This window comes from Carcharodon carcharias, chromosome 11 (assembly GCF_017639515.1).
Source record: "Carcharodon carcharias isolate sCarCar2 chromosome 11, sCarCar2.pri, whole genome shotgun sequence".
Taxonomy (NCBI): domain Eukaryota; kingdom Metazoa; phylum Chordata; class Chondrichthyes; order Lamniformes; family Lamnidae; genus Carcharodon; species Carcharodon carcharias.
The window spans coordinates 56,832,662-57,949,518 of NC_054477.1; the positions used below are offsets into that span (position 1 = coordinate 56,832,662).

Genomic DNA, 1,116,857 nt, shown 5'->3' on the forward strand with positions numbered 1-1,116,857 from the left:
GCCTCATTGAAGGCCTCAAGTGAGTTACCTGGAGCAGAACTGATGTGCAAACCTGCCCTTTGATCAGCCGACAAAACTATGCTTTCCCCTCGGCCTGACTGCAGCCCATTGGTATCCACAGACACACTGGTCAGAATTTTATTCTCTCACAGGAGAGGGTTATGGGGTGGGAGGGGCTGTAGAATCAGGAGGGAGGGTAGTGTGCCTGCAGCCCGCAGCCTTCCCCAATCTCCCCAGTTAAGTCAGGGGTGGAGAAGGCCAAAAATGGCAGCAGTGGGCAAACGCCAAGTTGGGTGGCTACACAGTAAAAGCTGGCAAGCTTCCTAGAGATTTAGGGAATGCCCTCCTGATTGGGTATCCTGTGGCTCACAGAGGGCCCAACGGCAAGGGCCACCTCGCTGAACGACCTCCATTATCCTAACAACAGACCATCCCCTCACCGGGCCCTGTCTAATTTGGTGGGACAACTAAACTGCACTCTGGGGCCACCTCCATGGTGGCTGCACCAGGACTGCTGCAGTGGCATCATGGGACTGAACAGCTGTCAGCCTTCTGATTGGTTAACAATTAAAGACATGGAAGCCTGAAGGTAGCTAGTTAACTGCCTGATTAACATTGAATTCCATCGGGATTTCCGAAAATGGCTGCGATGGGGTTGCTCCTGGCTTTCCGGCCAGTAGACAGGGTCACTATTGTAGCCATAAAATTCAGCTCACGGTATGCAGATCCCACCTCTATACTATCCTCAAAGGTATGCACTGTGCCAGTTTACTGTGACTGCAACTGTCAGATCAAGTGACAGTACTTCTTCCACATTACTAGTGTGCAATTATTGTCCCTCTTCCTTCTGCTGTGGCTGGGCCAAGTAGAAGATCTGAACAACTGAAAGCACAAAGGGTTAGTTGGGGTGAAGTGGGTGGGGTTGAGGAGGTAAGCAGGTATTCCATAGGCTTACCATCTGCAAATTTCACTTCATGCCAGATAATGCAGGGGCATAAAACAGTAACTCAGCATTATCCTTGATGGCCTTGGAGACACCAGATGACCTAGCCAGCGATGCCCACATCCCATAAACAAATTTTTAAAAAGATGCCAAAAGTTCCACCACAGCTGGTCCCAGGATTCATAGCACCAGCTCCTCCATCAGGCTCAATGGACAGAGTCAGGCCAGCCCACCACTTGTTCTCTGTTGTTCCTGGCAGTTAAGGGTGACCTTGTCCTGCAAGGCAGAATGTCACTGATTGGGTAGCACTGGGCTGGACTTTACAGTGCCCAGTAGTCCCTGCCCTCCCTCCCAACACCAGCTAAGAAGTCAGGGAGGGGGTCCCACCCACGATCCCGACGACTGCCTATAGCAACTTAACGCTGGGAGCAATCGAATAGTCAGCAGCTTTGTATTCCCAGCAGCACCAACTGGGAGTGGGGCGACAGCTGGGATGACTGACATTCCCACCATGCTGAGGGCCCCAGGTAAGTCAGGCGTCAGGGGTCTCAGCAAGGGCGACATGAGGGAGATAGGCAGGTGATAGGCAGGCTTCAAGAGGCCAGAGGAGAAGGTTATAGTGGGGAATGACCTTGGGGGGAGGATTGCCTGCAATGGGCCCAAGGAGGTTCTCCCTCCACCCCTCCCCTTGCCCATCACCATCCTGCATGGCATGGGCTTCCCCCCACCCCAGGTAAAATACTGGCGGTGATGGGATGAGTCTCTTAATTGGTCACTTAAGGGCCTCAAATGGGCCCAAGGATAGGTGGGCTGCCGGCACCTCCGCCATCCCCCGCAGGATGATTTCAATCAGACTGGGTGTTGGCAGGTAGGCGATGGGAAGACCACCCACTGGATCTTACGTGCTGCCCCCATACCGCCCGGCCCCCTTTGCCCCACCTCCCCCAAGCCCCATGCCAGCAGAGAAGTGCAAAATCCAGTTCTGTATTTGGGTGATGTATCTGCCATAGCTGATAGCTGAAGATACTTGGAGATAGCAAGAGGTGGGTGTGAGGCTGGCAGCATTGGCATATGTGCATGGGTGAGGTGGAGTATGTGAACGTTAGACACAAGTCCTGAGTGCTAGTGAATACCGTGATATGAATGATGGGTTTGATGCACTGAGACCATGACAGGCTGGTAAGCTTTCTGAATGACAGCTGTAAAACGAAGATACATTCACTGATTTGACCATGTATGTGAAGTCATTAGATTTCTTTAGGCACTGCTACCAGATCCTCAGGGCCAGACTCTAGGCATTGACCTCCAATTGGCCACCTGCTCCCATTCCCTTTAGAGGGTCTACCTTGCCGGCCTCCTCACATCTGCATCAAGATATGGCCTCTCTTCCTCTGTTCACCTGGGTCCCAAAACACCACATCTGTGAATGTGGGAGCCTTCTCCCTGACCTGGTTCCCCATATTCCTTGATCAGATTTGCACCAGCATCAATTAGCAAAAACCCCCTGTCATGCAGTGTAGCATCCCCTTAAAAGGGACAGGCTTCTTTTAAATGTTGGAGATTAGTTGGAATGCGTGCTGGCCTTGCAGACACTCTGAGGCCCTCTTTTCCGCATGCAGGTCACACTGTAATCATTTAAATGAGGAGACAACACAAAACTTTCATGCTGCTTACCTCTGTGGCAACAGGTGTGGGCAAGTGACACATTGTGCACCAGCCCATCACCCATAAAATGTGAACAGATTTCTAGCCTAAGATTTGCTTGCAAGTGAACTGCATTTGTTTTTTTGTTTACCATCAGAGGAAATGTTCTGATTTGCATTTAACTATACCAATGTACAGCAGTGTTAGACCATAACTAAAAGCTGAATCACAGCCTTGACTGACATTCACAGTAGCTTTGCAAGTCGCAAGGTAATCTGAGAGAGCAAATGCCTTAAAGGACTCATCTTGCAGCATTCACATTGCCTCCAGATGGGCAAAGAGGGGAATACATCAACCACACCCCTGAATGACCCACCAACCCCAATCTAGAAAATCAGCGTCTTGAAGAAAAGCTAGCATTCATTTTTTTAATAGTGCTTTATCTGAGAAGGTTTTAATCTTACCCTCATAATAGTTCACTTCAAAGTGCAGAGCATAATTTTTTTTAGAAACATAAACTACTAATTACCACAAAGTTATCTTCATTCTGTCGTTCGGCTTTAATTTTCTTAAATAAATGCAGCTTCGAAGGAGCAGACCACTTGGCACTAGATTAAAAGATGTTCAAAGGACCTTTATGCTACAGGTTTCTTTTTTGATGTAAAGAATAATTATGTTTGTGGTCGGCTCACATATTAATATTCTCCATTACCCTTACTTTGTGTCAAAGCTGCCAATGAGAACGTACGTTTTATGTTTTTGGTTATCAGGTTCACTTTGTCCAGTGAACGCTAGCTGTGCCTTTGATATTAACACATTAGTTGGTGTTTGAAACAATATAGGCAGAGAGATTGATTAACTGAACAATCACTGGTGGTTTATTGGAACTAAGAACAGAGCACTAACACCAGGTGTGCTTCTACAATCAACTCCAGCTCTAGGCTTCCTGTTACCCAAGTAGCCCACGCTGTGTAGCAATTGGTCAATACAGTCACATGGTCAATTAACTACATTCTCTTAAAGGTACGTAGCACTCTGCTTTACCACAGTACATTTCCACACGAATAACATCAAACTCAAATTGGAGGTGACAGTATTGTTTTCTTCATTAATGGCCATTTTCTCTCAAGTGGGACTATGCTTGCAATTAAAGAGAAAAAGAAATGTGCCAAAAGGATGAAAGTTAGGATTAAAACCTCCCATAGCCTCCTAGGAAAATTCTGTATTCATATTAAAAACAAATCTTTGACTTTAAATCAAACTCTGTACTGATACTCACAAAGGTCGCGGTTTCCATATATCTCTTTAAGTTAAGTCGCCCTGCTGGGGCATCCATATCATTAGGAGACACCTTTCAAATGTTGTCCTATCCTGTCGCATGAGGCAGCAATTGTGGTGGACTTTCGCAGGCTGCCAGGGTCCATTCCCAAGGGCCAAAGTTGAACTTAAACCTGTCACACCCCTCTCCAATACCAATGACCATGTTTGGGGTGATGGAGGCTGCACATCCAACAAGACTATTTGGAATTTCCTGATATGATATGGTGGGAAAACAGTGGAAGGCAGAAGGTTTTGCAACTTCTGCAAGCATTCCCCACAGTGAGGTGTAAAATTGGCCTGAAAAGTTAGTGGGTAGAAATTCAAGCATGCCCATTTTTGGGCAAGAAGGAGCCTTGGGCTACAGTCCCTGCGCCTGAATGGTGAGACTCGGGACAACCCCAATATTGAGTCTTAGAAGTAGAAAAGCTGCAGCGTATAAGAGGCAGCTCATCCAGCAAAGTGTTGTTGAAGATCAGGGAGCTATGAGGCTAGCAGCAGCCCTCATGTAGATGAGGCAAGGGTGAAACCAGGCGTGTTGGGGTGGGCTGAGGAAGGGATTGAATGAAGGGACCAGTGGTCTCAGGGTTGGGGGGAGAAGGAAGAGGAGCAGTCAATAGTAAGCAAGAGGTGGGGATAAGCAGCTGTATTCTTTTAATATGGGCTCAGGAGGACCACTCCTGTTCCACCCGGCTCCATTTTCAGATAGGCTATGGGTGACTTCCTGCCCGTTAGTGCCATAATATGTTAGGCAAGTTTAGCACATGGCGAGCAAAACACTGGGATGATTCCAAATCCAAAAGAGGGGCTGCAAAAGCACAAGACCTTAATTTATGGAAATTATTCTTCGCTTATGCCGTCACTTGTGCAGCTGCCTTGCCCAATATGAGGGGCAGCACCCTCCTAGTCAGAAATATGTTTACACGTCACACCCGTAATACTGCAGTCTTAGTAGGCACTGCAGCGGTATGGTCTACAGTTCAAGAAGGCAGCTCACCCTGCAGTAAAATATATAGGCCCTAGTCCTGTGCACACAATGTTTATTTTAGGAGCACTAGTTTTGTGCTTTGGAATTAACAGAGTGGTCCTACTTTTTCCAGTACTAAAATAGTTCATGGAAATAAACATGGAAAGCAACTTAACGCAGTGACCAGACCTTGGCATAGCAACATATAAACAGCAATATGGCCATTCAGCCCGGCCACCATTCAAGGAGACAATGGCTGATATGTGTCTTAACTTCATCCACTACCTAGGCTTCATATTCTTTAATACCCTTAGGTTAGCAAAATCTGACAATTTAAGATTATGAATTAAGCTATCATCTTCTGTTGTGGAAGAGGATTTCATACTTGTAGCACCCTTCGGATGAAGAAGCGCAAAGGTTGCAGAAGAACTTCTCTTCTGAATGGCCTAGCTCTGATTTTAAGGTTATGTCCCCTCGTCGTAAACTCCCCCACCACTCCCAACTTGTACTTATATAAGGCCTTTAATATGGTAAAACATCCCAAGGTGCTTCACAGGAAAGCCGTTAAACAAAATTCAGTATTGAGACACATAAGGAGATTTTATGGAAAATGGCCAAAGCTCAGACAGTAAAGGGTTAATTCTAATAATAGCTACTGAGCATGTACATAAGGAGCTATGTCACAGTGACTTCACTCACAGAGAGATAATTGAGAAACATCTTAGAGAGCAACTCCAACTAGGTCTTGATCTTGGTTAACCTTTGTATATAGATAGTGTGGTAATCGGAGGTGTAATACACCTTTAAGAGAATGTGAGCAGATTGACCATGTGACTGTAAGACCCAATAGCTGTGTAGTGCAGGCTATCATGTTAATGTTAGTCTAGAATAGGGTCTGGTTGGAGAAGCGCACATTATGTTCTCGCTCTGTTGCCTGTGTAGGTAAATGGCATGTGCTTCATTTCATATTGGTCTCTGCGTCTGCAGTATATTGTAATCGACTCACCTGCCGACAGACAAGTGTGCAACCAGTTCGCAAGCAAATCGACACCGTAATAGAACATAGAAGTTACTGCATAAATAAATGTGTTTTCAATGTAAGAAGCGAACAAATCCCGAGATAAAACCACAAAAACAGAATTCTCACCTGGGGAACACCGCTTGACTGGATAAATACAACAGGCTTGGTTTTAACTTGCAGCATTAATACTTCACGTGCCTTTTCTTATGACAAAGGTAGTATATCGGTCCCCTTGCTGGTCCTCCGAACCTTCATTTCCACTAACTCGAAAAAGGCCCGGGCCTTACCTTTTCCACCTTTCTCAGCATGGACTGACTCATTCTCATCATCGGCTATCTTCTTGTTCAAGTTTATCTAGAAGGTTCCAAAGTGAGGCCTGTTAGTAATCATTTTATGAGTTAACTCACAATCGTCTGCTGTTACCAAAGCTTCCCTTATTTTACGAACTTTGTGGTCTTTGATGTGAAACCTAACACCAAAGGGGCACTATTTTGGAATTCTTCCATCAACATCATCTCCCTTATGTTATTGAAGTTCTGTTCCGCCTTCATCAGCCTCCACCACCTATTGAATGCTGTTTCCTTTCCCCTGGCAAATTCTACATAGATCTGGCCCATTATCTTTCTCACAATTTCTAAACTTCTGCCTATAGGTCTTTTGCGACAACACAGAAGATTTTGAGAACAGCGATCTTTACTTCCTCGTAATCACGTGCTCTGCCAAATGCAATGAGCGCACCTCCAAAGCTTTCCTTATCAAAATACTATGGCCGGGATTTTCCATGCCAGCCAGCGACAGGAGTATTCCATGGTGTGAGCGGACAATATGACGAGAAGATCAAAAATCGGTCTCCTGATGTCGTGAAGCCAGCTTGCAATCGTCCGCTCAACCCACCAATAGCGGGCTGCATTCTCCACCATCGCACGTCAGGAACCTCATTGTAATACATCAGCATATCTTTATAAGGCCAGCCCTCCTGACTCAGCACCACCCCTCACCAAACCCCCCCCCCGCCCACCCACCCCTGGACTGGATCATCTGCCCTTCAATGATTGCAGGGCTAGGTCTTGCTTGGGGAAGGGGGAGAAGTGGCCTCAGACAAGGGAAGAGGCTGCAGGATGAGGTCCATACTGGGGAAGGAGGGTATCCCAGGGCATGTGGTTGGGGTGGGGTGGGGGTGTGTGGTGCAGTGGGTGGGGGTTGGCAAATGTAGGTCTGTGCAAGTGGCCTCAAGATGGTGAGGGCTGAGGAGACAGTCTCCAGAGGAGATGAGGCCAGATGGACATGTAAGTGTATGTGTGTGAGAATGCGTGATGGTGTCCCTTGAGCTGGCAGTGAGTGAGATGCCAGTGAATGTGTGATAGGCTTAAGTGTGTGAGTTTAGAATGATGAGATGGTTGCCATACCCTGGCTGCACGGATGAGATTCTGCATCGGATGGCCAACCTCTTCTGTGCAACATTGGCATTGATCACCACTGCCATCTCCTACCATGCAGCAGTGATGATGTTGCTGCCCCTCCTGCAGCCAGACTGGGAGTAGAGGACATCACAACGGCCTTCACGGCATCCAGGCAGCACTCGAGGGCTGCAGTCTTCTTGCCTTTCGGGGCTATGTCTTCTTTGCTGCAGTCCTGGGCTGGAAGCACTGAGCGCAGCTGCACTTTAAATGTGGTGCCTGGCATAATGGAGCATGAGATGATGGCGTGGCAGGCAAATCGGAGCCTGTCCACCATCAAAATGGCATGTTTCCCGGGAATGCATAATCAATGCATTGGGATTGGGAAGATATGATGTGAAAAGCCGCCATTGCAGCCGGCAGATAGAACATCATTTTACCCACCCACTACCGCACTTAGTGCAAATCTGGGATGATTCCACCCTGTGTAGGAGCATAGCCCACTGGTCTTCAGCCAATTCAGATTCTTGGCAATTTTCTCAAAGGACACAAAGTAAATATTCTCCACCAAATCAAAATTAAGAGAAAACAAAAACAAAAATAACTGGAAAAACTCAGCAGGTCTGAAAGCATCTGCGGAGAGGAACACAGTTAACTTTTCAAGCCTGTATGACTCTTCAACAGAAGCATCATATGGACTCGAAAAGTTAACTGTATTCCTCTCCGCAGATGCTTTCAGACCTGCTGAGTTTTTCCAGGCATTTTTGTTTTTGTCTTAGATTTCCAGCATCCTCAGTTTTTTGCTTTTATCAAAATTAGGAGAAGTTCTCTCTGAGTCATCCTCACTTCTCCTCATGAATTCAAGTTTACATAATCAAAACTCATGCTGCATTTTGAATTTTTTCATCTCTCTCTCTTTATTTCTTGCCTCTTTCCCTACCTCTTTTCTCATCTTTTTCTAATTACTCCCTCTCTAAGCCAATCCTTCTTAGTTCTATTTCTTTTTCAATTCTGGCCAGTTGCATTTGATCATTAATGGAACCGGTGCTCTTCATTCCCCGGGCTCCAGGAACCTAGCCAATTCTTCAAGAATCCCATCTCTCTTAGTTCCTGATCTTAGTTGATCCCGATGTGCTCTGCTACAACACATAAATCATCTTTTCTCAAATGTTTCAAGGATCTGATAGTCAGATCATCTCTCTCAACAAAGCCTTGAGCCTCAAAGAAACTAAAGTGATTTCCCAATACAACCACTGTCCCTTCCCCCACCCCACCCCACCCCCACAAGGGTGGCCTTCTTTCCAGCTTCACCTGGTCCAGCCCCCTTATATAGTCATTTGTTCATGTTGTTCTTTTCAAAGTGCTTACCCTTGTCCTGCTATTCTCAAATTCTGCTTTCTGACCTTAATGCCACCATCAGCACCTCCTTTAGCCCTTACCACTACCATTAACACTTCCTTTGTCCTTTTGTTCATGGCAACTTTGTCAATCTCTCCTTTGCCCTCACCTATCGCTGGCCTTCTTTCCAGCTTCCTGGTCCAGCCCCCTTAAATAGTATAAATTTCATCACAGTTTTACTTCTCTTTAGCTCCAAAGAAGTCATGCAGACTCAAAACGTTAATTCTGTTTTCCTCTCCACAGATGCTGTTAGACCTGCTGAGTTTTTCCAGCATTTTCTGTTTTTGTTTATTTTCAAGTCCCTGAAGTATAAAGACCAATATTTTTTTAACCATTTTGACTATTTTTTTGTACCTGACCACTACATTTTGGTGATCTGTGCACATGGAGCCCAAAATCACTTTGAAGTTCCATATCTGAAAAATACAATGGATTACCTCAAACATTTGTTAGAATCCATTTGCCACAGCTTTGTCCATTCACTCAGTCCATCAAAGTATCTTTGTAATTTCATGCTCCCATTTACATTACTCACAATATCACCAACTTGTGGTGTCATCAGCAAATTTGGATATGTGGCTCCCTATTATGTTATCTAAGGTATTGATAAAGATGGTGACAAGTTAAGGCCTCCTTCCTTCCTTCCAATTTGAGTAATGCCCATTCTCCCTACTCACTGTCTTTCACCACCTAACTAATCTCCTAACCAGGGCATTAATTTGCCTTCAATCCCATCAGCTTTAATTTTAACTAATGGTCGCTTATATGGAACTTTATATTAACTGCCAGATGGCATCTGTTAAACTACATCTCTGTCTACTACTTCAGTTACTTCCTCAAAAAATTCAATTAGGTTTGTTAGACACGAGTTATCCTTTACAAACCCATGTTGGATCTTTCTGATCAGCTCAAGTTTCGCTATGTCCTTGACTATGAATTTCATTAACTTCCCCACAGCAGTTCTTTACCTTGTTAAGGGATTGTGATCCACCAATCAGTCATTCTTATGCAAAATTATTTCAAGTGCCCGTTGCGTTATTGATATAAAAACAGAAAATGCAGGGAATACTCAGCAGGTCAAGCAGCATCAGTGGAGAGAGAAACATGGTAAACATTTCAGGTCAATGATCTTTCCTCAGAATTGGAAAAACTGGAAGTGTAACAGTTTTAATTTTCTTTTGTTTTTTTTCTAAACAGGGGTAATGGAAAACAAAGAAAATGACGAAGGCATTGAACAGGTATTTTGTGTCCGTCTTCACGGTAGAGCACTTAGAAAACTTACCAAAGATTCTTGAAAATCAAGAAGTGATAGGGAGGGATGAACTTAAAACAATCACCATCACCAGGGAAAGGGTGCTAGGAAAACTATTAGATCTAAAGGCTGACAAGTCCCCAGGACTGAATGCCCTGCATTCTAGGGCCTTAACAGAAGTGGCAGTACAAATAGCAGATGTATTGGTTATAATCTTACAAAATTCCTTAAATTCTGGAAAGGTTCAAGCAGATTAGAAAATACCTAATGTAACATCTTTATTTAAGATGAAAAGCAGGAAACTATAGGCCAATGAGCCTAACATCTGTCATAGGGAAAGTGCTAGAATCCATTCCTAAGGAAGTTATAGCAGGATACATAGATTATCACAATTTGATCAGCAGAGCCAATATGGCTTTGTGTATGGGAAATCACATTTAAATAATCTGTTAGAGTTCTTTAACAAAGAAACTTTCAAGGTGGGTAGAGGGGAACCAGTAAATGTAGTGTACTTGGATTTCCAAACCACATTTGATAAGGTAGTATATCAAAGGTTACTACACAAGATAAGAGCACATGGTGTAGGGGGCAACATATTAGCATGGATGAAGGATTGGTTGGCTAACAGGAAGCAGAGAGTAGGGATCAATGGATATTTTTCAGATTGGCAAGTTGTAACTAATCGAGTGCCACAGGGGTCAGTGCTGGGACCTCAACTATTTACAATCTATATCAGTGACCTGGATAGTGGGACTGAATGTATGGTAGCTAAATTTGCTGACGACACCAAGATAAGTAGGAAAGTAAGTTGTCAAGAGGAGGTAAAGAGTCTGCAAAGGGATAAAGACAGGTTCAGTTAGTGGGCAAAAATTTGGCAGATGGAGTATAACGTGAGTAAACGTGAACTTGTTCACTTTGGCAGGAAGCATAGAAAAGTAGTATACCATTTAAATGGAGAGACATTGCAGAACTCTTTTTTTTATTCATTCACGGGATGTGGACTTCATTGGCTGGGCCAACATTTATTGCCCATCCCTAGTTGCCCTTGAGAAGGTGGCGGTGAGCTGCCTCCTTGAACCGCTGCAATCCATGTGGTGTAGGTACACCCACAGTGCTGTTAGGAAGGAGTTTCAGGATTTTGACCCAGTGAGAGTGAAGGAACGGTGAAATATTTCCAAGCCAGGATGGTGAGTGACTTGGAGGGGAACTTCCATGTGGTGGTGTTCCCATCTACCTGCTGCCCTTGTCCTTCTAGGTGGTAGTGGTCATGGGTTTGGAAGGCGCTGTCGAAGGAGCCTTGGTGAATTCCTGCAGTGCATCTTGTAGATGGTACACACTGCTGCTACTGTGTGTCGGCGTGGAGGGAGTGAATGTTTGTGGATGTGGTGCCAATCAAGCCGACTGCTTTGTCCTGGATGGTGTCCAGCTTCTTCAGTGTTGTGGGAGCTGCACTCATCCAGGCAAGTGGGGAGTATTACATCACACTCCTGACTTGTGCCTTATAGATGGTGGACAGGCTTTGGGGAGTCAGGAGGTGAGTTACTCGTCGCACAATTCCTAGCCTCTAACCTGCTCTTGTAGCCACTGTATTTATATGGCTAGTCCCGTTCAGTTTCTGGTCAATGATAACCCCTAGGATGTTATAGTGGGGGATTCAGTGATGGTAATACAATTGAACATCAAGGGGTGATGGTAGAGTTCTCTCTTGTTTAAGATGGTCATTACCTGACACTTGTGTAGCATAAATGTTACTTGTCACTTGTCAGCCCAAGCCTGGATACTGTCCAGGTCTCGCTGCATTTGGACATGGACTGCTTCAGTGTCTGAGAGTTATGAATGATGCTGAACATTGTGCAATCATCAGCGAACATCCCCACTTCTCTCCTTATGATGGAAGGAAAGTCATTGATGAAGCAGCTGAAGATGGTTGGGTGAAGGACACTACCCTGAGGAACTCCTGCAGTGATGTCCTGGAGCTCAGATGACTGACCTCCAACAACAACAGCCATCTGTCTCCCTTTGTGCTAGATATGACTCCAACCAGTGGAGAGTTTTCCCCTTGATTCCCATTGACTCCAGTTTTGCTGGGGCTCTTTGATGCCACACTTGGTCAAATGCTGCCTTGATATCAAGGGTAGTCACTTTCATCTTACCTCGGGAGTTCAGCTTTTTTGGCCCCGTTTGAACCAAGGCGGTAATGAGGTCAGGAACTGATTGGCCCTGATGGAACCCAAACTGGGTGTCAGTGAGCAAGTTATTGCTAAGTAAGTGCCACTTGATTGTAGTGTTGGTGAAAGGGCCATTATTTTACTGATGATCGAGAGTAGATTGATGGGGCAGTAATTGGCTGGATTGGATTTGTCCAGCTTTTTGTGTACAGTACTTATCTGGGCAATTTTCCACATAGCCGGGTAGATGCCAGTGTTGTAGCTGTACTGGAACAGCTTGGCTAGGGGAGTGGCAAATTCTGGAGCACAAGCCTTTAGTACTATTGCCAAAATATTGTCAGGACCCATAGCCTTTGCAGTATCTAGTGCCTTCAGCCATTTCTTGATATCATGTGGAGTGTATCAAAAGACTGGCATCTGTAATGCTAGGTACCTCCGGAGGAGGCTGAGATGGATCATTGACTCGGCACTTCTGGCTGAAGATTGTTGTGAATACTTCAGCCTTATCTTTTGCACTTATGTGCTGGGCTCCTACATCATTGTGGATAGGGATATTTGTGGATCTTCCTCCTCCAGTGAATTGTTTAATTGTCAACTACCATTCACGACTGGATGTGGCAGGACTGCAGAGCTTAGGTCTGATCTGTTGGTTGTGGGATCACTTAGCTCTGTCTATCACTTGCTACTTAAGCTGTTTGATATGCAAGTAGTCCTGTGTTGTAGCTTTACCAGGCTGACACCTCATTTTTAGGTATGCCTGGTGCTGTTCCTGGCATGCCCTCCTGCAGTCTTTATTGAACCAGGGTTGATCCACTGGCTTGATGGTAATGGTAAAGTGGGGGATATGCCGGGCCATGAGATTACAGATTGTGTTTGAGTACACTTCTGCTGCTGCTGATGGCCTACAGCGCCTCATGGATGCCCAGTCTTGAGTTGCTAGATCTGTTTGAAATCAGCTAGTGGTCTATGGGCCATCAGCAGCGGCAGAATTTTACATGAACACAATCCTTAACCTCATGGCCCGGCATATCCCCCACACTACCATTACCATCAAGCCAGTGGATCAACCCTGGTTCAATGAAGAGTTCAGGAAGGCATGCCATACAGAAGGATCTAGATGTCCTGGTACATGAATCACATAAAGTTCTTATGCAGGTACAGCAAGTGATTAGGAAGGCAATAGATGCCAACATTCCATTTGCATGAGGAATAGGATATACAAGTAGGGAAGTTTTACTGCAGCTGCAGAGTACCTTGCTGAGGCCATACCTGGACTACTGAGTGCAGTTTCAGTCTGCTTATTTTAAAAATCATATATTTGTTTTAGAAGCAGTTCAGAGATGGTTCACTGGACTCACTCTTGGAATGAAGGGGTTGTCTTACGAAGAAAGGTTGAACAGGTTCAGTCTATACCCATTAGAGTTCAGAAGAATGAGAGGTGATCTGATTGAAACATATAAGATCCTGAGGGGACACCGGGAGGATGTTTCCTCTTGTGGGGGGTGTTATGACATGACAGGTGATATGTGCCAGGTGGATCAAATCCACAAGGAAAATTTGGGCTATCACAATAGTTTTACAATTTGTGTTTATTACGAGAAGACTCGTGCACTGAATTCATAAGAATTGAGTCCATTAACACCTTTAGAGGTTTTTAAATTAAATTAAAACTTTTGTCAACAAAAGAAAAAAGAATAAAACAATAAACACACACATGATTACAGTTACCCGGTTATTTAGTCTTAACTCTTCCCAAAATTCTTATTTAAAATGGCTCCCAACTACATACCCATTTTAAGGCAACAGTCTAAAATAGATTTTAGATTTAAATAAGCAATCCAGCAAAGTTACCACAGCATCCACTCGACAGTGGAATTCCAAAGGCTTTTAAGACAACTTTATTTATTGGAACAGCACTTCTTCCTGCAGAGTGGTTAAGGCTTCTTCCAAATCTGTCACATGATGAAAAACATCCTGAGAATTTCCAACTGCTCCTTCTCTTTCATGACTACTTACTTTCCTTTCACTTTCCGGCCATAAAAACTGATTGTTAACATGAAACTGACTCATCAATAGGCAACATAACATGACCTAAAATCTTCTGGCCTTTGGAAAGTTTTAATATTACATACCTGGATTCCCAGGGCAGTCTGCTGTTAAACATCCAGCCTATCAACGCTGGACTCCAGGCTGACAACAAAGCCTGTCTCATGTCTCAACCTCCTTGCAGCCTGGTTCATTGGAAGATTCCTGCCATTGCCTGTAGTGTGGACCAAGTTTCTGTATACCAGCCTCATCTTGCTATGTCACCACCAACTCTGAAGGAATTCAGCAAACCTTGCTTTCAGCTAGCAGAACCTGACTGAACTTTACCTCCTACACTAAGGAACCCTCACTGGACTCTGACATTCTGGACTCTAATTCATGTGAATTAATATTCCTATTTTTGGGGGGTTTTTTGTTCTAAGTTACTCCTAGTTGTAAAACTCTTCTCTTTCCTATCCCATTCTCATGTGCTTGTGTGTGTGTACATATAGACTGGTGGCCAAGATCCCTGTTGCCTCCACAAGATTCCTTCCTATATATGGGATACAACAGAATATTCCTTTTTTGTGAGCCTTTTGTGTGGATTAGTTCATGAGTTCTAAAGTAGATTAAATTACTCAGTGTTGGCCGAATGTTATTGTTAGACTTTTCTCTGCATCCTTTAGCTTAAATATAATTTGCCTTTGTTGGAAGTCCAAACCTATTAACGAGGGCAAAGGGACATCTGAGACCTTAGTGGGCAACAGGACAAATAGTGTACAACTGTAAACAATGAGGTTCTAGAATTGAGAAAGAAACAAAGGGAAGGCTGGGAAAGAGGGTGAATTAGAGTCAAATCACATATAGAAAGAGCAAGAAGGAGAGGGAAAGAAAGGTTGAATTGGGAGAGAGAAAATACAGAAAGGAAAAATGTAGAAGTCTGAATTTCTTAAAATCTATAACAATTTACCACAAGTAGGAATGATACTCAACAGCTTAAATTGTTCCCTTTTGGGCATTCCATTAACAATGATCACATCATTACATTAATTAAGTTAATTATTAGCCTCAATTATGAACCCTAGCTTATTGTGGTGAGTTTAATGGGCAACCAATGTGCAAACCCAGCAAGTTCGTAAACATAATGGTGAGGCTAAGGGAAAGAGGTCACTTGTTCATAGCAAATGGTGAAGTGGCGTAAATTGACCAGCAGGTTCTGGAGTTCCACAGCATATATCTTCACCGACTGAACATGCTAGCCAATTTGCATATTGATATTGGTGTGGATCTTGAACACACCATTATTTTTCGGCCCAACGCAAAAGTCACTTTAATGTAGAGATAGAGTAGCTCAAGGCATTGCTTGAATGTGTGATGTAACTCAATAGGATGAACAGATGACAATGACCACAACAACAAGAATGACAATACAATAAAACTTCTCAAAGTGCTTCACAGGAACATCATAAGACAAAAAAGACAGTGAATCACATAGGCAATATTAGGGCAGATGACCAAAAGCTCAGTCAAAGAGGTAGGCTTTATGAGCTGCTCTAAAGGAGGAAAATAAGGTAGACAGGCTTAGGTAGGGAATTCCAGAGCTTAGGGCTTTGGCAACTGAAGGCAAGGTCACCAATGGTGGAGCGATTAAAATTGGGAATGTTCAACCGGCCACAATTATAAGAGTGCAGATACCTCAGGGGGTTGTGGGGCTGGAGAAGTTACAGAGATGGGAAAGGGCAAGGCCATGTAGGAATTTGAAAGCCAGAGTGAGAATTTTAAAACCAAGGCATCGCTTAACTGAGAGACAGTGTAGACACAGAACACAGTTGATGGGTGAACTGGATCTGATGTGAGTTAAGATACAGGCAGCAGAGTTTTGTATGACCTCAAGTTAATGGAGGGCAAACTGTGGGAAGACAGCCAGGATAGTCAAGTGCATTCAAGAGTCAAATCTGGAGGCAACGAAGACATGAACGAGGGTTTCAGCAGCAAAACACAATCACTTTTCCAGTGTTAATTATTATTTAATGGGCTGAATTTCAACATCTTATAACAGTGACGAAATAAGACACATGTAAAGATAAGATAAATCTTATAGAAGCATTGATTATTGAAGCCCATGGGATTAAAGGGACAGTAGTTATATGGATATGAAATTGGCTAAGAGACAAAGGGTGGAATCATCCCAGGTTTGCATTAAGTGCAGTAGTGGCTGGGAAAAAGGACATTTTACCCACCAGCCGCAATGGCGGCTTTTCACACAGCATCATCCCAATCCCATCTCATTAATTACGCAGCCACAGGAAACACACTGTCTCGCTGGCAGGTGGCCTCTGAATTGCCTACCATAGCGTTTCCTCACTCCAGGTCGGTATCTAAACTGCAGCCGTGCACACAGTTCTCAATGCTTGCAGCCCAGGACTGCTCCAGTGAAGACATGGCCTTGAAAGCCAAGAAGTGTTCAGTGATCCATCACTGGCAGTGAGTGAGATGCCAGTGAATTTGTGATAGGCTTGAGTGTGTGAGTTTAGAATGATGAGATGGTTGCCTTACGCTGGTGGCACGGACGAGATCATTCATCCTTTTTCTGTACTGGATGGCCAACCTCTTGTGTGCAGCGTTAGTACTAAGCACCACTGCCACCGCCTCCCAAGATGGAGTGGTGAGGTTACTGGACCTCCTACGGCCAGAGTGGCAGATGGAGGACATCATGGCGGGCCTCCGAAAGGCATTCCAGTGATGGATCACTGAACACTTCTTGGCTTTCAAGGCCATGTCTTCACTGGACTAACACCCGCCATGACCCGCCAACTCCAGCAGGCATAGAAAATTCTGCCCACAGCAAAGAGTAGTGGTGAACAGTTGTTTTTCAAACTAGAGGGAAGTATACAGTGGTGTCCCCCAGGGGTCAGTATTAGGATTATTGCTCTTTTTGATTTTTGTTAATGACCTGCACTTGGGTTTACAGTCCAGCATTTCAAAGTTTGCACAAGATCTGAAAGATTTCAGGAAGACCTAAATGCTGGTGAAATTGGCAGACATATCACATATGCAATTTAACACAGAGAAATGTAAAGTGTTTCATTTCGGTCGGAAGAATGAGGAGAGGCAATATGAACTAAATGGTACAATTTTAAAGGGGGTGCAGTAACAGAGAGATCTGAGGGTGTATATACACAAATCTTCAAGAGTGGTAGGACAAGTTGAGAAGGCGTTGGGCATGTGGGATCTTTGGGATAAGTGCAGGCCTACAACAATGGTTCTCAAGCTTTTTGAAGGACTCCTTTTCAAATGAATTAGTAATCACGGACCTGCCATCTAAATTATAATACTAAATAACACAATATAAAAATGCTGGAAATAAAGAACGTTTTAATAATGATTTTTAGGAAACGAGTATTTATTTGCTAGTTTTCAGTGAGATGCGTGTGCTTGTTTTTTACTGCAGAATCTGTTTATCCATGTGTGATGTTTGATAATGACACTTGTAAATCATTCTTCACTTCCAGGCGGAACATGGCAAAGTTGTATTTTAGCAACCTTTCTTTGAGTTTAAGTATGTCTTACTGAAAAGTTTAAAAAATAACTCCCCCCTCTTGAACAAGGCTGAACACACTGGCACCCATTATCAGTCTTGGTAACTGCTGCTTAACCTGGCAATCCTCGTGCCTTTCTCAGCGCTTCTCTGAGATTCGTTCCCCTCCTAGACATGACAGCCAGCCCATTCTCCACTGCACATGTGACAGCAGCACTCCACTCCTACCTCCTGGCTCACACACAGCCTGCCCCCATCTACTACACTCTGCTCCCATCTCCTGGCTCACACCAAGCCCACCAGCAACTGTCATAATTTGCTCCTGCCTCCTGACTCACATCAAGCCTGCCTTTGACCATGGCTTATTCACCCACTCTAGACCATGGCATCTCCTGACTAAGGTGGCCTTTGCAGCCACCCACATCGCCCAAGCCTAAGGCAGGCCCTGCTCAGTAAGCATTTTCACTTTGTTTTGTGGACGCGCTGGAAACTTTCTAAGGAGCCCCTGGAGTCTGCAGACCCCAGTTTGCGATCACTGTACAAAAGTAAGGAAGTTGTACTAATTCTTTACAAAACATTGGTTAGGCCCCAGCTGAAGAATGAATCCAATTTTTGGGCACATTTTAGGAAGGATGTCGAAGCTTTCATAATGCAGCAAGCTGTTATGCAGTGGAAGATACTGGAAGGAATTTTCCGAGCCCGCTAGTGGTGGCCATGATACGTGGCGTGCGCAGAAAATATGGCAGGACCCACTTCACATCGGTGTGAAGGCAGATCGCAATCTTCCGCTAGCCCACCAACGGCGGGTCACATTTCCCGCAATCGGTCAGCGGGGAACTAATTGTAATACATTAGCATATAATTAAAAGGCCAGCCTGCCAGGCTCTTGAAACCCCGCCATATCATCCGTCCACGCCGGCGGGAAAGCACACTGATGTGTTTCACAACAGCACGCAGGTGACGTGCACTTGGCGGCCTTCACTTTGGGGGAACAGAGGTAAGTGAGCAGCAGCGTTCTCCAGAGCTCACCTGGTGTTTACAGGCCTCAGGGGTGCCGGGGGGAAACTGATGCCTGGTCCCACAGGCAACTGCTGATGAGGGGGGGTGTCCGGGGGCAAGTGCTGGCCAGCCTTGGAGGCAACTGCTGAGGCGAGAGGGGTTTCTGGGGCAAATGCTGGCCAGCTTCGGAGGTGACTGCAGAAGGATGGGTGTTCAAGTACTGCCCTGGCGCTGCATCCCACGCACAGGCAATCGAGGTGGGGGGCAGGGTAAGCGAGGGGGTGGCCATGCATTAGGGACGCCTGCATAAACTGACCATGCCTCTGCAACTAAGACAGATCAGACGCAATCACAGTGATATGATTGGCGTCAGGCTCTTAACCTGCCCGCCCATCCAAGTATTTCAGAGGCACTAATAGGCCACCAAGCGCTCCATACCTTATCCCCCCCACCGCCACCCCCACCCCCCGGCATAGTCTTCGAGTCTGCCACCACTTTTTTGGACTGTGGAGCAGTTGGACTGCACACGTTGTACAATCTCCTCATCAATGCTGGCCATGAAGCAGTCACTGCTGGAGGTGCTCACAGATCCTTGTAATCTCAGCATCCTGATTTGGACCAGTGTCCCCCATGTCGCAGGTTGACAGGGTAGCCATGCAGCGCACTCATCTCTGGCCATCCGTGAGGTGACCAGCACTCTCCAGGAAGCATTAAGGGGCGGTCACACAGGGCCAGGAAAGGTGCTAGGTACAGCCATGATAACCATGTCTGTCTCTCTCTCTTTCATGCTGCAGGAGGACCACGTCAGGATCATGGATCCTAGTCACCTAGCTGCATGCCTGATGGTCTACAGAGACCATAGAAGACAGAGGAGAGGGCGACTGAGAACAATAGTGAGCCATGGCTACTCGGCACCTAGCGACACCCAGGGTCTATTGACATTGCCTGCCGTTATTGCAGATGACTGAGAACCAGTGCCACCAACAACTGTGCAGGTCTAGGGACCTGGTGGCTCACATCTGCCATTTACTGCAGAACTTGGCCCCAAGGGGACATGGAGGGCATCCACTGCCAGTGACTGTGAACAAGGGTACATGGAGGGCATCCACTGCCAGTGGCTGTGAAAGTGACTACGGCACTCAATTTCTATGTCAGTGGCTCCTTTCAGGGCTCCAAAGGTGACCTCTGTGGGATTTCACAATCTGCCACCCACAAATGCAACCATCAGGTCATGGATACCATCTTCTCCATGGCACACAACTTTGTGCATTTCGCCCAGGACCATTGGATTCGCCCTGATCTCAGGATTCCCGCAGTGCAGGATGCGATTGACTGCGCTCATGTGGCGCCCAGATCTCCATCGCTACACACAGTGGACTTCATCAACTGCAAGGGCTTCCACTCATTGAAAGTGCAGCTGGTATGCGACCACCGGAGACACATCCTGCAGGTATGCGCTTGATTTCCAAGGAGTGTCCACATCTCCTACATCCCGAGTCACTTGCAGATCCCTGCAGTCTTCCAGGGTCCACAAAGGCTGCAGGGTTGGCTCCTTGGGGGCAAAGGCGAACCACAGAGGCCGTGGCTGATAACACCCATGAGGCGGCCTCTGCGGGTAGCCCTTGTCCCCAAGGAGCAGAGCGACGCTATAATGAGGCACATGCAGCAGCTGGGAAGTTGGAGGAGCAGACCATCGGGATGCTGAAGATGCAGTTCCAATGCCTGGACCAGTCTGGGGGAACCTTGCAATACAATCCGCAGAGGGTGTCACACATCATCGCGTCTGCTGCGACCTTTACAACCTGGCCCTGTAATGGGGTGAGAAGCTGGAGGAGATGGAAGAGCTGCACATCTCCTCCTATAAGGAGGATGCCGATGGGGATGAGGGTGAGGGGGTTCTCAGTGGTGACGATGATGGGGATGAGGCTCTCGCACCTGCTAGTTGAGGCAGGCGCACTTGGGAGACTCACATATCTGCAGCTTTGCGGAGGATGATGACGACATGCAGTGAGGTGACCCTGTAGATCTTTGCATCGCAGTTGTGAACGTTTGACTGTGAGAATGCACCTATCATGGAGATGCAGTTGAGGCCCTAATAGTCGCTCGATCGCAGGAGGATGATGACAATATGCAGTGAGGACTCTCCATAGGTCTTCACATAGTCTCTGAGAATGTCTGACTCCTGTCTGGCTGAGAGCAATCCGCTTGCGCTCTGTAATCAGGGTCATCTCAGAGATGCAGCCATGAAACTTTAGATGCATCTGATGCTGTGTCTGCCTTCAGCACCTCAGCCCTTCAGGAGCTGGTGCACAGCATCATTGGTCGCAACTGCTGATGTGATGGGAGCTAGCCCCACCTTAAAGGCGCTGAGAGCACACAGGGAGTATGAGAGAACTCCGTGGTGTCTGCTCACTACATGCTGGCAGCAATGACCAGCACTGCTGAGGCGCAGGCATCAGTAATGTTTCCAGGGATTGTGAGGCTGGACCATCACCATGGTCTGAAGACTGGACAAAGCACAGGGAAGAGGCCCTGGACTGACACACCTGCCTTTATCTTGTGCAGAAAGGATTCACATCCGAGTGACAAGAGCACTGCTCATCAGAACAAGGAGCCACAAGCAGGGAGATGTTCTTCGGAGTTTATTTACAATAGTGAACAGTATGTACAATCGATCAAAATCTGTGCCCAGGCTGTGCAACTACTTTTACCTAACTTTCCTAACCCTGCTGCTACGTCTTGGTGCTGCCTGGACATCTATAGCAGAGGTGGAGGCAGCCTGCTGAATGTGACGCCCTGTCTGTGATGACTTTGGCGGGCGTCGTCTGGAGGGCTGAGACTTGGAGGGCCCCAGCCTGCTTTTGGGGTCCTGCTGTGTGACAGTGGCACCCTCCTCAGCCTGTGAAACTGAAACCGCAGAGGTCACAGGAAGAGGGGAGTCAGATGGGCCTGTCACTCCCAAAGTCACCTAGGTGGATGGGCCCAGGGTGTGCACCTGCTGGTCCTCCTCCCTATGGGTGCCCGCAGGCTCCTGGCTGACTCCGTGAGCGGAAGGGGTAGCTGCAGTGAGATTTAGCTGCCCAGAGCCCCTCTCACGTACACACTGTTGGAGGCCAACAATGGTATCAATGACGGAGTTAAGCCTGTACAACAGTGCAGAAGTGACGCCTTGGACCAAGGTCTCCATGGCGGCCGCCATCCTGCCAGTGTTGACCTTGGTGATTGCAATGCCGGCACCCTCCTCAGCCTGAAGACGGACGGACTCCTCTATCGTGCCTTGCAATCTGAGGAGTGCAGCGGGCATCCAAAAGCTTGCCTTTGCAGCTCCAGCAACTGTGCCATGACAGAGTCCAGAGGCTTGTCATCTGACTCGGACTCAGCAATGTTCTGGCCTCCAGCAGTCCTCCAAGTGCTGGGGACCTGCGAAGTCCTTACCTCCACCTGCTGTGGATCAGAAAGTGCGATGTGCTCACTAGATTGTGACCCTGAGGCTACACTAAAGCTAAGTCCCGTCCAGGTGTGTGTCTCTGCGCTAGTGGAGGGTGTGGGTGAGCACTGTGACAGGACTTCAAGGAGGGTGCCCTCAGATTCCTCTTCAGAGATTTCTTCAGGGCTTGATTGGAGGCCCTGGGTCATGGACTCCATCAGCTGCTTCCCAGATGTGCCTGTGGAAGCAAGGAGAGATAATTAGTCATGGCAGTGGCCTGTGAAACAGGACACATCACTCACAGCATGATTCTCTGGTGGATGTTGCACTGCTGGATCCTCACTTGGCAGAGCAGCATCGACCTCACTGTCAGCACAGGACTGGTCCCGGTCATTGCCAGCCAGCTGGATGGGTCTGTTTTCAAATTCTGTCAGAACTTTGATTTCCAGGATCCCTCCATCTGTCTGCGACCTTTCCCTCCTGCTGCGAGCCAGTTTGTCCTGCATGGATAGAGATGGGGCGTGTTTATCAGGACACCTGCCAGGCCAGATAATAAGTATGACTGGCATGTGTGGGTTGTGAGTGGTCCCACGGACGGGATGAGGACAATGACGGTGCGTGTGAGTGAAAGAGTGTATGGTGATGTCCCTTGAACTGGCAGTTAGTGAGGGCCCTGTGGATGTATGATTGGTTTGTGAACATGTGAGTTGGAAGTAATGAAAAGAGTGACTTATCCTGGTGGAAAGGAGGAGATCATTCATCCTTTTGTGACACTGGGTGGCTGTCCTCCTCTGCAGGGCGTTTGCGCTGACCACCGCCTCCCAAGCTGGGTTGGTGACTTTACTACTCCCATCCTGTGACCAGAGCAGGGGTACAGCACATCCCGGCTGGCCTCCACGGCATCCAGTAGTCGCTCAAGGGAGCCGTCGTTGAAGCTGGGGGCTGCAGTCTTTTTGCCTTTGCTGGCCATGTCTCCCAGGCAGCGGTGATGAGCTGGTGGCGATGAGCGGTTTGCTGGCGGCTGCTTTTTAAAGATGGCAGCAAGCGTGATGCAACAGCTGGGTGATAGCGAGCAAGTGATTGAGAGCCCACCTGCCATGGAAACGGCATTTTTCCCAGGAATGCATGAATAATGAGGTGGGTTCGGGAAGATAGAGCGTGAAAACACACCATTTTCATTGGCGGGTAGGACTCCATTTTACCCGCCCACTACCTTAGTGCAATTCTGGGAAAATTCCAGCACTGTCTGAAAAAGCGGTAGAAGCAAATTCGCTAGTAACTTTCAAAAGAAAACTAGATAAATAATGTAAGAGGAGAAATTTACAGGGTTAATCAGAACAGAACAGGGGAGTGTGATTAATTTGGTAGCTCTTTCAATGAGCTGGTACAGGCATGATGGGCCAAATGGCCTCATTCTGTGTATAATTCTAAGATTCTAGAGGAAGGCCATTTACAACCCTCCAAGAATATTCCTCCTAGAGTGACATTGTCAGAGATCTAGGTTGCAGGTTGGCTTTTTAAGTACTTTTCCTTTCAATATTCTTATTTCAAAACATATCACTTAACTTTTCTATATTAAGCTCCATCTCCCATCTATTTGCCCATCTTATTACCCATCTATGTCTTCCTGAACTCTTTCACAGCCTTTGACACAATTTGCGATACACCAACTTGATGTCATCAGCAAGATTTTATATTGTATCCTCAGTTCCTCTGTTCAAAGAACAGCCCCAACATAAACTGATACAAAGAATCACTCAATACATCTTATCACTCCGAGAAGTTTCCTTTTACTCCCTTCCATTTGCTGTTTTCCATCCAGTCATCCCTTTGTCCTTGTGGACATATTCCTCTTTATTCCACCATTAGCCTTTCGTGAGTTCTTATCAATTGCTTTCTGAAAATCCATATAAACCACATCCATTGCATTACTTTTATTTGTCCTCTGTTATCTCTTCAAAGAATGCTCATACATTGCAAAAAAAATAGAAAGAATTATCATGCAAGGAATGGAATTCAAAATTTACAGGCAGGTTCCGTGATCTGAAACAAAAACAGAAAATACTGGAAAAACTCAGCAGGTCTAACAGCATCTGTGGAGAGGAAAACAGGCCTGAATTTTCCTGTCAATGATTTGGGGGCGGGGCCCACTCGCCGACGAGAAAATTATGCGGGATGACATCGGGAGGAACCCCCGATGTCATCCCAGTCCATTTAAATATTGAGGAAGGAGGGTGGACAGCGAAATCAGCTGTCCAGCTGCCGAACTGTCAATGGCCAATTAAGGCCATTGACAGGATAAGTAAGGTAGTTAAAGGCCCTGCCCGTCCAACCTTAAGGTTGGCGGGCAGGCCAGGAGCCCCAGAGGGAACTAGAAAAAACATAAAGCCTCATCCACTGGCAGGATGAAGTTTCATGTCTGCTTTAAAAATGTTTGATAAATTTTATGTGATATTTATTAACATATCCCATCTCGTGTGACATTGTCACATGAAGGGGACATGTTCATAATTTTTTTATTTTTCTACTTTTTAAGTTTGTAAAACTTTCTCTGATCTCCCTGAGACAGCACTTAGTCACAGGGAGAAGTGTGCTCTTTCGCGCGCATGCACAAAAAAGCGCACTTTGACGGATGGGGGATCCCTCCCCTCCCCCCACACAGGAAGCGCTATGCGCTTCCCATCAGGCAGGCCACTGGGCGGGCCTTAATTGGCCCGCCCACTTAAAATGGCGGCGGGGCCTGCTTCGGCAGCAGAGTTGCAGAGTTCAGCTGCCCGCCCGCGTTGAGTCGGTGGGGCCCGCCCGCCAACCTAGGGCAAAATTCTGCCCAGAGCTAACATTTCGAGTCCATATGACTCTTCTTCAGAGCTAAACAGAAGTAAATTTGTGATGAAATTTATATTGTGTAGGGGGGTAGAGCAGGTGAAGCTGGATAGAAGGCCAGCGATAGATGGAAGCAAAGGAGAGATTGACAAAGATGTCACGAACAAAAGGACAAAGGGCTGTTAATGGTAGTGGTGCTGGCTAAAGGGAATGCTGATGGTGGCATTAAGGTAAGGAAGCAGAATGTGGTAATAGCAGGACAAGGATAAGCACTCTGGAAAGAACAGTATGAATAAGTGACAGATGGCCCTTGTGGGGGTGGGGTAGGGGGATGGAATGGTGGTGGGAAAAAAGATAGAAAATAGGATAAAAGGCGGGGATAAAACAATGAATAAAAATGAAAATAAATAAAAATAAGTGGATAAAAACTAAAAATTTAAAAATAGAAATGAATATTGTAAAAAGGGGTAAAAAAGGAGGAGAGGATAGAGGAGAGAGTTGATGATCTGAAGTTGTTGAACTCAATGTTGAGTCTGGAAGGCTGTAAAGTGCTTAATCGGAAGATGAGGTGCTGTTCCTCCAGTCATGTTGGGCTTCACTGGAACATTGCAGCAGGCCAAGGACGGACATGTGAGCATGAGAGCAGGATGGGGTATTGAAATGGCAAGCGACAGGAAGGACTGGGTCATGCTTGCAGACAGACTGAAGGTGTTCCGCAAAGCGGTCACCCAATCTGCATTTGGTCTGTCCAATGTAGAGGAGACGGCATTGGGAGCAGCGAATGCAGTGGACCAAATTGAAGGAGGTGCAAATGAAGTGCTGCTTCACCTGAAAGGAGTATTTGGGCCCTTGGGCAGTGAGGAGGGAGGAGGTAAAGGGACAGGCATTGCACCTTCTTCGATTGCATGGGAAGGTGCCAGGGGAGGGGTCTTGCGAGTGATGGAAGAGTGGACCAGAGTGTCCAGTGGGGAATGGTCTCTATGAAATGCCGATAGGATTGGTGAAGTGAAGATGTTCCTCGTGGTGGCATCGTGCTGGAGTTGGCGGAAATGACGGAGGATGATCTTTGAATGTGGAGGCTGGCAGGATGAAAAGTGTGGATAAGTGGGACCCTCTGATGGTTCTGGGTATGAGGGCAGAGGCACAGGAGATGGGTCAGACACGGTTGAGGGCCCTGTCAACCACAGTGGGTGGAAAACCTCAGTTAAGGAAGAAGGAGGACATGTCAGAGGAACTGTTTTTGAAGGTAGCATCATCAGAACAGATGTGACAGAGGCAAAGGAACTGAGAGAATGGGATGGAGTCCTTACAGGAAGCAGGGTATGAGGAGCAACTTCAGCTCCTTCCTACAGCTGCTTCCTGCAAGGACTCCATCCCATTCTCTCAATTCCTTCGCCTCCGTCACATCTGCTCCAATGATGCCACTTTCGAAAACGGTGCTTCTGACATGTCTTCCTCCTTCCTTAACCGAGGTTTTCCACCCCCTGTGGTTGACAGGGCCCTTAACCGTGTCCAACCCATCTCCCATGCTTCTGCCCTCACACATTCCTCTCCCTCCCAGAACCATGATAGGGTCCCCCTAGTCCTTACTAATCACCCCACCAGCCTCTGCATTCAAAGATCATCCTCCACCATTCCCGCCAAATCCAGCATGATGCAACCACCAAACACATCTTCACTTCACCCCCACCCCCGGTCAGCATTTTGTCGGGACGGTTCCCTCTGGGACACCCCGGTCCACTCCTGCATCACACCCTAACACCTCATCCCCCTCTGCAATCGCAGAAGGTACAACATCTGCCCCTTTACCTCCTCCCTCCTCACCGTCCAAGGGCCCAAACACTCCCTTCAGCTGAAGCAGCACTTCACTTGCACCTCCTTCATGTCCGCAAGCGTGACCTAGAATTTCCTGTCGCTTGCCATTTCAACACACCACCCCTGCTCTCATGCCCACAGGTCCATCCTTGGCCTGTTACAATGTTCCACTGAAGCCCAACACAAACTGGAGGAACAGCACCTCATCTTCCGACTAGGCACTTTCCAGCCTTCCGGACTTAATATTGAGTTCAACAACTTCAGACCATGAACTATCTCCTCCATCCTCACCCCCTTTTTTATTTCCTTTTTTCAATATTCATTTTTATTTTTTAACTTTTTTTCATCCACTTATTTTTATTTTTGTTTTCAATTATTTTCATTTTTATTTATTGTTCTATCCCCACCTTTTATCCTATTTTAGATCTTTTTCCCGCCACCATCCCCTCCCCCCACCCCACCCCCACAAGGGCCATCTGTCACTTATTCATGTTGCTCTTTCTGGAGTGCATACCCTTGTCCTGCTATTATCACATTCTGCTTTCTGATGTTAAAGCTACCATCAGCACCTCCTTTAGCCCTCACCACTACCATTAACACCCCTTTGTCCTTTTGTTCATGATATCTTTGTCAATCTCTCCTTTGCCCCCAGTTTTTGCTGGCCTTCTATCCAGATTCACTTGCTCCACCCTCTGCACCACCCCCCACCCCACCCCCCCCCCCCCCCCCCCCCCCCAACCCCCCAAACACGGTATAAATTTCATCACATTTTTACTTCTCTTAGCTCTGAAGAAGAGTCATATGGACTCGAAACATTAACTCTGTTTTTCTTTCCACAGATGCTGTTAGGCCTGCTGAGTTTTTCCAGCATTTTCTGTTTTTGTTTCCGATTTTTAGCATCTGCAGTATTTTGCTTTTATCTCAGTGATCCCACATTTGCTGTAGGAAACTTTGTTCAACAGGACTCAAGATTAGACATAGGGACATAACACAATAGTGCTCATGCTCCCAATCCTGCTTTAAGTAGGGCTGCCCATTGAGAGTAAAGGATCACTGAATGTAGGTTAGAAAGAAATGTTAAAAGTTACACAGTATATGCTCTCTGCTTAAAAGATCTTTTAGTTAATCCCAGCATGTGATGACTTAAATATTTTACATTGTATTTTTGTAATGGCATAAATGTAAGTCAGCTTCAAAAGTTAAATACGTTGGCAAATTGATAATAAAATAGCCTTTGAAGCTATTTTTAGTTACATGATATAATTTAATCACAGTGCAAACACCACATAGGCATGAGGTCAAATGACTGGATTTTTACTGTCAATGTCAAATGATTAATTTGAGATCCAGCTGTATGGAAATGTTTGCCTACATAAGACTGTACTTCAAAGCAATATGTGAGACACTCTGAGGTGTTCCTGAGAGATGTGCTAAGGCACTGGATAAATAGTCTTTTGTACCTCATCGCAAGCACTTCCTACTGATCCAGAATTTGGCTTGTCCATTCAACTTCCCAAAAGGATACACAAATCTTTTTTTTTTCCCAATTTGTTCTCCTCTATTCCTGAAAAAAAAGTGACTCATATTGGAGCATGGTTCCAGAAACACTGGCTACTCTGTGGTAAATATCTGAAGTGGTCAATCCTCATGTGAGAGGCCAAACAGCAGGCTGTTTGACTGTAGAGGGAAATCACACACACAAACTTGCCATCAGTAATTATTGGATAATAATTTGGAATGGGTAACCTTGGCCAATTTCCACTCCCTCCCTAATTCTGGAATGCTGAGGCCAAACTTTTATCACCCCAATCAGTATCTTAGCAAAGATCAAGTAATTCAGCTGAGTTTGGAAGAGAGAGCTAGGACTCTCCCAGCTTACTTTCATACTAAGCAATGAACTTAGCAACTGAGCCACTGGCAGAACCAACATGCCATTAAATTGATAGGAATGTTCATATGGTTTAATAAAAGTCATAACATGAAAGGATAAATATAATATGAAATATTTAAAAGAAAAATGAAGAAAGACGTAAGGCAAATTTTTTTTGTAGCTTGGTAAAAAAAAGTCTTGTGATTAAAAATGCAGCTTCAAGTTACCTCAACTGCAAAAAATAAAGAAAGTTGTGCAGTAACAGCACACTTTATTATTGGTATCATTTATAAAGGCCCAATGTCTGCTTTCAGATACACTAACTAGTTAATTACATCTCTATCAAACTGAAGAACTGCTGAGGGATGTGAAAACATGGTGCAAATTCATAAATCATTCTGCCATCTTATATATTCGGGAGGACATACAGTTCAAAACTGGAAGAGATAATCATCAAGCTTTTCCTGGAATATGGGAACAGTTTTGTTGGGTTATGCATGGTTGAAGAGTGTCACCTGTCCAAATGGAAAAGTCAAGCCCACAAATGAAAAATTGAAAATCAAAGGATGGCTGGCAGTCACATTCACACACAGATTAATTATACCAAAATACATCTATTTGCTGGTGGGTCAGCATTTACACTCGCATTCACTGGCTCATCGTCATTTTGACAGCTTTCCTTTTGTTTGTAAATGTGCGCTGTCTTTTGTTGCTTGCTTTGACATTCAAGGAGACAAAAGCAAACTTTAACACTTTAAAAAAATATCCATGGAATGTGTAACTGATACAAGCAAAAATGCTTTTTGCGGCATCTCAATAATGTGTGTTTCAGTTAGTCTTTATACATGCCAAATCTTTTAAAGACACATAAACTACTTTGATAATCATAAAATTATATATTGTCAGCTTATAATAACAACTTCAATAGACCTCATAGAACCCACCTTCAGGAAATACTCTTCTTAAACCATTTAAAATATTACAGTAAAAGAAGTATCTAAGCTCCTCTCCTGGTTCAGTGGCAAAATACAGTAAACCATGGCATATAAATTGACCCAGTGTACAAGACAGCCCCATTTTTCCAGCTTCAGAAATCATGTTTTCACATATACTCGGAGTATAAGTTGGCTCCGTCTTTCAGCCACAACATTCTATATTTGCATTCATAGCCAGCCTCAATTTTTCACCCCATACCCCATAAATGCACATTTTACTTACTGGTACCTTATGAATGGGCACAAGGGATCAAGCAAGCAATATGAGCTGTGTTGAGAAGATGAGCAAGAGTTTAAGACACATTCACTCTTTGCGTCAGATGCTGATAACATTTCAGAATGGCAACCACACACACCCAAGCCATGCTGGTGGTTTACTTTTATCCTTGGCGTATAAGTCGACTTCTATTTTTAGAGGGATTTTGAGGCTTCAAAGGTCAACTTAAACTTCAAAATCTACAGTATATATACTAATGTGGTAATGAGAAATGCACTCAATAGTAAATTGTCATAAAGAGATTAATGTCTTTAATGTTATTGGAAATTATTTTTTAAAATAGAGTTTAGTGGTGTCTGTGTCTATCTAGTGTAAGGGTGTGTATCTTAATTGGATTAAAGCCAGCTAGTCTGGGTGATTTGATGTATAGAAAGAAGTAGATTTGAAATGGTAATTAGATAAACATGGGGAAGTTTAGAAACATAGGGCAGAATTTTCTGCCTGTCGGGTGGGCGGACCCGACCCAATCTCCGGCGGGTGGGGAGCTGATCCCTGCTGGAGAAGCGGGCCGCACCGCCATTTTACGGGGCAGGCCCATCATGACGTCTGGCGGGAAGCGCTATGCACTTCCTGTACGGGCAGGCGGGAATCCCTAAAATCGAGAGTGCGCTCTTTCGCACATGCACATGAAAAAGCGCACATCTCCCTGAGGCAAAGTGCAACCTCAAGGAGATCGCTTCCACTTTGAAAAAGATTAAAAATAGAAAAAAAAATCCCTAACATATCCCCCTCATGTGACAATGTCACATGAGATGGGACATGTTCATAATTTACACTATAACTTTATTAAACTTTCTAAAACCCTGCACAAAACCTCATCCCGCCGCTGGACGAAGTTTCATGTTTTATCTGTTTGCCGCCGGGACTCCTGGCCTGACCGCCAGTCTTAAGGTTGGACGGGCAGGTCCTTTAATTGTTTAAGTGATCCTGTCAATGGCCTCAATTGGCTGATTTCGCTGCGGGCCTGCCTTCCTGAAGATTTAAATGGACTGGGATGACGTCAGGGGTTCCGCCCAACGTCATCCCGCATCATTTTATGTGTCAGAGAGTGGGCCCCGCCCCCTGCTCACTGAGGGCAAATTCTGCCCATAGTTGTTAAGGGTGTACATTTGCATTTGTTGAATAAAGCATTCAAGAGTGGGAGTAAAATCTTATTATTATGACACAGTCGATGGTAAATGCTGAGTTGTTCAAATCCCAGAGGGAAATTTGAAACAACTGTAACAATTTTTGCAATTTGTGTGTTTTGAGATGCAGGCTTTGAATTCAGTAGCAATACCACCGAGGCTAATGATGTTTTTCATATAAAACTAAATGAAACATTTACTAATTTAAAAATAAATTAAACATATACACATGTCTACAAATTGTTACCATAATAGCTTATAAACAAATCCCTAAATTAATCACTCCCAGGTAAATCTTCACCAAGGCAACAATAACCCATAGACTTTAAACAGACACCAGGCAAAGCACATTTGACCTTGCAAATTCAAAATGAGGTTCCTTGCAATTTGGTTTCTTTGCAGACACAGTTGTAATCTTAGAGGCTGGTTAGGTCTTAAATGTTTCTGCCTTATGCACACAAGCTCCTTTCTGTTTATACCTAGCTTTTCCTTTGAATGTAAATTTTCCATTGTATCAACAGGCTTGTATTGATACACCTCCTAACAATAATATTTTCATCCCACTAATTTTATTACTAATATATAGACATTGCTTGGCATCTCCCAGCTAGGTGCAAGATTTTACTCCCACTCTTGAATGCCTTATTCAACAAATGCAAATGTACACCCTTAACGCCAATGTTTCTAAACTTCCCCGTGTTTATCTAACTACCATCTCAAACCCACTTCTTTCTATACATCAAAGCACCCAGACCAGCTGGCTTTACTCCAATTAAGACACAAGACACGCACACATAGGCCCGGATTTCCCGCTCACCGACATGTAAAATGATGCGGAATGACATTGGGCGGACTTCTGATGTCACCGCACCCCATTTAAACTTTCAGGTAGGTGGAGTCTCAGCAGAATCAGTTGTGCACCCGCCGACCTGTCAGTGGCCAATTGAGGCCATTGACAAAGTTGTTAAACTAATTAATGGACCTGCCCATCCAACCTTAAGGTTGGTGGGCAGGCCAGGAACCCTGGCGGGCATTAGAAGAAGCATTAAAATGGCATCCACCAGGTGGGGGGGGGGGGGGGGAGGTTGGTTTGGTTTCATATAGGTTTTTAAAAATGTACTTAAAGTGTATTTAAAAGCGATGGACATGTCCTAACTCATGTGACAGTGTCACATGAGGGAACATGTCAGGGAAATTTTTTTTTCTATTTTTCAGATTTTTTATTATAGAGCCAATTTCCCTGAGGCAGCACTTAGCCTCAGAGAGATGAGTGCACTCTTTCGCGCGCATGCAGGAAAGAGCAAACTCTCGGCTCAAGGAATCCCTCCCACCCACACAGAGAGCGCGTAGTGCTTCCTTGTGGATGTCACACTGGGCGGGCCTTAACTGGCCTTCCCATGTAAAATGGCAGCACGCCCCCAATCAGGGGCACTGATCAGAGGTGCGTCTTCGGGCGCCCGCTCCTAAACGTCCCTCCAAATGGGGGGAAAATTCTGCCCATACACACAGACAGACACCATTAAACTCTATTTTAAAATATAATTTCCAATAACATTATATACATTAATCTCTTCATGACAGAAATATATTATCTAGTGTTGCAGTGAGCCAAACACCCCATGAATAATTATACTATCTAAATTTTGTAGTCGGATAAACGTACCACCTCCTGTTGTAGTGAGCAAAACACTCAATGAATAATAATTTCATCTGCTGGAATAATAAGTCAGGTATTCACTCATTTTCTACAGCAGTAAACCATATACTCAATGCATAAATACATCAGCTGCCATGGTAATGATCCATACATTTATTAGATAACTGCACAGTGGTAGTAAACCATACACTTAATCCCTGGTTTGTGCTGAACCAGTAGTGATATTCATGGGGTTGGTACAATTGCCTCATTGTCCTTAGGTCAGAGAGAACAAAAATCTGTAAGGGTTCCCAAACTGGAACTTGAAGTTCCCCAAAACCACTCTGCTGGTACAAATGCATTGAAAAAATTGCTAAGTGATCGTCACTCCTAACTTGACTAGAATTTCCAAGGTTACAGAAAGCATTACTTTAAATGGCAGCAGGAGAACTCTTGGCCACACTCTAAAAAAGTTGGCATCTACCCAAATTTTTTCATCAACAGAGGCCCAAGGGACCCCAATGGCTGATGAAACTGTACATCAATATCATGAAATCCAAAAGCACGGTGGAAGGCAATGGTCATTGACTTACACAAAGTAGGGAAACCAACTGACTTCCCAGGAATTTATAGATTGATATCTCTCCTGTGTGTGACCTACACACTCCCTGCATTGTATCATTCTCTGGTGAATCAACCCTTTTGTCAAGCCAGTGATCTCCGAGAATCAAGTGAGACTTCAGCATAACCAAAGTCGTTGTGACAAAGCTTAGGCTGTTACAACATATATCAGGGCTGGATTTACTTTGGCTGCCAGAACAAATGACCATCTGGTTCCTCACTCAGCTGGGAGGAATTGTGGGGACATTCAGACCCTGATCCAGGCTTGGACCCCCCCAGGTATGCCCCATTTCCACCACTGAACAGACCTGAATATATTGGTTTCATCCCAGTGTCCAGGTTACATGGTATTAGAAAGACTTAGAATAAGCAATTCCTGGTTTCAGAATCTCCTGCCCCTTTTCCAGTCATCTTCAACATGATGGGCCATATTTGGAGTGAACAGGAATTCCATCCTAAACAGAACCCAATAAAAACTTGCAACACTGGCCAAAGCTGCCATTTCCAGATGTGTGGTCTGAGAAATTGGATTGAGTCATGCACGTTTCTCAGACATGAAATGGTCATTTAAAGTTACAATAAGGTGGCCAACATACATACCTAGACTTGTAGAATTGTACAGCTGGGCATATTGGATGAGGCCTGCAAAAAGGGTTGAGTTTGTGCAAAGCCTAATATTAATATTAGAATAAGGATTCCACACAGATTATAAATTCAATGGTGGACTGCCTAGTGTATGTAACATTTCTTAATGTATGCACATTAGCCAGTTATCAACCAGTTACTGAGCCCTTTGTAGTAGAACTAGGATGTAATCTGATGAGCGGGCACCTTTGGCATTCTAAACCCCTACCTAGCTCCTACACACTCCTGCTTGGCGACTCACTTCAGGGAGATCCTTCCTCTAACCTAGCCTCTAATATATGTGTGGTGCCAGGCTCTGAGCTGGTGCTTGCTGCATTCAATCAGGAAGGCCAGCTTCCTCTCCCTGGAGTGCTGCAGGCACCTTGATATTTTCAGCAGCTGATATAAAAGAGAGGGAATAGGTTTAGCTTTTAGTGAAAAGCAAGTGGAGAGTGATGTCTGGCTGTTGAAAACAACTGAAGTCATAATACCAAGTGTGTGCAATGAGGCAGAAGTGAACATGGACCAAGAGGTTTATGAGTGAAGATGTTGTAAAGAACATTTCCTTCAGGGTCGCACCTCACCATGACCTGCCCCATGCCTGTGACGTCAAGAACAACTTTCTCATGTGATCAAGGGGTGTGCCCCAGGGAGCCATTGCTTTCTATGTTGTGTATGGCCATGGCCTGCAAAGAATTAGATGGATGTGTGTAATTATACTCCTAATAGCCGGTTGGTGAAGGAAGAAGCCAGTCACAGGCTTTTCTTGGAATAGATTTATTCACAGAGTGAAACATTACAGATATATACCTCCTCATTCGGATCACACCAGGGGTAAAATTTAATGCCCCCCACTCCACCCCCAAAGCAAGTCCCGAGGCAAGGGATTGTCGTCAAATCAGGCGGGAGGGTGCCGGGTTAGGACTATGCAACCTACCCACTTTCCTTCTTAAGTCCGAGCGGGAAGGCTTGCAGGCGGCCTTGCCATCCAGATACCAATTGATGTGCTTAACGGCCTCATCCCATCACCAGTGGTATTCAACCAGCAGCAGGCAGGGTCTCGCCATGCAAGAAGTCCAAGTAGCAAACCCTTTTGGGTTTGCCTGCAGTCTTGAAGTGGGATGGGGGGCGGGGTATTGGGGGTGGGTAATGGTCCCTGTTCAAAGACATTCAGTGCCTGATTGAGAGACCTGGCATCGGGAAGGGGGGGGGTGGCTAACTGAGAATCAATCCCCTGCCCTTTCCTCTGATTTATGCACCCCCCTGCCCTCCCCCTTGTTGGCAACCCCTTACCTGCGATTCCATCTCGCCTTCAGGGATCTAATGATGATTGCTGGTGACACGGCAGCAGCCAACAGCCCCAGTGGCGCTGCCAGTAATGGAGAGCTGTCAGCCCTCTGATTGGCCCTCAGCTCTCCAAGACTGGATTTCTGCCCAACTGGGAGAAATCCTGCAATTAAATGCCCCCCATGGAGCCAGGAGCTGCAGCGGTTGGGCTCCTGCTGTCAATTAGGGTCCTAATCCCCTCAGGCTTTCAGAGATCGGGTCTGTGGGGGTGTTGCCAGTTTTCGTGGCAGCCATCAGTCCCCTGGTATCCTCATTAAACTCTGCTCCCTATATTAGTAAGTGGCTCTTTACATGTGCTCAAGTAAACATCAAATCAATGCCCTCCATCATGTACTTAATATCAGTTGATACAATTAACAGATTCCCTTCTTTGTCTTTAATTAAAACTTAACATTTAACATGCACAAAAAATATTTCAAAACAAAAGAATCAAAATCAAAGAAAAATTATTTCCATATTCTATACAAAGCCTTATACTACGAGATGCCCCTCTTCTCGGACACCCAGCAATTTCTTAGCACGAGCACTTCTTAGCACAACAATCAGATAATTAATGATTTGTATCAATCCTTTTGATCAAGGAGATTTCCTTACTCTCCAATTTTTGTTTCAAGCCAGCAAGGTGTTATGACCGCATGAAGAAAAGGGTAAAAATTACTCCCCTATTCTACCATTCCAGGTCTGACTGTAACAGGGTTATTTGTGAATTTAAAGTGGATAGGCTTTGCCAATGCTACAGGATTCCCACTATCCATGCTGTCAGGTTACAAAGAATTAGTCAGGCAGGTTTTCTGAGTTTAAACAAAGAACGAGATAAGTTTATTAAAACTATATCCTGAATTTAAAAAAGCTAGGTAAATCACAACCATCATTCATTCCCTGGGCCCACACACACACACACACATACACACACATACACTCTAATACAGATGGTAGAATAAGAGGATAGGCTTAAAGATTTGTTGACAGTTTGTGAAGAAGATAAAACAGATAAATATATGGTTAACTTTCCTTTGGATGGTCTCAACCTGGTGATTCCATGTTGTGGCCATTTTGTTCAGTTGTCTTCCTGGGTGTAGTTGCATGCAGCAAATTTCCATGTTTTATCGCCCAAAGATATCAGTTTGTAGTAGATTTCTCTTCTCAGAATGGTTACTTCACAAATTCAGATACAATACTTTCAAGAGAGAGAGAGGAAACAGTTTCATTGCAGCTTTTCAGTACAGCACTCTGAGCTCCAATCTCTCTGGCTTGGTAAACAGCTCTTAAAGTCCTGCTGGCTGTATATTCCAGAGGAATTTGATTAATCCATGTCTGCCGGTGTCATTGTTTTTAGAACAGGTAATTGCATTTTGATATTTCATCTCAGAAACTTTTGAATAGTGTAAAAGCCAAAAGAAGATGATGTCTTTCACACTCCACAGATTATATTATATCCAAAGGAGAGACAGAGCACTTCCAAAGCTTGATTGGTCAGTTGAATTGGTTATGTACTCAGACAAGACCAGGTGCTGGTTTTGATGTATTGGAACTAACTACTATAATGAAACGCCCTAAAGTTGAGGATGTTTAAAGGACAAATAAAACATTTGCAAGAAAAGAAAGAACACTAAAAAGTGGCATCCAGCAAAGAAAATGTCAGTATTTCGGCCATTTGATCAGAGATAAAATGCCAAAAAAGCTAGAGGGCAAAGTGGAGGGCAGCAGAAAGAGGGGTCAACCTAGGCATAGTTGGATCACAGATGTCACAGAGTAATTGCGGACAAGCTACAGTGGATGTGTGAAGATGGTGCATGACAGACGAGTGCGACATACCATGAGAATAGAGCTCGTGGTAGGAGTAGCTACAAGCAGCAGCAGCGTAAACATTAAAAAGAAATACAGAGAAATGAGTACTTAAGTTTCCATACTTGAGAACTTGACCCAAATAATATAAAATTAGTTACTTTTAGTGATACTTCACATGCTATTCTTCCTGATGGTATTTGGATCCAGCTGGTTTCATAGGGGAGAATTTTCTACTCGGCAGGCAGGCTCAGCAGGCGGGCCGAGGAGTGGCCACGAAATGGTCTGCTGCCCACAATCAGGCCCTGACTGCGATTTCACGCTAGCTGGCGAATTAATGGCCAGCCAGCGTAAAAGGTGCACTGGGAGCCTCAGAGCTGCTGGGGTGGGGGAAGGAGGAGCGCGAGCGCTGTGGTTTGCGCACGCATGGGGATACGCTCTCTGAAAGCACCCTGAAGGCACAGAGCTGTCTCCAGGAGCTGAAGATTTTTAGAAACAAGGTCAAAGATGTTACAAATTCGGGAAAAATGTCGGCATAGCGGACTCACACACCTTTACATGGTAATCATGAAAATCCTGCCCAAATAATTTTGCTTTTTAAAATTAATTACGGAAACCTCACCCCACCCATGGATGAGGTTTCACAAAAAATGTAAAGGCCACCTGGCACATTTGCCCACACGCCAACCAAACAGTTCAGTGGGCAGTGAAAAATACAAACTAAGGGCCTTGATAGGCCTTTTAACTGTCGGCAGGTGCGCTGCCACCTCTCACATGCATCCACCGACCGAAAGATTGCAAGAGTGCACGGTGACATCAGGACGCTCGCCCGACATCATTGCACACTATTGCACTCCCGATCGGATCGGGCATGCGCCCACCCGGGGGACAAAAAGTCTGCCCATAATATTTTTGGTGGGTGAAAATAGGAAATGTTATGCTTTAGCCTTGAAAGCTAAAGAAAATAAAAAAGGTTGTTGAGAGTATTTTAGCTGCAGAAACACTGGGCAGGATTTAGCCCTCGATGGCCGGGCGGGCCCCACCGGCTCGATGGCGAGCAGGCAGCCAAACTCCGCTGCCGATACGGGCCCGGCCGCCATTTTGAGTGGGCGGGCCACCTGACGGGAAGCGCTATGGGCTTCCAGTGTGGGGGGGGGAGGGATTCCCCAACTGTCAAAGTGCGCTCTTTCGTGCATGCGCATGAGAGAGCACACTGCTCCCTGAGGCTAAGTGCTGCCTCAGGGAGAGCGCTGACAGTTTGATAAACTTAAAAAATAGAAAAATAAAAAAATTATTAACATGTCCCCCTCATGTGTCATATGAGATGGGACATGTTAAAAAATATGACTAAAATTTTATTAAAGTATTTTAAAACAGACATGAAACCTCATCCCGTCAGTGGGTGATGTTTCATGTTTTCTCAGAAGCCCGCCGGGGCTCCTGGCCTGCCCGCCAGCCTTAAGGTTGGACGGGCAGGTCCTTTAATTGTTTTAATTATCCTGTCAATGGCCTCAATTGGCCATTGACAGGGCGGCGGGCGGACAAACGATTTCACTGTCCGCCCACCTTCCTGAATATTTAAATGGAGCAGGATGACGTCAGGCGTTCCCCCAACATCATCCCGCATCATTTTCCCGTCAGAAAGAGGGCCCCACCCCCAAATCGCCAATGGAAAAATTCTGGCCATTGTGTCTAATATAAGCAGTGGATGTGGAATTCAACTTGTCAAATATTTTAGGGGAAATTCTATACAAGGGGCATACTAAAGATAATTTTCCCATCAAATGTTAAATAGATAATTGATCCTTGAGGGATAATGCACATCCTACAAAATGTGAGTGAAGAAAGAATATGGATTGACCCTTATTATGAGCATAACCTTTTTTAAAATATATACATTTTCTAATTCTTCTTTTCATGGCTGGATTTTAAAAAACAATAAACAGTAATTCGACTAAGACAATGGAAGACTGCCAGCCAGATTGAATAACCAATTCAACTGTCCAATCAAACTATGCAGCTGCCCTGTCTCATCTTTAGATATAACATAACCATAATGTGATGATTTAGCACAATTAGCTGGTATGGGAGAAATACACTCTAAATAGGATTTCTGATTTAAAATTATTCCAGACTTACTCTGCTTAATATCTAAACCAATATATTTAAAAGTACCTGAAGTCTAACACCCAATCCTAAATTCTTCTTTAATTTTATTAATAACACATTTCTCAAATTCCACAGTACCATCCCATATGAAATCATCAACATGCATCATGAAGATGCTTGAAAATTTCTCTGTTTGACACCAATAAAACATTGTGGGCGTTGCTTATAGATGAACATGGCTTTTTTTTCAGCAAAACAGATCTCAAAGAAAATTTCTGCATCCTCAAAGCATCATTGAGCCCATTGACAGATTTTTTTTTAGTTTCTGTACTTTCCCCTTTGCATCATTCACCTCTTTTAGCAGCTTCAGAAACACTTCTCCCTGAAAGTTATCAACCTGCAGGAACACAAGGCAGAATTCTCCCATCCAGGACTAAGTCCCATGGTGGGTCAGAGGGGAAATGTTTCCTGCTGCAGAGGCCAATGGGAAACTTCACCATAGCTTCCTCCCCGATGTAATTAATGCACCAGGGGCTTCACGCTGTGTTCCATGGCAGGGCGCACTTGATGGTGTGCATCCTGCCATCATATCTGGGGGGCGCCATATTTAAAAGGCACCCTGGACATTGACAATCTCAGACCTAAAACAGAGGGACGTCTGCAAGGTCATCTGCCAACCCAGCTCAGAAATTTAGTGATGCCTCCCTGCGTGTCCTCTGGGACCATATAGAGGTGCACAGGAATGTGCTGTACCTGCCTGATGGGAGGTGGAGGCCAAGCAGGGATACCAACACTGCACAGGTGGCCAGGGGGTGCACAAGAGGTCAGTAACATGGTGCCAGAAGTGAGTCGAATGTGCCTCCATGTTGGGGGCAGCTGATGCTGTCACTTGCACTCTTCCATCTCATTTACAGGTGCCTCCAAGAAAAGACCAAGGCCCGAGGAAGAGGAGGACTCCCCATCAGGTGTCAGCAGCAGTCCAGAGATGAGTCAGGAGGGAGCGGAATAGTAGAGCTCCACACCTGTAGGGGAGCCACAGCAGTCCCTTGCATGCTCCACCAGCTCAGGAATATACACCTCAGTGGGTATTAGTGCTAGTTTAGGAGGGGTCTCACAATCTGGTGGTTACTGCATGGACACGTGTCCACAGCAGGAGGAGGCGACTTCAGCCGAGCTCCCTGGCTCTTAGAGGGTTGCTGGGGAAGAGGCATCTATGAGGTCCAAGTCAGATGACGGGCATCTGGACTCACCCTTCCAACTCAAGTTGGACAGTCAGCAAGAGGCGGGGGAACATCATGCGGAGCTATTGGAAGTTCTCAATAGAGTGGCATGCCAGTCGGAGGTTTCCGTCTACCTTCTCTCTGATGAAGCGGTGTCCACATGTAGCGCATGGAGGTCTCCATGGGGAGGATGGCAGATGCCATGGAGATCCTCATCCAGCAAAATGCTCAGTTTCTGCCGGGGATGCACGCGGACCTGCCCTCCATCGCCATTGCCATGGGTGAGTTCATGCAGCGGCAACGCGAGAGGGGAACGGGACATCTTGACATCCCTCCAGGTGCATCTTCCCCTCAAGGAGTCAAACATGGGCACTCAAAGGGAGGAAGAGCAGCAGCTGGACAGCCCTGAGCCATCTATTCAGTATTCTCAGAGGTTGTCCACTTCCTCTGAATCCCCCTTGCCTGAGACTCCTTCAACCTCTTCCTCTGTCACCACAGATGGAGCAGCTGGCCCACAGAGGGACAACTAAAGTAAGCCTGGGCCCTCCAGGCCTCAGATCTCCAGAGAATGGCCATCGAAGTCATCAAAATGCAACAGGGCAAACAACTCCACAGGCTGCCTCCACCCCATTTCGGATGTCGCCTAGAAGATGTAGACAAAGTCAAATCAAGAAATTTTGATCTCAAGTAGTTTCACAGGTGAAAACTGTGACTGTATATGCTGCAAATATAAGCCCTCTCACTAAATAATGTCTACTGTTCTTTTTCAGCGTCATTATGTAGGCTTCGCGAGTCCTCCACTGCATACCCCCCAACTCTAGCAGTTTAGCTGCAAACAGCCGGACCAAGAGTGATTCTGGAGGGAGAAGTGTGCGTGTGGCAGGGCCTTTTGGTCCCTCGTGCAAGCACTTTCCCACGTACACGAACCCTTCATCCAGCTGACCTGCATCACACTCCCATGCAGCACCTGTGCCCGTCCAACACGGGACTCCACTCACTTTAGATATCTCAAGGATGGTTGTAGTCATATTTCTGATGAGCTCCCCACCATTTCCATTCCCCCAGTCCCCATGTCCTTTCCCCCTTAACAATAGACGTAACCTTCGACCTCCTCACCATCACCTTCCAGCATGAACCCTTCTCATTCCAAATGTCAAGGAGAACACTCATGTTCCCTATCTTCCAGAGAACCCCACCCTGCCCACAGTGAATTCTCTGACCTCCTCTTCCCAACCCCAGGGTCCGCATTTGTCTCCATGTCCCCACAAACCACCCTCACTGCCCCATCTACCGCTACAGATGCATCCTCAGCCTCCCTGCCTACCAGCACCCTGTTACTCTAACCATCCCCTACTACCATGCCAGGCTCAGTTCACTCCCCAGGAGGCAGTCATTGACTCCACAAACCCCTTCCTTGCATGTTCACCTGGACATTCCACCCCCACCTTACACCTGCCCCCCTCTTACTTCAGCCTCCACCCATACTCCCTCCTCCCCCAAGACACCTTCCCCCCTGCAAACTCCCTCCCTTACACCTTCCTCCCCCCTTACATCAACTTTCCCACTTATACCATTCTCCCCCGTTACACCATCCCCCCTCCAAATTCTCTCCTCCCCCCGGACACCATCCCCCTCCCAACTCCCTTCCTTATACCTTCCTCCTCACTTGTACCACTCTCCTCTGTTACACCTTCTACCCTCCAAACTCCCTTCTCCCCCACCCCGTACACCTTCACCCCTCCAAACACCATCCCTTACACCTTCCTCCCCAACTTACACCAATTTCTGTACTTGAACCGTACTCTCCATAAAACCATAAGAAATAGGAGCAGAAGTAGGCCAATCAGCCTTTCAAGTCTGCTCCGCCATTAAATGAATTCATGGCTGATTTGATGATCCTCAACTCCACTTTCCAGCCTTTTCCCCATAACCCTTGATTCCCTCACTGATTAAAAATCTGTCTATCTCAGCCTTAAACATACTTAATGATCCAGCTTCTACAGCCCTCTGCGGTAAAGAATTCCACAGTCTGACTACCCTCTGAGAGAAGAAATACCTCCTTTTCTCTGTTTTAAGTGGGCACCCCCTTACTCTCAGATTATGCCCTCTGGTCCTAGGCTCTCCCACAATGGGAAACAACCTCTCAACATCTACCCTGTCAACCCTCTAAGAATCGTATATGTTTCAATAAGGTCACCTCTCATTCTTCTAAACTCCAATGAGTACAGAACCAAACTACTCAACCTCTCCTCATAAGAAAATTCACCTATACCCAGGATCAACCTAGTGAATCTTCTCTGGACTGCCCCCAATGCCAGTATATCTTTACTTAGATAAAGGGACCAAAACTGTTCACAGTGTTCTAAATGTGGTCTAACTACTGCCTTGTATAGTTTTAGCAAGACTTCCCTATTTTTATATTCCATTTCCTTTAAAATAAAGGCCAACATTCCATTTGCCTTCCCTACTACCTGCTGAACGTGTATGTTAGCTTTTTGGGATTCATGCACAAGGACCCCCAAATCCCTCTGTGCTGCAGCCTTCTGCAGTCTTTCTCCATTTAAATAATATTCAGCTCCTCTACTCTTCCTGCCAAAGTGCATAACCTCACATTTTCCCACATTATATTCCATCTGCCAAGTTTTTGGCCATTCGCTTAACCTGTCTGTATCCCTCTGTAGACTCTTTGTGTCATCCTCACCACTTGCCTTCCCTCCTATTTTTGTGTCATCTGCAAACTTGGTGATAGTACATTCATTTCCCTCGCCTAAGTCATTAATATATGTTGTAAATAATTGTGGCCCCAGCACTGATCTCTGTGGCACTCCACTAGTTACAGGTTGCCATCCCAAAAATGCCCCCTTTATCCCAACTCTCTGTCTTCTATTAGTTGGCCAATCCTCTATCTATGCTAATATACTACCCAAAACACCATGGGCTCTTATCTTATTAAGTAGCCTTATGTGCGGTACCTTATTGAATGCCTTTTAGAAATCCAAATATATTACATCTACTGGTTCCCCTTTATCTATCCTGCTTGTTACCTCCTCAAAGAATTCTAATAAATTTGTCAGGCATGATTTCCCCTTCATGAAGCCATGCTGACTCTGCTTGATTACATTACGCATTTCTAAATGCTCTGCTATTACATCTTTTATAATAGACTCTAACATTTTCCCACTGACAGATATTAAGCTAATTGGTGTAAAGTTATCTGTTTTTTGTTTCCCTCACTTTTTGAATAAGGATGTTACATTGGCCATTCTCCAATCCTCTGGGACTTTTTTTAGAATCTAAGGATTCTTGGAAGATTATTACCAGTGCATCCACTATCTCTGTAGCTACTTCCTTTAATATCCTAGGATGCAACCCATCAGATGCAGGGGACTTATCGGCCTTCAGACCCATTAGTTTCCCTAGTACTTTTTTCCTGTTACACCTTCCTCCTTCCAATCTTCCTCCTCCCCCTTACACATTCCCCCCTCTGAACTCCCTCCCCCCCCCAACTTCATCCCTTCGACACCTTTGCTCCCCCCAGTTTCACCTCCCCCCAAGACCTTTCTTCCCACTCACACCTAAACCTTCTTCTTCCCCTCCCTCCTCACCTTCACCACATCCTTACCAGCCTATGACAAAGTCCATGAACTTCCGAGGAAAGTTCAAAGCATCAGTGAAATCCATAAGATCCGAATCCTCAGCGAAGTTGAAGCTGCTGCATGGAGACCTCCCACCTTCAAAAGCTGCTTCGCGGCAGTGCCATGTCCATGAGGATCCACCCAGCATACGATGCCACAATGCATACGGTGTTCCTCCAGGGTCTGGAAGCTGTAGGCCTCCAGCACCTTCTTCTCCTCAGGTGTCCATGAACTGAGCAAGGCCCTAGCGGTAAGTCCTGACTTCTGCATGTCTCGCTCCTCCAGACAGGTCTGGACTGGCGTGTTTTCCCACTGGCGTAACGTAGAATCGGGCATGGGGGGCAATTCCGGTCAGGCCTTAATTGGCATCCCATTAGCAGGATGCAAATCTGCTTCCCGCCGGTCTCCCGACCTGCCACGGTGGGCAGCATCAGAAGGTCCCGCGGAAAATTTACGCTCGCGTGAAACCAATTTTTGGGCCTATTCCCCCCATTGATCGCACCAATGGGGGAATGAGAGAATTCTGTCCGCAGCTTTTATGTCAATTGATCTATATTCTCATATGTGGCCTTTCAGGATTACTTTACCCACTATGGGACAGTCCATTCTAACATCTGTATCACCCAGTCTTAAAAACCCTGAGCAACTAGCCTCACTTTAGTCTTAATTCCCTTCTGCAAAGACCTTTTCAGTACAAATCCATGTATGTGAGAAGGTTGGCTGTCCGCTATCAGGTACATTGGAATAAACGTCAAACTCTGCCAACTATCTAATTCCTTTGTTTTGCCTCTTTTATTAATTTATCCTCAAGTTTATTGCCAGCCACAAAACCTCACAGTCAGGAGGGCTTTTACTTCTAGTTCTGTTTCGTGACTGTTCTGTGGTGCCATTTCATTTTGTAATCTCTTCAAGCTACAGCCTGTACCTGCACTTCAACATCTTTCAGGACTACTAATATAAAATCTCTCTCGCATGGTTGGAGACTCTTTCTTCAGTACGTGATTATTTTCTAACACAAGACCCACTCCCAGGTCCACCATTAGAACTCACATTGTGCTTTCTTACCTTCCTTTCTTTTACCCCATTCTGCCAGTCCATGGACCTCACTTCTTGGTCATCATCCTGTCTTTTCAACAAAGATTTAAACTTGTCTGTGGCTTTTCTTGAACTTCTCACAATTGTCACATTCCCTCCATTCACTACATCCCTCGAGAATATACGTCACCCAAGTTCCCACTCCTGGCAGTTGGTCTTTGGATGCAATAGCCCTCTCCTGTACATCATGATCACTCTCCTTACCACCATCCAGGCCTTGATCAATTGTATTCTGTACCTCAGTACCATGATCACAAGACATATGAATAAGTGATGTACAGAAGGCTTCATCACCTTCTATCATCTGCTGAGATTCTGAGATTTTATAATCAATCCTGATGACTGTGAGGAATGATTGATTGCCATGTTGGATGACAACTGTCTTATTATTCTGACTTACTGCCTGACCAGAGCCTTTCCATTCCCATGCACCTTCTCTTTTGTAAAGTACCAAAATCTTCTGAGTTAAAATCTCAGATGGTCTTCTTCAAGATCTTAGAGCTCTCCAAATATTTCCAAAGCTTCAGCCTTGATGAGAGCCCTTCTCCTGGCATGTAAAGCACTCAAATGTGCACGGAAAAATTGAACTAATCGTGATATCTTGTAGAGCAGGAGGACTACCACCCAGCGCAGAAGGTAATTTGAGGTTTTTCTCATAGGCCAATTAATAGAGACTAGCCTCCATCTGAAGCAAGTTCTTTACATGAACCTCCCATGCCAAAGTAGTCATCAACTTGATTGATTTAAGATTCTATGCAGCATTTCATTGGCCCCCACATAACTCCTCACACAGAATCCATTGCTGGAAGGACATTCAGCTGCAGTACTCATGACCATAATGTTCATGTTTTCACACATATTTCTAAACTCATTCATTTTCAGTCAGAAACTTAGCTGGTGACCCAAGTCTGGTCCCTTTTTTCCACTACTTTGTTTATAATCATCTTTTTGTTCTTACCATGTATCATTGTAGAAAGAGTAAATCCGGTTGCCATGTCTATAATGTGTACAATGAAAATATTTCTTTGTCCCATACCTTTAGATCCTTGGCAGCTACCTCATTAAAGTCATGTGCCAATGGAAGGCATCCAGTTGTCTGTGACAATGTTCTCTGATACTTTTTACAGATTTCACAATTTGCACTAATCTCTTCTAAGAGCATTGTATACTCTTCATTAATCACACTTTCATCTGTTAGCAGGATTTATAAACTTTGAGAAGAAAGGTGAGTGAATTGCCTGACAATTTTATTTTTTCTTTGATTCTTATCACCTGATGTGACTAACATTTCTCTAACACTCTGATTAGAAACATCGGGTACTGCTAGGGGATGCAATAATGCCCTGATTGAATAAACTGTATATCCAATTCATTTTTCAAAAATAATTGCCTTATTATGTTCCATCCAGATCCATTTGTGCCTTTTTTATGGAGGGTTTACTCAACAGCAAGGGTGGCTCGCTAGAGACTACATCAGTACTGATAAAATGGCTTACTCCAGCTATTTTGCATGGAATCGTCACTCTTTTTAGTGACCTCAATGAGTTTTCATCACCAAACTTAAAACAAGTAGAACTTTCATGCTCCCTAATCTTGCATTGATTCTCACTACTAAGTGAATCCAGATAAAATTTTAATCAACCTATTCCACATGCTGTTGAGATGCAAGCACTATCCAACACTGCACACTTGAATGAGTCTGCAACTAAGACACGTCACTGGGCTAAAGCTCCTTTAGACTAGTACAATTCATTCTAATTGATCATTATCATAATCTTCAGTCTCAGAATTCTATGTGTCATGTCTCATTTCAAAGACCCTACTTTTCTGCTGTGGGCAGTTCACCACATAACAATGTTTTGAATCACACACAAAGCAACTGTTAACTGTTCCCTGGACATTCATGGGGTTCATTCTTCTATTATTGCGGTTCCAATCCTGTCCTCTGCAGTGATATTTAAATTTGCTAAACACGCTATAATCCTCATCCATTCAACTAAAGCCCTGCATCCAATATTTGAATGATCTCAAAATGTGGCAATCATCAAGTCCTCATATTGTCCTATAGAATTTTGGTTTGTTAGATGAACTTCTTACATGGTCTTTCTTGCCAGACAAATCCAAGAAAAATGTCAAGAACACCAGAAACTCTTCATTGCATTCATCGGCCTGACCAAAGTATTTGACTCAGTAAATTGTGAGACTCTGTGGATTGTGCTCCAAAGTTGTGATGTCCAAGAAACTTCATCACAATCCTACAACTGCTTCATGATGATATGTCTGCAACTGTCTTGAGTAGGAGATCTAAAACAGATGTCTTCAAAATCCAGACCAGGGTCGAGCAAGACCGCGTTTTAGATTGTAAATGGTATGGGGGCTAATAGTGGCTATTCACCTCAAAGATCAACTGCCCCCTGGTGACAGTATTAAATACCAACTTTAATTTCAGTTGCGTCCATGCCAAAACTAAACTGACCACCATAGACATACACAGTCTACAGTTTGCTAATGACTGCAATGTCTTTGCCCACTCTGCACCAAATTTGAAAGCCACTCTCAAACTTTGCAATTCTACATACAAGAGACTTGGCCTGTGCTTGAATGTTGCCGAAATAAAACTCATATGTCGATGCACACCTGGTCAGCCAATATTCCATCCCCCATATATGCTAAAGGAGAGAGTCTAGGATATGATGAGCATTTCCCATACCTTGGCAGCTACCTCTCTCAAAAGGCTACCATTGGAGATCCAATGCCAAATCAACTGTGCCAGCTCAGCCTTCTACAAACCACAGTAACAAGTGTTTGACAACAAAGACCAAAGACCTCCACAAAACAAAAAGTCAACAGAAGTCCTAGTGTGCAGAGCAGTTGTCTTCACCACACTCCTGTACAGCAATGAGACCTGAGCTGTGTATCAGCAACTGTAGTAATTATGGTTTTATTTAGTGTGTAATGTATCTTTAAGAATAATACATGTTAAGGAAGATCACATGATCTGCGGAAACCAATAGGAGAGTAGCACGGGCTGCCTCAGGAGTCAGTGTAGAGATGGAGTTGGAGTTGAAAGCACATGTATAGTTGCTGCTGAGTATATTGTAAATAAACTTAATGTTTCCATCCAAGAAGTGTCTACAGATCAACTATATCATTAATAGCACAACTGGGCCATCCTACAACAAACTGGCGATGAGGATAAAACAGAATCGAACAGAAGAAATCAGGTTAAAAAGAAATTGGTCCTGTATCTCACTCAGTGATTGTAAGTAGCAAGCTCCATCAGAACTGAAGAAACTGTCCCCTCTGAAAATGCCACAATTTGGGAGAATCGTTCCTTTTGAACCAACCGCAGATGATTGGTCTCAATACATAGAACATCTCACGTTCTTTTTTCAAGTGAATGAGATTACAGGGGATGACAAGAGGTGAGTAATCCTATTGAGTACTTGTGGGAGCAAAACCTACAGCCTGATTTGAAGTTTGATGGCACCCAGTGCCCCAGATTCAAAGAACTTCAAAGGTGGACCTCATGAAGAGTCACTTTCAACCAAAGCCCTCAGTCATGGTGCAAAGGTTCAGGTTTAATTCACAAAATAGAGCCTCAGTGAGACCATTGCATGCTATGTGGCAAATTTGAAGCTGCTAACAGAACATTGTGAGTTTGGTACAACTCTGAACAACATGCTCAGAGATCATTTAGTAAGTGGTTAAAAGAGGACACTATTCAGAAAACGTTATGGTCTGAAGTGAATCTGGATTTCAAGAAGACGCTACAGATAGCACTGGCCATGGAAAGTGCAGATATTGAACCGTACCACACATTGGGCAGGAAACCTCAGCTGAAAGAGTCACGATAAAGCAAGACTTTGCCGAGAAGCGGGAAACAGCTCCCACTAGCCAAAGAATAAAGAAAAATAACTTAGCAGGGAAATCGAAGAATAGTTGTAATCAAAGTGGAAACATGCAGGCTTTTAGCAATTGGCAGTTTAAAAAAAGTGAATGCTACTATTGTCAAGGAAATGGACATATGATGAGGCAGTGTAAGGAAAGATACAAGCAGGCTTGTAAACAAAAGAAGAAACCCAATGAAACCTACAATGTAGAAGAGCCTGAAACAACAAATTCAGACATTTACTCGTTGTTTAATCTGAAAGTTGGAAAGACAGAACCAATATTCATCACAGTGAAAGTAAATGGCAAACTTGTTAGAATGTAAGTGGGCACGGGAGCTTCCACTACAGTAATTGGGGAACATACCTTCATACATTTGAATAATGGTGAACATCAATTAAGTTTAGAAGAAGCAGACGCCAAGCTAAAAGCATATACAGGTGAAGACTTTCAAGTAAAAGACATAAACAGAGTAACTGTTCATTATGGAAGCCTGGTTAAGGGAAATTAAGTTAGGATGGGCTGAAATTTTCCAGTTGAGTTAAAGTGGGTTACCAGAGCTACTGAGAAAGTATGCCACCACCTTTAAGGATGAACTGGGGAAAATCCAGGGCCTGCAGGCCAAGATTCATGTGGATCCAGAAGCAACCCCTCACTTCATGAAGGCGAGACCATAAGCCCTGCAAGAAAACATCGACATTAAACTGAACAGACTGAAGAAGCTGGGCATTATACAACCTGTTCAGTTCTCAGAATGGGCAGCACCCATAGTGGCCATCTTTAAACCCAACCAAAGCATCAGAATTTGTGGAGATTACAGACAGATGATTAATAAAGTAGCTAAGCTAGACAGGCACCCCATTCCAAAAACCAAAGACCTGTACGCCAAGCTGGCAGGAGGGACAATGTACACAAAGCTAGTCATGAGTCATGCTTATCAACAGTTAGAGTTGGATAATGCCTCACGGGAATTTTCACAATTAATACCACAAAGGGTTGTGCCAATATAAATGATTGACTTTCAGTGTCTCCTCCGCTTGTGCCATCTTTCAGAGAACAATGGAAAGCTCACTGCAGGGACTGCCCCAGGTTGTAGTCTGTTTAGACGATGTATTGGTGACAGGATTCACTGAAAGAGAATATTTGGCAGACTTAGAAGTCTTAAAATGTTTCTTGCAAGCTGGAGTGCATTTAAAATAATAAATGTGCATATTCCAAGCGAGGGTGGAAATCTATCTGGGTCACCGGGTAGATTCACAGGGCCTCCACTCAGTTGAGGAGAAAGTGAGAACCTTAAGAGAGGCACCTGTGCCAAAGAACGCCTCAGAGCTCAAATCATTCCGAAGAATGATCAACTATTATGGGCAGTTCTTACCTAATTTGTCTGCAGTGCTGGTCCCCCTGCATTCTCTACTCAAAAAGAACCAATGCTGGCACCCCAGAAAAAAGCTTTCATAAAGGTGAAACAATTATTTCAATCAGTGCATTATATCTACTTGAAAGAGTTGGTGCTGACATGTGACACATCTCCCTAGGGATGGGAGCAGTGCTCTCATCAGATGGACGACGGCACAGAACAACCAACAGGTTATGTATCAAGAACGCTCACCACAATGGAAAAGGGATACTCACAGAGAGAAAAAGAAGGCTGTCCATCATCTTTGGTGTCAAGAAATTTCACCAGTACGTACATGGCCACTGTTTTACAATAGTTTCAGAAAACAAACCATTGCTGGGCTTGTTTAGTGAGAACAAGGCTATACCACCCATAGCCTCAGCAAGAATATAACGATGGGCCTTAATTCTGGCAGCATACGAATACACTTCCATATGTAGGCCTGGCAATCAAATCGCAAACACCGATGTCCTTAGTTATTTGCCTTTACAAGAAATTGATGAGCACGTCCCAGTTCCACAGGAGCTTGTTTTACTGTTAAATTCCTTAGATTCCTCACCAGTTTGTGCTTGACAGATCAGAGACTGGAGAAGTCGGGACCCAGTCCTACATCAGGTACGACAACAAGTGCTGCATTGTTGGTCACAGGAGCCTGTATCTGACGAAATGAAACGTACTTCAACAGAAGGCATGAAATAACCAACCAGGATGGCATCTTATTATGGGGAGCATGAGTGATAGTCTCCAAAGGGAAGGGAGCCACTTTTAATTGAATTACATAGTGCCCATCCAGGAATTTCCTGAATGAAGACCATAGCACACAGCTATTTATAATGACCTGGGATGGATGGCGAAAGAGAGAGTTTAGTAAAGCACTGTGTGCAGTGTCAGCAATTGCATAAGTTGCCAGTGACAGCTCCATTACACCCATGGGAGTGGCCAGGTAAACCCTGGGTGTGGTTACACATCGACGATGTTGGAACTTTCCTGGGAATAATGCTTCTGCTCATTGTCGATGCCCATTCAAAATGGTTGGATGTATATGAGGTGAAGTCACCAATGTCGGGCGTTACAATTGAGAAACTACATCAAAGTTTTCTCATTCACAGACTACCAGAAGTAGTCATTTCCGATAATGGCAAAGCATTTACGAGTGCTGAGTTTCAACAGTTTATCAGCCTCAACAGTATTGCTCATGTGAAAACTGCACCATACCACCCTTCCTCAAATGGACTGGCTAAAAGGCCGGTTTAAACATTCAAGGCAGGCATGAGAAAGCTAACTGCTGATTCCATAGCAACCAAGCTAACAGGCTTTCTTATTTATTACACGACTATCCATCACACAACAACAGGTGTCACACCTGCGAAGTTATTGTAACGCAATCTCAGGATGAGTTTGAGCTTAACAATGATGAATTTAGAGGGGAAGTTGGAAAGGAGTCAGGGAAGCCAGAAAAATAAACATGACTGGCATATTCACAAGAGGAAAATTACTGTGGGAGAGCTGGTATACGTGAAAAGCTTTGGGGAAGGATCAAAGTAGTTACCGGGTGAAATAAGCGCGGTGACTGGACTGCTATCTTACAACGTGAAGGTGAAAGGCCGGATCATCCATAAACAGGTGGACAACTTAAGGAAGAGAGAGAGGCAAGTCACCAAAATATGGTTCCACCAGTGATCATGACCGGGTCTGCGTTTCCTGTCAAGGATACTCAACCCTGGGCTGACATGTCTGGTGTTCCTGCAGGAGTTGAGGACACAGGACTGCAAGTGCCCACCGAAGCACCTGATGTTCAGGCAATTCTGGGAAAGGAGGTTCCTGACAAAGAATCTGAAGTTACCAGGAAATCAACTGAAAGACTGAACTTGTAAATTCCTTACCCAGTGTAAATATTATGTTGTCTTGAAAAAATGTGTACTTGTAAATACTATATATATATATATATATATATATATAGCTCAGTTAAAGGAGGAGGAATGTAGAATTATGGTTTTATTTAGTATGTAATGTACCTTTAAGAATAATACTTGTTAAAGAAGATCACATGATCTGTGGTAACCAATAGGAGAGTAGCGTGGGCTACCTCAGGAGTCAGTGTAGAGATACAGTTGGAATTGAAAGCACACATTTTCTGCTGAGTATATTGTAAATAAAATGAATGTTTCCACCCAAGAAGTGTCTGCAGATCAACTCTATCATTAATAGCACAATTCGGCCACCCTTCAACAGCAACACATAAGAGCACTCGTGTCCTTCTTGAAGCGAGTTCCACAAGCATTCAGGCAAATCTCCTGCAAAATCAACAACAATGGACTGGACTCTGTGACCAGATAGCCAAAATGAATTTTCACCCACCAGGTTCTGTTTTCTCAACTCCCAAATGGCCAGTTTTCCTGGGAGGACAAAGAAATCACTTCTCTGACACCCTGAAGGTCTCCTTGAAGTGCAGCAGGATTGACATTAATGATTGTAAGGAACTTGCTACTAATCATTTAAAATGGTGACAACCTGTCCATCAAGCTGCATAATGCTTTGAGTCCAAACGCCTTAATGATGAGTCAGAATGGCAGTTGAGAAGGGAAAAGGGAGCAAATCCTGCACTCCAGATCCCACTACCTCATGGGACATCTTGCCCCATGTGCTCAAAGGCCTGCGGGTCAAGAACTGGCCTGTTCAGCCACATGAAGACACATGGCAGAAATTTACTATCCTGAGTAGATGTCATCCTCGAATCGAGGGACAGCTGACAATGCTGAGAGCAGAGTGGGCAGGATTATTACTCTATAGATTTTCCGTTCAATAGGCAAACTTACTCCTCTTCATTCCCAGATTGATGTTTCAAGTCTGCCGAAGTCTTCTTTAACAAGTGTTATTCTTAAAGGTACATTACATACTAAATAAAACCATAATTCTACCTTCCTCCTCCTTTAACTGAGCTATATATATATATATATATATATATAGTATTTACAAGTGCACTTGCCTTGACAATTCTCACATGTGTCTCATCGCCAGTATAGACAGGTCGAGAGAGGATACTGCTGAAATATGTGAGCTTATCCATTGCTAACATTTCTGGTCATGAACTGAAACCTTGGACTCAAGATAGTACTTTACCAAAGCAGGGTGGCACATTGTTTCAGTCTTCTTCGTGCTCATCATAAGGCTGAAGTTGTCACATGCATTGGAGAATAAGTTCATGCTACATTGCATGTCTAGTTCTGAATCGGCAGATAGCGCACAGTCATTGGCAAACAGGAAATCACAAAATAGTTCCTTGGAAACCTTGGTCTTTGCCTGGAATTGTCTCAGATTAAGCAGCTTCCCATCTATGTGATATCTGATTTTAACATCAGGATCAGCATCATGGAAGGCGTCGGAGAATATGGAGGAGAAAAACATGGTGAAGAAGGTTGACATTAGCATGCTGCCCTGTTTAACTCCATTAGTGACTGGGAATGGATCAGAAGACGCAACATCATCCAGGACACTCGTCAGCATGCCATAATGGAGCTATTGAAACATTGTGATGAGTTTCTCAGGGCAGCCAAATTTCTCGATTACTTTCCAAAGGTCCGCACAGTGTCAAAGGCCTTGGTTAGATCAACCGACAAGGTGTAGAGATCCATGTTCTGTTCTTGGCATTTCTCCTGGAACTGTCTAACTGCAAACCCACATCAATGGTTCCTTGAACTTTTGTGAAACCACACTGACTCTCTGGCATCAATCCTGGTCAAGATATTGCACTAAGCAATTCAAAGGGATTCTGGTGAAGATATTCCGGTTGAGGAGAGGAGTGATATTCCTCTGTGTAAGATTGGTGAGCTCCTTTCTGCTTGTACAGGTGCATGATGGATGCATCTTTGCAATACCATCACTGGATCCCCCACTATCAACATCCTGGGGATTACCATTGACCAGAAACTGAACTGGACTAGCCTTATAAACACAAGAGCTGGTCAAAGGCTAGGAACCATGCAACAAGTAACTCATCTCCTGACTCTCCAAACACCGTCCAACATCTACAAGGCACAAGTCAGGAGTGTGATGGAATAATCCCCACTTGCCTGGATGAGTGCAGCTCCACCAACATTCAAGAAGCTTGTCACAATCCAGGAAACAGCAGCCTGCTTGATTGGCACCACATTCACAAACATTCATTCCCTCTGCCACCAATGCACAGTAGCAGCAGTGTGTACCATCTACAAGATGCACTGCAGGAATTCACCAAGCCTTCCTAGACAGCAACTTCCAAACCCATGACCAGTACCATCTAAAAGGGCAAGGGCCAGAAGACCAAAAGATCATAAGATGTAGGAGCAGAAGTAGGCCATTCAGCCCATTGAGTCTGCTCCGCCATTCAATAAGATCATGGCTGATCTGATGATCCTCAACTACACTTTCCTGCCTTTTCCCCATAACCCTTGATTCCCTTACTGATTAAAAATCTGTCTATCTCAGCCTTGAAAATGCTTAACAACCCAGCCTCTACAGCCCTCTGCAGTAAAGAATCCCACAGATTGACTACCCTCTGAGAGAAGAAATTTCTCCTCGTCTGTTTTAAATGGGTGGCCCCTTACTCTCAGATTATGCCCTCTGGTCCTAGATGCTCCCACAAGGGGAAACAACATCTCAGCATCTACCCTGTCAAACCCCCTAAGAATCTTATATGTTTCAATAAGGTCGCCTCTCATTCTTCTAAACTCCAATGAGTACAGGCCCAACCTACTCAACCTCTCCTCATAAGAAAACCCCTCCATACTCAGGATCAATCTAGTGAACCTTGTCTAGACTGCCTCCAATGCCAGTATATCTTTCCTTAGATAAGGGGACCAAAACTGCTCACAGTATTCTAGGTGTGGTCTAACGAGTGCCTTGTATAGTTTTAGCAAGACTTCCCTATTTTTATACTCATTTCCCTTTGAAATAGAGGCCAACATTCCATTTGCCTTCCCTATGATCTGCTGAACTTGTATGCTAGCTTTTTGTGATTCATGCACGAAGAATCACTTCCCTCGTCCAAGCCATTAATATATATTGTATACAGCACTGATCCCTGTGGCACTCCACTAATTACAGGTTGCTATCCTGAAAATGTCCCCTTTATCCAAAATCTCTGTCTTCTAATAGTTAGCCAATCCTCTATCCATGCTAATATACTACCCCCAACACCATGGGCTCTTATTAAGTAGCTATATGTGCAGTATCTTATCAAATGCCTTTTGGAAAACCAAATATATTACATCTACTGGTTCCCCTTTATCTATCCTGCTTGTTACCTCCTCAAAGAATTCTAATAAATTTGTTAGGTATGATTTCCCTTTCATGAAGCCATGCTGACTCTGCTTGATTATATTATGCATTTCTAAATGCTCTGCTATTACATCCTTTATAATAGGCTCTAACATTTTGCCAATGCCAAAATCCTGGAACTCCCTTCCTAACAGCACTGTGTGTGTCCAGAACCACATGGACTGCAGCAGTTCAAGAAGGCAGCTCACCACCACTCTCAAGAGCACACAGGGATGGGTAATAAAAGCTGGCCCTTTTTTTAAAATTCTTGCAGGATGGTTCCTTGTTCCTACATAGACTGAAAGACCAGTGAGTTTCTTGACTAGGCATTGACCTCCAGCATTGTAGACCTCAGCCGAGGTAGCATCAGCTTCTGGAACTTTGTCATTAGACAGAAGTTTGATTGCAATTCATCATTTCTAACAGCATGGTAGGGTTATCAAGAGAACAGTTGATGGCAACCTGTGGCAGCCTACTGGCTGCTTTTTTATTGATGGGCGAAGGCCGATTGAGGATATGGTTAAAGTGCTCTGGCCATCCTACAAGAATATGAACTTTTTCTGTGAGCAATGTTGACCAATCGGCATCAAGGATTGGTGACTGGGGCCTGTAGACAGATTTCAGAGTAATGTAGAATCTGTCCCAGTGTTTGCGTTTGGCATATGGCTGATGTTTGCCTGCTTTCTGATTCAGCCAAGTGTCTTGCATCTCTCTGAACGTGCATTGAACAGTTTTGGTAGGGATCATGCTTGGATAGTGATGACTTGTCACTGAGGTAAAGCCTGCGGATGTGATGTTTCTCCTCCAGTAATTTCTGGATTACCTCATCGATTTGATGAAAACAATCTTGATTCTTACGAGAGGCAGGGCCAAGAGCTTTTAGAACAGTAGAGTACACTATATCCATGAAGGTCACCCAGTCATCCTCATTGCAGTGAGCATCCATTTTCACTGTGCAAAGGCAACTCTTGTGTTTCCGCTGAGAGAGATTCTGTTATGACTGCCCTTTGGAGCCTTGAGACATTGAGATGCTTCTGGACCTTCAAGCCCTGGGGACATCTAGGGGGATAGATCTTTATGTTTAGCTTTGAAATGATAAGAGGGCAGTCAGCCCATCAGTCGGCATTGCTCATCATTATACGCACATCCTGCCTGTCCCCCTGCCTGATGATGATATAGTCAATTGGATGCCAATGCATCCAAGATGTCTTGTTGTGATTGGGGAGGCAGAGAACTGTGGTGGTAATTAAGAGCTCATGCTCAGCACACATCTTCAGCAAGAGGAGACTATTGTTGTTACAACTACTGACCCTGTTTTTCCCAATGACCCCTTCCCACACCTGGTGATCTGCATGAAGAATGATTAGTTTGTCTGACTTTGGTACAGTAGCAATCAAGGAGTGGATGTCTTCATAGAATTTATCCTTGATTTTATCAGGGTTGGACATGGTAGGTGCTTACACACTGATAAGAGTTGCTTGTCTGTTGCTGCTCAGAGGAGTTTAAGCACCATCAGGTGAACATTAACATCTTTGGGAAGGCAAGTCAACTGACTGACAAGATGGTTCATGTCAGCAAAGCCTATACCAGCTTCACACCATTCTTATTTTCCACGGCCACTCCAACAAAGTGTATGACCTGCACTGATTTCCTTGAGCTGACCTTCCTCAGGTAGACAAGTCTTGTTGAGTTCAGTGATGTGGACATTGTACCTAGCCGACTGTCTACTGACAATGGCAGTTCTTCGTCAGGTCGGTTGGCAGTGGTATTGTCCACGAGGGTGCACACTTTCCTTGTGCCAATGATGACCGGTGTCACCTTTACTTGCTTTTCTGAGATTGACTTACAACCGTCATGATGGGATCCCCGCCAGCTGTGGCCTGCTGGCCAGGAAGCTGGGGCAGGTGTTCAAGGCATCTTTTCTAGCTCCTTTCCTCATAGGGATACTAGGGAGATGAGCAGTGTGGTCCTGAAAAGAGTTACTCAGTCGCTCAGAGGGCTGCCAAGTTCCACTCCTGCTTCCTTCCAGTGAAAAAAGCTCCTGTGGCCTGAGCTGCCTACGTGCAGGTTTGTGGCTACAGCTCCTAGTGAATCCAGACTTGCTGCTCGCCCATTGTCTCAGGACTTGTCACAGATAGAGGATGGATGACAGATGATAGAAAGATGATGAACATGACTTCTGTGTGAATTGGATTATAGAGATGTGCAACGTTCAGCCTTACTCTCTCTCCCTGAATTATCTTGGTCCAGTGACAAGACAGGTCTAACGGCTGGAGATAGATCCAGATGCAGTGGGTGACCAGGGCATCTTCTGTGCCGTATCGAGTTCCACACATTCTACAACATGATACTGATCCACCTTCAAAGCCAATGGGCCTTAGATTGCTCTTATCTGCTGAAATCAGTCGGCGTCTGTCAGGATTGACAAATCCCTAAGTTGCTGAATATAGAGACTTAATGGTTACCCTCACCAGGGTTTGGCCTGCCCTAAGTGGTTTACTGGGTTTGGCCACTGTCACATGCTAATATCTGCTTGGAGCCAAAGGTGAGAGCTAGGTAAAGGTGAGGGCCAATGCAGGATGAACTACTCCAAAAAGTACAGAGAGTCTACTTCTGAGAGGTGCTCTGCCTCTCTTATAGCCCTCTGATTTTATTTATGTTAAGAAATACCAGTACCAAGGCCTCATTGGTATGAACCTAACTGGTGCCCACATATCCACTTCATTCCCCATACGGTTCAGACTCTGAGAAAATTGGAGGGTAATCGTACCCTGACAATTTGCACCTGCTTTCTGTCTTTTCCATTATATCCACAAGGGTTATAATCTTCTGTTTAAAAAAAAAATCCCTTAGTTTCCAATCTTCACCTTTAGGCAACCATTCTCTGCTAACATGTCATAATCCTGATAGCCAGTTAGTGAAGGAAGAATCCAGAACCAGTGTTTACTTGGAATAGATTTATTTAGAGTAAAACATTACGGGTATATACATCCTCACATGGAGTCACAGCTAGCAGAAAGGATGATGGTTGTGGTTGTTGGAGGTTAGTCATCTGAGCTCCAGGACATCACTGCAGGAATTCCTCAGGGTAGTGTCCCCGGCCCACCCATCTACAGCTGCTTCATCAATGACCTTCCTTCCATCATAAGGTCAGAAGTGGGGATGTTCACTGATGATTGCACAATGTTCAGCACCATTCATGACTCCTCAGATACTGAAGCAGTCCATGTGCAAATGCAACAAGACCTGAACAATGTCCAGGCTTGGGCTGACAGGTAGCAAGTAACATTTGCCCACACAAGTGTCAGGCAATGACCATCTCCAACAAGAGAGAATCCAACCATCACCCCTTGATGTTCAATGGCACTACCATCACTGAATCCCCTGCTATCAACACCCTGAGGGTTACCATTGACCAGAAACTGAACTGAACTAGCCATATAAATATAAATGGCTACAAGAGCAGGTCAGAATCTAGGAACCGTGCAGTGAGTAACTCACTGCCTGACTCCCCAAAGCCTGTCCACCATCTACAAGGCATAAGTCAAGAGTGTGGTGGAATACTCCCCACTTGCCTGGATGAGTGCAGCTCCCACAACACTCAAGAAGCTGGACACCATCCAGGACAAAGCAGTTCACTTGATTGGCACCACATCCACAAACATTCACTCCCTCCACCACTGATGCACAGTAGCAGCAGTGTGTACTGTCTACAAGATGCAATGCAGGAATTCACCAAGGCTCCTTAGACAACACCTTCCAAACCCATGAACACTACCACCTTGAAGGACAAGGGCAGCAGATAAATGGGAACACACCACCTGGAAGTTCCCCTCCAAGTGACTTGCCATTCTGACTTGGAAATATATCACCATTCCTTCACTGTCACTGGGTCAAAATCCCACAACTTCCTTCCTAACAGCACTGGGAGTGTACCTACATCACATGGATTGTAGCGGTTCAAGAAGGCAGCTCACCACCACCTTCTCAAGGGCAGTTAGAGATGGGCAATAAATGCTGCCCCAGCCAGCAGAACCTACATCCCATGAATGAATAAAAAAAGAGCAGGTCAGAGTCTAGGAATCATGTAACAAGTAACTCACCTCCTGACTCCCCAAAGCCTGTCCACTATCTACAAGGCACAAGTCAGGAGTGTGATGATATACTCTCTACTTGCCTGGATGAGTACAGCTCCAACAACACTCAAGAAACTTGACATCATTCAGGACAAAGCAATCCACTTGATTGGCACCAGATCCATAAACATTCATTCCCTCCATACTGACACACAGTAGCAGCAGTGTGCACCATCTACAAGATGAACTGCAGAAACTCACCAAGGCTCCTTCGACAGCACCTTCCAAACCCATGACCGCTACCATCTAGAAGGACAAAGGCAGTAGACCCATGGGAACACCACCACCTGTAAGTTCCCCTCCAAGACTCTCACCATCCTGACTTGGAAATATATCGCTGTTCCTTCACTGTCGCTGAGTCAAAATCCTGGAATTCCCTCTCTAACAGCACTATGGGTGTACTTACACCTCATGGGCTGCAGCGGTTCAATAAGGCAGATCACCACCACCTCCTCAAGGGCAACAAGGGATGGGCAATAAATGCTGGTCTAACCAGTGATGCCCATATCCCGACAATAAATTTTTTAGATTACCTACACCGCATAAGTAAGTGTCTCTTTATATGTGCTCAAGTAACCACCAATGCCCTCCATCTATAAATACTTAACCTGAATTTATACAATTAACATGTGTTAATGGTACCCTTGTGAATTTGAAAATGTGGTTGTCATGATTAAGTAGCGTGGATGTTATGTGCAAGATGTGAGGTGCGGGGGTTGAGTGAAGCAAAATGGGGTGAGAGTAAATGGTTCAGAGTTTGTGAGTAGGAGGAGGAGGAGATAGATTATAATGTGGTGCAGTGATTGTCAGGGAGTGGAGAGAAGCTGAGGAGGACAGTATGAGATGAAAGTAATTGAGTGAGAGATAGAATTTTATCATGTCAACTCCAATGAAGTCATTGAACAGTTTTCTACAATGCAGCCCTTGCTTCTTACATTCACCTCTTCAGGCAACTCTTCCCATTGTCTTGAGGTATTGTCTGGGAGGCTTTCTGGCCACAACAGGAACCGGACGATCCACCGCCTGACAATTACCTTAACCAACAAAGCTACTTTGGAGAATCTGGGTGCCTTCTATGGGTTTCTTGCAGCCATTTTAGCTTTTTGGCAACATTTCCTGCTGTTTGCAAGCCACAGTTGATGTCTCCTTTAAGAGGTGCTGCTGTCTGTAAGTAGTGCACCAATGCCCAATTTCCCACCCTTCCAAACAAACACAAAACCCATAAGCAGTTCAGGGAACGCTGACGACACGCCTGCTTAGCATAATAATAGCAACAACAACAATTTGCATTTAAAAGTTTTCCTTAATGTAGTAAAACGTCCCAAGGCGCTTCACAGGAGGTTTATCAAATACAATTTGATGTTGAGCCACATAAGGAGATACTTGAGCAAGTTTTTTTTTATCCATCCCAAGAGGTAGGTTTTAAGGAGCATCTGAAAGAAGGAGAGAAGGTTAGAGAAGTGGAGAGGTCCAGGGAGGGAATTTCAGAGTTTAGGCTCCATGCAGCTGAAGGCTTGGTCACCAGTAGTGGACTAAAATCAAAAATGTGCAAGAGGTCAGAATTGAAGGAGTGCAGAGATCTCGGAGGGCTGGAAAGCTAGAGGAAGTTACAGGGATCTGAATAATATCAGAGATAGTTTAATAAGCTGCAAGCATCAATTTCAAGAAATCCTTGTGACCACATGAACTGGTGCATACACCACTTGCTCTCCCTATGTGTCTATTTTCGGGCATGATCGAATTTCTAGGCCATGGCATTTTAATCAACTCCATCATCTACAATAGCAATAGCTCTGATGATATAAGAATTTTGTAGTCTGCCTGTTTTATTCGGTACAGATTGAAATGACAAACCCAAAAAAGAGGAATTGAGAGGTGTTTAGACTTACAGCATCCTGAAAGGAAAAATTAGTATTGGTTAATGCGGTCATTAATAGAGAAGTCCACCGTTAACTCTTACTTCAAAAGTTCTGAAATATGAGAGAATACTGAACAATGTTATATTAACAGTGAAAGTGCCCTTCTGATGTTAAATGACTTTAGCAAACCTATTATAGCAGTTAACATACATCTGGCCTTAGTTCTGCTGCACAGAAACCAAAACAAAACGATTCTTAATGAGTAGGAGCTCTTTATTTTTGCTAAGTATCAGTCTATGTAGATCTGAGGGATTTAGTGGTTGTGTTGAGTATATATCAATTTCCTTGTCTATTCACATCAATTTCTTTTTCATGGTGTGCCAATTCTGAATTTAAGGATCTAAACATAGGCGGTTAAAGCTTTCTGAACTATCATGATGGTCAATTCACTCTGTAAAGTTGTATGCATTTGGTATTGAACACCTCAGCAAAAATGTTAATGCTGTTGCTGTTGTAGGGTGGCCGAGTTGTGCTATTAGTGATAGAGTTGATCTGCAGACACTTCTTGAGTGAATACATTAAGGTTATTTACTCAGCAGCAACTACCCATGTGCTTTCAACTCCAACTCTATCTCTACACTGACTGCTGATGTAGCCCACACTAGCCCCGTATTAGTTACTACAGATCATGTGATCTTACCTTACAAGTATTATTCTTAAAGGTACATTTCACACTAAATAAAACCATAATCACTACATTCCTCCCCTTTTAACTCAGCTATACATGTTATATTTATAGGTACATATTTTTCAAGACAACACAATATTTACACTGGGTAAGGAATTTACAAGTTCAGTCTTTCAGGTGGTTTCCTGGTCCATGTGGAATGTCGCAGCACCACAGACCCGGTCATGATCACTGGTGGAACCATATCTTGATGATTTGTCTCTCTCTTCCTTAAATGGTCCATATGTTTACCGATGATCCGGCCTTCCATCTCCACATGGTAAGATAGAGGTCCAGTCAACACACTTAGTTCACCCAGTAATACTTTGTTTCTTCTCCAAAATTTTTCACATATACCAGCTCTCCCAAGGTAAATTTCCTGTCGCGACTATGCCAGTCGTTTTTCTGGCATTCCTGACTGCTTTCCACCTTCCCCTCTAAATTCTGCATTATTAGGCTCAATCTCGTCCTGAGATGGCATTTCAACAATAACTCTGCAGGTGTGAAACCTATTGTTGTGTGAGGGGTAGTCTTGTAATGAAAAAGAAAGCATGCTAGCTTGGTTGCCAAGGAATCGCCAGTTAGCTTTTTCATGCCTGCCTTGGACGTTTAAACCAGCCTTTTAGCCAGTCTGTTTGAGGAAGGGGGTACAGTGCAGTCTTCACGAGTGATACCGTTGAGGCTGATAAATCATTGAAACTCAGCACTCATAAATACTGTGCTGTTATCGGAAATGACCACTTCTGGTAGTCCATGAATGGCAAAGGTCTGATGTAGCTTCTCAATTATAGCGGCCAGCATTGGTGACTTCACCTCATATATGTCCATCCATTTTGAATGGGCATCAACAATGAGCAGAAATATTGTTCCCAGGAAAGGTCCAACATAGTCAATGTGTAACTGCACCGAGAGTCTACCTGGCCACTCCCATGGGTATAACGGAGCTTTACTAAACTCTCTATTTCACCATCCATGCCTGGTCACCATAGGTAGCTGCGTGCTATTGCCTTCATTTGGGAAATTCCTGGTGGGCACTGTGTAATTCAATTAAAAGTGGCCCCCTTCCCTTTGGAGGAACTATCACTCGCGCTCCCTATGATAAGAAGACATCCTGGCTGGTTATTTCATGTCTTCTGTTGAAGTTTGGTTTCATTTAGTCAGATACAGGCTCCTGTGACCAACCATGTAGCACTTGTTCTCGTACCCAAGGTAAGACTGGGTCCCGACTTATCCAGTCTCTGATCTGTCAGGCTCATACTGGCGAGGAATCTAAGGAATTTAACAGTAAAATAAGTTCCTGTGGAACTGGGGCATGCTCATCATTTTCTCATAAAGGCAAATGACTAAGGGCATCGGTGTTTGCGATTTGATTGCCAGACCTAGACTGTATTCATATGATGCCAGAATTAAAGTCCATAATTGTATTCTTGCTGAGGCTATGGGTGGTACAACCTTGCCCTCACTAAACAATCCTAGCAATGGTTTGTGGTCTGAAAAAATTGCAAAATGGCGGCCGTGTACGTACTAGTGAAATTTCTTGACACCAAAGATGATGGACAGGCCTTCTTTTTCTATCTGCAAGTATCCCTTTTCCACTGTGATGTTCTTGATATAGGCCTTTCTGTGCTATCGTCCATTCGATGAGAGAGCACTGCTCCAACTAGGGAGATGCATCACATGTCGGCACCAATTCTTTCGTCTGGTCATAATGCACTAATAGATTGGACAAGTGCAACAATTGCTTGACCTTTATGAAAGTGTCTTTCTGGGGTGCCTCCCAAGACAAATGTTGGTTCTCTTTGAGTGGACAATGCAGGGGGAAAAGCACTGTAGACAAATTGGGTAAGAACTGCCCATAATAGTTGATCCTTTCCAGGAATGATTTGAGCTCTGAGGTGTTCTTTGGCACAGGTGCCTCTCTTATGGCTCTCACTTTGTCCTCAATGGGTAGAGGCCCTGTGAATCTACCCGGTGACCTAAATAGATTACCTACCTTCCTTGGGACACGCACTTTTCTTTCTAGTGCAGACTTTAACCCCGGCATTCTTTTTGACTTCACTTTGGGCCACACTTCTCTCATATACAAGTTCAACTTGTCTGAGCTCAGTGGCCAAGTCTCCCAAAATTTATTTATCTTCTGCTTCTTGGAAAATTCTGCAACTTTTGCTCCCAAAGCCTCTTTAGCTTAATTTAGCTGATTTTTCAGCTCTCCCGTTTCTTTTTTGCATTTGTTTGCTCCCTCCTGGAAAATTGAACATTGTTGTGTCTTCTCTGTCAACTAATTCTTCAATTTGTTCAGAAAAGTGATGAATTCTTTCTGCTTCTCTTCATACTTTTCCAGAGGTACAAACTTTGACCTGAAGGAATCTTATTGGATGTGAAGGTCTTTCAACAGGCTTTCTTTTTCCTTGCAATGGTTGCTCACCTCATCTCAAACTCTGTCATCAAGCAGGGTCTCTTAGAGTTTCTTCTGCTGTTCTTCCAGGTTTTGGCTTAAGACAGACTGCATTTCTTCAGGTTGTTGAGTCTTTACATGCTCCTTTTTCAAAAAAGGAACACTTTCAGCTTCCAGAAGACCATAAGACATAGGAGCAGAAATCAGGCCATTTGGCCCATTAAGTCTGCTCCACCATTCAATCATGGCTGAAAAGTTTCTCAACCCCATTCTCCCGCCTTCTCCCCATTACCTTTGATCCCCTTACCAATCAAGAACTTTTCTATATCGATCTTAAACACACTCAATGACCTGGCCTCCACAGCCTTCTGTGGCAATAATTCCGTAGATTCACCACTCTCTGGCTAAAGAAGGCTTGGTCCTCTGCCTCTCAATACTAACACAGGTAGCTTCGCCATTTGGCTTCCATAATGGACAGTTACTCTACTTATGCCTTTTACTTGAATGTCTTCACCTGTATATATTTTTAGCTTGGAGGCTGTTTCTTCTAAACTTAATTGAGGTTCACCATTATTCAAATGTCTGAAAGTATGTTTCCCAATTACTGTAGTGGAAGCTCCCGTGTCCACTTCCATTCTAACAGGTTTGCCATGGTCTTTCCAACTTTAAGATCAAACAACCAGTAAATTTCTGAATTTGTTGTTTCAGGCTCTTCAACATTGTAGATTTCTTTGGGTTTCTTCTTTTGTTTACAAGCCTTTTTGTATCTTTCCTTGCACTGCCTCATCATATGTCCATTTCAATGACAAATAGTAGCATTTGATTTTTTTAAACTTCCAATTGCTAAAAGACTGATTGTTTCCACCTTCATTAAAACTATTCTTCAATTTCACTGCTAAATTATTTTTCTTTATTCTTGGGCTAGCGGGGGCTGTTTCCCGCTTCTCGGCAGAGTCTCGTTTTTTTGCGTAACTTTCGGCTGAGGTTTCCCACCTAATGTGGTGGACACCACCATTTTGTGCAACGTGCATTGCTTTTGAATCTCTTACTGCACTTTCCATGGTCAGCACTATCTCTAGCATTTTCTTGAAATCCAAATTCATTTCGGACAATAATCTTTTCTGAATAGAGTCCTCTTTCACACAACGCACTAAATGATCTCTGAGCATGTCGTTCAGAGTTGTACCAAACTCAATATTCCATTAGTTGCTTCACATTTGCCACATGGCATGCAATTGTCTCACCTGGGGCTCAATTTTGCGAATTAAACCTCTGCATCATGACTGAGGGCTTGGGTTGAAAGTGACACTTCACGAGGTCCACCAATTCATCAAAATTCTTCACATCTGGGGCACTGGGTGCCGTCAAACTTCGATTCAGGCTGTAGGATTTTCTCTCACAAGTACTCGAGGAGATCGCTCACCTCTTCTCTTCCCCAGTAAGCTTGTTCACATGAAAAAAGAATGTGAGACATTCTATGTATTGTGACTGGTTCACAAGGATCAATTCTCCCGAATTGTGGCATTTTAAGAGGGGATAACTTCTTAAATTCAAATGGAGCTTGCTACTTACAAACACTGGGCAAAGTACAGAGCCAATTTCTTTTTAACTTTATTTGTTCTGTTTAATCCTGTTTTATCCTCATCACCAGTTTGTTGTAGGGTAGTCAAGTTATGCTAAAAGTGATACAGTTAATCTACAGATACTTCTTGGGTGAAAACATTAAGTTTATTTACACTATGCTCAGCAGCAACTACGCATGTGCTTTCAACTCCAACTCAATCTCTACACTAACTGCTGAGGTGGCCCCCACTACAGGGAGAGTAAGGGCCAACATATTCCATTAAAGACAAAGGATGCGACCAACAAATCCAGGGAGCCCTGGATGTCGACGGATAAGCAGGATTGGATAAAGGGAAAAAGGGAGGCTTATGGTAAATACTGAGGACTCAAAACAGCAGAAGCCCTGGAGGAGTATAGAACATGTAGGGATAAACTTAAAAAGGAAATTAGGAGAGCAAAAAGGGGGCATGAAAAAACATCAGCAGGTAAAATAAAGGAAAATCCAAAGTTATTTTACAAGTATATTAAGAGTAAGAAGATAACAAGAGGAAAAATAGGGCCTATTAAGGACCATAGTGGTAATTTGTGTGTGGAGCCAGAAGACGTAGGTAGGGTTCTAAATGAATACTTTGTATCGGTGTTCACAATTGAGAGGGATGACATGGATATGCAAATCAGGCAGAAGGACTGTGATATAATTTTAAAAATTAGCATAGAAAGGGAGGAGGTTCTAAGTGGTCTGGCAGGCTTAAAATTGGATAAATATCCAAGCCCGGATGTAATGTATCTCAGGGTGTTGAGTGAGGCAAGGGAAGAGATAGCAGGGGCTCTGGCAATAATTTTCAATACCTCTCTGACCACAGGAGAGGTGCCAGAGCACTGGAGGACAGCCAATGTAGTACCATTTTTCAAGAAGGGAGGAAGAGATAAACCAAGGAACTACAGGCCAGTCAGTCTAACTTCAGCAGTGAGGAAACTATTGGAAGCAATTCTGAGGGACAGAATTAATCTACACTTGGAGAGTCAGGGATTAATCAAGGACAGTCAGCATGGTTTTGTTAAGGGGAGGTCAAGTCTGACCAATTTGATTGAATTTTTCAAAAAAGTGACCAAGTGTGTAGATGAGGCCAATGCATTTGACGTAGTCTACTTGGACATTCAGCAAGGCTTTTGATAAGGTTCTGCATGGGAGACTGATAACCAAGGTAAAAGCCCATGGGATCCAAGGCAATTTGGCAAATTGGATCCAGAATTGGCTGAGTGGCAGGAAGCAGAGGGTGATGGGCGAGGGGTGTTTTTGTGACTGGATGCCCATATCCAGTGGGGTTCCACAGGGATCTGTGTTGGGTCCCTTGCTGTTTGTGGTATATATAAATGATTTGGATTTGAATGCAGGTGGGTTGATCAGTAAGTTTGCGGATGACACGAAAATTGGTGGGGTGGTAAATAGTGAGGAGGATATCCTTAGATTGCAGGAGGATAAAGACGGGCTGGTCAGGTGCGCTGATCAGTGGTAAATGGAATTTAATCCGGGTAAGTGTGAGGTGATGCACTTGGGCAGGACAAACAAGGCACAGGAATACACGATAAATGGTAGGACCCTGGGAAGTACCAAGGATCAGAGGGACCTTGGTGTGCATATCCACCAGTCCCTTAAGGTAGCAGGACAGATATGTAAGGTGGTTAAGAAGGCATTTGGGATATTTGCCTTTATTAGCCGAGGCATAGAATATAAGAGCTGGGAGGTTATGCTGGAACTGTATAAAACACTGGTTAAGCCACAGCTAAAGTATTGCGTGCAGTTCTGGAATCCGCATTATAGGAAGGATGTGATTGCACTAGAGAGAGTGCAGAGCAGATTTACCAGGATGTTGCCTGGGCTGGAGAGTTTTAGTTATAAGGAGAGATTGGATAGACTGGGGTTTTTTCCCTGGAGCAGAAGAGATTAAGGGGGTATATGATTGAGGTGTATAAAATTATGAGGAGCATAGAAAGGGGGGACAGGAAGAAACTTTTCCCCTTGGTGGAGGGCTCAATTACCAGGAGACATAGATTTAAGGTGAGGGGCAGGAGGTTTAGAGGGGATGTGAGGAAGAATTTTTTCACCCAGAGGGTAGTGGGAATCTGGAACTCACTGCCTGAAAGAGTGGTAGAGGCAGAAACCCTCATAACATTTAAGAAGTATTTGGATGTGCACTTGTGATGCCATGGCATACAAGGATATAGGCCTAGTGCTGGAAAATGGGATTAGAATAGTTAGGTACTTGTTTGACCTGCGAAGACTTGATGGGCCAAAGGGCCTTTTCCTGCACTGTAGACTGCTATGACTCTTTGACTCTCTGACTCCTATTGGTTACTACAGATCATCTGATCTTGCCTAACATGTAGTATTACACACTTAATAAAACTATAATTACTACAGTTGCTGAGATAGAAGGGGGCAACAGCCTTCATTGTATTTCATTGTGTTTAATTCTGATTTTACAAAATATGCAGACAAGGAAATGGGAGCTTCATTTAATCACAACAAATTTACTGTGAAACCGCTAATCCTGTGGTTTATCAGTAACAAGACAGTAGAAAAAATATAGAAGGGATGTGCTCACCTCAGAGTGTGAGATGTAGTTCCAATCGCTGCCTGCTTACTTCAGAAAATTAAGCAGCCACTGTATAGTCAGATATTAGATAAGGCCTGCAGTATATTGCAAGATCGGTGCATCTTGTTATACTGCCCTCTCTGTTTTTTTTTTAAAATATGCTTTATTCATAAAATATCTGGAAGAACATTCCAAACCATTTCAAAATCACTATCACATAAGTACAATCAGATTCAACTTTTATATATGTATCACAAGGTGCATCAAAACAATCAATGAATATTACAATCATTTCAATATGGTCAATGCAGACAATCAGACAACAGTATTGGAGTTATCAACATACATCATGTTGCACTCTGAGGTGCTTCAATGCAATTATAATACAATTAGTATTCACTGCATACGTTCATTTTGAGCTGTACACAGCCCAAGGGGCTCTCAGCAGTTCCCAGCCGTTCGGTGCACTGTGGCAGAAAGGTCTTAGACAGCAACCTTTCCCCATTGCGCCTTTGCGGCAGCTGCCCCAAGCTTTAGTGCATCCCTCAGCACGTAGTCATGGATCTTGGAAAGTGCCAGTCTGCAACACTCAATCGGGGACAGCTCTTTGTGCTGGAAGACCAACAAGTTTCGGGCAGACCAAAAAGCGTCTTTCACCGAGTCGATGATCCTCCAGCTGCAGCTGATATTTGTCTCGGTGTGTGTCCCTGGGAACAGCCCATAGAGCACAGAGTCCCGTGTCACAGAACTGCTCGGGATGAACCTCGACAAAAACCACTGCATCTCTCTCCAGACCTTCTTTGCAAAGGCACAATCCACAAGGAGGTGAACAACAGTCTCGTCCCCATCACAGCCACCTCGAGGGCAACGTGCAGATGGGGTGAGACTCCTGGCGTGTTGGAAGGATCTGACAGGGAAGGCTTTTCTCACCACCAGCCAAGCTACGTCTTGGTGCTTGTTGGAAAGTTCTGGCGATGAGGCATTCTGCCAAATGACTTTGACAGTCTGCTCACGGAACCATCCCACAGGATCCACCCTCTCCTTTACCCGCAGGGCCTCTAAGATGTTATGTGCCGACCACTGCCTGATGGACTTGTGGTCAAAGGTGTTTCTCTGCATAAATTTTCCCATGAGGGACAGGTGGTACGGCATGGTCCAACTACTTGGAGCGTTCCGCGGCAGCATGGCCAGACCCATCCCTCACAACACCAGGGACAGGTAGAACCGCAACACATAGTAACACTTGGTGTTTGCGTACCGAGGGTCTACACACAGCTTGATGAAGCCACACACAAAGGTGGCCATCACCATGAGGGCAATGTTGGGCACATTTTTTCCCCCTTTATCTAGAGGCTTGTACATCGCGTCCTTGCAGACACGATCCATTTTCAACCTCCAGATAAAGCGAAAGATGGCTCGGGTGATCGCCATCACGCAGGAGTCTGGAATGGGCCAGACCTGCACCACATACAACAACAGCAAGAGTGCCTCACACCTGATGACTAGGTTCTTACCCACAATGGAGAGGGATTGTCGCCCCCACGTGCCTAGTTTACTTTTCACCATAGACACTCGCTCCTTCCAGTTTCTAACACATGGCCCGGTCCCTCCGAACCATATCCCCAGCACCTTCAGGCCGTTAGCCCTAACAGTGAAGGGGACAAAGGATCGGTCAGCCCAGGTCCCAAAGAACATGGCCTCGCTCTTCCCACGATTTACCTTGGCTCCCGAGGCCAGTTCAAACTGGTCGCAGATGTGGATCAGTCTGCATACCGACAGCGGATCTGAGCAGAAGACGGCGTCATTGTCCAAGTACAGGGAGGCTTTGACCTGAGTGCCTCCACTGCCTGGGATTGTCACTCCTCTTATGCCCGCATCCTTCCTGATGGACTCAGCAAAGGGTTCTATGCAACACACAAACAGGACAGGGGAGAGAGGACAGCCTTGCCTGACTCCAGATTTAATAGGAAAGCTGTCTGATCCCCACCCATTGATTGAGACTGCACTACTGATGTTAGTGTAGAGCAGTTGGATACATTTGCGAATTCCCTCCCCAAACCCCATTTTGGAGATAAAAGCAAAAAACTGCGGATGCTGGAAATCCAAAACAAAAACAAAAATACCTGGAAAAACTCAGCAGGTCTGTGGAGAGGAACACAGTTAACATTTCAAGTCCAAATGATCCTTCAAAAGAACTAAATAAAGGAATACATCCACCATGTAGGTGTGCGATATTCTGTCAAAGGCCTTCTCCTGATCCAGGCTGATGAGGCAGGTGTCCACACCCCTGTCCTGCACATAGGCAATCATATCCCTGAACAGTGCGAGGCTGTAAGAAATCTTCCTGCCCAGCACAGTGCAGGTCTGGTCAGGGTGGATTCAGAGTGGACTTGACCCGATTGGCGATGACCTTGGACAGAACCTTATACTGCCCTCTCTGTTGGGGAAGGTGTAAATAAGGATAGTACTAAATGGCTGCCTGCAGTTGAGCATGTGTTAGTCTTACTCAATGCAACACACAACAGAAAGATGGTGATGAGGCTGGGATGAAATTTTCCTTTACGTTTAATTTGCAAAACCAAGGACTGAATTGTGGAAAAATCAGTTCAGGCCATTTCAAAATAGTCAAAAAACAGTACTACTAGTATAAGTACTACTGGAGTTCCATTTTGAGGAATACAAAAGCAGTTCATTATAGTTTTACTGGCACCAGTCATTTACCAGTTTTACTGGTTTCTGACCTTTGGAACTTCTAAAGTTAACTTTGAGGGAGTTTGAACAATTTGCACATCATATTCAGGTAAACACAATTTGTCAGCATGTAGCTGAAAAGAATGGACCTGAAGACGTATTTGGGAACAATGGGGGAATTCAACTCTAAGAAAAACGACTGGTGTAATTATGAACGAAGGTTACACATTTTGGAGATAAAGATAAAGTAAATGCTTTCCTCACTGGATGATTTTGATGTAGTTTTTAACCAATGCTGTCTGAGAAACCCCACTTCTATGGAATACACTCAAATTAACGCAATTCTGGACTCACGCTATGGCATAACTAAGAATGAAATTGCACTGAGAGTTATGTTCCGTCAAAGGAAACTGTTGCCAAGTGAGGCTGTTGCAGATGATATTCTCGAATTAAAGAAAACCTCTTGTCACCGTGTGTATGGCGCAAACATACAAACCAAGCTTAGAGTTTATTGATTCAGTATATTTTGGAGGCCGAAAGAATAATAAAATCCAGCCTTGAGCAAAGGCAATAAGCTGATGTGGAAGGAGGCCTGCGATGAGGTCACAGTCATGGAAATTACAGAAAGAAATAGTTGTAAATTGCAAGGAAGTTATTTTCCTGAGCCAGCAGGGGAGATCCAATGGATTTCAGCAGGAACCAGGCCACAGCAGCTAAATTCACAATTTTAGAGTCAGAAATTAAATGCTACCGTTGCCAGTCAGAGTCCTCTGCCTGTGGGAAAGTTGGTCACATCCAGATGATATGCAGGAGTAAAGGAAACAGTGATACTCCAGGCTGTGGTAACACTCCAGGTTGCAGCCGTGCACCAGGTCAAGGTTGTGGTAGATCTAAAGCTAGTCTGGAAATCCTTGAACGTGGGTATGTTAGATGTGGAAACAGAAATTGATGTTGTCGAGCATGAAAATTAAGAGTTTACTCAGTCAGAGAGCAAGAAAAACAGCACATGGGAGACAAGAGTGGAAGATATAATTCCAGCCCCCATAGTAAAAATGAAAGCCTGAGATTCACAATTTACTTTCATCGTTGATCCAACTGCAGCAGTGTGTGTTATCTCCACAGGACAGTAGAAGGAGTGCCTAACTCACATTCTCTTACACAAAGCTGTTATGAAAGTGACTAGTTATTCCAATAAGAGAATTGCAGTGTTAGATCATGGTAATAATAGGTTGGAATATGACGATGCATCCTATTACTTGCCATTGGTAGTAGTAGGAGAGAACAAAGTCTCCCCGATGAGAAGGTTGAAAAAGATGCAGTTAAATGGGGCCAAGTTATTTACAGTAGAGTACAGTAAGAGTACACCTGACTTTGAGAAAGTGCTAAGAGAGCATAAAGTGGTCTTTGAGCAAGGAGGACCAAATGATAAACTTAGCCATCAGTATGCTATTAAATATCGGCTGGCCTAAAGATTGTGATGAAGAGAAATTGGAGGAGGATTTCGCACATGGAAATATACTGAGTGTAGATCAAAGCTGTCTCCTACGGGGTTTAAGAGTCATTATTTCACCAAGGTTTAGAGAAAGATTGTGTGAGGAACTTCAACAACAATACATGGGACAGTCCATTTGAAAGCAGTAGCAAGAAGCTATTTTTATTATCCAAAGGTAGATAGTGATATTGAAGAGTTCATGAAAAATTGTGGTGTGTCTCAGAATAAGGAAGGATCCACCCTAGGTTCCTTTCATTCCATGATCAAACACAAGAAAACTTTGGGAACAAATACATGTCAGTTTCTTTGAATTGGAAGGGAAAAAGTACCTTGTTTTGGCAGATAACTATAGCAAGAGGATAATTGTTGAAGCTATGCCCAAAACCACAAGTGCCAAAACTATTGGAGTTTTGAGAAGTTGGTTTGCAATTTATGGGTTGCCAGAGATGTTGGTACTAGATAATACTAGTTTATATCAGAAGAGTTTGAAATATTTCTGAGTAAGAATGGAATCAAAAACATTTTCGTACCACCATATCACCCAGCATCGAATGGTGCTGCAGAAAGAAGTCTACAGGTTGTGAAGAGGTCTTTGCAGAAATATTTACTAGATGACAAGTTAGAGTTTTCATGTTTCTCTTCGACACAGGCTAGACAATTTTCCTTTTTCTTACAGAATAACCCCACTGTCTACGACACCTTATGAATTTGTGTTTAAACACAATCCTAGGACAAGGGTTAGTTTGTTTCAGCCTGGCATCAATAGCAAAGAGAAAGAAAAACAAGACAAGGTGGAAATGAGTCATGATATACCAGACATGAAACTTAGAGAGTTCAGTGCTGGTCAGAAGGTCATGGTGAAAAACCATCAGCGTGTTAAGGAAATGTACGTGATTGAACTTCTTGTAAAGAAATTAGGTGCATTCACATATCTAATGAAGAATGGAGAGGGCCACATCTGTGTCATCTAAGTCATTTGAAAGAGGAAACCTGACAAAAGGAGAGCATGAGAAACCTCCTGTAATCCAAGTTTCTTCTACAGCCCACAATGAAAGTCAGAAAGAAGGTGAAAGTCAAAATGAAACTGAACATATCACAGAATCCACCAGTAGAGCAAAGTGAGTCAGGGTCTTTGGTTAAGACAAATTAATCAATGTAACAGTCCCAACTATTAAGTGCAGTTGGTAGTCAAAGTTTAGGTTTGACACAGGCACAGGTTGTGTGAGAATGGAGTGAAGCTAAAGGAAATGGAAAAAAGAGAAAGAAGCCAGATAGTTTAATTAAAAGAATGTAGGAAGGAAGAAGAAATAAGTTGTTCTTTTCATTATTGCTTGTCAAGTGATGATATTTTTCTTAAAGGCATACTTGTGTTAAGGAAAAACAATTTCTTTTTTAAAGAAGGTAAATTACTCAGTTAGTATTGGTTACACATGTTTTATTTGTGATTACAATAAAAGCAATGCAACCCAATCTGTTAAATTTTCAGGTATCATTGATGTTGGTTTAGTCATATTGTATTAAAGAATTTATGCACATGTACCATTTTACATTTTAATGTATAAGTTGTAATTTGAAAGGGGGGTTAGTGTAGTATATTGCATTTTGTTATACTGCCCTCTTTTCTGCCCTCACTGTTGGGGAAGGCGTAAATAAAGTTTGTTCGATGATGGCTGCCTGCAGCTGAGCATGCATTAGTCTTAGGTGGGATCATCCCAGATTTGCAATAAGTGCGGTAGCGGGTGAGAAAAACATTTTACCTGCCAGCCGCAATGGCAGTTTTTCATACCGTATTGTCCCAATCCTGCCTTATTATTCATGCATTCCCTTGAGACATGCAGTTTCAAAGGCAGGTGGGCTCTCATTCGCCTGCCACGCCATCATCTAACTGCTTCCTCACACCGGGCGCCATATTTAAAGTGTAGCCATGTGCACACCTCTCAGTGAGTCCAACCCAGGTCTGCTGCACAGAAGACATGGCCCTAAGAGGCAAGAAGACTGCAGAGATAAAAACACACTACAACACACCAACCCCCTCCACCTCTCTGTCTCTCTATCTCTCCGCCCCCCACACACACACCTTAAACCAGCTTATATTTCAGCTCTTTCCTGGACTCGAACTCAAGTTCTGTCGAAGGGTCATGAGGACTCGAAACGTCAACTCTTTTCTTCTCCGCCGATGCTGCCAGACCTGCTGAGTTTTTCCAGGTAATTCTGTTTTTGTTAAGAAGACTGCAGACCCTGATTCAGTGATGCGCCCCTCGATGCCTTTTGGATGCAGTGGAAGGCCGTTGTGATGTCTTCTATCCCCGCTCTAGGTGAAGACCAGCAAGCAAGGTCACCAACCCAGCATGGGAGATGGTGGCAGCAGTGGTCAGTGCCAACATCCAAAGGGGGCAGCCACCCAGTGCCACAAGAGGATATATGGTCTCATCCATTCCACCAGCTTAAGTTAGACCATAAGACCATAAGACATAGGAGCAGAAATTAGGCCAATCGGCCCATTGAGTCTGCTCCGTCATTCAATCATGGTTGATAAGTTTCTCAACCCCATTCTTCCACCTTCTCCCCATAACCTTTGATCCCCTTACCAATCAAGAACCTATCTATCTCGGTCTTAAATACACTCAATGACCTGGCCTCCACAGCCTTCTGTGGCAATGAATTCCATAAATTCACCACTCTCTGGCTAAAGAAGTTTCTTCTCATCTCTATTCTAAAAGATCTTCCCTTTACTCTGAGGCTGTGCCCTCAGGTCCTAGTCTCCTCTACTAACGGAAACAACTTCCTCAGGTCCACTCTATCCAGGCCTTTCAGTATTCTGTAAGTTTCAATCAGATCCCACCTCATCCTTCTAAACTCCATCGAGTATAGACCCAGAGTCCTCAAACGTTCCTCATATGTTAAGCCTTTCATTCCTGGGATCATTCCCGTGAACCTCCTCTGGACCCTCTCCAGGGCCAGCACATCCTTCCTGAGATACGAGGCCCAAAATTACTCACAATATTCTAAATATGATCTGACCAGAGCCTTATAAAGCCTCAGCAGAACATCCCTGCTTTTATATTCTAATCCTCTCGAAATAAATGCCAACATTGCATTTGCCTTCCTAACTACCGGCTCAACCTGCAAGTTAACCTTAAGAGAATCCTGGACTAGGACTCCCAAGTCCCTTTGCACTCCAGATTTCTGAATTCTCTCCCCATTTAGAAAATAGTCCATGCCTCTATTCTTCCCTCCAAAGTGCATGACCTCACACTTCCCCACGTTGTATTCCATCTGCCAATTCTTTGCCCATTCTCCTAACCTGTCCAAATCCTTCTGCAACCTCCCCGCCTCCTCAATACTACCTGTCCCTCCACCTATCTTTGTATCATCTGCAAACTTAGCCAGGATGCCCTCAGTTCCTTCATCTAGATCATTAATGTATAAAGTGAAAAGTTGTGATCCCAACACTGACCCCTGCGGAACTCCACTCGTCACCAGCCGCCATCCTGAGAATCCCCACTCTCTGCCTCCTGCCAGACAGCCAATCCTCTATCCATGCTAGTACCTTGCCTCTAACACCATGGGCTCTTATCTCACTGAGCAGCCTCCTGTGCGGCACCTTGTCAAAGGCCTTCTGGAAGCCCAAGTAGATAATATCCATTGGCTCTCCTTTATCTAACCTACTTGTTACCTCCTCAAAGAATTCTAACAGATTTGTCAGGCATGACCTCCCCTTGATGAAACCATGCTGACTGTGCCCTATTTTACCATGCACTTCCAAGTATTCTGAAATCTCATCCTTAATAATGGACTCTAAAATCTTACCAACGACCGACGTCAGGCTAATCAGCCTGTAATTTCCCGTCTTTTGCCTCACTCCCTTCTTAAACAGTGGGATTACAATAGCGATTTTCCAGTCCTCTGGGACCCTTCCTGACTCCAGTGATTCCTGAAAGATCACCACTAGCGCCTCCACTATCTCTTCAGCTATCTCCTTCAGAACTCTGGGGTGTTCAGAACTCCAGGTGATTTATCCACCTTCAGACCTTTCAGTTTTCCTAGCACCTTCTCCTTGCTAATGGCCACCATACTCACTTCTACTCCCCGACTCTCTTGAATTTTGGGGATGTCACTCATGTCTTCCACTGTGAAGACTGACGCAAAATACCTATTCAGTTCCTCCGCCATTTCTTTGTTCCCCACTACTACTTCTCCAGTGTCATTTTCCCCAGCGGCCCAATGTCTACTTTTGCCTCTCTCTTACCCTTTAAATATCTAAAAAAGCTCTTGCAATCTTCTTTTATATTACTGGCTAGTTTACCCTCATATTTAATCTTCTCTCTCCTTATTTCTTTTTTAGTTGTCTTCTGTTGGTCTTTGTAGGCTTCCCAATCCCCTGGAATTCCCAATCCACTGCTGTTTGCCGCATTGTATGTTTTCTCTTTAGCTTTTATGCTGTCCCTGACTTCCCTTGTCAGCCATGGTTGCCTCGTCCTCCCTTCAGTATGCTTCTTCTTTCTAGGGATGAATTTTTGCTGTGTCTCCCAAATTACTCCCAGAAACTCCTGCCATTGCTGTTCCACTGTCTTTCCTGCTAGGCTCATCTCCCAGTCAGTTCATCACCATCTACTCACACACTCAGAATCCCATCACACATCCATAGGGATCTCACACCTCAAGGTTCAATGACACTAACTCTCACACACACCCTCACATTTCCATCAGGCTCATATCCTCTCGAGCTAGCGTCCTCATCCCGTCCATGGCTCCACTCATCACACAAACATTCCACACAGTGCCATGCATCCTGCTCACACTCTCTCCATCTGTTTTCATGCAGGAGAAGTTGGCTCACATCAGCAGGAAGGGGTCCCAAACTGGGGGTGAAGTGGCCCACATCAGGCCCCTCACTTACTTTGAGGAGTGTGCCATCACATTGACTGGTCAGGACATGGACCATGCCTAAGGTGACAGTGAGGTTGGCAGGAAACACCCACGTGAGGATTCTGCACCATATCATCCCTCTCTCAACACAACTGCAAGTGCTCTCTCTCCTGCTTTTGACTCTGCTGCCATGCACTAATTATCTCTACTTTGGTTCACATGGAGCTCTGCCAAGTGACACACACCCTCAGCCAGCCAGTCCCTCAGCTCCATCCAGGTCCTCATCTCCAGCCAAAAGGGCTCCTCCTCCATTGAAGAGCTGGAAATAAACAGCCTGGAAGACCCATCACAGCGCTTACCCACACCCTCCACCAGCGCAGAGACACACACTTCGGTGGGACCTAGATCTAGAACAGACTCGGGTTCACAATCTTGTCACCGCACAGGCACATGTCAACAGCAGGAGGTGGTAGGTTCAGCCGAGTGCCCCGGCACTTGGGGGACTGCTGGAGAAGAGGCATCTGTGAGGTCCGAGTCAGTTAACGAGCCTCTGGATTTGGCCTTCCAACTCATTCCGAAGAGTCAGCAGAAGGCAGGGGAACATCATGCAGAGCTGTCAAGAGCCCTCAGAGTGGTATGTGAGTTGGAGGAGTGCATCCATCTGCTCTCTAATGAAGTGGTGCCCACATGTACACATATTGAGGTCTCCATAGGAAGAATGGTGGAGGGCATGGAGACCCTGGTCCAGCAGAATGCGGAGATGCGCACAGACCTGCACTTAATTGCAGGAGCCATGGGCAAGTTCTTGCAGTGGCAACACGAGAGGGAAATGGGGCACCTCGACATCCCTCCAGATGCTCCTCCTCCTCCTCAAGGAGTCAGGCCAGGGCCCCCAGGCACCCGAAGGGAGAAGGAGCGGCACTGGACAGCCCTGGGTCATCCACTCAGGAATCTCAGAGGTTGTCCACACCCTCCGAATCCCCTTTGCCTGTGACCTCCTGAACCACGTTCTCTGTCACTGCAGAGGGATCAGCTGACCCACAGGAGGTCAGCCAAAACAACCCAGAGTCCTCAAGGCCTCTGCTCTCCAGAGGATACACGCCAAAGTCATCGGAGGCAACATGGCCAACCATTATGCAGGTTGTCTCCACCCCTGCTGCGGATGTCAGGGCAAGGAAAGTTAAGAAATTCTGATCAAAGTTGCTGGCATGGGTGAACACATTTTGTCATTTAATAATCTGAAAATATATTCAGTTTCACTGAATATTGTGTAATGTTATCTTTCAGCTTCAGTTACAGGCTTTGTGAGTCATCCCCTTACATCCACCACAGTAGCAGTTCAGCTGCACAAGCCGGCCCACACGTGATTGTGGATGGAGAAGTGTGTGTGTGGCAGGGCCTTTCAAAGCTGGTGCAAGTATTCTCCCACACAAGGGAATCCTTCCTCCATCACACTCATCTCAACGTCCCGAGCATTTTCAATGCTGCCTGCTAGGGTTCTCTTTCAGTTGTCCATCTGAGCTGACCTGCATCTTCGCCCACCCACTTAGCATATTCACATGCAGCACCTGTTCCCGCCCACCATGAGTCTCCTTTCACTTTTGGATTTGCCAGCATGGCGTATTTAACATTTTTTTTAGCTCCCCCATCCTTTCTCCTCCCCAACCATCCATCACTGTTGACCCCCCGGCATCACCTTCCACCTCCTCACCGTCACCTACCAGCCACATCCCTTTTCTTTCAGGGATGCCCAGATGCCCGTGCCCTTCCTTCCCAGAAATCCCACCCCCATCCACATTAACCTCCCCAATCTCTTCCTTCCCACCCCCAGAGTCCATGGCTGCCTCCAAGTCCCCACCAACCATCCTCGCTGTCCTATCAACTGATACTGTTGCACCTTTACTCTCCGACCCTACTGGCTCACTCTGCCTTCTCACCATTCCTTCCTACCACGCCCACTCTTATTTCACTCCTCAGGAGGCAGTCACCAACTCCACAGAACCCTCCCTTACACATTCACCTGGACATCCCCCCCTCACTCTTTCTGCCCCACCCCATCGACTCCTTCCCCCTTGGAATGCCTGCTCCCCTTGGAACACCTCTCCCTGTCCCTGACTCCCCTCCCCCTCCCTGACTCCTCTCCCCCTCCTTGACTCCTCTCTCCTTTCCTGACTCCTTCCTCCACCCGTACTCCTTCCATTCTCCAGGCTCCTTCCTCCTCCCACCCCCACGGACCCCATCCGCTCCTCCCTCCCCCAGAATGCTTCCAACCTGGACCCCTTCCTCCCAACCCCAGACCCCTTCCTCCCACCCCGGACTCCTTCCTCGTCCCCCAGACTCCTTCCCTTACACCTTCCTCGCCCCTTATACCTACCTCCCCAGTTGCTGTATTCTTCCCAATTAAAACCTTCCTTCTGACTCCCAAGTTCACCCCTCTTACATCTTCGTTCCCCCCCCCCAACCTCACCAGCGCCCCAACACACCTTCCTCTCCCACCCCTCCAAGTACATTTTCCTCTCCCATTCACAATTAGACCTTCCTCTCCATCCTCTTGACAATCATCCATAGCTGACCATGGCCAAGACACTGTAGTCCCAAAGCAGATCCTCAATGGTGATTTTCCACCTTCCGTGAGCTGCTTTGCAGAGGGGCCATGTCCATGAGAATCCACCCAGCATGCAATGCGAGTTGCTTTTGGGCTCCGAAATCTTCTGCTCCTCAGATGTCCGTGATGTGAGCAAGGCCCTGACGGTAAGACCCAACTTCTGCAGGTCACACTTGCTAAGACATGTTCTGCACCAGCGTGCTTTCCCGCCGATATGAGCAGTAAATTTGACATGGGGTGATGATTCCGGCGAGCTGGGCTTATAAGTATATGCAGATGTATTACAATGAAGCTCCCAATGTCTGGTGGCGGGAAACGCGGCCCGCCATTGATGGGCGGAGCGAACGACTGCTACTGGTTTCACGACATCGTGAAAGTGATTTTTGGTTCACCGATTTTTGATTTCCCACCGTATTGTCTGCTCACACTCGCCATGGTGCTTGACGCCAGTGGGCACGGAAAATTCCACCCTTAGTGCAATACACAACAAGGCTTGTGTGCACTGAACCAATATTTATTGGGTTCCCAATCTGGGTGTTAAATAACTTAAACAGGTGTGTATGATGGATATTTCTTTGGCTCAAGAGTAGTGATGAATGGTTGTTTGGACTGGAGGAAGGTATATGGGGGGCTGCCCAGCGCTCGGTGTTAGGATCACTGTTTTCATGATCTGTATAAATGACCTAGACTTGGGTGGGCAAGGCACAAGTTCAAAATTTACATTTTGACACAGAACCTGGAAGTATTATGAACTTCAGAGGATACTAGTAGACTTCAAGAGGATATAAACAAGCTAATGGAATGGGTGGACAGGTGGCAAATTAATTTTAGTGCAGAGGAGTGTGAAGTGATACATTTTGGCAGGAAGAACAAGTAGAGGCAGTATTAAAAAAAAGGTACAATTCTAAAGGAGATTCAGGAACAGAGGGACCTGGGAGTATGTGTACAAATCAACAATGATGTATGTTAGGTTGAGAAAGTGGTTACAAAAGTGGTTACAAAGGCACAAAGGACCCTGGGCTTTATGAATAGAGGCACAGAGCTATATTTACGCATAATTGTGGAGACGCTATGGACCTTTAAAAATGCTGGACAAGACCTGATTCTGGGATTCCTGCCCACATCCCTGGCACCCCAAGTTTTCAATGGCATGGGAGAAGAGTATGGGCAGCAAGTCCACACTCTGCATTCCAGACCTGGCAGGCTCCACTGCAGGGGTACGCATCTCCTAGCCCCTCGCAATTTTTTGCCAGGCCAAATTCTCAAGGACTTGTGATTCACAGCTCCTCGGAGGAGTCATGAACCAAAGTCTGGATATGGGAACCATTTGAAAGATAACTTCAAAAAGTCTTATCCATGCCCCCATGCTAACTCATGCCCCCACCCAACCCCAATGGGCCTTTATAGCTCTCATGTCAACTCATTCTCCCCACCCACTCCCAATGGCCTCTTATACACTTCATGTCAACCATGACTCCCCAGCCACTCCAATGGCCTCTCATAACCTCCATGCCAACCTATAGCACTTCCATGCCCATTCACCCAATATACAATCTGTACAGACCCAATGGAGTCCCATAGATGTTTCAACAAAGGAAGCCAAGCATACATAATGAAGCTTGGCTGACAGGCCAGACTCCCATAAAGGCTTTATTTGTTGAAACAGGTGCACAGAAAGGAAAAGATTGCTTAACTGATAGGTTTACAATCTTTGTTTCTGTGATCTATTTTGTCAATGTTTATTTACACACGATAAAGAGGTGTCAATTGCTTATAGTTTCTGTTATTGATACTTTACATGTCGAGTTCATTGACACTTTAACAAGATTGTTGCAGCTTCAGTTTCTTTTTCAAAAGTCTTGAACAGCTGTTTTTTAAGCATTTCTACACATGCCATGTTACTATAGGGTTCATTGGTTCTGTACAGAGTTTACACAGGGTGAATTGGTATGTATGTACTATGATTTACCATAGCGGGTCTGTGTGGTCATTGAAGTGGGTGAGAGGCATGGGCTGGCATGGATGGGACATGGGAAATGGGTGAGGGAGTGTGAGACCTAGAGGGCCTAATATTTAACAAAACAATTGGAACAAAGTCCCAGAGAACCAAAGCAGACCTTTTAAACTGCCCGCCTTGCCACTCGGCAGCCCCTGTGGCCGCCTCCGATCTGCACCTGGGGGTGCAGGCCCAACTCCATCCCACACCTGATGCCTAGAGTGAAAATCAAGCCATTCAGGGCACTTTTCCCCCAAGGTGGTTGCGTCAAATTGGGAAATTTCCTGATTTGACTTACCCACCTCAATGGTGAAAACCCAGCCCAAAGAGCCAAAAACAAGGAAGTTATGATGGAACTTTATCAAACATTGGTTTGGCCTCAGCTGGAGTATTGTGTCCATTTGAGGCACCCCATTTTAGGAAGGATGTGAAGATTTAGGGTGGTTACAGAAAAGATTTATGAGAATGGGCCCAGGGATGAGAGACTTCAGTTGTGCAGATACGTTGGAGAAGCTGGGATTGTTCACCTTGGACAAGAGAAGTTTGAGAAGAGAGTTGATAGAGGTGTTCAAAATCACGAGGGATCTGAACAGTGTAGATAGGGAGGAACTGTTCCCATTGGTGAAAGGGTCAAGAATCAAAGGACACCAGATGGCCTTCTTTTGTGCAGTAATCATTCCATGATTCTTTGGGCAGGGACTTTCCCACTGGTTTCAGGACCCTGACTTCAGGGCCAAATGGGGGTCCCAAGCCAGTAATTGCCAAACTGTAGAGCTAGTTTCCCAGAAGCAGTTTCCTAATCAGCCATCTTTGCACTTAGCCACCTACTAAGGTTGGCAGGCAGGATCCTGAGTCTGGAGACCCAATAGGAGGCCATCCAGCACTGAAGGATCAGCAGCTCCACCATGAGAGGTGTGTGCTGCTGAAGTATGTTGGAAAGTGCAAGATCACCTCCATTCCCGGTCAGAAGCTACAAATAGATATAAGAGTTAGCGCCATTGGAAAGGAGGGGGAAGCCCCCCAGAGTATCGGGCAGTGCAGTGGGTTTGGCCATTTATTAGCCTCTGGCTCTGATGGCCCCACAGGCTGCCACAAGAAACTGCCTCCATAGGGCTGGTGACCTCTGCACATGGCGGGGCCCTCTCCACTGCCAGTAAGCCTTTAATGTGCGACCTGTTTCTGTGGAGCAGGTTGCTGACCTGGGGCCCTGCCCACCCAGGAAAATTCCTATCATGGAGCCATCCTGATGAGGCTGCCACTATTTTTGTGGCCACCCCCTCCACACTGGAGCTGGGAAAATTCTGCCCTATAAAAGCAGACTATGAAATCTGTTACTTTATGTCCAACATTTATGATATTTGTGAGGAGGGTAATGAGCATATTCTGATCTTACTGATCACAGCTCAAAATGTATTTAGTACCTAGAATTGAATCTCTTCAATTAAAAGGCACATGTTTCTCTTAAAGTACGTAGTGAATATTTAAAGAACGGTGGATGAATTGGTCCAAACAAAAAAGGAAAAAATTACCTTTACTCAATGCCTTAAACTTTTCTCAGAAACATGCTTCACATAAAATAAATTATTTTGAAGTGGGATGACTATTATTACAACAGCAAAAAGGCAGCCATTTTGTTTAAAGTAAGATCTCTCAAACAGCAAAGTGATTAATGAGCAAATGGTTTGTTTTTGATGGTGTGGAGACATGTTAATTTGGCCAAGACAACTACTCTTCTTTGAACAGTTTCATGGTATCTTTAAACTCCATCTGAGTCCAGGCACAAATGAAGCATTCATTTAATATCTCCCATAAAGGTATTGGCTGCCACAATACAGTATGCATTCTATTGCAGCAGCATGTCACCTTAAATTATGGAGTCTAACCCTAGAGCGGATCTTCAGGTAACATTCACGCCACACAAGTGCCAGGCAATGACCATCTCGAACAAGAAAGAATGTAGCCATCTTCCTTTGACATTCAATGGCATTACCATCACTGAATCCCCTACAATCAACATCCTGGGAGTTAACATAGAAGTGAAAATTAACTGGACCAGCCATAAATACTGTGGTAATATGAGCAGGTCAGAGGCTGGGAATTCTGCCACAAGTACCACACCTCCTGACTCCCCAAAGTCTGTCCACCATCTACACTGCATAAATCATGGTCGAATACACTTCATTTACCTGGATGAGTGCAGCTCCAACAAAACTCAAGAAGCTCAACACCATCCAGGGTAAAGCAGCCTTTTTGATTGGCAGCCATCCAACACCTTAAATGTTCACTCCCTCTACCACTGGTGCACATGGTGACAACATTGTGCACCCTCTACCAAATGCACAGCAGCAACTTGCCAAACCTCCTTCGACAGCACCTTCCAAACTTGTGACCTCTACTGTCTAGAAGAATAAGTTCAGTAGATGAATGGTAACACCACAGGTTCCCTTCCATCCACACACCATCCTCACTTGGAACTATGTCACTATTCCTTCACTGTCATTTGGTCAAAATCCTGGAACTCCCTTCCTAATAGCACTATGCATGTACCTGAACCATGTGGACTGCAGTGGTTCAAGGCGGCGATCCACCACCACCTTCTCAAGGGCCATTAGAAATGACAATAAATGCTGGACTTGTCAGCTATTCTCACATCCCAGGAATTAATAAAACAAAAGTTTCCAAGTCAGAGTTAAAAGTGCCATCAATTGATCTCTGCATTTTATTTTACTGTGAATATCCATTTGAGAAAAAAAAGTATGTGATTGGTATGACATATGAAATTCAGAACCCAAAAGTGCACAGGCCTTCCAGGGAACTCCCACCAAAATTCTGACAGGAATGGAGTAGAAGTCATCTGGTGCCCAAATACATCAGGCCTAGTTTTCTGCGCATCTTTGTTTGATGTGGAATCTCCGCCCATCCCAAATGTGGTCTCCTTCATCAAAGGAAGCAAGATAAGGATAGGAACACTTTAGGCTCAAATTTCTTGCTTCCCTGTCCAAGAGGGAAGCGGCGAAGTGTGAAGGTTCATACTCCCAGTTAGATGAGGTATACAAGCCTCCTGAAGGGTGCAAACTGACCTCAGTGAGGAGATGGAGGGATGTCCAAGCATGAAAGAAACCGAGACCCTTGAAGATAAAACATGTTTCAAAAAAATATCAGCTCTCTTTGTAATCAGTGCATTGTTTTTCCAGGCGGGAGCCAGCCCCCACTTCCCCTAACTGGCAATAGGGCATTAAGGCTTTGGAGCTCTATAGAGTGGCTGGCAGCCGAGATACCTCTGTAATGATGCTGGTGCTTACTGGGCCCAAGCAAGTTAGGTGGCCTCCCATAATCCTGCATATTTTGGTAGGGTCAGCAATAGAGGACAGTGTCAGGTGGTGTAATTGCTGGGACCTCCTCTAATTCTGACCTCTTACACATCTCTGGATTTTATCTGAGTAATTGTATCCCAAAAAGTCATCAATGGGATCATCAGTGTAGTTTGAACCACATAAAAATGCCTAAAATTGTGTCATTTTGCTGTTTTATAATGCATGAGAGTTCAGCAATGTACTTGTTAACTTTCTAGAGGTTAGAGAGGAACACCCCAACCCTTCCCTTTCCCACACAATTGATCATTTCAATGTTGCTAATTATGAAAAGTACATATTCTAGCGCAAGTGGTTTTACTTATTCAATGACACTGACTTTGGAATTTTTCAGTGTAAATTTACTCTGAGCAATTGTTCAAACTTAAGGTATTCTATGTGGACATCCTGAAATTGTTTTACTTCAAGAGGAAAATACGAATTGCTTTCTGTTGTAAAGTTGAAAGTCAAAATATTCTTTGACATGTTGACATTTGACAAAAATTACACCTCAGTATGCTTCTTCAGCACATCTTATAAGCTCAATAAAAACCTTTTTTTCTTAGTTACAAAAATGTCAAAGGATTTTTGACCACATTAATGTGTTAATGAATGGGATTGCGCTTCACTTGCCCCAGCTTGCTTGAAGAGGGCGCAATATGGGAACATGAATCTTCAGGACAGCTGGGCTTCCTAAGCACCTGAAACTGGACTCTAATGGAATAATTTGTATAATATAAACAAACTGAAGGAAAATATTTGCTCCTCAGACAGCTTTTCTTTCTCACCATGAAATGTATTTTCAGTTAAAGAATTGAATTTGCTTCCCATGGCAGGTGAAAAAAAAGTAGAACAAAATGATCAAGTTTCATCAAGCAAATACATGAGTAATGGAAGCAGCCATTAAAATTAATCCTTTTGTTCAGACAAGCATAGCTCAGAGTCAGCAGGTGGTAGAAGAGTCAGAAAGACTGAAGAATTCGATCTATATTTTTCCATCCCTTCATAAGGTTGATGTATAATCCGACACGTCTGTCTTTTCTTTTCCTACTTCTGACTATTACCAAAAGGTAGTGAATGCAACAGAGGGATAGAGGTAGAAGCACAGTTTTTCTCTCTCTCAAAAACTGCGGCAACCAAACATATTTTCCTGCATGCTAACATTTATTTTAGTTTTTCTCAAGAAGAGGGATAGTGTTGCTAAGATTGGAATATTTTCCACTGTATACTCAGTGATGCCCAAAATATTTTGGAGTTTTTTTTTTAACCCTTCTTATTATAAATTATTTCAACTCTCATATCTTAGGTCACTGAAATGGGCAAGCCCAGACTCACCACCTTCAAGATTGTCTATCCTAGCCTCAAGATCGAGGTATGTTGCAGCAAAGCATACAGGATAGCTGACAGAATTGAGGGGATTTTTAAGAGCAAGTTTGTAGGACACCAAAAGATTGAAGTCATAGGCATCGCTTGGTGAGGCACCCAGCGCTCCCTTTCCACCATCTCTCTTGAACAAGCCACTGCCTCACTCTGTTGTCAGACAACTTGTTGGATATCCAGCAGTGGAAGAGCCACAAGTTTCTGCGCCCTCTTCTCCTCTGGAGACTGGATAGTCATGTACAGGAGCTAGAGCAGTGCATCCTGAGGGAAGAATAGAAAAGATACTGAAAGAAACCCCTGTGGTGGTAATCCACATGGGTGTAGAAGAATGTAAATCAGAATAATATAGGGGTTTTAAAGGGCTGATTCATAACTCAAAGACAGAGGATGCAAAGCAATGTTCTCCAGTATACTTCCAGTGTTTGGTAAGTGGGGTGAGTTGACCAAAAGAAACAAGGGGATTAACAAGTGGTTGGCAGCTTGGTGTGAAAACAGTCTTTCTCTCTTTATAAATTAGGGACAATTCTTCCAGAATAAAAACAGACTGGGGAGAGAGCAAGAGTGAGCAAAGGATAAAGGGGGAGAGCTAGGGAGAAGAAGATGGAGAGAGAGACAGAACAGGCAGACACTGTGATATACAAGAGGAAACAAATCTGTAATTGATATGTTCAAGGGTGATGTCAGGAAGCACAAAGGGGAAGGGTAATCTGAAACACGCTCCCTCAAAAAGCTGATGAGGTTAGGTTAATGAAAAATTTAAAAAACAGATCGATAGATTTTTGTTGGGCAAGCACTTTGGAATCAAGGTGGCTATATGGAGTTAAGGTAAAGACAATTTAATGGCAGAATGGGCTCGTGCAGCTGGATGGTCCACTCCTGCTCCTATGTTCCCATGATGCCAAAACGAATACTTGTTGTGGTAATAGAGAACCATGATCTACTAAAATTTTAGAAACATGACTAAATCTATAGGATGGGAATGTTTACAATATTCAGGATTATGCAGGGTTTGAAGAGGCAGAGTGGATAGAAAAGATTGGAATCAATTTTAACTGTGCCTGCTGGAGAAGAAATGTACGCAACAGGCTAGCCGTTTTGCAGTTTTGTGTTTGCCTGATTTTCCTTTAAGCTGTTAAATGGGTGGCTGCCTTAGTGTCGCCCATTTACAACCTAGTAAAATCAACCCAGAGTTGGTGTAACTGCATATGTTAGGGGCATCCAGGAGATTGAAAGAATTGATCCTGTGAGGGATAGGGAGCTACAGGAATTATTTTGGATAGACATTATTAATGTTAAAAGAAAATCAAGGCAAGGGGCATGCTGTAGACCACCTAGAAGGTAAATTATGTTTGATTGTGTGGGAGATAGATAGCTACTCCAGTTAAACAATTCTATTGCAAAAAAATCCAGTTAACGCTAGGGATACACGACAGACCACCAGGTCAGTATATACTGAAGGACAATTTGCACAGAAAAGGAATATGAGAGGGTCTGTGGGAATAGGAAAGCCATTTTAATGGGAGACATCAATCAACCTATTATAAACTGGAAAACTAAAGTGATTTGGAGTCAGAGTTGATAAGCATAGTAGATGATTGCTTCTTGACCCAGTTCACCAAGAAAAACACAAGAGGCACTACTCACCATGATGGTATAGGTTGACTATATAGACCCAGAAAATGTACATGTTCTGGGAGTCATTGCACCCTGAGTTGACAGTGACCATACAAGGATAATGTTTAACAGAAGTTTTGTTATATGACCTCGGGACATCCCAAAGAATTTGACAGCCAACTAAGTGCTTATGTTGAAAAAAAGCAGTCAATTTGCAGCAGGAAGATCCACAAACAGCAATGAGATAAGTAACCAGGAGATCTGTGTTTTGGCGGTGCTGGATTGGCGATAAATGTAAGCCAGACCACCTAAAGGAACGCTACCGTGCTTCAAATAGTGCCATGGAGCGAAATTTTCTGAGTCTGCTGGTGGCGGGCGTGATAGGTGGCATGCATGACAAATATGGCGTGACCCACTTCAAGACAGCTGACGACAGGCCGTGTGTCCTGCCATTGGTCAGCAGGGAGCTAATTGTAATACATTAGCATATAATTAAAAGGCCATCCCGCCAGGCTCTTGGAACCCCGCCATATCATCTGTCCACATTGGCGGGAAAGTACACTGATGTGTTTCACAACAGTATGCAGGTGACATGCATTTGGCAGCCTTCACTTTGGGGGAACTGAGGTGAGTGAGCAGCAGTGTTCTCCACAGCTCGCCTGTTGTTTACAGGCCTCGGGAGCACCAGGGGATGGGGTGGGGCAACTAATGCCTGGCCCTGCAGGCAACTGCTGAGAGGGAGGGGGGCGAGGGGGAGTGTCCGAGAGCAAGTGCCGGCCAACGTCAGAGGCAACTGTTGAGGGGGGCGAGTGTTGTCGGGGGCAAGTGCTGGCCAGCCTCGGGGGCAACTGCTGAGAGGGGGTGGGGGGTGGCGTTGTCCGGGAGCAAGTGCTGGCCAGCCTCGAAGGCGACCTTTGTCGGTAGGGCGGTGGGGTCAATTGCTGCCTGGCAATGCATCCCGCGCACAGGCAATTGAGGTGGGTGCAGGGTAAGTGAGGAGAGTGGCCATGCATTAGGGACACCTGTATAAACTGACCATGTCTCTGCAACTGAGACAGATCAGGTGCAGCCACAGTGATATGACTGGGGTCAGGCTCCTATCCTGCCTGCCCATCCAAGCAGCACGGTGGCACCAAAAGGCCACCAAGCACTCCAAAACTTACCCCCCACGACCCCGTCCCCAGCACACACTTCGAGTCCGCCACCACTTTATTGGACCGTAGAGCAGTTGGACTGCACATGTTGTACAATCTCCTCACCAACACTGGCCATGTAGCAATCATTGCTGGAGGTGTTCACAGCCTCTTGCAATCTCAGCATCCTGGTTTGGTTCATTTCCACCCCCCCCACAAGTCGCAGATTGACAGGGTAGCCATGCAGCACACTCACCTCTGGCCATCCGAGAGGTGACCAGCACTCTCCGGGAAGTGTTAAGGGGTGGTCACACAGGGCCAGGAAAGGTGCTAAGTATGGCCATGATAACCACATCTCTCTCTCTTTCATGCTGCAGGAGGAACATGTCAGGATCATGGATCCTACAGAGACCGTAGAAGATGGAGGAGAGAGTGATTGAGACTCCTGGCTGTGCAAAGGCAGGGACAGCAACCTCATGAAGAAGGGGCAGCAGGGGGTCCCACACTCGCTGCCCAAGAGCGACAGCAAGCCATGGCTGGTCAGCGCCTAGCGACAGCCAGGGTCTATAACGCCGCCTGTCATTCCTGCACATGACTGAGAACCAGTATAGCTGACAACTGCGCATGATTAGGGACCTGGTCACTCACATCTGCCGCTTCCTGCAGAACTCGGCGCCAAGGGGACATGGAGAGTATCCACTGCCAGTGGTTGTGAAAGTGACCGCAGTGCTCAATTTCATTGTCAGCAGCTCCTTTCAGGGCTCCACAGGTGACTTCTGTGGGATTTCACAATCCGCCACCCACAAAGGCATCCATGAGGTCACGGATGCCATCTTCTTCATGGCACACAACTTTGTGCATTTCGCCCGGGACCGGAACAGCCAAGGTGCAAGGGCCATTGGATTCACCCTGATCTTGGGATTCCCGCAGGTGCAGGGTGCAATTGGCTACACTCATGTGGCGCTCAGGTCTCCATCAGTGGACTTCATCAGCCGCAAGGGTTTCCACTCACTGAATGTGCAGCTGGTGTGCAACCACCAGAAACGCATCCTGCAGGTGTATGCACGGTTTCCAGGGACTGTGCACGACGCCTACATCCTGAGTCGCTCACAGATCCCTGCAGTCTTCTAGGGTCCACAGAGGCTGCAGAGTTGGCTCCTTGGGGACAAGGGCTACCCACAGAGGCCGTGGCTGATGACACCCATGCAGCAGCCTCAGACTGCAGCAGAGCGATGGTATAATGAGGCTCATGCTGCAGCTTGCAACCTGGTGGAGCAGACCGTCAGGGTGCTGAAGATGCTGTTCCAGTGCCTGGACTGGTCTGATGGAGCCCTGCAATACAGTCCATAGAGGGTGTCACACAACATCGTCCTCAGCTGTGCTCTTTACAACCTGGCGCTGCAACAGGGAGACGAGCTGGCTGAGGAGGAGATGGAGGAGCTGGAGGTCTCCTTGAGTGAGGACGATGCCAATAGGGATGAGGGTGAGGGGGTCCTCAATGGTGACAATGACAGGGATGAGGCTCTCGCATTGGCTAGATGAGGCAGGGGCACTTGGTAGGCCCTCATATCTCCAAGATTTGTGGAGAATGATGATGACATGCAGTGAGGTGTCCCCGCAGATCCTCACATCATAGTTGTGAACGTTTGACTCCAGTCTGACTTAGGGCAGCACCAATACCATCTGTGAGAATGCTTCTGTCATGGAAATGAATGGAGGCCCTAATAGTCACTCGATCGCAGGAGGATAATGATGACATGCAGTGAGGACACTCCATGGATCTTCACATAGCCTTTGAGAATGTCTGACTCCTATCTGGCTGAGGGCAGCTCGCTTGTGCTCCATGATCAGGGCCATCTCAGAGACGCAGCCATGAAACTTTAGATACATCTGATGCTGTGTCTGCCTTCAGCACCTTAGCCCTTCAGGAGCTGGTGCACAACATCACTAATCACAGTTGCTGGTGTGATGGGGGCCAGCCCCACCTTAAAGGCGCTGAGAGCACACAGGGTATATGAGAGAACTCTGTGGTGTCTGCCCACTACATTCTGGCAGCAATGACCAGCACCGCTGAGGTGTAGGCATCAGTAATGTTTCCAGGGAGTGTGAGGCTGGACCATCACCATGGTCTGAAGGCTGCACGAAGTACAGGGAAGAGGCCCTGGACTGACACACCTGCCTTTATCTTGTGCAGAAAGGTTTCACATCCGAGTGACAAGAACACTGCTCATCAGAACAAGGAGCCACAGGCAGGGAGATGTTCTTCGGAGTTTATTTACAATAGTGAACAGTATGTACAATCGATCAACATCCGTGGCCAAGCTGTGCAACTACTTTTACCTAACTTTCCTAACCCTGCCGCTACGTCTTGGTGTTCCCCGGACATCCACAGCAGAGGTGGAGGCAGCCTGCTGAATGTAATGCCCTGTCTGTGATGACTTTGGCGGGCATCCTCTGGAGGGCCGAGACTTAGTGGGCCCTGGCCTGCTTTTGGGGTCCTGCTGTGTGGCAGTGGCACCCTCCTTTGCCTGTGGTCCTGGAGCTGCGGAGGTCACAGTAAGAGGGTACTCAGATGGGCTAGACACTTCCAGAGTCACCTGGGTGGATGGCCCCGGAGTGTGCACCTGCTGATCCTCTTCCCTATGGGTTCCCGCAGGCTCCTAGCTGACTCTGTGAGCAGAATGGGTAGCAGGAGTGAGATTTAGTTGCCCAGCACCCCTCTCATGTTCACACTGTTGGAGGCCAACAATAGCTTCAGCAATGAAGTTAAGCCCGCGCAGCAGTGCAGGAGCGACGTCCTGGACCAAGATGGCGGCTGCCACCCTGCCAGCATTGGCCTCAGTGCATTGCAATGCCAGCGCTATCACCTCAGCCTGAAGAGGGATGGACTCCTCCACTCTGAGGAGTGCAGCGGAATTCCTTCCTGACGTTCCCGAGCTTGCCTTTGCAGCTCCAGCAACTGTGACATGACTGAGTCCAGAGGCTCATCAACTGACTTGGACTTAGCAACATTCTGGCCTCCAGCAATCCTCCAAGTGCCGGGGACCTGGGAAGTCCCTGCCTCCACCTGCTGTGAATCAGACAGTGCGATGTGCTCACCAGATTGTGATCCCGAGGCTACTCTAATGCTAGGTCCCACTGAGGTATGTCTCTCTGTGCTGGTGGAGGGTGTGGGTGAGCGCTGTGACGGAACTTCGGGGGGGTGCCTCCAGATTCCTCTTCAGAGGTTTCTTCGGGGCTTGATTTGAGGTCCTAGTTGATGGACTCTGTCAGCTGTTTGGCAGATGTGCCTACAAAAGCAAGGAGAGATAATTAGTGCATGGCCATGGCCTGTGAAACAGGACACATCACTCACAGCATGGTTGTCTGATGGATGTTGCATTGCTGGATCCTCACTTGGTAGAGCAGCGCCGATCTCACCATCAGCACAAGACCGGTCCCAGTCATCACTGGCCAGCTGGATGGCTCTGTTTTCAAATTCTGTCAGAACTTTGATCTCCGGCATCCCTCCACCTGTCTGTGACCTTTCCTTCCTGTTGTGTGTCAGTTTGTCCTGCATTGATAGAGATGTGGAGAGTGCATCAGGATGATTGCTGGGCCAGATAATAAGTACGCCTGGCCTGTGTGGGTGGTGAGTGGTCCCATGGATGGGATGAGGACAACGACAGTGTGTGTGAAAGAGTGAATGGTGATGTCCCTTGCACTGGCAGTGAGTGAGGGCCCTGTGGATGTGTAATGGGTTTATAAGTGATGAAAAGAGTGACTTACCCTGGCGGAATGGAGGAGATCATTCACCCTTTTGCGGCACTGAGCAGCTGTCCTCCTCTGCAGGACAATTGCACTGACCACCGCCGCCACCGCCTCCCAAGCCAGATTGGTGACTTTGCTGCCCATCCTGCAGCCACAGCTGGGGTACAGCACACCCAGTGGGCCTCCATGGCACTCAGCAGTCGCTCGAGGGACCCATCGTTGAAGCGGGGTGCTGCAGTTTTTTTTCCTTTGCTGGTGGTGAGCTGGTGGTGATAAGCACTTTGCTGACAGCTGCCTTTTAAAGATGGCAGCTAGTGTGATGCAACAGCTGGGTGATGGAGGGCAGGCGAATGAGAGCCCGCCTGCCATGGAAACGGCGTGTTTCACAGGAGTGAGTGAATAAGGAGGCCCCGTTATAAGTCTGTTAGCTTTTCTTGTTGCAAACTGACACAATTAAAAGCCTGAAAAGTACTATAAGAACTTACATACAGGATGACGTTGTGCAAACATCTGGCCCTATGCTGTGGTACTCAAAATAATAGATCCATTGGGTAAGGTGAAGTTGTCAGGGAACTGGAGTCACAAAAGTGAAAAATTGTGCTTGAGATTAGTTCCCAATCATTAAAATCACAACTGAGAGTCTATCTTTAGGAAATTCATTAATGGAGTAATTCTCTTGTAACTTGAACAAGACTTTCTTTATCCAAGGGCATCATTAAGAGAGTTTTGAAATGCTCTTATGTTCAGTGGGAAAATGATAACCAGGAATGTCGCATTTTTAAACTCTTGGCCAGTGCTGACTTGCTGACTGCATGTTTGGTTCACACTGTAACTTCCCTCATTGTCACCAGCTGACGAAGGGGAGAAATCAGCCAGGGTTCTTGTACTCAATCCAGTGGTCCTTGCTAGAAAGTATATGTAAGAGCAAGGCAATGTTTACCTGTGATGTCCCATGGTGAAAGAGTCTGCTGCTGCTCATTATGTTAGCTTAGGTAAGAACTAATGGTTACTAAAGCCAAAGGAACCACAATCCAGTGTGTGGTAGCATCTTCAAGAGATGAAAGGAAAGAAAAAGGAATGTAGATATTTTTGTTATGGTTTAATTGAATAGTTACAAAGGAGACTCTTTGGCCCATCATGTCTGTGCAGCTCTCTGCAAGAGCAAATCAGCTAGTCTCAGTCCCCTGTCCTTTCCCCATAGACCCACAAATTTTCCCTTGAGATAATGATCCTGCCCCCTTTAGAAAGCCATAATAGAACCTGATTTTTCCTCACAGTACCTTTTGTTCTTTTGCCATTCATCTTAGATTGGAACCCTTTGCTTCTCAACCTTTCTGCCAAGGGAAACAGTTTATCTCTAATTACTCTGTCCAGACCTCTTGTGATTTTGAATACCTCTTTCAAATCACCTTTCAACCTTCTCTTCTCCAAGGAGAACAGCCCCAGCCTCTCCAATCTATCTGAATAACTGAAGTGTCTCATCTCTGGAACCATTCTGATGGCCAGAATTTTATACACCCCACCACCACCCCAACTTAAAAAATTGGGTAAGATGGCAGAGAGTATCATGCATGTTGCCTTCCCAACTCTGCTGGTATTATAACTGCAGCAGGTTAGATGACAGGCTGCCCACATGCCCTTAGGCCAATTGAGAACCTTAAGTGGTTGATGAATGGCCGTTTTATTCTGTGGGCACCCACAAAATAAAAGCTTGCTGCCTCCCTGTGGGCTTTTGTGAGGGAGGAGTCTCCTTCCTAACTGGGCACTTTGTGGCCCACACAGGGCCCCCACAGTGGCAAGGGCTGCCCCCAGTTGGAAGGCTCTTCCCCATGGGGCAGGACATCATCTCATGTAAAATGACAGACAGAAACCTTTTCTGTGGCCTCCGTGACACCTTCACATGCTTCCTAAATTGTGGTGCCCAGAATTGGACGCAATACTCCAGTGGAGGCTGAACAAATGTTTTATAAAGATTCACCATTACCTCACTTTTATACTCTACGCCTCTATTTATAAAGCCCAGGATCCTTCATGCCTTATTAACTGCATTTTCAACCTGCCCTGTCACCTTAAATGATTTGTGCACAAATACTGCTAAGTCCTGCACCCACTTTAGAATTGTACCCTTTATTTTATTTTATCCTTCCTAATTGTTCCTACCTAAATGTATCACTTCACACTTCTCTGCATTAAACTTCATCTGCCACGTGACCACCCATTCCACCACCCTGTTGAGTTCATCCTACTTTCAAATTTTGAAATCTACAAATTTCAAATTCATGCCCTGCACACCCAAGTCTAGGTCATTAACATAAACTTAAGAGAAGCAGCGGCCCTCTTGTTGATTCTTGTGGAACACCACTGTGTAACTGCCTCCAGTCTGTAAAACACCCATTCACAACTTATGTTCCCTGTCACTCAGTCAACATTCATATCCATGATAAAAACAAAAAAACTGCGGATGCTGGAAATCCAAAACAAAAACAGAATTACCTGGAAAAACTCAGCAGGTCTGGCAGCATCAGCGGAGAAGAAAAGAGTTGACGTTTCGAGTCCTCATGACCCTTCGACAGAACTTGAGTTCGAGTCCAGTTTTTTGGACTCGAACTCAAGTTCTGTTGAAGGGTCATGAGGACTCGAAACGTCAACTCTTTTCTTCTCCGCCGATGCTGCCAGACCTGCTGAGTTTTTCCAGGTAATTCTGTTTTTGATTCATATCCATGATGCCACTGTCCCTTTTATTCCATGGGCTTCAACATTGCTGGCAAGCCTATTACGTGACACTTTTTCAAATGCCTTTTAGATGTTCCATGTACCACATCAACAGTGCTACCTCATCAAAAACCTCATGTCAAATTAGTTAAACATGATTTGCCCTTAAAACAATCTATGCTGCATTTCTTTAATTAATCTAAGTGTGTCCAAGTGACTATTAATCTTGTCCAGGATTATAGTTTCTAAAAGCTTTTCCCACCATTCAGCTAAAACTGACTGCACTGTAATTGCTGGGTTTGTTGAACAAGGGTGTAACATTTGCAATTCTCCAGTCCTCTGGCACCACTTCTGTATCTAAGAAAGATTGAATGGTTATAAACAGTGGCTCTGCAATTTTCAGCCTTACTCCCTTTAGTACTCAGATGTATATGATCTGGTTTTGTTGACTTCTCATCTTTAAGTGCCTAATACCTCCTGTTTATCAATGTTTAGCTCATCCAGTTGTTGCGACCGATCCCCAGGCAAGGTCTCCCAATTTGTTAACTTCCTGAACGATGGACCCCAATTTTGTTATGCTCAAGATTGAGGAGGAATGAGTTGGCTCCCCTTCTTTATTCAATCCCCTCGGTTTGTTGCAACAAGGTTCCTTTCCCTATGGATACCTTTTTCCGGTCCAACTGTATTTAAGCTTTCAAGGAGCCAATTTAACCAGGCTTTCTTGAGTCAAAGAAAGAGTAAGTTTACTAGTTACTAAAAACCTGAGAAAAAAAATAATTAAAATGCAACAAACATACACACAGATCAGAAATGAGAAGTTGAGTCCAAATAAAAGTTTTAAAAGATATACGAATCAGTCTTTGTCCGTGAGGTGTAGAAGGTGAAATGTTGCAGCTCTCAGTTGAGTGATTCCAGTAGAGTTGACTTTGGCGTTTAGCAGTTGGTTTGGAGAGACCTGTTTCTGCAGGTTGGCTGAAGAAGCTGTCCTATTTCGTTTTTAATTGTGACTTTGCTGATTTGCCTCCAGCAACAGCGAGAAAGATCCTTTGCCTGCAAGTTGATCTTCTGCCACCATGGCACACACACTTTTTAACCTATTTCCTTGTGTATTCCTGGAAGGGAAAGAACAAACATGTCTTTTGCCCAGAGTCCATTTTCTTTCAACTCAGATCATTTCCACATTCTGGGATATAACACAACAGGAGATGGTTTTGGATGCCTGCTGGCATTGTCTCCATAATCACAGGAGATGAAAGTTCAGTCTTTTACATTTAATCTCTTCCTTTCAAGTGTCTCTGTCTGAAGTAGGCCTTGACACCTTTTTAGATAAGACATTCCATGTTCTCTCTGGACTAGTCAGTCAAATATAATCCACATAGGAATTTTCCAGAAAGTGGTTACTTTACAATCTAAACTAGCTTTTACTCAGTGTCTTTGCTTGTATGCCTTTTGAAAAAAAACACATGTCTTCCTTAAAAAGTTCAAATGCCTGTAAGTAGTTCAGGACTGTGATCGGGACTGTTATGACACACAATGTCTCAACTACCTCCTCTCTCACTATGGCAGCATCTTCTTCCTTGGTAATGACAGTAAAAAGTACTCATTTAGTACCTCAGCCATGCCCTCTGCCCCTATGCGTAAATCTTCTTTTTGGTTGGCCCCGCTCCTCCTTTTATTACTTACATACCCATAGAAGACTTTTGAATTCCCTTTTATGTTAGCTACCAGTCTCTTCTCATACTCTCTCTTTGCTTCTCTTATTTCATTTTTCACTTTCCCTCTGAACTTTCTATATTCACCCCAGCTCTCACTTGCATTATTAACCTGACATCTGACATATGCACCCTTTTCTGCTTCATCTCACTCTCTATCATTTTTGTTATCCAGGGAAATTTGGCTTTGCTTGCTTTACCTTTCACCCTCATGGGAATGCACTTTGACTGTACGTGAACCATTTCCAGCAATGCCTCCTTCCTCATTGGGTTGGAAACATGCTGACCTGGAAAATTCTCCTGAATACACTTCAGAAACTCTTCCCCTCTCTGCCCCTAATATCTCTGTCTATATTAGGATAATTAAAATAATCCACTATAGCTTTTTTTGCACCTCTAATTCCTTTGCAAATTTGTCACCCATACATTACACCCAGTAGTGTAATGGTACCTTTATTGTTTCTTATGTCTAACCAATTACCCTAGATCATGGTGTATAAGTTAACCTTTGAAGCCTCCAAATCTAGGGGTCGACTTCTATGCTGAGTATAAAATATGAACCGCCAGTGTAGGTGTGTGTGGTTATCAATCTGAAACGTGAAAAAAGGCATAATACCAGTAATTCATATTTACGGGACAGGATTTATTGAATGAATTAATTGTACAAAGATACCTTTAACCACAATTGGAGTATTTTTAAACAGTCACAAAGAGGTGCTTTTTGAAGTTATGATTTCTGATTCTTTTCACTGGCTGGATTTTAAACTGGAATCCTATACAGACATTTGTGCTTTTAAAAAAAAACAGCGACAGGCTGAGCTGCTACAAAACACAATTACATATTCTCAAAGTTGGAGTAAAGACAGATAATCAACCCCTTGGTGAATGTGAAAGACCCCATCTTCTGATTATTCACATCACATTGAGACTTTGCAAATGTTTCTGAGATGAGACATCAAAATCTGCTCTGTACAACTACATCCAGGAAAGAACAGCTAGGCTAAATGATTGCAATGTTGAATCATTGCATCAGGACCAATCAATAATCAGCTAACTGTATACTCAATTTTCCTTTCATGGACTATAAAGTGTGTGTGTGCGTGTGTGTGTGTGTGTCTGTGTGTGGAATTGTGTTTTTCTTATCTTTTTTAAGCTCGGGAATAGTTTCAACAAACTTGCCTTGTTCTTAACCTAAGAAAACCTGTCTGAGTAATTCTCCACAATCACGACATGTAAATCATAGGGCACTTACAGAATCGGCAAAGCACAGCATCTCTAAATTCTTAAAAAAAAGAAACTCTGCTACAGTCTAATGAGGCGTGGGAGAATAGGAGTGTCATTTCATTTCATCCCTCCTCACCTGGTTGTAACACCAACACAAAGAGTTCATCGAATTCTGAGTCATTTTGGCTACTGCATAATAATAGTAAGGATCCCATTCTGGGTCAAGTACAGCACTTTCACTTTCATAATCATCTCTCCATAATAAATCATCTTCCTCTCCATCTATTCAATTAGATATTCTGCATTTTTTGAACGATCTGATAACACTTATTAATGCACTAATAGGAACCCACTATTTGATCGTGAAACCACACAAAACATCAAGCAAGGAAGCACGCACATTCTCACTCTTTGTGAAGGTTTTTTTCTCCATCAACCTTCCACTATTCTATTCACCGCAGACATAATCCTCGAGTAGCTTATTGAGGCACAAATCCAAAGGTTGAACACAGACGTTAGACCCGTATTATAACTGCAATGTGGGTGTCATTTCTTCGCAGGCACTTCTTGATCCCATCGGTTATATCGAAATTGAACATGCCTCACACTAATAGGTTGCATTCTTTCAGTAAGCCACCAGGACATCTATTCCACACATTTCCGATCTATAACTTCACTCCATCCTCATCCATCCAACCATTGTCATGGACATGCACAAAAACTCCTGCTTGGATCTTGAGTTCAGCATGGTTTTACATTTGGAAATTGCCATAGGCTTTAAATCTATTCCCATGGCCATGCAGGCGAGTGGCACCCTGAAACTTGTCTTCTCATGTCCTGTTGTTTTCACCAGAACTGATTGTGCACCTTTCCACTCCACAGTTCGGTTGCTGGGCATATCAAAATTCATGGGGGTTTCATCCATGTTGCCAATGTGAATTAATGGATACTTGTGTTTTTGCCACTGTCCAATAATGAATTGCTGGAAACTGGTCATCTTGGCATTGAGGTCTCTTGGTAGTCTCTGAGCAATCTTGGCCTTCTGCCGCAACACTAGACATTTTCATTCCAGAGAGTGGTCACATCAACTAGCTGTTGCTCTGAAACCTTTGCTGGACTCAGTGTTTGATTTGGCCCACTTAAGTGCATATATATGCATTACATTTCTAGTGACAATGTAACCATTCTGAAGGTTTGAGTACCCATTCCAACACAAACCACTAAGTTGTATCAAAACCACCACAAAGTCTACAAATAGGAAACCAGACAGATCACCTGGCATCGACCTATGCACTAGAAATGACAACGGCAAACCCAACCCTATCGACCCTGCAAGGTCCTCCTTTGGGGGCTTGTGCCAAAATTGGGAGAGCTGTCTTGCAGACTGGTCAAGCAACAGCCTGACATAGTCATACTCATGGAATCATACTTTACTGACAATGCCCTAGATACCAACACAGGATTCCAACCCAGGAGGTGGCACAGAGGTATATAGTCAGGAGGGATTTGCCTTTGAAGTTCTCAACATTGACTCCGAATCCCATGAAGTCACAAGGTATCAGGTCAAATGTGGGCAAGGAGACCTGCTGATTACCACCTACCGTCCACCGCTCAGCTGATGTGGAACACCACTTGGAGGAAGCACTGAGGGTGGCAAGGGCACAGAAGGTACTCTGGGTGGGGGACTTCAATATCCATCACCAAGGGTGGCTCGGTAGCACCATTACAGACCGAGTTATCTGAGTCCTAAAGGACATAGCTGCTAGGCTGGGTCTGTGGCAGATGGTGAGGTAACCAACAAGAGGAAAAAAATCTCACCAATTCATCTGTCGCAGTTGTATCTGACAATGACAGTATTAGTAAGAGTGACCACTGCCTATTCCATGTGGACTTGAAGTCACGTCTTCACATTGAGGATACCCTCCAAGTTGTTGTGTGGCACTACCACCATGCTAAATAGGATAGATTTCAAGCAGATCTAGCAATTCAATATTGAGCATCCATTAGACTCTGTAGACCATCAGTTGTAGCAAAATTGTATATAATCACAATCTGTAACCTCATGGCCCATCATATCCCCCACTCTACCATTACCACCAAGCTGGGGATCAACTCTGGTTCAATGAAGAGTGCAAGAGGGCATTCCAGGAGCAGCACCAGGCATTCCTAAAAATGAGGTATCAACCTGGCGCAGCTACAACACAGGACTACTTCTATGTCAAACAGCAATAGTAGCAAGTGATAGACAGAGGTAAGCAATCCCACAACCAATGGATCAGGTCTAAGGTCTGCAGTCCTACCACATCCAGTCATGAATGGTGGTAGACAATTAAACAACGAGCCGGAAGCGGAGGCTCAAAAAATATCCCCATCATCAATAATGAGGGAGCAAAGCACATAAGTGAAAAAAACAAGGCTGAAGCATTTGCAACAATCTTCAGCCACAAGTGCTGAGTGGATGATCCATCTCTGCCTCCTCTGGAGTCCCCAGCATCACAGATGCCAGTCTTCAGCCAATTCAATTCATTCCCGTGATATCACAAAATGGCTGAGGCACTGGATACTGCAAAAGCTATGTGCCCTGACAACATTCCAGCAATAGTACTGAAGGTTTGTGTTCCAGAACTAGCTTGCCCCTAGCCTAGCTTGGGAATGTGGAAAACTGCCCAGGTATGTCCTGTACACAACAAACAGGATAAAACCAACCCAGCCAATTACCACCCCATCAGTGTACTCTCGATTTTCAGTAAAGTAATGGAAGGGGTCATCAACAGTGCTACCAAGCAGCACCTACTCAGTAATAACCTGCTCACAGATGCTCAGTTTGGGTCCCGCCAGGTCCAATCAGCTCTTGACCTCATTACAGCCCTGGTTCAAACATGGACAAAAGAGCTGAACCCAGAGTTGACTGCCCTGGATATCAAGGCAGCATTTGACGGTATGTGGCCTGAAGGAGCCCTAGCAAAACTGGAGTCAATGGGAATCATGGGGAAAAGTCTCCACTTGTTGGAGTCATAACTAGCACAAAGGAAGATGTTTGTGGTTGTTGGAGGTCAGTCATCTCAGTCGCAGGACGTGACTGCAGGAGCTCGTTGGGGTAGTATCCTCGGCCCAACCATCTTCAACTGCTTCATCAATGACTTCCCTTCCATCATAAGGTCAGAAGTGGGGATATTCACTGATGATTACACAGTGTTCAGCATCATTCATGACTCCTCAGATACTGAAGCAGTCCGTATATGTGTATATATATATATATATATATATATATATATGCAGCAAGACCTGGACAACATTCAGGCTCAAATTGATAAGTGGCAAGTAACATTCATGCAACACAAGTGCCAGGCAATGACCATCTCCAACAGGAGAAAATCTAAACATCTCCCCTCAACATTCAATGGCATTACCATCACTGAATCCCCCACTATCAACATCCTGGGGGTTACCATTGACCAGAAACTGGACTGGACTAGTTATATAAGCACGGTGGCTACTAGAGCAGGTCAGAGGCTAAGAATCCTGCGGTTAGTAACTCACATCCTGACTCCCCAAAACCTGTCCACCATCTGCAAAGCACAAGTCAGGAATGTGATTGCATACTCTCCACTTGCCTGGATGTGTGCAGCTCCAACAACACTCAAGAAGCTCGACACCATCCTGGACAAAGCAGATGCTTGATTGGCACCCCATCCACCTCCTTCAACCTCCATACCCTCCACCACCAATGCACAGTGGCAACAGTGTATACCATCTACAAGATGCACTGCAGCAACTCACCAAGGCTCCTTCAACAGCACATTCCAAAACTGTGACCTCAACTATCTAGAAGGACAAGGGCAGCAGATACATAGCAAAACCGCTGTCTGCAAGTTCCCCTATAAGCCACATACCATCTTGACTTGGAACTATATTGCCATTCCTTCACTGTCACTGAGTCAAGACCCTGGAACTCCCTCCCTAACAGCACTGTGGCTGTGCCTACACCACATGAACTGCACTGGTTCAAGAAGGCAGCTCACCACCACCTTCTCAAGGGCAATTAGGGATGGGCAATAAATGCTGGCCTGGCCAGCAACATCCACATCCTGTGAAGGAAAAAATGAAAAAGACCAGGACAGTGGCTAGACCCTGACCTCATGGCGCATTTGGTCTTACGAACAAATGAATTAGGAGCAGGAGTAGGCCATTCGGCCCCTCAAGCCTGCTCCACCATTCAATAAGTTCGTGACTGATCTGATTTTAACCTCATATTCCTGCCTATGCCTCATAAACCTTTCATCCCCTTGCTCATCAAGAATCTTGGGCATCTTCTTCAGGAAAGAGTCCTTCTTCTTCTTCCTTCTCACACCAGCTTTTCGCTAACACTATTTGATGAATTAGCAAATGTTATGACTTTTAGCTTGAAAGCAGCTTTGCACTTCATTCATTTTGCTGGAGGATCTATTTCTGTTCATCACTCTTCACGCCATGCCATGCTCTGAGCGGGCATGTCTTCACAACGCTTGCCTGATCTCATGCGCTGACTTACTGCAGTGAAAAATGAGCCAGACTAGTAAAGCAGGTAAAGAATTTCATAGATGGAAATGGGGGTCAACTTATATGCCACGTATATGCAGAAGCATGATTTTTGGCACCAAAAAAATTGGGTTGTCTTATACACTGGGTTGACTTATATGCCATCATCTTTGATGGATTCCATTCTTGACCCTTCCGGGACATCCTGTTTCTCCAACACTATAATACCCTCCTTAACCCATACTGCCATGGCTCCTCCTTTCTTTCCTTCCCTATCTTTCCTGATGACCCTGTATCTAGAGATATTTAATACCCAATGCTGCTCTCTTTTGAGCTAGGTCTCTGTTATCGCCACGGCATCATATTCCCACATGGATATCTAGACCAACAGCCCACCAACTTCTGCAGATTAGCACACACATTGTAAACCTAATTTAGATCTTATAGTAAACCTAATTTAGATCTTATAGCATTCCCTTTTACTCTGACTGCACTCAATACCTTATTATTTCTTACTCCCGTGCTATTTGTCTATCACTATCCATTTTGCACTTTGCTTCTCCTCTCTAATGTTATCTACTGGTTCCCATCCCTGTGCCTATTTAATTTAAACCCTCCTCAACAGCACTAGAAAACTGCCTTGCAATGACATTGGCCCCAGCTCTGTTGAAGTGAAACCCTGCTGCTCTGTACAGGTCCCATTTCCCTTAGAATTGGTCCCAATGTCCCAGGAATTTAAAGCCCTCCCTCCTGCACCATATCTCTGGACGCGCATTCATATACTCTATTCTCCTATTTCTATTTTCACTGGTGCATGACATCAGGGAGTAATCTGGAGGTTACTACTTTTCAGGTCCTGCTTGCTAATTCTTTCCTAGATCCTTAAACCTGCCTACATGACCTCATCCCTCTTTTTACCTACGTCGTTGGTACTGATATGGACTATGACCTCTGGCTATTCAACCTCCCGCCATCAGAGTGCTCTACAGCCACTCAGTGACATCCTTGGCCCTGATGCTAGGGAGACAACATACCACCCTGGCCACAGAAACTGCTGTTGGTTCCCCTAACTGTAGAATCCACTATCAAAATTGCTTTCCCAGTTGGCCTTCTGTCTTCCTGTACAGCTGGGCCAGCTGTAATGTCGTGGGCTTGGCTCTTGCTGCAATCCCCAGAGGAAACATCACTTTCACTAGTATGCAGGACTGAATGTTCCATACAGTGATGCAACAACAAGGTAATAACAATCAAGTTTTCTCCAGAAGCCATCTATATTACCACAAAGTGTGGGTGAAGTGCAGTGTGGCTACTTCCAATTTATAAGACATTTACCCAACTCAGGCCTTCAGTTGAGCCACATTATCAAATTGGCAGATATAAGGGGCTATTTTGGGGGCTTTATTTGATTTGGGGCAAATATTATCACCCCCTATTCCATGATCACATTTCACTGGATGTCACTAAAGTAACTGTCAATCATAATCATGGAAACCAAAGTGAAGCAATGTCATTAACTGAATTGACAACATATGTATAATAATAAAACTGTGAGGGCATGAGCTTAAAAAAAGTGATCTTCGTTCAATTATAATATTGCAACAAGTATCATGCATCCCTACTTCCCAACTAATTACAGTATGACTGAAATCTTGTGGCAGTAATTAAAAGTTCCACTGCATTTTAATGTGGTGAGAACGTTTGCCGATGAAATATGGTCATTAAAAGTGCTTGAACAATTTCACTGCACTTATAAGCTACTTAAAACACATTCACCTACTTGAAGCATAGGTTAGGCAGCCCGACCAAAAAGATTCAACCTCTGGACAAGATGAAGTAGGTTTGAATTTGTTCATATATACTGTGGAGAATCAGATGGCAACTGAAACTATAAAACTTCTGGCTGAGTGGCCTCTCCTGGCTGGGAGGTCTAAAACCAGGGGACACAATCTCAGGATAAGCGGCAGGTCGCTTAAGACTGAGTTGAGGAAGGTGGTGAATCTTTGGAATTCTCTACACCCACAGGGCCGTGGAGGCTCAGTCATTGAGTCTGCCGAAGACTGAGATCGGTAGATTTCTACAGATTAAAAACATCAAGGGATACGGGGATAGTGCAGGAAAATGGCGTTGAGGTAGAAGATCAGTCATGATCTCATTGAATGGCAGAGTGGGCTCAAAGGGCTGAATGGCCTACTGCTGCTCCCATTTCTTCTGTTCTTAAGACACCATAATCTATGTCATTAATTCATCAGGATTTGAAATCATCATGAATGTAACACCTGACAAAAATCAAACAGCTCCAAGCATTATGGCTGGCTCTGGCCTTTTGTTTTCCTCTGTTTAACTCATTCTCGGTTTTGAATTTTCCTATTTAGACAGTCATTGCTTATGGATACAGGCTAGGAAAATTAATAGGACATAGGCAGATGGGCAGATAGGTGGTAGATAAGTTCAATGTGGAGAAATATGAGGTGATACATTTTGGTAGAAAGAACATGGAGACACAATATAAATAAAGGGTACAACACTAATGGGGTGCGGGGGCAGAGGGACCTGGGTGTATATGTGCATAAGTCATTAAAAGGTGGCAGGACAGGCTGAGAGAGCAGTTAATAAATCATACAGTATACTCAGCTTTATTAATAGGAGCATAGAGTACAAGACCAAGGAGGTTATGTTGAATTTGTATAAGAAACGAGTTAAAGTCAGCTGGAGTACTGCATTGCATTTTAGGAAGGATGTGAAGACGTTAGAAAGAATTCAGAAGAGGTTTATGAAAATGATTCCGGGGTGAGAAACTTCAGATATGAAGATAGATTGGAGAAGTTGGGACTCTTCTCCTTGGAGAGGAGAAGGCTAAGAGGAGATTTGAAAGAGGTGTTCAAAATCATGACGGGCCTGGACAGGGTAAATAGGGGGAAACTGTTCCCATTGGCAAGAGGATCAAGAACCAGAGGGCATAGATTTAAAGTAATTGGTAAAAGAAGCAAAAGCGATATGAGGAAAAACATTTTCACACAGCAAGTGATTAAGGTCTGGAATGCACTGCCTGCGAGTGTAGTGGGACAGGTTCAATCGATGTATTCAAGGGAATTAGATGATTTATTTAAAAGAACCAATCTACAGGGTTATAGGGAGAAGGCAGGAAAATAGCACTAGGTGAAATGCTCATTCAGAGAGCCAGTGCAGAAACAATGGGATGAATGGCCTCCTTCTGCGCAATAATCCTGTGATTCGGTGGTATCAGTGTAAGTAAGTCAAATTAGCAAATGGCACTGAAGAACTTTTAGATTAAGTGATGTTAGGAACAAGAGGAACACATTCAGCTCTTTGAGCCTGTTCCACCATTTTGTTAGATTATAGTTGACCTGTACCTCAACACCCTTTATCCAACTTTGTTAGATAAGAGTATAAAGGGATGTGAAACAATAACCAAACATAAAAATATTATTTCATCTCTCAAATGTTCTTTATGTCAGTAAGTCATTTAGACTGATGTCCCAAAGAAATTGATGAAAACTCCAAACAAGTATGGCCAAACAAGTGGCTCAATCCATAAATGTATTGCATTGAACCAGAGGTCATTAAGTTCCTAAGCTTGATTTTTGATTTCAACAAGATATTTATACAAGAGCCCAGATAACTGCTGTTAGCTGGTCGATTTACCAGAGGGACCAGGAGCGCGTGCATACGTCCACTTTCACCAGGTGCTATATTTGGCCACAGTACCCCTGGACCAGAGACAGGTAACACCTATCACATAACAATTGCTGGAATTTACATGCATGTGTCTGTTTGCCAATAATCATTTCTTGACTTTCTTGGCTGCTTGGGTAAAATACTTCAATGTAACAGAATTCCTCAAGGCACCAGGCAAGAATCATGAGAGCGTTGGAGAGATGACTGAAGGCCTGGTAGAAGGTAGGTGGTAATGAATGATGATTGAAGGACCTACTACTGATGTGTGAATTAGAAATGGACAAAAACCCAGGCTGATGTCTGAAGGGTGAGAGCTGGGACACACAGCTGAAAACAACTGCAGACGCAAAAAAAAGCAAAGCCATGGAGAAATTTGTAATCATCTCATAACAGTAAAATATGTTGAAATTTGCTGTCCTAGTACGTGCACCCAGGAAAGGATTAACCAGGAGACTTTGATTGGTTATTAACAAAAGATTTGAATTTACATAGTGCCTTTCTCAACCTCAAAATTAAAGAGTTTTATAGCCAATAAATATTTTTTGCAGTGCAATCACCATTCTAATGTAGGAAATGCGGCAGCCAATTAGCACACAGCAAGCTCCCAAAAATGCTCATGAAATAAATGACCAGATCATCTGTTTTTAGGTGTTGATTGAAGGATAAATGTTGGGCAGGACCCTGGGAGAACTTCTCTGTTATTCTTCAAATAGTGCCGCAGGATCTTTTATGTCCACTTAAGCGGGCAGACAGAGCCTCAGTTTAACTGAGGTAGAGAACCAGACCTGTCCAAGCACCTTGAACAACTCTTCAGTATCCAGATGGTTCTCTCAAAGGCCTGCCATTTGGTTATATTTCTCCTCAGCCTGGGTTTGTGGAACACAAAAGGGCATCATTAGCTACAGTAGCAAGGTGCATACTTTAACACCAATTTTCCAACATTCTACTGGGCTCCCCATCCCGAGGAACATGTGCTATTACTGGATTGTGCACAATGAAAACATTGTGACATGTGCCCATGCGCTGCATGTTCATAAGCAGATTATCTTCAGATTGCAGGAAAACCTAATATTCTATAGAAGCTTTGTGTCCTCTGCCTTACCATCACTGTGTTGAATCCCAGCAAGTTAGTGGTGAAGGATACAACTGGAACCAATCTTTATATACTTAGATATATGCGCAGAGATATACATTACAAAGGAAGGAAAGAAAGGAGGAACACAAGTGAATCCCCAGTTAATGCCCACCACCTGCATAAAATTAAATAGAATTAATATACAATTAACTCTACAGAAACTTTTGTGCACTCAGTCTTCCCTTCATAGCCGACACTCCAAATTTGATCAACTCTCCAGCCCTATGGAACAAAATGTGAGTCATCTGTTCAATGATGTCCTTTGCCTTTCCTTGACTGATCTGGTACAGGTCCCCTGAGGGTCCCTTCATTTCCACTGTTAGGGCTCTGTAGCAGGGAAAATAACACTTCAGAAAAAGTTGGCCTATGGATACCTTTTGGGAAGCGCAAATGGCACACAATCAGCTCCTCAGATTCTCTGGGAATGTCAGTCTAGGCCTGTAGACACTCTAGCTAGGGTAACTGTGAATGGGAAACAGCCATCTCCTGTGACTCTTACAGCCTCCTGTCTTTGGTCCTTTGCCTCCTCTTCCTGCTACCCCTGCCACACAAAGCAGAGGTTAGAGCCAGAAAATGAGCCATCTTTTCTCATTGTTTCAAGAACAGCCCATATAATTGCCGAGTTTCCTTCTCTCCTGGTCTGTTGATGTGCACTTACTTCAGACAATTATGGATGACTGAAAATCTGGGTGAAATGTCAAGAAACTGCCCCTCTCTGCCCCGCCCCAAAAAAAGAACAACTGGAGGATACTTAAAACGAAGACCATGGCTGGGACCTTGATAATTTGTGAGCAGGGATTCAATCAGGTGGAGAATTTAATGGATGAACATAAAGATCAAGGATGCTTAGGTGTATCGAATTTTTGTAGAGCTCTGGGATTCAGAGGGATCTGGATGTCCTAGTGCATGAAACACAAAAGGCTACTATGCAGGTACAGCAAGTAATTAGGAAAGCTAATAGAATGTTATCATTTATTGGGAGGGGATTCAAATACATAAGTAGGGAGGTTATGCTTCAGTTGTACAGAGTGCTGGTGAGACCACATCTGGAGTACTGTGTACAGTATTAGTTTCCTTATTTAAGGAAAGTTGTAAATGCGTTAGAAGCAGTTCAGAGGTTTATTAGGCTAATACCAGGAATGGGCGGGTTGTCTTATGAGGAAAGGTTGCATGGGTTAGACTTATATCCACTGAAGTTTAGAAGATTAAGAGGTGACTTCATCGAAACCTTTAAGATCCTGAGGGGTCTTGACAGGGTGGGTATGAAGAGGGTGTTTCCTCTTGTGGTAGAATCTAGAACATGAGCACATTGTTTAAAAATAAGGTGCAGCTCATTTCATACAGAGATGAGGAGATTTTTTTCTCTCCAAGGGTCATGCATCTTTGGAATTCTCTTCCTCAAAAGGCAGTGGAAGTGAGGTCTTTGAATATTTTTAAGGCAAAGTTAGGTAGATTCTTGATTGACAAGTGGGTGAAAGATTACTGGGGGTAGGGGAGAGGTTACAATCAGATCAGCCATGATCTTATTGAATGGCAAAGCAGCCTTGAAGGGCTGTGGCTCCTAGTTCGTATCTTCGTGTGTAACCTACTAATGCAGAATATTCCACAATCTAGCCATGTCATTAGTTTGCATAGAGATAGCACATCAGAGGAAATGTGAAGGAAACTCCAGGCCTGGAAATGTTAAAGCTACTGCATGCCAGTTATAACTTGGACAGTTTCAATGTCCTTCAGTATTTTTACATTGCAAACTGGTAATTGCATGTCCTAATCTTTCCTCATTCACATTTTAGTTATCAGACCCCCAAAAATATCAACTAGTTTGCTGTAATCCTATTTTGCAAAATATGTTTTTGAAAATCTGCCATGAAGTAATAATTTTTTTATATACAAAAGTCCAGTAACTCTTTATTGATAGCACCTGTTCATTTAATTCCTTGTCAGTAAAGATCAAGGTTTAACATGTTTTTCATTTCAAACAGCAGTACTATAACTGACCTCTGGTTACATTTTCATCTTTTGCATAACATCTGCTTTGCTGTACTTTTCCACTGAGTTGTTTATGAGATTCTGAAAATGCAAACTATCCTCTTGCAGCTGCACAATCCTCTTTAAGTTGATTTACTGAGGCAGATTGTGTATTTTTTATACACAATATATTGAAATCTGAAATCTAAGTTCATAGTTCTCTTTGCTAAATATGCTTTATTTCTGGAATGGGAGACAGATTTCATCACTGACTGCAGAAGTCCACTCTGGTCAGTTCCTGCACTCCCTTAATCTCCTTCAAACACAGAGGCTTAACTGAGTCACTTTTCCTTACACAGCCACACACAGTTAGGAAGAGGATTGAGGGAAGACAGCCTCGTTTCTCATTGTTTACCTTATTGTGTATCCCATTATCTGCCTCTCTGTTGCATTGTAGCTGCTGTCTTTTGGGAACATTTAATGTCTTGCCTGGAATGTCAAAGCTGAGGGTTAAATAACATTAGTTTAGAAGCCTGGAGCTTTTTACTCAATTGCTCCCAGGGTGAGAAATCCATGACACAGTTTTCTCTTCTTGGAATGTTAACTTACATTTGCACATCTTTCTCAGAAACTAAAGCACTTGGGGAAAGTTCGTGATAGTATTAATTGTACATGATCCATTAGAATGAAAAGCTTGATGAACCAAATGAGACTTTCTCATTCTACCTGTTAAGGCTGATTCTGCATTCACTTTCCTCATTATGCTCCATGAATTAATATCTGTTATTAACCAAAGCCAGTATCATCAAATTGCACCTGTCCCCAGTCTGTCCATTCTGGTAACTTCAGCATCCTTCCAACATTATTCACACTTCCTTTTCCTGTTTGACAAACACTCAATTTGCGTCACCAGTATCATGCTCTTATGCTTAAGTCCAAATCATAAATATTGAGAACAAAATTGCATCCAGAACTAATTCTCAAGGGATACCCTTCTTCAATCCAAGATACACCCAACTGGGCACTCCATATTAATTAATTGCCTTTAATTGTATGCAGTGATGAACAGGAACTGGGGATTCGCTGGTGATCTTCAATAAATAGGACAGAGTACAGGACACTGACCCAGGTCCAACCTTCCACCAGGATCTTGTCCAAGGCCATGAATGTTATGAATAACTTTGTTGTTGAAATTTGAGCGCATCACCTCCAAGGCTTCACACCTCATTCACTACAACAAGCACCACACCATCTCGGCCAGGGAGATCCAGAGCACTGTCCATTTCATGCTGCCAGAGGAACTGACCAAACACGCGGTCTCCGAAGGCACCAAAGCAGACACCAAATAGGTCAATCATTCTAAAGATTATAAATAGGAACAGACTGGAACTGTGGTTATTAGGTTGGGAGGCCTATGTGTATAAAATGTATCTTTATAAGTAAAAGCATGTAAAGATTGGCTTCAGCTCTACCCTTGAAAGTGATTGTAGCCCCAGAGGCTGCTCCCTCATTAAAGAAAGACAACTGGTAGTGAATTTAACATGAGGCTCAGCACATCTCAAAGTTGAGAAGGCAGGGCTTTCATTGATATCATCACCCAGTACAGGAAGTGAACCTACACTGTTGGCATCACAAACCAGCCATCCAGCCAACTGAGCTAACCTACATGGTCAATCCTTTCATTTCCTGGCTGGATTTATCTGGATTGGTGCTTGGGCGGGTAGCTGAGTGACAGAACATGTTGGCAGGGCTGGGTGCAGAGGAATTTGGTAATTCTTCCTTTGCTTCTACAGTACTTCGATCATGTCGAGAGAGAGAAACAAGGAAGAGTGCTGTGTAGTAGAGCTCACACTATTTACAGGAATGGCATGAGAGTTTCATAACACTATTTGCAAACAAATAATGCAGACCCAGCAGGGAAGAGAAACATTTGACAAAATGGCCACCTGCTTATGACCTCTCTCCCTAAGATTGCAAGTGCAATGAGAATGCACCTCCTGCAGCATTTCACACACACGTTTATGAAATGTCTTGTCGGTGGGTGTTTGAGGTTCTCTTGTTGAAAAAGTGGGAAGTATCTTTTGTGACCACCAAAAGCTGGAAAATCTAAGTGTCAACAAGCAGCCATTGCAGGTGTGATTGCAAATAAAGGCTGGCGTATAAAAAGTGGTGTATCACCTCTTGGGCAATGCTGATAAGTAATTCACTCACTTTAGCACAAGTGGGTGAATGTTACTAAAGTTGGTGAGAAGTGTAAGTACAGTGGATTCTGCCAAGATGCTGCTGACTCCATCTACCAAGCCTGACATGGCTGGGTCATTACGTTTGTGATACTGAGTTATCATGCAAGGTTGGATTCTATTTTCACTCATTTCCTAGCCACTTCTTAGCACTAGCACAGCGCTTGCATCATTCTGACCTAAACCATTCAACTGTCATCTGCCTAATTTTTTGGAGAAGCTTCTTCGTTGAACCACAGACCCTGTGCCCTTCTGAAGATCTCAGTCACATTCTTAAGAATAAACTAGTGGGCTTTTGTTGCCACAAGCATTTTTGTTGTGATGACCACCGCTTTAAGTTGTTGCAAGCCTTTAAGTGCTGCAACGACCCACAAATTTCTGTCCCTAATAGCAAGTTCCAATTCACTGAGGGCTATTGAGATTATTAAAATAGAATCACAGAATTATTACAGTGCAGAAGGATGCCATTTGACCCATCATGTGTGCACCAGCTCTCTGAATGAACAATTTGCCTCGTGGCATTCTCCCACCTCATCCCCGTAACCCTGCACATTCTCTCTTTTCAGAAAACAGTTCATTTTCCTTTTGAATGCTTCAGTTGAACCTGCCTTCATCACTCTCTCAGATAGTGCATTCCAGACCTTAACCACACACTGCATGAAAAAGTATTTCCTCATGTTGCTTCTGTTTCTTTTACAAATTAATTTAAATCTGTGCCCTCTCGTTCTCAATCCTTGCACAAGTGGGAACTGTTTCTCCCTATCTACTCTGTTCAAACCCCTCATGATTTTGAATGCCTCTATCAAGCCTCCTCTCAACCTTCTCTTCTCCAAGGAACGCAATCCTAACTTGTCCAACCTATCTTCATAACTGAAGTTCCTCATCTCTGGAACCATTCTCGTTAATGATTAACTCGAAACTTGTGATGGAATCAGCCCAACTCACTTAACTTCTGACAGATGAAAATGTCTTGCAGCTTCCACAAAGATAAGTTAGCAATAAATGAACGCAAACTGTTGAAGTCAAAGGGGTGTTCATAATTTCTGGTAAACATTGAGCTCTTTAAGGTAAGGGATGATAACACAGGAAAATGAGACATTTCCCTACAGATGGACATAGAATGGTTTGATGCATAATCAAGCTCTTTGTGCCAAAGATGCACTTCAGCCCTGAAATGTAGAACAGCATTTCCTCCTAGACCAATTTTTATATTATTTTCCATACCCCCACACCGAGCATTCTGTGACTTCTCAGACAGAAGTTGCTATTAGTGCCAAGTCCTGGGCAGGGGTGTGCTGTGGGCCATAGGCACTGGAATTTGGGTTTGCGTGATCCAACCTCAATGCACCTAGAACCCTCACGGCCAAGACAGGAGAATTTCACTACACTAGCCTAAGCTGAATTCAAATGCAGGTCCCAGAGGTACATTAATATTCCCTATAATGTGTATTCTGCCTTTTTAAAATTGTATATGGAATCATAGTCTCATACATCAGAGAAAGTGATGATTCAGACCATCATCTTTGAAAGAGCTTTCTAACCACTCCCACTTCCATGCTATTTACCCATAGCCATGAAAATTTTTCCTATTCAAGTATAATACCAATTCCCTTTCTTTTGAACCTGCTTCCACCACCCTTCCGATCAGTGTATTACAAGATACAACAATTCACTATGCAAAATCATTCTCCTCATTTTCCCTCTGGGATCTTGTGCCAATTGCTTTAAATCTGTGTCTCCACACACCAACCCATCTGCAAATGGAAAAAGTTTCTCTTTATTTAGTCTATCAAAGCCTTTCATAATTTTGAACATATCTATTAATATCCCCTTAGTCTTCAGTGCTCAAAGGAGAACAATTCCAACTTTTCAAGTCTCTCCACATAACTGAAGTCCTCATCCCTGGTACCATTCTGATAAATATCCCCCATCCTCTTCAAAACCTTAACATCTTTGCTGATATTGTTGGGGGAGATGGTGGCTTTGTGGTAATGCCAGTTGATTGGTTATCCAGAAACCCAGACTATGCTCTGGGGTCATGAGTTCAAATCCCACCACAGTTTAATTTATTGGAATTTAATTAATTAATAAATGTGGATTTAAAAGCTAGTCCCAGTAATGGCGGATATAAAACTATTGTTGATTGTCATAAAAACCCATCTGGTTCATTAATGATCTTTCAAGAAGGAAATCTGCCACCTTTACCAGTCTGGCCTAGATGTGACTATAGACCTACAGCAATGCCTTGTGAAATGGTCTTGCAAGCCACTCAGTTGTACCAAAACCACTACAGAAAAAAGTCAATAAGGAATGAATCCAGGTAGACTGCCCACATCGGCCTAGGCACTGACAAACTCCTTCCCTAACACCACATGGGCTGCAGCAATTCAAGAAGGCAGCCCACCGCCACCTTCTCTAGGGCATTGGGGTTGGGCAACAAATGTTGGCATAAACAGCGACACCCACACCCCGTGAAAGGATAAATTTTAAAGATTATGTGCAGTGCCCAGGATTGAACATAATGCTCCAGCTGAGGTTTAACCAGTGATTTATACAGCTGCATACTGTAAGTAGATGTATTTCCAACACAGATTTAAGTAACAATCTAAAATGTCTCCTTAGTTTTACCAGTATTTCTATGGGTCCAATGTTTGATTCACAAACCATGCTGAATCAATTGATTTCATTTGAAGTAACAGTGAAAGCTTTGCAGTTAGTATCATGTTCCCAAGCTGAGGAGGAGGAAAATTCACCTCCCTCCAATCACGATCCAGCAATCTCACTACCCCCATCCCTGTGTGTGTCTGCGGTTGTGGATTTCAAGTGAGGAAATTATTGGACTCAAGCTGTTCACTTTCCATTGTAATTGGTGGAGAGATAGAAAATTACTTACTTTACCTGGGAGGAAAGTAATGCAATTTTGGTAGCTATCACGGCAGCTTTGTAGAGATCTAACATTTTGAGACTGGCGGTCTGCAAACAGCTGTCTAGCTGATGTCAACAACATGTCTGTCAAGGATCAGCTCTGCAAAATTAGTGGGGATTAAGCATCCTTTTTGGTTCTGGATGCTGATCCCAAACTGTCAATGGAGTATTGAGCTAATCATTCTTTTAAATCATTGGTGGCTCTGGATCAGCAGTTCGGACTGAGAAGCTGATTCCCATGCATTTCATGCAGCTGCTGGTTATCTGAAACTCCACTGATTTTGGAACATTAAAACAGGAGTAATTCATTCAGCCCCTTAAGCCTGTCCCACCATTCAATTAGATCATAACTGATCTGTATCTGAACTCCATCTAACCTACTTGGTTCCACTACCTTTAATACCATTGCTTAACAAAAATCTATCAATTTCAACTTTGAAATTTTCAATTGACCTAACCTCAACAGCTTTTTGGGGGAAGAGAGTCAAGATTTCCATTTGTGTGAATTATTTCTTCCTGGCGTTATACCCGAATTGACTAACTCTTCTTTGAAGGTTATGCCCCCTTGTCCTGGACCCGTCTACTATAGGAAATAGTTTGTCTTTATCTAGCCAATCTCAATTAGATCACCCCAAATCTTCTATACTACTAGCCTTGGAATAAATTTTAAATGGCTTTGGTTTATTAACTAAAAACAGGGTGTAATCTTATAAGCTGGGTAGACAAGCCCTGAAATAATTACTCACAATGGAGAGTTTTGCTTCATGTGTCCTCTGGTAGTTACATCCAAACAGGTTTATGGAATAAACCATAATGTCAACTTTTAAATAATGTTATGCATAGAAAGCGTCGATACTTACTTTGTTAAATATGACAATAATTTACTTCAAGATGACTTATTTAAAATCAATTTCTTATTCCTTCTTTAATATGAAAATCATTTGCTTAATATCAGCTTCTCTTTACTGTGGAGAATTCAGGTATTCTTGCTGATAGTTGTTTTCTTACTGGAGACAGAAGGTCAGAGGTTTATGTTGAAATCATATCTCCCAGCAGGTAAAACGGAGCCTCTAGCTAGTCAGAGAACACCAGACAAGTTTGGTTAATAGCTTCCTAATGCTATAGCAACAATGTTTAGAGCTTCATTAATGGACAAAAGGTGAACTGCTGTAACTTCATGCATCAAAATTACTCAAATATAGTCAGACTTTTAGACCTTGTGAAAACTTGTAAAGAGTGTTATTCCCATGGAATGTTTTATTCAAATAGTATGTTGACTGAAAGTGGTTCATTTTTTAAAATACATAAAGAACGGCAAGAGGGAGTGGAAATAATTACCAAGTGTGAATTGGAAAATGCAGCATGACAACTTAAATTAAAACACCAGGTTTGAACATGCATACATCCATAGAATCAATAACAGGACTGAATGAGGCCACTCAGCCTGTTGTGCCCATGCCAGCTTTTCAAAAAGCAGTTGTGTTTTGTCCCATACCTTCGCTTTTTGTCCCTAACTCTCTATGTCCTTCACCTTTAAGTACACTTCCGACTTCCTTTTAAAATTATTTATGGAATCAGCTTCCTCCATTTTTTTTCAGGTAAAGTGTTCCAGTTCCCATAGTTGAAGGGAAAAATATCTCCTCAACTCCCCTTTAGATCTTTTACCGATGATTTTAATCTTTAGTTACTGATCCACTCGCCAGAGGAAATCCATCAAAACAGCTGATCACCCTTGAAGACTTCATTAGGTTACCTCTCCATTATCTCTGTTCTAAGGAGAACAATTCTGACTTTTCTAACTTCTGCTCCTAACTGTAGTCCCTCATCCCTGGTAACATCCTGGTATACCTCCTCGGAGCCCTTCCAAAGGCCTTTACATCTTTCCTGAAGGGTGGTGTCCAACCAGTGATTTATCAAGCTCTAGCATGAGGTCTCTTTATATTCTGTGCCACATGAAGGTCCTCACAGCAGCAAACCACTGAATTTTGAAATTTGCACATGCGCAATCCTTCTGCTGTCAGCAAGCCTGTGTGCAGTGATGTCAGCGGCACATGCGCAACGTAGTCCTGTCCCACCAGGGTGAATTTTCCAGTGTCCTTTTAAACAAAGTCCCTTCACTCAATCCTCTGAGCATAATCTAATGGAATTCCAGTAGCAGGACACCCTCTGGTGACTCCATTGTCTTTAACTCTCCACAATCTTCAGTTCTTCAAACTGGGAATCTGTCTTCAGTAGCAGTCTGCTTGGTGGCTAGCCCAAAACAGTCCTTTTCTTCTGCCTGGTATAGCAGCATCTGTTATGTAAATTCCTCTGCACGACTGGTTCTGAGAGTCTGTACACAGCAAGACCAGCTGCCTCCTCCTTTGTGTTCAGGCCTTGCACCCTACTTTCAATAAGTTTTGATTTGAGTGTCTATCTCCATACAAGCAGGTCACGTGGGTTTGTCTCGGGGTGGATTTAGTATGAGGTCACATGAGCTTCTCTCTGGGCAGATTTCATAGGGGTCAGATCCCTTCTCCAAACTATTCCATTTTACCTTGAATTAAAGGAGACAGTTTAAAACATAACCATCTTATAAAATCCAGCATTCATAACAATGTACATAAACACAATTATGTTTCATACATCTAACTATGTTAAGAAGTCCCTGTAATGATTACCTAAATAAAAGCTGCAAAAATCAATGACAGAGGATTCTCTGTGAAAGTAGAAAAGTAATAAAAGCTTTTTTATTCACTCCATGAAACAGGAAATAAGTGGATTTTAGCATGGCTTTCAGTAAATCAAATACTCCATTTAGCAAACATGAAACTTTTTTTCTGCTCCTTGCCTATCCCCAGCTATTAATTCTGGTTAATCATAGCACAACACAGGAAATTCATTACGTTGAGCATGAACGATTCAACAGCTAAGTTTGGGCAGATATACTTTATCAGTACACTTACTGGGTAGGACAGAAAAGATAGATGCTAGTTTCAGAAAAACAAAAGCTATTCAGAAGCTATATCTGATCTGGTCCTTTTGGACTTCTCTAAAATGTCCATTCATCTGTTGCTATTATCAGCAGACATTTTAATTACCTCCCCTACCAACTGGCAACAATGTGATCTAAGTCAACCTGTGACACAAGTAAATCACTGCTTAAAAATGGAACTGTTATGTAAAAATGAATGTGAAATTGAAAGAATGTAACTACCTTGAAAACTTTATTGGTGCCACTATCTAAAAATAGCCAAACCCCTCCCCAGCCTCCAAAATGATGAAAAGAATTCTGATTTTGTGCACAGAAATTCCTGCTGACAAGCATGAGCTCTAGTTCTCAATGAATAATGAGGTGTTACTTTGGCCCATTTAGGTGAACAATTAAAATGAAACCCCAAACTCTACACAATATATTTAATGCACTAACCATTCCATCAATAGCTAGTTCCTGGCACAATTTAATTTCTTCAGAAATTTAACTACGCAGCAAAAACAAGTTTCAGATTGATTTTTTTCCATCGGCTAAGAGAAGCCATTTGCTACTTTGGGAAGAAATAGTTGCCAGTCTTTTGTTATCAGGTGAGAGCATTACACTGCTTGCTGCCACTGCTTAAGCGCATCAAGAAACTATAGGTTGCAATGTAGGAAGACTTGTTAAAATTAAGTTGTTTATATAAAAAAGCACAAAGTTGTGCTCGGTTAGCTCATCTCAGCCATGGTAGCAGCAAGGATATAAAAAGTGGCCTCAGGAACTCCAGCTAAGCTGCAAAGGAGAGCAACAATAAACCAGAAATTCTCACTTCTGATTCACTTCCTTCTGCTCAATTCCTTGCATGTGTCAAAATTTTGTTTGATAATTAATTTATTTACGGGATGTGGGTGTCACTGGCTAGGCCAGCATTTATTGCCCATCCCTAATTGCCCTTGAAAAGGTGATGGTGAGCTGCCTTCTTGAATCGCTGCAGTCCATGCAGTGTAGGTACACCCATAGTGCTGTGAGGGAGGGAGTTCTAGGATTTTGGCCTAGCGACAGTGAAGGAACGGTGATATATTTCCAAGTCAGGATGGTGTGTGACTTGGAGGAGAATGTCCAGGTGGTGATGTTCCCATGTATCTGCTGCCCTTGTCCTTCTAGATGGTAGCGGTCGTGGGTTTGGAAGGTGCTGCCTAAGAAGCCTTGGTAGGTTTCCACAGTGCATCTTGCAGATGGTACACACTGCTGCCACGGTGCATCGGTGGTGGAGGGAGCAATGTTTGTGGATGTGATGCCAAACAAACAGGCTGCTTTGTCCTGGATGGTGTCAAGCTTCTTAAGCGTTGCTGGAGCTGCACTCATCCAGGCAAGTGGAGAGTATTCCATCACACTCCTGACTTGCGCCTTGTAGATGGTGGACAGGCTTTGCAGAGTTAGGAAGTGAGTTATTCGCCACAGGATCCCTAGCCTCTGACCTGCTTTTCTAGCCATAGCGTTGATATATGGCTAATCCAGTTCAGTTTCTGGTCAATGGTAAGCCCCCAGGATGTTGATAGTGGGGGATTCAGTGACTATAATGCTATTGAATGTCAAGGGGCAATGGTTAGATTCTCTCTTGTTGGAGATGATCATTGCTTGGCACTTGTGGGATGCGAATGTTATTTGCCACTTGTCAGTCCAAGCCTGGATATTGCCCAGGCCTTGTTCATTTGGACATGGACTGCTTCAGTACCTGAGAATCACGAATGGTGCTGAACATTGCACAATCGTAAGCGAACATCACCACCTCTGACCTTATGATGGAAGGAAGGTCATTGATGAAGCAGCTGAAGATGGTTGGGCCTAGGACACTACCCTGAGGAACTCCTGCAGTGATGCCCTGGGACTGAGATGATTGACCTCCAAAAACCACAACCATCTTTTTTGTACTAGGTATGACTCCAACCAATGAAGTGCCCTGGGAAAATATTATTACATTAAAGGCAATATATTAATACAAGTTCTTGTTAATGTTGTTTTAACGACCGGATCAGAATCAACTGTAACGCCTGTTGTATGTCTTATATCTCAGATCTATGCAGAAGTGACTCTAGCTTTGTAACAGGCTATATTCACAGTGGTTTTAAATATCTGCTACATGCTTCTAGATCTAACTCCCAGCTCTCCCTACAGTTTTGTTTATTTTTCTCTGAATCCGCAATCAGGTGTGACCATTAAGCACCAATAATAAACAGACCACATAATTAAACACAGAACAATTCAACATGACAATGCCCTCTGCAATCAAATAGGTGATTGCAATTCACCATCTTGGCCCTCACATGAAGAATGATCACTTGTGAGCTGTTCTGGAGAGCTGGTGGTATCAGTGGACCTGTACTGCAGCAACAGTCAACACATTCAAGAGGAGAAAAAGACAAAGTGGGAGAAAGGCAATTAGTGGTGATGAAAAAGAGTAGCTTCCTGATTGTTAAATACTGATCTACATTCTAGTGCAGGGTGGTCAACTCAAAACAGAAGCTGACAATGGGGCTAAGTGCTATTTAATAAACCGTAAACCATCCATAATCAGCCGTAGTTCACAAGGGGTTGGTAGCATCTCTCTCTATTCACTGCAATTCTGCACGTCACTGTCATTCCTCCATCTGTCCAGTTTCTGATGTTGTCCACCCACCCAGTCCTTCTCTGACCTGGCCCATTCTTTCACACATTTCACCTTCTAGTGCTGGCAACACCAGACTCCCACTCCGCCTTTTCCAAGTTTCTGCTTCTTTGCTTCAGCTAAAAGCCCATGAGATGGTGGGAGTCCGATTTTCTTGTATTCTTCACTCTATCCAGCTGATTCAAAGGACCTTTAGCCAGTGCCACATTTCAAAAGCTGTAATCCTTTTCTGCATCAGCCTTACTGAGGGTCCAGCTCTTGCACCCATACAGCGCAATGCTCCATATCAGGGATTTTGCAAGTTGTTTTTCAAGTGCAGGTCTATGTTGGATGCCCTCCATATTTCATTCAGCTGACGAATTGTAGAACAGCAATCCTAGCCACTTTGCAAATTTACTTCTTGATAAACAATCATTTTACTTTTGAATAAACTGGCATTTGGAGTCTTGTGTGCAATTATTCAATGTCACAAAAGCTGGAGTGTAAGCAATAGTGTGAAGTAGGAGTGATTGTGTAAGTACTGGTTCAACATAGGATGACACACTGATTTGTTCTTTATATATTTGATGAAACAAAAGTGTTTTAAATTGGCCCTCATTGCACCCCCAACTGCAAAATGGTGGAAAAGTGGTCTAATTTAGGAAACCAACCTCCCATGCCCAAAGAGTATCGCAAAGCATCAATGCCATATGATTCAAGTGCTGTAGAGGGGACACTAACGATTGCCTGAAAAGCTCTGATATTCTGATGAAAGTTCACAACCCTGAAATATTAACTTTGTTTCTCTTTCCACAGATGCAGCTAGACCTGCTGAGTCTTTCCAGGATTTTCTGTTATTATTTCAGATTTCCAATGTTTTGCTTTTGCCTGAAACAGGTATTAGTTTCCTCATATATGCTAATAAGGGGTCTGTTTCACAACCCATAGGGAAATTAATTTGACCTGAGCAAAGCAAGTACTGGGCCTGCTGCGTTCACAATTATTCGGTCTACAGGTAGCATAACCGGCAGCTCGTAAAGGGGCTTCTGGAGGCTGCCACCGTGGAAGATATTTTTTGGAAGTGCTTTCCTTCATGTGGCACTAGGAGTGCTGCAAGCCATTGTTCACCCCCTTCTCAACCTTAGCGGCAGGTCTTCATTTACATAAAAGTTGCAGGATTCCCATCCAATACTCAGCCCGGCTTCCCTGGGAACTGTCCCCAACAATCCATGGGAGGAAGGGTTTCAAGGCTATTGAAAATTGGCGGCCGGGGTGTTTCCTGCATGACTGGGGTCAGGGGCATGTTCCCTCTGGATCCAGGAAGGAAGGGAGTTTCCTCAAAAATAGGGAGCTCCCTCAGGATTGATGATCGGGGGTTCTCTCAAGATTGGGGTGATGTCTGCAAGATTGGAAATGGGGGAAGTTCCTTCAAAATCTGGAACGGAGGGAGGTTCCTTCAAGATTGAGAATGGGGGAGGCTCCTTCAAGATTGGGAAAGGGGGAAGTTCCTTCAAGATTGTGAATGGGGAAGTTCCTTCAAGATTGGGAATGGGGAAGTTCCTTCAAGATTGGGAATCTGGGAGGCTCCTTCAAGATTGGGAATGGAGGAGGTTTCTTCAGGATTGGGAATGGAGGAAGTTCCCTTGACATTCGGAATGCGGGATGTTCCCTTGCAATCAGAAATTGGCAAGGAGCTGTGCAGGTTTCCCTCGAGATTGGGGGAGACTTCCCTCGAGATCCAAGATTGGGGGAAATTTCTTCACGATGAGTAGGTTTTCCCCAATTTCAGGTATTGAGGATTGGGAGGCTATTCCCTTGAGGTTTGGGGATTGGGAGGCTGGAAGCTGGCAAGGCTTAGGTGCTCCTTGAGGGACCTCATGTTGGCACTTCTGCTCCTACTGACCCACAAGGAGTACAAACAGAAGCAAATTTCTTAAATTTATCTTGCTGTCTTCTGGGCAGTTAGCTCCTTCCGCCATGGCTCCACTGCCTCACCACAGATAGAGGGTAGCTCTCCCTGCCTTGAGGTTAATATAGTATTGTGTAATTGCCACAACTTCTGCATGTTAGGTGCCCACCTCCAATTTTAGCAGGAGCTGAGTCGATGGCCCGAACAACCACAGTTAATATTACTGAGGCAGGTTGGAGGCGGGATCACAACTTTCATGATTTTAACCCTTTGCCGAACATTTCCTGCTAATCAGGGAGGGTGGTGCAGTTAGAAACAAAACCTTGAAGATTTGCCTATGGTACAAATAGGAGAAATGCCATCATTGATCTGCACATTTGTACCTCAAGTATGGGCTACAAAACAGCAGGCATGAAGGAGGGTTATTTTTATTATAATAGCTGAATCAGATCCCATTCCCACCATAGCAGTTAAAAGGTTGTTTTGGCTTTCTAAAGATTAGGCACTGGAACAAGTCACACATCAGTAGAGTGGACTTTAACCCAAGAACCCAACCTGCGCAGGCCAGAAAGTTTTAACTCAATCCTCTGCTCAAAGTTTGTCATTTTACTGAGTAAAATCTTTATTGTACAATATTATCATCACATTCTGTTGACAGTTGCACATACATGCATTTGCTGTGCATCGTTTTTCTTTAATTATTTATCCTTCATGTTAAGTTATACTGGGATTTGTATGATTTACCTCTCACAGAACAGAAATAGCATCAATCAGGGAGAATTTGGCATGGATCCAATCAGATCATAAGCTTACAGAAAGGTCGACTAAACTGTATAAAAAAACAAAACTTTTAAGATACACCTACATGGGTGGCCGACTCAAATAGACACAGAGGTTAGTATAGCTGCAAATATCATTATGATATGATATTTATTTCTCATACTGGGTGAGCCGTCTGTAATAGCTGTTCCTTTCACAGTAATTAGAATAATATTAGTTTACAGAAATTTAAATCAGTTTGGCATTCACAATGTTATTACAAAGACGAGCTAAAAGGTGAACATTGTGATAATCTGAGGAGAAAGGCACACACACATTTGCAAACAAGCAGCCACGGACCTTATTTAGAAAAGTGTCATCATATGTTTTGGTGGAAATTATGGAATGCTTCCAGATGTCTCCTGTAATGATGTCAACCTTGCGGAAATAAGTAACTTGTAGCCTATAATTACCCCTGACAGAAATTGTGCTGGAAGGAATAATTTAGGCTCCCTACCCTAGGCCCCATTTTTCAAAAAAGAGATTATTAAAGATATGTTTTCAGTGGTACAATACCTGCCTGTGTGATTAGGCCCTTATTGTTGTATACCCTTTTTCTAGATTATATGTAATTTACCTTTCGCACGATAAATAATAGTTCTAGAGTGAAAATCCACCTATTACAATCTGTCAGAAACAAATTATTATAACTGCAGTGTAATTTAAGTTAATACAATTGTACTATACACACCATCAGAAAAATGTAATTTAAAGGGACTGTTTATGTAGTCACCTCTGGGACATGAGTTCGATTCCAGGACAGACAGATGGGAAGAAAGCCTCCTCATTCAGATGGCTTTTCAAGATTGCACATGAAATGAGTCCCACTGTCTCAACCAGTTCCAAATAGACATGACTCTGCACCATAGTTCGCAGTTCATGCGAAATGGTTGTGTTCCCAACTATTTGCAATTCTTACAATGGCTTACTGCCATTTGAAAGAAATAAAGAACTTGCATTTATAAAGTGCCTCATGTTATCTGGATGCCCCAAAGCACTTTACAGGCAATGAATTACTTTCAAAGTGCAATCACTGTTGTAATGCATAGAAACACAGCAACAATTTGCTCACAGCAATGTCGCACAAAGAGTAATAAGATAAATTACCAGATAATCTGCTTTGAGTAATAAATGCTGGTCAGGATACAGGGAAAACTCTCCTACTCTTTCTCAAATACAGGCATGGGATTTTAATGCTACCTCAGAAGGCAAACAGGGGTGATACTTAATATCTCACCCAAAACACTCTGACAGTGCAGCACTCCCTCAGTGCACTACCCGGAGTTTCAGCCTGGATTATGTGCTCAAGTGTCTGGAATGGGCCTTGAACTCACAACTCTCTACTACAGAGAATCAAGCTACCACTGAACCAAATCTGACACAAATTAGGAAAAGAGAAGTCTAGGCTTTAAATTGTACTTGCTCACAACTAATTCAAATGTGCAAATTTAACACCATGGTAAGTCTTTTACTTCAGTGGACTGAATGTATCAACTTAGCAAACTGCAGACCTACTTACTTTCAGTAACTTTTTTTAAATCAATGGAAATGAAAATGAGGAAGGTTCTAAGATGAACAGGTGATGCCCTCCACCATTTTACAGCCCAAGCTGTGAAGATGAAAATGATCTCAGAATCATCAAGTTCAAGTCACTATGGCAGACAAACAGAAGAGTTTTATTTTAGCTATTCATGGTGTGTCCGTTAAAATGAGTGCACATACACCATGCTGTTTGTGGAGGCTTCATGTCCTTTTTTAAAATAATTCAGAGTGCATAATATATGCAATGAACTTTTTTGCATCATAACAATATGACATTGCACAGAATGAGCAAACTGGAGGAGCAGCACCTCATCTTCCAACTAGGCACTTTCCAGCCTTCCGGACTGAATATTGAGTTCAACAATTTTAGATCTTGGACTCTATCCTCCATCCCCACCGCCTTCCCATTTCTTCCCCCTCCTTTTTATTTTTTCCAATAATTTATATAGATTTTTCTTTTCCCACCTGTTTCCATTGTTTTTAAATGTATTTCCACCCATTGTTTATTTCTACCTTTTATTTCCCCCCCCCCCCCCACTAGAGCTATCTGTACCTTATCTGTCCTGTCTTCTACACTTAATTAGCACATTCCTTTAGATAATATCACCACCTTCAACACCTCTTTGTTCTTTTGTCTGTGACAGCTTTTGGTTATCTCCACCTATCACTGGCTGCTTGTCTCAACAAACCACCCCCCCCCACCTCTTAAACCAGCTTATATTTCACCCCTTTCCTATTTTTACTTAGTTCTGTTGAAGGGTCATGAGGACTCAAAACGTCAACTGTGCTCTTCTCCACCGATGCTGCCAGACCTGCTGAGTTTTTCCAGGTATTTCTGTTTCTGTTTTTGTTTTGTTTTTGTCACTTAAGGATTGTTCATTTTGAACGTGTACCCTTCAGTTCTGTACACAGTTCAACTTAAATTACCTGTTTACATCTTGGTAACTTATGCTCAGCATAATTCTAATCTTCAATCTTCTATTCTTCATTTAAAACAAGTTGAACTCCATGGGGTACATTTTGACTTTGTATGATTGTGCAAAACAGAAGGTAGAGAGCTCAGCGGCCTATTATCATCTCTCTGACTTTGTCTCCATTGACTTCAGTCTGGTTCATTAACAAAATTGGAGGTAGATGGGCTGCCAATTCAGTACTCTTGCACAAAGTCAAAGTGACCCCCTCTGAGGCTATCCACATCACTAGGGAACTTAAGTCCAGATATCATCTTTATTGAGTTTTTCTGAACCCTCACCAAAATACTATGATACATACCCACGTAAAAATCGGTTTCATTTCAACATTGACTCATGATTTTTGGCTTAAAATTTCCTAATTTTTCATATCCCGAATGTAGTAGTCAACTTTTCTAGAATCAAAGCCCATTGGGTGCCCTACCCCCTTCCCCTCCCTGGGGAGATGGTGATGTAGTAGTACTGGTAATCCAGAGACCCAGAATAATGCCCCGGTTTGAATCTCACCATGGCAGGTGGTGGAATTTTAATTCAATAAAAAATTAAAAGCCTGATGATGACCATTGCCGATTGTCGTAAAAACACATCTATCTCACTAATGTCCTTTACTCATTAGGACTTACCCAGCCTGGCCTACATGTGACTCCAGACCCACAGCAATGTGGTTGACTCTGACCAAGAGCAATTAGGGATGGGCAATAAATGCTGGCCTAGTCAGCAATGCCCACATCCTATCAACAAGTAAATTAAAAAATGTATTTTCCTTTTCCACTTGTATTGATGGAATCTCTTCATCCTATGTATATTACATATTTTCTGCCCCAGAATGCTTTGTCATATGTCTAACAACATTAAAATCTATCAGCTATTCCTCACCAAACCTCCTAGAGTTTAGATTTCTTTGGATACTGTCAAGCTCCCTTAAATATTAAATCACATTAGTGCATTGTTCTGAATGCATTTCGTCAAAGATGGATGAAAATTTGAAATGTATATGGAAAAAATTATTTCTGTTGCATCTGGCATGAGTCAAGAGATCTTCTACATGAGTCATTGGCAACAGGGCTAACAGGCTAAAACAGCACCAGATGCAATTGGGCATCCCAGAAACCTACACACTCAGAACAGTGAACAGGCAACAAGTTTGAGGGACTGATCCAGATATAAACTGGTAATGATGGGGAATAACACATTAAAGAGATAAAGAAGGAAAGTAAGGACTTTTACTTCAAAGACTAGAAAAATACAATTGACTAAAATTTCTGCTTGTATTGAAAAGATATGAGCACAAAAATTCAGGGACCAGCGATTTCAGCACTGATGCTATGATCGATGCCCATTAGAACCTCCACCACTGACCTTAATAAACTATTGAAAACCAGTGGAAATTCTTTAATTTGACTAAAGAGGACAAATGACTGTACTTGTAGAGGCACATCTAACATATGAAAGAAACTGAAATGTCTGGCATCATTGTCTCTCAACAGAATCATGTATGGGGGTGGGGGGGGTTAGGGGGTTGGGGGGGGGCGGCTCTTACCCTTGGATACAAGTGGTAGCTGTCCACGGCAGTATGATGACAAAGGCAGGGGTACTTTAAAAGTTGCACAAAAAGTTTGTAGGACCAAAATCTTTTGGAATTGCAGGTCACAATCCCGTTCTGCAGCCACAGACAGTTTCTATATATCTTGTGGAGTCAGCTGGTGTATTTGATCCCACCAGGCCTGGATACAGAAACTCCATAGAATCCCTGCCTAAAGAGCCCCCCACCCGTTCCCTCAAAACCCCTCACCCACCCTACATTGATGGCCACATAGGCAGCAATCAGATGATCCATTGCCACAGGGACATCCTGAGAACTTTGGAGATAGGCTGGTACCCAAAGCTGCTGAATCCTGGCCTGACACTCTGATATAGCCCTGCCAAAGTTATGGCTAGAATCTGCCAGAAGATGGCTTTTCAGATCCGATATATACACCAGTGCCATAACTGTGATCGTCTCTTTTCTGTATTTCACAAATCATCCCATGTATGCTTCGTTAAAGCTAAATGAACACAGCTGGTACCTTTACTCTGAACAGTTTCCTCAACTCATACTGTTTACCCCTCACTCCTGTACTCGCTCACTTACACTGGCTCCCAGTTCACCACCTCAAATTTAAAATTTTCATTCTTGTATTCAAATGTCCTCATAGCCTTGCACTTCTCTATCTCTGTAACCTTTCTCAGCCCTGTAACCCTCTAGGAGTTCTGCATTCCTCCAATTCTGGCCAATTGTGTATCCCAGATTTTCTCCAGCCCACCATTGGTAGCCTTACCTTCAGCTGTCTAGGTCCTAATATCTGGAATGCCCTCCTTAAACCTCCCTGTCTCTCCTCCTCTCTCTCCCTTTAAGACACACCTTAACCAATTCTCTTTGACCAATCTTTGGGCTGCCTGTCCTAATATTTCCTTATGTGTCTGGATGCCAAGTTTTTATTGGATAATGCTCCTGTGAAGCACCTTGGAACATGTTACCATGTTAAAGGTGCTATATAAATACAAGTTATCTTTGTTATTTATATAGTGCATTACTGGTAGTGGAAGAAATAGCAGTGTCCTATAACAGAACAATTGAGGAGCCTGCTCCAGATAATGACTACTAATTAAACAAATGTTAGAAATTTATGTATTTATATCCCTTATTTATTGTGTTGAACTCCACCTTGATGAAACTCTTTCAGAAGTAAAATGAAATTGTTCATATGGCATAGAAAAATTAATCTGCGATCTATTCAGTGTCTCAAAGTTCTTAAATTAATGAAAGTAGCTGAATTCTCTCTCTCTCCCTCATCCATTTTTACAATCAAACCCAGGAGCTTTTATTTAGCCAAGTCCTATGCTTAGTGTGAACTGAGGAAATAAATGCACATTGAAAGGTTTGGAGTGCAACTTTGAGTTTGACTACTGTGTTTGTTGGTCCTAAACTCAGGAGTTACATTGTGATAACTTCTTATCAAGAAGACTTCATACATCATCTCAAGCAGCTCCAGTTACACAGATTACCCTATCCATTGGCACTCCCAAACCATTTTTTATACATTATTTCTATTTTTTATATTGGAACTATTTTAATACGATTTAAATCTGATTTACCTTTGCATAGTTTTGTGTTTAAATTTTATCATGCATGAGATAAGAGTCAGACAAATTTATTGGTAGCAAAGGAAGGAGCTTTATTGGATGTTAAGGTCCCACTTATGAATACAATGAATACAGCAAAGTGAAAAATCACGTGAGAATGCACAATGTCATTTATCATGAAACAACTGCTCTTACCCCTGTTTTAGATGTAACTAAAATACAGAAAAACAATAGTCCCTCATGTATCAAGTAATGCAAACACTATCTTGAAATACTAGAACCAGCGCAATTGTTAATGACCCATAGATGTCAATCCGGCCATTGAGTTGTGAGATATTCGTGATTGATTGCAATAAAACTGGTTGCATGCATGGTCTCATCATTACTCAGCACAAGCAACATGAAGCCTTAGTGGATGAAGGACCGGTGAGAATTTGATCACCTTCAGAACTTGGATTTGGATTTTGCTTTTGACATTGAACTTTAGAAGTCAAATAACAACCCAAAATTCATACCATTGTTGTTATAATTTTGGCAACAGATGACAGTTCTTCACCAACTTCCCTAAGGCAAGGATACCCATGACATGATGTACAATTTGGGAGCACACAGGGCACAGGAACATTCTATGGCTTTGCATGTGTTTCATCTTTCCTTTTAAAGGACAGGGTTCACCAAACCTGAAATGGTCTGAACTAGCCACAATTCAGACATCAATGAAGGAATCCAAAATATGTCAGTAAAAGCATTTCAGATTTTCAGCTCATTTTGGGAACAAAGATAATTTAAAATCAATGTAAGACAAAGTTTTTGTAATGTATGCATGCATTTATGGTTATAATAAATACAACTAAGTAAGATATAAATTAATGTCATGGATAGCTTTTAACTATTTTTCTAACGAAAGTAGTATCTTTATGTCAATGTGAAGATTAGTTTTGCCTTACTGAGAAAACAATCCTAGTCTACCAACAGCTGAAAAAACTATTAGGTCAAAATATTTTGCATGGTTTCTTATATTAGAACTCTGTGTATTTAAAGTGTATGAGGTTTTGTGCCTCTGACTCACTCCTGAATGAAATGGAGGGGTTCTTAAATTATAGGTTATTTCATATCCATTATGTCATAGGTTATAAAAGTCTGCTGGCAAGGGGTTCTTTGATGTAAAAATTAATCCCATGAATAAGTTAAACATATTGAAGAATCTCAAGGTGGCAAGGAAACAGGGAGACTTCCTGAGTACTAGGAAACTATTCTGATTTCCTGTGGGAGAAACATGCTCCGAAGATCTTCCACCACAGGATCAGAGAGTAGGCCACCAGGGTTCAGATGGCACAAATCCAATTTTCAAAACTTTTCGAGTTAATACATATATTCAAGGAGGGGAAAATTACCCTTTGGCTAATTCAGTGACAGGCTGACAAATTCATAGGGGCAATTTTGGTAGAGATTTCCAAATTTTACTTATTGCATATTCCCTTCCTGAACTACCAGGTGCCTGTGTACCCTATCAGCATTCGGGTTTAATATTTTAACCTCATTAATGTACAAAATGTACAAATTATAATATACATGTACAACTTAAAACTACCTTTAATATTATGACTCATCATTAATATAGCAAATGAGATAGTTTGTTCAAGCTCAGGCACTTAATAATTTGGAATAATAGCTGATAGTTTGAGTTGTAAGTTGTTTTCTATACAAAGTTGCTAATAATACTGAATTCATTCCAATGAGTGATGAAAATAAATTTCAAATAGGTATCCAAACATTGACAGCTGTGCCTGACAAATCAAGAGACTCTGCTTGTGTTTGGACCTAAAAAGCAGGCAACTACGTTTATCAGAACCAATCTTCCTGATGAGCTGTATGTGTGCACATTCACTTGACAGCTTGAAAAATACCACACAGGCGTTTTTCATTTACTGCACTTGTGCAACTGCACAGCAGCCATGCAAAAAAGTTAAAAGAGACCACCCATTGAAAAAAACTGGACGAACAGCGAACATTGGAACTTAGTCTTGAGACTGCCATCAGTTGGAATTACCAGGATAAATTTGTGAAATCTTGTGGAAGCAACGGGAGTCTTGCCTGCGATCTGGAGAGCCAGCAAGCGAGCCGCATTGCCTCCTTTGGAGAAGGCCCACAGAATCATGAGTCAGTCAGGCAATTGAGAGGCCACCTCAGGATCAGGACCCAAGAAGCGAAAGCCCCACCTGCTGAGAGCTTCTGGCCAATCAGGATCCATCAGCACTTATGCTCAGCGGCACAACTGAGTTACCCAGGCCACAGGTAAGTAATGGTGGGAGGGCTTTCGTGCGGTGGGAGTCCAGAGATAATGGGATGTCGTGGGGTATAGAGGGTGTCATCAGCTTGGACAGGTGGAATGACTCAGTGGAGTCCCCACACCCTGAAGGAGGATCAGGCATTTCATCATGTCAGGCACTGAGTGCCTTTGAAGAAGGGGCATTTCTCCCTGCCAACCCCCACCTGAGAAGATGACAAGCAACCCACAAAGGTTATATGTTGTGTATGCCATATGGCCAGCACCCATCCCCCAACCTGCAGCTGGGTTAATACTAAAGGCAGCACGGTGAAGCCCTTAAGTGGTAAGTAACTGACCAATTAAGGGCCTCAGTTGGTGGCAGGGCAGGAAGGCCAACCACGGGGCCTTCCGAACTCACACTCAATCGGGGTAGAGGCAGAAAGGCTGCAGGGTGCTCACCAGCTACCATCCCACCCGATTAAATGCACTCCCCACCTCCAAACATGCCACTACAGAGGGAAGAAGATTCCACCTACGGATGCTGCAAAATGAATTATTAAAAGGTAGTGGAGTCAGCTGATGGCATTTCACTGGGTACTGAAGGGACCACACCGGTTTTATCTAAATCTAGGATTATAGTCCCAATACTTTAACCAAAACCTACTTTAATAATTAAGGCACCAACTAGTCTAATTTTGGTTATTCCTTTCTACGGAAATTTCCCAGAAATGTTTTCAGATACCAAAAAATTCAAAAATGTGGCAAGTTATTTTTCCCAGGAGCAAATGTACCACACACAAGTATTAGGAAATGTAATTTTCAGCACTGGGTGTTGTAGTATTACGGTGTTTGAGACTGTAAGGGTTAATGCGGGACTGTCGAAAGAGTACCAACCACATTATGATGTAGAAAATCACATGGGAGTAATAGCGTGGAGTAGTTAGTCTAGCAGGTCGGCATGAAGATAGCACCTAGCCAGGACTGTATCCTATAGATATGTATATAATGGTGTGTAATTAGTAAACAGTTATTGTTTGACCACTCAAGCCTCTGGACCTCTTCATGAAACAACATATTCAGTCTTGTAACCACAGTACCTGCAAACTATAACATACACTTTTGAAATGAACTCTTCCTCCAGATACGTTATTTTTAATGCATCCTATCATAATTAACATCAACCACGTCTAAAAAATGGATTACTTACACAGTTTGGATATTTTGCCTAAGTACAAACATTTTAGATTAGAGCATTTCACATTTTAATGAAATGTGTTTCTTAGTCAAGTTATGCATTTTCGATTTAAATTAGGATTGATGCATACTTAACAAAAATCATCAGTTTTATGAGGAGACTGGGTCAGTCAGCCTGTGAAGTTGATGAAAATAAGTCAGGATTTTCTCAATAAAATGGCTGTTTACAAAACATGAAATAATTTGAATTCCTCCCAAAAAAAACTAGCATCTTGAAAGATAAGGGTCAGGGCACTACAAAGGAGAAGAAAATCATTGGCAAGAACAAGAAAAGATTCTTTTTTTAAAAAAAAGCTGACTTTTTAAAAAATATTCTTAAAAGGAATATTCCAGCCTCTTAGCAATCTCCCTCCACCATTTCCCATAATGTCTGGTCAGTAATGACCTTGGCAATATTCTTAATTGCAAGTCTTTCTTTTAATTTTAAACTATGTTAAACAAAGCTGCCAATTTGGGGTTTGGTTAGGTCTGGTAATATGATAATCCCGTAGAGCAGGGGTTCCCAAGCTGTGGTACGTACACCCCTGGGGATACATGAGACATGGATTAGGTAGGAGAAATTGTCGAATGGCATATCCTCTAACACACCTCCTCCACTTCACCCTTTCCCATACTTTCTTGTTTGTTTTCTCCCTTTGCACCGCAACTTGCTGCAGTTTGCATTAAATTAGTTGTTGCAGACACTCAGTCACTGATATTGGTGGCACTGTGGACAAAATGATCTTCGGGGTTGGCTGGCAACATTTTCATATTACCAGACCTAACCAAACCCCAAATTGGCAGCTTAATGTCTATTTCTAGCGTCTCTTCCATGGTTGATATGTTGGGGACTAAATTGGATATCCCCAAAAATGAGTACAGGGATCAAAATGTACAATTAACCCCATCCATCAATAGAAATGTAGGTGATGGCAACTCTGTGTTGCCTGCTTATTTTGATGAATTCACTGTCCAGCCAGCACTAAACATGCTGTTGATTAGCCAGACATATCAGAAGGATGGTCAATATTGTGAGGGGCTAGCACCAGTTAAAAAGAGTTTGCAGTGTTTAAAGCTAAGCCTTAAAGGTTGGACCAGATGCTGGCAGCCATTCTGCAACTGAATCTGGTCATAAAACATTAAAATAATGGTGCAACCTTGGCACAAACGGTCTCCAGTTATTTCAAATGCTGCACTGGAGATCTTGGTGCAGGAGATCAAGAGGAGAAGTTCTTTATTAGCAAGGGGCCAGGAGATCATCCAGATATATGCTTAGAAGGCATTGGCAACAGACAGGCATGGAGTTAAACTCCAAGAATCTGAATGAAGTGCTGCAAGAAGTTCAATGTCCTCACACAAGTGCTCAAGGTCAGTGAATGCATCTTCAATATCAAATCCTACAAACTGCACCACTCAATTCGTCACATCCAACACATCATTCACCAACCAAAAATCTCCATCTATCAGGGGAGGCGGTGGCATAGTGGTATTGTCACTGGACTAGTAATCCAGATACCCAGGGTAATGCTCTCGGGACCTGGGTTTGAATCCCACCATGGCAGATGGTGAAATTTGAATTCAATTAAGAAAAAGTCTGAAAGTAAAAATCTAATGGGGACCATGAAACCATTGTCAATTGTTGTAAAAACCCACCTGGTTCACGAATGTCCTATAGGGAAGTTCTGATGGGCAATAAATGCTGGCCTAGCCAGCGATGCCCATATCCCATGAATAAATTTAAAAAACTCATATCTAACATTCATATGCTCTACTTAGCGTTGCTGCAAGCTTCATACCCACATCTAACACACAATCAGCTATTCAACCACAGAAACTGTTTCAGCCAAAAAGACTGCCTAACACTCACTGGCACACTTCCAGCTCTCATGCGGGTCAAGGTGGCACACAACTGGAGGCTACAGGACCTAACCAGAGGTGAACAGGCACAGCTGCATGTTCTAACCCTAAAAGAGGTGATAGCGTTGGCTGTTATTGGGACACATGTTGCTGAGGCTGTGGTCAGCAGTGTGGCTGAAACCAATGAAGCTGACAACGCCCTTGTATCTAATCCTCCTTCTCACAGCCCAGCTTCCAGGCCCAGGAGAGTGGGGTACACAAAGTGCAAAGCATGGGGCTCATGCCCTTTGGAGAGTCGGGGTCCCGGGGTCAGCTCACAACTTTTGCTTTGCCAGCAGCACCATCCCTCTGTGAGGCGGCAGACTGCCAGATCGACAGGCCACACTGAATGCACGTCTCGACTCTGAAACCCGGCTGCTGTCAACGGAACTCCTAGACATGGCATCCTGATTGGCTGCCTGCAGGGAGATCTACCCGACAGGTGCGCCAGTGCCAGTTGCATGCCCCTCTCCCAGACCTTGTCCAGCCTCGTGCTATGTGCAGAGCCCACGAGCAGCTCAGACAGAAAGGATGCAGCACTGGAACTGCCTTGGGCCAATGCTACAACGATGCTGATGAAGTGGGTGCATGGAAATTGCATGGCCTCCACTTCTAACTGCAAGGGTGCAGCTGGTAGGCCATGAATCACAACACCCAACACCAACCCAACCACAGCCCCCAAAACCCCCAAAAACCACAAAACCCATTTTTATCCCAATCTGTTAGAGGAAAAAAATTGAAAAGAATTGATCAGTTTGAAACTGCCAAAAGAGAGTATAATCGGCTTGAATTTCCAAAAAAGTATTGATTAATTAGGCTCCAATGATAGGAAGAAATTGAAAGGAAAGAATTGCTTCATTATGTAAGAGTTATTTGCAAAGGTTTAATTTAGTTCTTAAAGTGTAAGTTTTTTTTTTATATTGTATTATAACAATATTATTGTATTATACGTCTGTAAAGTGCTGATGTTTGATATGTAAGTAGCATCAACAAAGTACTTGAGAAAATGAGAAAGGAAATGTCTTGAGACTGGGACACAAAAAGATCTTAAGCAGGTTCCTGCACAAACCACAGGAGAGGGTAGAAAGATTCTCCACATTCTTCTCAAAGATAGTCGTTCAATATTGCTGTTCGGGTAGAATAGTTTCCAATTCACCAGTACTTTGAGTGAAGTCAGAATCTGAAAATGGTCCCGGATCTCAATTATTTTCTAAGCCTGGGAGAGGAGGCAAACCCAAGCTGAAAGGCAACCAGCTTCCAACCCAACTTTCGCATGAATTCCGCTGAGGCCAGCTCGGAATGTGCTCCACCAGAGGTGAATATGAGGTCGTTGTTAGTTAAACCCAATTCCTTAGCTTGGCCCCGGTCCCCTCCTCCCCCATCCCCCCACCACCGGTGACCAGGACTTGGGGCCTAGTCAGTCTCTCTTTAGCTTTGCTTCTTAAGCAAACTGGCAAAACTGCTTTTATTATTTAGCTCTGCTGCTTGTCACTTCTTAATGGTCATTTTTATTAATTATTTTTTTTTAAATGATCAGTTTATTGCTTTGATGTTGATTTTTTTTGCTCAGTAAGTTCTTTATGTTTCCTTCATACCATAACTTTATTTTTGAAATTCACGTTTCATGTTGTGCCAAAACAGATCTCAGGTGGCTGCTGCTGGGTTTCTTGCTGAAAGGGAATGAGAGGCTCATAAAGAGTCTGATTGCTTTTTGGAGGGCGGGCAAAAGGGGTTATTTTTGCTCCAATAGAAATGGTAAGTGTTAGAAATGCTCAGCACACCTGGTAGCATCTATGCAGAGAAACAGATGTTAGTGATCCTTCCTCAGAACTAGTACAGATCGTGAATGTGAAGCGTTGACTCTTTCTCTCTCCACAGATCCTGCCTGGCCTGTTGAGTACGTCCAGCATTTTCTGCTTATATTTCAGATTTCCAGCATCTGCAGTACTTTGCTCTCCTATTATATGGTTCATGTTGGGCATTTGTAAGTGTGATTAGTTTCAATTTAAAATGAAAAAATCTTTATCATTCAATGCAAAGTGTAATTTTTCTGATAACAAAGTCCACTTGTGTGAATAGAAATAGCACGTTATTGCAGGTGAATTGGTTGGGGCTAATTTACTGGAAGGTTTTGCCATTTGGAAATGAAACCAGGAGTTATGCACCAAAAGAATGTGTCACTGTTAGCTCAGATATTCTTATTTGTACTTGGGATTGTTGCTTCCAGTGTTTAATGTTCAAATCTTTTGGATGCTGCTGTCTGGAAATTGCATGGGGCCAGGTTCAAAGAAGCAGAGCTGGTTACATAATATGAATGAGCAAGTTGTGTGTAATTGTCTGACAAAGCAGTGGTTATGTTGTAGGGTGGCTGAGTTGTACTATTAATGATAGAGTTGATCTGCAGACACCTTCTTGGGTGGAAACATTAAGTTTATTTACAATATACTCAGCAGCAATTACACGTGTGCTTTCAACTCCAACTTTATCTCTGCACTGACTGCCTCTCAATACCAGCACTGGTAGCCATGCCGATTGGCTTCCATAATGGACAGTTACATGCTACTCCCCTATTGGTTATTACAGATCATCTGATATTCCTTAGTAAGTATTATTCTTAAGGGTACATTACACACTATATAGAACCATAATTACTACATTCCTCCCCTTTTAACATAGCCAAACGTATTCTATTTGCAATTACATATCTTTTCAAGACAACATAATATTTACACTGGGTAAGGAATTTACAAGTTCATTCTTTCAGGTGGTTTCCTGCTACGTATGGTACGTCGCAGCTCCACAACTTCAGACTCTTTGTTAGGAACCTCCTTTCCCAGAGTTGCCTGAACATCAGGTGCTTCAGTGGGCACTTTCAACTCTGTATCCGCAACTCTTACAGGAACATCAGACATGTCAGTCCTGGATTGAATATCCTCAACAGGAAACACAGACCCGGTCATGGTCACAGGTGGAACCAAGTTTTGTTGATTTGTCGCTCTCATTTTTAAATGGTCCACATGTTTACGGATGATCCGGCCTTCCCCCTCCACGGGGTAAGATAGAGGTCCAGTCACCACACTTATTTCACCTGATAACCACTTTGGTCCTTCCCCAAAGTTTTTCACATATACCGGCTCTCCCATGGCAAATTTCCTCTCGCAACTATGCCAGTCGTGTCTAGTTTTCTGGCTTCCCTGACTCCTTTCCACCTTCACCTATAAATTCAGTATTAATAAGCTCAATCTCATCCTGAGACTGCATTTCAACAATAACTTCGCTGGTGTGACATCTGTTGTTGTGTGAGGGGTAGTCTTGTAATGAAAAAGGAAGCGTGTTAGCTTGGTTACCAAGGAATTACCAGTTAGCTTTTTCATGCCTGCCTTGGACTTTTGAACTGCCCTTTTGGCCGGTCCATTTGAGGATGGGTGATATGGTGCAGTCTTCACGTGAGTGATACCATTGAGGCAGACAAATCGTTGAAACTCAGCACTCGTAAATGCCGTGCTGTTATCGGAAATGACTACTCCTGGTAGTTCGTGAATGGCAAAAATCTCAATTGTAATGCCTGACGTTGGTGACTTCACATTATGTACGTCCAACCATTTTGAATGGGCATCGACAATGAGCAGAAACATTGTTCCCAGGAAAGATCCAACATAGTCAATGAGTAACTGTACCCAGGATCTACCTGGCCACTCCCATGGGTGTAACGGAGTTGTCACTGGTAACTTTTGCAGTTGCTGACATTGCCCACAAAGCTTTACCATCCTCTATTTCACCATCCACCCCACGCAACCATAAATAGCTGTGTGCTATGGTCTTCATTCGGGAAATTCCTGGATGGGCACTGTGTAGTTCAACTAAAAGTGGTTCCCTTCCTTTCAGAGGAACTATCACTCATGCTCCACACATAGGATGTCAACCTGGCTGGTTATTTCATGTCTTCTGTTGAAGTACGGTTTCATTTCATCTGATAAAGGCTCCTGTGACCAATCATGTAGCATTTGTTCTCATACTTAAGATAGGACTGGCTCCCGACTTGTCCAGTCTCTGATCTGTCGAGCACATACCGGCAAGGAATCTAAGAAATTTAACAGTAAAGCAACTTCCTGTGGAACTGGGACATGCTCATCATTTTCTTGTAAAGGCAAACGACTGAGGGCATCAACATTCGCAATTTGATTGCCAGGCCTACATATGGAAGTGTATTCGTATGCTGCCAGAATTAAGGCCCAATTAGTATTCTTGTATCATCTTTCTACATACCTTCTTCTTTCTAGCACAGACTTTAATCTTGGTCTTCTTTTTGACTATTGGCCAGACTTCTCTCAGATGCAAGCTCAACTTGTCTGAGCTCAGTAGCTGAGTCTCCCAAAATTTCGTTACCTTCTGCTTCTTGGAAAATTCTGCAACTTTTGCTCCCGAAGCCTCTTTGGCTTCATTTAGCTGAATCTTCAGCTCTTCCATCTCTTTTTTTGTATCTTTTTGCTGCCTCCTGGAAAATTGAGCACTTTTGTGTCTTCTCTCATTCTTGTGTCCCAAATCATTCTCCAGTTTGTTCAGAGAAGTGATGAATTATTTCTGCTTCTCTTCATACTTTTCCAGAGGTACAAGCTTTGACCTCAGGGAATCTTGTAGTGTGTGAAGGTCTTTCAACAGGTTTTCCTTTTCCCTGCAACGTTTGCTCACCTCATCTCAAACTCTATCATCAAGCAAGCTCTCTTTGAGTTTCTTCATCTATTCTTCCAGGTTTTGGACTAAGGCAGTCTGCATTTCTTCAGGTTATTGATTCCTCATATACTCCTTTTTCAAAACAAGAAAGCTTCCAGCTTCCTTTTAGAATCTCAGTAGCCAATCAAAGTTGATTTCTCTTAGCCAATTTCACCCTAGAAGGCTTGGTCCTCTGCCTCTCAATACCAACACTGGTAGTTGTGCCGATTAGCTTCCATAATGGACAGTTACTCTACTTATGCCTTTTAATTGAATGTCTTCACCTGTGTATGTTTTTAGATTGGCAGCTGTTTGTTCTAAGCTTAATTCATCACAATTCAAATATCTGAAAGTATGTTCCCCAATTAGGGTAGTGGAGCTCTCGTGTCTTCTTCCATTCTAACAGGTTTTCCATTTACTTTCACTATAACAAATATTGGGACTGTCTTTCCAACTTTCAGATTAAACAATGAGTAAATGTCTGAATTTGTTGTTTCAGGCTCTTCTACATTATAGATTTCATTGGGCTTCTTCTTCTGTTTACAAGCCTTCTTGAATCTTTCCTTACACTGCCTCATTATAGATCTATGACAATAGTAACATTAGACTTTTTTAAACTAACAATCACTAAAAGACTGATTGTTTCCACCTCTATTAAAATTATTCTTCCATTTTAATGCTAATTTATTTTTCTTTATTCTTCAGCTAGCAGTCGCTGTTTCCTGCTTCTTGGCAGACTCTTGCTTTATTGCACCTCTTTCAGCTGAGGTTTCCCGCCCGATGTGGAGGACAGTGCCATTTTGCGCATCCTGGATTGTTTTTGAATCTCTTACTGCACTTTCCATGGCCAGTACTATCTCTAGTGCCTTCTAGAAATCTAGATTCACTTTGGACAATAATCATTTCTGAATAGTATCCTCTTTCACAACACACACTAAACGATCTCTGGGCATGATGTTCAGAGTTGTACCGAGCTCACTATATTCCGTTAGCTGCTTCAAATTTGCAACATAGCATGCAATTGGCTCACCCGGGGATCTATTTCATGAATTAAACCTGAACCTCTGCATCGTGACTAAGGGCTTGGGTTGAAAGTGGCCCTTCACAAGGCCCACCAATTTAGCGAAATTCTTCAAATCTGGGGCACTGGGCGCAGTCAAACTTTGAATCAAACCATAGGTTTTGCTCCCACAAGTACTCAAGAGGATTGCTTGCCTCTACTCTTCCTCAGTAATCTCGCTCACTTGAAAAAAGAACGTGAGGCTTTCTATTTATTGACACCAATCGTCTGTGTCTGGTTCAAAAGGATCAATTCTCTCAAATTGTGGCATTTTGAGAGGGGATAATTCCTTCAATTCTAACGGAGCTTGCTACTTACAATCACTGGGCAAGGTACAGTGCTGATTTCTTTCTAACTTTATTTCTCCTGAATCGTATCCCATGCTCATTGCCAGTTTGTTGTAGGGTGGCCCAGTTGTACTATTAATGATAGAGTTGATCTCAGACACTTCTTGGTTGGAAACATTAGGTTTATTTACAATATACTCAGCAGCAACTACACGTGTGCTTTCAACTCCAACTCTATCCCTACACTGACTGCTGAGGTAGCCCACATTAATCTCCTATTGGATACTACAGATCATATGATCTTCCTTAAAGAGTATTATTCTTAAAGGTACATTACACACTAAATAAAACCATAATTATTACAGGTTGCAAAGTATATCATACTGAAAACTATGCTTTCGATGGGCTTTATAAATAGGAGCATAGAGTACAAAAGCCCAGAATTTTTGCTGAACCAAAATAAAACAGTTCAACCCCATTGTGACTATTGTTCCCAACTCTGGGCACCCGAAGGATGTAAAGGCTTTGTTGGGGGTTCAGAGAGGTTCACTAGACTGGTCCAGAGATGAGGGTTAATAGAGAAGATGGGCCTCTGACCATCTCCTCTCTGATGCTGAATGTTTTGTACTCAGCAAAGGACTCAGCTTCATCGCCTCTTGCCCTCACCTCAATGAATTTGGGCTCAGCGTGGCTCACCATTTCTATGCTCACATCTTGGGGCAGGTCCTCCTCCATCCAACAAACGGATCCTTTCACATGCTTCCAGTATTCTCCCTCCACCATGACCCCTCCTTCTGGCTTCTTACTTGCTCTTGAGAATTGCTGGTGTGACATCAGCCATCTTAATTTCTCTGCTCCTCTCACCCAATCCAAACTGACTCCTTTTGAACTTGTTGTACCCCGTCCCTCAGGTCCAGCCCTGACTTTGTGATCGTACCTACTGACAATGGTGGTGCTGTTGTTGTCTGGCATACTGACTTCTACCTTGCAGAGGCTGAGCGCCAACTCTCAGATGCTTCTTTCTACCTCCCCCTGGACCGCGACCCCATCACCGAACATCCAGCCATTGTTTCCAGGACTGTCATTGACCTCATCTCCTCTGGAGATCTTTCCTCCACAGCCTCCAACCTCATAATCTCCTGACCCTGCAAAGCCCACTTCTACTTCCTTCCCAAAATCCACAAACAAGACTGTCCTGGTAGACCCATTGTTTCACCTGTTCCTGCCCCACTGAACTTATTTCTTCCTATCTTGACTCCATTCCCTCTCCCCTTGTCCAGTCGCTTCCCACCTATATTTGTGATTCCTCTGATGCGTCATATCAACAATTTCCAGTTTTCTGGCCATAACTGCCTCCTCTTCAATATGGACGTCCAGTCCCTCTACACGTCCATATCCCACCGGGATGGTCAAAGGGTTCTCCGCTTCATCCTTGAACAGAGGTCTGAACAATTCCCATCCACCACCACTCTCCTCTGCCTAGCTGAACTTGTTCTCTCACTGAACAGTTTCTCCTTTAATGTGTCTCACTTCCTCCAAATAGAAGGTGTGGCTATGGGCCCTAGTTATGCCTGGCTTTTTGTGGGCTGTGTGAACTTCCTTGTTTCAGTCCTAATCGGGACCCTGCCTCCACAACTTTTTTTCTGGTACATCAATGACTGTATTGGTGCCGCTTCATGCTCTCACCTGGACCCCGGAAAAATTTATCAATTTTGCTTCCAATTTCCACCCATCCTTCACCTTCACATGGTCCACCTCTGACACTTTGCTTCCCTTCCTTGACCCCTCTGTCTCCATTTCTGGTGATAGACTGTCCACCAATATTCATTACAAGCCCACCGACTCCCACAGCTACCACGACTACAGCTCCTCACACACTGCTTCCTGTAAGGACTCCATCCGATTCTTCCAGTTCCTTTGCCTCCGCCACATCTGTTCAGATGCTGCTATCTTCCAAAACAACATTTCTGACATGTCTTCCTTTTCCTTAACCAAAGGACCCCCAACTGTGGTTGATAGGGCCCTCAACTACGTCTGACCCATCTCCTGCACCTCTGCCCTCACTACTTCCCCTCCCTCCCAGAACCATGATAGAGTTCCCCTCATCCTCACTTTTCACCCCACCAGCCTCCGCATTCAAAGGATCATCCTCCGCCATTTCTGCATGATGCCACCACCAAACACATCTTTGCCTCCCCTGCACCTCCCCGTCAGCATTCTGTAAGGGCTGTTCCCTCCGTGACACCCTGGTCCACTCCTCCATCACTCCTAACTCCTCATCCCCATTCTCATGGCATCTTCCCATGCAATCGCAGAAGGTGTAACACCTGCCCCCTTACCTCTTCATTACTCACTGCCCAAGGCCCCAAATGCTCCTTTCAAGGGCACTTGCACCATTTGCACCTCTTTCAATTTAGTCTACTGCATTCACTGCTCCCAATGCAGTCTCGTCAACACTGGGGAGACTAAATGCAGACTGAATGACCGCTTTGTGGAACACCTTCGCTCTGTCAGCAAGTATGACCCAGACCTTCCTGTCTCTTGTCATTTCAACACACCACCCTGCTCTCTTGCCCACATGTCTGTCCTTGGCCTGCTGCATTGTTCCAGTGAAGCCCAATGCAAACCGAAGGAACAGCACCTCATCTTCCGATTCGGCACTTTACAGTCTTCCAGACTTAACATTGAGTTCAACAACTTCAGACCATGAACTCTGTCCTCCATTTTGATCTTTTTTTCTCTCAACACCTCCCCCCCCCCACTACAAGGGAACCAGTCTGTCATCTGTTTTGCTTTTAGAAAGTGCTGACCCTTGTACTGCTATTAACACATTCTGCTGTCTGACCTTTATGCCACCATTAGCACCTTATTTCACAATGCCTTTGCCCTGTGTCCATGACATCTTTGTCAAATCTCTCCTAAGCTCCTGCCTATCCCTAACCTTCTATTTGTTCCACCTGCTCCATCCCCTGTTAAATACTATAAAATCCATCACATTTCGATTTCTTTTCAGCTCTGAAGAAGAGCCATACTCTTTCTCCCCACACATGTGCAGTCAGATCTACAGAGATTTTCCAGCATTTTCTGTTTTTATTTCAGAGAAGCTGGGGTTGTTCTCCTTCGAGCAAGAAGCCTGGGGGGACTGGATGGCAGTGTTTAAAATTGTGAAGGGTTTAGATAGAATAAATAGAAACTGTTTCCAATGGCTGAAGGATCAATAATCAGATGGCCCAGATTTGACTTCATTTAAGTTGATCGGCAAAAGGACCAGAGATGACACGAGGGAAACTTTTACACAAAGAATGGTTAGGATTTGGAATGTACTCACTCCCTGATATTGTGTTAAATACAAATTCCAATTTGTGTTCAAAAGGAAATTGGATTAATACTTGGGAGAAAAAAATTGGAGGGAAAGAGTGGGTGATGGGGGTGGTGTTGTGAGTTCAGGTAGGACTGGCTGAATTCCTCTTCAAAGGAACCAGTGCAGACTCGATAGACTGAATGGCCTCCTTCTGTGCTGCACAACTCTATTCTATAGGACCCAAAGCGCATTACAAAGGCACTAAATGGAAGCTGTTAAGGGTTAAAGGGTGGGGGGTTGGGGGGCTGGTGAATATGGGGCCCAGAAAGAGGAGAAGCCCATGATTTCTCTCCTTGACTCTGTCCAGCGCCCCCTCATCCCACAGTCTCTTCTGATTTACAAGCTTGCACATGGTGTATGCATGCACCTCTTACTTCCCCAACCCCACCCCACTCCCTTGTGCCTTTCTCCTTTCAGATATCCTGGAAGTGCAACCTGGCCAGGCAGTGGAGGATATAGTGATGATAAAGGTACTTTTTCATTTCATTACACAATTGCAGCCACCAACTCAAACACTGACAGTGTGTCTAATTGAAAGGATAGCATAGTGGTGGGATCTGCATGTGGTGAGATGCTGCAGGGGGCGGGGATAGCATGGGCGCCAACTCACGGAGGTCAAAGTCACACACAAGCTCCACTGCAGAGGACTCAGGTGAGCACTTTAATGAGGCAGCCTAAAGAATGTGTATGCACAAGAAAAGTCAATGTCAAGAAGCATGGAGAGGTCGGGCACCAACTTGGCACAGGGCTTTGTGCAGAGCTTGGAGCCCATCTTTTCCAACATGAAAATGGTGGCCAACACCTTTAGCACACTTGGGACCCAACCAAGGCACAGTGTCTGATGGCCAATATCGTAGCTTCCAGTGAAGCACAAGGAGCAGCCACTGAGTGCTGCAGTAGAAGCTCAGACTACATATTGTGACAACGGATTAGTGTGCAAAAGAGCTTGCTTGTCACAGCATTCCAGAAATCTGTCCCCAAACAGATTTTTGTTTTATTATTCTTTCATGGGGTGAGAGTGTCACTGTCAAGGCCAATGTTTGTTGCTCATCCCTAATCATTCTTGAGAAGGTAGCAGTGAGCCGCCTTCTTGAACAGCTGGAGTCCATCTGCTGTAGGTACACCCACAGTGCTGTAAAAGAGAGTGTTCCAGGATTTTGTCCTGAATGGTGTCAAGCTTCTTGAGTGTTGTTGGAGCTGCGCTCTTCCAGGCAAGTGGAGAGTATTCTGAAACTATCCTGACTTGTGCCTTGTAGATGGTTTTGAAGAGTCAGGAGGTGAATTACTCGCCGCAGGATTTCCCGTCTTAGCCACAGTATTTATGCAGCTAGTCCAGTTCAGTTTCTGGTCAACAGTAACCCCCAGAATGTTGATGGTGGGGAATTCAGTGGTGGTAATGCCATTCAATGTCAAGGAGAGATGGTTAGATTGTATCTTGTTGGAGATGGTCATTGCCTGAAGACATCAAGACTGTTGCCAAGATATAGGACATTGACCTGCATGAGTTACATGGTCACACACTAGGTGGACCTTGAGAGAATGGCATCCCTTTCAATTCCATTACAGGGCAGAGCTGGCATGCAGCACCCACAAAGCGATGGCATCCTGCGCAATGGAGAGGCCTGCAATCCTAGTGAAGCCATGTGTTCGCACTGCCAGCTGGCCTCTGGCCGGAGAGAATTAGCTCTCATTGAGTAGAGAGCCTCACTGGATGGCAAACTGTGAGACTTAGCAAAATATCTCCAGCTCCAGCCTGGAAGGAGTCAGAAGCATAAAAACTCATCGACACAGCCACCTACACAGCAAATGGCCATGTGCTCCTTGCTCTGCCCTGAGGTTGCAGTTGCAGCTGTAGCAGGTGAGAGATTTCAGTGAGGACGTCCTTACTGAAATGCAGGCATTTGACACATGGGACTGAATATTCCAACAGCTATCAGGAACTCAACATCAGGTACCATTTCCAGATCCTGAGCCCACCTGTTTCAGAGGGTAGCATGCTCACTGGCATAATTTAATGGGAGGCAGATGATCAATAGGCCCTCTCTCCATTCAACATTCAATTCAGAATGGAGGACGACATACAAATGTAGGAGGATCAATTGAAGGGGATGAAGGGAGAGCCAGTCAACAACCCCACTAAGAGAAATGAGCATTACCCAGGCAGATAAGGAACGTGTGGGTGACACAAGATGAAGGCACTTGCCTATAAATAGCAGCCAGAGACATCCTGTGGATTAGTGTGCAGGAGAAACGGCTCCAAATACCTGTCGATATGCTGATTACAACCACCTACCTTCAAACTGCCTTAGGTGCATTGCCAGGCTCCTGGCACATCAGGAGGCCTGCACCAGAATAAGGGCTAATTGCCTGGGAAAAACTCGTGGAAGCGGAACCCAAAGTGGGAAGATTCCATTCCAATCATTGTTGCTTGCTGAAGTTCAGGTTGGAGTTCAGATACTGAACACTTAGGGCCTCCTGTTGAGATTCCTCTCCCTCTCTAAGATATTCTAATCAAGTTCAAAAGTAATTATTACAAAATCAAAATGGAGGCATTGGAGCTGTCTACTTCTGTTTATCTTTATAGTTCTGCTTTTACTGATCAAAGTTCAGTCATGCATGCCATTCTGCTGCAAGGAAAGCTTTCCAGTAGACATTTTGTCACAGCAAGAAAACATGTAGCAGTTTCCTCTCCAAAATCTCCTGAAGAAACTGAAATACTGGAATTTGTTAAGCTTCCTTCACCAGCACCCTCCAAACCTATCTACGATCTACAAGAACAAGGGTAGTAAGTGTTTGGGAACGCCACCACCATCACCCACCATCCTAGTTTGGAACTATTCCTTCGCTATAACTGCATCAAAATCCTGGAACCCTCACCTTATCAGCACTGTGGGTGTCCCTGCAACAGACTGCACCAGATCAAGACGGCAGCTCATCACCACTTTCTCAAGGGCAATTAGGGACGGTCAAGAAATGCCTAGCCAGTGATGCTCACATCCCATGAGAAAACAGGTCTAACCAGAGACTGCATGCAATGAACCACCTGAAACTGAAATCTTCAGGGATCCTTTTTTCAAAACTTCCTGTATGAACATTTCCAAGAGCATCTGTTAAAATGTTTTCTCCAAGCACTAAAATGCTAAATTATTACAAGTTGGAAATAAAAATGCCCAAAATATATATGTTCTGTTACCCATTGTTGCTGAATTTATGTTGAAATTTACTCCACTGTATGTAATTTTCATTTCACTTTAAGTATATACCTGCTGTTCATAAAGAGATATAGATGACAGTGATATCATAATGAGTGTACCATTCATGACAAAGAAAGTAACTGATACACTATATCCTTCTCCATCCCCATTTCACAAAAAGATCTAATATTTCATAACAAATACAAAAAATGCTGGAAATACTCAGCAGGTTTGGAAACATCTATGGAATGAATTCTGATGAAAGGTCATTGACCTGAAATATTGAGTGGAATTTAATGCTGGTCGAAGGAATGGGGAACGAAGGGGGATGTTTAATTGTGCGGGAGGCCAAGTACGATCACCAACATCGGGATCAACGGCCTGAATTATCCCAGTGATGGGAAAAAAGTGGGACAGCAATGTCAAATAAACCCGGCAGGAAGGTCATTTAAGTTGTTTAGCAGATCGTTGTTACGCATTTACATATAACATTTTGCAATCAAGTGGTACCATTGAATTCAATGTAAGACCTGCAGAAATCATGGGCCTTCAGTTCCCTGGCTATTTAAAGTTGACAGTGAGCAGGTAAATCAAGAAGCTGAATCATTTGGAGGTCCCTTCCATAACTCTGTAATGATTGCAGAGAGAAGAGAGAAAGTAGTGAGTTACTGCGGGAAGGGCAGGGACATCTCTTGGAAGGATTGGGTTATTGCAGGAAGGTCAAAGATCATTGCAGTGAGGTCAAGGATCTTTGCGGGAAAGAATGGGGCGTTGTGGGGAAGAACAGGGGCATTGTAGGGAAGGACAGGGGCATTGTGGAGAAGGATGGGGGCAATGCAAGGAAAGACTGGGCTACCGTGGGCAAGGACATGAGCACTGCAGGGAGGACAGGGGCACTGTGGGGAAGGACAGGAGCACTTTGGGGAAGGACGCGGATAATTCAGGGAAGGACAGGGGCATTGCAGGGAAGGACAGGGCAGCTTTAACTGGCTGCAGGAGCTTGGTGAGCATAGAAGAGGTGCTTCGCTCATCAAAGTCAGAGACCCATTGGCAGACGTACCCTTGCCTGGATGTGGATATTTGAAGTGCCGTTAGAGCCACCATGGGTCTCGTCGGCCCAGTCTTCCTGCAGCCCCGAGCGGCCATTCAAAGGGACAGTCAATTGGTGAATTGGTGAATTGGCATCAGCAAGAGATTCAGCCAATAGCAGGACACCATGCCAAGGTGGATCAGGAGAAAGGAAACCGGGGGCCGGTCAGACGAAGATCCATGCCACTTTCTCACATGAACTACCTTCAAATGTCCAAGCGCCAATTCCAATGAAAATTGTGGATGTCTTGAGAAGCCAGCATGGAGCTGTGTGCTATGCTGTAGGATGGCCTGCAGCCCCTGTGAGGGAATCCAATGCCTGTCTTTCAGTTGTGGCTGCTCTTTCAGGATGTCTACTTGCAGCTCTGGGTTTAGAAAACCCATGTTCAGGCTGCACCCCCTTAGCACAGGCAGCAGAAGTCTGGACTGGCTGGCTGATGGGCAACAACATGACAATGGTGGAGTGGCAGAGGTGCAAAAACAAGGGAGATAGGACAGCAGGTTCTCCACTGTCACTCTGGTGGAGCAGTGCCTTAGCAATTTTAACAATCTGCTGGAGCCCAGATTGCTGGGCAGTTTTAAGAACCTACAAGCCCCTTCAGCACTGGCATCCACAACACGATGGCAGCAGTCCAGCATGTAGGTCACCAAGCTGGGATTTCATGACTTCAATCTGAGCTTCCACTGCCGCATTCAGATGTTGGATGATTTCTGCTGCATTGGAAGCTGAGACTTCGGACATCAGTTGCTGCATCATGATTGGATTTGCATGTGCTCTCACAGAGTTCACTACCATTTCCATGATGGAAGTGATGAGCTCCAAGCTCTGTGTAAAGCCAAGTGCCAAGTTGGAGCCAGGCTCTCCCATGCTGTTTGAGAGTGACAGCAGACTTTCTGGCAGGCCTGCTAATGTGCCAAGCATACCATTCTACATACCCCATCGACCTTTTTCTGTACATCACCGCAACAAAGTCCTCACCTGAGCCCTCTGCAGCAGCACTCATCTGCGATCTCACCCTCTCAGGAGCTGACACCCATGTCATCCTACACCCCACCGCACCTTGGCTGCAGCCCAATCATGCCTGGTGACTCGCTGCATGCAGATCCCGCCTTCATGCTATGTTCTAAAGTTTATGCAGTACCAGTATCTGAACTGGTATCTGTGAGTGTAAGGTCAAATGACAGTGTTTCTACTTCATTACATTCCATCACACTTCTGTTCTTCACTAATTGGCAGTTCTTGGGTACCTGAAAAGATAAAGACACAAGGCTGGGGTTGGGGTGAGGAATGTCGAGGAAAGTGAGGAGTACATGCTTACACCATCTGCAGCTTGTAAGTAACAAGGGATTGTTGGAATGAGGGGAAAGTGGAATGTGAGAAGGTGGAAACATACCATTACCTTTTATGGTTTCAACCCTGCCACTGACCACAGCTATAGTCATGCCTCATCAATGTTGGCAGGACCATCTCCTCCATTGGTTGAGGGCCATGCAGACATGCTTGACCTTGTTGGTAAGTGCTACTGCCTCTGATCATGGTCTGCCTTGTCCTACAAGGGAGAAGGAAGTGTGTCTGTGAATGTAGTGCAATGTGTTTAGGTCATGTGCCTGCCATTGTTAAATAGTTGACAGTGTGTGCAAGCTGTGAGATGTGAGTGTGAGGCTTGTTGCAGTGCTCAGAGTGTGAGGGTAAAGTGAGGCTGAGATTGTTGGGAGATGAGATTTGGTGGGGTGATGAATTGACAGCACACAAGGCTATTGGTTCATTTGTAGGTACATGGGATGTGATGGTGTATTTATTGATCTTGACCAATCGTGAGTTCATTGAATTTTTTGTGAGACTATATCCAGGTCTTCAGAGTGCTGACACTAACCACAATAGCTATCTGCTCCTCCTATTTACCTCCTGTACTGCACTGAAGAACTTGGGACATGATCTCTCACCTGATGTACCATTTCCACTCCTCCTGCTCATAAACTCTTCTGCAATGACTGCAGCCAAAATGCATCTCACCTTTAAGAGGTGCAGTCGGGCTCGAAGTAGTGCAGACTAGTTTTAAATGGTGCTAGCCATGCATGAACTTGGGCCCCTGCTGTGTTTAGTACTGGGCTGCACGCTGCCTCAGTTAAATAACCAGGCAGCACAAAGTTGGCGGGTCGCCTGTATTACTTTGAATGGGCCTGGGTTAATTGCCTGTCATGATACATAGATCTGTTTTGGGGTTATTAAGTTTTTAGCTCACCCTATCAACATTTAAGACTAGGTTAGATATATGGTTGAATAAACAAAAAAATAAGAAGATATGGGAACAGGATGGGTTTCTGTGATTAGTACTACTGTCCATGTAGAAACGTGGACTGTTTCTATTTTGTAATTTCTAAGTTGTGTGATTATATTTGTTATTTTCAATGCTAGCGTGTATGCTATCCTAAATTCTCTCACTGTTCAATGCCACTTTGTGATTTTTCCAGTTGCTAAGTAAATCTCTGCATTATATAATTTTCTTCTTTTGGTTTCTCACACAATGTGCTACCAGCTGCAAACATATGCATTTTATTTTTAACATCCTCATACATGGACAAAATGTAAAATTCTGTATATAACACATGTCATGTTTTAAATCTGTATGTCGTGGTTTAGTGATTGGACAAATAGCCATGATCTAATCGGTTAAGCATCCTAATCTGTTCAAATGTCCAGCTTGTACCACTATTATTCAAGGTCCAATTCAACCAAGTCAGGTTTGATGTTTAGCCAGCATTTTATTTGCTCACTCATATCATTATTTACATGGAAAAATAAAAGGAATTTCAGAACAAATGCATTAAAAAGTTAACCATTTGGAAAAAAAATTCACCACACTTACCTAAAAAATGTCAAATTATGCTGTTAAAATGCATGAAAGGGATTTCCCTGCTCCTCTCGGTGTGAGGCCTGGAGCTTTCAGTTCTGCTTCACTCACACAAGCTTGAAAATGCACCAAAACCCAGGGTGCCACGGAGTCTCAGCTCCTGTTGCAAATGCATGTGAGGAAGTATAACCAAAATGTATATATTATAATGTAAATAGCAGAATAAGAGGCTTCAAGGCAGGAAGAACAAAGTTACTTGCGTCTGAAATAAATTTTGTTTAAGCAATCAAAATCCTTAAGAGCTAAAGCTTATGTTCCCCTGAGTTTAGAAGAATGAGGGGTGATTTCATTGAAACATACAGAAAAGGGCATGATAAGGTGGGCACTGAGAGGATGTTTTCTCTGGCTGGGGAGTCCAGAACTGGGTGTCACAGTCTTAGAATGAGGGGTCAACCATTTAGGAATAAGGTAAGCAAAAATTTCTTCAGAACCTTTGAAATTATCTAACCCAAAAGACTGTGGATGCTCAGTCATTAAGTATATTCAAGTCAGTGTTTGATAGATTTTTAGATATCAAGAGCATCAAGGGAAGGCATAGCTGAAGGAGAAAATCAGCCATGATCTTATTGAATGTGGAAAAGGCTTGAGGGACCAAATAACCTACTTGTGCTCCTATTTCTTATGTTCTGATACTAATAGTCATTTGGTAGTACAGAACTTGAATATTGCTGAAAAAAGAGACATGTCTATGCTTTTCGTCTTGCACTCATCAGGACACTTGCAAGAAAACCAATATAAGGGGGAAACAGTAATTTATACTGGTGGCAAGTGGCATTGCCATGGAAAATGCACCACTGATGGTGACTCTGATTGGTCAAGGCATTGCCCTGAGGAATGAGTCAGCAAATGGCTGTCTCTTATTTTGTTTAGCTGAAACAGACACAACGTATGTATATGTTCTTTCTGTCTGCAAAGAACAGGATCCCGTGTATCAATATACGTAACTCCCAGTACATGCATGTGCTCTTTTCACGTTGCTATCCTATTCACTAATGTTCCACTTAAAGAAGCCATAGATATTTGTGCTGCAGCACTACATATGTCGATCTAGACCCGCCGCTATTGTGTGAATCAGTATTCATTGAACTTATGAACTCGACAACTCATGCAGTTGAGTTCAGTTTTAATGACACCATTTATGTCCAAATAGATGGTGTTGCCATGGGGTCCCCTCTAGGCCCAGCTCTTGCAAACATCTTTCTTGAGTTCCATGAGAAACGTGCTTTCAATGGAATGGCACCTAACCTCCTAACCCTCGCATATTTCTGATATGTGGATGATATGTTTGCTATATTTAAATACGCAGCTGCACGTAATCATTTCCTTACATGTCTTAATGGGCTCCATCCTGGGCTCAAATTAACCTATGAAATTGTGCAGACAAATGAATTCCCCTTTCATGACGTACTAGTTGAGAAATCTACCAGGGAGTTCTCTACCACCATCAATACTGCAAGCCTACCTTCACTGGTCAATATACACGTTGGGATTCTTACAGTTCTACACACTATAAGATTGGGCTTGTCAGGAACCTTGTAAATCGGGCTCGAGCCATTTTCTCAGCATGCAAGCTTGACGCTGAAATAGGGCACATTAAAGACATCCTGCAGGATAATGGCTACCCTAATCAGATCATTTTTCACAGTATATCACACAGACTCATGAATGAGCATAAGGGCCCTGAAAAGTGCCCAATCTACCTCAGATTACCCTGGAAGGGCAAGGTATCTCAAAAATTTGAGCAACAGGTGAAATATGCGGTAGCAACACGAGTGGTATTTGCTACTAACAGCATGCTGTCATCAAGCACAAAAGACGTTCTATCACATAAATGAGTAATGTGGTATATGAATTTCAGTGCCAGTGTGATGCTAGATATGTAAGCTGTACATTTCAAAAACTGGCGGACCGTATCAAACAGCAGGTCCCAGCCACTGTTTGCAACGGGCTGGGTACAGACCACACCCAACCAGCCCGTACTTGCAAAATTTAAAACACAGTGTCCAACATTAGATGTGATTCCACGATCGGACAACATTTGCTAAATAATCCTCAATGTGCTAAGAATTACGCTGACAACCAATTTAAGATTGTCAGTCTGGCTCGCAGTATGGCGCATTTGCATGTACTGGAAGCGACATATATTAATACATAGGGCCCTGTTCTTTGCGGACAGAAAGAACATGTACACACATTGTGCCTGTTTCAGCTAAACAAGTGACAGCCATTCGCTGACTCATTCCTCAGGGCAATGACTTGACCAATCAGGGTCAAGCCTGCCTGGTTTAAATTTCAAACAATGATTGGCAGTTAACTGTCAGTCACCATCAGTGGTGCATCCTCCATGGCAATGCCACTTGCCAACCAATCAGCACTCTCTTCACATCGGTATAATTTTTTGTTTCCCCCTTATACTGGTATTCTTGCAAGTGTCCTGATGAGTGCAAGATGAAAAGCTTAGACATGTCTCTTTTATCAATACTATTCTGATGCTCTTCAAGCTGATCACCTGTAACATTGCTCAAATGTAATCTGGGGCCTGGGATACAGCTGTATTCCTTAGCTGCTAAAATGGAGCTGTGCTTTGACTGGTCATTTTCTGAAGGCTACTGCCTATGTAGCTCCAATAAGAAAGTAATTTAAATAGGCAAATCCACACAATTGTAGTACATTCCTGAAGCCACTTAGAAGTTGTTTGTACCTGCTTGTGAAATACTGGCTCTAGGTCATAAAAGTGCTGCCTTAAATAACTAGTTTTCCTCTTTGCAATTGTGTTACATCTGTAGTAAAGTCTGATAGCAGGGTTGTGCCACTTTGAATCCGACAGACACATGCCCCATACAAGGCCCCTATCAGTATGAGAAAGGGAATAAATAACTTTTCCCTTGATCCCATTTTACATCATTGAATTAGTTCCAAATTACTGGTTTTATTTTGGTTTAAACTAGGCACAAAATTTTAGTGTTCAAACACAATTTAGATAAGATGAATTTCACCATCATACCAGTACAAGAAGGACCCAAAATTCTAACTGAAACTGTGTTTGTCCCTTACCATCATATACTAGCAGATGGTAGTGCTTGGCAGCAGCAGGGGAACATGGCCAAAATGTAAACCGAAAAGACTGGGGTAAATTATATTACAACACTACAGAGAGAACCTTTACTATACACATGAGACACTACAACCTGGTAATGATGGAAATCTGAGCAGTTCTATACTTCATCGACTAGTTCGACAGTTTTAAAGCACGTCCCTGGAATTTGCTGAAAAAAACATGATTTGAAAGTTGCACTAGGGAAAGCTGAGACGTCTCAGCTCTATACATGGGGAGGGTTAAAACACCACTTGCATACATTTTTGTTACACAGCTTGAAAAGTCATGCATTTCTCAGTGCTGAAAAAGCATCACAAAAATCTGTCCTTTATTTAAAATAAGCCAAAACTGCCTGTTCTAAATGATTGTAAACATGATTTTTTTAAATTCTGACCCTTTGGCTGTGCATAAACCTCCTGTTCTAATAAGCTCTTTATTTATTCCAGCTCAACCATGATTAATATTTTGTCTTGCAGCCCTGATAAGATAAAATGAATAACAATTACCCCCTTCATACTGGACAGAATACCAAGTCCCATTGCATTATGAAAGGAATGTTGTCCTGTTACACTAAACTCCACAGCTGTAATTATTTTGCCATTCCCAGGAAATGACAAGTGACATCAAAAATTCCCAGATGCATTTTAACACACGAAGTGCAAAATATGCATTTCTTTTCAGTAACGGCCTGTGACGGAGGACAAAACAAGTGAGACGAGCTCTCGCTTCCACAGAACAATAACTAACAAGATGTATTTTGCCTTTCCCCACAAATTTGCAGTAATGAGATCGGACAGCACTTTCATTATTTCTAAATCACAGAGCATCAGTTAAGATTTTTTTCAGAGCGGAACTTCTACCATTGTTAGTTTAATTGTGGTTGACATATTTTGGGCAAAACTCTATGACTTTTTGCAGCTACACAAAAAGGTTTCTGGCACAGCGCACCATACAGAATTATTTTAGCCAGTCTTGCAAAAAGCAATAGTCTATTCAATTTGTAGGCGTTAGCAAAGCTATGAATTAATGCGTTGAGATGGCAGTGACAAGGTGAGGATATTTGAGCTACGTAATCATTCCAACTGGTGTTGGTGTAGAAATTCTCCACAAATTGCATTTAGCTTGGTGCATCACTAAGCACACCGTTGTGGTGTTACGGTGTGGGTCCGCATCATTATTTCCACATTTAATAGAAAATACTGGGGTGAATGTGAATCCAGGATTACATTCTTTCCACTTGTTCCACTTTAAGTACTGTTGGGGAAACATTCATTATCAGAATGTGTGGTCCAGCTTCCCCAATGCTTTGGAATTAACACTGTAGTGCTGCCATGGAAGCAAATGAAGCAGACGATAAATGTAATTGAAAATTTACATATTTAATTTGCAGCACCCACAACTCATCAGAATCTTCGAGTGGAATACATTTTGCAAGTCCTAGCTGGGTAGAACTCGGTTAGCATTAAACATCTATGATTTAATTTGTAATTCTTTTGTAATAATATTTTTATTAGAATTTTTCATATTAACATGGTGCAATGGATCAACACAAGCAACCAATTAATTATTACAGGGAACGATTAAGACAGATAGATAGGTTCTCTAGAGGTAGCAAAGAGCTTATCATCAAAACCGCTATGATCATTCCAATAGACATTATTCCTCTCAAAATAAAATGAGAGCATCTTCAGCACATCACCCACCTAGGAATGCTGAGTGCCAAGGTGCAGAGCAGATTAAGGTAGCCTCAAACAGGGGAGAGGAATTTAACCAAAGACAGCGCTTATTAAGGGAAGTCGGACATCGCACCAGGCTGGAGTTTACTCTGGTGTGAAACCGGTGTGCTTTTCTGTGGATGCAGCAGGACAGCCCCATCTAGGAATACTTCCAGAAATACTTTAATGCAATTTGCTTCTCAAGATAAGTTCAAATGTAGAAAACTATTTAGCCCATTTATCTCATACTTCCAGAAAATCAACCCCATCACCTTCCCATTACAGCAGATAATTATCTCCTAAATAAGTCCAGTGGTCTCAACCATTCTTCTAGATAACCTTTTGCAGTTGCTGATCACCTGTGAAAGAAACACCCCTGGTGTCTGAACCTGGGCCCTCTTGTCCTGCCACCCAGAATATCTGAAAGTATTGTTCTGTTTTATATATCCAATACATTACATATATCCTTTTAAGTATCTTATATATCAGGTCCCCACTGAAGCTATCTATGCCTCTATAAATCCACAGTAGATGGACAAGGTAATTTTCACTAACCATGAAGCTTTTATATTAGTTAATAAGTAATTTCTCTCTGCACACAATGGCCCTATTTGCGGATTGCAATTATTTTACTTGTGCCTCAGTGGTTGCATTTTTAAGTAAAGATCTAGCCAAGTAACAAAAGCACATTTCATTATGAAATTGTAATGGTTAATTCATTAATTATTTGTAAAAACTCACCCCCTGAAAAGGCGACCACTCAAAAAATTATGCTGAAAACAATTTAAAGCAGAAACTGTCAAATAAAATTGTACAACATGCACATGCAGTTAATTAACAATTTCCTCCCCTGTCCAATTTTATAGCTAGAATAATTTCATAATTTGACAATCATTTGACAAATTCCCAGTTCAATGTAAATTACAAAAAAATGCCTTGTTATAAAAAAAATCCATTGCACAGGGCAGAGTGTCAAAATAGAATTTTTAGTGGGGTGATGTTAAAAATGGATTAATTCCACAGGAAGGATTACATTTAACAATTAACAAACTCACATTAAGAGGATCAATCTAAAAGGATGTGAAGGTGGTGAGGTCAGCCTGAGATTGTTATGCTAATTTTACAATCTCTTTAGAAGCAGGATATCCAGACCCAAAGTTAATTTGTAAAATATTATGGTTCATGTTTTACTCCAGTATTGTATCATTTTTGATGTCTCCATTCACCATGCTCAAAAACGCAGGGACTTTATTTTTCTCTGATAATTAAATACCATCAAAGCAATAAGAAGCTACTGTGAGTTGCTCCAAGGCAAATGGAATATCTTACTATTTGTGACTGTAATATCAACACTAAGACGACAGCTTTCAGGTAGCCAATTCCACACCGCATATAACATAGAGAATCTTCTTAGGGATGATGTCAGATCAAGTTCCAGACAGTAGAAGAGTTTTAAATATATATACATCATAGACTGATAGCAGGCTGAATTCTCCATGTGACAAAACTCTGAAGGTCAAGAAGTACACATTCAGTCAATATATAGCTTTCCTTTACAAGTGCTGCATTATTCATTCGCACAGTTTGCTAACTCACCTCATTTTATCAGTCACAAACAGAAACTAGCAGGAGCACCTGATCTCATTTTTCATCTTTTTTTTAGAAGGTTGACAGCAGAACCATTGAGTCAGCAAGTGATGTGAATGAAACCATCCCAGTCGGGACTATGGATTGGCACTTCAGGTCTCCCTTGTGGAATCCCTCTTTTCATAAACCTCTCACATCTGATGCTGTTGAGTTGGGGGACTGAGCCCAGGGGAGCTGCTGACTGCTTCACGGTTCTGCCAACCATCTCATCAGATTATGTGTCAATGCAAAGGTCTTTAAAGGTCATTTGAACCCTCCAACTCCAGACCTTCCAACCCTGACCAGAAGCCTCACTTTAATTCTTCCCTCTGTGGGGGAGCTGTCTGCCCAGCCCAGCTGAGAAACAACACATATGACAAATGTGATAGGATGGTTGTAGGCTTGACCTGCAATAAGGCGCAGACCATTTGGTGATGATTCATATGTGTGTATTATTGCCTTTATTTTCGCTGGGGTGACTTATTATGGTTGACGACTGTGAAATTATCCATCTGTCCATAAAATAAGTGCTGCTTTTGAGCTCCAGCCCATTTTTAACGATGTTTTGCTCATAAAATTCAAAGGAAAATGTTAAACCATGTCATTTCTGCATAGTTAGATGAACACATAGATGTTTACTTGTGAGAAACCAGTGAACCCAATCACTCACAACTCACAAACATACAAAGCAGTATTTGACTAATGTTTCAAAGTGATTTTCACATCTATTTGTCTACATGTCATGCACATAGATTTTAATACAAACATCATGTGCTTTTGTTGAAACTGTGTATCCTCTATGTTAACAACACTGGCATGTTTTTTATCCAGGCTTTAGGCACTTAGAATGGCACAGAAAGGATCAATCTGCAACTGGACACTTTAAATCACAAATTGATCAAAGCCCCAAAACATTGAGAATGAGGTCTGCTGCCAAATGGCTCATGTTTTCTATGTTTCTCCAAAATTAACTTAAAACACACATACATTGGTGAGAATGTTAAAATGATGGCCTTTGAAGGAGTTAACAGTAATACATTACAGCTTTGCCCGAGTTATGTTTCAAGAACATGAACTGATCCTTAAACCATCAGCTTGGTCAAGGCACCGCCTTTAAATTGTAAGGAGCCAACTTTTTCATGCTATTATTGTGTGACCACGAAGTCCATTGTGTCACCATAAAATGTATGTATCTGTAAACATGCAGATACTTAAAAAACATTTTAGAATAGCCTCCAGTTATGATGTACGAAGGGCATTTTGGTGAATTTCCCTTATTTTTATTTGTAAACTCTTGAGATGGAAGCCTCATTAGTGTTTGTTTATGACATTTGGAAATACAATGCCTCACTAATGCTCATTTACAGAATATAACGTAAACCTCAATTCAGCTTTAGTGCCTGCTGTTATGGCAATGCAGCTTATGAGACTAACACATTGACCTTAAAGCTTTCAGGCAGTAAATATGCTTCATGGATTTTGAAATACAGTTCAGACATTTTGCATCATTTACCACCTACAGCTCTCAAATGAAATAAAATATAAAATGGAGTTAATGAATGTGTGATAGCACAAGATTCTTGTTTTGACTTAGGTGCAAACATGTCCCATAAATATTACCCTCAATGTTGATTTAAACATCGTGTATTAAATAGATGGTTGCTGAACACAACACATTAGGAGTAATAGTTCTACAGTTGATCCTAGTAACATTACATCAAATTATGTGTTGCAGATCCTGGCCTGAAGGCTTTTATTTATAACAGTGGTACGCCAATGTGCTACAGTATCCAAAAAGAATTATGATATGAATGTTGTTTTCCCTACTGGGTTATTACTTTACTTCCGAGCAATTGTTTTCTCGCAGTAATTGCAATACTTTGTAACGATTGTGATATGAATGTAGAAGTATGTCGGTGATGTTCTGGACACAAGCAATTAAGGCCTAGATCCAGAAGCTGTTGAAAATACTAGGCCTCTGGTTTGTGTATTCATTAAAGGGACAGTAATGCTGTTGACATATTTATGCTACTTGTCAAATAAGAAAAAAACATTATGAAGGTTTTGCTAAAACTGTCAAGATAAATTAACTGGTAATTCATCTCATTGCTGTTTAGGAGATCATGCTGTATGCAAAATTGTCCTGTGTGCAAAATGACTTATGCATTTACCTATAGTTACTATATTCAAAGTTGTTGTCAGCCTTAAGCAGAATGTCAAATATTGAAACACCACTCCAGAAAGTCTAGGCTGACACCTAAGTGCTGTACTGTTGGAAGTGCCATCTTTCCCATCAGTCCCTCTTAGGCGATCAAGCAAAAAATCTATGATGCTACCAAAGAAGAGCAGTGGATTTCTCCTCATGTTCTGGCCAAAATATATCCCTCAATCAACACCACCAAAGCAGATTAACTGATCACCAATTGTTTGTTGTGAACAATATGGGTGCCATGTTTGCCTACATTGCAGCAGGAACTACCCTTCAAAGTTACTTTATTGGCTGTGCAACATTTGAGGATATTGCAAACATGTGAAAGGTTTATGCAAATGAAAATTGCTTCTTTGTCATTTCAATGTATGTGAAGCCGTGATAAGGAGTAATATAAAAACAAATATTTACTTTTTTACCTCTTTAAATCCTGCTTCTTTATTCAAAAGGTCATTGCTAGGGGCTTTCCTAATGACCCTGTCCATTAATACATGTTCATTACTGAGCCACACAGACTAGTATGTTTTTGGGTTTTATTGCTGGTCTGTATAAAGTATACAACCTCAGCCAGGCAAGAGTAAGGTATTTATAATTATCTCCCATGTGTCTGGGTTAAGAAATATCAAGTTCAACAAGAAGTTCTGACAATGAAACATTAACTCTGTTTCTTTCTCCACAGATGCTGCCTGATCCACTGAGTATTTCCAGCATTTTCTTTCAAATGTTGAATAACCTATTAACACTATTGTCTTGACTTTTGTGTGACGAATACCCGTATGTACAAGGTACATGAACAAGGTTGTTGTCCATGAAAACATACTGAAAACATACCCATGCCTGAGTCGCCACCTTCAAAAGAAAAGGTGAGAAACTGGCAATAAAATAAATCAATCTATTTTAAAATATTGATTTGACTTGGGATGGTTTCATAATATAACTTGTCGCATGCTTACTTTCTGATCAAAAAGTTGCATGTTGAAATGTCACAGTGAGTGAATATCGTCACTCCTCAGCATTGATGTCGGATGATAGAGCATCAGGAAATTGGTCCACTGCCTCCATGTTGTCAAACTGCTTAACTGGCTTAGATGAGCTGCAATTTCCTCGAATTACACGTTGGAGAAACCAAAGTCATTTTCTTCAACCACTGGCACTAACACTAACTGTGTGCTACTAATTCCCCAACCCCTCTCAGCCCACTATCCCTGGCTAAACTATACTGTTCACAATCTCAACATCCTACAACTGAGCTTCCAATCCCAGAACATTTCCATCATAAAGGCTGGCTACTTCATGCTCAGTAGCAGCTCCCACTTCCACCCATCTACTGCTGAAACCCTCAGCCTTGCCCTTGCCACCTCCAGACTTGAATATTCCAATGCATTCCTGGTCGGTCCCCCATCTTCCATCATTTGTAAATGTTAGCTCTTATTCTACAGGAAGTTCCACTTACCTATTACACCTGTCCTTACTGGCCTGTAATGGCTCTGACTCATTCAATGCCTCACATTTAAAAGTCTCTGCCTCACGATTAAACCCACCATGGCTTAATTCAACCTCTCCCTACCTTTGCAATCTATAACTTCCTCTCTCAAGTCTCCTTTCTTCTAACCCTGGCCTTTCATGCATTATTCTCCAATGTTACAGTATTGGTAGCCGTGTCCCTGCCTACCTAGGCTCCATGCGTTGGAACTCCCTCACATCTTCTCTCCATCCTCTCTTCTATTAAGGTGTTCCATTAAGCCCACGTATTTGGCCATTTTGATTCCCCCTCCCAACATCTCCCATTTTTTTCTTTCGATTATGCCTTTGTGAAGCACCTTGGGATATTTCCCTAGCTTACAGATACTAAGTTGTTCTTGTTGGATTGAATCCTGCTACTTGCATAGCCTTCATGGAGAAATATTATCTGTCCCAGTTTCCCTCAGGCGGAGAGATGCCATGACAAGAAACGTTCATGGTTTAAAAATTTAATGAGTGGTGTGGTTTTAAAACAATGATTAGAAAAATAAGCATTCCAGTGACTTAATATATTGGTGTACCAATGTTCTGCTGCCATTGTATAACAGGAAGTGAATGTGTTGTTTTCTACATGGCAAGTTCCTGGCCTCAACTTGGACCAAACTGTGGTAGGCACACAGAGGAGAAAAGGCACCAAGCATACAATAAGTTTTCCCTCAAGGAGTAAGGACAATAGATTGGCCACTTACCAATCTTCCAGCAAACCAATCAAAATTTAAAAACTCAGTTTGAATATCATGATGAAATCCTGAAAAGGGACTTTAATGTTTGCCGTGTTCAACACTTTTTGACCAAGCTGTTTAAAAGTTGTCTTTAAAATTAGGGTCCTAGTGGCAAAAAAGAATGTTACATTAATATAGCCCAGGTGTAACAAAGTCTAGCCCAGTAACAAAAGTAGCAGCAAGCTTGTCTCCTAATCAGAGATTTGAAACATTGCAAAGTGCCTGAGGCTTCAATGCACCGATTTTGGTCAGTTGAGTTCTCAGTTGAGGCACTAATTGGAGCTCAATGTTAAGAGTGAAGGAGAAGCCTGCAGCCCCTCTTTGATGACCACCATGTCAGCCACTCTTGGACTACATTAAGATATGTCACAAAGCAGCACGTGATCCAAGACATTTGATTCTTTTACCTGTAGAATTTGTGACAACAGGCAACTTGTATAGAGATGGAAATAAAGTGATTAAAAATTGAATTTAAGCAAAAGTCTGGTTGCTTTTTGAAACCTCCACAAAAATGCATTTGAAAAGCAAGATTTATGACAAGCTAAACAAGTTGCCTGAAATAATTCACCCTCTCCTATATATTTAAAGATGTTCATTACTCTGATATGATACTTTGATCGTCCAATATTAATTTATTAATTAAATTACATATTTAATTAGGTGTGTTGTGTTATGCAATAATACACACCTAGCAGCCAATCACATTTCAGGAAATCAACCATGGCATTATATAATGAATGCTTAGATATGGCAGATACATTGACAAAGATCAGAATAAAATATATTTGCTATACATCACTATTACCTTTACAACTCTTAGTCCATCAAGCTTATATCACTACTTTAGCCCCAAAGGTAAAAGAACATTATCATTCCTCAGTGAACCCTCCACTAATCAGCACAGCCTGGTATGTAAGAGTGTTCTACAAGTGTACTCATTTAACTGACTTCAATACGTTGAATTAAATCAAACTATAATCATAATCCTCACATGTTACAGACTGAGCTGAAGTGTACAGATTATAAGTGCAGTGCATTAGAGCCAGAAAGCCCATCAATAATTGATGGTCAGCTGGATGTGTGACTTGCCTGCTTTATGTTCCCCTCCCCCCAACCCCCATCACCTCACTCCCACCTTGGTATTTTTAAACTGGAAACGGCCAAAAGGTTGGAATCCATGAGACTTTTGGGATTGCCATCAACTAAAAATGAGCATGAAAAGGAATCTGGCCTTCATTAGTAAATGCAATGGCTATATCCTTAGAGGCTAGGGAGACATTGCTGACACAATCTACAAAGACTACAGCACAAAAGGTAGAAATTCCCTCTGCCTTCATGGACTATGTATCAAAAATATGGGATGCTCGTGTACAGCAAGCATGTAATTTTCAACAGTGTCTAGACAAAGGCAATGCAAAAGAAATTCAGTACAATATACACTGCATCTCACATAATATGTTACCTCTATCCTTGCTCATCAACTGCCAAAGACCTAAATTCTGGAGTTCCCTCCCTGAACCTCTTCACCACTGTACCTCTCTCTCTTCATTTAAGATGCTTCTTAAAACCGATCTCTTCCACTTAGCTACTTGTCACCTATCCTAATACTTTCTTATGTGTCTCAGCGTCAAATTTGTTTGATAATGCTCCTGTGAAGTGCCTGGTTTTACTATGTTAAAGGCACTATATAAATGCAAGTTGTTCCAGTGGAATATTAATGGGACAGTGCCAGCACCTGTAGCTAAACATACACCCAAACCAAGACATTTGGCAGATTAACATTGCGGACATGGATTTCATCTGGAACAGCTAAGTTCATGACTCACTATTATCTCCCCTGGACTGTGCTGCTGTGGAATGGTTTAATATCTGAAGTACCTTATGAATAGCAATTATTTGAAAGAACTACAGGCCTTCAAGGCAGTAGGAGCCATGATAATTACAACAGGAGCATAGTTGCTTTCTCTGGACAAATTTGCAAAGCAGTTTCAGAATGTTCAATAGATTTTACATTGTCTGCATTGTATGGCAGGTTGACAATACTGCTTTAAATTAAAGTGAGGGCTGCAGTTTGTGTGCCCACACTCTACCCAAAGTTTGGGAACTAATATTTTCAATAGTACAGTTTTGATTTTAAGTTCCTGTCATTTGAACAATAGATTGAATGCCAAGTTAATATAACAGACATGTTACCTTTCTATCAAATTTCACCCCTGCAGATAAAGGAGGTAACAGGGCTCGTTGTTACCAATCTCAGATTTGGACACAATGACATAGAGGCAAATGGACAAGAGCATCATAAACCTCGTGATTCCTTTCGGGTGTCACTGAAAATGTGATTGTCTATGCCTCTTAAATGTTACTTTTACCCAGTGACTACAGTAGAAATGGTTGCTTGAAGAATCCAAACTAATGCACCACAGAGTTGCAGTTGTTCAGAGCCAACATTCAGAAAGGCTGTTAAATACAGAGACCTAAAATACCACAAGAATCTTCAGCATTCCCTCTAAGGCTATGGAAAAGTCACACACTTCTCAGTCCAAAAGAAAACATTTTTCAATATAACTATGTTAAAGAATTATTTTGTAATAATTATTATGAAATAGGATTTTTTTAAATTTAATGTCCATTACTCTTTTAAAAGTTCCCCAATTTCCTAGTAACCGTAATGCCTAAAAGGAACGCTGATCCTGATAACACTTTACCATGAATACAGGCCCAGATATTTTACTGCCAAAATCCATTTTAAAACTGCAATCTTTTCGTAATAAATTATACAACAGCAACAGTTAAAGATGTCTTATTTTTGAGATGCACAATAAGCCAGGTACCCAGTATTAACAGAACCGTGAAACTGCATCTGACAGAATTGGATATGAAAGAGACAAGGTAAATTCTGAAGACCCAACTTTATCTTTAATCCACGAGGGGGAAAGGGTGGAGAAGAGGAAGAAAGCCATAAAACAAGCAGTCAGAAGAGTGATACTCAATATAATGAGTGGTGTTCATCGTGTTACAATAATTTGGGCACAAAAGAGATTGTCACTTTCAGAACAGAGGGGTTACTGGAATCCTTTTATATCCATGCACCTTTACATTAACTCACATGAACTTACCACAGGTTCATAGTGGCCACTGGCATTTTTACACTTACAAAGCCTAAAGCTTCCGAAATGCCTATCTGGCCTGTACATATTTCATTAAAAATAAACTCTATATAATAAATAAATATATAAAATAAATATAATGTTGCCTTTGGAATTTCTATAAATAAATTTAACTTTTCTGTTTTTTTTTTCACTAAGATGTCTTTGCTTAAAGCCCTATGGGATAGTACCATTGATCTGTAGATGAATTGTCTTTTTTTCTTTTTTTTAAATCATTTTTAAAGTCCTCCATGCCATTATTAATGCAGCGTGGGCTTGAGCATGTCACCAGTCAGTATCCTGATGAATCAAAGTATGGCAGCTATGCTGATACACAACAAAATAGAACTGATCAAAAAAATTTAAAGCGTGTCCCATCTTGGAGCATGCATCAGGCCAGCTTTCTCCTCGGCATTTCACTATATTCCTCCCTATTACACATTTATTTTTTTTTCAACCAAGCAAGTGGGCACAGGCTCACCTCTGGGAGGACAAACTGTAAGTGCAGAACAAAATCAGCGTGTCCCATCCAAGCCTCCATACACAATGCATGCGACAAAGTTTGGCAACAGTAGAGCTGATGTGATGACACAGCTAATCGTTTAGAACCCACCACATGAACCCATTATAGTGGTTGCTTTTCAGTGGTCCAAGCTTAAGGATTGTCTTCATCAACTTTGGTTTAATACATCCTTGTATAATTCAGGTACTTTGTCAGGGTCCACCGGTCTAGGTAAAAAATGTGTGAACTTTTGATGCCTTTTAGTCCTAGTCCCTTCCCTTGGGGTTCCATCTTTGTTTAATGCGACAAAGTACCGTCTTCCAGTGTCCGCATGCTTATATACATTCGATGAGTAGGTATTATACCAGTTTTCCTCAAACTGCTCCCGGAAAACACATTCTGCAGTCAATTTCTCCTGAAATAAAGTAAAATCAAAACATGATTTTTACCCTCAACCTCAAAAATGATCTCAACAAACATAATATACAATCAGCACTCATTAACTGGATAGATTACCATGTCAAGTAACTCTTTTCAAGTATCTTCCCAAGGTGGTCACCTGGTGAAGTGGATTGCTCACTCATTATAGAACCGGCAGATTTTCATCTTTTTGAAATAAATGTGATAAAAATTTGTTGGGTCCTAAAGTGGGTGGGGAATCCATTCTGTCAGGTTACCACACAAATGGCAAAGTTGAAAATGACCCCCATAATCTCTAAGTATATAACAAATTCATCAAGTATTCTTTTGCAGAAACAAATCACAGATTTCATTAAATTATGTTCTCCTAAATGGCACAATCAAGCAATTTCAGACGACAGTAACACACTGAAGAATCACTTTGCTTTATTTTATTTATTTACAGTTTGTATAGTCCAGTAGCTCCTGCCTCCTTCCATATAGAGTGGGATGATGGATACCATCGCGAGCATGTTTGGCCCTATCTCTTTCTGGGCAGCATTTGCAATAGAGTCAAGCTGAAGCTAAATGAGAACACGATTCTGTAAACTGTTAAATTGTCTAGCATGATAATAATGAAAATAAAAGGCAAGACAATATATAACATTTAAATCGATGGTGATAGAATCATAATATCAATAACTCCTTATTTCCTGTTATGCTACATAAATAATTATAATAATTTTATCTCAAGGGAAAATGGACACTTGACAAATTAACCAGTCCTTGAAATTAAATTATTAAAAAGATATATATCCTTCAACAGTGTCTATCACTTTATTCAGCTATTGTGTTCACTGAATTGCCTGTTTCAAATATAAGGTGCAATTATAACTCAAGCACTTATGCTGAAACTCAGACTCTCTGTGGTAAAAATTAGTTATCGTTGCCCCGTTTTATCAGGGCAAAAATTATCACAGGCATAGTCCTGCCCTCCAAGGACACCTCAAAAATGTCCAATGCTACATTGGCTTCAGATTATTCTTCAAACAGGCTCCAAGCACTGTGCTTATGCTAATGAGAGACTTAATGCCTATTTTAGGATCCCCCAGGGAAATTGAGCTGCTCTGAGGTGAGTCAGCATCCATCAGGCTTTTTTGATGTGGATGAGGTTTAATAAGTGGCCCCAACCAAAAAAGTAAGTTAAAAAAACTTAAATTTTCGCATGGTCAACAAAGGGTAACTGGCTTTACTTATTGATACTTTTGACACTTTGAAATGTAGTATATGAATTGTAAAGAATGAATGCTCTTACTCAAGAGCTTTATATATATATATATATTTATATAAATAAAATATATATGGGTATATTGTTTTACAATAATGGGGATCCAATGACTGAAAAAGTAGTGCAGGCGTGCAATTTATTTCCTTCCCCACAGTGTGAGGAGACAAAGAAGTATTTAATCAGACTAGACGCTATTGGGTGGGGACCCGCTGCCTTCCCACTTCAACCACAATTAAGCCTGGGGTGGGAAGGCTCGTGAATGGTCTTCCTGTCCCAATGCCAATTGAGGCCCTTAAATGCCCACTTAAGGGCTTCATCCCATTGCCGTTGGTATTCAACCAGCAGCTGGCAGGGCAATCGCCATACTGGGAAACTGAAAATCAAACCTTGTCATATTTGTTTGGGGGCTCCTGGGGGTGGGACCCTTGATATTAGGTACTCAGTGCCTGAGTGAGGGACCTAGCATCGGGAAAGGAGAGCCTGAGAGCCACCTCCTGCCTTTTCTTCTGAACCTCCTGCACACCACCCTTCCCTCTACCTCCCCCCGCAACCACCACCACCACCCCCCCTCCCCCCACCCCACCATTTTTCCAGGGAACTCCATCCTGCCCTCATTCACCTGTGGCCTGGGTCCCTCACTGCCTCACTGATTCTGGCCTCTGGTGGGTTCATTACTGGCAGCTACCAACCCTCCAAATGACACCATCTACAATGGAGCTCTGCCACTATCTGATTGGTCAACAGCTCCTGGGGAACACGGAATTTCCCTACCCAGGATCCTTGATCCCGGGGAAGGTCTGCCACTGGCCACTTGACACTGTTGAAGTATTAAGTGTCAGATTGGCACTTGATACTGCTGGCCTTACCGAAAGGAGGCAATGCGGGGCTTTCACCAGCTCTCCAGCTAGCAGGCGAGACCCCATCGCCTGGATTAAATTCTACCCAGGATGTGAGTGTGTTATTTTAGGAAATGGGTGTTACACATAAGATTTTTGGTAAGTCAGATGATAGTCTGCTTTCTAAGGAGTATTGTATCATGAAATGTGGACTTATCAGCTATCTCAGAACTCATCACACCAGAGTGGAAGCAAGTCATCCTCAATTCTGAAGGACTGCCTAAGAGAGATTATATCATGCAACTCTGAAAATTATCCTGCTGCTAGGGTAGATCTATGTCCCTCTAGACCACAAAGTCTCATTGTTATAAGAAGGTTAGGTCAATCAAATTTTATTATTATTTGTTCATGGAACTTTACAAATCAGAATGTCCTTGTCAGCTGAGAGGCCAGCATTTTGAGATTACTTTGAATCTGTAACAAATGCAGTATCTGGAATATGATGTTTGAGCATACTAGATGTACTGGTTTTAATTTACTAATTTAATACATTGATATATAAAAATGATGTACCTATTTTAGAATCACAGCTAACATAATAAAAGCACAGATTAAAGCTTCAACACAGAAAACTGCATTTATGATCTCTTACAAAACAAATATCAAAATTAGATTATTTTGTAGATAAATTATTGCTTTTTATTTATTTATGCCATTAATATGTTTACTACATTGTATCAACATTTTGGCCAGGATTTTCCCAGCTGCGAATTTAGGGGAGGGGCCCGCTCGCCGACGGGAAAATGACGCGGGATGACATCGGGATGAACCCCCGACATCATCCCGGTCCCTTTAAATGTTTAGGAAGGCGGGCGGACAGCGAAACCAGCTGTCCACCCACCGACCTATCAATAGCCAATTAAGGCCATTGACAGGCTAATTAAGATCATTAAAGACCTGCCCGTCCAAGCTTAAGGCTGGCGGGCAGGCCAGGAGCTCCAGCGGGCTCCAGATTATTCATGAAACTTCATCCACTGGCAGGGTGAGGTTTCATTTCCATTTTTAAAAAGTTTAATAAAGTTTGTGTCATTTTTATTAACATGTCCCTTCTCAATGTCACATGAGGGGGACATGTTAATAATATTTTAATTTTTCAATTTTTTAAGTTTTTCAGGCTGTCCCTGGTCTCCCTGAGACAGCCCTTAGTCTCAGGGAGATGTGCGCTGTTTCGCACGCACGCGAGAAAGTGTGCACTTTGACAGCTGGGGATTCCCTCCCCCCCTGCAGAGGAAGCACTTCCTGTCGGGAAGGCCGCTGGGTGGGCCTTAATTGGCCCGCCCACTCAAAATGGCGGTGGGCCCTGTTTCAGTGGCAGGGGTCAGCTGTCCACCCACCGCCAAGCCGGTGGGGCCCGCCCGCCCATCAAGGGCAAAATTTTGCCCTTTAAGTTGAAATTTCTTAGATTATATGAATCGTTCTACAAAGTTAAAAGCTTCCGAGCCATGTCTTCAACATTGGAATCTTACCGGTCATAAACCACCAAATCACTGAACTATGTACAAAAACTACACATGTAGAAACATGTAAATAATCAGTTGCAGATGGGTCTGTAATTCAATATTATTAGCAGCATTACTTGCAGAGCAACTGGAGGTTTCCATGTACTTATCAATATTTTACAATTTAAAAATAAAGACACGATGATTTTATTAAACAAGTTACAATTAAAATTACAATCAATTTTTTAAAAATAATACATCGATTTGTATTGATTTAAAATGTTTTTGTTTAATAAGAGTTACTTACAGCAACATCAAATTGGATTGGAGGAGTTACGGAGCCTTAAAGTCAAAGACCTGAATGAACAGGCACAGGTCAATGAAAATGATTGTTAGTGAATCATAAGGTGCTCAACTAATACTAACTGAGACAGATATGATAATTAATTTGCTCAGTAACTGGGCTGAGTATCTTCTTCAAGACAAATCCTTCTCTCATAGTGCCATTAACACTCCAATTTAAATAAAAATATCAACGAAGCTGACAGACATAAATAAAGAAAAACCCCCAAAAAAGTTGTGGAATCATGATTCTTGCTAATTGTTTTTGAATGGCTATGTAATGAGACTGCATGTTGGGTGTTCCCAAACGATATCATGGGAAGGAAGGATCAAGATTTGCCTCATTCTATGATATCCTGATTTGAATCTAGCCATACAGACAAAGGAACAGGGAGCAGGAGTTGGCCATTCGGCCACTCGAGCCTGCTCTCCCATTTAATAAGATCATGGCTGACCTGTAGTAACCTCAAATCTGCAACCCGCCTACTGCCGATAACCCATCACTCCCCCTACTTAACAAGAAATTATCCACCTCTGCATTAAAAATATTCAAAGACTCTGCTTCCACCGCCCTTCCAGGAAAAGAATTCCAAAGACTCACGACTCTCTCAGAGAAACAATTTTGCATCATCTCCATTTTAAATGGGTGACTCCTTATTTTTAAACATTGACCCCTAGTTTTAGATTCTTCTACAAGAGGAAACATCCTCTCCGCCCTGAAAGCCAAGAAGAGTGCAGCCCCCGATTCAGTGACGCATCCCTGGGACGCCTTTTGGATGCCATGGAGGGCCGCCGCAATGTCCTCTACCCCCATTCAGGCTGCAGGAAGCCCATCAGTCTCACCACTCAGATTGGGAGGCAGTTGCAGAGGTGCTCAGTGCCAACACTGCACACAAAATGTTGGCCATCCAGTGCAGAAAAAGGATGAATGATCTCATCCATGCCGCCAGGATAAGTCAACCATCTCATCACTCTTAAATCACCCACTCACAAGCCCATCATACATTCACTGGCATCTCACTCACTGCCAGCTCAAGGGGCATCACCACTCACTCTCTCACACACACCCTCACACTCCATCTGGCCTCATCTCCTTTGGAGATCGCCTCTTCATCCCATCCATGGTTCCACGCTGCACACACATGGCTGGCATCCTTCTCATTTAGCCTGGCAAGCGCCTTTCTCACACTCTCTCCAAATATCTTTATGTAGGACAAGATCGCACACAATCAGTGGGAGATCCTGGACCAGGGGGTGCAGTGCGGAACATCAAGGTCCTCACTCTGTTTGAGGATCACCCGTTGGAGCGCCAGAGAGGACGTGGTCCATTCCTGCAGTGACAGTGAGGTCAGCGGCAAGCATCCACATGAGGATCCAGCACCAGATCATCTGTCTGTCAAAGCAACTCTGAGTCCACTGTCCTGTGTGTGACGCAGCTGCCAAGCATTAATAATCCCCACTTTCTCTTCTGGCACATCTGACAGGTAGCCCTCAGGCAACCTTGACCAAGACACCAGCGCCAAGCGTACCTCGGATGAGGACCCTGAACCATTGGCAGCACCATTGAAGACCCATCACAGTGCTCACCCACATTCCCCACCAGTGCAGGGACACAAACGTTAGTGGGACCTAGATCTACAGCAGCTTCAGGATCACAATCTGGTGAGCGCAGAACACAGTATTTTTCACAACAGGAGGATGCAGGGATATCCAAGGTCACTGGCATTAAGAGGACTTCTGGAGACAAGGAATCTATTGAGACCCAGTCAGATGATGAGCCTCTGGACTCAGTCCTCAATCAGTTGCTGGAGCTGCAAAGACAATCACGGAAACATCGGGAGGGGATGTCTGGTGTGCTCCTCAGAGAATTCCAATGGCCTACAGTTTGAGGTGATAGTGCCGGTAGGCCTGGCAGCCACCATGGAGACCTTGGTCCAGGACATTGGTCCTGCACTGTTGCACGAGCTGAACAGTGCTTACATCACATTGACCTCCAACACTGTCAACGCAAGAGGGGTGCAGGACAGCTCAATCTCACTCCATGTTCCCCTTCTCCTCAAGGAATCAGCCAGGGGCCATCAGACATCCATCAGAAGGAGGACCAGCAGCTCGACACCCCAGGGCCATCCACCCAGGTGACTCATGGAATGTCCGGCCGATCCAAATCCCCTCTACCTGTGATCCCCACAGTTCCAGCTCCACAGGCCAAGGAGAGTGCCCACAGCAGGACACCCAAAGCTGGCCAGAGACCTCCAGGTCTCAAGCCTCCAGAGGATGCATGCCGAGGTCATCACAGACAGGCATCACAGTCAGCAGGCTGCCTTCACCTCCACTGTAGATGTTGGGGGAGCACCAACACATAACGGCAGGGTTAGGAAGGTTAAGAAGATGTAGTTGTACAGCCTTGGCACAGGTGTTAATCACCTGTACGTAATGTTCACTATCATAAACAAACTCCCAAGAGTGTCTCCTTGTCTATGGCTTCTTGTTCTGATGAGCAGTGATCGTGTCACCCAGATGTGAAACCTTGGTTCCTGCACAAGATAAACAGTTGTCTCAGTCCAGAGCCTCTTCCCTGTGCAGTGTATACCCTTCAGACCAAAGTGATGGTCCGGCTTCACACTCACTGGACATATTAGTGATGTCTGCACCTCGATGGTGCTTGTTATTCTGCCAGAGTGTTGAGGAGTCACAGAGTTCCATCATTCTCTCTGTGTGCTCTCAGCACCTTTGAGGTGGGGCTGGCCCCCATCTCTTCAGCATCTGTGACCAGTGAAGTTGTGGTCCTGAAGGGGTCAGGTAATGAAGGTTACCAAAGGATCAGTTGCACTTAGTTTCAGGACTGCGTCTTCATGTTATGACCCTAATCACAGCACGCAAGCGAGCTGCTCTCAGCCAGGCAGGAGTCAGACATTCACGGAGGTTATTTGAAGATCTATGGAATGTCCTCACTGCATGTCGTCATCATCCTCCTGGAATCTAATGACTATTAGGGCCCCGTTGCGTCTCCATGACTTGAGCCTGAGCACTGAGGGTATGTGCACTGCCATCAGCTACACAGGAGTCACAGATGCAAGGTGAGGATGTCAGGACTGCCATCACTGCATCCCATCATCACCCTCCAGGAATTGTGTGGCTATTAGTGCCCCACAAGTGTGCCTGCATCATCTGGCCAGTGCAAAGGCCTCATCATCGGCATCCTCGCCTTCCAGGACCTCATCACCCTCATCCCCTTCAACTTCCTCATCGGAGGAGACGTACAGCTCTTCCACTTCCTCCTCATGCAGGTCCATGCTCCGTTGCAGCGTCAGGTTGTGTAGTACACAGCAAGTTATGATGGGAGCTGTATTGCTGTGCTCCCCCAGACCTGTCGAGGCACCAAAACCTTTTCTTCAAAATGCCTATCGTTTGCTCCACCAAGGTTAAGGTTGCAGCATGAGCCTTGTTATACCATCTCTCTGCTGCAGCCTGAGGCCACCGCACGGGAGTCATCAGCCACACGCTCCATGGGTAGCCCTTGCCCCTGAGCAGCCAACCCTGTAGCCTCTGTGGACCCTGGAAAATGTCAAGGATCTGAGATCTGCTAAGGATGTAGATCACTCCCTGGACATCATTCGCAAACCTATAGGATGTATTTATGGTGGTCGCAGACCAGCTGAACGTTCATTGAGCGGAATCCCTTGCGGTTGACGTAGTTGATTGCTTGTTGCCACGGAGATCTAAATGCCACATGTCGATGGCACCCTGCACCTGTGGAAAACCAGAAATCTGCGCAAATCCCAGCGGTCCTGCTTCCTGGCTTCCCTGATCCAGGGCAAAATACATAAAGTTCTGTGCCTTTGTGAAGATGACATCCGTGACCTCTTGGATGCACTTGTGGGCGAAGACTTGCAAGATCCCGCACAGGTCACCTATGGAGCCCTGGAAGGAGCCACTGGCGTAAAAATTGAGTGCCACGGTCACTTTCACAGCCATTCTCAGTGGATGCCCCGTGGTGCCAAATTCTGCAGCAGGTGGCATAAGTTCCCTAAATATTGTGCAGTTTTCAGCAACACTGGTTCTCAGTCATCTATAGGAATGACAGGCACCATTTATAGACCCTGGGTGTAGCGAGGTGCTATGAGCAACGGCTCTCTGTGGATCTTCAGCTGCGTGCACAGGTGCCTCTGCCGCACTCTTCTTCTTCTTCTCTGCTCCCTGTTAGCCATGGGGCAAACCATTAAATCACCAGGCTGGCAATCTGTTCCTTGCTTGTCCTGCTTTCTACCCTTAATTAGCACATTCCTTAGATAATATCACCGCCTTCAACACCTCTTTGTCCTTTTGTCTATGACATCTTTTGGCTATCTCCACCTATCACTGGCCCTCTATCCAGCTCTACCCTTCCCCCCACCCCCTTAAACCAGCTTATATTTCACCTCTTTTCTATTTTTACTTAGTTCTGTTGAAGAGTCATACATACTCGAAACGTTAACTGTGTTCCTCTCCGCAGATGCTGCCAGACCTGCTGAGTTTTTCCAGGTATTTTTATTTTTGTTTTGAATTTCCAGCATCCGCAGTTTTTTGCTTTTATCCATGATCCTGAGGGTCACCTCCTGCAGGATCAAAGAGAGAGAGGCATGTGTCCTAAGGACTTCTCTTGGTTAAGTCTGAAGGTTCCTTCACACATGCCGGTGAGGGCTGGCCACTACTTGGATGGTCACTGTGTAGTGCACTTCATGGCTGTCCGAAACCCCAACCACCTCCACCCCACTCCACTTGACTGATTGGCTGCAGCTTCAGCCATTGGACTGCATGCAGTGCTCTCAGCTAAGGCATAGGCATTCTCCTAATCTGCAGTGCAAGACTGCGCTGTTAACTTGCACCATGAGGGATATTGGTCCAATCCTGACTAAAGACACTGCAAAGGATCTGAGCACCTCCACCCATGGCTGCATCATGGCCACCTTTTGCAAGGGGATGCTACAACTTGCCCAGTTGTCCAATTGTTCTGCAACCCCTTGTTAGGAACATAGCTTTTCATTTCTGTTGGACTGTTGTAAAGAACATGTCTTTTTATTTTCTGTTGGACTGGGGATTAAAATTACAATGGCTGCAGGGTGAACGACGTGTCCACTGGAACAGGATGAGATACAATGTTGCAGTCCTGGAACAGAATGTGCTATGAAAGACAGGATGGTGCCAGAAAGGAGTCCTGAACCAAGGGGCTGCCTGGCAACAACATTTTAATTGGTTCCTGACCAGGTGTTTTGTGAAGTTAGTGCAGCAGAATAGCCCCTGGCCTGAAAAGAATAAGACCTAAAATCTCTTTTTCCTGTGTGTGGAAGATTCCAGTAATTCCACAATAATAGCTAGCTGGCTTTTCTTCTCATATCTCCAAAACCTGCTTTCTCTCTCTGAAAACCCCTGTCAAGTGGCGAAAGAGGAAAATCACTGCTAGAGACATTGAAAGGCAAGTGCTTAACCAGTGAACTAAATACTGAAAATGGAAATTACTGGAAGACCACCTTGTGTCATCGACAAGAATTGAAGGAATTTGGAAGACACCAATCAAAATCAACCCATCGAATCCTCTACGCCAGAATTGGTGCTGTTGAGCTGTTTTAGCCCACCCTTAAACTCCATGTTTTTGTGTGTCTTATGTGTCTTGTATGTGTGTTATAGAGATTTAAGAAGGTGGGAGAGTTTAGGTTATAGAGTTAGAAATTAGCAGTTCATAGTTTTTTCTTTTGCCACTGGTTAATGACAGTTTGTTCAATAAATAGTTATTTATCAATTAAGTTTACAAACCTGGTGCTTGAATTCTGTTAACCTAAATCAAACAATTAGGTAGAATTAGGGAAGTATGGTGATTTGATCAAACTTTTTCATATTTGTCACGGCTCAGGGAACAGTGGGGCTCGATATTACAGCGCACTATCCCCAGTGAGTCGTGACTCCCTAAAGGTCACATGATTTTGCTGTCTGCCCCTGAAGGGTGAAAATTTCTGGAGCATATAGTGGCAGCTTCATGCCTTTGTGTTGCTTGAGTGGGCAGAAATGCTGCAGAGGCCGGACTCCCAGCATGTCAATGGAGCTGCTGCTGAACAGTCTCAGCTGCAGAAGAATGCTCGCTTTTGACAAGCTTTTCCAAGTGCGTGGCTGCTAGCCTCTCCTCTCCCCCACTACCCATCAACACCCCGCCCCCACCCCCACCACCGACCCCCACTTCCACCCCCTACCACACCCAAGCATGTGCTTAAGTACTTTCTTCAGCCTATGCTGCCTTGCCCCACGCCCCCACCCCCCAGCCACCCCAAGCCTGGCCCCACCCGCATTGCAGCTCCTGCCCTGGCACCGCACAGAAAACTTGCCAAGAAAAGACGACTTGCCTGCGCTCCCCGCCCCCACTCCCACCCCCCACAAAATGGGTGGCACCACTTCCTTCATGTCCTACGGGCGATCCTCATGAGCACTGCCAAATTTATGTGCACTAACCACCAAGTGCCCCTTGAAATTCAGCGCCAGGTGCACGCCTTTTAAAGGCAGTCATGAAGCATGCCGATGTGGGAGGTAAATTTCACGTAGGAAGATGATTCCAGCAAGCAGGCACAATGACGAGATGCAAATGCATTAAAATTAAGTTCCTGACGCTGGACAGCAGGAGAGGCAACCCGCCACTGACGGGCAGAACAGATAATCAGAAACTGGTTTCACGAAGGCGTCAAACCAATTTTTCGCCTTCTTGCCATATTGTCTACTCACACCTGCCATGAACACCAACAGGAGCAGATAATTCCGGCCTCTGGGCAGAATTTTACATTTGGCATGCGGGGGCTGGCCCGACATGCTGGAACGTAAAACGACGTGCAATGACATCAGGTGTGCATCCTGTCGTCATCACGCTATCTTGCGGTATTTCATTAAGCAGGCACGCACCGGAGTCGGCTGCACACCTGCCGATAATTGAAAGGCCTATTAAGGCCATAAAATGCTAATTAATTCCAAATTTACGCTGCCCATCCAACCTGACAGTTGGCGGGTAGGCGAAAAGGGCAAGTGGCCTTTATGTTTTTTAGGAAACCTCATCCACAAGCGGGATGAGGTTTCCTAAAGCTAATAATGATTATATAAATACTTTATTTTGAAAATAACAACATGTCCCATCTCATGTGACACATGAGGGGACATGTTTCATTCAATTTTTAATGTTTTTAATAATTTATTTAACAAGCACTTCAATCTCCCCGAGGCAGTTCTGTGCATGCGAAAGAGCTCTGGACCCGACTCTCCCTCCTCCCCCTGCTCATATAGGTAGCGCTGTACTGCTTGTGATCCACGCTGGGCAGGCCTTAATTGGCCCGCCCGTGTGAAATCGCGGTGCCAAGCCAATCGCGGGTGGCTGTCGCCTTTGTGACCGCTCCCCGCCCGCTCCCGCCGAGCCCACCCAGCTAATATAAGACCCTGGCCTATGTCTCATTCCTCAAGAGCAAACAACAGCAGGGAGTGATGGAAGCTAATGCACGGTGTTAGAATGACATGCTTCCATTTCCAGATACAGTGAAAGCAAGCATTGCTGATAAGTAATAAGTAAAATAAAAGTAAGTTAAAGTGCAGCTGCCCAAAGATTTACTGGAAAATTCTGTACCTCATATGCAACTAAGCCATCCAAATTCAATAACCAGTTTGTGCTGAGTTAGTTGGTCTCAGCCAAGGAAACTGTAAGAATACCTCAATTGGTCATGACAGCCCAATAATTGGGAAAAGGAAAAACTGGCTAAGATTCACACTCCTGCAAGTTGCACAAAATGAACTTTTGGACAGAGATAGGATCTTGTATCAATGCAAAGTTTTCCCTGTTGTTCCATAGCCCCTTGATCCCCGAGAGTAGAGGATTGCAAATCACATCCATGCCAGTTTTGCTAGCTCTTCTGCTGAAGTTAAAATGGGCATTCAGGAGAATGCTGCTTGATATTCAGCCTCCCCATGCTCAGTTTCATAACTTTAGAATGGTCATATCAGCTGGATGTACCAATGTATGAAGATCCAGATGCTATCTGGTGCCTGTGGGACTCTACCCCTAGAATAAATCATTGTCTTAAGGAACGACGAGAGAAAAATTCAGCAAAACATTTTATATGGCATGTATTTCACAGAAAAATATTCAGTATAGGGCCTCACCTTAGAGTAGTCCATTCATTCTATTTTTGTATGCTTGGTTTTACATCTAACGTTCACAGGTTCAGTACTTATTATAGGGTTAATTATTAAGTATTAATTATAGGATTAAGCAAAATAAGGTATATAGAGCAGCCTGTATTTTATTGAACCTCAATTACCACGAACATTTGGAAACCACAAAACTGATTTTATTGAGGAAGAGGATAGACTGAAGAAATTTGGGATTCCACTTACAGAAATGAAAAAATACAGTAAAGGTAAATCTGGAATATTACATTAAATTAAACCATGAGAATAGGACAAAAGGAATGTAGGTTCAAATCAGAATAAGACAAATTGATGACAAGGAGTTATTCTGCACAAAGAGTGCCTGATACATGGAATAAACCTCCAGATTGAATCATGGAGATGAAAACCCTGGAATCATTTGGGAAATGTTTGGATGCAACAATGATCAGAACTTCACATATATTGGTTCCATATAAGAATTTTGTGGATGGGCAAGATAAGACGCATCAAATGAGCTTTGCCTAAGTATGCATATATCTTATCAAGGCATGTCAAAAATGGCATGTGAAATACTTCTGTATAGCACTGTAGTACATTACTCCAAATGTATATTAATTCAAATCACTGCTCAAACTGTAACCTGCTTTTTCTTAACAGAAGAGAAAAATCAAGTTAGCTCAGTCAGATTATAAAATGTGTAGCTTTTGCTCAATTTATTCATTCATTCTTTGCTATCTCAGCATATCCCTGGAGAGGATTGGTCCTGATTAACTGATTTTTTTTACTTCAATTGTAAAACAGAGGTCAAGTGCTGTGTGCTTGCTTGTAGCTCTACAGGAAACATGAGACTAATTTAAATCAAGTTTTTGTACTCTCTGCAGGGAACGGAATCACATGACAAGTGGCATGGAAGAAATTCTCACTGGAAATACATCTCAGTTTTTATGGAAACACAATCTGCTGGATTCCTGTATTGGAAGAAAATGTTTTGAGTAAACATGAAATATTTTATTCTTGTAACATATACTTGGATGCTTATTTGTGGAAACAAAACACAAAAAAATGAAAATGGTAACAAGTAATGCATGACTTAATTGCCTTATTATATCTGAAAAACCGTCACTAAAGTGAGAAACTACAGGATATCAGATAGTAAAAGGTCACCTAATTAGTTTCTGTGGTGCTTTCCTGCAGAGAAGTTAATTCACAACCTGATACCTGGATGAAATAGCAAGATTGATTTTAACATTTTAACACCCCATAACTGCCAATTATGTCAATAGGTTCACAATATTCTTTGTTTTAAGACATTGTGCAGGTTCTGTCTATTTTGTGACACTTTAAGGTTGCTGGCTATTGTGCATTGGCCCAAATAGCTATTCTTCACGTGTGGCCTCAGACTCAAAACTGTATCTTATTGGGTTTTTCAACTCAAAGTATCACAGTCAAGCATGAATGTAGTTCTCCCTGAATATTCACTCACACATACATTCTACTGGGAGCTGACTGAACAACAATCAACTCTAGCTGATTTTATATCCTATTCCAACAGTAATTTGAGCGTCAAAATGCAATCACAGCTGCGATCAGGTAACAGGAATTGGGGTCCAAATTTGGGTCCATCCTAGTCCAAATGGTTCAAACTACACACTACAATATTGGTCATCATGAAGAAACACTTTTACAGAATTTATTTATTTCTCATTTTAAACGTTTTCTTTGTTTCAAAATAGTCTAGTGTTTTAAAATGCCATTGTTGTCAAGTTATTTGTGTGCTTATGATTTTATATGTGTTATGTGTAGTGATGTGTGTTATTTCCAAAATGCAATTCATGGCAAGGTTACATTTTGAATGTCATTATATTAAAAAGAAACATTTAAGAAGGTAAATTACTTCTATTTATTAATGTGCTACTGTGAATGTATTGCCATAAAAGGTACTGATGTGCATTCAATCAGTAAAATGTCACAATTGGTGTCACTCTGCACTAATAGTGCCAGCTATACGGGAAATCTATTTGGCTTTCTATTGTTATTAATGTTGTTGTTCTGTTATGAAAAATCCTAGATAGCAAACAACAGCAGGAACCGGTTTTATGTCATTTGTAATCCATGCTTTTGATGTAATGTGTTTAAGAATCCAGAAGGTGGCATTTATTTAGTGAGGTTTCAAGATGTGATCTGCTTGATTGAATCATGCATTACAGTAATGCACACAGATTAGATGCAGTATTACACAGCAGAAGGCTCTAAATAGCAATGCCCCTGAGGCAACCAAACCACTGTCTTCAACCAATAATTCCCATAAAATAAACTCCATTTAAAAGCATGTGTACTGATCCAGAGAGAAAATAACCCATGTCTTGGAAGTGCACATGAACAAAAGCCATTAACCCAGTTCCAACAACAGGCATTATTTTAGAGAATGATATGCTAATATATAGATCCACTGTGCTTTCCTAGGTTCCCTCAATCATTGGGATAACTGTGGCAACAAGAAAATATTTGGGGTGAAATTGATTGTATTTTATCTGCTAATGAAAAGTATAATAAATATTCATTATAAAGGAAGCTTCCGTAGCTGAATAAAAATAAAAGCAGACTTATGCTTCTAAATCAAAAGACTGAACATTAGCAGATACCCTTATCAGTCATGGAATGTCTTCAGGTATTAAAAAGATTACCCACTCAATAGATATAATTGACATTTCTTCTCAATCTGTTATTCCATTTGTCTGCCACCATTCATCATCCTACTCACCATTTTGTACCTCCTGTATTCCTCCCTTTCAAATGCTCCCACATATTCAAAGCTGCTGCTGGGATTTAACACTATCTTGTAATACTCAGAGTCACTGTAAATAAAAATATAAACTAGCTTCCTATAACTAGGTATAAACTAGTTGAAAGAGAATGTTCTGAGTGAAACAATTGTGTAATTCCAATTTCCACAGGCAAATACATGATACAAATGAAGAACTATTGCAATGTGACATATATTCAACAGTCTGGCACCTATCTACATCCACAGATATTGCAAGCACATGATCTAAGACCTCTCTCAATTGCAAGAGCTGAATGCACTTTTCTTACACCTTCCCTGTAGTTATTAGCACTCTGTTCAATTAGAACATCCAAGTTAAAATTGAAAGCATTTGTACCTCATCAGGAAGCAATTATATTTTCTGTCAGGAATTGGGAAATCATTGCTTAAAGTAAAATAATTCAATTTTTTTTATTCATTTATGGAATGCGGGCATCACTGGCTAGGCCAGCATTTATTGCCCATCCCTAATTGCCCTTGAGACGGTGGTGGTGAGCTGCCTTCTTGAACTGCTGCAGTCCATCTGGTGTAGGTACACCCACAGTGCTGTTAGGGAGGGAGTTCCAGGATTTTGACCCAGCAACAGTGAAGGAAAGGCGATATATTTCCAAGTCAGGGTGGTGAGTGGCTTGGAGGGGAAATTCCAGGTGGTGGTGTTCCATGTATCTGCTGCCTTTGTCCTTCTAGATGGTAGTGGTCGTGGATTTGAAAGGTGCTATGTAGGAGGCTGGGTGAGTCCCTGCAGTGCATCTTGTAGATGGTAAACACTGCCACTGTTTGTTGGTGGTGGACAGAGTGAATGTTTGTGGAAGGGGTGCCAATCAAGTGAGCTGCCTTGTCCTGGATGGTGTCAAGCTTCTTGAGTGATGCGGGAGCTGTACTCATCCAGGCGAGTGGGGAGTTTCCCATCACACTCCTGACTTCTGCCTTGTAGATGGTGGACAGGCTTTGGTGAGTCAGCTGATGAGTTACTCACCACAGGATTCCTAGTCTCCGACCTGCTCTTGTAGCCATGGTATTTATATGGCTAGTCCAGTTCAGATTTTGGTCAATGGTAGCCCCCAGGATGTTGATAGTGGGGGAATTCAGTGATGGTAATGCCATTGAACATCAAGGGCCGATGGTTAGGTTCTCTCTTGTTGGAGATGGTCAATGCCTGGCACTTGTGTGGTGCAAATGTTACTTTCCACTTGTCAACCCAAGCCTGGATATGTCCAGGTCTTGCTGAATTTGGACATGAACTGCTGCAGTATCTGAGGAGTCATGAATGGTGCTGAATATTGTGCAATCATCAGCAAACATTCCCACTTCTGACCTTATGATGGAAGGAAGGACATTGATGAAGCAGTTGAAGATGGTTGGGCCTAGGACACTACCCTGAGGAACTCCTGCGGTGATGTCCTGGAGCTGAGATGATTGATCTCCAACAACCACAACCATCTTCCTTTGTGCTATGTATTGACTCCTACCAGCGGAGAGTTTCCCCCCTGATTCCCATTGACTCCAGTTTTGCTAGGGCTCCTTGATGCCATGCTCAGTCAAATGCTGCCCCGATGTCAAGGGCAGTCACTCTCACCTCAACTCTGGGGTTCAGCTCTTTTGTCCATGTTTGAACCAAGGCTCAAATATTATTTCATACTCCTGATCATCCACTTTAACTAAACAAAAGGTCTCCATATTGTTGATCACACACAAAAAGAGTTAAGTCTCTTTCTGTAACTATCTCTCTATTTCTTTCATTCTTCATAAATATTTGTGGGTTCCTCTCTCTGTCTTTAGCTTCACTTCCATCAAATTATTATATCTATCTCTGTAATAGTATCTATAACCTTTTCTCACTCCTTCTGAAAATATCTCCTCTCTCTCTCATCTGCATGACTTCCGACTTCTTTTTCCACAGTTCTCACACATTTTCTTCAACCAATCTAGAATAACTGAGTCACAGGAATTTACAGCATGAAAAGAGGCTATATGGCCCATTGTGTCCACGCTAGCCAACAAGTAGCCGTTCAGTCTAATCTGGCTTTCTAGCTCTTGGCCCCTGGCCTTGTAGGTTATGACACTTCAAGTGCATATCCAAGTACTTTTCAAAATATTAGATGGGTTTCTGCCTCTGCCATCCTTTCATATAGTGAGTTCCAAATTCCCACCGCCCCCTGGGTGAAAAATTGCCACTTGAATCCCCCATAAGCCTCCTACCTCTTACCCTAAATCTATGCCTCTTGGTTATGGACCCTTCAACCAAAGGGCATTGGGTCTTCCTTTCCTCTCTATGTAGTCTACTCAATTTTATCCACTGAGGCCTTCCCTCAGTCTCCTCTGTTCCAAAGAAAACAAACCTAGGCTATCCAATCTTTCCTCATAACTAAAATTCTTCCAACATCTTCGTAAATCTCCTCCGTATCCTCTCTAGTACAATCACATCTTTCCTATAGTGCGGTGACCAGAACTGTCCGCAGTGTTCCAGATGTGACCTTACTAGTATATTATACAGTTCCAGCATAACCTCCCAGCTGTGCCTCAGCTAATAAAGGCAAGTATCCTATATGCCTTTTTGATCAAATTATCTACCTGGCCAGCCACCTTCAAGAACATGCACTCCAAGGTCCCTCTTCGACATTTATTGCAAGGGGAATGGAATATAAAGGAAGGGAAGTTTTACTATAGCTGTACAAGGTCTTAGTGAGATCACATCTGAATATCGTGTACAGTTTTGGTCTCCTTACTTGAAAAAAGAAATAATTGCATTAGAAGCAGTTCAGAGAAGGTTCACAACTTCGTCCTGGGATGAAGGGTTTATCTAATGAAGAATGATTAAACCGGTTGGGCTATATCCACTGGAGTTTAGAGGAATAAGAGGTAATCTTATTGAAACATATAAGGTCCTGAGAGGACTTGATAGGGTCAATACTAGGAGGATATTTCCACTTGTGGAGCATACTGGAACTAGGGGGCACAGCATACGAATAAGAGATCTCCCTTTTAAGAAGGGGATGAGGAAGTATCTTTTCTCTCCAATGGTCATTAGTCTGTGGAATTCTCTTCCCCAGTGAGTGGAGGCTGGGTTATTGAATTTGTTCAAGGCAGAGTTAGACAGATTTTTGCTAGAGAGTCAAGGGTTATGGGGTCATACAGGAAAGTGGAGTTAAGACCACAACCAGATCAGCCATGATCTTATTGAATGGGGGAGCAGGCTCAAAAGATCGAATAGCCTACTCCTGCTCCGAAGTCATATGTTCCTATGTTCCCTCTATACATCTCAGTACCCTACCATATATTGTGTATTCCCTTGCATTGTTAGCCTTTCCCAAATGCATTACTTCATACTTCTCCAGATAGAATTCTATTGTGACTGATCTGCCTCCTTTACCAGTCCATTGATACCTCCTTACAGTCTGCAGCTTTCTTCTTCATTATCAACCACATGGCCAAATTTTGAATCATCTGTAAACTTTTTAATCATACCCCTTACAATCTAATAAAAATTTATACATTTATTCTTTGACATGTCCCAGCTCATGTGATGGTGTCACATGAGGGGACGTGTTTTAAAAGTGTTAAAAACCTTTATTTAAAACTTTAGCACTGAAATAAACCTCCTTGAGATACCTCTGTGCCTCAGGGAGATCTCTGAGCTCGAAAGAGCGCAAGGAACCTGTCAGAGAACCCCCCCCACCGCCTGCACAGGGAGCACTCAGCGCTTCCGGGCAAGCGTCACACTGGGCGGGCCTTAATTGGCCCGCCCACCTAAAATGGCGGTGCGTCCCCGATTGGGGGCGCCAATCGGGTTCGTGCCCACTCCTGCCCACCCCTGCACAACTCCCGCAACGGGGGGAAATTTCTGGCCCATGTTTTTCTAAATAAAGATTTATCCTGTCCGTCAGAATTTTTTCCAGTAATTTTCTCACCACCGAGATAGGCTGGCTGGCCTATCCCCTTTTCCCTTTTTAAACAATGGTACAGCATTAGCTATCATCCAGTCCTCAGGCACCAAACCCGTAGCCAGAGAGGATTAGAAAATTCTCTGCTATTTCTTCATTACTTTCCTTAACAGCCCAGGATACTTACCCATATGATATTTACCCATTTTCATAAATGTTAAACCGCTTAATACCTCTTCCTTTACCATGGTAATTTCATTTAATATTTCATACTCCTCCCTGAATGCAATATCTGTATGGTCACTTCTAGACTCAATTTATATCTGTTACCTTTCTCAAATATCTGGGTACACAACAACTTGCAAGTTCCATGTAACAAGTTAAGGTAGATAATCAGATCACACAGGGAAGGGCTAGGTCTAGAAGCTACTACAGCACATTTGGTTGAGAGAAAATATTGAGTTGGGGTAAGGGTTCAGGCTAAGAGAGGGTAAGTGGTGGGGCTAGAAAAAATAAGACCTGTAGCCTTAGGTTGCAAAACAGGAGACAGTTTGTAGGCCTAGAATGGAACCAGTTTAACTCAGCCCCGGGGCTACTCATCTGGTCTCGGAGACATGGAACTGGGATTTTTCAGAACTAGACCCTGAGACCATTTCAGACGGAAGAGAGGCATGGGGCTGAGACCAGTTAGAGGAGGAGGAGGAGACTAGGATGTGGGATCAGTGGACATTTGGCAGCGAGTCTAGGAAAACTCAAGACTCAAAACTCAAAAACCTGGCTTCTTGAAATAGTGAGGATGTTCTGAAAGCACTTGGGGGGCTGAGAGGGCTTGAAAGAGGCTGGAGCCAGGGAGTACTGTACTCGGGTGGAATGTGTGGGCAGGAAAGGAATTGAAATGTGGGAGGAGGCTAGACACACTTTGGGAATGCCAGGTCACATAATATTGTCATGCCAGCAAGTGTGGACAGATATGATCTAGTTTGATTTGTCTGAGTTGTTCTTATGGGAATAAACATATTAGACAAAAATCTCTCTTTATATAAAAATCTCTCTCTATTCATCTCTCTCACTCTCTTTCATATATATAGGTAAATGAAGAGCATTAGCAAGCGAGATGGCTGTACAAAGGAAAAAAAATTAAATTGGGTTAGAGGCACAAATATTCCATGTATCCAGGGATACTGAAAAAGTTGGTGATACAAACCTGAAATCATCTGCCAAGATAAGGATCCCAAAACAGAACAAAGATTGCTAAAACACCTTAGAGTTTTTTCCCAAAGAAGCAAAGGAAAATTGTAAAATATTCTGAAGTGCACCAAAAGTAGGCAAAAAAAAACTGGATTACAAATGAATGTAGAGCCAAAAAATAACCAGGATGGGGAAGCACAGCTTCTCGCACATGAGTAAGCCTCATAAAAGCCATCACTGAAGGACACAGAAGTTGTGAACAACAGGGAAATAGGTTGTTTGCAAGCCTCTGAGTTCCCCAAAGAATGTCTTAGAATTTCAAGTTAAGCATCTGAACTCCAGAATAGGGGATATCCAACTTTGCAATCCCTGGGAAAGAAGGCAGCCTGTAATGACAGGAAGACAACCAACAGCTACCAACTGATAACGAAGAGGAGGAGGAGAAAATGAAATCAAATACTATAATTTAACATGACAGAACTAATTAGGAAGGAGAGAATGAACAAATGGAATCTGTCATGGCAGCTGGCTGGAAGTTTGGAATTTATTTTTGACGGATTTGGTTGGTTTGTTTTGTTGCTGTCCATTGTGAGATTTTTAAAGACCATAACATTATTTTGAGAAATTGATTAATTTTCACCTTCACTGGGATGAAAACTGGGCATCTCCTAAAGTTGCTGAGTGATGTATTGTGTCAGGTTGCTGCCCCAGGGCAAAAGTGAAAATTATCCCCACTATGATACTCCTTACTTTTGCACTTCACAATTGCTGTTGCTTGTAGCTGCACCTATCAGGCGGTGTCATGGTATGTCACTCCCGGCTGTCTTGTGCCATCCTCACACGTCCATTGTAGCTTGTCTGCAACTACTCTGTGGTGTCCGTCATCCTTACGCTGCCCTCCACTTTGCTCTCTAGAAGAGATATCTGCAGCTTTTCAGGTCTGATCAAATGGCTGAAAAAATGACATTTTCCTTTCTGGAAGTTACTTTTTGGAGTTTTCGTTGTTCTTGCAATTTCAAGCATCTCGTCATTTATCCAATGTTCCGTATTAGAATTTTTAACATTCGTCTTAGCATCCACATTTCAAATGCTTCAACTTTCTTTTGGCCCTTATTGCAAGAGGATTTGAGTACAAGGGTAAAGAATCTTCCTGTTATTGTAGAGAGCCTTGGTGAGATCGCACCTGGACAATTGTGTACAATTTTGGTCTCCTTACCTAAGGCAGGATATACTTGTCATAGAGGAAGTGCAACGGAGGTTCACCAGAACTTCACTAGAGCCAGCTTCACTGTCGCTGGGTGGAAATCCTGGAACTGTCTCCCAAACAGCACTCTGGGTGTACCTACCCTTCATGGACTGCAATGGTTCAAGATGGCAGCTCACCACCACCTTCTCAAGGACAATTAGGGATGTGCAATAAAAATGCTGGCCTGGCCAGCAATGCCCACATCCCACAAAAGAAAGAATTTAAAAAAAGATGGATCCCTGGGATGGCAGGATTGTCCTATGAGGAGAAATTGAGGAGACTGGGCCTGTATTCTCCAGAGTTTAGAAGAATGAGATGTGATCTCATTGAAGCATACAAAATTCTTACAGGGTTCCATTGAGTAAATACAGGAAGCATGTTTCCCCTGGCTGGTCAGTGGGGGGAGGAGGTGTCCCTAGAACCAGGGGACATAGTCTCAGAATTGGAGGTAGGCCATTTAGTGCTGAGATGAAGAGGAATTTCTTCATTCAGTAGGTGGTGGATCTTTGGAATTCTCTACTGCAAGGGGCTGTGGAGGCTTATTGAATATATTCAAGATGGAGATCGACAGATTTCTATATATTAAAAATATCAAGGGATATGGGGATAGTGCGGTAGAAGATCAGCTAGTTGAATGGTGGAGCAAGCTCAAGGAGCCAAATGGCCTACTCATTCTCCTATTTCCTATGTTCTTCCACAAATCTTTATTTATGGTCCAAATTTCTGAGGCATACAGAAAAGTGCATAGAGGAAAGATTTGTAATTATGGTGCAGTTCGATTAAGTTCTAAAAACAGAGGGGCCATAATGGGCAGCCAGTGTAGTTTTACAAGCAATATGTCATGCCTCACAAATCCACTGGAATTCTTTGAGGAGGTAACTAAATTAGTGGACAAGGGCTATTCCAAAAGACGTAGTTACTTGGGTTTTCAGAAGATAAAGTTCTATCTCTTAGTCTGTTAGGTTTGTAAAGACGATAAAAGGTGCATGGAACTAATGGTAAGTTTGTTAGCTGGATTGAAAATTAGCTTGGCAAAGAAAACAAAAGGTAGTGATAAATGGACCAGAGTCAATTTGGCAACCAGTGACAACTGGAATTAGGAATTAATTTAAAAGATTCAAAAGGAACTTGGACAAAATAGGTTAATGAGGCTAAGGAATGGCAGAATTAGTGTGGGCAGATGTACAGTGAAATTAGAAACATGACAATTACATATATTGCATTGACAAAAGAGGAAAAAGAGAAAGATCTGATTATTGACCATTCACTAAAAGTATTAATCAAGTACTGGGATGCATCTTGTTTAATGCGGCAAACTCATGTTTGTTTACTCGTGTCTGATTTCTTGATAAGGTTGAATTTAGAATATTGTATGCTATCAGTGAAGACTGAATAATACATGATTGCCTTTGGGGTCACAAAGTAATATCGTTTTTTTCATCACCTTTAAAATTTCACCTGTAGTTGTTTTTGTGTCTCCATCTGTAGATTAAGTAAATTAGGGAGATCCCATGAGAGGTCAAATTATTCACTGAGAAAGGGTGGATTCAGGTGGTTAAATGACATTTTCTTATTGCATCCTATACTAGCAAATCACACTTTAATGAAAGTTTGTCAACATTTTAAGATATGCTGAGCTATTTGGAAGCTGTAAAATCACAATGTAACAACAAAAGTAAGTGTAACATAATTGTGCATCAACAAAAAGGAAAGCAAAGAACAGCAATGAGAAAGTAATGTTCTTTTGATTTAAAGTCGCAGTCCGTAGGTCAATATGATGAGACACTAAAATTTTTGTTGGGCCACAAAGGTTGGCTTAAGTTATAAACTACACTCTGGATCATTTTGAAATACAGCCTAGATAGGCTCACAAAAAGGATACAGTGTCGTTAATGTGACAGTGTAGCCTTGAAACTGTTTGCATTGCATGATGCGGTTTTGGTAAAAAGAAATTTAACATTTGTTCACTTGGCGTTCCCATGTCAATTATTTGTAATTATACACTTATTAATTTCTTTCAAATTATTAACTAACCAAAATTAATAAATACAATTTAAAAAATTCAGTGCTATTTGTGCAAAGCAGCCCTAACCTTTTGTCATAGAGAAATGCATTTAAAAACATCGAAAACACAAATTTGGACTTACCGACCCATACAGCTCCCCCTTCTCATTCATTCCGAGGTAGAGTCCACTGTCTACACCACGAATGCTGACCAGGCCCACTGCTACACTAATGAACTCCAGTATACCTGATAGTGATGACAACGATAATAATCATTAACAAACTTCTCATATTGTGACTTATGTACATATTTACATATACATATATGGTGAAATTCCCTTGTAAATATAAAATTAAAAGAACTGCTCAGAACAATCAGTATCATTGCTTTGTATAAAATGTTTAATACTCTTCCAAAACTTAACTGCGATACCATAATAGGGCAACAATGATTAGAGGATCAATGAGATAGTGTTTGAAACCCTCAAAAAATCATCAGATCCCTAATAATTTCTGCATGGAATATTTTGTGGCATAGTGTATAAAGAAAGATATGCCTCAATGAATTTTAAAAAGGGAAAGTATTCAAAGGAAAACACTCAGACTGCAGGCAAGGTGTTCACTGAGACACACATGTCCCAAAAACTGAAGATTCAATTAATTCATCAATTCTTTGTACTTAGTTGGGGGACAAGATTCTAACAGGGAAAAAACTTTTCAAAATTAAGACACAGTCGAAGAAAAGCTGCCTTTATTAAAGGAGAAAGACTCCTAGAAATGGCTATTAACTGGAGATTTTTAATAGCTCTTTATATTATGAAAAGGTTTGATGCAATCACATGATTTATAAAGGGAATAGGGTAAATGTTACAAATATGGATTTTCAGCAATCATTTGATATATTGCCTTGTAAGAGGGTTGTTACAAAGACTGAAGAACTTAACATGGTGTTAAAGGAAATGCAGCTGCATGGATGGTGTCTGTAGGCCACAAGTAGGGTAAATTAATGTTCTCCAGCATGACAGCTAATAATGCCCCCAGAAATCTAAACTGGAACCTCTTTGTGGTTTGTATTTATGTATATTATTTGGACACAGCCACAAGAGGAATGATATTAAACTTTGCTGATGACACAGATCAGGGCCATTGTGATGAAGGATGCAAGAGATTGTAGAATGATGTAGGTAGGAAAAGTGAACTATTATGTGGCAGAAGCACTTTGATGCACAAAAAAAGTGTTTTAGAGGGGAAAGAAAATGAAAGAAAATATGTCTCAAGCATCAAGATTTTTAACTGAGTGGAAAACAGAGGTCGAAGAGTGCTGACATGTAGACCTTTAAATATGGTAGTAAAGTTAGAAAAGGACATTAAAAAGGAAAAATAGAGTCTGTGTAGGGACATATATAGGGCATTGCACATAGAAGCCAGGATGACAAATTTATACAAGATATTGGGCCAAATTTTTGTCTGGATGCGGAGGCATGTTTCAGTGTACAGTTAGATTTCTTTGGGGGAAATCTGATTTTCTTCCACATTCGAATCCTACACTATTTTTCTTTTGTCCTTTTGTGGGTCGGGAATGTCTAGTATGCAAAAAACACACACATCCCCACTGAGGTTGGGTTCCCCATTTTAAATGGGGGACGAAAGTCAGATTTCCTCTTGCACACCATTTTCATCTGATGGTGCGGGATTTTGGAAACCCATTAAAAGCACACCAAGTTTGAGAGTTTGCAAAGACAATATGAAACCTGCTGAGGAGTCAAGAACATTATAAAAGGTAAGTGTAAAGTGTCTTCACACTTTCAAATGTCACTATTAGGTGCTGCATTGTAATGTAGATGTGTTTTCGATACAGTGATTTACCATAGGAATATGCCCTTTAAAGATAAGTTGACTATTATGTTTATCAGCCTTGTATATTTGTTCACATGCAATGGAGGAAGCACCATAATGCAGTGAAAAATGTAACAAAATATTCTATTAGTCTATGCTGTCATCTTCTCTACTGCTAAAAAACCTGGTTTTGACACTTTAAAAAATCTAACCACCTGCTCCCTTAATTGATTGACAGCACCCTGCTTTAAAATTGAAATGAGCACCTTCTGTTCTTTCCTGCCCAGAGTCTATTGTTTGGACAGCTGTGGCCATTATCAATGCTTGATTGAGTCTCAAGTGCTAATGGGTTTCAGAACAGTAGGTGTTCCATTCATCTGAGAATGACTGACAGTTTCAAGAAGTTGTAATAATGGATTGTCTCTTTGATGTGGTTTCTGGCTGTTGACACACCCTAATAGGATTGCAAGTATTACAAGATTTTGTACATATGACAGAATGCATTTTTTTCTCAATGTCAATGATATGTAGGCTTTTATTAGATGGTGAGATATTTATTTTTTCCCCAAGGAATATAAAATCGTTTCCATTGATTTTGCATGGAATCTGAGGACTGTACATAGTGTGTACTGGGTGAGTAGCAATGGAGGATAGATGGAGGGCACAGAAGTGGCATGGAGTGGCATAGATGGTCTAAGGGGGCATGAGCTGGCATTAGGTGTGGATAGAGGTGTTAAGGGAGGTGAGCAGTGAGGTTTAGGGGGCCTCTGGACACTATTGGGAGCTGGGATATGGTGTTGGAGATCCAAGGCAAGCCTTCTAACTGACCTGCCTCCGCATCCACACCCCTGATGCACTCCAGGGCAGCTCTCAAATTGCACTGCGAACCTGTTCCCAGTTTGAAAAGAGAATAATAGCATATGAAGCCAAACATGGGTCAGGTGTGCAGTTTGCAGGTGTGCAGGTCAGGTTTTCCCAAGCCCAGAGGAAAATCCGACCCATTATCAGGCCAGGTTTGGAGTGCTGCAAGTAGTTCCAAGCACTGCATTATAGGATCTTCTCTGGATTATTGACCAAGCCCTCTGGAGTAGTCCAATTACATAACCGTTATACTACCATACCTGGGCAGAAATTCTGAAATTGTGTGATGTGTACTGTGTTGGGAGGGGGATCAAGGTCACATGGGTGACTGTCATAGAGCAGATCAGCTTGGTAGGGCACGCAATGTTCGGAGATGATATGCAACATAGACAAGAGGTCAGGGCAGGCGTATAGAAGGTTGAGGGCAAGTGGTGGAGGGAGACTGAGGAGGAGATGACTGAGGAGATGGCACTGATTTTAAAGATGAAAAGGTCCATGAGTCACAAACATTTAATTTGGATGCGAGACTGGGTGAGTTACAGGAAGCATTCAAAGTGGCCAATTTTCCAATGAAACAAGATTTCTAAGATTACCTTTGCCTAAGGATAAACTTGGAGGACAACAATGATTAAGAGCTGGAGAGGAAAGGGTGATATTATTCCAGTCAGATTTAGAAATAAATAACCAGGCCAGATTTGCTAAAGTTTGCAATACAGTAATTAGATTTAAGGTGTGAAATTGTCAACTAAAATATAACAGGGTGAATGCTGCAGATGAACCATAATGAAGGACTTCAAAGGATATTTCTTATTCATTCATGGGATGTGGGTGTCGCTGGTTAGGCCAGCATTTATAGCCCATCCCTAATTGCCCTTGTTCCACATTGCTGTGGGCCTGGTGTCACATGTAGACCAGACCAGGTAAGGACAGCAGATTTCTTTCCCTAAAGGACATTAGTGAACCAGATGGGTTTTTCTGACAATCAAAAATGGTTTCATGGCCATCATTAGACTTATAATTCCAGATATTCATTGAACTCAAATTCCACCATCTGCCCTGGTGGGATTTGAACCCAGGTCCCCAGATCATTACCCTAGGTCTCTTACCAGCCCAGTGACAATACTACCATGCCACCACCTCCCCAAAAGGACAAAGTCTTCAAAGGCAGAGGCAAGTGAATGACCATGCAGGCAAAGATCAGCAGGAATGCTGAGGTGGGGGAATAAATAAAGGAAAGGAAAATAGGTGATTGAAGAGGTGCTGGAGAGACAGCTAGGTGTTAGGGTAATTTTCTCAAGCAGAGAGATGATTGTGGAGGATTTAGACACAGTCAGGAATATAGCAGCGTTGAGAGAAACATGCAAGTGATTACATGTGGTCCTGTCAGTGGTGGACTGGCAAAACTCTGCAAAGGATGAATGAGGAGAGGACTGTAGAGAATTGGAAGATAGAAGGCTGCCTAAATACATTCCTTTGAAGCACTTTGGAATGTTTTACTATGTTAAAGTTTCTAAATAAAAGCATGTTGTTGTTTGAGAGGTCTTTAACTGTGGGCTTAAAGATAAGGAGTTGTTCAATCCAAAGGTGAGTGAGAGAAAGACTTTACCCAGCGAGAAATCAATTGATATCAATCAAATCTCAGTGGAAGAGCACACGTCATTGCAGTAGATGAGTGGAAGTAATAATAAAAGGATGGTTTCATTAAGGAATTTTGGATTTCGTGGATTTTTGGCAGGCACTGCCCAAAGCAATTCATGTGCAGCACCTGTTCAATCAGTAAATTCTCCTTCCTTTAATTCACCCACTTCATCACTGCTGCTGATCTTGGACCAAACACATTGAGCGATCACTTTGTTGAACCTCGCGGTGAGCATGGCACTGAATATCCAGCCACCTGTCATTTTAGCTCTCCTTACGCTCCCACCCTGACCTTTCTGCCTTCACCCTCCTATACTATCCCAATGGCATTCAGGATAAGCTTGATGAACAGCACCTCATACTTCAGTTAAGCACATCACAGATTTCCAAACTCAACACTGGCTCATGCATTCACTCCAAGGTCAAGTGGATAGATACAGCAGAATTCCCAGCGCCATGAACTCGACCTTGAAAAATGGCTGCCTGGATGTCAGGTTTTCAGTCCGGCGAAGGGGAAGAGGGGAGTGGCGGCGGGTGGTGGGGTGGGGTAAGCTAGGAGTCAGGGCAGGCAAGCTGGGAAGAAGCAAGGATGCTGCTGGTTGCAGAGGCATACTAGGCGGAAGGCCTACCTTGGGGCTCCAGCTCAGTGTCCAAAAATAAAAAATAAAGATTAAAACATAAAACCTCCTCACTGCCCTCCCCCACACACTCCCCATGCCCCTTCCATACCAATGCATGCCACCTCATGCCCTGTACTCACCCCCATGGCCGTTTATAGCCTGACTATTCCAACTTAGTGCCAACTCATGGCCCCCACCCACAACTCTTTGTCCTTACACCTACCTTGCCAAATCATCTAGTGTCCCCATGGGCAGGCCTCAGGGCCCACGTAGAGATAAGATAAAATAAAGTTCTATAAAATAAAATCCTAAGTGTCTATTGCAGATTTCACTCATAAAAACCCATTTACATTCCTTCAACTAAATAAAGCCTTATGATACCAAACATTTCACTCCAATGCACACTCCATTATAACAACAACCACTGGAATTCATAATCCCACACAAGAATCTTAAACCACTTGTAGCGGTCAATCAAACTGTGAAATGGCAGGCATGTTGTGATATTCTATAGTTGTGAAATGATGCAGCACTAATCCAGTAATGGAAGCCCTCAGGCTTATAACAACAGAGTGAAGCAGCAAGCAATCATTTTTCTTAACAGTCCAGATGCTTTTTCCCCAAGATTTGGAGGGCTGGAGTTTTAAATGCCTTGGCAACTTGACAGCTCCCTTTGACAGGTGTTTCTGACAGTTTTGACAGTTGATTTTGACAAGTCTGTTGACTCCAATGAATTTGACAGTAATGAGTTTACACACTTTTTATGCACATTTATGCCCACTTTTAACAATTCCAAAGGGCACCTGACTTACCCCAAAGGGCAACTGACCTCCACCAAAGAGGTACCCTGGCTATCCAAATGAATCCACCATGTTCAGACTTGCCCTTACCTGGTCTAATCTGCACACATTGGCCTGAAATTTTGCCACGTTGGAGGGACTCTTCATCATAGAGAAAATCTCCAAGTTTAAAGTCCAGTCTTGGTGATTCTGCCTTCCCAGTTACGTCTTCTCCAGACACATCTTATGTTTCCTTACTTGTCCCATTATTATGTCTTTTTGCCTTGCGCTATCGTCCTTTTTGTCATGTAATCTCTCCTGCCTTCCACCTGATCACAGACATTCCCGTTTGTTCTTTCCTCCCCTCCCATTTCCCTACCTTGTTTAAAAACTGTTTAATCTCTAAGCACTGCCAGTTCTGACAGAGGACCACCACCTAAAACATTAACTCTGTTGCCCTCTCCACAGATGCTGCCTGACCTGCTAAGTATTTACAGCATGTTCTGCCTTTTTACATCAAAAATATGCTCCACTAGGATGACATTTCCAGCACCCAATCTCCATTCCAGACCTAATTAATGTTAAACAGCAATATGTCAGGTTTATGTACTGGCACTCTATTGGAGCAAGAGGAACATTTTGCTATGTTAAAGGCTTTATATCAATGCAAGTTACTGAAATACAGATGTTGCTGGACTTTAAACAACAACTTGTATTTATATTGTGCTTTTAATACAATGAAACCTCCCAAGGCAGGAACGCTATAAAGCAAAATTTGACACTGAACCACATGAGGCAATATGGGGATAAATGGCCAAAAGGTTGGTCAAAATGGTAGGTTTTATGGAGAGTCTTAAAGGAGGAAAGAGAGACAGAGACAGAGCATTGAGAGAGAGAATTACAGATCTTAGGGCCTAGCCAACTGAAGGCCTGACCAGTATTCATGAAACAATTAAAATCAGGGATGCTCAAGAGACCAGATGATTACAGGCATCATGGAGAGTTGTGGTTATGGAGAAGATTTCAGAGATAGGGAGGGGTGTGGCCATGGAGGGATATGAAAACATGGATAAGAATTTTAAAATCAAGACTTTGTTTGATCAGGAGCTGAGTACAGGAGTGATGGATTAATGAGACTTAGTACAAGAAGGATCCAGTTGGCAGAGTTTTAGATAGCCTCATGTTTACAGAGGATAGAAGGTGGGTGGTCAGACAAGAATACATTGAATAGTCAAGTCTAGAGGTAAAAAAGGCATGGATGAGGCAGCAGCAGAGTCAGGCAATGTTATGGAGTTGGAAATTTGTGGTCTTAGTAATGGCGTAGATACGTGGTTGGAAGCTCACCTTGGCGTCAAATATGACACCAATGTTGCGAAAAATCTGGTTCAGTCTCAGACAGTTGACAGGGAGAAGATAAGAAATAGGAACAGGAGTAGGCCATTCGAGCCTGCACCACCATTCAATAAGCTCATGACTGATCTTCTTGTGTTTCGATTTCCACATTCCCATCTAACCCCGACAACCTTTGATTCCCTTGCCTAACAAGAATCTATCTACCTCTGCCTTAAAAATATTCAATGACCCCGCCTCCACCACCTTCTGAGGCAGAGCTCCATAGTCACTCAACCCCCTAAGAGAAAAGAATTCTCCTCATCTCTGTCCTAAAAGGGTGAGCCCTAATTTTAAAACAGTGCCCCCTAGTTCTGGATTCACCCACAAGAGGAAACACCCTTTCAAGGTTCACCATGTCAAGACCATTCAGGATCTTATATACTTCAATCAAATCGCCCCTCACTCTTCCTAAACTTCAGTGGAAACAAGCCCAGTCTGTCTAACCTTTCCTCATAAGGCAACCTACTCATTCCAGGTATCAATCTAGTAGACCTCCTTTGAACCGCCTCCAATGCATTTACATCCTTCCTTAAATAAGGAGACCAAAATTGCACACAATATGCAAGATGCGGTCTCACCAATGACCTGTACTGGAGAGGCTTGGAGTCACTAGCTGGGGAACAACTTCTGTAGCGGGGCAAACAATGGCATGTACACTCCCACCTAGCTGGACGACATTGGAGAAGTGTTGGAGGTGAATGAATTAACAACAGCCATACCATTAAAAGAGCAAGTAAAATGGAAACTTCATGGGAGACTCAGAAGGATTTTATAGGTAAAACGAGCAGAATTTTTATCTTGACAACTTCTGATCATTAGTGTTAAGTTCTGAAATCCACTTATTTCTTTAAGAAGTGTTAGGTCACTGAGACATGAAAAGAAATCCAGAACTTCATTCTTATCGCTATTTTTTTTTAAAAATGGATTTCCTCCTGAACCAAAAAGATGGCTGCTACAAGTCACATGACCACAGTGTTCGCTCTTTGTCTGGAAGCTTTCCCCAGGAGTTACAAGAACAAAAGAATCTTTTTCTCAACCGGTGGTATCTCATACCTCGTTGTACAGACTCCCTGTAATCATGAAAACCAGGAGACTTGCACATTGAAACTTGTTATGCTTACAGAGCTGCTAATAGACTCATTTCACACTTGGGACTGTCCAGGCCCATTTTCAATGGGAACCAAAGGGACATTATTTGCTTTTGATGAGCTCATCTTGCTAGCAGAGTCACTGGGTCTGCCTAGACAATGGCTTCCCAACACCAGGCCCTCAATATGGATGGTAACTCTTTCAGCAGCTAATGACTGAGACATTATCAGTCCTGAAATCACAGCAAGCTCCAGACAATGGATAAACATCCCTTTTGGGAGTCATTATGGAGAAAGGAGCTCATATGACTCAGGTGACCATTTTGAAATCTCTATCCGCCTTTGAGAGCTGAGAAATCCTCAGATTGCTATTTTAACATCAACTGGAAAAGACTCCAGCAGCCTGGCTGAGCAAGCATTTTTTTAAAAATAGCGATAAGAATGAAGTTCTGGATTTCTTTTCATGTCTCAGATTTAAAATTAGCCTACTGGTAGGAGCATGGGAATGGATATCAATTTTCATAGAAATATCTCTAAACAAAGGCTGTAATCTCTGAGGGCAAATAATTTCTCAAGATAAGCAGTACTTCTTGGCTGAGAGCAGTCTCAACTCCTGCTTGATTTTAAAAGTCTCTGATCAATGCCTGTCAAGCCATCCAATCACGGAAAGCCCATTGTGCTGCAGCATTGCTCATTTCAAAAATCTTTGTAATCTAATCTCTAACCAGAAGCTCATCGGAACTGAATCCTGCATGAAAGAAACACCATCTTGACTTTGACTTCTTAGATTCTGGGAATCACGTGAACTAATATTTATTTCTGTGGTGTTTGTGCTGTAAAACTCCTTTTTTCTACCACCCCCTGTCCCCAATGTGTGTGTGCGCGCGTTTGCGTAATGAATGGGAAGTTGCGGGCACTCCTCCCTTATTTTCCAATGTGAAATAAACCAACCCTCTGAGTTAATCATAATTTGAGTTTACTGCAGATTATTAGTAAATTGGATCACGCAACTCTTTATCCAATAAGGGATTGGGAAACCACGCCACCACATTAAAAATAATTCAAAACACCATTTGTTTACAGACAGATGGTGAGAAGAAATTAGTGCAGTTTGCCCAACTCTGTCCTGCCCGTAACAGAAGCTGTGATTTACAGGTCAGAGGCTGGAATGACATGAGCACGCCAAGCAAAAGTATAGGTAGTCCAGAGTCTGCATGAGAGGGAGATGGTAATAGGGCAACATTCTAGTGCCTGGCTCTCTCCTGACACACAAACAACTGTTCCCCTACCATACAGCAGAAGGTGGAGGAACAGGGAAAACAGGTGTGAGAATGAAGAATGATGGTTGAGGATTAGGAGAAGGGAGCTGGTTTAACTGAGAGTGTTCTTTTTCACTTCTGATAAGACTGAGTTGTTGTGTGGTCAGAGGGAGGGGCCATTTCTGATATGTGGTAGGGAAACAGTTGTTAGTGTGTCAGGAGAGAGCCAGGCAAATGAATCCAGCAGCTGTCACTGGGGGAGCTGGGGGAGAGAGTGGGGGCAATTGGTATTGGTTGTTTCTCTTCATTTGCTTCCAAATAAGCCTTATTGGATAAAAAGGAGGGGGAAAATACTGCACTAAATCACTGCTGCCATCACAAAGGGTAAAAATAAACAACATTCTGTCATATGTACAAATCAGCAAACTTTTATAATTCAAAAATACAAAAATCAAGACTTTCCTTGACAATATCAACTTGTTTCTTAACACAGGTAGCACTTAAACACCAGGTCTTTGACTCAAATCTTCCAATATCTGGATGGTCAGAAACCAGAAGTACTCTGGAAGATACAGTATGGGACCCCTTGGAAGTCCCAACACAAGGACTCCATGGGAATTACCCAGGAAGTTTCAACATCTGATGGAAAATTACCCTGTTCCCCAGGGCCTGCCGAAAAAGTCCCCCACCACCTAACTAACCCACACCCCCCACCGCCCCCTTCCCCACCACCCCCCCCCCACCCCGCCACCAACACCCCAACACCACCACCACCCACCACCCACCCTTCGACCCTCCCCCAACTACCCAACTCCACCCTGACCTGGCTAGTCCCCAACTTGACCTGACTGGCCTCATCACCTGACACCCCCCAGGCCCGACCTGACCTAAACCCATCCCACTGCCCAACACCACCCGACACTCCCAGCCCAATCTGATTGATGCCTGACCTGACAATTCCTCCTGACTCGAACTGGCTATCCCCCAATTCACCTACCCACCCACCCTCCTGTCACCCTACCCACCTGCCACTCTATGGAACTCATCCACTTGCCACCCTACACACCTACCCCTTATCCACTTACCTTACCCTTGTTACCCTCTCACCCATCCTATCCTCATACCCAACCTACCCACCTACTACCCTGCCCACCCACCATCCTAACCACTCACTGCCCTACCCACTTACCACCATACCCACCTGCCACTCTACCTTCTTAGCCACTTACTTTACTCACCCTACCCCCTTACCCACTTACATTCTCTCCATAGCTTTTCAAAGAAGCTTTGGGACATTCAAACTCTTTACTTACAGAATACAGCAAGTGCTCCCTCCGAGGATTCCTGCACTGAGTCAGTTCTGCAGGATCCTCCATCGGAAGACTGCCCTGAAAAATCGGAGAAAGGTAAGTGGGCATCTTTTTGTCTGATCAGGGTCGGAAATAGGGGTTCCAACCCTGAACAGAAGATACAGGCCAATCAGTGCTAGAGCAGGAAATCTGTATGCAGAGCACTCTAACATTCATTTACATGTAACTTACATTGTTTGTCTCTCTTTAAATGCAGTCTATTGCAACTATTGAATAGAACTCAGAAATTGGGCTCAACAGCGACAAAGAATTAGTGCTCAATATAGCGCCTATTTCTCAGGTGCTATCTGGGTGGTGAATATCTTTAAAAATCAGCCTTATCAGCAAAGGAAGTAAAGCTTGCGACTAAGATGAAATTATTCTCTTTAACTCCTTATTTTTGCTTTGTACTAATTGATGGCATTGCTAGCAAGCAGGTCAAGATCTGTGAACTAGAGTGGAAAACAGAGCATGGCAGCAGTAGACAGGAAGAGATAGTGCAACAGAGCAGGATGCAAGAGAAGAGGAACAGAATGAAGAATTTTCATGTAAAACTACTGAAGCCTCAGAGAAGCAGGGGTGTAGCTGTTCAGTAGAACTGGTGGTGCAACAAACTTTGATGATTGCTCTTTTGCCTTGCACCTTATTTTCAATCAGAGAGTGTTTATGGGAAAAAATTCTTTTGTTAGTCCAGTAAAATACTGGGTTAGTATTCAAAACACAATATTTTTTTACATATATAATTGAGCAAGAATGGCTATTCACAATGCAAGCCACAGCTTCTTATTTGGAACTCGCTCCCTAACAGCACTGTGGGTGTACCTACACCACACAGACTGCAGCGGTTCAAGAAGCAGTTCACCACCACCTTCTGAAGGGCAATTAGGGATGGGCAATGAAAATACTGGCTTAGCCAGCGATGCCCGCATCCCATGAAAGTATTTTTTAAAATGCCATCTGCCCACACCCCAGTAACTACTACAGGGTCAGAAAAAACCACAATAAGTAAATGCAATAATATAATTTTGTGGTTGAAACCCCTGAGTCTGGGTGGCAGGGGCTGGCATTATAACAGTATTGGGCAGTGGTAGTTGCAGGGGCAGGGTGGTGGTGGGACAGTGCACAATTTACTGCAGGATGCATTTGTAGGATTCCTAACACCAAAGAATTTCAATGCTGTTTTTTGTATTTCCACCAACACACCCACCAAACAATCTAAAAAAGTCCCTGGATACTATGTAATGAAATGGTAATTGCTCCTTTCAGAGATGGAGTAAACTGGTGGTCGAAGTCCTGCTCTTCCGGCAGTGGAGTGGGATTCCAGCAATGTTGGGCCACTCATTTTAAGTACAATGTCCTCTAGTGATTGAGAAAACAAAATGAAAGCCAACAGAATTTTCAATATATATTTTGTGTAATTCATTGGTTTTCCTTCTCCCTCTTGCTAGTTATTTTAATGGAAGTCAATCAGGTTACCAACCAAATACAATAGTTTGTTGATAGAGGAATTAATATTGGCCAGGACTCCCTTGCCCTTCTTCAAAATAGTGGCATGGGGGGATCTTACATCTGCCTGAAAGGGCAAATGGGGCCTCAATTTAGCATTTCATCCAATGGAGAGCGAAACTCCTCTGATAGTGCAACACTCCCAGAGTACTGCACTGGCACGTCAGCCTAGATTTTGTCTTTACAATGGGACGTGGGCCCATTACTATATGACTCAGAGGTGACAGTGCTGCCATTAAGTCATAGCTGACATCAGGGGTCATTATAACTGATTGAGGCACAGTAGCATAGAGGTCATGTTGCTGAACTATTAACCAGAGGCTTGGGGTCGGATTTTCGCTACCGAGGTGTGTAGCTTGAGTCAAGAAATTTCCCAACTCGGCAGACCTGCCTTGCTTTAAAGCTCTTGGTCACACACAATTTTTGCTCTAGGGTGGCAGGTGCGACATGGAGTCAGGCCCAGCGATCCCAGAGGCAGATCCTAGGTGGCCACACGGGCAGGCATGTGCTAAGGTGGCTGCTTAGAAGGCCCACCTCAGTTCTCTGGGACATCCTCTCTGTTGTAATAAAAGCAATTAGGCCCTCTAGACCTCATCTCACACCATGTCACCACCCCGCCCAGTCACTATGGTCCCTCACACCCTCCATGCAAACACAATGCCAACTCATGACCCCAGCCATTTCCAATGGTTCCTCACACTCCACATACAGCCTGTCAAGTCTGCCCAACATTCAATACGATCATGGATGATCTTGGGCTTTAACCTCACTTTCCCGCCTGTTCTCCACATCCCTTGATTCGCTGACAAGCCAAAATTCGGTCTATCTCAGCCTTAAATATATTCAATGATGGAGAATCCACAATCCTATGGGGTAAAGAATTTAAATTTCAAGACTGACAACTCTTTGGATGAAGAAATTTCTTTTCATCTCAGTCCCAAATCATTGTCTCCTTATCCTGAGACTGTCCCCCATGTTCTAGTGTCCCCAGCAGGGGAAACAAGCTCTCAGTGCCTATCCTGTTAAGCCCCCTTCAGAATCTTGAATGTTGCAATGAGGTCACCTCTCATTCTTCTAAACTGCAGAGAATATAGACCCAATTCATAAGCCTTCCTTCATAGGACAACCCTTTCATCCTAGGGACCAATCTAGTGAACCTTCACTATATCAACTCTACTGTCTCTATATTTCAAGGACGTATACAAGACCACGAGACCATAAGACATAGGAGCAGAAGTAGGCTATTCGGCCCCTCAGGTCAGCTCCACCATTCAGTGATATTATGGCTGATCTGATAATCCTCAATTACACTTGCCTGCGTTTTCTGCGTAGCCCTTGATTCCCTTACTGATTAAAAATCTGTCTATCTCAGCCTTGAATATACTTAACCACCCAGTTTCTACAGCCCTCTGCGGTAAAGAATTCCACAGATTGACTGCCCTCAGGGAAGAAATTCCTCCTCACCTCTGTTTTAAATGGGCGACCCCTTACTCTGAGATTATGTGCTCTGGTCTGAGACTCTCCCACAAGGGGAAACAACCTCTCAGCATCTGCCCTATCAAGCCCCCTAAGAATTTTGTATGTTTCAGTAAGGTCACCTCTCATTCTTCTAAACTCCAATGAGTACAGGCCCAACCTACACAACCTCTCCTCATAAGAAAATCCCTCCATACCCGGGATCAACCTTGGGAACCTTCTCTGAACTGCCTCCAATGCCAATATATCTTTCCTTAGACAAGGGGACCAAAACAGATCACAGTATTCTAGGTGTGATCTAACTAGTGCCTTGTATAGTTTTAGCAAAACTTCCCTATTTTTATACTCCATTCCCTTTGAAATAAAGGCAACCATTCAATTTGCCTTCCCTATTAACTGCTGAACTTGAATGCTAGCTTTTTGTGATTCATGCACAAGGACCCCCAAATCCCTCTGTGCTACAGCTTTCTGCAGTTTTTCTCCAATTAAATAATATTTAGCTCCTCTATTCTTCCTGCCAAAGTGCATAACCTCACATTTTCCCACATTATATGTCATCTGCCAAGTTTTTGCCTACGCACTTAACCTGTCTATATCCCTCTGTAGACTCCTTGTGTCATCCTCACCACTTGCCTTCGCACCTATTTTCGTGTCATCCGCAAACTTGGCGATAGTATATTCACTTCCCTCATCCAAATCATTAATATATACTGTAAATAATTGTGGCCCCAGCACTGATCCCTGTGGCACTCCACTAGTTACAGGTTGCCACCCTGAAAATGCTGGCCTTATCCCAACTCTCTGTCTTCTCCTAGTTCGCCAATCCTCTATCCATGCTAATATACTACCCCCAACACCATGGGCTCTTATCTTATTAAGTAGCCTTATGTGCAGTACCTTATCAAACGTTTTTGGAAATCCAAATATATTACATCTCGTGATTCCCTTTATCTATCCTGATTATTACCTCCTCAAAGAATTCTAATAAATTTCTCAGTCATGATTTCCTCTTTGTGGTAATCTGAGGTATATTACACCTTTAGGAAAATATGAGCAAATTGATCACGTGACTGTAAGACCCAATACCTATGTAGTGCAGGCTAGCATGTTAATATTAGTCTAGAGTAGGGTCTGGATGGAGAAGCACACATCATGTTAGTGTTCAGTTGTTTGTGTAAATAAACAGCAGGTGCTTCATTTCATGTTGGTCTCTGCATCTGCAGTATGTTGTAATCGACTCACCTGCCGACAGATAAGTATGCAACTGGTTTGCGGACAAAGTGACCCCATAGTAGGATATCACACCCTTCATGAAGCCATGGTGACAGTGCTTGATTATATTATGTTTTTCTAATTGTTCTGCTCTGACATCCTTTATAATAAGGCTCTAATATTTTCCCAATGACAGCTGCTAAGTTAACTGACCTACAGTTACCTATTCTTTTGTCTTCCTCCCTTTTTGAATGAAGGTGTCAAATTGGCAGTTTTCCGATCCTCTGGGACTTTTCCAGAACCTAAGGAATCTTGGAAGATTACTACCAGTGCATCCACTACCCCTGCAGCTATTTCCTTTAATATCCTAAGATGCAACCCATCAGGCCCAGGGGACTTATAGGCCTTGGGCCCCATTAGTTTCCCTAGTACTTTTTTTCTAGTGATACTCATCATATTTATTTCCTCCCCCCCCACCTTTTGCCCCTTGATTATTTAGTATTTTTGGAATGCAATTAGTGTCTTCTACCATGAAGGCTCATACAAAGTACTTATTCAACTCCTCTGTCATTTCCTGGTTCCTCATTATTTCCCCAGCTTCATTCTCGAAGGGGCCTATGTTCACTTTGGCCTCTCTCTTCCTTTTTAAATATGTGAAGAAGCTCTTCCTGTTCATTTTTATATTGCTTGTTAGTTTACCATCAGTTTATTTTGTCTCTATTATTTTTTTCGGTCATTTTCTGTTGGTTTGTAAAACTTTCCCAATCCTCTGGCTTACCATTAATCTTTGCCACATTGTATATATTTTTTCTTTCAATTTGGTACTATCCTTAACTTCCTTGGTTAAACATAGTTGGTTTATCCCCTTCATAGAATCCTTCTTCCTCACTGGGATATATCTTTATTGTGAGTCATGAGCTATTTTCTTAAACATCTGCCATTGTTTATCAATTGTCTTTTTTACTAAACTTCCTTCCCAGTCCGCTCCAGCCAACTCTGCCCTCATTCCTTTGTAATTACCCTTATTTAAGTTTAGCACAGTTGTTTCTGACCCAGGTTTCTCACTCTCGGGCTGAATGCTAAATTCTACCATGTTATGGTCATTGTTTCCTAGGGGATCTTTTACTCTGAGATCATTTATTAAACCTGCCTCATTACACATTACCAGATCCAAAATAGCTTACTCTCTGGTTATATCCACAACATATTGTTCTAACTGTCGCAAATACATTCTATGAATTCTTGCTCGTGGCTATCTCTGCCTATTTGATTTTCCCAATCTACATGAAGATTAAAGTCACCCATGATTAATGTACTGCCTTTTTTACATGCCCTCATTATCTCCTAATTTATTCTCTGTCCTATAGCATAGCTACTGCCAGTGTGCCTATAGATTACTCCCACCAGTGTCTTCTTCCCCTTGTTATTTCTTACCTCCACCCATATGGATTCTACATCTTCCGATCCAAGAACATTTCTTGCTATTACTCCATCTCGTACTACAAAGCTACACCACCACCCTTTCTTTCCTGCCTGTCCTTTCAAAAGGTCATATACTGCTGAATATTTAGTTCCCAGCTTTGATCTCATTGTAACCATGTCGCCATAATGGCTATAAGATCATACCCATTAACCTCTATTTGTGCCATTAATTCATTTTTATTATAAATACTACGTGCATTTAAGTAAAAAGCCATTAATTTTGCCTTTTTACTATCCTTTCCCTCTTTGACCCTATTTGTTGCTGTTTTCTTATGTTTGTATACTCTGTCCCTTCCTTCACACACTGAGTAACATTACCTAAATGGCTGCCCTGCAATGCTGCCACAACCTTTTGCTTTGTCAGCCTACATTTCCCCTCTCCAGAACATTCCCCCAACCCTGCCCATTTAGTTTAAAGCCCTCTCTACAGCCCTAGTTATTCGATTCGCCAGGACACTGGTCCCAGCAGGGTTCAAGTGAAGCCCATCCCACTGGAACAGCTTCCTTCCACCCTAGCACTGTGCCAGTGCCCCATGAACTGAAATCCATTCCTCCCACAACAATCACTGAACCACACATTTAATTCCTCGACTTTATTTACTCTATGCCAGTTTGCCCGTGGCTCAGGTAGTAATCCTGAGATTATTAGCTTGGAGGTTCTGTTTTTTAATTTAGCTCCTAACCATTCAAACTCTTTTAGCAGAACCTCCTTTCTAGTCCTATCGATGTCGTTGGTACTAATGCGGATGACAACAACTGGATCTCTCCCTTCAGACTCCAAGTTCCTCTCCAGCCCTGAGGAGATGTGCTTAACCCTGGCATTGGGCAGGCAACACAGTCTGCGGGACTCACGCTCATGACTGCAGAGAACAGTATCTACCCACCTTATATCTTCCCTTAAATATAGGGCAGAGTATTGCGCTTTGCAGGTGGGTGCGCGCCCGACCCGAGCAAATGTAAAATGACATGCGAGGACGCCGGGCGAGCATCTTGATGTCATCACCCAATTGCATGATAATTCAATTGGCGAGTGCGCGCTGGAGTCGGCATCACCCCCAGCAACAATTAATAGACCCATTAAGGCCACTAATGATCTAATTCAGGTGAAAAGGCAAAGCAGCCTTTGAATATTTTGCAAAACCTCATTCATGAGCAGGATGAGGTTTTGATCAGTCAGTAAAAAAAATTTAAAATTTTTCAAACTAATTTCTAACATGCCTATGCTCAAGTGACTCCTGCTCATGTGACAGAGTCAAATAAGGGGGCATGTTATTGACATTTTTAAAGTCTTTTATTTTGTGATTGGAGTACATCACTTTCAAACTTAATATGAAATTCAATTGTATTATGATCACTATTTCCAAATGGTTCTTTTAATATGAGATTACTAATTAACTCTGCCTCATTCCCTAGTTGGTTCTACAATGTATATCTCCAGAAAACTATCATGAAAACATTTTATAAACACATCTTCCAGACCACCTTTGCCAATTTGATTGGTCCAGTCTATATGAAAATTAAGATCGTCCATAATTATTACATTGCCTTTGTTACAAGCTCCAATAATTATTTGCCTGTCCAATGGTATAACTTCTCTAAGGGGACCTATAAACTACTCCTACCTGTGTTTTCTGATCCTTACTATTCCTAATCTCCACCCATACCGATTCTACTTCCTGATCCTCTGAGCCAAGATCCTTTCTCACCAATGCCCTCATTTCATCCTTTACTATCATGGCTAATCTTCCTTCTTTTTCCATTCTGCCTGTCTTTCTGAAATGTTGTGTATCTTGGAATATCTATTTCCCAAATTTGCTCACCTTGTAAAAATGTCTTTGTAATGGTGATTAGATCTAAATCATTTATTTCTGCTTGTACCACTATCTCATCAATCCTATTGCAGATGTTTGGCACATTCAGGTAAAAGAGCCTTTAATTTTATTGTTTTACTACCATTCATTGCATGGCCCTTACTCACAGATGGGACTTTTTTGGAGCGGCACACACTGACTAGTGGGGTACCGCAGGGATCAGTGCTTGGGCCCCAACTATTCACAATATATATCAATGATTTGGATGAGGGAACCAAATGTAATATTTCCAAATTTGTTGATGACACAAAATTTGGTGGGAATATCAGCAATAAGGAGGGTGTGAAGAGGCTTCAAGGCGATTTAGATAGTGAGTGAGTGGGCAAATACATGGCAGATACAGGATAACATGGATAAGTGTGAAGTTGTCCCAGCCCAGTTTAAGAAGCCCATACCAATGGAACTCTTTCCTGAGTACTAGTGCCAGTTCTCCATTTATTAAAAGCACTTCTTCCCACACCATTCTTTGAGCCACATATTTAACTCTAATCTGTCGGACGCTATGCCAATTGGCAAGTAGTTTTGGTAACGGTCCAGAGATGATCACTTTTGAGGTTCTGCATGTTAATTTGTACCTTAATTCCTCAACCACTCTCAGCAGAACATCAGTGCTAGTTCTACCTATGTCTTTGGTTTCTATATGGACCATGACAACTGGATCCTCCAGCTCCCACTCCAAGTTCATCTCCAGACATGAGATGTCCTTAGTCCTGGCAACAGATAGGGAACGTGGCCTTTGGAACTCATGGTTGTGACTGTGAGAACAGTATCTATTCCTCTGACTATACTGTCCCTTATCACTACCACATTCCTTTTCGCACCCTGACTTGGCTAGCTTCCTGCACCATGGTCAGCTTGTTCATCCACCCTGCCTGAGTTCTTGTTCTCATCCACACAGGTAGTAGTACTAGTTAGTCAAAATCAGGGACTGAGGCTCCTCTATCATTACATGCTGAATCCTCATACTTGCCTGATTCACAGTCATGGCCTCATGTCCTGAACATTGATCAACTCTAAAATCCTACCTAACCTAAGGGATGTGACTGCATCCTGGAACAAAGTGTCCAGGTAACTCTCCCCTACCTGATGTCCCACAATGTCTAGTTCAACAACACTGAGTTGAAGTTCCTCAAGCTGCAGGCATCACTGCAATACATTCCACAGCATCCCACTTGTTGCAGTCATGCCACACCACCATCACCACCATGTCTGTCTAACCTTATTTATTTAATTAGTCAATTAGATTAGTTAGCTACAGTAATAGTAAATTATAGTCTCCTAGCTTGCAAACAAAAGAAAAATGCTCAACAGGTACAGGTGGTTGAAATAAAGGTATAAAAAGCTGCACCTTCTCCTCCTCTGCACCAAATTACCACCTGCACCAAATTCCTGACTTAGCACTTGGTTCACAAAACATTTTATCTTCAGATCATCCTAACTTCCTTAAGCGAAGAACATGATAGCTGTTGATCGAAATATCAGACAAGAGTGAGTATTGTGTCTTTCACATGAATGCAATTACTCAAAAGACAATCCTATAAGTACTTAATCATGTTATCTATATAATTTGTGTTCTGGTTCTGCTTGAAGTCTTATTTTTGACCAACACTCACCAGATAAGAGTCAAAAATAGGCTAACATGAATTAAAATAATGTTTAGAGTAACTTAATTGTCTTTTTTATTGGTATGTTCTTCTAACCGATCATTCAAATTGTTTTTAAGCCCTTGGTGCTGTATTGCATCATACTACATTTGTACATTTTCTTAGCTCTTCAGCTCTAATTTGTACCAATCAATGAAAAGTAAAAAGTGATGGAAGCATATGCTATCCTCAAGAATTTTAATTGAATACAAGTGGATCATAAGAACAGAAGCTAAGAACTAGGAGCATGAGTGAACCATGTGGCCTCTCAAGCCTGCTCTGTCATTCCATACAATCATGGCTGATTCCTCTGCCTGAACTCCATTTTCCCGCCCACTCCTCATATCCCAAGATTCTCTTGTCTATTGGTCCCTAGCAATGCTCACAGTTTACAACAGCATATGATTTTTATCATGTGTTGTACAAAAAAATTATACAGATACTGAATCACTGTGATTGAATAAGTGAAGCTGGATTTTTTATTCTCAAAAGCAGAATTTCTTAGACTTGATTTGCCAAGTCTCTGCTTGCAAAATGGAGCTTTGTTGGTGGCTGATGGCTTAGAAAATTTAGCACCAACTTTATGCACCCTGTTCACATCACAACTGATTTTTCAACCACTGATGAGGCTGCATTACAGGCATGTGCAGGGCTCTTTTAAATACAAAAATTATTTAAAGCATCCCCCATACCAAATTGTACTGATTTGAGCTTGAGCTCGCCCAAGTATGCACATAATGTGAACACCTGGGAGTTTGGAAATTTGGGCATGTTCAAGCACACTTCTTCAAGTGGGATGGTTGTTTCAACTCTGGTTAAAGTCATATTTTTACATTTTTAATTATGTCTTCCTCCTGCATTTATTGATTTTGCTCGATAGTCAATCATTTTGGTTTCTTTCTTGCTGATATTGTGCTTCATTATTCTTGACTTTTGCTGACATTTAAATTGCATCATATAAAGTAGTGAGGATGGGATTTCATTTGCCAGGATACACTGAGCATCCAGTTACCATCACTTTTCCCTGGATCTCAGGAAGCTTTTCCATAAGTGAAGCCAGCTAACTTAATTGATGACCTTCCTCAATGCAGCTTCCACCTGTGCTGTTACTGAAGGATCACTTCCTGCAGAAGGGTCTCTCTCGATTCAGCATCAAAACTAACTGTACCATTGTGAACAATTAGCAAACATTCAATTACCAACACAATTTTCTCTTTAATGAGTTGCTTTCCAGATTTCCCGCTCCCCAGACCAGTGTGCTTCTGTCCAAGCTCTCTGGTAAAGTTATTCATGCACCTATAGCTCATGCAAATTGACACGAGAGACTCCAATCAAAAAGTTTAGTGGAACCCACTCTCTGAGCTGCCAGCGTGTACGCCCTCGCATTGGGCTATTTCACCACCATTTTTGAATTTATTAGAAAATTGGTGTGACTTTGTTTCCTTCTGATTTTACAGCCATCCTATTGCCTATCTGACTAAAATTGCCAATTCAAAAAGTAAATTTAGGCATTAATTTATGTACCATAGAGGCAGTCTCACCAGGAATTTGTTCAGACTGTTCAACCTCACTTCACTTAGGACACTTACCGCCAGCGGAGGAGAGAACCTTATTTAAATCCCACCCATAAGGAATACTTTCAAACCCAAGTCCCAAATTGAAAGGATAGTGTGAAAGCCCACCTGCCACTGCATCAGTTATACAGAAACTATAGGGATTTACAGCATTGACGGAAACCACTCAGTCCATCATTCATGTGAGCAATTCATGACTACCATTTTTTCTCCCGTTATCTTCCCCTACTTCAACATTTACCCATTTTTCATTAAAGGATTAAATGATCTCTGATTCAATTACTCCCTGTGGCAATGCACTCCATGCTGTAACCTCTCCCACCACTCCCTTGGTGACAACTTTAAACTGATGAGCCCTTGTCAATGACTTCCCAGCCAAAGGAAATAGTCTTTCCCTCTTTACCCAATTAAAATTCATCTTGGTCTTCTCCACACCACTAGCTCATGTCTTTCCTCATAATTATGGTTTCCTATCTTTGGCATTATCCTCGTGAATCTACTTTAAACATCCTCTATGGCTTAAATGTCCTTTCTATCTCTATCATGAGTTGTTGACAGAGGTATTGACACCCTGGTTTTCATCGTGGATAGATGGGGGCACCCGCCCTTTACCAAAGCCACCCCACCCACTGCCCATCCAACACTGGTGGTGGTGGTGTTGGTGTGGGATGTTTCTTGCCAATATTGTCCTTCATTATTCTTGACTGATGCTGACATTTACATTATATGATTTTGCATCGTACGAAACAGTGATGGGTTTTTCTTTGAGGGGATTCAAATGTACCATATGACTCAGATAAAGAATCGTTCCTAGGGAGCAAACAAATGCAGGTGCATTCACACTTGAGAAATTTGGTGCATACTGGTCACTAGACCAGGATGGGCACTTATAGAATTCTTCCAATAAACAACGGTCTATTTTTGTTGCCTGCACTGCACAAGAGCAGCTAATTTAGACTTGTACCATCTGCTCAAGATAACCTTCAGGAAATATGTGGATCAGGGACAGCAGTTTCCACGGAAGGGATAGTTACCATGGGCAGAATATTGCACTCATTGGGCGGGCACTTGCCCAACCCAAATGAGTGGAAAATAACGTGAGATGATGTCCTGATGTCGTCACGCACTCGCGCGGTATTTCGGTTAGCAGGCGGGCGCAGGAGTCGGCAGCGCGCCTGCCGACAATTAACAGGCCGATTAAGACCATTAAAGTAATAATTAAGTTCAATTTTTCACAGCCTGCCCAACCTTATGGTTGGTGGGCAGGTGAAAAGGCCGAGTGGCCTTTGGATTTTTTAGAAAACCTCATCCCCGTTTCCAACAACAAATAAAAATAAAACAAAAATGTTGAAATTTCATTCCTAACATGTCCCTGCTCATGTGACACAGCCACATGAGGGGACATGTTATTAACAAATTTTAAATCTCTCATTTATTTTCAAAAATCTTCATCTCCGTGAAGCAGCTCTCTGCCTCAGGGAGTTGTTCCTGTGCACACCCACGCGCATGCGGGAGCTTCTGTGCTCACCCTCCTCCACCTCCTCCCCACCACCCCATCCCCCCTCCCCCCCTGACACCAGCCAGCGTGAAATCACAGTCGGGCCCCGATCACGGGCGGCGGTCGCTTTTGAGGCCACTCCCGAGCCTGCCCGCCCGACAAGGACAAAATTCTGCCCCATGATATGAAGCTTTCATGCCACCATATCATTGCAATTTATCACAGGCAATGTCAGCCACTTCAGCACGTCTGCACAGTACACCTGGGTCAAGTGAATGGCAAACAGCGTTTGCAAGACATCATTGTTTTCTGTGGAAAGGCACATCAGCGGGACAGGACACAGCTTTCACTGGAGGATAGAGTTGGTTTGAGTGCATGGTGTTGTAGTTAGCCTAGAGGGGTCAAGGACAGAAACTATTTGGTTAGAATTAAGAAACAATAGAAATGGCATTACACTACTAGATGTAATCTATAGGCTATCAACTAGTGGAAATGGTACAGAAGAAATATTTGCAGGGAAATTTCTGGGAGGTATAAAAGCTAAAGAGTAGTGATAATGATATTATCCTAATACAGGGTATAGACTGAGATAGTAATAGTGTAAAGGGCAGAGAGGGGAAAGAGTTTCTAAAGTGTGCTCAGGAGAGTTTTCTTGATTGGGCTGGAAATGTACCAATGAAGAAGTGGGTAATTGCTGGATCTGGTCCTGGGGAATAAAGTGGATCAGGTGGTCAAGTGTCAGTCGGGGAACATCAGAGAATGATGATGTATGTTAAGGTTTGGATTAGCCATAGAAAAGGATAGATGGCAATCCAGAGTACAAATTGCAGAATGACCAATTTCCATGGGACGAGAATGGATATGTCCCAGGTAAATTGGAATCAAAGTTTGGCAGGCAAAACCATAATCAAACAATGAGCTGTCTTTAAAGAGGAGATGGTTCAGGTATAGTCGAGGTACATTCCCACATGAGGTAAAGGTAGGACAATCAAAGACAGAGCTCCCTAGGTGATGAAAGAGATAGATAGTTAGAGGAAGCAGATAAAGGGCGCATATGACAGAAGTCAGGTTGATAATACAAGTAAGATAGAAAATTCAGAGGGAAAGTAGAAAAGGAAATAAGAAAGCAAAGAGAGAGTATGGTTAAAAAAGAGGTGGCTAACAAAAAAATCTGAAAATGTTCTATAAGCATATATATATTAAAACATTAGTAAGAGTGGTGGGAGTGATTAGCCAAAATGGCGATAGATGAATGGAGGGAAAGAGCGTAACTGAGGTACTGTACATTGCACCTGTCATTACCAAGGAAGGTACTGCCATGTCATATTGAAAGAGAAGGTAGTTGAGTTACTGGATGGGCTAAGAATTGATAAAGAGGAGATACCAGAAAGGCTGGCTATGCTTAAAGTTGTTCCATCACCAGGACCGGATAGGATGCATCCGAGGATGCTGAAGAAAGACAGCACTGATTTGTTAAAGTCAAATCATGGTTAATTAACTTCATTGAGTTTTTGATAAGGTAACAGAGAGGGTTGATGAGGGTTTTGCAGTTGATATGGTGTATAAGAACTTTTGATAAAGTGCCACATAATAGGCTTGTCAGCAAAAGTTCAGGCCCACGGAATTAAAGGGAAGTTGGCAGCATGTGTTGACTGAGTAATGGCAAACAGGGAGTAGTGGTGAATCAAGCCATTGTTTCCAGGACTGTCACTAACCTCATCTCCTCTGGGGATCTTCCTCCCACTGCCTTTAACCTGATAGTCGCCCAACCTCGGACGGCCGCTTCTACCTCTTACCCAAAATCAACAAACAGAACTGTCCAGGTAGACCGATCGTGTCAGCTTGCTCCTGCCCCACGGAACTCATTTCTCGTTATCTTGACTCCCTTCTCTCTCCCCTTGTCCAGTCCCTCCCCCCCTACATCCGTGATTCCTCTGACACCTTACGTCACATCAACAATTTCCAGTTCCCTAGCCCCAAACACTTGCTCTTCACCATGGACGTCCAATCCCTCTACGCCTCCATCCCCCACCAGGATGCTCTGAGGGCCCTTGGCTTCTTCATCGAACAGAGGCCCGAACAATCCCCATCCACCACTACTCTCCTCCGTCTGGCTGAAGTTGTTCTCACACTGAACAATTTCTCCTTCAACTCCTCCCACTTCCTCCAAATAAAAGGTGTGGCTATGGGTACCCGCATGGGCCCCAGCTATGCCTGTCTCTTTATGGGGTATGTGGAACATTCCTTGTTCCAGTCCTACTCCGGCCCCCTTCCACAACTCTTTCTCCGGTACATCGATGATTACTTCGGTGCCGCTTCATGCTCTCGTCAGGACTTGGAAAAATTTATTAATCTTGCTTACAATCTCCACCCCTCCATCATTTTCACGTGGTCCATCTCTGACACTTCCCTTCCCTTCCTTGACCTCTCTGTCTCAATCTCTGGTGATAAACTGTCCACCAATATCCATTACAAGCCTACCGACTCCCACAGCTACCTCGACTACAGCTCCTCACACCCCACTTCCTGTAAGGACTCCATCCTATTCTCTCAGTTCCTTCGCCTCCGTCGCATCTGTTCTGATGATGCTACCTTCAAAAACAGTTCCTCTGACATGTCCTCCTTCTTCCTTAACCGAGGTTTTCCATCCACGGTCGTTGACAGGGCCCTCAACCATGTCCGGCCCATCTCCCGCGCATCCGCCCTCACGCCTTCTCCTCCCTCCCAGAAACATGATAGGGTCCCCCTTGTCCTCACTTATCACCCCACCAGCCTCCGCATTCAAAGGATCATCCTCCGCCATTTCCGCCAACTCCAGCATGATGCCACCACCAAACAAATCTTCCCTTCACCCTCCCGGCGGCATTCCGTAGGGATCGTTCCCTCCAGGACATCCTCGTCCACTCCTCCATCACCCCCTACTCCTCAACCCCCTCCTATGGCACCTCCCCATGCCCACGCAAAAGATGTAACACCTGCCCCTTCACTTCCTCTCTCCTCACCGTCCAAGGGCCCAAACACTCCTTTCAAGTGAAGCAGCATTTCACTTGCGTTTCCCCCAACTGAGTCTACTGCATTCGTTGCTCCCAATGCGGTCTCCTCTACATTGGAGAGACCAAACGTAAACTGGGTGACCGCTTTGCAGAACACCTGCGGTCTGTCCGCAAGAATGACCCAAACCTCCCTGTCACTTGCCATTTTAACACTCCACCCTGCTCTCTTGCCCACATGTCTGTCCTTGGCTTGCTGCATTGTTCCAGTGAAGCCCAACGCAAACTGGAGGAACAGCACCTCATCTTCCGACTAGGCACTTTACAGCCTTCCGGACTGAATATTGAATTCAACAACTTTAGGTCTTGAGCTCCCTCCTCCATCCCCACCCCCTTTCTGTTTCTTCCCCCTCCCTTTTGTTTTTTCCAATAATTTAGATTTTTCTTTTCCCACCTATTTCCATTATTTTTAAAACGTTTATGCCCCCCCACCCCCACTAGAGCTATACCTTGAGTGCCCTACCATCCATTCTTAATTAGCACATTCGTTTAGATAATATCACCACCTTCAACACCTATGTGTTCCTTTGTTCTTTTGATTATCTGCTCCTATCACTGCTTGTTTGTCCCTACAACCACACCACCCCACTCCACTTCTCTCTCTCCCCCCCCCCCAACCACTTTAAAGCAGCTTATATTTCACCCCCTCCTTGGATTCACCTAGTTCTGTTGAAGGGTCATGAGGACTCGAAACGTCAACCCTTTTCTTCTCCGCCGATGCTGCCAGACCTGCTGAGTTTTTCCAGGTAATTCTGTTTTTGTTTTGGATTTCCAGCATCCGCAGTTTTTTGTTTTTATATCTATAGTAGTGGTGAATGGTTGTTTTTCAGATTGGAGGAAGGTATACACTGGTGTTCCCCAGCGGTCAGTATTAGGACCACTGCCTTTTTTAAAATGTATATTAATGACTTAGATTTGGGTGTACAGAGCACAATTACAAAATTTGCAGAGGACGAAAAAGTGGAAGTTAAGTGAACTGTGAGGAGTCATAGATGGGCTGGTGGAATGGGTGGGCACTCAGCAGATGAAATTTGACATAGTAAAATCCAAAATGATTAATTTTGTTAGCAAGAATTTGGATAAGCAATGTAAGCTAAAGGCTACAATTCTGAAGGGGGTGCTGGAGCAGAAAGACCTGGGGATATATGTGCACAAATCATTGAAGGTGACAGGACAGGTTGAGAATGTGGTTATAATGTATATGGGATCCTGGTCTTTATAAACAGAGGCATAGAATACAAAAACAAGCAAATCAGAATGAACCTTTATAAAACATTGGTTTGGCTTCAACTGGAGCATTGTGTCCATTTCTGGGCACTGCACTTTAGGAAGGATGTGAAAGTTTTAAAGAGGGTGCAGAAAAGATTAACGAGAATGCTTTCAGAGTTTGGGGACTTCAGTTACATGGGTAGTTTAGAGAAGCTGTGTTTGTTCTTAGAGAAGAGAGAGTTGACCATAAGATTTGATAAGAGTGTTCACAATCAAGGACTGGTCTAAACAGAGTAGATCAAAAGAAACTGCTCCCTTTAACGAAAGGGTCAAGGACCAGAGGACACAGATTTGGAGTGATCGGCAAAGGAACCTAGAACAACAGAAGGAAAACCTTTTTAATGTGCTGAGCAGTTGCTAGAATGAAGTACCAGAGAGCATGGTGGAGCAGATTCAATTGTGCCTTTCAAAGGCTCATTGGATGTGCACCTGAAATAAATTTGCAGAGCCAAGGGCAGAAAGCAGAGAAGTGGGAACAGCTAAATTGCTCTTGCAGAGGCTGGCACAGGCTCAATGGGCCAAATGACCACCTTCTATTCTGAAACCATTCTATGGGCTGGACTTTATGCTCTTCCCATGACACATCTGGCGACTAGGGGGCATTTAATCCAGTAGGATGGTGGCAGGTAGGGACCCCATCACCTTCCTACTTTCACCCAATTAAGCCCATGACAGGAAGCTACCTGTGCTTGGCCTTTCCACCTCACTGCCAATTGAGACCCTTAATTGGACAGTTAATGCCCAATTAAGGACCTTCTCCCATTGCCGCTAGTATAGGGGCCTGTCAGCATGCAAGGGGCATGACATGCAAATCTGTGCAGGTTGCTTGCTGGCTCCTCGGGTGGGGTCCCTCATTCAAAGGCACTCAATGCCTTAACAAGGGACCCGGCATCAGGAAGAGGGGAGGCCCGCTGAGAGCCATGCTGCCGACTCCCCAGCAAACCCTCTCCCCTCACAAACTCCACATCCCACGATCACTCACCTCCGGCCTGGGTCATCCGACGTATCCCAGCCTCATTTTACGCATCGGCAAGCAGGCCCCGCCCCCGCTCACTGACCAGAAAAGCCTGCCCTTAATTTCAACTATCAGCAAGTTTCTCGAAAGGACCCTTAGAGATGCACTGTACGATCATTATGACAAAGAGAGAAACATTAAAGAATTTCAACATGGCTTCTGGAAAAGATGGCACTATCTCACCAACTTTGTTGAATTTTTGGGGGCAAGTCACTAGGTTGATGGATGTAGGTCACCAGGTCAACATTGTGCACCTTGATTATCAAAAAGCTTTTAACAAGGTGCTACACAGCTGGCTACTAAATAAGGTTGAGACCTGTGGAACTAGCAGGAGGTTTCAGGCTGTACGAGGAACTGGATGCATTCATGCAACGGAAGGTGCTTCTTTGAGGAACCAGATATTACTGCAGTCCACAGTGGCTGGTGTTAAGGCCTTTGCTTTTCATAATCCTTACAGGTGAAGTGGATGATGTTGAGAAAACTGCCCTCAAGTTTATAGATGACACAGAGGTACACAGAAGATTGCATGCTCAAGGCTGCTGAATTGAAGAAGGGATCATAGCGCATGAATCTCTGAAGACTCACAATCAGTGTGGAAGGGTTAGTGCAAAAGTGTTAGTCTGTATTGCAGGAAGTTTAAATATAAAACAAGCAATATTACGTTATGGTTAGACCTTATCTAGAACATCATGTCCAGTTTTGATTCACTCACATGGTATAAGGGCAATGGAAAATACAAAGCACCACTGAATTAATGGTCCAGATTTTGCAGTCAAAACGATGGCAAAACTGTTGCTATTCACCATCAGCACAACTATATAACAACACGAAACTGACAGCCACTTCTAACGACCACACATGCATGGTTAAACACAGAAATTCAGAAGTTGTGGTCAGTGTTTCCCTGCTTTTATCGAAGGTGCACTGCTGAAGTCCCCATAGGTGCATATCTTTAGAAATGACTTGATGTGAACATGTCTGGAAAGGTTACATGCTGTTGAATGAGGCATAACTGGGATTTTAATGGCGCAGCAAGATAATTACCTCTGAAAATCCTCTCTGGCACAGAAAAGCTAATTTTATATTTGTGGAATGTCAAATTTCTTCATTATGATAAAAATTCTTTAGGTTGTTAAAATAATAGAAGTTTTTTTTTTAAAGCTTGTTCCTAACGTTAACTTCTGCTTTAAATCCATTGTTTGTCCCAGTCCTTAGCTCACTCTCTGTAAAGTTGTTAAAATCATGAAAGATAATCAGTACATTTCAGTTTTTGCTTTTCTCTCTGTGAGAAATTTTTTAGTGTGATTGATTGTTTAATCTGCTTGGTGGTATCACTGTTTTGGAAACCAGAAATTCCTGACAGTTGATGCCAAATCAAATGAAATCCATGCCAGAGAGATTGTTGATTATTAAAGTTGGCTTTCCTTATTTGAGGTCAGAGACGAGCCATCACTTCGTCATTGGTTGAAAATTCCAGGCCATTAACTAAATTAAAGACACTGGGCAGAATTTTCTGCCTGTCAGGCGGGTGGGCCCAAACCAATCTCCAGCGGGCGGGGAGCTGATCCCCGCCGGAGAAGCGGGCCCCGCTGCCATTTTACGTGGGCTGGCCAATTAAGGCCTGCCCAGCGTGACGTCCAGCGGGAAGCGCTATGCGCTCCCTGTGCGGGCGGGGGGATTCCTCAAAAGCGAGAGTGTGTTCTTTCACACATGCGCACAAAAGAGCGCACATCTCCCTGAGGCTAAGTGCTGCCTCAGGGAAATCGCTGACACTTTTAAAAAGATTAAAACTAGAAATAGAAAGAAATCCTTAACATGTCCCCCTCATGTGACAACATGAGATGTGACATGTTCATAAATTACAGTTAAACTTTATTAAACTGTTTAGAACCCTGCATGAAACCTCATCCCGCCGCTGGATGAGGTTTCATGTTTTATCTATTTGCCGCCGGGGCTCCTGGCCTGACCGCCAACCTTAAGGTTGGACGGGCAGATCCTTTAATTGTTTAAATGATCCTGTCAGTGGCCTCAATTGGCCATTGACAGGTCAGTGGGCGCACAGCTGATTTTGCTGCGCCCCCGCCTCCCTGAAAATTTAAATGGAGTGGGATGACGTCGGGGGCAAGCGGGCCCACTATGTTTAGATAGCTGAGCCACTTCACTCTAGGAAAAAGTAGACTTCAAACAGAATTAATTGTTTAAGCTAATAAAAGTAGTTGTTTGGCAGTACAGAACTTGTGTATTAGTGAAAGAAGAGACATGTCGAAGCTTTTCGCCTTGCACTTGCCAGGATACTTCACAAGAATACTAACGCAAGGGAAAACAACAATTTATACTGTATGAGAAGAGAGTGCTATTGGTTGGCAAGTGGACTCTGATTGGCAGAGGCGTTGCCATGCAGAATGCACCAATTGGTGCCAACTAACAGTTAACTGCCAAGCATTGTTTGAAAGTTAAACCAGGAAGCTTGACCCTGGTCGGTCAAAGCATTGCCCTGAGGAATGTCAGCAAATGGCTGTCAAATATTTTGTTCAGCTGTAACAGGCACAATGTGTGTACATGTTCTTTCCATCTGCAAAGAACAGGGCTCTGTGCATTAATATATGTCACTTGCAGTACACGCAAATGCACCATATTGCAAGCCTGACATACAATCTTAAATTGGTTATCAGCATAATTCTCAGCACACTGAGGGTTATTTGGCAAATGTTGCCAATCGCAGAATCACATCTAATGTTGGACACTGTGTTTTGAGTTTTGCAAGCACAGGCTGGTGAGATACGGTCTGAATGTTGCCCATTGTGAATAGAGGCTGGGACATGCTGTTTGATACAATCAGCCAGTATTTAGGACGTATGGCCTACATGCCTAGCATCACCCTGGCACTGAAATTTATATATCACACTATTCATTTGTGTGATAAGCAGAATGCCTTTTTTACTTGATGGCAGCATCCTGTTGGTGGTGAAAACCACTTGTGTTGCTACTGCATAGTAGCAGCATGGAACAGCTAGTTTCACCTGTTGCTTAAATTTTTGAGATACCTTGCCCTTCTAGGGTAATCTGAGGTAGACGAGGCACTTTTCAGGGCCGAAAGTAATGGCCTTGGGCCCGTTCGTGAGTTTGCGTGATATACAGCAAAAATGATTACGCTGATGGTTAGAAGTGAAATGATTACAAATTCAAATTCACTTTTAAAAAGGAGCAGTTAAATGAAGTCCCCTTCCTCGATGTACTAGTTGAGAAATTTGCCCAGATGTGTCCTGTACACAAAAAGCAGGACAAATCCAACCCAGCCAATTACCAGCCCATCAGTCTACTCTAGATCATCAGTAAAATGATGGAAGGGGTCATCAACAGGGCTATCAAACGGTGTTTGCTTAGCAATAACATGCTCACTGATGCTTAGCGTGGGTTCCGCCAGGGTCACTCAGCTCCTGGCCTCATTACAGCCTTGGTTCAAACATAGACAAAAGAGCTGAACTCCCGAGGTGAGGTGAGAGTGACTGCCCTTGGCATCAAGCAGCATTTGATCGAATGTCACATCAAGGAACCCTAGCAAAACTGGAGTCAATGGGAGTCAGGGGAAAACTCTCCGCTGGTAGGAGTCAATACATAGCACAAAGGAAGATGGTTGTGGTTGTTGGAGGTCAATCATCTCAGCTCCAGGACGTCACTGTAGGATTTCCTCAGGGTGGTGTCCTAGGCCTAACCATCTTCAGCTAGCTTCATCAATGTTCCTCCTTCCATCATAAGGTCAGAAGTGGGAATATTTGCTGATGATTGCACAATGTTCAGCACCACTCACGATTCCTCAGGAACTGAAGCAGTCCATGTCCAAATGCAACAAGGCCTGGACAATATCCAGACTTGGGTTGACAAGTGGAAAGTAACATTTGCACCACACATGTGCCAAGCAATGACCATCTCCAACAAGAGAGAACCTAACCATCGCCCCTTGATGTTCAATGGCATTACCATTGCTGAATTCCCCCATTATCAACATCCTGGGGGTTACCATTGACCAAAAACTGAACTAGACTAGCCATATAAATACCATGGCTACAAGAGCAAGTCAGAGGCTAGGAATCCTGTTGGAAGTAACTCACCAGCTGACTCCCCGAAGCCTGTCCACAATCTACAAGGCACAAGTCAGGAGTGTGATGGAATACTCTCCACTTGCCTGGATGAGTGCAGCTCCAACAACACTCAAGAAGCTTGACACTATCCAGGATTGACACCATTTCCACAAACATTCTCTGTGTCCACCACGAACACACAGTGGAAGCAGTCTACAAGATGCACTGAATGAACTCACCATGGCTCCCTAGATAGCACCTTCCAAACATGTAGCCTCTGCTGCCTAGAAGGGCAGCAGATACATGGGAACAACACCACCTGCAAGTTACCCTCCAAGCCACACACCACCCTGACTTGGAAATATATTGCCGTTCCTTCACTGTCGCTGGGTCAAAACCCTAGAACTCCCTTCCCAATAGCACTGTGGTGTACCTACACCACATGGACTACAGAGGTTCAAGATGGCAGCTTCCCACCACCTTCTCAAGGGCAATTAGCCAGCAACACCCACATCCTATGAATGAATGAAAAAAACAGAATCAGAAAAACTTGCTCCTTCCACCTCCATGACATAACTTGGCTCCATCCTTACATCCACCTACCTGTCACCGGAACCCTCACTCCACCGTTATCACCTCCAAACTATTAATCCAGTGCTTTCTTAGTCAAATCTAAGAGGAGACAGTGATGTAGTTGTAATATCACTGGGCTAGTAATCCAGAGGTGCATGCTAATGCTCTGGGGATGTGGATTCAAATCCCAGCTTGGCAGCTGTTGGAATTTAAAATTCAAATAATAAAACCATAATTAAAAGCTCATCTCTGTAATGGTTACATTGATTGTTGTAGAAACCATCTGGTTCACTAATGGCCTTTAGGGAAGGAAATCTGCCTGCCTTACCTGGTCTGGCCTTCAACAGACTCTTAACTGTGCTTTGAAATGGTCAAACAAGCCAATCAGTTCAAGGGCAATTAGGGATAGGGAACAAATGCTAGCCTTGCCAGTAATAGCCACATCCCATGAAAGAATAAAGCAAAACAAAGTTCCAACCTCCACCTACCTTAAACATCAACTCATCCAAAACTATGTTGCCTGTATCCTACCCTATCCTGCATCAAATCCAATTCATCCATTACCTTTGTCCTTGATTTATCCCAGATCCCCAAAGATGTCAAATTTAAAATTTTCAAATTTGTGTTTGAATCATTCCATAGCCTCATTCCTATCTGGTGGTCACCTTCAGCCTTGCAACCTCCCTAATACTTGCTGTTCTTCTGCCTCTGACTTTTTTACTCCCCCTCTGTTGCAGTCATATATTCAGCCTCCCAGATCCCAATCTCTAGAACTCCTTCCCTAAATCACTCCATTTCTCCAACACCCTCTGCTCCTTTAAGAACCTCCTTAAAAACCACCTCCTTGGCAAAGCCAGTATCTCTTTCTTTGGGTCAGCATTGTTTTACTCTCATGTCCCTGTGAAGAACCTTGGGATATTTTTTCTACATTAAAGGCACTATATAAATTCTACTTTTAGTTATTATTGTGTTATAGTGGCTATACTACTAACCTCCAGTACAATTTACAAACTAAAAATTGTGATCAATGTCAAAGCTGTCTCCTCTTTGACAGACAGTAGTGCATATAATCAAGGCCTAGTGTTTTATCAATTTTGAGTTCTACCACTGCTTTCGCGACCCAATCCTTTTTACAGTAATCTTTAACAATTGTTTTATACCCTCCTCCAATACTCCTTCATTAGTGTCAGGGTATTCAGGACAGTCAGGGTTAATGTGGGATTGGGGAAACAGTATCGTCCACATTATGATGCAGAGAGTCACATGGGAGTAGTAGCATGGAGCCGTGAGTCTGGTAGAAGTCGGTAAGATGATAGCACCTAGTCAGGACTGTATCCTATGTATATAGTTATGTGTTATAAATAAAGTTATTGTTCAACCATACAAGCCTCCTGACCTCTTCATGAGACAACATACAACCTTACAACGCCTCCACCAGAATTGGTAAAAATGGATACATATTCATTTCATATTATCTCCAACATACCTTCACATTCCCAATTAGATTTCCTCCTTCATCCACAAGTAGTCAAACCATCTATATTTTTATTTTTAATATGCCTATAAATAACATTCATATTTCATTTCTAATAAATGCCAGGCTGTTTCTGTCTTTTAAGACTACGTATCTCCCTTTTCACCTCCCTTCTATACGTTCTATATTGCTCATGATTTTATGCATAATTTTTTATGATACACCTCTCTTTCAAGTTTCAGTTTAATTTTTAATTCCTCTACACATCCACAGAACCCGATTTTTGATGCACTCTTTAGCCCCTATTTATTTTGTACTCTCTACATTTCATATTTGAAGATTTCCTACTGCTGATCCACTGTCCCATTCATTTACTCTTCCACCCTGCCAATTTGGCTCAGATCCCTCATCTCACTGAACTGTAACTATATATATGGTGCTTTATACTTACCCCATTTGTTTCCTTTAAAGTATAACCTTAAATGCTTATTTGATGATTTGCTAATTACTTGGTTGCTGTGACATATCAGCTTCAAATCAAACTTCAGGACTGCCATTCTGTTTGTCTTTATCCTTTGACATGAAATTCAGGAGCCTATTAATCACAATGGCCCCTGGACTTTACAAATAATTAATCAAGTCATTGGGTACGCCCTTTAGGGGTGGAGAAACTAATTTGTTCAGTTACTGGTATGTTTCACCCTTGGGCAGGATTTAATGTGGGTGGCATGGTGTCTGTCATCTGCAGCGAAATCTGGTGGCACCCCCACCAACCCAATCTCCAGGAGCCCCAACAGAAGTTGCTAATTGGCTGTGGGAACACTGCTGCTGGGGGTCTGGGCTTCCCCGGGATTATCAAATCTCAGAATCCTCTAGTATGGGGCAGATATCCCACTTCCTATAGCTGCCAGCCAATCAGAGGCTGGCAACCCTGCAATACTGGTAGTGCCACTGAGAGACCATAAGACCAGAAGATATAGAAGCAGAAATAGTCCATTTGGCTCATCGACTCTGCTTTGCCATTCAATGAGATCATGGCTGATCTAATAATCCTCAACTCCACTTTCTTGCCTTTTCCCCATAACCTCTGATTCCCTTACTAATTAAAAATCTGCCCATCTCAGCCTTGAATATACTTACCTACAGCATTCTGCGGTAAAGTATTCCACAGATTCACTACCCTCTGAGAGAAGAAATTCCTCCTCATCTCTGTCTTAAAGGGGCGATTCCTTACTCTGAGATTATCCCTCTGGTCCTAGACTCTCCCACAAGAGGAAACAACCTCTCAGCATCTAACCTGTCAAGCCCTCTAAGAATCTTATATGTTTCAATCAAGTCGCCTCTCATTCTTCTAAACTCCAATGAGTACAGGCTCAACCTACTCAATCTCTCCTCATAAGAAAATCCCTCCATTCCTGGGATCAACGTAGTGAACCCTCTCTGGACTGCCTCCAATGCCAGTATATCTTTCCTTAGCTAAGTGGGCCAAAACTATTCACAGTATTCTAGGTGTAACTAATGCCTTCTATGGTTTTAACAAAACTTCCCTATTTTTATACTCCATTCCCTTTGAAACAAAGGCCAACATTTCAATTGCCTTCCCTATTACCTGCTGAACTTGTATGTTGGCTTTTTGGGATTCATGCATGAGGACCCCCAAATCCCTCTGTGCTGCAGCTTTCTGCAGTCTTTCTCCATTTAAATAATATTCAGCTCCTCTATTCTTCCTGCCAAAGTGCATAACCTCATATTTTCTCACATTATATTCCAACTGCCAAGTTTTAGCCCTCTCACTTAACCTGTCTATATCCTTCTGTAGACTCGTGTCATCCTGACCACTTGCCTTCCCACCTATTTTTGTGTCATCCACAAACTTGATGATAGTACATTAGCATTGTGACCATTGCATCCAATGAGGCTCCGACAACTGGGGAGATGCCAGTTGTGGAACTGGCAGTTCCCTCCCAGGCGGGGCCAGCACAGGCTCCACAGGCCAGAGGATGACCGCCAAGGTCAGCGAGGCCAACAGGACAGCAGAGTCTGCAGGCTGGCTGGGATGCCATCCGAGCGATGGGGCAGCACCAAGACGTGGCACCTGAAAACATAAACATAAGGCACTTTGGCACACCACAGGTTTATCACTGGTGCTTTTGTGTTGGCCTGAGATGAGGTCTTTATGATTTGCTTTGAATTAGAACATCAGTGTCATTTTTTTTGCTTAAGTTTCTTTGCTTATGATATTAAAGTCAGACATGTGACCATGGAGGGTGCGTCATTTCTTCTGCATGTGTGTGGTTTCCAAATATGTTAGGAGTGCTTTGTGGGACATTCAGCTTTATTAACAAGGCTCTTAGTTACAGCTTCTAACCTGGCAGATTTTGCACTTAGGTATTGAGTATGGAGCCTACTTCCCAGGCTTGTCCTGGAGGTCCATATGCGGTGTGCTAGCTGAAGGTTCATTAGATTAGCCTCCCAGGTGTGCCTGCCTCCCTGCAGTATGCCCAGGTCAGCATCTATTCCCTCAGCATTTCCCTGTGCATGCTCATCCTTAGACTCATTGCTGGACTCATCGTATGCAGCCACAGACAGTGCGTGGATGTCTTCATCGTCCACAGCGTCGCCCCTTTCCAGCGCAAGATTGTGGAGAGCGCAGCATGCAACCACTATTACCAACACACGATCTGGGGGTTACTGGAGTGTGCCCCTTGAGTGGTCCAGGCATCAGAAGCGCCCCTTAAGAAGACTGATGGTTCTCTCTGCCACAGCCCTTGTGGAGGCGTGGCTCCTATTGTACTGCTGCTCAGCTTCTGATATTGGATGGCGGAGAGGCATCATGAGCCACCTTCTGAGGGGATAGCCCTTGTCACCCAGCAGCCATCCATCCAGCCGGGCTGGAGCACTGAAGAGCCCCGGCACCTGGGAGTGTCTGAGAATGTAGGCATCATGGGAGCTGCCTGGGTACCTTGCTCAGACTTGAAGAATCTGCATCCTGTGGTCACACACTATCTGCACATTCAGGGAGTGGAAGCCCTTCCTGTTGATGAAGGCACCAGGCTCACCTGCTGGCGCCTTGATGGCCACATGTGTACAGTCTATTGCACCCTGGACGCGGGGGAAGCCAGCAATCGCTGCAAAGCCTCTGGCTTGCTGTGTCTGACTTGTCTGGTCCCAACGGAAGTGGATGAAGGTCAATGCACACCTGAACAGAGAGCCTGTAACCTGCTTGACACAAGTATGGACAGCTGATTGGGAGACACCGCAAAGATCACCCACCGAGCCCTGGAAAGAGCCAGAGGCATAGAAGTCGAGGGCAGTTGTGACCTTCAGAACCACTGGCATGGGGTGTCCACTCACACAGTTAGGGGAGATCTCAGGCCCAACGATTTGACAGATAAAGTTGACTGTTTCCCTTAAGAGACGGAGCCTCCTTCGGCACTGCACATTAGACATATTGAGGTAGCTGCTTTGCTGCCTGCATATCCTGGAATCAGGATAGTGATGTCTTCTGTGGCCCCTTCCACCTTTGCCCTGCACCCCTTGTGCCTGTGCCTGTCCTTCCAAAGGTGGCTCCCCTGGAGGTTGAATGTACACTCCTGGCTTCCTCCCCTTCTAGCCCTCCCTCCCTCCTCAATGGAGGTGCCTCTAATGGACAGTTCAGCTCCCATTCCCAGGCAAAGGGAAGGCTTCCTGAAACCTGCAGGCCCAAAAAAGATTCCTCACTGCAGAGTGTTGACCTGAAGGTTATGAGTCCAGACAAAGCAACTGGTATGTATTTTGAAGCATTGCAGATCACACAGGCAAATTTCAATAACTTTGAAAAATCAGTACTTGAGAGAGCAGACCAACGACTCCAGTGAGCCCTCTTATCCCCCCCATGGATGAGGTTTATGCAAATCTCTCCTACCCGCCTGCCCACTGCACCCATGCGCCGACCCGAAGATTGCACGGGCGCTGAAAAATCACGGTCGATTGGAGCGCCAAGGGCCTTAAGTGACCCGTTAATTGATGCTCTCCGATGCATGCCCGCCCAACGAAATATCACAATGGCACGCAGTGTGTGCCAGGCCTGCCCGCATGCCAACAGGAAAATTCTGCCCCATGTCTTCGCAATAGCTATAAGATCATGCTTATTAACCTGTATTTGTGCCGTTAATTCATTTACTTTGTTCCGAATACTACGTGCATTTCAGTAAAGAGCCATTAATTGTGCCTTTTTACTATTTTTTCCCCTTTGACCTATTTGCTGCTTTTTTTATGTTTGTACACAGTCTCTTCCTGTCACACTCTGGGAATCATTACCTGAATAGCTGCCCTGCAATGCTGCCTTATCCTTTTGCTTTGTAAACCTACGTATCCCCTCTCCAGAACCCTCCCGCCACCTTATTTAGTGTAAAGCCTTCTCTACAGCCCTAGTTATTTGATTCGCCAGGACACTGGTCGCAGCAGGGTTCAAGTGAAGCCCGTCTCACTGGAACAGCTCTCTTCTACCCCAGTACTGGTGCCAGTGTCCCATAAACTGAAACCCATTCCTCCCACAACAATGTTTGAGCCCTGCATTTAACTCCTTGACTTTATTTACCTTGTGCCAGTTTGCCCATGGCTTAGGTAGTAATCCTGAGATTATTACCTTGGAGGTTCTGTTTTTTAATTTAGCTCCTAACTGTTCAAATTCTTTCAGCATTACATCCTTTCTAGTCCTATCAATGTCGTTGATACCAACATGGACAACGACAAATGGATCCCTCCCCTCCCACTCCAAGTTCCTTTCCAGCCTTGAGGAGATGTCCTTAATCCTGGCACTGGGCAGGCAACACAGCCTTTGGGACTTATGCTCACGGCTGCAGAGAACAGCATCTATCCCCTTAATTATACTGTCCCCTACCACTACTACCTTCCTATTTTCTCCCCCAATTTGAATGGCTCCCTGTACCATGGTGCCGTGGTCATTTCGCTCATCCTCACTACAGTCCCTGCTGTCATCCACACAGCTTGCAAGAACCTCGTAACCGTTGGACAGTTGCAGAGGCCGCTACCTCCTGGATCCCCATACCAGCCTCACCTGCAGTCACACCCTCCTGTCTCTGATCACAGACAAAATGTGAATTACCCAATCTGAGGGGTGTGACTGCCTCCTGGAGCAAAGCGGCCAGGCAACTTTCCCCCTCCCTGATGGGGAACAATGTCTGCAGCTCGGAGTCCAGCTCCTTAACTCGTACCCAAAGTTCCTCGAGCTGCAAACACTTACTACAGATGTGTTCGCTCTGGATCACCTTGGTGTCCACCAGCTCCCACATGCTGCAGCAGCAACACATCACCCGCTCTGCCATCACTATCGTACTTAATTTAATTAATTAATTACTCTAGCATCCCTGCTCTTTACACTTGAAGAATCCCCACTCTTTACACTTAATTGTAATTATATTTTTACACCAGTATCAACCTTATACTTAATAAGCTATTTTTAAGAAAAAGAGAGAAAAAAAACTAGACACCTAAACACAAACTAAAGACCTTACTTTTACTTTAAAGACTGGAAATACTCACCAATCCTACCCACCAATCAGCTGCTTTCCCTGCACTCACGTCACATTGTGGTTCATGCCGCTAGTCTCACATGAACTCTCTCCGCTCTTTTTAAATGAAGTCTCCCTGCTCTCTATTTTTAAAAAGAGCGCAAAGTCTCCCCGCTCTTTTTAAAATGAAACCTCCTCACTCTTTTTAAAATAAAGTCTCCTTATTCTTTTTAAAATAAAGTCTCGACGCTCTCCACACTCTTGAAATGAAGTCTCCCCACTCTCTGCGCTCTTTTTAAAATAAAGTCTCCCCACTCTCGCGCTCTCCTCTAGATGCTTCTGACTGCCTGACTTGGGGTCTTCCTCTTGCACTCTGGTCACTGCCAATATTACACTAAGGGCTACCCTGAGCACAGCAATGGATCCTCCAGAGACCGGTAAATGGGGCAGGGTGGAGGTTGTGGGGAGGGAGGTCCAGTCAGCGTCAACTGGAGGGTAGGGGGAGGACTGTTGACAGCAAGGGCATAGTGGTTAGCTTCCTGCAGGACCCCCATCCCTTCCCAATGCTGTTCCCTCAACAGGAAAGGAGTGCCTTTGAACGAGGGACTGCCCCATTTTAGGAGCTCACAAGCAAATCCAATAGGGTTTACTGGGCAGCGTCCTGGGATGCCGAGTCCCCCACGCCACTGGATGAAAACAAGCAGTGGCAGGATGAGGCCCTTAAGTGGCCACTTACAGGCCTCAATTGGCCTCTGGGTGTGAATGCCACCTGCAAGCCTTCCTGTCCAGAACTCAATTGAGGGGAGGCAGGAAGCTGGCAGGAAGCTGTGCCCTCACGCCCGATTGCATGCTACTCTCCCACCACCCACCTCGAAACTTGGCTCTGGGGGTGGGGGAGCATTAAATTCTGTCCCTTATAGGAAGGAAATTACAGTTAAACAAATACCAGTTTACCAGCTAAACAATTTATAGGGTATTAATATAGTTTCACTATCTTTTTCATTCATATTGGACTTGCAAAGCCACATGCAATAGAAGTAGGGTGAGAAAATTCAAATCATTCATTCTTCATGTGCTGACATGCTGGCAGGTTATCCTCACAAAAGTATTATCAGATACTGATCTGGAGCAAGATTTTCCTCTACTCAGCTCACTCCTCACAAACACCCAATCAGGATTCAACTAAAACAATACAAATCAGGAACGATATGATTCATTAGTAAACCATGCAATGGATTTACTTGCTGAACCACACAAGGACTCTCATTCCAGCAATATCACCTTAAGGCAGAGCTTTAAGCCCCAATTTTAACTCAGGACAAGAGTTCAGCATTGGACCGAGCAGCAGACGTGCAAATATATGTTAACCCGTAGGCCCAACTCCTGCCCAAACCAGCCAAGATTGACAAGAAACCAGCTGATTGGGAGCATATCAAACATGACAGAAGAGCACAGTTAGACTCATGCTGAAATTGTCATCGACAGTCAGGTAAGGGGATGGTGGAGGCTCAGGATACAATGATGGTCTGGGGAATAGGTACACCCAAGGCAGAGTACGCCCAAGTATTTCTTCTTTTTAACTTACCTGTACCCAGGAACATTCTCATGTCCCTGTTCCCAGATGTAATATACATTGTTTGCAGGTTGCGCCTGGAGTTAAAATAATGTCAGTGTCTCAATGATGTCACTAGACCTTTGCACATCAATGAGGTCCTCACCTGCCTGAGGCCAGGGCATCCGAAATTTCCTGAAACCTCCCTGTTAAAATGGTACAGGATGTTGGTGCAGAATGGACAAGATCATTACATACTGTTGATATTTTAACTCTGCAAGCCCTATTCTTGGTGCAATGCACAGGGTTGAAAATCAGGCCTTTATTTTCTTTTGACAGCAATTAACAAATGGAGATCAAATTCTGCTAATCTGAACCAGAATGTTGGCATCATTAGGATTGTAACATGTCACTCATTCTATTAAGACTTTGCTCTCTACACTGTTTGTGGTTCAGGTATCCTGTGGCTCTTGCTTTTACATCATTATCTATTTCTTAGAAATATAGGAACAGCACACAGGCATTCTATCCTACTCTCTATAACATTTACCAACTAATTCAGAGACCGTAACGAAAACATGTTAATGTCTATTTCTAAAAACCTATAAATTATAAACACCCCATAAAATAAATAATTTCTCAACACACTGGAGATACCCTATACTTTCCAAGGAGGTATCTACAGGGAGGGAGTAGGGAGTCAGTCTTTTGTTTGGATAAGCCCAAGAAATGGGGTTCCCTCGCGTCCTAAAGAACTTAACCACAGGACTTTGCTATTACCTTTGGACTCTGTTACCCGGCTGCAGTCAGCCAGATTGAGAAGTTGGTTGGCAGCCAGGCAGAAAGACATGTGACACCAGGCCACAATCGGGGAGCAGAGAAGAGGGAGTAAGAGATCAGGGGTTGAGCTCCTGGGATGGCAAGATTGTCGAATGAGGAGAGTTTGGGCCGACCAGGTCTGTATTCACTAGGGATTAGAAGAATGAGAAGGGATCTCATTGAAAGGTATAGAATTCTGGCAAGGCTGGACACACTGGATACAGGGATGATGTTTCCTCTGGCTGGAGGCATCTAGAACAAGGGGTCACAATCTCAGGATATGGGATAGGCCATTTAGGACTGAGATGAGGAGAAACTTCTTCACTTGGAGGGTGGTGAATGTGTGGAATTCTCTACCACAGAAGGCTGTGGAGGCCAAGTCATGAATATATTTAAGAAGGAAATATATAGATTTCTAGACTCTAACGGCGTCACTGGGAGAGCGGTAGTATGGCGTTGAGATAGCGGATCAGCCATGATCATATTGAATGGCAGAGCAGGTTTGAGGGGCCGAATGACCTAGTCCAGCTTCTATTTTTCTATGTCTTTATGTTTCTAAGAGTCATCAATGGAGGAAGGGCTGGGAGAGATTGGGGTGTTGGGTACAGCACTCGGGGGGTCGGGAAAATCAGGATGGGAAAGGGGAGGATTGTAGGGCCCAGAGAGATCAGGATAGGTGAGAAGAAGGTTGCATGGGGGCCAGAGAGATCAGGGAGGAGAGGGGAGGTTCACATTGGGTTACAGGCATGGATAGAAGTCATTGGGCCACTGGGGTAGGAGATTTTGATCACTGGGGATGTTAACAGATTTCCATGTTTGGGGATGTCCCAACCCTGCCCCTCCTGGCCCATAAGCAGCACTGCAAAAACAGTTCTCTGTTCTATCTGACAGTCTTCTCCTCTCTTTAGTTGTTGGGTTTCTGAAGACCCGGGAAACCTGACCAACCAGTGTTAAAGTTAGAACAGAGAATATACCTGAGGCACATAGACTCATTAAAATATTTAAATGAGGAATCCACTTCTTAGGAACAGGTTTATTGCCCCTGCCTGTTAAAACTAGAAGTGGATGGGTCCAATATGGGTTAGGTTCAGAAATGGGATTTTTTACATTTTTACTCTACACCTGACCCAAACCCACCTGTTTGGGGATTTCCCCATAGTCTTTGCTTTTTGGGACCTGTAAAGTAGCAATTATATTGCTTCACTACTTCTGCATATCGAGTGCAATCCAAATATTTTACTTATAATGCTGCACTTGAGTATTCGATTACTGTCAAGCTGTACTCCTTCATTTCATTAATAATGCACAGCATTGTAATGATTCTTTCAGCCCCAAGTCCAACATTCTAATGAATATATTTCCCAGTGCTAGCTTTAGATTCACGATAAGAATATATGTTTAGGTATACTTATTTAAATTAATTCAGTCCCATGACACCTCAGATGAGCCCACAATGCCTGTCTGAATTACGATTTATTAAAATAAAACAATATGTTTCTGAGCCGCGTCAAGCAGGGAGGCATCGAGTGAAGATTGTAGTGTTCTCCCAGCAGGGATGAAGAGGGGAAACCCAGATGGGAGAGGCTCAGATAGCAATGACGGGTAATATGACGTGGATGAAGACAATGGTAAAGCACAAAACAAGGGGCAAAATCTACCCAATTGTTCCTATAAAAATAAGACAAACACGATATAGTTTTGACTTGACTCCAAAATTAATTTCTGTAAAACATGAACTGTGCAGATTTTCAGCCAATTACATTCACTTCCTCACATTATTCTATAGCCTAACAATGCTATTAAGAAAATTACAAAAAAGAGTTACCCCAACAGAGAAAGGTGATATACTTTTTAAAAGGTGTATCATAATATGCGCTAATTGCAAAAACAGGTTAAATGCATCTCAGCCATTTACTGCTCTATCAACCTCCTCACAATTACCAGCAAGGTGATGAAAATAGACACTGTGGGTGTACATTCACCACAGGGGACTGCAGCAGTTCAAGGTGGCAGTTCACCATTTTCTCAAGGGCAATTAGGATGGGCAATAATTACTGGGCTTGCCAGTAATTTTCACATACCAACAATGAATACAACAAAAGTATTATCAAGCGGCACGGCACCTAATCTCTAATTGCTCTCTAATGCTCAATTCAGATTTTGCCAGGACACCTTAACTCCAGACCTATCACAGCCTTGATCCAGACATGGATACAAAAACTCACTGCTAGAGAAAAGATGAGAGTAGTCCCCAACATCAAAGCAGCATTTAACTGAGTATGACACGAAGAGCCCTGAGGACAATGGGATTTAAGAGGAAACACTCCAGTGGCTGGTTATAATTACAGAAACCTGCAAGAGTTCCTCAGATAAGTGTCCTTGGCCTAACCGTCTTCATTTGCTTCATTAATGATCTTCCTTCTGACATGAAGTCAGAAAGTAGGGCTGTTTGCTAATGGTTCCACCTTATTTGGCTCCACTCATGCCTTCTATGATAATGAAGAAGCCCTTACAGCCGGATGGGGCATCAGCTGAAAAGTTGCAGGGAACATTCCTGTCACATTAAGTGTCAGATAAAATCTTCTCAAAATGATTACAGCAGAGAAGGAGGCCATTCTGCACTCTCTGCAAGAGCAACTTAGCTAATTCCACTCTTCCACCCTTTTCCTGTAGCCCTGTAAATATTTTCCATTCAGATACTGATCCAATTTCCTTTCAAAGCCATGATTGAATTTGCCTCCACTACATTATTCTATAGCCTAACAATGCTTAAAAAAAATTACAAAAAAGAGTTACCCCAACAGAGAAAGGTGATATACTTTTTAAAAGGTGTATCACACTATGTGCTAATTGCAAAAACAGGTTAAATGCATCTCAGCCATTTACTGTTCTATCAACCTCCTCACAATTACCAGCAAGGTGATGAAAATAGACACTGTGGGTGTACATTCCAGACTAAAGCCTCTGAGGGCAGGTTTTACCTCATCTCACCTTTAGTTCTTCTGCTAATCACCTCAAATCTGTGTCCTGTGGTTCTCAATCCTTCCACCAACTGGAACAGTTTCTCCCAATCGGTTCTGCACTTCTATCAAATCTCCCATCAACCTTCTCTTCTCTAAGCTTCTCCAATCTACCCACATAATTGAAGTCCTTCATCTCTGGAACCATTCCCATAAATTCCCATAAATTCCCATTTCTTGAGAGCCTCTTCTCCATGAAGGCAGACATAGATGATGGAATTCTCATTGCCTCCAAAATGCAGCTCAGCCTTCCACAGACTGAGAAAGAGGGTACTTGATGACCAGGATCTCAAACCCAAGACCTAGGTCATGGTTTACCAAGCAGCAGTGATCTCAGAGCTCCTATATGCTTCGGAAACTTGGGCATCCTACAGCAGGCACCTCAAAGCACTGTAGAAGCATTACCAGTATCACAAAATCCTCCAAATCCAGTGGCAAGAGAGGTAGTCCAATAGAAGCGCTTTCTGACAAGACAAAATTGCCCACCATCGAGCGGCTAATCATTCAAAACCAGCCCCGCTGGATGGGACATGTCATTCATATGCCTGATGCCGGACTCCCAAAGCAACTGCTCTACTTGGAACTCAGTTGTGGACAACTCAGGAAGACAATGGAAATGCTTTATGGATGTCCTCAAAGCATTCCTGAAGAGATCAAACATCCCCGCCGACTCATGGGAGTCCCTTGTTTGTGACCGACCAAAATAGAGAAGGCTTATTCCTGAATGCACTGAACACATTAAGAGACTTATTTGGGACTACGCAGAAGTGAGGTTGAGCTGTAGAAGAGAGCACACAAACTTCCCATCAACTCATCTAGCTGACCCTCCAAGCACCAACTGGCCCACATGAGGTAGTGTCTGTAGATCATGCGCATTGGACTTATTGGCTATCTCAGAACCCATCCAATCAGAGTGGGAGCAAGTCATCCTTGATCCCGAGGGGCTGCATAAGAAGAAACACTATCCTCCTTGCAACTCACAACAATTCCAAGTTTTGTCTCATCTGTAAATTTTGAAATTGTGCCCTATACACCAAAATCTAAGTCATTAATATATATCCAGGAAAACAGTGGTCCTAGTGCCAACCCCTGGGGAGCCATACTGTGTATCTTCCTTCAGTCCAAAGGGCAGCCATTCATCACTACTTTCTGTTTCCTATTACTCAGCCAACTTCATAACTATGCTTCCAATTTCCCTTTTATTTCAAGGGCTTCAAATTTCCTGGCAAGTCTGTTATGTGGCATTTAATCAAACACCTTTTGGAAATCCATATACATCACATCACCCTCATCAACCCTCTATGTTAAAAATGAATTGACTTCAACAAGTGGTTCTCCTCCTCATATCATGCCCTAGTGACAATGGACTTCTAACGGATTGGTCCATGACAAAGTACTGCAGTGGTCTGCCATTGTATCCTGCGGTATGGCTGACCAGGAAACTCTCCCACTATTTACCACCTGCCATCAGGCATATTGGAAGGATTTCCAAGCAGATAATCAACCTGCTTGGCCACACTATGCATACATCTTCCATGGCCATCAAGTCCTGAAGTGGGACTTCAGCCAAAGCTTCTGGCCCAGAAATAGGGACACTACGACTGTGTCACAAGACCTTGCCGAAATCCATGTTGACTTTCCTTAATTAATCCACACTCGTCCAAGTGACCTAACTTGGACCCGGATTATAATTTCTAAAAACCTTTCTGCCACCAAGGTTAAACTGACTGGGCTGTAGTTGCTGGGTTTATCCTTACACTCTGTTTTGAACAAGGGTGTAGCATTTGCAATTTTCTCCAGTCCTCTTGAACAAGAAAGGGCACATCTGTCTTGCCTTGAGCTTCAACAGCAGCACCATAACCAGTCCTCCAACCATCAAGAACTTGGGAATTCCAATGATCGGAAACTTAAGTGGCCCAGTCATCATGGCTAGAAGAACAAGGCAGAGGCTGTTTACTCTGAAGAAGATTAAAAGGAAAGCATCAAGGATGTTAAGGGTGCAGTGGAGAGGAACTAAAGAGAACACATCTATGAAATGGATGACAATGGATAGCCAAAATAAATTAAATGAACTAAGATATAGGGAAATAGAAATCAAACAAAAGGAAGTAAGTCAAAATTAAAAATGGACACCTAATAAAAGGGAATTCAAAAGGGAGCATTTCAGATTTATAAATGGACAATGTGAGAAACATAACTAGAAAGAGAACAGCCACAAGAAACAAAACCAAGATACAGATGTTAAAGTATGCATACCTCTCAGAGGAGAAAAGAAGATATTATAGCAGGGGACGTGATTTTAAAATTGTCTGTTAATCAGTAAGTTTAACGAAAGAGCTGGTCTTAGAAAACAAATTATAGAAACATACATGTAGGCAAAGTTATGTTTGAGGGTGAGGATGTAGTGTTAGATTCTCAGGTAAGTGGTATGGCCCAGCTAACATCTGAACTCAAAGGTGGATATAGGGCATTGGAACTGGAGAACAGCATTAGCAGGAGCAGTGTTGTCATGGCAAAGGAACCATTACTAAATGAAGTGAAGGCAATGAAAGTACATGGATAATTAAGATTGATAAAGGAAACAAAAAATATAGGAAACCTGTGAAGCTACCCAAGACATCACTTTAGTGAGCAAATATCAGACATTGCCCAATAACACAGAAGGATACAAGATCCAAGAAGTAAAGATTGTTTGAAAATAATAAGAGTACAGCCTGAATGAAGACACATTTTGCAGGTAACAGAGAGCTTGTAATAAAAGGTTGAGTCTTTTCTCAGTAAAATGGTCAACCCAGTATGTTTTTCATAAGAACAAGACCTTCAAAAAAAGTGAGCTATCTACTTGGAGCTAACGTGGTACCTATGGAAAGAAGGATCGAAGGGACACTGAAGTAGACAGGTAGAGACCCAGTGGTGTAATCAACATAGAGTTAAATGACACAGTAAGAAATAATTTTTGGGTGTTAAAAGCCACTTATATGAGGATTGGCTCCAAATTCAGAATAAGGAGGAAACCACTTAGGACCGAGATGAGGAGACTTTTTTTTACTCAGGGTTGTGAATCTTTGGAATTCTCTACCCCAGAGCGCTGTGGGAGCTCAATGAGTACATTTAAAGCAGAGATTGACAGACTTCTAAATACCAATGACATAAAGGGATCTGGAGATAGTGTGGGAAAAAGGCATTAAAATTGATGATCAGCCATGATCACATTGAATGGCAGAGCAGGCTTAATAGGCTGAATGGCCTACTCCTGCTCCTATGTCCCTATGAGGAGATAAACAAGTGCCTGGTGTGAAACCAGCAATTTGAGTATTGCTGAAAAAAGAGACATGTTTAAGCTTTTCATCAGAGTGCAAATGAAAAGCTTGGACATAGCTCTGTTTTCAGCAATACTCAAGTTCTGTACTACCGAAAACAGTAATGTTACCATCAAAAGTCAAGGACAATTCTTCAAGAATAAAAAAGGACTGATAACAGGAGAAACGAGCTACACTTAAATGAAGTCAGGACCAAGAGAATTGCCAGGAACATTGAGAAAGCAATAGAAAATTTATGCTAGACAGGTGGAGGGGAAATAAAAATCAAGACAAAACAAATCGTGGGGGAGTAGGCAGTAGAAGGCCACATACTCCCAGTGACATAAAATTCCCCACACAGGCTGCACAAAAAATATTTAAAGGGTTGACACACTACAAAAGATATTCGAGGGCACTTCCACTGTCAACAGTTACATATGGATACAAATAGCCAGGTGGAATCAGAAACTGTGAATATGCAGAAATGGAGGAAGGCAAAAGGAGGAAAATCTCTTTTTAATCTTTTCATGGGATGTGAGCATCCATGACAAGGCCAGCATTTATTGCCCATTCCCAATTGTCCTTGAGAAGGTTATGGTGAGCTGCCTTCTGCTGCAGCGTGGTGTGGGTATAGCCTCAGTGCTGTTAGGAAGGGAGTTCCAGGTTTTTGGCCCAGTGACAGTGAAAGAATAGCGACATAGTTCCAGGTCAAAATGGTGTGTGGCTTGGAAGGGAACTTGCAGGCGGTGGTGTTCCCATGCACCTGCTGCTCTTGTTCCTCTAGGTGGTAGAGGTTATAGATTTGGAAGCTGCTGTCAAAGGATCCTTGGTCAGTTCTTGCAGTGCATCTTGTAGATGGTACACAGTGCTCCAACTGTGCATCGGTGGTGGAGGGAGTAAAAGTTTAAGGTGGTTGATGGGGTGCTAATCAAGCAGGCCTCTTTGTCTTGGATAGTGTCAAACTTCTTGAGTGTTGGGGCCACACTCATACAGGCAAATGGAGAGGATTCCATCACACTTCTGACTTGTGCCTTGTAGATGTTTGTCAGGCTTTGGGGAATCAGGAAGTGAGTTACTCGCTGTAGAATTCTCAGCCTCTGAACTGTTCTTGTAGCCAGTTTATTTATATGACTGATCCAGTTAAGTTCCTGGTCAATGGTAATCCTAAGGCAGTTGATGGTGGAGGCTTCAACAATGGTATTATTGTGGAATGTTGGGGGGAGATGGTTAGATTCTTTCTTGTTGAAGATGGTCATTGTCTGGTACTTGTACTTGTGAGGTATGAATTTAACTTGCCACTTATTAGCCCAAGCCTGATTGTTGCCCAGGTCTTGCTACGTATGGACACAGACAGCTTTAGTATCTGAGGAGTCCACAAATGGTGCCGAACATTGTGCAATCATCAGTGAACATTCCCACTTCTGGCCTTATGATGAAGGGAAGGAAATTGATGAAGCAGCTGAAGATGGTTGGGTCGAGGACACTACCCTGAGGAACTCCTCCAGTGATGTCCTGGAACTGAGATGATTGAACTCCAACAACCACAACCATCATCCTTTGTGCTAGGTAAGACTCCAACCAGTGGAGAGTTTTCCCCCAATCCCCATTGACTTCAATATCGGTAGAGCCCCTTGATGCCACATTCAGTCAAATGCAGCCTTGATCTCAAGGGCAGTCACTCTAACCTCAACTCTTGAATTCAGCTCTTTTGTCCAAGTTTAGACCAAGGCTGTAATGAGGTCTGGAGCTGAGCGACTCTGGTGGAACCCAAACCGAGCATTGGTGAGACATTATTGCCATTTGATAGCACTGTTGACAACACCTGTCATCACTTTCATATGATCAACCGTTTATTGGTCGAGCAGTAATTGGTCAGATTGGATTTGTCGTGCTTTTTGTGGACAGGACATATGTGGGCAATTTTCCACATTGTCAGGTATATGCCAGTGTTGTAGCTGTATTGGAACAGCTTGGCTAGGGACAGGGCTAATTCTGGAGTACACATCTTCAGCACAACAGACAGGACATTGAGAGGGCCTATAACTTTCGCAGTATCCAGTGCCTTCAGTCAGTTCTTGATATCACATGGAGTGAATTGATTGGATGAAGACTGTCATCTGTGATGCTGGGGACCTCAGGAGAAAACTGAGATGCATCATCCACCCAGCACTTCTGGCTGAAGGTGGTTGCAAATGCTTCAATCTTGTCTTTTGTACTGATGTGTGAGACTCTGTCAGCAATGAGGATGGGGATATTTCTGGAGCCTCTTCCTCCACTTAATTGTTTAATTGTCTACCACCATTCACGACTGGATGTGGCAAGACTGACAGCTTTAATCTGATCCATTGGTTGTGGGATCACTTAGGTCACTCTATCGCATGCTGCTTCTGCTGATTAGCAAGCAAGCAGTCCTGCATTGTAGCTCCACCAAGTTGGCACCTCAATTTTAAGTATGCCTGCTGCTGCTCCTGGCATGCTCTCCTACACTTCTCATTAAACCAGGTTAATCCCCTGGCTTGATGGTAATGGTAGAGTGAAGGATACGCTGGGTCATTAGGGGTGTAGGTTCTGATTGAATACAATTCTGCTGCTGAAGATGGCCCACAACACTTCATGAATGCCCTGTTTTGGGTTCTAGATTTGGTCTGAATCTATTCCATTCAGCACACTGTTAATGCAACACAACACAATGGACTGTATCCTTATTGTTGAAGACAAAATTCCATCTCCATAAGGTACATTTCCTTGAACAGGAAAGGTTGGGCAAGGAAATCCAGAGCTCCCTGGATGACAAAAGATATAGGGATTTAGATGTAGAAGAAAAAGTGCTGCTTATGCAAGATGCTGGATGGATAATACAATTGAGGATCAGGCTGAATATAGGAGATTCATAGGTGAACTGAAAAAGTAAATAAGAGAAGGAAAGAGTGAGTACAAAAAGAGACTGGCAGCTAACATATAATTGAAATCCAAAAGTCTTCCGTGGCATACAAATAGTAAAAGGGCAATAAAAGGAAGAGCAGGGCTGATTAGGGACCAAAAAGCATTTTACAAAAGGACAGGTAGCATGGCTGAAGTATTAATAAATACTTTGCATCTGTCTGGATCAAGGATACCGCACAGGTCCTGGTGAAAGATGGAGTTCAGATACTTGAAGGGTTTAAAATTGATAAGGAGGAAGTATTGAATAGGCTGTCTGCATTTAAAGTTAAAAACCCAGGACCAGATAAGATGCATCCAAGGATACCGAGGGAATTGAGAGTACAAATTGCGGAGACACTAGCCATAGATTTCCTTAGACTCAGGGGTGATGAGAGAGGATTGGAGAATTGCAAATGTTACACCTTTGTTGAAAAAAAGGGTGTAAAGATAAGCCCAGCAACGACAGGTCAGTCAGTTTAACCTCAGTGTTGGGGAAGATTCCAGAAACAATAACTTGGGTAAAAATTAACAGTCAAATTCGGGTTAATTAAGGAAAGCCAACATGGTTTTGTTAAGGGTAAATTGTGTTTAACTAACTTGCAGGAGTTTTTTGATAAGTTAACAGAGAAGGGTTGATGAGGGTCATGCTGTTGATGTGGTGTACATAGACTTCCAAAAGGATAAAGTGTAGCACAACAGACTTCTAAGAAAAATTAGAGCTCATGGAATAAAAGGCAACATGGATATGAAATTGGCTGAGTGACAGGAAACAGAGAAGGGGCTTATGGATGCTTGTTGGAATGGAGGAAAGTTTGTAGTGGAGTTCCCCAGGGGACAGCCTTAGGACTCCTGCTGTTCCTGATAGATATTAATAACCTAAATCATGGTGAAAAGGGCACAATTTCAAAAATTTGTAGAAAATACAAAACTTGGAAGCATTGTGAACTGTGAGGAGGATACTGTAGAACTTCAAATGGGGATAGAATGGGCAGACAAGTGGCAGATGAAATTTAAGCAGAGAAGTGTGAAGTGATCCATTTTGAGTATTGCTGAAAAAAAGGGAAGATTTTCGTCTTGCACTCATCAGGACATTTCGCAAGAATGTGAATACAGGAGGAAACAAAAATTTATTCTATATGAGTGCTGATTGGTTGGCAAGTGGACCCTGATTGGCAGAGGCGTTGCCATAGAGAATGCAACAATGATGGAGACTGACAGTTAAATTTCAAACAATGCTTGGCAGTTAAATCAGGCAGCTTGACCCCGATTGGTCAAGGCACCTTAAGGAATGAGTCAGTGAATGGCTGTCACTTATTTTGTTTAGCTGAAAGAAGCGCAATGTGTGTACATGTTCTTTCTGTATGCAAAGAACAGAGCCCTGTGCATTAATATATGTAGCTTCCAGTACATGTGACTGCACCACATTGTGAGCCTGACTGACAATCTTAAATTGGTTGTCAGCGTAATTCTTAGCACACTGAGGATTATTTAGCAAATGTTGTCCAATCATGGAATCACACCTAATGTTGGACACTGCGTTTAGAGTTTTGAAAGCACGAGCTGGTTGGTATGGTCTGTACCTTGCCCATTACACACAGCGGCTGGGAGATGCTATTTGATATGATCTGCCAGTCTTTGGGATGTACATTCTATCGACCTGGCATCACACTGGCACTGAAATTTATATACCAAATTACTCATTGCATGATAGACAGAACACCTTTTGTGCTTGATGACAGCATCCTGTTGGTGGTGAATACCACTCGCGTTGCTACTGCAGAGTAGCAGCGTGAAACAGCTAGCTTCACCTGGTGCTCAAATCTTTGAGATACCTTGCCCTTCCAGAGTAACCTGAGGTAGACTGGGCATTTTTCAGGGCTGAAAGTGATGGCCTTAGGCCCGTTCATGAGTTTGTGTGATATACAGCGTAAATTGACCTGATCAGGATAGCCATGATCCCACAGGATGCCTTTGATGCACCCTATTTCGGTATCAAGCCTGCATGGTGTGCAATGGCTCGAGCCCTATTTACAGGCTGCCAACAAGACCAATCTTATAGCATGTGGAACTGTAAGAATCTGAATGTGTGTATTGATCAGTGAAGATAGCTTAGCTGCAGACTGTGGAAGAGAACCCCCTGGCAGACTCATGAACGGGCCTAAGGCCATCACTTTCAGTCCTGAAAAGTACCCCGTCTACCTCAGAGTACCCTGAAAGGGCAAGGTTTCTCAAAAATTTGAGCAATGGGTAAAGCTAGCTGTTTCACGCTGCTACAGTGCAGTAACAACACAAGTGGTATTCACCACTAACAGGATGTTGCCGTCAAGCCAAAAAGACATTCTGCCTATCACACAGATGGATAATGTGGTATATGAATTTTAGTACCAGTGTGATGCTAGGCATGTAGGTCGTATATCCCAAAGACTAGTGGATTGTATCAAACAGCATGTCCCAGCTGCTTTTCACAACAAGCAAGGTACAGACTGTACCCAACCAACCAGTGCTTGCAAAACTCAAAACAGTGTCCAACATTAGATCGGACAACATTTGCTAAATAATCCTCTGTGTGCTAAGAATTAGGCTGACACTGAATCAAGAGACATGTTGAAGCTTTTCGTCTTGCACTCATCAGGATACTTCATAAGAATACCAATATAGGGGGAAAACAACAGTTTATACTATATGAGAAGAAAGTGCTGACAATTTAAGATTGTCAGTCAGGCCCGCAGTGTAGCGCATTTGCATGTGCTGGAAGCTACGTGTATTAATACACAGAACCCTGTTCTTTGCAGACGGAAAGAACATGTACACACATTGCACCTGTTTCAGCTAAACAAAATAACTGTCAGCCATTCGCTGACTCATTCCTCAGGGCAATGCCTTGACCAATCAGGGTCAAGCTTGCCTTGTCTAAATTTCAAACAATGCTCGCAGTTAAATGTGAGTCAGCATCACTGGTGCATTTTCCACAGAAGGTGATTTGCAAAGAAGCAACAGCAACATGAGAAAAAACTTATTCAACCAGCGAGTGGTTAGAATCTGGAACGCACTACCTGACAGTGTGATGGAGGTAGATTCAGTCAAGGCATTCAAGAAGGAATTGCATTACTATCTGAAAAGGAAAAATGTGCAGGGTTGCAGGGAGAAGGCAGCCTGTGGCACTAGCTAAATTCTTCCTTCAGAAAACCAGCACAGATGTGACAGGCTGAATAGCCTCCTCTGTGCTGTAACCATTCTATGATTCTGTGACTGTACAGCGGTCACTCCTACCAATGGCCAGATGCATCTGTGAATGGGAGATTTGTGAGGGCGCGGTCAAGTGGATTTTTCCCTTTTGTTGGTTCTCTCATCCCTTGCCGCAGGGCCAGTCTGCCGGATATGTCCTTCGGATTCAGTCAGCTTGGTCAGCTGTGGTGCTACAGAGTCACTTTTGGTGATGGGTATTGAAGTCTCCCACCCAGAGTATATTCGGCGTCCTTGCTACCCTTGGTGCTTCTTGCAAGTCATGTTCAACATGAGGGAGCATTGAAGGAGGGCAAGAGGTGGTAATCAGGGAATTTCTTGCCCTTGTTTGACCTGATGCTTCATCACTTCTTGGGTCTGGATTGAATGTTGAAGGCTCCCAGCTCCTTCCCGACTGTATACTGTAAGATATGATTTGGTGAGCATGTCAGGCTGTTGGTTGACTAAGCTGTGAGACAACTCTCCCAATTTTGGCACAAGCCCCCAGGTGTTAATGAGGTGGACTCTGCAGGGTCGACTGTGCAGGGTGTGCCTTTGTCATTTCCAGTGCCCAGGTTGATGGAAGGTGGTCTGTCCATTTTTATTCCTTTTTAACTTTTCTGTAGCAGGTTGGTACAACTGTGAGACTTGATAGGCCATTTCAGGGGGTTGCAAGTCTGAAGGATGACAGAATTCCTTCCCTAAATGGCATTAGTGGACCAGATGAGTTTTAATGACAATCCGATTGCTTCATGCTCTCCATTACTGAGACTAGCTTTTCATTCCAGGTTTATTAATTAATTGAATTTAAATTCCACCAGGTGCCATGGTGGGATTTGACTCATGTCCCAGAGCAGTAGCTTGGGTCTCTGGATTACTAGTCTAATGACATTACTAGAATGCTACCATCCCCATTATAAGATGCATATACATGAACACTACAAGCATTAGAAAGAAGATGTTGAAACTGGAGGCTGTTGTGAAAGTTGGCAGAAAGGTAACTTAATTGAGGACGGAAATGAATATAGAATTCAGGAGCATATAGCATTTAGAAAACACAATATGGACAAAAAACGTTGGTGGTGTAACCTTATACATCATGGAAACTGGGTGGTAAAAGAAGATAATACTATGGAAGTAGAAAGCAATATTATTTAAAAAACGTAAAAGGTAACACTGGGAGTTTGCAATAAACCACCTAGTATTCATACAAAAATGGACAATTTAATCTTATGAAGACATAGGAAAGGTATATGAAAACAAAGAAGTTATTTAATCAGAGACTTCAATCAACCAAATACAAACTAGAAAATCCCAAGATAGTAGATATAGTCCATGGCTGCTTGTTGGCCCAGTGCATCAAGAAAGAATGACTGGTAATGCTCACCTTGGTCTGGTATTTATAAATGACCCAGATATTATACGGGAAATGGAAGTTCTAGGATCCTTAGGTGAAAATGACCGTATAATCAGCAAGTTTAACATGACCCGAGAGTCATCAATACCCAAAAGCTGCAGTCAGGTACGTAATTTTAAAAGGGCTAATTTCAATGTCTCTAAGGAACAATTAAAACAAAAAGGCTGGAGGAGATTGTTCAACAGCACTTCAGTAGAAGACAAGTGCAGCACCTTAATGATATAATGTTGAGTATACAAGATAAATACATTCCCAAAACTAACAATTATGTCCACAATGTAAGGCATAGCAAAAATGACAAACAAATGGAATGTTCATGATGAAAAGATGGTGGATAAGCCTATTTAGAAATGAGATAATCTATAAATTTCCTACATCACAACACTGACTGCACTTCAAAAAGTGCTTAATTCGTTATAAAGTGCTTTGGAACATCTTGAAATATGATCTATAAATACTTGGGCCTCTGGATTACCAGTCTAATGATATTACTACAACGCTACCAACCCCATTATAAGATGCATATACATGAACACTACAAGCATTAGAAATAAGATGTTGGAACTGGAGGCTGTTGTGAAAGTTGGCAGAAAGGTAACTTAATTGAGGATGGAAATGAATATAGAATTCAGGAACATATGTGGGAAAACACATCGGCCCAGAACACGTCTTGACAAGTTTGACGTGCAGAAGTCAGAACTTGCTGTTAGGGCCTTGCTTACATCTCAGACGTCTGGGATGCAGTAGGTGCGGACCCATAGATGGGACCCGGGGTGGGGGCGAGAGAAGGGAATCCGGGCTGGGGCGAGAGAAACAAGTCTGGAGGGTGGAGGGAAGAGAAGGCAGTCGGAGTGGGGGGGTGGGGGGGGGGGGTGGGGGCGGCGGTTGGTTGGGTAGGGGGCGGGGTGCGCGAGGTCAGGGCGGAGGAAGGAGTAAAGTGGGGGGGAAGTGGCAATGTCCAGGTGAACATGCAAGGGAGGAGTCCGTGAAGTCAATGACTGCCTCCTGGAAAGTGAAATGAGGGTGGGCATGGTGGGAGGGAATGGTGAGAATGAGAGAGGGCAGAGTGAGCCAATAGGATGGGAGGGTGAGGGTGGACAGTAGCAGTAAAAGGGACGGTGAGGGTGGTTGGTGGGGACTCGGGCAGACATGGACCTTGGGGGTGGGAAGGAGGAGGTCAAAGAGATCCAAGTCGATCAGGGTGGGATTCTCAGATCAATAGGGAACATGCACGTTCACCTGGCCCTCCTGGAAAGAAAAGGGTTCTGGCTAGTAGGTGGCAGTGGGAGGGCGGAAGACGATGCTGGGGGGGCGGTCAATGGTGATGGGAAACGACATAGGTGACTGAGGGAGGGGAAAGGACAGGGGAGCTGAAGGCATATTTTACAACATCCATCTTGTAAAATGGAAGTGAAAGGAGCCTCATGCTGGGCAGGCACAGGTGCTGCATAGGAGTGCAGAAAGTGCCCCACTAGGCAGCATTGAAAATGCTCGGGGCATTGAGATAAGTACAATGGAGGAAGGCTCCTGATGCGTGGGAGAGAGCTTGCACGAGGCTCCAGAAAACCTGGCCACACACACACTTCTCCCTCCAGAATCACTTGTGGGCCGGCTACATACAGCTGAACTGCTGGTGGGATGGGTGCATTGCAGGAGGAGGACTCGCAAAGCCTGTAAATAAAGCTGAAAGACACCATCACACATTATTCAGTGAAAGTGAATATATTTTCAGCTTATAAAGTGACTAAATGTGTTCACCCATGCAACCAACTGTGATCAGAAATTCTTAACTTTTGTAGACCAACCATGTTTTCTATGTGCTGCCCTGACATCCGATGCAGGGATGGACTCAGTCTGTGCAATGTTTGGTACTGTTGCCTCTGATGACTTCAGTGTGGGTCCTCTGGAGAGCAGATTTGAGGGCCCTGGCTTGTTTTGGCTGTCCTCCAGTGGGCCAGCTGCTCCCTCTGTGGTGACGGAGGATGAGGTAGAGTGGGTCACAGGCAAAGGGGATTCAGAGGGAGAGGACAGCCTCTGAGATTCCTGAGTGGATGACTCAGGGGTATCCAGCTGGCATTCCTCCTCCCTTAGGGTGCCCAGCCTGACTCCCTCAGGGGAGGGAACACCTGGAGGGACTTTGAAGTGCCCTGTTTCCCTCTCGTGTTGCCACTATAGGAACTCACCCATGTTACCGCGATAGAGCGCAAGTCTGTGAACATCTCCATGTTCTGCTGGACCAGGACCTCTATGGCATCCACCATCCTTCCCATGGAGACCTCCATAAATGCAGATGTGGGTACCACTTCATCAGAGAGCAGACAGATGCAGTCCTCTGACTCATGAGCCACTCTGTTGAGGGCTTCCAACAGCTCTGGTGATATTCCCACGCCTCCTGCTGATTCTCCATGATGAGTTGGAAAGCCGAATCCAGAGGCTCGTCATCTACTCAGACCTTATAGATGCCTCTTTCTTCACTGTCACCCGAGTGCTGGGGAGCTCGGCTAAACCATCTCCTCCTGCTGCAGACACGTGTCCGTGCGGTGACCTCCAGATTGTGAACCCAAGCCTGCTCTAGATCTAGGTCCCACTGAGGTGTGTGTCTCTGTACTGGTGCAGGGTGTGGGTAAACGCTGTGACGGGTCTTCCAGGCTGCTTATTTCCAGCTCTTTGATAGAGGAGGTGGCCTCTTCACTGGAGGTGCAGACCTGGATGAAGTTGAGGGACTGGCTGGCTAAGGGTGTCATTCGCTTGACAGAGCTCCCTGTGAACCAAAGTAGAGATGCTTAGTGCATGGCAGAAGAGTCAAAAGCAGGTGAGAAAGCACTCACAGTTGCATTGAGAGAGATGATGTGGTGCAGGATCCTCACTTGGGTGTTAGCCACCGGCCTCACTATTGCCACAAGCAAGGGTCACGTCCTTACCAGTTAGCACAATGGCATGCTCCTCAAAGTGAGTGAGGGGCCTAATGTGGGCCACTCCACCCCCAGTCTGGGACCTCTCTCTGCTGTTGTGGGCCAGCTTCTCCTGCATGAAAACAGAAGGAGAGAGTTTGGGCAGGGCATATGGCACTGCTTGGACTGTTTGTGTGGTGAACAGAACCATGGATGGGATGAGGACGCAAACTCCAGAGCAGATGAGCTTGAAGAAGATCTGAGGAAGTGTGTGAGAGTTAGTGGTGTTGTCCCTTGAGGTGTGAGATCCCTGTGGATGTGTGATGGGCCTGTGAGCGTGTGAGTTGGGAGTAATGAGAAGAGTGACTTACCCTGGCAGAACAGTTGAGAAAATTTATCCTCTTCCTGCACTGGACGGCTATCCTCTTTTGCGAGATTTGGCGCTGACCACCACTGCCACTGGCTCCCATGCTGGATTGGTGACCTTGCTTACTGGCCTTCACCCAGAATGGATAAAGGACATCGCGGTAGGCCTCCACTGTGTCCAGCAGGTGCTTCAGGGAGGTGTCACTCAATCTGGGGAAAGCACGTTTCTTCCCTTTGACAGACATCAGTTCCCAGCAGCTTCCTATCCCTTGAAGTGTGGTAGTTCTTTGCAGGGGCAGCCTTTAAATATGGCACCCAGTTTACTGGAGAACTGAGGTGATGGCAGGGCAGACAAATCAGAGGATGCCCCGCCAGTGACCCGGCGTGTTTCCCAAGAATGCATAATTAATGAGGTGGGAATAGGACAATACGGCGTGAAAACCTGCCATTGCGGCCAGCAGGTAAAATGTCCTTTTTCCCGCCCGCTACTGCATTTAGTACAAATCTGGGACGATTTCACTTTAGTGTCTGCTGACAAAAATCAACACTTCCTGTCCTACCTGGACAGTCTTCCAAGATTGTTCCAAATGTCTTGCATTTTCTGGATGTAGCGTACAGGACACAAAGGATCTACTGTACTGTATCAGATATTAGATGTAGAAAACAAACTAAACTCTCTCTACTGTTTGTCACTGACTAACCAGACTAGGGAGAGAGAGAGATTGACAAAAGGCTGATCTGCAATGCAGGCATTGGCATAGATTAACATTTAATCCAGGGACTAGCACAGATGACTGGCTTTTAACCTTGTAACAAGATATAATAGCTTGAATCAATTATTTGACATCGTTCTGGGAAGTGACACAAAGCAGGAATCGTGCACAGAAATTAAATTGATTAAATAGGGGAATGTTGATTTATTGTATGATTGTTATTTTTGAGTTAGTCTGAAACATTTTTGAATTAAACCCATTTTACCTGTTCCGAAATTAAAGATAGAGAACCAGCATCAAAAGTATTTAAAATTTCCCTTACATCACAATTTATTCACTAATTACGTTCTTAACATGAACTTATAATGGATAACCCTTTCCTTTATTTTTATTTTTTTACAACTTTCTACTTTTTGCATTATTACATCATTTATCTAATGCTAAAATACAGCTGAGAGGGTGGGACAATTTGCAAGAAGGGCTGCATGGAAGAATGATAACGATCAGGCAACTGCAGGAGTTGGCAAAGCACACAACACAATGATAGTGACTTTTGGTGCCTGCAGCATGCCTGGTTATAACAACAGGCCGACAGACTGAGGATTCAATTCAATAGTTTGTGTTCATGGAAAGCCGGGCACTAGAATTTTCCGATTCATAATGATATTTGCAATCTAACGGTATCAGAGTTTCATCAAAAATCTAGAAAATGCTTGCCCACTGAAAAACATGAAAAGTAAAATTTTTATCAACGTTGTTACACCATGTATGACCTAACAACATAATGCCTATTGAACTTTCGATGGGCATTGTTTACAATATATTTGTGTTGGTAAATGCATAATAATTCCAAGTGACTTACAGATAATGGGCCTTTGGACATTAATTAGGACATGTGTGATATTTAAACACATATGGTCTAGGTAGGAATGTATTAAAACAGGAACAAAATAAATGGAATATATATAAAACACAGTTGCAATTGCTTAAATGTCTAAATGGGCAGAAATATGGTGACTGTTGGTCTTTCCTCCTGAATATTAAATGCTCCAGTTTTAAACATTGATACAAGTGAAAGTTGATATTTTTGAATTTGCAACATGGTAGCTTTAATCTGGTCAAATCATGGTCACTGTTATTTTAAGTAGCATTTAAACAATAAAAACTATAATGGGTTAAGCACTTCAAACAGCAATCTAATATATGCAGCCATACATTTAAGAAAAAAAAAACTAACAGGAGAAAGTTCTGACTAAACTAAGCCTCTCAAAACTTTTTTCACAATTTTGTTCCTTATACCTTTCAATAACATTAACTTCCTATTAAGTACAGGCTGTACTGTTTACAACAAAGTGATGATGCAGCGCATTGAGGAACCAATTCACAGCAGTAGAGTGAAAGTGAACATGGGCCCTGATTATCCGTACAGAGTTCCTGCATCACTTGGCGGAAGAATAGAAGGGAGAAAAATTGTACCAGAAGTTATCTGTTGGTGGCTTTCACGTAACTCCTATGAGGCAGCCATAAAACAGCATTGATTGCAGCCTGGAAGTCAAAACCAGCCCAGGAACCACAAATATTTTGGCATGGCACCAACTGGGTAAAGGGTAGAAATAAATTTTTAAAAGATTAAAATATTTTTTAAATGCCCTCATTAAAAGAAAGTTCATTCTGCTGCAATGTGTCTCAACTGTGTTTATTCTGCATCCTGGCTACAACTCTAACTGAATTGAACAGAAGTGCCCCAATTACATTACAAGTTCTTCATGAGGTAGTCCCATAGCTGAAATGTTATTTTTACGTTTTGGCTTATACATCTAAATCAGATGCAGTATTTATTAGTACATTAAACAGGCATTTATATTTAAGGTGGAAAAATATCCAGTAAAGAAACGGAGACTGAAATAGATAACAATTGGAATGGTAAAAGCAAAACAAAGCAATAACAAACAGAAGGCAATGGCAAAGGAATGGAATATGGCAACAAATCTGCTGGCCATTTCCATTGTACGGTCTCCCAATTGGCCTTTCCACTCAATCTCCAACTGAGGTGAGTTTACTTTAAACTGACACCATTGCATAATTCAAGATTCATGGAGTTTATATTGGCAAGCCAAAGTGAAATTTAAGCAGTCCACCATAACTTCCAATTTCAAGAGGACATGGGGTTATAAAGGGATCTTGCATTATTTTCTGTTTCTGTAACTTATGCTACTAATGACTAGTTAATACCCCATCATATTAAAACAAAATTTCCAAATATGTTAATAGCCTGGTCATATGCCAGTTTATTTGAAAAGCACATACCATCATAGTTACAGCCAGAGAAATTACCCCAATGTAATGTTTGTCAGCTGCTGAAATAAAGGTTGCATTTGTTTTATATTGCATTACTGTACTGGGTCTTAAAGGACACTCTACTTTAAATCATGTGGTTAAGAGATAATTTAACTTCATGTATAAAGTAGTAGATCAAGTGGCAGCAAGTGCCAGCAAGGTGAAATGCCGATAACAGCAACTTCAATTCAGAGCAAGGAATTTGAGATAAATCAACTATGGTCAAAGTGGAGTAAAGTTATTGACAGCATGGAGCAATGAGTGTCTTTAGATTAAAATTGTACAGACTTGAACACTAAAATCATTCTAACTATAAAGGCAGTTACGTGCTGATAAAATTCCACGTGGAGTTTTCTGAGTAATGTCTTAAAATATTTTTTTTAATCAAAGGCACTTTATTTTCTCCCAAGAGGAAGTTACTGCCAGGACCACTTAGCCTCAATCATATATGTTTGGCCATTTAAAAACTGCACTCAATTTTCTTGTTTTCTTTAATAATGGAAACTGGTTCTGACCTCAGATTTGCAGCGTACGAACATCATGATTGCCAACAACACAAAAAATGAGAATGTACTAAGTTCAGTTCAACGGGCCCATTTTATTATTTCTCAAACAAAATAAATTTAAATTGTGATTCAAACAGACAATGTGTTTTTTGGAAAATATCATTGAATTTGACTAAGAGATACCAGAAAGCACAGCCTTTTTGCACCTAAACTAAGAAAAGCCAAATAAATAATGCAACATAAAATGAAAAAGCTATATATCATATTTTCATGGAAGCTGTCTCATGCAGCTTCATGTGAAATGTCAGCTGAAAATAGCTGATCTGAATTCTGCAAAAGGCGACATGTAAACCTTTGCAGAATTTCAGTTCTCAAGGTCAGGAAAGGTCAATTAGATGACGATGTATGAAAAACAAGTTAAGAGGCTGCAGCATAGAAATATACTGGGAGGTGATTATGAGTTTGATTTTGTTTTGTGCCGTAAGCTAAGGTTTTAAAAACCTGCTTAGAATTGCACTATGTGGCTGAGCTAAACAGCCTAGAGAGTTTCCCAAGTTTGACCCCTGGTCTGTGTCTAGTTAACTGACCTCAGCAAGGGGGCTACATAAAACACGTTAGTATCCCCAGGCACGGAAGGAAAGAAAAAAAAATCTACTATGGTCCCAATTCCTAATCAAAATTCAGGAACATCTTTTGGGGATGCACATTTATTGACATAGGGTAAGAACAGGATCAGGTTGATCTGATTTGGACCCAGCAGGCAATTGCTTACCCCCTGCCTCAAAAAAAACACAAACCCTTTACCAAAACTCCCTGTTTAGGCATACACTGCAGAATGGTCAGTTGCCATGATACTGGAGGGCTGCCAGTAACATGAAGCTGCATGGATTGGTTTGTGGAAAGAACTGGGGCACATAAGAGCAGGGAAAATGCATATGCTATTTATTTTATCCCAATTTTATCCTCTGTTAGTTCCTCAAGCCATGCTCATACCTCAGCCAGGAGTCAAGTAATCTATTCCAAAGAGTTGGAGGAATGGAGTAAGAGTCAAAGTGCTGACACCACAGGAGATTTGATTGCACACAGGGGAAAAATAAATGCAGAATTCGATAGTTGGAGTATAGACAGATGTTTCTGTAACCACAAATATGATTTCCAAATGGTATGTTGCCACCCTGGTGCCTGGGTAAAGGACATCGTTGAACAAGGTCATCAGGATATTCTATGAGGAAAAGGGAATCAGACAGAAGTAGTTGTCTATATTGGAACTAATGGCATAGGTAGGAAAAATGTTGAGCTCCTTCAGATAGGGTTTCAGAAATTAGGAAAGAGGTTGAAAAACTGGACCACAAAGGTAGTAATTTTGGAATTCCTCCGAGTGCAACGTGCTGGTGAGTACAGAAACAGGAAGGTAGCCCAGGTAAATATGTGATGAGAGAAATGGTGAAGGAGGGAGGGTTTCAGATTCTTGGGACATTGGGATATGTTCTGGTGATGGGGCATCAATACAAAATGTACAGTTTGGTCCTAAACAAAGGCAAGACCAATGTTTTCACTGAGAAGTTAACGAGTACTGTTGGGGATGATTTAAACTACATTGGCAAGGTGGAGAGGATCCAGAAAATAGCAGGGAGAAGCAGTAATGATTTCAGAAGACATGATATAAACAGCAGTAAGATTAAAAGTATGCCAAAAATTGCAGTGTCGTTCAGATTGAGAAAAATAGCAGAAGTAACCAATGAGGAATTACATTGTTTGTATGACATTGCCTGTAAGGTTGGTGAGCTGCAGCACAAATTGCCACACTGGATTGTTGTGTGGTTGCATTAACAGAGATATGGCTTAAACAAGGCTAGGAATGGATCCTTAATATCCTTCTTATCAAGTACTCAGGGATGATAGAGAATAGAAAAAAGGAGGAGCGCGGTAGTATTGTTTAAAGATGATGCTACTCTTTTAAATTGAAAGTATTATCTAGATGATCCTAGGACTAAATCTATTTGGCTTGAGTTGGGAAACAGGGGAGGAACTGATACATTGTTGGAAGTTCTTTTTAATAGAGCTCCAAAATGATCCTCTCTAGCCCTGAGGAAATGTCCTTAACCCTGGCACCGGGCAGGCAACACAGCCTTCAGCCATGAACGTGAGTCCCAAAGGCTGTGTTGCCTGCCCAGTGCCAGGATTAAGGACATCTCCTCAGGGATGGAGAGGAACTTGGAGTGGGAGGTGCGGGATCCAGTTGTCGTCGTCCACGTTGGTACCAATGACATTGGTAGGACTAGAAAGGAGGTTCTGCTGAAAGAATTTGAACAGTTAGGAACTAAATTGAAAAGCAGAATTTCCAAGGTAATAATCTCAGGATTAGTACCTGAATCACAGGCAAACTAGCATGGGTAAATAAACTCAAGGAGTAAAATACATGGCTCAAAGATTGGTGTGGGAGGAATAGGTTTCAGTTCATGGGGCACTGGCATGAGTACTGGGTGTAGAATGGAACTGTTCCAGTGAGACATGCTTCACTTAAACTGTGCTGGGCCAATGTCCTGGTGAATCAAATAACTAGGGCTGTGAAGAGGGCTTTAAACTAAATAGGGCAGGGGAGAGGGTTCTGAAGAGGGGATATGTAGACTTTGGCAGTATTGCAGGGTAGCTATGTAGGTAATGATACCCAGAGTGTGACAGGAAGGGACAGAGTGTACTCAAAAAAAAACAGCAACAAAGAGGGTCAAAGGGGGGAAAATGCTAAAAAGGCAAAAGTAATGGTTCTTTACTTAAATGCATGTAGTATTCGGAACAAAATAAATGAATTAACGGCACAAATAGAGGTTAATGGGTATGATCTTATAGCCATTACAGAGGCATGGTTACAAGGAAATCAAAGCTGGGAACTAAATATTCAGGGGTATGTGACTTTTCAAAAGGACTGGCAGGAAGGAAAGAGTGGCAGGGTAGCTTTGTTCGTAGAAGATGGAACAAGCACGATAGCAGGAAATGATCTTGGATCGGAAGATGTAGAATTCATATGGGTGGAGGTAAGAAATGACAAGGGGAAGAAGACACTGTGAGAGTAGTTGATAGGCCCCCTAACAGTAGCTATACAGTAGGACAGAGAATAAATCAGGAAATAATGAGGGCATGTAAAAAAGGCAGTACATTAATCATGGGTGACTTTAATCTTCATGTAGATTGGGAAAATCAAATTGACAGAGGTAGTCACGAGCAAGAATTCATAGAGTGCATTTGCGATAGTTTCTTAGAACAATATGTTGTAGACGCGACCAGGGATCAGGCTATTTTGGATCTGGTAATGTGTAATGAGGCAGGTTCAATAAATGATCTCAGAGTACAAGATCCCTGAGGAAGCAGTGACCATAAAATGGTAGGAATTAACATTCAGTTGGAGAGTGAGAAACTTGGGTCAGAAACAACTGTGCTAAACTTAAGTAAGGGTAATTACAAAGGAATGAGGTCAGAGTTGGCTGGAGTGGACTGGGAAATGAGTTTAGCAAAAAAGATGGTTGATGATGAGGATAAACTAACCATGGTTAACCAAGGAAGTTAAGGATAGTATCAAATTGAAAGAAAAATCATATAATGCGGTAAAGATTAGTGGTAAGCCAGAGGATTGGGAAAGTTTTAAAACCAACAAAAGATGACCAAAAAAAAAGAGGGAGAAAATAAACTTTCAGGGTAAACTAGCAAGTAATATAAAAGTGGACAGTAAGAGCTTCTTTGAATGTATCCAAGGTGAACATAGGCCCCTTAGAGAATGGGACTGGGGAAATTGCAGAGGAGTTGAATAAATACTTTTTATCAGTCTTCCAGTTAGAAGACACTAATGGCATTTCAAAAAATACTAAATGGTCAAGGGGTAAAATGGGGGGGGGGCAGTGTGAAAATAAATACTATAAATATCACAAGAGAAAAAGTACCAGGGAAACTAATGTGGCCAAAGGCCGATAAGTCCTCTGGACCTGATGGTTTGCATCCTAGGATATCAAAGGACGTAGATACAGAGGTAGTGGATGCACTGGTAGTAATCTTACATTCTGGAAAAGTCCCAGAGTGTTGGAAAGCTACCAATGTAATACCATTATTCAAGAAGGGAAACAAGAAAACAGGCAACTATAGGCCAGTTAGCTTAACATCCGTCATTAGGAAAATGTTAGAGTCTATTATATGGGATGTAAGAGCAGAGCATTCAGATATACACAATATAATCAAGCAGAGTCAGCATGGCTTATGAAGGGAAAATCATGTCTGACAAATTTATTAGAATTCTTTGAGGAGGTAACAAGCAGGATAGATAAATGGGAACCAGTAAATGTAATATATTGGATTTCCAAAAGGCATTCAATAAGGTACTGCACATAAGGCTATTTAATAAGGTAAGAGCCCATGGTGTTGGGGGTAGTATATTAGCATGGATAGAGGATTACCTAACTAATAGAAGACAGAGAGTTAAGATAAGGGGGGTATTTTCCGGATGGCATCCTGTAACTAGTGGAGTGCCACAGGGATCAGTACTGGAGCCACAATTATTTACAACATACATTAATGACTTAGATGAAGTAAGTGAATGTACTATCACCAAGTTTGCGGATGACACAAAAGTAGATGGGAAAACAACTGGTGAGAATGACACAAGGACTTTACAGAGGGACATAGACATGTTACGTGAGTGGGCAAAAACTTGGCAGATGGGATATAATGTGTGAAAATGTGAGGTTATGGACTTTGGCAAGAAGAATACAGGAGCTGAATATTGTTTAAATAGAGAATGACTGCAGAAAGCTACAGCACAGGGATTTGGGTGGTCCTCATGCATGAATCCCAAAAAGCTCACATACAAGTTCAACAGGTAATAGGGAAGGCAAATGGAATGTTGGCTTTTATTTCAAAGAGAATGGAGTATTAAAATAGGGAAAACAAAAATAAAAATACCTGGAAAAACTCAGCAGGTCTGGCAGCATCTGCGGAGAGGAACACAGTTAACGTTTCGAGTCCGTATGACTCAACAGAACTAAGTAAAAATAGAAAAGAGGTGAAATATAAGCTGATTTAAGGGGGGGGGGTAGGACAGGTAGAGCTGGATAGAGGGCCAGTGATAGGTGGAGATAGCCAAAAGATGTCATAGACAAAAGGACAAAAAGGTGTTGAAGGTGGTGATATTATCTAAGGAATGTGCTAATTAAGGGTAGAAAGCAGGATAAGCAAGGTACAGATAGCCCTAGCGGGGGTGGGGTGGGGTGAAGGGAAGGGATCAAAATAGGCTAAAAGGTAGAGATAAAACAATGGATGGAAATATATTTTAAAATAATGGAAATAGGTGGGAAAAGAAAAATCTATATAAATTATTGGGAGAAAAAGGGGGATCGGAAAGGGGATGGGGATGGAGGAGAGAGTTAATGATCTAAAATAGTTGAATTCAATATTCAGTCCGGAAGGCTGTCAAGTGCCTAGTTAGAAGATGAGGTGCTGTTCCTCCAGTTTGCGTTGAGCTTCACTGGAACAATGCAGCAGGCCAAGGACAGACACGTGAGCATGAGAGCAGGGTGAAGTGTTGAAATGGCAAGCGACAGGGAGGTCTGGGTCATGCTTGCAGACAGACCGAAGGTGTTCTGCAAAGTGGTCACCCGGTCTGCGTTTGGTCTCTCCAATGTAGAGGAAACCGCATTGGGAGCAGCAAATGCAGTAGACTAAATTGAGCGAAGTTCAAGTGAAATGCTGCTTCACTTGAAAGGAGTGTTTGGGCCCTTGGATGGTGAGGAGAGGGGAAGTAAAGGGGCAGGTGTTGCACCTTCTGCAGTTGCATGTGAAGGTGTCATGGGAGGGGGTTGAGCTGTAGGGGGTGATGTAGGAATGGACCAGGGTGTTCCAGAGGGAATGATCCCTGTGGAATGCCGCCGGGGGGGGGTGGTGAAGGGAAGATGTGGTTAGTGGTGGCATCATGCTGGAGTTGGCGGAAATGGCGGAGGATGATCCTTTGAATACGGAGGCTGGTGGGGTGATAAGTGAGGACAAGGGGGGCCCTATCATGGTTCTGGGAGGGAGAGGAAGGTGTGAGGGCAGATGCGCAGGAGATGGGCTGGACACGATTGTGGGCCCTGTCAACCACCGTGGGTGGAAAACCTCGGTTAAGGAGGAAGGAAGACACGTCAGAGAAACTTTTTGAAAGTGGCATCATCAGGGCAGATGCGACGGAGGCGAAGGAACTGAGAGAATGGGATGGAGTCCTTACAGGAAGCTGGGTGTGAGGAGCTGTAAGTCGAGGTAGCTGTGGGAGTCGGTAGGCTTGTAATGAATATTGGTGGACAGTCTATCACCAGAAATTGAGACAGACAGGTCAAGGAAGGGAAGGGAGTGGCACTCTCATTGAGTGGCAGAACAGACTCAATGGGTCAAATGGCCTACTTCTGCTCCTACGTCTTATGGTCTTACCGAGAAGATAGGTAAGCAAATGTGTCGACAAATTTCAAAAGCATGTGACAGAAATAGAGCTGATAACATCGGTAGAGTTTAACTATCTTAATATGGACTGAGTAAAACATAGAGCTAAGGAAAAGAATTTCTGATTTGTACACAGGAGAACTTTCTTTATCACTATGTTTCCAATTCAACAATGGAGGAACAGTGTTGAATCTGGTTCTGGGAAATGAAGCAGGGCAAGAGGAGTCTGTTACATTAGGAGATCATCTAGCTAACAGTGACCATAGCATAAGTTTAAAGTAGGAGTAGGAGGCCAGAAGCTGTTGAAGGCAAAAACACTTACTGATGAAAAGTTAATTTCAGTGATTTAAGAAGGTACCTAGCAAAAGTAGATTGCAAAAGACGGCTCCAGGGGACAGCAGGAACAGAGCAACGGAAGGCATTCAGGGAAGAGCTAGTTTGGGACATACAAGGCATATTCCTTTTAAGGAAAAAGGCAAAGCATCCAAAGCTAATGTGTCATCTTTGACAAAGGAAATCAAGGTTAAAATACAGAAGAAAAATGGGGTTTTATGGAAAATGTCAGGAGCATGATTCAGTTAATAACTACGAAGATTATGGAAAGTACAAGTGGAAATTGAAAAGCTTAATGCAGGAGGATATGAGAAAAGATTAAATTGAACCTTAAAACATTTTAGAAACATATAAAGCGTAAGCATTTTGCTATGGAAAAAGTCAAGTCTATTAAGGATCAAAATAGAAACCTTCATGCAGAGGCAGAGGACATGTAAAAGAATTAAGTAAATACTTTGCATTTGCCTTTACAAAGAAAGTGGATGATGTAAGGGTTACACTGAAAAAGGAGAGGAAAGTTAATCGATAGTGAAGCCATACTAAAAGGATTTTTATTCTTGAAAGTTGGTCAGAATGCATCTTAGGTTGGTGAAAGAAGCGAAGGCAAAAATAGCAGAGGCTTTTGTCACAATCTTTCAATCCTCATTGGATACACGAGTAGCACCGGAGGACTGGAGGTTTAATAATGGTATATCACTATTCAAGAAAGGGGAGAGGGATAAACCAGGAAACAACAAGCTAGTCAGCTTAACCTTAATACTGGAGAAGTTATTGGAAAACATTTTGAGGGAGAAAATAAACTTTTATTTGGAAAGGTATGGGTTAATCAAGGCCATAGATTTGTGAAAGGTAAATCGTGCTGGTTATCTTGATAAAATTATTTGATGAGCTAACAGAGGAGGTTGACCAAGGTAGTGCAGTGGACGTATATATAGACTTACAGAAGGCTTTTGAAAAGGTACCACAAGGGAAACCTATTAAGAAGATGGAAGCCCACGGAACTACGGGGGTAGTGGCAGTATGGATCCAAAATTGGCTCAGATCCAGGAAGCAAACAAAGCATGGGTGGTGGCTTGGAGTGGTGTTTCTCAAGGATCAAATGTTGGCCCATTACTCTTTGCAATTTTAATAAACAACCTAGAGTCAGATGTAGGGAACAGCATTATAAAGTTTGCTACTGATACAAAACTTGGCAAAGCAGTAAATCATGACGAGGATAGTTTTAGACTTCAGAAATGGGCAGGAGTGTGGAAGATGGAGTTCAATGCAGAGATGTGTAAAGTGATTCACTTTGGGAAGACTAATATGAAAATATAGTATCTTATAAATGCCAGTTTTCAAAAGTATAGATGAGCAGAGAGTGATACTTTGGTGTCCATGTACACAAATCCTTGAAGGTGGCAGGGCAAGTTGATTAAACAGGTATGTGTAACTTGGGTTTATAAATAGAAGAATGGAATATAAAAGCAAAGAGATCATGCCAGAACTTCATAAGTCACTGGTTAGGCCTCAGCCACAGTATTGTGGACAATTATGCTGACCACACTTCAGGAAAGATGGAAAGGCATCAGAAAGGATCAAAGGAGGTTTACCAGGATGCTACCAGAGATGAGGGACTTCAGTTAGAAGAAGAGAATGGAAAAGTTAGGACTGTTCTCCTTGGAACAGAATAGGTTAAGAGGTAGCATAATAGACGTTTTCATGATGATAAGAGGTTTTCATGGAGTAAATAGGAAAATAAATTCTCTCTAGTGAATGGATCAATAACTGAAGGTCATGGTTCAAAATAATTGCAAAACGATCTAGAGGAGAAATGAGAATCTTTTTCACCAAAGTAGCTGAGATCTGGAATGCTCTACCTGAAAAGGTAGTGCAAGATGATTCCATAAATAATTTGAAATTGGAGTTCCACAGGCACTTGGGGATTAGGAAGTTAAAGGTTTATAGACACAAAGCGGGGATGGGAGAATAAGCACAAATGTTCTTTCAGAGAGCCAGCATCCACACGATGGGTTGAATGGCCTCCTTCTGTGCTGTAAGTTTCTATGATTTAATGTCTCTATTGAAATGGTTTCATAATTGACCATTCTACAGTATCTGAGGTTAACCCAGAGTCCTGGGTGACTATATTTCTTATTTTCTCTCTCCATTTCTGCCAATATCTTTCATGGCATGTACCTGGCATCTACTTGTTGCCTTTTGCAATAGGACAGCTGAAATCATGACACACTAATTATTTATGGATACCTTACGCTTAACACTACTACATTTTTATTTTATAAATTGTGGAGCTCCCATAAAGGCTCAATAGGAAATTATAAGATATAGTATGGTACTGAGTCATACAGCCAGGAAGGTTTGTTCCTTGATTGGTAAAAACATAAGCTGCAATTTACTGAGTGAGAAGTCTTGGCCTCATTCCAACCTGAAGGAAATGAATGTTCTATAATTCAATGCGTCCACAAAAAAATCTAAAAATGCTTAAGCCAGCCACATGGATGAAAACTCTCCTCCTAAAAGCAAATTGCAAAAGGTTACTAAAATTGATGCAGATGGAATCAGTCCAGTTTCACAACGTGATAGACCATCAGTCACAATGCCATGGAATGGGGGAACGCAGAGTTCCCAATCTAAATGATCCTGCTAAGATAGGCACCAAGTGTAGGCCAACTCTCTCCTTAAAGTGGTGATGGAAAACATAGAAATGTCTATGGGTTCACCATAGCTCTTAACAGCTGGCAAATGGCAGCATTGCTGGTGATCAGGGAGCAGGAAAGCTATTCTGTTTTCCCTGGTGAAAGCTGAACTGCTCAGGTGGGGGGGGGGTGGGGAATGTGAGGGGAGGTGTAGAATGATGTGGTCTTGCTTCATGGGTGGGTTTGTGCCACTGGAAGAAAATTATAGCCAAATTATGAATCAAACTCCTACACAGAAAATTTCTGTTATACAAATTAAGGCTGACCTTTTGGATTTGTTTTGTTTGGTTTTGGGGGTGATGTTGGTTCTGGGTGGTGGGTCATGGAGACAATAAAAACACTGCTTTCTGTTGTTTGCTCTATACCTGTCTGTATCCCGGCATTTAACTTGACAACCTAATAAAAAAAACGAATACAAAGATTTAAAACTTGGAAACACAAAGGAAAAAACAACGGGTGCTTCTCAGCTTCACTAAAGACTGCAAGCATTTCTCCAAATAGTAAGGGAGGGGGGCGTGTTGCACCATGAGAATAACTGTCTTTCCCTTTTCTTAAAATATTACTTGTGGTGCTCGGGAAATGATTGGCATGCCAACTGCAGCGCCTGGCTTGCAGCGCTTCTGGGTGATATTTTTTCAGCTGACACCTTGAGCTATTGGGTGTTCGGTTCCTTCAGAAGTTAGAATGAAATCAACCTCTCGCCACACTGCTCCCGCATGCCATTGATTCCAGCCCTGTCACCGTGTATTTAGAACAGATAACACAGACTTTGTGTGGAAATATCAATGCCACACCCAATATATTAACAGTAAGCACAGAATACGTGACTTCAAAAAAATGGAGTGAGATCACAGAACGCCTGCGTCGTTTACTTTCAGTTATTGCATAAATGATGAATGACTTCGGGCGCGTCTAGTCTTATTGTTCCCATTGTATACCAATGCTAGACTAAATGATATGCTAACATGTAATTAAGTGTATCTATAGGAGGATAAATCTGATTAATTGAAACCATATGTTCGAACGAATAACGGCTGTGGAGGAAAACAATATGTAATACACACATTAGTACAAAGGTATTAAACCTGGAACGCCCCCATAATAAACCGATGTCTCCTTCGTGGTCCTAGCGCCGTCAAACTAATCACGTTCAGAGCTCCTACAGTCCTTGATTCTAGTCTTAAATCTCCATAAGCAATTGCAAATGGAAAAGGAAATGCAATGTTTTATCCAATTTTAATCAGCTGTATGTCCGCAGATTGGAATATTTAAACCAACAATGAAGCCAAGCAAAAGTTGAGGTTGGAGCTTCAAAATCAGCCAATTAAATTGTGAATTAGTTTTAATTTAAAAAGGTGGTATTTATTCAGAACACGTCCATCTGCTGAATATTTCGTCAGCTTTTGTACGCTGTAGTTTTGCTGACACAAAAGACACGCCTACACTTTCCAGTTATTGAATTTCCCAGTGGAGTTCAATCTGGAAAGTGTCCTCAATCGAAGAATGTTACATTAACCATTAAAGGTTAGACGTACGTGCAGCTTGCAGGCAAAGCACGCCGTATAAACTCAACAATTAGGCAAGGGATACGCTGCATCTATTGATGCATATCGAGCGATTCAGACCTTGAAGAGAAAATGCTGCACATTGCCAAAACGTAGCAGCCAACACACCCATCTCCCCACCCCCCGCCCCACAAGTGTATTTTAGGCAGCACACTCAGTAAACCGCAACAGTGCACGTTTAAAAGAGCAGTTCATTTTAGAGTTTGCAGCTAAATTGATTGTAATAATTATTTTATGGAATACAATTGTACTGCGAGTTAAACATTAAACCAACATCAAATGCAATAAGCACCCAACATGCTCTGTACTAACACTGAATTGTTTAATTTGAGGAGGAAAGTTACTCAAAATATTTGAAAGGGCAAGGAATATGTTAGCCCTAGCAAATGTTAACATGTGAACTGACAGTCTACCACAATATACGATTCGGCAATATGGTTAATGCTTCCACTTTAGTGATCATTTATTTGAAAGTTACTATGTCAATCTTTTTTTTCGGATGGAAGACCACGCCTTGCTGGACTGAATTTATGGGTATATCATGAAACAGCAATTAGTAGAAGTGCAAAATAATCCCACTCTCGCCTACCTCATCCATCAGAGCTCCCAAGATATTAGCCACTTTCTCTGGTGTCCTTGAGCATTTCAGTATTAATTTTCAAATGTAATGTGTACATTTTTGTTAACAGCAGCCTTCACACAATAAATCCCTAGTCGGTTCAAATGAAATCGATACAAATACAGTTACTTGACCGACTTGTCACTCACTGCAGTACCCTGTTCATCGGTTGCTAGAAAACTATGACCTTCAGGATAAGATTCAGAAAATAAGAATCGATTGTGACACCTAACGTCTCTACTTACAGAAGCTGAACATTGGAGTTAAAAAAATACATCCGTCAAGTTAAAACTTGTATGGGTTTAAATCTAACATAGCAGTTTATGAAACGTAGCAAAGTGCGTGCCACCCAGCGCCAAGGTAGGCGAGGGCAGGAGACACTGCAGTAAAAGAGACACCAGCTGCTTTAGCACAGGCAGCGCCAGGCAAAATAGCACATAGAAAGCCCACTTCATGTAGGAACAGATATGACGAGAAACAAAGAATTTAAACTTTCGCTAAAAGCAAAAAAAGGACAGAATTCTCTAAGGAAAGCTGACAGCACAGGCAAAATGTTGTGCGCGAATACATTGGCCAGGAAAAGCAGAAACTCTGTGCAAAGGAAAAGCAGACGCCTGCACTGAAATGGGTGATCTCAGGAATCTGTGGATTGGAGCGGCGGGGGGGGGGGGGGGGGTTGCTGTTATATTCTTGCGCCAGCACAGAGATCAAACTTTCCACATTCAGTTTCTACTTTAACCTATTTCCTCACTCTAGACCAGCCGCGAAATAGGATGGCTGAAATAGATTTATGTGCCAAATGTTACTTTGCCACTCAAAAAAATATTTTTAAACTTTTACTTTTTAAAAAGTGTTTCCGTCCAGTAAATTCTTTTCAAATGCACTATATATTTTTTTTAAATATTTTACAATGTGTTTGAGTAAAGATGATAATCACTGCAGCAGTTCTAATCTTTCCTATTAGTCTTTCTCCGCTTTCATATTAGGGATGTCTGTTCGACTATCCCCGTAGTTTAGACCATATTTGTATTTGAGAAAGAGACATATTGCTGCAACACTGACTTTCTCCTCCCAAAATCCTTAGTACGATGCGTGCGTTAGGACCCGGGGGAATCTCTGCCTCTCTGGAAATGTAGCAGTGCGGCCGCCGTACAGACACCTGCTGGAGGCGTGAACCCAGAGGCAGAGGCTTGGCTAGAGCCCTTAGAAAAAAAACTCTCAATTTACCTCCTGGTGAGCAGTGTTGATGCTTTTGATGTTAAAATGTCTTTTAATCAACCATTAGGACAAACAATGCATCGCGAGGTCATCGTGCACACGTGGCCGAATTGCTTCTTGTGTATTTTAAAAGATATATATCAAGGAAACTCTATCTGATTAATAATGTATGGCGATGTGTTAAATTAGTCTTTGCTGTGATCTCCCCATCACCTCCACCATCGAGTCATATGATTGCAGCAATCCACTGCGTTTGCAATCCATGTCCAACTTTGACAGCACTTATTATTTTGTAGCTTACCTGTCCAACTCTAATTGCAAAAATAGGGCAGCTCTGTCAGCAGGTTCTAACCATAAATATTTTAAGTTAGTTTCCAGTCTGACGTCCCAGTAAATGATATTTTTATAAGATCACACGCATAAGGTCGTAGGAACAGGTAGATGGACGGCCACATACACGTTCCAATTCAAATATATCTTAATCATCATCCAATAGCTGTGCACTTAAATTAATAATCCTGTGTGGTTACTGTATATCATTGCACCATTAGTCATAATCTACTTTCCTATACACATACATAGCCAGGATCTATGTCATCTAGCCTGACCATTTTCCGCAGCCTATCATTTGTGAAAGCTATTTATCTGAACGAAATTTACGTAAGATCCACACGTAAACAGGTAGATATAGACAGATGCGGATATACTGGTATATTTATAATGAATTACCATAACCACTATACACCTAAATTAATGCGATGATCCTATCATTTAGTCATGTCTGATATTCTTAGATCACGTTCTAGGAATCAAAATACGTTCCAACTGCTATCTGCTCGCATCATAGAGCTGTGCTGCATTAAACTCTTCCATCTGGCATTGTCATGAAAAGGAGAAACAAATTATAAGACGCTTCTTTTATGACCTACTTAAGGGCAATTAGGTGCTTTGTCTCTCTGCTACTTACCAAATCGGCTGTGATCCTGTCTGGTTCCCTGGATAGTTCCATTAGGAAAAATCTCTAAGTGAAAGCCAGTCCTGCAGTACAGCTGTCTCCGCCTGAGGATCCCCTTTAAGTGAGCCAGGTCCGTGACTGAGCCCCTGCTCAAACCCCCCTCGGACTGGCCGAGATGATCACTCAGGAGAACCGGGTTATCCACCGGCAAAACGGGCACATTCCCAAAAGGTATTGCATCCTGGACACCAAGATAGTTCCCAACTTCACCTAACGGAGCCATCAGTCGCCGCCGGCGATTCTGCTTCTGATAATAACAACAAAAAAACAAGAATAATAATAATATAGGTGTCAGCCCAAATTGATCTCTCGTGTGTTTTCCTCTTTTTGTTTCTTTTAGAATGAATTGTTTTGACTGCAATCCATTAAAACATACATAAAAAGTGAGATGCTGTTTTGGTTTGGGCCAGGTTCAAGGTCAATCACTGTAGTCTATGAAACCACCACTTTATACTCACACATTAACATATTGTTTTTTTTAAATAATCCCAGGTCTAGCAGGCTGTTTGATCTTCAGGCGATCCAGCTGCATTGAGAATAAAAATTCGCAGTTTCTCCATTGGAAGAAGATAACGATGGTCATAGCAACTTAAAACCCGGCGTTATTGGTTTTTTTTAGATGAACAAGGCTACGTCAGAATTTATGGATTCTGACTCCAGAAAGGCATGCGCTGTTTTTACTCTATAAAAGACTGCATACATCAGCATGAATCCTTGAGAAATATAGATCGCACGTTGCTCGCTGGGGCAATCCAAAAACTTTGATCTTATTTTTTTTCCCAAACGTCACCTTTTTATTATCCAAAGACTTGAGGAAGACCAGGAGAGTGTCTGAGGCTTCAGGCGCTCGCCTTCATCAGCAGAAAGATCTGCAAGTCCAATGCTGGGTTGCTGGCTGCCTTGAACAGGTGTTCCTTACGCAGACCCCACTGTGAAATGTGTGTACTATCTGCGTCTGAACTATACTCTCCATAAAGCACGCAGAGTGGCGCAGAAAAGCAGGCATGGGTTGGGTTTAAGGTAGTCTTACCAACGACATATAGGCTTCTTCTCGGTCCTAGTGCCCATGGATTACTTGAGGAGAAATTTCACTACTTGAAGCGGTGTGCTGAGGAGCCCTTTTAAACTGTATCGGGCACCCGTACTAATTCTCTGTAAATTTCACTCACTGAAAGAAGTATTTTTCAGGTGAAGATTATCGTTAGCTGATTTTATCAGTAACACTAGATTAATTTTCATATCACTGAGACATCGTTTTTGGATTCGCCCAAAATTGAAATAAACCGGAATCAGAGATCGCGATTACGCTTAATTTTAATAATTGGCAGAGTCAATATACTTTTGACCAGCAAAATAGAAATTCAATTGAAATGTTTTTAAACTCTTTAAACAGTTTTAACTGCACACTTCCTAATTTGCAGAAATGCCGCTGCTCAAGCGGGTAGATCTGGATGAAATACCTTGTTTCTCTTAGTTACTTCATGAAAATTGTAGTTTTGTAAGAATTATATAGGAAGATTCCTGAAAATTGACAGCCAACTTCATAAAATAATTTTGACTAATAAAAGCTTCAGAGATGAAGTTTTTCGCGTTTCTGATCGAAGTTAGTACGTGTTAGAAATTACATCGCGTACATTGCATTTGTTCAGGTTTAGAAATCCTGCACAATGCTTCATAGAAGATTTGGCCACCTTTATGGAGCTAACACCTCCATCTCTTAGGCTGCATTGCGTATAAGTCACACTTCAGCCAGAATATGCTTTGCTTAATATAATGCATTTTAGGCATTACGTTACTTACCGCAATTACTTACCCATAAAAATACGCCGAAAATGGGCCTGCTCTGAAGGTAATTCATACTTGACAATAAATGAAACGATGAACATAGTAATATGTTTGATGTGTTCAGTGAGATGCTATATTTCTGAATAAGGTAAAATTCTAAATGTATATTGTTTTAGATATCTGCCGAACAATCTCGCGTGACAAACTAACTTAACCAGGTGAGACTTTTTTTAAATAACGAGAATGGTTGGCGAATAACCCATTAAGTGTGTTAATGAATTATGTGTAGCAACGGTTTTGCCTCCTTAACAAATTATAATATGCAAATTATAAGCAAATCGATATCCGAATTAAAGAGAAGTCTGATGTAACTTTGGCGAATCAGCGTGGGGGACAGTCAGATCTGGGCACTAGGACCCAGGATAGTCTCAGCGTTAATTTGCGGTCCTGAGTTTTTTTTAGAATAATTTGCCGTTTCAGGAATAAAGATTGTCCAGGGGAAAGGGAGGATGTTAAAATTAAAATAGGAAGCTTAGAAACGTCTATCCATGCATCAGCCACGGCCTTAACTAGATCTGGGAATGGGGTCGGTTGAAAGCGGCAATGCGAACTGGCAGGAGATTCGGGTAAAGGGTTGCGGTACTTTCGCTAGAAGTCGCTGTAGCGCCAGTGCTCGTACAATATTAGGAGCGTTCTGTAATATTCTTTGTGTGTGTTTGTATCTTTATTCACTTTCTTTAGTGGGATTTCTATCCAAGTCTAGATTTTTAGGTTGAATCATCTCCTTAATACAATTTGTACAATTATCATTGTTATGCTTAATAACGACTACTTGGGCTTGAGGGTTTTATTCAAAAACTGCTGGAAAGCATTGAATTGCCCTATTGCTCTGCTGGCTTCTTTTTCATGAATACTCTCACTTTGTCCTTCTGTGTCTGGGCAATGTCTTCCATACGATTCCCTTCAATGGCAATTTAATATGTTTCATTTTTATGTTCCTTTTTTATTTCGCTGAAATATGTATTTCTGTACAAAATTGTCTAACGATCATCGAGTTCATGAAAGCAAGTCTTGGGAGGTGTCGTTAATTTGATGCTGCTCCAGTGGTTTCATTGTGGAGTAAAGTGTTCTACTTGAATCAAAATTATTAATGACGTATATGCACATGTACCCACCGATTTAATCGCTGGAGAAACATTAAATGAAAATCGGAAATGTAACATTTCCTAAAGAGATCCTTTTGCTACATGTAGCAGCAATTGGAGCGGAACCGTGTAGAGCGCCTTGCGCTTTTTTTTAGATCGCCAAACACTGTAATTTAAAGGGGCAGAGCCATGGTTACCTCATCAAGTCACATTTGGGTTTTATACTCGTAGTTTGGCTTTCTCTTTGAAGGCAAAATAAGACTAAAAAAATCTTAATACATTTGAAAGAATTAAATAAGACAAATATTGAGTACGTTATTTATGTTGCCATATGTGGAACAGTGCTAATGCTGAGCTACATGCTAAACAGAATTGAAAGTCAACATATAAATTATTTAAAGCAAGTATTGGCTATTGCATGTGTATACCAAGCTAAGCGTTTCCAATTTTAAATACATTTTCACTCATTTTGAAAAAGACAACTCTGATTAAATCTTCAAGGTCGTCAACTTACTAATGAGTAATAGGTTACTACTAAGAGGAATTTTATCTATTTTATATTACCTACACCTGGCAAAACCAGGTATTTTTACAGATAATGTTACAGGTAACATAACCTGTGTCAAAGTTGTGGAACTGACCGAAGAACTGTTTTATATGATACCTAATAAGATGCTTGAAATCGTGACAGGCAGAGAGCACTGTGCTCTTAGCTTCCAGGGTTAGAATAACAAAACACTATGAAAAGTCAGGCAGAAACGCAGATTACAGAATATTATCATTTTCAACAAATGGAAATGTTCTGAGAAATATGGAGTAACAATTTCATTAATTAAAGATGTTTAATGATTCCAGACATGAAATATAGCGTTAATAAATAAAACAGAACTGTGATACAACCCATCAATGTGTATAACCTGAAATAAAAAATAAATCACTAGAAATGTACAGCAAGTCAATCAGCATCTGCAAATAGAAAAGACAAGTTAACTTCTCTGATGAAGACCCTTCCTCAAAGCTGTTATCTGTACCTTTGGCTATTGCTGAGCCCTGGATATAGAACCTCTGGTCACATTCAAAACTGATGCCCCCAATTAATCAAACTGCCACATTCTCCATCAAACTCTACCCTGACAACACTTTTTTCATCCTTCGCAATATTTTTGTTCTAAACTCCTTGCTCTAATCTTTTAGCTACCAACATACTAAAGGTATGTTCAGAACTGTAGAGTTTACTGCTGGAAGGTTAACCTGTCTTTTCCTTTACCAATGCAGATTTATTTACTGTGCATTTCCAGCAACTTCTGTTTTTTTTTTATTTCAGATTTCCAATATCTGCAATCTTTTTTAGCAGCAACTTACACTCATGTAGATCCTTTGATTTATAGTGACATGTCCCAAGGTACTTCACAAGGTCATAATCAAAACAAAGCAATTGACACTATGGGGAAAAGAAGGAAATATTAAGAGGGACAAACTAGGCTTTAAAGAGCACATAAAAGGAGGAGGAGAGAGGTGAAGTGACGGAGAGATTTAGGAATGAAATTCCAGAGCATAGGACCAAGAAAGCTGAAGGCATGGCTCCCAATGGCCAGTAACTTGAACAGGAGGCCAGAATTGGAGGACCATAGAGTTCCTGAGGGTTGTAGGACTAGATGGAGTTACAGAGATAGGATAGGGTAAGGCCATGGGAGTCAGGAGGGAGGATGGAACTTGAACATGATTGAGAATTTTAAATTTGAGGATATGTGAACAGGGAGACCAGGTGTATATGTATTCTTGTCAGAGCAGCCTTTTGAAAGATGTCCATATGAGTACAAACGTTCATTTATAAAAGATAATTCTGAAGACCAGAACAGTTTGAGATCTTTTACAGAATTTAGGAAATAATATCTTCACTAATTAGCCTTTAGCTTTTTAAAATTCTCCTCCTTGTTTTGAAATCCCTCCATAGCCTCTTCGCTTTACATATCTGTATTCCCCTCCAGCTGTACAACCTTTCAAGATCTCTGCGCTCCTGCCATTCTGGCCTCTTCAGCATCCCAACACTTACTCGCTCCACCATTGGTGACTATGCTTTTATCACCCTAGACCTTAAGCTCTGGAATTCCTTCCCTGCTTCTTACCTCTTTTTTGCCCTTTAAGCTGCTCCATAAAATTTACTGTTACAATGATGAGATTTATGAGATTGTTATATTTTGGGATTGTAACTTTAAATTAAGGGTAAATAAAGGGGATCATGTGACCTGTTCTACAGTCCACCTGACAGTAAGATTGGGTGGTTTGATCAGAGGAAGGCTTAGATTGTTTTAGTGAGAAGAAGGTGCACGGTATTTGTGCTTGGAAACAATGGCAGCAGTATCTGAGTTTACAATGAGTGGATTATGAGTCTCCCAAAGCCCCAGAAAGTGTTGCAGGTTGTAAATAGTTGTTCTATAAACTGTCCATTCAGTTCTAAGATGGAAGGCAGTTAGGGTCAAGGATAGCTAATTAGCATTTCTACCTGAATGCAATGATGTATTTTACATTGCCATTGGGAAGAGGGCATTTTTGAGATCAGATTACAGGCATCCCTACAAATGAATGAATATCTCAGAAATGCAGGTTTTGTGTGGTCAGCAGAGAGAAGAGGCTGCTTGGCTTTGCGAGCTATCACAGCCAGATGCAAGAGGGAGATGGTTTCTTGTCAAAGAGATGCATCCTGTAGCCATCTAAGGAAATCGGGAGATTTAGCCTGGCATGGCCGGGGAAGGAAGGAGAAACATTGGGACAGACTTTACTGCTGGTTGTGGATTTAAGAAACTTTCTGAAAACTGGGGAAAGCGCATAGCGATGGTCACTCGAAGTTACTACTCAGCGAAATGAGGATATGGGAATCGTTGGAAGCTGGAAGCAACTGAAAGGACTATAATTCCATGGAGAATGTAATTTTTGATAAGTACAAGTGGAACGCCACTTTCTGTAGTTTAAGTTGCCTACAAAAAGAAAGTAGTGTTTAGTTACTAGTTTTTTTAAAGTCATTTGTTACAGTAAAAGTTTTAAAGTGTGAAACCTTGATATGTCATTCTTTCAGCTAATAACTGGAAGTTCATATCACTTTAAAAGTTATTGGTCTCTACTGCAATCGTAACAAAATACATTTGGCCAAACTTTTGATCACCTCTCCTAATATTTTCTTAAGTGCTCAGTGTCAAATTTTGTTTTATAACATTTCTGTGAAGCACCTTAGCAAGTTTTGCTATGTTTAAGTTGCTCAATAAATGCAAGCTTTTTTTATTAATTCTTGGGATGTGGGCATTGCTGTCAAGTGCAACATTTATTATTCATCCATAATAACACCTGAGAAGGCGGTGTTGAGCCACCTTCTTGAACTGCTGCAGTCCTTGTGCTGTACCTACACATATGCTGCTGTTAGGAAGTGAGTTCCAGGATTTTGAGCCAGCAACTGTGAAGGAACAGTGATATATTTCCAAGAATGGTGTGTGGCTTGGAAGGAATCTTGCTGGTGATGGTGTTCCCATGTATCTGCTGGTCTTGTTCTTCTAGGTGATAGAGGTTGCAGGTTTGAAAGGTTCTGCCAAAGGAACCTTGGTGTGATGCTGCAGTGCATCTTGTAAATGGTGCACATTGCTACCACTGTGTGCCACCTGTGTTTAAGGTGACAGATGGGATGCTAATCAAATGGACTGCTTTGTCCTGAATGTTGTTGGAGCTGCACTCATCCACGCAAGTGGATAGTATTCCATCACACTCCTGTCTTGTGCTTTGCAGATGGTGGATTGACTTTGGAGAGGTGGGAGGTGAGTCACCTGCTCTTGTAGCCACAGTATTTATATAACTGATCCAGTTAAGTTTTTGGTCAATGGTTACCCCCAAGATATTTATGGTGGGGAATTCAGCAATGATAACATTTTGGAATGTAAAGAGGAGATAGTTAGATTCTCTCCTGCTGGAGATGGTCATTGCCTGGCACTTGTGCAGTCTGAATGTTACCTACCCACTTATCAGCCCAAGCCTGAAAGTTGTCCAGGATTTGCTTCATATGCGCAGAATACCTCATATCTGAAGAGTTGTGAATGGAACTTAATATTGTGCAATCATCATCGAACATCCCCACTTCTGATCTAATGACAGGGGGAAGGTCATACTTCTCAGATTAGGTAACTCAAATTTGGTCTGTGATCAGGGACAGGAGGGTGTGACTGCAGGTGAGGCAGGTATGGGAACCCAGGGGGTAGTCTTTGAGGAGTCTTGGCCTTTGTCCAACAGTTACGAGGTTCTTGCAAGCTGTGTGGACAAGAGCAGGGAATGCAGGGAGGGTGACTGAACTGACCACAGCACCATGGTAAAGGGAACCATTCAAGTTGGGGAGAGGAAATAGGAATGTAGTAGTGGTAGGGGACAGTATAATTAAGGGGATAGATAATGTTCTCTGCAGCCATGAGCGTGAGTCCTGAAGGCTGTACTACCTGCCTGGTGTCAAGGTTAAGGACATCTCCACAAGTCTGGAGAGGAACTTGGAGCGGGAGGGGAAGGATCCAGTTGCCGTCATCCACGTTGGTACCAATGACATTGATAGGACCAGAAAGGAGATCCTGCTGAAAGAATTTTAACAGTTAGGAGCTAAATTATAAAGCAGAGCCTCCAAGGTAATAATCTCGGGATTACTACCTGAGCCACAGGCAAACTGGCAAAAGATTGGTATGGAAGGAATGGGTTTCAGTTGATGGGGCACTGGCATGAGTACTGGTGTTGAAGGGAGCTGTTCCAGTGGGACAGGCTTCACTTGAACCCTGCTGGGACCAGTGTCCTGGTGTATCAAATAACTTGGGCTGTAGAGAGGGCTTTAAACTAAATGAAGGAGGGGAGGGTTCTGGAGAGGGGACATGTAGGCTTACAAAGCAAAAGGGTATGACAGCATTGCAGGCCAGCTATTTAAGTAATGATACCCAGAGTGTGACAGGTGGGGACAGAGTGTACAAACATTTAAAAAAGCAGCAAATAGGGTCAAAGGAGGAAAAAATAGTAAAGAAGCAAAATTAATGGCTCTTTACTTAAATGCATGTAGTGTTCGGAACAAAATAAATGAATTAATGGCACAAATACAGGTTAATGGATATGATCTTATAGCCATTATGGAGATGTGGTTACAAGGAGGTCAAAGCTGGGAACTAAATATTCAGGGGTATGCGCCTTTTTATAAGGACAGGCAGAAAGGAAAGGGTGGTGGGATACGACATGGAATAAGTACGATAGCAAGAAATGATCTTGGATTGGAAGATGTAGAATCCATATGGGTGGAGGTAAGAAATAACATGAGGAAGAAGACACTGGTGGGAGTAGTCTATAGGCCGCCTAAAAACACCATGCTGCAGGACAGGGAATAAATCAGGAGATAATAAGGGCATGTAAAAAAGGCAGCACATTAATCATGGGTGACTTTAAACTTCATGTAGATTGGGAAAATCAAATTGACAGAGGTAGCCATGAGCAAGAATTCATAGTGTATTTGGGATAGTTTCCCAGAACAATATGTTGTGGATCCAACCAGATAGCAGGCTATTTTGGATCTGGTAATGTGTAATGAGGCAGGTTTAATAAATGATCACAGAGTAAAGGGTCCCCGAGGAAACAGTGACCATAACATGGTAGAGTTTAACACAATTTGAGAGTGAGAAACTTGGATCAGAAACAACTGTGCTAAACTTAAATAAGGGTAATTATAAAGGAATGAGGGCAGAGTTGGCTGGAGTGGACTGAGAAAGGAGTTTAGCAGAAAAGGTTATAAAAGAACATAAGAAATAGGAGCAGGAGTAGGCCATTTGACTCCTCAAGCCTGCCCTGCCATTCAGTAAGATCATGGCTTATCTGCCCCAGGCCTCAACTCCTCTTTCATGCCAGCTCCCCAAAGCCCTAAACTCCCCGATATTTTAAAAGTCTATCTACCTCCTCTTTAAATACTTTCAGTGATCTAGCCTCCACAACTCCCTGAGGTAGAGAAGTCCAGACATTCACTATCCTCTGAGAGAAGAAATTCCTTCGCATCTCAATTTTAAATGTGTTCCCTTATTCTGTAACTATGTCTCCTAGTTTGAGATTCCCCCACTAGTGGGAACATCTTCTCAACATCTACCCTGTCAAGCCCCCTCAGAACCTTGTACATTTCAATAAGATCACCCCTCATTCTTCTAAACTCTATGAATGAAGGCCTAACCAGTTTAGCCATTCTTGATAGGTCAACCCTTTCATCCCAGGAATCAACCTAGTGAATCTCTTTTGAACTGCCTCCAATGCCAGTATATCCTTTCTTAAATACGGGGACAAAAATTGTACACAGTACCCCAGGTGCAGCCTCACCAAGACCCTGTACAGTTGTAACAGGACTTCCCTATTTTTAAACTCCAGCCCCCTAGCAATACAGGCCAAAATCCCATTTGCCTTCTTAATTACTAGCTGCACCTGCATGCTAACCTTTTGTATTTCATGCACAAGAACACCCAGATCCCTCTGTGCATCACCTTTTTTGAGTCTCTCTCCATTTAAATAATAGTCTGCCTTCTGATTTTTCCTACCAAAGTGCATGACCTCACACTTTCCTACATTAAACTCCATCTGCCAAGTTTTTGCCCACTCACTCAACCTGTCTATACCCCCTTGCAGATTCTTTATGTCCTCATCATAACATGCCCTCACACCTATTTTTGTATCATCAGCAAATTTGGATACATTACACTCTGCCCCTTCCTCCAAGTCATTAATATAGATAGTAAATAATTAAGCCCTAGGACCAATCCTTGTGGCACTCCATTAGTTACGCCTTTCCAACCTGAAAAAGACCCATTAATCCCAACTCTCTGTCTGCTGTGTGCCACATTCTATGCTAATACATTACCCCAATACCATGAGCTCTTATCTTGTGCAATAACCTTTTATGTGGCACCTTATTGGATGCCCTTCTGAAAATCCAAATACACTACATCTACCGGTTCCCCTTTATCAAATCTGCTTGTTATATCCTCAAAGAACTCCAGCAAATTTGTCAAACATGATTTCTCTTTCTCAAAACTATGTTGACTGTTTGATTGCATTAAGCCTTTCCAAATGTCCTGCTATTTCTTCCTTAATAATGGACTCTAGCATTTTCCAAATGACAGATGTTAGGTTGACTGGCCTATAATTTCCTTCTTTTTGTCTCCCTCCCTTCTTGAACAGTGGCTCGGACCCTCTTGGGAATCCGATGAGTTCTGGAATATTTCAACCAATGCCTCCGCTATCTCTGCAGCCACTTCCTTTAAAACCCCTGAATACAGGCCATTCAGGTCCTGGTGACTTGTCTGCCTTTAGTCCCATTAGTTTCTCAAATACTTTGTCCCTCGTGATAGAGAATGTTATGAGATCTTTCCTCCCATTAGCTCTTTGCTTATCTGATACCTTTGGAATGTTTATAGTGTCCTCCACCGTGAAGACCGATGCAAAATATTGGTTTAAATTATCTGCCATTTCCCTGTTCCCCATTATGAATTCTCCAGTCACATCCTCCAAGGGTCCCATGCTCAATTTAGCTACTCACTTTCTTTTTGTATATCCATAGAAGCTCTTGTTTTTTGTTTTTATATTTTTTGCCAATTTACTTTCATAACCAATTTTCTCCCTCTTTATTAGCTTTTTAGTCATCTGCTGCTGGTTCCTAAAAACTTCCCAATTCTCTAGCCCACCACTAGTTTTCATCACTTTGTATGCCTTAGTTTCTGATTGGATACTCTCCTTGACTGTCTTTGTTAACTACGGTTGTTCATCCTTCTTATCGAGTTCTTCTTTTTAACCGGGATAAATTTTTGCTGAGCATTATGAAATGTCTGCTTAAATGTCTGCCACTGCTCATCCACTGACCTTCACCTTAGAGTATTTTCCCAGCCAGCTTTAGACAATTCTTTCTTCGTACCTCTGTTACTGCCCTTATTTAAGTTGAGGACACTTGTTTGAGATGCTTGCCCTCAAACTGAATTTGAAATTCTACCATGTTGTGATTGCTACCCCCTAGAAGATCCTTAACTATGAGATATCTTATTAATTCTACCTCATTACACATTACTAGATCTAAGATAGCCTATTCCTGGGTAGGTTCTGCAACATATTGCTCTAAGAATCAATCCCTGATGCACTCTACAAATTTGTCTTCCATGTTACCCCTGCCAATCTGTTTTGTCCAGTCAATATGCAGATTCAAATCACCCATGGCAATTGTAGCGCCCGTCTTACACTCCTCCATTATTCCCCGATTTATACTTTGTCCTACAGTGAGCCAACTCTTCGGGGCCTATAGACGATTCCCACCCGTGACTTCTTCCCCTTAGTATTCCTTATTTCCACCCAAACTGATTCCACATCACAATCTATTGCAGCCATATCACTACTCACCACCGCACTGATACCTTCCTTTATTAACAAAGCTACCCCACCTCCTTTTCCTTTTTGCCTATTTTTCCAGAACGTTTCATACCCTTGAATATTGAGTTCCCAGTCTTTGTCACCCTGCAACCATGCCTTTGTAATAGCTAGCAAGTCATATCCATTTATTTCTATTTGTGCCGTCAACTCATCTATCTTGAAACAAATGCTGCATGCATTCAGATAAAGAGCCTTAAGCTTTGACTTTTTACCATTATTACTCATTCTGGTTCTAATTTCTGCTGCACTCTTCTGCTTATATTTTCTGCCCCTTCCTGTCACACTTTGATTATCATTCGCCTCTTCACTACCCTGCACCTCTGCTGTCTTGTTTGTTTTTGATTTTCTAAACTTCCCTTCAATTGAACCCTCCCCCCGACTAATTAGTTAAAGCCCTATCTACAACCCTAGTTATACGATTTGCCAGGGCATTGGTCTCAGTATGGTCCAAATGAAGCCCGTCCCAACCGAACAGCTCTCTCCTAAATTCTGGATCCCCATAACTGCCTCACTCACAGTCACACCCTCCTGTCCCTCACCATGGACCAAATTTGATGTAATTAATCTAAGCGGTGACTGCCTCCTGAAACACAGTGTCCAAGTAACTCTCCCCCTCCCTGATGTGTCGCAGTGTCCACAGTTCAGACTCCAGCTCATCAACTCTGAGCCTAAGTTCCTCTAGCAGCCAACACTTGCTGCAGATGTGGCTACCATGGATCGCACCGGTATCCACCAGCTCCCACATGCTATAGCTGCAAGACGACGCCTACCCAGCCATCTCTATTATATTTAATTAATTAATTTTGCTGTTAAATATTTTAAAAGTGAAATTCTTAGCTGTACTCTTCAGCTGTAATAACATCTGATTTAAACCACTTGGCCAATCAAAAGAGACACGGAAGAGATATCCACCAATCACCTACCTATTTTCCTGTGATGTCACACACTGACTCTGACAGATAGAAACAGGTTGAAGGGGCTCTCTGCCACCGGTTTTTATCTCCCACTGCTGCTGCCCTTCTCACGCAGGTCTGATCTCCGTGTGCTCCCGGCTCTCCTCTTGCTGTTTTAAACTGTGAAAATCCAGGCTCTCCTCTCGCTGTTTTAAACTGTGAAAATCCTGGCTCTCCTCTCACTGTTACAAAACTGTAAAACTCCCTTAGTCACCAATCTCCAAATGAAGCTCTCCACTGCAGTCAAACACAGCACTCCAGTGCAGGTTGATGAACAAGGGCAGACGTTTAAGAAAATATTTCCTGACTCACAACAAAGATATATCCCAGTGAGGAAGAAGGATTCTAGGAAGGAGATAAACCAACCATGGTTAACCCAGGAAGTTAAGGATAGTATCAAATTGAAAGAAAAAACATAAATGTGGCAAAGATTAGTGGTAAGCCAGAGGATTGGGGAAAATTTTAAAAACCAACAAAAGATGATTAAAGAGGGAGAAAATAAACCTTGATGGTAAACTATCAAGTAATGTAAAAATGGACAGTAAGAGCTTCTTTAAATATATAAAAAGTAAGAGAGAGAGGCCAAAGTGAACATAGCCACCTTAGAGAATGAGGCTGGGGAAATAATAATGGGGAACCAGGAAATGGCAGAAGAGTTAAATAAATACTTTGCATCTGGCTTCACAGTGGGAAACAATAATAGCATTCCAAAAACACTAAATAATCAAGGGGCAAAAGTTGGGGAGGGGGAAATAAATACATTAACTACCAATAGAGAAAGAGTACTAGGGAAACTAATGGGGCTGAAGGCCAATATGTCCCCTGGACCTGATGGGTTACATCCTAGGATATTAAAGGAAGTAGCTACACAGATAGTGGGATGCACTGGTAGTAATCTTCCAAGAATCCTTAGGTTCTGGAAAAGTCCCAGAGGATTGGAAAGCTGCCAATATAACATCCTTATTCAAAAAGGGAGGGAGACAAAAAACAGGTAACTGTAGGCCAGTTAGCTTACCATCTGTCATTGGGAAAATGTTAGAGTCTATTGTAAAGGACGTAATAGCAGAACATTTAGAAATACATAACATAAACAAACAGAGTCAGCATGGCTTCATGAAGGGGAAATCATGCCTGACAAAATTATTAGCATTCTTTGAGGAGGTAACAAGCAGGATAGATAAAGAGGATGTAATATATTTGCATTTCCAAAAGGCCTTGATAAGGTACCACACATAAAGTTACTTAATGAGATAACAGCCAATAGTGTTGGGGGTAGTATATTAGCATGGATAGAGTATTGGCGAACTAAGAGAAGACAGAGAGTTAAGCTAAGGGGGGCATTTTCAGGATGGCAACCTTCAACTAGTGGAGTGCCACAGGGATCAGTGCTGGGGCCACAATTATTTACAATATCTATTAATGACTTGGATGAGGGAAATGAATGTACTATTGCCAAGTTTGCAGATGACACAAAAATATGTGGGAAGGCAAGTGGTTGGGGTGATACAAAGAGTCTACAGAGGGATATCGACAGGTTAATTGAGTTGGCAAAAACTTGGCAGATGGAATATAATATGGGAAAATGTGAGGTTATGCACTTTGGCAGGAAGAATAGAGGAGCTGAATATTACTTAAATGGAGAAAGACCACAGAAAGCTGTAGCACAGAGGGATTTGGGAGTCCTTGTGCATGAATCACAAAAAGCTAGCATACAAGTTCAACAGGTAATAAGGAAGGCACATGGAATGTTGGCCTTTATTTCAAAGGGAATGGAGTATAAAAATAGGAAAGTCTTACTAAAACTATACGTGGCACTAGTTAGAACACGCCTAGAATACTGTGAACAATTTTGGTCCTCTTATCTAAGGGAAAGATATACTGGCTTTGGAGGCAGTCCAGAGAAGATTCACTAGGTTGATCCCAGGTATGGAAGAATTTTCTTATGAGGACAGGGTGAGTAGGTTGGGCCTGTACACATTGGACTTAGGGCAACCTTATTGAAACATAACATTCTTAAGGGGGCTTGACAGGATAGATGCTGAGAGGTTGTTTCTCCTTGTGGGAGAGTCTAGGACCAGAGTGCATAGTCTCAGTGTAAGGGGTCACCCATTTAAGACAGAGATAAGGAGGAATTTGTTCTCTCAGATGGTAATGAATCTGTGGAATTATTTACCGCAGAGGGCTGTAGAGGCTGGGTCGTTAGGTATATTCAAAGCTAAGATAGACAGATTTTTAATCAGTAAGGGAATCAAGGGTTATAAGGAGAAGGCAGGAAAGTGGATTTGAAGATTATCAGGTCAGCCATGATCTCACTGAATGGCGGAGCAGACTCGATGGGCTGAATAGCCTACTTCTGCTCCTTATGATTTTATGGTCACTAATGAAGCAGCTGAAGATGGTTTGGCCTAGGGCATTGCTCTGATGAATTGCTGCAGTGATGTCCTGGGGCTGAAATGACTGACCTTCAGCAACCACAGCCATCTTCCTTTGTGCTCGGTGTTAACTCCAACCAATGGCTGTTTTTTGCTCTGATTCCCAATTAGTTCAATTTTATAAGGGCCCCTTGATGCTCACACAGAAAAATGCTGTCTTAAAGTCCAGGGGATCCACTCTGACCCCACCTCTGGAAATCAAATCTTTTGCCAATGCTTTGACCAAGGCTGTAGTGAGTTGCGAAGCCAAGTGGTTCTAGCAGAACCCAAATTGAGGCATCAGTGAGCAGGCTACTATTAAGTAAATGCTGCTTAATAGCACTATCCATAATGCCTTCCATCACATTGCTAATGATTGAGGGTAGACTGATGAGGGTTGGGGGAGGGGGATAATTGGCTGGATTGGATTTGTCCTGCTTTTTATGGAAGGACATAACTGAGCAATTTTCCACATTGTTAGGTAGATGCTAGTGTTGCAGCTGTAGTGGAACAGCTTGACTATGGACAGGGCTAGTTCTGGAGTACTAGTCTTTCGTACTATAGCCAGGATGTCGTCAGGGCCCAAGGCCTTCATTATATCCAATCTGTTCAGCTGTTTCTTGATATTATATGGAGTGAATCGAATTGGTTGAAAATTGGCATCACTGATGCTGGGGAACTCAGAAGGAAGTCAAGATAGACAATCCACACTGCACTTCTGGCTGAAGATGGTTACAAATTGTTCAGCCTTGCCTTTTGCATGGACCTGCTGGGCTCTTCAATCATTTTTGTGGACCCACCTTCTTCTGTTAGTTGTTTAGTTGTCCACCATCGTTCATAACTAGATGTAACAGGGCTGCAAAGCTTTAATTTGATCTGTTGACTGTGGGATCACTAAGCTCTGCCTATCACATCCTGTGTTTTGGCTTCACCAGGTTGGCAGCTTATTTGTAGGTATACCTGGTGCTGCTCCTGGCATACACTCTTAAGCTCCACATTGAATCAGGGTTAATCCCTTGGGTTGATGGCAATGGTAGAATGAGGGATATACCAGGCCACCAAGTATAGGTTATGGTGGAATACAACTCTGCTGCTGATGGCCCACAATGCTTCATGGATGCCCAATTTTGAGCTGCTAGATCTGTTCTGAATCTATCCCATTTGGCATGATGGTTGTGGCCACAATGCAATTGATGGTGTCCTCAGTGTGAAGATGGGACTTTGTCTGCAAAAGGACTGTGCAGTGGCCACTCCAATCAACACTGTCAGATGATAGATGCATCTGTGACAGGTAGATCGGTGAGCACAAAATTAAGTCAGTTTTTTCCTTGTGTTGGTTGTCTCACCACCTATTGCAAGCCCATTTAGCCAGATGTGTCCTTCAGGATTTGGCCAGCTCAGTTGGTGGTGGTGCTACGGAGCCACTCTTGATGATAGACATTGAAGTCTCCCATCCCAGAGTATATTCTGTGCCCTTGCTACCCTCTGCATCTACCAAGTGGTTCAACTTGGTGGATCACTTATTCATCAGTTGAGAGAGGGCAGTAGGTGGTAATCAGGAAGAGATTTATGCCCATGTTTGACCTGATGCCATGAGACTTCAGAGGGTCTACAGTCAATGTTCCATTCCCGCCCAAGTGTATACCACTGTACCACCACGTCTGATGAATCTACCCTGATGGCGAGGCAGGACATACCCAGGGATGATGATGGAGGAGTCTGGAACACTGGCTGTAAGGTATTCTGTGAATAGTTGTTGAATGATTCTGTGAGTTGTTGTTGTTGTTAAGTACTGAATGAGGCCAAAACTGACTTTTTTAGCTGGACAATTAATAAATTGTCCAGCTAACAAAGACACAAATTGGCCATTAGTTTTGAAATTGTCATTAAAAATACATTACCAATTATTATTCACTTAACAAGCTTTCATGGTAATACATTTAAAAATATTTACATTTTAAAAAACAAATTTTCAGCAGGTACAACCTCAAAGTTAATAGAATGCAGTACAATAAATTTAAAGCTGTTCTTGACACAAATGGTATATCTTCAATTTCATGGCTATTGTTGAGCCCTGGGGCAGAATTTTCTGCCGGTCGGGTGGGCGGAGCTGGAACGGGTGGGCACGGACCCGATCAGCGCCCACAATCGGGTCCACACCGCCACTAAACGCAGACGGGCCAATTAAGGCCCGCCCACCGTATTTGCCGACTCCCGTGGATAGCAGGAGTGTGCGGGCGGCGGTGGGCGTACACAGACTGGCGAATCCAATGGCAACCCGGTGGTCTGTTTAAAGGAAGGCCTGGCAGCCTCCTGTGGGCTGCTCACAATGGCCACCTGGAGATCCAACCACAGGAGGTCTGCTGAGCAGGCCAGGCAGGAGGGAAGGGCAGAGGAGCAGGGCAGGTTGCAGGGTTTGCTACAGGAGCAGGGCAGGCTGCAGGGTAGGCCAGCAGGGGGCCAGTGCCTTTGCGATTGGCCAATGCCAATCACTTTTCAGATGAATGCCTTGCTGCCCTCCTCGAGGAGGTGGCAGCATGATGAGAGGTGTTGGTCCCCCAAGATGGGAGGAGGAGGCCCCCCTACATGGCCTTGGAGGAGGTGGCGGAGGTAGTGAGCTCCTGTGACGTGGTGCGGCATACCTGGATCCAATGCCGTAAACACTTCAACGATTTGTTGCGCTCAGGAAGGGTGAGTGCCATGTTGGCATTGGGCATTTAACCCAGTAGGTAGCCTTAGCCTTTGAGGACCCCCCACCAAGTCTTACTGTCATGACTGCATTGAATCATGGGCATTTTTCCTACTCTGGGTGGGTAAGCAGATAGTGCCCATGCTTAGATCAGCCTGAGTGGTTCATGAAGAGATGAGTTCTCCCACGCACCATGTGTTGCTCTTAGTCGTACATGATTAGTTGGGGGCAGCCTGCAGGAGATGCAGCTAGGCGCATACTCAGAACTCCAACGCCTGTCCTATTCATGGTGATGAGATGGCGGAAGGGGAGCCTTAAGGTGTCACGGCCAAGAACCATCTGCTGCCCTCTACGCTGCACGTAGTTGCGCCTCCTTTCTATGGGAGCAAAGACCATGTGTTTCCCAAAGTGATGTATCAAGGTGGCAGTTGGGGTGGTTGGGAGCAGGCATGACTGATCATCAGTAGTGGGGAGAGGAGGCACTGGAGGCCTGATATGGCCCACTGTGGTTGGGGTGCGGCGTGCGTGTGCAGACTCCATGTGCAAATTGCCGCAATGAATGGTGTTCTCTGTTTCTCAGGAGATGAATGCTCATAATGCATCGGAGTGTTTGAGGACGGAGGTGGCTAGGCTCACCTCATGATGTTAAGCCACTTCGAACAGGAGGCCCTGGAACTTGAGAGGCGCCATGCACCCAGGTCAACTGATGTCGGTGAGGCTGGGATGGAACAGCCAGGTATTTGAGGCCATCTGCTTTGTCCTCCCAACATCCATACCACTGGTGATTGTTTAATTTGTTATTGTTGCAACATTGCTCAGTCACAGAGTGATAGAGTCGGAGATGTGGATCTTAGAAAAAGGTTCTTCGGCCCTTCGAGGATGCGCACGTGAAACACATTCCTAAGTCTCCTAATCCCATTTCCCAGCACTACACCCATGGCCTTGAATGCAATGGCATTGCAACTGAACATCCAAATACTTATTATATGTTAGGAGGGTTTCTGCGTCCACCACCCTTTCAGGCAGTGCATTCCACATTCCCAACACCCTCTGTGTGCAAAAATTGCTCATTACATCCCCTGTCACCCTCACGCCCCTTACCTTAAATCTATGCCACCTGGTTACTGATCCCTCCACCAAAGGGAAAGTTCCTTTCTGTCCACCCTATCTATGCCCCTCATAAGATTATACACCTCAGACATGTCACCCCTCAATCTCCTCTGCTCCAGGGGAAATAACCCCAGTCTATGCTACCTCTCCTTATAAGTCAGACTGTCCAGCCAGCCAGCATCCTGGTCAATGACCTCTGCACTCTCTCCACTCCAATCACATCCCTCTCGTGAAGCGCATTTCAGAACTGCACGCAGAACTATAGCTGTGGCCTAGGCAGTGTTTTCTGCTTGGAACATTACCTCCCTGCTCCTATATTCTATGCCTTGGCTAATGAAGGCAAGTATGGCACTTGCCTTCTTAAACACCTTATTTACCTGTCCCGCTACCTTAAGGGACCTGTCAACATGCACACCAAGGTCCCTCTGAACCTCCTTACTTTCCACGGTCCTACCATTCATCGTAAATTCCCATGCCTTGTTTGTCTTGCCCAAGTGCATAACCTCACACTTATCCATATTCCATTCCATTTGGCATTCATTAGTCCATCTGACCAGCCTGTCTATATCTGCCTGTAATGTAAGGCTATCCTCCTCACTATTTGCCACCCCACCAATGTTCGCATCCATTGGTTCTGGAAGGTTGAGCGCATAATGAGTCAGTGGGAAAGAGATGAAGTGTGTCACTGTGTGCACACTAACTGATCCACTGTCCTTGTTGTTCATTTCAGCATCATCAGAGCACAGCCGCCAGGATGCCCCCTTTCATACCTGAGGGCACTCAAGTGTCACCTATGTCACACCATTTCTGCGAGGCAGGCACCAGCACAGATACTAGCACCTCAGGGGGCATTGGAACATTGGCTAGTGTCCCGGGGCACAGTGGAGAGGGCACTTCACATTAGCTGGAGGGCCTGGCAGAGACAGAGCGTGCCGATGGTGCCAGCAGCCGGAGGACTGTAGGGGACCAGGCACATGCTCAGTCTGTGCATGATAATGTGCCTCTGGAGTCGTCCGCGATGCAGCAGCTGCAGGAAATGTAGCCGGGTGTGCAGGAGCATCTGGAAGTGATACATGAGACTGTGCTTCACTTGGTGTCCATGGTGGAGGAGTCCACGCGGAGTATCACTTACGCAATGAGCCTTGTGGCAGAGCGTCATGTTTCCTCCATGGAGAGAACGGTGACTCTCATGGAGTGGCACCCCCAGGAGAACAATCAGGTCTTCCTGGGGTTTTGCTCGGACTTGCAAGCTCTCACAGCGCCAGTGGCCACAGCTGGCAGATCCCTCCCAGGCAGGGCCAGCACAGGCTCCAAGGGCCAGAGAGGCCAAGGTCATTGAGGCCAACAGGACAGCAGAGTCAGCAGGCTGTCTCAGATGCTACTCCGAGTGATGGGGCAGCACCAAGACATAGCACCTGGAAACGAAAGCATAAGGCATATTAGGCACAGCACAGGTTTCTCACTGATGTTTTTGTGTTGGCCCGAGATTAGGTCCTTATAATTTTTTTCTGCTTGCTTAACGTTTTGTTTTGGATTTGTGAGAAACTCTGATGTTTAAAATAAAAATCAGATGTGTTACCATGGCTGAGGATGGCTCCTTTGTTCTGCATGTGTGTGCTTAAGATAAATGTCATGAGTGTTTGTTTGGACGTTCAAGTTTATGTCCAAAGCCCTTAGTTCCTGATGATGACCTGGCAGATTTAGCACTTAGGTGCCGAGTATGGAAGCGCCAGGCAAGGCTGGTCCTGCTGATCCATTTGTGTTGTGCTAGCTGAAGGTTCATTGGATTAAAGCCTCCTGGGTGTCCCTGCCTTCTTGGTGTACTCCTGGTCAGCGTTTACCCCGTCAGCATTTCCCTGTGTTTGCTCATCCTTAGAATCAGTGCTGGACTCATCGTTTGCAGCCGCAGTCACTGCGTCAACGTTTTCATCGTCCACTGCGTCCCCCCTTTCCAGCGCAAGATTGTGCAGAGTGCAGCATGCAACCACTATCACTGACACACAATCTGGGGGGTACTGGAGTGCGCCCGCTGAGCGATCCGGGTATTGGAAGCGCATCTTAAGAAGACCAATGGCTCTCTCCACCACAGTCCTTGTGGAGGTGTGGTTCCTATTGTACTGCTGCTCAGCTTTTGTTCTTGGATGGCGGAGAGGCATCATGAGCCACCTTCTGAGGGGATAGCCCTTGTCACCCAGCAGCCATCCACCAAGCTAGGCTGGAGCATTGAAGAGCCCCAGCACCTGGGAGTGTCTGAGGATGTAGGCATCGTGGGAGCTGCCTGGGTACCTTGCACAGACTTGTAGAATCAGCATCCTGTGATCACACACTATCTGCACGTTCATGGAGTGGAAGCCCTTTCTGTTGACAAAGGCACCGGGCTCACCTGCTGGCGCCTTGATGGCCACATGTGTACAGTCTATTGCACCCTGGGCATGGGGGAACCTAGCAATGGCCGCAAAGCCTCTGGCTTGCTGTGTCTGGCTTGTCTGGTCCCAGCAGAAGTGCACACCTGAACAGTCATACTGAGGTAGCTGCTTCGCCATCTGTATATCCTGGCAGCAGGATAGTGATGTCTTCTGTAGCCCCTTCCACCTTGGACTATCTCTTGCCTGCGCCTGTGCTCCCACAGGTGGCTACCCTGGCAACTGAATGTGCACTCCTGGCCTCCTCCTCATTCTAGCCCTCCCTTCCTCCTCAGAGGAGCTGCCTCCGGTGGACATGTCAGAACCCATATTCAGGCTAAGGGGAGGCCTCCGGAAAGCTGCAGGCCCAATAAAGATTACTGACTACAGAGTGCTGACCTGAAGATTAAAATTATACAGAAAGCTGCTGGAATTCATTCTGAACTACTGTAGATCACACAGGCAAGTTTAAAATACTTTCTCCAGTAAATACTCCACAAAGCAGATTGATGACCCTACTGAGCCCTCTTATCCCGCCCGGGGATGAGTTTCATAGAAAAGTCTCTTACCCGCCTGCCCATTGTGCTTGTGCGCCAACCCATAGATCGCACGGGCGCCTGAAAATCACCGTCGATTGACAGGTTAAGGGCCTTAACTAGCTTGTTAATTAATGGCAGGCGCGCGTCGAACTTCATCGCGTATCCATCCAGCAAAATATTGCAATGGCACGCGGTGATGTCGGGACATTTGCGCGATGTCACTGCACATCATTTTCCGCACTAACATGCAGGGCTTGCTCCCCGCATGTCAAACTGAAAATTCTGCCCCCGGATTCATAAGTTCACAGACTCTGAACTTAAAATTACTCATTCCATTAATGGAAATTACACACTGACAATTCACTAAACAAGGAGGCATACAATTGTATTCTCTAGCCCACCCTATGCTGACATCACTGTGGTTTTCTTTCACAAATTTTTTGTCCTTAATTCCTGGTTCTGCTCCTTTAACCCTCAACATACTGAGGTCATATTTCTATTCTAGTTCAGTTTCCTGCCCAAAGGCAGATCCTTGATAATTATTTGCCCAACCATGGCAAAGTGGTGTGATTTTTACTACAGGTACAGTGACGAGGTGGATTCCCAGTCTATCTACGCCAGAACAGGGATCAAACCCCTTGCTGTGGGCTTTAATCTGATCCACACACGAGCCATCTAGCCAACTGAGCCAAAGGGCCCACTGTGTTTATATCGTGAACCTGTAATGTTTGAAATGCTGCTGGTGCTCCAAGTTTGCTCTGTTTTCATTGATCCAAAGTCACTACTCCTATGCCAGAGTAGTTGTTCAAAAGTCACATCTGTGGTTTTCAGTTTTTTGCCTATGAGGACTCCCCAATATTGGGGTAAAGTCTGTACAAGACAGCAGTGTAAAATTCGCACCGCTTGCCTGTCCAAGTGAATCATGCTCGTGGCCAGAAACATGGTAGTTAGTGGCATCCATTCATTTCTGCCTCTAGTTGCTGTACTAGGTGCTAGGTTAGGATATAAAAGCACAGGTTGTTATCATGCACGGTTCTGAATTTAAGTTAGTCTTTTATGTTCTTCCTTTTGATTTTCATTTAGCTGTGCTGGTGGTGGAACAATAAATCCAGAAGGTAAGGTAGGTGAATGAACTAGTGATGAAAGGCAGGAGTGGTAGGGATTTTACAGAAAAATGTGGCTTCCAATATGTAGCAGCTGCCTTCTGTCTGCATTTCCCAGATGGATAAGACTAATTCTTAAGATGGATCTTTCAAATTTGGATTCCAAGTGGAAGGTGAATAGCCTGGTACTTTATAGAATGAAATTTTTTGGCCTCATTTGAATTTGTACTGAAAATTTTACATTTTTTAATGTCAAACACAAAACATAAATAAAGAGAAATAAGAATGATGGGAATTAAATTAAGTAGTTCAGTTCAACCAACTCCCAGCAACTTTTCTGGAGATAAAAAGAAAACCTGCAACGGCCAGAAATCTAAGATAAAAATTTAAACATGCTTGAAATATACAACATGTCAGTCAGCATCTGGAAAAGAAAGATAAATTAACATTTCGGAACATTATGGTGAAGGGTCTAATCTGGAATATTAATTTATCTTTATCTTTCAAATACTAACCAAGTTGCGATTTTATGGGCCTGCATATTCTATCTGAATGCTTTATCCTGTTCGTTCCTTCTAAATCAGTAATTTATCAATTTTCTTCATAAAAGGCTATACAGATGCAGCCTTCACTACAATTTATAATGGTTTATTTCAGAAATTTACAACTATGTTAAAAAAGGTATGATTTAGATCACATTGAGCTGTTGGTTGCCCAAGTCTTATGATTGTGATCCCTGGCTTTTTGTTCTTCACAAATTACTGTTCAATTTCTACATTGTCTATTGCCCACATGGCATTAAGCACATGAATCTTCTCTTTGATCTTTATATTTCAGATAAATGTATATTAGCTCTTTAAACATTTTCTCATAGCTTGGTGAGCTACCCTATTACTGCAAATTTCAAATTTGAATGTTTGACCTTTCCCTTTAACCTTGTGATATTTGTTTTCCCATGATAGTGCTTATGAAGGCAATTCCAGGATTTTGTTGCAGTGAAAATAAAGGAACAATGACTTATGTCCAGCTCAGGGTGGAATATGACAAGGTGTGTAACTTAAAGGACATGATGTTCCATTTAATAATAAAAACAGAACATGCTGGAAAAACTCAGCAGGTCCGACAGCATCTGTAGAGAGAGTTAACGTTTCAAGTCTGTATGACTTCTTCAGAACTGTAGCATCCACAATATTTTGCTTTTATCTTGATGTTCCATTTAGATTGTTTACACCTATTACTAACATTTTGATGTTCTCTCTCCCACTCAAACTCTATCCTACCAAGCCCATTGTATGAGTACAATTAAATTAAAAAGCAAAATCTCCAGGGTGTCTCTATAGTTTACCTATCAATAAGTTTTCCTTACTTGCTGAATAAGCACATTTTCATTCAATCATTCTTATCTGGCTGTCTTCTCTCTGTCTTCACTTGAAATCAATAAAGAAAATTGTGGAATTTATTCAATGGAAATAGAGACCTCCCATAATGATTGCAGAAATAAATAGGTAAAAACTTTGAACTGGAGCTCTGACTGCATGGTGACTCTGGGGAATTATAGTCTTTTTCTCTGGACAATGCATTTATGGCTTGTTTAACTCATCTCTGCATGGTTAATTGGCTGATATTTGTCATGTCCCCTGAGGCAGCCAGGAATGATCCTGCACCATAAAAGTTCAGAACAGTTGTGAGCGTGCTTCTTAAAGTACAACAACAACATCAAATAGCATTTATAAATCACAATTAAAGTAGAAAAGCATCTGGGGATGCTTTACAGAAATGTAATTGGACAAAGAAATTGATGCTAAACCAAAGACTGAAGTATTAGGAGGGATCACGAGAAACTTGGTCAAAGAGATGGGTGTTAAGGAGGGGCTTAAAGTAGGAGAGTGAGGCAATGAAGCAGAGATTCATGGAGGTTATTCTCAATCATAGGGCTCAGACGACTGAAGGCATGCTACCAACTGTGTGGAGGACAAGGGCCATGAAGAGATTTAAGCATTCCTGAGATGACTCATCTGAGGGCAATAACAGGAACTGCAACCTCAGTTCTCTATTAGCTAACAGTCCCACACCTTTCCTTCCCTCTGTCACTGAACATTACAGTATCTACTTAACCATATTTCAAAAATAAAACCCAGCACAAGCATTCAAAACCACACTTTGAACTCAAATCATTGAATATTGAGAACAAGAATCAGCAATCAGTCACCCTTGTGCATTCTCTTAGTGCTTGCCTTCCATGTGCCTTTGTTTGTCCTACTGCTCCTTTACAGTGCTAACCTAGAGGCTGCAGCATGGCTGGAGGAAGGCTGCTGACCTACAGTGGAGGAGACTGCAGTGGCCTTGGAGGACAACCTTGAGCAACTTAGGGCCTAGAAGGCACCAGCTCAGCATGGTCAGCAGCAGTCTGAGCTGTCTGGCTGACAGGCAACAGCAAAGGCACTGGCAGATTGGCAGGCACATCATCCTGAGAGAGAATAGCAGGTCCATGCTCAATTGAGCCACCACCACCTCTGAGAGCAGCGGTGCAGGAATCCTAATAATCCATTAGGGATTGGGCTGCCGGACTGCTGTGAGACCCTGGAAGCCTTGTTGATGGCAGCAGTCTGAACTTCCATTGCAGTAAGCTGATCTTTCATTGCTTCAGAGCAGCATTCAGATTTATGGTAGCAGCAGCTTGTGCTGCAATGGAACTGAGACATCAATCATCAGGCATTGCATCATGGTTGGATTCACAAATGGATTGAGTTCGGCAACACTTCCATGCCTGAAAGAATGACCTCCAAGCTCCATGCAAAGCCTGTACCAAGTTGGTGACAGACTCCTCCATGCTCCTTGATATTGACTGTAGATTTCCTGGCAGGCTTACCAATGCACCAAGCATTTGATTGTGCATATCCATCAGCCCTCTTCTTATGCTGCTCCATGGAAGTGCTCATCTGAGTTCACTGTATCAGAAATCATGTGTGACCTTATTGTCAAGTTGGCATCTTCACTATCCTTGCCACCTACTCCAGCAGCAGACCATTTGTGCCCAAAGCCACATCATATGCAGATCCTGTCTCTAGGCTATTCTCTAAATTATGCAGCATGCCAGTGTCTGAGCTGGTGGCTGCAAGTGTGAAATCAAACGATGATGTTGTGTCTTCATTATCACTGTCTTCTTGCTGTTCCTCCTCTGCCTGACCAGGTTGCACTTCCTGGGTATCTGAAAAAAGAAAGGCACAAGGGTAAGGGTGTGTTGCAGGGAGTAGGGGGGTAAGTAAGAGGTGCTTGCTTCTATCAGTGCAATTTGTAAATCAGAAGAGAGTGTGGGGTGACGGGGAGATGGGATGTCAGAAAGTGGTTTAGATATGAGGATACCATTACCTTTGATGGTTTCAGCCACAGTTCTCTATCCACAGTCTCAGTAATGGGCATGCAGTAATTGCCAGCACCATCTCCTCCATGGGGTTTAGGACATGCAGTTGTGCCTGTCCCCCTCCACTCAGGTGCTATTGCCTCTGGTTGTGTGCCACCTTGTCCTTCGAGAGAGAGAGAGATGTCAGTGAGTGTCATGCAATCTGTTTGGCTGATGCAGCTGTCATGGTTGAAAAGCTGGCAGTGTGTGAAAGCTGTGACATGGGTGTAAGGCTGTGAAGTGTATGAGGATACAGTGGAGCAAATGAATGTGAGGTGTGAGTCCTGATAGAGGTTGTTGGTAGGTGAGTGATTGGGCTGTGGTGAATTGAACAGTTTCTGAGGCTAATGGTACAGTTGGTAGGATATGACATTTGAAGTCACTGATCTTGATATAATGTCATTAAACTTCTTGAGGCACTCATGGCATTGGTCTCCATTGGTATTCTGGCAAGGCCCACAAATGCTTCACAAAGTCGTTCAGCGCTTCAGCATGTAAATGAGGCACTGCGGCAGCTCTCAACTGACTTCTGCATGTGCACCCAGAGGGCCTCCTGGCGCCTTACAGATACAAACCATCCCTCCGTCTTTGCACCTCTTTGTCCAAGGTCTCCAGTGCAACATTTGCAAACCTTGGAGTCACTCTCTCCCATGGTGTGCCATTCTTATGTCTTTTCCAGATCAGATTCAGTTTATAAAAGACTCCCAGCGCCTGTGCAGCCCCAATGAATTTCCCCTTTAAACGGGGCAGGCTAGCTTTAACTGGTGTTAGCTACTGACAATATTGACCCCTGATCAGGCATCCAGACAATTAGCCCTGTGGTTAGTGCTGGCTGGATGCTGCTAGCATGTAAACCAGCAGCAACGTGCAGTTTGCTGCCTGAGTTGCAGTTAATGGGCACATGTTAATTGCATATCACGGTCCCTGTGCCCGGTTTCAGGGGTAAAGAAACTTAGCCCTGGTTGTGTCTGAATAATCTTTTGAACAAGTCAGTGGGTTAGTGGATGAGGGTAACTCAGTAGACTTTATGTACCAGGACATTCAAGGTGCCTTTGATAAGGCAACTCACAATAGGTTGCTCTGCAAGATAGAACCCAGTAGAATTAGTGGGAAGCTGCTACAATAATTTACATTTCACTGCATGCCTGTAGGCAAAAAATTGTTGTCAATATCTATGGTACTGCTTGGAGTCCAATTACTACTGGTATCCCACAGGGATCGGTGTTAAGGCCTTTGCTGTTTACTATCTTTATTAATGGCCTAGATGTAGATGGTAGGGAAATGATCCACAAGTTTGAAGATGATACCAAGGTATATGTGAAAATTTTAGAACTGTACAGGAGACCAAACTACAAACAGATCTAAATCTGCTGGAGGAATGAGCCCATGTTTGTCAAATTGTATTCAACTTAGACAAGTGTAATATTATGCACATAAGGAGGACTAATCTGAAACATATATACACCCCACAGAGAAGCGAGCTGAAGTCAATGCTGAAAGTAGAAAACCTCAGTGTCATAGTTCATAATCTTAAAACTTTAAGGGACAGAATTTTCCATCCATGGAAGCAGCAGGTCAGGAGGTGGGCGAGGGCACAAAATCGGATCCTGGTGCAATGTGTCAGCTCTCCAATATGCTCCTGCCCACTAATGATTTTTAAAGAGGCATTGGGACCTGTATTCTGGCAAGCCCCACAAATACTTCACAAAGTTGTTCAGCACTTGAGCATGTAAATGAGGCACTTAATAGCCAGTTAAAGGTTAAAAGGCAGCAAATGATTTTTGGTTTCAGGCATGGGGACCACAAAGGGTCGCAACCACATCCCCAAGTGAAAGGTGGTATTATAGCAGGCAATCAATCACTGTGGCAGGTCCCTTTAACTGCAGTGCATTAGAGGGGAATGGCTCAGAGAACTGCTCTTTCAGTCATTCATATTGACTATTGAGTGTGCAAAGGTAGTATAGAGGTAACTCTGCTAGTCTGGGAGCACTTAGAAGGGGAATGAACCTACAGGGGCACAGCAGGAATATACAGGTAGCTCTGACCTCACATCTGGAGGCAAGGGAGGCCAAACATGGAGATGTGGCTGAGTACTTGGATTTGGGGGTGAACAGTGTTGAGGAACTGCCACTCAGGATGCTCCTGATTGCCTGGATGCCTGAGCAGCAGGCCAATATTGTCAATGGCTAATACAAGTTAAAGCTAGCCTGCCCTGCTTAAAGTGTTGTGGCTACACAGGTGATAGGAATCTTTTTTGAGCTAAATCTGATCTAGAAAAGACTATGAGAGAGAGTTTCAAATGTTTTCAAAAGTTGTACTGGAGGCCTTGGAGGAAGAGGTGCAAAGACGGAGAGATAGTTTGTATCCATAGGGGGCCAGGAGGCCCTCTGGATGCACATGCAGAAGTCAGTGGGTAGCTGTGAAGGCAAATGGAGCCACACAGCATGTCCAGGTCATTGCTCCTGAAGCAGGCAGAGGTCTTGGATGAAGGGCAAGGAGGGAAAAAGGCTATACACTCCACATAGAGTATTACTGTCACCAAAAGATATGCCTATTATAGCAGATGGTAGAACAATTGTGTGCACAGATGGAGGGCTACCTCCATCATCGCATTGGCACGCCTGCCAGCAGCTGTCAAAGTGACTGAACGTCTTTGCCTTTGGGTCCTTCCAAGGGGTAGCAGGGGACCTCACTGGCATCTCGTAGTCAGCTGCCCATCACGGCATACAGGAGATAATGCATTATATTATATATGATATTTGGCACAGAAACAGGCCATTCACCCAACCAGTCCAAGCTCACCACTGATGGGACCGCACAGGCACAGAGGGCAGTGGGCTTTGACTCTTTGCTGGACTCCCTTAGGTGCAGGGGATTGCACCCATGTAGACATCAAGGCACCAGCAGAGCAGACAAGGGTATTCCTTAATAGGAAGGGGTTCCATTCTCTCTACACCCAACTGGTGTGCAACCACCAAAAACGTTTGCTTCAGGTGTGTGCATGGTGTCCGGGCAGCTGCCATGATTCCTTTATCCTTAGGCAATTGCAGGTGCCACAGCTGTTCATGCCACCAAAGGGACTGCATAGGTGGTAGCTTGGAGACTAAGAATATCCATTGAAGAGATGACTGCCCACCATTGGAGTGCTCAAGATGCGGTTCCAGTGCCTTGACAACTGGGAGGTGCCCTCTAGAATGCTCACCCAAGGGTGTCTCAGATTGTAGTGGTCTGCTGCACTCTTCACAACATGGCCCTTCAAAGAGGTGGGGCCTCACTGATGGAGAAGCAGAAGACCCTACTCCACTACCACCTCCTCTTCCACAAATCTGGCTGAGGCCTCCAGGCATCGATCAGGATGGAAGGGATGCCTGCGCTGTTCATATTCAAGCACTTTTTTCCTGACAGCTCCTTCCCCTGGGAGACAAACAGCTCATGTTCTCACCTTTCTATGGGTGAGGATGCAAATCCAACATGCAAACAAATCATACATGTTCCTCTGGTCCCAGCATTCCTGGGAAGTCATGTCTCCAACTGCCATACTAAGTGAACTAACACTGAATTCTCTTAATTCCTGTGCTTTTAACCCATTAATCATTAGAATTACAGAAGTCTGGTTGTTATCACAATCATCTTCATTAAAATACCTCAATTCAGTTGCATATCAAAAGTATAACAAGCGTCACCCAAGTGAGCCAAACTGTGAGTCTACCAAAGCGAAGGCCTTCAATTTGGCTGCTCCTATTGTCCCTGTGGCTGAGGATGAGTTGGAATCAGGCAGCTCACTTGTGTGTGGATGAGGTTCAGATACCTTAGGCAGTTATCCTTGACACTGGGGTGCCAGGGTGGGTACCACAACTAGCTAAGACACATACAATGATGCAGGGGCAGCTGCTGCCACAGGGCCTTTTTGCATTGATGGTGCCTAGGGAGGGGCTAAATGATGAGTGCATTAGACATGGGTGCGTTAAATGGTAAAGGTGCATACTGAAGGACATTCATTGCTAACTGTCAGTTCTTTCATTGGCTGCTTGAATGTCTGAGTGGACAACCAGATGGCATCCACTCGTCATTGCACCGTCGGTACCACTGACTGGTCAATGCTGCATTAAGTGACATTCATTGTCCAGCAGTCAGTGCAGTGTCCTTGCATCCACTCAAGCTTGATGCCTCATATGTCTCTCCAAGATATTGACCACTCTCTCAATGGATGAGCTCATACACCTGAGACATGGGGAGCACATTTCATAGATGAACTCTCGGGAAGGTGGTGAGGAGTGGTAATGTCACTGGACTAATCCAAAGGCCCAAGCTAATGCTCTGGGGACATGGGTTCAAATCTCACAATGGCAGCTGGTGGAATTTAAATTCAATTAATAACACTAGAATTAAAACTTTAAAAAAGCGAGTCTCAGTAATGGTGACCATAAAACCATTGATGATTGTTGTAAAAACCCATCTTACTTGTGAATGACTTTAGGGAAGGAAATCTGCTGTCTTTACCTGGTCTGTACTACATGTCACTCCAGACACACAGCAATGTTAAATGCCCTTTGAAATGGCCTAGCTTAGCCTCAGGGAGCTTTGACATTTGGGCACACATCTCCCACTGCTGCTCTTGTTTGTGATACCCAATGCTCTGCGTCTTCATCCTGCTGAACATGGCTATGTCTGTCCTCCATCCTCTGATGGGGCCTTACCGCAGCTCCCTCTGCCTCCCTCACCTCCTGACTGATGTGTCGGTCACCCTGTGCCTTTTGTTCTATTGTGTGTTTGCCCTGGTGGAGGGTGCGCTAGACTGGTATGATGTGCAAGTTCATTTGTGTCTTCCTGCTCTAGTAGATGATGCTGATGCTGTCACTTTGGCCTGTATTGCCTCCCCAGCTTCCCCCCTCCCTGCACCCCCACGACCCACATCTGATCCTGTGGGAGATATAAGAAGGTGTCATTACTAAATTGCATCTGTCATTATCTGCTTCTATAGAGCTGATTCCTCTCCCTTCTCACCATCGCCCATTCCCTCATGTGCTACTAGCCTGGCCAGGCCAAGGGTCACCTCCTCCATTGTTGTCAGAATGGCCAGATTTAGGACTCCATCAGTCAAATGAGCCCTTTCTCTGGCATTATGCACTTTCTTCTGCAAGGTCAAGATAGTGAGAATTAAGGCCAATGTGCAAACTTCACAGCATTCAGCTGCACAACCATGTGATGTCACTGGCCAGAGTGTTGCCCCCTGCCCTTCCAATAGAGAGGTGAGCTTTGCCCACAGCTCAGTGGTGCTCCAGGGCACACATGTATGTAGGAGGGTATGTGCTCTTAGGATGCTCAACTCACGTGTATGCTTGTGATGCAGACGTGGAGGCCTGTCACCCGGTTGCAATACTGCACTTGGCTTGCCAGTCTGCAAAAGGTCAGCATGGGGAGCTGCCCTGGCATGGATGCCTGTCCTTCTGTGGGTGCACTCTTCATCTCTTTCTGCCTTCTCCCTTAAACCGACAACCACAATAAAGGCTTCCAAATCCTTTTAAAATCTCTTTAAACCTTTTGCAGCACTAAATCCAGGTTCTCCTCACCACAGCATGTCCACTCACTTCCTCTGCCACCTACAGCCAAGAATATTTGATCTGGCTGGCCTTCTCCTGCCACTCTCTGGAAATAGACCATGTACCTCCCAGAGAGCCTAAAGGGAGGCATCACTAAAATGGGGAGCTGCCCTGGCATGAGTGCCTGTCCTTCTGTGGGTGCACTGTTCATCTCTTTCTGCCTTCTCCCTTAAACCGACAACCACAATAAAGGCTTCCAAATCCTTTTAAAATCTCTCCTGCCCCGTTGTTATCCTGTAGCTTCCCTCCTCCACTGCCCATAATTGGGCATTCAATGTACCATTGGGCCACTATGTGGCCTGCTCTTTAAAATCAGGTTGGGCAATAGGTGCCGAAGTGCTGCAAGATATTGGGACCCAAAAATGCGCTCGACGTCTGGGTCCTGACCCCAGACCAAAACTTCTGTCCAAATTTCCTGGCCAACACAGTGAAGCTAAAACAAAAACAGAATTACCTGGAAAAACTCAGCAGGTCTGGCAGCATCATCTAAAGCAAACAGGTACTGGGCTGCATCCACAGGATTACTCAGTGTAAAACAAAACATATTTGATCCGTAACTTCCGAGCTCCAGGGCAGCGTATCTGGGGGGGTACCCAGGTAAGGACAGCGTGGCAATTGCCCTGCATTGGGAACCATCCAAAAATGTGATTTATATCTTCGGATGGTTCCAACTGTCAAACAGAAATGGCTACACAGAACACTTTAGAAGAATTAAAACCGCTTATAGCTCCTGGGTAATGATTGTACTGACCTTCCCCCCGATCCCCCATGGAACTCTCAATTATCCCCCACTGCACCCCCTCGACCCCACATGGGACTCTTCAACACCCCACCTTCTTCCCCCGTGGGACACCCCCTCCCAACTGTTCTCCAGCCCACCCACTAGCCCTCCCTGACCCCCTGCCCACTACTCCCCAACACTCCCACAGGATCCCCAACCACCCCCCGAACCCTAACAGGACCCCTGACTAACCCCCCACCCCTGCTAACTAGCCCCACAACTCCACCCTGACTAATCACAACCCCAAGCGCGGGAAACCCCGACCACCCCCCTCAATCCACACAGGATCCCCGACTACAACCCCCCGCCTCCTACGACTACAACCCTTGGCTACACACCCCCCACAACTAAACAACCCCCAATTACACTTTCCCCCTCACTGCACCCTCTCCCCGGACCACCCTACTCTCTCCCCCACTACAACTGATCACCCCCAACTACGCCCCCTTCCCCCCCAGAATATACCCCTTACACCCTCCACCCCGACTACATCCCCCCCCACCCCAGACCACCCGACCCACCCTCCTGACTGATTACCCCCCCACTACAACACACCCCCTACCCTGACACCTACCCCTCTGGCTAAACGCCCCTGACTACAGCCCCATGACCCCACCCAACCCTGTCCATTTACTTGATAGACTTAACCTCTCCCTGGCTTCTTAGTTAATGCAAAAATCAAAAGGGGGCATGGCTTACTTACCTTCAACTGAGCTGTCCTCGACCGTAGGCCACGGGAACCTGCTGTGCTATGCATATGTCATGGGCCTGAGTTGGAAGGACGGGCGAGATAGGAGCGGCTGGATTTCAAGTTATTACCAGCGGAGTGGCAATCCGACTCAATTGCCACTCCATCAGAAGTTACAGGCAAAAGTTTCATTCTTATACAAGGCATTGGTGAGGCCTCATTTAAAATAATATATCCAGTTTTCGACCCCTCGCTTGTTGGATGATATTGAGGCTTTGGAGAAAGGTTCATACAAAGTCCCTGAGATTGATTCCCAGTTTAAAACAAATTAGCAACCCAGACAAGCTTAAAAAGATGTGTACATACTTCAGAGAAACATGCACTCAGGGATGATTTGAACAAGGCCTTTTAAATACTCAAGGAACTAGATAGTGTAGACACTAATAAGTTGTTTCAAATTTGTTAATTGGATATGGCCAGCATTTATTATCCAGCATAATTGCCCTTGGGAAGGCGTTGGTCAGTCATCTTCTTGAACCATTCTCATCTGTGTGGTGAAGATACTCCCAACACCATCCTTGAGGCATGCGCTCCTTTTCCCAGATGAAGAATATTAGGTTGTGCAACATGCTAGGAGCGTATTTCCTTTGTGTTTCAGAATTTTGACTGGGGTTCCATTTGCTTCAAAGGCCAATTTGTTTTCAGTTGTTGAATGGTTTTTTGACTGAATGGTTTTGGCACTGAGACTGAGTCGATGGGGTATTGAGAAGTGGAGTTGAGGATGTTCAAGTTGAACATGGTCTCAGTTGAGGAGTTCTTCAAAATGTTTTCTCCAGCGAACGCTGACTGCATTCCTGTCCTTAATGAGCTCCCCTCCATGTTTGGCTTTCAGTGGGGTGGGCCATTGAGTGCTTGGGTCATAGATCATCTTGATAGCACTGAAGAAACCATGCATGCCCTTGTGCTTGTGAGTTGATCTCTAGCAACTGCTCCACACAGAACTCAATTGTGGTAGGAGACTCCCAGAAGAACAACAGAAATGCTTTAGAGATGTCCTCAAAGCATCCCTGAAGAGGTGAAACAACCAACTCATGGGAGTCCCTGGCTTGTGGCTGACCAAAATGTAAAAGGTTCATTTGGGAAAGGACCGAACACATTGAAAGACTTAATTGGAAACACACAGAGGTGAAGTTGAGGCACTGGGGGAAACACACAAAGCTCCCAACAATTCATCTACCTGACCCTCCTAGCACCACCTACCCCGCATGTGGCAGAATTTACAGATCGCACAATGAACTCAGTGAGAACCCATCGAACTGGAATGGAAGCGAATCATCTTCGATCCCAAGAAGAAGAAGAAGGTATTCCTGAAGTGCTGTTCTGTAGGGTGTTCCAGGATTTTGACCCATTGAAGGAATCCTAATATATTTCCAATATATTGATGGTATGTGGGTTGAAAAAGAACTTGAGGTGGCGGTGTTCCCATGTAATGCTGCCCTGTCCTTCTGGGTGGTTGAAGTCTCAAGTTTTAAAGGTGTTGTTGAGGCAGTCTTGGCAAATTGCTGTAGTGCGTCTTGTAGATGGTACATATTGGAGCCACAGTGCATCGGTAGTAGAGAGCGAATGTCTAAGGTTGTGGATGGGATGCCAATTAAGCGGGCTATTTTGTTTTGGATGGTGTAGAACTTCTTGAGTATTGTTGGATCTGTACATATTCAGGCAAATGAAGAGCATTCCATCATACTCTTGACTTGTGTCTGGTGGATGTTGGACAAGCTATGGAGAGTCAGTAGCTGAGTCACTCACTGTGGAATATTCTCTCCTGCACTTATAGCCACAGTATTTATATGGCTGGGCCAGTTCAGTTTCTGGCCAAAGGTGACTCCACCCCCACTGCACATCTGCCAGGATGTTGATGGTGGGAGATTTAGTGATGGTAATGCTGATGAATTTCAAGGGGCGGTGATTAGATTCTCTCTTTTTGGAGATGGTTATTGCTTGGTACCTGTGTGGCGCAAATGTTATTCACCATTTATCAGTCCAAGTCTGAATGTTGTCCAGGTCTTGCAGCATGTGGGCACTAAACATTCATTCATAAACATTCATTTCAAATGGCACTAAACATTGTGCAATTATCAGCAAACATCCCCACTTCTGACCTTATGATGGAAGGTCATTGATGAGGCAGCTGAAGATAGTTGGGCATAGGACACCACCATGAGGAACTCCTGCAGCAATATCCTGGGACCGAGATGATTGGCTTCCAACAACCACAACCATCTTTCCAAAAGCAAAATAGTGCAGATGTGGGAAATCTGAACTAAAACAAAAAAATACTGGAAATACTCAGTAAGTCAGTAGCTTGACCTAAACTGGAAAATTCCACCAACCTTTCTGCTAATGTCCATCTTGCTCTCACCTTCACATGGTCCATCTTCTACTTCTCTGTCATCAATGAATATTTGCTATAGGTTCACTAAATCCTATGCTACCTTGACATGACTACACTTTAGTAATATTTATACCCTGTTTCCTGTAAGGACTCAATTCCGTTCTCCCAATTTGTTCATCTCCAAGTCATCTGTTTTGGTAATGCAACCTTACTTACCAACACCTCTGATATGTCTCCCTTTATCCTCAACCAAGGACTCCCCACCACTGGGGTTAGCAGCGTCTTCAAGCATGTTCCTCCCATTTCTTGCACTTCTATTTTCACCTCTTTCCTCTCTCTCAGAACCATGATAGGGCTCTCTTTATCCTCTCTTTTTTTTAAAGAGTACACAGGCAATTTGGTTAAGCGTGCAATCCCTTTAAATTTTTTGTGCAGCCAGCCATCCTGGTGCAGTATCTTAAAGGGGCTGACTTATTGTGCTTGGCCTGTGTGGGTGCTATTGAATTGCTGTGCAGCTTAGGGGGAACATTGGACAGGACATACTTGGAAAACTTCCCAATTTGTCAGTTAGATGCCAGTCTTGCAGTTATATTGAAACAGCTTGGTTACAGGCACTGTTAGTTCTAGAGTAAAAATCTTTAGCAATACAGCCAGAATATTGCCAGAACTCATGGCCTTTCTTGTAACCAGTGCACTCAGCTGCTTCTTGATACCATGTGGAGTAAATCGAATTGGCAGAAGATTGACTCCTGTGATGGTGATGTCCTCAGGAACAGGCTGAGATGAACCGTTCATTCAGCATTTCTGGCTGCCTCTGTAAATGCTTCAACCTTGTCTTTTGCACTGACATTCTGGGCTCTCTCATCTTTGAGGATGGGGTTGTGTACTCTTCTACCTATTAGCTGTTTAACTGCCTAGTGCCATTCAGGACTGGATATGACAGGACTGCAGAGGTTTGATCTGATCCGTTGGGACGTCTTAGCTCTGTCTATAACATGCTCCTTCAGCTGCTTAGCAGGCATGTAGTCCTGCGTAGTAGCTTAATTTGGCATATCAATTTTAATTATACCTCGTGCTGCTCCTAACCTGCTCTATGACACTCCTCATCAAGCCTTGGCTTAATAGTAATGGTAGAGTGAGTGATATACCAGGCTATGAGGTTACTGCTTGTGGTGGAATACAGTTCTCCTACTGCTGAAGGCCCGCAGCACCTCTTGAATGTCCGGATTTGAACTGTTAGATCCGTTCTGAACCTATCCCATTTTGCATAGCGGCAGTGACACGCAACACGATAGAGGGAATCCTCATTGTGAAGACAGGACTTTGTCTCCACAAGGATTGTACAGTGGGGCTCCTCCCAATACTGTTATGGACAGATGCACCCATGACAAGTAGATTCATAAGGACAAGGTCAAGTATGCTCTTAATTCTTCTTGGTTTCCTCACCACCTGCCACTGGCTCAGTCTGACAGATAAGCTTTTAAGGATTCAGTCAGTAGTGGTGCTCCTGAGCCACTCTTGACAAAGGCATTGAAGTCCCCCACCCAGAGTACATTCTGTGTCCTTGCCATCCTCAATGCTTCTTCCAAGTGATGTTTAAAAGGAAGACGTTTCCGTTCCCATGTGTGACCTGATGCCATGACACCTCGTGGAATCCGGGTCAAAGTTCAAGACACTCAAGGCCGGTCTCTCCAACTTGTATACCACTGTGCCCGCCACCTCTGGTGGGGCTACCCTGCCAGTGGGATAGGACATACCCAGGGATGATAATAGAGAAGTATGGGACATTGTAAGGAATGATGCTGTAAGCATGACTGTCAGGTTGTTGCGTAACTAGTCTTAAGGACAGCTCTCCCAAATTTGGCACAGGTTTCCAGATGTTTTATATTATTTTTTCATGGGATGTCGGCTTCACTGGCTAGGCCAGCATTTATTGCCCATTCCTAATTGCCCTTGAGAAGTTGGTGGTGAGCCGCTTACATGAACCGCTGCAGTCCATGTGCAGTAGGTACACCCACAGTGCTGTTAGGGAGGGAGTTCCAGAATGTTGAACTTGTGACAGTGAAGGAATGGTGATAGTTCCAATTCAGCATAATTCATGCCTTGGAGGGGAACTTGTAGGTGGTGGTGCTTCCATGCATCTGCGACTCTTTGCCTTCTTGGTGTAGAGGTTGCGGGTTTGTAAGGTTCTGCTGAAGGAGCCTTGGTGAGTTACTGCAGTGCATCTTGTAGATGGTACCTGTTGCTGCCACTGTGTGCCAGTGGTAGATGGAGTGAATGTTTAAGTTGGTAAATGCAGTGCTAATCGAGCAGGCTGCTTTATATTGGATGGTCTTGAGCTTTTTATTGTTGGACTACACTCATCCAGGTGAGTGGACAGTATTCCATCGCACTCCTGACTTCTGCCTTGTAGATGGTGAACACTTGGTCAAATGCTGCCTTGATGTCAAGGGCAGTCACTCTCATCTCATCTCTTGAGTTCAACTCTTTTCTCCATGTTTGGACAAAGCCTGTAATGAGGTTAGGAGCTGAGTGGCCCTGGCAGAACCCAAACAGCATCAGTGACTTTTCAGGGTTAAGCTAGGTTGGGGAGGGCCAAGGGTCACGCTAATGAGCTGCATAAGGGTAGAATAAGGTTAGATGTTAGATGATTCTTCTTCTAGAGAATAGTAGGCCTATGGAGGGGGGAGGCTTTGGGGTGGGGGGGAAAGCAGGTTAGCTCAATTGACTGGATGGCTAACATGTGGCTCAGAGTAATGCCAACAGCGCAAGGTGTTTTCCCTATTCTGGCTGAGGTGGACGTGGGTCTGCCTCCTCACTCTGCCTCATAGTAAAATCACGGCATCATGGTTCAGTGACCTTCGAGTAATCAAGGATGCTACCTGGAGAAAAAGAAGTAGATCTATGGAAAAAGTTCCAGCTTATGTAATGGTTTGCTGTATATCTTCAAAAGAGGGCTGGAAGGAAGATTACATGTTACAAGAGGTAGGTATCAAATAACATAAGTCATGGTCAGTATAGTCTTCTGAATTAGTTTTTAGTAAGGGTCAGAAGGATATTTTCAATTTCCCCTTAACTAACCTTGGATTTTACCTTTCTTTACTTCTCCCAGGAGATTACATGGTCATGGGTGGGTAAGAGTTTTTTAATCATGAAGGATAACCATGAGTGTATGGACCAGGCTAAATGGACCAGCTGGAGTGTTGTAATATAGAGAAAAATATAGGCAAACTTGTACAAGGCAATGTTTTTTAAACTACAATATAAATCACCAGATAATCTATTTTTAGAATATTGATTGAGGAATAAATGTTGGGCATTTCATTGGGAGAATTATTCTGCTCTACTGTGAATAGTACCATGGAATCTCTTAGACACATCTTAGATGTCAAGACATGATCCAATTCAAAATATGGTACCTTTGATAACTACACACTATAGTATCAATATAGATTATGTGTTGTATTCAATGGAGTAGGGATTGAGACAAGAGTGCTGTACCTGAGCTAAGGCTGACACCTAAAATATGGGTGCGCTAAAGAAAATATGGAACATGTGCTGGATACAGGCAAAAGAGGAATAGGTTCTGAAAAAAATTATCAGATCGCAAGGTGGATTATTTGAGAGACTCTGATAGCATGGAGTCTAGCTGACTGAAAGAAGTACAAAATTAAATAGCAAGACTCTGACCATCACTTTTCAGCCATCCCAAAATATACAAATTGTGCCATGGTAATGGAGAGTCACCACATGCACTTAACATCTAGAAGAGAGGGAAGAATAACTTGGGTAACAATAGACAGTTTAATCTTATATCAGCTATGGACAAATTCTGAGTGTCCATAATTCAAGATAAAATTAGTGAACCTTTAGAAAGGCATAGGCCAATCAAAATCAACCAGCAGAGTTTGTACTGAAGGCAAGTCAAATCGAAGTGTTTTTGAAGAGGTGAGTGGATAGAGAAGACAATACAGGAGACTAGTATATATAGATTTTCAGAAGGCCTTTGGTAATGTGTCTCAAGAGGCTTGTTAGAAACACTCGAGCATATATGCCCAAATCTTCCAGTCGTTGGATCATCAGAGACTGGATGTATGACCCAAGATGTGCGTTGGGACCCTGCAGAAGTGCCGACATGTTGACCTACATGGCAACTGGCCAGGAAGTTTGAACTTCCGATGGGCAATTTTCCTGTTCCCCAGGACATTCCGCAAATGTCTCCAACTCTGAGCTGGAGTCAGAGACTTGGGACAGTTCCACAGTGCTTTCCTGGATAGTTACCCAGGGGCAGTATTATGAGTTTGACGTGTGGGTGCAGTCAGTGTGCCTGGAAGCGGCTGGGAAATGAGCCGTCACCTGCAGAGAGCTGCCTTGGAGCTGAAGAATCCAAAAGCCATAAATAAAGATTTTAAAATGCCGACAAAAATGTCCACACATCAGAATGAGTCACCTAAACGTATGGATGCTAAAAATTCTACCCGAACATTTTTATCTTTTTTTAAATTAATCTCTGAAATCTCATCCTGCCCTTGGATGAGGTTTCCTCAAACAGGCAAAGGCCATCTGGCTGATTCGCCCGCCTGCCCGCCAATTGTAATCTTGGACGGGCAACAAAAAATCCCTGGTAATTGCAATGTTAATGGCCTTAATAGGCCTCCTAATTGTCGGCGGGCACGCTGCCGACTCCTACATGTGCCTGCCAACCGAAATATCATGCGGGTGTGTGATGAAATCAGGACATTCGCCCGACATCATCACGCGCTATTTTACGTTCAAGCATGTTGGGTGCGCCCCCACACGCCGAGCAAGAAATTCTGCCCCAGGAAATATTAGGCAGATTAAAACCCAGTCTAACATCTGGGTAACTACACAACTGGCCCCGCACCTGACTATCCCCTGACTCAACTACACACCGATCTGACCCGACTACCCATCCAACCCACCTACACACTCATCCATCTACCCACCGCACCCACCTATCGCCCAACCAAGCTGCCAGTCTAACCACCTACCACCCTACTCACCTACCAGCCTACTCAGTTAACACTCTACCCAACTGCTACCCTACCCTATCCTATCACCTCACCCATTTGCCACCCTACCCACCTACCACTTCATCCATTTACCATCTCACCCAGCTACCTTCCCACTTACCTCACTCACTTATCCACCCTACCACCCTACACATTCACTCATTCATCCACTCATCCATTCACCCATTTACTAACATTCACAATGGACTTTTAAACTTACCATACAGCTGCACTCTGCATTTCTGGAGAAGTCAGGCTCAGAAGGCCCGGCAAGAAATGCAGAGCAGCTTCAAGGTGTGGCAAAGTTCAATCGGAATGGCAATCTGACTATGAATGCCGCTCCACAGTAGTTCTGGGCCACGGTCTCAGAAGAAATGTAACAGAATACAAAGACATTTTATTATTTTTTATTTATTGATTCATGGCATGTGAGCTTCACTTGTTGCCTATCCCTAATTGTCTCTGAGAAGGTGGAGGTGAGCCGCCTTCTTGAATCACTGCTGTCTATGTGGCGAAGTTACTCCCACAATGCTGATAGATAGGGTGTTCCAGGATGATGAAGGAACACCAATATATTTCCAAGTGTGGATAGTGTCTGACTTGGAGGGAACTTGCAGGTGGTGGTGTTCCCATCCCTTTGCTGCCCTTATCCTTCCAAGTGTTGGAGTTGCAGGTTTGGAAGGTTCAGTTGAAGAAGCCTTGGCAAATTACTATAGTGTGTTTTGTAGATGGTACACACAGTACTCACATTGCACTGGTGGTGGAGGGAGTGAATGTTTAAGGTGATGAGTGGGGTGTGGATCAAGTTGGTTGTTTTGTACTGGATGGTGTCAAGCCTCTGTGTGTTGTTGGATTGGCACTAATCCAGGCAAGTGGGGAGCATTTCATCACACTCCTGAATGTGCCTTGTGGATGGCAGACAGGCTTTGGGGAGTTAGAAGGTGTGTCACTCACCACAGAATACACAGTCTCTGACCTGCTCTTGTAGCCACAGTATGTGGTTGGTCCAGTTCAGTTTCTGGTCATTGGTAACCTTCAGGATTTTGATGGTGGGAGACTCAGCTATGGCATGTCAAGGTGAGGTAGTTAAACTCTCCGCTGGAGACAATCATTGGCATTGTGTGGTGCAAACTTTACTTGTCACTTTTCATCCTAAGCCTGGATGTTGTCCAGGGCTTGCTGCCTACTGCCACTGAAACAGTTTAAATATTACTGAAACTGAACACTCTGCAATTATTAGAGAACCTCAACACTTTTGACCTTATGATGGAAGGACAGTCATCGATGAAATGGTCAGATATAGTTGAGCCTAGGACACTACCCTGAGGAATTCTTGTAGTGATGTCTTGGGGTTGAGATAATTAGTCTCTAACAACCACAACCATCTATCCCTGTGGTAGGCATGATTCCAACCAATGTAGAGTGTTCCCCTTGATCATCACTGACTTCAATTTTACTAGGGCTCTTGGTGTCACACTCGGTCAACTGCCCACCTCACCTCTGGAATTCAGCTCTGTTGTCCATGTTGGAACCAAAGCTGTGCTGACAGAACCCAAAATGGGCATCATTGAGCAGGTCCTTGTTGAATTGATGCTGCTCGATGGCTGTCGACACCTTCTATCATTTTGCTGATGATCAAGAGCAGACTGATAGAACAGTAATTGGCTGGATTGGATTTGATCTACTTTTTGTGAACAGCACAAAATTACCCATATCTGGGTAATTTTCCATTTTGTCAGATGTTGTAACTGTATTGGAACTGCTTGGCTAGTGGTGTGGCTTGTTCTGGAGCACAAATCTTCAGCACTGCTCAAGGTGGGATGTTGTTGGGACCCATAGCCTTTGCTGTATCCAGTTAGTTCTGTAATTTCTTAATAGCATGTGGATTGAATTGAATTAACTTAAGTCTGACATCTATGTTGGTGAGACTGCGATGGATGATCCACATGACACTTCTAGCTGGGGATAGTTGTGAACACTTCAGCTTTGTCCTTTGCACTCATGTGATACACTCCACCATCAATATGGATGGGGATGTTTAAGGAGTCTCTCATTATATGTTTAATCATCTACCATCATTCACATCTGAATGTGGCAGGATTGCTTTTTTGAACTGATCTGTTGGTTGTGAGGTTGCTTAGCTCTATCTACAGCAGTGGTTCATAAGTTGAAGTAAACAGATCCAAGTAGCAGGTCTTGTTCCAGCAAGCTGCAGGTGTCTGCTACCTGAACCTGAGGTCCTGAGCTTCCTGAAACATTATTGTTCCTACAGGTTGAGGAAGCTTATCCTTTGCCATTACATCCTGAGTGTTGGGTATGGCCGCCTGAGGTTTGCACCGGTCAACTGATTCTCTCAATCCTGGGGCGCTATAGGTCTGTGAGGAACAGATTGCTCCTGTTCATGCTGATGATGCACCGGCTGGTGCTACTCCTGGTGTTGGTTATCTTCATCCTTATTTGAGGCCAAAGTAAAATAGCTAAGTGACACCCTTGTCGATCTGACAGATCATAGCTCCAAAGTGCCGGTCAGATGTTCCAAAGTTGTTACCTCTTAGCGCAAGAACTGTGAACAAAGACTGCCACATAAACAGGCAATAAAGCAGCTGTGAGGTTTCAGTACTTATTGGTATCTTTCCCTGTCATGTCTTCAGCCCCCTAAATTGACATAGTGTTCTGACCTTGCTTTCACTGGTGACTTCCAGGAAATGCAGGAAACCCATGGACTCACAGTTAAGTTGCAAAAGCCATGATAATATTGCTGTATTTGAGCAGGTACCTTATTGAAATTGACAACCTACCTTTCCCAATGGGGCAGCTCACTCACAGCCTAACATGCTGCAGTTAAATGTGGAAGTCAGTAGGTTTTGGAGCCAGTGTCCTGACATGCTGTCATTTTTCCAGATTTAATCCCCCACCTGCTTCCAAACCCACACACTCCTGCCCAATATGGCAGAGCATTCTAATGTCAAACTGGCAGTAAAAATCTTTATTCAAGCTCCAATTTTTCATTATATAATTTTTTCTTAAGTTTGTTCTGGCTTGAAAGGGTAAATCAAAACATATAAAATGTCAGTACACACTGTATAGACAACAGATGTAGAGACTCAAATTAAAGTTTATTTTTACATAAAACAAACATTTGACATGAAGCTGTGTGCCTATTTACTTTTAATAAGGGGAGGTGCCTTTGCAATAACATTAGAAAAAGAGCCATGAAACCATTTAAAAAGAACAGATGGGGATTTAGTCTTTTTAAAAGTGCTGTAGTTCAAAGCAAAATTTCAAACATGGTCTTTACTCAAAGTATTAATTTAAAAGTTCTTCTGAAACATTTGTTTTAAGATTACATATCATAAAATATCTATTATAAAGGATCAGTTTCCAAAAATCATATGAATAATAAGTGTATTTAAGCATCTCTGTAAAAAGTTAAGCTTTGAAACAATTCTGAGTTTGACTTTAATGTGATCTGTGATTAAATAACAGCATTTATTTAAAAAGAAATTAGATTCTATTAGGAATAAAAATTCATCTTGAAATGAAATTTAAAATTAAACACTAAGAATATCTCTTAATTTTAATTCTGTTTAACAAAGTTAATACAGAATTGAAATGTTGCAAATAAAACTCCTGAAACGTTTCAAGAATATATGTAGCTCAATATTGTTGAGTAAAATAGTACTATGAATTTTCCATTTTCCAGCATTGAAAATGCACTGAACTTTGTGCTCCACAAATTGAGGACCTTAAATGGGCAATTAATGCCCTCTTACGAGCCTCATTCCACTGCCACCAGTGTAATGCAGCAACAGGTGAGGGGGCTTGCCATGTGGGGAACACAACAAGCAAACCACAGAGCAAACCTGGGGGTGGGGGGGTGGTCTCTCATTCAAAAGCACTCAGTATCTGATCAAGGGATCCGGCATCAGGAGTAGGGGAGGGATGCCGCTGAAAGCCACTGGCCTGTAAGTGACTGAGTGGCACAAAATGTGGCAGGGCTTCCCTAAAAGAGGCAACACGGAGGTCTCACTGGCTGGCTGAGACCCCCATTGCGTCCACAAGATTCTGCCCAGATATTTGAACATAAAATGAGAATTTTCAATTTCAGGTGTTCGGTGAATGCTGGACCGGGAGCCAGTGTAGGTCAATGAGCACAAGGGTGACGGATGAATGGAAGTTGGTGTAAGTTAGGAGGCAAGTTTCAATTAATAACCACCACGTTCCCCTCAACGAATCCCACTATCCCTATCCTTCCCATGTTAACAATACTCCCCCTGCTCAAATTCCACCCCACTCCCACTCCACACAGGGAACAGGCAAGCTGCAAATTCTGAACCACTGGAAGAATTTGAGTGATCTGGGGGAAGTTCAGATCAATGTCACATTGGTCCATCAACCTCGGATGACAGTGCAATCAGAAGACAGAATAAATGGAGACAAATGTTCGGGGAATATGGGCAATGCAGAGACAAAATTCTCTGTACACTAAGCCAAAGATAAGTCAGACAGAAACATAAAAATAGAAAAACACAGGGACAAAGAGAGATTCCCATATTGCAAAACATCAAGATAATTAAAAGAAAGTACATCTTTGAAGGGACAAAAACACAGAGCTGTCAGCAACACAATTAAGAAGATACAGACATAAGCTGAAAAAAGACTCACTATAAGGAACACCACGGTAATCACACATAAACATAATTATATTTATGGTTTTATTTTTAAGATGTATGAATAAGAACTCTAGAAAATAAAATATGTTTTTATCACAAATATAAAGAAAACATTTACACACTTGGTCATCTCTAGTTACTTTGTAATGTGGTTGAGAAATTTACAAAAGTGCAATAACAAGATTAACAGCAAAATATATTGCATGATGCTATTCACAGAGAGACATTTCCAATGTACTGTGGTAGTAGTGTAATAAAAATAGTAAAACTTCCAAATTAGAGGACATCAAAATAAGGGAGCCATCAAGATATCAAGTAGGAAATTCAGAAGAAACGTCTTTGGCCAGAATGGTGAAAACGTGGAACTTGCTAGCTCAGAGAGTAGTTGAGGCGAATAGTATACACACAGTTAAAGGGAAGCCAGATAAGCCTATGAGTGAGAAGGGAATAGAGGGTTGTGCAGATAAGAGTTAGATGAAGAAGGATGGGAGAAAGTTTGAATGGATCATGGAGTGGCTGGCCGGATGGGTTTTGCTGTGGGCTAATGGCAAGAGCTTGCCAATTTAGTGGAATAAATGGGATTTATTAAAATGAGAATAAATATAACCTTGTCCAGTTCAGAGGCCTATTTGGTGACTCTCCAGATGTTGCACTCAAGGCTGCAGCTGGCGCGGGATGAGAAGCTCTCTCGCGAGAATTCTCCACACTTCCGGGAAGATGGCAGCTTGGAGGGTTCTCTCGTTGATCCTCAAGGAATCTGCAGCAACTTCTACCGGCCTGAGGAGGGCCGTGAGCCGAAGGCGACTGAGTCCCGGGATCTTGATGGGATTTGGAACAGCCGGAGTTGGAGCGGTGCTAGCCGGGGGCCTGGTGTTTCACAAGGATAACAGTCGCTGGTGGAGCGGCAGCGATCTGCGCTGCAGGTACAGTGTGTACGCTGCTGAGCAACAGGTAAGGCAACAATCCGCACTCGGCTCCTGTCACCGAGACTGGGCTGACGAACCAACCACTGCACCCACAGAGTGACAGTTCAGTGTTCCTTGTCAAAGATCTGTCCTTTAACTTATTAGACGACATAAAGTATCGCAAGGATAGTGGGTTGGCCCAGTTTCAGAGCAAATATGAACTTAAATTACTGGTTTGCAGTTCAGTTTACTTTTTAAGTACCTGCAACGCACAACTGTCACACGCAGTGGTTGTTAAGATATATAGTTTGTTTACAGTGGGGGAAGATACATAGTGCACTGGTTAGGAATGTATTTTTATTGTGCAGTGTGTTTTGCGGTTGTCTCGGCAGAGAACATCATACTGTCCTAAATAGATAGCTTTTGTATATGCTAACTACAAGTCAGTATTTCAAGATTGCATTAAGTAAGTCAGGGATTCAAACCTCAATCCAGGATTTAAGAACATAATATGAGACTGTGTCTACCTGTAAAGAAGCGCAGATGGACATAAAAATCAATGGCACCATTCAAAGAAAACCTGGAGTTCTACTGGTTATGTGGCTAATACTTCTCCCTCAATCAGTATCACCTAGATAGACTGAGTAGTTATTTTTCTCACTTGGCCGCCACATTTTCTTAAATGATAACAATGACTGCACTTTAAAAGTACTTTGTGATTTGCTGTGTGACATCCTAAAATCACAATGAGATACTACATGAAGGGGAGTTTGCTCTTCTCCATTTTTTGTCTTTTTTGTTCTTAATGTAGACTTGACTAATCTATTATTATGAAATGCATTACCCTTACGATTACAAATCTCAAAAGAACATTTGTGCTGTAATGTAGCTTTAAAAACAGCGACTAAATAGACTGGAACTCTTTTGGACATGTAACTATTTCAGTACTTTCATATTAAACATTATGTTAAAAGTTAATATACTTAGTGAATTGTCATGCATTCAAATGACTTGAATTCAAACTAGTTTTTTTTTTGCAAGAACTTAAATGATTTTGTAGGATGAATTAAGTAACTCGAGTAAAACGGCATAGGAGTTTATTTTATTTGCACAATTTCATTTGAATTAAGCAGCTTCAGATTACAAAAAGTAGCCTGCAATAACCTTTAATGTGGCACTTCACATGATGCTGAAACAATATTCTGTTTCTGTACAGGACTATGAAAAATAAACTTGTTATGGAATGGCATGAACATTGAATAATCACTGGACTAAGGGTCATTTTTGTGTTTGAATTTTGCTGAAAAGAGACATATTGCTGAAGCTTTTGGTCTTGCACCCATCAGGACATAAGCAAGAATGTCAAATTTCAAATGATCGCCACAATTTATACCATGAACATACATAAGAACGTACATGAGAACATACAAACACGGAGCAGGAGTAGGCCATTCGGCCCCTTGGGCCTGTTCCGCCATTCATTAAGATCATGGCTGATCCGATTGTGGCCTCAACTCCACATTCTGCTTACCTCTGATAACCTTTGACTCCTTTGTTAGTCAATAATCCATCTACCTTTGGAACACTTGGTGGAGGCAGAGTCAATTAATATTTTTAAGGCAAAGATTCACAACCCTCTGAGAGGGGAAAAATGTTTTCATCTCTATCTTAAATTGGAGACCCCTTACTTTTAAATTGTGTTCCCTGGTTCTAGTCTCTCCTACAAGGGGAAATATCCTTTCAGCATCTACCCTGTAAATTCTACTCAAGCTCTTATATGTTTCAATAAGATTACCTTGCAATCTTCTAAACCCCAATGAATACAGGCTCAGCCTGTCTCTAACCTTTCTTCGTAAGCTAATCTCTCTCTCTCTCTGTCTCTCTGTCTCTCTCTCTCTCTTCCCCACCCCCCATTCTAGGTATCAATGGAGTGAACCTTTTTTGAACTGCTATTGCATTTATATCCTTTCTTAAATAAGGAAACCAAAACTGTACACTGTATTCCAGATGTGGTCTCACCAATGGCCTGTACAGCTGTAGCAAAACATCCCTGCTTTTATATTTAATTCCCCTTGCAATAAATGACAACATTCCATTTGCCTTCCTAATCCATCTTGTACCTGCATACTAATTTTTTGTGATTCATGTAGCAGGACACCCAGATCCCTCTGTACGTCAGAGTTCTGCAGTCTCTCTCCATTTAAATAATATGCTGTTTTTCTATTCTTCCTGCCAAAGTGGACAAGTTTATATTTTCCTACATTATACTCCATCTGCCAAATTTTTGCCCACGCACTTAACATATTATTGTCCCTTTGCAGGCACCTTATGTCCTCTCCATAACTGACTTTCCTACCTATCTTTGTGTCATCAGCAAATTTAGCAACCATACATTCAGTCCTTTCATCCAAGTCATTGCTATAAATTGTAAATAATTGGGCCCCAGCACAGATCCCAGTGGCATAGTACCCATTGCATCCTGCCAACCAGATAAAGACCCATTTATCCCTGTTCTTTACTTCCTGTTAGCTAACTAATTCTCTATCCATGCTAAAATGTTATGCCCTACGCTATGAGCTCTTAATATGCCTAGTAACCTCTGAGGCTGGTTGAGTATGATCTGTACTCTGCCTATTACAAACAACCGATGGAACATGCTGTTTGATTCGATAAACCTATAGTTTTCCCATTTCTTTGCCCTCTAACCAACTCATTCATCTGACCCTCCAAGCACCAACTGCCCCACATATGGTAAAGTCTGCAGATCGTGCATTGGACTTAACAGCCTTCTCAGAACCCATCGAACAGGTGTGGAAGTGAGTCATCCTTGATCCCAAGGGACTGTCTAAGAAGGAGGATATTTGCTTATCAGTTTAGTAGTCTAGCCTTAAATGTATTTCCAAATTAATTGTTCTTTCACTATTCAGTTGAGTCTTGTAGGCACTTTAATTAATTATTTCCTAGATTCTGAAAAAGCTCCATCAGACTGGAAAGTAGCAAATATAGCCCCTCTATTCAAGAAGGGACGGAGGTAGAAAACAGGAAACTAGGCCAAAACAAAAACAAAAATACCTGGAAAAACTCAGCAGGTCTGACAGCATCTGCGGAGAGGAACACAGTTAACGTTTCGTGTCTGTATGACTCTTCAACAGAACTAAGAAAAAATAGAAAAGAGTTGAAATATAAGCTGGTTTAAGGGGGGGTGGGACAAGTAGAGCTGGATAGAGGGCCAGTGATAGGTGGAGATAACCAAAAGATGTCATAGACAAAAGGTCAAAGAGATGTTGAAGGTGGCGATATCATCTAAGGAATGTGATAATAGGTGACATTAAGGGTAGAAAGCAGGACGAGCAAGGTACAGATAGCCCTAGTGGGGGTGGGGTGGGGGGAATGGATTGAAATAGAGATAAAACAATGGATGGAAATACATTTAAAAATAATGGAAATAGGTGGGAAAAGAAAAATCTATATAAAATATTGGAAAAAAGGGGGATCAGAAAGGGAGTGAGGATGGAGGGGAGAGTTTGTGATCTAAAATTGTTGAACTCAATATTCAGTCTGGAAGGCTGTAAAGTGCCTAGTCGGAAGATGAGGTGCTGTTCCTCCAGTTTGCGTTCAACTTCACTAGAACAATGCGGTAGGCCAAGGATGGACATGTGGGCAAGAGAGCAGGGTGGAGTGTTGAAGTGGCAAGCGACAGGGAGGTCTGGGTAATGCTTGCGGACAGACCGCAGGTGTTCTGCAAAGCGTCAACCAGTCTGCATTTGGTCTCTCCAATGTAGAGGAAACCGCATTGGGAGCAATGAATGCAGTAGACTAAATTGAGGGAAGTGGAAGAAACTAGGCGAGTTAGCTTCACGTATGTCGTGGGCAAGGTGTTAGAGTCAATCATTAAAGAGGTTATAGCTGAACATTAAAAAAAACACAAGGTAATTGGAGAGTTAGCATGGTTTTTTGAAAGAGAAATCATGTCTAACCAATTTATTGGAGTTCTTTGAAGGAGTAACATGTGTTGTGGATAAAGGGGAGCCTGCAGACGTACTGTACTTGGATATCCGGAAGTCATTTGATAAGGAGCCACATCAAAGGTTATTGCCAAAATAGAAGCTCATGATGTTGGGGTAACATATTAGCCTGGATAGGGGATTGGCTGGCTGGCAGGAAACAGAGTATGCATAAATAGGTTTTTGTCTGATGGCCAGGTTGTGACTAATGGGGAATCTCACAGGGGTCTTTGCTGGAGCCTCAACTTTCTACAATTTATATCAATGACTTAGGTGAGGGGAGCGAAGGCATGGTAGCTGAATTTTTTTTTGCAGACGACACAAAGATAGGTAAGAAAATATGTTGTGAAGAAGGCATAAGGAGTGAGTGGACAAAAAGTCTGGCAGATGGAGTATCATGTGGGAAAATGTGAAGTTGTTCACTTTAGCAGGAAGAATAAAAAAGCAGAGTATTCCTTAAATGGAGAAAAACTACAGAATTCTGAGGTGCAGAGAGATCTAAGTATTCTCTTCCATGAGTCACAAAAAGTTAGTATGTAGATACAGCATGTCGTCAAGAAGGCTAATGGAATGCTATCCTTTATGATGAGAGGAATTGAACATAAAAGTAAAGATGTTATGCTTTAGTCATACAAGGAATTGGTGACACTGCATCTCGAATACTGTGTGCAGTTTTGGTCTCACTTAAGGAAGGATGCAAATGTGTTGGAGGTGGTTCAGAGGAGGTTTACTAGATTGACACCTGGATTAAGCGTGTTGTCTTATGAGAATAGGTTGAACAGGCTGGGCTTGTTTCCACTGGAGTTTAGAGGAGTGAGTCTTGATAATGCAGACGTAGACAGAGTGTTTCTTTCTGTGGGTGAGTCCAGAATTAGGGGGCACTGTTTTAAAATTAGGAGTCGCCATTTTAGGACAGAGATGAGAATTTTTTTCTGAGGACTGTGCAACTTTGGAACTCCCTGCCTCAGAAGGCAGTGGAAGCGGGGTTGCTGAATATTTTTAAGGCCGAGGTAGATATATTCTTGTTAAGCAAGGAAATCAGAGGTTATCGGGAATGGAAATGTAGAACTCGAAACACAAACAGATCAACCATGATCTTATTGAATAGCGGGGCAGGCTCGAGGGGCCGAATGACTTACTTCTGCTCCTACTTCATATATTCCTAATTGGACGAAAGGGAGATGTATTCTTAACACTCTAAATTTATAGGTGTAAATCTGTGATGAAAAGAAAGAATGAACTTGCACTTATATAAAACATCCAAAAGCACTTTACAACCAATAAAGTACTTTTGCAGTGTAGTCACTTTTGTTAGGAAAACATACCAGCTGATGTGCATAGAGCAAGTTCCCATAATTAACAATGTGAAAATGACCAGATAATCTGTTTTAATGTTATTGGCTGTGGGATAAATATGATTCAGGACACGGCAGAGAACTCCCTGCTATTTTCTGAAGATAGATGAAAGATCCATTTGATCTTTTATGTCCACCTGAGAAAACAAATGGTTTAATGTCTCATTTGAAAGACAGCACTTCTGATGGTACTCCATTCTTTTAATATAGCACTGGAGCATCAATTTTGTGTCAGAGGTGAAACATGACCTCTCAACCTTCTTACTCAGTGCTACTACTGAACCACAGCTAACACCGTGGCAGTGAACATAAGATATTGCTTGGTATCACATTAAAGCTACAGTATTTTATGTCACAGAATGAGAGGATTTTTAAAAATTCATTTATGGGATGTGGGCATCGCTGACTAGACCAGCATTTATTGCCCACCCCTAATTGCCCTTGAGAAAGTGGTAGTGAGTTGCCTTTTTGAACCACTGCAGTCCATGTGGTATAATTACACCCACAATGCTATTAGGGAGGGAATTGCAGGATTTTGACCCAGCAACAGTGAAGGGACGGCCATATAGTTCCAAATCAGGATGGTGAGTGGCTTGGAGGAGAACCTCCGGGTGGTGATGTTCCCATGTGTCTGCTGCCCTCATCCTTCTATATAGTAGTGGTCATGAGTTTGGGAAGTGTTGTCTAAGAAGCTTAGGTGAGTTCCTGCAGTGCATCTTGTAGATGGTACACACTGCTGCCACTGTGCATCGGTGGCAGAGGGAATGACTTTTTGTGGAGGACTGCCAATCAAGTGGGCTGCTTTGTCTTGGATGATATCAAGCTTTGTGAGTATTGTTGGAGCTGCACTCATCCAAACAAGTGGAGGGTATTCCATCACACTCCTGACTTGTACCTTGTAGATGGTGGACAGGCTTTGGAGTGTCAGGAGGTGAGTTACTTGCCGCAGGATTCTTAGCCTCTGACCTGCCCTTGTAGCCACAGTATATATGTATGTATGGTTAGCCCAGTTCAGTTTCTGGTTAATGGTAACCCCCAGGATGTTGATAGTGGGGGATTCAGCGATGTTAATGCCATTGAACATCAAGGGGCGATGGCGAGCTTCTCTCTTGTTGGGGATGGTCATTGCCTGGCACTTATGTGGCACGAATGTTACTTGCCGCTTGTCAGGCCAACCCTGGATATTGTTCAGGTCTTGCTGCATTTGGGCGTGAACTTCTTCAGTACCTGTGGAGTCATGAATGGCGCTGAATATTGTGCAATTATCAGCAAACATCTCCACTTCTGGCCTTATGATGGAAGGAAGGTCATTGATGAAGCAGCTGAAGATGGTAGGGCCGAGGACACTACCCTGAGGAACTGCTGCAGAGATGTCCTGGAACTGAGGTGATTGACCTCCAACAACCACAACCATCATTTTTCAGACTTTGCTGTACTGTGCTGTTATATATAGACCAGCTGCTCCTCCACTCTACAAATCAATTATTTTTAGTAAAAACAGAATGGGAGAGGAATTATGTCCCTTCAGAATACTGAGTGGCAATCCAAGGAAGGGAATGGCAGTAAGAGCAAGTTGCGAGATTGTAACAAATCAATAGTTTATTTCTACAAGAGCAAAGCTTTATAGGTTATCAAGGTGCATTTTGCCCTTAAAGTACCCAACCTGATCTGTATTTAAAGCAAACATACAGATAGTGCTCATGGTAGCAGTTTGGCTGGTGATGGATATCAGGGCAGTAGGCTTTGTCGTTCTGGAGTTATGAATCAATTTGTGGAAGCAAGAACGGTTTTTCATGAGTGTTTTATTTTTCCTTATAATGATGTAAGCTCTGCGATGTTACAGTTTGCTTAATGGTTCAGACATATGCCATTTTTGATTAGCTTCAGATGTGCATCACCTCAGCTGGCAATATAATTTGGGTGTTGATTCATTGAACTGACTTTCTAAGTGCATTAAAAGTGGTGATGTTAGGCCACCTCTCATAAGTGATCTTGCCAGCTTTCACATTTGCAGTAGATGTATCACCTGTGGCTCAGTTGGTAGCACACTTGCCTCTGAATTACAAGATTCCAGGTTCAAGTCCCACCCCAGGGCTGAAGTACAGAAATCAAGGCTAACACTTCAGTGCAGTACGGAGGGAACACTGCACTTTCAGAGGTTCAGTCTTTCGGATGGGACGTTAAACTGTGGCCCATCTACCTGTTTAGGTGGATGTACAGTATCCCATGGCACTATTTAGAAGAAGAGCAGGGGAGTTATTAGATTGATACATGGATGTTTGAGTGACTTTAATTACCTGATGTACACTGGGACAGTGGTAGTGTAAAGGACGGGGAGGGTCAAAAGTTCCTAGATTGTGTTCAGGAAAATTTTCTACAGCAGTGAGCCAAGTAGATCAAGTGTCAGTGGGGGAGCATTTAGCTGAGCCAAGTAGATCAAGTGTCAGTGGGGGAGCATTTAGGAGACAGTGATCATTGTATTGTACGTTTTAGGATGATGATAGAAAAGGATGATAGGCAATCCAGAGTAAGAATAATTAACTGGACGAGAGCCGACTTCGATGGGGCAAGAACGGAGCTGGGTCAGATTGACTGGAACGAAAGATTGGCGGGAAAAACTGTAGCTGAACAATGGGCTACCTTCAAAAAAGAATTGGTTCGGGCACAGTCAAGGTATATTCCCTCAAAAGGGAAAGGAAAGAGCAAAGAAATCCAGAACTCTCTGGATGAAAAAAGAGAGAGAAATTAAGATAAAGAAGAAAAAGTGTGTTTATGACAGGTGTAAGGTAGAAAATACAATTGAGAATGAAGAGGAATGCGGAAGGTTTAGAGGGGTGGTTAAAAAGCATATTGGAGAAATGAAGAGGGATTATGAGAAAAGATTGGCAGCCAACATAAAGGAGAATCCCAAAGTCTTCGATAGGCATATAAATAGTAAAAGTGTGGTAAAAGGAGGAGTAGGGATGATTAGGGACCTAAAAGGAGATTTACACAAGGAGGCGGGGGCATGGCTGAGGTATTACGTGCATACTTTGCATCTGTCTTTACCAAGGTGGTGGATGCTACCCAGGCCATGGTGACAGAAGAGTTCAAAATTCATAAGGAGAAAGTGTTGAGTAGACTGTCGGTACTTAAAGTTGACAAGGCACTGGGACCGGACGAGATACATCCAAGGATATTGAAGTAAGTGAGAGTGAAAATTGCAGGGGCACTGGCCATAATTTTTCAGTCTTCTCTAGACCCAGGGGAGGTGCCAGTGGACTGGAGAATTGCAAACATTACATGTTCAAAAAAAGATTGTAAGGATAAGCCCAGCAATTTCAGACCAGAAGTTTTAACTTCAGTGGTGGGCAAGATTCTAGAAACAATTATTTGGGATAGAATTAGTAGTCTCATAGAAAAATATGGGTTGATAAGGAAGAGCCAGCATGGATTTCTAAAGGGGAGATTGTGTTTAACTAACCTGCTGGAATTTTTTGAAAAGATAACAAAAAAGGTTGGTGAGGATAATGCTGTTGATGTGGTGTAGATGGACTTTGAAAAGGCATTTGATACAGTGCCACACAACAGACTTGTGAGAAAAGTTATTGTTCAGTAAATAAAAGGGACAGTAGCAACATGGGTACAAAATTGGCTGAAAAATAAGAAGCAGAGAGTAATGGTCAATGGATATTAGTCGGGCTGGAGGAAGGTTTGTAGTGGAGCTCCCCAGGGGTTGGCATTGGGACCCTTGCTTTTCCATATGTATTAGAGGTCTAGATCTTGGTGTGCAGGGGACAATTTCAAATTTTGCAGATGATACGAAGCTTAGAAGTGTTGTAAGTTGTAAGGAGGACAGTGTAGAACCTCAAGAGGACATAGACAAGTTGATGGAGTGGGCAGATAGATGGCAGATGAAGTTCAATGCGGAGAAGTGTGAGGTGATGCATCTTGGTAGGAAGAACATGGACAGACAATATATAATAAGGGCTGACACTTTGAAGGAGGTGCAGGAGCAGAAAGACCTGGGTGTATACGTGCATGGGTCATTGAAAGTGACAGGACAGGTGACGAGAGCAGTTAATAAAGCATATAGTATCCTGGGCTTTTTTAATAGGAGCATAGAGTACATGAGCAAGGAGGTTATGCTGAATTTATATAAGACATTTGTTAGACTTCAGCTGGAGTATTGTGTACAGTTCTGGGTGCCACATTCTGGAAGGATGTGAACACATTGGAGAGAGTGCAGAAGAGGATTACAAGAATGGTTCCAGGGATGAGAAACTTCAACTATGAGAATAGATTGGAGAGATTGGGACTGTCCTCCTTGGAAAGGAGACCACTAAGAGGAGATTTGATAGAGATGTTCAAAATCATGAGGGGGCTGGACAGAGTAGATAGGGAGAAGCTGTTCCTGCTTGTAAAAGAATCAAGAACAAGAGGGCACAGATTTAAAGTGATTTTCAAAAGAAGCAAATATGGCATGAGAAAAAACTTTTTTTCTCACGAGTGGTATGGATTGCACTGCCTGGAAGTGTGGTGGAGGCAGGTTCAATCGAGGCATTGAAGAGGGAATTAGATGACTATTTGAATAGAAATAGTGTGCAGGAGTACGGGGAAATGGCAAGGCAATGGCACTAGGTCATGATGCTCATTTGGAGAGCTGGTTCAGACATGGTGGACTGAATGGCTTCCTTCTGTGCCATCAAAATTCTGTGACCTGTTGTTAAGTTTAACGTGAGAAAGCTTTGGCAGTATTGACTTGGCTTTATCTAGTCCAGCCAGATTTGGCAGTGAATGATTAAACCAGTTGTCCACTCTATTTGCTCAAATCTGTTTAGTCAGTGGCAAAGGATCATCAATCTAAAATCCCCACTAAGAGTAGAGAGAGGGGTCAGGAAAATTTCCTTGAACCCATGGTTGTTGGAGTATAGAGCTTTGCCATAGGGAATATTTGAGGCAAGGCCATTGCAACTTTCGAACAAAAGTGGGATAAATATTTGAATCAGATGAAGGCACAATTTGAAGAGAGTGAGACAGCAGGACAGTGGTATTGGCTTTAGGTTGCTCAAGCTAAGCAATGATACAACAGGTCAAATGACAACCACCCTCTATGGCACTTATTTTCCTTGTTGAAAATTAATGTTGTCAATTTTGTGAAAACTATTATTATAAATAAATAATGATTTATCATGACAAACATTTTTAACAGCTTTTTGAAAGACACTCATGAGATTTCTCAAATTCAGTGCTAAGTGTACAGATAATTTAACACTGCAATAAAAAAAATACTTGCTTGAAGTTTATCCAAAAGTTGAGATGTCGGACTTTAAACCAAATAAGAATATTTATGTACATTTAATTTTCTATTGTATTGATCTGAAGGGTAAATTTAATTAATTAAAGTGTTGCATGAAAACTTGGGCTACTGCAGAGAATTTTAGACATGGTTACTTTTGTGAAGCCAAAGTAAAATAAAAACAAATGCAACTATTAATTTACCTCTGGTGTGGTATGAGTGAAGTAATGTCCAGATAATGATCAATTCCTCATAAGCGGACTAGAAAGTTGAAGTGCACTATTCTATACCTATATTTTTCATTCCTTAAAGCATTAAGAGGACTGACTTCCTGCAGTTTAGACTGAATAAGAAATGGCATTACATTTTTTATTAAGTTAGCATTGGTGTTCCTGTAATAGAGTGTCATAGCCTTCATAATTTTGCACATGTTTGTAGCCTAAGAAACAAGCTGTATGTCATGGTGTATATACGTGTGTGTGTGACTGATATGCAAGTGTTTTTTTTTAAAGGGAATATTTGTTTTCAATTAATGGGAATTCTGGGCATGGTTTAATAAATTATGAAACACTACCTCCCAGAACACCAGTATTTTTTTTAAAAAAACATTCTTGGGATGTGTTGCCAGCAAGAACAATATTTATTGCCCAACTTTAATTGCCCTTGAGAAGCTGGTGGTGAGCCGGTTTCTTGGACTGCAACAATCGTTGTGGTGAAAGTACCCCCACAGGCAGGGAGACCTAGATTTTTAACCCACTGACAAAGAAGGAATGGTGAGTCATGTCCAAGACAGGATGTTGTGTGACTCAAAAGAGGACCTCTGAGGTGGTGGTATTCCCGTGCACCTGCTGACCTTGTTCTTCTAGGTGGTAGAGGACAAAGGTTGGAAAGGCTGTTAAAAAAGCCTTTGTGAGTTGCCGCAGTGCATTATATAGATAGTAAGCACTGCAGCCAGTGTGCAGTGGAGAGACAAGATGCTTAAGGTTGTGGACGACGTTCCAATTTGTCGGTTGCTTTTTCTTGAATGGTGTTAGGCTTCCTGAGTGTTGTTGTAGTTGAGTGATGGTATTCCATCACACTCCTGACTTGTTGGTGGAGAGGCTTTGGGGAGATAACTAGAGAGGTAAGCCACTTGCCACAGAATATTCAGCCTTTGATCTGCTCTTGTAACCACTGTATTTGTGTGGCTAGTCCAGCTAAGTTTCTGGCAGGGGGCAAAATAATTTTTTTTCACAGGGCTCTTTTTTGGATTTTCTTGAAGGCTGTTTTGATTTGCGTGACTACTTTTTGGTTTTCAGAGATTTCTTTTTCATTCTCACTAACTCCTTTATTAGGTGATGCAGTCACATAGCAACATTCCCTCCTGTATTAGTGTTGAACTTTTTAGGGTTTCTTTCTTTAGATCGATAAGGTAACACAAATATCAAATATATTATTAAATCTTTTGCCTTAGGATCTAGAAATAATATGTTTTTATTGATTTATTATAAATAAATCTCTCACACTTTGTTTCCAAAACGAAAATTCTAACTACATGGCACAAGATAACTTAGTGGGAATGAGTCTCACATCTTTTTAAAAAAAAAATAGCTGCAAGCAGTTAGCACTTTCCAGCAGCCTTTGGTTTTGTTCTGCTAATTTCAAGATTCTCTCCCCTTGATACTCCTGTTTGAAGTGAGTGCTGGCCAAAACATCAGAATACTGATTTTCAACGGTCCAACTGTGCAACAAGTGGAATACTCACAAATTAATGCTGCTCACCAAGTGCACTGTCAGATAATAAAAGGTTCAAATTCACATATACTTCATATTTCAGTGATTTTTTTTTTCCCAAGCTAATGCACCTCCTCGCACATCATTGGCACTTCAATGTGAAATAGTTTGGATGGGCCAAAGGAACATTAAATGTGGGGGTTCTTTGTACCTATATTGTATATAAAGGACAGATGTTATATTCTCAAATGAAACTGGTTGGAGAGAATCAATCTCTAATGAAAGCACAAACAAAAGGAACTCAAATAGAACATAGCTCCAAGAGGTCATAAAGCTACCATTTGGATATTAATGTCAGTGCCAACTTCTTCCCTTTTTACAGTAGCTTTACTCTTTGTATTTCAAAGAGATTTTCTGTGGGATTAGTTTTTGGAAGTATAAGCAAGCCTTTGCAGCTCTGGTTGGTCATCAAGAGAACAATCATGTGCCACTTGGAACATCAGGCCAAATGCAAGCCATTGGCCATCTGAGTTCTAAGAGGTATGAACAATATGGTACTGCATTAAAGAACATTGATATTTGTTCCAGTTTCATTCCGCTTATAGGTGACCACAAAATAGTACAATTTTCTAGACCAGCCACCCTCAGGGCTCTTTCATGTTGATTGAAGTTGTTTAATGGACAGTGGCTCTTTTATGGGGACCCAGGCCCCCTTCCATTATCCAGTGGCTCCTTTATGGGCACTAGACTCAGCCCAGGACCCCAACCCTCCTATTAATTGATGCTTCTGCAGATCTTCTCCATTTCTCTTCTCCCTTCAAAACAGCTTCCTCTTGAAGAGATTGGTAATGAGGAAGCTGAAAGTTTCCTGCATGGTGGCAATGGGACGGCCAGAATAACTGCTTCAATTATTTCCAACCATGGGTTCCCTCCCTCCCACCATTTCTACTCTTCCAATCATAGATTCTGTCTCTGGAGCAACAGCGAGAATTGGGAGGAGATCCACACATTCTATGTCTGCTTTGTATACGGAGACTTTTCTCTCATTTTTCACACCTGCCATTGATTTTTTGCAGGCTAATTTGGGGCTTATGAGGATGAATTCACCTGTCACCCCTGTTTGTTTTGAACCGTGGTTTCTGGTCACTGGTGACCCCACTCCCCACCTCACCCCCAAAATGTTGGTGATGTGTTTAGCATTGGTCATCTCATTAAGGTCCAGAGGCAAGTGGTCCTGGCAGAACTCAAACTGAGCATTGGTGAGTTGGTTAGTGGAGAATCAGTGCCACTTGATAGTATTGGTTATGACTGTTTTCATCATTTTGCTGCTGATTGAGTTGGCTGATAGGATGGTAATAGCTGGGTTGGATTTGACGACTTTCTGTACAGGTCATAGCTGGGCAGTTTTCCAAATGATGTTGTATTGGAACAGTTTGCTTACAGAAATAAACTTGGTCCTGTTATTAAATCAAGTCAGGATGTTGCTGAGACTTGCAACCTTTGCTTAGTTGGTCTCTGCAATTCATACTGGAGTGGCAAGACGGCAGAGTTTTGATCTGATCCTATAGTTGTAGGATTGCTAAGCCTGTCTCTAGCTTGCTGTTTACACTCTCTAGCATGCATATAGTTCTATGCCAGAGCAGAACAACTTCAGGTATGCCTGGGGCGGGTTCTATCATGATCTTATGCACTCCTCATTGAACCAGACTTGATCATCTGTTTTGATGGTCATGAAGGTGTGAAAGATATGGTGGGCCATGAGGTTACAGAATTTAGCAGAATGTAGTTGTGCTGCTGCTAACGGCCCACAGAGCCTCTTGGTTGCCCAGTTTTGTGCTGCCCAATTTGTTCTTAATTGTTCCATTTAACACCTGTGGTAGTGTGACACAACATGTGGAGTATCTTCATTTTGAAGATGGGACTGGTCATTCCTACCAATATTGTTACAGACAGATGCATCTGTGACTGATAGATTAGTGAGTATTAATCAAGTGTGTTATTTCTAACCACCTGCTGCATGTCCAGCCTGGTAACCATGCCCTTCTAGATCAGGGCAGCTTGCCCAGTGGTGGTACTGCTGAAACACCTAGAATACATTGTTTTCCACCCAGTGGTGTTCACTATGGAGGAGGACTGAATCATCAGCTGAGGGAGATAATCAATCGATGGTTCCCATGCCCATGTTTGGCCTGGTGTCTTGAGACTTTGTGTCATCCAAAGTCAATGTTGAGGACTCCCAGGTCTACTCCCACCCAACTGTATCCCAATCTGCTGCTACCTCTAATGGGGTTCTCCTGCCAGTGGACAGGATATACCCAGGGATGGTATTGGAGGAATCTCGAATGGTCCTTGATGGATATGATTCTGAGTATGGCTATGTCAGGTTGTTACTTGGTAAGTCTATGGGGCAGCTCTTGCAACTTTGATACCAGTTCCCAGTTGTTAGCGAGAATGGTTAACTGGGTGTGCATTGCCATGACCAAATCCAATACTTAATTGGGACCTTTTTCCAGTTTTAGTCTTAACCTTTTTTGTGATAGTTTTATACAACTGAGTGACTTGCTGGGCCATTTTCAAAGGGCAGTTAGTAGTCAACCATAATGATGTAGGATTGGAACCACATATAGACCAGACCAGAGAAGGACAACAATTTTTTTTCCGAAAGAATGTTGGTGAAACGTTGGATTTTTGCATCTGTCTGACAGTTTCATTGTCACCTTTTTGATGCCCACTTTTTTCTCACAAAATTATTTAGTTTTATTTTAAATTGAATTCAAATAGTGAGATTTGAACTTGGATTATTGATCCAATAACAATGGAAGCCTAATTCACATAGTGGAGACTTTGACCAAGCACTGCCAAGACTGTTATTTCAGCGTTCCACCTGAACAACTCAGTGGTCAGCCAACCATTCACCCACGATCGAAAGCCAAATATCTTGGCCTTCACTGACCTACCAGCAACACCTCCAGAACACTGGAGTCAAGGTCAAGATGAGGGTGAATTTCATATGGAAATTGTGGGCATCACAGGGGGCAACGGAGCCAACACACTACCCACTGCTTCAGTTGCCATGGTCTACCCAACAGTAGAGTACTGCTGCTCAACCTGGCTCAGAAGCCACCACAAAGAGGTGGTGGGTATGCACTTCCAGGAAGCCATGCGGATAATTTCTAGGATGCTGAGATCAAGACAGCTCAAGTAGCTTCCTGTGCTAGCATGTTTTGTCCAGAGGGAGAACATCCTCCTCAAAAAACACCAAAGGCTGACAGCTAACCAAGCACTCCCATTGACACAGGACCTCAAAAAATCCTGCAAACTCATCTGAAATCCCATAGTCCCTACAAGAACACACTCCACACCCTACAAACTGACAACAGCCCCACCTCTCAATGGCACACCTCTTGGTTGACTGCAAACATCATCAACCTCAGCCTGGTAACTGCCCCAAATGATGAAGTCCCAGGTTTCAACCTTCCGTGGAAGGTTGAAGGTGAAGTGAATTTTGTTTTGAAATTGTAGCCCAGTCAATAATTTAGAAACTTTAAACAGTTTCATGTGTAAAGTTATTTTATTACCCAACTGGATGAAGTAAAAATACACAGACTTGGAAAAGAAAACAGAAAATGTTAATTGTGCAGAATTTTGGGATTTTGGGAGTATTAGGGAAAATCCTACATTACCTAATTTGGAATGCTTTCTTCTTTCTAAAAGCTCACCCAGGTCCAATGGGCAAGATGTTGGCTCTATCATACTACAAAATAGAATGGTAGCTGCAGGATCCTATCATTTTCCCACATGATGAACAGTGGTGTGTTCAAAATCTTGACTACATCACTGTGATGGGGTCCAGAGTGAAGGGTAGGGGCTTTCTGCATAGGCAGGCAAGTAAAGTCAGAGGGAATGATGTTTCTAACTACTCCTGCCAGTAGCAAGCTTGAGAACCAGTTAATAATCCCTGTTAAGAATGTGAAAACAGTACATGGCACCAGAATGTTGTCACTAGAATGTCAATAAAGCATAATGGCAAGTGTAGAATTGAATGACTTAACCTATGGAAAACACACAGGCGCTGTTATGGATTTTTTTCCTTTCCAAATTTGGATTGTGTCATGGAAGAGCTTTTTGAGCTACGTATGTAACTTTAAGTGGGACCAATTTGAGATGATAACTGAGCAGAAATGAAGCATAATGCGCAGCATTAAAGCATATTGACTTCAGCATAATTATCACAATAGCATAGTGGTATTAATATACCAAGGACACCTTATGGCAATTCACCAACAGTGAATTGATATGCAAAAAAATGACTACTAGGTCCATTATCTTCCAATACTAAATTTCATTTTGGAGTTACGCTAAAATAATGTCTGATTTTCTTTTTATGAAAAAATGTGTTTGTGCTTGATTTAGACTTTTGAATTATTCTTGAAATCTCAGTTCCCATAGTGTTCAAAGGAAAGAAAGATAGACTTGCATTTATATAGTGCTTTTCACAACCACCGGATGTTTCAAAGTATTTTGCAGCCAATGAACTTCACTAAGTGCTTTTTAACTTCAGAAGTGATGAGTTAACTGAGAAAAGGGAGTCTCTTTTGGAAGGTACTTTGTTCCAGAAAGAGTTCACCCAAAATGCAGAATTTATGAGCTTTGATTTGTTATCATAGGATTCTTTAAAACAGTTAATGAGAGAATGATTGCAAACAGTTTTCAACTCTGCTTTCTGTCTGCTATACCAAAGAAACCAGTTGGAAGGGCTCTATAAATGTATCAAAAAGTTGCTGATCAGTTTATAGAATCTAATCCCCTTTTGAACTAGGTATGTTCCCCTTGGCAGGAAACAAAGTAACTTTACAAATGTTTTATTGCACATCTTTGAGCTTGAGGGAAATCAAATCCACACTGAGACTGGCAGTATATTTTTTGATTCTTTTAATGTATTTTTATGGTGTATGTTTAAGTCATATTGAAAATTGAATATCCTCCTCGAATCGTAGGTTCTTAAACATGCTGTGCCTGATATGCATAAATGATGGTTGAATAAGTTGATAATTTAATTTTCTTCTTTTTCATTCATTCATGGGATGTGGCCTTTGCTGGCTTGGCCAGCGTTTATTGCCCATCCCAAATTGGGAAGGTGGTGCAGAGCTGCTGCCTTGAACCACTGCAGTCCATATGCTGTAGGTACACTCACAATGCTGTTAGGGAGGGAATTCCAGCATTTTGACCCAGCGACAGGGGAGGAACTGTGATATATTTCCAAGTCAGGATGGTGTGTGGCTTGGAGGGGAAATTCTTGAAGGAAGAGAAATATGTGGGCTCCGATATTCACAAGGAAGGTTTGAAAGAGGCCGAAAACAGCCATAGATACTGGAAAGGCCAAGATGTGAAGGTTCTGCAATCTTAACAGCACAACCTCATCATTTTGAGAGTTCATTTCCTGCCTGGCAGCTCAGCAAATCGACAACCTAGCTGGTGGCCATAAGGGAAAACCAGCATCAGGAGGCTGTAATAAAAACAGAGGAAGAAGAGTCATACAGACTTGAAATGTTAACCCTGTTTCTCTCTCCGCAGATGTTGCTAGACCTGCTGAATTTTTCAAGCATTTTCTATTTTTATTTCAGATTTCCAGCATCCACAATATTTTGCTTTTATATCAGGAGGCTGTAGCTGGCAATGATTCCTAGCAATCAGGAGAGGGGTGGTTTGTCAATGTGGCAGTGGTGGGAGGGAGAAAGAGGGCTTTGTGGATTGGAGTGGGGTGATAAGATTGGACTTGGTTTAGGGGGAGAGATCATGCATCACAGTGGGGTGGAAACAGTATCGAGCTGGAGGTGGGGAGAGAGGTCGCAATCAGCAGATTGAAGGCTGAAAATGGCCTTGAAGAACATGGGAGCATTCCTGCTCCTCTTGGCCCACAAGAAGTGCTGTGAAAGGTGCTTGTGGTGCTGGCAACTGCTGCCTACCTTTCATTGCTGAGTTTCCTGAACCCTGGAAAATCAGTGCAACACCAATGAATTTTAAATCAGTCTCCCAGTTACAATGTGGGAGTTTAATTGAAATATGTTAATGAACTGTCCCAGTCCCCAGCATAGCAAAAATGGCAATTGACACATGTGACGTGTGTCATGGGATTGGGTCGCACTTTGGACATTTGACAGTTTGGTTCCCAATTCACCTACTCTTCTCCTGCCTGTCATAAGAGGGCTAATATTGGAGGCTATGGCATGAGTTTGGCACTTGTGCTCTCAGTGTTTATGCTGATTTCCAGGTATACTAATGAGATTTGCTGTAAATCTTTGTGTACCATGACAATAATTGAATGGGTGTGTTTTGAGGTCCTAGCTTCCAGGTAATGTCCATGGAGGAATTTCAGCTCCATCATATCTACCTACATGAAGCTAATTTAAAGATAGGCTCAATATATCATAATTTTCAAAAGAAAGCTGATTTGCCACATACCTGCTTTGTATCAAATTGATTAAAACGTATGTTAGAAATACATGTAGCTTATTTGGACAACTGATGACAATTGTGTCTTCTGCAGAGGTTTTCCACCATTATCTCTTATTTAACATATAAATAAAATAGTTAAAATGCCAAATTAAAGAGGTGTTTTTGTTATATTAGGTTCCACTCTTATTACATAAACAGAAGACAGTCGTTAAAATTGTAGTGCATACTGCATTTCACTGAATTGCCGAGTAAGTTCTGATTCCATGAAGCGTAATATCTGTACATTTACTAGTGTTCCTTTTGACTCTTTCCTATACCACTGGCAGATACTGATTTGTTTTTTTTTCCTGCTCAAGGTAGCTTGTATTTGCCATCTGACAAAGTCGCATTAAAACTGCATGCTGATGGAGCTAATTCATTGTTTCGTTGGAGAGGCCTCTTGCATTGAGCGATTTGAATTGGCAGGTTTCAAAGAAAAATAAGGTTTCATCAAGTATGGAACAGTACATAACTGCATCTCTTTTAATTGAGTTTATTGGTTTAATGTTGCCCCAAAACTTTAGGATAACTGAGTCAAGTTCAGAAAAGGGTCTTGGTAATCTCTATTAACTTGTGTTTATAGAAAAATTGCCTTTTCAGCTCATCCAAAAAAGGATACTATAGTATAATTATTTCATACTGAGCTGAGCCAAGTCTTGCATGAGCCAAGTGTAAACAGAAGAAAGATATGTGCAGTCCCAAAAAGCAGGAGTGATGATGGGATCACTGAGATTTGATAGCTTAGAAATAAACAAGCTGTTGGGAAACTTGCACTGTATCCCTACTTGTACTAATATCAATTTAGAATTAAATGCTGTAATTAATGTAATGAAAATGTTATTATCAATGAGTTCCATTGAGATTGGTCTTAAAACCAACTGTTTTCATTGATTTGATATTGGGAGAAAAACATACTGTAAATAGAGTCTATGCAGTCTATGTGATGTAGGTACACCCACAGTGCTGTTAGGAAGGGAGTTCCAAGCTTTTGATCCAGTTACAGTGAAGGAACAGTGATATAGGTCCAATTGGGATGGTGTGTACTTTGGAGGGCAACTTGCAGGTGGTGGTGTTCCCCTGCGCCTGGTGCCCTTGTTCTTCTAGGCAGTAGAGGTCATGGGTTTGAAAGGTACTTTTGAAGAAGACTTGGTGAGCTGTTGTAGTGCATCTTTGTAGATGATACACAATGTTGGTTTTGAAGATGCTGTAAAGGAGAACCCTCTGCCTCCATGCATTGATCCCCTTTTGATCCCTAATCGGCCCTATCCTTCCTACTACCCTTTACTATTTTTATGCCTTTTACTATTTATATGCCTTTTACTATTTATGTGACTTTTGGAATTTTTTTTAACTCTCAATCTCTTCTAATACTCTCTCACTGCTTCTCTTATTTCCTCCATCATTTCCATTTGAATTTACTATATTCACCTTGGTTCTCACGTATATTAATAACCTCACATCTGGCATCTGCTTCATCTAACTCTCCAACTTTTTCGTCATCCAGGGAGCTCTGGCTTTGCTTGCCCTACCATTCCCCCTTTTAGGAATGCACCTCTACCATACCAAACCATCTCCTCTTTAAAGGTAGCCCATTATTCTGTCACAGTTTTACCTGCCAACCTTTGATTCAAAGTTACTCGGACCAGACCCGATCTCACCCCACTAAAATTGTCTCTCCTACAATCAAGTATTTTTACTGTAGGTTGCTCCTTGTCCTTTTCCACAGCTAAGCTAAACCTTATGATATTATGATCACAGTTCCCTAAATGCTTCCCTACTGACATTTGATCCACTTGATCTACTTCATTCCTAAAAACCAGATCCAGCAGTGCCTCCTTCGTTGTGCTGGAAACATGCTGCCAGCACCCACTCCCTTTTTTTCCTTCCTTACCTTTTCTGAACACCTTGTATCCGAAAATGTTTAGTACCTCGTCCTATCCTTTTTGAGCCAGATCTGTTATTGCCACAATATCATATTCCCATGTCTTTAACTGTGCCTGCAGTTCACTAATCTTATTCTTTGCTCTGTGCATTAACATTCATGGACAGTAAATCTAATTTAGACCTATAGCATTCTCTCTTAACTCTGATTCCACTAATATCTTGCTATTTCTTACTCTCGTGCTATCTGTCTCTCCAAAACATTTGTGAACTTTGTTTCTCCTTTCTTATGCTACACCTTGGCTCCCAGCTTCTTGCCAAGTTTGTTTAAACCTTCCCGCACTGGCACTAACAAACCACCCTGTGAGGACATTGGCCCTGGCTCTGCTGAGGTGCCAGCTGTACGGCCTGCGTGGGTCCCACCTTCCCCTCATTCTGAGACATCTTAAACACAAAAGCATTGACTATTTTGAAGTCCATCAACTTTTGTAGGCAAATTATAGTTAGTTGATGCAATTGTATCTGTAATGAATTGGGGTTTGAATATTTAATTACATTTGTTTCAAAGAATGTTTCCAGGTGTGTTAAATTGCATAGGTAACAAGATTGGAAAATGTACATTGCAGGTTTTCTTCATAAATGATCCTGTGTTTGGACCTCTGAAGAGAATGTCGCAAATATTTTGTTGCATAAGATGAAAAATTCTATTTAAGGACAAAAGGATAGTGCATATTGTTAACATTGTACAGGCACCAGATCTCTTATATGGCGCCCCAAAATCCAGAAGGATCCAAAACCTGTTACACGCCACATACTTGGGTAGCAATTTGAAATTGGTGTGCAGAGCACTTTGTCGAAATGCCGCTTTATTTGGCTGTGCCATTGATTCCCATGTTGATTACACACAGTTCAAACACTGTTGAACAAGTGTCTCTCTGCAATGTTAGTCTTTATTAACCATGGTCTCATATCAGGAAGGTCAGCAGGAAGTCCTGTGACTGGTGGGAGTGCCAAGAAGAAGGGCTTATCGTTTAAGTATAAAGCAGAAAGTGGAGATACTAATGCGCTTAGAGAAGGGCAACTCAGTGGAAAGATGAAGCAAAGAATATGGTGTTAGTACATCAACCACTTGTGATTTGAAGAAGCAAAAGGAGCAGTTCCTTAAATTTTATGCTGACAGTGATGTGTGCAAATTAATGGATAATAGGGAAACACTACATCAGTCAAAGATTGTCCATTTAGACAACATGTTACTTGAGTGGATCAGGCATTGTTGGAGTGCAAAATATCCATTGGATCACCTCATTATCATGAAAGTGTTCCGTGAACAGTTAGGTCTAACAACACCATGTGAATACTCATCTTGATGGTATAAAACATTTTTTAAAAACGCCATGGCATACGTCTGCTGAAAGTATGAGGTGAAAAAGTTTCAGCTGACCATGAAGCTGAAGAGGCATGCTTGGATGAATTTTCCACAATAATATCAGAAGAAGGTCTAATAGCAGAGCAATTGTACAATGCTGATGAGACCTCATTATATTGGAGGTATGTGCCCAAGAAAACCTATGGATCAGCAGATGAGACAGCACCAACGGAATTCAAAGATTCTAAGGAACAGCTTACTGTACTCTGATGTTCAAATGCAGCAGGTACACAGAGGTGTAAATTGCTTTTTATTGGCCTTTCAAAGGGATCAGGGTTTTTCCTGTTGTATATAAGGCCAATAAGTGCACATGGATGACTAGACAAATTTTCTTTGATTGGTACGAGAACCAGTTTGTCCCTGAAGCCAGGGTTCCTGAAGAAAAAAAGTTGTTGAAGATTTATTGGCATATGTGAAAGATTTGTCATGTGCTGAAGCCAAATTGTTGGATGAAGATGCTGTTGAGGATTGCCTGAGTATTGACAACGATGCCCCATTTTACCTCTAACTCACAGACAGTGAAATATGCGACATGGGCATGAATAAGAATAAAGAGAATGGGACTGATAATGATGAAAATGGTGCATCAGATGAACAGGAAAATGCGTCTATTGATAGGTGCATAAGCATTGGTGAGGAATTGTTTCGTGGGTCGGAACAGGAAAACTTCATTACAGAGCAGCATATTATGTGGGTGTACAAAATACAAGAGGTGTTCCTGAAAGAAAGGCCCATGTATTTGAAACAACTCAAGCTGCAGGACATGTTTTAAAAAAAAATGACGGAGCTTCAACCTTCAACTTCCTTAGCCTGTATCTGTACACTAGCTACCACCCAGACATTCCTTCTGATGCTCACTCTTCTTCAGTTGACAAGTAATTTAATAAAATGAAAAAGTAAAATAATATAAGTAAATAGTTTTATTTACTTTTTATTCTTTTTAAAAAATATTCTTTATTTTTCATATTTTATTTCATGTATTATAACTGCACTGTATATCCTAAGCTTAGGACCCAAAATCCATAAAATCTCCAATCTGGCACACATCCGGTCCTGAGCTTTTCAGATACAAGGTCTGGTACCAGTACATGTTATGGAAGGAGACAACTTCTATTTCTAGTAAGATCACACGTATCACCTTTTGGTATAGGGGTGTTTGCTGCAAGGATTTGAAGACTGAGGTGATTGATTCTTAAGCCCAAGCAAATTGGGAAAACAAATGACTTTAGATAAAATGCCAATCTTTCATGCAAAAAAAATCTAGTGAACTGGAGAGAGCATGCTCAGCCAATTTTGATCTTGTTGGTTGCTTGTCTGTGACATCTAAAATTTTCAGTAGGAAAAGACTGAAGATATGGCCCACAAAACATTTACTAATAAGTTAGTTTCTGTTCTTTCTTGGCAGGTTATTCACTCATAATAAATTTCAGTATAAATGGTAACACCTTTGTTAAAATTTCTCAATGTAATAGTGTATGAAACCACTGCATACATTTCCTCCACTCCAAATATTTTTAAAGCACTTATGACTACTATCGTTGATTCCTAGTCATTGCCATCTCTATTGAAAATATTTGACTGACCAAAAATATATAGAGACAACCTCAAAATTCAGCATCGTGAAATTCCATGTTCTGCTACTCATCATATAGAGCAAGAGATAGCAGCAGACATATGGTAGTGATCAACACAGTTTCCATCCATTTCTATAAATCGTTCTACACCCACATTCTAAACACATTTTTCATTGAACTTACTGACCTACAGCAAAGATAAAAATAAGAATCCAAACATTCATCTATCATAACAAGTTCACCATTGATATCTCTTAATAGAAAAAATAAATTGTAACAGTTAATTTTAGAGAAACTGGCAGAAGAGTCTACAACCAAACCATTAACCATCAATTTTACAATTGCTGCATGAACTATTACATTTCCAGCAGCATTTTTTGCTTTTAGTTAACATTTAGTAAAGACATTGTGAATTTTTGTTCCATTTGAGGTCAATTTTTGAGGATGACTGTGCTAATGCTGTTACCTTGGGTTCATCCTGCCAAGTAACATTGTCAACAGATTAATGATGAATAACCTTTTAATCATATGATTTTTTTTTTAAATTGACTTGGTGTCTGCTTTTCGTTTTTCCTGATCTCATGCATGTTATGCCGTACTTTTCAAGGAAATAATTTGTTGCTACTATCATATTGTTGGACAGAATGTTGCATTGCTGCAAAATCTCTCTTTGATATCTGTCGCTTTATTTAAAATTCCAGGACAGATTTGGAACAAAATATACTAATTTTATCATTTTTAAAACAAATAATTGAACATTCCCACATTTATGTGAAAATGCCTGTATGGTCTGTTATTGGTTTCATCAACCAGTTGGAACTATCTAGTCGGCTGTTTTGCCACTTTGTCAACTAACTTTATTCAATTTAATGTAGAAATGATATCCAGTGTCAGATTCTATTTTATTTCAGGTTTAATATAAGTGAGAACTGAGGCTGCCAACAGACTGTTTGTTTTCTTGCATGTTCAATTGATTTCAAAATATTTATGAAGCATAGGTCCTTATTCTCATCAATTTCTGTAATATTTACCAAGAAATCTTAAACACTAATTCGAGAGGATGGTACTGAATACTAAATACAGGGGCATAAAGAGAAGATAGCAACCAGGGATGGAGATAGTGTAGCTCTATGTTTAAGGGACACCTTGGAGATTACAGTAAGTGGAAAGTTACAAAATGAACAACTCTGCTTAGATAACTGTAATGTGAAAAAGATAAAACTAGCATAAGGGTTATCCTACTGATCATCAAGCCAGAAGAAAGAAAGAAGAAAGTTTGCTGTGTGGCGAGGTAATGAAGGTATGTGGAGATGGGCATCTTCAATTCACCAAACACAAATTGGGAGCATGTAAAGTAGCTTGGAATTAGAGGCAGTAAATGTAATGCCCAATCCAGTGCATCATGAAGCCATGAGAGGCAGTGTGGATCTTGACTTGGTAATGGTTACCAACCCAACCCATATGCAGGAGAGTCTACAAAATGATAAAGTTGCACAGAATCTGAGATTCAGAAATATAAAGACCAGGAAATAGGTATGTAATTTTAAACTCTGTCAATTCAAATAAATAAGGAATTGGTTTAAGTAAGTTAATTTGTGGAATTTGTTCAACAACATTTTGCTAGAGGATAAGTGGAACAGCTTTAAAGATATAATACTGTACATAGAGAATTAATACCTCCTCATATTAGCATGTGTAGTCCAAACAAGCATGATCCTAAAACTGTAAGTGAAATGAGGAGGAGGGCCAACTTCTGCAAACCATGAAAGGCGACCCATTAGACTCACTTTATTATGATGTAAAGTAATGAAATTGATTTAAAATGTCCAAATTTGTGGACTATCTTTACACTAATACTCTAGTAGGCAGCAGTCAGCATGAACTCAGGAGATCCTGTCTGACTAATCACCGTGACTATTTTTTCTGAGAAAGTGACAGGCATGCCTGGATTTGTGGGGAAAAAAATTGAACAAAATTTAGGTTTTTCAGCTTTGAAGGAGGACACTGAGCAAGAATAATCAAGGTATATAAGATTATGAATATTGTAGAAAAGGTAAATAGAGATTTTTATTTTAAATTGTGAAAGTTAAATAAATGAATAAGTTCAAAATTAATGAAAGCAAATTTGTACTGAAGTCAGGAAGGTCTTCGCACACAGGTTGATCAATACATTGAATGAGCTTCTAGAAAATTCTTTCTTTTTATTTGTTCACGGGATGTGGGCATCACTGACTAGACCAGCATTTATTGCCCATCCCTAATTGCCCTTGAGAAGTAATAGTGAGCCACTGCCTTGAACCACAGTGCTGTTAGGAAGGGAGTTTCAGGATTTTGACCAAGTGACAGCGAAGGAACGGTGATATAGTTCCAATTCAAGATGGTGTATGGCTTGGAGGGGTATTTCCTGGTGGTGGTGTTCCCATGCATCTGCTAACCTTGTCTTTCTTGGTGGTAGAGGTTGTGGGTTTGAAAGGTGCTGTTGCTGGAGCCTCGGTCAGTTGCTGTCGTGCATCTTATAGATGGTACATACTGCTGCCACTGTGCATCGATGGCGGAGGGAGTGAATGTTGAAGGTGGTGGACGGGATGCCAGTCAAGCGGGCTGCTTTGTCCTGGATGGTGTCAAGCTTCTTGAATGTTGGAGCTGCACTCATCCAGGCGTGTGGAGCATATTCCAACACACACTTGCCTTGTGCATTGCTGATGGTGGAACATAAGAGCATAATAAATAGGAGTAGGCCACATGGCCTATCGAGCCTGCTCTGCCATTCCATACGATTGTGTCTGATTTTGGGCTTCAACTCAGTTTTCCTGCCCGCTCCCCATATCCCTTAATTCCCCGAGAGACAAGATCTGTCAATCCCAAGTCTCAACAAAACTCTGTTCAGCTGTAGCAAGCCTTCTTTATTCTTGTCCTCCAATCCCCTTGCAATAATGGCCAACATGCCATTTGCTGCCTTAATTTCTTGCTGGACCTGCATGCTAACTTTCTGCATTTCTTGAACCAGCACATCCAGGCTTCCTTGAACATCAACATTTACAAGTCTCTCACTTTTTAAGAAATATTCTGTCTTTTTATTCTTACAGCCAAAATGAATAACTTCACATTTCCTTATATCATACTCCATCTGCCATCTTGTTACACAGGCTTTGGGGAGTCAGGGGGTGAGTTGCTTCCTGCAGAATTCCCAGGTCTGAGAATATTTCTACAACCTTGAGACTGGTGCCATCAATGGTTATGTCTGGTGCTTTATGGCCTGTGCCTGGTGCTGACTGAAACATAATCTTGGTGTTGGAGAAACAGATTTGGAGACCAAAATTTTTGGCAGCACTGGGGAATTTGTTTGCCATAGTATGGATGTTTTCCTTGTTGTGGGCAGCTAAGGCACGGTCATATGCATACTGAAGCTCTATGACTATTGTCTCTGTGACTAGGATGAACTAAGTATGCCAAATAACCTTTCCCATCTGTATTAATTTTGTGTTCTTGTGAACTGATTGATTTTGCTCAGAATGTTAAGATTTTTAAAGAACTTGGCTAGTTGGTCCTCATTGCATGTTGGGTTTTCTCCCCCTCTATTTCTTAATCTAGGCTCTTGTTTTTAAGATTATTCTTCACAGTGAGGCTCAATTGTCTGTGCCTCCCAGAGTATATTTACTAGGTTGGATATCTATATACTTTCATTAATGCATCTTGGCTAACAAATAGAAACAACATTTTATTTTAACTACTTTTATCTACTGGAATTTTATTTTGCTTCCATTGTATGTCTCTATCTTAGTGAACAATAGAGCATTAGAAAACCAGACATGTGTTAACTTTAAATTAGAAAGAAAGAACAAACATTTGTATAGCACCTTACACACCTTCAGGATGACTCAGAGCTCTTCACACCCAATGGAATACTTCTGAAGTGTAGTTACTGTTGTAAAGTAAGCAAACATGGTAGTGAGTTGCCTAAAGCAAGGTCCCACAAACAGGAATGAGATAAATGACCGAATAATTTGTTTTAATGGTGTTGGTTGAGGGGTAAATGTTGGCCAAAACACAGGAAAACTCTATGTGCTCTTCGAATAGTGCCATGAAATCTTTTATGTTCACCCGAGAGATGAGATGAGGCCATGGTTTAATGTCTCATTTGAAAGAACCTATGACCCACTAACTCACGGAATTGAGCTGAGGTAGCAGGTAGATAAAGTCGTGAAACTGTCAATAAAATTTTGAGTATTATACAATTTAGCCACAAAGTTCACAAGCAAAGAGGTACTGATGAATTGATGCAAAGAAAGTTTTAAAAATTAAGAAGGGTTTTGATAGAGTCAGGAAGGAACAAGTGTTTCCTCAGATAAAAGCAAAATATTGCGGATGCTGGACATCTAGAGCAAAAACAAAAACACCTGGAAAAACTGAGCAGGTCTGACAGTTTCCTCAAGTTGTGTAGTCCGTTACCAGCGGTCATCAATTTATAATTATTACTGAGAGTGAAGAGTGAGCTTAGGAGAAATTTCTTTACAGAAGAGGTTGTGGAAACATGAGATACTTAGGGCAAAGGGAAAGACAATTGATTCTATTAAGGAAGAACTGGATATGTATTTGTAACAGAGAAAGATGTACAAGGAAAACAAAGTCCCAAGAAGTGAAGAGATAACAGGCACATGATGGGCTGAATTGCCTTCTTCTGTACTATCAATTGTTTGGCTCTACATTTTGAAATTTTTGTTTTTGATGGCAGGGCATAGGAAGAAGAAAAGATTGGGAGAGTGCAATTTTTACACCGTAGGCTTTTACTATGAAATGTGCCTTATTCAAAATAACAGATGTTGGTTAATCTAATGCTTTACATAAACCATCCTTTGAGAATATAGATGTCTGCCTAAAAGAAACATTCTACTTTTATAACCATGTGGTCTGAGAATAGACCATATTAGCAGTCTACAAGCCAAAGTGACCACAGACATTCCAGGGGTTTTAGTCATGTCTAAATGTGATGCAAGTCACAGTTAGAATTCTGAGTCTTTAGATATCAGAGTAGGTGAAATGTATAGGAGAGTGAATTAATGGATACTGTAAATGGCTGCCAGTCTTGACCATTTGAGCTTTATGTAAGGGAATAAAGTACTTGTCTGGAAAGTAAAAAGACAACATTTATACTAAATCACAAGGGAATCTTCAACATTGCTTACATGTCTTGAGTTAGCATTGTAGTTTCAAATAAATGTGTTTTTTTAATGAACATGACAGATCTGTAATATACTTTGAAAGCTGCAAAATTTAGATTGAGTCCAAGAAAGTTTGTCTGTTGGCATATGTGAGTAATCAAATAAATACACCATCTCAGCTGTGCATCAGTTATCCACCGTACACCACTCCGGCTGTAAATTTGCCTGATTTTTAAAGAAATGAGCAGTATTGTAGCTATGTTTTACCTATTGCTGACAGAATGAAATTTTCTCTGTTTAATTTAACTTTGCAAAATCCCCAGCAATACAATTGAAATTGTGTTGTTTGTGCATGAACTATTTAGACCCACACAGCACTAGGGAAAAAATATTGATTGTTTGCAGGTCTAACACCTGGTTCTGGTGGATGCAATTAGAGGCGAGGAATTAAGGTAAGACAATCAAGTTTACTCAAGTTGGTGAAAACAATCAGCATGAGGTTAAAGTGGGCTTCCCACTTTGTGATAAGTTTTCACTAACATGAGTGAATGGGGAAACTGGACCCTGATTACATATGAAAATATGAAAATAACAGACAAGCAAAGGCTAGCTGGTTCATCAAGGCTGCCCCACATTCTTGATAGTTGAAGCATTGTGATTAGACATTTCCTATCCCACCCCCCTCATGCCCTCCTGTTTCCCAAGGGAGGAGCAGTAAAACAGAAACAAACCCAGGGCCAAGAAGGGCAAGTAAGATCCCTGGAAAATTACTTTCTGATCCCCTTGAATGATCGAGTATTGGCACAGCATGAAAGCATGTTCACACTAATGTATTTTCCTATGGCATTATAGGTACCTAATGATAATACTTCAGCCTCAGGACATCAAAGTAAATGAAATGTCTAGGAAGTGAATAATAAATGGCAACGCTGCAAATAACAGTCAGTCTTGATCATTTGGACTTCGTGAGGGAATCATGTACTGATGTGAAAAGAAATAAAAGGGCAAAATCTACATTGATACATTGAGCTGAAATTATATTGTCACTTACACATATTCAAGTCCAGAAACTTCAATTGTATATTGACATGGGAGTAGCACCATAGCAGCATTTTATAAGTATTCAGAGGATCCAATGGACTTGCAGTCTTTTAAAACTTTGGAATGTTATTCATGCTATGAGAAATCATCATTCAAAATGAGCAATAAAAACAGAAAATGCTGGAAATACTCAGCAGATCAGGCAGCACCTTTGAGAAGAGAAATAGACAATGTTTCACATCATTAACCTTTCATCAGAACTGGCAAAGGTTAGAGATGTAGAAAGTTTTAACAGAGGAAAGCAAAGGGAGGGGAAGAGAGGAAAGAACAAAAGGGAAGGTTTGTAATAGGTTGGGACCGGGATTGATTAAATGACCAAAGGGACGATGGGACAAGACAAAAGGGTATGATACTAGAGCAAGTAAAGAAACAAAAAGTGAGTCTAAAGGAGCTGTAAATGGTAACAGCAGAATCATTGTTAGTATCTGTTAGAGAAATGGGGGCAGTTTTTATGAACTGAAATTGTTGAGCTCAGCGTTGAGCCTGGAAGGCAGTAAGTGCCTAATTGAACAGGCCAAAAGAATAGAAATCCCATCAGGGAAGCGCAGAACTTCTGCACTTGGGCATTCCTGGAAGAGAAGTGACCGTAAATTAAATAGGAAATCAAAAGATAAATACTGTGGATGCTGGATGTCTGAAATAAAAACTGAAAATGCTGGAAATACTCAGTAGGTTTCAGATTTCCATCTGTATCTATCTAAGTCTGTGTGGTTATCAAATGAAAAATTGTTCACCATTCTTAAAATTAAATTTTATTAAAATCTATAAAATATTTCACACAAATTTCTAACATTGTTTCTATTAAAAGGAATTATTATTTTTAGTGAAGAACACCTGGACTTAGCTCAGGATTTGCCTGCCTTTCCAAAAATGAAGTGATACATTAGGCTTGAATTTCCTCAGAGCGTCAATCAGTGCAGATTGCCACTCCATGCCCAATTACTTAGGTCAAATTCTTTTCGATCCTATCTCACCCAACCTTCTGAATCAGGCTGGGTGAGATCCAGGCAGTGCAACGCGTCCTTGAGGCCCAGTGCCAAAGTCAAGGAGAGTCAAAGAGAAGGAGGCCAAGCTCCCTTTTTTAGGGCACTAGCTGCCGTAAATCAAGTAAGTTTAAAGGACCATTTGAAATTTAAAGGTCCTTGACAGGCCAGGGAGAAGGTAAGTGGATAGGATTTGGGGGTTTGCGGGGGAATGGGGTGGGTGGAATCAGAGATCTGTGGGAGCAGGATCTGGGGCCTGGAGGTCGAAGGTCCAGGATGGGGTTGCCGTCAGGCCTTGGGTGGCGGGGGGTTGGTGTGTGTCAGGCCTCAGGTTGGATCGGGTCGGGGGGGGTGGGGGGGGGGGGGGGGTGGGGGGTGGGGGGGGGGGGGGTGGCGCTGGTGGTGCAGGGTGAAGAGCCTGTCAGGAGGTGGGGATGGGGGTTAAGGAGTCCTGTGTGGGCAGGGAGGGGGCAAGTCTTGTGGTGGGGGAACAGGTAGTGGGAGACAATCCTGTGATTGTGTGGATGGTGTAGTGGGAGACTCCTGGGACGGTTGGTTGGCTGTGGGAGGGATGGGGTCGTCTGGGGGGTAGCAGGAGACCCCTGTGGGGTCGGGATGGATGGGGGACTCTGGTGTGGGGGTGTAGTTGGGGGTTGGGGGGAGACCTGTAGGAGTTGGGGAGAGTCTCAAAGGGGGGTCGGTCTGGGTCTGTACAGTAGTTACCAGAAGTTAGAAGAGGTTTTAATTCTAATGTTTTCTGGGTAACTATTGGTGTAACCCAGTCAGAACCATCCAGAATCTGTGATTTAAATTGCATTTTCAGTTAGTTCCCTGTGCAGGGCAATTATTGCCCTGTAGAAGTTTGCACTTCCGAGCAATTGCTGTGTAAACCTTACATGTGAACTTCGGAAAGGGAATCTCCAGCGCATCTTTGGGGTACCCCCAATCTGATGTTGGGGAGCTCGGAAGTTAAGGCCCATTGTTACTTTTGTCTTTCTTGATTAGTTTACTAGATCTTCAGTTCAGTGCTGAACAGAAAAATTACCTCTCTTTCACTTTGGGCATAGTTGAAACTGCAAGGTTCCAAACCTTGTGTTATTTTGTGGCTTCAACCTACCTGTTGTGCATCAAGATTTGTTTGGACTATCCCTCTAGTGTTACTTAGTCACTTTCTTTTTCCATCCCTTATTGATTTATTGCCATGCTTTAAAATCTGCTGTTTGCTCCTCTTGAGTTTCTTAGGATCTAGCTTTAGACTCTAATGAATTGTATTCTATGGATAAGCATTGGAAGGTGTGTTGGAGCGAATGAAATTGTTGATGATCTGCTTTTGCTTTCTTTGCTGTCCTCTTTCAAACCCCCCACCTCCAATTACACAAACTCAGTGAATAGTGCTGAAATAACTGAAAATGAAGATGAAAAAGACCTAGGAGTCACAGTAGACTTGACTCAACATGTCCAACCATTGGAAGGAAGCAATTAACAAAGTCTATAGAACTTTGGGCTATAAAGCTAAAAAAGATCAGGGAAAGCAATGATCACGCTACATAGTGCCTTGTGCACTGTATCTAGCTCTGGTTAATGAGTCACAAGGCAAACAGTGGAAGGGACAGCCACAAGAACAATGTTTTAGAGATTTTAGCTATTTGGAAAGACCAAATAAACTAAGGCTTTTCAATTTTACAAGAAGGTTTCTTAGAGATAATCTAATAAAGATATATAAGATTGAAAAAGATATGGAAAATTAAATTGTGAAAAAAGGCAAGGAACAAGTAGGACAGCAAGTAGGACCTTGTTTTGTGTTCAGCACCATACATACAATAATCCCTTTTTCCCTTAAAGCTACAATTCTGCTTTTAAGATGTGTGTATTTGATCTTTCAGTTCCTCCGCTCCTTCATTGAAAATTTTATTGGCTCAGGTTGTATTTCTAATCTCCGCTTCCTTTTCTCAAAGGAACATTACTGCTAACTGGTTTGATGTGTCTCCCTGTGCTAATCTGCATTTGCCACTTGTGCTGACTTCCCTATGACACAATGTATCTCAGCATTAGTCAGCACCTTCAGTAGAGGAAGAGAGAAAATTAGTGGAGCAACTTCTAATGGTGTTTAGCAATAAGCATGTTTGTTTACAAGAAGGTTGCAGTGCTTTGATAGTTATCCAAACTATTCTTTGTTAACAAATATGTAAACTGTTTAATTTACTAAATTAAGCCCCAGTAAATGAATTGTAGTAATTGCATAAGCTCTTTTTGTTTTGATGTGTTCAAGTGTAAATTTTATATGATAACAGAGGGTAACTCGGTTGTCAAATGATGCTCTTTTTTTATCTACAAAGCTAAAGTTCTTTCACTGGCAACCCTATAGTGTGCCTTCAACTATTAGCACTGTTGTGTTAGTAAATGTTTATTTTCAAACTGTTTGTTGAAATTTTAAAAGGATCAGGTAATTAGTTACAATGTTCTTTTCCAATTATTTTTCAAGTTTAATGCAAGCAGCATATACCATACATTTTTACTATTAATTTGTGTTTAATGATTTCTTTTTAGAGTAGCTGCATAAGTAGTACTTCCATCATCAAAAGTCTTAATAAATTACTGTTGGACATATGTGAATGAATATTAATTCAAATAATATTGCAGCTTTAGCAGAACTGTTAACCTATTTAAAATAATGCCTGCATTAAAGTAGCAAAGGACTTGTTAAGCAATTGCTGGCTAATATAATCAACAGTAATATTTAGGCAATGATGATGAGAGCTGACCAAAGGCTAAAAGAAAAACTTGCATTTGCGTAGTGCTTTTTATGACCACTGGACATCTCAAAGTGCTTTACAGTCAAAGAAATACTTCAGAAGTGTAGTTACTATTGAAACGTAGAAATATAGCTTAGCCAAACAGGTGGGTTTTGAGGAAGCTTTTAGAGGAGGAAAGTGGAGAACATCAAAGAAGGAATTCTAGAGACTATGGAGATAGGAAAAGAACAGACAAAACAATACCTGATCCATACTGTCATGGTGCAGCTATGTTCCTACTAACTAGCCTTGGAATCTCTTGGGAGGGGTGGAAAAAACCCTAGATTATTTTAGAGGAACAAAATCTTTGAAATTTCTCAAACCCCAAAAGGAGAGACATCCTCCAATATACTGTGGCGTGAGCCATTGTTAGGAACTCATTTAGCTCCCTTTTGTACATTTGCAGCAATCCCTCACTGTGTTGCAATGTGTTCCAAGGTCAACAACCTGGGAAAAGAATGAATCACCTGATGTCTGACATAACTATATGCTTATATAACTGATATTCAGGTCCTCCCTGAAGTATCTAACTCTAATAGCTGATTCATATGCTTGATTCTAATTAGACATCAATCAAATCTCTTGAGGTCTACATTTTGGAAAGGTTCTTGCTTTCTAAGGGCCTTTAAGTGTCAATCTAGTGGCCCGCAATCTTTTCCAGGGCCTGTATATCACCCATCATTTACAGAGACTAAAACTGAACAAAGTATTTAGTCTTCCACAAGTACAATATTGTGTTTGCTGTTTTGATTTGTCCTGGCAATGCATTCTAACACTTACTTGCTTTTGTTATAGCCTTGCGGCACTAGCTGTGAACCATCAGAGATTCTTGCATTATTACACCTAAACCTTTCTCTGCTCAAAGCCTTAAGTTCACAACTCTACCTCTGTGCCAGGCACACGCATAACACTACATTTATCTACATTGAATGAAATCTGCGAGTATGGGCACAAGACTTCATCAAATCTAGAGTTTGTGTAGAGATATGCAACTAGAGGAAGTTGAGGAAGTAAGATGGGTTGAAGTCAAGGAGGGATTTAAAGATGAGAAATTTTTATCTGAAGTGTTGAAGTTTGGGAGCCAGTGCTCTTCAGTATAGACCAGAGTGATGAGTGATCTAGAGTTGATGTGGAACAAGAAACATGTAGCAGCGGTTTTGTAAGCTGGAATTTATAGTGAGTACAGAATGAGAGAGACTTGGAATAGCCAGGTATGGAGGTGATAAAGGCATGTATAACATATTTAGCAACAGAAATGGGCAAAGTTGCAGTGGTTGAAGTAAATTCTTTAGTGATGAAGGAGATTATGGAGTTTGAAATTCAGCTTAGGGCTGTACAGGATATTGAAGTCTTGAATAGTTTGATTCGGCCTGACTAATTGGCTGGGTGTTGGTTGGGGTGGGGGTTAGAAAGGAGGAAATCATGGAAAAAGGATAATTTGTGGTGGCGGCTAAGAATAATGGCTTTAGTCTTTCAAGTGTTGAAATGGAGAAAGTTAAGATTTATCCAAGACTAAATGTCAGCTAAGAAGTCTGACAGCACAGAGATAGTGCAAGATTTGAGTGAGCTGGATGTCATCAGCATTCCCATTGAAGCTAACTTTTTGTCCATGGATGATGTTGGCAAATGTTGTGTAGATGAGAAAGAGAGAAGGTCAGGATTCTGAAGGTTGCATTTCAGGGTGGAGGTGGCTGTTGCTCTTGCTAGAGATGTTCACGGCTACATTTCGCAGGAGCACAACCATGCAAGGGCAGTTCTCTGCAGCTGGACAGTAGAGAAGCAAGTGTTGGCGGAAGATTCTTTGTTGAACGCTGTAGAGAGATTGAGGAGCCATAATGCATTACTGCTGCAGAAGTACTCATCAATTTGGTTAGGGCAGATTTGGTGCAGGGCCGGATGCAGAAATGGGACCAGAGGATCGTGGGGATTGGGGGAGGGAGGTCAGAGAGTCCTGAGTCAGTGGTTCGTGGGGAGGAAGGCTGGAGGTTCATGTTGGGGAAGGAACTGGCACGGGGAGCTGGAGGGTCGGAGAGGAAGTCGGAGGATGGTGGCAGGAGGGGAAAGTCGGAGGGTGGTAGTGGAAGGGGAATGTCGGAGGGTGATGGTGGTGGTGGGAGGGGAAGGGTGGTGGTGGTGGGAGGGGTAGGTCGGAGGGTAGTGGTGGTGGGAGGGAGGGGAAGATTGGAGGGTGGTGGTGGTGGGAGGGGAAGGTCGGAGGGTGGTGGTGGTGGTGGGAGGGGAAGGTTGGAGGGTGGTGGTCGGAGGGGAAGGTCCGGAGGGTGGTGGTGGTGGGAGGAGAAGGTCGGAGGGTGGTGGCGGGAGGGTAAGGTCAGAGGGTAGTGGTGGGAGGGGAAGGCCGGAGCATGGCGCTGGTGGGGATGTCAGAAGATGGTGGGTGGTCAGAGGGTCAGGGAGGGGGAGTCAGAGGGTGGTGGGTGGTCAGTTGTATAGTCACCTAGGAGTTAGATAGGGATTTTTCCTGTCTAACATTTCCTGGGCAAATATCCAGGTAAGTGAGTCAGAACACTCTGAAGTCCCTGACTTGTTCCAAATGTAAGGAAATTGCCTATTGGAAGTTGAAACTTCCCAGACAATTCCCACAGAGTCCTAACATTGGAACGTCCGAGGGGTCCCCAGCGCATCTTCCAGAGTATGTCCAGGACATGACCATCTGGAGACTGGAAGATCTGGGCCCATTTCCTTTCATGTGCAAAAAAATTCAATAGTAGAGTTAATCGTCATTTGCTGAACCCTGTATGCTGGACCATTCGTGAATATATGGGATTTGCCATTAGGTATGTACAGTTTTTCTAAGTCTCTCTATGTTTCCAATGCAGCCAGTGCCAATTTTGAGAATATGGGCTCTATTAGCTGCAGCTAGTTTTACTACCTGATGTGTACCTCCATCTTAACATACAATGAACAAATTTCCTCTGCTGTTGCTCATGGTGAGCTGGCGGGTGCACTGTTGTATGACAATAGTGAAGTGATGAGAAAATGTTAGAGGAATCGTAACATTTCAAGGAAGTCTACAGCCGGATGCTGTCTGAGATCAGAGGAAAAATGTTATGACTTCCCCAACTCCTTCAAGGCCTTTCATAATATAGATAGAACCAACAAAGGAGATTGTTAACTGAAGATTACACTCTTGCCCATTAGTTCTTTTCTGAAAGCAATCTATGTCCTAATTATGCTTTGCAGACACAATAAAAGCACTATTCAAAGCATTCTCACCTTGTAACATTTATACCCCTTACTTGGAATAAATTGACTCCAGAAACTACAAATATGCAAAAAACTTACTTATATTAGCAACAGAATGTAGTTCTATATCCGTCTCCATACACAGTATCTTCTCAAACTCGACCAGTTTTACTTAAATAGAATGATGTAGGAAATTCACAGTTGTATTTAGGCCAGCTATTAGAGCCTCTAATCTCAATTAGAACAGAAAAGTTACAAAATGCAAACGTTGGAAACAACAAGAAATGCTAGTAATACATAGCATTTGTAAAGAGAAAAGGCAAGTTAACGTTTTGTTTGTAACTCTTTACCAGATGCTGATGGCTTTGTATTTGCAGCATTTTCTGTTTATGTTTTAGTGAATATCTTGAGCTGGGGGACTAAATATCCTTTCAGGGCTACTGTTACCTTTTCCCACAAGTTTCCACTATTCGCACATGATTGTACAACAGATTCATCATCTAAAGATGATTATTGTGCAACATTTTAATTTTCGGGAGACTTATGAACATCTTGAAACAAATAGATTTAAATATATGTATGTTAGAAATGTGTTTTGGTTTAAAAGTGCTAATAATCATACAAATCTGTTACTTAAAAATGTCTATACGTTGTTTGGTTTGCTGCTCACATTTTAACTATTTAATCTACTCTTACCATTTCATTTATTTTCTATTTGTATCAGCAGTGCTGCATTTTTAGGGACGCGTAATATATTTGTTCTCCAGTTGGAGTTTCTCTTTAGTTATTCATCTTTCCCCTCCTCTACAGTTAGTCCATTCTAGTTATCTTGTTTGAGAGCTACTCATCAGAGATACTCTGGAAGTATATTTCTGTAGGACTCACCTCTTCTGACACTGCAAGTTCTGTGCTATATTACCATGAATGAAGATGATGGATTGTGGGCAGCACACGCTGTTCATGATGTCATTGGAGCACAGGTTCAAGGAGTGCCACGAGAAGGGAGCACTTTTATCTTGCAAAATATTTGTTTGCATGCTACCTTGAACCAGCTGTTCTAGCCACAGGACCAATTGAAAACACCAATAGGCATCTTCCTTTTTGTATTTAAGGCTATCAAGTATTGTAATAAACTATGCAGGGGAAGGATGTAAAAGTAATGAGAGCAGCAAAGAAGGAAGCCACAGCAAAAGAAAATGGATGCATAAGAGCAAACAAAAGGAAAAGAAATAACAAATAGAGACATAAGAGAAAGACTGGAAGAAACGTGTGAAAGTTACTTGCAAGCAATTGGTTTTCTGCTGCAATAAGCAAAGCATTTGTAACTCAATGCAAAAAGTAGAAAATATGATTTTTTTTCTTATTGCAATTGCATTCTTGTATACAAAGGAAAAACAGAATGAAAACATGGGCTCTGAAGTAAGGTTTTGGCATAGTGATTTCCATCTGGAGTTCCAGCTCAACTGTTTTAGTGGAGACATGTGTTTAAAGTAGTGGAGAAGGAAATTTTGGATGAATTTTATTGTCTTTGTTTTGTACAATCTCAAAGCCAGGAAGAAGAAGCTTATCAAGACCATACTGTGATAGCATAATACAGCAAAACTTGGTTCAAAAAGTGATAGTTAACTGTGCATTTGGTTTTGGACTTCCTGATAGCAGCACCTGGGTTTTCTGCAATATTTTGTCTTGGGAGTGTTTCAAAAGCAACAACAATGTATATTTATTTACATACCGCCTTTAAGGCCCTTGTAAGAAGCATTATAAAAGCAAAGTGTGATACCATGCTACATGAGGCCATCAGTTCAGATGACCAAAAACTTGTCCAAAGAAGTAGAGTTTAAGGAGTGTTGTAAAGGAGGAAAAGCGGGTTAGAGTTCTGGAGCAGTGTAGGGAAGATATTGCAGAGGTTGGGTCCTAAGCAACTGAAGGTGTAACTACCAGTGGTGGAGCAATTAAAATCAGGGGTGCACAGATATCTTGAAGGGTTGTAAAGCTGGAGGAGATTGCAGAGATAGGGAGGGGTGAAGCCATGGGGAGATTTTAAAACAAGGACGAGAATTTTAAAATCAAAGTGTTGCTTGACCATGAGCTAAAGTAGGTCGGTGAGCACGGGGGTGAGAGGTGAATAAGGCTTGGTGTGACATGGCACGGGCAGCAGAGTTCTGGATGGCCTCAAGTTTACGGAGGGTTGAATGTGGGAGACCAACCAGGAATGCATTGGTAAAAACAAAAAAACTGCAGATGCTGGAAATCCAAAAAAAAAAATGCATTGGAATAGCCAAGTCTTGAGGTTAAAAAAAGCATGAATGAGGGAGGAAGAACTGTTTATTACAAAACTTTATGGAGACACAATTAATTCAGTAAAGCTCTTGAGATTAGGTTGCTTTTTGAAAGTGCCTAAATTGGCAGGTAGCAAATTTGAAGTTGTCTACAATAAGATTTAGTTTTTACAACCTGACATATTGTACTGAGCTTGTTACCAATGCATGACAAGATTACTAATGAGACGTGGGCAGCTGTGTCAGTATTTCGTATAAAATTATCTAATTTCACCATCATTCAATATGTTGGGCTTCAAAACAGTAGTCTAAATTGCTTTTGATGCAACTACTGTTTACTAGTTCCTTTTACGTTTTTGTTCTTTTTTCTTTCAATTTGAATGATAAGCTTTCTTTCAGGTAACATTTGGAAAGAAAAATAATACCAAGTATGAAGTAAAATCTAGTTTAAATAATTGCTTGCCTGCCTACAATTGTTGCTAGGGGCGAGAAGTTACAATTATGAAGAGAAATTTCACCTGGGCTGTGACAGTTAAAGGTGACTTCATAAAGGTATTCATATTATTACAGGCTATGAGAAGGTAAAGTGACATTTTTTGCTTTAGATGATGAGCTGGAAATTAGAATACAAATTTAAAATGATTAGGAAAATGAATTAAAAGGTTCAGATAAATTTCTTATATAGACCATGTTTGGAATGTGGAAGTCTCAGACACAAACCATCGTTAGTATCCACACATTATTTACAAGGGAATTGGACTGTTGCATGGATAAAATAAATATTAAGGAGATTGGGGGCGAGCAGGAGAGTGGCATCGGAAGAAGTGGCTTATATGGGAAATAGATAAATCAAACGGGCTGTTTCTGCATTGCAGCATTCTAGTTACTATCAAAATTGCAATAAGATAAAACAATCTACTATTAACTTGTTTGTTTCATTGTTGCTACAGATGGCAGTGCAAGAAAAAATACTTAAGTTCCTGCTCACTTTAAAATACTAAACTGGAAATTTAACCTTAGTGATTTTAATCCTACATTAATCTGATATTTCAAAATAGCTCTTTCATTAACCTTCAAGATTCACGTTGTTTTCATTGCTTTTGTTTAATCTTTTAACCTGATGCCTTCAGACCCTTAGTCTCTAAGATCTGCAATTTCTCCCATACATCAGCACCACCCCTCCCCACACTTCTTCATTCTCTTTCCTTCTAAAAGATCCTCTTAAAAACCCAACTTAGCTTTATACACTTCTTCAAATACTTCCTTTAAATCAGTGTCCAGTTTTTGTCTGCCTTTACCTCTGCAGTCTTGGGATATTTTTCTGGATTAAAGCCATTATATAATGCAAGTTGTTGTTTTAATAACTGGTGTAGCCGGCATTGAAGAAGCTTGAAGCTATGGAAGTACATATCCCAAATAATATCTAACAGCTGGCTGTGTAGTGTAGATCTAGTATAAGGGTAGAGAAAACACTCAGTAAATTTATGTCTCAAAAGAGGAGTGAAGGTAAGTACCCATAATATTCAATGGGACAAATCTTCTGGTCTCTGAATCATTGCTTCCAGACATACGTCTGAAGGTGCACATTGGGATCCTGTAGAAACCCTGATGTGCAGACCTATATGGGTATTGTCCGGGAATTTTAAACTTCTGATGGGCAATTTCACTGCTCCCTGGGACCCTCAGTGAATGTTTTTTTTTATTCGTTCTTGGGATATGGGCGTCGCTGGCTAAGCCAGCATTTTTGCCCATCCCATTGCCCTTGAGGGCATTTTAGAGTCAGCCACATTGGTGTGGGTCGGGAGTCAAATGTAGGCCAGACCAGATAAGGACAGCAGATTTCCTTCCCTAAAGGACATTAGTGAACCAGATGGGTTTTTACAAAAATCAACAATGTTTTCATGGTCACCATTAGACTACTAATTCCAGATTTTTTAAAATTAAATTCAGATCCTACCATCTGCCATGGTGGGATTTGAACCCGGGTCCCCAGAGCACTGGGTCTCTGGATTACCAATCTAGTGACAATACTGCTACACCACTGCCTCCCATATTCATATGAGGGACTCGCCCTCTGCAGGCAAAAGAAACATGTCCAGTCATTGCATTTTTGACAAGGTCCCACATGGGAGACTTATAAAGAAGGCAAATGCACATGGGATACAGGGTAATTTGATAATGTGGATTAAAAATTGGCTTATTTGTAGGAGACAGAGGCTGATGACAGAAGGCTGCTTTAGTAACTGGAAGCCAGTGTCCAGTGGCGTACCACAGGGATCTGTGCTGGGTCCCCTATTATTCCTCATTTATATAAATGACATAGATTACTATGTGGGGGATAGGATTAGTAAGTTTGCGAATGACACAAAGATTGGCTGAGTGGTTAACAGGGAAGTTGAGTGTCTTGGGCTATAGGAAGATATGGACGAGATGGTCAAATGGGCAGATAAGTGGCAGATGGAATTTAACCCTGAAAAGTGTGAGGTGATACACTTTGGAGGAAGTAATTTGACAAGGAAGTATTCAATGAACGGCATGACACTAGGAAGTTCTGAGGGACAAAGGGACCTTGGTGTGTGTGTCCATAGATCTCTGAAGGCGGAGGGCATGTTAGTGGGGTGGTGAAAAAGGCATATGGGACACTTGCCTTTATCAATCGAGGCATAGATTACAAAAGTAGGGAGGTCATGTTGGAGTTGTATAGAACCTTGGTGAGGCCACAGCTGGAGAACTGTGTGCAGTTCTGGTCACCACATTATAGGATGTGATTGCACTGGAGGGGGTGCAGAGGAGATTCACCAAGATGTTGCCTGGGATGAAGCGTTTAAGTTATGAAGAGAGGTTGGATAGACTTGGTTTGTTTTTGTTGGAGCATAGAGGACTGAGGGGCAACCTGATCGAGGTGTACAAGATTATGAAGGGCATGGACAGGGTGGATAGGGAGCAGCTGTTCCCCTTAATTGAAGGGTCAGTCACGAGGGAACAAGTTCAAGTTAAGAGGCAGGAGGTTTAGGGGGGATGTGAGGGAAAACATTTTTACCCAGAGGGTGGTGACGGTCTGGAATGCACTGCCTGGGAGGGTGTTGAAGGTGGGTTGCCTCACATCCTTTAAAAAGTACCTGGATGAGCACTTGGCACGTCATAACATTCAAGGCTATGGGCCAAGTGCTGGTAAATGGGATTGGGTAGGTAGGTCTGGTGTTTCTGATGTGTCGGTGCAGACTCAATGGGTCAGAGGGCCTCTTCTGCACTGTGTGATTCCGTGATCTTTTTGAACAAACAAAAGCATGGGGTCATTATCTCTCTGGTGCATTTGCCATGGCAACATCTTGACCAATCAGAGCTAACTTGCCAACCAATCAGTACCCCTTTTCTTATGCAGTATATATTGTTGTTCCCTTTGAAATTTGGCATTCTTGAGTCTGTCCTGATGAGTGCAATACAAAAAGCTTCGACAGCACCTCTTTTTTGTTCAGCAATGCTCAAATGTTAGACAGATTAAAACCGAGTCTAACACCTTGGTAACTCTGCAAATGATCCCCGACTATCACCCCGACAACCACCACCCGACTACTGTCCTGACCACCTGACTAACCTCCTTGACCCGGCTACACACCACCCTAGCCACTTTGCCCACCCTACTCATTCACTTACGCACCTCACCCATTTGCCTGCTCACCCATTCACTGACATTCAAAGAATAGGCTTTTAAACTTACCATATGGCAGTTAGTACTGTGAAAAAGGGGCAAGGCTTGTCTTCCCCAGACTTTACTCCACTTTGACAGAGTCCCATGAGGATTGCTGCGCTGCGCATATCTGTGAAAACTGGGATTGGAAGACCCCAGAAGAAAGACACAGCAGCGTCGAGTAGGTGGAATTTTTGAGCACAATGGCAATCCTTTCATCGTTGTCACGTCTAGAAGATCCGAACCATGATGTATTGGATGCCATCGTGGAAAATGGTCTGTTTAAGGCATTTCTTTAAGGATTGTGGTGTCACTTTTCACAGATGGCACATTGTTTAATTTATATGGGGGGGATTTTGTCATTCTGAACAATGAGCTACCTAGTGATCTTGGACTTTAGTTGCCTTGATCTGATCTTACCTGCTGTCAACTTCACCGCTGCATGGGAGCAACTTATGCAGTTATAGCATGGAGCTCTAATAAGGAACATGAGGAGCATCCATATTAGCTGCAGCACCAGAAGCCACACCAACAACAGGAGCAGCACCATCAACTGTCTCCTCTGCAGCTATATGCTCCTCCATGGGGCAAAAGTGATGGATGCAGAGCTCCATCTTGAAGGAGGTGACACTCCAGGATATACAGGCAGAGGATTCCTCAATAAGACTCAACAATAGGAGGTGCTTCAGGAGATGCAGGTTTTCATGGGAGGTCTTTGTTGACATCCGCAGCCTTCTGGAGCAAGACATCCTTCCAAGAGGGTCAGATGGGATCACATTGCCAGTGATCCCTGCATGCTGGTGACAGGATTTCAGAATCTGCTAACTAGCATATCTCCCAGGTGAATGATGCCATTTACAAAGGCAGCCACTTATGTCCACTATCAATCAGTGGTCTCTTGCATTTGCTGCAATTACTGGATAGCCACAGATACAGGGAATCATTGACTGCACATTTGGCATTTATGGCATCCTCAGATCAATGTGGAGTATTCACAGTTAGAAGGAATTCATTCCCTCAGTATTCAGCTTTCTTGTGGCCACTGAAAAGTTTTTTTTTAAATTGCTCATCCCTAATTGCCCTTGCTTAGAGGGCATTTAAGAGTCAACCACATTGCAGTGGGTCTGGAGTCACATGTAGGCCAGACCAGGTAAGGTATTGCCGCTAAAGGACATTAGTGAACCACATGGGTTTTTACGACAATTGACAATGGTTTCATGGTCTTGATTAGATTTTTAATTCCACATTTTTATTGAATTCAAATTCCGCCATCTGCCGTGGCAGGATTCGAACCCAGGCCCCCAGAGCATTACCCTGGGTCTCTGGGTTACCAGCCCAGTGACAATACCACTATGCCACCACCTTATCATGTTTGTGTAAGATATCCTGGAAACTGGCGTGATTCCTTCATTCAGTGATAGTCACATCTCCCACAGGCTTCCACACCTCCATACACCACAAGCAGTGCTTCAGAAACGATTTCCCGCTGTGAACCCATTTTGACTTCAAAATTAGTGTGACCACAAACACCAACAAAAACAAAACAGGATAATAACATTCAATATTATGAAAGTCTGCACATTAAAGAAAAACATGCAACATATCATATGTATATGGTAATCTGTGTTTTTAAACTTCGTGAAAATGTACCTTATATACTCACTGGGCCTAACTGTTTAACATGGTGCTTCTGTAATCTGGAGCTAATGAAGAGCTTTGGAACTTTCTGTACAGGGGCTCCTTCCTAGTCCCACTCCATCACCCCAACCTTCCAATTGCAGCATGACCACCCTCCCTTACCCACTGACCTTCCAATCGAGGTTTCTGTTGATTGATGTGACCCTGTCATGTGTGGAGTCACTTGAAAATTTGTGGCCCTCCCCTCCCAGTGAACCGGGCCAGGAAAAAGAATCAGACACGCCCATGACCGGCCCTGACGCTGTCTGGAACTCATTCTCTCCTGTCTCGACAAATAAGGGGTAGAGATAAAAATCAGGCATGTACAAGCGATGGGGCCTCAGAGCCGATCCTGGCCATGACCCCAGTTGCTTTCGTGGGTTTGCAATCTACAGTTAGAGACAAGGGCTACCCCCTGGCAATCTGGCTGATGACTCCTGTGAGGAATCCCACCACTCATGGAGAAAAGGTATGAGGAGAATCACATGAACACAAGAGCGATGTTTTGAGCAAACCATTAGGTTGCCGAAGTTGCAATTCAGGTGCTTCAACAGACCTGGGGATGCCAGATGTGAAATGTGGCCCATCCTGCATCTCCAAAATACTTGTGGTCGGCTTCGCACAGCAGAGGACGCAGAAGCTGCAGACCACTTGATACTTTCCCAGAAGGAGAAGGAGCCAGATATAGCCTGCAACAGCCTAAATACTTTTTTTTTGGAAAAATATACTTTATTCATAAAATATTTGGAAGAACATTCCAAAACATTTCAACATCACGTAAGTACAATCAGATTCAACTTTTACACATGTATCACAAGGTGCATCAATACAATCAAAGAATATTACAATCATTTCAATATGGTCAATGCAGACAATGGGATTGGAGTTATCAACATACATCATGTTGCACTCTGAGGTGCTTCAGTGCAATTATAATACAATTAGTATTCACTGCATACATTCATTTTGAGCTGTACAGCCTGAGGGGCTCTCAACAGTTCCCAGCCGCTCGGTGAACTGAGGCAGAAAGGTCTTAGACAGCAACCTTTCCCCATTGCGCCTTTGCAGTGGCTGCCCCAAGCTTTATTGCATCCCTCAGCACGTAGTCCTGGACCTTGGAATGTGCCAATCTGCAACACTCGGTCAGGGACAACTCTTTGTGCTGAAAGACCAAAGAGCGTCTTTCACCGAGTTGATGATCCTCCAGCTGCAGTTTATGTTTGTCTCAGTGTGTGTCCCTGGGAACAGCCTGTACAGCACAGAGTCCTGTGTCACAGAACTGCTCGGGATGAACCTCGATAGAAACCACTGCATCTCTCTCCAGACCTTCTTTGCAAAGGCACAATCCACAAGGAGGTGAACAACGGTCTCGTCCCCACCACAGCCACCTCAAGGGCAACGTGCAGAGGGGATGAGACTCCTGGTGTTTTGGAGGGATCTGACAGGGAGGGCCTTTCTCACCAGCAGCCAAGCTACGTCTTGGTGCTTGTTGGAAAGTTCTGGCGATGAGGCGTTCTGCCAAATGACTTTGACAGTTTGCTCGGGGAACCATCCCACAGGATCCACCCTCTCCTTTTCCCGCAGGGCCTCTAAGACATTATGTGCCGACCACAGCCTGATGGACTTGTGGTCAAAGGTGTTTCTCTGCATAATACATGCATAGTTCAACTAATCTAAGTGTGTGAGTTCATATGACAATGCAATCATGAACTCTGTGCCTCCCACCCACCATGAAACACAAATCATTTCCACTGTCAAAAATTCAACCATTATATTCACCCTTTCCTTGACCTCCAACGTGATCATACCATTCTCATGAAGGCTACTGCCCGTTTGTAATTCAGAATGTAACAAAGTAGATGGCATAGAATGAAGAGTTCAAATAAAGTGTTTGATTTATTTAAATAAATGTTTACATAATGCCATGAACATTGTTATACACACTGAAGCGAATCCCTTTGTACAACTAATAAGTCGTCTTCTCTACTTCTTATTACTCATATGTGGTGCAACTCAGATGGCTTCAGCAGAGCTAAAGGCAGGTTATTTGTTCCACTGTTGCGACAGCTGAGATGCCCACGGCAGACATCCTCTGAATGCTGGAGTTCACGAGGACCCTGCCAAAGACTTCCTCACCTGTGTAGGGGCAGACTCTGACATCAGGCTGGAGGCAGCACATGGGGCTCTCACTGAAGGTTGGTAGAGGTGGGAATTCCTTCCGAAGAGCCCCCACTTCCATGTGTCTTTTCTCCATCTTCCCTCCCATGGTATACCTGAACGTCCCTGAGAGCACTTTGCTGCATTTCAGCCTCTGCAAAGTCCACTGGTGAAATAGATGGGTTTCTGATCTGCTGCCGGCCCCTGCGTGCCCTGCTGCAAGTGAGTCTGTCACATTTGCATCAGGATGCATAAATACTGTGGCTACAAGAGCAGATCAGAGGCTAGGAGTCCTGCAGTGAGTAACTCACCTCCTGAACCCCCAAAGTCTGTCCGTCATCTACAAAGCACAAGTCAGGAGTGTGATGGAATGCTCTCCACTTGCCTTGATGAGTGCATCTCCAACAACACTCAAGAAGCCTGATGAAGTCTGACACCATCCAGGACAAAGCAGCCTGCATGATTGGCACCCCACCCACAAAAATTCACTCCCTCTGCCACTGACGCACCGTCTACAAGATGCACTGCAAGATTTCATCAAGACTCTTCAGACAGCACCTTCCAAACCCACGGTCGCTACCATCTAGAAGGGCAGCAGATACATAGGAACACCACCACCTGGAAGTTCCCCTCCAAGTCACACACTACCCTGACCCGAAAAAATATTGCTGTTCCTTCACTGTTGCTGGGTCAAAATCCTGGAACTCCCTTCCTAACAGCACTGTGGATGTACCTACACCACATGGACTGCAGCGGCTCAAGAGGGCAGCTCACCACCATCTTCTCTAGGACAATTAGGTATGGGCAATAAATGCTGGCCTAGTCAGCGACGCCCACATCCCATGAACAAATATAAAAAAAGGAACACTAAAAAGGACAAGGATCATTTTGAGCTTTCTCATTTTTCTTCAATGATACTAAAGTCTCAATCCAGGTTAAGCTTGTGTTGTAAGACACATTCAAATAGTTCCTTTCATTGTTCAAAACTTCTACAGAATAAATTTTTCTTCCAGCCCATGTATAAGGTCCAGAAGCAATTTGAGAGTTGAATTTGTGGTGAAAAGGATAAGTGACTTGTCACTGACTATCCTGGATGATTAATGGGCCTAGACCTGTCTCCTTTTCTGAAGTCCCTCACATGAAGATCTAGATTAACTCGGTGATGAATAAGGCTGGTTTGCAGCCTTGGACTTGGATGTCTGGAACATGAAGCTACGCCACACAACACAAACTTCCAATGTAGATACTTCCACCATGCTGATGTGATAGGAAAACTTAGAGTTGGAATCTGAATGCTTGAATGGATCAGTCGAGCTTGTAACATGGCTCATTCACACGACATACATTCATACACAGGGATCCATTCTCTGCAAACAAAAGGGATATGAATATTGCTGAAAAAAGACACGTTGTTGAACTTTTCATTTTGTACTCATCAGACAATTCACAAGTACTAAATGTAAAGGGAACAACAATTTATATTGCATGGGAAGAGAGTGGTAATTGGTTGTCTAGTGGACTCTAGTAGAGGCATTGCCATGGTTAATGCAGCAGTTAACAGCTAAGCTTTGTTCAAATTCAAGCCAGGCTACAGCACTGGCATCTACCCAGCAATGTGGAAAATTGCCCAGGTATGTCCTGTACACACAAAGCAGGACAAATTCAACCTGGCCAATTACTACCCCATCAGTGTACTCCTGATCATCAGTAAAGTGATATAAGGGGTCATCAATAGTGCTATCAAACGGCACTTGCTTATTGATGCTCAGTTTGGGTTCCACCATGATCTCATTACAGCCTTAGTTCAAATATGGACAAAAGAGCTGAACTCCCAAGGTGAGGTGTGAGTGACTGCCCTTGACATCGAGGCGGCATTTGACTGAGTGTGACATCAAGGAGCCCTAGCCAAACTGGAGTCAATGGGAATGAGTCAATAAGTCGGGGGAAAATTCTCCACCGGTTGGAGTCATATCCAGCACAAAGGAAGACGGTTGTGGTTGTTGGAGGTCAATCATCTCAGTTCCAGGACATCATTGCAGGAAGTGGGAATATTCGCTGATGATTGCACAATGTTCAGTACCATTTTTGACTCCTCAGATACTGAAGTAGTTCATGTCCAAATGCAGCAAGACCTCGACAATATCCAGGCTTGGGCTGACAAGTCCACGCCACACAAGTGCCAGGCAATGGCCATCTCCAATAAGAGAATCTAATCTAACCATTGTCCCTTGCCATTTAATGACATTACCATCGCTGAATCCCCCACCATCAACATCCTGGGGGTTACCATTGAACAGAAACTGAACTGGACTAGCCATATAAATACTGTGGCTGCAAGAACATGTCAGAAGCTAGGAATCCTGTGGCGGGTAACTCACCCCCTGACTCTCCAAAGCCTGTCCATCATCTACAAGGCGCAAGTCAGGAGTGTGATGGAATACTCTCCACTTGCCTGGATGAGTGCAGCTTCAACAACACTCAAGAAACATGACACCATCAAGGACAAGCCAGCCCACTTGATTGGCATCCCTTCCACAAACATTCACTCCCTCCACCACTGACACACAGTGGCAGCAGTGTGTGCCATCTACAAGATGCACAACTGCAACTCACCTAGGCTCCTTCGGCAGCACCTTCCAAACTCACGACTGCTACCAACTCGAAGGACAAGGACAGCAGATATATGGGAACACCACTACCTGGAAGTTCCCCTCCAAGCCACTCACCATCCTGACTTGGAAATATATTGTTGTTCCTTCACTGTTGTTGGATCAAAATCCTGGACCCTGCCCCCCCCACCCCCCGCTCTAACAGCACTGTGGATGTACCTATGCCACATGGACTGCAGCGGTTTAAGAAGGCAGCTCACCACCATCTTCTTGAGGGCAATTAGGAATGGGCTATAAATGCTGGCCTAGCAAGTGAAGCCCACATCCCTTAAATGAACAAAACAAAGTATGAATAAAGTTTGAGAGTAAATGGACACATTTCGTTATTTCAGGAAAGAAAAGAACAGTTGAGTAAGATTGCTCTCAAGACAAATTAGATTTTAATATTCTGAGTTGATCCAAAAGAAATTGTACAGAATGACAATGGTTTCACCTATTCACTTGTCCCAATGGAGTACTCTCCCAGATTAATTACTTGGAATTCTGTTTGTTTTCTATTTTGCAAAAAAAATAGAAAGCTTTGACAGGCACACCTGTTTGCCACTAGTGAATGTATAAGAATAAACAAATTAGCTTGTCATTGTACAAAACCAAAGAGCCAATGGCCAAGTTTTCAAAGTCAATGCTTGAAAGGTGCACTGAGTTGGAAGCAAAAGTACCTTAGAAAGGTCTTGTTGATGTTCCTTTATAACCTGAAAATATTTGTTTCAGGAACTTGTGCTTTATAAAGTAATATTGTCTATAGCACTCGCTCCAAAACACCCAGCTACAAGCCAATGAGTGAGCAATTATCTGTGGCACCTTCAAAAGCAAACTAGAAGTGCTTCTGGTAGTTGATTGTGGAATATCACAACTCCACTTTCCAATTGTAAAGTAGAAATAATTATGTTAACTTAGTTGAGATGAAATGTAAACTGGTAAATGAATCAACTATAAAGATTAAAACTAACCTTTTACAAAGAGGCCTTTACTCTAACACCTTGTTGATGTTGAATTTAAATCCAAGGCCTAACCAACATTTAATTCTATTTGTCTCATTCATTTTGGTCGGTAATCAGATATTGCAGTGCCCTGCTTTGTGTTGATTTTTGGTTTATTATTTTTGTGTTGAACCATTTTCTCCGTTTCTGAAGTCCCATTTTCATCATATTATATAACAAAAGTTTATTTTATGTAAATAATCTGCAGATTGGAAAGGATAGATTTGGGAAAAGATGCATGGCCTGTGATCTCCAGATCAGGACGTTTTGTAATTGGAAAGTGAGGAGGTTGGACACTTTTTTTAACGCTGGAATGATTGGTGATCTTGTCTGACCTTTAAGTAACAACCTGGTATTGGAAAAGAGTATTGCAATACCACAGAAGTGGGAAGTGAATGCCTAAATGGCACAAATACGCTTCCTTACATTCTCATTTTTAATGCAGAACATATAGTTCATTGTAACTGTTTAAGTACAAGACAAAAACAGAATAATTAGGTGTGTTAAGTACAACCTTGAAGAACTGTTCTTCCTTAAAATAGCTTTGAAACTTTTAATAACTATTTTTTAAAACACTTGTTTCAACAAACAGCCTAATTAGAAGGATATCTGATTTAAACAGCCTAATTACCAGATATGTGGATAACCTGTTTCAATAAAATAGCTCAGGTAATGCTCATGAGATATAATCTCAAATTTCTATGCACCAGTCTAATGGTTTTGCTTTTTGGCATCTTTTCAAAGTATATGAACAATCAAAGGATTTTCATCATCATAGTTGTACTTAAGTCTTGGTACAAAAATATCAAGAAGATTGTCAACAGGAATGACACTGCTGACTAGAAGCATTGACAGTTCATTAGACTAGGGATCAGAACTTAACTGACAGCATATAATGAAATGGATACTTAGGCACAGCTGTAGGTTGCTACTAGTATAATTGTCTACAATTTAGTTGAAGCATTTGTGCAGCATTATGTTTTTTGAATACTGTGTTCAGTGTTTTGTTTTCATTAAGATAGACTGTTGAGATGTCACAGAGATTGATGGATTAGTAAATACATCAGCAATGCTTTTGTAAAATTCTTTGAATGAGAAGTTACTATCACTTAGAGACTAGGAATTGAAAAATACTATTATTAAGGTACAAATACAGTAGGGTAGGAAGTGCATTAATGGTATATAGACTTACTTGGAGATACACTTGGGGGGGCAACAGCCAATGAGTGGGAATGACCTGGCATATGAAATTGTACAGTAATTTCCTCATCCCTCAGCATGTGGCAAGTCTTTTCATTATTTCTGATGGATGTAGTTATAATTATTAGCACAGCTGTAGACTCGTGTTAATTAACACAAGCCAAAGTTAAGGGAGGAACACATCGAGCAGTGTTTTGCCTTTTTAACATTTTTGCTTGAAGCACTGTACATTAGGGATCAGCCATGATTGAAGGGGTATTTATCAAGTTGTAGGTCTCCAGCTCTACTCTTGCTGTATTCCACAATGGTAAATCATAGCCATTAGTGCAGAGGTTTCAAAAGGGGCTCACAAGATGATCCTAGTGGGTTTCCAAGGTCATTTGATTTATCTCTGTTGTTAGATTCTGTATTTGTATACTTAATAAAATGTTATTTTTAAAACAATATAAAATGTGGTGGCCCTAGGAGTATGTCACTGTTTGTGGAGGAGCTCTGTGAATGCTAATGGCTAGAATTTCCTGAAAAAAAAGTTTTTGCATAACTGCAGTGTTAGAGCAGAATTGCACCGTCTTTCTGAGGAAAATCTTGGGTAACGAATTTACACTGGTTTTATGCCAAAACATTGTGATGCACTTCTCCTGAATTGCGTCCCTAAAACCCCAGTTAGCTCATTAACTTAGCTCCGCCACCTGCAAAAAATCACCAACCTGTTTAAGGCTATGCAATTATGTAAAGATTTCTGTTTTTAATATAGATAGATTCTGACTTTTTTTAAAAAAGAGGTTTCAAAGGAATTATGAATGCATTGCAAGACCCAGTAAGGAGAATTTTTTTTAAAGTTGCTGCATTTACGCCAGTTCTGAATAGATGTAAATTTACACCCAAAATCGTGGCTGTGACATGACCCAAAGTCACTATTTCTGGTGTTTTATAGGGATTTTCTCCTAACACTTTTAAAAGATTTTCCTTACTAAATTGTACACTGTATTTTCTGTATCTTTGGATGCTTTAATTTTATTATATTATTTAGAGAATTTATTTACTGAGAATTTATAGAATTATAAAGAGGAAAGCTTACACAGTTTACATTGTCTTAAATATGCTGTGCTTAATGTATATAAAGGATGGCTTTAAGGCTTCAAACTTTAACGTTTAACATCAATATGTTGAAGAAGGACTTGAGGACGTATGCTTTGTGCATTCCTCATAATTGTTTACATTGATTTTCCCGTGTTTTACACTAGTTTTTATCCACTGGTGTACGTCAATAAGATCAACTATAAGATGATTTCAGGCAATTTTGGCATAAATTGCATACAAAACTAATATGAAATCCAGTGTACATTTTAGTGCAATATCAGCATAAGTCAAAGCAACCTATTTTGTAGCTTGCACAACAGATTACCTCACATTATTTTAAAAATGGGCTTGCAACAATCTATTTACTGGTCATGGATTAATTAGAAACTTACTGTCTTAGTTTACCATCAACATCTTGATAGACGTAATGGCCTGTATTATGGCTATGCAACTTTCTTAAAACAAGCAACAGAAAAGTAAAAGATTCTGCAATTGCATAACTAATTTAAGCTCACAAATAACAGTTTGTGTAACATTTAGAACAAGTTTTTAATCATTTGTTTATGTTGGGATTTATGTTGTGATTCAATTTTCTTCTCAAGTCTACTGCAAACTATTGCAAGTCTATTTTTTTTAATTCATTCTTATGGAATGTGGGCATTGCTGGCTAATCCAGCATTTATTGCCCTTGAGAAGGTGGTGGTGAGCTGCCTTCTTGAACCGCTGCAGTCCATGTGGTGTAGGTACACCCACAATGCTGTTAGGGAGGGAGTTCCAGGGTTTTGACTCGGCGACAGTGAAGGAACGTCGATATATTTCCAAGTCAGGATGGTGAGTGGCTTGGAGAGGAACTTCCAGGTGGTGGTGTTCCCATGTATCTACTGCCCATGTCCTTCTAGATGGTAGTGTGTGGGTTTGGAAGGTGCTGCCTAAGGAACCTTGGTGAGTATCTGGATATTATAGATGGTACACACTGCTGCCACTGTTCATCAATGGTGGTGGGAGTAAATGTTTGTGGAAGGGCTGCCTTGTCTTGGATGGTGTCAAGCTTCTTGAGTGTTGTTGGAACTGCACTCAACCAGGCAAGTGGAGAGTATTTCATCACACTCCTGACTTGTGCCTTGTAGGCTTTGGGGAGTCAGGAGGTAAGTTACTCGCCGCAGGATTCCTAGCCTCTGCTCCTTCGGCAGCGCCTTCCAAGCCCATGACCACTACCATCTGGAAGGACAAGGGCAGCAGATACATGAGAACACAATCAAGCCACTCAGCATCTTGACTTGGAACTATATCGCCCTTCCATCACTGTCGCTGGGTCAAAATCCTGGAATTCCTTCCCTAACAACACTATGGGTGTACCTACACCACAGGGGCTGCAGCGGTTCAAGAAAGCAGCTCACCACCATCCTCTCAAGGGCAATTAGGGATGGGCAATAAATGCTGGCCTAGCCATCCTGTAAATTAATTTAAAAAAATTAACTAAAGTATTAAAAACAAAAAAAGCGTTGCTTTAAGGTAGCCAGTTTGTGATATGTATGCGTTTTCTTGAGACTGCTCTAACAACCTTTGAGCCAGAAACAGTACAGTAAGGAAAAATTGTAATTTCTTTAAAATGCCCTGTGGTAACTGTAATTGTTTTTAAGAATGTGGAAAAAGGACTTTGAAAAGTTTGCGTCAATTGTAAAGGGATCATGTACTTTTCTTGGATATTAGGAGATGTTGGTCCATGTAACCTGGTGACCCTTGACCTGGAAACAGTATCAACAAGAAGAAGCTAAGACTAGAAGCCATGTGGCTGGCAGACACAGAGGAGAGCTACAAGCAGGAGAGCTGGAGGGTAAAGGTGATCAGCACACAGATGCAGACAAAGCGAAAGCAGTCAGGGACAGAAAGCGGAACACCAAACTCTTGCAAGGAGAAGAAGCAAATCTCTCTCAGGAAGAGGTCAGTTTTCCTGTTTGGCAGAAAAGGAGATAGGAGATCTTGGAGGAAATTTGTAAGCTGGCTCAAAGGGTATAAAACCTGGAAAATTGTATGACTAGCTTGGAGATGCGAAAGAACTGGATGTTTTCTCCAGAAGAGGCCAGACCATGAACCAAGATGTTGTTGGTTGGTTGAAAAGGAACTCTGGGAAGTTACACCATCAGGACTGTCGTGATCCGAGGGAGAGAGGGTTCCTAGAAGTCTGCCTGCTGCTGATAATCAAATCCGTAAAACTGGAAGGTTAAAGCTGTTGTTGAACAAGGCTCCTGACTTACCCTGTCTGAATAAAATACAGCACATTGTGAACTGTGCAGCTGTGTAGTGCCATATTGTGTGGGAGTGATGTGATCCTGTAAGACTTATCTTTCTTTTGTTGACAATTTAAAGTGAAATTCACCTTTTTATTTGCCTGTTAATTCATGTTTAATTTATTTTGATCAATTCATGTTAGAGTATAAGTGGCAAAATGGGAAATCGTGTTGGTAATTTCTTCTTTGAAGGTCATTTGGTAAATTTGGTTATTTTGGTTTACGGTTCCCCTGCATGGATCATAACATTGCTTATACAAGGAGATTTCCAAAGGCAGTTAATGACCATCGATTTAAGAGTCAGATATTTTCTTGTGCTGTCTGACACAATCTATGAAAATGACCACTGTGGCAATGTTATTGCCCTGTTAAAAACAAGTTAATCTGTAAATTTGCTTTTAACTTTAAAGGGATGTTCATAATCCTCAAAATTTTTTCAGAATTATTTGTTTTGTTGCACAGTAAATCCTCACTTAAAGATGTAGTTACGTTTCTGAAAAGTACAACTTTAAATGAAACAACTTTAAGCGAATCAGACTCTCCCATTACAACCAATGTAAAAGCTGTGGTTAGGTTCTCATCAGGAAAAAACATTAAACCCTATAAGTTGAAGTACTTTACATTGCTAAATTGCTATATTAGTAAATGAAATAAATTTTAAAATAAATTAAATTTAAAAATAAAGAAGAAATGTGCCAACTCTTTTTACTTAGTTCCTGCTTGCCCCCAATCCAGGATGCTGGGTGAATCCATTATACCCTGACCATCCTGGTTGCCGTCAGCCCTCATGCTCACTGCCTGCCCTGCTCCTTGCCCTCTCTCTTGGTGCCTCTCCCACTCCTGGCCCTCCCAGAAGCCACCAATCCTGTTCCCCAACCCTCCCAGTCGCCAAATTTCCCACTTCCTGCTTCTCCTATTTGCCACTTCACGCTCCAAAACCCTCGCTGTGAGCGAGGGCCCCTGGAGAAGAGCGGTGAGAAGCAGGAAGAGCAGAATTTACTTGCAGGAGGTAAGCTTCAAATTGGAGAGCAGCAAGAGGAAGGCTCAGCAGTGACTGAGAGGCACAGGAAGCAGGAGACACCACGAGCTGGAGGGTCAGCAACAACTGGGACAGTTGGAATGGAAGAGGCCAGATGGTTGGCAGTGACCTGGAGGGTCAGAGAGTGGTAGAGGCTGCGAGCTGGAGGGTCAGCAAGAGGAAAGATCAAGGAGGAGGAAAACTGCTCCAAAATGACGCTGATTGGGTCACGCAACTCAATGTCAGACCCAGCGCAAAACAAAGTTGAAACAAAACTCCTGATGCTAAACATGAAATCGGGCCTCATTAACTGACTGGCATGAAAGTGGAATGACTTTAAATGGGGTATTTGAGCTATCACCATGCTTTGGCGAAGTTTTACTTATTCTATGAATGGCTTGTGATAGTCACAATATAATTTTTCTTGAAACTAGTTATTAATCATTATTTACAAAGACCTCATGGTAAATACATCGTTTTCTGGATACAGTCTATTCCGTGTCTTGCTCTTTTTGAGTGTCTTGGTCATCTGACTCTGATGCCATGCTTATATCAATATTAACATCATTGTCCCATTAACATAACCATTAGCCTTTTACTCTACATTTCCCTCCAAGTATAATCTCAAAGCTGTTACATTCTTTTGTTAAACATTTACATTACATTTCCACTGTCGGTTAACATTGTACTGTTTGCAGTTTCCATCCAACTCCTACCTTCTTCTGCATTGTACACTGGGGAAAGGTGAAGGCATCGGCTTGAGAAAATGAAGCACTTCCAACTCCTATGAAGAACTTTGCAGCTGTATCATTCACTGCTGCTGTGATGAAGGGAGATGTATTGAATACCTGATACATAAATGAACCTGATAGACAAAAAGAAGAACAAAGAACATCCTGAAGACATTGCATCATGTGAAGAATGGAAGACTTTCCTACTACTCTTAGGGGAGGATTTTCACTTTCTGTAGGCAGTGATATTACCTCCATGCTTGCTTCAGTGTGAGGCTGCTCCACTATAGAGAATGGGATTGCAGGGTTAGCATGAGAAAGTAGGATGGCACCATTATCAACAATGGAATAAATCTCTGGACCTAGATCAATATAAAGTTCCTGTGTAGTACCCTGCAGCTGTAGAAACTCCTGTAGTTTGGGCCTCTCCTTTACTGAAGGAAGATTTAAGCATATCCATGACTTTCTGGTGAGATCCAAGTGTGAGCTGCAGCTTACATTTGTACAAATTAATACGCTCTGAATTTCCTCTGTTGGTTTGATCCAACCATCTCATTCTGCCTGGAAAGCATTCTGCTGGCTGCAAGCAATTGTTGATGCATGTCATCAGTGGGCTCAGTAGAATAAGTAGACACATTCACCTCTTTATTACCTTCTTCAATGAAAGGATGATTCTCCTCAAAAGAAACAAAGACTTTAGAGGCATTGGCAGAGAAGTCAAGGAGTATGTAAGATCTAGGACCCCTTCTTCCAAACAGATCATTTGCTTCTGCGGGAGCTTAATTCGCTTGAACTCTATCCAGAAAGAGCCAACCAAGGCCTAGAAGCTCCTCAAGCAGAATGTCACCAGGTTGTTCAGTGCCTCCTGTTTCTACCTCTTCTAGCCTGTCTTCAAAGAGAATTGAGAGATCTGGAATCTCCTGTGGTCCAGTGGATGGTGTTCCTGCAATAAAAAGCAGCTCACGGCGTAATGCATGAGCTTCAATTTCTGCTGCAGTTTCAAGGTTTGATCGTTCTCTAAACAACTTTGGAAATTAATCCCTGAATATTGTTCCACTGTCCAAACTGTTACCTCATTGACCTTTTGTAGAAGACCTAGTCTTAAACCCCTGATGTGCTGAGCAGAGACATTTGCTGGTTCTGTAAGATATAAAAAGTTTTGTTAGTTTCTTTATCTTCATGCCTAAGGGTTGTAGTGAACTGACTGTTCACTTTGAGGTCTGTCCCTCCTGGCCCTTGTAGCTTTAAGTTAGATGGTTGGATTTCTACTTCCTTAAGCCTGTTCTGAAGCCAGTTTAATTTGTCTGATAAGAGTGTGACCCCTGCCCCAATATCCAGTTTAAATTCTTCCCTGTGTCCTTGGACTTTTAACTCTACAGACCATAACTGCTTGTTGGGATCTTTTATTTCCCCCAAGAAATCCTCAACCTGAATGTTTTTACTTCCAATTTGCTGTGCATTAGAATGATGAGAAGCTTCTTCCCACTATCTTCCTTCAATTGTGCTTTAGATCTGCAGAATCATTTAAAATGCCCGATCTTGCCACAGAGAAAGCATTCAGCTCCCCCTGCTGGGCAGTCTTTGCGGTGATGTTGTCTTTTGGCGTGCATCTGGAACATTTTAAAATAAGTGGAAGGGTTCTTCCTGCCTCTTTGGCGGTTTTGGCAGAATTTTTCGTGGGTTTTTCAATCGGCGGTGACTTTGGGCCTGCATTCTGGATCAATCCCTTCTGAGCCTCAACGCCTCCCCCAAGTACACCTTGATTCTGCTGTCGCAGCTCCACCTGTCTTGCAAACTGACCAGCCTTCTCTAGCATTAAATCTTCTTTGGCTTGTCAAAAGTCCAACAGGGCGTTGTCAAGCATGCCGACTGTGATACGGTTGTGAGTTAATTCATACTTTAAAGCTCCAAAGCCATGATTACTTGCTAATTGATACAAGTTGTCAATAAATGTATAATGGATTCACCCAGCTTTGGCTTTTCTGGTTAAATCTCGCCTATTCAGTGATTAGATCCTTCCTAGGGCTAAAGTAATTATTGAAGGCCCTCATAACCGCCTCATAGGACACTGAGGTCACCCTGACTCCTTGTCGTGCCAGGACATCATCAACTATGGCCCCAGTTGCATATAAAAGGGTACAAACCTGGTGTTTTTGTGTTTTGTAAACCCGGAGCTGTTTGGTACCTTTTAAACCATCTCCTTCAGAGCTCTCATCGTTGTCCTTGTTGCAGACCCTTGATGTTTGGAAAGGCTGTGGAAGAGGTAGTGGCTGTTCAATGGCTGTTAACATTGTGCGCAGCTGACTGTCCCCTATCAAGGTATATTTCAGTTTTGTTCTTGTTGTTGTGAATTCGAGCTGTTCCAAGAAGGTCTTTGCCTGTGGGTTACCAGTCGCTGGCCTCAAGGGGTTTCTTAAACTGCAACCTCCAACACTGTTGCCATGTTTTGAGCCGTCACTATGCTTTGATGAAGTTTTGCTTATTCTATGAGTGACTTGAGATAGGTTCAAGAGAAACTATGTACTAACCATCTATTAAGAACTATTTACAAAGGCCTCATTGTAAAAACACGGTTTTCTGGACACCATCTATTCCATGTCTTGATCTTTTGGAGCTTCATGGTTTCTGACTCTTATGTCATGCTTGCATCATTACTAACAGCACTGTCTTGTTAACATAACCATTAATTCTTTACATGGTGCAACTTAAAACGGGGACTTAGGGTTTCTCTATCATTTAGAATGGAATGCAAATTAATTCATATGTTGAAATAATTAAGCCCTGCATGAAAGTGGTTTTTTAAAAACAAAGATTATGCTTTATGAATGGCTTTCAGTATGCAGTCAGTGTACATGAAGAAATTTGATCAGGGTTCACTTTGATCAATCATGGCATCATTCAGCCTGCATCCTGGTTAGCATGCTCCATTGGTGATGGAATAAAGAATGCCTGATCAAGGTTTTCATCAAAAAGTGCCTGAAGCAAAAAAATTGAACCTATATGACACACTTTACTCATCAACGACTGCACTAAATTATGGTGACTTTTAAGCTTCTTAATTATATGAAATCATTAAGTTCTTTCCTGCACCTTTTGCTTTGATTTCTTTGTGACAAATGGACATTGCTTCCCATTTTGGTTGAGGCATGCTGCTCGCTAATCATTAACTTTTGATCTCTAGTGTCTGAAAATGTAAAAATTCAAGGAGGGGAGAGCAGGATGGGTTTAGTTTTAGGAAAATGAATAAAATGATTGTAATATTGACCTCTTTACTGAGCTTATGATTGCAATTGCTTTGCTTGGGCGACTTTTGGGAAAGTTGGTTTATCTCAGTACTCTTGTCGTGTTTTGTAACCTGGAGAAGAATTGTCTCCTCAAAAAATTCTTAATGAAAAAGTCTGTATGTCAGCTGGAGTTTTGTCCATATTTGTTGAAAAGATTAGGAAGTTCTAGCCAAAACTAGACTAAATTATGGTGACTTGTAGGGTGACCTGTTATTCTCATTTGCTATTTGTGGAGCCCTGTGTACAATAGGCTGCTGAGTTTGTTTACCTAACTGTGACTGCAGTTTAGAAGTAATTAAGTAGTTGTGAAACTAGCTTACATTTGGTAAGACGTGTAATGACTGCAAGTTATTTTTCTAAACAGAAGCCCTGAATTTCCAAAATAAAAACAGAAAATGCTGGAAAAACTCAGCAGGTCTGACAGCATCTGTGGAGAGAGAGTTAATGTTTCGAGTCCGTATGACTATCCGGGGTCATGTGGACTTGAAACATTAAATCTGTTTCTCTCTCCACAGATGCTGACAGACCTGCTGAGGTTTTTCAGCATTTTCTGTTTTTATTTCAGATTTCCAGCAGCCGCAGTATTTTGCTTTTACCCCGAATTTCCATGTTGCTCTCTTAATTTCCTGTTTGGACTTCAGCAGAACATTCATGGAACAACCAAAGTAAATGGCCATCTTTAGTTCTTACATCCATTTAGCCTAGCTCATGCCAGAGTAGCTCCGTGGAAATTTCAGAGTGTATAACTCAAGCTATGGCACCATATCCCCATCTACATCTTGTAAGTAAGTAAGGGTTTGCTTCATGCAATAGACAGACATCTTTATCCAGATTGGGAATCATAGAAACAGAGAAAATAAGAGCAAGAGTGGGTCATTCAGCCCTTTAAGCCTGCTCTGCCATTTAGTATGATCATGGATGATCCTCTATCTCAGCACTATACTCCTCTCTCCCCATACCCGTTGATGCCTTTTGAGTTTAGAAATCTATCTATTTCTTTCTTAAATATATTGTGACTTGGCCTCCCTCCACAGCCTTCCACAGGTTCACAACCCTCTGAGTGAAGACCTTTCTCCTCATCTCAATCCTAAATGGTTGACCCCGTATTCTGAGACAGTGACCCCTTGTTCTAGATTCCCCCAGCCAGAGGAAACATCATCCCTCATCCAGTCTGTCCAGCTCTGTCAAAATTTTATACATTTCAATGTGACCCCCCTCATTCTTCTAAACTCCATTGAATACAGGCCTAGTCGACCCATTCTCTCCTCGTATGACAATCCTGTCATCCCAGAAGTCAGTCTGGTGAACCTTCACTGCACCCCCTCTATTTCAAGTATATCTTTGCTTCGGTAAGGAGACCAAAACTGCGCACAATACTCCAGGTATGGTCTAACCAAGGCCCTGTGCAGCTGCAGTAAAACATCCTTGCTCTTGTAGCCAAATCCTCTTGCAGTGAAGGCATAACTGCTTGCTGCATCTGCATGCTTGCTTTCTTGCTTGTTTTCAGTGACTGGTATACAAGGACACCCAGGTCCCTTTGTACATCCACATTTCCCAATCTATCACCATTTAAATAATATTCTGCGGCCAGAATTTTCCCATCAGCGCTTTGGGGGCGGGGACTGCTCGCCAACAGGAAAATGACACGGGATGACGTTGGGAGGAACGCACGATGTCATCCCAGTCCATTTAAATATTGAGGAAGGCGGTCGGACAGCGAAATCAGCTGTCCACCTGGTGACCTTTCAATGGCCAATTGAGGCCATTGACAGGATAAGTAAGGTAGTTAAAGGCCCTGCCCGTCCAACCTTAAGGTTGGCGGGCAGGCCAGGAACCCCAGCGGACAATAGAAAAAACATAAAACCTCATCCACTGGCGGGATGAGTTTCATGTCCACTTTAAAAATGCTTAATAAATTTTATGTGATATTTATTAACATGTCCCATCTCGTGTGACATTGTCACATGAGGGGAACATGTTAATAATTTTTAATTTTTTTATTTTTTAAGTTTGAAAAACTTTCACTGATCTCCCTGAGACAGCACTTAGTCTCAAGGATATACGCGAAAGAGTGCACTTTGACAGATGGGGAATCCCCCTCCCCCACACAGGAAGCGCTATGCGCTTCCCATCGGGCAGGCCGCTGGGTGGGCCATAATTGGCCCGCCCACTTAAAATAGCGGCGGGGCCTGCTTCGGCGGTGGAGTTCGGCTGGCTGCCCACCCGCCACCTAGGGCAAAATTCTGCCCTGCCATTCTGTTTTTCCAACCAAAGTGGATAACTTCACACTTGTCCACATTATACTGCATCTGCTGTGTGTTTTCCCGCTCACCCAACTTGTCTAAATCGCCTTCTCACTACTCTCATTCCCTCCAAGTTTTGTGTCATCAGCAAACTTGGAAAAAAACATTTTGTTTCCTCATACAAATCATTGATATGTATTGTGAATAGCTGGGTCCCAAGCACTGATCCCTGCAGTACTGCACTAGTCATCGCTTGCCACCCTGAAAAAGACCCATTTATTCCTATCCTCTGTTGTCTGTATCCATGCCAATATATTACCCCCAATCCCATGTGCACACTCATCTCTTATGTGGGACTTTATCAAAAACATTCTGAAAATCCAAATACATCACATCCACTGGTTCTCCTTTATCTATTCTGCTAGCTATGTCCTCAAAAAAACTCCAGTAAGTTTGTCAAGCATAATTTCCCTTTCATTATTCCATGTTGACTTTGTCTAATCCCGCTGATATTTTCTAAGTGTCCCCTGTTATCACATCCTTTACAATAGACTCTAGCATTTTCCCTGCTACTGGTGTTAGGCTAACTGGTCTGTAATTCCCTGTTTTCTCCTTCCCTCCTTTTTTAAATAGTGAGGCTACGTTTGCCACCCTCCAATCTGCTGGGACTGTTCCAGAATCTACAGAGTTTTAGAAGATAACAACCAACACATCCACTATTTCCATGGCCAACTCCTTTAGTACCCTGGGTTGTAGATTATCATGCCATCAGGATTTGTCAGCTTTCAGTCCCATTAATTTTCCCAGCACTATTTTTTTTAGTAACGCTAATTTCCTTCAATTCCAACTTCTCAATTCCTCCTTCTCACTAGACCTTCGATTCCCTATTATTTCTGGGAAGTTATTTGTGTCTTCCTCTGTGAAGACAGAAATGAAATAGTTATTTAATTGCCCTGCCATTTCTTTGTTCTCTATTATAAATTCTCCAGTTTTGGACTGGAAGGGACCAACATTTGTCTTCACTAGCCTTTTTCTTTTTACATAATTATAGAAGCTTTTACAGTCCGCTTTTATGTTCCTTGCAAGTTTACTCTCATACTCCATTTTCTCCCTCTTAATAAATCTTTTGCTCTTCCTCTGCTGAATTCTAAACTGCTCCCAATCCTCACTTGCTACTTTTTCTAGCAACTTAATATGACTCTTCTTTGTACCTAATACTAATTTCTTTTGTTAGCCATGGTTGGGCTACTTTTCCTGTTGTGTTTTCGTGCTAGAGAGGAATGTATAACTGCTGCAATGCATATATTTGGTCCTTAAATATTAGCCATCGTTATAAGTGTACACAAGTAAAACAGATTAACAAATAAGAATTCCGGTAACTTGATTTTTATATTTTATTCTTGGAGTAGTTTAAAACTCAGCACCATAAGGGAAAATTAATTAAATGTTCTGACTTAATAAAAGTTGAAACTTCACATCTGATTTATACTGAAAGTTATACTCCAACACTAACCTTGTTTGCAACAAGAAGGTCACTTATGGTGAGCAACTGCATTAAAGTGTTATGTTTTGGCCTATGTGTAGCATCACAAAATGATTCCCAATTGGAGAACTAAATTAATCACTCTGTAATTAAAAACTTTGCCACTTAGTAACAGAACTATAACTTTAAAATATAAACCCCTGGCCAGATTGGCCAGTAGTAAACTGTATTTGAATTGTCCTTTGCCAGGTTAAATAAGGCAATACGGAAGCAACAACAGCAATAGCCTTGCTGTGGATTTGACTATTCCAATAGCCAAAGCCCCTGGGGTTCCATGACAAATGGCGGAATTCTTCAGGTAGTTCAAAATAGTTTTATTGGCAATGTGAAAAATATATGTTTTTACTGTAGATAAACAAAAAATGTGACTAGTGAGCACTTGCCTTATTGAGCTTTCCTTTTTCCTTGTCACTTTTGTTATTATTTGTAGCTTGAAACATGAAGGTGATAGAAGAGTGGATAAATGCCAGATGTTTCAAGAGTATTTAGAAAAAGTATGTGTACATAAATAAAATTGATGTCCACCTTCTTGATGATGTTTGGATGGTACACTATGCTGAACTATCATTTATTCTTTCGTTAGACACCAGAGATTGTTTTTAAAGAAATTTCCTTTCCACAATTCAGGTAAAAGCATCTTTGACCATGGCATGTAATTTAGTGAATGTGTCAATCTATAATGTATTGTTCTCCAAGTTCAAACAAAATTGGTGCCATTGATCAAAATGTAAATAGAATGGCCAATAAAATAATAGCAGTGCAGAGCTATGTAATTCTTCCTTGGTTGAGTTGCTTGATATTTAGTTGGCACAGAGATCAAATGGTTGTTTCCTTACTATTTTGTAATTTGATTGCAGTCATGCATAGTCTTGTTGACAGCCGTTTACTGTGTTCTACAAGGTGTGCTACAAGGATAGCCTAGTGGCTGTTTCATCTTTAAAAGTACCAGCACAGTGTGCAGAACCACTTTCCTTCGTGGTACTGAACTCTTCTATTTCTACTAACACTTGACATATGCCTACATTTTATGTAAATGTATAATAGCTGATCTGTAGTACAGCAGATAATTGTGCAAGTTTTTTTGGCCATTTTCATTTTTGAATTGCATTTTCTTTTTCCCCTAAGCAATGTTTACCTCCTTTTTGCCTACCTGCATAATGCTGTTGCAGTTGAGAGACCACATCCCAACCTGTTCCCAAACCACCACTCAGTGTTGTGAAACCAGAAAGGAGTCGAGGATGTCCTTTCTGTGAGATGATGCAAAAATCAGAGAGAGATTGAAGTCCCACCTGGTGTTTGAGCATACAGATTATGGACTGAACTTAGAGGGGTTGTTCCTTAATGCTCATTTAAGCTAAATGTTAGCATGATGCCCTCCTTGTGCAAGATTTAAGCATTTAGTAAAAAAGAACACTTACTTCTAATATCAGATATACTCATGTAAAAGTCGAAATTTTGAGATCAGTTTTTTCAACCAAAAGTCATGGGGTTGACTTCAGTGATGGAGGGAGTGAATGTTTGTGGAAGGGGTGCTAATCAAGTGAGCTGCATTGTTCTGAATTGTGTCAAGCTTCTTGAGTGTTGTTGGAGCTGCACTCATCTAAGTAAATGGAGAGTATTCCATCATACTGCTGACTTGTGCTTTGTAGATGGTGCAAGGGCTTTGGGGAGTCAGGAGGTGAGTTACTCACTGCAGGATTCCTAGCCTCTGACATACTCTTTTAGTCACAGTATTTACAAGGCTAGTCCAGTTCAGTTTCTTGTCAATGATAACCCCCAGGATGTTGATAGGGGGGGATTCAATGATGGTAATGCCATTGAATGTCAAGGGGCGATGGTTAGGTTCTCTCTTATTGGAGATGCGCATTGCCTGGCACTTTTGTGGTGCAAATGTTATTTGCCACTTGTTAGCCCAATCCTGGATATTGTCCAGATCTTGCTGCATTTGGACATGGACTGCTTCAGTGTCGGAGAGTTGCGAATGGTGCTGAACATTGTGCAATCATCAGTGAACCTCCCCGCTCTAACCTTATGATGGAAGGAAAGTCATTGATGAAGCAGCTATAAATGGTTAGGCCTAGGACACTACCATGAGGAACTCCTGCATTGATGTCCTGGAACTGAGGTAATTGACCTCCACCAACGACAACCATCTTCCTTTGTACACGATATGACTCCAACCACTGGAGAGTTTCCCCCCTGATTCTCATTGATTCCAGTTTTACTAAGGCACCTTGATGCCATAGTCGGTCAAATGCTGCCTTGATGTCGAGGGCAGTCACACTCACCTCACCTCTGGAGTTCAACTCTTGTTCAATTTTGAACCAAGCCTCTAATGAGGTCAGGAGCTGAGTGGCTCTGGCAAAACCAAAACTGAGTGTCAGTGAGCAGATTGTTGCTAAGCAAGTGCCGTTTAATAGCACTGTTGATGACCCCTTCCATTTCTTTACTGATGATCAAGAGTAGACTGATGGGGCAGTAATTGGCCAGGTTGGATTTGTCCTGCTTTTGTGTACCGGACATACCTGGTCAATTTTCCACATTGCCGAGTAGATGCCAGTGTTGTAGCTGTACTGGAACAGCTGGGCTAGGGGTGTGGCAAGTTCTGGAGCATAAGTCTTCAGTACTATTGGTGAAATATTGTCAGGGACCATAGCCTTTTCAGTATCTAGTGCCTTCAGCTGTTTCTTGATATCATGTGGAGTGATCAAATTGGCTGAAGATTGGTATCTGGGGACCTCCAGTGCAGGCCGAGATGGATCATCCACTTGGAACTTCTGGCTGAAGGTTATTGCAAATGCTTCAGCTTTATATTTTGCACCGAAGTGCTGGGCACCTCCATCATTGAGAATGGTGATATTTGTGGAGCCTGCTCAAGTTAGCTGTTTAGTTGTCCACCCCTTTTCACAACTGGTTGTGGCAGGACTGCAGAGCTTAGTTCTGATCAGTTGGTTGTGGAATCACTTAGCTCTGTCCATCAATTCCTGCTTATGCTATTTGGCATGCAAGTAGTCCTGTGTTGTAGCTTCACCAGGTTGACACCTCATTTTTAGGTATGCCTGGTGCTGCTCCTGGCATGCCCTCCTGCACTTTTCTTTGAACCAGGGTTGATCCCTTGGCTAGGTGGTAATGGTAGAGTGGGGGATATGCCAGGCAATGTGGTCACAGATTGTGGTTGTATATAATTCTGCTGATGCTGATGGCCCACAGCACCTCATGATTGCCCAGTCTTGAGCTGTTAGATCTGTTCAAAATTTATCCTATTTAGCATGGTGGTAGTGCCACACAACATAATGGAGGGTATCCTCAATGTGAAGGTGGGACTTCGTCTCCACAACAACTGTATAATGGTCACTCCTGCTAATACTGTTATTGACAGATGCATCTGTCGCAGGCAGGTTGGTGAGGATGAGTTCAAGTATGTTTTCCCCTCTTGTTAGTTCCCTCACCACCTACCACAGACCCAGTCAGCTATATAGTTTAGGACTCAGCCAGTTTGGTCTGTGGTAGTGCTGCTGAGCCACTCTTGGTGATGGACATTGAAGTCCCCCATCCAGAGTACATTCTGCACCCTTGCCACTCTCCGTGCTTCCTCCAAGTGGTGTTCAACATGGAGGAGCACTGATTTATCAGCTGAGGGGTGGGGGTGGTCATGGTACATGGTGATCAGCAGGAGGTTTTCTTGAATATGTTTGACCTGATGCCGTGAGATTTTATGGGGACCAGAGTCAATTTTGAAGACTCCCAGAGCAACTCTCTCCCGACTGAATACTACTGTGCTGCCACCTCTGCTGGGTCTGTCCTGCTAATGGGACAAGACATATCCAAAAAATGGTGATGGTGTGTCTAGGTCATGATCTGTAAGGTATGATTCCATGAGGATGACTGTGTCAGGCTATTGCTTGACTAGTCAATGAGTCAGCTTTCCCAATTTTGGCACAAGCCCCCAGATGTTAGTGAGGAGGATTTTTCAGGGTCGACAGGGCTGAGTTTGTTGTTCTTGTTTCCGGTGCCTAGGTTGATGTTGGGTGGTTCATCTGGTTTCATTCCTTTTTATTGCCTTTTTATCAATTTGATACAACTGAGTGGCTTGCTAGGCCATTTCAGAGTACAATTAAGAGTCAACCACATTGCTGCGGATCTAGAGTCACATGTAGTCCAGACCAGGTGAGGACGACAGATTTCCTTGCCTAAAGGACCTTAGTGAACTAGATGGGTTTTTATGACAATCAACATGGTCATTATTAGACTTTTTAATTCCAGATTTTTATTGAATTAGTATTCTATCATCTGCCATGGTGGAATTTGAACCCTGTTCCCCAGAGCATTACCCCAGGCCTCTGGATTACCAGTCCAGTGACAATACCATTATACCATCACCACCACCTCCACCGAGGAGTTGATTTGCGCCCAAATTACATTAAAAAAAACTGCTGCAACGGAATAAAATAAGAACCAACAGCACCAAAGAATTCATATTAAATATCTCACATTTATTTATTTTATAACATTATGAACTATACACATTTTATCCAATGCAATATAAAAGTATAACAAATTAAGTATTACACTATACATTGAAATCCTTCAAAATCACTTTGAGCACCATCTGAATCACCAAACAACTCGTTCCAATCACTTGCTTGTACAACATCACTGTATGCATAAATAAAAACAAAAAACTGCGGATGCTGGAAATCCAAAACAAAAACAGAATTACCTGGAAAAACTCAGCAGGTTTGGCAGCACCGGCGGAGAAGAAAAGAGTTGACGTTTCGAGTCCTCATGACCCTTTGACAGAACTAAGTAGAAATAGGAAAGGAGTGAAATATAAGCTGGTTTAAGGCGTGTGTGTGTGGGGGGGGTGGGGGTGGTGGTGGTGCGGGGGGTGTGTGGGTTGGGGGGGTGGGAGAGAAGTGGAGGGGGGGTGTGGTTGTAGGGTATGCATCTTCCTTGTTGTCTTCATCATCATCATTGGTAGTCACTTTGGCATTGTCATTCCACATTTCACAAATTTTTTTGACAATATTGGTATCAAGCTAATTCCACCCATTGACACAATATTGCTGGACAATGTGCTCACATATTTCTGTCTTTAGTGACCTTTTTTTCTCCTTCCAACATCCTGTTGTTTCACACCTTTCGGATACTGACCTTGAGAGGTTTACTTATACGCACTTCCAAAGGCTGAACGGCACTTGACCTGGAATAACTGCCCTACCGCTATTGGTCGATCTTATGTCACTGACTACATTGTTGATGAGATTTGAACATGTCCCAAATGAACAAACCTTTTTTTCTTTGCATGGTTCCCTGGTCTCAAATTCCACACTACTTTTATCCATTTCTTGCAACTGACTTCATCCACCCAGCCTTTCTCATTAACATGAAAAACAACACCTTTCTGAAATTTCTCTTTTCACTTGAATATCACCATTGGCTTTAATTTTGTGCCATCCACTGTACAAAACGGAACTACGGTGACCCATGTCTTCTTGTAGCCGATTGCCTTTGTAAGGGTGGTATTTGCACCAATTTTGGTAACGGTCTTGTTTGCTGGCATGTCGAAGTTTATTGTGTTTTGTATATATTTCCAATGCAGGCCAATTCTTCTCTTAATGTCAAATGACAAATCAGTGGAATTTGGTGATTTTTATTGTTGAGTTCAGGTGGCAGACGCAATGAAATTTTTGTCTTCTGGCAGGGTACTAAATCATGCCTTGTTAGGAATCTTGTGCCCCACCTGGCAGTGGTCTCGAATTTGGGAATGCATCGTTCTTCACTCCTCTGAGGGTTGAGAGTCGGATGACTCAGTGGGTGATAGATAAATGACTATTTTTCCGAAGCTTGTTAACCCGTTCTGCCACTTTTTTCTCCAGGTGAGCCACTCGCTCCATTTTCATCTGGCACATTTATTCTTTGGCACCCTTTATTGGATGTCTTACTCCAGTTTCTAATTATTTTCCAGAAGACATTAACCTCTTTTGCCGCTGTGCAATTATTAATCTCCTCAGCAAACGCTGCAACTTTCAGTTCAAATTGAGCTCTGTGGTTGTAATTTTTCCTCAAAGGTATTATGATAGATCACATTAGTCTCATTGATTGGCTGGGCGATTGCCACTAGAATTGGCGATGGGAAAATAGAATGGTCCCCACAAGTCTTCAAATTGGGAAACTGTCGTAATTCCTGGTAAGCAATTAATAATCAAAGCATGATTTGCCATTCGTAGCCTGATCACTTAAATAATTTGAATAAGTAAAAGCAAAGCTTAAACATATAAATGTTTTAAGCATTTATTTATTAGTACTCATTTTCAGTAGTATTTATGCATTTCTAATTAAATCAAATCATTAGCATCTCCAGGTTTATACTTTGGTTCTGACATTTTTGGACTTTGATCCCTGAAAACCTAGGGTCAACTTTTAGACGAGATACATGAAAAACTACATTTTTTAGGCCAGAAATCATGGGAGTCAGCATTACATGAGATTGACTTTTACACGAATATACACAGTAAATCATGTTTAATGTTCTATAGTTATATACAGTTACATTGACAGGATAGAATTTGACTTTGAGGAGAACTTGAAAATGGGAACACCATCATGTTCAAGATCTCCTCCATCCCACACTGTCTTGACTTGGACATCTAACTGTTGTTTTACTGATGCTGGGTCAAAATCCTGAAACCCCTAACAAAATTATGGGACCATCTTCACCACATGTAATGGGGACGTCCAAGAAGAATGCCGATTATCACTCTATAGGGATGGGAAATAAATAGCAGCCTTTCAAGCAGTGCCTACGTCCTGAGAAAAACCTGAAATTTCTGCAAAAATCTTCTTTCTTCTTTTGTAAACAACATTTGTAAAAAATTCTATTAAAAAAGCTATGAAATGAGAAAAAATTCTACAGGGAATCTACATATATGTAAATTTGAGTAAAGCTGACCACTTAAAATGCTAACAAAAATCTTATTTCCTGTAAGTCTGAATCTGTAAGGTGTTACTTTTAAATGCCTGGCGAAAATAAGGAATCTGTACCTTTTAGAATCCTGTCTCACCACCACCACTGCTCCAAACAATATATTTTGCATATTAAATTCCAGTTTATACCATTTTATATTCATTGTATGTCTAGCATTGAAGAGCATATGTGCTCCAAATTTCCAATAATGAGAAAATGTTCACCTGCCTCTGTAACACAGATCATGGTTGTGGCTCAATTTTCTGATTGGGGTCTCTTCCTCTAATTTGAACAGGCCTTAGGAAAGGATGGTCCTGTAGCATACTTCGCTTGAGATCAAAAAATCCAGCTGCTTCGTAACTCTTATAGAGAAGGTTATAGTGAGTATAAAAAAGTGGAAGTGATTAGAATGATATATTGGAGATATATGGGGAACATTGTTCAGTTTGTTGAAGAGTTGGAGGTTCTGTTGTGGGAAATGCACGAAAGAACATGATACTGTTGGGGCACAAGCATAAATGAAAGTCGCATGGAGGAAACTTGGCAACATAGTCAATGCAGTCACTCAGACCCCTTGCAGTTGACTGCAAAGGAGCAGATTTGCTAGGATCAGAAGGAAGGCACAAGTAAGTTTTCTCATTTTAGCACACATTCCTTGTGGGACCCTCAAACCATGACACGGTCTAAGCTGAGAACATATGCACCTTCTGGAAGGTACCATTACAAGCCATGTCCACCACTTTTGCAAATGAACTTCCATTGTTCCAAAACTGGATAGCACTTCTTAGAGCCAGATTCGGAGCAGCAAATAAATTCTGAGTTTTAATACATGGCCCTCCATTATCGTTTTTTAATAGAATCATCAGTCTTGGATGCAGATGTTAGTGTAACCGATCTTTAGTTACCCAATATACTCTGTAATTCTTTCTTCAACATTGTCACATTGGTTATGAGACATTCCAGCACATTTTGAATATTTAAGGTGAATTGTCGAGTTGTGGCAATATCTTTGCCAGCTTTGCATTAATTTCAGGTTGCTTAAAATCAAAAAGCACAAAAAGAAGCCATTTGGCCCATTGTGCACATGCTGTGTCTTTAATAGGGCTATCCAATCTATCCCACTCTCCTGATCTCTGTTCAGAACCTTGCAGATCTTTCCTTTTTAAGTAAAGATAAATTACCTTTTGAAAATTGCTATCGAATTTTCTTTCACAATCCTTTTGGATAGTTCATTCCAGATCATCATAACTCTGTGCATTTTAAAAAAGATTCTCCTCATCTCCCCTCCAGCTCTTTTGTCATCTGGCTACTGACCCTCCTTTCAGTGCAAACAGCTTACCCTTATTTGCTCTGTCAAAACTGTTCAGAATTTTGAACATCTCCCTTAAATCTCCTGTTAAAATTGTCCACTCTGAGGAGAAAAATTTCAGCTTCTCCGATCTTTCTGCATTACTGAGGTACTCAATTCCTGGTACCATTATAGTAAAAATCCTCTGCAATCTCTCTAAAGTGCGGGCCAGTAATGAACATCAACACTTCAGCTGAGAGTGATTTATAAAGATTTAACATAAGTTCCTTGCTTTTGTTCTCTATGCCTCAATTTCAGAGCCCAAATAGGCTTTTATAACAGCTGTTCTAGCTTACTTAAGTTGAATTCCAATAATTTATTTCAGCACTAATTTCTTTTCTGCAGTTACCTCCAACTATTATTCCATATCCTCCTCTCATATGCCTATGTTCTCACTGTCACCATCATTTGTACAAACTGATCCAAGGTTTGATTAATAGTCCAAGTCTTGTGGGTGTGGAGCATCTTGTAGCGTGCACCATTGGTTGGACTTTATTCTGCTTGTTTTTGCTTGAAAACTTTTTCCCCCAATAGCTGTTGGCAATACAACCTGGTAGTGGCACAGCGAGGACATTGGGACTTTAGTGAATGACAGGATCAACAGTCTCCTTAACTAATGAGATTAATGATTCAGAAAGAAGCGGGCACATTGGAGAGGAGAGCAATAAATAATGAAAAAAAGACTGGATTAAGTGAGAAAAGAGATAGTGTAAAGAGAATATTATTTTTCTTAATACTGCTGTGAGATGCTGTGAAGCAGGCTTGTGGGGGCTGTGGTGTGTGTTGTATGTGTGTGACTAATTTTATTAAACTGAAGACAGTCAGACTGCAAGGTTTAAATCAAATGGCTAGGTGTAACATTAGGCATTTTGAAATGGAGATGGACGAGCTAAGATGAGATCCCAGTAGATACAGTATGAATGGAATTTGCATTATGAGATAAGTGAAGAGTGAATTGTTAGCTGTTGAATCTCAAAGAAGCATAACAGGAAGTTTTACAACTGGCAAAAATAAATAAGGCAAAATTATTAGTTTATTTTTCCTGAAAGTGCTGGCCATAATAACATGAAAGATTTTTATATTCTGGGAAAGGCAACTTACAAAGAAAGTTTAGAACAATGGCTTTAGAAATAAAAGGGGAGATAATAAATTTAGCGGATGATTGAAGGCTGTATGAGGGGAGTGGCCATGTAAGATCTTGAAAGATGGGCTGTGCGAAGACACAGTTGTGAAAAGCAACCTCTAGCCACCCCAGAAAAGTGACCATTTGTTCCAGAAAGCAACATTTTGTTAAACTTCTTGGAGTTCCATTGTTGAATGAGAAGGCAAGGGAAGCCCTGTGAAATACCTCCCTTAAAGCAATAGTGGGTGACTTGTGGTAATATTACTGGATGTTTTATAGATTAAACGTCTACCTGGACTGTTACCTGGAAAAGGATGTTTATTTAGGGGTCTAGCTAAGTAGAACTCTCTTTGGAAATATTGTAAGACTAAATTTAACCGTGTAACTGTAATCTTGTGCGTTTAACTTTTTCTTTGTTAATAAATGTTTTAATTTAATATTTAAAATCTCCAAAAGTGGCAGTGAAATCTTTACTTCTGACTTCAGTGCATGTACCTTTTCATAATAAAAATACAAATTACAAATCATTATGACAGCTTGGCCAATTTTCCCTTTGGGATTTGGTCAGCCCAGCAATTACCACCTGCCATATCATAACAATAGAAAGAAATTGTAATAAAAAAGGTGAAACTTGCAATTTTAATTTTTTCTTTAAATCCGAAGAAGAATTTACTACATGAAGAATTTCAGTTCCTCTCCTTCTAGGAGCTAGTCTGTTCTCCAGCTGAAAGCAGCATACAACCAACCTGAGTTCCATGGGCACTGTCTTCACCACAAATAGCACACGTCTGCAGAACCTGCTCAATTCGATCTGGTTAGGGTAGATCCACCAATGTTATCTGCTAGTAACAGGAACAGCTGTAGCAATGTATTTTCAACTACTGGACCTGGACTGTCTTCTTCAGCTTGCTTGCACTGAGCCAGTGGACTCATCAATTGCTATTGCTCAGCTTGGACTGATCTGTGTCCTTATATACCTTTTAACCAAGGTCAGTTTTGTTTCCAAACCTCAATTTGTTTTTGTTTCCTTCGAAACTGGGAGGGTCAGTTTCCTTTCTATATTTACCAGTTCTGTTTCCCTTGCTGTTTTCTTTTTTAGTTCAGTGTTTGTTTTAGTTAGGGTCTGCCTCAAAATATACAAATTAAATTTAGAGACACAGATTCCCTCACGTTCCCTTCCAAGTTTTAATTTCTCAATTTATCTACATAACTCTTATCCACCAATTTTTGCTGTACAGGCATTTATTTATTTTGCACCCTATCCATCTTGTATTTGGAGATTTCCCACTTCATCTGTTGATGTGTTTGCTAACATTTCTGCCCATTTAATTTGGACCAGATCTCTTATCTTGCTTAATCTTGCCATCTTCCAATACAGCACAGTACAGAGATAAAAACAAAAAAACTAAAAAACTGCGGATGCTGGAAATCCAAAACAAAAACAGAATTACCTGGAAAAACTCAGCAGGTCTGGCAGCATCGGCGGAGAAGAAAAGAGTTGACGTTTCGAGTCCTCATGACCCTTCGACAGAACTTGAGTTCGAGTCCAAGAAAGAGTTGAAATATAAGCTGGTTTAAGGTGTGTGTGTGGGGGGCAGAGAGATAGAGAGAGAGAGAGAGGTGGGGGGTGGGGTGTGGTTGTAGGGACAAACAAGCAGTGATAGAAGCAGATCATCAATTGGTCAATTAACGTCCTACTGTTATATCAGTTATTTGCCTTGCATATTCCTCAGAACTAAATCGAGCAATATTTCTTTCCTTGGACCAGAAAGTTACTGCCCTAGGAAGCAGTCCTGGTGCATTTTGCAAAGTGTTTTCTCCTTATGCATTAGCTTTATTCCCAGCTATCTTGGGATAGTTGAAATCGCCCAAATCTGAACTGTGTACAGACCTGCCCCTCTCTTCCACGCCTGTTGACATAATGCATGTCAAGAATTGTAACATTTCCCTTCCTATTTCTTAACTCTTAGCTCTACTGATTAATCACTTACAAAAGGAAGTATAATGATTCATTAAAATATTAAACAGAAAATAAAATATTGTTGGTTGTAGGGCTTAATGAGTTTTTTTTTATACTGCTGTTGTAAGTGTAGTCAAGCCTACACAAAAGCATTTCATAAAATTCTGTCCCTCCATTTGTACAGAATGGAATCCTAGTACAGAACAAACTTGAACTGGAGTCACTACTAAAAAGTTTGTTTGTTTTAGGACCGGCTGCATAATAAAGGAGGCACTTGAAAGTGAAAGTGCCTCCTTATGGCAGATGTGGAACGTTTTCAATTTCTGCATTTTTGGGAGTGCATACTAGAATTGACAAAGGCTTTGGTTGCAGCTAAGGAATTGATTGAATCAACAGGATAGAAGCATAGTGGTAATATTACTAGACTGGTGATCTAGAGGCACAGACTAATGCTTCGGAGAACAAATTCAAATCCCACCATGGCAGATGGGGGAATTTAAATTTAGTTAATAAATCTGGAACAAAATAATGATCATGAAGCATGGAATAGGCTCAGAACAGATCGCACAGTTCAAAGCTGGACTTCTATGAGGCACTGTGGCCATCAGTGGCATGATTTTATTCAACCACACTCTGCAACCTCATGGGCCAGCATATCCCTCACAATACCATTTCCATCAAACCAGAAGACAAACCGTGGTTCAATGGGGTCGAGAAGAACACGATAGGACTAGTATGAGGCATACCTAAAATGAGGTGCCAATCTGGGGAAGCACTACATGCATGTTAAGCCATGGAAGCCACATGCAATAGACAGTGCTAAGCATCCCTCAACCAGTGAATCAAATCAAAGCTCTGCAGTCCTGCAGCATCTAGTCATGAATGGCTAACCAGAGGAGAAGGCTCCAGAAACATCCCCATCCTGAATGATGGCAGAGCTCAGTACCTCAGTGTAAGATAAGGCAACCGTGGTTTGCATTTGTAAACATCTTCAGCCAGAAGTGCCTGGTGGATGATCTCATCTCTGCCTTCTCCTGCAGTCCCCACCGTCTTCAGATAATTAGGTTCACTCCATATGATGTCAAGAAATGGCTGAAAGCACTGGACATAGCAAAGGCCAAGGGCCCTGACAACATCCTGGCTGTAGTACTGAAGACTTGTGCTCCAGAACTAGTTGCACCCCTCGCCAAGATGTTTCAGAACAGCTATAACACTGGCATCTACCTGACAATGTGGAAGATTGCCCAGGCATACCCTGTCCACAAAAAGCTGGAGAAAGTCAATCTGGCCACCTAACATCTACTCTCAATCATCAATAAATTTGTGGAAATTATTGTTTATAGTGTTTACGCCTGCTCACTGATGTACAGTTTTGGTTCCACCAGCTTCGGAATTCATTACAGCCTTGGTCCAAATATGGTCAAATGTTACAACTATGATGGGAGGAGAGCGCAGTTGATCTAGCCCCACTTCCACAGGTTGCAAAATTAGTTTAAATGATCAATTCACTCACCAAAATGGCTACTTGTTTACCTTCACAACTGTTACCCAGAATAAAAGAGGCTTTAACCAGGCTTCTTTCAATAAGCAACAAACTTATTAATTTATTATGAAACCAGTCTTGGCGAATAGAAAGGCAAAGCTTATCAACTAACAGTATGGTATATGAAATTGTACTAATTACTCTTTCGAGATACTATAAGTCTCACACACACTCACAACGCACAGAAAAATAAATGAACTAAAAATAGAAATGGAGGAATTCGGCCAAAGGTTAAAAGTCAATGGTTCAAGGTGGATAGATGGTGGAGTTCTTGAAATGGCATCTGGGTTATACAGTTGGTCCCTCAGCACTGATCCACGAAACAATCAGTGACACTGGCACTGTTTTCCAGGTGGACTCAAGGAGTACTTGAGAGTACTCTATTTCAACATGCAGAGCATCTTAGGAGCTGCTTATATTCACTTCCAGCCATGGACTGGCTCTGGTGTGCAAAAAGGCTGCTGTCTTCCTTCTCAAGCAATTGGCCCTTCTCTTCTCAAATCAAAACCAAATCCTACTTTTTGAACACAGCTCCAGACGTGCTTTTTTTCCAGATCCATAAAAACCACATGACCTCCTTTGTATACATTCCACTACGGTCAAGAGGTTTACAGTTTTTAATTTACAATTGCTTAAGTTGCCTTTCTTGTAAAAGGATACTTTTTCCAGGAATAGCATTCAGGGTCCTGAATTAAGCCTTTAAGGGATAGTGTCTTTTAAAACCCAGATTCTTCCAGAATGTCCTTAGTCCTTGAAGATAACCATTTTCTGTGATTAAAGTGTTCATGATACAAAAAAGCTGAATCCCAGAGGCGAGAGTGACTGCCTTTAACATCAAAGCAGCAGTTGACCAAGTGTGACCACAAGGAGTCCGAACAAAATTGAAGTCAGTGAGGATCAGGGAAAATCTTTGCTCTGGTTAGAGTCATACCTGCACAAAGGAAGATGATTGTAGTTGTTGGAGGCCGATCGTCTCAGCCCTAGAACATCACTGCAGCAATTCCTCAGGGTAAAAGCAAAATACTGCGGATGCTGGAAATCTGAAACAAAAACAGAAAATACTGGAAAAACTCAGCAGGTCTAACAGCATCTGTGGAGAGAGAGACAGAGTTAATGTTTTGAGTCCCGATGACTCTTCTTCAAAGCTATAGAGAAGCAGAAATATGATGAAATTTATACCGTTTAAGGGGGGGTGGAGCAGGTAAAGCTGGATAGAAGGCCAGCGATAGGTGACGGCAAAAGAGAAATTGGCAAAGATGTCATGAACAAAAGGAGTGTTAATGGTAACGATAGGGCTTAAAAAAGGTGCTGATAGTGGCATTAAGGTAAGAGAAAAGAATGTGATAGTAACAGAACAAGGACCAATGCAAACTGGAGGAACAGCACCTCATCTTCTGTTTTGGCACTTTACAGCCTTCCGGACTTAACATTAAGTTCAACAACTTCAGACCATGAACTCTCTCCTCTATCTATGTCCCTTTTTTCAAGCTTTTTTTAAAATCCACTTGTTCTTATTCATTTATTCTTTGTTTTATCCCCCTTTTTATCTCATTTTCGATCCTTTTTTGTGTGGTGTTCAACTACCACCAAGAAGGATAAGTGTAGCAGATGTATGGGAACACCACCACCTGTAAGTTTCCCTCCCAAGTTGCACATCATTGCTGTTCCTTCATTGTCGCTGGGTCAGAATCCTGGAATTCCTGCCCTAACTGTGGGTGTTCCTATATCACAGGGACTGCAGTGGTTCAAGAAAGCAGCTCACCACCACTTTGCAAAGGCAATTATGGTTTGGTTGTAAATGCTGGCCTTGCCAATGACACACCTATCTCAAGAATAATTTTAAAAAGCACTTGAATATCATAAGACTAGGCAGATAATCAAAATACAACAGTCTGACAAAATGCCTTTTAAATGTACTACTTACATTTGACCTGCTTTCATTTAAAAGTTTCATATGTTTGAAAATTTGCAGTGGACAATTTATATCCATGCAAGTTTTCTACTGAATAATTTCCAAACAATCTGAAACTAAGCAAATAACTGTTGAATGCAGACTAGACAATTAACGATAAAATAAACTGTAACAGAACAATGGGTGGTCTTTAAGGAAGAGATTTTTCAGGTACAAGCTAGGTACGGTCCAATGAGAAGGAATGGCAGAGGAACAAAAGCCAGAGTTCCTTGGGTGACGAGGGAGGTAGAGTATATGATGAAACAAAAAAGAGGATGTATGATGCATGTCAGATGAATTCTTCAAGCGAGAACCAGGTCAAATACAATAAGTTTAGAGGGGAACTGAAGAGGAAAGTAAGACTGACAAAGAGAGAATAGAATGTCAGTTAACAAAAAAGGTAATCCCAGAATCATCTTATGCCATGTAAATAGTAAGCGGGTAGTAAGAGGCAAGGTGGGGCCTATGAGGGACAAAAAGGCTGATATATGTTTAGAGGCACAGGGCAAGACTAGAATAATGAGTACTTTGTACTTTGAATAATAGTACTTTGCGTCAATGTTTAGAACATAAGAAGTAGGAGCAGGAATAGACCATAAGGCTCCTTGCATCTCCTCCGCCATTCATTATGATCATGGCTAATCTTCAGCATTAACTCCACTTTCCTGTCTATTCCCCATATCCCTCAATTTCCTGAGATCAAAAATCTGTCTATCTCAGCCTTGAATATATTCAACAATAGAGCATCCACAACCCACTGTAGTGGAGAATTCCAAAGATTCACAACCCTTTGAGTGAAGGAATTCCTCCCAATCGTAGTCCCCTTATATGTTGGTGGTGGAGGGAATGAATGCCTAAGGTGGAGCTCAGTCCTAAATAATCATCCCCTTATCTTGAAAATAGGCCCCTTGTTCTAGATTCCCCAGCCAGGGGAAACAACATCTCCGTATCTACCCTATCAAGCCCCTTCAGAATCTTTTATGCTTCAATGGGATCACCTCTCATTCTTCTAAATGCCAGAGAATATAAACCTAATTTACTCAGCCTCATATCAGAGGACAACTCTTTCATCCATGGACCAATCTAGTGAACCTTCGCTGTACTGCCTCCAATGCAAGTATAACCTTCCTTAAATATGGAGACCAAAACTGCACATTACTCCAGGTGTGGTCTCAACAAAGCTCTGTACAATTGTAGCCAGCATCCTTTTATTCTTGTACTCTAACCCCCATGTAATAAAGGCCAACGTACCATTTGCCTTCCTAATTGCTTGCTGTACCAGCATGCTATCTTTCTGTGTTCCTTCTATGAATACACTCAAGTCCCTCTGAACATCAACATTTACAAGTTTTATGCCTTTACTAAGGAAGAAGATGCTGACAAAATATTGATCAAAGCAGAGAAGGTAGCGGTAATGGATTGGGTGAAATTTGTAGACAGGATGTACTGGAAAGCTGGCAATACTTAAAAATGGATAAGTTACCTATTCAAGATATATCCCAAGTTAATAAGGGAAATAGGGTTGGAGAGAATGGAAGGGATGAGAGAGTGGAAGAGTTTACCATAATCTGCCAACCTTTCCTAGATATAGAGGGAGATGACAATGGATTGGAAAATTGCAAATATGTTTCCCTTGTTTAAGAAAAGTAACTACTGGCCAGTCAGTTTAACCATTGCAATGATTGGAAAATTTTAGAAACAATAATCAGGGGAAAATAAGCTTAACAGGCACTTGAGAGCTTTGAGTTAACTAAGGAGAGCCACAATAGATTTGTAAAAGGCAGATCGTGCTTGATTATCTAATGGAATATTTTGATGAAGTAACAGAGAAAGTTGATGAAGGGAATGCAGTAGATTGTGCTTATATGGATTCTAAGAAAATGTTTGACAAATTACTAGATAAAGACTGGTTAACAGAATTGAGTCTCATGGAATAGGAGGGTCAGTGTCAGCTTGGATTTTAAAAATAGCCTTAAGGACAGAGAACAGCAATTCATGGTAAATGGTTCTTTTTCAGATTGGAGGAAGGTAGATAGTAGTGTTCCCCAAGGGTCAGTACTAGGCCCACTGCTCTTTTGATGTATAGAAATTACTTGCATATTGGAACACAGTAAAATTTCAAAATTTGCAAATGAGACCAAACTTGGATCTGTGGCAAACAATGAGAGTGAAACCAGTCGACTGCAATAGAACACAGACTAGCAGAAAGGACAGGCAAGTGTCAGATGAAACTTAATGCAAAGAAATGTGAGGTGATACATTTTGGCTGAAGGGATAGTGAGAGGCAATATATGGCACCGTTCTAAAGACTGTGCAAGTACAAAGGGACTGGGGGTTTATGTGTATAAGTCTTTGAAGGTGTCAGGACATAATTACAGTGTAATTAGCAAAGCATATGGGATCTTGGGCTTTGTAAATAGAGTCATTGAGTATAAAAGCAGGGAAGCTATGCTAAACCTCTATAAAGTTCTAGTTTGGCCCTTGCTAGATTTTTGTATCTACTTCTAGTCCCTATACTTTAGGAAGGATGTTAGGGTCCTTGAGAAGGTGTAGAGGAAATTTACCAGAATGGTTCCAGGAATGAAGGAATTTAGCTACAAGATTAGTTTGAGGAAGTTGGGGTTGTTCTCCTTGGAGCAAAGGAGACTGAGCAGAGATTTGAAACAGATGCAGAAATTGGAAAATAAAATTGGATAGGCATTTGAGGGACATAAACTTATAGGGTTGCAGGGATACAACAGGGGATTGCACTGACTGGATTGATCTACAGAGAGCTGGCATGGCCTTGATGGGCTGAATGGTCTCCTCCTGTGCTCTAATGCCTGACTAGAAGTATGCACCAGAAATATCGATTAACCCTGTGACCTCTTGATCCTCAGCCACTGGAAAAATAACACTCCAACAGGCTTCCATCCAAACCAGGTTTGCTAAGCAAAATTAAATGGATTCAAGAGCAGATTTCACCTGGTTACAGACTTTTAATTGTCAGCTGCTATGACAAAATAATAAAATGCCTTCTTGTTCTTACAATTCTTTGCAATATTGCACTACACATTCATGACTTTTAAATTTGATATGAGACTGAACCCTCACAAAAGTCTTCACCAACCTCTGATTCTGGTACATCAAGAAACAAACTGCCTCCCTGGGTAACGGTTGCAGCATTAATTTTTCTGTCAGGCAAACACTGAGCATGGAGTTGTTGGTCAACACAAGCATTTCAAAGCCTGGATGTAATGGCTGATGCAACAGATTTGTCACTCCCTATTAGATCAGCAATGCCAGATGGTTAGATCTTTCTCTCTTTCACAGCCTGGTTAAGTTTGGAAACAGCAACATCTTTCTAGCCAGAGATAATATAGCTACTTGTTAATCTTCTATCTCTTAACTAAATACCCAAGTCAAGCAGTCTGGGTATTGCAGACACCTTTTCTTCTGTATTCTCTTGCAATGAACGAAGTGAGAAAGCTTCCAAATCATGTGATTTGTATATAGCTACGTATATTTTTCTCAAATTACCTCATGGATAAAGAAAAAGGAACTTAACGACACTGATTGCCATAGATAGTGGGAGCCTTTGGATAAAAGCATATTCTATTTGGACTGGTTGCTCTCAGCTATGCTGTAGCCAATTTAAAATGATTACAATACAAATTAGATTTAAACATTCGTAAAGAAATGATAAATAAAGTATTAAATCTTAGAACAATTTAAATTCCAGCCTTTTTTTATTAAAACAATTTCGATCTGCCACAGTGTAACAGCTAAATTTTCATGTTTTGATCCATTGATATAATTTTCTTTCCGTGGCAAGATCCATAAAACAAGATATTATTACTACAAAGATTCATACTTAATTTCTTGCCTTTCTTAAAGCCCAAGGTACTAGAGAAATGCACACTTACTGGTGGTAAGGTCTAGAATTGAGCAAGAACAAGCTGTGCAGGAGCTGATGGATAATATAGCACTAAGAAAAACTGAGATGTTGGTATAGGGATAAAAGCAGGCAGTAGTGTGGGTGCTAGGGTATGGGGCTATAATGTGGGATGAAACAAAAAGACCATAAAGTTGAAAGGGAGATCCAGGATCGAGAAGCATTTGCGAGGGGGTGCTAGGCACATAATTTACTTAGTTAGTGGATACATATTGTATGGTTGGATACTTCTGGTGCTGCTCAATACCTGGTGGAAGTCTTGGTAAAGAAGTTAGCTTTGCTGGCTCTCACCTGAAGATATGAGCATGCAGCTGTCCACTCTTTTTAAATCAGTGATTGCTGGTAGAAAACTAATTCTGGTGGGTTATATATATTCTATATTTGAATTGCAGATCACCCTGGACTATTTTGTATATAGATTATTTATACAATTTAAAAAGGATTGCATCTATAGGCTGGTGCTGCATTTCTAAAGTGTCTAGTGTGTGGGAAAATGTTCACAAGTTAGTAAAAGTGAATTTCCATTCTGCACCATCCCCCACCAATATAATATTTGATTGAATTACAAACCATGACTTGTTGAGTGAACCATGCTGATTGCTTGGTATTTACACAATGGAATGTTTGAGAATCAAACCATTTGCTGCAAGTACTTTTTCACTTACTAACACAAAGTATAATCGATTTTCTTTCTCTGGTAAATAGCAGACTAGTCCCTTAGTTGTCATGCCTTGGTGCAAAGGTGTTAAAAAAACAGCTTTAAAATGGCATCTCCGATCAGGATAAAAGTTGCCTTGTTGGCATTTTAACTTGCCTACCATTTCTAGGCAGTTTCTTCAATGGAAATTTAATACAAACTGAGGTCTATTCTAAACTTTTACTGAAAGGCTGGTAATGATGGTGGAGGTGTACTTCAACATTACTCTGCACCTTTGGCAAAAGCATGGAAGGAGGAAAAATGGTCTGTAAGTCATTCCCACACAGTTAAGGAATATAACATAAATCTATGTGAAAGGTTGACACATACACAAATTTGTACAGTACTGTATTCCAAATATGATCATATCAGTTATCAATACCTTGTCTCTAGTTTCAAATAAACTACAATTAATTTATTTTGCTTAAAATTCTGAAGAAAAGAATTACAATTTTAAAAATGTGAATAATTAAATTTTACAGAAATCACAGAACTATTTAAAGAGCAAATCATTAGTCACATGCCAGCTACATTTACAGGAGTGCATTGTGGCTACTTTGCTTCTTGATACATCTTAATCGGTACTGTATATTGTAAATATCCTTTAGAAAAAAATATATTTGTTGTTGCTAATGAACTGATTACTACCTTACTCTAGTGGGCTGCAATAAATTTAGAATTGAAAATAATGGGTGATACTATGCTTATAATGTTAGATGTTTGAGGTTCAACTAATATATTGTCGGGAGGGCTGAAATTCACAAAGGGGTTGTTGGACATCCCACCTGATGTTTATTCGTCAGACCTTTCTGTGTGATTTTCTAGTAAAAAGCCATCAACACTGCACATTGTCAGAATGACTGTGTAAAGTGAGTAACAAAAGAAAACCTTCAAGCTCAAGATGCAACTTTGGTATTTTAAGGCGTTTATCCTATTGTAAAATGTGCTGCTTTTCAGTCACAGTGATGGACTTGTAGGTAAGAGTTTTAGTTGTGGTCTGCTTATCTTGAACCTCTACCAAAGCTGTTCTTGAGGTAGGTACAGGAAAGTGTGAGCTGTGGCACCATTTGACTTAAACTGGTATCCTTTACTTCCTTGTTGTGCTCAATTGTTTTTGGTAATCAGGGAGTATTTCTGCAGCTCTCTCCCTCGGCAAATTAAAGTACATGATAAGATACACGGCCTCTGGAAAGAGCGGGCACAATGGGGCATTTAATGGAAAGCAAGTCTATATTCTGTAGGAAAGATATAACCAAATTAATATTGCATTGATGTTTCACTGAATAGTAGCATGAAATGATTTAAAATGATTTTGAATGTATATACAATAATTTAGTAAGAAACAGCCAGCCTGAAGAAAGAAAGAGCTTGCATTTATATAGCACTTCTCATGATCACTCGATGTTAAAAAGTCATTTGCAGCCAGGTTTTAAAAATCTGCATGGCCAACTTCAACTATTTTAAAGAACCACCTAATGAATAGAAGAAAAATGGAACTTCCTTTTTTTAGCCTTTCAATAAGCTTGTGACAAAGTTCCGCATGAAAATCTTCTAATTAAATAAAAAACCTTGGAAATCCATGGTAGAACGTAGAACTGGATAACAAACTGGTTAATAAGTAAGAAATTGTGGGTCAAAATATAGGGTCAAAGCAAAAGATGCTGTGTAGACTCCAGTATAAGAATTTAGATCTACAATGCAAATTGACAATCATATTAAAAAGAAATAATTACAAATGTGAATTATTGCACATTGGTCAAGTCATGTTGATGTAAATATATAACAAATGGTTTAGAAATAATGTAGGCAAACTTCGAAGGAGACCTGTGAGTGAAAAACTCATCATTTTCAATGTCTAGACAATGTGGCAACACAATTATCCACACTAGCTTGCATTCATATAGTGCTCCTTATGTAAAGGAACATTTAGGAGCACATTATAAGGGATTTGTATTGGAAAGAGTGCAGAGAAAAACATGAAGTGATCCCTGGTATAAGTAATGTGAGATATGAGAGAAGATTAGAGAGATTCATGAGCTACAGTCGAGAAGATTATAAGGGAGATGTAATGGGTTTATGATGTTATAAACCCATATTATTTCATCAAATCATTGAGGCTTGTTGGCTTATCTGAATGGAATTAAATTGTAAAACTGATATTTTAGAAATAAATTGTGATAACTGGTCAGCATAATCTAACTGACAGGGTAATAGGAACAAAATCAGTTATTTAAAATGTAGTTCGATGTGAAGCTGGGAGAACTTGGAACTAAAGCTTCCATAGATTTAATAACTGTTACTGTACTATACACTGTGCGAAAGGAGACTTCCCGTTACCAGCATCCATTCTGTACAATTGATCGCTTGGAAAGTGCAGGAGAGGGCATTTTTGAATGTCTGCTTTGTTCCATGCACGAAATTTTCAGTTTCTGGTTTCACTGTCCGTAGTTGGTACCATGGCTGAATTTCTACCAGGTGTGCTGCTTTTTATTTATTCATTCACTGTTCGTTCACTCTCAATTTCCCCCAAAGTCTTAAATGCAAGATTGTCATCCTTATGTTTAAATCCCTTCATGCCTTGGGCTGCTGCAGTTGCTGCTGCTCATTCCTCCCATTTCTGCCCCTACCACCAACTTGGGCAACGAATTCCAGACACCCACTACCCTCTGCATAAAAAAGTTCTTCCTCGATTCCCCCCTACACCTTCTGCCACTTATCTTAAATCTATGTCCCCTGGTTCTAGAATTCTCCATCAAGAGAAACAATTTTATCCTGTCCACTCTATCTATTCCCCTCATAATTTTGTACATCTCAATCAAGTCACCTCTCAGTCTTCTTTGTTCCAGGGAAAATAACCCCAACCTATCCAACCTCTCCTCTTAGCTACACTTTTTAAATCCTGGCAACATTCTTGTAAACCTCCTGTGCACTCTCTCCAGAGCTATTACGTTCTTCCTGTAATGTGGTGACCAGAACTGCACACAATACTCCAGTTGTGGCCTCACCAGTGTTTTGTACAATTCCAACATTATAACCATGAAAGTTTATTTCCCTCAAATGCCTATCCAATTTATTTTTGCAATCATTGATCAACTCTACTTCCAACACATTCATAGGCAGAGTGTTGCAGGTCATTACCACTCGCTGAGTAAAAAAGTTCTTCCTCACTGCCTCCCTTTTTCTCTTACCCAAAACCTTAAACCTGTGTCCTCTAGTCCTTGTACATCAGCTATCTAAAGCTTTCATAATCTTGTACACCTCTTCAGAAATCCCCTCGACCTCCGAGGAGAACAACCCCAGCTTCTCAGCCTTACCTCATAGCTAAGTTCCCTCATCCCTTGAACCATTCTGGCAACTCTACTCTGCACCCTCTCAAGGACCTTCACATCCTTCCTAAAGTTCCGGTGTCCAGAACTGGCTGCAATACTTTAGTCGCAGCCTAATCAGAACTTTGTAAAGGTTTAGCATAACATCTCTGCTTTTGTACTCAATACCTCTATTTATAAACTCCAAGATCCCATAAGCTTTGCTAACTACTCTCTCAATATGTCCTACCATTTTCAAAGATCTACACCAATGAACCCCCAGGTCCCTCTGTCATTGCACACTCTTTAGAACTGTGCCATTAAGTATATACTGCCTCTTCCTATCCCTTTTGCCAAATTACATCACCTCACACTTCTCTGTATTAAATTCCATCTGCCACTTGACTGCCCATTCTGCTAACTTATCTATGCCCTTTGTTAGTTGATTGGTATCATCCTCAGTGTTTGCCACATCTCCATGTTTGGTATCAACACCACCATTTGGCTGTTAACTAAATATGTTTCATTGCTAAATCTAATGTGGCATGCCCCTTTTTGGCATTAGGCTGTATTGTTGCAGAATTCTATCCTGGCACACTCAAGAAATTCACTAACATCCTGACATGTACTAGTATGAAAGTGAAAATCTCCCATTAAAATCATTCTGCCTTTACTACATGCTTGTCTAATCTCTGTCTTCATATCATCTACCACTTCACAACTGCTGCCAATTGGCCTATAAACAAATCACACTACAATGTTAAATCTTTTCTATTTCTTATTTATTATACCCACAATGTTTCCATTGCCTACCTACCTCTCATTATATCCTCTCTTATCACTGAAGTGATTACATCCCTAATCACTAAGGTTACTCCTCCCCTCTACCATCTGCAGTGATGTCTCAGTAATTTTGAGTTTATAGTAATTTTATCTACTATTTTAGCACAATTAGCTGAGAACCTTGTTTATCTGTATTGCTCATGTTATTCTAGATGTGATTAAAGCAATCTATCTGTCCACTGACAGTTGTGTCTCCATGATTTTGTGGTTTGCACTTTCCAACTGTTGGTCAGAAAGAGCCTGAGGGGAATTTATGTTCTTTGGAGAATTTTCCCCAGCACTGACATTTTATAATTCTGCTCCAGTGACTTCATGAATTGGGAGCATTGCCTGCAGCCCAGTGTCCCCATTCATTGAGATCACCAAGGAAGCATTTTCTAAATGTCACAGCCAGGGAAATTTGTACATAAAGTTGAACATTATGGAAATGAAGATGCAGATGTGTGTCGCAAAATGCCAGCCCCAGCCCCCTTCCGCTGTCCGGGCTCCAGTCACTGTCCCCAACTCCAGGTTGCCTCCACCACAGATTTTAAGCATTGTGTGGGAAATTGAGAAACACTGGATAAATATGAATGTTTCCTTTTCATAACATTGTGAAAATTTAAGTGAGCTGTTTTTCAGAATAGTTTTAGAGGCTTTTTAAGTTTATTGCTATTTTTTGGCTACTTTGGTGCCATTGTTTTCTCTTGAAATGATTAAAATATCAAATTACTGGGAATGAGAAATTAAATACCTATCACTTTTTTTCTTTAATTGGCACTGCAAAACAGCAAAATAGAGCCTTGTATTATAAACCTATTTTCATGTAACTGAAAAAAAATTATGAAACAATTTGAATTTTTTTATATAACTAAAGCCAAATGCATTCCACTGGTCAGTGAAATATAAAGGAATAAGTACTAATCATGAACAAAGTGTAGAGTGCATGTTTTGCTGCAACAGACAGCAGGTATGTACAAAAATCTGTATTGTTGCCTCTAGCAGCCTGAGGTGAAAAGTGAACAGCAGATATGCAATGACATTGCTTTGATGTTAATAAACCTAAATGGAAGTCAAAAATCAAAGTGCTGTGCGTGTAAATGGCTGTGTTATGAAGAGAAAAGGTACAAAAAAGAGTCTGTAATTAAGTGTAATTGGTGCTTTTGGGCTAGTTATTTCCCCCTCCTCATATGAATGAATGGTTTGTCATTTTTTTGCTGTATAATACAACTATAGTGGAACAACCCACTGTAAACTTAAAGGTGTGTTTCAAAAAAGGTGATTAGCTGTTGACTACGTTACCTGTGTTTTTTTTCTGATTCCCTGTCCTCTTGAAGCTTTCTGTCTGGCCAGCTGGCAGACAGTAATGTAGGAATCCAAACACCTGCTCCTTTTCTGGAGAAATTAATAGATGAAGCAGTCGTGAATGCCTTTGTTGTGGTGAGTTTTTAGTCAAATACAGGAAAACCACAAATTCAGTGTGTTTTTTGCCTAAAACTCACAAGGGACTGACTGTCCCCCTGCAGGGCCAATCTTAACCACATCAAAGCAGATATCAGAACGATTGGTGGACAACCTAATGAACACATTTAACATTTTTTTCTTTATCATATTTTATTTCTATATAGATTTTCTCCTTAACAGACTACTTGGGAAGAAACTAATGGAATGAATATTTTGGACATTAGTAATGAATGCTGTAGATCTTCAAGTTGTTATAGAAATACGGCCTTGGTAATCAAACTCTGTGTGCGTGTTTTGTCACTTTCACAGTGAAAATGCCTATTTCTGTATTAAGTGCAATATATAAATTTTGTGGGAATGTATTTCTTCATAGCTTGCTCAATTACTTTCTGTGAGGGCTATCAGTGGCTATATATCACTACTCCTTATATTGATTGCAGCCTGCAATTCACTTATACACAGATTCAACTATAGACAGGCACAGTGCTGCATCAACATTTGTCTTCAATTGGAACTTGGAAAAACTGCAAGACAGTTGACTTACAGACCAATGTATGGTTCTTCAAGCAGTGTCACAAGACTAAACTAAGCCTTAAGTTTGGAGACAATGGACACAAACCTGGGCCGAACATCAGGTACTAGGGATACCATCCAGGTACCAAAATGGCATTTGCTGTATATTTGTATATTTATGTCATGAATAGCGTTGGATGCTATATTGATGAAAGGCATCAGCAAGCATGCAGCTAACTTCTGCCAGAAGTATGTAGAGCAAGAAGATCACGATGCCAGTTGCAATGTTAAATTGATGCCAGTGTCAGCTTCAATCATATTTCAGTCATATTGCTGTCCTTTTTCTCCTCCCTCTCTTACTCTGACTCTAGACTGCTACCATCAATTAAATGAAATGACTTCCAAAATCTAACTCTTTAATTGGACTTGGAATGCAAAATGATTTGTTAGAAGTCTTTTTGTAAAATAAATCTTATTTAACTGCGAGTCTCCTAAACCTCTGGTTTCTTCTTAACCACAGACACTACTTGCAGCTTTTTTCTGCATATCTGCTTTACTTTTTTCTTGTAATTCAACTAATCAGTAACTTGGCGAATCAGTGAATGTATCGACCTGCTAATACTGGACTTATTTAGGATCAGCGACTCACATGTCACCTGTGGCTCAGTTGGCAGCATTCTTGCCTCAGAGTCAGAAAACTGTGGGTTTAAGTCCAGCTCCAGGAGTTGAACACAAACATCAAAGCTGATACTCCAGTGCAGTACTGAGTGAGTATTGCATTGTCAGAGATGCCACCTTTCGGATGAGATGTTAAGCCGAGACTCTGTCTGCTCTCCCAGGTGAACATGAAAGATCCCATGCACCATTTTGAAGAAGATTGTATTTATTTGTGCCACTACACTAGGGGAGCACTTCCTGCATATATGCAGTTGCAGTCTTGGTGTCAGTATTAGCTGCCAATGTTAAGATGAACAAGTTGGCTTCACACAGACTAGCAATAAGGTTCACGTTACCTAATTTTTAGGTTTTGCAGTCCTTGACCAATTGCGAGTTCTTGTATCTAGCCTACCTATCATTTACCAACTGTTCCCTTTGTAAAACATTCTTCTGACGATTCATTAAATGGTGAAGGTATATAATCGAAAAATTCAGTGAATGATTCTCAGCCTCCATTGTGGAGAATTGATTGTAATATTCAGTTGAAGAACACTTTTTGGTTAAAAAAACCATTAAAAAGTATTTGAATAAAATATGTTAAGAAAAAATTCATTACCCGTTGTGGGACTTGAAACTGCAATTACGAGTCCCATTATCTACCAGCTGAGCTAGCCAGGCTGCATAGGAGCTCCTTCACTTCCTCTCTCCTCACCGTCCAAGGACCCAAACACTCGTTTCAAGTGAAGCAGCATTTCACTTGCATTTCCCCCAACTTAGTCTACTGCATTCGTTGCTCCCAATGTGGTCTGCTCTACATAGGAGAGACCAAACGTAAGCTGGGCGACCACTTTGCAGAACACCTGCGGTCTGTCCGCAAGAATGACCCAAACCTCCCTGTCGCTTGCCATTTTAACACTCCACCCTGCTCTCTTGCCCACATGTCTGTCCTTGGCTTGCTGCATTGTTCCAGTGAAGCCCAACGCAAACTGGAGGAACAACACCTCATCTTCCGACTAGGGACTTTACAGCCTTCCGGACTGAATATTGAATTCAACAACTTTAGGTCGTGAGCTCCCTCCCCCATCCCCACCCCCTTTCTGTTTCCCCCTTCTCTTTTTTTTTCCCAATAAATTATAAAGATTTTCCTTTTCCCACCTATTTCCATTATTAAAAAAAAAACCCACTAGAGCTATACCTTGAGTGCCCTACCATCCATTCTTAATTAGCACATTCGTTTAGATAATATCACCAACTTTAACTTTAACACCTGTGTGTTCTATTGTACTATTGTCGTTGACATCTTTTGATGATCTGCTTCTATCACTGCTTGTTTGTCCCTACAACCACACCAACCCCCTCCACCTCTCTGTCTCTCTATCTCTCCGCCCCCCACACACACACCTTAAACCAGCTTATATTTCAGCTCTTTCCTGGACTCGAACTCAAGTTCTGTCGAAGGGTCATGAGGACTCGAAACGTCAACTCTTTTCTTCTCCGCCGATGCTGCCAGACCTGCTGAGTTTTTCCAGGTAATTCTGTTTTTGTTTTGGATTTCCAGCATCCGCAGTTTTTTTGTTTTTATTTATGCATAGGAGCTCTCTGCAAAAAGCCTTAACACCAGGTCTAGTTTAAGGAGGCAGCACTCACATAAAATCTCATTGAGATTGAGCTCCCAACACCATTTGGAATGAATTGTTGCCAGAAGGCTTCAAGAATAGTTGCGCTTGCATCAATGGTTGCAGTATGGGCCAGGTGCAGAGTTGCAAATGTTTCTGACGTCTTTCCGGTCAGCAGCAGGAATTAGTATTTGATGAAGGAGAAACGAAGTTATCTCCAGTGCCCTGGCCAATAACCAACATCACAGATTAACATATTATCTGGTCATTATCACATTGCTATTTGCAGGAACTCGCATTACATCAGAATAGTGGCTACACTTCAAAAGTACTGCATTGGCTGTGAAGTGTTTTAGGACGTCCAGTGGTCATGAAAGATGCTACATAACTACAAGAGCAGGGGCAGTCAATTAAACACAGACTACAAGCTACAAGTTTTATTTCTTCTTCCTTTGATATAATGAGACGATGGCAGGTTTTCAATTCTCATTCGATGTTATTGACTGGGCTAATGGATCTTCCTATCTTATCATTACTCTTCTGAACAGGGATGAGAAATTTCCACTGTTTGGTGGAATTCTGACTTTTGAACAATGGAGTTCTGCCCTTTAAATTTTTTTTCTCCGACCTCCACCTCCCCTTGGCCACACTGCTGCCAACGCAGACAAAGCTAGGAGGAGAGATTCTCAGAAAGCCTGGAAAATCTTTTGCATTAAGGAGGCCAGGAGCAGGCTCAGAGGAGCTGCCACTCATCCCTCTGGAAAGGCATGCTCTACTGCCGGCCACTCAGTGGAGCAACGGGGCTCAGCAGGCCTGGGGGCAGGGGGGGATGGGCGGAAAGGGGTGGTGGCGGTGAGAGAGCAGCAGAGCCAGGGTTCAGCAGACTCCAGGTGGGGGATGAGGGTGAGGGAGAGTGGAGTCAGGGTTCAACGGGCCCTGGGTGGGGGTGGGGGTCAAGAAGCAGCAGAGCCGAGTCTCCACAGGGTTTAGCACGCCCAGGGAGGCAGGAGGGAAGAGAGAGCAGCGGAGCTTGGGCCTGATGCAGAAGACTTAGAAAAAGTAGTTGCAGAGGATGCAAATGAAGATGTGTCAAAACTGGCAATTCTCAAAGTTAGTGTGGCAGATTCAGCATTATGTGTTATTTATTGATTTGTCACGTCAAAAGAGAGTAAGATGTTTAAACTTGTGCGCTGGAAGGAAAAGTATGACGTTTGATGGCTTCTGATCTCCAGCAAAAAAAGGAATTACAGAATTCTTTGCTGCATTAAAAAAGTTCACAAGATGTAATCTTTTATCTCTTTGTTTAGTGAGATGTTATACTGTAATTAGCTTTAAAATGTAAGATGTTGCAATACTTGTCTATTGCAAAAAAAACCACTCAAGACATAAGGATCTTTCTCAAACCATGAAACATGAGCATATTGAGAATCAAACATGCAGCTATTGTGAAAGTGTTATTCATTAACCAAAGTAGTTTAGGAAATAGACTCAGTACAACCTTGTTTAGATTAATTAGTATTCTAAAATTAATTTGACAACTCGATCCTGCAGCTAATTCAGACTGGTACTTTATTGTTTGAGTTCTTCATTGACTCAAGTCCAAACGAAAGCTCTTACAAAACAGGATAAAATGGGCATATTAATTGGCATGCTTTGACACAGTCCAACTAACTATCCAGGAGGATGCTGCGAAGCCCAAGTCTTTGGCTGATTATTGTGAATCTCGGCGCCAGTTTTCAGTCACGGTGGCCTGGCCACGAAGGAGCTTGTGAGGCCCCAGAGTAGCTTGGTGTTGCTGTTAAGACTGTTGGAAAGAAGCCCAGGTTGCTGAGTGAATGAGTTGTTTGGTTGGGGGTGGGGGTGGGGGAGGGGGGGGGGGGGGGGGGGTGGTGGTGGCGGGGGGCAGGGGATGGGGGGGGCAGGGGCGGGGGGGTGGGGATGGGCTTTGGGAAGAGGGGTGTATGTGTGGTAGGGGGAGAAGGGCTGATTACAATGTGTGGATTGTGGAGGGAGGGTAGAGAAGAGAGGGGCTTCACTGAGCCTTCTGTCACCAGGGAATATGGAGAACTTGGCTGAAACCTACATGAGTATAAAATAGTTTTGGAAACACATTTTCACATTTATATGATGCACTATATGTTGGTCAATAATGTGTGAACTTTAACAATTATATACTGAATGTTACTATATGGCTTTTTGCTGTTTTGCTTTTGTTGGCATCTAGAGTCATGTTAATTTTCAGGAGGTTTGTATATTTGTTCATGGGATGTGGGCATTGCTGGCAAGGCCAGCACTTGTTGTCCATCCCTAATTGCCCTTATGAAGACAGTGATGAGTTAAAATAGTCACATTGGAAAATAGTTTGTGAAACATGGTCATAGTCCTTTGCTTCGCTTTGCATGTATATAATCCAGCACTGTCAAGCCCTGTTGTTAATACGGACTTCATCCTGTATTGCATGCACTAACTGCATTGAATGTTGAAATGTTCAGCTCACTTTGGCAATTTGAAACAAATGCATTAGCCCACAGTCTTGACGGTAATAGATAAACAAAGGGAAAACTAATGTTACTAACCACTTGAAGTCTAATAATTTCACCTATTTGAAGTGGCCTAGAAGCATTTGCATTCACTACTGATCATAAAAAGTGCTTCCTTGTCCCAAAAGATTTTTGGACTTTTTGTCTTCGGCAACTCTCATCTATGTCTGAAACATGCTGTGATGTTTCAGCCATTCAGTTTGTGGCAGTTACGTGAACTAAGTCCAGTAGCTTGTTACGACTATGGTAACAGCAGGCTTCACATTGGTAATACAGTGCACCTTCAGATCAAGATCAGAGGCTATTACAAAATTAGAATCTGCTGTCAAGCATGGCCATGTTACACAGAATGTAGACTTTTACCTTCTGGACTTCATAAAGCAAGATCACTAAAGTAGAGTTGATTTGTTTTTTAACACACCTTTGCCATATTTTCTAGATTATTTTCCAAAATATGTGAAGTCATTGTATTTGAAATATTAATTAGGTCAAACTAAACTGTTTACCTGACATCTTACCAGCGTTAAATTGTATTATACACCTGGTTTTGCTAATGTCATCACCCCAATAATGGTATAGTTTTTATATAGTTGAATATAGCAATTGAAGCATTCAAAAGGGAATCAGACAGTTATCTAAAAAGGAAGAATGTGCAGGTTTACAGAGAAGGCGGGAGAATGGCATAAGTGAATTGCTCATTCGGAGAGCTGGTACAGTTATGATGGGCCAAATGGTGGCCTCCTGCGCTGTAACATTCCTGTGATTCTATAATAACCGTTAGAAGGATGAAGAGTTTTGGAGAAGTTTGCTAAATGTTATTTTGTTTTTGATTGTATTTAACAATATTACTTGTTACTGTAAATGTTTCCTCATTACTAAGAAGTTAATCTGAAAAGAACAAGTAAAGCCACCTGTATGTTATTTTGGATCAAGCTGCATGGTGCCAGAAAGTGGACCATTTACCATTTCATCTCATCATGGTAATATATCAAAGTCAATTTTGGTATATTGCTTAACTTACCTTTACTGTACCATTACAATATTTACATTTCAATGACACAAATTTTACTGTAGTAATGATGACAAAACTGTTGGTGTTTGCCATCGTTACTCTGAAACTGACAGCAGCTTTTGGAGTTAGCACTTGTGAAGTTAAACATGAAAATCCAGAAGTTGTTTTCAGTGATTCCATGCTTCTCTAGAGGATGTGCTCTAGACATCCCCCAGACTGCATCAACTGGAAGTAATTGAACTGCTGAAAACTTCCACTTTTACACTCTTGATATTACTTGGTATTTATAGCACAGAATCGGGCCATTAGGCTGTTCTGTTGAAGGGTCATGAGGACTCAAAACGTCAACTTTGTTCTTCTCCGCCGATGCTGCCAGACCTGCTGAGTTTTTCCAGGTATTTCTGTTTTTGTTTTGGATTTCCAGCATCCGCAGTTTTTTTGTTTTTATTTTGGCTCAAAATGCTGGTGTTTATGCTCCACATGAGCCTTCTTCCATTCATATTCCTCTAAGTCTATCAACATACCCTTTTATTCCTTTCTCCCTCATGCATTTTTCGGTCTTCCCCTTAGATGGATCTATGCTAATTGTCTCAACTACTCCAGTTGGTAACGAATTCCACTCCCTCTGGGTAAAACAGTTTCTCCTGAGCTCCCTATTGGATTTATGAGTGCCTATCTTACGTTTATAGCCCCTGATTCTGAACTTATAGAGAAAAAAATAGGTAATGCAAGGGTTAGTGGGGTCAGCTCTGCACAACATTTCATTTAGGGAAACAGTATATAAGGATTGAACAGAAGAAGAGAAAAATGTCAAACACAAAATAGTGCAGATACTGGAAATCTGAAATAAAAATAAAATGCTGGAAATACTCAGCATGTCTGGCAGCATCTATGCAGAGATACAAAGTAAACGTTTCAGGTCTTTGACCTTTCATTGGAACTATGGTTTTGTGCTTGCTGAAATTTTTGTTCAATACAGGACCAATATAAAAATCTCGAAGGTTACAGGCATGTATAATGTAGTCATTGAACTAGAATGGGGTGAACTTACGAAAGCATTTGAAGGTGTCTAATTAGTAGAGGCATGAAACTCCAATGGAGCCATAAAGTAGTGATAGAAATATAAGGTTTTAAGCAAGTAAGGACAGGAGCTGCAAATTATCAAATAAATGGCAGCAGGAGGAAGCTGCAAGTGGAGACAATTGGTACATCAAAATTAAAACATGGATTAGAGTCTCGTAGCAGTGAAAAAAATGGGGATGTTAGGATGTTGAAAGATGGCAGTTCAAATTGGCAAGGATGGGAATGATTGGAGAATAAAAGAGTATATAAGTCATTATGGACTCAGTACCATAACAAAATTTCATGTCACTTGACTTAATATATGGTGGCATTTGGGAAGCATCACATTTCTGAAATTTCGACTATTTTTCTACAGAATGGATTTGGAGAAAGCGTTGCTCTTAATTTTACACTTTTATCTGTATTACACAACTCTGTCATCTCCAGAACATGTGGATGCAAGGTTGTTGATATGTTAAATGAAAGTTGCTTCTCCTGGAATCTAAACAATAGATTTGGTAGCTTAACTGGATAGTCAGAAAAATACCTCTCACCATTTTGTGGGAAAACCCTTTTAATCTCCAGTGATCTGTAAAAGGACGCATAGAAGAGCAACAAGCTTTTTGACTGAATAAGGCTTTTAAAATAGACAGTAAAGTGGCAGCCAGGCAGTAAAGTGCTGTGAAAAGGATAAAATGGCAGGAAATTTCAAGCAGAAGATGTTATACCCTCGTTGTAGGGCAGGCTGCAAAGGAGAAATCCTGTTTTAAATCAAGTGAAGTACAGTACTGATGTAGGAATGCCTGGTGTAACTTTTATATTGTATTATTAAGCCAAAATAAATGATACTGATTGAACTGTTGCTCTCTACGTTTCACCTTCCTGTGGAATAAAGCTGTTTAACAAAGCTTGATACCAAGCCTTGTCTCATCTGGTGTTAACTCAGTCTGTCTAGAAAGATTGAATAAGTATGTGTGTGAAAAACATGAACAGCTAGTCAATAAACATAAGGGGATTTTATTGTTACACCTCCCATCTTTATGCAAGTATTCTTTAACAGTCTCAGGCAACTCTCATCAAATTAAGAATATTCAGACTCTTATGAGAGTGAGTGCTGCTACAGAAAGTGAGAAGATATCTATGGCCCACCTAAATTTGTAACATATGGTTGTTGAAGTTACAAGCAGAGGGATGGAAGAGCTTGATTGTGCTGTTTGACTCGTTCTCTGACATGGAGCCATGCATGAACCAAAACTTTCCCAAACTTAAGAGAATCTAATGAAAATAGAGTCTGCTGAGAGGTGTGCCCAGTGCCCTCTTGTCTCCCTTAAATTTCAAGGAAAACCCTCTTTCCATGCAATTAACCAACCTAGTTGGCACATGTAACAGAAGGGCTTACCTTTTTTGTTGTCAACCATTTCTAACAGTTATATATAAATGTCCTGGAAGATGTCAAAGTTAATGAGGCATGGATAGCTAGATTGCCAAGTTCCTTTTTTACTCCCCTAACTTTTCAATCTTGCTTTAACAAAAGGACCTATACAGGACCCAGATAGAGCATGACATATTTATGTCCCACTAACGAGCTTCTTCTGTGTGAGTACTTAATGTTTGCTGTCTTATCACTGTTAAGGAATGTTCTGTTTAAATAAACAACTTTGTGGTTTTAATTAGTTTCGGTTTCCCAGCATTAAATTTAGCTAACGTCACCTTGGGTGGACACCTTTAAGTTGAAACACCATCTTGTGAATTTCAGGCAATTGCCAGGGCATTTTCCTATGAGCTTGATCTTGTGCTCTTGGCACTGCACACAGTTTCTCCCCTTCCCCACCAATTGTTTGTGACCTCAATGCAAACAGACAGGAGGTGAATTAATGAAGCAAAAAGCAATGGGAATAATGGGCATCACTTGGAATCTTTCATGAGTAAGGGAACCCAGTCTAATGATGGCAAATGATTTGAGAGTAACATGAAGAATCACCAAACGTCTCCCCACATCTCATGGCTCCAACATGCCTGTCAGAAAAGACAACATGATTCTGTTGAAAGTCTTCTCAGCATACCGGAAGTGTGCCAAGCTTGATTCATTCATAGAACTATCAGATTAATATATATATGTGTTTACTGTAGATGAACCTTATTTGCTCAAAATGGACTATCTTCTGAATCACATTGCTCAGATCAGTTGCCAGTATCTTTGTAAAATTTTTGCTATCACAGTTAAGTAGCAATATTGACTTATAGAATGCACTGATCAGCAGATTCTCATCCTTCTTCATTAGAGATGTCAATATACATTTAATTGTGTTTTGAAGTAGTGAAAGTGCACTGTAGAATTCATAGTTCTTAACAGAAGACTGCATTAGATTAATAAAGGCTACTGTTGTTGATATCCGAAAATGGTCATCATAATGCTCAAAATAAACTTTGCTGTAACATGCAGCACACAAAATGTCTTGATAAACAGAGTCCATGAGGATGGTTGCTATGGGAAATGGTTGTTTTGATGCAGCAGGGGGTGTGTATTTCTAAACATATTGGAACTATGTAGAAAGAACTTTACCCTGCATTGGGGCTGTGCTATACATGATCTCGAAGTCCTTGAACAATGGTTGTCTGAAATGTGAAATTTTTTCATTCCTCAGCATCAGCACTTTTTGTATGTGGTCTTCCAGAGGCTCATTGGAAAATGGTTCCTGTAGCATTGTGTTATGACCAGGTGAGGAGGAGTGCACTGGCTCCCCTCTATTCAGCCTCCTTGGTTGGTCACAACAAAAGTTTTAAAATTTCTTTTTCCCGTGGATGCCTTTTTCAATTACAAATGTACTTTTTTCTATCTATGCAGTGAACCATAAGGAGCCAATCTTGAGTCAAGGAAAGAGCAATTTTATTAGCCACTAGATTTGAGGAAAAAAATTATAAAAGACATAACATCACACATGCAAAGGTATCAGAAGTAAGGAAAGTTAGAGCCCAAATAAAAGTTATAAGAATATATGGTTAGAAGTCTATGTTTGCCTTTGAGGTGTAGATCGTTAAATGCTGCAGCCAATTTAAGTTATCTGGTTAAAAGCAAAATATTGCAGATGCTGGAAATCTGAAACAAAAACAAAAATTGCTGGAAAAACTCCAGCAGGTCTGACAGCATCTGTGGAGAGGAAGACGGAGTTAACATTTTGAGTTCCTATGACTCTTTATCAGAACTGAAGAGAAATAGAAATGTGGTAATCTGTTTAATCTGTTTAAGGGGGGGGTGGGACAGGTGGAGCTGGATAGAGGACCAGTGATAAGTGGAGGCAAAGGAGAGATTGCCAAAGATGTAATAAACAAAAGGTCAAAAGGGTGTTGACTGTGGTGATACTAGCTAAAGGATATGCTAATAGTGACAATAAGGGTAGAAAGCAGGATGGAGCAAGTGACGGATGGCCCTAGTGGGGGAGGGGATCGAAATAGGCTAAAAGGTGGAGATAAAACAATGGATGGAAATAAATTTTAAAAATAATAATAGAAATAGGTGGGAAAAGAAAAAAAAATACCAAATTCCCCCCTCCTCACCGTCCAAGACCCCAGAAACTCCTTTCAAGTGAAGCAGCACTTCACCTGCACTTCCCTCAATTTAGTCTACTGCATTTGTTGTTCCCAATGCGGTCTCCTCTACGTTGGAGAGACCAAACGCAGACTGAGTGACCGCTTTGCAGAACACCTCCGGTCTATCCGTAAGCATTACCCAGACCTCCTTCTCACTTGCCATTTCAACACACCACCCTGCTCTCATGCCCACATGTCCGTCCTTGGCCTGTTGCAATGTTCCAGTGAAGCTCAACACAAACTGGAGGAACAGCACCTCATCTTCCGATTAGGCACTTCACAGCCTTCCGGACTTAACATTGAGTTCAACAACTTCAGATCTTGAATGCTATCCTCCATCCTCACTCCCCTTTTTGATCCGTTTTTTTTCTAATAATTATATATTTTTATTTTTTTTTCTTTTCCCACCTATTTCTATTATTTTTTTTAAAATTTATTTCCATCCATTGTTTTATCTCCATCTTTTAGCCTATTTCGATCCCCTCTCCCACCCCTCCCCCACTTGGGCCATCTGTCACTTGCTTATCCTGCTTTCCTACCCTTAATGTCACTATTAGCACATCTTTTAGCTAATATCACCACCATCAACACCCCTTTGACCTTTTTTTGTTATATCTTTGGCAATCTCTCCTTTGGCCCCACCTATCACTGGCACTCTATCCAGCTCCACCTGTCCCACCCCCCTTAAACAGCTTATATTTCACCACATTTCTATTTCTCTTTAGTTCTGATGAAGAGTCATATGGACTCGAAACGTTAACCCTGTCTTCCTCTCCATAAATGCTGTCAGACCTGCTGAGTTTTTCCAGCAATTTTTGTTTTTGTGTAAGTGATCTGGTTCCTTGGAGCAGGTAAATGTAGAAGATGTTGCAATTCTTTCAAGATCTCGGTTCATTGGTAGATCTTGGGTATGCTACTTTCTTGAACCAGGTGCTGCACTTATTCCTGGGGAGGGGGGAGGGTGGTGGTGGGCTGTGGTGGAGAGAGATCTCTTCAGGCTGTTTTTCTGCTCAAGTCTTTTCCCAAAATCTCTATGGTGTCTCTTATTGGTGAACACAGTTCTTAAGACCCTGCAGTAGATGTATATCATTATTGCAGAACAAGTAATCACATTTTGATGTTTCCTCTCAGAAACTTTTGACATATTTCAAGATAGTAGAAACCAACAGGAGGTGGGGTTCATTCATCCTCCACAGGGGGTTTGAGTGTCTGTTGGTTGCATATCCTGGCTGGCTAGCAGTTTCCTATTGTCCCAATCGCATTACAGTTGATTAAAGTTCAGCACTTTAATAAAGTCCAGCATTTTTAATATCTTCCTTAGTTTTGGGTTTCACTGTCTCTCTGCACACTTCTTTGGGGGGATGGAGGGTTCTTGTTTGCTTTTCTTACCTTCACCTTGGAAGGTGGCTTCACATTTTTAAACCAGTTTATTGTGTTGTTTTAAATTAGAGTTGTAGTTGAAGATTTTTTAAATTTTTCAAACAAATAAAGAGCTGTAACTAGCTCAGTCTAGCTCTGTATGTACAAGATAATTGCAGAATAATTTGTGTGCAGAGGATAATGAAATAAATTTTAAATGTAGCTCATTTTTTTGAGCATCTTTTAATTCCAAAATCATGTTTGCCCCTCTTCTGCAATTACGGATTATGTAAAGATGTTTATACCTCTTGTGACGTAGCTGTGTTCAGATTAACCTCAGTTAAAAATTAAATGTCATTTTGTCCCAAACAAGTGATATGTTAAATCCATCAATTCAACCATCCTCTCCATCTGTAGGCAGGCATATAGCTTGTTTTCTAAAGTGAATAGACTGAAACAGAGTTCAAAAAGAATATACCTCTGTTTTCCACCCTCACACCATGCAAAACCAGGTTGTACAGCTTAGTAGAGGACTACATAAATTGAAATCTTTTTAATAAGTGTACAAAGTTTGTAATAAAAACAGAAAATGCTGGAAAAGCTCAGCAGGTCTGGCAGCATCTGTGGAGAGAGAAACAGTGTTAACGTTTTGAGTCTTTGTGACTTCTTCAAAGTTTGTATATTTTTCCTCTCCTTAACTCCATTTTGAGGTGACTTATACAACAAGTAAAGAAATTAACTTAATAAACAGTATTTTTGTTTTAACTAAGTAAGATGACTTTCTGTCCCTTTGACAATAATGTAAAGAAATGAAATAAGCCTTCAAGCTATGAAGGAATGACTGACTGTAAATTAGTCTGTTTTATTGTATAACCAAACTCTTCAAATATTTCACTTATGTCAGATGATAATTTTGCCAAGTAACCTATTTGAAAGGATTTGTAGGCAAATATTTCCACTCATTTTCAGCTAAATGCTTGTCTTAGATGACTTTCAGGAAATAATATTATCGCCCTTTCCTTTGAGTTTCATGTGGAATAAAACTAGTTGTCTTCCTCATGCAATTAAGTGCTTATATGTTTCGGTTTACAAAATCACTCTGACCGTCCTTGATAAAGACTAATTAAATTATCTTAAGTTCTTATCTATTGCATAAGGAATTTATTTAAACACTTAAATTTCTTTCATCTTCCAGGATAAAGTATATTTGTTTTGCTGGTAAACAATATTGTTGAAATGAGAGACATGTTGTCAAATCTTTTCATTCTGTACTCATTTGGTCAAACGCAAGAATGCCAAATTTCAAATGATCACAACAATTTATATCACAGGAGAAAAGGGGTTGGTTAGCGAATGGATGCTGATTGGCCTAGGTGTTACCATGGAGAAAGCAATGGAGAACCATAGCCTCCCCATACTTCCTTTTTTGTATGGATTTGACTACCATGTAGATATGCTCAGCAGATGAAATGTGGCAGATGGTCTTTGTTACTAGATTTTTGGTCTTTTTTGTAGCCTCTTGACCTATCTGACTTTCAGTAAACCAGAGCTGGATGAGCATAATCTCGGGTTCAGCAAATGTAGGCATTGGAAGGGTTTTGAACCAATGCCCTCCTCTTGATATCTTCAAAGTGCCATGTCCAATATTCCTTACAAAAGTTACATCCACTGCACTTTGATCTTCATAGATTATGGCATAACCCATTCCTGTCACATGTGCACGTTTGTTTTGAAGAGTAGAATGCATTGGAATTTTCAGGCTTCGGTAAAGTTTGGTGGTGACATGTCAATGTTACTCCAATCACAGAAAATTCAAAATAAGTTGAATCAACTTACTGGGGAATGTCAAACTGGAAGATGGCATATTGCAGCCTATTAAGCTAAAGTTTGACAAATCTCTGTTCCACTTCCAATGTATATCTCTTCCCAGTGAAGGCTTGGTGAATCTGCTTTGGTGTTGCAAATTTGCATTGTCTAATGAATCTTTGGCTTATGTTAAAGAAATTTCAACACTTGCTGTTAAGAGGTGAAATGTGGTGACTAAGTAGTTAATCTAAGCAAGTGCTGAACTCACTGAGCCTTTAACTGGCTTATGGAACGTCTTCTATTTTTCAATATTCCAGGAAGTACACTGGAACCAAAGCAGTTGATGTGCTGATGTATCACAGCAGCCCTACAGCCACAACCCCTCATTGGAATTGTTTCTTTTGCTGCTGCCATTAATGCATGAGTCAGCTGTTTAGCACAAGGGTGTTGCAGATAATTTGCTGGGTGATTTAAACCTTAAAAAACACAAGAAATACTAAAACTTAGAAACTACTATCGGTTGATCACTTAGGGCTTCAGAGGAAGTTTTAATCCATTTAAAATAAATGTGCTTAACACCTGAATTAGAATAATGGACAGGAGAAAGGGGTGTGAGAACCAAACAACCTAGGGGTGCTTGTGCACAATTCTTTTGAAGTCGACAGGCAGGTTAACAAAACAGTTCATAATTCATATGGGGCTCTCTGCTTTATAGAGTATAAAGGTCAGGAAGTTACGCTAAACTCTTATAAAACACTAGGTGGCCACAACTGGTGTATTGTGACCAATTCTGGACACCACATTTTAGGAGGACGTGAAGGCTTTGGGGAGACAACAGAAGAGATTTACTTGAATGGTCCCAAGAATGAGAGATTACAGTTTTGTGGATAGACTGGCGAAACCGAGGTTGTTCTCCTTCGAGCAGTGGTTCTCAGCTGGGGTCCATGGACCACTAGAAGCCTGTACTGATTTTTCAGGGGCTGTGTGACATAGGTCTTGCAGGCGAATGATGTGGGAAAATATCCAGGGCACTGTGGTCATATAATTGAAGAAGTGACAACCAGAGGTACACTCTTGCTCTCCCCCTCCTCCCCTAGAGTTCTATCCATGCTCTACTGACTCCTTGCTACTGCCCTCTCTGGGCTCCTGCTCCTCTAGTTTTCCCTCTGTTGCCATGCTCCTGCTCTCTTCAGGCTTCTGTTCTGTCTGTCTGGGTTCCTGCTCTCATTTTACAGTGTGAACCAGGCATGCCCACCTCACTGCTATCTGTAAGTAACCACCTGTTTTCTTAAAATAATTATTAATACACACTTTACATGCAGAACTTTCTTATTGTATTATATAGTATTAGAATTTAGATGGGGTGGTCCATGATTACTAATCCATTTGAAAGGCATCCTTCTACAAAATAGTTTGAGAACCACTGCTTTAGAGTTGAGAAGGCTAAGAAGAAATTTGATAAAGGTGTTTAAAATCATGAAAGCTTTAGATAGAGTAAAGAAAGAGAAACTGTTTCCAATATCTTGGTTGATAGCCAGAAGGCTTAGATTTAAGGTGATTAGCAAAAGAACCAGAGGCAACATTAGGAAAAATTTTCTTCTGCAGTGAGTCTTTAAAATTTGGATTGCATTGTCTGATAGGGTGGTGGATACAGATTCAATAGTAGTTTGCAAAAATGACTTGGACAAATGCTTAAAGGAGAAATTGCAATTATATGAGAAAAATGTGGCAGAGTGGAGCTAAATGGATTTTTAAAATTCGTTCATGGGATGTGGACATTGCTGGTTCGGCTAGAATTTATTGCCCATCCCATATTGTCCTTGAGAAGGTGGTGGTGAGCCACCACCTTAAACCTCTGCAGGCACACCCACAGTGCTGTTAGGAAGGGAGTTCCAGCATTTTGACCCAGCAGCAGTGAAGGAACGGTGAAGAAATTGCTCTTCAAAAGAGCCGGTGCTGACTTGATAGGCCAAATGACCTCCTTCTGTTATTTAGTACTATTGTACGATCCTATGATGTGCTAGATGCAGCTTGAAGGCAGCCCTGTCAGCCCTTTGGCAGTCCCAACCTAATTGTTCTGGGTGGTTGCATTTACATAGAGGGAGTCAATGTGATCAGGACTACCAGACGTTTAGTTCCCATACCTTCTCTTAGATTTGAGGACTTTCTGGCCACAGCTGGTACTAAGTGTTCCAAGATGCTGTAGCCCAGATTTTCTGCTATGTTCTGTAGCAGTTTCCATCTAGCATTACTCAACTGACTACCTCACGCAGGATATTTTGTGTTGAAATCACCCAAGATCAGCATGCTATTACCAAATCAGAGGGTTCTTCTAAATATGTCTCCAATGAGCAGTGACTAGAACAATTCATTGTACTGCTTGTTTGCAATGAATTTTGACTGCTACAGCTCCAGTCCAAAGGCAGTATCAAAGACATAAATTTTTTACTGAACTCCAGGCTGCTCCACGTCATTTTCCATCCAGTCTTACAATGCTGAAGTTCAGTTAATCTGAAGTGCACAAGTTATGTGGCTTTACTGCAACATCCACAAAAGACCCCCTTTGCTTTGAGTGAAGAGTCTAAGATAATGAATCACCTACAGTATAACATTTAGCATGACTAGTCAAGTAAAGATAACATGAAAAAGCACAGCGAGTTTGTCCTGTCCTGACATTGTGCACCATATAAGTACCAGTAATCCTATCCTTCCTAGTTTAGTCCCTCCCCCACCACCAAATCATGCAGTCTCTTGGGATAGGCCAACACATATAAACACTTTGGTCAATTTAGGAGGAAATAATTTCAGAAATTCCTCTTGATATTCACAGATAATCACACCGAAAAGCTCCAAGAGACTGTAGCGATCAGTATCATTCTCCCCATCAACCCACCTGCTTTCCATAAATCAAAATGTCTTCCATTTGAAGGAACTCATCCAGCTTCTTTTTGAACATTTGCAGCAAATCCACAATCATTGCATGTACTGGCAATCAATTCCCGACATCAACGACTCTCTGCAAAATGTAGTCATACCCAGTATCTAACTCAACTGTTTTTGTAACTTCCACTGATCTGTCCTTGTCCTCTCTTGCCTGTCGAGCTTAAATAACGTATCTGTGTGGACAGAATCAAATCCCTTCATTAGTTTAAAGACTTCAATCATACCCTGTCAAAGTCTACTCCTTTCCAGACTTAAAAGGGACAGCTTTATAAGCTTGCCTTGATGCTACAGACGCAACAATCAAAGCTGGTAAAAGCTAGTATAACATCATAGCAACCATTTTAACCTTATAAGAATCTTATATCAAATACAATCATCTATTTCCAGTCCAGCTAGCTTTAAGTGGGATAATGCTATCTTAGTTTAGATAATATGTTTATGGGATATGGCTCCTTAGTTTAGATAATAACTGTATGTATGTGAGGATCAGTGTTAAAGTCAGTGTTTTAAATAGGCCTCAGAAAGGCAATATTCCTCTGACAAAAGCCAGGGAAAGAAATTAATCTTAGATGGCTAGAGATATCCTCTTCCTAAACTGGCTGCTGAGTTCCAGATGATTGACTCTTCCTAATATCTTCTGGAGAGGCTTTAGGCAAACCAAAAGGAGGCTAATTGCAGATCAAAACCTCTTCCATTTATTGAAAACCACAGGCCACTAATTGTCAAATACTCATTTTAGCAGAATAATAGAGTACATATTTCCAATATCCCTTGTGATTTTTTTTCACTTCATTGCACTTCATGTTTGATTTCAATTTAATTCTGATGAAAAGTCATATGAAGCAAAGGCATTTGTTGGATACAAATCACATTTTGAAGTAGGCCAGTTGAAATGCAACACCAGGCAAGCTTAACCTCACAAAGCTGTAATAGAGTGCATTGCCTGAAAAAAAGGCAGCCCCGTTAAAATCTCTAGGAAGGATTTAACTCATGCAACTTGATCTTTAAAACAAAATTAATCAACAGAAACATAGGAAGTCAAAATAATATTTCATATCCCAATCTAAAATGCAAATAAGAGTTAACTCTACAAAAAGACGTTCAGCAGCCAATGTCAAAGGTGACATTGATATCTTAATGCAACCAATGCAAAATGGGTTCTCCCTGAATGCTTCCGGAACTACCTTTGGAGCAAAACCTTATCATCACTTCATGTTCATTGTCACATTTATCCATTGTAAATGAAAATAACAGGAAGCTATAGAGCTGTTCATAACAATTGTTTCTTGGTAATTTATAGATTTGCAATTAACCATAATATTGTTGCCTGAGGGGGAGGAAAAATTATTTGAATCTATCCAACTTGTGAGAAACCAATCCCCAGGCAGCCGACTGCATAGAAACACTTGTGATTGTAGAAAAGCTTTCTCATGGCTTAAACCTCCCATGTAAATGAATTCTTGAATGTTGCAAACTGGATTATAGAATTGTGCATCTCAAAAGGAGGCCATTCAGCCCATTGTGACTTTGTCAGTTCTTTGAAAGAGCTATCCAGTGAGTTCCACACAGTATTCCTCTGTCTGCGCAGCAACCCAAAAGTTCCTGCACAAGCTGCGCATAAGACATCTGCTTTAAGATACTGTGCAAAAAATTAAAGGCCCCACACGCTTTAAAGAAATTGGTTATGCACTACAAAAATTTAGAGCATACGTTGGTCCCAAACCTTGTTCTTTCCTCATAGCCCTACAAATTCCTTTTTTCAGAAGTTATTATTAAATCTATTTCCACAATCCTTTTCAGGCAGTGGCATTCCAAATCATCATAACTTATGTAAAAAAAACTCCTCCTCTCCCCTCTTTCCTTTGCCAATTATTTAAAATCTTTTTCCTCTGGTTACCAACTCTCCTGATAGTGAAAACAGTTTCTCCTTGCCATTTATTTCCCAAATTAAGTTTCCCCCCTCCCCCCCAGAAGTAGTCTTCCTATTCACTTTCTGTGTGGTTCTAAATTGAGGGGAAAAATGTTTAACCAAACAATTTTCTACTATACATGTGCTTATTGTAAATACTGAAAATCTGTAAAAAAAAAATATAGAAAATTATAGAAATACACAGCAATTTACTCAACATGTCTGACAGCATCTGTGGAGAGGAAGACAGTTAAAGTTTCGAGTCCGTATGACTCAATCAATTCTGATGAAGAGTCATACGGACTCGAAATGTTAACTGTCTTCCTCTCCGCTGATGCTCTGACCTGCTGAGTTTTTCCAGCTATTTTTGTTTTTGTTTCAGATTTCCAGCATCCGCAGTAATTTGCTTTTATTTTATTCAACATCCCTGGAAAGAATGTACAAGGCTTACATTTTGGATGCAGTTTCTTCCTTCCAAACAGACATTTTAGCATATTTCTCCCCAAAAAAAGGAATTACAAGCAGAACAATGGATCGGATCTTGCTGGAGTGGGTAACCTCATGGCATATGTCATCACACCTCTTTTTGTATTCTTCAGAATTTTTTTGTGCCAAAATTTGCTTGAAGTACAAACTGATAATGGTGTGACAAGGGCATCTGGGACCTTATTGAATGGTGAGACTAACACTGCATCTCCTTAAGGATTGAGAAACAAATAGGTATAATGGAGAACGAGCATCAATTAGAGTCAAATTAGGTACATAAAGAGTGAGAAGGAAAGATTGAATTGAGGCGAGAAAATGTAAGAAAAAATATTCATTTAACATTTTTAAAATTTCTCCGAATAATTGACTGCATGCAGGCATGAGGTTAAATAATTTAAATTGTTCCCTTTCCAGACCAGAGAGATTGATTTGCATTGCATTAACAATTATTCATCATTAAAATGTACTTAAGCTTTAAATTCCAGCCCTAATATGCTGCAGCAAGTTTAATTCAAATCCAGCAACTCCTTTAAAATAGCAGGGAAGCGAAGGGCAAGAGCAAGAACGGAAGAGTGGTATAAATTGACCAGCAAATTCTGGAGATTTGCAACTGTAGGCATGTTATCTTAATCCCCTGAACTTGCTGGCTGCCTTAAGCATTAATAACGGTGTACACGATTAACATGTTTTTCCAATAAGATCCGGCTCAATATAATGGATCATCCCAGTATAATAATAGACAGAAACAACAAAATATTTTTTTTAAAAAGAACCTACCTGTGAAATGGCCGATGACTGACCTGCTGTACGTTTCTGACTTTTTCTGTTTGTGCCTCAGTGAGCTGCCCTGAGCAATATATGTATATGAAAAACTTTCTGTACTATAAATAGCTTGCACCAATGTAGTCATGGTAAACAACTTATTTTTAGCGCTTAACCAAAAGTTTCTACAACAATATATGCCCTTTTTCTGTTCTCTAGATATTTATAATCATGAAATTGAAGTGACCCATTGTGACTCAAAAGTGCTTTTAAAAGCTAACCACTTAGGGTATGCTTTTTGTAACATCATTGCTTTCAAAAGTTTCACGAGCGTGGGACTAAAAATAAGTGTTTAAAATGTGGGTTATGTTTTTATAGTTGGCTGTCCAAATTTACCATTAAAGTAATCACAATCTGCAAATCAAGATGACTTTTTATTTACTGCCAGTTTTTCAGAAAAATACTCCTCTTGTTTCACCTGTGTCTAATTTGCACTATAGCAATTCCACTAACTAGAGCAGCCGCCAAGTAAACAGATTCCAAATTATCATGTGGGCCAGCATGCACAAATGGTACTAATTAAAGGGAAACAAGTTCAAGTGGTGAAGTCAGTCCTTTCATTATGCTTCTCAATTTTCTCTCCTGTGATGTTTCTTCTGTTGTTCAAATAGTATTCTAGCATCCTCTATTTAGGACTTCTGAGTTGCCAGGGCACTTTTCATGCTCAGAATTATGGGTAGATACATGTCACCGAAGACAGTGGTTTTGTAAAGATTTTTGTATAATTTCTCAGCCACTTTTTTTACCCCAGATTCCTAACAGTTACAAAACTCCTGAAGACCTAAATTGGTGATTCCCACAATTGTAAGCTGTAAACTCACATTCGTTTGAGGATGTGTTTGTTGTAGTCTTATTTATTGAAGCATGTAGCAGATGGTGTTTTTCATTTGCTTTATTATTTTTAAATATATGTGATAAGATAACCAGATATAGCCAAAAACATTTAGAGTTAAGGAAATGCATTTCATTAAATTAACGGTAATAAATGCTGCTGAGATCACAAAGCAATTGTAATGAGGCACCACTGGCCAAACAAGTTGTTTTAGTAAATTCTTGCTTAATAATATTGGAGATGTTTGTGCTTGAAAATAAAACATTCCCTTAGGGGCACATTGTCAACATCAGGCATTCCCAAGTCAGTTATACCATAACCTGATGTATTGTAAAGCTTTGACTACTCTGATCCTGCAAAGTGCCTTTGCATGAGGAAGGTGCTTCAACTTCCATTTCTAAAAGCATCCCTATTGCATCAGTGCACTATCTGCCATTATACCCTAGGCATTTTCTGTCCTCTATAAATGAGATTGCCAATTTATACTGGATTGAAGACAGGTTTTGTGTTATGGACCCATGCCCAGTAACAATAGGGTTGAGCTATTTATTTCAGTTAGGACTATAAATATGTGCATTGGATTTTCTTTCCCTCATGAATCTTTGTTCCGATTTAGACTGAAGCAGTACTATAAAGTTTAAAGGAAAATTGCTTAGAAGCGCACATTTTCATATCAGTATATAGATTCAAAGACAATTCCTAGAGGTGAAAAACTAGTGTACTAATCTGCTGTTCCACCAAGACCCCCAAGCAGACAAGCCTAAGGCTTGGATTCATGCACAATGGTGAATGCAACATTAACAGTTCTTTGGAAAAACTCAGCAGGTCTGACAGCATCTGCGGAGAAGGGTACAGTTGAAGGGTCATACAGACTCGAAACGTCAACTGTATCCCTCACCGCAGATGCTGTCAGACCTGATGAGTTTTTCCAGGTATTTTTGTTTTTGTTCTAGATTTCCAGCATCCGCAGTATTTTGCTTTTATATTAACAGCTCTTTGTTTCTTGTGTACATGTGGAAGTCTGACTTGTGTACCAACAAATTTTGCCATACTGCCCCAATCTTGCGGAATACTGGCAGCCAGGTCACTATTTTGATTGGTCATTTACCCATCCAGCCCATTCTTCTGCTTGGACTGTACTAAGATTGATTTCTATTCAGCCTTTTCCACAAGACTAGTGTTCCATCATTGATTAAGATATAACTTTGTTAAATACTAAGGTTGATGACAACACAGATAAATAAACAAAGTTTAGGGCCTATTAACCTGGGTGCGGAAGATGCGGACATGGTTCATGATGAATTCTTTGCATCTGTTTTCACAAAAGAGAGGGGATGATGCAGACTTTGTAGTTAAGGAGGAAGAGTGTGAAATATTGGGTGGAACAAACATGATGAGCAAGGAAATATTAAAGGATTTAGCACCTTTGAAGGTAGGTTAATTGCCAGACTCAGATGAAATGAATCCCAGGCTACTAAGTGAAGTAAGGGATAAAATGGCAGAGGCTATTTTCCAACACTGTCTGGCTACAGGTGTGGTGCCAGAGGGCAGGAGAACTGCTAAGGTTATACCATTGTTTAAAATGGGAGAAAGGGATAGACCAAGTTTTTACAAGCTGGTCAGCCTAACCTCAGGAGTGGGTAAATTATCAGAAAAAACAAACTAATAGAGAGTTGGGATAAGGGAGCATTTTCAGGATGGCAACCTGTAACTAGTGGAGTGCCACACGGCTCAGTGCTGGGACCACAGTTATTTACAATATATATTAATGACTTGGATGAGGGAAGTGAATATACTATCGCTAAGTTTGTGGATGACTCAAAAATAATAGAGAAGGCAAGTGGTCAGGATGATACGAAGAGTCTATAGAGGGATAAAGACAGATTAAGTGAGTGGGCAAAAATTTGGCAGATGGAATATAATGAGGGGAAAGGTGAGGTTGTGCATTTTGGCAGGAAGAATAGAGGAGCTAAAATTATTTAAATGGAGAAAGACTAAAAGAAAGCTGCAGCACAGAGGGATTTGGGGGTCCTTGTGCATGAATCATAAAAAGCTAGCATGCAAGCTTCGCAGGTAATAGGGAAAGTAAATGGAATATTGACCTTTATTTCAAAGGGAATGGAGTATAAAAATAGGAGAGTCTTGCTAACATTACACAAGGCACTAGTTAGACCAACCTAGCATACTGTGAACAGTTTTGGTCCCCTTATCTAAGGAAAGATATACTGGCATTGGAGGCAGCCCAGAGAAGGTTCACTAGGTTGATCCCGGGTAAGGAGGGATTTTCTTATGAGGAGAGGTTGAGAAGGTTGGGCCTGTACTCATTGGAGTTTAGAAGAATGAGAGGCAACATTATTGAAACATATACAATTCTTAGGGGATAGATGCTGGGATAGATGACAGGATAGATGCTGAGAGGTTGTTTCCCCTTAGGGGAGAGTCTAGGACCAGAGGCCATAATCACAGGGTAAGGGATTGCCCATTTAAAACAGAGATGAGGAGGAATTTCTTCTCCCAGAGGGTAGTGAATCTGTGGAATTCTTTACCGCAGAGAGCTATAGAGGCTGGGTCGTTAAGTATATTAAAGCCTAAGATATTCAGATTTTTAATCAGAAAGGGAATCAAGGGTTATGGGGAAAAGGCAGGAAAGTGGAATTGAGGATTATCAGATCAGCCATGATCTGGGCCAAAATCCTGGAATTCCCTTCTTAACAGCACCGTGGGTGTACCTACACCACATGGACTGCAGTGGTTCAAGAAGGCAGCTCACCACCACCTTCTCAAGGGCAACTAGGGATGGGTAATAAATGCTGGCCCAGCCAGCAAAGCCCTCCCGAAAATGAATTTTAAAAATCACATTGATTGGTGGAGCATACTCGATGGGCTAAATGGCTTATTTCTACTTCGGCTCCTACGTCTTATGGTCTTATGACCTTAAAACAAAAGCATGCCTATCCAATGAATGCTTCAGCAGTGCTGAGCTACTGCTTTAAATTCGTGCTGAGCTCGATATTATTCCATTTTCTGGACTGTCAGTGTTCCAGAAATTAGTAATTTTGCTCTGAAGCCAGATTGGCAGACTGTTGTGATTCAGAAATTGCAACAGCTTTTTGTTAACTACAGTTTTCTTGTTCTTTAATGTGATCGCAAGAAGTGGCATTGGCATTTTGCTAAGCCAAAGAAGGAGTAATGACCAAAAGCTTGGTTGGAGAAGTGGGTTTTAATGAGTGCTCTAAAGGAGATCACAGGGTGGGCAGCAGAGAGGTTTAGAAAGAGAATTTGTGAATTCCAGAATGTGGGGCCTGGGCAGCTGTAGTGGAATTAATCTTGTACTATTTAACCCTTTAAAAAAATTGAACATGTCTGATAGATTCTCCTTGTGCTTTAGTAAATAGCGTCCTAGTTTTTCAAACCATTCATCATTACTGTAATTTTCTGAGTGAATCTGTTATATTTTTTTCCAATGCATCAATATCCTTTCTTTTGTAGGTACCAAAACAATTCATAATTCTCTAATGTAGTCTAACCACTATCTTTTACAGATTCATCATTACCTCCTCGCTTTTGTGTTGTGTCCCTACCTAAAAAGTCTAGAAACCCCTTTACCTTCTTTGACTTTTTTCCATCAGCAGTCTTGCTTTTGAAGATGTATCTGCATCCCTTTATCTTTCCATCACTCCATTGCATTGAGAATTTTACTGCTTAAAGTTATATTTTGATCATTTATTTTTTTCTCCATTTCCCATTCATCCAAATAGATCGATAGCGCACACCACTCACTACATTTTACCAATCAAAGAAATAGCAATTTATTCCTAGTTTGCTTTCTGCCCTTTAGCCAACATGCTATCCATGCCTTTTTAATTACCCTGATTTGGCTTTTATCAAACACTTTATAAAAGTTCAAAAATACTTCATATAGTACATTCTCTTTGTGAAGAAATTCATTGTTAGTCAAGCATAAGCAGGTTTTTACAAATTCATGCTGACTATCCTTGATATGTCCATATCTTTCTAAGTGTTCAATAATATTATCACTTGTCATGGTATTTAGAAGTTTTCCTGGTGCTGACCTGGAACTAATTCATCCAGATTTAGCCGGTGTATCCCTTGCACCTTTTTTGAGCGGGGATATAATACACACCACCCTCCAGCCTTTTGATACAATTCCTAACAGACTTGGCTGATTTTGGTTACAACCTCTGCTAGTTCATCACTAACCCCTCCGTGATCTCCTTCATGCAAAAATAATATTTGACAGGAATGGTGAAAAATAGTTAAATGTGTGTGTTTTTTAAAAAAGTGTTCTTGGGATGTGAGCAATAAAGGCAAATTACATTTGTTGTCCAGTCCTAGTTGCCCTGTAGACCTTAAGAGTCAACCATGTAGCATGGGGCTGGAGTCATGTGGAGACCAGGCTGCGTAGGGATGCTAGGTCCATCCCCGAAGGACATTATTGTACCAGTTGAGATTCTACAATAATTTAGCATGGTAATTTTTCTGGTGCCAACCCACAAATTATCAGTTTTCTTGAATTCAGTTTTACACTTGCCATGGTGGAATTTGAACTTGCAACCTCTGGTTTGCTAGTGCACTACCATAACCACGAGGCAACCATATCCTGAATGTGTTACTTAGCAGTGACAGAAGTACTTGAGTGATATGAAGCTAAGTATTCATAGAATCACAGAATTGTTGTGGTGCCAATGGAGTCCATTTGGCCAGTCGCGTCTGCACCGGCTCTCCAAATAAGCATTATGCCATTCTCCTGCCTTTTCCCCAAATCCTTGCACATTGTTTCTGTTTAAATAATCATCCAATGCCCTCTTGAATGCCTCGAGTGAACTTGCCTCCACCACACTTCCAGGCAGTGCATTCCAGATTCGAACCACTCACTGAGTGAAAAGTTTTTTCTCGCATCACACTTGCTTCTTTTGCAAATCACTTTAAATCTGTGCCCTCTCGTTCTTGAGCCTTTTACGAGTGGGAGCAGTTTCTCCCTATCTACATTATCCAACCCCCTCAAGTATTGTATATACAACTGACAAGGTTCATTGAACTGTTGGTATTGTATTTGAAATATGGCAGAATGGTTGTTAAGGCAGCCTGAGCTGTGTCATTGAAGATTTATTTAGTTGATGAAGTCATGCTGTTGATGTAACATTCAGAAAGTGAAGTTTAGAGAAGCATGCATTTTTGGAGCAATGGGTCAAAAGCATAACTGAGACAGTATTATAACTCTATTAACAAAATTACAAAGAATCCAAAATAAAAAGTATAGGTTAACAAGGGAAGAAGCACTTAAAGAACTGTGAAATGTATGTAGCAGTGTATCACGTGTTATTTCAGAGTAAAGTTCAATGAAGAGTGCAGGAGGTCATTCTGGAAGCAGCGCCAGGCATACCTAAAAATCAGGTGTCAACCTGGTGAAGCCACAACACAGGACTGCTGGCATGCCAAACAACAGAAGCAGCAAGTGATAGACAGAGCTAAGTGATCCACAGCCAACGAATCAGATCTAAGCTCTGTAGTCCTGCCACATCCAGTCATGAATGTTGGACAATTAAACAGCTAACTGGAGGAGGCTCCACAAATATCCCTATCTTTTATGATCGGGAAGCCCAGCAAAAGACAAGGCTGAAGCATTTGCAACCACCTTCAGCCAGAAGTGCAGAGTCGTGATCCATCTCGGCCTCCTCCTGAGGTCCCCAGCATCATTGATGCCAGTCTTCAGCCAATTCAGTTCACTCCATGTGATATCTAGAAACTGGATACTGCCAAGGCTATGGGCCCTGACAACATTTTGGCAATAATACTGAAGACTTGTGCTCCAAAATTAGCCACGACCCAAGCCAAGCTGTTCCAGCACAGCTACAACACTGGCATTTACCTGGCAATGTGGAAAATTGTCCAGAAATATCCTGTCCACAAAAAGTGGGACAAATCCAACCCAGCCAATTAGCGTCCTATAAGTCTACTTTCAATCATCAGCAAAGTGATGAAGGTGTCGTCAATAGTGCTATCAAAAGGCACTTAACTCAGCCATAACCCGGTCAGTGGCGCTCATTTTGGGTTCTGCCAGAGCCACGCAGCTCCTGACCTCATTACAGCTTTGGTTCAAACATGGACGAAAAAGCTAAACTCGAGATGAGGTGAGAGTGACTGCCCTTGACATCAAGTCAGCATTCGATCGAGTATTGCATCAAGGAACCCGAACAAGACGTCAGTGAGAATAAGGGGGAAACTCTCCATTGGAGTCATACCTAAAACATAGGAAGATGGTTGTGGTTGTTGGAGGTTAATCATCTCAGCTCCTGGACATCACTGCAGGAGTTCTTCAGGGTAGTGTCCTAAGCCCAACCATCTTCAGCTGCTTCATCAATGACCTCCCCTTCATAAGGTCAGAAGTAGAGATGTTCGTGAATGATTGCACAATGTTCAACACCATTTGCAACTCCTCAGATACTGAAGCAGCCTGTGCTCATATGCAGTAAGACCTGGACAACATTCAGGCTTGAGTTGATAAGCGGCAAGTAACATTTGTACCACACAAGTGCCCGGCATTGACCATCTTCAACAAGAAAGAATCTAATCAGCTTTGCTTGACATTCAATGGCTCTACCATCGCTAAATTCCCCACTATCAACAGTCTGGGGGTTACCATTGACCAGAAATTGAACTGTGCCAGCCATATAAATATCGTGGCTACAAGAGCGGGTCAGAAACTAGGAATTATGAGGCGAGTAACTCGCTTCCTGATTCGTCAGAGCCTGTCCATCATCTACAAGGCACAAGTCAGGAGTGTGATGGAATACTCTCCACTTGCCTGGTTGAGTGCAGCTCCAGCAACACTCAAGAAGCTTGATGCCATCCAGGACAAAGCAGCCCGCTTGACTTGAACCCCATCCACCATCCTCAACATTCACTTCCTCCACCACTGACACACAGTGGCAGCAGTGTGTGCCATCTACAAGATGCACAGCAACAACTAACCAAGGCTCCTTTGACAGCACCTTCCAAACCTATGACCTTTACCAGCTGGAAGGACAAGATGCATGGGAACACCACCATCTGCAAATTTCCTTTTAAGCCACACACTATCCTGACTTGGAACTCTATCACCGTTCCTTCACTTTCACTGGATCAAAATCCTGGAACTCCCTTCCCAACAGCACTGTAAGTATACCTGCACTACATGGACTGCAGCGCTTCAATAAGAAGGCTTACCACCACCTTCTCAAGGACAATTTGGGATAAGCAATAAATACTGGCTGAGCTAGTGATACCCACAAAGATTAAAAATTTGCCTATCCCAATGGAGCATGGGAATACACTGTCCAACCATATTTATGTTCACTGGCATGGAATTAAACTTCCTTCTGTATTATCCCTTAACCGGGATAATTCATCTCATTGCAGTTTTGTGCACTGTTACAGGAACATAGTTTGTGTTCTCTCTCCTCATAATTTAAACCCTTGGTGTGCAGTTATAATTCTAGTACATCTACACAGCACTTTTGTCAAGCCCAATATATCCTTCTGTGAGGTGTCCAGAAATGCTCACAATACGTCAGTTGTGATCTAAGCAGGGCTGAAGCCATGACTTATACCCATTTTGTATTCTAGTTCTCGAGATGTAAAGACCAGCGTTCCATTAGCCTATTCCTGATTATGACATTTTAATGATCCATTTTCCTGGACCCCAAGTCTCTTTGAAACTTCATCTTTTCTGTTTACTCACCATTTAGAAAGTACCCTGTTGTATTCTTTATAGGTGCAAATTGAATGACCTCACAATTGCCTACATTGAAATTGATTTTCCACAGTTTTGTCCATTCACTATAGCGTAACTTTCTGCTTCAGTCTACAGTGCTTACTATACTAAGTTTGTTTCATTGGCAAATTTGACTTTATCCCATCGTCTAAATTGTTAATAGGTGTGATGGAAAGTTGACACCCCAACACAGATCCTTTCGGACACTATTCGCATCCTGCCAATTAGATTATCAGCCCATTATTTGTAATTGATGATCTGCCACTCAGCCAGTTCTTTTCAATGTGTGATATTATTTGCAGCCTTTGACACGAGGTCACATCCTCCTCCTCCAGGCCCTCTCCACCGTCATCCAGCTGGGTGGGACTGCTGTCACCTGGTTCCAATCTAATCATAATCAGAGAATAATTTGCAGTGGCTTCTTTTCCTACTCCCACACCATTACCCTAGGTGCCCCTCAAAGATCTATCCTTGGTCCCCTCCCATTTCTCATCTACATGCTGCCCCTCAGTGACATCATCCAAAAGCACAGTGTTAGTTTTCATGTGGACGCTGACGACACCCAGCTTTACCTCACCCCCTTTCCCGACTCCTGCACTGTTGCTAAATTATCAGACTGATAAATATTGGGAAGATTGAAACCATTATTTTCAGTCCCAGCTCCAAACTCTGTTCTGTAGCTACTGACTCTATCCCTTTCCCTGGCAACACTTTGAGATTAAGCAAGATTGTTTGCATCCTTGGTGTCACATTTGACCTGAGATGAACTTCTGAACTCATATTTGCACCATCACTAAGACTGCCTATTTCCAGCTCCGTAACATCGCCCCGTCTCAGCTTCCCTGCTGTTGAAATTCTCATTCATGCTTTTCTTGTCTTTAGACTTGATTATTCCAGACTTTTAGACTTGGCTAGTTTCCCACATTCTACCCTCCATAACTTGCAGTCATCCAAAGCTCTGCCTATGTCTTAACTCTCAGGAAGTCCCATTCCCCTTTCAACCCTGTGCTTGCTGACCTACATTTACTCCTGGACGGTTAGTCAATGTCTTGATTTGAAATTTCATCCTTGCATTCAAATCCATCAATACCCTCTCCCCTCCCTATCTCTATAGTCTCCTCCAGCCCCACAAACCTCTAAGATACCTGTGATCCTGCAATGCTGGCCTCTTGTGCTTTAATGATTTTAATTGGCCCACCATTGGTGGCCATGTTTCAGTTGCTTGGGCCCTTAGCTCCAGAATACCCTCCCTAAACCTCTCTGTCTCTCTTTACCTTACTTTAAGCCACTCCTTAAACCCTACCTCTTTGACCAAGCTCTTGGTCATTTGACCTAATATCACCTTATGTGGTTCAGTGTCATACTTGTTTCCATAATGCTCCTGCAAAGTGCCTTGGTTTTATTATTATAAAAGCACTATGTGAGTTGTTAAGTTAATTTGTTCCTGCTGATTAAGAGCGACCAATTCATAATCTATTTCCCTGTTTTCTGATTTGCAGTATAAATTTGCCCTGAATATTTGGTGAGATATTCAAAGAATGTCACAATTGCCATTATTTTTTCCTTAAAGACATTGACTCTTTGCTGTGCTACAGCTGCACAGGAGCCCATTTTCCTCAATTACCTAAGCCAAATGGTTGTTATTTATGTGGGAGACTTGACAGTAACTGTTATCTAGGTATATGATTCAGGAGGGACTTACAGCTAAACCTGATCTTACCCCCAATCAAGGTCTAAACACACCTCCAGCAGGGACCACAAAATAAACATCCAGGATATTTGAAAATGCCCCCATTTTAAAATGAAAAAAAGCAATGGTATATAATTTTTTTGCAAGTTACAGTTTTCCAACAGTTGAGCTGGAATATTAACATAAAGAATGTTTAGATGGTGGAGTAAAGTTGAAGTTAAAATATTTACATAACGCTCATAAATTCACATGATATCATTATGTACAAATGGTGATAATCAAAATCAAAGGAAAGCTCAGAAATGAATTGTTATATAATGGTAATGATAATTAGAGTAAAAGTAATTGCTTGCTGTTTATTTTAACCCCAAACATTTTTGAAACACTTACAAAATTTGTTGTTTTAATTACGCTCAACTAATGATTTTTGTAAATTGGGGAAACATTTGATTTGCCTTTTGGTCCCAAAACATAACAATTTAATCTTTGTGATCTCCATAATGTACTATAATTTAGATCACAGTATTCAGTTGTGGATTTTTGCAAGTTTTGTTCATATTTTTGATGTATTTATATTTTGCATCTGTCAAAAATGGCAGAATGACAATGGCACATTTTTCTTTGGGAGGAAAAAGCTCCCTCAGAATAAATCAAAGTCTTGTTCACAACTTGTTTAACCAGTTTGAATTAAATACAGAAAGCCCATTCTGGAAGATTGTTCTTGTGGAATGCTGCATTAGCTGGCCTCCCATCATGTTTATTCTTTTTGGATCATTGCTTCTCTTGAATGGCATTGTCACTGCATTTTAACAGAAGTCCCACACCAAGAACATTTTCAGCAACTATTTTGAGCTGGTGCATTATTTAAGGCAGCCACGCAATGTGATGGATTTCTACATGTCCTACCTGAATCCGGAAGATTTGCTTATAGAAAGTTTGTGAGCATGTTTTGAAAACTGACAATGTGCTTTGTAACCATTATGTGTGAATAATTATGGTCAGTCTTCACTCTTTCTTAGCTGCCTTATTCTAGGTTCTGTTTGTTAACTGGTGTGCTAATTTTCAGCCATGTTCATTGTCCTTGTCCTTTGCTCTGATTGTTATTGGTGGCTACCTACATATGTGGCAACCTCTATGGTATTGCAAATTAGATTTATTCCCTTGAATTCAGAAGGTTAAATGTTGATGTAATCAGGGTGTTTAAAATTACAAAAGGATTTGATGGGGCAAACACAGAGAAACTATTTCTTTTGGTGAGGGAATCCAGAACAAACAGCGCAATCTTAAAATTAGAGCTCAACCATATCAGGAATGAAATCAAGAAACACCTTTTCACACTCATAGTGGAAATCTGGAATTATCTCCTCGAAAGGCTATGGATGCTGAATCAGTTGAAATTTTCAAAGTTGAGATTGACTGATTTTTATTAGATAAGGATATCTAGGGATCTGGATCAATGGAGTTAAGATATCAGCTATGATCTAAATGAATAGCAAAACATACTCGAGGGCTCAACAACCTACTCATGTTCTTATGTTCATACTCGACGTACATTTCTCTTCTTTGTTTTTCAATTAACAGCTTTTTCTAAGTCTGATACCATCTTTCCAATATTGTTCTTGGGTCCTGATTCTATATTGAATTCCTGTGTGACCCTATACCTGCTTTATCAATTGCCATTGGTGGTTTGCCTTTCCCCTCCACTGTAGCTTCACATTGTCTGGTATAATCTGCAAACCTTGACCAATAAATCTGTTATGCTCACCTTTAACCTATCGCAGAAACAAAACATTCTACCACTGTGTCAGCTGTAGCTCAGCTGGTGGCACACGTGCCTCTGAACCACAAGGTTCTGGGTTCAAGTCTCACTCCAGCGCAATACTGAGGGAATTTAAATTCGATTAATTAATAGATTTGGAATTTTAAAAAAAACTAGTCTCAGCAATGATGATCATAAGATTGCTGGCGTCTCATAAAAACCCATCTCTGAAGGTCAGAAGGAAATCTGCCATCCTTACCCCGTCAGGCCTACATATGACTCCAGACCTACAACAATGGGATTTACTCTTAAATGCCCTTTGAAATGGACTAGCAAGCCACTTAGGAAAAGTCAAATAAGAATGGAACCGGGTGGACCATACAGTATCAACTACACTACATGGACTGCAGCAGTTCAAGAAGATGGCTCACCACCGTCTCAAGGGCATTTAGGGATGGGCATAAATCCTGGCCTTGTCAACAATGCTCACATCCAATGAATAATTTTTTAAAAATTGTACTGTCTCAATAGCTATTTAGCTAACTGAGTTGCCACCTTGAAAGTGCTTTCCACTACATTATGTTTATTTTACCCAACTCACCCTGAAGTTTTCAAAAGGCATTTAGACTGAAGTAGTTGAGAAATTTTAGAAGTGTTTTTTAAAAAAGGACAACATTTTGTCTTCCATTTAAGGCACTGTCTGCATGAAGAGCACTTCATCCCCTTTGTCCTTTGTCTTATTTTGCTGGTTGAAACATAATTGCAAATTTATAAGCACTATTTTCTCTATTTGGATTGTAATATATAGAGAGAGCTGATGGCTGTATATTTTAACTATTCAGATGTTGCTATTAGAGTGACTAATTCTCAGTGAGAACTGTTATGACTGCAGAGTTTTTGCTTTGTGCACTCATGTTCAGTAACTAGAATGAGTAAAGAAGATTCAAACATGCATACTGTTTCTCTTGGAAAAAGGAGGATGAGAGTAGACCCTATAGAGGTCTTATAAATTATGAAAGATTTTGACAGAGTGGAGACAAAGATAATGCTTCCAATTCCGGGGAAGAGCATATCTAGAGACCATCATCATAAGATAGCCACCAAGAAATCCAATAGGGAATTTAGAAGAAAATTCTTTACCCAAAGAGTGATGAGAATGTAGAACTTGCTACTACAAGGAGTGGTTGAAGCAAGCCATTTCAACGCATTTAAGGGGGAAGTTAAGCAAGCATATGGGGGTGAAGGGAATAGAAGATTATGATGATGGATTTAGATGAGGGAAGATGGGAGGAGACTCAAGTGGAGTATGAATACCACATGGACTGGTTGGGCCAAATGACCTATTTCTGTGCAGTATCCAATATAATCCTACATAAGTAAATGCATTTCATGATGTGATTCTAAGACAGATTAAAAGGTCCCTGATTTACACTCTGTTTTTGTTGAGTTATTTGGGTAAATTCATATGGGGAGTTTTGGAATTCAGTACCTTGTGCTGCAAAAGGGGTGCGCGCCCGACCTGATTGGGCATAAAATAGCGTGCGATGATGTCGGGTGAGCCTTCCGAAGTCATCGCACACTTGCGCGATATTTTGGTCGGCAGGTGCGCATGAGAGTAGGCAGTGTGCTCACCGACAATTAGGAGGCCTAATAAGACCATTGAATTATTAATTAACAGTGATTTTTCATTGCCCGTCCAATCTTACGGTTGATGAGCAGGCGAATCGGCCAGGCGGCCGTTGCATTTTTCAGGAAACCTCATCCAAGGGCGGGATGAGGTTTCCGTAATTAAATTTTTTTAAAATAAAGATATTTGGGCAGAATTTTTACAATGTATATGTTTAGGTGAGTGAGTTCAATGTGTGGACATTTTTTTCTGCATTTATAAATCTTTATTTGATGGTTTTATATTCTTCAGCTCCCTGAGGCAGCTCTCTGCCTTCAGGGAGCTTCCATTGCACGCTCCCCTGCGTCTGCGCTGACTTCAGCGCTCGCCCTCCTCCCACCCCCACACCGGCAGCGCTGAGCTTTTCAGCTGGCTGTTAATTGGCCAGCTAGCGCGGAATCGTGGTTGGGGGCCGATCGCAGGCAGCAGGCTGTTTCCTGGCCACTCCCAGGCCCCCCCCCCACCACACTCGCCCGATTACCTCAAAATTCAGCCCCATATGCTTTTTGAGTTACATTATGTGACATAGTACAAAGCCACAAGAGTGGTGGTTGAACTTGCAGAACAGAGTTAGTTTAAACAAAAAGCAAAATGCTGCAGATGTAAAACTAAAAACAAAAAAATGCTAGTAACATTCAGTGCGTCATGTGGAGAAACACCTAAAACTCTGGCTGACATCTGTTTCTCCCACAGATGTAGGTGGTATTTGAATTTATCTTCCATTGTAGGGTATTTACTGCTTTTAGCTGGACTGAAAAAGATAGAACACTCCACCTATCAAGGGAGGAAACTTCTGCTGCTGAAGCAAATCATCTCTTGGTTAACCTCAGTAGTGCTGATGGAGGTGCTGCCTGTTGGATGAGATGTTAAATCAAAGCTCCTTCTGCCCTCTCAGCCAGATGTAAAAGCCCATGGCACCATCTTGGAGAAGAACAGGGGAGTTATTCCTGATAAAAACAAAAAAACTGCGGATGCTGGAAATCCAAAACAAAAATAGAATTACCTGGAAAAACTCAGCAGATCTGGCAGCATCGGCGGAGAAGAAAAGAGTTGACGTTTCGATTCCTCATGACCCTTCGACAGAACTTTCTTGGACTCGAACTCAAGTTCTGTCGAAGGGTCATGAGGACTTGAAACGTCAACTCTTTTCTTCTCCGCCGATGCTGCCAGACCTGCTGAGTTTTTCCAGGTAATTCTGTTTTTGTTTTGAGTTATCCCTGATGTCTGGTCTAATGTTTATTCCTCTATCATCTGCACAAAACTGATTATTTGGTCATTATCACATTGCCCTTTGAGAGTTTGCTGTGTGCAAATTAGTTGTTGCATTTCCTACATTAGAGCAGTGACTACACTTGAGAAGTTCTGCATTTGCTGTCAAACATTTTGAGATGCCCAATGGTCATGAAAGGTGCTATATAAATGCAAGTCTTTCTTCCTTTATTCGTGAGTATTTTTACTGCTAGACTTGATGGTGTCTTGTCACATAAGAACATAGGACTTAGGAGCAGGAGTAGGCCATTTGGCCCTTTGAGCCTGCTCCACCTTCAATAAGGTAATAGCTGATCTGGCTGTGGTCTCGACTCCACTTTCCTGTCTGGCCCCTATAACCCTTGACTCCATTGTCTGTCAAAAATCTGCCTAACTCTGCCTTGAATAAATTCAATGACCCAGCTTCCACTGTTCTCTGGAGAATAGAATTCCACATGCTAACAATCCTCTGATAGAAAAGCATTATCCTCATCTCAGTCTTAAAATGGGGACTTCCTATTTGTGAACTATGACCCCTAGTTCTAGTCTCCCCCACAGTGGAAACATCCTTCCGGTATCTACGCTGTCAAATCCCCTCAGGATGGTATATGTTTCAGTAAGATGCCCATTGGAGTTTAGAAGACTGAGAGGTCATTGGCCTAACCTGTTCAACCTTTCTTTGTAAGATAAGCCCCTCAGGAATAAGTTGAGTGAACCTTCTCTGTACTGCTTCTAAAGCAATTATATCTTTTTACAACTAAGGAGACCAAAACTGTGCACAGTATCCAGATGTGGTCCCACCAAATCCCTGTACAGCTGCAATAAATCCTCCCTACTTTTATATTCCATTCCCCTTTGCAATAAATGTCAACATTTCATTTGCCTTCCTAATCACTTGCTGTACCTGCACACTAACTTCTTGTGATTCAAGTAACAGGACACCCAGATCCCTCTGTACCACCGAGTTCTGCAATCTTTCTCCATTTAAATAGTACACTGCTTTTCCATTATTCCTGCGAAATAGACAAGTTCACATTTTCCCATATTATACTCCATCTGCCAAACTGTTGGCCACATACTTAACTTGTCCATATCCCTTTGCAGACTTAGTACCTCCTCTTGATAACTTACTTTCCTCGTCAAATTTAGCTACCATACATTTGGTCCCTTCATCCAAATCATTGATGTATATTGTAAGTAATTGAGGCCCCAACACTGATCCCTGTGGCACCCCACTACTTACAGCTTGCCAACCTGAAGAAGACCCATTTATCCCTAATCTCTGTTTTTTATTAGCTAACCAATCCTTTATCCATGCTAATATGTTACCCTATACACCATGAGCTCTTATCTTGTGTAGTAACCTTTGATGTGGCACCTTATCAAATGTCTTTTGGAAATCCAAATACACCACATCTACTGGTTCCTCTTCATCCATTTCACTTATTACTTCATCAGAAAACCCCTAAAAAAAAGTTAAATGTGATTTCCCTTTCACAAAGCCATGTTGACTCTGCCTAATCACATAATTTTCTAAGTGTCCTGCTATAACCTCTTTAATAATGTATAGAAGAGGCAGTGGAGCTGATTTTTTTATATATATAAAAAGGGGGAAAATCATATAAACTCTGACTTCATATTAACCATGAAAATTGAATTAACATATCTGCACCTCACTGAAGAAAAACATCATAAATTAAGCCTACGCAGTCTTCAAAGGGCTGATGTGAACTACAAATTTCTGCTGAAACCTGTTTTCATAAATGTTCAAAAGCAATATGAATCCATTACATGCCCATAAATTTCTGAAAAAAATTGGATCATCCGATCTTTTATATATAAATTAATACTGTTAAATGAATGAGTTAGGTTATCTGGCCGACCTTTTCCAAATACACGTAATCTGCAGTTTTCCCTCCATTGAGTTGGAAAATCAACATAGAAAAGATCTTTATCTGTGGAAGTAAAGTGCATTCAAATGTTTACACAAAGTTCCAATATCCAGTGTGTTATCTACAGGTGATAATAGTCAAAGGAGAAAAAGCAATAAATTCTTAACTGAGCTTTTTGATAAATTGGATGATGATAATCAGAAGAAGGTTTATAAATTACAGTAATCCCGAATATATTGAACGTTTGACAACCGTATATACTTTTTATGTGTTATAATTTGCTATTAGATCAGGAGAGGCATTGTTTAATTGTTAAACCTTTATCTTTCAGCCATTTTGTATGCCTTTTGTGGTTTGAAAACCGAAGGAAATGAAGTTTAGGTCTTTATGTCTCTTCCTGTTGTGGGGGTGAGAGAAGGCTGTGGGTAGTTAAGAAACATTAAAAATGATGTCCACCTGCAACCATTCTTAAATCCCCAAGATAAAGATCAAATGTACATCGTAGCAAGAATTTTCCACTGGGTGTCTGAGAGAAAGTTTCAACAGGTCCTCCAAAAATAACCAGGCTGCATAATACGTTCTCATTTTTCCAGAGAATGATAAACAAGGATGAAGCTGTTTTAATTGGCAATGTTGGGGTTCAGTGAGGAGCGGGAATAAAATAACACACCTCATAACATTGCTTTTCAGAAAAGAAAACCATTGAAGCATAATTGGCCTGTGCTGGCAGCAGTTGGCTCTGGTGTGGCCGTTAGTTTCCACACAATGGAGCAAGGTGACCAGTTGTACTGTATTTTAAAGGATTATCCCTTATTTTGATTGTTTGTCCCGTATCCCTTAAGGGATGATGCCTTTTTCCCTTTATTTCTAGGACAGCCTATGAGAGACTGAGCCTGGGAGTCTCAGTTGAGTGATTTGAGTGGGATTGCAAGCCTCTGAGTCAGCCAGCAGAGTGCTGATGATGTTGTGATTCCATAAGATAAGTTGTAAGTTTTGGTTGCTTTGAAACTACCTCCTCATGTGGCACCCCTCCTCTCCACCTCTTATGGTCACCAGTACCAGCACCCGCACCTCCTGGTTCCACGCCGAAGTGTCCCTTATTTTATTAAATAACAGTTGGTCACCCTGCAATGGAATGTGGAAGGGACTGGAAGCTGAACATTTAGAAAGCCTGATCAGAAGCCCGTATGATAGGCTAGTTGAAAACCTTGGTTAGGAGGGGAAGTTTTCTACCCCAGCGCCAGAATTTTGTCGCCATCAAACTGTTGTTAAAACGATAAAGCTGGGTCATCAACATTGAATCAGTTGAAGATATTGTTAGTGTCTTGTAATTTGTGTACTACATACAGTGAGATAGAGAGAACTTGGTTACTGATACAACCATGCAACAAGGCCTGCAGAGATTCCTGCTCTGATGTACTTGGAGATGTTTTGTACTATACAACTAATTTTTTATGCTTAAAAAGTACTATGTTATAGTTATTGCTTTTAGAATTTTTATAACAGGAATGGGGGGCCTCAAAAATGAAAAAGTTGCAAATTCCTTCAGTAAAGAATGGTTTTAGGAACCCTCTCACTGAGCATTAAACCAGATACTACCAGGTGACCTACAACTTGTTGATCCATTAAAATTAAATACTTATAAGAGATCTGTTGTGGTACGTTTATTTGTTAGAACAAATTGCATTAGGTAGACATGTCCATCTTTACGCATCCGTTTGGCTTGTAATTTTTCAATATGTCATTGGTAATGCATTTTAATTTGTGTATCACCAAGAAATGAAGCTGAAATAGTGAGTTATCTCCTTAATCATAAATACCCAAGTTCTACCAGCTGCAGTCTGCCATTAAAAAGATTGACTTTATAAATAGTAGTTCTAAAAATTTATATTTTCTAGATTTTATTCATAAATAAACATGAAGATAAACAAATTTTCAGTTTTAAGTGACTCAGTAATAGTTGTTGTAGTTAGTGATAAAATATATTGCTGTACACAAGTAATGTTTGGCTAGGATAGCAATCCAAAAGGCAGTCATTTAGTTTTTTGAGTCCACATAGAAGCAAATAGAAAAAAGTGCATTTCTTATTTCAAAATATAAAAATATTTTGCTGAGACTGTGGTCAAATTGTGTGAGGTGATATTCACAAAGCCCCTTATTACTTCACCCTTCCCCTCCAAAAGCCTCACCCTCCTGCCTCCCTGTTTATAGAGGCAGTGCGAAACTGAACTGGGGAATACATTGGTCAAGATTTTGAGGTTGCAGTGATGGTGAAGTTTTCCACATTTGTCATCATTATTCTATTGAAATAGACAACAACTTCAGGAGTCTGCAGATATGCAGAACAATGCAGAGATCCAAAAGTTGTTATCACTGATTCTATGTTTCTACAGCGGATGCACTGTTAAGGCCCCTTCAGACGACAATCGGTGTGAAATCTATGAACTGATGAAAACTTCCATGCTTATGCTGCCAGTTTCACTGTAAAAACCTTTGCAAAAAATTACACCCTGTTGAATGAGATGTAACTGGGATTTTAGCTGGTGTACAAACTTAATTTATGGTGGGATCAAAAAGGCAACACGTCCATCAGCAAAGAATACAGCTGTATTACAAAGGCAGGGGAGGTCATCACCGACTGCAATAAACAGCTGGAGAAATGGGTGGAACAAGAGTTGTACTTTAGGGAGAACACTGTCACCCCCAAGGAAGCTGTAGACATCATAGAGATTCTGCCTATCATGGCAGAGCTGGATATTGAACCCACACTGGAGGAACTTAAAGCAAATCTACTGACTTGCTTACCATTGACAAAGCTCCAGGTGATGATGCCATACTGCCTGAATGCATCAAGCATGAGAAATGGGAATACCTGCAGCATATGTACGTCTGTCTCTGCTGGTGGGAGGGGGCACTGCCCCAGGATATGTGTGATGCAAAGATTGTGACCCTGTACAAGAACAAGGGCCATTGAAGTGAATGCCACAACTATCAATGCACCTCCCTTATGAGCATCATGGGAAAAGTATTTGCCTGTGTTGCCCTTGTCAGACTGCATATCTTGGCTGAACATATCTATCCTGAATCCCAGGGTGATTCAAACCTGAAGATCCACAAATGACCTGATCTTTTCAGCCTGGCAACTGCAAGAGAAATGCTGTGAGTGAAAGAGACCGCTATGCATTGCCTTCATCAGTCTCACCTAGGTATACGACCACGTGAGCAGAGGCAGTCTCTTTAAGCTGCTGATGAATATTGGCTCTCAGTGTGATCTTATCTTTCCATAACAACATGTTGGGTAATGTTAACTATGATGGAGCAACATTGGAACCCTTTGAGATCTGCAGTGGGGTCAAAAAGGGTTGCGTTCTGGTACAAGCACTCTTTGGCATGTTCTTTTCTTTGATCCTGTCACATGTCTTCATTTCATCTACTGAGGGTGTCTACTTACATACCAGAACTGATGGAAATTTGTTCAGACTTGCTCACCTGAGATCCAAGACGGCAAGTCCTCATCAGAGTTTGCTCTACGCTGATGATGCCAAATTAGCTTTCCATTTCGAGGAACACCTTCACTGTGATACAACTGTGCAGTTTGTTATGATCCCAGCTGATGTCACTTCTGGACAAGTCAGATTCCAGGGTGGAACCTGGCTTGATAAATCCTAACTTTTATTTTTTTGTTCAGAAATGTGGAGGGCAGCTATTGAACAGAGCTACAGGAGTCTGCTGATGAACTTTTAACAAACGAATAAAACATTTATTAAATAAAAAAAGATGAACTATATTACACTACTCCTTCACCTCAACTATATCTTTACAGATATATACAAACTCATAAAGATAACACAAGTTACAAAATCTAGCCTATACTCCAATGTTCACAGTAAGTATACAGTCTATGTAAGCTAATAAGTGAACTGTGGTGGTCGTTCACACCACACTCCAAAACCAAGTTTCTATAGATCCCCCTCCCCCCATCCCAGATGCTCGTTATACTGTGATCCAACTGTCTCACTGAAACTATCTTTCCCAGGTTTCCAATCTCCACGATCGGCGAACTCACTTTGGAATTCTCTCCCAAACGACACTTTCTCTTGGGTACTTTCAACAAGGACACACCTCCAGTGTTTCAACCTCCTTTTCCAAGGTCCCCTTCTCCTGGATCTCTTAAGTGTATTCAAGCTGCATCTTCCACAATCTCAGATATTCGGCAGTGCCAAGCAGAATACCACTGCTCCAAAGGCCTGCAGTAAGAAGTCACCAACTTTCGGCTATCTCCTCGGATCTTCTGGCTTCTCCCGAGCCCACTTCTTTCTAAGTCTGCTCCCCGTGGCTCTGTCGCTTTAATTTGGATGTTTTTAGAAACATAGAAACTAGGAGCAGGAGTAGACCATTCGGCCCTTCGAGCCTGCTCTGCCGTTCATTATGATCACAGCTGATCATCCAACTCAATAGCCTGCTCCGCTTTCTCCCCATACCCTTTGATCCCTTTTGCCCCAAGAGCTGTATCTAACTCCTTTTTGAAAACATACAATGTTTTGGTCTCAATTTCTGTGGTAACGAGTTCCACAGGCTCACCACTCTCTGGGTGAAGAAATTTCTCCTCATCTCAGTCCTAAATGGTCTACCCCATATCCTCAGACTGTGACCGCTGATTCTGGTTTCCCCCAATCATCGGGAACATCTTCCTGCATCTACCCTGTCTAGCCCTGTTAGAATTTTATAGGTTTCTATGAGATCCCCCCTCATTCTTCTCAACTCCAGCGAATATAATCTTAATCGATGCAATCTCTCCTCATATGTCAGTCCCGCCATCGCAGGAATTAGTCGGGTAAACCTTTGCTGCACTCCCTCTATAGCAAGTACATCCTTCCTCAGATAAAGAGACCAAAACTGCACACAATATTCCAGGTGTGGTCTCACCAAGACCTTGTACAATTGCAGCAAGACATCCCTGTTCCTGTACTCGAATCCTCTCGCTATGAAGGCCAACATACCATTTGCCCCCTTTACCGTCTGCTGCACCTGCAATGCTTAACTTCAGTGACTGGTGTACGAGGACACCCAGTTCTCGTTGCACGTTCCACTGCTTATTTTAAATTCCACTTAATAGGATCTGTCCTCTTTCTGTCCCACTCCCTGGCGTTTGGGACTTTCTTCTTTTCTGTGGGACCTGCTCCCTGCAGCTCTCATTCTCCCTCTTCTGGCACTTTCCATGAAATGGCATTCTCTTCATGGTCACCTGACCCTCTTTTCCCACTGTTTCACTTTTTTCGTTAGTTTTCCCTTCTGCACAGGTGTGCAGGAACAGTTTCCAGCTGAAAAAGCAAAACAAACAAACACTGCATATTTTTGCAGGGCCGTTTACCAGCCTCTAACCAAGAAAATGAACCAACTGCACATATGCAGCCATTCTCTGGCCGGCACATGCAGAGAGACCGCTGGGGCCCGATGTGAACTGTAGTTCCCAAACTCCAAGGCCTGATCTCTGTTTTTAAAAGATAAGTTTTCTTTTTCTTTTTACTTTAGGTTCATTAGGTTCATCACGGATTTATAAGATTGATGTTTTGGGACTGTATCTTTAAATTTAGGGTATATTAACATGTGACCTGTTCCGAAGTCTACCTCACAATAAGCCTGGGTAACTTGATAATTAGAGATCAAAGAAAGGCTATGATTTTACTGGGAAGAAGGTGCAAGGCATTTAAAGGTATGCTTGGAGGCAATGGCAGCAGTCTCTGAGTTTACAATGGATAGACTCTTGAGTCTTAAGTCCCAGAAAGGTGTTGAAGATACAGGGTTGTAAATTTGTCCATTTGCTTCTAAGATGAAAGGGAGTTGGACTCTCAAGGATAGCTAATTAGCATTTCTACCTAGATACAAGGCTAATGTGTTTCATGTTGCCATGGGGGAAGAGGATAGAGGAAGCCATTTTTGAGATCAGGCTGCAGGCTTCTCTACAAATCGGCGAATCTTAGGCAGACAGGCAGATGTTCTGTGTGGTCAGCTGAAAGAAGGGCTGCTTAGCTTAGTGAGTTGCCACAACCGGATGTGGGAGGGAGACGGTCTCTAGTCAAAGAGATGAATGCTGCAGCCTTCTGAGGATGCCAGGAGTTTCATCCTGGCATGTTTGGGGGAAGGAAGAAGAATCATTGGAACAGGCTTTACTGCTGGTGATAGACTTAAGAAACTCTCTGAAAACTCCAAGGAAAGTGCCTGGAGATTATTACTCAAATTGACTACTTGGCAAAATGGGGATACAGGAACTATTGGAAGCTGGATCAACTGTGGACTATTTGCTAAAAGTGCTGTAATTCTCTGGAGAGTGTGGTGTGTGATGAGTATAAACCAGAAGCATCCCTTCTTGTTGTTTAAAGTAGAAGCTGCCTACAAAAAGAAATTAGTGTTTAGTCAATTCTGTCACTTGATGTTGAAATCAACATGATGTTATGATCCTGGACCAGAACCCCAGGCTTTTGGTAAGATCTTGTTAGGGATCAATAACTTTTTGTTTAAAGTAGACAAAATTTGAGATTCAAGACATCTATTAAGAGAATAAAGCCACAAGATTCTACAGGTTATGAACATACAGAAATAAAATAATTTAGAATAGCCATCTCTTACTCTAACATTCCGGGTAAATAAGAGGTACATGTACATTAATAGGCATACTGATGCTGAACACACCATACCGCACAATAAATGGCAGATGTGACCAGATAAAGTCCATGGATTTCTCAACAACTCACCCAGACATCAGTAAAAACTGAGAGTCAACGAATCTCTTTGAAACTCTGTCTCTCTCACATAGTATTCCAGTCTTCATCTTTAAAGATAAAACCTTGGAATTCTCTCCAAAAGTTGCTCCAACTTGTCAATGATGGCCCACCTCATTTCAGTCTCATCTCCCAAGATTCCGTTCCCCTGGATTCCTGAGTATGCACTCAAGCACTAACTCACAAGCACAACTTCAACTCTCCAACCGCACTGAGCAAAATACTACTGGTCCAAAAGGGACATCTTTGTCCCAACGGCCTGCAGCACGGAGTCACCAACTTCGTTCTGCCTCCTTCAATTTTAAGTGTTTCTCCTGAGCCCTCACCACTTAGTCTGCCAACTGTAGCCCTGTTTCTTCTTGGAGCCTCGTTCTCTGCTACTTTCCCTTCTTATTTAGTTGGGACCTCTTCCTAACCCCTGTCTCTGTCTGTTGCCTGGGACTCTTCTTTTGGGACCTCTCCCTGTTCGCTGCCTAGGCAACTTGTCTACAATCCATGCCGCTCCCAATCACATGACCTGGGTTTTCACACCATTTTCCCTATCCGCGCAGGCCCATCCTGGGTTCAAAGAACTTAAAATGCTGAATTACACATGTGCAGCCTGCTCCCGGTCTGCGCGTGCGTGGAAACTCTAAGGTCTATCGGGATTTGGAGTTTCCGATCTCTCCTATTGCCAAGAAGGTAAGTTGGCTTTCATAAGAACGTGCATTGCAAAAGCTGCAATTATGTCTAAGCTGAGTATGAGAATGTGGAACAACAGCAACATGGCTGAGAACATCAAACTGCAAATCTACCAAGTCTGTGTCCTCATTGCACCCAAGCCTGCATCTTCAGTGCACTCTTTTACAGTGGTGAGACCCGGAGAACATATGCTTGGCAGGAGAAAAGGCTGAACAGCTTCCATGTTTGCTGTCTCAGACATATCAGAATCTCTTGGCAGGCCAAGATCACCAACTCAGTGGTCCTGGAGCCTACTAATTCCATCCGCATACACTTATTGCTTATCCAACGATATCTGCACTGGCTTGGCCTCATTCATTAGATGGATGATGGCCATGTAGCCAAAGACTACCTGTGCAGTGAACTGAGTCATGACCTGCTGGGCGTCCATACCTCTGCTATAAGGACATCTGCAGGCAGATACAAAGATGGTAGACATCAGTGCAGACAACTGGGAGATGGTTGCTGATGGTCATAATTTCTGGAAGTTGACCATTTGGACATGCATTGGAAAAGGCAAAGAGAAACTGAAAGCTCTACTAGCTGAGAAGGGAGCTTAGATAAAACAGGCCAGTGAATTGTGCAACTTCTCAGCCCACTGTCTTCCTATGCAGCAAATGTAGCAGAGACTGCCATTCCAGAGTGGGGTTGTGAGCCACACCAGGTGATGTTTAAAACAAAGTTAACCACCAAAGCGCAAACCATTGTCCCCAGAGATGGAAGGCTGTCAAAGAGAATTTAATAAATTCCTGCTAAGCACTTTCACTGAAAAACTAATTTTATATTTGTGGAATCTCCAATATGATCAAAAAAAATCCACAAAAATGTTTATTAGCTTCTAACTAAATCCAATTGTAATCATTTATTTTGGTTTCTGAAAATTTAAATTAAAAGTGTAGGATAAAATACCTTTACCAGCCTGGTTTGCTCTTCTTGAGAATATTTCAATGTGATAGCTGCTTGCCCTGCTTGCTGACGCATTGTTGCTGATGCCTGAAGATACCCTGGTCTTGGTGGCAGATTTAAACACTAGATCTTTGTGCACAGCTTTCTTCAAAGTCATAGGTGAACTTCTTTACTGACCACAAAATCCAGCCTGCCTTGCTCCTCAACTCTGTTGCTGTGTTTACTTCGTGGTGCAAAACATTTGATGATCAAAGGAATTTTTTTCAGTGGTCAGGCAATTCAGGTGTTAACAATTTTTTGCATGAGTAAATAAAATGTGGGTATCTTAGTCATTGAATTGTTTGCTTTAAAGAATTGGTAGCAGTTGAAACCACATCTTTGTCTGGGATGAGCTTGCATTAACATATAAAAGACTCATTATCTTCAAAGGGCCAATTATTTGATTAGCTTGGATTCCAAGCCTATTGGGACTTTGCCCAGATTCCCATCTATGATTGTCCATATTGGAATTTAGGAAGGGATCATTTCCATTTTAACTCTCATCTATTTTGTTTGAAATAAAGGCACACATTTCCCCATTTATTAAATGACAGTAGTGACTATGCTTCAGAAGTAATTAATAGCTGAGAAGTGCTTTGGACAAGCTGAAAATGTGTCAGAAAAGACTTGTGCATAGCTTATTTTCTGATTTCAGGATAATCTTTTGAAGTATTTTTTGAAGTATAGCTACTATAGTAGGGAAAAGCAGCAGGCAAGTTGTGCACAACAAGGTCATGCAGCCATCAGTGAGATAAATGACCAGGTAAAAGCAAAAAACTGCAGATGTTGGAAATCCAAAACAAAAACAAAAATACCTGGAAAACTCAGCAGGTCTGACAGCATCTGTGAGAGGAACACAGTTAACGTTTCGAGTCCGTATGACTCTTCAACAGAACAAAGGAAAAATAGAGAACTAGTAAAACCAGGTAATCTGGCATTGAGGGAAAACAGTTAGCCCAAACACTGGGAGGATTAGTTTGTTGTTCTCAAGTTGGTGCCTTGGGTTCTTTTATTTTCACCACAGTGCTTTCTCCACTAGATACTGGAAAGGTCATATCCAAAAAAAAATGGAACCTGCTAAACTGCACCCCTCAAAACTACATTGAAGTGTCAGATTAGGTTATGTACTAACATGTCATTACCACGTAAAAGGCATTTCCTTATGGTAGAATTTGTGTGTGTGTATGTAGCCCTCTTTTAATTTGAGTGATTCAATTTTTAAAAAAACCCAGCGGACAAGCTTTAGACTTAAATAAAGGTTAGTTTATTACAAAAGCTGCTGCTGAAAATTTTTAACTAAAATACAGATACCAAGATTAAAAACAGATAAAGATAAAAAGATACATAAAGATGAGATTTAAAATCAGTCTGTGAGATATCATTTCAGGCCCATTGCTTGAATTCCTTCTTTCCAAAGTGGTGGTTGAAACCTGACGTTCGGTTTATGAGTTGAAGAGTTGAAGTTTGCTTATGCACTTTTACAGTTCTGCAGGTGGTGGCTCTTGATAGCCTGATTTAGTACAGTAAGCTGATAGCTGTTTCTGGAAACCTTCCTCTGTCTGCCTGTTGAGAAGCAGTTTCTGTTTCAAAGTGTCTTTCACATGATGTTTAAGATGGTTCTGCAAACATTATGGCTGTTCTTAGCCAGACTTCATACAGTTTCTAAACTTAAAATGGCTGCTATCCCAAACTGTTGAATCATGCTTCCGTATTAGGCATTGGGTTATACTGGGAGGGTGGGGTGCAAAGTCCCATCCATTGTCCTTTTAGTGAAGGTAATTAACCTTTTAAAGGTCTCGGCCATTAACTTCAATGGTTCTCATTCTCCCAAGTTTGAGGAGATAAGAAAGAGCTATTCACAGCTCCAGAGAAGCCACAATGAGGTTCTATTTACCCCTAGTGGAAATTGCGAATTAAATTTCACATGTCTGGATGTGTCCACCTGCTATTCACTTGGAGCTTGCTGGAAGCTTGACCACATTGCAGTGGAAAAAGTCAGGTGATGTTTGGCAGCCATCTTTAAGGCTTCTTGTTCTGTCGAAGGGTCATGAGGACTCGAAATGTCAACTCTTTTCTTCTCCGCCGATGCTGCCAGACCTGCTGAGTTTTTCCAGGTAATTCTGTTTTTGTTAAGGCTTCTTGTGTCTATTTTAAAATAGCTTTTTTGCAAAATCTATAATACCCCAACTACATATTCATGACTCAAGTGGTACAAATCTCTGGGTTGGTGGGGGTGGGTGGGTGGTGGTGGTGGTTTGGGTTGAATCCATAACACTGACTCATGTGAGAGTGGTACTATTGAGCCAAAGCTAACACTGAAAGGTGCACTGTAAATGCAAGTTCATTGTAGCTTTTGACACAGGCAGTGAAGAATACTATCCTATAGATTAAGATTTACTTCTTCAGGGATTAAGTTTTATTTGTGAAATTTTAAAAAAAGGTGAAATGTTTGATAAAATACAGATCATCCAGAAATTTCCTTATCCAATAAACAAGAACCAGAGCTTAAACATTTCATTTTCAAAGTTAAAAAAATGCCATTAGTTGAATATAAAGGGTAACATTCAAAAAATATTCTCTGTATTCTGCATCAATATAGCATGAAGTCTGCTATCATTAATCTGTTATAATAAATTAAGATAAAAGCAAAATATTGCAGATGCTGGAAATCTGAAACAAAAAACAGAAAATGCTAGAAAAACTCAGCAGGTCATTAACCTGTTACCATTTCCCTTGCAAATGTGCCTTGCTTTCAATACGATTACTTTTCTTGGAGAAGTTGGCTGAAGATGTTTTCATCCTGGGGTTAGAAACTGGAGCCTTGGGCCACTCACTTTCTATGGGACACACCAATGTAAGACAACAAAGTTTCAGTTAGACTTAAGACCTTAATCCTTGTAAATATCTCTAGTAAATGTTTTTGAAGACAATTTTAGAAGTGTCAGCTTTACAAAGAAAGAATTACTGAAGTCTTTATTATTTTATTGTGACGTTCTTAGTCTGTATGCACAGATCTTTGATTTTGTGCAGAACTGAATGATCTTTGTATACAGAAAAACTGGGTTTGAAACCAGCTCACTAAAAATGTATTTTAAATAACATCACAGTTTGAATTGGATAGAAATTGTATCTGAACCATGATTTTTGTCTCCCAGCTTTGGCTTAGTGTGCATTTTTATCCTTATACCTCTGTGTAAGGCATGTTTTTACATGTTAAAGACACTCCAAATGCAAGTTGTTATAATAAATCATTGTCTAGATGGGCAAACCATGGCCTGTGGGCCACATCCAGCCCACATGTGGCCATGCCAGGAGTTCCAATGGAAGTAATTCAAGGTAAGTTGGTTAATGATTGGGTGGCCAGAGGTGGGCGTTTCTCAAGGTGTGTGGCTGTCATGTTGGCAGAGGTAAGCATATGTGGAGAGCACTGAGAGCAGCACAATTTAAGTCTGCATTCAAGATTCTTCTCTTCGACAGCCCCTCAGGCTCAAGGATGACTTGCTTTTCTACTCTGGTTTGGTGGGTTCTGAGATGGCTGATAAGTCCAATACATGATCTGCAGACTCCACCACATATGGGACAGGTGGTGCCTGAAGGGTTGTGTAGACATTTTGATTGAAGGTTTTTGTGTTCCCTTTGATGCTTTGACTTTGGCTCTGTATGTTCCTGACGAAGTCCCTCGATATATTTGGTCCTTTCCAGAATGAGCCTACTCCTTTTGCTCAGCCACAAGCCAGGGTCTCCCATAAGTTGGTGGGTATGTTTGATCTGTATTTCCACTGTCCTCCTGGGAGTCTCCTGCCATGACCGATTTCGAAGTGAAGCAGTTGCTTTGGGCGTCTGGTGTCAGGCATATGAATGAGATGTTTCACCCAGCGGTGCTGGTTTTTAGTGATTTATGCTAGGCAATTTGGCTTGGAAGATGCTACTGATGAACTGCCTTTCCAGCCACCAGATTTGGCAGATCTTGTGAAGGCACTAATGGTGGTAATTCTCCAGTGCTTTGAGGTGCCTGCAGTAGGTCATCCAAATCCCTTTAACGTAAGTCTCAGGTTTGAGATCTGATCCTTAAATACCCTTTTTTCCTCAGTGAACCAGAGGAGCCTCCCTGCTATTTGCCAAGATAATTGCAAGGACCCTGCTCAAATGCCTCCTCCCAGTGTTCGAGGAACTCCATCCAAGAGTCGCAGTGCAGTTTTCGCTCATTGAGAGATACAACAGACATGATCTTCACTGCTGTAAATGACCGTTGCAAATGGTCTTTTTTGACCTCACGAAAATCTTTGACTCTGTCAAACGTGAAGGCTTATGGAGTACCATCCTCAATTGGCTGCCTTTAGACATTTGCCACTATCTTCCGCCTACTCCACAATGACATGCATGCTGTGATCCTCACCAATGGAATCTCCACTCTATCGCAGTGAAAACAGGAGTCAAACGATGCTGTGACGTTGCACGAATTGACTTCTCCATTTTTCTCGCTTTAATATTGCACCTCACCAGGTGTGGAGATAATCTACAGAACAGAAGGGAAACAATTCAACCTACGCCATCTTCAATCCAAAACCAAAACCACTGCAACCTCAGTCGTAGAGCTTCAGTTTGGAGGTGATGCTTGTGTTTGAACCCACTAAAGAAACTGAGCTCCAGGGTCATTGTCAACTCCTCCGTAGCGCATGAGAAAATTGGCCTTTCACTAAACGCCAAGAAAATTAAGACTCTCTTCTAACTAGCTCCCACAACAAAACACCTCTCCCTGTCAATTCAAGATTATTTAGTAGATTACTGCAGTTTTGATTTGCAATGTGGTTTTTCAGATATACATGTTGGAATCTCAAAACTTTAATTTATTTTTCACTCACCTTTTAAAACTCTCTTTGAAAAGTCCCAAATCTTATATAGTTTTGGTTTCCCTATGTTTCCCATTTCCTCGCCTGTAGATGATGATTCTTGTTGGGGTCTGGTGTCATGAGTGCTGGTAGTCCTTCAGTATCTTTTCCCAGTGGCAACTCTTTGTCTACATGTCTGTGCAATGAACGTTTCAAGGCCCTTTGGCTCTGTAGCCAGCTCTGTCCTATTCAGAACCGATGGACACTTCTGAGCGGGCGTAAGCACCACTCCTTCAGTGCCATCAGCCATTTCTTGATATCATGTGGAGTGATTCAAGTTGGCTGAAGAATGTCATCTGTGATGCTAGGGATCTCAGGAGGAGACTGAGATAGATCGTCTCTTTTGCACTTATGACTGATCAAACATAACAAGGGACTGTATGCATGGAAATAAGGAAAAAAAGAAGCCTGATGGAGATTTCAGGATCATTAGTGACCATTTTTACCTGGAAAAACTCAGCAGGTCTGGCAGCATCGGCGGAGAAGAAAAGAGTTGACGTTTCGAGTCCTCATGACCCTTCGACCGAACTGAGTGATTGATTTCACTCAGTTCGGTCGAAGGGTCATGAGGACTCGAAACGTCAACTCTTTTCTTCTCCGCCGATGCTGCCAGACCTGCTGAGTTTTTCCAGGTAATTCTGTTTATGTTTTGGATTTCCAGCATCTACAGTTTTTTTGTTTTTATCATTAGTGACCATGTTAGGTATAATTCTTAAATCTCTCTGCCTTCATAGATATTCTCTGAAACACTCTATTTCAACATGTATCTTTTGTTTCAGAAAGATCTATGAGATTTTCCAGCTGTACTTTGTTGAAAGGGTCATTTGACATGACTGACAGTGATATGGTAAATTCAGAGATGTGCTTTTGTGTCATCATAGCTCAGATCTTAGGAGAGTGGCAAACATTCTGGAAAATGCAACCAACCTTGTTGTACAGGCTGCATATGTGGATCTTGCTGTTTGTGCAAATTGTAAAGCACCTTACAGAGAGGATGGAAAACTGGGCTGTCACCAATACTTCCTGAATAAAGTTGAAATAATGAAGGATGACATTGAAAGAGACCTTGGAATCTTGTCGATGGTCAATGTGTTCAACCACTCAACAAAGTTAATAGACTGTTGAATTATATAGTCAGAGGAAATTTGATAAGACCACGTTAATTGTTCATCCTTAGTTTCCTTTAGTGATTGTTTTTACAACTGATGTCATTTTATGTAAAAATCATAAATTGGCCGGTCGATGTAGGGTTAGTAGGGTCATCACATCAGCTTAAAAGTGAGTTAATGATGCCACAATTAAAAATCCTAGTCCATGTGTTTGATGACTAGGCTGGGACATGTACTAGCCTCTGCAAAACTGGCAAGTCAGAGGGATCCAGTTGTTACGATTATGAGGTTTATAGGATTATTATATTTTGGGATTATAGATTTAAATTTAGGGTAAATGAAGGGGGGGGGGGGTGCGGGGCATGTGACCTGTTCTGAAGTCTGCCTGACAGTAAGCCTGTGTGGTTTGATTGTTGGAGGTCAAAGAGATGCTTAGATTGTTTTATTGAGAAAAAGGTGCAAGGTACTCACATATGGAGACAATAGCAGCAGTCTCTTGAGTTTACCATGAGTAGACTCTGAGTCTTCCAAAGTCCCAGGAAGGTGTTGGTATCTGGTTGTAAGCAGTTGTACTGTAAACCATCCATTTACTTTTAAGAATCAAGGATAGCTAATTATCATTTCTGCCTGGATGCAAGGTTAATGTGTTTCATGTTGCCATGGAGAGAGGGAGAGTGAGCCATATTTGAGATCAGGTTACAGGCTTCCCTACAAATCAGTGCATATCATAGACAGACAGAGGTTCTATGTAGTCAGCAGAGTAAAAAAAAAGGCTGCTTTGCTTTGTAAGCTAACACAATCAGATGCAGGACGGAGAGTGTCTCTAGTCGAAGAGACGCATCATGCAGTCTTCTAAGGATTTCAGGAGATTTGTCATGGCATGGGCAGGGGGACGAAGAATCATCCGAACAGACTGTAATGTGGAATTAAGAGACTGAGGAAGTCACCTGGAAACAGTCACTCGAAGTTACTACTTAGCTAAACGAGAATACAGGAACCAATTGGAAACCGAGAGTAACTCTAATTCCATTGTGAGTTTGATGGGTGCACAAGGGGAACGTCACTTTCTGTAGTTAAAGCATAAGTTGTCCACAAAAAGAAAATAGCGTTCAAATAACTGAAAAAAACACTATTATTATGGTAAATGTTTTAGTACATGAAATTGCATCACTCTTTCAGCTATCAATTGAAAGCTTGAATCTTGTTTTTAAAAAAAGTTATAGGTCTCTACGGGGATCGTAATACAATTAAAAGCTGGTATTGCTGGAAAAAGAGACATGTCGAAGCTTTTCATCTTGCATTCTTTAGGACACTTCACAAGAATACCAATATAAGGGGAAGACAACAATTAAACTGTATGTGAAGGGAGTGCTGATCGGTCGGCAAGTGGACATGATTGGCAGAGGCGTTGCCATGGAGAATGCAGCAGTGATGCTGACTGTTAACTGCCAAACATTGTCTGAAATTTAAACCAGGCAATTTGACCTCGATTGATCCAAGACATTGCCCTGAGGAATGAGTCAGCAATTGGCTGTCACTTGTCCTGCTTAGCTGAAACAGATGCAATGTGTGTACATGTTCTTCCTGTCTGCAAAGAACAGGGCCCTGTGTATTTATATATTTAGCTTCCAATACATGCAAATGCACCACATTCCAAGCCCGAATGACAACCTTAAATTGTCAGCATAATTCTTAGCACACTGAGGATTGTTTAGCAAATGTCCAATTGTGGAATCACGTCTTATGTTAGACATTGCATTTTGAGTTTTGCAAGAGCGAGCTGGCTGGGTCTGTACCTTGCCTGTTGTGAACAGCGGCTGGAACATGCTGTTTGATATATGGCCTACATACCTAGCATCACATTGGCACTGAAATTCATATATCACATTACGCATTTGTGTGACAGGCATCTCACAAAATCCTTTTGGCTTGACGGCAGCATCCTGTTAGTGGTGAATACCACTCGTGTTGCTACTGCATAGTAGCAGCGTGAAACAGCTAGCTTCACCTGTTGCTCAAATTTTTGAGATACCTGGATAATCTGAGGTAGACTGCTCACTTTTCAGGGACAAAAGTGATGGCCTTAGGCCCGTTCATGAGTTACTGATTCACACAGTGGTGGCTGCTCTAGATCACCATAATATAGTGCTGCAGCATAAATATCTATGGCTTCCTTTAGTGGAACATTGGTGAATAGGCTAGCAATGTCAAATGAGCATATGGGCACAATGTTGCTATCGATATGCAAGTCCTGTACGGCCTTCGCAGATTGAAGGAGCCCTTCATTGTGTATGAGCCCTTCACTGGAAAACTTGGTCTAAACTGGTGTAACAATTCACCCAACCATTTGGCCAATTCATGCTGTGCAGAACTGGTCATAGATAATATAAGACGTAAAGGGACATCAATTTTTAGGCAACCCATACATATGTGGACATAGCAAACCATGAGGACAAACCCTGTTATATATATCATCCGGCAGCTCATTGCTCTTATGCAAGTCCAGCAGGCATATTTTTAGCTTACTTTCGAACAAGGCTGTCAGGTCATATTGAGCGACAGACTCAATGGATACAAATTTGGACCTATCATTAAGAATAGCGTGCATTTTGTTGATACAATCTTGCTTTTTAAAGATGACTATTCCTGTCCCTTTGTCAGGTTTACTGATGTGTATGTCCAGTTTGGTCTTAAGGCCTCACAACGCTGTAAGACATTTGTGTTGCATATGAAAGTCAGACAGGTCGTTTGGAATCTCGCAATATGCGTGTGCTAGATCAGCTAGGCCTGCTTTCAGGAATTCAATGTCTTCAGTGGATGCTGGTTTGTGGCAGGATAGTTGGGAGTAGAGGATTATTCTTATCACCAATATTGGAAACAAATTGGCTCATCTAGCTATCGTGTGCTACTGGAGGAGCTCCATGTCAGGAACCAGTGGCAAAAGATCAACATAAAACAGTGTTAGGCTGCAGACCAGTAGCCACAGAATGAATTTCAGTCAGCAAGATATTTACATTCTGGGCTGTAAATTGCACTCTACCTGGCAAGAGTATATTTTGCTCCTTGGCTGGTAAATTTTTAATGTTTTGAGGGCTGTCACTTTCTCAAAACGTTGAAATAGATTCTGCTGTAAGTTTGTAAAGTGGCTGGAAAATTCAAAGGGCTGCATAAACAATTTTTTTAAAACAAATTCAACCTCCCACCTGACTAGAGTTACACTCAATGTTATACCAAGCCTAAGCTAAATAGTGTTCTGGATGGAGTCCCACATATTTTGGTTTTAGTGTGTTCTCGAGTTAGATCAGGATCTCTCTCTGAGGCTATGTTTCTGCAATCACTTTGGGGGGCAGTCAAAGCTGCTTCACATCAAAGTAGTTGTGTAACTGCACCAAGATTTTTCAATACCTTTTGATTAATTTCTGTTATGGGTGAAAGGAGTGGCCAAATCAACCTTTTAAAACACTTAGAAGGGAAGGTGGGGAAATAATCCTTGTCTTAATTCGTGAAACAATCCTTGAAGATTGAACAGTCTCAAACTGCAGATTGGAATGTTTTATTTAAATAGTATATGTAAATTCAGAGCTTACTGATTACAATTAATGTAATGTTTTGCTGTGGCAAATGACCATGTTCCAATTTCAGCTGCAAGTGTATAAGTGACCTAGTCACTAGGCAAACTTGCCTGTCTTCGTAAAACATGCTAGTTATAATGACCCATTACTGTTGCTTATGATAGTGTCTGGAGAAATCTCAAAGCATTTTTTTTGCTCTGCTTCATGTAATTATCAAACAGAATGCAAATTGCATTGTCTGCAGTTCAGCATAGTTCTGTTGCTGTGAGTAAAGGGTGCATTTAAACTATAGCTTTAATGCCAGTTTCCTGTAGTAACTGATAAATTGATCGTTAGTTGTCACCATTCATCATTTATCAAATCATTTATTTTTAGCAGAACCCAAAGGCATTTATTGTTGGTTTCCTTATTTTTCTGTCTGTTGCCTCCATTGTCAAAAAGACTGAAAATGATCACATGACAAGATATATATAGGCCATGGAAAGGAGGCAATCATATTGTTCACACTGAAAAGTCTCAAAGGAATTGGTGTCCCTAATTTTCCTTGCCCATCCATGTACTTATCTTACCATGGAGCTTCCCTTAATTCAAGGAATGAGTGATATTAAATCAAAAAGTAACTGAGCTACTTTGCCTGAAAAAGTCAAATCATATCCTGTTATACCATAAAATTGCTCAGATTTTTAAATGGCTGTGTGGGTAAGAGGTCATCATAAAAGAAATTGAAAGACATTACTACACAGATCTGACACCTTGTGGTCATAGAATATTACTGCATTGGAGCACCCATCAATTTTTTTCTTTTATTTAAAATAACTTTCATGGTTTAAAGCCTTGGGTATTCAGTGCACCCCAGTGTCAGTATAATGTAGCTGTGTATACCATTGCTGTTGCAGTTTCCATGGAGATTGTCGAATGAGATCATTGTGACCTGGTATGAAGTGTGTCAGTAAGAAGTCTCTCAAGGAACAATGCCAAGTAGCCACTACAGTCTGTACTGTAGATGTAAAGCAGAAAATTTCAACTAATTGGGGTTTGCTTAAGCAATAAATTATGTCACAAATTCTTAAGCACCTACATTTAATGACCTCTAGTGTATGTTTCTGACTTTTATGCACTGTGTTTTACATCATCTAAAATGGAACCATGGATGGTATGCATCCTCAGGAGATTGTTAAGTTGAATATGGTTATTACTAAACTATGTGCAGGGCACTATATATAAGTTACCTATTTGTTAAAAAAAAATTGGTCCCAATTTGTGAATATTAATATTGCTTTTGTGAATATTGTGTTTTTAAGCTCTTTTGCCAATTTTGTCAAACATCTAAAACTGGTTTGTTGAATGTGAACAGCATAGCATCAGTTTGGTTGAAGGAGTATGTTTTCTACATTCTCTTAAAGCTAAACACCATCTACAGCTGCTACTCTGGGAGGGGGTTGCTCCTTAGCTTTTGTCAATCACTTTCTGAGCTGGCCACTAGATGTTGTATGTGTTTATAATGAATAATGACTTTCCTTCTGGATTGACCCACATGACCATCCAACTGTCTGCACGAAAGCTACTGGTCTTTGCACAGCATTTACCCATCAGGAATAAAGCTTAAAGAAAGGTAGCTTAGCAAAATGGAGTGTAATCAAATCTGTATTGCAGTATACTGATGCACCAACATAACCAAACTCAGCTGCATACAATGTTAGCTACAAAAGCAAAATACTGTGCATGCTGGAAATCTGAAATAAAAACAGAAAATGCTGGAAAAGTCTAGCAGCATCTATGGAGAGAAACAGAGTTAATATTTCAGGTTGATGACATTTCATCAGAACTCAATGATGACTACCATGTGGGGTATTCTGATGCCAAAATGGTAACTGAATAATGCAATAATATAAATAGTTGAACTTTCTTTATTCTTCAAGTATAATCTTGTGTAATGGTACAAGTGCTCCTTTTTAGATATTTGCTTATCTAGGCATAGTTTGTATAGCTTTTAACTGCAACATTGTCAAGAAGTGCACAGACTTGTATTTGATCACAGCTATTCAAGTAAACTCAAATTCTGACCAGCTGGTCATATTCTTTTCAGAATTAATGTAAAATGTGTTTCTCCAAATTCCACTTGGCAAGAAACCTGTTCAAACAGGTCACTCAGTTTAAATTGGTTATTAATTAGAAGCTGGAGCATGATACCCTCATGCATAACTCCACATGCCATTGTCATCAGCGGCTGTCCCACATTTCAAAGATGATGCCCACTCAGGGTCATGAATTTCTGCCACGGGCCTTCATGTGACTGAACAGGCTGCTTCTTGAGCCACAGATCTTCAGGCACATGGGGCAGGATGTTCCACAAAATAGTGGGATATGGAGTGTAGGATTTGCTTCCTTTTCTTTCCTTCTCTGCTGCTGCTCTGCCTCATTATTAAGACGTGATTCAAAGCATGATGCAGCTTGATGGACAAGTTGTCACCATTTTGAACAATTGGTAGCAAGTTCCTCCCTGTCATTAATGTCAATGCCATGGTGCTTCGGTCTGTTTATAACTGATATTTCCTAAGAAAGCAGTTTATATTTTTTAGTTGCTTCCAGTAAACTATGTGAAAGAATACATGGTGTGTTGCACTTTTTCTTAACTTTTAACGAGCACAACACTGTGACCAACAGAAGCAATTAACATGCTGCTTTCAATAATAAATCCATGAAATAAGACACAAATTCTGTTAATGTTATCTCACACTCTAATATTGGTACTGAATAGCAATAATGAGCAAAGTCCCTTCTTATCACCCGTGCCTTCTGCTAGAAAGTGCCCCTGTGGATGTCAGCTGAATGGTGAGTTTGACTTTTCTGTGAGGCTGTCCATAGTTGAATGGCTAACAACAACATGTATTTTTATATAACACTTCTGATGTAATAAAACATCCCAAGGTACTTCACTGGAATGAGATAAGCGAAATTTGACACTGAGCCACATAAGGACAGATGGCCAAAAACTTGAAATTCTGCACAAGATGCGGTACAAACCAAACCGATTTTGGAGCAAAATTTTGTCTTTCAGGGGAATCTTGGGTATAGGTAATTTTACCTCTTTCTTAAGTTCAGTGACTGAGAATTAAGATTGACATAATCTCACACTAAATCCAACACCTTTATTGAGAATTTTGAACAAAACAGTTTCAATTAAATCATACAGTTACCTTTAAGGTGGTCAATCTGAGATGACTGTGGTCACTTAAAGTGACCTTTGACTGAAATCTCTTCCTGTCCATATATATCTTCTGTCTTTCTTCAAGCACTCCCCATCGATACGTGTCTTCTTTCTTGAGCACTGCTGTGTGGGACTTTCCAGGAATTTACAAACAGAATACAGCTTTTGAAAGAGTGCATTCTTCATCTGGATGTGGATTGGTTAGTTGAGTGCATGATTGGCTTGCTGTGATTGGTTAGCATGTTTTCAAGCTGTCTTCCATTGGCTTAGCAATATAAGGATTTCCTCTGTTTGCTCTGATTACCTGTTTGGTGTCAATCAGCCTCCACTTAATTAAATCAGGTTGGCTGTGATTATCAGTTTTATTCCATTCAAATTCTTCTATTCAATGCAGTAGTATCATTGCAATTAACAAGTAGTGATGTAATGAGCAAATATCGATGTAATGAGCAAATGTTGCATCCCTCCGGTCTCCACAGAACAAACACTGCTCTGAACTTGTAGGCAGTCCATTAACCCTTTCCTTACATAGGCAAGATGCAGGGAAGTTGGAGCATTCTAGTCAGATTGGAGGCAGATTGAGACATAGATTGAAGATGTGACTGGCGTGGACATTCTGCTGGACCCTTGATTATGGCCTAAAATTTGCAGTCTCTGCAGTGGTGAAACTGTCAGCATTTGCTGTTATTACTGTGTAAAACTGACAACAGCGTCTGGCATCCACACATGCACAGTTACATGTGGAGATCTGGAAGTTGTTGTCAGTGATACCCTGCTCCCCCACAGAATGTGCTGTTTCAGTCTTTGCAAGTGCAACCAGCCCATAATTAGTGAATTAATGTGAACTTCCACTTTTTACACACTGTTCTCACTGTAAGAACCATCGGAAAAGTTGTGCCTTGTGAATGAGATCTAATTGAGTTTTTAACACTGTACTAAGTCTTATTACAATCTCTTTGCCCCTGAAAGATTTTGGAAGTCTACATAGGCTTACATGGGATTACATAGAATGTACAGCACAGGAAAAGGCCATTCAACTCAATGAGTCCATGTCAGCATTTATGCTGCACTTGAAGAAAAATGGGAGGATGCTCATCTAAAACTATCATCACAACCCTCTACTCCCTTCTCCCCCAAATACTTGTCTAACTTCCCTTAAATGCTTCTGTGCTATTTGCTTCATCACTTCCTGTGGTGGTGAGCTGCACATTCCCAACACTCTTTAGGTAAATAAGTTTCTTCTGAATTCCCTGTTGGATTTCTTTGTGACTATCTTCCATTGATGGACTCTAGTTATGCTATTCCCCATAAGTGGAAACATTCTTTCTGTATCCGTTCTACTAAAACTTTTCATAGTTTTAAAGACCTCTATTAGGTCATTCCTCTGACTTGGTTTTTCAAGAGGAAAAAGATGCAACCTGTCAATCCTTTCCTGATATGTATACCCACACATTTCTGGCATCATCCTTGTAAATTTTCCCTGCACCATCCATATCCTTTTTATAATATGGTGACCAGAATTGCATGCAATACTCTAAGTGTGATCTAAACAAGGTTCAATACTGGTTTAGCATAACTTCCCTACTTTTCAATTCTATCTCGAGAAATAAAACCTAGTGCTTGGTTGGCTTTTTAATGGCCTTGCTAACCTATGGCACAATTTTTAGTGATTGATGCATTTGGACTCTGAGATCCCTTTGTTCCTCTATCTCCCACCAAGACTCCCAACCTCCAAGTACTAAGTGACCTCCCTATTCTTCCTACTAAAATGTACTACCATGCATTTATCTGTGTTGAACTTCATTTGCCAATTTTTTGCCCTTTCTGCAATTTTCTTAATGTCCTCTTGTAATTGGCTGCCATATTCCTCAGTATTGACTAACCTCACCCCTCAATTTGGTGTCATCCACAATTTAGAAATTGTGTTTTGGATTCTGAAGTCCAAATCATTAATATATAAATTGTGACCAGCATTGATCATTGTGGAACACCATTTCCCACCTTCTGTCACTCCTGTTTCCTGTCTTGAACCCAGCTAGCAATCCATCCTGCCACTTGTCTCCTGACTCCGCATTCACCTATTTGTTAGTCTATTTTGGGGCAGCTTTTGAAAATTGAAAATCCAGATAAACTACATCTACTGCATTGCCATTTTCTACTCTCTCTGCTAACACCTCAAAAAATTTAAGGTTGGTCAATCAAGATTTTCCCTTTTGAAACCCATGCTAACTATTCATTATTATTTTTCTTTTCTAAATGTTTGACTATACTCTTCTTTAGTAGGGATTCCATTAGTCTGGATCATCATTCACTCTAATCCATGATAAAAATGGTTCCATAATTTTTTTAAATAATTAAAGTTTGTTTGGGATTTCAGCTTCTGCTTTAAACTAGCATGTTTTCGCAATCATCTTTTCGCCCTTTGTAAAATGATCAACCGTTTAAAACATGCTTTTTACTTCCCAGTTCGCTCTGTTTGAGAATTTGTCAACCTGACTGGCTGCTCAACCTGGTTGATAGCTTCACTGATGATGGATGCCATAGATCCCCTATAGATGGCACCTGAATGAAGTTGTAATAGGTAAAATCAATGCCACAGAGCCCATGAAATCTTTGTAGGCAGCTCTCTTTGAGGTTAGTGGTGAGCCCATCCCTTCGTCACCGAATGCAAAATCAGGCCAAAATTTGCTTGGTATTACAACAGTGACTACACATCATAAGTACTCCATTGACTGTAAAACACCTTGGGACAGCCTGTGTTTGTGAAAGCGCTATATAAAATGCACATCTATCTTTCTTTCCTTCACAGTGACTGTTCACTTAATCTGTTAACTAGATAAATGCACATTTGAGCAATGCAACATTAAGAACCTGAATTGGCTATTCCATTCTGCAGTGATGAATCTTGGTAGTGTGTTGTCAGGTTACAAATCCAAGAACAGAATTCCAATGATGCAGCAACTACAGCAACTTGTGTTTATATAACAACGTTAATGTTATAAAATGTCCCAAGGTGCTTCACAAGTGCATTATGAAGCAAAATTTGACTGTGAGCCATATAAGATGATATTGCAGTCCATGGCCTTTTTAAGGAGCATCTTAAAGGAAGCAAAAGAAGTAGAGAGCCAGAAAGGTTTAGGGAGGGAATTCCAGAGTTTAGACCCTAGGCAGCTGAAGGGCAGCCAACCATGGTGGAGCACTTAAAATCAGGTTGCTCAAAAGGCCACAATTAGAGGAGTGCAGAATTACTGGAGGGTTGTGGGACAGGGGGAGATTACAGAAATGGGGAGGGGTGAGGCCATGGAGGAATTTGAAAACAAGGATGAGAATTTTAAAATTGAGTGTTAATTAATTGAGAACCAGTGTAGTCACAGCAGTGATGGGTGAGTGGGCCTTGGTGTACATAAGTAATGGGCAGCAGAATTTCTTAGGACCTCAGGTTTACGGAGGGTAGAATGTGAAAGGCCAGCCAGGACTGCATCGCATTCAAGTTTAGAGGTAACAAAAGAACGAAGGAGGGTTTCAACAGCAGATGGGCCGAAGCAGGGGTGGAGTCAGTCAATTTTACAGAGCTGGAAATAGGCAGTCTTAATGATGGTGCAGCGATGTGGTCAGAAGCTCATTTCTGGATCAGATGTGACACCAACGTTGCAAACAGGCTGGTTCACCCTCAGACAGTTGCCAGGGAGAAGGATAGAATCAGTAAGTAGGGAACAGAGTTTGTAGTGGGGACAAAAGACAATGGTTTTGGGCTTCCCAAAATTGGAGAAAATTTAAGTTCATCCAATACTGAATGTCAGATAAACAGTTTGATAATTTAGTGACAGTGGAGGAGTTGAGAGAGGTAGAGGTGGGTGTTGTCATCGTACATTTGAAAACTAATCCTTTTGAGTGATGTTGCCAAGGGCATCTTGTTGATCAGAAATTGGAGGGGGTAAAAATAGATCCTTATGTGATACCAAAGGTAACACTGTGGATAAACTCTTATTTGCTCCGATTACGCAAAATTCTTAATCCACATTATACAATCAAGGAATAACAAAAAACTGACTTTAATGGGATTTGACTGATTTTACTACCTGAGCAATGAGTTTGAGTATGAGGTGAAACTATATGTATGTCTTGTTTGTTTGTTGTTACTAAATCATCCATTTGCATTTGTAACCATTGTGAGTATTTACGAATATGCCGAATGGCCCCCTCCTGTAGTGTAACCATTCTGTTTCTGCTGTATGTTATCAGTGGTGTTAATTAGCAGATAAATCCCCTTCTCGTCTAATATTGCTTTGGAATTTTCAACATCAACTTGAGAAGTTGCACAGGGCCTCAATTTAATAACTCATGCAAAAGGTAGCACCTCCAGCAATGAAGCATTTCTTCAGTATCGTGCTGAAGTGTCAGCTTAGATTATATCATCAAGTCTCTGGAGTGGAGTTTGAATCCACGAGTCTTGACTGAGGCAGTAGCGTTACTGCTGAGCTAAGGCTCACACTTATAAATAATTTGGTGTATCTGGGTGTTGCCCCATATTTCTGACAACTGTGCCCACCCACAAGAAACAAGTATTTATACAAATGGAATGTTGGTTTTTACCTCAAGGGATTTGCAGTAAAAAGTGAGAAAGTGATAATTAACTTGTGCAGAGCCTTAATGATACCCCATCCGGTGTACAGTGTTCAGTTTTTGGCACCATGCCTTAGGAAAAACAAGGTGGTATAAAGCAGATTCATCGGTGTGATACCAGGGCTTACAAACTTCAGTTATGTGGAAGGGCTACATAAAATTGGTTTGTATTCACTTGATTTTATAAAGTTGAGGAGCGATCTAACTGAGGTGCTTAAAATGGTAAAGGGATTTGTTGGGTAAATACCAAGGAACTATTTCCTCTGATGGGGAGTCCAGAAGAAGGGAGTATAATTCTAAAATTAGAGCTAGGCAAACACTTTTTCATACAAGTAATAGGGGAAATCTGGAACTCTCTTCTGCCAAGCATTATGGAGGCTGGGTCAATTGGGCCTATGTTTACAAGAATGACAGATGATCTAACTGATACACAAGATTCTGAAGGGACTTGATAGGGTAGTCACATAGAAGTTGTTTCTGCTGGCTGGGGAATCTAGAACACGGTTGAGGTCTTAGGATAAGGGGTTGATCATTTCAAACTGAGATGAGGATAAATTTCTTCACTCAAAGTGTTGTGAATCTTTGGAATTCTTTTCCCTAGAGGGTTGTGGAAGTTCCATCTTTGACTATATTCCAGGCTGGCATTTACACATTTTTGGTCTCTCAGGGAATCAAAGTATATGGGGAGCAGCAAATGGGATATGGGAAAGTGGAGTTGAAGCCCAGGATCAGTCGTGATTGAATTGAATGGCCGAGCAGACTCGATAAGCTGTTTAGTCTATCCCTCCTTTCACTTGTGTTCTTCTGTGTTAAGGACTAAGAGTTACATATTTTTGTTAGGTAAAGGTATCAGAAATCTAGAGAAAAGGCAGGTAGGTGGATTTGAGGCACATATCAACCATAATTCGATAGAATGCAACGAGGGACTGAATTACCTATTTTCAATCCTATGCATAAAAGGTCTAGATTCTGAGTCCACTGGAACCCTGCGGTAGAACTAGACAACAGATGAATTGGTCAAACTCATGGTTTTACTACTGGTATGCACTCAGCTATAATACAACAAATATCAGTGAAATCTTACATGAGAGGATGAAAATACAAGCCTATTGATAGGATATTTATAAGGGTATTTTATGCGATGTGTTTTTCCTTTTTTATCAAATCAGGAATTAGAATACACAGAATTATGTTTCTGAATATGCACATAGCTATTTGCATTTTTCCTCTTTAAAAGGAGAGCAGTTGAAAATTGCAAACCTCATCATCTAGAGAAGTATTTGTTTTAATGCACCATTTTTAACCTTTGGCCATATTGCTAAGGAAAATGTTGAACCTTATTGCACCAAACATGTTGAACTGGAGTGCAGATTTGACAAACATCCAGTATTCAGTCCTGTCATTGCAATACAACTGAAAACAATGTCACCCTCAAAGCAATATTTGTGGAAGGATAAAGGGTTGAAAATTGCTTATGTGTTGTCCCAGAAATTCCTGGTCTTTTGTTGTAAAATCCAGAGCTTGGCCAACATCAACAGCTAACACAGGTCAGTCTGAAGCTTGCAAATGAGGTGGAATGGAATGTTCCCGGCCTCCCGCCTAATTTTTTAGATTGCTCTTCGGGTAGGTGCCCTAGGGCAGAAGTGCCGAGAATCATGGTGCTGTGGCCTGCCACTAAATTCCCACTGATGGGAGGGTTGTGTGGTTCTGGGGCAAACTAAAGACTTCAGGTGAAATGTTTTTCAAACCTCAAGGCCCCCCTTCTCCAGGATCTCCTATCCATCAATCTCCCTCAACAGCTATCAGATCTGAATGCCCGAGCATTGGTACAGAGCTGAAAGACCTGCAGCAGTGCCTTGTTTTCTTGCCCTTCCTGCTGGCAAAAAGTTTTATAGCAGGTGTGTTTCTGGGGCCAGGACAACCAACTGTTCCTGGAGCTGAAGAGAAGCAGTACAATATGGAGTTGGCAAGGAATGTGGGAGGTGCCAGAAAACCTGCCCTTTAATCCTTCAATCTTCAAAGAATTAAAGTATCTATGGTCATCTTATACTTTCTGAAAAGGCCAGCATTTGGAAAGCCATGTCATCTTTCTTCATTTAAAAAAAATGCAGGGTGGGATTTGCCGGCCCTTCCCAGTGGCAGGTTCTTCTGGTCCCGCTCAAGTCAACGGAGATTTGAGTGACTCGCCGTATCTGCCTCGGGGGAATCTGCCATAGCAGGGCCGGAAAATCCTGGCCTCAGCTTTGAAACATATCATTTGTTGTTTCAAAAAGAAAGACTTCTTTTGTCAAAGATATCAAATGTTTGTTGGTATGTAATGTGGGGTTTAATGTTGAGTTTTTAATAGCATCCGTGCCTGTCTACAAATTCTTTTTTTTAAAGAAAAAGATTATGGTGTAATCTTAACACATCTCTAGTATTTTCACAGAGTTCCAGAGGATTTTATAAGTGAAAATTTGTAATATTTATTACTTGTTATATTCATTAGGAAAAAAAAATAGGCAAACATTGCAATATTTCTACATGTTACCAATGTTCTTGGTGTGTTTGACACTTCAAAAAGACTTTTGAATACTATCCTTAAGAATTTCAGGGTGACTATTTAATGGTTTTGACATTTGCCTGTGCAGGTAGCAAGAAAATGATGCTGTAAACTTAACGTTGAATTACATTAAAGCAAAATTATCATGGTGCCCATTTCATTTTGTAGGACATTATGCTCTATGCAGGCTTTCATTCAACTGCCAGTGTTGGTTTTCAAATGCCTTAAAAGGATGGAACCACATTCAGCAGTGTTTCCTTTTAGATTTTGTTACTATTTCAACATATACATGTTTATGTTTAGCTGCAAGTGTAGCACTCTACATTATTACCAAGACATATAATTAAAAATTATGCTTCCATAAGAGAGCTCAATTTAGACTAAAGCAACTTTTACTTGTCTTGTTTGGCATAAGCATTTAACTTAGCTATAAAATTTCAATCTCACACAAGTATTTGGAGAGTTCAACAGATTTTTTCAGATGCTCATGCATCTGTTATCTATTTCTGGCATTTTCTGATTATTTTTGAGTATTTAGAAATGGTTTGCTGTTAGTAAATTCAGGATTTGAACATATAATGGTTATAGTAATATATTGGAGAACAAAGGTACTGTACCAAATAGTTATGAAAGCACATGATTTGAGATCTATGACATATGCACGCTTAATAAGTAAAAAATAACTTTAGCAACCTCCCAGATAGCCTTATGTTAAAGACATCATTTAGTGTAGCCCTAGGGCCTGAATGTCTAGCCTGGCGGGCAGGCGTGATCGGCGGGTCCGGGATCGGCCGGGAAACAGACTGCTAACCGCAATTTCACGCTCACTGGCTAATTAATGGCTAATTAATTAGTTAATGACATTAGGATGCTCGCCTAATGTCTTGTGTGAATTTATGCTCGATTGGATCGGGCGCACGCCCGCAGGCCATAAAATTCTGCCCTAGATTTCTGACTAATTTCACTGGATTCACGACTAAGACTTCACACATTGCAGGGACTGTGACTGCAATGCACTATCTGTCCTTGTTCTGCTTGACCACTCTGCAGATTTGACCATACCATTCTCGTATAATATGCTGCCTCCATAGACCTCGTTAGGGCTACCTGTTAATGATTCTATTGCTACTTTTCAAACATAACTAAAGAATCGCAACAATGAAGATTCCCTTCCCTCATTTGCATCGTCATCTCCTGAGCCCTGTTTATCCTTGGCACCCCTCAGTGACAGCATCTGTGGGCATGGATCAGCTTTCACTTGTGCTGATGACATTCAGCTCTACATATCCACTCAGCTACCTCCATGCTATTAGATTCCACCACAAACTTAATTTTCTTTCCACCAACTCCAATCTCCTCCTGCTCACTGTCTCTAATTGAACCAGGCCATTCACTGCCTTGTTGTCCTGCTCAACTCTAAGCTGAGGGGAAGACAGTGGTGTAGTGATAACGTCACTGGACGAGTAATCCAGAATCCCAGGCTCTGGTGATGATTTTGGCATGGGTTCAAATCCCACCAAGGCAGCTGGTGGAATTTGAATTCAATTAATAACAATCTGGAATGGTGACCATTAATCCATTGTCGATTATCTTAAAAACCCGTCTGGTTCACTAATGCCCTTTTGGGAAGGAAATCTGCCATCCTTACCTGGTCTGGTCTGCATGTGACTCCAGGCCCACAGAAATGTGGTTGACTCTTACCTGACCTCTGAAATGGTGGGAAGCAAATGCTGGCCATCCCAACGACTTCCACATCCCATGAAAAAATAAAAAAAACTCATATACTCTCCATCAGCAAAAGCACTGGCCTCCATTTCTGTAACAATGCCTGCCTCAGTCCCTCCACAACTGAACTTGACTGGTTTAATGCTCTCCTTAGATAAAAGCTAAATACTCCGGATGCTGGAAATCTGAAACAAAAACATAAAATGCTGGAAAAACTCAGCAGGTCTAAAAGCATCTGTGAAGAGAAAAAAAGAGTTAACGTTTTGAGTCGGTATGACTTCTTCAGAAGAGTCTTCTTCAGACTTCTCAGTCTACTTAGACTCTTCTTCAGACTCAAAACATTAGCTCTGTTTTTTTCTCTCCACAGATGCTGTTGGAACTGTTGAGTTTTTCCAGCATTTTCTGTTTTTGTGAATGCTCTCCTTACTGGCCTCCCATTTTCTGCCCTCGATAAACGTGTTCAAAACTCTACTGCACTTAACTTGCCATACACTAAGCCTTGCTCATCTGTCATCTACACCTTTGTTGACCTACATTAGCTCCATCTCTAAGCATTAAATTCAGAATCATCATTTTAACCTTTGCACCCTCCATGCCCACCCCTGTCTTTACAATTTCTGCCAGCTCTACATCTGCTGATCACTATTTCCAAGACGCTGGCTTTTTGACAGTTTTAGCTGCTGACCATCCTTCGCCCCATCATTAGTGGCAGAATCTTCAGTGTACTTTCTTAATTGCCTTCTTAAATAGCTCCACCAATATTATGGGCCTTGTTTTGTAACATTATGGTTGACATGGTCGAATGTTGGATAAACATTTTTACTTAAAGTAGTGCTGAGAGACTATTTATCCAATCTAACTCACTTGCAAACTTCTGTGTGTGAAGCAATTTTCCACTGCTGCACTTTAAACCAGGGGTTATCTAAAATCCTATTTGCCATATTGAATAACCTACATACTTATTATTTACTGTGTGTCTGTCATCTCGTGTCTCAGTTTCTGGTTGCTTGATTATAAGCCTGAGTTTCTCATTGGTTCACTATTCCACAAATACAGCCTCTGTGATTTTTTGTTTTTACCTGCCGCATTTCCGCCAACTCCAGCATGATGCCACCACCAAACACATCTTCCCTTCACCCCCCTTATCGGCATTCCGTAGGGATCGCTCCCTCCGGGACACCCTGGTCCACTCCTCCATCACCCCCTACTCCTCAACCCCCTCCTATGGCACCACCCCATGCCCACGCAAAAGATGCAACACCTGCCCCTTCACTTCCTCTCTCCTCACCGTCCAAGGATCCAAACACTCCTTTCAAGTGAAGCAGCATTTCACTTGCATTTCCCCCAACTTAGTCTACTGAATTCGTTGCTCCCAATGTGGTCTCCTCTACATTGGAGAGACCAAACGTAAACTGGGTGACCGCTTTGCAGAACACCTGCGGTCTGTCCGCAAGAATGACCCAAACCTCCCTGTCGCTTGCCATTTTAACACTCCACCCTGCTCTCTTGCCCACATGTCTGTCCTTGGCTTGCTGCATTGTTCCAGTGAAGCCCAACGCAAACTGGAGGAACAACACCTCATCTTCCGACTAGGGACTTTACAGCCTTCCGGACTGAATATTGAATTCAACAACTTTAGGTCGTGAGCTCCCTCCCCCATCCCCACCCCCTTTCTGTTTCCCCCTTCCTTTTTTTTCCAATAAATTATAAAGATTTTCCTTTTCCCACCTATTTCCATTATAAAAAAAAACCCCACTAGAGCTATACCTTGAGTGCCCTACCATCCATTCTTAATTAGCACATTCGTTTAGATAATATCACCAACTTTAACTTTAACACCTATGTGTTCTATTGTACTATTGTCGTTGACATCTTTTGATGATCTGCTTCTATCACTGCTTGTTTGTCCCTACAACCACACCTCCCCCCACCTCTCTCTCTCTCTATCTCTCCGCCCCCCACACACACACCTTAAACCAGCTTATATTTCAACTCTTTCTTGGACTCGAACTCAAGTTCTGTCGAAGGGTCATGAGGACTCGAAACGTCAACTCTTTTCTTCTCCGCCGATGCTGCCAGACCTGCTGAGTTTTTCCAGATAATTCTGTTTTTGTTTTGGATTTCGAGCATCCGCAGTTTTTTTGTTTTTATCTCTGTGGCGATAGTACATTTGCTTCCCTCACCTAAGCCATTCATATATATTGTAAATAATTGTGGCCCCAGCACAGATCCCTGTGGCATTCCACTAGTCACAGGTTACCATCCTGAAAATGCCCCCCTTATCCCAACTCACTGCCTTCTGTTATTTAGCCAATCCGCTATCCATTCTAATATACCACCCCCAACACCTTAACTCAGATCCGAAGTTCCTTGAGCTGCAAACACCAACTCCAGATGTATTCGCTCTGGATCACCTTGGTATCCAGCAGCTCCCACATGCTGCAGCAGCAACACATGACTCGTTCTGCCATCGCTGTCTTTTTTATTTAATTAATTAATTAATTACCCTAGTATCCCTGCTCTTTACACTTGAAGAATCCCGCGCTCTTTATACTTTATTGTAATTTTTTTACAAACCTGTATCGATCTTATACTTAACAAGCTATTTTTAAGAAAAGAGAAAAAAAAAGAGACCTAAACACAAACTAAAGACCTTACTTTTACTTTAAAGACTAGAAATACTCACCAGTCGGCTGCTGTCCACGCTCGTAAATGGTCTCTCGCCTCTCTGCGCTGTTTAATGGTCTCTGACTCTTCTCACACTCTCTCACTGTTAATGGCCTCACTGCCTCTCTTGCTCTCTCACTTTTAATGGCCCCGCTGCACCTCTCGCTTTAATGGCCCTGCTGTTTCTCGCACTCTCTCGATGTTAAGACAATACATCTCTACCAGCAGCCAGATGGCCCCCAATCTTGGAGACCTAACACTCAGCAGCAACTCAAACTTCTTCCCCCTGTTAATAGGGCTAGGTCTTTCAAAAGGGCCTAAACCTTGGTAAAGGTTGCATTGGAGCCATTTTGATGGTCTGGAACAGAAAATATCAGCATTCCTGGGCTTGGACAGACCCAGCACACTACAGGAAAATCTACCACCAGGTTTCTCAAGGCTTTACTCTTAACTCAGTGTTAACATTACTGGGGTTCAGTCTTGTATTCGCTTCTATAAACTGCCTTCAGTCCTTTGACATCTCATCTCTGTGCTGCTTTGGTGAGAAGAACTACAAACAGTACTCGAGGTCTGGTCTGTGTGCTTGTTTACAGCATGACTTCCTTAGGTTTGTATTCTACTGTTCTGAAAATAGTTCAGTAAAGTATTTGTTTTGTCAATTACTGTGGAGTAACAGCATATTGAGCATCAAGTCTACCAAAGCACCCCCTTCCCACCCCCAGATCTATCTTAATTTGATTTACAGTTCAACAAAATTCATGGAGTATTTATGTTGCTATTTTTGTTCTTCCTGTTACCAAGTTTCTGTAATTCAAACATAGGCATGTTAGACTATTTCCAACTTTTTTTGTGAAATCTGAGCTAAATTAGTACAGTACTTAAAAGTTAATCCAAAATTGAGCACACCAAAAAATAACCATAATCTAATTGATTCAGTCAATTTGCTCTCTTTGTCACCTACATCCTAAATCATTTTCTATTCAACACAAACATTCTCAAATGTTTAAGAATATTAAAAAATTATCAGAAACCATGCAGGAGCACCTTCACTGACCAAAGACATTGTAATACCACTTGTTGCATCCTGAAACAACTCCGAAAGTTGTTAAACAAAAACAGAATTACCTGGAAAAACTCAGCAGGTCTGGCAGCATCGGCGGAGAAGAAAAGAGTTGACATTTTGAGTCCTCATGACCCTTCGACAGAACTTGAGTGAATCCAAGAAAGAGTTGAAATATAAGCTGGTTTAAGGTGTGTGGTGGGGGGGGGTTTTTCTCTCAGTTCCTTCGCTTCCGTCGCATCTGTTCCGATGATGCTACCTTCAAAAACAGTTCCTCTGACATGTCCTCCTTCTTCCTTAACCGAGGTTTTCCACCCACGGTCGTTGACAGGGCCCTCAACCATGTCCAGCCCATCTCCCACACATCCGCCCTCACGCCTTCTCCTCCCTCCCAGAAACATGATAGGGTCCCCCTTGTCCTCACTTATCACCCCACCAGCCTCCGCATTCAAAGAATCATCCTCCGCCATTTCCGCCAACTCCAGCATGATGCCACCACCAAACACATCTTCCCTTCACCCCTCCCCTATCAGCACTCCGTAGGGATCGTTCCCTCCGTGACACCCTGGTCCACTCCTCCATCACCCCCTACTCCTCAACCCCCTCCTATGGCACCACCCCATGCCCATGTAAAAGATGTAACACCTGCCCCTTCACTTCCTCTCTCCTCACCGTCCAAGGACCCAAACACTCCTTTCAAGTGAAGCAGCATTTTACTTGCATTTCCCCCAACTTAGTCTACTGCATTCGTTGTTCCCAATGTGGTCTCCTCTACATTGGAGAGACCAAACGTAAACTGGGCGACCGCTTTGCAGAACACCTGCGGTCTGTCCGCAAGAATGACCCAAACCTCCCTGTCGCTTGCCATTTTAACACTCCACCCTGCTCTCTTGCCCACATGTCTGTCCTTGGCTTGCTGCATTGTTCCAGTGAAGCCCAATGCAAACTGGAGGAACAACACCTCATCTTCCGACTAGGCACTTTACAGCCTTCCGGACTGAATATTGAATTCAACAACTTTAGGTCTTGAGCTCCCTCCTCCATACCCACTCCCTTTCTGTTTCTTCCCCCTTCCTGTTGTTTTTTCCAATAAATTATATAGATTTTTCTTTTCCCACCTATTTCCATTATTTTTAAATATTTTTAAATCTTTTATGCTCCCCCCACCCCCACTAGAGCTACACCTTGAGTGCCCTACCATCCATTCTTAATTAGCACATTCGTTTAGATAATATCACCAACTTTAACACCTATGTGTTCTTTTGTTCTGTTGTCTTTGACATCTTTTGATGATCTGCTTCTATCTATCGTTGCTTGTTTGTCCCTACAACCACACCAACCCCCTCCACTTCTCTCCCCCCCCACACACACACACACACACACACACACACAGCCACACACACACACACACACACACACACACACACACCTTAAACCAGCTTATATTTCACCCCTTTCTTGGATTCACTCAAGTTCTGTCGATGGGTCATGAGGACTCGAAACGTCAACTCTTTTCTTCTCCGCCGATGCTGCCAGACCTGCTGAGTTTTTCCAGGTAATTCTGTTTTTGTTTTGGATTTCCAGCATCCGCAGTTTTTTTGTTTTTATCTGAAAGTTGTTGTAATGTGTTTTCTGGCATTTTTTAGAGGTATAAAGAATATTATTTTTAGTCATGATAAGTGCAAAATCATAATTAACACTTAATTGTTGTGATTTAAACTGAATAGGCTAGGTTGTTCTCTTTGGAATAGAGGAGGCTAAGGGGAGATTTGATTGAGATGTACAAAATTGTGAGGGGCCTGGCTAGAGTGGATGGGTAGGGTCTATTTACCTTAGCAGAGAGGTCAGTGACTAGGGGGGCATACATTTAAAGTGATTGGTAGAAAGATTAGAAGGGAAGTGAGGAAAGTTTTTTTCACACCAGGTAGTAGGGCCTGGAACTCACTGCCTGAAAGGGTAGTAGAGGCAGAAACCCTCAACTTATTTAAAAGGTGCCTGGAAGTGCACCTCAAGTGCCATAACCTGCAGGGCTATTGACCAAATGCTGAAAAGTGGGATTAGGCTGGGTGGCTCATTTTTCGACTGGCGCAGACATGATGGGCCAAGTGGCCTCTTCCTGGGCTGTAAACTTTCTATGATTCTATGAATCTACATGGGATTTTCATAAATAATAAGTTGGGGCAAATGGATACTAGCATTCATTATGCTTTCATTCTTTCTGTTTTCCTTAAGTAGCCATGTTAAAAATGTCCCAGTAGAGTATAGAAGATTAGTAAGTTCTTTGCTGGCATGATAAATAATGCATGCAATTTGAGTTGAAAATATGGTACAGATGTTTTTATTTATGTTTTTACCATGGCAGCTAAAGTTGAACATGTGAGCCTCTGCACATTCATAATCCCCTGTCTAAATCAGTTGAGAAAATCTCAAACTCTGAGGATTGCAGTACCATTTTGCAGTGAAATCAAAGTGCACCTGCATGATTAAGTATTGTATGTTAAGAAATGCTCTGTGGCTCAGTCTGACTCAGAATGATTAATTTACAGAGAATTATTACCAAATCAATTGATTATAAAACCTGTATTGACAAATGAGTAGTCAGTACCCAGAGAGATCATACTTTTGTGTGTGAATTTTCTTTTCTTCAAATTAATGGATTTTCTCAGCTTCCATTAGATTGCCATAGATAGAAATGATCATTTATTTGTGGTTATTTAACACTTTTGTTATAAATATGGTTCATTCCGGTTCTGGTTCTGAACAAGGGTAATTAGGGATGGCAAATACATGGTGCCCTAGCCAGCGACACCCATATCCCATGAATGAATAAAAAAATTATGTAGAATGTGATTATTATGGAACATTGGATTTACTGATTAATTTAATATTATTGCACAACTAATCAAAACACTTAAGCATGGCTATTTATATAGTACTCCTGGTCAAAACCAAATCAATTTACAATAATTTTGCATCACTGGCCTGTCCACAATAAAATTTTGTAGTGACAACTAAGCTGACACTATATTTCACAACTCTGTTATGTGGTATGATAAATACAGATTACGTTTTTCAACAGGTTTCCAATGTCTTTATGAATTGTGTGTTTATTATACATGCCAATAAATTTGATGTATGGTGACATGGCTGTAAAACTGCTTCTGAAAATTCTCAAGGTCAAATTATTAGATTTTAATTGAGTGAATTTACAAGATTAAAACTGTTATTTGAATATGCAGTAAATCATGAACTAATCTTGCAGTATGTATGTAGAACATTGCTTACAGCAATGGAGGACTTCACTTTGATGTTTAACTGCAGTCATCAATCTTCGTGTTCTATTACTCCTTTGTTATACTGGTTATTATTCCCCAAAAATCAATTGCAAATCACCATTTGTAATGATTACTACAAGCTTATAAATTTTAATTTTGGTTCTTCAAAAAGAATGTCACTGTATTATGTGCTGCATTCTGGCAGTTAAAACCCACTATGGTATTACTGCTAGCTAAAAGAGGAAGAAAATGCAATAAAACTCTACAGCTCATAGTTATCCTCACAGCTAAAAGTTTTATATCTAATAATATAGTGTGCCAAACACCTTACTTATTGATTCATGCTAATCATGTGATATTGTTTGGTCATTGGTAAGCAAGAGACAATTGCATCCAGTCAATTAGTTCCACAAGATGTTTATCTACGTTTATGATGTTACAAGCCTTCTTTTCAGTTCTAAAATGATGGTCAGTTGGATTTCAAAAAGTAAACCATGTTGGATTTTCATGCAATACTTTTATATTTTATATCATTTTAGTTATATACCAAAATTTAAGGCAGCTTGTGAAGCAAAATAATTATCTGCAGCACAATAGAGGCTGAAGAGCTGGGAAACCCAAACGAGTGATTACACTACTACCAATAGTGGAAGGGTGTAATTACAGGTTTAAGTTTACATTGGCACTATAAATGCAGACAAAGGAAATTAGAATGTAATAAAGTTGACAAAGAAGAGTGACAAATATATAACAAAAAGTGCGGTTTTTTTTACGTGGAATTGCATGATATTCAATTTTTAGTAAGGTAAAGATATATTTGTATCATTATGTACTTTTGTCCTGGGTATATCTATCAATAGCACCCACTCACTTGGACTTGATTGGCTCAAATTACACAACTGAAAAGTTAATATAAGGTACCATATCAAAAGCATATAAGTAGGCCTTAGAAACTTCTTAGAAAAAGCCACTAATAAAACATGAGAGGTTTAAACCAATAAAATTGTTTAAGGCAGCTTGTGAAGCAAAATAATTATCTGCAGCACAATAGAGGCTGAAGAGCTGGGAAACCCAAACGAGTGATTACACTACTACCAATAGTGGAAGGGTGTAAAACCCTTCCTTTAAATCTGTAAAACTTTAAATCTGTTTGACCATCATTTTAGGATTCTATTAAGCTGAGAAACATTAGCACTGAAAATAAGGATTGTAACATAATAACAAAATGTGTATGAAATTAATTGTACTAACTTGTACAATGTCCATTTTCCTTTATTTAAAATTAGTCTAATTATGTTTATTTATTGGAAGCCTGTTATTCTCTGAAAAGCGTAGTGTTTAGTGAGCTTCCCAAAGCTGAAGAAATTTGAGAGGTAACAATTAGCTACAACTCGTAGGATTGTTTTATGTTTGACAGCAAGATGGACCACTCTCAGAACAAGCCTGTATTTGTTTGTTAGTCCCACATCCCACCTCCCTGGTGTTTATTGATGAAGAATTGTTAACTCCCCATGCCCCCCAGCAGCCAATATTAGACAAAGTTAAAGTAAAGTAATGTAAATGGGAAAAATACATTTGCATTTATAAAGTGAGTTTCATGATCTCAGGATCTTCCAAAGTGCTCGACTGTCAATGAAATACATTTCAAATTGTGGGAAGCATGATGGCAATGTGCGTTTAGCAAAATCCCACAAAAGCAATGTTATCAGAGCCAAATAATCTGTTTTGGGATTGTTGATTGGGGTGTGAATATTGGCCAGGACACTGAGATAGGATCTTTTATGTCCACCTGAGAGGGCAGATGTGGGATGTGGTTCAACATCTCATTCAAAAGACAGTGCCTCCAGCAGAGCAAAACTCCCTCATAACTGGACTGAAATGCCAGCATAGATTTATGCTCAAGTCCCTGGAGTGGAACTTGCCTGCAACCTTCTGATTCACAAACAAGAGTGCTATCGCTGAGACAAGGTTAACACCTAAGTAACTGAAATTTGAGTTTCATGTAAAATCATTAAAACAAAATGAAGTATAAAATTTTGAATTTTATCAGAGGTAAGCAAGGAAACAAGATTGATGGACTTTTCAAATAGAAGGTGTTGCTATAGGACCTGTATGGGTCCTAGCTATGCCTGCCTTTATATGGGACATGTGGAGTATTCCATCTTCCAGTTTATCCAGGGAGCCCCCCACTCTCAAAATATTTTCTGGTACATTATGACTATTGGTGCCGGGTCCTGCTCTTGCCCTGAATTGGAAAACTCATGAACCTTGCTTCAGATTTACACCATTCTCTCAGTTTCACATGGTCCATCTCCGACTCTTCCCTTCCCTTCGTCTCCATTTCTGGTGATAGGCTATCAACTAATATTCATTATAAGCCCACTGACTCCCAAAACTACCTTGACTACACTTCTTCATACTCCACATCCTCTAATGACTCCATTCCGTTCTCCAATTTCCTCTACCTCCGCCACATCTGTTTCAAAGATGCAAGCTCCCTCACCATTGTCTTTAAGGTGTCTATTTTCCACAACCAAGAATTTTCAATCCCACTGTGGTTGACAGGGCCCTCGATCGTGTCTGCCACATTTCCTGCACTTCTACTCTGACCCCTTCCCCTCCCTCCCATAAGAGGGTTCCCCTTGTCTTCACCTTCCACCCACCAGTCTTCGTAATCAGTGGATCATTTTCTGTCATTTCCGCCACATCCAGCATGATGCCACCACCAAAGACATCTTCCTTTCTCGTTCCCTTTAAATTTTCTGAACTTAGGAACGCAAATGCAATGTTGGCCTTTATTGCAAGGGAGATGAGCAGAAAAGTAGGGAAACCTTGCTACAACTGAGCATGGATTATGCCCACACCTGGACTACTGTGTTAAAAGCAAAATACTGGAAATCTGAAATTAAAACAGAAAAATGCTAGAAAAACTCAGCAGGGCTGGCAGCATCAGTGGAAAGGGAAACAGAGTTAACATCTCCCTCCATAATACCCTGCTCCACTTCTCAAACAGTCCGAACACTCTGACCACTTCCCACCCAACAGCAGGAGACGCAACATCTGGGCTTTTTACCTCCTCTCTCCTCACCCTCCAAGATCGCAAACACTCCATCCAAGTAAAGCAGTGATTTATGTGTACTACTTTTAATTTAGTCTACTGAACGTAAGAACATAAGAAATAGGAGCAGGAACAGGCCAGTCAGCCCCTTGAGCTGCTGTGCCATTCAATAAGATCATGGCCAATCTGATGTGGCCTTAACCCCACTTTCCTGCTAGTGTGCCCCCCCCCCCCCCAACCCCAATAACTCCTGACTCACTTGTCAATCAAAAATTTGTCTAACTCAGCCTTGAATATATTCAATGACCCAACCTCCACTGCTCTCTGGGAAAGAGAATTCCAAACACTAATGACCTTCTGAGAGAAGAAATTCTTCCTCATCTTTGTCTTAAATGGGAGACTGCTTATTTTGAAACTGTGCCCCCTAGTTCTAGATTCCCCCACGAGGGGAAACATCATCTCAGCATCACCCCGTCCAGCCCCCCCCCATAATCTTATATCTTTCAATAAGATCACCTGTCATTCTTTTGAACTTCAATGAGTTTAGGTCCAGCCTGCTCAACCTTCCCCTATAAGATAACCCCTGCACCCAAGGAATCATCCTAGTGAAACTTCTCTGAGCTTCTTCCAATGCAAGTATTTCCTGCTTTGAGTATTGTGACCAAAACTATACACGATACTCATCAGCTCTGAAGAAGAGTCGTACAGACGTGAGGCGTTAACTCTGTTTCCCTCTCCACAGGTGCTGCCAAACCTACTGAGTTTTTCCAGCATTTTTCTGTTTTAATTTCAGATTTCCAGTATTTTGCTTTTAACAGAGTAGTCCAGGTGTGGTCATAATCCATGCTGAGTTGTAGCAAGGTTTCCCTACTTTTCTGCTCATCTCCCTTGCATTAAAGGCCAACATTTCATTTGCGTTCCTAATTACTTGTAATACCTGCATGCTGCCATTTTGTGATTCATGTACAAAAACACTAAGATCCCTCCATACTGCAGCATCCTACACTCTCTCTCCATTTAAATAATATTCTACTTTTGTATTCTTCTTGCAAAAGTGGACAACCTCACACTTTCCCACATTATACTCCATCTGTCAAATTTTGTCCACTCACTTAACCTATCTATATCCCTTTGCAAACTCTTTGTTTCTTCCTCACAACTTGCTTTCCTACCTTTCGACTCATCAGTAAATTTGGCTACAATACAGTTGGTCCCTTCATCCAAGTCATTATTATAGATTATAAATAGTTGAGGTTCCAGCACTGATCCCTGCAGCACTCCACTAGTTACAGTTTGTTATCCTGAAAATGACTCATTTATCCCCAATCTCTGTTGCCTGTTAGTTAGTCAATCCTCTATCCATGCTAATATATCACCCCAACATCTTATGGAGTTATACAGCACAGAAACAGGTCCTTCGGCCCATCATGTCCGTGCAGGCCATCAAGCACCTATCTATTCTAATCCCATTCTCCAGTACTTGGCCCACAACCCTGTATGCTATGGCATTACAAGTGATCATTTAAATACTTCTTAAATGTTGTGAGGGTTCCTGCCTCTACCACCCTCTCAGGGAGTGTGTTCCAGATTCCAACCACTGTCTGGGTGAAAAAGTTTTTCCTCAAATCCCCTCTAAACCTCCTACCCCTTACCTTAAATCTATGCCCCCTGGTTATTAACACCTCCGCTAAGGGAAAAGTTTCTTCCTATCTATGCTCCTCATAATTTTGTATACCCCTATCAGGTCCCCCCTCAGCCTTCTCTGCTCTAAGGAAAATAACCCTTGCCTATCCAGTCTCTCTTCATAGCTGAAACGCTCCAGCCCAGGCAACATCCTTATCTTGTGTAGTAACCTTTTATATGGCACTTTATTGAATGCCTTTTGGAAATCCAAATGCACTATATCTACTGGTTTCCCTTTATCCACCCTGCTTGTTACATCCTGAAATAACTTAATAAATATATCAAACATATTCGCTGTTCACAATGTGGTCTCTTCAACATTGAGGAGACCAAATGCAGATTGGGAGATTGCTTTGCAGAACACCTCTGTTCAGTCCACAAGCATGACCTCAAGCTTCCAATGGCCTGTCATTTTAATTCTCAACCTAGCTCTCGCTGATATCGTTGGCCTGCTGCACTGTTCCAGTGAAGCTCAACATAAACTTTCAAATAGGCACTTTACAGCCTTTTGGACTCAAAATTGAGTTCAACAGTTTCATACCATAAACCCTATCCCCCCATTTTGTTTCCTTCTCTTTTCGTGTTTCAATTTTTCTCTTATTTTCACTTTCAGTCAGCAGCTGGTCTAGGCACATCTTTTGTTTCTTTTCTTGCCCAATCACCATTCCTTTTGGCCACGTAAGACTAACATCTAATGTAATTCAATTTCTTCTGTTCTCCACCTTATCACAGACCTTCCTTTTTCCCTTGTCCTATCCACACCTTACTCAAAACCTATTGCATCTCTAACTTTCCCTGGTTCTGATGAAAGGTCATTGATCTGAAGCGCAAACTCTGTTTCTCTCACCATAGATGCTGCCTGACCTGCCGAGAATTTTCAGAATTTTCCGTTTTTATTTCAGATTTGCAACATCTGCAGTATTCTGTTTTCGATTAATGCAATCTAGTTTCATACAATCTAGTTTCACATTATAAGAATTTTTATATTGTATATTTTTATATGAACTTGTGGCAGATCAATGGCAAACGAATGCTAAAATGTACACTCTGGTGATTCTATTCTGATATTTCATTTGTATACTTGGCTTGGTCAATAGACCATTGTTGGAAACTTTTCATATATTAAAGTGCAATGGGAATTTCCTAATGATCAGATCACCAAAGCAAGCTTCATTTTTTAAAGAAACGTTTACTGGGGGTACTTTGTGTCAACATCAGCATTTCCTCTGTACTGAGACATAAATTTCAATAAACTTTTATCCAGTGCCAGATCAGGTATGTAACCAATTCATTCAACACTGCTACTTGCCATGGCACCATGAATCACATGGGCCTTGTATCCAGGTGGAAATGTTAATTAGCTATCCTTTAGAGCCACAACTCCATTCTATTTGGAATTAAACAGACAGTTTAAAGTATGACAGTTTATTAAAAACCTGACATTCCTAACACCTCCCTGTGAGACTTGAAGACTAACTGTCAACCCACAGTCATCATAGATGCCTTTGCCATTGTCCACAGGTGTGAACATCTTGCACCTCCTTCCCAGTGAAACAACCTGGGCCCCCTTTAATAACCATGGCAGCCAAGCTTGTTGTTGGGATGAATTCACAAGGGGTCACATGGCTGCTTTCATTCCTCCATTGTACCCTAAATTAAAGAGAGTCCCAAAACATGACAGTCTTATAAACTTTGTATTTGTTACAAAATTTAAATGATCTTCCTTCAGCTCAAAAAGCTCTGTTAATCAAACATATATTCCAGCAAAATCCTCAGGGTTTATATTTTAACTAGATATCTTTTTTCTCCTGGATACGTGAAGCAGACTTAACCTCTGTTCTAGGGCTCCTCTGTATGAAAACAAATGAGGCATTTTTTGAGTGAAGCTACTTGTGGCAGGAAGAAAGAAACTAAAACAGAGAATATTTCCTAGTCAAAAATACTTCATTTTATTTAATTGCACCAATGTGCTGTAACAACACCAAAAAATTGACCATGAATCTTTTCAGAGTTGGGCTACAGGTTGCTAAGTGTTCTATCTGACGCCATGTGGGAAATCATAGGTAGCAAACTGCTGCTTCTGTTATGGCTCAGAATGTTGATGCATAACCGGGCTACAATGAAAAAAATCCCTTGTTAACTGGATTAATGGAATTGACTCTAATCAGAGCAGCATTTCCACATTTCCAAAAGCAATTTGCAGTAATAAATAAAAACAAAAAACTGCGAATGCTAGAAATCCAAAACAAAAACAGAAACAGAAATACCTGGAAAAACTCAGCAGATCTGGCAACATCGGCGGAGAAGAGCACAGTTGACGTTTCGAGTCCTCATGACCCTTCAATAGAACTAAGTAAAGATAGGAAAGGGGTGAAATATAAGCTGGTTTAAGGGTGGGCGGGTGGAGTTTGTTGGGACAAGCAGCCAGTGATAGGTGGAGATAACCAAAAGCTGTCACAGACAAAAGAACAAAGAGGTGTTGAAGGTGGTGATATTATCTAAAGGAATGTGCTAATTAAGAGTGGAAGATAGGACAGATAAGGTACAAGTAGCTCTAGTGGGAGCGGGGGAATACTAAAAGGTAGAAATAAACAATGGGTGGAAATACATTTAAAAATAATGGAAATAGGTGGGAAAAGAAAAATCTGTATAAAATATTGGGAAAAAACAAAAAGGAGGGGGAAGAAACGGAAAAGGGGTGGGGAAGGAGGAGAGAGTTCAAGATCTAAAGTTGTTGAACTCAATATTCAGTCCGGACCACTGTAAAGTGCCTAGTCGGAAGATGAGGTGCTGTTCCTCCAGTTTGCATCGAGCTTACTGGAACAATGCAGCAAGCCAAGGACAGACATGTGGGCAAGACAGCAGGGTGGAGTGTTGAAATGGCAAGCAACAGGGAGGTCTGGGTCATGCTTGCGGACAGACCGAAGGTGTTCTGCAAAGCGGTCACTCAGTCTGCGTTTGGTCTCTCCAATGTAGAGGAAACCGCATTGGGAGCAATGAATGCAGTAGACTAAGTTGAGGGAAGTGCAAGTGAAATGCTGCTTCACTTGAAAGGAGTGTTTGGGCTCTTTGACGGTGAAGGCTCTTGTACCTTATCTGTCCTGTCTTCTACTCTTAATTAGCACATTCCTTTAGATAATATCACCACCTTCAACACCTCTTTGTTCTTTTGTCTGTGACAGCTTTTGGTTATCTGCACCTATCACTGGCTGCTTGTTCCAACAACCACCGCCCCCCCCACCCTTAAACCAGCTTATATTTCACCCCTTTCCTATTTTTACTTAGTCCTGTTGAAGGGTCATGAGGACTCGAAACGTCAACTGTGCTCATCTCCGCCGATGCTGCCAGACCTGCTGAGTTTTTCCAGGTATTTCTGTTTCTGCAATTTGAAGTAACTTTAGTGATATGTGACTTGACATCCACTGCACTGATTTTTATGGCTGAGTAACGTTTTCTGTAGTGTAATGGATACAGCCAATAAACACAAGTTAATACTGCCTGACTCTACAATGTTTTATTACAACTGAATGTTGGAAAACAATGGTGTTAGGATAGGAATATTGTATTGTTTGTTGAAAATGGAAACATATCTGAACTGTGCTAATCATTTTGTGTTACTGCTGCTTGTGTGGTAGGTAATGTTATGCACGATAATATTTATGATAATTCCTATCAATCTATAGATTTTAAAACTTTTTCCTTTTTACTTAACAGAGGGAATTCTTCCATTTCTCGAAATCTCTTCTGCCAATATTCAACCAGCAATAATACTGATGTTGTGTAACTGTTTAGGCTTTTGAAGTAAAGGTGAAAGTTAAACAATTGCATATTAATTTGAGGTAAATGCTGCTGAAATAATTATCTGTCTCAAGCCAGGACCTTTTCATGATAGTAATCTTTTATTAAGATTGCCTATTTAAATGTAATGTTTGAGGCGAGCATGTAAAGCCCTCCAAAAGTGTCAAAATATTTTCACCTTTGAGATCAATAAAAGTAGACTGATCAGTCAGTGAACAAACAACTGTCTCATGGCCATGTATTGACAGAATTTTTTATCTGCTGTAGCCATTCCAATTGTTTTAGGTTAATACCTCAGGCAGTAAGGAAGCCCACTTCCATTTGCAATAAAGTTGCTTACTGCTGCCTGAAGCTAAAATTTCCTTGTAGTTAATCAGTTGAGACAAACACTGTTGTCAGTTTGTTTACTTGTGTGTGGCCTTTAGTGGGTGGTCTGTTGGGGATTTGTATGCACCTAAAAGTATGGATTGGCTACTGCAGTACATCATATACACAATCTTGACTCTTTGAGAAATACAGTAATTTCTTTGCACCAGGATAAAATAAACTAAACAAGATTGTGATGCTCAGGGTATTTGGAGAATTAGCAATGCGTTGTTGAATGCTTCTGTTTCACAACCCAGTTCAGTCTTACGGTACTGAAAATTTATCTAAATCTGAATGTGAAAATTAATGTAATTGTGTGCACTTTTGACACTGAAAGACTAAAATATTTTTTCAAGAATTATTTTACCATATCCCTATTTTGGATATTACTGTATAAAGTAATGTTCCTTTCTAAAATCCATGCATTTGCAAAAAGATAAATCAAAATGGCACATTTGTGGAAATATTTACTTAATTACATTTGCACTGAATTTCTTTTCTGAGAGACTATGTGTAATAAACTCACAAAAGGCAATCTTAGCAGTTCAAGGAGAAGACCAAGAAAAAAAAAATGCAGCTTTGTTCACACCCCGAGAGGAACAAATAATAAAAGAATTAAAGAAGAGAGTATATTTTAAGTATTTGTGCATCAAGGTATTGTAATTTATTTCAGGTAGAAGATTATTGTTCCACCTAGTTGACCCATCAAATTATCTGTAACACTGTCACTGGGTCAAAAGACCTGGAATTCCCTACCTAACACCATTATAGGAGCACCATCACAAGTGATTCAAGACAAGGCCCACCACCAACTTTGAGGGAAATTAAAGTAGTTAATAATTGTGACCATGCCAACATTGTCTACATCTGAGAGCAAATAAAAATTATCACTTACATTCAATAAGCCCAAATGCCAAAATCAAGAATTTCTTTATTTCATTAATCACAGAATCACAGTGCAGAAGAGGCCCAACGAGTCTGTACCAACATGTGAGAAACACCTGACCTACCTACCTAATCCCATTTACCAGCACTTGGCCCATAACCTTGAATGTTATGACGTGCCAAGTGCTCATCCAGGTACTTTTTAAAGGATGTGAGGCAACCCGCCTCCACCACCCTCCCAGGCAGTGCATTCCAGACCGTCACCATCCTCCAGGTAAAAAAGTTTTTCATCACATCCCCCCTAAACCTCTTTGAACTTATGCCCCCTTGTGACTGACCCTTCAACTAAGGAGAACAGCTGCTCCCTATCCACTCTGTCCATGCCCTTCAAATCTTGTACACCTCGATCAGGTCGCCCCTCAGTCTTCTCTGCTCCAACGAAAGCAACCCAAGTCTATCCGACCTCTCTTCATAACTTAAGTGTTTCATCCCAGGCAACATCCTGGTGAATCTCCTCTGCACCCCCTCCAGTGCAATCACATCCTTCCTATAATGTGCTGACCAGAACTGCACACAGTACTCCAGCTGTGGCCTCACCAAGGTTCTAGACAACTCCAACATGACCTCCCTATTTCTGTAATCTATGCCTCGATTGATAAAGGCAAGTGTCCCATATGTCTTTTTCACCACCCAACTAACATGCCCTTCTGGCTTCAGAGATCTATGGACACACACACCAAGGTCCTTTTGTTCCTCAGAACTTCCTAGTGCCATGCCGTTCATTGAATACTTCCTTGTCAAATTACTCCTTCCAAAGTGTATCACCTCACACTTTTCAGGGTTAAATTCCATCTGCCACTTATCTGCCCATTTGACCAACCCGCCTATATCTTCCTGTAGTCCAAGACACTCAACCTCACTATTAACCACAAGGCCAATCTTTGTGTCATCCTCAAACTTACTAATCCTACCCCCCACAAAGTAATCTATGTCGTTTATATAAATGAGGAATAATAGGGGACCGAGAACAGATCCCTGTGGTATGCCACTTGACACTGGCTTCCAGTCACTAAAGCATCCTTCCGTCATCACCCTCTGCCTCTTACAACTAAGCCAATTTTGAATCCACCTTACCAAATTATCCTGTATCCCATGTGCATTTGCCTTCTTTATTAGTCTCCCATGTGGGACCTTGTCAAAGGCTTTGCTTAAATCCACATAAACTACATCAACTGCACTACCCTCATCTACACACCTGGTCACCTCCTCAAAAAATTCAATCAAATTTGTTAGGCATGCCGTCCCTCTGACAGAGCCATACTGACTATCCCCGATCAAACCTTGCCTCTCCAAGTGAAGATAGATACTCTCCTTCAGAACTTTCTTCAATAGTTTCCCTACCACTGACGTGAGACTCACTGGCCTGTAGTTACCTGGCTTATCTCTACAACCCTTCTTAAATAGCGGAATCACATTAGCTGTTCTCCAGTCCTCTGGCACCTACCCCGTGGCCAGAGAGGAATTTAAAATTTGGGTCAGAGCCCCTGCGATCTCCTCCCTTGCCTCCCTCAGCAGTCTGAGACACAAATCATCTGGACCTGGAGATTTGTCCCTTTAAAGCCTGCCAACACCTCCAATCCCTTGTCACTCCCTATATCAGTTTGCTTAAGTCTCTCTCCCCGAGTTCGATACCTTCATCCTCATTCACTTGGGTGAAGACGGAAGTGAAATATTCATTCAACACTCTATCGATGTCCTCTGGCTCCACCCATAGATTGCCCCGTGTTCCCTTATGGGCCCTATTAATGACATACTTAAAAGTTTTCTCTTCAGCCATCTGAAATTTATCCTGAATTATGTTCCTGATTCTGAAATTCTATACATGGCAGAAAAGATGGATATTTTCAATTTAAAAAAAATTAATGTAAGTTGTTATTCAAAGAGAAAAGTCCCTGCGTACACAGTAATTTTTCATGCCTTAATTGCTGCAAGTTCTAAAATGAATCCTGCCCCCTTTAATTAAGCAACATTTAATACTATTTTACATTGCTATTTAATCACCTTGACCCTCCTCTTGAAGTATGGGCACCAAAATGGACACATGATTTTAGGCATGAATTTGTCAAGGTCATGTGAAATTGTAAAATTTGCTCTTTCAATTTATTTGTTATACATAGCCCTGCTATTTAATGGTTCCAACTAGAGAAGTTAGGGCTGATTGTGTTGGTGACCTGATAATCACAATTCTAAGATTTCATTCCTATCTTGGTACCTCAAGCATAGATCCACTAAGTACATATTTGGTGTAACCTTTCTCTTTTGCCAAGTCTGATACTTTTACTTGTTGCTTACAGTAAACTGCATTGCCCTTTGTTTTAATGGTATACTTTCTGAACTTGCCATTAAATTGTTCAGATTGGCAGACTCCAAAGCTAATTGAAATAAACTGCTTGGGAATTGGGTATACAAGTGGCAGATGATATTCAATGTAAAGAAATACAAAGTGCTCCACCTGGAGACAAAATTCCAGGAAATCCAGGGCCTTTACTTAAATGGAAAAAAAATTATGCATGTCAGATGAAAAAGATCTGAGAGGCCTGTTTGACATTCAGATGAAGCTGGTGATTAAAGAAAATCACATGTTAGGATGTATTGAAAGGTGAATAGGGAACTGATATATTGAGGTATCCTGCCACTTTACAAATTAGTTAAGTCACCACACTGAGAAATCATGTAAGTTATGGTCAATACAGTAAAAAAGGAAATTGCAGCTATTGAAAATATAGAGAACAATCAGAATGATTAAGGGAATGCAGGGATTGGACTTTGAGGAACGATTATGTAAATTGGGCAAGAAGTTAGGAGATGATACGGTTGTTTCTAGGATTATAGGCATACAACACAGAAGGAGACCATTTGGCCCATTGGACCAGTGAAAGAATCGACTGATTAGTTCCACTGCCCAATATTTCCCCATCTGCCTGAAAATATTTCCATTTCAAATATAAACTGTAGACCATGACAAGCTATTACACCTTGTCCAGAACAGTAGAATCAGAGGACACAGCCTGTGCTTGGAGGGGTAAATGCAAAACTAGAGACATAAATTAAGTTAATATTTTTATTTTAAAAAGAAGCCCCAATGCTAGAGAAATACTGTAATATATTGCTATTTTTTGGGACAAACTTTGTATGACCGCACTGATTATAATCCATAATCTTTCAAATTATATCAGAAATATCTGTGAATTATTAACTGTTACACTGCTGCTGTGATAGATAATCTGCATAAAATAGCTGTCCCATTAAAGATGTTTCTGCAGTAAGGATTAATATTGGACATTTTTATGGTGCTCACCTCCATTCTTTGTTTCCTGGCAAGAACCACTGCCAATGTGGAAGAGTAGAATTGGCACTATAAGTTAAAAAGGAAATATTGCAATCGTCACTCTGATTTGTCCTCTCCGCTAAGTTTCTGTTAAAGACACATATTTAACATACTTGTACCTCATCTTTCATTGTTGTCTAGTGACCTATCTCAACTTAATACTTCATTTGGAGTTTTGCTTTGTGTTTATTTATTTTAAAATCATGCATTATAACAAAACTTCTTATATTTTTTTAAAAATCCTAACAGTAAAAATGAAGTTGTGAGATTTTAAATTATGTTTGTGTCACTTTGAGCATGTATTGTCTGCAGAAGTGAATGGTCTCCAAATGTTTTTGTCCATTTCCAGTTTCAGTTGAAGTATTGCCATAGAACTACGTTACAAATAATTTGAGATATGTTTAGGAACTCATGTTTTGGAACCTGGGGGCTGTTGTTGCACCTTTGGACCATTCAAATAACTAGCTTTCTCCTACAGGTAGTGAGGAATAGTGTTTTTAGATAGCCCAGCAAACTAACCAACAGAGATAAAAACAAAACAAAAACAATTACCTGGAAAAACTCAGCAGGTCTGGCAGCATCGGCGGAGAAGAAAAGAGTTGACGTTTCGAGTCCTCATGACCCTTCGACAGAACTTGCAACAGAGGACAAACTTGCCCCTATCATAAAGATTGCCTGCTTTGAAAGCTACTGTTCAAACACTGTCCTGAATGGTATCTTAAAGATAACAAATAACCTCAAGTTGATGAATCGCTTGAATTCCTAATGCAAGCATTTGTTTTCCGTGCTGCTGAGTTTAAGATGGCAGTAGGATTTAGGCTTAGTAGTATCTGTCTATGCTCTGATGACAAACCTGTAATATCCATATGAAGTGTTTTAACTTAAAGCAAAAATCTCGAATCAAGACATAGTCCTGACTCTAGAACAAAGCAGAGTGAGATGTTCTGGAGGCAGCAGTCTGCTTTGTTCTATATTAAGATCAGACACCTACTCCAATGTTTCACTACAGTCTCTTAAAGTAGTGTGTAAACCTTCGCTCAGTGGTATCACTCTCACCTCTGATTCAGAATATTGTGTGTTCAATGCTACTCCAGAGACTTGAAGACTCAATCTAGGCTGACACTTCAGTGCAGTACTAAATGAGTACTGCACTGTTGAATGTACCTGCCAACTTTCCTATAAGATTTTTAATTGAAGCCCCATCTGTTCTCTCAGGTGGACGTAAACAATCCCATGTTATTATTTTAAAGAAGAGCAGGATTGTTCTCCCAATACCCTAAACAACATTTATCTTTCAATCAACGCCAAAAACCGATTCTCTGTTAATTTATCTCATTGCTGTTAAGAACAGTAACAACACTTCAAATCTGCTTTATTGGATAGGCATTCTGAAGATGTGAATGGTTCAATATGAATTCAAGTTCAATCTTATTGGCGGAAGGCAGAGTTATTCCAAACTGACACTACAGTTGTAGTGTAAATGTGCATTGGTCAGCATTATTCTTTGTGAAATTTTAGAAAGTCTCTTGAATGACTGAATTGTTTCCAATTGCTTCATGTTACACGGTAATGTTTTAAAACAGTGCTCATGTTCACGTGCTTTGATTTACTGATATTTCATCCTTCAAAGCATAACCTGAGTTGTTTCTCCAATTGTTTGGAAACTAAATGTTATAAAGTCATAATGGAAAAATTTATCAAGTGTCCTGCATTAATTAATCACAGAATCTTTACAGTGTAAAAGGGGGCTATTTGGCCCATCAGGTTTGCACTGGCTCTCTGAAAGCACATTCTACCTAGTCCTACTTCCCTGCCTTATCCCCATAAAATTGCACGTTCTTTCTTTTCAGATCGCAAACCAATTCCCTTTTGAATGCCTCGATCGAACCTGCACCCAGCACCCTCTCAGAAAGTTTGTTCGAGACTCCAACCACCCTGTGGGTGAAAACAGTTTTCCTCACATTACTTTTACTCCTTTTGCCAATTATTTTGAACCTGTGTCCTCTAGATCTTGATGCTCTCTTGAGTGGGAACATTTTCTCACTAATTACCCTGTCCAAACCCCTCAGGACCTTGAATACCTCTATCAAGACTCCTCTCAGTCTTCCTTTCTTCAAGAAAAACGGTCCCAACCTCTCCAATTTATCCTCATAGCCACAGTTCTTCATCCCTGGAATCATTCTTGTGAATCTCCTCTGTACTCTCTGCGATACCTTCACATCTTCCTCAGGTATGGTACCCAGAACTGGATGCAGTATGCCAAATGAGGCCTAATTAGTGTCTTATACTAGTTTAACATGACCTCCTTACTCTTGTACTCAGTTCTCCTTTTAATAAAGCCTAAGATACTAACTGCTGTCTCAACCTGCCATCTTCAATGACTTACGTACCTATACATGGAGGTCCCTCTGTGTCTGCACCTACTTTAGTGTTTCCCCCTTTATTTTATACTGTCTCTCCCTATTCTTCCTGCCAGAATGAATCACCCCACACTTCTCTGCATTGAACTTCATCTACCACTTGTCTACCCAATGCACCAACACATCTATGTCCTTTTGAAGTTCATGATTGTTCTCATCACAGTTGACAAGGACTAATGTCAGGTGGCTAAGACCACACACTATATACTTTTAATATATATATATATCCTCATGGCTAATTTTGAAAATTTTAAAATCTGGACAATGACCTTTTAAAATGGCTGATGCTATGTCTGTTTGTGACCCTGAACAAAAGGGGCTATTTGGCAGTGTGGAAGAAATTTGCACCTCGTTATTTCTCAAGAGACCTTTATGATCTCCTGTGGACTGCAGAGCCCAAATTCAAAGGGAACTATACAGAGGCCATCTACATTTTCTTCTTTTTTTATTCATTCATGGGATGTGGGCTAGGCCAGCATTTATTGCCCCTCCCTAATTGCCCTTGTTGATAGGGCATTTAAGAGCCAACTACATTGCTGTGGCTTTGGAGTCATATGTAGGCCAGACCAGGTAAGGACAGCAGATTTCCTTTAGTGAACTAGATGGGTTTTTACAGCAATTGGCAGTCATTTCATGGTCATCATCAGACTTCTGATTCCAGATTTTTGTTGAATTCAAATTTCACCACCTGCCTTGGTGGGATTATAACTTGGGTCCCCAAAAGCATTACCCTGGGTCTCTGGAATACTAGTCAGTGGCAATACCATTATGCCACTGCCTCCCTAAGCCAGGCCTGGCCAACTGAAGTTGATTTGTCTGCTAGGACATAGGACCCACAACCTCCCTTGAAGAGGTAATGGTTGAAACATTAACAATCTCAGGGATCCAGACGAAAGGATACACACCCTTTGTCAAAGCCAAAGTGGAAAGGTGGGAGTCATATGACATGAACCCTCCTAGCTGGTGGAACCAGTAATATTGCCCTGTGCAGCTGCAAAGCTCAGTCTGCCATCTTTCCAGCAGCAGCACAGAAAAGGGGCTCTGTTCAGGTTGAATGCCTGGCCTCCAACTACAATGTGTCTACTGGAACTTCTGTACCATTGCTGATTCATACAAGACTGATTCATTTCTGCATGTCTATCTGACCTTGGAAGTCAATTCTACTGGGAAAGTAAGTAATCCAGTGTCAGTTCCAGTTCAACCTGTCAATCCCTGTGAAGGAAGACCTCAAGTCTCATAAACACACAATATCCTGAATTGGAAGTGAGAGTGATACCACTGAGTGAAGGTTTACACACAATTTTAAGAGACTGTAGTGAATTTTTGTAGTGAGTGTCTGACCTTATCCGAGAAAAAAGGAGACTGCTGCCTCCAGGGCATCTTACTCTGCTTTGTTCCAGAGTCAGGATTGTTTCTTGATTCGAGATTTCTCGTATAAGCTAAAACACTTCATACAGATATTACAGGTTTGTCATCAGTGCATTGACTTTAATTCAGGGCTCTGGACTCACAGGAAAAAATAATTATTTTCTCCATGGTCATTGCCCTGTAAATCTTTCTCTCTCTATCCCTTGTTTACTGTATGAATGAAAAGGAGGTAATATTGCTACCCTCCTCCCGCAGTTGAGTGTGTGCAAACAAACTGTTACAGCAATAGACTAACAGTACCAATTAACTGCGGGCATTTGAACTTTTTAAGGAAGACCTGTTTTTTTTGCAAAGAAGCACAAGTAAAGACACTGAGCAAAAGATGGCTCATAATGTAAAGTGACCACTTTCTCGAAAATTCCTATGTGGATTATACTTGATCAACTGATCCTGAGAGGACATGAAATGTCGCACCTGAAAGGTGTCATGGCCTTCTTCAAACAGAGACACTTGAAAGGGAACAGGAAAGATGCAAAAGAATGTGACACCTCCTGTGTTTGCAGAGACAAAAGACTGATATGCATGTTTCAGCAGACATCTGAAATCTGTCTCCTGTTGATTTATATCTCAGAATATGTAAATGGCTTGAGATGAAAAGAACTTGGACTCTGGGTGCGAATCTTAGATCAGAATCTTCTGCTCAGCATGTGGGGGTGGGCCTTGCACACCGACATGTAAAATGGTGCATGGTGACGTCAGGTGTGTCCCCCAACGTCACCGTGCATCATTCTGATCTTCCATTCGGTGGGCGCGCGCTAGAGTTGACTGCGCACCCGCCGAACTGTCCAATGCCTGTTAAGGCCATTAATTATACAATTAATCCTATTGAGAAAGCTGCCTGTTTAATCTTAAGGTTGGTGGGCAGGCGAAGAGCCCAGGCGGCCTTCGCATTTCCCATGAAACCACATCCACAGGCGGGATGAGGTTTCATGAAGGGTTTATTAATTAATTTTAAAAATTTATTAAAATTCATAAACATGTCCCAGCTCATGTGACATGTCTAAATAATTTATTTTTTTATTTTTAATAATTTTTTGCACTGAACTTAATCTCCCTGAGGCAGCTCCATGCCTCAGGGAGATTTCTGCACTCTTTCGCGCATATGCGCGAAAGATTGCAGGCCCCCATTCTCCCTCATTCCCCTGCCCACACAGGTAGCATTGAGTGCTTCCGGGTGTGTGTCATGCTGGGTAGGCCTTAATTGGCCTGCTCTCGTAAAATGACAGTGCGCAGCCGATCGCAGGCAGTGATTGGCTCTGCACTCGCTCCTGGTCCACCCAACGGGGAGAAAATTCTCCCCATAGTTTTTTCACTTCCAGAATACATGGGGAAAAATCAGTTAAAAAGCTGGTGTGCTGGTGTATGACAGCAAGCAGAAGAACAAGTCTCCTGGGCCCCTGGAGCTTGCAGGCAAAGATATCTCTCTCTCATGCTGGGAAGAGGTGTCCACAGGGGAAGGGATCACTTTTAAATTAATCTGGTTGCGACCAACCAAGGGGGTTGAATAAAGAAGGGGAGCCAGCTCATTCCTCACCCAGGAGCATAACAAAACTGGGGTCCTGTTCAGGAAGTTAACAAATTGGGGGACCTTGCCTGGGGACCGGTTGTAACAAAATTAACCCTCTGAGTTCATCCTATCATGAGTTTGCTATGGGGTTGTTTATAGAAATCGGATTACACCAAATCCGAGGGGTTGAGAATACGCCACTGCTCATAAAGAGGGAAGTGAATCAAAAATACCTTTCTGTTTACAGATGGGCAGTGAGAGGAGAAATCAAGTTTGTTTAAATTAAACTGCCTCCTGTCCGTAACACCAATTATTTTGAAATTCACACAGTGAGCTTCATTAAAGCCAATTCCACTAATTATAGTATATATAAGGCATGGGTACAGACAATTTTAGAATAAATAATGCCCCAACTTGCCCACTGCCAAACAGAATAGGAAATATATTTGAATCTGTGCTTGTCATGGTCAACGCAACCTAGTTCAAGAGACAGTTGTACCTATAACGGGAGCCGGGCCCATAGATAAAACTATGCGTAGTTTAGGATAATTTACTAGCTGAGGGCAAAGTCGTATGTGTGTGATCAAAGCTTTGCATGAGGGGTTGTTAAAATATTACTTCATCCATGTTGTCAGCCATTAACTTGAGCCCATTTTGTTTAACCATTGTTTTACTTTTTCGTGTGCATGGCACCTCTTGTGATTCATCATTGAAATATAGAGAAAACTGAATGCTTTCTATGATTCATTTTAGAGTTGTAGAAACTGTTGAGCCTAAATTGAGCTTCAATGCAATATGGTTTAAAACTTCACAACTCAATGTATAAGTGTTTCATGCAGCAATGCAGTTGGCTTCAGTTCTGTTTAGAGTAACCTTGCAGTAAGGGTTTTGTAAACATTCAGATTCATGTGTTCCATTTTCTAGTTGAACCTAGCTAGGCGAAAGCTCAGATGGCGGAAGCTGCTTATGACATTCAATGCTTATCTATCTTAAGTGGTAATTTGTCATAGACAAGACGTAACATTTACAAATATTTTTACTATGAATATATGGAAGTGATTCAGATTTGGAGGCTGATCTCCAGCTGTTTTGTGGCAGTACGAATGCTCTTTATTGGTTGATTGAGGACTAGCCAGGAAGCCATATAGAGCCTGCGTGGGGATGAATCACCATAATTACAACGCTTTATAAGATCAGTAGACATAACCTAATAGTTTTATAATTTACATTCAGTTGTCACTTTACCTGTATGTTCTTGTGTCTGCAGTTTGGGCTAAATTGTACGTTACAAGGATGTGCTCAGTTGTTCAATGAATTGGAAACATCTAGATATGTTAGTAAACCTATAATTACTGTATCATTAATACACTAGAAGGATATTCAGTATTTGCCATAAAGGATAACAACTTAAGATTTGTTCAGAATAAATAGTAGCATGTTAGACACTACAAATAAGAGTTGTTTTATAATAAATGTCTGTCCTATTATTCTCTAATAAATATCTAGAAGAAGGATTGTCTCATCAAGCACCAGCGTATAAACAGAGGGGGTGAGGCTGGTTTATATTTGTGAAGGAACAGAGATAGCTATCCTTTGCCACCAACTAGCACGATTGTTGGACATAGTGTAGTTTTCCATGTTATATTAATATTCTGATTACGCTACATAAATTAACAGATCAAAGTATATGAATATAAACTTACAGAAACGGACAAATCTCTGTTTTTAAGTTCCTAAATGATTCTAAGTTAAAGTTTGGAATTTTTCAAATTTATTGTTGTGTTTTTCAGAGTATTAGAACATTTATACATAGACACACCAATACAAATGAATCACTAAACAATTAGACATTTACCACATCCAGATTTCCTCAGAAAAGAGGTGCACTTCCAACAGTCGCCATTCTTATCTGTTTTCCAGAACTTCCCAGCTGGAATTTTATTTGATTAAACCAATTTCAAAAGCCACTAATATGCCACAGTACCCGTTGTGTAATTGCACACGTTCAGGTTAAATATCGCAGCCAGCCAGAATACCCTACTTGCAGTGCTCTAAGAAACTTTTAAAATACAAGATTAACCCAAGCATCAAATCTGGCAGTGGGCATAGCACCTAATACATGCCAAAGGTCCTCTTTGAAGTCTGTTTTCCCTGCCAGGTACATGCGTGTCAAATGACAGAAGTGATTGCACTATATTAGTCAACTTAGCAACAGAACATAACCAACATTTTCGTAAAAACTTTCCTGAAAGGTGTAATTCGAGCTTGATGCTGTGGTGACTATAAACTGCTTCTGCTCGGCTCTCACAATTCATGATATCATCAGAATATTTTGATTGAATTACATAGACGATAACTTAGAAAATGAGTGATTACTGAAGTCTTTTTGTGAGTATGATTGTCTTGTAACTCATGAGCCCCACAGCGGTGAACAAGTTATGATGGTTTTCTCAGAGCTTATAAGAAAACACTGTAATTGCTGATTCTTCATAATCTATTTTTATATGTCTGTTTTTCATTCAGTACTATTTATAAAAAAAAATGTTCCAAGTGCTAGTTAATACTGAGTTGCGATAAATTGAGTTTTATAAAAAAAAAGCATTAGCATGGAACATTAAAAAGATTATTCAACCCATCAAGTCAGTTACGTCCACAGACAATCCAGTGTGTTATGAATTCCATCCAACCTGATGAACCACCTGAGAAAAGGTACATTTTTACTTGTTCCTAATGAGAAATTGAGCATTCAGTCTCTCTGACCCTACAGCTTATGTTACTGACATGACACTTTCATGCCAGATTTATTATGTTACATAGAGTTGCATAAAATATACAGTACAGAAATAGGACCTAACCAGGCCATGCTGGCATTTATGTTTCACTTGAACATCCTCCCATCCTTCCTCATCTAACTTTATCAACATAGCCCTCTATTCCCTTCTTCCTCATATGCTTATCTAGCTTATTCTTCAATGCAGCTATAGAGTTCACCTCAACTATTCACTGTGGTAATGAGTTTCAACATTCTCATTGCTCTCTGGATAAAGAAAATCTTCTGAATTCCCTATTTGATGACTATCTTGGTGTTTATTTTGATGGCCTCTAATTTTACTGTTCCCCACAAGTACGTAATCTGTGTCTACTCAGAGGACATGGTGGCACAGTGGTAATGTCACTGGACTAGTAATCCAGTGACCCAGAGTTAATGCTCTGGGGACATGGGTTCAAAACGCACCATGGCAATTAATAAAAAATCTGGAATTATAAAACTACTCTCTAATTGTGACATTGAAACCATTGTCGATTGTTATAAAAACCGATCTGGTTCACTAGTGTCCTTCCGGGAAGGAAATCTGCACTACTTACCTGGTCTGGCCTACACATGAGTCCAGACCTACAGCAATGTGGTTGACTCTTAACTGCCTTCTGAGAGGGCCTAGCAAGCCACTCAGTTCAAGGGCAATTAGGGATGGGGGACAAATGCTGGCCTTTCCAGTAACACCCACATCACATGAAAGAATAAAGAAAAAAACTCTATTAAAACCTTTCAGAATTGCAAAGAACTCTATTAGGTCATTCCTCAGTCTTCTCTTTTCAAGACAAAATATACCCAGCCTGTTCATCTTTTCTTGATTAGTACAACCTCACATTTCTGGTATCATCCTTGTAAATCTTTTTTACAGCCCCCCCAGTGCATAAGAACATAAGAAATAGGAGCTGCATTAGGCCATATGGCCTTTGGACCTGCTGCACCATTTAATAAGATCTTGGCTGATCTTTGATCCCAATTTCACCATCCTCCCTTGTCTGATTTCCTTAGTATCCAAAAATCTATCAATTTCTGTCATGAATATATTCATTGACTGAACATCCACAGATCTCTCGGGTGGAAATTTCCAAAAATTCACAAGCCTTTGAGTGAAGGAATTTCTCTTCATCTGTCCTAAGTGATCTCTATATCCTTCTTATAATATGGCGAGCAGAATGTACTCTGTTGTTTTAATCAAAGTTTCTCACAGATTTAGCATAAATTCTCTATTTTTCAATTCTATCACTCTAGAGATAAACCCTCGTGCTTGGTTTGCCTTTTTTATGGCCTGATTGAGCTGCGCCTGTATTTTTAATGACATGTACTTGTACTCCCAAATCCGTTTGTTCCTCAACTCCATTTCGATTATTTTCCAACTATTATATGAGTTCTTTATTTTTCTGAACAGAATATAATATGTTACATTTACCTGTGCTGAAATTCATTTGCCTTCTTACAATTTGTTGCACTCATCCTCCATGTTGACTGTCCTCCACCCCAATTTGGTGTCATCCACAAATTTAGATATTGTTTTTTTTAATTCCAAAGTCTAAATCATTAATATAAATCGTGAACAACACTGGTTCAGGCACCTCTTCTGTGGGACCCCACTCTTCACTTTTTGCCACACTGACTAGCTGTCGCTTACTCCTACTTTCTGCTTTCTGTCTTTCAGACTGCTAGCCAACCATTCTGCTAATTGTTCCCAAACTCTGCATGCTTGGCTTATTCATTAGTTCCACATGGTATTGCATCATCTGACTGTGCTTCTCCTATAACCCTCAACCCTCTTCCAAACCAGATACTTAGCCAACTCATTTTTTTTTAAAGTATACTTTCTTGGGGTTATCCACCTGAATCTATTCCACAAATCAAATATCATGCCGAAAAATCTCATTCTAACCTAAAGTCTTGCTTGACGCTTTTTAAAAATTATATTTCTTGTCTTCTAGTTCTTGTTTCACTGTTTCAGCTAAGTAACCTGATTACATCTACATTGTCCAATCATCTCAGTACTTTGAAGACATGGATTATGTCTCCTTTTAATTTTGTTTTTACAGAAAAAGCACATTTAGTTCAGTGGGTCTCCTCTCATAACTACCTATTCCTAAGACATCACCATATTTGCCTGACTTTTAATTCTTTTGAACCATGTAGTGACTACACCTAATAACAACGTGCATTTATAGTGCTGTTAACATGGGAAATGTTCAAAGCTGCTTCAATTGCCAAACCAAAGAATCAGATATTAGGAGGGATAACCAAGAGCTTGGTTAAGAGGTGGCTTCTAAGGTGGATATTATAGGAAAAGAATGAGGTGAGCTGAGAAGGAGGGAATTCCAAAGCTTGGGGCATAGGTTGCTGAAAGCGCAACAGCCAACAGTGGGGGGAGGAGAGGAGGGTTGCACCAGAGATTGTGCCGAATCATCTTTTTTAAGTTTGAAGAAACTAAATTTTGGGGAAGATAAATAATTAGATTTGCATATATTGTGATCCTTTAACTCTTTCACCTTTCTCCCCACCTTTCTCCCATCCTTATTGTTCACTCTATCACTTTCACTTTCTCTCTCATACACTAAAAGCTCTCTCTCACTTATTCACTTGCACTATGTCCATTTTTCTACTAACCCATTGGAAAAGCCGACAGATGTCTTTATCAGCAAGTTTTTGTGCATTGTATTTATTCACGTTAACAATGGATATTTTTGAAGCACTGATTTTAATCAATGAAATCCCTACTTCAATGCAACTAATTTTTTATTTATTCACGTGACTTCACGGCATCACTGTCAAGATCAGCATTTATTGCCCATTCCTATTGAGAAGGAGTTATCTTCTTGCATACAAATAGATGGCTTGCCATTTCGGAGGTTAGTTAAGAGCGAACTACATTGCTGTGAGTCTGGAGTCACGTATAGGCCTGACCGGCTAAGGACAGAGGATTGAAGGACATTAGTGAACCAGATGGATTTTATTACATTTCGATAGTAAAATGGTCACCATTACTGATATTAGATTTTTATTTCAGATTTATTTAATTCATTGTATTTAGATTTCTGAACTGCCATGTGGGACTTGATTCTTAGGGGGAATTTTCCATGCCCATTGGCATCGGGCATAATGGTGGGTATAAGCAGACAATATGACGGGATGGCCAAAAATTTGTTTGGCGGGTGCCCTTTCCTGCTGGCAGACATCGGGAATTTCATATTAATACATCTGCATATCATTATAAGTCCAACTCACCGGAATCATCTCCCCACGTCACATTTACTGTCCATGTCAGTGGGAAACACGCCGGTTCTGAATACAAAGAAGTCCAGGAGGAGGAAGGAGTCTGGAGAGAGGAAGGAGTGGGTGGGGGTGAGTTTGGGGTGGGTGGCAGGGTGGGTGCAGGGTGGGGGTGGCGGGTTGGGGTGTTCAGGTGAATTTGCAAGGAAGGGGTCTGTGGAGTCGATGACTGCCTCCTGGGGAGTGAAAGGAGGGTGGGCGTGGTAGGAGGAAATGGTGAGAATGAGAGAGGGCAGAGTGAGTTGGGAGAGTGAGGTTGTGATGGTAGTGGTGGAAGGGATGGGAGAGGGAAACAGGGCACCACAACAGTCCCTCCAGGTGATTCTTCCCATCAAGGAGTCAGGCCAGGACCCTCAGGCACCTGAAGAGAGGAAGAACGGCAGCTGGAAACCCCTGTGTCTTCCCATGGCTCATAGCTACCGCGATAGAGTTCAAGTCTGCGCATATCTCCACCAGGATCTCCATGGCATCAGCCATCCTTCCTATGGAGGCCTCCAAGGGCGCACATGTGGGCACCATTTCATCAGAGCAGTTGTGAGCACTCGGAGGCAAACACGGACCCTTGGTGTGGGAAGAAGGTGGTCAGGGAGGTCAATGTGGATGGGGGTGGGATTCTCAGGAAGGTAGGGATTGTGCACTTTCACCTGGACAGCCTGGAAAGAAGAATGTTCTGGCTGGTAGGTGATGGTGCGGAAGTGGAAGGTGATGCCAGGGGAGTCAACAGTGTTGGGGGAAAGGACACGGGTGACTGGGGGAGGGGAAAGGACGGGGAGCTAAAGACATACTTCACCATTACCATTTTGCAAAATCGAAAGTGAAAGGAGCCTTATGTTGGGCGGGAACAGGTGCTGCATGGCAGTGCGATCAGTGGGTGGGCCATGGTGCAGGTCAGCTCAGATGGACAACTGTCAGGAAGATATGATAATTTCCATAATGTTATAATCTGGGTGCTTTGATATAAGAAGAGAAGTTAGATTTGAAATGTTAATTAGGTAAACATGAGGATGTTTCAGAATGTGAAGCACAAAGGAAACATTTTGCATTTTTAAACAAACTATATAGTGGCTTAAATTCAAAGGTCATGTATAGCTAGCCAGCCAAAGTAGTAAGAAATAAGTGTTTATTTATTTTCCCCAAAGATTGCTGGTGGAATTGGTACTATGGTAGATTTTTTATTAGTAGAGAGGTAAGGTTCAAAAGAGATGATGAAACAATGGAAATTTGCATTCAAAGAGGAAAATATGTATAAAGAAGAGAAGGCTGTTTGTAAGGGAGGCATTTTGAGATCTAACAAGTGTGAAAAGTCTTTTTCTATGCCTCAAGCTGCTGTCTTCAAAGGGCTAAAGTTAAGAAAACTTACTTTGAACTTGATTTGTTCAGGGTATCATGTTTCTATGCCTGGGTCTTTTGAAAGCTATGTGTCTTACTGTTGCCTTAACGAAAGCATATATGGGAGTTAGGTTGATTAGGGGATTTAAAAGTTACATAGTAGAAATTTGTAGATCTATGTATGTATTTAAAATCCTTTCTCTTATTAATAAATGTTTAATCTAGTTTTGTAAAAACTTATAAGACTTGATAGTCTTATTACTACTGAATTCAGGGCACACGAAATTTATACAAACTACAAAACAAGTTGTGGCTGGTGTTTCAAGTTTCCATTTGGGATTTGAACAACTCAGCATTTGCCATCGGCTGTGCCATAACAACAACTGAAAGAGAACCCCAGCAGGCAGCATTGAAAATGCTTGGAACATTGAGATGGGTGTGATGGATGCAGGATCCATGGACGTGGGAGAGTGCTTTGCACAAGGCTCTGAAAGGCCCTGCCACACACATACTTCCCCCTCCAGAATTATTCATGGGCTGGCTGCATGCAGCTGAACTGCAAATGGGGGGATGCAGGGCAAGGGCTCGCAAAGTCTGTAAATGAAGCTGAAAGACACTATTACACATATATTCACTTTCACTGAATAATTTTCAGATTATAAAATGACAAAATATCTTCATCCATGCAACCACTTGTGGTCAGAAATTCTTATTTTTTCTAGGCCTCCGCTTCTAGGTGTTGTCCTGACATCTGCAGCAGGGGTGGAGACAGCCTGTGCCATGGTTGGCCCTGTTGCCTCTGATGACTTTGGCATGGGTCCTCTGGAGAGTTGAGGTCTTGGGGACCCCGGCTCGCTTTGGCTATCCTCCAGTGGGACAGCTGCTCCCTCTGCGGTGACAGAGGACAAGGTTGAGGGAGTCACAGACAAAGGTGACTTGGAGGGAGAGGATAGCCTCTGAGATTCCTGAGGGGATGACCTGGGGTTCCCAGCTGCCACTCCTCCTCGCATCATGTGCCTGAGGGCCTCAGCCTGACTCCTTGAGGAGAAGAGCACCTTGAAAGATGTCGGGCTGTCCCATTCCCCCCTCGAATCACCACTGCAGGAGCTTGCTCATGGCTACTGCAATGGAATGCAGGTCTGCGCGCATCTCTGTGTTCTGCTGGACCAGGATCTCCATGCTGTACGTCATCCTTTGGAGACCTCCAAATGCGCACGTGGGCACCACTTCATCAGGCAGACGCACTCCTCCAACTCATGTGCTCTCTGTTGAGGGCTTCCAACAGCTCTGTGTGATGTTCCCCCACCTTCTGCTGATTCTCCACAATGAGTTGATATGTCGAATCCAGAGGCTCAGACCTTCTCCGACTGCTGGGGAGATGGGCTGAACCTGCCTCCTCCTGCTGCAGACAAGTGTCTGTGCATTGACCACCAGATTCTGAACCTGAGCCTGCTCTAGATCTAGGTCCCACTGAGGTGTGTGTCTCTGCATTGGTGGAGGGTGTGGATAAGCGCCATGAGGGGTCTTCCAGGCTGCTTATTTCCAGCTCTTCAATGGAGGAGGTGTCCTCTTGGCTGGAGGTGAGGACCTGGATGGAGCTGAGGGACTGGCTGGCTGAGGGTGTTGGTCACTTGGCACAGCTCCCTGTGAACCAAAGTAGAGATAATTAGTCCACAGCAGCAGAGTCAAAAGCAGGAGAGAGAGCACACATTTGTGTTGAGAGAGGGATGATATGGTGCGGGATCCCCATGTGGGTGTTCGCCACCCTCACCGTAGGCACAGTCCACATCCTCACCATTCAGCGCAATACATGCTCCTCAAGGTGAGTGAAGGGCCTAATGTGGGCCACTCCACCTCTGGTCTGGGACCTCTCCCTGCTGCTGTGAGCCAACTTCTCCTGCATGAAAACAGATGGAGAGTGTGAGCAGGACACATGACACTGCATGGAATGTTTGTGTAGTGAGTGGAGCCACGGACAGTCTGAGGACACAAGCTCCAGAGCATATGAGCCTGATGGAGATGTGCAGATGTGTGTGAGAGTTAATGGTGTTGTCCCTTGAGGTATGTGATCCCTGTGGATGTGTGATGGGTCTGTGAGTGTGTGAGTTGAGAGTGCTGAGCAGAATCACTTACCCTGGCGGAACAGATCAGACCATTCATCCTCTTTCAGTGCTGGGTGGCTGGCCTCTTTTGCAGAGCATTGGTGCTGACCACCCCTGCCACCGCCTCCCTTGCAGGATCAGTGACCTTGCTTGCTGGCCTTCGCCCAAACAGGTTAGAGGGCATAACAGCAGGCCTCCAAGGCATCCAAAAGGCGTTCCAGCGACACATCACTGAATCAGGGAGCTGCAGGCTTCTTGCCTTTCGGGGCATTATCTTCTATGCAGCAGCCCTGGCCTTGAAGCACTGTGAGGTGTGTATGTGTGGCTGCACTTTAAATGTGGTGCCCAGTGTGAAGAAGCGGCGAGGTGATGGCATGGCGGGTGAATCGGAGGCCGCTTGCCAGCGAAATGGCGTGTTTGCCGTGAATTCATGATTACTGAGGCAGGATTGGGACGATATGGTGCAAAAACCCGCCATTGCAGCCAGCAGTTAAAATGTCCTTTTCCTAACCCATTATCACACTGAGTGCATATCTGGGACAATTCCACCCTTAGTTTAATACATAACCACTATACTACCATAACCTTACTATAGCAAATCACTTTGTATTAATGGAGAATGTTAAGGTATTAAAATAGCTTTTCCTGCTAAGTTATGAGTGATGGAGTCTAAGGCAATCATTTAAAGTATGTCAAGAAGTCTGCTGATTATTCCTAAGACTGACCACAATGACACAGCAGTGATTTGGATTCTTGTCCTGCATCACCACATCATGCTAGCTGAACAGATGAAATCATGGAAAGGAGAGGAATAATTTGAGAATGAAATGATCTTTTCAAAAATTAATATGCTAATACTTGGGCTAAGTGTTTCTCCTGGCTGTCAAAGCTCTACTCTAAATAAATATCAACTCGCCCAGAGTTGTGCAGGCACAGTGTCTTGCCCTACACTAAGCTCAAATCATTTATCATCTATGCCCTCATTGACCTCCATTGCCTCCCTTGTTTCAAAATCCTTGTCCTTGCTAACAAATCCTCAACCACTTCACTCTACCTTTACAATCTCCTCCAACCCACCGACCCCTTTTCACAGAGATAAAAACAAAAAAACTGTGGATGCTGGAAATCCAAAACAAAAACAGAAACAGAAATATCTGGAAAAACTCAGCAAGTCTGGCAGCAATGGCGGAGAAGAGTACAGTTGACGTTTTGAGTCCTCATGGCCCTTCAACAGAACTAAGTAAAAATAGGAAAGGGGTGAAACATAAGCTGGTTTAAGGGGGTGGGGGGTTGTTGGGGCAAGCAAGCAGTGATAGGAGGAGATAACTAAAAGCTGTCACAGACAAAAGAACAAAGAGGTGTTGAAGGTGGTGATATTAGCTAAAAGAATGTGCTAATTAAGAATGCAGAGCAGGACAAGCAAGGTACAGATAGCTCTAGTGGGGATGGGGTGAAATAAGACTAAAAGGGCATAAAAGGTATAGATAAATGATGGGTGGAAATACATTTAAAAATAATGGAAATAGGTGGGAAAAGAAAAATCTATATGAATTATTGGATAAAACAAAAAGGAGGGGGAAGAAATGGAAAGGGGGTGGGGATGGAGGAGAGAGTTCATGATCTAAAATTGTTGAACTCAATATTCAGTCCGGAAGGCTGTAAAGTGCCTAGTTGGAAGATGAGACGCTGTTCCTCCAGTTTGCATTGAGCTTCACTGGAACAATGCAGCAAGTCAAGGACAGACATGTGGGCAAGAGAGCAGGGTGCAGTGTTAAAATGGCAAGCGACAGGGAGGTCTGGGTGATGCTTGCGGACAGACCAAAGGTGTTCTGCAAAGCGGTCACCCAGCCTGCATTTGGTCTCTCCAATGTGGAGGAAACCGCATTGGGAGCAACGAATGCAGTAGTTGAGGGAAGTGCAAGCGAAATGCTGCTTCACTTGAAAGGAGTGTTTGGGCCCTTGGACGGTGAGGAGAGAAGAAGTGATAGGTACCCGCATGGGCCCCAGCTATGCCTGTCTCTTTATGGGGTATGTGGAACATTCCTTGTTCCAGTCCTACTCCGGCCCTCTCCCACAACTCTTTCTCCGGTACATCAATGATTACATCGGTGCTGCTTCATGCTCTCTTCGGGACCTGGAAAAATTTATTAATTTTGCTTTTTTTTCCCTTCTCACCCCTTTTCACAACCCTCTTCTTCCCAAATAGTTGCCTACTATGCATTTCCCCCTCCCATTGCTCTGTCTTTAATGGCAGATCTTGAGCCTATTCACCTACACACTGTGGAATTCTCTTCTTAATGCCCACCTTCCTTTTTCCATCTTTCCCATCTTCAGAAGTCTCCTTTTAAGCTTATCTCTTCAACCATGACTAATGGTCATCTCCACCTAAATCATCTTCCTTCCACCTGGATCAGCCCACATAGTGAAGTACCTTTTGGAATGTTCTTGCTGGAGTGTTCTAAAAGTGCAAATTGGCATAAAGCCTGTAAGTCTTCCCGTGTGTTGTAAATTTAAGAATTTTGATATTGCAGTTTGACTAATGCAGTACACTCTCAATTTTCACTTTGGAATTTAGGTTAAAGAGCCTAACCCCAGATCTTAACTGGGAGTAATAAATATGAAAAGACATTTAAGAAGTCACATGTTTGGATCGTGGAGATTTTATCCTGTTCCTAAATATTGTCATGGCTGGAAAGCAAACTACAACAATTCTGCATCCGTGGTTATGTCAATGATAATGCCATTATATGCAGTAACATTTAAACGAAGCAAGCACAACCACAAACACCACAATGTATAATTTGATTGCTGTTCAGTATGAAAGCTTAAATTGTTTTATATCCAAAATGCATTCTCTCAATTTTTTTAACCCTTTGCTGATTTTAACATGCACATATACATAATCACACAACTTCGTGCTCTGTGTGGTGCTTGGCAAAGACTTCAAACAAGACCTATTGGCAGTACAGTAAGGGTCACATTACTGTAATGTAAGACCAAAATACCTGCTTCTTTAAAATGATTTTAATCACTAATTAATTTGATTTTTTGAACAACTGAACAGCATGACTTTGCAAATAAGTAAATAGTGCTCCTGTACTGCTGGATTTTTCTTGTTAATTGTGGGTTCCCCCATCCCTTCCCCTCCAAAGTTTCACTGACACCCCAATAAAACTGGTCCCCGTATTCTTCCAGGTAAGCTGAAGAAAGACACAAAAGTGGGCTTTTCATATTTGTCAGTATACCATGAATTTGGTTAAAAATCCTGTCAGTACAGTTGACTGAATAATACTAATGCATCCTGGGGAATGCACAATCTCAATGCAGCTCAGCATTGAGCTGCATTAATCAAAGTCCAGGTCTTTGGAAGTGGCTGAGAACCACAAGAATAAACTTTAAAGAATATATTAAAAAGACAACATATAATTCAGTGTATACAGTTTTGGTTAAACCCATATTTTACAGAATTGAAATTTTAGTTGCTAAGGGAAAAACATGGCAGATGAAGAACGTAATTCAGAAAGCAATTGGAGTGATTTGTGAGATTCAGGTGACCAGATTGTGCAAACAGAAGGTGATGGACACTTATTGTTTGTCTCATAGTATACCACCATTAACATTAAAATACCACCATTAACATTAAAATACCTATCACAGGATTAACGAGTGCTGCAGGAGTTTTCACTGAATTGAATTAGGATCCCTTCTTGATGTATCTTAACCACCTAACCGGTGTACCTGGCATAATTTCAACATTTCCAGGTGATACAAAACTTGGAAGTATCGTGAACTGTGGGGAGGATAGTGTTTGTTAAATTTCAGAAGGACACGGACAGGTTGGTGAAATGGACAGACAAGTGGCAGATAAAATATAATGCAAAGAAGTGTGAAGTGATTCATTTTGGTAGGAAGAATGAAGAGGGTAAATAAAGGGTACAATTCTAAAGGAGGCACAGGAGCAGAAGGACTTGGGAGTATAATCTTTAGAATGATTAATCGAAATGGAGTTGGTGACCACTTTGGTGCCTTCGGAGAAGGTGTGTTTGGCCAGTTCCCCTGGCAGCATGAGGCAGACGTTGCTCTGGATCTCCCTGGCCGAGATGGTGTGGTAGTGAATGAGGCGATGCGCTCGAAAATGTCGACAACAAAAGAATTCATAACACTCATGGCCTTGGATGAGATCCTGGTGGAAGGTTGGGCTTGAGTCAGCACCTGCTTGCGAGATTTTCTCCACTTCTTAGGCAGCTTCTTGGTGTCTTTTGTTAGCAACTGTTTAGACACCTTGCAAAACACACCGCCCTTGGCTGCAGCCGCCACATCAGGATTCCACTCGACTTGGACCAACTCATGTCAGTTGAGTCTGCTTAGTTTCTGAGATCAGATGAGATCAGGTGTTTTCAGATTAGTATGGCCGTATGAAAAATGCTTAATCCAGCTGATTTCAGATATCCTGACAGCGAATAAACTCAGGGGCAATAACTGGGGGAGGGAGTTCGAGCCTGTGCCTCTCCATCAGTCTCTCACACTCGCACATAGCAAGCAATATCACATCTAAAGCCCAATCCTACTGCACCTGGTATTCCCAGGCAGCCACCATCCAAGTACTAACCAGGCCTGAGTCTGCTTAGCTTCCGAGATCAGACAAGATCGGGCGTTTTCAGACTAGTATGCCCGTAGGCTTAAAATCTTCATTAATTTGTAGCACATTGCCGCCCTGTTAGGGAATTGAACCACGGTCTTCCGCTTGACAGGCAGGGATTCTAACCACTAAAAAATAAGTTATGCAGGTACCTGGATTTTAGTTGGACAAATCATTAAAGATGACAGGGCAGGTTGAGAGAGATTTAAAAAAGCATACGGGCTCATGCGCTTTCTAAATAGTGGCATAGAATACAAAGGCAAGGAAGTTATGACAAACCTGGTCTGGTGTGGTCTCAACTGGAGTATTGCATCCAGTTCTGGACACTTTAGGAAGGATGTAAATACAGAGCGTGTGCAGAAAAGATACATGAGAATGGTTCCAGGGATGAGGAACTTGAAGCCTGGAATGTTCTCTTTGGAAAACAGAAAGTTTGGAGGAGATGTGGTATAGGTATTCAAAGCCATGAGGAGCCTGGATAGAGTAGGTAGGGAGTAACTGTTCTCATTGATCGAAAAACAGAAGACACCGATTTAAGCTGCTTGACCAAAGAAGCAATGCCCACATGAGGAAAACCCATCATACAGCGAGTGGTTAGGATCTAGAATATAGTGCCTGAGAGTGTGGTAGAGGCAGATTCAAACATGGCTTTCAAAAGGGACTTGAATTATTAGATGAATGATTTGCAGAGCTAGGGGGTCAAGGTAGGGGAGTGGCACAAGGTGAATTGCACTTTTAGAGACCTAGCACAGACACAGTGGGCCAAATGGCCACCTCCTGCACTGTAACCATTCCATAATTTTATATGCAAAATTTATTATGCTTGAGACATTGCTAACATAAAAATTACTACTGTATTGAAAGCACTAATTTATAAGGATATTGAATGTGTTAAACTTTCAAAGTGATAACAAAAATAATTATAGGTATTCTATAATTATGATGTTTTGCAAACTGTGTTCACATTTCTAACGTGTACACGGAGCAAATTTTGCCAAAATTCTGAGAGTAACATCTAATCTCTACATTGTGAAGAAATGTATTTAATTTCCACAAATGTAAAAATTCTCCGATATATTATTTTAAAAAACGAAATCTTAACATTTACAATTCTTACAAAGGTTTATAATTGACTCGAATATAAGGCCCAGATTAAGCAAGGGTAATCAACAGGGATTTCTTAAGGGAATGTCATGCTTGACTAATTTGATTGAATTTTCTGAGGAGATAGCAAAGAGGGTCGATGAGGGTAGTGCATTTGGTCCAGTTGACATGGATTTTAACATGCTGTGTGACAAGGTCCCACATGTCAGACTGGTCAGAAAATTAATAGCTGATGGGATCCAAGGGAAAGTGTCAAATTGGATCCAGAATTGGCTCAGTGGCAGGAAACAAAGGGTATTGGTCAATGGGTATTTTTTTGACTGGGAAAGCTGTTTCCAGTGGGATTACACAGGGCTCAGTATTGCAGACAGAAGGAGCATGCCCATGCATTGCACCTTTTTCAACTAAACAAAAGCTTGGGGGACAACCATTCCCTGGATCATTCCCCATGGCAATGCTTTGACCAATCAGAGTCAACCTGCCTGGTTTGAATTTGAACAAAAGCTTGGCAGTTAACTGTTCCTTTGTGCATTCTCCATGCCAATGCCTCTACTAATCAGATTCCACTTTCCAACCATTCAGCACATTCTTCTCATGCAGTATAAATTGTTGTTCCCTTTACTATTGGTATTCTTGTGAACTGTCCTGATGGGTGCAAAATGAAAAAACTTTGCATGCCTTTTTTTCAGTAATATTCAATCACTGTGCTACCAAATGACTAATAATTAAGTTTGAAAAAGTTGAATTAACACACACATTTGATACTGAAACATTTTTAGATTATGATCATCTCTTTACTCATATTAGTACAGTTGACTAATCCTAGTAGCCTTTGCTTCTTGTTCAATCATTAACACAGTAACATTACAGTTTTAATATAGATATTAAAACAAACAACAGGATGAAAAAAGTAAGCTAATCCATAACTCTGTGGTTATTTGTTTTAAATGGGATTCTTCTTGACACTACCTCTTTAACTGTGCATTTATGGTTGTAAATAAAAAGATATGATTAATGATGAAATATCATTGATACATTTGGGCAGTTATATAGTGAATGATCTTTTATATGTGACCGGTGCTACTTGTGGCAGAGCAGCGTGGTGCATGAGATACTCTGGTCTATGAGTGGGTTCCAAGGTATTCTTTGGAAGAATGGTTTGTAAAGCACAGCACAACAGGAATTGTTCTCCACAAAGCCCATCAATTTCTCAGAATTCTGTTTAACTCTTATTCCTGTGTTCAATCCTCATTAAAAACACTGTAGCTCATTCATTGCATTAATCTGTATGGTTTTAAGTAGTATTTAAACTGCAAACTTTTCTTAGTTTAAAATAGCTTTTTCACCCAATTCTTGAATTTTTAATCAAAGTTGGTATTAACAGCAAAACGAGGCATGAAAAGCATTTTCAATGTGACGTGGTTTTTATTTAGGAAAGGGTGGAAATTATAATATTTCTCTTGTTTGGAGATTTTAAAATTTATTCCCCCCTCACTATTAGCTGCAATCTGGAAAAGATCAACTCAGCTGATGTCAGCAAAGGGGGTATCGTTCAACAGCTCTCCTTGCGGTAGTATCCAGGATGCTAATCCAGAAATGTCAGTACTGAGACATTTTTACAATATTGATGATTCCAGAATAGCATACAGGACACAGTGAGAGCCACACACTAAGCAACTCTTTTTTCAAGGTTTATAATTAGCATAGCAGGCCTCTACCTGGCTACTGAGTTAGAGGAGGAAACACAGATTTCCCTAACTGCCAGGGCCTAATATTTAGTTTAACGAACTTCTTGCCCTGCAGCAGCACTCCACTTTGCTAGATCTGAAACTTCATCAGCAAGCATGTACAAACTACTGTAGACTGCTGCTACTTTTTCTTCAAGGTAGATCCACACCTACCATTGCTGACTGACTGACTGAAGCTCATTATACAACAACAACTTTTTAAAAATTCTTTCACGGGATGTGGGCATTGCTGACTAGGCCAGTATTTATCGCCCATCCCTAATTGCCCTTGAGAAGGTGGTGGTGAGCAGCCTTCTTGAAACACTGCAGTCCTGCTGCACCAACTTATATTTATACAGCACCTTTAACATAATGAAACATCCCAAGGCACTCCAGAGGTGCATTATAAAACAAAATATAACACCCCAAGCCACATCATGTGATTTTAGATCAAATGATCAAAAGCTTAGTCAAAGAGGTAGGTTTTAAGGAGTTTCTTAAAGGAGGAAAGTGAAGTAAAGAGGCAGAGAGGGTTGGCAAGGGTAATCCAGAGCTTGGGATCTAGGCAACTGAGGGCACAGCCATCAATGGTGGAGCAATTAAAATTGAGGAAGCACAAGAGTCCAGAACTTGGAGAGCAGTTACCTCACAGGGATGTGGGGCTAGAGGAGATTGCAGAGATAGGGAGAGGCCAGGCTATGGAGGGATTTGGAATAAAAAAGAGAATTTTAAAATCAACACACTGACTGTGAGCTAGTGTAGGTCAACGAGCACAGATATGATGGGGGAACAAGGCTTGCTTTGAGTTAAGACACTGGCAGCAGAATTTTGGATGACCTCAAAGTTACGGAGGGTACGATATGGGAGACCAGGCAGGGATGTGCTGGAACAGTAAAGTCTGGAAGTAAGAAAGGCATGAATGAATGTTTCGGCAGCCGATGAGCTAAGAGAGGAGTGAGTTCAAACAGTATTACAGAGGTGGAAAAGGCACTCTTAGTGACGACATGGATATGAGGTCAGAAGCTCATCTTGGGGTCAAATGTGACACCAAGGTTGCAAAGAGACTGGCTTAATCTCAGACAGTTGCCAAGGAGAGCACACCTCAGGAACTGAATTTGTAGTGGGGACCAAAAACAATGGCTTCGGTCTTAGTATTTTATTGGAGGAAATTTCTGCTCATCCAGTATTGGATATTAGATAGGCAGCCTGATAACTTCAGCAATGGGTGGAGCCATGAGAGGTGGTGATGAGGTAGATTTGGATGTCTTCAGCATACAGCCTGTGCCCTCAGAAGATGTCACCAAAGGGCAGCATGTAGATGATGTTAGGAGCAATGTATAGCTTTTAAATTTAATTTATATTTTGTATTTGGGTGTTAAGAAAGAAAGATAAAACCTGGTTTTAGTTTCATTTGGAGGTTTTTGGGAGCTGTGTGCCGGGAAGTCTGGGGCCCTATTTGTATACATGCATTTTAATAAGATTTTACAACACTTGAAGTGATGTGTTATCAAGGCATTAGTGGTTTAGAGAAGTTTAAAAAAAAACGTTAAATAGAAAAATCTCTGCTGTTGCCTAGTGATAGGGGTTCAGAGACAGGGAAACACAGAAGGATAGTCAGTTAGTGTGTGTATACCAGAGAGTGCAGGCAGAATGCCTAATCTTTCTAATAAGAAATCTTGCAACTCTGCTTAGGTACTGAGTTTAGGGAACTTGTGTTTGCTCTGAAGTTGAAGTAATAGTGAATTTAGATTGTGGTTTTTGGGCGTCTCAGGGAGAGATACCAGCTGAGGAAAAGCACCTAATGAATGTTCAGAAGTCCACTGGAAGAAAACTGTTTGAAATTGAGCTAACCCAAGCAAGAAACCTTGGTGTTGAGACAGTGGTAAATCTTCACTGAGGTTTTGTGTCTGTAAAGGTTGCAGGATTAAAAGGAATAGCATTAGTTTGAATCATTTTCTCCTATCTGTATTTAAATATTTCCAACTTTTTGTGATATAGTTCATTTTTTCTTGTTTATAAACATTTTATTCTTTATGTTAACAGTATATTGGCACACTCTTGTGAATGTGTTCAGTAAATGACCTCCATGCTTTCTTAAAAAAAAGTTAGGATCTACCAAGCCAGGTTTCACTCTGGGATCTGACTTGTCCAGCATTAACATCAAATGATCATAACAATGAGAAATAGGAAAGGGCCAAGGATTGACCTTAGGGAGCCACCAGAGGTAATGGTGTAGATGCCGAAGCCATTTGCAAGTGATTCTCTGGGTAATAGAATAGAACCAGGTGAGAGCAGTTCTACCCAGCTGAATGACAGTGGAAAGGCATTGGAGGAGGATGGTGTGATCAGCCATGTCAAGGCCTGCAGATAGGTCCAGAAGGAGGATGGAAAGTTAGCCATTATCACAGTCAAACAGAATGACATTTATGATTTTGATAAGAACTGTTTTGGTATGGTGGCAAGAGTGGAAACCTGATTGGAAGGATTCAAACATGGAATTCAGGGAAAATGGGAACACATTTTGGCAATAATGGTTTCAGGACTTTAGCGAGGAAAGGGAGATTTGCAAGGATGGTAGGGTCAGGGGTTGGTTCTTTGAGGTGAGGGGTGATGACAACAGATCTAAAGGAGAGAGGAACAACACCTGAAATGAGAGAAACCTTTACAGTATTGGCTAACATAGGGACCAGGAGGGTAAGTTGGGTGATCAGTTTTGTGGGAATAGGATAAAGAGAACAGGAGATGGGTCACGTGAACAAGCAGAGCTCAGAGAGGGCATGAGGGGAGAAAGGAGAGAAACTAAAGAAAATGCAAGTTCAGGGCTAGGGCAGGAGGGAGTATTAAAGGAAGTTTGGCCAGGTAGCTAGTGGAAAGGAAGGATGTGGCTAAGGCAGCTGATTGGCTTGTCTTGATCTTAGTGACAACGAAATCCATGAGCTCCTCATATTTGTTGTCAGGGGAGCAGGTGAAGAGGCAGGAGAGAGGTGTTCAAGAAGATGGTTTGGACTAGAGCAGAGACTAACACTCAACACTTTTGATTACTTTTTGTTCCTGTGCACTAGCTTTTAGTGATTTGTTTCATCACTAAGAAAATATCCTGATTTGTCTTTACTAGATCCACATTTTGCCACATTGAACTCCATCTGCTACAGTTTTGCCCACACACTTAGCCTGTTTTTGCCCCTTTGTAACTTCCTGCCCTTTTCTACACATGCTTCCTAATTTAATGTTATCTGCAGATTTGGATATGCAACTCTCTATTCTTTCATCCAGGTTGTTGATAAATATGTTGAAAAGCTGAGGCCCCAACACAGACCCCTAGCAAACACTGCCTGTCAATCAGAGTACATTCTCTTTCTCCTCTACTCCCCCCCCCCCCCGCCCCACACAACCCTCTGTCTCCCACCTCCCAACCAATTATCAACACATGTCACAAGGTCAAGGAGAGGGTTAATGTTCCATCTTCTTTGACCACATTCAGCAATTGCAATCATCATGTTCTCTGATAGAATTATCTTTTAAATTATATCCCAACTGATTTTCCAGGAAAACTGCCTGGAGCTTTTGTACACTATACACTTATGCCAATATTTAAATCGAGAATTGCTTTGTGAAAAGAAACTTAGCAGATAAAGGTGCTACTATCAAAAATGGCTATTTTGTTAGGTGCTTTAACTGTGGCCCTGATGTGATGTAATGAATTCTTTCACTGTTAAAATACATTCTTAAGCAATGGTTCTATTAACTTGTCACATATTTTTCCAAACTGCCTCATTGTACACTGGTAATAAATCTTGACTGTCTATCCTGTTTGTTGTCTTTAAACAATAGTATTAAGCCGCAAAAATTCATTTTGTATTGTGTTCATTGAAGTACAGTGATATTTCAAATACTGTGGTTTGGATTCAGTAAACTTTTGAAACCATGCCTGTTTGAAAAACTTTTATGCAGAAATAACCATAAATATATAATTGTGGTTTTCTTAGATTTTAGAAGTGCCTTTGATAATTGCATTTGGCTTGTACTGAAATATCTGCTTTTCAATAGGTGCATAATTAACAATAACAATTTCAGTGTCATTCATGTTCTTTTTTACAGAATGTTTTGTAAGCCAGATTTATGTTAAGATAGTTTTCTTTTTATCAAGAAAGTTAGTTTTACTCTCCATTGTAGCATTTAATTATCTCTTAAATTACTCAAAGCTATCTAAAAAGAAAAGGATTTGCATTTATATAGTACCTTTCTTTACTTCAGGATGTCCCAGAGCTGTTTAGAGGCAATGAAGTACTTCTGAAATGTAGTTACTGTGGCAAGGCAGGAAATACAGCAGCCAATTTTTGCACACAGAAAGATTCCACACACAATGTGACAATGACCAGATAATCTGTTTTTGTGATGTTGATTGACAGATAAATATTGGGCAGGACACTAGGGGTTACTAGGCCTTGCTTTCTTTCTGTCTTTCTACCATACCTTTGTGTCAATTTCAAGTGTTGATCACTTTTTGGAGGAATGAAGGAGAATTTTGATACCAGTCCTAACGTTATCTTTAACCAGTTTAAAAATATGTTCCTTTGTCTCATTTTCACCTTGAAGCACAGTTCCTAATTTACCTTTTGAGCACTATTTAATGTTCTGTGGCTGGAAGAGGTTCCCATTCCGCCACCTGTTTCCAAGAAAGACAGTGTACTCCCATTGACAAGCTGACAAATTTGACTGAGACCATAAGCAGTGACATTTATGGTAACACCTCAAGTTCTTCTTGGAAAATTGGAATCTTTGCTTCATTGTAATTTTTTTGATTGTTCACAGAGTGTAGGCATCACTGGCAAGGCCAGTATTTGTTGCCCATCCCTAATTGCTATTGAGAAGGTGGTGGTGATCTGTCTTCTTGAACCATTGCAGTCCATGTGGTGTAGGTACATGCACAGTGCGGTTAGGGAGTTCCAGAATTTTGATCCAGTGACAGTGAAGGAATGGCGTTATAGTTCCAAGTCAGGATGCTGTATGGCTTGGAGCGGAATTTGCAGGTGATGGTGTTCCTATGCATCTGCTGCCCTTGTCCTTTTAGGTGGTTGAGGTTGCAGGTTTGGGAGGTCCTGTCAAAGGTGCCTTAGTGAGTTACTAAAATGCATCTTGTATATAATATGCATTGCTGCCACTGTGCATCAGCAGTGGAGGAAGGGAATGTTTAAATTGGTGATAGGATGCCGATCAAGCAGGCTGCTATGTCCTGTGTGGTGTCAAGCTTCTTGAGTGTTGCTGGCGCATCCAAGTAAGTGGAAGATATTTCATCACAGTCCTGACTTGTGCCTTGTAAATGGTAGATATGCTTTGGGGAGTCAGGAGGTGAGTTACTTGCCGCAGAATTCCCAGCCTTTGACCTACTCTTTTAGCCGCAGTATTTATATGGCAAGTCCAGTTCAGTTTCTGGTCAATGGTAACCCCCCAGGATATTGATAGTGGAGGATTCAGTGATGGTGATGCCATTGAATGTCAAGAGGCGATAGTTAGATTCTCTATTGGTGGAGAAAGTTATTGCCTGGCACTTGTGTGACGCGATTGTTACTTGCCACTTGTCAGCCCAAGTTTGAATATTGTCCAGGTTTTGCTGCATTTGGATATTGATTGCTTCAGTATCTGAGGAGTCACAAATGGTGATGAACATTGTGCAATCATCAGCGAACATCCCACTCCTGACCTTATGATGGAGAGAAGATCATCTTCTCCACTACACTAATGTGATCAAATTGTCTTGTCCTGGTAATTTCAAACTACACTTAAGTTACACATTTCTGTACATCTGTACAGTGGTGCAAGCCATCTGAATATTGCCAGAAAGCCTTGATGTCTTTAACTCTGTACATGTTGTTCTAGTGTCTCACATTTGTTGGCATTAAAAAAAATGCTGTATTAAGGTTAATGGAAGCAGTTTTTGAAGGAGGAGAGTGTGAAGGACAGAAATTTACAACTATTCAAGAAACCTAACGAAAATCTGCTTGGAGTTGTCATTCTCTTATTTCTTTGGGCCTGTTGATTAAAATCTTAACTTTGAACACTTCATGACAATCACACAGTAAAGAAAGTATCAACAACAACTTGTATTTACGCAGTGCATGAAACTTATTAAAATGTGCCACAGCACTTCACATGAGCATTGTCAAGCAAAGTTTGACACCAAGCTACATAAAGAGATAGTAGGACATGTATATGTTTTGAGCAATGTCGTAAAGGAGGAAGGTGAGGTAGGAAAAAGGAGAGGATTAGAGACGGAATTCCAGAACTTAAGATCTAGATAATTGAAGGCACCAGCCACCAATATAATCTAAAGCTATTTTTGCCAACTTTTTATATACACAGTACTGCCTACTTTTCTCCTATTATACTGGTGTTGTTTTAGTTTAGATTCTGGATGACTAAGCTGGCTTCTATCCCAACTGCACACTTGCAAACCCGGTTTTTGTGAGTCTCCTAAAGTGGCATCAGTATCAAGATGTGCTTAAGATGAGTATTCTCAGAATTCTAAAAAGTCAATTAGAAAACTGGAACAACTCAGTTGATCATGTTTTTAAATTTGAAATCCACATAGCAAAACATAGTTTGGAAGCAAAAATACTAGGTGATTGCTATAATCTGGTTTCAAAGCACTTCTGTTCTCTCAGTTTAATAATTAAGCTAAGGCAAGTACTTTTGTACGTGAATACTACTACCACCCATCTGTCTACATGTTCCTTGAACATAGAGATTTACACTAGAATACTGCCAAGTAAGTTATTTATGCAGCTTCTGTAATAAACCAAACATTTTAAGTGTATGGAATTACCTTATTTGGGGCATTTTTAGTGGCAAATAATCAAAACCTGAAAAAATAGTGTTTCTTCAACAACAACAAGTTGTATTTTTATAGCATCTTTAACATAGTGAAATGTCCCAGAATGCTTCACAGGAGTGTTATCAATCAAATTTTGATATTGAGCCACTTAAGAAAATATTAGGACAGGTGAGCAAAAGCTTGGTCCAAGAGATACATTTCAAGGAGTTTCCTAAAGAAGAAGAAAAGAGAAAGGTAGAGAGGTTTAGGGGGGAAATTTCAGAGTTTAGGGCCTAAGTGACTGAAGGCACAGCATCCAGTAATGGGGCGATTAAAAGCAGGGATGCGCAAGATGCCAGGATTGGAGGAATGCAGAGATTTTGGGTGTTTGTATGGCTGGCAGAAGCTATAGAGGTAGGAAGTGGAGAGGCCTTAGAGGAGTTTAATAACAAGGCTGAGAATTTTAAAATTGAGGCATTGCTCAACCAGGACCCAATACTTATCAGCGAGCACAGGGACGATGAGTGAGAGGGTCTTGATACAAGTCCAAGGATGAAGGCAGCAGAAATTTGGATGAGTTCATGTAGGCTGGAAGATGGGAATCTGGCTAGGAGTGCTTTGGAATAGTCATGTCTATAGGTCACAAAGACATGGATGAAGATTTCAGCAGCAAATGAGCTGTGGCAGTAGAGGAGTCGATGTTACAGAGATGGAAGTAGGTGGTCTTGGTGATGGAAGTGTATATGTGTTCATCTTGGAGTCAATTATGACACCAAGGTTAAACCTTAGACAACTGTCAGGGAGAGGGTTGGGGTCGGTTGTTGGGGAATGGAATTTTTAGCCATTGTCTTCAGTCTTCCCAATATTTAGTTGGAAGAATTTTCTGCTCATTCAGTACTGAATGTCAGACAAGCAGTGCGACAAATCAGACTGTGAAGGGTTTGAGAGAGTGGTGGTGAAGTAGATCTAAGTGTTGTCATCTTACATTTAGAACTTGACATTCTGCTTCAACCTGTTAATTGCATCAGTACCTTTGCTTATTTTTAAAAAATGGAAAAAAATAGACCCATCTCTTAACTTACTGTTAAAGGAATCTGGGCTACTGAAATCTTTGTTTTAATTTGGACCAACCAAACTGAGGAAATATCATAAAAGAAGTAAAAAGATTTGCATTTATACAGCATCTCTCACAACCACTAAATGTTCCAAAGCATTTAATAGCCAAAGGATTTTTTTTTGAAGTATAGCCGTTGTTGTAATGTAGGCATTGCACACAGCAAACTCCTACAAATAGCAATGTGATGATGGTCAAATAATCTTTTTATTATATTGATTGAGAGATAAATATTGGTCAGGTCACCAGATAACTCCACTGATCTTCTTCAAAATAGTACCATGGGATCTTTTTCACCCACCTAAGGGGGCTGACCGGATCTCAGTTTAATGTCTCATCTGAAAGACAGCACCTCCGGTGGTGCAGCATTGTCTCTGTGCTGCACAGGAGTGTCAGCCTTGATCTTGTACTCAAGTCCTGGAGTGGTACTGGAGTTATAACCTTCTGTCTGACTCAGAGGTGGGAGTGCTGCCAATGAAGTCATGGCTGGCACATTACAGGGGAGGTGATGGTGTAGTGGTATTGTTGCTGGGCTAGTAATCCAGAGACCAAGGGTAATGATCTGGGGACCTGGGTTCAATTCCTGCCATGGCAGATGGTGGAATTTGAACTCAATAAAAATCTGGAATTATAATGATGACCATGAAACCATTGTTGATTGTTGTAAAAACCACTAATGCCATCCTTACCTGGTCTGGCCTACCTGTGACTCAGCCACAGCAATGTGGTTGACTCTTAAGATGGGCAATAAACACTGGCCTAGCCAGCAATGCCCATTTTTAATGAATGAATTTTTAAAAAATTATGAGGAAAATGCTGAAGGTGCTAAATGTAACCAAGTTGGCTATAGTTAGAGAGCTACTTCATGGAAGTTTTGGGTTGTGACAAATTATATTAAATAAGTAAGTAAATAAAGTAATATAATTGTACAAAATTGAATGTAGAAAATCTTTGCCATTGTACATCGGGTATGTCTTCAATGTCATGATCACCAAACCTGTGTTTTTTTTATTTTTTTATTGGTTGTGTTGGTCTCTTTATTTTTCTTGTTCCTAATTGACAATTTTCCGTTATCATTATTCACCAACCATAATCACACAAATCTTTCTTCCCAGTCTTATTATGCCTAAAATGTTTGACACGATCACATCTAATTACAAAAACACTCTGAAATATAGGCATTATTACGAATCACAATTAATGCTACACACTCTTTAAAAAAAAAAGTAACTTAATAAACATATAATTCTGAAAAAGATCACAAGCTTGCCTATAATCTCCCCCATTCCATCTACCAGTTTGATTATTTTTCTCCTCCCTCTCACTCTCACACACAGCTGCAGACATCAAGATCTAACTTTCCTAATTTTTAAAAGTAAATTGAAATGAAGAGCAAATACAAATAGCGAATAATATAATAAAATTCTAGAATACTAAATAGAATATTAAAGAATTACACAATTTTTTGGAAAAAAGCAGCAAATAACTATATATATCACCAATCCAGGACCCTATTAATCCATTCTGCTCACAATCAATTTAGATAGAGTTGAAATGTAACACTTCTTTGATGGACAAAATGTCAGCAAATCTATGTGGCATGCTATTTGCAATGCTCATAAACTAATTAAATGTCTCCTAGAAAATGCCTTTCATTTTATTAATTAACCTTTTTCAAATATTTAAACATTTTGAAAGGCATCTTAAAGTTTATTACATTAAGCTATACAGAGTGATGTTGTGCTGCTTTAGTACATAGTTTTGCACATTACGGATGTTTAACAACTGCACTGTATTGTATGAAATTAACTGCGTGAAAATTATTACTTATTTTTCCTTATGATCATCACTGTACAAAATTGCAATCTTGGTAAACAACAAGTTGATGGCCTAAGATTGGTTTAATAGATATTGGCCATACCTTTTTCCCAGGGGCATTCATATTTTTCAATTAAACTGCACTTAATACACAACAACAGTTGGATGTGACATTTTTGATTGCCTTTCGCAAAATAAATTAAGGTAAAACGGTCCTTCAGAGGATTCCATAGAAATAAACAATATGTTTTGGGCAGCCTGACATGTAAGTAAAGTAAGAATATATTTGTCAGAAATCTACATTGAGTAGGTTGACAAAACGACTGTGAGATGAATTCAGTTGACAGATGGATCATTTGAATATTTTGCACCACATGTTCTTAATCATTCTAAAGCTTTTAAATTGGGTTAACTGCTGTGCAACTGCAAAGTTGTGGAATTCACTGAAGTCAGTGACTGGGGAGACCTTTTTTTTAACAAGAGCTTTCAGGGGCTAGTGTTGGAATATTTCCAAGTTCACTTTGGGGCTTTGCTGCTAATTGCATAAGACCCATCTATCGGGAACAAGCAGTGTTTGCGTGATTCTTGCACAATATAAAAGCAGCTGAACTGCTGTGAATGCTATTTACCTTGCTATAATCCTTATGATTTTGACATTCACAGTTAACTTTGCCACAGAACAAAATTTATTGAAGAATTCCCAAAGATACAACTGGTTGATGCTATTTTTAATAGCTATATGACCTGCTAAACCATATAAAACTCACAAGTTGTGTGCTCTCAACATTTTGTTAGGTATGGGTATTAAGGGATATAGAGCAAAGGCAGGAATGAATGAAGGAATTTTCATTTATATATCACCATGCACAGCCTCAGGATGTCTCAAAGCTCTTTACAGCCAATTAAATACTTCTGAAGTCCAATCACTGTTACAATGTAGGAAACGTGGCAACCAGTTTGCACACAGCCAGGTGATAAATACCCAACAATCTATTTTAATGATGTTAGTCAAGGGATAAATATTGGCCTGTATGTTAGGGAGAACTGCTCTCCTCTTCGAAATATCTTTTATGTTCACTTCACCTAAGAGAGCAGACAAGGCTTTGATTTAATATCTCATCCAAAAGACAACACCTTCATCTGTGCAACACCCCCTTAGCACTAGGATTTCAGTTTAGATTTTGTGCTCAAGTCTCTGGAGTGGGACTTGAACCCACTAACTTCTAACTTCAAAGCTAAGACCTTGACCACTGAGTCACAGTAGACATAGAGGTGAGATAGAGATCAGCTATAATCTAATTGAATGATGGAATAAGCTTGAGGGCTGAATGGCCTACTCCTGTTCTTAAAGTTCTAATATTATGGGTAATTAATAGTAGCAATGAAGCAGATAACCTCATCCTAGCTGAAAATTTCTAAAGAACTAAACTGGTCAAAGTTAGGTTTTCCTTTTCCTCGTATACCTTTGAAGAAAACCACAGTGCCACTTGAAACCATAATTGTGACACTGAGGGCAAAGGGTTAAACATGTTTAAAATGCTTGTTCTAGCAATAAATTCTGGGCCCATTTAGTATTTTGTTGCAGGGAAGTCAATAAAGCACAGCTTCAGATGATTTTTTTTAGAAGAAATGTGAGGAATTGGAAGACCACCAAGTGCTTTACAAAGCAAGACAATACCTTGTGTACACAACCTCCTTTAAGGGAAGGTCAGCATTTCTGTTGGAAACTGGTGACAGACTGTTGTACCACCTGTTAGCGTCTTGGGCATTATTGGGCGAGACCTTACTAGATGACTTGTACCCTGGAAAATATCTATAATTCAACCTGTCTGCCTTTGTTCTTCTTTCTAATGTGGAAAGAAATGTAACTTCTGAAACTCCCATTAATATTTAACTTCAGAAATACAGGGTCTGTTTGGCAATGTGTAAAAGGAATTTTATTGTGCATGTTTAAAGGAATTTCTTCAAGTGGCATGTGGTGGAAATAATTCGGATCCAGATTACAAACAGCATACTGTTTTGGTTTAATAGATATTGGCCATACCTTTTTGTATTAACATATTATGGTGTTTTGTGTAAGCGTGACTTCACTAACTTGTGGATGCTCATGTCAAAACATAGCAGGTGGAAGGTGATGTTTCCAATGGAATTTCTGTGTACGAGGGTGGATTGGTAATTGCTCACAGGGATGATTTCACCGTGCAATGCATGCATTCCAAGTGTGGCTCAGGCAATCAGGAGGAATTGTCGAATAGAGAACTGTCATTAATCTAGAGGGAAGAGAAAGTGAAAGGATGGAGTGTGCATTTGGCAACTATCAGGATCCTCCTAGTAGCTGTTTCAAGAGTAAAATTGCTGAGTCTTTGGGAACAGTTTACTACCTTTATCGTTCTGAGAGGGGTTATTGAATGACGCAATGGGCCTACAACAACTGAAGCAACATATTCAATTTTTCTTTTGGCTTTATGAACTCTAACTAAATACATACTTTTTTATTAATTTTCACTGTTGTAGTTATCACGGATAGCGTGTTGGACAGAGGCACTGACTCTTGCAGATTTTTCCAGTGATGAAACAGAACTTCATGATATCTCAAAAAAAATTAGTTTAAAAAAAATTAATTTAGCTTCCGGGGGAGGCGATGGCATAGTGGTATTGTCGCTGGACTAGTAATCCAGAAACCTAGGGTAATGCTCTGGGGACCCGAGTTTGAATCCTGCCATGGCAGATGATGGAATTTGAATTCAACAAAAGCCTGGAATTAAAAGTCTAATGATGATGACGATTGTCACAGCTACCCATCTGGTTCACCAGTATCTTTAGGGAAGGAAATCTGCTTTACTTTCCTGGTCTGGCCTACATGTGACTCCAGACCCACAGCAATGTGGTTGACTTTTAAATACCCTAGCAAGCCACTCACATGTATAAAACCACTACAAAGTCTCAAAAAAGGAATGAAACTGGACGGACAACCCAGCATCAACCTAGGCACCGGAAAAGACAATGGCAAACTCAGCCCTGTCGACCCTGCAAAGTCCCCCTTAGTAACATCTGGGGCCACATTGGGAGAGCTGCCTCACAGACTAGTCAAGCAATAGCCTGACATAGTCATCCTCATGGAATCATATCTTACAGATAGTGTGCCATACACCACCATCACCATTCCTGGGTATGCCCTGACTCACTGGCAGGACAGACCCAGCAGACGTGGCGGCACAGTAGTATACAGTCAAGAGGGAGTTGCCCTGGGAGTCCTCAACATTGACTCCAGACTCAGATCAAACATAGGCAAGGAAACCTCCTGCTGATTACCACGTATCACCCTCCCGCAGCTGGTGAACCAGTGCTCCGCCATGTTGAACAGCACTTGGAGGAAGCACTGAGGGTGGCAACGGCGCAGAATGTACTCTGGGTGGGGGACTTTAATGTCCATCGCCAAGAATGGTTCGGTAGTACCACTATTGACTGAGCTAGCCGAGTCCTATTGGACGTAGCTGATAGACTGGGTCTGCAGCAGGTGGTGAGCAGGTGGTGAGGGAACCAGCAAGAAGGAAAAACATACTTGACCTCATCCTCAGCAAATGCTTGCTGCTGATGCATCTGTTCATGACAGTATTGGTAGGAGTGATCACCGCACAGTCATTGTGGCGACGAAGTCCTGCCTTCACATTGAGGATACCATCCATCATGTTGAGTGGCACTATCACCATGCTAAATGAAATAGATTTTGAATAGTTCTGGCAACTCAAGCCATGAGGTGCTGTGGGCCATCAGCAGCAGAATTGTACTCAAACACAATCTGCAACCTCATGGCCTGGCATATCTCCCAATCTACCATTGCCATCAAGCCAGGGGATCAACCCTGGTTCAATGAAGAGTGCAGGAGGGCATACCAGGAGCAGCACCCAGGCATATCTAAAATTGAGGTGTCAACCAGCTATAACATAGAACTACTTGAGTGACAAACAGCATAATCAGCAAGTGATAGACAGAGCTAAGAGATCCCACCACCAGCGGATCAGATCTAAGCTCTGCAGTCTTGCCACATCCAGTTGTGCACGGTGGTAGATAATTAAACAACTCACTGGAGGAGGAGGAGGAGGCTCCACAAATATCCCCATCCTCAATGATGGAGGAGCTGAGCAAGTCAGTGCAAAAGATAAGTATAAATGAAGCATTCTCAACAATCTTCAGCCAGAAGTGCCGAGTGGATGATCCATCTCGGCCTCCTCCAGAGTCCCCAGCATCGCAGATACCAATCTTCAGCCAATTCGATTCAATCTAGGTGATATCAAGAAACGGCTGAAGGCATTGGATACTGCAAAGGCTATGGACCCTGACAATATTCCAGCAATAGTACTAAAGACTTGTGCTCCAGAACTTGCTGCGCCCCTAGCCAAGCTGTTCCAGTACAGCTACAACACTGGCATCTACCCAGCAATGTGGAAAGTTGCCCAGATATGTCCTATCCAGAAAAAGCAGAACAAATCCAACCCGGCCAATTACCACCCCAGCAGTCTACTCTCGATCATCAATAAAGTAATGAAAGGGGCCATCAACAGTGCTATCAAGTGGCACTTGCTTAGCAATAACCTGCTTACTGAAGCCCAGTTTGGGTTCCGCCAGGGCCACTCAGCTCCTGACTTCATTACAGCCTTGGTTCAAACATGGACGAAAGAGCTGAACTCCTGAGGTGAGGTGAGAGTGACTGCCCTTGACATCAAGGCCACATTTGACAGAGTGTGGCATCAAGGAGCCCGAGTAAAACTGGGAGTCAATGGGAATCAGGGGGAAACCTCCACTGGTTGGAGTCATACCTAGCATAAAAGAAGATGGTTGTGGTTGTTGGAGGTCAGTCATCTCAGCTCCAGGACATCACTGTAGGAGTTCCTCTGGATAGTGTCCTCAGCCGAACCATCTTCAGCTGCTTCATCACTGACCTTCCTTGATCATAAGGTCAGAAATGGGGATGTTCACTAATGATTGCATAATATTCACCATTCGTGACTCCTCGGATGCTGAAGAAGTTCATATCCAAATGAAGCAAGACCTGAACAATATCCAGGCTTGGGCTGACAAATGGTAAATAACATTCGCGCCACACAAGGGCCAGGTAATGACCATCTCCAACAAGAGAGAATCTAACCATCACCCCTTGATGTTCAAATTTGACCTATCAGAATATGTGTCATTAAGACAGCTTCAAAATCAGAGTTTAACCACTCTTGAGCAATATTTACATGAAGAAAGCATGCATAAACTTTACAGATAAAATGTAGTGCCAGAATGTAGTCTGTCAAAATGTGAGTCAGTAATTGGAGCAGGACATAGCAATGAACAGAACAATATCAAAGGACATAAAGCATTCAGTACCATCTTTAGTTGTATACAAATGCAATACTTTGTTACTTGGTTGCTATGAGTTGGTAACCCTTAATACTTCCAGAACAATGAAACAACTGAGATCTAGGCCATAAAGTTTGGGATTTTTAAAGCAGATGATCTTAGCACAGTTACGATGCAGAAAGGTTTAACTGGTGCTGCCGAGGACTGTGGTGAAAATGAATCCATAACATTAAAACTCCAACCTCACCTTCTGGTAGCTAGAATCTGAAGGACATCAACAAACCAGGATTGTGCATGATGTTTTACAGAAACATACCCTAAAGTTAGTCTTCATGTTTGCAGGTTTTCAGGTTACTCAGTGAACCTCAGAAAATAGAAGTACAGATCAGTTTATTGGTAGTTTCAAAATACAAATTTTTGTAATGAATATCATTTGCATAGAAACTTTTGTTGCTTTGAGAATTTACTTGGATGAACAAATCAAATCAACTTTACAGTGAGTGCTGTAATATAAGTGTTGTCAAAAATTTCTGGTATTTTAAATGTTTAGGATTGTTTTCAAACTGTAATGAAGTCATACAAACAAGTTGATGCACAAACATTCTACTTCTGTAAAGATCATATTTCACAAGCTTCTGTGCACCCATGAGCAAACTGATGGATGTGAACGCAGCACGCAAAGCCAGTTCCACAAACAGAAATGCACACAAAATAATATATGCAATGGTCGTTGAGAACAGCAAGCAACTTTTAAAGGGCCAGCGATCTTTCAAGATACAAGTTACTATAGAACGTACTTGTCCCGTTCTATATATCTGTTTAGAACACAATTGGCCTTAACTTCCGAGCTCCCCAGCATCGTATTGGAGGAGTACCCTAAAGATCCACTGGGGAATTCCCTTTGGACGTTCATAGGTAAGGTTTGCACAGCTATTGCCCAGAAGTGCAAACTTCCCCTGGCAAAATGCCTGCACCAGGAGCCATCAGAAAATACAACTAAAATCGCAAACTTTGGATAGTTTTGACTGGGTTGCAAAATAGTTACGCAGAAAATGTTAGTAGGATTAAAACTACTAACTTCTGGGTAACTACTGTACAGACACACACCAACACCCCACTGGACTTAGCTCACACTCCGAACCTCCAGGCCTCCCAGGGGTCTCCCCCCGCCCCCTGACTACTCCACCAGTGGGACTACCACCACGCCCCCGATTCCTCCACCCCACCCAACCCCCTAGAGGTCCCCTATAACCTACTCTTACAGGATTCTCCCCACTCACATGGGACTACCACCCTGCCCTGCCCCCCCAATCCCCAGAGGCAAGTAATTAGGCACGGAGTGGCAATCTGACACTGATTGCCACTCCAAGCAAGTTCAGGCCCAATAAGTCTGGGAAGAGTGTCCTGCAGTCAGCATCACGGTGAAGCAATCTACGAAGTGTCCTGCCGTCAGCATCGCAGTGAAGCAGTCTGGGAAGAGTGTCCTGCAGTCAGCATCGCTGCGAAGCAGTCTGGGAAGAGTGTCCTGCAGTCAGCATCGCTGCGAAGCAGTCTGGGAAGAGTGTCCTGCAGTCAGCATCGCTGCGAAGCAGTCTGGGAAGAGTGTCCTGCAGTCAGAATTGCTGCGAAGCAGTCTGGGAAGAGTGTCCTGCAGTCAGCCTCACAGTCTGCACTGGAATGCTGCTTTTGGAGCTCAATGAGGAAGGAACGAGGTGATCCTTTGAGTATCATGAGCATGGTTGGGTATTTACTACTTTTATTGCTTATAGTTTTTAAGGTCTTATTTTGCGATTCATTGTTTGTCAGGGCTATATTATGTAACAACGGGGAGCAGGGAAGAAGGGCCCTGGAGTATTTGATATTAAACATCTTCCAAAAGGTTTAATTTAATTTAAAGGGTTAGGTCATGGCAGGAGATCTGAAAGCCGTGGTGCGCTCCTCCTGTTCTATGTGGGTATGTGGGAAGCTGGGAACATTTCCAGTGCCCGGAGCCAGCATGTTTGCGGGAAGTATCTCCAGCTGCAGCTCCTGGAAGTCCAGGTTTCAAAGCTGGAGCGGCAGCTGGGGAAACTGTGGAACATCCACGAGGCGGAGAGTATCGTGGATATCATGTATAGAGAGGTGGTCACACCACAGGCTAAGAGTCCACAGGCAGGGAGGGAGTGGGTGACCACCAGGCAGAGCAAGAGGGCTAGACAGGCAGTGCAGGAATCTCCTGTGGCTATTCCCCTGTAAAACAGATATACCGCTTTGGATACTTTTGAGGGGAATGGCCTTTCAGGGGAAAGCAGCAACAGCCAAGTTCGTTGCACCACGGTTGGCTCTGCTGCACAGGGAAGGAGTAAAAAGTGTGGGAATGCAATAGTTATATGGGATTCAATTGTAAGGCATTTCTGTGGCCACAAACAAGACTCCAGAATGGTATGGGTGAACTGCAACAATTGTTTATTCCTGTCTGGTGCAAAAGTAAAACAGAAAAGGCGGCCAAACCATGGCTTACAAGGGAACTTAGAGATAGTATTAGATCCAAGGAAGAGGCATACAAATTGGCCAAAAAAAACAACAGGCCTGAGGATTGGGAGCAGTTTAGAATTCAGCAAAGGAGGATCAAGGGATTGATTAAGGAGGGGAAAATAGAGTACAAGAATAAGCTTCCAGGGAACGTAAAAACTGACTGTAAAAGTTTCTGTAGGTATGTGAAGAGAAAAAAGATTGGTGAAGACAAATGTAGGTCCCTTACAGTCAGAAACAGGGGAATTTATAATGGGGAACAAAGAAATGACTGACCAACTAAATACATACTTTGGTTCTGTCTTCACAAAGGAGGACACAAATAACATACCAGAAATGTTGGGGAGCACAGGGTTTAGAGAGAGGGAGGAAATGAAAAAAACCAGTATTAATAGGGAAATGGTGTTGGACAAATTGATGGGATTAAAGGCTGATAAATCCCCAGGGCCTGATGATCTACATCCCAGAGTACTTAAGAAAGTGGCCCTAGAAATAGTGGATGCATTGGTGGTCATCTTCCGAGATTCTATAGACTCTGGAACAGTTGCTACAGGTTGGAGTGTAGATAATGTAACCCCACAATTTAATAAGGGAGGCAGAGAGAAAACAGGAAATTATAGACCAGTCAGCCTGACATCGGTAGTAGGGAAAATTCTAGAGGTTATTATAAAAGATTTAATAGCTGAGCATTTGCAAAACAGAGGCAGAATCGAACAGAGTCAGCATGGACTTACGAAAGGGAAATCATGCTTGACAAATCTACTGGAATTTTTCGAGGAAATAACTAGTAGAGTTGATGAGGGGGAGCCAGTGGATGTGGTTTATTTGGTCTTTCAGAAGGCTTTTGACAAAGTCCCACATAAGAGATTAGCATGTAAATTTAAAGCACATGGGATTGGGAGTAGTGTACTGAGATGGATAGAAAACTGGTTGGCATACAGGAAACAAAGAGTAGGAATAAATGGGTCTTTTTCCGAATGGCAGGCAGTGATTTACTAATGGGGTACCACAGGGATCGGTGCTGGGACCCCAGCTATTCACAATATATATTAATGATTTAGGTGAGGGAACTAAATGTAATATCTCCAGATTTGCAGATGACACAAAGCTGGGTGGGAGGGTGAGCTGTGAGGAGGATACAGAGATGCTTCAGTGTGATTTGGACAAGCTGAGTGGGCAAATGCATGGAAGATGCAGTATAATGTGGATAAATGTGAGATTATCCACTTTGGTAGCAAAAACAGGAAGGCAGTTTATTATCTGAATGGCTATAAATTGAGAGAAGGGAATGTGCAACGAGACCTGGGTGTCCTCATACACCAGTCGCTGAAGGTAAGCATGCAGGTGCAGCAGGCGGTAAAGAAGGCAAATGGTATGTTGGCCTTCATAGCGAGAGGATTCAAGGACAGAAGCAGGGATGTCTTACTGCAATTATACAGGGCCTTGGTGAGACTACACCTGGAATATTGTGTGCAGTCTTGGTCTCCTTATCTGAGGAAGGATGTTCTTGCTATAGAGGGAGTGCAGTGAAAGTTTACCAGATTGATTCCTGAGATGGCGGGACTGACATATGAGGAGAGATTGAGTCGGTTAAAATTATATTCACTGGAGTTCAGAAGAATGAGGGGGGCTCTCATAGAAACCTACAAAATTCTAACAGGACTAGACAGGGTAGATGCAGGAAAAATGTTCCCGATGTTAGGGGAGTCCAGAAGCAGGGGTCACAGTCTGAGGATACAGGGAAGACCATTTAGTTCATTTAGAAATGAGAAATTTCTTCACCCAGAGAGTGGTGAGCCAGTGGAATTTGCTACCACAGAAAGTAGTTGAGGCCAAAACATTGTATGTTTTCAAGAAGGAGTTAGATATAGTTCTTGGGGTGAAAGGGATCAAAGGATATGGGGAGGAGGCTGGAGCAGGCTATTGAGTTGGATGATCAGCCATGATCATAATGAATGGTGGAGCAGGCTCGAAGGGCCGAATGGCCTACTCCTGCTCCTATTTTCTATGTTTCTTTAATACGGACGCACAAGGTGTAATCATTTTTTTTCCCAACCTGGAACATTAATGCCATGCATTGGACTAACTGTTGATGTATATGTCTCTTTCCACCTATTGTGTTGCAAGAGTTCAGTCAGAAATCAAAATTGGCTGTTGCAACTGTGCTGGATTGTTGTCTCTGATCACCTTTCATACCATAAGGCAGCATAGAATATATGTATCAGGCAAATCTTGTGTTGTGAGGTTGTCATATTTTTCCGGCCACTTGCCAGTAGTTAAGCAACAAAAAATAACATATAAGCTTTTGACTTAGCAATTGAGCTGGTTAAAGAAATTAATCTCCCAAGTGGGATTATTTAAGTCATTAGCCTTGACTAAGGTCATGGGTTCAAGTCCCATCCCAGGTAAGTGAGCACATAATTTAGGGTGAAACTGCAATGTAGTATAATAGTATCACACAGCACAGAAGGCCAGCCGGCTCATCGTGTCTGTGCCGGCTCTTTGAAGAGCTGTTCAATTAGTCCCTCTCCACTATTCTTTCTCCATAGCCCTGTAAATTTTTCCCTTCATGTATTTATCCCTTTTATCCTCCTGACATCTCAGTTCCATCTTGTTTACTACATTTCTGAATTTAGTTTCATCTGTAAACTTTGAAATTATACCCAAGTCCAGGTCACTAATATATATCAGTGCTGAAGGAGTTCTTTGAAAATCTGGATTGTGTTACAAAGACAGAACTGTGGTGAATATTATGTCCCTGTTCAGAAAGCGGGTAAGCCAGATACAGACCAGTGTGCCCAATGTGATATTAGGAAAATTGCTGCAGACCATACTGAGGGAAAGTCAAGTGTTGACTTGGAGTATGCAATTCATACTTCACTAATTCAGTTGAACTCTTTGAGGAAAATAGCTAAGTAGCTCAAGAAATGTGGGTGCAGGCATTGCGATGTATTTGAAGTTTTCAAACTCTTTGTGAAGTATCCCATAAGCGGCTTGCTATGAAGATGAAGGTTCACAAGGTATTAAAGGTAAACCATGGATAGAAGGATAGTTGAAGGATAAAAAGCAGAGAGAGCAATAATGGATGCTGGGGCCTATCTTTTTCTTCATATAGGCAATTAAATGCAGGTGCAGAGGGAACCATGAGTGCATCTCACTCTCGAACTCGTATTCATTTGTGAATACAGCTGAGAGTGATGTTTCCTTTGGACATTACAGGCAGAGTCAGGCCCATGGCACCATGCAAGGCCCAGCTACACGACGAGTGAGAGAAGAGTGAAAGCGCAATAATGATAGGGATTTGATAGTTTGGGAAACCAACAGGTGCTTCTGTGACTGCAGTCATTATTCCAAGGTAGCATTTTGCACACTGGTGCCAGCATCAAGAATGTCACTAAAAGGCTACAGGATAATTTGAGGGCGGGATGGTGAGCGGCCAGTTATTGTGGTTCATATCGGCACCAATGACAAAGGTAGAAAGAGGATGAGGCCCCGTAAGCAGAGTTTAGGGAGCTAGGAGAGAGATTGAAAAACTGGACCCCAAAGATAGGAGTTTCCAGATTACGCTTGGTGTCACGTGCTAGTGAGTACAGAAAAAGGAAGATGGAGCTGACGAATACATGGCTGAAGAGATGGTGCAAGAGGGATGGCTTTAGATTCCTGAGACATTAGGGCCGCTTCTGGGGTAGGTGAGACCTGTATAAGCCAGATAGGTTGCTGCTCAACAGGGCCTGGACCAAGATCCTCACAGGGGGCTTTACTAGTGCTGTTGGAGAGGCTTCAAACTAGCTTGACAGAGACATGGGATCCTTAGAGTAGATTCAGAAGGGAGAGAAAAAAAGTTGGAAATGGAATGCAGAAAATTAGTAAGTGTGTTTGGAAGACGGAGGAAACAAAGAAACAACAGGGGAGTTTAGCAGTGCTAAATGATATATACTTCATTGCAAGAAGTCTGAGAAATAAGGTAGTTGAGCGGAGATTCCAGATTGTCACGTGGGAGCATAAATATAGCTATTATTGAAACATGGCTGAAAGAAGGGCAGAAATGGCAGCTCAACATTCCTGGTTACAGGGTTTTCAAATGAGATAGGGGGATAAAAAAGGACAAAGGATTGCCATATTGATAAGAGAAACAATTGCAAGCTGTGAGGAAGTATAAAATAAAACCAGAAAATGCTACAATTTAGCATCCTTCCATACCCATGACCACTACCATCTAGAAGGACAAGGGCAGCAGACACGTGGGAACACCACCACCTGGAAGTTCCCCTCCAAGCTACATACCATCCTGACTTGGAAATATATCACTGTTCCTGGGTCAAAATCCTGGAACTCCCCCCCCAACAGCACTGTGGGTGTACCTACACCACATGGACTGCAGCAGTTCAAGAAGGCAGCTCACCACCACCTCAAGGGCAAGTAGGGATGGGCCATAAATGCTGGCCTAGCCAGCAATGCCCACATCCCATGAATGATTTAAAAAAAAAAGGTCTGGCAGCATCTGTGGAGAGAGAAACAGAGTTAATGTTTGAAGTCCAATATGATTCTTCTGCAGCATTGGAAAGAGGTAGAAATGTGATGGATTTTTGCAGTCGGGAAAGGGGGGAGGGGCAGGTGGACTAAAATAGAAGTTCAGGTATAGGTTGGAGGGTAGGAGAGATTAAATGACAAAAATGCTATGGAACACAAGACAAAGGGAGTGGTAATGATAGTATTAAAGACTAAAGCTTTTGACCAGAACAGGTGTTAATAGCAGAAAAGATCAGAACCGTCTGAAAGAAAAATAGCAGAATGTGTTAATAGCAGAAAAGGGTCAGTATTGTCAAAAGCAAAAATATGAGAACAAGATACAGACTAGCACTTGGGCAGGGGGGAAGAAAAATCAAAATGGAGGACAAGTTCATGTCTGAAATTGTTGAACTCAATGTTGAGTCCAGAAGGCTGCAAAGTGCCTAATCAGAAAATGAGGTGCTGTTCCTCCGGCTTGCATTGGACTTCACTGGAACATTGTAGCAGGGCGAGGACAGAAATGTGAGCATGAAAGCAAGGTGATGAATTGAAATGGCAAGTGACAGGAAGATCGCGGTCATACTTGCAGACTGAGTGAAGGTGTTCTGCAAAGGGATAATATGGTAAAAGGGTGATGAAATGAGGCCGTGAGTTAAACTGAACAATAAAAAAGAGACTGTCACAATGCTGAGACTATACTATAGATCCCAAACAGTGAGAGGGAGATAGAAGAGCAAATATGTAATCAAATCTCTCGGAAATCCAAAAACAATAGCGCAGTAATAGTGGGAGATTTCAACTACCCTTGCTGTCCCTTGCTGTTTGTGGTATATATAAATGATTTAGACTTGAATGTAGGAGGTTGATTAGTAAGTTCGCAGATGACACGAAAATTGGTGGGGTGGTAAATAGTGAGGAGGATAGCCTTAGATTACAGGAGGATATAGATGGGATGGTCAGAAGGGCTGATCAGTGGCAAATGGAATTTAATCCGGTTAAGTGTGAGGTGATGCACTTGGGCAGGACAAACAAGGCACGGGAATATACAATGAATGGTAGGACCCTGGGAAGTACTGAGGATCAGAGGGACCTTGGTGTGCATGTCCACGTTAAGGTAGTGGGACAGTTAGATAAGGTGGTTAAGAAGGCATATGGGATACTTGCCTTCATTAGCTGAGGCATAGAATATAAGAGCAGGGAGGTTATGCTGAAACTGTATAAAACGCTTGTTAGGCCACAGCTGGAGTATTGCATGCAGTTCTGGAATCCGCATTATAGGAAGGATGTGATTGCACTAGAGACAGTGCAGAGGAGATTTACCAGGATGTTGCCTGGGCTGGAGAGTTTTAGTTATGAGGAGAGATTGGATAGACTGGGGTTATTTTCCCTGGAGCAGAGGAAATTGAGGGGGGACTTGATTGAGGTGTATAAAATTACAAGGAGCATAGATAGGGTAGACAGGAAGGAACTTTTCCCCTTGGTGGCGGGCTCAATAACCAGGGTAAGGTAAGGGACAGGAGGTTTAGAGGGGATGAGAGGAAGAATTTTTTTCATCCAGACGATGGTGGGAATCTGGAACTCTCTGCCTGAAAGAGTGGTAGAGGCAGGAACCCTCATAACATTTAAGAAGTGTTTGGATGTGCACTTGTGATACCATGGCATACAAGGCTATGGGCCTAGTACTGGAAAATGGGATTAGAATAGTTAGGTACTTGTTTGATCGGCGCAGACTCGATGGGCCAAAGGGCCTTTTTCTGTGCTATAGACCTCTATGACTCTAATATTAACTGGGTAGAATTAGTGTGAAAAAGCACAGAGGGAGCAAAATTCTCGAAATGCAGAAAAGAAAAATTCTTGAGGCAGTACCTGCAAGCACAGCAAGAGAGGGAGGAGTCCCAGGCTTTGTTTTAGGGATTGAAGCTGACCAGGTGGAGGAGTGCCAGTTGGGGAGCACATTGATGGAAGTGATTGTAATTCAGTTGGATTTCAGGCAGTTACGGAAATTGACAAAGGTTGACCAGGAATGAAAGTTTACTGTTGGAGAAAAGCTAATTTTACTTAGCTGATATTTAGCTAAAGTGGACTCAAAACAGCTACATGAAGGTAAATCAATGCCAGACCAGTGGGAGGCATTGAAGGAGGAGACAATGACGGTTCTGTGTAAGTATGTTCCCTCAAAGTAAAAAGGTGGAACTAACAAACCCAGACCCCTGGACAGCAATGAGCTTAAAAGAGTGATAAAGAAAAAGGGAAGCTTATGACAGAGACGGAGGACTCAATTCTGCAGAAAACCGAGAGGAGTCTAAAAAGTGTAGAAGTGAAATTAAAAGGAGATTAGGAAATCTAAGAGAGGGCATGAAAAAATGTTGGCAAGTAAAGTCAAGGAAAACCCAAGATCTTTTATAAATACATAAATAGCAAGAGTATAACTAAAGCAAGGCCATGGAGAGAAATCATAGGCCCTGGTGCCTCTCCTGTTTCGAGGTCCCTTAGCTTCCTGCCCCCCCTGCTCCCAACTTAACCCTCCCTCCCTCTCATTCATGCATGTTATTTTATTCCCCTTTTAAGGCTCATCAATTACAGAAAGGTCCCAGTAAAATGATAATGCTGATTGTTGGCATCTGGTTATGAATATTGTCCAATATATATACAGCATAGGTCATTAATAGTAAGAGCAGCAGTGTTATAATGCAGTGTTAGTTTGTGTGCACCCTATAGGTGATTCCACTGCGACCAATAAATAAAACAGAGTACACATTTTCTTTTAACAGCATTGTGCAATATTGTTAATTTGACGGGAAAATATCCCAGTAGTTATTTTTAACACCGTCTGTACAATAATACTGATTTCATTGACTGCTTCATTAGCATGTTCTGCACATTACACCATATGTACATGTTGACAGTAAATTCACATTCAATACTTGCAACCCAGATTGCAAGAGAACCTTTGAGGTTTAGTTTTGTATATTTTGACTACCTGTTCAGTATAGAAAAGAAAGACCGTCTCCATGCTGCAGCTCGCATTGTTTCGTTGTTGGAGAATTGTAGAAGGGAGAGTGAGGAGGAGGAGAGGGGATAGTCCCATTCACTTACTGCTGCTTAAGCTCCATCCTTCTAGATCCAGTTCCCTGGGAGTGGCTTGTGCTGCGGACATGGACGACAGCCGGATCTGGCCTGGCGCATGTCTCCCCCGGCCTGTTCCAGCCTCATTACCAGCGGAATCTCCCTCCCATTCTTTCATTTTCTGTTTCTTCACCTTGGCCTCCTGGAAGATGTCATCACAAATTTTTCAGTGCAACTGAAAGACTCCTGCGAGGTGGCCAATGGGAACGGCGAGAATAACTGCTCCAGCTCCTCCAATCACAGGTTCCCTCTCTCCTGCCTTGCTGTTCCTCCAATCATAAGTTCTGTCTCTGGAGGAGCAGCAAGAACAGTGGGGAGGGAATCTGTGATTGGAGGAGCTGGAGCAATGACTAATTTGAACATTGAATGTAAAGTCTTGTTTTACCTCATTAGTTTCCCCAATAGATTGCATGCAACAGGTCAAGGGAAGATAACATGAGAACTTCAAAAGAAAACCCTCAGCAGTACATTAACATCTGCAGATAACTTGTCCATTTCTATTTCATACATAAAATGAAGTGCATTACTAGATGACCTTTACAGATCAATGGAAAATCAAAAAGGAGATAAGCAGTTAAAAAAAACCAATGAGAATCTACTAAATAGTTAGGAAAAACAGCCAATCCTGAGTCAAGAGAACCTGCCAATAATAAAAGGAAAGTAAAGAACCAAATGAATCACTCAGACTTTATTTGTTAGTAACTGAAATTTCTAAGATTCAACATAAAGGTTTTGAAAGAAAATTAAAATTACATACTTCACAATAATATGGTTAAATCTAGTTAGCTTTCAATACCTATAGGATCAAATTGCCATAGCTGGTAGCATAGTCCCCTTCTGAGTCAGAACTCATGGCTTTAAGCCCCACTCCAGCGTAACACCAAAGGAGTGCTGTATTATAAAAAATCCCACACTTTGGATGAAATGTTGAATGGAAATACTGTCTGTCTACGTGTGTGGACGTAAAAGGTTCAACTATACAGTTTCTGGTGTTCTGCATAATATTTGTCCCTCAACCATTGCTACCAAAGTGATCTCCTGATCAATCATTCATTCACCATTCATGCAATTAATAATTGTCTGCCACTGGTTCGCCTACTTAACAACAGGAACTGCTTCAAAAGTAATTCGCCAGTTCTAAAGCATTTTGGGATATTGTGAGGACTTGTTTAAGTGCTATATAAATGCAAATTATTTTTATTTTTTCTATTACTCTTTACCTGAAGGCCTCAGTCTCACCCAAAGTCCTGGCCTTAACATAGTAGTTTTTGTCGAGCTGGAATTCTACGAGCTCGAGGTAGATTCGACAGTCTGAGCAGTGGTGCTTATAATTGTCCAGGATGGGTCAATAGCACTTAGTGAGCTCAACAGATGCTTCTCTTCAGTTTCTTCACAGTTATTTTTCATATCATTTGAAGAAAACCTGGACTGCAAATTACAGAAAATTTATTCGGGAATGTTTATGTTTAAGTTTATATTAAAAAGAAATAGACTGTTTGTGTCTGTAAGTGGAATCCATTTCAGACATGGCAAACTTATACATACCAGTTATAGTTTTTGTTTGTGTTCAAATTATAAATAACCTACAAACTTCAAGCTAAGAGGAATGGAGGAACTGATTTTATCCTAGTTCACCCAGTCAGGACAGGCTTGGGTTGGATGTTCATTTTACATCCTGCCAAGTTTACTCTGCAATGAAGTTATTTACTTCTTAATTGAACCACCCCCCCCCCCCCCCCCCCCCCCCCACCGCCCCGATGTCCAGGGTCATCTCCAAACATTTGGTTTTCCAGCAGGTTCTTTAAAAAAAACTCGGAACTTGGAAGCTGCCCAAAGGTTGGAAGCAGCAGAGCAGCAGCTGTCAGTGAAAGTGACCTGACCATCCCAATTTTTTTTTAAAGCTGGTCTGATTGCTTTATCTGGATAGCAGTGAAAACCCCAATAACGACAACGAGCCTGGGCCCCTGTATCTCCCAGGCTCCAATGTTTTTCTCCTTAAGTACCACTTGCGCGCGCGCCCCCCCCACTCACTCCCTTCTTCCAGGCCCTGAACTAAAGAAAGATAAGGGACCATAAAGGTAACTCATGTACGGAGATGGAGGATGTTGGTATTGTTCTCGATAAATACGACTGTTTTCACAGACCTTGCAATCAGGGAGGAGGAGTGAAAATATGAGCATAGTGAAATTGACATGGTGAGAGAATAAGTATTAAGAACATAAGAAATAGGAGCAGGAATAGACCACTCAGTCTTTTGAGCTCGCTCTGCCATTCAGTGATATTATGGCTGATCATCTGTTTCAACACCATTTTCCTGCACTATGCCCATAATATTCTTGGTGTTCTTAATATGTAGCAATCTATTGATCTTTTTAGTCTTGAACACAATAACTCCACAACCCTTGGGGCAGAGAGTGCCAAAGATTCACCAACCTCTGATGAAGAAATTCCTCCTAATCTCAGTGCTAAATGACCTCCTTATTCTGAGACTGGTTCTCAGACACCTCAGCCAGGGGAAAAACCCTATCCACATCTACCCTGTCAAGCCCTGTAACAATTTTGTATGTTTGAACGAGGTCACCTCTCATTCTTTTAAACTCCAGAGAATAAAGGCCCAGTCTATTTAATCATTCCTCATAGGACAACCCCTCCATTCCAGGAATTAATTTAGTGAACCTTTATTGCACTCCCTCTATGGCAAGTATATCTTTCCTTAGGTAAGGAGACCAAAACTGCACCCAGTACTCCAGGTGTGGTCCCACCAAGGCTCTATATAATTGCAGTAAGACATATTTACTCCTATGCTCAAATCCCTTTGCAATAAAAGCCAACATTCCATTTGCCTTCTTAATTGCTTGCTGTACCTGCATATTAGCTTTCAGTGATTCGTGAACAAGGTCACACTAGTCCCTTTGAAGTTCAACACTTCCTAGCCTCTCACCATTTAAAAAATATTCTGTATTTCTGTTTATCCTACTAAAGTGGATAACCTCACATTTCTCCACAGTGTATTCCATCTGTCAAATTTTTGCCCATTCACTTAGCCCTGCCAAATCCTCTTGAAGCATCATTGCATCCTCCTCACAACTCACATTTCCACCTGGTTGTGTGTCATCTGCAAACTTGGAAATATTACCTTTAATACCCACAGCCAAATCATTAATATAGATTGTGAATAGCTGGGGCCCAAGCGCTAACACTTAAGGTCCATTAACCCGTTCTCAATCCATGCCAGTATGTTCCCCCCAAATTCCATGTGCTCTAATTAAGGGATTTAACATATTTAAAAGTGGATAGTTCAGTCCAGAGAAATGTGAAACAATGCATTTGGGGAAGCCTAACAAGCCAAGGGAGTGCATAATAAATGGTAGGATACTGAGGAGTGTAGAGGAACAGAGGGATCTTAGAGTTCACATCCACAAATTCCTGAAGGTGCCTGGATTGGTAGATAAGTTGTTCAGGAAGGCATATGCGATATTTGCATTCTTATTCAAGGCATAGACATTCAGAGCAGTGAGATTATACTGGAACTGTGGAAAACACTAGTTAGGCCACAAGTAGAGAACTGCATGCAGTTCTGTTCACTGTACTATGTAAAAGATGTGATTGCACTAGAGAGGTACAGAGGAGATTTACGAGGATGTTGCCTGGACTGGAGAATTTTAGTTATGAGGAAAGATTGGATAGGCTAAGGTTTTTTTTGGAACAGGGGAGGCTGAGCGGAGACCTAATTGAAGTGTATAAAATTATGAGGATAATAGAGTGGATAGGACGATCCTATTCTCCTTGGTTGAGGGGTCCATAACTAAGGGGCAAAGATTTAGCATAGGAGGTATTGAAGGGATTTGAGGGCAAACTTTTCACCCAGAGGATGGTGGGAATCTGGAACTCACTGCATGAAAGAGTGGCACAGGCAAAAAAACCCTCACAACATTTAAAAAGCAGTTGGATATGTACTTGAAGTGCTGTAATTTACAAGGCTTGGGACCAAGAGCTGGAAAGTGGGATTAAGCTGGATGGCTACTTGTCGGTCAGCATGGACACGATGAGCCAAATGGCCTCCTCCTGTGCTGTAAATTTCGATGATTCTATGATTCATATCTAAGGTTGACCCAAAAAAGTGGTGTGATAGACTATGAAGAAGAATACAGAAGGCAGAGGAGGATAGTTGTTTACCAAGTAAGTGGCAAATGTAGTTCAGCAAAAAGAAAAAGAATGACTGGAACATGGAAGGTTAAGGAGAGATTTGATAGCTTAAACTTTTGGAAGAATTTGAGAAGGTAAATAATGAAAGGTTATTTTCACTGATCAACGAATTGGCAACAAGGGAATGGTCCCAGTCAGTGCTTAAATTTCTGAGATTCTATATTGTATCTAATCCATGATTGAATTAATTGTCAGAATGAAAACTTTATTATGGATTATTTGTGGTTCAATAACTTTGGTCATACAATAGAAGGACTTTAATTGAACTTGTAGAATGTATAATTTAAAAAAAACAAGTTTGCAGTCTTTCCAAAACTATTAACCTATCGTCTTCCCATTTGATTATTTTATCCACTTTGGCTTCAGGATAGTGCATCTTACATTCTTGTTCAGAAAGTGTGGGGTTATCTCTAAAAATATTCAGAACACAGCCATAATGCCTTGGTGAGTTATCAAGAATTTGAAACTCTTGAACTGTGCACATATCAGTAAAATGGAATAAAAGGTTAATACATCAATTCTGTTAAGATAGCGACAAGCAGCATACATAATGTTATCGTTAAATTTGAAAAGCAAATACTGTCCACTGCATTTGCTACAGTGCATGGAGATGTGAGCTAACTATTAAGTGCTAACAATCGATCAAACATCCATTAGAGTAATAGAAAGTTGTCTGCGAGCTGATGGCTGGCCTTTTTGGTAAACAAGTAATTTGTTAAATTTGACAACGATATCAACAAATTGTACTGATATAACACCTTTAACATGATAAAATATCCCAAGGTGCTTCACAGGAACATTATAAAGCAAAATTTGATACTGAGCTACATAAGGCAAAATTAGGGTAGATGACTAAAACTTGGTCCAGGACATAGGTTTTAAGGAACGTCTTAAATGAGGAAAGAGAGGTAGCAAGGCGTAGAGGTTTAGAGAAAGAATTCCCAGAGCTTAGCACCTTGGCAACTGAAGGCACAGCCACCAGTACAATTGAAGTCAGGCATGCTCAAAAGGCCAAAATTAGAAGAGTGCAGATATTTCAGAGATAAGGTAAAAACCATTTTGGAGCATTACATTGTTTTGAAAAAAGTTTCTAATTGTTATCCACAGAAATCATTCAGATAAAGCACTACTTCATGGGCAATTTATAATCGGCCTTTTAAGATCTTTTTCCTGCCAATGGCTTGTACTATTATGACAGAAATATGCCCATCAGTCATTTGTTTCCCATTGCCTGTGTATGGTAGAAAATGTACAATTGACATATTTTAACCTGGTCTAATCTTGCACCAACCTGATATGTTTGCCTGGACACCATTATCTGGCTTATACTGATGATATTATGTACAATAACTGTGCTATTAAGCTTTGCTGTAACATGTCTCTTACCTTGATCTTTTGTTATGGCTACTACTAATCAATTTGCATTGTTTATCATGTCACCCAGACATACCTTTAACTTTCGATACACAACTGCAAGTGTAGATTCATAGAAAAAGCAGCAGTGATGCGTGAAACCCTGAACCATTGTTCCCTTCAGCTCTCATCCTTTTGACATTTCTATAAGTGGCATTTGTGCTGGGTTAAGTTGCCTTTAGCCAAATACATTGCAGCAGCATGATATGACTTTCTTTTTTAACCATCTAGCTTAATTGACCTAAAAATACAAATATTATATGACTTACTGTACCAATTGCTTACTGGAATTGTTTACTTCAGAGCTCAAGCTTTTGGTTAAGAAGATTAGTATTTTTACTTGTATTGCACTTGTTTACTAAAGAAGAGTATTTGATGGATTACAATATTCTTTGCAACCAACATTGCTTATTAAGCTCAAGATAGGAAGAACTTGCATTGATATTATTCCTTTCACAATCTCAGGTCGCAAAGTGCTTTACAACCAATGAGGTATTTTTAAAGTGTTACTTTTGTAACACAGGGAAACATGACAGCCAAATGTGCATAACAGTAAGAAAATTATCAACTTGATAGATGTTGGTTGACAGATAATTATTGGCCAGGACATCAGGAGAACTCCTCTGCTCGTTTTCAAGTAGTGCCATTGAATCTTCCACATCCTCCAAAGAGAACAGACAAAGGCCTCAGTTTAATATATTATCCGAAGATGACACCTCCAACAGTTCAGCACTCAATCAGTACCCCTGTAAGTGTTGGCCTAGATTATATATTCAAGTCTCTGGGGTCTGAGCCTATGACCTTCTGACTTAAAGATGAAAATGCTACCAAGGCTATCACCAAATCTGGGTCAACTATTAGACTGTTATGAACTGTTCTGAATTAGACTGTTAACTGAAAAAGAAGAATGTGCATGGTTACAGGGAGAAGCGGGGAAATGGCACTAAGTGAAGTGCTCTTTTGGAGAGCTGGTTCAGACATGATGGGCTGAATGGCCTCCTTTTGCACTGTAATAATTTGTGATTTGTGGTTTTGTGATATCAGATAAGCTGCATTCAAAAAAACAAAAGGGGAAGCAGGAAAAATGCAAACCTAAATTCTGCCATTTGCAATTTCTGCCATTGCCATTCTCCCACCTTGGACTCATTGCTAGGGTATGTTTCCAAAGCCACTTGCTGCTCTCTGTTACATTAGCCAGGAGGCCATTATTCATATATGAACTTTGCAAGTGAGTGTTAAACTATTTGACCATGTAGGTCAACACAATTGGCATCCTATCTGGTGCTCTCGCATTTCTAGTAAAAACTCTGGATAATGACTAGCAGCAGGATCTCCGCCTGATTTTGTTTCTTCATACCTTTCTCAGGAGTAATTGTCCTGTCAGCCTGCAGGCTGAGGTCAGTCGACTCTTCCTTCTTGCACTAAAATACTGCTTTTTGTTAATTTTATTTTCCTTTATTATCACCTTGGGAATAGAGTAAGATAAATAAACATTTCTTATTATTTATCATGCTTTGCCTGAGCCTTTACCACTTAGTTCTTTTTATTTATATTTAAAACAATGAAAAAGGGATGGTATATCTTTGAGTACTTGAATCAAGCCTATTGAATGTTAGTAAAATGCATACTTGTTTTTTGGGTCAGTTGTTAAAATTTTTGCTGAGTGGAATATGTTTATCTTCCAGTTGCCCTGTGACAAATTAAATGTATATATCAACCCAATACTCTAATGTATTTTAAAAACGGAACATGCTGTGATTCATTTATTGTCTTACACTTCTTACAGTGACACACTTCAACAATCATACTGACGGTGTAATAAGTTTCTGATATACAAATTTATTCCAGTTCAATGTAAGTTTATTCCTTGCAAGTTATTTAAGCTGATTGGCTGAAATACAAATGTATTAATTGTAAGTTGAATGTATTGCAACTTGGTGCAAGTGTCATTGATTTTTGTGACAGAAAGCTTGAATTTTAAACTTAAATTTAAATTTGAATAATTTTTTCTTTCTTCAAGAGGATGTCTGTGGTATTCGGGGAACACACATACATGGCAACGATCTCTGGACAGAAGGTGTTTGTGGTAAAAAGGCACAATAACCCGCACGAGGCAGTTGAAGTATAACTTGGTATCGGAGAGAGATGAAGCTGCCTTTGTTCCTAATGGTGTGGATCACACCATCAAGAGGACTTTTCACACAAACCCATTTCTATCAGTAAACTGAATCTTCTGTTTAGGAACAGCCAAATTTTTTTGCTGCCTCCTGACTTGTTCCTTCAAAAGAATGTCTGGCTTCCTCCAGCCCGATCTCTCGATGACTGTGACTCCTCTGCAATGTTTGACAATCATTTTCCCGTCGCGTGCACACAAAACAATGCTGAGACTATGAAGCTGTTAGATAAATTGGCCAAAGGAGGGTGAAAATTGTTGTGATTTTTGTTATTAGAATATAATTTCTCAAGTTATTGCACCCAAGCAATTGTCTCATAGTTACCACCACCACTGAAGGTGTGCAGAGGTAATGTTTTCCCCCCCTTTTTGTTACACTGCTTGTCTGTGAACAGTATATCTCATAGGCTAACAGATGGATTCAACAAAACCTGGTACACAGATAGATATAGCGCAAGGAAGAACTGATTAGTTCTTGGCGAATATGCCAAGATCCTGGATTTTTTTAAAGGACTTGTTAACACTAGGAGATAGGGAAAATTGATTTCTTTTCTTTAGGATGTTGTGAGTTGTTTTATTTAGAATGCTTTTAATTGCTTTAGATTGTTGCAAATTGTCTCAGCTGCTGTGGTAGAATTTGTCACAGCTGTCAAAATGTGAGCAGAGTTTTCAGAGCAGGTTGTTGGATGCAGATTGGCCTGAAGCCTCCTCAGTCAGACGGAAGCTCTTAATAAAAATATTTATTTTTTCATCTTTGTAGTTACAAGCATCAACTTGGCAGGGAACAGATTCAAGGAAAAGCTTTGTAATTATAATAAGTTTGAGTTACCATAGCATGGTGGAGGTATGTGCTTTACTGAATGCCCTCCACTTAATGCATTAAATATTCCAGCTGAAATGTTTTGTAATGGTTAGCCACAACACAATTGTTGCATTTTACAGTTACGAAAAGGACCAATGCTTTTTATCTCAATATTCATGATATTTTACCAAAAGGGCAGGTAAGGCAAGAGAATTATGACAATAAGATGGCATTGGTTTATGAAAGATGGAGTAACCCATGAAAATACTTAGCAAGTACATTTTGAATACCTGATACGTTGGAGTGTCTAGAAAAGGGAAAGAACAGTTCTTGTTTCTTTTTATTCTTTACAATGAAACCATGAGTACAGGATGAAACTTCTACCTGTATTGTTATCTATAAAAGGTATCAGTGACATCTATTTTTGTTGCATATTCATAATTGTACATAAAATGTATCCCATCTATGATTCTACTCAACACCAACACTTGCAGGTCATTTTAAATATCTGCCTATGACTTTGAGGTATCAGAAAGCTGTATAGGTCACAAAAATGTACCTTATCTGATGTTACTCTTGTATGTAATGACTGATGGTATTTGGACAACAATTCAGTTGAGACCTGCAGTTACAATGATCAGTTACATAGTGAAATGGGGCATAGCAGAGTTCCACAGACATTGAATGTGTCCACCTCATCCTCCTCTTAAAGATACAGGAACTTGGGTTAGCTGCCGAAAATGATTTGAAACTAGGTTTTAGTGAATGGCACCTCACCAAACTGGAGATTAATCTGTAGCACTAAAGCACCTTTTTCTTTCTCCAACACAATAGTAAATAGAAGAATTGGCAGGGATTAACAATGTTGAGCTTGTTTTGGCTTGATGCAACCAAACCACCCAAGTTCAGAGACAGCCTGATATAGATCCCAAAATACAAACCAGCATTGTAATTCATTCTAAATTACTCTAACCTGGGGATGGGTGAATGGAAAGTGCCAGTTTATCAAAGTGTACATCCTGACTGTAATTAAAGGGAACTATTTTATCTTGAATAAATGGTTAGTGAACATTTGTGTTTCAAGGTTATACTTCTAATTAACCTTTGAAAACTGCTTTCTATGTTTTGTGGATACACTCCCTTATGAAGCAATACTATTGCTATGTGCTACTTTGCACTTGAAAGTGGAGGCTGACAGTTTTTTGAGTAGGAATTCAAATGGAGAGCTGCAGCTACAGTAACTGACTCTGCAGAGGTGTGTTTCCACACTTGTAGTTGGTCTTGAACTGTGATGAGCTTTTAACCAGTTGAGAGCAGCTAACAACACAGATCTTAAATGAGCAAAACTAGAATTGCATTTCAAATGACAACCATACCATCAAAGACATGTTTAGAAAGAAAGGCAAAAGGTAGGTTTCACTCTATCATTGGTGTAAAGCAAGGCAATATAAGACCATACCACATGAATAGCCTTTGTGTGCCTCTTCTTGGCTTATGACTACCAACTGGGATTTGCTGTTCCAGTGTTTTACTACTCCTTGATTAAGCTGCACCTAATTGGTCAGTTTATGTGAGATATGGGGATAGGACTGGATGGAGAATGATATAACTTCACGGTGAGGGCAATGGGAATTAGTGGCTGAAACTTGACTTGGTGGGCTGTGGAAAGGAGAGATGTGGCAGAGGCAGCGGAATGATGCCTTCGATCTTAATGACAAAAATGCCCAGACTTCCTTGCACTTGTTGGAGGTGAGGATGGGGAAAGGATAAGGAAGGGGGGTTTCAGGTGACAAATGTTAATGGAGAAAAAGAAGTTGGAGGGGTAGCCTTGTACTACAGCATGATCCTAGAAGAGTGAATGTTTCTGGTAGAGGAGAGCAGGGCCCTCATATTGATTGATGTTGTCCAGCCGGATCTGGCAATGAATGGCTAAACCAGTTGTGCATTTTATACTTGAACTTATTCCTTAATTGTACTGTTAAATGTGTTGGCATAAATCTTTAAAAATAGCTCCCCTGACTTCAGTAGAATTAGTATCAGATCTCTGAAGACATAGTGAATATATACTAAAATACTGAGGATTACAAGGAGGATCATTCTAAAGGAGCCAATGTAATTAATTATTGAACTAACCCAACATATACAAAAGGCAATGTTTAAAGATTGACCAATTATAGTGTAGGAATTTAACCTACCCATATATATCATATTGAGCACACTGAGCATGATCTCCAAAAGAATGGTTTTATTTAAGTAACCCAGTTTGAAAATCCCAAATTCTACAGTACATTGTGGGTGTTTGGAAAAATAGTATGGAATGGATGTCATAAGTTTAACAGCCAAAGGATTTTATTTATTATGTAAGAGTTTTTCTCTGAATCCAGATCCATGAAGCAGCATCTTGTATGAAATGACCTTAGTTACAATTGACCTTTGCCTTTGTACTTGTCATCTTAAAACGCATAGTGGATAATATTTCAGAGAAGACAATGTTGACATTAGTAGCAGATGTATGATAAGCTGATAGGTAGACTTGGTGGTGTAGTGGGGCAGGGGATGTGGAGACCTGCAATAAATTTAAAAATAAATTCTGTTATTCCTTAAGTGCACTGTTAAATGCATTGACAAGAATTGTTAGGAGTCTTCTCCTGACTTCAATTAAATTTGTATCCGATCTACAATAGCATCAGCAAAGAGCAGCTAGGGTATAGTAACTTGTTGGTTATGGTGCTGGACCAGCTGCCCAGAGTTCAAGTTTGAAACCACGATGTTCTGAAATTCAGTTACGTTTAGTCTGATAATTTGTGGGCCAGCACCAGAAAAAATTAACATGACAGCTGCTGGATTGTCGGAAAAACCCAACTAGTTCACTCCTGCTGCTTAATGAGAAAAGCCAGCCACCTTGTTTGACGCATTCAGTTAGTGATTGGCAATAAATACAATCTTGTCAATGTTGTTCACTTCCCAAGGACAGTGTTCCTTTAAAAAAGTACACATTTGCAGTGCATATCTGAGACTTAAAATTATAAACAGTTTGCTATGTGCTGTTCAGAAATGGAATTGAGAGGACCCTGAGAAAAGTTGAAAGCATTTTGACTGAGAAGAATTTGGTGGGATCATTGCTATATAAATACTCACTAGTTTTCTAGTTTGTTTTTGCCTGCCATTTAGTAAAATTACATTTATTACATTTGGACTTTTCAACAACAAAAAATGGCAAAAGACTGACCTATATGTCCAAGGGACTAGCACAAATTTAAACTTGTTCCCTCTTGTTTTAGAGTCAGTTAAGCTAAATCCAGTTGCTGGTTGTGCTTCTATTCTATGCGCTTGATACTTTGTGTAAACTGCAACTTGTAGTGTGTATTTTTTAAAAGAACAGCAAAGTAGTCCAAAGTAAATAGTTCTCATGAAAATATTTAAGGGGGAGCCGGGGAGCTGCAAAGTATCATTTTTATCATAATGACATCACATGCAGGATAAATAACTATACCTTTAATGCAAATGTGGTTATTAGTATGTAAATTGTCCATTAATTTGTGGTGAGGACGAGATACACTATGAAGCGCAAAAAACCACAAATTGCTCAATGATTTGTGCCACAGTTTGTCTTGGGAAATGGAAGCTCGTGTCAACCTCCCAACGGGTTTTAAGAAATTGCTGCATTTGCACAGTAAATACAGTTAATACCACCATAGAAAGTTGGGGCTGGTACTTAATATATGAGATTGATATCCTGCAATGTCACTCAACCTCTCTCCAGCCTAATGGGAACAATTGAAACTGTGGAGTCTCATTCCTGTTCTTAGAGGTCTTTAAAATTTAAAAGTAAAAAAAAATTACATTTCCTTTCGACTCCTTTTTCAACCTAATCTTTCATTCTGTCTCTATTTCACTTTTTGAACCTAATTTGACTATAATTCATCCTATTTCCTTCTCCATTGATCCCCTATTTCTTTCTTAATCTTTAAATCTCATTGCTTAAGGAGGCAGGTTTTTGTTCCCATCATTTAAGGTCCATGTGCTCCACTGCCCTTGTTGCAGTTATCATCTCCCATTTCCAGCAACCTATAGCCCAAAAATATTTCAAGCTGAAGGGTGAAGGAAGGAAAAGAAAGACTTGCATTTAAATGGCGTTTTTCATGGCCACCATATGTCACAAAGCATTTTATAACCAGTGAAGCATTTTTGAAGTGTAGTCACTGCTGTCGGCAACTAATTTGCAGTCAGCAAACTCCCACAGACATCAATGTGATAATGACAAAATTATCTGTTTTTTGTGACATTGATTCAGGGATAAATATTGGCCAGGACAGTGGAGATTTTTTTTTTCTATTCATTTACGGGATGTGGACATAGCTGGCCAGGCCAGCATTTATTGCCCATCCCTAATTGCCCTTGAGAAGGTGGTGGAGCTGCCTTCTTGAATCGCTGCAGACCCTGTGGTGTAGGTACACCCACAGTACTGTTATGGAGGGAGTTCCAGGATTTTGACCCAGCGACAGTGAAAGAGTGGCATTATATTTCCAAGTCAGGATGGTGAATGGCTCAGAGGGGAACTTCCAGGTGGTGGTGTTCCCATGTATCTGCTGCCCTTGTCCTTCTAGATGTTGGCGATTGTGGGTTGTGAAGGTGCTGCTTAAGAAGCCTTATTGAGTAACTACAGTGCATCTAGTATATACTATACACTGCTATGACTGTGAATTGGCAGTGGAGGGAGGGCATGTTTAAGTTGGAGATGGGGTGCCGATCAAGCTTTGTCTTGGATGGTATTAAGCTTCTTGAGTGTTGCTGGCATTGCACTCATCCAGGTGAATGGAGAGTATTCCATCACACTCCTGAATTGTGCCTTGTAGATGGTTGTCAGGCTTTGGGGAGCCAGGAAGTGAGTTACTCATCACACGATTCAAGCCTCAGACCTGCTCTTGTAGCCATAGCATTTATATGGCTAGTTCAGTTCAGTTTCTGATCAATGGTAACCCCCCCCAGGATGTTGATGGTGGGGGTTCAGCGATGGTAATGCCATTGAATGTCAAGAAATGATGGTTAGATTCTCTCTTGTTATAGATGGTCGTTGCCTGGCACTTGTGTGGTGTGAATGTTACTTGCCACTTGTCAGCTCAAACCTGGATATTGTTCAGGCCTTGCTGCATTTGGACATGGACTGCTACAGTTTTGAATGCTTGCAGCTGTGAATGGTGCTGAACATTGTGCAATCATCAGCAAACATCACAACTTCTGACCTTATCGTGGAGAGAAGGTCATTGATGAAGCAGCTGAAGACGGTTGGGCCTAGGCCATTACCCTGAGGAGCTCCTGCAATGATGTCCTGGAACTGAGATGATTGACCTCCAACAATCATCTCCTTTTGTGCTAGGCCTGGTCTCCAACCAGTCAAGAGCTTTTCCCCTGATTCCCGCTGTCTCCAGTTTTGCTCGGACTCCTTGATGCCACGCTCTGTCAGATGCTGCCTTGATGTTAAGGGCAGTCACTCTCACCTCACCTTTGGAGTTCAGCTCTTCTGTCCATGTTTGAACCAAGGCTGTAATGAGGTTAAAAGTTGAGTGACCCTGGCAGAACCCAAACTGAGTGTCAGTGAGCAGGTTATTGCTAAGCAAGTGCCGCTTGATAGCACTGTTGATGACCCCTTCCATCACTTTACTGATGATCAAGAATAGAATGATGGGGCGGTAATTGGATTTGTCCTGCTTTTTATGTTTGGGACATACCTGGGCAGTGTTGTAGCTATACTGGGACAGCTTGGCTAGGAGTGCAGCAAGTTTGGAAGCACAAGTCTTCAGTACTATTGCCGGAATATTGTCAGGGCCCAGGATAATTCCCCTGCTCTTCTTCAAACACTAACTCTTGTCGCCGACCGAAGATATCAGGAACAGTGCGCATGTGTGCTCAGGCTGTACCATGGCCACTGACACATGCACAAATTCTCCCACTCAGATGGTGGGTGTTCCCAGGCCAGTTTAACACTTCATAAAAAGGCCAGTTTAACGCTGCAACTTAAACCACTAAACAAGATTTTTGTTTTGATTTCTTGGAACAAACTGAACAAGTGAACATACTGGAAAAGCTTTGTGAAGGAGTTCTCGCACAGCCCATTAGCTCAGTTGATAGATAATAGGATTCTTAATCTCAGGGTCATGGTTTCAAGCTCCACGATGTGTGATGATTTTTATTTTCTTAAATATCCTATTCAAAATATTTCTATTGATTTTTGCCAATAGTAAATCTTCTCAATTAAGAGCAGATGGTATTGGTTTCCAAGTCTGGCTCTCACCCAAACTAATTGGTTGCTGGCCATAAGATAGATGTTTTTGCCATTGCAAGAACCAGACTGTTAAAGTAGTGGCTCTCTGATTAGTTGTTGCTTTTTTTTCCACTAACTGGGCGGAGTTTTCCACTCCCGTTGGTGGCGAGTGTGTTTGGCAAGAAGGCCAAAAATCGGTTTCACGCCGCCATGAAACCAGTTTACGACCGTCCACTCTCCCTGTCAATGGCGGGCTACGTTTCCCACCGCCGCACATCGGGAACCTAAATTCAATACTTTAGCATCTCATTATAAACCCTGCTTGCTGGAATCAATCCCCCACACCGTATCATCTGGGCAAGTCGGTGTGATTGTATGCCAATGTGTTTCACAACTGTATTAAGCGATGTGCACCTGACGAGCTGCACTTCACTCGAGACTTCGAGGTTTGTTTACCCACCTTGCTTTGGGCAACTTTCATGGTCAACAGCACCAGGCTTCGCAGGCAGCATCACACCCCTTTCAGGGGGGCTCACAGGCAGGTCTCTACCTACTGCACCAGTCATAAGGCGGGGGTGGCTTTTCAACAGCTGCAGGGCTAGGGCTGTACTGGGGAAGGGCTGTATCCCAGGGTGTTTGTGGGGACACATGTTGATCTGTGCAAGTGGCATCAAGGTGGTGAGGACTGAGGAAGCAGTCTCCAGAGGACATGAAGCCAGATGGTGATGTGAGGATGTGTGTGAGAGAGTAAATGATGATGTCCCTTGAGCTGGCAGTGAATGAGATGCTAGTGAGTGCTTGAGTTTAGAGTTTATCCTGGTGGCACGGGTGAGAACATTCATCCCTTTCCTGCACCGGATGGCCAACCTTTTCTGTACAGGGTTGGCATGGCCACCTTTACCACTGCCTTTCAAGCCGGAGTGGTGAAATTGCTGGGCTTCCTTTGGGGGGGGTGGGGGGGTTGGGGGGAGGGGGGGGGGAGCTGGGGCTGGTGGTGGTGGTGGTGGTGGTGTAGAGGACATCACGGTGTGCCTTCAAAAGGCATTCCAGTGGCTGGCCACTGAACTCTTCTTGGCTTTCAGGGCCATGTCTTCACTGGAGCAGTCCTGGTCTGCAAACATTGAGAACTGTGTGCACAACTGCAGTTTAGATATGGCACCTGGAGCGAGGAAACAATGTGGCGGGCAATTTAGAGACCGCCTGCCAGTGAGACGCATGTTCCCTGTGGCTACCTGATTAATGAAGTGGGAAGCAGACGATACGGTGTGAAAACCTGCCATTGCGGCTGATGGGATAACATCATTTTTCACCCCTTTACCGCACTTAGTGCAATTCTGGGATGATTCTGCCCACTGATCCCCACCATACTGCATTGGAGTGTCAGTCTTGGAGAGGGACTTTGAACCTAGAACCTTGTGATTTAGAGGCAGATGTGCTACCAACTGAGCCACAATTAACATACACACAACTGTAACTAGTTGGTTATTCCATGAGCTACCACACTTCAGCAGATTCTGGAACATGTGCTTGGATGCAATTGTGTCATCATGTTTATAAACCAACAAGTATATCTGAAAGGGGAAGGAATGGCTGAAGCAGTAAATTTATTGACTATATATATATATATATATATATATAGAAAATCAATACCTGATTTTGTGCATGTATTATTTCTACAAGAATGGTCACTAAAAAGGGAGGGGACCCCTATTATGTAGGTTGGAATTCAATTGAAATTTTCAAATAGCAAACCAACTATATACATTAAAAGTGCTGTAACAGCAGAGAGGAAGTGGGGTGTGTTACAGGATCAAAATGTAATCCTAAGATTTAGATGGCTTTATAAACTGCTTAAACTTTACTCTAATGGCTTCAGACAGTGACTGCTTCCTGATCAAATTACAACCGTCCACCACACTCTAGACCTTGTTTCTTTTCATTTTAGTATTTTGCATACATTACAATTGAATTTTTTATAGATAATAGATCTTAGGGTAGTCTTTTTGAATGAAGTGTCTGATAAAGGCAGCATCACTGGATTGCACTCAAACATGCTTCAAACACAACATTGTTCAACTGAATGAATTAAAATTCCAAATTGTACATGAATCCGTGGTAATATCTTTAAAGACTATTAAGTTGTAATACAACATTCTTTAGGTAGGTTATGAAGCAGGAATAGTTATAATTAATCTATTCACATTTTTAGACAAATCTATTTAGTTCTTAATTATTAATTTATTTCATTATTCCTCTGCCTGACATTTATTTACTCCATCTTCCTTTGGAACAAATTTTTACCTATTCACATCCACATACCCTCCCACCCACCCCCGCCCCAAAAATGTTGCAACTCCATTACCAGGTGCATTGTACACATAACCAGCACAATATCTGAAAACTGCTGACAGTCTATGCAACAATATAGACCTATTGCTTGAGATTCACAACTGAGAAGACTTGCTGTTGACTTATTAGATCAAAGTCGGTAACAGCGAAACAGTCTTGGGTCTTTGTTTAAACAAGTCCATATCAAAATTTAAGACATCAAAGGATGTGTCAAAAGTTGTGTATTGACATTTTTAAGTGCTGTTGATGACTGTTCTGTAGCCAGAGAAAGGATTACATCAATGAAACTTTACTCAGCTTTAATTTAGTTTGTTGTACTGTTTTAGACTAAGATACAAATGTGACCAGTTTCCAGTGTGAGGTGTTGGGATCATTTTGAGAACCATGTGTGACATGATAAGTTGTTACTATAATTTCATGCTTGACTTTAGTTATTAATTCAAAATGTAAAATAAAATCTATTTCCATGTAGCTGTTGCTTTTCAGTATGTACTTTTTAATTGAGCTAAAAGTATTAATATTCTGGGATATGACCCAGTAACTTCAGCAATAGCGTGAGGGCCCTGTTGGAGATTGCAAATATGAGTTACATGCAAACTCTGTTCCCTGAATCGCACTTTTGGTGACCATTACCAAGAGTGGTTCAGCAACACCACTACTGACCTAGCTGGCCAAGTCTGAATAGATATAGCTGCTAGACTGGGTGTACGGCAGGTTGTGAGGGAACCAACAAGAAGGAGAAACCTACTTGACCTTATTGCAGATACATCTGCCCATGACAGTATTGGTAAGAGTAACCACCATTCAATCCTTGTGGAGACGAAGTCTCCTATTCACATTGAGGATACCCTCCATTGTGTTGTGTGGCACTACCACTGTCCTGGCATATCCCTCACTCTACCATTACCATCAAGCCAGGGGTTCAATCCTGGTCCGATGAAGAGGGCATGCCAGGAGCAGTACCAGGGATACTAAAAATGAGATGTCAACCTGGTGAAGCTGCAACACAGGACTACTTGCATGCCAAACAGTGGAAGCAGCATGCGATAGACAGAACTAAAATATCCCACAATCAGTGGATCAGATCTAAGCTCTGTAGTCCTGCCACACTCAGTCATGAATGGTAGTGGATAATTAAATGACTAACTAGAGGAAGAGGCTCCACAAATACCCCCATTCTCAATGATGAGGAAGCCCATTACATCAGTGCAAAAGAGAAGGCTGAAGCATTTTCTGTCATCTTCAGCCTGAATTGCCAAGTTAATCATCCATCTCAGCCTCTAACTGAGGCCCCAGGCATCACAGATGCCAGTCTTCAGCCAATGTGATTCACTGCACGTGATATCAAGAAACAGCTGAAGGCATTGGATACTGCAAAGGCTAAGAGCCCTGACATCATACCGGCAAAATACTGAAGACTTGTGCTCAGAACTAGACACACCGCTAGCCAAGCTGTTTCAAGCACAGATGCAATACTGGCATCTACCTGGCAATGTTGAAAATCACCCACACAAAGCAAGACAAATCCAACCCAGCCAATTACCACCCCATCAGTCTACTCTTGATCATGAACAAAGTCATGGAAGGTATCATCGACAGTGCTATCAAGCAGCACTTTTTCACCAATAAGCTGTTCACTGATGCTCAGTTTGGGTTCCCCCAGGGCCATTCAGCTCCTGACTTTATTACCTTGGTACAAGCATGGACAAAAGAGCTGAACTCAAGAAGTTAGGTGAGAGTTACTGCTCTTGATATCAAGGCAGCATTTAACTTAATGTGGCATCAAGGAGCTCTAGCAAAACTGGAGTCAGTGGAAATCAGGGAAACCTCTGGTTGGAGTTATATCTAGCACAAAAGAAGATGATTGTGGTTGTTGGAGGTCAATCATCTCGATCCCAAGACCTCGCTGCAGAAGTTCTTCAGGGTAGTATCCTACACCCAACCATCTTCAGCTGCTTCATCAATGACCTTTCTCTCCATCATAAGGTCAGAAGTGGGGATGTTTGCTGATGATTGCACAATGTTCAGCATCATTCATGACTCCTCAGATACTGAAGCAGTCCGAGTCCATATGGAGCAAGACCTGGACAACATTCAGGCTTGGGGTGACAAGTGTCAAGTAACATTTGTGCCACACAAATACGAGACAATGACCATCTTCAACAAGAGCAAATGCAACCATCTCCCCCTGATATTGAATGGCATTACCATTGCTGAATCTCCCACCATCAACATCCTGGGGTGTTACCATTGACCAGAAACTAAATTGGACCTACCACATAAATCCAGGGGGAGACAGTGGCTTGCTGGTAATGTTACTGGACTAGTAACCCAGAGGCCCAGACTAATGCTCTGGGGCCATGGGTTCAAATCCTAACATGACAATTAATAAAAAATCTGGAATTATAAAGCTAGTCTCAGTAATGGTGACCATGAAACCATTGGCAATTGTTGAAAAAGCCCATCTGGTTCACTAATGTCCTTTAGGGACAGAAATCTACCATCCTTACCTGGTCTGGCCTACAAGTGACTTCAGACCCACAGCATTGTGGTTGACTCTTAACTGCCCTTTGAACCTGCCTACCAAGCCACTTAGTTCAAGGGCAAGTAGGGTTTGGCAAGAAATGCTGGCCTTGTGGGCGATGCTCACATGTCATGAAAGAATACATAAAAGAGCAGGTCAGAGGCTTTGTGGTGACTAACTCACCTCCTGGCTCCCCAAATACTGTCCACCATCTGCAAGGCACAAGTCAGGATACGAGATGCACTGTAGCAACTCACCAAGGCTCCTCCAATCGCACCTCCCAAACCTGCGAACTCTACCACCTAGAAGATCAAATGCAACATATGCATGGGAGCACCACCACCTGCAAGTTCCCCTCCAAGCCACACACCATCCTGACTTGGAGCTATATCATCGTTCCTTCATGTCGCTGGGTCAAAATCCTGGAACTCCCTTCTGAATAGTAATGTAGGTGTACCTACGCCACATGGACTGCAATGGTTCAAGAAGGGGGCTCACCACCACCATCTCAAGAGCAATTAGGGACGGTCAATAAATGCTGGCCTGGCCAGTGACACCCACATCCTGGGAAAGAATAAATTGAATCATTGAAGTTTGTAATCAAATAAGCAAAGCATCTTCTATGTTATGCACTTATGAATTTTAACAACATGGCATTTAAGTTTATAACATAGAGGATGCTTAATGGTGAACAGCACTATATTTGTTGTATTTAACACCAGCTTGAGGGTAAATTGTGCGAGGTTTCTCTGACAAGTGGAATAAACTGAATATTTAGCTGTAATAAAAACAAAAAACTGCGGATGCTGGAAATCCAAAACAAAAACAGAATTACCTGGAAAAACTCAGCAGGTCTGGCAGCATCGGCGGAGAAGAAAAGATTTGACGTTTCAAATCCTCATAACCCTTCAACAGAACTGAATATTAGGAGAGGGGTGAAATATAAGCTGGTTTAAGGTGGTGGTGGGGGGGGCGAGTGGGGGCATGTGGTGTGGTTGTAGGGACAAGCAAGCAGTGATAGGAGCAGATAATCAAAAGATATCACAGACAAAGGAACAAAGAGGTGTTGAAGGTGGTGATATTATCTAAACGAATGTGCTAATTAAGAATGGATGGCAGGGCACTCAAGTTACAGCTCTAGTGGGGGTGGGGTGGAAAGACTAGCAGGGCATACAAGATTTAAAAATAATGGAAATAGGTGGGAAATAGGTAGGGATCCCTGGTCCACTCCTCCATCACCCCCTTCTCCTCAACCCCTACCTATGGCACCTCCCCATGCCCACGCAAAAGATGCAACACCTGCCCCTTCACTTCCTCTCTCCTCACCGTCCAAGGGCCCAAACACTCCTTTCAAGTGAAGCAGCATTTCACTTGCATTTCCCCCAACTTAGTCTACTGCATTCATTGCTCCCAATGCGGTCTCCTCTACATTGGAGAGACCAAACGTCAACTGGGCGACCGCTTTGCAGAACACCTCCGGTCTGTCCGCAAGAATGAACCAAATCTCCCTGTCGCTTGCCACTTTAACACTCCACCCTGCTCTCTTGCCCACATGTCTGTACTTGGTTTGCTGCATCGTTCCAGTGAAGCCCAACGTAAACTGGAGGAACAGCACCTCATCTTCCGATTAGGCACTTTACAGCCTTCTGGACTGAATATTGAATTCAACAACTTTAGGTCTTGAGCTCCCTCCTCCATCCCCACCCCCTTTCTGTTTCTTCCCCCTTCCTTTTGTTTTTTCCAATAATTTATATAGATTTTTCTTTTCCCACCTATTTCCATTATTTTTAAATCTTGTATGCCCTGCTAGTCTTTCCACCCCACCCCCACTAGAGCTGTAACTTGAGTGCCCTGCCAACCATTCTTAATTAGCACATTCGTTTAGATAATATCACCACCTTCAACACCTCTTTGTTCCTTTGTCTGTGACATCTTTTGATTATCTGCTCCTATCACTGCTTGCTTGTCCCTACAACCACACCACATGCCCCCACTCGCCCCCCCACCACCACCTTAAACCAGCTTATATTTCACCCCTCTCCTAATATTCACTCAGTTGTGTTGAAGTGTCATGAGGACTCGAAACGTCAACTCTTTTCTTCTCCGCCGATGCTGCCAGACCTGCTGAGTTTTTCCAGGTAATTCTGTTTTTGTTTTGAATATTTAGCTGTGTTTGATTAAATGTGAGGGCATTGCGCCTATCATGGATTCCTTTTTGTAGGTATAAAAATTAAGCTACAATTAATTTCTTTTTTGCCTGAAAACATCAGTACTTCCTATTTTGTGGGTGTTGGTTCCTCCAGTTCGCTTTAGATATATTTGTTATGATCTTGAAAGTGGATTCAAGTATTAAATTCATTGGTTGTGTCAGCTTCAAATACAAGTTCCATCAGTAAGCATTTGAACTACTTTGATTTTGTTCTAGCTTGGAAAATGCACAATTAAATCGTTACTGTCATTGGCTACAGGAAAGGAACAGCAACTTTCACTGGTGAGGTCTTAAGTATGGTAATACTGTCCAGTTTATCATAGTACTTTATAGACTATTATCAAAACTAGTTACAGTAATCTTTTCTTCAATACATGGGGCAAGCTTTACATTGTACATATGTGTAACATCAAATTATTTTACTAAATTGTTAACACTTTTAAGAATCCTTTAGTAACCATGCTGTCTATTCAAACAGTGACTGACTTCACAGCTTTGAGGATTCTGTGTTTGCAAAGTGTGGCATTTGGCAATTCAGGGTGCAATTAAGCTGAGGTCGGATGAGCTACATTGTACAAGTTGAAATGCAATGCTTTGGAAGGACAACTCAGGGAATTCCTTTGTGAGGCATTTTTGTTTTTAGCAGGAAACAGTCTCCAAATGCTGTCTTTATGGATTTCTGTACTTCATGGTGGACAGTTTTGGTGACAGGCCTGCAATGGATTTAGGTTTGAGTGAAATGTAATACAGTAAAAGGTGTGCTAAAATATACCTATACAGTGCTTTCTAGAACCTGTGCATCTCCAAAGACCATCTAATCAACATTCCAACAATAAACTTGACTTCAATTCATGATTTATTGGTGAAACAACATGAGTCATAAAATTGTAAGATGTGCAGTTCGTTCTTGTAGTACTAGGTTCACAATCTCAATGTGAGGTATTGAGTGAAGAAAGTAAAGAAGAGTTGGCATGTAGTCAAGACTCTTTAGAAAGAGAGGGTGAAGGGCTGGGTCAATCTCAGATATCCCTCCACATTTCACAGTCAACAGAATAGTATTGGCAGCAGCCAATATACTAGCCTGCTCGCTTGACAAGGAAATAGGGTGGCACTGGGATAAAAACCTTAAAAGGGAAGCCCAAAATTTGGCCTGAATTTTTGCAGAGACATAGAGGCTCTCCGCCTTTGCAAAAATGGCTCCAGAGGTCCCAATCCAAAAATCCTTCTCCAAACTCAGCCCCTAGCATTATCGCAGTTGGGGGAAATGGAGGTGAGTCAAATTTTGCACATCCATGGTTCACAGAGGCAGCTGCACATGTTAAACTGCAGCTGCCTTCAGTCTGATCTGATTTGCACAAGGTGGGAGTGGGAAATATGATGCTTAGACATAGATTTGGTAGGGAAAGGCCTAAACCTACCAGAGTTCTTTGGAGAGGCACTCTTTTGGAGCGGTAAGGTACCCTTTGGATATGATCCTGGGACACCTTTGGGAGAGATCAGGTTACCCTTACGATTGTTAAAAGTAGACATGGTTATGCGCAAAAAGTGGATAAACCCAATGGAACTGCCAAGCTCATTGATGTTGTCAAAGGAAGCTGTCAAGGCATTTAAATCCACTGCCCTTTAAATAATTGAAAAAACTGTCTGCAATGTTGAAAAATAGTACTTACTATTTCACTATGTTTGCAGCCATTAACCTGAGGGTTACCATTACAGGATTAGGGCTGCATAACTGATTTTACAAACCATTGTCATCACAGTGAGGTGCCTGTCAATTCACAGTTTGATTGACATCTCCAGGTGCTTAAAAACTGTTTGAATATGAAAGCTTTATCCAAAAGGGATTATGGAAAGTTAAATGTAGTGAATGAGTGTTTTGATCAATGAGTGTTTGTTTTTAAATAGCCAATTCATCAATAGACACTTAGAACTTCATTTAATCTCAGCATGAGTCCTGAGGTCTACCCATGGTGCATACTGGATGAGTTACGGAGAAACATAGAAAATAGGAGCAGGAGTAGGTCACTTGGCCCTTCAAGCCTGCTCCGCCATTCATCATGATCATGGCTGATCATCCAACTCAATAGCCTGCTCTCACTTTCTCCCCATATCCTTTGATCCCTTTCGCCCCAAGAGCTATATCTAACTCCTTCTTGAAAACATAAAATGTATTGGCCTCAACTACTTTCTGTGGTAGTGAATTTCACAGGCTCACCACTCTCTGGGTGAAGAAATTTCTCCTCATCTCAGTCCTAAATGGTCCACCCTGTATCCTCAGGCTGTGACCCCTGCTTCTGGACTCCCCCACCATCAGGAACATCCTTCCTGCACTTACCCTGTCTAGTCCTGTTAGAATTTTGTAGGTTTCTGTGAGATTCCCCCTCATTCTTCTGAACTCCATAATATAATTCTAACGAATATAATTCTAACCGACTCAATCTCTCTTCATATGTCAGTCCCGCCATCCCAGGAATCAGTCTGGTAAACCTTCACTGCACTCCCTCTATAGCAAGAACATCCTTCCTCAGATAAGGAGACTAAAACTGCACACAATATTCCATGTGTGGTCTCACCAAGGCCCTGTATAATTGCAGTAAGACATCCCTGCTCCTGTACTTGAACCCTCTCGCTATGAAGGCCAACATACCATTTGCCTTCTTTACCGCCTGCTGCACCTGCATGCTTACCTTCAGCGACTGGTGTACAAGGATACCCAGGTCTTGTTATACGTTCCCCTCTCTCAATTTATAGCCATTCAGATAATAAACTGCCTTCCTGTTTTTGCTACCAAAGTGGATAACCTCACATTTATCCACATTATACTGTATCTGCCATGCATTTGCCCACTCACTCAGCTTGCCCAATTCACACTGAAGCTTCTCTGCATCCTCCTCACGGCTTACCCTCCCACCCAGCTTTGTGTTATCTGCAAATTTGGAGATATTACATTTAGTTCCCTCACCTAAATCTTTAATATATATTGTGAATAGCTGGGGTCCTAGCACCAATCCCTGCGGTACCCCACCAGTCACTGCCTGCCATTCCTACTCTTTGTTTCCTGTCTGCCAACCAGTTTTCTATCCATCTCAATACACTACTCCCAATGCCTTGCACTTTAATTTTACACGCTAATCTCTTATGTGGGACTTTGTCGAAAGCCTTCTGAAAGTCCAAATAAACCACATCCACTGGCTCCCCCTCATCAACTTTACTAGTTACATTCTCGAAAAACTCCAGTAGATTTGTCAATAGAGTTGGCATGGAAGATGTAAGGACAAAGGGTTCTGGGGGGGCATGGGTTGGTATGAGTTAGCACTAAGTTAACATCGGGGCTATAAAGGGCCGTGGGGGTGGGTAGAGGGGCATATGTTGGCATCAAGGATGTAGGGGCATGGTGATTGGGTGGAGGGGCATATGTGGGCATAGGAGCTATAAAGGGCCATGAGGGTAGGTGGAGGAGCATAGGTTGGCATGGAGGCATGGTGGTTGGGTGGGGTATGCAGAGTGAGTGAGGGGGCAAAGTGCAGGATCATTGGAGCCAGCCTTTCGTCCAGCCTGCCTCCATACCTGGCAACCCTTATGCTGCCTTCGAATTCTTTCTGGTGGCAGCGAGCATGACTCCCATAAAATCCGGCCCCACACCCCCACCCAAGAATTCCCTCAACTCTGCATGCCCAATGCAAAAGTTCAGGCCTTTGTATTAGACCTCAATTCATAAACAGCATGACATCTGTTCCTATGATTATTATGCAGGATTTTATTAATGTAATCATAACAAAAATACATCAGGTATGTATTTTAAAATGGACCATAAATTGTGATTTAAAGATAAATTAGCTTTATTAAATCCCTAAGCAAAACTCAGGCATAAAGCTTTGAAAAATAATCAAGTACTGCATAAAATAAGAAATTAGAGGAATTAATGCTCCCTGTTGTTTTTCATTTGTGTTAGATATCAGTTATGCAGAAAAAGAAAATTGAAGAATATGTTGGGCACTTTTTTGAAATGAAATTCTGTGTAACTACAGAATGGCTTGCCCTTGCCATAACTGTTCTGTCAGTATCTTCCTAGTGCTGTATTATTAAACAATATGGTTTAATTAGTTTCTTAGAATTTTATGAAAATGTTTCAGTTGTACAATATGTTTACATTGTGTGCATTGCAGAGGAAGATTTATGTCTGGATTTCTATGTCATAGAGCCATATGTCATTCCCAGCACAGAAGGAGACCATTGAGTTCACGTTGGCTGTCTGTCGGGCTAATGAGTTAGTCTCCTATGGAAACATAGGCCTGGATTTTCATTGAGTTGGGACAACTTGGGAGCCCTTTAAAAATGGTGGTCGTGAACCGATTCAGGGATTTCCGACCCTATACTGCTTCCAACAGGTTTTGCCGGCATGCGATAAGGGTGTAGGCAGGCAGTCAGCCACACCCAGCAATCCTGCCCTTTCTGGCTCCATTGTGGGTTTGGTGGTTTTAAACACCTCTCCCCCACCACTGCCCCCCCCACCACCAGCACTTTTGGTGGAGTCGGGGCCCCTCCAGTAGGTAGACTTGTTTCATGGCCGCTCAGAGGAGGCGTTAACCATGACCGAACCCCAGTCCTAAGTGGGGAACCAAAAAAAAATCTGTCACCTGCTATGGAATTCTACCATTGACATACTTTGAAATACAAAACAGTTTGTTCTTTTAGTTTCAATAGTTAAATGTTATATTGTAAGTTAGATGTGTTTTAACTGTAGTGATTGATTATAGGGCTCTGTCCTCCAAAGATAAGTTGACCATTCCATTGATCAGCATTGACTAAGTGTTGAGATGCATTAGAGGACTTTTCCAAATGAGACAAGTGCTCTTATGCATTCAAAATTGAATAAATGACTGCTTGAGACTGCTAGTTTAATAATCTGAATTGAGTGAAATGCCCAAAATCCTTTTAAAATGAAAAAAAAACCTTCAGTTTTAACATAGAGAAAATAGAAGTACCCACCTGCTTCTGGAGTACCTTGATTAGTAGAACTTCTGCTGTAGCTTAGAGAAACAGGCCTTCTTCATATTTCCAAGGACTGTTATTACAGCTGTGCCCATTATGAATGCTTGTTGAGTTTCAAAAGCTAACGAGCCACATCTCAGCAGGGAGCTGTGTTCACATTTTAATTGACAAGTTCAAGAAGTTATTAAAGGATAATATGCCTTTGATCTGGGAAATGAATTAGATGTTTGTCTGTTTTGACAACAGATTGACCACTTGACGGATTTAAATTTTTAGTGTGTTTCATGGATGAGAGTTTTTTTCACTACATAGTGTATTTGAATGAGAGTTCTATTAGATTGTTAGAAGTTTAATTTTTTCAACTCCATTTCAAAGATATTGCTCATGAGGTCTGCCCATAGCAGATACTGGGTGAGTGGCTATAGAGGATACATAGGAGACATGACGGAGGCTTCGGGAAGATGAGGTAACATGGAGGAATGAAGAGGCATGGAGGAGTCATAGAGATATAATGGGGCAAGGAGCAAGGTATGCAGGGTGTGTGGGGGGATGACGGTTTGATGGCCTGAAATTCATAACTAAAATTGGGCATATGTCCCAGTAAAAACAGGTGGGCATTCCAGCCTTGCTAAGCACTCGCCTTCGTTGCTGCCTTGGGCTGGGGACATGGTAGGTCTCACTGCATCCTGCCCCTGCCTCCCCGAGAGAAAAACAAAACAGGCAGGGGCCTTTTTAGAGGAGATGAACTTGCCATTGTGGGGAAGTTCACCTTCTGTTGACCATGACTTCAAAACTTCTTAACTTTATAGATAAAATATTGTGACTGTTCAAGATGTTGTATTGAATTCAAAGCTGCAATCACTGGTTTGAAAATGTATCTGTCAAAACTTGGTCTTTAATTGTATTTTGATATTTGTGGGAAAACATCATATAAGGTGCTGACTCTTAAATCACTTGCACCTGCCAGATTTGCATATGAATTGCACTATTTGAGTGGGTGGTTTGCAGTTGCCAATAAATGTTTCAAAATTGTGTTATTTTAGTTTACAATATATTACATTTTTCTCATAATAATTTGACTCCTTTTGGGTGATTGCCACAACAATATTTTAGTGTGTGAAGGAAAGTATTTTTAGAGCGCTGCTATCTAAGCTCATATTTGTAAGCATCATTAACTGCTTTTCATGTAGGTCTGGAACTGAGTTCAAACTAGAATAAATGCCATCATTCCAAGGATACAGCAAGATCTGAAATCTTTTGGAATGCTCCACCAGCAATATAGAACAGTTAAATCTTCAGATTTGATAAAAGTTGGGCACTGTAAATCACAGTGCTGATATTATAATAATGATACATTTTTTCTTTGAATACCAAGAGAAAGTCGTAGCACCAACACTATGCTTATGCAGCATTTAGCATTGTCACAAAAATTGTAAAAGAATCATATTGAGTCTGGCTGGCTCTTTCAAAGGGCAATCCAGTTCATGTCCCCACTCTTATCCTTGAGCCCTGTAATTTACTTTCCTTTAAATATTTATGCAATCCCTTTTTAAAAACTACACAGAATCTGTTTCCACCATTCTATTAAACAGTGCGTTCCAAATCCTCATCACTCACTGTGTTAAAGAGTTTTTCCTCACGTCACTCTGGTTTCTTTCTCAATCACCTTAAATCTGTGCTATTTGGTTACCTCCCCTTCAACCATTGGAAGCAGCTTATTTTTTTTACTCTATCTAAACTCTTCATGATTTTAAACACCTCCATCAAATCTTCTCTTAGCCTTCTCTGCTCTAAGGAAAACAATTCCAGCTTCTGCAGACAATCCACGTAACTGTGATCTATCATCCCCGGACTCACCCTAGTAAATCTCTTCTATACTGTCTTCAGATCATGCATGTCCTGCCTAAAATCTCCAGAATTAGACACTATGCTCCAGCTGGGGCCAATTTGAGATAGATTTAGCACAAATACCTGGCTTTTGTACTCCATGCCACTATTTATAAAGCCCAGGATATCATGTGCTTTAATAACTGCTTTGTTGACCTGACCTGCCACCTTTAAAGATGCCTAGATAGTATTTGCTGGAAGACCCTAATGAGAATGTTGATAACATACCTTTTTGCTTGTTGCCAGTGAGTGACCTGTAAATCTATGCTGTGAATCTGTGAATCTACGTATTACCGGCCCTACCTTTAAATTGACTTTAGCAGTGAATGACAATTGTGGTATTTAAAATGATATACCACAAAAAGGTCAGGTTAATTATATGGCTTTTTAAAAATACTTTACCTAGGTTGGAACAGTTCCTATTTATTTCAAGGTGCAAGGGAATGCAGAGACCTGGGGGGAATAGTGTAGAATATATTTGAAATAATGAGGTACTGTTAATGTAGAAACACATGAACTGTCATTATTTGATCTTGCATTCAAAAAACAATTAGCACCTAACGCAATTTGAACTTCCAGCAACAAAACTCTGCATATTCTGCCAGAAATGCACCTAGACCCAAGGCTGTTGCGATCTTTATTATAAGAGATGAATGCATAGAAATAATTGAAAACTAGCATTGGCAATCAAAGGGGTGGAGGCACAAGAAAACTACAAAGAAAAGAAGGGAACAAGAGAAATGTACATGGAGAAAAACTCCCTCCAAGCTTACCTGGTCCATGACCTCCTCCCACTGAACTACTGACTGCCTAACATCTCTTCCTGGCACCATGCTAACTGATATTGTAAATAGTTCTCTCTTTTTGAATACTACACCCCTCCATTTTAAATCTATTTTTATTTGTTCACGAGATGTGGGCATCACTGGAAAGGCCAGCACTCATTGCCCATCTCTGAAGGGTTTAGATTAAGTAAAAAACGAAGCTGCTTCCAATGATTGATGTGGAAGTAACCAGATAGCACAGATTTAAGGTGATTGGGAAAGGAACCAGAGTGATATGAGGAAAAACTTTTAATGCAATGAATGGTGAGGATTTGGAATGCATTGTTTAATAGAATGGTGGAAACAGATTCCATGCAGTTTTCAAAGGGAGATTGCATAAATATTTAAAGGGAAGTAAATTACAGGGCTCTGGGAAAAGAGGGGGTACATGAACTGGATTTCTCTTTGAAAGAGCCAGCCAGACTCAATAGGCCACGTGGCCTCCTTCAATGCTGCACTGTTCTATGATTGATTCTGTTACATGTATGATTCTGACTTGAGCCTCGTAGATGGTGGACAGGCTTTGGGGAGTCAGGAGGTGAGTTACCCTCAGCAGAATTCCTAGACACAGCATTTATATGGCCATTCGGACCACAACCATGATCTCAATCTTCTTGTTGTTTGCCATCTTAATTCTCCATCTTGTTCCCTCTCTGACCTTGCTGTGTATAGCCTACTACAGTGTTCCAATGAAGCTCAACACAAGTTTGAGGAAGAGCACCTCATCGTTCGATGCAGCACTCTACAGCCTTCTGGACTCAACATTGCGTTCAACAATTTTAGATCACAACCGCTATATTTTTTTTTGCTGGTCGGTCTTGCCTTGTTTCTTACTGTATTCCTTCATGTTGCATTCCAATGGCTGCTATATAACCATCCATGCTTCATCAGGACACATCTTTAGTTTCTTTACTATACCTATTTCCATTCTCTTTGGCTTTTGCATCTTGAAATCTTTAGTCATTTAATCTGTCCTGCACTTCAGCCTATCGCAGACCTTCCCTTTTGTTCTTCTTGCCCCCCTCCCTCTTTCCCCCCTCACTCTTTCCCCTTCCACTGGCATAAAACCTATTACATTTCTCTCTTCCTTTAGTTCTGATGAAAGAGAATCTCGAACTGAAACGTTAACTCTTCCTCTCCACAGCATGCCTAACTAACAGTTTTATTTACATGGCTGGTCCAGTTAAGTTTTTTTTTCAATGGTAACCCCAGGTTGTTGATGGTGGGGGATCCAGCGGTTTAATTATGACAAAAGCCAAGATATTAATGCAGATAAAATAGATATAAATGGTTTTTGAAACTCATCACTGCAATTCACTCTCAGTCACATAGCATGAGCAATAGTTTTGCATCTAAAAATCTCACGGTATATCTTAAGAGACCACACATGGCATTACACAAAATTATAGATAAATTGGTTAAAATTGTAAGGTTGTAGTTTAAATTGAGGAATTCCAATGTCATGTTCCTATGCCATAATGATTTCTTGGTATCATCAATGTTTCAGGTGTCTACTTTAACTTTTTTTATATAAAGCGGCATTCATAAATAAAGTTCACAACAGGAAATGATCACTGACTGCTATTTTCTCCAAGACCTATTGTTCATTCAAATAGAGCACATGTAGGAGATAATGTAATCATTTATTGTTTTCTCCTAGAGGATAGTCATGTCCAAGAAGAATGTGTAATCTTGTTTTCAGCACTATAAAGGAATGAAATGTGTATAGTATTACGAAATAGCAGCGAGAAGCTTAATGGCTGTAATGTGCAGCCTTAGGCCTCTGATCATTATAAATTACTTGAGATTTGCTCTTGTGGTTTATGTATAGAATACTAAACACCAGGCAATTATGGTAATTTAGTTGATAATGTAATATGCTTTTAGAGACAGAAGTGTATTTTAATAGACATCAGAATTCCAGAGGCTATTCTATTTGGTAAATATTACAAAACCAGATCCCTACATACAATAGGTTCAGACGACATTTTTGCCCAACCTTCTTCTCACAAAAAAGTTATATATTTTATGTAAGCTATTAAACAGTTCTTCAGAGTTGTGATAATTCCCATTCGAAAATTGCTTGAAATTTTTATTTAGTTTCTTGGGATTAAAATTGTTTTGACAACACATTAGGTGATGACGTAGGAACAAAAGCATAGTCAGGTCTGATGATGGCTAATCTCAAAGATGATTTTCACAATTCGGGTACTATAAATATTTTATTTTCGGCAACTATTTATTAGTTTACAGCGCCTTACCATGCAGAGTATAACCTCATGAGGACAATTTATTGAATACAACCTTGTAACTTCCAACTGTTTAATTTTTATGTGCAACTCAGCAACTGTGCAAGTAAATAAATTTAAGTTGTGCAACCTGCTTTGAAAAAAACAGTGATAAAATTTGTGGATGTTTTGTTTTGGTGCTACACCTGACAGCAAGAACTCACAGTCTCCTATTCTTTAGTAATAGAATCAACCCAGCTGTAGGGAAATTTCAGTCTTTCTGAACTGGTCCTTTTCCGATATCAGGAATAACTTTAATTTTGTAATATTAACCTTGGATAGTTAAACATACCATTCTCCTTTCACTTGCCATTCTCTGTTCTCCCTCATTCAAATTATTTTCTTTATTTCACTTTAAAGCAAATATAAAATAAATGAAAATACCCAGTTTTAGACGTATTTTGTGATCTTTCCCCAATTATTAGACATAATATAAAATGCTTTGCTCTCCTTCTCCAGCTGCCTGCATCCATTTTGAAGATGAGAGTCATATCCAAATAATTAACATCTGGTTGAAAAGCCAAGTCTAAATGCCCTTATTTTATATGCCAGGTGACCAGGTCAAGCTATAATTTATAAGCACCAAAGAGATAAATGCTACTGCAGAACAAGCAATCTCGTCTCACTAAACAATAATGTGCAGTTCCAACACCCGAAAGGTTATAATTGAATATATATGGCGTTTTATATTGTCAGTGGTACTTAAGTCCACTTCATAAACCTGACATCTTCACCCCTCTCCTCAAAAAAAAATACTATTGACCCCACCGTGCTTGCAAACTACAACCCCATCTCCAATCTCCCTTTTTTCTCCAAAGTGTTTGAACGTGTTATCACCTGCCAAATCAGTGTCCATTTTTCCAGAATTCGATGTTTTAATTCCTCCAATCAGGTTTCCGTGCATGCCACAGTACCAAAACAGCCCTTAAAGGATGCCATTTGTGACCTGGATGTGACTGTGACAAAAGTAAACGATCTCTTGTCCTTTTTGACCCGCCTGTAGCCTTTAACATGGTCAACTGCACCATACTCTTCCAATGCTGTTCCACTGTACGTCCAGTTAAATGGGAATGTTCTCCTCTGGTTCTGTTCTTATCTATCATATCTAAAGCTTGTCAACTGTGGCTTAATTGGTAGTACTGTTGCTGCTGAATCAGAGGCTTGTGGTTTCAACTCCCACTCCACGACTTCAGCAGAAAAATCAAGGCTGGCTGTCCAGTGCAATGCTGAGGAAGTGCCACATTTTCGGAGGTGCCATTTTTCTGATGTGATGTTAAACCCATGCCCTTTCTGCCCTCTCAGGTGGACTTTAGGATCCCAGAGCTCTAATTTGAAGAAGTGCAGGGGAATTTCTTTTGGTGTCCTGGGCAATATTTATTCCTCAATTAACATCACAAAAATAGATTATCTGATCATTATCAGATTGCAGTTTGTGGGAGCTTGCTGTGCACAAATCAACTACCACCTGTCCTACATTACAGCATGAACTTCACTTCAAAAGTACTTCATTGGCTGTAAAACCCTTTGTAGTCATGAAAGACGCTATGTAAATGCAAGTCTCTTTTTTAATTGTAGTCAGAGTATCAGTTTCAATGGCTTCTCTTCCTGCTCACTCACCACTGCCTCTGGTATCCCCCAAGGATCAATCTTTGGCCCCCTTCTATTTCTCATCTACACGCTATCCGTCAGCGACATTATCCAAAAGCACAGCATTAGCTTTCACATGTACACTGACGACACCCATCTCTACCTCACAACTATCTTTCTCGACCCCTCCTTTCAGAATGCTTATCTGACATCCAATACTGGATGAGCAGAAATATCGTCCAATTAAATATTGGGAAGACTGTACCCGTTATCTTTGATCCCCACTCCAAAACCTCATTCCCTAGCTACTAACTCCAACCCGCTTCCTGGCAACTGTCTGAGACTAAACCACACTGTCCACAACTTTGGTGTCACATTTGACCCGAAGATGAACTTTTGACCACATATTCACACCATCACTAAGACTGCCTATTTCCGCATCCTATTTGTAACATCACCTGACTTCGCCCCTGCCTCAGCTCTGCTGCTGCTGAACCCTCATTCATGCCCTTGTTACCTCTAAACCTGACTATTGTAATGTATTCCTGGCTGATCTACCCACTGTAAACTTGAGGCCATCCAAAGCTCTGTTGCCCATGTCCTAACTTACACCAAATCCCACTTACCTACCCTTGTGTTCGCTGACTTACATTGGGTTCCAGTCAAACAATATCATCATTTTAAAATTCTGATCCTTATTTTCTACTCCCTCCATGCCTTCACCCTTCCCTATCTCTGTAATTTCCTCCAATCCCTCACCCCTCCAGATACCTACACTGGGTCAAGGTGGTCATGACTTGGCACTTGTGTGATGCACATGGACTCATAGAATGTTTTCAGCATAGAAGGAGGACATTTAACCCACCTTGTCCATGCTGTCTCATTACAAGAGCAATTCACCAAAATTGTCAGCCCAAATCATGGGTGTTATTGATAACAAAAACAGAATTACCTGGAAAAACTCAGCAGGTCTGGCAGCATCAGCGGAGAAGAAAAGAGTTGACGTTTCGAGTCCTCACGACCCTTCAACAGAACAGACTGTTGAAGGGTCATGAGGACTCGAAACGTCAACTCTTTTCTTCTCCGCCGATGCTGCCAGACCTGCTGAGTTTTTCCAGGTAATTCTGTTTTTGTTTTGGATTTCCAGCATCCGCAGTTTTTTGTTTTTACCTCGGTGTTACTGATAACCCTGTTACGAACTGGTCTGCACAGTTTCATTATTAGAGGAGTTATAAATGAAGCTGAATACTGCAGCATTGTCAGCAAACAATTCCAGCGGTTTCCTGGGGCTACGATGACTGCTTCCAACAAATCCATCCATCATGCTCTGTATCAAGTATAATGCAAACCTTTGGAGGGTTTTACCTTTGACCTTGTTGTCTCCATATTTTTCAAGCTCCTTGGTCAACTGCTGCCTTGATGTTGGGGACAGCTACTTTCACATTGCTGCCATTCAGCTTTCATATCCATATCAGGATTGAGGTGTGATAAGGTCCAAGGCCGAGTAATTCTGGTACAATCTGAATTAATTGTCAGTATTGCTCAAGTTGGCTTCTCACAATGGCCCTATTACCATCTTCTATCACTTTACTGTAGACTAGGAGGAGGTTGATAGGGCAGTAACTAGATGAGTTAGATTTACCCAAAGGATGTACCTGGGTAGTTTTACCGCAGTGTCAGGTAACTGCTAGTGTCACAGCTGTAATGGAGCATCCGTTGTGGTTTTAATTAGAGGCACAGTACAATACTCCCCGAAATGGCCACTCGGAACATCAAACTATGTAATGCCAATTATCACCACTATTTGACTTCTTTATTTTATGAACCATTGCAACTAGGAATAATTGCTGAGAGCTTCATCAATCTTGCTACCGTGGGGCCCAAGTTTTGCCTTTAACATATGTTGGATACAGCTTTTAAGTTAGATAGCTCAACAACATTTTCTTAAGAGCTTTCCAGATGGAGAGAAATTGACTTCAGTTAAGCATGTTAAAACATTAATATTAATATGTAGATATATATGTATAAAATAAACATTTATATCTGTCATATATATATGTTTGTAGTTGTTTGCCACGTACTGCAGGATGGTGTTTTTTTGTGATTTTACATTGCTCTTTGGTTTAGTGATTGTTAATGATTGCCGCACCCCACCTTTGCCTTCCTGGGAGATCCTCTAAGTATCCCAATAGACCACCTGATAAGACTACACTTCTGGGAAAGCTATTCAAAATAGCCCTCTTGTTAAAGCTGCTCGGGAAAAATGCTGGGTGAAATCATCTCAGGACATGGACTTCATGAGAACCGAGTTCCAGATTGCCCAAAGACCCAGACTCCCTGCCAGAAAAGAAAACTTTTTAAATATTAGGAAACAGCTAGTAGTTTTCTTTACTGGTATCAAGAACACAACAAAAACCTGCTGCTACCTTTTGGTCCCATACGTGCCAGATTCTACGTGAAGCTGAATTTCTGCCCAATTGAAAATCATGAGTGATCAGATCTCCTCCATTGGAGAGGCAAAGTTACTGTCAGAGTGGGGTTTCTCATATTACTGGTGCAGATAGTTTGTTAGGAAGCTCACTTCAGTATTGGTATAAAAAGAAAAAAACAGTATCCCAGAAATAAGATATAAAAGCAGAAAATTCAACAAAGATGTAGCAAATTCATCAGCACCTGAAGAAATAGGTTATTTGGGCACAGATGTTTTGGAAGCTAAATTGCCAGTGTTTAATCCATGTGTACCAGTTGCTCCAGATGGCTGTTTTTCTAAGGCAACATACAAAAAGTTAATGATATAGTGCAGTTTCATGGCAATGTTAAAGACTATTTCAGAATGTTTAAGAACATGAAAAATAGAAACAGGAGACAGTCACATGATGGAGTGATGCAATGTTTCTTGAAGAGGCAGGCATATTGAAAATATTCCATATATAGTCAGCTGGCGTGCTTTTATCCAGTGGTTATGTGGAGGATGATTATTGCTATGCTTTTGGCCAATAAACTATTACGGTATGAGCATTTTTTGTTCTAAACAATTGATAGTAGTATTAAATGTTACAACCACAACTGTATATGCAGGAGATTCAACTTTGTTGCCACTGAAGACCAATTTTTTTCATAGATGTAAATAAACTGAAATAGTTTTAAGTGCCAGGAATTTGTCCTTTTGCAAGAACTCAATTTTTTGTGTGCAATTAATAAAGAGTGGAGAAGAATCTACGAACTATAATATACAAATAACAAAGCTATCACTTTATATTTCTTCCCTTCAGCTTTTGTGGACTAGGATATTAAAGGAAGTAGCTTCAGAGATAGTGGATGCACTGGTAGTAATCTTCCAAGAGTCCTTGGATTTTGGAAAAGGCCCAGAGGACTGGAGAATGGCCAATGTAACACCCCTATTCAGATAGGAAGGGAGACAAAAAACAAGTAGCTATAGGCCAGTTAGCTTAACATCTGTCATTGGGAAAATGTTGGAGTCTATTTTAAAGGATATAAGAGCAGAATATTTAGAAATACATAATCTAGTCAAGCAGAGTCAGCATGGCTTCATGAAGGCGAAGTCGTGCCTAACAAATTTATTAGAATTCTTTGAGGAGGTAACAAGCAGAATAGATAAAGGGGAACCAGCAGATGTAATATGTTTGGATTTTCAAAAGGCGTTCAATAAGGTATCGCACATAAGGCTATTATTTAAGAGCCCATGGTGCTGGGGGTGGGGGTGAGTATATTAGCATGAAAAGAGGATTGGCTAACTAATAGAAGACAGAGAGTTGGGATAAGGGGGACATTTTCAGGATGGCAACCTGTAACTAGTGGAGGGCCACAGGGATCAGTGCTGGGGCCACAATTATTTACAATATATATTAATGACTTAGATGAGGGAAGTGAATGTACTATCGCCAACTTTGCGGATGACACAAAAATAGGTGGGAAGACAAGTGGGGAGGATGACACAAGGAGTCTACAGAGGGATATAGACAGGTTAAGTGAGTGGCAAAAACTTGGCAGATGGACTATAATGTGGGAAAATATGAAGTTATGCACTTTGGCAGGCAGAATAGAGGAGCTGAATATTATTTAAATGGAAAAAGACTGCAGAAGGCTGCAGCACAGAGGGATTTGGGGATCCTCATGCAAGAATCCCAAAAAGCTAACATACAAGTTCAACAGGTAATAGGGAAGGCAAACAGAATGTTGCCTTTATTTCAAAGGGAATGGAGTATTAAAATAGGGAAGTCTTGCTAAAACTATACAAGGCACTAGTTAGACCACACCTGGAATACTGTAAACAGTTCTGGTCCCCTTATTTAAGGAAAGATATACTGGCATTGGAGGCAGTCCAGAGAAGGTTCACTAGGTTGATCCCGGGTATGGAGGGATTTTCTTAAGAGGAGAGGTTGAGTAGGTTGGGCCTGTACTCATTGGAGTTTAGAAGAATGAGAGGTGACCTTATTAAAATATATAAGATTCTTAGGGGGCTTGACAGGATAGATGCTGAGAAGTTGTTTACCCTTGTGGGAGAGTCTCGGACCACAGGGCGTAATTTCAGAGTAAGGGGTCACCCATTTAAAACAGAGATGAGGAGGAATTTCTTCTCTGAGGGTAGTCAGTCTGTGGAATTCTTTACCACAGAGGGCTATAGAGTCTGGGTCATTAAGTGTATTCAAGGCTGAGATAGAAAGATTTTTAATCAGTGAGGGAATCAAGGGTTATGGGGACAAGGCAGAAAAGTGGAGTTGAGGATTATCGGATTAGCATGGTCTCATTGAATGGTGGAGCAGACTCGATGGGCTGAATGGCCTACTTCTTTTCCTATGTCTTATGGTTTTATAGATTAAAAATGTTGGACTACCGCAAACAGCTTTTTACCTTTCCAAGATTCAATAGAGCTGATTGAGAGTGCTGGGAAAGACATAAATGGAGAGTAGTTTTTGCAAACAATATCTAACTTGCCAATACATCAATGACTTGAAACTATATCGCCATTCCTTCATTGTCACTGGGTCAAAACCCTAGAACTCCCTCTCTAACAGCACTGTGGATGTATTTACACACATGGACTGCAGCAGTTCAAGAAGGCAGCTCATCACCACCTTCTTGAGGGCAATTAGGGTTAAGCAATAAATGCTGGCCTAGCCAGTGAAGCTCACATTCCCTGAAAGAATTTAAAAAAAAATGACATGATTGTGTGCGTTTTGGGATGTTTTATTTAACTGTGATCTAAATCAACTTTTACTACCTAAATATCTTAATTTGAATAGATGTCCAAAAAACACTGCATTGCTGATGACATTTTAGTATTAGGACAGAGGAATGAGACTGTTTATTGTTCCTCTTTATTCATTTGCATCTGTACATATTATTCCAAATGTACAAATGGAGGGTGTAATCTAACTTTTTGCACTGGATTCACAAAACTAATGTTATTTTCATGAAATTCCTCAAACATTCTCAAATACTTCTTGTAGCCAAAGAAAATAAATAATCCTCCGTCAGGACTGTGAACACCTGTTGCTTAGTTTCATTGGAAGCTTGCAGAGGTGAGTTAACTATAGGCTTCTCTGCTTCCATCCAGCTTTTTACATTGTCCAGAACTGTGCATTATGTTGTATTTGCCATTGGTACTTGTGTTTAGCTTGCAAGAGAGCATCAATCTGTAGTATTTCAGTTGCCGCAGTGTGGTTTTCATGGAATTTAATTAAATTGTAGTTTTTTAAATTGTAAACAATTTACATGTTTATTAAACATGGAACCAACAACAAACTTTTAAGAAGCCATCATGACCCTTAGGTCCTCAAGAACACCAGCATTGCTCTTTTAATTCAGGGGTCAACAATCTGGCTGGCGCCTTGATGATGAGTGCTAATCCCAGGCTGGCTTTGATAATAAATCCTGTCTATATCTCCTTACTAATATGAAAAAAATGGTCTAATGAGGTGCCAGATCTTCTATTATTGTGAAGGACACCAGAGCCACTCTGTAGGCTCACTTTTGCTGCTTCCACAGATCAGGGAGAGCATTGCAGTACAAAACAGTCATAGCACAGTTCCTGAGATCTGAAACAAAAACAGGAAATGCTGGGAACCTTCATCAGGTGAGGCAACATCTGTGGAAAGAATAGAGGAGTTAACATTTCAGCTCTCAATCCAGGATGTGACTTTTGTGGTACCTCTATTCCCACCATTACAATCCACTGTGACTCTCCAGCAACCCCATGATTTATGAATCACCCAATGGCAAACCTTTATGACAATAATGGGATCCCTTTTAAGGATTTCAGTGGACTGGTGAATGACAGAGGTTATGAACAATCAGGAAGTTCTTAGGTGGAACAACTTTGCCCACTTTCAATTTATTCCTCCTCCTCCACTCTACGTCCTCCTTCTCAACCCCTGTTTTTCCATCTTGTTTGTGTTCCAAATTGTTTGTACCACCCATTCTAAAGGAAAATCAAAAAAAATTGTTTAGAGATGTAATACTTTGGGATACATTTTCACGGGGCCAATTGTGTTGCTTGTGATGCTGTGGTCTACAAACTATGATAATGCCAGATATCTGATGGGTTTGTCAAAATTACAGATGCCACAGGCTTCTAAGCAGATTGGATGTGAATAAGGAAACTGAGCTAGACGTTGAGCTGTATACCAAGATTCTGCACCTCTGTGTCTACTCAGTTAACCCTCCCAGACTAAGAGGCCAATAGAGTTCAACCTCCCGTGTTGGCATTTGTGGAAGCCTCAGAAAAATGGCTTAGCTGGAGGAAGTAAATTTTGCTTAAATTTGGGTCCAAACTTTCACTCTGTACCTTGCAGGAATGCAACCATTCTTAGAACACTAACACAATAATTATTAAGGCCTGAATCTTCTGGTCGGCATGCAGGCCCCGACTCTCCCTTCTCCCTCCGTCCGCACAGGGAGTGCTCAGCGCTTCTGGGTGCACGTCACGCTGGGCGGGCCTCAATTGGCCCACCCACGTAAAATGGCAGCGCGCAGCCGATCGCGGGCAGCAGCCAGCTGTGTGCCTGCTGCCGCCCAGCCCACCCAACGGGGAGAAAATTCTCCTCTAAGTTATCATGTCTAATGTATGGAAATAAATAAATAAACAAAAAGCTAATTTTATGATACCGAATTGAGGTAAAATGTTTGTTAGATCTCCACTGTGTTAGCCAGCCCTTAATATGCCCTTTTATTTTAATTAGCAAATAAGTCCTCAAAATTACTAAATTTTTGACGGCACTGAATTGTACAGCTGAACCTAATTGTGGCACATATACTTAATGTTTTAGGATTACACAATTTTGGATTAAATTGGTTTTTGATGTAGCTCACATTGATCGTCTTTTAGTTGAAATAGTTGATCCTTGCATTGATTTACCACAAGAAGCCAACTTTGCTCAAGTGTTTATGTGCTGAAAGATTATTGTTAAACACACAAACACATTCCTGGCTTCAATCAGTTGTTATATCAGTTGTTATCATGTACCTGTCAGGAGCTCATTATTTTAATGAGTCCTGTGGGACCAAAGCAGTTGTGAAATCCCACTGCTCTGAATTAGTTGCTCTTTCATTTAAGATTGTATGTTGTGAAATGTTGAGTATTAAATTGAAATGACCAACAAATGTTGTTCTTGTACTTATAGTTTTATTTTCATTTGTTTTATGCCAAGATTGGTAAACTAGTAACTCAGTAAATTATGACACAAATTTGCAGAAAGTAAAAGAAAAATGAAGAGATGTTGAGAGGGATTGATGATGAGAACTTTTAAACAGCAAATGAATGGGGCATAAATGTAGTATTCTGATGATGAGACTCACGTTAATAGCAAATCATTATCTGATTTGATGTCTTTAGCATTTTGATTGCATTTTTTTCCTAACCATGTGACAAGATTTAGATCTTGTCTATGTAGCTCCCGATGCAGGTGGTACTTTACCAGGAGTAATGGATGGAAACATTAGAGTCAGTAATCCCAGCTATCCCTTTCACGTATCCCAATGGCAATACTCTGGCAAAAGTCAATGTGCAGGTCTCTAATTGATATGACCAGTGAAATTATTCAAATAAAGTCACAAAAATAAAAAGATAAATTATCCTGTTGTTACTAGCTCAACTCGTAACCTGGGAAACTCTCTAGATATAGTATGGCACTAACTTCAAAACTTGTTTTAAAAATTGATGCACAGAACTTTGTTTATTGGAGCCAAGTACTCCTTGGCAAAATTCATTTTGAGGCAGTAGGAACGTAAAATTTGCAAAACCCTATAACCTATGTATCATAATTTTAAATATGCAATCTAAAATATTTTTATTTCTGACTAATAATTTGCAGAATTTTAATTGGCATGTGTTTTGCAACTATCACCCTGCTAGGGTTACTTTCTAATCCTATTAGATCATCTATTAGCAAAAATTCACAAGCTTCCAAAAGACTTTAGTTTGTTTATTTCCAATTTTTTCCCCTCTTTCACCATTGCTTTCAAAATTAGATCTAAAAACAATTGGGAGGGAAAGTAAATACTACACCTTTCTCTTACCTCTTTTGGATACCCTTCAAAACACCCAATTCCAAACTAAAAGAACAGTTAAGAGTCTTGGTCCCAATGCTGAGCCATTGTACACTAACAGCTTCTGAAAAGATCAAGAATAATAGCTTTCCCTAACAGCACTGTGGGACTGCTATCACCACAAGGACTGCAGCAATTCAAGAAGGTGGATCACAACCACCTTTTCAAAGGCAAATAGGGATGAGCTATAAATGCAGGCTTTCGCTGTGAAGACCATAATCTGTAAATTAATCAAAAAAAGAACTTTGTGGGCACAAACTCACATCCTACTTCGCCATGGCACAGCACTTTACTCCATTTCAGTTGGATCCCTGAATGATAAACAATACGCACCAACTCAGAAACAGTATAAATGAACACATTTAAAAATTTACAATTGCGAGAATGTCTTGCCTTTACTTGCGTGCAAGAAAAAACTAAGGTGGTACATTCAAACATAATGCCAACAGATGGCACTTTCTCCCATGGCAGAGAAACACCCAATTTGACCATATTCCATTAAATTTGTATTTTCCTAGGTTGAAAATGTCATTAGTAGTGGATGGATGAAATGGCTGTAGGTCAGATTTGCCAAATTTACAAAGTAAATTGATAATGGCTTGCAGGGCTCAAATACTGCTGTAATGAACATTTATTTTAGTCTACACTTAGCTCAAGAGATCTACAAAAATCTATCCTAGACCTCTTATTTCTTTTTTCTGCGAACATAAGAAATAGGAGCAGGAGTAGACCATATGGCCCCATGGGCTTGCTCCACCATTCAATACGGTCATGGCTGATCATCTGTCTCAATTCCATTTGACTGCCTGCTCCCTATCTCCCTTAATTCCATGAGAGAACAGAACTCCATCTAGTTTAGCCATGAATATGCTCAACAATGGAACATCCACAATGCTCAGGAATAGAGAATTCCAAAGATTCATAACCCCCTGAGTAAAGTAATTACTCCTCATCTCAGTCTTAAATGATCAACCCTGTTTCCTGAGACTATGGTCCTGTTTTCTAGATTCCTGAGCCGGGAGAAACAACCTCAGCAGCTAGACCCTGTCAAGCCCTTTCAGTATGTTTCAATGAGATCACCTCTCATTCTTCTAAACTCCAGAGAGTATAGCCCAATTTACTCAGTTTCTTACCGTAAGACAACCCTCTCACCCCTGTACCACCTCCAATGCAAATTTATAAATAATCAAGGGTCAATTGAGCTAGTCAAACAGCCAATTGACCCCGATAATACTCTGCCCACACCATAATACATTTGGTGTGGCAGTTGGACTGAAGTGGCCAGACCATTTTTGTTAAAAAGTTTTTAAAAGGGAGGGACGGAAGAGGGGGAACTATCTTCAGGGGATGTCCTTTGCGCATCAGGCAGCAGCCCCTCTAAGATAGTGCCCCCCTAAGATAGTACCCCCCCTTTCTTCCTATCCACCTGCTCTCCAAATCCCACTCCTCAGCCCCCCTCCCTAAGCTGCCCTCTCCTCTCCCCTCCCAATACCCCGGACATACCTTACTCCAGGATCCATTGGGCTGCCTTCTTGGGACAGGTTGCAGTCCTAGCAGTGCCCACTAATGAGACTTTGGAGCTGCTAGCCAATTTGATTGGCTGGAAGCACCCAAAGGTGGGACTTCCTCCTCAGTGAGAGGTGGAAGTCCCCCTGACAGACAATTCAGCCCGCCAGCAGCGCATTATGGCTGCAAGGTGGACTGGCATGGAGTGAGTCTGCTCACCCGTAATTTGAAACCCTTGGCCTCAACAATGCCCTCCACAATTGTAGCAAGACTTCTTTACTCTTATACACCAATCCTCTTGCAATAAAGACCAACATGCCATTTACCTTCCTAACTGCTTGCAGTACCTGCATACTAACTTTGTGTTCCTTGTACAAGTGCACCCAAGTCTCTCTGAATATTAACTTTCACAGCTTTTAAAAATATTTCACTTTTCTATGCTTACTACCAAAATGAATAACCTCACACTTCCCCACATTATACTCAATCTGCCACCTTGCTGTCTGTTTATTTAACCTCTCTATGTCTCTTGGCAGCCCCTTTGTGTTCTCCTCACTGCTTAAATTTCCACCTAGCTTGGAATTATCAGCAAACTTGGAATTATCACTCTCGTCTCTTCATCTAAGTCATTAATATAGGTTGTAAATAGCTGGGGCCCCAACACTGATCCTTGTGGCACTCCAATAGTCACAGCTTGCTGACTTGAAAATGCCCCATTCATCCCTACTGTCTGCTTCCAGTGCATTAACCAACCCTCCACCCATGCTAATATATTATTGTGGTGGAACAGGGAAAGGAACAAGCAACAGTTGAAGGCTGCATTTGAAGTGGAGCTTGTGGAGAAGATGTGACCTTTGGTGTCTCTCTTCTCATTCCCCTCTCAGAAACCTGTGCATTCCCACCCCTCACTCATCATTTTCCCTAAACCTTCAATTGCCTCCAAACTTCTCAACATTCCTGCCAACCTTTCCGTCAGTATCCATTAGCTGCTCCTGTCCTATATTCTGTAGATAATATCATACAATTGTGGACAATTTAGGGATTAGAGGTGGTATTAAATGTCATTAATCCTAGCAGAGACGGTAGAACATTTCCAATCAAATGAACTCACTTAATCAATTCCATCATCTCATCTACCCCTCCCATGCAATGCTATCCCCTCCCTCCCATATAACCCACTTCCTCCCGTGCCATGCCATTCCATCCCTATGCCATCCACTCCTTCCCGGTTGTCCCACGCCATCCCCTGCCTTGCATGCCACCGTCTCCAGGCCACCCCTCCCATGCCACATCTCCCTCATCACGCTCTCTCTCCCATGTTATCCACTTTGTATTCCTTTCTAGCTGTCTCTTATAGCAGTCCCCACCCACCCCTTCTTCATATGCTTTCCCCATCTTCCATTCCATTTGTCCCTGCATGTACCCAATTTTCTGCAATCCTCCCACCAGTATCATAACCCACCCCCACATCCCCACCATTCTGTCCCCAATCCTTCCAGCCAGCCTAACTTTGTTGTTGGGCTGCACTTATCTTCCACTGTTTTTTACTCCCAACACCGCCATCACCACTAATCTTCCCTCCCATGCTATTAAACCAATTCCCACTCCACCCACTTTCCTCAATCTTTCCAATCAGTGTTACTTTGTTGTTGGGCTCCCCTTACCGTCCTCTGGTCTCTTTCACGACCAACCCCTGCACTATCACCTCCACCACCACCAACTGTTAGCAATCGTCGTGCATCATGGCCTCCAGTCCTCCCCATGCCCCACGTGACTCCACATGTGCCCTCCAAATCATACCACTGACCAATCAGAAAAGTGCAGACAGCAAAAGACTGCGTATTTTTATAGATTTAATTATGTCTGCCCCTTTTATTATAGTAATGGTGAATAAATGAAGTATGAAAACTTAGATAAGCGAGCTTAGACTCTGGAATTTAATTATTGTTAATGCAATTATTGTAAAACGTCATTTTTTTTGTTTAAGGTCCAAAATACACTGAAAGACAATGCTAAAGAAGAACATGGATGTGCTGCAACTTGCAAACAGCGCTTCAAACAGTTTGCCTCAGTTGAATATGAGGGTGAATTATACATGACTCCAAGAGATTTCTTGTTCTCAGTGATTCAGGAATGTATGAACAGTAAGTTGAATATTTTGTGACAATTACTGGTGAAAGCTGGTGCATATTCCCTGAAAGTAACTGAAGTTTAAAATTTTTTATGATGCCTTTTTTCCAAAATAACTAATTCTGCTGGCCTGATAAAGTTTAAAAATAAAAGTATAAGTAATTTAAAATGTATGTGCTTAGAATATTGTGTGCTTTTTTTTTAGGGAGTATTCAAAATGAATGAATAAAAACGAAGGTTTAAACTTCTTTGACAGAAAAAATGTTTCAGAGTGTCTGGCATTTTGCAGTTCACATTGACAATAGATGAATAATTTTGCTTATCGATCGACATTTTGTGAAATGATAAATGGTAGAAAATTTGACTTATATTTGTGCTTGGTCCAATACAGAAACAATATTTAATTAAGAAATCTTAAGACATTGGTTACTGTGTTTTGATTGACTTAAACATGCAAATGGTAGTGTATGCATATGTTACATGTTTAAGCTTCACCTACAACAGCTGAAGTCAAAACAACCTTATGTAGACTTTACCTTTATGACGGGCCCAATTGCCCTTTAGAAAAAAGCCTACCTTTCAGTAAAACATTTTGAAGTTCATCTTGTATCTGAACATACAAGTATTTGAATCTCTTTTTAACTGAATGCAATAGTGAGTCTCATACTGCTTCTAAGCCCTCGCAAGCTGTTTGTAAAATGTATTATTTCAAGAATATCCAGTCTATTCTTCATTTAATTTTTTTAGTGTTCCTAATGAAGTGTGTTGGCTCTCAGATTGTCCAGATGTAATGTAAATAAGGAATTTCAATGAGAGTTTGAAGTTCATTCGGTTGACAGTCAACTAAAAAGCTGAAGACTTAGCATTTATTTAAAGGACAGAATTACTTGGGACTTCTGGAGAGTGGATGTGAGGCAAATGGGAAAGAACAAAAATGTTGGTGCAATGAATTCCACCAACTTTCCACATTATTTGAAGTTTTGAAAGATTCTTCTATCTGTAAGAAGAATTTCTTTTTGAGTTGTCAGTTGGCAGGTGGTGAATAATGACATGGATGAAGGGACAGAGAGCAGTGTGTCTAAGTTTGTTGATGATATAAAGTCAGGTGTAAAGGTAAGCTGTGGGAAGGAGCAGAGAGGCTGCAAAGAGATATAGACAGGTTAACTGATTGGGCAACAAGATGGCAGATGGATTATAATGTAGAGAAGTGTGAAGTTATTCACTTTGGTCGAAAGAATAGAACAGCTGAATATTTTTTAAAAGGTGAGAAACTTATAAGCATAGGTGTTCAAAGAGACTTGAGTTGAGCTCATACAAGGAATGCAAAAAGTTAACATACAGGTATAACAAGCAGTTAGAAACACAAATGGCATGTTGGCCTATATTGCAAGGGGATTGGAGTACATGTCTCATCTGACACCTTAACAAAAAACATTTTCTCTTCCTTTCAGTTGTTAAAGAACGCAAGCTCCAACAACTTATTGATATCAATGCCCATCTGGGACCCTCCACCCCTTCCCGTTCCTCTGACCCCATCCCTTCTTCTAATCCAACCCCTTGCCATGTATTCACCATACACTCTGACCTTCCACTCTCTGATGCTGAACCTTCTGTACTCAGCAAAGGGCTCAATTTCATCCCCTTACGTCCTCACCTCAATGAATTTTGGGCTTGGTATGATGCTGAACTCTTTTTCTGTCACCTTCGTCTTCGCGCTCACCTCTTTGGGCAGGAGTCCTCCCCCCATTCAACGGATTCTTTCACGCACCTCCAGTATTCTTCCTCTACCTGGACCCCTCCCTCTGGCCTCTTACCTGTTCTTGATCTGTTCATTAAGAACTGTCAATGTGATATCAGCCGTCTTAATTTCTCTGCTCCTCTTGCCCATTCCAACCTGTCTCCTTCTGAGCTTGCTGTACTCCATTCCTCAGGTCAAATCCTGACTTTGTCATTAAACCTGCCGACAAGGGTGGTGCTGTTGCCTGGTGCACAGGCTGCGCGCCAGCTCTGAGACACTTCTTCCTACCTCCCCCTGGACCATGACCCCCCCACCAAATATCAAGCCACTGTTTCCAGGACTGTCACTGACCTCATTTCCTCTGGAGATCTTCCCTGCACAGCCGCCAACCTCATAATCTCCCACCCCGTACAACCCACTTCTGCCTCCTTCCCAAAATCTACAAACAGCACTGTCCCAGTAGACCAATTGTGTCAGCCTATCCTTGCCCCACAGAATTCATTTCTTCCTATCTTGACTCCATTCTCTCTCTCACAGAATCACAGAATTGTTATGGTGTAGAAGGAGGCCATTCGACCTATCATGTCTGCACCGGCTCGCTGAGCGTTTTAACTTAGTGCCAATCTCCTGCCTTTTCCCTGTAACCCTGCACATTATTTTTATTTAAATAATCATCCAATGCCCTCCTGAATGCCTCAATTGAATCTATTTCCCCACATTTCCAGGCAGTGTGTTCTAAACCCTAACCAGTCGCTGTGTGAAAAAGTTCTTTCACACCTTGCATTTGCTTCTTTTGCAAAACACTTTAAGACTGTGCCCTCTGGTTCTCGATCCGTTTACGAGCGGGGACAGTTTCTCCATATCTACTCTGTCCAGATCCTTTATGATTTTGAAAGCTCCTATCAAGCTTCCTCTTAGCCTTCTCCTCTCCAAGGAAAACAGTCCCAACTTCTCCAATCTTTCTTCACAACCGAAGTGTCTCATCTCTGGAACCATTCTCGTAACCCTCTTCTGCGCTCTCTCCAATGCGTTCACATCCTTCCTATAGTGTGACGCCCAGAACTGTACACAATTCTCCAGTTGAGGTCTAACCTGTGTCTTACATAAGTTCATCATAACCTCCCTGCTCTTGTACTCTGTGCCCCTATTAATGAAGCCTAGAATACTTTAGAAACAGCTCTCTCTACCTGTTGTGCTACCTTTAATGACTTATGTACATATACACCCAGGTCTCTCTGCTGCTGCAGACCCTTTAGAAAAGTAACCTTTATTTTATACTGTCTCTCGATGTTCTTTGTACCAAAATGTATCACCTCACACTTCTCCACATTGAACTTCATCTGCCACCAATCTGCCTGCTCCACCAATGTGTCAATGTCCTTTTAAAATTCTACACTGTCCTCCTAACAGTTTACAATTCTCCCAAGTTTTGTGTCATCCGCAAACTTTGAGACTGTCCCCTGCACACCAAGATCTAGATCATTTATACATATCAGGAAAAGCAAGGGTCCCAATCCTAATACCAATCCCTGGGAAACTCCGCCATAAACCTTCTTCCAGCCCAAAAAATACCCATTAACCATTACTCTCTGTTTCCTATCCCTCAGCCATTTTGTATCCATGTTGCTACTGTCCCTTTTATTTCATGACTTCTCTTTGTGCAGTCTCTACCCACCTATATTCGTGATTCCTCTGATGCCCCACGTCATATTAACAGTTTGCAGCTTCCTGGCCCTAACCGCCGCCTCTTCATCATGGACATCCAATCCCGCTACAGCTCCATACCCCACCAGGTTATTCTGAGAGCTCTCCTGCTTCTCCTTGAACAGAGGCCTGAGCAATCCCCATCCACCACTCTCCTGGCTGAACTTGTTCTCTCATTGAACAATTTCTCCTTAAACATGTCTCACTCCCTCCAATTAAAAGATGTGGCTATGGGCACCCACATGGGTCCCAGTTACGCCTGTCTCTTTATAGGGTATGTGGAACATTCCTTGTTCCAGTCCTACTCAGGCCCCCCTCCCACAACTCTTTCTCCGGTACATCAATGACTGTATCAGTACCGTTTCATGCTCTCGCCTGGACCTGGAAAAATTTTTTGATTTTGCTTCCAGTTTCCACTTCTCTCTCACCTTCACATGGACTATCTCCAGCACTTCCCTTCACTTCCTTGACCTCTCGGTCTCCATTTCTGGTGATAGACTGTCCACCAATATTCATTACAAGCCCACTGACTCCCACAGCTACTTCGACTACAAATCCTCGCACCCTGCTTCCTGTAAGGACTCCATCCCCTTCTCTCAGTTCCTTGATGCCGCTTTCCAAAATGGCTCTTCTGACTTGTCTTCCTTTTCCCTCCATTGAGGTTGCCCCCCACCCCCCCACTGTGGTTGACAAGGTCCTCAACCATGCCTGACACATCTACCGCACCTCTGCCCTCACCCCTTCCGCTTCCTCCCAGAACCAAGATGGGGTCTCCCTTATCCTCACTTTTCACCCCACCAGCCTCCGCATTCAATGGATCATCCTCCAGCATGGTGCCACCACCAAACACATCTTCCCCTCACCCTACTGTCAACATTCCATAGGGACTGTTCCCTCCATGACACCCTGGTCCAATCCTCCATCACCCCCTACTCCTCCTCCCCTTCCCATGCAACCTACTCCTTTACCACCTCCCTCCTCACTGTCCAAGGCCCCAAACACTCCTTTCAGGTAAAGCAGCACTTCACTTACACCTACTTCAATTTTGTTTACTGCATTTGCTACTCCCAATGCAGACTCCTCTACATTGAGAAGACTAAACGCAGACTGGGTGACTGCTTTGCGGACACCTTTGTTTTGTCTGCAAGCATGACCCAGACCTACCTGTCACTTGCCATTTCAATAACCATCCTGCTCTCATGCCCACATGTCCATCCTTGGCCTGCTGCAATTGTCCAGTGAAGCCCAAAGCAAACGGGAGGAACAGCACCTCATCTTCCAATTAGGCACTTTACAGCCTTCCGGACTGAATATTGAGTTCAACAGCTTCAGACCATGAACACTCTCCTCCCTCTTGACCCCTTTTTTAATTAAATTTTTATTTATTTATTTTTCTATTAAAGTTTTTTTAATATTTATGATTTGTTCATTTTTTTATCCTTTTCTCCAAAACCCCTCCCCCCAAAGGGCCATCTGTCACTTGTTTTTATGTTTTGCTTTCAAGAGTGCTGACCCTTGTACTGCTGTTAACACCTTTTGCTGTCTTACCTTTATGCCACTCTCAGCATCTTCACCACGACCATTAACACTCCCTTTGTCTTGTGTCCATGACATCTTCGTCAATCTCTCCTTAGTTGTCACTTATCCTTGACCTTCTATCTCGTTCCACCTGCTCCACTCTCTCTTAAAAGGTATAAAATCCATCATATTTCTACTTCTCTTTAGCTCTGAAGAAGAGCCATATGGACTCAACATTAACCCTGTTTCTCTTTCCACAGATGTTGCCAGACCTGCTCAGTTTTTCCAGCATTTTCTGTTTTTATTTCAGATTTCCAGCATCTGCAGTATTTTGCTTTTATATTATATATAACAAAGAAGTCTTGCTAGAGTTGTACAAGGTTTTAGTGAGACCACATCTGGTATACTATGTGCAGTTTTGATCTTCACATTTAAGGAAAGATGTACTTGCATTGGAGGCGGTACAGTGAAGGTTCACTAAATTGGTCCCTGGGATGAGGGGGGGGTTGTCCTATGATGAGGCTGAGCAAATTCGGTCTATTTTTTCAGGAGTTTCGAAGAATGAGAGGCGATATTATAAAAATGTACAAGATTCTGAAGGGGTTTGATCAGGTAGACGGTAAGAGATTGTTTCCGCTGGTTGGGGAACCTAAAACATGCGGTCACAGACTCAGGATAAGGGGCCAATCATTTAGCACTAAGATGAAGGGAAATTCCTTCACTCAAAGGGTTGTGAATCTGTGGAATTCTCTACCCCAGAGGGTTGTTGATGTTCCATCATTAAATACATTTAAGGCTGGGGTAGACAGATTTTTGGGTTCTCAGGGAATCAAGGGATATGGGGAATGGGCAGGAATGTGGAGTTGAAGTCCAAGATCAGCCATGATTGTTTTGCATGGCAGAACAGGCCTGAAGGGCTGTATAGTCTACTCCTGCTTCAATTTCTTATGTTCTTGGAGACCAGTGGTGAAGCCAAATTCAATGATAAGGTGCTCCCAGCAAATGGCTTACTTTGCTTTCCCTGCCTGCCAAACCTAGAGAATCAAAGTAATGTTAAATTTCCACACCAACTACACATAGTGAATGTCAAAGTACATATACCCCTGCCTGAATCATCTTCGGAGCTTCCTGGAGGTGATTTATTTGTTTGATATGCTAATTTTTTTCCAATATTCTGTTCTTGTCTCCATTTTATTTTCGTAGTTCTGACCAGATGGGTGGGTGGAATAGTAGAGTGGCTTTATCACAAGACTGGTAATACCATGTCCTGAGCTAATGATCCAGAGATATGAGTTCAGATCCCACCACGGCAGTTGAAAATTTTAAATTCAGCTAATTAAGTCAGGAATAAGAGGTAATTGTCAGTAATGGTGACCATGTAATCATTGGAATTTTGTTTAAAAAAAACAATCTGGTTCACTAATGTCCCCTAGAAAAGAAAATCTACCGTCCATACCCAGCCTGGCCTGTATGTGATTCCAGACCACTGCCCTGTGGTTGGTTTCAGAACAGCCTTGTGAAGTGGCATACAGCCATTTGGAATGGGCAATAAATGTTGGCTTTGCAAGCATCACCAACATCCCATTAATGAATTTTTTAAAATGAGAAATCAAGCCAGTAAAGTAAAACTGTTTAAATGCGCCAGCAATGTTCCTTTTAACTGAATTCCTAATGCTAAAGTACCCTAAAGGTGGCATTATTAATATACCTGTTTTAACAACAAAGTAAAGGCAGTGATATAATTGACAAACAACCTCATCTTCTCCAGTCCCCTGCTTCGTACCGCCTTAATTACGTGCCAGGTCATCTCCCACATAATGTCCCTTAAAGACTCAGCCAAAAGATATTGAAAGAAGCTACAAGGATGTTGGGCATTGTTGTTTTTAAACATCATCCACATTTGCTGATGAAACAAAGATAAGCAGTATATTAAGCAGTGGGAAGAGTAAAATTACAAAGCAATATTGATAGATTAAGTGAATGGGAAAAACTGTGGCAAATGGATTTCATTGTTGGAAAATGTGAGGTCATCCACTTTGGACCAAAAAGGATAAAACTGTTTGCTTTCTAAATGGTGAAAATCTCCATATTCACCCTAATTACTTGCTGACCCTGCATACTCATCTTTTGTGATTTATGCACTAGGACACCCAGGTCCCTCTGAATCTCAGAGCTCTGGAATCTCTCACCATTTAGATATATTGTTTCGTTTTTATTCTTCCTGCCAAAATGGACAATTTCACATTTGCCCACGTTATACTCCATTTGCCATATCTTTGCCCACTCAATTAACTTATCAATGTCTCTTTGTAGCCTCCTTATGTCCTCTTCACAACTTACTTTCCTACCTATCGTAGTGTCACCAGCAAATTTAGCAATCATATCTTCGGTGCCTTCATTCAAGTCATTTATATAAATTGTAAAAAGTTGAGGCCCCAGCACTGATCTCTGTGGCACACCACTCTTACATCCTGCCAACCAGAAAAAGACCCATTTATGCTTACTCTCTGTTGACTAGCTAACAGGAAATCTTCTATCCATGCCAATATGTTACACCCTACACCATAAGCTTTTATTTTCTGCAGTAGCCTTTGATGTGGCACCTTCTCAAATGCCTCCTGGAAATCTAAGTATAATACATCTACCAGTTCCTCTTTATCCACAGCACATGTGACCCCTTCAAAGAATTCCAATAAATTGGTTAAACATAATTTCCCTTTCACAAAACCATGTTGACTCCGCCTGATTGTCTTGAATTTTTCTAAGTGCCCTGTCATAACGTCTTTAATAATAGTTCTAACATTTTCCCTATGACAGATGTTAAGCTAACTGGAGTTTCCTGCTTTCTGTCTCCCTCCATTTTTGAATAAGGGAGCTACATTTGCTAATATCCAATCTAATGGAATCTTCCCTAACTCTAAGGAATCTTGGAAAATTAACACATCAGCCATCTCACTAGCCACTTCTTTTAAGACCTTAGGATGAAGTCTATCAGGACTAGGGGATTTATCAGCCTGCAGCTCCAACTATTTGCTCAGTACCACTTCCCTAGTGATTGTAATTTTCCTGAGTTCTTCCCTTCCTTCCATTTCCTGATTTATAGCTATTTCTGGGCTGTTGTATCTTCTGTAATGAAGACCGATACAAAATACCTGTTCAATTCATCTGCCATCTCATTTTCTGTTGTTAATTCACCAGATTCACTTTCTATCGGACCGATGCTCACTTTGTTAACTCTTTGGGATAGAAGTTATGCTTCAGCTATACAAAACCACGGTTAGACCACACCTGGAGTATGGTGAGCAGTTCTGGGCACTACAGCTAATGAAAAATATATTGACCTTGGCGGGAATGCAGCATAGATTTATTAGAATGATATCTGGACTCTAAGGGTTAAGCTACAAAGAGCGATTAAATAAACCAGAATTGTATTCCCTGGAATTTAGAAGGTTGTGGAGTGATTTGATTGAAATCTTCAAGGAATTAAGGGGAACAGATAGGGTAAATGGGGAAAAACTATTTCTGCTATTGGGGAGTCTCGGACTATAATCAAAAATTGGAGCCAGATTTTCCAGGAGTGAAAAGGATGAATGAATTTTGGAACTCCCATCAGCAAACAGTAATTGATGCTAGACCAGTTGTTAATTTTAAAACTGAGATTGTTGGATTTTTGTTAGCCAAAGATATCAAGAGATTATGGGGCAAAAGCAAGGTATATGTAGTTAGGTCATAGGTCAACCTGATCTCATTGAATAGCGGAGGACAGACTCCAGGATTTAAATAGACCATTCTTGTTCTTATGTTCCTATATGGTTAGTATAAAGACACAGGGAAGAGAGAGTCCTTCAGTTCCAGCTACAGCTATTAATTGCTTTGTGGAAATGGTTCAAGTCGTCATAGTAAATGATTTCACATGCATTCTCCATATAACTGTGATAACTTTGGTTTTATGGAGAAGGTTTCTCTAATGATTTGTAACATATTGGATATATAATAGTAATTTTGTTGTAGAAATAACTGAGTCCATTGCTCACCAATAAGTTTATTAATTTGTTTATAACTGGCTCGAGGGTTAAATAGCCTACTGCTGTTCTTTAGTTCAAAAGTTTGGATGTAAAATTTAGTGCCACTATGAAGGCCTACCTGAGGCTTCCATGCCCAAGAGGCACCAGTGGCCACCATCTCTTGTGTGAGATTAGTGAAGTGGAGTGTCACATGCAGGTACGCACCCATGTGTGCACCCAAAGACATTGTAATGCGTTACCATGAAGTCATTGATGCACAAGAGCCCCTGAACCAACAAGCATTATGAAGCAAGATGAGCCCCATTCTAGGGCTATTTAAAGGGTCACTCAACAAGTTGCTGCCAAGGTGTTTTTGACTTTTGCTGAGGCAAAGTTTGTGGATGCACCATGGTGAGTTGCTGGAATAATTTGCAGGTTTTGCTGACCATTGAAAAGCAGAAGATAACATTGCTTTGCATTGGCATGGGGAGCAGGTGTTGCAGTGCCACCTGCTCTGCCACATGAGCAGGACATGGAGAGGAGGAGGCAGAGAGGGGAAGCCCTGTGATGAGGGAGGAATGAAGGGCTTCCCTATCCCAATAGCGTCTTCTGAGAGCACCTCTCCTACTTGGAACCAGAACAATGCCTTAGAAGGCTACAATTCCCAAAAGAGGTCAACACAGAGTTGTTCCACATTCTTCACGCTGACCTGGAGCCTTAAACCAGGGTCCTCCTGGTGACCATGAAGGTTACCATCACCCTTGCATTTTATGCCACAGCTGGGAATAGTCCAGGTGGGAGTGGGCAACATCAGCAACATATAGTCCAAAAGCCAATTAATGAAGAATATAACTGGAGCCAATCTTTATACATTTTAATAAGCATTTATTTACACAGTTACAGATTACAAACAAGCACCTACAAATCCAATAACACAGTTTAAGTCAGTCTCTATTTATAGGGGCATAAGTGAATCTCAAGATAAAATCCACCACATGCCTACAGTTAAACATGATTAGTATCCAATTAACATGTATCACAGTTCATCATGCATCAGAAAGGTCACAGAGGTACTCTACAAATAAGAGGGAATTTCATCCTTTTTTCCCTGAGGAGGAACACCAGGACAAACAGGCACTTGGCTTTGCCAGGGTAGCAGGATTCCCAATGGTGTTGGGCATCGATGACTGCACTCATGTGGCTCCTCTTATCAATGGAAAGCAATATTGCAACTGTCAGGGCTGCCACTCTGCCAAAGTGCAGTTGGTGTGCAACCACACCAAGTGTGACTCCTGGCAGCACCCACAATATTTGTATCCTGCATCAGCCTGTAATGCCATCTGTCCCCAGACCTTTAAGATGCACCACAAGATGGCTGCTCAGCTCCGTACATGGCTCGTGACTCTCTTCCGTCATCCAACCATACAAGGTCAGAAAGCCATCACTGGGAGCCTTGGAGTGACCCACAACACTGTCAAGCAAGCTATTGGTCTCCTACAGCAAATGTTTCTTTGCTTAGATCGCTTGGAGGGATTTCTCCAGTACATGACTGAGTGGTTCATGTTTGTAATGGTGTGCTATGTCCTCTACAACCTCGCAATTCCAAGGGCCTAGCCACTACATCCTGGGATCTGCAGGCCGCCTCAATAGCAGGATGATGAAGAACACAAGGAGACCACATTCAACATGTGCAAGCGGATGAAGCAAGAGGGATCACTTTGTAAGACTTTGTTTTCACTTGAAATGAACTTCCCTACCCCAAAATACCCCCACCATCCTCTAACAGCACAACCATACTAACCTCCCCATCACAAAGTCCGTTTGGCTAACATCATGCAATAAAGGTCAACAGCAAAAATCTTCACTCAGCTTCACTTTATCCAGCAATACATCAATGATATGAAAACAGAACGAATCACCCTTGTATTCCTTAGTGCCTGTCTCGTGGTTGCCCTGGCCTGGCCTGGCCTCAAGCTCCTACATAGTGTTATTCCAGTGGTTTCAGTGTGTTTGGTGGAAGGCTGCTGACTTTCACTGAGGACAGCTGCAGATGGTCTTTCAGGTTGTCCTAGAGCAGCTCTGGGTCTTGATGGTTGGCTTCAGATTGCACCACCTCAAAATGGGTGGAAGCAGTCTGGGATGGTTGCTTGAGAGACAACAGCAAAGGCAGTGGTGGGAGCACGAACGCTGTCACCCTGAGAGATGACAACAGTTTCCTGCTCCAAAACGTCACTCCCACAAAACAGCACATCAGCAGTCCTCATAATCTATTGGAACACAGTTTTCTGGACTGATGCAGGAGCCTGCATGCCTTTTTGAGCACTGAGATCTGCACCCATGATGGCAAGTGTCTGAGCTTGCATGACAGCAACCAGGGATCTCATGACCTCTGTCTGAACTATTACTACAGTACAGAGATATCAGACCTCCGCCTATGCTGCAGTAGAAATTCCACCATGTGTCAGTCTGGCTGCCATGGAGGTGCCACTATTTCCACAGTGGAAAGGATGGACTCCAAGCTCTGTGCAATGCCCCCTGTCAGGTTAGGGTCAAACTCCTCCATGGTTCTGGCCAATGACTGGAGACTAACTGGCAGACATGCCACTGCACCAAGCATCTTGGTGTGCATCGTTACCAGTGCTTTTTTGGGTCCAGTCCCCTGCAGCAGAGATTGTCTGTGACCTTGTCCTCCGAGGAGTTCGCACATGAGTTGACCCATCCGTCTGCCCTGGCTACAGGCCATTTGCTTCTTCCACAGAGGTTTCCTGTTACTCTCACCCTTCCTCCTGAGGCTGCAGTGGCTGACCAGGCAACAGATCATGACTGTCTAAAAGCAAAAAAGCATAAGGAAATTAAAGTTCTTTCAGCCAGTTGGTGAAGGAGGAGACCAGCAGTCAATCTTCACTCAGTTTTAGATTTATTCACAAAGTGAGACATTACAAATGCATAGCTCCTAACCCTACAACTGACTACCAATGTCAATAAGTGTCATTATGCATTCAAGTAATCATCCAATGAATGCCCTCCACCTGTCTATGCTGGACCTTAATTTATACAATTAACAAAGGAGAGAATGGAGTGTAGGAAGGGTGGGTGGGTAAGTAGGGAAGCAGGAGGTCCACGGACACTGCATCTGAAGTTTCCATTTCATAATGTTTTCAGGATGAGGGTGAGGAGTGAACAAAGAAGGTATACAAGGCAGCAATTTACCATTATCCTTGCTTTGTGTCACTGGCTCTGTGGCATTGGTCCCCATAATTCTATACATCATCTTCTCCAGGAAGTTGAAAGGATGCAGGCATGGTGGTCCTCCACCAGTCATGTGAGTCTTCCCCCTATTGCGCAAGAGAGAGGGCAGAATGTCAATGATTGTGTGCTTGGGTGAAGCACCTGCCAAAGCTGAATAGCTGTAGGTTTGGAGAGGCTTATGGAGGTGTGTGTCCAGCTGGCAAGATTGGATGATGTGGTGAGATGTAATTTAAGGATGTTGGGGATGAGTCCTGAGGGCCAAGTTGTGCTGCTGGGTAAGTTATGGGAATGTGGTGCATTGAGCAGTATGAGAAGTGGTGTGGTGGGTCTGAGTTGTGATATGCAGTTGCATTCACTCACCTCGACCAAGTGAGGTCATTAATATTTTTTCAGCACTGTTGCCATGTCCTAGGTGTCACACTGTGGGCTTTAAGCATCCTTGCAACCTGCACTCACTCCCTTCTAAGGCTCTGTGGGCTTTGTGCCCCTGCCAGAAACATGCCCTCCTTCCTGGCTTCCACCTCTCTGACCAGTGCAACATCACTGAAGCAATGGGGCCCAGTCCCTGGTATGGTGTCACATTCTTCTTGTATTTCAGTGCTCTGGTGTGCTTATCCAGAGGCTACAGTGAGTTGCTTGCGCATCTCTTTATAGGGATTTTAAAAAGGGAAGGCTGCCTGAATTCCAAAAATGGGGACTTCTCAAAATGCAACTTGAATCCTCAGGATGAACAGAGGGCAGCGCAATGGAGACGAGATCAGCATAGGAGCTGCTCATGGCCACGATGCAATCAGTGATGTAAGGTGGTTACATAAGTTTTTTATGTTGCCCACTTCATTTCTAACCAGAGTGGGAAGGTCACGCATTGTGGCCCCTGCATCGAAATATCGGGCAAACAAATTCCTAGCCCTTTGTACATTCTGTAAATAGTAAACTCATGACTAAAGTCAGAACATGAGGAATCAAGGGACAAGTAGCAGAATGGAAAGCAAGCTGGTTACAAAGTAGGAAATAGACGCTAGGGATTAAAGGTAGTGGCAAAAACTCATGTTCCACAAGGGTCTGCTGGGACCACTTTTGTTCATCATTTACATAAATGATTTAGATCAGAAATTGGAAGTTCAATTTCAAAATTTGTAGACAAAACCAAATTAGAGTTATGATTAATACAGAGCAAGACTACAACAAAATACATGTTAACAAACTTTCAGAATGGGTATGCAAATGGAAAATTAATTTCAATATAGATAAGTGTGAAATGGTGCATTTTGGTCGATGGAATAAGGGAGCTACCAGCTACTTTGACTATGAGTCTAAGTGGGGTGGAAGCACAAAGGATCTAGATTCACAAATCATTAAAAGTAACAATGCAAATTAACAGAACCATAAAATGTAAGTGAAGCACTGGGATTTGTTTCTAGAAGAAATGAACTCAAAAGCAGAAGATTTATGTTAAACTTATATGGCACCTTGGTTAGACCACACTCTAACCACTGTTTACATTTCTAATCTGCCTATTACAGAAAGAATATAGAAGCATTGAGAAAAGTGCAGAAAACATTTGCAAGGATAATACCAGAACTGAGTGGGTACAACTATCAGCAAAGAGAGAATGGAGCTCTTTAAAATTGTGAAGAGGTTTAATAAAACAGACATATTGGCCTGGATTTTTGCTCCAGAGACTGGTAGCAGGAGTAGGGGAAGTTCCCAGCTCACCACATCTACTCAGGGGAAAAAAATGCCCTGAATTCGTTCTGTGAGGGACATGGTGCAGGACAGAGTTGGGCCTGCTGCCCCCAGATGCAGATCGGAAGCGGCCACTGGGGCTGCCAAGTACCAAGGTGGGCTGTTTAAAAGGCCTGCCTTTTCTGGGACTTTGTCCCAGTTGTTTTCTTAAACATTAGGCCCTCTAGCCCTCGCCCCTGCCCACCACCCATGCCCACATATGCCAACCCATGCCCCCACCCACCCACCATAGCCCTTCATGCCAACCCACCCCACCCCCCCCAATCCCCTTCATAACCACTATGCCAACTTGGTGCCAAGTCTTGGCCCTCCATCCACCACTCTTTGCCCTTACACCATCCATGCCAACCCATCCAGCATCCACCATGGGCAGACTTCAAAAAGCCGTGCTGTGATGAAATAAAATAAAGCTCTAAATACCTATTACAGAGTTCACAATATAAAACAAACTCATTAATGAAAGCTCATTCAAAACATTTAAATCTCTTCAAGTACTGAATTCCTAATCAAAGCAAACAGACCCATATTCATAACTTTGCATCAAAGACAGCTAATGTTATGTCAACAAACAGCTATTGAAAGTGCTGGAACAGATTTTATTCAACTCTCAGACATTGACAGGCAGTTTATTTTAATTTTTAGAGGGCTGGCCATTTAAATAACTTGACAGCTTGACAGTTCTTCATACCTTATCTGCCTTTCAGGAGCATTTACATCTACTCTAAAGATTCGTAACTCTCACACTGCAAAATAAGATCTCTGCTGCAATGAAAATGGCCCAGCTGAATTTGAGTTTCCCACATGTGGAAGTCACATCCTGACCCTGTTTCCACCTACCCCCAAGTGAAAATGGTTTCTGCCAGATGTGGGAATGGTACTTCCATATCCGAGGTCTGTCTGCCATTTTGGGTATGCCACAGAATCGCCATGGTTCCACGAAAAAGTCCATAAAAAGATGTTTCCACTTGTGAGTAAGTCCAAAATATGAAATAGTCACTAATAAATCACATAAGGAATGCAGGAGAAGCTTAGTCACTCAGAGAATGCTGAGAATGTCAAACTTGCTAACCGTTGGAGTGGTGAAGGTGAAGAACATAAAAGGGGAAGCTAGATAACACCAGAGGTGCAGAGGAGAATTATGAGGATGTTGCCAGGAATTAAAAGTCGCAGACCTAGAATATTAACTCTGTTGAATTTTCAGTTTTTATTTTCTTCCTGGTTCTCATGTTAATATTGTAAATTGTTCTCTCTCCATAGGTGCAATTTCCTCTTCTCAAAAATATGGCTGTCACCTGCCCTCAAAAGAACTCTCTCACATCTCCTTTCTTGTAAACTACCCCATACTTCCAACCCACCTTTCCACTCTGAAGTACTTGAATGTGTTTTTACCTCCCAAATTTATGTCCTTTTCCACAATTTTTGAATTTCAGGTTTCAGTGATGCCACAGTATGGAAACCATGCTCATCAAAGTCACAAAAGATATATGTCCGTGATCCTCCCCACTTTTTTGGTTCACCACACCACCACCACCACCACCACCCCTCCCCCACTCCAAAAACGCTTTCTACTGGTTCCATTCTTACCTACCCAAGTGTAGGCAAATCATATCCATTAATGGCTTCTCTGCTCACTCCAGCAGTATCTAGAGACCCCTGTGGATCAAACATAGCCCCTTCCTCTTATCTGCAAGCTGTCCTTTGTTGACATCATGCATAAACAAGGGGGTAGTTTCCAAATTTATGCTGTCAATATCCAGTTCTAAGACTCCACCATTTGTCTTGACCCCTCCACTGTCTTTGTATTGTCAGACTGCTGGACTTTTATTAGCTTTCAGTTAAATGCCAGCGATCCGAAGCATCCGTTTTCAGCATCCACCGCAAACTCTAACCTTGCCGCCAGCCACTGTCTCAGGTCGAACCAGATTGTCGGCAATTTAACATTTTGACCCTCATGTTTAAGTCCCTTAATGGCCTTTCCCCTCACTATCACAGTAGCTTCCTCCATTCCTATAACTCTAGCCTGTTGTGTATCTCTCTTCCTTCCCACCATTGGAAACTGTGCTTTTAGCCGCCTGTGCTCCACACTGCAATTGCCTCCCCCACCTTCCAATCCTCCTTAAAGCCACCTTGTTAGGCTGCTTTTTTTTAAACAGTTACTTCATTTTTGTTGCCTTTTGTTAAATAAAGAAGGGAACAGCTTTTGTTGTAGCACTAATTGTAGCAAAAAAAAGCTTGATTGCTGTCTACTTTGAGTTGCATTGCTAGTGTTTCAAGTAGGAACATTGGAAGATGATGTGTTTAGCTAACTTAGGTATCAGATTGGTGTGCATTATTTGGCTTGGTTGTTCTTTTAGTGATACATTTGAAACATCCCATTTTTATTGAGTGAAAAAGATTTAATTTTAAAGAAAATTTCCCATCTTGAATTTCTTAGTTGAAAGAATGTTATAATGTCGTACTCAATAATCCTCTTGGATTCACTACTTCGGCCTTCACTTATCTATTGTTAGTTTTTTTAAAAATTGCCAAGATTTAGCCGACAGGCATGGCTTTAGACTTCAGACAAGAGTTAATTAACTAGCTAGCTAATGAAACTTTTAATAGATATCATGTAACCATTCAACAAAAGCAAAATACTGCGGATGGTGGAGTTCTGAAATAAAAAGAGAAAGTCCTGGAAAAACTCAGCAGGCCTGGCAGCATCGCTGGAGAGAGAAACAGAATGAATGATTCAAGTCTGATGTGACCCAGTCCACAATTTGGTTCTGAGGAAAAGTAATATTGGACTCAAAAGTCATATTGTCAAGTTAATTTTTAAAATTTTTGAGTAAAATGGCTTTTCTTGCTAAAATTTCCAATGACCTTGCAATGTTCCCTTTAATTTATTTTTTTGTAACAAGTGGGGGATTTATTTAAATGTGCAGCCCCTTTAAATTATTTTTCACAGCCGCACACGGCTAACTTAAAGGGGTCAACTGGTGCACAGCCTATGCAGGAATTTTTAGGTTGTTGCATGGCCGCACAGCTTATAGGGAACACTGGTTCCTGCTCTTGTTATTGCCGAATAACTGTTGCATTTTGGCCATTTTTTTCCCAAATAACGGATTTGGTTGGAGACACTTTAACTGTTGTAAGGTATTTGAAACCATTAGTAGCTAAAATGGTAATGGTCTAATTTTGTTTTTTTACTGAAGAATCTAATTAATAAGCAATTAATTAACTCATCTCAATAATTTATGAACACCTTACATCTATGTTTTGGGATAGTCACTGGTTCCAAGCAATTAGCAGGTGGTCCAGCAGACGTTTCCTTTCTGAATGTAGATGACAAGAGATATAACACAGGCAGTCAAGAAGAATATTTTTAAACTAGAATTTTAAACAGGAGAAGGTTGGAGTGTAGGAGGGAATATGAAGAAATTATCTTGTGTAAGTCAAGTAAAATGGCCTAGTGTTCTTTATTTTGTACTGTATCTTGAAGGTAACTTCTACATTTTGAATTAAATAAGTTTGATCATAACTGCTGCTGTGTATGTTCGTCTCATTGGAATAAAGTAGCTTATCAATTCATAATGGGCAAACCTTGTCTGCTCTGTCTATCTCCAGAGAAAGTGCACTTCATATGGAATACACCAATATACAGTTCAAGTAGAGGCCACTATTGGTATGACCTGAATCATACTACCATGCAAGTCAGATATAGGGCAGTATGAATCAATTCAGTAAGATGCTCAAACTGCTCACAAAGTAACTGCCACTGAAATAATGAAGGTATTTCTGTGAGAACTGAATTTGGAGAGGATTCTAATATTCTTTCATTTCTTTTGACTTAAGTGTGAACTTTTTTTTGCTTCAGTTAATTTGCACATTGGATTTTCTGTTTGAGACCAACAAACTATCATTATCACAGCACTATAAATACAATGCACTTTACTATTTCTTTTAGACTCGCAGATGAAGGGTATCTAGTTACAAATGTTCAGTTTGTTACATTACCATATCTGAATACCAAGACACAATGTACAGGGAATGCATTGTACAGAGGATAAAATATATGTGCAGAGAATGCATTGTACAGAGATTAAAATATACAATGATAAAAACAAAAAAACTGCGGATGCTGGAAATCCAAAACAAAAACAGAACTACCTGGAAAAACTCAGCAGGTCTGGCAGCATCGGCGGAGAAGAAAAGAGTTGACGTTTCGAGTCCTCATGACCCTTCGACAGAACTTGAGTTCGAGTCCAGGATAGAGCTGAAATATAAGCTGGTTTAAGGTGTGTGTGTGGGGGGCGGAGAGATAGAGAGACAGAGAGGTGGAGGGGGTTGGTGTGGTTGTAGGGACAAACAAGCAGTGATAGAAGCAGATCATCAAAAGATGTCAACGACAATAGTACAATAGAACACATACCTCATCTCCTCTGGGGATCTCCCTCCCACAGCTTCCAACCTGATAGTCGCCCAACCTCGGACGGCCCGCTTCTATCTCCTACCCAAAACCCACAAACAGAACTGCCCCGGTAGACCGATCGTCTCAGCTTGCTCCTGCCCCACAGAACTCATTTCTCATTATCTTGACTCCCTTCTCTCTCCCCTTGTCCAGTCCCTTCCCACCTACATCTGTGATTCCTCTGACACCTTACGTCACATCAACAATTTCCAGTTCCCTGGCCCCTACCGCTTCCTCTTCACCATGGACACTGCAATGAGATGCATCACTGGAACCCTCAAATCAACCCCAACATCCTGGCTACCTGTGCCAGCACACATTGCACCATCCAACACCAACCCCCCAACCCCCCCGACTGATCCACCACGACACAGCGACCCTCAGTGAAAGTCAGTGGTTCAAAGAAAACAAATGTCCCCCCATAGGAACTCACTACATCCCTCACCTCCGCTTGAAGTCACGTAAGCCCTTTTGGACCATGCACATGACCCGAGGCAATACGATTTCAACCCCGAAGAAGGTTGGAAAAACGAATGGTCTTCACAAGAACAAGCATGTCGTGAAATACCAGACACAGAAGGTCCCTGGTGTGAAACTCATGGGCATCCCTAAACTGTATCTGTACAAACCATGGCAGAAGCAGATACCTGATGCACAAATGGAAGGAGGTATTACAGCGATATACATTGCCACTTCTGACGTAATATCCTGGCTTGGCCACCTTGATCTAAAATTGTAGTTGTTGCTCTATACTCAGATATATGAAAGAAGAAGGGAAGCCAAACCAATCAGACGTTATCAGTGGAGCTCCAAAGTGTTATCCAACTACACTTGGCAAGTTCTTTTCACCAGGAGTTCTATCTTAAAAGGACTTGCATCCATCATGGATCTTTCAAAGAGCTTTGTTTATTACTATAGCTAAATTGGTAACTAAGGTCCAGAGCACTTGCATTTCTGACTGTGGCAGAGTAAGTGACCACAGGTCTCACCCTTTTCATGCAAGCTCATTCCAGTAAGCCACAGGAGACTTTAATCATATCAGACAATTTGCTGTGCACTCCTCTATGGAGTAAATTTATCAATGCCCCAAACACAGTGTGCCCCAAATGTAAATCTCCCATATTTATATGAACCACAAAGTCTTCTGTTCCCTAAATCTGTAAAGTCATTTGCAGGGCAGGCATAGCTGCTTGTTTGAATCCATGACATGCTGGAAGCTGTCAAGATACTTTTATACTTTGTTAGTCCAGTGTCTCATTTCCATTTCAACAGCTGTGGCAAGGGCCAAGATGGCTACTGGGTGACAAGGGATGTGTACTACTTTGGGGGCTCCCGACACATCTTCATAGGATCACGAATGCTGCAGAGGAATACTGCAATGAAGCACACATGGAAGCAAGGATAAGAATTAAGCAATCAATTGAAATGCTCAAAGGATGATTCTGCTCTCAGCATTTGTCCAGGGTGCCTGCAGCATGTACCTTCTGCCATCTCTGAAATTGTGGTAGCATGCTGTGTACTTTACGACTTTGCATTCAGAGAAGGGCTGCTAATAGATGTCCCAGAGGATATCAGAGAGCCCACTAATGTCATTGCAACACCTTCTGGAGCACAAAAAGAATAATATTAACTTGCTTGTGCCCGAGCAGTTTTCTGTCTTAATCTGCTACTTTGCAAATCTCTTGTGAGGAAAATGGTAGCTGATTGATGAAATCATAGAAATATTAAATATTTCAAAGGTACATATTCTCACGTATGCAGTGAAGACAGAAAGACACTCACATCTACACCCATAATTGCCAGGAGTTGAAGCCAATTATCCCCATTGCTTTCTCTTCATGTACTGTTAGATTTCAGTTGGTGGCACATTGCCCTCTTGTAGCCTGGCATTCCCTGGCATTGTGCACTATGTCCTGCAGGGGGAATTGTTAATTTGTTGCTATGGTCTCCAGATCCTGCTGTCACAATCACTCAGGATTCATGGAATGGATGATAGTAATGGTAATTGTCAGGGAGCAAGAACCTAGGATGTGAGACTTATATGTGCTGACATGTATTACAGAATGTAAAACATTTGATACGGGTGCTGCCAAGTAACTAAACTTCTGGAACTAGGAGAATGGTGCCACAAGATATTCTAAAGGAAAATGCTTGGCTATTGTTCTATGGGAAATCCATGTGCTTCTCGGTGATTCCGTTATCTGTCCCATACTCCTGCACTTGTGGGGTGAAAAATTGAAGCTGACTACAAGTGTGAATATAGCATGTTGTGACTGAAAAGGGGATCGACTAGTACACCTAATATATGCTAAAGCACAATGGGGTCACCTTAAGCATCGTGTCAACTTAAACACCATGATCTGTGGTACTTTCCAAGGAGTATGGGACCTCCTTATTCTTACCACCTCATACTTATGTTTCTTGAAGTTAATCTGCCAATTACCTTCCCTTCTGCCAGTTTATTAGCGTATTCCTCCATTTTTTGCAATCCCCCTTTGCATTAACTATACTCCAAATTTGGTGTCATCTGCAAATTTTGAAATTGCAGTTCTGATATCGAAGTTCAAATTGTTTATATAATTGGTGAGCAATACTGGTCCCAACGCTGATCCTTGTAAAACATCATTCCCCACCAACTGCCAAATGGAGCAACTACCTTTAACCACTAATCTCTGCCAAATTGCTATCCATTCTGCTCCTGCTCCCCTGCCTCCACATTTACTGACCTTAGCCATAAGTCTGTTATATGGTCCTTTGAAAATCCAAACATATAGGCCCTTAACTTCCGATGGAGTGGCAATTGAGTCAGGTTGCCACTCCACTCATAATTACTTACCTAGAAATCTAGCCACTCCATTCTCACCTGACGTTCCACTCAGGCCGGTTGAGATCTGTGTAGCACAGTGGGTTCCTGAGGCCTACAGTTGAAGGCAGCTCAGTCGAAGGTAAGTAAGCCACATCCCCTTTTTTATGGCACTAGCTGCCATAAAGCAAGTAAGTTTAAAGGTCCAGCCACTTTGACAAGCCTGAGAGAAGGTATGTATAAGAAGTAAGTGGGCAGGACTAGGGGTGGGGGGTTGGGGGGGGTGGTCAAACAGGGCTTGGGGGTGAGGATCAAGTCAGGCCTGAGAGGGATGGTGGGTTGGGTCAGCTAAGAGCGGGAGGGTAGTTGGGGGAGTCCCATTGGGGAGTGTCAGGTAGATGGGGTAGTCCTGTGTGGGGCCAGGTGATATTAGAGGGGTGGCGGGAGCCCTGTAGGGGAATCGGGGCTAGTGGAGGGGTGGGGGTAGTCCCGTGGGAGGTCTGGGGGAGTCCTATGGGGTGTCGGTGGGTAGTGGAGGGAGTTCCGTGGGGTGTCGGAGGGGTAGTGGAGGGGGGCGATTGGAATCCCATGGGAGGGTAGTGAGGTTGGTGGGGGTAGTCCCACAATGGAGTGTTGGAGTAGTGGGGGTGAGATGGGTGGAGTCCCGAGGTGGTCGGGGGGAGTGGGGATGTCCTGTGGGGAGTTGGTGGAGGTGGTGGGGAGGTGGGGGAGTGTTGTGAGGGTGGTAGTGGGGGGAGTCCTGTGGAACATTAGGGGAGGTCAGTACAATAGTTACCCAGAAATGGGGTAATTTATTTAAGATAGTAATGGAAAAGGGCAAAGGTGGACCAGAAATCAAGGTCCTGAATTGAGGGAAGGCCGGTTTCAATATAATAAGACAGGATCTGGCCAAAGTGGACAGAGAGCAGCTACTTGTAGGAAAGTCTACATCAGACCAGTGGGAGTCATTCAAAAAGGAAATAGTGAGAGTCCAGGGCCAACATGTTCCCATAAAGTTGAAGGCTAGGACCAACAAGTCCAGGGAACCCTGGATGTCAAGGGATATAAAGGATTTCTTAAAGAAAGAAAATGAAGTTTATGGCAGATACAGAGGACTGAAAATAGCAGAAGTCCTAGAAGAATATAGAAAGTGTAGGGGGGTACTTAAAAAAAGTAATTAGGAGAGCGAAGAGGGGGCATGAAAAAACACTGACGGGCCAGATAAAGGAAAATCCCAAGGCATTTTATAAATATATTAAGAGCAAGAGGATAACCAGGGAAGGAGTAGGGCCTATTAGGGAACTAAGTGGCAATCTGTGTGCGGAGCCAGAGGACATAGTTGAGATTTTGAATGATTACTTTTCACCTGTGTTAACTATGGAGAAGGATGATGTAGGTGTAGCAATCAGGGAGGGGGACTGTGATATACTTGAACAAATTAGCATTGAAAGGGAGGAGGTATTAATGGTTTTAGCGGGCTTAAAAGTGGATAAACCCCCAGGCCCAGATGAGATGTATCCCAGACTGCTATGTGAGGCAAGGGAGGAGATTGCAGGGGCTCTGACACTAATTTTCAAATCCTCTCTGGCCACAAGAGAGGTGCCAGAGGACTGGAGGACAGCAAATGTGGTGCCATTATTCAAGAAGGGTAGTAGGAATAAATCAGGTAACTACAGGCCAGTGAATCTAACATCAATGGTCAGAAACTATTGGAAAAAATTCTGAGGGATAAGATTAATCTCTACTTGGAGAGGCAAGGATTAATCAGGGATGGTCAGCATGGCTTTGTCAGTGGGAGATCATGTCCAACAAATTTGATTGAATTCTTTGAGAAGGTTACTAGTTGTATAGATGAGGGTAGTGCAGTTGATGCAGCCTACATAGGCTTCAGTAAAGCTTTTGACAAGATCCCGCATGGGGGAATGGTCAAAAAGGTAAGAACTCATGGGATCCAGGGCAATTTGGCAAATTGGATCCAAAATTGGCTCAGTGGCAGGAGGCAGAGGGTGATGGTCGAAGGTTGTTTTTGCGATTGGAAGCCTGTGACGAGTGGTGTACTGCAGGAATCGGCGCTGGTACCCTTGCTGTTTGCAGTGTACATTAATGATTTAGAGGTGAATATAGGAGGTATGATCAATAAGTTTGCAGATGACATGAGAATTGGTAGTGTCATAAATAATGAGGAGGCAAGCCTTAGATTACAGGACAATATAGATTGGCTGGTAAGATGGGCAGAGCAGTGACAAATGAAATTTAATCCTGAGAAGTGTGAGGTGATGCATTTTAGGAGGACTAACATGGCAAGGGAATACACAAAGAATGGTAGGACCCTAGGAAGTACAGAGGATTAGAGGGATCTTGGTGTACATGTCCATAGATCTCTGAAGGCAGCAGCACAGGTGGTTAAGTAGGCATTTGGAATATATGCCTTTATTAGCCGAGGCATAGAATATAAGAGCAGGGAGGTTATGTTGAAGCTGTATAAAATGCTAGTTAGGCCACAGCTGGAGTACTGTATGCAGTTCTGGCTGCCACGCTATTAGAAGGATGTGATTGCACTGAAGAGGGTGCAGAGGAGATTCACAAGGATGTTGCCTGGGCTGGAGCATTTCAGTTATGAAAAGAGACTGGATAGGCTAGGGTTGTTTTCCTTAGAGCAGAGAAGGCTGAGGGAGGACCTGATAAAAGTGTACAAAATTATGAGGGGGATAGATAGGAAGAAACTTTTCCCCTTAACGGAGGTATCAATAACTAGGGGGCATAGATTTAAGGTAAGGGGCTGGAGGTTTAGAGGGGATTTGAGGAAAAAAATGTTCACCCAGAGGGTGACTGGAATCTAGAACACACTGCCTGAGGGGGTGATAGAAGCAGGAACTCTCACAACATTTAAGAAGTATTTAGATGAGCACTTGAAATGCCATAGCATACAGGGCTATGGGCCAAGTACTGGAAAATGGGATTAGAATAGATAGGTGCTTGATGGCCAGCACGGACATGATGGGCCGAAGTGCCTGTTTCTGTGCTGTATAACTCTATGACTCTAAGAGAAGCTAGAAGTGGTTTTTATTCTTCCACACAACTATTGCTGTATGACAGTGGAACTATCCAAAGTTTGAACTTCCTGGGCAAGCGCCATTCAAACCGTACCTGGGAACTCCTGGAGGGGGTATCTGTGGTGCATCTTTAAGGGTTCCCCCCAGATACACTTCCCCAGAGCTCGGAAGTTACAGCCTAATATGTCCACCACATTACCCTTTCTATTTCTGCTTCAAAGAATTCAATAAGTTTGATCAAGAATGTCCTTCCCTTTTAAAATCTGTACTGACTATTGTTTATTATATTTTAAGTTCCTAAATGTTTTTCTATTACAGCTTTCAGTAAAGATTCATTATCTTTCCTACCAGCAACATTAAGCTAATTGGCCTATTGTTTCCTAGACTTGTATTACCACCAGCATTCGCTGTCTGCCAGGTTATTGTGTTGGACTCAATGGAAGGGAGATTGACAGTTTTGACTACAAGCTGACTAAATTGACAGGGGGATGGGATCCTGAAAAGTAATTCAGAGGGGATAGAAGCTGAGATGAAATTAGAAATTAAAACGCTAGTAACTGAGTCTGGAAGGCAGAGGAAACATAGGCCAGATAAGAAGGAAGTGAGTTTAGCAAGGCTAAACGGAATATATTTTAATGCAAGGAGCCTGAGGAATAAGACAGACGAGCTGAGGGCACAGATAGACACATGGGTGTATGACATCATAGCTATGACCAAGACTTGGCTAAAAGAAGGGCAGGACTGGCCGCTCAACATTCCTGGTTATAGAATATAGAGAGGGGGATACAAGAGGAAGGGGGTTGCAATATTGATCAAGGAATCAATTATAGTGGTGAAGGAGGGTGATATCTTAGAAGGATCATTAAATGAGGCCTTATGGGTAGAAGTAAAAAACAAAAAAGGGATAAACACGCTGTTGGGTGTGTGCTATAGCCCCCCAAACACTCAGAGAGAGATAGAGGATCAAATATGTAATCAAATTTTAGAGAAGCATAAGAATAATAAGGCAGTAATGGTAGGGGATTTTAATAACCCAGGTATTAACTGGGATAGTTTTAGTGTGCAAGGTAGGGAGGGAGCAAAATTCTTAAATTGCATCCAGGAGAAATTTTTCAGCCAGTACGTAGAAAGCCCAACAAGGGAGGGGGCAGTTCTGGAGCTAATATTCGGAAATGAGCCCAAGCAGGTCATATCATTAGGGGAGCATTTTGTAGATAGTGACCATAGTTCAGTTAGATTTAGGATAGTTATGGCAAAGGATAAGGTTGGGCCGGGAATAAAAGTTTTAAACTGGGAAAAGGCTAATTTCACTAAGATGAGATACAATTTTGCCCAAGTGGACTGGGAGCAGATACTTGCAGATTAAACTGCCAGAGCAGTGGGAAGCATTCAAGGGGGAAATAGTGAAAGTACGGGACAAATATGTTCCCGTAAAGACAAGGTGGGGAGGGGGCGGCGAGGGGGGACCAAGTCTGGAGAACCCTCGATGCCAAGGGACATGAAGGTTAGGATTAAGAAAAAAAGTGAAGAATATGGCAGATACTGAGGGCTCAACATTCCAGAGTCCCTAGAGGAGTATAAAAAGTGTAGTGGGGAACTTAAAAAGAAAATTAGCAAAGCTAAGAGAATGCATGAGAAAGCATTGGTGGGTATAATAAAGGAAAACCCAAAGGGTTTTTTAAAAATGTGTAAAGAGCAAGAGAATAACTAAGGAAAGATTAGGGCCAGTTAGGATCTATAGAGGTAATTTGTGTGTGGACCCGGAAGACAGTCCTCAATGAATACGTGCGTCGGCCTTCACAGTGGAAAAGGACGACCCAGGTATAGACTTCAGGGTGAAGGACTGTGAAATTTTCAAGGAAATTAACATAGAGAGAGAGAAGGTACTAGCGGCTTTAGTGGCCTTAAAAGTGGATAAATCTACAGGCCTGGATGTGACGTATCCCAGGCTGTTGAGGGAGGCAAGGGAAGAGATATCAGAGGCCCTGGTAATAATTTTCAAATCCCCTCTGGCCACAGGTGAGATGCCAGAGTACTGGAGGACTGCTAATGTTGTCCCATTATTAAAAAAGAGAGGAAAGGATAAACCAGGAAATAGAGGCCAGTCAGTCTAACCTCGGTGGTGGGGAAGTTACTAGAAAGGAATTCTGGAGGGACAGAATATATCTGCACTTGGAGAGATATGGATTAATCAGGGATAGTCAGCATGGATTTGTTAAGGGAAGGTCATGTTTGACTAATTTTTTGAGGAGGTAACCAGGAGTGTTGATGAGGGTAATGCATTTGATGTGGTCTGCATGGACTTCAGCAAGGCTTTTGACAAGGTCCTTCATGGCAGACTGGTCAACAAAGTAAGATCCCATGGGATCCAAGGCAAAGTGGCACATTGGATCCAAAATTGGCTGAGAGGCAGGAAGCAGAGGGTGATGGTAGAGGGATGTTTCTGTGACTGGAAGTCTATTTCCAGTGGGGTTCCGCAGGGCTTGGAGCTGGGGCCCTTGCTGTTTGTGGTGTACAGAAATGACTTGGACTTAAATGTAGGGGGTATGATCAAGAAGTTCGCGGATGACACAAAAATTGGTAGGTTGGTAAATAGTGAGAAGGATAGCCATAAACTGCAGGAGGATATCAGTGGACTGGTTGGGTGGACAGAGCAGTGGCAAATGGAATCCAACCTGGAAAAGTGTGATGTAATGCACTTGGGGAGGGCTAACAAGGCAAGGGATTACACTATGCACGGTAAGACTCTGGAAAGTATGGAAGATCAGAGGGACCTTGGTGTGCATATCCATAGATCCCAGATGGTAGCACGGCAAGTAGATAAGTTGGTTAAGAAGGCACATGGGATACTTACCTTTATTAGCCGAGGCAGAGAATACAAGAGCAGGGAGGTTATGCTGGAACTGTATAAAACACTGGTTAGGTCGCAACTGCGAGGAGTTCTGGTCACCATATTATAGGAAGGATGAGATTGCACTGGAGATGGTGCAGAGGAGATTTACCAGGATGCTGCTTGGGCTGGAGGGTCAGAGTTATGAGGAAAGATTGGATAGGCTGGGGTTGTTTTCCTTGGAGCAGTGAAGGTTGAGAGGGGACCTGATAGAGGTGTGTAAGATTGTGAGGGGCATAGATAGGATGGAAAGGAAGGCACTTTTTTCCAATAGTAAAGGGGTCAATAACCAGGGTAAGAGGTAAAAGGCTAAAAGGAGAGTTGAGGAGAACTCTTTCACCCAGAGTGAGTCTGGAACTCACTGCCTGAAAGTGTAGCTGAATCAGAAGCTCTCGTAACATTTAGGAAGGATTTAGATATTCGTTTGCATTGCTGTAGCCTCCAGGGCTATTGGCCAAGCGCTGGAAAATGGGATTAGAGTAGTCAGTTCTTTGTTGACTGGCGTGGACACAATGGGCCAAATGGCCTCCTTCTGTGCTGTAAATGTCTACGAGCCTATGAATCTGACAGCGAAGTCAGGCTAGCTAAATAAATGAATTACAGACATGAAATGACATTCTGATTTTTGGAAACGGAACATTGCACAGGCAAACACCTAAGTGGCTGTGAAGGACCAGAAGCTGCAGAGAGAGTACTATAGAACGGAACACAGTGGGGTTATTCTGTTAATTTGAAATAAGACAACACACAGAAGTGGAGTCATGTCTCTCATTCATTATTTATACATCATTACATGTTTGTAGTTTTATCAATTCAACTATGCGAATCTGATCATATTTGATACCTTACTCTGGAATAAAGTCACTTAACAATTCACTTTTACTGATACCAACTGTAGTTTTGCAAATTTCTTTTTTAACTGAATTCAAATTCTTAAACTGATTATGGTGGGAATTATACTCACATTCTCTAGATTATTAGGTTATCAGGCCATTGGGTTACTAGTCCCCTACCATAACCACAGTGCCACTGTATCCCTTTGGATATCTTGAGTGTCTATCAACCTATAAACCCTTTAAAAGTTGTAGCCAAGACACACTTATCAAGAGTTGTGGTTAAGACACACTTATCAATTCCCACTGGGATATGTAAGTCAATCACATTCTTCTACTACAACTGCTGCTTTAAGAGCCTACATCTCCTATTTCGTAAGTTTGTATGTTTGTATGTTGTTTCGTCAGCGGCACTGATATAGAGGCAACAGTAAATTAATGGATTTACTGCTGGTCATCACTTGATAGCGAAAGTTAACATTTTTTTTACATTATATGCAACATAATCCAGAGTGTATAGAAAGCATCTTATCAAATGTATTAACTGGTCCAATCTGCATATTTTTACAGCAGAAGGACTTGTTGAGTTACAATGTGCAGGTCGACTAATTTAGCAATTGATAATGTAATAGATTGGGAATACCTTAAATCGGGGTGTATAAGTCGACCCGGAGTCTAAGACAGTCCCACATTTTTCAAGCCTTAAAAATCATGTTTTTGCAGATACTTGGCATATAAGTTGACCCTACTTTTCAGCCACACTATGCTATACTCACATTAGTCATCAGCCTCAATTTTTCACCCCACAATTGCATGTTTAACATACTGATGCCTTTTAACTGGGTGCAACGGATCAAGCAGGCAATATGGGCTGTGTTGTGAAGATGCACGAGAGTTTAAGACATGCCCACTCTTTGCATCAGATGCTGATGTATAAGTCAACCCCCTTCTTTTGAAGGGATTTGTCAAAGCTTCAAGGATCGAATTATATACCAACAGCTACAGTAATTTAATTAAAAGCTGTATTACTAATAATTAAGTGCACGTTCCCCAATTCTATATTCCATATATCTGCTGGCTACCTAACAAGAATTCAGCACATGCTTATCATTTGTCTAATAACCAACTAGTAACTATCCTCCTTGAGAAGAATAAGTGATTGGGTCTTAATTGAGATGGGTTGTTTCAGTGATACACATCTGGTAAGATTGGAACAGAATAAGTCTTTTGTGAGATTGGCCATTTAAAAAAAGTACTTGGAATATTTTTAAAACTGAAAGGGGTGCAGACTTAGTAATCCAAACAGATCTACATACTCCAGGAAACTATTGATGATTGATCGGTTAGTCTGGCTTTAAGCAAGACCTGGAAGGGAAGTTCAGTCATGGACTTTGATGTCTTTCCCACTTGGCTCCAGATAACACTGAAGAGTGGTTAGAATATGAAATTCTTTGCCAAAAACTTGTTGGAGCAGAGTCAAAAAATTCTTTTAAAATTGAATATTTTTCCCAAAAACATAATTGGATAGTTGCTGGAAAAAATTGAATCTGAAAAGGTGTGGGGTTTCTGCATGAGGCTGAGATTAGCTGGCTTAAGTGGAGGAAAAGAACTGGCACTGATTTAATAATATGGTTGACTCTTAAATGCCCTCTGAAATGGCCTAGCAAGCTACTCAGCTGTATCAAAACCACTACAAAGTCTCAAAAGAGGAATGAAACCAGACGGACCACCCAGCATCGAGCTAGGCACCAGAAATGACAACGGCAAACTCAGCCCTGTCAACCCTGCAAAGTCAACCTTACTAAGATCTGGGGGCTAGTGCCAAAATTGGGAGAGCTGTCTCACAGACTAGTCAGGCAACAATCTGACATTGTCATGCTCATGGAAACATACCTTACAGATAATGACACTGCCTTTACAATCCCTGGGTATGTCCTGTCCCACCGACTGGACAGACCCAGCAGAGGTGGCGGCATAGTGGTATACAGTCAGGAGGGAGTTGCGCTGGGAGTCCTCAACATTGACTTTGGACCCCATGAAGTCCCATGGCATCAGGTCAAACATGGGCAAGGAAACCTCCTGCTGATTACCACGTACCGTCCTCCCTCAGCTGATGAATCAGTGCTCCTCTATGTCGAACACCACTTAGAGGAAGCACTGAAGGTAGCAAGGATGCAGAATGTACTCCAGATAGCAGATTTCAATGTCCATCACCAAGAGTGGCATGGTAGCACCATTACTGATCGAGCTGGCCGAGTCATAAAGGACATAGCTACTATACTGGTCTGCAGTAGTGGTGGGCCATCAGCAGCAGCTGATCTTTAACCTCATGGCCTAGCATATCCCCATCAAAGCTGGGGATCAAAACAAAAAACTGCAGATGCTGGAAATCCAAAACAAAAACAGAATTACCTGGAAAAACTCAGCAGGTCTGGCAGCATCTGGTCAGTTCTGTTGAAGGATCATGAGGACTCGAAACATCAACTCTTTTCTTCTCCGCCGATGCTGCCAGACCTGCTGAGTTTTTCCAGGTAATTCTGTTTTTGTTAAACCAGGGGATCAACCCTGGTTTAATGAAGAGTGCAGGAGGGCATGCCAGGAGCAGCACCAGGCATACCTGAAAATGAGGTGTCAACCTGTTGAAGCTATAACACAGGAACTACTTGCGTGCATAAGCAGCAAGTGATAAAGCTAAACAATACCACAACCAATGGATCAGATCTAAGCTCTGCAGTCCTGTCACATCCAGTCGTAAATGGTGGTGGACAATTAAACAACTCACTGGAGGAGGAGGCTTCACAAATAGCCCCATCCTCAGTGATGGAGGAGCTCAGCACATTAATGCAAAAGACAAGGCTGAAACATTTGCTACAATCTTGAGCCAGAAGTGCCGAGTGGATTATCCATCTCGGCCTCATCCAGAGGTCCCCATATCACAGATGTCAGTCTCCAACCAATTTGATTCAGTCCACATGATAGCAAGAAACAGTTGAAGGCACTGGATACTGCAAAGGCTCTGGGCCCTGACAATATTCCGGCAATAGTACTGAAGAATTGTGCTCCAGAACTTGCTGCGTCCCTAGCCAAGCTGTTCCAGTACAGCTGCAACACTGGCATCTACCCAGCTATGTGGAAAATTGCCCAGGTATGTCCTATACACAAAAAGCAGGACAAATCCAACTCGGCCAATTACTGCCCCATCAGGCTACTCTCGATCATCAGTAAAGTGATGAAAGGGGTCATCAACACTGATATCAGGTGACACTTGCTTAGCAATAACCTGCTCACTGATGCCCAGTTAGGGTTCTGCCAGGACCACTCAGCTCCTGACCTCATTACAACCTTGGTTCAAACATAGACAAAGAGCTGAACTTCCAAGGTGAAGTGAGAGTGACTGCCCTTGATGTCAAGGCCGCATTTGACTGCGTGTGGCATCAAAGAGTCCGAGCAAAACTGGAGTCAATGGGAATCAGGGGAAAACTCTCCACTGGTTGGAGTCATACCTAGCACAAAGGAAGATGGTTGTGGTTGTTGGAGGTCAGTCATCTCAGCTCCAGGACATCACTGCAGGAATTCCTCACTGCCCTAGGCCCAACCATCTTCAGCTGCTTCATCAATAACCTTGAAGCTTGACAACACCATCCAGAATAAAGCAGCCTGCTTGATTGGCACCACATCCGCAAACATTCGCTCCCTCCACCACTGACCCACAGTAGCAGCAGTGTGTACCATCTACAAGACGCAGTGCAGGAATTCACCAAGGGTCCTTAGCCAGCATCTTCCAAACCCTCAACCAATATCATCTAGAAGGACAGATGGAAACACCACCACCTGGAAATTCCCCTCCAAATCACTCACCATCCTGACTTGAAATATATTGCTGTCCCTTCATTATCGCTGGGTCAAAATGCTGGAACTCCCTTCCAAACAACACTGTCGGTGTACCTATACAACATGGACTGCAGCGGTTCAAGAAGGCAGCTCACAACCACTTTCTCAAGGGCAACTAAGGATGGGCAATAAGTGCTGGCCCAGCCAGCGAAGCCCACACCCCCTGAATGCATTTAAAAAAAGCCTATTTCTGTGCTGTATTATACTATCATTCCTAGCTAATGATCTAGAGGATAGAGTCTTTCTAAATGGGCAATTACCATGCCTTTGTACTATGTTTTAGCTGCTTATACTGTAGCAGTAGTCATAGAAACAATTGAGGATTTCAAAGTTTTGGCTATTGCCACCTGTGCCCTAATTTTTTTTTTGTATTAAGTAAGAGAAGTGTATTCCTTTAGGAAGGTAGTATACACTCCATCATGAGCATCAAACTGTATGGATTTTTCAGTAAATTTTTTTGGCAACAGTTAAACATGTAAGAGGTTCCCATGCATTTTTTAAAAAAATCATTCTCGTGATATGGACATTGCCAACAAGGCTGACATTTATTGCCACCCCTAGTTTCTCTGAGAAGGTGGTGATGGACCACCTTCTTGAAATGCTTATTCTTTCTTGTGGCTTAATACAGCCAAGTAATTTGCTAGGCCTTTTCAGAGAGTAAGATTCACTGGTAAACCAGTTGGGTTTTTATGACAGTCCAAAACTTTATAGTCACTTTTACTGGTACCAGATTTATATTTCCAGAATTTTTTTCTAAACAGTTCAAATTCTCAATCTCCCATGATGGGATTTGAACTCATCTCTGGATTATTAGTCCAGGCCTCCATTTATCATAATCTTTTGCTTCCTATTGCTGAACTGGTTTCAGTTTAGCTAGCTAATTTGTCCCTTAGTTCTCTCACCTTAACTATTTTTTTAAGTCTCACATGCGGAGCATTATCTTAAATGTCAAGAACATTTTACCCACTGGATAACCTTCATGTACTACCTTACTTAACTCTTCAAAGAATTCCATTGGATTGGTGAATCTTGGTTTATTGCCCCTACTCCATACAGATTACTCCTTGTGGTCCCTTATGCTCTTGCAGCGAACATTGAGAGAGCCAATGTATAAATTTATCTGCAGCGTTCTTACTTCTACACATTTTAGGCTAAGCAGCCTATAATTTCCAGTTTCATATCTCACACCTGCATTGAATATTGAGCTAATATTAACGCAACAGTTAGTCTTCTGCGTTTCCTGCTGTGTAGAATAGCAGCTTTATATTTAACTCTGCTAATTAAAAAAAACACCTGTAATGGTAAATAGATTTTTCTCTTGAATCAAAAGTATGAATATATTTGTCCCGAGCAGAAATATGTATCTGGTTATTTATTTCATATGCTGATTCAAAACCTTTTTTGAATGTTCTTAAAAGCATTTACTGTACTAATATTGTTATGTTTTGTTTTCATAGGTGGTGCCAGCTTTCTTGCAGGTGAGCCTTCTTTGTATATTTAAATGTGCAGATTAATTTGTAAACTACTTGCTGTGCTGATGTGATTCATGGGTGTCATGCTGCTTTTTCTGAATATTACTAATTTTTCATCTCATTCTTCATGAAAGATTTGTCAGATACAGGGATCCTTATGGGGAATGTGTCTAAGGCATCCATTTTTTTTTAACTTATACTATGTGTGAGAATTGGCATGTCTCTCCAAAGCACCAACAGATTTCAAAATGGTCAAATTGGACACAAGACACTTCTTGGAAATGACTGCAGTAGTGCAGCTATCCTCAGATCGGTGAGGAGGCGATAGCTTCTCAATAACTTACATTTGGATTTACTTCAATAATTTCCTATCATTTTCATTTGGTTCCCTTTAAAAGGGCATTAAAAGCCTGTTCATATAGCAGACTAAGTGCCCATTAACATTCTATATTTAAACATTGGGTTGTAACTTCCGAGCTCCAGGGCAGTGTATCTGGGTGGTACCCCAAAGATGTACCGGGAATTTAAACTTCCTTTGGGCAATTGCCCTGCACTGGGAACCGTCCGAAAAAGCAATTTAAATCTGAAACTTTGAATGCTTCTGACTGTCATACAGCAATAGTTACCCAGGAAAAGTTAGAAGAGTTAAAACCACTTCTTGCTTCTGGGTAACTATAGCACTGACCTGCCTTGAGCTCCCCCCTGACACCCAATGGGACTCTACCCATCGCCCACCTTTGTTTCCCCCCAGCATCCTCCAGCTACCCTCTGCAAGACTCGGCATGATCCGACCCCACCCCACCCACCCACCCCCACACCCCCACCCCCCAACCCAGGCCTGAACTGACCCGACTGACTGCCCCCCCAGGCCTGGTCCGACACCCCACCCCCCACCCTCCACCCCCACTCCCAGCAGACCCACACGACTCTTCCCCACTCACCCTCCTTCCCAGGACTGACTCGACCTCACCCCACCACCACCCGGGCCCGAGCCAACCCGACCACCATTTCCCCTCCAACCCTAAGCTCGACTTTAAATTTGATCCGTTTGAAAACTTAATTTGATTTTCATCAAACTTTCTAAGTTGCTTGTTTGGAATACACGTTAGATTTATTTTGAAAGTTTGTATATTAGGAACTTGCTGTTTCAAAATGGTTATGTACTTTTGCTACCCAGGTTTGAGACATTCAAAAAGCCACCAGTGTTAATGCATTCAGGATAACATCGAATGTTTAAAAATACAGCGCTTTTAATTTTCTAACACTTTTACATCTGTGGGTTCTTTTCATGGCATTTGTTTGCTTCTTTTAAACTTACTTTTCTTTATGAATTGGTAGAAACACTTTGAAGTTTTGTTGTAATGTAATTCCTTTGCATTGTCCTTCGCTCTCAGAATATAGAATGAGCTCCAGGCATTTATCTTCATCAATTTCCAATTTATTGAAAACAGTAGCAGCAATTTTTAGTTGTATGGTGCCTTTAATGTTGTAAAACATCCCAAGCGCTTCACAGGAGCATTATCAAACAAGATTTAATGCCAAGCCAGAAAAGGAGATATTAGGACAAAAACCAAAAACCTGGTCAAAGAAGTAGGGTTTAAGGAGCTTTTAAAGGAGGAAAGAGTGGCAGAAGTGGAAATAGGGAGTGTAAGTGATGGTGCAGAAGTTGTTTTGGGATCAAGTACGACACCGAAGTTATGAACTGACTGGTTTGGCCTCAAACAGTTGCCAGAGAGAAGGATAGAGACCAAAGCATCCAAACTGTAAATAGAAGTATTGAGCAACAGTGAATTACATTAATAAAGTTAATCATAACAAACTTGAGAATTATTATAGCCAATAGAAATTATTCACTTGTGTTTGTGCTTTGTCATTTTCAAGTATTCTAATGGGGAAAATTAATCTATAAGCATGCAAGGTGATACAGATTATGTCATTGGTTAGCATTTAACAATAATCACAGATTGACTTGAATTATGTTTTCACTAAAGGGGCAAGGTTTTGTTTAATTATTTTTGTAATGGTACTTTTAAGTTGCAGTACATTTTAAGTGAGTTGTGAGTATTGGTACTTAACTTTGCATTGTGTTCATTCTGAGAAGATTTTCCTTTTGAAAAATCATCTGCGATTTGAGTGTGGGTGTGCAGGTCACCATGCCTTTACCAAGGTGAAGAATGACAGGATTGTAGATGTGGGATTGTAAAGGTGCAGGAATTGCCACTGATGTTGCCGAGAACATGACCTAACCTTTCAGATTAAGAATCAAACAATAGTGTGACATCATCTAGAGCATTCGTAGGCATCTTTATTAGTTTATTAATTTAGATTTTGAGGTTTTGGGAAAGTAATGAGAATCAATGCAATTTTCCAGACTCAAAGCAATAGGTTATTAACACAGCATTGTATCTTTGTTAAATCACTGTTACTAAAACATAAATACACAGTAGATTGATCTTAATATTACTGTAACATTTTTGATAAAATATGTTGCTTTTTTCTCTGCATATTCATTTCTAAACTTTTGTTCTTTCCTGGTAACAGTAATAATAACTGGCAATTTATCATAAATCATCGCAACAAAATCCTTTACTGTTCGCTTGCACTTTTTAGTAAAGGTCATTGGGAGAATGATTCAGAAAAGCCTGGCACACTGAGGTGAACCAGTGGCATTTCTAATATCCTAGAAAATATAAGGAAACACAGCACAGGACCTGGGATATTTTGATTAGTATAGTTCAGTACAGTATTCCATCATGCATTTACCAGCAGAGCCACAGGGACTGTGTTTTCTACAGCCACAGGGACTGTGTTTTCTACAGCCATTTGGGCATTTGTTTCATAATCCAAGAGGTCGAACAATGAAAGAAAAACTTGTATAACTTTATATATATAACGTTTTTCTTCTTCTTAGGCAGTCCCTCGGAGTCAAGGATGACTTGCTTCCACATTAAAAATGAGTCCTCAGGTGACTGAAGAGTCCAATGCGTGACCTACAGTCTCTGTCACAGGTGGGGCAGATGGTGGTAGGGGAACAGGTGGGTGGCGTGCCCACGCATTCCTTTTGCTGTTGATCCTTGGCTTCACTAGCCCTTGGCAATGAGACTTGAGGTGTTCAGCTCCTTCCTGGATGATTTCCCTCCACTTTGGGCCGCCATGGGCCAGGGATTCCCAGATGTCGGTGGAATGTTGCACTTTTTCGAGGAGGCATTGAGAGTGTCCTTGAAGCATTTCCTCTGCCCTCCTGGGGCTCCTGGGGCTCGCTTGCTGTGTCGAAGCTCCAAGTAGAGCGCTTGTTTTGGGAGTGTCGTGTCAAGCATACAGATGATGTGGCCCGTCCAGCAGAACTGATCAAGTGTGGTCAATGCTTTGATGCTGGGATGTTGGCCTGAGCGGGAACGCCTAACACCTGAGTTGGTGCGCCTATCCTGCCAATGGATTTGCAGGATCTTTCAGGGGCAGCTCTGGTGGTACTTCTCCAGAGTTTTAAGGTGCCTGCTGTACAATGTCCATGTCTCTGAGCCATACAGGAGGGCAGGTATCAGTACTGCTCTGTATACCGTGAGCTTGGTGCCAGGTTTGAGGTCCTGGTCTCCAAACACTCTCTTCCTTAGGCAGCTGAAGGCTACACTGGCATACTGAAGGTGGTGTTGAACCTTGCCATCAATGTCTGCCTTTGTTGACAGTAGGCTTCAAAGGTATGGAAAGTGGTCCACATTGTGCAAGGCCTCGTTGTGGATTTTGTGCCGGGGGGCAGTGAGTTGTGGAGGGGGCAGGATGGTAGAGCACCTTTGTCATACAGATGTTTAGTGTAAGGCCCATGCTTTTGTACACCTCGATGACAGTGTTGAAGATGGTTTGGCACTCGACCAGTGTGCGCAGATGCAAGCATCATCTGCGTACTGTAGTTCAATGACAGAGGATGGGATGACCTTGGATCTGGCCTGCAGGCGGCGGAGATTGAACAGGTTCCAGCTTGTTCTATAGGTTAGCTTCACTCCAGCGGGGAGCTAGCTGAGGGTGAGATGGAGCATTGCGGCAAGGATGATTGAGAAGAGCGTGGATGCGACGACACAGCCTTGCTTGACTCCAGTCTGAACGTGGATTGGGTGTGTGGTGGATCCGTTGGTCAGGATCACTGCTTGCATGCCATTGTGGAGTGGGTAGAGGATGGTAACAAACTTTTGGAGGCAGCCGAAATGGAGGAGGATGCTCCATAATCCTTTGCAGTTGACAGTATCGAAGGCTTTTGTGAAGTCAAAGAAGGCCATGTACAAGGGTTGGTGCTGTTCCCTGCATTTCTCTTGCAGTTGCCAATTCTCCAGTAAGTAGATACACAACCATACCTAGGGGTTCATCTTAAAAACAATCTTTAATGGGGTTTCCACATTCAGCAGATTATGTCCAAAGCAAACAGGGTTCTTGGGCAAAACAGAAAATGCTGGAAAAACACTCTCGGTCTAATAGCATCTGTGGAGAGAAAAATAGAATTAACGTTTTGAGTCCTTATGACTGTTCTTCAGAGGTTCTTGGATTTCTGAGGATAAATCTTTGGTATTGCAACAAAAATACCAGAGTTGCATCTCACCAAACATTTGTTTGTCCAATCCTGGAGTAAGCAAGCTGCCTGTGGGATCCTATAAATAAGATTAAAGCGATCCGAAAATTTGTTGCATAATTCTGCACAAATCAGTATGGAAAATATCTGTTGTCACATCCTTTGGAATAGGAACACTGCTGCAAAGGAGGGAGAAAAGTAGACTGATCATGTTCTATAAAACATGGATTGGACTGATGGGAATTGACAGAAACAAGTACCTAGCGCTCTTCAGCAGTGAAAAAACACCACATAGCCATTCACACAAACTACAAAGACCATTTGCTTCCAAAACAGTGTATCAACAATGTTTTTCCAAAAACAATTCCACAGTGGAACAAACTGCACAAGGAAATAGTCACAGCCCCCTCGCTTGAAATCTTCAACATCTTTAGATCATTTCTATTTATAACTTTTTCATTATCATGACTACCATGTCATCAAATCATGTCTGGTTCAGCTGGTACTAACCATATAAACGTTGGCAGATTACAGATGTTGGTCTGTGATGCCGACACAACCAAAGCAGAAACAGAAGTCCTTCTGTGACTAATCCAGTAATCTGATACCTGAGCCTGTCCATACTACTCAAAGGTAGCCTGGTTTACAAATAGAATCTGACTTGACAAGCAGCCTAGAACTTGCTAGTAATAAAAACATTCAAGGCAGCAAAAACTCAGCAGGTTTGGCAGCATTAATGGACAGAGAAACAGAATAAACGATTCAGGTCAGTAACCCTTTGTCAGAACTGGGCGTGCTTAGAGATGTAACAGTTTTTAAACCAACTAGGGAAAGTGGGGAGTGGAGGAAAGAACTAAAGGAAAGGTCTGTGATAGGGTGGAAGGCCAGAGAGATTACATGACAAAAGGGATGATAGTGCAAGGCAAAAAGAGATAGTAATGGGAAAAATAAAGAAACAAAAGTTGTGTCTGCGGATTGAATGGGAAAGCAGAATTATCACCAATAGCTCCTGTCCAAAAATAATAAGAGGGGGCAGAGATTATGATCTGAAATTGTTGAACTCAATGTTGAATCCAGAAGGCTGTAAAGTGCCTAATCGAAAGACGAGGAGCCGTAACTTCTGACGAGTGTTGGTAAGGGCTGGCCTACAGGAATTAGAAGAAATAAATACATATTTACCTGGTCTTGAAAATTAGCTGACACTTCTGAATGCTGGAACTTCTTGGGGCCTGCATCGAAAGACTCCTCTCAGGCACCAGCTAAGTGTAGATCCAAGGAGGCCATGCCCCCTTTTTTATGGGACTTGCTGCCGTAAAGTAGGTGAGTTTAAAGGGTCCAGTGAAATTGACAAGCCAGGGAGAAGGTAAGTGGAAAGGGTGTGGAGAGGGTCGGAGGGCGGGGGAGTGGAAGGGGTCGGAGGGTGGGGGTGGGAGGGTTGGAGGTTGGGAGTGGGGCTGGTGGTGGTCAGAGATCCAGAGGGGTTGGGGGATCAGAGATCGGGGGGGTGGGAGGTTGGGGGGGTGAGTGGGGGGCTGGGGTGGTCGGAGGTCAGAGGGGTGAGGGTGTGTCAGATGTCAGGGGGTTGAGAGGCCAGTGGTCAGGGGGTGGGGTTAGGGGGATCAGGGCGTGGGAGGTTCAGAGGTCGAGGTTTGGGGGTCAGATGTCGGATTGGAGGTCGAAGGGATTGGAGGAATCTGGGATGGGGGAGGTCGGGTGGTCAGGGGTCAGATGGGGGGATTGGGGGGTCGGAGGCCAGGGAGGGTGGGACCGGAGGCTGGGGGGTTATCGGTGGTTGACAGTGATTAGGTTGGGCCTGCAGGGGCGATCGGAGGATGGGGTTGTGCAGGCCTGCAGCAGGGTGGGAAGAAATCCTTGTGGGGGATGGCTGGGGTGTTGGGGAGTCCTGTTGGGTGGGGGTCCGGGATGTAGGGGGAAATCCCATGGGAGTTGGCCTGGGTGTTTACAGTAGTTACCGAGAAGTTGGAAGAGGTTTTAATTCTTCTAACTTCTTCTGAATATGTATTGCTGTAACCTGGAGGAACCATCCAAAGTTTACGATTTAAATTGTATTTTCAGATAGTTCCCAGCACAGGCCAATTGTCCTGAGGAAGTTTGCATTTCTGGGTAATTGCTGTGCAAACCCTTACCTCTGATCTTCCGAGAGGGTTTCCCCAGCGCATCTTTGGGGTTCCCCCAAATCTGATGCTGGGGAGCTCAGAGGTTAGGGCCCCCGAGATGCTGTTCCTCGAGCTTATACTGAGCTTCATTGGAACACTGTAGGCTGAGGACAGAAAGTTCATCTTGAGTACAACTGTGTGGCTGTATTAGAGGGCATTTAAATGTTCTCCATTTCAGAGTGCATTTAAGAGTCAACCATATTTCTGTGGGTCTGGAGTCACATATAGGTCAGAGTGGGTAAGGATGGCAGATTTCCTTCCAGAAAGGGCATTAGTGAACCAGCTGAGTTTTTTGTTCGCAATAATCCAGTAGTTTCATGGTTACCATTACTGAGATCAGCTTTTTATTCCAGATTTATTAATTAATTGAATTTTAATTCCCCAGGTGCTGTGTGGGGATTACAGTATACTAAATTGAACGAAGTACAAGTAAGTCACTGTTTCAGCAAGCCAGAGTGTTTGGGGCATTGGACAAGTGAGAAGTGGGAAGTTAAAAGAGTAGGCGTTGCATCTCTTGTGCTTGCATAAAAAGGCGCTGTGAGAAGAGCAAGATATGTTGGGGGTGAGGCCGAAAGGGGAGGGGAGGATGTGTTTGGTGGTGGCATCATGATGAAGGGAGAGATCACGGTGGAGGATGATCTATTGAATGCGGAGCTTTGGCAGGGTGGAAAGTGAGGGCATGAGGAATACTGTTGTGGTTCTGGGAGGGGACGAAGGGTTGAAAACAGAAATGTAGGAAATAGAACAGACTTTGAGGCCGCATCAACTGCGGTGTGGGGAAAATCCCTGGTTGAGGGAAAAGGACAACATATTGGACCACTGATATGGATCGGGCTGTAATGCACAAATTGGGAATACTTGATGCCAGAAGTAGATGAGCACAGATATCTTGGAGGGTTGTAGGGTTGAAGGAGATTATAGAGATATGGAGGGGCCAGGCTATGGAAGGACTTGAAAACAAGGATGAGAATTATAAAATCAAGGCCTTGTTTAACAAAGAAACAATGTAGGTCAGCAAACACAGGGGTGCTGGGTGAACAGCATTTGGTTTGTGTTAGGACACAGGCAGCAGAGGTTTGGATAACCTCAAGTTTTTGGAGGGTAGAATTTGGGATACTGGCCAGGAACAAATTAGAATACTCATGTCAGGAGGTAATAAAGGTATCAATAAGAGTTTCAGTAGCAGAAGAGCTGAAGGAGCATGAGTTGTGCAATGTCACAGAGATGGAAATAGGCACTCTTAGTCAAAGTGCAGATATGTGATTGAAAAGTTATCTCAGGGTCAAATAGGACACCGAGATTGTGAACATTCTGATTCAATGTCAGACAGTTGCCAGGGAGAGGGATGGAATCAGAGGGGTTGGGACAGGTAGTGATGAAGTAGATCTGGGTGGTGTTAGCGTACATGTGGAAGCTGCCTTTGCAGTTGATATTGCTGTATGTAGATGAGATGCATAGGAAAGGACCAAGGACAGATCCTTGGGGGATACCAGAAGTAATGGAAATGTGTGGGAATGAAACTATTAACGGTGAATCCCTGTTTACGATTATATAGATAAGAATGGAACCAAGCAAGTGCAGCCCCACCCAGCTGGATAACAGTGGAGAGGCGTTGTAGTAGGATGGTGTAATCAACAGTGTTAAAGGCTGCAGACATGTTGAGGAGGACAAGGAGGGATTGTTTGGCTTCGCCACAGTCGCATAGGATGTCATTTGTGACTTTGATAACATTCATTTTGATACTGTGGCAGAGGCAGAAGCCTGGTTGAAGGGATTCAAACATGGAGTTCTGGAGTTGGAGTGGTAGTTTGCAAGGACTGAGGAGGTCAAGGTTTTTTTTCTGAAGAGAGGGGATAGATTTGAAGGAGAGAGGGGCAGAATCTGAGGAGCTAGAACTGTTAACAATGTCAGCTAACATGGGAACCAGGAAGGAAAGTTGGGAAGTCAGTAGTTTAGTGAGAAAAGGACCAAGAGAGCAGGAGGCAGGTCTCATGGACAAGATGAGCTCTAAGTGGCATGAGGGAAGAAGAGAGAGAAATCACAGAAGAAAACAAGTTCAGGGAAAGGGTGGGGGGAGCCTTGAGGAAGTGGGACCAAATGGGCTAGGGGAAGGGAGGGAAGTAGCAGAGGCAGCTGATTGGATGGTCTCAATCTTGATGATGAAGAAACTTATGAGCTCCTTGCACTTGTCATTGGAGGTGAGGGTGGAGAAGACAGAGGAAAGGGGTTGAAGAAAATGATTTGCTGTTGAAAAACGAACCAGAACACCATTCGTAAGTGACAACATTCATCACAAAATAGATTGCTTGATCTGATCGTGCCACTGGATTCAACAACCCACCCTTTCTACTACAGCACACTGTGACTGAATGTGCAATTTACAGGATGCCCTGCAACAACTCTCCAACCATACTTCAGTACCACCTCCCAGTTCTGCAACCTCTAACACTTCGAAAGAGAAAAACAGCAACTTAATTGGAAAACCATCACCTGAATTTCCCCATTAAGTCATGCACCATCCTGACTTGAACATGTACTGTTGTTCCTTCACCATTGTTCAGTCAAAATCCTGGAATTCCTTACCTAATGTCATTCTAAATACACCATAATCATATGGACTGCAACTATCAAAGGAAAAGATCTATCACTACCACCTCTTCACGAGGTAACAAGGAATGGACAATAAATGTAACATTGCCCATGTTGCCTACATTCCGAGAACAATTTTTTAAAAACCTGCTAGCATTATAGAAAGGGCAATTTTATTGGAATATTAAAATCAACATTTACATAGTATGAGTCCTAAAATTTCATTTTCTTTCCTTTGCACCCTCCCTTCATAATGTGGAACATAAAACCAAGGGAGATTGGTTTAATGATTAAAATTCTTCATTTTGTACCCTAATATAATAATTAGACAACAGAATCCTGGCAGATTTCACTGTCTCTATTCTAATTAGTTCTCAACCATGTAATACAGTTCAGTCTCATTAAAACTGTGCTTAGAACCTCTGTTTGAAGCTGTCTTTAGTAGACACCCAGCAAGTTATAATGAAAGGTGTGTTGTATGCAGACTGTCTGTTTGAAAGGAAGCCAAAAAACATGCATCAAAGTACATGGTTTATAATAAAATCCTCACTTATCAAATGTGTTCCATACATTTTATTTCTAGCCCAATTCAGAAGACCAGACGGCACACCTTAACACTGCCCACAATAATATTTACCAGGTAGAATGCTGAAGTATGCTTTAGCAATATATTGTCTATTTGTTGCTGGCTCATTTTAAGCCTTTTACATAACATGAGAACATAGGAAATAGGAGCAGGAGTAGACCATTTGACCCTTCGAGCCTGCTGATCTTTTTGCCAACTCTAACTTCCTGTACTTTCCCCACATCCCTTAATTCTTTCATTATCTAAAAATCCATCATTCTATGCCGTGAATATATTTAGTGACAGAGTATCCACAGTCAAAAAATAAATAATTCCAAATGTACAGCTCTTTTTATTACTTAACTACAATCCAGAGGAAGAATAATTAATTGGAGGAGGGTCAACACCAATGGCTTGAGAACAGATTTGTCCAGAAAATTGGAATCAAAGATTGGCAGACAAAATTGTAACTGAACAATTGGCTGTCTTTAGAGAAGAGATAGTTCGGGTACAGTCAGGATACATTACCTCAAGGGGGCAAAGGTCAGACAAACAAATGACGAAAGAGATAGGGAGTACGATCAAGCATAGAGAGGGTGCATCTGACAGATATCAAGTGGATAATACAATTGAAAAGCAGGCTCAATATAGAAGGTTTGAAGGAGAATTGAAGAAAGCAAATCAAAGAAGCAAAGAGAGTATGAGAAGGGACTGGCAGCGGACATATTAGGGGATCCAAAGGTCTTTTGTAGACATATAAATAGTAAAAAGGTGATAAAAGAGTGAGCGAGGCTGATTATGGATCCAAAAGGAGAGGCAGGGTCATGCTGAGGCACTAAATGAGTATTTTGCATCTGTCTTTACCAAGGAAGAAGATGCTGCCCAGGCTATGGTGAAAGAGGAGGTAGTTAAGAGACTTGATGGGTTTAAAATTGATAAGCAGGAGGTATTGGATGGGCTGACAGTATTTAAATTTGATAAGGCACCAGGACTGAATGAGATTCACCTAAGAATACTGAGGGAAGTGAGAGTGAACATTGCAGAAGCACTGGCCATAATTTTCCAGTCTATGTTAGGCTCGGGGATGGTTCCAGATGACTGAAGAATTGCAAATGTTATATCCAATTCAAAAAGGGCGTAAAGATAAGCCCAACAGCTATAGGCCAATCACTTTAACCTTGGTGGTGTAGATGCTTTTAGAAACAATGACTCAGGACAAAAATTAATAGACTTATGGGAAAATGTGAATTAATTAAAGAATGTGAGCATGATTTGTTAATGGAAATTTGTGTTTAACTAACTTGCTTGAAGTTTTTGATGAGGTAACAGAGGATCATGCTGTTGATGTGGTGTATGTAGACTTCCAAAAGTCATTTGATAAAGTGCAGCACAACAAACTTATGAGCAAAGTTAGAGCTCATGGATTAAACAGGACAGTAGCAATATGGATACAAAATTGGCTGAGTGAGTGGAAGCAGGGAGTAGAGGTGAGTGGTTGTTTCTCAGACTAGAAGAAGGTTTACATTGGGGTTCCCCAGGGGTCGGTGTTGGTACTCCTGATCTTCCTGATATATATCAATAACTTAGATTTCTGTGTATGGCGCATAATTTCAAAATTTGAGGATGACTCAAAACTTGGAAATATTGCGAACTCTGAAGAAGATAGTGTTTAACTTCAAGAGGACATAGACAGGTTGGTGGAATGGATAGACAAGTTGCAGTTGAAATTTATGCAGAGAAGTATAAAGTGATTTGTTTTGGTAGGAAGAATGAAAAGAGGCAATATAAAATAAAGCGTACAATTGTAAAGGGGTACAGAAACAAAGGGACTTGGGGGTGTATGTGCACAAATCACTGAAGGTGGCAGGGCAGGTTGAGAAAGCAATTAGTAAACCATTTGAGATCATGGGCTTTCTAATAGGAACATAGAGTAAAAAAGCAAGGAAGTCACCATGAAACTGTGTAAAACACTGGTTTGGCCTCAACTAGAGTATTGCATCCAGTTCTGGGAAGCACACTTTAGGAAGGATGCGAAGACATTAGAGAGGGAGCAGAAAAGATTCAAAAGCATTGGTCCAGGGATGAGGATCTTCAGTTAGGTAGATAGATTGGAGAAGCAACATTGCTCTCCTTAGAGAATAGAAGGTTGAGAGGAGATTTGATAGGAGTATTCAAAATCAGGAGGGTTCTCGACAGAGTAGATGGCTAGAAGCTGTTTCATTGTTGGAAGGATCGAGAACTAGAGGACACCGATATAAGGCAAAAGTAGTAATGACAACATGAGGAAATGCTTTTTTACGCATCAACTGAGTGGTTGGAATTTGGAATGCACTGCCTGAGAATGTGGTAGAGGCCGGTTCACTTGTGACTTTCAAAAGAGAATTAAATCATTATCTGAAAAGGAAACATTTGCAGGGCTGTGGAGAAAAGGCTGGGTGTGGGGCTAGATGAATCGTTCTTACAAAGAGCCAGCACTAACATGATGGGCTGAATGGCCTCTTCCTGAGCTGTAACCATTCTATATAATATGATTCTTTATCTATACTCCAGCAGGTACATATTCAAGCTGCAACTTACATTTGGCAAACTCACATCTTTAACGGGTTTCACATGTAAAAGCACCACATTGCAACCTAATTCAATGATATATGAGCACTTACTGATGCACAGGATGGGCGGCAGGCTGAGCTCATCTCGGTTACTGTGCATGCACGACATGGCTCATCACCGAATAACACTTGCATTGTTGAACCAGCACATTATATCAAATTGGTTGGTTGAAGTCTAGTGGTCTTCCTCCTGGGTCGATCTCTGATGATATCTCTGCAGGATCCAAACTCAGCAGTGGAGACCAGGTATAATGAAGCTGTAGGCACCACTCAAATTGTAATCAAACAGAATGTCAGCATATTAGTCATCTTACAATGCCTTGATAAGAATATAAGAACATGAGAAATAAGAGTAGAAGTAGGCCATTCGGCCTCTGCAGCCTGCTCTGTCATTCAGTAAGATCATGGACAATCTGATCATGGCCTGAACTCCACTTTCCTGCCTGCCCCCCCATAAGCCTTGGCTCCTTTGCAGATCAAAAATCTGTGTAACTTAGCCTTAAATATATTCAATGACCCAGGCTCCACTGCTGTCTAGAGTAGAGGGTTCCAGAGTTTAACAACGCTCTGAGAGAAGAAATTGCTTATCATCTCTGTCTTAAATGGGCGACCCCTTATTCTGAAACTGTACCCCCTAGTTCTAGATATCCCCCACGAGGCACAACATCCTCTCACCATCTACCCTGTCATGCCCTCTCAGAATCTTATATGTTTCAATAAGATCACCTCTCCTTCATCTAAACCTCAATGAGTATAGGCCCAAACTACCACAGTGACCGTTCCCAACACTCCCTCCCCACATTCTCATAAATATCGGAGCTTCAGTCTTTGCTGCAGTCTTTGTCTAACTCCACATCAAGGGAAAATTAGAATTATGAAAGCAAGTGTAATAATATCCTTCCAAGAAGTTATGTAATGGTGTTTACCAACATTTTAGGTTACCTAGCTGATGAAGTATTAATTATCTGGGACAGTTCATGTACTCAGTTATGAGTCTGTGATGTGGAGGTTTCCAATAGTCCATGTTTACAGTACCACATTGTCCATTTTCGCAATCATTAAAAACCTGTTTGGTCCAGGGTATGGACCATTTTTTTATTAGTCATTAAGATCTGGCACTAAGCATGACTGTTCTTTCAAAGAGCCAGCACAGGCACAATGAACAAAATACCCTCCTCCTGTGCTGCAAGTTTCTTTGTAAGCCATCGGTACATTCCAGTTTGGTTGAAGTTTGGTCGAAGATAGCAGAGACCCTTCATCTCCAACCCCTTAAAAGAAAGTCAATGTGGGTTACATTACTATGGAAAATAGCCCACTCCAAGACCATCATATATACTCCGGCAAAAGAAAATCTTTGAAAGACAGTCCTGTTCTTTGCCAAATACCAACAGTTGCAGCTTTCGATATACACTTGTGTAACAGGTATCTGCAACATACTCAATTCACACAAAAAAGGGACACCATTAAAGTTGCGGTGACACAACTAAATCCTAGCAGCCACTTACACAGCAGGTAACTATGGCAATGCACATTAACAATACCAGCACTTCTGCAAACAGGCTCCAGTGTCATCTTACAGCCCTTGACACTCAGTAAAGCTTGCCCATGGTGATGTATCATTTATACCGTATCACTTTGTGCACTAGTGTATTATAACAAAAACAATTAGTTTTAAAAATGGAAAGAAATTGGCTTGCATATAGGAAACATAATCCTTCCCTCACATAATAAGTCTACGATTGTTCACCTCCATTCACTAAGAGTTCAGATTTTTAACCATTTTCTTTGAGCCATGGCTGTACTTTTTAACTCCCTTCTAGCATAGTAATTCTTAAGCAATCCCAAATAAGATGTGCAAAATCCAGCAGTTAGCACTATTAGTTATGCATTCGATGGTTGAAGGTAGACTCCAATAAGTATTTTAATTTGAATTGGTTTAAATTCAGTGCAGTTAGCCTATCTGATACTCTGTGAGATGAACTTCTGTACAGTGTGACCAATTGCGACAATTTATTTTGATGGCATTGATTCATGTTGCATTTGATCTGCATTTGTTTGTCAAATGTTGATCCATGAGAGATTTTTTAAGAGCTTCACAGAAGAATATTAGATATCAGAGGAAGATAGCCTGACGTGCTTATCACCACTTTGACTTAAAGACCCAGATTTTTCTTTCTCCTATCCTCCAGAGTCTTCATTTACACTTCGGCTACTCCCTGTCTGCTGCAGAAACTCTCTCAATAATTTTTCTCTTTGTTTACCTCCACCCTTAACAAATTTCAACAAATCCTTAATTCCACATATAACATTCTCAACTCTCCAAATTCATCACTCACAACTGTGATAATTCCAATGGCTTCCTGTGCCCCAGCAAATCAACTAGAAACTGCATGTCCTAATTTTCAAGCCTCTCCAAGAACTTTTTTTTCCCTATTTAGGCAGAATTTAATTGTGCCTGTGGGAGCAGGCATGATGGCAGGGGGTGCCAGGAGAATCAGGCTGGAGTGTCCACATCAGATTCCCGGCATTGCAAAAACTGTTCCCAATTAAGTTAGGGGCAGAATTCCACCTGTTGGCAGCAGGACATCAATTAGGCTCACTAATGAGCCACTTGACACTAATTATTCATGAGCCCACTGGAATTCAGTGGTGGCTCGAGTATTTAATTGGACTCATACAGCTCTCCCATGCCTCCCAAAGGCTCCTCATTGGGTTTGCCTATGGTCTTGTAGATGGTGGGGGGTCCCTTGTTGACAGGCACTCAATGCCCAGTTGAGTAACCCGGCATTAGGAAGAGTAGGCGCTGAAAGCTAATCCCCTGCCCTTGTCTCTGACCTCCTTCCTCCCCCTTCTCCAGTGACACCCCTCCCTGTGGCCCCATCTTGCCCCACACACACCTGTGTCCAAGGACCCAGCAGCAATCTTTGGGCTGGGCCAGAGAGCATTACCGGCAGTAGCCACTGCTTCCGGTGGCACTGCTGTCAGTGCAGAGCTGCCAGCCTCTGATTGACTGGGAACCCCTTCTCTAGAACTAAACCCTGACCTTTGAGTGGTCTACTCTCAGTTAAGCATCCATACCTGCACCTTCTGCTTCTGTAACTCAGTATTACAGCTCATTCCCTCCATTTTATTCTCTGACATAGATCAAACTTTCAATACTATGTCCCTTTCCTTAAGCTCTCTTCCAAAACCCTTCTTGCTTTGTTATCTTCCTGCCTTTGGGAAAATTTTAAAAATTCAGCTTTTTGATTCCTCATTCTCCCCTTCACAAATTCTTGCTTTTCCTGCCAACTCTGGTATATGGCATCATTATTTTTCTTCTCCATGCCTTTCTTGCGCTTTGAGTGCTTGACTCAGAAATTATGACATGGAAAGAAGCCAGTTAGCCCATTGTGAATGTGCATTTCTAGTTATTTATGCAAAATAAACTGATGCAGGATTACATAATTCCTTAGAAATGCTGGTTTAGATGCATTCTATCGTGGATTATTCAATCTTTATTTTTCTGTGTACAATATAAAGAGTCCTTTTTCTTTGATAAATATGAAAATGTGTTTAGTCTCTTGTAAAATTGTTAGTGTTACTACCCTTTTTTGTGCATAGTTGGGCTAATTGACGATTTACTATTGCAAACATATTATTTGAACAATGATAAAAAGGGACTAAAACTATCCCAGTACCCACTATTTGCACAAGGGGTTCTGCAAAATGGATGGTAAAATAAAGATCGAGTTACACAGTGAAAATCAAACGTTAAAGATGGCTAAAAAAAAATGAAGGAAACGTGTAGGTTAGAAGAGAAAATGGCACCTAGGAGGATAGGGGCAAGCTAGTGGGATGAACAGTTACGTTTTTATTCCAGAAACAAAAGCACTGTTAGAAAGCCCACACAGCTAGTTAAATATTGTTATACATACCAGTTAAACTTCTTTTTAAAGTGCAATATGCACACAGAATTTTTTCCAACTTGGAAAATCCACACCCAGAAATACATAGCTAAACTCAAATATTTTGCAAAGTATAATTTTACATTTCTGGAAAACTGCTTGGAATGTAATAATTCCTGAGACGTTGACACTGTAGAAGTAGCACTTAAATTATGACAACCAGTCCTGATATATAATGCAAGGTTTGGTGGGTATTGTGAAGTTTTTATTGATTTATCTTTTGAGGAACAGAGGGAAAGTACAGAACCTTCCCTTGGAATATTATGTCTGTGAAGATTCCTGGCAAAGGAGATTGTGATCTTTTTCTTGTTTTTGCTGTTTTGAAAAGGCATTGAACTTTGTAGATTGCTACACAGGTGAAATTACTTTGGAAAGGTGCAATGCTTGTCCCTCCCTTGATCCACACCACAATGCCTGCAAAAAATAAGCCATTTACAAATAAAAAGCAAAAATCTATAAATGCTGGAACTTTGAAATAAAAACAAAAAATGCTGGAAACTTAAAACAGATCAGTCAGAATCTGCCAAAAGAAAAACAGGTCCACATTTTGAGCTGGATAGGCAAGCATTGTAGTAGGAATAGAAAACTAAAGGGAGAAAAATTTCAAACACAGATTTGGAGTTAATGGGCTGAATTAGCTTCAATCTGCTTAATAAGAAAGAAGGAGATAAAACATCTTCTTGAAGAACCAATAAAATGTGAAAATAGTCAGAGGCCTACTGAAGAACAAAGATGAGAAAATGGAGGAAAAGATACTGAAAATCTGCATAGGCACCCCTGAATTTAAAGCACAAGATGCTGGCAAAACACAGTGAGTCTGACAATCCTGAAAAGAAAAAGAACTCAACAACATAATTGTAGATAACAGAGAGAGCAACAACTTGCATTTATAGAGTGCCTTTAACATAGTAAAACTTCCCACGGCACATCATAGGAGCATTGCCAGACAAAATTTGCCACATTAAAAGGTATTGGGACAGGTGACCAAAAGCTTGATCAAAGCAGTAGGTTTTAAGGAGCAACTTAAAAGAGGAGAGGTTTAGGGAAGGAATTCCACTGCTTATAGGGACAAAGCAGTTGAAGTTATGGATGATAGTGGTGGAGCGATTAAGATCAGGGATGCACAAGAGGCAGAGGTGGAGAAGCACAGAGGTCATGGAGGGTTGTAGGGGTGTTACAGAGGTGGGATGGAGCATGGGCATGGAAGGACTTGAACACAAGAATGAGCAATTTAAATTGGAGGCATTGCTGGACTGAGAGCCAGTGTAGCTCAGCAAGCACGGGTGATCAGCGAATGGGACTCGATACGAGTCAGAATATGGCCAACGGAGCTTTGGATAAGCAGATGTTTCCAGAGCGTGAAAGATAGGACTAACCATTAGAGCAATGGAATAATCGAATCTCCAAACAATATTGTGTTCTAATGAAGGTCTCTACCCAAAGCTGCAACCCACCTGTTTTCACCCCAGCTCCTTTTACCCAACGGGGACACACACACACACCTACATTAGTAGAACCTCCAGCCGTAGAGAAATGAAATATATACCAAAGGTATGGAGTTCAAAACAGACAGTTACAGAGTTCCCGGGGAAAAATAACATGTAATGTCATAATTGGCTTAGCAGGCATCTAATGGGTTCTGCCATTTGTCACCCTTGGCCTTGCACAATTGTTTTTTAGTTTTAAGCATGACAAGTTGCTGAAAGTGTGAACTAATAATGGCACCGTGAGGGCATCTGGGACCTGAGTGAACAACACGAACATGCATTTATATATTTATACATTGCATTTAAGTGGTAAAACATCCCAAGGAGGTTAACAAGAGTGATGTCAATGAAAATATTTATTTTGACAGCCAGCCAAACAAAGAGAAATCAGGAAAGATGACCAAAAGCTTTGTCAAAGAAGTGGGTTTTTAGGAGCATCTTAAAAGAGGAGAAGGAGAGAAAATGAGGCAGAGGGGAATTCCCAAGTCTATGGCCAAGGCAGCTGAAATTACGACCACTAATGGTGGAGCAATTAAAATCGGATGCGCCAGAGGACAGAATTAGAGGATTACAGAGACCTCAAAGGTTTGTAAGACTGGAGGAGGCTAAACAGATAAGGAGAGACAAGGCCATGGAGGAATTTGAAAATAAAAATTAGACTTTTAAAATTAAGGTATTATGGCTCATAGAGCCAGTGAAGGACAGCAAGCACGGGTGTGGGTGAATGAGACTTAGAATTAATTAAAATAATGGCCAGCTGTGTTTTGGATGAACACAAGTTTATGTAAGATGGAAGATGGGAAGCCGGCCAGTAGAGCATTTGGAATAGTCAAGCCCAGAGATAACAAAGACATCGATGAGGGTTTCAGCAGCAGACAAGGAAGAATCTGAGTCAGGCGATGCTACAGATGATGGTGTTGAGATGTAGTGTGAAACTCCTCTTGAGGTCAGACACAACACCAAGGCTGCAAACGGTCTTGCCCAGTTTAAGACAGTTATCAAGGATGGAACCAACGAGTTAGTGTAACTATCCCCTGTCCTGACACAGCACCTGGAATTCTCATAGACCTTCTTAATAGGTGAAAGCATCCTTGAAGGGATGCCATATGAAGACAGAACTTTCTAGAGTGAAGGCCTTGGTGAAGTCAATAAAGCTGATGGCCAGTTGGTACACTTGGCAGTTTTCAGCGATGTAAAAATCTGCTCAAAGCAGGACCATTTTGGTCTGAAGTCTGTCTGCTCTTCTCAAAGTTCATCATCCACTATGTCTCGAATAGTTAAGGATCATTTGACAGCAAATTGGTACTGGTACTGACATTTGATGAGATGATCTTTTTTGGGGTTACAGACAATTGATCCATCTTTCCAGTCTCAGGGAACAATGTCAGATTTCCAGACCTGGTTGCAGAGCTGACATAACCATTGGACAGTTGTTTCTCCAATAATCTTAAGCATTTCTGCAGTAATAATACCAATATCAAGAGATTTGTTATTCTAGAGTGCAGCAATTGCCTTTCTCACCTCATTTTCAGTGACCTTTGCGACACTTATTGGAAACTCAGTTGAGGGCTGAACAACTTGGGCAGAGTTAGACTGAATAGATCTTTTGAAGATTCCATGGGGGACATTTGTAAGACCTTTTAAACATACTTTTCAAAATATTCCCAAATCTAGACTACAGTTCATGACTCTTCTGAGGTTCCATGAACCGCGAGTCCTCAAGATATTGGCTTGACTCCACAAAAATTATGGGCGTGGGGTACGAGATGTCTATGCCAACAATGGAACTGGCCAGGTCAGGAGTGCAGGGTGTGGGCTTGCTACCTGCATCCTTATTTCACACTGGCGAAAATTGCCAGCGCTGGGAATGGAAGTGGAAATCCTGAAATTGCGTCCCACCTGCTGTTTTTGAAGGTCTCCGGAGATTTTCTGACTCCACAAAAATCCGGGCCAGGGTTTTCATATCTGAAATTCTGCATGTGGTAAGTTTCCACTCTTAGCCAGAATATTGGGGCAGAGATTGAGAGCAGATATGAGGTGCACACTATGCTGTCTTGGATCAGCCAGCAGTTGGTAACAGAGCAGCAGTGATCAGGAAGCAGGTCACCAAATGATGCATGGGATAGATGGAAAAAAAAAATTTTTTTCAAAAAGGTGGAAAATTTAATTAAGAAAGCAGGCAATAACAGAAGGCTTCATAATAATTATTAAAGAAAGAAATTAAGAAAGAACTTGCTTCACATTAGGACATCCGAAAGCACTTTACAGCCAGTTAAATACTTTCAAAGCACTGTCACTGTTGTAATGCAGGAATTATTTTTGGATATCATCTATAAATCAATCTCATCCATTATTTCATATCCTATTTATAGAGTTATAGATAAATTTGCAATGCATTTTGTTTGAAATATCATTTTGTTAATTTTCAAGAACTACTTTAAAGTGGTGTAGTGTACTATTGTAATTTAAATTCAAAAATAACATAAGTACCTTTTCACTTTGAGGTATTATTGAGGAAAGTTGCAATAAAGGAAAGTAACACCAGAAAATTCTTTACTGTTTGCTTTCAGTGATGAACCAAAAACTCCCAGGAATTTGTGTGACTGTTCCAACCCCAGTAAAACGTCTCACTTATTTGTAATGAAAAGCACATTTTGCAGAACACTGAACACCATTCAGTCTATATTTAGTGTAACATACCGTGTGGTGATCCACAAAAAATATCTGTGGCTTTCTGAAATAAGGTTGTGTCTGATATTGTAGTCTGACAAAATAAGATTTCCCAAGTCTATAAGAGTCTTCAGAACTACGACATTTGATCCATAGCTATATATAATAGTGTGCCAAAGCTGCTTCAGTTCTTGAACATGAAGTTACACTAACTTGCAGTTGTTGCTGCCACCTTCTACAGAGAATTTGTTTTTTCAGAGAATTAGAAGTAACATTAAAACTATAGGCTTGATTAGCTACTTTCCTTAAAAGCAACTAGCTAAATGGCAAATAACAGTACCCATTTTCTTTTTATTATATCTATAAGCAATGAAAAATTATTTCAAAGCTACAAAATCAAGAAATTTCTTCTCCTTGTAACTAATGACTTTTATGAAGTACAGTTTGGGAAATGAAATAAAAAAACAAGAAAATGATCCAAAGCATTGTTCTAGAACTAGGTGGCGCAATCTTAAAATTAGAATTAAGCTTTATGGGACAGAAATCAGGTGGTGGAAATGTGAAAATGTGAAATTTTCGTGACTGAGATGGATAGATGTTTTGCTCAGTATGGGTATCAGGGGATGTAGAGCAATAGCTGGTAAATGGGACTGAGGTACAAATCAGCCCTGATCTAATAGAATGATGGAAGAAGTTTGAGGGGTTTGAAACAATTTGCTATAAAATCCACAGGATTGTTTAAATTTGGCATTAATGGCAGAGTTTTGATTTGTGACCTGATTATTTGGGAACATTAGATGCAATTACATTTGTTTTGTTTTAATGTAGCAGTTTATAAAACCTTTTATCAATTTACCATTTGAAGCTATTGTAATGAGCTACTCAATTTGTATTTAATACAAAATTATTGTCACATTCAGAGATTTTTGATGTTAATTGCTCAGGATTGGATCAGAACCAAGACTGGATGGAATACATCAGAAGATATTAAGGGAGGAAATTGCATCCAACCCCCCTTAGATATTGGGGAGGTGCCAGAGGATTGCGAATTGCTGATGCTTATTCAAAAAAGGGAAAAAGGTGCAAGGATAAACCCAGCAACAACAAGCCAGTCAGTTTAACCTTCATGGTGGGAAAACTTTTAGAAATGATAATCCTGGACAAAATTAACAGTCGCTTGGGCAAGTGTGGATAAATTAAGGAAAGTCAGCATGATCTTGTTCAAGGCAAATCATGTTTTTTTTTTCATGAGGTAAACAAAGGGTTGATAAGGGTAATGCAGTTAATGAGATATACCTGGTCTTCCAAAAGCTGTTTGATAAAGTGCCACATAATGGATTTGCCAGCTTGGCCTAAATAGCCAAGTGGTTATGGTACTGGGTTTGTAACCCCAAGATCAAGAGTTCAAATCTCACAATGGCAAAACTATGAAATAATGGATTTGCCACCAATTAGAAGCCTCTGGGTCGTGTTGATGGTGATGGTTGTTGGACCCAATCATCTCAGCCCCAGATCATTGCTGCAGGAGTTCCTCAGGGTAGTGACAAGAACCAGAGGACGATGATATAAGGTGAATGGCAAAAGAACCTCTGGCGAAATGTGGAAAAGTTTTTTTTGTGTAGTGAGTGGTTAGGAATTCAGTGCCTGTGGCATTTTGGTGGAGGTAGATTCAATCATGGCTTTTAGAAGAGAATTGGATAAGCACCAGAAGAGAAACAATTTTCAAGACTATGGGGAAAGAGCAGGGCTTTGGGACTAATGTGTTACTTTTTCCGAGATCTGGCATGGACACGCTGGTCCAAATACGCAACTTCTGTGCTGTAGCACTTCCATCATTCTGAGATTTTTTGAATTCCAGAACTTTTACCTGTCTCTGGCAGAGTGTGGCTTTAAGTTTTTTTTTTAAATTGCTGTATCCTCCAAGCCTTTTGAGCTGCATCTTGCAGAGTGGTGTTCTGAAATCTAATAGAGTTCAGCTGAAATACCATTACTACAGAACACATAGGCTCAGAACTTCCAATCTCTGGATGGTTGTACCAATGATGGTAGCTTCCAATCTCTGGAGCTAATCCCCAAGGTGGGCTGGGAGACCCCTCAAAAGTCCCATGCATCAACTACATGGGAGTTGCCCAGGAAGTTTGGACTTCCACTGGGCAATTCCCCTGCATGTGGAACCCTCCGAATTTTTGAGTTAAAGTCAGAGTCTTTGGATGGTTGTGACTCACCTACCAGCCTAGTTACTCTGGAAAAGTTAGAAGGATTGAAACCAGTCTTAACTTTGTGGTAACTATACTACTGACACCGGCCTCCCCACCCCACCACCACCACCACCACCACCATGCACCCGGACTCCCCACTGGACCCTCCCCAACTACCACTCGTCTACCACCACCCCCCCCCTCCCCCCCACCCGACATCCCCCTCAACTCCTCACTGGACCCCCAAACCCCCCCGACCCAAACTATCACATGACACACCCTACACCCTCATCCAATTAACTACCACCCTACCCCCTTACTCACCCCACCTGCCCCCTAGCCCATTACCCACCTGTCACCATACCCTCTCACCCACCCACCTGCCACCCTATCTCCTCACCCACTTACCTGCCACTCTAACCCACTCACCTACTTACCAAACATGCTTAATTTCTTTCTTTGGCTTCTCAAAGTGGCTTTGGGACTTTTACCCTTCTACATTCTTCAGAATATGGCAGCTAGTGCTGTAAAAAGGGGGCATGATTCAACTTTCCCTGACAATTCTGCACGACGAGGAAGGACTCCCAGAACAGGTACCCTCTGCATTTCTGAAAAGGCCTGGTTTGGAGGTCCAAGCCAGAAATGTGGAGCTCCATCATAGGGTAAAAAAATAGGAGTGGAGTGACTGCCACTCCTCTGAAGATTTGGTGCATAGTCATATTGAGGTGGGCATTCAAAGGATCTGTGAAAAAGTCCCCGAAGCAAAAGTAAGATGGGACAATGCACGTAACCTTTCTGGCAAAGAATGTGTCACACAACATAAATGGAAGAACAGACATTCAATCTGATTGGCAATTAGTATGTTTGTGACCTCTCTGTTGAAAGGCCCAGTAGCCCATTATGTGCATTAAGTCCCTGCTTCAAGTCTTTCCGATTTACTCTCGCGCAGCTAGCAGCGCCAGTATTTGCATTTAGTGTTTGGAGATTTGTTTTAATGTCATTTGCACCAGGTCTGACATAGGGTCACATAACTCGATTGGTGCCATTTTGGGACGCCCTCTCCGGTTCCCTGAACTCCCCTCTCACCAACTTCCCTCTCGCTACCTATTTTTCCTTCTTGCCAATCTTCATTCTCACGGACCCTTCCTCTCACTACCTCTCCAACTTGCAGTTTACCTCTGCAACCCTGCAACTCAAAGCCACTCTCACACCGAAGCTGCTCTTGCAAGCCCTTGCTCACAGCAAAGGTTCAGGAAAGGGAGGCGGCAAGAGGCAGGGCCAGAGAGAAGGAGAGACAGAGAGCCGGGGAGCGGGAGTGGGGGAAAGCCAGAAAGTTGGTGAATGGGAGAGGTGGCGAGCCAGGTGGTCAGAGAATGGGAGAAGCGGCAAGCGGGAGGGTCGGGAGCAGGATAGATGGCGAGCTGGGGGTGAGTAGAAAGAGTCAGGGTATTTCTTTTATATTTTTAACTTTATTATATTTTTAAAATTATTTCATTTACGAATGTAGGAGTTTATCAATGTAAGGCATTTCAACTTACAGGATACAATGTTTTAATACAAAAACAGAATTACCTGGAAAAACTCAGCAGGTCTGGCAGCATCGGCGAAGAAGAAAAGAGTTGACGTTTCGAGTCCTCAAAAACGTCAACTCTTTTCTTCTCCGCCGATGCTGCCAGACCTGCTGAGTTTTTCCAGGTAATTCTGTTTTTGTTTTGGATTTCCAGCATCTGCAGTTTTTTTAGTTTTTATACAATGTTTTAATGTTTTTTTCTGATGGAAAAGGTCATACACAACCTAACCACAGCTTTTACAATGGTTTCAATGGGAAAATCTGATTCTCTTAACATTGTTTCACTTAAAGCTGCACGTTTCAGGAATGGAACTTTAAGGTTAAGTGAGGACTTACTGTACATTATACGATTGTCCTTTCTTTCACCCAATGAGAAAAGATGTGAAAACCTTGAGTGAAGTCTGTAAATGAATAAGACCAACCAATTGTAAAACCTGGTATTTTTGAAGTAAGATACATTTACAGTGCTTGTTAGTGAACTGTTTATCTCTGAAATTAGTTTCACATTTTTTTGCTTAAATGTATTGATACTTTGTGATAGAAAGAGACTGTCAACTTTGGATCTCTCCCAACGACCCCGCCCTCCTATGACGTTTTCACCGGCGTCCCCACAGATTCCCAACATTGACCAGAGCATCAAGAATTATATTCAGCACAGAGGGGGCCTGAGCCAGTATAGAATGAGCATTAGAACAGACTGGTACAGCATTCTCTAATAACCTAAAAACGTCATTAATGTTCCCCACACAAGCATTTTAGGCGTGGATAATTAGTCGGTGCAATTTGGAGAGGAAGTTTTTTTTAACGAAGAGGGATAAAATTGGAGAGCGAATTTTTACACTTGTCATCATTCCTCATTAGCTTTTCAACTTCCAAATGCAAATAAAAACTTCTTCATGCAACAACAGTTAAGGTCTCGTTAAGGTCTGTGTGCTGCATTATTCTTGTTGGATGCTTTCTTTCTCTATTGTATTCAACCTGACCTGCAGCATGTTATTTTCCCTCCCATTGTTGGTAGCAATTGTGATAGTCCCCAATGCAGGTAGAAAACATCCATCATGTTTTTAGAATTAATGTTTTTATGTAGTTTAGAAATAGTGTAATTCTAATAATATTTGTTGCAGAGGTTCGGTCACAACATACAAAATAACAAAAGTTAAATCTACAAGATAATATGATAAAATAAATATGAAGTGGGATTAATTCAGAAGTATAGAAATAACATTAAAATAGAGATTAGAAAGGCTAAGGAGACAGACTCAAGGGGAATAATATTAAAGTTTGCTGATGAAACATGGTAAACTGAACAGAATGCAAGCAATTGCAGGAGGATAACAATGGGCAGAAAGATGACGCACAATTCAGTGCAAAGAAATGGAAGGAAGAACAATCTAAAAGTCTGATGAATTTATAGATTTTATATAAAGGGACATTTAATATAAAAGTAAATACATTGTTAAACTTGCACATTGCAAATGTTAGACCACCAATATATTTTGGACTTTCTATGCAATTCTGGGCACCTCATTATAGGACTGATATTAGACCGCTGGAGTGGACTCAACTTAGGTTCATTAGAATGATACCAGGAATGAGTGCTTTTAGTTATGAAGAAAGACTGAGAAGTACAACAAAGATGGTTAAGGGAGATCTAATAGAGCTGGTAAGAATGAAAGATCTGGACAGGATTTTTTTTCGATATATATGAATAATTTGGACTTGAGTGTAGATATGATTAAGAAGTTTGCAGATGATACAAAAATTGACCATGTGTTTGATAATGATGAAGAAAGCTGTGTTCTGCAGGAAGATATCAATGGACTAGTCAGGCAGGAGGAAGTGGCAAATGGAGTTCAACCTGGAGAAGTTTGAGGTAATGCATATGCAGAAGGCTAACAAAGCAGTGGAATACACAATAAATGGTAGGATACTGAGAAGTGTAGAGGAACAGAGGACCTAGGGAGTGCATTTCCACAGATCCCTGAAGGTGATCCTGAAAGCAAATAAGTTATTTGCCTTTATTAGCCAAGGCATAGAATTTAAGAGCTGGGAGGCTTTGCTGGAACTATATAAAATATTAGCTAGGCCGCAGCTGGAGTACTGAGTGCAGTTCTGGTTACCAACTACAGGAAAGATATGCTTGCACTAGATACTAGAGATTTACGAGGATGTTGGAGAATTTTAGTTATGAGGAAAGATTGGAAAGGCCAGGGCTGTTTTCTTTGGAACAGAGGAGACTGAGGGGAGACCTAATTGAAGTGTATAAACTTATGAGTGGTTTAGATAGAGTGGATTGGTAGATCCTGTCATCCTTTAGGAGTCCATAACAGGAGCCGTAGATTTTGAGTAAGAGGTAGGAAGTTGAGGGGATTCAACGGGAAAGTTTTTCATCCAGAGGGTGGTGGGAACCTGGAACTCTCTGCATCAAAGTGTGGCAAAGGCAGAAACATGATAACATTTAAAAAGTTCTTGGATATGCACTTCAAGTGTCATAAGCCAAAAAGTTAGGGACCAACAGCTGGAAAGTGGAATTAGGCTGGGTAGCTACTTGTCAGTCAGTGTGGACACGATGAGCCAAATGACTTCCTGTGTTGTAAATTTCTATGAACAATGAAAGATTGTTTCCAATGCGTGGTGAATTGACAATAATGAAAAACCGAGGATTATTAAAAGAACAAATGGGGAAATTAAAGGGAATTTATTCACTCATTGTGCTGGTGGGACATGAGATTCTTGATCACACATTTAAACTATAATTCAGTCAGTGTTTGTTAAAGAAGAATATAAAATAATGCAGGAAATGGCATTAGTCACAGTTGAAGGATTAGCCACCAGCACAGACACAATGAGCCCATTGGCTTCTTTCTGTGCTGTAATTTCTATAATTCTACAGTTTTTAGCTTCCCCGACCACTTGGTGTGTATACACAGCCTGTGGTGTGGCTCACTAAATTTGATCTCAGCTATCTAAAATTCTAGCCCTAACCTCTTCCCATTACTGTATTTGGATTTTTTTAATGAACTCCAGCCACATTTCCTGGAAACTCTTTCCAGCTGTTGGTGTCTTCAGTTATTTTTGACTATAAAAATGTTTTGAGTTTAATTTCTCTCAGTGAATCTCTTACTGTATTTTTACCTGCCTCTTCCAGTGATGGGCACAAAACATTGGCATATGTCTTATTTTATGTAGAAGGCAGCATATAGAATAGTTGTTTGAGTGGGAAGTAAATCAGTTGCTAACCAGATCTACTGATATGTTATGGAATATGTCCTTTCTTTACTGGTCAGGAGCAGCCCCCTCTCTGCTAACCAGGGAAAGGTAAGCCTGTTTAGTCTGTGGTTTTGTCATCTTGTGGCTAAATTGCGATAGAATGAGAAGGTTCCCAAAACTGTTTACCAGGTTGCTACATGGAGTCATACTCCTACTTTCACTGAGGGTTGTATTCCATATTTGATGTTGCACTTTGGCACAGCTGTCTCCCAAGCTACTCTTACTCTGGGTTTTTTTTTGCACTGCTTTGCTTTTTTTTTTGCATTGGAGGTTGAACAAATGAAGAAGACTGGTTAAATCGCCCACCATAGTGAAGGTCTTTCACATAATTTTGAATACAGGTTAATCATTATGTACAAAGCTCTGATTCTTCCTTCTTCTGACTTTCTGAACCCAGCTGTTGGGCTTGGACTCAACTCTGAGTGGGTTTGAAATTTGGAGGTTCAAGCCTCACCCTAGAGTTTTGAACCTTTATTGCCACAAGGATTGCTACACTGTCAGAGATGCCAACCATAAGAAGTCAATTCTCCACCCTGTCTGTCCTCTCTAGCTGGAGGAGCAGTGTGCTCTTAATGGGGAATTTTGACTTCCATATATAGATTGTAATACACAGATGAACTCATGCCAGAAAGGTAGCGAATTTCTTGAGTGTGCTCAAGACAGTTTTCTGCAACAGTATGCCCTAGAACCAAAAAGAGGGCAGACCATATTAAGTTATATTCGACCATATTAAGTTCAATAATTAAATCATAGAAAAATTAATACATAGAAGGAGGCCTTTCAGCCCATCATGTCTTTGCCAGTTGAGAAGAGCTACTCAGCTGATCCTATCTTCCTGTACTCGGTCCATAGCCTTGCAGGTCATGGCTCTTCAAATAAAAGTTCAAGTACTGCACTTTTTAAATGTTGTGAGAAAGTCTGCCTCTACTGCCTTTCAGACAATTAAATTGTCCTTCAGCCTCCTCTGTTCCAAAGAAATCAATCCCAGCCTATCCAATCTTTCCTCATAACTAAAATTTTGCACTCCTGGTGACATCCTCGTAAACCTCCCCTGCACCCTGTCCAGTGCAATCACATTTTTCCTGGAATTGGTGACCAGGACTACACACAGTATAAAAGCAAAATACTGCGGATGCTGGAACTCTAGAACAAAAACAAAAATACCTGGAAAAGCTCAGCAGGTCTGACAGCTTCTGTGGAGAGGAATACAGTTAACGTTTCGAGTCTGAATGACTCTTCATCAGAACAAAGAAAAAATAGAAAAGAGGTGAAATATAAGCTGGTAGAGGGGGTTGGACAGGTAGAGCAGGATAGAGGGCCAGTGATAGATGGAGATTGCCAAAAGATGTCATAGACAAGAGGACAAAGGGGTGTTGACGGTGGTGATATTAGCTAAGAAATGTGTTAATGGGGACATTAAGGGTGGAAAGCAGGACGAGCAAGGTACAGATAGCCCTAGTGGAGGTGGGGTGGGGGGGATTCGAAATAGGCTATAAGGTAGAGATAAAACAATGGATGGAAATACATTTAAAAAATAATGGAAATATGTGGGAAATGAAATATATATATATATACAAATTATTGGAAGGGGGATCAGAAAGGGGGTGGGGAAGGAGGAGAGAGTTCATGATCTAAAGATGTTGAACTCAATATTCAGTCCGGAAGGCTGTAAAGTACCTAATCGGAAGATGAGGTGCTATTCCTCGAGTTTGCATTGAGCTTCATTGGAACGTTGCAGCAGGCCAAGGACGGACATGTTGGCATGAGATCAGGGTGGTGTGTTGAAATAGCAAGCTACAGGGAGGCCTAGGGCATGCTTGCGGACAGACCGAAGGTGTTCCGCAAAGCGGTCACCCAGTCTGTGTTTGGTCTCTCTAATGTAAAGGCAACCACATTGGGAGCAGCAAATGCAGTAGACTAAATTGAGGGAAGTGCAAGTGAAATGCTGCTTCACTTGAAGGGCGTGTTTGGGCCCTTGGAGGGTGAGGAGAGGGGAAGTAAAGGGGCAGATGTTGCACCTTCTGCGGTTGCATGGGAAGGTGCCCGTGGGAGGGGGCTGAGGTGAAGGAGGTGATGGAGGAGAGGACCAGGGTGTCCCAGAGGGAATGATCCCTGTGGAATGCCACCAGGGGTGGTGAAGGGAAGATGTGTTTGGTGGTGGCATCATGCTGGAGTTGGCGGAAATGGCGGAGGATGATCTTTTGAATGCGGAGGCTAGTGGGGTGATAAGTGAGGACAAGGGGGACCCTATCATGGTTCTGGGAGGGAGAGGGTGGATGCGTGGGAGATGGGCCGGACATGGTTGAGGGCCCTGTCAACCTCCGTGGGTGGAAAATCTCGGTTAAGGAAGGAGGAAGACATGTCAGAGGAATGGTTTTTGAAAGTGGAATCGTCAGAATGGATGCGACGGAGGCGAAGGAACTGAGAGAATGGGATGGAGTCCTTGCAGGAAGCGGGGTGTAAGGAGCTGTAGTTGAGGTAGCTGTGGGAGTGGGTAGGCTTGTAATGAATATTCGTGGACAGTCTATCACCAGAAATTGAGACTGAGAAGTCAAGGAAGGGAAGGGAAGTGTCAGTGATGGACCACGTGAAAATGATGGAGGGGTGGAAATTGGAAGCAAAATTAATAAATTTTTCCAGATCCAGACGAGAGCATGAAGCGGCACCGAAGCAGTCATCGATGTACCGGAGAAAGAGTTGTGGGAGGGGGCCTGAATAGGACTGGAACAAGGAATGTTCCACATACCCCATAAAGAGACAGGCATAACTGGGGCCCATGTGGGTACCCATAGCCACAACTTTTATTTGGAGGAAGTGAGAGGAGTTTAAGGAGAAATTGTTCAGTGAGAGATCAAGTTCAGCCAGACGGAGGAGAATAGTAGTGGATGGGGATTGTTCAGGCCTCTGTTCGAGGAAGTAGCGGAGAGCCCTCAGACCATCCCGGTGGGGGATGGAGGTGTAGAGAGATTGGACTTTCATGATGAACAGGAGGCAGTTGGGGCCAGGGAACTGGAAATTGTTGATATGATGTAGGGTGTGAGAGGAATTGCGGATGTAGGTGGGAAGAGACTGGACAAGGGGAGAGAGAATGGAGTCAAGATAGCAAGAAATGAGTTCCGTGGGACAGGAACAAGCTGACACGATCGGTCTGCCGGGACAGTCCTGTTTGTGGATTTTGAGTAGGAGATAGAAGCAGTCCGTCTGAGGTTGGGAGTCTATGAGGTTGGAAGCTGTGGAGGGAAGATCTCCAGAGGAGATGAGGTCAGTGACAGTCCTGGAAACAATGGTTTGATATTAAGTGGTGGGGTCATGGTCCAGGGGGAGTCAGGAGGAAGTGTCTGCAAATTGACTCAGCCTCTGTGAGGTAGAGGTCAGTGCGCCAGACAACAACAGCACCACCCTTGTCAGCGAGTTTGATGACAGAGTCAGGGTTGGACCTGAGAGAACAGAGCGCGGCAAGTTCAGAAAGAGACAGGTTAGAGTGGGTGAGAGGAGCAGAGAAATTAAGATGACTGATGTCACGCCGACAGTTCTCAATAAAAAGATCAAGAGCAGTTAGAAATCCAGAGGGAGGGGTCCAGGTGGAGGGAGAATATTGGAGGTGGGTAAAAGGATCCGTTGAACGGGGAGAGGACTCCTGCCCAAAGAAGTGAGCACAGAGACGAAGGTGGCGGAAGAAGATTTCAGCATCGTGCCGAGCCCAAAATTCATTGAGGTGAGGGCGTAAGGGTATGAAACTGAGTCCTTTGCTAAGCACTGAATGTTCAGCATCAAAGAGGGGAAGGTCAGAGAGTATGGTGAAAACATGGCCGGGGCTGGGATTGGAAGACGAGAAGGGGACAGAGGGACAGGCAGGGGTGGAGGTGTTGGTGTCGATGAGTTGTTGAAGCTTGTGTTCCTTTGCATCTAAAAGAAAGAGACAAAATTTCTTGTTGAGGTGACGGATGAGACGAAGAATAAAATGAAACTGGGGGCGAGGACAGCTTAGAAATAGGGTGCATCGGCGCTGCTGGAGGGAGAGGTCGAGTATGTATGGCAGCGCATGGCACTGAGTGTGGATCTCAGGATGTGATGAGAACAGCAGTCCGAAGAGCGTTGTATTTCCCGGAGATACCTGTAATCCTGGATGGGTTCGAAACAAGAGGGCTGGAACTTCAGTTGGAATCCACGTGGGTTAAGTCGGAGATGGAGACAGTCACTGAGGAGTGAAATATGGCTGTGAAAGTGAGTTTTAGTACACACCTTGTCAAACACCAGGAGAGAAATGGAAAGCAATGAAGGTGAACAAGGCAAAAGAGATAGGTATAAATCCTGTCGGAGAGAAGAGCAATACTTCTTCAAGGTAGACATTCCTTGAAGAGAGGTGGCAGTCAAATTAAACACTAAGATAAAAGCAAAATACTGCGGATGCTGGAAATTTAGAACAAAAACAAAAATGCCTGGAAAAACTCAATAGGTCTGCGGCATCTGCGGAGAGGAATACCGTTAACGTTTCGATTCCGAATGACTCTTCATCAGAACTAAGGAAAAATAGAAAAGAGGTGAAATATAAGCTGCTATATACAAAACTCCAGCTGTGGTGTAACTAGTGTTTGTATAGTTCTAGCATAACCCCTCTGGTCTTCTGTTCTTTGTCTCAGCCCATGAAGGTAAATGTCCCATATGTCTTCTTGACCAACTTATACTTGTGCGGCTCCTTTTAAGGATCTGTGGACTTGCACCCAAGGTCCCTCAGTCCCACCACACTACTATGTATCCTCCAATTTATTGTATATTTATTTCCCTTGTTGCACCTCCAAATTGTATTACCTTTCATTTCTCTGGATTGAATTCCATTTTCCACTTCTCTGCCAATTGACCAGATCATCTAGATCTTCCTGCAGTCTAAAGCATTTCTCCTCACTGTTAATCACACTGCCAATTTTAGTATCAACTGCTAAAAACTTTACCATGCCCCCTACATTGGAGTCTAAGTCATTAATATAAATTGCAAAATATAAATTACTTTGGAAGTCCATTGATAACCTTTCAGTTGCAAAAACACTTTTGCTTTCTGCTGCTAAACCAATTTTGGATCCAATTTGCAACTCTCCTGAATCTTGAGGGCTTTTACTTTTTTGAGCAGGGGAGGAATGGCCCAAAAATGGGGGCGGGATGGAGCTGGAGAATCGGCAGGCAGGCAGCGGCGCCATTTTTTGGAGCCCACTCTCCTCCAATGCCAGCCAAGGTGTGGCCTAAAGATCAAGTCCAAGAATTCAATTATGAAGATAGATTATACAAACTAGTGTTGTATATCCCGGACTTTAGAAGATTAAGGGTGAGTTGATTGAAGTTTTTACTGATAGAAACTATTTTTACGGGTTGGTGAATCTGAGGGGAGGGGGGCATAGCCTATAAATTAGAGTCATGCTTTTCAGGAGCCATGATTTCATTGAATTGCAGAAGGGGCTAAATGGCCTACAACAACAGCAATAATTTACAGGCATACACCTTTTTCTATGATCCTCTAAGTGACATAAGTGTCTTGCATTTAGGGACATTGTCTAGCAATAGACAAAGGTGGGGTAAGGTGATGTACCATTGCAATCTAAGCTGAATATTCATGTTGTTCACATACATCCTACATGCATGTCTCTGATCATTCCAAAGGTGAACTGAGAAAGCAATTTATAAGACGAGGCCACATTTAAATCATTTAAGCTGCATTATTTCACATCAAGTGAATAAAACAATAGTTTATGATTAGTCTCAATTCAATCAGTATAGCTTGTCTTCACATAATATAAAATAATTAGCATGCTGTGTTTCCACGCTTTAATACACTGTCACCCTTGATTGAAACAACAATTTATATTTATATAGTGCCTTTAACATAATTAAATGTTCCAAGGCACTTCACAGGAGCATTATAAAACAAAATATGATGCCGAGCCACATAAGATGATAAAACATCAGATGACCAAAAGCTTGGTCAAAGAGGTAGGTTTTAAGGAGTGTCTTAAAGGAGAAAAGCAAAGTCAAGAAGCTGAGAGGTGTAGGGAGGGAATTCCAGAGCTTAGGGCCTAGGCAACTGAAGGTATGGTCGCCAGTATTAGAGCAATTGAAATCGGGGATGCTCAAGAAGCCAAAGTTAGATAGGTGCAGGTATCCATGGGTTGTGGGACTGGAGGAGATTACAGAGATAGGAAGGGATGAGACCATGTCAGGATTTGAAAACAAGAATGAGAATTTTAAAATCAAACACTGCCTGACCTGGAACCAATGTAAGCACAGGGGTGATAGGTAAACAGCATTTGGTGTGAGTTAACTTACAAAAAGCAAGAGTCCAAGTACTGCGGAAGCCCATTGGTAACAGCCTTTCAGTCACAAAAACATCTTTGCTTCCTGCTGGTAAGCCAATTTCGATCCAATTTGCCACTCTCCTTAACAGGCAGCAGAGTTTGGATGACCTCAAGTTTATATAGGGTAAACGGGAGATCAACTCGGAATTCATTGAAATAGTCAAGTATAGAGGTTATAAAGGCGTTATTGAGAGTTTCAGCAACAGAAGAACTGAGATAGGGATGAAGTTGGATGATGTTACAGAAGTGTAAATAAGCGATCTTAGCGATGGCACAAATAAATGGTCAGAAGTTCATCTCCGGGCCAAATCTGACGCCATGGTTGTGAATAGACTGGTTTATTCTCAGACTGTTGCCAGGGAGAGGGTTGGTTGTTAGGGAATGGAGTTTGGAGTGGGGACTGAAAACAAGGCTTTAGTCTTCCCGTTATTTCATCGGTGGAAATTTCTGTTCATCTAGCACTGGATGTTGCATAAGCAATCTGATAATTTAGTGGGAGTCGAAAGAAGTGGTGGTGTGGTAGAACCGGGTGTTGTCAGCATACACATGAAAACTAATGCTGTACATTAGAATGATGTCGCCCGAGAGGCAGCATGTAGATGATAAATAGGAAGGGTGTAGTGCAGCCGAAGAGCACACTGGAGTGCTGCTCTGGTGCCTTCTATTTAAAGCAGAGTTGTCCAATGCAGTGCAGCTCACCAAACCTTTCGGACGTTCAAGTGACTTATTCTTGAAAAATGCTGTAAAGCTGCTCACCCAATCACAGGCTGGTTTGTCCCTGCATTTGATGCAGAGAGAAACCAGCTTATGATTAGACAAGCAGCAGAGAGTGCAAAGGTAAGTTTTGAAGGTAAGTTCCAAGGCCCAGAGCATGAGGCAGCTGAAGCAGAGGGGTCCCAGGCGAGGCAGCCGGAGCAGTGGGGGCCCAGGCGAGGCAGCCGGAGCAGGGGGTCCCAGGTGAGGCAGCGGAGCAGTGGGGTCCCAGGTGAGGCAGCCGGAGCAGTGGGGGCCCAGGTGAGGCAGCCGGAGCAGTGGGGGCCCAGGCGAGGCAGCCGGAGCAGGGGGTCCCAGGCGAGGCAGCGGAGCAGTGGGGTCCCAGGTGAGGCAGCCGGAGCAGTGGGGGCCCAGGCGAGGCAGCCGGAGCAATGGGGGCCCAGGCGAGGCAGCCGGAGCAGTGGGGTCCCAGGCGAGGCAGCCGGAGCAGGGGGTCCCAGGCGAGGCAGCCGGAGCAGGGGGTCCCAGGCGAGGCAGCCGGAGCAGGGGGTCCCAGGGGAGGCAACCAGAGCAACGGGGCCCACTAGCATCTGAGTGAGTGGGTGACTGGAGACTGAGAGAGAGAGAGAGAGAGTGTGAGGAGGTGGGGGGAGAGAGCATGTGACAGGGTTGGGGGAGAGAGCGTGTGACAGGGTGAGGGGAGAGGGTGTGTGACGTGGTGAGGGGAGAGGGAGTGTGAAGGAGTGGGGGGAGAGGGAGTGTGAAGGAGTAGGGGGGAGAGGGAGTGTGAGGGGGTGGAGGCAGGGATGTGAGGGGGTAGCGTAGAGACCAGGGGTGTAGGGGGAGAGTGTGTGAGGGGGTGGGGGGAGAGGGAGTGTTAAGGGGTGGGGGAGAGGAAGTAGGGGGAGATGGAGTATGAGGGGGTGGAGGGAGGGAGTGTGAGGGGGTAGCGTAGAGACTTGGGGGTGGGGGGAGAGGGAGTGTGAGGGGGTGGGGGGAGAGGGTGTGTGAGGGGGTGGGGGGGAGAGGGAGTGTGAGGGGGTGGGGGGGAGGGAGTGTGAGGGGTGGGGGTAAAGGGAGTGTGAGGTGGTGGGAGGAGAGGGACTGTGATGGGGTGGGGGAGGGGGAGTGTGAGAGGGTGGGGAGGGAGTATGGGGGGTAGCAGAGAGGGAGTGTGAGGGGGTAGGAGGAGAGAAAGTTTGAGGGCTAGCGGAGAGAGGGAGTGTTGGGGGAGAGAGAGAGAGAGAGTGTGTGTGTATGGGGAGAGAGAATGTGTGTGGGGAGAGAGTGAGTGGTGGGGGGGAAGAGACTGTTGACGGGATGAGAGACTGTGACTCACATTAATTCCTTGGCTGTGATGGCCTGAGGATGTGAAATGTGGTATAATGATTGTATTGCTTTACTTGGAGTTTACAGAACAGAAACAGGCCACTTGGCCCACCCCATTTATGTTGGTGTTTATGTTCCACCAAGCCTCCTCCCACCCTTCTTGATCACACTATCAGGGTAACCCTCAGCTTCTTTCTTCCTCAAGTGTTTGTCAATTTCCTGTAATCATAGAATGGTCACAGTTCGGAAGGAGGATATTCAGCACATTGTCTTTGTGTCAGTTCTCTGCAACAGCAACTCTGCTAGTCCCACTCCTTGACCTTTTCCCTGTAGCCCTGTAAAACCTTTCCTCTTCAGATAATTATCAAGGTCCCTTTTGAAAACCGCAGTTGAATCTGTCTCCATCACACGCTCAGACAGTGCATCCCATATCCAAATCAATTGTGGCATAAAGAAGTTTTTCCTCATGATGCTTTTGGTTCTTTTGTGAATCACGGTAGGGTTCTCAACCTTCTGCTGATTAGAACAGTTCCTCCCCATTTATGCTGCCCAGATCCCTCATGATTTTGAACACATCTAACAAACCTCCTCTCAGCCTTCACTTCAAGAAGTACAGCCCTAGTAGCTTCACCAATCTATTCACATAACTCAAGTCTCTCATCCTCAGAACCATTCCCGTAAATCTTTTCTCCACCCTTTCTAAAACCTTCACATCCTTCCGGTTGAGGTTGAACCAGTGTATTACGAAGGTTCATAACTTACTTGCTTTTGTACTCTGTGCCCCTTTTTTTAAAACCCAGGATTCAGTATAATTTATTAACAACTTTCTTAACCTGCCCTGCCACCTTCAATGATTCATGCACATAGACATCCAGGTCCCTCTGCTCCTGCATTTCCTTTAGAATTGTACCCTTTATTTTACATCACCTCTCCTCATTCTCCTGACCAAAATGTGTCACTTCACTTTACATTAAATTTCATCTGCCATATTTCTGCCCTTTCCACCAGCCTACCTATATCTTCTTGATGTCTATCACTATTCTCCTCACAGTTCTCAACACTTCTGAGCCTTGCATCATCTGCAAATTTTGAAACTGCGCCCTCTACACCCAGGTCTCAGTTATTAATGTAAATCAAGAAAAGCAGTGGCCCCTCTATATAGCATCCCCCGGTCAGAAGTAAGTAAAGTTTTCTGTAATTCATGTTTTTAATAGGCTTGAATTAAATAATTAAGCTCTTGAATAATGAAATTCTAGCTATGCTAAGGAGTAGTGATTCAAAATACCACACGGTTCAAAATAAAATGCCTACCAGCACTAATATTTTTCACTTAAAAATCATAGTTTACTGATGTTTGGGGACTCAAATGATTAATATATTGTAGATTTAGAAATGATATGGCCAACACATTTTCTCAGAGCTCCTACACCTCAAAATTTTGCAGTACACCACTGCCAAGGAGAGATCCTTACGGGGAACCAGAGGTAACATTGTGGGAGCAGGAAGAAAGACAAAACAACTTGCAAATCCCCTACTGCATTTAACCTTGTAAATCTGAAGTAAGCTTGCCCTGCAGCTTTCTTTCGAAATCCCTGACTGTCAAGGAGCTTTTCTCCCCTATCCTCATCCTTTGTTCACACCTAGAGGGGAGGCCCAATGCCAGACAAACTTTTCCAACTGCCTGGAACCGGTGACCTCCCAGCACAATGGGCATGAGGTACTTATTGATTATTGAGACATGCTAATGAATTGTTTATTGTTTTCAAAAACAGCTTTGATGCCAGCATATTAATGTTTCAATCACCTTTCATTTTGGCATCTTTCTAAAAAGTTCTGTAAATATACTTTGCTTTAAAATCCTGCCATTTAAATGTAATGTTTCAAAAAAAAAAATCCTTTCTGTGAAATTATGATCATAAAATGCTGAATATGTCATCATCCTAATCTCACATTTTGCTTCTTTTCTATCTCTCCTAAAAGTGTTCATATTTTCTCCACTAACCCTATATGCCTATACGTCTTTTTTTCTATTTCATTTTTGTTCTTTATTCCTGGTCAGGGTATATAGAACCTGTGACTTAACCATCTTGTATTTAAATACCTTCTATTGCTGGCCTACTATTAATCTGCCAATTTTGCACCCACTTTCCACTCCAGCACATGAGACCAATTTACAAATGGTCACTCCCCGCCACCCCCTCCCCCCCTTATTGTGGTTGACAGGATCCTCAACCGTATTTGACCCATTTCCTGGACGTCTGCCATCACCCCTTTACCCCCACCCCCGAAACATGATAGGGTTCCCCTTGTCATCACTTTCCACCCCACCAGCCTCCGTGTTCAAAGGATCATCCTTTGCCATTTCTGCCAACTCCAGTATGATGCCACCACCAAACACATCTTCCCCTCAGCTTCCTTGCCAGCATTCCGCAGGGACTGTTCCTTCCGTGTCACCCTAGTCCACTCCTCCATAACCCCCAACACCTCACCTTCTTCCCATGACACCTTCCCATTCAATCACAGAAGTTGTAACACCTGCTTTGTTACCTCCTCCCTCCTCACCGTCCAAGGCCCCGGACGCTCCTTTCAGATGAAGTACGCTTCACTTGCACTTCTTTTGATTTGGTCTACTGCATTCGCTGTTCACAATGCGGTCTCCTCTATATAGGAGAAACTAAACGCAGACTGGGTGACTGCTTTGTGGAACATCTTCACTCAGTATGCAAGCATGACCCTGACCTTCCTGTTGCTTGCCACTTCAATTCACCACCCTGTTCTCGTTCTAACATTTCTGCCCTCAGCTTGCTGCAATGTTCCAGTAAAAATGGAGCTCTGAAGAAGAATCATGTAGACTCGAAACGTTAACTCTGTTTCTTTCCGCACAGATGCTGCCAGACCTCCTGTGTTTTTCTAGCATTTCCTGTTTTTATTACATATGGTCACTATTGTCCAAGAGTTCTCCGGCCTATTATTTATCCTACTTTGTACTCAGAGCAAGATCCAACATTGCATCCTTATTTGTTACTTGCCATATGCATCATTTAGCAGCTCACTTTTATTAATTTTACCTTCTTTTATACACGTGATAAGGTTTTGTATTCAACTATCCTTAGAGACAGCCAATAGTCTTCAATCCTTCCTTTGTAACTAATTATATTCTGCTTAGACCCAAACTCTTTGGACCAACTGCCTCCCAAAATTGACTGCATACAGTTGATGTGTGGAAAGGAGCTGTGTCCTTCCCCATCCTGTTCCTTCCTCCAAAGATTGCTTCATATATCTGAAGTTTTGCAATACTCAACATTAATCCAGTGGAGATGTTGCTTCTTTTTTCCCTCCAACAGATATTTACTTGCCCACCCAATCAGTTAAATCTTGCCTGATGTTAACTGGAGGCTCGATTTGCATCGATCACCCATAAGTTATCCAGGTGATACCTGAACCAGGGCTGTACAATGGGCCACCATCAGATTTGAGACTTGTGCTTTGTGCGATGTCAGGCAGAGGTTGGCTTTCTGCCACAATAACCTCAACCTACTCAATATCTTATCTACTCTAGTATGTTATCAAATACATTTAATAGATTATCATTACAGCTTTACTCTGGCAATAGTTTTCATTGGATTGTAGAAAGCTACCACCTTTTGCACCGGTTCCTCATGTTTGTTACTAATTATTTCCCTGAGGTCAGAATTATGGTCCCACTTTTTCAAAGCTTTTCAAAGTTTGATTCTATGAAAAGTCCTGAAGCTGTACAAAGTTAAAATTGTTCACAATTTAAGAGTCTTAGAGCTTAAACACTATTTGCGTACAAAAGAAATCTCCTGCCAGCAAGTATTTTTGGCATGCCTTTACTTTGGCCATATATTCTTTATATACAATACAAGTCTTCTATCAGAAATGTTTTATGATCTCTCACCAGATATCCTTAGGCTTGAAGCCAGACAAGTCCTTGGAAAACCGCCCCTTTTGTGCACAACTCACTGTGCAAGCACACTTATATATATATATATATATATATATATATATATACCTGTTAAACAAATTCCATCAGCTGCCTAATGTGATGATTAATTGGAATTACATTATGCAGGCTTTCAGCGAGAATAGAAGAAAAACTCATATATTTTATTCATAGGTAAATTTTAATATGGTTTACAGTGCTGTCTGACACTAGTGTCTTATTAGAATGCTGTAATGTGGAGTTGGATAAACTTTGTTTTTGTTATACTTTAACTGGTGAAGTCTAAATAGTCTTAATATTGGTGTGTTCCTGCCTGCATATGTCCGCTTCTGTTAGATGATCCTGGGAGTTGCGGTATAAATTTTACAAGTCGTATGTGGCATCCTCAGGCTTCTGGGTATCCGGTAAGTCCACCTCATGGTAGTGAGGGATAACAAGTCTGAAACTCCAATGTGTAATCTGAATAAGATAGGAACGTCACACTATTAAGCAGCAAGGATCATTTCACTCTTTGCGCTACTGCATTAAAAATGCAACTCTTTGTGTAACAAGTTCACAAGGTCAGAAGTGGAGATATTTGCTGATGATTGCATAAAAGTCAGCAGCATTCACGTCTCCTCAGATACTGAAGCAGTTCATATCCAAATGCAACAAGACCTGGACATTATCCAGGCTTGGGCTGACAAGTGGCAATTTACATTCACGGCACACAAGTGTCAGGCAATGACCATCTCCAACAAGAGAGAATCTACCCATCACCCTTTTACATTCAATGGCATTACCATCTCTGAATCCCCCACTATCAACGTCCTGGGGATTACCATTGACCAGAACCGTACTGGGCTAGCCATATAAATACTGTGGCTACAAGAGCAGGTTAGGGGCTAGGAATCCTTTTGTGAGTAACTCACCTCCTAACTCCCCAAAGCCTGTCCACCATCTACAAGGCACAAGTCAGGAGTATGATGGAATACTCTCCACTTGCCTGGATGAGTGCAGTTCCAACAACATTCAAGAAGCTTGACACCATCCAAGACATAGCAGCCTACTTGATTGGCACCCCATCCACAAATATTCACTCCCTCCACCATCGATGCACAGTGGCAGCAGTGCATACCATCTACAAGATGCACTTCAGGGACTCACCAAGGCTCCCTAGACAGCACATTCCAAACCCACGACCACTACCATCTGGAAGGAAAAGGGCAACTGATTCATGGGAACACCACCGTCTGGAAATTCCCCTCCAAGCTACTTGCCATCTTAACTTGGAAATATACTGCCATTCCTTCACTGTCGCTAGGTCAAAATCCTGCAACCCCCCTCTCTAACAGCACTGTGGGTGTACCTACACCACATGGCTTACAGTGGTTCAAAAAGGCAGCTCACCACCACCTTCTCAAGGGCAATTAGGGATGGGCAATAAATGCTGGCCTAGCCAGCGAAGCCCACATTCCACGTGTGTATAAAAATAAAGATAGAGAATTTTAAATGTTAACAGCCTACAAGAATTTTTGGCTTTATTTTATGTAGTTTTTTTAATGAAAGTTAAGCTTCATGATTGTGACATTACTAATGACTCTGAATAAAAGACCTTTTTCTATCAGTATGAATATAAAGATTAGCTTGATTTGTAGAAGGTAGTAATTTTTGGAAGATTTAATTTTTACAAAAAATTATTGCATTTAGAATAATTTCAAGCAACTAAGACCTTACATAAGCAATGACCAAAGACATTTCAAATGACTTTTCCATTGTCATTTGGTTGACCACAAAGAATGTGTCGTTATGGCAACAATTCAATGACAAATGAACCCTCCTCCTGTTAGACATTTGGCTAAATGAATGCATTTATAGAGCTCAATCAAAACTAGCTGTTTTTATACTTAGTGCTTTCATTATCTAGCTGTGATCAAATCAATGCTTTAAGAATGGCTGTTAAATTCAGGTCATTGGAAAAGTATTCTTGTTTCCTACTTTTTGTCTGTTGATTTTTCTTCATTTTTGGCACTAATCCATAGATTGTTGTAGTCAGAAAGAAGGAAGAGCAAACACAAATGTAAACTCCTGTCTGACTTATAATATATTTCTTTTTCCTCTGAAAGAACTAACAATAGTAATGTCACCAGAGATTTTATGATTTTTAAATATAACAATTTTAATGATGCAGGGCCTGACAGAAATGCCTCCCTGATGGCATTAATCTTAACTTTTCTTTCAATGTTCTTTATTTAAATCTTTGTGTGAGCAATACCATTGGCATCTGTGTGACATCATGTGAATAAAATTCACGAAGGACTTTTAATTCACCCTTTTATTTTTCCGTGTTCTGAGTTTGATTCCTCCCTCGAGTATACACATTCTTATATTCTGAATAGAGCGTAATGGCTCAGTCTGCAGATATCTTCATTCTTACCATCAATTCTCCTCCTTGCCCTATGGTGAGCATCAGCAGTTTGGGAAAAAAACTCATTTCTGTTCTCCCCTTGTCCCAAATTGTCTGTTTCTTCTCTCCCTTTCAGAGGTAACTTGACTGACACCAGTAAAACTCATCACTTACAACAGAGTCTAGATTGTGAATGTTATGAACTGGTCATGCTGCTTTATGCTACCTTAATATTGAAACTTGCTTCCATTGAAAGCAGCTCAGTTATTGTATTGGTTTCCTTTGTGCTAAGTTTGCCCCATATCTACTACAGGTGCAAGTTTATGAATCTGACAATTGATCTTCTTATGCTTACAAGCTACTGCCATTAAATTTCTATCCATCAACTTGGCACCAACAATGGGGTAGAACAAATATACATTGTTGCTGCCAGTTCTGAACTAACGTGGTTGCTCCAGTCTGCCTGAAACTCACTACCACAAAGAGCAAAAATAAAAACAAAAAAACTGCGGATGCTGGAAATCCAAAACAAAAACAAAAACAGAATTACCTGGAAAAACTCAGCAGGTCTGGCAGCATCGACGGAGAAGAAAAGAGTTGACGTTTCGAGTCCTCATGACCCTTCGACAGAACTTGAGTTCGAGTCCAAGAAAGAGTTGAAATATAAGCTGGTTTAAGGTGTGTGTGTGGGGGGCGGAGAGAGAGAGAGAGAGAGAGAGAGGTGGGGTGGGGGTGTGGTTGTAGGGACAAACAAGCAGTGATAGAAGCAGATCATCAAAAGATGTCAACAACAATAATACAAAAGAACACATAGGTGTTAAAGTTAAAAGTTGGTGATATTATCTAAACGAATGTGCTAATTAAGAATGGATGGTAGGGCACTCAAGGTATAGCTCTAGTGGGGGTGGGGAGAGCATAAAAGATGTAAAAAAAAAAATTAAATAAATAAATAAATAAAAATTTTCCTTTTTCTCTTTTTATAATGGAAATAGGTGGGAAAAGGAAAATCTATATAATTTATTGGAAAAAAAAAGAAAGGAAAGGGGGAAACAGAAAGGGGGTGGGGATGGGGGAGGGAGCTCACGACCTAAAGTTGTTGAATTCAATATTCAGTCCGGATGGCTGTAAAGTGCCTAGTCGGAAGATGAGGTGTTGTTCCTCCAGTTTGCGTTGGGCTTCACTGGAACAATGCAGCAAGCCAAGGACAGACATGTGGGCAAGAGAGCAGGTTGGAGTGTTAAAATGGCAAGCGACAGAGAGGTTTGGGTCATTCTTGTGGACAGACCGCAGGTGTTCTGCAAAGCAGTCGCCCAGTTTACGTTTGGTCTCTCCAATGTAGAGGAGACCACATTGGGAGCAACGAATGCAGTAGACTAAGTTGGGGGAAATGCAAGTGAAATGCTGCTTCACTTGAAAGGAGTGTTTGGATCCTTGGACGGTGAGGAGAGAGGAAATGAAGGGGCAGGTATTGCATCTTTTGCGTGGGCATGGGGTGGTGCCATAGGAGGGGGTTGAGGAGTAGGGGGTGATGGAGGAGTGGACCAGGGTGTCCCGGAGGGAGCGATCCCTACGGACTGCCGATAGGGGGGGGTGAAGGGAAGATGTGTTTGGTGGTGGCATCATGCTGGAGTTGGCGGAAATGGCGGAGGATGATCCTTTGAATGTGGAGGCTGGTGGGGTGATAAGTGAGGACAAGGAGGACCCTATCATGTTTCTGGGAGGGAGGAGAAGGCGTGAGGGCGGATGCGCGGGAGATGGACCGGACACGGTTGAGGGCCCTGTCAACGACCGTGGGTGGAAAACCTTGGTTAAGGAAGAAGGAGGACATGTCAGAGGAACTGTTTTTGAATGTAGCATCATCAGAACAGATGCGACGGAGGCGAAGGAACTGAGAGAATGGGATGGAGTCCTTACAGGAAGCGGGGTGTGAGGAGCTGTAATCGCGATAGCTGTGGGAGTCGTTGGGTTTTTAATGGATATTGGTGGACAGTCTATCACCAGAGATTGAGACAGAGAGGTCAAGGAAGGGAAGGGAAGTGTCAGAGATGGACCACGTGAAAATGATGGAGGGGTGGAGATTGGAAGCAAAATTAATAAATTTTTCCAAGTCCCGACGAGAGCATGAAGCGGCACCGAAGTAATCATCGAGGTACCGGAGAGAGAGTTGTGGAAGGGGGCCGGAGTAGGACTGGAACAAGGAATGTTCCACATACCCCATAAAGAGACAGGCATAGCTGGGGCCCATGCGGGTACCCATAGCCACACCTTTTATTTGGAGGAAGTGAGAGGAGTTGAAGGAGAAATTGTTCAGCGTGAGAACAAGTTCAGCCAGACGGAGGAGAGTAGTGGTGGATGGGGATTGTTCGGGCCTCTGTTCGAGGAGGAAGCTAAGGGCCCTCAGACCATCCTGGTGGGGGATGGAGGTGTAAAGGGATTGGACATCCATGGTGAAGAGAAAGCGGTTGGGGCCAGGGAACTGGAAATTGTTGATGTGACCTAAGGTGTCAGAGGAATCACGGATGTAGGTGGGAAGGGACTGGACAAGGGGAGAGAGAAGGGAGTCAAGATAACGAGAAATGAGTTCTGTGGGGCAGGAGCAAGCTGAGACGATCGGTCTACCGGGGCAGTTCTGTCTGTGGATTTTGGGTAGGAGATAGAAGCGGGCCATCCGAGGTTGGGCAACTATCAGGTTGGAAGCTGTGGGAGGGAGATCCCCAGAGGAGATGAGGTCAGTGACGGTCCTGGAAACAATGGCTTGATGTTCAATGGTGGGGTCATGGTCCAGGGAGAGGTAGGAGGAAGTGTCTGCGAGTTGACGCTCAGCCTCCGCGAGGTAGAGGTCAGTGCGCCAGACAACAACAGCACCACCCTTGTCAGCGGGTTTGATGACAATGTCAGGGTTGGACCTGAGAGAATGGATTGCAGTAAGTTCAGAGAGAGACAGGTTAGGATGGGTGAGAGGAGCAGAGAAATTGAGACGACTAATGTCGCGCCGACAGTTCTCAACGAAAAGATCAAGAGAAGGTAAGAATCCAGAGGGAGGGTTCCAGGTGGAGGGAGAATATTGGAGATGGGTAAAAGGATCCGTTGAACTGGGAGAGGACTCCTGCCCAAAGAAGTGAGCCCGGAGACAAAGACAGCGGAAGAAGAGTTCAGCATCATGCCAAGCGCAAAATTTATTGAGGTGAGGGCGTAAGGGTTTGAAACTAAGTCCTTTGCTGAGCACTGAACGTTCAGCATCGGAGAGGGGAAGGTCAGGGGGTATAGTGAATACACGGCTGGGGTTGGGATTGGAAGATGGGGTGGGGACGGAGGGACAGGCCGGGGTGGAGGGTCCTAGATGGGTGTTGGTGTCGATGAGTTGTTGGAGCTTGCGTTCCTTAGCACTTGAGAGAAGTTGAGGCAAGTAACAGTGATGCATTAAAGCGAAGCTAGGTAAGCACATGAGGGAGGAAGGAATAGAAGGTTATGTTGAAGATTGGGAGGAAACTTGTGTGGTTCAAAACACCATCAGGTACCTGTAGGGCCGACTAACCTTTTCCTGTGCTGTAAATACTATGTAATACAATGTAATCTATATCTCTTGCTGTGAAGAGTGCTTTTGACATTGTCTATCCTGTGCATCTTTTGGCTTCCTTTACTTCTTACAAGCCGACAATGCTAAAATAGCAGTTCTTAAGTGGCAACTACTGTCATCAAAGGCCAAACCCCCATTGCAGGAGAGTATCACTGCCTATGACAACAGTATTTAGCTGTTCATAATACAGGGTTGCTGCCAATCTTGTTTTTGCTCTCAGTATAAACGACAGAGAGTGATGTAGGCCACACTAAACATCGTACTCCTCATATAAATCAGGAAATTACAGATGCACATAGGAAATGGGAATGACAGTGACCATGGGGTCTTTAATCTTCACATAGACTGGGCAACCAAATTTGCAGTAATAGTGTGGAGAATGAGTTTGTGGAAAGTATGCAAGTTAGTTTTCCTGAGCAGTATGTCAAGGAACCAACAAAGGAACAAGGCACAATAAAATTTCTGTCATCCGGCATGCTCCAGGAATGGGTGGTGCTGGTTAATCAAAAATACCAGTTAATGGGGAATTACTACAGCACACTTTGATTTTTGTTCAGAAAGTTATCAATGCCTGTCTATCTATGTCCCTGTCTGCAGCTCTCTGTCCCCTACCCCTCCTGTGTGTGTGTGAGATGAGGTGGTCCAGTGCATCTTATGGCCATCACTACTTCCAGGTTCCAGCATTCTATCCAAATCCACCTCTGACTCTGCAACACTGGGACAGCAGCAACGGAGCCTCCAAACTCTGAAGAGTGTAAGACTTACAGGGATCTTGATCTGACTTTAGACTGGAAGTTTATCCCTTTTTGATACTGGCCCTATAAAGACTCCAGCAGAAGCTGCTAAAGAGAGAAGGGTTCGAGGCAGGCCGATGGCACAAATTCCAGTTAGTAGAGAATTCCGGTTGGCACAGTGCTGGATAACAGAAATTTTACTGTATTTTGGATCTGGTAATGTGCAAAGAGGGAAGGTTAATTAATAAAACTGTAGTAAGGGAACAGCGACCATAATAAGATAGAATTTTATAATGAGTTTGAAAGTGATTTAGTTAAGCCCAAAACTAGGATTTAGCTAAATATTTTACTTTGTTTAGATTTATGAGAGCTGAGTGGGTGATGGCAGATTGGAAAACATTGTTAAAAGATATGGTGTTAAACAAGTAATAGTTAGCATTTAAAGAATTAATAGATAATTTGCAATAAATATTAATTCTTTTAAGACACCATAACACCACAGGAAAAAATAAGCGTTAAAGATAATATATCTCTTAAAGGAAGAGGCTCATAATGTTGCCCAAAAGAATAGTAAGCCTGAGGATTTGAAGGAATTTTGAATTCCGCAAAAGAGGACAAAGGAATTTATAAGGAAAGAGAAAAGAGAATATGAGTGTAGACTAGCAAAAGACATAAAAGTAGATTGTAAACATTTCTATAGGCATGGAAATAGGAAGATATTAGAGAAAGTAAATATTGGCCAATTAGATGCAGATACTGGTGAAAAGAATAAAGAAATGGCAGAGTTATTAAACAAATACAATTGGGAGGAATTTTCATAAGCAAGAAGGCAAATCTGTGTGTGTGCAGGGAATTAAATTAAATCCCCTATAAGTGATGTTGGTTTGGGATCTTGATGTCATCTGGTCACCTTCTGGGTTTCACCCAGACAATTTTGAAGGCTTGTAGGAACCCTCTTTGGAGCTCTGAAGAAGGTAATTAGATTAAGCAAATGGACCAATAAGCGTTTCTTTAACCCTGCAATCTGGCTTTAACAGCCAGCTGAGCTATTTCCTAAACTGTCAGCATCTCGCCAAGGTCAACCAGATGAGTGCAGAGCAAGGAGAACTTCTTCAGTGAAACTGATAGGCAGGGAAGCCTTTCAATAATGAAACTGAAGAGCTACAGCCATGGCTAGGCAAAAGGCTGCCGTTCACACCACTTCCTTTCAGAGAGCGTGCTTTCAGTGCAAGACAGATGATTTGCCAACTTCTTTGAAGTCTCTTCACTTGTCTTTCACTTCACTCACCTTCACCTAGACTTGCTGGTGCCAGCCTTCACCACTACATGGAAGCAGTTTATGCAGCTCTACCTTGTACCTCTAATGAAGTGCAAGAGGAAAGCACTGACAGCAGCAGGAGAAGCAGCAGCTGCACCAGCTGCCCTCTCCTCAACCACATGCCACGTCGCATGACAGAGGGGAAGAACACAGAGATCCCATTCAGCATGGTCTGAAGGCAGAGGATCAGCTTTCCCAACACATTTGAACACTTGTGCCTCAGGGAATTCAGGTTTTAATAGTAGATCGCTGCAGACATCTGCAAATAAGGAGAAATTCCTTCACTCAAAGGGTTGTGAATCTTTGGAATTCCCTATTCCAGAGAGTTATGGATGCTCAATGGGTATATTCAAGACAGAGGTCGATTGATTTCTGGGTACTAAGGAAATTAAGGGAACGGGGGATAATTTGAGAATGTGGAGTCAAGGTAGAAGATCATCTATGATCTTATTGAATGGCGGATCAGGCTTGAAATGCCAAATAGTCTATACTTGCTCTGATTCTTACGTTCCTATGTACTGATGGCTTCACACCAAATGATGACCAGCCCAGGTGATATTATGCCCTGGTCTATGGAGAGCTATGGTCTGTAGAGTTCCACTTACCTCTGAAGAGCCAATTAACTCACTGCTTGTGTTAAAATTACCAAAGATAAAGTTGAAGCTTCCACGCAGTTCTAACAGATACCAGAGAACTTTTCAACGCTTGCTTTGCATTAGTTGCAGGTCCATTGCCACCAGTAAGAAGCCAGATATTCAGGAAAGGTAGGAAAGTAAAGAATAGGGGTGGGGGAGGGGTGGTTAAGGAGAGCTGGAGGGAAAGGAAACCCCAGGGTGGGGGTTGTTGGTGGCGGGGGGGGGGGGGGGGGGGGGGGCGGTGCGGTGGAGGTGGCAGGAGTGTAGGGAGTGGGGGTTAGGCTCAAGCTGAAGGAACAAAAAAGGTACAATTACATTGCCCTGTACATTTTATAGGCCACCAACTAGAGAGCAAGATGTAGAGGAACAAGTTTGCAAACAGTATGTTTCCAGTCAGTGGTCAAGGAAGCTCTGCTAGAACTTGTTCTTGAGAATGAGGTGAGTCAGCTGTGAGTAGGAGAATCTTAAGGGAACACTGATCATGGCATTGTAAGATTTAGGTTGGCTATAGAAAAGGACAGAGAACAATCCAGAGTCAGAATACTTAACTGAGGGAAAGCTAACTTCAAAGGGGTACAAATAAAACAAATAAATTGCAATCAAAGTCGGCAGGCAAAACTAACTGAACGATGCTGAGTTTAAAGAAGAGAGAGTTTGAATACAGTCAAGGTATCTTTCCACGGACGAGAAAGGTAGATGTTACAATCCTAGCTGATAATACTGGACAAGTCAGATCCCAAAGTGAAACCTGGCTTGATAGATCCTAACATTTTTTAGAAACTGTGGAGGTAAGTTACTGAACAAATTCACAGGAATTTGCTGATAAACTTTTAACCCAAAGAATAAAACATTTATTAAACAAGAAAAATTAAATATATTACACCAGACAAAAAGGTTGGAGAGATCTCAACAAAAACACAAGAAAATGAAGCAAATATTCATTATTCCTTCGCCCCGGCTTTTTTTATAGACACATACGAATTCAGAAAGATAAAACAATTTACCATATCTATCTTATACTCTGATATTCAGGATAAATATGCGGTACATGTGTATCAACTGGCAAACTGTGGTCAGACACACCACACTCCAAAGTAAATGACAGATTTGACCAAAGTAGATTCTACGGATTTCTCAATAACCCACCCTGACACTTGTTACACCGTGAGCCAACTGGTCTCACTGAAAATCTGTCTTTCTCAGGAGGGTTTCCAATCTCCAGATTCGAAGAATTTGCCTCAGAATTCTCTCCAAAAGTCACTCCCACTCAGACAGCTTCAACATGAATCCACCTCTAGGGTTTCAGTTTCACCTCCCGAGATTCCTTTCCCCTGGATCTGTGAGTACACTCAAGCTTCACCTTCACCACTCAAGCACAATTTCAGATCTTCGGCTATGCCAAGCAGAACACCACCACTCCAAAAGGGTATCTTTGCCCTTAAGGCCTGCAGCATGGAGTCACCAACCTGTGGCTGCCATCCCGGATCTTCAGGGCTTCTCTCAAGCTAGCTTCACTTAAATTCTGCTCCTCACAGTTCTCTTTGTAACTCGGAGCCTTTTTCTCAGCATTCTCTACTCAGTGGGATCTGATGCCTGTTCCCTGCCTTTGACCCTGCCTGGGACTTTCTCCTCTGACCTCTTTCTGTCCCACTCTTTGGTTTGGGACCTTCTCCCTGTCCCTCTCCCCATGTCCTGCTCCCTGGGACGACACCTCTGCAATGGTGTTCCTCTTCAGGTCACCTGACCTGCAGGTTCACGCTGTTTCACTTTTCTTGTTCTTCTGTGAGGGCACGTAGAGCCAGCTCCAAGCCTGAAGATGTAAAATACGGCAACTGTGCGTGTGCGGCCCTTTCACAGCCAGCACATCTACTGAAGTCCTGAAGCCTGCTGAGAACTGTAGACTGATGACTGTTATAGCAGGAGAGTGGGAAGGGACATGAAATATTAGTCAGGATGATACCATCTGTCCCACGTGGTGTGGTAACACTGTAAAAGTAGCTCATCAATTCTTTGTTGTTAGTGTTGTAGACAGCAAAGCCTAGAAAATCTGTAAATTGCTTTTTGATATTTATTAAAAATGGGTCATAATGTTTGCAATGTAGGAAACTGCCTTTAAATAATTTACAGTGTCAATATCTGAGCTCTTACATGATGGAGAAGTTGTGAAAGTGTTTCAACCAATTTGTTTCAACAAAAGAAATTAAAAGATGAGGAAAATTGCAATTATGAAATGGTGTTCTGTTGGAAACTAAAATAAGTACAAAATAGAAAACTTACTTGAATCCACAAAGTGGAAACCACTTTATTGGAAAAGTATAAAATAGTGATTTTTTTTGCAGATGAATATCATGCTTAATGATATCTTTGTTGCTCTGGTAAGGGCCATATGCTATTTATTACAAGTAAGAGTGCATCATAAATCATGGCAAGTAACAGGCCATAACTTGATTGTGGATAATTCCGTTATAGTAAAGTCAAGCTTTCATAATATCAACATAATAGGTTTGCCTGGACAGTGCTGGCAGCAATTCTGTCATGCTTAAGTTCTGCTGAAAGACGCATTTGGCGTGCAAGTGACAGCACCATTGCGCCATTCGTACAGGGGAGCACATTAATTCTTTTTTTGTGAAGAATTTGAAGAATGTTAATTATTTTTAATAGGTTTGCAGGGAAGCAGTTCAAAAATGAAAAGTAATTAATTTATTGGTGGAAAGGGAAACCTTACTGATTGCTAACTATTGTAAAGGAGAATGGAATACCACATATCTAAATCATTTGGATATATTTCTGTAACAAAAGTAGTAGATTTGATGAATAGGGTCTAAAGCAGGTAATATTTATCCTAAGTGCTTAAACCCCTGACAAAGGCTTGACTGAGGGAAAAAAGTACAGTAAGTTACCATCCATGTTTAGTACAACAGTGCAATAAGTTGTCATCTGTGCTCAGTACAACAGAGAGCAGATGTTAATTCAGAATTTCTTACGTTAAAATTCATACTTTTTTTATTCATTTATGGGATGTGGGCCTTGCTGGCTAGGCCGGCATGTATTGCCCATCCCTAGTTGCCCTTGAGAAGGTGGTGGTGAGCTGCCTTCTTGAACCACTGCAGTCCATATGGTGTAGGTACACCCACAGTGCTGTTGGGGAGGGAGTTCCAGGATTTTGACCCAGCGACAGTGAAGGAAAGGTGATATAGTGCCAAGTCAGCATGGTTAACAGGATGATAAACATATTGCTTAATAATACCATAACATGTGACTTTACATCTGCAGTCAGTAGACCAGCCCCAGTAGTAGTTTTCATCTTCTGGTGCTTTATGTCTATATCATGAATTGATGAAATACAGAATGGGAGTTTAAGCGGTAATGCTTGTCCCTTTCAAATAAATAAAGCTGCAAGGAGGTTGAATACTACTAAGCAGTAAATATGTTATGATGAATCAATTTTTAATATTTTGAAGATTATTTCATAATTAAACCAGTTGAGCAGGTTACATAGTCAACGTGGGAAAGTTTGGTGTTTACATTCCTTACCCCTTTCATTTGGTTGTGTTTGGTCCAATAATCTGGCAGAAATATCTGGATAGCTCTAATGATTACTGGCAAGGTATTGTTTAGAGTTGGAATGATGGAGCTGCAGGCAAAATTAAGAAGCTAGTTGATCATAATCATTGTGGTTTTGTGAATAATGGGCTTGTTTTCAGCTTGCATCGTATAATTCTATTGTTCCTTCTAGACACCTCTCCTCCCTACATCTTCGCTGTGTGGAGATCAAGGCACAAAACCTGACTTTGACTTATTCTTTTCAACTGTGGAGCTCCTTAGCTCTTTCAGACTTTGCTTTAACCGACGATCTGCAGACTTATAAAACCCAAATTTGCCATCACCACTTCCTAATGTAGCTTATACTCTTTTCAGCTATGGTGATATTTTGCTTTATGGGTCGTGACTTTTCACCATGATTTCTCAATTAGAGCTCTTACTTGACAGGCTTTGTACTACAACATCACTATTGTAAAAAAAAGAAAGACGAACATTTATATAGCGCTTTTCACAACCACCAGATGTCTCAAAGCACTTTACAGACAACTAAATACTTTTCTTTGAAATGTATTCACTGTTGTAATGTAGGACAAAAACAGAATTACCTGGAAAATCTCAGCAGGTCTGGCAGCATCGACGGAGAAGAAAAGAGTTGACGTTTCGAGTCCTCATGACCCATCAACAGAACTGATTTTTCTTTACAATGAGAGGGGTGAAATATAAGCTGGTTTAAGGTGTCGGTGGGGGAGAAGTGGAGGGGGGGTGTTGTTGTAGAGACAAGCAAGCAGTGATAGGAGCAGATCATCAAAAGATGTCACAGACAAAGGAACAAAAGAACACAGAGGTGTTGAAGTTGGTGATATTATCTAAACGAATGTGCTAATTAAGAATGGATGGTAGGGCACTCAAGGTATAGCTCTAGTGGGGGTGGGGGGGCATAAAAGATTTAAAAATAATGGAAATAGGTGGGGAAAAAAATCTATATAAATTATTGGAAAAAAAAAACAAAAGGAAGGGGGAAGAAACAGAACAGGGGTGGGGATGGAGGAGGGAGCTCAAGACCTAAAGTTGTTGAATTCAATATTCAGTCCGGAAGGCTGTGAAGTGCCTAGTCGGAAGATGAGGTGCTGTTTTTCCAGTTTGCGTTGGGCTTCACTGGAACAATGCAGCAGGCCAAGGACAGACATTGAGCAAGAGAGCAGGGTGGAGTGTTAAAATGGCAAGCGACAGAGAGGTTTGGGTCATTCTTGCGGACAGACCGCAGGTGTTCTGCAAAGCGGTCGCCCAGTTTACGTTTGGTCTCTCCAATGTAGAGGAGACCGCATTGGGAGCAACGAATACAGTAGACTAAGTTGGGGGAAATGCAAGTGAAATGCTGCTTCACTTGAAAGGAGTGTTTGGGCCCTTGGACAGTGAGGAGAGAGGAAGTGAAGGGGCAGGTGTTACATCTTTTGTGTGGGCATGGGGAGATGCCATAGGTGGGGGTTGTGGAGTAGGGGGTGATGGAGGAGTGGACCAGGGTGTCCCGGAGGGAACGATCCCTACGGAATGCCGACAGGGGGGGGTGAAGGGAAGATGTGTTTGGTGGTGGCATCATGCTGGAGTTGGCGGAAATGGCAGAGGATGATCCCTTGAATGCGGAGGCTGGTGGGGTGATAATTGAGGACAAGGGGGACCCTATCATGTTTCTGGGAGGGAGGTGAAGGCGTGAGAGCGGATGCGTGGGAGATGGGCCGGACACAGTTGAGGGCCCTGTCAATGACCGTGGGTGGAAAACATCGGTTAAGGAAGAAGGAGGAACTGTTTTTGAAGGTAGCATCATCAGAACAGATGCGACAGAGGCGAAGGAACTGAGGGAATGGGATGGAGTCCTTACAGGAAGTGGGGTGTGAGGAGCTGTTGTCGAGGTAGCTGTGGGAGTCGGTAGGCTTGTAATGGATATTGGTGGACAGTCTATCACCAGAGATTGAGACAGAGAGGTCAAGGAAGGGAAGGGAAGTGTCAGAGATGGACCACGTGAAAATGGAGGGGTGGAGATTGGAAGCAAAATTAATAAATTTTTCCAAGTCCCGACGAGAGCATGAAGCAGCACTGAAGTAATCATCGATGTACTGGAGAAAGAGTTGTGGAAGGGGGCCGGAGTAGAACTGGAACAAGGAATGTTCCACATACCCCATAAAGAGACAGGCATAGCTGGGGCCCATGCGGGTACCCAATAGCCACACCTTTTATTTGGAGGAAGTGAGAGGAGTTGAAGGAGAAATTGTTCAGCGTGAGAACAAGTTCAGCCAGACGGAGGAGAGTAGTGGTGGATGGGGATTGTTCGGGCCTCTGTTCGAGGAAGAAGCTAAGGGCCCTCAGACCACCCTGGTGGGGGATGGAGGTGTAGAGGGATTGGACGTCCATGGTGAAGAGGAAGCGGTTGGGGCCAGGGAACTGGAAATTGTTGATGTGACCTAAGGTGTCAGAGGAATCACGGATGTAGGTGGGAAGGGACTGGACAAGAGGAGAGAGAAGGAAGTCAAGATAACGAGAAATGACTTCCGTGGGGCAGGAGCAAGCTGACACGATCAGTCTACCGGGACAGTTCTGTTTGTGGATTTTTGGTAGGAGGTAGAAGCGGGCCGTCCCAGGTTGAGCGACTATCAGGTTGGAAGCTGTGGGAGGAAGATCCCCAGAGGAGATGAGGTCAGTGACGGTCCTGGAAACAGTGGTTTGAACTTATATAGATTTTTCTTTTCCCACCTATTTCCATTATTTTTAAATCTTTTATGGCCCCCCACCCCCACTAGAGCTATACCTTGAGTGCCCTACCATCCATTCTTAATTAGCACATTCGTTTAGATAATATCACCAACTTCAACACCTCTGTGTTCTTTTGTTCCTTTGTCTGTGACATCTTTGATGATCTGCTCCTATCACTGCTTGCTTGTCCCTACAACAACACCCCCCCCACCTTAAACCAGCTTATATTTCACCCCTCTCATTGTAAAGAAAAATCAGTTCTGTTGAAGGGTCATGAGGACTCGAAACGTCAACTCTTTTCTTCTCCGCCAATGCTGCCAGACCTGCTGAGTTTTTCCAGGTAATTCTGTTTTTGTTTTGGATTTCCAGCATCCGCAGTTTTTTGTTTTTATCTCTGTGTTGTAGGAAATGTGGCAGCTAATTTGTGATCAGCAAACAAAGGGAGGTCTTGTGGTGCAGTGGCTAATGTCCCTGCCTCTGGGCTAGAAACTCCGATTTGAGTCCCACTCCATGACTTGATGGCAATGGAAGGTGCGTCCATAACATAGCCAAACAGATTGATTATCAACCTGCAAATTTTTCCAAAGCTGTGGCAGGCACTAAAAATGGAAGAGACTCCTGGTCAGCCATGCTTGATGTGGAGTGGCACCCATCAAGCTTTAGCCTCTGACTTCAGGCTAGCAATCTGTTCCAGGCAAAACAAACTACGGAAAACAGACGTAAGCATGTGCTTCATCTGCCTCATGCGTCACCAGCAGGCAGCCTTCTAAGTCTAAGCCTAAACTCCCACAAACAGCGATGTGATAATGACAGGATAATCCATTTTGTGATGTTGTTAGATAAATATTGGTCAGGATGCCGGGGATAACTCCCATGCTCTTATAGTACCACAGGATCTTTTACATCTACCCAAGCAAGCAGATGGGCCACGGTTTAATGTCTCATCCAAAAGATGACACCTCCAACAGTGCAGTGCTCCCCCAATACTGCACTGGAGTGTTCATCTTGATTTTTGTGCTCAAGACTTAAAGTGGGATGAACCGAGAACCTTATGATTTAGAAATAAGTGTGCTACCAATTAATCCACACCAGACACAGTGTCCTTCTTTGGTAACTATGTTATTGTGCCTTGGAAAACACTGAAAGCTTGCCATAAAGACAGCAAGGTGAAATATGAAACCATTATTCTTGGGCTATTAGCAAAAATGAAATGAAATTCAAGATTGATGAAACCATTAGTCTTTAAACTACTTTGCTATATAGAAATGATTCTTTTTATGTTTTATTTCTTCTCATCCTCTTTTCCCCTTCCTTAAGTCTTCATTGCATCCTGCCTTGCTTAGTGGTGAGGACAGCTAATCATTGGCAAATGTATGAACAGGGCCAGAAGAGACATTACATTCCATAGACAAAATTCATGTATCCTGCATTGTTGTGTTGGTCCCACTGTTTATATTTTTAACAACACATGAGGGTGCATTCATAAAAGGCTGAGGATTGTTACATTTGCATAACATTAAAAAAATTCTGTGTTGGATGATTAAGCCTACTGAATATTCAGTTTAATGGAGCACCAACAATGTCATACCCAGAATGATCACCAACTTGCCTCAGCTCTACTGCAAGAAAATTGTGTAGCCTGCAATATTTTGTATTAACTGATAAACTGATGAAGATCTGTCGCATTACTGCAGTTGCAGAAACTAGAAACAAATTCGATTGTTTCCAGATAATTTGTCTAAATCTAGACATGTTGTTTTCTTGATGCTTGTAATAGGTCCTTAAACATGGAAAGCTTGATCTAAACTTCTCAAATTAAAAGCCTTTCATTGTTGGGAACTAGAGATAGTTTGAGTAAACATATTTGTATTTGTGTGTGTGTGTGTTAGGAATAAGGTATATCTTTTAAGTTTAAGTTTAATTTGTATTTCTGTAATTAGTGTGTTAAGAAAGGGGGGGAACTTAAGTTTTGGTTTCAGTTTAAAAGATGCCTGCATTCTAATTAGGTTTTATGACTTTTGAAGGGATGTTAAAACAAACGCAAGGTAGAAAAAAACTGTGCTGTTGCCTAGCAACAGGGGCCCAGAGAGAGAGACCCACAGAGACAGAGAAAAAACAGAAAAGTAGTTTTTAGTTCAGTTGAAACCAGGAACCAGGGGGAGCTGGACAGAAGAAGGAACTACAGAAAGCAGATTTCCCATAAGAACAGGGGAGGGTCCCAGAAACCAGGGAATGGGACAAAAAAAGAAAGTCCCAAGAAGAACTTCTAGTCAAAGGAAGAACAGGAGTCTGAAAAAAGTCCTGTTAAGTGAAGTTAAGAGTGAGGAGCAGAGATACGCTCCAAGCTGAAAGGCAGAAAGCTGCAGGATGCAGACTTAAAGCAAAATAGGCTTACGAGAAGCCGAAGGTCTGTAACTCTATACTATGGGCATGTGAAGCAGTGGTGTTCTGTTGGCACAGCTGAGTATCTGAGAGACAATGCGTGGAAGACAAAGCTTGAATGCACATTGTGATCCAGGAGAGCTCAAAACTCTGGAGGTGAACCATCCTGGAAGGTTTCTCTTTCTCTAAAGCATAAACTGACATCCAGTCCTGGTCCCTCGTGCATGTGACCTTCTAATATCCAGCAACCAGTTGTATCTGAGAGTTCAAATCTGGCAGGATAGTAACATCATTGAATGTTAAGGGGAGGTAGTTAGATTCTTGTTGGAGCTGGCCATTGTCTGGCACTTGTGTGGTGTGCATGTTGCTTGCCACTTATCAGCCCAAGCCTGAATGTTGTGCAGGTCATGCAACATATGCACATGGACTGCTTCTATCTGAGAAGTTGTGAATGATACTGAACATTGTGAAATCATCAGGGAACAAATAGGAGCAGAACTAGGCTATTCGGCCCTTCACGCCTGCTCCACCATTGAGTACAATCATGGTTGATCTACCACAGCTCCACCTTCGCACACTTTTCTCATATTGTTGATTTACTTAGTGTCCAAAAATCTACCAATTGCTATCTTGACTATACTTAACTGAGCAACTTAATTCCTCTGGGGTTAGAGAAATCCAAAGGTCCACAACCCTTTAGGTGAAAAAATTTCTCCTTACTTGTGTCATAGGAGAGGATGAGGCCAGGTTGAATACTGTCTATGTCAGAGCGCCTATGTGCCAGGTCTTCAATGTGGCTCAATATATGGTTGATGAGGCACACATAGTTAGATCAGGCCTACCTCTCTAACAACAGCAACAATAATTTATTTATATAGCACCCTTAATGTAATAAAATGCTCCAAGATGCTTTACAAGAGCATTACAAAACAAAATATGATATCGAGCCACAAAAGGAAATATTAGATCAGAAGGCCAAAAGCCTCATCAAAGAGGTAGATGTTAAAGAATGTCATAAAAGAGAAAAGTGAGGTAGAGAGGCAGAGAAATATAGGTAGAGAATTCCAAAAGTAATGGGAGGGCTCGCCTTGGAGTTTAGACAGAGAAGAGAGCCTTCAGGGTTCACTCTCTTGTTTTGGAAGGCGAGGCCCCAACACCACTCCAGAATTTTCAGCTTTTCTATGCTGGCACCTTAGATGGACCCCTAGTGGAACAGGTACCTGCTATTATGGAATGCACTTAATGGTTTTACTGCACATTGTAACCAAAACAATTCTTCTCCTGAGGTAGTAGACTATACTGCTCACCGCTTTTTTTTTAGGACATCCTCTCAGTAGACTAACCATTACTTTGTAGTATATTCTCTTTATGCTATGTTTAAGTTTACACATTTAGCTAAACATGATTTCATTTTATGTCACCCCCAGGTAAGATGGAGAAAAAGAAATTAACAAAGCAGGTAAGTCGTACATACAGGTGACTGTATTCATGTTTTATTTATTATTGCCCCATCAAATAAATAAGATGCGTACTTTCACTACTTCAATCGCTACTTGACTCATTCCTGGATGAAGAGCTTATTTTATGATAAAAGGTTGAACAGATTAGGCCTATACCTCTTGGAGTTCAGAAGAATGGGAGGTGACCTTATTGAAACATATAAGATCTTGAGGGGACTGGATAGGGTGGATACTGGGAGGATGTTTCCACTTGTGGGGGAAATAGAACTCGAGGACATAGTTTAAGTTTTAGAGAAATTGTTCCCAATGCAGTAGGGTTGAGAACTGGAGGACACTCTAGGTCCTCTCAGAGGGTCATTAGACTGTGGAATTCTCTTTCCCAAAGGGTAATGAAGACCGGGTCTTTAAATTAATTCAAGATTGTGTTAGATGGATTTTTGTTAGACAAGGGAGTCGAGAGTCTGGTGGGGCAGATAAGAAAGTAGAGTTGAGACCACAACCAGATCAGCCATGATCTTATTGAATGGTGGAGCAGACTTGAAAGGCTGAATGGCCTACTCCTGCTCCTAAAATCTATGTACCAGAAAATTCTTTAAATTTGAGAAAATTTTACTGTAACCAGTGGCAGGTGGGGTTTTGATAAGTAATTGAATATAATTAATCAAACAGTTAAAAATTAAAATTGGCAAAATATTGAACTATTTTTTCTATGCCATTATATCATTTGGCCTGTCTGGAAATAATTCAAGGTCCTGCCTGCCACCTCAGGTGAACCTAAAATCCCATAGCATTATTGCAAAAAAAAACCAGAGGAGTTCTTTCTGGTCCCCTGGCAAATATTTATCCTTTCACTAATATCAATAAATAATAAATTGGGAGTTTGCTGTGAACAAATTGTCTGCCGCATTTCCTATATTTTAACATAAAAAGTATATCATTCATTGGAAAGCACTTGGACACCCTAAGATTGTGAAAGGTGCTATATAAATACAAGATATTTCTTTCTAACAGCTGGCATCATTGAAAAAGTGAAGCAGTGCAAACATTTAAGTAAATAATTTATTTTTCAAAAACTTTCAGTCCCTCTATTGTCGATTTAAATTTTGATTGGGAGGGTGGCCACATCCATGGACACTCTCAGCACTCTCTTTGATAGCTGATGCATTGGCAGTGTGGAACAGGATCAATACCTGATTGCTTTCCTTCCAGTAGAAGAGGCATGTCCCAAGTTCAGTTACTGTTAGCATTAAGTAATTTCTATTGGGTTCATTGTGGTGACACTTCTGTTAACTGCAGTTACACATATGTCAGTTGATATGCATCTGCATCAGAATAGACTAAGTATATAAAACCACCTAAAATTTATCAGACCCTTAATATGGCACAATCACAGATTGACTGATTATACTTGAGATCTTCTCCCAGCATGGGGAACCCACCACAGGGAAAGTACTTTGTGAGGACAGGTAGAGGAATTACTGGAATTTTTAAAAAGAACCATCGTAATTTGTGTTCATTGTTCATAGACCAGGCTGTCAGTGAAAAGCAGAAATCCATTCAGATGACGACTCCCATGCCCAATCAGTAAGACACAATAAGTCCCAACTTGGCAGCCTTTTTAATGGCACCACCTAGGGTTCTGAGCAACATACCTGAGAGCAGCCCATTGTTTAAGAGCACATAGCTACTCTGTATTTTATGAGAACCCTCAATTTAGTGTCTAACAGAGATCCCCACCCCATGTACAAGATATATGCAGCAGATTGTGCTCAGTTAGTCCCAGGTGTAACCTATTACTTAATTTTTCAGTAAAGTAAAATGAGTATACCTGTATTTTAATCTGTTAAATTATTAAACGTATCTTTAACCATGTTTGATTTGGTATCCTGATTCATCTGGAATTTTTATCTAAAATGGTTCCCAGTTTCATTTGAGTAAACAATTGCTGTCTGATCATTTGATCATTTCATCTGCCGCCACACCAATCAGAACTAGAACATAGAATCATAGAATGGTTACAGCATTGAAGGAGGTCTGTTGTGTCAGATCCAGCTCTCTGCAAGAGAAACACAGCTGGTGCCGCTCCCTTGCCCTTTCTCAATAGCCCTGCAATTTTTCTTTTTCTTCAGGTGCTTATCCAATTCCCTTTTGAAAGCCACAACTGAATCTGCCACCACCACACTCTCAGACAGTGCATTTCAGATCTAACCACTCACTGCACAAAATGTTTTATGTCATGTCACCATCGGTTCTTTTGCCTTTAAGCTTATATAAGTGTCCTCTAGTTCTCAACCCTTCTGCGATGGGAACAGTTTCTCTTTATTTACTTTGTCTAGACTCTTCATGATTTTGAACACATCTATCAAATCTCCTCTTGTTAAGATCCCCATAGAGACCGATAACTTTTAAAAAAGATGTTTGAATTCCTCATGACCGACTTAAAGAAATTGCACGACAATTACTGCAACAAACAAAAAGTAACGATAACTCAATATTACTTAGTAGGCAAATAGTACTGTAAACTACAGAAAGGATACCCCTCATTTAACTTTTTAACACGACTGAAAATCCACCTACTTACTGCTTGCTCTCCGCAGAGTTGCTGTTTTTACAGAAACCAATCCAAGTTCACTGCCAGTTTCCAACGGGTTTGCTTCTCTGTAATCCTCTGAGTCATAATGTTGAGTGACTGTCAGAAGGTGCTTTCCAGAGAAGTCCTTACCGACTTCCAGCAATAAGGTTGGCGATTCCTTCTCCACAGCTGCCAGGACAAATCTTCTGGAGTCTTTATATTGCCACAGGATGCTCCTCTTTGACCAGAGAACGTATTCCCTTCCACATTCTGCCTGGTAGTCCACAGAAAGGCAGCACGCTCCTCTCTCCTGACCTCATTGGCTACAGCCTTTTCTCTCTCTCAGAGATTCTCTCTCTCTCTTTCTTTCTGTCCAAAAAACCCTTAGACAGGAAGCCTGTCCACAGTTAGCCCAACTGCTCTTGCCTTTGTTTTCAAGTGTGAAATACAGCATGTACATTTCAGTAGCCTCTCCTGAGCCCCCTCTATCCCCATGGTAACCAAGCCACACAGACTTCTTGTCAGGCACAAAACATAGCAGATCACATGTCTTTCCATTTCACCTTGAATTAAAGAGACAGTCAAAAATATAATCGTCGTATAAAACCTCGCATTCATAACGCACTCAACCTTCTCTCCTTTAAGAACAACCCCAGCTTCTCCAATCTGTCTATATAGCTGAAGCCCCTGCATCGACATTTCAGCCTGGATCATATACTCAAGTCCAGATATGAAGGTTGAACCCACGACTCTCTGATCCAGAGTACTGTCAACTGAGGCATCTCTGAATAAGGTCCTAATTAACAGCATTTGCAGATTGCCAATTGAAGAATGCCTCATACATGTAACAAGCAATATTTATCTGGAGTGCTATCAAGAAGGTGGTTTCCGCAGTATCACAAACCCGAGGTACTGTTGCAGAATGGCTTTTTACTGGTCCTGAAATCTGATATCATGGTTCCTATATAGGAGACTACCCAATCCTGAACTATACTAATTTGGTGCACTCATATAGAGCGTGGAAAATACAAAATGAAGAAGCAAGTAGATTATCTGCCTTTTGGGATTTTTCATTCTTTAAATCATATGAGTCCTCCACATGTAACAGCCACACTTCCCCATTCTCATGGACCCTCCCATATGATAGCTTTTAGGAGGGAAAGTTAGCCAATTTCAGCTAAGCTTCAAGCCATTTGCTTCTTGGGTTGTATACAGTGGCTTTATTCAGCATGGGAATTGGAAGTCCATCTCTACCTCCCAAAACATTATGAAAGGCTTTTTTTTACACGGAAGCATTGCACATTATTTGTTAGAACTAATTTGCCCATACTTTATACCTATGGTATGTGGACAGCGTGCATCATTCCAAGTTAAGGAAGCCTCTACAAGGTAGATGATATCGACTCCTGACTGCAGGTGGGGAGAGTACTGACAATAAAAGAGTTTCACACTTTCTAGCTTTCTGTCCCTCCTCCAGCCTTTGGATGATATACAGTAACCAGAAACAAGGCAGAACTTAAAAGCAGCTGCACATTTACTTTTTTATGTTTTGGCTGCTGTAGAATCAACCTTGTGATATCAACAGGGTGCTTTCCATGGTATCACGACCTTAGGACACTATTGCTGAATCATTTCTGGAAACAGTACTGCAATAAATGTGCAATATTAGTTTGACAGGTGTCTTAACTAGCTTGTGCCTTGGAGATGTACTTTAATTGGTTGTTCTATTGTCAACATACATGTCAACTGTAAAATATAGTGAATGGGGTGGAGCTCAGTCAATTTAATTTCAACAAATTGACTAGAAGAGAGTTTCCTGGATATTTTTTGCTGAAGTCTCCCCTCATGTGTCCCATACATACCTCCCTCTTTGTAAGAAGCATTACTTTGCATTGAACAAGAGGATTCAAACAAGATGCCACATAAATAGCACAGTACCTGTACTTTACTACTGAATAAACTTGAACATAAAGGAACACTTCATGATTCATCCTTATCTCAGTGAGTAATATGAACCTGTTTGCTGCTGATGCACAATTTGTGGAATCCTGGTTTAGTTTGAAAGAATTTCAACCACCTAAGACCACTTTTGGGGAGGTAGAGCGGGAGGCTGAAAACGACCAAAGAACCTGGCACGGTCAGGTACTTGAAGGTCATGCCAAATTTAGAGCATGTCATTGCAGGCCTTAATAAGTTCAAATTGAGTTGCACAAAATTAGATCTCAGGAAATGACCATTCCATCTTGAATAAAATCAGGCCTTCAGTAATATTTCATTAAATGAATATTTTCATGAAATGAAAAGTGCTAATCGACATGTTAGCAAGCCTTTTACCCCAATTTATCTTTATATAAGCTTGCCATAGAGGAACACAATTGTGCCCATATTGGTCTAAAAGAAATAAACAATTTGGTTTTATATTACATTTTATTGCCCACAAATGTATTTACCATTCTAAATGGTCTAGCAATATCTTTTGCTGTAAGTATGTTAGTTAATTTGCTGTAGGAGATAGACAGTGTGGACTTTGGCACCTTAACCTTATTAGACAATAAAACATGATATAAAACATATAATATGATGGGGTAGAGTTTCTGCTTTTTGAGCTCAAAGTTGGTTAGGTTTCAATTCAAGATTCCAATAAAAATCATTTGCATAATCACAAAGGTAAAATCTTCTACGAACCAGTGCAAGCATAATAGAACATAAACGTTTATTTCTTTATTTCAGTTTGGAAGTATTTGTTGATGTATTTAAGAGTGATAACTTCGGGTAGTTGTATAAATACTGCTGAAAATGGACTTATCACAGAAAATGGACATTTGTAGTAATGTGTCCAGTCTTCCACCTGTGAGTGACCCAATTTTAAGATTACTGAAAATTACCTTTAAAACAAACTATACTGAACCACTTACTACATTTATTGGTGTACACTAGTTGGTTTCTCAAAAAATTGAATATCTTAGACACAAAAAGCTTTTAAAACTTTCTAGTACCTGTGCGTCTAAAAAAAACATAATTTGAAGACCTTCCCCAACTGCCATACTCTGCAAAATCTAGCAACTTCAACCTAGGTGCATGGCCAGTTTTGTAGACCAGGACCTGATTTAGCTGAACTGATTTTGAACCAGCATAAAAGATCTCAGAAACTAGAGTGTGAATGGCTTTAAGTGTAACATATGTTTTAAAGTCCTCCAATCTTAGCACTGATTCGGCCATATCACACTGATGACTGACGTAATAAAGTTGCCACAGGACCAATCACACTAGCTGCCCTTATCCATTGGCAGCAGCAGCGGTCCATTACTGCCCTACTCCTGGAAACTGCCTTTGGGCCCATATTCCTTGGAAACCAACAAGGAACCCCAAGAAAACATGGAAAAAGTGACTGAAAATCCCAACAGCTGGAAAACCAAGTACAGGAGAGCAGGACAACAGGAACTTGTGGCTGTGCTACAAAACAACTTGTATTTATATTGTGCCTTTAAAATAATAAAGCATCCCATGGCACTTCACTAACATTTGACTCCAAGCCACATAAGGCGATATTGGGGCAGATGGCCAAATGCTTGGTCAAAGAGATAGTGTTTAAGAAGCATCTTAAAGGAGGCAATAAAGACAGAGATTTAGGAAAGAAATTCCAGACCTTGGCATCTGAAGGCACTGCCATCAATAGTGGAGCAATTAAAATCGGGGGTGCTCAAGAAGCCAGAATTAGATGAATACAGATATTTTGGAGGGTTGTGGAGCTGAAGGAGATTACAGAGTTAGGGAGGGGCAAGGCCTTGGAGGGGTTTGAAAACAAGGGTAAGCGTTTTAAAACCAAAGTGTTGCTTGACAGGGGACCAGTATAGGTCAATGAGCACTAGAAGTTGAGTGAATAGGGCTTGATGCTAGTAAAGACATAGACAGCAGAGTTTTGGAAGACCTCAAGTTTACAGAGGGTAGAATATGGGAGGCCAGACAGGCGAGCATTGGAATTGTCAAGTCTGGAGGTGACAAAGGCACGGATGTGGGTTTCAGCAGCAGTTGAGCTGAGGTAGGAGCAGAGCCAGGCAATATTAAGGAGGTGGAAATAAGCAGTCTTAGTAACGGCATGGATGTATAGTTGGAAGATCACCTTGAGGTCAAATATGACCCCAAGGTTGTTAACAAGGTTACAGGTAAATAATGTTTTAACCCTTGAGCCACTTCTCCACCCCCTGTCATAACTCCTAGTTAAATGAGAAAAATTCAACATCCCTATCCTCTCCTGCTCAATGAATTCCTTCAGAAGCCGGTAAAATGATCCCAAATAAAAACATAATGAGAAGTATTTAAGAGAACTCTAATAATTATATTTGAGATTTTTTTAAAATTATATTCACTGAATGGTTTTCTTTTCTGTAGGATATTGATGTGTTGGTGGCACAAGCAACAACTGTGAAACAAAGTACAAATCTTTTCAGGGACCTTGGTGATAACGGTATGTTTAAATGTTTTTAAAATGTTCTATCTTTAACCATTCACCCAGAGCTCTGTGCTCAAAGATTTATCATCAAGACAAGCAGGTCTTTTTGTTGACAGCTGCGAATATATGTTTAAAATTGGTTGTGGTTAAATTAACCGCATTTATTACTCTTGTTTTTTGGCCATAGTTGTTGGCGTGTAAGTTGACCTCTGAAGACTCAAAAAATCCCTTCAAAAACAGGGCTCAACTTTTTTTTTTTGAATATGAAAGTGAATTGCCGGTCTGGGTGATTGCCATTTTTGTCATTCACCACACAGGTTCTGCTCTGTATGGGCATCTCTTAAACTCCCGCACATCTTTGCAACACAGCCCATATCACCTGTTTGGTCCCTTGCACCCAGTCATATGGCACCAGTCAGTAAAATATTAATTTGTGGTATGAAAGTTGAGGCTGACTACTAATGCGAATGTAGCATGTTGTGGCTGGAAAAGGGGGTGGGGGGTGTAGGGGAGGGCAGTGGTCAACTTATATGTCAGGTTTTTCAAAAACATGATTTTTGGGGCCGAGAAATTGAGTCACCTTATACGCCAAGCTGACTTAGACAACACAATTTATGGTACTTGTTTTTTGTTAAAATTTTAATTTAACTAACTCAAGGTAAGGGATCCCAATGTATGCACAATTCATTTCACATTTCACAAGCAAAAGGTAACCCAAGTCAAATTAAGCACTTTTGACACACACACATGGTGTAGAATGCCATTGAGATCAGACTGTTTTTCCCAAAGGACAGATCCGATCCACAGGTTGAAGCTTTCACTTACACGGCAATGTGGTATCCAGTCAGCAATTGTCAATCAATTTTTTATTTAAAAGAGTATTTTACTGTTTAATACACTTTCTTTAAGGTTAGTGGCAGCAAGCTAAAGTGGTCACATCATTAACTCTAATGATGTCATAATAAAGGACCTCTTAGGTAAAAGTTATCATAACATAATAGCATTTCACATTCATTTTGAGGGTGAGAAAAAGTGGTCTGAAACTATAATCTTAAAAGTAAATAAAGGCAGTTGCAAGGGTATGAAGACAGATTTGGCTGAAGTGGACTGGGAAAATAGGTTAAAAGGTAAGATGGTAGAGAAGCAGTGGCAGACATTTAAGGAGATATTTCATAACTTTCAACAAAGATATGTTGCATTGAGAAAGAGTCTATGAGAAGGATGCATCATCTGTGCCTAGCTAAAGAAGTTAAGGATGGTATCAAGTTGAAAGAAAAGATGTACAATGCCGCAAAGATTAGTGGTAGCCCAGAAGATTAGGAAAATTTTAGAAACCAACAAAGGATGACTAAAAAAAAGAGAGAAATTAGCATATGAGAGAAAACCAGTAAAAAATATGAAAACAGACAATAAAAGTGACCACAAGTATATAAAAAGGAAAAGAGTAGTGACAGTGACCATTGGTCCTTTAGTGCTTGAGACTGGGGAATTAATAAAGGGAAACAAAGAAATGGCAGAAACTTTGAACAAATATTTGTTTCTGCCTTCACAGTAAAAGGCACAGAAAAAATCCCAAGAACAGTAGAAAATCAAGAAGCAAAAGAGATCATAAGAAAAAGGAGCAGGAATAGGCCATTCGGCCCCTGGAGCCTGCTCTCCATTTCAATAGGATAATGGCTGATCTTATTGTGGAAGGGAGAAACATAAATCAATCATGATCACTAAATAAAAAGTATTGGAAAAGTAATGGCATTAAGGGCTGACAAGTCTGTGGACCTGATAGCCTGCATCCTAGGATCTTAAGTGGTTGGAGAGATAGTGGATACATTGGTTATAATCTTCCAAAATTCCCTAGTTTCTGGAAAGATACCAGCAAATTGGAAAACTGCAAATGTAACATCTCAATTGAAGAAAGGAGGGAGACAGGAAGCAAGAAGCTTTAGGCCAGATAGACTAACATCTGTCATTGGGAAAATACTCAAATCCATTGTTAAGGAGGTAATTGCAGGACATTTAGAAAATCATAATACAATCAGCCAGAGTCATTATGGTTTTGTGAAAGGAAATTCATGTTTAAAAAATTTATTAGCGTTCTTTAAGGATGGTGGTAAAAGTGGTACCAGTAGATGTATGTGTGGATTTCCAAAAAGCATTCGATAAGGTGCTACATAAAAGGTTGCTGCACAAAATAAGAGCTCATGGTGTTGGGGGTGATATATTAGCATGGATAGAGGATTGGTTAAGTAACAGGAAGCAGAGAGTCGGGATAAATGAGCCATTTTCAGGATGGCAAACTGTAACTAGTGGAGTGCCACATGAATCAGTGCTGGGTCTTCAACTATTTACGTTCTGTATTAATGACTTGGATGAAGGGACTGACTGTATTGTAGCCAAATTTTCTGATGAAACAAAGATAGGTAGGAAAACAAGTTGTGAGGAGGATACAAAGAGTGCAAAGGGCTATAGATAGGTTAAATGAGTGGGCAAAAATTTAGCAAATAGAGTATAATGTGGGAAAATGCGTGCTTGCCAATTTGGTAGGAAGAATAAAAAAGCAGAATATTATTTCAATGGAGAGAGACTGCAGAGTACTGTGGTACAGAGGGCGTCCTTGCACATGAATCACCAAATGTTAGCATGCAGGCACAGCAAATAATTAGGAAGGCAAATGGAATGTTGGCCTTTATTGTAAGGGGCATAGAAGTAGCGAAGTCTTGCTGCAACTGCTCAGGGCATTGCTGAGACTGCATCTAGAGTACTGTGTATACAGTCTTGGTATCCTTATTTAAGGGGGGATGTAATTGCATTGGATGCAGTTCAGAGAATATTCATTAGGCTGATTCCTGGGATGAAGGGGTTGATTTAAGAGGAAAAGTTGAGCAGTTTGGTCCTGTACTCGTTGGAACAGTGAGAGGTGATCTTATTGAAACATATAAGATTCTGAGAGGGCTTCTGAGAAGAAAATACAGATACAGAGAGGATATTTCCCCTTGTGGGGTAATCTGAAGTTAAGGGGCACAATCTCAGAATAAGGGGTCTCCCATTTAAGATGGAGTTGAAGAGGAAATTTTTCGCCCAGAGGGTTATTAGTCTTAGGAATATTCTTCCATAGAGAACAGTGGAGACTGGGTCATTGAATATATCCAAGGTTCAATTAGACAGATTTTGGATCTACAAGGGAGTCAAAGATTATTGGGGGGCAGGCAGGAAAGGGGATGTAAGGCCACAGTCAGATCAAGCATGATCTTATTGAATGGCAGAGCAGGCTTGATGGGCCAAATAGCCTACTGCTGCTCATATTTCTTAGAACTTATGATGCCAGTGTTGCATTTTGCTGTTTTTAGAATTTTATCAGGTCTCAAATTATTCTAGTTTATTCCTAGGCCAACTGTCAGCTGGATGTGAAAAGGTACATTACAACAACTGCAGGTCAACCTCTATCAAATGTCTTTACCTTGTATGGAAAGTGCCTACCCTTTGCTGCATTCAAACTTTGCTACAGAACTACTATCACACCACCAAACCTGATTATGTTAAACATAAATAACCACTAACTGATCAAACATAACCCTATTATCTTGTTGTCCCACCTTCCTAACAAACTCCATGGAAGATACTAAGTCAATTGTTCCCTAATCTACAACTGTACACCCATTAAAATGTGATCAAACAGCCATGACTCCTTGGCTATTACTAACTAATTCCCAAACTCACTATCCCACACTTTTCTGCATCCTGCATACTTACTCAGTTACAAAGAAAAATATATTGCACTGTCAACAGAAAACAAACATGTTGCAAATTCTGCAAACCTGCAACAATAAAAAAAATGTTGGAAATACTAGGCGGGTCAATCAGCGTTGTTGGGGAGAACAAACTAATAGTAGAAGAAATAATGAAGGATCTACACCTGAAACATTCACTCATCTGTTCACTTCACAGGTGTTAATTGATCTGCTAAACATCTCCAGCATTTTCTGGTTCTCCTTCACTGTTTTCACTTTAAATTCTGTCAACCACAACCTAAAGAACTCGCTGTCTCCCTCACTTATCTTCCTGCAATGAGTTTTAAGAACCTAGTAGATACATCTTAGCACACAATTCTATGATCTTTTGTATTGAATGGGAATCAGGAGGAAAACTCTGCTAGTTGGAGTCATATCTAATACAAAGGGCCACTCAGCTCCTGACCTCATTACAGCCTTAGTCCAAACATGGGCAAAAGAGCTGAACTCAAGAGGCGAGATGAAAGTGACTGCCCTTGACTTCAAGGCAGCATTTGACCGAAGGAGCCCGAGCAAAACTGGAGTTGATGGGAATCAGGGGGAAAACTTTCCACTGACTGGAAACATACCTACCACAAAGGCAAATGCTTGTGTTTGTTCGAGGTCAATCATCTCAGTTCCAGGACGTCACTGCAGGAGTTTCTCAGGGTAGTGCCCTGGGCCCAACCATCGTCAACTGCTTCATCAGTGACCTTCCTTCCATCATAAGGTCAGAAGTGGGGATGTTCGCTGATGATTGCACAGTGCACAGCACCATTCACGACTCCTCAGATACTGAAGCAGTCCATGTCCAAATGCAGCATAACCTGGACTTGGGGCTGACAAGTGGCAAGTAACATTCACGCCACACAAGTGCCAGGCAATGGCCATCTCCAACAAGAGAGAATCCAGCCATCACCTCCTTGACATTCACTGCCATAACAATCACTGAATCCCCCACTATCAACATCCTGGGGGTTACCATTGACCAGAAACTGAACTGTACTATCCATATAAATACTGTGGCTACCAAGAGCAGGGCAGAACTTGGAATCCTGCAGCAAGTAACTCTATTCCTGACTCCCCAAAGCCTGTCCACCATCTACAAGGCAGGAGTGTGTTGGAATACTCTCCACTTGCCTGGATGAGTGCAGCTCCAACAACGCTCAAGAAGCTCAACACCATCCAGGACAAAGCAACCCGCTTGATTGGCACCCAATCCACAAACATTCACTCCCTCCACCACTGATGCACAGTAGCAGCAATGTGTACCATCTATAAGATGCACTGCAGGAATTCACCAAGGCTCCTTAGAAAGCACCTTCCAAACTCATCTAGAAGGACAAGGGCAGCAGACACATGGGAACACCACCACCTGGAAATTCCTCTCCAAGCCACACACCAGCCCGACTTGGAAATGTATCACTGTTCCTTCACTGCCGCTGAGTCAAAATGCTGGAACTCCCTCCCTAACAGCACTGTGGATCTACCCACACCGCAAGGACTGTAGCGGTTCAAGAAGGAAGCTCACCACCACCTTCCCAAGGGTGCAATTAGGCATGGGCAATAAATGCTGGCCTGGCCAGCGACACCCACAATCTGTAAATAAATAACAAAAAAATTAAAACATCGTGCTAGAAGCAGGCCCTACCCACAAAACTGTCTTTGCCCCTAATCACCATTGGGAGTTTACACTAAATGCACCCATGCCTTCTAGGAGGTTGTAAAATTAAGCTGGTTCCTTTGGGTGCAAAGGTTCTTCAGGTACGAGGCATGTTTTGAATGAATTAATTCTAAATTTACTAAGTAAATGATCACTGTATCCCAATCTAATGAGAAAATAGTCTTAGATATTTTTTGAAAATCACTTGCAGCCATTTAAAATCAGGTTGTTCAAAGTTGGTGGATTGCTACTGTGATTTAAAATGCTTATTTTGTGATCAACTCATTTTCAGCTGTTATATGCAAACTTTACCAAGTTACCACCCTTAAGTATATCAAGTAATAATTTCAAAGCTTGGTTTTAATAGTTAGGTTCCAAAATCTTGCCCCAATGTGCTTTTTAAAGGCAAGTGTTGCATTTTAGCAGAAACTCAGGAGAGAAAAAATACTTTTCAGAAACCTGACCCAATATATTTAAATTGCATTATGTTTTCTGAATTTTCAGACTCTTCCAAATATATAAGTATCAATTCTGTAGTCTTTTTGCACTCAGCAAAGATAAACTTAAAGAGAAGCCACAAGTTCCTCAAAATGCCATTAAGTACTGCACTTAAGATGCAATGCAAATTGTTGAATGGTAAAATGTGCATTATGTGCCATCTTGTGGGTACTTGTGAGTACTGCATATGTGAAATATATACATTTTTATACATAATTTCCACATAAGATTCCTTGCAACCAAGTGCAACTGGTTAGGATCCACTCCACAAAAAAAAATCCTTTAACATTGCTATCTATTATTTTTTGAAATAAAAGCCCACTGAAGTTGTAGTGGACATAATGGGTATTTGTATATTTCTTTCACTAATAAGCACAAAGCAATAATTGCACATGAATTATTCTTTTCCTTGTGCAGATGAGCTGATTGTGTGTCCATGTGACATTGCATAAAGTACAGACCTATGAGTTCATGTTCTTAAATAAGTAATTTCACACATTGGGCTGTCAGTATAACATGCACTCTGCTTTAAATCTTCACAAGGATATTTACTTGTCTTAACCCAACTTTCATGGCTCCAAATAGACTTCAAATTACTTACAGCAGAATTCTGGAATTAATTCTGGATTGTGGAACCTTAAAAGAAAGCTTCCTGGTCTCACTTTTTTCCCAGTCAATAACAGCTTTAACATACTCAAGTTTAAAACTAGTAAAATAGCACAGACAGTATGGATCTGTCGGGTATTACGTTAGTTGATGTTCCTACTCTATTAGAAGTAAAATAAGAAGGACCCAGTAAGCCTGTCAGTGTACCATGTGGTATGGTGCAGAATTATACAGACAGGAATAGTTCCAACTTTGAATCTTGCCTGCGGTGAGGTTGCTGCATTGGCTGGGGAAATAATGCAATTATGTCTCTATTATGAGGCTACAGAGGGAAAATGCAAATATATGGATGTCAGGTGAGGATGAGACCTGGCTTAGTTATGATGCCTATGGGTTAATAGTTCATCAAAGTCAATCTAGACTTATACAAAGTCAGTTGCACAAGGTACCTGAGTGCTAACAGCAGCTATGTAAGTGTGCACAGCACAAGACACTGACTTAAGAGCAGTGGTAAGAGAATGATAATAATGTGATGGATATAATGTTTGCTATTTACTTATTTGGCTTTACTCATTTGGTTAAACTAGGTAAAGGTCATCAGTCAAAATAAATATGTTTCAGACTAGAACGTATATTGTCTTAATTCACATTTCCCCAGTTGACTCCCATTTGTTGTTTATGTTGTCTTAGGTTGTTGATTAACCCAAACCTGCATTATCTTATATTGCAACTGTAGATCAGTGTAGTAATATGATCTTGATGAAGTGGTGCTCCTTCTATTACCATTTAAATATTGACAAGCACAGTCTTTTATTTAATTTCAGTAATATTTGTTTTTTGTTTAATTGAACTTGTATAGTTTATTAAATCATACTTCTGTGTATTGTTGAAGACGGAATTGGTCGTATAAGTTAATAGATTTATCTTGACTAATATTCTGCAGTTAATTGGATTTGATTTAAAATAAGGAATTCTGTACCATATCTTGTTAATTGGCTGAAATAGTTTTTGTGAAAACAGGGTCTTGTATGCCTGTGAACACCATTGGCAAAGAGTTAAAAAGAACAATTAGAATATTTCAGTAGGATATGCAAAGAGAATTACATTCACCTTGTGGAGAGGACATGTTTCTTAAAAAAGCGAGTCCTTTTTGGCACAAGGCCTAGCAGTACTACTGATGCAATCTAGCAGCTTGGCAGCTTTGCATGTTGCCATTCCTCAGGAGAATTACATGCAGACTGTTCTGTGGAATTCAGGGCTGCCTGATTTGGCAAAGAGATGAAGTACTTGGATCCTTCTAAGTAATATCGCAATTCTTATCTTGGATGCTAAATTTTACAGATTAATTCTAAATATTCTAAATTTAAATTGTATTTAGTAAATTGATGCCAGGTAAATTGGCAAGTCCAATAAGCATAAATATATACAAATTGTGATAACATGCATTGAATCATTACTTAGCCTTTGTAATATGAGTTTAACTGTTTAGGTATTGGGTTGTGTAGGAAATTTATTTTAACACTTGTTACTTGGCTAATAACCATTTAATCAAATCTAGTCATTTGTCATATATATATGCACTAACTCAGTTATTGAGCATGCTTTTTTCCAAGCTTTGTACAATGTAACTAATATTTTTAGTGACTATTAAGCAAATAATCTTATCCTATTCTGGACTTACTTAGATCATACTTTTTCAGTTAAGAGGAAGTAAGTATGCACAAACAATAATCCCAGCCAAAAAATCAGTTTAGTTGAAATTATTTTGAATTACAATTAATTCTATATGAGATGTCTTGGAAACATTTCGAGAGCAGGGACTGTGAAACCAAAGGAGGAAAACAAGAAAAAAGATAACCATGAATACCCTCTGTCTCAGGAGGTGATGCAGAAAGCTGGGGGGAGTGCAAAGAATTATCCCAGAGCACTAAAAGTCACTGAGGAAGAGCTAGAATGAGAATTATTACAGAACAGAGATTGCAATCAGTTTCTTGGGATGTGACTTGGTGCTGCAACAACTATGTACACGCAGCAGCACCCATCATGGCCAGTTACAACCAATAATTCTAATATTCAACAAGTCCACGTGATTCATCAACTGCTCTTCTCAACTGTACTTCTGGCATCAACAAGTGAAGGGTATCAGCCTTTTCCCAGTAGTAATTTAGCAGATGTCAAAGGAAGATTATTAAAAACAATGAGGACATTAAACTTGTTTTATTGAAGGAGTGCAAAGCATAGTGTGAGGTCAGAAAAAATATCAATACCATAGTTGAGGGAATCCATCTCAACAGGGCATTTTTTTACTGTGCATTGCCAAAGCTTTCGAGAATAGCACAGTAATTCCTCATTGCAGCTATGTTCCTGAAAAGTGAAACTTTAAGTGAAAGATCTTTAAGCAAATCAGATTTTCCCATTACAACCAGTGTAAAAGCTGCAGTTAGGTTCTGTAGTACCTTTCTCGTTGGAAAAAAACTAAAACATTCTCCCCAGTAAATCGAAATACTTTATTTTGCTAAATTCCTATATTCGTAAATGAAATAACTTTTAAAATAAATGTTAAAATATAAAAGAAATATGCTAACTCTTTTTACTTACCTCCTGTTCGCTGGCCTCTCCTGCTCCCCAACTCCCTCCTGTTCCCGACTCCCTCCTGTTCCCGACTCCCTCCACCCTGATTCCCTCCTGCTCCTCGACTCCCGCCGCCCCAGCTCCCTCCGTCCCTAACTCCCTCCCTTCCCGACTCCCTCCCGATCCCCGACTCCCTCCCGATCCCCGACTCCCTCCCGATCCCCGACTCCCTCCCGATCCCCGACTCCCTCCCGATCCCCGTCTCCCTCCCGATCCCCGTCTCCCTTCCAATCCCCATCTCCCTCCCACACCTCATTTCCCTCCCATACCCCATCTCTCGCCCACACACTGATTCTGTCCTGCTCCCTACTTGCGCTTTCCCGCTCGCTGCTTCCTGTTCCACTCCAGAGTGGTGGCAAGAGGGAGGAAACAAGTGAAGGAGTGAGAGCAGCTGCAAGCAGGAGGGTCAGGGAGGGAAGCAGCGAGCGGGGGAGGGTCAGAGAGGGAAGCAGCAAGCGAGTGAGGGTCAGGGAGGGAAGCATCGAGCGGGAGAGAGTTGTGGATGGAAGCAACGAGTGGGAGAGGGTCAGGAAAGGACGCAGTAATGGGGAGAGAGACAGGGAAGGAAGCAGCAAGCGGGGGAGGGTCAGAGAGGGAAGCAGCAAGCGAGTGAGGGTCAGGGAGGGAAGCATCGAGTGGGAGAGAGTTGTGGATGGCAGCAACGAGTGGGGGAGGGTCAGGAAAGGACGCAGTAATGGGGAGAGAGACAGGGAAGGAAGTTGCGAGTGGGAGAGGGTCGGGGAGGGAAGCTGCGAGTGGGAGAGGGTCGGGGAGGGAAGCTGCGAGTGGGAGAGGGTCGTGGAGGGAAGCTGCGAGTGGGTGAGGGTCGGGGAGGGAAGCAGCAAGTGGGAGAGAGTCAGGAAAGGAAGCAACAAGCAGAAGGGTCAGTGAAGGAAGTGGTGAATGACAGAAAGTCGGAGATGGAAGCAACAAAACATCGGGGAGTGGGATAGAGTCAGGGAGGAAAGCAACGAGCGGAGAGGCCACACAAAAATGGCGCCGATTGGGCCTTGCAAAACTATGCTAAAGAGGAAGTGCCAACGCTAAGTTAATTTGCCAGCCCCCATTATATCCATGGTGCTAAAGTGGAAAAACTCTGAATGAGGCAACTTAAAACTGTCTACAAATGGAGATAATGCTGCTAATCTCTTAAAGGGATTCACCTCACACCAGTTCTTTGCAGCAGAATAACTGACCATAAAGCGACTAGTCAACAATACCTAGATCAAGCTTATCTAACCCACAGCCTTCATATTCAAGCTGATAAACATTTTGCGTTAAAGAAAGAGTTTAGTGCCTGTTCATCTTTGAAGCTGCACCAGATCTAATAATATGCTCACACATCATGTTATACAAGCTAAACATAGTCAGTGAGCTAGAGGACCAACAGACTACTTCGTGCCCTTAAAAATACAATTAACTGAATGGCAAGCAGAATGAAGCAGTGCTGTAAATTAAATGGTAGGCTCCTTCAAGGGAGTATTTGTTGTCATTCAATCAGAGCTGGTTTTAGGTTTGTTCGTATAGAACATGATGTTATAAGGGGTTGCTAGTCAAATCTGTTATTTTGCTGGAAAAGCTGTCCTTTAATCAGGCAGTCCCTCATCCATTATGAAATAAAATGAACCTTCCCATTTTCTGCCACTATAATCCACTGGATGTTCAAACTGTAAATGAAGGAGAAAGAGATAATTCAGCTTTTGAAAATAAAAATTACCTATATATCAATTCTTCATCCCTTACAAGTTGAAAATTCCTAAGGAGTGAAGAGACTGTGGAAGTATTTCAAATGTTACAGCTCTACCATAACTCAGCTGCCATTGCATTCTGAATTGCTTATAATGTAAAATGGGATGATTAAAGCAAACTGCAAGAGTATTGAATGAGAAAAGAAGAGAAGCTGCTGAAAATACACAAAGGGCTGAATTTGAATTCCCAAAAATAGATGGGTTGGGTCATGTCAGACATTAAAGTGCAAGGCGTCGGAAACAGAAACTCAATCCAAGCAGTCATTATCTGAACCCATGCAACCCATACCTGTGATTGAGACCCTCCCAGCCCACCATGGAACCACTGGTCCTTCCAGGTTTTCTGACCTCACAACAACCACCTCGCATGGAGCTCACCTCCAGGTTAAAATCCAGGTCATAATGTTAATGCTTGATACATGGAGCTTTTGTAAGATGAATGTGACCATTTTATATTCATGAATGATGAGCTGCCCCTTTTTGCAAGTTTATAACAAAACTGCTTTCTCTTCTAAGAAATTTGTGTAATAGAAATGAACAGGCAAAATCAAAAATTGACAAACTAGAATGAATGCTGGCCATTTGATGCACCAGTGTATTTTTGGGGTAGGATGCAGTGTATTCCCCTGACTGTTCGTATAAGGCAAGATATCTTCGCTGCATAATGTTTAACAACAATGTAATCCTGACTTTTATTTTTACATTTGCAACATTAACACACAGCACACAAAGATACCCTTTCCCTATGTTGAATGTGATATTATAACATGTTCCAGAAGTAGGGAATAGGCTTCCACACCAAAAGGAAGGGGGAAAAAGTTGCAAAGCAAGTCATCCCATCACAACCTTGCTCTTCAAAGGCTCCATTAAAAGAGGCCCTGATTAAGACAGATTGCATGCCCATGCTCTTAGATCTGAAATGAGGTAAAGGAAAGTATATTTAAAATGGAGGAAGTGTGTTTTGGGAACAAAATTCTAAAACAACTTATACTTTTTATACGTAAAAAAAATGACAGTCTTAAATGAAAAGGCTCCATCACTTCATCTCTTGAGAAAGCTAATTAATATAGTGATTTTGTACCACATTTCAACCCCATTTATTTTATATAAGATCCATCTATGGTGCATGGATGAAGTTCTGGCTGAGAGCGGAATGACTTTTTGATTTTTTTTCCATTCAGCAAAGGCATTTCTGGCTAAAAGTAGGAAACTGGCATACTGCTAGGAGGGTTGTATGTTTCCAAATGTGCAAACATTTGTTGTATCTTGACTAGCAGTTGCAGCTGATTCAGAAGTCCATACTGTTTTATTTGTTCATCTATGCTTGTCCTGCAATTAAATAATTCATCATTAGTCTGCTCTCATATCATAGGTTATTTGCCTGAAAATTTCAGTTAACATCAGTAAGTTCAACATATACTATTTGCTTGGTAATATAGAACTTGAATATTGCTGAAAAGAAGAGACATGTTGCTGACGTTTTTCTTCTTGCGTTCATCAGGACAAACACAAGAATGCCAAATTTCAAATGATCACAGCAATTTATGCCAAAGTAGAAAAGGGCACTAGTTGGTTGGCAAGTCAACTCTGGTTGGCTAAGGTGCTGCCATGAAAAAAGCAATGGCAAAGTATAGGCTCCTCAAGCTCCCGGGTAAATCAAAAAAAAGCACAAGACTTGAACATATTCCATTTTTTGTAGAGAATAGGTCCCTGCACATGAATGTCTGCTGCTTCTAGCAAGTATAAATGAGCCACATTATTAGCTAAACTGATTATCTTAAACTGGTTGTCAGTGTAGCTATTAGTGCAATCAGGCTTGTTCAGCAAGTGCTGTCCTATCATGGAATCACATCCAAGTATAGACGTTTTTGTTTGGCTTTTGCAAGCACCAGCTGGTTGAGTACAACCTATACTCTACCTATTATGAACAACCAGAATGTGTACGCTAGATCCACTAGGCGTGCTTTCAAGGACTCAGCGTCTTCATTGGACTCTGGTTTGTGGTGGGACAGCTGAGAACAGAGCAGTCCAAACTCAGCAAATACATCTTTCCATTGGTTGTGGGATGTAGGAACACCAAAGTTGAAGCCATATGACAGGACAACAAGCTCTTCACTTTCAGAGAGTACACGATCAAGCAAATTCTCTACATGTTTGGTGGTGTCATTAATCGTGTTGCCAAACAATTCCACTTAAGCAAGTTTACAATGAGGTGTGCTTCATGTGGGTTTTGCTTTTGGTGTGGTCATCTATTGAGGCAATATAGCGGCGCAAATGGAACATATTGAAAAACAAAAGAAATTTGTGCACCCTAGACCAAGCGCAGCCCAGGGCATCAAGTAGGTTAGTTATCCTGCAACTAATATGCTCAGTCTCATTCTTTATGAACACTCACTATACTGTGGGACTTTGTCTCACCTTAGTGTTGTCAGTGTGCTTGGAATTGAACGTGGGCACAATCTGATGTACCTCAACTAATTCTGGAAAAACAAAGTATCTAAAGAATGAAGAGCATGTTATGGAAGCCGTTTCACACTGCTGCTGTGCAGTGGTTACGCGAGTGGTATTTTCCACTAATAGAATGCTGTCATCAGTCCAAAAAGATGCTCTTCCTGCCACACAATTGGCTAATGTAATGTATAAGTTTCAGTGCCAATGCGCTGCCAGGTACATAGGCTATACGTCCCAGCAATTGGCTGATCGAACCAAGCAGTGCGTACCTTCAGTTATTTATAATAGGTGGAGTAGATTGTCCTCAACCAGCCCACACTTGTAAAATCCAAAATGAACATCAACTGTTAGATATGATTCCATGATTGGGCAGCACTTGCTTAACAACTAATTTAAGATAATCAGTTGAGCTCGTAACATGACTTATTTATGCTTGCTAGAAGTGACATACCTTCACACGTAGGGACCTGTTCTCTGAAAACAAAAGGAATATGTTCAAGCCTTGCACCTTTTTTGAATTACCTAGGAGCTTGGGGAACCTATAGTTCTTTGCTGCTTTCTCCATGGTAACACCTCAGCCAATCAGAATCGAATTCCAACCAGCTAACACCAGCACCCTTTTCTCCTTTGGTATAAATTGCGATGATGGTTTGAAATTTGGCATTCTTGCAATTGCCCTGAAGACTGAATGACGGAAATCTTCGGCCACATTCGGCACTATACTACTTGCTTAAACTGCTGCTAAACACCATCAAATGGTTATTATTTGACAGCACCAATAAAAAAAAGTAATGAGTTTTCTTTTTTGTTTTCCCATAGGTTTGATATCATACACTGAATATTTATTCCTGCTGGGTATTCTGACAAGTAAGTGGGCTTAAAGGGTGGGGTAACTTTTTGGTGTCATGTGATGATTGATGCTTCTTTGTCATTGCGCCTGTTAAATGTTTTGTTTCTTAAATAAACAGTCTTCATAATAAAACATAAGATGGTAAGATAAAACAACTTTAAAAGATGCAATCTTATTTTTAGATGGTTAAGCTAATTTGAAAATGCGAAATAGATTTTTATGAGACTGCTTTTATTGAGCATAGTTGTTGATTCTCTGCTATTTTGTAGCAGTGGACATTGGACCTATTAAAGCAGCTTTGTTGAAATCTGTAGGAACAAAGACAGAAGATGTTGATAACTCTCAGCAGTTCAGGAAGCATCTGTGGAGGGTTGGTGTTTCAGGTGTGGACCCTTTGTGGAAATTGGACCTGAGGTTCACACATAAAACATTCTCTCCACAGATACTGCCTAAATACTCGCTGGAGTGCTACAAGGCAAAAGCAACCAGGATGTACTCTTGACATATTCGTGAACTACAATAGATATAAAATGTATGTTGGCTTTGGGGGGACTGTTTAACCTCCAAAAACAGGTGGGATTTCAGATGGGAAATTAAAATGTTTAAAAAGTTCAAAATCCGAAGACAAGTTGCCTCAAATCTGGGCACTCCCTGGTTTAAAGGGGGCAGCAGAAGGAGCAACAATGAATCTGCTTTGAGACAGCTGAGACTCAGTTGGAAACATTCTGGCCTAACTCAGAACATTGTGGATTCAAGTCCCACTCAACAGACTTGAGCACAAAAATCTGGGCTAACACTGCAGTGCAGTACTGATGGGGTGCTGCAGTGTTGGAGGTGCCATTTGAGAGGTTAAAACCGAGGCTCCATCTGCTCTCTCTGGTTGATGTAAAAGATCCCATGGTGGTATTTGAAGAAGGCTGGGGCAGTTATCTCCAGTGTCTTGGCCAATATTTATCCCTCAAATAGACATCAGTAAAACATATTGTCTAGTTATTATCACGTTGCTGATGGTGATAGCTTCCTGTGCACAAATCGGCTGCCTTCTTTCCTGCATTACAACAATGACTATGCTTCAAAATCAATCCATTGGTTGTAAAGCACTTTGGATAGTTTTTGATTCTGCAAGGCACTGTATAAATGCAAGTTTTTCTGTTCTTTAAATTCTTTGAAATGTTGTAAGAAGGCTGCATGTCTCCATTATGATAAGGATTCTATTTTTAACATGTCATTGAGGTTTTTCTTGTCTTGGGAAACCTGGCAGATAAATGAAGGCTAGATCTATAAGGGTGAGTGCCTTTACAGTACTGCTTGTGGGCCCGGAGAAGAAGGTGTGGCTCCCCTAGGCCCAAGAAACCCCACCACTTCCACAAACTGTCCAACCCCAATCTCTAACCACCCCATTTGTGATCACTGACCCCTGCATGCCACAATCTCTCAACCCTCCACCAATCTTTCCACTCCCCCTATTGTTAACACTCCACTTTTCCTATCCTTGCAATCTCTTGCCCCCACCACCAGAAGACCTGCCCGCTCCACCACTGCAGACTTGTGCCCCAGGATTTTCCAAACGAGGCAGCCAACATGTTAATCATGCTGGCTGTTGGGTGGGAAACTAGTAAAAAAAATAAAGTTCAAAGTTAAGTTAAATTAATTTAAAACTCCAAAGTTTTTCCACATTTCCAAACCCTATTAATGGTATCAATTGAAGTTAAGTATATAAAGTTGGAGGACATTGGTTGGATCATGACTTGAGCACATATAAAGAGACACTTATTGAAACAGGTTGTGGGTCATGTGAGAAGGTATATGCTTGTAGTGTTTTACTCTGAATAAATCTATCCCAAGTAAAGACTAGCTCTGGTTTCTTCCATCACCGACTGTCCATTGGAATCAGAACATGTTCCAAACTTGTACTCCATTAAATATTGGGGCCATGATATTCCTTCAAAAGCTTCTAATCCATTTTTTTCTTTCATGGGATGTGAGCGTCACTGGCAAGACCATCATTTGTTGCCTATCCCTAATTTCACTTGAGAAGGTTTTGGTGAAATGAACTTCCTGAGTGTTGCAGTCTATCTAGTATAAGCACACTCACGGTGCTGTTAGAGAAGGAGTACTCGGATTTTGACCCAGTGACAATGAAGGAACAACAATATATTTCCAAGTCAAAATAGTGCGTGGCTTGGAGGGGAACTTGCAGGTGGCTGTGTTCCCATGCATCTGCAGCCCATATCCTTCTAGGTGTTAGGGATCATGGAAGATGCTGCTGAAAGAAGCATGGCCAGTTGCTGTAGTGCATCTTATAGATAGTACATATTGCTGCCACTGTATGCCGGTGGTGGATGGGATGCTGATCAAACAGGCTGTTTTGTCTTGGATGGTGTTGAGCTTCTTGTGTGTTTAATGGAGCTACACTCATCCAGGCAAGTAGGAAGTATTCCATCACACTCCTAACTTGTGCCCTGATGGTGTGGTGAGCTACATGCTGCTGAATCCCCAGCCCCTGAAATGCTCTTAGACCCACAGTATTTATATGGTTGGTCCAGCTCAGTTTCTGGTCAATCATAACCCCGAGGATGTTAATAGGGAGAGATTCAGTGATGCTAATGGCATTAAATGTTATGGAGAGATGGTTAGATTCTCTCTTGTTGGAGATGGTCATTGTCTGGCACTTGTGTGGCACAAATGTTACTTGCCACTTGCCATGTTACAGCCCATGCCTGAATGCTGTCCAGATCTTCCTGCAAATGGATACGGACTGCTTCAGTATCTGAGGAGTCATGAATGGTGTGGAATATTGTGTAATCATCAGCGAACATCTTCACTCCTGACCTTATGATGGAGGGAAGGTCATTGATGAAGCAGCTGAAGATGGTTGGGCCTAGGGTACTACCCTGAGGAACTTCTGCAGTGATGTCCTGTGGCTGAGACGATTGACCTCCAACAACCACAACCATCTTCCTTTGTGCTAGGTATGACTTCAACGAGTGGCATGTTATCCCCCTGATTCCCAATTGCTTCAATTTTGCTAGGGCTCCTTGATGCCACATTCAGTCAAATACTGCCTCGATGTCAAGGGCAGTCACTTTCACCTCACCACTTGAATTCAGCTCTTTTGTCCATGTTTGGACCAAGGCTGGAATGAGGTCAGGCATGGCCCTGGCAGAACCCAAAACTGAGCATTAATGAGCAGGTTATTGCTTCTGTAAATGCCACTTGATAGCACTGTCAATGACACCTTCCATCACTTTGCTATGATTAAGAGCACACTGATGGGGTGGTAATTGACTGGATTGGATTTGACCTGTTCTTTGTAGACAGGATATATATGGGCAATTTTTCACATTGTGGCTAGGTGCCAGCGTTGTAGCTGTACTGGAATTGCTTGTCTATGGCACATGGCTAGGTGCGTAGCCCACGTTTACAGTACTATTGCTGGGATGCTGCACATACCTTTTGCTGTATCCAGTGCCTTCAGCTGTTCCTCGATATCAACTATTTACCTCATGTTAATTCTGGCTGTTGAAGTATAAGATAATTTTGACTGTTTGCTATGTTGAATCTTGTATAGTAACATTTCTTCTGTTTCTTTAAAACCATGGAATCTTGTGGCTTTATTCTCTCAATGAATACCTGGGATTTCAAATTTTGTTACTGGTCCCTAACTGGATCATAACAGTTGGCATCTGTAATTTTGGGGTACTCAGGAGGAGGCCGAGATGGATCAGCCACTCAGCACTTCTAGCTGAAGATGCTTGCAAACGTGTCCTTTGCAAATGAGCATGGGAATACTTGTGGAAACGCCACCTCCGGTTTTCTGTTTAATTGTTCACCACCGTTCACAACTGGATGTGACAGGACTGCAGAGCTTTGATCTAATCCATTAGTTGTGGGATCACTTAACTCTGTCTATAACATGCTGCAACTGATGTTTAACATGCAATTGAGTCCTGTGTTGTAGCTTCACCAGGTGAGTGCCTCAGTTTTAGGTATGCCTGATGCCACTCCAAGTATGCTTGGAGTAAGAGTAAGAGTGCACTCCTAATTGAACCAGGGTTGATCCCCTGGCATGCTGGTAATGGTAGACTAGGAGCTATGTCAGGCCATGAGGTAACAGATTGCAGTTGAATACAATTCTGCTGCTGTTGATGGTCCACAGCACAATATGGATGCCCAGTTTTGAGCTGCTAGATCTGTTCTGAATTTACCCCATTTAGCACATTGATAGCGGCACGCAACACAATGGGTATTATTCTTGGTGTGAAGATGGGACTTCTTTTTCAAAGGATATGCTTGCCAATTCAGTGAGTGTTTAACGGTTTATGTGCTGTGACTGTAAGAGGCACGAACAGACAGGTTTTTTTTGCGATTTTCAAAAAGAAAAGAAGGTTGTGTTTATTGTACTTAAACCGGTCTAAGAAAAATAATTTTTTAAAAATCCAACTTTCACTCTGACAATGCATTATTCCCTCAGTCGTGCATTGAAATGTCAGCCTAAAATGCTAAAATCAATGGAGTGAGACTTGAACCCATAACCTCTGGTTCAAGCAATAGTGCTATGACTACCCACAGCTAATAATGGAATTGCATTGGAATTCTTGAACCTGTTGCATTTTCGTCAGTGCAGGTTCATTTTAGGATGTAGGAAAAGGAGAAGGCCATTTAGCATGTTGAGCCTGCTCCGCTATTCAATACGATCATGGCTGATCAAACACTTCAATGTCTTTTATCCACACTATCCCCATAACCCTTTACATTAGTGTAAATCAGGAATCTATCAATCTCTACCTTAAACATATTCAATGACTGAGCTTCCACGGCTCCCTCGAGTAGAGATTTCCAAAGATTCACAACCCTCTGAATAAAGAAATTTCTTCTCATCTTAGATCCTAAGTGGTTTCCCCCTTATTTTGAAATTGTGTCCCCTGGTTCCCCAACCAGGGGAAACATCTTACCTGCACCTACCCTGTCTATCCCTTTAAGTATTTTGTAGGTTTCAATGAGATCACCTCTCATTCTTCAAAACTCTAGAGAATACAAGCCCAGTTTTCCCAATCTCTCTTTGTAAGACAGTCTCGCCATTCCCGGAACAAGTCTGGTGAACCTTTGTTGCACTCCCTCTATGACAATAATATCCTTTCTGAGGTAAGGGGACCAAAACTGCGCACACAGTACTCCAGGTGTAATCTAACCAAGCTTCTATACAATTGAAGTAAGACTTCACTACTCCTGCGATACTCTTGCGATAAAGGCTAACATTCCATTAACCTTCCTAACTGCCTGCTGCACCTGCACGTTGCCTTTCAGTGACTTATAGACAAGGGGACCTAGGTCCCTTTGTACATCTATACTTTTTAATCTCTTACCACTTAGAAAATGCACTGCACATCTGTTCCTTCTACCAAAGTGGATAACCTTGCATTTTTCCACATTGTATTCCATCTGCCAAATTCTTGCCCACTCATGAAGTCTGTCCAAATCCTCTTGTAGTCGTTTTACATCTTCCTCACAACACACATTCCTGCCTACCTTTGTATCATCCGTGAACTTGGGAATATTGCATTTGGTCCCCACATCCAAATCATTGACATATTTTGTGAACAGCTGGGGCCCAAGTACTGAGCCTTGTGGTGCCCCACTAGTCACAGCCAGCCAACACGTGTATGACCTGTTTATTCCTACTCTCTGGGCAGAATTCTCCCTTTGGTGAGCAAGGGCAGGGTCCGCTTGCCGACGCGTAAATTGACACGCAAAATGACACGCAGTGACATCGGGTGGGCATCCCAACGTCACTGCGCATTATTTAGATTTTCAGTTCAGCGGGCATGCAGCTGACTTGGCTGTGCGCCTGCCAACCTGTCAACGGCTTATTAAGGCCATTAAAAAAAGTAATCGAAATGATTAATGGACCTGCCCATCCAACCTTAAGGTTGATGGGCAGGCGAAGAGCCCAGTCGGCCTTCAGGAAAAGCATGAAACCTCATCCATGGGCGGGATGAGGTTTCATGAGGGATTTAAAAATTTCGGAATATTTTTAAATAAAAGTAATGGACATGTCCCAGCTCATGTGACAGTGTCACATGAGGGGACATCAGGAAAATTTCTTCCAACCTTATAACTTCAACCAATCTCCCTGAGGCGACACTTTGCTTCAGGGAGATCTGTGCTGTCTTTCACACGCATGCGCAAAAGAGCGCACTCCCAGCTCAGGGAATCCCCCCCAGGGAGTGCTCAGTGCTTCCGAGCAGATGTCACACTGGGCAGGCCTTAATTGGCCCACCCACATAAAATGGTGGCCCGCCCCCATTCAGGGATGCCAATCAGGAACCTGCACGCCCGCTCCCACACAACCCCCCCCCACCCCCGCTGCAAGGGGGGGGCGGGGGGAGGATGCTGCCCTCTGTGTTCTGCCTGTTAGCCAGTCCTTAATCCATGCCAATATATTGCCTTCTATCCCAGGTGCGCTTTTGTTTTGCTAATAAACTTTAGGGGACTTTCGCAAAAGCCTTCGGAAAATCCAAGTATATGACGTCCATTGACTCTCCTTTATCAATTTTGTTAGTAACATCCTCAAAAAAACTCAACAAGTTCATCAAACATGATTTCCCATTCGAAAATTCATTCTGACTATGCCCAATATCCAAATACCCATTTATCACATCCTTTTATAATAGATTCTAGCATTTTCCCTACTACTGATGTAAGGCAAACAGGTCTGTAGTTTTCTCGCTCGCCCTTCTTAAATAGTGGGGATGACATTTGCTTCCAATCTTCAGGATCCATTCCAGAATCTATAGAATTTTCAAAAATGATCACCATTGCATCCATTATCTCTATAGCAACCTCTTTCAACACTCTGGGATGCAGAATATCAGGTTCCATGGACTTATCAACTTTCAGTCCCATTAATTTCTCCAATACAACCTTCTAACTTATACTAATTTCCTTCAACTCCTCATTCTTCCTAGTCCCTTGGATCGCTAAATCTGGGAGGTTTCCTGTATCTTCCTCAATGAAAACAGACACAAAGTAATCATTTATCTTCTCTGCCATTTCTCTATTCCCCATTATGAATTCTCCTGACTCTGCCTGTAATAGACTCACATTTGTCTTAGCCAAATGCTTCCTTTTTACATACCTATAGAAGCTTTTACAGTCTGTTTTTATGTTTTTTGCTAGATTGCATTCATATTTCTATTCTCCCTTTATCAGTTTCTTGGTCTCCCTTTGCTGTATTCTGAAAACCTCCCAATCCTCAGGTTTACTACTACTTCTGGCGACTTTATAAGACTTTTTTAATCTTATACAATCTTTAACTTCCTTTGTCAGCCACGGTTGACTGACTTCTTTTGGGTTTTTGCACCTTGAAGGAATTTATAGGTGCTGTAAGCTATGTAATAGTTCTTTGAAGACTATCCATTGCTATTTACAGCCATACCTTTTAATGTATTTTCCCAATCCAACTCAGCTAATTTATCCGTCATGCCTTCATAATTTCCTTCATTTAACTTTAACAGCCTTGCTTCAAAGGGAACTACCTCACTTTCAAACATAATGTAAAATTCTACCATAATGTGATCACTCATCCCTAAAGGTTCTTTTACAACAGGATTATTAATTAGCCCTTTTTCATTACATAATACTAGATATAAAATAGCCTGTCCCTAGGAGGCTCCTCAACATATTACTCTAGAAAACCATCCCTAACACACTCCAGAAACTCGTCTTCACAACATTAGTGCTCAGTTGGTTTACCCAGTCTATATACAGATTGAAGTCACCCATGATTACTGTGTTGCCCATGCTTCATGCTTCTCTCATCTCCTGATTAATACCATACCCCACATTACCAGTACTGTTTGGTGCCCTATAAACGACTCCAACTAATGCCCGCTGCCCTTTGCTGTTTCTTAGATCCACCCAAACAGATTCCACATATTGTTCTTCCAATCTGAGATCCTCCCTTACTAACGCACTGATCCCATCCCTTATTATCAGCGCAATTCCACCTGCTTTCCCTTCTTGTCTGTCCTTCCTATACGTTGAATATCCTTGAATATTCAATTCCCAGTCTTGGTCACCATGCAGTCATGTTTCCATAATGGCAATTATATCATACCCATTTACCCCTATTTGTGGCTTTGGATCATCTAACTTATTGCGAGTACTGCGAGCATTTGGGTAGGGTGCCCTTAACTTTGTCTTTTTGACATCATTCCACATTTGAAGCATGCTCAATGCTCTGTTTTGTTTCTCCTGCCTTCTAGCCTTACTGCTACTTCCTGTTACTAACTTTACTTTCTCCCAATTTGGGCCACCCTTCAGGTTCCCAACCCCACCCCTCCTCCCTGACAAGCTAATTTAAATCCACTCCACAGCACTAGCAAATCTCCCTGCAAGTATATCAGTCCCAGTCCTGTTAAGATGTAACCTGTTCAACTTGTACAGGTCCCACCTGCCCCAGAACTGGACCCAATGCCTCAGAAATATGATGCCTTTCCTCCTACACCAGTTCTCTTGCCACATTTTTAATTGACCAATCCTCCTGTTCCTATGCTCACTAGAATGTGGCATTGGGAGTAATCCTGAGATTACTGCTCTTGAGGCCCTGCTTTTTAATTTCCTTCCTAACTCCCTGAAATCTGCTTTCAGGACCTCATCCTTCTTCCTACCTATGTCGTTGGCACAAATGTGGACCATGACTTCTGGCTGATGCCCTACCCCCGAAGGATGTCTGTGACATCCTTGACCCTGGCACCAGGGAGGCAACACACCATCTTGGAGTCAAATTTACTGCTTCAGAAACGACTCCTGAAAGCCTATGAAGTGCATGATGGAGGCCCATGGAAAGAGAGGGCCTTGGCAGTGAATGCCACCTCACTCCCATCCAGGCATACTGTTGAAACCCATGAAAGCATTGAGAGTGCCTTCACACTTAAAAGAAGAAATGACTTTCATAGCAGAAGGAGGCACCACTTTAATTCCCAAGTGTTACGGACAGGAGGGGTGTTAATTTAAACAGGCCCTGATTTCTCCTGTCACCACCCATCCATCTACAAAGGATGTTTTAAGTTGCTTCCCCCTTTATATGTGGTGGCGTATTTCCCAACCCTTCAGTTTTGGTATGATTCAATTCTATTAATAACCCAATAGCAAATTCGAGATAGGATGAACTCCAAAGGGTTCATTTATTTGCACACTCTCAAATGCAGGAGAGGGGTTGCCTCATGGCCCCCTGTGCACTCATACAGTAATAGAGGGACAGAGGAAAAAGAAAGATTTACAGGCAAAGATCACAGAGATGTTTCACGTGGATCCAGAGCCTAGAATCAAAGTCCGATGAGGTATTCCTTTGTGGAGGTCGACAAGTTGAAAACTGATGCTGCATAATTAACATTTCCAGTGGAGTTGACCTCACAAGATGAGATAGGCACACACAGATGAGTCAATCTTGCAGGCAATGGTATGGAAGTTCCAGTAAAAAACAGTGTAGATGGGGCCAGGTATTCAATCTGGGCAGAGCCCCTTTTCTGTGAGGCTGCTTGTAGATAGTAAATTGGCAGACTGACCTTTGCAGTACAGTAAGGCAATATCACTGGTTACACAAGCTAGAGATGCAATGTCACCTGACTCCCACTTCTTCACAGTCTCTTTAACAAAGGGTGTGTATTCCCCCCACCCCCCTTCCCATCTGGGTTCCTGAGATGGTTAAATGTTCCAACGATGAAGACTCGAAAGGAAGGTTGCGGGTTCCTTTGTCCTAGCAGGCAGACAGGCTCCGATTGGCCAACCTGGCTTATGTAATGCAGATGGCCTTTCTGTAGTTCTCTTTGAATTTGGTCTCTGCAGCCCACAGGGTTAGTGACTCTTCAGACATAACAAGGTGCATGTTTCTGCAATACTGCCATGGTAGCTCTTTTTGTTCTAGAGTGACAGACAGGCATAGCTTCAGCCATTTTAAAAGGCCTTTGTCTAGTTTTTAAATTTTTTTAGAAATAGCCATGAAGATATCTAGATGTATTTTAAAAGAATATATAGGGTAAGGTCTTAGTCCCCTCATACAAGGCTCCACTGAACCTCTTGCCACTGTGCAAGAGGAGTAGGAAACCAAGAGAATGGAAGTTTTTTTGATTTGTTGTGGATATTTTTGTCACCAATAGGGTATGTGCAGGATGATTTGGGGGAATGTGGGGGAATGCCTTGCACTAAGGAGTGGGAGCTCTGGAAGAGAGCTTAATATGGCCCATTTTGCAAAATTGGGTCTTCAATCAAAATCTCTTATGGACTGTGCCTGCAGCAGGTGGGACATTATTACATTATGATGAAACCTAACTCTTCTAAAGTATTGCCTAGGATCACAATGAAGCAGCACACCACCTGCAGAAGGGGAGGTTTGACTGCCATGAGGCAGGAGCTGGAGCCACCTGATCCTCATCCTCTTCCTTCTCAAAGTAAGTGGAATGAATGAGATCCAAGGGGAACTCCTTGATTCCTGAAGTCCAGTCTACAAGATTAATTTAAGAATGTTATTTGGAAAATGCATTGCTTGAAGAAAATAAGTATTTATTACAAAGAACTGTTAAGAACATTTTAAAAAGTTTTAAATGAAGTAAAGAAACTTGCTAAAAACTTTCAAAACTGTTTAAAAATTAAATAATAAAATTTATCTGTTTCATTTCAAGCTTCTCAGGATTTCTTTTGGCCTTCAACAATGGAAGGCCCACATCCCCTGAGGCATTCCCTACCATTCATGGTCACTGGGGTTGTAGTAGAGGGAATTGTGGCCCAGCAATAAACCCAATCTGCATTGTCATTTACAAGGACTCAACAGTTGATGATGCCCATACGGACAAGTAATTTTTAGGGCGAAAACCTGGGGCTGAATTATGCTGTTGGCGAGCAGGGGGGTTGCGGGGCCCACTCACCAACGCATAAAATAACGAGGGATGACGACGGGGTGAACCCCCGACATCATCCCACCCCATTTAAATTTTCAGGGAGGCGGGGGCACAGCAAAATCAGCTGTGCGCCCGTCGCTCTGTCAATGGCCAATTGAGACCATTGACAGGATCAGTCAAACAATTAAAGGACCTGCCCGACCAACCTTAAGGTTGGTAGGCAGGCCAGGAGCCCCAGCGGGCAGTAGAAAAAACATGAAACCTTATCCACCAGCGGGATGAGGTTTCATGTAGGGTTTTAAACAGTTTAATAAAGTTTTAGTGTAATTTATGAACACATCCCATCTTATGTGACATTGTCACATGAGGGGGACATGTTAAGGATTTTTTTTTCTACTTTTAATGTTTTTAAAAGTGTGAGCGATCTCCCTGAGGCAGCACTTAGCCTCAGGGAGATGTGCGCTCTTTTGTGCGCATGCGCGAAAGAGCGCACTCTCGCATTTGGGGAATCCCCCAGCCCACCCGCACAGGGAGTGCATAGCGCTTCCCGGCGGATGTAACGCTGGGCCCGCCTTAATTGGCCCTCCCACATAAAATGGCGGCAGGGCCCACTTCTCCGATGGGGATCAGCTCCCCGCCTGCCCAGCAGGCAGAAAATTCTGCCCCTGGTGTTGGCCTCAGTTTTTCTCCCACCCTTTATACCCCCCCCCTCCCCCAATTTTACACCTTTGATTACTCCTGATACACTCTAAAACAGGTTGCAAACAAAGGGAAACCTAGGCTTTGGAATTTTGCATAATAAACAATGCTTTCTTATGCTTACAGAGCCAGACACTGGATTCCATATTGCCTTTAGTATGCTGGACACTGATGGGAACCAAGAAGTCGAGAAAAAAGAATTTCTAGTGGTAATTTCTTTAATATTGTTCAAATTAAGCTTGTGCTTCATGATTGAATGTATTGAGCTTCCTTGTAGATAAATCTGAAACTAAGTCTGAAATTTAAATTACATGGTATACATTAACCTCATTCTATCTCGCTTCAATATTTTACCAAGAAAAATGAAATATTTATTCCATTGTGCAGTTCACATACGCATAGAATGGCATAGAATCAAAAGCATGGTAGCATGGTAGCAGGCTGTTCAGCCCAACTGGTCAATTTTGGTGTTGATGTTTCACATGAGCCTACTCCCACTTAAATTGCTACATCCCATCTACTTCTATATTCCCCTATTTCCTTCTTCCTCGTGTGTATCAGGCATCTCTGTAAATGCATCAACGCTATCTGTATCAAATTCTCCATGAGGCACATCTCCAAGTCTGCGCTATTCATATTAGCCACTCCATGTGAATGTAAATTCCACATTATCACCACCTCAAAATACACTTCAGGGATTTGAGCACGTAATCTAGACTGACACTTCAGTGTAACACTGAGTGCAACACTATCAGAGGTGCCACCTTTCAGATGAGATGTTAATCTGAGGGCCCGTCTGCGTTCTCAGATGGATATAAAAATCCATGGCACTATTTGGAAGAAGGCTAAGGAGATGCACAGGCGTGTACTCCCTGGTGTCCTGACAAATACTTATCCCTCAATCAATATTGCAAATCTCATTGCCTGCCCCTTCACTTACCCTCTCCTCACTGTCCAAGGGCCCAAACACTCCTTTCTAGTGAAGCAGCATTTCACTTACACTTCCCTCAATTTAGTCTATTGCATTCGTTGCTCCCAATGTGGTTTCCTCTACATTGGAGAGACCAAACACAGACTGGGTGACCGCTTTGCGGAACACCTTCGGTCTGTCCGCAAGCATTACCCAGACCTCCCTGTGGCTTGCCATTTCAACACTCCACCCTGCTCTCATGCTCACATGTCCGTCCTTGGTCTGCTGCATTGTTCCAGTGAAGCTCAACGCAAACTGGAGGAACAGCACCTCATTCTTCCGACTAGGCACTTTACAGCCTTCCAGACTAAATATTGAGTTCAACAATTTTAGATCATGAACTCTCTCCTCCATCCCCACCCCCTTACCGATCCCCCCCCCCTTTTTTTCCAATAATTTATATAGATTTTTCTTTTCCCACCTATTTCCATTATTTTTAAATGTATTTCCATCCATTGTTTTATCTCTACCTTTTAGCCTTTTTCGATTCCTTCACCCCACCCCACCCCCAACTAGGGCTATCTGTGCCTTGCTTATCCTGCTTTCTACCCTTAATTAGCACATTCCTTTAGATAATATCACCACCTTCAACACCTCTTTGTCATTTTGTCTGTGACATCTTTTGGTTATCTACACCTATCACTGGCCCTCTATCCAGCTCTACTTGTCCCACCCCCCCTTAAACCAGCTTATATTTCATCTCTGTACTTAGTTCTGTTGAAGGGTCATTCGGACTCGAAACATTAACAGTGTTCCTCTCCGCAGATGCTGCCAGACTTGCTGAGTTTTTCCAGGTATTTTTGTTTTTGTTCTGCAAATCTCATTGTTGTTTGTAAAACCTAGCTATGTGTAAATTGCTACAGCATTACCTACAATGCAACAATAACTTCATTTCAAAAGTACTTCATTGACTGTGAAGTGCAACAGGATGTCCTGAGGATGTGAAAAGCACTATATAAATGCAGGTTTTTACCTTGAGTAAATTGATATTCCATTTTATCTCAATTGTTAAAAAAATAAAGATATTGCATTTATTCAACATTTTTCATGCCCTCAAGATGTCCCATAGCACTTTACAACCAACAGATTACTGTTACACATATGTTAATTTAACTGTCACCCACAATTTAATTGTCATTCAATATCAAATCAGGTACAAAAAGACAAATAAAGAGAGGGAAGGATATGTTGGACATGAAGGGAGAAAAAAGAGACAGCAGAGAAAAAATTTTTCTAAAAAAAATATTTTACTTTTTAAATATTTCTAACAGCAATTAATATCTGAAGCAGTGAGACTCCACACTTTTGATAGTTAATTTTCAGTGTCAGAGAGGTGATTGGTAGTAATTAATACTTATCACATTGTTAAAAGGTAACTTAAACTTGAAATAACATGACTTAACTTTCTGTGACAAGTTGAGTTTGCATCTATCACTAAAAAACAGCAATTTCATGCAATTTAATCAATGGTAAGGCAGACTGCTAAATGCCATTTTTGCAAAACTAACAGAGAATGGTGCAATTTGGACAACTTTTAGATGTCCGCTTTTAACCATGCATCTGCCCCTTGCCTGAAGGTGTTGGATCATTTGCGCAGAAATAATGGCAACACCATTAGCCTTACTGTTATCTTGACAGCAAACTCTAGCCTATTATGATGAAAAAGATGCAAGGATCTTCAACCTTTTTCCTATCCAAGCAATAAAGGGTTTTCCAGACCTTTACATTAAAACTTTGCCCATTTAATGCTCAGCTCACTTAAATACAGTCAAATCATCTCTGAACCTCACCTTATGTGAAGCATATTATATAAATCTAATCACTTATGTTTGAGCCGTTATATGGCTTGTGATACAAAGATTTTCCAACTGGATCTTCTTACATTTTATAGAAAGCTTGATCCAGGCATAATCCTGATTCAAGCAGAAAATTTCTTGGCAAATTAGTCACTCATCTATCATAATTCTGCCATATATTCTTACCCACAGCCCCCTTTCTTTTCCCACACCATGGGCCCAAGTTTTGAAAAATGTACTATGTCTAGTCTAAGTATGTTTTTTTGCTCCAACTCTATATACATGCCAAAAGAAAAATATTTTATACTACAGCTGCAGATTTGCGTCAGATTTGTGATCCACACTTGCTCATGAAACAAAAAGGCTGAGTTTTTATTCCCTGTTGATGAGGGATATTTCAGAGCAGGCTGTAGAGTTTAGGATGATACAGTGTCAATGGAGATGTGTAAAGGAATCTAGCCTTCCGTCCCCACCCATCAACCTCCACACGAGCTGAAAGTAAAACAAAAATCTAAAATATTCAGTCTTCCAGGAAATATTTAGACCATTTCTCCCAGCACTGAATCTTAGTGGATCATCCTTGAACAAAGAAACAAAACCTCACCTGGCCTTCCCAAACCTCTTTCAAATCTTTATCCAACAGGAGCGTATTAGCAGTTTTAATGGATATTCTGCAGTCAGTGTCAACAAAATTTAGCATTTGTATGTGTACTAATTGCATGGAAAGGTAAGAAAGAAAATATAATAGGTATGTTAGTTTCTTGACCTGACATTATCAAGCCTTGACCTCAGCTGAGGGACTTCACACGTGTGGAGCAGCATTGAAGATGTGGATCTAGTTTCAAGATCAAACCTCAGAGCTTTTAAGAGAATTAGTTTTAAGTAGTCCCTACTGAGAGGTATTTGCAAGGTCTGTTAATTCACTTTACTGACAATTTAACTGACAGTTATCTCAAATCCAGAAATCTTTAGTATGTAAACCTAATTGACATCACATTCAGACATTACTAAAGAGTCTGGCATTTTTTTACATTCACTCTAGGTTACTTTTTAAGTCAGAAAACTTCAGAGCTCATTTTGGACTTTTTCCCATTTTTACATAAAATGTACATCTACTTCTTGAATGGTAAAAGGCTAATTATTATTATTTGTGTTTTATAATTAGAGATGAATTACAACTAACAGCAAAAATGTGAATACTCTATTTTGGTTAAGTACATCAGACTTACCAATAATAATTACATGTAGTGACCAGAGTAAAATTGTTTTGGTTTTATCTTATAGTTTATTATGATAGTGATTTTTATTCAAATAACTGTATGCTATTCTATTTTTTCTGAGGGATATTTGTTGATGTGCAGGTGAAAGGCTAGGTGGATCACCAGTGACAACTTACACTTTCATGCCAGAGGCAATTTGCTGTGACATTCAGACACTTGCAACACAATTAAAAACATTTTGAGTTGAGTTGGCTTCAGAAGTGAAGTCTGTGGAACTAGTTAGATATTGAATAGGCATTACTCCTAAGCTGTAAAAACCAGAAGGCAGCAAAATTCACAGTAGATTAGGTTACTGGAATTTTTTTCCACTTGCCTTTTTGTTCCATTTGTAAGTTTCTTTCTTTATTTATTTCATTTATTTAAGGGGTAAGATAGTGAAGGGTAAAAATGGATTACAGAACCATGACAACGTCCACTTGAAATTCTTCAAGCACAGATCATGTCTGCTGCACCATGTAATTCAATGGCTTTAGAGTGATGCAGTCTCATGAAGATGATGTATTGGGGTCTGGCGGGGTTAGTCTTCTGGCTAGTTGAATAGAGCTGGTAGTTGGGGAGGGAAGAGAAGCAAAACATTAGAAAAAGGAGCTTCACGTATATGCTCAAGTGTTTCATCAAGAACTCTCACAGCGGGATGGTTTCATAGCCCACCTTCACTGAACAGGCATAAATCTGTCCCTCACAGGATCAAAGCCAGAAAGAATTTTAAAAGAATTTTAAAGCTGTAGTATCCCTTTTTGTAGATCTTTATAAGCCAATTAAAAAGCTATCAAAAATCAAATATATGAACCTCCAGCTACAACTGAGGCCTCTCACAAAGTTTCAAAACAAACATCAATGCTGCTATTTTGTAAGAAAACTAAGAATCATGAAAAGTTGTGTACTGATGTTTTTTTAGGTTTAAAATTAGTGGAGTATTTTCTTGTAGATGTTTTGCAGACTTGACTATTAATTGCTTTCTTTTATCCCCAAAACGTTACACTTTTTCTTGTAATACATACTTATTTGTTAAGAATTCCTTTTTTAACTTTCGGAAATTATTAGTTCCGGAATAGTTTTAACATTGTGTCTGATTGATCTTTCATTCCCCAGGGGAAAAGAATTCATTATTTAAAAGCAAAGGCAGTTTCATACAGACGGTCTAATGTTATCATGCATTCATCCAAGACAGACAAATGGAGTGATGCATGATATAAAATTTTATTAAATACCAAAATATTTGGCAGCAAGGCAAAATGTTTAAGTCCAACAAAACTTAGCCAGCAGACTTTGCTTGTTTGCTGTGAGACTATCACAGCACATAATTAGGTTTTGAGGCTACTGTACAAAATGCAGCCTGTGCAGATATTTCAAACTTGTTAATACATGAGAACATAAGAACTAGGAGCAGGAGTAGGCAATTCAGCCCCCTGAGCCTGCCCTGCCATTCATTACGATCATGGCTGATCTCATTTCAGCCTCAACTCCAATTTCCCGCCCTCTCCCCATAAGCTTTCAACCCATTACTAATTAAAAATCTGTCTATCTCCTCCTTAAATTTATTCAGTGTCCCAGCATCCACTGCACTCTGAGGTTGAATTCCACAGATTCACGACCCTTTGAGAAAAGTAATCCCTCCTCATCTCTGATTTAAATCTACCATCCCTTAGCCTAAAACTATGGCCTCTCATTCTAGAATGCCCCAGAAGGGGAAACATCTGCTCCACGTCTACTTCGTCTATCCCCATTAGCATCTTATATACCTCAGTTAGATCTCCTCTCATCCTTGTAAACTCTAGCGAGCATAGGCCTAAAGTGCTCAGTGTCTCCTCATAAGACAAGCCCCGCATCTCTGGAATCAATCTACTGAACCTCCTCTGAACCACCTCCAGTGCAATTACATCCTTCTTCAAGTAAGGGGACCAAAACTGTGCACAGTACTCCAGATGCGGTCTCACCAATACCTTGCAACAACACTTCCCTATTTTTACACTCTATTCCTTTAGCAATAAATGTCAAAATTCCATTTGCCTTCCTTATTACCTGTTGCACCTGCATACTAGCTTTCAGCGATTCATGCATGAGGACACCCAGATCCCTCTGCACTGAAGCATTCTGAAGTTTCTCTCCATTTAAATAATAAGTCGCCTTTTTATTCTTCCAACCAAAATGGATAACCTCACACTTATCCACGTTAAACTCCATCTGCCAAATTTTGGCCCATTCACCTAACCTGTCCATATCCATTTGTAAATTTCTTATTTCTTCATTGCAGCTTACCTTCCCACCTATTTTGGTGTCATTTGCAAATTTAGCTATCGTACCTTCTATCCAAGTCATTAATATATATTGTAAGTAGTTGGGGCCCAAGGACCGAACCCTGTGGCACCTCACTAGTTACAGCTTCCCATCCAGAAAAAGACCCATTTATCCTGACTCTCTGCTTTCTGTTGGTTAGCCAATCCTCTATTCAAGCTAATATATTACCCCTAACTCCGTGCGATCTTATCTTGTGTATTAACCTTATCAAAGGGCTTCTGGATATACTACATCTACAGGATTCCCATTATCTTCTTTGCTTGTCACATCTTCAAAACACTCTAGCAAATTAGTCAAACACGATTTACTCTTCATAAAATCATGCTGACTCTGATGGATTGCATTTTGACTTTCCAAATGCCCCATTATTACTTCCTTAATAACGGATTCCAACAATTTCACAACAACAGACATTAAACTAACTGGTCTATGGTTTCATACTTTCTGCACCCCCCCCCCCCTTTTTTTGAATAAGGACATTATATTAGCATTTTTCCAATCCACTGGAACCTTTCCAGAATCCAGGGAATTTTGGAATATTATAGCCAATGCATCCACTATCTCCGCTGCCACTTCCTTAAGACCCTGGGATGTAGGCCATCAGGTCCTGGGGACTTGTCAACTTTTTATCCCAATAGTTTGCTCAGTACTTTTTCTCTAGTGATGGTCATTGTTCTTAGTTCCTCTTTCTCTATATCCTCTGCACTACCTGTTACTATTGGGGTGGTACTAGTGTCCTCCAGTGTGAAAACTGAGGCAAAATATTGATTAAGCCTCTCTGCTATTTCTGCGTTCCCCACTATTAACTCCCCAGTCTCGTCCTCTAAGGGACCAACATTCACTTTAGCTACTCTCTTTCCTTTTATATACTTGTAGAAACTATTGCTATCAGCTTTTACATTTTGCGCTAGTTTTCATTCATAATTTACTTTTGCTCTTTTTATTTTTTTTTAGTAACCATTTGTTGATCTTTAAAAGTTTCCCAATCTTCCAGCCTGTCACTGACCTTTGCAATTTGGTATGCCTTTAAGTTATCTTTAACTTCCTTGCTTAACCATGGATGCTTTCTCCCCCCTTACCATTTTTCTTCCTCATTGGGATATATTTTACTTGGGAGGAATTGAATATCTTCTTAAATATCTGCCACTGTTCATCAACTGTCCTACCTTGTAGACTTCCTGCCTAGTCCACTAGGGGCAAATCTGCCCTCATACCTATGTAGTTACCTTTGTTTAACTCCAGAATACTAGTATGGGACTCAAGTTTCTCGCTCCCAAACTGAACTATTATCACTCTTCCCTAGAGGATCCTTTACTATGAGATCATTAATTAATCCCATCTGTAAAACTGCATTGCAACATTGATTTTTGTTGCAAATCCATTCTCGGATACAACATAGGCGTTACTGGCAGAGCCACTATTTGTTGTCCAATTGTCATTGTGTGGAGAAAGTGGTGCAGCAAGTGGTTTTCTAGAATTTAGTGATCTCATAGGGTCCTTCAAGGGATAGTTAAGTGTCAAGGACTGGAGTAACATATAGGCCAGACTAGATAAGAACAGCAAGTTTCCTTCCTGAATGGACATTAGTGAATTAGTTGGATTATTATAAAAATCCAACAGTTTACTGATTCCACCTTTCTCTTGCCAGAATTTCTAAACATAATTCAAATTATCAAACTGCCACAGTGGAATTTAAAGTCACATTCTTTGGATTATTAGTCCAAGCCTGCATATTGCTAGTCCAGTATCATAACTACTGCATATCTGTGCTCCTTTATTAGTTACCATGCTGAAAATTAATTTATAATTAACAGTGGCTGTTGTAAAATTGTGAGAAATGAGTGTAGTCATCTGTTAATATCCATAACCTTGTCTAGTAACAAATTATCAAGTGTACTAATTTATCCCCCTCAATTTAAAATTCTGGTTGAAGTGACCACTTAATGTTTTTAAAAGCAATTAACCTTCTTGGAAGTAAATTTAAGGATTACATGCATGATAAGCTAACTCTGTCAATGAGGATTCAGACAAGGAAGATCCTGCCACCCCAATCTCTTTAACCATTTAAAACAAGTGACATTCCAAATGGACTGTGGAAATTTGAAAAATGGGTTGCATTCTTCCAAAGTACCTTTGACAAAATTTTGCATGGAAGGCTGCTACTAGAGTTTAAAGCAGTGGGGATTCAAGGTAAAATCTAGTAATTATCAGAAATTGGTTGAAGGGCAGAATGTGGTGGGTAGATTTAAGAGACTGATGTCAGTGGGAGAAGTGCTGAAAGGATGCCCCTGAGGGCAAGATCACTTGGGAGAAAGATTTAAGGTGACCTTACTTTGCAGTTAAGTATATGAACTTGCTTTGCAGTTAATATTTCTCTATGATACTTAGAGTTGGACTCTCAAAATCACACAAAAGCAGGAACTGGGTAGTGTTGGAACACCACTTTTCTTGAGGCTCCAAGCTGAACCACTAAAATTAATACTGAGAAAACCAGGAATCATGCATTCCGACTGACCTTGATGAATTTTCCAATTAATGCTCCTGTCAAGACTGCTGGATAATTTACCCTACTATGTCAAGAAAATGGTGCAATTATACTTAGAATTACATAGAGATAACAACACAGAAGCAGGCCATTCGGTGCAGCTGGTCTATGCTAGGCTTTTTTCTACAAACTAGCTTCCTCCCACTCATCTTCATCTGACCCTATTAGATGAGCCTTCTATTTCTTTCTCCCTCATGTGCTTATCAAACTTCCCCTTAAATGCATCTTTGCTATTTGCTTTCAAGCTGTTCCTTATGGTAGCAAGTTCCAACTTCTAACCACTCTTCAGGTAAAGAAGTTTCTCTTGAATTACCTATTGGATTTATTTTTGACTATCTTATATTTATGGCCTCAAGTTTTGGTCTCTCCCACAAATGAAACTGTCTTCTCTATCAAATTCATAACCTTAAAGATCTCTGTCAGGTCACCCTGCGACCTTCTCTTTTCTAGAGAAGGGAGCCCCAACATGTTTAACCTTTCCTGATAAGTTTATCCTTTCAGCTCTGTTATACAAGAAAACTTGAATGGAAGAATGACAATTACTAACTTCAGGAAATGGCCAAGATGGGTAATCCCATTCTAAAATTGGGTCAAGTATGCACTTAGTATTTAATTCAACAGTAAATTGTAGCTTCTTTTAGTCTTAGTCAGTGATAAACAGTCATGGCCTAGAAGCACCAGCAGGGTAGTTAATTAGCTAACTAGTTAGAACTGGTTTCCTAGCCAGCAGTGACTGACCCATCTCACTGAAATCTGAGATAATATAAAAACAGGATCACCCAAAGTAAGTCACACAAAGGTGCAGCTGGAGACTGAGTGCTTAAATCCAGGAACTTAGGAATTGGGGAAATTCAGTACAGTGTGGGAGCACGTGCTGTTCTCGCCTTTTAAAAACAGAGTGGTCTGCGAGAGGGAGTCAGAGACAACAAGACTTGGGAGCTGAAGCCCGGAGGTATTACTTAGGTTGGAGGTAAGTAATTGGTAAGTTTTACCCTTTTATCCCCTCTGTCCTGAGCGGTACTGGGGAGTTTTGAGTATTATATTAAATTTATAGTATGACTAGTTAAACTCCATAGGACAGGTTTTTCCAGTCGGCGAGCGGGAGTGGAGCCTGCTCACGGATGCGTAAAATGATGCGGGGATACATCGGGCATGCGTCGTTTAGTTTTTCAGTTCAGCGGGTGTGTAGCCGAATCAGCTGTGCACCCGCTGAACTGTCAGTGGCCTATTAAGACCAGTAAAAAACTAATTAACATGATTGATGGACCTGCCCATCCAACCTTAAGGTTGGGGGCGGGCCGGGAGCCCAGGTGGGTTTCGGAGAAAACATGAAACCTCATCCACGCGCGGGATGAGGTTTCATGAGGGTATTTAAATTTTAATTAAATGTTTAAGTAAAAATTATAGACATGTCCCAACTCATGTGACAGTGTCACATGAGGGGACATGGCGAGGAAATTTTTTAATCAAATTTATTGAAACTTTTAGATCTGATCCGATCTCCCTGAGGCAGCACTTTGCCTCACAGGGATCTGTACACTCTTTCATTCACATTTGTGAAAGAGTGCGCTCCCGCTGAGGGAATCCCCCACTGCCCACACAGTGCTTCCTGGTGGACATCATGCTGGGCAGGCCTTAATTGGTCCGCCCACGTAAAATGGCGGTGCACCCCCAAGCGGAGGCGCCGATTGGAAGCCCACTTGTGCCCGCTCCCGCACTTCCCCCCACAATGGGGGGAAAATGTTGCCCATAATATAATTAGATAACAATTGAGTGGTATTTCTAAATTTGAAACCTAATTAGTTAAATAAAAGCAAAATAATGATGACAGGGCAGGTGATGTGTTGCAGCTGTAGCATGTGGAAGCTGGTGACTACCTGTGTGATTCATGACACCCACATCTGCAGCTCGAAGAACTTCAGCTTCAAGTTGATGAGCTGGAGCCTGAGTTTCAGACACTGCGATGCATCAGGGAGGGAGAACATTACCTGGACACTTTGATCCAAAAGGCAGCCACACACCCCTTAGGCTAGGGTACTTCTGATTTGGTCGGTATTCAGGGACAGGAGGGTGTGAACAGAGGCAGTTATAGGATCCAGAAGGTAGCAATGCAGGAGCCTCAGCCCTTGCAATTGTGCCAACGGGTTCGAGGTTCTTGCAGCTTATGTGGATGAGAGCAGAGACTGCAGGGAAGATTAGCGCACTGACTATGGTACCATGGTGCAGGAGGCCGTTCAAGTGGGGGGGGAGTAAAAAGGAAGTTGTAGTAGCGGAGAGTATAGTTGGGGGAATAGACACCGTTCTCTGCAGTTGAGAGTGTGAGTCACAAAAGGCTGTCTTGCCTGCCTGGTGTCAGGGTTAATGACATTTCCTCAGGGCTGGAAAGGAACTTGGAATGAGAGGGGAAGGATCTAGTTGTCATGGTCTTTGTGACATAGGTAAGAGTAACAAAGAGGTTCTGCTAGAGACTAAATCAAAACCACCAAGGTAATAATCTCTGGAGTACTACCTGAGCTACGAGCAAATTGGCATGGGGTAAATAAGATCAGAGAGTTGAATGCATGGTTCAAAGATCAGCGTGGGAGATATGAGTTTTGATTCATGGGGCACTGGCACTGGCACTGGCACCAGTACTAGGAAAAGAGGGATATGTGCTGTTGGGACAGCCGTCACCTGAACTGCACTGGGACCATTGTATTGGTGAATCACATAACCAGGCCTGCAGTTAGGGCTTTAAGCTAAGTTGTGGGGTGGGAGGGAGGGTTCACATGAGGGGGAGATTTAGAAAGTTAAAGAGAAAGGACAAGGCAACGGTGCAGTTGGTGTTGCAGGTAACGGTATCCAGGGTGTGACAAGAAGGGACAGCATACAAGCTCTCGGTAAGAGTGATGATAAGATGATAGAATTTCATATTCATTTTGAGGGTGAGAAATTTGGGTGTGAAACTAGTGCCTTAAACTTAAATAAGGGCAATTACAAGAGCATGAAGACAGAGATCGCTAAAGTGGACTTGAAAAATAGGTTAAAAGGTAAGACAGTAGAGAAGCTGTGGCAGACATTTAAGGAGGTAATTCATAATTCTCAACAAAAATATGTTCCATTGAAAAAGATGGACTCAGAGGAGGATGCACCATCTTAAGGAATTTAAGGAGGGTATCAAATTGAAAGAAAAGGCATATAATGCTGCAATGCTTCTGGTAACCCGGAAGATTAGGAAAATTTTAGAAATCAGCAAAGGATGACAAAAAAAATAAAGAGAGAGAAAAGAGTATGAGAGAAAATGAGCAAGAAGTATAAAAAAAGACAGTAAAAGCTTCTACAAGTAAATAAAAAGGCAAAGAGTAGATGTTGGTTCCATAAAGGGTGAGACTGGGGAATTAATAATGGGAAACAAGGAAACAGCAGAGAATTTGAACAAGTATTTTGTATCTATCTTCACCATAGTAGACATAGAAAAGCATTCCTAGAATAATAGAAAAGCCAGAGCAAAAGGGAGAGAGGAACTTTTATCACAATCACTAGAGAAGAAGTACGAGAAAACTAATCGGACTAAAGGCTGACAATTCCCGTGGACCTAATGGCCTGCATCCTAGGCTTTTAAAGGAAGTGGCTGCATAAGTATGGATGTATTGTTATAATCTTCCAAAAGTTCTTGGATTCTGGAAAGATATCAGTAGATTGGAAAACAGCAAATGTAACACCTTTTTTCAAGAATGGAGTGAATCAGAAAGCAGGAAATTATAGGCCAGTTAGCCATAGGGAAAATGCTAGAATCTGTTATTAAGGAGATAGTAGCAGGATATTTAGAAGATCATAATAAAACAGAGCCAACATGGTTTTGTAAAAGGGAAATCATGTTTGATAAGTTTGCTGGAGTTCTTCGAGGATATAGCAAACAGGCTGGACAAAGGGGAACCAGTAGATGTAATGTATTTAGATTTCTAAAAGGTGAACAAGAAGATGCCAAATAAAATGTTACTGCATAAAATAAGAGCTTGTGGTGTTGGGGGAGATTTTCAGCATGGATTGAAGATTTGCTGACTAATAGGTCACTTTCAGATTGACAAACTGTAACTAGTGGCGTACCACAGAGATGAGTGCTGGGGCCTCATCTGTTTACTATCTATATCAATGACTTGGATGAAGGGACTGAGTGTATTGTATCAAAATTTGCTGATGATACAAAAATAGGTAGGAAAGCAAGTTGTAAGCAGGATACAAAGAGTCTGCAAAGGGATATCGAATAGGGTAAGTGAGTGGGAAAAAATTGGCAGATAGAGTGTAATGTGGGAAAATATAACATTGTCCACTTTGTTGTTCACTTTGGCAGGAAGAATAGAAAACAGAATATTATTTAATTGGAAAAAGACTGCAGAATGCTGCAGTGCAGAGGGATCTGGGTGTCCTTGCACATGAATTACATAAGTTAGCATGGAGGTACAAGCAAGCGATAAAGAAGGCAAATGGAATGTTGGTCTTTATTGCAAGGGGTTGGGGTATGGGGTATAAAAGTAGGGAAGTCTTGCTACAACTGTAGAGGGCATTGGTGAGACCGTACCTGGAGTAATGTGTACAGTTTTGTCTCCTTAATTAAGGAAGGATATACTTGCATCAGAAGCAATTCAGAGAAGGTTCACTAGGCTGGTTCCTGGAATGAAGAGGTTGTCTTATGAAGAAAGGTTGAATAGGTTGGGCTTATATTCATTGGAGTTTAGAAGAATGAAAGGTGATCTTATTGAAACATATAAAATCCTGGGGGAATTTGACAGTTACATGCTAGAAGGATGCTTCCTCTCAAAGCAAAATCTAGAATTGAGGGTACAGTTTAAAAATAAGGGATTTCCATTTTAAGACAGAGATGAGGAACTTCTTCTCTCAGAGGGTCATTAGTTTTTGGAATTCTCTTCCACAGAAAGCAGTGGAGATTGGGTCATTGAATATATTAAAGGTTGATTTGGACAAATTTTTGATTGACAAGGGATCCAAGGATTATGGGGGCTAGGCAGGAAAATGGAGTTAAGGTCCCAATCTGATCAGCCATGATTTTATTGAATAGCAGAGCAGGCTCAATGGGCTGAGTGGCCTACTTCTGCTCCTATTTTTATGATCTTAAGTGGAGAGCACAATGGTGAGCCTTCTTTGCCCTCCCTCCTACAACCATAGGTCAATATTGCCTTGATTATTGCCCACATATTTTGATGTTATTAGTAATCAGTTTTTCTCTATCTGCTTAGGACAGATTTGAGCCTTGACAATCAACAGTCCTTCCCTTTGCTTCTAATTGTTTCCACCAGCACTATAAAAGTATAATTTTTCTACCATTTTAAGAAGTACTGGGTTTGAATTTGTTCCTTTTTTTCAGATATCCACCCGCCCGCACCCACATAACTCCCCCAACAGGGGAAAAATGCTGCCCCTTGTTTCGAAGGTGTTAAAGGGGTTCCATCAACATTCTGGCTGTAGTGCTGAAGACTTATGGTGCAGAACTAGCCACGTCCCTAACTAAGCTGTTCCAGCAACAACATTGGCACTGACCTGACAAAATTGAAAATTGCCCAGGATTATCCTGTCCATAAAACACAGGACAAATCCAATTCCAGCTAATTACCATTTCATCAGCCTACTCTCAAACATCAGAAAAATGATAGAAAATGTTGTCCACAGTAAGGTCAGGCAGCACTTACTCACCAATAACCTGCTCACTGATGCTCAGTTTGTGTTTTGCCAGGACCACTCCGAGTCTCGTTACGACTTTGGTCCAAACATGAATGAAAGAGTTGAATTTGAGAGGTGAGGTAAGGCAGTATTTGACCAAGTGTGAAATCAAAGAGACCTAGTACAATTGAAGTCAATGGGGATTGGGGGAAAATTCTCCATTGGCTGGATTCATATCTAGCATAAAAGAGTTGTGGTTGTTGGAGGCCAACTATTTCAGCCCCAGAACATCGCTGCCGGAGTTCCTCACAGCAGTATCCTAGGCCTATCAACTATTGCATCAATGACCTTCTCTCCATCAGACAGTCAGGAGTAGGGATGTTCGTTGTTGTTTGCACAGTGTTTCACAATTCTTCAGATATTGAAGCAGTCCCTGCCTACATGCAGTAAGAAAACATATTTAAGGCAAATAAAATTGTAAGTTAAAAAGAGTTGTGACTGTGCCCCTCATCCAATTGTTGTCACACACTCACCTAAATGCAATAAATGAGTGTAATAATTCAAGGAACCAATTGCAAAAAACAGAATTCTTGCTCATTGAGTACTGCCCAGTGTCACATTAACGTAAGCGTATTTTGACTTAGTGTGATTTTCAATTAAATCAGTAGTTTCTTGACTCAGAAATTTGATAGTCCTTAAAGTCACATGGTCTGGTTGGAATGCATCCTAGGTTATTGGGAAGTAACGGTGGAAATTGCAGAGCTTTGGCCACAATCTTCCAGCCCCACCTTGGCTATGTGGGTGGACCCAGAGTGGAGGATTGCACCACTGTTCAGAAAAAGAGAGGGATGAACTCAGCAATTACAGGCAAACAAACCTAACATTGGTGGTGGGATAACTTACATAAATACCAAAAGTACTCCAAATATTCCTAGTACAATAAAATATTTATAAGGAGTGGAGGGGGTTGGGTGAAGGGTGAGAAATGATAAATAAATCCTAAATGCAATTACTATTTTTGGAAAGGGAATGAAATGAACATTTTATAAGATGTATCTGCACCTCTAAATTAGCTTTATAATTGGGATACTGCATGTTTCACCCCAATGGTTATTGGTTGTTTTGATTAACAATGTTTCCCATATTTATTTTTGTTAATGCTGCTCATTTGAGGAGCTGTACAAGTTTCATTGAAAGGTATGTAAAACATCTGGAACTGGATTTTAGTAAATGTTTCTGTTCAATGTAACAAGCAGTACACAAGTTTTTGGAAACAATGCAGAAACAAAGTCATTAACATTAGACTATTGAGGCACAAGAGGCATCTTTGATAAAAGACTTGTATCTGATCAGTTGCATGCAGTTACAAGTGTTCTCTGAAATATTTACGGTGGTTATGAAGCATCAGATGATTAATTTTGTGGGTTGATGTTAGCCTCGATTGAGAAATTGAACTGTTTTCTGAACTTAAAACACTTTTTAATGTCACCTCACGGTAGCCAGTGTTACGACGCTACATGCGATTAGTCAGCAGCATCAACAAGCATTTTTGAAATTATTGCTAAAGAAGAAACTGCAGACCAAAGATTACTGAGAGGAGTGGTACTAATATTATAATCTCATTGATCCATTTATGAAAATCCACTTATGACTTTTGCGGCCAGGATTTTTTTTACCAAGAACCTGAAAATTTTTCTTCCCCCCCTCTTTCTGTTCCGTTAGACTTACTTATACTTACTTAATTATCCATGCAATTCCAAATAAAATGTTAAGTTAAAGGGATATCCCAGACCAGACACTGAAATATAACTAAACAGAATCTACCAACAATGGTGATGGGTCTGCTAATTCTCCATATCTTTACCACTAAAATATTGCTTTGTGATGTACAATGTTATACCACATGTAAAGTCCATCTTTCATGAAATAATGTGGATAGGGATATTTGATGAACTGGCAAATCTATAATGGGCAGAAGAGGAATTATTGTAAGTGCTAGCAGGCTGAGGATTGATCATTTTCAGCACAGTAGTTTGAGACACAGTAGACTTAATTGCATTACCAATGTTTTACACAGCAATACAAAGCAATATTTAAAAGTAAGGATCATAATATACAAATATTGTTACCAGTATCGGTTAGGCCTGTTGACTTAAATTTAAAACACCAGACTAGTGAATTTAGAATATAAGATACCTGGGTCTTAGCTCCAATTATGATGAAAATCTAAAGTCAGATTCAACTTATTAAATTTCCCCTTGTACACTGGACATTTCAATATGAAGCTGTAAGAAGATAATCTTGTCATGGATACAGCTGTGTTGAGTATAAGCATTGTGCCTTGATTATAGTCAGGTACAAAATAATTGTCTTTCTCATTTTGCCATTTTTGTCCAATGATTTCCTCTTGCCATTACTGTATTTTAAAACAAGTGACCTAGTGCTCGGGATTTACTCTTCCTGAATTTGCAGCATTCCCTTCCCTCTAGTGAAACTGCTGGTAACTATTTGCTCTTTTCACAGCTGAACTTGGCGTGTTGTAGACCAGAGATATTTATCAATTTTTGGATCCGTTTCCTATCCAGCAACTGGCCAGATCAGCAGGATGTCACTGTTGGGCGACATATATACGAACATACATACATACATACAAACATACGAATTAGGAGCTGGAGTAGGCCACTCAGCCCCTTGAGCCTACTCCGTCATTCAATAAGATCATGGCTGATCTGATTGTAACCTCAAACCCACATTCCCACCTACCCCGATAACCTTTCGCCACCTTGTTTATCAAGAATCTATCTACCTCTGCCCTAAAAATACTCAAAGACTCTGCTTCCACCACCTTTTGAGGAAGAGAGTTCCAAAGACTTATGACTCTGAGAGAAAAAAATCCTCTTCATCTCTGTCTTAAATGAGTGACCCCTTACTTTTAAACAGTGACCCCTAGTTCTAGATTCTAGTGACCCTGGGAGATGCTAGGGTGCTAAAAGAGAAGACATCACAGCAGCAGGGGGAGAGCTGGCAATCAGCAGGGGAGAGGTTGATGGTTTCGTTGACCAGCCAGGGAAGGCTGCTCCCACTGGCCTACAAGGAATGCTGTAAAAAGCCACTTAACTTGTGAAGCTGGCAGCTCCCACCTCCCTTTCACTGCTGTATTTCCTGAGTCCTGAGAAACCCATTGTGAAACCTGCGCATCATCAATGAATTTTAAATCAGACTCCCAGTTGCCTTGTGGAAGCCCGATTTAATGATGTGCCTCACCTCTCCACTGTGGGAAAGTCAGACGCCATGAAATCCACCACCGTAAAAAAGTCAACGGGTGCTGCTTGGTACATTAGAGTCACTTTTTGTACGTTTGACAATTTAACCCCATTCCCCCTCTCCATGACTCACCTCCCCATCATTAGTATTTACTTTAGGTCTATAATTCAGTAACACAAATACAATCTCTTCTGTGTGTATAATAGGATTTTTATCTTCATTTCTTCTAATTTTTAAATGTTCAAAGTTTTCTTAAGAATTCAGTTTGTGGACAAACATTGAGGATGACAGTTTTCTAGATTCCGTGCCTTTGGGATAATGTTTGACTATAGATATTTTGTACAGTCTTGAAGAGCCCTGAAGAAAGATTATATTTGGTTTTACTATCCGTATTACCCTTCGCTCAAGTGAATGTAATGCTTTTAATTAAGCAGTGTATATCTTCAAAAGCAAAACTGTCTCTTCAGAAAAAGTTAGACAGAATCCTGCAGTTATGTTCTAAAAGCTATACTGCAAACTAAACTTCAACTATACTGCAAACACAGATTCCATTCTACTTCCTAATGTGAATTTGTAAATGCTAACCTGCTTTGAACCTCCCCAAACATTTGATTTCTAAACAAGCGTTAGTTGCTTCTGACCTGTTTGTGAATGCAGTCTCTGTGTGCAGTTTAAATTGTTCAGCAATTTTGAAAAAAAAGTTATGACATTTTAAAATATTGAGAAGTGTAATCTCATTTCAGCTGCAGAGCATCATTCGGCAAAAGAAAGATGTCAAGCTGGGAGCACAGACTACATCAGTAAGTCATCCCCTTTTAGGTTACTTTCTACCAAACCAAACTCAGAATAATCATTTCCTCTTAATACCACAGCTGAGCCTTCCATGAAGATTAGCTTATTTGAGCAAATCCTGTCTGAAGGTTTCTGAATGTTGTTTACAGGACATGTAGATAACATCATTCCTCACAATTCCTGTTACTCTGACTGATAAAGTATCTAAACTGAAATTCTATCTTTTCACTTGCATTTAATTCAAGTTATGGTACAACAAGGAGTTTCTGTACAGATAATGGTAAGGAACAGAGATATTAAGCCCTAGGAAATATATTTATTCTATACATTATTAGAGGGTATTAGATTGTAGCTAAGATTAAGAAAAGGTGGTTGGCTCATACCCATTTTAAAACTCCTGATTCACACATTTTTAATTGCTTTCAGAATAGTTAATTGGGCCAAATCTTCCAAGGAGTAGCAATCACCATCGGATTGCCATTTCGCTCGTCTTTATAAACGTTGCGCTGGGGCTCACATTTGTCACCCGGACTTCCAAACTGGCCCTCCTGAGAAATGTGAAGTGTGCCTAGTTGGGAGACCTTCTTTCATAGTGCAGGAGCATTGGGGGAAGCCAAGCCATGCCCCCTTTTTACAATACTAGCTGCCACATACCGTTAAGTTTAAATGTCCTAAAGCCACTTTGATAAGCTACAGAGAGAGTAAGTAAGTGAGGGGGTAGGGTTTGTTGGGTGGGTTTGGGGGGCTAGTCAGGGGGATGTGGGTAGTCAGGTGGTAGAGGAAGTAGTCGGGGGAATCGGGGAAGAAACCAGGTGATTGGGAGATTATTGGGTGGTTGGCGGGATAGTTGGGGGTTGGGGGCTGGTCGGGGGATCCGGGGTGGGGGCGGTGGTTGGGGGAATCAGTAATATAGTTATTCAGAAGTTAAAACTGGTTTTAATCCTTCTAACCTTTCCTGGGAAACTATCCTAGGAAACTATTCTGGTAAGTGAGTCGGAGCCATTTGAAGTCTTCAACACTAACTCAAGAGTTTCAGAGGGTTTGAGATGCAGGGTAATTGCCCGATGGAAATTGAGACTGAAACTTCCCGGACGCCTCCCATGGAGTCCTTGCATTGGGATTTCCATGGGGTCCCCCAGTGCATCTTCTGGGATGCCTCCAGGGTACAACCATCCAGAGACTGGAAGATCTGGGCCATTATATTCTTTCAAAGCTGTTTCGGGGAAATAAGGAGAATTTGACCGAAACCAAAATAAAATGTTAAAATAAGATCACTCATACGTTATGAACAAGTTACTTGTGGTGGTAAGTGTTTTTATTGTTGTGATTTGTTTAGAAATTGGCACCTTCATAGACTGACCTTTTTTTTTTCAAAATTATAGTGCTTGAGTGACAAAATCACATTGAATATAGGTAAAGATACATTTCTGGATATTGCATTCTGCCAAAACTACCCATTCTTGAATGATAAAAATTCTAAAGCATTAGCATTTTCTTCACATCTTTCTTAACGAGATGTGTGCAAAACTTCTACAATAATAAACAATACTTTTATTGCAGCTGAATTACCCAAAATAAATTAGCAGCAATAAAGGTGGTGGTTAGTATTACGGATTTTTAGAACACCTCTCTTTTAGCAAGAGGCAAAATGAAGAGTTAAAACCTTTGAGTTAACTTCTATCAGTACAGAATTTTATTCGAAATAGAAGTGAGCTAAACATTCCTAGAAAGTGCACTGTGATAATTTCATAAATTGAACTTATAGCTCCATGGTGAAAGTGATTTTAAGACTTCCACTCATGCAAGAGAACTGTGAGGCATTGCCCAAGCAACTCTAGCATGTGAAAGAAAGTCATGAAAAGGTAAGTGACTCCAAAAGCTGTTATAAAATATTTGAACATTTACTTTGGAGATTCTGGGGATGAGAAGTTGACAGAAGGCACTTTGGTTAAAATTACACATTCCAAGCATCTCTCTGCTGGTTGAGAACATCTCCTGGGATCAACAAAGACCATTTCAGAGCACTGTAAGGATTCTATTAAAAATGTTGAAAATTCCCTTTTAAGTTATTTATTACTTTATGAGGTAAAGTAGCACTGTATAGAAGCACGAAAACAGGCAAAGACACATAGAAGACAGACGCTAAGGGAATACACAAGAATTGACGTCTGTACGCAATATGGCAATGTTTGATTTATAAATTTGATTTGGCATGTTTGTTTTATAATGGCTTTTTTAGCATTGTGGCTGTGATGGTCAGTAATAGGGAAGGTAAGATGTGGGACCTTTGGTGGATGGAGAATTGGGCTTGTGTTCACTCGTACCGCAGCCAGATGAGTTGATCAGAGACAGTACAGCCAGAAAGGGGATGTGTGTTTGCATCTTCCTTTCCACCTTCTCCCTTCCTCCTCTTCCCCAAATGGTCACTGTGTAGGTGGTGAAAAGGGCTGTGCCCTCGTGATGATACGGTTGTGCAGCATGCAGCAGACTACAATGAATTTTGACAAACACTCTGCTGAGTACTGCAGAGCACTCCAGGATTGCTTAAGCCAATTTCTGGTCTTCCCCACCCCACCCCATTGGTCCTCCCCACCCTCCGGACTCCACTCCCCCTTAGTCCTTCCCTCTTCCTAACTCCTTCAGACATCTTTACTTCTTCTGCCACCCTTAGTTCTTCACCCCCGCCAACTCTTTCCTCCAGCCTTACTTCTTCTTCCAGCATTGCTCTTTCCCCCTTCCTGACTCCTTCAGACACCCTTACTTCTTCCTCCAGCCTTACTTTTTCCAACATTGCCCCTCCTCCCTTCCTAACTCCTTCAGACACTCTTCCTTCTTCCTCCAGCCTTACTTCTTCCTCCACCCTTAGTCCTTCCCTCTTCCCGACTCCTTCCCCCACCCTTAATTCTTCCTTCAGCCTCATGTGGCAGACTGGCTTTCATTATATGCATGCTTTTCATGTCACATCAGAGTCATGAGCCACATGATCAGTCCCCCAGCTTGTCATCATGGCTGAAGTGCATTTGGTGCAAGGAACTGTCACAGAATGAAGGCATGAGGATACCAGCCATCGACCTGCACAATAGGTTGCGTATTAGTGCATATCACCTACACAATGGAGGAGTAGGATCCCTTCTGATCACAGTACATCTCAGAGTTGTCAAGCAGCACCCATAAAGCCACAACTGTGCAGTCACTGGAATCCTACACATGGAGAAGCCTGCAATCCTTGTGCTTCCTCCAGCTGCTTCTCTCTGCTAAGACAGAATAAAATGTATTTGGTCTCTTACAATACAGAACGTCAGTGATCTTCCTTATGCAACAGTGGATAGCGAACTGGTAGATGTTGCAAACATTGCCCACTTTAATCTGGAAGGAGATAGATGCATTAAAGTTCATGCCCACAATCAGCTTTACAGTCATTGGCAGTGCCGTCCCCTCCTTGCTCTGAAGCTGCAATTGTGGTTGCAATAGGTGGCGGATTTCAGTGATTGCCTTCTTAGTCAAGCAGATGGCTATGGTTAGTGAAGTGCCACAAGGACTGGTGCTGGGGCCTCAGCTATTTACAACCTATATTAGTGACTTAGACAAAGAGACAGAGAGAAATGTATCTACATTAACTGACGATACAAAGCTACATGGAAATGTGAGTTGTGAGGATGACACAGAGAGGCTGCAAAAAGAATTAGGTTAACTGAGTCGGCAAGAAGAAAGCAAAAGGAGTGTAATGTGAGGAAGTGTGAAGTTATTCACTTTGGTCGTAAGAATAGTAGAACAGAGTATTTTTTAACAGGCATTAAACTTGAAAATATTGATGTTCAGAAAAACTTGGGTACGTTCATGCAAGGAATTCAAAGTTAGCATGCATGTACAGCAAGCGATTAGAATGGCAAATGGCATGTTGACCTTTATTGCAAGGGGATTGGAGTACAAGAATAAGCCTTGCTACAATTTTACAGTGCTTTGGTGAGACCACACTTGGCATACGGTGTGTAGTTTTGGACTCCATATTTAAGGAAGCATTGGGGGCAGTACAGCAAAGGTTCACTAGATTGGGCTCTGGGATGGTAGGATTGTTCTATGATGAGAGGCTGAGTAAATTGGGTCTATATTCAGAGGAATGAGAGACAATCTCATTGAAACACAAAGCATTCTGAAGGGGCATGAGAGTAGTTACCGAGGTTTTTTCTGCTGGCTGGGCTATCTAGAACACAGTGGCACAGTATCAGGATAAGGCTTAGGACTGAGGTAAGGAGAAAATTCTTCATTCAAAGGGTAGAGAATCTTTGAATTCTCTACTCCAGAGGGTTGTGGATGCTCCACCTTTGACTATATTTAAGGCTGGGATAGACATATTTTTGATCTCACAGGGAATCAAGGAATATGGGAAGCGGGCAGGAAAGTAGAAGTTGGAACCCATGATCGTATTGAGTGTCAGAGCAGGCTCAACAGGATATATGGTCTGCTCCTGCTCTTATCTCTTATGTTCTTATGATCTGACACATTGTTCTTCACTAGGAACCAGGAAGGAAAATTGCTCCCTGAATCCACTTGGGGGATATGGCCTCCTTTTGAGAGCCTTTCTTGCCCCTTGTCCTCTTTTCAGCTGTGTGCCCTGCTCTATGTCACCTCTGCTCACTCTCTGTCATGTTGTAGGCCAAGGGGATGCAAACTACTTAAACCATGTCTAGAAGCAAACGGATTGTACAGAATCCTTGAGGTCAGCACTAAGTTCTTCAGCATACGTCACCCCATTCCCTGTAGGCTTAAACAACTCTGGAAACCACCAAACGCTTCTAGAATTGCAGTGAGCCTTAAAAATCAATCAGAAACTAACCTGAATGTAGTTGATGATCTCATTATATAGCACTTTTAAAGGGCTTTCCTGCTGCTGACGGCGTTAGCCAGAGCATTGAACTTTGAAATGGCATGGCTGGCATCACATGAGCATTGGATGCTGATTGACATCATAATCTACCTGCTCTGCATATTTCTGGCAGACATTCCCTGTGCATCACCAATGCCTTCAGCCAGTGGTGTCCAACTCAACCTGAAGTGTATGCACGCCACTGACATGTTCTGGAGGCAAAATGGTACCCGTAACGCCAAGAAAACGGGCACTGCTCATCCAGTTTTGCAACCAGTATATTTTCACAACTTCCTACATCCACATTACCAGCAAATAGGAGGAGATGTGTACTTAATATTTTTAACTCAAAGATTATCAATAATTAAAAATGTTCTATTTTGTAATAACCTGAATAAAATATTAAAAGTATAATAATTCACCACAGTACTTCCTTTACCCCTGAATGTTTTTCCATTTATTCTCTTTCTGTCTGCAATTTTTGACATCAGAGGCTTCATTGAGCTACCAATAAAATCAAGGGATCTCTCAATCCTATCTTTATTATAATTAATAATCAAGCATTTAGCGTATCATTGTTTATAATTTGGGTGGAATTACCTTGAATGTAAGACTGAAGTATCCAGATTTAAGTTATTTCTAGAAGGGGAAGCGTTGGCGTAGTGGTATTGTCGCTTGATTCGTAATCCAGAGACTTGGGGTAATGCTTCAGGGGACCTGGGTTCGAATCAGACGTGGAATTTGAATTCAATAAAAATCTGGAATTAAAAGTCTAATGATGACCATGAAACCATTGTTGGTTGTTGTAAAAACCCACCTGGTTCACTATCGAAGGAAATCTGCTGTCCTTACCTGGCTTGGCTTACATGTAGACCCACTGCAATGTGGTTCACTCTCAAATGCCCTCTGAACTAGGGCAACTAGGAATGGGTAATAAATGCTGGCCTGACCAGTGACACCCACACCCCATGAATGAATTTTTAAAAATTGTGGTTAAGACACAGTGAGGCACTGACGCTCAATGGAATGGAAATGAATCTTAGTGATTTTATGAATCTTAAATAGTCCTGTAATTACTGAACTAGTGGTAAAATTATTTGCCAGTAACATGTCAGTTTAATTTAAAATTGTAGCTCAATATGCAAATTTTATACATTTTAGCTTGAAAATTCCAGTCATTGCAATTCTTTTGTATCAACATGGTCTTGTAATAAATGTATTTTGATTTTATATTCAAACATTAGTTGAGTATTACAAGAGGTCCTTTGTCATCATACTACCCCAACTGAAAATTGCCTTTTAGCTTATTTAGAAAGAACTGAAATCCATCCACACTGAGATCACATTCATCTGAAGCCAGCCATAGTGAACTTCAAATTTAAAGTTATCTTTGGCATCTGACAAGCTCTAATTTATAATGATATTGAAGCATCTTGGGATAACAAGCCAGTTCATTTTCTGGGCTGGTGATTCTCTTTGTTAGCACAAATATTTGAAATGCACTGAACGCAGTTTTAGAGGTCAAGATAGACCTTAGCATTGTGGGTCATCCCACTGACGACCACTGAGCTGTGGTAAAGAATAGCAGCCAGGAATGCTAGCTGTGTAAAATGCAATGTTTCACATGTCACATGCGCAAGAAAGCATAGAACAAAGGAAGGTCTAATGGGACTTGTTACTGCTGATGCTGAAAGCTAAATAACCATTAGTAATAAGTTTTATGAAAAGACTGCTGTCTTTTATCTGGGGTTTTCAGTGGGATAAAGCAAACAGGGCTATTTTGCTGTCATGAGAATACTTCTGGAATTCATACACTTGAAACTAAAATATGTCTAGTCTATTGATTATGTTCAAAGCATGTTTCTAAATTAGGGGTGAAGAGCTAGGCTGCAATAAAAGTCAGCTAAAATGATTTTCAAAAGATTTTCAATGAATGTGGAGATAGTGAATTCCCTATAAAACGTATATATAATTCTGATTTCTCCCTTGCATTCAAGTACATGCTTAACTCCAATTCATGGAACCATTAGACACCACTTTGTATGTAAGATAAGGTTGCAAATTGGTTTTTCAGGGTTCTAACCCATTCAGTACTAAATAATTTTGCAGATTTCAAAGCATGGCTATATTCTACTCTATAAGCCCAAAATTTGCTGTACGCGTAACAACGAGGCTATTGGTGCTTGCCATTATTAGGTAAAACTGACAGCAACTTACAGTTTCCAAACATGTGTAATTAAATATAAAAATCATTGCTATTTCTGATACCCTTCTCCTCCAAAGGCTGCTCTGTTTCAGGCTTTGTCAATGGAATTAGCACAGAAATCACTTTAATGGTGTGAATTTAAGGTAATTACCAACTAGTCTCACCTTAAAGACAGATGAAAAAGTTAGGCTGAGTGCACTGAAGAGTAAGTCAGTTTTTAATAGTTACTGCTGAACTATCTATCTGCCCCTGAAAAATTAATTTTACAGATGTGGAGAAAATTAATGTTGCAGATTTTAAAACAATCACATTTTTTCTTAGTTTTTCTGTTCCTTCCTTTTATGCCTCGCCCTTAATCCCATTTGTATGGCCCAATCTCTGTTTGGTTCTTTTGCTATGATTTTAATGTAATTTACATTTCCTGTTTTTGCATTTTTACTTCCCGCTTTGTAATCTGCATGTCGCAGTGTGGATTCTTCAAACTGATTAGCTGTTTGTCCTGCTCACAGATATGTTTTTATATTCTTTCATGGGATGTGGGCTTCATTGGCTGGGCCAACATTTATTGCCACAGATTCCCTGTCGAGGATACTGGAATAGATGTTGAATTAGTGCAAATCTTCACTGATAAGCCCACAAAATGTCTCTGGGCAACTGTAAGCAAGGTAAACAGTGAAAGCAGCTCACAGCAAAATCTAGGCTATTATCTATGCAATATTTGGTCAATTTATTTCATGCTGAGCATGGGAATTAGGGAAATAAGTCAAAACACTATATTCAGTCATTTATACTAATCTTTGAATAAATTAAACATGAAACATTTTTCATTTCCAATTGAAAAAATATTTTTCAGTCTTGAAAACATATCTAAAGATTCAGTTTAAATATATAATAAACAAAGCACGACCATATCACAGTTTTAACATATTTTTGAGTGTCATAATGTGGCTGGGTCGCCCACATGATGTTCCTCCCTGATCTGTGCATGAAGAACTTCCCTGTCGAGAGGTGTCTGTTCTTTTCTCTGCTTCTAGCATCAAACCTTTTTCTGCAATTCACTATGCCATGGTAAATTGATGGATTTGATTACACTATTGGCCTGCCAGAGGAGTTCCTGGGTTCTGATTGTACAAAGCAAATCCCCAAAGGATCAACTAATTCCTTCTCTATACAATCTACATCCTTTGCATCTAGACCTTAACTGAATTGTTATAATTCCAGTACCAATACGAGTTAATTAGGAAGTTGGGAGTAAGAAAGGAAGCTTTTATTTGCACAAATTGCTGATGTACTAGCATTGTGGCACAAGTTGCTGGCAAAATCCAGTGATGTTACTTTAGGAGACAACTGGATATCTTGCTGGTGAGCAGACACATTTAGGGCTATTATAAGAAGACAAATAAGTGAAGTTCAGGTCAATGAAAAGGATAGGGCTCAGTGGGTATGCTGGCCTTTTCCTGCTCCTTAAAATTCTTATATTGTCTGGGTGCTGGTCACCAGACCATAACAGAGCCAAAGACCTATACCAAGCCCTCATGCCACACAAGATCTTAGCTGATATAGATAATAACCTCAGAGAACAAGTTTTTTCTCCCAAGTGTGACTCAGCAACCTTTATCTTTATCTCCTTTCCTACTAAATTCTTATATCAAACGTAATTATCTTTTAGTCAATGATGTTCCTCTAGACTCAGCTATTCCAATGCTTTCCTTACCTCCCACCTTCTTCCCTCCATCAATTTGAGCACATCCAAAACTCTACTGCCCATATCCTAAGTTGCACCAAATCTGGTTCACCTCTGCTTGCAAACCTATATTGGCACCTTGTCCAACAATACTTCAGTTTTAAAATTCTCATATTTGTTTTAAATTTTCTCCATGCCCTTGCACCTACCTATTTCAGTAACCTCCTACAACCTTCCAAGATCTAATTCCTCTAATTTTGATCTCTTGCATATCTCTGATTTTAATCACTCCTCCATTGATGACCATGTGTTCAGCTGCTTAGGCCCTAAGCTCTAGAATTCTCCTGCTCAAAGGTGCTCCTTAAAGCTTAAGTCTTTGACCAAGCTTCTGGTCTTCCATCCAAATATACTCTTAATGTCTCTCAGTATCAAATATTGATAACATTTCCATGATGTGCCTTGGGAAATTTTATTACATTAAAGGTGTTATATAAGTGCAATTGTTTATTTATTTGTTCATGGGATGTGTACATCACTGGCAAGGCCCTTAAAAAGCTAGTGGTGAGCCACAGCCTTGATCCACTGCAATCTGTGTGGTGATGGTATTCCAACATGCTGTTAGGAAGGGAGTTCCAGGATTCTGGCCCAGCAACACTGAAGGAATGACGATATATTTCCAATCCAGGATGGTGTGTGCTTAGAGGAGAATTTGCAGGTGGTGATGTTTCCATGCTGCCTTAGGTGGTAGAAGTTGTGGGTTTGGAAGGTGCTGACAAAGGTGGCATGGCATGTTGCTGCAATGATACACACTGCAGCCATGATGTGCTGGTGGTGGAAGGAGTGAATATTTAAGGTGGTGGATGGGAAACCAATCTAGCCGGCTGCATTGTCCTAGATTATGTCTTTCTTGAGTGTTGTTGGAGCCACACTGATCCAGACAAATGCCTTCCATAACACTTATGACTTGCTCCTTGTGGATGGTGGACAGGCTTTGGGGAGTCAGGAGGTGAGCTACTTGCTGTAAAATATCCAGTCTCTGACCTGCTCATGTAGTTACAGTATAACGTGGCAGGCGCAATTAGCTTTCTGGTCTAAGTTGACCACTGCACCCCCCACCCCCACCACACATACCTGATGTTGATGGTGGGAAGATTCAGAGCTGTTAATGCTTGTTGAATATTAAGGGAAGGTGGTTAGACTCTCTGTTGGGGATGGCCATTGCCTGGCACTTGTGTGGCATAAATGTTACTTGTCATTTATTAGCTCAAGCCTAAATGTTGCATGTGGCACGGACTGCTTAAGCAGCTGAGGAGTTGTGAGTGGAATTGAACACTGGAATCATCAGTGAACGTCCCTTCTTCTGATTTCACGATGGAGGGAAGGTCATTGATGAAGCAGCTGAAGGTGATTGGGCCTAGGGCACTACCCAGAGGAACTCTTGCAGTAATGTCCTGGGGCTGAGATAATTGGCCTCTAACAACCACAACTGTCTTACTTTGTGCTAGGAATGACTCTAAACAATGGAGAATTTTTCCCGATCCCTACTGACTTCAGTTTTCCTAGGAGTCTTTGATGTTGTTCTCAACTTTACTGTTTGCTGCATGTCATCCTCCAGAACTAAATCCAACACTGCTATCCTCTTATTGAACAGTGATATATTTCCAAGTGAAGATGCTGAGTGGCTTGAAGGGGAACTTTCAGGTGGTGGTGTTCCCACGCATCTGCTGCCCTTGTCCTTCTAAATGGTAGCGGTTGTGGGTTTGGAAGGTGTTGTACCAGGAATGTTGGTGTGTTTCTGCAGTGCATCTTGTAGATGATACACACTGCTGCCACTGTGCGTAGATGGTGGAGGGAGTGAATGTTTAAAATGGCAGATGGGGTGACAATCAAGTGGGTTGCTTTGTCCTGGATGGTGTCAAGCTTCTTGAGTGCTGTTGGAGCTGCACTCATCCAGGCAAGTGGAGAGTATTCCATCACACTCCTGACTTCTGCCTTGTAGATGGTGGACAGGCTTTGAGGAGTAAGATGTCAGTGTTGTAACTGTACTGGAACAGCTTGGCTAGGGGTGTAGCTAGTTCTGGAGCACAAGTCTTCAGTACTACTGCCAGAATATTGTCAATGCCTATTGCCTTTGCCGTATCCAGTGCCTTCAGCCATTTCCTTATAGTATGTCGAGTGAATCGAATTGGCTGAAGTCTGGCATCAGTGAAGCTCGGGACCTCAGGAAGAGGCCAAGATGGATCATTGACTCAGCACTTCTGGCTGAAGATAGTTTCCAATACTTCAGCCTTGTCTTTTGCACTGATCTGCTGGGCTCCTCCATATTTGAGGATGGGGATATATATGGCGCCTCCTCCAATGGTTAGTTGTGTAATCGTCTTCCACCATTCATAACTGGATGTAGTGGGACTGCAGAGCTATAATCTGATACATTGATTGTGGGAGCACTTAACTCTGTCTATTGCATGCTGCTTCTGCTGTTTGGCATGCAAATAGCCCTGTGTTGTAGCTTCACTAGATTGACACTTCATTTTTAGGTATGCCTGCTGATGCTCCTGGCATATCCCCCTGCATTCTTCACTGAACCAGGATTGGTCCTCTGGCTTGATGGTAATGTAGAGTGGGGGGATATGCTGAGCCATTAGGTTACAGATTGTAGTTGAATACAACTCTGCTGCTGCTGATGGCCCACAGTGTCTCATGGATGCTCAGTTTTGAGCTGCTAGATTTGTTTGAAATCTATCCCATTTAACACAGTGGTAATGCCACAAAACGTGATGGAGGGTATCCTCAATGTGAAGAAAAGACTTCGTCTCCACAAGGTATGTGCAGTGGTTATTCCAACCAATACTGTCATGGACCGACGCACCTGTGACAGGTAGATTGGTGAGAACGATATCAAGTAGGTTTTAATCTCTTAGTTCCCTCACCACCTGCTGTGTAGACCCAGTATAGCAGCTATGTCCTTCAGGACATGCCCTTACCTCACAACATTTAAGAAGTATTTAAATGAGCACTTGAAACACCATAGCATTCAGGGCTATGGGCCAAGTGCTGGAAAATGCAATTAGAATAATTTGATGGCTGGCACAGACACAATAGGCCGAAGGGCTTGTTTATTCGCTGTATAACTCTATGACTTTATGACTCTATGATTCAACCAACTCAATCAGTAGTGGTACTACCCAGCCACTCTTGATAATGGAGTAAATTCTGTGTCCTTACCACCCTTAGTGTTTCTTCCAAGTGGTGTTCAACATGGAGGAGCAATGATTCATCATCTGAGAGGGGTAATCAGCAGGAGGTTTCCTTGCCCATGTTTGACCTGATGCTATAAGGGTCATGGGATCTAGAGTCAATGTTGAGAACTCCCAGGGCAACTCCCCGGGAGTTGCCAGTGGGACAGGACATACCCAGGGATGGTCTTGTGGTGTCTGTATGGTATGATTCGGTGAGTATGACTATGTCAGGCTGCCAGACCTGCTGAGTTTCTCCAGCTATTTTTATTTTTGTTTTGGATTTCCAGCATCTGCAGTTTTTTGCTTTTATGTCAGGATGTTGCTTGACTTGCCTGTGGAACAGCTCTCCCAATTTTGGCAGAAGCCCCCAGATGTTAGTAAGGAGGACTTTGCAGGGTCAACAGGGCTGGGTGTGCCATTGTTGTTCAAGTGCGTAGGTCGATGCTAGGCAGTCTCTCTGGTTTCATTCCATTTTTGTGACTTTGTAGCGGCATTGGTACAACTGAGTGACTTGCTAGGCCATCTTAGAGGGCGTTTAAGAGTCAACCACATGGCTTTGGGTCTTGAGTTACTTATAGGCCAGACCAGGACACTAATGTTCCCTAAAGTTAACCAGTTTTTAAAACAGTAGTCAGTGATTTCATTGCACCAGGTTTATTAATTAACTGAATTTAAATTCACCATCTGCTATGGTGGGATTTGAATCCCAAGTATTAGCCTGGGCCTCTGGATTACTTGTCCAGTGACGTTACCACTGTGGTGCCACCTCTCCAGAAAAGCACTGTTGTTTATATTTTGGGACTTGCACTGCTGTGGATCTAGCTAGAATTGCCAAGAAAGTGTAAAAGAGAAGGGGAGTAAAAAATAAGTGAGAAGAAAGCAGTGCAGATTTCTACACACTGCCACCAGTCTAAAGTCATAACACTGTTGCTGTTTTGTTTATATTCTTTGCCTCTGGTCCTCCAGATTTTTGTGTAAACTGTGCTGGTTTCCATTCAGTGCATTTAAAACATTTGCCAAGTTATTGTATTAAACAGGCTTTGTATACATTTTGATAGTAAGCTTTTGACTTCAATGTTCAAGTTATTTTTACCTTAAAAAAAAATCAGTTTATGAAAGTAGAGCGTATAATAGTGCAGCTCCCAACTTCAACAAACTGTTAGTTGCTGATGGTTTTTGCAAAGATACAGTGGCGATTTTCCAACAGCTACTTTATTCCAAGGTTACCTAATCTTATGTGTAATCCCAAGAGCTCACACTAACCTGTTTCTCACTATAGGATCCTTCAGAGAACCACACACTTTATGATGTGCTTCTCGCAAAGTACTGCAACTATAAGGGGCTTGTTTCTTTCTTCCAGTTTTTGTAAAGCTTGAATTCTCTGCATGTTTCACTGAAGATAAATTAGTAAGGAATGGAACATAAATTACATTTTTCAGCAGAGACGAAGGCAGAGGTTCATTAGTACTTGGCATGACTGAGGCAGTCTGAGTGAAACAATGCATTAGCACTGTCCTTTTGCCTTTGGGAACTGAGTTTAAATCCAGCCCAAACAGAGAGGATGAACATCTCATCCCTTTCTGACAGCTGGTATGGGTCAAAAGTGAAGTTATTGCTGGCAGTTTCATTCCATTTTGCAATGGAATGAGTGCAGACCATAATTTGTCAGGCTCACTTTGGAGGCCCCAGAGAAGTCTGCGCAGAACAGAAATGTCATGCCAGCACAGTAGGGAAGGCACTTACGAGCAAACTCAACTGAAATTTGCAGAAACTGTGGCAAAGTGTGAAGGGGATTTTTATGAATTCTGCAAGATATTTTACTTATTTGATAACAAAGGCTCCATTAAGATGAATTAAATGTTAAAAGCAAAAGCAAGAACTTTACTCAGCCAGTCCCAACCCTTAAAATAACTCATGGCTTCAGAATGACAATAAGGAACAAAAGGGCTGCCTATCCACATAAATTAAATGGAATTGTTCACTGGTGACTATCAGACTTGTCAGGTCTCTTGGTGGATATGAGTGAACAATTCAACAAAAAGTGTTCTACCAGATTTTTTTAAACCAACTGTAACCAACTTTTGTGGGGGAGCTAAAATGCGGACGTCTTTGAATTGAAAGTATTCACCTTCCTCAAAGTCATATTTTTTGTTTAAGATTTAGCCCTTTCCGGAGTCATCCAACGATGACTTGCCCCCTTTGCATTATTGAGGATTTAGTGCTGATTTTAAGTTCCATTCCTGATTGACAAATACAGCAGACCAGCACATCTGGGAAAATAAATAATTGGTAGCGGCACCATAATTTAACTTACTCTTTACGTTGTACAGATAGGTATGATGGAAATTTGAAGTTATGTAGCAGGCATTTTGTTGGTGGCCATTTTCAATGCTGTGCTGGTTATTTTTTAATGGGATCTGCAATTAGACACTATTCAAATAGGCCGCAAAAGTCAGCTCCATAGCATTGCTGGTGTGGCGCTAGCACTATGGAATCACAACGCTTATAAAATGGCGGGTGAACCATTTCCAGTGTGACCCATGTGGCAGGCAGTTTTTTGAAGGGCATTAGTGTGGGTGTGTCTAGCATGACCACGCAGAGTCAGCGGAGTGTAGCACCATTTAGCATCTGATGCTGTTCCTTCACTGTCACTGGGGCAAAATCCTGGTACTCCCTCCCTAATAGCACTGTGGGTGCACCTACACCACAAGGACTGGAGCAGTTCAAGAAGGCAACTCACCACCAGCTTCTCAAGGGCATCTACGGATGGGCAAAAAATGCTGGCCCAGCCAGAGAAAGCCCACATCCCGTGAATGAATTAAAAAATAATTTGGTGCCTAGCGCCTGCCATTTTGAACCTTGCAGGTCCCTTTGATGACCTCCCTTAAACATGCACAGCTGCACATATTTTCAGCTGCATGAGGGACCTTGCCCACTCTTCCCCACCCCCTCCACCACCAATGTTATTTAAAGGAGCTTTCAGGTGAGATGCTTTTGACTTTCTTTTGCTGCGGAGGAGTTAATGGAAGTATGGTGTTTAGTGTTCGAGGAGCTTGGAAAAGTTATTGGGTGTGGAAGGGAGTGGAGCTGGACATTGATAAGAAGGTCAGAGGAGTTTGGAGGCCTGTCAGCAGAAAGCCTGCTTTCATTAATAGGGGCTATAGTTGCAGTTCCCTTTTGGGCTGCAACATGACGGACATGGAGCACAGGCAGCAGAGAGAGAAATGCATAGAGGGAGGAGGAGGAGAGGTCTCAATAGAGGCCATATACACCAGGGGTATTCAGAAAGCATTTCTCCTACCTTCACCTCAGCCAATACCAGAGGGTCCTTTCAGGCAGGAGCAGGCGATATTTCCAACAGAGAGGCCCTGTATGCCATGAGGGGGCTCCATAGCCTTCCCTCTTATCAGAGGGCAGGTGGCTTTGCCAGGCCAGCAGGATTCTCATTGGTGCAGAGTCATTGACTGCACACAGGTGGCTTGACAGGTGCCACATATTAATGGGGAAATGCACTGCAACCACAGAGACTGATTGCTTGGTGACAAAGGCTACCTATTTCTATCTTGAGAAGAGTGGCTTATCACTTCCTCTCCACCACCCAACCACACACCTATAACGAGAGCCATGCTGCCACAAGGATTGTTGTGGAGCAAACCATCATGTTCTGAAGCAACAGTTCCACTGCCTGGACTTGGGGAGTCCTCCAATACTCGCTACAGCATGTCTCTAAATGCATGGCAGTCTGCAGAACCTCACTCTCAGAGGAGCCCTTGCCACCAGGCCTCCAATGGAAAGCTCAGGAGGAGGCACCCAGGACTCAGTCACTTCAGACAAGTTGTCCATGAGTGGCAACTCAGACTCTGGTTCCCCTAATCACCACTGCTTCATGGTTTTCCCACCTTTCCATCCATCCGCTATGGATCATTCCTGAATCCTCCAGCCAAAATCCTGAAATAAAAAACACCTCAAAACACCCCAATTCCATAACAACTTGTCCAACAATGCTTATAACGCATGCAAAACTGAACCATTGTGAATTCCCTTAATGCCTATCTTGTGGGTCTTTGTCTGAAGTCATCTCAGAATGAGCAGCATGTTTTCTCCGCCATGCTTTCCAGTGCCTTCCATGAGGGTGATCCTGGCACTGAAATCAGATATTGCATGGGCGAGACTGGTCCTCTGCTGATCCTTTCCATTATATGCAAAGCTGCCCTAAAAGAGATAGGAAAGAATGTCAATGCGTGTATTGCGAATAACTGGGAGCATGTGGAAACTGCAAGATTAAAGTATGGGGCTGGCAACATTGCAAGTGTGTGAGTTGGAACATCTGAATGTTAGGCTTGAGTCTTGATTGTTGAAGGGTTATGCAACTGTGGTGCATTGAGCAGAATGAGAGGTTGGTGAAGTGGTGGAGATGTCATTTAAAGATGCATTCACTGACCTTGACCACTAGTATTATGTCATTGAAATTATTCTGGCACTGCAGCCAAGTCTTCAGGGCCAGATTCCAGAATTTGCCTCCCTGGCCACTTACTCCCATTCCCTTCGCAAGGTCTACTTTGAAGGCCTCTTGGCCCTTGCAGATATGCAATGTCCCTCCTCTTGACCTCTTAGATGGACTAAGGCCTCTAGTGCCACATTAGAGAACCTGGGAGCTCTCTCTCTGACCTTTTAACTTCATTTGGCAATCTTCTGCCTTCCCTCAGAGAACTTCAGAAATAGTTCCAGAAGCTGCTGTAGCCTGAATACACCTCCCCTTTTAAGAAAGGCAGGCTGCCTTTAAGAAGTGCAAGCTATGAGTATTTCATGCTAGCCACACACTCTCCTGCGTCCCTGCTGAGTGTGGAGCCAGTCAGCAGTGTATTTTGTCCTGGGCTGCACACCACATTCATGTTGATGAGTAGGCAGCAGAAGGTTTAAATGCTCCCTGCCTCAACTAGACTAGGCATGGGATAATCAAGCATCATGCCTGTTAACAGTCTTATTTGAAATTTTAGCCCTAAGTGATTAATTAAGATCTTTTTGAGAGGATTCTTGAAAGGCTTGCTGCTGAGCTGTCCCTGTTTATACTTTACATGAAAAGTAATTCTAATAATATTTTTGGTATGTAATAGACGTGATCTAACAGTGGCCTTTCCCCACTCTATTTTTGTAACCTCTTTCAACCCTATCGTCCTTCAAGATCTCTAAGCTCTTTCAATTCTGGCCTTTTCTGACCCTGATACCTTGGCCCTAAACCCTGGAATATCCTCCCTAATCTCTTTGCCATATACCTCTCCTTTTACTTCACTCCTCAAAACTTACCCCTTTGATTAAGCTTTTAGTTACTTGTCCTAAAATCTCTATGTGGCTCAGTGTCAATCTTTGTCTGATAATACTCCTGTGAAACTCCTTGAAACGCTTTGTTTTGTTAAAAGTTTATATGAATGCAAACTTTTGTTGTGGTGACAGACTACTCCATGGTGGGGGAAAGAAGTTTTACGGTTACACCAACAGAAGCAAACAATCCATGTACTAAATTAGCTTACACTTAAAATTAAATTTTACATTAACTTCACCATTAAATTACTTAGGTTGTGTGGGACAGTATGGATGAATCAGAGGGTCTTTTCCTGTCCATCATTGTCCATATGTTGTCTAGTTTTTGATGGAGAGCACATTCCACCTTTTAATGAAAAATTGGATAATTATTTGAAGCAAAGGGAGATACATTATAGATAGAGCACAGAGCAGTGAAATTATTTTTGGCTTTTGTAGCAAGCAACATTGCAGACATGATGAGCTTAATGGCCACCTTCTCTGCTGTAAATTTCTATGGCCGTGTTACACTGCTCACTCAATACAGATTGTGGCCTAAGACTCTTTATCATGTACCCTCTAAATCTACAATACTCTAAAATGTATTTCCCATTAAGCAATACATTCATTTCAAACTTACCTCTATGTCTATTGCTGTAATTGATATGCAATCATTCAACAAAAATTATTCTATTGCTCGATGAATTTTGGTATCTAGTATCATCAAACATCAGCTGCAAAATGAGAGCAATGTTCCCAGATATAATATTGACTCTGGAAACTTGGCTTGAAAGTCCAACATTGTTATTACTAGGAGCGTCTGCAGTCCACCTGGCCTGTCCTGGAAAGTAATACCTTTTATTAAGTCTCCTTCAAATATCTATCCAATTCTCCCTTTTTTTCACCCCCAATGTCTTGCTGGGCAGTCCATTTCACATCTTCACTTATGTCTGCGGAAAATAGTTTAATCTAAACTATCTGCATCTTCCCCTTTCTTAATTTGGGCTTGTGGCCCCAGTTCTGTAGTTTATTGCAATCTTGAACATGTTATAGGCTCTTAATTTATCCACAGCCTGAAATTTCCTGAATACTTCAATGATATTTCCTTTAAGCCTTTCAGTCTCTAGGGTAAACATTCACAGAGAACAAATTCTAAGTCCACTATCTCTTCCCAAGTTTGTTTTTTGTTATCAGATTATCTTTTTCTTGCAAATGAACAGTTTTAGCTTTCCTCTTGGACAGCATTCGCAAATCTTGGATCAGTACAAAGTATTCTCAAAAATTCTGAAATGTGACAGCAGTGAAGTCCTTTTTTTTTCTTTAAGTATTGCCCTTCCCTTTTATTTGGTCTTCTGATGTTGGTGTTAGAACCGTTGCTTTCAGGACAATATTTTCTTTTAAAATATGGAAGGGCATTGCATTATCTAGACACTTGGAAGCTAACCTGAATTTTTTTTAACAGGAGTCATAAGTTCATCTTGGACTTCTAACAAGCATGCTTTTTCTAGGAAACCACATGACCTCAGCTAACTGACCAGCATGGCCCTTGAGAGGGGGGAGACCTGTTTGCTTATTCTAACTGAAACTACTTTAATTGATGAAAGACAACTGAGTTAAAGGCAAAGGCAGGTCCGTCAGGTGATTTACTGGAAATCACCTGACAAAGATAAGCTTTAAGTTTTTAACTTTTTTTTTGAACTCAGGAAGACTGAGAAAGTTGAAAAGCTGCCCAGCCTGCATTCTTCTTGCCTTGCCTGATATAGAGTGGTTATCAGTATCCAGCCAGGAATGCTCATCTCAGTCAAGCTTGTCTGTCTTTGAAAACCCAAGAGGCTGAGATGAGATGGATTGATCCAACTCAATTTTCTTCCATGCCAAACCTCCATTGGTGAGAACCTCCAGGCGTCTAGCGAAAGGGACTAGCAATTCTTCACATGAGGGAGCTCCAGACCAGCAGTGTCAAAACCCTGGAAATTTTATCCCTTTTTTTATTAAGTATTTTCTTTAACTGCCCATCTCTGCAGAGACCTATCTGTTGTCTTTTGTTTGTGTGTGTGTGTTGGGGTAATTTAAAAGAGATAGATAGTTACATTTCCAGATGACAAATTGTGTGTTAACCAGTTCTTGCACCATGATTTAAAAATAAGTTTTGTTTGATAATAAATTAATCATTCTGAGTTTATTGAAAGAAGCCTGGTTAAAGTTTCTTTTATTCAGGGTCTACAGTAGCGAAGGTAAATAATTGGCCATTTTGATGAGTGAATTAAACGTTTACACTAATGGTGCAACCTGCGTTCTAGTGTGGCTAGATCAACTGCACAATCCTCCTATCCCAGTTGTAACATAAATTGAGGGCTCTTGCAGGATTTTGAAACATGAACAAGGATGATTGGATCCGGAATAATAATAATCGGTAAAGGATATAAGGACAGATACCAAGTTTCTTATACATTAGTAAGCCAAAATGGCTTTAAAAGTTGCCAAGACTTTTCTAAGAATAGAAAATTTATCCCTGACTGGCTTACAAAAGGTAACCAAGGCTAAGCTAATGGAATTGGCGGACACGCTGCAGTTAGAATTAACTGTAGGGGCAAGAAAAGCAGACATAGCTAAGGTAATAGCGCAACATTTGAAATTGGAAGGGATACAAACGTTCTCTGGGGTGGGAGGAGGAGTCAATTGAGTTAGCTAGGATTCAGCTGCAAAGGGAGCAGCTTGAACAAGGAAGAGAATTGGAACTGAAAAGACTTTATCGAGATGATAAAGAAGAAGAAGAAAAGCATTTAAGAAGCTGGAGCTGGAATTTCAAGCAAGGGAAAAGCATAAAGAAAGAGAGGCAAGGGAGCGAGAGAAGGAACAAGGAAGGGAACACCAGCTTAAAAGGCTGGCATTAAAAAAAAAGCCTCAGATGCTGAAGTAAGGTCTGATGATGAAAAAATTGTCCCCAACCCAAAGCCCAGTGGGGAGATGTTTACATTTGTACAAACCTTTCTGAAGTTTGAGGAAAGGGATGTATAGACATTCTTCATTTTGTTTGAGAAGGTAGCTTTAGCAAAGTAAGTGACCAAAAGAAAACTGGACGTTGCTCCTGCAAATTAGGTTGGTGGGTAGAGCTCATGAGGTTTATTATGCATCACCTTCAGAAAAGGTTTCTATGGATTATGATGCAGTAGAAAAGGCATAGTGAGTTGGTCAATAGTGAGCATTAGTTATTGGTATTAAAGGTAGATACAACATATGAAGCTCTTAGGGAAGTAATTCTCCTGGAAGAATTTAAAAATTTACTTCCTCTGGTGGTTAGAACCCATATTTCAGACCAGAGAGTTGCAACAGCGAGACAGGTAGTGGAGATGGCTGATAATTATGAGCTGGGCCATAAATCCAAACCCTTTTTCCATCACGCCCAAAAACCCAAGAGGGATAGAAGATGGGAAGATGAAAGGAAGGCAAGTAGCCAGGGAAGAGAAGGGACAGCTGGGAATGCCCTGGGAATTCCTCCTCAGACTGAAAAGAAAGGCGCTGAGGGTGGAAGTGATATTCGAAGACCTAAGCATTTCCATTGTAACAAGGTGGGACATGTTCATGCAGAATGCTGGAAGTTGCGCAGGAAATCCATGGGATTTATTGGGCTACGTAAGGGTGAATCAGGAAAAGGAGCTCTGACTGAAAATACAATAGATCAAGTTGTAGCATTAACTACATCTGTGAACCCGAATGTGAACACTGCCATGAGTTCAGTGGAGATAAGTAAGATAAAGGAGAGTTATAAAGAATTCTTATTGTGAGGAAAAGTAACCCCTTATCCCTCAAATGAGACAGCTAAACCTATAATTATATTAAGAGATACAGGAGCCACTCAAACACTTTTGCTGGAGAAAGGCATAACTTTTCCACCAGAGAGCGTATTAAAAGCCAAAGTTTTAATAAATGGTATTGGTGGGGAGTATATAGCCATATCTTTGCACCAGGTGCACTTGGAGTTTGACCTAATGTTTGGGACAATGATGGTAGAAATTGTCCAGAAGTTACCCATAGATGAAATTGATTTACTGCTGAGAAATAATTTAGCCAGAGCGAAGGTAGTAGCTTCTCCCATAGTTGCGGAGAGCCCAAGTGAGGTTAAAGAGATGGAGCAGTTACAGGAAAAGGTTCCAGGACTTTTTCCTTTGTGTGTGATGACCCGAGCAATGGTTTAGCAAAGCCCATCATCAGAGGTCAAAGTAATACCACAGACAGATATTTGGTTAGCTGAAACTTTCTTTAAAGACTTCGATAATCCAAAAGAGATGTTTTCTAAATCTTCTCTAGCTAAAGCTCAACAAGCCGATCCAGAGATAAGTCAGATGGTACAACCAGCCCAAATTGAAGCTATTAGAGTTGGTAAATGCTGAGCTGTTCAAATTCCAGAAGGAAACTTGAAACAACTGCCACAACTATTTTACAATTTGTACTTATTTCAAGATGCATGCCTTGAATTCAGTAGTAATAAGTCCACCGAGTCTTATATGTTTCTTACATAACTAAACTAAACCTTTGTTAATAAAAAAATGATTTTAAGCACATACATAGGTTTACAAATTACTACTATAATAACTCCTAGTTCCCTTAGTTAATATAACTCCCAGTTACACCTCCATTAAGGCAACAGTAAAACATATAGGGCAGAATTTTGCCCTTGGTGGGCGTGCAGGCCCCAACGGCTCGGCGGCGGGCGAATAGCCGACCCCCACTGCCGAAACGGGGTCCGCTGCCATTTTGAGTGGGCGGGTCACTTCCTGTGCAGGGGCGGCGGGGAGAATCCCCAGCTGTCAAAGTGCGCTCTTTCGCGCGCACTGCTCCCTGAGACAAAATGCTGTCAAAATAATGTTAACAACGTAAAAAATAGAGAAATAAAAATATTATTAACATGTCCCCCTCATGTGACAATGTCACACGAGATGGGACACATTAATAAATATCTCTTTACATTTATTAAAGTTTTTAAAAAGGAACATGTAACCTCATCCCTCCAGTGGATGAGGTTTCATGTATTATCAAAAGCCCGCTGGGGCTCCTGGCCTGCCCGCCAGCCTTAAGGTTGGATGGGCAGGGCCTTTAATTACTTTAATGAGCCTGTCAATGTCCTCAATTGGCCATTGACAGGTCAGTGGGTGGACAGCTGATTTCGCTGTCTGCCCGCCTTCCTAAAAATTTAAAGGGACCGGGATGACATTGGGTGTTCCTTCTGACGTCATCCCGCGTCATTTTCTGTCGGCGAGCGGGCCCCGCCCCCAAATCACCAATGGGAAAATCCTAGCCATAGATTTTAAAAGACTCAGGCAAAGTAACACGATACCCTGAGCAGTTGAATTCCAAGTATATTTTCTTCATTTCAGTTCGTGTAGACAGCAACTTGAGGCTTAGAGGCTGAAGGCTTTTCACGCTTGTTAGATCTTAGAATTCCTTCTTTCCTTACACTTAACCTCAGCTCGTTTATACATGTTTCTCCCTTTTGAATGTAAATCCCATTGTTTCAATATGTCTTTGGACTTTATCTTTCTAATAATAAAAATCGTTCATAGTACCAATTTTATCAGTAAGCTTTGGGAAAAATAAACACACTGTTTGTCTTAGCCTCTGTTGGCTAGGTGTAACACCTGACCACTTCTTCAAAATTCACTATTCATGTCTATCTAAAAATGCAAATTTTCATTTTACACCTCACATTTTACAACTTCAACCATGTTTACTTAGTTAACATTTCAAACCTACCTTCTCTTGTGACACATCAAAGCTTTCAAACCAACTGTCTTTAGTTCAGTTAAGTGTCTCTCTCACATGCACACCACACACATGGACATACACTATTCCTACTTTACAATAAATTCCAATAAGATTATAAAAATTATTATATTTTCCTGACAAAGCTGGAGCTGAGGAAGTTCCAGAATGTTATTATATTAAAATGGGATACTAAAGAGGAAGTGGAGATCTCCTTACAGTTCATCAGGTAGTGGTACCACCCAAATATTGTAAGGAGATATTATGGATAGCACATGAAATTTTTATGGCAGATCACGTAATGATACAGAAAACTCAAGCGTCAATACACTGACATTTTTGCTGACCGGGTCTTCACAAGGATGTGGTGCAGTTTTGGAAAACAAGCCAAACATGCCAGATGGTGGAAAAACCACAACCTACAATCAAATTGGCACCCTTAGTTCCCACACCAATTTTTGGGGAGCTGTTTAGTAGGATGTTAGTATACTGTGTGGGACCGTTATCAGAAGTGAAAGCAGAACACTGGTATATTCTTACTATTATGGATATGACAATTTGATTTCCAGAGGCCATCCTTTAAAAACAATTAGAACCATGGTAGTGGCAGAGAAGTTAACCCAATTTTTACTCAATATGGATCACCATATCCAGAGCCATACCATATGGAGACCCAGTCAGATCAAGGTTCCAATTTTATGTCTAAAATTTTTCAAAAATAATGAGTAGTTGGGCATAAAACAGTTAAAGTCCACAGCATATCATCCACAGACACAGGGAGCTATCGAGAGGTGCCTCGAATTCTCAAAACAATGATTAAATCTATTGTCATGAATATCCCCATAACTGGGGCAAAGGACTTGATTTTCTTTTTTTTTGCTGCCCGAGATTCACCGAATGACTACAGGTTTCAGTCCTCTTGAATTAATTTATTGACGTGAGATAAGAAGTCCTCTAAAATGAATCAAAGGAAAGTTTTTAGGACAGAGGGACGAATCCTCTATGTTATACTATGAGTCCATGTTCCAGGAATGGCTCACAGGAGTCTGCAAAGTGGCTCAAGAGCATTTTAAAGTTTATTCAACAAAGATGAAGGAATGGGCAGGTAAGCAAGCTGTGACCTGAACATTACAACCAGGGGATGAAGTGTTAGTGTTATTGTCTTTACAGGGGGACCCTCTGAAAGCACAGTTCAGTTGTCCATACAAGGTAATTAAGAGGGTTGGTGAAATAAATTATTTGATGGATATCCCAGATCGCAGAAAAAAGAATTGGCTGTGTCATAAAAATTAAAGCAATGCCGTCATAGGGAGGAGGATTAGAAGGAGCAGGTATGTCAGGTTGTGAGCACAGTGTAGGACGAAAGAGACAGTGAGAGTGAGGCGGAAGGAGACTTACAGTTCACAAATTGAACCTCCTGCTACCCAGTTAGCTAATACTGAAATATTAGCACAGGTAGACACCATATCTTCATACTTAGAGGCAGGGCAACAAGAAGATTTGGTGAGGTTGCTTACAGAATTTAAAAGAATCTGCAGGGATAAAGCAGGGTGTACAACTTTAGCCATGCGTGGTATGGATGTAGGGGAATCTTCTCCTATAAAACAACATCCTTATTGTTTAAGTACAGAGAAACAAGCTCTAGTGAAAGCAGGAATTTAATATATGTTAGAAAATCCCCTAATTGAATCTAGTCAAAGCAGTTGGAGTTTTCCTGTAGTGTTGGTGCCAAAACCTGATGGGTCAACCAGATTCTGCATAGATTATAGAAAGGTTAGTGCAGTAAAATAAGATTCCTACCTAATCCTTTGTTCAAAAGATTATATTGACAAAGTTGGCAGTGCCACTTTCCTTACTGATTGAGAGGATACTGGCAATTACCTTTAACATCGCGAGCTAAGGAGACATCAGCTTTTGTCATGCCAAATGGGCTGTACCAATGCTGAGTAATGCCATTCGGGCTAAAAATGCTCCAGTCGTTTTCCAAAGCCTAATGAATCAAGTTGCAACTAGTGTTCCTAACTTTGTAGTTTACTTGGATGATGTATTGATTTACAGAAGCACTTCAAAAGATCATCTAAAACAATTGGAAGCCCTATAGAAATAGTTAGTCAGCAAATCTAGTAATAAACCTTACCAAGAGTGAGTTTGCGAAAGCACGAGTAACTTACCTAGAGCATATCATAGGGCAGGGGCAAGTGTCGCCAACAACAGCGAAAGTACAGGCTTTGATGGAAACCATGTTTAACTAACTTGCTGGAGTTTTTTGAAGAGGTAGCAGAAAGGGTTGATGAGAGTAATGCTGTTGATGTGGTGTACATGGACTTTCAAAAGGTATTCAGTACATTGCCACACAAGAGACTTGTGAGAAAAGTTATGGTTCAAAGAATAAAAGGGACAGTTGCAATGTGGATACAAAATCGGCTGGGTAATAGTAAACAGAGGGTAATGATCAATGGATATTTTTCAGGCTGGAGAAAAGTTTGTAGTGAAGTTTCCCAGGGGTCGGAATTGAGACCCTTGCTTTTCCTAATGTATATTAATGATCTAGACCTTGGTGTGCAGGGAACAATTTCAAAGTTTGCAGATGATACAAAACTTGGAAGCATTGTAAACTGTAAGGAGGACAGTGTAGAACTCCAAAAGGACATGGTGTGGAATGGTCAGATAGGTGACAGATGAAGTTCAATGTAGAGAAGTGTGATGTGATGCATTTTGGTAGGAAGAACATAGAGAGACAATATAAAATAAGGGTACAACTCTTAAGGGGATGCAGGAGCAGAGGTATATGTGCATAGATCACCGAAGGTGGCAGGACAGGTAGAGAAAGCAGTTAATAAAGCATACAGTATCCTGGGCTTTATCAATATAGTACAAAAACATGGAGGTTATTGTGAGCTTATATAAGACACTAGTTAGACCTCAGCTGGAGTATTGTGTACAGTTCTGGGCACCACACTATAGGAAAGATGTGAACACATTGGAGAGAGTGCAGAAGAGGTTTACAAAAATGGTTCCAGGGATGAAAAACTTCAGTTATGAAGATAGATTGGAGAGGTTGGGACTGTTCCCCTTGGAGAAGAAAAGGCTAAGAAGAGATTTGATAGAGGTGTTCAAAATCATGAGGGGGCTGGATAGAGTAGATAGGGAGAAACTGTCCCCGCTCATAAAAGGATCGAGAATGAGAGGGCACAGATTTAAAGTGATTTGCAAAAGAAGCAAATGTGATGTGAGAAGAAACATTTTCACACAACGAGTGGTTCAAATCTGGAATGCGCTGCCTGGAAGTGTGGTGGAGACAGGTTCAATCGAGGCATTCAAGAGGGCAATGGATGATTATTTGAATAGAAACAATGTGCAAGGATACGGGGAAAAGGCAGGAGAATGGCACTAAATCATAATGCTCATTTGAAGAGCCAGTGCAGACACATTGGGCTGAATGACCTCCTGTGCCATAACAATTCTGTGATGAGGTTTTAGGGCATATGCAGCTTCTATCATATGTTTGTACCAAACTTCAGCACAATAGCTGCTCCACTGAGGGATTTATTGCAAAAGAAATCAAAGGTGGTATGGTCAAGAGAGTGCCAGACAGCTTTTGAGAAGCTGAAGGCGATCTTAACTAATGAACCGGTTTTAGCTGCCCCTAATTTTGCTAAACCTTTCAAGGTTGCAATTGATGCTAGTGACTTGAGTGCAGACTTATTACAAGAGGATGAATCGGGTATAGAGAAGCCAGTGGAGTAAGAGATACTGTATGGTAGAAAAGGAAAACCCTGGGATTGTTACGGGCTCTTAAATATTTTGAGGTATAAAGCTGTCATGGCTGTAAAGAACCATTAGTATATACTGACCATAATCCCCTTGGCCTTTTGTAGAAAAATTTAAGACTCAGAATGACAGACTATTCCAGTGGAACTTGCTGATACAGCCTTATAACTTAAAGATTGTTCATATTGCTAGAAAGAACAATATAATTGCTAATGCATTAACAAGAGTGTAATTGTTGTAGAATTATTTGGAAATAAAGAAAATCAGAGAAAACTGTACAGATGCTTTAGAAGAAAGGAATGGCTGAGTGAGTGCATGTTTGGATTTTGTTTTATTTGTATATATCTTTTCTTGTACACTTTATATTGAAATACATTTAGAAATGACATTTCATTCCTTCAGGGCGGAGGCATGTTAGAACCATATGTACCAGGACAATATTTTCTTTTAAAATATGGAAGGGCATTGCATTTTCTGGACACCTGGAAGCTAACCTGGACTTTTTTTAAAAAATGGTCATAAATTCACCTTGTACTGTCAACAAATGTGCCTTTTCTAGGAAACCACCTGACTTCCGCTAACTGACCAGCATGGCCCTTGAGAGGGGGGAGACCTGTTTGCTTATTCTAACTGAAACTACTTTAATTGATGAAAGAAAACTAGTTTAAAGGCAAAGGCAGATCCATCAGGTGATTTACTGGAAATCACCTGACGGAGATAAGCTTTACGTTTTTAACTTGTTTTTTGAACTCAGATGGGACTGAAATAAGAAAGTGAAAAACCCAGCTGGCATTCTCCTTGCCTTGCCTGAACTAGAGTAGTTATCAGTATCCAGCTAGGAATCATCACAGTCAAACTTATCTCTCTATGGAAACCCAAAAGGCTGAGACAAGAAGGATTGATCCGGCTCTATTTTCATCCATGCCGAAGTTCCGTTAGTGAAAACCTCCAGGCATCTACTGGAATCAATCTGTCTTCATATGAGGGAGCTCCAGACTGACAGTATCAAACTTTATCCTTTTTTGTTATAAAGTGTTTTCTTCAACTGCCCATCTCTGCAGAGTCCCTACCTGTTTGTCCTTTGTTTGTGGGTGTGTGTGTGTGTGCGCGCGCGCACACGCGTTTGAGTATTTTAAAAAGGATAGGTAGTTACACTTCCAGATTACAAATTGTGTGTTAACCAGATCATGCAATTTTTTAAAATAAGTTTTGTTTTATAATAAATCAATCATTCTGAGTTTATTGAAAGAAGCTTGGTTAAAGTCTTTTTTATTCAGGGTCTAACAGTAGCCAAGGTAAATAATTGGCCACCTTGGTGAGTGAATTAAACATATACACTAATGGTGTGACCTGTGGAGTAGTGGGGCTAGATCAAGTGTGTACTGCTCCCATCCTGGACACCATCCTGGTTGAAGGGAGTTGGTGGTGGGGTAGGGTGGGGTGGGAAATTATTCCTCATCCTCTGCCAAAGTTCCTTTGCTGGCCACTAGAAGATACAGGAAAATTACCCAGATGACTTTCTCTTCCTCTGAAGAAAAAACATTTTGCCTTGTATTTACATTCATTAATATGCATGAAGAGAACTCTAACATAATGCAACATGTTGCATGGGTTGCAATATTATATGATTCTTTTTATTTTTTAATTTCCCCTCCCTTTCTCCCTAAATTTCTTTGTCATGTTTCAGAAAGAATTTTGCAGAACCATATTTTTACAAGGCAAAGGTGAAAGGAAAAGGCACTGAGACATTAGATAGTTAAAATAGTAATGAGTTAAATTTTGATTATGTTTCTTTATAGACTAAAACTACTAAGCAATTTGTTAGTTTATCCCAGTAATCCAAAAATGCTTTGTGCCCATTATCCTGGGAGGTCTCCAATCCCTCCTGGCTGTAAAAATAGGGCGACAGAGGCAGTCAACTAAGTTTCCAACAGAAAGCTTTGAGGGCAAACTCAGAAGGAGAATTTAGGACTACTGTTACGAGTTTTTTTGTTTTAAGTCAGTCAAATCCATCTATTGAGGTGAAGAAGCATAGCGTGTTCTTTATTTTGTATTATTGGGCGAGGACAGCTGTGCTGTTTGAACTAAGACAATCTAATAATAATGGTTGTTCTGTGAAATAAAGCAGTTTAATGATTCATATCTGGCCTTATCTTACTAAATATTTTCTAAGTCCATCTTCAAAGCGAATGAAGAAGCACATGTGCAAAAGACATGCGTATCCAGTTCAGATCAAAAGAGGATACTTTTGTTACATCCTGAGGTTAAACATACAGACATTGGACAGTAAAGACACATTCAACTTACATGAATAATGACCATGGATATATCTACGTCAAGGGTGGAAAATTATATTCTATAATTCCTAGTTAAGAAAATGAGATAGTGAAGCCCATAACTTCTGTAGAATGCAGTGATACTCAACTTCATAAATTCAGTTGAAGCTCATAGTTAAACCCCTCAGAAAGTATACTCTCCATCATGTTAGCTTTCCATCTATAACACTTTGTGATGAATAATACTCCTCCACGTTTATTGGATACGTATAACATACAACAAAAATTAGGTGTAATTTCATTTTCGTGCAGTTTCTTGTGATTCCTAGATTTCAACATCAGTATATGTTATAAAATAACTTATGCCATGAATGGCTTTGGAACCATAGAGGTACTTTTCATGAAGCTAACATCGGAAAATATACTTGTTTGAAGGAGCAATATTGCGGAGCAATAAGATAATGCAGAAGGTCACAAGTGAATTGTTATGAGATTTATGGGAGGCACAATAAATTCCATGTTGTGATGTACATTTCCCAGTCTGGCCTACACCTGACTATAGTCCAACACTTTTTGACTTTTAATGATCACAGAAGTGGCTTAGCAAACTACTCAGTTTTAAAATAAAACAAATGGCTACTCAAAAACAAGGTCTAGCACTATCAACATCTTGGGGGTTATGAGTGACCAGAAACTGAACTGGACCAGCCATATACACCTGTGGCTAGAAGAGCAGGTCAGAGGCTGAGAATTCTGCGATGAGTAAATCACCTCCTGGCTCCCCAAAGTCTGTCCACCATCTACAAGACACAAGTCAGGAGTGTGAATGAATACTTTCCACTTGCCTTGATGAGTGCAGCTCCAACAACACTCAAGAAGCGCAACACCATCCTGGACAAAGCAGCCCACCCCATCCACCATCTTAAACATTCACTTCCCACACCACAGTGGCAGCAGTATGTACCATATACAATGATGTAATGCAGCAACTCACCCAGGCTGCTTCAACGACACCTTCAAAATGCACGACCTCTACCATGTAGAAGGACAAAGGGCAGGAGATGCATGGGAACACCACCGCCTGCACGTTCCCCTCCAAGCCACACACCATCCTGACTTAGAATTATATTGCCATTCCTTCGCCGTCACGGTATCAAAATCCTGGAACTTCTTTGCTAAAAGCACTGTGGCTATACCTACATCACATGGCCTCCAGCAGTTCAAAAAAGCAGCTCACCACCACTTTCTCAATGGCAATTAGGGATAGGCAACAAGTGCTGGCCTAGCCAGCGATGCCCACATCCTGTGAAAGAATAAAAAAAATCTAGGGATGGACAATAATTGTGACCTGGCTGGTGTCAACCACATCCCATGAACAAATGGGGGAGAAAATTACATCTTCCACCCTGACCTAAGTTTAAAATCAAACCTTAATTTCCATGGAATTAAAGTGACCAGCTAAATTATGTGGAACATCAAATGAAAGGCTTTTCTCGAAAATACACCATTTACTGTAGCTTCTTTTTCCCTTTATAGAATAAATGCATTGTCTATCGTAAACTAATTCATAGAACCAAATGCATCTCTGAAATTCTTTGGAAACGAGAGACAATTGCACTTGCCTTCCTTCATAATGAAAAGCCATTTTTATTAGTCAAAAGCTTACCTTTTAAACCTTACTTGTGCAAAGTATTTTAAAGTATAGTACTTTGATCATTGTCACAATCATTTTAAATTAAAAAAACAACATGCCTGTCTAGCCACAGCTGTTTGCAACTCTATATACTTTGCCACATTGATGGCTAATCTAATTATAAGAGATTATGTGAAACATATCCTATTAAAATGTTTGTATAGGTGGATTTTTAAATAGAAACAATGCAATCTTGAAAAGATCTAAGCCTTGAGAAGAATGGGTTTGGAGTAGATCTTATCTCTGCTTAGTTTAAGGGATTCTCTTTTACAGTTCTCTTCATTCAAGTGAAATTAATCTTTTAAGCATGCAGCAGAGCACACACCACAATAAGTAATTCGTCCAAATTGCAGAACCATTTTAGAAAATATACCATAGATAGCTGCATTCAAGCTGGCCTTTAAAGCCTTGAAAAATCCAACCAAAAACAGACTTACATGCCAAGCATAAAATGTGAACTGCCAGTGTTGATGTAGATGGTCACCATTTTGAAATGTGATAAGAAAAATAACACCTTAATTCAAATTAAATCAATGTGACACATTTTATTGAATGAATTAATTCTACAAGGTTGCCTTTAACTTAATTCAAATGTTTTAAAAACCATCAAATTCAAAGTCTTCAGCATCTAACATAAAGAGTTCATTGAATTCATTCTGAGTTACTTTAGCTATAGCATCATCGTAAGGACCTCACTCTGGATCAGATTTGGTGCTTTCAGTTTCAGAATCATCCGTCCACAGCAAATCATCTTCCTTTCCATCCATTGAATTGGACATGAACGATCTGATGACACTTTGTGTGGTGACAGCATCCCACGATTTGATGACGAAACCACACAACACATCAAACGGGGCAACATGCACATATGAAGATCTTTTTTCTGTCAACCATCCATCTGTTCCAAAGATTAAACCACGGACATTAGATCCCCAGTTATAACTGCACTTTGGGTATTATTTCTTTAGAGATACCTCCTGATTTCATTGGTTAGATGGGATCTGCACATGTCCCACACTAATTAACTGTGTGTAGGCCATCAGGACACCTATTCCACAGATTACCTATCCACAACTTCACTCCATCCTCATCCATCCAACCATTATCATACACAAAAACTCTTGCAAGGAATTTGATTTTCAGCATAGTTTTACATTTGAAAGTTACCATAGGCTTTAATTTTGGCCCATCGACCATGCAGGCTTGTACCACTGTGAATCTTGTCTTTTCATGCCCTGTGGCTTTAAGAACATAAGAAATAGGAACAGGAGTAGACCATTCGGCCCCTCTGCTCTGCTATTCAATAAGATCATGGCTGATTTTCTTGTGTTTACCCCCAATAACCTTTCATTCCCTTGCCTAACAAGAATCTATCTACCTCTGCCTTAAAAACATTCAATGACCCCGCCTCCATCACCTTCTGATGCAGAATATTCCAAAGTCACACAACTCCCAGAAAGAAAAAATTTCTCCTCATCTCTGTCCTAAAAGGCGACCCCTAATTTTAAAACAGTGTCCCCTAGTTCTGGATTCACCCACAAGAGAAAACATCCTTTCCACATCCACCTTGTCAAGACCATTCAGGATCTTATATACTTCAATCAAGTCACCCCTCACTCTTCTAAACTCCAGCAGAAACAAGTTCGGCCTGTCCAACCTATCCTCGTAATTTTGGCATCGAGGTCTTTTGGTAGTCTCTGTGCGATCTTGGTCTTCAGCTGTAACACCAGACATTTTCATTCCATTAAGTGGCTACACTAACTAGCTGCTGCTCTGAAATCTTTGCTGGGCTCAGGGTTTGATTTGGCCCACTTAAGTACACATATATGCATTGCATTTCTATTTTCTGATTCTTTTATGGGATGTGGGCCTTGCTGGCTAGACCAGAATTTTTATTGCCCATTCCTAATTGCCCTTGAGAAGGTGGTGGCGAGCTGCCTTCTTGAATCGCTGTGGTCCGTATGGTGTAGGTACACCCACAGTGCTGTTAGGAAGGGAGTTCCAGAATTTTGACCCAGCGACAGTGAAGACACGACAATATTGTTCCAAGTCAGGATGGTGTGTGGCTTGGAGGGGAACCTGTGGGTGATGGTGTTCCCATGCATCTGCTGCCCTGGTCTTTCTTGGTGGTAGAGGTTGTGGGTTTGGAATGTGCCTTGGTGAGTTTCTGCAGTGCATCTTGTAGATGGTACACATTGCTGCCACTGTGCACTGGTGATGGAGGGACCGAAAATTGAAGGTGGTGGATGGGGTGCCAGTCAAGTGGGCAGCTTTGTCCTGGATGGTGTCAAACTTCTTAAATGTGTTTGGAACTGCATTCATCCAGGCAAGTGGAGAATATTCTGTCACACTCCTGACTTGTGCTTTGTAGATGGTGGACAGGCTTTGGGGAGTCAGAAGGTGAGCTACTTACCTCAGATATTTTAGGTTCTGAGCTGGGGGTTGGGGGGAGTTCGTACTTGAGTGGAGGCAGGTGGGTGTTGTTAGCTTCAGCTGCTAAGTGGGTTGAAGGGCATTTAGCTACTGAGCTGGGGGGGAGTAGTTAATTCCACTGAGTGAGGCTAACTTCAGAGGGAGCTCCTGAGTGAGGACTATCTTTTCACAGGTCAAATTGCAACAGCAGTCAAGCCTCAAAATCTGTTCATTAGGCCTCATCCACCAACAGAAAAAATGCAAGGATTTAAAGGGGCCTCACAGCTGTTAGCATTCAGTCAGAGCTCCAGGGCAGCTATTGCTGCCTCAGAGTTCGCAATCCTAAAAATCGCGCCGTGATCTAGCATGCTGAGCAGTACTTTAACTTTTTATTGCTTTGACTGTGTGCATAAATAGAAATTTTCTTCCTAAATAGCCAGATTATAAGACTTTATTGGTGCATTGTCATATAGTTATGGAATTAGAATGAGCTACAACAGAATTGTCTGAAACAGCATGGATTCCAATCAAAGGATCTAGAATTAAGCATTATTTTTGTAATAAAGTGTTTCAATGACACCCATGAAAAGTGACAATCACAAGGTGGAAAGGGATTCATATTAAATATTGCTGTTAAGTATATGGGGTGTAATGTGGCCATTTATGGTGTCACTGGAGCTGAGACTTACAAATTCCTCAGCTATGTCAATCTAAGGAAAAAGGAAAAGCTAAATAATGCTTCAAAAGGCTGAAAACTCAAAAACAAGGGGTTTATTCATACAGCTTTAACATGTGAAACCAAAAAAGTGCAGTGAATCACAGGGCTTGTAACTTAAGCTGTAGTACATCCAACATTACTTGTATTATAGAAAATAAAGCATAAACATGAAATCCTTTATTATTTGAAAAGATGTGGATGTCGCTGGCTAGACCAGTGTTTATTGCCCTTCCCTAATTAGCCTTGAGAAGGTCATGGTGTATTGCCTTTTTGAACCTCTACAGTCCATGTGATATAAGTACACCCACTGCTGTTACAGAGGGAGTTCCAGGATTTTGACCCAGCAAGTCAGGATGGTGTGCGGCTTGGAGGGGAACTTGCAGATGGTGGTGTTCCCATGCATCCACTGCCCTTGTCCTTCTAGGTGGTAGAGGTCTGGGGTTTGGAAGGTGTTGTCGAATGAGCCTTGGTGAGCTGCTGCAATGCATCTTGTATATGGCATGCACTGCTGCCACTGTGCATTGGTAGTGATGGTAGTGAATGTTTAAGATGGTTGAGGGGTGCCAATCAAGCAAGCTGTTTTGACCTGGATGGTGTTGAGCTTCCTGGGTGTTATTGGAGCTGCACTCATCCAGGCAAGTGGAGAATATTCCATCACCCTCCTGACTTTTGCCTTGTAGATGGTGGACAGACTTTGGGGAGTCAGGAAGTGAGTTACTTGTTGCAGAATTCCCAGTCTCCGATGTGTTCTTTTAGCCACAATATTTATATGGCTGATCCAGTCCAGTTTCTGGTCAATGGTAACTCCCATGTTGTTGATAGTGGGGGATTTAGCGATGTTAATGCCATTGAATGTCATGGAAAGATGGTTGGATTCTCTCTTGTTGGAGATGGTCATTGCCTGGCACTTGTGTGGCATGAATGTTACTTGCCACCTATCAGCCCAAGACTGAATATTGTCTAGGTATTGCTGCATATGGACACAGACTACTTCAGTATCTGAGGAGTCACAAGTGGCACTGACTATTGTGCATTCATCAGTGAGCATCACTTTTGACCTTATGCTGGAGGGAAAGTTATTAATGAAACAGCTGAAGCTGCAGTGATGTCCTGGGACTGAGGTGGTTGACCTCCAACAACCATAACCATCCTTCCTTGTGCTAGGCATGATTCCAGCCAGTGGAGTCTCCCCCCCAATTCCCATTGGCTTCATTTTTGCTAGGGGTCCTTGATGCCATACTTGGTTGAATGCTGCCTTGAATTCAAGGGCAGTTACTCTCATCTCACATCTTGAGTTCAGCTCTTTTGTCCATGTTTGGACCATGACTATAATGAGGTCAGGAGCTAAGTGGCCCTGACGGAACTCAAAGAGGGTTCCTGAAATGGGATGTAGTGCTGAAGGCACAGGAATCATTTTCTGATGGAGGTCTGGGAGCACATCAGACTATTGTCCTTTTAATGGTTATCTCCAGTATTTTGCGGTCTACAGTGAATGTGGGCATTACAGTTTTGTCTATAAAAAGAAAGATCAATTTCTTTGAAAAGCCTTTTTGCCCTTTATGAATTAATTTCTTCCATTAAATTTTAAAACTACCTCCAACAGTAAGCAAGCTTTAAATTAATTTTCAATCTTAAAAAAATTGTCTGATATCAATCTGGAATTGGAACCTGGTTTCACTAATAATGCGATTATGACAGTCAGGCAGCAAATTTAAAATTGTACATGGTCCTGAAATGCTACATTCCCCTCACACCTACCCTCTCTGTTGCAAGTTGGTAGTGCATTTCCAGGGGGATCTGAGTTTACTCCTGTGGGATGTTTCAAAATTTTCATTAAAATCTGAATCATTTTAAACATTTTTGTTCTTCAGGATAAAGAAAAATAAAGGCCATTTGATTTTCAATGGACAAATTTCCTGTCGAACGTTAGCTCAACAGTCATTCTCATCCTCTACAACTCCACCCCCACAGTACCTAAATAACATGACTTATGCTTCCCCTACCCCAGCAGTTCATCATGATATTCTCATTTCCCTTCTCCCAGTTCATATAACCTCCTAGTCCTCTCCTCTGCTCCCCTGTCTCATTCAAATAGAAGATGTTGGGATGAATATTTGAGTGTGGAACCAGAATAAGTGAAGGCCCTGGGCTAAATGCAGCCAAGGAGGACACGTGGAAAGGAAACAAATGTTGAAAATGCAGTGTGTGCTTACAGGAACCTAGGATTTTAGTAAGTTCCTGAGACAGAAAAAGTGAGGCTATAGAAGAACTTATAGATAAGGGCAAGGATTTTAAAATCTGCATATTGAAAGGGGAGGGGAAAAATTCAGCTTCAGAGAGGGGTGTAAAATATACATCCTGCCCAATTTTCTTTTCCAAGGAGCCAATGAAGATTGTCAAGGACTGGAGTAATAGGTGAGTAAATTTTCATTGGATAGAATGTGAGCAACAAGATTTTGGTCAAGTGACAAGTCTGCATAAAACCTTTGCTACCCAGCTGCCTTGAACTAGAAGTTCTAATGTATTAAAAGAGGACAGCAAGCTTTGACTGAGAGATAATAGCCAAGTACAGGAAGTATAGGATTATATGAGACTTTAATAAAATACTCTTTGCTTTATATCTAAAATTACATTAAATAACATTTCCAGTGCACAGACTCTTATAAGTTTCAATGTTTGTTGTCCTTAGATAAAATATATGTATTAGAATGTTTTGTTTTTGAACCAACTTGTTTTAGGACAACATAGATTGTGGTTAACAGCACACCCATATGGTCAAATAGCAATTAGGCATGTTTCCTTATTGGATGGAATGATACTTATTCTATAAATGGTAAAATAATTGTTTTGCATGTGATGCAACTCACGATAGAATATGATACTCATTCTATATAGAAGTCAGGCACGGAAAAGTAAACTAATTTGTTATTTATGGTGTACAGCAAAATTAGAAACTATAATTAAAAATACTATATGGCTCATGTGCTGTTGGGTCATTACACAGTAGACGTCAACAATTACAGTTGTAAAAGTGACTTATTTTTGAAATGTTTCTGTACAACTATAGTTAATGTTGTATTGAAAACCCAATATTCTTTACCATTCATGTTATGAAAGCAAATTATGTTCAAATTCTTTTAAAATGCATCTGTTAATTTGATAGCCCATTAATTTCCTTAAGCGAATTAATTTTAGGTACTGTACATGTAAAGAGAAATGTCAGTAATAAAGACCTCCTGTTAACATTATTTATTTTAAATATCTTCAACATATAATGAGATTTAAAATAAGTTTTCTTTTCAAAACAATTAGTAGGCAGTCAACAACGGCAATGTTTTATTTCACAATAAACTCAATAATTTTGATATTAAACATGCAGTATTGCCCTTGATGCAGTAAGAATAACTTGTAAAATGTTGTCATTGGATATGACAACATGAGTTAATTACAGAAAATAAAATACTTTTTAGTGGGCGCAATTAAATGCCCCACATCAATACAAAGTTATTTTAGGTATGTATCAATGTAAAAGACTGAGTGCTATAAGGCAGTGAAGTTAGAGATGCCCAGCAGAAGGACATTCCACACCAGTTTGAGTTTATAGCAAGTGCAGTGAGAATCCAGACTTCATGACTCATGTTTAAGGGCAAAAAGCCAAGTATTGACATGGTGCAAAATTGGAACAAGACAAACAGTTATTACCTAATAGTTGGTGAAAGAGAAGCATGCAGAAATGGAACAACATCCAAGAGGGCAACATTGCAACAACAAAGGAGCAGTGCTGGAGTAACAATGCAGTGACCGAAGGTGGCAACTGCCAAAGGATTCTTTTGAACACCTAGGGTGTATTTGAATGATATAAAAAGCCTCAAGGGAGCCAATGCTATCCAACAGACTAACCTCCAGAGCAATTGGTGCAAATGGAATCTGCATGTAAAGAATTGGGCAAAAAATAGTCGCTATCTACTGGGCTTAGTATTGGTTTCATCTTGTCTGTCCCTAAACAATTCAAAAAATGCTTGCAGACTTATGATGGAAAAAATAGACACCATCCCACAACATAATATTGTAAAACTGCACCAGAAGAGAAGAGTCAAAATTCACTTTAAAAATTAGTGGACCAAAGCTGAGAAAATAAACTGTATTCTTTTGAAAGAGGATAGTATAAAGAGCTCACTATAATGATTTTTCAGACTATGAGCTTATTTAAGGACTGAAAAGATAACAGTGACATGTGAGTGTAAGTTATGGATACAGTACTTTGAAAGAAACACAAGAGGCTATTGCAGTATTAAGCAGCAGATTCAATATCTCACACTTTGATGAGTTCCCAGTCTCTGCCTTAATGTCATAGGGAGACATTGACCAGCAACAGGAAGCACAGAAAACCAGAGGAACAATTAGCCCCTGAATGGATCATGTGACTATTGTAAAAGCAATAAACTGCGGAGGCTGGAAATCCAAAACAAAAACAAAAATACCTGGAAAAACTCAGCAGGTCTGGCAGCATCTGCGGATAGGAGCACAGTTAACGTTTCGAGTCCGAATGACCCTTCAGCAGCACCAAGTAAAAATAGAAGAGAGGTGAAATATAATCTGGTTTTTGGTGGGGGGGGTGCTGGAGGAACAGCGCCTCATCTTCTGACTAGGCACTTTACAGCCTTCCGGACTGAATATTGAGTTCAACAATTTTAGATCATGAACTCTCTCCTCCATCCCCACCCCCTTTCCAATTTTCCCTCTCCTTTTTGTTTTTTCCAATAATTTATAAAGATTTTTCTTTTCCCACCTATTTCCATTATTTTTAAGTGTATTTCCATCCATTGTTTTATTTATTGTTTTAGTCTATTTCAATCCCTTTCCCCCCCCACCCCACCCCCACTAGGGCTATCTGTACCTTGCTCGTCCTGCTTTGTACCCTTAATTAGCACATTCCTTTAGTATCACCACTTCAAAACCTCTTTATCACTTTGTCTGTGACATCTTTTGATTATCTCCACCTATCACTGGCCCTCTATCCAGCTCTTCTTGTCTGCCCTCCCCCCCAAAACCAGATTATATTCCATCTCTCTTCTATTTTTACTTCTGTTGAAGGGTCCATTCGGATTCAAAATGTTAACTGTGCTCCTATCCGCAGATGCTGCCAGACCTGCTGAGTTTTTCCAGGTATTTTTGATTTTGTATGTGACTATTGTAGTCAGGGCTGCATTGTCAGAGACTTGTGCTCACTTTTCTAGCTAAATTGCAGAGAAAGAATGCAGAAAAAAAGCAGAACAAAATGAAAAAAAATGTAATTTTCAAGAAATCTGACCAAATCATGCGGTCAAAATAACCTGGAATTTAGTGTCAACAACTGATTTTTGTTGTTAAAAACCTCAGAATAAAGACTGGACAAATGTAGCCTTGGGCCACTAAACAGAAGCAATGCATTGTTCAGTAATCAAGGTGGATGAGGTAGCTACAAAATGGAACAAACGTACAAACTTTAAGACATAGCAATATTGTAATTAAGAGGACTCTACTCATGAAAATGGATAACCTTGTGTGATCTTTGTGTTTAATGTTCATGCTTGTTTAACAAGGACTGCAACATGGGGTAGCAATGCGCTTTGTTTATTTTGTTCCAGTCCAGCCAAATTTCTTTTAGCCAGTTCCTGCCCATAAGCGATGGATGATCCCCTTTCACAATGATAAGTGGCAACCTTGCTATGTGATCTCCATATTTAGCTTGAACGGACATTTTTCCAAGTATATTCACAGACTCACCAGTGTAGATGCTAAGCTGGAGGAGGGTTTTCTCCAATGAGCATTTCTTGAAAATTTTCTCCCATGTCTTCTCTGCATTTCAACCATTTTACCATTTAAGGCAATACCAACTTTTAGTCCTTCATCTAGTTTCAGACCAGACTGAATGCAATACAGTTCCTCTTCCTCATTGTCGCTGTTAGATTCATTTTCTGTCTCGCCTGGACTCGCATTACCTTTGTATTTTGTTTCCAAGTTGTGCGTCTTTTTAAACTGCCTGTTTGTTTTCAAACATGACTTGTCTGTGTCTCATGATGCCCTTTTCTTGGTGGTAATGCTTTACTATGATCAGCGATTGATTTACATGCATGCTGTATGTGTACTTTTTTTCCACAGTAGCAACAATCAGCGGTTTTCCATTTGCAGGCTCCTGCATTATACCCTATTCCACATTAAACACAAACATCACACTTGGGGATATGGTGAGGACAGTAGACGATAATGAGTCATTTAACTGGAATAGAATAATGCACTTTGAAAAAAGATTAACAGGATTATTGAAGGGGTTAATTAAAAATTCCAGTGGTAGTAGTTCATATAGTGCTACATGATGTGGGAAGAAATAATATATGTGAGTATCGTCTCAAACCTGAAAGTAGTGCCTTTTGTTATACTTCTGTTAAAGGGGAGTTCACCAAGAAAATTGAAGATATAATAAATGGCAGCTAATCTCGTGTGAACTAATAATGCTTACATAAGTGCAGGACTAGGAATGTTTTTAGGATAAGATAGATTGGTACAAGGTAGTTAGGCTATATCTAAATGGAAGAGATATCTCAGTAAACTACCCAAGTCCGCAGCAGTGTTGATGTTTACCTGCCAGTACACATTAGGAAATTTAGGCTAATAAAACTTGCGAGGAACAGTGAGGCAGTTGTTAAGAATAATTTAGATTAGCTAAAGCAAGAATGGGAAAGAAGGAAACTGGATCCCAGGCAAAATGAATTGTAGAATGGAAGATCTTGAGGGGACATGTATGCCACAGAAGCAGAGGAACTAATTACCAGTAAAAGGCAAATACTGACACTCAAGCAAGGAAGCAAGTGTGCAGTAAAATGTATATACATCATTACTACAAGCATCAAAAGTGATTGTCACATTTGAAAGATCTTGTGACAGTAGAGAGCTACATTGTGTTAGGAGCACTAAAAACATGGCTGACTGCAGAGGATGGTAATGAATATAACAGATGAAGTTATTGAGTGTTTAAAGTAATGTGTGAGAAAAAGAGAGGAGAGATTGTGTATGTGTGTGCATGTGCACGTGGGTATTTGCGTGTGTGTGTGTATGGCTGGAGTGTTACGTTGTAGAATCGGCCGCGCATCCTGATTCACTGCGCCATCACACCCTATCACAGTCATTGGGCATGTGCGGGAGTCAGAAGCACGTCTGGTGACAATTAAACAGGCAATAAAGCCCATTAAAAAGGCAATCGAAGCCCGTATAATTTTGTGGTCGGCACACAGGCCACATGACCAGGTGGCCATCCTGTTTTTCATGCAAACTCAATCCAGGATGGGATAAAAGGCGACCAGAGCCATGGTTCTGTGAGTAGATAGGAGTTTAGGTGAGATTTGGTTGTAGGTGCTTTCCTGACAGTTACTTGCATTTTCTGAATTTTTTGGAGGACTCTTTGGCTTAAAAGCTTTCTCAGAGGCTTTCTGCTGAATGCATCCTTTAGGGCACTATTCTTGCCATCGGTATTCCAGCAAATGGGGATTGTCTACTCCAATGAAGGGACCGCCTCCTCTGAGGAAGAGAGAGCCAGGAAGGAGAGATGGGCTGGTGTCTGCAGGCAGCGTTGCAGAGAATAACCTGTGGGAAGAGAGGCACAGCCACATGGGGTGCAGGGCCAGCAGGAAGTACAAGGCGGGAGGATCCACAGAAGACACCGTTATCCTGCAGCAAGAGTCTAGAGGCAGCACTCCAGCTACCTGAACATGTCGGAGGTCAGTGCCAAAGGAGGCTCTGCCTCTCTAGCGAGACTGTGACATCCACTTGCCACATGATTGGCCCAGGGATTGCCTCAAACTCGGGGCCTCCTGACGCCAGTGGCTGTTAAGGTGACAGGGGCTCTGAACTTTTCCGCCTCCACCTCCTTCCATGGGTCAGCGGGAGATCTAGGTGGTGTTTCCCAATCTGCTGCCCACAGCTGCGTCAAGCTGGTCATTGATACTCTGTTCATATGGGTGATGAATTTCATTCATTTCTGGACCAACTAAGCCAGTCATGCTAATTGAAACAGAGGCTTCGCTGCAATTGCTGGGTTCACCCCGCATCCAGAGTGCACTCATGTGGTCATATGGGGAGATAGTGGCGTAGTGACATTATCACTGGATTAGTAATTCAGAGACCCACCATGGCAGATGGTGAAATTTGAATTCAATAAAAATCTGGAATTAAAAGTCTAATGACCATGAAACCATTGTTGATTGTTGTAAAAACCCATGTGGTTCATTAATGTTCCAAAAAGATGGAAAAGGGTATAAAACAATGAATAAAAATGAAAATAAGTGGATAAAAAATTTAAAATAAATATTAAAAAAGGGGATTTAAAAAGGGGTGAAGATAGAAGAGAGAGTTCATGGTCTGAATTTGTTGAGTTCATTGTTAAGTCCAGAAGGCTGTAAAGTGCCTAATCGAAAGATGAGGTGCTGTTTCTCCGGTTTGTGTTGGACTTCACTGGAACATTACAGCAGGCCAAGGAAGGATATGTGGACATGAGAGCAGGAAGGTGTGTTGAAATGGCAGGCGACAGGAAGGCCTGGGTCAGGTTTGCAGACAGACCGTAGATGTTCTGCAAAGGGGTCACCCAGTCTGCGTTTGGTCTCCCCAGTGTAGAGGAGGCCGCATTGGGAGCAGCGAATACAGTAGACCAAATTGAAGGAGGTGCAAGTGAAGCCCTGCTTCGCCTGAAAGGAGTATTTGGATAAGGCTGATGCATTTGCAATAATCTTCATCCAGAGGTGCCGAATGGATGATCCATCTCGGCCTCCTCCAGAGGCCCCCGGCATCACAGGTGTCAGTCTTCAGCCAATTCGATTCATTCCACGTGATATCAAGAAATGGCAGAAGGCACTGGATACTGCAAAGGCTACTGGCCTTGACAATATTCTTGCAGTAGTACTGAAGACTTGTATTCCAGAGTTTGCCGCGCCCCTAACCAAGCTGTTCCAGTACACTGGCATCTACCCAGCAATGTGGAAAATTGCCCAGGTATGTCCTGTATACAAAAAACAGAACAAAGGAAATAATGAGAATTCAGGGCCAACATGTTGCCATAAAGGTGAAGGGTAGGACCAACAAGTCCAGGGAACTCTGGATGTCAAGGGATATAGAAGATTGGATAATGAAAAAAGAGAGGCTTATGGCAGATACAGAGGGCTGAAAACAGCGGAAGCCCTAGAGGAGTTTAGAAAGTGTGGGGGGTTTCTTAAAAAAGTAATTAGGAGAGTGAAGAGGGAGCATGAAAAAACACTGGCAAGCAAGATAAAGAAAAATCCCAAGGCATTTTATAAATATATTAAGGGCAAGAGGATAACCAGGGAAAGAGTAGAGCCAATTAGTGGCCAAAGTGGCAATCTGTGCATGGAGCCGGAGGATGTAGGTGAGGTTTTGAATGATTACTTTTCATCTTTGTTCACTATGGAGAAGGACGATGTAGAAATCAGGGAGGAGGGGTCTGTGATATACTTGAACAAATTAGCATTAAAAGGGAGGAGGTATTAGCGGTTTTAGTGGGCTTAAAAGTGGATGAATCCCGAGGCCCAGATGAGATGTATCATTGGCTGTTATGTGAGGCAAGGGAGGAGATTGCAAAGGCTCTGACACTAATTTTCAAATTCTCTCTGGCTACAGGAGAGGTGCCAGAGGACTGGAGTTCAGCAAATGTGGTACCATTATTCAAGGGTAATAGGGATAATCAGGTCATTACAGACCAGTGAGTCCAACATCAGTGGTAGGGAAACTATTGGAAAAAATTCAGAAGGACAGGATTAATCTCTACTTGGAGAGGCAGGGATTAATCAGGGATAGTCAGCATGGCTTTGTCAGGGGGAGATCATGTCTAACAAATTTGATTGAATTTTTCGAGGCGGTGACTAGTTGTGTAGATGAGGGTAGTGCAGTTGATGTAGTCTGCATGGTCTTCAGTAAGGCTTTTGACAATGTCCCGCATGGGAGAATGGTCAATAAGGTAAGAGCACATGACATCCAGGGCAATTTGGCAAATAGGGTCTAAAATTGGCTTAGTGGCAGGAGGCAGAGGATGATGGTCGAAGGTTGTTTTTGCGATTCGAAGCCTGTGACGAGTGGTGTACCACAGGGATCGGTACTGGGACCCTTGCTGTTTATAGTGTACATTAATGATTTAGACAGAATATAGGAGGTAAGTTCACAGATGACACAAAATTGGTGGTGTAAATAGTGAGGAGGAAAGCCTTAGTTTACAGGACGAAATAGATGGGCTGGTAAGATGGGCTGAACAGTGGCAAATTGAATTTAATCCTGAGAAGTGTGAGGTGTTGCATTTTGGAAAGACTGACACAGTAAAAGAATACACAATGAATCATAGGAGCCTAGGAAGTACAGAGGATCAGAGGGACCTTGGTGTACATGTTCATAGATCCCTGAAGGCAGTAGCACAGGTAGATAAAGTGGTTAAGTAGGCGCATGGGACTGGGGGCATTGTATTGAGATGGATAGAAAACTGGTTGGCAGACAGGAAACAAAGAGTAGGAATAAACGGGTCTTTTTCCAAATGGCAGGCAGTGACTAGTGGGGTACCGCAGGGATCGGTGCTGGGACCCCAGTTATTCACAATATATATTAATGATTTAGATTAGGGAATTAAATGTAATACCTCCAGATTTGCAGATGACACAAAGCTGGGTGGGAGGGTGAGCTGTGAGGAGGATGCAGAGATGCTTCAGTGTGATTTGGACAAGCTGAGTGAGTGGCCAAATACATGGCAGACGCAGTACAATGTGGATAAATGTGAGGTTATCCATTTTAGTAGCAAAAACAGGAAGGCAGATTATTATCTGAATGGCTATAAATTGAGAGAGGGGAATGTGCAACGAGACCTGAGTGTTCTTGTACACCAGTTGCTGAAGATAAGCATGCAGGTGCAGCAGGTGGTAAAGAAGGCAAATGGTATGTTGGCCTTCATAGCCAGAAGATTCAAGTACACAAACAGGGATGTCTTGCTGCAATTGTACAGGGCCTTGGTGAGACCACACCTGGAATATTGTGTGCAGTTTTCGTCTCCTTATCTGAGGAAGGGTGTACTTGCTATAGAGGGAGTGCAGCAAAGGTTTACCTGACTGATTCCTGGGATGGCGGGACAGACATATGAGGAGAGATTAAGTCGATTAGGATTATATTGGCTGGAATTCAGAAGAATTGGGGGGGGGGATCTCTTAGAAACCTATAAAATTCTAACAGGACTTGACAGGGTAGATGCAGGAAGGATGTTCCCGATGGTGGGGGAGTTCAGAACCAGGGGTCACAGTCTGAGGATATGGGGTAGACCATTTAGGACTGAGATGAGGAGAAATTTCTTCACCCAGAGAGTGGTGAGCCTGTGGAATTCGCTGGCACAGAAAGTAGTTGAGACCAAAGCATTGTATGTTTTCAAGAAGGAGTTAATTGCAACTCTTGGGGCGATAGGGATCAAAGGGTATGGGGGGTAAGCGGGAGCAGGCTATTGAGTTGGATGATCAGCCATGATCATAATGAATGGTGGAGCAGGCTCGAAGGGCCGAATGGCCTACTCCTGCTCCTAGTTTCTATGTTTCTATGCCTTTACATACAGACATAGAATATAGGAGCAGGGAAGCTATGTTGGAGCTGTATAAAACGCTAGTTAGGCCACAGCTGGAGTACTGTGTGCAGTTCTGGCCGCCACACTATTGGAAAGATGTGATTGCCCTGGAGAGGGTGCAGAGGAGATTCACAAGGATGTTGCCTGGGCTACAGCATTTCAGCTATGAAGAGAGACTAAATAGGCTAGGATTGTTTCCTTTAGAGCAGAGAAGGTTGAGGGGGGACCTGATAGAGGTATACAAAATAATGAGGGCCATAGATGGGAGATAGGAAGAAACTTTTCCCCTCAGCACAGATGTCAATAATCAGGGGGCATGGATTTAAGGTAAGGCACAGGAGGTTTAGAGGGGATTTGAGGAAAAGTTTTGTTCACCCAGCTGGTGGTTGGAATCTGGAACACATTGCCTGAGGGGTGGTAGAGGCAGGAACCCTCACAACATTTAAGAAGCGTTTAGATGAGCACTTGAAACGTCATAGCATACAGGGCTATGGGCCAAGTGCTGGAAAATGGGATTAGGATAGATAGGTGCTTGGTGGCTGGCACGGACATATTGGGCTGAAGGGCCTGTTTCTGTGCTGTATAACTCTTTGACTATGACTAAATCCAACCCGGCCAATTACCGCCCCATCAGTCCACTTTTGATCATCAGTAAATTGATGGAAGGAACATCAACAGTGCTATCAAATGGCACTTACCCGCACACTGACGCTCAGTTTGGGTTTTGCCAGGGCCACTCAGCTCCTGATCTCATTACAGTCTTAGTTCAAACATGGACAAAAGAGCTGAACCCCCGAGCTAAGGTGAGAATGACTGCCCTTGACATCAAGGCAGCATTTGACCAAGTGTGGCATCAAGGAGCCCTAGCAAAACTGGAGTCAATGGGAATCAGGGGGAAAACTAGGTTGGAGTCATACCTAGCACAAAGGAAGATGGTTGTTGGTGGTCAATCATCTCAGTTCCAGGACGTCACTGCAGGAGTTCCCCAGGGTAGTGCCCTTGGCCCAACCAGCTTCAGCTACTTCATCAATGACCTTGCATCCATTATAAGGTAAGAAGCGGGGATGTTCGCTGATGATTGCACAATGTTCAGCACCATTCGTGATGAATCAGATACTGAAGCATCCATGTCCACATGCAGCAGGACCTGGACAATACCCGGGCTTGGGCTGACAAGTGGCAAGGAACATTTGCGCCACACGTGTGAAACCACAGCCATCTCCAACAAGAGAGAATCTTACCATCGTCCCTTGACATTCAATGGCATTACCATCACTGAATCCCCCACCATCAACATCCTCGGGGTTACCATTAACCAGAAACTGAGCTAGACTAGCCATATAAATACTGTGGCTACAACAGCAGGTCAGAGGCTAGGAATCCTGCAGAGAGTAACTCACTTCCTGACACACACACACACACACACACACACACACACACACACACACACACCGCCCCCAAAGCCTGTCTACCTTCTACAAGGCACAAGTCAGGAATGTGATGGAATACTCTCCGCTTGCCTGGATGAGTGCAGCTCCAACAACACTGAAGAAGCTTGGCACTCCATCCACAAACATTCACTCCCTCCACCACCAACACCCAGTGGCAGCAGTTTGCACCATCTACAAGATGCACTGCAGGAACTCACCAAGGCTCCTTAGACAGCAGCTTCCAAACCCACGACCACTACCATCTAGAAGAACAACACCTGGAAGTTCACCTCCAAGCCACTCAAGGTCCTGATGTAGAAATACGTCACCTTTCCTTCACTGTCGCTGGGTCAAAATCCTGGAACTTCCCCCCCTCCCCCCGCCACCTACAGCACTGTGGGTGTACCTACACCACATGGACTGCAGTGGTTCAAGAAGGAGCTGACCACTACTTTCTCAAAAGAAATTAGGGATGGACAATAAATGCTGGTCTAGCCAGCAACACCCACATCCAATGAATGCATAAAAAAAAGGCACCAGCGGGTGAGCCGGGTGCCATTTTCAACAGAAAGGTCTTCCATTCCATCAATGTCCAAATTGTTTGCAACCACAGGAAATAGATTGTGCAGGTCTGCGCCAGGTACCCAGGTAGCTCCCACGATGCGAACATCTTGCGGCACTCCCAGGTGCCAAGGCTCTTCGCCACTCCAGCTTGCTTGGATGGTTGGCTCCTTGGTGACAAAGGCTATCACCTGAAAAGGTCACTCATGACACCACGCCAATACCCAAGGACAGAAGTGGAGGAGAGGTACAAAAAAAGTAATAGCTCTACAAGGGCAGTAATTGAGAGAACCATTGGCTTTCTCAAGATGAGGCTCCACCGCCTGGACCAATCGGGGAGCACTGCAATATCTTCCACCTCTCGCTTATTGTCGTTGTGTGCTACGCTCTGCACAATTTGGCTCTGTCAAGGGGGGATGTTTTGGAGGATGAAGACAGCGAGGCAGCTCCCCAGGCTGCAAAGGACAACTTAGCTGATAGACCTGAGGAGGTGCTGGAGGAGGCCCAGGGTGAAGATGTGGCTGCAGAAGTGATGAACCTTATGGGAGGCAGGGAAACCAAGGAGGCATCCAAGACATGGCTTGAAAATGAGGGCAAGGGTGATGCCTCCTTACTGAACGTTCCCGATGAGACCATCCTGTGACCCCAATGTAACCTATCTACCTCTGAAATAAAGTTTGCAGCCCTTCCAGTCTGTCACAAGCCACTCCCATGCCTAACACCTATGAGAAACATAAATCAACATCAGGCTATGAAACATAAACGACATAGATGACTATGTGGGGGGTAGGATTAGTAAGTTTGTGGATGACAAAAAGATTGGCCGGGTGGTTATCAGTGAGGTTGAGTGTCTTGGGCTACAGGAAGATATAGGCGGGATGGTCAAATGGGCAGATAAGTGGCAGATGGAATCTAACCCTGAAAAGTGTCAGCTGATACACTTTGGAAGGAGTAATTTGACAAGGAAGTAAGTATTCAATGAACGGCATGACACTAGGAAGTTCTGAGGAACAAAAGGACCTTGGCGTGTGTATCCATAGATCTCTGAAGGCGGAGGGGCATATTAGTGGGGTGGTAAAAAAGGCATATGGGACACTTGCCTTTATCAATCGAGGCATAGATTACAAAAGTAGGGAGGTCATGCTGGAGTTGTATAGAACCTTGGTGAGGCCACAGCTGGGGTACTGTGTGCAGTTCTGGTCACGACATTATAGGAAGGATGTGATTGCACTGGAGGGGGGTGTAGAGGAGATTCACCAGGATGTTGCCTGGGATGAAACATTTAAGTTATGAAGAGAGGTTGGATAGACTTGGGTTGTTTTTGTTGGAGCAGAGAAGACTGAGGGGCGACCTGATCACAGTGTACAAGATTATGAGGGGCATGGACAGGGTGGATAAGGAGCAGCTGTTCCCCTTAGTTGAAGGGTCAGTCACAAGGGGGCATAAGTTCAAGGTGAGGGGCAGGAGGTTTAGGGGAATGTGAGGAAAAACTTTTTTACCTGGAGGGTAGTGACTGTCTGGAATGCACTGCCTGGGAGGGTGGTGGAGGCAGGTTGCCTCACATCCTTTAAAAAGTATCTGGATGAGCACTTGGCATGTCATAACATTCAAGGCTATGGGCCAAGTACTGGTAAATGGGATTAGGTAGGTAGGTCAGGTGTTTCTCACGTGTCGGTGCAGACTTGATGGGCCGAAGGACCTCTCCTGTACTGTGATTCTGTCTGAAACATAATAGCACCTTTAAACAGTGGTCACGTTTACACAATGTGAACATAGAAGACGTTTCAACTGAAGTCATATCATCCATGACAACTCCTGTTGTGTTTATAGTGCTGTAAACCTCTGCTTGTTAGTGCTGCGTCTTGGTGCTTATCACCCATCCATCCCCTTCACTGGTGGGGGCATTAGAGGAAGCCTGCTGACTGTGTTGTCCTGTCGGCCCTGATGACCTTGGTGGGCATCCTCTGACCAGTGAAGTCTGTGCAGGCACTGCCAGGGAGGGAGCATGCAGCACCATGGCTGGGTACTCCTCAGTCGTCATGGCCTCATCAAATACCATGGACACTGGCAGAGGGGCTGAGGAGCTGCTGCCCTGGTCTGGAGTGCCTTGAGAGGAACCCACAGAGAAAACAAGCAGCTGGTCTGCCAGCATGAGGTTAATTTGAACCTCCCTGCTCACCATTTATTGGAAGGGCACCTAGCAGAGCAACTAGTGCTTCATCCATCTCTCACACTGGCAGTGACCTGTGTGAGGGCTTGCAGGTCTGAGCACAGCCTCAGAAACCCCTGATTCTGTTCCTGGAGCTGCCTCTCCATGAGAGTCGCCACTCTCTCAATGGAGGGAGATGTGCACTCGGAGCTCTGAATCAATGCAGTACTCATGCTCCTAAAGGACTCCTCCATGACAGAGACCGTGGCATGCAGACCCTCCAGGATCTCCGCCAGATCCTCCTGTGCATCCCACTGGACATCCAGCATCTGCTGTCTGATGCACAACTTCAGAGGTTCATCTTCTGCCTCAGACTCTGCATGGTCCTGATCACCAGCAGTCCTCTGACTGCCGGTGCCCTGGGTGCGCTCTGCCTCTGTAGGTCCTCAAGCGAGTGTGATTTGCCCCCACCACTGTGCCCTACCTACTGATCCGACGCACATTTGCCCACCAACGCACCTGTTTCCATGCTGGTGCTTGATTTGCAGAAATGATGTGACAAGGGCACATCTGAGGGAGGAACAGAATATGTCAATTGATTACATTGTTACAAAATGACAGTGCATTAACTACATTTGCTTGTCAGAATGGACAGCTGCCTCACTGAGGTGCTGTGATTGGATGAGCAATGGGGACTGTTGATTAGAACTTCTCATTGGAGATGCCATGATCCTACAGCTCTTACAAACTTCCCCAGTCTCTCACCTGTTCATTGAACTCTTGCTTTCATCCAAGACCCCTGCCTACCTGTGACCTGTGGACCTTGCTCTACGCTCTCATTCCACGTCCAAGATGTCCAACTCAAACTTGGAAAGTATCAGTATGGTGGGGACCTCACCACCCATTCACACGCGCTCCAGTGCATTATGGCTTCTCTTCTCCTGTACGGGCAAAAGCGCATTCATTAGTGCACCCTCTACCTGCCACACCATCCCAGCATCGCCACACAACCCCCGCCACCAATCCCAAAGAGACGCAGGTAGTGGTGCCCATCAGATTAGCACACCTCACCCTTCTATACACACGAGGCAAGCGGGCACATCTAGCCTTGGCACGCACAGGGATATGTGCCATTTGGCACTCTGAATTTCACACTCCCAAGCGCCACAAAGAACAACCACCCTCCGAGACATCTATACATAGTTCCATGCCAAGTTGGTACTCACCCTTGCAGAATGCAGAAGATCATTGAACCATTTTTGGCACTAGATCCATGCGTGGCGCACAACATCATGCCCGCTCACCTGGGCAACCACCTCCATCCAGGCCTTCTTCGTCTGGTGGGGTGGCCTCCTCTTGCCATCCTGCAGTATGAATATGTCACGCCAGGCACTCACTGCCTCCACTAGAGCGTGCAGGCACTCATCAGAGAACCCAGAGTGCCTACCGGCATTGCCCTCCCGCCTGGTGTGCCCAGCGAGTGCTGAGGCCATCACTCCTGCCAAGCATTCATGGGATGTGGGCATTGCTGGCAAGGCCAATATTCATTGCCTATCCATAATTGGTGGTGGTGAGCTGCCTTCTTGAACCGCTGCAGTCCATATGGCGTGGGTACACCCACATTTCAGTTAGGGAGGTAATTCCAGGATTTTGACTTGTGTCTTGTAGATGGTAGACAGGCTTTGGGGAGTGTGTGTGTCGCCAGGGTAAGGCAACCATCTTATCACTCTAAACTCTCACATTCACAAGCCCATCATGCATTCACTGATACCTCACTCTCTGCCAGCTCAAGGGGCATCACCACTCATTCTCTCACACACACCCTCACATCTCCACCTGGCCTCACCTCTGGAGACTGCCTCCTCAGCCCCCACCAACTTGAAGCCACTTGCACAGATTAGCATATGCCCCCACACATACCCTGGGATACCCCCCTTTTCCCAGTATAGCCCTCACCGTGCAGCCTCTTCCCTTGCCTGAAGCCACTTCTCCCCCTTCCCCAAGCAAGTCCTAGCCCTGCAGCCATTGAAAAGCCACCCCTGCTTTTACGGCTGGACTGGTAGGTAGAGACCTGTCTGTGAGCCCCCCTAAAAGTGATGTGGTACTGCCTGTGAAGCCTGATGCTGATGACCGCGAGTGCTGCCCAAAGCAAATAATCCTCATTTTCTGAGCGAAGTGCAGCCCACCAGATGCACATCGCTTATGTACAGTTGTGAAACATGTTGGCATGCGATCACACCGACTTGCCCAGATGATCCAGTGTGGGGTGGATGACTCTGGTGAGCAGGGCTTATAATGAGATGCTAAAGTATTGAAATTAGGTTCCTGATGTGCAGCAGTGGGTAACGCGGCCCACCATTGACAGGTGGAGCGAATGATCACAAACTGGTTTCACAATGGGGTGAAACTGATTTTTGGCCTTCCCGCCATTTTGTCCCCCCCATCGCCTGCCATGATGCCTGACACCAACAGGGCTGGAAAATTCCGGCCTACGTAGTAAATGATTTGTTGGTCTATCACCTCTTCTGTTCAAGCATTCCTTTATTCCTATTACTGACAATTTGGGCTGCATTTGACCCAGAGTGTCATGGTAGGAAACATGGCAGCCAGGCCCACTTAATACTGGGTGAGGCCCCATGACAGTCTCTCAGTACTGGCAAAACCTCTCCAGATTAACTCGGAGGGCAGAAGGGGCTGATGTGGGATTCCTGGCTGCCAGCGGCAGGATGTCAATTATGCTTATTAATCGCATAATTTACTGATGGCTCTGGGATTAAATGGAGGCTGTACGACTTTCCCACGTGGACTTACAATGTCGCCCTGCAAATCTCTGTTGGGTTTGCCAGCGACATCCCAGGTGGGGCCCCTCATAATCAGGCACCATGTGCCTGATCAAGGAAACTAGCATCGACTGCTGAAAACCAACCCCCTGTCCTTTCATCTGACCCTCTGCCCACTCCTTCCATGTCCCCCACTCTGTAATCCCCATCCCACCTTCACACACCTGTGGCTCTACAATGATCCTGGGCCTCTGGTGAGTGCATTGCTTGCAGTAGCCATTGCTCTCCTCGTCGGCAGCATGAGGAATTGCTGGCCTCTGATTGGCCGGCAGCACTCGGTGGGTAGGACTTCCGCCACAGGAGACTTCAATCGCAGGGAAGACCCAATGGTGGCCACTTAAGTTCCTGAAGAGCACTTGATTCTGTCAGGCCTCCTTTTCAGAACTGACAGGCATTTCCGACCGGTTCTCCAATCGATTGCAAGACCTCCATCAGCCCAACAAATTCCTGGTCTTTGTGTTTCCTTAAAGTCTGTTTATCCAACTTTAAAACCTATGTGGTATGAAGATATGTTTGGGGTCCACTGCAGTTTATTATTTGTTTGATTTGATTGCTGTCATAATCCAACACATTAAAATAAAGTCATAATCATACATTGTCTTCTATATTGGTGTTCTGTGGAACCATGCAAAGTTTTACCTAGTTTGCCCATCCTGAATATCTATTGATGAAACCTATGTGTAAGTATGAAGGGGTTAATTTACTTATTGGAAAGCAACTTAGTTTAAAGTCTAAATATATAACCTGAAAATTGATTTCTTTAGTCATTTTCTTCAGCCAATGTTCTTTAAGGGAGTCCGATACCATTAGAATATGCTTTCAATTATTTTATGGCACATAAATATACAGATAGATAAATTCAGCTATCACTTTAAAGAAATTGAGGTGTGGTCAGGTTTGGTTGATAATCTCATGTTATTCTTGTTTTTGAAACATATATAAACCTTTAAGCAGTTTTTGACAGCTATTATCCCCATGAACAAGTAATACGGTATTAGGATGTTTTCTTTGATCCATGAAGAATTGAATGACTGTTTTGCACTTCAAATCTCAGTGAAATACTTTCCATAAATTACTCTGCATTCTAAGCATTTAGCTAACCCATGTAAATTAACTGTGGCTGCAAACTGAAGAAATGCAAAGTGCCTGGTTATCTTTTTCTGTGTCTTCTTTTCTCCTAATATCTTTCTACGTCTAACTGTGTTTGCCATTTTATTTCAGGGTGAATTTGGAACTGATGATAAAACATGACTCTAACTTAGCCTGACTTTTATTTCATGATACTTTTTATTTTCATGAATGTCTGGTGATCCTAAGCTGAGAATAAATTTATTTGACATTGGGCAATGTAGGAGAAGCCTAATTTGAGGTTTGGTATTTTAATTATTTGTTGTGTGCAGATAAACAGATACTATTCTCAGCTTTAACCCCTGCAAATGCCAGATTTTGTGAGGGGCCCAGGCTGCTGATAAATTATGCTAATTCTCACGGAGAAAAGTCAATAATAAAAATAGAAAATGCTAGAAACACTCATCAAGTCAGGCAGCATCTGTGGAGAGAGAAACATAGATAACAGATTGATGACCATTCATCAGAGCTCACTGAAATGTCCTAGGGTTTTTTTATAATCTAGCTTTTTGCCTCTCTCAGGACATTACATGGCTACTGATATGAGGAAACACTGGAAGTTATAATGCTTTGTTGCATTCATCCCTGGTTGTGACATTCAAATATTTAGAACATGAAACTTTTCATGTTCAGTTGACTAGTAATAGAGTATTTGCAACAGAGAGGACATATTTGAAAGTAAACACACATTCCTCCTTGTCTGCTGAACAAAGGAAAATGCCTATTCTTATACACTATTCTTCTTATTACATGAGAATTAGCATTACTTTATATGGTATACTCTGACCCATTGCAGAGCCTTTTAGTGCATACCTATCCTTACGCACATGTCTACATTATTTACAGCCAAATGTATAAAATGGATATTACACATTGTCAGCAGATCACATAAATTGCACTGTCTGGAATTATTTTATATTTTGCACTTCAAGGTTCATCCTCAAGGTCTTGTTTGGACTCACTATTGCGGTGTATTTGTATATTTCTACTCTTTCTCTCTCTTACTGACTGTTGCTAGGCTAGAGTAATTCTCTCTTATGAATCAACAAACAGACAGATTGGAAAAGACCAGCTGGTCCATCTAGCCTGTCACCAATATTCACAACACAACAAAGCGTTACAACTCCATGGATACATTTGGAAACCCTCTGGAAGCAGTATAAACTTCTGTTTTTGTTCATTTTCTAAAATGAATTCAGATTTTTTCTGGCTTATTTTTGCAGCCGTGCACTATCTACTTTTAAAGCAATTTCTAATTAAGTATATTTTCTAAGTTAACCTGCCATCATCCTTAATATCTTGAGACTCCTGCAACATTGAAGCTCTTTTATTATTTTAAATTACATGCAACATTTCTGAAGAAGAGGAACGTTTTGTAATCCTGCTGTTTAGATTTTGAACTAATTTGAAACATGTTGGAGAGTCTGGTTGTATGCTTATTTCTATTTTGATATTTATTACACAAGGATATACTGCACAGAAACAGGCCATTTCGGCTTAAACAGTCCATGCCGGTGTGTATGCTCCATTCGAGCCTCCTCTTCCTTGTGTAACGTGATTGGGAAGATAGCGTTTTAATGGTAATGTCATTGGTCATGACATCATCTGGATTAGTAATCCAGAGGTCCAGGCTAATGCTTTGGGATCACAAGTTCAAATTCCACCAAGGCAGCTGGTGCAATTTAAAATTCAATTAATAAAAGCTGAAATCGAAAGCTAGTTTTAGTAATAGTGACATTGAAAACAATATTGATTGTCATAAAAAGCCATCTGGTTCACTAATGCCCTGCAGGGAAGGAAATCTGCCACCCTTACCTGGTCAGGCCGACATGTGACTCCAAACCCACAGCAATGCAGTTGATTCTTAACTGCCTTCTGAAATGGCCTAGCAAGCCACTTAGTTCAAGAAATGACAGTAGGAATAGGCACCAAATGCTGGTCTTGCAGGTGACACCCACATCCCATGAAAGAATAAATTTAAAAAAGCATAACTCTCTTCTCTTCCCTTGATTCTGTTTTTCATCCATTAAGTTATTCCATTTTCTCAAATATTTAGGAATACTTTTTGTACATGTTATGATGTTAGACACAATTTATTTTGGGCCCTATGTTTAATGCAAGTGAAAATGAAAACCTAGCAGTGAAGCCAAAATAGGTTCTAATAAAGTCTGGCTGGATGATCTGTTGGTTCCAATTTGATTTACAAGCCTGGTTTGGGCCTTGAAGCCCTACGCTCTGCTTATTCATACTAGACACGCTATGCATGCAAAGAACAAACAATGGAGATAATGGTGTTTTCAGTCAAATTGAACACATTTGCAATGTGCTTTATGGTAAACACAGATGTCATTCATAATTGCATAGGAATGTTTTGCTGTAATTGATCAGGCAACATTTCTAAAGAATCATAAAAGTTGACTGCCAGACAAAACCACAATTACTTGCTTGTTTTCATGATAACTTGATGGATACAATAGCACTCCAAGTTTGTTCCCATTCCTAACAACACTTTAGGTTACTGCCAGTAAGATTTGTTTTCCTTATAGAATTGATAATTTTGTTGCATTGATTATTGTGTGAATCTAATATAAACATGGATAGGAGTGGCGCAAGTTGTGATAATAATACATTACAGTGTTGAAGCAGTGTTGTTCAGCATTGTTTTATGATCAGAGAGCTGAGCTAAGCACACATACGTGGATCTCTGTATATGTGTATATGCTTGCAAGTTCTGAACTCCATTTTCTCTCGCCATCACGCCAGCAGTATGATTGTCAGCCTATCTTGTGTCTGTAACCATGACAATTGTATAATAATTTTAACTATATATTAGTGCAGAATCTTACAATTTCTAAGTATTAATAAATCTCCTGTGGTATTTCCAAAGGATGCAATGCTGCAGGATGTACTGGGGCTATATCACCACCTAGTGGCTACAGCCTGCAGCTACAGTGTAATTGGACTTGTTTACATAGGAAATTCCCATCATAATGGATCACATAGCATGTTAAATGTTGGTGTTTAAAAATGACTTAAGATCATGGCATCTGGAAATGAAGTTTGTGGGCAGGAAGTGTATATATGTATGCACAATATTTTTAATATCTATAGATAAAATATTCAGGTTAGAGAAAATTACAATTAAATTTATTCCTTTTGTTTGATGTTTGTTTATAACCCTGAGGGACTTTGGATGAAACATGCATGGAGAGGAATTTCTCATGAAGAGATAGGATTCTGAGCATGCAACGTCCTGAAATTTATGGAATTTTGGCAGAAACTATGGATTCTATTTGCTTATATTTAGCAAATTGTAAATTATTTACTTCCATTAATTAATCTTGTTTCCATAACATTCACATGTCAGCATATAATATTCAAATTAATCATTTGTGGCCAGAAATTTGAGTATTTAAAAGGATTTACCATTTTACCATTTGGACTACAAATAAAGTTTTTGTTTGTTTTGGTCATTAAAAAATTGCTGACCTGTTAATTGGCAGAATATGTGTAGTTATTGATGTGATTGGCTTTCATGTTGAGGAATTAGTAATTTGATAATTACAAGCTTATGGTTGCTTACTGGTAAATAAAATGGTCAGAACATAATCCAAGTGATAGTTTACAGCAGCAAATTATCAGTTCAGTACCCATGTTCCACGACTGATGAAACATTACTGATTGCACCCTTGAACAGTTCAATAGCAGCTGTGCTTTATGGGTGTTGATTGGAAAAAGGTCTGTAATTGTGATTTGTAACACAGTAATCGCAATATGTTGCATTTTGGTTTTGGAGATCTTCTTCGTGTTCCCTCTGATTGGCCAACTTTTGGGAGCATGGCAGTTAAATAAGCTAATGATTCATTTCTGTCTTTGCAACAGAAAGGTAGCAAAGGAATGAACACAACACTGCTGGTACACTTCTTTGGGAAAGAAGGGGAGCAGAAGCTCCAGTACAAAGACTTTTACAGGTAAGGAACTCATCCATTCTGCTAATTAGCTGCTTTTTAGAACACAATGACCTTAAGTAAAAAGTTTCCTATGCTTTACGTATTCTATTCTTAACTGCAAACCTCTACTATCTGACATGCTTCACAACTCTTTGAACAAGTAGGATCAATAAGATGTGGCATAGCAGCACTTTAATGTGTTTAGAAACTTTTGTGGGTAAGAGGTCCCTGCCTACCACAGAGATAGAAAACTTTAATTGAACTTAGACTCCCACATCTGACTGTTGAAAGCTACAGGTCCTGTTTTTATGGTCTAACGCAGATAATTTTTCAACATTGGTAGGTGTTTGAGTACAATGAGGGAGTTGTGCATTGTCTTTATGATTAAGGTATGTGCTTTTGATCACTCCATTAAAACTGCTTAAAAGTTTGTTACTTGGCAGTAAATCTGGTTTTGCACATTTATATAGAAGATAAAAGGGCCAGTGTGATTTTTACCTTGGTTCAGATATCACCTTTCACCCAAATTGTATTTGTTGGTAAATCAACCAAATCATCTTTCTCGTTCTTCTTAATGGAAAAATGTGATTTTATCTGATCTTTCTGCAAAACACTTTACCACACACAGGAAATCATTGTTGGCTATTGATCAAAGTGCCTGTGTGTTTTGAAAGGAGATGACTGATGAGCCATACCGACACATATAATTCTCAAAAGGAAAGCAGTGATATTTACAATGAGAATATTTTGTTTGATGCCCATGAGATACTATAGTTTTAAAATGAAAGAAGTTTAAGCATGAGGACTGGGGGAGATTATTTGACACAAATTGTAAGGCTGCATTTTTCTAAAATAACTTTCAGCTAAACCCGGAAGTGTAAGCACAATAGAAGGGCACATTAGTGACCAGTGGTAGAGGTTAGCGAATTAGTCGTTCACTGATTTGTTTCAGGGGTGGGAATGTTAAGTTAGGGGAACATTAAGAAGCTCCCTTAACCGTAGTAATCATGCTTATGTCTGCAATGATTCTCAGGAATTGATCTGTTTGCATTCTGATTTGAAACCCTTGGAAACTGAAATCATAGAAATTAATTTGAACAGAGAAGCCTAATTCCCTTTGACTATATCTGCTCTGAATTTATCAAAAATATTTATAATTTTTTGTGGTTACGCTATGGATATAGTATATGAAAACAGGGATATATCAGACAAAAAATTCCAAGCAGTACAGATCTAAGGGTTGCAATTCTTTTACCATTTGATCTATGTAATTCAGAATTTAAAATGCTTATAATCTGAGTAGTGTTGCCCACATCAGCACTCCCAGGTGTGGTGCTCACAGGGACCACTGGGAGTTGAGTAAATGATATGCTGACCTTGATTTTCGACCCATTTTCTGTGGATGCTGCTTCTTGGCAAGTTCAGTCAGAATGAGCCCTCTGCCTTTCAAACGTGTAATAAAAACATTGCAATAAACGGGAATAGCCCAATAGTAAAAAATGCTCACCTTTAAGAATGAGCAAATTAAGGATAAATGACCTGAAGGGAATTAATTCTAATCTGGAGGGAATTATGTAAAATGCAGAAAATAAAATTTGCAGGGAAGGGATACATAGCAGAAAAGTAAAAGTAAAAATGAGATGCAAACAATGAACAGCAACAAGCTTAATAGGAAAATAAACTAACATAGTGAAGAAGAAAGCATATTTCAGAAGAAAATTAGAATTGGGAAAAATTTAAAATGCTGCAGTTCAAAATATTTGGTTACACTGCAGATAATCTCAATTTTTTAGATTTCCCAAATGGCAGCTTTTTCCACTGTTTATGGGAGCTCCTTGCTATTTATTACAAGAAAAAGCAACAAAGGGTTCTAGATATTCCCACTGATGGTAACAAGAGTAAATGAAATTATCCAACTGGCAGGTGTAAAATCATTAGCAGTGGTAATCTGTTATCATACTTGCCACTTGGATAAACCTTTGTTCTGCTGCCATTTACTTAATTTGCACATTTCATTTGGAGTGGGAAATTGGGTGATGATGGTTTGGCCAGTGTAAAAGAACTTTAGTTGCCTCAGTAATACTGGTGATGAGAACATGGACTGTACTTACCACAGCGGACAATGGGAACAGACTTTTCAGTTAGGTGTACCACTCATTGGAGCAAAACATAAATGGCTGTGGCAATTTGTAATGGCTGTGTGGCGAACATTTGAACATTTCACATTATGGCTTGCACTAATAAGTGAAGAAAGCTAACTTAAGCAATAGTGGATATTTTGTTCCAGAATCACTGATAGTAATTATGTGGTGGTGAAATTAATACCTCATGCATTACTTGTCAATTGTACAATCCCATGTTACCTAAAAAAAATGTGTACATTTTTTCCTCATCATTTTCTTCCTTTTTCTCCTCTCTCAAAGGCCTTGACTCCCTGTTGCCTGGGTACAATTTTAAGACAAGATATGTCACCAGGCAGCCATTATTCAGATATGAGCTTTAACATTGTAAAATTTTCACATTATTTTTAATCTTCATTTAAGAAAAGTGAGGGAGGGACACCAAGGAATTATAGACTAGTTAGCCTACCATCTGTGTCAGGAAATTACTCAACTCTATAATTAAAGACTGGATGACTGAACTCCTTGAAAAGTTTCAACTGATCAAAGAGAGCTAGTGTGAATTTATAAGGATAGATCATGCCTGATGAACCCAACTGAATTTTTTGAAGGGGTAATAAGTGGACAGGGGAATGTCTATGGATTCTATTTATATAAACTTCCAGAAGGCATCTGATAAAGTCCCTTGTAAGAGAATGTTAACTAAACTGAAGCTATGAAATTAAAGGCAGATCATTGACCTGGCTAGGAAATTCTCTGAGCTGAAGGAGTCAGAGTAGGGATAATGGGCAGGTACCCTAATTGGCAGGATGTGACTAATCGTGTCCCGCAAGGAGTTGTGTTACGGCCTTAACTATTCATCATGTTTATTAATTACTTTGATGATGGGGTAGAGTGCCACATATCCATATTTACCAACAACACAAAGGAAAACGGCATCATAAGCTGTATAGATGCAAGCACAAAATTATAAAGATATTAATAGATTAATGGGTATCAGGACTCCAAGGTTATAAGGTTGTATTGCCTGGAATTTAGAAACTGAAGCAATGATTTGAAGTTTTCAAGATGTTCAGGTGAACAGAGTGATAAAATTTCAGTTGGATAGGGAGTTTAAGACTAGGGTGCATTGTCTAAAAATTAGAGCCAGATTTTTCATGACTGAAATTAGTAAGACTTCTACACACTAAATCACATAGAAGTTTGAGATCTGAGATTGATGGATTTTTGTTAACCAAAAGTATTTGAGGGATGTCAGGCAAAAGCAGGTATATGGAGAAGATCACAGATCACCCATGATTTCAATGAATGGCCGAACAGCCCTCAAAAATGTCAAAGGCATACTCCTATTCCTATGTTCACAGCCAAACTGAATCCTTAGTTGACCCAGTGTCTGGACATGCATTTACTGGAGACATTGCTGGATAATTAAGAAATCCTCCCTAATGTGGAGCCATTAAATTAATTCTAGCACCCCTATTGCTAAGTTGAGAATAGTTAGCTCAGTGCAGACTGTGGGTGAATGTAGGACCTACCTGCTTAATTTGATAGAGCTACTAACTAAATAAACATGCTATTACAAAAAGCTACATTCCTTTGTTTTTCAATATCCCTTCGTTGTTGAACTCTAATTTGAATTCCCAACTCTAACTTCTTTAAGCGTTGATCAGGCTGAAATGACTCAAGATTGGTAACAAAATAAATAAAAGTTTCCAGTATACACAAAAAGAGAACGACTTAGGGGATAAATGCAGTGCATGATGTCACACTGAGCCACACTGACTGGAAAGTTCAATTCCTAGTCTGTATTGAGTTGACTAAACTCAGCTAGGGCATCAGCAAGGACACTACTAACTGACCTCAGTACCCCTGGACTAGGGACGGGGGAGAAAACTGATAATGGGTCCTGATTCTTATTGTTTTCGCTGGTGGGAACTACACATGAACATCTGGAAAGGCCGAGGTTTGGCATGGCTTCCGCCCATAGTTGATTAGCCTTTTGGCACTCATAACAAAATTGAAATGAAGGTTATATTTTATTATTAGGACACTAGTTGCAAAGTTAGTTATGTTAAATGTGGAACTTTGTTCAGTTAAATAGGAATTGTAACTAGTACACCAACCTATACATATAATGGTTTAATATGAACCTTCACTTTAATTATGTAAATTATGTCCAGTAATAAATGTGATTTACAGGAACTTTAAGCAGAAAGTGATGATGGGACTAATGACTTGACTGCCATAAGCATGAATGAGTTACAAACTCAACTCATGACATATTGCCATAAACTCGTTGTTCCCCATTGTGCATCATATTCCTTACACAAGTTGAATTAAAACCAGCGTTTCCCATTAAGAATTTAAAAATGTGTAAAGGGGACTGCATGGACAGACGTGAGCATTGCAGCTGGCAGCTGCCGCACACAAATGATACCTATTTTAGAGTGTGTTGCATTGTGCTGGTTAAAGGTTAGAATTCTTTTTCTGAAATCTGGTGCGTAACTTGAAAGAAGAGGAAGAAAAGTTTGCATTTATACAGCACAAAGTATAACCTCAGAACACTATGCAGAACCATAGAAAAGTCACCCCACAGAAAGAGGCTGTTCAGCCCATCGTGCCTGCACTGGCCAAAATTAAAAAATAAGATAAAAACTAGTCACCCATTCTAATCCCACCTTTCACAACCTGGTCCATAGCCTTGCAAGTTATAGCACTTCCAGTGCAGATCCAGGTACTTTTTAAATGAGTTGAGGGTTTCTGCCTCCACACCAAACAAGGCTGCGATTCCAGACACTCACCACCTTCTGGGTGAAGAAGATGTTCCTCATGTCCCTTCTAATCCTCCTACTAATCACCTTAAATTTGTGCCCCCTGGCAAGTGACCTCTCCGCTAGGGGAAACTGGTCTTTCCTATCTACTCTATCTAGGCCGCTCATAATCTTGTACATCTCAATTAAATCACTCCTCAGCCTCCTCTGTTCTAAGGAAAACAACCCCAGCCTATCCAATCTTTCCTCATAGCTGCAATTTTCAAGCCTTGGCAGCATTCTTGAAAATCTCCTCTGTACTCTTTCCAAAATAATTATGTCCTTCCTGTAATGTGACCAGAACTGTATACAAAATTCCAACTGTGGCATAACCAGCATTTTATACAGTTCCAGTATTAGATCCCTGCTCTTGTATTCAATACCTCATCCAATAAAGGAAAGCATTCTGTATGCTTTCTTTACCACCTTATCCACCTGTCCTTCAGGGACCTGTGGACATGCACTCCAAGGTCTCTCACTTCCTCTACTCCTCTCAATATCCTCCCATTTATTGTGTATTCCCTAGCTTTTTTGCCCAAATATATTACCTCACACTTCTGTGAATTGAATTTCATTTGCTACTTCTCCCCCCACTCAACCAAATCATTTGATATCATTCTGGAGTCAGCAGCTATCCTCTTCACTGTCAACTACACAGCCATTTTTGTATCATGTACAAATTTCCCAATCATGCTCCCGCATTTAAATCCAAATCATTAATATATACAACAAAAGGCCCAACACTGAGCCCAATGGAATGCCACTGGAAACCGCTCTCCATTCACAAAAACATCCATTGACCATTACCCTTTGTTTCCTGTCACTGAGCCAATTTTAGATCCAAGTCACCATATTCCCCTGCACCCCATGGGCTTATACTTTTCTGACCAGTCTGCCATGTGGGACCTTGTCAAATGCTTTACTAAAATCCATGCAAACAACGTTCACTGCACTACCCTCATCAATCTTTCTTGTTACTTCCTCAAAAAATTTGATCAAATTAGTAAGACATGACCTTCCCCTAACAAAACCCTGATTAAATGTTCCTTTCTAAGTAACAATTTATCATGTCTCTCAGAATTGATTCCAAAATGTTCTACAGCCAATTAAATACCTTTGAAGTGCAGTCACTATTACAATGCACCCATACACAACAGTCAATTTGTGCATAACAAGATCCAACAAACAGCAACGAGATAAGAGTAATTCATGACTGGGTAGGATAAGATCCTTTATAGTTGTGCATTTGTAATTATGCCAGTGAAACAATAACCCATCAGAGATAAACCTACATGTGTAACCAGAGATAAACTCGTGAGTATGCTATTTCTACTATTCAAACTTGAAATAGAAACATAGAAGGCCATTTGGTTCATTGTGTCTGTCCCAGCCAATAAAGGGCTATCCCACCTAATCCCATTTTCCTGCTCTTGGTTCACAGTCCCTTTGATTATGGCACTTCAAGTGCATATCCAAGTTTTTTTTTAAATGCAGTGAAGATTTCTGCTTCTACCACCCTTTCAAGCAGTGAGTTCCAGACCCTCACCAATGCAGATGTTATTGGCACCTGGGAAAAGTGGGATTAGGTTGCAGTGTTGTGCTATTTTGCTAGATGAAAAATCATGTTGTCTTCACCTTTTATGGTATCAATTTGCAATAAGTGGAATTCCGTGAATAACAGACTGCTTTGCAAGGGTTTCCTGCTCTCATAGCAAACATGTTTCTTATTTGGAGAGCTTGTTTTGTATTGTTTTCAATAATAATTTAACTGGAGCTAGCATAATGGTGACTGACATACCAGTGAGTATATGAGTAAAATTATAAGTTCACCATGTACAGCCTAAATTTTAATACTATGTCCGAGCAATGGTGATTGCAAAATGAGCAGGAATTACATATCCTAATAAAATGAAACCAGGTTAGAAATTAAACAGTTGTGGGTTAAGAAATAGGGATAGCATTTCACCTTTAGTCATTTTCTGCTGAAAGTTTTGTCAGATAACATCAAGCAGAATCCAACAAAAATCCTGCCAGTAGTGAAAAAATCCCTTCGAACTATGAAACATAAACCCCCCCAACTTTGCCTAAAGTGCCACAGCAATGCTTTAAACTCTTATTTTAATATCCAGTTGTTCTGCATCAGTTTAAATCCATACAAACTCAGCTGAGTATTTTGATGATTGGATGCAAAGCTCTTATAAATACAAATCCTTCAGAACTGCTTTGTAGAATGTGCTTACAAAGTATATTCTCAAATGCCTAATAATGCATTAGTTCTGGGTAAATCCTCTTTGTAATGTGACAGTGTTATAATTCTAATCCTAGGTTTATTCACTCAGAATCAATTCCATTTTAATGTATTAAAAAAATTCAAACAGCAGGTAAGCTACTGTTCTATTTTCACTGAGCCGTGGCAAATTAAATTTTCTGTTTACATTCGCTTCTAACGGTTGAAAGAAAGATCTAAGGATCTAAATGATTGTATTCTTAATGCTTTGTATCAGGATTTTCATGTGGTTTAATATAGACACAACAATACATTTTCCTGACTACTTTGCCTTCGCTAAAAAGCGGTGACTGTTGTTGTTCGTCGTGAAACCCTGGCCTCTTAACCATGCTTTTAATGCTAGCTTCAACTGGCTTTACAGCTTGGCGGCTGTCACTGGGCAAGTTTAATCAATGACCTGCTAAGTACAGCACTGCATGCTGCATCTTGGTGAGGGGAAAGGGGAAACTGGCAAGAACATCCCATGCTTTAAAACCACAACTCCTTTCAGCAAGCTATAACAGCTACAATGCTCACCATGTTATCTATGGCACAGAGGAACCATTGCAGCAGAGGGGTCACCACAATGGGCAAAATACCAAGATTAGTCTTTTTGGAATAAATGCATACTAGAAGGCGTTTCTTCCACCTCACTTCAAGTTATTGGTCACACTTAATGAATTCTAAAGTTGTTCCTCTTTCTTTGTACTTTTTATGGGCCAGAATTTTGATGTCGGCATGTGGGGACGGGTTTGGCAGGCTGACACGTAAAATGAAGGCGGTGACTTCGGGCGTGCGTCCTGATGTCATCGCGTGTCATTTCGATCTTTTGTTTGGCAAGCGCATGCCTCCCTTTTAGAGAAGTAATTAAGATAATTAACAGCGCTGCCTGTCCAACCTTAACGTTGGCAGGCACGCAAAGAGCTGAAGCAGCCTTCACGTTTTTCAGGAAAGCTCATCCATGGGCGGGATGAGGTTTCCTGAAGGTTTAATAATATCAATAAATAAATTTTGATAAATTGACAAACATGCCCCAGCTCATGTGACACTGTCACATGAGGGGACATGTATAAGTAATTTGTATCTTTCTTTATTTAAAAATTTCAAAATGAACTTAATCACCCTGAGGCAGCTCCATGCCTCAGGGAGATTTCTGTGCTCTTTCGCGCGCATGCGCAAAAGAGTGCAGGCCCCAACTTTCCCTCCTCTCCCCCACCCACACGGCTGTGCGTCACGCTGGGCAGGCCTTAATTGGCCCACCCACGTAAAATGGCAGTGCCCTCCCCAATCACGGGCAGCAATCGGCTCCGCGCCTGCCCATGCCCACTCCCAACCAGCCCACCTGACATTCAGAAAATTCTCCAAATGATTTTGTTTTGAAAGAGGAGCTCTTAAACAAGGAAAATCACAATCTTGTGAAACAATTTATTGCAGGTTTCAAGCAACATCATGTCACAAGTAATGATGATTCGATTTTCTTTAGGAAAAGACTTAGCAGATCCAAAAACTACAATCTGTATCCCATTTACCAACCACACCAAAATAAAAAGCCTTTTTCGATTCCTTCACCCCACTCCACCCCCACTAGGGCTATCTGTACCTTGCTCGTCCTGCTTTCTACCCTTAATTAGAACATTCCTTAGATAATATCACCACCTTCAACACCTCTTTGTCCTTTTGTCAATGACATCTTTTGGCTATCTCCACCTATCACTGGCCCTCTATCCAGCTCTACTTGTCCCACCTGCGCGCCCCCCCCCCCCCAAATAAACCAGCTTATATTTCACCTTTCTTCTATTTTTACTTAGTTCTGTTGAAGAGTCATACGGACTCGAAATGTTAATTGTGTTCCTCTCCGCAGATGCTGCCAGACCTGCTGAGTTTTTCCAGGTATTTTTGTTTTGGATTTCCAACATCTGCAGTTTTTTGCTTTTACACCAAAATAAATACTGACCAATGTGCCTTGGGACGTTTCCCTACATTAAAGGCACTATATAAATGCAAGTTGTTGTAATACACATTAAACAGGACCACAATAAATAGTTTTATGCACACTTAAACAGGGCTGTTGCTGGTTTTATTGATTGTTTGGGCGTAAAATTCCTCACTGAGTCCCATTGAAAGGCTTTTACTACCCTCTACTGGTGCTGTACATTCACCACACAATGAATATCTGTAGTACACACTTTGCTTGGAACAGTTCAACAAGTGAAACATGGGGCAGAATTTTTCCATCGGCGTGCAGGGGGTGGGACCCGCACACTGACACATAAAATGATGCACGGTGCCGTCGGGCGTGCATCCTGACATCACCGCGTGTCATTGCGATATTCCACTGGGTGGGCACGTGACAATGTCTGTTGCGCGGCCGCCAGTCAGTACCAGGCAAATTAAGGTAGTTGAGGCTCCAATTGTCGTGGATTTTAAGGCACCCATATGATATTTGGCTCGTCACATGGGCGCAACGGGCAGGCAGCTGTACGAAACTTTAATGAAGCTCATCCACGGGCAGGAAAGAGGGATCATTGTTTTTGCGAATCCAGACATTTAATAGTGCTCAAAAGTTATTGAAAGTTGTGTGTGTGAGGTGGAGAAGTCTCAAACACATAGCAGCTGCTTGGACTGCACTCATCACTTTCAGGTCAGCACTTTTCAGTGAGGATTTATTTTGGGGCCTGTAACAGGCTGTCAGCAAGCCCCCCCGAGCCTGGGAATTGGAGGTGATCTCTCCACCGGAGGCACCTCATCTGAGGAGGAAGGGAGGGCTACAAGGGGGAGGAGGCCAGGAGTGCACATTCAGCCTCCAGGGGAGCCACCTTTGGGAGGACAGGCACAGGCACAAGGGGCGCAGGGTCAAGAGGTAGTCCAAGGCGCAAAGGGCCGCAGAAGACACCACTATCCTGCTGCCAGGGTTTACAGGCAGTGAAGCACCTACCTCAATATGTCTGAGGTGTAGTGCCAAAGGTGGCTCCGTCTGTCCAGGGAGACAGGCAACATTATCTGTCAGATGATTGGTCCAGAGATATCAGCTAACTGTGTGGGTGGACACCTCATGCCCATCTCTCTAAAGGTCACAGCTGCCCTCAACTTCTATGCCTCCAGCTCTTTCCAGGGCTTAGTGGGTGATCTCTGCAGTGTCTCCTAATCAGCTGTCCACACTTGTGTCAAGCAGGTGACAAACGCTCTGTTCAGGTGTGCACTGACCTTCATCCACTGGGACGAGGCCAGCCAGACAGAGTGAGCCAGAGGCTTCCCCCGCGTCCAAGGTGCAATAAACTGCACACATGTGGCCATCAAGGCACCAGCAGGTGAGCCTGGCCCCTTCGTCAACAGGAAGGGCTTCCACTCCATGAACGTGTGATGGTGTGTGATCATAGGATGCAGATCCTGCAAGCCTGTGCAAGGTACCCAGGCAGCTCCCACGACGCCTACGTCCTCAGACACTCCCAGGTGCCGGGGATCTTCAGTGCTCCAGCCAAACTGGATGGATGGCTGTTGGGAGACAAGGGCTATCCCCTCAGAAGGGGCTCATGATGCCTCTGTGCCATCCAAGAACAGAAGCTGAGCAGTGGTATAATAGAAGTCATGCCTCCACAAGGGCTGTGGTGGAAAACCATTGGTCTTCTCAAAATGCGCTTCAGATGCCTGGACCGTTCCGGGGGCACATTCCAGTATCCCCCAGATCGACTGTTGCTTATAGTGGTTGCATGTTTCATTCTGCACAATCTAGCTCTGCAAAGCGGGGGACGCTGCGGATGAAGAAGATGTAGACAGAGTGGCTGGGGCTGAGCACGATGAGTCCAGCAGTGAGTCTGAGGATGAGCATGCACAGGGAAATGATGAGGGGGCACAGGCTAACCCAGGCCTGCTCCAGGGAGGCAGGGACACCCGGACGCTCTAATCCAAGGAGCCTTTAGCTAGCACAGCACATATGGATTTGCAACACAAACCTGGCACGTATCCTCCATCCTGCAGACATCATCTGTCTGGATAGGAGGATCGGCGATGGGCGCCGTGAATAAATCTAAAAGACACACAAATCATTCATCAAATCTCAGGAATCCATGCACCATTCAAAAAAAGAGGAACCCACAGCCATTTGAGACAACATAAATTTAATATTGTAACCAAAGTCTCTTCACATAACAGAAATAAAAATGTGTTGGACTTCACACAAAGTTCTAAACAACTCTTGTTGGGGCGGGGGGGGGCAACAGAAAACCACCAGTGATGAACCTGGGGTGTGTCTAAGGTGCCTTCATCTTTCGTTTGTGGGTGCTATGTCTTTGTGGTGCCCGTCGCTGGCACTGGCATCTGAGACAGCCTGCTTTCTCTGATGTCCTGTTGGCCTTGATAACCTTGGCGGACGTCCTCTGGCCCTTCGAGCCTGTGATGGACTCGCCTGGGAGAGAGCTGTCAGCTCCGCATCTGGCATCTCCCCAGTCGTCGCAGCCTCATTGGGTGCCATGGTCACTGGCAGAGGTACATAGGAGCTGCTGCCCTCATCCACAGCACTCTGAGAGATGCCAACAGAGATGACAGGCAGCTGCTCCGCCAACATGAGGTCCATTTGGCCCTCCTTGCTCACCGTAGATGGATGGGCACCGAGGTGGGATATCTGGTGGCCAAACCACTGCCCACACGGGCACTGACTAGATGAGGTCAATGCCCCTGTGAGGGCGTGCAGGTCCGAGCGCAACCCCAGGAACTCCTCATCCTGTCCCTGGTGCTGCCTCTCCATGAGAGTCGCCAATCTCTCCATGGAGGAAGCTTGGCGCTCAGCCATGATGCTCAATGCATTGGCCACACCCGCGTAAACTCCTCCATCACTGACACCAAGCCAAGCAGAGCTCATGTATCTCCACCAGATGTTCCTGAACACCCGGCCACATGTCAGCACTTAGCTGCATCGCCCACAACTCCAGAGGCTCATCATCTACCACAGACTGAGCATGTCCTGGGCCCCTTCAGTCCTCCAACTGCAGGTGCCATCAGCACTCTCTGTCTCCGCCAGCTGCTCCAGCAACTGTGAAGTGCCCTCACTGCTGTGACCCAGGACACTAGCCAAAGATATGATGCCCACCAAGGTGCCAGTGTCTGCGCTGCTGCCTGCCTGGCAGAGATGGTGTGACGCTTCTAATGGTGCAATTTCATGCCCTCAGGTGTCAGAGGGGGCTGTTGCTGCTGCAGCTCCTGGCCGTGCGCCAATGATGCTGAAAGCCTGCAGGCAATGTCAATGTACATGCATGTCCCCCGGTTCATCAAACGCTCATCATTCCACACGCACTGGGCAAGCCATGTTGGTAACGTCATTCACTGAACAATCAGCAATGGCACAGATGTTGGGAGACTATTGGTGACATGAGTGCTGGCCATACATACCCGCCCATGGAACCCCAACCTATCTGGGTTCAATGCCTCCTGCTCTAAGCGGCTGAGCATCGATAACTGGGTTGGCCCATTGGCAGTCCTTAGCCGCTCAGCACTGTTATGAGAATTCTTCTCCTGCAAATGAAAAAGTTGCATTGATACTTTTACCATCAATCTCCTCATGGCTGGCCCATCCCAAACTCAGTTGGCCGTTGCAGGTCTGCAGTGCATCCTTCCCCCGCTGGTAGCTGGCACTCACACAAATATGCTTGGTGTGTCTTTCCTGCCACCCCCCCCCCCCCCCCCCCCCCCCCCCCCAAAGCCCACATGCTGCCATCATCACAGTTGGGAACACACAGTTGTCTCCGCTGTTGCAAGGAGGCACAATGATGTGGACCACAGAGGGCAGCACATCCATCTGTGCCACAGCACCTTGAAGATCCCCTCGCACCATGTCATCACCCTGACTTCCACGTGTTTGTGTTGTGGAGTTCGACCAGTGTGCCTGGATGTAGCTCCTCCAGGTTGAACGCACCACAATCATGTAGGTGTCACTGCACCACGTGCTGCGGGTGCTGAACCCATCTCATCTCAACCCTCTCATGCTGATGAATGCATAGGCAGCCGCTGGTGGGCCACCCAACTAAGGACACATGCCGTCACTAACTCATTGCACTCAGGCCACTCAGACCTGGGTGGTCCGCCAGCGGGGGAGAAAGTTACATGATGGTGCAATAAATAATGCCAACATGCTGCTCACCCTTCCCGTGCGCAGAAGTCGTTGAAGTGTTTGCGGCACTGGGTCCATGAGTGCCGCACCATGTCGTGGGAGCTCACAAGCTCCACAACCTCCTCCCACACACGCTTGGTCAAGTGGGTTGGCCTCCACTTCCCATCCTTGGGGACAAGCACATCCCACCATGTTGCCACCTCCTCGAAGAGGGCAGCAAGGCACTCATCGGAAAACCTGGGCGCACAGTGGCCACCCACCCTACCCTCCTGCATGGCTGTTTCAGATTTGCCTTGCCCCCAACCTCTAGTCATGAACAGCAGCCTTGGTGCGGCTGCAGCTTGGCCTTTAAACAGGCTGCCTGGTCGCTATTGGACCCAGTGGCGATTGCCGTTCCACCAGCGCCCGCCCAGTCCTGCCATCCCTAGGAGTCGCCAATTACACTGCGCGGTCCCAATCACCAGCGGCGATCGAGGCTGCACCCGTCCCCACCCAATATGAGAAAATTCTCCCCATGTATTTTTTTTTTTGCAAATTACCATGATGGTGTTTTTTTCAGTATCTAGTGCCATCTTTGTATAAATGTATGTGTTTGGAATAATAGTTTGAAGATGGAGTCCAGTTTAATTTATTCAATGTTTTCAGGGTCCAATGCATGTTCAATACAATTAATTGATCATGGTTATTGCTTTTCCTTCTGTGGTCACTTCTTGATAATTAACATTTTCATTAAGTTTGGGAGGAGGTGTTACTGCGAGTATCTCAGGCAGATATTAAAATTGCATCTGCCAGATATCATTTATACTTGACAGTGGTGAGGGGGTACACTATCTAAGTGGAGATACGAACATCACTTCATTTATACCTTGTTTAAAGCTGTCATAAACTTTGTAATACTGATGTCATATGAGGGAATTAGTAACACAGGATGAGAACCGACTCTACAGTCGATCTGATTCTAAGCTGATTCCTTCCACAAACTGCATTCAATATGCCATAACATGTTGGATTCCACCCAATATATTATATTGCCTGTGAGAAAATTATGGAAAACAGTTCTCTCATCTCCAGAGGTTACCAATCAAACTCTCGGACAACTAACCTCACTATTCTATTTTTTAGTGACATTGATTGAGAGATAAATATTGGCCAGGACATGGTGGAGAATCTTCGAAGTACTGTCACAAGATCTTTTACATCCACCTGCGTGGGCAGATGGTGCCTCAGCTTCATGTCTCATTCAAAAGAAGGCAGTGCAGCATTCTGTCAGTGCTACACTGGAGTGTCAACCTAGATTTTATACTCAACTATCTGGAGTGGGATCTCTAGCCACAGCCTCCTCAGAGGCAAGAGTGCTGCCAACTGAGCCATAGCTGACATTGCGACAGTGTATAATAGGGGTAATTTTTCCAAGCTGTAACTTGGAAGGAATCATGGACCAGGGTAGGGCTTGTAGCCCTGATCCTCTACCTTATACACCCTACGAGCTTGACTTACATGGGAATGTATAATTACCCCGAATATTCCTAAAGTAGCTTCACCAGTAATATGTGCAAATTCATATTGATTTACTTTGACTTAAAATAAAACACCATTGAGATGCTTCAAAACATTGATTAACCTCCTTCTGGTTCAGATTGATTGGATACTTCCATGAAAGGCCAACAATTACTCCCAAATCTGTTCCCTTTTCCACCCCATCACTGTTTATGTATAAAGAAAAAAAGAACTTGCATTTCTATAGCACCATTCACAACCTGTTCTAAAGCATTTTACAGTTAATTAAATACTTTTGAAGAGTAGCCCTTGTGACTTCTATATTATGTTTTCATGTTTATTAGGTTCTAGCCATTTATACAAACTGACTAGTTATTTCACTCTAGGTATCACAAATTAATGGCTATGTTATACCGTTTATACCATGAATATCAGAGCAAATTCACACCTATGTCATCATAAAACTGATCCTTTTTCAGGTCCTACCCAAACAGGTGCTTTGTTAATGTAGTCATACTTTGTTGTAACAAATGTAGCCAACTCCCCACCATAATCCTGTGTACAACATATTGTGCATTAAAGCCATTATCTTTACTTATTGATGAGACAATCCTATGGCCTAAGTTTTAACAACCCATGAGTGAAAGAGAGTAGGGGATCAGTTAAAATAACAGGATTGAGCAACTTGAGTGCATTTCCACGCTTTTAAATTTGAACATATAGAAATCAAGCCATTGATGAGATCCCTGCACAAGACAGACGAGGGTCTAATTAACTTTCCAGGGTTGCCTGCTGCCTGATTACATAATAAGTGAGGCAAATTCAATTTAGTTGGCATTAAGAAGTAGGCCCAAGGTGGGAGCTGCCAATCTCAAAGGCAAGGACTAATGATCTGCTCTTTTAGCATTCCTTGTGAACCAGGAGGAAAGTGGGTGTTCCTACACCACATGGACTGCAGCGGTTCAAGAAGGCAGCTCACCACCATCTTCTCAAGGAAAATTAGAGATGGGCAATAAATTCTGGCCCAGCCAGCGAAGCCCACATCGTGAATGAGTTTTAAAAAATTGTGCTCCTCCCAGGCTTTGCAAAGAAGCTTCACCAGCCCCCATCTCTGTCCCCAACCCCAACCTCTGTCCCCAGTCTTCTGACACCCACTCGTAACTCCGATTTGCAATTTTCCCCTAGCTGCCATCTCTGTCACTGGCAATCCCCAGTCAGGAGCCTGGAGCCAACACTTTCTTCTAAGTCCTGAGTTCATCTCCTTGGGTCCCCAGCTGCGGTCTCCTGCCACTAGCTTTCCCTCCCATCTGCCAGACAGGCTGTCCATTTGTCCTTAGGACCGGCAAGACCTCAATCTTCCATGCCTTGCCAGGTTCTTCAATTGATTAGGGCATTCCTGGGTTCCTCATTAATATGAGGAGCTATGAATCCCTCTCTCTTTTCAGGGATAGTGATAAGTAGTCCAATATATGCAATGGGTCAAATGGGACTCACTGTTTCCACTTGTACACACGTGGGTGAAGATGCAATTACTACTTTGTATCGTGCACTTTAAAATTCAGAGCATTAAGCATACACAAATATGCAGACCCGACACAAGTTGTTGAATGTACATGTGTACCTGTACACAATGGTGCTTGATGTTTCATATATAAAAGTTACCTCATACAGTTAGCATATAGACCAGTAAGAGTAAGATGAAGTTGTTTAGTGAGCTTCATTCATATCAACAAAATACGTGTAGGAAAGCCAAAGACTGGGGCACAAACTTTACAGAGTACTCACTATGACAAAAAGTAAAATTGTGAAAAATTAATGAGCCGTATAAAATTAAGTCTCCGGCAGGTTTCCCCAAGCCAATGATTTCAACAATATTGCTTTGCATTCCATGTTTTTCGGATACTGTTCCAAACACAATTATATTAAAAACAAAAAAACTGCGGATGCTGGAAATCCAAAACAAAAACAGAATTACCTGGAAAACTCAGCAGGTCTGGCAGCATCGGCGGAGAAGAAAAGAGTTGACGTTTCGAGTCCTCATGACCCTTCGACAGAACTTGAGTTCGAGTCCCACTCAAGTTCTGTCGAAGGGTCATGAGGACTCGAAACGTCAACTCTTTTCTTCTCCGCCGATGCTGCCAGACCTGCTGAGTTTTTCCAGGTAATTCTGTTTTTGTTTTACAATTGTATTATTGATTGCAGGCAAAGTATTTCTTCCTTGGTTGCTGTTAAAAGTAATCTCAGGCTAACACTATTTTAGGTGTGTTGATCTGTATGTCAACTCACCTTTGTGTGACAGTGCCTTTAAGTACTTTTGTCTACATACTAGTTACATTTGTGATTGATGTCACTGCAAAGCCAACACAACCTACTTCAGCTTCTCTGCTGTGTTAGAGCCAACAATAATGCAATTGGCCCTATTTCTTCTGCATTCAGTAGCAACTCCTTGTAAAGTAAAAAATGTATGAGTGCATCAATGAATGTTGAAATGTAAATCTATTGCTAACAGACTCCACAAAAATACCCAGATGATTATTTTCAGTCCAAACAGTGACTTTGCCAAAATACTTTGTGTACATATCCTGTTTTATAGAACAAATATTCTAAATGTTCTATTACCTTTTTGGAGTTTATTTAGTTCCATAACCATTTCCTATGTTGTCACTTAAACTGTTGATTGGTGTAGTTTTCTGTTTATTGAAACTAATATTTTTGAACATTGATGCTGCTGTATCATGATCAAGCTACTTCTTTTCTTCATGCTTTTTCCTTCCATTTGTATCTGATTTTAATGTGTGACTATGAATACGGCAACTATGTTGATGGGTCAATTATGCTATCTCCTTCCTTTTTCTCAAAGTGTTAATCTCCTTAAGAAAGTGGCTTCCTCTCTAAATTATTTAACTATAATATTCTAACTCTCAATGCCACCCCTTTCTGAACTGCCTATCTTTTTACCATGATCCCATGTTTATTAATCTGTTATTTCATTGGCTGTCTCCCTCTTTGCTATTTCCCTATTTTGATTTCTCAATTCATCTCATTCATTCCTCTTTTGTCCAAGTCCCCATTGCCAAGCCCAAAGATAAATTTTGTAGACCTATTTATCACAATAAAATAACTACTAAAGTTCCAAGAGAAAATTTGAATTATGTTTATTTTCTTAGAGCGAAGTAGCTCAATGGCCTTTTAATAGTTCCCATTGGAACCAAAATGTCCACAAGACAGCACTCTTAGCAACTATTTACATTTGTTCTTTTTTTAAGCTCAGGATACTTTGAAATATGGAACTCCCATAGTCATGCTAAATGGTTGTTTTTCAGAATGTAGGATAGTATACAGTGTTGCTGCCCAAGGTCACTGCTAGGACCACTGCTTTTTTGATCATCTTGTGAATGACAAGCCTTCTGGTGCATATCAAGAGATGGGATTTTAGACAGGACTTGGAGCCATTGTACAAGTGTTGATTTCAATGCACCACTGATTATCCTCATTGATACGTCGAGAACAGTGTCCCAATGTTTGGTGTGACTGCCCTCTGCTCACACAGGGGAGCAGTATTCTGCTGAAGAGTACATAAGAATAAGGTTAGCAATGTGAAGCATGTGTGCACTGGATCCCCAGCTGGTGCCTGCGATTTTCAGGATAATGTTTACTCTGGTTTTATTCTTTTCTATGACCCTTTTCAGGTGTTTGCAGTATGTGAGGCTGCTGTCCAGGCAAAGTCCAAGGTATTTGCAGTATGGATCATTCTTGACTGGTTTTCCACAAAAGGAGACCTGGATTTTACAATGAGCCAATTGGTTGCTGAGGTAGAAAGCAGTGACTGTGGTCCTAGAAATGAGCTTACCAACAAGGTACAAAGGTGCACCTGCAACAGAACGTGGGCAGACAAGACAAAGGAAATTCAAAATCTCGTTCACATGAATGACAATTGTGTCTTCTCTGCCACAAAGACCACTTATGGCCCAAGTACTTAAGGACCAGCTCCTCTTGAGGCCTGAGGGCAGGGGAGGTCTGATCAAAGAAAGGGAAATTGTGAATTCCCATTGGAGAAAGCATTTTGAATACCATTGCAATCAAGAATCAATTGTTGATAGTGTTTTCACTCCATCCCACAACACCCAGTCAGAGACAAGCTTGGAACTCCACCAATTCCTATGGAGGTGATGAAAGCCATCTCACAAATGAAGAATAACAAAGCAGCACAATTGATGGAATCCCTGCTGAAATCTTTAAGCACAAAGGAGAGGAACTAACATTACAGCTCCATGCCCTTATCCTAAAGATCGGGAATGAAGAGAAAGTCCCGAATAATCTCCCAAGGATGCCATTTTTTTATTCATTCATGGGATATTGGTGCCACTGGCTAGGCCAGCATTTATTGCCCATCCCTAATTGCCCTTGAGAAGGTGGCGGTGAGCTGCCTTCTTGAACAGCTGCAGTCCATGTGGTGTAGGTACACCACAGTGCTGTTAGGGAGGAAGTTCCAGGATTATGGTCCAGCGATGTTGAAGGAATGGTGATATGTTTCCAAGTCAGAATGGTGAGTGGCTTGGAGGTGGAGCTTCCAGGTGGTGGTGTTTGCATGTGTCTGCTGCCCTTGTCATTTTAGATGGTAGTGGTCCTGGGTTTGGAAGGTTCTGTGTAAGGAGCCTTGTTGAGTTCCTGCAGTGCATCTTGTAGATGGGACACACTGCTGCTACTGTACGTCAGTGGTCGAGGGAGTGAATGTTTGTGGATGGGGTGCCAGTCAAGCGGGCTGCTTTGTCATGGATGGTATCAAGCTTCTTCAGTGTTGTTGGAGCTGCACTCATCCAGGCAAGTGGAGAGTATTCCATCACACTCCATGTGAGGAGGTATATACCTGTACTGTTTTACTTCAATTTAAAATGTTTTGCCATTCACCTTTCCAGCTCTCCTGAGGTCCTTGCACCTCTTAAGGCATTGTCTCTAGGTTCAAGGGAGCACACTCCTGCAGCTTACATCCTTAGCCACTTCCGTTCCTGTTTGATTTGAAAGGCTGATCTCTTTCTCCCGCCCTTACCAAACATTACCTTACTTCAGTCCCTCAGACCCCACAGCAGGAACTCCAATTAAAAGTGAGAGTGAGACACTGACAGGGCAGCCTTCCCAGGCCTCCATTCTGCAATTGCTGAATCCACAGGAGTCCATGTCCAGTTCAGCTATTCCGATGCTTGTCGGTGTTCTGTTAACTAAAAATCCTTTCTTTGACGGATACATCATATCAACCCCCGCCTTTCCTGTTTGTCCAAAAAACCCAGAAGTGGGATTCTAATACCGTGGTGGAGTTCAAGAGCCACAACAAAGCCTGCTTCAATGATAAAAAATGGTTTTGGACCTGTTCCTAGCCTCCCTGTTATGTGTGGGCCTATTCAGTTGAAATTCTGGCCTGAGAGAAATTAAGAGGAGTTTCAATATATTGACGCAAGGAATATTTTTGACAGGAAGTGGTTGAGAGAGAGAGAGAGACCACTGCATCTTTGAATTTGAATCAGAACAAGATACAAGGCCATGGGGAGGATGTGGGGCAATATGATTAGTTCTACATTATTATAGCATGGTTTCTGGAACAGACATGATAGACTGAATGGCCTCCATCTCCATCTGTTCTGTGCATTTCTATGTTTATAAGCCCTGGGGCAGAAATTTTCACTCAGCAAGTGGGCACATACCCGACCCGCTCAATGTGAAATGACTTGCGTTGACGTCGGCTGAGCGTGCCAACGTCAACATGCAGTCACGCGATAGTTCAGTCAGTGGGCACATGCCAGAGCCGGCAGTGCACTCACCAACAATCAAAAGGCCTGTTAAGGCCATTAAGTTATCAATTAAATTTATTTTTACACTGCCTGTCCAACCGAACAGTTGGCGGGCAGGTGAAAAGGCCAAGCGGCCTTTGCATTTTTTTGGAAAATAAAAATAAACTAAAAACTTTAATTTTCATTAATAACACGTCCCTGCTCATGTGACAGACTCACATGAGGGATCATTTTTTATTACATTTTTATTTTCTTTTTTTTTATATCTTTTCATCTCCTTGAGGCAGCTCTGTGCCTTAGGGAGATTATGCAGTGCTTACTTGCATGCATGCGCGAAGTCTGCGCTCGGCCATCTCGCACTCTTCCCCCCTCCCACACAGGCAGCGCTCAGCGCTGCCCCTCGCATTTCATGCTGGGCGTACCTTAATTGGCTCCTCAGTGTGAAATCACGGTGAGGTGCTGATCGCGGCCTGCAGTCAGCTTCCTGACCACCCCCACCGAGCCTGCCTGCCAAGGGCAAAATTATGCTTCTGGTTCTTTCCAGTAAATCACTTGTTTTGTGATCAATAATATCCTTTTTATCATCACTTGCTGCACTATTTTCAAACAAAGAAGCGTCTTTAGAATTTCCTTGTAATATCAATCAGTTTCAACACGCAGTCCAATTAAAATGTGTACATAATTACATGGTAGATTGACCTAACAATGCCTTTAAGACAATAATTTTATTCTCACTCCAATTTAGTGTCAAAAATTGTATTACGTGTAAGTAACCAACAATAGCAAAGCTGTCACCTACCAGATATAAAGAAGAATATTTTCAAAATTTGCCACTGGTTTAAAACTAGTGTCGTGGATTGACTGCCCAGTATAAAAACTGCCCAATTTTCATTATTCATTCAAATCATTGGGAATGACAGCCAGGTAGGTGCTATAATGGGCAGCCAATCCACAACACCAGCCTTACATCCAAGCAGCAATTTATTCTATGGACTTATTCTTGATTGCTGGAATAAAATCCAAACAAGGATAAATGATGAATTGAGGTGAGAGTCTAGAAGAATGGAATTTGACAAAAACATGGGCAAAGACTTAGCTACTTCCATGACCCATGAAGAAATCTGAATGGTATCCTTTGATCTCACTGCCATGAATGTATAAGCTTTGGGTACACTGATACTGCAAACTAAACATTCCAGGGGTTGTGAGCAACTGGTACCAGAATATACCAGTTCTTTGCTTGAGTTACATCTTATTTCAATTCAGTACGAAGAGATATCAAAGTAGTTCTTGTGAGTATTTGAAGTATCTTTCAGAGTACCTGGGTTCAAACCACAATCTGAATCATTTTAACTCAAATACTCTGGGCAGCACTTTTGAGAATCCCAACCAAACTATTAGAATGACTGTGACAAAATGGTTGAAGTTGCAAAATGGTGGATCTCTCTATATTTGCAAGCAAATGCAATCCATTCAACAATATGATTAAATATTTTAGTTCTGTTTGGCAGATTGCTTTTGGATTCAGCGCAATCCAGAACCTAGCAATTTGATGAGGATGATCTGCTGCCTGCCAGAGTGCACATGGCAAAACGTGGACTTATGGACAATCTTTTGCAGAAGCAACAATGCAAATCATGTTAATATGTAATGCAATCCTCTATACTTATGTCATGAAAATGAGACGTACTGTAGCTTCAGCATAATACTATGTCTCAATTCAGACATTGATGTTACTTTGCTGCTTGACAATCACTTGCCTATTACATAGAACTTGTATAAAGACATTCAAATGTACAATTGACCATCACTTCCTGAAACGGGGCTGTTGAGGATGGGGAAGATTGAAATTTGCCAGTTTCTCCAAGCCAGGAGAAGAGATATTGGAGCTAGAGAGGCAGCAGAAGGCAGTAAAATTATCTAATTTGCAACCGTCACAATACCAAGTAACATTACAGACCATTGGATAACCAAACATGAGAGTTATGTCTTATTCCTGGAGATTTACCCTTTTGATATGCAGACTGTAATGACATGTGTATCAGCCTCACTACTATGTATCTGAGGAAAGCAAACAAATCTGTGTTTGTTAAAGGAATGTCATTATATGAAAAACTAGATAGGTCAAAGACAAAAGTAGAATCCTTGGGTGGATGGGACAGCAAATTCCCACCCGAAATGAGCGGACTTTTTGCTGGTCTGTCAAATTTTCCATCCCGCCTGCGCCGATTCCTGCGGTGGGCAGGACCAGAAAATTTAGGCCTTTGTATATTACTCACTTTGAAGCACCATTTTCTTCATGAGCCCATTTGGCTTCCCTTGTAGATTTTTAATAACTTGACTGCTTTGTGTTTGTCTCTTTCAAAACTTCTCAATAAATTTCCAAGTGCTGACATCATTTCTGTTCATAAGTATTTCTCACTGCCTCTGCCAAGCTTTTTAACAATAACACAAAAAATAAATGGATGTTTAATTGTACCCTTGAGCAAGACAGTGAAGATATTAATAAATGCCGAATCAGATCCAGAAACAGAACAACCTGTATTTAGAAAGTGTGTTTAATGTATTAAAACCTCCCAGGGTGATTCACAGGAGCTTTATAAGGCAAAATTTAACACAGAGCCACATAAGGCAATATGAGGGCGGATGGCCTAAAGCTTAGTCAAAGAGGTAGGTTTTAAGGAATGTCCTAAAAGAGGAAAGAGAAGTGGAGGGATTTAGGGAGGAAATTCTAGGGTTTTGGGCCAGGTTGCTGAAGGCACAGCTACCAATGGTGGAGCAGTTAAAATTAGGGATGGTCAAGAGGCCAGAATTAGAAGAATGCAAATTTCTTGAAGGGTTGTGGGGCTAGAGGAGATTACAGAGATAGGGAGGAGCGAGGCCATGGTGGGATTTGATGACAAGAATGAGAATTTTAAAATCAAAGTGTTGTCTAATAGGGAGCCAATACCTGTCAGCAGGCAAAAGGGTGAATGAGATTTGATGCGAGTAAGTATACGGGCAGAAGAAATTTGGATGACTTTATGTTTACAGAGGTTGGAATGTGAGAAATGCTAAAACATGATACAAATTGCCAAATGAAAGAAGTGTTTTAACATCCCAAGATGTGTAATGCAATATAAACAAAAGTGAGGCAAAGGGCATGGTAAGACATAAGATGACAGAAAACAGAAAAGGCCATTTGAGCAATTTACTGACCTTGTCATTTAGATCTGTATACGGAAGGCACTTGCACCAAGCTGTGCCCAAATCCTTCTAATCCCTTTGGGCACCATTGATAGCAAGGCTTTTAAGCAACATGCTCTTATACTCTGCAATTTACTTCCTAAACCATCCACTTTACTATCTCTGTTTACTCCTTCAAAAGCTCCCACAAAATGTATGCCTTTGATCATGCCTTTGTTCATCTCTTCTGTTACCTTCTTCCTCCTCAATAATCACTAGTCCTGCAAAATGGACATTTTTCACATAAAAGGCACAATATAAAAGCTATGTTAAAAGAAAAATCTATCTCAAATACACTTCAGTCCAATTTGCAGTCATTGTGCTAGGTGGCAGTCTATTCCATCAGTTGTTAGAAGTGTTTTATTAACTTATGAATAGAACAGTCTCAGCTTACACTGAGATAAAGAACAAAATGCAAACTCTGACCTTCCCTTGACAACATTTTGTGCAGGTAAATTCAGCCTTGAATCCATTGAAACAGCTTTAATAGCGCCCTGTGGTTTAGTTTCCTTCCTTACATAATAAATACATAGGGCATATAAGTTATTAACCATTTATATGCTTAATCTTTTATTCTCCATCATAAAATGTTTCCCAGGCTTTTATTGTGAAACATTCCTTTCAATTTTTAATATTCTATACTAATTGATGATATGAAAACAAAGCTTTTCCTTTTTCAATATGAATTTCAAATTCCAACCTTTACTACTATGTTCGTTTTGGCATAGAGAGAGTAATCCACAAAAATCACAGCAATTGCTTTAAAGTTGCAGTTTGTGAAGAGTCAACAAATGTAGAAGCAAATACACCATTGGCATTCTGTCCACACCTGCCATCACTCCAGGTATTCCCAGTTTTGCATTCCTGCATGCATCTGAATCTGTCAGAACAGACCCCTTTTCAGCATCTTTAGTTCTACTATCTAATGCAGGAAATCGCTGGAAGAGGGACACCTCTTCCTACAGTAGTAAAGGTCCACCACAGCATGAAGCTTTTGTGTTACTGGACCATTTCTACTTCTCCAGGGGACATCTACGACATCAGAAATTCGGCAATGAAGACATGTAACAAGCAAGTGTCCTACCCACATTTGTAAAGGGCAGCCATGAGGCCACACATTGACTACTTAACGACTTTTTATCAGGCTCTCAGAATTGGAGCTGTAATGTCACATGAGCTAAACCATTTCAGATGTTCAACGCATGCTGAAGGCAAAAATTAAAGTACTTTGATTAGGTAACAATATCTTCAAACGGGCTCTTGGGCCGGACTTTGACTTCTTAACAGCTTTGACCTCTGGTATATTTTTTATTTAGATTTATGGAAGACCTGCAAACAGAGGTGCAAGAGATTGAATTTAGAGAGTTTTCTCGAGGCATGAAAACCATGAGAAGAGAAGAGTTTGCAGCATGGTTGCTCCATTTCACCGAAGAACAAAACCGTGATATTTACTGGAAAAATGTGAGGCAAATTCCTCCAGGAGAGGTTAGCATTTACTTAATATCAAGATAGTCTCTCAAGCTGGTTCCTTGACTAAATGACAATACTTATGTACCATTTCTATCAATCTGAATTAATATTTCAGCTGATTTCACCCATATCTCTGTGCAGTGCTGTTAAACACAGTGAATCACAATTTATGAAAGAAATGCATATAAATGTTCTCTTTTGTAATAGGAACTTGTAACATTACCATCTGAGACAAGATAAATTAGCATTTTTACAACAGGAGTTTTCTAATCATACCAGGTATATGATAGTCATTTATTTTTCTTCTTCATACACTATCTCACAGTCAAATATTAGGATATTATTAGGATGTCATGGAGGAAAGCATTCCTTCTTGTTCCATAATTTACGATAGGATGGAGTTTGGACCCTGACAGCTTCTCTCCCACATCAATCAATGTTTTCTTAAGGTATAGAATTTGAGTCTAATTTATAAAATGTTCCCCTTTTATCCATCTTGATTATCACTGTTTTTTCACTTCAACTCCCCTACTTCCATGCAAGGTGGAGAAATCCAGGTAGGGGAAGGGTGGAGAAGGAGGAAGGGGTGAGTCAGTTGGGATGGGTGGGAGGGGATGACATGAGTAGGGAGGGAGGGATGGCATATGGGAGTGAGTGGGGGGCTGAATGGAGATGGAAGGAGGACATGAGTAAGTGAGCGGGGAAAGAGGGAGGGCATGAGTGAGTGTGTAGGAGGGATGCACGTTGGGAAGAGGAATGTGTGTGATGGGGAGAAAGGAGTTGATTACAATGTTTGTGTGAATGTTTGTGTGTATGCATGTGTAGGCGGTGAATGAATTGATTACAACGTGTGTGTGATTGATGATAGATGGGCTTCACTCAGTCTTCTGTCACTATGGAATATGGAGAGTTTGGCTGAATCCTACATGAGTACATAAAATAAGAACATTTTTACAAAGTAGTTTAAAAATACAGATTTTCATATTATGTTATGCATTATTATATATTGATCTATAATATGTAAATTTTAATAGTAATCTATCAAGTGTTACTATGCTGCTTTATTGCTGTTTTGTTTTTGCTTGCATTTGGGGGCACGTTAATTTTCAAGGGTTTCTTGTGTATATATATTTGTTCATGGGATGTGGGCATCACTGGCTAGGCCAGCCTTTGTTGCCCATCCCTAATTGCCCTTGAGAAGTTGGCGGTGAGTTAAAATGGGGTCATATTGGAAAATAGTTTGCAAAGCACTGCCATAGCCGTTTGCTTCACTTCTTACGTACATAATCCAGCAAGGTCATGTTCTGTTGTTAGAATGGTCTTCATCCTGTATGACATATACTAACTGAGTTGAATGCTGAAATGCCAGGGTCACTTTAGTGATTGTATACAAATGCATTGGTCCACAGTCTTTTGACAGTATTAGAGGGTAAACAAAGGAAAAACTAACAGTTCCACCCACTTGAAGACTAATAATCCCAACTAGTAGAAGCATTTCACTACAGATTGTAAAAAGTTCTATAATTACATGATTCCTTGTCACACAAAAAATTCAGATTTTGTTACCTTGCGCCACTAATTTTCAGACCTTTTTGCCTTGGGCTACTCTCACCCCTGCAACTGATCAAATAACTCCAATCTATTTTTACTTAATCAAATAACTTCATATCAGTTGCTTGCTTTTGCCCTAATAACTTGTTAAAATTCCAGTCATTAGTTTCCTTCTCTTGGTGATATAGATTCTTACCTAGATCAATTCAGGCTCACTATCATTTCAAAGCTACATAAATTCTTTTGTTAACTTCAGCACATTCCTGACTTCATCCCGTTTTTGAATTTGAAACCCATTTATGTGGAATTCATGTACTTTCTGCAGTTTTAACCAATCTGGGAATCATCTATTGCAATATCTGTAGAGGATTATATTTTGTAACAGCGTATTGCTATGTAGTTGGAACAGAGAAGGTAGGCTAGTTAATTAAATCTTTGTTTCATATGTTAGTATATAAAAATAAATAATTTGTAGGTATTTTAATTGGGACATCTTAAGATCATGAAAGTTGGTACTTAAAGTAGTTTTTTTTTCTTTAATTCCTATGAATTTGAAGTTTACCTCCTCTGTCCTGATGACGTATTGATACATGTTACAAGCCATTGCTCCATAAATATTACAATGCACAATCTCCAAATAGATGTTAAATGGAGTGGAACTGTTTATTTAACAGCTACTGATTGGCCTACTGTGCCAAACATGTTTGCTTCCATTTCATAGCAAATATGTATTTTTTAGACTTTTAGGAACTTAGGGCCCATGCCCATTCTGATGTACTGCCATTAGTTCAGCGGAAATCTACCAGAACATTGTAAACTGGGCCAAGGTCTGGATATACAATGTTCCTGCCTTGACCTCCAATTTCTGTATTGTATTATGGGGCTGGAGCTTTAGCCCACCCCATTCATGGCCAGTAATGCAGGAAGGGTGGGACTGGGGTGGGAATGTCCTCATTTTGGGAGCTTCTGTGATGTAGGACTCCAAAAGGACCCTTGGCAGCGATATGTCTGGTGCGAGCTCCACTCCAGCCACTGTCACAATATATGGCTTTGCTGGCAGGTAGGTCCCCTATATTTGACCCCATGGTGCAAAGGACTTCCATTAGATGAAAGTACTCTCCTCTGATCCTAAAAAGTCAACCAGAATCAGTGTCGTACATTCCCAGCAGGTATGTCACTACACTTAGATCAGAATGCAGTTATCATGTATTTCTAATACCATAGTATAAGATCATCAGTCAGTCTCTCTTCCTCTCTTTCTCTTTCTGTTCTCTGCTCTCTCTCTCTTCCCATGGAATCTATCCATAAATATTAACTGTTGTCCATTATGTTCCAGAGCATTTCCTTTGAAGAATTCAGGGCTTTTTGTCATTTTATGAATCATCTTGAGGATTTTGCTTTCACCATGAATATGTTCACTGCAGCCAATCGTCCTGTTGGAATAGGTATGTATGGTGCAAAATTACATATTATTCTGAAATCAGAAAGGTAGCTTGGTTGAGAAGGTATTTTTCATTCCAACAGTGTCAAAAGTGAGAGAATGTGCTAGAGTCAGGTCATTTCAAGATCCAAATTTGCATTATGATCATTCGTGCTGATTTTACCCACTCCAATCATTCCAGTTTCTTCATCCTGCTGTCCTGAATATGCAGCAACACATCCTTCAGTACCTTGCTCCAGTGAGTCACTCTTCATGGGTGGCCTTGGACAATAAATAATCAGGAGGTGATTCTACCACAACAACCTTTGCAGCTGAATGGAACTGCATTTGTGTGGATACTAGGTGAACTGAGGCAAGGCTTTTGTCCCACTGGTCAAAGAGCCTTCTAGTGTTCACTATTCAGACTCAGCTCCAGACAAGACAACGGATGAAGTGCCAAAGAGCTTTGAGGAGACAAGGGAAAGTAAGTAACAAAAACAGAAAATGCTGGAAAAACTCAGCAGGTCTGACAGCATCTGTGAAGAGAGAAACAGAGTTAACGTTCAGGTCCATATGACCCTTCTTCAGAGCTGAAGAGAAGTAAAAATGTGATTAAATTTATACTGTTTAAGGGGGGTGGGGCAGGTGGAGCTGGATAGAAGGCCAGCAATAGGTGGGGACTGAGGAGGGATTGACAAAGATGTCATGAACTAAAGGACAAAGGGAGTGTTAATGGTAGTGGTAAGAGCTAAAAAAGATGCTGATTGTGACATAAAAGTAAGAAAGCAGAATGTAATAATAGCAGAATAAGGGTAACATTTTGTGAAAGAACAAAATGGAATAAGTAACAGATTGCCCTCTAAGGGATGGGGTGAGGGGAGGGGCAGTGGTGGGGAAAAAAAGGATAGAAAATGGGGTAGAAGTGGGGGGGGAATAAAAAAGGGGATACAACCATGAATGAATACAAATAAAAATAAGTAGATAAAATGTTAAAATGAATATAGAAGAAAGGGGATTAAAAAAGGGGGTGGGTTGGGGGAGAGAGTTCATGGTCTGAAGTTGTTGAACTCAATGTTAACTCCAGAAGGCTATAAAGTGCCTAGTTGGAAGATGAGGTGCTGTGAAGCATTGGGCTTCACTGGAACATTGCAGCAGGCCAAGGACGGACATGTGGGCATGAGAGCAGGATGGTGTGTTGAAATGGCAAGCGACTGGAAGGTCTGGTCATGCTTGCAGACAGACCAGAGGTGTTCAGCAAAACGGTCACCCAGTCTACGTTTGATCTCCCCAGTGTAGAGGAGACCACATTGCGAGCAGCAGATGCAGTGGACCAAATTGAAGGAGGTGCAAGTGAAGCGCTGCTTCACCTGAAAGGAGTGTTTGGGCCCTTGGACGTTGAGAAAGGAGGAGGTAAAGGGGCAGGTGTTGCACCTTCTGCGATTGCATGGGAAGGTGCAGTGAGAAGGGGATGAGGCATTGGGGGTGATGGAGAAGTGGACCATGGCGTGCCGGAGGGAGCGGTCCGTTTGGAATGCTGATGGGGGGGTGAGGGGAAGATGTGTTTGGTGGTGGCATCATGCTGGAGATGGCAGAGGATGATCCTTTGAATACAGAGGCTGGTGGGGTGACAAGTGAGGACAAGGGGGTCCCTATCATTGTCCTGGGAGGGAGAGGAAGGTGTGAGGGCAGAGGCACGGGAGATGGGTCGGACACAGTTGAGGGCCCTGTCAACCACAGTGGGGGGGGGAACCTCAGTTAAGGAAGGAGGAAGACATGTCAGAAGCGCCGTTTTGGAAAGTGGCATCATTGGAGCAGAGGCAATGGAGGCGAAGGAACTGAGAGAATGGGATGGATTCCTTACAGGAAGCATGGTATGAGGAGCTGTAGTCGAGGTAGCTATGGGAATCAATGGGCTTGTAGTGAATATTGGTGAACAGTCTATCACCAGAAATGGATACAGAGAGGTCAAGGAAAGGAAGAGAAGTGTCAGAGATGGACCATGTGAAGGTGATAGAGCGGGGGAAATTGGAAGCAAAATTGATTTATCCAGGTCCACCAGCACCCACCTCTACCTGGCTGAACTTGTTCTCTCACTGAACAGTTTCCCCTTAAACATGGCTCACTCCCTTCAATTAAAAGGTGTGGCTATGGGCACCCACATGGGTCTCAGTTATGCCTGTCTCTTTAAGGGGTATGTGAAACATTCCTTGTTCCAGTCCTACTCAGGCCCCTCCCACAACTCTCTTTTTGGTACATCAACGAGTGTTTCGGTGCCACTTCATGCACTTGCCTGGACCTGGAAAATGTATCAACTTTGCTTCCAATTTCCACCCCTCTATCACCTTTACATGGTGCATCTCTGAGTGGAGGAAGATCTGGATGCAGATGCTCCAGCTGCACACGATGATTCCAGTGGTGAGTCTGAGGATGAGCACGCACAGGAGAACACTGAGGGGATAGATGCTGACCCAGGCTCCTCCTGGGAGGCAGGGACACCTGGGAGGCTTAGCACACCACAGACAGTCCTCCAACACATGCCAGTGCTGCAAGCTCGATACTCGATACCTGAGAGCAACATCTGCCTGGTTAGGAACATTAACTACGTGCCTTGTCAATAAAGCTTAATGACAAATAAGTCACTCATAACATCATGGGTTCCCATGCACCTGCAGAAGTGAGGAATAACCTGAGCCTTGTTCACAAATAAAGCATTTAATGAATGTAACAAATAAAACAGAAAAGAGACTTCATTCAAAGGTGTTGAGCTGCACACCAAATTATAATAATTGCGGGGCAACATAAAACCACCAGTGAGAAGCCCGTGGTGTGCCTAAGATGCCTTAAGTTTACATTTTCGGGTGCTACAATGAGCTGCTCCCCCCTCGCTGGCACTGGCATCTGAGACAGCCTGCTCACTCTGCTGTCCTCTTAGCCTTGATAACCTTGGCGGGCATCCTCTGGCCCCTGGAGCCTGTGATGGCCTGCCTAGGAGGGAGCAGCCAGTGCCACGGCTGGCATCTCCCCAGTCACCGCAATCTCATCGGATCCCACGGTGACTGGCAGAGGGGCGGAGGAGCTGCTACCCTCATCCAGAGCATCCTGAGAGGAGCCCGCAGAGACGACAGGCAGCTCGTGCACCTACATCAGATTGCTTCGGACCTCTCTGCTCACTACTGATGGATGGGCACCTAGCTGGGATATTTGGTGCCCAATCCATCTCCCACACTGACACTGACCAGCTGAGGTCAATGCCACTATGAGGGCTTGCAGGTCCAAATGCATCCCCAGGAAGCTCTGATTGTTATCCTGGAGGAGCTTCTCCACGAGAGCTGTCACTCTGTCCATGGAGGAAGCATTGCAATCAGCCATGAGGGTCAATGCATTGCTGATGCTCTGCATAGACTCCTCCAGCACGGAGACCATGCCACACATCGCCTCATGTATCTCTGCCAGATCCTCTCGCAGACCCTGCTGGGTGTCCAGCCTCTGCTACCTCAGGGACGACTCCAGAGGCACATCATCAGCCACCAACTGAGCATGTTCCTGGACCCCTGCAGTCCTCCAACTGCCGGCACCATAGGCACTCAAGTGAGTGTGAAGTGCCCTCAACACTGTGCCCTGGAACACTAGCCATCGATCTAATCCCCAACAAGGTGCTGGTATTTGTGCTGGTGCCTGCCTGGCTGAAATGGTGTGACACTGGTGCTTGTAATTTGTCCGGGCCCTCGGGTGTTAGTGGCAGCCCCTCTACTTCCTCGTCCCGGTCTTGCTCTGGTGATACTGAAAGGAAGAACAAGGACATTTAATTAGTTAAATTCAAGACAATGTCAATGTGCATGCCTGGCCCCCGAATCAGTATGCGCTCCTCCTTCCATAATCAATGGGAAATCCATGTTGGAAGCTTAAATCACTAAACAGTCAACAGTGGAATGGTTGCAGGGACAGACATGGTGACCTCAGTGCACGGCACACTTAACTCCCCTTGGCACCCCAACCTCACCGCTACTAATGGACCTGGGCACCTCTCCAGCTCCATTGCCTCCTGCTCATATCTGGTTATTATCACCAGCTGAGCCTGGCCTCCACCAGTCCGCATCCGCTCTGCGGTGTTGTGTGCGGTCTTCTGAAAAGGAGAGAGGAGCATTGATTAGCCCAACTTGTACCTGGATTGCCATTGCATCCCTGCCACCCCCATCTGAGTGACACATTGTAGGGCTGCAGTGAATTGTGACCCTTGAGCAGCTGCACACTCACACCAAGCAGCCAGGGCTGACCCCCACCCTTGCGCAGATGCTGCCTCCATCACATTTGCCACCCACATGGTATGACCTTACAAAGCAAGTAAGCACTGCCACGTGGAATGCCAAGGGCAGCAAATGGATAAGTGCCCAGCCACCTGGAAGTTCCCCTCCCAGTCAGTCAGCATCTTGACTTTGACATGACTTTGACATGTTTTGGAGTTCCAGCACTGCACCTAGGTGCAGATCCTTGAGGTCACCCCCAAAACAGTACTGTGAATGTCAGTCTACCACATGCAGCGGGTACAGAACCCAGCTCAGCACAACTCTCTCAGGGTGAACTAGGCATGGACAATAAATGCTGGCCCACCCAGCGAAGGCCACATGCCGTGAATGATTCAGTGCAGTAACTAAATTAAGAGTTGGCGGCAGGAGAAGCCGGGGGGGGATGGGGGGAACCTAACTGCTGTGTTAAGTGACCCATGTTAAAACTTGCGGCACTGAACCCAGGTGCGTTGCACCACATCGTGCGAACTGACAATCTCTGCCACCTCCTCCCAGGCAGAGCTTCCTCTTCCCGTCCCTCGGCACAAGGATCTCATGCCACGCTGTCACCTCCTCAAGGAGGGCAGCAAGGCACTCATCTGAGAAGTGAGGGGCACAGTGCTCCACTGACCTGCCTTCCTGTCTGACCTGCTCACCAGCAGTGCTCTCAGGAGCCCTTCTGCTGGCCATGGTTGACAGCCTTTGGAAGGCTGCCTGCGTGCTCTTTAAACAGGCTACTGGTCGCTGTTGGTCATTGCAATCCCACCGCCACCGACCCCCACCCACTGTCCTTGGGAGCTGCGTTTCACGCAGGGCAGGCCTTAATTGGCCTGCCCGCATAAAATGCGGCATGGAGCCAATCGCGGGCAGCGATCGGCTCCGCGAACGCTTCTGACCAGCCCACCTGACAGACAGAAGATTCTGCCCCATGACCCAGACCTTCTTGTCGCTTGCCATTTCAACACATAATCCTGCTCTCATGCCCACATGTCTGTTCTTGACCTGCTGCAATGTTCCAGTGAAGCCCAACGCAAACTGGAGGAACAGCACCTCATCTTCCCACTGGGCACTTTACAGCCTTCCGGCCTTAATATTGAGTTCAACGACTTCAGACCATGAGTCCTCCATCGCCATCCCCGTCCCCTTTATTTAATTCACTTTTTTTCTATATTCACTTTTACTTCTTATCCACTTATTTTTATTTGTATTCCTTCATCCATGATTGTATCCCCTTTTTTATCCCCCCTTCTATCCTATTTTCTATCCTTTTTTCCCCCTCCACCGCCCCTCCCTGCACCCCATCCCTTAGAGGACAATCTGTTACTTGCTCCATGTTGTTCTTTCACACAATACTACCTTTGTTCTGCTATTATCACATTCTGCTTTCTTACCTTTATGCCACAATCAGCACCTTTTTTAGCCCTTACCACTACCATTAACACTCCCTTTGTCCTTGACATCTTTGTCAATCCCTCCTTTGTCCCCACCTATCGCTGGCGGTCTGTCAGGCTTCACCTGCTCCACCCTGCCTTAGACAGTAGAAATTTCATCACATTTGTTTCAGATTTCCAGCATCCTCAGTATTTTGCTTTTATCTTAGGGAAAATAAGAAGCCAGTGAAAACAATAACATTCTGCTTCAACAAAGTCCATTTGTATATTCTCCTAAAGAGAAAGTTGACATTGCTTACATTAGCTTGCTTCAGTTGGCGTTACACTTTTCTGAGCCAAAAGGCCATAGTTCCGATCCTAATCTAAGATTTAGGCACATCATATAGGCTGACACTTAAGTGCAGTACTGAGGGAGTGATGCATTGCCAGAGCTGTCATCCTTTTGGAGAAGATGTTAAATGGAGGCCCTTTGTGACTGCTTAAGTGGTTCAAGTAGATATAAAATATCCCATGGCATTATTTGAAGGTGAGCAATGTGTCCTGTCTGCATTCAATCTATGCAATTAATATAACAATTAATTGCTTATTCAACTCATTTTCAGCCTTGATTTTTGTGCTGAAGTCCTGGAGATAAATTGTTATATGTTGTACGATGTTGGTTAATGGGGTTGATTTTAACTGCAGCGGCCTGGCTTAAGCAACAACAATTTATATTTATATAGCACCTTTAATGTAATAAAATGTCCCAGGTGCTTCACATGAGCAATATGACACCGAGCCACATAAGGAAAATCTGGGCTGGATTATCCTCTCGGGTAAGCATTTTGCAAGTCAGGCCATTTCACACATCACAAACTGAATTCCCAACTGATGTGTGACTTTAGCCAGGATTCTTATCTTTTCCCACAGGGTTCAGGTTCACAATGCAGTTTGCAAGCTGCAAACCAGTGCGGGAGGAGTGCAGGTGCGGCGAGGTGGGCTGGTGAGAACACCTCTCTGGGTTCTCGGTGACAGTAGCACAGCTTCTAAAATTGTTTAAAAGCTGCTAAGTATCACCCTCACCTCCCTCATGCCACCTCATGCCCCTCCATGCACCCCTTTGTATCGTCCATAACCAGTCATCCAGCATCCACTATGTATAGCCCTCAGATTCCATGCAATATACCAATGGAAAATATTTTACATTTCTTGGGGTGAGAGGGGAACCTTTAATTAAAGCTTCCATCAAATACTCTGTCATTGATACTGAAAACAATGCATTCTGCCATGTGAAATAAAATTTTAATACTTATGTCAGCAAACCAGAAACCACAAAAAAGGCACAATGTTATTACAACTTCTTAAAACTATCATTTATTCTTAGATGAATGGAACAACTGCTGTGCTGAAACCCATTAGCAATTGAAACTCAGTCTAGCAATTGAAATTCAGCCAAGCGTTCATAATAGCTATAGCTGTCCAAATAGAGTACTCTTAGAGATGGAAAGAACAGAAAGTGCTCATTTCAATTTTGAAGCAGAATACATGACAATCAATAGATGGGAGCAGCTGTAGATTCTTTTCAAATGTCAAAAGTAGATTTTATTTTAATCAGCCAGAGCTGTTACTCCATTTAAATCACAGTACAAAAGATGACAGCACAGGCTGACTGGACACTTTGTAACATTTTCCACTATATTATGGCACTTTCTCCGTTGAAAAACTACTGTAATGCATGTGAACAATTACACAATGCTAGTCAATGTAAGGGTCAGCTTACCTTTTCAGGATCCCTACAATGAATCATTAAAAACACATTACAATACAGCTCCTTATAGTGACATTTGAACTGTGAAAACATTTTACACGAACCTTTCAGAATGTCCCCAACTCCTCAGCAGGCTTTCCATTTTCTTCAAGGACTCTCAAACCTGTTTGTTTTTAGTGGGGTTCCAAAAATCCCGCACAATGATTGTGTGGGGTACAAAATCTGATTTTTGTCCCCCATTTAATTTGTTGCAAGCCGACCTCAACAGGAGCAGGTGTGTGTTCTGCAAACTAGGCATTCTTGACCACAAAACGCCAGAGGAAAGTGGCATGGGGTCTGGCATGCAGAGGAAAATCAGATTTCCTCCAAAAAAAATCAAAGTGTGGACATTCGCACACCAAAACATGTCTCTGCACCCAGACAAAAATTCAGCCAATTAAGTCAGGTGACAAAAAACTTGGTCAAAGAGGTAGGCTTTAGGGAGTGTCATAAAGAAGAAAAGTGTGAAAAATTAATTTTTATTTACCTACATAATAGTTACTGTATTTTAAAATAAATCATTGTTTGTGAAGTGAATTGAGATGTGATGAGACAATATATAAATGCAGGTCTGGCAGCATCGGTGGAGAAGAAAAGAGGTGACGTTTCGAGTCCTCATGACCCTTCGACAGAACTTGAGTGAATCCAAGAAAGGGGTGAAATATAAGCTGGTTTAAGGTGTGTGTGTGTGGGGGGGGTGGTTTGGGTTGGGGGAGAGAAGTGGAGGGGGTTGGTGTAGTTGTAGGGACAAACAAGCAGTGATAGGTAGAAGCAGATCATCAAAAGATGTCACAGACAACAGAACAAAAGAACACATAGGTGTTAAAGTTGGTGATATTTAAACGAATGTGCTAATTAAGAATGGATGGTAGGGCACTCAAGGTATAGCTCTAGTGGGGGTGGGGGGAGCATAAAAGATTTAAAAATATTTAAAAATAATGGAAATAGGTGGGAAAAGAAAAATCTATATAATTTATTGGAAAAAACAAAAGGAAGGGGGAAGAAACAGAAAGGGGGTGGGTATGGAGGAGGGAGCTCAAGACCTAAAGTTGTTGAATTCAGTATTCAGTCCGGAAGGCTGTAAAGTGCCTAGTCGGAAGATGAGGTGTTGTTCTTCCAGTTTGCATTGGGCTTCACTGGAACAATGCAGCAAACCAAGGACAGACATGTGGGCAAGAGAGCAGGGTGGAGTGTTAAAATGGCAAGCGACAGGGAGGTTTGGGTCATTCTTGCGGACAGACCTGCTGAGTTTTTCCAGGTAATTCTGTTTTTGTTTTGGATTTCCAGCATCTGCAGTTTTTTTGTTTTTATTAATATATAAATGCATCTTGGTCCAGAACTATTCTCTGCCACTCCATTTTGTCTATCATTCTGACTAGAGTTGTCGACTGGCTGGGCTATCTTTACAGCCACAATCAAGTTTTTGAAATTGCCCCCAAGTTTCCCCCAGACCCAAATTTTGGCCTTTTTTAAATTTTGTGTGTTAAGCCTTTAGAGAAGCATTCATTGCTTACATTACATTAAGGTTTATTTCTCACCCTACTTGCTGTGCATTTCCAATATTTTTATTATTTAAAATTCCCAGCAATATAATAAACTATTGATGTTTTTGAGCCACTGTATGAGATAAACAGTATGCTACAAAATATCTGGTGCAATGCAATATTTATGTAGCTCATGGCCCTAATCGAACATGATATTCACATATGCAGTCTAATCCACTTGCTGGATTAAAAAACTTGCATTTATAAAGCACTTTTCACAACCACCACATGTCCCAAAGCGCTTTACGAAGTACTTTTGAAGTGTAGTCACTGTTGTAATGTAGGAAACGTGGCAGCAAATTTGCACTCAGCAAGCTCCCACAGCCATGTCATACTGACTAGGTAATTTGTTCTTATGATATTGATTGAGAGATACATATTGGCCAGGACACTGGGGATAATTCCTCTGCTCTCCTTCAAATAAATGCCTCTTATATAGGATCTTTTACATGCAGAGGACAAATGGAGCCTTGATTTAATACCTCATGGCCATTCGACAGCACAGCACAGCACTCCCTCAGTACTGCACTGGAATATTGGCCATGATTTTTCAACTGAAGTCCTGGGGATAAATTATTATATATTGTACAACGTGTGTTAATGGGGTCTATTTTAACTGAAGAAGCCTGGCTTACGCAACAGCAACTTGTATTTATATAGCACCTTTAAAGGTGCTTAAGCACCTTTAATGTAATAACAGGTCCCAAGGTGCTTCACATGAGCATCATTAAACAAAGTATGATACCAAGCCATTTAGGAGATATTAAGTCAGCTGACTGAAGGCTTGGTCAAAGAGGTATGTTTTAAGGGGTGTCTTAAAAGGGAGAAGTGAGGTAGCAAAGTGGAGACGTATAGGGAGGAAATTCCAAAACTTGGGGCCCGCGTAGCTGAGGACAAAGCGGAGCCATAAAAAAAGACGCTAGAATTAGATGAGCACAGATACCTTGGAGGGTTGTGGGGCCGGAGGAGATTACAGAGATAGGAAGTGGCAAGGCCATGGTGGAATTTGAAAACAAACAAAAATTTAAAAACAACCTGAAAATATCATCAGGAAACCAACTGCATGGTTTACGCTGACATCATCTTAGTACGGCAGTTAGAGATGGGCAATAAATGCTGGCCTAGCCAGCCATGCCCACATCCCATAAATGATTTTTTTTAAATGAATGCACCGGAGAGCCTGCCTATTTCAGCAGGAGGACTTTTAATATGCAATAGGTACCCAACTGAAATCTTGAGGTATACTCCACCCTTTTGTACTGGAGTTGAGTGACTTAACCAGTAGACCTTCAAGGGACCACTTGAGGCTGCTCAAAAACAGCCCAAAAACTCTTTTACCTTTTAGTTTTGTGGGGGTTAGAGGAGTAGGAACAGGAGAAAAACAAATGGAGGTGACTAAAGTCATGGTTGAAAAGGAGGATTTTTTGAAGGTGGGGAGTGAAGAAACTCTATTCAGCATCACAGCAATACCCTGGCCTATGTGCCCCCACTACCCTACAATCATGTCAACTGCAGGATGGCTCCTTTCAGCAGCTAGATGATTTCCTGCCCTGCCCAACGAGTGACCTGCATCGAAGAGTGTTTGTTGGATCAGTGAAAATAAGGCCAAACCTCATAATGACTCAAACCTCAAAATGGCTTTGGCCTCACAACAGAAACTGCAGGTACTTGGTAGATACAATCTGCCTGAAGCATCTGTATATTAGATCACATCTCCTTCAATTCCAGTTCTTTTTTCCCTAAATTCCTAATTTCCACTGCGACCAGTGCCCTAATCCCGTGCCCTAACCCATCCCTGGCCTTGTTGCATTCTTCTGCAGGCCTACATACCAATGATCCTCCTGCAATTCTGTCTTTGACCGCAGTATCATAGGAATAGGAGTAAATCATTCAGCCCCTGCCTTTTTCTTTTCTTCATTCTGCTATCAGTGGCAAAGATTTTTGCTGTCTGGGCACTAGCATTCCTGATGCCCAGAAAATATATGCCAGATAAAAATTTTCCTTTCTTAATGTCAAATTTGAATATGACAGCCTAAATATGGGCAGGTGTATTACATCCCGTCATCGTTTGTAGGAGTACAGGCCTCCTGAAATATCTCCCATCTCCAAAATCGGGTCATATATAGCAGCAAATCCAGCACAAAATGTTACCTTATTAACATGTTCATGAAAACTGAACATCTAATGGGAGGTATTTTCTAATCAGTTTTCTCCAATTTGCTTGTGCCAGTTTGATTAGTGAAAAGGCAGAGATCCGTTACCACTAGATCTGTGCTTGCTTGACATTATGCATTTATTTCCAGCTTGCAAAAAGTCAGGGCCAGGAACAACCTGCCAAAACCAGGAAAGACCTTCATTTCAATATTAAATTGGAGTAGTAACATCCTGAACATATTTCCCAATACTTCTGCATGCAGTCACTACCTTCATCCATAATTGCATCCATATCAAATGGACACAAGATTCTTGGTCATGATAAATGTATGGAAGTTAATTTACAGCTATATAAGGCGAGTGTAGTCTACTCTGTCTGTTGACTGCCTAGCCATGCCCTCCAACCTCAGTCACCTTCTATCCATCTATGCTGACCTATGGTGCCTTGCAGTGACAAGGATGGCTACCTTCCTTACAGCTTGCTCATGCAGCACCACCTCCACTTCCACAGCCACCAAACAGGGGTGGTGAAGTACTCTGGCACCTATCAAGGACTCAAAGCTGCAGCTTGTGTTCCTCACTTTTTTTACCCCTGTCACTTCTTAGTCCTCTCCCACTTTCGGCCTTGATAAAGGATGCTAGTGGGTTAAAGTTGTTTATCCCTCTTTTCTAAAACTTTTGATGGTCTGCATTTCTTAAAATGCGGTATGCAAGATGATTTTCCTTTCCCAACACTAGTGTACTACCTACACATGTCCTAGTTTTCACCTGCAGCTATGCATAATTATGGTAATAAACTGACCACAAAAAGAATTGTGCACAAACAGCATATTTCTCTTCAGTTGAGCATAGCTCTTGTTCTTTAGCAGTCAGGTGTAAACAGCTTGGAGAATGTGCCCTTGTGTTAATTGGGATCACAAGATCAGGTGTTGAACTTCCAGGCACAACCCTTATGACTTTGAGAAGCAGCCTAGCTGCACATTGTGTGGCCACTTAATGACACCCAGGTTATGCACCCATGTGAGCTCATTTAATTTCCTGTGCACACAACATCATGGCCTCTTATGGTCCCAGTCTTGCCTGCAGAAAGGCCTCCTTGGTGAGGCATAGTTAGCATAGGCATATTTTCTGTGACATGCCCAAGTGTCTCCAGCTGATTCTGTGGACCTGCAACTTGGAACTGTGTAACACATCTCAGGTGGACGCAAAGTCCCTCTGATGATTTCTTTGCAGCTTCTCTTCATCTTCTAACTCCGAGGGTAAGAGGAATTCCTAGAACAATGCATATTCTACCAGTGTAGCCTACAAAAACAAAGCAAACAAGGTAATACCACACACTCAATCCCATTACAGGTAAGTATATCTTTAAGAGAAATACCAGATAGTAAGACTGTAAAATAGGCCTTGAACAATAAGATTGCATTCCTGGAGCAATGGCATCATTCAGAATTGACATTTGATGGGCAATCACCAAAGATGTGCTTTACAACAAGTTATTTATTTTGCAGATGCTTTAAGACAATTAAAACATGAAACACGTAAAATTTTGGCCTGCATATCCATTTAACATGTTTTAAGTAGACAAAAAAAATGAATGCTGCACAAGTCCATGGCAGTCTGTCAAACAATATATACTTGTGTGGGGAAAAGTATTCTCTATATCCTGATGTTTCCAATGATATTGCAACAACTTGGTGTAAGTTTTGTACATATTTTCCACGTTAAATTTAGGACACTTCAAGAGAGCTGTGAAAGTTGCAACAGGGCAAGAGCTGTCAGATAATGTTCTTAATACGGTCTTCAAGATTTTTGATGTGGATGGAGATGGATGCCTAAGCAAACAGGAGTTCCTTGGAGTGATTATGACCAGGCTCCATCGTGGCTTAAAGGTAAGATAAGTTTGCTGCGTTTTCCAAAGCAAAGGTCTTAGCACTAATTGTACTTGAAGCTCAAGACTCAGAGGCATGCTAACTGGGTATGATACAAATTGAGCCAGAGCTGACACTAAATACCGAATTACATAGAATATAGAGAACAGAAACAGGCCATTCAATCCAACAGGTCCTATGCTGATGTTTATAATCTGCATGAACCTAACTCATTTAACCCTATCAACATATTCCTTTCTCTCTCCTGCATTTATCTAGCTTCCCTTAAATGCAGTTGTGGTGCGAAGTTTCCACATTCTAACCAATCTCTAGCATAATGAAGTTTCTCCTGAATTAGTTATTGGATTTATTAGTGACCATCTAACATTTATGGCCACTAGTTATGCCGCCGCCGCCCCCCCCCCCCCACCCCGCCCCGCCCCGCCCCGCCAAAATAGTTTTCATTTCCCCCACAAGTCAAAACGTTTTCTCTATGTTTACCCTATTAAAGTCTTTCATAAACTTAAAGACCTCTGTCAGCTCAACCCTCAGTCTCCTCTGTTCTAGAGAAAAGAACTCCAGATTGTTCAATGTTTACTGATCAGTATAACCTCTCAGTTTTGGCTAAGTTCAGAATAGATAAGATATTAAATGACAAGTCAAAAATAGTAGGTGCTTTCAGTTATGTTTGGGTAGGATGCTCCAAAGCTCCAAGTTGCAACCACTAATGTTTCCAATTCACCTCAATGGATTGGATTCAGAAATTCAATGCAAATTAGTTAAATTTGAAGTTGATACTGAATCAGGAGGTACAGTGGCAGCTCAAATTACAGAATGGATCAAACAAACCATGAATATAAGCAGAACATTGGCAAATTAAATTGAATATGGATAAAATAGACTAATACAAAGCTGATAGAATGTTAACTACATGACTAAAATATTAGAATGCAAGTCAGAGGAAATCTTGATTCAACTGGTAAAGTATTTTGGTTATACTGCACTTTGAATTTGTATCCAGTTCTGATCACCAGGATTTAAGGGAGATATTCAAGCACTGGAAACCAGTTAACTGTTAAATCCAGCCTTCCCACCCCTGCACCCACTGCAATTATACCAGTGCCCATCAGTGGGCCAATGAGGACCTTAAGTGAACAATTAATGACCACTTAAGGGCTTCATCCCACCACACTGGGATTTAAAAGATTATCAGGAGAGACCCACAGCAAATGTTTGGTCCAGCAGGCTTCCCTGGTGGCAGGTGGGGGACTTTCACCCTTAATAGGCCACCTGGGCAGAATGGAGAGCCCTTCAGGTTGCCCTCCACCCATGGCCTAGTAAGCCCCACCCCTTTGGCAGGGCCAAGCTAGCAGCCACCAAAAAACTTATCAAACATTCTGGATCCAGTATCACATGCCTCTGTCCCAAAGTGCTGGTGAGCTGCCAGTATCTGACTGATCGATTCTCCCCTTTCTATCCCCACTTAAGAATACTGAAGCCTATCATTGTGTTTCTGCCACAGCTGAGATTATTTAATTTGGCATAACCAGCAATTACTGGTAGGCATTTTCTAGCCTATGGTTTGGTACCTTCCTATGAGGTGCATTTAGCCACTTAGTCATCTCTGAACTACACACCTCTTTCGAGAAGGTTTGAGTTAAAATGCCATAACAAATCTGATCTAAACTGTGTCTATTTACATTAACTTAGACTCAATACTTTGATTTCAACAGGCACCAACACAACATGGTTTCGAGGGCTATTTTAAATGTGTGAAGAAGGAGACTATTGTTGGAGTTCATGAAGCCTGGAAGCAGACTGGAAGAAGCCCCTGTTAATTCTACTGAACATGAGGTCTTTTTACATAAAATAATCCAAAACTATACATGAGAGCCAGCTTGTTAAAGAAATTTTGTCATAATGGGTTTAAAAAAAGCTGCAGTATATCTAGGGTTAGTAGAAGGTGTCCAGAATTTAACAAAATGTCATAAATATGTCCTGTTTACATATATAAAGTGTATTTAGACAAAAATAAAACAATAGTGCCTTCATGAAAATGTATTTTGACAAGTCTTTCCTCATTTATTTACATGCATATACTGTGATGTAATGATGTAAGACACTTCAAAACAAATCAACATGTCATTTATATGTGACATCATTCTGCTGAAGATGGTATGTGGTCTTTTTGACTCATTTGTTCCTCCAAATAATGAGTTTTATCCAGCAATTTTTGTTGAAGGCAATGCACTTTAAATAAAATTAGATCCATTAAATCAATTACATTTTTTTTGTTTGTTTTTTGGTTAAATTTAATCAGAATTGCTCATTAGAAATACAAAGTGTGAAGTTTGTTTGCATAGCGCTGCTTTGAGCGGACTACGCTGATCTACTTCTATTTCTCAGGAGCAAACAGGGCCACAGGTCATTGAAGAATGACCCTCAGAAGTGGCTCATTGTGTTGCTTGTCCCCAGGAGTCGACATAGGTCTGTGTAAGACCACTAGAGGTGGCATTACGCAAACAAACTTTTCCCCCTGAAAATATTCAATGCATTGAAATACTCAAGGACTTCATTAAATGTTTCTTCAATTTATTGTATACAATATACTTTAAGAATCTAAGACAAAAAAACTTTTAAAAATATATCAGTTAGTCTAAGATGTAAAATTCTACAATACATTATAAAGTTGAAGGTAATCTATCCTTATTGTGCATCTGCTGTGGTGATTACAAGGCAATTATTCTTCAACCCTAATTATGTTTTACGTTTTAGATGTTCAGATAAAACTACCCTTTGACTTTGTTATTTTATATTTAAGGAATACAATGATTTCATCAAAATCTCGAACTGCATCTGGAATCTCTATTAAATCTGTACTTTTCTTTTGCACTAATAAAGTTTGGCTTGTGAAATCTGTTTTAATTTATTGTGTGTCAGAACACGCATGACTAGTACAAGCATTTTCTTAGCACACCAAGGGAGCAACAAACATTCCTTTTATCCAATTGATGTTAAAATATTTGCTGTAATCCTTGTGGCATGCAACTACATGATAAGTAATTGCCAAACTTAAGTCACTGAGTCATCTAAATATTAGCTGATGCAAGTCTGTAAATGAGAACATTAAGCTTGTTTGTTTGGAACTCTGTTTAGTAGATTATTCTGATCCTGTACAGATGGAGTATAATTCATGCTGACTACCCTGCACCTGTTTGCAAATATACCAGTCAGCTTTCATGGTCCTTGGCTATCTGAATGCAGATGGAATTCTGTTTATATTCAGAGGTTTTTTTTTTACTTTTCTATCCATTGCAGCATTGCATAATGATTAGTTCTGAAAAGTAATGACTTCAATCTAAATTATTTCCACATTCCAGTAGAGAAATGAATCAATATTTGAGTGAATTGAAACCCACAGTAGGGTATTGCTAAACTATATATTAGTAGCAGATAGTAAAGAAGGTTATTCAAGAACTCAAGTGCTAAACTGGTTCAATGACACTTCAGCTTGACATTCCAATCAGTAAAAGTTCAAACTAGTTCGGTAGGTCAACTGCTTCTAAATGGAATTATCAGCATTGCAGACCTTCCTCTGGGACAACCTGTAAGAAAGAAAAATGAGATTGAATCCTTTTAACAAATATGTGCCTGTAACTGATGAACGATTTATTGAAAGCAAGGCTATGTGAATTGGATTAGTAACCGATATAGTACGTGGCTTTTTTTCAAATCATCCACATTATGAGCATGTGAAATTATTCTAAATTTAACATAATTTAACCTAGTCAGAATCGATACAACAGTTTTCATTAGATTGTATAGATGAAATAAAGACAAACTGTACAAATTGGATATTTGATTCAATTTTATTGCTAAAGCTTTATAGATATTTTCAGAAAATGTTCTGTGGAAGTACTTACAAAAGAAATAAAAGTACTTTTCATAATAAATGCTTTCTGAAAAGCAACACCCTCCTGTTTGGTAAATGCTCCACCTTAATTTCGTATTTGTAACATTTTGTTCTCAAAATAGAGCTAAGTCATGATACTTTCAGTATCTGTTGCTTCTTCAAAATAACGAAAGATAACAAAACTATCACCTTATATTGAGGAATACTAAAGTATGAAAGGCAGAATAATTACCAACACATCTAAGGATATGTGCCAAAATTACAGACAGGTTCACTCCTTAAACATATTCGCAATGTGCATTTTACAAATACATTTTGCCTTCAGGCAATCCAGTGGATCCTCTAATGTAAATTACATTTTTACATGTTAACCTTTAATAATTTTGTTCATTAGTTCTTCACATGCAAATTTAGATGAGCAATGTACACTTTTTGCTGCAATAAAATGCAATTTGAAAGACTTTCCCAAGAAAAATTATGTAACTAGAATGGCTGCAAAATTTGCTGTCGCTTTGCAAAGTGAATGGCTTGCACTGAACCAGGCTGGAGGTGGGGATGGGTAATTTTCCTAAAGAATTGGAAAGATTGGCAGTGACAACAAGCATGAATCCAAGAATAAATTGTTTGGTTGGAAAAATAAAGCCATCAAATGGTGGAAAAAGTGAATATGATGAGAGCTCGGGTGGGATTAAAGAAAAGCTGTACAAATTGAATATTTGATCCAATTTTATTGCTAGAGCTTTATAGAAAAGTTGACAGGAGTTAGGAGAGTGTAGAGGCTGCCAGATGGCTTCAATTTGGAAACAAATATATCCTTGAGCTCCTCATTTTTGTAATTAATGCCAGAGAAGATCTTTTGAAGAGCTTGTTCATGATGTAAAGAGAGTTTTCAGGTTATCTTTGCCTTCGATGTCTCTATAATCATAGGAAGATTTGGCTGGAGAGAGGAAGTGATGGTGCAGTTTGAAATGGTCAGACCTGGTGATGCATAATCAGATTAGCTTTATACCATGTGCACTATAGGCTCTAGCCCACAACCCTGAACCACAAAGGTTGCTATTATCAGAGGGACTCTGTTGGTGACAAGGATCAAGGCAAGGATGTTCTTGAGTAGATGCAAGTGTGATTGTTAGAGGAATGTGAATTAAGCATTGGAGAGGAGTTTGATGAGGTATTCTTTTTCATGGGTAGAAAAACTGTTAGCAAATTTAAGGCTGCCAGGGAATGTGTATGGAAACAGATATGAAGAAATTATCAGGGATAGCCAGTCAGAGATTATGGCCCAAATTTTCATTCCAGAGTCAGAGTTGGGGACAGCCAGATTTTTGTTTCAGGGGTGAGGAATGCTAACTGTGGTTAAACCTGTCACCCCCGGAAATGGTATGGAGGCAGCCATAGGGGCTGCTGAGTGCCAAGGCAGGCTGTTTAAAAGTCCCGCCTCAGCGCTTCTGAAACTTCTCAGTTATAATAAAAACAGTAAGACCTTCTAACTCTCACCCCTCATGCCCTCTCACCCCCCCATACTCCCCATGTCAATACATGACACCCACCCACTCCTATGGCCCCTCAAATTCTCCATGCCAAACTGTGACCCCCTCCCCATACATCTCCATGGCCCTTTATAGCTTCTATGCCAACTTAGTTTCAACTCATGTCAACCAATGCCCCCCCACCACTCTTTGCACGTAAACCCTCCATGCCAACACCCCCCAGCAAAAATGGTGAGTGTTGGATACGGGGGCGGACTCCGAAATTCAGGGCTCTGCCACTATTTTGACTGAGGCGCAGCTCTTTTCCATCTCTGCAAAAGTTCAGGCCTATACTTTTATAAATGACAAGATGTGATAACAAGGCCAGCGTGTAGACTGTGTAAATCTATGAAAGAGAAATCCCCCTTCTCTATATGATGTTGGCCATAACATGTCTGATTGGGAAAATGGTTGTCTATCCAGGTTCATGTTGAGTGTTGACTAACAGGTCATCACCAACACTGTAGGTCCATCAAGAATGACTAGATCACCTGAAATAAGTGAATCTGGTGCTGAGATTCCATTATTTATCTCATCTGCTCTAATGACATGAAAAGTGAGAAGAGGTACATCCATAAAGATAACTTGACCCTTTTCTGACCCTGGATTCTCCAGCAGGGTCAGAAGCACAATTCATCAGCAGATTGCTGTTTCTGCTGCACTAAAGTTCAAATGGAGATTTTTGGCTATGTCTATTAAGGCCCTTTCTGGGCCTTCACATTGAGGATACCCTCTATCGTGTTGTGTGGCACTACCACCATGCTAAATGGGATAGATTTCAAAGAGATCTAGCTACTCTGACTGGGCATCCTTGAGGTGCTGTGAGCCATCAGCAGCAGCAGAATGTACTCGAACACAATCTGTAACCTCATGGCCCGGCATATCCTCCACTCTACCATTATCATCAAGCCAAGGGATCAACCCTGGTTCAATGAAGAATGCAGGATGGCATGCCAGGAGCAGCACCAGGCATACCTAAAGATGAGGTGTCAACCTGCTGAAGCTATAACAGTGCACTACTTGCATGCCAAACAGCATAAGCAGCAAGTAATGTACAGAGCTAAGCAATCCCACACCAATGGATCAAATCAAAGCTCTGCCACAACCAGTCGTGAATGGGGTGGACAATTAAACAACTCACTGGAGAAAGAGGTTCCACAAATATCCCCATTCTCAAAAATAGGGGAGCCCAGCACAACAGTGCGAAAGATAAGGCTGAAGCATTTGCTACAATCTTCAGCCAGAAGTGCCGAGTGCATGATCCATCTCGGCCTCTTCTGGAGATCCACAGCATTACAGATGTCAATCTTCAGCCAAGTCGATTCACTCCACGTGATATCAAGAAACAGTTGAAGGCATTGGATACTGCAAAGGCCATGAGCCCTGACAATTTTCCGGCAATAGTACTGAAGACTTGTGCTCCAGAACTTGCTGCGCCCCTTGCCAAGCCGTTCCAATACAGCTACAACACTGGCATCTACCCGGCTATGTGGAAAATTGCCCAGGTATGTCCTGTACACAAAAGGCAGGACGAATCCAACCCAGCCAATTACTGCCCCATCAGTCTATTTTCAATCAGTAAAGTAATGGAAGGGATCATCAACAGTGCTATCAAGCGGCACTTGTTTAGCAATAAGCTGCTCACTGATGTCCAGTTTGGATTCTGCCAGAGTCACTCAGCTCCTGACCTCATACAGCCTTGGTTCAAACATGGACAAAAGAGCTGTACTCCAGAGGTGAGATGAGAGTGACTGCCCTTGACATCAAGTGTGGCATCAAGGAGTCCTAGCAAAACTGGAGTCAATGGGAATCAGGGGGAAAACTCTCCATTGGTTGAAGTCATATCTAGCACAAAGGAAGATGCTTGTGGTGTTGGAGGTCAGTCATCTCAGCACCAGGGCATCACTGCAGGAGTTCCTCAGGGTAGTGTCCTCAGCCCAACCATCTACATCTGCTTTATCAATGACTTTCCTTCCATCATTAGGTCAGAAGTGGGGATGTTCGTTGATGATTGCACAATGTTCAGCACCATTCGTGACTCCTCAGCTACTAAAATAGTCCATTGCCAAGTGCAGCAAGACCTGGACAATATCCAGGCTTGGGCTGACAAGTGGCAAGTAACATTCACACCACACAAGTGTCAGGCAACATCCATCTCCACCAAGAGAGAATCTAACCATCAACCTTTGATGTTCAATGGCATTACCATCACTGAATCCCCCATTATCAACATCCTCGGGGTTACCATTGACCAGAAACTGAACTGGACTAGTCATATAAATACTGTGGCAACAAGAGCAGGTCAGAGGCCTTGAATCCTGCAATGGGTAACTCACCTCCTGATTCCCCAAAGCCTGTCCACCATCTACAAGGCACAAGTCAGGAATGTGATGGAATATTCCCCACTTGTCTTGATGAGTGCAGCTGCCACAACACTCAAGAAGCTTGTCACCGTCCAGGACAAAGCATTCCGCTTGATTGACACCACATCCACAAACATTCACTCCCTCCACCACCAACACACAGTAACAGCAATGTGTACCATCTAAAAGTTGCACTGCAGGAATTCACCAAAGCTCCTTAGACAGCACCTTCCAAACCCATGACCATTACCATCTAGAAGGACAAGGGCCACAGATAGATGGGAATACCACAACCTGAAAGTTCCCCTCCAAGTCACTCACCATCCTAACTTAGAAATATATCGCCGTTCCTTCACTGTCGCTGGGTTAAAATCCTGGAACTCTCTCCCTAACAGCACTGTGGGTGTACCTACACCACATGGACTGCAGCAGTTCAAGACAGCTCACCACCACCTTCTCAAGGGCAACTAGGGATGAGCAATAAATGCTGGCCCGGCCAGAGAAGCCCACATCCCATGAATGAAAAAAAAAGCATTCTGGTAAAGGTTGGATTTTCTCCATGGCTTTTCTTAACCGTAGCCTTTCTTCGTGTTGCCGTTTTTCCCGCACTGTTACTGTCCCACAGTCACTTCCCTTGCTGCTTCTTCCAGTTGCTGGCCTCTTTATTCATGCTTTTTCCATTGTGTTTTCCACTGTCACCATCTGTTATTATCATTGTGGGTCTTAGATGAGGTTATCCTTGGTCTGGATGGATTGAGTTTGCTGGAGGCAAGGCTGTTGGTAAACTCTACCTTTTCCTGAACATTCTACTAACTGTACAAGGCTTACTGAACCAGAAGAAATAGAATGAGAGTACCGAGAGTTAATTAAGTGCCATGTATTTCGAGGAGTATATATCCCATTCCACTTGCCCTTTATGCTGATGAGGAAACCTGTGTTGGAATCACATTTTTAGACAGTGACCCATAGTTCTGGATTTTCCCACAAGAGGAAACATCCTTTTCACATTGTTGGGACCCAGAAAAATTTATTAATTTTGAATCCAATCTCCACCCCTCCATCATTTTCACGTGGTCCATCTCTGATACTTCCCCTCCCTTCCTTGACCGCTCTGTCTCAATTTCTGGTGATAGACTGTCCACCAATATCCATTACAAGCCTACCGACTCCCACAGCTACCTCGACTACAGCTCCTCACACCCCACTTCCTGTAAGGACTCCATCCCATTCTCTCAGTTCCTTCGCCTCCGTCGCATCTGTTCTGATGATGCTACATTCAAAAACAGTTCCTCTGACATGTCCTCCTTCTTCCTTAACCGAGGTTTTCCACCCACAGTCGTTGACAGGGCCCTCAACCGTGTGCGGCCCATCTCCCGCGCATCCGCCCTCACGTCTTCTCCCTCCCAGAAACACGATAGGGTCCCCCTTGTCCTCACTTATCACCCCACCAGCCTCCGCATTCAAAGGATCATCCTCCTCCATTTCCGCCAACTCCAGCATGATGCCACCACCAAACACATCTTCCCTTCACCCCCCCACCCCCTTCCAGCAGTATTCCGTAGGGATCATTCCCTCCGTGACACCCTGGTCCACTCCTCCATCACCCCCTACTCCTCAACCCCACCTACGGCACCTCCCCATGCATACGCAAAAGATGCAACACCTGCCCCTTCACTTCCTCTCTCCTCATCGTCCAAGGGCCCAAACACTCCTTTCAAGTGAAGCAGCATTTCACTTGCATTTCCCCCAACTTAGTCTACTGCATTCGTTGCTCCCAACGCGGTCTCCTCTACATTGGAGAGACAAAACGCAAACTGGGCGACCGCTTTGCAGAATACCTGCGGTCTGTCCGCAAGAGTGACCCAAACCTCCCTGTCACTTGCCATTTTAACACTCCACCCTGCTCTCTTGCCCACATGTCTGTCTTTGGCTTGCTGCATTGTTCCAGTGAAGCTCAACGCAAACTGGAAGAACAGCAACTCATCTTCCAACTAGGCACTTTACAGTCTTCCGGACTGAATATTGAATTCAACAACTTTAGATCTTGAACTACCTCCTCCATCCCCACCCCCTTTCCATTTCTTCCCCCTCCCTCTTGTTTTTTCCAATAATTTATATAGATTTTTCTTTTCCCACCTAGTTCCGTTATTTTTAAATCTATACCTCTTTTGCCCTGTTAGTCTTATTTCATCCACCCCTACTAAAGCTGTACCTTGTGTGTCCTGCCATCCATTCTCAATTAGCACATTCTACATCTTTTGATTATCTGCTCCTATCACTGCTTGCTTGTCCCTACAACCACCCCCCCAACTTCTCTCCCCCAACACCCGCGCCCCCCCCCGCCCCCACCACCACCACCACCACCACCACCACCTTAAACCAGCTTATATTTCACCCCTTTCCTAATGTTCAATCAGTTCTGTTGAAGGGTCATAAGGACTCGAAACGTCAACCTTGCTCTTCTCCACCGATGCTGCCAGACCTGCTGAATTTTTCCAGGTAATTCCGTTTTTGTTTTGGATTTCCAGCATCCGCAGTTTTTAGTTTTTATCTCTTCACATCCATCCTGTCAAGACCCCTCAGGATCTTATATGTTTCAGTCAAGTCACTTCTTACTCTTCTAAATTCCAGCAGATAGAAGCTTAGCCTGTCCAGCCTTTCCTCATAAAAGAACCTGCCCATTCCAGGTATAAGACTAGTAAATCTTCTCTGGCAACTGCTTCCAATGCACTTACATCCTTCCTTAAATAAGGAGACCAATACTGTGCACAGTACTCCAGATGTGGTCTCATCAATGCCCTGTACAACCAAAGCATAACCTCTCTAGTTTTATATTCAAATCCTCTTGCAATAAATGAAAACATTATATTCGCTTTCCTAATTATTGCTGTACCTGCACCCTAGCCTTTTGTGATTCATAGACTGGGGCACCCAGATTCCTCTGCATCTTAGAGCTCTACAATCTCTCACCATTTAGATATATGCTTCTTTTAAGATAAATAATTTTTTAATATTTACAAAATTATTTCAGCAAATACGTCAATTGTATGAGCACAAATTGAGAAACTGTTAGAGCAGAAGAAGAGAAAACCATGCTGTGCAGTTTCAGATGAGGATGTTGCCAACAGGTTTGTTTTATGAAATGCTGCAGCTAATCGGCTACCTATTTGGGAGCTGTGTAAAAATAATATTTAAAGTGACTCTGGACCCCACTCGGCCATGACCTCAACCTGGACACCTCTATGGACCCTGCTTTTGTCAATTCATGAACGTGGACACCAATATTTTGTTCATATCCAGATTTCTTGGCGCAAATGAGGCAGGAGTTCCAGTGGGTGACAACATTCTGCTTACCATTCATTGGGTGAAGATAATTTCCATTCCCCATAGGAAATTCCAGAGTTACATTTTCAGGGCAGAGGCCTGCCACTTCAGGATCCCACTCCCACACCTGTCCACTTTCACTGCCTTTTCATTAGTGGTTTGCCCCAAGTGCTGGAGAATTTTGGTGCCAAATTGTTTACAACACATCTGTTGACTCAGTCAACTCCTTTGAGAAATACAATGATATACTTTCAGTACCCTATTGGACAACTAGGTATTAAAAAGTACAAATATCTGGATGTTCTTCATTATAGCCTAATGGACAAAATATAAACATTCAAGCTAAAACAGGGATAATTATTACAAGAATCTAAACTTGACATCTAAAAGAAGAAACTAAATTCATGACAGGCCAGGTAATAAAGAAATAAAGAGCCTATAGTAAAATAATGTTATTAATGATCCTCAGCTTATATGCGGTAAGCTGAGTTAAATAAGATTTAAATGAATATAGTTCTGCTAGTGATCAAAAATAGTATAATTAAGGCTTACTTGAACCAAAAGAAATAGAATGAGAATACCTGAGAGTCAATTAAATGCCATGTATTTCGAGGAATATATATCCCATTCCACTTGCTCTTTATGCTGATGAGGAAACCTGTGTTGGAATCACCAGGTGATGTATGAAAAATAAATGGATAATAACAGTCCACATCATCAGTAATGTTAGATCACATGACAACAAAGTAGGCTGAGAGGTAGTTCTTTGAGAAGCCTCATGCTAAGCCTTGTATATAGTTAGTAGAATTGTTCAAGAAAAGGCAAAGTTTACCAACAGCCTTGCCTCCAGCAGTCTCAATCAATCCAGACCAAGGATAACATCATTTAAGACCTACAACGATAATAACAGATGGTGACAGCAGAAAACATGATGGAAAAGGCGCCAAGAGGCCAGGGACTGAATAAAGCAGCAAGAGAAGTGACTGTGGGGCAGGAGCAGTGCAGGAAAATGCCAATACAAAGAAAGGCTAGAGTGAAGAAAAGCCATGGAGAAAATCTAACCTTTACCGGAGTGTTTTGAACATGTGGAAGGCCCAGATACGAACATATGAATTAGAAACAGGAATAAGCCACTCAGCTCTTCAAGCCTGCTCCGCCATTGAATAAGATCATGGCTAATCTGATTGTAACCTCAACTCCACATTCCCACCTATAAAATTTCACCCCTTTGCTTATCAAGAATCTATATCTAGCTCTGCCTTAAAAATATTCAAAGACTGCTTCTGAGGAAGAGAGTTCTCAGCCCTCTGAGAGAAAAATATTTTCCTCATCTTTCTTAAATGGGCGACGCCTTATTTTTACAGAATGACCCCTAGTTCTAAATTCTCCCACAATAGGAAACACCCTCTTCACATCCACCCTATCAAGACCCCTCAGAATCTTATATGTTTCAATCAAATTGCCTCTTACTCTTCTAAATTCCAGCGAATAGAAGCCTAGCCTGTCTAACCTTTCCTCATAAGACAACTCGCCCATTCCAGGTATTAGTCTAGTAAACCTTCTCTGAACTGCTTCCAATATATTTACATCCTTCCTTAAATGAGGGAACAAATACTGTACACAGTACTGCAGATGTGGTTTCAACAATGCCCTATATAATTTAAGTATAACCTCCCTACTTTTGTATTCAATTCCCCTCACAATAACTGATAACATTCTATTAGCTTTCCTAATTACTTGCTGTACCTGCATACTATCCTTTTACGATTCATGCACTAGGACATCCTGATCCGTCTACATCTCAGAGTGTTGCAATCTCTCACCATTTATATACATGCTTCTTTATCATTTTTCCTGCTAAAATGGACAATTTCACATTTTCCCACATTATCTTCCATTTGCCAGATCTCTGCCCACTCACTTAACCTATCCATATGCCTTTGTAGCCTCCTTATGTCCTCTTCACATCTTACTTTCCTACCTATCTTTGTGTCATCAGCAGATTTAGCAACCATGCCTTCGGCCCTTCATCCAAGTCATTTATATAAATTGTAAAAAGTTGAGGCCCCAGCAGTGATCCCTGTAACACACCACTCATTTTATCTTGCCAAACGGAAAAAGAGCACTTTATGCCTACCCTCTGTTTCCTGTTAGCTAGCCAAACTTCGATCCATGCCAATGTTACCCCCAACACCATAAGCTTTTATTTTTGCAATAACCTTTGATGTGGCACCTTAGCAAATGCCTTCTGGAAATCTAAGTACAGTACAACACCATTCCCCCTTTATCCACAGCATGTTACATCTTCAAAGATCAAGCCGAGAAGTGGCAGAACAGCTTCAGTACTAGCAGAGAAGATTAGCAAGGAGCTGGTCAGTACCTTCTCTATGCCATAAGCAGTATTGCAGATAACTTAATGGTCAGACAGGACATAAACCAACAGACGGCTACATACAAAGAGGCTATAAAAGCCTTTGACACATTTTTCAACCTCAGAAGGAACACCATTATAGAAAATGCCAAGTTCAGTAGATGTACCCAAAGATAGGGAGAGAGTGTAGATTCTTTCATTAACAATTTATATCGACTAGCTGAGAATTGCGAATATGGAGCCCAGAAGATGAATTAATCTGGAATAGCACTGTTGTAGGAGTCAGAGATGAGACTTCATCAGAGTTTCTGCGATGAGGAGGGATTTGACACTAACCAAGGTTGCGCAGTTAACAAGGCGGGCAGAAGTGACCAATGGCCACTTAAGAGCCACATCCTTCGTGGCTGTAATTTTTCAGGAGGAGGCAACAATGGTTGGGAAGCCCAGCAGGTAAACTTGCTTGGGCCTCAGGTGGGAAAGGACCCCCTTTCATGGACCCCTTTTTCCAATCAGAGGTGCTCCCTCTCAAGGTCTGCCTCTGCCAGGTGGTCCTTCACCACCACCCCCCCAATCCTGTGTACTGGAACCCCATCCTCCTTGCACTCCCCCTTTCCCTCACAGGTCCTCTTATTCTGACCCCACCAAGTAGCTGCACCCCCTGCCCCACTCCAATTTACCTGTCATCCGGTTCCTGGCTCTATTTCTTTGTGGACTGGATGCAGTCCCAGCAATGGCCATTGCTCCCAGTGGCACTGTTGGATCAGTGGGCTGACAGCCAATCTCAGCTCTCGGAGGTGTGACTTCTTCCCCAGATGGGGCAGAAGAACCAAGTCAAGCCACTTAACACTCCTCTGAGTGTTATGGACTGTGGGGCAGCCTGCCAGAGTGGGGGAAGTTTTGCGATGACTTTTTCAGTGGCAAGAAGGAAAAATCCTGCCTGTAGAAATGTTCAGCACAGAAAATACCTGACTATTTGACAGAGCAATCTAAAACTAGAGCCGCTGCTCTGCTCTCTTCCCCCAAGTCCTGTATAGTTTGCTGTTTCAATTATTTATCAAGCTTTCCATTAAAATGATACAATGGTCTGTGCTCAACCACTCTGTGCAACAACACATCACATGCATTAACAACCTTCTCTGTAAAGAAATTTCTCCCAATCTCCTCATTGACTGCTCAACTCTTTATTAAAAACTTGATTAAATCTCCTCCAAGCTTTTTACTGTTGCATAAAATATAGTCCCAGTATCCAAGTTTCTCCTCATAGCTATAGTATTCTATCCCTGGCACCATCCTAGGGAATGAAAATTATTTTGACTTTCACCTCTTCTCTATTATGGAGCACCTCAAAACTGCACACCCTACATTAATTTTGATCTAACCAATATTTTGCATAATCTTATCATTTCTTTTTGCTTTTATACTCTCAGCTCCTACCTATAGAACGCAGAATATTGTTTTATGGCTTCATTTACATTTACTTACACCTGCAGGAAATTATGAATTTGAATACCGCTAGGTCTTTCTGTTCATCTACATCTTACTTTGTCATTCCATTAAATGTGTACTACCATTCCTTGATTTTTGTTTACAAAATACATCACTTCTTGCTTACTACATTAAATCCTATCTGCTTTCTGTGTGCCTATTCCCCTAAACTACATCTTCCTGAAGTCTTTTGCAGCATTCCTTGTATTTTGCCAAACTGCTGTTAGCAAGTACCAGTGACACAATTCAGGGGCATAATTCTCATGATTTGGATGCTACAAATGGCCTTAGAAATCCAAAATGGCATCCACGCTATGCACATACACTTCAGATGCAAGTTGCACAAAATGGCACATTGGTGAGGGCATTAGTGCGAGTTCAGTGAGCACCACTGGGGGTATGCAGAGTAGTTAGTTCATCACATTTAACTCCTCCTTCTGGTCCTCCTCCTTCCCGAACCCCTTCCGCACCGGGTGCCCATAGATCAGGAGCGTGGGGCTGAAGTACAAACAAAACATTAATAGCAGGTTTTTCAGGTAACTAAAAAGGGAGTGCAACCTACCACACCCTATATATGCATGGTCCACGGACTCCACAAGACCGCAAAAAGGGCATGTGTCCTGAGAGTTCGTGAACCTATGCATCCTACGATTATAGGGGACTGCTGCATGCAACACCCTCCAACCCAGGTCTCCGATAGAAAGGGGGAGGACACCTCCGTAGAGGGCCTCCCATCGGGGGCCTCCGCCGCCGGACGGCAACAAGGCACGCCAGGGCGTGTCCAGGCGGCGGACAAGGGCGAGAAAATGGAAGATGTGCAGCAGCAGTCCATACAAAAAACTCCTCTTTGCCGTGCCAAATGGCACAGACGGCATGTCCCCGAGGCGGCTCATATTGCGGGGCACCAGCACCCGAGGGAGGGTTCGGGGCTTGGGGCCAATGTGGAATTCTGTCCGAACAGGGGAACGTTCAGACGGAAGACCACCGCGCACCTGGGCCACCTCAAGACCCAAAATAACATCGGGTCCGAGCACGACCGCTCTCAGGTCTTGTATGGCATCGGCTGCGACTTGGATTGAAGGACTATGTAGGAGCACAAATGAATACCCAGTTAAAGCCCATCACCTGAATATAATTAAAGGCTCACTTACTATACAATAAACAATCAGAGCACAGTGCTTGCTAGCAGCTATACAGCGAGCAGCTGACGAGCAAGAGGAAAGGAGGAGCTAACCTAGACAGGTCCTTTCTAGCTAAGCTATCTTTGAAGAACTCATCTGGCTGTGATATCAATAAACACAACCGCAATTCATCAACAGTCCCACACATTCCTTTCCCTCTCTTAATGACCATCATGGTGTCCATTAATTTTTTTAAAAAGTCAAAGCAAAGTAAACATTCCAAAGCAAATTTATAATTCAAACATTGTCATATTAAATTCAAATGTGAACAATCATGCTTTTACATTCCCTTAATGCCCATTTTCAGTGTGCTTCTGCCTGTCCTGGTGCTCCTGTGCAGTGGTTGTTGCATGGCTGGTGGAAGGCTGCTGTCGTGGAGATCTATTTACAGAACAACCTTAAACAGCTCTCAGCCTAGAAGGCCTAGGTTTTGCATTGCACCATATGGGCATGGCGATGGTGTAGTGGTCTTGTCACTGGGCTAGTAATCCAGAGACCCAGAGTAATGATGTGGGGACCACGGCTTGAATCCTGCCACGGCAGATGGTGGAATTTGAATTCAATAAAAATCTGGAATTCCCGTCTGGTTCACTAATGCCATCCTCAATTGCCCATCACCTTTTTCCTAAAAGAAAATATGCCGTCCTTACCTGGTCTGGCCTACACACGAGTCCAGATCCACAGCAATGTGGTTGACTCTTAAATTCCCTCTGAAACGGCCTAGCAAGCCACTCAGTTGTATCAAACCACTACAAATTCTTAAAAAGGAAAGAAACCGGATGGACCACCCGACATCAACCTAGACACTGGAAATGACAACGGCAAACTCAACCCTGTCGACCCTGCAAAGTCCTCATTACTAACATCTGGGAGTTAGTGCCAAAACTGGGAGAGCTGTCTCACAGACTAGTCAAGCAGTAGCCTGAAATAGTCATCCTCACGGAATCATACCTTACAGATAATGCCCCAGACACCACAAACCTTGGGTTTGTCCTGTCCCACCAGCAGGACAGACCCAGCAGAGGTGGCGGCACAGTGGTATACAGTTAGGAGGGAGTTGCTCTGGGAGTCCTCAGCATCGATTCTGCACCCCATGAAGTCTCATGGCATCAGGTCAAACATGGGCAAGGAAACCTCCTGCTGATTACTACATACCTCCCTCCCTCAGCTGATGACACCACTTGGAGGAAGCACTGAGGGTGGCAAGAGCACAAAATGTACTCTGGGTAGAGAACTTCAATGTCCATCACCAAGAGTGGCTCAGTAACACCACCACCGACTAAGATAGTCAAGTCCTACATAGGCTGGGTCTGTGGCAGGTGGTGAGAGAACAAACAAGAAGGAAAAACATGCTGGATTGCATCCTCACCAACCAGCATGCCACAGATGCATCTATCCATGGCAGTATCGGTAGGAGCGACCACTGCACAGTCGTTGTAAAGATAAAGTCCTGCCTTCACATTGAGGATACTCTCCATCATGTTGTGTGGCACTACCACTGTGTTAATTGGAATAGATTTCAAACCGATCTAGCAACTCAAGACTGGGCATCCATAAGCTGCTGTGGGCCATCAGCAGCAGCAGAATTGTACTCTAACACAATCTGTAACCTCATGGCCCAGCATATCCCCCACTCTACCATTACCATCAATGCAGGGGATCAACCGTGCTCCAATGAAGAGTGCAGGAGGGCACGCCAGGAGCAGCACGAGACATACCCAAAAATGAGGTGTCAACCTGGTGAAGTTATAACACAGGACTACTTGCGTGCCAAACAGCTTAAGCAGCAAGTGATAGAGCCAAGCAATTGCACAGCCAGTGGATCAGATCTAAGCTCTGCAGTCCTGCCTTATCCAGTGGCGAATGGTGGTGGACAATTAAACAACACACTGGAGGAGGAGGCTCCACAAGTATCCCCATCCTCAATGATGGGGGAGCCCAGCACATCAGTGCAAACGATAAGGCTGAAGCATTTGCAACATCTTCAGCCAGAAGTGTCGAGTGGATGATCCATCTCTGCCTCCTCCAGCCTCACAGATGCCAGTCTTCAGACATTTCGATTCAGCCCACATAATATCAAGAAACGGCTGAAGGCATTGGATGCTGCAAAGGCTACGGGGCCTGACAGTCTTCTGGCAATAGTACTGAAGACTTGTGCTCCAGAACTTGCCGCGCCCCTAACCAAGCCGTTCCAGCACAACTACAACACTGGCATCTACCCGGCTATGTGGAAAATTGCCCAGGTATGTCCTGTACAGAAAAAGCAGGACAAATCCAACCCGGCCAATTACCAGCCCATCAGCCTGCTCTCGATCATCTGTAAAGTAATGCGAGGGGTCATCAACAGTGCCATTAGGCAGCACTTGCTTAGCAATAATCTGCTCACTGATGCCCAGTTTGGGTTCTGCCAGGGCCACTCAGCTCCTGACCTCATTACAGCCTTGGTCCAAATATGCACAGATGAGCTGAGACGTGAGAGTGACTGCACTCAACATCAAGGTCGTATTTGACCGAGTACGGCATCAAGGAGCCCTAGCAAAACTGGAGTCATTGGAATCAGGGGGAAATCTCTCCTCTGGAGTCATACCTGGTACAAAGGAAGGTGGTTCTAGTTGTTGGAGGTCAGTCATCTTAGCTCCAGGACATCACTACAGGAGTTCATTAGGGTAGTGTCCTCAGCCCAACGATCTTCAGCTGCTTCATCAATGACCTTCCTTTTATCATAAGGTCAGAAGTGGGGATGTTCGCTGATGATTTTACAATTTTCAACACCATTCACAACTCCTCAGATACTGAAGGAGTCCGTGTCCAAATGCAGCAAGACCTGGAAAATATGTAGGCTTGGGCTGACAAGTGGCAAGTAAATTTCATGCCACGCAATGCCAGGCAATGATCATCTCCAACAAGAGAGAATCTAACCATTGCCTCTTGATGTTCAATGGCATTACCATCACTGAATCCCCACTATCAACATCCTGGGAGGTTACCATTGACCAGAAACTGAACTGGACTAGCCATATAAATACTGTGGCTACAAGACCAATTCAGAGGCTGTGAATCCTGCGACGAGTAACTCACCTCCTGACTCCCCAAAACCTTTCCACCATCTACAAGGCACAAGTCAGGAGTGTGATGGAATACTCTCCACTTGCCTGGACGAGTGCAGCTCCCACAACGCTCAAGAAGCTGGACACCATCCAGGACAAAGTGCTTGATTGGCACCACATCTACAAACTTCACTCCCTCCACTACAGACACACTGTAACAGCAGTGTGAACCATCTACAACATGCACTGCAGGAATTCACCAAGGCTCCTTAGACAGCACCTTCCCGTTACCACTACCATCTAGAAGGACAAGGGCAGCAAATAGATGTGAACACTGCAACCTGGAAGTTCCCCTCCAAGCCACTCACCATCCTGACTTGGAAATAAATCGCTGTTCCTTCACTGTCGCTAGAACTCACTGGGACTCCAAAATCCTGGAACTCCCTTCCTAACAGGTGTGCCTACATCAAATGGTTCAAGAAGGTGGCTCATCACCACCTTCTCAAGAACAGCTAGGGATGGGCAATAAATACTGGCCTAGACATGAAGCCCACATCCCATGAATGAATTAAAAAAAAACATCTGGGCTGACTGGCAGGCAAATCATAATAAGGGCCTTAGCAGAGCAGCAGTACTGGGAGAATGAATGCTGCAATCCTGAAAGAGGATAGCAGGTTTGTTTTTCATGAAGTCACTGCCTCTCCCCTGGAGCAGTGCTTCAGCAATCCTGGTAATCTATTGGACATCGGCTTGCTGGACTGCTGTCACATTCTGCAAACTCCTTTTAATGCAGATATCCATAGGAGAGGGGAGCCCAGCTTCGTTTGGCCGGACTAGCAGCCCTTGAATTGGCTTGAGGCAGGACATCGCCCTTCACCAACAGGAAGTCCCATGTTTGATAGCTGCCAGTCAATCGGAGAGCCAGCAGTTCTCTTTTCACAGCAGCAGCACTGGGAGTGGTGACCACTGCTGGGACTGCAGAAAGGCTGAGATGAAAGTGTTCAACATTGGAACCAGGGAAAATGGTGATTATGGGATCTAACCAGGGCAAGCCTGCAGGCCTCCCACTTTCAAATCAAATGCATCAATTTGATGTCCATCTTAGAACATCACAACATATGAGCCCACTTTGCCCTACAAAACTACGCCAAAATCATCACCTTTTTTTTATCTATTTATGGGACATGAGCATCGCTGGCTAGGCCAGCATTTATTGCCCATCCCTAATTGCCCTTGAGAAGGTGACGGTGAGCTGCCTTCTTGAGCCTGATATATTAAATACACCCTCTACTGTATGGTTGTAATCCCCATTAATAACAAAGGACAGCATAATCTGTTACAACAGATCACAAAGTGAAAATAGTGAATCCACTGTTTCCCTTGGGAGCAGCGGTCTGCAGAGTCCTTGATGTTGCCAGATATGAAGGTCCCTATCATCTGCTGTGTATCCTGGAAAATGACCTTAATGTTTGCACGTGGGTACAATGTTCATCAAACAACCTTTTTTTCAGAGCAGGACTCATGAAAGCTTATTCCAGCACCTGTTCAGTCAAGGACAGCTGTCTCCACAGCCCCTCCAGAGTTTCCTGAATTCAGTAATTCCTCTCCCATGCTCTCTCTGCAGCAACCAGGGAGATCAATGATTTAAATTTCCCAGCAATGCGCCCTCATGAACAACATGTCAGGTACTGTAATTAATTACAAACTGTTAGCCTTGCATCAGGAGTCAGAGCAAGGTTATACTCTATTCATTTTAAACAGAACATTTACAGCCTTTTCCTCTGAGCCTGTCATTGGCTGGAGTTGGAAATCAAAGGAGGAGGATGGCTCTCAGAAGGAAGAAAAGGAGACCAGGAAATAGGGCTGGGGACAGATGAGTGATTAAAGAGAACTGGAATTCAAACAGGTTGGAAAATGGGGCAGGATTGGGCATGGGGACCAGCAGAACTCAGAACAGCAACAGAGAAATGATTTGCAGGGCTACTGAGTAAAGGTAAGGGAGTGGGACTAGCTCAGTTACTCTTACGGAAAGTTGCCACAGACATGATGGGCTGGATGGCCTCCTGTGCTCTAACCATTTTATGAGTCCTGCATGGTGAGTGGGATTGACACAGAGAGGAGCAGCCAGTAAAGGGACATGTGTAAACTGGGGTCTATACTGCAGATTAAAATTAAAGATTGGCTTCAGTATTAAACCTCCTTCCACCCTCCCTATCATGGAAGGGAGGCAGTCGGGGGTGGGGGATTAAACATTTTAAAACAGGGAATGCCTCCCCATTATGCCACATAAATGCCCAATGGCACTTCAATGGCAGTGGATTTCATGACGTGCAAGTAGTTCACGATATAGAAGTGACACACTTCATTAACATATTTAAGTCAGGCTCCCATTGTGCTATTAGAAGCCTGATTTAAATTTAACAGTTTCTGTGTGAGTTTCCCAGAGCTCAGGAGCACCAGCAATGAAAGACATACAGAAGCTGCTGGCTCTACAAAGTGTGTTTTACGTAACGCCTTGTGGGTCAGGAGCAGCAAGAGAACATAAAAACGTAAGAAATAGGAACTGGAGTAGGGTATTTGGCCCCAACAACCTGCTCCACCATTCGATAAGGTCATGGCTGATCTGATTGTTGTAACTCCATTTTCCCGTCTGAGCCCCATAACCTTTGGCTTCCTTGTAGATCAAAAATCTGTCCAACTCAGTAACCTGGTTTCCACTGCTGTCTAGGGTAAAGAATTCCAAAAATAAACAACCCTCAGAGAGAAGAGATTCCTCTTCATCTCAGTCTTGAATGGAAGGAAGTTGAGATACAGTGGCATTTTCAGCATGGCCACCTGTAACTAGTGGAGTGCTACAGGAATCAGTGCTGGGGCCACAGTTATTTACAATATATATTAATGACTTGGATGAGGGAAATAAATGTACTATCGCCAAGTTTACGGATGACACAAAATAACTGGGAAAGCAAATGGTGAGGATGACACAAATAGAAGAATTTTTGGGTCGTTGAACGGGGGCAGGGCCCGCTCACTGACGCATAAAATGGCGCGCAGTGATGTCAGGCGGGTGTCCCGATGTCACCACGCATCATTTAGATTTTCAGCTTGCCGGGCATACAGCCAAGTTGGCTGTGCGTCCACTGAACTGTCAAAGGCATATTAAGGCCTGTTTAAAAACTTGAAATGAACTAATAAAATGAGCTGCCCGTCCAATCTTAAGGTTGGTGGCAGGTGAAGCACCCAGGGGGTCTTTGCATTTTTCATGAAACCTCATCCACAGGCGGGATGAGGTTTCATGAAGTGCTTAAAAATTCAATAAAATTTGTTTTTTTAAATTCATTGACACTGTCACATGAGGTGGCATGTTTTAAAAGTTTTAAATTTCTTTATTTAGATGTTTAAAACTTAAACTAATCTCCCTAAGGCTCCTCTGTGCCTCAGGGAGATTTCTGAGCTCTTTCACGTGCAAGCGCAAAAGAGCGCAGACCCGGACTCAGGGAATACCCCCAGCCTGCACAGGGAGCGCTCAGCACTTCCAGGTGTGTGTCACCACGGTGATACGTGGTGACATCGGGACACCTGCCTGACGTCACCGCGCGCCATTTTATGCGTCGGCGAGCGGGCCCCGCCCCCATTCACCGACCCAAAAATTCTTCTATTTGTGTCATCCTTAATTGGCCCTTAAAATGGCAGCGCGGACCTGATCAAGGAGGACAATCAGGTTCACACCCACTCCCACCCACCCCCGACAGGGGGAAAATTCTCCCCAAAGAGTTTACAGGGGGATATAGAAAGGTTAAGTGAGAGGGCAAAAACTTGGCAGATGGAATATAATGTGGGAAAATGTGAGGTTATGCACTTTGGCTGGAAGAATAGAGGAACTGAATACTACTTAAATGGAAAAATACTGAAGAAAGCTGCAGCACAGAGGGATTTGGGAATCCTCATGCATGAATCACAAAAAGCTAGCATACAAGTTCAACAGGTAATAGGGAAGGCAAATAGAATGCTGGCCTTTATTTCAAAGGAAATGGAGTATAAAAAAAGGGAAAAACTATACAAGCCACTAGTTAGACCACACCTAGAATACTGCAAACAGTTTTGGTCCATTTATCTAAGGAAAGATATACCGGCACTGGAGGCAGTCCAGAGAAGGTTCACTAGATTGATCCCAGGTATGGAGGGATTTTCTTATGAGGAGAGGTTGAGAATGTTGGGCCTGTACTCATTGGAGTTTAGAAGAATGAGAGGTGACCTTATTGAAACATAAGATTCTTAAGGGGCTTGACAGAGTAGATGCTGAGAGGTTGTTTCCCCTTGTGGGAGAGTCTAGGACCAGAGGGCGTAATCCCAGAGTAAGGGGTTGCCCATTTAAAACAAAGTTGACGAGGAATTTCTTCTCTCAGGGGTTTGTTAATCTGTGGAATTCTTTGCTGCAGAGAGCTGTAGAAGCTTGGTGGTTAAGTATATTCAAGGGTGAGATAGACAGATTTTTAATCAGTAAGGGAATCAAAGGTTATGAGGAAAAGGCAGGATTATCAGATCAGCCATGATCTCATTGAATGCCGGAGCAGACTCGATGGGCCGAAAGGCCTACTTCTGCTCCTACGTCTTAGGGTTGTCTGATGGTCTTAAGGCCCCTTGTTTTGTAACTATACCCCCGGTTCTGAATTCCCCAACATGGGGGAATCTATCCAGCATCTACGTTGTCAAGCCCCGTCAGAATCTTATATGTTTCAATAAGATCACCTCTCATTCTTCTAAACACCAATGAGTATTGGCCCAACCTGTTCAACCTCTCTTCATAAGACAACCCCTTCATCTCAGGAATCAACCTAGTCAACCTTCTCTGAACAGCAAGTATATCGCTCCTTAAGTGAGGAAACCAATGTGTACATAGTATTCTAGGTGCAGTCTCACCAGTGTCCTGTACAGTTGTAGCAAGAATTCTCTACTTTCATACTCCATCCCTTTGCAATAAAGGCTCACATTCCATTTGCTTTCCTAATCACATGTACCTTCTTGCTAACTTTGTGTGATTTATGTATGAGGAATCCAGGACCCCCTGTACCACAGCATCCTTCAGCTTCTCCATTTATTCTGCTTCTCTATTCTTTCTACCAAAGTGGGCAAGAATGCTCCCCACAGCCCCTCAAGGAAGCCTTTGCCCTCTCCCTCCCATGATGACTTCTCCCTGTCCATCCTCTGCTGAGCCCTATTTCTTGTTCCCTCCCCCTCCCGATTGCTGGGTGCCATCACAAGAATTTTCTGCTGCCCCATATTCAGCCTAACAACCAGCCAGGCTATCAATTTGGCCAACAGATCAGTGGAAAAATGGAAGAATAAAATGATAATGAGGTCCTGCCATTCAAATTTGGAAGGACCTCTGAGTTTCCAACCGTGCTGGATTTTCTCTAGGATGCCCACCCTGCCCTGCCCTTCCCCTTATCCACCCCATCCCCAGGAACATAAGTCATTTTCTCATTGGTGGGTGAATTGGGAAATTGGTAAACAGAAACCATGGATTCTCACTGAAGAACCAAGGGGAAATGGAGGAGGAAGATTCTTGGACTGAGTTATTGGACTGTGAGATCCTTCATGACATGTGACTATTGACATAGAGATGAAAGCAAGTTAAAAGGGAAAGGTAAGTATTCAAAAAGGAAGAATATAAAAAGGATCTAGGGGGAATGAGGTTAAGGGACAGCACAGCACTGGGGGCTGAATGGCTTTGTCCCATTTTGTAATTTCTATAATTCTAGGAACCTCTCTTTTATTGAGACAAATTCCAGGGAATGGACTTGAAATGATGCTGAATGTTTAGGAAGATGTGCCCTTTTGAGAAATTCCCCAGACACTGAAACTGCAGCCCTATGTGTAATCTCTCAGATTGGTTCAGATCACTCTGTGGCATGCAGTTTTGACACATGCTGTCCAAGTACAGATCAGCTCTGACTAAGGTTCCCAGTTGAGAACTGTAATCTTCATGGAACCAGAATCAGAATTCAAGGAGATAGGGAGGGATTGTTAAAAATGATCAAATGGAAAGGCTGACTGCACCTTGTCTTGTGCGAGGAATTTCAGGTCATGGTTTCAGGGTGAATATCAATGGGTTTTTGGTATTACTGCCAATTACTGTAGGATATTCAGCCATCACACCTTCTGGTTTCTTATAAGCTATTAGTGAGTTATTATATTACTGTTGGTTATGAGAGAAACTAGAGTATTATCAGTATTACAATTGAAAAGATTTTGATAATACTACTAGTCACCAACACCAGTTCCTCGCAAACAGCTGTCATCCTGTTCCCAGCCTTATTAAATTGCCCCACTAGCAGAATTTCAGATTGAACTGTTTATAAAGTGGTCAAGATAAAATCCATAGGTTTTACTTCAAACCAACATAAAACCCTAAAAAATAGTATTATCAAACTCTTACACTATTAATTATCAGTGCAATTTTAATGAGTTGTTATCAGTTACTAGTGGAATCGAACTTCCTCTCACCCTGATTTCCCCTCTGTAAATCACTCCCCCACCTTCAATTGCCCCTCTTCCCTGACCTCAGTTTCTTCTCTTTGCCTGCTCACAAGTGACCTACTGTTTCTTGGAACTTCTCACACAGCAACTCCTGATGTGAAACCCTGAGCAAAGATTCTCAACAGTATCCAATGCACCCCTTAAAAAATAAATGCAGTGATGTTTGTTGAAGTCACATGATCTCATATCATGTGATCCACGAATCCTAGAGTTTGCAACTCCAAATGGCGGCGATAGTAAGGCTCTGGCTCCCCCATGTTTTCGGAATTATCAATGCGATATTGTGTTCTCCATTATCTTGCTCCTCCTAGATGACAGTTTTCGCCAGAAATTACCATCAGCATTACCACAGCATAATATCCCATCGAATTTCCCCATGCTTTGTAATTATAGCCCTTTATCACTGGTGACATCCTAGAAAATCTATACTTCCCCTTTTCCTTTGCCTTTATTTTGCAATTTTATGAACAAACACTGGCAAAAAATTTGATCATTTTCTTGCAGAGATCTATTGTCGCCATGGTGACTTGTTTCCAAGACTGATGTCCTATCATTTACCCTGTGGTTATCTTTCAGTGTGGGGTTAGAATCCTGAGTTCAATATAATTCACTAGATCTCAATCTTGCAAGCTTGGTTCAAAGTTTAGAGCACCAGGATGCATGCACAGGTATTAATGTCATGTGTCATGTATGTATAATGATCCTGCTGAATTTCAAAGAAAGTCAGCCAAACTGATACATCTTTGACCTAGAGTCATAATCATGACCATTGATAATTATTAATAATAACAGTAAGGCACATTGTGATATCATGACTTTCAGTGGATTCTGAAGCATGCATTAGCTCCTTGAGTCATACTGGAGTAAATACAAGGATTGCTCCAAGGATACATCACCACCTTGTGGAAACTAGCCAGAAGTGAAATCATTGGGAGTTGTTCAGAATGTATGTAAAGATTTGGGTGTGGCATTTATGACCATAGCAGCATAAGTACAGTACAAATTTATAGCAGCTTTGGGAACGAAAGGTGTGAGACAGTAATTAATCCACTGATTTTCTTGCTAACCTAGGAGGATTGATTAACTCATCCTGACATGGTCAGAATCTGAAACTCACTAACCGTGGCCTAGAAATTCAATGGTCCTCGCCACCTTTTTTGGGAGCTAACCAGGCACCTCAGCCTTTAATCTGGCAGGCAGGAACTGCCCCACTCTTTAAGAATCAGAGCTGCCTGATACGGCCTAGGGTCCTCCCATTCGCCATCACCAACCTCCCGTATCACCTTTGCCACTCTCCATAATTATGGCCACTGCTACTCCCAATCACTCCCCTCCTAGCCATTCCCTCTCCTTGTCCCTTTTTTGGAAATATCTGAGAGCTGCTCTTTGAGTCTGGTCTTCGAGGTTTCTTCTTCAGCAAGCTGTCTGAGGATGTCTGATGGTAATGATGCTGTGTGTCTCTTAGGCAAAGGCGTGATCTCACCAAGGTTCTGTATAACTGTACTAAGACCTCTTTACTCTTATATCCCAATCGCTTTTAATAAAGGCTAACATGCTGTGAAATATCGCTTTAAATGTCCGCCACTGAATCTTTAGTGACCTATCCCTTAACCTCATTTGCCAGTTTATTTTAGCTAGTTCTGTTTTCATGCCCTCATAATTGCCCTTACTTAAGTTTAAAGTACTAGTCTTGGATGCAGTCGTTTCTCCCTCAAAATGAATGGAAAATTCAATCATTTTATGATCACTGCTTTCTAGGGGTGCTTTCACTTTGAGGTTATCAATTAATCCTATCTCATTGCTCAATACCAAGTCTAGTATAGCCTGCTCTCTGGCTGCATCCAGAACGTGCTGTTCTAAGAAATTATCCTGAAAACATTCTATGAACTCCCCTTCTTGCAACCTTTGCCCATATAATTTTTCCAGTCTACATGTAGATTAAAATCCCCCTTGATTATTGCTGTACCTTTCTGACAAGCTCTCATTATCTTGGGCAGAATTTTTCTCTCATCAGGCAGGCATGTGCCTGACCCAAATGAGAGTAAAATAGTGTGCAATGGCATCAGGTGAGGGTCCCGACGTCAATATGCACTCTCATGATATTTCACTTGACGGACGAATGCAAGAGGCAGCAGCACACCCACTGACAATTAAGAGGTCTTAATAGGCCCTTAATCAATTAATTAAATCAGATTTTTCACTGCTTGTCCAAGTGTTCAGTCAGCGGATGGGCAAAAAGGCCAAGCGGCCTTTGGATTTTTTATGAAACCTCATCCACGGGCAGGATGAGATTTCCAACAGGAATTAATAATTTTTTTAAATGTTTCAATCTCATTTGTAATATGTCCTTGCTCATGTGACAGATTTACTGCTAATTACAGAGATTAGATTTTAAGAGCAAAATTTAAGAACAAAATTAACACTTAAAACTCCTCCTCTCACCAAACTCCAAGTCTTCACACTGTTAGCTCAGCTGCACTCAGTTTGCATTTTTAATTTGAGACCAACTTCAACCCTCCCCCTGTCAATGTACAGGTCCCTCCAATCTCCTTGGAAACCCATGATGTGCAGGTAGAGCTCCCTTTGGCTATTCTCCAGCTTCCCCCAGTAATTCTGGGTTCCATTGTAATTGTTGTAGACATTCCAACCCTCCCACCTCTGCTCACTTATCAGAGATTAGGAGAATTTTTTTCTCTCAGAGAGCAGAGAGTCTTTGGAACTCTCTTCCTCAAAAGGCTGCGGAAGCAGAGTCTTTAAATATTGTTAAGGCTGAGCTGGCTAGATTCTTGATTAACAAGGGGTGAAAAGTTATAGTGGGTAGGCAAGGAATGTGGAATTGAGGTTACAATTAGATCAGTCGTGATCTTATTGAAGGCAGAGCAGGCTCAAGTGGCCGAATGGCCTACTCCTAATTCGTACGTTCATATGTTCGTACACATTCAGCAGCCAACACTATAAGCATTGCAGACTTTCGAATATTTGAGGCACCTGGGAGTGACTCAGGATGCAGAATTCATGGGAACTCCCAGGGTACCTGGCACAAACATACATGAAATGCCTCTGAGGATCTCACACCAGCTGAATGTTGAGGGAGTGGAAACCTTTCCTGTCAATGAAGACTAAGGGTTGCTGCCATGAAGCTCTTAAAGTCACATTGTGTAATCAATTGCACGCTGCATTCTATTGAAGATTGAGATAGCCACGAATCCAAGAAATCTGGCAGCCTGGCTAGTGTCATCCATTGTGGACTTCACATAATGACGAGCCTTACCATTGCCTCCTTGATATATGTGTTGAAGACTGAGACATACCACATAGGTCCCCTGTGGATCCCTGGAAGGAGCCACTTGCAAAAAAATTGAGTGCAACAGTGACCTTCAGCAGCACTGGCAGAGGACAGCCTCCCAGTCCATGCAGCATTAGACCCTCCCGCAGAATGTGGCAGATATGAGCCAACACAACTCTTGACAAGTGTAGACATGCGCAGCACTGTCTCTTGCTCATCTCCAAATAAGAAAGGCATTTTCAGTAGGCACTAGGTCACACCAGTCTCCTCCGTAGGATACATCTGACCTCCTTATCCTCTGGTTCTTCTTGGGGCTCCTCTGGACCAAGGACCTCAGACCAGGGCTCCTCTTGAAGCTGAGCCAAGTGGCGCCGGGCTCTTCTCCTCCCCAATTAAAGCATTGCCATCAAGAATGCAGCATTGACTGCAGCCTCCATCCTGCAATCCTCCTTCTTCCTGTGTACAGTGTTATGGACCAAGATGGGAGGAGTGCACAGTTAATTCTAGCCTCTCTTTTCCACAGGTTCTAACAATAGTTTAAATCTTAAATTCACCCACAAAACTGGCCAGTTGTTTACCTTTAATACTGTTATTCCCACCAATAAAAGACTTTAACCAGGCTTCTTCCAGTAAACACAAAAAATTGATTTATTATAAAAGAAACTACTCTTTAAAAACAAGTTAATTAACTGGTTAACATACAAGTTGTAGTTTAGAAGTGTAATGATTTTTTTCCCCCCATTTTTAAAAACAGATATTTGGACCCCCATACACTCACACACAAATACAAATCAGGGCAAAACAAACACTGCAGAGGTTGGAGGATGGAATCATTTCTTTTGAAAGGATAAAATTTGAAGGGATCTCAATGCTAGATCTAACAGAATTCTGGTCGCAAAAGATCTGGAAGTTATGTCAGATGGATTTTTCTGGTGAAACTGTCCTTAATTACTCTTACTTATCACAACTTTGCAGACATTCAAAAAAATTATTTATTCCAATGAGACATTTTTGAGGAAAGTTTAACACCAAGGTGAGGTAGAATCTTTTTCTCTTGCAGCTTGCTTCTAGGGCACCCACACACTCACTCCATTTGACTGAGAGCCTTAAAATGACTGCGATGTTCAAAGAATACTTCTCTTAGGCCAGATGTTTTTAACCAATCAGCAAGAGTCTTTAGCCTGGTAACCAGCAGTTCTTTGTTAACTTAAATATGCAAAGTATCTCTTCCCTCATGAGGTGCTTGCCGCTGGACATCTATCTTGACCCATGGTTGCTTGATGAATGGCATATTCACAGCCCCCAAATAATATTGCAAACTTTTAAAAATAACTCAGGAGGAAGGATGTCTGAACTTCAGTGTGATTCAAATTTTCCAAAAATGGGTTCTTCACAACAGAGAGATCCAACTGATTAATGAGAAACGCCCAACTATAGTAGACCTCCAACTCTCAGCCAGAAAGCCAGTATCATGCCCTAGTGATATGTCTGTGCTACTCACCTTTCCCTATTCCAGCCTTGTAGCTGAGGAGCTACTTCACAGGTGGCCTAAGAAGCCACCTCAGCAACTAAGGTTGTCAACTCTGGCTGGACATATTCCGAGAGACATCAGCGGAAGTGACGGCATGGAAAACTAGTGGCATGCACGAGCTGGTTCTAAGGGAGGATGAGAGAGGAAAACAAACCAACTTTAACTGGGCAGTGAGGGTGAATAATATTTAAAGTTTAGAGAAAAAAACGCTTTACTTACTCTTAAGGGGCTCGAAGCAAGTTCCGATGCCATGGTTTCAAACAGTAATATTAAAAGTTATTGAAACTGACCGTAAATTTCTTTTTCTTTTTCTATCCGTGTTTTTAATGAAATAAAGTGATCCAAATGCCTGCTCGCGCCCATTGCACTCAGACTAACACTTGCTGCTTGTGCCCGATCCCTCAGTGAAATTCAAACCCCACCAATCCCATCGCAGCCTGCTGAAATCCCACCCAATCAGAGTCCTCCTGGCTTTTTTCAGTTTAAGGTTTGAATTTGATTGGGCGGTGTTATGGCAGATGTGATGTCACAATGGCAATGCCTCAGGAAATGAGCTGTAACTGCTTTCCCTTTGGCGGTTAGGGATGACGAATTATGAGACTGATATTGTTTTAAAATATTGTTTTAAAATCTCCTTGATTGCTTTCTTTGGCCACCAGGAGATTGATGCCTATTCTGGTAGACTCTCAACTATTCGGGGAGGGTTGGTAAACCCTACCCGTACCACATCCTCTTCAGAGTCCTTCACAAGCTCTGCTACCTTTTGGACTTCCTGTTTAATCTGTGTATTTTATAGAAGTCTTTAATTTCTACTCCCTGCAACCTTAATTGCTTTGTTTATCCAGTTAAACCAGTTCGTTTGATATGTTGAAAGCTACTTTTATATGCCAAACCCAGTTTTTTTATGGACGCTTTTTTTAAAGGGTTCATTGTGTTGTTGTAGGCCTTTTAAATTTCATAATGCATTGTGACCTCTTTCTCTTTTGGTCTCACAGATGCACGCACACAAATAGTTATGAAGAAAGTATGGAGAGTACGTAGAAATTATGATGATAAACTGACCTCACTGAATCGGGTGAATTATGTTATAGGGAATCAGAGCATGCGGATAAATATTTATCAAAAATAAGGACACTTTCAGTGAAATTACAAAAGCATATCTAAAACATTAAAACTCATCCTGTACCCGGGAAGCTCCAGACTGAACATGTGCTGGATTTGGGGATTTTATGGATTTTGGGTCCTAGGCTAGCATGTACTTATAATACATAAAATAAAGTATGAAAACTAAGGGATGAATGAGTTTTACTCAAATTGCTACCCAGGGCAACAGCTTCAAATGTAGCCAGTTTTTGGGCCCTTCTGGATTTTGGGATGCCAAATAAGGTCTCCAGTACCTGTATTGATATTCATACTGGAAAGATTTAGGGCAGAATTTTGCCATCGGCAAGCAGGGGGCGAGGCCCACTTGCTGATGCGTAAAATGACGTGGGATGATGTTGGGCGGAACCTCCGAAGTCATCCCAGTCCATTTAAATTTTCAGGAAGGCAGACCCGCAACAAAATCAGCTGTGGGCCCGCCGACCTGTCAATGGCCAATTGAGGCCATTGACAGATCAATTAAAGTACTTAGCGTACCTGTCCGTCCAACCTTAAGGTTGGTGGGCAGACCAGGAGCCCCGGCGGCAAACAGGTAAAATATGAAACCTCATCCACAGGCGGGATGAGGTTTCATGCAGGGTTTTAACATTTTTAATAAATTTATTATGTTAATTATGAACATATCCTATCTCATGTGACATTGTCACATGAGGGGGACATGTTAGGGAATTTATTTTTTTCTATTTTTAATATTTTTAAAAGTGTAAGCGATCTCCCTGAGGCAGCACTTAACCTCAGGGAGATGTGCGCTCTTTTGTGTGCATGCGTGAAAAAACGCACTCTCACTTTTGGGGAATCCCCCCTGCCCACACAGGAAGCGCATAGCGCTTCCCGCCGGACGTCACGCCGGGTGGGCCTTAATTGGCCTGCCTATGTAAAATGGTGGTGGGGCCCGCTTCTCCGGCGGGGATCTTTTCCCTACCTGCCGGAGATTGGGTTGGGCCAAAATTCTGCCCTTAAAGTTTAAGAAAAAGCAATAGCATTTATATAAACCTATTCATAATGCCCAGGGTGGGTGGTCCCAAAGTGATTCACAGCCATTGGCTATTGTTGAAGTGTAGTCACAGTTGCAATGTAAAGAAGCTTTACTTTGACATTTATATTTTTCAACCAAAGTGAAACCAGTCCCAATGATTGAAGGCTGTCAGATCTGAAAATTGGATGAATTTGATGGACCATGACTAAGTGGATCTCTACTTCACCAGAAATAGACCATGTCACAGATACCACACTGCTCCCCCACACTCTGTCCCCAACGAGGTTCAGCCACTTGATTAGTATTTTGCCAAAGCTGAGCATTTTGTTATACTATCCTCTCTGCTGCCCTCTTTGTTGCAGAGGTGTAAATAAAGTTACTTCAATAATGGTTGCCTGCAGTTGAGCATGTAGTCTTACTGAGTGCAATACAAAAAAGATGATGATGAAGCTAGGGTTTTTTTTACATATCATTTCTGAAATTATGGACTGAAGAAGATTGTGATACATTTTTGGAACCTCTAAGGTTGACTTTGAGGAAGTTGAGGCGATTTGAAAGATTGCTCCGTGTGCACATTGTATTCAGGTAAACACAATGAGTCAGCACAGTACATAATTGAAAAACGACACTGAAGACATATTTGAGGATAATGGGGGAATTCAACCTTAACAAAGAGATCTGGTGTAATCACGATCAGAGGCAACAAATTTGGCTAAAAGTGAATACAATAGGAGATGATGCTTATTACAGCATGACTAAGAATGAAATTGCACTAAGTTGCATTACGTGAGAGGAAGCAGTTGCCAAGTGAGACTACTGCAGATTGCATTTTTGAATGAAAGAACTTCTCATCACTGTGGGTATGACGTGAACTTAGATATCGACCTTAGAGACTTGTTTGTAGGCGGCCTAAAAAACAATAAAATCCAAGCCAAGCTTTCAATTATAGGCAATATGCTGACATGGAAGGATGCCTGTGATGGGGCCACAGCAACGGAAATGGCAGAAAGAGGAAGTTGCGTATTGCAAGGGAATTTATTTCCTGAGCCAGCAGGGGAGGTCTGCCAGATTTCAGCAAGATCCAGGCCTTGGCAGCCAAGTTCACAGTCTCAGAGTCAGGAATTTATATGTTACCATTGCCTATATGGCCACCAACCATCTAAATGCCAGCATTTCCAGTCAAAGTGCTCTGCCTGTGGGAAAGTTGGTAATATCCAGATTGCATGCAGGAATAGAGGAAACAGTAATGCCAGGTCATGGTAAAGCTCCAGATTGCAGTCATGCAATAGGTTGAGGCTATGGTAGGTCTGGAAATAGTTTTGGAAACTGCAAGTCCTTGAATGGGCAGATATGACAGATATGGAACCAGAAGTTGATGTTAAAGTTGTACTCAGTCAGAGACCAAGAAAAACTGCACACAGAAGATGCTGAAGATATAATATAATATAGGGCTGAAGATATAATTCCAGCCCCCAAAGTAGAAATGAACATTGGAGATTCACAGCTTACTTTTATCATTGATACAGCTGCAGCAGTCTCTGTTATCTTGGAAAGTGAGTACAGAGGTTCCTAAATCACATTCCCTTATGCAAAACTGCTGTGAAACTGACTAGTTATTCCAATAACAGTTTTTCAGTTTTAGGTGAAGTTAATGTTAAGGTGGAATATGATGATGCATCCTTGCTATTGCTATGACTTGCAGTAGTAGTAGGACGGAACAAAGTATCCCTGATGGGAAGGCATTGGCTTAAGAAAAAATAGTTAAACTGGACCCAGTTATTTACAGTAAGAATCAGTAAGAGTACATCTGACGTTGAGAAAGTGCTAAGAGAACATAAAGTGGTCTTTGAGCAGGGAGGATCAAATGATAAAATTAGATATTACAAGGCTGAAGTCAAGAGAAAGGACAATGTACAGGCAACATTTTGTAAGGCTAAGCTAGTGCCTTAAGCACAGTTAGAAGCAGTAAGTAAAGCGCTCAATAGATTAGCAAAAACAGGGACAATTATGAAGGCGAAGAGCAGTGAATAGGCTGCACCTATTGCAATAGTTCAAAAAGCAAATGAGTCCATTTGGATTTGTAGACATTATAAACAAATGGCAAATAAGGTGGTCGAGAATAATACTTACTCGCTGCCTACCAGTGAAGATTTGTTTTATCATTTAGCCACTGGGAAAGTGTTCAGTAAGATAGATTTAGCAAATGCACATTTGCAATTAGAATTAACTGACTAAAACTGACTGTATCAGAACAAAAGGTGGGGTGACTACTGCTGCAGCGGTATTTCAGAGCGTCATGGATCAGCTACTAAGTGGGATGAAAGGCATGAGTTTCTTCTTAGATGACATTCTAATTAGCAGTAAGACAATGAAAGAGAACATTGTAAGGTTGAACAAAGTCTTAGATCAACTTCAAGAGCATGGCATCAAAGCTAGAAAGCACAAATGTTGCTTCATAGTGTCAGGTGTAACATACCTGGGTCAACAAATGGATGGTGAAGATATCCACACAATGCAGGAGATCGTTGAGGGGATTTTGAAAGCAGGGAGACCAGAGAACAAAGAAGAATTTAAAATATTCATGGGGGCTGTTGTGTATTAGTCTAATTTTATCCTAGACTTAGTTAATATATTTGGTCCACTGTATCAAAAGCTCAAAGATAGAATAGATTGGGAGTGGCCTGTGGAGTGTCACAAAACATTTAAAGAAGTGAAGAAAGAAATGACAGGTGATGCTGCTTTGGCTCACTATGATCCCAAGAAACAATTAGTTTTAGTGTGCAATGCCTCATCGCATGGGTTAGGTGTGGTGTTATCTCACATAATGGAAGATGGTGTGAAGAAGCCTGTAGCATAAGCTTCGTGTACTTTAACAAAGTCAGAGCATAATTATTTACAAGTTGAGAAATAGGCTTCAGCGATTAGATATGGTTTTACTAAGTTTCACAAAAACATGTACGGTAGGGAGCTCACTTTTTTAACTGACCACCTAGCCCTTATGATCACATTTGGCCCAAAGAAGGGAGTACCATCCCTAGCAGCAGCACGGCTTCACAGATGGGTATTGATTTTGATGGTTCATCACTGCGAGATTAAATATTGTAGGTCAGCAGATCATGCAAATGTGGACATTCTTTCGAGATTTCCCGTGAAGACTGATTCATTTTTAGCCACTGAGTTACTTGTGAATTACTTTACACACACAAATGATGTGCCAGTGTCTGTCAAAGGAATTAGTGATGAAACTCGCAAGGATGTGGTTCCCAGAAAAGTGCTCAATTATGTCATGAATGCTTGGCCTAAAGAGTGTGATGATGAGAAGTTGCAGTATTTCAAACATAGAAATAAATTGTGTGTAGATCAAGGGTGTGTCCTTTGGGGTTTAATAGTCATTATTCCACCAAGGTTTAGAGAGAGATTGTTAGAGGAACTTCATCAAGAGCTCACAGGGATAGTCCATATGAACACAGAAGCAAGAAACGATTTTTGGTGTCCAAAAGTAGATACCGATATTGAAGACTTGATGAAAAGTTGTGGTGTGTCTCAGATTGAGAAATGATCCGAAGTTTCTTTCATTCCATGGTCAAACACAAGAAAAGCATGGGAACGAGTATATGCTGATTTCTTTGAAGTGGAAGGGAAAGAGTATTTTCTTTTGATCAACAGCTATAGCAAGTGAATAAATGTTGAATCTATGCCCAATACTGCATATGCCAAAACTACTAGTGTTTTGAGAAGTTGGTTTGCAATTTATGGTTTGCCAGAGGTGTTGGTGTTAGATAATGGTTCACAGTTTACATTAGGTGAGTCTGAAATATTTCTGAATAAGAATAGAGTCAGACACACTCTAATATCACCATATCACAGAGCTGCAGAAAGAAATGTACAGATTATGAAGAGGAATTTACAGAAACATATGCTAAGTGATAAGTTAGGCAGTCATTCCCATGCTTCTCTTTGACAAAGGTTAGACAAGTTCCTGTTCTCTTACAGAATAACCCCACAGCCTACAACAGGTTGCTCACCTTATGAGTTAATGTTTAAACACATTCCTATGACAAAGTTTAGCTTGCTTAAGCCTGATGTCAGTAGCAAAGCAAGAGAAAAGCAAGACAAAGTGAAAATGAGTCATGAAACACCAGGCAAGAAACTTAGAGTTCAGTGCTGGTCAGAAAGTCATGGTGATCAACCACCAAGGTAATAAGGAGAAGTATGTGATTGGAATTGTTGTAAAGAGACTAGGTGCCTTCACATGGAGTATGACTCCATCATTGTCATGTAGATCATTTGCTTGAAAGAGGAAATCTGTTGAAAGGAGAGCATGATAAACCTTCTGTAGCCAAATTCCTCCTATAGTCCAAAGTAAGTCTAAAAGAAAGTGAAAGTCAAAAAGAAATGTAAAGTTTGCTGGTATTATAGAATCCACCACTAAAACAAATTATGTCAGGGTTTTTGATCAAGGCAAATCAATCAATACCATGGTCCCAACTATTAAGTGGAGTTAGTAGTCAAATTCCCAGTTCAGATTTGACACAGTCAGAAGTATTGAGAAAGCAGAGCCAAGCTAATGCAAATGGAAAGAGATTACCAAACTGAAAGAGAAATAAGCCAGATAGGTTAATTGAAAGTATGTAGGGAGAAGAAATAAGTTATTCTTTAAATTTCTTGTCAGATTATATTTTTGTTTTGTAACACATATCGGCGGTAAGGAAAAAATGTGTTTTACATGTAAATTATTTTGGCAGTGTCAATCATGTATGTTTTGATTGTGATTACAAAGCAACAAATGTGCAACCTCATGTGTTGAATTTCATGTAGTATTGATGCTGGTTTAGTCATATTATATCCTGGGAATATGTACATGTACCATTTTGCATTTTAATGTACATTTTTTTAAGTGTTCCCCACTTAAAGCATGATATAGGGTTGCCAAACCTCTAGGATTGGCCTAGAGTCTCTAAGAATTGAAGATCAATCTCCTGGACACTGATATATGCAACCCTGGAGAAGTAGCATAGGAACATTAAAAAATATTCTTTTGTCATTTCCTTTAAAAATTTCTCACTAGATATAAAAATATTGAAAATGTAGGGGACGGGTGGCGTGTGTGTGAAAGAACTGGCTGTTTAGCTGACAGTCAAGCATTATTCAATTGGGTAATGAGCCTTTCTGCTTTCTAATTGGTGTAGGAAGGCAGTAAGTCACAAAGACGGATGTGTTGGCTAACTAATGGCTGGAGCAAGGGGATAGGCCATGTGATGAAACCTCCAAGAATACATTTAATCACAGTTGGCAAACCTATATATTGCAAGACCTGAGCATTTTGTTATATTGCCCTCTCTGTTATGGAAGATGTAAATAAAGTTAGTTCAATAATAGCTGCAAACGAGCATATGTTAGTCTTACTGAGTGTAATACCTTACACTACATTCAAAGAACCATGGCCATGCGGATCTCGACGTCACCAGAATGACCACGTGATATATATTTCTCCCCCCCCCCACCCCCCTTTCTCCCTCCACCAATCGTTGACGTGTTGTGCGTGATGACGCAGTTGGTCGTATCCTCCGATGGGGGGGAGGGGAGGAAGATGGCGCCGTCGAATGTCCTGAGGTGTTGTCAGCGGGTGGTCGGGTGGATCCCTGTCATTTTTATCACGCTCGTTGCCTGTTGGTCTTACTACGCTTACGTGGTAGAATTATGCATCTGTGAGTAAAAGATAAACACAGACACCATCTGTTCTTTTTTTTCAAACAGAAAAACATTTCGTTGTCAAGGCGGGGTAGAGTTGGAGGAACTGAGCGGCTGGGTTTGCCTGTCAAAGCCGGTGGAGAGAGGATTCTCTCCGGGCAGCCTGCTCAGGCTCAGCCGGGGGTTTTAGATAAGGCTGTTCGCGGGCTGGAGCCGCCTGGCACTTTTACAGACTGATCTACAGGCTGCTGCATCTGCCCCCACCCTGGTGCCTAGCAACTTCCACTCATTGTCAGTGGTGACAGTAACAAGCCTGTGGATTTCATGAGCTTAAATGAGAGCTTGGCTAGCAAAGGATTTAACTTGCAGCCGAATCGAATTTGATTATGATTATTGCCACCTGTAGAATTGCTTTGTTGTTTTTCAAAATACATTGGAAAAAATGGACTATAAGTGCCATTGACATTATAGCCTTGTACTATAAAGAGCAAGACAGAAAATATCAGACCTCGATCGAATCGTTAAATCAAAATACGGTTGACTCCTACTTTTGGTTAAATGAGTAGATAAATGTAAGACAATGTTAATTACATTTCTATAGTTTTCTCTGGTTTAGAAAGTAAGGGTGATCCTCGCAGACCAGGAAGTTCCAGATTTACTGCTTGTGTTGATCTCACTCGGGGTGGCACTATACTGCTGCAGTCCGCATTAATACTTCTGGATTAGAGAGTGAGTGCTTGCCTTTGTTCCGCACTTTTGAACACCAGTCAACTAACTAACTTGATTCAATGTTTTGAGAAGGTAACAGAGAAGGGTTAATGAAGGTTAGCATGTTTGATGTATTTTAGCAAGACTTTTGGCAAAGTCCTAGGTGGCAGGCTGGGCAGAAAAGTAAGAGCCCTGTTGGATTCAAAATTGGTTCAGTGGCAGGCAGCAAAGGGTAAGGGTTGACTGGTGTTTTTGTGACTGGAAGGCTGTTTCCAGTGGGGTTCTGCGAAGTTCAGTACAAGGTCCTTTGCTTTTCATGGTATACATCAATGGTTTAGATTTAAATGTAGGGGGCATGATTAAGAAATTTGCAGATGATACAAAAACTGGTTGAGGGTGAGGAAAAATGCTGTCGACCGCAGGAAGATATCACTGGATTGGTTATGTGGATAGAAAATTAACAAGTGGAGTTCAATACAGAGAATTAATGCAAGGGCATTTAGGAAGGACAATAGGTGCTGCGACAGCCACATCCTGTGAAAGAATAAGTTTTTTAAAATGTATTTTGGGAGATCAAACAAGACAAGGGAATGAATGATAGGATACTGAAACATATGGAGGAACAGAGGGCCTTAGAATGCATGTCCACTAAAGGACAGAATAGGTAGGTAAGATGGTTAAGAAGACATATGGGATACTTTCATTTATTAGTCAAGGCATAGAATATAAGCAGGGAAATTCAGCTGGAACTGCATAAAACGCTGGTTAGGCCACAGCTAGTTCTGGTCACTGCAATACTGGAAGGATGAGGTCGCACAGAGAGGATACAGAGGATTTGTGAGGATGTTGCTATGAATGGAGAATTTTAGCTATGAGGAAAGATAGGATAGGCTGGGGTTGTTTTCTTTTGATCAGAGGAAACTGAGGGAAGATTTAATTGAGTTGTATAAAATTGAGGGGGCTAGGTAGAATGGATAAGAGGGAACTATTTTCCTTTGCAGAGAGATCAATAACCAAGGGACATACATTTAAAGTAGTAGGCAGAAGGATTAGAAGGGAGTTGAGAATTTTTTTCTGGGAACGCTGGAAAATGTGGAATTCTACTCAACAAGAAGTTCCTATAAGTTAAAAACAAAAAAACTGCGGATGCTGGAAATCCAAAACAAAAACAGAATTACCTGGAAAAACTCAGCAGGTCTGGCAGCATCGGCGGAGAAGAAAAGAGTTGACGTTTCGAGTCCTCATGACCCTTCGACAGAACTTGAGTTCGAGTCCAAGAAAGAGTTGAAATATAAGCTGGTTTAAGGTGTGTGTTGGGGGGGAAGAGAGAGAGAGAGAGAGAGAAGTGGAGAGTAGCTCCACTTCTCTCTCTCTCTCCCTCCCCACACACCTTAAACCAGCTTATATTTCAACTCTTTCTTGGACTTGAACTCAAGTTCTGTCGAAGGGTCATGAGGACTCGAAACGTCAACTCTTTTCTTCTCCGCCGATGCTGCTAGTTCCTATAAGTTGATGTTTTTAGGAAGTGGGAAAAGTTGTAAAATATCTAATGGTTATTGCAAGTATTTAAAACTGAAGATGAATATTAATAATCAAATAAACTAACTACTTCCACTTCAGTTTATTATACTGAAGTGGAATTTGCAGTGTCTCTAAATTCTCCAGCCATACATCCCAATGCTCCTCCAATTCTGACCTCTTGTGCAGTTTGCAGATGACACGAAAATAGGTAGGAAGGCAAGCGGTGAGGATAACAGAAAGTCTACAGAGGGATATGGACAGGTTAAGTGAGTGGGCAAAAACTTGGCAGATGGAATATAATGTGGGAAAATGTGAAGTTATGCACTTTGGCAGGAAGAGTAGAGGAGCTGAATATTGTTTAAATGGAGGAAGACTGCAGAAAGCTGCAGCACAGAGAGTTTTGGGGGTCATAGAAACATAGAAGCACAGAAAATAGGAGCAGGAGTACGCCATTTGGCCCTTCGAGCCTGCTCCACCATTCATCATGATCATAGCTGATCATCCAACTCCTGCTTTCTCCTCATATCTTTTGATCCCTTTCGCCCCAAGAGCTATATCTAACTCCTTCTTGAAAACATACAATGTTTTGGCCTCAGTTACTTTCTGTGGTAGCAAATTCCACAGGTGCACCGCTCTCTGGGTGAAGAAATTTCTCCTCATTTCAGTCCTAAATGGTCTACCCCGTATCCTCAGACTGTGACCCGTGGTTCTGGACTCCCCCACCATTGGGAACTTACTTCCTGCATCTATTCTATCTAGTCCTGTTAGAATTTTATAGGTTTCTATGAGACACCCCTTCATTCTTCTGAACTCCAGCGAATATAATCCTAACTGACTCAATCTCTCTTCATATGTCAGTCCTGCCATCCCAGGAATCAGTCTGGTAAACCTTCACTGCACTCCCTCTATAGCAAGAACATCCTTCCTCAGACAAGGAGACCAAAACTGCACACAATATTCCAGGTATGGTCTCACCAAGGCCCTGTATAATTGCAGCAAGACATCCCTGCTCCTGTACTCAAATCCTCTTGCTATGAAGGTCAACGTACCATTTGCCTCCTTTACCGCCTGCTGCACCTGCATACTTATCTTTAGCGACCGGTGTACGAGGACACCCAGATCTCGTTGCACATTCCCCTCTCTCGATTTATAGCCATTCAGATAACTTGCCTTCCTGTTTTTGCTACCAAAGTGGATGACCTCACATTTATCCACATGCACATCTACCATGCATTTGCCCACTCACTCAGCTTGTCCAAATCACACTGAAGCATCTCTGCATCCTCCTCACAGCTCACCTTCTCACCCAGACTTGTGTAATTTGCAAATTTGGAGATATATTTAGTTCCCTCATTTAAATCATTAATATATATTGTGAATAACTGGGGTCCCAGCACCGATCCCTGTGGTACCCCACTACTCTCTGCCTGCCATTTGGAAAAAGACCCATTTATTCCTACTCTCTGTCTCCTGCCTGTCAACCAGTTTTCTATCCATCTGAACACTCTACCCCCAATCCCATGCGCTTTAATTTTGCACGCTAGTCTCTTATGTGGGACTTTGTCGTAAGCCTTCTGAAAGACTAAATAAACTACATCCACTGGTTCTGCCTCATCAACTCTACTAGTTACATCCTTGAAAAATTCCAGCAGATTTATCAAGCATGATTTCCCTTTCATAAATCCATGCTGACTCTGCCACTGTTTTCCAAGTGCTCAGCTATTAAATCTTTTATAATGGCCTCTAGAATTTTCCCCACTACCGATGTCAAGCTGACTAGTCTATAATTCCCTGTTTTCACTCTGCCTCCCTTTTTAAATAGTGGAGTTACATTAGCTACCCTCCAACCTGTAGAAACTGTTCCAGAGCCTATAGAATCTCAGAAGATGCCTACCAATGCATCCACTATTTCTAGGGCCACTTCCTTAAGTACTCTGGGATGTAGATTATCAGGCCCTGGGGATTTATCGGCATTCAATCCCATCAATTTCCGTGACAGCATTTCCCTACTAATACTGATTTCTTTCAGTTCCTCCCTGTCACTAAACCCCAACATTTCTGGGCCCTCGTGCATGAACCACAAAACGCTAGCATAAAAGTTCAGGAGCTAATAGGAAAGGCAAATGGAATGTTGGCCTTTATTTCAAAGGGAATGGAGTATAAAAATAAGGAAATCTTGCTAAAACTATACAAGGCACTAGTTAGACCACACCTAGAATACTATGAACAGTTTAGGTCCCCTTAACTAAGGAAAGATACACTGGCATTGAAGGCAGTCCAGAGAAGGTTCATTAGATTGATCTTGGGTATGGAGAGATTTTCTTATGAGGAGAGGCTGAGTAGGTTGGGCCTGTACTCATTGGAGTTTAGAAGAATGAGTGGCGATCTTATTGAAAGATGTAAGATTCTTAGGGGCTTAATAGGATAGATGCTGAGAGGTTGCGGGAGAGTCTCGGACTGGAGAGCATAATCTCAGAATAAGAGGTCGCCCATTTAAGGCAGATGAGGAGGAATTTCTTCTCTCAGGGTAGTGAATCTATGGAAATCTTTACTGCTGAGGGCTGTAGAGGCTGGTTCATTAAATATATTCAAGGCTGAAATAGACAGATTTTTAATCAGTAAGGGAATCGAGGGTTATGGAGAAAAGGCAGAAAAGTGGAGTTGAAGATTATCAGATAAGCCATGATCTTATTGAATAATGGAGCAGATTCGATAGGCCGAATGGCCTACTTCTGCTCCTATGTCTTATGATCCCTGATTTTAATCGCTCCATCACTGGTGGCTGTGCTTTCAGCTGCTTAAGCCCTAAGCTCAGAAATTCCCTCTCAAAGATCCTTTTCCTTATCTCTGTTTCCTCCTTTTAAGATGCCGTTTTAAACCTACCTCTTTGGCCAAGCTTTTGATCATCTGACCTAACATATCCTTAAGTCTCACAGTGTCAACTTTGTTGATAATGTTCCTGTGAGAAGCCTTGCAATGCTTTGCTATGTTAAAGGTGCTATATAAATGCAAGTTGTCATTATTACAATTTTGGGAATGCTAAGTTTCTGAAGATAAATCTGCAAAACCCTTTCCCTCACTGCCCTCCCCAAACGAATGCTGCTTATGTATCTGAATTTGAGTCATATATGACCATGTTCAGAATACATACAGTATTGGCATTAAATTAATTTGATGCAAATGGAATATTATAGCTGCTTTAGATTTCAAAGCAATACTGACTAAACAGAAGGTGAGAAATAATAATTCTTTTGGGATGTATAATTTTTTGTTTCTGAATCTTTTCCCAATAATCATCATCTGTACAATCTTCGTGGACAGGGATGTTGTTCTCAAAATCGGTGATGTGTCAGTCCCTTTATATATGTATTTAAATAATATATGCCTCTATTGCTTCACAACCCATTAGCTGGGATATAAAAGTACCCAATTCATACACTGGAGGTAAAGATGAAAATCAGCCTGTGTTTGATTTTCCAGAAGGTTCATCATTATCAAAAAATTGAAAATCCAACATCTATGGGGAGGGCAAACAGCTGACCTTTCAAATTCATACTCTTAAGAACAGGAGATGAGCAAAAATGAGACCTGATGTAAAGGCAATAAATGTAAAACCTGGGGGCAGGTATGAAATTAAAATAGGTTTGAAAGTGAGGATGTAATTAAAAACTGAAGTTAGTGAAGCCATTGCTCAGCTTGTAGCAATATGGGGACACCTAGGAGAAAGATAAAGCAAGAGTGAAGGTCTGTAACCAAAGAAGTTAAGGAAATTGGGAAAAAAAATTGATTAGTGAACCACTGTTGGTTTAGTGTCATACTTGCAGACAAATCAGAGATAATAAGCACAGCAGTTATCCAATCTGCATTTGGTCCACCCATTGAGGGAGAGCCTGCACTGTGAACACTGAACGAGTTTACTAGATGAGAGAAAGTAAGCATAAATTACTTTTTCATACAGAAAAAACAGCTGTTTGGATGGAAGTAAATGAACAGTCAGTGCATCTCCTGCATTTGAATGGCATGCTGAAAGTTGGAGTTGTGAAAAAGTAAATCAGTGTTGCAGAGAGAGCAGTCCCTCCAAAGCAGAGCAGAGGGGAAGATGTGTAGTATGTGTTATGACACAGCAGTTGATAAAAGCTGAGTTGTTTAAATCCCAGAGGGAAACTTGAACAACTGTCATAACCTATATTTTCAATTGGTATGTTTGAAATGCAGCTCTGGATTCAGAAGTAAAACCACCAAGCCTCGAAGTTTTTTTATATAAAACCAAATTAAACATTTATTAATTTAGCAACTAATTAAACACAAACGCATGTCTACAAATTACTACCATAATAACTTTCAAACAAATCCCCAAATTAACTGCTCCTGGTTAAATATTCACCAAGGCAACAATAACCCATAGATTTTAAACAGACACCAGGCAAAGCATGTTTGACCATACAAATTCAAAATAAGATCCCTTGCAATTTGGTTCCTTTGCAGACACAGTTGTAGGGCTTACAGGCTGCTTAGATCTTACGTGCCTCTGACCTGCACATACAAAACTCCTTTCTGTTTATACCTAGCCTTCCCTTTGAATGTAAATTCTCATTGTATCACTAGATCTTTGAACTCCACCTCTTCTAACAATAAAACCCCTTTCATAGCACCAATTTTATTAGTAATATGAACACATTGTTTGGTGTCTCCTAGCTAGCTGCAAGATTTTACTCCCTTCTTTTGAATGCTTTATTCAACAAATGCAAATATACTCCTTACCTTCTAGCCTTACGTTCATCTAATTAACATCTCAAACGACTATACATCAAAGCATCCAGATTAGCTGGATTAAGCCACACACAGACACAAACCCTACTACATGTCCAATTTAAAAATAATTTCCAATAACATCATACACAATATCTCTTCATGACACATGGTGGGATCATTTTGTAGATGACAGAAATGGCACATCATCTGGTATGCCTGATCACATCTTGGAATCCATCTTCCCCTCCCTTCATTTCTCTGCATTCTGGAGAAACCATTTTCCCAACTTCAACTGTCCTATCCCATGCAAATGCAGAAAATATAATCTGCCCATTCACCATCCCTGATGCTGTCCATGGACACAAACACTGTTACAGATGCAAAATGCTGTGGGTGCTAGGAGTCTGAATTGCTGGAGATATTCAGGCCTGGCCTGGAGAACAGAGTTAAAATTTCAAGTAGATGACCTTTCATGAAAAGAAGAGCTCTGATAGATGGTCAATGAGCTGAAATATTAACTCTGTTTCTCTCTCTACAGATGCTGCCAGACCTGCTGAATATTTCCATTATTTTCTGTTTTTATTATGCAACACTATTTCTTTGAGTACCAGCAATTTATGTATACTGCCTCTAATCTAGGAGGCAAAGAAGAAAGAAATATATAGCACCTTTCATGTCCTCAAGACTTCCCAAAGCACTTTTGTTGGTGGGTTTTTGAAGTACAGTCACTGTTGTGTAGGCAAATATGGGAGCTAATTTGACCACAGCATGATCCCACAATGAACAGGAAATTAACCAGATAATCTGTTTTGATGTTGGTTGAAGGGTAATATTGTCCAAGACATGAAGAACTCCCTGTTCCCTTACAAAAAGTGTTATAAGACCATAAGACATAGGAGCAGAAATTAGGCCATTTGGCCCATTGAGTCTGCTCCACCACTCAATCATGGCTGATAAGTTTCTCAACCCCATTCACCCGCCTTCTCCCCATAACCTTTGATCCCCTTACTAATCAAGAACCTATCTATCTCGGTCTTAAATCCACTCAATGACCTGGCCTCCACAGCCTTCTGTGGCAATGAATTCCATAGATTTACCACTCTCTGGCTAAAGAAGTTTCTCCTCATCTCTGTTCTAAAAGGTCTTCCCTTTACTCTGAGGCTGTGCCCTCGGGTCCTAGTCTCTCCTACTAATGGAAACATCTTCCCCACGTCCACTCTATCCAGGCCTTTTAGTATTCTGTAAGTTTCAATCAGATCCCCCCTCATCCTTCTAAACTCCGAGTATAGACCCAGAGTCCTCAAACGTTCCTCATATGTTAAGCCTTTCATTCCTGGGATCATTCTCGTGAACCTCCTCTGGACCCTCTCCAGGGCCAGCACATCCTTCCTGAGATATGGCGCCCAAAATTGCTCACAATATTCTAAATGTGGTCTGACCAGAGCCTTATAAAGTCTCAGCAGCACATCCCTGCTTTTATATTCTAGTCCTCTCAAAATAAATGCCAGCATTGCATTTGCCTTCCTAACTACCTGCAAGTTAACCTTAAGAGAATCCTGGACTAGGACTCCCAAGACTCTTTGCACTCCAGATTTCTGAATTCTCTCCCCATTTAGAAAATAGTCTATGCCTCTATTCTTCCCTCCAAAGTGCATGACCTCACACTTCCCCACGTTGTATTCCATCTGCCACTTCTTTGCTCATTCTCCTAACCTGTCCAAATCCTTCTGCAGCCTCCCCGCCTCCTCAATACTACCTGTCCCTCCACCTATCTTTGTATCATCTGCGAACTTAGCCAGGATGCCCTCAGTTCTTGGGATCTATTTTGTCCACCCAAGCCCTTGGTTTAATTTCACATCTGAAAGATGGCAGTGCTGATATTTTATTGTAATCACTGCTCACAGATTCAGGAGACTATGCAGATTAGATCATTGTTTTACCAATCATCTCTGTTCTGTCTACATGTGTAATGATTAATGCTATGGCTCACTAACTCCCTTCCAATTCTCTAACATCTGTCAGTGGCATCTGTTGCAATGGAGCTCAGCCCAAGCTTAAGGGACAGGGTACTTCATTGTGTGATGGCTCATGTGCTTTTAGGGAAAATCCTATATTTTATGTTGGGGTGAAGGTTCCTTTAAGAACTAAATTTCTCTGAAAGGGGATTGATTGCAAAGTAACTGGCTTCTAGTAACTGATCATGTGACCAAATTGCCTGTGAGATGGCAACCATAAATTAATTATAGGGATGAATGTGTTACTGGGTGTGGTTCTGTTTTGCATGCAGTTTAGTTAAGTTTGCTGCAAGAACCATCTCTTTCAAAAAAGATTCTGTTGAAATTTGGTGTGCTGGCTAACAGTTTAAACTCTTGTTAACCGAAAAACTCCTAATAATGAGTTAGACTTCTAGAGATAGCCAAACTGAGAAGAGAGAGAGTGAGTGAGTTTTAGATGCAAGACTTCAGAGTGAAAGAATATTAGAACCAGGGGAGTTTTGATCTGAGGTAGCTATGTTTAAGACACTAATTATGCCAGTGTTGAACTGACAGTCTGCAAAGATCAGATGGATGGAAGAGATTTGAAGGGACAACCTTGCCGAAACTAAACAGAAGGCCCAAGAAATCTCAACCCTTGTATGAATGTTTGAAATAGTCCTCAGACCAAGTGGTTAATCTTCCAATTTTGGACAAGTATCTGACTTGAGTTATTGGGGGTGTAAATCAAATGGGTGTAGAAGGAAAGTTGGGTTAAGAAGTTTGGATTAGAGTATAAGAAAGTGTTCAATGTACTTATTATACTGTTATTATTCATGTTCTTTGATTTTTGTGTAGTAAAATTCTTTTGTTTTAAACCTTGAACCTAATGGTTTCATTCTTTTAGTATACACCTGGGTTTTTGGATTTCCAAAAAAAGTTACTGATCTCTACCAAGATTATAACAGTTGGCTGTAAAGTGTTTTGAGACTTCCGGTGGTTGTCTATTTTTTCTTTTTAGTATCTCATCTCATTTTTTTCCTAGGTACTCTGCAGCATTTAGATATGAACATTGACCTCAGGCTTTATCTGCATTAACATTTTTAAGCTTATTTTAATTTTACATCTACCCTCCCTCTACTGCTCGGGTTATTCATTTCATAAATGTAATCACATTTACCCCAGGTGTCTCGTATCCTTAGCTATTCACACCCCATTTATTTATTTAACTGTCTTAATGCTACTGTCTTATTTGACTATGATTATATGGTACTTTATCCCACTGATGCTCCCTCTCTCTTAGTTTTTTTTCACATATATGTTCCCCCTTCTCTCTTTCTAGTTATATTAATATGCTTGTCTGTCTTTTATTCAGTTTTGAAGAAAAGTGCATACCCAATATGTCAATACACTTTTCTCCAAAAATGTTGGCAGACCTACTGTAATTTCAGCTTTTTCGTTTCAAATTTTCAGTACCTGCAGTCTTTTTGTTTGCATCTTTATCGAATTGGTAAATTATTCGGTACAATAATTACATGCCAGCAAAATTTATATTGAACAGGGCTTGAAGAAAAATCAGGCCTCATTTGCTAGAATAATTTGCTTAATATATTTGAAAAGCTGCTGAAGAGGAATGAGAAGAATCAAAGTTTGGCTTCCCTCAGAAATATACTGTTTATACTGTGGTCTAATTTTCAGCAGGAAATAGGGAATATTACCATATTGTAGCTTTTTTTAACTAGTTACGTTAAAATAAAGGAAGGCATGAACTGACAAAATAAACAACAAATATGGAACATGATTATTGCGTGATCTCCTTGCAATTTTGGTGTGTTTCTTTTATACTTTAGTTGGCAGCAGTGGATACAGCACATAGGAACTGCTATAGTTCTGTGTTAATTGTTGTTCTGTGAGCAGCCAGTGCCAGGAAAGAAGTGTCAGGTTAAAGTTATGCTTTTCCATTCTCTTGTCAGGAAGTGATTTAATGTATATAATGTTATTTGAAATTTTTTTTTAAATAGAGGTTTAGTCTGTGTGTATGTTAAGTGGATTAAAGCCAGCTAGTGTGGGTGCTTTGATGTATAGTAGTTTTGAGATGTAAAAAGTAGGTAGAGGGTACATTTGCATTTTGTTGAATTGAGCATTCAAGATTGGGAGTGAAATCTTGCACCTAGCTAGGAGACACCAAGCAATGTTTATATTACTAATAAAATTGGTACTATGAAAGAGGTTCAAAGGGCCTGGTGATACAATGAGAATTTATATTCAAAGAGAAAGGCTGGGTATGACAGGCGTTTGCCGTAAGCCTACAACTTTCTGCAAAGGACCAAATTGAAAGGAACCTCATTTTGAATTTGTTTAAAAATGCTTTGCATGGTGTCTGATTATTGGTTATTGATGCCTTAGTGGAGATTAGTTTGAGAGCTTGTTAAAAGTTATGATAGTGGTAATTTGTAGCCATGCATGTATTTAATTTGTTGTAAACTAATAGGGATCTCATTTAGTTTGATATAAAAACCTCTTGAGAACTGGTGGTCTTGTTCCTGAGCTTAGAGCTGCAACTCAAAACATACCAATTGAAAATATAGATTATGATAGTTGTTTAAAGTTTTCCTCTGGGATTTTAAATAACAGCATTTACCAACTGCTGCGTCATAATGGTTTGATTCTTCCCGCATATTTAAATGCTATCTTTTTGTGGTGTTTATTGTTCACATATATTGCCATGGTATATAAATCTAGGCTACCAAAACTTGACAAATCCATATGCACTCTGTTTAATTTAGCTTGCTTTTATACTTCAACACATAATCCAATTCAGATGCACTTAGCTTTTTGTGAGTTTCCTTAATAGGAGAAAGCTTTTGCAAAGATTTGGGAGTTCCAAGCTTCTCACTGCTCAGTCCTCAGTCCTAAGAAGGAGACAAGCATTGAGTGTTCTGAACCCTGATTGTTAACTAGTGATTGCTAATGGAAAGCGCATGTGTAGGTGTTAGATGAGGACAAGATCTGGGCTTGATTATGCTGTCTTATCAATGCATCCAAATATCTTGTCAACAGTCACCATGTAAGAATGGCTAGTTGAGTGGTGTATTGGAGGGTAACCACTTTGAAACCAGAACTCAAGCAGGAGTTAACAGCCTGATGGGAGAAAATAAATGAAAAGGAGATTCTCAGTATTTCAGAATGTTTTGTTTTTAAGCCCGACAGCTTTATAGAAATAGAAGCAGCTCTCCTATAGTGCCCTAGGCTCCCAATTACTGTGGGAGCCCACTCTGTGACCTGAAGTGTTAACCCTCTCTTTCCACAGATGCTTCCTGCGTATTCACAGCATTTCTGTTATTTCCTCTTCCCACTATCTGCAGTATTTTTCCTTGGTACTGGGGAAGCCACCTGCTTACATTGCAAAACAGTCCATAGTACTTCAGTGCAGCTAAAAACTGTGCAAGCAGAAATGTTTACATGTGTAGCTATGACCTGGTTTCATTGCTTGTATTCCTTCTCCAACCCAATGAGATAACATTCCAGCCACAGTGTGTATATATTGACACCGAATGGGACTCTTTCAGAGGCTCTTGTGAAAATCACCCCTTTAGGTAGATCACCCTAAGGTAGATTAGATGGGTCATTGTAACCATGCCGCTTTGTATATTTTACATTCCATACAATCAGAGTTGCCATTGATGGCAGAGCTATGAAATAAGTGGGACATTGTGTTTTGACTACTGTTAATGTGGGTGTCATGGTTTACACTTAGTGAACTGTGAGCTTTAGTTAATGTGCAAGCTTGCATCTTCTGGTTTTCAAAGTTTCAGCAGTTTCTTTTTCTATCTTGCAGTTACCATCCGGACCATTGGAGAAAAAGGTAAGGATTTATATTTAGCAAACTGTGCTTTGATGTCTCAAAAATAACATGATAAATGTTTTGCATTTGAAAGTGGGTAGTTCAAATAAACATGGAATTTAGCAGTGATGTGACGACAATTTTATTCAGCCATGTACATTTTCTGTAGTCATCAATGGGAGGGCTAATGATAGAGTACGGAATCCTTAACCACTTAGCATTCTAGGATAATTACAGAATGAACCACATGGAGAGTAAAGATTTCTAAACCTCAACTGTAGAAGTCAGCTGAATCTATTGGGTATAAATTCTTATTCTTGCACATCAGCTATTTTTGCTGCTTCTCTGAAATTGCAAGCTAGTGATTGTTATTGCTGAATTTTGTCAGTTTTATGATATGATATCAGTCAAAAACAAAGTTACATTGTTCAGTCGAATCCAGCACCAACAATAAAAAGTCAATGGTGTCCTTAAGCCACTGTTCAGGGAGTTTTTTACTCTTTCTTTCCCATCATAAGTACCCTATTCATAAATGGTCATATTTTGTTTGACATAATATTTAACTTATTCAGTGTATTGCAGTACAGCAGTTTACATTATTTTGTTAGGACAGTTTTGTTGCTGTGCATAGTCATGATCCCAGACCAGAACCCCAAATTTTGTTATGGTCCTGGACAAGACCCCTAAATTTTATTACGATCTGGTTAGGGACTGGCAACAGTTTTTGTTAGACGAAATTTGAAATCCCAGTTAAGAGAATAAAGCCATAAGATTCCACGGTTTTACACAAACAGAAGACATTTACTGTACACGAGTTAACTAAACAAACAATACCATCTATCTTATACTCCAACATTATGAATTAATATGAGATAAACATGAATTAACAGGCAAACTAAAGTTGAACATACTAAAAAGTACACATCAAATGGCAGACACAATGAAGACAGGACCCCCAGATTTTCTCAGCAACCCACACAGTTAGTCACAAAAATTCTTTACAACTGTCTTCCTCCTGAGGGATTTCAGCTCCTCTCTTTCGAGGATCTAGCCTTGGATTTCTCTCAAAAGCCACTCCAACTCAGATTGTCCCAACGACTGCTAGCTGCCCAGTTGCTCAATTTCCTCCTAAAACTGCGTGCCACTCGGTTCCTAAGGCTGCAGCCTAGCATCTAGTTGCCAGCACAGTTCCAGCTCTCTAGCTACTCTGAACAGAACCTCACTGCTTGTGGGCTTTCCCTTGCCCTAAATGCCAGTTTTACAGAGCCAACAGCTGCTGTTCATTTTAGCTTCACTGGGCTGATAACTGCCCTGGATTTCTCTTAACCCCAGTCTCCCCAGCAGCATGAAGCTAGCAACATTCTACTGCCTTCTCCAGTTCTGGACTCCTCTGTGTCACAACTGCCCATCATGGGCTGCTGTTCACTCTGCCTCTTGAACTGATAATATCTCCCAACAGGTTCCACCCCTGCAGGTATCCAAGCTGGGTACATTCTGTACCTTAAATCTTACACTCTCCAGTTAACCAAAGGTCACCCCCACAGGAGCTAACTTATAAAAATACACAGACAATAATCCAAAAATATAGATTCCCTCACAACGTGCATATACATATGGATAAGTAGTTATTAAGAGAGACTTGAGAAATTAGGACTGAGAAGATAAAAATGTTGACCTCTGAGATCATCAAGATTATAAAAGGTTGTGAAAAATGAATTATGATAGGTGTTTCCATTGGTTGGTGAGATGGTCAATCTCACATTTAGGGTAACAAGATGATGTAGTGGTTGAATTATCAGACTAGTAATCCAGAGGCCTGGACTAATAACCGGGAGATATAATTCAAATCCCACTGCACAAGTTCATGAATTTGAATTCATTTTTTCTTAGAAAAAACAAAAAAAACACGAGGATAGGATCAGCAATGGAGACCATTAAGCTATCGGATTTTTGTTAAAAAACCCAACTAGGGAATCTACTGTCCTGATCTGGACTGGCTTATATGTGACCATAGACCTACACCAACACTGAAATGGCTGAGCAAACCACTCAGTTGAATCAAACAGCTACAAAGAAGGATAAGAAGAAAATAACTGATGGATCCATGGCTTCGAATTAAGCATTGGATTTGGACATGGCAAAACAGCACCCAGCACAGTTGACCCTACAAAGTCCCCTTCTAACATCTGGAGACTTGTGACAAAGTGAGGAAAACTAGACCCGTAGACTGGTCAAGCATAAACCTGATAACAGCACAGTATACAGTCAGGATGAAGAGTGGCACAAGGAGTCCTCAACATTGACTTCATACTCGGTGAGGTCTCTTTGCTTCAACAACACGGGGAAACTCGCCACTAATTGGGACAAAGCAACCTGCTTGATTTGCATCCCATCCACCACCAGTCTAACATGGCTGCTGTGTACCAGCTGCGAGATGCACTGCAGCAACTCACCTTCTTTGATAGCACTTCAAATCCATGACCTCAGCTACCTTGAAGGATGAAGGTGGTAGGTGTATGTAAATACCAACACCTGAAAGTTGCCCTGTGAGTCACACACTATCCTAACTTGAAACTGTATCACCATTCCTTCACTGTCACTGGGTCAAAGTGCTTGAAACCCCTTTCTAACAGCAGCATGGTTGTACCTTCACCACACTTATGTCATATTTCAAAAAGACAGCTTCTCACCACTTTCTCAAGGTCAACTAATAAAATGCTGGTTTTGCCAGCAATGCCCATTCACATCCCATGAACATATAAAGAATTTTTAAAAAATAATTAATGGGGAATTTAGAAAAATGTGCCGAGAATGTGAAATTTTCTGCCACAAACAGTTGCTGATTCAGAGGCCAGTAAATTATTTTAGAAGGGTTGACGTACTAAATGATGCATGTTGAATGTTATGGGGTGTGAACAAACTAGTGAAATTAGCCTGGGTGACTCATGAGAGAAACATCTGGATCAAATGGTCTCTTTGTCTTTTTGACCATTGTCAAATGGTCTTTTTACATTTTATGATGTAACTTCTATATGTTCTATTCTTCAACCATCCTACGTGCTTCACCAAACCATTCAAATATATGAAAGCCAACGATATGAAAAGAAAACCCATCCTTGAAGCTAAAATTGTTTTATATTGTTATGGTATGACTTCTACATTCCATTACCCCATCTTCTCAGCCACACATTCTCCAGGGAGAGGTGAAAAAAAATTCCCAAAATTGATTTCGGACCTCCAAAAGGTGATTAAACAACGTACATAATTTCCTTTTGAATGCTTGCAACAAATCAGCCACTGTATATGCCAACGATTTGTTCCAGCAGTTGGGTAATTCCGTGTGAAAAGAAATACCTCTTAGTTCTATACTTACATAACTTGTAGTTGTGTCCCCTGATTTTCTCAAACCTATCTAATGCAAATAACCTATCCACATTGGCTGAATTGAATCTTTTTATTATGTTACCTCATGCAAATCTCCTCCTAAGCTTACTGTAACTGTGGGCACTTAAAGTATAAATCTAATAGACCTCCTGTTTTTCAGCACCTAAGAATCACCCATCATGTGAAGGCACTGTCAGTAGACACTGTGGTCCAAATGAGACTTGACAAAGGCTTTGAACAAATCTAGTCTTGTATTTAATTATCTTGGCATTACATTTGAACACTCTGCTTACTTTTGCAATAGCCTCGCAGCACTGGTCATGGACCTTCAGTGATTCATGCACTATAGTACACAGGAACCTTTCCTACTCAGCTGCTTTGAGCACATGACCCTGCATGGTATAGACATGCTGACTATTGCTTTCAACCATGTGCATAACAACAACACTTATCTTTATAAATAGTCATCTGCCAGAATCTAGGGAAGAGATAACAGAGGCTTTACTACTCATATTTAATAATTTGTTAGAAAAAGGTGTAGTGCTGGGACTGGAAGATACTTAGTGTAATTTCTATATTTAAGAAGGTTGTCAGAACATGTCCAGAGAATTGTAGACCCAGTCAGCTAAAGATCAGTAGTAACGATGGAACGGAATCCTTACTAAAGAGGAGTATAGACAAATATCTAAAAATGAGAAACATAATAAATAGCATGGATTTCAAGAGGGAATATCTTGTTTGACCAACCTTCTTGAATTTTTTGAGGAGTTAATAGAGAAAGTATATGATGGTAATGCAGTAGATGTAATTTATCTGGATTTTCAGAAGGCTTCAATAAGGTGCCCCATAACAGTCTAATGAATAAGGTCAGAGATTTTGGAGTCAGAGGATGAGTGGCAGAATAGATTTCTAGCTGGTTTCAAGACAGAAAGCAGTGAGTGGAAGCAATGGGTAATTATTCAGAGTGGAAGAATGTGGGAAATGGTGTTCCACAAGGATCAGTGCTGGTACCACTGCCAATCACAATTTGCATTAATGATTTGGACTTTGGAATCAAAAGCACAATTTCTAAATTTGTGGGTGACCAAAATCAGGGTGAATAGGCAATACTAAGTAGGACTGCAACAAATTACAGGAGGATATTAAACTTACAGAATGGCGAATAATTGGCAAATAAGTTCAACACAGATAAATGTGAGGTAGCACTGTCACGTCAGTGCAGCTATACCTGCGGATACATGACAAATGAACACTTTTAAAACAACATGGAGAATGGACAATTTGTGTTGTAACAAGATGGGGTTGAGGGGTTCAGGTGACCTCCCTTATTGTCTGCCAATTAAATGTGAAACTGCCCAAGGCTGGAAGTTAGCCTGCTTGTCTGGTCAGGACATGTAAACAACCTTTTGGAACATTCCATTGAGATGACATTAAATATGCAACAGAGCTCTCCTGCGGATTTAACAACTGCTATTGTCCAGATACCTATATAAGCTCACACACCATGACCCCACACGCTTAGTGGCTGCAGAATGAAATACCACAAAGTGCGTGTGAGAAAAACTATTGTATCACAAGGAGTTGCAAATGGCCGAGATTCAAACCTCATTGTGTTAATGCTCACATTGTCAGAGACCATTTGTGTGGACAGTGGGAACACTGATGCTATGGTCACCTGACAGAAACCAGTTTGTGATAAACATTCATTGAGACGTTTTGGAGAGCAGCCTCATGTCAGTCAATCTGGGAGACAAGGAGGCCACAGAAGGAAGAGTTTCCGTCCAGAAAAGGAAGAACCCTGCGTAAAATCCACTAACTGGCAGAGAAGTGGGGCCAGCCATTTACCTACTGATTTGAAAATCCAAGCCAGATCTTCACTACAGGGGCTCAGCTGCATCTCAGCTGGAGCAAAGCCAGAAACCTGTTTCCAGGACTAAGCCATTCGGAATTTATCGCCAGAAACTTCCAGCCTCCGTTTCCTCAGTGAACCAAAGGTGAATCATCAGGTCTGCAAGGTTTCCAGCTTCCATATCAAAAAAACTCAAGTATAATAGTGACTTTTTGGACTTTTCAAAAACCTAAATGCATGCTATCTCTTTTGTAATCATCTTTTCTTGTCTGTGTGTGTGTGTCTCGTGTGTGTGTGAGAGAGTTGCTGCTGTTGCGCTTACATTAAGGTGTTGAGAAATAAACATTTATTCTTTCTTTCAAAATTATGAGAAAACCTGTCTTGTCTGTTCATAAGAGTCACAGCACTCAAGGGGTTAAAACACTTTTTTAAAAATACATCTTGTTGCGGTCAGTTAAGAGGTGGAAAAAGGAAAAACCATCCTACTATCTCTCCCCCTCATTTTGGTAGCAAGAATGGGGAGGTCACTTATTACTTGGAATGTGGAAGTCTAGTTGGGATAGAAGAACAAAGGGATCTTAGAGTACTAACATATCCAATTGCTATAAGTTGCACTACAGATTAGCAAGGTTATAAAAAATGCAAACCAAGCACTAGGTTTAATTTCTATAGAGATAGAATTGAAAAGTAGGGAAGTTATGCTAAACCTGTAATGAACCTTGGTTAGACCGCGCTTAGAATACGTGTGAAATTCTGGTCGCCATATTATAAAAAGGACATGGAGCCACTGGAGTGACTGCAGAGAAAATTTACAAGGAATGCGTGGGTATACATATCAGGAAAGCATTGACAGGCTGTGTCTCTCTTTTCTTGAAAAAAGGCCGAAGGGTGACCTAATAGAGCTCTTTAAAAATTATGAAAAGTTTTGATAGAGTGAATACAGAGAGAAAGTTTCCTCTTTTGGAGAAGAGCATAACTATAAATATAAGATAGTCACCAAGAAATCCAATAGGGAATTCAGAAGAAACTTCTTTATCCAAAGAGTAGTAAGAATGTGGAACTCACCACCACGGAGTGGTTGAAGCGAATAATAAAGATATATTTAAAGAGAAATTAGACAAGCATTTGAGGAAGAATGGAATAATTAGTTACGATGGTAGATTTGGATTAGAAAAGAGTGGAGGAGGGTTGTGTGGAGCATAAGTACTGGCATAGACTCTTTAGATTAAATAGCCTATTTTTGTGCTGTATATTCAGTGTAATACTATGTAAGGAATGGGCTGATTCCCAAATTGCATCTAGATGCTTGCAGTCTCTCTTCCTCACCTAACTTTGTGTTCTTACACCTGCATGTATCTTTTGTATCATTTGTGAACTTGTGTTCCCCAATGCCATCATCCAGATTACTCCAAGATGGGCTTCCTGAGGGGGCTTGACAGAATGCATGTGGAGAGGATGTTTCCTCTTGTGGGAGAATCTAGAACTATGGGTCACTCTTTAAAAAAAGGGATCACCCATCTAAAATGGAGATGAGACGAATTTTTTTTTCTCTCAGAGGGTTGAGTGTTTTTGGAACTCTCTTCCTGATAAGAAAGTGGAAGCAGAGTCTGAATATTTTTAAGGCAGAGATGAATAGATTCTAAGCAAGGGGGTGATAGGTTATCGGGGCTAGGCGGGTTGCAGATTTGAGATCACTATCAGATCAACCAACATCTCTAACACCAATACCGCGTGGGACTTCACCAGTCCCCATACAGCAAACAAAAGAAAGGCTTGCATTTATATAGCATATATCACATCCTTGGGACGCCCAAAGAGCTTTACAGCCAATAAGTTATTTTTAAAGTAATATAGGGAACATGGTAGCCACATGCTTTCCCAGACAGTTGTACATATGAACAAGGAACAGGAGGACGTTATTCAGCTCCTCGAGCCTGCTCCGCCATTTAATAAGATCATGGCTGATCTGATAGTGATCTCAAATCTGCAACCCGCCTAGCCCCGATAACCTATCACCCCCTTGCTTAGAATCTATTCATCTCTGCCTTAAAAATATTCAGACTCTGCTTCCACTTTCTTATCAGGAAGAGAGTTCCAAAAACACTCAACCCTCTGAGAGAAAAAAAAATTCGTCTCATCTCCATTTTAGATGGGTGATCCCTTTTTTTTTAAAGAGTGACCCATAGTTCTAGATTCTCCCACAAGAGGAAACATCCTCTCCACGTACATTCTGTCAAGCCCCCTCAGGATCTTGCATGTTTCAATCAAGTCGCCTCTTATTCATCTAAACTCCAGCGGGTACAAGCTTAGCCTGTCCAACCTTGCCTCATAAAACACCTGCCCATTCCAGATATTAGTCTTCTCCAAAATGCTTCCAACCCATTTATATCCTCCTTAAATAAGGTGACCAATACTGTATACAGTACTCCAAATGTGATCTCACTAGTGCTCTGTATAACTGAAGCATAACTTCTCTAGTTTTGTATTCAATTCCTCTCACAAATTATAACATTTTATTAGCTTTCCTAGTTACTTGCTGTACCTGCATACTAGCCTTTTATGATCCGTCATTGTCAGTCTTTCGAAAGAAGGATGATGCCTGCTAGGCTTAATGCTTTTTGTGCTCAGATGACTCAGAGACCAATCCTTTGAGGTCTTTGAGTAGAAAGGGCAAGAGTTGAACTGAGGAAAGGGGGTTCCCGAGTCAGGCTTCTGGTGCCTCTCCTTTAGTTTTCGTTGCTTCTCCACAGAAGAATTTATGTGGTCAATTTTCGACTATGTTGTGCCTTGTTTGATGAAGTGCTGCCACATGGTACAGTTTATGGTACATTCCTCCCACGCACCTATGTCAATTTGCCCCCTTTTCAATGAGACCGTCAGAAAGTCCTTAGAACATTTTCTCTGTCCTGCCTGAGATCAGGTGCCATCCTTACGCTGTGAAAAGAGGATCTGCTTCAGAAGCCAATTATTTGGGATGCGAATGCAGTGTCTATATCAGTGAAGCTGATTTTGCATGATCCTGGTTGTGATGCTGAATAAATTGGCTTTGTTGCAACTGCTGGAGTTTGTTTGCCTGTCTTCCCAATTGACTTTGAGTATTCTGTGGGGACACCACTATTGGAAATTCTCCTGCACCTGAGGTGCTTTTGATAGATGACCCAGGTCTGTCTGCCAGGTAGCAGGGTGGTGACAACAATAGCATTGTAGACTAAAGCCTTTGTCCTCTTATGGAGATCTGTTGTTAAAAACCTGGTTGAGCAATGCTTGGAAGGCTGCACCGGCACTGCTGATTCTGTGCTATATCTCCTCTTTGATAGGGACCTTTTGAGAAAGGTAGATGCCAAGGTATGGGAAGTGTTCAATGACTTCTAAAGTTTTCTCATCAATAACAGTAGCTGGAGGTGTAGGTGCTTGACAAGGGAAGGCTGGTGGAGGATTTTGGCCTTGCTGATGTTGATTGAGAGACCAACTCTTTTGTATCCAGAGGTAAAGAGGTTGAGCATGGTCTGAATGTCACTTGCAGTGTGGACCACAACTGCTCAGCTGTTGGCTTATTCTCAGTCATGGATATGCTGGAGGGTCACCTCAGTCTTGGTTCTCAGCCTATTGAGATTGAAAAGCTTCCTGTCGAGTTGAAACTCATTCATGACCTGTTGTGGTAGTTGTTCATGGAACTCATTCAAGATCAGGCTGAAATAGGTAGTGAAGAGAGTTGCCACAATCACACTTGCTTGACATCATCCGGATACAAAGGGGCTCAGTCTTCAATCTATTGCAAAGGATGGTTTCTGTCATACCATCATGGAGGTATTGCATGATAACAAATTTTGTTGGATGTGGATATGTGCAAACATACGAATTAGGAGCAGGAATAGGTCATTTGGCCCCTTGGGTTAGCTCTGCCATTTGATAATATGGCTGGTCTGATTGTGGCCTCAACTCTACTTCCCTGTCTACCCACTTTAACCTTTGACTCCCTTGTTAATCAAGAATCTATCTAACTCAGCCTTAAAAATATTAAATGACTCTGCCTCCACTGTTTTCTGAGGAAGAGAATTCCACATACTAACGACCCTCAAAGGAAAAAAATTTTCCTCACCTTTGTCTTAAATGGGAGACCTCTTACTTTTAAACTGTGTCCCCGAGTTCTAGTCTCTCCCACGAAGGTAAGCATTCTCTTGACAAGTCCCCTCAGGATCTAATATTTCAATAAGATCACCTCTCATTCTTCCAAACTCAATGGATACAGGCCCAACCTGTCCAACCTTTCCTCATAAGATAACCCCTTCATCCCAGGAATCAGCTGAGTGAACCTTCTCTGAGTTATTTCTAATGTAGATATATCCTTCCTTAAGTAAGGAGACCAAACTGTACACAGTACTCCAAATGTTGTCTCACCAATGCCCTGTACAACTGTAACAAATCTTCCCTACTTTTATATTCTATTCCCCTTGCAATAAACGCCAACATTCCATTTGCCTTCCTAATCACTTGCTGTACCTGAATACTCACTTGTGATTCATGTACCAGGACAACCAGATCCATCTGTATTGCAGGGTTCTGTAAGCTCTCTCCATTTAAATAATATACTGCTTTTCTATTCTTCTCGCCAAAATTGCCCACTCACTTAACCTATCTATGTCCCTTTGCAGACTCCTATCCTCTTCACAACCAGCTCTCTTTCCTATCATCAAATTCAGCAACCATATATTCTGCCTCTTCATCCAAGTTATAAATTGTAAATAGTTGAGGCCCTAACTCTGGTCCCTGTGGCATTCCACTAGTTGGAGCTTGCCAACCTGAAAATGACCCATTTATCCCTACTCTCTGCTTCCTGTTAGATCAAGTTGTAGAATCAGTTTAGATAGAGACAAGAAATAGCAAAGGTAAGAACTCACTTGCGGGAGTAGTTTATAGGTCATACCCTTGTATTTGTATCCAATCCTCTATCCATGCTCTTATTTTGCGAAGCAACTTTTAATGCAACACCTTATGCTTTTTGTACGTCACATTTACAGGTTACCTTTTATCCATGTTGCTTGTTACTTCCTCAAAGAACTCCAATAAGCTAGTCAGACATGATTTCTCTTTCACAAAACCATGTTGACTCTGCATGATTGCATTAAGATTTTCTAAGTGCCCTGCTATAACCTCAATAATAAATTCTAGCATTTTCCCTATGACACACGGTAGGCTAACTGGCCTGTAGTTTCTTGATTTCTTTCTCCCTCCTCTCTTGAATAGAGAAGTCACGTTTGCGCTTTTCCAATCTAATGGGATGTTTCCAGTATCTAGGGAATTTTGGAAAATTAAAACCAATGCATCTACTGTCTCAGCAGCCACCCCTTTTAAGACCCTAGGCTGCAGATTTTCAGGTCCTGGGGATTTGTCAGACTTTAGTTCTAATAGTTTTTTCAGTACCCTTTCCCTCGTGATTGTACTTGTTTTGAATTTGTCCTTCTCTTTCACCGCTTGATTTACATATATTTCTGGGATGTTGTTTGTGTATTCTACAGTGAGGACAGACACTTAATATATGTTTAATGCTTCTGCCATTTTCTTATTTCCCATTATTAATTCCCCATTCTAACTCTCTTATGGACCAACCCTCCCTTTAGTTATTCTTTTCCTTTTTAAATGTTTACCATCTGTTATATTTCTAGCTAGTTTTCCCTCATACTCTAATTTCTCCCCCTTTTTTTTATCTTTCTTTGCTGATTTTAAAATTCTGTCCAATCTTCTCACCCTACCACTAATCTTGGCAGAATTGTATGCTTCTTCCTTCAATTTGATACTCTCTAACTTCCTTATTAACCACAGATGGTGCATCCTTCTAGAGTTTTTCTTTCTTAGTGGGTTACTGGGTTTTCTTTCTTACTCTTTGCTGAGTGTTATGAAATACCTCCTTAAATGTCTGCCACAGCATCTGTACTGTCTTACCCTTTAGCCTAGTTTACCAGTTCATTTTAGCCAGCTCTGACTTCATACCCTTGTATTTGCCCTTTATTTAACTTTCAGACACTAATCTTAGACTCCCTCTTCTCATCCTCAAACTGAATGCGAAATTCAATCATGTTATGATCACTGCTAGCTAGAGACTCCTTCTCTGTGAGGTCATTAATTAATCCTGTCTCATTGCACATTACCAGGTCTAGAATAGTCTGCTCCTTGGTTGACTGTATAATGCGCTGCTCTAAGAAATTGTCCAGAAAACACTCTGAACTCATCCTTGAGGCTGCCTTTCTCAATCTGATTCATCCAATCTATTTGTAGGTTAAAATTGCCCATGATTATTGCAGAACCTCTCTTACAAGCCCCCATTATTTCTTCCTGTATACACTATCCTACAGTGTAGTTACTGTTAGGGGACCTATAAACTACTCCCACAAGTAAGTTCTTAACCATTGCTATTTCTTGACTCTATCCAAACTGATTCTACATCTTGATCTTATGAACTAAGGCCATCTCTCACTCTTGTACTAATGTTATCCTTAATTAACAGAGCTACCTCACCACCTTTTCCTAGCTTCCAGTTCTTCCGGGATGTCAATTACCTTTGAATATTCGGATCCTAGCTTTGGTCACCTTGCAGCCATGTTTCTGTATTGGCTATCAGAACATAGATATTTATTTCTATTTGAGCTGCCAGTTCATCCATTTTATTACGAATGCTATGTGTATTCAGATACAAAGCCATCAAATCTGCTTTTTGACTATTTTTGCCAATTTAGGCTTTATCTGCTGGTTCACTCATAATTTTGTACGCTCTGTCCCTTCCTGCTAAGCTCTGGTTATCATCACCCTTATTGCTACATTGCTCTATTGCCATGGCTTCTCCCCTCTTCTTCCCCAACTATTTAGTTGAAAGCTCTCTATCGTCCTCGTTGTACGACTTGCCCGAACACTGGTACAAGCATGGTTCAGGTGAAGACTGCCCCAACAGTACAGCTCCCACTTTCCTCATTACTGGTGCCAGTGTCCCACGAATCGAAACCCATTTCTCCAATACCAATCTTTGAGCTATTCATTCAACTCCCTAATCTTATTTGCTCTGAGTAAGTTTTCTTTTTTAAAATCTGGCTTCTAGCTGCTCATATTTACTAAGCAGAACCTATTTCCTAGTCCTGCCTATGCTGTTGGTATCTACGTGGCCTATAATAACTGGATCATCCTCTTCTCACTGCAAGTTTCCCTCTAGCCCTGAGCAGTTGTCTCGAACCCTGGTGCCGGACAGGCAACAGAGCAGCCTGGACTTTCACTTAGCTGCAGAGAACTGTGTCTATTCCCCTGACTATGCTGTCCCCTACTATCACTACATTCCTATTTACTCCCCCTGCTTGAATGACTTTCTCTACCACAGCGCCATGGTCAGTTCGCTCATCCACCCTGTAGCCCCAACTCTTATCCATACAAGCTGAAAGAGCTGAAGACCTGTTGGACAAATGCAAGGGCTGAGGCTTCTTCATTGCTACCTTCTCGATTCCCTTACTTGCCTCACTTGTCACACCCTCCTGTCCAAATCAGAAGACCCTAGCCTAAGGGGTGTGACTGTCTTCTGGAGAAAGTGTCCAAGTAATTTTTCCGCGATAATGTTTCGGAGGAGGCCATTCGGCCCATCATGTCTGCACCAGCTCTCTGAGCATTTCATCTAGTGTCATACTCCTGCCTTCTCCCCGTAACCCTGTAGATCATTTCTGTTCAAATAATCATCCCTCTGGAATGCCTTGATTAAACCTGCCTCCACCACACTTTCAGGCAGTGCATTCCAGACCCTAACCACCTGCTGTGTGAAAAAGTTTTTTCTCATATCGCTTTTGCTTCTTTTGACAATTACTTTAAATCTGTGCCCCCTTGTTCTTGATCCTTTCATGAGTGAGAACAGTTTCCCCCCACTGTCTACTCTGTCCAGGCTCCTCATGATTTTGAATACCTCTATCTTTTCTCAGCCTTTTCTCCAAGGAAACGAGTCCTAACTTCTCCAGTTTCTTATCCATGGAACCATTCTTGTGAATCTTTTCAGCACTTCTTCAATGCCTTCACATCCTTCCTAAAATGCAGCACACAGAATTGTACGCAATACTCCAGCTGAGGTCTAAATAGTGTCTTATACAAGTTCAACATAACATCCTTGCACCTGTACTCTATGCCCCTATCAATAAAGCCTAGGATACTGAAAACTTTATTAACTGCTCTCTCAACCTGTCCTGTCACCTATAATGACTTGTGCACATATACACCCAGGTCCCATTGCTCACCCTTTAGATTAGTACCCTTAATTTTATACTGTCTCCATTTTCTTCCTACCAAAATGTATCACCTCACAGTTCTCCGCATTAAACTTCATCTGCCACCTATCTGCCCATTCTACCAACCTCTATGTCCTTTTGAATTTCTATACAGTCTTCCTCACAGTTTACAATACTTCAAAGTTTTGTATCATCTCCAAATTTTGAAAATATTCCTGTACACCAAGGTCTTGATCATTAATATATATCAAGAAAAGCAAGGGTCCCAATACTAACCCTTAGGGAACTCCAATTCCAGCCTTCCTCCAGCCTGAAAAACATCCAATAACCATTACTTTCTGTTTTTGGCCACTCAGCCAGTTTTGTATCCATGTTGTTACTGTCCTTTTTATTCACTGAGCTATAACTTTTTCAGCAGCTCTGTATCAAATGCCTTTTGGAAGTCTTTATACACCACATCAACAGTCTTGCCCTCATGAACCCTCTCTGTTACCTCTTCGAAAAGCTCCAAGTTAGTTAAACATGATTTTCCCTTAAGAAATTCATGCTGGCTCTCCTTAATTAACCCACTATTGTCTACGTGATTATTAATTCTGTCCTCAATTATAGTTTCTAGAAGTTTCCCACCAGTGAAGTTAAACTGACTGGTCTGTAGTTGCTGGGCTTATCCTTACGCCGCTTCTGAACAAGGGCATGATGTTTGCAATTCTCCAGTCCTCTGTCACCACCCGAGTCGAAGGTAGATTGAAAAATTATTGCCAGTGCCACTAAATTCCACTCTCACTTCCCTCAGTATCCTTGGATGCATCTCATCTGGTCTGGGTACCTTGTCAACTTTAAGTACAGACAGCCTATCCAATACCACCACCTTATCAGTACAGCTTGGTCCAAACATGGGCAAAGAGCTGAACTGATGAGGTGAGAGTGATGGCTCCTAATATCAAGGCAGTATTTGACTGTGTGTGGCATAGTCTTTGCAAAACTGGAGTCAATGGGAATCGGGAGATAAGACTTTCCACTGTTTGCAGTCATACTTAGCAGAAAAGAAGTTGATTGTGGTTGTTCGAGGTCAATCATCTCAGTCCCAGGACAATGCCGCAGGAGTTCCTCAAGGTAGTGTCCTCGGCCCAACCATCTTCATCAATGACCTTCCCTCCATCATAAGGTAAGAATTGGGGATGCTCGTTGATGATTGCGCAATATTCAGCACCATTCACAACTCCTCCAGTATCGAAGTAGTCTGTGTTCATATACAGCAAGACAACATTCAGGCTTGGTTTGATGAGTGGCAAGTAACATTTGCGCCACAAAAGTGCCAGGCAATGACCATCTCCAACAAGAGAAACTCTAACCATCTGCCCTTGACATTCAATAGCATTACCATCACTGAATCCCGCGCTATCAACATACTAGGTGTTGCCATTAACCAGAAACTGAACTGGACCAGCCAAATAAATACTGTGGCTAAAAAGGGGAAGTGGTAGTATAGTGGTATTGTCACTGGACTAGTATCCCAGAGACCCAAGATTATGCTCTGGGGACCCGGGTCCAAATCCCAGATGGTGAAATTTGAATTCAATAAAAATCTGGAATTAAAAGCCTAATGATGACCATGAAACCATTGCCGATTGTTGTAAAAACCTACCTAGTTCACTAATGTTCTTTAGGGAAGGAAATCTGCCTTCATAGAGGTCAACATAGAAAAAGGCCCTTCAGCCCATCGAGTCTGCACCAGTCAAACAAGTACCTAACTATTCTAATCCCATTTTCCAGCACTAGCCCATAGCCTTGTATGCCATGGCATTGCAAGTGCACAGCCAAATACTTCTTAAATGTTATGAGGGTTTCTGCCTCTACCACCCTTTCAGGCAGTGAGTTCCAGATTCCCACCACTCTTTGAGTGAAAAGAGTTTTTACTCACATCCCCTCTAAACCTCCTGCCTTTTACCTTAAATCTATGCCCCCTGGTTATTGAGCAGAAAAGTTCCTTCCTGTCTACCCTATCTACGCCCCTCATAATTTTATGCACCTCAATCTCCTCTGCTGCAGGGAATATAATCCCAGTCTATCCAATCTCTCCTCAAAACTAAAACTCTCCAGCCCAGGCAACATCCTGGTAAATCTTCTCTGCACTCTCTCTAGTGCAATGACATCCTTCCTATAATGCGGATTCCAGAACTGCACACAATACTCTAGCTGTGGCCTAACCGTTTTATACAGTTCCAGCATAACCTCCCTGCTCTTATGTTCTATGCCTCGGCTAATAAAGGCAAGTATCCCATATGCCTTCTTAACTACCTTATCTACCTGTCCCCCTACCTTAAGGGACCGGTGGACATGCACACCAAGGTCCCTCTGATCCTTGGTACTTCCCAGGGTCCTACCATTCATCATGTATTCCCGTGCCTTGTTTGTCCTGCCCAAGTGCATCACCTCACACTTATCCGGATTAAATTCCATTTGCCACTGATCAGCCCATCTGACCATCCCATCTATATCCTCTTGTAATCTAAGGCTATCCTCCTCGCTATTAACCACCCCACCAATTTTCGTGTCATCTGCTGCCCTTACCTGGTCTGGCCTACATGTGACTCCAGACCCACAGCAATGTGGTTGACTCTTAAAACTGTCCTCTGAATGAGGACAATTAGGGATGGGCAATAAATGCTGGCCTAGCCAACAACACCCATATCCCATGAATGAATAAATAAAAGAGGTGCAGGTCAGAAGCTAGGAATTCTGCAGCAAATAACTCACAACCTGTATCCCCAAAGCCTGCCCACCATCTCCAAGGCACAAATAGGGGAGGTGATGGTGTATTGATATTGTTGTTGGACTAGTAATCCAGAGACCCAGGGTAATGCCCTGGGGACCGAGGTTTGAATCCCACCACAGCAGAATAAAATTCTGGAACCATTGTCAATTGTTGCAAAAACCCATCTGGTTCACTTATGCCCTTTAGGGAAGGAAACTTGCTGTCCTGGTCTGGCCTACATGTCACTCCAGACCCACAGCAATGTGGTTAGCTCTTAAAATGCCCTCTGGACAAGGGCAATTAGGGATGGGCAATAAATGTTAGCCTAGCCAGTAACGCCCACATCCCACGAATGAATAAAAAAAAGTCAGGAGTGCAGTGTAATATTCTCCACTTGCCTGGATGAGTGCAGCTCCAGCAACACTCAAGAAGCTCAACACCATCCAGGACAAAGCAGCCCGCTTGGTTGACACCCCATGCATCACTTAAACATTCAGTCTGTCCACCAGCAGGATGCACTGCAGCAACTCGCCAAGACTTCTTTGACAGCGCATCCCAAACCCGTGGACTCTGCCACCTAGAAGGACAAAGACAGCAGACACATGGGAACACCACCACCTGCAGGTTCCCCTCCAAGCCACACAGCATCCTGACTTGGAACTACATTGCCATTCCTTGACTGTCGCTGAGTCAAAATCCTAGAACTCCCAGAACTACAGCACTCTGAGTGTACCTACACCACATGGACTACAGCGGTTCAAGAAGGCAGCTCGCCACCACCTTCTTGAGGCCAGTTAGGGATGGGCAATAAATGCCTAGCCAGTGATGGCCACATTCATGAAAAAATAACATCCCTTCTATCCTAGGAATAGTGAAGCAAATTGTAGTTACTCCAGTGTCACCCTGGCAAAATTGACTTATTCAGGACAAACCAGTATTAAAATCTGAGACCTTCCTGCTGTTCATAACTTAGGAACATGGGCATAAAGTTACCAGTCAAGATTGTTTTTGAACACATTGCTGCATATATCGTTGACTTATTTAATTGTACCACTTGTTTTTGAATTGCTAAGTTTTTATTTGACAACATTGGTAGTGTACATAAATTAAATAAAAACTCCAGCACGTGCATTTTATTCTTAAAGCTATGGTGATCAACACCAAAACTGTTGCTGATGTTGCCCCTGATTCAGGGAATAATGAATTAAGAACTAGTGATGAAAAATTGTGCACTTTATTCTGTGCTAGTTAACGAGGCAGTATTTCCTTTACAGATTGAACCTCATTTAATACTGTAGAATTTTTTTTTGTTCTCGGGAACATAATAATTATACTTTGTTCAAGAAACACGTTCGCAATCCAAAGACTGAATGGCAGTGTAGCATGCAAGAAAAAAATTAATTTAAAGGCTTAAGTAATCAAGTTAAAGACATGCAAATACGTAACTGTCATGTAGTAACAAAAATAGACAAACAAATTCAGCAGGTAACAATGAAGTGTTACAGGAGATGAACAAAAGGGAAGAATAAAATTAAAATTGCATTTAAATCACAAACCAATATACCATTCCTACATTATAGGTGTTGAAGTACATATAAATTTCATTGAGGATCCAAACCATGTAAGGAATAGGGCTACACTGGTACCTTCCCATCCTGCATCTTACGGGATTGTATTTAATCTGACTTGCCTTGATTGCTCTGGACATGATGGAGGAGTTTTGAAATTGAGTAGATTGCTAGGGGATGTTCCAAATTTAGTCCTTTCCATTTGTCGTGTTTCAAGCTTTGTGACTTGAAGAGCACTATCGTACTACTGATACTGAGGGCTTAAGATCAACCTCAGTGCGTGGTTCTGTATTCTTTCAACCTGAGTGCTTTGTGTGTCTGTGAGGCCAGAGTGCCTCACTGGCATGAGGGATGGATGTAACCAGTGTGGGTCAACAACAGGTCATGGACAGGGAGTCTGAAAGAGATGAGGGGTCTGAGGATGAATGTTCATTTATTTTTCTTAACCATACAGTCTACTTGGCAATCCCACTTCAAGTCGACATGAATTTGTGTAGCTAGGGTTTTTAAGGCTTTCACCTCTGGAATTGCTAACTTTATGCCAAGGGGCATGTGCTCATGTCTACCGAAGTCTACTCGCATGGCATTATATTTAGTAGCATTTAACTGCATATTCTTTTCCCCACATCATTCATTGATGGCGTCGAGAGTTTCCTCACTGACTGCACCCCGCAGCCTAGACTCCGCGACCATCATATCTTTCACGTATTTCCAGTAGTTGAGGCCAGAAGAAGAGAGAACATCAATAACAAGGATTAGCAAAAGAACTGCCCCTAGCTGAGTGCCCTGAGGCATACCTGCTATTAATTGAACACTTTCAGTAGACAACTACGGTATGTGACACAGAGTGTGGTCAGCGAAGAAGTCGACAATCCACAGGTCAAGAATTCACGTATGTTTAACGTTGTCAGCTTCATAATCACGACTGTATGATCAACCCTGTCAAATGCTTTTGAAAAATCTGTTATAATTATGGTCGGAGCTTATTGGCATTTTTGCAAAGTAAGTTCATAACACCAACCAGACGGTGGGTTGTCGATTTTCCATCCCGACTATCAAACTGATGACAGTCGAGTAGGTGATCTATGTCTGGCAGTAACCACTTGGTCATGAACTGCCCTGCAATCTTAAAGAATTGGTCTGTCAAGGTGATGGGATGTAGTTTGTCCAGTGTTGCTGGTTGTTGCTTTGGTACTAGAATATTAATTGTTTGTTTCTATTAATGTGGAACTACTCCCTTAGCAAATGAAGTATTCAAGATATCACACGAGGGAACACTAAAGTCATAGTCAGAGAAGCTTGGCTGGAATTCCTTCTGGACCAGCTGACTTTCCAGATTTAACTCTTGAGCTCTTGGATCACAGAAGGTTAGCTCGTAAAAACATTGGTAATTGGGAAAAGTTCAGAGATGTCATATCAACAGCAATGTCTGCAAAATATCTGTGTTACATGCTCTCTAATTGTAGTAATTCAGGGCTATATCATATTAAATTTACTTATAGGGTTGTCTCCAGCGAGAACCCTGTCAGAAATAACTTTGTAAACTAGATTGAGTATAATTTTAATATTGTGACCAAAAAGACTTCTGTCACAACCTACTTTTGTTGTCTAAATCCTGTACCTTCATAAGCAAGTTGTGGGAGGACACAGAGTCTGATTTTTTTTTTAAACTGCAGTCTGATCCCTTATGGCTTATTTTGATGCATTTGTTGAAGATTGGTTCAAACTGTAAGCAAACTAGGTTTCAAATCTAACTATTAGTTATTAAAATTCCAAACAAGCCACTGCAACCAGTGAAAGGGTATTTGAATGTCTGGAGTAGCTTGTTAAACTGAACAACCAGAAGATTGTTAAACTGATTAGAAATTTCACAGGAAAGAATAAAGTATACTAGATAATTCCAGAAAAGATTACAACTTTGAAAGCAACTGCATTTATATAAAAAATGTGAAAGAGTAGTTACATTTGCATTTATTCTATCTTGTCCACTTTTGAGTTGGACAACCACTTTCTACTGTAAAAATATATAACAATTACATCACTATTGCATTATTCACTGGCTCATTGTTTGTGAAGTGAATTTGCTTGAAAACAAGGGCTCTGCTGTGATTCTATGCCCTTTTCAGATGTTGAAGTCAGATCTTGGGACAGTGTAAGATTTGGGAATTGAAATAATCCAGAATGTAAAGACACAAAATGCAGTACATGTACTGATAGTTATTGCCCCATTATTTTTCACTGAGGACAGTCTCACCTATGCAAGACAAATTGCTGGTCTGTACAGACCTCCCCTCACATCAAGAAAGGCCTGTATGGATATTAGGGAAGATCCTGGCCGGATGGCAATTGCAAATCTGAACTTGGCTGCAATTATGCAGCATGAGACTTGAACATCTGCAGTTCTGTTAAAGCTGTGTTGGAGCATCTGTTTTGCTCATACGTAGTTGTTATCATTGTCAAATGGAAACCCTGAAATGGAAACTGGGCAGAATAGGATGGGAGCCAGTGGAAGCAGCTCTTTATATGAATTAACCCACAGCCTACTGCCTCTGAGGTGAAAAGCCACAGATGACACCTAGACAAGAAATTAAATAGTCTAAGAACATTCCACAAGGGGTGGACATGCAATACTGAAACAGAAAATGTCAAGAGCACAAGTATTAGTTCTGACAGGGAACCTGTTTAACTACACAGATCACGTATTACTGCATAATTGATTTCATAGCCTCAGCCCAGAGATCAACTCCTAAGTTCTATTTCTACATCTCCAAGACATTTCACTTTGCGAGTCAGTGGTTTAGAATAGTTGAGACAAAAAGCATAGATTTAAGAGAAACTAAATAAACACGTAAGGGAAAAGGGAATAGAAGGATATGTTGGCAGGGTTAGATGAAGTTAGTTGGAGAAAATTTGGGTTGAGCATATTTACTGGAATAGACCTTTTGAACTGAATGGCCTATTTCTGTACTGTAAATCCTACGGAAAACAAAAAATAAAGAGTTCTATGTTCCTATGGCTGTTTTTTTGTTTTTTCTGCAATTGTGTACTGTTGCTGAGATTCACTCTTGTTTGGCTTAAAATTATTATAAGATAAAAGCAAAAAACTGTGGATGCAGAAATCCAAAACAAAAATACCTGGAAAAACTCAGCCCTCTATCCAGCTCTACCTGTCCCACCCCTCTTAAACCAGCTTATATTTCACCTCTTTTCTATTTTTCCTTAATTCTGTTGAAGAGTCATACAGACTCGAAACGTTAACTATGTACCTCTCCACAGATGCTGTCAGACCTGCTGAGTTTTTCCAGGTATTTTTGTTTTTGTTTTAAAATTACTATACTTGCTTTCTGTACTTGAGAGCTGTGACCAAAACACATTGAAAGTACAATCAGTATGTATAATTGTCAGGAGCCAAGTAGAATGAATTTCAGCAACAGAATGGCATCAAAATTAGATACTTTACCATTCAAGTTCATTGAGTTTTGAGATTAAATCAGGGTTCTCATAAACTATTGGTGCATAGCGAGTAAGGGTGTAATATCTTTGAGACAAAAAAAACAAAATCTCCACTGAACCCACTGTCGTTTCCTTTATTACAAATTAAATTTCTTGCCCTGTGTTCTACAATTGGATGCCTTTGTAAATATAATGTAGTATTTGCTTTGTATATTACTACCAAATTTTATTATCAACTAGCAAATTTGGAGCATTTGGATTGTTTTATAGTGTTGAATTGTGATGCCATTGGAACATGGCTAATACTATTGTTGCAGAAGAAGTTGCTTATAATTTGTTAGGCTGTCAGTAATCTAGTAGTTTGATTTTCTATAATGTGATATTTGTTGAAGTTAATTCCTTTTAGCAATTTAGCCCACTAAGGATAGGGTGGAAGGGCTTTTATGCAGTATCAAATTTTCTAGGTTAATATGCTGCAAAGTATACAGAACATATTAATGTAGAACATAAGTAGGAGTAGGCCATTCAGCCCTTTAAACTTGCTCCGCCTTTCAATAAGATCTTGGCTATTCTGATTGTGGCCTTAGCTCCACTTTCCTGCCTGCCTGTTCCCCATAATCCTTGACTCCCTTGCAGATCAAAAACCTTTCTCACTCTGCCTTGAATATATTCAATGACCCAGCTTCCATTGTTGTCTGGGGAAGAAAATTCTAAAAATGAATGACCCCCTGAGAGAAGAAATTCCTCCTCCTCTTCATTTGAAACTGTGCCTCCTTGTTCTAGATTCCCCCATGAGGGGAAACATCCTTATTAGCCTGTGAAGCCTCCTCAGAATCTTATATGTTTCAGTAAGATCACCTCATATACTCCTAAACTCCAATGAATACTGGCCCAACCTGCTCAACCTTTCCTCATAAGATAACCATTTTATCCCAGGAATCAACCAGTGAACCTTCTCTGAACTGCCTCCAATGTAAGTATATCCCTCCGTAATCCTAGATTCCTACATGGGAGGAAGCATCCTCAGCATCTACCCTGTCAAGCCCCCTCAGAATCTTATATGTCTCATTCAAGATCATCTCAGTCTTCTAAACTCCAATGAGTATTGATCCAACCTGCTCAACCTTTCCTCATAAGACAGCCCCATCATCCTAGGAATAACACTAGTGAACCTTCTCTGAACTGCCTCCCAATGGAAGTATATCCCTACTTAAATAAGGAGACCAAAACTATGTATGCAGTACTCTAGGCGTAGCCTAACCAATGCCCTGCATAACTGCAACAAGACTTCCCTATTTTTATAGTCCATCCCCTTTGTAATAAAGGCTAACATTCCATTTACCTTGCTTGCTGACATTTTGTGATTTATGTACAAGGACACATTGATCCCTCTATACTACAGCAGTCTGCAGTCCCTCTGCATTTAGATAATATCTTCTCTATTCTTCCTATTCAACTGAAAAAATGTTTTCCCACATTATACTCCTGTCAAATGTTGCCCACTCACTTAACCTAGCTATATTCCTTGTAGACTCTGTGTCCTCCTTACAACGTGCTTTCCTATCTATCTTTATATCATCAGAAAATTTGACTACAGTATACTCGGTCCTTTCATCCAATTCATAATATAGACTGTAAATAGTTGAGGCCCCAGCACTAATCTTGTGGCACCCCACTCGTTAAAGTTTGCCAGCCTGAAAATGACCACTTTAGTCAGACTCTGTTTCCTAGTTATTTAGCCGATTCTGTATCTGTGCTGTATATTACCCCCAACACCATGTGTTTTTATCTTGTACAGTAACTTGTTATGTGGCATCTTATTGAATGTCTTTTGGAAATCCAAATATACTACATCTACTGATTCCTCTTTATTCATCCTGCTTGTTGTGGTCCTTAAAGAACTCTAATGAATTTGTCAAACACAGTTTTCCTCTCATGAAACCATGTTGACTCTGACGGACTGTATTATGACTTTCTAATTGTCCTACTATTTCCTTAATAATTGATTCTAAAGTTTTCCCTGTGACAGATTTTAGGCTAACTGGCCTATAGTTTCCTGCTTTCCAACGCCCTCATTTCTTGAAAAGAGGTGTTACATTTGTCGGTTTCCAATCAGCTGCTTTTTATTCTTGTTGCTTACCTGAGTCCCAAGCTGGGACTTCTCCAGAATCTAAGGAATTTTGAAAGATCAGGTTATTAAGTGAGCACTATATAATTGACATGCTACTTTGAAAATAAATGTAATATGTATGCTAAAGAGTTGAAGTACAGAACTCTTTTCTGGCTATGGATCCTATATTCTCATTAATTAATGATTTTATTTGGCAAACTTCCATTGCAGGTGATGCATACAACCGAATTACATTTGATACCTTGTTGTTCATCTTCTACTTTGCCTATTCTGTTTAGTACTGCATAGTGGCAGTTGCATTGCCAGATTTTAATTCTGACATTTGTATCTGTTTCTGTTGTGCCAGAAGTCCCTGTGTATCATAGAGAAGATAGACTTGCTAGAGGGTATGGTTATGTACATTGCACAGAGCATTTGCTTTATCAGTCTTATGTAAGATTTGTTTTTAAGTTTGTTACAATATGTGCAGCGCCAACCTTTCCTCTTTGGGTTTTCATATGATGTAGATTGTATAGGATTCTGAAATCCAATTTAACATTAATTGCAAAACTCAGGGCCTGACCAAAATGAAACCACTCCGGGTACAGATGTGTTTGGACAAAGTTCACAAATTTATTAAGTTATCAAAACAAGTACAGCAGAAGCGACACTTAACAAGGCAGTGGAGTCAGCCGATTCACCATGGAATACTGGTCCTCAGTTGTCTCTTCCGAAATTCTTCTTTTGTCTTTCTGTACACTGTACCACTAAAAAGCAGGCCTGATTAACCCTTCCCAAATCACAAGCACAGCCTGACCAGTGGTACCCTGAACTCTGGTCCAGGCAGTGCATGATTAAATTCTGACTGGCTAGGTGAGGCATGGTCACCACCTGATGTCCATTCTTCCAGGGTAGGAAGCATAATTCTGATGAAGAGTCATACGGCCTCGAAACATTAACTCTGTCTTCCTCTCCACAGATGCTGTCAGACCTGCTGAGTTTTTCCAACAATTTTTGTTTTTGTGTGAGCGTAATTAGCTCATTGTCTCAGATTTTGCTTATTTAGTGTGAATTCCTAATTAAATCAGACACTTATCTTACTGCATCTGTGTGTGTGGTTGATTAGATCAGTCACTTTTAAATGACTGTCTGCTTTTTGGAGGCCTCCTGCTGGGTGATATGTTTTACTGTGTTTGTTGTGCTTGGAACGGCTTTTTACTTTTAAAAACAGGTTGCAAAGTTATTTATAACTTCAAACAAAGCAATATCAAGCTAATACAGAGGATTATTGTTGGGCAATACTTAAAAATCTATACCAAGCGTGTGTAACATAAGTCGATAGTAATCTTCAATATTTACTGATCTGTTCTGTTCTGATGATGCCACTTTCCAGAACAGTTCCTCTGACATGTCTTCCTTCTTCCTTAACTGAGGTTTCCCACCCACGGTGGTTGACAGGGCCCTCAACCGTATCTGGCTCATCTCCCGTGCATCCGCCCTCATATCTTCCTCTCCTCCCCAAATCATGATAGGGTACACCTTGTCCTCACTTATCACTCCACCAGCCTCCGCATTCAAAGGATTATCCTCCGCCATTTCCGCCAACTCCAGCATGATGCCACCACCAAACACATCTTTCCTTCACCACCCCCCAGGCGCCATTCCGCAGGGATCGTTCCCTCCGGGACACCCTGGTCCACTCCTCCATCACCCCCTACACCTCAACACCCTCCCATGGCACGTTCCCATGCAACCACAGAAGGTGCAACACCTGCCCCTTTATTTCCCCCCTCCTCACCGTCCAAGGGCCCAAACACTCCTTTCAAGTGAAGCAGCACTTCACTTGCACTTCCTTCAGTTTAGTCTACTGCATTCGCTGCTCCCAATGCTGTCTCCTTGGAGACATTGGAGAGATCAAATGCAGACTCGGTGACCGCTTTGCGGAACACCTTCGATCTGTCTGCAAGCATGACCCAGACCTCCCTGTCGCTTGCCATTTCAACACACCATCCTGCTTTCATGCCCACATATCCGTCCTTGGCCTGCTGCAATGTTCCAGTGAAGTTCAACGCAAACTGGAGGAACAGCACCTCATCTTCCAACTAGGCATTTTACAGCCTTCCAGACTTAATATTGAGTTCAACAACTTCAGGTCATGAACTGTCTCCTCCATCCCCACCCCGTTTCCGATCCCCCTTTTTCCAATAATTTATAATTTTTAAAATATATTTTTCTTTTCCCACCTGTTTCCATTATTTTAAAATTTATTTCCATCCACTGTTTTATCTCCACCTTTTAGCCTATCTCGATCCCTTCCCCCCCACCCCACCCCCGCTAGGGCTATCTGTTACTTGCTTATCCTGCTTTCTACCCTTACTGTCACCATTAGCACATTCCTTAGCTAATATCACCACCATCAACACCCCTTTGTCCTTTTGTCTATGACATCTTTGGCAATCTCTTCGTTGCCTCCACCTATCACTGGCCCTCTATCCAGATCTACCTGTCGCACCCCCTCTATCAGCTTATATTTCACCTCATTTCTATATTTCCTTAGTTCTGATGAAGAGTCACATGGACTCAAAACATTAACTGATTCCTCTCTGGAGATGCTGTCAAACCTGCTGAGTTTTTCCAGCTATTTTTGTTTTTGTATCAGTATTTACAAGTTGGGCTAGGTAAAATATTCTTACACATTCAGTTGGCACAGTCACGAATGATAAAAGTCAAAAGGGATTGTATAGTTTCAAAACTAATCACCCACTAACAGCAGTTAAACCCAATACAAAAAGTACATTTAGATACTTTGATTCTATTATAACGACACTAAACTCCTAACTCGTACAATTGTAACAGGCATAATTCCATTAAAAGACTTAGTGTTAGTACCTGGGAGGCGCTTTTCCTAGACTGCAGAGGGCTTAGTGTTCTGATTTGTCTGTTTATAATCAACTCGTGTTTACTTTGAGGAATGTTATTCACATTATGAATATTTTGTCATATGAAATGAGAAAAGATAGGAAAATAAAATGGATGCTGCAACTAATATTTTAAAAGGTTAAAACAAAATTTTCTCGAATGGTTTATAAATGGGAGACATAGAGCTCAAGAGCACAGGAGTAATAAATTTCTGCAGCGCGATGGTTAGTCCACATCTCGATTAATGTGTGTAGTTCCAAATACCACAGTATAGAAAGGACATTGAAGCTATGAATAATTTTGATGGGGTAAATAAGGAAAGATTATTTCTTCTAGTTGGGGATTTAATGGTAATTTAAACCTAAAGGTTGAGTGCATAACCAGTCTGGATGTGGCTGAGTTATATCCAGCATTACCATGCCTTGCTTTCCTCAGTCAAAACTGCCTTCTACTTCAAGCTAATCCAGAAACCCAAGAACTCGTATTCTAAGAGGCAACTGCCTCCAACATTTCCCCTGTTATCATCTGGGAGATGAGGTATGAAGGGCACAATTTTTTTCATCTCCAAGATTGAGACATTCTGCAACTCTATTATCCGTTGCTTACCATTCATGTGACTTCCCTCAGTCTCCCACCTGCTTTAACTAAAGCCCTGTCCCTGCACAGTTTTTCCCTTAACTCAACCTTTGCTTTCTCAACACATTTCTTTCACAAAACCCATCCCCTGCTCTCTTGAGCCCCTTTCCACTAAACTCTTGATTGCTTAATTACATCTCCTGGTCTCTGTGTTAACCGACATTTTAAAGGGCTCCCTTTCTTCCAACAACATTAATCTCCCTCAAATCCTTTGTCATCATCTTCCCCTTCAAAAACCTGATCTATTTGTCCTCTCCAGTTCCTACCTCATTTCTAATCTCCATTTCCTTTAATATTGTCTCGTCCTAACTATACCTAATTTCCCCAAAATTGACTATTAGAATTCCTTCACCAGTACTAACCTAGCTAAAACCTTGAGTGACAGCCTTTATGGTTATTACTATGGTGTGTTATCCATTGTCGCCTTTGACTTCTCCATAATATTAGACACAATCCTCCTTCGTTGCCTCTGTTCCACTGTCCAGCTTAGTGGGACTGCCATTACATGGTTTAAATCCGACCTGTGTAAATGCAACTTACCTATCTTCCCCAATGGCTTCTCTTACCATCCCTCCAGTGTTTTGCCCCTCTCTATCACTGCAACTTCCTCCATATATATATATATATATATATAACACCTTGCATTCTTTGGTCCTCCAATTCTGACCTATTGTGTATTCCTCCCCACCCTTTCGTTCTTCATTGATTGCAGACCTTCTGTCACCTCAGGCTTTCTTTTTTTGGAAATCCCACCCTAAACCCCTTTATATTTCAATCTCCCTGCTTCTTAAAAAAAAATACCGTAAGCCCATCTTTTTAACTAAACTTTCAATTACACTCCCTAGTCTATCCCTCCATTTCCTTATCATAATTTTCTTTCCTTCTCTTAATTTTCTTTCCTTTTAGTTTCTGCAAAGTACTTTAGGTCATCTATGTTAAAGGTGCTTTATAAATGGCAGAAATTTCTTCTTATGCAGAGTTGTTTAAGCATGTAATGTTTCACCACAGGGAATGTTACATTTTTAATGGAAAGTTGGATAACCTTTTTTTGGAGAGGGAGGCACAGGGCACTGGGATTAATTTTAAAATGCTCTGGCAAAGAGCTGGAAGAGCCAGTGTGCTGAATATGTTGCAAGTTTCTGTGGTTCTGGAATCTTATTGTAGTTTGGACTTCTGCAAAGGATGCAATGCCAACGATAGAGCATTGCAAGTTTTACTAACTTTAAAACGCTTTATTTCATTCTCTGTTTCAGTTATCTACCTTGTGGTGTTCCATCTATCTTTTGTCATGTTTGTGTGGTCCTATTGGAAGACCATTTTTACATGCCCAGCCAATCCATCAAAAGAGGTGAGTGCTATTTTGCCCAAGAACATTTATTTTAATTCTATAAGTGAGTTTAATTTGAAAATTCAGAAAAATGCTAATTATAATGAAATAGAATATAAAATATTAAATATGGAGACTGGGAATTTCTCAGTAAACTGTCTGAATTTTGAGAGAGTCAATAAAAATGGCAATTACATCAGATTCTAACTCAATATATTAAAGGTTAGGACTGGGATCCGACCATTTGTCAATCAATATTTTCTTTCTGGTATTATTGAGTATTCAATGATGATCATTAAAATAACATGTTAAGTCTAAGGTATTTTCTCTCGTTCTCACTATTTTGCCTTCAATCAGTTACATAGGTATTGTTAAAACCTTTATAAACTATTCACAAATTGGGAATTTTTTTTGTGCTTCATGCGGGCTATAAGAACAGCCAGAAAGTGACTCTAAAGGGAATTCATGGAGACTGCAAATTCTGCATGCTGTTCAGGACACATTCAAGCGGAGACATTTCAGTACTGGTTGAGTTCTTCTATGACCTCAATTGCTACTGAAATTTTCTAGTTTCTATACCATTAAACACCACTGTCAGAAAGCATGTTGATGTAAATTTAATCTCTGGACTTCACTTTATAGACCATAAGACATAGGAGCAGAAACTAGACTATTCGGCCCATCGAGTCTGCTCCGCCATTCAATCATGGCTGATAAGTTTCTCAACCCCATTCTCCTGCCTTCTCCCCGTAACCTTTGATCCCCATACCAATCAAGAACCTATCTATCTCGGTCTTAAATACACTCAATGACCTGGCCTCCACAGCCTTCTGTGGCAATGAATTCCATAGATTCACCACTCTCTGGCTAAAGAAGTTTCTATAGGTTATCCAATATCAATTTTCTTTAATTTGGGAATCCAAAATGACAGTTTCTCTGAGATGAGAGTAACCTTCAATGGAAAAGAAACTGATGTGGGAGTTTTGCTCAACAATATTTTTAAATTACCTAGTTAGATGTTTTGAAGGTAACCTCCAGGTATTCTTAACTTCTCCATTTAAGGATTAAATGCAGAGCTAGGATTGCAGCAATCAACACTACAGTGTCAACAGGTCATCAGCAAAGTTAACACCAGAAATGAAAGGGGTTAAAAAAGGCATGGACTGTCTATGTTGAGTGATATATGAATAAATGAGTATTTTGCCAAATAATGGCCCAGATATTGTGTTGAGAATAATGGTGAGGCTATCAGCACTTACTGTTTAAAGTGGGGTAAATCAGACAGCAATTTCTGGAGTTCATGTGTACAGTTAAATGCAGAAACCAAGGAGTTGGGTTGTGAATTACCCTGCTCCTTCACAGGCTTCACCATTATAGCATCTTGCCAATAGACTCAGTGTTGAAATCTATGTAAGAGTGTGAAGTTGCGCCAGTTAAACCACTTAACATGGCTGGTGAATTTTTAATGACGTGATCAGTGATAATTATTGCCAACCAACCTCCCGAGCCCTGAAAATTTAATTTTACAAATGTGGAGTTTCACTTCTGCAGCATTCAGTGTCAGAAGTTTAAGGAAAAATTAAATAAGTTTTAGTTTTACTGTCTGTTTCTTTTATCACCATCTCCCTTAATCCCATCTTTTGTCCCCAGTTATGATTTCATTTTCTGTACATGGTCTAATTTATAATTCAAGTTTATACTTCCTGGTTGATCTGTTGCTCCCTTATTAACTGGGGCAGGTTCCAGGAGTGGGAGAGCAGGGAGGAATTTTGTTCAAAAAACCTGGTAGTCACCCAGAAACCAACCTGATTTACCGGGCTTGGCTCCTTGTCAGGCAGGGAACACTCTCGAACAGACTGCACTCCCAAGAAACAGGAGGTCAGCAGCTGTGTTTGAAGGGATAGTGGGGTTCTCTAAATAGTTAAACAGTCAACCCACCACCTGAGAGCAAATTGGTTGCCACCCTTATCTCCCTGACTCCTGTCAACCCCATCCTGCCTTTGTTAAATCTGGAAGTGGGCAGCCTGGGGTTGTGTTTAAGATTTATTTTTCTTCATTCATGGGAGGTGCGCTTCACTGCTTGGGCCAGTGAATTGCCCATCCCTAGCTGCCCTTGAGAAGGTGGTGGTGAGCTGCCTTCTTGAACCGCTGCAGTCCATGTGGTGTGAGTACACCCACAGTGCTGTTAGGAAGGGAGTTCCAGGATTTTGACCCAGTGACATTGAAGCAACGCTGATATATTTCCAAGTCAGGATGGTGAGTGACTTGTAGGGAACTTCTAGGTGGTGATGTTCCCATCTATCTGCTATCCTTGTCCTTCTAGATGGTAGTGGTCGTGGGTTTGGAAGGTTCTGTCGAAGATAGCCTTGGTGAATTCCTGCGGTGCATCTTGTAGATGGTACATGCTGCTGCTACTGTGCGTCAGTGGTGGAGAGTGTGAATGTTTGTGGATGTGGTGCCCATCAAGCAGATTGCTTTGTCCTGGATGGTGTTAAATTTCTCGCGTGTTGTGGGAGGTACACTCATGCACCTAAGTGGGGAGAATTCCATCACACTCCTGACTTGTGCCATGTAGATGGTGGACAGGCTCTGGGGAGTCAGGAGGTGGGTTACTCGTCACACTATTCCTAGCCTCTGACCTCTTGTAGCCACAGTATTTATATGGCTAGTCCAGTTCAGTTTCTGGTCCATGGTAACTCCCAACATGTTGGTAGTGGGGTGATTCAGTGATGTTAATACCATTGAACATCAAGAGGCGATGGTTGGATTCTCTCTTGTTGGAGATGGTCGTTGCCTGACACTTGTGTAGTGTGAATGTTACTTGCCACTTGTCAGCCCAATTCTGGATATTGTCCAGGTCTTGCTGCATTCGGACATAGACTGCTTCAGTATTTGAGGAGTCGCGAATGGTGCTGAACATTTTGCAATCATCAGCGAACATCCCCACTTCTGATCTTATGATGGAAGGAAGGTCATTGCTGGAGCAGCTGAAGATGGTTGGGTGAGAACTGAGGAACTTCTGCAGTGATGTCCTAGAGCTGAGATGACAGACCGCCAACAACTGCAACCACCTTCCTTCTATGCTAGGTATGACTCCAAGTAGCAGAAGCGTTTTCCCCCTGATTGCCATTGACTCCACACTTGGTTAAATGCTGCCTTGATATCAAGGGCAGTCATTTTCACCTCACCTTGGGAGTTCAGCTCTTCTGTCCATGTTTGATCCAAGGCTGTAATGAGTTCAGGAGCTGAGTGGCCCCGGCGGAACCCAAAATGGGCATCAGTGAGCCAGTTATTGCTAAGCAAGTGCTGCTTGATAGCACTGTTGATGACTCCTTCCATTACTCTACTGGATGATGGAGAGTAGACTGATGGGGCGGTAATTGGCCGGGTTGGATTTTTCCTGCTTTTTGTGTACAGGACGTACCTGGGCAATTTTCCACATAGCCAGTTAAATACCAGTGTTGCAGCAGTACTAGAACAGCTTGGCTAGGGGCATAGCAAGTTCTGGAGCACAATTCTTCAGTACTATTGCCGGAATATTGTCAGGGCCCATAGCCTTTGCAGTATCCAATGTATTCAGCCATTTCTTCATATCATGTGGAGTGAATCGAATTGGCTGAAGACTGGTATCTGTGATGTTGAGGACCCCTGGAGGAGGCCGAGATGGATCATGCATTCGGCACTTCTGGCTGAAGATTGTAGCAAATGTCTTATCTTTTGCACTGATGTGATGGGCTCCTCAATCATTGAGGATTGAGATATTTGTGGAGCCACCTCCTCCAGTGAGCTGTTTAATTCCCCTCCTCCATTCACGACTGGATGTGGCAGGACTGCAGAGCTTAGATTTGATCCGTTGGTTGTGGGATCGCTTAGCCCTGTCTCACTTGCTGCTTATGCTGTTTGGCACGCAAGTAGTCCTGTGTTATAGCTTCACCAGGTTGACACCTCATTTTTAGTTATGCCTGGTGCTGCTCCTGGCATGCCCTCGTACATTCTTCATTGAACCAGGGTTGATCCCCTGGCTTAATGGTAATGCTAGAATGGGGATATGCTGGGCCATGAGGTTACAGATTGTGCTCTAGTACAATTCTACTGCTGCTGATGGCTCACAGCTCCTCATGGATGCCCATGTCTCAGTTTGAGTTGCTCGATCTCATTGAAATCCATTCCATTTAACACGGTGGTAGTGCCACACAACACGATGGAGGGTATCCTCAATGTGAATTCAGGATTTCGTCTCCACAATGACTGTGCGGAGGTCACTCCTACCGATACTGTCATGGCAGATGCATCTGCAGCAGGGAGGTTGGTGAGGCTGAGGTCAGGTATGTTTTTGCCTCTTGTTGGTTCCCTCACCACCTGCCACAAACCCAGTCTAGCAGCTATGTCCTTTAGGACTCAGCCAGCTCGGTCAGTAGTGGTGCTACCGACCCATTCTTGGTGGTGGACATTGAGGTTCCCCCACCCAGAGTATATTCTGTGCCCTTCCCACCCTCAGTGCTCCCTCCAAGTGGTGTTCAACATGGAAGAGCACTGATTCATCAGCTGAGGGGGGGATGGTACGTGGTAATCGACAGGAGGTTTCCTTTCCCATGTTAGACCTGATGCCGTGAGACTTCATGGGGTCCGGAGTCGACGCTGAGGACTCCCAGGGCAACTCCCTCCTGACTGTATTCCACTCTGCCGTCACCTCTGCTGGGTCTGTCCTGCTGGTGGGACAGGACGTATCCAGGGATGGGACATTACCTGTAAGGTATGATTCCATGAGGATGACTGTCAGGCTGTTGCTTGACTAGTCTGAGACGGCTCTCCCAATTTTGGCACTGGCACCCCCAGGTGTTAGTAAGGAGGACTTTGCAGGGTTAGCAGGGCTGAGATTGCTGTTGTCATTTCTGGTGCCAAGGCTGATGTTGAGTGTCTGTCCGATTTAATTCCTTTTTCAATAACAATCTGGAATTAAAAGTTTAATGGTGACCATGAAATCATTGTCGATTGTTGTAAAAACCCATCTGGTTCACTAATGTCCTTTAGGGAAGGAAATCTGTCGTCCTGGCCTACATGTAACTCCAGACCCACAGCAATATGGTTGATTCTTAACTGCCCTCTGAAATGTTCTAGCAAGCCATTCATTTCAAGGGCATTTAGGGATGGGCAGCAAATGCTGGCCTTGGCTGCAATGCCATATCCCATGAAAAAAAATAAAGAAAAAAAACTCTAGGTTTTCCCCAGTGAATAAAAAGGACTTGTAAACTGCCAATTTTTCAGGCTCATTACACAGGCTTAATGTTAAGAAGACAAGTTAAGGGCACTCTACCTGAATGCACACAGCATTTGCAACAAGGTAGATGATTTAAAGACACAAATAGAGGTAAATGGGCATGATCTAATTGACATTACAGAAACGTATCTACAGAGCAACCAAGGCTGGAAACTGAATATTCAAGTATATTGGACATTTAGGAAGGACAAGCATAAAAGAAAAGGAGGTGGCGTTGCGCTGATAAGGTATGGGATCAGTACATTAGTAAGGGAGGATCTCAGATCAGAAGAACAAAATGTGGAATCTGTTTTGGTGGAGCTAAGAAACAGCAAGGGGCAGCAAACATTGGTAGAAATTGTTTATAGGCCACCAAACAGTAATGCTGTTGTGGGGCACGGTATTAATCAGGAGATTAGAGAAGCATGTAGCATGGGTAATACAGTATTCATGGTGGTTTCAATCAATGTATAGACAGGGTAAATCTAATTTGCACTTAATGTTGTGGAAGATGAGTTTATGGAGTGTGATGGATGGTTTTCTAGAGCAGTGTTTTGAGGAACTGTCTAGAGAACAGGCTATTTTAGATCTAGTATTATGTAACGAGAAAGGGCTAATTAATAATCTTGTTGGAGAAGAACTTTTAGGGATGAGTGACCATCATTATGTTTGAAAGTTTGATTGTTCAATCTGAAGCCAGGGTGTTAAATTTGAACAAAGGAAATTATGATGGTATGAGGGGCAGATTGGCTGAGGTGGATTGAGAAAATATATTAAAAAGGTATGACGGTACGCAGGCACAGGAAATCTCCCAGAATTAGAGATCCAAGGGACTAGGGAGAATGAGGAATTGAAGGAAATTAGTATTAGTAAGAAAGTTGTATTGGAGAAATTTAAGAAGGGAGGGAGAGAGAAAATGGGGAACTACAGACCTGTTAGCCATATATCAATAGTACGGAAAATGCTGGAATCTTTAATAAAGGATGTGGTAAATGGATACTTGGATAATAATGACCTGATTGGGCATAGTCAAAAGAATTTGTAAATGGCAAATCATGCTTGATGAACCTGTTGGAAGTTTTTGAGAATGTTACTAACAGAATTGATAAAGGGGAGTTGGTGGACGTAGTGTACTTGGATTTTCAGAGGGTTTTGGATAAGGTCCCCCACAGGAGGTTGGTTCGCAAAATTAGAGCACATGGGATAGGAGGTAACATAATAGCATGGATTAAGGATTGGTTAACAGGCAGAAAATAGTAGGAATAAACAGGTTATTCTCATGCTGTCAGGCTATGGCTAGTGGGCTACCGCAAGGATCTGTGCTTGGGCCCCAGCTATTCACAATATATATCAACAATTTGGATGTGGGGACCAAATGTATTATTTCCAAGTTCATGGATGACACAAAGCTAGGTGGGAATGTGTGTTGTGAGGAAGGTGCAAAACAGCATCAAGGGGATTTGGACAGACTTAGAGAGTGGGAAAGAACATGGCAGATGGAATATAATGTGGAAAAATGTGAGCTTATCCACTTGGGTGGGAGGAATAGATGTGCAGAGTATTTCTTAAATGGTGAGAGATTAGAAAGTGTAGATGTACAAAGGGAGCTGGGTGGCCTTGTCCATAAGTCACTGAAAGCTAACATGCAAGTGCAGAAAGCAATTAGGAAGGCTAATGATATGTTAGCCTTTATCGCAAGCGGATCTGAGTACAGGAGTAGCGAAGTCTTGCTTTAATTATATAGAAACTTGGTTAGACTACACCTGGATATTGTGTGCAGTTTTGGTCCTCTTACCTTAGGGAGGATATTATTGCCATAGAGGGCGTGCAACAAAGGTTCACCAAACTTGTTGTCGGAACTGTCCTATGAAGAGAGATTGGGGAAACTGGGTTTGTATTCTCTAGAGTTTTGAAGAATGAAAGTTGATCTCATTGAAACCTACAAAGTACTTAAAGGAATAGACAGGGTAAGATGTTTCCCCTGGTTGGGGAGTCTAGAACTAGGGAACACAAATTCAAAATAAAGGGGAAGCTACTTAGGACTGAGATGAGGAGAAATTCTTTTAACTCAGTTGTGAATCTTTGGAATTCTCTACCCCAGAGAGCTGTGGAAGCTCAATCATTGAGTATGTTTAAAGCAATGACACAAAGGGATATAGGAATAGAGAGTGAAAAAGGCATGAAAGTGAATGATCAGCCTCCTATCCCATGTGCTTTAATTTTATTAACCAACCTTCTGTGGGGGACTTTGTCAAAAGTCTTCTGACAATCCAAGTATACTACATCCACCGACACATCTTCATCAATTCTGTTAAGAAAATCCTCATGCCAGATTCGTCAAACAGTTTTGCATTCCTAAATCCATTTTGACTGTGTCCAATTATCCAAGTGTCCATTTATCACATCCTTTATAATAATAGATTCTAGTGTTTTCCCTACGATGATGCAAGGCTAACAAGTCTGTAGTTCCCAGTTTTCTCTCCCTCCCTTAAATAGTGGGGTGATATTTGCTACCTTCAAGTCTGCAGGAACTGTTTCAGAATCTAAAGAATTTTGGAAGATGTTCACCAAGGTATCCACTATTTCCATAGCTACCTCTTTCAACATTCTGGCATGTAGAATATCAGATCCCGATGACTTCAATCCCATTAATTTTTCCAATACAACCTTCTTGCTAATTCTAATTTCCTTCAATTCCTCATTCTTCCTAGTCCCTTGGATCTCTAAGATTTTGCATGCTTGGTTATTTACTTCTGTGGAACCATTCCTGTGAATTTCCAGCATGACCTCTTTTCCACCCTCCTGTTCAGTTTCCCCTAATGTATAAGTTTGGTTTCAGTCATTCATACTACCACATTTCTCTAATCCCTATCACATCTGACTTGTGTTTGACATCCTCAATCCTGGTAGTTGTTAACAGCTGTACATTATTGTCTTACAATTTTTGTGAGCACAAAGAAACTGATTCCAGTGATTTCCCCTTAGGAGGGATATGTGTTTATTTTGCTGAATAATTTTAAATAGATCTATTGTCAATTGTGGGAAGATTGTAAATGAAACTGGTGTTTTCTTCTATGTAACTAAGATGAAATTTTTAACCAAGATCTAAATTACATTCTGTATTTTGGCAGGACCAATGTATTTTTAGTATAATTTAGTTTTTGGCTAAGAAACTTTTCTCACCATCAGAATTGAACTGTAGACTATTTTGAAATTGGGTGGTTCTTTAGATTGAAGTTTCATTTTTCTCCTCCCATCCTGCTCTCCAAGTTGTTTACGACCTGCATAGAAAAATTGTTTAAAAGATTAATGTTGCTTTACAACTTTTTTGGGAACTTACGTTAAGAGGGATATAAAGGTCATGGAAAGAGAGAAGAGGTTCACTACAGCAATATGAGAGAAAGGGAGCTGTAATCCTGAAAAAAGACTAGAAAAATTGGGACTCTTCGTTAGTACAAAGAAGGTAAAGAAGAGCTCTGATAGAGATGTTCAGAATTGTTGATAAGTAAAAGTTTGTTGATAAGTAAATTGGAGAAAACCCATTTCCAGTGGTTGTTAACTAGAAGACATATGTCTAAACCATCCCCCCAAAAAATGAAAGTATAAGCTGTAAGATTTTATTTTTAGTCAAAGCTGTTAAGAAATGGAATACTCTACCAGAAACTATGGTGGAAGCAGAGTTCATAATGTTATTAAAAAGGTGAATAAATATTTGAAAAATATTAGATGGATATGAAAAAAGAGTAGAGAAATGGGATAACTTTTTCACCTGTGCTATAAAAGTTTGTAATTGTTCCAATTGTTTGAATGTTACTTTATTGTACCTGCTTGAATGAAGGATTCATTTGTGTGGTCTCAGTGTCATAGCCTCCCCTGAGATTGCATCAACTTATGCTATTGCTTCATTATGTACCAACAAATTGACATTGGCCGGGCTGATTTTAATTTCAAATAACCCAGCATCTACAACCACGAAGAGAGTTGCAAATTTCAACTACTTTTAATGTTTTAAAAAAAACTCCTTGATTTCACTCCTAAATGACTAGTTCTAATTTTAAGGTTATCCCCTGGATTCCCTGCCAGAGGAAATAGTTTCTCTGTATTGATCGTATCAGATTCCTTTATCATTTAAACACCTAGATAGTATCACCCCTTAATCTTCTAAAATTGAAGAAACACAAAACTCTTTAAGTTTATGCAACCTCTCCTCATAAATGTAACTCTGCAATGCTCCCATCCCAAAGCTTTCCTAGAGTTATTTGCCCAAAACTGAATAATGTACTCCAGTGGGGTCTGATTGTGCTGTTCAACTGAAGCATAACTCTTCCCCAATCCTCTTTTGAATTTCAAAGCCTTCAGATAAAGGCCAGTATCCCACTGGTCATTGACTACTTTTTGTACCAGTGCACTAGCTTCTGGTGATTGGTGCAAATGGACAAGGGGCCCTGTTGGAAATTGAGCACTTTTATTATATTGAAAAACGCAGCCTACACTAGGTTTTCTTGTGACTTCATATATTAAGGTCCGTTCAGCTACCTGAAAAGGCTTGAGCTTATGCCAGTTGTTTCAGATCAAGTTAATGAACTGGCACAAAGTAAAATTGACTCATGTAGCCTTGTAACAATTCCATTCAATACAGTAGAAAAGTATGTAAAACTTAACTTGGTTGAAGTAAGCTTTTGATGACCATTTTTGTTTCTTTCCTGTTTCCATTCACTTCTGTTGTCACATATCATTAACTGAGCAGATGGGAAGGGAGCAGTTTCCAGGTTTCTGCCACTTTTGAGCCATCTGCTAGTGTGTGCATGAAACTGGCTCTTCGTGATTCATGGTCCTTCTCCTTCTTCTGCTCCTCCCATTCCAGTGAGGATCCATCTGTCCTTCACTCAATTCCTGGTAGTTTGTTTGAAGTTAGGAAACTGTCTTATAGGAAGGTGGCGTTGGAATCCATATTCTATCTGTAGTGAAGTTTGTTAGAATACTGAACAGTCGCGACATGTATTTTAAGAGCAGAGTAATAGTAATGAATAGCTTCACTAAAGTTTACGTATGATTAAGTTGTGAATTATAGAAAAGTTGCAGTGAGGTGTATGTTCTTATGTATTTAGATTGTGTCATACTTAATTTTCTCACTTTCAAAAAACACTTCTGTATGTTCATAGTTTTTTGCATCCCTGTCCTGCATTTCAAAAAAATTGAAAATGAAAATTAGCCCAAAGATGTAGGGCATGTAACAATAATTTAATTTGGTAAAGTTTGTTATATCTAGTATCTTGTAAAAATGTTAGAAATATTTTCTAATGCTGGTAGCTGCTGTGATCACAATAATGAAAACTAGGTACTATGGGCAGGTGTTGGGGGGCTGCCCCAAAGTCTAGATATGCACATGCAATTAGGATATATAGTGGATGAAGGGAATGACCTGACAAGAGTGGAGTAGAGGTGGGGGACAATGTAATAGAAAAGCAGGATGAAGGAGGAAAAAAAGGGCACTAAACTCTTCAAACTAGCAGTTAAAGTTCCTTCATTAGTTAAGTACAGAAAAGGGTTAGAAGTAAAGGCAATGAGGAAACAGAGCAAAATGTCTTTTTAATTTATTTTTAATCTGTGGGGCACTAGCCTAAGTTTGCTATTAATCAATAATAGCATTAATCAGTTTTGTCCAATGATCAATAAAGCTGCATTTTTCCCACAAAACAACTTATTGTGGAGAGAATTTGATACTGTAGTTTTATGATAGGTCACAGGTCAATTAATTTGCATATATGTAGCATAGTATACACACCAGGGAGCTCTACAGATAGCAGTGCAACCAAGGTTGTGGCCTAATTTTACTGTTGCAATGATGACGAATCTGTCAGCTTTTGCTGTCATTACAACTATGAAACTGACAGCAGCTTCTGGCATCCAAACATGCGCAGTTAAACATGGAAATCCAGATGTTGCTTTGAAGCTCCCATTTCTGAATTTTCTGAAATCACTTGTGCTGATGTGAACTTCTACTTTTATGCTGTTCGTCTCACTGTAAAAGCCCTGAAAATGTTACTCCTTTTTGAAAGAGGCTTTTTAATGGATGTACTAAGTCAAAACTACTAAATAATCTTTCTGGCAAATTAAAAGTTAAATATATCTATTTGTGGATTGTCATAATTCACCCTTATGATTAAAAATAAAAAAATTCAGATCTTTGAATTAGGTTTGATATTTCAACTTCTACCTTAAACCTCATATGTACAGTATATCCCAATCTGTATTTCACTATCTAATGTAAAATGATTAAAAGGTGAAGGAAAATCAGTGATATTTATTTCCTGGTTTGCTGCCTGGAAGAATTCTTCATTGTGATTAGCTACCTAGCCTACTTGATGACATCACTGTTGCTGGACTCAGGAGATCTACTCAACTGGCACAGGAACAATGTAATGTCAGGGAAGGGGAAATCCATGCCACAGAGATTGCTAGATCTTTGCGGGCAGTTTTGTTTGAGGTCAATGGCGAGAGTGCCATTGCTTCACCACGAACTGTGAGATCTAGGCCACTGTGACCAAGATAACGTGCAAAGAAATTATAGACAAGATAATAGTAAGGATGCAAGGGAAGGCAATGGAGAGGGGCAGCAAAACACTGTGCTAATGTTCTTCCCAACTGAGTAGAATAGCATGTTTGTTGACATTCATAATTTCATCTGTGATGAAATAATATTCCAATGCTCTACAGCTCTTTTCCTCCATAAACTTCGATACATCCAAGATTCCACTGCCCATATCCTAACTCGCATCAAGTCCCATTTACCCATCACTCCTGTGTTTGCTGATGTACATTGGCTTCTGTTCCAGCCAAGTTTCAAATTTAAACTCTTCGCATTTAAATTCCTTGATTTTTATCACTGTAACCTCCTCATGCTCTACAGCCCTCTGAGAACAGTGTTCCTCCAATTTTGGGGTGTTGTGCATCCGCAATACATACAGTGCTGTTTTGGCCTCAACTGGAGTATTGCATTCAGTGCTGGCACCATACTTTAAGAAGGACGTGAAGGCATTAGATGGAGTGCAGAAAGATTCACGAGAATGGGTCCCGGGAAGATGAATTTCAATTACATAGATTGGAGAAGTTGGGACTGGTGTCCTCCGAGAGGAGAAGGTTGAGAGGAGATTTGATAGAGGGATTTCAAATCATAAGGGGTCTGGCCAGAGTAGATACAGAGAAACTGTTGGTGGAAGGATCGAGAACCAGAGGGCACAGATTTAAGGTAATTGGCAAAAGAAACAGTGGCAACATGAAAATCTTTCTTACGCAACAAATGGTTAGGATCTGGAAAACACTGCTTGATAATGTGGTGGTGACAGGTTCAATCAAAGCATTTGAGAGGGAATTGGATTATTATCTGAGAAGGAAGAATGTGCTGAGTCTCTTTGACCCCTCAGAGCTTTGAAGAAGGGTCATGCAGACTCGAAATGTTAACTGTTTCTCTCTCTACAGATGCTGTCAGACCTGCTGAGTTTTTCCAGCATTTTTTGTTTTTATTATATAAATTCAAATTGCTGTTATTGAGTTTTAGATCTGAGTAGTGCTGAACAGCCTCTTTCACAGAACTAATCCAGTTGATTTTTTTTGAGCTCGCTAGAATGGTAGATGGGGCAGAGGTAGGAGCCCATTAGTAGGGGTGGATAAAGGATTTGTTCTCTGCTTCATGAGATGTGTCTCCCATGGATCTGAACTGGGGTCTCAACTTTTCAAAGTATATATTAATGACTTAGATAAAGGAATTGAGTTATCTATCCAAGTTTGCCGATGACAGTAAATTGGGAACCACAGTAAATTGTATGAATGTAAGTTGCTTTGGAACATAGACAAAGTGGAAAATGGAACTTGATGGGTGAGGTTATTCACTTTGGATCTGAGAAAGAGAATCATATTTTCTTATTGTTGAGAGAAATGAAGGAACTTGGGTGTCCATCACTAAAAGTGCACAGATACAGAAAGTAATCAGAAAAAGCCAATAAAATATTGACTTTATCTCAAGAGGATGGAATTCATAAGTGAGGAGAAAATGCTTCAGTTATACAGAGCCTTGGTGAGATCCATCTGTACTGCACTCAGTTTTGGGCACAAATGTTAGGAAAGTTACATTGCCTTGCCTGCAGTGCAGATTCACCAAAGTTTAAAGGGTTAAATAACATGGGCAGGTTGCATAAAATGGCTTATATTCCCTTGAGTTTTGAGGGATAATCTAATTGAGGTGTTTAAAATACAAGGAGGATCTAGAATAGATACTCAGAAACTATTTCCATTGGTGGGGTAATCAGTAATGAAGGGACATAATCTGAGAATTAGACTAGGCCATTTAGGAGAAGGACACAATTTCATCAAATGCCTGATTATTATAATCAGATTTTCAGATAACAGGTGTGCCAGTCAACAACTCTACGTGCAGTGAATGGGTCGGTATTTTTTATTTTTGTTGTGCATGTGTATTTTGTATTCACTGTTAGAAGCAGACCATTTAAATGCATTCCCTGCAGTGCAAAACAAATCACCATGTCATTCAGTGACAGTGAAATCCTAACTTAGAGATATTATGGTATTGAAGTGTAGAAATTGTAGGTCTGTGAATCCTATTGACTTGGAGTGTTCTAATTGCTTAATCCACAAGAGTGATCATTTAGATAATAAAGGATCTGAGCCACACAGCTTTCCTGTAATTTGCAAATTAGAAAAGCAAGAGACTACACCCTTTAACCAGTGGTAAAAAATATTGCCAGGAAATTATTAAGACTTGCACAGAAAGAGTCAGGTTTTAGTGACACATGCTCCCTGAAGCATGCAATATTATTTGGGTTGTTTTAAGTTATGAGCTGCAGCAATTCAATTGCTCAAATACCTGTGTAGGGAGCAGGCAAAGTCCTTGCCTTTGGGATCTCCACTTATGTATTCTCTCAAGAGCAACTATTGCAGTCTGCTAATGTATGTCTTGATTCATTTAGAACTGGTGTAGATGCAGATAAAATTTAGAAAAATTGAAATTCTGCATAGCTTGTTTGGTAAAATTGTAGCTGTAAAACACTTTGGAATGTCCTGTGGTCATGAAAGGCACTATATAAATGCAAATCTTTCTGTTAAATATTGACTGGGTTGTGAAACTGAACTTTGGGAAATATTTTATTCTCAACTCCTTTTATGTCCTCATGGGAAGAACTTCAATATGCAACTGATTTAATGGATATGATTGTTGATTTGGTGTTTCTTGACTACCGCCCCAGTTGGATATCACCTCTTTACTGAAGTATTTTTATCTTGACTTGAGCTCCACAAAGAGAATATGCTGTGTCTATGGGGAGAATTTTCCCCCGTCAGGCGGGGTTGTGAGGGGGGTGGGCAGGAGCGAGAGTGAACCCGATCGGCAACCCCAATCGGGTGCCCGCCGCTATTTTACATGGCAGGCCAGTTAAGGCCCTCTTTTGCGCACATCTCCCCGAGGCACGGAGGTGCCTCAGGGAGATTGGTTTCAGCGCTAAAGTTTGAAATGAAGATTTATAACACTTAAAACATGTCCCCTCATGTGACACTATCATGAACTGGGACATGTCAAAGAATAAAAGTATAAATTGTTATTACATTTTAAAACACTTCTGAAACCTCATCCCGCCCGTGGGTGAGGTTTCATGAAAAATGCGAAGGCTGCCTGGGCTCTTTGCCTGCCCGCCAACCTAAAGGTTGGGCGGGCAGCATTTTTAACAGCTTTAATGATTTTCTTAAGGGCCTTAATAGGCCTTTGACAGTTCGGTGGGCGCACAGCTGATGCGGCTGCACGTCCGCTGAACTGACAATCTAAATTATGCATAGTGATGTTGGCACCGCATGTCATTTTACACGTTGGCGAGCAGGCTGCTGAGTGTTTAAGAGCTGTGTACCTGTAACAGACTTCCATGGAAAAACTGATGTTGAACCATTACTGTCCACCAGTTTGCATGAGAACCCTGTTGTAACCATTCTGGCATACAATGTTAGCTCAGGATGTTTACAAGGTCAACAAAGGGGCACTGTCTGAACATCAGTGTCAAATTGGTGGATCCAGGGAAGAAAATTCTGGGGGTTGATAGTGATCCTGTGGGGGAAAAAAAACAAAGAGCACATCCTCAACCCCAACACGCATTTGCCTATTACCTTTTTTTTTAAACACTAACAGATTGTGAAGCAGGACACTATCAGATTCTTATAGTGCACATTAGCCTGATTTTAAATGTTGCTGCTGCTAGTCTGTTTCTTAGAACTTGGGAAACTGGCAGCAAAAGGAGGCAAGAGCTGCTGTCTCCAGAAGATAAGTGCTTATTATGGCACTTCTTGTAGTCCAGGGAGGTGCAGAAGTGCTCCTCCTGGTTTCTCAAATACATCTTCAGCCTCCCTTCTGCTGAATGTAGCCTCTCTTTAGCTTTTGCCACAATCAGCCAGCGACATCACTGCAACCTGAAGTTTTCCCCACAATTGAGATTCCTGAACAGCCCTCAGCTTAAACCTGTTCCACAATCAAGATTGATAACTCTTCCGCAACTGAAGCCTATTCCCACAATAGAGATTGCCAGGAACCAGCCTCAAGCGTTTCCGTCTGTGGCATCCTGGAATTGGTTTACCCGTCTGGCAGCCTGCAGCTTGTCAAATTGCAGGAAACGGGTGAAAAAAAAATGATCATGTCTTGCCATTAAATTCAAGTGAACTTCCATATCCCTGGTCTTGCTAGGTTTTCCCTGCACTTCCCCACTCCTCCTCCATCTTTCAATAAATATTCAGGCTTGTGTCACTCCTGCCTTCAGATGAATGTGACCAATAGATTTCATTTTAATAATAAAAGAGAAGTTGATGGTGCCATTGAAATTTAAAAGAGTAAAATGTGTACAAATGCCAGGTGAGTTTGGAATTTGCCAAATTTCCAGGCTTGATTTTTAATAGGAGAATTTTTCCATTTGAAAATTGAATTTTTCTTGCATTGCAATAAGTGCTTTTTGTAAAAATTGCACATGCAAACCTATCATCAAGTATGAAATACATAACTTTAAAAATGTATCGTAGGGTTTAAGGATAACGTGCCTAAAAAGGAGTTGCGCTTTTCCCCTCTGCTCAAAGATGGCAGACAGCTGAATAATAAGAAACTGTAGAATTTATTGGAGTTACAGTGGTATTACTTTCCTGATCCTCTGAAACAGAAGAACTGCATCAGAATAGTGGCATAGAAATTGGATTGTGTTTGAAACTTGGTGTGATTTTGATGCTAGGACCATGGCGAATTGCCTCACTAAGATTGAAAAGTTGTGGGTGCCTGTCACAGCCCCAGAGGCAGTTTGCCTGTTGCAGGGAGCAGCCAGGTCACAGCTCAGACACCAGTCGAAGTCTTTATGGGGAGAGGGGAGAGTTTAATGTTGAACCAGAAGGAGCCCTCTACCTTCTGGATCCACAATAAGCTAAGTCAAAAAAGAAATTTACTTTTTGAATACTAGTTTTAAGCAGTCCAGCAACCCAGGGTCAAGAGTTCCAATCCCAGTTGTGATACTGAAGTCAGTAATGTGGTACTTTGTGGACTATCACCAGAAAAATTACCATGAAAGCTGCTGTGATAGTTGCAAAAATCTTTCTAATTCACTAATGTAGTTCAGGAAAGGAAATCTGCTATCCCCATCTTGTCTTGCCTGCGTGTGCCCAATACACTCTGAAGTGGTTAACTGTAAAACACAAGGACAACAGTAGTTCAAGTAGAAAGCCACCTAGCATTATTTTGGTGCAGGTAAGGATGGGCAATAAATGTGACCTTGCTGGCATTTCCCTGTCCTGGGAAAATAAAAACAAAATCTTATAGAAAGTGCTCCACTTTCCATCTTAGATAATGATTCATAATGGATGTGATTTCCCTCCCTCTCCCACTAGCAATATTTTGTGATATTGGTTGTTGTCTTTTGCTAAAGGCATTTCAGTATACTCCTAGTTGATTCATTGGCTGAAATTTGCTTTGTAAGTCTCTCTAGAATTACCATTTGATAAATCTGTTTAATGGAATGTAAATGCAGTTTGCATCAGAACACTTCTAGTGTTCCTCACATACACAGAAACACATCTTTGAATGCTTTTTGGGCAGAAGAAACAATGGATGCCAAGCAAGATGGAAAGAATGAAAGAAGAGAATTTGGACAAAGTTAAGGTTGAGGAGAAAGGAACTTAGGAGACCTTTTGAAAGCAGGAAGAGGTGGTAAGTTAGAGAGGGACTTTAGAAAGAAATGCCAGAGGACAAGTTGTAGTAGTTGAAAGAATAGTCTCCAATGGTGAAGTAGTGAGAATAAAAAACAACAGTGTTTCACTGGCAAAGATGAAAGTAATGTCTTGTTAATATAATGGACATGGAGTTGAGGAGTAAGCCAATGTTCCACACTTCAGACTTAGCTTGAGAGATTGATGGTGTCAGGGCAAGTGGATGCTGTTGGATTGAAGAGTTACCATATTAATATTTTAGTAACTAAATCTGGACTTATGACTGCAATACTAACAAAAAAAAAGCTAACAGCAATGTTCTACCAGTAAATGCTGAAGCATGACTGGACACATACTTTAGTGAATGAATATAACAAGTTTCAGGGCCCTGAAAGTTTGGGTTGCTATATGAAATATCATATCACATTCTGCTTGTAAGATCATATGTAGTCTTTATAGGAAACCAAATGAAATTGAAATTGCTGGTTGTCACTATCAGATTAATATGATTGAACTTTGGAGTAATTTAAAAGTGGGGCTTATAATGGACCCTGAAGATGATGGTGAATTTTAGAACTGAACGTAATGCACTCCATTTTCTTGCAGTTCAGATTGGTCAAAACCGACAAGGAACAGTATGATCGGGAAGACAGACCAGAAGCACAGCAAGAAATTCTCAGAAGAGCTGCCAAAGATTTGCCTCTTTACACCAGAACTGCAAATGGAGGTAAATTGCTATTCCAATTATGTGAGAGATTAATAAGAGCAAGTAATAAGAGATGCACAAAGTAACTCATTTTTGGAAAATTGCATTCTAAAGTCATACACTGCATTATTTTATGCTCCCATGTTGGTTATTGCACTTGTGTTGGATTTCTTTTAGAGCTGGCATCGTCCTAAAGTTTAGGAACCCTGCCCCCACCCCACCTTGCTGGTATTCCTCAAATGACAAATCAGTACCCCACCATGTTTAAAATAGTTGAAAAACAAGGGCACAAAATTGTTGTTGTTCACCACTGTGTGTGACTCAATAGTACAATCATGGTTGCCAGACTGGTTCTGTGTCAAGTTACAGAGGGAACCAACATTAGGAAGTAATCTACTTGACCTCATCTTCAGCAATCATCTGCCTGACACATGTCTGCTACAATAGCACTGATGGGAGAGATGATCATAGTTCTTGTGAAGGCATATCTTATCTTCACAGTGATGACATGTTTTATCATGTACTATGATAGTATTGCTATGCTAAGTGGGACAAACGAATGACAGATCTAGCAGTGGAAATGCTGCGGGCATTCAGTAACTGCAGAATTTTATACCAGTCTGCAACCTTATAGCCCAGCACATCCTTCACTCCTGAATCACCATCAAGCTGGGAGATCACTACCAAAATTATTGGAGAGTATACAAGGGGGTACCGGGGCAGCAAAACATATCCTTTAGGATAAGGTATCAACTGATTGACACTACAAAACAGGGAAGCATACATGCTGAATGCCAAAAGTAGCCGACTGTATATAGAGCTAAGAGATACTACTTCTAGTCAACAATATAGTGTGGATGACCTGTTAACCAACAGGAGAAGGAAGTGTCCCCATGAAATCTTCATCTTCCCCAGAACAAGAGTGCAAGAGACAAGGCTGGAGTTTGCAAGCAACTTCAGCTAATAGTGCCGAAGGTTCCCGAGGTCCAAGCATCATGTCTAGTGTCTAGCCAATATGGTTCACTCCATATGACATTAAGAAGCAACTGAGGACAACATTTCTGAACTGTAGTGCTGAAGCCAATGTGGAAGATGACTCAAAATGTCCCCACCACAAAAACACAATAAACCCAATCAATTACTTCCCTTTTAACCTCTTAGGAATCATCATCGATGGCATCAAGTGACACTCATTCACCAATAACCTGTTTATTGACACTCAGTTCAGGTTCCACAAGAGCTGAAATCCAAAGGAAGGACAAGATAAATTGCCCTCAAAACCAAGAATTCAATCATGGGGCTCCAAAGGGCAGCTGGTGGCAAAATGGTATTGTCACTGGCTAGTATACCAGAGACCCAGGGCAATGCTCTGGGGACCTGGGTTCGAATCCTTCCACAGCAGATGGTGAAATTTGAATTCAATAAATATCTAGAATTAAGAGTCTGATGATGTCCATGAAACCATTGCCAATTATCATAAAGACCCGTCTGGTTCACTAATTTTTTTAAGGAAGAATATCTGCTGTCCTTACCTGGTCTGGCTTATGACTTTCATTTGGTCCATCATTTGGTCAGGAGTAGGGCTTTTTGTGATTGATTCCACACTATTTTCACTTTAAGTGTCATTCAATTTCAACAGACATATCAGGAACTTATAATGAACAAGTTCCATTATATTCAACTTCCATTATTTTCTCAGCTTTAAATTACCATTTAAGACATTAAATAAAATTGGCAATTCTGGAGCATTCTCCAGTGTTCCTTATTTGACCAGAAAATATGTCCCTGTTATTTATTGCTTATGACAAATATCAGACCTCAATTGGTAGCATCTGTTATTTCAAAGAGGTTTATTCATCTCACTTATTTGAGTTAACTTCCTGAAATTACAGCTTTAGCTCTTTTGGCCTTCCCAGAGCTCAGCAGCAGAATTTAAAACTATTTTCCTACTTTTTCTATGTCCTTCTGCACTCCACTAAGCCATGTCTACTAGGAAAATGCCAAGCAGTAGTTCTATTCTTTCTTTGATGGAAAAGTTATACCTGATCACTAATCATCTTGAAGCTGCCTATGCAAAACATTACCACTTTGAACCTGCCCCTTGGTTGCTAGAAAAAAAATTACAGAAATATTTGCTCATACAGAAAACCATTTTTCAAGAAAGACTCCTTTTTCCTGTGCTTTGACTCTGAAGTGGAGTATAAACACATTGGCCCATGATGTGTTGGGAATACAAGTTCAATCAATTCCTCACTTTGCTGAGTTGTTAATCTCAAAAGGCCTTATCGTGTGGAGAGGTTTATCAATCACCAGATAACTCACTGCAGTGGGTGGGAAGGGAGAAATTTAAGAAGCAATTTTGATTGGGATACATTTTTGTATGCCTGATGTTTATCTCTGGGAGTGGGGGGAAGTGTGCAAATATAAAGAATTGGGTAATATATTTGCAAAAGAAAAGTGATATTGATGTAATCTTGAGATTGCAGCTTTGAGTTGAAACTTGAACCATGGAGATGGATTTAAATGTTGTGGCTTCCCTTTCTGGGAAGTTGACATTGCAAGTGGCTTCCATTTCTCAGGTATTGTCCCCTGCCTTTCAAAACTGCCAGCATCACCTTCATCGTCAAAAAATTAATCATTGATTTCATAAACTACCGCCCCATCTCTAACCCTCTATCCCCCTCCTGAGTTCTTGAACAGGTTGTTCACTTTCTTCTTTCCTGAAACTCCATGTTTGAATCTGTTCAGTCGGGTTTCCATTCCTACCTCAACACTCAGCCCTAAACAAAATCACAAATTATATTCTGTGATTGAAACCACAGTAACATTTTCCCTTGATTTCTCTGCATTCTTTGTGGTGGTTAACCATAACTTCCTCCTTCAATGTCTTTCTTCCATTGTTAGCTTAGTTACATTGCCCTCTCTTGCTGCCATGCTTACCCATCCAATCAAAGCTAGAGCATCTCAAGCAATGGCTTCTGTTCCCACCCCAGCATTTTTGCTTTGGAAATACCCAAAGGATTTGACCTGTATCTCCTCCTACACTGCTGCCCATTGGTGACATCATCTGCAGACAATGAAGTCAGCTTTCACATGTACGCTGATGACAGTCAGGTATACTTCTCTATCACCGATCTCAATTGCTACACTGCTTCTATGTTGTCTGATTGTTTGTCTAATATCCTGCATTGAATAAGCTGTAGTATCCTCCAGATAAACTTTAAGACTGAAGGCATCATCTTCAACCCTCACCATAAACTCTATACCCTTGCCACCAATTTCATCCCTCTCCCTGACCTACTCTCAGTCTTGCGATCCTGTTCAGACTCGAGCTGAGTTTCCAACTTCACATTCTCTTCTTCACAATGACTACCTATTTCATCTTCTACCCATCATTGCCCCTGTCTCAGCTCCTCTTCTTATGAAACCTTTATCCATGCCTATGTCATCTTCAGACTCTCATTCCTGGATGATCTCTATACTCCTTATAGGTGTAGCATAAGTGGCGCTCTAATTTTGCACCAAGCAGGTAATATCTTTGTAGTTTATTAGAGGAACAAAAATGTCATTAATGCTGTAAGGACCACATTAACAAAGTGAAATGTCTAGTAGATGTAAAAAAGACATTGTAAGTATTAGCCAGCCAGTTTCTTGGGAGTCATGAAATAAAAACAAAGTGCTGAAAAAACTCAAAAGATCTGGCGACATCTGTGGAGAGAGAAACAGAGTTAGCATTTCAAGTCTGTTATGACTCCTTTTTGAAACATTAACTGTTTCTCTCCCATAGATGCTGCCAGACCTGCTGAATGTTTCCATCACTTTGTTTTTATTTCAGATCTCTTATTCTTGGGAGTCCTGCATAACTCTTCTATGGTTTAGCTGCAGTTCTTGGAATCCTTTGTTTAACCACACTGACTCCTTCTTTCTCTCACACATGGTCATAATATGCAGAATAGGAAAGGACACCATTACCCACATAATGTGTAAGCGTGGGGGGAAAACAGTTTAAGCATTCAAGAAACACTTCAATCATGATAGTGGGAATTATTTGCTCATTTCGATTGAAGCCTCAAGTTCACTCTATTGGTTTTGAAAGTATGGCAGATTCATTTACATCACAAACTGTTCCGATCCCAGCTGCTGTTAATACAGGACAAGTCAAATCCCAGAGTGAAACATGACTTGATAGACCCTAACTTTTTTTTTTGAGAAACCGTGAAGGAAAATTATTGAACAAATTCACAGGAATCTAATGAACTTTTAATACAAAGAATAAAATATTTATTAAACAAGTGAACTATATTACATCAGACAAAAAGGTTGGAAAGATCTCAATACAATTCAAATTCCCATTATTCCTTTACCCCAGCAATATCTTTGCAGACACCTAAACCAGTGAAGAGCTACCATTAGCTTGACACAAAGGCTTCTCGCTTGGGACTGAGCATTCACTTAATGCTTCTCACTCAAAGACTGCATTCTAAACTCGCTGTTTCTTTGACTGCAGAGCAAACAAATGAGTTGCCTAAACTCAGTCTTCTAGTAACACCTCTGCTAAACTGATCATTTTACTGAGTCCCATAACTGATTATTCAGTTAACTATGGTCCCACTAGCCTTGCAGTTTTTCATCTCGGAGAACTTAAAAATCCTTGTCTTCTCTTTCTGACACATACACTGACCTCCTCTTCCTCTTAACTCCTGTCTTTTCCACATCTGTGTCACTGGGCAACAGTAAAGCTTTTCTACTTTGTGTTTTGGTTTCCAGAATCACTGAACTTTCAATCCCTTTTAACCCATCTCCTTAACTTCAGTGGTTGCAAGACCTCATTAAAAATGCATATACACAAACAAACACAAAAGACCCAAAACCATTTAGTGACAAGTCTATCCAGATTCCCAGGCATCAAGGTTCATAAATAAAACCCAAATGAAACTGAAACCATTTTTACCTTTATTAACAAACAAACATGTAAATTCAATTTAAAATTATACATTGTTCATAACAAAATGTTGAAAAATAATTCCATTTGGTTACTATAGGATAACACTTGTCTATCTGATACAAATAACAAATCTTTAACACAAAAGGTAGGGGAAATTTGAAACTCTATTTCCCCCACATGACAATGGATACTGAGTCAACTGAAATTTTTAAGACTGAGAATATTAAATCGATGTTTGAGTGTCAAGCTATATGGAGCAGAGGCAGATAAATGAGTTGAGGTACATATCAGCCATGTCTAATTGATCGATGGAGCAGGCTTGAGGGGCTAAATAGTTTACTTCTGTTTCTAAAAATTATTTTCATGCAACTTTAGTCTGTAATCTGATTTACTGTATACCCACAGAACACATGCAACAGTAATTTTGCATTAGCTTGTGCAAATCAATTTTAAATTACCAATATGCCCTAGTCATATTTTCATATCCATTATGTTGGTTGAAGAATGGAGGATAATTTTGCTGTGATGTAAGTATTGTCACTGAATGGTGACAGCAGAAGCAACTGCTTTTATTTTTGCTTGAATGAAGATGATTTTTATTTGCATCTCTAACAGTAAAATGGTAGAAAAGGAGAAACTGGAGAAAGACAGACAATGAGATGAGAGGAGATGGGGGAGTGAGAAAAAGGGGGAATTACAAGCAATAAGCATATTAAAAGTCACACTGATGAGCAAGATTTCAAAATTTGGATGGCATACTTGCAGTGAGAATATTAATAAACTTGTGCACTATAATTTAAACTTGACTCTTATAGGAACATTTTGATATGAAATTTGATTTTCCAACTGTTATGCTTTGAACATCCCTGCCTTATAAAGGCTAGTAGCATGCCACATCATGGCTTAATCTTAAATGGGATGAGCTGCATGGATATATAAAATTGTTCCATTATCTTAATATGCAATCATAAAAGAATGAGGTTTTGAGGGTACATTTATGAAGATTCTCCAGAAATTTGTACATTAATCATAAGTAGACAACACATTTTACCTGTTAGGTATGTTTCTTGATACTTAAATTGATCCATATTGAAACAACTTTTTGCCTCTTTGCAGCCATCAGGTATTGTGATAGGTGTCAAGTAATTAAACCTGACCGATGTCATCATTGTTCTGCCTGTGACATGTAAGTTGATTTTTATACATTTGTATATTTAGGTTTTTTTGTTTTGAGGAAGGAAACATTTGGAATTATGTGCCCCAACCCCAACAAGTGTGCAGCCTTTATTCTACTACCTTTTTAAAACTAATCTGGCTGCACTGCATTTGGGTTTAAATTATAAAATGAATGCAGTGCTAAGGTTAGCTTTGTACCTCAAATACACTACAGGATAAATTTACAAACTCAGGCAAAAGGATGTACAAAGTGAAGACTAGCTCTTCAATGTTTTTTTTATAAATTTTATGGAATTTTTCAAATCATTCTACTTACGATGCATATTTCTGCAAGCATGGTACAGCCACACTACTACCTCAGGATAATTAATGGGTTGGGGAAATTGTTTAATGACAGGGTGTTGACTAGACTGAATCTGTCTCACTTCTCATTCACAGTCCTGTACTTTGACTCCACTGGCAATGCTGTGGCTGGGGCTTGCTCTAATCAGTTTCTGATCATTGCTAATTTGGTGTGGAATTTAAATTTAAGGAGGGGTATGTTTCGATGACTGTTTCTTGAATATGAAAGAGTAGTACATTAGGCGTTGATCAAGTAATTCTAAATCTTGTACTTGCAATGTTGATGAGAAACTCCGTTTTTGGCGATTGCTCACTATGCTTAGTGTGCAGGTAGAGTTACAGTGTCACAAATGTAGTCAGCAAGTACAAATCTGCACAATGTGAATGAACAGGAGCCACACACAAGTCCCAGCCACAGCATCGCATATAGAGTTCATGGTTTAAAATTAGAGCTTGTCGTGTGTCCCATAATTTGAGGTGCAATTCTTTCATATTTAATGAAACACATCATGCCATGTCCATAAGATTAATTTATGCAAGTGGAAAGTAAGCAATTGCTGAGTGGAGTCACAACAGTGCAAGTAAAATCAGGATGGCAACTTGGATTCATTTGTACACTATAAGAGAACAAAATTTAACATTATCATTACTGGTTAATGCTTTTTATGTGGGATGTATTAATGACTGAGTCAAGTAACAAGGATTTATGTTGGAGGGGAGAATCTTTTAAAGAGGGTTGATTGTGCAATATATAAATATTGATCATTGTAAATATGTTGTACAATATATAAATATTGAACATTGCATTCCACCTGTAAGTTATGGGCATGTATATGTTTGCTCGTGTTAAAATTTTGTAAGGTGTGCAAAGTTTCTATTTGATATGTTCTTTGGAAATAAATTTAACAAATTTATTTTTCAATAGATTTCTGGGTTTTAGATTTAATGGATTTACAACTTGATTTTTAGCCCTCCATTTTTAAAAAAATACTGTTTATCTCTGCAAGTGATAAACTAAAGAAATATTTTGCTAAACCTGTCTGTTCCATTCTTTTCATTTGTATGTTCGTTATAGTGGTTTACCTCTATAAACAGACAGTGCATCTATGAACCAGGTTGTGCCTTTACCCACGCAGTACCTAAGTAAATGTGGTTAGACCTAGGGACTGAACAGTAACTCCTGCTCCCTACTGTACAATAGCATAAGCCACCACGTGATCACCTCTACTTTGAAAGACAGGAGAATATGCATATTATGGGCTCAAACTCAGGGAACATAGGACTTATGAGTAGGAGTGGACCATTCGACCCTTAAAGCCTGCTGTGCCATTCAATAAGATCATGGCTGATCTGATTTTGGTCTCAATTCCACCTTCTCTCTCCATAACCCTTGACTCCTCTATCAAATAGGCATTCAACTCAGTCTTGAATAAATTCAACGACCCAGCCTCCACTGTTTTCTAGGGAAGAAAATTCCACAGACTGATGACTGAGCAAAAATTGCTCCTCAAATTGTGTCCTTAGTTCTAGTCTCCCCCACAAGTGGAAACATTTTCCTGGTATCCATCCTATTAAGATCTCTCAGGATCTTATATGTTTCATTAAGATCACCTCTCATTCCTCTAAACTCCAGTGGGTAAAGACCCAACTTGTTCAAACTTTCTTCACAAGTCCTTCATCCCAGGAATGAGTCAAAGGAACCTTGTCTGAGCTGCTTCAAATGAAATTATATCCTTCAAAAAAAGGAGACAACTGTACACAGCGTTCCAGATGTCATCTCACCAGCTGCAGTAAAACATCCCTACTTTAAATTCCATTCCCCTAGCAATAAATACCAACATTCCATTTGCCTTTCAAATCATTTGCTATATCTGCATGTTAACTTTGTAATTCATATATCAAGGCACCCAGATCCCAGTACCACAGAGTTCTACTCTCTCCATTTAAATAGTTTACTGCTTTTCTATTCTTCCTGCCAAAGTAAACAAGTTCCCACATTATCCTCCATCTGCCAAATTTTTGTCCACTCACTTTACCTGTGTATATCCCTTTGTCAACTCTGTACCTCTTCTTGACAATTTATTTTCCTGCCTATCTTGGTCTCTTCGGCAAATTTAGCTAGCATTCAAGTTAGTAACATAGATTGTAAATAAATGGGGCCTTAGCGCTGATCTATGTGGCTCTCCATTAGTTAGAGCTTGCCAACCTGAAAGAGACCCATTTATCCCTTCTCTCTCTGATTAGCTAACCAGTCCATTATCCATGCTAATATGTTACCCCCTACACCATGAACTCTTATTTTGTGTTGTAACCTTTGATGTGGCATCTTACCAAAAGCCTTCTGTAATCCAAAAGCCTTCTGTAATCCAAAAGCCTTCTGTAATCCAAAAGCCTTTTGTAATCCAAGTACACCACATCTACAGGCTGCCCTTATCCAACTTGCCTATTACTTCCTTAAAGGACTCTAATAAGTTAGTTAAACAATTACTCTTTCACAAAACCATGTTGGCTCTGCCCGATTGGTCTCATTATGATTTTCTAAATATCCTGCTATAACCTTCCTGGTTTCTAGTAATTTCCCAGTGACAGATGTTAGGCTAACTGGCCTATAGTTTCCTGCTTTCTGTCTCCCTCCTTTCTTGAATAAAGGGGTTACATTTATTTTCCTAACCACTGGGACTCCACCAGAATCTGAGGTATTTTGGAAGATTATAGTGGATGCATTGGTTATTTCTTTAGCCACTTATTTTTAAGACTCTAGGGTGCAGGTCATCAGGTCAGAAGATGTGTCAGACTTTAGGTCTAATGGTTTTCCCAAAACCATATCCCTGTTTTTTTTTTAATTCATAAGATGTAGGTGTCACTGGCTAGGCCAGTTTTATTGCCCATCCTTAATTGCCCTTGAGGCAGTGGTGAGCTGCCTTCTTGAACTGCTTCAGTCCATGTTGTGTAGATACACCCACAATGCTGTTGGGGAGGGAGTTCCAGGATTTTGACCCAGGCACAATGAAAGAATGGCGATATATTTTCAAGTCAGGTTGGCGAGTGGCTCGGTGGGGAACTTCCAAGTGGTAGTTGGTGTTCCCGTCTGCCGCCCTTGTCCCTCTAGATGGTAGTGGTCATGGGTTTGGAAGTTGATGGTAATTGTATTAAGTTCCTCTTGATTTTCAAGTATCTTTTGGGAAGTTTTTTTTTTAAGTCTTCTACAGTGAAGGCAGACACAATATATTTGTTCAACCCCTCCACATTTTCTTATTTTCCATTATCAATTCTGAGATTCTGTCTCTAGAGGACCAGTTCTCCCTTTAATATAAAAACTACAAGTATTTAAAATTACTGTTTTTATCTTTCTAGCTAGCTTTCTCTAATTTCTCCCTCATCTTAAGTTATTTTTTGCTGGTTCACAATCACCCCAGTCCACAGATCTTTGCAGAATTGTACGTGTTTCTTCAAATTTGAACTTTAACTTCCTCATTTAGCCATGGACGATGCATCCAGTCTTCCTTTCTCACTGGGATAAATCTTTGCTTAAAGTTATTAAATATCTCCTTAATCTGCCACTGCATCTCTACAGTCCTAACGTTTAACATAGTTTCCCAGTTCACTTTAGCCAATTCTGCCTTCATTCCCTTTATTTGGTTTAAAACCCACACCCTCACCCTCAAACTGAACGCAAAATGCATGTTATGATCACTGTTTCCTAGAGGTTCCTTTACTGCAAGGTTATTGATTAACCATGGCACATTATCAGATCTAGAATAACCTGCTCCCTGGTTGGAACAAGAGCATAACTCTAAGACATTCTCCCGAACGCACTGAGCCCATCTTCCAGGCTACCTTTGCCTATCTGATTCATAAAGTTACCTATTTTTACTGCAGTTCCTTTCATACACGCCTCACTTATTTCTTCCTATACACCCTGTCTTACAGAGGAACAACAGTTGGGAGGCCTATAAACTATGCCTGCAAGTGAGCTCATACCTTTCATATTTCTCATCTCTACCCAACTGATTTGACATCTTGCCCTTTCAAGCAAAGGTCATCTCTCATGACTGTACTAACGCCATCCTTAATTAATGGAGCTACCCCAGATCCTTTTCCAAGCTACTTGTCTTTCAGAAAGGTCAAATACCCTTCAATATTCAGGTCCAAGCCTTAGCCACTCTGCAACCATTTCTCTGTAATGGCAATCATGTCATGCATTTTTATTTCTTTGTGTTAACAATTCAGACATTTTGATACAAATGCGCATTCATATACTTTTAACTCCATCTTTTTACCATTTTTGCAATCTCTAGCTTTGTCTACCACTACTATCACCACCGCCAATAAAACCATACTAATAAATTACCTGTGTTTTAGAAGATACTTATTTCAATTAATGTTATACTTATCCCAATTAAAATTCCCTAGTTTAGGGAAGAGAAGAACATAAATTGCTGACCAACTAATTTCCCTTCTTTGTTGTTGCACTACACTTGATTTTCTTTGGAATGCTCTGAACCCACAGAGACAACCCCAGTTCTTCAAACTCTCACTGCTGTCTCAAGTTACCCTCTATTTCTGGGAAACAACTTGTAACTTCTACATCTATTGGAGTCTGGAAAAAGAAGCATCTCGTTCTCCTTCTGCACCAAATTCTCAATTACATAATTAGTTGACATCTCACTCAGGCATAGTCTCCTCTCCATGCAATTTGAAAACCTGTCTGCTAATAGCTCAGCTTCCTGCTACAGTAATTAACACCTATTTTGAAGGCAACTACTTTCAGCTGTTGGCAGGTAATTACCACTGCCAGGCAGCTCCTGTTTAACAAGGCCATTACTAACTTGAAATCTGAAAGTTCTGTGTCAGAACCTGACTCTTAATCTAAATTTAAAGGTGAACAAAACTTACTAGAACCTATGTGAATAAAATTCCCAACTACACACCCAGTCTGCATCTCACTCAGGTGTGTTCTGAGGGCTGTAAGAAAATTGCCAAATTTACTAAACATGAAAACGATAAATGAACATTAATTAGTACAGATACTTTATTTGCAGCAATTAGATAAAGGCACTTCTGTTGCACCAGCTCTCAATTTAAAATTGATCCTCAAAGCATGTTCACTCAATTATGGACCAAAATGCCACCACAGCGCCTCTGAATATCTTTGTACCCTTCATGCCCTCAGACTAACTACTTGGGAGAAAGTCAGCCACTGATGCATTCAAAATCTTTTCAAGACCTGAGCATAAAGCATCAAGGTAATACATTTCATAACTGTCTGAGGTAATCAACCATTCACTTATTCGTTACATAGAACATTTTCCCATATAAATAAATCTGCCACTTTCAGTAAAATTCAAAGTTGCTGGCCTGTATTCCACCAAGGTGACACGCTCATCAAATTGAATAGAATGACATGTAAAAAGCAAAATATTGCAGATACTAGTATATGCTGTGACTGTCAACAAAATTTCCAAAAAATAATCCAGTCTCGTCAAAAAATACTTTTTTATTATTGTTGCAATTAAAATATATTTGCTAAAACTGCACATGAAATAAATGTCAGAATACTTTCATGAAGATCTAGTATACTTATTTGTAATGAGCCCAGCATTGCTTGAACTCCAACACTTAGATGAATGTAAAAGATCCTAAGACCATGGAGTTCCTTGTGTGTCCTGGCTAATATTTACCCCTCAACCAACATCTAAAACAGATGATCTTGTTATTTCTTTCATTATTGTTTGTGGGACTTGCTGTGCACAACTTGCCTGCCACATTTCCTACATGACAAATGACTACACTTCAGAAGGTTGGTAGCAAAGTGCTTTGGTATGTCCCGAGATTGTGAAGGACATTATATAAATGTTATTTCTCTTTTCCTATTTGTTTTGCATTGTAGTAATCAAAACATGGAAATGTAGGGAAAAAATAAGTCAATTAATTGTGTAATTGGGAATTTGGTGCAGAAGGAGAATGAGGTGCTCCTTTTTCCAGACTCCAATAGATGTAGAAGTTATAATTATATTTGCCCTCCTTGGAATTACCACATTTAGCAAATGCCACTTATTGGCACATAGTGTACTTCAACTGGAACAACACACTGTATGCAGTATGTATGTAAACTGAATCATAAAGTTGGCAACATTCTCAGTTTTCAGAAATAATATTTGAGATTTCACCTGATTTTGCACCAATGTTAACTTTCCAAAGAAGAAAATGCTGAAAGCCCACATAATATCTGGACTGAGTGCAACTGAGAAATGGTAAAAATAATAAAAGGAAAACTGAAAAACATTGAAACTTAAGCCAAAAACCCCATTGAAGGTTCCACCTCAAAGGAATTGACTCTCTTGTTACTCACCATCTGTTCACAAAGACAATCTTGTGGAATAAGTCAAGTATATCAGTTTGCTGGTTTAGTTTAGTTGAAGACTGAGTGGACAAAACTTGACTAATTTTGTGCTAATCTTTTGTTTTTTTCAGGTGTGTATTAAAAATGGATCATCATTGCCCTTGGTATGTTGTGTCATACTGTATGCATTTCAGTTATACTTAAAGTAACAAATGGACCAATCTATAGTGAAAAAATCTTTCACAGAAGGGAGATTGACATGCAGGAGGGGAAAGGACTTCAGTCAATCTTTTTTAAAGGATACCAAGAAAGAAAATATAGCACTTAATTAGGAGCCAAAAATTTCAAATAATGGTTGCATCATGTAACTGTTCAGCTTTATTTTAGTGTAAAATGCTAAGATTTATCAAAAATAGATATAGTATATGATATCCTGACAAAATGGGTAGAATACTCTGTTTCACTGTTCTTACAGAAATGATCATACACTGATACTTTCAGTACAAAAATAGTTTAGTTATCCATGAAGCTTCTATTTTCATTATGGAAATGTAATTTTATAACTTTTCTACAATGACAGCTGTGTTGTGGCTGTACTGTTATTGCATGTAAAACTGCTGCAGAGTAGCATTTTTGAGTTACAATGGAGCAGTGGAACACAACTTTGATTTTCTGATTTGAGTTCTTTATTCTTCTATGTGACATTAAGGGTGCAGAAATTTCTCACCTTGAGAAGAGAGCAGAAATTGGGGGAGATTTTCCCCTAGCTTTGCTCATGCACTTACAAAGAGATGTCCAGGATACATTTACACTACGACTATAGGATAAGTGTATAAGTGTTTAATGCTGATACTTAGTAAGTTGTGTTAAATGTACTTTAAATGCAAAGGACCTGAACTGATATTTGAGCAAAGTAGGATGAATCTCCTGCTTCGTGCCAATGCTAAACTTGCAGAATGACACTGACAGAGGCCTAGGGAAGGTTTCCCTGCATTCTTAAGTGTGTGTTGTGTGAACTAGGTAGATTAAGAGAGAAAAAGAGAAAAAAAAATCGATCAAGCATGATCTTGGGAGATCAAGTGAATCATAGAATGATTACAGCACAGGAGGCTATTCAGCTCATGTCCCTGCCAGCAAGTGACATTCGTGCCAGGCAATGATCATCTCCAACAAGAGAGAATCTAACCATCGCCCCTTGACATTCAATGGCATTACCATCGCTGAATCCCGCACAATCAACATCCTGGCAGTTACCATTGATTAGAAAGTGAACTGAACTAGCTATATAAATACTGTGGTTACAAGCGCGGGTCAGAGGCTGGGAATTCTGCAGAGAGGCATCTCCAGACTCCCCAAAGCCTCTCTATCATCTACAAGACACAAGTCAGGAGTGTGATGGAAAACTTCCCACTTGTCTGGATGAGTGCAGCTCCAACAACAAGAAGCTTGACACCATCCAGGACAAAGCAGTCCGCTTGTTTGGCAACCCATCCACAAACATTCAATCCTTCTACCACTGATGCACAGTGGCATCAGTGCGTACCATCTACAAGATGCACTGCAGGAATTCACTAAAGCGCCTTAGACAGCATCTTCCAAACCCACGACCACCACCATCTAGAAGGACAAGGGCAGCAGACAGATAGGAACACCAGCACCTGGGAGTTCCCCTTCAAGCCACTTACCATCATGACTTGGAAATATATTGCTGTTCCTTCACTGTCGCTGGGTCAAAATCCTGGAACTCCCTTACAGTACTGTGGATGTACCTACACCACATGGACTGCAGTGATTAAGGAAGGCAACTCACCACCACCTTCTCGGGGCAGTTAGGGATAGGCAATAAATGTTGGCCAAGGCAGCAACGCTTAGATGCCATGAATGAATTAAAAAAAACCCCAAGATCCCACATGTCTTTTTAACCAATTTCTCAACATGCCTGTTACCTTCAACTTGTGCACATACACACCCAAGTCCCTCTGCTCCTGCACTGCCTTTAGACTTGGGCCATTTACTTTCTATAGCTTCCTTTTCTTCCTACCAAAATGTACCACTTCACACTTATCTGTATTAAATTTAATCTGCCATGTGTCCACCCACTCACCAGCCTATATCCTCTTGAAATCTATCACCATCCTCCTCAAAGTTCAAAATGCTTCCAAGTTTTTGTCATTTGCAAATTTTGTAATTGTGTCTTACATATCCAAGTCTAGGTTGTCAATATATAATCCAGAAAAGCAGTGGTCCTAGTACCAATCGCTGAGAACCCCACTGTTTACCTTCCTCTTGTCTGAACAACAATCATTCACCACTAAAACTCAGCAGGTCTGACAGCATCTGCGGAGAGGGATACAGTTGACATTTTGAGTCCATACGACCCTTCATCGGAACTAAAAAATATAGAAATGAGAAGAAATATAAGCTGGTAGAGGAGGGTGGGACAGGAGGAGCTCGATAGGGAGCCAGTGATAGGTGGAGGCCAAGAAGAGACTGCCAAAGATGTCATAGACAAAAGGGTGTTGACGGTGGTGATATTATCTAAAGGATGTGCTAATGGGGACATTAAGGGTAGCAAGCAGGACAAGCTAGTAGCAGATGGACCTAGTGGGGGTGGGGTGGGGGGAAGGGATTGAAATGGGCTAAAAAGTGGAGATGAAACAATAGATCGAAATAAATTTAAAAATAGGTGGGAAAAGAAAAATATATTTGTAAAAAAAATTATAAATTATTGGAAAAAGGAGGGTCGGTAAGTGGATGGGGATGGAGGAGAGAGTTCATGATCTGAAATTGTTGAACTGAATATTAAGTCTGAAAGACTGTAAAGTGCCTAGTTAGAAGATAACTAAGATAAGATGACATCTTCTCTCTAGGCACTTTACAGTCTTCCGGACTTAATATTGAGTTCAACAATTTCAGATAATGAACACTGTCCTCCATTTGCTTAAAGTAGATTTTTGGATTCCCTTTTATGTTAGCTGCCAGTCTCTTCTCTTACTCTTGTCTCACCTCCCTAATTTCCTTTCTTTCTTCCCCTCTGAACTTTCATTCTCCTGGTTCTCACTTGTATCGCCAAACTGACATATGTCATACACCCTTTTTTTCTGTTTCATTTTATTCTCCAACTCTCTTGTCACCCAGGGAACTTGCCCCACCTTTTCCCTTCGTGGGAATGTATCTCCTCTTTAAATGCAACCCATTGTAATATTACAGTTTTGTCTGGGACAGATTTACCTGGGACAAATTTGTTCTTACACCAATGAAGATTGCCCTCCTCCAATCTAGTATATTTACTTCAGATTGCTCCTTGTTCTTTTCCATAGCTTACCTAAACCTTATGATACTGTGAACACTGTTCTCTAAAAATTCCTCAACTAGCACTTGATCCACTTACCCACCTAATTCCCAAGAGCCAGATCCAGCAATGTCTCCTTCCTTGGATTGGAACACGTGATGTTTGTGCTTAACGTTTTTTTTTGTAAAAGGACATTTTAGGTAAAAAGAAGTGTTATATAAAAAAACCTGTCAGTAGACTGTGCTAAGTCCCGGTTGTATTGCCCTCTGGTGTAGAATAAGGAATAAAGGAGCCTTCTGTTTTTCACACAGAAAACTGGGTTTCAGAAGCAGATAGCTGTGTACGTACTCTTAATTGTTAAGGAGTGACAAAACACTTCAAATGGCAACGAGGATAGGATCGTCATTTTTAGGGGCTTTAGAGGTTTTTGATCCAGCTATTATGGACTTTGTAGTTTATGTCAAGCAAATGGAACAGTTACTCATTGTGAATGAGTTTGAAGAGGAAAAGCAGGCCTCAGTGTTTACAGTCATCAGAATGAAAAATTTCACTTTACTGAGAAATCTCATTGCTCCTGACAAGCCAGCAGATAAAAGCTTTAAAGAGCTTGTGGACGTTTTGGGAAAAGCACTTTGATCCCAGACCAGCAATTACTGCCAAGAGATTCAAGTTTCACCAAAGAGAACAGCATGAGAGTGAGTCAGTTTCCCAGTTCCGGCGGAGTTGAGAAAATTAGTGGAACGTTGTGACTTTAAAAGTTACCTGGAAGAAACGTTACATGATCGCTTGGTTTGTGGACTAAGAAATGAAAGAATTCAGCATGGATTGTTAGCAGAGCAAGAGTTGACACTGAAGAAAGTATTTGAGATTGTGCAAAGCATAAACAGGGCAGGGAAACAAGCTGGAGATTTGAAAGCGCAATCTAACAATGCTGAAGTTAACATAGTAAAGTCAGGGTACACTCACTTTCAAACATGTTACTGCTGTAATGGAATAAGGCATAATACAGAAGACTGTAAGTGGAAAACCACAGATTGTCGCTACTGTGGAAAAAAGGACACTAACAGCGTGGATGTAGATCAAAAGCTGATCACAGTAAAGCAGTATCACCAAGAAAAGAGCATCAGGAGGAGCACACAGACAAGTCGCGCTTGAAAACAAACAGGCAGTTTAAAAAGACGCAAAGCTTGGAAACAAAATACAAAAGTAGTGCCAGTCCAGACAAGACAGAAAGTGAAACTAACAGCAACAATGCAGAAGAGCAATTGTATTGCATTCAGTCTGACCTGAAACTGGATGAAGGACTCAAAGTTGGCATTGCCTTAAATGGTAAAATGGTTGAAATTGAGGTTGACACTAGAACATCTGTTTCTATTGCTTCAGAGAAGACATGGGAGAAAATTTTCAAGAAATGGCCCATTGGAGAAAACCCTCCTCCAGCTTAGCACCTACACTGGTGAGCCTGTGAATGTACTTGGAAAAATGTCTGTTCAAGCTAAATATGGAGATCAAATAGCAAGGTTGCCACTTATAATTGTGAAAGGGGATCATCCATCGCTTATGGGCAGGAACTGGTCAAAAGAAATTCAGCTGGACTGGAATAAACAAAGTGCCAACCCCATGTTGCAGTCCTTGTTAGACAAACAAAGAAGATCTTGGAGTTAAGATATTGAAGCCAAACTTGCTGTGAAGGCTGAAGCTTCTCCAAGGTTCTTCAAAGCATGTTCAGTTCCCAACTCAACGTGACAAAGTCAAGCAGGAACTAGAATGACTTGAAATCTTTCAGATAATTGAGAAAGTTGATTATGCAGAGTGGGCAGCTGCAATAGGCCCAGTAGTGAAGGATGATGGACCTATCAGAATATGTGGTGACTATAAAATCATCATTAATCCTATCCTGGAAGTGCATCAGCACCCACTCCCGAAAGTTGAGGACCTGTTCACTGTTCTGAATGGAGGTGAATTATTCACAAAGCTTGACCTATCAAATGCATTTTTGGAAATGCAGCTGAGTGAAAATTCCAGGAAGTATACAACCATCAACACACACAGGTCTATATCAATACAAATGACTGCCATTTGGAATCGGTCACCACCAGCCTTATTCCAGTAAGCCATGGACAAAATACTGGTGTAATCTGCTTCCAAGATGACATGCTCATCACCAGGCAAAAAAACCTCCCAACTCATTTAGAGAACCTAGGCAGGGTCCTGTGTAGACTGGAAAAATTGTAAGAAATTCAAATGCTTGATGCTGAAGCCCTCAGTGGAGTACCTGGGACATGTGATCGATGAAACTAGCCCCTCAACCTCACCCAGAAAGATGGAGGCAGTGGTAAATGCACCATAGCCCAAAAACGTTAAGGAGTTTTGTTTGTTTTTGGGACTTGTGAATTACTTGGGCAAATTCATTTCCAGTTTGGCTACCAAGGCAGCACCACTGAATAATCTGCTGAAGAAGAATGTAAAATGGGATTGGTCGCAAGCCTGTCAGGAAAGCTTCAAGGAACTCTAGCAAGAGCTCACCTCTGTTAAGGTCCTGGCACATTTCAATGAGAAGTTACCTGTCAGCCTAGCTTGTAATACATCTGGATATGGTGTCGGAGTTATCATCTCCCACACATTTCCTAATGGCAGTAAAAGGCCCATGCGTAAGCATCACACACGTTGTCCAAGGCAGAACAAAATTATGCCTAAATTGAGAAGGAAGCTCTTGGACTAATCTATGGAGTCAAGAAGCTCCACCAATATATGTATGGGCGTAAATTCACATGGATTACAGACCACAAGCCTTTAACCTGGTTGCTTGGCCTGAAGTCACAAACCCCAACACTTGCCCCTACAATGTGGGCACTGATCTTATCTGCTTACCAGTACAAAATTACATTTCGTTCAACTGAGAATCATGGAAATGCGGACGCACTTTCCAGACTTCCGTTACACCACAGCTCCACAACTCAAAGTGAAGTCACTGCTTTCAGTGTGAACCAGATAGATATGTTACTTGTTAAAGCGGATCGAATTAGACTTGAAACGCAGAGGGATGTTGTGCTCACCAAAGTTTACCTGTACACATAGAAGGGTTGGTGTGTATCTCAAGAAGTGACTATTGAGCCTACATGTGTAGATTTGAGCTGACTCTGCTAGACGGTTGTTTGTTATGGGGAATCAGAGCTGTTGTTCCTCCAAAATTCCAAACACGAGTATTAGAAGAACTTCACCTCAGTCACATAGGAATCATCAAAATGAAAACATTAGCTCGTCTACATGTATGGTGGCCACACCTGGAGAAAGACATTGAAGGCATGGTCAGTGATTGCCTTCCATGCCCAGAAATGAAGTTCTCTCCTGCACCTGCCCCATTCCATCCGTGGGCTTGGCCTGACCACCCATGACAGAGACTTCATGTGGACTTTACCAGATCACTTCTTAGCTCCTGATTGTGATGGATGCCGGCACAAAGTGGCCTCATATTATGCCCATGAAGTTGACTACTTCAACAAATTGATGCTCTCTGGAATGTATACACTACTTTTGGTTTGATGGAGCAGATTGTGTCTCTCAATGACAGACAGTTCACATCCTGTGAATTTCAAACGTTCCTGAAAAACAATGGGATCAAGCAGATTTTCACCTCGCCTTACCACCCATCCTCAAATGGCAAAGTCGAGCGGTTTGTCCAGACATTCAAAACGGCCATATTGAAGGGGAGGACGCACACAGATTGGAAGTTGAAACTGAAGAACTTTTTGATGATGTATCATAACACTCCACATTCAACAACAGGCGTTTCTCCTGCTGAGCTGATGTTTGGTAGACAATTGCGTACCAGAATGGATTTGTTGTGTCTGGATTCGAAAGGAAAGATTGGTTTAAAGCAGCTTGATCAGAAAATGTCACATGACACAAGTAAACCAGCTCATGAGTTTAACCTGGATCAGTCTGTTTGGGCTCGAAATTACTGTGGAACATCAAGGTGGCTCCTGGGAAGAATCATTAAGTGTTGAGGACCACTGACCTATGATGTTGAATCTTCCTGTGGAATCTGGAAGAGACATGCTGATCAGATTAGAGAAGCCAAATCCAAGGAACCAAATTTCCAGGGATCTCTAGTCACAGTGGAAGAATGCTGGGAAACGTCTGCTCCAGTTGGTGAAACCCAACTTGTTTCAACTGACAAGCCTTTGGCACCTGTAGCTGTTGAACCAGAACAAACCAAGCGGAACAGCAGAACCTTCCATTTCTAAGCAAACTACCTGAGATACCTAAACCAACACTCCTCCCTAGACCAAAGTGAATCTGCAAACCAACTGACAGATTTATTCCTGGCTAAAGGGGGAGGAGATGTGATGTTTGTGCTTAATGTTTATGCTTTTTTGTAAAAGGACATTTTAGTTAAAAAGAGGTGCTATATAAAAAACCTGAGTAAGATGTGCTAAGTCCTGGATGTATTGCACTCTGGTGTTTAATAAGGAATAAAGGAACCTTCTGTTTTTTTACACAGGAAGCTGGCGTTCAGAAGCAGGTGTGTGCGTGTGTGTGCGTGTGTGTGCGTGCGTGTGCGTGCGTATGTGATCGTGATCCCACCAGGACATCCTCTCTGTCTAGCACTGTAACATTTTCCCTAATCATTACAGCTATCGCCCTTCCCTTACCCTCCTCTCTCACTGCTCTACAACCACTCAGGCTCCAGGGAAACAACATATTATCCTGGAATCACCTCTGTGGCTGCAGAAATTCCTGTCAGTTCTCCTAATAAAATCCCCATCACTATTGTTCTCCCTACCTTCCTCCTGTTCCCCCTGTGCAGCTGAGTTACCTGTGGTGCCACAGACCTGTCTCTGGCTGTACTCCCCAGAGGAACTATCATCCTCACCAGTGTCCAGATCTGAAAACTGGTTGCAGAGCAAGATGCAATTAAGGGTCTCCTTCACTACCTGCCTGGTCCCTGGTCCTGCTTGACTGTCTGGTTGCCACCCACTCCCCCTCCACCTGCAAACTCATTAGCTGCAGGTGACTACCTCTCGAATCATACTGTCCACGAAACTGTCAGCCTGTTGGATGCACTGCAGTGACTTCGTCTGCTGCTCAAGCTCTGTAACCCAGAGCTTGAGGTCCTCCAGCTGACTACTTTTCCTGCATATGGTTGTCCCAGAGTTCCCACATGGACCAGGGTGTGCATCGAACGAGACTCTGGTGCCCTGCCATTTCTCTATTAGGCTAAATAAATTTATCAGAAAAATACTAAGTACTTATTAAAGACTTGAAAAAGATATCGTGTAAAATGGGGAAACAAATTAAGGATGAAATATCTCCTTTTTTATAAGTACATATACATAAAAATGGTTTCATGTCATGTATATTTTGTTCAAACCTAGTCCTCAGTTTATGTTCAAAGGTTAAAATATGAATCACTGGCACCTATGTAAGCTTATGGTAATTGACTATTATGATATTTTGTAGTAAATTGATCATTTGGATGCACTCTACATATTATCTAATTTAATGTAAATCTTTCCTTTTAGGGTGAATAACTGTGTGGGATTTTCGAACTACAAATATTTTATGCTTTTTCTGGCATATTCTTTGTTATATTGTTTGTTCATTGCGGCAACTGTGCTACAATATTTCATCAAGTTTTGGACAGTAAGTTTATCTTTATTTTGTCATTGCATCTTTCCTGTTGCATGTTCTGTAGAAGATAAATGTGTAAAAGTTGTAATTTGTGTTTTTTTCCCTTTTAAAAAAAAATCCAAAAAGACTTTGAATTCTTGATGAAAAACTTTGTAGATTGGAACCTCAATTATCTACAGCAGCAGAGAGTCCTTCTCCCTAGAAAATTATGAAAATTAGTAGATAATCAAAAGGCCCAAATTATATCACTGAATGTTGCTCTGCACTTTGAATGTTGTACTCTTCCCTACCATCTCTGTAGCAGCATTTACCTTACCAGGCTACCTCAGTTCTCTCCAGCAATACACACTTTTGCCTAGCTTGCTGGCAAGTTCACCCTATTTGCTAGCTTGCAAATCCACAAAAGACCCAAGATAGTTAGCTAGATTTGCTCCTAATTCCAATGTTTTCTAGGCAGCAGAATTAAGGAATATGCAGTATGTTATCAGGCACAAGTTAATTGGCAGCCTCGAATGTTCTAAGTGCAACTACTAAATTTAAAATTCAAACAACCTGGCAGTTTAACCATGCGACTTGCCAGTGTTTAAACAGACTCTTTAAAGGCAGTAACTCTGCTGAAGTCAGTGCTGTAGAGACTGTTGACAGGAGTGCTGGAGGTGAACATGCAGCTCCAGTAGCTGGGGGTATACTGTTGCATCACTGAGCATTTTGACCAGCTGGTCCAACTGTTGCATTTATTGGTGAGGGAGCTTTAAACCAACAAATCATCTGACAGGACCAATGTGGGTGAATGCAGCTAAGAATTTGCAGATGCCCCTCCTTGCAGATAAAGGGAGCTGGATAATTAAGGTTCTATTGTACTTGCAAACTTTATTTAATCAATTCAATTTTCTTTAAAGTCTTTTTTTTAAATGACCAGCTTGCATGATTACTTTGATATTTATATGAGCGTAATTGAAAAAATATTTCTCAAGCTTTGTTTTCTATAATAATTATAAGAAGTTCAATCCTGATAAATGCGTAACCTTTGAACTGTGATTAACATGGCTAATTGACAAATAATTTCTACTATAACCCATTTAGGTATTCAGAAATTCAGTATAAACACAACGCGCATATGTTAAACAAAACATATTTTACACAAAAGTAACTTCCTCTCTTCTGAAGTTTACTGCTGTCCCTGTGTGAAATTTTTGAATTTACTATATCTAATATACTGTGGATTATTAACTGAATAGCTAAGTAATAGTTTACATTGGTTTGGGTCCTGGATCACTCTAAAATACCATATTGATGAACTTTAGTGATCACCAAGATGAGGATGTTGGTGATCAAAATGTTTTTTTCATATTTTGTACATAATGCCAGCTTTAAGCATTTCAAAGTCTAGCATAGAATGGATTCAAATCTCACTGCTTCAATAATGTACTTTAATCCAAATTAATGAGCACTGATAAAATGCCAGTGTGAATTTTTTTTTGTGCCCCGGTCATACTTAAGATTGGCAATTCCTGCTGAAATATGAATGATTTGGCACCCAGTAGGAGTTGAACTGAGGCTATAAATTCATTTCATGTGGAACCAGCAGAGGGAGGAGATCTCCATCCCATCCAGCTAGGCTGGATACAGGCCCAGGTCCTAGAGATAAAATAAACATGTGCTAGCCCAGTGCTCTATCTAGCCGTCTTGGATCAAGAATTTCAAACAATGGGGCTAAATGGAAATACGTTTTTAAAACATCACAGTTCTTGATGTGGATTGGATATGCGTTTATCAAGTGTTGACTTTATTTAAAGGGAAAGTTGATTTCACAATAGCTTGCTAAAAAATGCAGTGTATAAATTGCTCCATTATATTTAGAAGGCCATATTTTAGTAAATGAGCAAGATTTTAGTACCTAATTGCCATTCATGCACTTCAAAATGCCCTTTAAATTTGGAAATATGTGAACTGTTCGGAGAATCTCATTTACATAGCCTCTTGGGAGGACTGCTATCAAGTCATTGTTGCTTATATTTGGGATTCTGATTTATGTGATTGGTATAAAAGTTTGATACAAATACACGAACAGTTTCTAGTGAGAATTAAGTACATCTTAAGTTTTTCCAGAATAGAAAATTGCCTGCAAAATTCTGGGGTGTTTAGGATGGTTTTCCATTTGTCATTTCTCCTGCTCTGATACAAATATTTGGAAGGAAATGCCACTGAGTTACTTGCAGTGCTTATCCTGCTGTTAATTTCCTGAGAGAGAACGTTGAAACTTGCTGAATCAGCATTGCAAAGTACCTGCATTTCTAGGACCAAAATTGAAAGCCACCTCGTTTGCCTTATACCACCAAGTGTATTCAAAAAGCTATATATATTCTCATAAAAATTCCAAAATAAAAATGTCAATTTGAAGATTATCTTTTTTTAATATGAAGCTGATGTATTTCAAATCAGTTTCTTAACTATTCAGTAACTGTAGCTAAATAGCCAGATAAGTGGAGATATATAACCCAGTTTTACTTGTGTTCCTGTTATTTGCTATGAAATTAACATAGCAATTTTCTGATGATCAATCTACTTGTTTTTACTGAAGCGCTTTGTTTTTGATTTTAAGTTGTCTTTTTGCTTTGTTCTTTGTTTTGGGCACTTCAGCCAGTGTTTCTCAGTAGAATGATTCTTTGTTTCAGGAGTAATTGCCCTTCCAATATTTTGTTGTGTTTCACTTCTCTTGGGACTCATTGTTTAACTGAAGTATTGTAACACAAATCATGAATGTAGAACATTTCATACTTTGTATAAATGTCTGTTGCTAAGACATTAATTTGCTGATAAGTGGTTTTGCTTTTAAACAAGGCATGGACAAAGGCTTTCCTCCACTTGTACAATTATTCTTTAAAATGTGAAATATGAATTATTTTTAGAAATTGTACTCTATATAATTTTTTTTTCTTGTGTCAGAGGAATTGGGAACTGGTATCATCAAAACTCGATGTTTTAATTTTGGTCGCATTTAATGCTTTGGGGTTTATCTATATTTTTCTTATTAAAGGTCAGCATCAAAACATTTATAGATGTTGCAAAATATCCAAGCTTATTTTTTCAATTAAATAGATAACTAGCTACTACTGTATTCTCAGTTTTTTTCTGTCAAATGCTTTAAATGAGATTATCCCTGCAGTTTTAATGACATTAGATACTAAATGGAACCTTCCATTTGAAACCTTATATAAATTGATACATTATTGTTGGCCATTGGGTACTATCTAATTCTCTGATCATTTTGTATATGAATTTCTCCTATTGTATGAAGTCTGTATCAACCCTTCCATTGTCATTTTCTGTGCTGTTCTCCTGGCCCCGTCATTTTAGCAGAGTTACTGCCCTCCTGCATTTTCAGTCTTCAAATACATCACAAATACCATCTCATTTGTACTGTAAGATAAATTTTGCATTTAAAATTCACAAAAGTAAAAGTTGGCAGTGATCACCTTGAGTGATACAATATTTAAAAGGAGAAGTGAGCAAATGGAAAGATTGATTTTCTAATTGATGTTCCAGATCTAGTGTTGGTGACAGATGCTTTGTACTGATGAATAATTAGCTGTAATTTTCTATTTAGATGAAGTTTTATCTGTATCATTGAGAAATTCAAAACCATTACAAAAAATATAAATTAACTCATGTTTTTATTTAATCATGTTTTTGTTGAAGTCTTTAGCATATATTTATTGTTGGGAGAACAGGGAACTGCCTTGGAGGAGTTGCTGACCTCAGGACTGAGAAGGAATTGAATCAAGAGTAATCAGTAACCTAGGACAGTTTATTAATTTGTCTGTTGAACTGAGGATATGTCAGTTCCAAGGACGTGTGCTACTGGGCAGTAATTCCTCTTTGCCAGCTCTTTCCATTTTATAATCTTTCCACTTAAACAAAAAATTACAGAATGGATGACCAGATGTTAAGAATGTTATAGGTATGTGCAATTCTTAATGAATCATTAAGAATAAAGCCATATAATGTGTTCCTCAAGTGTTCAGAAGGAGGTGGTGCATTCATGCTACCAATCACAATTTGACCTGTCGAAGGTCAATGTTTTCCTATTTTGCACAAAATTGTCATTTCACTTGTTTTGGAATTTGATGTGAAGATTATATTTTTCAGTCAGATATTTGGGAATCATGCCATTGGAGGGATTGGAGGAATACTCCTTTTTAAAGGCTTTATTTTGACAAAGGTTGCTGATGGTGAGACTCTCCTTAATCTTCATAATGAGTCTGCAGTGTTTGCATAAAAGTATTGCATTGAAATTCCTTTATAATCCTTTGCTCTAGAAATACATGAGCAGCAAATAAAATCATGAAGACCTTAGAAAATATTCAAATACATTAGGACAGCTGCACATAGCATATATATATATATAAATGTGCTTTTAATTTGGCTACTTTATTGAAGGTGTTCCACCCTGACATTCCAGATCAGCATTCCTGCATTGTTGTAGGATGCGTGAAGTGAATATCAGGCAAATTTCCAGCAAACCAGACATAACCTCATCCTCCATTCACAAATTAACCACAGTCATCCTCTGGAAAACTTTCTAGTTTTTAAGTAGCAATACACATATATTGGAAGACTGTAGACTTACAGAACTGGCCAGAGCATCATGACCCAGCGGACAATATTATTTTACATTTTGGTTTACTTAAGTAACCCTCAGATTGATAGTCTCCATTTCTCACTTGTGTTATATTTCATTGTATCCTGTTTAGCTAAGATTATTTTAAAACAAGTGAATCCAACTCCCCACATGACTCAGTAAGTAAATACACTGCATGATATGGTATTAAACCATAAAGACCAGGAAGATTCCAGATTACAACAGTGTTATCAGCTGGATTAGCTAGTCTTGAGACTGACAATAAGGGCACTAAATAATGACCTCATTGTCTCTTGAGAATGAATGCTTTTGATTGCAGTGACCTCTGCTTAGAGTGTGTATGTGTGAACATTAAGAAAATTGAGGATGAAGCTTAGCTTTAATTCCTCGCCTTATTGAATAGCCATCATGCTTAATGTTGGGTCACGCAAGTGAAGAATAACCATTTGGTTCAGATATCAGTGTGATACTGGTATCGTTGGAACCATACACAAGCATGTTGCTGCCTTCAATAGAAGGGAGGGAAAAATAGTAAACATTTTTACTGAAAGTAAAGGTCCTAGCTCTGTTCTGAAGACTAACTGTGGAAGTCATTTGGGGAAATGGCAAAAACTGCTTTCTAAATGTGACAGCCCTTCAGCTGGCCACATCTAGAGTTTTCAGTCCTTTTGAAGTATCCAATTACTGTATAACTAATGCTTCCTTCATTACTCCCAAAAGGATATAAAATTTATTCTGCAATCTTCTTTATCACCATTACATGACTTCAGCTTATTTACCGTGTGTTCCTATAGTGTTGTGCATCAGATATTAGTCCTCAGTCACGTAGCAGCGAAAATTGTGAGTGTCACCTGTTTGATATATACTTTTTTAATCAGCTATTCATAGGTGTAGTAATCCTTTGCATTTCAATGTATTCTTAGAGTGCCATACATTGATTCTTTTATGTACTTGCAACTGCAGTCTTTATTTTTATTGTAGAGAAACCCTATTGCTGTGACAAATTTCAAAAATCAGTTGATAAGCAGATGGGCCTTCCTGAAAATTAATCTTATTTTCAGTTAGTTAATGTAGTGATGTTTGATTTCTACTGGTGCCCACTGTGGTTTTATTTATAGATCACTCCTACATACACCTGGTACTTTTCATCGGTCATGAAGTGAAAGTATTCACCTATTGACAATGGTGTGAAACTGTAATCCAAAATTATTTAAATAGAGATGGAAAGAACGTAACCAAAATTTGTGGGGGTTATTTAAAATAATTAGATTAATTTATGCTACAAATACTGACAGTTGTGCCCGGAAAGCCATCCTATTTTTATTTGCTATGTTGTTGTATATCTCCAGAAACCTGTTCTATTGCTATAACTACTAAATCCTATTGATTGTCGAGTAGTAAAAGAAAAAAAGTAAAAGCAATGCAGAGGTGACACAAAACTTCGAAATTTTATAAACAGTGTGGAGGATAGTAGCAGACTTCAGAAGGACATAGACAGACTCATAAAATAAGCAGGCACATGGCAGATGAAATAGGATAGAGAAGTGTGAAGTGATGCAATTTAGAAGGAAAAGTGATGAGACAAAGTACAATTTTAAGGGGGTACAGAAACAGAGACCTGGAGGTTTACTTACACAGATCTCTAAAGCTGACAGGGCAAGTTGATAAAGCAGCTTTTTAAAAAAAAATGTGTGGAGGACCTGTGGCTTTATAGAGAGGGGCATAGGCCAGGATTTTACAGCCCCATCACAGAGCATCAACCCTGCTGGATGCAACGAGCCATTTAAATCTCCATTCAGTTTGGCAGAATGTAATGGCCCGCCTGGTGGGAGGAGCTGTAAAATCCTCTCTGTAGAGGATTTTATAAAATTAAAGCAAATTATGCTAAACTTGTTTAAATCACTAGTTAGACTTGGCTAGATTAAAGTGCCCAGTTCCAAACACCATAAGCAATTCTAAGTCAAGGCATTGGAGAAGCTGCAGAGGAGATTTACAAGAATGATACAGGGATGATTATCTGCATGGAGAGACTAGAAAAGCTGGCATTGTTCTCCTTACAGCAGAGAATGTTAAGGAGAGATTTAATAGAGGTTTCAGAATTATGAGGGGCTTTGAGAGAGCAGATATAGAAAAACTATTTCCATTAGCAGGAGTTTGGTAATTGGAAGATGCCAATTTGAAACAATTTTCAAAATAACTGACCAGGATGAGAATGAAGAGAATTTATTTTACTCAGTGAGTTATGATCTGAAATGCATTATCTGAAAGGGTGGCGAAAGCAGTTTCAATATTAACTTTCAAAAAGAAATTGGAGGTCATCTCCGATAGGAAAAACATGTGAGGCTATAAGGAAAGAGCGGGGCAGACAGATTAATTGGTAGCTCTTTGAGAGCTGACACAGACAGAATGGGCTGAATGGCTACATAATTCTGAGGTGTTCATTTATTGAGTTTATTGAATCAGCAAGTTGAAGGGTCATTTGAAATGGCGATCTTCTACAAATATAGTTTAGGATAGTTTTGTCATGAAAACTTCACAGTACAATCTTATATTTATTGCTGGTTGTGATATTGAATACAGATGAAACGTATTTGGGCTAAAAGTTCCTCAAATATTCGTGAAGTAATATTAAAATGACACTTTTTAAAAAATCTCATCTGACTTCCATTTCGGAGGCATTTCACCAAATCATTCCGTTAAAGTCTGTTACTCAAACCATCTGTTAAACATATAGTTTTCCTCTTTAAAAAATAAGAATTCCTGCAGTGTCACCAATTTCTGGTACTTAAATGTTATGAATCTTTTAAAATGGTTTCTGGTTGGTATTCACATTAATTTAGTTGCTGTACAAGTGAAATACAAACTTAAAACATCACACAATTCGGGCAAAGAAAAGGTGTGGATACTCCTGGTGCTGAGGAATATGAGAATGCCAGTTCAAAGTTAAACATTCTTAAGTGTTGAGTTCCTAATCTTGACAATACTAAAGTGGTAGTTTCTGAACACTAGCTGCTACTTCAGCGGGAGGGGTGAAAAATTCAGAGGCCATGGTTACTGTGATTGTTCTTGTGCTCTTTCCAAAGTCAGGTAACAGAAAAATGTTGACAAAAACTTGGGACCATGTTGCCTGTTGGCCTGATCAAGGAATGGAAGATTGGAAGGGGAAACAAAAAGATGAAATAGCAATTTTTTGAAAATTAAAAATTTATAGATGACATTTGAGGACACCATTGGTAAATGCACCACATGATGTGATACTGAACTTATAAGACATCACAGGTTTTGATTTCAAAACCTATTATGTTATTTGATCTCAGGCAGGGTGATGGTGAGAGCTGTATAATTGACCTCTGTGCTCCTGGGCTGGTGAATTAGTGGGCTGCTGTACTGCATCATAGTAGCAGCTTCTGATATCCTCACTTGAGTCAGTATTGTCTGTTCAATCTCTACAGTAGGATGAAAGCACATAATATAGTCTGATATTTCAGTGCAGCATGAAGGAAGTGCTTATTGTCAGAGGTGCTATTCTTCAGATGAACTGTTAACCTGTTACAATTGTTCTTACAGTTCAAGTAGACATTAAAGATCTTAGCACTATACAGAGAAGAGTACGGAGAAAAATTCTCCTGATCATCTGATCAACAACAACAATTAAAACAGATTAAACTGAACATTTATCCAACTTATTATTTGTGGGACCCTGTGGCTGCTGTGTTTACTGTTCAGAAAACAATTAGCTGTGATGCCTTCAGATAGGTATCGTGACATGATAATGTGCCATATGAATGCAAAATTACCCGAAGCTGAAGCCTGTGACTCCCTCGATGATATTGTCATGGATAAAATTTATGTACAAGAGTTTTAATTTACAGCCATTTTAATTGTCCGATAATGAAACTTCCTTCACATATGTAGGAGCAAAAGAATCCTATCTCCAAAAACAGGTGACACAATAGGTCTTACAATTTTCAAATGGCTTTTTGTATACAAATAGATTAGATGTACTTGGACAAATTCATGATTCTCCCTTCCCATCCCATCCCATCCCCATCCATGCCTTTTTGCATGGCAGATGAATCAATTAATTAATCTGGTTTTCATTAAAGTGTCTTTATTTGCATATAGCTTTGTCGCAGGAAATCATCAGTGAATTGCCCAAAGGTAAAATGCCAATGTGTTTCTTATTTGGTGTACTTTTGGTATTGAAAATAAAAGAGTTGAAGTTGTACATTGCATGTGACTTTGCATATATTACTGTTGAATAAGGTGAATAGTTCATTATGATTTTATAAATGTTCTGTATTGTGCAACCAGAATGTTATTTACAAAAATAATTAGTTTTCGATATAAATGATGGATAATCGTTAAATAATAAATACATTGGCCTGGAGTTCCCACCTTGGGTGCATCCCAGATGTTCAACCCAAAAAAATGCCCAATGTATTGCCCATTTTTACAAAGTCAAGATACATCTAAGTATCTTGCCATTCTCATTAGAGTACACCTAAATTTAAAATGGACATAAGAATAAACTAATTCATGGATACCAGTATGTTTTTTCATTTGAGTCTTAAAATTTAAGTTTCGACTTACTTCGCCATCATTGATGCACATGAGGCACAGATGTTTAAGAACCGGCAATCTAGGAAGTTTTCCAATTTTTGAAGAGACTTGTGCTTACGCCATAAAAATACATTAAAGAAACAGAAACGAAATAGGTCTTGGTCCATAATATTTTTCAAAATGCTTACAACATTGGCAATCAAAAGACCAAAAACAATGACACTGCTTCCTGCTATGCCTAGTATTCCACAGGACATCAAAAAAGCCAACTTGACAGTTTGGGGGATGGTCAGTTTTATGTGTGGCGACTTGGTTGTATGGAGGATTTGATGGATGGTCGTTAAAAAAAACTGAGGAGATGTGAGCATACTGTAGTTATGCCCGTAACTACTTTATACTTAAATTCTTTTCAAGCCATGTAATTAGTTTGCACCCCAATTACAGGTGTATCAGCACAAATGTGAGAGAAACTCTATGCTAATTTCTCCTGTTTGTGTAATCAAGTTTTTTTTTAACCTAAATGTGCCTTCAGAGAATTGGTAGATTTTCTGAATAGGGACTTGAGTGATGGCATTAGTTAAAAATCTAGCTTTGTTCCAGATAAAGTATGAAAATTCATTGATGATCTAGGTAATGAATTTTAGTTGTGCAGTTTGAGAATGTAAAATGTACTTTAAATTCCTAAGATGCATCAGCAATGTGCAATCAGCTATATTGGTGCCCAGTAGCTTTTCCTCAAATAAATTTGAAAAATTAGATATTTTAAAAGCTTCAGTGAGTGAAATTTTATATTTTTATGGTCCTGTACGTAGTGATATCACCATTGCTGACCAGAATGGAGACATTTAGGTAATTGCCCATAAATTACTGCTAAAAGTGACTAGGGTTGAATTTCCACACGCAAGTTGTAATGAATAACTATCCTCCACTCACTGCTTTTTGCTGGAGAAATAATTCTTCATTTATTAAGAGACTTTGCTGTCGACCTGTTCATGCATTCTATTTGTTATGGTTCATAGGTATTTTGCTGCAAGCCCTGTTCCACCTCCAGCTCGTTGTCTGGGACACATTTGTTTAACAAGGCTGTGTGAGAGAGAGAAATCTGCATACATGCTGTAGCTTTTGTTTTATGTTCTGTAAACTTAAGTATTAAGCTGAGGAGAGGGCAGATTGAAATCAAAGGGAGTTTAGAGAGAAAGTGTTCTTCATTTTTTGTTGCTTTAAATTTCAAAAAAAATCCACTATGTTCCTTAGGGTAGCTTCCTAGGTCCGATCATATTGAGCTGCATCATCAATGACCTTTCCATCATAAGGTCAAAAGTGGGGATGTTCACTGATGAATGCACAATGTTCAGCACCATTTGGGACTCCTCAGATACTGAAGGAGCCCATGTCCAAATGCAGCAAGATCTGGACAATATCCAGGCTTGGGCTGGCAAGTGGCAAGTAACATTTATGCCACATAAGTGCCAGGCAATGACCATTTCCAACAAGAGAGAATATAATCATCACCTCTTGACATTCAATGGCATTACCATCGCTGAATCCCCCACTATCAGCATCCAGAGGGTTACCATTGGCCAGAAACTGAACTGGACTGGCCATATAAATACTGTGGCTACAAGAGTAGGCTGGGAATCCTGCAGCAAGTAACTCACTTCCTGCCTCCCCAAAGCCTGCCCAACATCCACAAGGCACAAGTCAAATGTGATGGGATATTCTCCACTTGCCTAGATGAGTGCAGCTCCAACAACACTCAAGACACCACCCAGGACAAAGCAGCTTGCTTGATTGGTATCCCATCCACAAACATTCATTCCCTCCAACACAGACGCACAGTGGCAGCAGTGTGTACCATCTACAAGATGCACTGCAGGAACTCACCAAGGCTCCTTAGACAGCACCTTCCAAACCCACAACTGCTACCATCTGGAAGGACAAGGGCAGCAGGCGGATGGGAACACCACCTTCTGGAAGATCCCCTCCAAGCTACTCACCATCCTTACTTGGAACTATATCGCTATTCCTTCGCTGTCGCTGGGTCAAAATCCTGGAACTCCCTCCTCAACAGCACTGTGGTTGTACCTACACCACATGGACTGCAGCGGTTCAAGAAGGCAGCTCACCATGACCTGCTCAAAGGCAATTAGGGATGGGCAATAAATGCTGGCAGCAACACCCACATCTCATGAATGAATAAAAAAAATGTTGAGACCAAGTATTTGTCTCAGATTCTGTTTCTTTGGCTAGAAAAGTCAGTGCTGATTGTGCACACTTGAGAGAGACTGATTCTAACTTCAAGAGACAGAGAAGCAGGCAGACATTTTCTTTCCTCGCTCTAGTTTGATTTTTTAAAAGTTGAACCTTGAATGCAAATAATTTTGAGAGATATAGAAGGAAGAGGTGGAGAGAAAGTGGTTGAAACTGAGCACCCTCTGGCCTTTCAGTACTGCTCCAGAGGGGTAGAGAAGCACTTGAGAGTTGATGGCAAGTTGAAGGGTGAGTTGAATAACAATGAAATAAATGCGAAATGGAGGTACAAATGTTGAATTGGTAGTTTACAGAAGGAGGTAGAGTGATGGAATAGTGCAAAGTAGGTACTGGGAATGTGACGGAATAGGGGCTGTGTTGGGGTTGACGGAAGCATATGATGGGAGAAAGAAGAGGAAGGCAGCTCCTGAAAGTGGTTGTTGTTCCTTGTAATTCCACTGAAGAAGTTGTCTGCAACTTGTTAGTTAATTTCCCTTATGCCACAAATCACCTCCCACTTCCCACTCCGAAAGGAAAGGAGAAAAAGAGAAGCAGAAGAGAACAGATTGAAGCAAAAATGTCCAGGGAAGTGAAATAACAGAGAAGAGAGATAGAAGCAGCAATATGAAGGCATCAGAGATTGATAAGTATGTTACATAGGGTAGAATATTCAGCTCAGCGAGCAGGGGTGGGGCCCGCTCGCTGAGGCGTAAAATGACACTATTAAGGCCATTTAACAGTTAAGTAAATCATTGACCTGAGCTTCCCGTCCAACCTTAAAATTGGCTGGCAGAGGAAGAGCCCAGGTAGCCTTCACGTTTTTCATGAAACCTCATCCACAAACGGGATGAGGTTTCATGAACGTTTTTAAAGTATTGGAAAAATTTTTATTAACATTAATGGACATGTCCCAGCTCATATGACAGTTTCACATGAGAGGACATGTCCTTAAAAATTTTTTTCCCCCTTTATTCAATGTTTTAGATGTGAAACTAATCTCCTTGAGGCACCTCTGTCTCAGGGAGATTTCTGCGCTCTATCCCGCACATGCGCAAAAGAGCGCACTCCTCGACTCAGTCTATTCCCCCTACCCGCACAGAGAGTGCTCAGCGGTTCTGGGCGTGCGTCACACTGGGCAGGCCTTAATTGGCCTGCCCACGTAAAATGGCTGCACCCAGCCTATTGGGGACGCTAATCGGCTGCGCACCCGCACAACACCCCCCCGACGGGGAGAAAATTCTCCCCTTAATCCCTAGCTTGCTAAAGTATGCAATGCTGTAGGAGATCAACTAATAGAGTTATAAAGGATTGTTTTTGTAGAGTGTGGGAAAATGTACCTTACACTGGAAACTATCTGGCACACTCACACATCATTGGTTTAAACATATTTCATCTATTTAGAAAACAAAGCTGATTTGCATAAATAAAAATAATTTGCCAATCTCAAACAAGTTGCTCAAATTATTCCAAAATATAACTTATTACAGCTGCCATGTTGTTTCCTCAGCTGACTATATATAAATTTTTAAAAATACAATTAACATAAGCAAAGAACTTAAAAATAAATGGAGGAACAAAAATATGCAAAATTATTCCAGCTCTATTGGAAATACATCTGGGCCAGAATTTTACGCTCTTAGTGCAAGCGCGCGGCAGTTCAGATTGTTCATGAAATGGGGTGATATCTGGGGGAGGTGGGGGGAGTGGTGTCCCAATGTCATTGTGCACCTCATGATATTTCAGTCGGCGGGCATGCGCAAAGCCGGAAGCAGGCCCACTGACAGTTAAAGGCTAATAAAGATTATTTAAATGGTAATTGAGTAATTTTGAGTGGTCCATGCGCTTTTATGCTTAGCGCAGTGGCCACTTGGCTAGGTAGCCTTCACAGTTTTAATGGATTCTACATCCAGGGTGGGATAAAAGGCCCACAGGCAAATGCAAAGGTGAGTAGTTAGGTGTTTGGTTGTAAGTGGTTTGGAGCTGGTTTATTGATAGTTTCTGGTATTTTGTGTTGTTCTGGAGAACTCTCTGCTTTGTTAGCAGACAGCCAATAAGCCTCTTCAATGTACAAACCTGGGGAAACATCACAGAAATGGGGATAGTGTACTCTGCTGGAGGGACCTCCTTAAATGAGGAGGAGAGGGCCAGAAGGGGGAGGAGGCCACTTGCCTGCAGGCTGCGTTCCAGAGTCTGCCATCTCGACCAAGAGGCGCAGCCACATGGGGTGCAAGGTCAGCAGGAAGTACAAGGCAGAAGGGTCCAGAGAAGGCGCTATTATCCAGCATGCAGAGTCTACAGGCAGCGCTCCTGCCACCTGGACATGTCTAAGATTCATTGCCGGATAAGGCTTCACTTCCCCGGGGAGACTGTCAACTCCATGTGCCAGATGATTGGCCCAGAGATCGCCTCCAACTGTGTAGGTGGTCACCCTCTGCCAGTGGCTCTTACATGACAATGGCCCTGAAAATTTACACCTCAGGTTCTTTCCAGGGGTCAGTGGGAGATATATGTGGCATCACCCAATTGGCTGCCCGCACTTGCATCAAGTTGGTCACTGACGCACTGTTCGGAAGAGCCAGTACCTTCATTCACTTCCAGACCAACAAAGCTAGCCAGGCTGAGTGAGCCAGAGGCTTCACTGCAATTGCAGGATTTCCCCACATCTAGGGAGCCATTGAATGCATGTGTGTGGCCATAAAAGCGCCAGCAGGGGAGCCAAGTGCCTTCGTCAATAGAAAGGTCTTCCATTCCATTAACATCCAGATTGTGTGTGACCACAAGAGTCAGATATGACAGGTTTGTACCAGGTATCTGAGAAGCTGTCGTGATGCCTACATCCTCCCACACTCCCAGGTACCAAGGCTTTTCATGGCTTCAGCTCGCTCGAACGGTTGGTTCCTGGAGGTCAAAGGCTATCTGCTGAAAAGGTGGCTCATGATGCCACTGAGACATCCAAGGACAGAAGCCAAGGAGAGCTATAATTACAGTCATGCCTCTACAAGGGCAGTAATTGAGAGGATCATAGGCCTACTCAATTTGAAGTTCCGCTGCCTGGACCACTCAGGCGGAACACTTCAATATCCTCCTGAGCGCGTTTCCTTTATTGTTGTTGTTTGCTGCGCACTGCACAATCTAGCTCTGTCAAGGGGAAGGATTATGATAGCAATCCTCCTCGACAGGCCGCAGAGGACAACTCAGTTGCTGGATCTGAGGAGGAGCAGGATCCCGAAGTGAAGATCCTTATGGGAGGGAGGGAGGCCTTGATTCAGAGGACTTTCAACTAGGCATCCAAACCAAGGAGTCAATGTGATGGCAAGGACGATGAAGAGGCATTATGTCACCCTTAAGTCAAGGTCCGACTCTGAAATTTTGCAGCCCGTCCTCTGTGTCACAAGCAACTCCCAGACCTCTTCTCTATCAAATGCATGAACGCGGTGTCTGCTGACATGCTCGAGGCCTTCCGTGCTCGGTGGGCACCGCGGGGACTGGGGTGTTTTGTTGACCCCTTTAATTACATTTTGATTTAAAGTTTGTAAGGTTCCTTTAAATTTTGTCCTTGGTTTTACAGCTGACCTGACTTAGGGGCTGTGCCTGATTTATCCCAATTTTGTTGATTTAGTTTAATTGGTTTCATTTAAAAAGATTATCAAATGCATGAAGCACACTAAGAACCATTACACATGAGACATTTTTATAATGAAGGTAAATATGCAAATAAACCAGTACACACATGCCAAGGAAACGTAAATTACTCGTGACAACCCTTTATCTGTTCAGAGTGACTTAAACTTATGTTTGCGTTTGCTGTGTCTTGGTGTGTGTCCTCTCACTGGCAGCTGGATTGGAAGAAGCCTGCTGACCCTGATGCCCTTTTGGCCTTGATGACCTTGGCAGCTGTGCTCTGGTTGGCGGAGGCCAGTCTGGGCTGGAAAACCCAGCGCCATGGCTGGGCACTTGGTGTGGTCTCATCAGATGCGATGGTCACTGGCAAAGGGGTGGAGAAGCTGCTGCCATCATCCAGAGTGTCCTGAGAAGAGCCCACAGGTGCAAGCTGCAGCTTATCTGCCATTGTGAGGTTGGTTTGAACCTCCCTGCTCACCATAGATGGACGGGCAGCTAGCAGAGTTACTAGGTGCCTCATCCATCTCTCTCACTCTGTCACTGCCAATGTGTGGGCTTGCAGGTCTGAACGCAACCCCAGAAACCCCTCCTGGAGCTGCCTCTCCATGAGAGTCGCCGTTCTTTCTATGGAGATGGCTGTGCATTCTGAGCTATGGGTCAACGCAGTGCTCAAGCTCCACATGGACTTCTCCAAGATAGACACCATGGTGTGCAGACCTTTTGGGACCTCTGCCAGATCCTCCCGTGCATCCTGCTGGACATTGAGCATCTGCCACCTGATGGATGACTCCGGAATCTCATCATCTGCCTCAGACTCAGCATCATACCGGACTCCAGAACTCCTCTGACTGCCGGCACCCTGTGGACTCTCTGCCTTCACCAGCACCTCAAGCGAGTGTGATGTACCTTCACCACTGTGCACTACCATCTGATCAAGATGCTTATGCCCACCAGTGTGCCTGTATGTGCGCTGGTAGATTTCTTTTTACTCATTCATGAGATGTGGGTGTCGCTGGCTAGGCTAGCATTTATTGCCCATCCCTAATTGCTCTTGAAAAGGTGGTGGTGAGCTGCCTTCTTGAACAGCTGCAGTCCATGTAGTGTTAGTGAGGGTATTCCAGGACCCAGCAACAGTGAAGGAACAGCGTCAAATTTCCAAGTTGGAATGGTGTGTGCCTTGCAGAGTGGTGGTGGTGTTCTCATGCATCTGCTGCCCTTGTTCTTCTAGATGGTGACGGTCATGGGTTTGGAAGGTGCTGTCTAAGGAGCCTTGGTGAGTTCTTGCAGTGCATCTTGTAGATGGTATACACTGCTGCCACTGTGTGTCGGTGGTGGGGCAAGTGAATGTTTGTGGATGGGGTGCCAATCAAGTGGGCTGCTTTGTCCTGGATGATGTCAAGCTTCTTGAGTGTTGTTGGAACTGCACTCATCCAGGCAAGTGGAAAATATTCCATCACACTCCTGACTTGTGGATGTTGGACAGGCTTTGGGGAGTCAGGAAGTGAGGTACATGTTGCAGGATTCCCAGCCTGCTTTTGTAGCCACAGTATTTGTGTGGCTAGTCCAGTTCAGTTTCTGGTCAATGGTAATGGATTTGGCGATGGGAATGCTATTGAATGTCATGGGGTGATGGTGCAGAGGGAGGATGTGATGCAGGTGCATCTGGCATATGTTGCTCCTTGGGTTAAGTGGGGGGGTTCCTCAAGGTCCCTTTGGGGTCGTAATGATGAGGCATCTGAGGGAGGAAGCAAAATGTCAGCATTGACCATCGTTACAAAGTCTGAGTGCACGCAGTCTGCTTTCTCATTAGAATTGACATCTGACTGAGTGAATACTTTCGAATGAATGAGTAACAAAAATAAATGCATTCACGTATCAATCTTAAAACAGCAGCCCCACATCTCGTACCCTACACTAATCTCTTCCCTTTCCATTGGAATCCTACGCTCATCCGACACCCCTGCTTCTCCACGACCTATAGAACTGGCTCCATGCTCACAGGCTAATTCCAAAACTTGCTTCTCCGCCTGACTAAGGATAAGCCGGTTTGATATCCCCAAACCAGTCCATCCTCGCTCCAGCGAATTGTGACTCCTCTTCCTCTATAAGGCAAAAAGCGCTTCCATTAGTTCCCCCCCGACATGCTGCCACATTACAGCCTCCCCACCCCTAAAAACGCAGGAACAGTTGCCCTTCTTGTTGTCGCACATTACTGACATACATGCCAGCCATGGTCTGTGAAGGCACATGATATGCCACATGGTGCTCAGGGATGTGAAATGCAGAGCCCAATGTGCTGCATTCCACAAAGACATCTACCCAAGGTTCCAACTGGAATCAGCCTTCACCTTGCCAGAGCATTGAAGCTCATTGAACCTTTTGTGGCACTGTAACCAGGTTTGACATATAACGTCATGACTGCTGACCAGATTGCCACCTCCGTCCAGGCCATTTTGGTGACGTGCAGTGGCCTCCTCTTGCTGTCCCTTGGTAGCAGGATGTGACAGCAATCATTCACTGTCTCCCGTAAGACCCTCAGGCACTCAGAGAGACGGGGGCGGATTGGACCTGGGCATTCCTGTTACACCTGGCATGGGATCTGGGCATCAATGCCATCTTGCACACTAGAGCAGCACTTCAAATTGATAACGGAGACCAAACAAAGTACTACTGCAAACAAGCTTCCTGAGGCTTAGTGCCCCCGGCAGACTTCCAGCCTGCAGGGAGCTGCATTTAAATCCCATGCCCAACTCTTCCTGTTCCTGACGCCCTTCCTCTTCCTGCCTCCGCCGGAAGCGCTGAGCCTGTCTCAGTGCACGTTTCACGCTGGCCAGCAGTCAATTGGCCAGCCAGCGTAAAATTGCGTTTGACAGCCGATCGCGGATAGAAGTGGATTCCACTTCTGCTTCTGGGCCTGCCGATCATGCTTGCATGGCACGTGAAAAATTCACGCCCTAAAGCTTTGCCTCAGTGGCTTCTCAGACAGCCACACTCATTATGTTTGCTCTTGTTGAGACCATCTTTCTCCCGCATGGCTGTGATTGCTAACAGTACTGATTAACAACTGCGAGCAGCCTGTTTCATTTTCTTGTTGCTTTTCATTGCTTCTTTCCCTGCCACTTATGTTCGCAGAAGCCTGTTCAATGCTACTAAACCCCAGTTTGCCTCATCTCACCACCCACCAGTCTGTCAGGATTTAAGATCCCCTGAGTTCACAGACCTTAGCACCCCAACATTGAATCCACACCCCAGAATTTTCTCAGCCTGCAGCCACTCACTACGTACAGACCATCCGGCATTGTCATACACACAACCTTACCAGATGGCTCCAGATCCTAGTCTGCCTTCCCCTCCTTAAGGTTTTCTAAACCTCAGTACCTCACGATAGCTTCCAAACCTCTAGTTCTCCCTAATGTCGTTTGCCATTGAAGAACTAGTCACCTCCACCTCCACACTTAGAGCCCACTGAGTATTCCCTAGCTTCAGTTCTCCTATTTTTCTCCCAGATCCTCACATGCTGCTAGCATATGTTCCACCTTCTGCCACATAACTTTCCCATGCTTAATCTGTGTACCCACCTCAATGTTTGTATTTTATTCAGGGCACATTTCATTGTTAGATCTGCAGTGAATGTTAAAGTAAGTTATAGGCAAAATTTATCCCATGTACTAATAAATTATTTTAGGGCACTTGGCAAGAAATAGTGTTGGTTTCAAAAGCATTTGCCTTTCTAATTGTTTGAGAGCCATTGGGTAGAATTTAATGTAACTGACATGGTTTCAGTCCACTGGTTGGAGAACCTGTGGGAAACCCACATTGCTTCTGAGGGGAGGCTCAACCGGATTAACTGGCCAGTGTCGGGCCTTACCCAAGGAGCGGAAAGGCGAAAGTCTCCGTTGCTGGCAGCATCACTGGGAGGGATGGCTACTGCAGCAATTCACCCACAGACAGCTTAGGATTGCTGAGGAACCCAGGCCATGAGTGAGGGCAAGATGGGGGTGGCTTTCAATGGTTACCCCCACCTAAAGCCAGGTCCCTCAATTGGGCTCTAAGTGCCTTTGAAAGAAAGACACCCACACCCAACCACCCAGAAGTCCGGGTTTGCCTGGCGGCATTCCAAAGGCGTGGAAAAGCTGTGCCTGTCGCATGTCATCCCTGAGCCACCACTAAGTTCCAGTGGGCTCAGGGTAATTGGTACCAATTAGCTCAATGAGCCTAATTGACAATCTGCATGAGGGGATGAGTTTCCCCAAAGGCACGTTCTCACCTCCAATTTAATTGTGAGTGGTTTAAATTCTAAATGTTAGGACAGCATGCTTAGAAAGTGCACCAGTACAATGTAGTTTGGAATAGTCTGCTATTCCACTAAATTACTACTTTGGGGTAGAACCAAATACAAGCCAGCAACTTCCCAATGGTAGGGGAAAAAGCAGTCTGAGAGGCAGACAGAACTAAGCTACTCCTGCACATCACAGGGGTGCCAGATCAAGAATAGCATAGATGAAGAATTGGGCTGCATGCCCTCTTGGTTGCAGTTGGTACATGACCTGAGAATGAAAAGATTGGGAGAAGATAATTTGAAAAAAATGGATGCATGCATATTGCGTGACTGATCTTGGTTTTTAAGTAATATTTTCATGTATTGTGTAGACATGATGTGATTTAACAAATGTGTTGGTTTTGTTCCAGGAAAAAGCTACGGACAACTCAAGTCTCTGCCGTTGTAGTTAATAATTGATATTTATGAATGAACGCAACTTGAACAGCTGAAAATATCAAAAATGTTACTGGTCTTAATTTTTCAGAATATTTGCCTAAAAGCAAAGTTTAATAAAGATTAATTTTCTATAAAAAAAGTGGCAGCGATCTGAAAAAGATGCATGGAAACATTGATAAAAGCAAAAATCTGCAGATGCTGGAAATCCAAAACAAAAATAAAAATACCTGCAAAAACTCAGCAGGTCTGACAGCATCTGCGGAGAGGAATGCTAACGTTTCGAGTCATACGGACTCAAAATGTTAACTGTATTCCTCTCTGCAGATGCTGAGAGACCTGCTGAGTTTTTCCAGGTATTTTTATTTTTGTATTTGCACAGATACATTATCTGACTGTCAGATGTCAGGCTCATGGCAAAATGCTATAAAGCTGAAGTTGTTTTTGCTTCCTATAGGGTGATCTGCCAGACACTCATGCAAAATTCCATGTCTTGTTTCTTTTCTTTGTGGCGGCCATGTTCTTCATCAGTTTACTATCGCTCTTCAGTTATCACTGCTGGCTGGTCAGCAAAAATAGATCTACAATAGGTAAGATGGTCTTTAAATTGGTTACAGATTTACTTTGATAATTGGAATAAAATTAAAACCTCCACAGTTGTGCCTTTTACAGATACATTGCTGTCTATAGTTATTGTTATGATGTAAAAAAAACACTAATTATGGCTATTCTATTAAAATATCATAATGAAGGGATTTTTTAAATCTATGTAGCAGGACCTTGATATATTTGTATTACTGATTTGAAAAAAGTATTGTATTGCTGTTAACTGAGTACTTTTTCCCCAGAGGCTTTCCGCGCGCCAGTGTTCCGAAATGGCCCTGATAAAAATGGATTTAGCCTTGGATTTACCAAAAATTTAAAACAGGTGTATGGAGATCAAGGGAAATACTGGCTTCTGCCTATTTTTACAAGGTATGTTTTGTTCAGAGCTAAGGCAGAGTGTGTACCCATGGATCGCAACATGAACGAAGTGCATTATAGAGTGCAAGTTGAGAATTTGATGAGAGTGGGGATTTGTTCAAGAGAGAAGTAGCTGCTCCTTTTTGCCTTTAACACTTGAGTGCTTTGTGTAAGCTTGAGGCAGTAGATATTTAAAGCAAGAAACCTGTAATTAATACTTAATTTAACAAGTTTAAAATATTAATTTGTTTAAAACCTAAAAGAAAATCGGGTGAAATATTTACATAAAACTTTAACCTGATTTTAAATATTCAATTAATTAGAGATGACAGTGCAGGAAGTGTGTCGCACTTGCAACATGTGAGAGTTTGTAGAGAGCAACATGATCTAAAGCAACCATACCTGCAGTAAATACCAAAAACTTGAGGATCTTCAAGAGTTGTTGAACTGGAGTCCAAGGTGTAGACATTGTGATGCATCCAGGAAGAGGAGAGATACCTAGTCATTTTGACCCAGGAGACAGTCACACCCCTTAGGCTGGAAGGTGGTTTAGATTTGGTTAGTGATCAGGGTCAAGAAGATGTAACTGCAATTTGGGTGGGTAAGGGAGCCTCAACCTTTGCCATTGTTCAACAGGTGCAAAGCACTTGCTACCAATGCGGATAAGATCAAAGACTACAGGAGGATGGGAAAGTGGAAAAGGAAGCCATTCAAGTGAGGGGGACAATGAGAAGGAATGCCATAGTGGTGGGGAATAGTATAGTCAGGCGGATGCTGTTCTTTGCAGCTGTGACTCAAAGTCCCAAAGCATATGTTGCCTGCCCAGTGCCAGGCTTAAGTACTCTTCCCCATGACTCAAGAAGGATGGGGAGGATATATGGTCCACATAGAAACCTATGCCATAGATAAAATTAGGAATCAAGTTCTCCTGAGAGAGTTTGAGGAGCTAGGATTCAAATTTAGAAGTAGAACGTCAAAGATAATCCCTGGATTATTACCTGAACCATATAGAAATTGGCATATGGATGGTGGAAGAGATGGCAAATGCTTTGGTTTTGATCTTCCGGAATTTCCTAGATTTTACAATGGTCCCGGTGGATTGGGAGGTTGCAAATTCTGGTCAAGAAAGGAGGGAAAGAGAAAACTTGGAATTTATAATCTTGACATCAGTAGTAGGAAAACGCTAGACTCTATCATGAAGGACATAGTAATCGAAGATCACTATGATTAGGCAGAGTTAACGTAAAACATGGTTTTATCATGTTTGACAAATCTGTTGGAATTTTTGAAGGTGTAGCTAGCAGGGAATATTTGGATTTTCAGAACACGCGATAACATCACACAGCAGAGGTTGGTGCACTAGATTGGAGTTTGTATATCATCATGGATTTAGAATTGGTTAATGGACAGAACATAGTAGGAATAAATGGGCCATTTTCAGGATGGCAGGATAACTATTGGAGTGCCATAGGATAAGTGCTTGGACTTCAGCTATTTACCATCTATATCAATGTATTTGATGACGATACAAAGTTAGGTGAGAAAGTAAGCTGTGAGGTGGATGCAAAGATCCTACAAGGGATATATACTAGTTAAATGAAAGGGTAGTAAGGTGGTAGATGAAGTATAATCATAAGTAAGATTATAAGAATTAGGAGCAGGAGTAAGCCATTTGGGCCCTTGAGCCAGCTCTGTCATTCACAGAGATCATGGCTGATCTGATCGTGGCCTTAATTCCACTCTCCCGTCAACCCCCTTTTAACACTTGACTCCCTTGTAGATCAAAAATCTGTCTAACTCAGCATTGAATATATTCAAGGACCCAGCTTCCAGTGCTCTTTGGAAAGAGAATTCCAAAGCTTAACGACCTTCTGAGAAAAGAAATTCCTCCTCATCTCCATCTTAAATGAGAAACCCCTTATTTTAAAACTCTGCCCTCTAGTGCTAGATGCTCCATGAGGGGAAACATTCTCTTAGCATCTCCCCTGTCGAGCCCCCTCAGAATCTTATCAATAAGAATCATCTCTTCTAAGCTCCAAACAGTGTCAGCCTAACTTGCTCAACCCCTCCTCATAAGACAACCCCTTCATCCCAGGAATCAGCCTAGTGAACCCTCTCTGAATGGCTTCCAATGCAAGTATATCTCTCAATTAAGGAGATCAAAACTGTACACAGTACTCTAGGTGTGGTCTCACCAATGCCCTGTACAATTTTAGCAAGACTTCTCTACTTTTCATAGAATCAAAGAATGGTTGCAGCACAGAAGGAGGCCATTTGGCTAATCATGTCCATGTTGGTCCTCTGAAGAAGCAATTCACCTTGTGCCACTCCACTGTCTTTTCCCCATAGCCCTGTACATTTTTCCTTTTCAGATTATGATCCAATTCCCTTTTGAATCCTTTGATTGAACCTGCCTCCACCACACCGTCAGGCAGTGCATTCCAGATCCTAATAATTTAATGTGTAAAAAAAAAAATTCTCATGTTGCCATTACTCCTTTTGCCAATTACCTCTGTGTCCTCTGGTTCTCAATCCTTCCACCAATGGAAACAGTTTCTCCCTATCTACTCTGTCCAGATCCCTCGTGATTTTGAATACCTCTATCAAATCTCCTCTTAACCTTCTCCAAGGAGAACAGTCCCAGTTTCTCTAATCCATCTACATAAATGAAGTTTCTCATCCTGGAACCATTCCCTGGAATCTTTTCTGCACTCTCTCTAATGCCTTTACATTCTTCCTATAAGTGTGGTGCCCAGAACTGGATGCAATACTTGAGTTGCAGACAAACCAGTGTTTTATACAGATTTATCATAGCTTCCTTGCTTTAGTACTCTGCCCCTGTTGATGGAGCCCAGGATACCATAAGCTTTATTAACTGCTCCCTCAACCTGTCCTGTGGCCTTCAGTGATCTGTGTAAATATGCAATTATTGCTAAAAAAAAAAAATACTTTTTTTGTCAAAGCTTTTTGTCTTGCACTCAGGACAATTTGCAAGAAAATACCAATGTCAGGGGAAACAACATATTTACACTGTTTGAGAAGAGAGTGCTGATATGTTGGCAAGTGGACTCTAATTGGTAGAGGTGTTGCCATGGAGAATGCACCTGTGATGGTGACTGATTGTTAACTGCCAAGCATTGTTTGAAATTTAAACCTGGCAGTTTGACTCTGATTGGTTAAGACATTGCCCTGGGGAATGAATCAGTGAATGGCTGTCACTTATTTTGTTTAGTTGAAACAGATGCAATGCGTGTACATGTTCTTTCTGTCTGCAAAGAACAGGGCCCTTTGTATTAATATATGTAGCTTCCAGTACATGTAAATGCGCCACACTGCGAGCCCAACTGATGATCTTAAATTGGTTGTCAGCATAATTCTTAGCACACTGAGGATTATTTAGCAAATGTTGTCCAAACGCCGAATCACATCTAATGTTGGACACTGTTTTGAGTTTTGCAAGTACGGGTTGGTTGGGTATGAACCGTACCTTGCCCGTTGCAAACAACAGCAGAGACATGCTGTTTGATATGATCCGCCAGTCTTTGGGACATACGGCCTACACACCTAGCAGCACACCCGGACTGAAATTTATGTACCACATTACTCATTTATGTGACAGGCAGACTTCTTTTTAGCTTGACGGCAGTATCCTTTTAATGGTGAATACCATTTGTGTTGCTACTGCATAGTAGCAGCATGAAACAGCCAGCTTCATCTGTTGCTTAAATTTTGAGGTACCTTGCCCTTCCAGGGTAAACTGAGGTAGACTGGGCACTTTTCAGGGCTGAAAGTGATGACTTTGAGTTTGCTCAAAATACGGAGTGAAATGAAATGATCATGGTAGCCATTATCCTGCAGGATGGCTTTGATGTGCCCTATTTCAGCATCAAGCTTGCATGGTGAACTAGTGGCTCGGTCCCCATTTACGAGGTTTTCAATAAGGCCAATCTTATAGTGCATGGAACTGTAAGAGTCCCAACGTGTGTTTTGACCAGTGAAGATAGGCTTGTGGTAGACTGTGCTAGAGAACCCCCGGCAGACTTCTCAACTAGTACATCAAGGAAAGGGAGTTAATTTAACTGCTCCATTTCAAAGATGAATTTGAGTGCAGATTGGAACCCATTAAGAAATGCAAGGAAATTATTACGTGCAGCTGCGGATTTAAATATAGCAAATGTATCATCCACGTATCGGAAATATGCAAGGGGTAGAAGGTTAGGTGCCATTGCATCGAAGATACGTTTCTCATGGAACCTAACAAAGATGTTTGCAAGAGCTGGGCCTAGAGGGGATCCCATGGCAACACCATCTATTGGGCATACATGGTGTCATTAAAACTGGACTCAACTGCGTGAGTTGCCGAGTTCATAAGATCAATGAATACTGATTCACGCAATGGTAGTTGCAGCACAAATATCTATGGCTTCCTTAAGTGGAACATTGGTGAATAGGCTAGCAACGTCAAATGAGCACATGGACACAGCATTGCTATTGATATGCAAATTATGTATGGTCTTCGCAAATGTGAAGGAATCCTTCACTGTGTATCTGGAAAATTTGCTCAACACTGACTTAATGGGCTGCATCCTGCGCTCAAATTCACCTTTGAAATGAAGCAGTCAAATGAATTCCCTTTCCTTGATGCGCTCGTCGGGAAATCTGTCAGGGGGTTCTCTACCATGGCCTTACTGCAAGCCTGCCTTCACTGGTCAATACACGCATTGGGATTTTTACAGTTCCACGCACTATAAGGTTAGCCTTAACGGCAACCTCGTAAATAGGGCCCAAGCCATTTGCTCACCATGCAAGCTTGATGAAAAGCTTCATCAAAAAATTCTCCTTTTTCAGCAATACTCAAATTCTGTACTACCAAACAACTATTTATATATAATAATACTCCATCCCCCTTGCAATAAAGGCCAACATCCATTTGCCCTCCTAATTATTTGCTATATCTGTATACTAGCATTTTGTAATTCATGTACAAGGTAACTCAGATCTTTGTGTACCACAACATTCTGCAGTCATTCTCCATTTAAATAATATTCTGCTTTTCTGTTCCTCCCGCCAAAGTGGTCAACCTCACATTTTACCACATTAAACTCCATCTGCCACATTTTTGCCCACTCACTTAACCTATCTATATTCCTTCGCAAACTTTTAGCCATCTCCTCACAACTTGCCTTCCTATCCAACTTGGTATGGTCAGCAAATTTGGCTACAGTACACTTGGTCCCTTCATCCAAGTCATTAATATGGATTGTAAATAATTGAGGTCCCAGTCTGATCCCACAGTTACAGTTTGGCAACTTGAAAATGACCTATTTATCCTGGCTCTCTCTGCTTCCTGTTAGTTAGCCAATCTTCCATCCATGTTAATATATTACCCCCAACACCATGGGCCTTATTTTGTGCAGTAACCTTTTATGTGGACCTTATTGAATGCCTTTTAGAAACCCTAGATCTACTGGCTCCCCTTTACCCACTTGACTTGCTATGTCCTCAAAGAACTCTAATAAATTTGTCAAACATGATTTGCCTTTCACAAAAGCATGTTTACTCTGCCTGATTGTATTATAATTTTCTAAATGTCCTGCTGCTACCTTAATAATGGCTTCTAGCATTTTCCCAATGACAGATGTTAGGTGAACTGGCCCCTGCTTCCTGTCTCCCTCCTTTCTTGAATATAGATGTTACATTTAAGCTTTTCCAATCTGGAGAATTGTGAAATTATTCACTTTGGTAGAATAGAAAAGCAGAGTATTTTTTAAAAGAGAGACTAGTGAATGCTGACATTCAGAGGGATTTGGGTATCCTTGTACATGAATTATAGAAAGGTAACATGCAAGTATAGCAAGCAATTAGATAGGTAAATGGTATGTTAACTGTTGCTGCAAGAGGGCTGGAGTATAAGGGTAAGGAAGTCTTGCTGCAGAATGTACATTAATTTGTGGGATGTATGTGTTGTTAATCAAGGCCAGTGTTTAGAACCCATCCCTAACTGCCATTGAGAATGTTGGTAAGCTGCCATCTTGAACCATTGCAGTTAAAGTGGTGTAGGTACACAGACCCACCGTGCTGTCAGGGTGGACATTCCAGGATTTTATCCCAGTGACAGTGAAGCCATGTGATATAGTTCCAAATTAGGATGTTGTGTGACTTGGAGAGGAACTAGAAGATGGGGTTCCCATATGTCTGCTGCCCTTGTTCTTCTAGGCAGTAGAAGTCACAGATTTGGCCTGTGCAGTCAAAGGAGCCTCAGTCAGTTGGTATAGTGCATCTTGTGAATCCTTAAGTTGGCCAATGATAGTACCAATTAAGTGGGTTGATTTTGTCCTGGATGGTGTCGAGCTTCTTGAGTATTGTTGGAGCTGCGTTCATCCAGGTGGGTGGACGGTATTTTTTTTTATTAGTTCATGGGATGTGGGCGTCGCTGGCTGGGCCAGCATTTATTGTCCCCATTGCCCTTATTCAGATGGGCATTTAAGAGCCAACCACATTGCTGTGGGTCTGGAGTCACATGTAGCCAGACCAAGTAGGGACAGCAGATTTTCTTCTCTAAAGGACATTGGTGAACCAGCTGGATTTTTGCAACAATCAACAATGGCTTCATGGTTATCATCAGACTTTTAATTTCAGATTTTTATTGAATTCAAATTTTGCCATCAGCCACGGTGGGATCCGAACCTGTGCCCCCAGAGCATTCCCCTGGATCTTTGGAGTACCAGTCCAATGACAATACCATTATGTCACTGCCTCCCCATTGCACTCCTGACTTGTGCCTTGTAGATGGTGGGCAGGCTTTGACGAATCAGGAAATAACTTACTGCAGAATTCCCAGCTTTAACCAACTATTGTAGCCTCTACTAATATGATTAGTCCAGTTAAGTTTCTGATCAATGATAACTCCCAAGATGTTGATGGGGGATTCAGCGATGGTAATGCCATTGAATGTTATGGGACGATAGTTAGATTCTCTCTTGTTGGAGGCGGTCACTGCCTGGCACTTGTGTGGCACCGATGTTATATGCCACTTAGCAGCCCAAGCCTGGGTGTTGTCCAGGTCTTGCTGCATGTAAGACATGCATAAATTGCTTCAGTATCTCAGGAGATGCAAATGGTGAACACTGTACAATCATCAGCAAACATCTCTACTTACGAACTTATAATAGAGATAAATCATTGATGAAGTTGTGTGCACCTAATATGCTACTCTGAGGAACTTCTGCAGCAATGTCCTGGGACTGAGATAATCAGCCTCCAACAACCAAAACCATCTTCCTTTGTGCTATTTACAACTCCAACCAGTGGAGAAGTTTCTGCCTGATTCCCATTGACTTCAATTTTCTTAAGACTTCTGGATGCTACACTTGGTCAAATGCTGCCTTGATATGAAAGGCAGTCACTCTCATTTCACCTCTGGAATTCAGCTCTTTTGTCCATGTTTGGACTGTGGTGGTAATGAGTTCTGGAGCCAAGTGGCCCTTGCGGAACCCAAACTTGAGCATTGACAAGCAGGCTATTGGTGAGTTGGTGCCAATTGATAACACTCTCAATCACTGCCCGCCATCATTTTGCTGATGATTGAGCAGACCAATGGGGTGGTAATTGGTCAGATTAGATTTGTCTTGCTTTTTGTGGTCAGAACATGGCTGGGGAATTTTCCACATTGTTGGGTAGATGCCAGTGTTGTAACTGTACTGGAACAGCTTGGCTAAGAGCATAAGTCTTCAGTACTACAGCCAGGATGTTGTCAGGGCCTGTAGCCTTTGCTGTATCCAGCGCCTTCAGCCATTTCTTGATATCATGTGGAGTGAATCAAAGTGAATGAAGACTGCCATCTGTGATGCTGGGGATCTCAGGAGGAAGCTGAAATGGATCATTGATTCTGCACTTCTGACTGAAGATCGTTGCAAATACTTCAGCCTTGTCTTTTGCACTGACATAATGGGCTCCCTCATCATTGAGAATGGGGGTGTTTGTGGAGTCTGCTCCTCCAGTTAGTTATAGAATCATAGATTATAGAATGTTTACAGCATAAAAGGAGACCATTCAGCCCATTGTGTCTATGCCAGCTCTCTTGAAGTGCAGGAGTTCTTTAATTGTCCATTTCCATTCATAATTGGATGATTTGATGGTAATAGTGTGAGGGATATGCTGGGCCGTAAATTTACTATTTGTGATTGAGTACAATTCTGCTGCTGCTAATGGCCCACAGTGCCTCATGGGTGCCCAGTTTTGAGCTGCCATCCTATTTAGCATGGTGGTAGTGCCACATAACACAACAGAACATGATCTCCATGTGATATTGGCACTTCGCTCCTACCAATACTGCCATGAACAAATGTATCTGTAACAAATAGATTAGGTTTTTCCTGCTTGTTGATTCTGTTACCGCCTGCTACAGGCCCAGTCTGCCAAATATGCCCTTCAGGATGAGGCCAGCTCTGCTGGTAGTGGTGCTACTGAGCCACTCTTGGTAATGGACATTGAAGACCTTGATCCAAAGCATGCTCGGTGCCCTTGCTACCCTTAATGCTTCTTCCAAGTGTTGTTCAGTATGGAGGAGAACTGATTCATCAGCTGAGGGAGGGTGCTTGGTGGTAATCATGAGGAATTTCCTTGCCAATGCTTGGCATGATGCATCGAATCTTCTTGGGGTCTGGAGTCAATGTTGAGGTCTCCTACTCCCTTCCCATGGTGGATCTATCTTGATGTTGATAAAGGAGTCTGGGACATTGGCTATGAGGTATGATTCGGTGAGTATGACAGTGTTAGACTATTGTTTGACTCATCTGTAGGACAGCTCTTCTAATTTTGGTGCAAGTGCCTAGAGGACAACTTTGCAGGGTCAACTGAGCAGGGGGGATGCCTTTGTTCTTTCCATTGCCTGGATCGATATCAGGTGGTCCATCCAGTTGCATTCTTATTTAACTCTCTGTAACAGTTTGATACAACTGAGTGGCTTGCCAAGCCCTATCAAAGGGCACATTGCTCTTGGTCTGGAGTCACATGTAAGTCAAACCAGGTCAGGTTGACAGATTTCCTTCCTTGAAGGACATTAGTGAGCCAGATGGGTTTTTACTACAATCTGGTAGTTGTGTGATCATTAATGATACCAGCTTTTTATTTCTAATTTATTTATTAATTGAATTTAAATACCCCCCCTCAGCGGCCAGTGTGAGATTTAAACTCATGTCCCAGGATTAGTCGTCCAGTAACATTATCACTTTGCCTCCATTCCCCTAAGTAATTACACTGTTAAGCACTTACTTTAAACATTAGTATCAAAGCTTAGTGGCTTAGAATTTATGCATTGCTTAGCATTAGCCTTTTATATTAAAGCACAACTTAATTCATACATTAAATATCCCAATGCTATCTTAACTAACATAAGAAATGGGAATGATTATAAAACACAACTATTTTTGATCACAGAAGTATTTAGAGGGAAGTCATTGGCCTATCTTGTTCCAGTTTCAATTTCCCTTAACGAAACAAATTCACTGTGTAAATAAATTACTAATTTACTTTGCTCCAACTATGTTTCAATATGCCTTACGTCCGTGAGAACCCCCATTGCTGGTAGCGAATTGTATGTCGTCTTCCTGTTTTTATCTTTCAGCCTCGGTGATGGGTGTTCTTATCCAACTCGCCTGGTCAGTCAAGATCCAGAACAACCCAACACAATTAACCACGTTGAACCTGCCAAAAAGTATGTTTACTATCTTTATTTATAAATATCTATTAATTTAATATTCCCTTTAGTCAACTCTGTTTGCTGCCTATTGAATTATTTTTCATGAGCAAAATGTTCAAGCAAAATTAGAATTGATAAAGCAAAATGTAATAGACAAGCTTCCAAGTGCAGCATTTAGACTGAACAAATACTTGTTATAATAGAAAATTGATCAACCCATCTTTCATATCCAGTATAACTGAAGATTGAGGAGTGCACCAATGACTCTTCCATCCATTTGGTTTTCATTTCTCCCTGTACTGGTGATAAAAATATCAGTTTTGAAACTGTTCCAGTTTCATTATTAAAATATGTTTGCCACCTTCTACACCTATTTGAATCTGACATATTTCTTACAGCACTTCATGTATAGATGATACTTAACCTTCTCTAATCCTCAGTGAAGGATGATGTGATTATTAGAAACTAATAATGTGTCGCTACTACCAAGATATAAACTTTATACCCGCCTCCCTAGGCACCATGATACACAAGTATGTGGCCAATAGGGACAAAAGCTTGGACACCCCTGCTTGATGCATTGTTACAAATTCAGCATTACTTTGTTTTATAATCAATGCCCCTATTAAGGCAAGAATCCAATTTTGTTTTCTCTGTACTCTCACTTATAAAGATCTATATATCTGCACAAACAAATCTCATCTTCTCCACTCTGCCCTGAGCCAGGCAAGTCAGCGTTCCTCAGACTCAAAACCCATTGCATTAGGTCTCTGTACCCATTGGGTTGCCTGGCACTTCTACATTGATTGAAATTATGTAACTTCCAATCAATCGCCTTTATCTCCAACTCCTTTTTTCACTTTCTTTGTTTTTATTTTGAACCTAATTAGGTTTGGGTCACTTATTTGTCCTGTTAGTCACCCATAGTTACAACTTTTTACTGCTACACCTCTGAACTGCTAATAAACCTTATCCTGATTTCTTTTCTACTATTCTGTGATCTGTAATGTACTCCCAATGTGGCAACAAATCGCTTATTATTCCTTTAGGTAGCCTAGGAAGACTAAGCACCATGATTAATTAAAAGCTGCAGTCATGTGTTCCACTGCCCCTGCACTAGTTGTGATATTCCTGAAAATGTTTTAGCAAAAATATTTAGTTCCCATTCTTTTCCCCACTGAAAGCAAAGTTACATCCAAGGTCCCTCCATTCTCCATTTGTGCCTCTGGTTCACCAACTTATATGAACACCACAGATCTGACTATTCATATTCCTTGGTATTCATTTTCTTTCTATCTTTTCTTGTTATTTGCTTCATTACCCTTTTTCAACCACATCTGTGCTCTCTGTGTTTTAAGATTTGCCTCAGTAGTTCGAGTACTGCTAACCCATTTCATCTTTCTCCAAGGACATTGATGATGTTATAAAAGCATTCCAATCTGACAACTGAATATGGTTAGAAACATAATCCTTTTACTGTTTTCAGTTAATTCTTTGATAGGTGCATTGGGGTGAACTTTAACCTCCAAAATAGGGTGAGTCAAGGTCAGATCAGATGTTAAAATTTTAAAAATCTGAACCCCAGCTGGAACCTGTTTCCAACCTGCCCACTTCTGTGTTTAACTGAGATAGAGACTGGGCTGGTTCCTGTCAGATGTGTTGACAATTTAAATATTGTAGTAAGGCTGGCAGCCTCTGATGTAACTGACTTTGCAGATTTAACAATGGTTTCCTGAATTTTCCAGGCCTTGGGAAATCTGGCAACTGAGGGAAGACGAGGACAGCTTGGGGGAAAAGGGGTGTTTTTACAGCTCTGCTTGTGGAGCAGGGGTGCTTCCTCTGACCTCTCCTCCCCTCTCACCCAGCATCCAACCTAAAGATCCCCAAGCTTAGGGGTCAGAGCTATCTGTCCTATGGCCTGTTGTAGAGTTCTCCCTCAGTCATGCTGACTCCCTGGCGGGGAACCTGTCAAGGAGAAAAGACACAATGTAGAACTAAAACACCACAGCATGCAGGAAAACCTGCTTCCCTTTCCCTAACTCTGGCCCTGCCCCTGTTAATATTCAGGTAGTTGAGTTTAAGCAGGAGATATACAGGGAGATTAACTCAGTTATCACAATTTTCCTCTGGGTTTGAAGTATAACCTTTGTCCTCAAAACCTTACAACTGCACTTCCAAAATCCTAAAGGCCTAGCCTTTGGCCCGCCATTCACCACAAGTTTCCTGCAATTACTGATTTACTCAACCACAAACTCAGTTCCACCTTGGATTCCTTGGTACCCAATAAAACCTCTCTCACCCTGACAATTTATCCTAGAATGGCCCTCATCCCTAGTCTCAAGTCCAAGGTATCCAGACTTGAAAGCCCATGGCGATCAACTGGTTTAGCCATCCATCATTAGATCTGACTGGACCTCACAAAACACAATTTGGGTTCTGCTCTAAACAGCTAACTATTCCAGGATCATCCAGGAATGCAAAGAGAACCTCCACTTCTTTTATGTACTGCAAACCATTTTCTTAAATCCCTCTTACCTGTTTCCACCACTCTCACCTCCAAGAAGCACAAGGAGCGCATAGACTTCCTTGTCACTAAGATCAAGGGCTATTGATCAGTTGCCTCTGTTGTGACCCTACCTTCCACTAAGCAACTCAACCAAACTTCTTCTAAAGTTCTCCTGCCCTAGCCCTGAAAATGTGACTTTCCCTAATTTCTCTCATCTCCCCTCATACCCTCTCCAAGCTCATCTGTTATCATCCACTTGCTCCCTTGACCCTGTTCCTAATAAACTGTTGACCATCAAATTTCCCCTCTTGGCCCCCATGTTAGCCAATATTGCTAATGGTGCCCTCTTTTCAGGTGTTGTCCCTCTCTCCTTTAAATTTGCTGTCATTATCCTTGTCCTCAGGAATCCAATCCTTTTTCCCATGAAGCTTGCAAACTACTGCTGCATCTCCAACCTCTCTTTTGCCTCAAGTCATTGAACATGTTGTTGCCTCCCAATTCTGTACCCATCTTTCCTGGAACTCCATAGGCAGAACATTGCGCTAGTCACGCGGGCACGCCTTCAACCTGAACAAGCATAAAATGACACGCGATGACAGCGGGTGAGCATCCTGACGTCATCACGTGATATTTCAGTCAGCAGGCGCACGCGGGAGTCGGCAGCATGTCTGCCAACAATTAACAGGCCTATTAAGACCATTAAGGTTGTAATTAATGAAATTTTTCGCTGCCCATCCAACCTTATGTGGATATTTTGCGAAACCTCATCCACGGGCGGGATGAGGTTTCATTTAATGATGATTTTTAAAAAAAATAAATAAATTTTTTTCAAACTAATTTCTAATATATTTCTGCTCATGTGACAGTCACATGAGGGGACATGTTATTAATATTTTTAAATTCTTTATTTTTTTAAATTCTTCAGCTGCCTTAGGCAGCTCTGTGGCTCAGAGAGCTTTTACTGCATGCGCCCCCAACCATGCGCACACTTTCATGCTCGCACCCCTCTCGCTCCCACCTCGGCAGCACTGAACACTGCAGCACGCGTTTCACGCTGGCTGGCCGTTAATTGGCCAGCCAGTGTGAAATCCATGACAGAGCCCAATCGTGGGCGGCGATTGGCTTTGCGACCTCTCCCGGGCCTGCCTGCTGCGCCCACCTGATGAGGGCAAAATTCTGCCCCAAGTTTCAATCCCTCCAAATACCCCTGCCACAATACCAACAAGACTCCTATCAAAATCACAAATGATATCCTAGGTAACTATCAAAGGCAAACTATCTCTCCTCTTCATCCTCAACCTGCCTACAGCATTTGACACAGTTGACTACACCAAGCTCCTTGGAAGCCTCTCCACTGTTGTCCAGCTGGGTGGGACTGCTCTCAAATGGTTCCATTCTTATCTATCTACTCATATCCAGAGTATCACTTGCAGTGGCTTTTTTTCCTGCTCCTACACCGTTATCTCTGGTTTTCCCCAAGGATCTTTCCTTGGTCCCCTTCTATTTCTCATCAACATGCTACATCTGTGACATCATTCAAAGGCACTGTATGTACACTGATGAAACCCAGCTGTAGCTCACCGCCATCTCTGTCAACTCCTCCACTCTTACCAAATTATCAGAATGCTTAACCAATATCCAATACTGGATGAGCAGAAATTTCCTCCAAATAAATGTTGGAAAGACTGAAGGTATTATTTTCAGTGCCCTCTCCAAACTCTATTCCCTAGCAACCAACTCCATCCCTCTTCCTACAACTGTCTGAGACTAAACCACAATGTTTGCAACCTTAGTGCCAAATTTGACCCCAATATAAGCTTTCAACCACATATTTGCACCTCTGTAACATGGTCCGACTTCACTCCTGCCTCAGCTTCTCTGCTGCTGAAATCCTCATTTATGTCTTTGTTACCTCTAGACTTTACCATTCAGACACATTTCTGGCTGGTATCCCACCTTCCACCCTCCTTAATTTTGAGATTATCCAAAACTCTGCTGCCTGTGTCTTAACTCGCACCAAGTGCAGCTCATCTATTACAATTGTGCTTGCTGACCTATCCTCCTGGTCAAGCAGCAGTGTCTTGATTTTAAAATTCTGTGTGCGTGAGTGAGTCTAGCCTAAATATTTTAAATGGCGATGTTCCCCACTGACTCTGCCTGGCCAGCAGCCATTTCATACTTGAATGAGCATAAATTGGCTGCAGGCAGGACTTCTGCCCTTCATTCAGGAGGAAGTCCCGCCTTAGGGAGCTGCCAACCGAGTATACGTGTGTGTGTGTGTTTGTGTGTGTATATGTGTGTGGCTGAGACTGGGACTGAGCCAGGCACACAGACACCCTTCCCCCGCCCCCTCCCCATAAACCTATCCACAAAGCAGGCAGGGAGAGGAGGAAACCCTAGGCTGAAAGGCAACCTGCTTCTGACTCCCACTTTTGTATGAATTCTGCCAAGGCCAGCTACGAGTGTGCACCATCAGAGGCGAACGTAAGGTCAGTTTTAGTTAAACCCAAATCCTTCGCTCGGCCCCAATCCCCACTCCCTTCCCTGGTGATCAGGACTTGTGACTGAGTCTGTCTGTCTCTCGCTCTGCTTCTTAAGCAAAAAGGCAAAACATTTTTTATTAGTTGGCTCTGCTGATTGGGACTTTTTAATGGTCATTCTTATTAATTTTTTAAGTAATCAGTTTATTGCTTTGGCATTGATTTTTTTTTGAAGTTCATGTTTAAGGTCATGCCAAACTTTATAGAAAGAATTTTCCTGCCGTCTGGGTGCAGGAGCGGGTGTGTGCAGGCATGCCTCCAATCGGCATCCCCAATTGGGGGTGCGCTACCATTTTATTTGTGACGTCTGCCAGGAAGCACTATGCGCTCCCTGTGCGGGCGGGGCGGGATTCCCTAAGCACATTGAAATGAATTGAAATGATGCAGGGTGATGTCAGGAGTTCTGCCCGACGTCATCCCACGTCATTTTACACATTGGCGAGAGGGCCCACCGACCTCAATATCCTGGCCTGTTTCTGAAATTTGCTCATTGGCCTCTTAAGTGAGAAAAAAATTTAAATGTAGCCCCTCATGCGAAAAGGCTGGACAACCCTGCTGTATGAACTCTGTATTCCTCCAACTCTGGCTTCTTGTGCATTACCCAATTCCTTCATTCCGCTATTGGTGACCATGCCTTCAGCCATCTAGCTTAAGCTCCAGAATTTATTTTCTAAACCTTTTCATCTCACTCTCCTTTGATACGTACCTTAAAGACTACATCATGTGCACTCCTGTCTCCTTCTTTGGCTTGGTGTCAGTTTTTGCCTGATTACAACCCTGTGAAGTGCCAGGAGTTCAGTGCAAAAATTGAGGCTCGCACTCCAATGCAGTACTGAGGAAATGGTGCACTATCAAGCGTGCCATCCTTCGGATAAAATGTTAAACTGAAATGCTATTTGCTCCCTCAGGTAGATGTATAAGTCCATGCCACAATTTCGAAGAGCTGGTGTCCTGGCCAATATTTATTCCTCAATCAGCATCACAAAAGCAGATTATCTGGGCAATAGCACATTACTGGTTGTGGGAGCTTGCTCTGCTTGAATTGGCTGCCATGTTTCCTACATTACAACAGTGATGACACTTCAAAAGTATTCAGCTGTAAAGTGCTTTCAGATGTCTGGTGATTGTGAAAGGCACTATCTAAATGTGAATCTTTTTCTTTGTTTTTTTGGGAGTGTTTTACTATACTGAAAGTTCTGTATTGATGCAAGTTGTTGTAATTGATATAGTTCTTTTTCACAGTATTGCAGATGGACAGTCACTTCCTCCTAGACCACTGAGTGAATCTCAAAATCGATTGTTAGGAGGGACTGATCAGCACTGGATAGATGAGGAATCAGATGAAGAAAGTTCCAAAGGGGGTAATATATTCCACAATATTATGATTGTTGGCTATATAGAGCGATAAAGAATACATTTGTCTTGAATTAAGACATTTTACTTAGTCAGGAAGTCTTGAAAATAATCTCATAAACGTACATACTCTCCATTATTTTAATACGTTTACTTTTAAAATTCTCATCTTTGTTTTCAAATCCGTCCATGGACTGGTCCCTCCTATCTCTAATTGCCTTCAGCCCTGCAAACCTCCAAGACATTTGCACTCTTCTAGTTCCAGCCTTTTAAGCATCCTTGATTTGGATTGCTCCCACCATTGGTGGCCATACCTTAGGCTGCCTCAACCCTAAACTCTGGAATTCCCTCCCTAAATCTCTCCAGCTCTCTACATTGCTTTCCTCTTTTAAGACACTCCTTAAAGCCTATTTCTTTGCCCAAGCTTTTGATCATCTGCCCTAATATCTCCTTATGTAGCTCAGTGTCATATTTTGTTTTATAATTCCTCTGGGAAGTGCTGTAGGACATTTTATTACATTAAAGACGCTATCTAAATTGTTGTTTTCTGCTATTTTCTATTGTCAAGCCAGTTTTCAATTCAACTGGCTAAATAGTCTTTAATTCTTACCTACCTGTGGTCTTCTTTAAAAGTATCACATGTAGCTTTATTAAATACTTTCAGAAAACCACTTGAAATTATATGGACCAGATGCCCTGATCCACTAAATTCATTTCCACCTTAGAATTCCAGATTTACTATGTTTCAATTGTTTCTTCTAAAGCCATGTTGACTACTACTGGTTGTCCTGAGTTCTTTCATAAAGAATGATAATTAGACTTGCCCTGACTTATTTAAATGTGGTGACGCTTAGCACTTCAAATTGAAAGTGCAAGCATATAACGTTGCATTGAGATACAGAAAGAGAAATAAAGAGAGAAAGGAAGATTGGATTGAGATACAAATAAAAGAAACACAAAGGAAATGTTTTTTAAAAGTTAACTTAAAATTTTATATTTATAAAATTTACAGTAACAACAAAAGCTTGAAGGATTGAGACTTCACACTTGTAATAGATAATTTCAACGAGGTTGATTGATAGTAACACTTATCACGCTGTCAAAAAAGTACTTAGACTTAACTTTCTGTGGCAAACATAAATTCAAATCTACTGTGTAAATAGAACAACTTCATAGCGTTGAAGGCATTTGAATGATAAGCCAGAAAGTGAGATGGTTTTTTTCACAAAGCATCTCGGACAACAACTTTTGTACTTATATAAAAATAAAAACAAAAAAACTGCAGATGCTGGAAATCCAAAACAAAAACAGAATTACCTGGAAAAACTCAGCAGGTCTGGCAGCATTGGCGGAGAAGAAAAGAGTTGACGTTTCGAGTCCTCCTGACCCTTCGACAGAACTTTTGTACTTGCATGTTTAACCCACACATCCGCCCTCACCTGAAATTGCTATACAGCTTGCGCGTAAATAACAGTGATTATTTTGACAGCAAATTATGCCCTATTGTGTCTGCCTCTGAGAAGGTGCAGGCTGCCTGGTAAGTAGTAAGCTACTTATGAAGTTTGCACCATCAGGAACACTGCTGCCGGCCCTGATCCCTGATTTCTAGGCACTTGCCTTAAAATACATGTCCCTCTCCAGCCCTGATCTCCTGAGGCCAGTGATTTTTCCTTCCTCCCCAAAATCCCATCCATCCTCTGAGGCCACTGATCCACCTCCCCTCTGCCTGATTGTGACAATCCACCACCCCATCCCAAATTCTGAAATCTGCAATATTTCACTTACCTGAGGGCTGCTCTGACACTATCAGGTCTTTATACCTTTTTCCCACAATTCTGGCCGTAAAATAACTAGCTCTGAGACTCAGTACCTGGAGTTCCTCAGGCATCTTTGTGCGTGGGACAGCTTTGCCCAAAAATGTACGCTCCCAAATTTCTAAACCTAAATATTTTACCTTAAAAAGTTTCCAAATGAGAAAAACGTTCTAAAGCTCAAAATGTTAATTTTATTGCTTATACCTCTCTAACATTTTCAGTTCCAAATCAAAATGCTGCAGTTTCAATAGAAGAGGAATCTACAAAACATTCAACATAAGGTAAAAATAATAAAAGTACAACTAGTTTTAACTGTAATAAGATCATATTGGAAGCATTGCAATTTATAATTTCTGTTGCATTCGGCATGATCACATGACCTCATGTTTGTAAAGTTATGTACAAGATTTGCTTTGATATTTTTGCAGGATATATCTTCATACTGAAGTTAATTTTTATGCTTCATGTACTACAGATAAGGTCAAGATATCAGTATGACAAATCTCTGGAGATTCTTTTTTAAGACATGGTCATTTTTTTTCCTCTTCCTGTCCCAGTACTGAAATCCCTAACCTTAGCACAATAAAGAAACAAAAATGAAACTATATGCAACCAATCCTCAACACCTTATGGGGGGGAAAAGATGAAAGGGGAAAGTGGTATCTAATTCTGTGTGAAGTACCTCAAATATAGGAATACCTTGTTTTAAGTATAGATATGTTCCTGGAAACCACGACATTAATCAAAACTACATATTCAAAGCTATTTTTCCCATTTAAGTGTATGTAATATGAGGAGATGCATTTCCAACCCAAGTTTTTCAACCTAAATTAAAAGAATGTAAATAAATCTTTTACATTTCCAGTGATGAGGCAAAGAGCCAAAGAAAACAGGTTTTGTTTTCCCTGATTGCTCTATAACGAGGCATAATCCCTTCCCTGTTCACTTTCTGGTTGGCCTCGGCCCTGCTTCTGTGGTGCCAATTATCGCTTTCCAAGTGATGGTAGTGCTGGAAGCCATAGAGTGCTTCAGTGAGTCCTGGGAGATACAAAAGGCAGTGGGTGGTGATCAGTGTTGGGGCCAACAGGCTCCTGGTTAATCTCTCGTGGGGCTCTGCTTTCCAACCCAAGACGCATAAGTGAGAGTACAACTGATTATGGGCTGCCGCTCCATGCAGCAATGCTGCTGCCATAGAAAATGCAGAGCTCAAGGAGGAAGAAGCTGAATGTCAGCCACAACATGACACTCAATCTGACAGCAAGCGAGTAGCCACCGTAAAAACCAATGGTACAGTTCCAAGGTTAGGGTGGGGTGTGGCCGGGAGAACCAGAACCTAAACCAAAAGTTCCAGAGAATGGTGAAACAACCCTTTCATTGTTTCACCCAGGTGGTAACTATGCAGGCATTTACGAAAAATCTTTTGCACCCAGTTCCCAGCTTTTTAATATTGGGCTACATAGTTCATATAAGAAATAAATGAATAGTAATTTGTTAACTGTTTAATAAAGAAACTACGCTATTCAAAACTACTTTGAACAGAGTATGAGTGTTGATGAATTCCCTTCAAATGATTTGTTCCTGTTAAACCACTGTGAATGTTCTTCCGTTTAGATGTTTCTGGTACATGATGTTGAGACTGCAATGCCGCTCACTTCTGTGGAAGAGGAAACTGTTAGAAGCTGGATTCTGATGACATATGAACAGCTTGTGTATCAGATTTTTTGTGCTTATGAAAAGACATTCACAGTAATTGTTGGGAAAGGCAATAAATTAAAATCAAAATCGATTGTTGCCTTAAATAATAACTTTATATGAAGGACCCACAGACACTCTGGTAGTCAATACAGATGTAACCAGGGTCCTAGATTACCAAGCCACTAGTCTTCTCTATGTCTGTATGAACAGATCACAAGACTATGATAATCTGTATCCTACAACACAATAGTCTTACAGTAGGTAGTCTGCGGTTATGATTTGAAATATCCAATCACAAAGCTATATTTTCCTTATTTAATTGGATGTCTAGGTGCAAGTATCCAGTCAGATGACTTGATTTTAACCTTTACTTAACTGCCAGGTTATAGTGTTATAGGATATAAAAGGCACTGAAGGAAGTTATAAGTATATTAACGTTTTTTAAATAAGCAATATATATATAAGATGTACAACATATATGAGGGATGCAAGGGACTAAACTGTATAATAGTTTAATTGTATTTTAAAATAACTGAAGCCTGTAAGCTGTAACATAAAATCAATTGCTGATGCAGGTCTGTATTTTAATCAAGCAAAAGCCAATAATCTTGAGGGGAAGTGTGCTATTACTTCTCTAAATTTATGCAAGAAATTTTGAAAAACAGACTTTCTGCACTAATGTTTCATGTCCTTGTATGTATATTGTTAATCAGAGCTGCTGTTTACCAAAGAGCAGTTACTGTTTATTAAACACTTTATTTATTGTAGGCTCCAAATGAACAATGGTTTACAAATGCTATAAGGGTTTAGGTTTTCCTTTTTTATTTGTGGTCAAGATTATTAGCTATCTTGTTTGCGAGCTGTCAATTTTTTTACATGCCCTAATGGTTTTTATTTTGCATAGTAGCAGTCATTTACATTCAGTAAACGACATATAGTAGCCACCAATTGATCGAGACATAAATCAAAAATGGTTTGGGAAGGGGATGCTGATTGATTAAAAATGTATTATAGTAGACTATATACTTGGTGATTCAACATTTCAGTGTCTTGAACAGTTGATGTAAGCACTGCTATGTACAATATATGAATACTCTATCCTTTTTTTAAATTGAAAAAGTTGCAATTGACATGCAACCAAACAAAACTGTATTAGAAATGAGTGCACCTGGTGAGATTGGAGGGGAAAGAGATTCTGATTCAGAGCTGAGATGCTGGATCCCTTAATTGATTTGTAGCTTGCCTCAAGGGTTGTCTTGTTACTGTGCTTACCCTGAATTATTAGTTGTGGTATGTGAATTGGAAAGTTCATCAAGGTGTATCACTCAATCATGTAGTGCATCCTCAGTATACATGTTATGCTGTGTGTAGTCCAACTTGGTTTCCATTACTAAGGTAAGTTGAATGTATTTTACAGCCATTGTAATGTATGTTCTCACAATTTCAGCGTTGGAATATTTAAGCTTCAACTTATTTATCAGGGCTCTGATGCATTCTTCAGACAAAAACATGCTTGTTACTAAAGTGACATTTTTAATATGGTAATTATTACCATTGTGTATAAGATCTGTGACATAAGCATTAAGTGGAAAAATCTTATGCAATCATGAAAGTTGTGACAGTATTAAGCTAACAAATAGGTTTATCCCAGAAAAAAATCCAAATTGATTATCCAAATAAGAATGTCAAGATTGTTTGAATATAGTTTAAAATAAATTGAAATATAAACAAGTGGTTTGCACTTTTTCATATCATTGTCGGCTTCTTTTCTCCCCCATCTTTTGTGCTTATAGACAATTAAAATTTGTCTATGAAATTTATCCTGAGGACAGCCATGTTTCTGTAACATTTTCTTTATTAATAATTGAAACCAATGTAAACAAATTAGTGTCAGTGGACAAGGATGAATGACATTTTACTTAGCATATTATGCAAACATTTAAGCTGTATGTTTTATTTTTCCTCCAAAGGATAGCCAAATTAAAGTTAGCACGTATATCGCATGCAGAATGTGCATGTCTTGCACCCTTTTCTGTCATTTCTAGACTATTGCTAAATTGGCTACTATTTCTTACTTTCTTCAGTCAACCCTGTCGATAAATGCAAAGGATGAATAAAAGCCAAAAGTGACTTTAAAAACTACACGGATCTTGTTATTTACTTGTGAATGATACATGATAACTGTGCTATGGACATGCATTTGAATTTGCTTGTACATTTATATTATAGCATATGCATACAAACATACAAAATATGAGCAGAAGTAGGCCATTTGGCCCCTTGAGCCTGCTCTGCCTTTCAATAAGATAATGGCTGATCTGTTTGTGTTTTGAATTCCACATTGCCATCTATCCTGGATAACCTTTGATTCCCTTGCTGAACAAGAATCTATCTACTTCTGCGTTAAAAATATTCAATGACCCTGCCTCCATCACCTTTTGAGGCAGGGAGTTCCAAAGTGTCTCAATCCTCAAAGAAAAAATTTCTCCACATCTCTGTCCTAAAAGGCGAGTACTCCCTAGTTCTGAACTCACCCACGTCCAACTTGTCAAGACCGTTTAGGATCTTAAATACTTCAATCAAATCACCCCCAATCTTCTAAATTCTAGTAGAAACAAGCTCAGTCTGTCTACCCATTCCTTATAAGACAGCCCGCTCATTCCAGATATCCTCCTTTGAACCACCTCCACCGCATTTCCACCCTTCCTTAAATAAGGAGACCAAAACTGCACACAGTATCCAAGATGTGGTCTCACCAATGCCTTGTATAACTGAAACATAACATCCTTACTTTTATGTTCAATTCCTCTCGTAATAAAGGATAGTATTCCATTAGCCTTCTTAATTATTTGCTGTACCTGCCTACTTCTGGTGACTCGTGAACTAGAACATCTAGATCCCTCTGCATCTTGGAATTCTGCAGTCGTTCTCCATTTAAGTAATACTTTTTTATTCTTCCTGCCAAAGTGAACAACTTCTCATTTTCCCACATTATACTTCATCTGCCAAATTTTTGCCCGCTTACTCAACATATCTATATCTGTCTGCAACTTCATGTTATCTTCACAACATACTTTACTACGGATCTTTGTGTCATCTGCAAATTTGGCTACCATGCCTTCGCTCCCCTCATCCAAATCATTGATAAAAATCGTAAAAAGTTGAGGCCCCAGCACAGAACCCTGCGGGACTCCACTTTCACATCCTGCCAATCAGAAAAAGACCAATTTATGCATTCTCTCTGTTCTTTGCCAGCCAGCCAATCTTCTATCCACACAAATTTTTCCCCCTACACCTTGAGCTTTTATTTTCCACAGTAATCTTTGACGTGGCACCTTATCAAGTGCCTTCTGGAAATCCAATACAGTACGTCCACAGGCTCCCCTTTATCTACAGTGCTTGTTACCCCTTCAAAGAACTCCAATACATTTGTTAAACATAATTCCAAAACCATGCTAACTCTTCCCAATTACCTTGAGTTTTTCAAAGTGCCCAGTTATAACCTCCTTAATGATTGATTCTAACACCTTCTTCACAGAAGACATCAAGCTAACTGGCTTATAGTTTTCTGTTTTCTGCCTCCCTCCCTCCTTGAATAGAGGGGTTATATTTGCTACATTCCAGTCTGATGGAACCTTTCCAGAATCTTAACAAATTTTGGAAAATTAACACCAATGCACTTACTACCTCGTTAGCCACCTCTTTTAAGACACTAGGATGAAGTCCATAAAGACCTGGACACTTGTCAGCCTACAGTTCTGTCAGTTTGCTCAGTACCATTTCCCTAGTGACTGTAATTTCACCAAGTTCCTCTCTCCATTCCACCTCCTGATTTACAGCTGTTACTGGAATATTTTTGTATCCTCTATAGTGAAGACAGAAGCAAAATATTTGTTGATTTCATCTTCCATTTCTTTATTATCCACTATTAACTCCCCATTATCACTCTCTAGAGGACCGACACTCACTTTACTTACTCTTTTCCTTTTTAAATATCACCCATGCCATCTCTTCTGATACCATTGTGCTCCCACCCTACCGGCTCACTTAGCCCTCTCTCATTCTCACCATTCCCTCCTACCACGCTCACCCTCATTTCATTCCCCAGGAAGCAGTTATCGACTTCACATTCAACTGGACATCCCCCACCCCCCTTACTCCTTCCTCCCCCTGGACTCCTTCCAAACTCCTTCCTTTACACCTTCCTCCCCCCACCCTTACCTACTGCTCAGTTGCCACATACTCCCCTATTACATCCTCCTCCCTCTGTTCTCCCTCGCCCCCTCCCAACCTCACCCCCTGACACCTTCATTGCCACCTGACACTGTTGTTCCACCCCCCTCCCAACCTCACACCACCAACACCTACCCCCCCCCCCCCCCACTGTACACCTTCCTGTCCCAGTCAAATCTAGACCTTCCTCTCCATCCCTCGATGAATATCTGTAGTAGACCATGGCCAAGACACTGATGTCCCGAAGCAGACTCCAGACATCGATGGTGACCTTCCACCTTCCATGAGCTGCTTCGCGGTGGAGCCATGTCCATCAGAATCCACCCAGCATGCAATGCACTTGTTCCTCCAGGGTCCAGTAGCTTTTGCTCTTCAGATGTCTGCAATGTGAGCAAGGGCCTAACAGTAAGTCCAGACTTTGCATGTCACACTTGTCAAGACTTTTCTGGGCTGGTCTCTTTTCCTGCTGACATTGTTTGGCGGGGGTGGGGGTGGATATGATTCCGGCAAGCAAGGCTTATAATTAGGTGCAGATGTATTCAAATGACGTCCCTGACATGCAGCAGCAGGAAAGGTGTGGCCCGGACGATTGCAAACTGGTTTCACAAAGTCATGAACCCAATTTTTGGCCATCCCACCATATTGTCTGCTCATGCCTGTCATGATGCCAAACACCAACGAGGATGGAAAATTCCAGCCTAAGGTTAAAATACTAGTCTTAGACCTACTCTTCTCCCTTTCAAACTGGATGTAAAATTCAATCATTGTGGTCGCTGCTGTCTAGTGTCTAATCCTGCAGTCACATTTCTAATGGCTGTCGGACCATATTTATTTATTTCAATGTGTGCTACCAATTAATTTACTTTGTTATGAATGCTGCGCGCTTTCAGATACAGTGCCTTTAGTTTTGTGTTTCTGTTATCTTTGTCACATCTAGTCTTGACTGTTGGTATATTCTTAGGTTTCTTTCTCTCTGTCCCTTCCTGCCATTCTCTGACCTTCATTTCCCATATTATTTTGCTCTCCTGCTCTTATTTGCTACATCCACCCAAGCTTGATCCCTCGCCCTCCTCGTTTAATATAAAGCCTTCTCTACCTCCCTAGTTATGTGGCTCATGAGAACACTGGTCCCAGCACGGTTCAGGTGTAGACCATCGCAACGGTATAGTCCCCACTTTCCCCAGTAATGGTGCCAGTGCCCCACAAACTGGAATCTACTTCTTCCACACCAGTCTTTGAGCCACGCATTCATTTCCCTAAACTTATTTGCCCTATGCCAATTTGCACATGGCTCAGGTAATAATCCAGAGATTATTACCTTTGAGGTTCTGCTTCTTAATTTGGTGCTCAGCTCTTCATACTGATAATGCAGAACTTCATTCCTTTTCCTGCCTATGTCATTGGTACCTACACGGACCACAACGACTGGATCCTCCCTCTCCCATTGCAAATTTCTCTCCAGCCCTGAGTAAATATCCCAAACCCAGGCAGGCAACACAGCCGTCGGGACTCTCGCTCTTTGCAGCAGAGAACAGTGTCAATTCCCCTCACTATACTGTCCGCTACTACCACTACATTTCTTTTTGTTCCCCCTGTTTGGATGGCTTCCTGTACCGTGTTACCATGGCCAGTCTGCTCGTCCAATCTGCAGACCTCTCTTTCGTCCACAGAGGTAGTAAGCACCTTGTACCTGTTTGACAATTGCAAAGTCTGAAGCTCCTCCACTAATGTGCTTGGCCCCTTTACATGCCTTGCTCATGGTCACATCCTCCTGTCTCTCACTGCTGACCAAAACAGACAACTCTATCCTAAGAGCTGTGACCGTCTTCTGGAACAAAATGTCCAGGTACTTCTCCTCCTACCTTATGTTGCGCAGTGTCTGCAGTTCAGCTTCTAGATCAATAATCCTGATCCAGAATTCCTGTAGTTGCTTACACTTTCTGCAGCCATGTTTGTCCTGGGCTAACTTGATGTCCAAAAGTCCCACATTCCACAGCTGAAACATAACACCTTAATTAACTTTCAGGCATTTATTTTAATTATTTTATTTTATTTTGTTATTCTTATTTATACTTAATTTTTATTTTTATTTATTTTAATTGATAAATCCTCCTCCTCCCTATAAGCTTTAATATTGCTATTACAAAAACCTTACCATGTAGAAAAACTTAGTTACCAATAAATAGTACCGGTATTCAGAAGATAAGCAAGCAAAGCAAGTGAAATACTCAGCAACTAATCACTTACCTTGTTCCTTATGACATCACACTTGATTTTCTCCAAACTTGGTCAGTCCACTGAGACCCCACACCACCAGCAACAGCTCTCTTTGAACTCCCAGCTCCTCTCGTGCTCTTTTTGAACTCCCAGCTCCTCTCGCGCTCTTTTTCAATACCCTCATAATTTTGGATGAGAGCACAATAAATATTTTATGTGGGCAAGTGACAGAACTCCCATAATTCAGTGTTTGCCATTTTGAGTCGAATGATTGTAAAAGTACAAATGGAGCACAGTGGTTATCATAATGAATAAAATGTTAATTTAGCAGGAACAGATTTTGTAATCATTAACCTATCCCTGTTAATCAATATTGACTTCCACTCCCCTGCCCTTTTGCCACAAATTGAAAATTCTTATCCCTGTATTCAAATACCGACATGGCTTCACTCCATCCTATCTCTGTAGCCTTCTTTGACCAGCTCCCAGAACTTTGTTTGTTTGGTGCTAGCCCCTTATATTCTCTATCTCTCTACTTTCTATCCTCTTTAAAAGCCACTTTGACCAAGGTTTTTGCCATCCCTCCTGAACATTCCTCTTTGGCTCAACGTCTGTTTTCCTTTGGGCCTCTGTGGTGCATTTTCTACTTTAAAGACATTGGCTGGAATTTTGTGGTAATAATAACAATGAAACTATCAGTGCTTACCATTATTATGAAGTAGGCCTCACTGCAGCTTCTGGCATCCACACATGCAGCTAAACTTGGAAATATGGGGGTCACAGAGTATGCCAGACTTGACACTGAAATGCACTCAACAGTGTGAACAAGCTGAAATGTTAAGGTTGCTGTTTTCAGGAGTGAGTGAGCTTTTAATGGTCTGATAATTACTGCTGCATTATCCTTCGCCCTGAAAAATTATTTTTTTTAAGTGTGAAAGTTCATTCCCTCAAAAAATTCATTTTGTACATTTAATGTTTTCTTCACTTTTTCTATCTATCTTTTATCTCACTTATTCCTTTCTGTATTTCCCAATCCTTATTTTTTCTTTCTGTATATCATTTAAATCTAATTTATTAATCCTGTCTTTTTCTTCCTGGTTGGGACTCGTTGAGAATTCTTCAATCTGATTGGTTAAAGGGCCTCACTGTTTCTTGCCTTGCTCACAGGACACTGTACTTGAACAGGCACCAGATTAGAGGAAGTCTGCCTCTACAGCCGGTCAAAATTTCGTGAACAGTTCTCAGTGAGATGAAAGGCAAACACTGTTCCTTTGTTGCTGACCGCTGAATTCAGGTCATTATGCACATTGTTGACTCCTGTGTTTAGTGGAAAGGCATCAATATTTCTAATAAATGTGACTTTTTCACAGCAATTATATGTACATTTTTGATAGTTAAGAATATCAGTTAATGACAGCATGCTTCAAATATTTCTGCAGTGAATTGGCTATTCAATTGTATCTATACTGATCAGTTTTTTATTCATTCATAAGATGTAGGCATCACTGACAAAGCCAGCATTTATGCCAGTCTCTTAATAGCCTGTGGGAAGGTGGTAAGTTTTGTATTTACCCAAGCATAATAGTCAGCACACTCTCTGCTTCAACAGGTGAGTATGTGTCGACTGGCCTGTGTTAAGAAGGTATTGCTCACCTTCAACTTCTTACAGTGATGGAGCTCTGCCATCACCATCAGATACTCTGGCTTAATCCGATAGTTCTTTTTGGGCTGAACTTCTAAATGAAATGAGTTTTAGTGGTATCAATCTACTTCCATGGGCTTACAATGGACAGATGCATCTACTGCAGGCAGGTTGGTGAAGACGAGGTCAAGTATGTTTTTCCCTCTGGTTGGTTCCCTCACCACCTGCCACAGGCCCAATCTAACAGCTATGTCATTTAGGACTCAGCCAACTCGGTCAGTAGTGGTGCTACCGAGCCACTCTTTTTGATGGACATTGAAATCCCCCACCCAGAGTATACTCTGTGCCCTTGCCACCCTCAGTGCTCCCTCGAAGTGGTGTTCAACATGGAGGAGCATTGATTCATTAGCTGACGGAGGGCGGTACGTGGTAATCGGCAGGAGGTTACCTTGCCCATGTTTGACCTGATGCCATGAGATTTGATGGGGTCCAGAGTTGATGTTAAGGACTTCCAAGGCAATTTCCTTCCGACTGTATACCACTGTGTCACCGCCCCTGCTGGGTCTAGTGATGGTGGTAAGCTGCCACCAATCAGTCAAGTGGTGTGGGGCTTTGGCCAGCCATGAAGCGCACTACACACTAGCCATCCAAATGGTGGCCAGCACTCTCTGGCATGCGTGAAGGGGCCTTGAGATGCAGCTGGAGCTGGAGATTTAACCAAGAGAGGTCCTTAGGTGACATATGCTAACCCATGTGTCTCTTTCTTTGATCCTGCGGGAGGAGAGCATCAAGATCAATGAGCCTGGTGATTTAGCGGTATGCCTCATGGCTTACAAAGAGCAAAGAAGAAGAGGTGTGCGATGGAGGCAGCCAAAGGGAGGAGCACCACCCTCAACATGAAAGTGCAGCAGGGCCTCCTGCACATGCAACTGAATGTCCACGGAAAGCAGTCACTCGTAGGTGTCTCAGTAGACCCGGGGTCTATAGACGTCTCTTGTCATCCCTGTAGACCAAGAACCAGAGACGCCAAAGATTGCGCATGCCTAGGGAACTGGTCAGTCAGATATGCCACCTGCTGCAAGATTTGGCACCACAGGGACTTGGAGGACATCCACTGCTAGTGATTGTGAAAGTGACCGCGGCACTCAATTTTTATACTAGTGGCTCCTTCCAGGGCTCCACAGGTGACCCACATGGGATCTCAAGCCTCCACCCTCAAGTGCATCCAGGAGGTCATGGATGCCATCTTCATGAAGGCACACACCTTTGTGCATTTCGATTGGGATCAGGCAATCCAAGAAGCAAGAGTGCTGGGAATTGCGCAGATCTCTGATTTTCCACATGCCCAAGGTGCCATCGACTGCACTCATGTGGCACTTAGATCTCTGTGGCAACAAGCAGTCCAGTATATGAACCATAAGGGCTTCCACTCGCTAAATGTTCAGCTGGTCTGCGACTACCACAATTGCATCCTGCAGGTATGCACACAATTCCTAGGGAGTGTCCACGGCCCCTACATCCTCAGCAGGTCTCAAATCTCTTACGTCTTCCAGGGCCCACAGAGGCTGCAGGGTTGGCTTCTTGGGGACAAGGGCTGCCCACAGAGGACTTGGCTGATGACGCCTGTGCAGTGGTCTCAGACTGCAGTAGAGAGACAGTTCAACGAGGCTCAGGCCGCAATCCAGTCTTTGGTGGAACAAACGATTAGCATATTGAAAATGCAGTTCTGGTGCCTGGAAAGGTCTGGTGGAACACTGCAGTACAGTCCCCAGAGGGTGCCGTGCATCATCGTAGCTTGCCACATGCTACACAACCTGGCGCTGCAACGGGGGCATGACCTGCTTGAGGAGAAGATGGAAGAGCTGAAAGTCTCCTCTAATGACAAGCACTTCGAAGGTGATGAGGGTAATGAGATCCTCGAAGGCAAGGATGTTGGCGATGAGGTTATTGCATTGGCCAAGTCCTGACAACCTCACCTTGTATCTGTGAAAGTTTGACTCCTGGGTGGCTGATGGTAGTGCACATACCCTCAGTGCTCAGGCTCACGTCATGGAAATGCATAAGAGGCCCTGATAGTCGCAAGATTCCAGGAGAATGATGATGACTTGCAGTGAAGACACGCCATAGATCTTCACATTGCCTCTGCGAATGTCTGATTCCTGTGTGGCTGATGTAAGCTTGCATTGCACTCTGTGATCAGGGTCATATCGTGGAAATGCAGCTGTGAAACTTAGTGTACCTGATCCTTTGGCAGCCTTCAGCATCTGTCCCCTTCAGGATCACTCTGTCAACGGACACAGATGCTGAAGAGATGGGGGGGCCAGCCCCACCCTAAAGGTGCTGAGAGCACACAGAGAATGATGGAACTCTGTGACCCCTGCCCACGATGTTCTGGCAGCAATGACAAGAACCATCGAGGTGCAGGCATCACAGACGTGTCTATTGAGGGTGAAACCAAATCATCACTTTGCTCTGAAGGTTACACACTGTACAGGGAAGAGGCCCTGGACTGAAACACTTGCCTTTATCTTTTGCAAGAAACAAGGTTTCACATCTGAGTGACTCAAACACTGCTCATCAGAACAAGGAGACATTCTCGGGAGTTTATTTACAATAGTGGGTCGAGTTCTGGTCATAAACCAGCTGATCACCGCCATGTTGTGGTATCAGCTGGTCACTTTGACCCCTCCCCCGGACTTTGTCACAAGAATCCAGAAATTGTTGGTAGACTTCTTCTGGGACAAAAGATTGCACTGGGTCGCTGCTGAGGTTCTGAGTCTCCCGCTTAGGGAGGGCGGTCAGGTGCTAGTGTGCCTACGCACACAGGTGGCGACTTTCCGCCTTCAGACCCTGCAGCGATACCTTTACGTCGAGCCGCCTCCTAGATGGTGTGCCCTGACGACGTATTTCTTCCGTCAGGTGCACGGCCTGAATTATAACGTGCAGCTCCTGTTTATAGAACTGAGGGGCCTCGGTGGCTCCTTGCAGGCGTTGCCCGTCTTTTACCAGGACCTGATCAAAGTCTAGAACATGATCGCCTCACGACACAGCTCTCCCCCGTCAGGAGTAGCGGCTATCGTCAGAGAGCTGCTGCTCAGGAATCCGCCCCTCCGTCCTTTTCAATGGTTGGCGGAGAGGAGGGCTGTGGCTGCAGGGGTGATCAGGATCGGGGGCATGCTGGGTGGCGGAGGACTGGGCTGGATGCTTCCGCAGGAGTTGGCGCATTGCGCGTCTGTGAGTGTCAAGGTCGCAGCCGATGCCATCCAAGACCTGAGAACGGTCGTGCTCGGACCCGACGTTATTTTGGGTCTTGAGGTGGCCCAGGTGCGCGGTGGTCTTCCGTCTGAACGTTCCCCTGTTCAGACAGAATTTCACATTGGCCCCAAGCCCCGAACCCTCCCTCGGGTGCTGGTGCCCCGCAATATGAGCCGCCTCGGGGACATGCCCTCTGTTCCATTTGGCACAGCGCGGAGGAGCTTTTTGTACTGACTGCTGCTGCACTTTCCATTTTCTCGCCCTTGTCCGCCGCCTGGACACGCCCTTGTTGCCGTCCGGCGGCGGAGGCCCCCGATGGGAGGCCCTCTATGGAGGTGTCCTCCCCCTTTCTATCGGGGACTTGGGTTGGAGGGTGTTGCATGCAGCAGTCCCTTATAATCGGAGAATACATAGGTTCACGGACTCCCAGGACACCTGCCCTTTTTGCGGTCTTGTGGAGTCCGTGGACCATGCATATATAGGGTGTGGTAGGCTGCACTCCCTTTTTAGTTACCTGAAAAACCTTTTATTAATGTTTTGTTTGCACTTCAGCCCCACGCTCCTGATCTATGGGCACCCGGTGCGGAAGGGGGTCGGGAAGGAGGAGGACCTCCTCGTGAACCTGCTCCTGGGCCTGGCCAAGTTGGCTATTAACAATTCCAGGCAGCGGGCGATCGACGGGGGAGTCCGCCCAATTGTTTATCCCTCTTCCGTGGCTATGTTTGCGGCCAGGTGTCCTTGGAGAGGGAGCACGCGGTGTCTGCCGGCACACTGGAGGCCTTCCGTGCTCGGTGGGCACCGCGGGGACTGGGGTGCTTTATTGACCCCTTTTATCACGTTTTGATTTAAAGTTTGTAAGGTTCCTTTAAACTTTGTTCTTGGTTTTACAGCTGACCTAAATTAGGGGCTGTGCCTGATTTATCCCAATTTTGTTAATTTAGTTTGGTTTTAACTCATAAGAGTTACATCTTCTTAACCCCGCCACTACATCTTGGTGCTCCCCCAACATCCACTGCAGAGGCGGAGGCAGCCTGCTCACTGCTACACCCTATCTGTAATGATCTTGGTGAGCATCCTCTGGAGGGCCGAGACCTGGAGGGCCCCAGCTTGCTTTGGATGTCCTGCTGTGGGCCTAGTGCACCCCACTCGGCTGTGGAGCTGGAGATGACGGGCTCACAGGAAGAGGGGATTTGGATCAGCCAGACATTCCTGGAGTCACCTGGGTGGATGACCCCAGGGTGTCGAGCCGCTGGTGGTCCTCCCTATGGGTGCCCGACAGCCCCTTGCTGACTCCTTGAGGTGAAGGGGAAGCTGGAGTGAGATCGAGCTGACCCACACCCCAACTATGGCATCAGCGATGGAGTTCAGCCCATGCAGCAGTGCAGGACTGATGTCCTGCACCAAGTTCTCCATGGCAGCTGCCATCCTGCCAGTGTTGACCTCGGTGCATCGGCATGACGGCGCAAACACCTCGGAAACCAGACATCACTTCCTGATGTTCCCATGATTGGATTTGCAGCTCCAACAACTGATTGACGATCGAGCCCAGAGGCTCATCATCTGACTTGGACTCAGCATATTCCTTGCCTCCAGCAGTCTTCCGAGTACCAGTGACCTCTGATGTCCCTGCCTCCGCCTGCTGTTTAACAGATTGTGTGCTGTGCTCGCCAGATTGTGATCCCAAGGCTGCTCTACATCTAGGTCCCACCAAGGTGTGTGTGTCTCTGCGCTGGTGGATTGTGTGGGTGAGTGTCGTAATGGGTCTTCAATGGTGCTGCCCTCAGGGTCCTCATCCAAGGTGCTCTTGGCACTGGAGTCGGGGTCAAGGTTGCCTGAGGGTGACGTGTTAGATGTGTTTAGGAGAGAAAATGAAGATTATTAGTAATTGGCAGCCATGTTAAACACAGAACAGTGGACTCAGAGTAGTGTTGACAGAGAGATGATGTGGTGCAGGATCCTCGTGTGGATGCTTCCTGCTGACCTCACTATCGCTGCAGGAATGGCCCACATCCTCTCCAGTCAGCTCCAACATGTGACTTTCAAGCGGAGTGAGGATCTTGATGTCTGGCACTCCACCCCCGGTCTGGGACCCCTCTTGTTGATTGTGCTTGTACACAATCTTGTCCTGCACAAAAACAGATGGAAGCAATGTGAGCAAAGCACATGCCAGGTATTTGTGTGCTGAGTGGAGCCATGGATGGGATGCGGAGGTGATCTCCCTAGGAGATGAGGCCAGATGGAGATGTGAGGGTGTGTGTGAGAGAGTGACTGGTGATGTCCCTTGAGCTCACAGTAAGTGAGATGCCAGTGAATGTGTGATGGGCTTGTGAGTGGGTGAGTTGGAATTGATGAGATGGTTGACTTATCCTGGTGACATTTATCCTTTTTCTGCACTGAATGACTGACATTTGTGTGCAGCGTTGGCTTGACCACTGCTGCCACCACCTCCCAAGCCAGAATGATGAGGCTGATGGGTCTCATGCGGCCAGAGCAGGGGTAGAAGACATCACAGCAGGTCTCCACAGCATCCAAAAGGCGTTCCAAGGAGGTGTCACTGAATTGGGAGGGCTGCACTCTTCTTGGCTTTTGGGGCCATGTCTTCACTGGAGCAATCCTGTGCTGCAAAGATTGAGAACTGTGCACACAGCTGCAGTTTAAATATGGCACCCAAACTGAGGAAGTGGTGAGGTAAGGGTGTGGCGGGAAAATTGGAGGCCACCCGCCAGCGAGATGGCGTGTTTCCCCTGACTGAATAATTTGAGGTGGGAAGGGGACAATATAGCACAAAAACCCGCCATTGCGGCCAGCAGATAAAACATCGTTTTTCACCACCACTGCCACACTTTGTACAATTCTGGGATGATTCCGCCCTTAGTATCTTTTGTTCAAAATGATTTGAAAAATGGAAATAGATTTCAAAGCTTTTAAGTTAAGATTTACAAAAAAAAAGTGTATGCAAAAGGGTAAAAAAATTGACCAGCTGCTGTTTTTGTTTTGTGTTTTATAAATTTTAGGATTAAGTTGAAGGGGAAAGGGAAAGAGCATGTGACAGAGAGTGAGGGGAGTCTTTTTTGAATTTTCATAGCATCTATCTCACATATTTACTTGACTGAAGACCGTTAGGACAGTTTACGCCTGAACCATGCTGGGACCAGTGTTCTAGTGAACTACTTAACTAGGGAAGTAGAGACGGTTTTAAACAAAACAGTGGGGGCTAAGGGATCAAATTTGTGAAGATGTGATAAACCAGAGAGTAGAGACAAGGCAAGAGGAAAAAGGTATTAATATGGGAAAGGATAAACAGACTGTGACAGGAAGGGACAACAAGTACAAATCTAAGAGTAAATCAGCAGGTAAGGCTAGACGTTACAAAATTAATAAAAGGACAAAACTAAAGGCTCTACATCTGAGTACACTTAGCATTTGAAACAAAACAGATGAATTGATAGCGCAAATAGAAATAAATAACTACAATTTGATAGCCATTAAGAGACATGGCTACAGGTTGACTGATTTGAATCTGAATATTGAAGGGTACGTGACATTTAGGAAGGACAGGAAGCTAGGTGAAGTTGGGGGGGTGGCTCTGTTAATAAATGACGGTATTAGCACAATAGAGAGGGATGATCTAAGTTCAAGAAAGCAGGATGTAGAACCAGTTTGGGCAGAGATGAGAAATGATAAAGGCAAGAAGTCACTTGTGGTATACAGGAGTGGTATACAGGGCCCTTAACAGTAATGACACAGGATGGGATATTAAGGAAGAAATAATGGAAGCTTGTCAGAAAGGTACGGCGATAATCATGGGGGATTTTAATCTACATATAGACTGGAAAAATCAGATGGGCAAAGGTAGCCTAGCTAAGGAATTCATAGAATGTTTCTGGGATAATTTCTTAGAACAGCATGTTCTGGTACCAACCAGAGAGAAGGCTATATTAGGCCTGGTATTGTGCCATAAGATAGGATTAATTAATGACCTCATGGCGAAGATGCCCCTAGTTAGCAGCAATCATATTAAGATTGAATTTAACATTCAGTTTGAGGGAGAAAACAGTGGGTCTGGGACTAGTATTTTAAACTTAAATAAGGGAAATATTGAGGGCATGAAAGTAGAGCCAGCTAAAGTGAACTGGCAAATCAGGTTACGGGATAGGTCAATAGAGATACAGTGGCAGACATTTAAGGGGTTATTTTAGAATGCACAATATAGATACATTCTAATGAAAGAGAAAAATTCCAAGGGGAGGAAGCTTTAAAAAGTATATAATTGTGCAAAGATGGGTGACAGGTCAGAAGATTGGACAGAATATAAAAAATGAGCAAAGAATGACCAAAAGATTAATAAGGAGAGAAAAATTAGAGTACAAGAGAAAGCTAGCTAGAAATATAAGGACAGATAGTAAGAGTTTCCATAAATACTTAAAAAAGAAAAGAGTTAACAAAGTGAACGTTCAGGGGAATTAATAATGGAAAATAAGGAGATGGCAGATGAATTGAAAAGGTATTGTGCATTGCTCTTCTCTGTAGAGGACACAAGTAATATCCCAGATATAGCTGCAAATCAGGAAATGGAAGGGAGGGAGGAACTCAAGAAAATTGCAATCACCAGGGAAGTGGTACTGAGCAAATTGCTGGAGCTGTAGGCTGACAAGTCCCCAGGTCCTTCATCCTAAGGTCTTAAAAGAAGTGGCTAGGGAGACAGATAATGCATTGGTTTAATTTTCCAAAATACCATAAATTTGAGGAAGATTCCATTGGATTGGAAAATAGCAAATATAAGTCATTTATTCAAAAAGGGAGGGAGATGGAAAGCAGGAAACTACAGATCAGATGGCTTAACATCTATCATAGGGAAAATGTTAGAAGGTATTATTAAAGATATTATAGCAGGGCACTTTGAAAAATTCAAGATAATCAAGCAGAGTTAACATGGTTTTGTGAAAGGGAAATCATATTTAACCAATTTATTGGAGTTCTTTGAAGAAGTAACATGTACTGTGGATAAAGAGGAACCAGTGGATGTACTGTACTAGAAGGCATTTGATAAGGTACCACATCAAAGATTATTGTGGAAAATAAAAGTTCATGGTGTAGGTGGTAACACATTGGCATGGAAAGAAGATTGGCTAGCTAACAGGAAACAGAGGGTAGGCACGTTGTAATGAGTGGTGTGTCACAGGGATCAGTTCTGGGCCTCAATTTTTTTACAATTTATATAAATTACTTGGATGAAGGGATCCAAGGAATGGTTGCTAAATTTGCTATGACACAAAGATATGTAAGAAAGTAAGTTGTGAAGAGGGCATAAGGAAGCTACAAAGGGATATAGATAGTGAGTGGGTAAAGATCTGGCAAATGGGGTATAACGTGGGGAAATGTGAAATTGTCCATTTTAGCAGGAAGAATAAAAAAGAAGCATATTATCTAAATGGTGAGAGATTGCAGAGCTCTGAGGTGTAGAGGGGTCTGGGTGTCGTAGTGCGTGAATCGCAAAAGATTAGTATGCAGGTACAACAAGTAATTAGGAAAGCTAATAGAATGTTATAATTTATTGCCAGGGGAATTGAATACCAAAGTAGGGAGGTTATGCTTCAGTGTACAGGGCATCGGTGAGACCACATCTGGAGTACTGTATGCAGTCTTAGTCTCCTTATTTAGGGAAGGATGTAAATGCATTGGAAGAAGTTCAGAGACAGTTTACTAGACTAATACCTGGAATGGTGAGTTGTCTTATGAGGAAAGGTTGGACAGGCTTGTATCACTGGAGTTTAGAAGAGTAAGAGGCAACTTGATTGAAACATATAAGATCCTGAGGGGTCTTGACAGGGCGGATGTGGAAAGGATGTTTCCTCTTGTAGGAGAATCTAGAACAAAGATTTACGGTTTAAGTATAAGGGGCCACCCATTTAAACGATGAGTTTTTTCTCTTAGAGGGTTGTGAGTCTTTGGAACTCTCTTCCTCAAAAGATGATGGAAGCAGAGTCCTTGAATATTTTTAAGGCAGAGGTAGATAGATGCTTGATTAACAAAGAGGTGAAAGGTTATCACTGGTAGGCGGCATGGTAGCGTTAAGGTTAGAATCAGATCAGCCATGATCCTATTGAATGGTGGAGCAAGCTCAAGGGGTTGAGTGTCCAACTCCTCCTAATTCGTATGTCCGTACGTCCATTCTACTTAGGGTTTACACCTGAGAGAGTGAATGAGTAAGTCTGAAGTCAGTGACTGAAACACTGGCTGGATTAGAGACAAAAGGGGTACATCTGTCTTCATTTGATACTTCAATGCTGCAAAAAAAATTGCTTGAATTTTAAAGACATCAAAATCTTCACCAGTATTTTATTGACCATTAGAAAGGTTAGTACTAATCACTCCCACCTATTCTAATTTCTGATGCTGGAGAGAAGAGAGAGAGAATAAGTCAGGCAGAGTTTTTTTCATTTTTTAAATGGATTTTGAAAGCAATCAAAGTTGCTTTGAATCAAATAGGAGGGAGGAAGAAAACTGGCTAAGGGTGAGAAGTCCCTAGCCACGTCTTTGGAAATGAATGAAAAAAACGTGGAGAGGTACGGATGAAATGAATGCAAAATAAAGAAATTAGGAAAGATAGAGGTGAAGTGTGTAGTTCGAACAGGAGATGGGAATGGTAGATGATGTAGATGACACAATAGGAATGAGAAATTTGGGAAGAGGAGGACTGATTGTAGTGGTAGGAGAGGGGATGGGAAGTGAACCACTGAGCACAATATTTTCCTCACATTCCCTATTCCAAATGCAGCCTGCAGCCTTTAGTGCCTCCTTTCCTCCTCATACTGCACAATACTGTCCAGTATGTCTATCCAAAAAAAAGAGATGCAGATAACAATAGAGTCAGAAATGCGAAAGAAAGGAATGGGGGAAGGCAATCAACAGAAAAGAGAACGAAGTTGAAGACAGAGGGACAACAACAGTTAGCACATATAGGTGAGTGGCCTCGGTAAATATGCAGAACCACAGGAGCTCATCTCCTTAGCAGCCATCTAGTCTAAACAACTCTCTTCTTACTATACCTGTTCATATTTCTGTTTTAGCAGAAAATATCCCTCAGAAAATAGTCTATTTATTGACTGTGCTTTAACACAATTTGTGACAGAGAAGTCTACATTCCAATCAACACTCTGTAAAGGTTTTTTTTAAATTGCTTTCCCTTTAATCTTTGTGATTTCCTTTATCTTAGTCTTCCTTAAGATACAAATGATGCACTTGTTCCTTTCAATTATTTCTATTATCTAACTCCCAGGTTGATATTCAGCATTTGGTAAGATGCAAATATTTATTTGTTCCTGCATTCTTCCCCCCGAAATCTTTGCTTTTCTCAATTTTTAACTTAAGAACATAAGAAATAGGAGCAGGCAGCAAAGGCCATCAGGCTTCTTGAGCCTGTTCCACCGCCATTCAATAAGATGATGGCTGATCTGATTGTGGCCTCTTTTCCACTTTCCTGCCTGTTGTCCAAAGCCCTTGACTCCTTCATAGATCAAAAATGTGTCTAACTCATTGAACATATTCAATGACCCAAACTCCACTACTCTCTGATTAAAGAATTGCAAAGATTAACCACCTTCTAAGAAAAGAAATTCCTCCTCATTTCCATTATAAATGGGAGACTCCTCACTCAGAAACAGTGCCCTCAGTTCTAGATTCCTACATAAGGAGAAACATTCTCCTAGCATCTACCCTTTCAAGCCCCCAATCAACAGAAAAGAGAAAGAAGTTGAAGACAGAGGGACAACAACAGTTAGCACTTATAGGTGAGTGGACTCAGTCAATAAGATAATCTCTCAGTATTCTAAACTCCAATGAATATTGATCCAACCTGCTCAACCTTTCCTCATAAGATAGCTCCGCCATCCCAGGAATAAGCCAAGTCAACCTTCTCTGAACTCTGTCCAATGGAAGTAAATCCCCACTTAAATAAGGACACCAAAACTGTGTATGTGGTACTCGACGTGCAGTCTCACCAATGCCCTGTACATTTGTACCAAGACTTCCCCTACTTTTATACTCCATCCCTCCTGCGTCAATCAAGAGTGCAGGAGGGCATGCCAGGATCAGCACCAGGCATACCTAAAAATAAGTATCAACCTGGTGAAGCTACAACACAGGAGTACATCTGTGCCAAACAGTATAAGCAGCTAGCGATAGACAGAGCTAAGCGATTCCACAACCAACGGATCAGATCTTCAGTCATGAATGGTGGTGGACAATTAAACAACTCACTGGAGGAGAGGCTCCACAAATGTCCTCATTCTCGATGAAGGAGTAGCCCAGTACATCAGTGCAAAAGATAAGGCTGAAGCATTTGCAACAATCTTAAGCTAGAAGTGCCGAGTGGATGATCCATCTCGACATCTAGTGGTGTCCAGCATCACTGATGCCGATTTGATTCACTCCACGTGATATCAAGAAATGGCTGAAGGAACTGGATACTGCAAAGACTATGGGTCCTGACAATATTACGGCAATAGTACTGAAGACTTGTACTCCAGAACTTGCCGCACCCTTAGCCAAGTTGTTCCAGTACAGCTACAACACCAGCATTTACTCAGCAATGTGGAAAATTGCCCAGGTATGTCCCGTACACACAAAGCAGGACAAATCCAACCCGGGCAATTACCGCCTCACCAGTCTACTCTTGATCATCAGTAAAGTGATGGAAGGGGTCATCAAAAGTGCTATCAAGCACTTGCTCAGCAATAACCTGCTTAGTCTGGGTTCCGCCAAGGTTACTCAGCTTCTGACCTAATTACAGCCTTGGTTCAAACATGGACCAGAGGTGAGATGAGAGTGACTGCCCTTGACATCAAGGCAGCAATTAGGAGCCCTAGCAAAACTTGAGTTAATGGGAATCAGGGGGAAAACTCTCAGCTGGTTGGAGTCATACTGAGCACAAAGGAAGATGGTTGTGGTTGTTGGACGATCGTCTCAGTTCCAGGACATCATTGCAGGAGTTCCTCAGGGTAGTGTCCTAGGCCCAACCATCTTCAGCTGCTTCAACAATGACCTTCCTTCCATCATAAGGTCAGAAGTGGGGATGTTCACTGATGATTGCACAATGTTCAACACCATTTGTGACTCCTCAGATACTGAAGAAGTCCACGTCCAAATGCAGTAAGACCTGGACAATATTCAGGCTTCTGCTGACAAGTGGCAAGTAACATTCGTGCCACAGAAGTGCCAGGCAATGACCATCTCCAACAAGAGAGAATCCAACCATTGCCCCTTGATATTCAATGGCATTACTGTTGCTGAATCTGCCACTATCAAGATCATGGGGGTTACCATTGATCAGAAACTGAACTGGACTAGCCATATAAATACTGTAGCTGCAAGAGCAGTTCAGAGGCTAGGAATCCTGTGGCGAGTAAATCACCTCCTGACTCCCCAAAGCCTGTCCACCATTTACAAGGCACAAGTCAGGAGTATGATAGAATACTGACCACTTGCCTGGATGAGTATGGCTTCAAGAACACAAGAAGCTTGACACCATCCAGGACAAAGCAGCCCACTTGATTGGCACCCTTTCCACAAATATTCACTCCCTCCGCCACTGATGAACAGTAGCAGCAGTGTGCAACATCTACAAGATGCACTGCAGGAATTCACCAAGGATCCTTAGAGAGCACCTTCTAAACCCATGACCACTACCATGTAGAAGGACAAGAGGAGCAGATAGATGGGAACACCACCACCTGGAAGTCCCCCTCCAAGCCACACACCATCCTGACTTGGAAATATATCACCATTCCTTCACTGTCACTGGTTCAAAATCTTGGAACTCCCTAACAGCACTGTGGGTGCACCCACACCACATGGATTGCAGCGGTTCAAGAAGGCAGCTCACCACTACCTTCTCAAGGGCAATTAGAGATGGGCAATAAATGCTGGCCTAGCCAGCGAAGCCCACATCCCATGAATTAATTTTTTAAAAAGATGCTTGTGAACACCACAACCCGCAAGTTCCCCTCCAAGCCACACACTACTCTGACTTGGAGCTGTATTGCCGTTCCTCCAGTCGCTGGGTCAAAGTCTTGGAACCCCCTCCTTAATAGCGCAGTGGATGTACCTACACCACATGGACTGCAGTGGTTCAAGAAAGCACCTCACCACCACCTTCTCAGAGGTGATTAATGATGGGCAACAAAAGTTTTTTTTTTCTTATTCATTCATGGGATGTGGGCATCGCTGGCTAGGCCAGCATTTATTGACCATCCCCCATTGCCCTTATTCAGAGGGTATTTTAAGAGTCAACCAGCGATGCCCAGGTCCCGTGAAAGAAAAAATAAAGCATTTTTGGTAAGTATTCGTTCACTAACACAGTGAAAAGTTTTGGGATATTTAAATAGCTTTTCACTATTAGTTAATTAGTGTCAGTGAGGTAAGTGGGTATGGTGGCATGGTTCCAGCTGGGTAGGGTGGCAGGGTATCAGGTGGTACGTGGTGGGGTGATAGGGTGGCAAGGTACGTATGGTGGCAGGATGAATAGGGTCATGAGGTTGGCTCAGGTTAGGTTGGAAGGAGTCGGATGGCCTGGGGAAGTCGGATGGCCTGGGGAAGTCGGATGGCCTGGGGAAGTCGGATGGCCTGGGGAAGTCGGATGGCCTGGGGAAGTCGGATGGCCTGGGGAAGTCGGATGGCCTGGGGAAGTCGGATGGCCTGGGGAAGTCAGAGGGTCTGGGGGAGTCAGAGGGTCATCTCCAAAGTCGCTGGCCCTAACTCAGAGTTGGAGACTTTTTCAGAGGATTCCGGATGCTGGGGAATTGCCCAACAGAAGTTGAAACTACCCGGGCAATTCCTATGGATCCTTGCATTGTCATTGACAACTGGGAGACTGTTGCTGAAAGCCATGACCTCTACAGGCTGACTGTTTGGAGTGGTATTGAAAGAGGTGAACAGAAATGAAAAGCTCAGCTGGCCAAGAAGAGGGCCCAGAGAAAACAGAGGCCAATGTATCCTACACCTTCTCAGCCCACTGTCTTCCTCTGCAGCAAATGCAGCAGAGACTGCCATGCCATGGTGGGGGTCCTGATGGTTAACACAGTTGACCACAACTGTACAAACCATCATCTTATGAGAGAGAACGCTGCCACTGAATTTGCTGCATGTCCATCATCTCACATAGAAGGATGCCGAAGATGATGATTTTCCAATTTATATACTGGGCATTTCTTTCTAGCTACGCAACAATGTTGAATCCATCCTTCAATATTTGTTTTATTCTCCTTACAACTTCTGTGGTTTGGTTTTCTTTGTTCATACTGCCAGTCTAGTTCTCTGTCTCAAGAGGGCTTCTTTAACAACTCCAGAAAAAAATTATCTTGGAGTTATTTGCCAAATTTTGTTTCAAATGTTCTTATGAAAGCACCTTGGGATATTTTACTACCTTAAAGATGCCACAGAAATCCAAGTTGCTCATTAGGAATTGTTGCCAAAAAACTTCCTCTGTGTGACTCAAATGTTGTGACCCTGTACAAGACCAAGGGTGACCGCAGTGATTGCAACATCTGTTGAGACATTTCTCTGTTGAGTTTCTGGGAAAAGTATTTGTTCATGTTGTCCTGGTTGGACTGCAGATCTTGGCTGAACGCATCTATCCCAAATCCCCCAGTGTGGTTTCAGAACAGGAAGATCTACAATTGACATGATCTTCTCAAAACAGCAGCTGCAAGTGAAATGCCTTGAACAAAGGAGACCATAATATATTGCCTTCATCAATCTCACCAAGGCATTCAACCATGTGAGCAGAGGCGGCCTATTTAAGCTGCTGGAGAAAATTGGCTGCCTGTCAAAATGCTCAATGTGCTTTCCTCTTTCCAGGACAACATAATGGGTAAGATCAGCTATGATGGGGCAACATCGGAACCCTTTGAGACCTGCAGTGGGGTCAACCAGCTTGTGTTCTGGCACCAACACTCTTTCACATATTCTTGTCTTTGCTGTCATATGCCTTCAAGTCTGAGATCCAAGACAAAAGTGTACCAGGTCCTCATCAGAGAGTTGCTCTACGCTGATGATCTGACACCAGCATTCCATACTGAAGAACACCTTCAGCGGCAAATGGACAGACTCTCTCACACCTGTAAAGAATTTGGTTTGACCATCAGCATCAAGGAAACAAATGGCATGGTTCAGGATGTTGCCAAACCACCATCTACCAGCATTGACAATGTGACACTGGAGGTTGTTGATAGCTTCACATTTCTAGGCTCCGCAATCACCAGCAATCTGTCACTTGGTGCTGATATCAACACACGCATTGGAACAGCTATGGCTATTATGTCCAAGCTGAGTAAGAGAGTGTGGAACAACAGCAACCTAACTGAGGACACCAAAATTTGAGTCTACCAAGCCTGCATCTTCAGTGCACTCCTCTACGGTGGTGAGACCCAAATAACATACTGTAAGGCAGGAGAAAAGGCTGAACAGTTTTCAGCTTTGTTGTCAGACGTATCCTCAGCATCTCTTGGCAGGACAAGATCACCAACTCAAAGGTCCTGGAGCAGTCTAGTTCCATCAGCATACATTCATTGCTAATCCAACAACATCTGTGCTGGCTCGACCACGTTTATCAAATGGATGACGGCCATGTATATACCCAAAGACCTGCTGTATGGCCACTGGGTCATGACCTCCTGGGTCGCCATACCTCTGCTACAAGGACACCAAGCAAAATATAAAGATGGTGGTTATTAACATTGACAACTGGGAGACGGTTGCTGACAACTGTGACCTCTGGAAGCTGACTGTTTGGAAGGGCATTGGAAGAGATGAGCAGAAACGAAAAGCTCAGCTGGTTGAGAAGAGGCCCAGAGAAAACAGAGGCCAGTGAAACCTGCAGCTTCTCAGCCCACTATCTTGCTCTGCTTAGCACAGAGCTGACTATCATGGTGCAAACCATCGACTTACGAGAAGGAAGGCTTTTATAAGAGATTTCTCCAGATCCCAACATTATTTGTTTCTACACCCCAAGTTCGATTCACGAATGAAATGCATGCCTTTTAAAGGATTTTTTGTGGGACCAGTTTGTGAGGCTGTTGAATGCACTACTACAGACAGTAATTTCAGCTGAGACTGTGGTAATGTTTAAGAATGGGTGTTTGAAAGGAAGGAGGATAAAACAATAAAGAAACGGTGGAATTTGAGATTAAAACTCTTACTCAAGTTAGAGATAAACATCAACACACAGTAGCTTGGCTGAATAGCCTGTTTTGTGTTGTAACTTCTAGTTAATTATGCATACCACTCCCTCCCTGTCTGTTTGCCTCTTTCCTCTTGTGGGGCATTGTTTCTTTTCTTTCATCCATTTTGCGGAAAGAATATTTTTAGATTAGAAATGGTATAGACTAAGGGATAAATTTTACAATTTCGTCTGCTGGCCAAGAACTTTGCATGACTGCAATTTATCTTGGGAATTCGGTTGAGGTCATTACACCCGATTTGTAATCTGTAGAATTTTCAATTTATTAACATTGATTAAACCATGAAAACTTTTTCATGATAGTACTCCTCCACTCACTGATTAGGAATAAATGGGTCATTTCCAGGTTGGTAAACTGTAACTAAGTAGGGTACTATGAGGATCAGTATTTGAGCATCAGTTATTTACAACCTATAAATAATGATGAGGGCACTGAGTGTAGTTTATCTAAGTTTGCTGATGACACAAAGTTAGGTGGGAAAGTGGGAACATAATGCGAATATAAAAGTAAAGCCTTAGTACAATTATACAGGGCATTAGTGCAATCACACCTGGACTACTGTGTGCAGTTTTGGTCTCTTTATATAAAGAAAGAGATATGCTCCAGGACTAGCTGTGCCTCTAGCCAAACTGTTCCAGTACAGCTATAACACTGGCATCTATGCAACAATGTGGAAACTTGCCAGGTATGTCCTGTCTATAGGCTACTCTCATCAGCAAAGTGATGGAAGGTGTCGGTAACAGTGCAAGTACTTACTCAGCATTCACTCACTCCTTCACAAAGGTTCTTCCAGGACTACCCACCTCATTACAATCTTGGTCCAAAGATGGGCCAAAGAGTTGAATTCAAGCAGTGAGAGCAACTGCCCTTGATATCAAGGCAGCAATTTGACCAAGTGTAGCATCAATGAGCCTAGTAAAATTGAAGTCAATGAGAATCCGGGAGAAAATTCTCCACTGGTTAGAGTCATACCTGGCACAAAGGAAGATGGCTGTGGTTGTTTTAGGTCGATCTTCTGAGCCTCAGGACATCACTGCAAGGATTCCTGAAGATCATGTCTTCGGCCCAAACATCTTCAGATGCTTTATCAATAACCTGCGCTCCATCATAAGGTCAGAAGTGAGGATGATCATTGATTGTACATTGCTCACCCTTCACAATTCCTCAGACACTGAAGCATGCAACAAGACCTGGACACCATTCAGCCTTGGGCTGATAAATAAAGTAAAATTCATAACAATAAGTGCCAGGCAATGACCATCTCCAACAAAACCGAACTTAATTATCTCCCCTTGGTGTTCAATGGCATTATAATCATTGAATGCCCCACCATCAAAATCCTGGGAGGGTACCATTGACTAAAAATTAATCTGGATCAGCCATATAAAGACTATGATTACAGGAGCAGGTCAGAGGCTAGGAATTCTGTGGTGTGTAATTCACTTCCTTACTCCCAAAATCTGTCCAACATCTAAAAAACACAAGTCAGGAGTGTGATAGAATACTGTCCAATTGCTTGGATGAGTGCAGCTGCAACAGCACTCAAGAAGCTCAACACAATCCAGGACAATGCAGCCTGCTTGATTGGCATCCGATCCAACATCTCCAACAGTCACTCCCACCATCACCAGTGCAGAACAGCAGCTGTGTGGACCATATAAAATGCACTGCAACAACTTGCCAAGCCTCCTTCGACAGCACCTTCCAAACCCACAACTTCTACCTCCTAGAATGATAAAGGCAGGAGACAACACCACAACTTGCAAGTTCCCCTCCCAGTCACACATCATCCTGACTGGGTCAAAAACCTGGAATTCCCTTGCCAACAGCACTGTGAGTGTACCTATGCCACTTGGACTGCAGCAATTCAAGATGCTGGCCCACCAGCTTTTTAAGGGCAATTAGGGGTGGGAATAAATGCTGGCCTTGCCAGTGATGCTCACATCCCATGAATGAACAAAAACAAAAATACTTATTCTAGAGGATGTGCAAAAATATTCACCAGACTCATTACTGGAATGAGGAAGTTGTTCCACAAGGAGAGTGTCATCATCGGCTGTCCTTCAATTTGAGGATGAGGTCTACTCAAGGTCATGAGTTTCTGCCATGGGCCTTCATGTGACTGAACAGGCTAATTCTCAACCTGGACATCCATGGGAACGTGGGGCAGCATGTCCCACTAGGTAGTGGGATACAGAGTACAGGATTTTCTTTCTTTTCTTCTGTGCTGCCACTCTGCCTCATCATTAAGAAGTTGTGACTCAACGCTTGATGCACCTTAATGGAGAAGTTGTTGCCACTCTGAACAATTGGTAGCAAGTTCCTCCCCAGTCATTTTCAATGCTGCTGTGCTTCTAGGAGAGCTTCAGAGTGCCTTTGAAGCATTTTATTTATCCTCCCTTGACAGGGTAGATGTTGAGAAGATGTTTCCACTAGTGGGGGAATCTCGAACTAGGTGACATAGTTACAGAATAAGGGGACAATCATCTAAAACTGAGATGCAAAGGAATTTTTTCTTTCAGAGGGTAGTGAATGTCTAGAATTCTCTACCCCAGTGAGTTGTGGAGGCAAGATCACTGAGAATATTTAAAGATAAGGTAGATAGATTTTTGAAATATCAAGGAGTTGAGGGCTATGAGGAGCTGGCACAAGAGGAGTTGAGGCCTGGGACCGATCAGCCATGATCTTATTGAATAGTGGGGAAGGTTTGAGGGGACAAAAGGCCTGCTTCTGTTCCTATTTCTTATGTTCTGAAACATTGTTCATTTGGGAGTTGTGAAAACAGGATTTGAAGGAGGGGGCGGGCTGAGACTGCTTTCAGCTCTCTGGACACAGTATCCAATCCACTGAACTTAACTTTGCAGTAATTTTACCTGAATATTTGTGGAGCTGGCTACAAGTGTTTGTCTGACTGTCCTCCCATAGAATCCGGAAGAGACAGCAGCGGCGTTACTGATGGAATTTCTCCAGGACAATGAGAGATTATATAATTGAAACAAAATGCTTAAAAGGAGCTTGGCAGGGTAGATGCTGAGAAAATGTTTTCTTTGGTTGGGGAGTCTATAACACAGTCACACTCGCAGATGGGATCAGCCATTTAGGACTGAGATAAGGAGAAATTTCTTCACTCAAAGTGTTGTGAATCTTTGGAATTCTCTAGCCCAGGCGGCTGTGTGTGCCTGTTCAGTTGGTTACTATGGGAACTAAGGCGTGCAGGCAGATAGAGTTGAAGAGAAACAGTTAACATTTCAGGTCTCTGACCTGTTTTTTTCTCCACAAGTGCTGCCAGACGTGCTTGAGTATTTCCAACATTTTCTGTTTTAACATAAATGCAGGTATAATTATTCAGAGCTCACTATGACTCCGGCGCCCCATTTCCGAAGGTCAGGCATTCCCTGTGTAAATTCTGAGAAAATATGATATAAATTGTATCTAAGTTAAACATAGCCTTGAGATCATAACTTTTGTTATGGCCTCAATCGATGCTCGGAGGGGAAACCGGCGCCTTTGTAGTGGTGAGTGCGCAGACGCAATTAACAGACTCGGGGAGGGGAATAAAAGCAAAAAACTGGATGCTGGAAAACCAAAACAAAAATACCTGGAAAAATCAGCAGGTGTGTTGTACGCGCAGGCGCAGTTAATAGAGAGAGGGGAAGATGGTGCACGCGCAGGCGCAGTTAACAGGACGATGGTGGGGCGGGATGGTGTACGCGCAGACGCAGTTAACAGGACGTTGGGGTCTACGCGCAGGCGCAGTTAACAAACCGCGGCTCGAACTGATTTTTAAACTTAGTGGCGGGAGATTTAAGCAGGTCCCGGGTCTGTGGTTTGGTGAGTTTATACAAGCTAAGCTTTATCACTAGGCGTTTCAAAAGTTAAAAGCTAATAGTTATCTACTTATGATTTACGTGTGAGCAATGGTTGTTTATGGGATTGTGTCGACTTTGTATTATATTGTTAGCAATGGCAATCTTTTGAAAATAAAGCGGTTGAAGGTTTGAACTGCAGGTTAGTTGCAGGAAAAACTTCCCCGGGACCTCAGTCCTGGCGTCAACTGTTCAGCTTCAACTATCACTTTCGGAATGTAATATGTTTTACCCTTTCTGTAAAGTAACGTACAATGGCCTCCAAGCCTAGAAAGGGAAATCACCACGAGCTGGACAGAGTCTGTTTCAGCTTTTTGGTTTGGGGCGTTCACCGTTGCAGTGAAACAGAACATTTTGCAAATGAACAGCGGTCTATCGGTGAAGAGGAAAGGCAAGCGAAGCGTTCATGTGTAATCCTTACAGCAGTTGTCTTCACTATTTTTCAAGCAAGGGCCACTTTAGCAAAAAAACCTGCAATGTGAGAGCCATATCGGCTACTACGTTATTATTGCTTACTACTCGAATGAGTGCCAAAAAAAATAAACGACACCGACGGTTGAATACTCTGCCAGTTCTATGGTGGTTGCTATGATAATATAACTGTTACTACACACTGCACATACTTAGATATTGGTGCACAATGACCACATAGTACAATGTGACATGTAAAGAAGGCTGACCTTTTCTAGGCTGGGCACATATTTTTTGATGTTAAAAATAAATAGGAATGTAATGCTGGATTGGGCTCTGGATCGCCGCAACCCTCTGAGGATAAAGGGGCTACTGAAAATGGATGGGTGGAGTCGGGGAGCCGCACTTAGTGTTGATGGGAGCTACCACTGGCTTGACGGCCTTGCAATGAAGAACGCTGCCTTAGATCATACATTAATAGCTAACCGTAACCTCTGTAAATCTACTTTGCATCAATTATTAAAAATGGGTGCTCAGAAATTGATGGTAATTTTGTGACCTAGATTGGATGCTAATTGCTGGAGGTCGAAGGCAGAAAGTAAGGAAGTTTCTCTCATTGGCACGATGTGACAAATGGTGGCCCCCAGGGATTTGTACTAGGGCCTCTGGGATGTATATAAAGACTTAGATAGAGGGATATATCCAAGTGTGCAGATAATGCCAAGTTAGGAGCCATATTAGAAGAAATATTTGCATTTATGTAACGTGTTTCATGCCCTCCAGTTTAGCAGCCGAATGAGTCCTTTTTTTGATGAGTTGTCATTATTGTAGTATAGGAAGTGTGGCAGCCTGTTTGTGCAACAGGACTGTGATAATGACCAGATAGATGGTCTGTCTTAGTGATGTTGGTTGACTGATAAATATTGCTTAGGATACTATGGAGTGTGCAGAAATCGTGCCATGGGATTTTTTTTACAGCTACTTGAGTGCAGACTAGGTTTGATGGTGGTTCAGAAAGACATTTAACTCCTTAATACAGATTTTGTGCTCAAGTCTGGCAAGGGCCTTGAATCCATAGCTTCTGATTTGGAGACTATCACTGGGCCAGAGATGACACCTACATGAACTGTATAGATGGAACAGATTAAGTGAGTGAACTGCAGCTGCCAGTTTTCTTCAATCAAGGAAGAGTATGAGACCATTTTGGATCTAAGAAAGGCAAATTGGAATATATGCTGAGAGACTAGGAATGGTGGAGGAGAAAAATAATTTTAAGGGGTCATTTACACAATTTCAAATCTAGTGCACAAGTACAAACTAGTCAAAAACAAACAGTGGAATATTGACCTTTGTTACAAGGGATTCAAATTCAAAGGAGGTAGGAAGAGAGTTGCATTTCAGTTGTATAGAGCCTTGGTCAGATCCTATCTGGAGTACTGTGTTCACTTTCTGATATGAAACTTCAGAAAAGGTACAGCGACCTTGGAAGGGATACAGTACAGATTCAGTTGACTAATACCAGGCTTGAAGGGTTTTTTAATTCTTTCATGGAATGTGGGTGTCTACGGCAAGACCAGCATTTGCCCACCCTTCATTGCCCTTGAGCAGGTGATGGTGCGCCATCATCTTGAGCCACTGCAGTCCATCTGGTGCAGGTACACTCAGTGCTGTTAGGAAGGAAGTTTTGGGATTTTGACCCAGCAACAGTGAAGGAAAGGCAATATAGTGCCAAGTCAGGGTGGTGAGTGGCTTGGAGGGGAACTTGCAGGTGGTGGTGTTCCCAAGCTGTCCGCTGTCCTTGTTCTTCTAGGTGGTAAAGACTGCATGTATGAGGAAGTGATGTCAAAGGAGGCTTGGTGGAGTTGCTGCAGTGCATCTTGTAGATGGTGCACATTGCTGCCCCCATGTGTTGGTGGTGGTGGGAGTGAATCTTTAAGGTACCAATCAAGCGGGCTGCTTTGTCCTGGATGGTGTCAAGCTTCTGGAGTGTTATTGGAGCTGCACCCATCGAGGCAAGTGGAGAATATTCCATCACACTCCTGACTTGTGCTTGCAGATGGTGGTCAGGGTCAGGTTTTGGGGAGCTGGGAGGTGAGTTACACACCACAGAATTCGCAGTCTCTGATCTGCTGTTGTAGCCACAATATTTATATGGCTGATCCAGCTCAATTACTGATCAAAAGCAAACCCCAGAATGTTGATTGTATGGGAATTAAGTGATGGTATGTCAAGGGGAGATGGTTGATTCTCTCGTTGAAGATGGCACTTAGGTGGCAAGTAACATTCACACCACACATCAGCCCAAGCCTGAAAGTTGTCCAGGTTTTCCTGCGTACGGTCATGAACTGCTTCAGTATCTGAGGAGTTGCGAATGGTATCGAACATTGTTGATTCATCAGTGAACATCCCCACTCCTGACCTGATGTTGGAGGGAAAGTCGTTGATGAAGCAGCTGAAGGTGGTTGAGCCTAGGACACTACCCAAAGGAAGTCCTGCATGAATGTCCTGGGGCTGAGATGATTGATCTCAACCATCTTCCTGTGTTCTAGGTATGACTCCAACCAATGGAGAGATTCTCTTTTCCCTCACCAGCACCCCCCTCAATCAAATTTCCATTGATTTCAGTTTTGCTTGGGCTCCTTAATGCAATGCTCATTCTAATACTGCCTTGATGTCAAGTCAGTCACTCTTGCCTTACCTCTGAAATTCAGCCCTTCTGTCCATGTTTGGACCCAGGCTGTAATGGGTCAGGAGCTGAATAACTCTGGTGGAATCCAAACTGAGCATTGGTGAGCAGGTGGTTGTTGATGAGTAAATGCCACTTGATAGCACTATTGGTGACGCCTACCATCATTTTGCTGATGATCGAGTATAGACTGGGGCAATAATTGGCTGGATTGGCTTTGTCTTGCTTTTTGTGAACAGGGCACACAATTTTCCATGTTTTTGGGTAGATGCCAGTGTTGTACAGCTTGGTTGGAGCACAATTCTTAAGTACTACTGCTGAGAGGTTATCAGAGCCCTTGCCTTTGCAGTCCAGTTCCTCCAGTTGTTTCACTATATCATGTGGAGTGAATCGAATTGACTGAAGACTGGCATCTGTGATGTTGGGGATGCCAGGAGGAGGCCGTGATGGATCATCCACTCAACGCTTCTGGCTGAAGATGGCTGTAAATGCTTCAGCTTTGTCTTTTGCACTGATTTGCTGGGCTCTGTCATTGTTGAGGATGGGGATATTTGTGAAGCCTCCTCCAGTTACTTATTTAATTGTCTACCATCATTCATGACTGGATATGTCCAGAGTGTAGAGGCTTGACCTGATACAATTCATTGCCTGTGGGATCGCTTAGCTCTATCTGTTGCTTGCTGCTGCTGTTTGGCCTGAAAATTGTGCTGTGTTGTAGCTTCACCAGGTTAACACCTCATCTTCAGTATGCCTGGCGTTACTCTTGGGTTGCTCTCCGTACCCTCCATTGGACTAGGATTGATCCCTGGGCTTGATGGTAATGATAAGAGTGAGAAATATCCCAGGCAATGAAGTTACAGTTTGTGGTTGAATACAATCCTGGAGCTAGTGGTGGCCCAATGCATCATACGGATGTCCAGTTTTGAGCTGTAAGTTCTATTCTGAATCCATCTCATTTAACATGGTAGTGCCACATAACACAATGGAAGGCATCCTGCAGGGCGAAGGGGCTTCACCTCCACAAGGACTGTGTGGTGGTCACTCCTACCAATACTGTCATGGACAAATGCATCTGTGATGGGCAAATTGGTGAGGATGAGCTCAAGAAGCTTTATCTACCTTGGTTCTCTCACCATCTGCCTCAAGCCTAGTCTAGCAGATATATCCTTCAGGTCTCCGCCACCTCAGTTGGTCCTGCTACCAAGCCATTCTTCATGATGGCTGTTGAAGTCCCCACCTAGAGTACATTCTGTACCCTTGCTATCCTCAAATGTTTCTTCCCAGTGGAAGGAGCATTAATTCATCAGCTGAATGCTTTAGGGGTTAATCAGGAAGATATCCCTTGCTCATGTTTGAATTGATGTTGTGAGATTTTGTGGGATCCAGAGTTGATGTTGAGGACTCCCGGAGCACTCCTTTTTGAATGTATACCACCGTGCCTCTGAAATGGCCGAGCAAGCCATTCAGTTGTATCAAATTGCTACAGAGAAAGAGAATAAAAACAAAATGTACAGACCATCTGACATCGATTTAGGCACCAGAAGTGACAAAGGCCCAGTTGACCCTGCAAAGTCCTCTTGGCTAACATCTCGTGACTGGTGCCAAAATTGCAAGAGCTGTCCTACATCCCAGCCAAGCAATAGCTTGACATTGCCATGATCATCATAAGCAACACTAGCTTTTTATTCTTGATTTTGTGCAATGAATTGAATTTAAAATTTTCAACTCGTTTTTGAGATTGTTAATCTGAGCCCCTGGGTAACTAGTTCAGTAAAAGCAGCTATGCTGCCGTACCATCAGAGAAAAGTACAGGCATATGGAGGAAGAGTGGGGGAATGTGATTAACTGGACTGCTCTTTAAAAGAGCTGGCGCAGACTCCAGCCAAATGGCCATCTCCTGTACTGTACTATTCTATACTATTCTGTACTGTGCTATTCCATATAGAATAGCACTCAACTTTGAGGACAGAATTAAGAGGAAAAAAAACACTCCTTTTGAAGCAGCTGAATTTTAATTAAAAGTCTGTAAGGTGAAGGCCTGGGACCTAGAGCAGTAAACTAAAATGCAAATAATTTTTTTGATTAGAAGTTATCTGAATAGGAAGATAACATCACAACAACAGCTTGTATTTATATAGTGCCTTTAAGTAATAGAAAGTTCCGACTGCTTTACAGGAGTTTTATGAAATACACAATTGCCCTGAGCCACACGAGGTCAGATATCAACTGCGGTCAAAAAAGTAGGCTTTATGGAGTGAAAGAGAGGTAGAGAGGGTATTCTAGAGCTTGGGGCCTAGGAAACTAAAGGTGCAGCCACCGATGCTGGAGCAAATTATAATTGGAAATGCACAAGAGGCCAGAATTGGAGGAATGCAGATATCTCAGGAGGGTTGTGGGGCTGGAAAATATGAGAAGATGAGGAGGGGTAAAGCAATGGAAGGATTTGAAAACTAGGATGCAAATTTTAAAATCAAGACATTGCTTGACTGGGAGCCAATGCGAGTCAGTGATCACAGGTAATGGGCAAACAGGAACTGGTACAAGTTAAGACACAAAAACAAGAAAGTCTGCCAAAAAGTTATATGTTTTGTTAAATTTTGAGGAGAGTGAATTTTAGTAATGCAAGTTGAATTGGTTGAAGTAATAGTCAAACCAAATGTGCCAAGTGCCTCAACAATTTGCTTGCTTGTAATGTCAACTGTTTCTCTGTCTTCTGAAAAGATTGGGGAAATGCATGTGAAGAAGGCTTCAACATAACCTTGAACTGCTTATGGGAGTGACCAGCTGCACCCAAGCGGAAATCTAAGTTACACCTGAAATTTGGAACTGACTGGATATCCAAGAACTGTTGATCAATGTCTTGGCGTCCAATTGTGAGAGTATTTGTTGACAAAATCAGCTCTGACCCCTCAGCGCCTCTCCATGCTACTATTTCAAATATTGTCTGCTGTATGCTATAAAGTGGAATTGCTGCCTCGAGGGGCTGGAATTACTTAATTAACAGCAGTACTTGAATAGGAGTGGTGCTGAAGAGAAAAAAAGCAAAGAAATGGATGACCATGAAAAAGAAGGATAAACTAGAAGGTAGCAAAGAATGGAGCACAAAATGGATGTGAGGAAAGGGAGTTGTAACTGGAAGGAATTGGAAGCATGGTACAGTGCTTTGGGACAGGGTAAAAGGAGTGCCACCATAAACAGAACAAAAACAGAATTACCTGGAAAAACTCAGCAGGTCTGGCAGCATCGGCGGAGAAGAAAAGAGTTGACGTTTCGAGTCCTCATGACCCTTCGACAGAACTTGAGTTCGAGTCCAGGAAAGAGCTGAAATATAAGCTGGTTTAAGGTGTGTGTGTGGGGGGCGGAGAGATAGAGAGACAGAGAGGTGGAGGGGGTTGGTGTGGTTGTAAACAGGTTGGTGGAAGAAGAAAATAAGGTTGAATTGGAAGATGAATGCTTGCATGAAACAAATGAAGAGTAATGCCTCTGAAAGGCTGGTGAGTCAGATGGATAACGGTCTGTGCACCTCTCAAGGGGTGGAGGACATCTGTTAACTAAGGCAAGGAGGAGTTGTTATGGGCTAGTAAGTGTTGAAGTAGCTTTTGGGGAAGCAGTTGACCTTGCTGGTCTGTTAAACTCTAACCTTGTGTATTGATTTACTTAATTTATTAATCTGTGAAGTATAAAAATGTATAAAGCGACAGCAGCTTCCATTGTTATGAGGAATTTGTCGGTGCAAATCTTCATATTATTATCCCATATCAGAGCATCCATGAGGCGCCCTGAAGGAAGATGGTATTTGAGACTGTCTTTTGTCAAAAAGATGCATTTCTATTAAGGGATTACCTGGTGTGTTCCTGAAGCAAAATTCTATCAAAATTAGAACCCAGTATTTTGGGCCATTTAAACGACATTATATTTGGTGGTGGGGGGGAAGGGGAAACAATTTTTGGTGGCGGAATCTTTAAATGCAGGCTGTAGTCTAGCCAAAATAATTCTAGGCTTCCGTGTGTTTAAAAAGTTAAAGCTCTGGTGCTGTATAACATTGTTTTAATCGTTCTTTTTTGTTTACTTATAGTTTATTCCCAACTGAAATGAATGTCATACATAGTTTCTTCACCAAGTTAAAAATTCTTGCAGTAAATTTGGAGAATGAGACCAAATATCTGGATCATGCTTTGAATAATGAGTCTGGTAAGCAGATCAATTAACACTTGGATACAGTACTGTTTTAATGGGGAAGTAACTATTCTATTAAAATGTTATGATCCTAAAAGTTATAAATATCTATGTGGCCACTTGCATCTAAGTTGTGATTTCTAAAATATTTTGGAACTTATCTGCTAGTTGAAGGAAAGTGGATATTTAGCATAAAATTTCCCCCTCAGGTGACACAAAACTCAGTTACTACCTAACAGCACTACTATTGTATCTACACCACATGGACTGCATGATTCAAGAAGGTGGCTCACCTGCCACCACCATCTTGAGGGCAGTTAGGGGTGGGCAATATATGCTGACTTTGGCAGCAATGCCGGTGTCTGATGATCAAATGTTTTTTTAAAGTTCAGTGTAGTATGAATAGGAACAATGGGCCAAAGTTATCATTTTGTCCTTCATACCATATTATCTATTATCTCCTCTTGGTGCCAATTTTAATGTACTGTTTTTCTAATTTGGTACATTGAATTATGACTTCAGTTTCAAATTTACCAACAAGTCTGAAGAAGCCTTAACCTAACTTATTTTTACCGTCTGAAGATCATGAAGAAGAAGCTCCAAGAAAGATCCTTCATGAGTTGCATTCTGAAGTCAGAAATATTAAGGTAGCGTTTAAATTGTATGTTTATTCATAACCACAGATTGCCTGCATGTTGTCAGCACTACTTCTAACTATTTTCCACAAAGCTTGTCTAGTTACATGTATGATTATTTCCAAATGCATTTTTCCCAAACCAGGAGCTTAAAATCATTTATTTTAAATTCAGTGTATTGATTACTGCTATTAATTATTTGATCGCAATGGCCGCAGTTGTGATTCCTGCAAGTTGCAGAGTCTGGTCAAATTTCAAAGATGGAGAAGTTTCAGAAACCTTTTTAAGTTAACCAGTGTAAGGCTACTGTACACCTTTCATTTTGAGGAAACTACAGTAATGCCAGATGTAAATATTGGTGCAGTAGCTATTTATTAATGTTAATGTTCATACTTTAGATATTGCATTATTCAAAACTAAGTAATCCTTGTGGATTCATCTTTAGCTGTGGCCTAAATCAAAAGGAATGTAATAATTTTTTAAAACTAGAAAATACCTCAACTACTAACCCACACCAGTTAGATTGATCTCAGTTCCTGCTACTGCATTTTCACCCTGCAATTGATTCATCCTTCAGAAAAGCACCTTTATGACTGTTAAAGCAATTTACTACAATTAGCCTCAGTGGCTTTCTCTACTTGCACAACTCTAACATTTGTGTTTTTTAAATAAAAGCCCTTCCAAGTATTCTTACTGATTACTTTTTAAATGGTATCTCTGGAATTTGAACTTCTAGCTCCAGTGTCAAACACGCCTTTGTTAATTCATTAATAACAGTCTTGAAGAATTGTTCAGAACATGGTTTTACAACCTTGTTCCAGTGCACAAGTTAAGTATCTTTTAATTGTTTTGGGAAGAAGAGATGAACAATATACAATTCATGTACTCTGTGCTGCACAGATACTTGTCATATACGCCACTACTATTTATACACAACTATTGGAGAATTGCTGTGTTACAAAATGACATAAAAGCGGTCCAGCTTTAGTTTCTAAGGTAAATGTCAGGAAAATTTTAAAATTAGCATTTTTGTAAAAAAAAAGAGATGGATGCCACAATTTGAGTTTAACATGTTCATTTAATTTTTATGGAAAATGGGGAGGAAGAGGGTTGTTCCTCCAGGTCTAATAAGCATCAGATTTACCAATCTTGGCAATTAGAGGAAAATCCTTCATTTGACAGATAGCAAGATGGTACATACGACCATTCACATCATTCTGGATATGAGGTGAGAGCGACTGCCCTTGACCTTAAGGTAGTCTTTGGCCGAGTGTGGCATCAAGGAGCCCTGGCAAAACTGTCAATAAGAACCGGGGGGGAAGCTCCATTGGTTGGAGTCATACCTAGCATAAAGGAAGATGGTTGTGATTGTTGGAGGTGAATCAACTCAGACCAAAGACATCGCTGTAGGAGTTCCTTAGGGTAGTGTCCTAGACCCAACTATCTTCAGTTGCTTCTCTCCATCATAAGGCCAGAAATGGGGATGTTTGCACAATGTTTAGCACCATTCCTAACTCCTTGGGTACTGAAACAGTCCATTGTCAATTGCAGCAAGACCTGGATAATGTTCAGCATTATGCCAGTAAGAGACCAGTAGCATTTGTGGCCACACAAGTGCCAGGCAATGACCATCTTCAAAAAGAGGCAACCAAGCCGTCACCACTTGACATTTAGTGCCATTACCATTGCTGAATTCTCCACTATCAACATCCTGGGAGTTACCATTGACCAATAACTGAACTGGATCAGCCATATAAATATTGTGGCTACTGGAACATACCAAAGGATGAGAATTTGGTGGTGAGAAACGCCCCACCTGACTCCCCAAAGCCTGTCCACCATCTACAAGGCTCAAATCAGGATGTGATGGAACACTGTCCATTTGCTTGGATGAGTATGGCTCCAAGAACACAAGCTCAACACCATCCAGGACAAAGCTTTGAAGACTCACCTAGAATACCATCAGGGCTATATTTCAGTTGGCTTGTTGCAGCTCTCCCATCGATGCTATTTCACCCATGGATTCTACCACAAGATATTGGGGGTTATCCTGGAGAATATCAGGTTCACAGGTGAGTTGTTAAAAATGTTCTTTCTAATATTGGATGACATTGTCACCTTTAAAAAGAAAAACACCATCCTGTAAGTGACGGGGATTTGTCCATTTGACCTTGGCCTATTGATGGCCCTGGGGGCTTCAAAAAAGCTTTGCATGTCATGATGGTCAGCAATTTGTTGAATCTCTTGGGCTTTCTCTTCCAACCGCATCTCCTTTATCTTCCTGATTTGTCTTTGGGCATCATCCTTGAGCTGTTGGAATGTTGCCTCCTTGACTTATGACCTTGGGTTTTTCTTTTAAGCAACGAAGGCTGCTCATTTTTGTTCCAGGACGTCACATATATTTCAGCGTTGTTTTTATGCAACTAGTCCTGGCGACAGCCATGCTTGAACTTGTACAGTTGACTTTAGTTGATCCTACTTCTGAAATGGAGTTGGATATGTGAAGATTTTCCAGGTTGGTTGTGAGCTGCACTTGAAATTGCAGCTTTTGGGCTGAGACATTGATGATCTTCCTCTTGGACTTTTGGGCCTTATGATGTTTTGGTGCTAGGTGGATGTTCATCAGTCCCCCTGCATGACTCAAGTGATATGGCTATCACTTCAATCTTTGACTCAAACAATGATATAATCCAGGAGGTGCTAGTGCCTTGACCTAGGATGCCTCCATGTGGTTTTGTACTTCTGGCGAAAGAAGGTGTTTGTTATAACAAGGCCATGCTGAACACTTTGTTAGCAGGAAGATGCCATTTGCATTGGCTTTTCTCACCCAGGTTTTATTGATGGTTCCTCTCCAGGCATCAGAGTCATGTCAATCCTGGCATTAAAGTCCTCCAGAAGGATAATTTTTTTCTCTTTCGGAATAGCAGTGAGGACTTCAAGTTCAGAATAGAACTTTATCCTTAACATCTTTCAGAGTCGAGGTTGGGGCATGAGCACCCATAACGGCATATTAATTACAGCTAAGCTGTATTAAGCGTCATGAACCTTTCAGTTATACTATAGGGCTGTTCTGGCAGTGCAACCAAGATCCTATTCTAGATGGGAAAACCAATTCTGTGGACACAATGGTCGCTGTCAACCTTCCCTCTCCAATAGAAGGTGCATCTCACAGAAGGTGGGTATATCTCACTGAAGGCGTCTGTCATTTTGGAGTCCTGATAGCTCTCATGATGTGATTGCAGTTTTTCTTTCTGGACAGTCACTCTTGAGATTGTCCTCATTCCAAGTTGCAAAATTTCAAGTTTCCTTTCTTTGACTATGAAGATGGCGATGCCGCAGGCTGTGGTTGACAGCCTATTTTTTTAGGACAACTTTTCTAGTCCCTTCTCCATTTGGGGTGAGCTGAGGGTGTCTTGAAGAGGACTACTTAGTCACAGATGCTGCTGCCCAAAGACCCTCTGTCCCAACACAGATGTCCGATTTTCATGCATGTCGTTTATGTGCAGATTAATTGACTAGGGACTCTCAGGTTCACAGGCCTGTCCCCATCACCACAGAACTTGGCAAATGGACCCTGGTAGAAATCTGTGTGTGACCTTTGTATAATGTGGGGATCTTGGGGTGTCATTATTGCCCACACAATCTTGATGGGTTGGTGGTCAGATTTTGGTGACGTGTTGAGCCACAATGATAGGATCACCTTGCTACTGCAACTGCCTTCATAACAAGTGAGATGTACAATCTTCTATCGCATGTTCTGTTGAGGCCTTTTGGACTGCAATTTTGTCTGACACTTCACCCCCCTGACCTTGCTGCCATGGGTGGCCTTACCAGGAGCAAGGAGATCATAATAGCATCTTTTGAGGGAACATCTTGAGCACACAAGCTGCCACACCATGTTAAGGTGGTGATCCATGGAGAGATCAACCATGAAAAGACACTAATCTACTGCTGACTGTTTTATCCCTTACATAGGATACGTTTCCCAAAATAAATATAACAGCTGTTGCTATCTGACCTTCTGTTCTTTATTTCATCCTTAAGTCTTCAGTAATAAAATTTGTTTTTTTTTTTGAAAAATATACTTTATTCATAAAATATCTGGAAGAACATTACAAAACATTTCTAAATTGCCATCACAAAAAGTACAATCAGATTCAACTTTTACACATGGATCATGAGTGCATCAATACAATCAATGAATGTTACAATCATTTCAATATGATCATTACAGACAATCAGACAATGGCATTGGAGTTATCAACATACATCGTGTTGCACTCTGAGGTGCTTCAATACAGTTATAAAACAATTAGTATTCAATGCATACATTATTATTAATCCAGTTCAATGCTGAAATTTTGTACTGCAACACCAAATGGTAAAAGTTTGTAGTCTTGTAGAAGAATACTGCTGTAAAGGTCCCTATTTTGTCTTTCCTCCTTCTCCCATTCCTGACCCCAGACCAAATTAATCACGTCCTGTTGTAGCTATTTATGTTTTCTAATCATTGTTGGTTTCTATCTGCTTTCCCTCCACTCTTGCCCAACTCTATCTTATGCATTTGCAGATGCATATCTGGTCTATTTTTTACACCAGTTACATTGCTCATGCACCAGATGTTCTATTATTATGAAAGTTGCAGAATACTTTGAAGAGAAGTACCCTAGATTGGTGGTGTTTTATTGTGAAAAGGAGAAAGTAACTTGCTGCGTAAGCTCAACCAAAACTGAGCATTAAAATTTCAACAGTATTGCTGAAAAACATTTTGTCAAAGTTTTCGTCTTGCACTCATCAGGACAATCGCAAGAATACCAGTGTCACTGGAAGCAACAACTTTATGCTGTATGAGAAGAGGGTATTGATTGGTTGGCAAGTGGTCTCTGGTAGAGACGTTGCCATGGAGAATGCACCAGTTAGTGATGACTGACAGTTAACTGCCAAGCGTTGTTTGAAATTTAAACTAGGCAGCTCGATTCTGGTCAAGGTAATTGAAATAAGTGATAGCCATTTGCTGGCTCATTTCCTCAGGGCAATCCCTTGACCAATCAGAGTCAAGTGCAAGACAAAAAGCTTTGACAAAATATCTAATTTCAACAGAGCACAGCTTGGTTGAATTTAAAATTTGAGTGGCTAAATTTTAATTGCTCTCTATCTCTAAAAGTTTATATGTGGAGATTCTGCATAAATCGGTTCAAGAGGTCTTAAAACATTTTTTTTAAAGGCTGATGTTCAAAAAAAAGTGGAAACCTTTGATAATGACTACAAAGAGCACAGTGAATTAATTAGAGCCTTCCAGATACTGCAGCAAAAGAATTGTGCAGAACTTGAAGAAATCGAAGAACACTTTCAGAATTATGGATATGAACCCTTGCATAGAAAAGATGATGGTATGTAAAAGGGAGAAAAAAGCAGATTTGCCCACTAATTTACTGAAATTGTTTTGTATTAAAGATGCTTTAAAAATGTGACTTGCTATAGTGTTATATTGCACTTGGCATGCCCCAGAAAAGTGTCACAACATGCTAATATAGCTTGTATAAAAGGTAAGAAACAGAACTTTTTTAAAAAGTGGAAATTGCACAACAAAATTCTGAATTTTGTGTTTAGTATTGATATTCTGTATATAGTGGTGACTTGGTTCAGATTAGAAATGCTGTTTTAAGCTCCTTCCCTCTTTCTGCATCCCAAAATTTAACCCATAACATTATAAACTAAATCGGACTAACCTACAAAATTTTTCTGTGGAGTTATTTCTGTTTTATTCCATGGAATATCTACAGAGTTACTTGAAACTTATATTTCAGAATAAAAATGATACTACTGTGATCACATAAAATTATTTCAAGTGCTATTCTACTTTATGGATTCATGCACCAGTGACAAAATAGTATTTAGTAAAAATTGCTGAAAATTTATAGTTACAGTGCTAGGTATCAAATGAAAGTTTCAGCAGTAACCCTGTTGTAATGTCTTTACCTCAAGTTAACTTTCAAAAGGATCTAACTTCCATACCATGATTTTGCAAATTTAAAATCTTAAAAATCTGATCACAGCTTGCCCATTTTATAGCTGTAAAATAGGAACCAAGCATCCAATAGAGCAGATTTTGTAGGCATACACATTCTAAGCCAGAAATACGCTATCCGTCATGTTGAAACCATTGCCTTCAATTCCATCATCAACTCCAACCCTCTCCCTGGCAATTGCCTGATGCTGAACCAGATTATTTGTAGCTTTAGTGTCATATTTGCCCCCAAGGTGAATTTCCAGCTACTTATCAATGCTATCACTGGGCTATCTATTTCCACCTTGTATCATCACTCAACGATGCTCATATCTCAGCTCATCTACTGAAACCCTCAGTTGTGCCTTTGTTGCCCCTAGCCTTGACTACTCCAGTCCACTTCTGACCGACCTCCTCACATTTGACCCTCTAAACTTGAGGCTTTCCAAAACTCTGTCCTGCCCTTATTCACCCATCACCCCTGTGCTCATTAATCTAAATTTACTCCCAGTTGAGTAATACCATTTTTTAAAAATGTCCATTATTGTTTTCAAATCACTCCTTGGCCTTTCCCTCTCACTGTATCTCATCTCCTTCAGCTCTATAACCCTCATTTCTGTGCTCCTCTAATTCTGGCCTCCTATGTATCAAACATTGGTGGCTGGGCCTTCAGCTGCCAAAGCCCTAAGCTCTGAAACTCCCTTCTTAAACTTCTCTACCTTTTTTTTCTCTGAGGCACTCTTTGAAACCTAGCTCTTTGATAATTTGCTCTAATATCCCCTTTTGTCATTCTTTTTGACAATGCCCTTGTAAAGAACTTTTGGGATGTGTTATGTTAAAGACACTAAATAAATACACGCTATTTTGCTGCTGATAAAGATATTGAAAGAGACAACAGGTGTCAATCAATCCCTCGAGCCTGCTATGCCATTCATAAGATCATGGCTGATTGGATTGTGGCTTCAACTCCACTTTCCTTTCTACACCATTTATCCTTTGATTCCCTTGTCAATCAAGAATCTATCTAGCTCAGCCTTTAAAAATATTCAATTACCCTGCCTCCACCGCTCTCAGGTGTTTCACCAGACTCACGACCTTCAGAGAAAATTTCTCCTCATCTTCATCTTAAATGGGAGACCCTATATTTTTAAACTGTGTCCCCCAGTTCTAGTCTCTCCCACAAAGAGAAATATCCTTTCAGCATCCACCCTGTCTAGTCCCCTCAGGTTCTTGTATTTTTCAATAAGATCACCTCTCTTCTAAACTCCAGTAGATGCAGGCCCAACCTGTCCAACTTTTCCTCTAAGATAGCCCCCATCCCAGGAATCAATCGAGTGAACCTTTTGTGAATTGCTTCCAATGCAATTATGTCCTTTTCTTAAATAAGGAGGTCAAAACTGTACACAGTACGTCCAGGGCCCACACCTGAAGCAGATGTTGAGGCCTTAATTTAAGCAAATAAATTTCGTAACACCTGTTTGTACTAAACTGATTTGCAATGAATGTAGCTGACACTGGGTCACTGCATTGAGGAAAACCATGTCTAGGTGCGGCCTAAACCGTGGTCTTTAATGGGGCTGATGCAGATCACCACCAGAAATGCAAATTTTAAAAAATGTTTTCCTGAATGTGGAGCCAGAAGATGCAGGAGTGCTCCTGGTTTCACATTGCTGACCACAACCTGCCTCTTCCCATGACTTGCACCACCACTCTCCCAAGACTTAAGTGATGGCTCCTGCTGGCAACGCTTTAATCATTCATCTCACTTGCTGTCTGGCTCTCATGTTTGCCTACATAACTGCTGTTACTACATTTCAAAAAGTAATTACTTAGATAAAAGTCACTTTGAGGCATCCTCAGGATATAAAAAAAGTGCTGTATAAATTTCTACTTCCCTTCCTTATACAGATTATTTTTCATGTAAAAAAAAGTCTCTGCTGCTCATCTTGACACTTCATAGTATTCACCTACTTCAAGATGAAATAAGTTGAGTAGAATAATAATGCAAATTTGGTTTGGTGAATTGAGAGATCATTGAGAGAAAGCTGTGCTTTTATTTCCCAAATTGTGTTCTGTATATAAAGACCTACAGCAAAATATGAAAGTCAAACTAACTGTGAAATAACTAATTTACAAAATTGCTATATCTGGCTTCATAAACTGCCCAGCTTCCCTTATTGTAACTCGTAACCCTTTTATGGTTTATATTTGTACTCTGTCAAAAGTTTGGCCAACATGACCTGAGAGTTGGCTACTTTTAAATATTTAATATTTTTTGGTTATGTTGTACTGGCATTTAACTAGTAAGTGGCACCTCCCCTGTATCTAGGGTGGATTGCAAAATGGTCATTCTACTATATCCCCTCCGGCTTCCTTCAGCAACCTGGGATGCAACCATCCAGACCAAGCGACTTATCACACGAGCATAGCCAGCCTTTCCAATATACCCTGCCTATCAATTTTAACCCCATTCCTTAATGTACCTTCTCCTGCTTGACTGATAGCATTTCTTTCCTTGGTAAACACCAATACAAAGTACTCACCAAATATTCTCGCCTTGCCCTGTGCCTTTGGCCGATCAAATCAAACAGTATGTTCCTTCTATTGTTCATAAAGACAGAATACAGACCATACTGAACCAGCCCGCATTTGCAAAATCCAAAATGAAACATCTACTGTTAGATGTGATTCCACAATTGGGAGAACTTGCTGAACAATCTTGAGTGCTAATAGCTATACTAACAACAGTTTAAGGTAATCAGTCACGCTCATTACATGACTCTTTTTAGGCTTGCTAGAAGCAACATATATTCATATGCAAGAACCAGTTCTCTGAAAACAAATGGAATGCATTCAAGCCTTGTGCCTTTTTTTAATTACTAGGGAGCTTGAGGAGCCTATAGTTCCTGTTGCTTTCTTCATGGCAACACCTCGGTCAATCGGAGTCAGCTTACCAACCAATCAACACCTTTTTTCTCCTGTAGTATAATTTGTTGTGAACCTTTGAAATTTGGCATTCTTGTGGTTGTCCTGATGAGTGCAAAATGAAAAGCTTCGGCAACATGTCTCTCTCTTTCCAGCAAACAAATAACAGGCACTTGGAGAGGTTTGAGTTAATTAGAGAAGGCCGAAGCAGATTTGTAAAAGGCAGAAACAGAAACAAAAACAAAAATTGCTGGAAAAGCTCAACAGGTCTGACAGCATCTGTGGAGAGGAAAACAGTTAATGTTTCGAGTCCGTATGACTTTTCATCAGAAAGAATCATATGGACTCGAAACATTAACTCTGTCTTCCTCTCCGCAGATGCTGTCAGACCTGAGTTTTTCCAGCAAATTTTGTTTTTGTTTCCGAGTTCCAGCATCTGCAGGATTTTGCTTTTATCTTTGTAAAAGGCAGATTGTGATTGACCAATCTAATTGAATTTTTTGATGAAGCAATAGAGAAGTTTGAAGAATGCAGTGGATATTGTCTGTGGATTTAAAGAAAGCATTTGGCAAAGTACCACATAAAGACTGGTTAATAAACTTGAAGTTCACAGAATAGGGGGGTCAGCTGGATAAAAAATTGGTTTAAGAACAAAACAGTGAGTTATGTTAAATGGTTTTTTTCAGACTGGTTGATGGTAAGCCATGGTGTTCCCCAAGGGTTATTGCAAGGAGAGTTTTTATGATGTATATAAATTATTTGGCTAATGGAAAAAAAGAATAACATTTCAAGATCAATGATACCAAACTTGAAGGTGTGACAGACAGGGCAATATCAATCGAGTGCAATAGAATGTGGGCTAGTAGAATGAGCAGATAAATGGTAGATTGAATTTAGTGCAGAGAAATGTGAAGGGGTAGGTTTTGGTTGGAGGGATAGTGAGAAGCAATATCGATTTAATGGAACAGTTCTAAAGAGTTTACAGGAATAGAGAGACCTTTTGGTTCATGTGCGTATATCTTTGACGGCAGCCTTTATGCACCTACCAAATCACCAACAGCTCACCAGTGACATTATTTTCAAGTCGAAACAGCAGTGCTGATTTAGGAAATTTGATAGGCAATGATTTTAGTAGTTTTGGTGAGTTAATGCAGAGCTATGATTTCTCACTGTTTTGACAGGGATAACGGCAGTGTTGCAAAAATTCCAGAAAACATGACATGATGCAACCACTTAAATTCACAACCTCTACCACCTGAAAGGTCAAAAGAAGCAGCCACAGAGGGGAACTTGGACTTGGCGGTGTTCCTTTAAGTTGCACACCATCCTTACTTGGCATTTACTACAGAGCTAAGCTTTGCAGTCCTGCCACATCCAGTCATGAATGGTGGTGTACAATTAAACAATTCACTAAAGGAGGAGGCTCCACAAATATCTCCATCCTCAATGATGGAGGAGCCCAGCACAGCAATGCAAAAGATAAGCATTCACAAAACTCTTCAGCCAGAAGTGCCAAGTGGATGATCCATCTCGGCCTCCACCGGGTGTTCCCAGCATCACAAATGCTAGTCTTTAGCCAATTCGATTCACTCCATGTGATATCAAGAAATGGTTGAAGACACTGGATATTGCAAAGGTTATGGGCCCTGACAACATTCTGGCAATGGTACTGAAGACTTGTGCTCCAGAACTTGTCGCGCCCTAGCCAAGCTTTTCCAGTACAGCTACAACACTGGCATCTGCCTGGCTATGTGGAAAATTGCCCAGGTATGTCAGAAAAAGCAAGACAAATCCAACCCGGCCAATTGCCACCCCTTCAATCTACTCTAAATCAGTGAAGTGATGGAAGGGGTCATTAACATTGCTATCAAGTGGCACTTGCTTAGCAATAACCTGCTAACTGATGCCCAGTATGGGTTCCGCCAGGGCCACTCAGCTTCTGACCTCATTATAGCCTTGGTTCAAATATGGACAAAAGAGCTGAACTCCAGGGATGAGATGAGAGTGACTGCCCTTGACATCAAGGCAGCATTTGACACAGTGTGACATCAAGGAGCCCTGGAGTCAAAGCGAATCGGGAGAAAACTCTCCGCTGGTTGGAGTCTTACCTAGCACAAAGGAAGATGGTTATGGTTGTTGGAGGTCAGTCATCTCAGCTCCAGGACATCACTGCAGGAGTTCCTCAGGGAAGTATCCATGGCCCAACCATCTTCAGCTGCTTCATGAATGACCTTCCTTCCATCATAAGGCCAGAAGAGGGGATGTTCGCTAATGATTGCACAATGTTCAGCACCATTCTCGACGACTCTGATACTGAAGATGTCCATGTCCAAATGCAGTAAGACCTGGACAATATCCTGGCTTGGACTGATAAGTGGCGAGTAACATTCGCACCACACAAATGTCAGGCAATGACCATCTCCAACAAGAGAGAATCCAACCATCACCTCTTAATGTTCAATGGCATTACCATCACTGAATCCACCACTATCAATATCCTGGGGATTACCATTGAACAGAAACTGAACTGGACTAGCCACATAAATACTGTGGTTGCAAGAGTAGGTTAGAGGCTAGGAATCATGCGACGAGTAACTTACCACCTGACTCCCCAAAGCCTGCCCACCATCTACAAGACACAAGTCAGGAGTGTGATGGAATACTCCCCACTTGCCTGGATGAGTGCAGCTCCCACAACACTCAAAAAGCTTGATGCCATCTAGGACAAAGCAGTCCGCTTGATTAGCACCACATCCATAAACATTCACCACCGACACACAGTAACAGCAGTGTGTACCATCTACAAGATGCACTGCAAGAATTCACCAAGGCTCCTTAGACAGCACCTTCCAAACCCACAAGCAATAACACCTAGAAGGACAAGGGCAGCAGATGGATGGGAACACCACCACCTTGAGGTTTCCCTCCAAGTTACTCACCATCCTGACTTGGACATAAATCACCGTACTTCAATGTAGCTAGGTCAAAATCCTGGAACTCCCTTCCTAACAGCACTGAGGGTGTACCTATGCCACATGGACGACAGCAGGTCAAGAAGGTAGCTCACCACCACCTTCTCAGGGGCAACTAGGGATGGGCAATAAATGCTGGCCCAGCCAGCGAAGCCTGCATCCTGTGAATGAATTTAAAAAACTACCTGTTGTCCTGTGCGAGGATCTTCACCGCACCAACTGCAGCAGTTCAAGGCGACGACTCCCCACCAACTTCTCAAAGGCAATAAATGCTTGCAAATTATGATTCTTGTGAATGAATAAATGTAGAAAAGTTACTTGTGCCAGTCACATAAGTTTCCAGAAAATTATGGCTGAAATAACATTTATGTAGTTACTTTCAGCCAGAACGATGATAGGTTGCTAACACTGACTGTTGAGCTGCTAAATTAGGGAGTGGAAAATCAAACTCTATTTTTACGACTGAAAGTGCAGATGTGACCATCAGGATGAAGATAGGATGGGTTCTACTGTGATATCCCTTGCAGTTGAATAATGTGACAACATTCACTGTTCAGGCATTACATGAAAAATGCCCATTTGGACGATAATACCCTTTGGAACTGGGAGTTTTCCGAGAGAGCCCAGGGCCTTGACTTCAAGGGAAAAACATTAAGGAAAAGGGAAGTGGAAAATCTTTAATTAAAATGCATTGTTTTTTTCTCTCCAAGTACCACAGATTGAAGTGATGAATACTGTAGTAGATGGAACTGAAAATTCTGAACCTGAACATGAAGAGCAAACTGAAGAAGTTGGGTCTCCTCCATCACATAAGAAGCCTTTGCCGAATGATTCCTTGCGTACCCCACAGCTCGAAGATTTTGGACTTGGTCACTTAATGTTTCAAAATGCGTGGGGAGAGCCAGAATGTAATCTGCCTTCAAATCCCAAAATCACTGAGGAATTCTCTGGAGATAGGCATTCTTCGACATTACAAGGCCCAATTATGCCAAAGACACCAAAGTGCGCATTAAAGCTGGATGATGAGATGCTCCTCACTCCCAAGTTGGAACATTTTGGTATTACAGAACATACAGGTTACGTAAATGACTTTACTTTGGCACTGTATAATAAATGTGCTCGACCAGAAAGCAACAGGTAAAGATTTTAAAATGCTTTTGGAAATATTTGTAATTTGGGTTTCTGTTGTTTCCACTAATCTATTTGATCATGATCATTCTAGCTGATTTAGAAACATATCATTACTGAATAGTTTACTGGAAACTAAACTTTAATTTTTTAATACTTTTTTCTCCAATGTTCAAAACCGGATTAGTATACTGCTTTTATAAACCTGAGTGAAATGTTTGTGGTGTTGTCCATATTGCTAATGATAAATTTCAGAATAACAATGGTTTTATGTTGATTTTGAACAAACTTGCCCCTGTGTGATAAAGATTGAAATAGGAAAGCATTGTTTTAGACTATCGTTATTCCTGTGATAGCAGGATACATTTTTTAACTTTCCAAATATAATGCACACCCATATTTAATACCTAGACTTTTGCAATACTGCAAAGTGTTGTTATTCCAGGAGGCATGGTAGGTCACTTGCAAGTGATGGACATCAGCTGCGGCAGACTCAGGGCCATTTTAAGAATGCCACACTCCTGGAGGATTACTGCACTGCTTGCCTCTTACATATTTTATCACATAACGTACTCATGGTCCAGCTATGTTAGTTGGTATCAAAATAATTATCCCATTAAAGGTTTTGTTTGACATTCTACTTATACCACTTGAGTCCTTTGGTGGATTTAAAGCCTTGCAATCCACAGATGGTTTGCCTCTGAGGAGGACCAAGCGAGTTTTGGAGAGGGGGGGCGGTTCAGGGAGAAACACACAGGATGCACTGTTTAACCCACTTGCCAGCACCAATTTTCTTTTGTAGCCTTTCTGTTTCCTTGAGAGTTTCCATCCTCCTGTTATTATATTGTCTTAGGCAGGGAAACTGAAATTTGGCCCAAGTTCCTCTGTGCCCAAATCTTTGCCAGGGAAAGGTAATCAATCCCAACAGGATTGACTATATTCCTCATGAGGCCCAATTACTGGCCTTAAAACCTACTTTTTTGACCAAGCTTTTGGTCATCTGACCTAATCTCCTCCTGTGGCTTGGTGTCATGTTATGTTTTATACTGCTCCTGTGAAGTGCCTTGTGTTAAAAGCAACGAATAAATATAATTTGTTGTATAATATGCGTTCTCATTTTCTAGTTCAATTTTTAGGAGAAAAATTGCAGTAACTTGTGACACCACAGTATGACAGCATTTGCTTTGTCACAATTAAAGTTTTTGTTTCTGCCATAGTGCCATGAGAAGTGCTAACGATGCTGTGTCACCTGACTTTTTTTAAAGCAGTTTTAGTGTATTGGGGTTATGCATATACCATTTTTTGGCATTTATGATCCAGGATTGGGAGAAAAATGAAGTATTTGTATTCTGTCTCCTTCCCGCGCCACCTCCCAAAAAATGGCCTTTTTAAGTGTTATTGTACAATTGATTTTGCCTGTAATGTTATATATTGCATTTGTCATTACTTTAGCTCCTTAGATTAATTTATAGGAGTATGAATTTTTTTTTCTTTTGTTCCTTCTGCCCCCTCCCCCCAAAAAACTGTTTTCCAGTTGTAATCCTATACCAACAATTGAAGATCCATGGCAAACATCTGTGCCCAAACAGGTTGAAAAAGATGTTTCTGTCTCTTTTACGGCACACCAGGCAGATCCCAAAAGTAAGTATGGTGCTGGATATTAAAATATTTTTGAGTGAAGCTTCAATTACTGAATAGTACTAGACTTGTATGTGTAGAAGTCATTGGTAGATTTACCTACTGATTGCATTTATGCTGGGAAACCAATCCAAACATTCTAATTAGATGGCACTACAAAGACAAAAATTATGAAGTGTCCATTGCTAAGGTTTTAGCATTAAGATTAATTCCTGCAAATCAGAACATTCAAGCTAATAATATTATTTAGTATTGATGTAATGATTATCTGTTGTTAACCCAGTAACCCATCCCCTGGTTTTTGCATAGAGCATGACTTGGTTTCAAAAACCTCAGTACAAATTGATCAAATTGGTAGATGGCGCCAAACTAGGACAGGCTGTTGAATCTACAGAGGACCATCCACACAATGCACCAACATTGATACACAGTGTTAGGAAATAGAGATAGTTTAAGTTACATTTGTATTTGTGGGTGTTAGGAATGAGTTTTAGCTTTAAATTAAGTTTGATTTGTGTGTTTAGAAAAGGAAGTTGAGGTTTAGTTTCACTTTAAAAGATGCCTGCATTTTAATGAAGGTTTTACAACTCTTGAAGGAAAGGTAAAACAAACACAATGTAGAAAAAAAGACTGCTGCTGCCTAGCAACAGGAGGCCCCACAGAAGCAAGTAGTTTGAGTTCAGTTGGTCAATGGGCTCCAAGGTTGAAAGGAGTTGCCAGCAGAAGCAGCATAGGAGAGGGACAGATAGCAAGCCCCAAAGTAAAGTTGGAAGTAGTTGCTAGCAGAAGCAGGACACGGGAGAGGGAGCTGCAAGGAGCAGGTTCCAAAAACCAAAGAAGTCCCCAAAACCAGGGATTGGTACAGGAAAGGTCCCAAGAGGACAGTTAAGTCAAAAGACAAGGACCTGGAAAATGTCCTGTTATGTGAAGTTAAAAGTGAGGAGCAGAGAAGGGATCCAAATTTAAAGGGAGAAGCTGCAGGTAATAGATTTAAAGCAATATAGGCTTGTGAGAAGCCAGAAGATCCAAGGATACAGCTGAAGATCTGTAACTCTTTACTATGTGCGTGTGAAGCAGTGGTGTTCTATTGGCACAGCTGATCATTTGAGAGAATTCATGGAAGGCAAAGTTTGAATGCATGTGGCGATCTGCGGAGAGGAACATCGGAAGGAAAGTTCAAAACTCTGAAGGGTGGACCCTTGTGGAAGGTGTCTGAGCGAAAGCGTCATTTGGGAGAAGATTCCAAAGCGAATTCTTCGAGAGTAGAGATAGGAAACCTATCCTGACGAGTTCAGTGAGACCGGTTGGCTCACGGTGTGGCGAGCATCTGGGGGGAGTTAATGAGAGATCCATTGCATCTGTTTGGGGCGGCATCTGTCACTTGGTGGCTGACCACAGGTCACCTATTGGTTTACATGGATTGTGTATTTACTGTAGACATTAGAGTATAGAGCTTTTGTAACTGGTGTTATCCTTATAAATCTGTATATATCTGTAAAGGTATAGTTGTGGGTGAAGGAGTATTGTAATATAGTTAATCTTTTCCTATTTTAATGTTTTATTCTTTTAAAAGTTCATCAGCTGACTCCTGCTACTGTCCATGTATCTAAACAAAAAATAAAAGTTAGGATTTACCAAGCCAAGTTCCACCATGGGATCTGGCTTGTCCGGTGGTAACATCAGCTGGGATTATAACAATGGACAAGGTCAAAGAAGCTTTCTGATGTTCTCAGCAGGATCATCTGAGAAACCCCCACCAGGAAAAACTCATCACCCTGGTGACTTCATTGCCATGTTGGTACAGACTGCGTTACAGGGAGGGGAGTAATGGAACAACACAGTATTGGTAGATTAAACTCCAAGAGCCAGCTACTTCTTCTCAGTGCAGCAAGTTGACCTTATCATCGCAAACACAATTTTCCAACAAGCTGATAAACAGTACAACATGGATGCACCCCAGATCTAAATATTGGCACGTGTTGACTACATTATTGTACAGCAGAGCGAGCAAGGATGTGCACTCTACCAGTTGCCTTAGTTTGACAATCATTCAGCACCTCTATCGGCTTGTCAGGAGTTCATGCCCTTGAAGATAACACCTCAAGCAATTATGACAGAATCAAACCAGGAAGCCTGATGTAACTATCCTAAAAGATGCAGCCAAAAGAAGGGAACTGCAACAAAAATGTGAGCCTGCTGGTATCCCAGAAGATACCTCTTTCCAAGAATCTTCAATGCCTTTGTTGAGGGATATCACTTGGTGCACAGCATTTGTGGTTCTTTGGATTCATTAAATGGAAGCACCAAAACTGGTTTAATAAGTTGTCGCTAAGCATGATATAAAGGCTTTCTTTGAAAGTCTCCAGAATGTTCTGACCCCAAAACTAACGGTGATGCCTGTCCTCTCAGCAGATGACAGTTCTCAGCAGACAGGCATGAGACACTTTCGCATTGGGCAGAGCCCTTTAACAATCTGCTGAACCAAGAATCCAGAATGTATGACGACGCCATTGAATCACTTCCACAGCATTGCATTCTGGACGGTCTTGCCCTCTATCCATCTCAAGCTAAAGCAAAGCCTCCATGGTCATAAAGTGACTGCCTGTGGATAAGTCCTCTGGAGCCAATGGCATTCCATCTGAAACATTCAAGTACAGAGAAGCATGTATGGTTAGGAAAAAGCTGATTTTGTTTAACATGGAACCAGGGCATTGTGCCCCAAGATTATATAGATGCTTCCATAACACTCCTGTACAACTGGAAAATGATGAAAGTCCACCTGTGTCAATCCTGGTATTTCACTTCTCTCTACGGTGGGGAAAAATTCTCAACAGAATTGTCATTCATCGTACAGGATTGTGTACCTGGAATCATAGTGTGGCTTTTGTGCTGGATGATGAACAGTCAACATGATCTTTGCAGTGTATTAAATTCGAGGAAAGTTCTGTGAGCAGAACAAGGACCTCCACATAGTGACCTCCATATGGCCTAACCAAGGCTTTCAACACAATAAACCATGAAGGCCAGTGGAGGGGGCACTACAAATATGGATGCTCTGAAAAATTGATCATCCATTCATTTCATCATGGCTGATGTGATGCACAATGGTACCACATCAGATACCATTCCTTTCGTCAAAGGCAACAAGCAAGGCTGTGTAATGGCTCCCCTCTGTCTACCATATGCTTTTTGGCCATGCTGTTGTATACACTCAGATCTCGACATAGGAATATTTGTTCATTTCAAGACAGATGACTACCTTTTTAATCTGCAAAGACTGAAGACTCGGACAAAGATTACACAGCTACTGAATGAGCTCGTTTACTGACTAGCTGTGCTCTCACAGCACACCCTGAGGACATCCAGCTGCTTGCTGATCACTTTGCCCAAGCTTGGAATGCTTCAGTGTTACAATAAGTTTGAATAAAATGAGATGTTCTACCAACTTGCACCTGGCCACAACCTCAGACCCCATAGTCACTATCAACAATACTCCCCTCAACTCAGTTCAGAAGTTCTACTACAACCCTAGAATATATCCTATCTTGGGAGTATCCTCTCTAAACACCACTACATTGGATGATGAAATTAACCCTCAACTAGAAAAAGCAAGCTCTGCGTTCAGCAGGCTCATCCACAGGTTTTGAAGAAAGCATTTGAGTTTCTTTCAAAACAAAAATCAAAGAAAGTGGTTCTCACATCTCTTCTCTATGGCTGTCCTATAAAGCAACTAGATTCATTCCATCTTCTCTGCTTAAGATCTATCTGCAATATTAAGTGGCAGGACAAATTCCCTAACACCAGGTTCTTGTAAGCTGCTGCATAGTTGGTATTGAGAGCATGCTCATCAGAGCTTAGCTTTGCTGGGTCAGCCATGTGGTTTGCATGGAAGATTCCTGTCTACAAAAGGTGGTATCCTACAGTCAGCTGGGATGCCCTATGGTGCAGGTTTTGTGCTCAAACTCAGACATTCTGAAAACCAATCTCAGCCTGTAAGTTGGACACCATTGTAAGGGGAGGGAAAAAAAGCCCCTGGACAGATCCAAATGGAAAAGTCTATGTTATCAAGCAATCTGAACATTTGAGGAAAGCATGGGTCCCTGCAGAACAAGTGAGCATGCGATAAATCCAGTACCTTCATGTACCCCTTCAGCAGTGACTTCATATGTAATATTTGCAATCTGATCTGCAAAACAAGATTTAGGTTAACATTGCATGAAACTAACCAGCCTAGACAGTGAATAATTGTTCTCCTTGCTGAACACTCATCTGTCAAAGCAATGAGAGAATCCATTAGTGTTTTCAGGGATTCAATAATAGTTTATGGAACTGGAACAAAAGGAAGAAATTGTAACAACAATCTAGTAATTCCTTTGACCAACCCTAGAATATACCCAAGGACAGGTCTGAGCGATAGTGGAGCAGAGAATTAATTTATTTTTTTCTTTTATACAAGACTTCTTGATTTGTTGATGTAACTTGATTTTTTTTATTTCCATACCCTTTCTAAAATGGATTATTTTTTCAGCAGCATCTGACGAGAGAGAGTTAACATTTCAGGTTGATGACCTTTCATCAGAACTATAAAAAGTTGAGATGTAACAGATTTTATTCAAGTACAACGGCAGGGCAAAGGGTTTGGGGGGTTGGTGGGTGGAGGAGAACAAAAGGGAAGGTATGTGATAGGGTGCAAGACAAAAAGGGAGGTGGTAATGGGACAAGTAAAGAAATAGTGCCTGGAGGAAGTGTTAATGGAAAAATGAAGAATCATTACTAACAGCTGTCATCTAAAAATACACCAAGTGAAGGTAATGATTTGAAATTGGGCTCAATGTGTCTGGAAAGCAGTAAAGTGACTAATTGAAAGATGAGGTGTTGTTCCTTGGGCTCCTGTTGGCCTTCATTTGGAACAGGGTAGGCGGCCAAGGACAGGTCTGAGCGATAGTGGAGCAGAGAATTAAAAAGATCAGAATCATGGAATAAGGACAGTAGCAACCTGGATACAAAACTGACTGAGTAATAGGAAACAGAGAGAAACGGTCAATGGCTATTTTTCGGGCTGGGGGAAAGTTTGTAGTGGAGCTCCCCATGGGTTGATATTGAAACCCTTGCTTTTTGTATTATATATTAATGATCCAGATCTTGATGTGCAGGGGACAATTTCAAAGTTTGTGGATGGTATGAAACTTGGAAGCATTGTAAATGGTGAGGTGGGCAATATAGAACTTCAAAAGGACATAGAATAGTTGGTGGAATGGGCAGACAGGTGGCAGATGAAGTTCAATGCAGAGAAGTGTGAGGTGACTCATTTTGGCAAGAAGCACATGGAGAGACAATGCAAAATGAGGGGCACAATTCTTAAGGGGGTGCAGGAGCAGAGGTGTATATGTGCATAGATCATTGAAGGTAGCAGGACAGGTGGAGAGCAGTTAATAAAGCATATAGTATCCTGGGCCTTATTAATAGGGTATTATTAACACCCTACTCTGTAGGCATAGAGTACAAGAGCAAGGAGGTTATGCTGACACTAGTTAGATCTCAGTTAGAGTATTGTGTACAATTCTGGGTGCCACACTGTAGGAAGGATGCAAATGCATAGGAGAGAGTGCAGAAGAGGTTTACAAGAATGATTCCAGGGATGAGAAACTTCAGTTATGAAGATAGATTAGAGTCGTTGGGACTGCTCTCTTTGGAGAGAAGGCTAACAGGAGATTTGATAGAGGTGTTCAAAATCATGAGGGTGCTGGACAGAGTAGATAGGGAAAAACTGTTCCTGCACGTAAAAGGATCAAAAACGAGAAGCCACAGGTTTAAAGTGATTTGCAAAAGAAGCCAATGCGATGTGAGAAAAAACTTTTTTACAGCACGGGGTTCAAGTCTGGAATGTACTGTCTGGAAGTATGGTGGAGACAGGTTCAATCGAGTCATTCAGGGGAGCATTGGATGATTATTCCTGTTCGAATAATATGCAGGGTTACGGGGAAAAGGCAGAAAAATAGCACTAAGTCATACTGCTCATTTGGAGATCTAGTGCAGACACGATGGGCTGAATGGCCTCTTTCTGCACCATAACAGTTCTGATTCTGAGAAACTGGGAACTTAGATTCACAATTGCAAACTGAATGGAGATGCTTTGCAAAGCATTCACCCAATTGGCATTGAGTCTCCCTGATGTAATGGAAACTGCATTGTGAGCAGCAAATACAGTATAAAGTAGTAGAAGTTAAGTCGCTGTTCCATCTGGAAGGAGTGTTTGGAGCCTTGAACAATGAGAAAGGAGGATGTGGAAGGGCATGTGTGGCATCGCCTGTGCTTGCATGGGTGCTGCAATGGGAAGGAGCAGTGGGTGGTGGTGCAGATAGAGGAGTGGACCTGGGTATTGCAGAAGGAATTGTTGCTTCAGAATGCTGAAAGGGGAGTGGAGGTTATGTTTGGTGGCATCATGCTGGAGGTGGTGGAATTGGCGGATGATGATGTGTTGAATGTGGGGGCTTGAGGTAGAAGAGGAGTAAACTTTAAATTTCTAGCTTTTTCCAGTTCTAATAGTTTTTAAAGAAGTTCATTGACCTGAAACATTAACTCTTTTTCTCTGTCCACAGATGATGAGTATTTCCAGCATTTTGTTTTATGTTAGATTTCCAGCAGGTTTGATAGGTATATTCAAGATTGTGAAGTGTTACATAGGGTGAATAAGGAGAAACTGTTTCATGTGATGGAAGGTTTGGCGATTAGAGGGTATAGAGCTACAGTAACTGCTAAAAGAACCAGAAGTTCCATTAGGAAAATTAAGTGAGTTGTTATGATCCAGAATGCATTGCCTGAAGGAGTGATGGAAGTAGATTCAGGAATAACTTCAAAAGGGAATTGGATGAATACTTCAAGGAGAAACATTTGCAGAGTTAGAGGAAAAAAGCAAGGAAGTGAAACTAATTGGATGGCTCTTTCAAAGAGCCTGCAAAGGGGCGATGGGCTGAATGACCCCCCTGATGCATATCATTCTGATTCTATGGTTCTTGACAATAGGCCTCCCATTTTTGGGTGAACATATTGAATATTATTTCTGATGTGAAATAGCAGAAGTAGAGTTTTGAGTATTAGAGATCTCTTTTGATATTTTGTGGGGGGGTTTTTTGTTCTACTAAAATCTCCCTCCATCAACTTCTCAAAATCAGGTAACCTGGTCATTTCTCATTTGTGTTTGTGGGATTTGCTGTGCGCAAACTAGATGTACGTTTCCTGCATTGCAGCAGTGACTATACTTCAAAAGTACTTGGTTGACTGTAAAGCACTTTGGAACATCCAGCAATCATGAAAGACACTAGAAAGCAAGCCTTTTTTCCTTTCAGTTGAAAACCAAAATACTTTCCTTCTGCTCATTCAATAGATAGAAAATAAGGCTTAGGTTTGAGTTTCAAATTGTAAGTACTAGCTTGTGTAGGTTCAATAAAATATTACTGCCTAGAAAAATTGGTTATAATTTTCTAATTTTAGCTGGGGATTTGCTGAATTCTCCTTTGTCCCCTGTGTTCTGCACACCTGGTCTGAGAATTCATAAAGATTCCTCCCAAGTTCCAGCAGATGAAGAAAGAAAATCAAATGAATCCGTACCATCTCCAGTATTGCCTCATTTTGAAACGCCGTGGCTGAAAAAGCAATCTACTGTGAGTATGACCTTTAGCACTATTGTAAATCTGTACAAATGCAAGCACATAATCATGTTGTGTCTCAGATCTGCAAATAGTAATTGCTATCAAAGAAACCAATTACATTTTTATTTGATATGGCTTTGTAGAAAGATTAGTCAATTGTGTGAGCATTTTCCAGTCACTGATCTAAACAATCATTTAAAAGTCAGGATTGGCTTTTTTTCCTGCCTGCCTGATTGATTTTTGCCTTTTTGCCTGCCCAAGTGTCACTTGTTTCTTATACTCAAGTGGAAGCACAAGTCATTCAGAGATTTTCCAGCAGGCTTGCCAATCTGACTACCCCTGTCCCAAGAATATACTCTCAGCAGAAATGTTATGTTGGATTTGTGTGAACAGAAGCATCTGCATGTTAATAGGTCTGAGTACCTGCTGGAATCTCTAAATTGGTTTCTACGATTCATTATTGAAAGCACTCTGGTTTAGACTTCTCAGCTGAACCCAAATTTGCCTTTTTTAATTCTGCTGTACTGTGAATGAATGTAACTCCTTGAGAATTTAGTTCGACCTAATGAAATGTAGAATGGTTACAACACAAAAAGGAAGCCATTCTGTTCTCTGCAAGAGCAGCTCAATTGTTCCCCTTTCCCCGTAGCCCTGTAATTCTTTCCTTTTCAGGTGCTTATTCATTCCTTTTTGAAAGCTCCAATTGTATATGTCTCTACCACAAACTCATTTCATATCATAGTCACTCACTGGACACACACAAGTTTTGGCTCATGTCACCTTTTGGTATACTTGCCAATCACCTTAAATTGTTGTCATGCCCTTTGGCCTTTGGCCGATGGGACTAGTTTATCTCCATCTACTGTTTAGCCCCTCATGGTAGCACTTTTATCATAATTTATCCTAAGATCTTTCTATTGGGGAGACTGATATAGATATTGAACAAAATTTAGTTGGGTAAAGATATCAAGAGATATGGACCAAAGGCAATTGTATGGAGTTGATTTGCAGGTCAAGCATTGGAACATAGGAATTTCTACTTGGAGAAAGACGAGCGTCCATCCATTTTGCTGTCTTCTAATATTTGTATCATTTTATTTCAAGAAATAGTCGTTAATTACACATGGCAATCAATTTGACAATTATTCTACTGCAAATCCAGAAATGAAACATTGAAAGATTCAGCATCGGAGAGCTTTGAAAACCATAGGTCCAAAGTCACCTTTTTACTCTCAACTATACATGTATCATGTCAGTTTTCAAATTACTTGTACTATACCCCAAAATGTTTTTTCTCTCAAAAAAATTTTAATTTTCATTTACTACTAACTGCTTCTGCTGTCTCCCTGGAAGTCTGTTCCATAGTGACTTCTCACTCACTGAAACATCTGACACTCCTATGAACTGAAACTTGTACCTTTATTCACTGTATGTAAGTTAGTGTACTTATATTCAACACAATATGGGATTGTTAAACCTATTACTGCAAGATAGGGATTGAAGACTGGAAATACTACAGCAAAGCCCAGAACTGAATTGAAAAAACTGGTATTCAGCACTAAAGACAATGGCAGCAATTTTGATGAGGGCAGCCATGGCCAAAGCCATGGCAACTTGGAGTAAGTGGTTGCCAATGGGGGAAAGCTAATACAAGGAAGATCACCTCAAAGTGGAAAAATGACACAACACACTGCCAGTGCGACATAAAATTGCCTGACTGCCCATCCAGTCCTATATACACTTTGAAGTTACCATTATCTGCTTGTTGCTGTAGTAATGTTGAAAAGTGAAATTAAGGAGCTCTTTCTCCCTGATGAGAAGGAATGACAATTGCTACTAGACCTCCTTGCATTCCACACAGTCTAACCAATGGTGTAAAAGCATATTGCCTTTTTGGTTGCTAAGGAGAAGAAAAATATCTTCGAGGGTATTTATTCTCCCACACAAAAGCTGTTCATAATAAATTGAATAAAGTATAAATGGCACCGAATCCCCTTTTATGTGAGACACTTATGTTTTTCTTTCATATTTTTTCTCTTTAGTGTCAATATTTTAAAAACGAAGAAACTATTACACTTGTAGAAAAAACTGCAGCAGATGGGTTCAGTTTAGAAGAACCTCAGCCACCAGCCATTAGTTCTGAGAATTACTTTCTGAACGGATGTGGCAAATCACCATCGCCTCCAGTAATGATGACTGACTGTGAAATTCTAAATACACCAAAGGCCCCAGAAATGACCACACAGATTACTGCCGATGTCCTTAAGGTTGGTATTGTTTCTTCAATTTTCACTGCTGCAAGCTGAAATAGAAATTAGTAAAATGGAGCATAGAATAAAAGCTATATGTGCACATTTTTTGACACAGTTTCTACTCAGCTACCTTCTGTTTTATCATCCTTAATTAATAACTGAATGTTAGCAAGAATAGGTTACAGGAAGAATGGTTGCATCAAGATAGGAAGTGAAGATTAGAAGTACTACAGAAAAGCCCAAAACTGAATTGAAAAAACTGGTATCCAACACTAATGGCAATGACAGCAATTTGGATGAGGGCAGCCATGGGCAATACCAGGGCAACATGGAGCAAGTGGTTGCCAATGAGGGACAGCTAAGTGCAGAAAGTCAGTGGTAATGGGATATTCTATAGTTGGAGAGTAGACAGGCACTTCTGTAACTGCAACAGGGAGTTTTAAGTGGTAACGGAACCAGATGCAAAAAGATTGTGGAGAATTAAGAGGAACAATCAGAAGTTGTGCATCATTTTGGGACCAATGACAAAGAAAGAAGTAGCATTGAGTTATGTAAAGGGAGTTTCGGCAATTTGGAGATAAGAGCAGCACCTCAAGGGTAGTAATCTCAGGATTGCACATGTTGTCATGTGCTATCCAGCATAACAATAATAAATGTGCTATCCAGTATAGCAATAATAAAATGTACAGGTCATTGGTGAGGCTATATCTGGAGTACTGTGTACAGTTTTGGCCTCCTTAAGGAGGGATATACTTGCACTGGGGACAGTTCAGAGAAGGCTCATTAGGTTGATTCCTGAGAGGAAGGGGTTGTCTTGGGAGAAAAGGCTGAGCAAGTTGGGCCTATGCTCATTGATGTTTAGAAGAATGAGAGGTGATCTTATTGATAAGATCTTGAGGAGGCTTGACAGGGTAGATTCTGAGAGGATGTTTCCCTTTGTGGGGCAATCTAGAACTAGGGGCACGGTTTCAAAATAAGATTGAGATGAGGAAGAATTTCTTTTGAGACTTGTTAATCTTTGGAACTTACTACTGCAGGGACCAGTGGAGGCTGGGTTATTGAATATATTCAGGATTGAGTTAGGCAGATTTTTGATCTACAGGTGAGTAAAAGGTTATGGAGGGGCAGGCAGAAAAGTGGGGTTTCAGCTATGATCTTATTGAATGGTGGAGCAGGTTTAGGGGGGCCAGTTGGCTGCCACCTCCTCTTTCTTAGTATTATTTTTAAAATATTCTGCTTTTCTATTTTTCCTACCAAAATTGATAACTTTGTTTTTCTCCATTATATTCCAGCTGCTACGTCTTTGCCTACTCCCCTAACCTGTCAAAATTGTTTTGCAACCTCTTTGTGCCTTCTTCATACTTTTACTTTCCCACCGAATCATGTATTGTTAGCAAACTTGGCTACATTACCCTCAGTCTCCTCATCGAAGTCATTGATATAAACAGTAAATAGTTGAGGCCCAAACTCTGATCCTTACCCCACTAGTAGTTACAGTCTACCAATCCATTTATTCCTACTTTTGTTTTATGTCTGTTCACCAATCCTCATTTTTCCCACACGATTTTTACTGGTTTATCTAATTCTTTCATGAGGTGTGGTTGTTGCTGGCTAGGCCAGCATTTATTGCTCATCCCTAATTGCCCTTGAGAAGGTGGTGGTGAGACACCTTCTTGAAACACTGCAGGCCGTGTGGAGATACACCTACATTGCTGTTAAGAAGGGAGTTCAAGTTTTGACCCAGTGACAGTGAAGGAACAGTGAGATAGCTCTGTCAGGATGGTGTGTGGCTTGGAGGTGTACTTAAGGTGTTGATGTTTCCATGCATCTGCTGCCCTTGTCTTACTAGATGGTAAGGTTTATGGGTTTGGAAGATGTTGTTGAAGGAGCCTTGGTGAGTTGCTGCAGTGCATCTTATAGATGGTACACACTGCTGCTACTGTGGGCGATGATGGAGGGAGTGAATCTTGAAGGTGGCGAGTGGGGTGCGAATCAAGTGGAATGCTTTGTCCTGGATGGTGTCAAGCTTCTTGTGTTGTTGGAGCCACACTCATCCAGGCAAGTGGAGAGTATTTCATTACGCTCCTGACTTGAGCCTTGTAGATGATGGACAGGCTTTGGAGAGTTAGGAGGCGAGTTACTCACTGCAGGATTCCTAGCCTATTGTAACCACAGTATTTAAATGTCTCATCCAGTTCAGTTTCTGGGTCAGTGGTAAGCCCCCAGGATGTTGACAGAGGGTGCTTCAACAACGTTTTGATGTCATGAGGAAATTATTAGATTCTGTCTTGTTGGAGATTGTCATTGCCCAACACGTGTGTGACGTGAATGTTCCTTGTCACTTCTCAGCCCAAACCTGAATGTTGTCCAGGTCTTGCTGCGTATGGGCACGGACTGCTTCGGTATCTGAGGAGCCGCAAGTTGTACTGAAGATTGTGCAATCGTCAGCAAACATCCCCACTTCTGGCTTTACGATGGAGGGAAGGTCATTGATGCAACAGCTGAAGATGGTTGGGCCTAGAACACTACCCTGAAGAACTCCTGTAGTGATGCCCGGGGACTGAAATGATTGACCTCCAACAACCACAGCCATTTTCCTTTGTGCTAGGTATGACGAGTGGAAAGTTTTTTCCCCCCCGATTCCCATTGACTTCAGTTTTGGTCGTGCTTCTTAAAGCCACATTCGGGTCAAGGGCAGTCACTCTCACTTCACCTCTTGACGTTCAGCTCTTTTGTCTATGCTTGGACCAAGGCTGTAATGAGGTCAGAAGCTGAGTGACCCTGGTGGAAACCAAACTGAGTGCCGATGAACAGGTTATTGCTGAATAAGTCCCTCTTGTACTATTGTCGACAACCCCTACCATAGCATTGATGATCAAGTGTAGACTGGGGCAGTAATTGGCCGGGTTGGAATTGCTCTGCTTTTTAAGGACAATATATACCTGGGCAGTTTCCCACATTGTTGGGTAGATGCCAGTGTTTTGGCTGTCTGGAACAGCTTGGCTAGGAGTGCAGCTAGTCTTCAGTACTATTGCCAGAATGTTGTCGGGGACCACAGTCTTTGCAGTATTCAGTACCTTCAGCATTTCTTGATATCCTGTGGAGTGAATCGATATGTTTGAAGACTGTCATCTGTGATACTGGAGACCTCTGGAGGAGGCTCAGATGGATCATCCACTTGGTACTTCTGGCTGAACATTGTTGTGAATGCTTCAGCCTTACCTTTTGCACTGATGTGCTGGGCTCTCCCATCACTGAGGATGGGGATATTTGTGGAGCCGTCTCCTCCATTCACGACTGGATGTGGCAGAACTTAGATTTGATCCGTTGGTTGTGGAATTGCTTAGATCTGTCTATCACTTGCTGTTTATGCTGTATGGCAAGTAGTCCTTTGTTGTAGCTTCACCAGACTGACAATGCATTTTTAGGTATGCATGGTGCTGCTCCTAGCATGCCCTCCTGCCCTCTTCTTTGAAGCAGGGTTGATACCCTGGCTTGATAGTAATGGTGGATTGGGGGATATGCCAGGCCATGAGGTTACAGATTGTGGTTGAGTACAATTCTGCTGCTGATGGCCCACAGTGCCTCATGGATGCCCAATTTTGAGTTGCTCGATCTGTTTGAAATCTATCCTATTTAACATGGTGGTAGTGCCACACAACACGATGGAGGGTATTCTCAATGTGAAGGCGGGACTTCGTCTCCACAACGACTGTGTGGTCACTCTTACTGATATTGTCATGGACAGAGGCATCTGTGGCAGGCAGATTGGTGAAGTTGAGGTCAAGTATGTTTTTCCCTCTTGTTGGCTCGTTCACCACCTGCCGTAGACCCAGTCTAGCAGCTATGCCCTTTAGGACTCAGCCAGCTCGGTCTGTCATGGTACTGCAGAGCCACTCTTGGTGATGGATATTGAAGTCCCCCACCCAGAATACATTCTGTGCCCTTGCCACCCCCAGTGCTTCCTCCAAATGGCATTCAACATAGAGGAGCACTGATTCATCAATTGGGGGCTGGGGGGTGGTGGTGGTTGCAGTACATGGCAATCAGCAGGAGGTTTCCTTGCCAATATATAAAAACAAAAAACTGCGGATGCTGGAAATCCAAAACAAAAACAGAATTACCTGGAAAAACTCAGCAGGTCTGGCAGCATCGGCGGAGAAGAAAAGAGTTGACGTTTCGAGTCCTCATGACCCTTCGACAGAACAGTTCTGTCGAAGGGTCATGAGGACTCGAAACGTCAACTCTTTTCTTCTCCGCCGATGCTGCCAGACCTGCTGAGTTTTTCCAGGTTTCCTTGCCAATGTTTGACCTGATGTGATGAGACTTCATGGGGGCCAGAGTCGCTGTGGAGACTCCCAGGGCAACTCCCACCCGACAGTATACCTATGTGCCACCACCTCTGTTGGGTCTATCCTGCCTGTGGGACAGGACATCCCCAGGGATGGTGATGGTAGTGTTTAGGACATGACCTGTAAGTCATACTCATGGAATCATACCTATGTTAGGCTGCTGCTTGATTAGTCTGTGAGACAGCTCTCCCAATTTTGGCACTAGCCTCCAGAGGTTAGTAAGGAAGACTTTGCAGGGTCAACAGGGCTGGGCTTGCCGTTGTCATTTCTGGTGCCTAGGACGATGTGGGGTGGTCCGTCCAGTTTCATCCCTTTTTATTGACTTACAAGTGGTTTGATACAACTGAGTGGCTTGCTAGGTCATTTCAAAGGACACTTAAGAGTCAACCACATTACTGTGGATCTGGAGTCACATGTAAGGTAAGATGACAGATTTCCTTCCCTAAAGGACAGTAGTGAACTAGATGGGTTTTTATGACAATCGACATTAGGCCTTTAATTCCAGATTGAATTCAAATTCCTATCTGTGGTGGTGGGATTCGAACGCGGGTCCAGGTTACCAATCCAGTGACAATACCTCTAGGCCGCTGCCACCATACCTCCCTAATAGTATTTAGATCATAACTATTCATTTCTGTATTATGCTATTAATTAATGCGCACATTCAAATATCGTGCCTTTACCTTTAATTTATTTCTATTTTTCCCCCATCATCCATGACTACCCCTTTTTGACCCATTCTGCATATTTTTACCCAAATGGCTACACTGCAACACAACCTCGACATTTCATTTGTTGTTTTTGAACTCTAACTTTTCTGCGTTGTCTCCCACCTCTGCCACAACCACCACCGCTTTGGAGTGTCAGCACCAATTCCAGCCTGATTGTGGAGCCTATGTTAATGGAACAGCTCCCTCTTTCCCCAGTACTGATGACCCTGGACAATGATTCAAAACCCCTGCCTCCAGACCACTCTTTCAACTACACATTTAAGCTTCCAATCTGTTTTTCCTATCCCTTGCAAGTAACATTCGCACCACACAGTGGCAGGCAATGACCATCTCCAACAAGAGAGAATCCACCCATCACCCCTTGATGTTCAATGGCATTACCATCACTGAATCCACCACTATCAACATCCTGGGGGTTGATCAGAAACTGAACTGGGTTAGCGATATAAACACTGGCTGCAAGAGCAGGTCAGAGGCTAGGAATAGTGTGATGAGTAGCCTACCTCCTGTCTCCCCAAAGCCTATCCACCATCTACAAGGCACAAGTCAGGAGTGTGAGGAGATACTCCCCACTTGCCTGGATGAGTGCAACTCCCACAACACTCAAGAAGCTTGACACCACCCAGGACAAAGCAGCCCGCTTGATTGGCACCACATCCATAAATGTTTACTCCCTCCACCACAGACACACAGTAGCAGCAGTGTGTACCGCCTACAAGATGCACTACAGGAATTCACCAAGGCTCCTTCGACAGTACCTTCTAATCCCATGACCACTACCATCTAGAAGGACAAGGGCAGCAGATAGATGGGAAAACCACCATCTAGAAGTTCCCCTCTAAGTTACTCACCATCCTAACTTGGAAATATATTGCCGTTCCTTCACTGTCAATGGGTCAAAATCCTGGAACTCCTTTCCTAACAGCACTGTGGGTGTACCAACATCACATGGACTGCAGCAGTTCAAGACGGCAGCTCACCACCACCTTCTCAAGGGCAACTAGGGATGGGCAATAAATGCTAGCCTGGCCAGCGAAGCCCACATCCCATGAATGAATTTTTTTTAAATGCCAATTTGAACATTAGTCCTAAGACTGTTCACAGTTTTGCAGTAGATAAGATGGACTTTATTATGGGACACAATATCAAAAATTCTGCACACAACAAAATAGCATGGTTAGTTTGAGTTACTTGAGAACAGAGATTGAACAGATAAATACAAAGGACTGTAAGGTGATACATTTTGGTCAGAAGGATAAGAGTAAATGCATTGAACAGTAAAACTTCAAAAGGGAAAAATATTCAGACTTTGGGGTTAATATACACTTTTTTTCAAATGACCGGACATGTTTTCAAAGAAGAATAAGGAATCCTAGGTTTCTGAAATGAGACTATATGAGCAAAGAGACATTGCTATATCTATAAAAATAATTGATTAAGCACAGTTAACATATATTGTCTTGTTTCAGGTATCCCTTTTTAGGAAGGGTTTTGAAATTTTCTGAGACAATAACAGATTGAGGAGTTTTAGTTAGGAGAAGAAAAATTATGAATGGCTTTATGCCATAACTAGGCTTGGTGAGCCAGTAATTTAGAGGACATAAGTAAAAGGGCAAGACTAGTGCATCATAACTTCTGATTTCTGGTATCCTAGTAAACCTTTTCACACAGAGTTGTTAGGATGTGGGATACCCTGCTGGAAATAAGCAGAATCCATAATCTTTTAAGTGAAACCAATTAAACCAAATCAACAAAATTGGGATAAATCAGGCACAGCACCCTAACTCGGGCCAGCTGTAAAACCAAGAACAAAATTTAAAGGAACCTTACAAACTTTAAATCAAAATGTGATTAAAGGGGTCAACAAAACACCCCAGTCCCCGCGGTGCCCACCGAGCACGGAAGGGCTCGAGTGTGTCAGCAGACACTGCGTGCTCCCTCTCCAGGGACATCCGGCAGCGAACGTAGCTGCGGAAGAGGGACAAACAATCGGGCGGGACTCCCCCATCGATCGCCCGCTGTCTGGACCTGTTAATGGCCAACTTGGCCAGGCCCAGGAGCAGGTTCACGAGGTGGTCCTCCTCCTTCCCGACCCCCTTCCACACCAGGTGCCCATAGATCAGGAGCGTGGGGCTGAAGTGCAAACAAAACATCAATAAAAGGTTTTTCAAATAACTAAAAAGGGAATAAGCAGAATCCATAATGGTTTAGAAACAAAAATGCATAACTACTTGAAACAGCAACAGATGTGAAAAGGCCGTGCCTTTGTTACATCTTGACTTGACTATTGCTGCTCATGTCCTAATTCATGTCAAGTCCCTTTCACCCATCACCCCTGTATCTCCTGACCTACACTGCCTTTGTCCTGACTGCCTTGATTTTAAAATTCTCGACCGAGTTCTCAAATCCTTCCATGGCCTTTCCCCTCTCCTACGTCTGTAATCTCTAGCCCTCCAACCCTCTGTTATTTACAGTCGTCTGATTCTGGCCTCTTACACATCCCTGATTTTAGTCGCTCCACATGGATGGCTGTATCCTCAGCTGCCTAGGCCCTAAGCTGTAGAATTAATTCCCTAAATCTCCACCCCTCTACCCTTTAAGTTGCTCCTAAAATCTACCTTTTTGACCAAGTGTCCAGTGGCATGCACACACTTGTTTGATAAGCTCCTTAAAAGATTTGGATATTGGAATACATAAGAGTAAAATTTCAGCTTGCTAATGATATAAACTTGGGGGTATGGCAAAAGTGAGGATGACATTAATTGACTGCAACAGGCAGAGAACTGGTCGATGGATGATAGAGAAGTGTGAGGTAATGTGTTTAGGCAGAGGAATAGGGGAAGGCTTTATAGACCAAATGGCACAGTTCTAAAGAATGTACAGGAACAGAGGGAGCTGGGGTGTTCATGTGCATAGACCTTTGAAAGGACATTTTGAGAGTGATTAGTAAAGCATATGTAATCTTGGACTTCATAAATACAAGTTTTGAATACAAAAGCAGGGAAGTTATGCTGAACCTATATAACTCTCTGGTTGGGCCACAGCTAGATTATTGCATCCAGTTCTGGTCACCGCACTTTAGGAAGGATGGGAGGGGCCTTGAGAGGATGCTGAGGAGATTTACCAGAATGGTTCCAAGGATGAGGGAATTTTTTTTATCTCCAAGGTTAGGTTGGAGAAGCTGAGGTTCTCCGAGCAAAGCAGATTGAAGGGGAGCTTTGATAGAAGTGTACAAGATGATGACAGGTTTAAATAAGGTAGGCAAAGAAAAGCTATTACCTTTAGCTGGTGGTACAAGGACTAGAAGATTTAAGGTTTTGGTTGAAAGATGAAGCGGAGATGTGAATAACAACCTTTTTACGCAGAGTGGTAATGACCAGGAACTTGCAGCCTGCAAGGCTGATGGAAGCAGGGGCAATGAATGACTTTAAAAGGAAATTGGATGGACACTTCACAGAAATAAACTTATTTATGGAGATAGAGTGGGATCATAGGACTGATTTTGGATTGCTCTACAGAGAGCTGATGTAGACTCAATAGGTCAAATAGCTTTCTCTGCTGTAATGACTCGGATTTTGACTTCAAAACGTTTTACTAAATTGAAGATGTTATACAAATACAAGTTGTTATTTATTTCCAAAACCTGACACAGATGCATAGAGCCATCTCCTTTTCTATAAAATTCTTTGTATATCTTGTATAACACAATTATGACCAGTTTGTAGGAATTTTTCTGATTTGTCTTTGTACTCAAAGTATAATTAAAATTTAATGCCACTTTTTGTATCTAGGAATTTACCAATTCTTTTGCCATAGTGTGCTAATAATTTAATCTGTGTACCAGATACTGCAAATTTATGATGCAGATTTAAGGACTCCTCATGATACAAGACACCCATCTAGCAGACAAAATTTGACTTCTGTTAATCTAATGACCCCATTCGGGAACAAATCAGAGAAAGAAAATAGGTAAGATGTGATCTTTGATTTTAACACTTCAACATTGGTATTTTCTTGCTGTTTTGTATTGAATAAATTAAAATTCCTGACCATTACTGCAACCTATTACAGCTAATGCAATTCCAGGTTGCACATCCTAACTTTTCCATCAGAAACATCTCCACATCAGAGGTGGAGTCTGTTGAGCATGGGTTATCCTTTTGTTGCAATGCAGCCTACGGGAGGATTCAGCTTTTGGCACTGTTTTCCAGGTTAACCCAGGATGGAGAATACATGGAAGAATGTGCTACCATGGCTCCTGGTGTTGAAAGGCATTGCATCAGAAGCAAGGCCACTTCTAGTAGATTTCCAGGATATCTGAAGAGTGAGTGGATGGATTAAGCTGCATATTTCTTGCATCATGTAGACATAATTGCAAAACTGTGCAGATTTTGCAGCCTATATAACACTTCTGTTTAGTTCTAGTTATCTGGAACTGATAGAGAAATCTTAGACAATAAGCAGTTGAAAAGGCCTTTTCAGAATTGCCATAGCCTAATTCAAGCTATCCTGCTCAAACCTATTTCCAAGACAGACAGCCCTGTGTGGTTATTTTCCTTGTTGAATGTGGAGTAATTTTTCCTCTTTTCCTCGCTCTCTCTTCCTGTGCTCAAAGTGACTGAGTTCTATCATTTTGTTTGAACTTAGAGGTTTGCAGTGTTTTGTAAGGAGACATTTTTCTCTTATTCCTGCACTCACTCCACTTGCACGTTCTCTCTATCTCTGTCATGCTACTTCTGTTATCTCACTCTCCTTGCTGCCCTCGCTGTCTCTGTGATGACAGTCCTATATCTGAAAGAGCAAGCACAGCCAAGCCTAATCTTGATCATTCCTGATGTCCATTTTAGCAGGGATCCTTAACACTTAATTCATTTTTAACTATTTTATAACAAATATCTGGAAAAAAGTTCTTGGATAAAATTAATTTCTTTACTCAGTATGCTAGATGGTTAGAATAATCTTACAAATAAAGTAATGGAGCAAAAATATTTTGAGTTTATTCAGTATACAGCCAGATGCCATGATTGAAAAGTTTTGGATCAAGAACTTTTAATAAATCTTTTCTTATCCCTGGCTTATGAACGAAGTACCATTTTTATTGTGGCTTTTCATAGCTGGTGCCAGCAATTTATTTACATTTCATGCTACAGCACAGTTATCATACAAAAATAGTGTGTGATCATTGCACAAGCAAAACCAACATAAAACTGCAGACTTAATGGTGCAGTTAACACTATAGTCCAGTCATATGGTACTAAATGTTATGATATTTATACCTTGGGTAATCAAAAAGCATTTGGATTGATATTACTCGTGTTCCCTTTTAGTTTTTCCAGAAAGTAACCTTTCTCCATCTTTGACAAGTCTTGGTGAAAGGAATTGAGCAAGACTGGATAATGAGAAATGAATATACTAGATTTAATCAGCAAATTAAAACTGTAACCAGAGCAAAATGCTTGGGTCATTATGCCAATGGAGAGTTCTGTGTGATTGAATTAGCAAGTACAGAAGCAACTCTGGATCCACACGAAGGTAATGTAAGCTATGTAAACAGTACTGTAGGAAAAAGTGTTATCAATGAAGTGCAGAAAATATGTTTGCATATTCCCTTCATATTATAAGGTCAGATATAGGTTGTAATTGAGAATGAATCATAAAATGAATTGAACTTAGTGGGGTAGAAAAATATATCATGTGTTTGAAGCCATGGGTATATTATATGGAGGTAGAATACTGAAAACTGCGTGACAGGCATTCAAAATGTGATTGTGCATTTGTCTCCTTCCAAAACATTCCAAACCTCTAAGTTCAAACAAAATGATAGAATTCGGTCACTATGAGCATAATTTATGTGAAATCTTCAATGCAGCATTTTAATCAGAATTCAAGAATGTAGAAGATTGACTTTGATTAAGTAACCAGCTTCAGAAGAGGAACGGCACGGGAGGGAAAACCCAAATCAAACTACATGTACATATGTTTTTTGGTCCTTCCTTCTAGCCAGCCACAACTTTCACTTTGCAGTTTTTCACTTGATGTATTTGTGAAGTTATACATCAATATCAGAAAGTGTACAGTGTAATTTTAACTTGGGTTTTTAAAATGACAGTTAAACTTTACCTGCAGATTTTGCGTTTCATGATTTTGGTTCCATCTTAAAGGTCATGCAAAAGTTTGGGTTGTGATCAAGGCCAATGAATTATAGTTATCAGAATCCCACATAAAAATAAAATGTTATGTTTAACTGTTTTAGGAATAAACTTTGTGGAAAAATCAGTAACCTTATGCCTGATTTTAATATTTGTACATTCAATAGAAGAACATTTGGAGAGTACTCTACACTGGCTGTCACTGTTTTACTTAGTGTCAGTTTGGCTCTTGTTAGCACTCACAGCACACATTGACTATATGTCTGCCTATGTAAGTGACTACTTCACAGTCAATTACTTATTTCACAGTCTTTTTGAAGTTTTTTCAGATGTCCATGGACATGAGAGGTGCTATATAGGACATTTATAAAGTCAATGTGGAACTTTAGCTTCAGGTGTACACAGGATAGCAAAGTAAATCGCATTTGAAGTTTTAATATAAGGAAGTTCAAATTTCTAGACTTCAAAGTAACTGATATTTCTGTGATGTATTATTAAATCTGATTTTCCACCATTTTCAATTAGTTTCAGCATCATTTGTTACATTAACATTAAAAAACTTTGCATTATGCTTTATGCTGTTCAGTTTGCTTCTATCATATGTACATCAAAAGTTATTAAAGTTTAAAGTAGCACTATTCTTTTCCTCTCTTGTGCTCTCACTCATTTTGTTCTGCTGTAATGTTACAAGCTTGTCAGTAGCATAATGACCATAATTAGTGGCACAATGGGCTGACACTACTGGGCCTCCATATAGTTAGACCAGTATTCCTGGCAGAATGAAGATGATTCGGCACAATAATTCCCTAAATTCAGTTTTCTGATGCTTATGTATGTTGAAACATAACACTTGACATTATACAAGACATATGAATTAAAACATAATACAACAGTTGGTAGGTAGATTGAAAATGTTGCAGCAGGAGGTAAGTAGTTGAATCACCTTCCTAGAAAACCTGCTAAACTCAATCTAGTTGTCTCGTTAACTTGTTTTTCTCTAAAGCTGGATCTGTCTCATACATTGATAACTGCTGTGTCACTAGGACTTCAGTACACACGTTAGGGTTCATGATGACCAGTGGTGTTGGGGGAGGTGGTGATCAGAGCACAGATGCATTTTGCGCATGCACAAAGACCAAACCTGGAAAATACGAAACAAACAATATTCTGTCAGCAAACAATTCGGGGCAATAGCCTCAGATACAGGATGGTCCTGCAAATTCTGAGACATTTGATCACCTGGAATGACCCCATCCCTGATATGTATCTCCAAATATGAGATATGAATAAAAATTTCTTCATTCAAACAATTATGAATCTTTGGAATTCTCTTCAGAAGGTTGTGGATGCCCCATCATTGTCCATCTCAAGTCTAAATGTATTCAGATTTTTGGTCACTTTGAATCGAGGGATATGAGGGACAGGCAGGAAAATGGCATTGAGGCAGAAGATCACCATGGTTCTATTGAATGGTGGAGCAGGCTCAATGGGCCTTATGGGCTACTCCTTGTTCTTACGTTTGATGGCTTAGACATAATGGCACTAAAGTGAATTCAGAGCAGATGTATGCACTTTTTTTTCAATGCACACCAGCTTAGCACGTGGGTACTTGAAGAATAGTAGAGGCAATCCAAGAGCAGATTTTTATCTCTGCAGTGTTATCATGAACAGGGCTGGTTGCCAGCAATTGCTCATGCTGAAGTAGTTATGCACCAAATGTCTTGTGGCCAGGCTTTATTGGGCCTATTGTGTAAAATGCTTTTATTGGTAACAAACGAGTCTTTGGAAATAGGGCATTTAGTGAATAGGATTACATGGTGAATGGGTGAATAGCTTGTGTCTTGAACCCTTCAGAATATCAGTAATTAACACTCTTGATGTTTAAATTTTTTTTCTTATTCGCTTTTAAATATATCTGCCATATTCCTTTAGTTTTTAAAAACATAGGTTGCGTGTCAAATTTTGTTGATACCCCTGTGAAGCACTTTGGGATGTTTTCCTATATTAAAGGTGCTCTATAAATGCAAGTTGTTGCCTCTTCCTCCATCAAATCTGGAGCTAGGATGTACTTTAAGTCCTAGTTAGCTGAACAACAATTTCCCAAAGCACAGCCTTGAATTGTTAACTCTGTTTCTCACTCCAAAGATACTCCCAGATTTACTGAGTATTTCCAGCATTTTCTGTTTTTATTCCAAGTATTTCAACCAGGTTTAATGCAATTATGTACACACTCATTTGTAGGTCTCAATACTACTTGTTCTGAGGCTGGTCACTGTTGACTTGAACTAAACAAGTTACTTTACAGTGATCAAAAATGGAATTCTACTTTTGAGTTTTTGGGATTTTGCAAGTGTTTTGGAGATTAAATTCTGAGATTTATATTTTCACTGCCCCTCCTGATTTTTTTTTTTGTGATCTGACAACAGGTGACCTTCCCTGTAATATACAAAAGACCCAGTTAGGCCTGTTAATTTGGTGGATGCCATTTGCTTTACATGGGATCCTGGGAGGTTTAGTGATATTTTGGAATTCACATTCTTTCTTTGTCCATTTTCTGTGGGGAGAGAAAAAAAAATTGGCCTTGACTTTCATTTGCCTTTCAAATGTAATGAGTGAAATCTGGTTGGGCTCCAGGACATGAAAATGCAAATGCTGTAGCCTGGGTCTGTTCAGAAGGCATTAATACAATGTTTTAAATTAGCCCTGGTAGTGTTTATGGTGTATTTCTTTTTATAACTGTCATACCCTATAATGCACGATATTATTTTGTAATGCAACTTTGAATCATTTTACCAGAAAATGAGTAGTCCTGGTTTTTGGTAATCATCAATATCTGGTATTGTTGGGTAAGTTGACTTCAAATTCACCAGATTTTAAGTATTCCCACATCCAAATATGGGCTACAAAGTAGATCATTCAGTGTTTAAGCTTTGAGATTATAGAAAAAGTTTGGTTTCTCATCTTTGAGTTGCAACCTTGAAGTAGTCATTCAAGTTGAACTGAGACCGATTTTGAGAGACTTATATTCTATGTAAGATTCCCCTAAAGTACTGATTTGAATTGTGCTAGCTGAATTAGCATAATTTTTGAGTGCTCACAATAAATCTCTCCTTTGCATTGATTGGTGCAAGGCTCGGAGCTCTCACTTTGTTGATGCAGATATGGAAGTAGTACTACAATTTAGGGACAAGAGTGGTTGGAGGGTGTGCTCCTTTTTAAGAAGGCAGCTCCTAGCTAGTGCAGAGAGGGAGGTGGGGAAGACTATGCACTGCCACTCAATACAGGAAGAAATTTAACAATTTTATTAGTTGAGACAAGTGGTGTCTGACCTTTTTCACAATCTTCCCTCCCATTGTTAAAATGTTTGCTATCAACTTTCAGAAGGCAGTGTTCATTACAACTCTAGCTTTTATCTAAGTGTTGCTTCACTTATTCTTGTGTGTATTTACTCTTCGCATGACAGCTGGGAATTCAACTATATGAACAGAATATCCCAAAAAATTTACTGAACTTTGATGTCACTCCTTTGAGAGAAAGCAGTGCAATCTGCTCCTCAGAAAGCCACTCTAATAGATTATTTTCCTTTTTCTCCTTCCAAGAGGAACAGAAAAGTTCAGCACCCAGTGATCTCACCAAATCACAGCACTCATCTTCATTGTATCTTTACATCACAAACTCAGGATGGCCTAAAGTGATTTACAGACAGTGGAATATTGCAAGTGTTACTGTTATTGTATGGAGGGAAAATGCAGTAACTGATTACCACAAGCAAAATCCCATAACCAACAATGAGATGGGACCAATCATCTATTTATGACTGAGGAATATATATTTGCCAGCACTCTGGGAAAATTCACCTCATCTGGAAAAAGATGATATAACTGAAATTTGAAATATGGGACACAACATGACAAAGATATAGCTTGGTCCCAATGCACTGTCAAGAAGCAATGGCTGCCATAATCGTATGGAACATTACGAGGGCGGTCATTTTGGATTGCTACTGGCAGTTTGGATGGAATAGTCAACTAGTAACAAATACTACATTAGGGAAACCACTTGACACTGCTGAATACCATAGAACTTGTGGCAACACTAGAAACATATGACACAAAGGTGCTGTAGTCCCTATAAATGTTCAAATTATTGGTAAGGTGTCAGATTGGAAATACCTGTCTGTCAGTTATGGAAGTAGTACTACAATTTAGGGACAAGAGTGGTTGGAGGGTGTGCTCCTTTTTAAGAGGGCAGCTCCTAGCTAGTGCAGAGAGGGAGGTGGGGAAGACTATGCACTGCCACTCAATACAGGAAGAAATTTAACAATTTTATTAGTTGAGACAAGTGGTGTCTGACCAGTCAATGCAATGTTTTTTTTTAAATGCAGGATCCTTAAGACTTTACCCATTGAGATGCTGCAGTATTCAAATTTCTAAACATCCAGTCGCTATAGCAGCAATGTTCATGGTGATTGAACAAATCTTGTTGGTAGTGCTACTCAGCTGGTATCTTTGAATGACAGGTGGCATCAGCTATGATTATAGAGGGTCATTTTTACCTCCCAGGTGGCACTAGATTCTTGCCTGTCTGAATTAGAGTGCTTAGCAGAATAAAGTTGCTTAAAATAAAGGTATTGTACCAGTCCCTGGGACTGGAAGCATGATGGTGTGCCAGAAGTCACAAATAAAGAGAGTGCTATCCCTACCAGTTGATATACATCTGTACAATCTGAGTCACAGATGTGAAATAGTGGAAGTGTTTTTATTATTCTATGGAGTTAAAGATCAGTTAATTGCCACACAGCAAGGTCGCACATCCAGCAATGTGGTAAATGACTAGCTAATCTATTTGTTGGTTGAAGGATAAATGTATGCCAGTGCCCTAGGAACATTCTCATCCTTGAAAAAAATCCAAGATCTTATTTTCCCACTTAAATGGGTTTTGTTTGCACATCAACCCCACGCTCCAGGTCTTCGGTCACCTGGGACATGGAGATGGAGGACCTCCTTGTGAGCCTGCTCCTGGGCCTGGCCATTAACAGGTTCAGGCAGTGGGTGACCAAGGGGGCATCTGGCCTGATTGTCTACCCCTCTTCTGTGGCTGGGTGTCCCTGGAGAAGGAGCATGCAGTGTCAGCTCGCACGATTGAGGCCTTCTGTACTCATTGGGCACCACGGGGATTGGGGTGCTTTATAAACCCTTTTGACCACATTTTAGTTTGATGTTTTGAAGTTTCCTTTTAACATTTGACTTTTATTTGCAGTAGCCCTTTCTCGTTTCTCCTAATTTAATTTAATTGGTTTCATCAAAAGCACCCTGGGAACATTATCTTCAAAAAAAAAAGCCAAGCAACCCAATTTTCCCACTTAAATGGAAATTAGTCTGGAGAAGTGTGAGGTGATGCATTTGAGGAAGGCTAGGAAATGTAGAACAAATGTTAGGATACGGAGAAGTGTAGAGGAACAAAGGGACCTTGGGTGTACATTTCCACAGTGCATGAAAGTGGCTGGACAGGTAGGTAAGGAGGTTCAGAAGGCAAATTAGATATTTGCCTTTATAAGCCGAGGCACAGATTATAAGAGCTGGGGAGGTAATGCTGGAACTGTATAATAATCAACCTTGATCCTCATGAGAGATGTTGCTTGTATCTATAGTGAAGACTGATGCAAAATAACTGTTCAATTCAAATGCTTATTTTCCATTGTTTCCCAGCCTCTTTTTCTATTGGATCAATGCTCGTTTTAACTCAAACCTATTTAAATATCTATAGACACTCCTATTATCTGACTTTATATTTCTAGCTAGCTTTCTCTTGTACTCTAACTTTTTCCTCCTTATTTGTCATTCTTTGCTCTTTATGTTCTGCCCTGCCACCTGTCTTTGTGTAACCATATGCTTTTTCCTTTAATTTTTTTTAGTTAACTACAGATGGTGGGTCCTCCCCTTGGAATGTTTCAAGGGACAAAGCATTATAGACTTGAGTGTATCAGCAAATAAGGCCAGGGTTTGCAAGAATGGTTAAGTCAGAATTAAGGGCTCTATAGCTGAATATGTGCAGCATTCGTAACAATAGATGAATTGATTGCAAGGTGACCAAAGCTAGGACCTAAATATTCAAGACTATTTGACATTTCAGAAGGGCAGGAAACTGGGAAATGGTGCTAGATAACTCTGTTAATTAAGAATAACAGTACAAAAGTGAGAGTTGACCTTAGTTCATAAGAACAAGATGTAAAATCAGGAAATGTAATAAAAGTCACCTGTGGGAATGGTTTACAGGCCTGCTAACAGTAGGTACATTGTAGGACAGAGTATACAGGAAGAAATAATGGGCGGGCTTGTAAAAAGGATACTGCAATAATCATGGGTGATTTTAATCTTATAGATTGGACAAATCAGCAGTGTATTCGGACCAATTTCTTACAGTGGTATATTCTAGTGCCAACCAGGGAATAGGCAATATGATTAATGATCTCATAGTAAATGAGCTTCTAGGCAACAGTGATCATAACATGATAGAATTTCACCTCCAGTTTGAAGGTAAAACGTGTGGAGCAATCTGATGTGCCATCTTTCAGGTTAGACCTTTAATCAGAGAAACGTAAGCATGAAAGGAGGCCATTCAGCCCATTGTGTGTGTGTCAGCCAATAAGTAGCCATCCATCGTAATCCAACTTTCCAGCTCTTGGTCTGTAGCCTTGTAGATTACAGCATTTTAAGTGTCTATCCAAGTACTTTTAAATGTTAGGGTTTCTGGCTTTATCATGCTTTAAGGCTGAATTCCTACCAGCCTCCAGGTGAAAATATCTACCCTCAAATCCTCAAGTTAAGCTACCTGTTTCTGGATCCCTTACCCAAGAGAATGAGAGCCTTCCTATCCTCTCTATCTGGACTGCTCAATTTTTATACATTTCAACTAGATCTCCTTAGAGCCTCTTCTGTTCCGAAGAAAACAGCCCTAGTCTATCCAATCTTTGCTGATAACTAGAATGCGCCAGCCATGGCAACATCTTCATAAATCTCTAATCTTTCCTATAGTGTAATGATCAGAATTGCATGTAGTACTCCAGCTGTAGCCTAACTTGTCAACCACATTGGTGAAGGTCTGACAATATAAGGACCTGGTTAAAGGGACCGAAGGAATGGTTGCTAAATTTGCTGACAAGACAAAGATGGGTAGTAAAGTAAGCTGTGAAGAGGACGTAAGGAGGTTACAAAGGGACATTGATAGGTTAAGTGAGTGGGCAAAAATCTGGCAAATGGAGTATGAGAGCAAATGTGAAATGGTACATTTTGGTAACAACAAAAAAGCATACATAAATGGTGAAAGATTGCAGAGCTCTGAAACGCAGAGGGATCTGGATGTCCTAATGCATGAATCACAAAAGGTTAGTATGCAAATACAGCAAGTAATTAGGAAAACTAATTAAATAATGAATTTTATCAAATTGATTAATACATAGGAGAAATAAGTTGAGTTGAATCCCCAAATCTGAAGCAAACACCTTGCTGGACTTTACTGGGATAGGGCATTTCACAGCATACATTTACATTTGTTTTTCATGCACTCATCATGTTCTTTGGCAGACAAGGGAGTCAAGGGCTATGGGGGAGCTGACAGCAAAGTAGACTTGAGACCACAACCCAATCGGCCATGATCTTATTGAATGGTGGATCAGACTCGAAAGACTAAATGGCCTGCTCATAAAGTCTTATGTTCCTAGCACCACCAATGAGATTTTAAAAAGAGAGAAATGATTCTATGTGAAGCAAATAGCAGTGTTCTAATTCCCTGATTTGCACCCTTGTAACTGCAACTGGTGTTAAACAAAGCATAGCTTGGCTGAGGCTGTGGAAGAGGATCACAACCCATAATACAATCATAGAATTGTGGTGTAATTAATATATCCAGGTTGTATTAAACTTTTTGGACAAATTCTACACTTACATTTTAGAAATGAAAACAATTCCATGAAGGCACTGTTTTATTAAAAAATTCCAAACAAACTAATCAAAATCAAAAAATACAGAGCTAGAATGCACAGATGCAACCCCAAATCTGCATTGTTAAAATTAATTCTCAAAAATGCACCTCGTTTAGGAAGAAAATACAATGAAACATGCCAACTTTCTCGGTAAGACAGTAGCAGGGCCACCAACAATCAGCCACAGCTGCACAAAGAGTGCTTGGGGAAAGAAAACTAATATGGTCTCATGCGGCCAGGAGGGGGCGGTGCTCTACTAGGTGGTGTAATTGCAATGTCCAGATAGTCCCCAATTTGAAATTTTTGTGATTGTAACGTCATTGAGTCATCTGGTCCTTTCCTTCCTGAAACAGTGGTACCGATTTCTTTCACTCTGTTATAACAAAAGCAAAGCATTAGTCGTCTGGATGCAATTTTTGCCAGGTAAAAAAACTAACATCTATTAGGGCTACACATTGAGCCATCTGTATTTCTTTTAGGACATGCAACAGAATGAATATTTTAATCAAACCTTAAAACAGTTTCACTCTGGTGTAATCATCCTCTTAAAACTACAATGGAACTCAATAATACATTATACACAGGATCACAGCTTCTGCAAAGAAAAAATGGCCTTCATAATGTGGATTATTCTGCTTCTCATTTGTCCTTTTAGATTACATATCTAGACATGTAGTATAATTTGTATCTAATATCAACTACATTACCTGCATAAGTAATTTGCATTTAAACATGATTTTTATATCAAGAACATATGCGTTCAGATAAAGAGAGACCATTTCACCCTTCCAGAATGTTAAACTGATTGCAGCATTTGTTTAAGTGATTCAATTGTCCTGTCCTTCACCACCCTTCAATTACCCTCTGTGCAAAGAAATGTTCTCCCCATCAGTTTAATTTTGAGAATAATCTCTCTAAATATTTAATAGTTAAAGAGTGCTAGTCTCTCCAAACATAAATCATGCCTCTGCATTGTCTCCATGGTGGAAGAAGTTACAACTTTGACTTCTTTTAGAGATTAATGCTGACATAAGCAATCAAAATGTACCAGAAATTGTAACTTGCCACCACCTGGTTCAAACAGTCTTCTTGCAGGAATAGGGCATTACTGCATCAAATACAAGTCGATACCAAAACAACAAATCAATAAACCAGTCTGTTTTAGGTTACCAAAGAGTATACGTTCAATTTTTTTTTTTAAAAATCAAGATTAGGTTTTAACCACATATTAGAAAAGTCATAACATGTTAATAGGAGCCAACTTAAGTAAACTTCATTTTACACAAATTATGGAATTAGATCTATTCATCTGCTGATCCAAGTTGTATTAGCTATCAAATTTGTAGCAGTTAAACCATCAACAATCGCTGTTCCTTCACTGTCGCTGGGGGAAACTCCCTTCCTAAAAGTAGTCTGTGTACACCTGCACCACATGGACTGCAGCGGTTCAAGAAGGCAGATCACCACCACCTTCTCAAGGGCAACTAGGGATGGGCAATAAATGCTGGCCCAACCAGTGAAGCCCACATCTCACGAATGACTAAAAAACTCACTTGATTTCAGTTTTAGATGGGCAATTTTTCAAATTGCCCATATCACAGACTCTGTTCAATCCAAAAGTTGCAATGGAAAAGGTCAAGTATTCTACTTGCGCAGGGATATCCAAAAATAGAACATGCATGCATGTGACACCAGCAGATAGTGTTCTAATTTTCCCTGTTCAACTGTACAATTCACCATAACAGGCTGAGTTTGAGCACCCCTAATTCTAGGTTTTGACCACCAAATAGCTCCACATCAATTTGCATCATCAAGCTCCTATAATTGCCAGACACATTTCAGAGTGAGTTGCTGGTAAGTATCTAGCCTGATGAAATATTAAACAAAATTCCATACTAATATTAATATATACTTTACCCCTGACATACATCTCAGAAATTAGGAGATATAATTTTAGTTCAAGGCCAGATTTCACCCTGTTCATCTGCTAGTTACCTCCCTAGCCATCTTAATCTACACTGCTTCCCGCCACACAACACAACAAATTTAATCCTGGCACTCAACTTCATGCACATCACATGTTCCCATCTGTACCACATTTCATTCTTAAATTGAATATCCATACAATGCAATATTTTAGATCTGCCCCACCCCCTTCAAGTACTGCACTTCTACTGCTGAACTCGGCTACAAAGAATCATAAAGTGCCTAGAAGTTCATCAGTGCCAGTACCCAAATTGGCAGTGTACAAAATATAATAGCATGCAAACTCCTTCCCAACCTAAAAAGGTTACCTTCCCTCAACATTATAAGATAGTCAATCTTGAAATGTTAGTGTTCCAATCCACTAAGCAAGATGCCCATGCTTGCACTGCAACTGTGCCACCCCCATCCCCATAAGAGAATTTTTGGCTTCTGAGTCAGTCCTCCCTCCTCATAGGTATTAAATACCCAAGCCTGGTTGTGCAAACCTACTTTCCAAGATAGAGTCGCTCTCCCATTAAAATAGTTTGATCCTCTCCTCCCTCCCTTAGTCAACTTTCCTCCTTCTCATCTATCCTTTACCTTGGTCCAAATATTCCTTAGCTTCCTGCTTCAATATGACTTGAAGATTTCATATGGTTTTGACACCAAAGTTTAACCAGAATTTATTTTCTAATTTGTCCTGCATGAATTATGTGGGCTCAAAGAGCGGTTGAGTACAGTTACCTAACTGATGGAGTAATCCAAAAATCAAACGTCAACATCTACAACTTGATATAAGCAACTTAATGAGAATAGTGATTTAAACTTTGTGGGCCGCAAGGCTCTACAGGTACATGACCATAGGAAATAGGAGGAGGAGGAGGCCGTTTGGTTCCTTAAGCCTGCTTCACCATTCAATAAGTTCATGGAGACTCCTATACAAACCTGTAACCAGGCCGTTTAGGATCTGGATACACAATTGCAAAGCTGAAGTGTGTTCCTTTCTTTCGGGCCTCTGGATAGACTTCCTTTACTAAACTTGTTAGCTCCTTTAGTGTAGCATCCATCCTAAATAAAAAAGACAATGCAATTATTATTTTATCAAATGCTCATGTACACTGACTTGGACTATAGCTTGTCATGGGTGGTGGAGGAAGAGAAAAAAGAATTGCTCTTTTTGAATACATTTACAAATAAAGTGAATTTTCTCCAAAAGGAGGCCACTGATCAGGAGTACATAACACAAAGTTAGCAACAAGATAGCGTTTGATTATAGATTTTTATATTGCATGCCTCTATTAAATAGATAAAAGAGAAATCATTAGGCTCCAAACTATCTGAACAATTAGAGAAAGTGGAAAATAGGAATTTGGAGGAGATTTTTATTTTGACCTCTATGGCAAATATAAAATCAGGATATATAATGAGGTGGGTAGGACACAGTCATGGTGGCTGAATCACTGAGGGTGCATTGTTGTGCAAAGTTTAAGCGGAATGTAACCAAGGAGAAAACTGAAGTCAGTAAATGAAGTCCAATTCAGGGTTATACAGAGTATAGTTAATAAAATTGGGGAGTTACAGGCACAGATTGCCTTGTCAGATTATTTGTGGTGATAAAAGAGGACAGATTTGAGTGCTAAATATTCCTGGTTACAAAATGTTCAGAAAAGATAGGAAAGGAAAAAAGGAGGGGTGGCATTTTAGGTTAAGGAGAGCATTGCAGTACTGGAGAAAGAGGATGTGTCAGAGGATTCAAGGACAGAATCGATTTGGCTAGATCTAAGGAACAAGAAGGATGCAATTACATTGGTATAATGTATACACCGCCAGCTAGTGGGAAGGATATAGAGGAACAAAGCTGCAAGGAAATTACAGAGAAGTGTAAACACCGTGGAGTAGTTATGATGGGGGACTTCAATTACCGTATAGACAGTGGTAGTGTAAGGGGCAACAAGAGACAAATGTTCCTAGATTGTGTACAGGAGAATTTCCGACAGCAGTTATGTGTTCAGTCCAACAAGAAAGGAGGCACTGCTAGACCTGCTTCTTGGGCCAAGTACATCAACTAACAGCAGGAGAACATTTAGGGGGCAGTGATCATTGTCTCAAGATTTAGGATTCCAGTGGAAAAGGGTATTAGTCAATCCAGAGTAAGAATAATCAACTGACACAGGACGGACTTCAATGGGGCAAGAACGGAGTTGGGTAGGATATGCTGGAGCCAAAGGTTGGTGGGATAAACAGTAGCTGAACAATGGGCTACCTTCAAAGAGGTGGTGATTTGGGCACAGTCAAGGTATGTTCCCTAAAAAGGGAAGGGTAGGACAAACAAATCCAGAGCTCCTTCAGACAACAAAGGAGATAGAAATTAAGTTAAAGAAGAAAAAGTGTGCTTGTGACAGGTGTCAGGTAGCAAATAAATTGAGAACCAAGCTGAATACAGAAGGTTTAGAAGGGATGTGAAAAAGCAAATATGAAAAGCAAAGAGGGATTATGAAAAAAGACTGGCAGCTAACATAAAAGGAAATCCCAAAGTATTCTATAAGCACATCAATAGTAAAATGGTAAGAGGAGGAGTAGGACTGATTAGGGACCAAAAAGGGAATTTACACATAGAGGCAAGCAGCATGGCTGAGGTGTTAAATGAATACTTTGTATCTGTCTTTACCTATGGAGGTAGATGCTGCCCAGGCCTTGGTGACAGAGGAGGAAACTCTGTCACTAGAAGGGTTTAAAATTGATAAGGAGATGTTGGATAAACTGTTGGTACTTAAAGTTAGTCAGGCACCGGAACCAAATGAGATGCATCCAAGAATACTGATGCAAGTTAGATTGGAAATTGCAGAGGCACTGGCAATAATCTTTCAATGTTCCCTGGAGTCAGGGGAGTTGCTGGAGGACTGGAGAATTGCAAACACTACGCCCATGTTCAAAAAAGGCTGTAAAGATCTGCCCTGCAATTACAAACCAGTCAGTTTAACTTCAGTGGTGGGAAAACTTCTAGAAACAATTATTTGGGACAGAATTAATAGTCACATTGAAAAATTTGATTTGTTTTGGAAGAGTTAGCATGGGTTTGTTAAGGGAAAATCATGTCTAACTAATTTGCTACAGTTTTTTTGAAGAGGTAACAAAGTTGGTTGATGAGGGCAAGGCCATTGATGTAGTGTATATGGACTTCCAAAAGTCGGTCGATACACTGCCACACAACTTGAGGAAAGTTATAGGTCATGGAATAAAAGGGCCAGTAGCAACATGGATACAATATTGGCTGAGGAATAGGAAACAGAGTAATGGTTAATGGGTATTTTTCAGGCTGGAAAAAGATTTGTAGTGGAGTTCCCCAGAGGTTGGTATTGGGACCCTTGCTCTTCCTTTGTGTGCAGGGGGCAATTTCAAAGTTTGCAGACAACACAAAGCTTGGGAGAATTGTAAACCGTGAAGAGGACAGTGCAGTACTTCAAAAGGATATCAACACATTGGTGGAGCTGGCAGATTGGTGGCAGATGAAGTTCAAAGTGGAGAAGTGTGAGGTGATACACTTTGGTACAAAGAACATGGAGAGACAATATAAAATAAAGGATACTATTCTAAAGGGTCTGCAGGAGCAGAGTGGGTGTATATGTACATAAGTCATTAAAGATGGAAGGACAGGTAGAGGGAGCTGTTTCAAAAGCATGAATTATTCTAGGCTTCATCAATAGGGGCTTAGAGTACAAGAGCAGGGAGGTTATGATGAACATATACAAGACACTGGTTAGACCTCAGCTGGAGAATTGTGTACAGTTCTGGGCGCCACACTATAGGGAGGATGTGAACACACTGGAGAAAGCGCAGAAGAGGTTTACGAGAATGGTTCCAGGGGTGAGACACTTCAGTTATGAGGAAAGGCTGGAGAAGTTGGGGCTGTTTTCCTTAGAGAGGAGAAGACTGAGAGGAGACTTTAATAGAAGTTTTCAAAATAATGGGGGGTCTGGACAGAGTAGATGGGGAGAAACTGTTCCCATTCGTAAATGGATCGAGAACCAGAGGGCACAGTTTTAAGGTGTTTTGCAAAAGAAGCTAATGCGAGGTGAGAATAAACTTTTTCATACAGTGAGTAGTTAGGGTTTGGAATGCACTACCTGGAAGTGTGATGGGGATAGGTTCACTCGAGGCATTCAAGAGAGCATTGGATGATTATCTAAATAGAAACAATGTGCGAGGTTATGGGGAAAAGGCAGGACATTGGTGCTAAGTTAAAATGCTCCAAGAGCCGGTGCTGACACGATGGGCCAAATGGCCTCTTTCTGCACCGTAACAATTCTGTGATTGTGAAAGATTTTGTGTAATCGGATTGACAAATATTGAAAGTATAGACTAAAAGAACTATTAAAACAGGAAAACTGGTTAAGAGTTATCCTTCTAAAAGAAGTGAATACCTTGACAATCACGATGCAGACAAATTCGATATTCAAATTTTCCTGTCATATATAAAGATGCTCTAGTACTCAAATTTGTTCCGTGTTTATTCCAAACCCATTTGCTGACTTTGCTTAACCAAACGAGGAGTTGGCCATTGAAATCAGACAAATCTTTGAAATTAAACCTGACAGTAAGATAATACCTTCCAAACCACGTCAATGTGTTATAATGACCCAATATACTAGTAGTGATAACACCCATTTCCAAAATCAGATGGTAATCCAAATGGTCATTAAGCATGAAACTAGTATAACTGTTCAAACCATGTTTTACAGCTGAAGTACAATAATTACCAAGTGTAGATCTGTAGCTCACTAGATGGGACATTCCCTCTAGCAAAATCATCCACTCTATGATGTCTTCCATTATTAGTTGTGAACACTCTCAACAGAAGGGGACATGTCTAAATTTTTAAACATAAAATACAAAAAAAATCAAGTTATCAAATCAGTGTAACATTTTTCTAAATCAGCATAAATTGCACAATTTTGTTCTCCATTGTGGAATGTAAACTATTTGAAAAAGTTTAAATTAAATCATAAACACAATTTTTCTGTAATGATTTTTATATCAGTCAAGCTTGAACAGAGATGTGAAATTCAGGCCCAAGACTTAACAGCACAGTCACAAATTGATTAAAAAATTCAGGGTAATGTTTCTGGGATAAAGTTTGGAAAATGTTGCAAAGATTCAGGAGGTTGTTGTATTTTACTCAAATGTCCAAAATATCCATCATACATGTTTTTCTAAAGCATAGCGTAAATTAAACCATGTTGTTATGTTACTTCTTCAAATTTGAAGTAAGCAAAGTAAAAATGTAAACTAACACCTTACATTTCTGAAACTCTATTACACCTACTTTATTTGACTTTTCCAATGCAAGACAGCATGAATTAAGAATAAGCTGGAAAAAGTCTGTGTAAAGGCTTGCTGAGCCCAGGAACCCAACTTTGCAAGTTTATGTATAAAGGTAAACATCTACAAGCGAGATTTTAAAAAAAGAGTGGGAGCTGAGCAGCACTAAGAGTTGGAAGTCTGAACCAAATGGGAGGGGAAAAAAAGTCACAGTAAATGGAGTTATGTGGGATGAGTATGCTAGTAAGATTCTAATTTAATCTAAATTAATCAAATATAAACTAATTAGTATAAAACCAAACCCAATTTTATAATTTTTCATATAATTGAATATTGATTGTAATCAGATCTAGTAGATAAATTTAAAACTAAATAACATGGGGTAGGGAATTGTCAGTAAATTAAAATTATCTAAAAACCTAATTAAGTAAAAACATTCAGTTAGGCCTACCTGTAAAATAATGTGACGTCAGAAGAAAACAGATGATTGGGGAGTCTTATTTAAGTAAGAAGTTTGATAGTAGGGTGCATGGCAGGATAGCTTGATCCTGTGTATTGTACATCCTGTTCTATGTGGGAACACCTAGACGCTTCTCATGTCCTAGACAGTCACGTGTGCAGGAAGTGTTCTCAGTTGGAGTAGCTTGAGCTGCAGTTAGCATCACTGCAGTGCATCCACAAGGTTCAGAGTTTTGTGAATAGCATATTTATAGATGTGGTCACCCCGCAGCTTATGGGTATGCAGGCGCAGAGGGAATGTATGACCTCCAGACAGGTAGTGCAGGAGTCCCCCAGAGTACATTTCACTCTCTAACTTGTTACAGAAGTATGATAATTTTCATAATATTTTTCTGGTTTATTGTGAAGTAGGTTTATGGGTGTAAGTACAGATAGTTGTGTGTGATTTAATTACATTTGGAGTCAAGTAGACTGCAAGCTTGAAATCATCAAAAGAAGATAGGTGTCGAAATGTGCTCGAGATGCTAATGAGTAAACATGGATGCTGGCTTAGCATGTAAGGTGTGAAGAGAACCTGCATTTTTAGATAAGGGAAAGAATTGTTTGCATTTCAAAGGGATGTTAGTCTGTTTACAACTAGACAGATAACCAAAGCTAAGTAGCTTGTTTATTTTTCCCAAAGGTTACTGACAATATTGGCAACATAAAGGTTTTCATATTATGAGGAAGATACAGTTTCAAAGACATATGGAACAATATAATTTATATATTAGAGAGAAACATATATAAAAAGGAGAATGAAAGGCTACGTGAGGAGAGGGCTATGTAAGATAACAGGATTGTGTGAAACAGCCTTCAAGAAGGCTCCAGCCATTTGTGCATAAGACTGCTATCTAAAGTAACTGAAGTAGAGGAAGCCATTTGGAATTCCACAGTCAAGTGGGTACTGTGTTAACTTGCTGGTTTTGTTGTAAATCTAAAATCTATTTCAGACTGTTGCCTTAAAGGGGGTGTGTAACTGGGAGTCAGGTTAATTGGGAATTTTGGGACTTGTTGTAGTAATAAATAATTTGTTGTTTTATGTATGGTGTTTGAAATCTTTTATTTTGTTAATAAATATTTTAATTTAATTTTTAAACTCTCTAAAGGTCTTGGTGGACTCATTACTTCTGAATTCAATGCACACATCTTGTCATAATAAATGCAAATTGCAAAACCATTGTGATAGCATGTCCAAGTTTCCCTTGTGGATCTGGCACACATCAAGGCTATGGGCCATGTGCTGGTAAATGGGATTAAGTAGGTAGGTCAGGTGTTTCTCACGTGTCGGCGCAGACTCGATCGGCTGAAGGGCCTTTTCTGCATTGTGATTCTGTGATTCTGCCACGCCATAACAAACTAGTATTCCATTCTGAATACTGGTGAGAGTGATGGTTCCTCTGGAGAGTGTAGCCAGAACCATGTCCATGATACCATGGTTGGTTCAGATCTACAGACAGGCAAAGATTGGGAAATCAATATTGATAGGGGATTCAATAATTAGGGGGGTAGACAGGCATTTCTGCAGCCACAGACATCAACCAAGAATGGTATGTTGCCTCCTTGGTGCCAGGGTTAAAGATGCCATTGAGTGGCTGCAGTCGTGGTCATTATTGGTATTAAAGGCATGGGTAGAAAGAGGGATGGGGTCCTGAAGGCAGAAATCACTAGATTATTCCCAGTATTGCATGGTAGTGAGTATAAAAATAGAACAATAGAGCAGATGGCTGCAGAAATGATACAGGAGGGATTTACATTCCTGGAATATTGGGACTGGTTCTAGGTAAGATAGGACTTGTCCAGGCTGGACAAGTTGTATCTGAACAGAGTTGGGACCAATATCCTTGTGGGGTGATTTATCAATGCTATTGGGGAGGGTTTAATCTAACTTGGGAGGGATGTGCTTAGGAGTGAGGCAAAACAAAGTGCACAGAGAACTGAGAGACACAGACAGCACTGGAGCATAGGATGTGGTAATACATTACATGGGTTCAGAGGAAAGGGAAGGCAACAAGGTCTAAATTAGATTTACTGTGCATGCATGTGAACACAGGAAGTATGGTAATTAAGGCTGGTGAGCTGCAAATGCTGATAGCCATATGGGAATTTGATCTCATGCTGATAACAGAGACCTGGATCAAAAGAAGGACAGGACTGGATACTAAATATTTCTGGATACAAGGGCTCGGGAAAGAAAGGTAGGGTAACACACTGGTTAAGGAGAACATTAAAGTAGAAAGAGAGGATGTCCTAGAGGGTTCAAGGACAGAATCTATTTGGTTAGATCTAAGAAACAGGAGAGGTACCATGATCTACCGGGAGTATTCCATAGGCCACCAGCTAGTGGGAAAGATTTCGAGGAACAAATCTGCAAGGAAATTATAGAGTAGTTATAATGGGGGACTTTTACTATCCCAGTCTATTAAGATACATAATTATAGTGTGAAGGCAGAGAGGTGGAAGAGTGTTTCTGAAGTGTGTTCAGAATAGGGGCATCGAATACAGAAGCAAGTAGATCATGATAACCTTGTATTAAACACTGGTTCAGCCTCAACTTCAGTAACGTGTTCAGTTCTCAGTGCCACATTTTAGGAAGTGTTAAAATCCTTGGTCAGACCCCCAACTTGGTGAGATTTGGTTAGGGAGCAATAATGCTTGTTTAAAGTAGACTAAGTTTGAGATTCAAGGCAATTGCTCAGTGAAGAAAGCCACAAGATTTCACAGGTTTTGAACAGACAAAAATAAACTTTAACATACAAGGTCAGAAAGATAAAACAACTTACAATTGCTAGCTTATACTCCAACATCCAGGGTAAGAATGAGGTACATGTGAATTAACAAGCCAACTGTGGTCGAACACACTACACTACACACTAATGGTAGATGCAACCAAAACAGATTCCACAATTTCTCAGCAACCCACCCAGACGTCAGTAACACTGTCAACTAATTTCACTGAGACTTTCCTCTCTCTCACAAGGGTTTCCAATCTTCACCTTCAAAGATCTTGCCTTGGAACTCTCCCCAAAAGTCGCTCCAACTCAGACAGCTTCAACAATGGGACACCTTGCAGGTTTTCAATCTCATCTCCTGAGATTTTGTTCCCCTGGATTCCCGTGTCTACACTTGGGTACCAACTCACAAGCACAATTTCAGCTCTTTGGCCGTGCCGAGCAAAACACCACTGCTCCAAAAGGGTACCTTTGCCCCACTCTTTAAGAGTATTATGCTGCTGTTTACCAGAAAATTAAACTCACTGATAAAGTGACCAGTTTATGCTCAATTTCTTAGAATGAATAGATGAAATGGAATTAAGGGACTTCTTCATCCAAAACTATTTTTTAACATACCTATGTGTTCTCTACCACATTGCATGTTGCCATGCAATGAAGCATGGCATCATTAGGAGATGCAATTCGGGAAGACTTAAAATAAGAAAGTTACCTGAAGTTCAATGACAAGTAAGCTTCATTTAGTTAAAGCATTTTTTCCTGTTTTGGGTTCACAGTTGTAAAAGTAGCATTACTGTTACGGATAGGAAAGAGACAATCAAATTGCACTGATTTCCTCTTACAACCTGTAAGCAGAAGGCGTAAGAGTTTTTTTAAAAGAATAAATGGTGGCATGCATGTAGATAGGCTTGGTACTATGCTTGGCATGCTCTCTTGCACTCTTCATTGAACCAGGGTTGATCCCCTGGCTTGACGGTAATGGTAAAGTGAGGAATAAGTCAGGCCATGAGGTTACAGATTGTGCCTGAATATAATTCTGCTGCTGATGGCCCATTGCACCTCATGACTGACCAATTTTGAGCTGTTAAATCTATTCTGAATTTATTCCATTTGGCACATTGGCAATTCTACACACAGACGATATCCTTAGCATGAAGACAGGACCTCAAGCCTGCTAGGACTGTGCTGTGGTCACTGTTATAATGCAATATTCTCATGGACAGTTACATCTGTGATAGACCTCGTCACCTGTCGCAGGATCAGTCTGGCAGATGCCCTTCAGGACTCGGCCAGCTGTGGTACTACTGAACCACTTGGTCATTGACGTTGAAGTTCCCCCACCCAGAGTATGTTTTGTGCCCTTGCTACCCTCAGTGCTTCTTCCAAGTGGTGTGCATGGACAAGTACTGAGGGAGGGCAGTAGGTGGTATTGTGATGGACCATCTACTTTTGGGGCATGACCAATATTATGTTGGAGTGGCGTCCCCTTTAAGAACTAGGTTTCTCTGGAAGATGATTTCTTGCAAAAAACAACCTGCTTCCAGTAACTGATCATGGGACCAAGCTGTCTGGGAGAAAAAGAATAGTTTAAAAAAAGGGTAAATAATTACAGTGGAAGTGTGGGGGAGAAAATAGATTCTTTGATATGGTTCTGTTTAGTATAAAACAAACTGACCGCAGGGAATAATACTTTCCAGCAGAATTCAGTTGAAAATAGTGTGTGCTGGCTATAAAGGTTTAAAACCCTTGAAAGCTGATAAGTGAGTTGGGCTTCTGGGGTAGCCATGTGGTGGAGAGAGAAAGACTAAATGCAAGACTCCAGAGTTAAAGAACGCTAGAACCAATAAAGTTCTGACCTGAAGCTCTACGCTTAAGGCGCTAGCAATGCTTGTGTTGAACTGGGAGTCTACATCCATGGAATGTTTGGAGATTTGAAGGGGGAACCTTGCCAGAAACAAACAGAAGGTCTAAGAAATCTCAATCATTATGCAAATCTTTGAAACAGTATGCAGACTAAGTGGTTAACCTTTCAATTTCTAATGAGTATCTGACTTGAGTTTCTCAGGGGTGTAAGACAAATGGGTGCACAAGGAAATTTGAGTCAAGAAGTTTGGTTCAGAGTATAAGTAACTGTGTTCATTGTAGTTTTAATATTTTTGACATAACTGATGAAGTGCAGTTAATATTCATGCCATTTGAGTTTTGTGCAGTAAAATTATTTTATTTTAAACCTTGGGCCTTTAGAAAATACCTGGGTTTTTGGATTTCCAAGAAAAAAAAAATACTTGTTTCTACTGAGATCAGAGCGGTATCCATGCCCACATCTGACCTGATGCCATGAGACTCCATGGCATCTGGAGTCAATGTTGCAGATTTCTAGGGCAACCTCCTCCCAACTGTATACCATTTTACCACCACCTCTTCTGGGTCTGTCCTGCCAGTGGGACAGAGAATACTCAGGGATGGTGATGGAGATGTCTTGGACATTAGCTGTAAGGTATAATTCCATGAGTATGAGTCTGACTATGTCAGGCTGTTGCTTGACTAGTCTGTGGGACAGCACTCCCAACTTTAGCACAACCACCAAAAGTTAGTAAGGGTTGACTGTGTGGTTATCAATTGTGATGCCCAAGTCGAGGCCTGGTGGTCTGTCCAGTTATATTCCTTTTTGATTAGCAATTTGGTACAACTTGCTTGCTAGGCCATTTCAGGGGGCAATCAAGAGTTAACCACAAGGTGTGGAGTCTGGATTTATATGTAAGTGAGACAAGGACAGCATATTTCTTTCCCTAAAGGTCATTAGTGAACCAGATGGGTTTTAACGACAATTCAGTAATTCCATGGTCACACTTAATGAGGCTAACTTTTAATTTCAGATTTATTAATTAATTGAATTATATTCCTCTCTCTCGTTGGCGGTCCCTCGGAGTCAAGGACGATGTTCATCAGGCTTGGTGAGACTTCTGATGACGGAAGAGTCCAATTCTGGATCCACATGTTGTTCCGCAGTGGGGGCACGTTGTTGTGCAGGGAAGTGGAAACTACAGCACCGGGTTGGCTTCCTTCGCCTTCCTCTGCCGCTGCCGTTCCACCTCGCTGTTGAGTCGGAGCCACCAAGTGGCTTGCGCCTTGATGGACTAGGTGATGCCATGCCCAGCGATCGGCAGCATTCTCCTCCCAGTCAGTGGTGTTAATGCCTTCATGCTTTAGAGCGACCTTGAGCGTATCCTTATAGCTTTTCCTTTGGCCGCCCTTTGAGCATTGGCCAACGGAGAGCCATGAGAAGAGAACGTGCCGAGAGAGGCAGTTTTCAGGCATCCGAATGCAATGGCCCGTCCTTCGGAGTTGGTTCCGCAGGAGCAGGGCTTCAATGTTGGTAGACGCAACTTCATGGAGGACGCTCATGTTAGTCTGGCATTCCTCCCATTTGAACCCCAGGATTCCACGCAAGCATTGCAGATGGAAGCTCTTAAGGATCTTAATCTGGTGTTGATAGGCTATCCATGTTTCGCTGCAGTAGAGGAGGGTGGTCAACGCAACGGCCTAAAAACCCGACCCTTTGTTGACTTGCAAAAGTCCCTGTTGTCAGACACATTGGCGCAGCTTGAAGGCAGAGATGGCACAGTTGACTCAGCATTGGACTTCCTCATCAATGGTAATCCCTTGGGAGAGGATAAGGGAAGTGCTGCACATACGTCAGAGCCTATGTAGATGGCGTGGAGGATGATCAACTGGCCCAGGAAGATTTGTGAAGGACCTTCATCTTGGTGATGTTGAAGGACAGGCCAAGCCTCTTATACAAGGTGTTGAAGAGGTCAAGCATCCTTTGTATGCCCTGTACAGAGTGAGCCATCACGCAGCAGCTATCCGCAAACTGAAGGTCTTGGATGTTTATGTAAGTTTTGTTTTTGCCCAAAAGCAACAAAAGGCTGAAGAGCTTCCCATCCAGACGATACTGAATGCTGACACCAGGTGGTTGATCATCTTGGATGAGGTGGACAATGACAGTCAGGTAAATGGTGAACCAGGTGGGGGCGACCTCACAACCTTGTTTGATCCTGGTCCGGATGCGAAAGGTGCCAGTTTCAGATCCTCCACTCAGGACATGGTGGTCATGTTGTCATGCAGGAGTCTCAGGACGGTGACAAACTTCAACAGGCAACCAAAGCAATGGAGGATGGTCAGTAGAGCTTCATGATTTAAAGAATCAAACTCCTTGGTCAGGTCGATGACACGAGGGACAATTCTCGATTTTGCTTGACATTTTTCCTGGATCTTTTTAGCCACAAAGACCATGTCCACAGTACCCCAGGATGGTCGGAATCCACACTGGATTTCCGGGAGGATCCCCTCAGTGAGCAGATGAAGGCGGTTCAGGAGGATGCAGGCCAGGATCTTACCCACAATGGACAGGAGGGAAATCCGCCTGTAGTTTCATAATCAGATTTGTCCCCCTTCTAGTGGATGGTAATGATTGTCGCATTCTTGAGATCCCAGGGGATGTCCTCTTTGTGCCAGAGGCGGAGGATGAACTGTGGAATCATGGCGTGAGCTGATAGTCAGCATGGTAGGCCTCTGCGGGTATACCGTCTGGCCCACAAGCTTTGTTGGGTTTCATCTGTTGGATGGCCCACTTAAGCTCATCGATGGTTGGTGGATCGCCGAGGGAATCTTCCACAGGGTGTCATGGGACAGCCTGGAGGATCTCCTACGATACAGTGGAGTTGTAATTGAGGGGCAGTTTGTTTGAAGTGCTCCTTCCAAACTGATGGATGGCGTCATCGTCCTTGAGGAGCTGGGAGCCATCCTGTGATCGGAGAGGGTTTTGCCCAGTCAATCGGGGTCCATAGATTGTCTTGATAGCCTGGAAGAAGTTGCACACATTGTGCTGGTTGGTATAGGCTTGAATCTCCACCCACCAGCTGTTTCTCATGTCTCAAATGTGCTGCTAGACCTCAGCCTTCAGCTGGTGCAACACTGCCGTCATTTGACGGGTGCGAGGGTGACTTTGCCAGGCGATGAAGGCTGCTCGCTTCTGCACAAGATGGTCGCAGATCACAGTGTCATCAAACCAGTCCTGGCATGGACCCAATAGTGTGTGTGCAGACTTGGACAGCTGACTTGAGTTGCTCCCAGTATGCCTGGATAGAAACGGGCACTTGCTCCAGTGCACTGTACAACTGGGCCTGGAACTCTTCCTGCAGTCCCGGTTCCTTCAGTGCTGCAACATTCAGCTTTCTCCAGGTGGGTTTTTGGGTCCTCTGGGGCTTGGCACCAGACAGATGATGTTTATTACCAAGAGCACAAGTCGATGGTCTATCCAGCAATATTCAGAACCTTTTATGACCCTCATGACAAGCATATCCCTCAGGTCTCTTTGCCTCTGACAATGATATAGTCCAGAGGTGCCAATGCCCCAACCTCAGGTGCCTCCACATGTTCTTGAGCTGGTTCTTCTGGTGGAAGACCGTGTTGGACATAACCAGATCGTATTGGGCGCACTTGGTCAAGGATAGAATGCCGTTGGCATTGGCCTTCCCCACACTCTTCTTGCCAATAGTTCAGCTCCAGATTTCGTGGTCACGTCCAACTTGTGCATTAAAACACCTAGGAGGACAACCTTGCTGTCCTGGAGACGGAAGCAAGGACACCATCAAGATCAGGGCAGAACCCTTCCTTGACTTCATGGTCAAAATCTAAATGACAGTGGTGCATTGGGTACAACTGGGATGCAGGCATAGGGTCATCAGCCTCTCATAGAACTCCCTTTGACAAAGAGCGCGGCAGTTATCTTGCTCCTCATGGTGAAACCGACTCAGTGGACACAGGGATCACGGTCTGACTTCCCTTTCCAGAAGGTGGTGTGCCCTCCAATGGCCACTCTCAGCTGCCCCATCCCAATGAGCCTGGTTTCGCTGAGAGCAGCAATGTCGATGTTGTGCCTCAGTAGCTCCCGAGCCACGATGGCAGTTCATCTTTCCGGGCGATCACTCTTTGGGTTGTCAACAAGTGTCCTCACATTCCAGGTTCTGAAGTTTAGTTTTTTTCTTGTTGCAACCATAGAGATGGAATGCGTGGTTTCATAGCCAGGAGAAAGGGGACAGCCTATTTTTGGGACACCTTTTCTAGCCCCTTCCCCATTCGAGGTAGAGGGTACCCTGAAGACGACTGCTCAGTCGCAGATGCAGCTGCCAAAAGGCACCCGTGTCTGTCCTGGCACAGGTGCCCAACAACCACCACACATCCGCCACTGCCTTGTGTGGAATTTTGATTAGGGGCCTGGAGGTATCACAGCCCTGCCCCTGTCATCAGCCCTCCATCGTCACAAAGCTTTTCGCCTGACAGAGTCGTGTGTGTGGCGTAATTTAGCGCGGGGACTCCAGTGCACAGCCGGGTTCAATATGGACTTGGCGGTTGGTGGCCGGGTTCAGTGGCATGGCGGATCAAGACGGCTAGGGCCATTTCCCCATTGCAGCCTTCTTCTGCCTTCACAGCCGTTGGGGCCGCAGCCCTCCTCCGCCTGCTCTGCCGTGTAGGACTGCTTGGATTGTTCTTTGTCTGGAACTTCCCCCTCGACCTTACTGCCATTAGAGACCCAAATAGGACTCGGAGCTCCGGACAGCATCGCTCACGGGTTCATTGGGACCGCAAGCCTCTCCACCACAGCAAGGTGACGATCCTTGGAAACAGATCTAGCAACTCAAGACCAGGCAACCATGAGGCCCTGTGGGGCATCGGCAACACAGAATTGTACTCTACTACAATCTAACCTCATGGCCTGGCACATCCCCCACTTTACCATTACCACCAAGCCAAGGAATCAACTCTGGTTCAAAGAAGAGTGCAGGAGGGCATGCCAGGAACAGCATCAGGCAAACCTAAAAATGAGGTGTCAATTTGGTGAAGCTATAACACAAGACTACTTGTCTGCCAAACAACATAAGCACCAAGCAATAGACAGAGCTATGCAATCCCACAACATATGGATTAGATCTAAGCTCGGCAGTCCTGCCATCGTCACAATAACCTGCTCACAATGCCCAGTTTGGGTTCCGTCAAGGTCACGCAGCTCTTGATCTCATTACAGCCTTGGTTCAAGCATGGACAAAAGACTTGAACTCCAGAACTGATGTGAGAGTTTCAGCCCATGATATCAAGGCAGCATTTGACAGAGTGTGACATCAAGTAGCCCTAGCAAAACTGGAGTCAATGAAAATCAGGAAGGGAAAACAACTAGCACAAAGATATGTGGTTCTGGTTATTGGAGGTCAATCATCTCAGTTCCAGAATATCGCTGCACGAGCTCCATTGGGTAGTGTCCTAGGCCCAACCATCTTCAGCTGCTTCATCAGTGACCTTCCTTCCATTATAAGGTCAGAAGTGGGGATGCTTGCACAGTGTTCAGCACTATTCACAACTCCTCAGATACTGAAACAGTCCATGTCCAAATACAGCAAGACCTGAACAATATCCAGGTTTGGGCTGACAAGTAGCAAGCAACATTCACACCACACAAGTGCCAGGCAATGACCATCTCCAACAAGAGAGAATCTAACCATCACCCCTTGAAATTCAATGGCATTACCATCACTGAATCCCCACTATCAACATTCTGGAGGTTACCATTGACCAGAAACTGAACCGGACTAGCCATATAATACTGTGGCTAAAAGAGCAGGTCAGAGGCTAGGAATCCTGTGGCGAGTAACTCGCTTCCTGACTCCCCAAAGCCTGTCCAGCATCTACAAGGCATAAGTCAGGAGTATGATGGAATACTCTCCACTTGCCTGGATGAGTGCAGCTCCAACAACACTCAAGAAGCTTGACACCAGGACAAAGCAGCCTACTTGATTGGCACCCATCCACAAACATTCACTCCCTCCAGCACCGACACACAGTGGTAACAGTGTGTACCATCTACAAGATGCACTGCAGGAAGTCACCAAGGCTCCTTAGACAGCATCTTCCAAACCCACAACCACTACTACCTAAAAACACAAGGGCAGCAAATACATGGGAACACCAGCACCTGCAAGTTCCCTTCCAAGCTACTCACCATCCTGACTTGGAAACATTTCGCCGTTCCTTCAGTCAGGTGACCCTTCGCTGGATCAAAAACCTGGAACTCCCTCCCCAACAGCACTGTGGGTGTACCTACACCACAAGGATCGCAGCAGTTCAAGGCAGCTCACCACTACCTTCTCAAGGGCATGTAGGGATGTGCAATAAATGCTGGCCTAACCAGTGATGCCTGCGTCCCAAGAATGAATAATAAAAAACTATTGAAAGTGCCACCTTTCAGATGAGAAGTTATGCTGAGGCCTATCTGCTCTCTCTGTTGGAGGTAAAGGTCCCTTGATACTGTTTCTAAGAGCACGAGATTGTCTTTTGTCCTGGCCAACACTGGTCACTAAAGCAGATCTGATCATTTATCTCATTAATATTTCTGGGACATTGCTGTGTGCAATTGGCTATCATGCTTTCCCACATTACAACAATGACTATACTTCAAACCTGCTAACTTGGTTCTGAAGCACTTATGAGTTAAACTGAGCTTATGGAAGGAACCATACAAATGTAATAATGCAGAAAATGCTGGAAACACACAGCAGGCGAGGCAGCATCTGTGGAGAGAAACAAAATTAATGTTTCAGGTCAATGGCCATTATCAACTCAAAACATTATTCACTGCTTCTCTCCACAGATATTACCTGACCCAAAGTATTTCCAGCATTGTGTTTTTATTTCAGATTGCCAGCATATTTGTTTTATAAATGCAAGACTTTTAACAGAACAAGACAGTCCTTCATATCTGGTTCTTCCACAAACCATCTCATTTTCAACACAATTCATTTAAGCCCCATCACTTGACAACCCAGTTAAATCCAGATAAAAGTTCTCATTAAAAATTGTGATTCAATTGTGGATTTGTTACCTAGACTGGACTATGTACCAGGATGTTTAATACAACGTAGTCGGGTGCAAGGAGCAATGTCAAGTGAAAAAAAATTGGATAGAGAGATCAAAAATGTGAAAAAAATGTTCCAAACAGTAATTAAAATTTGGAGGAATGAGGCTTCACATCAGTTGAAGTTATTTTTTAAATAAAAGGCCCAGTTATTTCAATTTCCAACAACTTTACAGCACATACATGAATGTATTCCCAGCCGAAATGAACGAAGGAGCTAAGTGGCCATTTTAGTTCCTAAGACCAATGGGATCTATACTGCCACAGTAACAGTATTGTTACCACCTTTTGTCAAGATCAAGTGATCTAAGTTCCTCTGGGGTATAATCAAGTTGAATGAAATAATGCCCATGTGTGCACCCTTTTTAACCAATATCTATTTGCACCATTATTTCCAGCCAATCTCATTAGCATACATCAGAACATAAAAATAGATATAAACAAGTAGAGATCCACTGAAACAATTGCAGTCTCCACAGTCGCCATCCTGATTTGGAAATATTCCTTCACTGTCACTGGGTCAAATCCTGGAACTCCCTTTCTAACAGCACTGTGGGTTTACCTATACCTCATGGTCAGCAGCGGTTCAAAATGGCAGCTCACCACCACCATCTCAAAGGGCAACTAGGGGTGGACAATAAATGCTGACCCAACCAGCGAAGCCCACATCCCATGAACGAAGAGAAAAAAATACAGCGGAAGGAAAGCTCCAGGCACACGTCATATATTTCTATTTTAAGTATGAAAATTGTTCATGTTTCCAGCTGTCCAAATGTCATTCATGCACATTAAGCACAGCACATTTAAAATATACAATTGTGGAAACTTTTCAATTTTTAATGTGACTCATACTGTTATCATAAAAATGTATTCAAAGAAACAAAAAAAAGAATCACTCAAAAGTAATAAATCACCTGAGAAGTGTAGTTTTCTGCAGCATCAAATTCTACACTTAATTTTACAAATGTTTTGAAACAATGTAATTGCAAGAGATTAACATGTACCCGCATGAATTGGGGGCGTCACTATAATGAACTGAGACGTGTTGAGGAGAGGAAAGCAAAAAACTGTGGATGCTAGAAATCCAAAACAAAAATAAAAATAAAAATACCTGGAAAAACTCAGCAGATCTGGCAGCATCTGTGGAGAGGAACACAGTTAACGTATTTCCATCCATTGTTTTATCTCTACCTTTTAGCCTATTTCGATTCCTTCACCCCACCCCCACTAGGGCTATCTGTACCTTGCTTGTCCTGCTGTCTACCCTTAATTAGCACATTCCTTAGATAATATCACCAGCTTCAACACCTCTTTGTCCTTTTGTCTATGACATCTTTTGGCTACCTCCACCTATCACTGGTCCTCTTATCCAGCTCTAATTGTCCCACCAACCCCCCCCCCACCCCCACTTAAACCAGCTTATATTTCATCTCTCTTCTATTTTTACTTAGTTCTGTTGAAGAGTCATACAGACTCGAAACGTTAAATGTGTTGCTCTCTGCAGATGCTGCCAGACCTGCTGAGTTCTTCCAGTTATTTTTATTTTTGTTGAGGAAAGGAATCTATAGACAGATGTAAAAGGTTGAAAGAAATTTGGGCATAGCGTAATTTTGTGCATAAATAACTTATGCTCACGTTTCCTTTTCTTTTACGTCCGAAATTCGTCCTGAGCGATGGCACAAAATGGGTATCAGATCAGCTGCCTGATATTCGGTTCCACTTCAGTCAATGGAATTAAATAACAGTCACTGAATATAACAGGCGTACGATCCGATACCGCCCGTTTTAACGTCGCCAAAGTCGAACTTCTCCCCTCAGGTATTTGCTTTACACCCCTACTACGCGAGTCCCTGGGCGCAAATCTACAGGCAGGTTTACACCAAAAAAGTGGCTGGGTTAGATGCAGGATCGCAGCTTGGCCTCACTCTAACATTAATAAATATCATAACACCAGAAAGGAAAATGTTAAGAGCAAAAAACTCTTAGGTAAAGAAAACAAAAAAAAATTCTGGCCTGTGGTTTTCATTCCAGAAATTTCCAAAGTTACTGGTTAAAACCGGGGGAGACGGGGAACCGTGTGCTTAGCCTCATCGAGAACCGGCCAATACCGCCAGGGTCCATCAAACAGACAATGTCTGTCCCTCCGAGAAAAGTTTCACATCGGAGAGCGCCCACAATCTCCAAACCAGAAACCGAGTACCGGGCATCCGGCGGCGGCGCCTTCAAACGTGCGTCTTATCACCAGGCTTTGGCCTAACTCAACTTCCAGGGCCGCAGCCTCGGGTAAACAGCACCCCCGCCACCACCATTGCCAACGGTTCTCACCTTTTCTCGATCCACCGGCTTTTCTGGTTCTTTCTTAATCTCCTCCTGGGTGACTCTAGATTCCACGGCCATGTTCCCTCCCCTCCGCTCTCTCAGCGATGGCGACCGCACCATAGAGAGCGAGCGAGCCCCGAGAACCGCGCACGCAGAACGCGCATGTCAACAATAGTCTGCGACAGTTTCGGCAACCATCTTTGATCTAGGCATTGGAAGACAGTTGAAGGGTCATGAAGACTCGAAACGTCAACTGTGCTCTTCTCCGCCGATGCTGCTAGACCTGCTGAGTTTTCCCAGGTATTTCTGTTTTTGTATTGGAAGACAGTGACTGGCATTGGAGCAACGGTGCTTGACAAATAGCACAGTAACTGGCCATTGAGTCCATCGCTTGCCTGCTGATCGTTTCCGCACATGAGAAAGTTAGAATAGTCCCAACTCTCTTTAGCCATTAATAATCTTTGTCAAGTAACTGTCTAAATTATCATTAGCAAATAATCTGGGCTTGTTGTAGTGCGGCCTTGTCGCCTGTTTTTCATAGAGTTGATCTGCAGACAATTTTCTAAGTGAAAACATTAGGCTTATTTACAACACAGTCAGCAGCAACTACATGTGTACTTTCAACTCTATCTCTACACTGACTGTGGAGGTAGCCCATACTGCTAACACATTGGTTTATACAGATCATGTGATCTTCCATCACAGGACTATTCTTAAAGGTACAATTCAACAATTAACAAAACCATAATTACTACAGGGCTCTCTATTAATAATTGTTTTTGGCACAGAATTGCACATTCTAATATCAATTTTTCTAACCTTTTTAATCATTTTTGCAATGCCTTAATATTCACCAATACATGCAACAATTTATTAACACCTTGCATTTATATAGCACCTTTAATATAATAAAATGTCCCAAGGCATATCACAGGAGCATTGTTAAATAAAATTTGGCTCCAAGCCACATAAAGAGATATTAGGGCAATTGACCAAAAGCATTAAGGAGCATTTTAAAGAAGAATGGGGAAATAGAGAGGTTTTTGGGATGGGAAATTCCAGAGGTTATGTTCCAGGCAGCTGACAGCCTCCAATGGTGGAACAATTAAAATAGGGGATTCTCAAGAGGCCCAAATTGGAGAACGGCAGATATCTCAGAGTGTTGTAGGGTTGGGGAGATTACAGAGATAGGGAGGACTATGGTCATGGAGGGGTTTGAAAACCAGAAGTGAATTTTCAAACTGAGGCATTACTCAACTGGGAGACAACATATATCAGTGAGAACAAGAGTGACAGGTGAATGGAACTTGCAAAGTTAGGACACAGAAGACAGAGTTTTGGAAGAGTTCAAATTTATAGAGGGTACAAGGTAGGATGCTGGCCAGGAGGGCAGTGGAATAGTCAAGTCTAGAGGTAACAAAGGCATGAATGAAGGTTTTAACAGCAGTTGAGGCAGGGGTGGAAACAAGTGATGATATGAAGTAGGCAGTCTTGGTGATGGAGAAGATATGGGCTTGAAATCCCAACTGAGAGTTAAATAAGATGCCAGGGTTGCAAATATTCTGGTTCCACGTTGGGCAGAGGTTAGCAGGAAAGATGGAATTGTCGGTTAGGGAATGCATTTCACAGCAAGGACTAAAGACAATGGCTTTTGTTTTTCCAATATTTAGTTGGAGGATATTTCTACTCATCAATACTGGAGTTTGGAACATACAAACCTAAGAAATAGGAGCAGGAGAAGACCAGACAGGCTGTCAAACCTCTTCCACCATTCAATGGTTGATCTTGAGCTTCAATTCCACTTTCCCACCCAGACCCCATCCCTTAATTCCATGAGAAATCAAAGATCTGTCTATCAGAGCTTTAAATATAATAATGAGGATGCATCTACAAACACTGCAAAGTCCTCCTCACTAACATCTGGGAGCTTTGTGCCAAAACTGGGGGAGCTGACTCACAGATTAATCAAGCAACAGCCTGATATAGTCATACTCTCTGATTCATACCTTACAGGTAATGTCCCAGATATTACCATCACCATCTCTGGGTATGTCCTGTCCCACCAGCAGGACAGGCCCAGCAGAATGGGCGGCACACCGATATACAGTCAGGAGAGAGTTGCCCTGGGAGTCCTCAACATCGATCCCGGACCTCGTGAAGTCTCATGGCATTAGGTCAAACATGGGCAAGGAAACCTCCTGCTGATTACCACGTACCATCCCCCCCCTCAGCTGATGAATCAGTGCTCCTCCATGTCGAACACCACTTAGAGGAAGTACTGAGGGTGGCAAGGGCGCAGAATGTACTCTGGGCAGGGAGCTTCAATGTCCATCACTAAAAGTGGCTCAGTAGCACTAGTACATACCGAGCTGGCTATGTTCTAAAGGACATATCTGCTAGACTGAGTCTGCGGCAGGTGGTGAGGGAACCAACAAGAGGAAAAAACATACTTGACGTCATCCTCACCAACCTGCCTGCCGCACACACCTTGTGGAGCGAAGTCCCGTCTTCACATTGAGTATACCCTCCCTCGTGTTATGTAGCATGACCACCGTGCTAAATGGGATAGATTTTGAACAGATCTAGCAGCTCAAGACTAGGCATCCAGGAGGCACTGTGGGCCATTAGCAGCAGCATAACTATACTCACCCACAACCTGTAACCTCATGGTCCAGCATTTACCCCACTCTACAATTACCTCCAAGCCAAGGGATCAACCCTGGTTCAATAAAGAGTGCAGGAGGGCATGCCAGCAGCAGCACCAGGCATACCTAAAAATGATGTATTAACCTAGTGAAGCTACAACATGTAAAACAGCATAAGCAGCAAGTGATAGACAGATCTAAGCGATTCCACAACCAATGGATCAAATCTACGCTTTGCAGTTCTGCCACATCCAGTGGTGAATGGTGGTGAACAATTAAACAACTCACTGGAGGAGGAGGCTCCACAAATATCCCCATCCTCAATGATGGGGTAGCCCAGCATATCAGTTCAAATGATAAGGCTGAAGCATTCACAACAATCTTCAGCCAGAAGTGTCGAGTGGATGATCCATCTTGGCCTCCTCCGGAGGTCCCCAGCATCACAGATGTCAGTCTTCAGCCAATTCAATTCACTCCATGTGATATCAAGAAAAGGCTGAATTTGCAAACTGCAAAGGCTATGGGTCCTGACAATATTCTGGCAATAGTACTGAGGACTTGTGCTCCAGAACTTGCCGCACTCCTAGCCAAGCTGTTCCAGTGCAGCTGCAACACTGGCATCTACCCGGCAATGTGGAAAATTTCCCAGGTATGTCTGGTGCACAAAAAGCAAGCCAAATCCAACCTGGCCAATTCCTGCCACATCAGTCCACTCTTGATCATCAGTAAGATGAAGGAAGAGGTCATCAACAGTGCTTTCAAGGGGCACTTGCTTAGCAATAACCTGCTCACTGATGCTCAGTTTGAGTTCCGCCAGGACCACTGAGCTCCTGACCTCATTACAGCCTTCGTTCAAACCTGGACAAAAAGCTGAACTCCAGAGGTGAGGTGAGAATAACTGCCCCAAGGCAGTATTTGACTGAGGGCAAGGAGCCCTAGCAAAACTGGAGCCAATGGGAATTAGGGGGAAAAATTTCTGCTGGTTGGAGTCATAACTAGCGCAAGGGAAGATAGTTGTGGTTGTTGGAGGTCAATCATCTCCGTTCCAGGACAACACTGCAGGAGTTCCTCAGTGCAGTGTCCAAGGCCCAATCATCTTCAGCTGCTTCATCAATGATCTTCCATCCATATAAGATCAAAAGTGGAGATGTTCGCTGATGATTGCATGATGTTCAGCACCATTCACAGCTCCTCAGATACTGAAGCAGTCCATGTCCACATGCAGCATGGCCTGAACTATATCCAGGCTTGGGCTGACAAGTTGCAAGTAACATGTGTACCATACAAGCACCAGGCAATTACCACCTCCAACAAGAGAGAATCTAACCATTGTTCCTTGACTTTCAATGACATTACCATTGCTGAATCCCCCACTATCAACATCCTGGGGGTTACCATCGACCAGAAACCGAACTGGACTAGCCATTTAAACACTGTGACTATAAGAGTAGGTCAGAGGCTAGGAATCCAGCGGCAAGTAACTTACCTCCCAAGTCTCCAAAGCCTGTACAAGGTACAGATCAGATGTGTGATGGAATACTCTCCACTTGGCTGGATGAGTGCAGCTCCAATGACACTCAAAAAGCTTGTCACTTTCCAGGACAAAGCACCCCTCTTGAGCGGCACCCTATTCACAAACTTTCACTCCCTCCACTACTGATGCACAGTGTCAGCAGTGTGTACCATCTACAAGATGCACTGCAGCAACTCACCAAGGCTCATTGGAAAGCACCTTCCAAACCCATGACTGCTACCATCTAGAAGGACAAGGGCAGCAAACTGGTGGGGCACCATCACCTGGAAGTTCCCCTCCAAACCACTCATCATCCTGACTTGGGAATATATTGCTGTTTCTTCACTGTCATTGGGTCGAAATCCTGGAACTCCCTTCCTAACAGCACTGTGGGTGTACCTACACCACATGGACTGCCGTGGTTCAAGAACGCAGCTCAGCACCAGCTTCTCAAGGGTAACCAGGGGTGGGCAATAAATGCTGGCCTTGCCAGCGATGCTCACATCCTATAAATTAATATTTAAAAAAACCTCTGGGGAGACAATTCCAAAGATTCACAACCATCTGAATGAAGAAATGTCTCCTCATCTCACTCCTAAATGATCAAGCCCTTTTCCTGAAACTGTGCCCCTTGTTCAAGATTCCTCAGCCAGGGGAAACAACATCTCAGTATCTACCCTCTGAAGCCCCTTCATAATCTTGAATGTTTCAATGAGATCACCTCCCATTCTTCTAAACTGCAGAGAATATAGACTTAATTTACTCAGCATCTCATCTTAGAACACCCCTCTCATCCCAGGGACCAATCTAGTAAATTATCGCTGTACTGCCTCCAATGCAAGTATATCATTTCTTAAATATGGAGACCAAAGTTACGCACAGTATTCCATGTTTGGTCTCACCAAAACCTTATACAACTGTAGCAAGACATCTTTTTTCTTGGTACTGCTATCCCCCTTCCATTAAGGCCAACATGCCATTTGCATTCCTAATTGCTTGCTGTCCCTGCTGGCTAAGGACCGAATCATCCCAGATTTGCACTAAGTGCGATAGCAGCCGGGTAACGCAATGTTTTACCTGCCAGCCGCAATTGCGGGTTTTCACATCGTATTGTCCAAAACTCGCCACATTACTTATGAATTGCTGGGAAACACGCCGTTTCCATGGTGGGCGGGCTCTCAGTCACCCACCATGCCATCACCTTGATGCAATCATCATGCCAGGCACCACATTTAAAGTACAGTCATGCTCAGTGCTTCCAGCCTAAGACTGCAGCAAAGAAAACATGGCCCCAAAGGGTAAGAAGACTGCAGCCCTCGAGTGCCTTTTGGACGGCGTGGAGGCCCATGGTGATGTCCTCTACCCCCGGTCTTGCCGCAGGAGGGGCAGCTACATTACTGCTCTAGCTTGGTAGGCGACAGCAGTGGTGATCAGTGCCAGTGCTGCACTGTAGAGGTTGGCCATCCAATGCAGATAAAGGATGAATGATCTCATCCATGCAGCCAGGGTATGGCAACCATCTCATCACTCTAAACTCACACACTCAAGCCCATCACACATTCACCGGCATCTCACTCATTGCCACCTCAAGGGACATCACCACCCATTCTCACACACATACCCTCACATCTCTATCTGGCCTCATCTCCTCTGGAGACTGCCTCCTCAGCCCTCACCATTTTGAGGCTGTTTACACAGGTGAACATGTGCCCCCCCACCCGCACCCCACCCTCCCGGCACACACCCTGGGATACCCTCCTTCCCCTGTACAGCTCTCGTCCTGCTACCTCTTCCCTTGCCTGAGTCCACTTCTCTCCCTTCCCCAAGCAAGACCTTACCCTGCAGCTGTTGAAAAGCCACCCACATATAGCTGATCTGGTAGGTAGAGACCTACCCATGAGCCCCACCCCTAAAAGTGATGTGGTGCTGTCTTTTTTAAAACTCATTCAGGGTATGTGGGCTTCGCTGGCTGGGCCAGCATTTATTGCCCATCTCTACTTGCCCTTGAGAAGGTAGTGGTGAACTGCCTTCTTGAACTGCTGCAGTTCATGTGGTACAGGTACAGCCTTGGCACCCTATTTAACTCTGAGCTGAGATTTCAAGGCCATGTCTTCTCCATCACCAAGACTCCCTACTTCATATCATCATGTCAGGAAGATATAATCATTCTCATAATGTTATTAGAATTTATTGTAAAATAGTGATGTGTGGGTGTGAGGGTGTATGTGGCTTAATTGGATTAAAGGCAGCTGACCTGAAGGCTTTGATGTGCTAGAAGATGAGCTTGGTTTGAAATGTTAAGTAGGTAAACATAGGTGTCAAGGGAACATTTGCATTTTTAAATAAACCAGACAAGATTGTTTTCAAAGGAGGGATGAAATGTGTCACCTGGCCAGGTAAAGTCCAGAAACAGTGGGCAGAATTTCACCCATGTCGGGCTGGCTCGGCAGGGAAGGGTAGGAGTGGTCAGAAAGCCGACTGCTGCCCGTGATCAGGGATGGAAGGTGATTTCATGCTGGCGGGCCAATTAAGGCCCGCCCAGAGTGAAATGTGAGTGGCAGCGCTCAGCACAGCCTGTGCGGGCAGGGGGAGAGGGCGACATTAGTGCGCGCATGCGCGCAGGTCTTGCTCTGTGACTCTGCCACATGAGCAGGGACATGTTATTAATTAAATTTTTAAATTTTTATTTTATTTTTATTTGCTTTTGGAAACCTCATCTTGCCCGTGGATGAGGTTTCCAAAGAAATGCAAAGGCCACTTGGCCTTTTTGCCTGCCAGCCACACACTGACCGTACTATTATGTGACTGCACGTTGACGTCAACATGTTCGGCTGATGTCAACGAGCGTCATTTCACACTCAAGTGGGTTGGGCGTGCACCTGCCCGCCGAGCTAAAAATTTTGCCCAGCATATTTATTTTTCCCTAAGGTTACTGGTAAAATTAGTACTTTAGGAGATTTTTACTATTAGAAAGGTGGAAATTCCCAGTACAAAGACGTAGTGAAACAATAGGAATTTGCATTCAAAGGGGAAAATATGTATAAAGGAGCGAAGGGTGTGTGTAAAGGTAGGCATTCTAAGATCTAACAAGTGTGAAAAGCCTCTGCGTCTATGCCTCAAGCTGTTGTCTTCAAAGAACTGAAGTTAAGAAAACTCACTTTGAATTTGGCTGGTTTAGGGTAGTATGTGTCATCTTGCCTGGGTCTTTTAATATCTATGTGCCTTATTCTTGCCTTAATGAAAGTGTAACTGGGAGTTAGGTTAATTAGGGGACATAGAAGTTATCATAGCAGTCATTTGTAGATCTATGTATCTTTTTAAAATCATTTCTTCTATTAATATAGGTGTAATTTAATTTGGTAAGAAACCTATAATACTTGGTGGCCTTATTACTGCCAAATCCAAGGCATGCCTTTCGAAATTTATACAAATTGCAAAACAAGTTGTGGCAGTTGTTTCAAGTTTCCCTTTGGGATTTGAACAACTCAGCATTTACCATCAGCATTGCCATAACATAGTTGGGGGCTCTTTGCGGAATATATTTGAAATTCCCTGATTGATTTGGAGTTGGTGACAAGTACAAAATTATGAACACAAGAAGCACTTTGAATTCAGCAGTTGGTGTGAGGTTTTTCTGAAGTGGTGAGACTGCAGTATGGCTTTGGCCGTTGCTCAGACTTCTCTGGAAGTTGAAGTTGTAACTTTGGCTGTTTTACCAAAGGTAACTAAAGTTAACTTGATGGAATTGGTGGAAAAATTACAATTGGGTATACCTGCATAGCTAAGAAAGCAGACATTGAAGGTATAGCACAGCATTTAAAGTTGGAAGCGATACCTGACACTCGTGAGTCAAAGCTGGAGGTAGTGAGACTTCAGTTAGAAATGAAGAGGCTTTAATTTGAACAAGTAAAGGAACTGAGAAACTTGAGTTGGAGACAAATGAAAAAGAAGAAGAATTGGAAATGAAATAACTGGAACTAGAGGCAGCAGGAAAAGAATGGGGAAAAGAGAGATTATTTAAAAAAAAAATGGAAATGTGAAAACTTGACTCCAGAGGGAAAAGTTAGCAATAGAAGGGAGAATGAAAGAAAGAGACAGAGAATATTGGCATAAAAAGTTAGATTTTAAAAAGAAGACATCAGCTGGTGAGGAAAGTTTTGACAATGAAAGAAACTTTAATTTAAAACCCAGTGGGGAGATATTTAAATTTGTACAAGCTCTTCTAAAGTTTGAGGAAAGAGATGTGTAAGCGTGTTCTTTATTTCATTTGAGAAGATAGCTAAACAAATGAAATGGCCACAGGAAAACTGGACATTGTTGTTACAATCCAGGTTGTTGGGTACAGCACATGAGGTTTACGATTCACTGTCAGAAGAAATGTCGGTGAACTATGATGTGGTAAAAAAAGGCTTTTTGAGTGCATATGAGTTGGTACCTGAGGCATACGGGCAGAAATTTAGGAATATGAAAAAAAAGTCTGGGCAAACTTATATTGAGTTTGCGAGAGTAAAACAAAGTAATTTTGACTGGTGGATATGGGCATTAAAGATAGAGACAACTTATGCAGCTCTTACAGGAGTAATTCTTTTGGAAGAATTTAAAGATTCAATTCCTTCAGTAGTGAGAACTCATGTGGAGGAACAGAGGGTTCAAATGGTAAGACAACTGCAGAGATAGCTGATGATTATGAATCAGTTCTTGGAGCTAAACCTTTTTCATCACCCTTTTAAATCTAAAAAGGATAGAAAGTGGGAAGGTGAAAGGAAGGTGGGTAGTCAGGGAAGAGGAGTAGGTGGAAATTCCCAGGAAGTTTTTTCTCAGAATAAAAAGGAAGGTGCTGAGGGTAGAAGTGACATTCGAAAATTGAGCTGTTTTCATTGCAATAAAGTTGGACATACAAAATCTGTGTGCTGGAAATTGCAGGAAAATCTGTTGGAATTATAGGGGTGCAGAAAAGTCTGGAAGTAAAAGTACCATGGGTTCTGAAGTTCAGGCACAGGAAAAACCAATGGTTTGTGTACAGGTAAAACAGGAAGAATCAGTGATAGGTAAAGAAGTGGGAATGTGTTCACAATCTACCCAAGAGAATTCAGAGGAGCAGGTTGCAGAAATGTTTAAAGATTTTGTGTGTACAGGGTGGAGTAGCTAAAGATGTTAAAATTTTAAGAGACACAAGGATTAGTTAATTCTTAATGTTGTGGGATAGTGACATTTGTTGTTCAGAGGGAGTACTGTAGGAACAGATGATAATATGTGGGGTTCATGGAGATGCTAAACCAATTCCATCGTGGAACGTAAATTTAAAAAGTAAGTGGAAAACAGGGAGGTGATTGTTGGAGTAGTGGAAAAATTGCCCATTGCAGGTGTTCAATTTATTTTGGGTAAAGATATAGCTGGGTCCCAGATGTGGGTGATGCCTATGGTATTTGAGCAGCCTAAAGAAGTGTTTTCAATAGAAGTGCTGCAGACAGAGCATCCTGGATTGTTTCCAGATTGTGTGATAATGAGATCACAAGTTCATAGGTTGAAACAAGAAGAATAGGAAGTTCAAAGGCAGGGAGAAGGTGTGGAAATCCAATTAGCTGATACTGTGGCATAGTGGTATTGTCATTGGCCTAGTATTCCAGAGACCCAGGATAATGCTCTGGGGACCTGAGTTTGCATCCTACCATGGCAAATGGTGAAATCTGAATTCAATAAAAATCTGGAATTAAAAGTCTAATGATGACCACAAAACCATTGCCAATTGTTGTAAAAAGAATGCATTTAAAATAAGGTTGGTCAGGAAGAAAGACTGGAAGGTAATTCAGCTGAAGTTTTTAACTCAAGGAGGTTGGTGGAGTCAAGGTTACATTTATATTAGACAGCTTACCCAGAAGCAGAGGAAAAATGTATTCCAAAATGTTATTACCTTAAGGGTAATGTTTTAATGAGAAAATTGAGGCCTTATCATGTTTCAGCAAATGAGGAAGGTATAAGGTAATTGGATATAGAAATGAGATTCCGAGGATAGCTCATGAATTTCCAATGGGGAGACATTTAGGAATTAGAAAGATACAGGCAAAGGTACGAAAACCTTTTTTTGGATGCATAGGGATGTAGTCAAATTTTGTAGAACATGTCACACATGCCAGGTGATAGGGAAACCACAAGCAGTGATAAGGCTGGCACCTTTAATTCCAATTCCAGCATTTGAAGAACATTTTACTAGCATCATTGTTGATTGTATAGGACCCCCCCCCCCCCCACCCAAGACAAAAGATGGAATTCAGTACTTACTGACAATAATGGATGTGTCTATCAGGTTTCCTGAAGCAATACCTTTAAGAAACATTACAACAGTGATGATTGTGGAAGAGTTAACTAAATTTAAAGTTAACTAAATATTTTACAAGATATGGTTTACTTAAATACAATCAGATCGGGGTTCAAATTTCATGTCACAGCTGTTTAAGGAAGTAATGAACAGTTTGGGAATAAAACAGTTGAAGTCAACAGCTTATCATCCTGAGTCACAAGGTGCTTTGGAAAGATGGCATCAAACTCTAAAGACTATGATGAGTCAGAATTATCAACAGGATTGGAATAGGGGAATTCCTTTCTTGTTGTTTGCTATTAGGGATGCTCCTAATGCAGCAACTGGTTTCAGTCCTTTCGAACTAATTTATGGTCATGAGGTGAGAGGACCACTGAAATTGATTTATGTGAAATTGGTGGGTCAAGATTCAGAAACTACTCTCCTGGGTTATGTATCAAACTTCAGAGAGAGATTGGACAGAGCATGTGAGTTAGCTGGGGAACATTTAAAGATATTACAGCAAGTGATGAAAATGAAAGCAGACAGGAAAGCTTTAGCTCATAATTTTGTTGTTGGGGAGAAAGTATTAGTTCTGTTACCATGACTGGATGACTCGCTAAAGACAAGGTTTAGTGGGCCTTACAGGATTGAAAAAAAACTGAATGAAGTAAATTATTTAATAAATACTCCAGATAGAAGGAAGAAGCAGAAGGTGTGTCATGTAAATACACTTAAAAGGTACTTTGACAGGGAAGAGGACCAAAAGGAGGTGCTAGTGGTGGTAGATAATGAGAAAGAAGTAGAAATGCAGGATTTGAAATTGATTTTCTTCTAGTCAAATTGGATAAAAGGGGGTACTTGAAAATTTAAATGTAATATTGAGTTACCTTCCAGACAGGTGTCAAAATGATTTAGAAAAGCTATTATGGTCACACAGTGATATTTGTGGAAATAAATTGGGAAGGATGAATTTAGCTATACATGATGTATGTGTAGAAGTTTCACCTTCGATAAGGCAACATCCTTATAGGTTAAATCCGGCAAATTTATCACAAACACAGAAAGTAATCGAATTCATGCTTCAAAATTATATTATTGAGTCTAGTTGCAGTATCTGGAGTTCACCTATTCTGCTGGTACTGAACCCGGAATGAACACAAAGATGGTGTGTGGACTATCGAAAGGTGAATGCGGTGACAAAAGCGGATTCATATCCTATACCACGGTTGGAAGATTGTATTGAGAAAATGGGACAATCAAAACTTATCACGAAAATTGACTTGCTGAAAGGATATTGGCAAGTACTGTTATTGAAGAGAGCAAAGGTTTTTTGATGCTAGTTGGACTGTATCAGATCAAAGTCATGCCATTTAGTATGAAAAATGCACCTGCAACATTTCAAAGACTGACAAAAAAAGTAATTGCAGATCTGAGCAATTGTTTTGTTTATGTTGACAACTTGATAGTTTTAGTCAGACATGAGAGGAGCATTTACAATATCTGGAAGAATGATTTACTCAATTACAGGAAGCTAATTTGGTGGTGAATTTGGCTGAAAGTGAATTTGCAAAAGCGTAAGTTACGTATCGAGGCTATACCATTGGACATGGTAAGGTGGCTTCAAGAGATGTGAAAGTCAAGGCTATCATGGATTTCCCCTAGAAAGTTTTGAGGTTTCTGGGCATGAGTGAGTTTTACCAGGAATTTGTACCAAATTTTTGCAGTGTGATTGCTCCACTGACACAGCTATTAAAAAAGAACAAGAAGTTTCAATAGACACAGAAGTGCCAGAAGGTATTTGACAGTTTGAAAACTGTATTAACTACAACACCAGCCTTGGCAGTACCCAATTACGCCAAGCAATTCAAGTTGGCTGTTGATGCAAGTAATATCAGCATTGGGGCTGTACTGTTACAAGAAGATGACACTGGAATTGAAAAACTGGCAAGGTAGTTGAATGTATAACAGAGAAGATGTTCAACAATCAAAATGGAGACTTTGGGTTTGGTGTTGGCATTGCAACATTTTGAGATTTATGTTGCAAACAATTTGTCAGAAACAATTGTTTATACAGACCACAATCCTTTAAAACTCCTGGACAAATTTTGAGACACCTTGCCTGGGTCTTTTAAAATCTATGTGCCTCCTCTTGCCTTAATGAAAGCGTAACTGGGAGTTAGGTTAATTAGGGGATTTAGAAGTTATCATAGCAGTAATTTGTAGATCTATGTATCTTTTTAAAAACATTTCTTCTATTAATTAGGTGTAATTTAGTTTGGTAAGAAACCTATAAGACTTCGTGGCCTTATTTCTACTGAATTCAATGCACGCATCTCGAAATTTATACAAATTGCAAAAAAAGTTGTGGCCGTTGTTTCAAGATTCCCTTTGGAATTTGAACAACTCAGCATTTACCATCGGCTGTGCTATAACAATCACTTGTTTCCACCCCTGCCTCAACTGATTTGCTGTTAAAACATTCATTCATGCCTTTGTTACTTCTAGACTTGACTATTCCACTACCCTGTGAAGCCTGGCACTGATGACTGCGAGTGCTGACCGAAGCAAGGTAGGGAAACAAACCTTAAAGTTCTGAGCGAAGTGCAGCCCGCCAAGTACATGCCTTATATATGCTGTCGTAAAACACATCGACGTGTTTTCGCACTGATGTGGACAGACGATCCGGTGCAGGGGGATGAGTCCTGAGGGCTGGCCTTATAATTATATGCTGATGTATTGAATCCAATGGTAGGAAACGCGGCCTGCCATCTGCGGCATGGAGTGGACAATCACAAACTGGTTTCACAACTCCGTGAAACTGATTTTTGGCCTTTTTGTCATATTGTCCGCTGACGCTACTGAACATACCCGACGCTGGCAGGCACAGAAAATCCCAGCCTATATTTTGTGTTCCTTGTACGAGTACACCCAAGTCTCTCGAAACATCAAAATTTACAAGTTTCATGCCTTTTAAAAATATTCTGCTTTTCTATTCTTACAATCAAAGTGAATAATCTCACAACTGACTGCATTATATTCCATCTGCCATCCTTTTGCCCACTCACTTAACCTGTCTTTTTCTGGTAGCAGCCTCTTTGTGTCCTCCTCACAGCATTCCCACCTAGCTTTGTATCATCAGCTAACTTAGATACATTACACTGTTTCTTCATCTAAGTCATTAATATAGATTGTAAATCGCTGAGGCCCCAGCACTGATCCCTGTGGCATTTCACTAGTCACAGCCTGCCAACTTGAAGTTGCTCCATTTATTACTACTTCATGCTTCTGTCCATTAACCAACTGTCTATCCATGCTAATACATCACCCTGAATTCTATAAGCCCTTATCTTATTTATTAACCTTCTGTGTGGCACTTTACTGAATGTCTTTTGCAAATCCAAGTATACTAAATCTAGGGATTCCCCTTTATCCATCCTACTAGTTACATCCTCAAAAAATTCCAATAAAATTGTCAAACAGCATTTCCCTTTCATAAAACCAAGTTCTTATAAGTTGATGTTTTTATGAAGAAGGAAAAGTTGTAAATATCTAATAATTTTTGTAAGTATTTAAAACTGAAGATGAATACCATAATCAAATGTCCTAACTACTTCCACTTCAGTTTATTATAATGAGGTGGAATTTGCAGTGTCTCTAACTCCTCCAAGCATGCATCCCTCTATGCTGCTCCAATTCTGGCCCCTTGCGTAGTTTGTGGATGATACAAAAATAGATGGGAAGGCTAGCGTTGAGGATGATACAAAGAGTCTACAGAGAGATATAGATAGGTTAATTAAGTGGGAAAAAACTTGGCAGATGGAATATAATGTGGGAAAATGTGAGGCTATGCATTTTGGCAGGAAGAATAGAGGAGCTGAATATTATTTAAATGGAGAAAGACTGCAGAAAGCTGGGATGAATCCCAAAGAACTAGCATACAAGTTCAGCAGGTAATAGGGAAAGCAAATGGAATGTTGGCCTTTATTTCAAAGAGAATGGAGTAAAAATTAGAGAATTCTTGCTAAAACTATACAAGGCACCAGTTAGACCACAATTAGAATACTGTGAACAATTTTGGCTTTTCTATCCAAGGAAAGATATCCTGGCGTAGGAGGCAGCCCAGAGAGGTTCACTAGATTGATCCCGGGTGTGGAGAGATTTTCTTATGAGGAGAGGTTGAGAAGGTTGAGCCTGTACTCATTGGAGTATAGAAGAATGAGAGGCAACCTTATTGAAAGATGTAAGATTCTTAGGGAGCTTGACAGGATAGATGATGAGAGGTTGTTTCCCCTTATGGGAAAGTCTAGGACCAGAGGACATGATCTCAGAGTAAGAGGTCGCCCATTTAAGACAGAGCTGAGGAGTAATTTCTTCTCTCAGAGGGTAGTGAATTTGTGGAATTCTTTACTGCAGAGGGCTGAAGAAGTTGGGTCGTTAAATATATTCAAGGCTGAGATAGACAGATTTTTAATCAGTGAGGGAATCAAGGGTCATGGGGAAAAGGCAGGAAAGTGGAGTTGAGGATTATCAGATCAGCCATGATCTCATTGAATGGCAGAGCAGACTCGATGGGCCGAATGGCCTACTTCTGCTCCTATGTCCTATGGTCTTATGATCTTAAAACCATGTTGACTTGTTCTAATCATACCATGTTTTTCTAAGTACATTGTTAAGACTTCTTTAATAATAAATTCCAGCACTTGCCCAATGACTAATATCAGGCCTATCAGCCTGTGGTTTCCTGTTTTCTCTCTCCCTTCTTTCTTGAGTAGTGGTGTTACATTTGCTAACTTCCAATCTGCTGGGACTTTTCCAGAATATGGGAATTTTGGAAAATCATAGCCAGGGCACCCCTAGGATGTAGGCCATCATGTCCTGGGGATTTGTCTAGTCTTAATCCCTAAAGTTTCTCCAGCTCTTTTTCTCTGCTGATACCAGTTACCTTAATTTCTTCACTCTTATTAGCCCTAGGTTACCTCTATTTCTGGTATGTAACTTGTGTTTTCTACTGTAAAGACAGATACATTGGGTGGAATTTTAATCATGATGCACTGTTTCCGATGGCAGAACAGGATTTGCACACCAATTCTGCTCCCTTACTTTTTCCTGGTTCCCATGTGATTTCAATTAAATTGCAAGGTGCAAGCAGCATTCAAGGGAGACACATGCGATCACGCAGCGTGGAAGCTGTTCAGTTGTGAAACCTATCGTCAGCTGACAATGGAGCATGTCCCAGCCGGCTATAAAAAAGCCTCTTGGCCAAAGAGGGAGGCCTTTCATCATGGCCAAAACTTTCCTGCCCATCTCCATTGCCATTAACACAAGACTTTATTTGAAATGGGAGACAGAAAGCAGGAAACTACAGGCCGGTTTGCTTAACATCTGTCAGAGGGAAAATGTTAGAAGCTATTATTAAGGATGTTATAGCAAAGCACTTGGAAAAATTCAAGGTAATCAGGCAATGTCAGCATTGTTTTGTGAAAGGGAAATCATGTTAAACCAATTTATTGGAATCCTTTGAAGAAGTAACATATGCTGGGGATGAAGGGGAACTGGTGGATGTAAGGTACTTAAGTTTCCAGAAAGCATTTGATAAGGTGCCACATCAAAGGTTGTTGCGGAAGATAAAAGCTCATGATGTAGGGAGTAACATATTGGCATGGATAGAGGATTGGCTAGCTAATAGGAAATAGAGAGTAGGCAATATGGGTCTTTTTTAGGTTGGCAGGATGAAATGAGTGATGTACCACAGGATTCAATGCTGGGACCTCAATTTCTTACAATTTATATAAATGACTTGGATGAAGAGTCCAAAGGTATGGCTGCTAAATTTGCTGATGACACAAAGATCTGTAGGAAAGTAAGTTATGAAGAGGACATGAGGAGGCTACAAAGGGCTACAGATAGGTTAAATGAGTGGGCAAAGAGCTGGCAAATGAAGTATAATGTGGGAAAATGTGCCTTATCCATTTTCACTGGGAAAATAAAAAAGTATATTATCTAAATGGTCGGAGATTGCAGAGCTCTGAGATGCAGAGGGATTTGTGTGTCCTAGTGCATGAATCATAAAAGGTTAGTATGCAAGTACAGCAAGTAATTAGGAAAGCAAATAAAATGTTTTAATTTATTGTGAGGGGAATTGAATACAAGAGTAGGGAGGTTATGCTTCAGTTGTACAGGGCTTTGGTGAGATCACAGGCAGAATTGTCCGTGCCTGCTGGCGTTGGTCGTGTTGATGATGTGAGTGAACAATAAGGTGAGAAGGCCAAAAATCAGTTTCACAATGTTGTGATAAAAGGGATGTACTGCCTCCACCCACAAATGGATGAATGAGGTCATGGATGCCATATTCGTGAGGGCACACAACTTTGCGCATTTCGCCTGGGACCTGGACAGCCAGGATGCAAGAGCGATTGGATTTGCCCAGATCGTAGGTTTCCCACAAGTGCAGGGTGCCATCGACTGCATTCACGTGGCGCTCAGATCTCCGTCGCAACATGCCGTCAGCTATGTCAACCACAAGGGATTCCATTCGCCAAATGTGCAGCTGGTGTGCGACCACCAGAAATGCATCCTGCAGGTCTGTGCATGGTTTCCAGGGAGTGTTCACGACTCCTACATTCTCAATCAGCGCAGATCCCTGAAGCCTTCTAGTATCCTCAGAGGCTGCAGGGTTGGCTCCTCGGGGACAAGGGCTACCTGCAAAGGGTGTGGGTCATGACACCCATGCAGCGGCCTCTGACTGCAGCAGAGTGAAGGTATAATGAGGCTCATGCTGCAACTCACAACATGGTGAAGCAAACCATCGGGATGCTGAAAATGAGGTTCCTGTGCCTGGACCGGTCTGGTGGAGCCCTGAATATAGTTCACAGAGGGTGTCACGTATCATCGTCGTCATCTACTGTGCCTTTTACAACCTGGTGCTGCAACAGGGAGAGGAGCTAGCTGAGGAATAGATGCAGGAGCTATGTGTCTCCTCCGATGAGGAGGACGCCAATGGGGATGAGGGTGAGGAGGTCCTCAAAGGCAACAATGATGGGGATGAGGCACTCACACTGGCCAGACAAGGCAGGTGCGCTTGTCAAGCCCTCATAGCTGCTAGATTTGTGGAGGAATAGGCAATTCGCAGTGAGGAGACACCACAGATCCTCACATTGCATTTATGAACGTTTGACTCCAGCCTGGCACACAAACCCTCTGTGATAATGCACCTATCATTGAGATGCAGTGAAGGCCCTAATAGTCACTCGATTCCAGGAGGATGATGAAGACATGCAGTGAGGACACCCCAGAGATCTTCGCATAGCCTCTGATAATGTGTGACTCCTGTCTAGCCAAGGGCAGCTCGCTCGCGCTCTGTGATCAAGATCATATCATAGAGATGTAGCCATGAAATTTTAAAAGCATCTGATCCTTTGTCAGTCTTCAGCGCCTGACCCCTTCAGGAGCACAGTATCACTGGTCACAGATGCTGAAGAGATGGGGGCCAGCCCCACCCTAAAGGTGCTGAGAACACACAGAGACAAGGACAGAACTCTATGACACCTGCTCACAACATTCTAGCAGCAATGACAAGCATCATCGAAGTTCAGATATCAGTAATATGTCCAGGGAATGTGAGGCTGGACCAGAACTTTGGTCTGAAGGCTGTAGGAAGCATAGGGAAGAGGCCCTGGGCTGAGACACCTGCCTTTATCTTATGCAGAAAGGTTTCACATCTGAGTGACATGAACATTGCTCATCAGAACAAGGAGCCAAAGGCAGGGGGACATTCTTGGGTGTTTATTGACAATAGTGAACATCATGTACAAGTGATTAACACCCATGTCTAGGCTGTGCAACTACACCTTCTTAACTTTCCTAGCCCTGCCACTATGTCTTGGTGATCCCCGGCCATCCACAGTGGAGGTGGAGACAGCCCTGTCTGTGATGAGCTTGATGGGCATCCTCTGAAGGGCCCGGCCTGCTTTCGGGGTCCTGCTGTGTGGCAGTGGCACCCTCCTCGGCCTGTGGAGCTAAAGCTGCCGAGGTCACAGGAAGAGGGGATTCAGATGGGTCAGACATTCCTGGAGTCACCTGGATGGATGGCTCCGGGCTGCACACCTGCTGATCCTCCTCTCTATGGGTGCCAAGGGCTTCTGGCTGATGCCTTAAGGATAAGGGGTAGCTGGAGTGAGATCAATAGTACACACTATTGGAGGCCAACTATGGCATCAGCGATGGAGTTCAGCCTGTACAGCAGTGCAGGAGCCACACCCTGGTCCAAGATCTCCATGGCACACAACCATGTGGTGACAGATGTGTCCTGTTTCACAGGCCACTGCCATGAACTAATTATCTCTCTTTACTTCCACAGGCACATCTGGGAAACAGCCGATGGAATCCATGACCCAGGATGTTGCACTGCTGGATTCTCACCTGGTAGAGCACCGCCGGCCTCACTGTCCACACAGGAATGGTCCAGATCGTTGCCGGTCAGCTTGATGGCTCTGTTTTCAAAGTCTGTGAGGGCCTTGATTTCAGGTATTCCTCCACCAGTCTGCAACCTCTCCCTACTGTTGCATGCTAGCTTGTCCTGCATGAATAGAGGTTGTGCGAGTGTAAGCAGGATGCCTGCCAGGCCAGATGATAACTATGCCTGGCATGTATGTGTGGTGAGTTGTCCCATGGATGGGATGAGGACAATGAAAGCGTGCAAGAGAGTGAATGGTGATGTCCCTTGAACTGGCAATGAGTGAGGGCCCTGTAGATGTGTGAAGGATTTGTGAGTATGTGAGTTGAGAGTGGTCAGAACAGTGACTTACCGGAACAGAGAAGATCATTCATCTTCTTGTGGCACTGCGTGGCTGTCCTCTTTTGAAGGGCGTTGATGCTGACCATGGCTGCCGTCACCTCCCAAGCGAGATTAGTGATGTTGCTGCCCATCCTGTGGCCAGAGTGGGGGTAGAGGACATCATGGCATGCCTCCACTGTGTCCAAAAGGCGCTCGAGGGACGCATCATTGAACCTGGCGGTTGCAGTCTTTTTGTCATTAGGGGCCATGTCTTCTTTGCAGCAATCATTGGCTGGAAGCACTGAGATGTGTACATGTGTCTGGACTTTAAATATGGTGCCCGGTGTGAGGAAGCAGCAAGGTGATGGCGTGTTGTGCGAATGAGAGCCTGTCCGCCATGGAAATAGCATGTTTCCTGTGAATGCATAATTAACACAGCAGGTTTGGAACACTACAGCATGAAAAGCCGCCATTATGGCTGGTGGGTAAAACATCATTTTACCCGCTCGCTACCACACTTAGTGCAAATCTGGGATGATTCTGCCCCACATCTGGAGTACTGTGTGCAGTATTGGTCTTTTTTAAGGAAGGATGTAAATGTGATGGAAGCAGTTCAGAGGGGTTTTACTAGACTAATGCCTGGAATGGGCAGGTTGTCTTATGAGGAAAGGTTGGACAGGTTAGACTTGTATCCACTGGAGTTTAGAAGAGTAAGAGGTGACTTGATTGCAACATATAAGATCCTCTTGGGTCTTGAGAGGATGGATGTGGAAAGGGTGTTTCCCCTTGTGAGAGAATCTCAAACTAGAGGGTCACGATTTAAAAATAAGGAGTCACCCATTTAAGGCAGATGAGGAGAATTTTTTTCTTTCAGAGGGTCTTAGTCTTTGGAACTCTTGTCTTCAAAAGGCAGTGGAAGCAGAGTCTTTAAATATTTTTATGGCAGAAGTAGATAGTTTCTTGATAAGTAAGTGGGTGAAAGGTAATCGGGGTAGGTGGGAATGTGAAGTTGAGGTTACAATCAGATCAGCCAGGATCTTATTGAATGGTGGAGCAAGCTTGATGGGCCGAGTGGCCTATTCCTGCTCCTAGTTCGTATGTTTGTATGACTTATTGAGAGACAAAGGTGGCACAGGATTTTTCAAATTTAGCCTTCACTTTTAAATATTGCGCAATACATTGGTTTGATTCATTCATGTGTTCATCGTTATTTTTGAAACTAGTTTAGTCAGAGCTAAATGTACTGGCACATCTCATAGTTGGCATGCATTGATTTGTTTCAGTGGAGTTAGGGACATTTCTTTATTGTGGAAGAAACAATGTTCTGTTTTTTTGTTCACTCTTTTTGAATTTTCATGTTACTATCCAGTTTTGTACTCACCACTCTGTGGAACATGGGTGAACTTGCAGGCTCAGCTGGACCCCTCTATGCATTTGAAAGGACATTGTCCGTGATCTTTTCCAGCAGGGATAATTTAAATGTTGTAGGTGAGCTCAATACCTGTAAGGACTCGGCTAACCAACACTCTGAGAGGGACCCACACGTGGACAGCACTGACATTGCCATTTAGGACCCTCATTTTCTTACCTTGACTGACTGTCCACAACAACCCCACTGCACCCAGGAAGCCAGGCCCTTCACTCTTCCACTCCTCCATGCCCCCAACCCCTCTCCACATCCCTCTCCACCACTGACTTGCCCTTGCTGGTCCTGTACCTCCATGCAAGCTGCCATTCTCCTGTTCCCCTCCCTTGTGTTACAGGGTTCAACAAGGAAAACCACAGACCTCCAAAACAATTGCACAAAGCCAACTGTTGCACACCACCTTTACTGAGTGCCATAGGACTTTATCAAGACGGTGGGATCTAATTAAAAAATGTTTTAATATAATGAGTATGCATGGCATGCAAGTGTATTAGAAGTAAGAACCCGCCATGGAATGGCGTGAGGCCCACCCTTCCACAAACCATTAATCTCTAAATTTGAATCCAACATCAGGAAAGCAAAATTTTGCATCCCGCCTAGTTAAGTCACCCTGCCCAACACGTTTCCTCCTCTTGCAGGCCCCATAACATCTCCCCCATAATATTTGTTCAATGTCTCTACCATTTCCTCATTCCCCATGATAATTGCTCCTGTCTCTGTTTCTAAGGGACCAACATTTACTTTAGTTTCTGTTACAGCCAAGTGAGGAGGGTTGCAATGACTCCTTGTTTTTTAACCACACCTCATTTGGTCATAGCAGAAGTTTTGAATTTTAAAAGTATACTGTACTGCCAATTCAGTATGTATGTGACTATCTGCAGTTTGTAAGAGTGAAGCAAGACAAGTATTCTTGAGTTAAACACGTTAGGGGTTAGTTTTGTTGCGCTAAAACCTGCCCAGGTAAAAAATATTTTAAAATGTTAAAAATGTATCAATATATCTTACTTCCCACTAATGTAGGCAATCATACACTCAAACTCCAGGCATGTAGAAAAAAATTGCAACTTTACAGAGTATCAGACGTTAAACTTGGCCAAGTTAAAACGCAGATTAAGAAAAGAAAAATCAACAAATGTTCATTGATCGCTTTTGGAGACGTTGGTTCTCCAGCTGTGGCAGTTGGTTTAGAGTCATGGCCAGTGTGTCCCTTTTCTCCTGGAAACAGAAATCCAATAGCTTTCAATGGACAGTCTCTGTCTGCAGTAGGAATGTAGACACATATTTAACTCAGCAAAACAGGGTTCAAAGCTTAGGTGGTATACGGCAGAGCGAGGGGGGAGGAGAGATACAACCACTCTCTCCAGATAGAGTTTATCTGCCTAATCCCAAACTCAAGCAACCAAACAAAAAGTTGTATCACATGATATTTCTCCACGTCAGTTGTATATTCTAAAAGGAAGTTGAGCAGCTCATGTCTGGCACAGCTCCTCTTATCCATTGTGATATCTGTAGTGATTAATTGTTGGTATTCCAGCAATTAACTCCTGAATGGTTCATTCTTCCTTCTGGACAAGATAGGAAGGAAGCTTTTCACACCTCCAGGGAGGTCATTTTCTGTTGGGACCTCCATAGACCCTACGTCTCCATGAAATGGACTGTGGCTACACAGATGCAAATTGGCAGTCATTTTGAGTCGGTGTCTTTGTTTCGATAAGTTTAATATGTGAAACCTGTCAATGAGATATCAAATTAATTCTGTACAGCAACATTTTCATCACTTGAAAACTCTTGGATGAAAGCCATCTGGCTCTGGGGATGTGTCAGTCTTTAGTGCCATTACTTTTTCCATTGTTATGAATTTGCTTATGTAAGTTTTGGTGAATTGCCATCCCTAATTTCATATTAGTTTTCTTGGAATGTCTGGCATGCTTTCGTCTTCTCATGACACAAAGCAATTATTTAACATGCTCACCATTTCCTTATTTTCATTTATAATATTGCCATTATCACTTTTTAAGGAGTAACATTGCTCTTGACCGCTCTTTTTTCTTTTTGTGATTTTATAAGTTTTTTTTGTGTTGATTTGATATCCCTTTTTGTAACTCTTCCTATCTGTTTTATAGCCATTTGCTGTTCTTTGTACTGCTCCCATTTGCCAGTTAGGATCTGTGCTATTTTTGGCATTTTTGCATGTTTTTTTCTTATAATTTTATGTTTCTCTTACTTCTTTAATCACTGCGGCTTTTTTGGCAAGAGTTCTTGCCTTTAAAGGTATATATTACTTATAAGTCACTTGAAATACTTTTTTCAATATCTCCCATTGATTTGGTGTCATTTCACCCATTAACAAATTTGCTCAGTTTATTGTGGACGGTTTGTCTCATGCCACTGAAGTTGGCCTTACCTAAATCTAGAATCTTATAAGTTGTTTTGCATTTCTCCCTCACAAACACAATCATCTTACAGTTACTATTATATAAATGTTCACACATCATTAGGCTGTTAACTGAAGGTGGTTCATTGCTCACTGTTAAATCTAATATTGTCTTCCCCTTGTTGGTTCTAGAACATTTTTTCTTACAGAAAACTATCATGAACAAACTCAAGAAATTTGCAACCTTTATGAAATGAGCTTGCCTGATTATCCCAATCTTCGGCTGGAATTTTCCGGCCCCATCGCGGGTGGGACCCGCCGTAGGTGAGGCGGTGCCCCAGCCAGAAGCCCATTGACTTGCGGTGGGGCCGGAAGATCCCGGCGGTGGGGGGGTGCAGAAAATCTCGCCCTTCGTGGAAGCTAAAATCCTCCATTAAGACCACACTTCCTTTCCTACATACTTGTCCAATCTCTGGATAATACATTCTGCCACTTCACAGCTGCTGCCAGAGGCCCTATATGCAACTCCCAGTACAGTTTTAAATCCTTTTCTATTTCATAATTCTACCCATAATTACCCCCACTGCCTGCTTATCTCTCATTGTATCATATCATAGAAGTAATGTCATCCTTAGTCACTAATGCTACTCCCCTCCCTTCCACCAGATTCCCTTTCCTTCCTGTAGACCTCATCATCATTGTATTTTCAGTTCCCAGTCTCAATTGTCTTGTAGCCATGTCTCAGTAATGATTACCATGTCGTAACCTCTAAGTTGAATTTGCACCTGAAATTACGAACATACGTATTTCATTTATATATTTCCTTACACTATATGCATTTGTACAAGGAACACTATTTGGATCACACACGCTAACCTGTTCTTCTGCTGTGATAATTTTCTCACATATTTTGTATTTCTCCTTCATAATTTAATTATTTGACATATTTTTGTTTTCCCTTTATATGTATTGCCTAACACACTAACAGTAATAATAATGCTCGAATAGAGTTTTTGTCTGTCTGGACTATTTTGATTGGTCAGTTTGAGGGGTGGGTTTATTTGGTGGGCCGTGAATGACACCTGCAGAGGCACGTGGGGTGTGTGAAGGACTGGAGCACATGGCACACTTGCAGCTGCTAATGGTTGGTGACAGCAGTGATATGGATGTTTGGTGGCGAACAAGAACAGTGGAAGGTAAGGGGGACCCAACTGCAAAGTTACCCCTGTCTGGAAAGATTATTTCCATGAGGGATGGGATGGGATTGATGGGGATGACAAGAGCAGGAGTGGGATAGTTTGGGATGGATGTAGGGAATGGAATAAAGGTGGCATTGAGGGATGGCATGGGAGGGGTAGATGAAATGATAGGATTGGTTAATGCAGAAAAATGGTGGGGATGATTATTAGATACAATTATTATTCAAAAATTATTCTTTTGAATAGCTGTCAGGTGAATTTAAGAAAATACATCAGCATTCATTCTTTAGATGAAGAAGATGATATCAATCTATACCCACCAGAATGCCTGCACATTCTAACTCCAAAGGGCCTGCCACCACACAAACTTAGACTCAAGGGGGGAGTTATAATATTGTTACAAAATCTGAGTCCGAAACAAGGACTTCATCATGGAACAAGATTAATAGTTAGGAAGTTTCTTTCATTGATAATAGATGCTGAAATTATAACAAGCAGATTTCAAGGAAATGGAATGTTTGTTTCTATAAAAATATTCAGGCCATCAGACATAAACCTGCTTTTTCAAATGAGGAGAAACAGTCCTTAATTAGACTTTCTTAATTGTATGACAATAAACAAGTCACAAAGCCATACACTTGACAAAATTTGTATTTATTTTTTGTTTTCACACACGGAAGGTTTATGTAGCTTTGTCCAGAGTGATAAGTTTTACTTCAATGAAAACCTTTAGTGAAACTAGAAATCCTGCTTTGAAAGAAATAATGTTGCAGTAAAGATGCTAATTGTTCACATGTTTTGGGGGTCTCTGCTAGTTTTTGACTATTACTCTACTCTTCTCCTTTCCATTTGTTTTATTATACCCTGATCACTCTTGGCCTGAAGATTTTTCTGATATCAGATCTAAATTATCCATTACAAGTTTAAAACTGTGTCCCCTAGTTCTCCTCTTGCAGTTTAATTTAAAGGAATATTCCAGGTTACCTTTTCTATAGCTTTTTAAAGGAGGTGCAGGATTAAAAAGACCTGACCTGGCAGTCCACATACACATATCTTTGAAGGTGGGAGAGAAAGTTAGAAACATAGGGCGGAATCATCTGTGACCGCTGGCATCGGGCATGCTTGGCAGCATGAGTGGACAATATGGCGGGAAGGCCAAAAATCGGTTTCACGACATCATGAAACCAGTTTGCTATCATCCACTCAGCCCATCAATGGCAGGCCACCTTTCCTGCCATCGGACGTCGGGAACCTCATTGTAATATATCTGCATATTATTATAAGGCCAGCCTGCCGGAATCACCCTCCCACTCTGGATCATCCGCCCATGTGTTTCACAACAGCATTTATAAGGCATGCACTTGGCGGGTTACACTTTGTGGGGAACTCAGAGGTGAGTACACAGTAACGTTGTGCAATGGTCACCTGTTGGACTTCAAGGTTGAGGCGCGTTGGAGACCTGGGGGCAAGAGCTGCCCTGCGGTTGAGGCAACTTGGGGATGGAGGCAAGGGCTGGGGTGGGGGGGGGCGGCGGGGTGTGTGTGTGTGTGTGGGAAGCGGCCAGGCTTTAGGGAAATGTTGTATAAAGTGAACATTCCTCTGCAGCTGAGACAGGTCAGACGCAGCCACATTGATATGCGTGGAGTTGAGCCTCCCGCTTATCTGCCCACTCAAGCAACGCAGAGGCATCAAAGTGCCATGAAGTGCCCCAGAGCTTTTCACTCCTTGGGCACAGACTGCAAAATACAGAGCGTTTTAGTGGACTGCAGAATAGTTGGACCCCAGAAGGAAAAATAGTAAGAATTGGGAAATAAGAATACTGGTCCAAACTGGTCTTGTATACCTTAAAATGTAACACCAGTAAATATTGGGAAATAAGAGAACTGGTCCAAACTGTTTTTTCCTTCTGGGACGACTGGACATGTTTTACAATCACTTTGCTAAAGCTGGCCGTGGAGCAGTCACTGGCGGAGGCGTTCACAGCCCCTTATAATGTCATCATTCCGATTTGGACTAGTCTCCCCCACGGTTCAGGTTAACAGTGCAGCCTTGCAGTGTTGATTAGGAGAATGCCTTTACTTGAGCTGAGAGCACAGCATTCACACCCCATAGGGCAAAACTGCCACCAATTGGTCAAGTGGAGTGGGGCGGAGGTGGGTGGGGTATCGGGCAGCCATGCAGCGCACTAAACTCTGGCCATCCAAGTGGTGTCAGCACTCTCCAGGATGCATTAAGAGGCCTTCAGACTTAACCAAGAGAGGTTCTTGGAACACCCAAGCTAACCATGCGTCTCTCTCTTTCATCCTGCAGGAGGAGTACATCAGGAGCATGGAGTCTGGTGACCTAGCTGTATGCCTCATGATGTACAGAGAGTGGAGGCGCTGGAGAAGAGTGTGATGGAGGTGCCAAGCTAGACAGAGGGACGAACAGCACCCTCAGGAAGAAGGGACAGTTGGGGCTCCTGCACATGCTGCTGAAGAGCCACAGTAAGCCATCGTTGATCAGCACCTAGCCAGACCCACAGTCTTTAGACGCTGCCTTTCTTTCCTGCAGATAACTAAGAACTAGTGTCCCAGTGTCACCGAAGACTGCACATGCCTAGGGAACTGGTCAGTCACATCTGCCAGCTGTTGCAGGCTTTGTTGTCATGGGGACATAAAGGGCATCCACTGCCAGTGGCTGTGTGAGTGACTGTAGCGCTCAATGTTTACGCTGGTGGCTCATTTCAGGGCTCTATAGGTAACCTCTATGGAATATCACAAGCCTCCAACCACAAATGCAGCCATGAAGTCACGGATGCCACCTTCGTGAGGGCACACAATTTTGCGCATTTTCCCCAGAACTAAGACAGCCAGGATGCAAGAGCGATTGGATTTGCCCAGATCTTGTGTTTCCCACAGGTTTAGGGTGCCATTGACTGCACTCACGTGGTGCTCAGATCTCTGCCGCAACTATGTCAACCGCAAGGGATTCCATCCGCTGAATGTGCAGCTGTGTGCGACCACCACAAATGCATCCTGCAGGTCTGTGCATGGTTTCCAGGGAGTGCCCATGACTCCTACATTCTCAGTGGGTCACAGATCCCCGACATCTTCCAGGGTCCATAGAGGCTGCAAGGATGGCTCCTCGGGGACAAGGGCTACCTGCAGAGGATGTGGCTGATGACAGCCATGCGGCGGCCTCAGACTGCAGCAGAGTGAAGGTATAACAAGGCTCATGCTGCAACTCGCAACTTGATGGAGCAGAGCATCGGGATGCTGAAAATGAGGTTCTGGTGCTTGGGCCGGTCTGGTGGAGCCCTGCAATATAGTCCACAGAGGGTGTCACACATCATCGTCGCCTGATGCATCCTTTACAACCTAGCGCTACAATGGAGAGAGGAGCTGGCTGAGGAGGAGATGCAGGAGCTGGAGGTGTCCTCTGATAAGGAGTACGTCGATAGTGATGAGGGTGAGGAGATCCTTGAAGGCAAAGATGACAGCAGCCCTTGCAGTGACCAGATGAAGCAGGTGTGCTCGGGAGGCCCCCATTGCTGATAGATTTGTGGAGAATGATGATTACGTGAAGTGAGGAGACACCATAGGTCCTCACATTGCATCTATGTACATTTGACTCCAATCTGGCTTATGGCAGCACACACACCATGTGTGATAATGCTCCTGTCATGGAATCGCAGTGGCGGCTCTAATAGTCGCTCGATTCCAGAAGGATGATGATGACATGCAGTGAGGACACTCCATAGATCTTCACATAGTCTCTGAGAATGTCTGACTCCTGTCTGGTTGAGGGCAACTAGCATGTGCTCTATGATCAGGGTCATATCATAGCTGTCTTGTTTGTTTCAATGATGCACTCAGGCCATCAACATTGTAGCTGAACTAACTTTATTGATAACACATTTTCCTAACATAAAGACATATCTGCCATTAACTGAATTCTATCAAGACAGGTTCCAGCATGTGCTATCTGACCTTCAACCCCCCAGGTCAGGTAACCCCTTACTAGTACAGCATAGTTTTTAATACTGGAGTCCACTACCACAATCAACTATTATGACATTTCCCTTTTTTTAAAAAAAAACTTTTATACAGCTCAAGTTCACAAAGTCTGTTATCTATTCTTCCTCACTCTGTTTTGATCAGTCTGCTTTGTCTTTTACTCATCTCTGTATCTCTGTGGTTTTTTCACAATTCTTCCACTGGATGTTCTGAATGATGACAGAGGTGATTTTGAAGGACAAGGGGCCTTCTCCAGCTCTGTGTCACTATCACCCCTTGGATAGTTTTCCGGACTCTCAGACTTTGTCTGGTTATCTGTTGCTTCACTGGTGCATTCTGGTTTTTGATCTTTAACTACACTTTCTGGTTCAGAGCAGGGTTATATTTCATTTGTTTTTCTGTAAGGATTTCCGGTTTCTCCTGCACTGTTGTCCGTTTGGAGTCTGCACTATGTGAGACCTTAGTTCTCCTGTGATTCCTGTGACAACAGTAGGACTCCAGATCCCTTCATGCTGAATCCTCACTGTCTCTCCCATGTTCAGGTCACGCAGAGGTCAGGTGTCTCGATCAAAGTAATATTTCTGCTTTGGCTGTCTCAGTTTGAGCAAGTCCTGCACATTGCAGCTCACTGGCTGTGGAAATAACAGTTAGGGCACAGTTGGAAACTTAGTTCTTAGTCGTCTCCCATCAGGAGCTGTGCTGGAGATGATCCAGTGCCCTCTAATGGAGTATTCCTGAAATCCAGCAGAGCCAGGGAGGGGTCTCTTCCATCTGCCTTTGTCTTCTTTGACAGGTGTTTTTTAAGGTCTGCACGATACGTCCCACCATTCCGTTGGATCGTGGATATTTGGGACTTGACGTAGTGTGGCAAAACTCCCAGTCCTGTGTAAATGAGCACTTCAGGTATACCGTGGTGAGCAAAAATTGATTTTAAATGATTTATTACAGTGATGCTCTTACTATCATTTCTCAGCAGCACAGATTCAAAATACTTTGAGCAATAATCTACTCTAGTCGGTACTCACTGTTGTTAAGTGCGAACAAGTCCGCTCCAATTTTCTGCCAGGGCCTCTCTGGAATCCTATGTGGTTGAAGTGGTTCTTTTTGTTGTAATTTACTGGACTTTTGGCACACTGCACCAGTGTTCACCACTTCACTAACTTGTGCTCCAATTCGAGGACAATACATTACACGCCGAGCTCTTCTCCTGCATGTTTCTATGCCGAGGTGACTATTATGTATGTGCTGCAGCATTTCTTTCCTCAGTGTGGCAGGAATTATGATCTTTTCTCCCTTGAAAAGTATTCCTTCTACTACATGAAGTTCCTCATGAAAATTCCAGTACTCTTGTACAGATTGTGATCGCGAGGCTACTCTAAAGCTGGGTCCCATCAAGCTGTGTGTCTTGCGCTAGTGGAGGGTGTGGGTGAGCGCTGTGACAGGTCTTCATGCAGGGTTTCAGCAGGTTCATCTTCTGAGCTTCCCTTAGGGCTTGATTGGAGGCCCTGGGTTTTGGAGTCTCTTGGCAATTTCCCAGATGTGCCTGCAAAAGCAAGGAGAGATAATTAGTGCATGACCGTGGCCTATGAACAGGACACATTACTCACAGCTTGATTGTCTGGAAGATTTGGCACTGCT

General features: G+C 41.9%; 5 protein-coding genes and 1 pseudogene across 9 annotated transcripts; 3 read left to right on the plus strand and 3 right to left on the minus strand.

Moving 5' to 3' along the window:
* Window positions 1–166,002: 166,002 nt before the first annotated feature.
* Window positions 166,003–268,062, minus strand: LOC121284260 (fibroblast growth factor 9). The gene is made up of 4 exons (XM_041199597.1): window positions 267,938–268,062; window positions 267,100–267,394; window positions 190,274–190,377; window positions 166,003–166,869 (listed from the first exon to the last, which is right to left on the minus strand). The coding sequence occupies exons 2-4, from the start codon at window positions 267,368–267,370 to the stop codon at window positions 166,624–166,626; spliced, it is 621 nt and encodes a 206-aa protein (XP_041055531.1). The 5' UTR covers window positions 267,371–267,394; window positions 267,938–268,062; the 3' UTR covers window positions 166,003–166,623.
* A 44,937-nt stretch (window positions 268,063–312,999) lies between these two features.
* micu2 (mitochondrial calcium uptake 2) lies at window positions 313,000–828,234 on the plus strand. 2 transcript variants are annotated; one of them, XM_041199667.1, is made up of 14 exons: window positions 313,123–313,250; window positions 402,583–402,755; window positions 582,755–582,911; window positions 616,234–616,254; window positions 674,981–675,012; window positions 681,975–682,050; window positions 696,216–696,263; window positions 707,970–708,052; window positions 726,395–726,451; window positions 783,984–784,072; window positions 809,169–809,337; window positions 812,210–812,318; window positions 825,183–825,340; window positions 827,053–828,234. In XM_041199667.1, the coding sequence occupies exons 3-14, from the start codon at window positions 582,863–582,865 to the stop codon at window positions 827,155–827,157; spliced, it is 996 nt and encodes a 331-aa protein (XP_041055601.1). In that variant the 5' UTR covers window positions 313,123–313,250; window positions 402,583–402,755; window positions 582,755–582,862; the 3' UTR covers window positions 827,158–828,234. The 2 variants fall into 2 exon arrangements, with proteins under 2 accessions (XP_041055600.1, XP_041055601.1); XM_041199666.1 differs by lacking the exon at window positions 402,583–402,755 and having other exon boundaries at window positions 313,000–313,250.
* LOC121284510 lies at window positions 509,034–509,151 on the minus strand (annotated as a pseudogene).
* Window positions 828,235–863,584: 35,350 nt separating the features above from the next.
* Window positions 863,585–987,191, plus strand: LOC121284037 (palmitoyltransferase ZDHHC20-B-like). Of its 2 annotated transcripts, none has more exons than XM_041198998.1 (13): window positions 863,585–863,734; window positions 876,510–876,536; window positions 904,689–904,783; window positions 922,857–922,977; window positions 929,018–929,087; window positions 935,894–935,926; window positions 944,580–944,700; window positions 964,936–965,068; window positions 965,327–965,453; window positions 975,067–975,156; window positions 981,430–981,548; window positions 983,576–983,635; window positions 984,966–987,191. In XM_041198998.1, the coding sequence occupies exons 1-12, from the start codon at window positions 863,617–863,619 to the stop codon at window positions 983,632–983,634; spliced, it is 1,113 nt and encodes a 370-aa protein (XP_041054932.1). In that variant the 5' UTR covers window positions 863,585–863,616; the 3' UTR covers window position 983,635; window positions 984,966–987,191. The 2 variants fall into 2 exon arrangements, with proteins under 2 accessions (XP_041054932.1, XP_041054933.1); XM_041198999.1 differs by lacking the exon at window positions 863,585–863,734 and adding an exon at window positions 864,430–864,446.
* A 26,198-nt stretch (window positions 987,192–1,013,389) lies between these two features.
* ska3 (spindle and kinetochore associated complex subunit 3) lies at window positions 1,013,390–1,057,851 on the plus strand. Of its 2 annotated transcripts, XM_041198992.1 has the most exons (11): window positions 1,013,390–1,013,465; window positions 1,020,673–1,020,788; window positions 1,021,356–1,021,420; window positions 1,026,633–1,026,798; window positions 1,034,023–1,034,449; window positions 1,035,975–1,036,081; window positions 1,043,570–1,043,739; window positions 1,045,770–1,045,994; window positions 1,054,907–1,055,031; window positions 1,055,274–1,055,386; window positions 1,056,390–1,057,851. In XM_041198992.1, the coding sequence occupies exons 2-11, from the start codon at window positions 1,020,689–1,020,691 to the stop codon at window positions 1,056,443–1,056,445; spliced, it is 1,554 nt and encodes a 517-aa protein (XP_041054926.1). In that variant the 5' UTR covers window positions 1,013,390–1,013,465; window positions 1,020,673–1,020,688; the 3' UTR covers window positions 1,056,446–1,057,851. The 2 variants fall into 2 exon arrangements, with proteins under 2 accessions (XP_041054926.1, XP_041054927.1); XM_041198993.1 differs by lacking the exon at window positions 1,055,274–1,055,386.
* sap18 (Sin3A-associated protein) lies at window positions 1,056,035–1,087,198 on the minus strand. Of its 2 annotated transcripts, none has more exons than XM_041198995.1 (4): window positions 1,087,000–1,087,198; window positions 1,071,915–1,072,024; window positions 1,068,103–1,068,225; window positions 1,056,035–1,058,352 (listed from the first exon to the last, which is right to left on the minus strand). In XM_041198995.1, exons 1-4 carry the CDS (start codon window positions 1,087,111–1,087,113, stop codon window positions 1,058,271–1,058,273), a joined length of 429 nt encoding a protein of 142 aa, XP_041054929.1. In that variant the 5' UTR covers window positions 1,087,114–1,087,198; the 3' UTR covers window positions 1,056,035–1,058,270. The 2 variants fall into 2 exon arrangements, with proteins under 2 accessions (XP_041054929.1, XP_041054928.1); XM_041198994.1 differs by lacking the exon at window positions 1,056,035–1,058,352 and adding an exon at window positions 1,065,180–1,065,565 and having other exon boundaries at window positions 1,087,000–1,087,179.
* Window positions 1,087,199–1,116,857: the final 29,659 nt, after the last annotated feature.

What these genes read in the sequence shown, in the direction of transcription:
- LOC121284260 (XM_041199597.1), bottom strand. Translation starts at nt 267,370, where the DNA reads ATGGCTCCGTTAGGTGAAGTTGGGAACTATCTTGGTGTCCAGGATGCA. An exon ending in ACAGGATCACAGCCGATTTG is followed by an intron (nt 190,378 to 267,099) that starts GTAAGTAGCAGA and finishes CATCACTATCAG; the next exon opens with GTATACTGGAGTTCATTAGT. An exon ending in AGGGGGAGCTGTATGGGTCG is followed by an intron (nt 166,870 to 190,273) that starts GTAAGTCCAAAT and finishes ACTTTATTTCAG; the next exon opens with GAGAAATTGACTGCAGAATG.
- micu2 (XM_041199666.1), top strand. Translation starts at nt 313,017, where the DNA reads ATGGCAGCTTGGAGGGTTCTCTCGTTGATCCTCAAGGAATCTGCAGCA. An exon ending in TGTACGCTGCTGAGCAACAG is followed by an intron (nt 313,251 to 582,754) that starts GTAAGGCAACAA and finishes TTTTTGTTTAAG; the next exon opens with GTCCAAAATACACTGAAAGA. An exon ending in GGCAAATTCCTCCAGGAGAG is followed by an intron (nt 809,338 to 812,209) that starts GTTAGCATTTAC and finishes ATTATGTTCCAG; the next exon opens with AGCATTTCCTTTGAAGAATT.
- LOC121284037 (XM_041198998.1), top strand. Translation starts at nt 863,617, where the DNA reads ATGGCGCCGTCGAATGTCCTGAGGTGTTGTCAGCGGGTGGTCGGGTGG. An exon ending in CATTGTTCTGCCTGTGACAT is followed by an intron (nt 929,088 to 935,893) that starts GTAAGTTGATTT and finishes TGTTTTTTTCAG; the next exon opens with GTGTGTATTAAAAATGGATC. An exon ending in ATGGATCATCATTGCCCTTG is followed by an intron (nt 935,927 to 944,579) that starts GTATGTTGTGTC and finishes CTTTCCTTTTAG; the next exon opens with GGTGAATAACTGTGTGGGAT.
- ska3 (XM_041198992.1), top strand. Translation starts at nt 1,020,689, where the DNA reads ATGAATGTCATACATAGTTTCTTCACCAAGTTAAAAATTCTTGCAGTA. An exon ending in CTTGCATAGAAAAGATGATG is followed by an intron (nt 1,026,799 to 1,034,022) that starts GTATGTAAAAGG and finishes TTTCTCTCCAAG; the next exon opens with TACCACAGATTGAAGTGATG. An exon ending in GCTCGACCAGAAAGCAACAG is followed by an intron (nt 1,034,450 to 1,035,974) that starts GTAAAGATTTTA and finishes ACTGTTTTCCAG; the next exon opens with TTGTAATCCTATACCAACAA.
- sap18 (XM_041198994.1), bottom strand. Translation starts at nt 1,087,113, where the DNA reads ATGGTGCGGTCGCCATCGCTGAGAGAGCGGAGGGGAGGGAACATGGCC. An exon ending in AGCCGGTGGATCGAGAAAAG is followed by an intron (nt 1,072,025 to 1,086,999) that starts GTGAGAACCGTT and finishes TTAAAAATTTAG; the next exon opens with ACATGTCCCCTTCTGTTGAG. An exon ending in GAGCTACAGATCTACACTTG is followed by an intron (nt 1,068,226 to 1,071,914) that starts GTAATTATTGTA and finishes TTTTTTATTTAG; the next exon opens with GATGGATGCTACACTAAAGG.